Source organism: Vulpes lagopus, chromosome 1 (assembly GCF_018345385.1).
Source record: "Vulpes lagopus strain Blue_001 chromosome 1, ASM1834538v1, whole genome shotgun sequence".
NCBI classification, from domain to species: Eukaryota; Metazoa; Chordata; class Mammalia; order Carnivora; family Canidae; genus Vulpes; species Vulpes lagopus.
The window spans coordinates 97,554,204-98,707,636 of NC_054824.1; the positions used below are offsets into that span (position 1 = coordinate 97,554,204).

At 38.0% G+C, this 1,153,433-nt stretch overlaps 9 protein-coding genes, 2 long non-coding RNA genes, 2 other non-coding genes and 2 pseudogenes across 31 annotated transcripts; 6 read left to right on the top strand and 9 right to left on the bottom strand.

Annotated features, from left to right (window-relative positions):
• Positions 1–4,637: 4,637 nt before the first annotated feature.
• Positions 4,638–4,742, top strand: LOC121475090. Its single transcript, XR_005983619.1, has one exon. It is a non-coding gene; the product is annotated as a U6 spliceosomal RNA (small nuclear RNA).
• A 726-nt stretch (positions 4,743–5,468) lies between these two features.
• Positions 5,469–46,778, bottom strand: LNP1 (leukemia NUP98 fusion partner 1). 5 transcript variants are annotated; one of them, XM_041750442.1, is made up of 4 exons: positions 46,507–46,778; positions 23,045–23,242; positions 10,386–10,616; positions 5,469–5,922 (listed from the first exon to the last, which is right to left on the bottom strand). In XM_041750442.1, the coding sequence occupies exons 2-4, from the start codon at positions 23,207–23,209 to the stop codon at positions 5,773–5,775; spliced, it is 546 nt and encodes a 181-aa protein (XP_041606376.1). In that variant the 5' UTR covers positions 23,210–23,242; positions 46,507–46,778; the 3' UTR covers positions 5,469–5,772. The 5 variants fall into 5 exon arrangements, 4 of the variants coding, with proteins under 4 accessions (XP_041606376.1, XP_041606368.1, XP_041606350.1 ...); XM_041750434.1 differs by having other exon boundaries at positions 46,303–46,778; XM_041750416.1 differs by lacking the exon at positions 46,507–46,778 and adding an exon at positions 27,977–28,160.
• Positions 15,104–16,998, bottom strand: LOC121488143 (annotated as a pseudogene).
• On the top strand, positions 17,167–37,797 carry LOC121488150. Its single transcript, XR_005986989.1, has 3 exons — positions 17,167–17,257; positions 33,498–33,760; positions 36,429–37,797. It is a non-coding gene; the product is annotated as an uncharacterized LOC121488150 (long non-coding RNA).
• Positions 46,779–47,090: 312 nt separating the features above from the next.
• On the top strand, positions 47,091–79,896 carry TOMM70 (translocase of outer mitochondrial membrane 70). 3 transcript variants are annotated; one of them, XM_041750392.1, is made up of 12 exons: positions 47,091–47,555; positions 58,521–58,694; positions 60,917–61,043; positions 62,617–62,726; positions 65,670–65,818; positions 69,443–69,650; positions 72,274–72,408; positions 73,409–73,516; positions 74,345–74,461; positions 76,227–76,324; positions 77,071–77,193; positions 79,455–79,896. In XM_041750392.1, exons 1-12 carry the CDS (start codon positions 47,229–47,231, stop codon positions 79,606–79,608), a joined length of 1,830 nt encoding a protein of 609 aa, XP_041606326.1. In that variant the 5' UTR covers positions 47,091–47,228; the 3' UTR covers positions 79,609–79,896. The 3 variants fall into 3 exon arrangements, with proteins under 3 accessions (XP_041606326.1, XP_041606341.1, XP_041606334.1); XM_041750407.1 differs by having other exon boundaries at positions 47,091–47,294; XM_041750400.1 differs by lacking the exon at positions 47,091–47,555 and adding an exon at positions 47,737–47,956.
• A 17,066-nt stretch (positions 79,897–96,962) lies between these two features.
• Positions 96,963–113,503, bottom strand: NIT2 (nitrilase family member 2). Of its 2 annotated transcripts, none has more exons than XM_041746472.1 (10): positions 113,349–113,503; positions 111,647–111,765; positions 110,351–110,471; positions 109,124–109,212; positions 104,815–104,908; positions 104,234–104,308; positions 102,745–102,823; positions 101,247–101,345; positions 98,948–99,003; positions 96,963–98,608 (listed from the first exon to the last, which is right to left on the bottom strand). In XM_041746472.1, exons 1-10 carry the CDS (start codon positions 113,374–113,376, stop codon positions 98,517–98,519), a joined length of 852 nt encoding a protein of 283 aa, XP_041602406.1. In that variant the 5' UTR covers positions 113,377–113,503; the 3' UTR covers positions 96,963–98,516. The 2 variants fall into 2 exon arrangements, with proteins under 2 accessions (XP_041602406.1, XP_041602398.1); XM_041746464.1 differs by lacking the exons at positions 111,647–111,765; positions 113,349–113,503 and adding exons at positions 110,701–110,787; positions 110,915–111,610.
• Positions 113,504–118,011: 4,508 nt separating this feature from the next.
• On the bottom strand, positions 118,012–175,134 carry TBC1D23 (TBC1 domain family member 23). 3 transcript variants are annotated; one of them, XM_041746434.1, is made up of 19 exons: positions 174,957–175,133; positions 154,360–154,471; positions 153,139–153,244; positions 151,742–151,946; positions 148,100–148,223; positions 145,002–145,126; positions 144,864–144,910; positions 143,963–144,066; positions 142,571–142,693; positions 140,939–141,031; positions 138,342–138,512; positions 136,085–136,127; positions 134,017–134,123; positions 129,985–130,124; positions 128,489–128,533; positions 125,507–125,595; positions 123,285–123,420; positions 120,495–120,689; positions 118,012–119,685 (listed from the first exon to the last, which is right to left on the bottom strand). In XM_041746434.1, the coding sequence occupies exons 1-19, from the start codon at positions 175,007–175,009 to the stop codon at positions 119,604–119,606; spliced, it is 2,100 nt and encodes a 699-aa protein (XP_041602368.1). In that variant the 5' UTR covers positions 175,010–175,133; the 3' UTR covers positions 118,012–119,603. The 3 variants fall into 3 exon arrangements, with proteins under 3 accessions (XP_041602368.1, XP_041602378.1, XP_041602385.1); XM_041746444.1 differs by lacking the exon at positions 128,489–128,533 and having other exon boundaries at positions 174,957–175,134; XM_041746451.1 differs by lacking the exon at positions 174,957–175,133 and having other exon boundaries at positions 151,742–151,941.
• Positions 175,135–180,810: 5,676 nt separating this feature from the next.
• Positions 180,811–237,257, bottom strand: LOC121473310 (cell cycle control protein 50C-like). Of its 3 annotated transcripts, XM_041725497.1 has the most exons (11): positions 235,854–237,257; positions 231,017–231,127; positions 223,660–223,761; positions 222,563–222,650; positions 222,027–222,167; positions 217,080–217,289; positions 211,947–214,199; positions 206,808–206,985; positions 192,457–192,580; positions 189,296–189,446; positions 180,811–181,383 (listed from the first exon to the last, which is right to left on the bottom strand). In XM_041725497.1, exons 1-7 carry the CDS (start codon positions 236,082–236,084, stop codon positions 214,009–214,011), a joined length of 1,074 nt encoding a protein of 357 aa, XP_041581431.1. In that variant the 5' UTR covers positions 236,085–237,257; the 3' UTR covers positions 180,811–181,383; positions 189,296–189,446; positions 192,457–192,580; positions 206,808–206,985; positions 211,947–214,008. The 3 variants fall into 3 exon arrangements, with proteins under 3 accessions (XP_041581431.1, XP_041581438.1, XP_041581446.1); XM_041725504.1 differs by lacking the exon at positions 206,808–206,985; XM_041725512.1 differs by lacking the exon at positions 189,296–189,446.
• Positions 237,258–239,293: 2,036 nt separating this feature from the next.
• CMSS1 (cms1 ribosomal small subunit homolog) lies at positions 239,294–610,074 on the bottom strand. 4 transcript variants are annotated; one of them, XM_041759780.1, is made up of 10 exons: positions 609,876–610,074; positions 272,229–272,314; positions 259,460–259,531; positions 257,553–257,682; positions 251,023–251,082; positions 249,795–249,897; positions 246,856–246,916; positions 246,296–246,383; positions 240,987–241,075; positions 239,294–239,600 (listed from the first exon to the last, which is right to left on the bottom strand). In XM_041759780.1, exons 1-10 carry the CDS (start codon positions 609,937–609,939, stop codon positions 239,517–239,519), a joined length of 837 nt encoding a protein of 278 aa, XP_041615714.1. In that variant the 5' UTR covers positions 609,940–610,074; the 3' UTR covers positions 239,294–239,516. The 4 variants fall into 4 exon arrangements, with proteins under 4 accessions (XP_041615714.1, XP_041615708.1, XP_041615723.1 ...); XM_041759774.1 differs by having other exon boundaries at positions 272,229–272,317; XM_041759789.1 differs by lacking the exon at positions 609,876–610,074 and adding an exon at positions 312,153–312,242 and having other exon boundaries at positions 272,229–272,317.
• FILIP1L (filamin A interacting protein 1 like) lies at positions 312,459–603,343 on the top strand. 4 transcript variants are annotated; one of them, XM_041759725.1, is made up of 6 exons: positions 312,459–312,577; positions 493,791–494,043; positions 494,765–494,938; positions 500,395–500,573; positions 578,863–581,638; positions 599,005–600,564. In XM_041759725.1, exons 2-6 carry the CDS (start codon positions 493,801–493,803, stop codon positions 599,194–599,196), a joined length of 3,564 nt encoding a protein of 1,187 aa, XP_041615659.1. In that variant the 5' UTR covers positions 312,459–312,577; positions 493,791–493,800; the 3' UTR covers positions 599,197–600,564. The 4 variants fall into 4 exon arrangements, with proteins under 4 accessions (XP_041615659.1, XP_041615668.1, XP_041615677.1 ...); XM_041759734.1 differs by lacking the exon at positions 599,005–600,564 and adding an exon at positions 589,552–596,315; XM_041759743.1 differs by lacking the exons at positions 312,459–312,577; positions 493,791–494,043 and adding an exon at positions 494,083–494,098 and having other exon boundaries at positions 599,005–603,343.
• Positions 610,075–625,193: 15,119 nt separating the features above from the next.
• On the bottom strand, positions 625,194–767,633 carry COL8A1 (collagen type VIII alpha 1 chain). 2 transcript variants are annotated; one of them, XM_041769850.1, is made up of 5 exons: positions 767,539–767,615; positions 678,685–678,795; positions 660,489–660,561; positions 633,897–634,227; positions 625,194–629,849 (listed from the first exon to the last, which is right to left on the bottom strand). In XM_041769850.1, exons 4-5 carry the CDS (start codon positions 634,222–634,224, stop codon positions 627,943–627,945), a joined length of 2,235 nt encoding a protein of 744 aa, XP_041625784.1. In that variant the 5' UTR covers positions 634,225–634,227; positions 660,489–660,561; positions 678,685–678,795; positions 767,539–767,615; the 3' UTR covers positions 625,194–627,942. The 2 variants fall into 2 exon arrangements, with proteins under 2 accessions (XP_041625784.1, XP_041625775.1); XM_041769841.1 differs by lacking the exon at positions 660,489–660,561 and having other exon boundaries at positions 767,539–767,633.
• LOC121499326 lies at positions 661,987–673,714 on the top strand. Its single transcript, XR_005990095.1, has 4 exons — positions 661,987–662,053; positions 672,060–672,192; positions 672,589–672,671; positions 673,599–673,714. It is a non-coding gene; the product is annotated as an uncharacterized LOC121499326 (long non-coding RNA).
• Positions 767,634–809,456: 41,823 nt separating the features above from the next.
• Positions 809,457–809,729, bottom strand: LOC121485773 (annotated as a pseudogene).
• A 111,050-nt stretch (positions 809,730–920,779) lies between these two features.
• On the bottom strand, positions 920,780–923,239 carry LOC121496757 (sorbitol dehydrogenase-like). Its single transcript, XM_041765386.1, is given in 2 exon segments — positions 920,780–923,067; positions 923,070–923,239. Coding segments are annotated over 2 exon segments (1,068 nt in total). The 5' UTR covers positions 923,143–923,239; the 3' UTR covers positions 920,780–922,072.
• A 55,824-nt stretch (positions 923,240–979,063) lies between these two features.
• Positions 979,064–979,193, top strand: LOC121475305. Its single transcript, XR_005983715.1, has one exon. It is a non-coding gene; the product is annotated as a small nucleolar RNA SNORA20 (small nucleolar RNA).
• Positions 979,194–1,153,433: the final 174,240 nt, after the last annotated feature.

Below are 1,153,433 nucleotides of genomic sequence, written 5' to 3' on the forward strand. Positions count from 1 at the left end.
AGCATTCACAGGATAAGGATCCATCACCAAAGACCAACCAGGAGTGATCATGGCACCAGGAAACCCAAAAGGATATAGGTCACAAGAACCAAAGCAAAAGCTTCAAAAGGGACAGAGTGGACAGCAGTGTCAGATGCCGCCAGAAAGTAAGGAAGGGAGGGAGGGCTATTTTCACAGAATTTGGCACTAAGGAGATCGTGGGTGACTTTCATGAAAACATTTCCTATAGCAGGTGGACTGCCTCTATCTATCCTATGCTACAGACTGAAAATTGCCACAGACTAAACACTAAGAAGGAAATGTAGATAAATCCAAGTTTTCTATGAAAGAGAAGGTAGTTACCAGCTAAAATGGTAACTATGGGATATCAAGGATGATACCTATTGGTATATCATGAGAGAAGATTGAAGGATCTCAAGCATGTTTAAAAGCTGTAGGAAAGGAATCATTAAAATTATGCACTAGACCTACTGATTGGAAAGGATGTTAATGTTTGATTGTTAACTGAAATGACCTCATTTCTGAAAAAAGTTTTTTTTATGTGTGTGTGTGTGTGTGTGTGTGTGTATATGTATATGTATATATATAATACTCTGGATGGACAAACACCAAAGTATTAACCAAGTATATCCCTGAGTAGGTAGATTAAAAGGTTTTAATTTCTACTATTTTCCTTTATCTGTATTTTTATTCTAGGAAGTGTCATTTTATGATATTAGCAAAAAGCAATCAGCTGACAACTTCCCTTTCAGAGTGCCCCCTCCTCCACATGCTATGATCCTGATAGTATGTTGAAAATAGACTTCCTTCCAGTTTGAGGAAATATATTACAAAATTCCTAACCATGATTTTTACAAGTATTACTATTCTTGAGTCTAGGGAGGGGAACCTGTGTCAGCCAGCCAGCCGCTCCATCCAGGGGTCTCCTTTTCCCATGGATGGGCCACCTCTCCCCAGACTTTTCTATATTCTATCAGCAGACCATCCCCAAATCTGAAACTTCATTGACAAGACTGAAAAATATATGAAGGAAGGGTAGGGAAACAACTATTTTCTTCACAACTACAGCAGAATACAGATCTTGATGTCAGGTCAGGCCCTATTCTCCCCCTCAGTGATGACAAATAACAGTCAAACAGCACCAGGTAATGGCTGAACAATCATCTTTTACATGTGTGAAAAAGCATCATACTGCATTAAAAACCTACATGAAGGTGCCAATCCAAAATGGATGGAGGTACAAGTTGCATTAAATTTGAAAATTTTCACTCAACATCACTCACGATCAGAGAAATGCCGTCAAAGCCACAATAAAAGTGGTCCACTTTCTTAGACCATAAAAAAATAAATTCAAAATAGATGAAAGACCTAAATGTGAGACAAAAATCCATCAAAATCCTGGAGGAGAACACAGGCAGCAACTTCTTTGCCTCAGCCATAGCAACTTCTTGCTAGACACATCTCTGGAGGCAAGGGAAACAAGAGCAAAACTGAACTATTGGGACTTCATCAAGATAAAATCTTCTGTACGGAGAAGGAAGCACTCAGCAAAACTAAAAGGCAACCTTCAGAATGGAGAAGATATTTGCAAATGACTTATCCAATAAAGGATTAGTATCCAAAATCTATAAGGAACTTATCAAACTCAACACCCAAAAAACTAATCCAGTTAAGAAATGGGCAGAAGACACGAATAGACATTTCTCCTAAGAAGACATCCAGAGGGCCAACAGACGCATGAAAAGATGCTCAACATCACTCATCATTAGGGAAAGACTAATCAAAACTACAATGAGATATCACCTCACACCTGTCAGAATGGCTAAAATTAACAAGACAGGAAACAACGGGTATTTGCAAGGATGCAGAGAAAAGAGAGCCCTCTCATACTGTTAGTGGGAATGCAAACTGTGGTATCCACTCTGAAAAAGAGGACAGGGATTCCTCATAAAGTTAAAAATAGAACTACCCTATGACCCAGCAATTGCTATAAATACTAGATATTTACCCAAAGGATACAAAAGCACTGATTTGAGGGACACATGCACCCTGATGTTTACAGCAGCATTATCAATAATAGCTAAATTATGGGAAGAACCCAAATATCCATCGACTGATGAATAGATACAGAACATGTGGCATATATATAAAGGAATATTATTCAACCATCAAAAAATGAAATCTTGTCATTTGCAATAACAGAGATGGAGCCAGAGTGTATTATGCTGAGTGAAATAAGTCAAAGACAAATATCATATGCTTTCACTCACGTGTGGAATTTAAGAAATGAAACAAAATACGGGGGATAAAAAAAAGGAGAAAGGCAAATCATAAAACAGATTCTTAACTGTAGAGAACAAACTGGGGGTTGCTGGATGGGAGGTGGGCAGGGCTGTGGGTTAAATGGGTGATAGGTATTAATGAGGGCATATGTTGTGATGAGCACTGGGTGCTGTATATAAGTGATGAATCACTAAATTCTACTCTAGCTAATATTATACCATACGTTAATTGGAACTTAAATTAAAACTTGAAATAAAAGGGGGCCTGGGTGGCTAAGTAGTTGAGCATCTGCCTTGGGCTCAGGGTGTGATCCCGGGGTCCTGGGATGGAGTCTTGAATCAGGCTCCCTGCCTGCTTCTCCCTCTGCCTATTTCTCTGCCTCTCTCTGTGTGTCTCTCATAAATAAATAAATTAATTAATAAATAAATAAACAAACAAACAAATAAATAAATAAATAAAATCTTTAAAAAATAAATAAAAACTTGAACTAAAAAATAAAACCACAATGAGATGTTTCCTCATACCTGTCAGAATGGCTAATATCAAAAACACAAAAAACAAGCATTGGCAAGGATGTGGAGGAAAAAGGACCCCTCATGCACTGTTGGTGGGAATGCAAACTCGTGCAGCTACTGTGGAAAACAGTATGAATGTTCCTCAAAAAATTAAAAATAGAAAAAAAAATAAAAATAGAACTACCATATGCTCCAGTAATTGCACTACTGGGTTTTTACAAAAGAATATGAAAAGGCTAATTCAAAACCCCTATGTTTATTGCAGCATTACTTACAATAGCCAAAGTGTGGAAACAGCCCAAGTGTCCATTGATAGATGAATGGATACTTATTCAGCCGCAAAAAAATGAAATCTTGCCATTTGCAACAATATGAATGGACCTTGAGGGCCTTATGCTAAATGAATAATAGGTGAGACAGAGAAAAACAAATACCATATGATTTTACTTACATGTAAAAACAAACAAATGAGCAAATAAAACAAAACTCCTAGATACAGGGAACTGACTGGTTGTTGCCTGAGAGGAGCGGGGGCTAAAGGAGTGAGTGGAATGGGTGAAGGACATTAAGAGGTACAAACTCCCAGTTATAAAATAGTCATAGGGATGTAATGTACAGCATGATGACTACAGTCAATAATATTGTGTTTCATATTTGAAAGTTGCTAAGAGAGTAGATCTTAAAAGCTCTCATCATACCTGACTGTGAGGAAAACTTTCTCAAACATACTAATTTTGCCTCAAGTAATTTCAAAAAGGGATCCATACTGGGGTGCCTGAGTGGCTCAGTCAGTCAAGTATCCAACTCTTGATCTCAACTCAGGTCTTGATCTCAGGGTAGTAAGTTCAAGCCCCACGTTGGGCTCTATGCTGGCCGTAGAGCCTACTTGGGAGGAAAAAAGGATCCATATTAAGAAAAGAGGAGTTGTGATCCCTGGGTGGCGCAGCGGTTTGGCGCCTGCTTTTGGCCCAGGGCGCAATCCTGGAGACCCGGGGTCGAGTCCCACATCGGGCTCCCGGTGCATGGAGCCTGCTTCTCCCTCTGCCTGTGTCTCTGCCACTCTCTCTCTCTCTCTCTCTCTCTCTCTCTCTGTGTATAACTATCGTAGATAAATAAAAATTTTTAAAAAAAGAGAGGACTTGTATGAATTGTAAAAGTAATTAAGATATGCCATGCCGGGATCCCTGGGTGGCGCAGCGGTTTGGCGCCTGCCTTTGGCCCAGGGCGCGATCCTGGAGACCCGGGATCGAATCCCACATCGGGCTCCCGGTGCATGGAGCCTGCTTCTCCCTCTGCCTGTGTCTCTGCCTCTCTCTCTATCTCTCTGTGACTATCACAAATAAATAAAAAAAAAATTAAAAAAAAAAAAAAAAGATATGCCATGCTTCTGAGCATTCCTGAGGAGTAGAAGAGGAACTGAGGATTGGTGGTAATGGTTCCATGGGCGCATATGTATGTCCAAACTCATCAAATTGTGTACATTAAATTTGTGCAGTTTTAGGATATCAATGATACCATAATAAAACTGGGAGTTTTTTAAGGGGAAAAAAAATTTCTCATCATAAGAAAAAGATTTTATGACTATGTGTCGTGATGGATGTTAATGAGACTTTGGTGATCGTTTCACAAAGTATACAAAAATCAAATCATTATGTTGTACACCTGAAACTAATATAATGTTAAATGTCAATTATACTTCAGTATAAAAATAGGATAAATAGGGAAAGTTATAGTATCTTTTCTTCTAGGGAAGAAAAATAGTGATAGCACATGGCCTCAATGTGTTACTTAACCCAATTACAGTAACCATTTCACAAAGCATACATATGTCAAATCATCATGTTTGTACAACTTAAAACATATCAGTTTATTTGTCAATTATAGAGATGAGCATGGCCCCTGTGCAAGGATGACACACAAATTCATGAAGCATTCTCTATATTTTAAATAAGTCGTGGGATATAAGGTAAGCATGGTGACTATAATTAGTAACAATCTATTGTATGCTTGCAGGTTGCTAAGATAGTAAATCTTAAATGTTTGTATTACGAGAAAAAAATTGTGTAACTGTGTGCATTCGTGGATGTTAACCAGACGTATTGTGGTGATAATTTCACCACATATTAAAAATATCAAATTATTATGCTGTACACCTGAAGCTAATATAATGTTCTATGTCAGTTATGTCTCAATATAAAACAAAATAAATAAATAAGAATATGGTCTCATAAAGTTAAAGCCCAGAGCATAAAGCTGACCTCAGAAAATCAGTCTCCACCCGTGTAATCAAAATCATAAGCTGCTCCCAGCTCCTGATTTTCTCGCTCACATCCACTCATTCCATGCACATCACACACACGCACCAAGTCAGGAGCCAGTGCTAAAAGGAAATGGAGGTCCTGCCTCAGGTTAGGAACATGAGCCAGAATAAACTGGGCTCTGGCCCTAACTCTTGACACCTCACTGATGGGCTCCTGGACGTGTCTAAATTCCCATTTCCTCAACTAGCAAGGGGAAGGAATAGGTCCCACTTCAGAGTAGGGAGGATTCTTTTAGGTAAGGCATTAAAGAACTCAGCATAGTGCTTGGCATGCTAATTATCAGGTCTCATTAAATGATGGCGTTAGACATACTTACATAATTACATCTGATAAAGAAGTAAACTTAGAGTGACACCAATGACTTTTATTTTAAATTATTTGCAAGGTTAATGTGGAAGAAGAGTTACTGAAGATGGGTGGGTGGTTCTTTCAATATCTTTCTTTACATTTTTAAGAATCACTTATTCTGTTAAAATACCTTTTCTTCTCCTTATTCCCATAAAAAGACAACACAGCAGATCACACTCCCAACCCCCCACCCAGTGGTCACTCAGCATCTGAGGACACTCGTTCATAGCTACCACCCCCTGGCCTGGTGTTCTGGAACCCAAAAAACACAGTAGAATCTGTAGAAATGATGTGGAAACAAAATATTATTTGGACTCTTTTTCAAACAAGGGGGGCATGCATGCTTCTCCGTGTTCTTCCTTCCTAGAGCTGTTTTTTTCCTCTACTTTCTTTTGAGATCTTATCTCCATCCTCAGGCATTCCCTTTCATTTCTCTCCCTTCTGCTCTCCGGTCCCTGAAAGACAAAGGTTAGAAAAGGGTAGAAATGTGCCAACAACTGACGTGCCACATTTATCCTATCAGAAATGAAAAAAATCCCTGGTCACTTAGTAGACTTCCACATCGTAGTTTCTCATAATAAATTAGCAGAAGGCCTAGGGTGTTGCTAAAAGTTTTAATTATAAATAAAAGGGATGGGGGTGTCAGCAACAGTCTATAGGGGAAACTCCACCCATACACAACTCTGACATATAGAGGGATGTGATTTCACAGTGTGATATGATTAATAGTGTCTCGCTGCTTTCTGAAAAGGAATATGGCAAGTGAATCATACTTGGAATGATTCTAACCCCCCCAGTGTCTACTCCTTTAAATTACATTAACAGTAGAGTTTGCACTAAGTTTTAATGTGAGGACTATGTGAAGAATGAAGTGTTGAGGAATGACATCCAACCACATTCCTCAGCTGGTACAGCACAAACTAAAGAAACTCTACTTCTTCGATATTTCACCTCGGTGGACACTGACAGACCATCAGTAAGCCTAAGAGGAGATAAGAACATCACAGATAGTGATTAGTGCACTGATAATGAGCAAACAGGGTGAGGTGATAGGGATGTATGGTGGGAACGGGGAAGCCTTCTTTAGTTTCCATGGTCAAGAGTGTCTCTCAAAGGAATTACCAACCAAAGAATGGCATTGATAAATGTGTAAGTAGGCACCTACTTACACTCCTATAACAAATAACACCATCACTCTCCCCCTCCTCTATTGGAACTGGAAACGCTGGGCAATGCCTGAGTGTCTATCAAGTGAACATAACACTGTGATGAGTGGCAGTGAGATGAGCAAGATCACGACTCAACCCTGCAGGCCAAGTTACGAGGGTGTCTGTTTACTACGGTGGTGTCAGCTACTCCTCAGTGCTAAATTTTTTTATACCTAAATGGCTTCATTTCTATCTATAGGGGTCCAGTGGCCAGAGTCACAAAGCAAAACAAATTATGATGCTGAGATGAAAGTTAAGAGAAACTTAAAGATTGTGCTCATTCTGTAAATGTGTTTCCAGATTATTTTCATTAGACCTAGCAGTTGTATTAGATCCAGCAGTCTGATCAAAGTTCATATGTAGCAGGCATGAATATCTCTAATGCTTATAAGAATGGTATAAAAAAGAGAAAAAATAGTGATGATACTTCTCAAAACAAAGCAATGGCTTTTCCCTTATTGAGAATAAAGACTATTTGAAAAATGATTGTAAATAGTGAACTGAATTTTTTTTATCTCATTATTTAGAAACAAAATGTAGGGGCATCTGGGTGGCTTAGTGGTTGAGCATCTGCCTTTGGCTGGGGTCGTGATCCTGGAGTCCTGGGATCAAGTCCCATATCGGGCTCCCCATGGGGATCCTGCTTGTCCCTCTGCCTATGTCTCTGCATCTCTCTGTGTCTCTCATGAATAAATAAAATCTTCAAAAAAAAAAAGAAAAGAAAAGAAAAGAAAAGAAAAGAAAAGAAAAGAAAGAAAACATAAAAATTCTCAAAATAAGACAATTGAGGTTTTCAATACTAAAATGAAAGAATTTAATGTTGTTGGTCATGATCAGACCACAAAATTAGCTTCTGGATCCTTTTGATGCTAAAGGATATGAAATTTTAATCTACATATTACTTAACATTTGGTCCCCAACCAAAATATAAATCAGTTTTAGATTTGCTGATAAAAATATACTTTTCAGTGTAGTTAGCTTTAGAAAACTATGTCAGTCTCTAAGTAAGAACAAGTTTTAAAGTGTATGTAATGTTCTAAATTTTTAATTTTATATTAGGATAAGCTTTATAAAAAGCTCTTTAAAATTGATATAAAATAAAATATTTAATAAAATTATTTATCCTATATGTTTATATATGTAATAAGAAAAAAATTAATGATTTTATAAATTCCTAGCAGGTTTCTAGCTACTATATGTAACTGTAAAAAGAATTCTTGAGTCAAAAAATTGAAAATGCTATCTTGATTGCCTCGGCACTCAAAAGGAAGAGCTTGAGAAAGGAAATATTAGGGTAGCCCAGGTGGCTCAGTGGTTTAGTGCCGCCTTCAGCCCAGGGTCTGATCCTGGAGATCTGGGATTGAGTCCCACCCCTGCATGGAGCCTGCTACTCCCTCTGCTTGTGTCTCTGCCTCTCTCTCTCTCTGTCTCTCATGAATAAATAAATGAAATCTTTAAAAAAAAAAAAAGAAAGGAAATATTAGCAAACATATTTGATATTTTAGGGATGAGGTGGTGAGTATCTCTTTAAATAAGAGAATTGATTTCATGTTTACACACTGTTAGGGCTTACAATATTAGCAAATGGCATCATATAAGCTATTCCATAAGATGTTATGTGAAATTTTTTCTGAGAACCTCAGAAAAAGAACAGTTCAGATTAAATTTTTTTCAAAATACATTTATTCCATAACTTGCTCCAGAAAAAACTTAAGGCAGCTATGTCTCCCAAATTAATATAATTAATGACTTGAGCATGTAATTTTAAAACAAGAATTCTTGCACTCCTGCTATATTCCTGCTGAAAGTTCATAATCTAAATCTAGTCATGAGGAAATACCAGATAAACCCAAGCTAGGCATCATTCTAAAAGATAACTGGCCTGTATTCTTCAGAGGTCAGTATCATGAAGACATGGAAAGACTGAGGAACTGTTTACAGAATAAATATCAATTAGAGGGGTGTGAAAAAGAGCTGCATTACATAATCTGAAAGTTCACTATAGAGAATATTATTGGAACAACTGGCAAAATATGAATGAGGTCAATACTTAGTTATAAAAGTATTGCATTGGTGTTAATTTCCTGAGTTTAATTACTATACCATGTTTCTGTAACAGAATGTTTTCCTGCCCTTGTCTCGGGGCTTGGAAGGGGAGAAAGGATATAAGTAAATATACCATATTAACTTGGAGGAAATCTAAATGAAGAGTGTATTTTTTATACTATTCTCGCTACCATTCTAAGTCTGAAACCATATTTTTTTTTAATTTTTATTTATTTATGATAGTCACACAGAGAGAGAGAGAGAGAGGCAGAGACACAGGCAGAGGGAGAAGCAGGTTCCATGCACCGGGAGCCCGACGTGGGATTCGATCCCGGGTCTCCAGGATCGCGCCCTGGGCCAAAGGCAGGCGCTAAACCGCGGCGCCACCCAGGGTTCCCTGAAACCATATTTTTTTAAGATGTCATTTATTTATTCATGAGAGACACAGAGAGAGAGGCAGAGACAGAGGCAGAGGGAGAAGCAGGCTCTCTGTGGGAAGCCTGATGTGGAACTCGATCCCAGGACATGGATCACACCCTAAGCCAAAGGCAGAGGTCAACTGCTGAGCCTCCCAGGCATCCCCTGAAACCATACTTTTAAAAAAACAATATAAGGAAAAAGATAAAACAGTAACTTTTAATAAGATTTAGAAATGATAAGTGACAGCTGCTTTCTATTCTTCCTTCTTTATTCCTCTACTGAAGGGGAATCATACGCAGAGTCACTCTCTGATAAAAGTGACGTGCCACCTATGAGGCAAAGATGCATGGTGACAGTCCCAACAGCAGTCACTGCTAAGCAGAAAGCGTTGTGTTCAGATGTGCAATGAGGCAGGAAGCAGCCACATGTCCTCCTCTGTACATTCACAGAGCACAGCTCAAGAATCAGGTGGCAATACACCTGGTCAGTTATTGTTCTGCCCACTACATGGCAGAGCCACATTATTATTCCTGTTTTGCAAAATAGAACAAAAAAACAAAAACCCAGAACAAAGAAGTTATTTTGTTCAAGGCCACTCAGTGAACATGTTGCAGAGTTGAAAACTATCCCCCAATTAATCTGTCTCTAGTTTATTACTTTATGTATTGAGTTTGGCATTATCAGTGGAGTTTCTATTCTTCCCCCGTTCCATGCCTGTCCTCTCCTTTGCTCTCCTTTGTGCTTTACTTAGACTCCCACAGGCCATTCTAAATGCCTGGACAGCTCCTACTCCTCTATACTTACTAGACAGTTGGATAATTCCTTTTGCATGTTTTTTAGAAGTACAAGGGAACATGCTACCATCATACACTATTTGCTGCTGCATTAAATGCGAAAGGATAGGAACAGTTGGGTAGTTTTCCCCCTTCTTCAAATAGTGAAAGAAAAACAAGTCACAATTATTTCTAATTGTCTCAAAAAAAAAAAAAAAACACAGAGGACTTCGGTAACAAAAATATCCTACCTCTGGCCCTCCAGGAATTCTTCCTACACCAGGGGTTTCCAATAAAAATAATTTAAAAATGTATACACACCTGGGCTATCTAAAACTGTCATTTGTCAAAGACCTTATCACTAAGCTGTAAATGAAGAAGTTAGATTTGTTCTCCTCAAAGCTGGGGAGGAAGAATCCATTGGGTTTCCCTTTTTAAAGTGGTTAAATATTCAACAATTCTGTTACATACCAAAGACGCAGAGCGTTTGGTTCTAAAGCACAATTGCTGCTCAAAAGACTCTGGAAATGCTTGAATTTTGGAATGGGATCTTCTTTTTGATTCCAGCGGCTCGTTGCGTGACTCATCTGCTGAGAATTTTCTGTAATCTGGGATGTGGGAATGGCATTGAAATCCCTGGCCCTCATGAGAATGCCTTCTGGGATGGCTGTTAGATGATGGGATTCTGGGAAACACAGGAAACTGGGAATATAAAATTTAAAAATTTTTGCAATATAAAGAGACTGCACAGGGACTGAATATACATACATTACCAACTAAACAATCTCATGTTGAACTGAAATCTTACCTTTTTGATCAATAGGACCTTCCTCTACAATGAAATAGAGCCAATTACTTAAAACATTAAGTAGAACATCCCAAGACTAGCTTGGTTCATCCTCTACCATTAGGATAGAATAATGAAGCATTCCACGCCTTAAATTGATATGTAAAAATAAATTCCAAGATTATATTTAAAAAAAAAAACTTTAATGAAGCCATAAGTGTTTAAGAAATAATGCAAAGGTGGATATTTATGTGATTCCTATATGAAGAAAGAATTTCTAAGCAAAAGAGCAATGGGAAAAAGTCATAAGGAAAAAAATTAATTTACGTAAAAATAAAGCTAACGTGCATCACAAACCATATAAACAAAATTAATGGTAAGCTGAAAAACTTTAAAAATATTTGCTACACATTATTAATGCTTACTAGATGTCCTGAAAATAAATAAGTATATGTCACACACCTACTGGCAAATGCCGAGGTCATATAATACAATAACAGCAATGTTAAGATCACAATTGGAAAATAATCAAAGGAGGGACAGCTCAGAGAAACCAGTCTTGAAAGAAACATTCTCTTAATTCTTCTCACTTCCCAACCCACTCCAATTTAGCTTTTGCTCCCAAGATCGATTTTGGTCAGAATATTGAACTCAGTGTTGCCGAATTCTGTGCACTTTTGGCCTTTAATTATTCTGGAGCATTCAGTGCAGGAGCCCATGTGGCCCCCCTGGAAACAATCTTCCCTTGCCATCTACCACTGCAGCCTCAAGGGCCATCTTCCTGCCACTGTGTTTTAGACATTTTTGCTCACTTCTCCCTCCTTCTAGCTGCTCATATCTACTGGACTTCCTCCAAGTTCTAAACCACTCTTCCTTCCCTTCCTTTCCTTGCTCACATTACACTATCTCCCAAAGTATCTCATCCTCAGGCTTCAATTTCTAGCTCTAATCTGATTTCCTACTTTATATTGTTAGCCTAGACATCGCCTCTGAGTTTCTGCCCCTTGAGTTCTCTCTTCATAGTATCCCTCGTAGAGATTACATAAAAATAAAATCTTAATTAAAAAAAATATATGATGAATAAATATATAATGAATGAAAGAAAACGAAATACTAATGGGTAAAAATTCTTTATGCTTATTAGCAGTCAAAAACTATGGAAAATGAAATAATATGGGGATCCCAGGTGGCTCAGCGGTTTGGCAACTGCCTTCGACCCAGGGCGTGATCCTGGAGTCCTGGGATCGAGTCCCACGTCGGGCTCCCTGCATGGAGCCTGCTTCTCCTCCTGGCTGTGTCTCTGCCTCTCTCTGTGTGTGTCTCTCATGAATAAATAAATAAAATTATTTGAAAAAAGAAAATGAAATAATATACAATTTTTGCCTTTCAGGTAAAAAAAAAAAATGTTACTTAATGGTACCAACACTGGCAAAAGTGCAAGGAGATAAGCACAGTCTTTCTTGCTGGTAGGACTTCAAATATGTACATCCTTCCTAGAGAATTGTTGGTAATATGTGTCAGAAGGCTTAAAATATTCCCCTCCTTGGATCCATCCATTGTATGTTGTTTTTTGCTGAATTATGTCCTCCTGCCCCAAATTCATAGGTTGAAGCCTTATGTGAGTACATCAGAAGATGACTATATTTGGAGTCAGGGCCTCTAAAGATTAAGTTAAAATTAGACCATTATAGTGGGTCCTACTCCAGTCTGACTTGTGCCCTTATAAGAAAAGGAAATTTGGATACATAAAGAGATGCCAGGGATATGCCCCCACAGAGGACATACCATGTGAGGACACAGCAAGAAGGTAGCTATCTGTAAGCCAAGGAGAGAGGCCTTGGAAGAAATCAAGCCTGTTGACACCTTTATCTCAGACTTTTAACTTCCAGAACTGTGAGAAAATAAATTTCTGCTGTTTATGTCATCAATTCTGTAGTATTTTGTTATGATAGCCCCAGAAAACTAATACATATGTATTGAAACTTTCTCTCAATCATCAAAAATATGCTTAAAGATTTGTAAAGCTACTAAAAAACATGAGGTAAATTTGTATATATTATTCCATTTATTATAGGTAAGACATGGTACTTTGTGCTTTGGATAAATTGGAGCGCCCAAAAAGCACAGTGTACCCCTCTTGGAGATTATGTTGGGAGATGAACATTAAACAAATAAGGCATATGCCTACAACCTTGGCCAAATGCTATAAAGGAAAAAAAATTCAAGGTGCATAAAGAGGATATAACAAGGTAAAATTATGTATGTTCAGATGAGTGTTGGAGTGGCTAGGGGGATCAGGGGAGGATTGTGAAGGTGTGATGATTAAGATACAATCTGAAGGGTGAGAGGGGTTAATTAGGGAACAGGGAACACTCTTCTGCCTCAGGATGAGCCCCATATGTTCAGAGGCCCTGCCACAGAAGAGCTTGCTGATGTGGAAGGAAAAGAAGCCCATTGAGTGTGAACATCTGGGAGGAGGGGGGGGATGAGAGGGCTTGAAGTAGGGTGATCTCATAAGGTGGGCAACCTTAAAACATACCCAAATGTTTTGAAAGGTTTTCTTTGAGCTGTGGGATTTTTTTGTTTTGTTTTGTTTTTTATCCAAGTTTTCTGCAATGATGGTGTATTATATTATCAGGGGAAAAAAATGGTACTTTAAAAAAAATTGAGACTTAGACACAGAAGGACAAATACTGAATGACTGCACTTATGTGAGTTAGCTATAATAGTCAAACCCGTAGAAGTAAGAAATAGAATGGTGGTTGCCAGGGCCTGAGAGAAGGGGGAAATGGGAAGTGGCTAATCCATGGGTTTAAAACTCCAGTTATGCAAGATGAGGGAGTTCTAGGGATCTACTCTACAGCACTACACTTGTAGTTTACTGGATTGCACACTTAAAAATCTGTCCAGAGGGTAGATCTCATGTTAAGTGTTCTTACCACAATAAAATTTTAAACATAAAATTTAAAAATTTAAGGTTGGGAATGGAAATGAGAATATTTGTACAAAATGTTCTCTTCCATTGAGAGGCCTAAAAAGAATAGCAAGAGTTTTTATCACAATATAAATACAGTGTATACTTAGTGATCTATCAGATATGTCTTTCAGTCGGTTGGTTGTGGCGTGTGACTTTGTGGGGAACAGCCTTAAGAGAGCTCTCTGATTACAGGGAAGAAGCTCCCACTTTTAATTGCGTTTACTTACCACGCAAGCTCTACTTTTGGAACTTTATATCCCCTTCCAATGTAATTTTCCTGGCAAAGACAGGAAATAGTACCCTACATGGCTTTTTTTTTTTTTTTTTTTACCAAGTATGCACTTGTCACCCCACAGCCCCTGGCCTTATAGCTCTCTCTCCCACACTGTGAGGCAGGCTCTGGCCTGTGGAACTGGATCCCTTCACTCTGAGCTCACCAGCTGGGGTCCCAGACAACAAAGCACCAAAGACAAAGTGTGCAGCAGGCACTGCCTTCAGAGCAGTGACTACCCAGTTCCCTGACGTGCATCACAGAAGAGTGTGCCCAGCACCAAAGCTGTTTCCACTGTGACCAAAGTAAACAATTCCTGTTGGAAGAAAAAACCCTGTGCACTCTGTGACCCAAGGCATAGGTTCTCATTTAAGAAAAAATTAGTGGGCCGCCTAGCTGGCTCAGTAGTGGAGCGTGTGACTCTTGGATCTCAGGGTTGTGAGGCCGAGCCCCACGTTGGATGCAGACCACTTAAAAACAAAATCTTTTAAAAAACATTTTTTAAAAATATTTTATTTATTTATTCATGAGAGACACAGAGAGAGAGAATGGCAGAGACACAGGCAGAGAGAGAAGCAGACTCCATACAGGGAGCCCCACGTGGGACTCGATCCCGGGTCTCCAGGATCAGGCCCTGGGCTAAAGGTGGCACTAAACCGCTGAGCCACCCAAGCTGCCCCCAAAAAACATTTTTTTAGTATTTCCCCCTGAAGGGCTTAACTACTTGATACTCTTTATCCTGGCTTTAACTGCAATTACTCTTCAACTGTACCCATCCTGCCCTCTGTGTCAATGCAAGCACCTGAGCCCCCCATTAACAGCAAGATGAGAAACAGGGAGAAAGTTCCAGGTATAATAAGGCCACGTTGAGTCATAGTGTACTAGGCTCTCTGGGGACCACGTCTTTGATCTCTAACCTCAGAACAAATCCTGGAAGGGATTCTCCCCCTTTTACAGATGAAGAAAATGAATCTTTTTTTTTTTTTATTTATTTATGATAGTCACAGAGAGAGAGAGAGAGGCAGAGACACAGGCGGAGGAAGAAGCAGGCTCCATGCACCGGGAGCCTGATGTGGGATTCGATCCCGGGTCTCCAGGATCGTGCCCTGGGCCAAAGGCAGGCGCCAAACCGCTGCGCCACCCAGGGATCCCTCTTTTTTTTTTTTTTTTTAAAGTAGACTTTAATAAGTAAAAAGTACAACCTTCTCCCAGCAAGACTCCTCACCGAGTTCTCAGGGAGCCGCTGAGGTGCCCCAGAACTCTCCATGCTTCCTGGGACCTGCGTTCTGTTCCCTCAAGAACAAAAAAGTCACCTTTTCTCAGTAAGGCTTTAATTTTTCCTCCCGACGGGGCACAGTGCCAGAGCTGGCATCCACTACTCCAAAACCACTTCCACTTTTCTTCTTCTTCTTCTTTCTTCTTTCTTCCTTCTCCTTCTTCTTCTTCCTGGCGCTGTCACTGTCCCCGTCTGCGGGCTCACTCACACTCTCCACAGCAGCTTTGGCCTTCTTCTTCTTCTTCTCCAGCAGCTGCGAGGACATCTCATCACTCTCACGTCTGGCTTCCACTTCGGGGCTTTCACCACTTTGGCCGCCACTTTGGGGGATTTTACCACCTCGTGACTTCCTGTGGGGCTATTCCTGCCTTGGCTACCGCCTCTTTCCTTGCAGAGTCGCTGTAGTCCACATACTCCTGCATCCAGGTGGCAGGTGTGCTACCTGTGGGCTTACCGTGCTTATCCAGAAGGCCCTGCTTGATCATCAGCCTCTTCTGACTTGCCTTTGGACCTAAACCCCACTTTCGAGGATACGTGGCTCTCTCCATGATTACCCTCTTGATCTTGGCTAGGATACCATGGTCACAGGTAGATATCACTGCTGTGGTCATTAATGCAATGGCCATGCAGACTGCTTCCCCTTTGGTGGTGATGACGAGGATCTCCTCGTTGACCTCGATGCCATCCTCATATCGGAGAACGCCAGGGAGCATGATCTTTGCCCCATAGCAGACTGCATTCTCTGCACTGTCTTTCATAACCAGCCTTTTATGAGAAGTCAACAGCTTTTCCAAAGGATAAACAACTCGCCAGCAGGTAACTCTCATCCTTGCGGCTGCCATACAGCCACTGGGCATCAAGCACGTCATGCATTGTCACCATGTGGTCCTTTTCACTCATGACTCCAGAATGAACCCTCCGAAGTTCTTGCATCTGACCGCCAACTCCCAGTAACAAACCAACGTGCACACACAGCGTCCGAATATAGGTACCGGCCTCACAACTCACCCAAAAGATTCCTAATCTTCTATCAGGATCATACTCGATCATCTTGCTCTCATATACGGTCCGCACTCGGAGTTGCCTCTTTACTGCAGCAATGAGTGGGGGTCGCTGGAATGAGGCACCTGTCAGAGTTTCTAGGGCCCTCGAAAGTTGGGTCCCCCCTTCAATAGCATTGTGTAGCCGGACAATGCCCACGTACTCTTTGCCTGCACTCTTGAGGCTTCACCAAGCGGTGGCTCGTTCTATGCACACGAGTCAAGAGCCGGCCACCGTGGGATCCAGCGTGCCACCGTGCCCCGTCTTCTCCGCCCCAAGTGTTCGTCGGACCCAGGCTACCACCTCATGGGAAGAGGGGTTGGAGGGCTTGTCAAGATTAATGAAGCCTGTCCTGATGTGGTCCCCAATCTCCCCCTTCAGAGGATTCGAACCACAAGGAAGGGCTGTAGAGTGCGTGCTCCTTACATTGAGCTTTTCAAAATTCTTGAGCAACAGGGGCCACTGAGGTGTGTCCAACTGAGCCGCCTTGGATTCGGGTTCGATAAGAAATTCTTCAGCATGTTGTATCTCTGCTACATCTTCTTTTTTTTTTTTTTTAATAAATTGATTTTTTATTGGTGTTCAATCTACCAACATACGGAATAACACCCAGTGCTCATCCCGTCAGGTGTCCCCCTTAGTGCCCGTCACGCATTCATCTTCTCCTGGGAAGACTTTCCGCTTTTTCTGCTTAGGTTTCCTCGGCAAAATTAATACTTCGGCGGCCGCCATGTTGCCCCGCACAGCGCGCGAGCCACGGGCGCCGCCACCGAGGGGGCGCACCGCCTCCCGGCGCCGTCGGGCCGCGTCGCTAGAACCCGCCCACCCGGGCGACGCCCCGTGCGTCCTGCCTGCTGCGCGGCGGCCCGGGGGGCGTGGCCGGGCCCGGGGGGCGGGGCCGGGCTCGGGGGGCGGGGCCCGAGGCGCGCGCCGGCCGCCTGCGGAGCTTCACAGGCTGCTGCCGCTCTGAGGAAGATGAACCTCAGGTCAGGTAAGTGACTTGCCTAGGACGTGGGTGACAAGTGGCTTACCTCCAGGGGTAAAGCCGCATGCCTCAAGGTGGCATCTGTTTTTTGAATTAATAAGCCTACACTTTTCTCGTCAAAGGCAACAATGACTTCATCCTATTTCTAGGTGAGATTGCCTATACACGTGACTGTTGACGATGTACCACTTATAACAGAATTCTGTTACCAAATTAATAATGATTTGTAGGTCTTTAGGAATTAACGGAGAGGAATTTTACGATGCTATCGTAAGAGCCAAGAGGGTTGTAAATTCACCAACTAGCTACCTACGGAAGCAGCGTCGGAGGGAAAGAAGGATTCCAGTGGTCAACCGTAAAACGGTAGCTCTTTTATAAATAACAAAAGTAATCCCACTGAACGTCCTTTAGGTAAGCTCAAGGATGTTTTAAACTATTCAGTAAAATAGTATTTTTTAACTGGAGAAGTAAATAGACCCTGCTCTGTCAGACTCCGTAAATCAATGGGAAACTGTCATCAAGACCCCACCATTGGGGAATCCCCGGGGGGCTCAGCCGTTTGGCGCCGCCTTCGGCCCAGGGCCTGACCCCGGGGTCCCCAGATGGAGTCCCGGGTTGGGCTCCTTATGGGGAGCCTGCTTCTCCCTCTGCCTGTGTCTCTGCCTCTCTCTCTCTCTTTCTCTCTCTCTGTGTCTCTCATGAATAAATAAATGGAATCTTTAAAAAGAGAGAAAGAAAGAAAAACACCCTACCATAAGCCATAAACAGAGGTGAGTGGTAGGAAGAACTCCTTGGAGCTTATGGCACCCGCCTCAGACACTTGGAATCTTCTACTAGGGAACAACTCAAGGACTTGTCTTGCTCATCCAGAAACTGAAGTAACCAAACTAAGTGCATCTAAACCACATGCCACTGAGGTAATCCCAAATGACATCGAATTCAGTCTCGCACAGTATTTTCCCTAGTCCTCTACCGTGCAGTGATCCTCAGCTTTGGTATTGACACATCTTAGCTCAAGCTGCCAGAACAAAACACCACAGGCTGGCTGGTTTAACCAACAGAAATTCACCTCTCACAGTTGTGGAGGCTGGGAAGTCCGAGATTAAGGAGCTGGAGATTTCTCCCCAGTGAGAGGCTTCCTGCTGACTTGCAGACGGCCACCTTCTCTCTGTGTGCTTGCATGGCCTTTCCTCCGTGCATGCAGGTGAAGAAAGGGAGCAAGCTCTCTGGGTGTCTGTTCTTATCAGGGTACTAATTGTATCTGATAGGGCCTTACCTCATCTACATCTGATTACCTCCCAAAGGCATCATCTCCAAATACCATCACTTTGGGGGTTAAGGCTTCAGCATACGAATCTGGTGGGAGCGGGGGAGACATTCAGTCCATAACAACATAGGCCATATGCCAAACGTGAATATAAGATGACCTGTCTTCTCACGGTGATATTCAATGAGAAAGAGAAACATTAAAGACAAAGAGGGAAAGGCAAAACGAAAGTAATTAACTGAAGCATTATCTGGAAAGAAATTCCCAAGTTTCAACACTTCCAACGCTTAATAATAAGAAGCATAGATGCTTATTAGGTACCAGGCAACGTCCCAATTACATTAGATAAATTACTCACTGAATCTTCACTCCACCCTTCTGAGGGTTTTGTTCTTCTTTAGCAATACAAAAGATAAATATTTTTTCAGAACAAAACTTTTTAACAATCAATTTTACATTCTAAGCCGCAAGGAAATAGCAAAACATAAAGCAAAGGAAAAACAAAGACTAAAAAGAAAAGCAGTGTACTGTCTCTTCTACTTAACTTGGTAACACTCATTGACCCAAAGCCCTCTTGCTTGACCTATTTCGCAAGCACAAGTTTAGAGTTAACAGCTTACTTCTGATTCCAGGTTAAAATCACCTTTCTCCTGCGAGTCAGGGAATTGTAGATGAGCTCCAGTTAGAGGATTCTCTGGGGTTTCTAACTATTGAGGCTAAGGTGCAAATGTAAACCTCTGGTAGGTCTCCTTATTCAGGAGCACCCCCATTTCTAAGTGGTGGCAATGAACGATGAAGGGTAAGCCCCCAAAAGACTTGGCACTTTAATCCAGATATGACACCTCAGGGAGCAATGAGTGCATCCTCATTGGCACTTTTAGTGCCAATCCCCTTCTGAGATATCCAGTATTAGTGCCAATCCCCTTCTGAGGTATCCACTATTAGTGTCAATCCCCTTTACATATGGGGAATCTGAGGCAGAGAGAGGTAAGTAACTCAGTTATGCTGCTGGGGGTAGGCCCCGGAAAGCCACCTCTGGAGCCCTCCCTTCACCCTTCCTAGCCACTCTACTTGGCTGCCTTCCCAGCAACTCCTCCACATCTAGAAGACAGAAAACAAATCCGTAAAACATTATGCTACAAGTGCTTCCACAGAGTTGTCCCTGTTGCCTGAAACTATCACTAGTTTTCTATTGGAGATGAAGGCATTGTCCCCTATTGAAATGAAATGTACATTTAACCCGAAAAAAAACAAGAAATCACTGTTACTCATGGAACTTTAGGGTATCCCCTCACTTCAGGTTCCTAAGAAATCCTCCAACGGGGTCATGTCCCGCCCTATCCATGTCATGAGCAGCTGCAGGAGAACCACTCCTGTGGTGAGATGAGAGTGTGTGGCCATACTCAGGTCAATCAGGGATAAGAATAAAAATTAAAATATCTTCTACTGCTTTAAGTTAAGAACATGAAGAGAGAATATAAAAAATGGTTAAAGGTGATTATTTAAAAAAAAGAAAAAAGAAAAAAATCCCACAGACAGGGAGAGGCTCATATTATATCCCCTCAAATGATACCATGTAGGCAAGCACACCCTTGCCTACCTTGGAACACAGAGGAAGCCCTGGGAAAGCCTACCTGGAGTTAGCAAAGCCCTAGGCCAGGAGACTCAGTTCCTCCTTGAAGAGTCCTTTCATTTAGCATAATCCTCCCTTCTACTCGGACCACCAATGTTAAGAGAACCATGGTAAGCTGAAGAAGATGACTAGAAAGCTGGATAGGCTAAAGTATTAAAAATCCACTTTCAGGGATCCCTGGGTGGTGCAGCGGTTCAGCGCCTGCCTTTGGCCCAGGGCGCGATCCTGGAGACCCGGGATCGAATCCCACGTCGGGCTCCCGGTGCATGGAGCCTGCTTCTCCCTCTGCCTGTGTCTCTGCCTCTCTCTCTCTCTCTCTGTGACTATCATAAATAAAAAATAAAAAAATTTTTAAAAAATCCACTTTCAATGAGCAGAATAAATAAGGAATACGAAACCGTTTTACCTCAAGTTTGTATTAATGTGATGCTGGAGGTAGAAGGCACATTAGTTCTTCACAGACAGACTTCATATTACTTCACTTTTTTCCACCAAGAATATCAGGACAGTAAAGTTAGATTTTTAAAATTTACTTTAAATCAGTGATCACAGATTATTATACTGAGTTTTATCAAAAGGTAGTATTCTCTGAGCAGGACCAAGCCTTGTTCCTTATGCCAAATCTGTATTTTCTGCTAAACTAACTGGAAGTTCCACAAACACTGAGATCCAGTACATCTTCTGGTACCCTCTAAGCCTCTAGTGCCTTGCATAAGTAATGCCAGGAACCTCAATAAACAGGTTCAATGAATCAAGGCTCTGCCTCTATGGTTCTGCAGGAATCATGACCTGAAAGCCACTTTAGAAACCACATTCAAATGGGAAAGGAGGGAAAAACTCTTCTCTTCCTATGCCATGTAATATGGATGGATATAGGTTATCAATAGGTTGTGGGAGGGAAGAGCCTCAGATGGGAGTAGTGGGAAGAGAAGGAAAGAGAAAAGGCTAAGAGCAAGCTTTTCTTTTTAAGTTAGTCATTGAGCTCAAAGCAAAACACACATAAAAAATGAAAACCTAATTGTTCTCTTCTCTCTGAAATAAGAAAAATCTGAGCACGTTTTAGGGTTAGAAAAGTTAAGTGTCCAACTTCATACTCTTGTCATAAATATATGGCATTCTGTGACTGGAGATAGAGATTCAGACTCCTGACTATTTCCCAGGACCCTGCCCATACCGCCCTGGGTCCCCTGCTCTGTGTTCTGCACTGGTGCTCTCTCTACTCTCTTCGGTCGGGGGGTCATTTTTATTCCATGCTTTGTCTCCTTAAATAAACATACTTTCTGCATGTTAGTCTGATCATGGTGGAATTCATTGTTGACTTAGGGAATCTAGCTGAACATTCAGGCAAATGTTTGACTCTAGTATGAGCAGGAAGAGATATGTGGGCACAGTTTGGAAATGCCATACACAACACAACTAACTATTGCTAGTCCCAATAGTTTAATTCAAACAACCCTGCAACCTAAAAGCAGATTCTCTAAAAAGGGTGGATTATCTCAGTTTTAAAAGTCTAATAGATGCTAAAATTTATTCAACAAACCTATATTTTATAAGTCATGTTCCTTCCTTTGTTTTCATTTCAACAGTTCTAAAGGGCTGTTGAGATAAAGAGCAAATCACATTTTTTTCTCTTTGTTTCTCCCTGGTCCTCTCTATCTGGAAACTGGAAACTAATTGTACTTCTGGTTCACACACTGTGAATGCCTCACTTGAAGTGGAATATAAGAGATTAAAATGAGAGTGCAATAAACGGGTGTTCACTTACAACAGAATCATGGACGGTTAGAGCTAGAAGAGTTCCCAGAGGTCATCCAGTCCAGCCTCTCTTCTTTTTTACAAAAGGAACCTGGAGCTCAAAGAGCTGTTGACACTTGCCCTTTGTCTCTGGGTACGCATTTGGTAAGAAATCTATTTTCAAATATTTGTGTCTTAAAGAGATCTCATCCCTCAAGTTGGCTCATCACTTGGGAATAAGAGCCATCGCCATACCCACCATAATATCACTCACAGGCATTATGCATCTGGGAACTCTGAGGCTATAACTGAAATAAAAAACAGTGTCTCAACACTTATTTGGTTCCGGGGTTGACAAAAGCAGAAGGTTGGGGATGTATTCTCTATGGCTAGAATCCTAAGTGACTTGTGGAAAAGAAAAGCTGTATTATTGCTGTGTAACTGAAGCAGAGGACACATGTCTCTGCTGTGGAGTCTTCTAGTGGCACAGTTGAGCAGAGAACCACTGCCTGCACCTGCGGCTGAGTCCTCACCTGGTCAAGCCCACCCACTCCACTATCAGGAGCTTCCCCCTGCTTGCATCTTGCTCCCTAGACACTGTATGCTCTGCCTCCCTACGGAAAAGTAGTGCTGAGGGCTGAAAAATTTTGGTTCCATCACCCCTCAGAAAACCAAAGGGGAACCAGAAGAAAAAGTTTATCAAATTTATCAAAGGTAGTGATTTATTATGTGGACTCCCCAACTCTTTAGAGGTCTCAAATCAGGACGCTATGTTCAGTATTTCAAAAACACTACTGGAAATCACACATTGATCCATACCTGATGCTACACAGACTATCACATCAAGTTTCTTTCCTTTGGCTTGAATCATACTAACCCTCAGAACGATTGTCTCAGGTTTCTCAGGAGCACTGAATAGTAGTTAAAGGTATGTTAGGCTACTAAAAATGAAGAAATCTTTATCTAATAAATGAAAATCAGGTCCCCAGGAGGGCAAGATAAAATAACAAAAGGTATTTTTTGGTGGGTGTAAAAAGGTTTAGAAGAACTGATTTTTAACCAAAGAAGATGTATAAACCAAAGGCCTCTTCAAAAGTTATCAACTAGAAATCCCCCTCCCCTAGTCCAGCTCTCCCCTGGTTCTCTGACCATAACTCACTGGGCAGGGCAGGGAGGTTTTCCTGTAACTGGCATCTTGTGATCCACGACGGCCCCGGAGTCCTCGCTCATTCTCTTCCATCCAGCTGTGACCCCAGAAGCTGCTCATCCATTTCGCAAAAGACACATCATCATCATCATCATCATCATCATCTTTGTGCTCCATGTGTAGGTGATTCAAAATATCGAAGGCCTGTCCCTAAATTCGACAGACAGAAATATTATCCAACAGGGCTGACTTGATGAAACCCAGGATCTCCCCCAAAAGACAAAATGAAACTGGTATTTTCAAATGCTCTCCGATAATGGGATTCTTAAGGGAGAAAGATTTACTAAACAACCACTTCACCATCAGGCAGCCTCGGGGAATGTCTATTTATAAATTGTACAGCCCACATTCCCTCCCCTCCCCCTGTCTTTTTAAATTGAGGCTTTTTAATCCTTCCATCGCTGGGGCTTGTGCCTCCACGCCTAAGGGTGGGAAGCACAGTCCACTGGCTGGTTTTCCCTGTGCTGCGCTGCCAGTGGCATGTGATGGCATCTCCAGCTGTCAATGATGATGGAGCATGACCCTTATTATATGCCTGTCAGCTTCCAGCTAGCTCTGAAATGGGGCCACTTACAAGGGACAGACTGACTACAGCTGGCAAGATGGCCAGCTATTGGCATGTTATAGCTAATGTAGATATGCTCCTAATTAATAAAATTGATATTGAAACAAAAATTCAGCTCCTGGGTTCAAGGGAACAGTTTTTTTAATTGATGTATTATTTATATCTGTATAAATAGTACAGGTATGTGCATAATGTACAAACCTTAAATGTATAGTTTGATGAATTTCTACGTACACATACCCATAGATAACCACTACCATGCAGGTGGAGACATACAACATTTTTAGGACCCCAGCTGACTCCCCTTTTCCTTCTTCATCCTCCTTCCAAAAGGTAATGACTTCTGACCGCTGTCACTGTAGATTAATTTTGCCTGTTTTTGAACTTTCTTTCAGTGGAATTATACAGAATGTATTATTTTGTGTCATTCAACATTAGACTGGTGAGATTTATCCATACTTTTGCGCTATCAGTAGTTCATGCTTTATAGTACTACACTGTACGAATATCCCACATTTTAAAAAATTCAGTCTATGATGATCATTTGGGGCCATCACCTGGGCTGTTTCCAGTTGGGGCCATTATAAATAAAGCTTCTACGAATATTATAGTCCTTGTTTTTTAGTGGGCATTTTTTTTTTTAGATAACAGGACTAATTTATTAAGCCCCTACTTTGTGCCAGCTACAAAGTCAAATATTTTACATATGCTATTTTCATTATGACAACACTGTGACTGGGAGATTTGCATCACATTTTATAGATAAGGACACTGAAATTGAAATAGATCATCACTCGCCCCAGGTGAAATTACTACTAAGCAGCACAGCCAAGTCTGAAGCAAGGAGTAGAAAAATGAAGTCTGGACTCTTAACAACATTGCACCAGTATTCCAAGAGACCTTTGATAAAGCTTGCATTTTTAGACAGGCATTCCTGACCACTTTCCATGAAAACTCTTCCTTGAGCTGCAAAAAAGACGGGCTTAATAATTGTGACCAGTGTCCCCAGAGCATAGTACCACAATTTATAAGTTACTAAGGGAAAGTAACCAAAACATAGAATAGCTTGTAACGTTTTTTTTTTTTTAATTTTTATTTATTTATGATAGTCACACAGAGAGAGAGAGAGAGAGAGAGAGGCAGAGATACAGGCAGAGGGAGAAGCAGGCTCCATGCACCGGGAGCCCGAGGTGGGATTCAATCCCGGGTCTCCAGGATCGCGCCCTGGGCCAAAGGCAGGCGCCAAACCGCTGCGCCACCCAGGGATCCCGCAACGTTTTTATTTCTTGTTTTAGTGAGAGATGCGGGCTTGTTACTTTATAACATTTTTATTACAGAGTGCAGAAAGCCTGCTTCTCAATGACCCAGATGAGAAAGAAAAAGCTATAACTACATGCCACCACTCTTGATTGTTTCTGTTATTAAAGAAAGAAATAAGGTGACTTCCCTTGGGAAGGAAGGACCAGGTATGTCCACAAAACTTAACAATAGATAAACTTTTTTTTTCTATTTCTTGTTAGACAGAAATGGCTTTTCTTCCAATTTCAGAAACAAAAATAAGTAAATCTATGATCAGGGATAGAAAAACCCGAGCAGGTCATACCTGTTATGTCATTGCATAAAGGTACTTTGAAGAAAAAAAATATGATTTTATTTTATTTTTTAAAGAATTGATTTTTTAAAGATTTTATTTACTTATTCATAGAGACACAGAGAGAGAGGCAGAGACACAGGCAGAGGGAGAAGCAGGCTCCCTGTGGGGACCCGGATGTGGGACTCCATCCCTGGACCCTGGGATCATGCCCTGAGCCTACAGCATATGCTCAACCACTGAACCACCCAGGTGTCCCACGATTTTTTTTTAAAAACTTCTTTGAATGACGTCTATCTCTTGGAGTTCTAAACTCTTCTTTTAAGGCCTTATAGACAGAAGCAATTTAAATATTGGAAAATGTGCATGTATAAATTTGGAGATTTATTATGAGGAATTGGCTCATGTAATTAGAGACTAGTAAACTTCACAATCTGCCATCTGTAAACTAGAGACCCAGAAGAGACCCAGTGGTGTAATTCAGTCCAACACTAAAGACCTAATAACCAGGAGAGCCAACAGTGTAGATCCCAGTCCAAGGGCAGAAGAAGATGAGATAAGATATCCCAGTTTATGTAGTGAGGCAGGAAAAAAAGAGCTAATTCCTCCTTCTGTCTTTTGTTCTATTCAGACCCCCAACTGATCAGATGAGGCCCACCACAGGGAGAGGACAATCTACTTTATCCAGTCTATCATTTCAAATGTTAGTTTCATCTAGAAGCACCCTCCCAGACACAACCAGAAGTACTGTTTAATCTGGGCACTCCATAAAATTAACCATCACAGGCCTAATCCCATTCATGAGGGTTCCACCCTCTCCTCTATTTACCTCCCCAAATCCCTATCTCCAAACCATCACACTGGGGATTAGGCTCCAACATATGAATTTCGTAGAATCACAACATTTAGCCCATATCACAGTGCCCACATAAATAGCACCCAGTAAAAAATGGGGGGAACTAAGTCTCTCATGAGCATGTAAATGACATTTCACAAGTGTTGCCAAAACTCATTACTGGAGGAATTAAGCACATCCCTTGAGACTTTGATGGGGGGAAAAAACAAAAACAAACAACAACAACAAAAATCCTTTTGGAAGCTTGTGCCTGGCTTTCTTCAGACTTCACCCAATACGCCTTTCCCCTTTTTGGATTTTGTTCTGCATCCTTTCGGTGTAGTAAATCCTACCCATAAGTATAATTATATGCTGTGGATTCTTCTAGTAAATCCTTAACCGGGGGTGATGGTGTCAGAAGTGGGATTTATTAAAAACAACCCTGACTCATTGAAATATATCTATTTGGGGAAAGGAAATATGAAGAGGATACAATTATGAACTTTCAGTTCCCAATAGCTACCTAGTCATCTGTGGTATGAAACAGCAGCTGAGATGTCTGTTCTGGAAGGTGAAGGTTACCTATGGAATTTTAAAATGATATATCCAGCGCCAGGAGACTTGGATCCATTGGCTGCTTTTGGCCATGGCAGCTAAGGTGAAAGAATTAAAAAGTACAGCCTGGGTGATGTGTTTGTCAAATGCATCCAAAAAGAACATTTTGGGTGAGGCAAAATGTCGTATTTTGAATTGCTCACTCCTCCAAGTGGGAAGAAACAAGACTAAGTCAGTTCCAAGGCTGGCACAAACTTTAAACAAATCAGAAAAAAAAAGAAGAGGGTAAAATAACACTCTACCCACTGGTACAGCAGCCTGTTGCATTACAGCTGGGATCTCTAAGTAGTTGTAATGTTAATCCTGAAAGTGTTGAATTTATTGCTAAGGTTTGAGTAAACTTGCAAAAAAAAAAAAAGTGAAAGCGAGAGAGTTTCTAAAATAGATTGTTATTTTGTAGTTAGTGGTTCTGGGTATATGATTTTTTCAATGATGTAAAATATTATCGGCTTGTAATTTCATAAATGTTAGAGGGATTATTCTAATCTGGAAAAGCTGACCAATAAAAGGTGTTGGTAGAACAGGACTTCTTGCTTGGATGGATTATAACTTAAAATCTTTGAACATCTGAGTATTGAAATTCTCATAATTGATTATTTTTGCTATGAGAAAAGGCAGACAAAATAAAAGGAGAAAGAATCTTCACAGGAAAATACACTTTTTGAGGTTTCAAAAGCAGTTCTTAGTTTGATAATAAGTTCCTGTAAAATAAGATGTCTGACTCTTAGAGGCTGATGATTTTCTAGCCCAATTGTGCATATTTTTGAGTAGGTCAATTTGGACTCTGAGATTGACAAGATATAGAGGAATTAGAAGGACTTGGAACTCCACTATCTGACCCTGTAGTCTCTCATCTTTGCTGCTGGGGATAGGCATGAAGGAGGGCACGTGATGTCATAAGCATTGGGTTTTATATCCAACACCTCTTGAATTCTACCTCTGAAACTAGTAATACACTATATGTTAATTAATTGAACTTTAAATAAAATTTTCAAAAAAAAAAAAAAAAGAAAAGAAAAGGATGGGGGTAATGTAAACACATTCTGAAAACTTCTGAAAATTCAAGGTTTTGTCCTAACTAGTTCCTGAACATGCTGTGTCATTCTGGTTAAGTTGTATTAATGTTGTATTAATGTTTTTCTATGTAAATTCTTCTGTCCCTCTGTTAGGAATTCATTAAATCATCACCTATTAAGTGGAGCACAGACTGTCAGATGGTGAACTGTGACTTAATGACAGACCACAAGAGGAATTAAAATAGAGAAGTTTATTACTTACTAGTCCTGGAAGAAGTACCTGGCACACCTTGACAGGCCACATGAGGAGGTCAAGGCAGAGTGCAGGCAGAGAGAGAGAGAGGCAGACACTAGGGCACGTCTTTATTAGAGTCTGTAGGTGGAGTGCTTTGAGTTTCCTAGGGCTAAGGTTAGATTGGTCAATTGAAACCAAGAGGGCACTGTTTGATAAATCACACTGGAGTCTTATCTAGGGCGACACATGGTGAGAAGGCAGCGGGGGCAGGGGAAAGGAAGTGATAGCTGAAACTTACATGTGCTTGCGACTCTGTGGACTGCTATCTAGGGCATGTGCTTAGATGAGGGGACTAGTGCCAGTTAAGGTCACTGATGGCCAAAAAAAAATGATGTCAAGGCAGCAATATCATGGAGTAACTTAGCTAAATTTTCAATGACCTCTTTGCACCCAACCCTTTTTGATAGAAGAGGAGAATAAAAAATGAGTAAAAATATAAAGTAATGATTATTAAATGAGACACACTGGTTTTGTAGTAACATGGGAAAAAAACAAAAACCCAGCACCTGGGAAATGCAGGAAAGGAAGGCATTAATGACCTCTGTTTCTCGTAACTGCTCTGTTTTTCGGAACTGCTCCTGAATGCCAGTATTGCCTTCTCAGGATGCTGTGAAGTCTTGAATTCAAACCAACCACTGAACCTATCGTCACACCTGGCAGCGCTGACTGTGAGACAGCAATGGTGGGCCTAGCTCCTATGTTCCCATGAAAAGCACCTGTAGATGTTGTCCACACTCATGTGGCAAATGAACTGAGGTCAAAGACAAGCAAAATTGCCAAAACTACCTTCTGGAAACCCTTCTAAAACTAAGGACTCAACTGCATTGTTTGGACTGGGCAGAGAACCCCAAGGAAGCCACACTGGGGGCCCTATTAACCTCTAATGCCTAACTAATGTTTGTCTTCATCAGATGGCCTATCAGTTGCAAACTTTTTGTTTCCAAGGGTACTCTCTGGGACTGATTATACTTCTTGCATGTGTTCGTTGACTTTCATGGATTGCCTCAGTCCTGAAAAGCATGCAGGTCAGCTTCAACTTACTAGTCAGAGTTGTACGGTGCTTGAATTAATGATTCAAGCCAGGTAAAAAGGCTAATGCAAAAAAAAATTTTAGAGGAGAAAGCCACCTGGCTCTCTAATATTGACCTTTCTTGGGATCCCTGGGTGGTGCAGCGGTTTGGCGCCTGCCTTTGGCCCAGGGCGCGATCCTGGAGACCCGGGATCGAATCCCACGTCGGGCTCCCGGTGCATGCAGCCTGCTCCTCCCTCTGCCTGTGTCTCCGCCTCTCTCTCTCTCTCTCTCTCTCTCTCTCTCTCTGTATGACTATCATAAATAAAAATAAAAAAAAATAATAATAATAATTTAAAAATAATAATAATAATATTGACCTTTCTTGTTAATAGGATTTGTTTTAATTGGCTAAATCCAGGACCCTGGAGAGCACACAGAGTCAGTACTGCAAGATGCTTTCATCCTGCCACATTGGGTTCTACTCATAATAATTTTGCTCTAAAAAAGCCTTGGCCAAATGGACTGGACTTTGTAGAAAAGAGTTAACATAGTAGCCTGAGACTACATATCCTTAGAAAAGCCTTCTTGCTTGACCCTTGGCTGGCATCTGGGAACTTGGCTGGTAAACAGTTTTACAATAATATAAAACTTACCCTAACTGACAAGTGGCCTAAACTGCTTATACAACCAATGGTTTATATGGAACAACTGCTTTTTTTTTCTGGAAGTCTGGAATTTTTTTGCATGGGTTAGGCAGGGTGTGCCCACATGACTGGCATTCAATAAAAACCCTGGGTCCTGAGTTCCCAGTGAGTTTCCCTGGTAAACAACACATCTCAACACGGGAAGAATTAAACGTTCTATGTGACTCCACTGGGAAAGGGCTCGTGGAAGCTTGAGGCAGGTTTTGCTTTGCTGATTTTTCTTTGTGTCCTTTCCCTGTAATAGATCTTACTGCGGGTATAACTACATGCTGAGCCCTGTGGGTCCTGTGAGTCATGGAACCTAGGGCTGGTCTTTGGGACCCCCGATACAGGAAGAAAAGGGAACTCTAGATATTTGGCCAAAAATTCTCCCAAAGCAACAAGAGATGAAGTTACCCCCCAAAAGAAAATGAATTTGGTCTACTGATAGTAAATCAATCCACCTCATTTTTCTCCTAGGTAAGCCCATTTCCTTACATGTATGAGAAAGAAGGCTCCCTGCTTTGCCTGGACTAGGGCTCTCATAGCAAACATGGAGCAGCAAGGCAGCAGCAGGAGTTGTCAGGTCTCAGCAGCCAAAGAAGCACTGCTCTTCCAGCTTGTCTCAGGAGCCCTCGCTTAAGAGGAGGTCATGCCCCATCCTGGGAGCCTGGCCACCAGCTTTTCCTGGCAGATGCTTGGACACTTGCCCTGAGGAGAGGCTGCCAGGGGTGTGGGACCAAAGGGAGTTGCCCTTTTGAACCTGCTCAGTGCTCTGCTTTGCCAAGTCCATGGTGTGTACTCAAATGTGTCAAGTGGCTGAGACAACTGTAGTTTCTAGAGAGCTTGAATGTGTACCTCCTTACCATGCTCAGTGTGAAAGGAATTATCTTCTCTTAGAGGGTATGAAGCCTGTGGTGTGCGTGTTCTCATAAAGCATTCAGACATCACGGGTGCCCAGGTAATCAGTGAAAATAACCCTTGGGCTGTGTACAAATGAAGTGGCCTTTTCAATGCCCTCTTTCACATTTGCTGCTTCAGGAGACTGTGATCATGAAAAAAAAAAAAAAGATTTTCTCTTTATTTCATTCTCTCTTTCATTTTTTTAAATCTCCTATTTATTTTGATGCATTTCTTTTACTTAGTTCATTCTCCATAGCTCCTATTGTTATAGTAATTTATTTTCTCAGTTCATTTTTTTTTCTTGCCAGTTAAAGGGCAGAATTATTCCCCTCATTACTTTTTAGCTTGCCTGAGCCACTCTCATTCCATATGTACAGGGGCACCTGGGTGGCTCAGTGGTTGAGCGTCTACCTTTGGCTCAGTGTCCTGGGATCAAGTCCCCGCATCAGGCTCCCAGTAGGGAGCCTACTGTTCCCCCCTGCCTATGTCTCTGCCTCTCTGTGTCTCTCATGAATAAATAAAATCTTAAAAAAAGAAGAAGAAGAAGAAATGCTACATACAAAAGAACTAAGCTGCTACTTTTCATATATTTGTATGTAGTCAAAATATATCCATGATCTCTACACAGGTTTCACTTGCCAGAAAGCAGTGCTTGAATACTTGAAACTGAGTGCTGTTACATTTAATGTCCTGATTGTCAGAATGTTCTTTTATAGGTAACATGTTAAAATACAGTCATCCATTTCCATGATTGTTATCAAATTACACTGTGAAGTTTGCTATCCTGTTGCTTGGTGTTTGACCAAGCATCCAAAAGTATGTATTACTTGGGGGTACGTCATCATCCTTTATTATTCTAAAAAGCTACGCAGCTTATGTTATGAAAACTATTTTTTAAATATACTATAGTTGATGTATAAAATATCTGACAGGGGAAAAGGTGTGCATTCAGAGGTATGCCTACAAGAATATTGGTTATATAAATATCTAGTTACTTTGGCAGTAAGCATCATCAAGCTCTGCAGGATTTGGGCTAATGGGAGGCTTCATAATAGTCAAAGTTTTTAGATGTTGGAATAGGCTTTAAGAAGACAATATATCATCTCTTCCACAAGAGATCTTGACACATAGTATTGATTCTCATCTGCCAGAGATGGAATCTGTACAGCTTTGCCTTCAGTAGTGTTATTAACTGTATGGCCTCTCAAGGTCTTTTTGATCCCTGGGCAGCTATTATTCTAAAACACACTATTTGTTAAATTAACCGCTCTGTAAAAAAAACTTTACCGGTTTAGCTCATACTTTAGAAAAGGCTTCCTCCCAGTTATTAACTATAATTTCACAGATTCTAAGGGTAATGTCTCAGCACTCTTTTTTTAGTCTGAGTCTATAAGCCTCAGAAGTGCCCTAGAAAAGAATTGAGGGAATTAAAGAATCCTGTGAGTCTCACTTCTAAAGGGGAAAAATTTTGCAAGGTACAATAACAGAGTGGATCATCAAACATTTGAAGGAAACTGTGACAAAATACTTGTGACATTCAAAAAAAGAAATTGGAAAGATTAAAGTTTAAGTCCACAAACAATGGGTAGGAGTGCCTGGGTGGCTTCGTCAGTTGAATGTCAGACTTGATTTTGGCTCGGGTCATGAGCCACCCCCTCCAACAAGTCCCCGGCCGAGGACCAGCTCTGTGCTTGAGATTCTTTCTCTCCTTCTCCCTCTGTCCTTCTCCTCCTGCTCTCCCCATTTAAATAAACAAATAAATCTTAAAAAAAAAATAAACAATGGGTCATCTTCAGACTCTTATAAATAAAAACTTTAACTCCAAAACAATCTTTTCTGAGGATCAAATGCCATATACCCTTAGTATGAATATGGTCTTTCTAGAAAGAAATATAGCAAGATGTATTAAGATTTGTTTTAAATATTCACGTTTTTTGACTCAGAAATCAGAGGTATATGCAGAGAATATTTGTTCATCATAACATTATTTAAAATAGCAGAAATGTGGAGCACCTGGATGGCTCAGTCTGTTAGGTATCCCATTCTTGATTTTGGCTCAGGTCGTGAAATCGAGGTCATGGAATTGAGCCCCTTTCAGGCTGTGTGCTCAGCATGGAGTCTGGAGTCTGCTCGCCCCTCTTCATCCCCCTCTGCCCTTCCGCCCACATACACACACACTCTCTCCCTCTCTCTCTCAAATAAATAAGTAAAATCTTTTTTAAAAACAGCAGAAATGTGGAAACATCTTAAAAGCACAATTGGAGACCATGCTAATAAATTATGACATATTCATACAATAGAATTCTATGCAATCATTAAAAATCAAGGGATTAAATGATAAAGAAACTTCTTGATGGGGCCACGGTGCCCCCAATGTTTGGTCAAACATTATTCTGAATGTTTCTGTGAGGGTGTTTTTGTATGAGATTTACATTTTTTAAAGTATAAATTGTTATTCATTGCAAATAAAATTAAACTTTTTAAAAAATTTGAGTGTAGTTGACATACAATGAATGGTACATTAGCTTCAGGTGTACAACATAGTGATTCACCATCTCTATATGTTATGCTATGCTCCCCACAAGTGTAGCTACCATCTGCCACCATACAATGCTATTATAATATCATTGACTATATTCCCTATGCTGTGCCTTTTATTCCCATAACTTGTTCATTCTAGAATGAGGAGGTTGTATCTCCCACTCCTCTTCAGCAATTTTTGCCTAGTTTTGGCAACCATCAGTTTGGTCTCTTTTTATAGGTCTGATTCTGCTTTTTTGTTTGTTTATTCATTTGTTTTATTTTGTAGATTACACATGTAAGTGAAATCATGTGTTATTTGTCTTTTTCAGTCCGACTTATTTCACTTACTTCGCATTATACCCTCTAGGTCCATCCCTGTTGTCCCAAATGGCAAGATCTCTCGATGAGATTTATATTTCAATTGGTGGATTTTGAGCAAAGCAGATTGCCCTCCATCATATGGGTGGGCCTCATTTAATCAAATAACCTGAATGGAAAATAAGATTGACCTACTTCAAGCAAAAGGGAATTCTAACAGCCTTTGGAGTTCAATTGCAATACTGCTTCCCCTGGGTCTCCAGCCTGCTGACCCACCCTGCAGATTTTGGATTTGCCAGGCTCCATAATCATGTGAGTCAATTCCTTCAAATAAATCTCCCTCTCTCTTTCTACATAGCGCGTGCACACACACGCACATACACACACCCTATTGGTTTTGTTTCTCCGGAGAACAGTAATATACCGTTTATTAGTATGATCCCAATATCAACTGTGAAAAGATTTATTTTAAAATGACTCTTGCATGTCATACTTAATGGTAAAAGGCTGAAAGCTTTCCCCCTGAGATCAGGAAAAGGGCAAGAATGCCTATTCTCATCATTTTGATTCAACATAGTGCTAGAAGTTCTAGCCAGTGCAATAAGGGAAGAAAATGGGAAGGGGGTGAGGGAAGGCATACAGATTTTAAAGAAAGAAATATAATTGTCTCTATTTGCAGATAATGACTATCTTTATATAAAACCCAAGGGATTTACAAAAATGCTCCTAGAACCTATAAGTGATTTTCAGCAATGTCCCAAGATACTGGCTCAATACAAAGAAAAATTAATTGCATTTCTATATATGCAATATATACTATATATACTAAAAATGAACATATGGAAATCAAAAATAAAATTACAATACCATTTATAATTGCCCCAGAGAAAATGAAATACTTAGATACAAATCTAACAAAATATGTACAGAATCTGTATGCTGAAAATGACAAAAAGCTGATGAAAGGAATCAAAGAAGTCTAAAGAAATGGCAACCCTTATCCATGGATTAGAAGACTCCATAGAGTAAAGATGTCAGTTCTCCCCATACTGACTTCTAGGTTTAATGCAAATTCTTATCCAGGTGTTTATAGACATAGAAAGGCTTATTCTAAAATTTATATAGGGCAGCCCTGGTGGCGCAGCGGTTTAGCGGCGCCTGCAGCCTGGGGTGTGATCCTGGGATCGAGTCCCACATCGGGCTTCCTGCATGGAGCCTGCTTCTCCCTCCACCTGTGTCTCTTGCTCTCTCTGAATGAATGAATGAATAAATAAAATCTTTAAAAATAAATAAATAAATAAATAAATAAATAAAATTTATATAAATTCATAGAACACGAAATAGTTAAAAACAATTCTGAAACTGAGATGTAAAGTGGAGAATCATGATATACAATGTTATGGTTTACTGTATAGCTACAATAATAGAGACAGTGTGGCATTGATAGAAATACATATAGACCAATGGAACAGAACAGAGACTCTAGTAATAGATATAGATATTTAAACTAAATTTTGAAAAATTACAAAAACAAGTCAGTGGAGTAAGGAAAAACCTATTCAACAAATGGTGCTGGAACAACTGAACATTCACAGTTTAAAAATTGAATAAAAAAAAAAAATTGAATCCTCTGGCAGCCATCCAGCAGTGTATATGTGCTTGTATTCATCCTGTTATTTAAAAAAAAAAGCAAAAAATGAAAATGAATCTTGACCTATATCTCATACCTTACACAAAAATTAACTCACAATGGATCACAGACTTAAATATAAATTGTGAAGCTACAAAACTTTTAGAGAAAAAAATGGATAAAATGTTTGAGATCAAGAACTAGGCAAAGAGCAGTGCCTGGCTGGTTCAGTTCGTGAAGACTGTGACTCTTGATCTCAGGATTGTGGGTTTAAGCCTCACACTGGGTGCAGAGGTTACTTAAAAATAAAATCTTAAAAAATAAAAAAAGAACAAGGCAAAGAGTTCTTAGATTTGACACTAGATGTATAATTCATAAAAGCTGATTAACTAGATCTCATCATATTAAGATCTTTTACTCTGCAAATGGCTCTGTTAAGAAAATGAAAAGAGAAGCTAAAGATTGGGAGAAAATACTTACATTTGCAAATGTAGCCAACACGGACTAGTATCTGGAATATATAATAGCTTTCAAAATTTGACATTAAAAGGACAGTTTAATTAGGAAATGAACAAAAGACATTAAAGACATTTCATTGAAAAAGATATATAGATAGAAAATAAGCACATAGAAAGGTATCGACATCATTATCCTTCAGGTCAATGAAAATTAAAACCAAAATCAGATATCACTATAAACACCAGAATAGTGTCAACACCAAATGCTGGAGCAGAAGCAGAGAAGTTAAATCATTCTTATGGTACTGATGGGACTTAAAAATCGTACAGTCACTTTGGAAAATAGTGTTCTGGTTTATTTTTAAACTAAAAATGCAACTACTATATCCAGTAATTGTACTCTTACCGTAGAGAAATTAAAACCTATGTTTATGGGAATACCTGCACATGAACATACAGATTTGATATATACAACAATTTAGATTGTCCTTAGGAGAATTATGCTGAGTGAAAAAGTTCAGTCTCAAAAGAATACATACTATATAGTTTTATTTATACAGCACCCATGAAATAATAGTCAGATAGATGAAGAACAGTTTAGTGATTGCCAAGGATTAAGGATTGGGAGCAGGGGTTTTTGACTATATAAGTTTAGCATGAGGGAGTTTTGTGATGAAACACTTCTGTATTTTGATTGTAGTGGTAGTTACATGAAACGTGTTAAAACTGCACAGAACTGTAACATACACATACATAACATAAATGACATATATAACATACATGTATGTAATATACATAACCTACACATGAATGCATGTATAGCTGGTGAAATCTGAGTAAATTTTGTGGATTGTATCAATGTCAATTTCCTGGTTTTGATACTGTCTTACAGTTATACAAGTTGTCAATATTGGAAGAAGTGGTGTGAAGGATACATGGGGCCTCCATGTGCATTTATTTGCAACTTCCTATGAAACTACAATTATTTCATAATAAGGGTATAAAGAAAAATGACTAATACCAAGAAAAAGAAACTTCTCTAAATGGGTAGATATAAGATCAAAAGGCTATTAAGCTAGAGGTATTCTGGGAAGATAATAATGAAGACAGCCTAAGTTTTCAACCTCTCTGAAGCCCCACATAAAAACCAATAGAGCAACTGTAGAGCAAAATATCCGTGGACAACTCTATAGCAAATATTGGGGACAAGATGTACTCCACTTCCAAGGAGACAGCGTGGGTTCAAACCACCAGCAGCTAAGACCTGGGATAGTTGTCCTGCAGGAGGGAAAAGAAGCAAACAACAAGGCATCTGCCAGACCTGAGAACAGAAGAAACACAAAACAGCCAATGGTTTGGAAAACACAAGGGACCAATTTGAGAAGTGTTAATCTTTTATCCAGCAACATTGCTAAACTATTTGTTCTAGTAGATTATACTTTTTTAAGTCTTCTGTGGAGACAACCATATTGTCTATAAATAATGAAAAGTTACTTCTTTCTTTCCAATCTCCTTTTATTTCCTTTTATGTCTTATTATTTTGGCTAACATTTTCAGTACTACGTAATGGTACTTGGAATCCCCAACTGGTTCTTGACTTCAAAGAGAAAAGCACTAACATTTCACTATTAGGTATGATCATTTATTTAGATTTCCAGATGATATTTATCAGGGTTCTATAATAAAAATGTTTTTCTAACTGTGTTGCAGGCAAACATGGCGAGATAGTAACTGGTTAAATCTTAGTAGAAGATGGTGGTAGATTTAAAGGAATTGGAACTCTTTTTCTATTTCTCCTATTGGGAGTCTGAATTACCTCCCTGTGAATCTGTGCTGACTTTAGTAATGTCCCTGGTCCACACAGAACGATGTTTTAGAAAATTATGCAGCTTCTGCCTAGGGCTCTTGGGACATTTTCTCTAGGAACCCTTAGCTGCCACATGAATCTGACTGCCCTGATTGCCATGCTGGAAAGGCCACAAGAAGGTGTTCCCCCTGTATGGTCTCAAATAAGTCCAGTCTTCAAGCCATTTGTACCAAGGTGTGAGACACTGAGTGAAGCTGTCTTGAACCCTCCAGACAGTCCATCTGCCAGAAGAATAAACTGTTGACACCAACGAAGAGTCAATCAGGCCTCGTCCAAATTCCTGAGCAATAAAACTTTAAGATGTAATAAAATACATCTTAAATAAAACACAAAGTTGCTTTAAGCCACTGCCACTTGGGATGGTTGTTAAGCAGCAATAAATAACTAGAACCTAGGCACAGAAAACCTTTTTTATGGTTTTACATTTTTTTCATAATATAAAAAAATTATGTCTTCTCTTCATTATTGGATTGAGGCTAGTGTTCACTGGTTTGGAAAAACAACAAAAGGTAAAGATAGGGATGTTTGGCCTGGAGGACTGCAGGTTCAGTGCTAGATCAATGCTAAGAACAAGGCGGCATAACCAAAGCTACTAGTCTAATAGGAATAAATTAGACAATGGTACCCTTTATTGATGGAGACTCCACTGCAAGCCCATTGCTTAGTGATGGACCAGTACCTTTATGCAGTTCAGAAAAAGGAGCACCTTTCTTCAGGTAGACACAGCCTGATACCACACTGTGAGGAACAAAGTGTAGGCCAGACCTCAGCCCCGACTTGCTCCAGCATCCTCGGGCAGGGCACAATTCACGTGACCTATATGTACTATCCTTTCAAGTAGAAGCAAGGCAACATCTCTACATTTGCAAATGACACAAATTGTTGTGGGTGGTGATGAACTAAGTTGATGAGGATTGATGAGATGGATCTTACAAATCTGTGAGTGGGCAGAAAGGTGGCAAATGAGTGCATAAAATATACGTAATCTCGATCAGTCACTGCTAAAGAGGGAACAAGGTTACTGCAGATTGTTCCCCGAAGAAAAAGGCAGAGGCTTCTTCTGACAGCAAAAAGAACAGCCTCTTGATTGAATCATAAAGTGACATTCTCCCTGAGAAACAAAGAGGTACCACCCACTCAACTGATGCTATGATGGAAGTTGAATAAGGCAGAAACCATCAGGGGAAAAGTTAACACCTTGAGAGCTCAGAAGAAGCATAAACTTCTATATATCATAAGTGGAGTATGAAGGATAAATCAATCAGATCCCAATGAAAGTAGCTGCAATGGTATAGGTGGTAACTGCCTCCAGCATGCTTGGGACTGGAAACCAGTAGACGGGATGATGGTGGTAATGGAAGAACACAGCAGACTATTACTGGTGATGGCAGCAGTGGCAGCAATTGAGTTGGTTTCTTAGCTGATACCAGTGGTTGGACAGCAATGGTGGCATCAGATCATTAATGTTGGCAACAGTAATGGAAATGAAGTAGCGGTCAGAGAATTGTTCAACAGACACTTTATCAACTCTTTATTCAGTACTGACCACATTTCAGGTATTATGTTGCACGGATAAACGGATAAATAAGTTAAAAAACAATTATTGTGTGCCCAGCCATGTGATAGATGTGGGAGCACAAAGACAACTAGAACATTATTCTTACTCCTCGAGGACTTGGAACTGAGTATGGGTGGCACAATAGAACAAATAATTATGGCAATGTGGGAGCGGTGAGGAAAAGATTTATACTGTTGTATAGGTCCATTGCAGAAAGAAAAAGCATAGTCCTTTGCTCTGACATATAGCATGACAGGAGACACTCTGTTGGGCACTGTATAAGATAAAAAGATAAATATCAGACATAGCTTCTGCTTTGCGATGCTTATAGACTAATAGATGAGGTAGGACAAGTATAATCCTATAAAACAAGGTAAAAAGGGCTATGTTTTAAAAAGTTCCAGGAAAGTATTTTAGGAGTTTAAAAGAAGGCTCATGATATAGTTGACAATATTGTTTTAAGTAAATGAAAACTCTACCTATTTCATTCTAAATGTCATCTTTTCCTTCTTTGATACCCTTCAATATATTTACTTAAACGAGTATCTATTGAATGCTTATTGTATGCTTTGGACTGAATGTTTGTGTCTACACACACACACACACACACACACACACACACCAAATTCTTAGGTTGAATTCCTAACTTCTAATGTGATGATGTTTGGAGATGGAGACTTTGGGAGGTAATTAGGGTTAAGTGAGGTCATGAGGGCGGGGCTCTGATCCCATGAGATTAGTGCCTTTAGAAGAAGAGGCACTCAAGAGCTGGCATGCATGAGCTCTCTCTCTAAAGAGCTAACCGAGAGAGAGAGAGAGAGAGAGAGAGAGAGAGAGAGAGAGAGAGAGAGACATCCCATGAGGACGGAAGGAGAAGGCAGCCATCTACAAGCCAAGAATAGAGCTCTCACTAGAAACCACCCTGACCAGACCTTGATCTTGGACTTCCCAGTTTCCAGAATTGTGAGACATAAATTTCCATTGCTCAAGTCACCCAGTCTATGCTGTTTGGTTATAATAGCCCTAGGAAGCTAATACAGATTTTGGTACAGTGAATGAGGTCTCAGTCTCCCAAGATTCATGTCCTCAAATGCAAAACACGTTCATTTCATCCCAACTACCCCCTAAAGTCTTAACTCATTCTAGCATCTACTCTAAAATCTAAGATTCGAAGTCTTACTTCAATATCATTGAAATCAAGTACAGGTGAGACTTAAGAGATGATTTATCCTGAGGCAAGATTCCTGTCCAGCTGTGAACCTGTGAAATGTTATTTGCTTCTAAAACACAATGATGTGGGACCCCTAGGTGGCTCAGCGGTTCAGTACCTGCCTTTGGCCCAGGGCATGATCCTGGAGTTCCAGGATTGAGTTCTGCATCAGGCTCCTGACATGGAGCCTGCTTCTTCCTCTGTCTGTGTTTCTGCCTCTCTCTCTATGTCTATATTTATCACGAATAAATATATAAATAAATCTTTAAAAAAAATAAAAATAAAACACAATGATGTGACAGACATATTACAGACATTTCCATTCCAAAAAGGAAAAATATGAAAGAAGGGGTAAGGGGTCCCAAACAAGATTCAAAATTTAGTATGCAAATCCCACCAGACCTGAAGGCTCAGGAATAATCCTCTTTGTTCCTATACTCTGCCCTCCAGGCCCAACAGGGTGGCAGTGTCACCTCAGTAGGGAAGGGAAGCAGCCCTGTCCATGAGTTCTCTACATGTGTAACCCTGCCCCTGAGGCACTCGGTAGGGCTATCCTGGTGGGGCCACCCTTGATAGAGGAAAAACCAGTCTTGCCCCCCCCCACCTCTGAGTCTGTGGTGGGAATGGCCCTTTCTGATTTCTGAACAACTTTTGTGTCATTTTTCCCTTTTGAAAGATAAAGCCTTCTTATAGCAGTATAGGTCTATGGTCCCACATGGCCCCATGCCATAATATCCCCAAAGTCCAATAGCTTTCCTTTATTCTGCCCTTCTTCTTTTTTCTTTTTTGGTCCTCTTTAGTTCCAGCTGGCAGTTTCTTCTGGTATCATCCTATCTCTCTGGCCTCTGCTGAGATGGCTGATGAAGCCCATCAAGATCTATCAAATAGCCATTCAGTCACGCCATTAATTTCTCTTAAGAATAAGTTTTCTCATTCTTTGCACTATGGATAAGCTAAGAATTTTCCAATCTGCAAGTTTTAATTCCTTTTTACTTAACAGTTCCTTCTTCAATTGATCTGTTTCCTCTTCCATTTTACTATAAGCAATAGGGTGAACCTAAACCCCACCTTCAATACTTTGCTTAGAAATCTCTTCTACTAAAAAAAAAAGAAAAGAAAAGAAAGAAATCTCTTCTACTAAATATCCAATTTCATCACTCATAAGTTCTTTCTTTTACAAGACACAAGGACACAATTCAGCCAAGTTCTTTGGCACTTTATAAGAAAAATCACTTTCCTCCAGTTTCTAATAGCCTGTTCCTCATTTCCTCTGAGACCTCACTAAAATAGCCTTTAACATCCATATTTTTACCAACATTCTGTTCGTAATTATGTATTTGTGGAAGAAAATGGAAACTTCATCTCCATCTCTTATTTTTTCTTTCTGAGCCCTCAACAGAATTGTGTTTATGTTCTATGTCTACCAACAGTTGTTTCACAGAAATCTCAGCTTTTTCTAGCACATAAAACTCTTTCAGCCTATACCCATCACAACTCCAAAGCCACTTCCACATTTTTAGGCATTTCTTATAGCAGCACTCCACTCGTGGTACCCAAATCTGTATTACTTAGCATGCCCCAGAAACTATTGGAACCGTGAGTTCTGACTAGAACCAGAAACTAGGATATACATATTTATAAGATTTACTATAAGGAATGAACTCATCCAATTAGTCCACGCTGAGAAGTCCCAAGATCTGCAGCTGAGAGAGACTCAAGAGAGATGATGGTACAAATTCTAGTCTGAAAGCTGGCAAGCTCAAGAACCAAGAGCCAGTGCTTCAATTACAAAGGCAAGAAAAAAAATCAACGTCCCAGCTCAAGGTTGTCAAGCAGTGGAACCTCCCCCTTACTGAGGGAAAGTCAGCCTTTTTATTCTTTTTAAGCCTTCAATTGATTAGGGCCACTCACATTAGGAAGAGCAATCTGCTTTACTCAGTCTATTGTTTCAGATGTTAATCTCATCCAAAAACAGCCTCACAGACACACCCAGAATAACTTGTGACCAAATATCTGGGCACCTCATTGCTGAGTCAACACATAAAATTAAACCATTACACTGACTATCTTCGGGGCTCTGGAGTACAGGACAAACAAAGTTCCTGTCTTCATAGAGTTTATGTACTGTGACAGGTCACATAAATCATTTTGAACACTGTTAAGAACTATGAATGTGGACCAAGGAAATAGAAGTAGTGTTTGGGAGGAGGTGGAGATGGACAGACATTTAACCTCACAGGAAGTAGAGAAGGTCTAAAAGTTTTTGAGCTCAAGAATGAAATTGGGAGTTGTACTTTGGAAAGAGTAATCTATTATCTAAGTGCAGAGTGACACATAGAAGAGAGGTACTAGAAGCTAGGAATCTAATACAGCATTCAGAAAAAATAAAGAAATAGAGAAAAGAGGAAAAAGGGAAGCAACAACTATTTATTCAGCATCTGTTATGTGTCAGACATACTTTTAAGTGTTCTCATGTATTTGAATGGGGGATGGCAGGGGACATGAAAAGGAAGAAAAATATTTATAAGATATTACAAAAGAATCAAATAGACTTCACAGCAGATTTTGTGTTTACATATGTATATGTTGGTACATTCGCTTGTGCTCAGTTAGTAGGGTTGGAAAAGAGGAAGAACCAAAAAGTCTAGGCTTTCAAATTGGGTAACCAGTAAGGTCACCGAGGTATTGTGGCGGGGGGGGGGGGGGGGGGGGGAGGATTTTACAAAGGGAAAGAGGAGGGAAGATGATGAGTTATATTTTTTTCAAATGAGGCATCCAGGCAAAGATGCTAAGGAAATTACAGGGCTAGAGGTAAAGGGCTAAGTCGTACCAGGAGATATTCAGATATTGATGATCTTTGGAGAAATGGTACCTGAAGCAATGAGATATACTTTGGTTACTAATTAATGGAGAGATTGCAGACAAAGAAGAGGACAAATTCTTATGGATTCCTATACTTAGGAAGATCTGGAGCTGTGCTGTCCAAAGTGGTAACCATAGTCACAGGAAGCTATCTAAATTGATTTAAATGAAAACAAAAAGTTTAGTCACACTAGCTATATTCTCCAAGTGCTCCTTAGCCACAGGTTGCTATTGGATATCAATAGATACCAATCACATTGGATGTCACAGATATATAAAACACTTCTAACATCACAGAAAGTTCTTTCTTAAAAAAGATTTTATTTACTTATTCATGAGAGACACAGAGAGTCAGAGAGGCAGAGACAAGGCAGAGGGAGAAGAAGGATCCCTGAGGGGATCCTCATGTGGGACTCAATCCCAGGACCCCATGATCACGACCTGAGCCAAAGGCAGATGCTCAACTGCTGAGCCACCGAGGTGTCCCCACAGAAGGTTCTGTTGGACAGCATTTATCTAGAAATTGGTCAGAGATTAGAAAAATCAGGAGAATTTAGTCCCCTGAAAGCCGGGGAAAACAATGTTTCAAGAAGGGAATGACCAATGTCATCAAATGTTTCAGTAAAAGCATATGCAGGCCAAAACCAAACAATGAATTAAGTGACCTTTAAAGTAGTTTCAGACTAGTAATACAGTTAGAAAGCAAATTACAGGGATCCCTGGGTGGCGCAGCGGTTTGGCGCCTGCCTTTGGCCCAGGGCGCGATCCTGGAGACCCGGGATCGGATCCCACGTCGGGCTCCCGGTGCATGGAGCCTGCTTCTCCCTCTGCCTGTGTCTCTGCCTCTCTCTCTCTGTGACTATCACAAATAAATAAAAATTTAAAAAAAATTTTTTTAAAAAAAGAAAGCAAATTACAATAGATTTTAGATGAAATAGATGATAAATAAGCAGAGATAATAGGCTTAAACAATTCTTTCCAGTAATTTTTCAGTGAAGTAAAACAGAATGGAAATCTAAGGAAAAGTTGAAAGAGAATCCAACTGTGAATGTGTGGGCTTAATGTAAGTATGTCTGTGGACTCACTGTAAGGCTTGAACACCAATCAAGCAGCTATCTCCCAACTCCACCAATAAGGAAGTCTTTCATGTAGCAATGACAATTGAGGGGATAGAATCATATGATTTTTTTAAATTCTTTTTTTAAATTTTTTTTTTTTTTTATTTATGATAGCCACACACAGAGAAAGAGAGAGGCAGAGACATAGGCAGAGGGAGAAGCAGGCTCCATGCACCGGGAGCCCGACGTGGGACTCGATCCCGGGTCCCCAGGATAGCGCCCTGGGCCAAAGGCAGGCGCTAAACCGCTGCACCACCCAGGGATCCCAGAATCATATGATTTTAAAGCTAAGAGGAGACTTAGGAATCATCGAATCCACTGGTCACATTGGTGCCCACAGTCACACACACAGCTCATTTATTAAAATCTAGAATAAGAATTCAGGTCTCTTGCATTCCAGTCCATTAGATGTTCAACCTCATTTCAACTGACTCTCAAGATAGATCAGAGAAGAGGTGAAGAAATCTTCTATTGAATTCCATTAATCTAGCAAGAAAAAGAAAATGTCTACGTTAACATATACATAACTTCAATTTTTTAGAGACAATTTTATTTCTCTCCTTTAAAATGTAGATGAACAGAAAACTAAGCAGTGAATGTTTGCTATTTTGTAACGAACAATATACTAAAAAGAAATTAAATATTATCTAATCATATCTCTCATGTATAGGTGTGAGAGGTGTGTTTTCACTATTTGACAGGTCAGAAACGTATGCATCAGGTCAGTAAATCATTGAACTAATGACATTCTTACTCAATTCTATACTATAATCAATTAGGAAATGATGGAGAAAATGGGAGAAAAGAGATGAGGAGACTAGGGAATGAAAATGATATGTTAAATCACAAAAGTAACAAGAACAAATTGATTTACTGATGCCGATCTTAAAAATAAAACCAACAAGGGGTGCCTGGGTGGCTCAGTCCATGAAGCATCTGCCTTTGGCTCAGGTCATGATCTCTCCATCTGAGGTCAAGTCCCCACATCAGGCTCCCTGCTCAGAGGGGCGTCTGCTTCTTTTTCTCCCTCTACTGCTCCCCCACCTCATGCTCTCTCTGATAAATACAATCTTTAAAAAAAAAAAAAACCAACAAAAGCAGCCCTTTAGATAAATATTAATTAAAGTGTTTCAAGAAACTCTAACATTGATCACCTTTTGAGAGGGGAACTGGGTGGCTAGGGGCAGGATGACTTCTCACAGTAAACTCTTTGCAACTCTTTGCAACCATAACAATGTTACATATTCTGATAACAGTAACAAAAAATAAATAAAACTTCAAACGACTGAGTTCCTACCAACAGTAACTACCAGCATTCTACATTCCCCTGAGGCTACAGAAGAAATGGAAATATCAGCGAAGAAAAACCCTAACTCTATTCTGAAATGTCAAGGGAGAATTATATTAAGAGACAGAAGATTTTCCTTTGGGGGCTGGGAATCAGGAAGGAAGAATAGATGATTGCCTGCAACAATCACTGTTTGATCAACTCCATTCTGTTGTTATTATTTTTAGCTCATCTTTATAGTGTGTTGCTGAGGAACTCTATTATCTGGAAGCAATTTTCTAATAGCAGCCTACATGAGGCAGAAGAGCAATGGTCCTAAAACCTTCAAATTAGGCCATTCTAATTTAATCCGTCTATTTTGGTGCCACTTAATATATTATCTTTCAATCTTTATGCAGCTCTATTGTGAGGTTGAAAATCCTGTTATGCCCCAAAAGCAAAATGATCCTTTGTAAAATGTTAATATAAGGGGCTGCAGACCAGTACGCTTGAAATGGGGAGCCACAGCTGCGGATTCATTCTCTACTAATACTTTTCTTATTGACAATACTATGAATTCCGAACAATCCCTTGCAAGGTAAATTCTTGTATTTTAAGATGTCTGGTGCAGGGGATGGGGAAAGGATTGCACAAAGCTATTCGAGATATGGAAGCTAGGAACTGAAATTTCGGTTTAGGGGTGAGGCAAGGCGGCTGAGACAGCGCAAAACTCGCAAAGCAGGGGGCGGATCGAGCACCGCGGGGGCGCGGGAGCTCCAGAGACCGCGACGTGGGCTGAGACGGCAGGAGAAATCCAGCACCGGGCCCAAATTCGTGTAAGAAGGCTGCAGGCACGTAGGCACTCCGGGTCTCCGCATTCCTACCCGCTCCGTTCAAGAACTTCATTAGCAGCACGCAGACGTCATCGCTTTCGTAACCGGTGCAGACGACGAACCGCAGGGACTCCGCTCAGGCCGTTTCGGCGGAACAATCTGGATCTGCCCGATGGCACCCAGTCTGATTTCCGCTACCTGCTGTTGCCCCCCCCCCACCCCGCCCCCACATATCGAATTCCTCCAAACTGAAACCTGGACACGGCAGAGAGAAGGGAGTCAGGCTGTCTCTGGCTTTGGTTCTTCCCTCACACACCTCCAGCCGTCCTTCCACCCCGCAGGCTGCCCCGGTTTGCAGACGGACGACCAAACTGGTCTAAGAAGCGCCTACGTGGCGGTAACGGGAAAACCAAGCCCAAATTCCACCAATAAACGGGGCGGCTCGGGCTACGCCCCGCCCACTGCTCCTGCCAGCCAATAGCATCCGGAGCTCCTCCGCCTCTCCCGCCCATTCCCGGGGCGGCCGCAGCGCCCCCCGCGCTCGCCTGCGCAGGGTACGCGCCCCTCCTCCGCTCCCCGAGATAAGAAGGCCGCTGAGGGCGGAGGGAGTGACACCGCTACCACGGGAGGTCCGAGACCCCAGGAGCGACTGTCCCGCACAGCACCGGAGCGAAGTACAGAGGGCCGCTCTCGACGCCCCGGGCTCGCCCCGTCCCCTGACCCGGAAGTAATCCCCCTCCTCCCCACCCCCGCCCCTCCCCGCCCACAGTTGAAAAGGGAGGAAAAGGACGGCCGGGTCTGGCCCGGCATGCCCTGGGCTTCCGGTGACCTCTGGCCCTTTTCTGTCGTCCGCTCCCGCTGCCTGGCGTGCTCGCTCGCTCGCTGCCTGCCTTCCCCCCTCCGGTCCTCCTTCGCACGCTGCCTGGTGGCCGAGGCGCCCGCGAACCGCGGGGAGGCGGTGGCGGAGGACACCCGTCATGGCCGCCTCTAAGCCTGTGGAGGCGGCGGTGGTCGCCGCGGCTGCGCCCAGCTCCGGGAGCGCGGTGGGTGGCGGCGGCGCGACCGCGGGCGCGGGTGCTGGGGGCCTGCCGCGATGGCAGCTGGCGCTGGCGGTCGGGGCGCCCCTGCTGCTGGGCGCAGGTGCCATGTACCTGTGGAGCCGGCAGAGGCGGCGGCGGGAGGCCGGGGGCCGCGGCGACGCCGGCGGCTTGAAGCGCAACAGCGAACGGAAGACCCCGGAGGGCAGGGCCAGCCCGGCCCCGGGCAGCGGACATCCCGAGGGCCCCGGCGCTCACCTGGAAATGGTGAGCGGCAGCCGCGGGCTTCGGCGGGGGACCTCGGCGGGCGACCTCGGCGGGCGCGGGTGTCCCTGCGGGCCCGCGGGCGGGGGGCTTCCCGTGCGACGCAGCCGCCTGGCCGCGCGGGGGCTCGGGGAGCCCGAGGGCGGGAGGTGGCGGCCGCCTTGGGCACGTGCGGGGAGATACTTGGTGTTTTGTTTGTTTTTTTTTCTCAGTGACACAGCATTTATCTCTGGCGTTTGGGGTACGGGGGACATTTGCACATGCGAAGGTTTTGTTTAACTAGTGAGTCAGGAGCCAAGTTGTGGTTGATCAGGACTTGCCGTGCTGATTTCCAAGGCCTGGAGCCTAACCTTTTAAGGAGCAGCCACCCCCGCTTACCTGAAGTCTCTCGGGGTAGGGGACAGGTAAATACAGTGACTGTTGGTCTGCGGACTGAAGCGGTTCGGTGTTGAGGAGCATTCGCTTTTTTTTTTTTTTTTTTTAATCTGCGGGAGTGAATTCTCGAACTCTTGGGGTAGAAGTATGAATTCTTTTTTTTTTTTTTTTTTATTTAACCTGAGAATTTATGTGCTCAAGCCTGACACGCGTGATAAGGATTCTTTGATCTTAGGCCAAGCCCCAAGAGTGTCTGGGGAACCGCTTTGTACGGGTTTGTGGAACCGACTGTGAAACCCTTTTGGTATCTGACAGCCGCGGGGGCTCGGCCTGGCTGCGTCCGACGACCCCGGGGCGGGGTGCGGTGCAGGGTCCTATCTGCCTCTCGGATTGTACGGCGCTGGTTTACAGTAAATCAGAGCTCAGAGAAACCTTTGGCCAGATAACTCCCAGTCCTATACCTTTGCAAGTCATTTCCACGTTGTATCCTTCAGGTCAAAGACGTGATTTTACTGAGTAGTCAGATTAGCTTTAAAGGAAGTTTTGACGCAGAAGTGAATCGCCGTACTGTGACGGCCGCTGTATGTCCGGCGTTATGCCAGGCTAGGAGAGAGCCGGGTAGAGCTTGTAAGGGGAGGGCAAAACATTGTGTCCCGTCCCCCCCCCCCCCCCCCCCACTTTTTGAGTGTAGAACAGACGCAGTGTGGTGTGCTGGAAGAGCCCAGGGACTGAGCACCAGGAGGCGGGCGCTTTGTGGGGGCTCTCCTGCCTAGTTACCTTGGGAAAGTCATTTTGTCTCTCTGGTCTTGGGGTCATCCCCATGCTCTAAGAGCTTTACAGTAATTTAGGTCTTTTATGTGTTTTCCAGCCTTTGAATTTGGTGTTTCTGAATGATGCTAATGAGAGTGGTAAACGGGGATTCTTTGAATTCTCCCTTTTGTCATTTTCCTATGTCCGAAATTCTGTGGTGATTTCCTATTTCATCGATTACTTTAATTTTAATCCCAGGAGAATAGTCAATGAATGAGAAATCTCTGAAAGCCTTTAGTTCTATAATCACTAAAAATAAAAAGAATTTTTATATATGAAACTGACTTTTGTTTTCCTGCAGTTTCAGATACTACCCCGTCTCACCCATTTGGTATTTGAATTGAGTATATCATTGGTATAGAATTTAGCAAACTGTCTTTCAGATTTTAGATTTTTCTTAAATCCCATTTTTAGTTTTTCAGCATTGCCTGGGTCAAAAGTGATATAATTTTTAAATTTAGGGGTGTTTTGTATTATCAGAACAATTTTAAGTTGTTGCTGTTAAAAATTAGATTTTAAAATTGACTTGTGTAACTTGAACTGCTTTAAAATGACTTATTATTTTTGGCCCAAAATAAAACTGCGCAAAAACTTACACATAGGGTTGTTCACCTTAAGGAATTTGTGAGCTTATATTCTTGCTTCAGTAAAGCAACAGTAAGAGTGTCTGCCATTGCTCTCAAGAAATTTATGTTTTAACTGATGGTCAGTAAATACTGAAAGACTATTTTTTGTCTTCTTTATAGTCTGGTCCTTAAAGTTATCATTAGATACACCATCCCATGTACCATCTGTATATAACTGATCACCAGTTATAATTTATTATCTGAGGTTGGAGAAATTGCTTTATACTTGAATAGCACCTTTCAATTGGCAACCTTAGTAATAAGGAAATCGTTTGTTTCAACTGATGGAAAAACTAGCAGAACCCTGATGCCCTAGCTGTTCTTTGTCCACCTGAGCAATAGCTGTAATTTTTAAGGGATGAAGGAATGGACAAACATTGTTCAGGGTTCAGTGAGTAAAATTCAGTGGTTTTTGTCTCTTGGCCTACATTTGCCTCATATAAAATGAACCAATAAAATTATCTGGCTTGAGATTTTCGTGTGCAATGTAGACTGTATCCAATTATCTTTTTTTCTGGAATAAACACTGGAAAGCAAAAGCAGAAATTCATATTTCTGTTTAATTAACGGGGAAGGCATCTGATTGCAGTTGATAGCATCTGAGATTGAGGTACTTAAGTATTAAATCATGTTCCATTTTGAGCCTTTGAAAAACCCACAATGATGTGCCGTTTTGTTTCAGTAATTAAAAAAAAAAAAAAAGCTTGAAGAATTACAGATTTCCAAAGTTGGAAAGATTCTTTTTTTTTTTTTTTTTTTTTGGAAAGATTCTTTTAAGATCATTTTATCCATAGGGGTTCTCGGCCTCTGGGCCTGAGTTATCATCACAAGGGACCGCCTCACCCACATATACACCAAGTAATGGTATTCTGGCCACAGGGGTTGAGGTCTTAGGCATTTCTTTTTTCAAACTAGGGATTTTTTGAAACGTGCATTTATTTAAAACTTCATTGACTGTATAATAGCTTTTTATCCTGTTGTTTTTTTAATCTGATGATAAAAAATAGTTATTCTGGTATTCAGAATGTTACACAGGAATCATCCCATATGAAATGGTTAGGAATCACTAATCCAAGCACCCTAGAATGGGAAGGGAGAGATGTACCTAAACATTTTAATTAGGGGTAACCTGCTGTTTTCAGTCAGCTTTGAAATGAAGTAATTCTCTCCTCAAATGAGTTTCTAGTCATTTTTTAAAAATCAAGGTCACCAGTGACATTCCTATGTAACTAAATCTAATGAACACCTTTCAGTCTTTATCTCATTTCATCCCTGGAAATACTTCACATGGTCTTCTCTTAATTTCGTAACTTTTCCTGTGGCTTCTGATTACTGTATTCTGATTTTCTCTGCTTTTTAAGAATTTCTTGATCCCGCCTTTGCTGGTTGTTCAGTCTCCTTTCCAAGCTCTTTTCTCTGCCTCTCCCTTTTGGTGATCTTCATGGTTCTGTCGTAAGCATTCTTTCCTTTCATACCTTCATTGGATGTTTGCTTGCTCTACGGGAGCTTTATTTATCTCCTATACTGATAGCTCCCTAATTTCTTATCTGTAGCCTCAACCTCTTAAGAGGTGCACATTTAAGGGGAATTTTCACTTCATTACTTCACAGATATATCACATCTGGGCTCCTGTTTCCCCCCGCCCCGCCCCTGACAATAGCCCTATCAGTGTGCCTCATCTAACTAGTTTCCCAAACCAGAGACTTGGATATCATTTTTTCTGCTCCTTGCATGTTTCCACATCCAGTTCAGAAAACATCCAGAAAATTCTTAGGTCTCACTACTACCTTCCACTGTCATTATTTCTCAACTAAATAACTGCTCTTCTCATTGTCTTCCTCTTATCTATTTTGTCACTACCAGAATAAATCCTGACTACCCCATGCTTAAAATCATTAAGTGGTGCTCTGTTTGCTGCCCACAGGATAAAGTTCAAACTCATGGTCATTTAAGACCCTCCATGATCTTGATACTGCTTACCTCTTCAACTTTATTTCTTGACATTTTTGCATGTTTTTTGCCTTTGGATATTTTGTGAACACTGTCCAATACTTCTGCCTTCTCATTCAAATCACATGTAGGTCATGTAACCTTTTCTGGAACTCTTTACATGGGCATATCACTATGTGATTACATGAACTCTGAACTTTTCCCTTTCATAGCACTTACCACATGGTTCTCCCACCTTGGGGTATTTTCCTGACTGTCCTTTGTCAGTCATTTTGGTTCCAGAGCAATTCCTATAAGTACCTTTTTGGTTTTTTTTTTTTTTTTTAACTTTGTATTCCACTAAATTTACTGGTACTTTAATGTGTTGCTTTGGTCTTAAAATGTTACTTGTTTTCCAGAGTAGATATGCCTCTGCAAAAGGTGTGGGGCAGATTCCTAGGTTTTGCTTCTTGCTTGACAAGTTCTAGCACAGTGTGCACACTTTTCTCATTGTTTCCTTTTACATTTATTACTTGAGTTATTTGTTTTTAATTCTTATGTCTTACCCAAGTTGTTCTGGATGTGTGTGTGTATGTATATATGCAGTTGTTACTTTGGGTCTAATAATTTTCTGGTTATAACATAATTTATTAATCACCTAATGTATATTTTCCTGATGTGATTTGGAGTTTCAGTTTTTTAAATTAGTGGTAATTCTTTAGGGGAATTACCAGTCTACTTGTTTGTTTCTTGCACTGCCCCTAGTATTCCTTCAGGATAAAGACTATCCTGTTGGTTGTTGTATGGTGGAGTTATATCAAATGTAACTAAAATGAATTCAGTTATAATTGCTTGGCATAAAGAAAGAAAAAGATTTAATTGTGCTGACAAGTCTCTTTGTCTTTTCATATAAAGACCTTTTGCCCTAGAATCAATAGTGAGCAAGATATGATATCTTAATCTGTTCTCTTTTAGTTCCAGAATGTGAATGTGGGTGTGATTCTAATGATATTCTTTATAAAACATGGATGATACTCCAAGCAGTACAGAAGTAAAGTTTAGGCAACCTGGAGTCAGATTGCTTGAATTTGAATCCTGCCTTAGGCAGATTAGTCTCTCTGGCCTTCAGTTGCTTTATGTGTAAAATGAGGATAGTAATAGCATCTACCACCTCTCCAGTGGGAGACTCTGTTAAAAATTCTTCAAAAGTAATTTTGACAGTTGATTTTTTTGCTTAATGCATTAACTTCAAGATTTGCTATAAGATTTGGTGTCAAATATTTGTTGAATTCATTTTTTAAAAGATTTTTATTTATTTATTCATGAGACACACACACACACACACACACACACACACACACACACAGAGGGAGACAGGCAGAGAGAGAAGCAGGCTCTTCACAGGGAGTCCTATGTGGGATTCCATCCCAGATTCTGGGATCACGCCCTGCGCTGAAGCAGATGCTCAACCGCTGAGCCATCCAGGTGTCCCTGTTGAATTCATTTAGCAGAACCACATTAAGACATGGAGTTGACTCTACTAGACAGTTATTCTGAAGGGATGAAACTAAGTGCAGATGGGGGAAAAAGACTAAGTTTTCTAGTATGCCATTTTAAATCATGCTTTATGTGACCTAGGCAGATGTAAGTATCTTTTTCATAATTCATCTGTATTCTGACTGGTACTCAGTTTGAATTTATGCCCATGTATGGAAATTGAGTATGTGTCTGAAGTAGAGTAACAGAATTTTGCAGTCTTGTATGTAGGTAATGGTAGTGGGAAATTATTGGAGGGTTTTGAGCAGGGAATGACATGATACAATTTACTTTTTAAAAAGAATTTTCAAAGCGATTAGAAAATTTGTTGTAAGAAATGCAGAGATGCATTTTCACAGGTTTTTATTGTAAACTATTATGGAATGTTCAGAACCTGAAAAGACTACCCAAACCCAAAATCAAAAGTGATTTCCAGTAAGATAAATGGCTTTATAGACTTTTAAGTCTCCTGGTAGCTTTTAGATATGCAAATAGACCGTATGAAAGATACAGCATTTTGAGATGTTCCCATTATGTTTTAGACCTGTATGTCATCATTTTTCATTTATAAAATATGCTTTCAAAATTGTCTTTTGGACCTGCTTTCTAACTTCAATTTTAATTCTGAAAGTTATTATAACTTGAGAATGTAGACTGGTGGTGAGTGACTGAAAAGTAGTACAAAGGATTCCTATAGGATGGAATTAAAATCCCTCATAAAGAATTGTTAGTCATGTGTTTTCTAATATAAGCTTTGTGTCCAGTGCATATACTTTAATTTCTTCCTGGTTTTGACCTCAAAGCTTATGAAAATGGGATCTAGTTCCTGACACAAGAGAAGGCTAGGCTTGTGTTAACCAGCTTTTTGTCCTTAATTTCATCAGTGGGACAAAATAATTAGTTTTTCTGTACTATGCCTGTTATAATGCTGTTATTTCTCTGCATTTTTATTAATGAAGAGAAATAGTTGGACAGAAAGTATTGGGGCAGGCATTGAGTTTAGGGTGATAGGGATGTTAACCAAAATCGTGCTCCCTGAAAATGTAGCTAAGTTGCTTTCTGGAGTGGCAGTGGAGGAGCAGTGGAGGAAAATCTGCAGCTTGGTGGTTTGCCTATTGTAATATGATCCTTTTCCACAGAGTGTCATTCAGACCTGTGTGGCTTGTTTGTTTGTTTTTGCAATAAGGCAATTAAGCAGATTCTGATTTTGGCCTTAGGAGTTAAAGGACATTTTTTTTTTTTTTAAGATTTTACTTTTAAGTAATCCCTACACCCAGGTTGGGGCCCAAACTCACAACCCTGAGATCAAGAGGCACATGCTCTAATGATTGAGCCAGCCAGAAATTAATTTAATTAAAAAGTAAAGAATGTTTAATAATTTTAAAAGGAGGTATTGTAAAACTTTACTAAGTGGAAGAAAATAGCTAATTAAAAGGTTCACTTGATTGGTTTTAAGTTGATATAGACTTTGCTGAATTAAAGTAGGAAGTGTCTATCCTAAGTAGAAGAAGGAAGCCTTGTGTACTTATTTCTCTGTTCTTTTAACTTGTCAGGCCTTGCTATGACTGCTTTCTCTAGTATTCTATCTGGTATTAGCCTTAAACTTCTAGTAAACAGGAAAGAGTTGACTGCCTATTTCTGTTAATGAAATAAGGTCATTACTCGTCCAGAAAATGTCTTTTATGTAATCTGCAAATCTTTATTAAAAATACTAAGTAAATCTTCAGTAGGTTTGTAACCAAATGGACTTCTCACATGCTTTTAATTTTATTATTTTCTACATAAAGTCCTTAGTGTTTAAGGATGTGTATTAGCAATGTTCTAAATGACTTAGAAACATTGTAAACTTTTTGCCAGAAATTGGAAGAATGTTTTTCTTGGTGTTTAATGTCAAAAGTAACTGAGTTTCATTATTTTGAAGTTTTATTAGGCACATAAAGATTTGTGATTATGATGTGTTCTTGGCATACTGTGCTTTTTATCAATAAAACCGGTCTTCTGTGTTCTATCTGAGGCTTTTTAATGGTTATTTATCTGATACTGCCTTCTTTTTCGTAGTATTTGTCTTCTGTAACTTTTTTTACTTTTTTTTTTTTTTTTTTTTTACCTATCACTTTGTTTTAGGTCACTCCTACTAGGCAGCATAGTTTTTTAATATGGAGATTTAACCTTTTCACATTTATTGTTGTTATTAATAAGCTTAAGGTTCCTGCTATATGTAAACTGCTTTTTTGTTTCTTTATCCTCCCCTTTCTACTTGTTATTTATTGTATTGATCATTTGCTCCACTTTGGAGTTTATTTTTGTGGTAAGAGAGTTGCACCACCTCTATTTCTGTTCTTGTGTTCAACCTTAAAAGCTAGTTTGGCTAGGTATAAGATTCTAAGCTCAAGATAATCTATCTTCAGAACTTTAAAGTTATTACTTCACTGTGTTTTAGTGCCTCATGTTGGTGACATTCTAAGACCAGTTTGGTTCTTCTTCCTTTGTGGATAGTCTGTTTTTTTCTACCTAAAAACTTTCAGGATTTTTGTTGGGAGATTTAACTGTGATGTATCTGAAAATGTGTCATTTTAGCTCCAGGAATTTTCCTAGTAGTTCCTTAAACATACCTTTCTGTGCCTTTCTTTCTAAACTTCAAATAGATGTTGGAACATCTGGATTTATAGTCCATGTCATTTAATTTTTCCTGCAAACTTTTCACCTCTCTAGCCTCTGTTTTCACTGCAGTCTGGCAGATTTCCTTGACTCCACCTTCTACTTGTTAATTTGCTCTTCAGTTATGCCCATTCTAACATGCAGTCCTAGGCTATCTACTGAGTTGACTGTAATAATCCCTTTTAATTTTCAAGATGTCTAATTGGTGCTCTGTTAAAACAAACTCTTTCTTTCTTTCTTTCTTTCTTTCTTTCTTTCTTTCTTTCTTTCTTTTCCTTCGTTTTTAAGAGGGAGAAAGAGGGGTGGGAAGGGGAAGAGGGAGATGGAGAAAGAGAATCTTAGGCACACTACATACCCAACACAACACGGGGCTCAATCTCACTAACCTGAGATCATGACCTGAGCCAGAATCAGGAGTCAGATACTCCAGTCTGACTTTTGCTTCTCTTGGTGGAGTGGGCGGACTCTTGAGGTTGCTTCAAATGCAGTTTTCCAGCAATCATCTTGATAGTTGCCCTCCTATAGTCTACAGCCATGTAAGAGATTCCTGGTTTCTATTGCAGATGTTTTGTGCTAAGGATTTTCACTGTCAAAAGTTTTGGAAAGATGACTAAGGCTTTTGACAAATGAAAGATTTTATATTCATCTTTTATTTGTGGTTTCTTGGTTCTTTTCATCTTCCTACATGCTAGTTTTAAAATATGTTCCTTATTGATACTAGCTGGCTTAAACTGGCTGTTTAATATTCTGAACAGAGGTGGTGCCTGGCTGGCTCATTGAGTAGAGCATGCCCATACTCTTGATATCCAGGGTTGGGAGTTCAAGCTCCATGTTGGGTGTGGAGCCTACTTTAAAAAAATGTTATTAATATATCTGAACTTACATGAATGGGGTTTTCAACAAGTCTTTTTGCACACTATACTTTTAAAAAATAACTATATTTGTACTAAGATGGGGGGGGGGATGCCTGGGTGGCTCAGCAGTTGAGCATCTGCCTTCGGCTCAGAGCGTGATCCCAGGATCTGGGATCGAGTCCCACATCAGGCTCCCTACATGGAGCCTGCTTCTCCCTCTGACTGTGTCTGCCTCAGAGTCTCTCTCTCTCTTTGTCTCTCATGAGTAAATAAAATCTTAAAAATAAAATAAAATGAGAGGGGGGGCAGCAAAGAAAAATGAAGCAAGAATAAGGGAAAAAAGAGCAGATGCAAAAAAAGGGTTGCTATTTCATTTTCTGTTTCTGAGTGAGATGTCCTGGTCCCTAAGCCACTTGGCTTTCACAGTTCCTAGAAGTTATTTGTAAGGGCAGCTGCTTCTGCTTTGCTGGTGCTTACCTATTGAAGATGCATATATTCTTTCATAATCACATATTTGTTAAAGTTGAATGATGCTGGGACACCTGGGTAGCTCAGTGGTTGAGTGTTTGCCTTTGGCTCAGGGCATGATTCCGGGTCCGGGGATCAAGTCTTGCATTGGGCTTCCTGTGGGGAACCTGCTTCTCCTTCTGCCTATGTCTTTGCCTCTCTGTGTGTGTGTGTGTCTCATGAATAAATAAATAAATAAATCTTTAAAAAAAAATGTTGGATGATGCTGACAAACACAGTTTTGAGTTAAGACATGCCACAAAGCTCCTAGACTTAGTAGCTAGATCCTGAATAACTGGAATCGTCTCCAGAATGCTTCCCAAATGTTGACTGAAGTACTCATAGCTGTCCTTAGTAGGTGGTAACTACCAACTCTTCCATATTGTACACATGAAGTATGTAAGTTGAGTCCCCCAGGAAGGTTCTTAAAAAAAAAAAAAAGATTATATTTATTCATGAGAGAGAGGCAGAGACCCAGACAAGGAAGAAGAAGCAGGCTCCATGCAGGGAGCCTGACATGGGACTCGATTCTGGGTCTCCGGGATCACGCCCTGAGCCAAAGATAGATGTTCAACTGATGAGCCACCCAGGCATCCCTAGGAAGATTCTGAAACGAAGATAGGAGTAAAAAAATTTACTGATGAACAAACAACAGATTTGGGATAACAATTATAGTGAAGATGGCAAAGTGTTTCTAGTATCTATTCTAGACTGTTGACAGCCTAACAAAAATAGTAACACATATGAATAAATGGTTTTCAGAATAAGAAAACCACATGGTTAGTAAACATGAGATTTTCAGATTTATTAATAATGAGGAAAATGCAAATTAATACTGGAATATTACTTTCTGTCACGGTTTTTCAATGAACTAGACTATTGACATTTTGGATCTGATAATTCTTTGTGTTGATGAACTGTCCTGTGCATTGCAGAATGTTGAGCTGCATCCCTGGTGTCTATTCATTAGGTAACAACAGCAGCTACTCACCCCTACCTCCTGCGGTTGTGACAATCAGAAATGTTTCCAGACATTGTTAAATGTGTCCTATCCAGAGATCACCTGATTGAGAACCCATTAGACTGGCAAAAATTAGCTGTCACGACTCTTGCTGGCAGGAATGGCAGCAAAGTGGATCTTTAAATTGAAAGTACTGTAGCAGTTTTTTTTTTTTAATTAAAAATACATAAATCTTATGGAATTTAAGGAAAAAACCAAAACATATGGGAAGGGGGGAAAGAAGAAAAGAGAAGGAAACAAGCCGTAGAGACTCTTAACAATGGAGAAAAAACACGGTTGATAGAGGGACGTGGGTGGAGGGTGACAGGCTAGATGGGTGATGGATATTAAGGAGGGCACTTGTGAGGAGCGCTGGGTGTTGTATGTAAGTGGGGAATTACTCAATTCTCCAAAAACCAATTGCTCTGTATGTTAACTAACCAAAATTTAAATAAAATAAAAACTTGTATTAAGAAAAAAAGATACATAAACCTTTGGCTAAGCAGTCCTACTACTGAGACTTTATCCCATGAAGTATGTATATGAAGCAGCTTACACTGTAAACAGCCATACTTACTTCCTCCCCATTTTTCTCCTGTCAGCTTATCACTGTTTAATCACTGATCTGAATCTATTCTTGAGTATTGGTAATTGTTATTTCCTCTCATTTTAGAACTCTCTTGATAGAGCCCAAGCAGCCAAGAACAAAGGCAACAAATATTTTAAAGCAGGAAAATATGAACAAGCTATTCAGTGCTATACTGAGGCGATCAGTTTGTGCCCTATAGAGAAGAACGCTGACCTTTCCACATTTTATCAAAACAGAGCTGCTGCCTTTGAACAGTTGGTATGTATCTTAGGTGTTTTCTTTTTGTTTTATTTGCATAATGTTTCAGTTAATACCACTCAAATCTAATAAATTGAGTTATTTTGATATTATAGGCTTTTTGTTTTCATATCCTTTAATTATATAACATTTTTAAGAACAGAGCTTAGTTTTGCTGGATACAAATATAACCCAAAGTTATATTTACAGATTTTGTAAAATTAGAATAGGAAGCGACAGTTTCTGGTGACCCATCCTTTTCAACAGTTTGAGTCAATTTTTTCAACTTTTTGTCTCCATATATGTTAATAGTAGCATATGTGGGAGAGGAAAGACCAAACTTATTACATATGTTGTTTGTAACATATTCTTTCAGTTGCCACTACAACTTGTGTAGTTTTTCTTAGCACGTTTGTTTCATTCTTTCTGAAATGCTATATGTAGAGGTGTTGTATGGTTGTATACTGAAGAACATCTTCCTATTGATGAACATTTGGATTGTTTCCTAGTTTACCTATTGCATTCAGTGTTTGAGTAAATATTTTCGTAAGTATTTTTTTTGCATACTTTTGGGAGGATAAAATTCTAGAAATGGAATATAGAGAGACAGCATCAATACCTACTCCCATCAATATTATATGAACATGCTTGTTTTCCATCATTCTCCCGGACTATATTACGTCTTAATAATACTTGCCATTCTGGTGGGAGAAAAATACTGTCATTGTTTTAATTTACACTTTTTGAGATGTTGCTAAAGTTGACCATCCTTTTCTGTGGTTATTGGGCAGTTGTTTTCCACACTTAACTTGTTCAACCAAATTTTATGGACTGTCTCCTATACGGAAGGTTACTGTGGTAGGAGCTGGGTTTATAAAAGCAAACAGTTATGCATAGAGCTCAAGGAGAGCCAAACAGCGAACTACTCAATGACATTTTCATAAATGCTTTAAAGAATTAACCTGATGTGTAATATAGGAATGACTGGAGATGGGGTAGATGCATAAAACTGTGGAGAAGATAGTGTTACAAATAGAAGAAACCATATGTGTAATTGCTCTGAGACAGGAAAGAGTTTGGTGTTATTAAAGAATTATAAAGGATCCTGGAATAAAGAGATTCAACTGGAGAGGTAGCAGAGGGCAGATGAGACAAAACCTTGCAAAGTTAAGAGGTTTGGATTTAATTCTGAGTGTAATAGGAAATATTTAAGGGTTTTAAGTAGGGCAGGAACATCCTCTAAAATTGCTTTCAGGTTCTATCAAGAATATAGAGTGGAGGCAAGAGTGGAGACAGGGAGACCAAATAAGAATGATGTTGTAGTAGCCTAGGTGAAACATGAAAGTTGAGACCAATAACTTGCTGTTGTATTGGATGTGAAAGGTAAAGAAAAGCAGGAATGTTAGTACAGTGGAGAAGGAGTGAGACAGCTAAGTAGAAGTTGAATTAAGAAATGTCTCTATTTTAGAAGAGTGGTTTGGGCTAAAGAGACATATTTAGGAGTCCTCTAATTTTAGATTTTATATAATGGCAAGACAATAGATATAATTGCCTAGGGAGAGAAGAAATGAGGCCTTGAGAGTTCCACTTGCAGAACTCAGGTAGAAGGGAAGAATTTAGCAAAGAAAATTGGGAAAGGAGCATATTGAGGTAGGCACAAATCAAGTAGAGTGGCTATTCTTTGAAGGTTTGGCAATAGAGAGGAGCTGAGAAATGGGGTAGTAGCTGCAGGGAATTATGGAATCAAAGGAGGATTTTTAAAAGATGGAAAATTCTAGAGCGAGTGTTTTTATGCTCATGGGAATGCTTCTTCAGTAGAGATGTAGATTGATGCAGAGGAGAAATAGCTAAACAGTGACGTCCTTGAAGTGGGGACACTATGGATCCAGATCACAAGTGGTGGAGGGGTAGCCTTTGATGAAGAGAGGCACTTCCTTAATTCTGACAGCAGGGAAGGAGATGACATAAGCACAGAGATGCAGGTAGGTTTATAGATTTGGTGGTAGAAAGATGGCCTAAGTAGGTCTTTGGCCTGTTTTTGAAAATCAGGTTGCTTTTCTTTATTACAGGTATTTATATGAGCTGTTATAACATATTGTGGATATTAAGTCTCTTTATGTATTGGGAATATTTCTGTGTGTTGTGGAACCCTTTAATACTCAGCCTGTTAAGTTCCCAAAACTGATTTCTCTTGAACGGTGCTTCCTTTAGTGTGACTTTTTTTTTAATACTTTTAATTACAGCAAAAATGGAAAGAGGTGGCACAAGATTGTACAAAGGCTGTTGAACTTAATCCCAAATATGTGAAAGCTCTCTTTAGACGTGCAAAAGCCCACGAGAAGCTAGACAATAAGAAGGAATGTTTAGAAGGTGAGGGTATTTTTGTGTTTACATAATGAAAATTACTAAAGGCTTTGTAGTCATTGGTAAATTTATATGAAACTCTGCTCGTGAGTAGAGAAATCACTTGTATTTAAAGGTTAGATTCTTCCCCAACTGAGAATTTGTTTTCTAGTTTAAATTGAGATTGCCTGATACTTGAGTATTATTCCTTCTCAATTATGGAATTAAATTAGTACTAAGATTTGAAGTTTACATAGTATACATTTTTAACTTGGCAATTAATGAGCCTCAGTGTAATTCCGTGATTAAGAAATCAGAAAATAGGTGTTAGCAAGTGATAGCTAAAATTCTGTATATTTTTAGTGATTATCCTATATAACTATAAAACAGTTTTGAGATGAATCATTAAAGGAAATATGATTTTATACCTGATTGGAAATTATGCAGTCAGTACAAAGCATCATGTCAATTTTTCATTCTCAGTAAATACTATAAATATTATTCTGTGGCCTCTAATTGGCCATATTTGCTTCCAAAACTTCAGTTAGAATATTGGCCATTGGCTTTTAAAGTACATTTTTGTAGGTGATACGGAGCTAAACCAAAGTGTAATTCCTACAGGCTAAATCTGCTTTAAAAGCATCAATAATCAGATTTTGCCATAATTAATTTTTAAAATAACATTATTTAAAAGGAAAAAGCCATTTTATTTTTAAAAGTCTGGATTACCAAGTGAGGGTGATTTAGAGAACATTTTAGAAAAATTTGAGTTTTTTGTGGTGTCGTGTGCCTTGGTGGTGGGTGGAAGGATGGTTGCTTTGTAAAAGAGAATTCTGACTTTTGAGCCAACGTTGAAGTTACTAACAGTTACCAATTAGTAGAAAGGAGGTTAAGTGAATCTTAGGAGGAATGGGATGGGGAAAAAGACATTGACATTGGCATTACCAGGTTCGGGGGAACATCCAGCAGACGGACTTGTTTGGAGGAGCAAGGATTTAGAATTTTGAGCAACTGAATTCAGAAAGTGGGAACAGCCAGTGTTTGAGTACTCTGAAAGGTTGAGAGTTTAGGGAACCACTGACCTTTTAAATTTGAAACCAATTTATCTTGAGCTGTGGCATAACCAGATGAAAATGGTATTTTTGCAGCAGATTTAATTGAGAGCTCTGTGGCCAGATGGCTTTGGACACAAGGAATAACTCTGAGGCCTATAAAAAGAATCAGACATGAGAGAGCCACATTTCATTGATTTGGCCTTTAGGTACTGGCCAGAAGAGAATCTTCCTGGATTCCTTGTTTATTTACTATGTAGAATGTGAGAGTGGTGAGAAACATCACAAACCATGCAGTATAGTCCCTTGGATTTCACAGGTGAGGAAAGAGAATAACCAAAGAAATGGAATGAATTCCTGAGCTTTGAATTTGATTATAGAGCTTATAAAACTAAGGTGTTGAACAGATTCAGTTTATTGGAAATGAAATTGATAGCTACATCAGGCTGTCAATTTGGTTTGGCTTTCTATGGTAACATTGTGCCCATTTGATGCTGCTGATCGTCTTTGTGATAATGTTATACTTTTATCTTTTCCATCATTTCTAGATGTCACTGCTGTGTGTATACTAGAAGGATTCCAAAATCAACAAAGCATGCTGTTAGCTGATAAAGTTCTTAAACTTCTTGGAAAAGAGAAAGCCAAAGAAAAATACAAGGTAAATCTGAGTTGATCAATAGAGGGACTATACATTACTAAGGGTCATTTTTAATTTACACTGCTTAAACTTGGATGTGATAGTAATGGTAACAACTGAAATTAGATCTGGATTATATTCCTTTTCCTGTGATCTTGGGCTTGTGTGTCTTATCTTTTCAAAATAAGAATGTAGACTATCTCCAATATGGTATCTGGAGAATACTGAAAGAATTCATCTACATTAGGGGTCACCAAACAAGGCCTATGGCCACATCCATCCAGTCTGCCACCTGTTTGTATAAATAATGTTTTATTGGAACACAGCACTGAGATACTGTTTTTGGCTGCTTTTAAGCTAAGACAGCAGAGTGGAGTGGTTGTGACGACTGTAGGGCCTGCAAAGCCTAAAATACTTATTACTGGTCTTTTACTGGAAAAGTTTGCCAACTCTTGTCTATATCATTAAAGTTTTTAAAGCAATATTATATAAAATGACACTGGTTTTATGCAGTCTATAACAGATGACTTAATTCAAGAACCATTCATTAAATAAAACTCCATGGTGAGGATTTTAGAAGGGTAGATAGATATGGCCTTTGTCCTTACAGAATTAACAATTTAGTGAGAAATCCTTAATCAGTGTAAAAGGCATAATAGGGTGAAGTGTTATGGAAGGATAGAAGTAGAGTGTCATGGGAGTACCACACAGACTAAATATCACTGGAGATCTTCTGCTAAACTTCAGTAATATTGAGGCAATTGTTCCTTTTTTCTTTAAGAATAACTTTTCTCTTAAATTGATTTTAATAAGCTGACGTGTTTTTACTTTTGCCCTCCTGAATATTCACTGAGTTAAACAGTGAATATTTCTTCTCTGCAGGACTTTAATGTGCTAGGATATATTGTGAATCTCCACCAAGAGGAATATAGCTGTAGTTGTTCTCATGTCTTTAAACTCTGGAACCCTTTTCCCTTGAGCATTTCCTAGAACTGGGGATCCTTAAAACACTGTAAATAACACGTAATAGTCTCACAACCTTGAGAGAGCCTAGTTTCCTTGTGTATATTTATATAATGTTATTGTTGACTGATTATATTGGCTGGACTTAAGGTAAGAAAATAAAAGATAACCCACATTTACATAGTTTCCAAATCAGTTTCCATTTACACATATATATATTTTTAAGTTATTTAAGTAATCTCTACACTCATCATAGGGCTCAAACTCACAATCCCAACATCACTCTCCCAACTGTGCCCCCCTACTTACATTTTTTAATCTGTTTGTATGCCACCTTTATGGCACAAAATCTCAAGATACTTTTCACGTTATTGTTTTTATTTTTACAACAACCCTGTAAGATAAATAAGGCAGGTATTGTTATTACCATTTCAGAGATGAGAAAACTGACAATGATGTGTACAAGGTCACATGGCTAATAAGTGGCAGAGCTAGAATTTGTATCTTGTTCCTTTGATACTTAAGTCCATTACGTATATTGTTTTCATTTTAAATTTGTAATTCTGTATAGAAGGTAGAGGTGCCTTTTCCAAACTGAAATAGTAAGCTAAAAGACATTAATGATTTACTCAGCCTTCAGTAACTGCTATTTAAAGTGGCAAATTATTACCACTGTATATTCCTATGCAGAGTCTTTAGTGAAATACTGAAGTTAAGCATACTTTTCACTTGAAGTGACCATTTGATTTAAACTATTAATTTATATAATCCTAGATTAAAACATTTAATCTCTTCCACAAAAATACAGGTTTTCCCTTAGATTTCCTGTTTTTATTCTTTCCCAATCTCATTTATCCTAGATTAGGTCATTTACTTACAAAGCCAAATTCCTTTTTTTTTCCCTCCTTCAAGTACAAAGGCATTAAATCTACCAAAATAACAGAAATGGTATTTGTTATGCATACAGTTTAAAATACCATAATTCAATTTAAAATCTTTGTGTTGAATTTTTAAGATAAAGGATCCAGATTATATGATAAGAGCCTTAAAGCTATGTTATTCCCTCTACCCTTTTTAAAACTGTATCCTAATCAGACTAAAAGGAGAAATAAAATACTTCTATAACAATGAATCAGGTTGCCATGCCAAAAAGTAGTAATTTAAACGAGAAGTGTGATTTCACTCGGACTTTCAATGGCGTTTACTGTAATGGAGATCTTCACATGAAACCCCGTGGTAAGTAGACTTAACATTACAGCACCTGCGTAAGATGTGGTCTTGAGTGGTTAATTAAGACACTGATCTTCTAGGACAGAGACCAGAGGGAGAGCATTTTTATTTTTTTATTACATTTTTATTTTTAAGATTTGGTTTTTAAGCAATCTCTGTACCCACTGTGGGACTCGAACTTATAACTCTAGGACTAAGAGTTGCATGCTGTACTGACTGAGTCAACCAGGTGTGCTAGAAGGAGATAATTTTTAAATAACTCAGCAATGATTTGCCTCCTGTGTTCCACATTTCACCTTTAGCTTTTCGTGAGTAGTGCTAGGTTTGATTTTAATATCTTTGGATAGAATTATCATTTAATTTTTACTTACTTATCTGAGAGAGACCACACATATCTGTTTGTCAGGGGAGGGGCACAGAGGGAGAAGGAGATATCTTAAGCAGACTCCATCCATGCTCAGCCCCAACTCAGGGCTCTGTCTCATGACCTTGAGATCATGACCTAGGCTGAAATCAAGAGTCAGACATCTAGCTGACTGCACCATCCAAGAGCCCTAGGGAGGTGTCATTTAAAACCTGCTTTGAACAGCTGGGATGGGTAGCTTTACTATTTCACTGTCTCTTGTCTTGGTTTGGAGCCTAATATTCTTCAGTTATTTGAGAATGAGATTCCAATTTTTACAGCAGTCATCCTCAGTGTTGTACAAATGTACCCACTTCTTTGGTCAGTGTTTTCTCATTTGGACATATTTAAACATGATTAAATTTCAGAATCGTGAACCTCTGATGCCATCTCCACAGTTTATCAAATCTTACTTCAGTTCTTTCACGGATGATATAATTTCTCAGCCCATGCTTAAAGGAGAGAAGTCTGATGAAGATAAAGACAAAGAAGGAGAGGCTTCAGAAGTTAAAGAAAAGTAAGTATATCAAGCATAGTATCTACATAGTTCTACACGATATTCTCAAGAGGATTCCCACTGAGTCAAGTGGTTGACTTTATTGGAATAGGGGCACTAACTTGAAAATCATCATGTAGCTCAACAGCCAGATGTTTTAGTGCAGGGAGGTTTATAAACTGTGAGGAGCATAGGAGTACCCTGAAGAGTGATGTTCTTCAAAGTTTTTGTTTTCTGCTTGCCTAGCCATTCTTTGGGCTTCTTGTGTTTGCTTTTATAAAAAATTGAAACCAGAGTACAAGATGCTATGTTAACAACTGGAGATCAAGTGATGTGATGTAGTATATAAGTCATCTAGTCTCCTTATCCATTTATATTTATCAATATTGTGTTTTGCTGTAAAGGCTAGCTATTCTAAAGAGAAGGTACAATATTATTTAGCAACATGACATTTTTAATGAGTTCTGAAAAAAATAGAATATTGTTTCTGTAGCAAAGCATCTATAGCATATTGGAAAGTTTGAAGAAACATTGCTTTTGATCTGTATCTCCTAATTTTTCATCTGTTGTTGGCCACCATTCAAGGGAAGATACTATGCATAATTTTACTGAGATACTCAAATTTTAGTTAGTTGATACAAAGTCTTTTCAGAAAATTGTAGTTGAGAAGTAAATGTTTAAGACAATGCCAATAATTTCCCCTTTGGGTTAAGGATAGTCCTTGCTAGAAAAACTACAATGAAGTTAAAGTGCAGGGAGTATTAGAATGTAATTATAGGATAAATAAAGAGAGTTTATACGATTTTGACTAATATTGCTTAAGTTACTTGCCAATTTTCTCTACTCAGGATATATAACAAATGAAATGAGAAAGTGTACTTGAACTTATGGAGCCTTATATTTGTAAGACCCCTTTGAGGTCAGCTAGTATTAATTTCCTTTTCAGGTCAAAAAAAAAATTCCTCTACAAGCATTCTCAATAAAAGTTACCATCTTAGATGATGTGATACTTTATGTGGAAACCCAATAGATTAGAACTCCAAAATTCCTAGAACTCATACAGGAATTTAGCAACATGGCAGCATATAAAAATTGATGCACAACAATCAGTTGCATTTCAGTACACTAACAATGAGACAGAAGAAAGAGGAATTAAGGAGTCAATCCATTTAAAATTGCACCAAAAACTGTAAGACACCTAGGAATAAACCTACCCAAAGAGGTAAAGGATCTGTATTCTTAAAAACTATAGAATACTTAGGAAAGAAATTGAGGAAGACACAAAGAAATGGAAAAACATTCCATGCTCATGGATTGGAAGAATAAATATCGTTATAATGTCTGTGCTACCCAGAGCAATCTACAAATTCAGTGCAATCCCTATTAAAATACCATTGACATTTTCACAGACCTGGAACAAATATTCCTAAAATCTGTATGGAACTGGAGAAGACCTTAAATAGCCAGAGGAATGTTGAAAAAGATGCTGGTGGCCTCACAATGCCTAACTTCAAGGCAAGTTAGAAAGCGGTAATCATTAAGATGGTATGGTACTGGCACAAAAACAAACAAATAGGTCAGTGGAACAGAATAGAGAACCCAGAAATGGACCCTCAACTCTATGGTCAACTAATCTTGACAGAAAAGGAAAGAATATCCAATGGAAAAAGGTCTCTTCAAATAATGGTGCTGGGAAATGGACAGCCACTTGTAGAAGAATGAAACTGGGCCATTTTCTTACACTGTACACAAAGATAAATTCAGAATGGTTGAAAGACCTAAATGTGAGACAAATCCATCAAAATCCTAGAAGAGAACACAGGCAGCAACCTCGTCAACCTCAGCCATAGCAACTTCTTGCTAGAAACATCTCTAAATGCAAGGGAAACAAAAGCAATAATGAACTATTGGGACTTCATCAAGATAAAAAGCTTCTGCACAGCAAAGGAAACAGTCAGCAAAACTAAAAGGTAACCTACAGAATGGGAGAAGATCCTTGCCTTTTATATCAGATAAAGGGCTAGTATCCAAGATCTGTAAAGAAGTTATCAAACTCAACACCCAAAAAACAAATAGTACAAAACAAGAAATGGGCAGAAGACATGAACAGACACTTCTTCAAAGAAGACATACACATGGCCAACAGATACGTGAAAAAATGCCCGACATCACTTGGCATCAGGGAAGTACAAATCAAAATCACAATGAGATACCATCTCACATCAGTCAGAATGTCTAAAATTAACAAGACAGGAAACAACAGATGTTGGCAAGGATGCAGAGAAAAGGGAACCCTTTTACACTGTTGGTGGGAATGCAGGCTGGTGCAGCCACTCTGGAAAACAGTATGGAAAACAGCTCTAAAAATAGAGCTACCCTATGACCCAGCAATTGCACTAGTAGGTATTTACGCTAAAGATAGAAATGTAGTGATCTGAAGGGGCACCTGCACCCCAGTGTTCATAGCAGCAGTGTCCACAATAGCCAAACTGTGGAAAGAGCTGAACTATCCATCAAGATAGACACACACACACACACACACACACACACACACACAATGGAATATTAGCCATGAGAAAGGATGAATACTTACTATTTGCATCAATGTGGATGGAACTAGGGGGTATTATGCTGGGTGAAATAGGTCCATCAGAAAGACAATTATCGTATGGTTTCACTCATACGTGGAATATAGGAAACTGCACAGAGGATCATAGGGGAAGAGGAAAACTGAATGGATAGTCATTGGAGAGGCAGAAAAACCATGAGAGACTCAACTGTAGGAAACAAACAGGGTTGCTAGAGGGGGGGGTGGGTGGGGAGCCAGGGTAATTGGGTGATGGGCATTAAGGAGGGCACAGGATGTGATGAGCACTGAGTGTTACACACCACTGAACAATTACTGAACACTACATCTGAGACTAATGGTGTATTATATATCGAATATAAATTTTAAAAAAATGATGTTGCAGTCACTGTATTTTAAAACACAGGAAAGGGTGTGTGTTTTTTAAATGTCCTACTTTTAATAGAAGAATCTTCCTTTAAATTTGCTTCTTTGAGATTTCCACCTATTCTTTCTAGGTCTTTTTAGGTGAAACAACACAACTTCTGGATGACAGCCCTTGAAATAATTTTCTGCCTCCGGTCTGCTCCTATATAGTGCATTTTCGACAACATAGAGTGTTCTCTACCAAGCACAGATTGGGTCATGTCTCTTCCCTTGGCTTTTGTGACCTAAACTTCTATCTCTTATTTCTTCATTCTATTAGTCATAAAGTAACTGTTGAGTGACATCAGTGTGCCACACGTATGAAGGTGAATAAGACCGATTCTTGTCTGCAGATCAATCAGTCATTAGTTCATCTTTTAATATATATAAACGTCAAAGCCTGGGCAGTAACCCTAGGTTTCTATTGTTGACTCTGCTGTTACCTTTTTTAAACTTTCCAAGACATGGAGAAAAATTCCAGTGCACATCAGAAATCCTACTGTTCTCCCTCTCTGCACTGCCTCATTCCAGCCCTACACTGGGATGTTAAGGGGAAGTGGCCAGTTGCTGAACTGTAGCATACTGAACATGGCAAGTTTCAGTATTTGATCCTTTCTTAGTAAATAATTTCCTATGTTCACTTTTATTTTCAGTTCTGGATATTTAAGGGCCAAACAGTATATGGAAGAAGAAAACTATGATAAAATAATAAGTGAATGCTCAAAAGAGATAGATGCTCAAGGCAAATACATGGCAGAAGCATTATTACTACGAGCCACCTTCTACCTGCTTATTGGCAATGCCAATGCGGCCAAACCAGATTTAGATAAAGTCATCAGTTTGAAAGAAGCTAATGTGAAGGTACATTTAAAAATGTGTGTTAAAAATGTGAAAAAAAATAATTTAAAAATGGGGCTTTTACAGGTTTTGCTGAATTTTTCACATTTCAGCCATTTTCCAAAAGTCTGTTTTTATTTTGGAAGTAACTACATGTGATGATGATTTGGTATAGTGAAAGTGAAACATAAATATCAGTGATATTTATCTTTAGCAAGGAAAGGAGTTTTTTTTTCTTTTTTCTATGGCATCTGGTAACTTCAGCTTCCTTTTATAGCCATTGCCTACTGTACTAGACTGTAGGGGTAAGGGTGATATAGCAATGCTATAGGTAGTACTGTAAATAACATGCAGTAGGAAGTACAAGATTATAAAATGCATTTAATAAAATAAATATATTAATCTGAAAAATTTTGTTACATGAATTTAAAAACGTTCTAAAAATATATAGAGATATACTGAAATATACTGAAAGTTTTTACAGTAGTGTTGAAACGGCTTTTTATATTCCAGGTGTTCTCATGTGTGCATAATTATTCTCATAATTAAGATTTAGGGAGATCTGTGGAATTATATGAGTTTTCTAACAAGACAGAGCTTAGCTACCAATTAAAACTAAATTCCTTACTAGTTTGTTAACACCTCTGTAGTGTTTCCTCACTGAGTAAGTGAATTCTGACTTTTTTAAAGTCCAAATGAATCATTCATGTATGTTATGGAATATAAAAGTTGTTTTCAGGACCTAAGATTTTGTTAACACACTATCTTCTTGTAAACAAAAGGAGTTACAACTAATTACTTGTTAAAAGTTCCTTTCAAAAATGAGATTTTCAAATTGAAGATAACTTTAGTAATAGGATCTTCAGGGCAGCCCAGGTGGCTCAGCGGTTTAGCGCCACCTTCAGCCCAGGGCGTGATCCTGGAGACCCGGGATCCAGTCCCATGTCAGGCTCCCTGCATGGAGCCTGCTTCTCCCTCTGTCTGTGTCTCTGCCTCTCGCTCTCTCTTGTGTCTCATGAATAAATAAAATCTTAAAAAAAAAAAAAAGGATCTTTAGTTTTAATTCCTACTGATTACAAATATGTTCTGTTTTATAATTGTGAGGGCATTCTTGTTTCATTAAAAGAAAATTTACATGTACTTTTGCATCAAAAAGGTTTTTTGGAGAAGAAACCTATTTCTTGCTTTCATGACCCTGACTTTTTGTTTTTAATGGCAAGTAGTAATGATGACTATCCTATGCTCTGTACAAAAAATTAACTCAAAATGGATGAGAGACCTAAATCTAAGAGTTCAGACTATAAACTCGTGGAAGGAAAGATACGAGGAAATCTTCCTTACCTTGGATTAGACAGAGATTCCTTAGATATGGCAACAATAGAATAATCAAAACTAAAAATGTTTGTAATTAAAAGGACACCATCAAAAAAGAGAAAACACTCCCCAGAATGGGAGAAAATGTTCACGAATTATATATTTGATAAGCTGCTTATATCCGAAATATATAAAGAACTCAGTAATAGAACCCAAATTAAAAATAGGTGAAAGACTGAATAGCCTCTCTCCAAAGAATATATATAAATGACCAATAAGAACATGAAAAGATGTTCAGCATCAGTAGTCATATGGAAATGAAAACCAAAATCACAATGAGGTATCACTTTATACCCACCAAGATGGCTATAATCATAAAGATGGACAGTTAAAAGTATTGGTGAGAATATGGAGAAATTGGAGCTGTCACATATTGCTGGTAGAAATGTAAAATGGTAAAGTCTCTTTAGAAATTAATTTGGGAGTTCTTCAAAAAGTTAAATATATTGAGTTACCCATATAACCCAGCAGTTCCGCTCTAAAGTATATACCCATACTCTAAAATGTATATATATATATATATGTGTGTGTATATATCAACACAAAAACTTAATACGAGTATTCGTAATAGCTTAAAATGGGAGCAACTCAAATGTTTATCAACTGGTGAACAGCTAAGTTATGGTATATCTGTACAATGAAATATTATTCAGGGCAGCCCTGGTGGCGCAGCGGTTTAGTGCTGCTTGCACCCCGGGGTGTGATCCTAGGGACCCTGGATCGAGTCCCATGTCAGGCTCCCTGCATGGAGCCTGCTTCTCCCTCTGCCTGTGCCTCTGCCCCCCTCTCTTTCTCTGTGTCTCTAGGAATAAATAAATAAAATCTTTTAAAGAAAAAGAAATATTATTCAGCCATAGAAAAGAATGAAATATTGGCACATGCTATAACATAGATGAACCTTATGTTAAATGAAGGAAGCACACAAAAAGGCCATACATATAATGTATACATATAATATGTAATTCCATTTATATGAAATGTTCAGATCATATAAATCCGTAGAAATAAAAAGTAGGTTGATAGTTTCCAGGGGCTGGGGATTAGGGAGGAAATGGGGAATGACTGCTAATGTGTATGAGGTTTCTTTTGGGGGTGATGGAAATGTTTGGAATTAGTGGTGATGGTTGCACAGCTCTGTGAATATATTAAAAATGACTGACTTACAAACTTCTAAAGGATGAGCCGTTGGTGTGTGAATCAGACTTCATTAAGCTGTTATTTTTAAAAACTGTATTATGGTAATGATGAACCTTTTCTCATTTTGGTTATGTAGCTTCGAGCAAATGCTCTAATCAAAAGAGGCAGCATGTACATGCAACAGCAGCAGCCTTTGCTGTCTACTCAGGATTTTAACATGGCTGCTGACATTGATCCTCAGAATGCAGATGTTTATCACCACCGAGGACAGGTAAAGTTTATTTTCTTATCAGGAGTTCTGACCTTTGGAATTTGATACCATTTTTGAGAATGTGGTCAGAAGTTTCCTTGTATCACTTCTGATAGCTGTGAATAAAATATCACAGTATTTTAGAGTTTGGGTTGGCATTTATTTAGTCCCATCTTAAATATTTGTTCTTTGAATTTTGATATTTATTAAAAAAGAGAGGAGGCTACAAATGTTGGCCTGCCAGTTCAAGTTTGTTTCTCAGGTGTTTCTGGCTTCTAGGTTTTCAATGACATTGAAACATAGATTCAACATTTTGAGTTAATGCTAGAATCAACAGGATGATTTCTGTGGGCTTCTTGCTATAAGGAAATTTTGTCCTAGACTATCCAAATAGTACCCCCCCATCGCTTCTGAATGGAGTTTTATAATATGCATATTTGTTTTTTAGTAAAAATATGTAGTGTCAATAACCATTCCCTGCTTCTGCCTCATCTGGGGAGCACATGGCTTTATAATCTGTTCAACATGGATGGCTTCTTGGAATGCACTGGCTATCCATGTAACAGAAAAGCTGAAGTTCTTTATGATGGAAGAGATTTTACCTAATATTTCTGTCTGAAGGCTGTTATGAAGTGTTGAGATAACCTCTTAAAATTCTTGACATTTTGATCCTTAAGATTACATTTGAAAGGTAATTACTGATATCTGATCTGCTTTGAAATTTTAAAGCACAGAGATGTTCAGGTTTCTAGGAAAACAGGTTTCTTGCATAAGAGTGCAATATAAAGACTGCAATATAAAAATGGTGGGTTTCTAATGGTACTTTTGAAAAAACTGGGTGATAGTTTTTAGAATCATTCTTTAAATGACAGGATTCTCTAGTTCAGTGTTTATAGAAGGTAAGTCTATATTGAATAACTATTACATGCATAGCATTATGCTAAACTGTGATAGGAGCCACTGTGTACTTAACTGGTGCACCTGTTATTTTTAATTATGTGTATCTGTGATTTTTCTTTAGCTGAAAATATTACTCGATCAAGTTGAAGAAGCAGTGGCAGATTTTGATGAATGTATTAGATTAAGACCTGAGTCCGCTCTGGCACAAGCTCAGAAATGTTTTGCATTGGTAGGTTCTCCTTTGTGTTTTCCTAAACATTTTTATTTCCCATTGTTACCAAAAATAAGTATCTCATTGGCTACAAAACCATCATCTCTTTTCCCTCCAAAGGATAACTATAAGAGAAAAACGTGTAAGTTGAGGGAACTAGAAGTGTATTCGCTAAATGAGGTATTATTCCTGTACTCCTCTGGATGTTTTGAGTTCATCTTGATAGGTGTTTGTCCCTGATTTCCTGCTCCTCTAAACAGTACTGTTCTCCTTTTCTGTCATAAACTAGCACAAAAAACAAAAGCATTTTGAGGAAATAATTTTTTAATCATACTGCATAACTGGTCTCTTATGAATATTCAGAAACACAAAGCTAAAATCAGGTAAAACAAGTCCATTTCTAGTGAAATGCAGTACTTCCAGTTAACCCTATAGCCTGAATCCTAAAAGATTTAAAGAAATTGGTCACAAGCATATTTATATTATGGATGGAAAATGTTATTAGATGAAGCTTTATAGCACCTTTAGTAAAGTGATAATAAATTATATCAGATTTAAAACTCCCCCATTTATATGCAAAGTTAACTTCTTACAAGTTAGTATGCCTTCTAGATTATTGAACATCTTGAAATTGTATAATGGCAATGAAATCATAGTTGTAGATAGCCCATGGATCCCTGCTCCGGAGATACTTCCTTGGAACACTTTTAGATGCAGCAAATTAGATTAGCAAATCACCTGCTTTTTCTGGAAACATTTATGTGATTTTGTGTGACTTTCATAACATGTTAAATTCCATGAGTTTGAATTCTTGATTTGACACACCTGTTTTGATTTTTAAAACAGTATCGCCAGGCATATACTGGAAACAACTCTTCACAAATCCAAGCAGCTATGAAAGGTTTTGAAGAGGTCATAAAGAAATTTCCAAGGTGTGCTGAAGGCTATGCACTATATGCTCAGGTAAATGTGATTTTTCATAGTTTCAGTTGGTGGTCTTTTTATTTTTTTAATTTATCTTTTAAAGGTGGGGGCGGACCAGAGGGAAAAGGGGAGAGAGAATCTTAAGCAGGCTCCATAACCAGTGGAGCCCACTGCAGGGCTTGATCTCACAAACCGAGATCATGACTAGAGCCAAAGTCAAGAGTCAGACGTTCAGCTGACTGGTCCACTCAGACACTCCTTAAAGATTTCTATTTTAAGCAATCTCTATGCCTAACATAGGGCTCGAACTCACAACCCCAAAATCAAGAGTTGCATGCTCCACTGACGCATCCAGCCAGCCAGCTCCCCCAGTTTCCAGTCCTTTTAAAGACCTCCCTTTGCCTCTTCCCCATGCTCATGCTTTCTCTCAAAAATAAAATCTTAAAAAAAAAAAAAAAAGTCCTAATATCACTGCATTGGTAAGAACTGAGATCTTAGGGTATGAGGTATAACCCAGAAATTCTTTAAATTAAGTTTGAAATGATCTTTGATCTTACCTCTTTGTTTTTAGAATTTCTAGATAGGATGGTAATAAAAAAAAAATGAAACACTAGTTGCTGGCTATATGTTATTAAATGTGAAAGCATGTAAGATATAAAATCTTATAGACTATAGAAATTAAAATAGGACAAACACATTAGAACTATGGCATTTTTATTGAATAAGTACGCTGGGGTTTGTGCCTTATGTTTGATTAGAAACAAACCAGAAAGTGACAGCACCATTCTCATCACTGAAATGAAATTCAGAAGGGTTTTTGGGCAGAGATTTCTGCAAGCAGCTAAGAGTAAAGGCCATTGCATAGCTTTTAAAGAAACGAATACTAGGGACTTTGTCTTGAGCACTTTTCTAATTGCATTTCTCCGTGTCACAATGCTGCCTTCAGAATAACACTAACTTTACTAGTCTAAAATTTCTATCCTTTGGCCCTTCTTTTAATTTTTACTTCAGGAGGGATGCCTGGGTAGCTCAGTGGCTGAGCGTCTGTCTTTGGCTCAGGGCATGATCTTGGGGTCCTGGGATCCACTCCCACATCAGCTCCCCGCAGGGAGCCTGCTTCTCCCTCTGCCTCTGTCTCTGCCTCTCTCTGTGTCTCTCATAAATAAATAAAATTTTAAAAAAGAAGTAACTTCATGAAATGTTACTTTATACACACAAAAATTAGATATAGTGTAACTTTTTTACTCTCTCAAGCTTGAGTTTAGATAGATGCTAGCCAAGTCTCAGTGTGAACTGGTATCCGTACAACAAAGCCTTCCATTTCTGCCATGGGATTTGCCCCAAAATAGTTGACTGTAGCTGCTTTTTATCAACATTCTAAGGAAGGACTCTGATTTAACGCTTAACTGAATATTTTCTTCCAAATGAGTGTTCTTTTTATTTTTATTTTTTTTATTTATTTATTTTTTTGAGTGTTCTTTTTAAAGTAAGTCCCTTATGGTAAGTTATGAATAAATGACAAGTGACATGAGTATACTTGTGAGAATCTGATATTAGAACTGGCACCAGGAATGGGGCTTTCTTTAGTCTACACTGTACCAGATCATTGGCTATTGTATGTAACCACTCGGCAAAAAGATAGAACAGTTAAGATTTCATATTTACAACAGTGCTTTATAAAAAAAATAAGTTGTAACATTTAACTTGGTAATGAATGGATAAGTAAATTTTAATTAGTGAACAATATACTTTTAATTGCTTAGGTTGACAGTTACCTTAATATAACAAGTATCTCTTCACGTAGGCATTAACAGATCAACAACAGTTTGGTAAAGCTGATGATATGTATGATAAATGTATTGATTTGGAACCAGATAATGCCACAACATATGTTCATAAAGGGTATGTATATTTATGGTTCTCTTTGTTTCTGTAAGAAACTATTTCTTCCATGTAATAGGATGGATTTCTTCTGGTCATTAAGAAAGGAAGTAGAGGGGACTGATAGTATCAGTGAGTTAACTGACAAATTTCTTAATGCTGTAGATGCTTCATTATTAATTTTTAGAAATTTTATGTTTCATTCTTATACAGCAATTGGTAAATGTACTTTTTTAACCTTAAAGATTTCAGTTCTGAACATCCTGTCAGATGTTCTCTGTATCAAAATAAATTTTTCCAGTTCTTATGTGAATTTGAATTACATTTTTAAAAAGCTTTATACAGGGCAGCCTGGGTGGCTCAGCGGTTTAGTGCTGCTGCCTTCAACCCAGGGCCTTGATCCTGGAGACCCGGGACCGAGTCCCACATCGGGCTCCCTGCATGGAGCCTGCTTCTCCCTCTGCCTGTGTCTCTGCCTCTATCTCTTCTCTGTGTGTCTCTCATGAATAAATAAATAAAATCTTTAAAAAAAAAAAAAAAAGCTTTATACAAAGTAAAAAAATACACCTTTTCAAGGTAAGTTAGTAATAAAGTCTACACCTTTGGACACTTTTTTCATAATAATGTTGAAGGAAAAAATGCTGATTATATGCTATTTTAGATTGTTTTTCCTTGTAAATTCATTGAGGGCAGAAATGGAGTCATGTACTTAGATTCCTGTTGAGACTATACCACTGTCACATCTGACTGCCTTGTTGCATTTGCAGTTTACTTCAGCTTCAGTGGAAGCAAGATCTGGATAGAGGTTTGGAGCTCATCAGCAAGGCTATTGAAATTGACAATAAATGTGATTTTGCATATGAAACCATGGGAACTATTGAAGTGCAAAGGTAACCTCTATAGTCTGTTCTTAAGAAATTTAAGGCAGCTCCATAGATAGTTATCTTCTCATTATAGATAGGTTGTTGTCAGTATCCATTAAATTCTTAATATGTCATACCTTTTGAAGGAAGCTTCCCTCAAAAACTATACAACTTTGATTTGCTTTATTTCATTTATTCACTTTAGAAGTCATACTTACAAAAGTTAAAAGTTGTTTAAGTATATGCAATAGAAAAGAAAATTTGATATTTCTCTAATATTTACTCTTTTCATCTATATTATTTCTATTGGAGGAAAACACCCACAGTGTGCTTAGGCAGTGCAGTGCAGCATAAGAATTCTTGCCAGAATACAGGAAGATCCAGATCCTGCTACAAATAAGCAACCAGCCAAGTAACTGGACACGTGGAAACATCATCCCTCAATTTTCTGAGCCCAAAACTCAGAAAACCCCTGAGTTTTCTTAAAAATCAAGGAGTTAGATAAGATTTTTTGCAACTCTTACTGCTCATAACTTGTTTTGTGAAAAATATTTATCCAGAGTTGCATCTGGGAGCCACCATTAACAGGTGACAGCTGTTTATGCCATAGAATTTAGTAGTATGCTGTCTTAGTGGTATTGGCACAGACCTGAGCCTAGTACTGAACTTCGGGTGTTTTTCCAAGTTTTATTTCAAAAGCTCTTTAGTCCTGTCCTTATAAAGGTAGGGATTATATGATCTTAACCAGAGAGTGTAGAAACTGATACGCAAAGTGGTTAACAAGGTTACACAGTGATCTAGTAGTAGAAATAGTATATTAGTCCCATTTCACTGATGCCAAAGTAACTGATTCCTAACAAGATCAGTTGGGATTGTCTTAGCTCGGGTCATTCAACCCCTCCTGAGTCCTCTCTCTGGTCCACAGTGGGTGGAATATATATATAGGCTGGTTACATTTGTGACAATACATGTAAACATTTATTTGCCAGTTTGTTAAAGTGAATATTCATACAATAGGATAGGATGGGATACTGATTCTTAATCTTTTTTTGAAGAAAGCTGTAAAGTTAATCATAGTCCCTGGGTTAAGAGCCCTTGATTTATGCATTTTGATGGGTTTTCTTGCTGTATTAATTATACTTTAAGAAATCCAAACTAAATCCTGCCTTATAAACAAATGTAAATGAATCAATGAAATTGGTCTTTATCCTACAGTTGAGAAAATCTACTATCTACCTAATAACCGAACATGAACTCTTAAAAATAGTTATTTTTTTTTTTAAAAAAATGTCTGTCCTATAGCCATATATTGTGGGTAGGAGGTTAAGTGCAGTCACCCCAGAGGTCTGCTATTCTTAAGAGTTTAACTGCATATATGGTAGGGACTTTACAAATACTTACTGTAAGAGTACAAGCATGTATGCATCAACCCATGGCTGGGTAATTTAAGACAACTTTAAACAGCTCTTGGTTCTTGGTAAGTATGTAAAGCCTTAACCACATCTAGACTGTAAGAGGTCAAGTAAGGCATACTTTTTTGACCAAGTATATTCATCCATTTACTCAAGAAACAGAAACTAATTACCTGGCATTATTCTAGATTCTGGAAATTGAGAAGTGTCCAGTTAAGGATGTAGTAAGACTATGGTAGAAACAAATATATATTCATCCAATTTGCAGAGAATGATAGTATATCTGTGGGAACACTGGGGATGGAAGGAGAAAATATTTTTGATAAGGCTGTTGTATTTGAACTGGGCCTTAGAACAGTGAAGGTTTGATTAGAGTCAGGCAGAGATGCCATAAATAATCTGAGCATTATGTGTAGGTAGGAGAGCCAGGGGACTCGGGGGAACCTGCGTAAGCAGGGTGGAGGTGCAGGGGGGTAGGGTAGGGGATAAGAAGGTGAGTTCACAAAGATGTGAAGGTAAAGCCCTTGAATACCTTTAGTGTTCTCTGAGGTATGTCCCTGCTTTCTAGAGGAGCCTTATGATGTCGTATAGAAATACACAGAACTTAGGAAGCAGACAGGATTATAATTTTATAGGTCATTTACTTTCTCTAGCCTCACTGTTCTTATCTGTAAACCAAGAGTGTAAAAGGTATAATGTAAGCACATAGTATTTAATAGTAGCTAACATTCAGTGAGTGCTTTCTATGTGCTAGGCACTATTTAGTTTCTTACAAAGAAGCATTTTATTAGAGTAATTAAAACTGGGTGGTCAGAAACTTCACTGTATTCTGTGAAATGCTTGTCGGATGTGAAACATTTAAAATTGTTCTTTTAGAGGAAATATGGAGAAAGCCATTGACATGTTCAACAAAGCTATTAACCTGGCCAAATCGGAAATGGAGATGGCGCATCTATACTCACTCTGCGATGCTGCCCATGCGCAGACAGAAGTTGCAAAGAAATATGGATTAAAGCCACCAACGTTATAAAATAGGGAGAAAGAAGAATGACCCTCTTTTTAGAAGTTTACTCCCTTTTCAACTGAACCCTAAAGACACTGTCATGAACTGTGTTGAATGGTGGAACTTAGTGTTTCTGTTGTGCTGTTGTCATTCGTTACATGTTTCATGTTTAGGTGTTGTGGGAGTGGCTGTTGAAGGAAGTTTGCAGTGTTGCAGCTTTTATTCCCTGTGCAACAAAAGCTTAGAACCTGTTAAGGGATAATAAAGTTGCAGAGTACAGATAATTGGCCATGCAAATAAAAACTTTGATTTGTTGATTTGGCTTTTTTTTTGGCGGGGGGGAGGGAGTTGGGGGGTGTGTTACATTCTGGATGATTTTATGGGTGTGTGTGGGTGTGCGTGTAATATATGAGTATTTTACAGCATGTTGGCGTTTAAATTAACATAGTAAGTGCTGTAAAACAGGTTTCTTTTAGATTCAATTAATCCCTTTTAGTTTTTTTTTTAGAAAACAAAACGTACGTGGGGATTTTGTTTTGAAGGCAGCAAAACAGACCCTGTAAACCACTGTCAGCATGCCTGCAGAAGGTTAGATTCAGTGGAACTTAAGCCTTTTGGCCCCGTTCAACTCCAATGGATAATGTATGTTGTTCTTAAAAGTCCACCGCAGCTGGCTTTCATACAGTAAATCACACAGAAGCAAAATACTCTGGTGTATATGCTGGAAGACTGAAAATTAATGGGAGAGCAAACCAGGCAAGAGGTAAGATGAAATAAAATGGGTTTATAATTGCCTGTGGCTATTTTCTATATTAGGTACACTATTAAAATAGTGTATTTTTGAAAGAAAATTCAGGCTGTTTGTATGTATAAAGATGAAGTGTGATGTGTGGCAGTGTTAACTTAGCTTAAAATTTGTGGTGAAGAAAATGTGATTAAAGGTTCCAAAAGGACAGAACTCTTGGAGCCAGAAGCATAGTATTTCCTGAGATAATAAGTTTAGTGCTTTAACTATGGCTACGTGTGCTTAAAGAATATTAAACCAGTATTTTCAAAGGTGCTGAAGAAATGTGGAAATGCTTTTTAGTTTTGAGCTAACCTTGGTCTCGAGAGCCTGACTGCCCATTTCTAGGTCTTAGGAATATTGACAGATTTTTATCTTTACCTTTTTTACTTAGAAATCACTTTGGGTTTTGTTTTTCCAATTGTCACTTTTATAGATCATCCTTTTGTTTATATGCGGGATTTTTCTGGTGGGAGAAAGGTTGTGTTCTCAAGGCTGTCTCGGAGATATTTGGGGTTGGGAGAGGTTTATTTAAGTCTGAGTATAGTAAAAGAGCAAGCCTTCAGTTACATTTCAGGAAATGAAATCTAATTAGAGTTTATACATTTTTTTGGTAGTAAAGGAGCACTGTGCCCCTCCAAGAGGGTGCTGTATACTTGTGAAGTCAAAAAGGTTTTGTCTACAAATACTATCTTTTTAGAAACTGAGAAATGACCCCTTCCAAAGTCAGAGTTTGGAAAATACTGAGGAGGCTTTTAGTGGGAACAGTTTAACATAATTTAAGATGGCTTGGATAATGGAGGAACTCTGCATTTTAATTTTTAAATTATGTACCAACTATCATAACCCCTGAATACAGAAATGTTCTACATCTCTGAATAACCTCTGACTTGAAGTTTTTATTTGCATGGCTGTATTTACATTAACACTGGTATTTTCTTCTGTTCTCCCTTCCTACCCTTTGGGGTTGGGTAGAAAAACACACGAAGGAAAACTGAAGCATGTGCCATTCAATACTATCATTCCAAATCCTCATGGACTATTGCTTGTTCTGAAAAACATTTGAAACTGCACTGAAAGCTGCATCTGTCTGTATCTTTTTTTTTTTGTAAATGACCTCACATGTAAATTCACCAAATAAATATTAAATTCAAGCTTTTCTATCTGTTCTTTAAACAAAAGATAGGTAGTTTATGTTTTTACTCAATACTATGATAAATGAATAATTCTCTTGTGGGCTCAAACTATTTTCATGTTTTCAAGTTAGTATATGCAGCAAAATTAAGTTTTTAGTCTGAATGATGAACCACGTTTCCTAAGAATATTTTTCCTTCGTGGTAAAACAAAGCTCTAAGAAGAGCTAGCAGAGCCAGCTCTCTTTATTCCTGCTTATACGTGCCTTGCCCGTGCTTGCACAGCAGCCTAGAAGTTTGCCAACCAGGCCTGCGCCTTGTGACTAACGTGATCTTCAAACTGGTTTCACCGAGTTTTGATCAGTTTGCAGCCACTTTGTAGTCTTTCAGAAAGGATGCCTATCTATCCTTTATTAATTGCGATACATAGGGAATACATCCCAAACAATAAGCTTTGGTTTTAAAATAATTCAGATTGAATTTCCAGAGGCCTGAAAATTCTAATTCTAGATTAAACCATTCTGGCAGATCTCAGCTGTCATATTAAGGCTCTTTACAAATAGGAGGACCATAGAGTGGTTAAACTTTTGAGTATAAAAGTAATAATTAAGACTGTCCTGGGTACACTGGGTTCTTTGCTATATTTATAAGGAAATAACATGGGGGGGAGTAAGAATTCTAACCTCAGTCCTCTGTAAACTGATTTGTAAATAAAGTGATAGAATTTTAACATCAAAAAATAAATAAATAAATAAATAAAAATAAAAATAAAAAAAAAAAAGAATTTTAACATCTATCACAGTGTGTTAAGGCTCGATCTATTTTCAAGCCTTAACACACTGTGATAGAATAATGTCCCCCGAAAGATACCCACACCTTGATTGCTGGAACCTGTGAATGTTAATTGATGGGAAAAATGAACTTTGCCAATGGGATTCAAATAATGATCTTGACATGGGAAGATTATGCTGGATTATCTCAGTGAGCCCCAAAGGTAATTCCAAGTGTGCCTGTAAGAGAGAAACCACAGAAAAAGAGAAGAGAATGTGATCAGAGGGAGAGACTGGAGAGAATGGCCTCGAGCCGAGGAACACTGGCAGCCACAAAAACTGAAAAAGCAATAGTTTTTGCTTAGAGCCCAGTCTGGCCCTGCCAACAGGGATTTCAGTCCAGTGAAACTGATTTTGGACTTCTGGTCTCCAGTACTCGAAGACTAAGAGATTGTTGTTTTAAGTCCCTTAGCATTGTGGCAGTATACAGGAGTGCTAGGAAACTGACGCACACTCCTTTGGCTGTTGAGTGTAAGCTGACTTACAGTTTGAAGGAATCCTGAGTATCTCCAAGTACAGCACATCTTCACATACTCTTAAATTCTGGCTAAAGGTGGTTTAGGCGATGAATGTACACTTAGGCCACAGTGTTGAGGTTTAATCAAGAACTGGGGCATTTGTGAGGTAAACTACATGTGATCATGGACCAAAGGCTGTGCTATTCAGGTAGGAGGCAAAAGTTGACACACCAATCTCTCTGAGGAAAATAGATGCAAAATTCCTCAATAAAATATTAACACACCAAATCATTTAATGCATTAAATCATCCCAATCAAGTAGGATTTACTCCATGGAGGTAAGTAAGGGTGGTTCAAAATTTACAAATCAGTGTACTATACCCTATTAATAACAATAGAATCATCTCCATAGATGAAGAAGCAGCATATGACAAGGTACAATATCCACTCATGACAAACTCAACAAAGTAGGCTTACCAGAAGCATAACATAGGAGCTATTTATGAAAAAACCTACAGCTAACCTACTCAGTGGTAAAGAACTCAGCTTTTCCTCTAAGACCAAAAACAAAACAAGGATAATCACTCAACACTTCTGAGTGTCCGGCACAGTCCTGGAACCCTAAGCACAACAATCCGACAAGGGAAAGAACAAAAGACCTCAAATTGGAAAGAAGTAAAACTTCATTTTTTGTGGATGGCACGATACTATATATAGAAGTATTGTATACCCTAAAGACTCCATAAAAAAACTATCAGAACTGATAAATTCAATAAAATTGGATACAAAATCAACATACAGAAATGGTGCATTTCCATACACTAATAAGTAGCAGAAAGAAATTAAAATCTCATTTATGATTACATCAAAAGAATAAAATAGCTAGCTAGGATTTAGGATTAACCTTAACCGAGGAGGTAAAAGACATACTCTGAAAACTATAAAACAGATTAATTCCATGCCTATGGAATGGAAGAACCAATCCTGTTAAAATGTATATACTACCCAGGGCAATTTCCAGATTAAATGTAATGCCTATCAAAATACAACATTTTGGGCAGCCCGGGTGGCTCAGCGGTTTAGCGCCACCTTCAGCCCAGGGCCTGATCCTGGAGTCCTGGGATCGAGTCCCACATCCGGCTCCCTGCATGGAGCCTACTTCTCCCTCTGCTTGTGTCTCGGCCTCTCTCTCCCTCTCTCTCTCTCTCTCCTCTCATGAATGAGTAAATAAAATCTTAAAAAAAATTTTTTTTGGATGTTTTTTAACTAAGCCACCTGGATGGCTTAGTTAAGCTGTCTGCCTTCAGTTCGGGTCATGATCCTGGAGGGCCTGGGATCAAGCCCCACATCAGGCTCTGCTCCACAGGGAGCCTGCTTCTCTTTCTCCCCCTGCTATTCCCCTCCTTGGGGTCTTTCTCTCAAATAAAATCTTAAAAAATACTGCACAGGTGTAGCAGTTAAAACAGGATGGTATTGGCACAAAGAGTCCCAAAGATCAGTAGAACAAAACAGAAAACCCAGAAATAAATCCATGCTTACATGGCCAATCTACAATGAAGGAGGCAAGAACACACACCAGGGAAAAGAGTCTGAATAAATGGTGTTGAGGAAACTGAACAGCTATATGCAAAAGATGAAACTGCACCACTATCTTATACCATACACAAAAAGAAACTCAAAATGGATTAAAGATAAAACCTGAAACCATAAAAATTCACAGAGGAAAATAGGCAGTAATTTCTTGGACATCAGCTAGTTACATCTTTCTAGATCTGTCTCCTCAAAGGAAACAAAAGCAAAATTAAACTATTGGGAGGGACTACATCAAAATAAAAAGCTTTTGCACAGCAAAGGAATCCATCCACAAAAAGGCAACCCACTAAATGGGAGGAGAAATTCACAACTGATATATCCAATAAAGGGCCAATGTCCCAAATATAGACTTCTACAACTCAATCCCCCCAAAACAAATAATCCACTTAAAAATGGGCAAAGGACCTGAATAGACATTTTTCCAAAGATGACACAGATGGCCAACAGACATGGAAAGATGCTCAACATCACTAATCATCAATGAAATGGAAATCAAAGCCACAATGAGTCATCACCTGTCAGAATGGCTAAAATAAAAAAGACAAAAGTGTTGCCATTACCAGATTACCACATGATCCAGTAGTTCCTACTACTGGGTATTTACTAAAGAATATGAAAACACTAATTTGAAAAGATATGCACCTCTGTGCTTATTGCAGCATTATTTACCAAATTATAGAAGCAGCCTAAGTGTTCACTGATGAATGAATGAAGAAAACATGCATACATACAGTGGAATATTGCTCAACTGTAAAAAATGAAAGCATTGCCATTTGCAACATGGATGGATCTGAGGGGTATGTATGATGGTAACTGAAATAAGTTAGAAAAAGACAAATACCATATAATTGCACTTGTGGGATTTAAGAAACAACAAAGAAAAAAGAGACAAACCAAAAAGCAGACTTGTAACTATAGAGAAATAGTTACCAGAGGGAAAGTGGGAGTGGGAGCTGGGGAGGGAGATGGGTGAAATAGGTGAAGGGGATTAAGAATAAACTTACCAAGGTGAGCACTGAGTAATGTATAGAATTGTTGAGTCATTATATTTTACACCTGAAAGAAACACTGTATGTTAACTATATTGGAATTTTAAAAAAAAGATGTGATATTTATGTGTGTATATAAGTAATTCCACACAATGGAATATTAATCATAAAAAAAATGAAATTGAGGCACCTGAGTGGCTCCATTGGTTAAGCATCTGCCTTTGGCTCAGGTCATGATCTCACAGTCCTGGGATCGAGCTCTGCATTGGGCTCTCTGCTACTTGAGGAGCCTGCTTCTCCCTCTCCCCCTGCTTGTACTTGTGCTCTGTGTGCCAAGTAAATAAATCTTAAAAACAAAAATAATGAAATCTTGCTATTTGCAACAATATGGATAGACCTAGAAGATACAATGCTAAGTAAAATCAGAAATACAAATAGCATATGATTTCTCATATGTGGAATTTAAGGAACAAAAATAAGAGATGAAAAAACAAATTCTTAGAACTCATGATTTCCAGAGGAGAGCTGGGTGTTGGGATGAGTGAAATAAGGATACACTTAGCTCAAAAAGAACAAATGTCTAGAATTGCTGAATCACTAATATTGCACGAGTGAAACACTATGTTTGTAAAGAAAAGTTGGGATGCTTCTGCCACTACATAAAAGAAACATCAAAATAAAGACACTTTCCAAATATTTTTAGGCAATATGAAAATAACTACAGTCTGGTTTATTTTAAGGGGACAGTGCACAAATTCTGTTAGGGGTTGAAAGCTCGTATTCTTAGGCTATTCTAGATGGTCTTCATAACAGAGGTTTATTCAACATCCTGCTGAACACTGGGACAGAAGTGGCTGTGCTGCCTGGCCCCAACCAAAGAAGGGGAGGGAGTGAAAGGTGGGAAAGGTTAAAAGACCAATACATGACTGTTGCCTTTCAGAGCTCAGACAGCTTAATTTCTCCAGTAATTTTGTTGGAACTGCAAGAAAACAGGACTTTGTGCAAGCTTTGCCTAAGAAGCCATGGGAGGGCTCTACAGAGAAGGCTCCAGAGCAATTGTAGAACAAGAAGACCAAGACTAAAACTGACTCCTGGGAATTAATTTGGAGGATGTAAAGTTTAAAGGGAACCAGATAAAGCAGGTAAGATTCTTTGCAGAGATAGCCCATCATCTAAATTATCAGTGAACTGCTATATTAAACAACTTTTATTTCAGTGTCTGCTTTATGTTAAGAACTGTGAAGGATCTAAGATTTTACCATTTTGGCAAACTATAGTCTCATGACAGTGCCTGGGTGGCTCAATTGGTTAAGTATCTGCCTTTGGCTCAGGTCATGATCCTGGGGTTCTGAGATCCAGCCCCGTGTCAGGCTCCCTGCCAAGCAGAGAGCCTGCTTTTCCCTCTCCCCCTTCTCCCCACCCCCACACTTGTGCACATACACTCTGTCTCATAAGTAAATAAAAAAATTTTAATAAAAATAAATACTGTAATAAGAGATAAAGACGACCAGTACATAATGATAAAGGGATCAATCCAACAAGAGGACATAACAATTGTAAATATGTATGCACCCAACTCGAGCATCTAAAGCAGATATTAAAAGATATAAAGGAAGAAAATGATAGTAATATTGTAACAGTAGGGGACTTTAACACCCTCCTTGCATCAGTGGATAGATCATCCAGGCAGAAAATGAATAAGGAAACCATGTCTTTCAGTGACACATTAAACCAGATGGACTTAACAGATACACCTAGAACATCTCTTCCAAAACCAGAACACACATTCTTTTCAAGTGCACAAGGAACATTCTCCTGGACAAATCATTCATTTTAGGCCACAAATCTCAATAAATTTAAGAAGGCATATCATACATCATTTCCAACCACAACAGTATAAAACCAGAAAACAGTCATAAGAAAAAAACTGAAAAAAAATGCAAACATGGAACCTAAACAGCATGCTACTAAACAGCCAACGGGTTACAAAGAAAAAGGAAATCAAAAAGCTACATACAGGGATCCCTGGGTGGCGCAGTGGTTTAGCGCCTGCCTTTGGCCCAGGGCGCGATCCTGGAGACCCGGGATTGAATCCCACATCGGGCTCCCAGTGCATGGAGCCTGCTTCTCCCTCTGCCTATGTCTCTGCCTCTGTGTGTGTGTGTGTGACTATCATAAATAAATAAAAATTTTTTAAAAATTAAAAAAAAAAAGCTACATACAGGGGAACCAGGGTAGCTCAGTGGTAGAGTGTCTGCCTTTGCCTCAGATTGATCCTGGAGTCCTGGGATCAAGTCTTGCATCAGGCTCCCCAAAGGGAACTGGTTTCTCTCTCTGCCTATGTCTATGCCTCCGTGTTTCTCAGGAATAAATAAACTTTTTTTCTTTAAAAAAAAAACAAAACTACACAAATGAAAATAGAACATACAGTAATCCAAAATCTTTAGGATTAAGCAAAAGCAGTTCTAAGGAAATTTATAGCAATACAGGCCTACCACAAATAAAAATCACAAATTAACAATCTAAACTTACACCTAAAAGAACTAGAAAAAGAAGAAAAATCAAATCCCAAGTTTGGCACAAGGAAGGAAATAATACAGATCAGAACAGAAATAAATGAAATAGAGACTGGGAAAAAAAGAAAGGAAAAAAAGCAAACAAGATCGATGAGGGCCCCCTGAGTGGCTTAGTGGTTGAGCATCTGCCTTTGGCTCAGGGTGTGGTCCTGCAGTCCCGGGATCCAGTCCCATGTCGGGCTCCCTGCAGGGAGCCTGCTTCTCCCTCTGCCTCTGCCTCTGCCTCTGTCTCTGTCTCTGCCTCTCTCTCTCATGAATAAATAAAATTGAAAAAAAAAAATCCATGAAACCAAGTTATTTCTTCAAAAAAATAAAACTGATAAACCTCCAGCCAGACTCAAAGAGAAAAGACATAAATAAAATCAAAATGAATGAAAGAGAAGTAACAGTCAACACCACAATACAAAAGGATTACAATGCTACAAAATATATACCAGCAAATTGGACAACCTAGAAAAAAATGGATAAACTCCTAGAAACCTATATTCTTCAAAAACTGAATCAGAAAGAAACAAAATCTGAATAGACCAATTACTAGTAACAAAACTGGATTGGTAATCAAACTCCTAAAAAAGTCGAGGAGCAGATGGATTCATAGGTAAGTTCTACCACACATTTAAAGGAGAGGTAATACCTATTCTCTCAAACTATTCCAAAAAACAGAAGAGGAAGGAGAGCTTTCAAACATTCTACAAGGCCAGCACTGCCTTGGTAACAAAACTAGACAAAGACACTACTAAGAAACAAAACTACAGGCCCGTATCTCTGATGAACACAAATGCAAAAATTCTCAACAAAATATTAGCAAACTGTATTCAACAATACATTAAAAAGGATCATTCACTGCGATCAAGTGGGATTTATACCAGGGATGCAAAGATGATTCCCTATTTGAAAAAAATCAACATGATACACCACATGAACAAATAGGATAAAAATCATATGATCATCTCAGATGCAGAAAAAGCATTTGATAAAATTAAACACCCATTCATGATACAAATTCTCAGCAAAGTGGATTTTCAAGGAACATATATCAACATAATAAAGGCCATATTTGATGATGGTTGCGGGGGGGGGGGGACTCATAGCTGACATCTTATTCAATGGTGAAAAACTGGGAGCTTTTCCTCTAAGATCAGGAACAAGATAAAGATACCCAATAGTCTTGCTGCTTTTATTCAGCATAGTATTGGAAGTCCCAGCCACAGCAATCAGACAAGAAAAAGGAATAAAAGACATCCAAATTGATAAGGAAGAAGTTAAAATGTTTGCAGATAACATACTATGCACTGGAGACTCTAAAGACTCCACCAAAAAAACCCACAAACTATTAGAAATAACGAATACGAAATTAACACATAAATCACTTTCACTTCTATACACTAATAATCAAATAGCAGAAAGAGAAATTATGAAAACAATACCATTTACAGTTGCATCAAAAAGAATACCCAGGAATAAATTTAACCAAGGAGGTGAAGGAGTGTGTACTCTGAAAACTATAAAAAAAAAAAAAAAAAAAAAAAAAAAAAACCATTGGTGAAAGAAACTGAAAATGACACAAATGCAAAGACATTCCATGCTCATGACTGGAAGAACCAGGGCAATCCACAGATTCAGTGAAATCTATTAAAATACCAACAGCATTTTTCACAGAACTAGAATAATATAAAATTTGTAAGGAACCAGAAAAGACCTTGAATAGCCAAAGCAACTTTGAAAAAGAACAAAGCTGGAGATAATCACAATCCCAGATCTCAAGATACATTACAAAGCTGGTCAATTAATATGGTCAATTAATCTATGACAAAGGAAACAAGAACATTCAATGGGGAAAAAGTCTCTTGAATAAATAAATGGTGCTGGGAAAACTGGACCACTTTTTTACACCATACACAAAAATAAAACTCAAAATGGATTAAAGACCTAAATGTCCTAGAAGAAAATATCAGGAGTAATTTCTCTGACAGCAGCCATAGCAACATTTTTCTAGATCTCTCTCTTCAGTCAAAGGAAACAAAAGCAAAATTAAACTACTAGAACTACATCAAAATAAAAAGCTTTTACGGGCAGCCCTATTGGCTTAGCAGTTTAGCCCTGCCTTCGGCCCAGGGCGTGATCCTGGAGACCCGGGATTGAGTCCCATGTTGGGCTCCCTGCATGGAGCCTGCTTCTCCCCCTGCCTGTGTCTGTGCCAACCCCCCCAATAACTGAATTAAAAGAAATCTTAAAAAAAAAAAAAAAAAAAAAGCTTTTGCACAGTGAAGGATACTACCAACAAGACAAAAAGGCAACTGAATGGGAGAAGATATTCACAAATGATCTATCTGATAATGAGTTAATGTCCAAAATTTACAAAGAATTTATACAACTCAGCCACATAAAAATAACCCAATTAAAAAATGGGTAAAGGGCCTTAAGAGGCCCTTTTCCAAAGACAAACAGATGTCTAATAGACACATGAACATGCTCAACATCACTAATTATTAGGATTAATGCAAGCCAAAACCAAAAATGAGATATTTTATACCTGTCAGATTTGTAGAATCAAAAAGAAATAAGTGTTGGTGAGGACGTGGAGAAAAAGAGGCCCTTGTGTGCTGATGGGAATGCAAATTAGTGTAGCCACTGAAAAATGGTATGGCGTTTCCTCAAAATTAAAAATAGCCCTCATAATCCAGTAATTCCACTATTGGGTATTTACCCCTCCCCCCACCAAAAAAACATGAAAACACTAATTCTAAGTTATATGCTCTATTTTTTTTTAAGATTTTATTTATTCATGAGAGACACAGAGATAGAGAGGCAGAGACACAGGCAGAGGGAGAAGCAGGCTCCTGGCGATGAGCCGGATGAGGGACCCGACCCCGGCACCCCCAGATGACGACCTGAGCCAAAGGCAGATGCTCAACCACGGAGCCACGCAGGTGCCCGGTACCTCTGTGTTTACTGCAGCATTTACAATAAACAAAATAAAGGAAGCAATTCAAGTGTCCGTCCACAGAGGGATGGATAAAGATGTGATCTATATACACAATGGTATCAGCCATAAAACAGATGAAAGCTTGCCCACTGGGACAACATGGATGGACCCAGAGGGTATCATGCTAAATAAGAGAAAGGAGAAGACCATATGATTTTACTTGTATTTTGAACCCAAAAAGCAAAACAATGAATAAACAAAGAAAAAGAGACCCACAGAACAAACTGATGGTTGTGGCGGTGCAGGGGAGCAAAATGGGTGCAAGAGGAGACAGAGACTTCCACTTATGGAATGAGTGAGTCAGGAGGATGAAAGGTAGAGTGTGGGGAGTCCAGTCCTTGTTATTACATCAGCATTGTATGGTGGCAGATGGCAGTACACGCGTGGTGAGACAGCAGGACGTATGCTGTACACCTGGACTGATGTAATATTGTGATGGACTAATAATAAAAAGCAAGGTAGTGAAAAAATAGTAGTTTTTTACAGGATGGTATGGTTTCAAGGGAGAAACTCTGAGAATGAATCTACAGACACAAGAGTAATAACACTTGAGCACCAAGGAACACATTTGTAGGGTTTCAAATATTTCAGGAAGAGCTAGGAATCACAACATTTAGAATATTACAGCTTGCCCACCATGCTCTGTTCTTCCAGATTCTTGTTCACTTGGTGAATTATGAACCAGCTATGAAGTAATTACTGAATAAGAAGTAATGTCCTTGCATGTTTGAGTTTTGGTTATTTGATGGTAGATCTGGAGTTTAATTTGGGTTTTTTTTTTTTGTTGTTGTTGTTGTTGTTAAATAATCTATAACCCCAAGGTGGGGCTTGAACTCCCAATTCTAAGATCAAGAGTCACACATTTCACGGACTGAGCCAGCCAGGGACCCCTGGACCTTAACTTTTTAATTTTTGATTTTAACAAGACCACTTTATCCTGAAGTGCATTCTCTCTTCCAATAACTAGCTTTTACTTTTTCTTTAATCTTTGCTCAAGAATAGAACTGAATGAAGATAATAATTTAACAAGAAAGATGTGACTGCAACACAAAGGTGGTTGGTTGTAAGGCATAAAGGAGAAAAGCCCATATGAAAGCTGCTGCACTGGCAAAGTGTGGCCACTGCAGACGTCACAGAACACACAGCTTTTCCCTTGCCATCCGTCCCCTGGCTTCATCAGACCCACTCACCACCAAAACACACCCCACAGTCTTAGGAGGGAGCATAAAAGACTTAAAACTACTACAAGTGGAGAACATTGATCTTGAAAACTATTGTCTAAACCCTTTTCTACTTAGTAGACTTTGCACAGACCTAACTTGGTGGCAGCAAGAAGCCCTTCCCTAAACATCCACTTGAAGTCACAATCCAATAGTCTGTTTAAACCCTGTAATGGGGATCCCTGGGTGGCGCAGTGGTTTGGCGCTTGCCTTTGGCCCAGGGCGCGATCCTGGAGACCCGGGATCGAATCCCACATCAGGCTCCCGGTGCATGGAGCCTGCTTCTCCCTCTGCCTATGTCTCTGCCTCTCTCTCTCTTTCTCTCTGTGTGACTATCATAAATAAATAAAAATTTAAAAAAAAAAAAAAAGGCTTGCTTTCACAGGCAACCTTTACCGGCAATATAAAAAAAAAAAAAAAAAACAAACCCTGTAATGTCAGTAATTTACTCATTTGCAACCAATGCAAAACCCATTATCTGTTAGCTCTCAACCTTATAGGCGAGGCCAATATTGAGTGGCACTTTCGTAACTACTTGCATATCCTGACTTATTTCAACAAAAGACATCGGGACTCTAAGGGAGTCATGTAAATTAGTTAAATGTGCTGCCTTAGTTGAGCTGCAGGAGAAGGATTGCAACATGTATTATGCAAAAAAGTATCTTTGCTCAACAGAAAGTGAGGGATTACAGGGGAATGACCTTTGACCAAAACATTTTCATGGCCTTGAACAGCAGTGTTCTGTTGCAAGCGGACCAAATCCAAGGTTGGCTGTGATCGGTATCACTTTCTTTTTTTTTTTTTTTTTTTAAATTTTATTTATTTATGATAGTCACACACACAGAGAGAAGGAGAGAGAGAGGCAGAGACACAGGCAGAGGGAGAAGCAGGCTCCATGCACCAGGAGCCTGACGTGGGATTCGATCCCGGGTCTCCAGGATTGCGCCCTGGGCCAAAGGCAGGCGCCAAACCGCTGCGCCACTCAGGGATCCCCGGTATCACTTTCTTAACAGGGGGCATGTTACCACACATTGTAGAATGAAATGTTACCTGCTAATGGAGAAGCCTCCTTCATTCATTCATTTCCACATTCTAATGTACCAGAAGGCAGGATCGCCCAAATACAACACCGAAAGGACAAGATGACACGCATTTAATGAAATACCAAACAAGTTCTAGCATCCATGTGCTTTATCTGTTATAGGAATGCTACATAAAGGTAAAGTGTCTTTCCTTCCATAGCATCCTCGAGATAGCTAGGATGGCTTGTCCACTAGTTTTCAGACTATTGAGCTCTTCTCTGAAGGAAATACCACAAGGTGTTCTCTGGGGACTAAGAGGGAATCCAAGGCAGAGGGCTCCTAGGCTTGCCACACACACATCAGGCAGATCATTCTCACAGATACTGGGTTTACTGCAAGATTCTCTAACCAAAATCAGTTTCACGCTAAAATTATGAAGTTTTAAATAGTTGTCTGTGGGCCTATTAGGATACAGAGCAATCCTCAAAATGCAGTCCATGGTTACCTGAAAGTTCTGACATCCTTTAAAAGATCTGTGAGTTTTAAAACACTAAGAAGTTATTTCGGAACTTCTAGTTGTAGCCAAGATGGAGTTATGAGGATCAGACTTACCCTCCCATCTGAAATAACTTAAAAAAGGACCACATATGAGACAGTATTTTTCAGACATCAGGCCTCAGGATAGTGATCCAAGAGAAGGTAAGGGAAAGAGGTGAACCGTCTAATTGCTCGAACTTGAATTTCCAGTTTGCAGCACAGGGAATGGGACCACAGCTGGAGGTTAAGCCCCCCGAGGAAGGAGGTGAAGCTGGAAGCTGCGAAAAGCCAAGACAGTAAGACTTCACGGGGCAGAGGGATCAGAGGAGAGAGTAGCACAGACAGGAAGGAAGCTCAAGAGATCTGCAGAGCACATCTTTAGCCGAGTACTGATCACGCAGATATGAGGAAACTGCCTGGGTGCAGGCACTTGACAGTGACAAAGCAAAGAGAGCCACTGATATAATAAAGAAAAAATACACCAAAAACACAGAAAATAGCCAAAAGGAAATACACAGGGGAAAAAAAAAAAAAAAAAACCAGGGGCGGGGGTGGGGGGGTGGGGGGGGAGGGACGAAGACAATAGTATCATTGCAATTCAATTTCAAGCAGCCTGATGTGTATGATTAGGGAAAGGTTCATAACACTAAGAAATCATAGCTGGTGATGTTCTAAAAATGATAAAAATTATAAAACCAAGGATGCACAAATCACAAAACTCCGAAGCACAAGAAACATGAAAAAAAAAAACTGCACAAAAGCTTAATATCATAATCAAATTCTATAAATTTAATCAAGAGAAAAATCTTAAAGGCACATAAAGGAAAAAAAGACATTATAGAGGACAAAGGATAATAATAATGTACTTTGCCTCTAGAATGCAAGCCGGAAGACAGTACAGCAGCATACTTAAAACATTCAAAGGAAAGAAACAAGGTGAATTCTATAATCAGTAAGAATATATTTTTAAAAATGAAAGCAAAATACTTTTCAGACATATAAAAGCTGAGAAAATACATCACCAGCAGACCTACACTACCTAAACGTTAAAGGAAGTGCTTCAAGTAGACAAAGATCTACTCTAATGAAGAGTATCAGAAATGGTAAATATGTTGGCAAACAAAAGATGTTTACTTGCCTTTTTTTTTTTACTTGCTTTTTAAGTATCTTTAAGAGATTATTGGGGGGACGCCTGGGTGGCTCAGCGGTTGAGTGACTGCCTTTGGCTCAGGGCATAATGGGGCTCCTTGCAAGAAGCCTGCTTCTCCCTCTGCCACTGTGTCTCTGCCTCTCTCTGTGTGTCTTTCATGAATAAATAAAATCTTAAAAAAAAACACTGAGTGTTTAAAACAAAAATAGCAATGTATTGTGGGGTTCACACATATGCTGAAGTACAATCTAGGACAACACAAACAAAAGGGTAAAATCAAGTATACTACTTAAAATTCTTACATGTCAAGTGGCACAATACTTGCAGGTTGACTGTGATATTAAAAATATATACTAAAATCCATAAAAGGGGTGCCTGGGTGGCCCAGCAGGTGAGTGTCTGCCTTCAGCTCAGGGCGTGACCCCGGGGTCTTGGAATCAAGTCCCGCATCGGGCTCCCCGCAGGGAGCCTGCTTCTCCCTCTGCCTTCGTCTCGGTCTTTGTCTCTCATGAATAAAATCTTTAAAAAAAAAGATATAGGGGATCCCTGGGTGGCGCAGCGGTTTGGCGCCTGCCTTTGGCCCAGGGCGCGATCCTGGAGACCCGGGATCGAATCCCACATCAGGCTCCTGGTGCATGGAGCCTGCTTCTCCCTCCGCCTGTGTCTCTGCCTCTCTCTCTCTCTGTGACTATCATAAATAAATAAAAAAAATTTAAAAAAAATAAAAATAAAAAAAAATAAAAAAAAAAGATATATACACAGCAGATTCATTTTTCATAAAGATATCAAGGCAATTCGATGGGAATAAGGTAATCTTTTCAACAAATGGTGCTCGAACAACTAGATAACCATAGGCAAAAGGGGGAAAAAAAGGAAAGAAAGAAAAAGAGAATCTTGACTTTTTTTTTTTTTTTAAGATTTGAGAGAGAGAGCACAGCAGGAGGGGCAGAGGGAGAGAGAGAATCTCAAGCTGACTCCATTCTAAGTGCAGAGCCTGACATGGGACTCGATCCCAAGAACCTGAGATCATGACCTGAGCTGAACCCAAGGGTTGGACACTCAACCAACTGCACCACTGAGGCACCCCGAAAAGCATCCTCTTACCTCACACCACATATAAAAAATTGACCATGTAAGAGCGCAAACTATAAAACTTCCAAAAGAAAACAGGATAAAGTTAGCGACATTGGGTTTGGCAATTTCTTCAATATAACATAAAAAAGGGCAAACTTTTTTATTTTTATTTTTATTTATTTATGATAGTCACACAGAGAGAGAGGGAGAGAGGCAGAGACACAGGCGGAGGGAGAAGCAGGCTCCATGCACCGGGAGCCCGACGTGGGATTCGATCCCGGGTCTCCAGGATCGCGCCCTGGGCCAAAGGCAGGCGCCAAACCGCTGCGCCACCCAGGAATCCCCAAAAAGGGCAAACTTTAAAAGAAGAAAGGAGGGATCCCTGGGTGGCGCAGCGGTTTGGCGCCCGCCTTTGGCCCAGGGCGCGATCCTGGAGACCCGGGATCGAATCCCACATCAGGCTCCCAGTGCATGGAGCCTGCTTCTCCCTCCGCCTGTGTCTCTGCCTCTCTCTCTCTCTCTGTATGACTATCATAAATAAATAAATAAAAATAAAAAAAAAATGATTAAAAAAAATAATAATAAAAAAAAATAAAAGAAGAAAGGATTTTTATCTAGAATATAAAAAGAACTCTTACTAATCAATACGAGGATAAATAATCCAATAAAAATATGGGGAAAACATATGAATAGACATATAGTCAAAAAGGATGCACAGACAGCAAAGCACATGAAAAGATGCTCAGCGTTATTAGTCATTAGGGAAATACAAAATTTAAAAAAGAAAAAAAGGAAAGCCACAATGAAATAACACTATACACACAATAAAATGGGCCAATTTAAAGGGTCATCAAACCAAGTGAGTATTGGTGAGGATGTGGAGCAACTGGGACACCAGGAGACTGACGTGACGGTAAGGAAGTAAAATGGCAGTCACTTTGGAAACCAGTTTGGTAGTGATGTACACAGAGGACCCCGCCGTTCCACTCCCAGATTTTTACTCAAGAAAAATGAACAACTTGCACAAAATGTTTTTAACAGCTTTATTTCTAATAGCCAAAAACTGAAATCTCAAATGTTTATTTAAATTATGGTATATCCGCTTAGTGGGCTACCATTTAGCAATTAACAAAGAAATCAGTGATACACGCAGGGATGAGTCTCCAAATAATTACGATGAGTGAAAGAAGACAAAAAGTATTCACGTGGTAGGATTCCACTTTTAGGTAATTACAGAAAATTCAAACTAACCTACAGTGACAAAGCTGATCAGTGATGGCCTGGGGCTGAGAAGAGTACAGAGGGATTCTAGAGAGCACCGGAAAGCTGGGGGGCGGGCCGAGAGGAGGGCTGCTCGCCATCCTGACTAGAGCGCTTCAGGGCTGTACACATCGGTCAGATTTCACCAAACTGGACACTTAATTTTCAAACGTCGTTCACCTTTTCACTCCTGTACTCCTCCAAGTGTACGATGCTGATTCCCAAAGGTTAAATGACACACGATGGTGTCACGGCTCATACAGCTAATAGAGTGTGTGCTCACGCATTCTTCTAAGATTTTATCTTCCCAGTCAGGTGACTACGGATGTAAACAGCGGTGCGCCAGAGCAGGACCGCACCAGCTCACAAGTGCCAACGGTGCTTTTATTCCCAACTCTGGTTAGACGTGTTCTACTGAGAGTTTGCACCTCGGCCACGGTGAAAGTATTTACGCCACGGAAACTGGCAAATGCTACCCAAATCAGGGCTTCCTTTGGGACGGCTGGTGGGTAAACGTTTACCAGCCCAACGTACATAAAAACGAGGTTCACTGGAATTCTTTGATTTTTAATTCTGCAAAAGGATTCTGAAAACAATTAGCCTAAAAACTTGCCTTTATCAAGCTAGAAAGTCTTGCCAGGGAGAAAAGCAAAAAGAAGAAGATTTTCAGACACTCATCCCATCAAGAAAACCTTTTGCAGAGAACCATCTTTAGTTGCCTTGACCAAATGACACTGGACAGTCCCCCACGGGACTCACTGTTGACACAGCCTCTCACTACGACCTGGAGGGTCTGGGCGTGATTCTGCATCCGAGGAGCCCCCTGGCTGCCAGGAGGACTCGGGCTGCCATCTCCTCTAGCAAACACCAAGGGTCCATCGCCTTGCTTCCCGTATCTGCTCACAGACTAAAAATGTAATCCTGCTCAAAAAAGAGGAGCACCAGACCAAGTTTCTACATGATAGACTCCAACTCCAGCCAAGAGAGAAGAGGTGTGTGACACAAGCTGTATTTGTACCAGGCGAATCACCTGGACACCAAGGCCTGATACTTCTACCAACTACTGGGAGGCAACTTAGCATGGGAGGTAGCCCCTCTTCCTTCTGCTCTCAATGCCAGCCTGAGTCCTTTTTAACTGTGTAATATGGTGTGAAAAATACACGTGCTGATGCTCCATCATCTCATTAGAGAATTCTCAGGTAGGGAAAAATGCTGAAATTTAAATTAAAAAAAAAAAAAGATCTCTTTAATTAATTCAGCAGGGAGATGATCACATTGCAGAAACAGATCATCCTATTTCATGACATGTTAGGAAAATAAACCTCAGGGCTTTTTCGCCTCCACTGCATAGAGGTCTGATCGCTTCTGGCTAAAAATGGGGATTTGCTGGCGTATTTCAGCCAACTTCTTCAGGTCTGTGAAAACAGGAAAGTGTACCATTAATAAGATGTAACTCCTCACTACCCAATGAGAATTTCCTCCCCAAATAGCATAAAAACCACCAGAATCTCAGCAATAGTAACCTCAGGCTTGTCCAGGGGCACAGGTGGCCTGGCACCGCCCCAGGAGTCATTCAAACGAAACCCAGAAAACTCACGCTGAGTGCCAGCCCCCGGGGTTTGGCCAGAGACCCAAAGATAAATGAGAAGGTGGCACAAGGGCGCCCCTCCAGGTGACAGCAGCTTCACAGCTACTCAATCGCCTCAGACCGGCGGGGACACCGGGGACCTGAGCTGTGCCATGGCGAATCTTACCTATGTCTGAATACACGACTGTCTCCTCGGCGCCAGCTTTGGCAACAACCTCCCCCCTGCAAGAGATTCGGGAGGGTGTGACATGAGTGGGCTGCCAGCCTCGGGGGTGTCAAGATCCCTGGTCTCTCCCACCTCGCAGGCCACAGGGGAAGGATCGGGAGCTGAAGATAAGGGGGGCGCACAGGTTCCTGCTCTACCGTTTAGGGAGCTGTGTGGCCGTGTGGCAAGCCAGCTGCCACCTCCATTCCCTACCTACGAGGTAGAAATGAGAGCTGTGAGACTCAGAGGATTGCGGAGTAAGCTTTGTAAACTGCCAACTGCTGGGAGACGGCAGTTATTCCGCGATTATAAGCCTCCAGGAACAGAGCTGCCGAGCCTCCTAGAACCAAGGGGAGCTCCGTCCCGTCCCTTCGTGAGTGCGTCAGGAGGACCGATTCAGGAGGGTCCGGGCCTCCAGGCCTCAAGGCTGAGGCCGGTGCTGCCGGGACTGCCTGCCTCGTCCTGTGCTGCCTGGGGATCTAGGCTATTGGCTTTCTGTTTTTGCAGGAAAGAAGTGGTGGAAACCACACCCCAACGGAGAGGAACCCCACACGTAGCAATAGCAACACTCCCTCCTGAGTCTGCAGAAAGGCTGACCTGGAAACCTTCCGGTTCCAAGTCTCTTGGCCCGAAGCAGAACTTCCAAGACAGCCTAGCAAAACGAAATTCCCCCAAAGCACAAAATAAATAAACTGACCTAACAAACGGTCTGACGTAGTAACTGGTTCTGCCTCCCGGGCGGCCACAGACAAGTCTCTGGCACAAATGACCTACAGACATGATCATTAACACCATTTAACCGAGTTCTTTTTTATTCTTTTCTAGTTCTTCCCCATTTGCCCTGAAATGAAAGCTCTCTGGGTTAACCCCAGGACCCGTCCTAATGTTGATATAAGGCAGAGGCCTCCAAATCCCAAAGACAGAATACTGAAAAGGAAGAAATAAAGATAGATCTCGAACAACTACCTCGTGCCGGAAGCAGCTGGCCTGAGGAGTAACAAGCTGCCAGTGCCTCCCAAACCCTCATGTGCAGGAGGCTCCCTGGCCATCCCTTCTCAGGCCGTCCCCTATCACACACTTTAATCTTTGGGTCCTATAAAATCACATGAGAGAGAACTTCAGGGACCCCACAGTGAAACATAACCCTTCTCAGCCTCATTACTGGTGTATTTACCTTCAAACTACAGCAATACACACCAGTGTGCTGGTGAGTGTATAATCACACAAACGCGTGAGAAGCAGTATGGAATAAATCCAAGTCCTGAAGTCAAAAGTCCAGAATCTAAACACCAGTCTTAGCTGCTCTGTCCCATGAACTTCAATGCTACCATCTAGAAACTGAGCTTAATACAGGAAAAGTCTCTAGGAGGTCACCCGGAGAGCATGGGTGTGAAAGTGCCATGAAAACTGCACAAACACAGACCATGAGCTACCACAGTAACAAGTGACTGGCCATGTGGCTGGGCACACACTATTTTTTTTTTTTTTTTAGTAACGTAGCGTGTTTTGTTTTACAATGAAGATTTCAAAAAACAAACAAACCACCAGAAGCAAAGTTAAAAGAGAACCTGGGGAAAATATTTACATTTCATATTATGAACAAAGGAATTGTCCCCAAACATAAAGATTACCTTCTACAAACTGCTAAAAATACCAACAACCCAGTAAGAAAATGAAGGCACAGTTCCCATCACAGGAAATACATCTAGGCCTTCAAAACCCAAAAGCAGTTTGGTCTTGCTCCTACAAAGATAAAGGAAGAGTACTTAGCGTCCCTTGGCTTCACTAGCACAATGCTCTTCCGTCTGGCAGAGGACAAGCCCATTTCCCTTAAATGAACTCACCCTCCTCCACCCTCTATTCAGTATTAGGGAGCAAAATCCTCACCCGGTAACTAATTCCTGCTCTAGGGCCAGCCACAGAGCCTCAGTTTTAACTAAAAGCCAAGGGTCTGGGAGCCCTTTGAACTGAAATCGCCCAACCATCCCTGCTGCCTGGTCTCCCCCACGTGACCCAAGTCCAACGGACCACAGAAGGCGCTCAGAAACTTGGACGAGGGCTGGGGCCAAAGGCTCAATCGGCACAGCAGGACCTTCTTTCTCACATGGCTTTCAAGCGGAAGCATCTCTCACTGACAAGGTAAAGACGTGGAAGGCACTGGGGGGGCGGGGCAGGGCTGGGCGAGAATCAGAAAACCCACCCTCCCAAGTGCAATCTCTCTCAAGCTCCCACGCAGCCTGTCCCCGCGTGGCCAACTCACCAAGGACTCACAACAGTGCTGTGTCCCCAGGCAACGTAGGAGGCCTGCTCATCCCGGGCAGGAGATGCTGTGGCCACATACAGCTGGTTATCAACAGCCCTGTTGTCAACGACAAAAGAGAGGCCATTCATACGTTATAGACTGGCGGCATTTTTCTATCCCAAATGTACAGATTCTTCTTTTAAAAACTGGGACGGGACAGGCCGGCTGAGATGTGGAAGAAAACAGCAAAGCCATGAAACCTTCTCTTCAAAAAGTATCTTAGTGCATAAACCACTTATCAAATGGAGGTGATTTTGCCCCCTGGGGACATCTGCCAATGTCCGAAGACATGGACTTTGACTCTCTGCCACTCGTGATAGGGGGCTGCTATTGGCATCTAGCAGGTGGAGGCCAAGGATGCTGCAAAACATCCTACAATGTACAGGACAGTCCCCACAATAAAGAATGATCTAGTCCAAAGTGTCAATACCACCACAGTTGAGACCCTGGCCTGAGCCAACCTTGCTGACCCTGCCAGCAAGTCAAGGTGGCCAGAGAGAACGGACTAGCCTTGGTGGGGCCATAAGCCTGGCAGGGCTACCTGGAACTTCCCCACAGGGGCCCAAGTCCCATTATCCCAAATGAGGTAAGAATTCAGGTGGCAGCCTGGGTACATCAACTACCTCACCTGGGAGCTCTCCAGGCTTGCTCCAAGCCACCCAAGCTTGGAGAAAGCAAGCTCCCTTGCTTTCTACAAGACCGCGTTAATGAACATGCACGGTACCGGATGCCCATCCCCATCCTCTACCCAGCACCAGCCAAACACCTCTGCTTCCTCCCCCAGTAAGAATCACCATCATTTTCAGAGGTGAGAAAAGTGGCTACATCGGGGTAGAGAAGGACAGGGTTGATGGAAGGAGCAAAAGGGAGAATTCTAGAGATCTGTTCCATGTTGACCTGGGTCACAGGTGAACACACATGTAAAACTTCACTGACCTACAGACTTAAAGTTGGTTACTTTTAAGTGATTATACCTCAATTAACAGAATTGTAAGGAAGGAAGCTAACATTTCTGACCAATATTCCATGGTTTTCAGCATACTTTACACAGACACACACAGTCACGCTCCTTCTCCCTTCAGGTTACATCCCCCTCTGGTTTCTGCCCTTCAGCACTCACCCTCCACCTTAGGGGAGGCAGGAAACAGCTACTCGGACATGCCAAAGACACTGTGCAATGCCTCAGGTTTACAGATTAGAAAAACAAGAGCCTCTAACAAGTGTCTTGTTAGAGCATTCCAGGGCTTGCAGAATGGGGTAAAGGATGGGGTGCGATAAGCGCCCCCATCTGAACGGCATCTGGTGATTCATCTTTTCCAATTGCATCTGGATGTCAAGACATGCTGAGTCAGGGGCAGCATTCTGCGTCAGGACAGTTGGGAATTCCACCGGACTGGAAATCTTTGCCCAGAACAACACAAAGACACTGGCAGGTATGCCCAAGATGCTTTCTTACCGGCCTCGTTGAAGCAGCTCCCAGTGGGCGGGTCCGGTGGTCATGTTAAAAGCTCCAGGATACACCAACAGCTGGCAGCCTTGGGAGAGAAAGGCCGGAGAGTGGGTGCAGGTTAACAACCCACACCACGCTAGCTCCCCATCTTGATCCTCACCCTGTGGGGACCAAACTCAACCTTCCCAAGCATAAAGAGGGCAGCCAAGCCGGACACTGTCAGGAGTATTCCGTCACGGCTCTGAACTCCTTTAGAGACACACACATGCTATACACAGACACACAAAAATAGTGGTAACGATGATCAAAACCACAGTATGTGACTTCACTTAAAAAAAAAAAAACATTCAAATTTCTCTCAGCACCACATTTTGTAATGCTTTTCAAATGAACTGAGGTTCAGAGTAGGTGCCCTAAAGCTTACTGGGAGAACTTGACAGATCTGCCACCCCGGAGCCACGCACACCTTTCCTGCTGAGCAGGCAGTCCAATGTTTGCACCCACCCCCTTTGCCAAGTGAAAGTCAGGGCCGGGTCAGAGCAGCCTGGACAGTCTGGCAGGGATGCTCACATTTGTGGGGCACCATACGAGGAACTACGTTCTCCTGCCCTAATTTCCACAACAGGCCTATGAGAAAACGGAGATCCACACTGCTCCAAAGATTAAATAATTCAAAGTATCACGTCTATTAACAGGGAGAGTAGAAACCAGAACTCAGATCTTCCGACATGGCTCAGTGTTCTTGCAGGACAACAGGACACTCCTCTGGGCCAAAATGTCACAGACTGCCGTTGTACTGTAGTCAACATCTAGGACTACTGGGTGTACCTCCATGACAGACACGGCAGACCACATCCTTACTTCCAGGGGGCTCCATGTGACTCTTTCCAAACATAGCACAAGAGAAGCTCAAAGAGTGGAGATTTCAGAACGTGCCTCCTGCCTTAGCTGCATGGCGTGTTGAACCACAACCTCTGAAAAACCATATTGTCCATGTGCAGCCAGAGTCTGAGCAACCAGATGGGAATGGAGAGATGAAGACCTCCTCTCCAAGGGTATTATGCTGAGTGAAATACGTCAATCGGAGAAGGACAAACATTATATGGTCTCATTTTGGGGGGGAATATAAATAATAGTGAAAGGGAATAAAGGGAAAAGGAGGAAAAATAAGTGGAAAATATCAGAATGGGAGACAGAACATGGAAGACTCCTAACTCTGGGAAACGAACTAGGGGTGGTGGAAGGGGAGGAGGGCGGGGGGTGGGGGTGACTGGGTGACGGGCACTGAGGGGGGCACTTGATGAGATGAGCACTGGGTGTTATTCTGTATGTTGGCAAATTGAACACCAATAAAAAATAAATTTATTATTAAAAAAAAAAAAGAAGACCTCCTCTCCAGTTTTTCTAAGGGCTCCGTTTACCCACAAAGACCAAGCCAGAACCAAATCTCGAAGCACCCACACCACACATCACACAGCTGCGGTGCTGGCCTCACCTCTCTGCGCGTAGATTTGCGCGAGCTCTGCAAAGCGCATGTCGTAGCAGATGCCGAGGCCCACCCTGCAGTAAGCTGTTTTTCAAACAGAAAAATGCACAAATGAAATGTTAACCTCTTGCAATATGGTGTGGCAGTAAAGCCTCCACCTAAGATCACAAAACTGATGGCAAGACATTCACACAAGGCCACGGATGGAGGAAAGGTATACGTTTATTCCTATTGGACTCTAGCTCATAAAGACACCATTTATCTCAGATTGGAAATGAGAAATTCATTCTACTTGAATGTGTCTCTTTGTGGGAGGTGTTCAATCACTGCCGAAGAGGTAAACTCTGGAAGCGATCATGCTACTAGCAGGCGGCGACCAAACAGTAGAGCAAAATCATGTCAGACCCTCAGCTCTTCATTCATCCAGCCCTTTCTAGACCTCTGACCATTCTCTGCCCTTCCTACTTGCGGCCTTGCAGTCAGGGTACGTAAGGAAGCTGGGGAAGGGACATAAGAGGGGAAAAAAAAAGAGGGAATACCTGATCTTCTTCTACTGATACTACTAAAATGTGGACGTGTCTGGTACTTACGAGTATCAAAGGTGGAGAAACTATCACCAGGAGTCAGTGTTTTAGATTCATGAAATGTAATTTTCCCAGGAATGTCAATGTCAAACAGATGGAGCTGCAGCACAAGTAATGAATTTGGTTACTTCCACTCCAGCAGGGCTCATGGCAATAGTAACACACCTCTCTCCGTGGGCAGCAACAGGGACGCTCGCGATCAACTATGCAGACAGCAACCCCACCTGTCCACAGCCCACCCCACAAGCTGACATCCCATCAAAATGAGTTCTATTATACAAAATGGGAAAATGGGGGATCCCTGGGTGGCGCAGCGGTTTGGCGCCTGCCTTTGGCCCAGGGCGCGATCCTGGAGACCCGGGATCGAATCCCACATCAGGCTCCCGGTGCATGGAGCCTGCTTCTCCCTCTGCCTGTGTCTCTGCCTCTCTCTCTTTCTCTCTGTATGACTATCATAAATAAAATAAAAAAAATAAATAAAACAAAACAAAAAAAAAATGGGAAAATGGTGCTGTAGGGCTTATGACACTTCTTTCCTAGGTGGGGTGTAACTGATGTCTAGGTTTCTTTTGGGAAGCAATTAACATGTTACTCTTTTACTCATTATAAATGCTAAATATTCCTCAGCCATCAGAAAGGACAAACACCCACCATTTGCTTCGATGTGGATGGAACTGGAGGGTATGATAATGAGTGAAGTAAGTCAATCGGAGAAGGACAAACATTATACAGTTTCATTCACGTGGGGAATATAAGAAATACTGAAAGGGATCATAGGAGAAAGGAGGGAAAATGAGTAGGAAAAATTAGAGAGGGTGACAGACCATGAGAGAATCCTAACTGTGGGAAACACACAAGGGGTAGTGGAAGGGGAGGTGGGCAGGGGGATGGGGTGACTGGGTGATGGGCACTGAGGGGGGCACCTGACAGAATGAGCACTGGATGTCATGCTGTATGTTGGCAAATTGAACTTCAATAAAAAAATATACATATTAAAAAATAATAAAGGCATTAGAACATAAAAAAATGCTAAATGAAGTCTTCACAGAATCATAAACTGAAACATTGGCAGGAGATACAGAAAGTGGGTAAGCAATTAAAAATAGGTAAAATTTTCCAAACTAAATGCAGCAATATATAAGAGTAACATCACTTCAAAATTGGATTTATTTAAGGAAAGCCAATGTTTAACATTAGGAAACCAACCAATGTAATTTACCGCATTCACAAAATAAAGGAGAAAAGTCATATAATCAACCTAAGAGGTGAATACGCATTTGGTAAATCTCTACATCCATTCTTTTTTTTATTATTTTTTTATTTATTCATAGAGACAGAGAGAGAGGCAGAGGCAGAGGGAGAAGCAGGCTCCATGCAGGAAGCTCGACGTGGGACTGGATCCCGGGTCCCCAGGATCATGCCCTGGACCGAAGGCGGCGCTAAACCGTTGAGCCACGCGGGCTGCCCTCTACAGCCATTCTTAATTTAAAAACAAAAGAAAAAAACTCTTCTGGTAAGGGAACTCCCTTAATCTGACAGAGTATGTGGGGGTGCGAGGGAGGAAGGAACATCATATTTGATGGTGAAATATTAAACCTTTTCATTCTGAGATCAAGAACCAACAAGGACACCGGATACACCTTTGAGTTGGAAGCAAGGTCCCAGTTGTTGCTAGGAGTGATGGTGAAAATACCTATTATCATGTTGGCCCAAAGAACCAGAGGACAGAGTTTCACAGCAGCTGGAAATTGAAAGAGAAATCCTGAAAAGAAGAAGTCCAATGAGAAAAGCCCTAAATTCTGCATATAAAAATCTATCCAAATCTCTGGCTAAGTAGTGAATTAAAGATGATAGGCCTGACTCCAAGCAGCCCAGCTAAAGCCAAACAACTTTAGATAGAACAGAGCAGCTGAAGCTGCTGCCCACCTCACAAAGGAAAGAGTATGGTGTTTGAGTACAACCAAGCAACTACTCACTAAAAAAAAATACAAAATTTTTCAGAGTAATAGAAGCTAGAATCTCAACATATAATCCAATATGCGATCCAAAATTACTACACAAAGAAACAAGAAAATGTTACCCAACTTTAAACAAAAGACAATCAAGGAAGCAAGACTCAGATATGATCATTACAAAAAAGTAGCTATTGAAACTAAGCTCAAAGGTATAAAGAAAAAATATGCTTTTAATGATGGGCATATAGGAAATGCCAGTAGAAAAATAAAAGTTTATCTGAAATTTTAAAAGATTTCACTGGATTGGCATACAGAAGACTGGGGCTTACAGAAAAACGATTCTGTGAATTTGAAAATGGATCAATGGAAAGTGTCCACACTGAACAAGAGAAAGAAAAAAGGGAAAAACAAAACAAACCTGAGTCTTGGGGACCTGGGCTGGTGGAACGGTATAAAAATTGAAGTCCAATAAGACAATGGAACAGAAAAATATTTATCAAGACAATGCCCCCAATATAATGAAAGAGTTAAATTTACAGATTAAAAAAAGCACAAAGCAGGACAAATATAAAGAAAATCGTATCTAGACAGGTGCAGAGTCAAAACAGTGAGAACTATAAAGATTATGAAAAAATATTTGTAGAAAAAAACATGAATTACATACAGGATTTCAATACAAATCACTTCTTACCAGAAAATTTTTTTTAAAAGGCTAGAAACTGAGAAACATGGCTCAAATTGCTAGGAAACAAAAGAAAACTATCAACCCAGAATTCTATTCCACCAAAATTATCTTTCAAGAATGAAGACAAAATATATATTCATAAATGAAAACTAAGAGAATTCCTATCTAGCACATCATCACTACAGAAATTCTAAAGAAGATCTTTCTGTCTGAAGGCAAATATACCAGGGAGAACTATGCTCCTTAGAAAGAAAAATACCAAAAAAGTAAACACCGATAAACAAAATATTTTTATCTTAATTTCTTTAAAATGCATAGGATCACTCAAAAATTTAGTGTTTTGTGGGGGATTAATAATATATTAGATGCAACATGTAAGACAACAATAACAGAGAAAATAAGGTGGGGAAGGAAAGGGTCCTATTCAACTGTGAAGTTCTTAAATTTCATATGAAGAAGTATAACATTAATTCTAAGCAGACTGTGAAAACATAGGGTGCATGTTGTAATCCCTGGGCAACAACTTAAAAAAAAGCAAAGAGGTATAACTAAAAGCCAACATAAATTAAAATGAATTCTAAAAAATACATTTAATACTAAGCCAAGAGAATGCAGGAAAGCGGAACAAAGGAAAAAAAAAAAACAGTAAAATGTCTAAGGCCTAAATCTAACCATATCAATAATTACGTTAAATATAAGTGGAGTGCACACACCAGCTAGAAGGCCGAGATTATCAGAATGAAGACAACTGTAAGAGCCAACTGCAGGCTGCCTACAGGAGAATCATTTTATTTTTTAAAGATGTATGTATGTATGTATGTATGTATGTATGTATTTATGATAGGCAGAGAGAGAGAAAGAGAGAGAGAGAGAGAGAGAGGGGCAGAGACACAGGAGGAGGGAGAAGCAGGCTCCATGCCGGAGCCCGACGCGGGCTCAATCCTGGGACTCCAAGATCGCGCCCTGGGCCAAAGGCAGGCGCTAAACCGCTGAGCCACCCAGGGATCTCCCAGGAGAATCATTTTAAATACAAAGGCACATGTTGAAAATAAGAATTAGAAGATGATGTATTTTACAACACTATGTATAAGAAGCCTGGAGTGACCATAGCAGAGATAATATAAACTTTAAGACAAAGAATATTATGAGAAAAAAAATGGATTTCATAATGCTACAAGGATCAATTTACCAGAAATATTTAACAATCCTCAATGTGTCTGCATTTACTATAGCTAGATTTCCACTCTCCTCAATGTGATCTCTATATTCAATGCAATTCTAACCAAAATTTTTATAGATTTTCTCCTTGCTGAAACTGATAGGCGAAGTTAAAACAAATTTTTTTAAGATTTTTTATTTATTTATTCATGAGAGACAGAGAGAGAGGCAGAGACCCAGGCAGAGGGAGAGCAGGCTCCATGCAGGGAGCCCGACCGTGGGACTCCATCCCGGACCCCAGGATCACGCCCTGAGCCGAAGGCAGACGCTCAACCACTGAGTCACCCAGGTGTCCCTAAGTCTAAAATTTATATCAAAATGTCAACACCCAAGACTGGACAAGTTGACGATAGCAATTAGTCTAATGCCCCATGTGTGTACAATATTATGAGAAGAACTAGGGAACTTTATGGCAAATTTTCAAGAAGTAATGAGATGTGCCACATTCTCTGCTTACCTTTCTGTACTTTACCAGTAAAGTTCCATCAGGCCCAAACACGGCACAAGTGTTATATAATTTCCCAGCATCCTCTTCAGGAATGGAACCTTTCATTGAGAGAACCACACAGGCAAAGAAAATATTCTGAATAAAGCATTCTTGTATATCACTGGACAAACACTTGATAAAGGGTCACCTGGGTCCAACACCAAAGTATACTAACTTCGAAGGGTTAATTATGGGTTGTTGGGTTTTTTTTATCTCGAGTAAGATCTTTCAGAGATAAACTCCAGAGTACAGATAAAACATAAGTCAGATACCAAAGAGAGGTTTCAAAAATAACCAAACTGTTTCTGGATTCTACTTTGATCTTGGGCTACGGTTAATCTTTAACACCAACAGGGAGGATTCACTGTGGCTCAGCTTAAATTCACCAGGTCCTGCGACAGAACTGTACCCAAAAAGTCCTCAAGGTGGAAATGTTAAGCTGGTCCTGCCATCACTGAATGTAGTTCCTGCATTTCTCTTTTTTTGCTTTGTCTTTTCTTCACCTCGTTCATTTCTAATTCTTAATATCACAGAGAATAGTCTTGCTATATTTATTAAACAGTTTTACTGTACTTTTGATTTAAGCAAAGAGAACATTTTAAAATGTATTTCAAAACATTTATAGAGCTACTTGATGTATGTAACCTCTTTGTGAAAAAAAAATTTCTTAACGTTGTATTAATAATGAAGACACTCCAATACAGTTTTTCTTTCCACATTTCCACCTGCCCGTGTATTCCCATTGCTTCTCCTGGGAAAATCGTTACCACTTTGGTGTGTCCTTATACGCTATTTACTATGTGCTACATTACACAAAAAATGTGCTACATTACTCACAAAAAAAAAATACCCGCAAAAATACACAACCTTCATTTGTGTGAGGGACTTATCTGAATGGGAGTACTTGTTCATGTCATATTGAACTCGCTTCTTCCATGTAACAGTGTGTCATAAACATTTTTCCACGTTACATAAAATCCACCTCATTTTTTTTAAGATTATTTATTTATTTGAGAGCACAGTGAGGGAGAGGGAGAAGCAACACCCCGCTGAGCAGAGGGCCCAATGTGGGTTCGATCCCAGGACCCCGAGTTCATAACCTCAGCCAAAGGAGCCCGGAGGCATCCCCACCTCATTCTTTTCAATGCCTAATTTACAGGGTTTGCAGGCCATTGTACCTTGAGGGTAGGAAGTTACCTCCAATGAGATACACGCTGCATTCCTTGGCTACCTCAGAAAGCTTCTGTGTGGATTCACCAGGAATTTTCTCAGCATATTCAGGAAAATATTTTGTGCCGTATGGAGAGTTAAAGCATTCCTAGGATAATGTTGGCAGAGAAAAAGGGGAAAAAAGAAACACGGAAATATCCAACCCGTTTTAAAGTTCTGCTTTAAGGAGGCACAGCGGCCTTCCCGAGCTCCGCTCTCCAAGGGGTTAACTGGGCCTGAAGCCAGCACCCCGGCGGCTCAGGGTGCTCGGGTGCTGGCGGGTCTACCTGGCCACCCGCCCCTTCCTGGGGGTCAGCAGGAGAACCTCGGTTCCCCACCTCGGCTCGCAGGCCCCGCCACAACTCGGCTTGATCACAGGGCTTTGGGTGTGAGAATGAAGCCACAGTGCAAAACTGTGTCAGCAACTGTGGAAGCAACAAGGCCTGTGTGTGGAAAACACAGAAGCTTCGAAAGCCAGAGGTTTCCCCGTGTGTAATTCGCTGTTTCCGAGCTCCCTCCCAGCTCCCTCGCTCTGATCCTGCGGGGCCCCACCTCCCCCAGAATACGTGCGTCCCCCACGGCTCCCACAGCAGCCTCTGACTCTGCTTCATTCATTTGCGGTCGGAGCGTGTGCAGCGGCGGCTGCGCCGGGACGGCGGCCCAGACAGGAGACAGGGCACCCGCAGGCCCAAGGCCTTTCACGCCGGCCCAGCAGGCGCAATCCAGGGGAGACCGGGCAGCAGGTGCAGGTGAGCCCACACCCGTGGCCGGAAGGCGGGCGGCTTCCCGGGAAGACCCTGCGCTGGCCCAGGTGCCTCCCCCTGGCCGCGCAGGTGACCCCGACCGCCTGGGGCCTAAAACACAAGGTGGCTCTGAAAATTCTCGTCCACCTCAGCAGGCCTTGGGGAGGGCGGCCCCGCCCGAAGGGGAGAGGCGGCCGGACGGTGTCTGCAGGTGGGCTCCCTGGGACCCTGCACCTGCCGACGCCAAGGCTGAAGCCACGGCCCGGAGCCAGCAGGCGCCCAGCGGCTCAGGCACTTGGGCCCGCAGGCTTCCTCCCAATGTTGGAGGCCTAGGGACAGTCCCGGCCGGGTCCTGCAAAGGCCTCGTGACGCCGGGCAAGGAGGTGAGGGTCCAAGGCACGGGCTCTCTTCCTCGGAGGAGTGTCCCCCCACAGCATCCTGAACACGGCCGATGACCCTCAGGGCGTCCTACCACCAAGGCCACCTTCCGCGGACGGGATGGCGACGGGATGACCCGCGCGGCCGCCGCCTCCACACTCACCGGCAGGGAAACTACTCTGGCTCCTTGTCTCGCCGCCTCCCGGACGAGGCCACAAGCGCGAGCGAGGTTTTCCGATTTGATGGAAGAAACCTGGAGCTGGATGAGGGCCAGGCGGAAAGCTGCGGGCGAACAGAGACCCGGGTGACCGGGGCCCGGCCGCCGAATCCGGGGTCCGCGCGGGCCTCGGGGGGCCTCCAGCACCGGGGCGCGGCGGGGGGCGGGGGCGGGGGCGGGGGCGGGGCGCTAACCAGCACCAGGTGTGAGTGCTGCGGGGGCCGGGACCCCCCTCCCCGCCTCCGCGGAGGGCGCAGGGCCAGCCTCTCCCGCAGCTCTAAGGACAAGCCGGAGTTTGAACATGAGATTAGCACTTACTGTTTGCTCCTGGGCTCAAGCTCCGATTCTGAATGGGACTCGGTGTGCTGCCCGGCTGCTGGGGGCCCCGGGGGGGGGGGGGGGGAGCCACGGCCTGCACCTGTGCGGGGTCACCGGCAGGGCCCCGGGGTGGGGGGGGCAGCCACGGCCTGCCCTGTGCGGGGTCACCGGCAGGGCCCGGGGGGGGGGGAGCCACGGCCTGCACCTGTGCGGGGTCACCGGCAGGGCCCGGGGGGGGGGGAGGGAGCCACGGCCTGCACCTGTGCGGGGTCACCGGCAGGGCCCCGGGGTGGGGGGGGCAGCCACGGCCTGCCCTGTGCGGGGTCACCGGCAGGGCCCGGGGTGGGGGGGCAGCCACGGCCTGCACCTGTGCGGGGTCACCGGCAGGGCCCGGGGGGGGGGAGGGAGCCACGGCCTGCACCTGTGCGGGGTCACACTCAGGGCCCCTAAGCCCCCGGGAGGTTTTGCTCTCACCCCACGAATAGTCCTGCGCCCCAAAGAGCACGGCAGTAAGTAGCAAAAAGAAAACAAAACAAACCACCCCGAGAGGCTGGCAGAGGCTGGGGAAGGAAGGGCGCGCAGCGACCCTCCCGCCGCCTGTGCGAGGGCTTCGCCAGCCCGCGCCCCCGCCCGTCGGCAGCCAGGGCCGTCGGGGGCTCTTTCGGGCCCACCGCCTCTAGGCCCATTTTACAGGTCGGGAAACTGAGGCTCCGAGGGAGTCAATGACCTGCTGACATGGGCTGGGCAAGCCCCTGATGCCCCAGGTCTCCAGACTAGGCGTCCGGGGCCTCCCGTGGAAGAACCTGGCAAAGGCCTGGGGACGAGCAGAGCTCGCACGTGCCCCGGGGCCGGTCCAGGAGCGGGACGGGGAGCGACGCGAAACCGAACCTCAGAGCTCAACGGCCAGATGCAGGGCGGGCGGTCCCGGTTTTTTGCTCAGAAGAGCGAGCTCTCCCCTGGGCGTGAGGGGTGCGACCCGGGCAAGGGCCGGTCCCTGGCCGCACGGCCCAAACCCAGGAACACAAACGCTCCACTCGCCGAGACGGGGTTCGAGCCGCAAATGCCGGGGGCCGATGCCTTTGCAAAACCCAAGCTCAAAAATCAACCTGAGGTGAAGCGCGCGACGGCGACCGCCCCGCCCCGCCCCGCACGGGCGCGCTTTCTAACGCGGAGCCCGGAGCCTCCGGGACGCTCGGGGCCGCCCCCCGGCGAGGAGCTTCCTGCAGCCCGGCGCCCGAGAGGCCGCAGCGGACGGGGGGCCCGGGAAGGCCCGCGGCACGGCGGGGACACGCGGCGGAGGCGAGGGCTGGGCCGGGGCCGCGCTACTCACTGGCCATCGCTCTCCCGCGGAGCAGCATGCGCGGCGCGGCCCGGCCCGGCGCAGACCCACCGACCGACGCGGCGCACGGCGGGGCGGGGCCGCGCGCAGGAGGGGGCGGGGCCGCACATCCGCGCACGCCGCGCCCCGGCCGCTGGCCCCGACCCATTGATCCCGCCCCGACCCGCTGGCCCCGCCCACCGACCCCGACGGCCCTGGCCCCGCCCATCCCCGCCCCGCCCACCGACCCCACTGCCCCTGGCCCCGCCCCGGCCCGCTGGTCCCGCCCACCCCACTGGCCCCGCCCCGCCCCACTGGCCCCGCCCACCCCACTGCCCCTGGCCCCGCCCGCCCGTGGAGCGCGGCCTGCGCGGGGACCGGCCTGCGGGCGGGGGCTCGGGCTCCGTGCGCGCAGGGCTGCGCCGCGGCCCCGCTCCCGAGGGTGAGGGTTAGGGGCTCCGGCCGCGGCGTCACGCGGAGGGGAAGGCGGGCACTTCATGCTCTTGTGCTCTTAACGGAAATACGCTAATACTGTTAGGACTTTTGCATTTACGTTCATTAGGGTGTCTTTTTGGTTTTTTTAAAGATAGATTTTATTTGAGAGCGAGCGCGTGGGACCAGGTGGAGGGGCGGGCAGGGGCAGGAGAAGCCGGCTCCCCCTGAGCAGGATTCCAGGCCCTGAGATCCTGACCTGAGCCAGAGGCAGAGGCTTAACGGATCGAGCCACCCAGGCGCCCAGTATTGCTTTTGGATTTTTGTGTTTCGTGTATTTGTGCCTTTTTGTCAGGTTTGGGGATCAAAAATCATAAAACGAATAAAAGCTTGCTATCCTTTTTTCTTTCTTGCCATTTTTTTTTTTAACGCTCTGGAATAGTTTATCAAAGTGGATCTAGTTTTTAAAAGGATACTCTAAAGACATTTTTGGAATAATTAAAGACATTTAAGTATGAACCAGATATTTGATGCTTTAATGAATTTGTGATTATGCCAATGTCTTTACTCTGAGAAGAAGCATGCTGAAGCATTTAGGGGTGAAGTCAGAATGTCTGGCTTAAAAATGTAGATTAAAGGAAAATATGTGAATATAGAGCAAATGTGGCAAATTTATTATGTCTAAGAGAATATATAGCTATTCATAGTACTGTTTTAATACTTTATTTTTATGTTTTAATACTTTATAAAAGTTTTAAACTCTAAAGCTTCAAATGATAAAATTTTCATAATAAAAAGCTGGGGGGAAATACCTAGCAATTATGGGTTTTTTTGAAGGTTTAGCAGACTAGCTGGACCTGGCTTTGTAGCAGGAAGATACTAACCTTTTAATTTCTGCTCTGCTTATTAGCTTATTGAGTCTTGAGTCAATATTGGCCACTTACAATCTGCAAAGTCACCCATTTCCTTTAGATTTGCAAGGTCACTGGCACGAAGTTGTATCTGACAGGGGTACCAAACATCGCTGGACCTGCTAGTAGAACACCCTGGGGGAGCTGCCCAGTAGCAGTGGGTCATAAGCCTCCAACTCATATGTCAGGCTGGAGGCTGAGTCATCAGCAATTTAAACTAAGACACAGCTCTGAGCATGGAGGACAACTTGCGAGGGGACCGTGAAAGGCCCAGCATTAGAAGGGCCTGGGAAACCAGGGAGCGAGCCACCCGAGGGGTGGGAGAACCAGGAGTGACAAACAAGGCCAGGAGTCTGTGGGCGCTGCGCTCCCCACATCATGTGCAGGGAAGGTAGTGCCTCGGCTTTTAGAGAAGGAACAGTAAGAAATATGAAAACTGGTTTTGCGCTTTCCTTTAGAACTTTCTGGGCATAATGGAAAAGCTAGTCGCTGGGTTCCAGTTCTGGCTCCACCACCGATGCCATCAATGCGAAAGCAAATCACTTCCTTCTCAGGACCTTCCATAACCTGTAGCACAAAAAGAACTCAGAGGTGGAGACAGGCTGGAGGACTCCCTGGCCGTCCTCCCTGTCGCCCCACTCTCCACCCTAGAACCGCAGCAGCTGCGCCTCGGGTTCCTGCATTCCCTTTCCCCCCGACCCTCGGAAAGGAATGAGACTACAACCACCACACTACATGGACCCCCGAAGCCCGGGGCAAAGCCCGGTGCCCGAGTGACCTCCCCTAGGCTGGGGACTGGTCAGGTTCTAGTTTTATTTGAGGTACTTTGCCAGCAACTCCGGTGGGTAAGTCATCCCTATTTCCGTGTCTAGACATCAGTTCAAATTCAACCAGCCGGGGATCCCGGCTGGCTCGGCAGTTTGGCGCCTGCCTTCGGCCCAGGGTGTGATCCTGGAGTCCCGGGATCGAGTCCCACGTCGGGCTCCCTGCATGGAGCCTGCTTCTCCCTCTGCCTGTGTCTCTGCCTCCCTCTCTCTCTCTCATGAATAAACAAAAAATTTAAAAAAAATTCAACCAGCCAAAATTAACTTTATCACCCCTGAAGGAGCTTCTCCCTCCCAACTTTTGTTCTTCCATACAGGCACCACCATTTGTGCTGTTTCCCAGTTCTCCTGGTTCCCCACACCCTCCCCTCAAAAACCGAATCACTTCTGTATTTTTCAAGTGTTTTATCCTGCACCTCTGGTAAGGACAAGGCCCTTCTGACTCTTCTAAAGAGCCCCCCTTGGTTGCTGCCTCCTTTTCTATCCCTGTGACCACCATTCACGGCTAGACCTTCCTCACTTGAGGAACAAGCAGCAGCTGAGGGCAACTGCTTCAGGCAACCTAACTGGTCTCTTTTCCCTAAGCATCTTATCCTCCACTCAATCTTCATAGTACTAGGGAAGTTTGGGGGCGGGGGGGAACAGAAGTTCAATTTTGGGGGTGAGATACACAAATGAGTAACAGGTGTCAGAGATGGAGGGCTGAAAATCAGAACTGGAATCATCTCCACCATAATAAGAGCACGAATTCTAAGAGCAGACGAGATCTGAGGAGCATGTACGATACTACAAAAAAGTAAAACATCATACTCAGGAATTATACTGGGTTTAGAGCTTTGCACAAATGTCCATCAAGTGATGAAGGGATAGGGGCTCCTAGGAAGCTCAGTCGGTTAAGCAGCTGCCTTCAGCTCAGGTCATGATCCCTGGGTCCTGGGATGGAGCCTCGAGCCTCGTGTCAGGCTCTCTGCCCATTGGGGAGTCAGCTTCTCCCTCTCCTGTCCCTCCCTCCACCACTTGTGCTCACACTCTTTCAAATAAATAAAATCTTAAAAAAAAAAGGGGGAATGGATGAATTTAATATATCCATTCAGTGGCATATTCTACAGCCATAAAGAATGCAGTTCTGATACATGCTACAACACGGACGAAGCTTGAAAATATTATGCTAAGTCAAAGAAGCTAGACAATTTATTGTAGGATTCCCTTTATCATGAAATGTCCAGAATAGGCAAATCCATAGAGACAGAAAAGGAAATTAGTTGCTGCCAAGGGCTAGAGAAAGGGAAAAGGAGAGTTACTGCTAATGGGTATGGAGTTTTTTTAATTTGAGAGAGAGAGAGAGAATGTATGAAAGAGGACAAGAGAGGAGGACGGGGGGCAGGGGCAGAGGGAGAGGGAGCAGCAGAATCCCTCCCTGACCCCAACAAGAAGGGAGCCAACTCAGGCTCCATCATCCCAGGACCCTGGGATCATGACCTGAGCCAAAGGCAGACACCTGCTTAACTCACTGAGCCACCCTGGCACCCTGGGTATGGGTCTTTCTTGAGCAATGAAATATTCTGAAATTAAATACCAGTGATGGTTGCGCAAGTCTGTGAATATACTAAAAACCACTTGGTCGACCTTCCAAAAGGTGTGGATTATATTTCAATAAATTTTTTAATTCAAAATGTTAAGAGTAAAGTTGAAACATCAGTTTCATCACACATTCAACCTATGGAGTTGGGTTTTCCTTAAGACAAACTGTGAACTTTAAATAGACCCACCAATCTCTGGCTGGTTAGTGTAGTATGTTACAGTACCATGCTAAATAGTTAAGATCCTGTGTGAAACACACTGGCAGCAAAAATGGCTGAGTACGTATCAGTACAAATTTATCGTCCCTGCCAGAAAACGTGTTTCATCAGTGGTTGGCAATTAGCACCAAGTCTATGTAAGAGAATTGATTTTATACCTTAATAAGCAATAATTAATTCTCAGGGAGTAGGGAGGGAAGATACCTTCATTTTTCACTCAATTTCTTTCAGCCTTCATTTTCTAATCTTGGGAATACAGAAAATAGTAACAATCTCATAATGTTGCAAACTCTGCAATCCTTGAGCATAGGTAAGAGGCAGATATCCCACAGTGAATTCTAGTTCTGTTCTCTGTGGGCCAGTTAAGGAAGGATGAGCTACATAAGTGCCTAATACAATCAATAACATGTATTTTTGTTTAATATTTGTAACTAGTAACTGTGGTGTTAAGATGAGGATACTAAAGTACAGGGAAGTAGGTCAAGGTATGAATTTACTGCACCTGGATTTAACGTCATTAGTTTTAAACTAGCTCTTTTCTCCTCCCCATATAGATGAGCAGAAATAGGAATCCAATACTTTCAATCCTAAAAACTGAACATTAAATTCCACTGGAAAGATAGCCGTCCATTTTCTAACTTTGTGTTTTCTGCAGAGATTTACAAACGGGAGGAGGGGAGAAAGAACGAGAGCGTCATTAAGAACAAAGTTCTGAGCAAATTGTACTGGTTTATTTACAATTGTAATTTATAAACAGTAACACAAACATCTTTACATTAATATTATGAAAAAAGTCCCATGGCTGAAATGGGCAAAAAATGGGAGACTTCAGGGCATTTCTAAAGGGGGAGCCAAAGAATGGGAAAAAAAGGAAAATGCAATACAACCGTTGTGGGTAGAATTATAAATATCAAGTACTGCACTAGGTGCAATTTCATGCAAATGTCTTCAACCACTCAAGTAAACTTTTTATTTAGGTATTAGAATAAAATATCTTGAACTATGTTGCCTGTTATTCACTTGATTTCCATTAAGTAAATTAAAATACCTGGCTATAAATAGGGTACATCTAAATATTTCTATCAACCCCTTAGAGATAATCCATTACATTTTAGGACATGGCAGATTGTGAGGATTTGCTACTTCCCCAAAAGATTTTATAAGGAGTCATTCCATAGCCCCAAGCATGTTCCCGGATTTCTCTCACCAAATGTGTCTAATATAGACCTTAATAAATTAAATGGAGAAAGCTGCAAAATAAGGCAGATCACTTTTTAGTTTTGTCATGTTAAAAATAGTTTCAAACCACTGGAACTTTAGAGTAGACAAAAAAACCAAAGAAGAGAAAGAAATTTCAGAAACAGATGATAAAACAACTGTACTTTATACAGCTCTCTTATTATTTGGCTTTTATTTAAGTGGATATTAGTGTGGTCACAGACCATAATCTCAGTAAGGATAAATCAATGTGTATACAACACCAGTTCTGAAATATCCTAAATCAAATATTCCACTTATAATAAAGACCAATGACATTTTTACAGATATAATTCTGTCCCCAAAATGCTTATTTTAATCTTAATGTGCCTACCTACCTATTACGCTTTTAATTGCTCCTTAGAAACCATTAGGATGAAGTTTAGTATGTGAAGCATCCAGTCTTCAAATCATTAGCTAATGGTGCATAAAAAAAAAAAAAAAAAAAGATTTAGAAACTGATGCTTCAACATTTCACTAGCTGGACATGTGTATTTCTGAATTGGCTGGAATCATCATCTACTTTCTTAAAAAGATTTCACATTTTTAAGAACAGAAACAAACTCTTAATCTATGTAATACTTTGAGTTTCTGATACTGCTCAGTGGATAAAACTAAATGTAGCAATTAAAGGGGTCTCTTCAACTAATTCTATCTCTAATTTTCAGTGAAGACATTGCAAGTATATATGTGTATGGGTGTTTTTAAATCTGAAAGTGATACATATTTCCTTTTAAAACACAGCTCTTCAAAACAGAACTGCATTCTGCACCCTTAGTTCATAAGGGCATAGGGTCATTTACTTCAAAGTCATCTAATAACTGACCTTTATAAATCATTTTACAAAACCGAAAATGCAAAAGAAAATTTAAGAAAAATTTTAACTGTCCAGAAATTGATTATAATAATTTACACATTTTTAGACCTGCAATTCAAGCACCCCCATGAGCAAATGAAAGGTCTTCAGATAGTATTCAATCAGGAAAATATGTCCATGTTTCTTCTCTTGGTTGCCTTAATTTCTTTTGAAATAATTCTTTTATATTAACTTTCCAAAGCATCCAAAACTTTCATGATCTGTTGTTTTATGGCTTTGGTAGCATCTCCTGCATTTGGAATCAAATACCTGGGGGGGTGGGGGAGGTATATAGATACATATTAATATAAATTGCTTTCAAAAAATAAAAAATAAACTAAAAAAATAATACAAATTGCTTTCACTTCAGGATTCCGTTTAGATGTCACTTCCAATGGGCTGCTTCTCCTAACCTACAAAGCCAGCAGACACATCCTCATATTGACTCCCCATAACTTATTTTGAAAGAAAATCTAAATATAAAAGCAAGGTGGTTTTTCTTCCAGATGGAATGAATCACAGATCAGGAGTCAGGAGGACCCTATTTGATCCTATCACAAGCTAGGTGTGAAGATCTGGAAGTCATTCAACTCCTCTGGGCTTTACATTTTTATAGACTATAAAGATGGTTTAATTTTGAGATCAATGTGGTCGCATGGTCCTTGGTGCCAGTCCATGAACTGTTTGTCACTGGTCCACAATAAGATGAGGAGGAGCTTGTACCAGATCATAAGTTAAATATACCACTTAGCACACTGCTTAATTCACACTTTTCCAAAGCAAGAATTTTTTTGATGAATGACTTATATTCTAAGACAAACTCTTATTTGATTGCAAACCAGCATTTAGTGCAGCAATGGTACAGATTACTTAAGGACCCTTCTGTCCAAAAGCTTATGAAATTAGTTATGGCACTCACTGGAACCATGTGCTAATCAACCACATATGACTAAGGATATAGAAGAAAAAGATCAGCAAAGAATGCTAACAAAAGTGGCTGACACATCCTATTCCACCATATATTCCTAGTGATGAATTAATTCAATAATTCAGATAATATCATCCTAAGAAAATCTTACCTTTCGATTGCCAAGATTTCTATTCCTGAAGCGTTGCTGTTTCCATACTTGAAGGTAATTAGCTCAGGATGTTTTTTTTTAGATGTAATTTTAACTACAGAATTTAGTGCTTGTCGAGACTGTATATAAGCCAATCCTTTCCGTGAAAGAATCTCCCTTAAACAGTACATGTGTGTTGCAGTAACCAACAGATGACTTGAGAGGGAAAAAAAGGAAAAAAACATTAAAAAAACAAAGAATTTTAAAGAAATGCCGTGCAAAACAGCATTTACTTCAACAATAAAAAATATTCAACTCCAGATAAAATTACCTACTTTTGAATTAAAGAATACAAAGGATCACACCTAAAAACAAAAAAGCTACCCAGTAGTAGTTTTTAATTTCCCTTTAGTTGTATGCAAAATTAACATTTTATTAACAGAAAATGCTGTAACTGTTTAAGAGCAAATTTAATATTTTATATAATAAAAAGTACAATACAATTAGAAATCATTAACATAATATTTTTAGAAACTATTCTATCTGGTATATGGAATATAGTACTTTTCAAACTTTTGCAGTTATTGTCTATATTCATAAACTATTTTCATTCTCATTATACCAGTGTATACTTTTTTTTAAAAAAGATTTTATTTATTTATTCATGAGAGACACACAGAGAGAGAGGCAGAGACACAGGCAGAGGGAGAAGCAGGCTCCACGCAGGGAGCCTGAGTGGGACTCGATCCTGGGTCTCCAGGATCACACCCTGGGCTGCAGGCGGCGCTAAACCGCTGCGTCACTGGGGCTGCCCCACAGTGTATACTTTACACTGAAGACCACTTAGCAATAGTTGGGCTGCTGCCTCACATATTTTATAATATTCTGTAACTGGACCTTGATCGTAGAATGGACAAAGAATTATTAACACACCCCCTTCCTTGTGTCTCAGCTCACTCAAAACAGTGATATACTATACACTTTTATGTAATTCAATAAAACTAATACCAGACAAGTCCAGAATGCAGGACATTCTGCAGATTAAACGGCCTAGCCTTGGAGGATTCATTCACCATGTAGAAAAAGGGGAGGAGGAGGTGGTAAGGGCAGTAGTACTCTTGTATACAGGGGTAAGACTAAAGAGATTAACAGGCAAATGCAATGTGTGAACCATGACCAAATCCTGAATCACGAAATAAAAAACAGAGACTATAAAAGATATTTTGGGGCACTCTGAAAAATATGAGTGTGAACTGTATGTTAAATGATGTTCAATTTATGGTTTTTAAAGAGTGATAATGCTGAAGTTGTGTAAGAGAATGCTCTGTTCTTGGGTGATTTATGCTGAAGGATTTAGAGATAAAGTGTCCGTCATATCTGTAAGATTCCCTAAATGGCTTAACAAAAGAGAATTGTATATGTATATGTATCTATATATAGATACATAACTGGATGGATGGAGCAGTGCAAAAAGAAATTAAAATCTGGTGAACCTGAAAGAGGCTTATAAAGATGTCCAACAGGGATCCCTGGGTGGTGCAACGGTTTGGCGCCTGCCTTTGGCCCAGGGCATGATCCCGGAGACCCGGGATCGAATCCCACTTAGGGCTCCCGGTGCATGGAGCCTGCTTCTCCCTCTGCCTGTGTCTCTGTCTCTGTCTCTGTCTCTCTCTCTATCATAAATAAATAAAAATTAAAAAAAAAAAAAGATGTCCAACAACGTCCACAATAGCCAAACTGTGGAAGGAGCCTCGGTGTCCATCGAAAGATGAATGGATAAAGAAGATGTGGTTTATGTATACAATGGAATATTCCTCAGCCATTAGAAGCGACAAATACCCACCACTTGCTTCAACGTGGATGGACCTGGAGGGTATTATGCTGAGTGAAGTAAGTCAGTCGGAGAAGGACAAACATTGTATGTTCTCATTCATTTGGGGAATATAAATAATAGTGAAAGGGAATATAAGGGAAGGGAGAAGAAATGTGTGGGAAATATCAGAAAGGGAGACAGAACATAGAGACTCCTAACTCTGGGAAACGAACTAGGGGTGGTGGAAGGGGAGGAGGGTGGGGGGTGGGGGTGAATGGGTGACGGGCACTGAGGGGGGCACTTGAGGGGATGAGCACTGGGTGTTATTCTGTATGTTGGCAAATTGAACACCAATAAAAAATAAATTTATTATAAAAAAAAAAAAGATGTCCAATGTCTTGTTTCTTCAACACTTGGTTAAATTTTTCAAGATAAAAAATTACATAAGAAATATTTTTAAAAATCAAGACATATAGGGTAGCCTGGGTGGCTCAGCTGATTAAGCATCTGCTTTCAGCTCAGGTCATGATCCCAGGGTCCTGGGATTGAGCCCAAATTGGGACCCTGCTCAGTGGGGAGCATGCTTTACCTTCTCCCTCTGTCTCTGCCCCTGCTTGTGCTCTCTCTCTCTAGCTCTCAAATAAATAAAACCTTAAAATAAATAAAAATCAAGACCGAATACAAGCTGACAAAGCAAAATTATATCTTATTGTAGTGAATAAAGAAAATTTCTTCTGCAGTTCAGTTTTTATTAACTTCCCTTTATTTAATTTTACTTCTGAAGAAGGCATTTTATTTTATTTTAGGATTTTATTATGTATTTATTCATGAGAGACCCAGAGAGAGGCAGAGGCAGAGGCAGAGGGAAAAGCAGGCTCCTCACAGGGAGCCCGATGCGGGACTTGATCCCAGAACCCTGGGATCACACCCTGACCGAAGGCAGACACTGAACCATTGAGCCACCCAGGCGTCCCTGAAGAAGGCATTTTAAAAAGTACCTAGGAAACATGTGTCCACTTTCTTTAACTTCTTTACAAGGAAAATGATGCTTGACATCTGGCTTGTTTATCCAAGTCTGGATGTTTACAACCTCTTTTCTGTCATCATCGGACATTGAAGAGCTGTCAATTTCATCTATGAAGAAGTATTAAAAGTGGGAATTACCAACTTTAAAAATGAGACATTTTTTAACAGCTTGAAAATTTTTTTTCAATATTTTAATCATATGGTTTGAAAAACAAAACACTTCTAATCCTGTTGCTATATTTCCTTATGCCACTGGCATAATACAGAATTATTATTATGAAACATTAGACTACATGGTAAGAAAATCAGGTGAAAATACTGAAAATACACTTTTAACTACACTTCAATAAAAAATAATGTAAATAAATTTTTAAAAGACTGAGGAATTTCAACACTTTTGTTTTATGTAACATGATTCTATGTCTAGACTATAGAGCGATGGTTGAACTGTCCAATAATAAACACCTTGAGGACAAAGATGGCAGGGTTCTTGTCTTGCTGGATTTTGATTTTAAGAAAAAAACAAAAAAATCTGTCCTGGGATAAATAAGTAAAATTATCTTTAGTGTTTTGGTTTTTTTTTCGAGTGAACTAACTCTAAGACATTCTAATTTTTTCTAATTTAAGTAAGGGGAATTACAGTTCTTAGGGTTAATAATTACACATTATTTTTAAGAAATACTTCAAAATATAGAGAGACATAATTTTAAAAAATTAAACCTCACATAGCTATACTTTCAGCTTAAATAAAAAGTGAAACTCTTGTGTATCTCTCCCCAATCACATTCTCCTTCCTTGTCCACTAAGACAGTGACTGACTGTTATCAGTTCCACCCTTTAATCATACATGAATATGATTCATGATATGAATCATATTCATACAGTAGTGTTTTTTTGCATTATAAGTAACATTTATATAAACAGTAGGCCATTCAATTGTATTCGTCCACACTGCTCCTTCACTCTCAACATTGTAAAATTTATCCATGTTGATACACGCAGCTCTAGTTTTCTCATTTTCATTACTGTGCAATTTTCCATAATATAAATACATGTGTAAATATATGACACATTGGAAAATATACCATAATTTTTTCATCCGTATGCCTCTCAGAGGAATGAAAACAGTTGAAATGAAAACTGTTATTGAAAGAAGTTGAAATACTCAGGAAGAGCTAGAGACTGATAACAGGAAGGTAGCACAAAGTGAGTGAGGAAAGGACAAAAAGAAACAATTAGAAATAGCATACAGAAAATCTCATTTACCTAGATTTAAGATTTGGGAAGGTGATTTTGTAATATTTGTTAAAATGTCAAAAGTAGTTCCCTATAATCTAACAATCTTATTGCTAAGAAAATACCCTCTGTACACTTAACAAAAGTTCATATAGACAAATGTATAAAAATATCTACTGTCATTTGAAACAACAACAACAACAAAAAACTGGAAAACTACCGGTATGAATTGTGAGAAGACTGATTACATAAACAGAGAATAAAGGTGGAATATGGGCTGAGATGGAAAAAATGCAACATATATTACTAAATAGAAAAAGCAAGGTGAAATTTGGTCGGTTTTTTCCTTCTTATTTTGTACATTTATTTTTCCTAACCCAATACACACACTAATATTAATTATAATTACTAAGCCAAGGTAATCTTGGCATCAGGAACTAAAATAATAAATTATTTTAAAATTATTTTTAAAACTAAAGACCACCACGGAGAACAACAAATTTCCCTAGCACAATATCCCCATCTTGTGGCCCTTTAGGATATTGCCTCCAAAAAGGCTCTAGATGTCTCAACTTTGGAATGCCCTGAACTTTATTTAGCACCACAAATCTCAATCTCCTAGGTGGGTGGATCAAGGGGATTTAAATAAAATCCTACGGACTTAAATATTATTTCAACACTCATAATTCCCAAGTCATCACCAGTTTACTAGATCTCTCTTTGGCTAAAGACTCCTATAATCAACTGCCTACTCAGCATTTCTCCTTGAATTCTAATAGGCCTAACTTAAGATGTCTAAAACCAAACTCTTAGTAGAAAAACCACAGACTCTCCAAAATACAGGATCTCACTGTGTCTTTTTTTTTTTTTCTTTTAAAGCCGTTGTCTGGCTAGTCTCAGAATGCTCTCTCCAAGGACTCCCATGGAAAGCATCTGCAGGTAAGTGTTATTACTACACCTGTGTCGTATTCTTCTTCATCCCCAATGCTGAAAACAGGCTTTACACCACGGTAAGGCTTGCCCACTCTGTCACTGCTGCTCACATGCCTATATTCAAAGAATTTCAGAGGGAGAAATCATCCGTAAGAAGTTACCAAAGATTTTCACCAAGTATCATGTGAATATTTAAATAAAATGTACACATGCTTTGTCCCTAGCTCCCATATACCACCCAGGTTTAGAATGGTTATGTTAGGGAAACTGTAACAAGATATGGAAATTATGTTAGCAAAAGTGGCATTATGGGGATCCCTGGGTGGCGCAGCGCTTTGGAGCCTGCCTTTGGCCCAGGGTGCGATCCTGGAGATCCGGGATCGAATCCCACGTCGGGCTCCCGGTGCATGGAGCCTGCTTCTCCCTCTGCCTATGTCTCTGCCTCTCTCTCTCTGTGTGTGTGTGACTATCATAAATAAATAAAAATTAAAAAAAAAAGTGGCATTATGTCTTGATAGGCTGAATGCTTTCAATCTATAAAATTTTTTTAAAAAATTTAATATTTATATTAAAACAGGTGCTTAGATCTGCACAGCCTTAAGGAAGTCATTTAACCTCTCCATCAAGATTATCTACAATGATGAAAAACTGGCTTTTTGGGGGTCATGTATCAAGAGATAGTTCCATGTCTTTACTTAATCTTAGAATTCAATTTTTCCAGAATAGAGATCAAGCCTGTATTTTAAATAAGTTCTTAATATCTCAATAAAAATCTTATCATAACCCAATTTTGTTGAAATAGACTTAAATCTTTACACCTCCCAAAACAACATTTCTCAACAGAAAACTCACAAGAAAAATCAACTGAGAGCTAAGTGGATAACACTCTTTGGAATTATAAATTAAACACAGTATATAGCTTAAGTTAAAACATATTTAATATAAAATTATCCAGTAAATTATCAAACTATGCTTATTAGAGAAAATGAAGTAATTCAAACACTGAAACTCAGATTGAGCTTTCTTATAAAAGGCAAAGATAATAGAGCTTTGTCTAAAAATACTTTAGTGTCATCTAGATTATAAAATTGCATAAGATTGATATTGGTTCTCTCCTGACATTTAAGTATAATTAAATGGACTTAACACAGAAACAAAGATGTTCAGTAAATGCCTGAACCAGAATGCAAGTATAAATAAAGCAAAAATTTTCAAAAACAGGGGCTGGTGGTACCTGGCTGGCTCAGTTGGTAGAGCATGTGACTGGATCTCAGGGTTGTGAGGTTAAGCCCTATATTTGGCTTAAGCCCTATGTGAGTTTAAGCCCTAGTGATCAATCCATTCATTATTGATCTAGATTTATAACGCAGTACAGTTTTTATAAACAAGATTTCTAAAGAGTACTGAAATAGTTTTTAAAAGACTGGCTAAAAATTAATAAAATTCAATGGCTTGACTCTTTGTAAAAAGCAGTGTACCATATATTTTTTTTTTACCTGAAGTAATAACAGTAAATACTTTTTTAGCTGAAGTAGTTAACAGAAACATCTATAACATAGTTTGACCAGGTTTTAATTTATTTACTATGCTCAGAAAGCCGATTCTTTTGAACTTTTCACTAAATTCTATTTTTGAAATAGATATATTTGCCTGTAGACCAGAGAATATAATTTAAATTTTTAAAAACTTAAGAATTTGGGAGAAAACTTGGGAGTTAAAATTAGACTAATTCAACAGTTCTATAACAAGAGAAAGTAGAAAGAGGATTCACAAATAGATTATAATTTTAAAAGAAATAATTGCCTTTAAAATAATCTCCAATAAATTATAATAGAAGCTCTGTAATTGGCATTGTGCAGGAATAGTCACAGTAAATAAAAATTCTTACCAGTAAGTTAAGAGTAAACTACTGCCTTTAAAAATGCTACTTTTAAGTAACTGAAAATATTGACCAAAAAAAAAAAAAAAGGCCAACTCCATTATTTCAAAGCTTAACTTGTATTTAAAATGCAACTAAAGGGGCACATGAGTGGCTCCGTCAGTTGGATGGCGGATTCTTGATTTCCATTCAGGACGTGGTCTCAGGGTCCTGGGATAGAGCCCTGGGTCAGGCTCTGCACTCACTGAGAAGTCTGCCTGAAGATTCTCTTTCTCCCTCTCCCTTTTCCTCCCACTTGCACACTCTCTCCAAAATAAATAAATCAATCTTAAAATAAAACTAGAATTTATTTTAAAATGTCCATAGATATTGTTGTAACTGATATAAAGCCATACAAAAGTATCAAGTTAGTAAAGTTCTTCTGTGCATCCTAATCAAAGATCCAGTAGATTTTTAAACTTTAGACTTACAGAATCTAATGACAAGTACCTCATCTTATTGGGGCAGAGAAGAGATGGATTATACATTAACATGTCTACAATGACCTAATTTCTGTGATAGAAAACCAAAGAACTGTGGTTCTCTGGGACTGATTTATATGTTTGTTCACCAACCTAAATACATACACCTAATTAAGAAAAAAATTTTTTTAAAGATTATAAAGTGACATAACATACTTGAATTAACAATTTTGAACTATGACCTATGCCTTATCTCAGGTGCTCTGATATTCTCTATTGTTAGGGCAGAAGATAGAAGCAAATGATCTCCAAAGCTACCACCCTGCCAACTCTGAGACTGAGTATTTTCTTTGTTTCAAACACCTTTCTCTCTTTCAGAATAAAAACTTCAGGTTTTATGAAGTTCTTGAATTTGAATATACTTGATTTTCATCTGAGGAAGGGGAGATATAAAGAAGCATGCAAGGAAAAAAAATTAAAATGATCAAGCAAAAAACAAATGCAGCTCAATCAATATCACACACTCTTAAAAAGCAGAATAAGAGAAGTTTAGCATTTGAAACAGCTGGATGAAATTTTAGCCAAGACACTGTGAGGCTTATAGACAGCATGAGGCATGCTAAAAGGAGAGGATGGTCCCAGAAAGCTGCTCTACTCATTGGCTTACCGCTCTGTACATGCTCTGTCTGGCCAAGGGAGATTGAAAGACATTCTATAGCAAATTGAGGCAGAGGACAGAACAAAATGATTATTAAAAACACAGTAGCCTTAAAACAAAAATACAGTATGATCACTTTTTCTAACCCTGAGTGTACATTATAAAGAAAATGTTTTGATCATCCCAAGTACAAAGAAAAATGAAAACCTAGTTTCAACAGATTTTTTAAAGACAAGTCTTTTCAAGTCACAGTTATCACTAGTTCATTTCAAAATGAAATATTAAATGTTCATGCCACAAAATACAATAGTATTCTAGTGCAGAATGCATTAACTTAAAAGTAAAAAAGTTACAGGTTTTTGAGAACAGACATAATTTTAATGAGCAAAAAAAGTCTCTTGGGTGTGGTAAAACACTTTAATACTATTAGTTATCAGTTAACCATTTTAGATGGGCATAATTTTTTTGTGATTCTGAAAATAACCTATTCTCTTCTTTGCTATTTACTAAACAAGGGAAAAAATACATTCTTGTATGCATGTGTGCTACAATTAAAAAGTGATAAATAATAAATTCCTGATATTCAATTCTTAAGGTCAAATTTAAAAAGTTTAAATAACTTTCCTAGCATATTGCAAGGAAGACATGAAAGTGAAGTGAAAATAATATAGTGCACTTTAAAATCAGGCTTGCTTAGCAACAAATTCTGTGTTGGAATTATTAGGATAGTTTTGAAGTGCAGGAACAAGAAAGATCAACTATACTATGTGGAGGAAAAAACATTATGGACACTAAAGTTCCAGTAAGAAACATTAACAGACATTCACAAACTTTATCATTTGTTAGCTATGTCCTTCATTTGCAATTCATGGGAAAACAGGGGTCATTTATATTCTGTGTACACAATTCTATGAAGATCTAAACTCTTAAACTTAAGAAAATGGGTTTCTGGGGTGGCTGATGGGCTCAGTGGGTGGAGCATCCAATTCTTGATCTTGGGGTTGTTGAGTGTGAGCCCTGTTTTGGGTATAGAGATTACAGAAAAAAATAAATTCATTTAAAAAAAAGAAAGAAAATGGGTTTTTGCCTTATTTAGCATGAACGAATTTTCAAGGTTATAAATTCCTACAGAAGAGAAGGAGGTTCTTGCTTTGAGATTACTGCATTTAGTAAATGGTTTCATCCATTTGACATGTGGGAAACAGTCACCGTGTGAAGTGTAATACATATAATGGCATCTTAATATTTTTTTAATGAACAGCATAAAGGGGCAGTATTACTATCTGAGTTTTATTCTGAGCAGCAGGAGAAGAGAGAAATATTTACAGTCAAATTTTTATGGCAATAAAGGACATCTCTGCAATTATAATGAATACTGAAATTATCTAATTAAAAATGTACTTTATGATTCTTCTAGAATACATTCAATTCAACTAGTTAGCATTTACTATAAGACATTTTTTTTTAGTTACCCATCATAAACTCATACCATATAAGCAACTCACCGGTCCACAGGAGTTGATGTATTCTCAATAAAACTGATAACTTTTTCCCTGACATTAACGGATTTCGTCTTCAAAGCAACAGTCATTTTATTTACTAGCGATTTCATTCCTCTATCATTTGAGCCATTAGAAGATTCACCCTGAAAAAAAAAAAAAAAGAACTTACGGATGAACTAACTGCTCTCCTAATGATTAACAGAGACACTACTCCTAAAGGTTATCTAGATGTTACTGAATTGTGTCCATATGTTAAAGTTCAATCTCCTAGGAACGAAACAGAAAATGAGTATGCAGAGATAGGGCCTATAAAAAGTAAATAAGGTTAAATGAGGTCATACAGGTAAGCCTTCATCCAATATGACTGGTGTCCTTTTAGGAAGAGGGAGAGACATCAGGGATGCACATACTTAGGAAAAAGGCCATATGTGTCCAGACAGACAAGAAGTCAGTCATCTCTAAAGCCAAAGAGAGACCCGAGGAGAGATCAAACTTGCCAACCCTTTGATCCCAGACCTGCAGCCTCCAGAACTATAAGAAATAAACTTCAGTTGTTTAAGCCAACTACTTGGTTGTCTTTTGTTACAGTCACCCTAACAAAATATACTAGGTAGAATCATTTGAGATGGGAATTAGAATTGAAAAATGAGGATATATGTTGCACATATAAATATGGAGTCTGAAACTACCTTCCTTATTCAATAAGAAATAAAGTTATTGACCTTAACTTGAATTATTCCCTAAAAACAAGCAAAAGTATAATCAGATTATCATTCATGTAGCTAAATTTTTAAACATTTTATTCCTTGTAAATTTTTAAATATTTTCATGTAGGACTTTACTTTTTTAAGAAAAATTAACTTTATGTACCTAATGTAATAGGTATAAAATTCTTTTTTCTTAAGATTTTATTTATTTATTTGAGAGAGAGAGAGAGCACTGAGCAGGGAGCCTGATGCAAGTCAGAGCTCCATCCCAGGACCCTGGGATCATAACCTGAGCCAACAGCAGACACTTAACTGACTGAGCCACCCAGGCGCCCTGTGAGTAAAATTCTTAAACTATTTCATGGAATTGGGGACACCTGGGTGGCTCAGTGGTCGAGCGTCTGCCTTTGGCTTAAGGTGTGATCCCGGAGTCCCGGGATCGAGTCCCACATCAGGCTCCCTGCAGAGAGACTGCTTCTCCCTCTGCCCGTGTCTCTGCCTCTCTGTGTCTCTCATGAATAAATAAAATCTTAAAAAAAAAAAAAAAAAAAAAAAAAACTATTTCATGGAATTTTACTCCATATTCCCTGACGGGCAAGGTGGCAAGACGTGTCAGAAGTTTAAAAGTGTGGGATCCCTGGGTGGCTCAGCGGTTGAGGGCCTGCCTTTGGCCCAGGGTGTGATTCTGGAGCCCCAGGATTGAGTCCCACATCAGGCTCCCTGCATGGAGCCTGCTTCTCCCTCTGCTTGTGTCTCTGCCTCTCTCTGTCTCTCATGAATAAATAAATAAAATCTTTTAAAAAAAAAAAGTGTAACTATCTTTTACCCATTAATTCCTCTTCAGAACTTAGGAGAAGGAAATAATTAGAAAGAATCCTAAATCCTTAGGATTTAGATACTATTAGATGGAAAATTACACAAATTTTAAAAAAATGCTTTTAAATAAGCATTTTACATACAGCATATACACACACACACACACACACACACATACACACACATATATACAGCTATAGATAGCATTTTATATATAGTATAACATAAGATTCTGGTGGTGAGGTGCCTGGGTGGCTCAGTCAGTTATGCATCGGACTCTTGCTTTCAGCTCAGGTCATGATCTCAGGGTGTGGGATTGAGCCCCATGTCCAGCTCTGAGCTGCGTGTGGAGCCTGCTTGAGATTCTCTCTCACCTTCTCCCTCTGTCCCTCCCCTATCCCTCTCTCAAATATATATATACATATATATATTTGAAGGAAATATCTCAAAATATGAAAATATGAATAGCAGTTATTGTCCTTTATACTTTTCACACGTATATTGCTAAAATGAACATGTATCATTTTTATTTTTAAGAGAAATTAGTCATTAAATAACACAAAAACTGTATTTCTCTTTCTGTATCCAAATTTGAAAACAAATTAAATTGACTATGGAAATTAAATTCCACACTTAATAATGGAATTATTTTTAATATAATAAAAATTATACTTTTTAATATAATATATAACACATCTTTAAAACAGTTTATTTAAAGGCCTCAGGGCAGCCCCGGTGGCTCAGCGGTTTGGTGCCGCCTTCGGCCCAGGGCCTGATCCTGGAGACCTTGGATCGAGTCCCACATCGGGCTCCCTGCATGGAGCCTGCTTCTCCCTCTGCCTGTCTCTGCCTCTCTCTCTCTCTCTGTCTGTCATGAATAAATAAAATCTTTAAAAATAAATAAAGGCCTCAGTTATTATTTTTCAAATCTGAAGACAGGAACTTGAACAGAATTACAATCCAACACTGTGGGTGGCAATATTAATAAGAATTTTTTTAGGGGGCCCGGGTGGCTCAGTCAGTTAAATGTTTGCCTTTAGTTAAGGTTGTGATCTCGGGGTCCTGGGATGCAGCCTTATACTGGGCTCCCTGCTCAGCAGGGAGTCTGCTTTTCTCTCTTCCTCTGCCCCTCCTCCCACTCTGTGTGCTTGCTCACTCTCTCTCTCAAAAAAATACATAAAATCTTAAAAAAAAAAAAGGGGGGTTTTAAAGGCCAATCTGATGATAATGCAAAATTCTAAGAATTCTGCTATGTAATCTTTTGAACTTATTCTACTTCTATAACAAAGTAATTATGGCATATGTAAACATATTACTACAAAAATTAATTATAGTGGTGTTCATAACACAAAAAACTAAAAGCAGTGTAAATATTCAATAGGGGACTAACTGAATAAATTATAATATATACATCCATACAGTGGAATATTATGTAGTTATTTAAAATAAAAACAGCAAACAATTAAATAAATGGTGATCTCACATGAAGAGCTCTTAGATACCTAGAGGATTAAGTTGAAAATAAATTTGAGAGGTTTATCTGCTGGTAATTTAACAACAATATGATTTAACTTATGTGGCTGAAGGTAAATAGTAATCATCCAGTGAGTTATAATTTCATGATAACTGCTATTAAATATGTGACACATACAACACTATACGTACACTTGTACATTTGATCCTCACATCATCATGAAGAAAGTTCTGTTATCATTTCAATTGCACAGAGGGAGAAACCAGAGCTGGAAAGATCTTGCTGTAGATCATGAAGAAAGTAAGTTGTAGAGACAAAACCTGAACATCAAGTTAAGTCAGACTAGTATCCTTCTATTTCGACGTGGACCATTATTTCTTATGAAAATGATTTAATGACATCAATTAACATAAAATATTTTTGAAAGAGAACAAAAGACTTACTGCCCAAATATTTCCAAAGAAGCACAGAAAAGTGACAAGTAAATATACCCACTATAGCAAAATCTTGTAGAAACCTACATCTCTATAACTAAAAATAAAATATAATGGGACTGGCAATCAGTTTCTGTCTTCTACTGCCTAGCCCATTTGCAAATATGGATGGGCTGAAGTTGTAATCCTGTCAATTTGTGGTGGGGAGGGGTATAGACATGGTCTGCAGGACCTGCGGCCATCAGCTTCAGCATTCTTTTGGCTCACAATAATTGGGAGACTCCTAGAACCAGATCACTTGGGAGTCCCAGCTAATCACAGGACTCAGTATTATCTCCACTGGTATTTAAGCTGAGCAGACAACTGTCACTAGATGATACAAATTGCAGCTGGACAGAATTCAGCAGGTGGATCTCCAGAACTCCTGGCTAGTTTAGATGTGCAGGCCTCTTCCATCATTACATTAACTTTGAAATAATAGGACTCCTCACTATGTGTGTTTGAAATATTTTGACTCCGTTTCTGTTATGGTGAGGGTTCAACTGTTAGTCACCTTTCTGGGCATTTATTCAAATCTGGTGACATATTCTACACATATACTTACATCGACAGAATTGATACTGCTCCTTGAGCCCGAGGTACTAGCAATCCAATGGCCATATCCATTTTCTGGTCCATCCACATTAATGTCTGCCAGGTGCTGCTGCAGTGCTTAAGATAAACAAGAAGAAAAAAAACCTGGCTCACATATCAACCCTCTTTTGGAAAGATTTGCTACCAGAGAATGTAAAAATCATGTCACAGCTGAATCAAAGAGGTTGCAAAGACATAATTACTGGTTGGTTTTTTTTTTTTTTCTGTACTTCTATAAAGGAATGAAGGACTCCAAGCTACAAAAAGCCTTCCTCTTTTTCTTCTAAAGTCCTATGTACAAATACAATTTTTCATAATTGACCTTAAGGCTGACAAGAACTATACAAAGGCCTGATGTTTTCCTCTCTGGAAGGGAATCTTTTAAGTATTAAGAGATAATGTCAGCAACATTTTTATGGATTAAAGGAAAGGATTTAAAGAAAACCTATGGTGGCTTTTGTTTTACCATAAAGAGACATCTAATTAAAGAAGGCATTAACTGATATGGTAAGAGAGGTTATTCTTGAAAAAGAAGTAATTCATAATTTAAAAAAAGCTTCTAAAACCTACACTACACTATAAAAACCTCTTTTCAGAGGCTTTTGATAATAAGCTTAATAACCAAGTTTTGTATCATGCTGTCAAAATTCCTAATAAATCACACGGAGGCTAAGGCCAATACTTGCTTAACACCACTTATTAAAATAACTCCCTTTGGGGGTACCTGGGTGGCTCAATGGTTGAGTGTCTGTCTTTGGTCCAGGTCATGATCCCAGAATCCTGGGATCGGGTACTGCATCAGACTCCTTGCAGGGAGCCTGCTTCTCCCTCTGCCTATGTCTCTGCCTCCCTGTGTCTCTCATGAATAAATAAATAAAATATTAAAATAAATAAGTAAATAAATAACCCCTTTTGTAAATCACTGTGGGTATGAGCCCCAAAGGTTTTAGTTAGGTCACAATATGCAGGAATCATAGTCCTTGCTAATATCAACAAAGATCAAACGGAAATAGATCCCAATCTGTCAAAAATTCTTTTTTTTTTTTTAATTCTAAGTTATAACACAAGATTATCTTAAGTCAGAACTTAATCCTTATGAGACTCTCATGATTCAAACTCATGATTCTACTACTCAACAAATATTAATTTGATTTTAATATTAAAGGCTCTTTATTTCCTAATTGAAATATATTTGATCTATAGCACTGTATAAATTTAAGGTATTTAATTTATACATTATTAAATGTATGATTTATATATTGTAATATGATTTCCATTTCGGCAATAGTTAGCATCTCTATCGCATCATAGAATTACTGTTTCTTTTTAATGCTGGGAATAATTAAGATTTAATCTCTGCAAGTTTGATTATTATAATACAATATTATTGTCTATGTTCACTATACTTACAGTGATCCAGAGCTTATTTATCTACTAATCACAAGTTTGTACTCTTAAATAACATCATTTATTTTAAAAAGGCTCTTTTTAATCTTTTTACCCTGACCTAATCCTTCATAAATTCTCAAATATTTGCCTGCAGCAATTTTGTCAATTACTTTACTACCCTGGATTACCAGATATTCGTCTGAAGATTTGAAAACATCAGCTTATTTGTTTTATTCCAGTCTATTCCATATTTTTAGCTAATACTTCCAAGTAGCTTAAAAATAAAATATAACAAAAAAGTAAAAAGTATATGTATTCCTCCTACCCTTGTTTTCCAGTCCTATCTATTCCATGTTCTCCATAAAGACAAGTCACGTAGACAGTTTTTTGTGCATCTTTACAAAAATTTTTTACAAATACGAGCTCATTAACCTATCTATTGAAATAATCTTCCATTAAATATCTGCTCATTTCACATGTCTATTATGTTTGTCTGTAATCTCTATGTCCTGCGGCCTTGCCCTTTCTGAAAATACAGAATGACTGAAGAGAGTTTATTCATTAACTGATCTGGTCACTCTAAGTCAGATCTGGTAATACAAATTCCTCTGAAAAGTGGAGGGAAAGTAATTAATAAATTAAAACCTTACCCATAAATCCTCCACTGGCAATGCTCACATATTCTTTGTTTTTCTGTAGCAAAAAAACAGAATTTAAATTATTCCAAAATGTAATTTAATTAAAACCTCTCATAGTTCTATAAACTGACAAATCTAATATAAAGTTATACATTGACAAATGTAATACAAAGTTATACATTAGATTTCTAGACCTTTTCTTTTCTTTGACATTTTGGAAGGTGACAAAAAGATATACATTCATTTACCCTGTATATTGTATGGTCTGGTGTTTGGGTGGAATGAAGGGGACAACTTCATAGCTACTAACAAGACTATGATTTTATTTGTATTATAGTTCCAAAATGAAATAAAGAGTCAAACCAAAGCCAATTAAATTATATTTTGGATATAATTAGAGTGGTTTTTAAGTTTTCAAAATATGTTGTATCTCTCATAAAAAAGAAATATAAAAACAAATATTAGAGCTAATTATAATAAGAAATAGCAGAATGTTACCATTTTACAAACTACTCTAAAAACTAATGGATCTAATAAACAATGACAAAGAAAAAATGAGACATAAAGGAAGAGAAATATCTGGGCAGTATGTACCTTCTGATGAAAGCTCACACCACCCAGGACTTCCTGGCCCCACCAAGTCTCTAGATAAAATTACCAACTTAGAGGAAATACCAGGGACAGAAGCCGAAAAACACAATCATGTGAATGCAATCAGCAAAATCTATAATGTGGGAAACTCTCTATAGGACAAAGTACCAGTTTTCCAACAGATATATGCAAGTAAAAAAATTAGGAAAGGGAACCTATAAATTAAAAATAAACTTAAAAGATGTCAACCAAAACATCTTGTTTTGGATCCTGGGAAAATCAGGGAAACCTAAACAACATATTTTTTTTAATAATAAAGTATAATAATAATAATGTGGTTATATCTTTCTAAGGAGTTTTAGGGTTCAGTTCTACCTATTTTTGAATGTTTGAAATTTCCTATGATAAAAATTGGGGAAAAAATTTCTAAAACCACATTAAGAACTTGAGTTATAAAAAGAAGTTCACAGTATTTCAAATTCTTGCCATGTGACAGGACTTACAATATATAGTTTGTACCAGAGCATTTTTTAAATAGGCCAATTAAATCTGTAAGTAAAATGAATCTGAGTCACTATTTTTGTTTTTGTGTAAAATTCTAAAATCTCTCCTTTAATAAAATATAAAATTATCTTATGACCCTCTCACCCCAAATGCCTTGTTCATTCTCTATAATTTTATCTTTCAAGGAGTCTTTCCTTTAGACTTATTTTCTCAAACCAGATTCCCAATAAAATACAACATGAACAGAAAAGGATCCAAATTGAGTGGCTAGTACAATAAATACCATGCCTGTGGTCTTTTCAATTCTATAGTTTAGGGTCATATAAAATGAAGGCTTTAATGTATTAACTATCATAAAATATCTAATAAACAACTAATTTTATAAAGAAAAGAGCCATCACCAAGTGAAGCTTTATAGAGCAGATAGAGAACAGGTTGTATAAAATCACTAACACAAATTAGCTGTGCTGAAGACAACATTCAAACACAGAAAGATGGCTAAGTGTAATGAAAAATATACATGTATATTTATTCTATTTCAAAGTAAAGATATTAAAATGAATTATGTAGTTACTGTAAAAAGTACTAGGGAGTGAACTGACATAAAGAGCAACACAACAGAATAATCCAGAAATAGATCCTGAAACACTGAGGAATTCAGTGTATTAAAAAGATGGTATTTCAAATTGATAGCACAACTGGTTACCTATCTCAGAAAAAGATGTTTTTGATTCCTATATTACACAAAAATAAATTCCAGATGGTTCAAGACCTAAACATAAAAAATAAATCACATAAGCATGTAAGAAAAATCTCAAGAAGTCCTTTCTTGGCAAGACACAAAATCTATAGGCTGTGAGGAGAAACTACATATAAATTTTACAACATAGGCAACAGTGGAAAATTACCTATAGGAACTTCTTAAAGGTGACAGCACCAACTGAGCAAAACTGAAATAATGTGGGGCACCTGGGTGGCTCAGCTGGTTAAGTATCTGCCTTTGGCTCAAGTCATGATCCCAGGGGTCCTGGGATCAAGCTCCGTGTGGAGCTCCCTGCTCAGTGGGGAGCCTGCTTCTCTCTCTCCCTCTGCCACTCCCCCTGCTTGTGCTCTCTTTCTGTTGAATAAATTAAAAACAAAGCAAAACAAAAACTGAAATAATTTGTCAGCATACCTGTAAAAAGTGTGCCAGGACCATGTTCATGTACATGTCTTCTTCTTCTCTACCGCTGCCCATAAAACATAGGTGCTCCCCACCAGCAATGGAGCCGGACTCGATGGACTGCTTCTGTGCTTCCAGCAAAGATTTTACTGACTGTGCAAACTCAGATGGATTCTGGAGCATCTAGATAATTTTTTAAAAACTAAAAATGTAGCATAACGGTATGACACATACATTTCCAAATTTGAAATATTCTTACAGGGGGAAAAAAAGACAGTATTTAAATAGCTACCATAAAAACAAAGGAATAAAGCCTCCTATAAACAAAATTGCTGGGATCAGAGAAAAGAAATGTATATAAATGTACCTATAATACATTAAAACAAAAGTTGAAAATTCAAAGATTAAATATGCAAAGAAAATGTTCTAAGAAAAAAATGTGTTTTTTAAATAAGCTATAATGTCATTAGGTATCATGAAAAGTTTTCACACTGAGAGGAAGGGTCCATAACTAAAAACAATACATTAAAACAAGATCTATTTTTTAGTTTCCACTTCTTTGGTATTTCTTAGAGGACAGAAATAGGAGAAGCCATTTTTATCAGCACTACTCTAGGTACTAGAGATAAATGGATGAAAAAAGTTAATATTTTCCCCTCAAGGAAACAGATATGCTAATAACCACAAAAATATGTTAAAACTGTTATAACAGGGCTACATAAAAAGCACAATGAAGGGACGCCTGGGTGGCTCAGCGGTTGAGCGTCTGCCTTTGGCTCAGGGCATGATCCCACCGTCCTGGGATCGAGTCCCACATCAGGCTCCCTGCATGGAGCCTGCTTCTCCCTCTGCCTCTGTCTCCACCTCTCTCTCTCTGTGTATCTCTCATGAATAAATAAATAAAATCTTAAAAAAAAAAGAGAGAAAATCCAACAGAAAAATGGACAAACCAAAGAAAAGCAATCTGTAAAATAAGAACAATATACTTAGAAAAAGATGTTCAACATCACTAGTAATTAACCACTGTTTTTCATCCATTATTCTTATAACATAAAAATAACTGGTAATGTTCTATAACGCAGTGGTATGAAACAGTCTCATTTACAGATGTAAAGTGTAAGCTGGTTCAGTCTCTTTAAAGGATGATAAGGCATTTCTAATGTTTTATATACTCACACTCCTCAAATCAACAGCTTTGCTTTTAGAAGCCTATTTTGCAGAAATACTTGCACAAGTTCATAAAACGTGTACAAGCATATAACTGCAGTATTGCTTATTATAAGAAAACTGAAAATGACCCAAATGTACATCAACTGGGCAATAAATTATGGTATATCTTTACCACAGATCACTATATAGTCATTAAAAAGAATGTACTTAGGGTAACTGGTTGGCTCAAAGCATGCAACTATTGATGGTGGGGCATGAGTCTGAGGCCCATAGAGCTTGCTTGCTTACATACATACATACATACATACATACATACATACATAAAATGTGGGGATATTAAAAAAAAAAAAAAAAAGAACATACTTAAATGGAAAGATCCCTAAGAAACAGTTTGGTGAAAAAGCAAGTGAACTGCTGAGTGAAAAATCAAGTGAAAAAAAAGTGAACAAGAACGATATAAATACACAGTAAAAGATCTGGAAGATTAAACAAGGTGGTAATAGTTAACTCTGGAGATATCCTTTTGAGTTTTTGAAGAAAAAAATCAAATATTTGTGAATCACTTGAGCAAACTTTTAAATAAGCATAAAAGAAGGACTATCTAAACACTCCTAGGCAAATCCAAGAGAAAGGCTTGGAGTTCACTTTCAGGATACAAACAAACTTGAACTCCTTTCTTACTTAAAGCCCCCCAAATTGTCTGAGTGGTTCTACTTCTGTTTTTCATAAGTTTCCTCTCAATACCACCTAAACCCCTCACTGTCACGTTTTCAGGCTTCAATGTCACCTTTTTCAGATGAGATGGCAAGAAGGGCAAACTACATAGTCAGCAAAAAGAGTTACTCCTCTGTCTTCCCCATCCCTGAGGCTCTTATAACCCAGAATAGTTTAAATGATGTCTATCTCACTCTGAGTATTTCTGATAAAATTTAATTACTTACTCATCTACTCTTTTAATTAAAGTGACCCTTAGCAATTTTAACAAACGAGCACCGATATGCCAGATACCACCCTTATTAAATACTGAATTATATGCATAAGTACTCATGATGGAAAAAAGGCTTGTAGTAAAAAGTTTTAGAATTATCCAAACTATAGTAAGAGCTTATATTTATAGAGTACTTACTAGATGCAAGGCACTATGCTAAGTGCTACATCAGATAACTCACAGTAAGAAGTTTAGAATTTACTGACATAACAATGGTAGGCAATAGTAAGCCATAGTTAACTGTTTGCATCTATCTTGTATCCTATCAGAAGAAAGTTCTGGTGAAAAGGAAATCTGAAAACAATATTTTCGTTATATAAGCAGAGACTCCTTCCTTAAGCAGAAAGAAAATGTCCCCAATCTGGAACATATATATTTATTTATGAAATAAAGGAAAAAAACCTATTTATTCTCTTACTTTATAAAAATTTTAACTAGCATTTATACTAACCAGATCTGAATCTAAGTGGAAAGCAGTTGATAAATGCCCAGCATTATACTGCTCTGCAGGACGGCAATCCACCACAAAGAACCGGACTCCTTCCTAAGAGGAAAACAACATTTGACATACTGGAATTTGCCATGAGGGTCACATTTCACACAATACAATATCAAATTCAGGCAAAGGAGAGGAAATAGATTTATTAAAAAACGGATCTCACAGAATTAGGAGGACCCAATTAGAAGCAATGCAAGAAATATCCTCAAGATCTTACATAACTATGCTCATTTTCAACAGTTAAAACACTTTATATATACTGTTCTTGACTAGAAAGTCTTTAAATGTGTAGCAGAGGAATGTCAGTTTGAGCTATAAAACTATATTGGAATTTAAATTTTTAATGTATATCATGTTAAATATATACTTAAAAACTACATAGTTATAAACATAGATCTAGGCACAATTACCATTTCTGCATATTAGTCCAAAAGTTGCCAGCAATTTCGATTCCTTAAGAACTAAACATCTTTTGGGGATGAGAGGAGGTTCTGCAATGCCAGTTTGAACCGAAGAAATTCACATGAAGATATTTAAAATGGATTACTGGTTTTCATTTATTTTTTAATACTAGTTCTAATAAGAGGCACCTAGGTGGCCCAGTCAGTTAAGCATCTGCCTTGGGCTCTGGTCATGGTCTCAGGGTCCTAGGATCAGGACCCTGCTCAGCAGGGAGTCTGCTTCTGTCCCTCCCCTACTTGTGCTCCCTCTTTCTCTCTCTCTCAAATCTTTAAAACACACACACACACACACACACACAATTAAGTTCTATTAAGAAAAAATATGTGAAATGTTTGTTTTAAAAGAATCTATTATGAAATGCCTGTCTTTCTATGCCCATTCTTTTTCCCTTCATCTTGGAAATACACCCCACCTTCCAGATACACATACCCATGGTTAACTGTTGCACTACTAGTAATAAAGAACATATACTGAAAAAACTGGCTCATTAGATTTTTATGCAGGAGATGCAGGAGACAGCACAGCATATCCTCAATTCTCCTCTGTTATATGCTCTATGGCACTAGATCATGTAATTCAATTAGCTGTATAATTACTGTTAAATGCTAAATCCATCTTTTTAAGTACTTTATACAACCTCAATTGCTTTGTTAAAATAGGAAAAAAGATTTGGCAATTTACAAAAATAGATGTCAAGCATAATTAATTATTGACAAGTAAAATAACACACAAGCTGGTCATTTTTAAATGAGCATGTGGGCAGATTAAACACATTAACCATTCAAAAACAGCAAAACAGCTACATTTTATAGTAAATTAACTTTGTGGGAATCAACAAAGGGAGGAAATGTTGGTTCCTTGCATTTAAAAGGAACATTCTTGGGATCCCTGGGTGGCGCAGCGGTTTGGCGCCTGCCTTTGGCCCAGGGCGCGATCCTGGAGACCCGGGATCGAATCCCACGTCGGGCTCCCGGTGCATGGAGCCTGCTTCTCCCTCTGCCTGTGTCTCTGCCTCTCTCTCTATCTCTCTGTGACTATCATAAATAAATAATAAAAAAAAAAAATAAAAAAAAAAAATAAAAGGAACATTCTTCTGACAAACTGTGGGTTTTCTTTACTTACCCCTTGAAGCTGATTTGCTTGAAGGATCTCTGACACCGAGATAGCCAGACAGAGAGCCTGACTCAGGTCAGCATCGTCATCCTTAATTCCCAACAAAGTACTACCAAATAGATGGTGATTATCCTGTTTAAAAAGAAATTTTTAAAACATTATAAACAAAATTAATCTTTCTTCCGAAGAACATTCTTGATAAACCATGATGAAACATAAAATAATTTTATAACACTGAGTCATGTGATTTTTAAAACTGAATATTATATCATCTCGAATCTTATAGGCCGAAGGCTAAAAAAAGGCTGTATACCAAGTCCGTCCCTGTCAGTACACACAAAATAAAAGACTTTAAAAAGATAAAACATTCTACACAGCTGTTTTTCTATATCACCTGGAGTGAAATATTAAAATTTAAAAATGTTATGACTTTTCATATTTTAACCTAACAAAAACAAAATAAGGCAAAAATTACATAATACACTGATCCACAGCTTGATTTAATTAGCAAGTGGTAGTGCAGATTATTTACTATGTCTGAAGAATAAAAGGTGTTCCTCTTAAAAGACTGAAAAGAAAAGGGTAAGACTTCTTTTTCACTGAGCATCCTAAACCACTATCCTATCATCTGACTTGTTTGATACTGTTAGGAACTGAGGTGGTCTACATAAGGCAATTATTAAAATAGCTGAAATTAGTCCCTAAAAATGAATTTCTTTTTTAATTAATTAGTTTCAGGGGAAATGCTTTTGTCTGCCTTCTGAAACATATTACACCGAACATAATTTAACCTTATCATGTTTCAGTGACATGACCACCAATTAGCAATCATTATTACAGAATGCCTAAAAATAAATAAAGCTAATAAATTCTATGCCTCCTCCACTATTAGCTTTTGATTCTTGGAGTTTTACTTTCTAGGAGCTCATACCACTCCTGTTTTTGATCTGGTGTCCTTTCACTGGAAAGCACTTAAGAAAGGTTCTAAGTCTCTATGCAGCTAAGGGACCCTTTTTGTTCATGAGACAGCTTTATATCATTAAAATTGTACAAAGCTGAACTCCAGATAAAGGAGGCATAATTACACATTCTCCATTAGATTTCTGAAATTTTTAAAGTCTAGAAAGCACTAACTTAAGAAGTACTTCAAACTTCTCATGATCAGAAATAACTAATCATCACAGGTGAGGTGAAATAGTTCCTAGCATATTTGTATACTATCTTTTTTAATTTGTTTCTCTACTAGGGAGAGTATTTACAGTGAAAAATCCCCCAAATTGCAACACATAACAAGAAAGGAAAGAGTGACAACCTAGAGTATTTTAACTGAAATGGACACAACATAAATAAAACAGTGTACAAAATGTGAAATACTGAAGCTGGTAATTTCTTGTCTTCTACCTTCCTAAAAGAAGCTGGTGTTTTACTGCAATAATACTGAGCCAGAGAGAAAAGGTCTTCTATATCTTCTAGATTCAAACTGGATGGAGTATTTTCCAAGAACTCTGAAAAAGGATTATAGATAGGAGAACGTTTAAAAAATTGTGATGAATACAATCATGAAAATTATTTGCATATCAAAGCTAGAATATCTTCAAACGTAATAAAAACTACATAGATGGAATCTCAACAGCAATGCCTATAAAACTGCCTGAGAAGAAGTGGAGTTCCCCCAAAGGAGCTGAAACTGTTAATGTAATTCTGCAGTTAGTGAAAAAAAGTTCTGGCAATCAAATCAAATTCATTAGCTTTGATGGCAGTACTATGATTTAACAAACACGCTAAGTGCCAGGGCCCCTAGAAATAAGAAATGACTAAGAAATAGTTTCTGACCTAAGGAACTCTGTCTTGTGTGAGAAATGTAAAAATAAATCATTATATGTAGCGAGATAAACACTATAATACAGTACAAAGTGGCAGGCACTATAGAGATTAATCTGTGTGGGTGCTAGAATGGGGAGAACCAAAAGAACCAAACTACCACAATGGAAATAACTATGAAATCTGAGTACTGAAGGGTAAATTAAGGAAGAAGGAAGGGAAGACGGGAGAGAGAGTGGAGGCCATTTGATATGAAGAAACAAACCAGAATAATATATGAAAAAGAACTGAAACAGTGAAAAAATATGGATGAAATGAATGAAGATGGCAAAATTGAAGGAAATAGTCCTTAAAGTTTGCACCTGCAGAGTGTGCACAGGTTGAATGAAACCTCAGAGTTCTGTAGACTAATCTCTTAAATTTATAGATGAAGAACCTAAATTTCAGTGACCTGAAGTATTTCCTCTACAGTGATACTTACGGATAACTTCTTCTTTGCTGTCAGACTCCTGTGCTAAAATAAATTCTCTGTACAAGAGACACAAATGAATTTGAGTTAAATATTAACAGAGTACCCTGAGAATAGAAAGGAGAAAAATCTAAGCAACTTGATACTTACTTTGCATTAACAAGGATTATTAACATTAAGAAATAAATAAAAAATGGATCTGCTTGTTGTAGATATCCATCCCATATTGCCTGAGTGACTTCAATGGAACAGTAACATGCAAAAAGGCTTCCAAGCTGTAATTAGGAAATGAAATGAGACATAAACCACTGGAAATGACCTGTTCTTTTAAAAGTATGAAAGCATATGTGTAAGTAACATTATATCACATTATCTGCACCTGATGCTTAATGTGTAGCTTAATTTTGCTGTATGTAATGCAAAGGCCTAATATGTGAATTCAAGCCACAATGAAGCCACTTACTTACTTACTTACTTACTTACTGGCTGTGTGACACACGGCACGTTACTTAACCTCTAAAGCTTCCATTTCTACATCTTAAAAAAAAGGAATACTGCTATTCTTCTTCTACCATTGTTGTGAAGAGAGAGAGAGAAATATCTAAAGTAACCAGCACATATCTGCCATAGCATAAACTAGCATAACTACTACTATCAGGGTAACTAGCACAATTATTATGGTCCTTACTCAAACATAGTAATCTAAGAACACAGAGAAAAGTTTTAATGACAATATAATGGTGAACTGCTGCCAAAGCTTACTTGTCCATCATTTGAAACAAATGAAATAACATTTATATCCCTCAGTATGTTTCAGCTCTATGGTTTTCCACTTCAAATGAGAGTTAAGTTTCTCTAGAGCCTGTGTTTCAAATTGCATAAATTCAGTGATATTTTTAAAGTATTCAATTTTTATCAGACACAGAAACAATTCCACCTAGAGGTTTAAATTTACATTTTTAATGGCTAATGGGAACATATGCATTAGTGCATATTTCAGTAATAAAGGGTCACATATTCTTATTAACTATCACTTATTTTAAATATCCTCACAACAGGCCTTCAAAGTTGACATTTTTCTCTCCCGTTTTTGGGGTGAGGAAATAGACTAGCATTAAATAACTTACCCACACTCACAGAGCTGGTGAGTGGTGGTGTTTGCACTAGAAAAACGACCTGATATCCCACAGCTAGCTGCCATTACACTTAACCACAGAGCTTTTAAAGAATATGGTGCTACTAATTTTTTTGTTGTTGTTTTAAAAATTACCATTACAAGTAAGACCACTATTACAATAGCCAAAGATGTAATAAAAACAAAATCACAATATATTGTCATCATTAAATTCACTTGGCAAACTATAGCTATCATTGCATTGCTCACAGTTATAGGTCCTCAAAGGTTTGGGAATTAGTTTTAACTGTTGTACCTCATGATTTAAAAACAAACAAACAAACAAAAAAAAAAACAACTCCATTCCATAGACATGATACTAGTAGCAAGAACAAACTATTTGGGACACTGAAGACAGATCAGTTGTTTTAAAATCTACGACCAGCACTGAGGACTGATTCAGAGACCTGGCAACAGAAATGGCATTTCTGAGGCATGTGACAGGAGAGACCTCTATTAAGATATCAAGATGCTTACAAGAAATAGTTTTTTTTTTTTTTTTTTTTTTTTACTTCGACACAAATAAGTACATTGAATGGCAACATATGTATCTCAGAGAAAACATAATTCTACAGTAGGGGCTCCTGGGTGGCTCAGTTAGTTAAGTGTCCGACTCTTCATTTGGGCTCAGGTCACGACCTCAGCATTGAGACTGCACCCCACGTCAGGTTCCACACAGGGCAGGGGGTCTGCTTAAGATTCTCTCTCTCCCTGTCCCTCTCTGCCCCTCCCTGCCTCTGCTCGTGCATATGTGCACATTCACTCTTTAAAAAAAAAAAAAAGATAAGCTTAACTTTACAGGTATTTTATTATTTTAACTCAAAGCAACAAGACTGTGGCTGAGAACTAAACTGCTGTTGCAGTTTGAGATAATATGCCAGAGTTGAAACCAGTTAGAATTCTCTAAGTACCATTTCTTGATTATTTATTCATCCCTTCACCCTCTAAGATAGGTATTATTATTATTCCCATTTTACAGATAAAGAAATTGAGGTTCAGGGGCTGTTTTAAATCACACGGTTATGTGGCACAAAGGAATCCTTTCTGAAGAAAAATTAGGTTAAGACATGATCAAGGAATATGTTTAATTTCTGAACATTCTTCTAGCACCTAATCACTGTTTTAGAAAAATCTTAAAAAAAAAAACAAAAACAAAAACCATCTTAAAAGTTACCTAGAAGAGCAGTTCTCAAAGTGTATTCCAAGGAGCTCTAGAAGTACATAGTATCATCACAGATTGAATAAAAAACAGATGTGAGAATCTACCTATCTGTGATGAAGCCAAATACTAAGATTCACAAAAATATAAAACAATGCCATTACTCTAATTTTCTTTTGAAAAATAGTTATTTTGCATTAGAAAAATAGGCTATTTATGTTAACATGTAATGGATTTATTACTTCTAAATGAATATTTTATTTTATTTTTTTTTTTTCTAAATGAATATTTTAAATTTCTTAGTTTTATTTTCTAACCAACATAATCCATATAAAGTATGGATCCTCAACAAATATTGAATATAAGAGGTCTGACACCAAAAGGTCTGAGAACCACAGACCTAGAATAATAAAACTTCCCACTGAAAATATAAATGTAGAATACAGCTGAGATGTACTTTATATTCCTTTATACTGATCATTTGACAATCTTTAAGACATTTTCCTCATGATTAGATATCAATTCTCATACACACCATCAATACTAAATCACACAAAGTTTTAAAGTGAACTGATACATCTCATATTTACATATATTACATGCATATATTTTGCACATACTGCATTCATATACCTCATGTATATTACACATATACAATATATATATAACATATATATATGTAATATATGTAAAACAACAAAAGGCTAAACTTCACTTTAAATAATCTGAACATAATCAAGAGCTAAAAAAACAATTTTTGAAGTGCCAAAAATTTTACTCCTTTGGTTTAAATATTAATGGTCTGTAATTTAGTATTTTTCTTTTTTCTTACTTGGGGGTAAAAAAAAAAAACCCCTAACTATAGTTTTATAGAAAGCTATTTTTCATTAAGTGTTCCTACTTTCACTTTATTACCCAGTTGAGTGCATAGGAGTCTGGAGTAATTTTCTTTGTATCAAGAAAAGAACACAGCTCAGGCTCATGGTATTGGATGAGTAATCGGAAAAGATGAAATGGTCTTCCCTTCAGAGAACAATCCCTAAAAGACAAGAGAAGCAAGGTTTTTGCATTAATGGGTCAGAAATGGTCATATTAGTAACCAGTCCTCCTGCAACACCCACCCCACCTCCTCTCCCCACCCCCAAAACACCTGAACACCACAGCATTTATAATAAGCCTATCTGACAGAACCAGGCTCAGAACACCTAACAACCTGACTTGACAGAAAGTTTGCAGCAACAGCAGGTCTACACCAACTCTAGGGAGATTCTCTCTAGGTAAACTCAGGGAGCACTCAAACAAAAGCACTGCAGGGACCACTGCAAACAGCAGGATCATTTAGGTTATTCTGATAACTTTTGGATCCCAAAAGGATTATCTAGAGAGTTCTAAAGAAGTCAAGTCCTCTTCTTCCCTACATAAGAGAAAACTCCTAGAAAGGCTTCAGGTTAGCTCCACAGTTAATATACTCAAGTAGGGATGTACCTTAACCCAGGTAAAAGTGTAAAATGGCCACAGATGAATAAAATACTGGGCCAGAACCTTAGAAGCTGTTGAAGTAGCCTGGGTACTACTGCTCAGAATAAATCCCAAGGGGCACAAAACACTTTATCAAGCAACATACCACTACTTTCCTTCTTCCTTTGTGTCTAATGAATCAATAAAAAATGTAAACAGCTCAAAGAACAGACCATCTCAATAAAAGTCAGTATTTGTTGAGAAAATATCATGTGCTGGACACTGTATCAGGCACTTTACAAAAGTTATCAAATTTTATCTTTACAAGCAACCCTATGAAATAATTACTATTTTTTCCTCATTTTACAGTAGAGAAAACAGAGGCTTAGTTGTAGACAGGTAGTTCACCCAAGGTCACAGAGCTAAGAAGTCAGCTAAGACCTCTACACAGAAACTGTATTAAACTGTCATGCCATATTACTCTTCTCTATATATAATTCAGTATTGCAACAAGTGGTATTTTGGTATTGGTACAGTCTCTAAAAAACAAGTTGTAAAGAAACTGAAATAAAAGGCTTCATGTGAAAAAACTAATGAATGTCTCAGTTTTAACATAGAAGCACTGATAAAGAATGTCATCAAATGCTGGGATCCCTGGGTGGCTCAGCAGTTCAGTGCCTGCCTTCAGCCCAGGGTGTGATCCTGGAGTCCCAGGATCGAGTCCGTAGGGCTCCCTGCATGGAGCCTGCTTCTCCCTCTGCCTGTGTCTCTGCCCCTCTGTCTGTCTCTCTCTATGTGTCTCTCTCATGGATAAATAAAATCTTAAAAAAAAAAAAAAAAAAAGAATGTCATCAAATGCTATTTAAGTGGGAATACTGAAAAGTCATTTCTATATAACCAAGATCTGAGATCAATGCCAGGATTGAATATGAACCTGTAGCTTATTTGGATAATGTAGATGACAGGGAAGTTTTGTAGAGAAAGCCCTAGGTTGTTAATTCAGATGCCCAGAGACAGAAACTGGATTCATATTGGCAAGATTACCTCCTCCTTTGTCTGAATACTCTCCCCATTCTATAAACGCAAGGCAACTGACTGCTAAGGCAAAACACAGAAGCAGACAGTAATGTAGGGACATAAAAATGTAGCAACAATCGCCTACTTTGTATCCCTAGCAGGACATCTCAGGGAGTCAGCCACTACAACATCATCTATTCATTTAACAGCTGTGTACTATTGCTGCAGCACTGTGCTCGAGAGGATTCTACCCAAGTTATATTGAATCTGTAATAAGAAAATATATTACAATAGAGTTCTTCTGGCAGCATTTTGTGGGGCTGTGTTCTATCCAAGGGCATTAACACTGACCACTGCTGGAGTGCTGTGTGACAGGTGGAACTCACAAAGAGTAACTAGAGGAACCTAACAAGAGAGTATATTACACAGCTCAGTGTAAATCCTCCCTCTGCACCACTGCTAACAACCACCACCAGTATCTTCTAGAGGAAAAGCTGGAACATCATCTTCCTTGCTATCACTAGCTCTGTTATGCTAAGTTGTGGTAAAATATAAGCAGTTGAAAAAAAAAAATATAAGCAGTTGAAAGATGTATTTGAATTCCAGTCTCAAATATAAATTCCATGATCATAGTAGCCCTGTCTCCTGGTATCTCTGGGTCTGTTTTACTTACATGAAGCACTATGGCTTCAAGGTAGCACAGAGGCTCTCTACCCTGCTATACGTTAGGACAGATGCGTATTTTAAAAGTTCTTTTCCTAAACAGACAGACATTTCCCAAAAGAAGATATACAAACAGCCAATAAGCAAGCGTATGAAAGATGCTAAACATCATTGATTGTCAGAGAAATGCAAAACAAAACGATAAAGAGATACCAAATACTCATTAGTATAGCTACAATAATTTTTTCTTAAGTGCTGACAGGGATGTGGAAAAACTGGGATCTTCATTCACTACTGGTGGGAATGTAAAGTGATACAGTTGTGGAAAAGGCTGGCAATTCCTCAAACAGTTAAACATACAGTCACCGTATAATTCAGCAATTCCATAACTCAGTACATACCCAAGAGAAATGAAATATATGTCCACACGAAAACTTATACACAAATGTTCACAGCAGCATTATTCATAAGAGTCAAAAAGTGAATATAATCCAAATGTCCAATCAGCTATTGAATAAGTAAATAAAATGTGCTCATGGAGCCTGCTCAAGATTCTCTCTCTCCAGGGCAGCCCCAGTGGCTCAGCAGTTTGGTGCTGCCTTCAGCACAGGACGTGATCCTGGGGACCAGGGATCATGTCCCACATTGGGCTCCCTGCATGGGGCCTGCTCCCTCTGCCTGTGTCTCTGCCTCTCTCTCTGTGTGTGCCTCTCATGAATAAATAAATTTAAAAAATCTTTAAAAAAAAAAAAAAAAAAGATTTTCTCTCTCCCTCTCCCTCTCTCATTCCCCCACCCCGAAAAAAAATTCCTAGCATTCTGTATTTCATCTTCCCAATACTCAGCATACTTCTAATTATTTGTTCAGTGCTTGCATATCTAGGTTTACATTCCAAGCTATAATGCCAGCACCTCACTTAAGGCAGCACTCCAAAAGTTTTACTTTCCATGTAGGCACTTAATGTTTTTATTATTTTATAAGGAAAGAAATTAAAATAGGGATACCAAAAAATTAGCATAAACTCTATAAGCATAAATTCTTTTTTTTAAATTTTATTTATTTATGATAGTCACAGAGAGAGAGAGAGAGAGAGAGAGAGAGAGAGAGAGAGAGAGGCAGAGACATAGGCAGAGGGAGAAGCAGGCTCCATGCACCAGGAGCCCGATGTGGGATTCGATCCCGGGTCTCCAGGATCGCGCCCTAGGCCAAAGGCAGGGGCCAAACCGCTGCGCCACCCAGGGATCCCTATAAGCATAAATTCTTAACTGAAGAATCCTTTTAAAAAAAGATTTATATAAAAAAAGACTTATAACCACAAAAATAAAGTCAAATAACCATTACGACTCAAACAACCCTAAAAATTATTTGAACTTCTTACTTTACCACCAAAGTAAATCTAAAAACTAAATTGTATTTTACCTGGGAATGTACTTATTCATGATAGCATAAAAGCAGTTGTACAAATCGCTGCGTGGAAGGTGAAGATGCACCAATGGCTTCAGTAGATGTATCCAGCTAAGGGATGTGCTGTATTTAATATTACGTGATTTACAGTAAAAGGTAATTACAGATTCAATATCCGAAAGTAATTCTGTTGCCTTCTCTTCTGGCACTGAAAGCTGTTCTAGAAAAGAAGTGTCAAAATTAAGTTACCAAGGGCCCATTAGTGATGCCATTAATGCATATAACACTTATTTACAAACATACACACTATCTTAGTGTATTTGGAGCATGACAAGGGCAAAATAAAACTATATGAAAGCACATGTTTCATTATACTTATTCAGTATTTACTAGATATTCAGTATTTACTAACTCAACTTAATAATACTTGACTTATATATATATTAAACATTAGAACTTCCGATAATCTAAAGTGGATAGGTAGGAAAGATAGGCTTAATCCATATTCCTGGAAAATAAAAAGGTGTTTTCTAAACAGCAGGTTATCGTCTACCCCATGATAGGTAGCTGCCTCTATGTCTTTGTCAGGGAAGGGAATTCATTCTCTACGACCAAATTCCCTTTCCTTTGCACACACCACCAATAATGTTTCTTTTATGGTTAGCAGAGAAAAGCCTATCTAATCAAAACCTAACTAAAATGTGATAAAAAGAGAAACAGAAAGATACTAAGACTACAGATGAATTTAAAAATATAAACTATTCATTTAATCTTGAAAAAGACCTTGTGGAGTGACTGGAAATTTTTCACCCATGACTTATAAAAGTTATTTTTGGGGGGCAGCCTGTGTGGCTCAGTGGTTTAGCACCGCCTTCGGCCCAGGGCGTGATCCTGGGGACCCAGGAATCCAGTCCCGTGTCAGGCTCCCTCCATGGAGCCTGCTTCTCCCTCTGTCTGTGTCTCTGCCTCTCTCTCTCTCTCTGTGTCTCTCACGAATAAATAAAATCTTTTTTAAAAATAAATATTTTTTTTAAAAGTTATTTTTTTAATAGCAGATCATTACCTATGATGAACAGACTTTTAGAACACAGAGCCCTTTAATGTGCAGACTATATCCAATGATACAAATCTTTAGACACAAAAAACAATTTTAAAACTGCAACAAGACTGTACAGGTAGCTGAAGAACTGAACACACAGTTTAAAAAAAACTATAAATTGTACTCTCTTTCTTAAAAATACTAGACATCACTTCATAAGAATTTCAAAAAGAGAAGTTCTAAAACTATGTACTAGCCCTTCACAAACTCAACATATCCCAAATTACAACAAAATGATTCTAATAGATTAACTCTTCTACCTCAAAATATTATTTTCAAAATTTTCACTGTTGGAAACAATTATTAAACTTACCAATAAACTCAAGACAATCTTTGTGAATGGCATTCTGTTCTGGCAAGTCTAAAATACCATCCCATGATGCCAAACTATCACCTTTTCCTGCAACATTTAGAGCAATCTGGAAGAAAGATAAAAGCAACTAGCTTCAAATTTCATTTCTCATTCTTGAAAAATATGCTGTAATAGTGGAAAGTCCTGAATTTAGAAATAATAATGCATACTTCTAAGATTACAAAATAATGTATTTACACTCCACCAAATGCTGATCCCTTAAGTCATATTGCAACAAACACAATTATTTTATATCTTCCCATATTAAATTTTATTACTTCATGTCAATCAAATGAATAGCATATATAAATTTATTTGAAGCAAATATCGTCAATGCTAGAGACTGAATGTTTGTGTGCCCACACAAAATTTATATGTTGAAACCTAATCCCCAATACAATGTTATCTAGAGGTGAGGCCTTTGGGGGGTGATTAGGTCATGAGGGTAGAGCCCTCATAATGGAGTTAGTGTCCTTATAAAAGAGAGATGGGTCATGGGGGTTCATTACACAGGTCTCTACTTCTGTATGTGTTTTAAATTTCTATAATAAAACATTCAGAATTCTACATACATAGTTATTATTCCATTTCTGTTACATATATATGTGTGTGTGCAGAGAAGAAAAATATAAAAAGATATATGCCAAGACATAATTATTTATAGGTGATAGACAGCCAATGATTTTTATCTTTTCCTATGCTTATATGTTTTAACAAAGGTGAGTTTTTATAATCATAACAAAATCTTAGTTTAAAATTTAAAAAAATGATAATACACATGCACTGGAGAACAGCCAAAGAGGAAAATAAACAAAGTAAAATGTCGTATAATTCCAATGCCAGAGACCTATGTGCCCTCCCCATCCTGTCTTTTAACATAGCTGAGGTAATTCCAGCTACAATTATAAATCCTATTTTACTCACTGTTTGCATTTTCCCATTTCATTACACAATCTTCATAGACATCATTTCTAATAACTACAAACAAAAAACACTGCCTTTCAAATTCTAAATTATTAAATAACCAAACATGACAGAAACATACATTTCAATAAGTTGCTCTGTTCGATAAATTCTCTAGACACAGCATGCTCATAAGTTTTCTGCAATGTAAACAACCGAACATAAAAATTCTCAAATGTTCTTCTTAAGTGATTACAGTTTGTTTTAGTTTCCAGTTACCTTCCAAACTTTGGCTCTCAGATCAGCAGGTAGTGGTCTCCCCTGAATTATATTTCTCAAAGTTTCAAGATCACAACCTCCTGCTTCCAGAGCTTCTTCAAGATCTTTTTCCCTAAAAAACAAGTCCTTAATAGATCAATGTTACTTATTTTTTTCCCATGTAAGATTCATATATAAGTATGGCTTACTAAAGTCTGTATCTATGAAAAGAAGCTTCCTTGAAAGGGAATCTCACATTTCACGCAACTTACTCTTATTTTGCATTTAGTTCTAATAAGCTTGGTTATGTTTTCTAAGATTAAAGAAATTTAAAAAGAGAAGACAGTGTAAGCAAGCTGACAGCACTGAAAAGCCACGGTAATAGTGCGACTCATGGTAATAGTAATGACTAACACTTTATATAGCACTATCTTTGTGCCAGACACTATTCCAAACACTGTGCCTGTGTTTTTTAAATTCTAACAACTCTATATGAAGTAACCACAATCATCACTGGCCCCAGTTTACATATGCAACGGTTGAAGCAAAGAGGAGTTAGTTATACAGCTTATGATCACTTATCAAGAAAGTACTAAAGCCAAGATTTAAATTTTAACAGTCGGGTTCCAAAATTTGTGTTTCTAGTATTATGCTAAATATTCGCAAGGAGGAGAAATGATAAAATGTAACCAAGAATTCAAAGCACTGCAATATAGGAATACTTAGTATGTAACTTTATACAGAAATCATACCTAGAGCAGTACCTGGCTTACAGTGTCCAAGTAATGTTAGAAGAACAAAAACACTCTAAAGGCATCACTGTATTACATATTTAAGCAAAGCAATACATCATCATCAAGTAAATCATCAAGCAGTTATGTACAGCCTACTATGTTTAAAGAGAGAATGAAACATGAAAACAAATTGTTTGTACATGGCTAAAAAGAATACATTTAAAAAGAAACTTTCACAAATGTTATGAATTTTTAGTCATGAAATAACAACCTAAAATAACTAATTCCTCAAAATTCTCAAAAGCTGAAATTTCATTATTTATAATTTTAATATACAATACACAAGAAATCTTTACAATAAAAATTCGTAACTCAGCCAATTTCTAAAATTCTTTGAAGCAGCCTGAAAGGCAGAGTCTCCCACTACAATCAGGAAATCAAGACTCTGTCACATTTTTGTCTGTGTAGGTAGTTTTGAGAAAAAGTTTACTCCCATCCCACATTCTCTCAATAAAACTATGTACATCTTCCCTATCGATAGGATTCCAAAAATATTAGTTTAAATGTACAGTGTTGCCCTCTTAAGAGAAAGGAATTAAATGAAAATGTAAATACTTGGGATCATATTCAACACAAATGCAGTGATCAAATTTGAGAGATTTCTTAACAAAGCTACTAAAAATTCATAAGAATAAGAAAATAACTAGTAACCATACAAGAAACATTTTGTTCTATTGCTATATGGTCACCACCGTGTCGGAGGAGAAAGTGAGGGAAAGAGCTTTCAAGTCTACTAATGGTTCAGGCCTACAGCTGGTAAAGATGGGGTTGATCTATTATATTCTGGCCAAAGCATACAAGACAGCCTGTCAGAATTTGAAAGATTGTAACCATGAAACAAAGAAAATGGCATGTGACCTTTGATGAGTAAACACCATATTTTTCATGATCAAATAGATAAATGAAATGAAAACACCACTGTACAAGATGGAATTCTTCTACCATAGAAACGAAGAGCTTTTCCATTTCTTGGTTCCTTTTTGAAGTAATTCTGCCCAAAAATCCTTTACTATCCAGACAACAAAGTCAGTATTTTGGGGCAAAACGCCTGACCCTCAACATACTTTTCAAATCATCATAATGTACGCGCACATCTCTGTTGATACAGCTGCAATGGGTCCTTTGCTGCCCCCAGGGAACCTCAGATATGGTCTCTGCAATAGAATCTTGAACAAGAAACCAGAAAATGCCCCAACTTAAGCAGTAAAAGGAATTTCTCACTAAGAGTAACATTATCTTCTGAACAAGGTATTCAAAAGTTCAGTTATCAGACTTTCAATATTACAAATGTACTTGTAAAAGTAGAAAAAGAGTTGAAAATAGTGAAATTAAAAAATTTATTTAAGGATCAAGTTCTTATCAAGAGATAGGAACTCTATGGCACTTAGCTCTGAAACAGACTGTTCCTTCCCCTAAACCAAGTTTCCTTCTACTTTTGAATAAGCAATACCTAACATTCAAAACAAGACGCATGTCTTGTGGAATATCATTGGGTGGGTTATGGATTTTTAAATCTTCTTTGAATATGGACGCTTCTTACTGACCTCACAGTCTAAAGGTTGGTAGAAATGTACTGCATACGCAGGCGGGTCTTAAAATAGAAAAATACAGGCCTTGTCGATTTATCCCAGTTAGTCCAAAAAACAATTGTCTACTTTGCTCAGAAGGCTCATGGCAAAGCAAATTCAAAGCAAATAACAGAAATGCACCTTTTCCTGGTTCTATGAACCGAAACCTTATTTGTTAGTATAATGTTATATGTTACTGTTGATGATGTATCAATGACATATTTTCAAAACCTAAATAGAACACAATAGAATATTTATTCCCTCACCTGATGTTTTGTGGCAAAATCACCTAATCTGAGCATTGTAACCCAAGTGGTTTTAAAACTATAGCAAGGCAAACAATGTGACTGCATTCATATGAAGTTAGTTTAATGTTTAAGCTAACAACTGAGGAAGATTTTTCCTCTTCAACCAAATGGTAACTTCTAGCACATGGAAACATTTGCACAATGAAAGTTAAAAGGGGAAGAGGGGGGACTTGAATTTCTCAAGCACTACAAATTATAGATTTCTAAATGCTTCTAGGAACAATAAATTCAATTTGAAATTCTGTACATAATTATTTTCTGAATTAGCCATACAATGAATATGTCTGAAATTATAATTTTTAAAAGCAACTAAATTACATGTGTTGTATTCCTAAAAGTTAAAGCCATAGAAAATCTGCTGGGGGGGGGGTGGATACTGTATATTGCTTTTCTTATTTTAAGATTTCATTTACTTATTTGAGAGAGACAGACAGCACAAGCAGGAGGAGGGACAGTAGGAAAGGGAGAGGGACAAGCCAACCCTCCACTGAGCGAGGAGCCCAATACGGGGCTTGATCCAGGGACCTGAGATCATGGCCTGAGCCATGAGCATAAGTCAGATGCTTAACCAAATAAGACACCCAGGCACCCCTACACTTTCTTCTACATTGTTTTTCCTCAACCATGTTCTAGAAACTTTTCCTTATAATTTCAAAAATTGATGAATTTTAATTGTACATATTCCAAACAGGAGGTGAAAGCAAGGCTTAGTTCACCTCTTAATTTTTTTATACATATCTTTTTGCAATTAAACTCCATATCCATTATTAGTCATTTTCCACCCCTTCCCACTCTGCTCCCAGCCTCTGGCAACCATTTACTTTCTGTTTCTACACATTTACCTATTCCAGACATTTATTTTTTAAAGTTTATTCATTTTTAAGTAATCTCTATACCCAACACAGGGGTTCAAACTCCAAACTCATGACCTCAAGATCAAGGGTTGCATCCTCCCCCAATTGAACCAGCCAGTGCCCCAATTCTGGACATTTTATATATGAAATCTTATTTATATGGTCTTTGTGCATGAGTATAATGTTTTCAAAGTCTATGTTGTAGCATGTATCAGTACGTGTTATTGACAAGTAATATTCTACTGCATATATATATATACACACTACATTATATATATATACATACTATATTATATATATATATATATATATATTTTTTTTTTTAGAGAGAAAGAACACTCACGAGTGTAAGCACATGCATGGAGGGAGGAGACAGGGAGGAGAGAGAATTTCAAACAGGCTCCATGCCCAGCATGGCGCCTGACCCTGGGGCTCGATCTCAGGACCCTGAGATCATAACCCTGAGCCAAAATCAAGAGTTGGTCCCTTTACCAACTGAGCTACGCAGGCACCCCTATAATATGTTTTATTTATCCACTCACCAGTTAATGGACATTACAGTTGTTTTAACTTTTGACTCTATATGATGGTCTCTTAATTTTAAACATAAAAATCAATAGTTCAACTGGTTAAGTGTATGATGCATACATATTATTTATTAACTACTTATTCTTCTTAAGAAGGCCTGAAAGAATTTAAAAATCAAGTCTATCAAAACCAGACCTATTGGGATGGCTATTATCAAAAAATAACTAAATAAATAAAAATTTAAAAAGTGTTGGCAAGGGATCCCTGGGTGGCGCAGCGGTTTGGCGCCTGCCTTTGGCCCAGGGCGCGATCCTGGAGACCCGAGATCGAATCCCACGTCGGGCTCCCGGTGCATGGAGCCTGCTTCTCCCTCTGCCTATGTCTCTGCCTCTCTCTCTCTCTCTATCTCTGTGACTATCATAAATAAATTAATTAATTAAAAAAAAAAAAAAGTGTTGGCAAGAATATGGAGAAACTACCAAAAAAAGTGTTGGTGAGAATGTAAAATGGTGTAGCCACTATGGAAAACAGTATGGCTATTCTTCAAAAAATTAAAATATAGAACTATCATGATTCAGCAATTCCACTTCTGATTATATACCCAAAAGAAAACTTGAACACTGAATAGATATTCGTACACCTATGTTCATAACAGCATTATTCACAGTAGCCGAGGGTGGAATAAACCCAAATACCCTTCAGCAGATAAATGGATAAATGAAATGGGGTATATTCATACAAAATGTAATATTATTCAACCTTAGGAAAGAAACTGACACATCTACAACATGAATGGATCTTGAGGATATTATGCTCAGTGAAATAAGCCAGTCACAAAAAGGCAAATACTGTACAACTGTACAATAGTCAAATTCACAGAGACAGAAAGAAAACAGAAGTTGCTAGGGACCGGAAGTAGGTCAGGGGTATGTCAGCATCCATTAGAACAAAAACCAAAATTGTGAAAGGTGGCTACTACAGAGAAGCGAGATGGGATGGACATTTACTTTGCACATAGCATCAGTCAGTAAAGCTAAAGTGTATCTTATATTTATATGTACTACTTGAATAATTTAATATTAACAGACTCCTTTTTAACATACCCTTTCAGTCAGCAGGAATTGAGAATAAAATGACTCAGCTAAAAGCATGTTCAAAGTAGTACCTACAAAAACTACAATGTAGCAGTTTTAAAATGAGGAACTGATTTAAATCAGTGGATGAAATACTAGGCAACAATTTAAAATGCTGAAAAACAATGACATGAAAATGTTCATCATATGAATGACATGTAGTAAGTCTTTTAAAAAGGGAAGCTTTAAAACTAACATACAGCATGTATGTGTTAGAGAAATAGTACACTATCCCCACTCCCTATCCACTCTTTCCCACACATACACTGGGAAGCTATTAAAAAATGTTTATTTCAAGTAGAGTGCTTAATATAATTAATTTTAATATAATTAATATAATCATAAGAAAATTAACGTGTCCTTTTTTTGAGGGGGGTATTATTATAGTCTAAAATGAACAAATATTTGCAAGAAACAAGAATGATAATAATTCTCACCTCAAACATATATGTCTTTGCTTAAAGTATTAGTAAGTAGCTACTACTTAAGAAACCATACTTCACATAATCAGTAAGAAGAAAACAATGTGGCATTTGTGCCACTTTATTTCATTTTAGTTCTCCCCTCCTGAATACTGAAAGAGTAAAGATAAACAAGTCAACTCATACTGACAACAAACTTCCTTCTTTTTTAAAGGTTTACATAATCTAATAAACTTGGAAGGAAGTTAAAAGATAGAAAACCTTTGGTTCTATTTATGAGCATGGAAGAAAATTAACTTTCTGCTCCTGTGGATGGAGTTAAAAGTAGAGAGTAGAAGGGTGGCATAAACCTGTTAGAAGAGCTTTCATGTGGTTTCACTTCTTGTCCTCTGTCTTAATTCCATGGCCTAAGACCTTAAGCACATTCTTAACACCCTAAATATCACTCCTTTGTGCTCTGGTCACACTTGGAAAGCTACAGATTCTCAGCATTGGGTTGGTTAATCTAACCAATTTTGGATTCTTTTGTTCCTACACTCCGCTCAATAAAGACTTCATGGGAAAATAAATTAAGACAACTTTATGATGCTATCATAAATTCACCATCTTCTCTACCATCAATGCTGGCTGAAAATTTCCTATTCACTTTCTTCAGGATCCCTACAGAGCCACTTTACCTCAAGTGACTTGAAAGAAAAAATATAGGCCAGCAGACTTCTCTCTTCCCTTTGATCTCAACCCCTCTCCAAAAACAAACATAAGCAATTTACCATCAGCTTTAGACATCATTTCTGTCTTCCCTCTATGCACAGACGTCTACGTATCCTGTCTCTAGTCTAACACTTGTAACGTCACCTGGGGCTTCTCTCTAACCCTGAACTCCTTTGAAGCCATGTGCCACCAATTATCCCCCTCTCCTATCTTCCACTTTCTTTTTCCAATATGCTCAATATCGTCATTAGAAACAACATCTGCACTACTACAAAAGCTCCTCCAAACTTTCCTTTCCATCTAGGTATCAAGCTCTTGATTGTTCCTTTCACAGCAAAGCTTTCTGAAAGAATTCTCAACAATGTATGTCATTATTTCTCCTTCATCTTCCCCTCAATTCCTCCTCCTGTACTCTCCATTATTTCTCCTCCCTTTCACTTCCACCACTCCACAGGGACCACCCTCCCTATGCCCCCCTCTTTCTGCCTAATATCCAAATCTTTGCCTTAATTTAATCTTTCCAAGGCATCTGATAACTCTTCTTTCTCCAAAAAAGATACACAAATGACCAATAAGCACATGAAAAGACAATCGACATCATTAGCCATTAGGGAAATTCAAATCAAAAGCACAATAAGATGCCATTTCACATTCACAAGGATGGCTAATATCAAAAAGACACACTACTTTTCACATCCATTAGGATGGCTAGTATCAAAAAAAGGACAAAGATGTGGAGAAATTACAATCCTTATGCACTGCTGGTGAGAAGGTAAAATGGTATAGCCACTGTGGAAAGGTCTGGTAGTTATTTAAAAAGTTCAGAGAATTATCATGTAATCTAGCAATCCCACTTCTGGGTATATACCCAAAGGAACTAAAAACATGGACTCAAACAGTTATTTGTACATCCATATCCATAGCAGCATTATTCACAATAGCCAAAAATTGGAAACTGCCCAAACATGCATCAATGGATGGGTAAACAAAACGTGGTGTGTGTGTGTGTGTGTGTGTGTGTGTGTGAGTGTGAGTGTATAATGAAATATTACTCAGCCTTAAAAAGGACATTCTGACATATGGTACAACATGGATGAACTCTGAAGACAAATGCTAAGTGAAATAAGCCAGTCACAAAAAAGTAAAGACTGTATGATTATACTTATATTAGGTACCTAAAATAGTCAAATTCATAGAGATAGAAAATAAAAGTTACTGGGGCTAGAGAGAAGAGAGGTGAATGGGAAGTTATTGTTTATTACGTATAAAGCTTCTGTTTGGGATGATGGAAAATTCTGGAAATGAATAATGGTGAGTGATGGTTATACATAACTGTGAATGTACTCAATGTCACTGAATTGTGCATGTTAAAATGGTAAAATTTAATGTTATATAAATTCTACCTCATAAAAAAGACAAAAAACTTGTATGTTAGTGCTTATGATGGTATTATTTATAATAGCCAAAAGGTAGAAGGAATCTAAATGTCCATCCACTAATGAATGAATGAAATGTAGTATGTACATACAGTGGAATATTACTCAGCAATAAAAAGGAATGAAGTACTGATATAAATAACACGTTGATAAACCTGAAAACATTATGGTAAGTGAAAGAAACCACACGAAGGCCACATTTTGTATGATTCCATTCACAAGAAATGTCCAAAGTAGGCAAATGTAGAGAGACAGAAAGTACATCAGTGGTCGTCAGGGGTCTGGATGACAAGGAATGAGAGTGACTGCTACTGGGTAGGGGGTTTCTTTGAGGGGTAATGAAAATAGTCTAAACTTACATCTTAAAAAAAATAAAATAAACTTACATCTTGGTGATAACTGCCTGACGCTTAAATATACTAAAACCACTGAACTGTATGTATACTTCAAATGGGTAAATTTTATGGTACCTAAGTTAAATGTCAATAAAAATATTACAAAAGAAGTAACTGCATCAGAAAAAGTTTAGAGATGCTTTAATTTAAGGCTTTCAAATGAAGCTACTGTATCAAACCCTCATTTACCATTTCAAGGAAGGAGTATGTCACTATGAAGGGATTGAGCCACACCTTGGGTTAAGGGGTAAGAGCTTGCCTTGACTCTTTAATTCCTCAAGTTGATAGCAGTACATGTTAACTACCATTGTGGGAAAGGAACAAACTCCTCAACAGCTGACATAGCTCAATAGCAAGGCCACCAAGGAATTGAGGATATTAAGGCTTAGAGGCAACATATTATAGAGAAAGTAATATAAAATTTAAAATCAGAAAATGTGATACCAGATTCTATACACTTAATAGCTGTGTGACCTAGAATACAAACTTACTCTTCATCTATAAAATGGGGATAGTACCAGGTACCAATGAATTTAAAGTATTGGGAAGTATTTATACAGCATACGGATTCTGTTCTACCAGTTTCCCTTCCATTCCTCTTTCCATTCCAACTTAATGCCTACAGCTTGCCTGAATCTGTCCTTTTCAACTTTCTCTTTCTGGATAGTCTCCATAGGCACTGAAGCCTTCACCATTTTCCAAAGGAAAAGAGTCGGACAGTAAGCTGTTCACATTAACCATTTACGGGTACATGTGACACCAACAAATGAGACAATAATAAAATGTAGAAAAAGCTAAACTTTGAGGACAAAAGAAAACATAAATGTAGGAACACTAAGTCACATTTCATTTAGTTAAGAATAAATATTTAAAGACAAAACTAACACTCAATAAATGGTTTTTAAAAAGCAGAAAGCATTGGGCGCCTGGGCAGCTCCGCGGTTGAGTGTCTGCCTTCAGCTCAGGGCATGATCCCAGGGTCCCAGGATCGAATCCCACATCAGGCTCCTTGCGTGGAGTCTGCTTCTGCCTCTGCCTATGCGTCTCATGAATGAAAAAAAATCTTAAAAAAAAAAAGAAAGCATTTATACAAAATAATGAAACAGCCCTAGAATGATGCAATTAGTAATCATTCCCAGCAAATTAGATGGTCTGTATGATTTCTCATAGTCTATTCAACTTCAGAATAAAACAATGCCACTTGAGCATAGTGAGAGAAATTTCTAAAACACTTTGGATAGGATGTTCTCTGAAATAGAAAAAAAATTAATTCACAAAGCCTCTCAGTCTATCAAGTAAACCAAATCAACTTCACCAGTTTTCCAAATTCTTAAAATCTAGTCCTTTTCTATAATTACCCAAAACCCCCCCAAAAACCCCACATGGGACCTAGAATATATGTTAATCACTTAAACTGCGAAGAGTACGGATACCAGGATCCCTGGGTGGATCAGCAGTTTAGCGTCTGCCTTTGGCCCAGGGCGTGGTCCTGGAGTCCCAGGATGGAGTCCCACATCAGGCTCCCTGCATGGAGCCTGCATCTGCCTCTGCCTGTGTCTCTGCTTCTCTTTCTCTGTACCTCCTATGAATAAATAAAATCTTTTAAAAAAAAAAAAAAGTACAGATACCAACCAATTACCAATTCTTTTCCCAATTTTTAAAAAAATTAATTTTGAGCCTTAAAGTGGTCAGGGTCTAAGACATATATTATTGTTTGATAAAAACAAAAATTTTAAAGCTAAGTTTAAAATTTTATTTCCACTACTAAGGAAAAATAAAAGTCCAAAGTCTGCTATGTAAACATCTTAAACATGGTATTTCTCTAGGATACTACTCAAACTCCTGAATCAGCTAGCAGTATTAAACAGAGCCAAGAGATAAAATGGATTCAGAACTTCTAGCATTCAAAAATATAAAGACCAATATAACAAATATAAAGAATAGCCTGGGATCATTATTCTTTCCTCAAATATTTCCACATATACTTATTCACAAGTCTTATACATGACCTACTCCCTTTCAAAGTCATCTCTCTCCTTCTTTTTACAGTTTACCTCCCTGAAAACAGTAGTCACCACTCATCTCTACTTACTCTCTCCTCATCCACTCAAACTCTCCATCTTTCTACTAAAACTGCCCAAAAAGTCATTAATCATCTATCTTTAGTCCTTGTTCTCTTTACCTACTCTGCAAAGTTAGATTCTCTCCTTAAAACACTCTCCTTAAGTTTCCATAACTTTCCTATACCTCTCTCTAATATTTACTCTGAATTTTCCTTCCCTGCCAAAAAAGTACTTTAAAAAAAAATTCATGAGAGACACAAGGAGAGGCAGAAACATAGAGGGAGAAGCAGGCTCCCTCTGGGGAGCCTGATATGGGACTCAATCTCAGGACCCTGGGATCAGGACCTGAGCCAAAGGCAGACACTCAACCACTGAGCTACCCAGGTGCCCCCAAAAGTAGTCTTTTATTTAAACCTTCAATAAATATATATTGAGCATCACTACCTGCTAGCCACCGTGTGAGGTACCAAAGATCTAGCAGTGAACAAAAAGTCGTGCTCTCATGTAGCCTATATTCTAGCTGGTAATTCCAAAGTTTACCTCAAGTCCTAATATCTGAAACCCACTCAAAAAAGGTGGGAGGAGGTCCCTTTCATGTGTATATAATCTGTTTAAATTTGCCTGGAATGTACATCACTATGAGCACAAATTAAACCATGACAGGCCAGTTTGACTATATATAGATAAATATAAATATAAATATAAACATATATATAACATATTACATCCAGGTACAAGCCTCTGATCAATTATTTAAAACTCAAAAATGACCAGCTAACTAGTTGTAAGTACCAGCAGATTGTGTAACAGTGTCAAGTTGCACACGTTAAAATTGTGGTTTCAAGACTTACTTTGTGCCACCTTATTTCTGGTTATTTCTTAACACCCAGGTCATGAGAACATCAGCAACAAAAGCTTTGTCTGAATTTATTTTGCTACTATTGTTAACAAACTGGTTATAAATTACTACCACACCAATACTCGTTTATTAGTTCCTGAATATTTTGTGTAATATTTGGTAGAAATGAAAATCACACAACTTTGTTACACATTCACTCCTGAAATAGATACGGAATAAGTTCATGACCATAATACGTACTGTGTAACTTATTTTTATTTATTTATATATATTTTTAGGTAAACTCTATATGGGATTTGAATTCACAACCCTGAGATTAAGAGTCCCATGTGCTACTGACTGAGCCAGCCAGGCACCCATGTGTAACTTATTTTTAAATACCAATCTCAAACCATCAAAACTTTTTTTATAAAAAAGGTTGTTTTGTTTTTGAGAGAGAATGCGTGTGCATGTTGGTGAGCAGGGTGGCATGGGGGGTTGGGGGGCAGAGGGAAAGGGAGAGAGAGAATCTCAAGCAGGCTCATGCCCAGTGTGGAGCCTAACATGGGGCTCTATCTCACAACTCTGAGATCATGACCTGAGCCAAAATCAAGAGTCTGATGCTTAACTGAGTGAGCCACCCACGTCCCCCCAAACCAGCAAAACTTTCTAACAACAAACAGTATGAGACATATTAAAAAATGACCATGATACCTTACTGTCCATGAAAGCACAATCTGGTAATGGCAAAATTTTCAAGTTATCTGGATTTCTGTCACACTTATTACAGCATTTTAACAAGTTGTATATTTCAATGCCAAGAGAAAAAAAATCCCATTCACCAGCTTTAAAAAAAAAAAAAAAATTAGTGAAACTCTGTATCAGGATCAGATCCACAAAAGTAGCTTTGGGAGATTCCCTTACCAAATAATACAATCCTCTCCAGAATTTATGCTTAAGCAGGACCTTGCGCCAAGGAAAGGTGTAAATCTAGTCATCCTGTGCTTAACAAGCCTAACTGTATGTACAGTGCTATAGAGTAGTATTTCAGCACTGTACAAAAGGCAAAGGAGACAGAGATCGTAGAACACTGATCTGTAAGCTACTAATATTAAGTCACTACAAATGAAACAGTGCTTTGAATCTTTAGACTTGAAAAAAAATCTTTAGACTTGGGACGCCTCGGTGGCTCAGCGGTTAAGCGTCTGCCTTCAGCTCAGGGCATGAACCAGGAGTCTCAGGATGGAGTCCCACGTCGGGCTCCCTGGATGGAGCCTGCTTCTCCTCTGCCTGTGTCTCTGCCTCTCTCTGTGTGCGTCTTTCATGAATAAATAAATAAAATCTTTTAAAAAAAACTTCAGACTTATTTTTTTATAAGAAGAAGAAATACTTTTGTTGTTTTTTAATTTATTTTTTATTGGTGTTCAATTTGCCAACATATAGAATAACACCCAGTGCTCATCCCATCAAGTGCCCCCCTCAGTGCCCGTTCAAACTTATTTTTGATCCATAATCCACATAGATCAAACTATACCGATAGTACTAATGAAGTGTGCTCCTTAAAAAATAAAAAAAAAGCAGCTTCTCATAACTTTACTCTATGTGTAATGTTGCAATGCAACTGCCGTAAGATTTTCCTTGCACAATGGAAGAATATCTTCTCTACGAAAAAAAGGAAGCTGACTTTAGACAGTGCTCCAAATCCTTTCCTCTTTCACACTTCCTCAAAATAAAAAGTCTCTAACATACTCTTCTTTTCTCTACATATGAGGTGACTTTCCAGCACTTTTTTTTAAAAGATCTACTTATTTATTTTTGAGAGAGAAAGAGAGCATATTCACAGGATATACAAGCAGGAGAAGGGGCAGAGGGAGGGGGAAACAGACTGCCCACTGAGTGCAGAGCCCGATAGATGTGGGGCTCCATGTCAGAAACCTGAGATCATGACCTGAGATGAAATCCAGAGCCAGGCACTCAACTGACTGACCCACCGAGGCACCCCAACTTTCCAGCACTTTCAATGCACAAACAAATGCAACAGGTTCCCCACCCCTCGGCCTCACCAAAGCAGGTTATTAACAAAACATGTATGTCCTTTGCCCAAGAGAAAGAATGGGATGAAAACAACACAAGTCAATATAAAACAGCACTTACTTGTTTCTATCACAAGTTTCTAATTTATCCAAAATGCAATAAGGAAAGAAATGCTACCAACATTCCTTTCCTTGAAACCATCATTTTAGAAAATAAAGGAACATTACTACAAATGAGGTGGCAACAATGCAAGTCTTTCCAAGGATACTTTACCAATGGAGATTGGTTTGGCAAAGAAATACATGATAGATTTTTTACAAAATTGCATTCCAATCATCAATGAGAATTTATTTGATTAAAGAGAATATCACTTATTTTCATGTCAGTGGTTAAATCTAAATAGAATCTACAAAATAAAACTCAAGAATTGCCAGTATTTAATTACTCAGCTATATGAGATAAATACATTCTTCTATGGGTCACTTTTATACTTCAAAACAAAGGCTAGAAACTTCTGAAAGGGGAAAGAAACCACAAGAGAGTTACATTAAAACCAGGTTTCTTGGGACATCTGGATGGCTCAGTTGGCTGAACATCTATCTGCCTTCAGCTAGGCTCTGATCCCAGGGTCCTGGAATGGAACCCTGTGTCAGGCTTCCTACTCAGTGGAGAAGGTCATCTGCTTCTCCCTCGCCCTCTGCTCCTACTCCCCCTTGTGTTCTCTCTCTCAAAAATAAATAAAATCTTTTTAAAAAGCAACAACAAAAAGCCAAGTTTCTTGTTTCTCCAATATCCCTGAATAAAAACAACAGAAAAATTACTGAGCTGATAGTTACTAAATTGTATAGTTACTTATATTTTCTAATTAAATATCACTACTATGTTCTAACAGACTGTAAATAATTCTATTTATATATGATATAGGTACATGAAATATAATTAATTATTAATATACTTAACCGAATTATACAAATACATTTAAATATAAACATGTAAGTACATATTATCTAAATGTGATATATAAGCATATTATTTCAAGATCAAAAAACTTATTTTTGGCAAGGATATAAGATTACATTATGAAAACTAAAGATATATAAAGCTATAGTATATAATGCTCTGTATCACATCTCACCATATCGACCACGAATTGTACCTTCTTGTATATATAAGACAATGTGGTACACAGTTTATGCACATCCTTACAGCTTTAGAGGTGCCGCAGATAACAAATGCGTATGTTTAACAATGCACATCTTAGAAAATTGTGTCTCTCAAAACACAAAATTGAGTATAGGACTAGTATATTTTAATTAAAAAAAAATTAAGTAGGCTCCACACCAGCGTGGAGCCCAACAACAGGGCTTGAACTCACAACCTTGAGATCAAAACCTGAGCTGATATCAAGAGTTGGATGCTTAACCAACTGAGCTATCCAGGTGCCTCAGGACTAGCATATTTTTAAATGGGCTCTCTCTAGGTGTCTGTTATATACGTGAAGTACACAGTATATATGCAATCAACTTTAGAAAGAACATAGAGCTTAAAGAGATATAAATTTAAGTCCCAGATTTTCCGCTAACTAGATTTGTGGTCTGACCATCCTAAGCCTGTCTTCTCATCTCTAACAAGAAAACTACAATAATTCGTAACTTCCCCTTCTCATAGAATTGTTGTAAGCACCAAATGAGATAGTATATATAAGCATACATAGGAGATAAAACCCTATGCAAACATATAATATTTTCTTATAGCTTGCTAAAATTATTAAATATCACCACGGCAACTAGTTTTATGTAACTGCCTTAAAGCAAGAAAAGCACATATTACAGCATTCCCACCCAACTATGAAATGCTATGTCAGCTTTAAGATAAGAAAAAACTCCTTTAACCCTCAAGAAAAAGAAAGGAAACTTGAAACAAAATATTTAATGATTTTATTACTGACCATTTTCTCAGCTCAGATCAAAGGTCAAAGGTTAGACCCTTAAAAACAAATACACATGAAATTTCAGGAATTAGGGTTTTTTGTTGTTAAATTGGCTCTTAACTTACTGTTCTTGTATTTTAACAAGAGACAATTTGTTCTTGTACTAACATAAGGAACTGATTTTCCATTTATAATTCTCAATATCTAAATAAATCATTTCAAGTACTGTCCCCTTTCAAGCTAAATAATCCTATGCCACTCTGATAAAGTGTCTAATTTCTAAAACACCAGTATGTCGGTATCTTCAGAAGATATCGTCACCTATCATCCCTAGGGCTAAAAGGGTGAAAAAATGGAAGTGCCCAAGCAAGTAAGAACAATGCAACTTCTGGTTTTTAATCGGTCTCAAATTTTTTCTTAAACACCGTACTGCAGCTTGAATATAACCAGTAGTTAGTTAAGGTCTGCTGAATGCTTTGCTAAACTCTGTTTTGCTTTTTGATACATGAGGGGAGCCACTGTTTTTAGTTTATACCAAGCAGAATCCACATTTTAGCATAAGCAGCAGCAATTATTTGCCAAGCATAGTTTATCAATTCTGTTCAGAGGACACCCAGTTGTAAGTTGGCTGTGTATTGGAGCACACTTAACAATGATGCTCCAGAGTTACCTGACTTGCCTCTAAGATAGGGAATGCACCTGTACTCTCTATAGTAAGCACAAATAAATGAAAATAAATTAATTATATACATTTTTGGGGCATGCAAAAGCCAATTACTTACATTCACAGGAGCAAAATCCTAGAAGTGAGTTATTATTTAGGAATTACCTTTAAAAACCGTAAAATGTGAATTATAGGAAAAACATTCATGTAAATCACATAAACAAAATAAGTCTTAATTTCTAATCGTTGTCTGCATTCTACCTACAGTTTACAAAATCAAACAGGTGTCACTTAAAAAAACCCCAATTCAAGACAGTAAGGTTTATTTTCTCTTCATTTTCTGTAAGGTAATATCTAGTCTGCCCAGAACCACAAGTTGTCAATATTCCTCTTAAACGAGTTCCATTCTCTTTCATATCAAATATATTTCTTTATTGAATATATCATGTCTGGAATTGCAATCATCCACTCCTTAAATACCTTCTCATATTTCAATGCTTATGAAATGGGAAGCACGGAGAACACTATTTACAAAGTGCACAGAACTTTCAAAAAGACCCTTTTATTCCCAAAACAATTCTATTCACATTTCAGATGAACAATAAAAGTTTCTTTATAAAATGCTTTTATAATTTTAAGAAAAGTTTACCAATAATTTAAGAAGACTTTAGCAATAAAACCATGACTTTAAAGTGAATATTGTAAAAAAATTTTAAACTAAACAGAATACCAACAGTTGTTGCAAAACTAATATCTATATAAAAACATTTTTTAAATCATGGCTTTAGATTTTTAGGCATTATGTCAGGAAGAAAGCCTCAGAAAATGAGAAACTCTGGTTCAAATTTAAGGCTAACTGCTTCAAAACTGAGAAGACGAATTATCAAACTTTGAACTGTAAAAATTTAACATCTTTGATTTTTACAAACCCGCAGTTTGTTTAAATTTAAATAATTTCAAACTTGCTGGCACCTGGCTGGCTCAGTCAGTAGAGTATGAGACTCTTGAGTTTGGGGTCATGAGCTCAAGACTCACATTGGGCACAGGGGTTTACTTAACAGAAAAAAAAATGTTTAATAATAATTTCAAACTTGCTATAAACATTTTTAAAGAATTTCTCCACACCCTCTGAAGTTTCAGAAAGTTAGAGAGCCGAGTATTTTCTGTTATCCTTGGTTTTCCATAAAAAAGTGAGCATTTTACAACCAATTACATGGTTCACAAAAAGAATGGAGTTAGAAAATATATATGAAATGACAGCTTGGTATGCTATTACACATGATTTTACAAAAGTCATTCAGTCAATAAACATTCACTGAGCCACCTGCTATAAGCCACTGCCCTTGAGAAGTCCACTATGTACACAACGATGATAAATCATGCAATCAGATAAATTGCAATATAATGCATTGGGTGAGAAAACATAACAGATAATATATAGAGATAAATTCCTCCAGCCAACTCATTTTGAGACATACATCATCTAGAAACTTGCTAAAGAGTATAGTCCAGGAACCAGCAAAATAGCCATCACCTAGAAGCTAGTCAGTCAGAAATACAGAATCTCAGGTCCCAAGCAAATCTACTGAATCTGCATTTTAACAAGATCCCCAGGTAATCCTAATGCACATTTAAATTTTGAGAAGCACTGGCCTAGAACATAACCGAAAATAGGTAAGTGTCATCTTATAATTTTTTTTAAATTTTATTTATTTATGATAGTCACACAGAGAGAGAGAGAGGGAGAGAGAGAGGGGCAGAGACACAGGCAGAGGGAGAAGCAGGCTCCATGCACCAGGAGCCCGACGTGGGATTCGATCCCCGGGTCTCCAGGATCGCGCCCTGGGCCAAAGGCAGGTGCCAAACCGCTGCGCCACCCAGGGATCCCTCATCTTATACTTTTAAAAATCTTTGGAACCCATACTGAGCCTTTTTACAAATATATACTTAATTTTAACATAGCTACCTAGTTTCACAGATTAAGAACTGGGAAATACCACTAACAACAAAGAGAGAAAACAGAAAAAAAAAAAAAAACTAACAGAAAGCAATCTCAAAAAGAGATGGTTATACAGGGCCATTTAACATAGCAACAATCTTCCCTTTTTGCCTAGACAGGTCACTGTATTACAGAAGTATAATAGTAACTGATCTTCTTAAATGTGCCTACTCTAACTAGACCACAAATTCCTTGAGGACAGGGACCTAGTTTTATTCTTACACACTTATATCTACAAACTGAATGACCCTAAGTCACTGAGGTAAGTTCAGGTTAGGCAAAGAGATATATAACACATTTCAGAAAAATTTCCATCTGACAAAGGTACAATAAAAACATGAAGTGGGATGCCTGGGTAGCTCAGCAGTAAGTATCCAACTCGTGGTTTCTGCTCAGATCATGATCTCAGGGTCATAAGACAGAGCACCGCGTGGAGCCTAAAGATTCTCTCTCTCTCTCTCTCTGCCCCTCCGCCCCCACCTCCCCACCACACATGCTCTCTTTCTCTCTCAAGAACAAACCCTCCCCCTTCCATAACAACCTCTTCACCAGTCTAAGAACAGAGGCTTTACCAAATCTATGGCTCCAAATCCAAATGTCTTCTCTGACTGTATTCAAACTCGCACCTAGGGTACACCCGAGTGGAGTACGCAGAGAAAAAGATTACATACATGGGAATGGAAGCAGAGCAGAAACCACAGAACCCCTCCGGGTTCCTCCATTCATAAAAATAAAAACGACAAAAATTGAAAGCTACAAAAAAGATGCAACAACTGTAGAAGAGAACACATGCTACTTTTAACAACTATTAATTCCATGTTCTTTGCCTGTGAATCACTGGTATTCACAATCCTCCTAAGAGCTTCTCAAAGATACTTTACTCTAGAAACATTTCTCCTCATGGCCTCCAATAAGCTGATCAGAGTCAGTTTATGATACAATTCACCCTTCCAAGACAGCACATTTATGAAGTTCTAGTCATTACTCCCCAAACAATCATTAGTTTTCTTGCCTGTGTCCATGCTCCAGCTATTACTCCATTCAGAGCCCTTTCCCATCAGTTAATGCACTATCCAGTATGTTAGCCACCAGCCGTGTGTGGCTACTTAACATTTGACATGTGGCTAGATCCAGTTGAGATGTAAGGTAAAGGTAAAATGAAATATATGTTGAATTTTGAAGTGTTACAAAAAGAGATGTAAAATTGTCTAATTGGTTTCTTTTAACAATATGCTGAAATAATATTTTGGGTATAAATAAAATAATTTCAACTGGTTTTGTTTTGTTTTTAATTTTTATTTATTTATGATAGTCACAGAGAGATAGAGAGAGAGGCAGAGACACAGGCAGAGGGAGAAGCAGGCTCCATGCACCGGGAGCCCGACGTGGGATTCGATCCCGCTGCGCCACCCAGGGATCCCTTGTTTTGATTTTTAATGTGGCTACTAGAAAATGTCAAATTACAGGGGCACCTGACTGGCTCAGTCAACCGAACATGTAACTTTTGATCTCAGGGCTTTGAGTTCAAGTCCAGGTTGGGTGTAGAGATTACTTAAATTTTTTTTTACATCTTTTTTTTCTAAAAAGGAAATTTTTAAATTACATGTGTGGCTCACATTACGCTTCCACTGTACAGCACTAGTCTAAATCCTGTGGACTCTTCAAGGCCTAATTCAAACATCTTTGCTTCCTTGACGCTTTCTCCAATAACTGCAAGTGGAAGTGGCTTCTGTCCCCCCTGAAACCCCATAGCGCTTACACTCACATTCCCAAAGAGCTGGATCAATTTAACTTGCTACTGAGTGTAACTGTCACAGCTCCAATATAAGCAAATTGAGAAAAGAAACTACATCCAGGTCACCGGTGCGTCTTCCTGCTGAATCTTGGAGTGCACATGCACGCACCTAGGCGGTACTGGATGTCCGCGGATTCGGGGCTGGGTTTCTCAGTTACTATCTTATCTGAACCTTTCGATGATCCCATTTCTTTCTCAAGGATTAAAGTCCACGTCTAAAATGTCCCGTATGATTCTCAGGCCAACAGCTTATTACACGAGCTGTATACATGTCATAGGATGAAAAAGCAAATCTGAAACTAACTAACACATATAGTCAATGTACTTCAATATAAAAATTCAAAAAGCCTCTAGAGGCTCTATCTTTTTTTTATGATACTGTCCCTAAAAACGTCTTGTAAAGATCAACTATCTCAAAAGTAGGAAGGAGCCTTTCCCGAAGACTAGCGACACTGGATAAAGCCCACCAAACATGACGGGAGGGGCCCCCGGTTGCCCCGAGGCGGCGGGGTAGGCGCAAAGGCTGGGCAGCGGCGAGCGCGGCTCCCGCAAGCCCCCGGGGCCGCACAGGTCGGGCTCTGGGGAAAGCGGCAGGAAGAAAAACGACTTGTGAGGCCCGAATCGTCGAACCGTTGAAACGCAAAACAAATAAAAACTAGAATAAGAACTATCTCAAGTCCGTGGGCAGGATCTTCCCCGGCGCGTCGCTCCCCCGCAGGCAAGGGTCGCGGGGTCACGCCGAGGGCCGGGTCCTCAGATGCGATCCCCGCGCCTGGGACGTGCGTCCCCGAAACTTCCCCCCGAACCAACCTACTGGAACTCCCGGGACCACGGGTCTCGGCTGAGCCCTGCCCTGAAGCCAGCCTCTCCAGCGCGTCCGGGACCCCGGGACCCTCACGGGAGCCCCGCGGTGAGGCCCAGGCGCTGGGCGACCCGCTCTCCCGCGGAGGCCCGCCGCAGCCCGTACGGCGGCCCGCACCGGCCGAGAGGGCCCGGCCCGCAGAGGGGGCGGGGCAGGCCAGTGGACGCGGCCCAGGGCGGGTCCCCGCGCTCCACGCCGGCGCCCGCCGGTGCCTGCGGGGCCGGCGGGAGCGGGGGAAGGAAGAACCGAGGGGCAGCCGGAGTCAGCCCCGGGCTTTCACTCACCAGCCCTCACCGCTCGACGTTGGCCGGGGCTGGACCTCTTCTCCTTCCGCCATTGCTGTTGACGTCCACGTCACTTTGCCGAAAAGTGGACCCGGCGCCGGGACCGACTCCTGAGACTCAATGTCGTAAAAGATCCTCGGAAGTCTGGGAACGAGCTTCGGGAGAGGAAAGGAGAAAGGGAGGAGGCGGCAAGGGACGGGCGGAACGCAACGTCACGACGTCCCCACGGCGAAAGGCGGCGGGGCGGGGAGCGGGGGAGGAGACCTGGTCCGAGCCGCTGCCCCGTCAAAGACTACGAGTCCCAGGATGCCCCGGGGAGCCGGGCGGAAGGAGGGCGTGGGAGTGGGCGGGGCTCGGCGGGGAGTGGGCGGGGCCCGGCGGGGGAGCGCCACCCGGCCCGGCCGCGGCGGGCGTCGCGTCTTCGCGTCCTTGCGGCTTGTCCGCCGCCTTAGGCGTCCTACTAAGCAAGACCGGAATTGGGAGCCGCAGCTCGTGGAGGGCGGGGCGGGGGAGCGTCGCGGGGTAGCCGCACCGCAGCCCTTTCCCGATGTGACCGCGGGGTCCCGGGAGAGTTGGAAGCGAGGGAAGGTTTGCGCGGCGCGGTCCACGGAGCACCAGGCGGGCCGCATGCTTTCGGCCTCAAAACTTGAAAGCTGGGATCCCTGGGTGGCTCAGCGGTTTAGCGCCTGCCTTTGGCCCAGGGCATGATCCTGGAGTCCCCGGATCGAGTCCCGCATCGGGCTCCCTGCATGGAGCCTGCTTCTCCCTCTGCCTGTGTCTCTGCCTCTCTCTCTCTCATGAATAAGTAAATAAAATCTTTAAAAAAAAAAAAAACTTGAAAGCTGTTGGGGAAAAAGCGCTAAAAATAAAGGAAACGGGCTCTAGGCTCCCGCCTTTATATATAGCTTCCGCATAACCCGGGAGGGCTTCTCGTTAGGTTTCTAGAGCTCCCGCGGTCGCAGACAGCTGCCGCTCCGCTTCCTCCCACCGCCGTCCTCGCCGTCCGTCCGTCCGTCCGTCCGTCCGCGCAGCCGTGCCTGCAGCTCCAGGCTCCGTCCGCGCGCCCAGCGCCGTCGAGGCCCCGGCTCTCGGCTCCGTGACTGGCCCCGGGGACGCCAGCTCCGGGGGCTGCGTCGGGGGAAGTGCCCGTGCCCGTGCCGGTGCCTGTGCCTGCCCTGGAAGCCTCCCCCGCCCCCCCCCCCCAAGTGCAGGTGCCTGAGACGCGTGGCTGCGTCCCCCGAACGGGACGTTAAATGCAAACAACATTGCAGAGGGTCGGAGAAGGCGCGGCGTTCGGAAGGCGCAGCACGATATACTGTAAGGGCAGATGCAGGTGTGCTTTCAGACATGAAAGGGAAAAAAATAAAGATGAAGGGGAAGGACGGGAGAACTGGGATGAACGGCAGTTCTCACGCAGCCACACGGTAGAACGAGAGCTTATTCAAAAACGACGGACACCCAGGGCCCCCCGGCCCCGCCCACTTCCCCTTCCACCACCCCTGGGCGACCCGCACTGAGGGGGCACTTGGGATGAGCACTGGCCTTAGGTTGTATGCTGGCAAGTCGAACTCCAATAAAAAAAAAAAAAAAACCTTAAAAAACAAAGACGACTGACCGCGGGGGAAAGAGCCGAGCTCCATTCCAACCGGTGCAGAGGTGCTTAGATGGGGAGGGGGAGACTGGGGCTCAGTAGAACTGTTTTCTTTTATTTATTATTTATGATAGTCACACAGAGAGAGAGAGAGGCAGAGACACAGGCAGAGGGAGAAGCAGGCTCCATGCACCGGGAGCCCGACGTGGGATTCGATCCCGGGTCTCCAGGATCGCGCCCTGGGCCAAAGGCAGGCGCCAAACCGCTGCGCTGGGGCTCAGTAGAGCAGAGAAGTGACCAGTCACGGAGGCTCGGCCAGCCGGCTGCGATGAGGCAGCTGCACCTGCTCGCTGGCAAGCTGTGGGGTCAGAGCCTGTCCTCCCCCAGAGCGGGGGGCGGCCCTGTCCTTCCTGATTACATTTCAAAGGGATGATTCTCAGGTCCCGGAGAAGGACACTCTGGGCTGTGAGAGGAACATACTCCCAGCGGTCAGCCCTTTCTAACAGATGCCCAAGAAAGGGAAGCCAGGAGCCTGGGGTCAGGATTGGCTGCAACAAAGAGGAAATTCCCCCTGGCGCTTGAACTCTCAATCGGGCGTCTTAGTGGGGGGCTGCATCTCCACGGGGGCTAGAGCCCTCCTGGGGACGTGCTCTTAGGTTGCTAGAAACCGTGCGAGAGTTTGGTCACATGTCTTCGTGCAGAGGTTTGCATGAGTCGTTATCCGCGGAAAGTCCTGCAGCTCTCAGAATTACATTTAGGGAAGGAGAAGGAATGGTTTCAATTATATTTTTAATATTTTGTGTTGTGCCCAAGACTGCGAAAACGAGAAAACCACCAAGGAGCCGACACGGATGCAAGTACATGAGGGTTTATTAACAAGCTGGAGCTTGGGTCCGAGTATACCCCCACGGGGCGGGCGGGCGGGGGGGGGACTTGAACCCGGAGGAGGGGTACAGCTGGGTGTTTATGGGCTGGTCTAGGGGTAAGGTGGGGTTTTTCTAGGGTGGGGGTGTGAGAATCTCCAGTAAAGAGGTCCCACGAGCTCTTGCTTCCGTATTCCGATAAGGGCTGCTTTGTGGTTTTCTCTGTGGCCGGGCGGGGTAAGGCAGACTGGGTACCTGGTGACAGTGGCCTGGTGACAGTGGCCGGAGATGGCAGCCCAAGCTCCAATGGCTGGACTTGTGCCGATGTTAAACTTGAATGGCCCTAATTTTCTCGGCCTCCACATTTTGTTTCTTAAGAGCTGGGAAGTGTAGTACAGTAGGTGTTCCATATTCTTTTAGAGTCTTTGGTATACAGATTTTTTTCCCCATGATTTTAAAACTATTTGACTAAAATAAGCAGAAACCATAGTCCAGCCATTTCATTAGCAACCAAAACCATGTTTAGGCGGATGATGCAGAGCCGCATGTTATTATACCCACTTCCAAGCCCAGGACCTTACCAGGATGTTCAGTCCTTCTGTGGGGAAAATTTCTTTTAACATGGAGATGAGGGTTTTGGTGACAACCATCAAAAAAGAGTAAAAGGCATGACTCTAGGTCAATTTACCATCCTAATTTCAAGACCTCCACTGCATCACTTCAATTGCTGGTGGGTTTTCAGAAGCTTTTCTAAAATGGTTTTAAACACTATTATTATATTGAGGTGCCTCAGTGACTCAGTTGGTTAAGTGTCTGCCTTTGGCACAGACACTGATGCCAGGGTCCTGGGATGGAGGCCCCAGGCCAGGGTCCCTGCTCAGTAGGGAGCCTGCTTTTCCCTCTTCCTCTGCCACTCCCCCTGCTTGTGTGCTCTGTCAAATAAGTAAGTAAAATATTTTTTAAATGTTTCAACTTATTAAAAAAATTCTATCAGTTATTTGACAAGCAATTGTTCACTCGCTGAGGTGTTTGCAATCCTCGGGGCTCATGGGTGGCTCAGTGAGTCAAGTGTCTGCCTTTGCCTCAGGTCATGATCCCAGAATCCTGGGTTTGAGCCCCACATTGGGCTCCCTGCTCAGCAGGAAATCTCCCTCTCCCTCTGCCACTCCCCCTTGTGCTCTCGCTCTGTGTCTCTGTCAAATAAATAAAATCTCATTTAAAAAAGGTGTTTCTAGAAGATCCCTGGGTGGCTCAGCTGTTTAGTGCCTGCCTTTGGCCTGGGGCGCGATCCTGGAGTCCTGGCATCTAGTCCCACGTCGGGTTCCCAGCAGGGAGCCTGCTTCTCCCTCCTCCTGTGTCTCTGCCTCTCTCTCTCTCTCTCTCTCTCTCTCATAAATAAATAAATAAATAAATAAATAAATAAATACATACATACATACATCTTTTACAAAAAAGGTGTTTCTAATCCTCAAGTATAATTCATGTTTAGCATAACTAGTGATTGCTTTACACTCTGTGTGGTAAAAATATTATTTCATGAAAAACATGTCACTTGACATTTCAAGCATTCTTCTCCTTATAGAAGTAAAGTCAAAGCTTCTGACTACCCCTCTTTTTACCAAGGCCAGAGCTTCATGAGCATTCAGCCTGTGCAACAGCTCAAGACCCATGCTTAGAAGGGCCTGTACTCGGTGTAGGGCTCTGCTATTGCCATCTTGAAATTCCTAATGATTTTGGAACAGGAGGTCTTTTCTTTTCCTTTTGTACAGGCCCTCCCCCCGCCGCCAAATTACATAGCCAGTCCTGGATAGGGTCAATACAGTATTAATACACACTTGACATTATTTAATGATAATATTTTCTGGAGTTAGATCATTTGTCCTTTACTCACCCACCTGTTCTGTGTTCTGCTGAGTTCACTCTGAGTTCATGACATTCACCAAGATGACATCCTTTTTTCCTCCAATGGTAATTCTAGGAATCTAGTTAGGTGAAGTCCTTGAAACTTTGGTTCCTCTTTCTTGAACAGGTTCTACTTGTTTACTTTCCATGGTGTTTGGTGTTTGCTCATGTTTGGCTTGTTAACATCGAAGCTGCAGTTACCACAGACCTCAGTGGTAGGGAGTCCTCTGCCAAGAAGCCTCTGCTCCTCGTTCTCTTGCTCTGGCTCGGGGTCATCCACACTTTCCCCTCACCTTGCCTCATTTTCTGGCAGGATAAACACCACACTGGGTTGTTTGACTCCAAGCTTGGAGTTTGACTCCAAGCTGCTCCCCCTTGCTAATGAGTGTGTTTGTCATCATAAGCTTTTCTTCTTGCTCTGAATCTGGTTTGTCCACATTTCCCCCAATACACCTCACTTACTGAGATGACAAGGACCACACTAGGACCACAGAACATTTTCTAGATGGCTGCAAATTTTTATGGGTGTAACTTCTGAGTGTTTTGTGCTTTAAAAAAAACTCACTGTCCTGCCATTTACCTCAATTGTTATGTGCTTTAAAAAATAACTACAAGTTATTTATAAAAAAATAAATACAAGTCCCAACTACATGACACTACAAGTAGAATTTGTTAAATTTTGGTAGTGGCTCTCTGATTTAAAAAAAAAAAGCCCTTTTCAAGAGATAGAGATGATTTTTATTATGAAATCATCTGTCTATATTTTCTTACATTCCTCCTTCCTTCTAATTTTAAGAATATTTCATCCATAAACGAGGGAATCTTTCTGCTCTTGTGTTTCTCTATATCCCTCTGGACCAAAGGGAGTTGGAATCCCCTTGTTTATAACCCAGTGCTGTGCTAAGGTGCTGCTGATGGTGGTGACCGTCTGGGACTGTGCACAGTGCAGCCATTCCAAGATGCGTGTCTAAAAAAGGCACGCCCAGTCATCCACATAGGATATGTTACCTGCCTGCATTTGTGCAGATAATTGTATTCCCACACCCAGATAGGAAGGTGTAGAATTATGCTGTATTATCCTTGGACAAAATCAAGTTGCAATTTTTCTAAAGGGAAAATTTAGGTCTCTCTTTTAAAAAAAAAGATTTTGTTTATTTATTCATGAGAGACACAGAGAAAGAGGCAGAGACACGGGTAGAGGGAGAAGCAAGCTCCCCGCAGGGAGCCCGATGTGGGACTTGATCCCAGGACCCCAGGATCACGCCCTGAGCCAAAGGCAGGCATTCAACCACTGAGCCACCCAGGTGTCCCAAATGAGAAAATTTAGGTCTCTTGGTTTTAAATGAAACTTTTATAAAAAATAAAAATATTTTCCATCTATTATTTGCTGTTCTATGCCATATAATTATATAATTTATATTTTATTATGTGTACTTAATTCATATTTTGACACATAGTTTATTCTCAATAAATATTTGTTAAATGAACTAAGGGAGGGGGGTTGAAGTATTTTTGAATGAAGCCATTCACCTAGACCGCTGGTTGGGACTGAGGCAGGTAGGGATTGTGAATTCGTCCGTGTGGCCAATTGTTATGTTAGTTTGTAGAGTTTATTTCAGTTTTCATTATAATATTATTACAGCATTTCTTTTTACAAGAGAGAAATGATGATAGCCTTTGTTCTTTTATTCATATTTGAGCAATCTCTTCTTGATTTTCATGTATTCCTAGGTGAAGGTGAAGACCTAATAAATTGTATTAATCTATTGCCACATTAAAAATTACCCCAAAACTCAGTGTCCTAAAATACTGATTATCTCACAATATTTGTGTGTCAGGAATTTAGGAGCAGGTGAGTGGATGTTCTGAGTCAGGGTCTCTTGAGGTTAGTCAAGATGTTGGCCAGGTTTGCAGTTACGTAGTCATCTGAAGGCTTCATGGGGGCTGGAGGATCTGCTTCCATGGTGGCTCACTCACATGACTGACAAGTTGGTGTTGGCTCAGGGTCCTCTCCAAATAAGTCTTTCCCTGGGCTACTTGAATGTTCTCTTCACATGGAGTCTGCCTTCCCCTAGAGTGAGAGGTTAAGACAGACCAAGATTGAAGTCACAATATTTTTTTGACCTAGCCTCAAAAGTTACACACCCATCATTTCTGCAATATCCTATTGGTTACACAAGTCGGCTCTGTTCAACATGGGAGGGAACTACAAAAACAGCTTGAACACTCAAAGGCAAAAAATCACTGAGAGCCCTCTTAGAACCTGTCACTTGAGGTAACATGAAATCAGATGCATCATCATTGTCCAGCCACCTTGCCCCTGAGATCCCTGCCCAGAGCATCTCAGCTCTGCTTGAGCTACTTTTCCCCTGAACTTGTGAAGGACTCTTAACAGGCCCCCTCATGCAGGCACTGAGTGATACAGACCGTGTACTCTCACTCTGACAATGATAACCACTTTTGAGTTCTTTTGTAGCCTCCATTACACCAAATGTAGGGCTGGAAGTATAGATGGAATCCAGGAGTTCTTGTTGAATATTAAAATATTGATTTCTGTTTCAAAATACTGATTTTTGAGTTTCAGAATTCTAAACTTTCCCAGGAATTTTTCTTTTTCTCCTACAAGGGCAGATGTCTTCATAATTATCAAAATTACTTCAGTTATTTGTGACTTTAAAATCCCATTAGGATCTGCATTCCAAGATTCTTTAAACTACTGAAGCCCAACATTTAATTTAATGATAAATAAAACCAAGTCAATTCCCATTTACAAATGACAAATCAACGGTTGGCAACAATTTCAACATCTGCTTTTAATTCACTTAAAAGCGTTAAGCAAACAGTGATTAAAAAGAAAAACCTAGAAACTATAGTATTTCTCCATTATTCTTCTAGTAGTTGTCCTTACTAACCAAAGCTGACTTTTAGTAAGTTATGTAGATGGACCCGAAATAAACATTTTGATGGAGATTGACCCATTCCTGGGTCTGGGATGGTTATGTTTTAATGTGGGAGCCTTTCCTCATTCCAAATTTGTTCTCAAATATTCCAGACAAATGACTCTTGTTAGGGTTGAGTCACTGCTTGTTGGAAATAGGGATAGTAAACAATATATTAGCTGGAACTAGCCTAAATTTTAAAAACTTACTGCTTTTTGTGAGTTCACACGCACAACCTATAAACAGTATTCTTAGACAATGGCTGTGCTATTCTTTATGTGTGATCTGTCTCCAGTCACCTCATGCTCTTATACTCACCCTTTGTTTTAGGTATATGTCTTGCCAAATAAAATAATGAGCAAGGAACCATCTAAGGTTACTAAATTTAGTTACATGATATATACTCTTTTAACAATATCTATAAAAAATACAGATATGTTATATTTTCTATTGAATATGTTATTTCCAGGCTGGTTTCTCTAGTACCCACACTTTAAGTTGTACATTTTATCACTGTCATTTCCACATGCTAAATCCACTTAAGAAGAATACAAAGTTAAATAAAAAAGAATTCTTAGGATATAATGAATATGAAAATGGCCACAGATACAAAAGCATTTTTAAAAATTTAGATTAAAAAATTTCTTCCCTATAATTTTTCTCATACTTTTATTCTGGACAATATCAACTATATCTCTGTTGTTAATTTCAACCTATAACCTGATAACTCCTATATTTGTATCTTAGCTTTAGCCTTTCTTTTGTACTTTCCATCTGTAAATCCAGCCATCTAACTAGGAGCTTACACAGGATGACCCACAAACTCAACATTTCTAAAACCAACTCATCACGTCTATCTGCTTCCCAATCCTTACCATTTCTGCAGAGGTGAATGGTTTTATCATATTTCCAGCCCTCTAAGCCAAAAAACTTGGGAACTATTCTATCTTCTTTCCTTCTTCCTTTCCATAGGTCATCAGGGTCTATTGATTTTTTTTTTCTTCCCTAAACATAGTTCAGGTCGGGTCCTCCTTCTTCTTCACCCCCACAGATTTTCTCTTGCTTTTGTTCCTTGTTATGTTTTACATGAAGGGATCCTTAATTAGTTTCTACCTTCTCCCACTCTTCCCCAAGTAGTCACAGCCTCTACACCAGGAGTTCAAACTGGCAGCACTCAGACTGGATTTACTTAACAGTCTGTTAAGTAATTTTTATTTTGTTGTTATTTTTAATTTAAAAAAAACATTTTATTTTTAAGTAATCTCCACACCCAATGTGGGGCTCAACTAAAAACCCTGAGACCAAGGATCACATGCTTTACCAACTGAGCCAGCCAGGTGCCCCTCTTGTTATTTTTAAGTACTTGAATATGGTTTTTTTTTTTTTTTTTAAGATTTTATTTATTTTTTTTGAGAGAGAGGGAGAAAGAGAGAGATGGTGAGAGAGAGAGCAAGAGACACAGGAGGGAGGAACAGGCTCCCCACTGAGCAGGGAGCCCACCCTGGGACTCTGGGATCATGAGTCAGCTGAAGGCCGACCTTAACCAACTGAGCCACCCAGGGACCCCCACTTGAATGAATGTCTTTATATATATTTAAGTTCCCCCACGACTCCCCTATCACTTTAGACTATACCCCGATTTACACATTTATTAATTGCTCGGTCCTCACAGGTGTTTGAATTTGTGCCTCTTGCTGCATATTTTCTGAAATGGGAATCTACACAAATCCTTTCGTTGCTCATTATCCTCCATAAAGAATGTTCAAATCCTTATCAATGATACAATCCTCTCATGATCACAAGTAATTTCCTTTCTGCACTTATAACATATACATCAGTCACTTTATAAGGCCTCAGATATATCCTGCTGCTCCGTGACTTTATGATTTTGTTAACTGCTTATTTTCTCTTGTTACATTTTACGAACTTCTCTCAACTGGTTATGCCTAGGCTTAACCCTTGAGCAACATTTTCTCTGTAACCCTTTCTCTCAAGCAGAATTATTCATTTCTGCCTTTTGTTACCATTTCCCCTTAAATGCAACTCAAGCACTGCATTTATCACACTTTAATTATGTGTTTATATATTTGTTTTCTCCAATAGTGATGAGATCCTTGAGAACAGTTTAATATGTTTATATTTCCAGAGCCTGTATAATATTGGATACCTACCTATGATTTGGTGTATGAGTAAACAAATGAATGGAGAGTATATATACATATAACATTATTACTGCAAACACTTAAAGAGAATTTACTATGTGTGAAGTATTGTTTTAAACACTTCCATTAATTCATTTAATCCTCCCCATGAATTAGCAATGAATGAATATGACATCTTAGTTTAAGTTAAATAGGCAAGTGATTTTTTTCTATCTTCATGATTTAAGAAGCACTTGAAAGGTAGGAATAATTATTATTTGTAATAAATGAGAAAATAAGTTAATGAAGATACACAAAATATGAAGAAGAAGGAAGACATTACTCCAGGGTCCTTATTATATATCACAATTAGGTGTGATTGTTCAGTTGGATATTTCTGCTTCAGCTTAATGAAATTCTTCCAGAGTGAGGCAAATTCTTATGCCATCATTTTTAGCCTGAAGCAAAGAATTTCTTCCTCCCATAAAAATATTATTTTAAAAATTATTGACTTGTGCAAAGTATTTTATGATAATTTGTCAGCAGAAACAAAGCTTATGCTCCTACATAAGGATAATGCTTAAATTTTGCCTAGTCATAGTCTACAGTGTCCAATGAGGCTCTACATAATCTGCAACCCTAACATTCCCTTTATCTGGAAAGCTCTTTCCCCAGATATTTTTGGTTCTCCTGGCTAAACAGTGTTCAGGTAGGCCAAGATATGGGAAACAAAACGGGGAGGGAGTGACCTGATCTAATGCAGGAAAGCACCAGGCATGTTAGTGGTTGGAAGAGCAAGCCAGTGATGGTACAGACAGCTCAGCCAGGATTTAGTAAGGAATGGAGAGCCACTGAAAATTTTCAAATAGGAGAGAACCTCAGAGAGGACTCTGAGAAGAAAGCTGCACAAGATGCATGTTGTCATGAGTTCCAGTTGGATTGAAGGTGGAAAAGATTGAAGACAGGTCAGGCCAGAGGCAGTAACACCCTAAATGGGGATATTAGCCACAGAGCTGGAATAAAAGTGATACAAGTGAGAAAGACTGTGGGAAGAAAAAGATTATGAAAGACAAGAGAAGGAGGGGGAATGGTCCAGATGATGGTCACAGCAGAAACAGAACACTCAGATGAGGATCTGTTTGAGAGAGAGGTTAGATGGAAATGGGGTACATTAATTAGGCAGTTGTAAATAAGGCCATGGCCCAGAAAGTTGGATTGAGTTGAGTAAAATTCTGATTTTTGTTTTTTCTGTAGATGAGAAGTAGCAAATGAGGAGATGGAAAATGGCAACGGGCACTCTTGTGCCACTATGAGAGGTGAATTGGTGCAATGTTTTTGGATGGGAATTTGGAAATGTTCATCATCCAAAATATGCATATCCTCTGAATCATTCTCCTTGGAATTTATCTTATAGAGATATTTGTACCATTGAACAAGAGTACATAAAAGGATGCTCACTGATGTATTGTTTGGCTTGTAATGGCAAAAAATTGGAGTCAACCTAATTATCTATCATTGAATGTGCATCTGTTTGATGAAATAACAGGTCACTACTAAAATAGAATAAGGTAAAGCTATGTATACTGATAGGGAAAGACGTCTGTCATAAAAACAAATTGTAGGATGTGCCAACTAGATGTGAGAAATCCTTTTACAATGCAGTATATATATCAAATTATCACCACGTATACTTTAAATAACTTACAAATCTTATTTGTGAATTATACCTCAATAAAGCTGAAAAACATTCAATAAAAAATAAAACTCTTAAACATTTCCTCCCAACCACTTACCATATTCCATTGATGTATGTTCTAGTTCTACAGAGCTTTAAAAAGCTAGGTTAAATAGCAAGTCACTTCTACTCCCTAGGAATTGTGTTAAACATTTCATTCATTTACCTTTAATTAAAACAAAAGAATTCGGGGCGGGTATTTGGGTATGTCTGGTATTTCTTTCACTTTTTCCAAAAAAATGGAGATACCCATTTGGATGTGCACATGGAAAAGTCTAAATGAATATGAAGAATATTATTAACCATGTTAGTTTTTGATGGGTAGGACTCAAGAGAACTTTCACTCTATACATCTATGAATTGTTAGAATTTTTTCCACTGAGCATGTATTACCTTTAATAAGAATAAAAGTTTGGAGTTTTAGAAAAACCACTTACAGATATTTTTTTTAGGAAGTCAGCAGTTCTTAAGGAGGATCAGTCACTGATACTAAAGCTGAGATCATAAAAGTCAATCAAAGCAGGGGTGCCTGGGGCATACAGTGGGCTAAGAGTCTGACTCTTGGTTTCAGCTCAGGTAGTGATCTCAGGGTCATGATATCAAACCCACATTGGGCTCTAGTCAGCTGGAGTCTGCTTGGGTTTCTCTCTCCCTTCCCCTCCATCCCTCCCCACGTCACTCTTGCTCTCTTTCTCTCCCTCAAATAAATAAATCTTGAAAAAATAAAGTAGATCAAAGCAAGCAGGAAAACATATGAGGGACCTAATGCATGAGAGAACGTGGTACATGGTATATAGGTGTCTGAGAACGAATGGAAAAGGCCCTGCCCGGTTTGGCATCTCCTGAACATTCTAGTCCCCTCTCATACCACATTCCCCTCTGCCTCCCACTAGCTTCCCCACTGTTCTTTTAATAAGCCTTCAACACATGGCCTTTGCTCATGCTTTCTCTGGAAAGATCCCCTCACTGTTGCACACACACAGACCTGAAAACAGACACATCCTACTTTTATTTTGCATCTCAGTTCAAACGTCACTGCTCGGGGAAGTACTAGAGCAGTGTTTTGGAATATGGCAGGCCCCTTTATTCTATGTGTCTTTAGATACACTAGATGTGATCCGAATGGGAGAATTAAGAAATTAAATATGAGACAAGGGAAGGAAAGCAGAGGATGAGGTTATATTTTGGTAATACTCATGTTTCAAAACATTTCTTCCTGCTATATATTGTCTTGTCTACCAGCTTCTCCTACTTTTAAGTTTGCTGTGGTTCTTCACAGATGTTGCCTATGCATGGAGGTAAGAGAAATGAAATGAGTAGACTGTGAACTCCTTCAGTATTATAATTACCATTTCCTTTGAACAAGTTCCTTTCTGCCATCATTCACTGAGCCTTTAGAGTCTACCCAGTTCTGTTTGAGACCCTGGGTGGAATGAGCTTATTTGGCTTCCATCTTTCCTCCCTGTAGCTCTTCTGTTCTCTAATTCAGTGCAAGCTCAGCCCATCACTGTGATTTTCAACCTCCTGAACATTGGAATAACCTGGATGGCTTAACAAACCCACACACAACAACGTGGGAACTTCACCCCCAGGAATCCTGGCTCTGCTGGTCTAGGGTCATACCCAAGCACAGTAGTACCCTAAAAGTTTCTTGGGTGATGATGATGTGCAGGCAGCACTAAGAGCCAACTGGCCTAGGGATGCCCGGGTGGCTCAGCGGTTTAGTGCCTCCCTTCGGCCCAGGGCGTGATCCTGGAGACCCGGGATCGAGTTCCATGTTGGGCTCCTTGCATGGAGCTTGCTTCTCCTTCCTCCTGTGTCTCTGCCTCTCTGTGTCTCTCATGAATAAATAAATAAAATCTTAAAAAAAAACCAACAACAACCACTGGCTTGAAAGATCTCTACTTGGAGAACTGGAAAGCGCTTGACTTCTGGAAATCAAAGCCTGAATGGTTCCGATGGCACTGGTCTCTCAGATGGTGTCAGACCTGCTTCTGAGAGGTTTGATTTGACAAGCTAGAGGCTGAAGGCAGAAAGCCCAAAAGGTGATAGTGGAGACATCTTCCCTGAATTAAGGCTGATGACTTTAGACCAGAGCACTTGCTTGTAGGAAATAATTTGATAACTTGTACAGCTGGATTAAAGTCAGTTGGTCATGGAGGGGAGGAGCGGATTTAATGCCCATGGAGACCTTTGCTCTCTGTCATTCCTGTCTCAAGACGTTAAGAACGAGGAAATGTTGGGATGCCTGGGTGGCTCAGCGGTCGGGTGTCTGCCTTCGGCTCAGGGCATGAACCTAGTCTGGGGATGGGGTCCCGCATCAGGCTTCCTGCGAGGAGCCTGCTTCTCCCTCTACGTCTCTGCTTCTCTCTGTGTGTATGTTATGAATAAATAAATAAATAAAATATTAAACAAACAAAAGAACATGGAAATGTTACTTTAAGAGTTCAATGCAGGGGCACCTGAGGCCCTGGAACATTATGCTTTATTCTTTGGCACAGTTCAGCGACCAGGACTCCTGACTCCCAAACTCCGGAGGTTACTACCAGTTGAAACTGTAAAGCAGGCCAACCAACTGCCAGGCCTGGCTGGGCCACTCATCAGGTAGATGCGGCCTGCTTAACTCACCTGCGTGCTCAGGGCTTTGGTTTCTGTTGATCAGGTGAACTGAAGGTCTAAGAGGCCTAGCTAAGCCCCTTTCAGCTTTAAAGTGACACTAGGTGGCACTCATGTAACTTCAATGGGGAGCAGTTGGTGCAAGTTGGCTGCCAGGCTCGGGTCCCTTACAGAGGCCTAGGGACGTGCTAGGTTTGACTTGGTAAATGATGCAGTTTTAGGAAAATTGTATCGGCCTCCTTTTATCGAGAAGAGCTTTTGAGTCTGTGGATGCCTGTTGTATTTTACTAGCTGCTTTCACTGGTTCTGTACTCCTGACTTCATAGTCCTTTTCTTATCGTCTCAAATTTTAAAATGTCATAGAGAAAACTGTATCTATGGCTTAGTGATATTTGTAACACTGTCCAGACACACACGCTTGTGTGACATAAAAACGAGTGTATCACCTTAGCAAGTACTATGTTCTCCCGGACACGTGCTGCTGCACAAGTAACTCTGAAGAGAGAGATCCTCTGTCCCCACGCTGAAACTCCGAGCAAATGGGATTCTTACCTGCGATGAGCCACCCTGGACAGGGTCACGGAGACATTATTCTTGTTCAAAACCCCCACAGCTGATTTGTCCTGGTGTTTCCAGGAGGTTTATTCCAGTCCAGGTCCATCTCAAGAATCCAGTCTGGCTCAACTTGGATTCAGAACTTGACCTAAAAGGTGGGGGGATGGGGGTTGGGAGCCTCCATGATCAGAACATTATCTAAAAGGTGATACTTTCAAAGGTCATCCAAGTCACCTTTCAGATGGTTTCCCTCAAGCTAGGACCACAATGGAAGTATCCAAGGATTTAGCAAAAAGATAAAAATAAACATGGAGGAACTGAGTTTGGGGTCTAACTCTGTATGATCTGAAATTTAAGAAGTTACATATTGTTAATTCATTTGGGAATAAGAGGGAGATTTCAGTGACTTTGTCACCTCTCAATAGAAGGGACCATGGAATTGCCTGAACTTTCTATGTTGAAGTATGGTCACAACTTCCAGGGTGTCATGTGGTGTTAAGGTTAGGGTTAGGGGATGAATGTGCCCATGTGTACACACTGGTAGAAGAAGAAAAGGTCTAAAGCCAAAATACAGCAGTGGCATTAGGGGTGACCTTTATTGTCATCTGTATAACTTTTCTATATTTCTCAATTTCATTTTAATGATCATGAATCTGTTTTGTGTATTATTATTTAAAAATTTAAAAGAAAGAAGAAAAAAGTAGATGATCAGATTTCAACAAAGGCACAGTTATTTGTTACTGTTTAACAAATTACTTTGCTTACGGTAAAATAGCTACTGTGATTTCTAAAGGGTCTTGTACTACTTGCTTTAGAAATGGAAATTACTGGACTCTGGTCTGATCACTGATGGCAAAGGAATACCTGAAAGACTCTTAATAGGTCTTCATAAATATACGCAAAAGGAACCCTTAAAATGAGAGCAGGATAGAAATAATTTTTTTTATGATTTATAATTCTTCTCTAACCAAATTGTACTACTATAATTATGGAATTGATTTTCTCTACAATGATGTTTTACATTTCAACCTCATGCTAATTCCACAAAGTCTGGCAGATAATCAGTTGTGGCTTCCTTTAGCATTTTTTATGATCACTCCTTATTCTTAATATCTTCAAGGTAAAGAGCACCGGGCTTGGAAAAGATTTGGAGGAAATTTTGGCACAACTTTGGCACACCCTAGCAGTGTAAACACAGTCAGGTTATTTAAGTGTTCCAGGTTTCAGTTTTTCCATTTGTATGTAAAGCGGAGCATGGGTGCTCTTACTACCTCCAATCACCTCAGTTATTTATAAGGATAAAATAAGAATATACGCAACAAGACTTAAAAATGTATATGTGGGTTCTTTTCGGTAAACAGATGGTAAGATGGAGTTAGGAGCACAAAAGATTCTCTTGGGGGAGTAACACTTGTAAAAGAAAAAAAGAGTAAGCAGGATTGCACAGGTCTGACTGCAGGGCTTCCTCTGCTAGCCCAACAGGGAGCCGCACAGCAATGGTGGTCAGTTCAAGGAGCGCATGTTGGATGGGAATGGCTAGTTCTTTGCTCCACTGCCTTGCTCAGTCGTTGTCTGGGGCCACCCAATGACGAGTGTGAACTCAGCTCCAGCGCAGAGCAGATCTTGAAGGAGCTAACAGCTGTGGGCTGTCAGCTAACCACACTTCTTGAAGCTCAGTTCCAAGTCCTTTCTTGGAAAGGACTTCATATCCTATGTCTGCCACGACAGGCCCCTAAGATAACCTTACCTGGCACCACGACTTGAGACAGCTAACAGGTCAGACCTTGAGTTATGAATTCCCTTTCTCTGACCACAAACCTCCGTCCTTTGATACCATCCACTCTCTCTGAGCACTGAACATGCTCCTCCTACCCTCCATTATCCCTGTTGTCGATCCATTCCTGTTTTGACAGTTGCCTCTTTCTGATTTCTCTTGCCTCTGTAGCAAAATTCATCAGCTTGGACTCAAGATCCTCTCTCTCTCTCTCTTTTTTTAAAGATTTTATTTATTCATGAGAGACAGAGAGAGGCAGAGACACAGGCAGAGGGAGAAGCAGGCTCCATGCAGGGAGCCTGATGTGGTACTCAATCCTGGGATTCCAGGATCATGCCCTGAGCCAAAGGCACATGCTCAACCGCTGAGCCACCCAGGTGTCTCCTCTTGCTCCTCCTGATCTCCTCACCGACGCTCATGTTTGTCAGACTGATTGCTAATTTTGAGTCACCTCATGGTCTGCTTTCCTCCAAAACTTGAGTGATAAGTCTTATTGGAGAAATGCATGGAAATCTACTGAATGGTAAACTACACTTCTGTGACAGCCAATTTAATCACGGCACTTACTGAAGCAATACTTTTATCCAATTCTTATTGTCTCTCTTTGGACTTATGTAGCTAGTAGGAGATAATTGACATTTATCCAATACTTCCCTGTGCCAGAGACATCTATGTGTTTGAAACACTGACGTCCACTCTTCTCCCTCCAAGTTTTATATGGCTGGTTGATACTACCCTGACTCTTGTTCAGTACCCACAACAGTGCCATAAACTTATTAAATGAAGGAAAACTAAATTTGTTATATGCCTATTGCATGCAATGGCCAGTATCAAATATTTTACGTATGTCATCTCATTTAATCCTCACAGGATTTCCGTCTTGTTTTAATAGTCTTGTTTCATATATTAATTTGTTGCCTGTCTCTTGTCACTAAATATAAGTCCTTAAGGGCAAATATCATGTCTGATTAATTTCTGTAACTTTGTAGTTCCACTTCCCAAGCAATGCCTGAAACATTATCATGCTCGATGTAAGTTAGATAAGGGCTGAGGTAAGTGACAGAGCCAACAAAGGAAAGGTCAATGTCAAGGTTCAAACCTGAATCTGTTCAACTCTAAGCCTGTGGCTTAACACTTTGTGGCTCTGTCTGTATTAAGTGTTGTCAAATGCCCAAGGCCTCACAACAATTTTCAGAACAAAATTTGAATTAGAAGAAAATGATCCTCTACACCATACTTCAATCAAAACCATGAACAGTAATTATAGTTGTCACTTGCTTTATTTACTTCTAAAGAATGTACCTAATATTGTAGGAAGAATAATTGGCTAGTTCATAAATTTTCTGTTTCCTCTTCAAACATCTGCTTATAATTGTCTTCTTACCTTATCTGAGGTCATCTGTGGTTCAATAGATGGTACTGTGTTTGGGCATCATTTGGGTGTCAGTTGAATTCCATGAGCCTTCTGTTTCTTACCACAAGAAAGATATTAGCCAAATTTGCATATGCTAAAAGTGGATTCAAAATTATAAAGCATGAGTTAAACAAATGACATTTAGCAGAAAATAATTAAGGTCTTTAGTTAATCTTCCTTTTTGCTAGAATTTGGCTTTCAGTCAACCAATACCATTTCACAGTAGCTTACACTATGTGGCAAGCCCCAGAAAGAAGTTTCTGGACAGCTTCTAGTTCCCAATGGTAAGCAAATCTTTAAACTGCATGTTGAAATTGAACAATAGAGTTGAGATTTGAGATTTCCATTCCCACAACTAGTTGTAATGGAACCAAACAACTCTGAATGAGTTTTAGAGATTAATAAGACCTTCATTCATAAGGCATTTTATGAACCTTTCAGTATAAATGCCAACTATTTTTAAATCTTGTGATTCCATAATGAAAATCATTTCCTAAACAATTTGGGCAGCTCTATAATAATTCTAATGGTTCCCTCTCCAAGTGCCTTTCAAAAATAGCGATAACATGTCTTTTAGAAATAGATAGATAAGTATTAACCAAATAAAAGCATATATTGAAAGTTTCTGCTAGAACAATGAAACCAAAATAATCTGTAAAATGAGGGTGTTGAGCTAAATGATCTCTAAGGCTGCTTTCAGCCATAGGGGGGCAAAAAACCTATGGCTTTAACTCTGAAAAAGCTTAGCTGAAACCCTAATACAATTCACATATCTTGTTTTTCACGCTTTCCATGATAAATTCTTGCTCATTAATGTAACTCATATCTGGAAGGAAGTTAGCAACCTATGTGAATTCATCCACTTGTTTTAATAACATTTCATTTACATGTTTAATAAAATGGTCATAGTGTAACAAAAACTTCTGGTTAAAGGAAGAGGCATTTTTAGAAATGTGTTTTCCTTATGTTTTTTTTTTTCCCCCAAAAGTGGTGACAGAATTTCAAGACCCAGTCTTATATTCCCCAGTTAGGTTATGCTGTATTTATATGAAAAAAGCGCTTCTATTGCAGCACCTCTCCCAATCATAATAATATCTTACATTCATATCATGTTTTACAGTTAAACAAACTTATTTTTTCAGTTTTTAAATTTCCTATCACATTCACCTCATTGCCTCCTCAAAACCTTCTCATCACTCTTTGAGCACCTCCTCTCCTGGCCCCTCATCCTCCATCTTTGATCACCTCAGTGGCCCTGAGGAGAGAGTTTGGCAGATATTCTCATTCAGAGATGAGCAAAACAAAACTCAGGGAAATGAGGTTATCAGCTGGTGGCTAATGATGCCCCAGATGACAATTTATATTATGTCTGTAACGTTAATTTGAATAAGGTTTTTGAATGAAAAGGAATCATTTTGGAAACTGAAAATGGATATGCAGCCCCACCCATAGCTAGACAAGTACTGGTTGAACTAATAAACGAACTTTAAATTTTTAATAGCACCTCATATTTTAGAAGCTATTTCTTTGTACAATTATTTTGCAAAACACTAAGGCAACCTATAGCAAGAACCATAGCAAGGTCTTTGGATACGCTCTGATCCAGGAATTGCTCTTCAAATAATCTTTCATACAGAAAAAAAATCCTATGGAAGTAACATTCTCGAAGATGTTCTCCAGGTTATCAACCCCAACCAAAAGACTGAAACCACCTTAAAGCCCAGGATTTAGTATCTGTGAAAGGTATTATTTATGGCTGCCCAGCAGGTTTCTTCTCTAATCACCCCCTTTATCCTTCCTAAACATAATGGTAGGCACATGACCCAAGGCAACCAATCAGACTACTCATCTCCACAGTCCACATTGATTGGTTTAGATGAGCCAGTAAAAGTCCTTTCCTATGTCTTTTTCTTAGGTCACCTCTTGCCTCTATGGTGAGGGACTGGACATGTAAAAACCCTAGCATTTCAGCCACACAGAGAAAGCCCAGTTAAGATCAACTAAGGCCAATACACAAGCAGAGGCAAGAGGTGAAGAGAGACAGAGCTGGCACATTCCTGAAAACATTGAGCTCTGGCTCTAGTCACACCTAACGCCTCTTCCACCTGTGCAAATTCCAGTTACTCAAGCCATTAAGTCTCTATTTTTTAAAGCTAGTTTAAATTGGGTTTCTGATATAATTAAAAGCCCTGATTACTACATGCACAGAAAGGAATGCTATGTAGCTTTAAAATAGCAATTATGAGGGTGCCTGGATGGCTCAGTCAGTTAGGCATCCGACTCTGGATTTCAGCTCAGGTCATGATCTCAGGGTTGTTAGATTGAGCTCCTGTAGGGCTTCACACTGGACTGGATGTGGAGCCTGTTTGAGATGGTCTCTCCCTCTCCCTCTCCCTTTCTCCACCTCTAAAAAATAAAAAAAATTGGGATCTCTGGGTGGCGCAGCAGTTTGGCGCCTGCCTTTGGCCCAGGGCACGATCCTGGAGACCCAGGATCGAGTCCCACGTTGGGCTCCCGGTGCATGGAGCCTGCTTCTCCCTCTGCCTGTGTCTCTGCCTCTCTCTCTGTGTGTGTGACTATCATAAATAAATAAAAATTTTTAAAAAATGTTAAAAAATAAAAAAAATAGCAATTATGAAGAAACATGGGAAATGTTTATAGCAAAATGTTAAGTGGTAGCAACAAAAGACAAAATAGTAAGCGTGTGTGTAGAAGTATACAAGGAAAAAAGTGTATGTGTTTATAGTGCTTACTCCTGAGTGGGAGTGGAGAGGTACACTTCTCCTTTTCCTTTATATACTTCTATTACTTGAAAATATTTCAGAGACCATGTATAATATTGGTATTATTATTTAAAAAGAAATGTTACCCCCAAAATACATACTTTAGGATTATCATAATATAATACAATACACTTAGTCACCTGGAAGAGAATATTAAAATAATTATTGTGCTAAAAGTTGTGATTTTAGTAGTTTAAAATTTTTCAAAAACATCTTGAGATGATAATAATTATTTATTGGCTTTTCAGCAAGAAAAAAGGGATTTTATTTATTATCAATTAATTAATTTGTACTCTTTTTTAAAATTTTCATTCCAGTTGTTAACGTGTGGTGATATATTTATCCTATTTATTTATTTATTTATTTTAATTTAAATTCAAATTCAATTAGCCAACATATAGTAAATCATTAGTTTCAGATGTAGAGTTCAGTGATTCATCAGTTGCATATAATACCTAGTGCTCATCACATCATGCGTCCTCCTTAACGCCCATCACCCAGTTACCCCATTCTCCCCCTCCCTCCAGCACCCCTCAGTTTGTTTCCTATAGTTCAGAATCTCTCATGGTTTGTCTCCCATTGATTTCTACCCAGTGTTCCTCTCTTCCCCTATGATCCTCTGTGCTGTTTCCTATGTTCCACATGAGTGAAACTGTATGACAATTGTCTTTCCCTGACTGACTTATTTCACTCGGCATAATACCCTCCAGTTCCATCCACATTGATAGAAATATAATAGTATTCCATTATACACACAGACACACACACACACACCACATCTTTTTTATCCATTCCTCTCTGGATGGACATCTGGGCTCCTTCCTCAGTTTGGCTCTTGTGGATATTGTTGCTATAAACATTGGGGTGCAGGTGCCCCTTCAGATAACTACCTTTGTATCTTTAAGGTAAATACCTGGTAGTGCATTCGCAGGATCCTAGGGTAGCTCTATTTCTAACCTCTTGAGAAACCTCCATATTGTTCTCCAGAGTGGCTGCACCAGCCTTTATTCCCACCCACAGTGTAAGACAGTTCCCCTTTCTCTACAACCTTGCCAACATTTGTTGTTTTCTGTTTTAATTTTAGCCATTCTGACTGGTATTAGGTGGTGGTACCTCACTGTGGTTTTGATTTGTATTTCCCTGGTGATGAGTGACGTGGAGCATTCTTTCATGTGTTTGTTGGCCATGTGTTTGTCTTCTTCGGAGAAGTGTCTGTTCGTGTCTTCTGCCCGTTTCTTATTTTGGACTATTTGCTTTTTGGGTGTTGAGTTGGATAAGTTCTTTATAGATCTTGGATCCTAGCCTTCTATCTGATACATCATTTGCAAATATATTCTCCCATCCTTAGGTTGCCTTTTAGTTCTATTTACTGTTTCCTTTGCTGTGCAGAAGCTTTTTATCTTGATGAAGTCCCAATCACTCATTTTTGCTTTTGTTTCCATTGCATTTGGAAACGTTTCTAGCAAGAAGTTGCTGCAGCTGAGGTTGAAGAGGTTGGTAATTGTGTTCTCCTCTACGACTTTGATGGGTTCCTGTCTCACAGTTAGGTCTTTCATTCATTTAGAGTATTGTTGCATATGGTGAGAAAATGGTCCAGTTTCACTCTTCTACACGTGGCTGTCCAATTTTCCCAACATCATTTGTTGAAGAGACTGTCCTTTTTCCATTGGATATTCTTTCCTGCTTTGTTGAAGATTAGTTGACCATAGAGTTGAGGGAAGAACAAAATGCATAAACATTGTCATAGCTTTAAAAATTAAAACAAAGGGTAAAAGTAACCTCATTTATTGGGAGTTTGTTTATAAATTTTAATTCCATTGTCAAGTTAATATTTTACTTTAACTCTACATTGCTTATAAGGTCATTCAGCGCTAGATTCTTGGCTTTCCTGACCATTTCCTTACCATTCTTTTTCCTAACTCCTTTTAATGATTGTGTGATCATAAAATTCATTCAAGTTGATTTATATCAGGACTAGTTGTGGAGGAAATCATTTCTTTTGTTTCGTATTAGTATCAGTTCTGGTGGTTAATTCTGTAGAAGATATTTCAGCTCTCTTCTAGTCAGATTTGCTCACCTGGAAGATGAGAAATTTAGGTATACAATTTTGTACATAAAATACAGATTTCAGGGTATCCCTGGGTGGCTCAGTGGTTTGGCGCCTGCCTTTGGCCCAGGGTGCGATCCTGGAGTCCCGGGATGAGTCCTGCGTCGGGCTCCCTGCATGGAGCCTGCTTCTCCCTCTGCCTGTGTCTCTGCCTCTCTCTCTCTCTCTCTCTCTCTCTCTCTCTGTCTATCATGAATAAATAAATAAAATCTTTAAAAAAAAATACGGATTTCACCCAAAGATGTGACTGGTTATTTGGTTTGGTTTATTTAATTTTGTTTAGGATAAAAATTTATCAGTGAATAATTTTAAATGGTCATCTCTTTTGGTAAATTTAGAGTACTAAATCTCTACATATTCTACTAAGAGAAGTGATATATACCTATATTCCATTCTTTCTACCTACATATTGGGGTGTATGAGATGTTGGTATAATTGGTACAAAGAGGGGGGAAAAAGGCACAATGAACACAAGGCACAACATTTCTTTACCTTCAGTACAATAAAGCACTGTTTTAGCTCTGGTCAACAAAATGAAAAGTAACGTAAGTACTTTGAAAATGTCATTTATTTTCTCTTTACTTCATTTTTTTTTCATTTATAGAGACATGATAATAGCTTCATTGACAATTTCCTAGGATTAGGATATCAATTGAGATTAAAAACAAAATCTTATTGGAGTATACCATAGAGAAAAGTGCACACAGAAGGAGTATACAGCTTGATGAATCTTGACAAACTGAACACACTCATGTAGTAAACATACAAGGGAAGATGCAGATGTCCCTGTGCCTTAGAAACATCCTTCATACTCCAAGTCTCTGTTCCTCTGCCACAAGAGCATTTGCTATCCTGACCTCTAACACTACAGATTTTGCCTGTGCTTGAACTTCACGTAAAAGGACTCATACACTGTGTATTCTTTTATGCCTGACCTGTTTCACTCAACAGTATATTAATGAGATTCATCCACATTGTGTGCAGTTCTTTTTCCTTGTTGTCTGGTATGCAGTTTTATGAAAATACTGCAATTTATTTCTACATTTTCCATTGATGGACATTTGGGTAGTTTTCACTTTGGTTTACGACTTGGAAAACAAACATACTCATTTTTGTTGTGTATACCCAGAATTGGGATTGCTTTGTCAAAGCTTATATGTGTGCTTGGTTTTTGTGGATAAGCCAAGAAATTATACAAAAATACAAGTAATTTATGAGACATCTGGTTGCTACACGTTTTAAGGTGACTCAAGGTAACACCACGAATGTTACTTTATTATTCACAGCTTCTTGTTAGACTGTTACAGCTCTCTGGAGTGGCCTTAATTAAGCTTTGCCTTTGTTGCGCCAAATAAACGTAAGCTCGGTAACTAAACTGAATTAAACTTTCCTGATTTTACATGATTGTTTCTCAGAAATGCTAACTATACCCCTTAATTCGACCGACAACAGACTAATTTCGCCCAATTTGGAAAGCTTGGAGAAGCTAAGCTTTATACCACAGGCCAGGAAAATTTAGCATAGAGCAAATATTTGAAATGCAAATCTAATTTCCCATGCAAAGTCAGTAACTCAAACACTAAGTACAGAATTCATCTAATTTCCCTTATGTCCACTATCTGACTTCTCCACTTCTCTACATCTAATTTTGTGGGCTATTTTGAGTAGTTCCACTACAGGTTTTGTTGTTGTTATTTTGTTTTGTGGTTTTGTTTTTGTGAGAATAAGAGAATAGAGGAGAGGAAGGAAAAAGCCTAATCTCAGCAATAGCCGTGGTATTAGCAGAGGAAGCACAACTGTGGGTGTATGAGGTTTTGCTCTGTTACCTCACTGATATCACCCCATTTCCAGTTAAGTATTTATAAAGCACCTCTGTGTGCCTGACACTGAGAAGCCAGAGGTAAATAAGAGCCCTTAAAAAGTTCACAGCCTAGCGAAGGAGACAGGTACACATCTGGCTATGAGCCCTAAAATAGCACTAATGAAGTGGATGTAAACATAAAAGGACCCTACTTTGTTACACAAGTAGATGGAAGTCAAATGAACAAGATAGTTTATTCTCCCTCCTGCTGCACTTTCGTTTACATTGTTAACTCCGTCTTAGGTTACAATTATAGTAATTTATTCAAGTGGAAAGTAAATCACAATCTGGCAAATACAGTTGACCCTTGAACAATAACATGGGTTTAACTACAGACATCCACCTATGATGCAGATTATTTCACAGTATGGTGCTCTGAATGTGGTTTCTCTTCCTTTTTTTTTTTCTTAGTATTTTCTTTTTCTCTAGCTTACTTCACTGAAAGAATTCAGTATATAATACCTATACAAAATGTGTTAATCAACTATTTTATTGGTAAGGCTTTAAAAAATATTTTATTTATTTATTCATGAGAGACACAGAGACAGGCAGAGACATAGGCAGAGAGAGAAGCAGGTTCCTCATGGGGAGCCCGATGAGGGACTGAATCCCGGGACCCTGGGATCACAACCTGAGCTGAAGGCAGATGCTCAACCAGAGCCTTCAACCAGGTGCCCCTATTGGTAAGGCTTTTAAAGAACAGTAGGGTATTAGTAATTAAGTTTTGAGGTTGTTGAAAGTTATTCACAGGTTTTTGACTGTGTGGGGTGAGAGAATGTTGTCACTCATAACCTCCACATTGTTCCAGGGTCAAATATATATGAATGTAACATCTGTGATGGAAAGTGGTTGTCTTTCTTTTTCGTGTTTATATGCCTAGAGTTTTGTTTTGGTTTAGGGTTTTTTGGGGGGCAAGTTATCCCTGGAAATCACTTGACTCAAAGCTCATGAGCTGACTTCCACTGAGTCATTTCTAATTGATGCAGGTTGAGAAGCTCCTTCAAACTTCAAACTTCATCAGCCTCACTTTGTGTCCATTCCACTCTTTCCATCTCCAGACACCCTATACATAGGCTTGTTACATATATTTGATAAGAATTTAGTGGACATTTTCTCTTTATTATTCCATATGTGCAAAAATAAAAGAGTACTGACAATTAAACAATTAGGAGATTGGTACAGTGTACCAAACCTTAAAGTGCATAGGTACCCTAGAATATTAAAAATGCATATTCCCAAATCTGACTCCAAGAGACTTTGATTCAATAGTCTGGGCCAGGCCACAGGAATCCGCATTTAGCCTTTTGATGCTGATGGAGATGGCTCTTGGGTCTTATTTTGAGAAACTTCACTTTGGTTCCCATTTAAAAATGATGCAAATGTTCTCCATGATGGAGAGGATGCACATCTGTCTGGCCCCTGTCTTCATAGCAGATAGCTATTGCTACCCCTTTCATCAGCAGCTTGCTCTATCTTTTTTGATAGACTTTGCTTTTTAGAGAAATTTAGATTTACACAAAAATTAAGGAGAAAGTACAGAAAGTTCCTGTAGGCCTCCTAAAAATCCCCTGTGCTCTATCAATTCCACCTTCCCTTTCTCAAACCCTTGACAACCATTGACTTTTTTTTTTTCTGTCAGCATTTGCTGTTGGATTTTAGTGAAGAGGTATGCGGTGGCATCTCATCATTGTTTTAATTTGCAATTCCCTAATGACATATTGATTTTGAGCATCCTCTCTTAAGCTTACTTGCCATCTGTATGTGTAATTGCTAATATCATCTACTCCCAGTCTGTTTAAATATCTCCATTGGGCTGATGTCTCTTAATTCTTTCCAATCCCAGGTTGCTGTTGGCTTCAGGCGGGTCCCAGTAGACACCCTGTTCCTTACATCCTCTTTATTCCTATACTTCATTAGAACTGAGGGCCCTGGATTTTTCAAACAATATACCAGTACCTCTAGAGGCTTTGACTTGGGCTGCTGACAAAGAAATCTTTATTAAACCCTTGAAAATGATATTATTCAAGAGACACACAAGGGAAGTAAGTGATGAGAAGAGGAGGTACTATTATGAAAGTGGCCCCAGGACATTAGGTTTATCACAAAATCCTTTCCATGAGTCAGTTCATCTTTTCCATTTTAGTTTCAGGAAGGATATTTGACCCCATGGAATTAGGAGTCCTTTCCTACTTTTGCCAAACTGCTAAAGCCAATGAATATTCAAGTGAAACCGTATCCAAATTTGGGGCTCTGCTGACCACAGAGGACCTTCTGCCTGAGTTATTGCTCCTGAAGCTTTCACACAGCTGTCTCTAGAGAGCACAGAATGGAGGCCAAGTTTCTTGGATGAGCTGCAGTCAGTTTTCCAAGGATGTGGTTGATTCCAGAAAATGCACAGCTAATTTATAAGAGGTAGGAAGACGGCAACTGCCTTGAGAATAACATATTGGGGATTCTGGAGGTCAAGAATTGATCTCAGCCCATATGGGAAACTTTCACTAGTATGAACTGAAGAAGCTTGCATGAATCTATAGGCCATCGTAAAACCTCTGACAATGCTAGTTTATGTTTTATGTTTTAGAATGAGGTCAAAGATGAAAATCTTAAAATACAGACTTTGTCTCTGCATTGGCTGGGAGACTGATGGTATCTGAGCTGTCTGGAAGGAGGTTGGGGAGTCGGAAACTCCTTTCTTCATGTTGGTGCTAGTCCTGATCCTTGGATTTAACTATTGTTTTCATTTTAACAGAGTCCATTATGTCTCTATATTTTAATCCTATAGGAGAATTTTTCCACAGTCTTTGAGTCTCTAGGAGCCAATAAATCACATTAAAAGAGGCCCAGAATATCTGTCTTCTTTCTTTGTGTCCTCGGCAAGATCATGCATTGTCTCATAGGATTGGTATTTGACAGATACTATTTTGGGTCTTCCGATGATTCCTTCAGTCTTTTTTGAGAACCAGAGCTCAAAAAAATCTGTGCAACTGGAAATCACTACCAGTCCCCTGAATCCTGCAGTCCTAGTTTCAAAGAGGTCAGTGTCTTCTTCAGGGCCATGTGGAGGCTCCAGTGTATTCCTAGGAGAATGCATTCCTTGTATTAAGAAGTTATCTACAGAGCATCTTAGAGTTCTATTTGGTGATGTAGTGACATAAGATGTCTGTGGCTGAAGAACTTTGTAAGTGGTTAAATAATGGAACTGTTTCAGTGAACCCAGTAAACCCTAGTTAATAAAATTCCCAATTGATGTGGAGACTATTCATTTCCAATGAAACTAGCAAGACAGGAATCTCACTCAGCAAGCATGCTGTCCTAACTTGTTGGAAGATACTGCAGCTGAGGGCTACAGCCATCATCACTCCATCTTTTTTTTTTTTTTGATATTTGTCTTGTTCAAATGCTTAGCACAACATGTAAAAGCCACTCAAAAAGGGTTTTCAGGATCTGTCATTCTAAATTCCAAGCATGGCACACTGACCCTGAGATTTTTTTTTTTTTTGGTTGTGGTGGCAAAATACACATAAAATTTACCTTTTTAACCATTTTTAACTTTACAGTTCAGTGCCATTAAGTATATTCATATTGTTGTGCAACCATCTCCACCATCCATCTCTAGAATTTCCTCCCTCCCCCTAGCCCTGGCTACCATTCTACTTTCTATCTCTATGAGTTTGATGACTCTAAGTATCTCATATAAGTGGAATCATACAATATTTGTCCTTTTGTGACTGGCTTATTTGATGCAGCATAATGTCTTGTAGGTTTATCCATATCATAGCATGAGTTAGAATTACATTGCTTGTAAGGCTATTATAATGTATATAATTATGTACTATCATGTATTATGATAGTATGTATTATTGCTGGATCATATTGTAATTCTACTTCTATTTTCTCGAAAAATCACCATACAATTTTCCACAGCAGCTGTACTATTCTACATTTTCACCAGCAATGACTTCCACTTTTTTTCACATCCTTCCCAAGACTTATTTTATTTTTGTTTCCTTTTGGATAGTAGCCATCCTAATGGTATGAAATGATCTCTCACTGTGGTTTTGATTTGAATTTGCCTAATGACTAGATATGGGGCATCTTTTCCTTGTGCTTAGTGGTCATTTGTTTATCTTCTTTAGAGATGTCTATTTTAGTCCTTTGTCCATTTTAAGTTGGATTTTTTATTGTTGAGTCATGGTTTTTAAAAATATATCCTGGATATTGATCCCTCATCAGATATATAACCAGATATATAACTTGTGAATATTTTCTCCCATTCTGAAGGTTACCTTTTCAATCTGTTGATAGTCTTTTTATGCAAAAATTTTTTAATTTTGATAAAAGCCCAATTTATCAATTTTTTTCTTGCCTTTGCTTTTGGTGTATATCCAAGAAATCATTGTCAAGTCCAATGTCATGAAGTTTTTCTCTGATGTTTTCTTCTAAGGGTTTTATGGTTTAGCTCAAACATCTAGGTCTTTGATCCATTTTTTATATAATTTTTGTATGTGGTGAAAGGTAAATGTCCAAATTTATTTTTTTGCATCTGGAGATCTATTTTTTCTAACATCATTAGTTGAAAAGACTGTCCTTTCCCCCATTGGTCTTGCCACCCTAACTGAAAATCATTTGACCATAGAGAGGGTCCCAGCTTATGACTTTTCAATTTTAAAATGGTGTGAGCGCATTTAGTAGAACTCATACTTTGAATTTTGATCTTTTTTCCAGGCTAGCAATATGCTGGGTGGTATTGTCATGATGCTGGGCAGTGGCAATGAGCCAGAGCTCCCACTCAGCCACATGATTGCAAGGTTAAACAACTGATACTCTTGTAAACTATTCTGTGCCAATGCAACCATTGCTTTTTCACTTTCAGTATAGTATTCAATAAATTAGATAATAATATATTCAACACTTTATTATGAAATAGCCTTTGTGTTAGATGATTTTGCTCAACTGAAAGCCAACGTAAGTGTTCCGAGCATGTTTAAGGTAGCTTGGGCTAGCCTGTGATATTTGATGGGTTTAGGGGTATTAAATACGTTTTTGATTTGTGGTATTTTCAACTTATGATGGGTTTATCTGGATATAATCCCATCAAAAGTTGAGGAAGATCTGTTATGTGAGGGCTTATTTCTGGGTTCTCTATTCTATTCTATTTTATTGGTCTATATTGTCTGTTTTTAAGACTGTATCATGCTGTATTGATTGCCATAGCATCATAGTAGGTTTTGAAATCAGCAATGTGAGACCTCCAACTTTGTTCTTTTTCAAGATTGTTTTAACTATTTGGGGTCCCTTGATATTCCATATTAATTTTAGGGTGATGTTCTATTCCTGCAAAAAAATGTTGAGATTTTTATAGGAATTGCATTAAATCTGTAGACAATTTTGGATAATATTGACATCTTATAAATATTAAGCCTTCTAATGAACATGGGATGTCTTGCCATTTACTGATGACATTAATTTCTTTCAGCAACATTTTGTAGTTTTTCAGTGTATAAGTCTTCCACCTTTTTGGTTAAGTTTATTCCCAAGTATTTTATTCTTTTTGATACTATTGTGAATTGAATTTTCTTAATCTCCTTTTGAATTGTTTATAGATTGTATAGAAACACTACTGAGGCACGTGGGTGGCCCAACTGGTTAAGCGTCCAACTCTTGGTTTCAGCTCAGGTTGTGATCTCAGGATCCTGAGATCAAGCCCTGCATCTGACTCTGAGCTCAGTGCAGCTTCTTGAGACTCTCTCTCCCTTTCCCTCTGCCCCTCCCCTGCTCAGATAAACAAATCTTAAAAAAAAAAACAAAACAAACAAACAAAAAAAAACCACACAACTGATTTGTGTGTGTTGACTTTGAATCTTGCGTGTGTTGATATTTTTAGGATTTCCTACATAAAAGATCTTGTCAGTTATGAACAGAGATAATCTTATTTCTTCCTTTCCAATTTGTGTGCCATTTCTTTCTTTCTTTTTCTTGCCTAATTGTTCTGGCTAGAACTTCTGGTACTGTGTTGAACAGAAGTGGTGAATTTCATAGTGGACATCCTTAACTTGTCCCTGATCTTAGAAGAAAGGTTTCATTTTTTTTTTTTCACCATTGAGTATAATGTTAGCTGCAGGTTTTTTATATATGGCTTTTGTTATGTTGAGGTAATTTCTATCTATTCCTGGCTTGTGGAGTGTTTTATTATGAAAGATGTTGAATATTGTCAAATGCTTTTTATGCATCAGTTGAGATTTTTGTAACCAGGGAAATGGTTCTGAGTCTCAGCCCAAAAGATAGTGGGAGAGTTCTCAGCAATTAACAAATCGGTTTTGTTTCATAGGATGTTCTCTTTTATACTTCTTAGGAAAGCCAACCACTATTTTTAGTTGCATCAACCAGAGGTAGATATTCTCCTTCCTTCACCTGGTTATTGTTTTCTTATGCCCAGCAATGGCTAACTATGGCATCCTCTCTTTCTTGCTAACAACTAGAAGAAAAAGCAAATCAATTTAGGCTTATCAATAATTGGCTAGAAATCATTTTTATGGGATAAATTTAATTTTTAAGTGATCATACAGTAAAACTGACTTTTTCAGTAGTGTATAGTTCTATGAATAAACACATGTACAGACTGATATGACTACCACCATGACCAGGATACAGAAGAGTTCCATTGTCTCTTGCATTCTATCCCTTTATCGTCACACCCTCCCTCTATCTTGAATTCCTGGCAACCACTAATCTTTTTTTTTTTTTTTAAGATTTTATTTATTTATTCATGAGAGACACAGAGGGAGAGAGGCAGAGACACAGGCAGAGGGAGAAGCCGGCTCCACGCAAAGAGCCCGATGTGGGACTCGATCCCTGGACCCCAGGATCACGCCCTGAGCCAAAGGCAGGCGCTCAACTGCTGAGCCACCCAGGCATCCCGGCAACCACTAATATTCACCATTACTATAATTTGGTCCTTTTGAGAATGTCATACAGTAGCATGTTATATCTGTGAGTAGAAGTTAAGTGTGACTGACAATTTTGCTAGCCATCGTTTGAACAGAATTATCTTAAATCATGATGAGCCTGGTGTCATCATCATGGTAGTAGACAATTATCATAAATTCAGGATGTTGTGTCATCCTCAGAGCATCAGTCTCTAGAGTTCTATCAGTCTGATGGGAAGAATGTTAGACAAATTTTAAGAGTAATAGTTGAGGACTGGGACCGATCTTTTAGCAATTGGGTCACAAGAGATTATAGGAAGCCAGGTTACCATCTGTGGTACGTGGTCATTTTATGGACTACTACGTATTATCATCCACATATGTGAAGGACAGTGAGCAGAAAATGCATTAAGCTGAAAACTGCAGGACTGTATAAGAAATGATTTTGAACAAATCATAAAACAGTTATGTTTTGCTTCTGCTGTGATGGCCAACAAATTAATTTTTAGTCTTTTAGATGAAACAAATCTAGTAGAATAAAATTGAAATAGTCTTATTTTATCAATTAGGATGGTTTTGGCTGAAAGTAACAGAATACCCAGCTAAAAGTGGCTGAAATAATAAGGGGGGGGAGGTTTTCTTACCTCACATAAAAAAGTTATCTAGAGGTGAGTGGTTCCAGGTCACTGAATCAGTGGTCTCAACAATGTCACGAAGACTCCAGTTCTTTCCATCTTTCATTCTACTGTTCTCAGTATGAAACTTTTGGCCCTCAAGAGTTGTTTCTTCTTGATTTCAAGATGTCCTCATGTCCCCGTACAACTGTATTCATGAGTAGGGAGAAGGTAAGGTGACAAATCTCTTTCATGTCTGCTTCTTTGTTTTGGAGGAAAAATCTTTTCCCAAATCCCCCCAACAGCTTTCTCTTAAGTTGTATAGGCAGAACTGGGTCCCTTGGCTATTCCTACCTGAAGGCAAAATACATATCTAGCGTTTTGGTATTTATCATGTGGAGTGGGCTTTGACAGGAGGAAGAAAGGCAAGGGAAATACCTTCTGGTAGGTCTGCTTCATCCCACTGTCGTGAACATGGGTAAGGCACATCTGCCTGGACTGCACAAAAAAGGGCTCCATCCTTATTTGTTTTTTCCCTTCCTCCCCCTTCACTTTCCTGCTTGAAAAGGTGGAAATCCAGAAACTTTGCTCACCTTTCCTAAACAAAGGCATTGCTTGTTTCTTTCATCCCAGCCTTTTTGGAGTTCTGCAGTTCCAGTTTCTGCAAGCTCTTTGGAATCTCCCTGACCTCTCGGGAAAGTTTCTGACCTCAGACTGAGGAATACATTTTTATGGGCAGTCCATGAGTGTTGATTATAAAAAAGAAACTGAGATGTCAACTGTATTTCAATTAAAAAAATAAACTGAGAAATCTTTGTAGAAAAATAAAGAAAAACACAACAGAATATAAGTTATTTCTACAATGTTAGTCTGCACTAAAAATCAACCGTTTCAGTGGAGTGAAGCCCTTTGAATAAAAAAAGGAGCAAAAGGCACCCCTGTGCCTATCTGTTCTGAATGCTGGCTCTGTGAGCACCATAAGCTGTTTCTTGCCATCAGAGCAATGACTTCAATTTTTCCATTCCAACTGTGGTGAAAAGGAATAAGAAAACTGTATCCTGCCTCTGGAAGCAGGATACAGGCTCCACACTAATCAAAAAAGGAAGATTCATTATAAAACAATATTTTAATATCCAGGTTCTGAGTCATTTCATGGCCTGCCACAGGATTAGAATGGGGATATTGTACAAGCCCGACCCTTTGGAGGAAAGCTTTTTCCTAAATGAGTTCCTCTTGCTGCTCTCTGATTCACAAATCCCAATCTCACAATTTCACCTCCTTCTCTTTTAATCATATTACCAGATAGCTATTTTTTAAAAAAGATTTTATTTATTCACGAGACAGAGAGGGAAAGAGAGAGAGAGAGGCAGAGACACAGGCAGAGGGAGAAACAGGCTCCATGCAGGGAGCCCGACGTGGGACTCGATCCCCGTTCCCCAGGATCACGCCCTGGACTGAAGGCGGCGCTAAACCATTGAGCCACCCTGGCTGCCCACCAGATAGCTATTTTAAGGGACATGGTGGGGGCTGCAGATAAAACAGGGGCCAGGGCTCATCTGAAAATGCATGAACTGAGAAGTGCCAATGAAATATTGGCACTGAAAACAGGCAAAAGGAGAGTAAAGTTTTCAGAAACCTGGTTAGTAGCAATAAAGACTTAAAAGGGCTGTGCTCTACTTGCCAAACCAAGGTTAATTTAGCAATGGACTTGTGAACCAGTCCTGATGAGAGGCACTCTGAACTGAGCCCCTGAGTGACTTCCCCGGGTCTAAGAAGGGAGAATGGGCTTCCCTGTGTGGCAAAGCCAGGTGAAATCTGCTCCACGGTGCTATCATCCATGAACATTCATAGACAAAAAATGTTGACAGCCACAGACCATGCTGCTATGGGATTCTGTTGGATACACTGCAAAGGAAAACCACCAGCAGCTGTCTGAAGCTGGGTTTCTTTTATTAACATTTGGTTAATAGAACCTTTGCCGTGAAACAAACCAGATGAAAACCCAGCCTTCATTAGGAAGGCTTGAGTGCAGGCTGCGACAGATTATGTTGTTGTGACCAAGTCAGGAGGTTTTTATCAACTTGCACACTGTTCTGTGCCCAGCATGGACTTAGATGCTTTGGGATCATAGACGGGGAATTGGAAGCTGGGTACTGCCTTGTGGGAGCAGGATCGCTTTGCCTTCAGGGAGGTGTGTGTGTGGGGTACAGAATGACATTCAGGAAACTGGAAGAAACCTTTGCGAGTGTAGGATTCATGCTCAATTGTGTGGGACAAATATGAGCAGGTTCAAAAGGATAAAAGAATCCATGTCAGATGAGTCCCTTGAGAGCAAGAGCCCCAACTGGCTCATTTTAGTATCTTTAGCGTGTGAATTTGTCACACAAGGTAGGTGTTTAATTGGTAAATTTCAAATAAAGTTCAACTCTATACTCTTATTTGCCCATAATTTCAGTCCTACCCAATTTTATACCCGTCTCTTCCTACACACTTAGAATATATGCCTAAATAAAAGCACTTCAAAACCCCATTAAATGTTCCAAGTTGTCACACTCTCACATACACACTGTCACAAGCTCTCATTCTCACTTTTATTCTTTTCTCTTTTGATCTTGTGCTCACTTTTTCTCACTCCAGAAGTGTTTCCAGGAGTTGGAGAGAGAGTAGAGTAGCACCTAGTTTTTCTAAGCCTTCACCTTCACCTAGCAGTTCACAAAAGCACAAGGGATAAAGAATAAGAAAACTAAAGGAAGAAGATGATGAGGGGGGAGAGAAGAGAAAGGAGAGAAAGAAAACCGGAAAAATCAAGTGATGTGAGTAGGGAGTTAATTGTAAATGATGATACTTTTACCCTAACAAGGAGAAGGAGGATGGCTCCCAGACTCTATAGCAGGGCGAGTGTCTTGCAGAGACTAACTGCTTTGGCTTGCTGACTTGTGGAGAAGCAGAAAAAAGGAAGTCCACTCATATCTCCGTTCTGTCAAAAATTCCAGGGATTCATATTTCTTGAATAGTTTCCCATAAACTTAGGTTGTGAATAGGTCTTCGGGGGTCTTTTCCATTGAGACAATTCTTGTACAAAATGAAATGGGGAGTACTCTTTTGGGAAAAGTCTTGATTACATAGTGAATGCAGATGCCTTCTGTGGTAGTTAATTTTACGTGTCAAGTTGATTGGGGCACGGTGCCCAGATATTTGGTCAAGCATTATTCTGGATGTTTCCAAAAGGGTGTTTTTGGATGAGACTTAACATTTAAATTGGAGACAAAGGAGGCAGGAATATATGATGAAAACAGAATCTCTTCAATAAATAGTGCTGGGAAAATGAACAACTACATGCAAAGGAATGAAACTGGACCACTTTCTAACACCATATATATACATGCAGACACATACACATGCAACTTAAAATGGATTAAAGACCTAAATGTGATACCTGAAACCATAAAACACCTAGAAGAGAGTACAGGCAGTAATTTCTTTGACACTGGCAGTAGTGACATTTTTCTAGATATGATTTCTAAAAAGCAAAAATAAACTATTGGGACTATATAAAAATAAAAATCTTTTGGGGCACCTGTGTGGCTCAGGGGTTGAGCATCTGCCTTTGGCTCAGGTCATGATCCTGAGGTCCTTGGATCAAGTCCCACATCAGGGTCCCCACAGGGAGCCTGCTTCTCCCTCTGCCTGTGTCTCCGCCCGTCTCTCTGTGCCTCTCATGAATAAATAAATAAAATCTCTAAAAACAAACAACAACAAAAAACAAAATAAAAAACCTTTGCACAGCAAAGGAAACCATCAACAAGACAAAAAGGAAACTGTCAACAAGACAAACAAGGCAACCTATTGAATGGGAGAAGAGATTTGCAAATGATATATCCTCAAAGGAGTTAATATTAAAAACACATAAAGAACCTACACGACTCAATACCACAAAACAATCACAGTAAAAAATGGGCTGCAAATAACATATCAGATAAAGGGTTAGTATCCAAACAATAGGTGTTGGCGAGGCTGTGGAGAAAGGGGAGCCCTCCTACACTGTTGGTGGAAATGAAGGCTGATGCAGCTACTCTGGAGAACAGTATGGAGGTTCCTCAAAAAGCTAAAAATAGAGCTACACTATGATCCAGCAGTTGCATTACTAGGTATTTACCCAAGGCTACAAAAGTACCCATTTGAAGGGGCGTGTGCACCTCAATGTCTATAGCAGCATTATTTACAATAGCCAAATTATGGAAAGAGCCCAAATGTCCATCAACTGATGAATGGATAAAGAAGATGTCATGTATAAACACACACACACCAGAATATTACTCAGCCATCAAAAAGAATGAAATCTTGCCATTTGTGGTATGTGGACTATTACTCAGCCATAAAAAAAAGAATGAGATCGTTCCATTTGCAACAATATAGATGGACCTTGAGGGTATTACGTGAAGTGAAATAAGTCAGACTGAGAAAGATAAATACCATATGATTTCACTCATATGTGGAATCTAAAAAACACAAAACAGCGAACAAACAAAGAGCAGAATCAGACCTATGAATACAGAGAACAAACTGATGGTTGCCAGGGGAAGAGTGGTGGGTGGGTAGGCAAGATGTACGCAGGGGAGTGGGAGTCACAGGCTTCCAGTTGTGGACTGATTAAGTCACAGAAATAAAAGGCACAGCCTAGGGAACAGAGTCAATGACACAGTGCTATTGGTGCTATGACGGATGGTAGCTTCCCTTGTGAGCACTGCATAACCCATAACCTATGCTGTTGAGTCACCATGTTGTACACCTGAACCTGATATAAGTAACACTGTGTCAACTATACTGAAATAAAAATTTTAAATGATACTAATAGACAGTAAAATTTAAATAGAACACATTTAATACTTTTTGTTTATTTTTAATATATTCATCTATTTGGTTTAATATAAAACAATATTTTACCCCCAAGTTTTTTTTAGAAGATTTTTTATTTTTCAGTAATCTGTACACCCAACATGGGGCTTCAGCTTGGAACCCCACGATCCACTCACCAAGCCAGCCAGGCGCACCCCTCCACCTCAAAATTTAGTTTTAAAAAATTGATAGACTGAGTAAAGCAGACTGCCTTTTATAATGTGAGTGGTTGCATCCAATCACTTAAAAGCCTGAAGAGAAAAAAAGGCTGACCTCTCTTGAGCCAAAAGGCATTCTCCTGGACACAGACTTCAGGATTCATCTGCAACACCCACTCTTCCTGGTTCCTCCAGTGGGCCATCTTTTGGCTTGAACTACAACTCCTTCGTGAACCTCCAGCCTGTTCAGCCTCCTGCATCAGATTTTGCACTTGCCAAGGGTGTGTGTGCACACATACACACTGTTTTTCTGGAGAACTGTGACAAATACAGCATTCTATATGCTGACAAACAAAACTGAGACACGGCAAAGGTGTTCATACCTTTTTCCAATCAGCACCATAACCGAGAAGGTACTAGAAGGTGAGATCTGAGGTCAACGGTCTGGTGTAGGTGTGAGCTGTGTTCTTTCTTTGCCCTCTGCTTGGATAGTTCACCTAACTTGAGAACAATTGCCCAGGAGACAAGAACAGTGCCAACCCCTAGTATATTAATTTTCTATGACCACTGTAGCAAATTACCACACACTCAGTGCTTAAAACCACATAAATTTATTCTCTTAGAGTTCTGAGGGTCAGAAGTCTCAAATCAAGATGGCAGCAAGACTTCTGGGGAGGATGTTTCTTGCTTTTTTTCAGCTTCTGGAGGCTGCTTACATTCTGTGTGTCACAGTGCCTTTCTTGCATCACTCCAATCTCTTGCCTTCATTGCCACATTCCTGCTACTCTCCTGATTTCCTGCTTCTCTTATAAGGACTCCCACAATTACATTGAGCCCACCCAGGTCATCCAGGATGCCATCCCCACACAATACCCTTAATTTAATCTCACCTGCAAAGGCTCTTTTGACATCTAAGGTAACATTTACTGGTTCTGGGATTGGGCCATTGGTACCTTTGGGGTGGGAGGTAGTAAGGCCTTATTTGGCTTACCACACCTGGATACCAGAAGTCACAGGTTACAGATGGAAGGTGAGATAGGGGAGGGATTCTTATATTTCAGAGTTGGAACTTGAAATTTTGTCTTTTTGGGAAAATACTAAACTATTTGGTGAATGCAGGAAGTTGCAACAAAGAAATGCTTTCTTGGCTGCTAAAGATACAAATATGTATCGGTACTGTATTTTTCTTTAACAATAAAAATTCTTCTAGGGAATTTTTCACGGAGTAAAGCTTCCTCCATCTTAAAAAAGAAATATAAACATGCTTTTTAAAGTAAAGCATTCAGATCTGTGCACACAAATCTGTGGGGACTCTTCCCCTGGCAGCTTTACCAAGTACTTTGTTCAGTCTCCTTTATAGGGATTCAAACATTTTAAGATGAACCCTGAGAAGCTCCCTCAACACACAGAATTTAAGTATCATAAATACATCATTTGCATTCTAGAATATGTCATCCCAAGTTTGAGAATTGTTTTGTGCCCTTAAATGCTGAATACAACTTTTGAGAGAAGCAGTAACTGTTTCAGGGCTTCCCTCTTGGTTATATGAATAACTTCAGGGAGCTCTCTGGCCTTTCTTTTTGGTATATTGTTGTATTGTGGGTGCTCTGGGCACTCCACGATCTTTGCTTGGTATATTCTTAGCAGAGAAAACTTAGTTTTGAGTCCACAGAAAGGAGAGAACATTGAATAAATCAGTTTACAAAAATCATCCTGATTGCTCAATTCGATGCTCAACAATTGTTAGAAAGTATGTAATTTGGAGGTGATGAAGACTCATGGTCCGAGGTTAAGAGGATTCACCTAATCCCAGGGACCCCACCTTACTTTTGTCTAATGATGGTACTGTCTCCTAGGCATTCACCTACCATTAGGCACAAGGGCTTCAAATAAATACCAGAGACTTGGTTCAGAATTCAAGGATGATTTATCTTCCCCATTCCAAGGACATTTTACTATACATGACTATGCCTTCTCCTTCTCCCCTTTTTCCCTTTCTCCCTCCTCAACTCTGAATTTCTCATTGTTTATTTATCTGGGATTGTACTTTGTCAGTCAATCCAGTTCCCCTTGATAAAATATCCTTATCATTTTGAGCCTTGTCAGAAATCTTTGACTCTCTTAGTTACTTCATTGTCAATTTCTGTGTTTTCTGCTTTTCTTCTTAAAACTTGACTTTAGTCCTGGATGAAGAGCATTTTCTTTTTTTTCAGCATCAGGTGAATGGCCATCATGGAAAAGGAGGCCAACCATGTTACTGCTCCTGTCACTGTGTAGGCAAGACCTAAAAAAAGGCTGCTGCCTCCGCTCCATGTCAAGGTGGAAAGAACAACTGATTTTTCTCCTTTGAACCTGGTTACCGGAAAATCTAAGATGAGAAGACCTGTTAAGGATCTATTTCAACACTTCTCAGCTCTACCATTGTACATCCTAAATATATTAGACTGAACCATATAAAATCATTGTGTTTGTAGGTAAAAAAAAAAATTGAATGTTCAACTTCATATTGTCTAGTCTTTACCAAGTAGTATGATGTATCTTGCTTGAATGAAATTAAGTAAAAATGAGCCTTTCCTCTATATAGTTGTAATCTATAAAAGAGATTCTGACGCAAATATATCAGACTGACTTACAGAGAACTAAAAACTGGACAAATATATTTAATTTCCTTTGGCAGACCCAAGGAAATTAAGAGAATACAGATGTGCTTTACAGCAAACCTAAATTTTTGTTTACCAATCAGGAGATCTAGGGCAGGCTAATGTCCCTCATAGACTAAGGTTTGCATTTCTACCATAGAGAAACTTCTTCAAGTCTAGTGAAGAGAAGAAAAATAACAAGATCAATGGCAAAACATTTTTTGGTGGGAAAGCTAAAGGTGGTGCATTCATTTGGGTTTTGAAAAGGCAAACATCCCTCACTGCTGGAGAGAGTATGTTTGAAGTGGGTTTGCTATCGTTAGCATTTTAATGATGTCATTTTGATTATGCATGTGGCCTGAGTTTTTTAAACATCTGGTGCTTTTGTAAACCAAACTAATAAACAAATAAAGACTTCTCGTAGCAACGGCACAGGACAGCAGCATTTCCCAGCAAAGCTCTTAAAAGGCCTCAAATCACTTGGCAACATGCGATTTAAAGGCACAAGGAAACTTCTTAGGAAATAAGTTCTCTCTCTTTTTTTTTCCATCAAAATTCCTCACTGTCACCAGGTCCTTGGGTGCTTGACCCACCTGCCTGTTCTCTCTTCCCTCATTTCCATTAAGAAGGCCTTTTGCTCATACACAGAACATCTTTTTCCCTTTAGCAGCGGTGGGTGTTTGCTGCAGCTCAGATTTAGTTTTTCTCCTTGCACAGCAGTCAGGCCAGGAGGCAAGCTGGGTATCACTGCTACCAGGGCTCAGTTCGGGAAGTGCAAGCATAGGACTGAAGCTCAGGATCTAGCTTCTGCCTGGAAGGTTTAGACTTGACAGTCATCAGCCGTAAAATATGACTGTGAATGAAGTCACCCAAGGAGAGCCTGTCTCCAGAGGAGAAACAGAATGTCTCCTTTGTTTGGAACATGGCCTCCCTGAAAGTCTCCCTCAACTCAAAACTTCCTGTCATGCATTGTGAGCAGTATATGATAGGTTTTTTTCTTGTTTTATGATTGCAACTATAACTGCTTTACTGATAAGGGAATCATGGACAAAGTTGGGATTGGAAGGTCTAATTTGGGAGACCACTGTCAAGCAACTTTTAATCACAAATTTTTGAGGGGCTTGCTGAAATCCTATTAAAAAGGTAATATTCTATGGTTTACTCTTTGATCTGTATGTATAATGCTGCATAAGAGAAACCAGTTTGTTGTTTTTGTTTTCATTTCTCCCTAAATTTCATTTTCAGTTCATTTTCATTTCTCCCTAAATGTGCTTAGGGAACTGAAGGCAGTTTCATTTCTCCCTAACTTTCACTTAAGGAGAAATCAAAATGAACGAACTGAAGACAAACTGTACTCCTGATCATGAACAAAAAGGAGACAACAGCAGAAGCAGAAATGGTGTCACATCAGTGGGGACATCTCTGACTGAGGAATGTTCCCCTTCCATCAGAATCGAGATGTCTACACTCTAGGATAGAAAAGAAAAGATGGAGCAGAGAACCGGAGCACATGCAGTCACTGAGTTATTCCAAATCATTTCTCATTCAAGCTCCCTGAGAGGTAAAGAAACTAAGGAGGTAGATAGTTTTGTGTTAAGATCCTCTGGCCTGCTGGAGGTCCCATGAACCCAGTAGTCCCAGTCAGTAGCCCTGAGACGCTACAGGAAGTGCTGATGCCTAATTGGGCTTATGCCTCAAAGTTATGTACAAGCCCTGGAAGTGTCTGCCTCAGGGAGAATTAGGATGACACTTTTAAATAAAGTCTGACAATGACAGTTAGTATAAATTGTGTGTAAATATATGATTTTTTAAGGACAGTATTTGGTGTCATTTTGAAGTTAAGTCTTTTTAAGTCAAGAGTTACATTTGTATTTTTGAATTAAGTGAAAAAATTCAGAATCTCACAAGAAAGCATGTGTCTCTTAACTTGGACTTTAGGTCCATAACCAAGGCACCGACTCCTACTAGCTAGCTCTGTATTAGAGGGAGGAAAGAACACAGTGTCTTCGGAAAGAGCTTCTCGCATGCCTCACGTGGGTTGGATGAACTGCACCTGGATCTTGAGTCCAGGGCTCCTTCGGTCTATACTTTCATTTAGAATAAAAGGTTCTACAGTGTCTTTCAGTTTTCATTATATTTAGCACATATTCTAAATTTACTACTTATCAAGTTATTCTCTCTTATTTCCATGGTCCTCCACCTCATCCCATCCTACAGAGCAGTCTTCTCTTCTCTGTTACAGATCTCTAGGCCCACTGGTATTTAATCTTTTTTTTGGGGAAAAAAATAGTCCTTCCTTATTTATCCACCCTACTTACCTGATACTGCAATTAACTGTTATTTCTAAAAAAAAAAAAAAAAAAAAAGTACGCAGTTGATTATATAAAGTTGAGACAAACAGCTCTATGGTGACAAGTGACAATATTATCTATAAGAGAATTATATATTTCTTCTGTACATACACACACACACACACACACACACACACATACACACACAGACCAGATTGTAGACTAGAAAAGTACAAAACGAAATAATTCAATAACAAATACCCAGACGGACACTGATTTTCCTTCATCCTCAGGAAGAAGAGTGGTATAAAAGGATACTATAGGTAATGTTGAAACTATAGTTACCAGCAGGCAAGCCTTCAATAAAGTACTGTATTCGATTGAGTCGACGGTACAGTTTTTTGAAAGTGGGAAAGGCGGCTGTCCGCATCCACACAATGAAGTCCTCATTGAGGAAGCCATTGTTTCCTGGATCCTCTTCATCTAGTTCATAGACAGGCTTAGACCAGTATGGGGGTTTTGTGGTCCCTGTGGGAAGAAAATCATTGACATGGTTGAAATTTCTACACCCTTCAGTTTTCCTTAGAATAGAGAGAATGAAATAACTTGGCATTTTTTGAGGAAAGAGAAATAAAAATGAAGACTTTAAAAAACTGTGTGTAAGCTACCTACAAATGCAACCATTAAAAATAATGGATTATAAAAACTCTCAGGAAATGTGGGGGAAATAATGATGATTTGTCATAGAATTAAAAAAGAAGAGAATATCAAATTACATGTATATTATGGGTCCAACTATATTAAATGCATGTAAAGCACTGAAAAAGTAGAGCAAAATGATAATAGTGGTTGTATTCAGGGATAGCATCATAGAGACTGTATTTTCTTTAGCTTTACTAGTAATTTAAAGACAGGAAATTAAAACAAGATATGATCATTCCATCTAAAATTTGGGTAAGAGGTAAAGAAAAAAGTGACAATTAATGACGCAGTGGAAATAGGAACTCCTGTACACAGCAAATAGATGTGTGGATCAATAATACCCCTGGCAATCTAGGAACATGCATCAAAAGCTTTAATATATTTCGCATATATTTTGGCCTGGAAATTCTACTTCTAGAAATGTATTCTAAGGAAATATTCATGTATGTGCATGAAGATTGTGTCAAATAGATACTCTTTTCAGCAATGTGCCTAAGAGCTCGAAGTTGGAAGTAAGGAAGAGCAACTGGTAAATGGGAGGAGGCAGAGAGCAAAGGTGTAAACCTGTTCTAAAGCCAGAAGGCCTAGGAGGTTTGGGTATTGAAGGAATGCTAGAAGCACAGGGTGCAGGGCCAGGGCCAGGGCCAGGAAATGGGTCTGTTGAGAGTTTACTTTCATTCTCACACTTCCCACTTTAGCATGATGGGCTTGTCTGTCTCTCCTACTCTGCAGCAGACTCTTCAGTTTCGTGTCTTCCTAATTTCTTTTCCGCTGGCATTTAGTCTAGTGCCTGGCACATAGCAGGCTTTCAATAAATGCTTGCTAAAGGAATGAGTGATTCTAATTAAAGCTGACAGAAGTTGATAATAAAAACCATACTGAATTTTAAAGAACTAGTCAATAAGAGAAAATAGTTTAGTGAGCTTTTTAGTTCTAGACAATTGGTTCTAGTATTTGTAGAATCCAAAATGCAAAGGAGAAAACCACCCTTTCTCAATTCGATTGACTGAACTATTTTCTTTTAAAATAAATCCAGTCTTGTTTTCTAAGCATGGGCTCTGGTACTTGTAAAAGCAAGTGCTAAGTTTGGTTGGATTAATCTGTTAAAGTATGTTTATACACTTAAATTTCCTCTGGAAAAATCCTTCGCTGAAGAAACTTCCTCTGCAAATATTGGGAACTTACCTATTTTAGCCCTTCCCAAAACTTTAATCACTGTTGGTAGAAGAATTTTGATAAAAATTGAAATTGCCTTTGGTACCTCCACTGTGGACCTCACCCTCTCTCTATTTTAGCCAGAGCTCATGTCCCAAGACAACATGTCCTATAGGACATTGACAGTCTAATCACCTAGGGAGCTTGTAAAAAATGGAAGTTTAAGCATGCCTTTCCTACCAAACCTGAACCTGCTTCATCCCATGTCCAGAGAATATGAAAACTGTGGTGTTAAGAGGCACCAACTTTTTTCATTTTCCAAATTAGGTCACTTGTATTTATCCATTCATTCAACAATAAGCATTTCTTGATTGCTCACTATGTATCAAGCACCAGGGATATGAAACTTCCTAATTTCCTCAAGGAATTCACAGACTGAAGTGGGGATGACAAGTATTCAAATAGATAATACATAATGTGGTAACTCTTCAGAAAAGGTAATAACAAAGTGTAGCAGGAGATGACAGAAAGGACCCTTTGCCTAGTAGGCCAGAGGTTATGTGGCAAGACGAAACAATAGAATGTTGCCAAGTTCCTTTCAAAAACTAGGAATTCAATCACAGGTACAGTGACCCTATATGCCAGTTTGTCTAAGTAGGCCCGGCTTATGTCTGTTGTCTGTTATCCCATCTGACTTAGCATTTATTCCAAACAAATAATGTACATATAATTTCATCCTTTCACCTTTCAGCCATGGTCTTAGCTAGTAGCATGTAAAATACCTATGTGCAGTGAATGGAGTGCTTGCTCTAACATGTGATTAATGTAAGATAACCACGGATCCTTTCAATCAAAACATAACATACTCCTGTGACCCCTACCAGCTGTTTGACCACTCCAGCCAGTTAGGTCACAGCCTGTCTTGGCCTGTGAGATGCATGACACTGCCAGCCTACATATTAGTGGGATCAGTGGAAAACGCGGGAAATTATAGGTTATGTTATACATACATGACATAGCGTAGGAAATAGATGTGAATGGTCTTGCTGAGAGTAGGTTTGAACTCTGTTGCAACTGTGGTTTTATAATTTATTATACGGTACAAATATATAACTATTTTATTGTTTGGTATCAGCTTTTATTAGCTAGTAAGTCCTTTTAGCTATAAAAAGCTGAAAAATGGAACATGTATATTTAATGTAAAGTTAAGAACAGTTTTTTGAGAAAGTTGATGAATATTTCACTTGCAGTGTTGGTTGACATTTATCACACAAGGGAAACATTGTGATATCAATGACCAAGTGAAAATTAAAAGACATAAATCTGCTGAAGAACAATAGAATGTACTTCAGAAGTTTGTGGCTATTTTTTAAAGAGTATATCCAAAGACAATGCTTTGCCTCAGGTAGCTATAGAAGGTCCACTTATATGTCATTATGTGAGCATGACTTTTCATCTAGGTCAAGTGAGCTTCCTTCTAGTTTTACTTCTTTATTAGATTTTTTTTTTGTAATCAAAGAAAACCTTTAACGTGTTACCTCCATTAGTACAAAAAGAACTGTGTGTACAGTTAAATGAGGCCAGTTTTACATCAGTGTCTTCAAATGCTTCAAAACAGAAAATCAGTTAAATTAATTATAATAATGGTTTGATTTTTTTGGTTTGATTTTTCATAGAATCAAAGCAAAGCTTTTTGATATTCAATCTTGAAAGATAAAGCCTCTAACAGTATAATAAATATTACTATAAGTTCAGTTTAAAAATTCAAAAATCAAGTGTAGATTTTTGGTTTTGTAGTGATAACATAAATACAAATTTGGTGGAGCACAACATCAGAATCAAGATAATGTTCTTAATAAATTGAGAAATTTACAGATCAATGTACTTAAACTTGGTTGTGGTACATACATAATTTATATCTAAACAAGCTACCATAATTTACTGATTAAAAGAGCTATAGTTGCACAAACTTAAATATTTTTGTATATTCACAGAGAAACTGAACTGTAAAATTTTTATAATAATATGGATGGAAAATAAAATAAATTCTTTAGGATGGTAGTATATGTGGTTTATCTTTGCTATGTATCATCAATTAGAATTTTAGAAAGGTTTGAGCCTTTGAAGAACTATTTTGTATATCAAATGATGTATCCTACAATCATCCCAAACTTTTTTGGTAAATGAGCTCTCTAACTTTTGGTTGAATTTTATTCAAAATAGCTTACAAATTTTAAACAGTGTTCAAAGTATGGAATGCCAAAAAAACTTTAGCTTTTGATTTAGTGATTTGTAATTACTGAAAGCCAGTCTTGCAAACAAGAAGATATTAAAATTTACCCCATGAAAACAAGGGAATAATTGAACATACTATATAATTAGAGTTCAAAATGTGGACAAATTTAATTTTTAAAATTTACAACTGTACTTTAGAATATTTCAATTTCAGTGAAAACTCTTTTGATGGAGCTCCTATTTTTAACTGGATAAAATTTTTTCTGTACCAAAATTAAATGATCTCAAGTTTTAAGATTTTGTAGCATCTAAATTTAGGAATACACTTAGAAGAATCAGAGATTGAAAAAAATGTAAAGTAAAACAACAGTGCCTATGAAAATATTTACTATTGAAATACTAGCATATTTAATACAAAAAAATTGAAAATGTAAAAGAGAAGAACGAATTAAAGGTGCCAACAGTGTCAATTTGATTAACCACAAAGTTCAGCTTCAAAAACGACTGCAGATAATTTTGTGAAAAATCAAAAATAATATTTTAATAAAACATTTTTAAAAATAATAAAATAACATATCATTAGAAAAATACAGAGGCATGAAGACAGATATGGCCAAGAAACTGATTAAAATATGTGACTATCTATCCAGAATAATTATTCTGCTTATCTTTTAATGTTTAAATAATAAAGTAGGTTTTTTTTTAGTTGGCTTAATATACACGGTTATGTAATTTTAATTTTTGAAAGAGTCGCATTTTAGAATAGTTTGTAATGGAATTATTTTACAGGTCCACCAATATGGTAATGCCAATTTATTGATCAATAAATACAAATTTCAAATAAATACATAACTTTCGTTATTCTAGTGCTCCCATTCACTCTCAAAAGTGTACCGGTTTGGACAATAAATTACATAGTCACCCTAATTATAGATGAAGCAACAAGTTTCTTAAAACACTTCCTTTTTCCTGAGGTAAACTGAAAGGAACCAGAGCACCAATCATTTTATGTTTCTGAAGGATACGTGATGGAGGAGTCCACAGGTAGGGAAAGTCAGAGCAAAAACGGAGGTCAGCATGAAAGTAAAGAAGGAGGTATCATAAACATTTCCTCACACATAAAAAATTAAACTATAAAGAGAGAAGAATATTTAATTAATATATGGGTCTTACCTGCAAATGCACTAGAAAGATTAATGGAACTTGGATTCTGAAACTTGACATACTTATCTGTCCACCAGGTAATTTTACTTCTTAGCATTGGGACTTCGATGGGTATAGATGAATTAAGGTTGTATGAAAGAATAATAGTATCTGCAAGGAAATTAAAAATTGTGCTGAGATGCAAGCAAGCATTTTTGCCCACTTCAAAGTACAAAACCAGACACAGATGAAAAACAGGGTTTTAGCAGACTCTCAATATGCCTACATGCAATAGATGTTGGAATTCCAAGACTAGTCTTTTTCTTGCCAAGGCCCCAATTATTGGAAAATACTCTCAAGCTCCATTTAGCTCATGTTCCATAACTACCTCAAATCTCTGGTAAGGGAGAGCTTATTTGCAAATGAAATACCATAAGTCAGTGGATAATGTATACAAAAAAATTTTTTTTTGAATTACTACTCAGTTGCAGAGGTAGTTTTCTGGACATTTAGGTTATTACATGCTTATGAAAAGTCACACCATGGAGACAGGAAAAGTCACCTACCATTGAATATGCTGTTGGCAATAGCACCACAAGGAGCTATGGGGGTCCCATCATGGGAGTTGCTAAATGGAGCACAGTTTCCAACATCCTGGATGTAAGATGATACAGTAAAAAAGAAATGCTGTGGTAAACTCTCTTAGAATGTTAAAAGTGAGAACACTGGCAATGTAAATCAACCCACACTAATTTATTGATGCATAACAAGATTACGGACTGCTACCTGCTTTTCCCAGACTTCTGGTTCACTTATACTAGGAAATTTTTGTGTTTTGGAAATTGTGCGCGTGTGTGTATGTGTGTGTGTGTGTGTGTGTGTGTGTGTACTCCCCCCCCCCCCCCCATTAACAACACATAACAGACCAAATATGCAGGAAGGAACTTACTTTGTGGGCTCTGCCAAATATCACACTAAGCATACGCTGGAATACATTTTTAAATCTTTTTTAATTGAAGTGTAATTCATATTCTGAAAACTATACAAATGGTGGTGAGTTTATATACTTGATGACTTATCACAGGAAATCCATCCATCTAACTACCAGGATATATTTTTAAAAGAGTAGTTGCTAAACAATCATTTGATTATCACTTTTATCCAATAATCTCAATATAGAAAAGGTTTCCTTCTAGCTTTTTTTTTGCTAGCATGCTGAGTGTTATTTATTAAGAATCAAATTTTATTATCATAGGAGTGAAAGCGTATTTAATGAAACCAAAGGCTTTTAATCGATCAAGTAGGGCTCAATTTCTTTAAACTTGGCTGGAGCGAAGGCCTCAATTATAGGAAGGATAATGGTAGCTATACCGGGAACTGGACTGAGACCAAACGCTCAAGGTTACTATTAAAATGATGCATGAAAGGATAACCATTTAATTGGACAAGATTCACATCCTGTTCTGAAGAGGGAAACCACTCCTCTCAATAGCAGATATACTGAATACCCAGTCCCTTCAATTTATTCAAGAATGAAATGAGCATTCCTTTCTTATAAAACTTAAGGTTTTTAGTTCATTTTCCCATACCCTCTTTTTAGACTTAAAGATCCACCTGTTTTTTTTTTTTTAAGAGTATTATACGAAATTAAATAAAGCCTTACCTTTAAGTCTGTACCCAGCAGTTGGCTATTACTTCTGGATAGAATATATTGATAGAGATTCTGATAGAAACCATACAATTTGTAGTACATATAAACATTACCCTGTAAAAGAGAAAAGCAAGAATAAGGAGTAAGAAGAATTAACTGGAATATTAACAAACATGGACAGAATTTTTAAAAAGATTTTATTTATTTACTCATGACAGAGAGAGAGAGAGAGAGAGAGAGAGAAGCAGGCCCCATGCGGGGAGCCTGACGTGGGACTCGATGCCGGGTCTCCAGAATCACACCCTGGGCTGAAAGCGGTGCTAAACCGCTGAGCCACCGAGGCTGCCCTGTACAGAATTTTTACAGTAAAAAGCACCACAGAAAAAACTGATGGGAACTGTAAATTTCTTTATATCAAGCAGAAATCCAAGAAATTATTTTTAAAAATTAGTACTGGAATATCCTCACCTACAAAGAATTATTAAAATCACCAAATAACTTTTCAATGTTTTTTGTAAGGGCTACGGCGCTCCTGCCATGAAAAAAAATTTAAAACCAGGTTTTTCATTCTCAATATATAAAACTGATGTTAGAAATAGTATTATTTCCTAGCAATACCAGAAACAGTGCTTTGCCTAGGGCTTGTGGTAGGCATCAAAGTCATGATTTCAAACCAAATCCTTGAACACACTTGAAGTTGGAGCCACTGAGCATATTTGGGTGCATGTGAAAGGCATGAGATTAGCTCCCTGTGGTCTGGCTCCAGGGTTTTTTGTCTTTTTCATCCCTAGGATCCAGCATAGTATCTGGCACACTGCACTTGCTCAAGAAATGGTGAACCATTTGTTATGGATCAAAAAGAGGGAATAGAATAGTTCACGGATCTGAAAGAAAAGTGACTTTCACCTTAGCAAATAAGAAGCCTTGTTGCCATGAGAGATGGTCTTTTTCATGTGTGGTACCCTCTGAAGCTGTGTAATCATAGGCTACCATCACGTTTACCTTCATGGTGACGTACCAACATTCTCTAGGCAGATTTGACACAGATTTTACTAACAGCACATATGATGCAAATGGAAATGCTCAATATGGCTGTTTATAATTAATATACTATCTCCAAAATGATGGAAGGTCGGCATCCAAAAATATGAAGGCCTTTATTAAGTGCTCCCCATATGTTAGGTGCCATATTCAGTGCTAGGAATACAAATGTATTCCTTTACAATCTCCTGAGTCAATCGATTTTCTTATACTATGAAAACAGGACACCTTGGAAAGTCTTATCTAGTTTTACCCCAAGGACATGTAAGAGGATGGGTATGGAAAATGTGAGCTGGTACTCAGCGTAAGCTAGAAATAAAGGTCATGGTAAGTGTGGCCATCTACAGAAAACAGCAAAGGCCAAAGAACTTAGTCACCTGTAAGAGGAGAGTGTGTGGGACATGAGAGGGAGGGATGTTGGGTCATGACAAGGAGACAGGTTACAACATCATAAACAGGAGAGCATGGGTGTGAAGACAAACCAGCCAGGCATAGCTGGAATGACTGATGACATGTCCTCATCCAATGAGGGAACCTCCACTGTTGACACATAACTAGAGAAAATATGAAACCCACAGAGTGGAATTCACCATACATTTTCTTGGAAACTAAAAAGAGAATTTTACTTACCCAAAGTGATACAGTCACATAAATGACAAAATAAACAGGCAGAGAACACTCACCACACTAGGGACAGAAGTGTTTTAATAACTTTTTTTTCAGTGATTCCTTTGTCCAAGATTTAGCTTAACAAGGCCTCCCAGATCATCATCTTTTTTATTGGTCCTAGGGGCACAAGGCATTTTATGGCGTTTCTTCTCTTTAAATTCAGTGGCAGTCTGTGCAAGATTCCTAGTTTAAGGCAGTCTTGCATGAATTCATTCTCTAGCATGTGTAATGTGTGCTAACTGGTGAACCGAAGGCTCTGTGGTTGAACTAACTAGTTTGGTTGAATTTTTATGAGAAAGTCTGCCTGAAAGGAATGGTTAGCAGCTGGTAACATTTATTTGACTTAAAGGTTTCAAAGCACATAGACAGATGGAAACTGAACCCCTTTAAGATTTTATCTTCTGGACTTTTTCTTCAAAAATTTAAGTACTCTGAGCCTCCAAGAAATAATTGACTCTGCTGCACTTTGATTTTAGACTTTTGATTTCCATAACTGTGAGAGAATAGTTTTCTATTAAGCGTCCCCCCACTTCTGGCCAGAATTAAACAACACTAACTTTTTTTTCAATTGAAGTATAATTGATACACAATGGTACATTAGCTTCAGGTGTCCAAGGCAGTGATTTCACAAAGTCTATATATTATGCTGTGCTTCTCACAAGTGTAGCTGCCATCTGTCACCATACAACGCCATTGACTATATTCCCTATGATGTACCTTTCATCCTCATGGCTTATTCATTACATAACTGGAAGCCTGTATCTCTTCCCACTCTCCTTCACCTATTCTGGCCATGTCCCCACTCTCTCCCCTCTGGCCACCACCAGCTTGTTCTCTGTGTTTATGAGTCTGTTCCTGATTTTTAAGCAATACTAAGTTTTACTTTTGGGGAGCAGCACAGTGAGTTGCGGAAGACAGAAAAGGGCATACCTGTGGAGAACTGGAGTTCTGACCTCTAAGAACACACATATAGAACTTTCCTCATTGACTTTATGTAGCTATCCCTTATAATCCAAGAACAACTCAGTAATTTCCTTATAGTTTATGTATCTGACTTGCTCACGTAATTGTTTAGCACTAGCCATAATCAATATGGATGTATTCAGAATATTGTTAATGCCAACACCCTTTCATTTGGATCAACAGAGAAGTAAGAAAGGGTCACATAAAATCAAAGCTTCCTAGAACATAAAGCCATACAACTTAGCATTTTATCTTTCCTCCATTTATTTAATCTTTCAACAAATATTTTCTGAGAATCTACCACATAAATATACTATGTTATACACTGTGGAGAAGGGAAGATTCCTATTTTCTTTTTATTATTATTATTATTATTATTATTATTATTATTTATTATTATTTATTCATGAGAGACACAGAGAGAGAGACAGAGACACAGGCGAGGGAGAAGCAGGCTCCCTGCAGGGAGCCCGATATGGGACTCGATCCCAGGACTCCAGGATCATGCCCTGGGCTGAAGGCAGGTGCCAAACTGCTGAGCCACCCAGGGATCCCCCAAGATTCATATTTTCATTCAGCAAACCTACAGTGTGCCAGGCATGATTATTGGTGCTTGGGATACAACACAGAGCTGGACAATAAGCAATACATAACATATCAATAAAGCCTACACTGACTCTGGGATCAATCATAACAAGTTAACAAGGATCAGGGGCATCACAAGAGTGGGGTAAGTAGACAGGCTGCAGTATGCAACAGGACGTCCAGGGTAGGCCTTATTGAGGTGAGGGTTGAACCAACACCTGAAGTAGGGCAGTTAGCCAAGTGACTATCAGGTACAGGGGGCCAGCAAGAGAATGCCTCACTTGTTTAGTGAGTGGGGAGTCCAGCGTGGTGGGTGTGCGGCTAGGGGAAGAGAATGAAGGGATTAGGTCAAAGAGGAAATAAGAAGCCCAATCATGTAAAGCCTTGTAGAGCCTTAGGCTTTTTCACTGAGTGGAAAGGGGAGCCATGACAGGGATTATTTTTTTAAGTTTATTTATTTAGTTTTGAGTATCTCTATACCCAACATGGGATTCAAACTCATGACCCTGAGATCAAGAGTTGCATGCTCTCCCAATTGAGCCAGCCAGTGCACTCAATGTGGGGATTTCTGAGTAAAGGAATAACATATGACTTAGGCTTTAAAAAGCTTACTCTGGGGGCACGTAGGTGGCACAGTCAGTTGAACAGCTGATTCTCGGTTTTTGGCTCAGGTTCTGATCTCAGGGTCATGAGATTGAGCCCTGTGTTGGGCTCTGTGCTCAGCACAGAGTTGATTGAGACTCCTTCTCCCTCTGCCCCTCCCTTCTCAAATAAATCTTAAAAAAAACCCCACAAACCTCACTCTGGCTGCTATGTTGAGACATGAATATAAGCAGGGAGACCTGTTAGGAGGCTATTTCAGAAATCTAAGTGAGACGTGAATATAGCACAGAGCTGGGTGGTAGCAGAAATGGGAGAAGTGGACAGACACTGGATATGTTTTGAAGGTGGACGCAACAGGATGGATTGGATGTGAGGGAATAAAAGGGGTTAGAAATGACTCCTAGGTTTTTGACCTGAGCACCAGAAGGATGGAGTTGTTTTCAACTGAGATTGAGAAGTCTTTGGATGGATTAGTTTTTTTTTTTTGTTGTTTGGGGGAGGGCAGTGCAGTGGATAAGCGGAGAAGTGGAAACTAGAAATTCAGTTTTGGAGATGCTGCACCTCAGATATTTATTAGACACCCACATAGGAAGGCAGCTGGAAATACAAGTGTGGATTTGGAAGAGACATTTGGGCTAGAGATATAAAATGGTGTTGGTAATAGAGGTAGATGACATTTCCAAAAAAGTGAATGCAGTTAGAGAGGAGGAGACTAGAGTGCTGCCCATCTCAACATAAGGAGTTTGGGGAAAACAGGAAGAACAGCCAAAGGAACTGAGGAATGGCAACCAGGGGGCTAGGAGGAAAACCTAGTGTAGTATCTTGAAAGCCAAGAGAAGAAAGTGTTCAAGGATGAGGGAATGGTCACCTATGTCCAATGAGTGACAAGGCACTAAGGACTGACTGCTGAATTTATCGACATGGAAGTCTTGGGCTTCCTTGCAATTTCACTGAGTGGGAATCTTTCTGATTGGAGTGGGTTTAAGAGAGAATGAGAAAGGAGGACTTAGAAGTAGCCAAGATAGACAACTCTCTTGAGTTTTCCTGCTAATGGGAGGTAAGAAATGGGCAAATAGCTAGCAGGGAGATGGGGAGACTAGAAGGCCGGTTTGCTTGTTTGAAGATAAGGGAAATTGTCCGTATGCTGGGAAAGATTGAGTAGAAAGAAAAACTAATGATATTGGAGAGGACAGAACTCCTGAGTTAAGTCTTGCCTTATAAAGGCAAGAAAAGATGGCATCTATGTACCAGTGGGGATAAGCCTTCAGATAGGAGCAGGGACAGTTTACTTATGGTTAAGGAGGGGGTGGTGTTGAGCATGTAGTGCAGATACTTGGGAGAAGGTAGTTGTGTAACATGCCAAGCATGGTTCCGTGCTCCAGGAGGTTCCTATAAGTAGAGGAAATGAGTCCACAGGATTTTAGGACAGAAGTGATTATAGTAAGGTAATCAGAAGAATGGAAACAGTGCTCCCAGGATACCAATGTGGACAAACCGTTGCTGAGACAAAATAAGGAGGCGCAAGGAATGCTGAGGGATGTTAGGGGTTTAAAACAAGTAGCAGTGAGTGGGGAGACTTCCAGAAACATAGAGAGTTGTATTGTGGGAAAGCAAGTTGGTCAGTTGGCAGGAGTCCAAGGTCTCCTTCTTCCTCCATCTTTTTATGAAAAGGTAGCTGGGCCTCAGGTGGTTAAAGAGTAATCCGAGAGTGCTCTTTTGGGGGCAGGGAGGGTGGTGAATTTATTTTGCAAATAACGGCTGGTTTAAAGTAGGGGAAGCCAAAGGCTAGGAGTGCAGTTAGGTAGCTCTGATACTGGACCAGGAGGCCTGAATTGAGGCAGTGCCAAAAAAAAAAAAAAAAAAAAAAAAAAAGAAGAAGAAGAAGAAGAAGAAGGGGACAGGAGACACCTGGGTGGCTCAGTGGTTGAGTGTCTGCCTTTGACTCAGGTTGTGATCCTAGGGTCCTGGGACTGAGTTCCACATTGGGCTCCCCGAGGAGCCTACCTCTCCCTCTGCCTATGTCTCTGCCTCTCTCTCTATCATGAATAAATAAATAAAATCTTTAAAAAATGAAGGGGACAGGGTGGTTGGAGAGATGGATTGAAATACAGTGTCTACATATGAGAGGCTTAGATGAAAAAGGAATAGGCAGGGTAAAGTCAAAGAGGAAAGTCTGGAGTCTTGGTGAAGGGCTCTTTACCAGAAAGGGCAGTGAGGAGGGTTTTCCAGAAGATGATGATGAGTCTGGTTTGGGAGCAGCTGAGTTTGAGGGCCTCGAACTGGGAGATTCCAGGGGGAAGCTCAAGAGGAGGCCTGCCGATGATGCTTAGATTCATCCCATGCAGAGTCATCTACGATGGGAAGGGAGGGGGACCAACCAGGTCAGGGAGGAGGATACTGCAGGGGGAGAGGTGTGGAGTCCAGAAGACAGCTCAGGATCTTTGAGGAGTCGAAGGGAATACAGTTTTTTATTTATTTGATTAAGTCTTGACTACCAGGTAAGACTGTGGAGGCCCTGAAAAGATGCCTCTGAGGTCTCCTAGTACAGTGACGGTAATTGAGGGATGACCCCAGCTGTCATGCTCTGAAATCATCCTGTGTTTGCACCAAGGCCATGCTGCCCCTGGATGTTTCCAATGGCCAAGCACAGCAGGGATACTGAGGCAGGCTCCTTCAGGGACTCTCTGTTCTTTGCTGCAATTTTCTGAAGAATGCACTGCAGCCTAAGACCCTTCTTCCTAACTTCCTCCCTTCCTTCTCCCCTTCCCTTTTCTTCACAGGGGTGAGGGCTGTGTTGTAGTCTGACAGCTCTCCCAGCCTCCTCTGGCTCTCTTTCCATTTTCCCTCACAGGAAGTTCCCCCAATAAATCTCTTGCACGTCTAATCTTGTCTTGGCATCTGCTTCTCAGAGGACCTGGACTAACACGAGACTTTAATCAGCCCAAGAGCAGGGACTTCTTTTAATATTTCTTTGGCATTTCTCACAGTGCCTGACAGCCAGGCCAAGAGTTGCCTTAGGGATTAGGCAATTGCAAACACAGAGTGACTTGGGGGATAGAGGTGGGAGGGGAGGATGGGGGGACCTAAGGAGAGTCCCAGCAGGTGTGTGACCCCCGACACTAACTTTGTCCAAGTCACTTAACCTCTCAGCCCATTAATTTTCTCACTATAAAATGAGTGGTTAGATTCAATGATCTCTATGGTCTCCTCTGCTACTGACATTTGGAATAAAACCTGTCTGATTGATATTAAGAATTATGTTACAAAGCTCAGTAGGTAGAGAGTCTGGAAACTTAGAAACAAAGAAGAATAACATTCCAAAGGAAAAAAGTAGGGGGAGAGTCGTGCATGAACCCAACACTTTGTAAGGTCCCTCACCAGTATTCTGCTTTATTTTTTGTATTTTCAGTTCTGGAAAGCACTTGGTGGAAATCATGAACTTACTGCCAAGTATGAAATAGGAGTAGATCAGTGTACAGCTAACGGAAGGCTCTTGAATTTCACTTACCTTCATTGTCTCTGAAAGGTAAAAGGGGATAGAGCAGGTGCATTCTTTGTCAAAATTAGTGGCATCTTCTCGGAGTTCTGCACAATTTGCACAGATTTTTGTGTATTTGACCTATTAGGCAGGGAAAAGAACAATGACTAATTAAAAATTACATGAGTACACATTTTATTTTTTTATTTTTATTTTTTTATGAGTACACATTTTAAAAATCAAGCCCTGAGTCCATCTAAGTCTTCAAGCTCTCTGTGTCAAGGGCATGAACTCTTGGACATGACTGAAGGATAGCACACTGCTGGGGACAAAGTGTTTCTGCAGATGCTTGGGAGGAATGGGCCTTTTTACAGTCTCTCATTTTGGGACCTGGCAGTATTTTGCCACTGACCTGGAATTCAGTGTTTCTATTGTATGTTTATGTAACCTGTTGTGATGTAGGCTTATGTCTAGATCATAAAGAGGTGTCATTAGGAAAGTATTAGTCAGTGACTCATGAGAACTGGGCCTACAGCCTGAAGCTAATCAGCTTTATGATGAAGTCACTTCAGTTTTTCCATTCTATTGTATGGAAAGTATTTATACTAATCAATGTTTCTACATGACATCTAGAGGAAGTTACTAAAAAGGACCAAACATAAAGAAGTACTTCCAAAATGTAGGGCTATTGATACTTGTGGAATAATTCGGATTTTAAAATGTTACCACATTCTGCTTTTTCAAAGTTAAATTCTGTACAAATTGGTATAGTGGACTCTTTACAAAAGGGTGGTGTGTTTCAAATGAGCAAATCCTATGAGCTCTGGCTAAGAGCCTCAGCTGTGTAAAGATACAGCTGGAAGAAGCTTAACGAAGGAAGGCTCACAGAGAGACCACAGAGGCTGTGCATTTCCCTTCTGCTCTTCCTTCACTGTGTTGAAGAATAATTAGATGATGGGAATGGGGAAGAGTGAGAAAGCAAGGGAGTGTCCTTTTCCTTGGTAAACTGCCAACAGGATTTAGGATTCTTTGGGAGGGAAGACTAACAAGAAAGACAGGATTTTTTAAATCCTTGCAAACCACTGGGAGTTTTGAAGCCAAATAAGCAGTGTTAGTACTAAATTAAAGATTAGCCAAAAAGTCTACTCAATTGTACTGAGATGCTTATATTTCCTTAAATAATTCTTTATTGTATGTATGTATGTATGTATGTATGAAGTCATTCTTTAAATACACAGCAAGGCTTGAAATGTTAATTTAGACAAGACTGATGCCCTTTCTATCTGTGAAACTGGATTCTAATTTTTAAAGAGCTTTAAAGAACAGGGCTGTATCATCACTGACAGCACACTGAACTGTAACTGAGGAACAGGTTTGGGTACAGCCAGTCTATGACCCTATGTTAAATACTTAACCTCCAGACCTCACATTTTGTTCATCAGCAATTAATTCATCTTTGAGCTTGTTGTAGTACCATTCATTGTATCCCATGGATTCCTGTTGGGGTTCTCTTAATGCATAATTAGAAAAAAATGTGTTTCATGGTCAAATGCTTTCTAGCTCTAAAAAGTTTATGGGGTCGCCAAACTACAGAAGCAGCCCAGGTGTCCACAGACTGATGAATGGATAAAGAAGAGGCGATACATATATATACAAATAAATACAATGGAATGTTACTCAGTCATCAAAAAGAATGAAATCTTGCCACTTACAATAACATGGATGGAACTAGAGCATATTTTTGTAAGATTTTATTTATGTTTGTTTATTTTGAGTGTGAGTGGGAGGAGGGGCAAAGGAGGAGGGGGAGAGGATCTCAAGCAGATGCCACTGAGCTTGGAGCCTGACTCAGGACTCGATCTCACGACCCTGAGATTATGACCTGAGCCGAAATTAAGAGACGCTTAACTGACTGAGCCATTCAGGTGCCCCTGAAGCTAGAGGGTATTATGCTAAGTGAACTAAGTCAGTCAGAGAAAGACAAATACCATACATATGATTTCACTCATAATGGAATTTAAGAAAGAAAACAAATGTGCCAGGACGCCTGAGTGGCTCAGTGGTGGAGTGTCTGCCTTCAGTTCAGGGTATGATCCCAGGGTCCTGGGATGGAGCCCTGCATCAGGGTCCCCGCAGGGAGCCTCTGCCTATGTCTCTGCCTCTCTCTCTCTGTCTCTCATGAATAAATAAAATCTTAAAAAAAAAAAGAGAACAAGTGTGCAAAGTAAAAAAGAGAGAGAGAGAGAGAGAGAGAGAGAGAGAGAAACAAAGACACAGACTCTTAACTATAGAGAACAAACTAGTGGTTACCAGAGGGAAGGAAAGTAGGGGGATGGGTAAAATAGGTGATTGAAGAGTACATTTACCATGATGGAAAAAATAATAATAAAACAAATTTTTACAAGGAAAACACATCTCTGATCTACTGTCTCAGGTGGCCTTGTAAACCTATAGTTCTAAAATGACAGCAAAGATCACAGTCTGCTTGCTCCTCATAGAATTTTGGAGAAGTGGGAATGATCATTCTTGTTCCAAGTGAACTGGAAAAAGGTCACTTCCTTGTTGTGGCCCAGGGCTAAGTGAGAAGAGGAAAGCCACTCAGAACTCTTTTACTAGGTCTGTGCTTGATCACACTGGCCTGGTAGGCACTTCATCTTATCAACTAATATAATGAAAAAAGTCCACGTGCAAAAGAGAATCTCACTATTATAGTGGTTTCTGAGTTTCCTGTATGAAAGCAAAATGTTAGGAATAGTCCTGTCTGAAATGACCAGAAAAAATAGTCTATTGGAAAAATCTCCTTAACATGATAAAAATCATTCTGTTCAAAGTTGTTTGTAGACTGGCCTTAGTGGACCATGGAGTAAGATTCCCTTCACAAGCATGAGGTAACATTATTTGGCAATGGCTGCCATCTTAATGGAGGCTGCACTTTACAGTGGGTGAGGTGATAACCAGAAGGAAAGAGGCAAGGAGGACATGGAAAGGGGGGAAAGAAACCAGAAAGAAAGGGGTTGGTGAAGAAGAGAATAGAAAAGTAAATAGGATGAACTGCTTGTAGAAATGAGTACCAAACTCATAAGCCACTTAATTTTGCTAATGCTCTTCAAAAGGCAAGTTTAATTTTCTCTTGCCATTTTGCATTTGCCACTTGGTGGGGCCTGGTGGTTTACATCTCACACTGGAGGACTCAAAAGGACTTAGGGGCATTTAATTTCCGGAGATAAACTGCTGGGAGTTGGGAGCAGAAAGTATAAAATGGAAAGCCATTTGAGTAGTGTTGTTTGGTAAGAGGAGTGAGACCTGAAATGGTGTTTTCCTCTTTATTTTATTTTATTTTATTTTATTTTATTTTATTTTATTTTATTTTATTTACGTATTTTAAAAAATATTTTATTTATTTATTCATGAGAGACACAGAGAGAGAGGCAGAGACATAGGCAGAGGGAGAAGCAGGCTCCCTGTAGGGAGACTGATGTGGGACTCAATCCCAGGACTCTGGGGTCATGACCTGAGCCAAAGGCAGATGCTCAACCACTGAGCCACCCAAGTGTCCCTGTGTTTTCCTCTTTAAAGTCCTCACTATTTGCCCTAACCCATTCTTTCAATAAGTTTGTGCCTATTATGTAAAGGGCAATGTGCAAGGAAGGGTTGTGGATGTGGTGAACAAGGCAACCATGGCCAAGCTCTGTTTGTACCACACTCTACACCTCACCTATCATTAGGTCATTGAGGGCAGGACTCAACTTTTACTTACCTTATTCATTTGCAAGCCCAAAACAACTCTTAGCACTTTCAGACACTCATGGATGTTAAGTCAGTGTTGACAGACTTGGCCTTCATAACTTTGCTGCTAACCATGTCAGGAGAGGGAATAGATCAGCTCTCTGTGGCTGCCTTCAGAGTGGAGGTCATAGTTTGGGATGCCCCGTAATCAGCTCAGAGCTGATCTGAATTAAACATCTGCTTAATTTCTTAGACCGGATGCGGGCAAGGCTGATCTAATCTTAGGCCCAACTATTATGTCCTCTCTCCAGACCAGCTTCTTGGATTCTCATCCTCTAACAGCTTGTTGATCAAACTGTCAAAGTCTTATAATGGAGGGAGGGTATGCCCTTAAGCTTCAGCTCTTCTCAGTCTTGAGGAGATTTTAGTTAATTTTGCTATGTATCCTTAAGAGGCCAGAAAGATTCTAGTTCTTGCCTTTCCTAGATTGAAGTAATAATCTCAGAGGGAGTTCATTTGCAAAGAGAAAAACACAATGCTTGAAAGTGAGACAAACTGAAGACCTCTATCTTGGTCTCTTCACTTTTTTTTATCAATATGATTCACAGGCATCTGGCAGTCATTTGACCCTGCCTCTCCTCCTGCCTCTATCAATCCTTGGTCAGTACCGTCAGCTTAAAAAGCTTCTGACTTTGCCAGGCTCCTGTAAATGAACAGCTAGGCGGACCAGTGTGAGAGTGATTGTCCTCAAGAGGGAGTCAGGATGAACAAAGCCAACATACACAGAGGCTGCCACCATCTGCACTGGCTAACTGAGAAAACGGATGTTCCTGTCTCATGTACTGCGGGGCTGTGTTCTCTAACTAATCACTCATTTATAGCCCCAAAGCTGAAAAGTCTTAGAACCTGCACTAAAGGGGATCCCTGGGTGGCTCAACGGTTGAGTGTCTGATCCTGGCATGATCGGCCAAGGGCATGATCCCGGGGTCCTGGGATCAAATCCCGCATCGGGCTCCCTGCGTGGAGTCTGCTTCTCCCTCTGCCTGTGTCTCTGCCTCTCTCTCTCTCTCTCATGAATAAATAAAATCTTAAAAAAAAAAAAAAAAAAGAACCTGCACTAACAATGTAAGATGAGACAAACCTCTATCTCCTTGATACTCTTTGCAGACAGAATGAGGATGATGCCCATCCCGAGGCAGAAGGCTCCCGCGGCGAAGAAGCCAGAGAGGACTCCGGTGGCTGAGAGCTGGAGCCGGTAGGCGGGCAACTGCTGCTGCTTCAGGGCAGTGTTGTCTGGCAATCTGGACTGGTAGTCCTCAGATATCCTCTTCATTTTGGTCCTGCAGGTGACTGAGATATACTCTTCAGACATTTAAAACATTATTATGGGGAATCCCTGGGTGGCTGGATGGTTGAGCATCTGCCTTCAGCTCAGGGCGTGATCCTGGGGTCCTGGGATCGAGTCCCATGTCAGGCTCCCTGAATGGAGCCTGCTTCTCCCTCTGCCTGTGTCTCTGCCTCTCTCTCTCTCTTATGAATAAATAAAATCTTTTTAAAAAAATAAAACATTATTATTTGTAGTAATACTGCATCACAGTAATGCTAGACTATGAATTATAGGAACTTTCCTTTGTAGTTGTAGAATTTCTGCTTCCCAGAAATTATTCCTTAACTAAACCTGATATTCAGCAGGAACACAGCTCTCTTCAATCAGTCATTGGTATATTTTACTTGAGGCTCAAAAAATGTGCGCCAAATGCTATGCCTAGGAGGAACAGGCCCCGGCAGGGTCTGCAGAGACCAACATCTGGTGACATTGGGAAGCAGTTGTAACAGGCTATTTCTGGGATGTGGTGACTAATTCAAGGCAAGCCCTTCCTGAAAGGGGGAAAAAGGATTTATCTTTGAGAGCTTGCCTAAAGCCTTGGAGATTAATACAAAAAATAAAAGTTAGGGCTATTTTTTTTCCAAATATGGCTTCTTTTAACATAAATATAAACTAAGTTGGAGAAATGTTCTCAGATTACAGCTAACTTTGCTACCTGTGATAATGAGGAAGAAGGAAGCAAACAGGGTTTGTAGAGCACAGATGTCTAATATTAGCAGCTGCCAATTTTTTCATCCATAAGAAACACTCCAGTAGAAAATACACATTAAAAACATCTCCTCCAAACTTTTTCCAAGCATATGTTTTGGAGTAGCTCAAATGAGGCAAGAAAAAGGAAGAGGAAGTTAGATAATTGGTTAAATGTTCAATATTACAATATGGTTTTATTGGTTTGATTTGGGGTTTTTACTCATTTATCAGAAATCCCCTAACCTTTCATTAGACTGCTAATAATTAATTCCTTTCCTTTAAAGTGTATTTAAGATATAGAATCAGGTTTTTTTTAAAAAACGGCAAGTTTCTAATCCCCCTTTTTTCATTAACATTAGGCAGAGAAGCCATGTTGGACTATTTTTATTTTTATCTTACTTCATTTTCTTAAGAGATGGGGCAGAAGGAGAGGGAGAGAGAGAATCTTAAGCAGACTCCACATCCAGTGTGGAGCCTGATGTGGGGATTGATCTCCTAACTCTGAGACCATGACCTGGGCCAAAATCAAGAGTCAGATGCTTAACTGACTGAGCTACCCAGGCACCTCTGGATTATTTTTATATTAAAGAAGGCAAATGACTTTGGCAGGTGTACCTAGTTTAAAAGAACACAAAATAAATGCAAATACTTAGATTAGGTGGTATTCAATTCAGAGCAAAGCTTCCCACTTGCAAAATTGTGAAAAGCAAGTATCAGGGGGGAAATTTTCAACATATCACTTGAATCTAGCTTGGAGATGGTGACAAGTATGGCTGCTGGTATCAGCTTTGTATGAGAAGATGGCAGCAAACATTTCTAATTCACATCTACTATTTGTTTTACTAAAGAAACACAAGAACTTGGATTTAAAAGGCAGCAACAGTCCACAAATTAGATTATATGTGCACAGTTGGCCTACAAAATAATCAGGTATGTTTGCCATCTGGGTGCTTGGTCCAACCTTGGGTGGGATTATACTACATAGATAACACCTAGCCAAGGGCCATTATAGTAACAAATCTGTGAGAACAGAATTTCTTAGGTTTTTTTTATAAAACAACAAAACAAACTAACCAAAATCTTAGAGTAGAAGGAACTTTCATTTAGTATATTAGGGTTCTCCAGAGAAATAAAATTAATTGGAGGTATGTAAAGATATTTTTTAGAAGGAATTGGCTCACATGGTTATGGAGAAGGCTGGCAAGTCCAAAATCTGTACAGCTGATGTCTCAGTTTGAGCCTAAGGCCAAAAGGTGCTGTAAAATCAGGAAGAGTTGAGGTCCCAGTTTGAAGGCTTTCAGACAGGGAAGAGCCAATGTTTCAGTTGGAATCAGAATTCCCTCTTATGGGGGTGGGGGAGGCGGTTTATGGCGGGTGTGTAGGGGGTGGGCAGTGTCAACCTTTTGTTCTATTTAGGCTTTCAACTGACAGGATGAGCCCCAACCACATTAGGGAGGCAATCTGCTTTATCAAGTGCACCCATTTAAATGCTAATCTCATCCAAAAATACCCTCACAGAAACACTCTGGATAGTATCTGCTCAACTATCTGGACAACCTCTGGCCCAGTCAAGTTGAAACATAAAATTAACCATCACAGGTAGTAGGTGAACACATTTCTGGGGCAACATTCTTGAGATATAATAGATCACATTTTATAGGTACTTCTATATTTACGTATTTCTCTTCTAATTAAACCTACTTCAAGCATACAAATATACTTCATATACTCTGCTTTTCAAGTTTCTAAAACTGGATTTCCTTAACCTCAGTACTACTGATTAATATTTTGGGCCAGATACTTCTTTATTGTGGGGTTGTTCTGTAGGATTGTAGGACGTTGAGCAGTATCCTTGGCTAGAGGGTACTTACTACCTACTAAATAAATGCCGGTCATAACTCCCCACTAGATGTTAGTAGTATCCTCTCAGTTATGACAACCAAACATGTCTCTGGACATAGCAAATGGCTCCCAAGGGCCAAATTTGCCCCTAGTTGAAGATCCACAATTCTAGATATGGATATGACAATTTGTTAGCAGCTGTTATATTGTGATAATATTGGAAATTTTAGAGAGTGATTTTTTAAAATCCTTGCTTTCATTTCTCTCTAATGCTGTGTAGATAGCTTCCCAAGGGATTACCAGATATTTTCTGTAAATCTGAGATTATTATAAGATAAAAAGGTAAAAAATAATTAAGATAGTTGTAGTTATGTTGTTGTCTTTCATGCATTTGTAAAGTGTTACATATATTTGCAACTGCTTCTATCACCACTGCCACCCTTTGCACTGGGACCAGGCTTTAGTTTAGAAAACTGTTCCATGAGCACCATCACACAGATGCCTCAACAATCCTAAGAGGTACCATTCTCATTTTGCAGCTGATGAAACCGAGGCTCAGAGAGGGAAGTGGCTTGGCTAAGGTTGCCCAGCTGCTCCTTCCTTCTGCATGGTAACATTAGAGGCCAGCTGCTGAAGGAAAAACTCAGTCTGCTCAACAAAAATCATATACAGGCTGGTGATACTTTATTATACAGAGAAGTTGGCGAAGGACAGCTTTATTTTTGTCAAAGAATCTCCACCAAAAATTTCTAGTGATTCATTTGGTGATGCAGTTAACATAATAAAACAATAGCTGATATTTACTGAGTCCTTGCAATATTCCAGAGCTATTAAGTGAGATGAAAATCCCAGCATAAAAGCTGAAATTTTCATTATAACCCAGACTTAGAAAAGGCCCAGCTTCAAAGATTCTGATTTGCACAGACTGAGGACTCCCATTTCCAGAAGTTCAAAAACCTCCTTTCTTATCTAAATGAGAGAAAAGGAAAAAAAAAAAAAAGTTAGGATCAAGCAAAGATGGTCTTGGTGAATAAATTCAGCCATCTGGACTTCCTGGTAATTGTGTAGCTGTCATGGCCAGAATCAAGGAGGGCAAAAATCCTAAACTACATTTTATGCAGAATTAAAGTATTTACTTAAGTAAAGGAAGAGGTACTAAATAAAACATCAGTTTCATTAGAGGGCCCTCTTGTAACCATTCAAAATAAAATCTCATGAAAGAAATCTTATACAAAGGGGTTTCAAAATACCCAAAGTATGGCTAGATTGCACATATATTTCAATATAGGATAGCTGATAATGATGACATCAACATAATACAAATAACTATGGATGACAAAGTTTCTTTTGACACAATTTCTCATTATTATTATAATTAGAAAACTTAGATTACTCAGATTTCACATTACAATTGAAATAATCAACTATGGCCTTATGTGCTAACATCGAATTTGTTAAACTAGTTTTAAAAAATCAGTTCAGGGCTCAGGGTGTGTGTGTGTGTGTGTGTGTGTGTGTGTGTCTGAAAAAACTGTCTTTTAACTTGTACTGATCAATCATAATCAGGTTGGTCATTCTGGGGATATAGTTTTATATGGTAAATTAATTTACTCAGCATGTTTGGAGGATTAATTCCAAATCTCTCTGATAGTTACTGCCATGGTTAATTGGTGATTGGCAGCCATTTTTATTATTGCACAAACCCTCTTCTCCCCAACAGATACTTCTAAACAGCAGGCTAGAATGAAAAATTAGCCCCATGATACATAGTAGGTGGCAAATACATTTTTCACATTTTAATGACAGTGGATTACTTTCATAAGTATACAATAAGCTAATGCTGTGGCCACAAAGGCATTCAATCAGTTTTAATCCACTGAGACATCAAAATAATTTCCCACCCCCCAAAAAACAAAATAGCCCTCTATCTTAAGTGAGTTTTGGGTGAGGGAGATGTGGGCCATGAGGCAAGTTTATGCCCCTGCTTCTTCATGCATTTATAAGAATGAAAGACAAAGATGGCTATGTCTCTAAAGCAAGGCACAAAAAATGGGCAAGTCCTCCAGGTCTTCCTGTTTCTCAAAGGTACAGCATAGATGTGGCCCCCAGTGGGGTGGAGGCCATTGGTCATTTAAAGAAGAAACAAAGCTGATTCCTATAAAACACATGGAAAGGATACAGTGAGGTCTAAGGGAGTGAGATGGACTCTATAATTGTAGTTACTTCAGAGTTAAAAGCTAGAAATCATTTCAATGGCCAGAATGTGTTGGCTCCTCATGTCAATGACTTTATTACTGTGTTTGAACTCAAGTTCAAGTTGAAGAAAAAAAGATTAAAGGCAATTGTACACAGTACCTCGGGAATGTCCATCATCCTCCTCAACTTCTGATCTCTCCAGTTCCAGTCAAAAACCAGGAACTTTAAGGGGTTCAAATTAAGGCCACCTAAAAGAAACACAGAGAGTTGTTACAGCAAAGACCTCATGACAGAAGTTTATTCAAATTAATTTTTAGTCTCCTCGTTGCTTTTTGCCTCATTTGCTGTCCTCTCCCCCAGCAACTAATCTCTACACACTGAATGCAGCCAACGCTTTCCTGATGGAAAACAAATGCAGCACCCTGAGATTGCTTTCCTTATAATCTTATCACTGATTCTGAGGGAAGCAGAGAAGCTGCTAAGTTTGTCAATTGCTCAAGTGCTGGCAAAGAATCAATCCCAAGTCTCCATCTCCTGAAGCCTGGGAGGGTGAAGTGCAGTTTGGGTAGTGGGCCTTCAGAGGAGCTGAGTCCAGTGTAATGTGAATGATTATGAGGAGGTGAATGGACAGAGGATGAGGCTGGGGCTCAGTGGTTAATTTTAGACAGAAAAGGAAGTAAATATGAATAACTTTTATTCAAAGTCTGTTATTTGAGAAGGCTAGTAAACCACTTAAGGACTCCATTTCTACTATCTTCTTATCTACCTAGAGATGGTTATGGAATGTGGCCCTGGAGGGGACCTCAGGGATTGTCTGTTCCTCAGAGGTCTCAGAGTTGGGTTAGTTTTTCCCACTCCCCATGTTCTTCTTATTGCCCCAATCTGTTTCCTGTTACATGTGGAAACATAACCAAAGCCTTTCTTGATTCTGCAGCACTTCCCCTCAACTTCTCTCCGTGATTATTTCAGTATTTCCCCTTCTGCCTAAGAGACTTTTCCTTTTTCTTCCTCTTCTTCTTTAAAGATTTTATTTATTTGACAGAGAGAGCGAGAGCGAGAGCGCACAAGCAGGGGAGCAGCAGAGGAAGAGGAAGAATAGGCTCCCCACTGAGCATAGAGACCAACATGGGGCTTGATCCCAGGACCCCGAGATGACCTCAGCTGAAGGCAGTTGCTTAACTGACTGAGCCACGCAGGCGCCCCTCATTCTTTTTATAATTATAATGCCTCTTATTTATTTAAATATTTTATTTATTTATTTGAGAGAGAGAGAGAGAGAGAACGCTTGCCCAAGCGCCCAGCTGGGGGGAAGGGCAGAGGCAGACAGAAGCTCAAGCAGCCTCTGTGCTGAGCATGCCTTGACACAGGGCTTGATCTGTGACCCTGAGATTAAGACCTGAGCCTAAATCAAGAGTTGGAAGCTTAACCAACTGAGCCACCTAGGTGCCCCCGTAATACCTCTTATTTAAAATTCTTTCTGCGAAATTAAAAACGATAAATTGAGAAGGACAGTGGGTTGGTAGTTTTCCCTTAAAAATAATTTACTGTTAATGGGAGAGCAAAATGGTACAACCTATCATGAAGTTACTTGATCATTATCTAATAGGAGCTTTAAAATGCTTGTTATTTGGTAAAATAATTTTCTTTCCATGACATAGCCCAATAAATACATTAGAAACTTAAATATAGTTAATGGGGTGCCAGACTGGCTCAGTCAGAAAGTATATGACTCTTAATCTTGGGGTTGTAAGTTCAAGACCCACATTAGGTGTAGAGAGGACTTAAAAACAAAATCTTAAAAAAGAAAGAGAGAAACTTATAGTTACTTGCAAAGATGATCATTGCAGTATTATTTATATTAGCAAAAAATTAGAAATAATCCAGTTATCCTACCATAATTGAATTGCTAAAAAAACAATATAACTTGGGATAAATATCCAAAATATATAAAGAACTTCTGCAAATCAGTAGCAAAAAACACAAATCTGAATTAAAAGTCAGAGGAAATGAATAGATATCTTTCCAATGAAGATATTCAAATAGCCAACAAGTACATGAAAAGGTGCTCAGCATCACTGATTATCAGCGAAGAGCAATTTTAAACCACAATGAAATATTACCTCACACCTGTTAGGATGGTTATTGCCAGAAAAACCCACAAGAAATAATAAGTGTTGGAGAGGATATGAAGAAAAGTGACCTGTTGTGTACTGTTGGTAAGAATGTAAATTGGTGCAGCTGCTATGGAAAGTAGTAGGGAGGAAATTGATAACAGAACTACCGTATGATCTAGCAATTCCACTTCTGGGTATATACTCAAAGGAAACAAACTCACTAGCTCAAAAAGATATCTGCATCCCTGTGTTACTGCAGCATTATTTATAATAGCCAAGACACAGAAACAACCCGCAGGATCCATCAACAAATGAATGAAGAAAATGTCACACACACACACACACACACACACACACACACACACACAGAGAAATACTATTCAGCCATATAAAGGAAGGAAATCCCGTCATTTGTGAAAATAGGGATGAATCCTGGGAACATTACACTAAGTGAAATAAGTCCGACAGAGAAGGACAAATACTGTATCATCTCACTTATATGTGGTATCTAAGAAACCTAACTTATAGATACAGAGAACACATTGGTGGTTGTCAATGGTGGGGTTGTGGGGGAAAATGGGCGAAAGTGTTCAAAAGGTAAAAACTTCCATTTGTAAGGTAAATAAGTTCTGGGGATGTAATGTACACCACAGTGACTACAGTTAAGACTGTATTGTGCATTTGAAATGTAGTAAGAGAGGAGATCTTAAGAGTTCTCATCATAAGAAAAAAATTTATAACTATTCAAGGTGACTGATGTTAACTAAACTTATTGTGGTAATCATTTCACTATATATGTATAAAGTCATATTGTACACACTGGACTAATACAATGTTATATGTCAATTATGTCTCAATAAAACTGTAAAAAACAAGTAGAATATTATGTAGAATATTACATAGCCATTAAAAATGAAAAATTAAAATTTTCATGACAACGAAAATCTTCCTAAGATATGTTAGGTAGAAAACACAAGTTAAAAAATTATGATATACAGTTTGATCTTCACTTATAAAACTAAATATATAAATGCGTAGAAAAAAGACTAAAGGAAATATATTCAATATTAACTAACAAGTGATTATCTCTAAAGTGATTTATTTTCTTTTCTATACCTTTTTGCATTGTTAAAAAGCTCTGATTGTTAGAAAATCTCCATTATTAAATCTCTCCACTGAGACCTCACAACTCTATGAAAATCAAATTTCAACAATCTATACAGCTTTGTTCCCTCTCTCTCCCTTTCTCTTTTTTAATATGGAGAAGAGTGACCTTATTCATGGGTGGCCTAGAGACACACAAAGAACCACCTGGATTCTAGGCAGGGATGAGGTGAATCTTTAGCTAAGAGCTGTGGGAGAGGCAAGGTCCACCTGCTACCCAGCCAATCTCTTCCAACTCTGTGTCTCGCAGATTTGCTATGAGCACATCTCATCTGTCCCTTCACTTCAATGCCCTCTCATGTCCCTAAGGCAAAAACCCCAACTCTTCAGCTTAGTGTTCAAGGTCCTCCCTTCACACTCTGACTTTCTTTCCAATTGAACCACTGGCTACTAAAGCCCATGAAGTTTTCAAACAAGAAAGTTGGTCTCTTTCATAAACAATAAAAATTAGCATTGGATTTTTTTAAAAGATTTTGTTTATTTATTCATGAGACATACACAGAGAGAGGCATAGACACAGGCAGAGTGAGAAGCAGGCTCCATGCAGGGAGCCCTACGCGGGACTCAATCCCAGGACTCCAGGATCATTCTGTGCTGAAGGGAGGCAGGTGCTCAACCGCTGAGCCACTCAGGCATCCGTAGCACTGGATTTCTTAGGGTGTAAAACTTATTGCGGCAAACTTTTTATTGGCATTTTATTATTATACCAATCCTTTGAGGAAGATACTACCACTATCCCTGTCATTTGACTGCAGAAACAGATTTGGAAAGGTTAAGTAACTGGCCAGTTGCTGGATCTGGGATTTGACTCTGAAGGTCTGAATCCATAAGAGGGGCTTTAACCTCAACGCTGTAACTCAATTATATGTATCTGCGTGCTCTTCTGATTCAGCAGTTTCACCATTCTTGATTGCTTTTCTCATATCTCCATACTTCAAAGATCCTATTTCAATCCTCATACTTCTGAGATCAGTTAAAGACCGTTATGCTCTGCAAAGCCTTCCATACAGATTCAACCTCCATAAATTTCAACCCCTATAGGACTTGGAAATGCTCATTTGGCCCTTGGCATATACTGCCTCATGCTGTAAATCTCCTTCCATGTATATTTATTTCTTCAAGGATCAGGAGCTCCTTGAGAGGGAAAAGCTGTGGAACTAGGAAGGCCTAGACTGAGAGACTATGGGAGAGCCACTTAACCCTTCAGAGCATCAGAGTTTTATTCAGAAATAAAAATGCTAGACTGCAAGGGTGCCATGAATATTTAATGAGATACCTAGGAGTGTTTAGCGTAGCACCAGTGCAAGTACGAACTCAAAAAATATTTCCTTTCCTTGTCTGGGGCTGCCAAGTTTGTTACTTCTTTGTAATTGCAGACTTTTGTATATAGTGGGTTCATTTAACCCTGGATGATTTTCATCTGGAAGGAAACATTAGTATTTTAAGCTTTTGTTTGCTTCTTGGCAAATGACCAATTCTATACTGAGCTATTACATTGATGAACACATTTCTTTTAGATATATAAAAAAATCTAGGAAAAGCTCCAGTTACAAAACAAAGTTCTATTAGTGTATTAAATAAGTAATTTGGAAATGATAATTGAAAAGAAATCTTTAATGGTCTGGCAGGTAAAATAGGTAATAAGATCATCAGCAGATTAACAGGTTTTAGGCTACTGACTTTGAGAGAGCCAAGAAATTATAAAAACCCGCTGGTGGATGCTGTCTGGAATACTTTTTGGGTAAAGTACTAAAAGAGAAATGCATCTGGGAGAAATATTCTAGGATACCTATATTTCATCCATAGAAACTGCATTTTTGTTTCAACATGTTTTATACAAAAGCCTTCAACTGAAATAGGAGTCTTGGGAAACTAAGATTCAATTAATTAAGAGGGAAATACTCAACTCATCCAGCTCTACAAATTCTAGAGGTTGTAAATTGGTGGAATGAATTGTGGATCCACTAACTTGCTTAAAAAGCAACTGGAACTGCAGTTTGCCACAATCCTTACTATTCCCTACTGCATTATACTTATGCTGGCCAGCTTTACTGACAAAAGACTATTTCCAACTCCCAAATTAACACAGAAGTCTGGTTTCACTACATTACAAATGCAGTTTCTTAAATTCACATGGGGTTAAGGGAAACTCCCAGTTCTGAGTAGGCATATCAATGCCTCTCTTCATACCTTGTTTAATGAGTTCTTTAATCCTCCCTGGTGTTCCGACACCCAGGTGTACAACACGCTTCTCCAGCAGCTTTACCTGCTCCTGGACCTATTTTTCCAAGATGGAAGAGTTGAAAGAAAAGAAGAGTCATTAGAAAGTGATCATAGGCGCTTTATTTAAAAGTTAAGGAAGTAAAAAAAAAAAAATAAAAAAAAAAATAAAAGTTAAGGAAGTAAAAAAGTAAATGGGGCTACCTTTGTTTAGGCCCAACTTCCAGTGCAAAGAAGGTTAATTAACATCAGACAGAAAAGCATCGCTCTGTAAAATTGGTACATCTTCAAAGAACCCAGGGGTCAAACCTCAGCTCCTAGGCAGGAGTTGTGGAGCACAGAGGAGAAGCAACTATTGTTGGGGCAGGTGGGCATGCAGAGGCAGGGAATGTAAAGAACACCAGAACAGCTGTTAAATATGTTATATAAGGAGGCATCAAAGAAAACACCTGCTAAGGAGATAAGAAAAACCAAGGAGTGGCCCTTAGATAACTTACATTCCCCATCAGGACCCACAGGGCCTTGCTTACCTTTATGTGTTTTGCAAATAATTTCATAACTTTGCTGTCTCCTCTGAATGCTGTCATCGACCTAAGGAAAAAAAAAAGATCAATGCCTAAGAAAACTTACTCATTGAGGGCCACTTTGACTACTTAAGTTTTATGTCTTGCTTTAAAGAGAGTATGTGTATTTATGTGTATAACTGAGAGCATGTGCATGTTTATATATACACAGACGCAAAAACTTCTGAGATTTTCAGGTCAGCCCATCTCTGGAAGGAAAGTGAGAAAGCCTTTAATTCAGGCACGTATCTGGGTTGGCTTTGACTTTTCATACACAAGGTTAACTCTACTCAAGTTTCCTTGATAACTGAAACATATGTATCTGCCCTTCATCTGTAATATAGGATTTCTGATTTCAGATCCCTGGCAGGGAATTTATTTTTAAACTCTGAGAGAAGAAGAAAGCCTTATGTATTTCAATCAGAGCAATCTCCTACTTTTATCTAAGTAGGATGACATTTTAGGGGACATATTTAACATTAATTCATGGTCCTCAAAAGAAAAGATACTCTTACAAAAGTTAGAATTATTTACCATTAGTATTTATGAATAGGGGTTGTTGTGCTAGCTCAGAAATCCCTTTTTGCAAATCACCTAACCTTGAAGTGGATCATAATATTACCAAAGACACAGAAGAACACAGAATTGGTAAATGAAGTGTGACAACATAGTGCTTTTATGCCCTTTGGAAAGGTATTTATGTATAGTGAAAGCTCAAATCAATGTGACAGCTTGTTTTTAAGAGGCCATCCCCAGGCCAACCTCTTTGCCATTAATATTTGAACTGAAATGAGTTCTGTGGTGGTAGTTTTTAAAACACTGAAAAGTCAATGTGAACTACTATGATTTCAGAACCAGCAAGTACAGCTACCCAAAAACAGTTGGAGTCTTGAAGATCAATTGTGTTTAGAGAGGAAATAGTTGCATGGAACACTTTTGTTTTTATTCTGTGTGATACAATTTAATGTGTGTGCCTCATGGGGAAAGGAGATTTTGAAGAATTTAAAAACTACTTTTCTAAATTTGTAATCAGATTAGTTTGTTTAGAAAAATAGATGCTAAATAACTACTGAGAGTCTACATTTGAACCTTAATTTATTTTCTCCAGGACTTGGATTTTCCTTTGTTTTGTCTCCTGTCAAAGCCTGGTGCAGAGCCTGGCTCTTGAAGAGGGCTAGTTCCATTAGTAAATTCCATTTTATTCTGATGTCTCTTCTCTGAAAGCTCAATGTTACCACTGGTCCAGTGGAAGCATTTTCTTTTTTCCTACAAAAACTAAACTAAATGAAAGGGTATGTGAAAGCACTTAGTAAAGCACTGACAAATTATCTTTAAAACATAATTTTTATATTAAAAATTTCAGTCTATTTGAATTTACCTTGGTATAAGAAGTGAGATAGGGATCCAACTTTACTTTTCCAGATGGCTACCCAGTTTTTCCAACACCATTTATTAAATAATCCATCTTTCCCTACTGATTTGTCACCTTTGCCATATGTTAGGTTTTCATAGGCATATGGGCCTACTTCTGGACTTCCAATTCTGTTCCCCTGGTGTGATCTGGCATGCATATGCCAGTTCCATACCGTTTTAGTAAGTGAGACTTGGTAATATATATCTATTGGTAATCTGATAATATTACAGGCATAGTATCCTCTAATACTCTTTATCAGAGTTTCTCCAGCCACTTTTCTTCTGGATTTTCTCTTATGAGCTTAGCTTCTTTTAAGAATTTGAACTTTAGCTTATCTGGCTAGAAAACCAAATTCTATTGGGGTTATATTGGGAATCTGTGAAATTTATAGATTATTCTAGATAAAACAGACATCTTTACAATATTGACTCTTCCCTCCCCACCTTTTTAAAGAGAGAGAGCACAAACAAGTACAAGCAGGGGCAGTGGCGGAGGGAGAGAGAGGAACGCACTCTCCACTGAGCAGGAAGCCTAACGAGGGGCTTGATCCTAGCACCTTGGGACCATGACCTGAGCTGAAGACAGAGAGTTAACCAACTGAGCCACCCAGGTGCCTCTATATCGACCCTTCCTATTCAACAACATGGTATGCCCTTTTGTTCAAGATCTTCTGAGTCACAGAGCACTTATGTGGCTCACTGGGTTAAGCATTCAGCTCCTGATTTCAGCTCGGGTTGAGATCTCAGGGTTGTGAGATTGAGGCCCCACATCAGGCTCTGTGCTGGGCATGGAACCTGCTTAAGATTCTCTCTCTTTTTCTCCCTCTGCCCTCACTCCCTCTTAAAAAAAAATCTGAGTTACTTATGTAATTCTTTATATAGATTTTGGTAAGTTTATTACTTGTTCTATTTTTTTTTTTTGTTATCCTTTTAAATTAGATCTTTTCTTCCATTATTTTTTCCAATCAGTTATATTATTTCATTGCTTTTACTCTTGCCCTCTACAACGTGTGTTCTCCACACAGCAGAGAAAAGTGATCCTTTTGAATGATTATTCAGATCATAGGACTCCTCGGCTCAAAATCTTCCAAAAGCATCACATCTCAGGGCCTTTTTGTGCTTACTGTCCAGTCTATCTGGAATGCTTTTCTTCTAGATATCTGCTTGGCATTCTCCTTCACTTTGTTCATGTCTCTGCTCAATGTCAATCTCCTTAGAGAAGCTTACTGTGACAACTCTTTTAAAAGTAACCCCTCAACCCCCTCTATCCCTTTGCCATACTTTATTTTTTCTTATATAACTCAACATTATCTGACATTGTAATGTATATTTACTTGTTCGTTGCCTACCTCCCTCACTAGAAAGTAAGTTCCATGACAGAAGGGATTCTGTCTGTTTTATTCATTGTTGCATCTCTAGCATAGAACACATCAGCTTGACACATATCAGTTACTCAGAAAATGCTTACTAAACAAATAGATGAAGTGTCTAACCTAATGAGCTCCAAGGCCCGGACAGCAGAGCTGCAGATGATCAGCATCAGAACCGATTTCTTCTCATTATGGTTTTTCCGAAGTTTTACCCACTTAGGGCAGACTGAAAAAAGACCATAAGAAAAGTTTTACTCTAAATATAGGAAAATAGGGCCCCTAAAATTGAGTATTCTTCAATTATTCTTTGTTAGTGTTTAATTAAAGTAAAATATAATAAGTACTGTCCAGATTCTATTCTCTGGCTATTCTAGATATTAGATTAAAATGAAATATCATTAACTTATAACATAAAACACATAATATGCCAAGTAGCTAAATGTGACTAGTTTTAGGACCAAGTAAAAAAAAAGGCTGGAATAATACATTTTTGATAATTTATGTTTGATGCTTGAAGGCAAAGACTAGGAAAAGAACTCTGATTCAATAATGTTAAAATTTTAAAGAAACACTCAAAATAAAAATGGAAACGACATTAAAAAATAGCAAGCATTTATTAAACATGAACACTGTTCTCACAATTCAGTGAGGTTGATTCTACTATTACCTATATTTATACTTGCTGAATTTGAGGCGGAGAAGGGTTTATGAACTCAAGTTGAGTGTCATCAGAGCTGATTTGAGTTTGAAAAAAGAATGTTAAATCTCTATATCTAAATTATTTCGTTGTCAACCACAAATAGGTGACTACCTAATATGAATAATCTTTAGCTTATTCCTGGCTACACACAATATATATTGAAAAGATGAAATCAGATTGTGCAGTAAATATCCATGGTCTGAGTTCTGAGCATGTGAACAGAATTTCAGAATTTTACAGCTAGAATAGAGACCACATGTCCAACTTCCTTATCTTTCAGATAACAAAATCAAGTCCCAGAAGAGTACTCAGAGATCTGTCCCAGATCAAACAGCAAATTAGTGCGGGTCTTGGAACTAGAACACTTAATTATTCTCTGGATTCCTATATCAATACTTCTAATGTATTATAAACCAAAAATGAGACTAAAACCTAAATAATCAAAGCCAGAGCAAAACAAGAATAAGCTTAAATAAACAGAAATTAATATCAAGATGGACCTTAAGAAAAACCTCTATTTCAAATCCATTTGAGGTGGATAGTTCTGCTTTTAAATGTAGTTTTAAAAGTTTTTAAAGAGATGGATCTTATGTTTTAATGGAGTAATAACAAGTTGGTGAAGAATTTAAAAGAAAATTAGAGTTTACTTACTTTCTCTTAGGTATGATGAAAGACTATGAGTCAAATCATTGGCCTTGAGGAAACAGGAGTCTAGAACACAACAAACATGTTTTGTAGAGGATTTTGCAAAAACACACATGATCAAAATAGGTTCACTGTGAATTGTGCCTTCTTGAATAATATTGTAAAACATTAGTGAATGAGGGCTCATTATATATTTGAAAGTGTTGTTCAGTATTTAAAGCAACAGCAGCAATAAGAACAAGTAAACTTTTAACTGTCCATAATTTCTTAGAGTAATGAAATAGAAGCTTGTTCTATCATTCAATGACTAATGAAGCATGTTTATTTTTCAAATCCATAGAACAGGCAATATACAAAGATAAAGGGGGAACAGCTAACAAATCTACGTAGAGATGCTCAAACTCACTAGTCATCCTAGAAGGGCATATTACAATGATGGGATAATACTTTACACACACATTAGAATGGAAGTTATTAGAAAGATGTATAATACTAAGTATTGTGAAGAATGTAGGGTAATAAGTCTCTTGTAAAATGTAGGTGAGGTGTAAACTGGTAATAGCTATTCTAGAAAGTGGTAAAATTAAGTTGTGTATACCCTATGACCCCATGATTACATTCCTGAGTAAAGAATGGAAAGACAGTCTTACGTGGTCTGTAAGAGACATATACAAGTATATTCATCCTAGCATTATTTGTGATAGCAGGGGGCAGGAAGCAACCTCAGTGTCTGTATCTGAGAAAAATCGATGACCATATGTGCTACATAGCATTTAGAAGCAGTGAACTCCATATGCACAAGGCCATACAGGCATATCTCAAAAAAAAGTGCTCAGTGCGAAAAGAAACAGAATGAGAAGTTCAGCACATCATTTAGATAAATTGTAAAATGTACACCCATACAACAATATGACATTTTACCATCAAATATACATATTTAAAAGCATGTATTAACACATTAGAGTGAATGCTACGGAAAAGTAAAGAGGAGTGTAGATTGAGGAAGAGTGGGAATAAGCCAATAGGATCCAACAATACATTAAGAAGATTATTCACCATGACCAAGTGGGATTTATCCCCGGGATGCAAGGCTGGTTCCACACTCGTAAAGCAATCAATGTGATTGATCATATCAGCAAGAGAAAAAACAAGAACCATGTGATCCTCTCAATAAATGCAGAGAAAGCATTGGACAAAATACAGCATCTATTCCTGATCAAAACTCTTCAGAGTGTAGGGATAGAGGGAACATTCCTCAGCATCTTAAAAGCCATCTAGGAGGGATCCCCGGGTGGCGCAGTGGTTTGGCGCCTGCCTTTGGCCCAGGGCATGATCCTGGAGACCTGGGATCGAATCCCACGTCGGGCTCCCGGTGCATGGAGCCTGCTTTTCCCTCTGCCTGTGTCTCTGCCTCTCTCTCTCTCTCTCTCTCTGTTTGACTATCATATATTTAAAAAAAAAGCCATCTACGAAAAGTCCACAGCAAATATCATTCTCAATGGGGAAACACTGGAGGCCTTTCCCCTAAGATCAGGAACAAGACAGGGATGTCCACTCTCACCACTGCTATTCAACATAGCACTAGAAGACCTAGCCTCAGCAATCAGGCAACAAAAAAGAAATAAAAGGTATTCAAATTGGCAAAGAAGAAGTCAAACTCTCCCTCTTCGCCGATGACATGATACTGTACATAGAAAACCCAAAAGCCTCCACCCCAAGATTGCTAGAACTCATACAGCAACTCGGCAGTGTGGCAGGATACAAAATCAATGCCCAGAAATCAGTGGCATTTCTATACACTAACAATGAGACTGAAGAAAGAGAAATTAAGGAGTCAATCCCATTTACAATTGCACCCAAAAGCCTAAGATACCTAGGAATAAACCTAACCAAAGAGGTAAAGGATCTATACCCTAAAAACTACAGAACACTTCTGGAAGAAATTGAGAAGACACAAAGAGATGGAAAAATATTCCGTGCTCATGGATTGGAAGAATTAATATTGTGAAAATGTCTATGCTACCCAGGGCCATTTACATTTTAATGCAATCCCTATCAAAATACCATGGACTTTCTTCAGAGAGTTGGAACAAATCATCTTAAGATTTGTGTGGAATCAGAAAAGACCCCAAATAGCCAGGGGAATATTAAAAAAGAAAACCAGAGCTGGGGGCATCACAATGCCAGATTTCAGGTTGTACTACAAAGCTGTGGTCATCAAGACAGTGTGGTACTGGCACAAAAACAGACACATAGATCAATGGAACAGAACAGAGAATCCAGAAGTGGACCCTCAACTTTATGGTCAACTAATATTCTACAAAGCAGGAGAGACTATCCACTGGAAAAAAGACAGTCTCTTCAATAAATGGTGCTGGGAAAATTGGACAGCCACGTGCAGAGTAATGAAACTAGACCATTCTCTGACACCATACACAAAGATAAACTAAAAATGGATGAAAGATCTAAATGTGAGACAAGATTCCATCAAAATCCTAGAAGAGAACACAGGCAACACACTTTTTGAACTTGTCCACAGCAACTTCTTGCAAGATACATTCGTGAAGGCAAGAGAAACAAAAGCAAAAATGAATTATTGGGATTTCATCAAGACAAAAAGCTTCTGCAAAGCAAAAGAAACAGTCAACAAAACTAAAAGACAACAGAATGGGAGAAGGTATTTGCAAATGACATATCAGATAAAGGGCTAGTTTCCAAGATCTATAAAGAACTTCTTAAACTCAACACCAAAAAAACAAACAATCCAATCATGAAATGGGCAAAAGACATGAAGAGAAATCTCACAGAGGAAGACGTAGACATGGCCAATAAGCATATGAGAAAATGCTCCGCATCACTGGCCATCAGGGAAATACAAATCAAAACCACCATGAGATACCACCTCACACCAGTGAGAATGGGGAACATTAACAAGGCAGAAGGGGAACCCTCTTGCACTGTTGGTGGGAATGTGAACTGGTGCAGCCACTCTGGAAAACTGTGTGGAGGTTCCTCAAAGAGTTAAAAGTAGACCTGTCCTACGACCCAGCAATTGCACTGTTGGGGATTTACCCCAAAGATACAGATGCAGTGAAATGCCGTGACACCTGCACCCCGATGTTTCTAGCAGCAATGGCCACAATAGCCCAACTGTGGAAGGAGCCTCGGTGTCCATCGAAAGATGAATGGATAAAGAAGATGTGGTTTATGTATACAATGGAGTATTACTCAGCTATTAGAAACGACAAATACCCATTATTTGCTTCGATGTGGAGGGACCTGGAGGGTATTATGCTGAGTGAAGTAAGTCAATCATTCATTTGGGGAGTATAAAAATTAGTGAAAGGGAATAAAGGGAAAGGAGAGAAAATGAGTGAAAATATCAGAGAGGGTGACAAAACATGAGAGACTCCTAACTCTGGGAAATGAACAAGGGGTAGTGGAAGGGGAGGTGGGCGGGGGGTTGGGGTGACTGGGTGACGGGCACTGAGGGGGGCACTTGGCGGGATGAGCACTGGGTGTTATGCTATATGTTGGCAAACTGAACTCCAATAAAAAAAATAACCCATTGCATGAATAATAAATTGCTGTTTTACAAAGAAGATTAACTCAAAAACTTCACACAGCAGATTTTAGATGTACTTCTATTACGGGTATAAATACTGTAGCATATTATAAACAAATTATTATAGTTTGTTTAAATAAATAGTATTATAAACAAACAAACAGGGGGAATAACGTATCAAAACACAATACAACACCACAGTAAAAGACAATATAACACTGAAATAAAATATAGGGGCCTTGCTCAACCAAGGACTATCACAGTCTAGCAATTATGTAGTATTATTAACTACATCCAAGATGTATAAAAAAGCAAAATCAAGTTTACCACTCTAATTCTTTCTATAAGAAAAAGGTTTTCTATAAATACAGAAGAGTGCTAAGGAGTAAACTATTACTAAATTAAATGACATTTATATTGTGACCCAGCATATACAACTCACATTTTGTCAGTTAACTTCAAAGATGTTGCTTCCTATACAGCTGTAGAGCCTTTGATGGTCTTTAAAACCATAATTTCCCAAGCCTCCATATGATTAGCCTCACCTGGAGAACTTTAGGAAAGATCCAGATTCTTGGGACGGCCTCCTTTTGTTAGTAAGTCAGAATTCCTTTGGGGTGGGCCTGGGAATTTGTTTTTTAAGTTCTTGGGTGATTCAGTTGCTGCTAGCCTACAGGCATTTTAGCCCTGATCTAAACCACACTGCAGCTCTCAGGAGGACAGCTGAGTTAACTCCAAGAAATTCCTGCCTCAAAACTAATTAAGTGCCCATGTGTATGACATTAACAATGTACAGTGAACAATATTAACTGAAAAGACATGTTCTTGCCCTACAGACACAAATAACCTCAAATCAGAACCAAGTTAGACATTCAGCAAACTAATAGGAACAGTACTTCATTATCTGTATTCACCTTATATTTATGCTTCTGCCTCTGCCTGTTCGAAATAATCCAGTGTGTCCGTCCTCTCACCTACTATGGACTTCCTCTCTGTCCTTAGTCTTGTATGTAGCAACTGGGGTCTTTTCTCCCAAACATTCTCAGGATGCATTATTCACTATGTCTCAGAAGGAGACAATAAAACCTGAAAATAAAAACCTTTTCTTTTTGTCTATAAAAGTTTATTTAACATCTTCCTTCCTTCCTAAACCAACCTATGACCATACATTCTTATTTAACTACGTAACTAAACTGTAATAGAGCAATAATATAGTGTAAACTCACTATGGAACTCAAGTGACTTTTAAAGGTTTCTTCTGACCTCTATATCTCTACAATACCAGGAAACTAATATTTATAATGTTCCATAAGTATACAGAGTAGCAGCAGTCTCACGATCTCACAGAAGAGTGCTAAGGAGGTATACTTATCCTTCTGGAGTTGGAGGTATACTCTAACAAAGAACTGGAAGGAAAAAGCAACCACTGAGTCAAATTTGGTTAAACTTTGAACAGAGGCTTTGTTACAACACTTCGGTCCTGAGATAGAGTAGTCAGGACATAGCTCTCCTCAAAGGAACTATGCCTAGAGAGGGGTGGTTTCTAACTTCTGTTGGAGCTGTTGGGCTTTGTGCCTCTAAAGCTCCAGATCTCACTCATGTGGAAATGCACTCCTTAAATTTCCTAAAGGGTATTCCTTTTGGAAAAGAAACAGATGGGCACTCATGTCTCCAAACTCAATGTGCATTTTTTAAAAAAGCACATCACAAAGGGAATTATAAAAATTCAGGGAACAGGATGTTTTCAGCTTCTTAAGCCTCTAGAAGGCATATAGTTGTAATGGAAAAGGAAAATCAAGCTACCCTCGACTTTTTCCAACAGCAATAATTAGATATCCCTTGTTATCTATAAATAGCTCTCCTGGAAGAGTTACCCAAACCTTGTGTGGTTTGATTTTGTAACATCTCTTTTCTTTAATCTCTGCTCTGAAGAGTTAATAGGATGTATCAGTATTTTCAAATTAATTCAGTTGTTTTAAGAATTTTGCAATATCTTTTTAACTTAAGTATAAATACTCTAAGGCAGTAGATCTCAAACAGTAATAGGTTTATTTAAGAGTCTTTTGGGGTGAGGTGTCAGCTTTGCTAAAAGTGCAGAATTTTATTCCTGTCTTTAGATAGTTTGCTTGAAAAAGTCTGGCCTGGGACCCAAAACATTACCACAAAAACCAAACTGTAACTAGAAATCTGTGATAAACACAACAAAACTATGATGCTTATTAACATTAAAGTTGGAGTGCCTGGGTGGCTCAGTCAGTTGAGTGTCCGATTCTTGGTTTCAGCCTCCATCATGATTTCACAGGTCTCACAGGTGGTGAGACTGAGCCTGGCACCGAACAATCCCCCAACCCCCAGTGGAGCCCCTTGCTGGGCTCCCTGCTCAGGTCCCCGCTCAGCATTGGAGTCTGCTGGAGATTCTCTCCCTCAAGAAGAGAGAATCCTCCTGCCACTTGAACGTGTGCACTCTCTTTCTTTCTCAAGTAAATATATCTTTTTTTTTTTTTAAAAAAAGCTGAAGTTCTTGTCTATAAAAGGTGAGTAAATTAATGTTTCATATCTATACTTTTAAATGTATGCTTTATTTTAACTTCTATTCTCAACTAAGGGTCCTTACTCCTTTAAGGATGTTAAAACAAAAAAATGCACTCAGCAATCAGCTTTTTCTTTAAAAAAATGCAATTACAAATCTTTCTTTAGATTGAACAAATACCATGTAGTATCTTAATAAAGAAATCATTCGGAAGTTAAAACTATGAGGTTGAGGAAAGGAGTCTCAGCACAGGGAAAACAGATCGATTCACCAGCTGAGATACCTAGGTGTATCATATACAGTAGAGGAAAGATACACTGCTTTTGCTTTTCCTCATCAGGAAAGCTGACAGCAATAACCGTGAGGCTTGATAAAATGACTAACCCCAGAGTAGAAAGGGGAAAAAAAATAAGGAAAAAAACCAAACAAGTCTGGTTGTACCTGGTAGATTTAGTTCTTCTAATTCAATCACTGAGCGGCTGCTGCTGAAATAGTCCTTCATCAAGTTCTGCAGGTCTTCAGGGGTCCCCGGTTTTGGCTCTGATTTTGCAAGAACATCAGTAATTTTCTTCTAAAACATGAGAAAGGAAGAAAACCTCAGGGAAGATAGATTTTAGAATGACATTAGCTTAGAATACGTTGAATCCTCTGGCACTTAAACAGCACGTAGATTTTGGCAATAGCTGAGTGTGAATGTGAGTCCTAATAAATACACTTGAAAAAACTTAATACTTTTTGGATGTATAGCTCCTGATTTGAAAAATGAATGGGTGATCTAAAAGTCTCCTTGTAACTCTTGGTCTGTGGCTTCCAAGAAAACTGAAATTTCTGTAGGAGTTTCCATAATAGGGCATTATTTTCTGTTAAAAGTCAAGAAATTGTGTTGCTGTGGAAACCTCTCTTTAATCCTTTGATGATTTTTATTCCTGGGAGAGTAGAATTTTGAGAATTTTTTGCCTAACCTGGTTTTTAAGGCACTGAGTCTCAGTTTGGATTTCTGGGATTAAAGTAAAACCCGCAGGAGTAATCTGAGCACTGGAGCCTACTGCAAAAGGGGGACTGTAGACTCTCAATTCTCAAGTCTTGGGAGAGAGTTGTGAGGTGGCCCTGTGGAAAGCAGAACAGGAATGACTTTACAGCATCTATTTTGATTTGAACTCATTTATGTAGCATTTACTGAGTGCCTGCAATGTATTAGGAACACTGTTCAGTTAATTTTCATCATAAACTTCCCTTCTCATTTCCTTCTAATGTTTCATCAAATATCCACAAAAGCCACTACTCACCCCCACCCTCAGCCTTTTCAACTCCTTCCACAATATCCTCATTTCTATACCACTGCCAAGAATGGTCAAAGTTCTGTCAAATGAATTAACTTTTAAAAATATGTCATCAGTAGGCACATTTTAGCATGATCTCAGCCAAGGCTAAAACTATCTAGCTAGAGTTTTGACCTTGAGCCACCAAGAACTTAACACTCCTGAAGGCCATTAGTGTACAAACTATCAAAGAGAAGTTAAAGTCACTTCTTTAAGGACTTGCCAAACCTCAGCCAATTTGGCATCTCCCATCTTTCTATTTGGCCATTTGTGAGCAAAGAAAACATATGCATATATACCCTTAACTTTCTAAAAGCTTGCTGTTAAGTAATTGGTTTGAATCCATCTTCTTTTTTCTAATCCCAATCATATTTCCTCTGCTGAATTCAGCAGTAGACCTTTTTGGCAGGGAGAGAATTACACCACTGTTTTCACAACTGTGGTGGAAGGTCAAAGCTAACCACACTTTCTCTAAGGTTGAGCCATAAGAAAGTCTGTGTAGGAGCAATACAGTCTTCCACGCACTCATAGGCAAGTATTAAAATGCAATGCTTTAAATTATGGTTCCAAATTACAGTGAGAAATACCTTATACTACTGTCATCTGGTTAAATTTTTTTTTTTACTAGTACTCTAAGATATAAGGTTTAAAAAACAGAAATGGATATGAAAAGAAAATCAGTAATTTTTTTTCCTTGGGCAGGACCAGAAAGGCCAGAGGGCAGAACAGCTTTGGGCTTCTTCTAGACTTAGAAATCCCATGTCTATCTTCTAACAACAATGAAAACAAAGGTGGGTAACAATGATGTCTGGTGCTCCACATGAATGAAATAGGAATCAGAAGAATTTATTTTTAGCTTCAACAAAAACACTTAATACTAGTGACCTTAGGAAAGTCACCAAACCTCACTGTATATTATAATCTCTAAAGTGGGAATTACAATAGTTGCCTCTTCAATGTATACTATACAGAAATGTGAGGTAAATCACTGGGGGTTGTAAGAAAATTTTAAGAAAAGTATTAATATACCTTTCTTCTCCTCTTTGTCTTGGTGGCATCTTCTTTTGTTTCCTTTGGTTTTATCAAGAAACATTCTTTAGGCTGTAAAGAGATACAGATGAGGAAATTTTCATCTTAGCATGATAAGGTGTCAACTCATGGCAGGAACCCCAAAGTACCTAGGCCATACACGTATTCTTCATAGTATCTTGGTAATATACAGACAGTGATGTTGGAAGACCCATAGGCTACCAGGCAGGGACTAGGCTGAGGGAATTTGAAAAAATCAGAAAGTGCAGATGATTTGAGACTGGAAAATCTTTGAACTCAGGTCAAAATGTGTGTTTGAAGTGGCGGTGCAGGGTACTAAAGATTGAAGACAGTGGTTAGGTTTGTAAAATACAGGTAGAAATAGATATGATTAAATTAAGCTGTAGTAAGAAAGTTTTTGACTATTGTGACTGGCATTTTCCATGAACTAGCAATGCATGAGCCTGTATTTCCATGTCATTGGTATACTGTTTTGTTATTAACTCCTTTCCTCTTTCAATAAGCATTGAAAAATGGAAGTAGGACCTATTTACTTACACTTTTATAAAACCAGCTACACCAAATGCCTTACTTATCTGTAGTGACTGCAAAATGAATGTTTCTGCTGATGGTCTGACAAAAGTTTCAGCACAATGACATTCTGAGTAATCAATTTTGCCTGTTGCCTTGACCTTCGAATACCCTATCTAGTTTAGTGCTCTTTTTACCCTGATGGCTTTTTTTTCAAATGTAGAAAAACAGGAGATTTGGATTAAGACCTTGATTTATAAAATAGAATGCCTTGGATTCCATATTTATTAATCATAAGCAGGAATATAGAATGTTTCCTGTGCTGGTTCTTTTATGCAACATTTTCAAATAAGTTGCCAAGAAAGATATAAAATATGAGTAAAAACTTATTCTGAGTTTTTCCTGGATTAAGTTTCCATTCCAACTAGAAAGTACTCAGTTTAAGCTGGTAAGCTACTAACTAAAACAATCTTGCCTCTACTGGCTCTGTTTTAAATGAATACAGATGAAGCTTTTTATTAAAGTTTGCAGACAGCCTGCAGATTAAGAATGCCTATGCCTTAAAGTCAGATATATACATATATCTATATAATGTAGATCTCTCTATATATCTACAAATTTCTTCAAGACATGGGGTCAGGACCAGCAGTTTCTAGACTCTGTTTCAGTTAGTAGAAAGGCAGATTCAAAGGTTTAGGTTGAAAGTAACATGTGAATCTTGATATTTTAGCCTCTTCTCAGTTAAAACGAAAACCTGCCAAAAGCAATTGCATCATAGCTAAAAAGAAAGATATTATGACCTCTCTTATTTAGAAAGTTAAGCTGTCTTGTGGATGCAGATACATGCCAATTTGATGCTGGTACATGCCAATTAGAAACTGGGCCAAGGCCACTAATATGTCACAGAAGCTGCCAGATGGTCATAAGAGTCCAATTACAGGCCAGGCTAACATTCAGCTCAGCTCATGCTCTTAAGGCAAAGGCCTGGATATGATTAGCAGATCTCTCAAGGCATACTGTAGTATCTTGTCACCAGTATCAAGCTTTTTGGGAATCAGATGTAGCAACCTGTTCCATTTTGTTATTTAGCAAATGAGGGTGCTCTCTAACAGTATGTTCAATGTGCAGGGTTGTATTTATGTTAGGTTTACAAAGTCAATTAACTCTAACATGACATAAATTAAATCTAGAAATAAGCTTGCTTCTAGGGATATGGACTGTTCAATTCTGGAAGAAAAAATAACATAATTCTAAATCATGCATAGGAAAAAAGAAACATGCTTGGTGAACTGTTTTAGTTAAGACACACTGCATGAGGTTAAATGTTAGGTTCAAATTCTTAGATCATCCTAAAAGAAATACAGTATACTATTTGTTTTCTGGGAGCAGTTACCTTATGTGGTTGAGGTTGGGCACTAGTAAAGAAGGTAAGTTTATGGGGGCAATTTCCATAGAGGGGTGATGGCTTTATGAAGAAGTACAAATCCATTTTGCTAAAAATTCTGAAATTTAGCCAGCTACCTTACAAATACTGATTCTTACCCGAAGAGAAACTAGGTAAAAAGATGCAGAAGACTCAGGCCAGACTAGCTAACCATTTCTGGAAACCAATTTCAACAGTCTGTCTTTGACAGTTGATAAGTAATATTTCTTTACATTAAATCTAGTGATTTTTTAAAGTATAACTTAAATATGTAGTTTAAATATTTAGAAATATATATGAAATAAATTAATCTTTAAGTGAAGAATCTAAGGCATATTCTCAATTCCTTAAAGTGTCAAAAATTATACCCTGAACCATGAAATCAGGATTGAACAATTGTAGTGGAGAGATTTCAACAATATTTTGGAAAATGGAGAATGGTTGAAACTGGATGGAAGTGATTTAGGTAGGTGGAGCTAGCACCTAGGTTTCTGGAGAGGGGGAAGCTAAAAGTAAATGATGTTGATCTATTGGACTCTGAAAGGGTTCAGTAGCTGGTGATACAAGGTACTACATATACAGAAGGGTTTAAAAGAAGGACATTGGTTGAAAGTTTATATTTAGAATGATTAGCCTCCTTCCTACCTCCCACTGGGCTATATATCTCCTGCCCAGGAAGTCAAGCAACTAACTGATTACTGCTTCCTCTCATCTTGCTCTTCCTGGCAGCAGACAGAAGGTTTAGTCTCTGAAGAGAACATGAGGACCAAGGAATCTGGCACAGGGAAGATGGGACAAAGGTTGAGATTCCCTTCCTTTTCCTGTCCCTGTTTCAGAATGTCTTGAGCCAGGCTTATATATTATATGAAGGAGACTACTGAATTTTTTTTCTGGAAAAGTGAATGGACTAAGAAATATCACAAGAGAGTGACATTTGGGGGGCATATTAAATACAGCTTGCTATCCTACTACTCTACTATGAAGTTCACTAATCAACAAGCCTTACAAATACAAAAAAATATTTCATATTTATTTCAGCTTTTTGGTGTCTCTCTTTTTAATATGAATAGACAGCTAAGGTAAGTGTTCAACAGTGAGAGCAAATAAACAACAAAAAGATAAAAGATTCAAAACAATTTTAATTAATATTCTCAGACAGAGAAGGGAAGAATTTCAGTCATGAAACAAAACAACAACAAAAAAGAAAACAAATAAGAAAATTGGAGTAAAACTGTAGGAGGAAAGCTTGAAGATAAAGGAAATTTCCCCAAAAGATGAAAAATGGCAAGAATATTAGATTGAGAATCAGCCTAAGAGATTCAACCTTCCAATTAAAGGTATAACAGAAAAAGAAACCATATAAAGCAGTGGGAAAGGACTGATCAAAGAAATAACACAAGAGAAGCTTCTCAGAACTGAAGGAAACTATCTACAATATGAAACTCTAAATTGAAAACCCATTATGTCTAAAATATAATGAATATGAAAAATATCCAAACTGAAGAGCATCATTGTGAAATTTCAGATCATGGACAAACAAATATGACTAAAAATTTCCAAAAAGAGAAAGAGTAAGTTACAAAATACTAAGAGTCCGGAAAAAGAATTGTGTTGGACCTTGCAACAGCAATAAGGCATGCTAGGACTTAATGGAACAATGCTTCCAAAATTATGAGGAAAATTTATTTGAGAATTAGACTTTTATACCCAGCCAAACTATTGGTCAAGTTAAAAGTTAAATAAAGGTATTTTCAGGTATTTAAGGTCTCAAAAAATTGACTTCCGGGATCCCTGGGTGGCGCAGTGGTTTGGCGCCTGCCTTTGGCCCAGGGCGCGATCCTGGAGACCCGGGATCGAATCCCACGTCAGGCTCCCGGTGCATGGAGCCTGCTTCTCCCTCTGCCTGTATCTCTGCCTCTCTCTCTCTCTCTCTGTGACTATCATAAATAAAAAAAAAAAAAAAAATTGACTTCCTACCCACCGATACTAGAGGCTGTATTCTAGCAAAATAAAGGGCTAAACCAAGAAAGAGTAAGATATGGGATTCAGCAAATAAGGAAACTAATCCAGAAAAGCATTGAAGGGGCAGTAAAGAGAAATCTCAGTTGCTCAAGACACCAAGAGAATAACCAATTCAGAGTGGAATAGGAGCATAGAGGCCTTCAGGAAAACAGTGAATGATCTATTTGAGCATATGGAAAATATTATTCATGGACAAGTGGAAAAGATGTTGGAATATATGGAAACAATTAATAGTAGGAACACAGCAAGCTAGGCAAATGAAGAAATGAGGCAATTATTAATGCCATGAAAACAAAGAGTTGTATAAGAAAGGAGGAATGATTATAGCATTCTCCCCCTTAGCACTGAACAGTAGTTCCGTGGTCATAATTGTGAGATAGTGACAACTGTTTTAACCAAAATGTGATATTCTGTTAGCAGGAGAATTAGCAGTCAGAGGGGGAATATGGGGGAGATGGAGAGCTGTGTCCTCATATGCTGCCTCAGGAAGTTAAGAGATCATGTCAGGAGCTGATAAATAAAAAAACAGCAATATAAACTATATGTTAGCAAATATGAAAAACAGCTAAAAGCTGATGGTGGTTGCCTCTGAAAAAACCCCTAGGATAAGAGTAGGAAAGGTGATGTTATTTTTTTATCAAAAACTTTTAATGGTGTTTTATTATCACTTCGGTAAAAAAAATTAAATTACCATATTACAACAAAAACAAATATGTTCATTGTAAAAAAAATTAGAACTGGCTTTTTAGTTTCTTTTGGGTTTGGTCAAAAGTTATTTAGTATACACCCATCAAAATGTCTAAAATTAAAAGGCTTATAATTTCAAATATTTACAAGGATATAAAACAACCAAAACTCTTATACATGGATGGTGGGAGTACAAAAATGGTACACTGGTTTTGGAAAAAATCTGTCATTTTTTATAAAACTAAATAGGAGTCAACAATCCTACTCCTATGCATTTACTCAAGAGAAATAAAAATATGTGTTCACAAAAAGACTGTATATTAATGTTCAAAGCAGATTTATTAATAATAGGCCCAAACAGTAAGTAGCCCCAGGTATCCATCAATAGAAAAATAGAAAGTGTGGAGTATTCATATAATTGAATATTAAGAAGTGTTATGAACTGAATTGTAACCCTCTCCATCCCATTAATATTTTGAGGCCACAATCTCCAATGTGATTATATTTGGAGATGGGGAATTTAAAGAGGTAATAAACGCTAAAGGAGGTTCTAATGGTGGGGTCCTAACCCAATAGGATGGGTGTTCTTATATGAGAAGGAATAAACACCAAGGAGACACACATAGGGAAAAGACCATGTGAGGATACACTGAGAAAAGTGATCATCTACAAGCCAAGGAGAGGGGCCTCAGGAGAAACCAGACCTGTTGACCCTTTGATCTTGGACTTCCTGGCTCCAGAACTGTGAGAAATAAATTTCTATTGTTTAAGCCTCCCAGTCTGTGGTATTTTGTTATGGCAGCCCTAGCAGACTAATATACTCAGCAATTAAAAAAAATGAACCACTATACATCAGCATGGATGAATCTAAAAAACACTGCACTGAATAAAAGCTTGAACAAAAGAGCATATCCTATATGATTTCATATACATGACATCAGAACAGTGGCAGGCCCTGGGGCATGAAGGTTGGAAAGTGATTCAGAGGTGGCATGAAAGGATTTTGGGGTGATAGTAATGAGGTGATAGTAATGTTTTTTAAACTGTAGGGATTTGTGTTATAAAATTGTATGAATTTGTTAAAACTCTGTGAATGGTACCTGTGACATTTATGCATTTGATTGTATGTTAACTTTATCTCCAAAGGAAAAAAGAAGATCTTTAAATACTGAATTAAAGTTAGTGATTTACATGTGGAAGTGTTTGAGAGGAGTCCACTGACTTTACCAATTACTTTGAAATGTATCAAAAAGTAGGTGATTGATGGATGAATAGCATTTCTGAGCACAATGTTTGTAAAATTTTGTACTTTGAGGTCACTGAGGGTGAGGGCCTGAAGAAAGTGAAGAAAATCTTATAGGAAACTGGAGGAAGAGAATCTTTGTTATGTTGTGGTACAACGTTTAGCAATACTGTTTTCTGCAGTTATGTGGAAAACAGAAATGTGTCTAATGGATCCAGCAAAGGATATCTAATGGATTCAGCAAAGGAGATCCAAATAGTATGTAAGGTTTCACCTAATTTCTTCTGTGGCTCATAGTAAAATGGAAAAGGAAGAAGTTAAATTGAAAGGACTATCAAAGAAGTCAAGGTATATGAGTACAAATCCATTAAGACCTCAGAAAGAACAAAGGTGGTACCTCAGAGTACTATTCAGTCACATAAAAGCTCTTTAAAGAAATTAAAATTGTGTCTCACAGATTCTCTCAAATATGCCTCTAGGAAGCTTCAGTTGTCCCTCAGTTGTCTAAGCAGGGGCCCACAGAAAAGAAAGTTTACTGGAAAAGATTTGTGGTTGTGATTTCTGCTCAATGGAGTAACCATTGAACCATAAGAAGAACCACAAGAAGACCTACAAAATTCTTAAAGGCATTATATATTCAGAAATATATCTCCAGTTTGAGCTGAGAAGGTGAGAGGTGGAATAAAATGAGGCAAGGTCTTTGAACCCTGAGAATTCTACTGTCAAGAAGCAGGCTGAAAGAACTTTTTTATTGCAAATACATGCTACCTTCCATTAAAAAAAAAAAAAAAAGGGACACCTGTGTGGGTCAGCAGTTGGGTGGCTGATTTCAGTTCCGGCTGTGACCCTGGGATTCGGGGTCGAGTCCCGCATCCGGCTCCTGTGAGGGGCCTGCTTCTCTCTCTGCCTGTGTCTCTGCCTCTCTCTCTGTCTCTCATGAATAAAAAAATAAATCTTAAAGACAAAATAAAGGGAAGGAGGACTCAGAGGGCAACACAAGGAACCCCAAAAGTAGAGCTGAGAATCACAGAAGAACCTTAGGAACCTGGGCTTTAAGACTTAATAATGAAACTCCCAACACTTTCAAAAGCTGTGAGACCAGTAACTCCTTGTGCCAAATACTTGAATAGAAATGTCTATGAAGGTTATTCCATGCTTGTATTTCTTTTCTTTTGTTGAGAAGAAATGTACTTAAGGTACTAAACCTGAGGACCCTCAAATGTCCCTGAACCTGATTTACATAATGAAATTCTAGACACTGAGCTTATGCTGTAAAGGGAATGGACTTTTGCTTTCCTTGTGAGGGGTGAACATATGCACAGAGGAGGGATATAAATCACAGTGGCCAGAGGTCAGACCAAGGAAGCCAGAGTCCAAGAGAGCTACCAATCATCTCCAGGTATTCATTCCCACATTTTGAATAACTGACTTAATTCTTTTCTTTTTCTTTCTTTCTGTTTTTTTTTTTTTTTTAAAGATTTATTTATTTGTGAGAGAGAGAAAGAAAGAGACAGAAGGGGCAGAGGGAGAGGCAAAGAGAAACTTAAGCTAATGCTGTGCTGAGCAAGGAACCTGATGTAGGGCCTGATCCCAGACCGGGAGATTAAGATCTGAGATGAAACTGAGAGTTGGATGCTTAACCGACTGTGCCACCCAGGTGCCCCTACTGACTTGATTCTACCAGAGTAATGCAGAAATGATTACATGCCAGCTTGGAGATTATGTTATAAAAAGACTGGTTTCTGTCTTATGTAGCTCTTACTTTCTTCTGCTTGGGTCACTTAGCCTGAGGAAAGCCAGAGGCAAGGTGAAGCAGCCCTGTGGAGAGGCTCACATGGTCAGGAACTGAGGCCTGCCAATAAGGAGGTCAAGTCCTCCAACTCCAGCCCACAGTTTGGCACCTGATAAGAGACATATAGCCAGAGGCACCAAGCTAAGCCATGCCTGTGAGATGAGAGAAAATATGAGATAAATACTTTTTTTGTTTTAAGCTATTAGCATCTGTGTTTGTTATGCAACAGTAGATTAATACAGAGAGGAACAGAATTGAGACAGCAGTATGGAAAGGAAGAAGGTAAATCAGTGAGTGGGTAGGACATAGTCCTTTTTAAAAATGGCATGAATGATCTTGTTTTTAAAAGATTTTATTTATTTTATACAGAAAAAGAGAGCATGAGTGAGCATGAGTAGGGGGAGAATCTTCAGACTCCTCACTGAGTGAGGAGCCCGATGTGGGGGTTCAGTTTCACAACACTAAGCTCATGACCTGAGCTGAAATCAAGAGTCAGATGCTAAATTGACTGGAGCCTGTCCCAAGAACAATCTTGAAGATGAAGAGTGGGAAAGAGATGAAATGATCAATGCTCAAATAAATAAATATTAAGAAAATATAACAGTTGAGAAAGGTGAGTAAAGAAGGAAAGGGATAAGCACTTTTACTAAAGAGTCTTTTATGATCTGAAGAGTTAAGCAAAAGGCTACCTTAAAAAAACAGATGTCCAGTGTGGTCTCTGAGGGAAGAGGATGGGTCATGGAACCACGGCGATTGACATCATGGAGGCATCAATGCAAAGTCACAAAACCCCTCATAAGGAATTATATTCTGGGAACCATAATTACAAAGTCACTAGGGTTGGCTCTGAAGTGACTGGTGTTGAGGAGAGAAGAGGGTGATGCAATCTCTACAAGTAGGGGAATTCATCATTTTTTTGGAAGCAATATCTGGAAAAAAAGAAGCATTGGCAATCTTTATACTTACATTATGAAGGAGGCCAAGGATGATTATTTAGATGTGAAATGGTTGCTACAGATGATGTAGTTGCATGGGTAAAAAAACTTTTATAAAGTTATAAATCTGCTGCTTGAAATACTGGACAGATGGGAGGCATCTCAGTAATAAAATGTGAGACTCAGCTACGGTAAAGGAGGGAATACCATCTAACTCAACACATATTCTTACCTGTTGATATTTAAGCCTAAACATAGATTAAAGGATTAAAGTTGGCAGTTTATTGCCAGGAAATTCCTATACAAGTATAAAAAAAAACCTCTTAAAGAACAGTAAAGCAGGGCACCTGCATGGCTCAGTTGGTTAAGCATCTGCCTTTGACTCAGGTCATGATCTTAGGGTCACGGGATTGAACCCTGCATTGGGCTCCCTGCTCAGTGTGGAGTCTGCTTCTTCCTTTAACCTCTGTACCCCCCACCACTTGTGCATGTGTGCTCTCTCTCTCAAAAAAAAAAAAAAAAAAAAAAAAAAAAAAGAAAGAATAGCAAAGCAACAAAATATTTGAAAAAAATTCAAAACTTAAATATAGCACAAAATACTTTTTAAAAAAGATTTTATTTATTCATGAGAGAGAGAGAGGCAGAGACATAGGCACAAGGAGAAGCAGGCTCCCTGTGGGGAGCCCGATGCGAAACTCGATCCCAGGACCCTAGGATCATGGCCTGAGCTAAAGGCGGATGCTCAACCGCTGTGCCACCCAGGTGCTCTTCTTTTGTTTTGATCCAGAGAAAAAAATTTAATAGTTACTATTAAAAAACAAATACCCTGTTACATCTGTCAAAGGACTCAAGTGCCTAGCATTGTGCTAGGTTCTGTAGTGAACACAAAAGAAACCCTGGCCCCCAAGGCACTTATGAACTAGTTGGAGACTCAAGGTCTATATATGTGAACAACTCTAGAAGGATTCAAGAAAGGTCAGTCTGCCCATAAGGAGGTCAGCCTTGGGGTGGTGAGATGATTTCCAGAGGGAGAGAAGGGTAGCTGTAGAGAGAGAGAGAGGATGGGAGCCCACAGAGCAAGAGCAAGAGGGGCTGTTTGGGCAGTCAGGGGCAGTGGAAGAGAGATCCCTCTCAATCAAGGAGGGGGCTGGAAGAGGGACCCTGAGTCATCAGAGTCTAAGAGACTCCTGTGGGTAGTAGATGGCTTGTAAGTGGAGACACAAAGAACTGAGATGGGAGAAGTGGTGAGAAAACGAGGATCTTGGTATAGTTATCCATTCTTTCATTGCACAAATAATAAGTGCCAATTTGGGGTGAGGGTCTATGCTCGGTGGTGCTGTGGAGATGCACACCAGGAGCTAGATGCAGAGCACTCCTATGAGGCAGTGGCCATAAGATTTCCCTGTGAGTTCCCTGGCCAGAGCAATTAGGACAGACTTGGAGAAAGGGGTCAATGTATTCTGTTTACCTAAGACTTGGATTCTTTAAGATAATTTGGTAGTGAATGAAATTAGAGCAAGAGGAAGGTGGTTAAAACGGGCAGTACAATTTTAAGCTTTCATAATTTTTTTTCTTGGCAGAAAGTAGCAATGGCATGACCAACAAAGCACATGAGGACATGGTGAATTTGATTTTCATAAATTGAAAGAGAAGGGACAGGTGAAAAAGGGACCAGTGAAAAGCATCCTCAGCACCTGGCTCACAGCCAGCCATCCCAGAACCCATCTCTGTGAGCCTCAGGTAATTTGTAAAATGGGGTACTCCCTACCTCACAGTACATAGGGTATCCCCTACTTCATAGGACCATTTGAGTCATGGTGTCTTGCACAGTGCATGTGGTGAGTGCTCAATAAATGGTCTTTATTATTGTTGAAACCTAGGTTGGCAAAAGATAGGTGAATGCTCACAGAAATGGGGAATGTATTTCACTTTCTCCTTTCCCACTTTTCCTATTCTTCCTATGATTCCCTGACATTTATCTAACTTGATGGTTGTGGGAATAGAAGAGCCAAGGAGGGAGCTTAAAAAAGGTGGAAGTTTAGCAATGTATCTAAAAAGGTAATAAGAAGAAGTAAAGGTAGATACTGGGGCAAATTTAGTTTTTCTGTAGTGAGTCTTGAAAAAGATGAGAAACTAGCAAGAAGAAAATTAAGAAAGAAAGTAAAAAGAAAGTCAGTGGGGGTCTAAAGAAAGATATTTGGAAACAAGTTCTGCAGGTGAGTACTACAGAGGCAAAGGTCAAAGAAGGCATGACTATGGTGTGGTCAGCAGGATAAGCTAAGGTAAGATTAAACTCCACCTTGGTGAAATAAATCAAAAGATTAAAGATGTTAACCTGTAATCCTCTGAAGGAATGGTTGAAACTAAAATGGAGGAGGGAGTCTGGGAAGGTGGCAGTAAGAAATCACTTCATCCCATGGATATACCCCCAAATAGCAGCCACATCAGTGCAATGAACACAGAAAATGACCCAAAGAAAGATTAAAATAATATCGTACATCTTTTCTGACTACAATGGTATGAAACCAGAAAACAAACACAAGAAAAAATCTGTCTACCCTTATGTTTACTGCAGCACTATGTATAATAGCCAAGAGTGGAAGCAACTCAAGTGTCCATCCATAGATGAAGGGAAAAAGATGTCATACACACACATACCCTGAAATATTATTCAGCCACAAAAAAAAAAAAAAAAAAGAAATCGTGTCCTTTGTAACAACATGGATGGACCTGGAGGTATAACGCTAAGTGAAACAAGTCAGTCAGAGAAAGAAAAATGCCATATGATTTCACTCATATATAGAATTTAAGAAACAAAACAAAGGAACAAAAGGAAAAGAAAGACACATGACGGCTATATAACATGCTACTAAAAAAAGGATACAAACCAAAAAACAGACTCTCAACTACAGAGAACAAACTGTTGGTTGCCAAAGGCGAGGTGGGTAGGGATGGGTGAAATAGGTAAAGGGGATTAAGAGTACCCTTATGATGGTGAGCAGTAAGTAATCCATAGAATTGTTGAATCACTATATTGTACACAGGAAATTAATATAATCCTGTATGTTAATTATAGTTGGGTAAAAAAAGTAAAATAAAATAATAGCAAAAAGAAAAAACAAAAGCTAAAACTGATATAGGGCCTTGGACAAAAATATTTAATGGCTGGAGAGAAAACGTCAATGATTACATATTAAGTATGTATTGTATATCTTCTGTATTCCCCCATCCCGCTAGAAAAAAAATAACAAAATAAAAAAGATGAAGTGTCATTTACTATAATAATGATCACTTTGGTGCTTACTCTTTGCCAACCTCTGTTTGAAGTGCTTAACAAGTATCAGCTATTTAATCTCTACCAAAACTCTGTGAGGAAAATATACTTACTATCACCATTTTACCAATAGGGGGACTGAGGTACAGAGTTTAGCTTGCTCAAGGTCATACACCTTGTAGGTAAACTGACTCTCACAATTATCCTGGGCCTGGTTACAAACTGGAGAGCATCACCCTCTTGTGGAATGAGTTTAGAGCTACTTAAAATAATGATAAGACCACAAATCATGCTATGAAGTAGATGATAATTTTAGTCTGGCAAGAGATGATCCTTCAAAAAGAAATCACACATGGTTACCAACCAGGTTTGAGGGCCACAAAATGTGAAAAAGCTGCAAATGGATGTGAAGTAAAATATATCAAATGACCACTGTTGGTAATATCAGGGTAGAAATCCCCTGATAAATATTCATGCAGTGGACCATGACGCTAGGTAGACATGAGACCTGGGGAGCCTACTGGCAGCATGGCAGAGAGGTCATCTTACATATTTTTATGCTGTTTGTCTTTTCCCAGGAACTGCACTGAAAAGAGTATACTGGATCCTTGGTAAAAATGTGGTACAAGAATCTAAGATATAATCATTGTAAAATACATTTATGTTGTAAAAAAAAATATTAGGGGGAAAATAGACCTTGCTTGTTTATCATTAACGAAGCACGGTGTTTTCTAAGGCAAAGAAGATAAACATTTTCCTCAAATTTCACCAACAACTGATGTTAAAGAACAGGGCATGTTGTAGAGAGGCAGAAGATGCTGATTCCAGAGTCTAACAGTTGTGACTCCTATAGTACTGTCACCTGTTTGGTTTTCTTTGACTGGGCAGGAACTGGAGCGGTCTCCTGCTGCATCATTTCTGTGTCTCTTCCTCCTTCACCATCTGATGCTTCTAGGAAATATAAAGTTTAAAAATTAGAAAAGCATCTCTCTTTCCTTTTTCCATTGCTAGTGCAATCTTGGTACCACCTTTTTAGAAGGTTCTATCCCTTGACTCAGTAATTCTACTTCTAAGTAGTTGAATTCATGGAAACGATCCAAAATATAAAGATTTAAGCACCAAGATGTCAGTCTTATTCATAAAACTGCAAAACTCAAAATTATCTAGATGTCTAACTTTTGAGAATGTTTAATTATGGTGCACTTACATCGATGTTACTGATACTGAAATTTCTTTTTAGAGGGGTAAAGCAATTTGCCCCAGGTCACACGGCTGGGAACCCAGATCTGTTTTGAGTCCAAAGTCTTCTCCACAAATAATACTGCCTGCCCTGAAAAACTGTAGCTCTTGACACCTGGGTGATAGCCCGAGGGGGAATGTTAAGAGACCGTGGCAAAGAGATTATAAATCATGAAAAATATTTATTTTGAATTTGTAAAATCATTTAACAATGGAAAAAAATATATTCATACTCTTAGAATCAGGAAAAATAAAAGTTTCAACAGTTTTTCTGTTTATAAAGCTCTACTGAAGAAACACAGCATTCATAGTCTCTTACTTCCCATAATGCCATACTGCCTTCTGGATTTTAGTGGTTGTTTTCACTTCCTCTTTTTTAAAGATCTTATTTATTTCTTTATTTGAAAAAGATAAGAGAGGGAGGGAATAAGAGAGGGATAGAGAGAGAGAGAGAAGAGAGGGAGAGTGAGAGACAGAAGCAGACTCCCTGCTGAGGAGGGAGCCCGATGTAGGACTCCATCCCAGGACCCTGGGATCATTGACCTGAGCCCAAGGCAGATGCTTAACCAAGTGAGCCACCAAGGTGCCTCTAGTGGTTGCTCTCTTTATTTATTTTTGCTTTAAATCTCTACTGCGAGGTGTTTTTTTTTTCTTTTAATTTAAATTTTTGTCAGTGAACATACTACGCAATATCAGTTTCTGGAACAGAATTCAATGATTCATCACTTATATACAACACCCAGCACTCATCACAAGTGCCCTCCTTAATACGCATCCCTCATCTAGCCCATCTCTCACTCAATTTGTCCCCATCAACCCTGTTTGTTCTCTATAGTTAAGAATCTCCTATGGTTTATTTCCCTTCCCCCTTTTTTCTTTCCCCCCTTCCTATATGTTTATCTGTTTTTTTTCTTAAATTACATATGTGATTGAGATCATATGGTATTTGTCTTTCTCTGACATTTTGCTTATTAGCATAATACATAGCTCCAGCCATTTTGTTGTAAATGGCAAGATTTCATTTTTTGATGGCTAAGTAGTATTCTAGGGTGTGTGTTATATCACCTCTTCTTTATCCATTCATCAGCTAATGGACACTTAGGCTCTCTCCATAGTTTGGCTATTGTTGATAATCCTGCTATAAACATCGGGATGCATGTACCCCTTGAATCTTTATTTTTGTGTCCTTTGGGTAAATACCTAGTAGTGCAACTGCTGGATCACAGGGTAGCTCTATTTTTAACTTTCTGAGGAAGTTCTCCATACTGTTCTCCAGAGTGGATGCACCAGTTTGCATTCCTACCAGCAGTGTAAGAGGGCTCCCCTTTATCCTCCTCCTCATCAACACCTATTGTTTCATATGTTGTTAATTTTAGCCATTATGATAAGTCTAAGTTGGTATCTCATAGTGGTTTTGATTTGTGTTTCCCCGATGATGAGTGATGTTGAGCATCTTTTCATGTGTCTCTTGGCCATCTGGACGTCTTCTTTGGAAAGGTGTCTATTCATGTCTTCTGCCCATTTCTTAACTGGATTATTTTTCGGGTGTTGGGTTTAATAAATTGTTTATAGATTTTGGATGCAAACCCTTTATGCGATATGTCATTTGCATTTATCTCTCCCATTCTGTAGGCTGCCTTTGCTGTTTCCTTCACTGTGCAGAAGCTGAAGCTTTTTAGCTTGATGAAGTCCCAATAGCTCATTTTTGCTTTTCTTTCTCTTGCCCCCGGCAATGTGTCTAGAAAGAAGCTGCTACTGTCATGGTCAAAGAGGCTTCTGCCTGTGTTCTCCTCTAGAATTTTGATGATTTCCTGTCTCACATTTAGGTCTTTCATCTATTTTGAATTTATTTTTGTGTATGGTGTAAGAAAGAGGTTCAGTTTCATTCTTCTTGTATGTTGCTGTCCAGTTCTCCCAACAAGTCGTTACTCTCTTTAAACACATTTTTGAATCTTTAAAAGGTCTTTACTCGTTCTCTTTGAATTTCTCTCTATATAACAATGTCAGTCCAAAATGTGAATTTGTAAGCAATCTTGGTCAGAATTCATATTTAGGTCCAAATGAACCAATCTGGTAATCCTGTGCTTTTATTTATTTATTATTTTTAAAAATGGTTAAAGATTTTATTTATCTGAGAGAGAGAAAGAGTGCACATGTGCAGAGAGGAGGGGCAGAGGGAGAGGGAGAGGCAGACCTCTACTGAGCAGAGAGCCCGAAGTGGGGCTTCATCCCAGGACCCTGGAATCAAGATCTGAGCTGAAGGCAGAGGCTTAACCAACTGAGCCACCCAGGCACCCCACTGTGGTTTTAAATGTTTGCATACTGTGGTATTTAATTTTATGTGTCATCTTGGTTGGGTCACAGGGTACCCAGATATTTGGTGAAACATTATTCTGGGTGTTTTTGGATGAGATTAACATTTGTTTTGTTTTGTTTTGTTTGTTTGATTTACTTACTTATTTTATTTTGGTATTTTTTTTTTTTATTGGAGTTCAATTTGCCAAAATATAGTATAACACCCAGTGCTTATCCCGTCAAATGCCCAACCTCAGATTAACATTTGAATGGTAGACTGAATAAAGCAGATTGCCTTCCCTCATGTGGGTGGGCCTCATTAGATGATGACCTGAATAGAACAAAAAAGCAAAAAGGCTGACCCTCTGCTGAGTAAGAGAATTTTTTCTGCCTTGGACTTGAACTGCAACATCAGCTCTTCCTGCATTGACAGCCTGCCAGCCTTCAGACTAGAACTACACCATCAGCTGTCCTGGTTCTCAGGCCTTGTGATTAGGATTGAGGAACCTGGGTCCCAGTTTGCCAATTCACACTGCAGATGCTGGGACTTGCCAGCTTCAAAGAATGCATAGGCCAATTCCTTATTTTATATATGGACAGATACAGATATATAGATATAAATATGTATCTCCTATTAGTTCTGTTTATCTAGAGAACCCTGATTAAGACATGTACTTTTATCTGTATAGCATAAAAAAAAAAAAAAAGATTCTTCCTATGGAGTAATAGCAGGTAGATTAACAGGTAGATTAACATAATAATTTTAAATGATTATATTGGCATTAAAAGTATTTATGGAACGTCTGCTTTGTTTTTTTTTTTGGAACGTCTGCTTTTGGAAAGATACTACTAGTAGTACTAGTAATAGTTGCAGTATTTTTCCCTATTCCTCATGCTGTGTACAGCTAAAAATCCTGGACCTTATAAATAAAACAAACATAGGCAGTCTCTGAAAGATAGAGAGAAGTAGGCACTTTGGGACTTTGAGGTATAAGGGACAACATATCAGTTAGCTCCATGGGTTTTCTTTTTGCTTTATTATCTCAGGCTTGGGGTTAAAGAAGTCAGTAACTTGGAAATGCCAATGGGGGCAGACCAAAAAAGCCCCAATGAACGGCTGTTCTATTTAACAAAATGACCAGGGAAGAGGCAACCTAGCAAGACTAAAAATGTTTAGATAATAACTATTTGGGGACACCTGGGTAGCCCAGTGTTTGAGTGTCTGCCTTTGGCTCAGGGCATGATCCTGGATTTCCGGGATCTAGTCCCGCATCAGGCTCCTTGCATGGAGCCTGCTTCTCCTCGCTCTGCCTATGTCTCTGCCTCTCTCTCTTTCTCTCCGTGTGTCTCTCATGAATAAATAAATAAAATCTTAAAAAAAAAGATAATAACTATTTGACTCCAAGCACTAAAAAACTGGCCCTGCCCCAGTAGCAGAGGCTGAGTGGGGAGCCCAGACTTCCACCCTTGTCAGGCTGTGATGAGGCACCTCAACTCTTCTTCCACCTCCCACCAGAGTGGTATCAGAGATGATCAAGCAGGGATTTAACTCCCAAAGGGAATTTCATCCCTTAAAGGTAATAACAAATCTCTATTCTCCCCCTCCCATCATTACCACTACCATTGCAGTATCAATAGAGACCACATGGTAAGCCTTGAATTCCATCTCCTCTGGGCAATAATGAAGTGTACTGCTCTCTCCCCGCTAAGATAGTGTTACAGGAGGGCTAGTAGAGAGTCATCACTTTCCATTTTGCCCAGTGGTAAAAAGGCTGCACTTACCCTAGTGTTTTTTTTTTTAAGGTTTTATTTATTTATTCATGAGAGACACAGACAGAGATGCAGAGACATAGGCAGAGGGAAAAGCAGGCTCCCTATGGGGAGCCCAATGTGGGACTCCATCCCAGGACCCCAGGATCAGGACCTGAACCAAAGGCTCAGTTCAACCACTGAGCCACTCTGGTGACCCTACCCTAGTGGTTTTAGAAATCACTTAAGATGCCATACAACGGGATACAATAAAAAACACTGAGATAAATCAAAATAGAATTCTAAAAATGTTCAAGTAATCCACAGGAAGGTAGGAAAGAGAAAATAGAAACAACACACAGAAAAAAAAAAAAAGAATAAAATGGTAGATTTAAACCCTTACATATTAATAATTACATTAAATGTAAATGGCCTAAAATGCAAATTTAAAGTAAAGATTGACAGAGATTAGAAAACATGACCTAACTATATGCTATTTACAAGAAACTTGCCTCAAGTATAATAGCATACTAAGTTGAACACAAAATGATGGAAAAAGTATAACATATAAATATTTTTAAAAAGATTTTATTTATTTGAGAGGGAGAGAGAGAGCGAGGGTGAGAAAGAGAGAGAGAGAGAGAGAGAGAGAGCACAAGCAGGGGAGAGGAGCTGAAGGAGAGGGAGAAGCAGGCTCCCCACTGAGCAGGGAGCCCCAAGTGGGGCTCCATCCCAGGACTCTGGAATCATGACCTGAGCTGAAAGCAGACACTTAACTGACTGAGCTCCCAGGCACCCCAACATACAAATATTGATCAAAAGAAAGCAGAGTAGCTATATTAATATCAGAGGAGTTCAGAGTCAAGAAAATTACCAGAGAAAGAGAAGGACATTATATAATGATAAAAGGTTGGATCTGCCAAGAAGACATAGCAATCCTTAATGTGTATGCAACAAACAACAGAGCTGCAAAATATAGGAAGCAAAAACTGATAGAAATGAAAGAAGAAACAGACAAAAGTACTGTTTAGTTCAAACTTCAACCGTCCTCTCTCAAGAACTGAGAATGAGTAGCCAGAAAATCAGCAAACATATAGAAGACCTAAGTGATAACCATTAACCAATAGGATCTGATCAACATTTGCACTCAATATTCCATTCAATAGAATATTCATTCTAAATGTTATGGAACATATCCTAAGATAGTCATATTCTAAGACGTAAAATAACAACAAATTTAAGAGAAACTGATAAACACTATGTATAAAAAAACTTACAGCAAATATTATACTTAATATAAATGAAAGACTGAATGCTTTCTCTCTGATAGGGAACAAAGCATGGATGTCTGCTCTGACCAGAATTATTCAATATAGTGCTAGAACTTTTAATCAGTGTAATAAGGCAAGAAAGGAAATGGAAGGCATGTACATCAGAATGGAAGACATTAAACTGCTCCCATCTGCAGATGACATGATTTTTTACATTGAAAATCCCAAGGAATCTAAAAAACTTTCTCCGAAACCCCCAAACCCTGCTAGAACTGAGTTTAGCAAAGTTACAGAATAGAAGATAAATATTATCTTTACTGATATTTTATTAAATATTTTATTTCTATATGCTAGCAATGAACATATGAACCCCCAAAATAAAAATACAATACCATTTACAATTGCTTAAAAAACCTATAATACTTCAGTGTAAATTTAAGAAAACATGCATAGGACTTGCATGCTGAAGACTATAAAACACTGATGCAAGAAGTCAAAGAAGAACTAAATAAAGAAGGAGACATATCATGTTCATAGACTGGAAGACTAACCATGGTAAAGATGCCAGTTTTCCCCAAACTGACATACAAGTTTAACATAATTTCTGTCAAAATCCCAGCAAGATTCTTCTGTAGGTATATACAGATTATTCTAAAATTTATGTACAATGGGAAAGGTACTAGAATAGTTAAAATGATTTCAAGACATAGTATATAGCTACAATAATCAAGACTGTGTGGTATTGGTATAGGAATAGACACACAGATGAATGGAATAGAATACAGACCCAGAAAAAGACCAAATACATTCAATTGATTTTTAACAAAGGCACCTTTTCAATAAATAGGGAAAAAAATCCATAGGCAAAAGAATTAACCCTTACCTAGGTTTCACACTTTATACATAACTTATGTCAAAAATGGATCACACACTCAAATGTAAAACCTAAAACTTTTAGAAAAAAAACGAAAATATTTAGGCTCTTTAGTTAAGCAACTAAAGTTCTTACTTTTGCGGGCAGCCCGGGTGGCTCAGTGGTTTAGCACCACCTTCAGCCCAGGGTGTGATCCTGGAGACCTGGGATCAAGTCCCATGTCAGGCTCCCTGCATGGAGCCTGCTTCTCCCTCTGCCTGGGTCTCTGCCTCTCTCTCTGTGTCTCTCATGAATAAATAAATAAAATCTTAAAAAAAAATAAAGTTCTTACTTTTGCAACTAAAAGTATAATCAATAAAAATAATTATTGATAAGTTAGACTTTATCAAAATTGAAAACTTCTGCTTTGCAAAGACCCTGTTAATGGGATGAAAAAACAAGCTACAGAGTGGGAGAAATATTTGCAACCACATATCTAATAAAGGATAGACCAGTATCTAGACAATATAAAGAATTCTCAAAACTGAAAATAAAAACTAGACAATTAATTAGGAAATGGCAAAAGACATGAACATGCATTCATTGAAAAGTAAATAAGTACCTGAAAATATGTTCTGTATCATTAACCACTAGCAAAATGGTAATTAAAGCTACAAGATATGAGTACAAATCTATCAATGGCTAACATTAAAAATAGTGCCAACACCAAATGCTGGTGAGGATTTTCATTCCTAGAGAAACTGGATTTTCATTCACTGCAACTGGGAACAGAAGATATATTCCACAAATGGAAATAAGCTTGGCAGTTCCTTAAAACATTAAACATGCGACTTCTATACGACACAGCAACTGCACTCCTGGGCATTTATCCCAGGGAAACAAATACTTAAGTTTATACAACAAACTGTCCAGAAATGTTTACAAGCAGCTTTATTATTTATAATAGCCAAAAGCTAGAGAAAACCCAGATGTCATTTGATAGGTGAATGGTTAGACAAACTGTGATATATCCATACTATAGAATACTAATCAGCAGTAAAAAGGTTGGGGGAGCCTGGATGGCTCACTTGGTTAAGTCCTTTGGCTCAGGTCATGATCTTAAGAGTCCTGGGATCGAGCCCTGCATCAGGGGAGTCTGCTTCTCCCTCTGCCCCTCCCGCTGCTCATGATTTTTCTCTCTCTCAAATAAATAAAATCTTCAAAAAAAAGGAATAAACTATTAATACACACAGCAACCTTGATAAATTCCAGAGAATTATGCTTACTGAAAAAAAGCCAATCCCAAAAGGTTACATACTGTGTGATTCTATCTATACATCATTCTTGAAATGACAAAATGAGAGAAATGGAGAACAGCACAGTGGCCTCAAGGAAAGGGTTAGGTTCAGGAGTGGGTGTGGCTACAAAAGAGCAACAAGCAGGATTCTTATGAGGATGGAAATATTCCGTATCTTAACTGTATCAATCACAACATCCTTGTGTTACCATTTACATATACATATAGTTTTGCAAGTTGTGACCACTGGGGAAATCTGGGTAAAGGATATATGTGATTTCACTGTATACTGTTTCCTACAATTGCATGTGAATCTAAAATGATTTCACAATGAAAAAGTTAAAAGTAATACTTAAAGGAAATCCATCCTTTTCTTCAGGAAGCCCAAAATTATTATGCTGGAAAAGCCAACAGGCATGTGGTTGGCTGTGGACCAGACCAGAGTACCATCTTGCTGCTGGGGTACCCCCCTTTCATTGGTGTCTTGACTAGAAGAGCCAGGAAGACAAATGGGTTCAGAGAAATGCAGAATTTAGAAATTCAACCCAGGCCATGACGGAGTCTTCAAAAATAAAAGCTCTCTGGATAAGGTTGCCAGATTAAATACAAAAATACAAAAATTACCAAATAATTTTTCAGTCTAAGTGTGACCTATATGTTGCATGAGAGATATCTAAATAGTATTATAATTATTCATTGTTTATCTGAAATTTGAATTTAATGAGGTGGCATGTATTTTTATTTGCTAATAAATCTGGCAACCCCACCTGAGCAATTTCTTTCTCCATTAAAGTCACCTTTAGTTCTATGACATTTCTTATAGTTGTTTCTATCCATGGAGTCTCCTTTCTCTTAACATCCTCCAACTCATCTTCATCTGGGATCTTGGCTGACTACATAGCCCTTCTCCTTCTTGTTGTCACAGCATTTCTATACTTACCTTGTAAATCAGCATATAATTTTATTCTTCCATATAGTGTGTGCAGGTATTGCATAAATGTTAGGCTTTCTCTCTGGGGAACAATAACACTGTGGGGGTACTCAAGAGTGTCCCAAGTACTTAGCCCAGTGTTGATTAAAGTAAAAAGTACTTCCCCATACCTACTGTTTCATTTACATTTTCATTATAAATGTAATATTATTTCTATGTGTAAAATATTAAACCACTTATACAAATCTTCTTTTATTAACTTTAAAAGTCACTTTAAGATAAAATGGGCAAAATACAAATAAATAAATGTTGAGCTCAAATCCTGAAATATTTGAAACTCCAATAATGCCTTAAAAGAAAATTCTGAACTCTTTATTCCTCCATTGCCCAGACTCTGATAACTGAAGAGCACAGTCTGTATTTAAGCAATCTAGCTGAAAATAACACATTTTTAAAGGTATGTGACTCTTATGCAACAAAACCCATCAGAAATATTTAAAATACCTTGTTAACAAAATGCTCCAAATCTGAGTTACTTTCTGAGCCAAAAATTATTTCATCTGAAACCTTTTAACGTATAAAATGAGATCATCTCATATCACTGTAGGCTGAATAAATTAGTTGTTTCTTTTGCCTGTTATGTTTTTTGGTTCCAAAAGAGAAAAACTGCTTTTCTGGAAAAAAAAAAAAAAAAAAAAAGGATGCTAGTTCTGTGATTTCCATTAAGAGAGTATTAAAAGAGAAGTATAAGGCCCAACCTACCCAGCCTGGCTCCAGCTCCCAGGTTCCTCTAGAACTGCTGGCATTTGAGGAGGTTAAGCCAGGCCTACACTAATTAGTCCCAGTGGCTGACAGGGCCTGTGAAGTGGAGACAACAAGACGGGGTAGCCTCATCTCCTACTCCCTGAGAGTATTCATTAAAAAAAAAAAAAAGATACCACCAGATGGAACTGGTTGAATTCTTCCAATAAAGGGGTCAAGTATATTGTCCCTTTTCAACTCAAAGCAAAAAGAGCAAGCAAAATTAAAAAGCTGCACATATTTTCCTCTTTGCTTCAATCCCTGCCTTCATCTTCTTTATGAGAAGTATTGGAAGTCCAATTTCCCAGCAATTTCCTTAAGCTTCAAAGCACTTGTTTGCATGAACCCCTTCTAGGCCCTGGGAAGGCCCCTGGCAATGGATCATGTGATTATTTTTTTCTTAGAAAATTTGCAAAAGAAAGATATATTGTGGTTAAAATAAATAGACCACTGTCTATTTCTACTCAGAATTCACCTCTTTCACATACTCTGTAGTGAATGGTGTTGAAGTGGAAGTGAACGTTTTGGGAATCCAGTTACAGGAAGTTGATTAAACATACATTTAATTTTGAGTCTAATGGAGTGGTTCATAATCATGCAGTCTACAGTTAAATTACTGCTAGCTGTCCTAGTGTAGGACTGCTACCAGGAATACTCTCCTCCCACCCTGTGCCAACTCACCAGACATTCTGACCAACTGTGAAGGGCCAGAGGTTGTAGATCATGGCACAAATGTATGTGTAGTACCCTTCCCTAGAACTATATGGGCACTGGAGGAGAAACCAGGTTTGGGATGCATGAAACCAGTGGAAAATCCTTCCAATTATCAAAAATATAAAACTATAAGCAGAGAATTAGCTTCCCATTTTTCCTGTAGGAACACAGTTGATGGTGCATTTTATATAGTTTTCAAGGAACCATATATATGTTTTTCTTATTGGATGGGGATAAGTAAAATAAAAACTTTTAGAATTCCTGTGTTTGCATCAGTACTGCTGTGATTTCTTATTTAAAACAACTACTTTCATACCTAATTTTATATCAGTAATTTTGTATTCTTTTCCTAAGAGAGGGCCCCTTAAATTGTATAAGCTCAGGCCTCATAAAAACCTTGATCTGCACTGGCTAGTAACCTGATGAACTCTATTTGTTCTCACAGTTTCTCAACAAAACCAATTACAAAAACAAAAACAAAAACAAACACACCAAAAAACCAAAAAAAAAAAAAAAAAAAAAAAAAAAAAAAAACCCCAAAAAACAAAAAAAAAATCAACTATACACAACAGCAATGGATAAGTTTCAAAGGTATGATGATTCTAAGTAAAGGACACGCCAGATTAAAGAAACTACATTATATGATTCCATTTATTTAACATTCTGGAAAGGGCAAAATTATAGGGACAAACAGATGAATAATTACTTGGGATGAAAGATGGGAGACTTCTCAGGAGTGATGGAAATGTTCTGTTACCTTAACTGTTATGGTGGTTATACAACCATATTTATCAGTCAAAATTCACAGAACTGTACACAAAAAGGGTTAATTCTGGCTGAATGTAAATTAATCCTCAATCAACCTGACTTTTAAAAAATGACAGAAGCTAATTTTCATTACACAATTTGCAACACTTATGCAATGTCACACAACTAATAACTGGCAGACCTGAAATTTAAATCCCAGATTCCACAATTTTAACACCCACACTAGTTTGCACGAAAAGATGTTTATAGTTTAATAATGTTTCCTTTTTTTTTTTTAAGATTTATTTATTTATTTGAGAAAGAGAATGAGCATGAGCCGGGCAGAGGAAGAAAGAGAGAGAGACTCTCAAGCTTAGGGTAGCACCAGAGGCTGGGCTCCATCTCAGGACCCTGAGACCCATGGTCTCAGGACCATGACCTGAGCTGAAATCAAGAGTTGCATGCTTAACTGCCTGAGCCACCCAGGTGCTCCAACGATGTTTCCTTTCATTACTGGATTGCTAAGAGCTTGTTTGAAGTAATGAATAGGTGTTGAAATTAATGCAATGCTTTTTGTTTTTGCATTTATTGAGAAGATCATATGGGATTTCTTCTATAATCTGATAATGTGGTGAACTGTAAAAATATGCTAATGTTAAACTCTTCTTATTATTAGGATAAATCCCAGTTGGTCATGATTTATTTCTTTTTTAATAAGTGTTTTTTTGGGGGGGATTTAAAATTTTATGTAGATTTTAAAAATCAAATACCTTATTATTTATGCAGACATTTAAAATCAAATACCTTGATATTAGGTAAATGTGTCAATAAAACAAGCAGAATATAGTATTCTTTCTGTGGGTATATTTTAACAAATGCTCCAGTTTCTAATGGTCATATGATTATCCATGTTTTTCTATTTATTTTTAATTCAGTTTTGTTAAGTGATATTTTCCCAGGTAACTGGCGATTTTGTCTATTTCAAATTTATTGGAATTGGTCATTGTATGCAGCTATTCCCACTTTTCTTATCTCCTATTTTTTTACTTGCACCTTATTTTTTCTTGTTCAACCAGAGAGGTCTTAAAAAAATGACCAAGTTCCGTACTTATAGATATTTCCTACTGCATCTTTGATTTTTACTGCACTAAGTTTTTTACTTTCTTTGGGTTTAGTCTACTGATTTTTCTCACTTTTGTAGTTGGATATTTAGCCCACTAAGTTTTCTTTTTTCTGATATAAGCATTAAGGCTAAACATTTTCTCTAAATCTAACTTTAAGTTGAATACCGTATGTTTTAAAGTTATAGCATTTTCATAATCATTTAATTCTAAGTATTTCTAATGTTTCCATAATGATTTTTCTTTGACTAATGAGTTATTTGGAAGTGTATTTTTATATTTCTAAACAGTTTTTTTTTGTTATTATTCTTTGGTTTTGTGGTTAGAAAAATGGCTTGCATACCAATTCTCTGATATTTGTTAAGACTTGCTTTATTTTTAGCACAGCGAACTTTTTAGGTAAAGGGACATATAGTAAATAGGTATAGAGTTTGAAGAGCAATAAGGTCTCTGTCAGTAAGTACTCAAACTCCGCTGTTGTATAAAAGCAGCCTTAGACAATATATAAATGAATACGCATGGCTGGGTTCTGATAAACTATTTACAGAAACACATTCTGGCTGAATTTGGTCCATAGACCACAGTTTGCCAGGCCCTGACCTGGTACATAAACAATTAAAAAATGTTTCAAAGCATTTCTGAATCGAATATATAGTTTCTAATTATTAGGTGCAGAATTCTACATAGGATCATGGATAAACTCGTTAATTATGTTTTTCAAATGTTACATGTATATACATTTTTGTTTTGCCAATTATTGACATGTGCATTAACATGTCCCACTCTTATTCTGAATTAGTCCATGTTTTCTAGCAATTCTACCAATTTTTATTTGCACATCTCATAGGTATGTTAGGGGTATGCAAATTTAGAATCATTACAACTTCCTGTTGGTTGAATTATTCCTTTTATCATTATGTTGTGACTCAGTTTTTAAAAATCCATCCTGTTTAATTTAGTTTAATCTCACTTATTTGAGGGGGGTGTTCTGTATTTCTAGAGGGGTCAGCTGTTCTCTGGGAAATCTAACTATACATGCTGAAAAATAATACTGGAGAAACAGCTGTACTTCAACAGTCTAAAGTATTTTGCTAAAATTACTCATCCCTAAGAGCCAGAATGTTTTATTTGGCCAAGAGAAGCAGGACTGGGAACTATTCTTCAAGAAACCTTGTTCCCAGCTCATTAAGGGACTCCCACCAGCATCACTGAGAAAGAATACAATTCCCACATCCAAAGAACGTGACCCTGTGAAAAGTGAACTCAGTGAAGCCCTAAAGGCCACAGTGGCAAAACAGAAGACAGGGAAGGTGAGAGGAGAGGAAGGCAAGGACACACAGCGAAAGCACATCCATTGAAAGAAGGCACTCTCAAGTGTGACTCCACTTATATTAACACTGATCATGTTCCATCCTTGATTGCTTTGTATACTTTTCAGAATCATTACTATAGCTATCCCATGACTAAAACATAAGGACTTGTAATCAAGCAGGTTGTGCCAAAAAGGAATTATACCATCTGTAAATATATCTCTCATTTATTATAACTGTTCAGAATGCTAGAAGCTCTTGCATTATCCTTGTCATCTCTGCTTTTCTATTAAAACTTTACTCCCATCCTCCAAAATTCAACTCCATTCATCCCCCAAAAGTAGAAACAAGACTATTTTAGGGCTATAATGTAGCAAGTAGTTGCAACTTTAACTGAGAAAGGAAAATGTGGAGAAATGAAAAAGGGGAGAAAAGGAGAACGGGATCCAGCATGCAAACGAAGAATTCAGTGATGGGTGGCAGGAGCAACAGCAAACCCAAGACCAAGTTTGCTGTGCACAATTCAGGGCACCTGATTGCTGTGGGAGCGGCTGCTGAGAGAAGCTTGGGCATGCTCGACCTTCAGTCTCCTGGCCTTTTCTGGCCACATGGTCCCAGGTCCAGCTGCAGGGACACTGGCCCATGCAAAGTCTTCCACAGGCTTGTGGTGGTTCATCAGGCTCCTTGTTTAACCTGGCACATATCTCTCCAGTTTTGTTTTGTTCTGTTTTTCCTAGCTACCATCTTTTCCTTTTTTGGCTTCTCACTCTCATATACTGCAAGAAACTGGGCATGATCTTTCTTTTCCTTCTTCAGGCTCTTTTCCTTCTCTCCAAAAGATCTGACAAAACAAATGCTTCTAAGTGTAAGTCCCTGTAAATCTAAATTTGGAATAGACTCTTGTTGCTTCTATCAGAAGTTTTCTTGTCATTCTGAACTAGAATGGGAAGTGTGCGAGGGAGAATCCTCTGCCCTTTAATTTTGCCATGTCTAGTGGCAAATGCTACAGCCTATTCTATATTCCAATAATGCCCTTATTTTCATAGCTGAAGATGTCCCTAGCAACGGATCAAAACTTTGCTTACAAAATACGGTGCCAATTCCCACAAAACCCTTTAAAGTTAGAAAATTTGGAATGAAGATGCTTGCAAAACTCTGAACTGGAGTAGGTTGATGGGTCCTGAAACTCTGGGAGAAAAAGTAAAGAAAAAGTACTTTACTTGGAAAGCAAAGTATTGAGACCATTAAGATCATCTCAAAAATGCATAACTGAAGAAAACATGTTTCACTTTCTTTTTTGCGGAGAGCTTAAATGCTACAAAATTTCTGGTGTCAGTTCCATGTCAGCAAAATTAAATCTTCAAGGTTATTTTTCAAATTTTTTAGTGGTCCAGATTAATAATACTTTTCTCTTTTTTCCTTCCCTCTTTCCCTCCCTTTTCTCTTCCCCTACCCCTACTCCCTTCCCTTCCTTTCCTTTACTTCCCTCCCTCCCTCCCTTCCTTCCTTCTAAAAAATGCACACAGGGTTCCAATAACCACCAGCCCACATCAGGGGCAAAGCACTCTGAGCCATAGGAACTTGACCTTGTGTGTGAACTCTCACACTTAAGCCTGAGCCATACAGAGAAAGGACCTTAAAGGTAAAAAATCATGGTGCCACAGGACCTGTTCTATCTTTAAGTTACAAAAACACAGTAAAGGTCATGCAGATATCAAAGGACAACTTTGTAGGCGGAACCAATACCTGGCTGTTGTCTGTCCAATAAGCATTTTTAAAAATCTTATTTTCTTTTTAGATTAAAAAAAAATATATATATATATAAGTCAGGTTGGGCAAGATGACCTCAACTTCAGTCTTGAATGTTAGAGTTACACCTTTCTTCCTTTCAAATTTAAATATTGGTACATTTACATATTTGGGGGGCAATTTTCAAACTATGAGTAATTTCAATTTAATCTTTTCTGGTTAGTTTCTGCAGTCAGAGTTAGGTAAGTAGAGCCAAGGGTGCTGGCAGCGGCATTTTGGGTCTTAATAGAATTATTATGTTTATTGGATGAGCATACTTTATACATTTAGAAGCACTGCTTTATAATTTCTCTGTTCCTGGAATAGAAGCTAATAATAATGGTAAAAACGCTTACATAGTCCTTATTTTGTGCAGGACACTATTATAAATGCTCTACCTACTTTAACTCATTTAATTTGCATATCAACCTTGGGAAATGGGCATTATTACCACCTCTCTCTAACAGAGGTGGAAACTGAGGCACTTGCCCAAGGTTAATGAGAGAGCTAGGATTTGGATCTACCTACGCAGTGCTAATTCAGAGTCCCTTAACCCCTATGCAATACTGCTCCTCTAACTTGGAAAGCAAACTTTATGGCTCTCTGGTGGTAGTGGTCTCTAAGCAGGATATTGAAATCCATGGGGCTTTGTGGATAGAGCCCAGTTTAACATAATAATGTGTTTTAAAATTTGACCACACTCATCTAATTGGAGCCAGAGCTGATGCATGTGGTGAGCAGCTCCCCTTCTCCAAAATACAATCCAACACCAAAAATACCCACTTAGTCCAGATTATCTAACTCTTCCTCACTATCCCTGCTTCTATCCTACATAGCTGGGCAGAGAATATATCTGGTTTGCTAGACTACTTCTGGTTTATGCTTTTCATTCCCACACCCCGTCTAGTTCAGTATCTGTCTTATTGCAGGGATTCTTCAATGTATTAGTATGCATTACTATTCTCCAAGTGTGGGAATGGAAATGAAGTCATCCTTAGGCTTATTTCACCTCTGAACTCTGCTCTTTGCAGCACAACTGTTAACAGCTCCCAGAACGGTGCTCTGTGTACACATTTTGGGAAGTGCCAGTGGGGAGGAGTGATGAAAGAGGTCCTAGAAGGCTTACATTCTAGTTCCAACTTTTGTGATCTTGGGAAAATCACTTACTCTATGCCAGTTTTCTCATTTGTGGACTTATGAAGTCATACTGCTGTGATTTATGATTCTCTTCTGGTTCAGGCCAATTTCTATTAAGAATGCTATATATACCCTGGACATGTCAAAATTTCCAGAGTGAGGTAGAATGTTAAAGTATAGAGGGATTGGGTAACATTAAAAAAAATATAGGTGAACATGGCCTATTATATGGGTATGCAAGTTACATCACGTCCCCTGAACAGACATTTCATAAGGAAAAAGCCTATGAGGCTGCAGCTAGACTTGTTACCCACTCACCCTTGTTATAGAGTGTGATCCCAAGGAAGAGAAATGTTACAATGTAAAAGCACATTGTTTCTATTAAGACTGCCTTATAGCCTTCAGAGGCTTTACTACCTATTAGATTACTTAATGTATACCCTTAATGTGAAGCTTGTGAATCATTAAAAGTGGATGTAATGTTCACATGCCGTGAGTCAGAATGCTTAATAACTTTCTTACCTAGCTTTTCAGTGGAAAAAGCCAGAAATTACCTGCCTTTTTGTGTAGTTTAGAACAAGGTACTTTATTTGCATCATCCTTATAGTTTCCTACTGGAAACTGGGCTTTAGGATATTAACCTATCAACTAATTACCAACTGCATGGGAAATATATAGAAGGATTCTTTAAGAATCATAACTCTGATGTTTTACATGACAGTCTGGGATAAAACTAAGATGTAAAACAGTCTAATGGGGTGAATAAATAAAAGAGGCTAAAGAGTTTTGTCAATTCTATACTAACAATTTGGTGAGGTCATCATTAAAATTTTTTTAAACTTTTCCCCCTGATATAAAACTAATACAGACTAATTGTGGAGATTTAAGAAAAATTTGGTACCACTATAAAAAGATGGCCCTGCTAGAACAAGAGAACCACTATTATAATTTTGAAACGTTCACTTCCACTTTTCGTTCTGTCTCTGTATATGTATGTAGGTGTACACTTATGTACACATCTTTACATATCTGAAATTATATATCTTACATAAGTATCTTTTCATATATCATGAGTACTTTCTCACAGCAGTCTTGAAGGACATTTTTGTTGCCTTTGTTTGCAATATTCTATTTGTTATTCTATCATTACTTACATTATTTCCAATATTTTGCCTTTGTAATTTATTTTTAGATTTTACGTATTTCAGATTAGATTCTATGCATTTCTAATTAGAGTAGATTTCTCAGAGGAAGTTGCATTGTAATGAGGTATGTATGTTTTTTAAGGGTCTTAACTGTTTTCCAGAAAGTTTTAGGTCTATTTTTAAGTCATCAACATATATTTTAAAAAAAAACTTGTTTCATCACACTTTAGTAAGTGCTGAATTTTTAAATACTGCCAATAGGTAAAAACGACTACATTTTAATTTGCATTCATTTGGTTATGACTGAGGGAATATTTTACTTCTTATAAACCATGTAATGGGGCAGCCCTGGTGGCCCGGCGGTTTGGCGCCGCCTTCAGTCCAGGGCGTGATCCTGGGGAACCGGGATCGAGTCCCACATCAGGCTCCCTGCATGGAGCCTGCTTCTCCCTCTGCCTGTCTCTCTGACTCTCTCTCTCTCTCTCTCTCTGTGTCTGTCATGAATAAATAAATAAAATCTTAAAAAAACATGTAATGTTTCTTATATGAATAAATATTCTTAATATTCATTCATCAAGAAGAGTTTTGATGTTTTCCTTATTAATTTGTATGAGTTTTTTTAATGTTGAGATTAATTTGTAAAGTTGCTAAATCTTCTTTTATTACTGAAGCATAGCTGACACACAATATACTTAGGTATATGCCTTAGGTGTGCAGCATAGTGATTTGACATATATATATACATTATGAAATGATCACCATAATTAGTCACCATCTGTGCCATACAAAGTTATTATATTATTGTCTATATTCCCCGTGCTGTACTTTACATCTCTTTGTCTTACTTATGCTATAATTGGAAATTTATACCTCTTAATCCCTTTCACCTATTTCATCCATTCCCCACCCTTTCCCTTCTGGCAACCACCATTTCTTTATGAGTCTATGCATCTGTGAGTCTGTTTTGTTCGTTTTGTTTTTTAGATTCCACATACAAGTTTTGTTTTTCTAGTTCCTCTAGGTATAAGGTTAGATTGATCTTAGATTTTTGTTTCTTGAAATAAGTCTGTATTGCTATAAACTTCTGTCCTGGAACTGCTTTTGCTGTGTCCCGTAGATTTTTGAATATTGTGTGTCCATTTTCATTTGTCTCAAGTTATTTTTTAATTTCCTCTGATTTTTTTTTTTTTTATTGACCCACTGGTTGCTTAGTAGAATGTTGTGTTTTATACAGGTTTTTTTCCTTATAACTGATTTTTAGTTTCATACTATTGTGGTTGGAAAAGATGTTTGATATGATTTCAATCTTCTCAATTTATTAAGACTTGTTTTGTGACCTAATCTGTGATCTTTCCTGGAGAATGTTCCATGTGTTTTTGAAAAAAAAATGCACCCATTTTTTCTGCTATTCTTGGATGAAATGATTTCTATGTCTATTCAGTACATCTGATCTGATATGTTATTTAAAGCCCCTATTTCCTTATTAAGTTTCTATCTAAATGATCCATTGATATATGTGGAGTGTTAAAGTCCTCTATTACTATAGTACTGTCAATTTCCTTTTTCATGTATTTTAATATTTACTCTATATATTTATGTGTTCCTATGTTGGGGGCATAGATATTTACAATTGTTATATCCTCTTGTTGGATTGATCCTGTTATCATTATGTAATGCCTTTTGTCTCTTGTTACCATCTTCGTATTAAAGTCCATTTTGTACAATATAAGTATTGCTACCTCAGCTTTTCATTCCCATTTGCATGGAATATATTTTGCTCTCCTTTCACTTTCATTCTGTGTATCTTTAGGTCTGAAGGGAGTCCCTTATAGGCAGCGCATAGATGGTTTTTAAAAAGCAATTCAGTCACCTTCTGTCTTTTAATTGGGGCATGTAGTTCATTTATGCTTCAAGTAATTATTGATAAGTATGTATCTTCTGCCATTTTGTTAATTGTTTCCTGGTTGTTTTTACAGTTCTTCTGTTCCTTTCTTCTTCCCTTGTGATTTGATGACTCTCTTTGGAATTCTGTTTGGATTCCTTTCCCTTTATTTTTTGTGTATCTATTAAAGATTTTGGTTTGTGGTCACCATTAAGATACATATATAACACTGTATATATATAGCAGTCTATTTTAGCTTTTTTAAGTTGACACTTAAGTTAGAACACTTTTTTAAAGCACTACATTTTTGGGATGTCTGGGTGGCTCAGTAGTTGAGTGTCTGCCTTCAGCTTAGGGCATAATCCTGGGGTCCTGGGATCGAGTACTGCATTGGGCTCCTTTCTGGGAGCCTGCTTCTACCTCTGCCTATGTCCCTGCCACTCTCTCTGTGTCTCTCCTGAATAAATGAGTAAAATCTCAAAAAGAAAATAAAGCACTACATTTTTATTTCAAAGATTTTATTTATTTATTCATGAGAGAGAAAGAGAGAGAGAGAGAGAGAGAGAGAGAGAGAGAGGTAGAGACACAGGCAGAAGGAGAAGCAGGCTCTATGCAGGGAGCCTGACATGGGACTCGATCCTGGATCTCCAGGATCACGTCCTGGGCTGAAGGTGGTGCTAAACTGCTGAGCCACCAGGGCTGACCCTACATTTTTGTTTTTGATGTCATATTTTATATATTTTTAAAGGATTCTGTGTATCCCTTAATTACTGTAGAGATAGTGGATTTTATGATTTTTGTCTTTTATTCTTTATACTAGCTTTATAATTGCTTCATCCACTACCTTTACTACACGTTTGCTTTTACCAGCAAGATTTTTTCCTTTCATAATTTTTCTATTTCTAGTTATGGCCTTCTTTTCCACTTAAAGAAGTTCCTTTAACATTTCTTATAAAGCCAGTTTAGTGCTGATGAACTCCTTTAACTTTTATTTGATGGGAAACGTTATCTCTCCTTCAATTCTGAATGATAACCTTACCAGGTACAGTATTCTTGGCTCTAGGTTTTTCCCTTTCAGCACTTTGAGAAAGTCATGCCACCCCTTTCTGTCCTGCAAAGTTTCTGCTGAAAAATTAGCTGATAGCCTTATGAGTATTCCCTTGTATGTAACTAGTTGCTTTCCTATTATTTTTAAGATTCTCTTCCTACCTTTAATTTTTGGCATTTTAATATTTGCCTTAGCATGAACCTCTTTCAGTTCATCTTATTTGAGGCTCTGTAATTCTTGGACCTGGGTGTCTGCTTCCTTCCCCAGGTTAGGGAATTTTTCATTTGTTTTCTTCAAATATGTTTTCTTCCCCTTTCTCTCTTCTCTTTCGAGGACTCCTATCATGTGAATGTTAGTATGTTTGATGTTGTCTCAAAGGTCTCTTAAAATATCCTCAGTTAAAAAATTCTTTTTCTTTTTGATGTTCAGCTTGGACAATTTCCACTACCCTCTTCCAGATCAGTGATCCATTCTTCTGCATTCTTTAATCTGCTATTGTTTCCCTCTGATGTATTTTCAGTTCAGTTATTGTAGTTTTCAGCTCTTATTTCTTTTTTATATTTTCTATCTCTTTGTTGAAGTTCTCACCATGCCCATCAATTCTTTTCCTGAGTTCACTGAGAATGTTTATGACCATTACTTTGAACTCTTTATCATGTAGATTGCTTATCTCTGTTTCATTTAGTTTTTTTTTTTTTTCCTGAGGTTTTATCTTGTTCTTTTGTTTGGAACATATTCCTTTGTTTCCTCATTTTGCCTGTTTGTTTCTATGTATTAGGTTGATCAGCTACACCTCTTGGTCTTGAAAGAGTGGCCTTATGCAGAGAGTGTCCTGTGGGGCCTAGAAGCACGATCCATTCCCCATCACCCTGGTCACCAAAACCAAGCACTCTAGGGGTTTCTCATGTGTGCTGTGTGTGCCCTCTTATTGTGTCTAGGCCACAACTGCTGTGGGCACACCGGTGGCTGGGACTGGCCCTCCTGGGCACAAGCCACTTTGTGGGGATGCCAGTCTTTGCTGAGGGCGCCCAGAGGCTTGGTGGGTGGTGTTGGAACTTCTTTGGCAGGGTGCCAGTCCTGGCCAATTCCACTGCTGAGTGTGGTGGGGCAAGAGCTGCTTTGGAGGGGCACCTGCTAGAGTAGGTGGGTTGAATGGGGCAGTCTGCAGGGGAATGTCAGGACAAGGCAAGTAGTGCTAGCAAGGTAAATGGAGGGTGTCAGAATGAGTGTCTGACAGTGTCAGGCTGTCTAGGCAGAAAAAGGGCAAGAAAAATGGTGCCTGCCAGGATTTTTGTTCCCAGAGATAAGTTCCTACCAATCCTTGCTCCTCTGACACACTCTAGTATTAGCCAACAAAACTCCTTCCTTTATGTCCCAGGCACCTATCAAATTGCTGCCTCTGTGCTGGGTCTTGGATTGAGTGCATTTGTGCACAGACCCTTCCTATAGACTTCCAGTTCTGCCAGAGTTAAGACCCATTTATTTTCAAAACCAGATATTATGGGGGCTCCTCTTTTCAGTTCAAGTCCTCAGGGAGGCAGGGTACCCCATGTAGGGGGCTTGAACCCTTTGCTCCTCAGGGAGAACCTCCATCATTCCTATGATACACCTCCAGCTTTTGACTCACCATGTCAGAGGTGTGGGTCCTGACCAGACTGTCACTGCCACTCCTATCCTTCTCAGTGTGATTTTTTCTTTATATTTTTAGCTGTGGAAGAGCTATTCTACTTGTTTTCAGGTTGTTCTCAGAGGGTGACTCTATATATAGTTGGAACCTTGGTGTGTACATGGAAGGAAGTGAGGTCAGGATCCTCCTACTCTACCATCTTAATCAAGATTCCAGATCCATCTTATCTTTTAATTTTTAAAATTATTTTTGATCTACAGAGGTCTTAAATTATAAGGAGATCAAATATATATTTTTCAAAGCAATTATGCTTTGAAAAGTTCTCCCCACGCAAAGTAGATATTTTCATCTAATCTTTTTTTTTTACAGCTTAATCTTTTTTTTTAAACATTTAACTTTAATCCTATGAAGTAGATTTTTGTTGTATGATATAAAATGAAGCTCTAACTTAGTACCTTTTCAAATATTTGATCAATTGTCTTAACATCTTCCTGAATGATTCTTCCTTTCCTCACTGTATTGTTATAGTACTTTCATTTAATCATAACACAAATCATACACATGCTAGACTCTACCATCTATTGCATCAATCCATCCATTGATCTGCCTGTGAGTCTTCTATAGGCTATCTTCCACCTACATCATGGCACTGAAATTATTCTTGCTACGGACACCAATGATTTCCTAATTGTCAAATTGGATATGGCAGAGGGATTAAATTACAGTCCCTGGACTGGAACCCCACTTCTTCTATTTAAAGTTGTGTGGCCTTGGAAAAGTTACTTCTCATTCTATGCCTAAATTTCCTCATCTATAAAATGGGGATAGTATAGGGTTACCTTACAGGGTTGTTACATGGAATCCTGACATAATGAATGTAAACTGCTTAGCACACAGTCTGGCACACAAATAAACTCTCAGGAAATGGTCATAATAATCATCATTTTACTTGATTGTGCTGGGGCATTTGACACTGATGTCAACCCTCAACTTTCCAACACTCTTCCATTGTTTTCTGGTATGATATGGTTTGGTTCTCAACCATCACTTCATGGACTCTTTTCTTGTACCTAACCCCTAAAATGCTGGCATCCTCCAAGGTGTTCTCCATTACCCTATTCTTTGCTGACATATACTTCTTAATGTTCCTTCTTCTAAGCCAGGAATTGGCAATTTTTTTTTTTATTAGAGAACAAGGTAGTTAATACTTTAGGCTTGTGGGCCATATGATCTCTGTCAGAATTACAACTCGAATGAAAGTATCCCTTGAAAATACGTAAATGAATAGGCATGGTTATGTTACAAAAAAACTTTATATATAGGGGTGTCTGGATAGCTCAGTTGGTTAAGCATCTGCCTTCAGCTCAAGTCATCATCTCAGGGTTCTGGAATTGAGCCCCACATCGGGCTCCCTGTTCAGTAGGGAGTCTGCATCTCCCTCTTCCTTTCTTCTTTCCCCCTACTTGTGCTCTCTCTCTCTCTCATTCTCTGTCTCTCAAATAAATAAATAAAATCTTTTAAAAAAAGTTTAATATAAAAACAGGCAGCCATCTCAGGCCATAGTTTGCTAACTCTTCATTTAGGGAAGAGGTTAGATATCCCTTGATTAGAACAATCATTATGTTGCATCCGTTGTCTCTACTGGACTGTGGGCTACCTGAGAGCAAGGTGTCCTTTCATCCTTATTTGCTCTGCATGTAGCACACAATCTGCAAATATATTTAATCTATAGCTGCTGAAACACTGAATGAGATGACTTCACAATATCAATCTTAAGAGTTCAAAATTTTGTTGTGCTATAAGGAAGAAGGCATTTCTTCCACGTGAGACTTTAGTAGCTACCAAAATAAATGACATTGAAGACCCCATGCCTGTATAACATAACGGAACAACTAGTAGAATCAATCTCTCTTTCCCAAATGTGAGAGGGAAAATTCAGGTCCAGGAAATTCACAATTTCAAGGACCAAGTAATATTGCAGACATCAAAACAGAGCTGCTCAGCATGATCTATAAAACAGGACATACTTTATAGGAATTGAGAAACAGCTGTTTCCCCATTTCTGTTTTAAAAGGGGTAATAGGCTACAGGACTCAGGAGTATATGCTAAGCATATGGAGAACATTTATTTGCTCAAAGAAATGTGACATGAAACTGGCAAAGGGCTCAATTTGTAAGAGATAATGTCCTGGTGGGTGAAATTAAGAGGATAAAAAGGATATGTAGAGAGCCATTTCAGTATTATGATTAATGAAAAAGGAAACACCAATAAACACTGAAGGGAAAAAAAAGAAAAAGTTGAAGCTGAAAAGAACTAAATATACTCTAGGGAAGGCACTAGCTACAAGAACCAAGTATCACTTGCAATATTAATGGCTTTAGTAAAACAAATTTTAGATAAAGATGACACTGGTTTAGGGAAAAACATGGCAACTGAAACCTCAGTCAAAAGTAACAGTGTGAATATTGAATTTCTCTAAATATAGTGTAGAGGATCCTTATAAAGTTAAGAATACCTGGAAAATATATTAGAGACTCTGGGGGAGAGTTTTAGACTTCTGGAATATAGAAATAGGTAATAGACAAAGAAGCATGCTTTACTTTTCCCTTTTTAATTTCCATGTTCAAACTTACCAGCAGTAATATTTTTAGTATAATTAAACATTTGCTGAATTCCTTTTATGGGAGCTTACTTAATTTGTGTGACTCAAAGTATTCTCTCAAGTGGCAATCACCAGACAGCACTCTTTAGAATTTCTTGCAATCATAAAAATCACTATTTCTCTGGAAAAAAAAAAGGCCTAAGATTTCTTAGAACAAAGTTAACGTTGGCTTCCTTCAGCTTTCTGTTTCTCTTTCCCTCCTAAGAATTATGAAAGGATTCATTATGTGGTTATATGGACATTAAATCATTCATCCTTCAAGTATTTAATAAGCATCTGGTATGCACCAGGTACTGTGCTAAGCCTCGAGGAGACAAGATGAATAAGAGATGGTCTTTACTCTAATGAGCTGACCATACAGTGAGAACAACAGATATATATATAAACAAGTAAAATGCAATGTGATGCTCTAGTGATGGAGAACAAGTATAGAGTCATGAGGGACTTGGGGTTTGGGGGAAGTGGGACTATAAAGAAATAGCAGTAGGGAGTTTTCTACGGTGATGGAACTGTCTGCTTACTGATTTTGGTGGTGGTCACAGAAGTCTGTGTGTGTGTTAAAATTCATAGACTTGCATGCCAAAAGAAAAAAAAAGGCTAATTTTACTGTCTAATTTAAAAATTAAAATAAAAAGTCCACAATGTGATAGATGCCATCAGTAGAAAACAGTTAAATAAGTTTTGGTGTATTTGTATGATGAAATACTACTAAACAATTAAAGATGGGCTACTGATACATGCCAACAATGTTGATGAGTCCCAAAAGCATTACTGAATGAAAGAAGCAGGATATGACAAAGTACATCCTGTATGATTCCATTTCTATGAGCTTCTAGAGTAGGCAACAGTAGCACAGAACGAGAGAAATCCTATCAGTGTGCTACTGTGCGGCAGGATGGGGTGGGAGGGGCTGACTGGAAAGGGCCCTTGGGGAATTTTCAGATGTGACTGAAATGTGCTAGGTCTTGGTCAAAACTGATTGAATAGTACGTTTAAGATCTGAGTACTTCAGTAAGTGTAAATTATACCTCAATAAAAAATATACATTTAGCTATCTTGGCTTGTCTTTCACAACATACAATTTCTAATGGTGTTTAAAATTATAAAAAAATGTTAACAGCTTCTCTACCATATGCTATCATTTTATTTTTAAGATAAATTGGAATTTCTTTGTCTTTTTTAAATGAAATAAACATAATACCCAATAATAAATCTTATATAAACAATGAAAATGCAACACAGAGTATGCAGCAGTAGGGGGACAAAGAGGACAGAACCCTACATCCTGTTAGTGCAAGGATCTGTTGGTGTCTATCAGGAAAGGCATTCAGAAGTGAATCTCATCTGAATGCTGAAGAAAGAGTAGGAGTTCAATGCACAAACCAGGAAAGAAAGAGTGTTCTAGAATAGCATGTCCAAGTCACAGACATGAGAGGGCCGGGGGAAGTCCTTGTGGGTGCACATAGGTATGCTGGGGGAAATGAAGCTTGAAAGGAGGGCTGGGCCCAGGTTGTAAAGATCATTCCTTCCCTCTCCTACCTCCCAGGGCCCAGTGCTCTGCACTTTATGTGTACAGTGTAACGTAAACCTCATAATCTCCATTTTTCAGAGCCAAAATTTGGCAAGGTGCAGGGTCTGGCCCAGGACCTTCCGCCACTATGCAGGGGAGCAAGCATTTCCACACAGATAGCTCGGGCTCTCTCTCACACTCAAGACTGCACTGCCTGGTCTATGGCCTTGATCATGATGCTGGTGGAATCTATGGGAAGCTTTGCCTGACCAGAAACCACTTTAAAAATCTACTTTATCTCTGATAAGAATGGATCATTTGGGCTGTGGTTCTCAGTCTTTCTTTCCTGCCTCAATTTGCTTGAGAGCAGAACTATTTCTAATAAGCTCGTTAATAAGAATGGCTAGGCAGTGATCACCAAGGGCTGTCCACATGCCCTCCATTCCATAAATCTCCCCCTGCCTAGAGGTTCTAATTTTGGGATTAGGTCAACAATTAGATGATGATTCTATACATTTCCAAGCGGGAGATGGGGTGCTCTTGGGGTCCCCAAATCTAAAAGGGAACACTTATGCAGTGAAGGGACCTGCACTGTGGAATTTTCTGTAGATGCTCACATCAACCATCTCAAAGGATGCTGAAACATTAAGGTAAATAGGATTTGCTGACCAGATATTTTCCAGGTCTTGATCAAGGTTTCCTGGTCCCTGGAATGGCCCAGGAACAGAACCCTGTCAGGCTCATCATTGAAGAGAGGCTATTGCTTCTGTGTTGCTCTGAGGATTATGGTCCTTTATTGGAGGAGACCCCCGAGAACACTCTCTGAAGCACCTGGGCTCTGCTCTCAGAAAGACACTTCCTGGGGAAGGTCCTTTTACTGGATGGAAATGAAGATTGGGTCGAGAGCTTGGTACTACATAATCTCCTTAATAATGGCTTTAAAATAATCACAACAAAGCTGCACAGAGCTCTGCAATCTATAAAGTATGTTCACATTTGATAATTTTGAGCCCCTCAAAAATGCTGGAGGTCTGTATTTTACAGATGAAGAAGCTGAGGTTTAAGCTGCTGACATTTGTATAGTTTGCCTGCTGCTTTTTTTTTACCTTGGTTAACCTCTCTCTTGCTCTGCTCAACGTCTTTCAGTTTTAAAATATAACTAGTCCACTGTGGGCCACTTTATTCTAGAAAAGGTTTAAGGCAGCTTACAAGGTTACAGAAAAATAAGGCACTATAAATTAGAAGTGGGAGCAAATACGAGAAAAATATAATCTAAGTTACAATAAAGATGTCATAATGACCTATATATTTGCTATGGACTGGGCACAAATATGATTCTAAGTTTCTATGAGCCAATGAGAAAAAGGAAACCTTGTCACATATTCAGAATAGCCATGGGCTAAAACAGTAACAACAGAACAATCAATTACTCAGGAGAAGTACAACCATTTTTGGCTCTTAATAATATCAATGAAGTCATAACGCGCAGCAATTTTCTTTGATAATCTGCCAGCTTTGAACGAGGCCTTAAAAGGCGATTTTGGTTTTCATGCTGTTTTTGTGGTATACAAGAGAACCTACCATGTCATGTTTTAAAGAACATGAAAAGTACGTCATTTCTCTGAACTTTTTTTACAGAAATCAAAGCAGGAGACCTCAGTGAAGAACTTATTTGCTGTTGAAACAGTTTCAGGACCCATGGAGGCGAGCATGGTGACTTTTTCCACAATGTTCCAGGGGAAGAGACAAAACCTCACCTACTATGATACGGAAAGACACGTCTTCATAGAGATGTTTTGCCTTACTTTATAAATTGGTTCAACTTCATGATAAGGACTTGGTGGCAAATATTAGCATGATCTTTTATATCTTACATTCCTTATAATGACTTTTAATACAGAAAAGCATTATTTCTGAATGTCATTTTCTGTGCTGTACATCTTGTTGCATGCAGGCCCAGGGCCAGGGTTTATTTATATTGGCTATTTTATACTTTCCTTACTCAACCCTCCAGGTTCCCTTACTTTTATGCCAGAGTTTTTCCTTTTTTATAATTTATATACTCAGAAAATACAGCCAAGTCAGGAGTACCCCTTTCATCCACAGGAAGAGTCTGGGGCCACCTGACTCATCGACACAACAAGCCCAGAAATAGAAAAAGTGATCTGGCTGAAAGGGAGAGAAGAGTGGAAACTCCTAAGCTAGCATACAGCTAAGGTGCTATGTCATGTGAAATTAATTCTCTGAGGTCAGCAATTAGAGTCAGGTTACAGCCCAAACATAATCCTGCCTGCTAATTACTGGACCCATTATAATATTTATTTCATTGACAGAGATGCCTAGCCATGACTTTCAAGGGTGGGCTTGGGGGCAGAAGGAAGGAAGCCAACTGCCAGAGAAATAGCAATTCCTTTTGCAAAGAGATGCGTTTCCCAGGCCCCTAATTGAAATGGTTATTTCCTGCCTAAGTGAGGGATCAGATGTGCCATGTCCCTCCCTTTCCAGCAAAATGAGGCACCTGAGATCACAGAGCTCTTTAGCAAAGTGCAAAAGATGATTGAAGAAATTAACTGAGTTATGTTCTGAGAAGCCCTTAGGTGAGATGGTTAACAAAATTACCCTTTGTATGAGGAAGAGGAAGAAGCCAGGGCATGAACTATGTGGCTAGAGTGACACACAGAGGTAGGTGCCTTTGGACTTCTGAAGATTTATCTCCTCCCAGATAAAGGCATTCACAGTGGCTATAAGAAGGAACACCAATTACCAGATGGGAGATGTTGGAATAACAGTACCATGAACAGGGATGACTAAAATACAGGAGCAAATTAAGACAACAGCTCTTACTTAAAGGGATTGTCAAGCAGTGCCTGAAGGGCTGGGAAGGGTGAGGAACAGAGTGGAAAGAGGTGAGGCTGAAAGCTGGTATCTGACAGTCTAAGACTCATACACATCTAATCAATTTATAAATCACCGCCATCAAGAACAGAAGTAACAGTGGCAGCAGCTGCCATCACCATACATTGGGTGACTCCGCTCTGTGCCAGGCACTGTACCGAGAGAGTTATATCCATGACATCACTAAGACTATTGTCCCTTCCCTTCTCACCTGGCTCCCAGGTGGCCCTTTGCTATTTGGGGATGTTTTTCCCCTTCTGGGATGTCCCTGATGGTCAAGTAAGCAAATGGCACCCGAATAACACGACTGGGTGCTGAGGACTGTGAGGACAGGGAGAGAAACACCCTATGACTAGTTTGCTGCAAGCCTTTGATTACAAGGGGCTGCTGAGCAGGTCAGGGTCAACAGCACCAGTTGTGACCTGCGGGTCATTGGGAAGGCCCGAGCTCCCCAACCTCTTTCCCCGTCATTCTTATTTCTTCCTCCAGATTGATACATGGTTGAAAGAAAAGAAGGGAAAGACTGGTGCCTGTAGCTGAAGTGTGCAGTTTAATGGCCAGAAACCAGACTTGTCACATGTAATCAAATCATCATAGTGTTGGTGACAGAGTTAAGACAGTTGAAAAAACAGTTACTATTCCAACCTCCAATTTTCAAGTTATTGTTGGGGCTGGAATTTCTCTCACCTCAAGAGTTTTTATTTTGGAAAATCTCCAAAGCACATTTTTAGTCATATTTGAGTAACTGAAACATTAAAGAAATAGTGATTTTTTTCAGCCACATTAAACTCTAACCAGATGCACTTAAAAAAAACTTTTTTGCATATACACAGCACCTTTTATTTTAGCAGAGAATAACTGTAGTCATCCCTGACCTATATCTACCATAAACTGAAAATACTGTTTAAGAGCCATCGTAGCCCACTGATACATATCATTTTCAGGGAGGAAGTAGAGGATCCTTTTGGCCTTTCTAATTCTCCCTCTCTATTCACTCCACTGGGAATCTAAGTCAAGTCAATTTAGCAAACATTTACTGAATCCTTTCTGTGCACCAGGAACACAGCTCAAGAACAGTGGTCAAATGGCATAAGTTTCACAAACTTGCAAAGTGAAAATGACATGTAGGATTCCAACAAAAAAGTGTTAGGAGCAGGGCATTCCTACCGGAATGGCTCACGTGACTGTTTGCTTCTGAGGAAAGGCAGTGCTTCTGGTATCTTTTCCTCTACTAGCCACCAGGCAAAGAAATGATTCGGGCATGTAGGGGGAAAGCACTGAAGAAAAAGTAATGACAAGTTGTCTAGAGTCCATGAATTCCTGGTCATCACCCAGGGATGACCTTGCCCCTGGTAACCACTCTGACTCCCTCCACTTGCCACATGAGAGCCAGAAAGATCTTTTAAAGATGTAAATAGGATTATGTAATCCTCCATCTTAGAAATCCACAGCAGTTTGCATTAATACTAACACCTATACTCCCTACCACAAGTACCCCCCCCACCCCAGGTCCTGCACTTACCCCTACAGTCTCCCACAATTCCCAAGCCACAGTTGACATCCCGTGGTTCCTAGAACATACTAATTCCTTTCTTCCCTCAGAGCCTTTACACTTACTGTTCTCATACCTAGACTACTACTTCTGGTCTAACTCCTTTCCATTACTTAGGTCTCAGCTTAAATATCAACTTGTCAGAGGTCTCCTCTCACATATAAAGTAGGCCCTCCCTTTCCTCTTCATTCTTTGTCCTGATTTTCTCTTACGTCCTACCATAGCACTAGCTCAAGTTGTAACTATCTGGTTTATTAACTTCTCTTTATTTGATAAATAGACTTAAATAAATTTAGTATTTGATTAAAAAATTTAAAATAAATAAATAAAAATAACAACTTATTTTTATTTTATGAATAGATCCAGATACTTTAAATTCCGAGATGGCAGGAGCCAATAACATCTGCTTTTAAAATATCATATTCCAAGAAAAAAAAAAAAAAAATCATATTCCTAGCACTCAGGATAGTGGTTGGACATAGCAGACACACAAGAAATAATTGTTGAGTAAATGAATGATTACAATCGCAAATCGTAAATTAAAAAAAAAAAAAACAACGTAAGAGGAACATCTTTTTATTTTGTGATTTTACTATCATAAATACTATTATTGTAAATCTTGGATTTCTGCTAGAGGTTTTTCATGTATTCATTTTAACCAGGACCACCCTGACTGAACTTGAGAGGCTGAGAGAACGGAGAACTAACTTATGGCTACAATTAGAAAGCTTCACAATGACTGTTTTAAAACACACGGTTTGGCACACAATGCATTTTAAATGGGGGGGGGGGGAGGTTAGCCCTTTCTCTCTCTCTCTCTCTCTTTTTTTTTTAGCCCTTTCTCATTTAAAGATATTTGTGGTTGAAAGCAGAGTTGCTATTATATATGTAGTATGGTGCTTTTTAAGCAAAATTACAAAAGAACCTTAACATCAAGCCCCCAAGACGGAGAATGAATACTACAACGTATTCCTGGGAAGCTATTGTGAAGCCGGCCCCAGCAGGACACCCTTGTCTCCCTGCCATTTGGCTCTGGCCTGGGATGCCAAACCATGGCATTGCCTGGAAACTTGGGTGCTAGGCCCTGCTTTCCCAACCCTGCCCAGGGGCTAAAAGGGAAGATCTCAAGTCTTTAGACTGTGTCCTGCCTGGTTCTTTGAGAACCAAGTCTGATGAGCTACCAGGAGCCTGGCCACACCAGAAAAAGATGCCTAGAAATGTTTTCCTGCCTAGAGATGCTCTCTGGAGGGCTCTCTGGGTACTTGCCTGCTGGATGAACAGCAGCCTTTCTCCAATCACCTCCTGATCTGCTCAACTCTTAGGATCAACTTTTCCCCCTGGTTTCCTCAGTGTATTAGACTTCTCTGCTAGGACTGTACCTCTGTTCAGCACCTAGTTTATTTGGGGTTCAGATTCCTTAGCAAAATTCTCATCTTTCCATGTCTTCTGCTCCTCATTCCATAATTGCTGCGTGGGACCCGACCTCAACCCAGGCAGCTCACTTGGAATCGTGTTGCAGCTACCTGCCCAGATTCTCTCTGCCATGTAGAAATACCCCATTGCCATGTATGCCACTGGTCCCCAGGCTACAGCAGCCTCCCCTATCTCTCATTCCCTCCTCTAGGCTGGCTCTGAGGTCCTAGCACCCTTATCAGTAAAAGTGCACAGAGGTGACACTCACGGTCCCCTCAGGGCACAGGGGGAATAACCTTGCTTAAACCCAGGGAGGAACATCTTTTGGGATGACTTTAGGGAAGCTGTTGGCACAGAGGCTTCTCTAAGGCTTTCTGTCAAGTAGAGGGCACCAAGTGGTGTGAAATTTAAAGCTGAGTCACACAATTTTCATGAGTAGAACAAGCGGCTAAAATTAGATGAGCTCTGAGTTCCTTTTCAGGTGAAACATTCCAGGGTCCCAGAAAAAGGCCTCTGGTTCCAAATCCTGTGGATTTCCTACTATACCTTCCTGTCTACAATTTTTCTGCTAAAATGTCATGGGTGGCTCCTCACTGTCCACAGGGTAGTTATAATATCTAGCATCGAAGAATCCGAGGCCCTTAACATTTTGGCTCAAATACATATTCTACTTTCCACAGTATAGAACTGGACACCATACCCCTGTGCTCCAGGCATGGGAGCCACTTGCCATTGCTGAACCCATCATGTGCTTTCCTGTCAGCATGCTTGTGCTCACATCATGTCCCCTCCCCGGGATGCCTGCGCTCTTACCCTTCCCCTGGCAGAAACCAACTACTCCTCCCCCAAGGTTCCAGTCCAAATAGCCCCACCTCCCCCCTTCACCCTGTGTACCTCCTTGACCTCCAGCTTAGGAAGACTCAGCATTATGTTAAGCCCCCCGTTATACTGCTCAGCCCATTAAAATTAGAACTTTGAGGGGCTCCTGGGTGGCTCAGCCTTTTGGGTGTCTGCCTTCGGCTTGCGTCTCAGGGTCTTGGAATTGAGCTCTGCATGGAGCTCCCAGCTCAGCAGGGGAGCCTGCTTCTCCTTCTCTTTCTGCCCCTCCCCCTATTTGTGCTCTTTCACTCTCTCTCTCAAATAAATAATTTTAAAAAAATTGGAATTTTGACATGTGCCTCTCCTATTAGACTGTGAGTATTTGAAGGACAGAAACAGAGCAGCATTTTGTTTCATCTTTATAGTACCAAGACCTAGCATCATGCACAGTGTATTATGGGCACTCAGGAAATATCTCTTGTAATGAACTGAAAATTGTGCTTATGGGTGTATACAGCTGCCCTTTAGCTATCAGACACAACAGTTACGAAAGCAAAATTTGAGCTGAAAAACAAGTTCTAGGGGTGCCTGGGTGGTTCAGTCTGTTAAGTGTCTGACTTTGGCTCAAGTCCTGGGATGGAGCCCCACATCAGGCTCCCTGCTTAGTGGGAAGCCATGCCCCTCCTCCCCCTGTTCATGCTCTTTCTCTCTCTCAAATAAAAAAAAAAAATCTTAAAAAAAATGAAACAAGTTCTCTGCTGATACAACATATCTATAAGATGTGCAGTCAGTAAGGAAAAGGAGACTAGGATGAAATAACATTTTTAAAGAAAAGAAGGGTTGAGAAGAGAGAAAAGCTTCAACTCATATATTTTCCTGTTCACAAAGGAACTTTCTAACCAAGGAGAAAACGTTGGTCCAATTTGAGATGTTGTCAGAATTATTTCTTCTCTTCTTTTCCTCTAGTTTTCAGAGAACCAGTGCCCATTTGGAAAATGAATATAGATGCAAAAGTGAAGAGAGCTATGCAGTGATATACCTCGACAAGGCCACTGAGTGATGACAGCCATGCGAAGAGAAAAGCATTACATAATGACACGAAAACAGGACACTTGAGGAATGCCTTAGAGCTAAAACAGCTGCCACCTGGTATTTGGCATTTGTAAAGTATATGAAGAAATAGCCCCTGGAAACCGAAGAGTACAAATTATTTGCAACAACAAGATTCAGAACTCAAGAACATGTTTTCCTCATCTTTCTTTTTTTAAAGTTAACTTATTAATATGAATTTCACTTTAGAAAAATGTGAAACCCTAAAATATGTGTAATTCCAAAATATTGTCCTCAAGTGGATTTCAAAGGAAGTGGAGGGAACCCTTCATTATACCAGGTTTCCCTAATTAGACTTGTTTACTTGAAAATATTTTTCTATTGTTCAATTATCCAGACCTTTCATTTTTACATGTAAATAATTAATTCCAGCCTTAGGGGACATAAAGGAAAGGATAATATGTTGAAATTTAAATTCACCAATTTTACTGATGGTAAAATGTTTGTTAGGAAAAAAATTTAAAGTCCTGGAATTTAAAAATGTTTTAATATGTGTGCTTTTCTTATTTCTTTACTATTCAGCTTACTAAGATGCTGTCCTAATGCTGCTTTATTCTCAAGCTGCTTCTTCCCTTCATCCACTTGGTCAAGGTGTTTGGTGATGTTTCCTCCATCCAATATATGCTTATTGTGCACTGACTGTATATGAGGGGTGGGGGCTACTATGCTGAAAGGTGCAAGCTGCACTCTAGGAATACCTAGTCTAGCAAGGGGGAGACAAATATGTTGGCAATTATAATAATGTGGACTGAGGGTAAGGTGCCTTTAAGCCCTGGGAGCACCATGGAAGGACAAAATCTACTGGGACGGGGAGAGGACAGTGAAGAAGATGGGCCCTGGATTCTGAGTGAAGAAAAAGTGAGGTATCCCCAGGGAATATTGTCCTTTGATCCAGCTCTGCTAAGGAGAACCCCACATTTCTTTTCACAATTCATAGAAACAAACAGAAAAAAATGAATAAGCAAATCAGTTTAAACCTCACCATATTTTTGAGAACGAGTACTTTATATCTCTCTCAAGACCTTGAAGATATCAATAGTAATAATTGCTAAGAAGACTCCAGAAAACTATAGGGTTAGGGCTCCTTAATCACTTGCAAGTGTCAGTTAAAAGACTCACAGAATGTTAGTACTAAAATAGCATGAAGATATCATCTTTTTCAGTGCAACACCTTCACAGAGAAGGAAACTGAAGGTCAGAGTTAATGAGGAAGTGACCATTAAGAGATTAGGAATATTTTTTTTCTTGATATTTTCCTTCTATACTTAGTTCCTACGTCACCCATGAATAGGTGGGAATATGACATCTTTAGAGAGCTTGTTCTGCTTATGTATAGATCTACTCACAGCTTCTTTAGTTCTCTGTTTGGATAGAGCGCCCAGAACACTCTTCTATTTCTTCCCTATGCAGATACCCATTTTCGGTAAACACTGTGACAGGAGAGCTACAGGAAGGGGATAGGGTGTCTGACTTGGGGGCTCAATTTTTGAAATTTAATTGACAAACTAATAATACAAATTTCATGGACCCAAGGAGACTTTAATAGAGATGGAATTTACAATAATTATATTTTAGCATACACACAGGCAGAGACAATTGTGTTAGTGTGGGAATAGATGCTCAGTGGATACTGTGCAAATAGAATATTAAGAATTATTAAAACAACAAATGGCTACTATTTCATAAAGTTACTTATTTTCAAAGGTCTATGCTGCCAATATAAATTTTAAGTGAAAAGCATCCTTCTTTAACTCTTTTAAAACTGAGAGAACAGAAGGTAAAGTCTAATTTAGGCCCATTATGGTGTGTTAGAATCTTAAGTATGGATGTGAAAAGGGAAAGTTTGATAAATACTGTACATTTATGTATTCATAAATGATACTATAGTAATGATGTCTAACAGTGGTATAATACAAACCATATATGCACTGTTACATTTTCTAGTAGCTGCATTTAAAAAGTAAAAAGAAATGATAAAAATAATTTTTAAAAAATTTGTGGTAAAATACATATAACATAAAATTTGCCATCTTAACCATTTTTTTTTAAATTGAGAAATTTAAACCATCTTAACCATTTTTGAGTATACAGTTCAGTGGCATTAAGTACATTCACAATGGTGTGCAACAATCAGCACTGCTCATCTACAGAATTTTTCTATCACACCAAATAGAAACTCTGCACCCATGATACAAATAACTCCCTTTTCTCCCCTTCTCTGGCCTTTTTAAACTCTATTCTATGTTCAGTCTCTATGAATTTCACTATTCTAGGTACCTCATCTAAGTGAAATCATATAGTACTTGTACTTTTGTGACTGGCTTATTTCACTTCACATGTCTTCAAGGTTCATCCATGTGTCAGGCTTCTATTCCTTTTTAGGGCTGAATAATATTCTAGTATATATATATACATATATATATATATATATTACATTTTACTCATCTATTCATCTCTTGATGAATATTTGAGTTGTTTTTACCTTTTGGTTATTGTGAAATAAAATAAAAATAATTTTAATGTATCCTCTTTTTTTTTAATAGCCAGTATTGACATTTCAACATGTAATCAACATAAAAATAATTGAGATATTTTATATTATTTTTTATAAGTCTTTGAAATTATGTATATCACAATCCCAGTATATCTATATTCACATTAGCCACATGTCTTGTACTTAATAGCCACATGTGGCTTGTGGCTAAAGTATTGGACAACATAGCTCTATGGGAGGGTTTGCATTCAAGATCTGGTAAATCATAATTCCTTCCGGATGTATAATTCCTATCATGATGGATAATTCTACCTTACTGGTTTGGTTTTCAAGTGTCTAGAGCTGGGGCTCTGGAGTCAGACCAATCTAAATTCAAATTCCAAATCTCCCACTAAATAGCTTATGGGTCTTAGAAAGTTTACTAAATCTTTCAAAACCTCAGTTCCTTCATATGTAAGGTGAGGAAAAAATCCATTATTCTTCCCATAGGAATGCCATATGAATTAAAATTAAGTAACATAAATAAAGTGCTTAACACAGCATTGCCACAAAATGTTACTAATAAATAACTATGATGAAAATAATCCACTAGAATTATACATTCAGAAAGGCAAGGACCATATCCATCTTTAACAATGTGCCTGACACATAGTAGGCACAAAAATAACTAAGTGAATAAATAATTGAACTCTTCCCTCAGCAGGTATAAACTTTACTTGTTTCTGTGACATCTTCACACAGATAGCATGATGATCATGAAAATACAGATGCTTCAAGGTACAGAAAGAGCATGGGATTCTTACCTTCCTCCTTTCCTTTTATTTAAAAAAAAAATCCTTTTTCTCCCATTTCCTTGAGAGATTAGGGTTGATGGGGCTAAAAAGACTGGAAGGTCTGAGGAAGCAGGCAGCAGGGTTGGAAGACTGGTTACACACAGCGGCAATGAACAAGTAAGTAAATGGTTTAGGACAATAGAAGCCAGGCTATCCCTGGTTGTAAATGTGGAAAGTTATAAACATGAGAAGAATAAAAGATAGAATACCCCTGCGTCAGACCGGAGCTGAGGCTATCAATGTGATCTCCTAGTATTTAATATAGAAAGGGGGGGACAGACAGGGGGAAGGAGTACACAATAGATATGGTGATAGGTGTATGCGTGCATGTCTATTTCCTACCTCTATTGGCTGAGAGGGCCTAGAAACAATGGGCACTTCTAGTCCAATGGGCACATCCAATGCCCAGAGCTCGGTTTCTATATACTGTTTTCCATAATGGACCCAGATTTCCTTAAAGATAAGGCTAATTCTGGGACTGGGTAGAGAAAGTACAAGATGCATATGGTGCATTTTCTTGTGCCAGAAAGTAAGAAAGCACTTGGAAAATAACGAGGACTTGTCAAAAGAACACAAGAGCCAGCTTGAAGGATCTCCCACTGACCAAATCTGAGATCATTTTGTTATCAAAAAAGTGATATTAATGGATTATAACTCATTGAATAAAACAGAAATCTGTAAGTGCACACTGATATAAATGAATACAAAAATAGGTGGGGAAGGGAAAGTTCTTCCTTATAACAGAAAGTTTAGTTAGGAGCAATATATTTACATATTCTCAAAGTATCTTCCTGAAAAATATTTATTACAAACAGAAAATGTATAATTTATAGTAAAGATATCTGGCAGACACCACCTTAACCAAATGGTATGGACATGGTGTGTCTATTTATGTGTCTTGTGATATGCTTATAAGAAAATAGCATTGCTTCTGTGGTATACCTGCCAAAAAATGCATAAACTCAAGTCTTATAATGAGAAAACATCACACACACCTAAACTGAGGAACATTTTTCAAAACATACTCTTCAAATTGTCAAAAGACAAAAACACAAGGAAAGACCAAAGAACTGTTTGAGATTGAAGCAGAATCATGACAACTAAATGCAACAGATAACCCTGCCCAAAAGAAAAAATAAATTTTTTTCCCTATGAAGGATATTAATGAGACATTTAGTGAAGAGCTGAACGGAAACTATGGGTTAGAAGGTAATATTATAACAGTGTTAGTTTACTGAATTTGACTGTTACACTGTGGCTATTATGTGTGAACTCAAATCATTATGCTCTATACCTGAAACTAATATATGTCAATATATGTCAATTGTTATATGTAAATTACATGTCAATAAAAGAAAAAAAGAAGACTGTACTTGCCTTTTAGAATAATCACACTAAAGTATATGAATTGATTTGGAAAAACTATATACACACATATAAACACATGGAAGGGAGAGGCAGAGGGAGAGGGCAAAGGAAGGAGGAGAGGAAGAAAGCAAATGTGGTAAAATGTTAAGAACTGGAAAACGTGGGTGAAAGTATATGTGAATTATTTATTCTATTATCTTTTCTGTTAAGTTTGAAATGATTTCAATGTTAAAGTTAAAAATAAAGAGTATGGGTTATGGAGTAACTCAAATCTAATTCTCAATTTCCAATCTGATATTACCATCCATGAGATTCTGGGGGAAGTTACTTAAATATTTTCAGCTTTGGTCTTTTCATTTGATCAACAATATAGGACTTACTTAGAGAGATGCTGTGAAGATTAATAATGTGCAGATTCAATGCCTGGATGGTGGTGGGCTTATCAGGTAGAGGACCTGATACCTAATTGGTGATACAACACATACTTATGAACAAATGAATAAGCTCCTTCTTCCTGCCCCCATCCTTCCAATAGGAACAAGTAATACTATTTAGAGAAAATTGGATTCTTCAAGTTTTAGCAATGTAAGGTATGAGATTTCTCTGAACATGTGAATAATGTAAAACTTGATTAATAATAATAATAGTAATAAATAATATCCTACATTTGGATGTTGCTCTAGAGCTTCCTCAGCACTTTGTACTCACATCTCAAATGACACTGAATGGAACAGGCAGGCATTCAAGTTAAAGTTCAACATGGCGTTAATAATAGAAAATCTCTACAGTGCCTTGGGTTACAACTGTCAAGAAGAGGTCATGCCCTTATTACTTAAATCTCAAACAAGGTTTGCATCAGTTCATGGTTGCAGGGTACAAAATGAGGTACAATTTAATGTCCATATGGGCACTTATTTCTAAGATGCTGGCACTGCTGATTACGGTTCACAGTATATTCGGGGCAGTGACAAGGCAAAGAAAGGGACCCAGGTTGTCCTTCCTGGGAGGTTTCTTCTCTCAGACAAGATGTGCAATATGAACTTGAAATTACCCAAGAGGGTGTTTCAGAGCTGCCTGCCAATGGGTGGTGTCTTCTAATCTCAAGAGCAGCTGCTGGGCACAGGCATGCAAACACATACACACATACACACAGACACACTCACAGAGCCTATACCTGCCTCTACTTGTCTGTTCTGGGCAGATGGCTCTCGGTTTTTGGGTCGCCTCATCCTGCAGCCCACTTCAGTTAGACCCTTTCTTCTGTGGAGACTGGCAAGCAGTAGGGTGAAGGATTCGGCAAGGTTGCCTGTCTTCAGAGTATGAAGGACACTGCCCGGCGAGGGAAGAGGGTTATATTTAGTGTTTGGGCCCAGTCAGTATTGGGCTCCCCACTGCCTCTCCTTTGCAGAACTGTCAGTGGCCTCTGGTTGCAAACTCTCCGTGGCTTTGAAGCCCACAAAACAAAAACTGAAAGAGTGTCAAAAAAGAAAAGAAGAAAACACTGTTGTTGGTTTCTGGATTCCACTATTGGATTTTGGTGGGGATGAGAAGAGAGAGCTACTGGGCGTAATCAAGCAAAGGTGCCTCCTGCACAGTACGGTAAGTGTCCCTATTACTGCTCAGAAGAGACTTTAGGGGGATGTTTCTATATTTTCCAACATGCGGGAGCAGGATCTTCTGGGTATCATACACGGGAATGTAGTAAATCTCAGGTACGATTAAGAGCTTACGACAGATGATTGACTTTCAGGCTAATTTGAATAACAGACATTTGCAAAATAGAGGAAGTGTCTTGACAGGTGAGTTTTACTAAAATGGTAGGCATGAGAAAAAAATCAACATGAAATTTGAAATTGTTATCCTCTAACAATAAGACAAATGGTCAAAAGTTAAAAAAATAGGTTTAGGCAAATGACTTTCCTTTTACAGCTTTTTCCTTTTCCTGTGACAGCTTGCTTTTGTAAGCTGCTGTGAATGATCAATACACAATTTTGAACTCATATTAAAATGTGAGGAAAATGGAGAAGTATACTGGATTGAAGAGGGGGAATTCTCTTTTCATGGAAAGATAGAAGAAACCAGCATCTTCACATGGCAACTGGATTTTTTTTTTCCCTTTACTTTTGTTCACATTTTTTTTTTTTTTTTTTGGATGATGGGGGCCAGAGAACAGAAGGATATTTTTGAGGTAGGGATTATAGAGGATCTTGGGAAATATCTATCAATCCAAAGACTGGATTATCTCTGGGCGCTTCTCACTGTCAATGGGAAATGATGCCAGACTGTTGCCAAATGATCCCCGAGAAAGTTCTGCTCACTGTACTTGTTCTATGGGAATTTAGGGTGTGAGTATAATTTTGGATATAGGATCCCCATTCAGCACTGACACATGTTCAGCTAAAATGCTTGTAACATAGTCAAGTATTCCTTTTCTCTTAATGGCAAATGATGATCACATGTATTTCGAGTATCTGCACAAATCTCGGGAAGATTGCAAGAAGTGCAATACAAATATTGCTTGATAACACTTAACCATATTCCATCTGTGTATTAGGTTTGTATAAAGTAGGACATAGGGTAGTGCGTTACTGGAGAGAATTCTTTCAATTTATGACAATGTTCCTCTAGCTATTAAAAATGCTTTTTCTATGATGGCATTTACCAAATACCAATCTTCTATCCCTTGACAACAAATATTCCAAGTAAATATATCTCCACTGTTATCAGTTAACATTATCATGAAACTCCAATTATGCTTAATTAAAAATCAGCATAAACACTTTAAGAGCTGCTTGCTATTGAATATTTCTAAGGGCAGCAATCATTTTCATGGGCTATTTCCACTTCTTTAAAAACAAAGATGTTGGACCATTAAGACCCATTACTCTGATCAGAATTTTCCAAATAATTTCTCAAAAGAATATAGGGTTTGGGTTCTTAAAATAACCAATGCAAAATTGTGCTATAAAAATTCTGGGGCAAAGAAAGTACTCTTACTAGCAAAGGTAGTGCAATTTTTCAAAGTCTAGCTTCTGTCCATGTGTAATGATCTTTTTTGCTTAAACTGCTATTGAATCAAATAATTTGTTAGCCAAGAACTGGTCTTAGGTGACACTGTCACTGGAGATGGAAACATTTTATTGTTTTCAAACTGATGCTGTATTTGATAGAGTAGTATTGCAGGGGACTGATATTGCAACTTGCCAAGAACTGGGCAGGTTTAAGGATGGGAAAAAACAAAAGTAAAAGGCCTATAGTTCCTTCTTCAGAACAGAGTCCATATTATTGTCTTATCATAAAGCAAAATTTTCATTATCACTGAAATATATGCCTCACCTCTGCAGTATGTTGTATTAAAAAAAAAAACTTTAAAGAAAAAAAATGTTAGTTCCTTTTATTCTCCTTAGAACTAGTGGCCATCAGCATTAAATGACCATTCATGCTGAGCACAGAATATTGTTTCATTACAATTAGGGGAAATATTTTCATAGTAAAGGGTTTAATTTGTTTGCTCGTTTGTTCAGTTATTCACCAAATGTTTTAGAGTGTCGACTATGTGCCAGGTCTTACTGCGTGCCTACTATGTGCCGGGGTTACTGGGGATACAGCAGTGAATAAGGCAAACCTGTTTTTTTTTTAAGATTTTATTTATTTATTTATTTATTTATTTATTTATTTATTTATTTGAGAGAGAGAGAAAGAGAGAGAGAGAGAGAGAGAGAGGCAGAGAGGCAGAGACACAGGCAGAGGGAGAAGCAGGCTCCATGCGGGGAGTCGGACGTGGGACTCGATCCCGGGACTCCAGGATCAGGCCGTGGGCTGAAGGCGGCACTAAACCGCTGAGCCACCTGGGCTGCCCCAAAACATGGTTTTTACATTCCCTGAGTGCTGGGATCTTCACAGAGGGGTTGGTGACTAGTGATCTGAACCTGTATATTATGCATTCCTTTTACCATAGTAAGTATTTTGATCCTCATTTCTTATTAAAAGTTAAGGACCAGAGGGGCACCTGGGAAGCTCTGTTGGTTAAGCATCTGCCTTCAGCTCAGGTCATGATCCCAGAGTCCTGGGATAGAGCTTTGCATCCGGCTCCTTGCTCAGTGGGGAGCCTGCTTCTCTCTCTCCCTCTGCCTGCTGCTCCTCTTGCTTGTGTTTTTTTTTTCCTCTCTCTCTCTCAATCTCTCTCTTTGTCAAATGAATAAATAAAATCTTAAGAAAAGTTAAGGACCAGAGAACTTTCCTCTCTACTTTGAAAAAGGGTTTTTTAGTGTCTGCAAGGAATGGAGACAATTCCAGAGACCAATTTGGCATCAAATAAGGTTGATATATACATTTTAGTAGATATATACATTTTAGTAGAAATACCTGAGACTTTTTTGAAGGATGCTGACATTTCTATTCCAAACTACAGATGTTAAGCAAAAAAGGTTCACATAACTGATACTCTTTGGTTCTTCAGAATTGGGTCAGACAGGAAGTCTCTAAGGAAGACATCAGAACAAAATCTGCTTTATAGCCTCAGAGCTATCTGGGGCTCAAATCTGACAGAAGTTCAAGGTATTTCTGTCTAATCTGTTTGACAGAGACAGTACGTCATTGGAGGCTACACACGAAAGAACAGCAGGACCGTGCTTCTCACCCTGAGGAGTCTTTTTATGATGGCAGTAATCATAACAATAATGTCATTTTAGCCCACGAGGTGTTTTACATGGTTAAATAATTTAATTATCAGCCACTCACTTGATCCTATAGTGGCCCTGTGTGATAGAAAAGGCAGGTATTATCCCCTGTTCAGCAGATGAAAATCAGGTTTTAGACACTAAGGGATTAACACAGCTAATTTTGTCTCTAATGCACAGTCTCATAAGTAATTTCTCTAATGAAAGAACAGAAAAACTCAGTTTTCAACATGTGTATTCACAACTCCAAACTCTACTGTTTGAAGGTGATAGCAGCCAATTGGAAAGTATACTGACAGAGGGGAGCTTCAGGCCTTCCTCCAACCCTATTCTTGCCTCCATTTCCCTTCTAGGTATTCACCCCACAGATATATATATATATATATATATATATATAATCTCCCAGGAAAAAAATTCTGTGGAGAAAAAAAAAACTGTAAACATGGTTAACTGAGAACTATAGCAAGGTAAGTGGAGCTGAGTAGAACAGTCTTAAGTGAATGAAGAAGGTCTTTCCAGTGAATTTTGAGAGAGCACACCGGTCTGCTGATAACGAAGTTACTGCAGGCAGCAGCATGTAAGATTCTGCACATAATTGCTACTGTTTCTTAACAGCTATGGCTGATCAAATACACAAGATTTCATTTCTTTCTTACATTTTTCCTGGAATTTACTATATACCTATTTAAGTTTGTTTTGGACACTTAGCTACCTTTCTCTCATATGTTAGTGGCTTGGAACAAATGTCACAGGTCTTCATGATGGATCTAGGGACAATCCCCTTGACCAGGAAAGCAGAATTTAGAGGATGATAGCAATGGAGACACAGCAGAGGCTGATTCTGTGCTTCTCCTTAGAGCGGATGCTCGTGGCCCTGAAACAGAAAGAGACAGGGGCAGCTGCCTCTGAGCCATGGTATTAAGCTGCCAGGTTGTAAGTAGGGAACACCAACATCTTGGTTTTCAGCTGCTCTGAACATCTTCACATGAAGCTATTTTAAGAACTTTTTGCATTTGATCAGGGAGCATGTGGGGTTAAGCCTTGTGTTTTCCATTTCAGTTTTAGATCCTAGGCAGGTGCAGTTTATAGTTCAGAATTTAAAATCTTATTATTGTATTTCCCCCCAACTAACTAAAAAATAACTTTACGTTAGTGGAGAAAAGCCTGTGATTGAGTGGAAACTTGTTTCTTAAATAAGTTAAACGTGTATAGTATATGAATTTAAAAAAATCGCTGACATTTTTCATCATAATTCTTGTTTGGCAAATTTTGGTTAAAATATGAAAGAATAAATAAAGTTCATTTGGATACACTTAGGAAAATATAAATCTATTTGTGCCAAGGCCCATTAATATAACTCTATATTACAAGTATACTATTGTGCATTAGGGACATTTAGGATTTGTCAGACATTAGGATTGTCTGACAATATCAAACTGTGACTTACCACTTGAACTTTGACAATTAGAGAAAGGTATCCGCTAAGACTTATTTCATTTACTGAAGTTTCACAGCATTAAAAACAACACAAACAAAAATCCTTTCTTTTATCAATGTTTTAATCTAAGTATCTGCAAAATTTTCTAAAATTTATATAGCTCTTCCCTGGTTTGTTGAAACTTTGTCTCTAAAAGTCTGTCATATATTCATGTATCAGAACCAGAACTACCCATTCTTAGTTTAAAAAATGTATTTGTATGGTGTAGAAGATTCAACAAGCAGAGGGGTTGGAATCTGCTGCTCAGATCCAACTCTGGGAACATAAAAGAAGTAGGATAACCAATTTCCCAGGTGCATGTGGGACTGGAGGCAGGGTGAGTAACTCTAAATGGAGGATGGAAATGACTAAACTTTGCAGATGTTTACTGCTGTAGAGGATTGAGGTATAAGAAACTAAGTGCCCTAATCCTCAGCCTGGCATACTGTACACACAGCAGACTTCCTGTTTAGGGAGCCAGTGGGACAGCAAGATAGGGGTGTGGTCACAGGAATCATCTATTTACAAACTTTCACCCTTCCCAACACAAGAGAATCTTTGAAAGCATGATAACAAAGCACCATCTTGAAGCTCAGGGAGTTCATTTCCCAGTGGATTTTCCCAGCTTCCCACTGAAAACAATCAAAACCAAGATTCCAAGATTATAGAGATATTCCATTGTATGGGAGTGTGTGGCATGAGATGTTTTAGCTACAGTCTTCAGGTTCCCAAAACTCCCAGCGGTCTACTTGTGACTTTATTTATCTTGGCATTAGCTCTACTTCAGATGACATGTCCTCATGTTTCCTCTCCAAACAAGAAGAGTAAAATGGCTACTTCTGTGGTCTGAATGTGCCCCCACGAAATCCATATGTTGAAATCTTAACCCCCAAATGTGGTTGGGATTAGAAAGTAAAAACTTTGGGAGATATTTAAGTCATGAGCCCTAATGAATGCCCTTATAAAAGAGGTCCTAGAGAACATCCTAGCCCCTTCCACCTTGTGAGAAGATGAGAAGTCTGTGACCTGGAAGAGGGCCCTCACCTGACCACTCTGATCTCATTCTTCTAATCCTCAGGACTTTGAGCAATAAATTTCTACTATTTATAAGCTCAATCTGTGGTTTAGCTATAGCTAAGCCAGTTACCAACATTCTGAAGGGTGGGTATGGGTAAAGAAGTTACTAAGGACTCTTGGATGGTGGGGGGGGGGGGCAGGGGGCGAGGTCATAATGAAACATATTTGCAGATGCAGACTACACTATTTCTTCCCTTGATGATTCTTGAATGATGTTTTCTAATATAATTTAACAACTGCCACATTGCTAACCTTAAAATGTTAAGCAACAATATTAATAGTGGTTTTGTTTCCAATTGCCAAAAACTGGGAACAGTCCAAATATTCTTCATCTAGTGAATGAATACATTATCCATTATATAGTACATTCATACAATGAATTACTACTCAGCTACATTAATAATACATACAACAATATGGATGATTGTGCTACGTAGAAGATGCATTATGCTACATAAGAGAACTCAGACCCAAAAAGGTAAATATTGAATAAATGCATTTAGATGGTATTGTGGAAAAGGAAAAACTAAAGAGATATAAAACAGATTAGCGGTTGCCAGCAGCTGGGCCTTAGGGGAGGGGCTGACTCAGAAAGGGGTGAGAGAAAACGTTTTGGGGTGATATAACTGCTCACTGTTTTGACTATAAGAGTGGTTACATGATTGTATGAGTTGTCAAAATTTGCAGAATTGTACAGTATAAAGGGTGAATTGTACTGCATGTAAATCATACCTTAATAAAATAAATGCAAGAAAGATGTTAGGGATCACCATCTGTGTGGCTCTATATTAAAGCGTTCTACTCTAAACTTCAACCAGCATACTCTTCTTTGATGTTGACATACTGGAGTTCTTGTAGGTTCTCAGTGGGGGGAAAAAAAAGAAAGAAATTACATGGTACTAAAATAAAGGAAAAGGAATCCCTCTAAAATAACTGATACAGTCCACCCTCCTTGTTTTATAGATGAAAAAGGGAGGCTTGAGAAAGTTTTCCCAATTACTCAGAACTAATCAGAGGTAGAGACATATGCTTGTTTTCAACAGATGGTAAACAATGATCAACCTACAGAAATTCAACCAACTACTCTTGCGTAACACAGACTGCTAAAATTGTATTGTCTAATGAAAAAAGCCATGGAACAAAAAAACAATGTAAAATTTTTCAAGTAGCTGACTTCCAAATGCTGTGTTGAGAAACTGGCCAAAGACTACTGGCTTCTGACAAATATGCAATTACAAGGGAAGCTGATTTTAGTAGTCAGTAGACATTATTGCATGTCTTATATCTGCCAATACTGACAATAACCACTACTGCCACCACTACCACTACCACTACCACTACCACTATTCAGTATGAAGGGGAATCACAAAAACAAAAGAAGATGACCCAGGCCACACTTGGTAAGGACCTATATGTATTCATTTGTTTACTTATTTATGTAACAAACAAATGCCAAGCACTTCCCTGGGTCCTACAATCTAACGGTGATCTTGGAATGATAGCAGCATCTAGGTAAGAAGCAATGCCAAACCACAAGAACAGCCTAAGGGCTGTCTGAATGGAATACATCATTACCAAATAAAACATCATTTACAACTAAACTTATAAATAGATGTGTTCATTATCATAATACATAATGCCTAAGAGTGATCTTCCCAGATGGCATCATGGGTCTTAATTCCAGTTCTGTGTGATCTTCAACAAATTACTTAACTTCTCAAGGCCTTAAGTTTCCTTAACCATACTAACTATTCTTGCCTTGTTGGGTGCCCTAAATGAGGAATCTAAAGTGTTAAGTATAGTGGCACATAATTAAGTGTTCATAATTAGGAACTATTATCAACATAGAAAACTCACACCATAGTGTGGTTACAGATTAGTTCTAATAAAATTCAGTCTTGAAAATGTGGTATGCCATGTCCTTCTGAGAAACTGATAAATGCTAAAAGGCTCCAGAAAACACAGAGACATTAAACTTCGGATCCCCTGAACCAAATTAACAAGGCTTCTAGACCAAATCTAGAAACCCAGGGAATTACCATTTAAATAATGTGTTTTCTTCAGGACCCTAAGAATCACTACTCTAGACCCTAAGAATCACATGCACAGATAGGTATGAATTTAAAATACCAAATTTTGTGCTTTTGGCATTTAAAAAATAAACCCAGAAAGCCGATTATTAAAGACAAACCATAAGTTTCCTTAATCTATGTTAAAGAAGTAGAAATATCCTTTCCTTTCTCTGAGATTCCCTAGCCATTAGCAAGTAACTTTTTTTTTTCAGTTCTCTTGCTCTTTTCTCCCATAAAATTTATTTATTTATTTTTTCTCCCATAAAATTTAAAACATGGATGGAAGTTTCATACTCAAAATGTGATAATTTATAGGCCTATAGCCCAGAAGATTCTGAGGAGACAATGAAATTCCTAAATGTGTAAAAATTATTCCAGAATGGGAAATGACTCTTCCTGTGTAGCAGTAATTATTTATGTAACACTACCTTGGGAGGATGTTAACAGTAGAGTATTAAATTACTCCTTTTAAAATGAGGCACTTCTAAAGAGTTTTACTTGTTTTTTTTCCCCTAATTTGGAAAGACAGCATTTGTACACACAAAACAACAGGTTTTACTATCCTATTGTTAAATGGTTAGGTCAAGTTTCAGAAAGACTGTACTGGTGCATTAAATACCTGCCAAATGGAAGTGGAAGGAAGGCTCCAGTTCAAACCATTACACAGCTGTGGATCCATCACCCTTAAAGTAAGCAAAGTGACTAGGAAATTCCACTACCAACAAAGTGCCAAGAGGCAATAATGCCTACTGAAGGGAGAAAAACTTTAGTTTACCTCAAATTCACATGCACTTAGTAATGTTCCCAGATGGTATTATAAAACTGCAATCATGACCTAAATAATCTAGTTATTTTGGCACATAATTTTATTATTATGTTCCCTTCCACATCTGGATAGTTCATTTGTACAAGGAAGGCAATTTCAGTTGAAAAGAGAACTCAAAAGGTCCAGCTAGGTCTAGTGGAACTAATCTGTATATAAACAAGGATTTTTTTTAAACAGTATGGAAGAACATAAAGAACACAAAGATTTTCACCTGTACTTCAAGCACTAAAACAGTAGTTCATTTTGAAATGGTAGCTACAAATTTACATCTCTTGGCTCTGTCACGAAATTGACAAGACTTTAGGGTTAGATCAGATACACATTAGTGGCAAAATGCCAGTCGCCATTTTAATGGGGCTTCGGCATTTCTACCCTTTGTTCCAGTGACCATAAAATATTATTCTTAGAGTTTTCTTTAGCAAATTTCTGCTATCTTATTAATTATTAATTTTCAGTTGTTTTTATTCTTTTTAAGCAGCAAAATAATCTCCAGTATTTAAACTTTTCCAAATGTGTGAAAACTACAGGAATCAGAATATTGGCTGGAATTAGTGGAACAACCAGTCAGACACCATTTGAATGAATTAGATGGGGTTTAACTCGTCTGAAGGATTCCAAAAGAAGCTTTCAGGAAGGAAGATGAGGAAGGTGAGCGACATACCCTAGCACAGGCAAGGACGCAAGCTTCTGGATCCTAAAACTCTCACCAGGGAAACACTATTACAGAAGATGATGCTCAGGCATGAAGGCAGATCGCCTTTCTCAACTAAGAATTGTTCTCCAGCTCTCAACAATTCTTTGGGTAAAGAACCAGAGTGGGGTGACACTAGATCCTCTGCCAACATTTTGCTATATTTTCACCAGAGTCCTTTTGCTTTAGAGAGCATATGCTATCTTGCATAATCCTGAGATTAATAAATCCAGCCAGATGGGAAGGTTGTTGGAACAGATGCAGATTAGCCAACATGCAGCATGGTGCAGGCTAGGCTGGCCTGGGGAGGACTGGACTTCCAGAAAGTCTGACATCATCATCTGCTAGTGCACATCCCTAGGGGTGTTCCGGAGTCTGGAAGCTTGGACTTCTGACTAGTATGGTATCCTGATTGTATCAACTTATTTCTGTGTTGTTCAGGTGTGTCTCCCTCTTCTGCTTTGCTGAAGTGGTATCTAGGTCTGACTGTTCCATCAATTCCAGCCTTCCCCGACAGTAATTTCGTATGTTCTGCATATCAAATGTAAAGCACACATAGATATTTATCAAATCAAAATCCATATGAGGTATATTCTGATTGCCTGGGTTTTTTATATCCTTGACTCCCAAGCACAACTCTATCTAAACCAATAAAATGCATTTGATGGCAAGAAGCTATGTAAAATGAATGACTTCCAAGATGGTTTTAAGAAAGAGTGAGAAGCAGGTTATTGATAAAAAGGGTTTTTGTTTGGTGGAAGTAGATTACAAGGCATTTTCATAAACTTAATTGCATCCCAGGAGGTTGAAAGCCTGAGCTGACGTATGCCACATGAAGGGAGAGTGACAACAGTAGTGAGTATGAGCTTACTGAAAAGGCAACTAATCTTCTGAAACATCTCCTGGGACTGCATCACCTTGACCTAGCAGTTGTTTTTCATTTCTGCTTTCCAAATTACCTTTGTGTAACGATTAACGACCTTCCCTCAGCCCATTAACTCAGACTGTCATTAATCTCCAGGAAATACTTGTCAGTACTGCTTAAAGGGTACATGAGAAATGCAGTGTTTTAGCTTAAAAATGGTTAATCTTACAGCCCTTTAACTGTCCTTTTCAATGATTAGAGTCTTCCTGGAATTCTCTTCATCCCAGAATTAGTTAACATTTTAATCACAGTATTATATGTAAGCTATGAAATTGTTCGATTGCAACTGTAATTGATCCAGAAGAAATGCCTTCCTAGAGAGTGGGTAAACTGAGTTTTAAAAAGCAAGTGTCAAAAAAATAAAAATAAAAAGCATGTGTCAAAAGGATCTTACTAGCCTAAATTCCTATAATAGGTATTTGTTTCGTGTACTTGGAAACTGAGTGTTGCTTTTCCCAAATTAGTATTATTGGTTAGCTTCAATTATAGTCTATTTCAGTTTTGATCTTTGGTAGGCAAAAACATTATCTACTAACTTAGCTTTGTAAAAAGGCTAGAAAAACTGATACATTATCATAAAAGCATAAATATCAAAAGCATAAATACTTGTATGCTTTTAGAGGAGTGTTTATGAGACTTCATAACTTTATGTGAACACTGGTGAGACAAAGCTAAAAGAACAATAGGGCCAAATATAGTAGAAGAAATAACTCTTAAGTGAAGTTTTTTAAATGTATAAATTGTATCATGAGATGACAGGAAAGGCAGGTATTTTAATAGAGAAATTAGAATGAAAGCACAGGTAGGGATGCCTGGGTAGCTCAATGGATTAAGTTTCCAACTCTTGATTTTGGCTCAGGTCATGATCTCAGGGTCATGAGATCAAGCCCCACACTGGCCCCGTGCTCAGCAGAGTCTGCATGAGTTTCTCTCATCCTCCCTCTGCTCTACTCGTGTTCTTGTTCTCTCTCCCTATCAAATAAATAAATAAATCTTTAGAGGAAAAAAAAGAATGAAAGCACAGGTAAGGTTTTGCCTGTTCTAGAGAGAAGTGACTATAAAGGTATAAAATATGGAAGGGAAGAAACAAGGATGGCAACACCTGGGTAATGAAGAAGCTATGCTAAAAATGGTGGTACTTGGCTGGCCAGTCTCTGGAGTAAAGGAAAGTAACAGAGGGGACTGTTTTCATCTCCACTTTTCCTGAATTTCTCTTCTCATTGAAGAGAGATAAGCTGAGGGCATTGGTGCAAACCACCAAATCAACAGGGCCAAATTCACTGCTATTGCTGCAAAATGGTAAGAGAATCTCAAACCTAATCTTTGGATTCCTGGCCTTTGCAAAAGCAAGCCTTAGCTCTCCACTGGATTCTTCTCTGCCTTGGTCACTGTCCTCTGGGTCTTACTAAGACAGGCCTGTGCTCCAAACCATTGTTCTTTAAACAAAGTTGTAAACTGCTAACAGTTTTGTTTAATAGTTTGTAAAATGGTAACCACATTGCTACATCTCTCTGGAGTATCTCAAACAAATGTGGTTCAAATTTCTTCTTTCAAAAAAAAAAAAAGAAGAAGCTAAAAGATCTTTAATAAACAAAGACAACTAATGTAGTTAATAGGCTTTGTGTGACTATAGCTATGTCATCTTGGTCTTCTATTTTTTGTTTGGGCAGAGGTTCAGAGTGAGCCATTGAGGGAAGGGGCATCCAACCAGTCCACATGGATGCTCTGCCTGAATAAATTTCTGTGTAATGCAACTTGGCAATACTGGTGGTGGAGGCTAGGTGGAGAGGGCTGCCTTCACTGCAGGCTGCTCTCTCCAACCCAAACATACATAGACAGTACTTATCTTCATTTCAGGGAATGACTAGGAGCCCAAATTTGGTGACCTGATCTCTGGATCTACAAGCAAATAAGAGGTGAAAATGGACAATTCTACTAACTGAAAACCTCTGCATTAATGCAGCTGATTAAACAAGCAACCGGGAATCTTGGCAGGGCTGTCCATGCTCCATAGGGGTTGATCTTTATAAAAAGATAAACTCTTCTACTGATAATATCTCCAACACTGGGTACAAAGACTCTTTTCTTTAAAGTACAAGAAACAGATTCATATTAATGCAATAATTTATTTGAACAAACATGCTTATTGTAAATTCAGTTAAGCCAAACCCAAATGTTTTCTTGTTTATATTTCCCAGGAGGCAGTCTACTATAACCCCTGGAAGTGACCATTCTAGGGCTTCTAACACATCTATGCCAGCAGTCAACATGTACCTCCCTATCCTTCACTGTCCAAGCCTCCTTTTTGCTCCACACTCACAATGATTGTGGTTACCTTCCCAATAAGTGCTTCCAATTTTTCAAGGAAAACCAGACTCAAGATTTGAGTAAAAAACCCCTAAGGACTCACAGAGGGGGACTCAGGCTTACATAGATTTTGCAAAAATTAAAATGGCTATCATGTCAACTGGTTTTGTTCCATGCTAATACCTGTGTTAGCAGCCCCCAAAGGAACAACAGCAGCCTTCAGAATGGAGTTCCGCTCAGGACTGAGGGTACCATGTGTCTTCCTGGACAGCTCTTACCATTCCCACTGCTCTTGCTGCCATTCTGAGCTATTGTCTTCTTCACCATCTGAAAAGGCCACTCTTAAGGGGCCACTCACTCTGCTTACGTCATGAGTCATGAGACTTCTCATCACGTTTCCTTTTATAGGCTCCAGCCTGGGCGCCTGGGTGGCTCAGTTAGTTAAGCATCTAACTCTTGATTTCAGCTCAGGTCATGATCTTAGGGTCATGAGATTGAGCCTTGCATAGGGCTCTGTGCTCAATGCAGAGTTTGCTTGGGATTCTTTCTCTCTCCCTCTCCTTTTGGCTCTCCCCTGCTCTCTCTCTCTAAATAAATAAAACCTTAAAAAAAAAAAAAAAAGACCCTGGCCTAGGATCACAGAGTACACAGGAAAATACACAAGCTGGGGAAGGTATTTCACAAAGTCTGAATCTAAGCACCCCTGTTCAGTTGGTTGGCTCCATTTTTATAGCACGGAGCATCCCATATTAACGGCTATACATTTTCCTCTTCCACTGGAACCAGCGCAGCCATGAGCAGAAGGCATTACAATGTTTTTTCCTCTGAACTACCTTTGCCAGTCTATTCTACTCTGGCAGAAATGGGAGGTAGGATGGAAAGGCAATTTTTGATGAGAGGGCTTAGCAACATTTCCCAAACAGAAAGTACGTCTCCTACACTCAGCATTATAAAACACTTTTTAAGAAGATTTTCAAAATTTATTTGAGAGAGAGTATGAACAGCGTGGGTGGGGGGCCGACAGAAGGGGCAGAGGGATAAGCAGACTTCCTTTTGAGCATGGAGCCTGAGGCGGGGGCAATGCCAGGACCCTGAGATCATGACTTGAGTCAAAGTCAGACACTTAACTGAACCACTCAGGAGCCTCTAAAACACTTTTAAAATATTTTAGTTCTTGATACCAGAAAAAGGAGACAGCTGGCTTTGCAAAGTGATGTTTTTCGTAGCCAAGTAAGAAGATAACAAATTGAGAGGACTCATAGTATCCCTTGGATTCCCCAGAACACTGAGGAGCTCCTGAAGGCACAGCATTGTGGGGGATTTAGAATGGAATTGGCATTAGCCTTGCCCTTGAGGAATTATCAGTTTAGAAGTAGGAAAAACACAAAAACTGTTAAACAGTGTAGAATATGAAATGTGTCATAAAAGAGGTATAGGTAAAATGCTCACATGGTTCAAAGGTAAAATATAATTCCCACCTGCAGGGTTGCAGAAATCATTTATAGTAAAGATCCAATTTCTACAAGTATCCTACACAAACTGAAGACTTTTTTTTTTTTTTTTTAATTTTTATTTATTTATGATAGGAACACAGTGAGAGAGAGAGGCAGAGACACAGGCAGAGGGAGAAGCAGGCTCCATGCACCGGGAGCCTGACGTGGGATTCGATCCCGGATCTCCAGGATCGCGCCCTGGGCCAAAGGCAGGCGCCAAACCGCTGCGCCACCCAGGGATCCCCAAACTGAAGACTTTTAAGGCTACTTCCCCTTCTTTTTTCTTTATTATCCCCCTTTCCAAGGACATTTATTTATTCTCTCACTGCCCCAATACTCCTGTGATGGACTGGATCAGTAACATGTGTTATTTTGAAGGTTATATTTATTTTTATGGCACTCAAGAATTCCAATGGAAGCACTTTAGTGAAAGCAAGGTTGTGAGAGTCATAGCTTTTCTTCAGTTGCAAACCCTCTGCCTTTTCTTTGCTTCTCCTAACCTGATCCCTCTTGAGGCGACTCTTACCAGCTGCAGAGCTAGACTACTTCTCTCCCCAAGGATCAAAGCTTGCTTCCAGAAGTCTCTAGTTCTGGCCTGTGCCCATAGTCAATGTGCTACCTCTCTGCATGGGCTATGGGGAGTTGCTGTTTCATCTGTAGCAGTAAGTGTCCCTTAGTAAAGGAGAGTGGGACATTAGCTGTGCCTGAATGGTAAAAATATTTCCTTTCCTAGTCTCTGTTATAAAGCTGTCTTGGACAGTAACTGGTAAATCGCCATTTGGAAGAGGCTGATATATGTATTTTTTTCACCATAGTCTAATGAAAATTCCAATTTGTACCACACAGCTCCAGATGTCCCCAAGTAAAAAGTGGCCAAGGTTCCCCCAAATTTGATTGGTCCCCACCATGCAAGCAAGTGAGAGCCAGTGTCAGCCCACATTCCCTTCTCTATTCTCCATTACCTGTCCTAAAAGACTGATTACTGACACCTCAGGAGGCTAAGCCTCTTCAGAACAAATCCCCCCAACCCCAAACCTACTCTTTCACTAACTGCCTGAGAGAATTCTCTTCAAAAGACAAAGTACACCTTCACAGCAGTGCTCCACCTAAACTTGCAGCAAGAAAACTGCTAAGCTCATCAGGTCTAAGACTCCACTAGAGGTCTAAGCCACTCCAGTTCTCAGAGCCCTGGCATTCTCATACACCAGTCAAAACACAACTATCTCTGGTTAATAGTGTTCTCTTCTATTGTATTTTCATTCCCATTTAGTTCTGCTTCCTTCTTTGGGTTCTTGCCATCCTCTCTGACTTCTCTCCAAATCCTTCCCATGGTGCTCTCTCCAAAGGCACGTGGAATAGTGCAAAAGCACAGCTTTACACTCAGGTAGATCTGGGTGCAGTGATCCTAAAGTAGGTATGTTGTGTGACCCTAACTGATGTATATGGCCTTTCTTATGCCTTTCGCCCCCATCTATAAAATCCAGATGATAATAATTTGTAGTGTCCTGTGGGAATTAAATGCATAAAACATTCAAGTACAGTACCTGACACATCGTAGGTACTCAATAAAGGACATATATTGCTGTTGTTGGAACCCCTACATCCTTGTCCTTCTCACAGCTCCTTCTCCTTTTTTAAAAAAAAAAGATTTTATTTATTTATTCATAGAGATGCAGAGAGAGAGACAGAAGCAGGCTCCATGCAGAGAGCCTGATGCGGGACTCGATCCAGGGTCTCCAGGATCATGTCCTGGGCTGCAGGTGGCGCTAAACCACTGCGCCACCGGGGCTGCCCCTCCTCCTTTCTGTTCCACCTTTCTCTAGGACATACAACCCTTCTTCACGGATATTTAACCTCTCAGCCTCCTTTTTTTTTTTTTTTTTTAAGATTTTATTTATCCATTCATGAGAGACTTAGAGAGGCAGAGACATAGGCAGAGGGAGAAGCAGGCTCTCTGTGGGGAGACCTATGTGGGACTCGATCCCAGGACCCCGGGATCATGACCTGAGCCAAAGGCAGATAGATGCTTAACCACTGAGCAACCCAGGCATCCCTAACCTCTCAGCCTCTTCAGAAAAGACTGTTCATGCTTTCACAGCCCAAGCACCAAGCCTGGGGTGGTACCATTCTCCAGCCCCCACAATGCTACTTCTAGGCCATTCCTTTCATACTAAAACCCTTCCTCCCTAGAGGCTCATGTTATTATTGGTCCATGCCACATCTGTCCAGTTCCTACTTCTGCCACTTTCTGACCATTCCCCAACATCCATCTTTTTAATAAGGACTTTGGCAATTAGGTCAAACTTTTTGGACTCAAGTTTCCCTCCTGATGTTCCTTCACCTTGAACATGGATGGTCTTTACAACAATGTGACTATAAAGTTTCTCGATTCCAAAACCCCGTGCACAGTCCTCAGCAATCCAATTCCACAGCTACACCTGGAATATTCTCATTCTGCACACCTATGATATTTCACCATATTTAAGTGTCCATGAGTCTGTCTTTCTTTGGTGAGCTATTCGTTCCTTGCTGCTACAGACCTATCTTGTTTGACTTTTTATCTGTATCCTTAGGATAGACTCTGGTATACAGTGAGTGTTTAATAAATATTTATGGAATAGTTAGCATGGTACATTTGTATAGGTTTTTTGAGCTTACAATATGCTTCTCTATTATTTTATTCAGTGATCACTTTAGGAAGGTAGAAACAATTACTGCAATCAACATCACGTGGTTAGACCACAACAAACACCTGCAAGTCACATCATCTACAGGCCAGCTAACAGCCAGTAACAGCTCTCTTCTTCCCCTACCTCCCTTGCCTTTGTATACCTGTTTTCTGTGAAAACTGAAAAGAAAATTTGGAAAGATGATAGCTTATTTATCTTATGCACATACGAGTAGTTCTGAGAGGATTATGCATCTCTGTGCCCCAAAGGGTCTTCTGTCATTAGACTATCCATTAAACTCTCAGGATCATCTTAAAAGAATTATGTCAAGTTATAGTTCATTGCCCCCAGTGTGAACACTTACATGATAAATGTTGGGTCTATTAGCCACATTAAGTAGATTTCAAAACTAAAAAATGCAGAAACTCAATCTTGTGTTGTCTGATTAATTAAATCCTGGATTTAAGCTTCCTGATAAAACCCACGAAATGACAATTCAAAACTCTCTGGGTTACCAATGAAAAATGACCATTGGCAGAAACTTGAAAACTTTCTTTTAATATATAAAGAAGACTTCTGCAATTGGCAACACTTCCTGAACCATTCCATGACACACCCTATACAGGGCTAAATCCAGTAAGTTCTTACCTGGAATCTGATTCACAGTCCCAAACTGTGAAGTGTCTAGTTTCAGGGAGTGAATAAAAAATCTCTCTTATCTGGGTCATTTGTGATCTTTAAAAATGCATTCCTAGTTTAGGAAGACATTTTTAAAAAGGGATTATAGTTAATGGTTTCTTTTCATGGTTAAGTTTCCACCTTTGTATATGGCAATGATTTTTGTGAAACTCACCTTTCTTTAGGAAAGTACTGGTGTGCTAGATGCCAAGGGATACAAGATTTTCAGAATGATAGACATTTATACTCTAGTAACGAAGAAAGATACACACAAAAATATCCATAGTACAGGAAAGCATCCTTGCCATGTATTGACTGTTATGGGCAGCAAGAGCTAAAGTTCAATCATTATTAATAAAAATAAATGATAATGATAGCTAACATTTACTATGTGCTTGCTACATATCAGGTATTATGCTGAATATTTTCAAGCAGTAACTTATTTAATTCTAAGAATGTTGTAAAGTAGGTACTATCATTACCTTACAGATATCTATTACAGATGAGGACTCTTTCTTAGTCTGAGAGATTCAATAACTTGCCTAATGTCAAAGAGCTGGTAATGATAGAACTGGCATTCAAATACAGCATTTTTTTTGGCCCTAAAACAAAGTGATTGTTTCATTTCATTATGTTCTTCTCCTGAGATATCTCATCATCAAAATACAAATCACTCTATTTTCTTACCTATGGTCAGAGTGAATCTACTACCTGCTGAGGGATGCACAGGTAGCCTTTCAGTGGGCTGTGCTGTTGATAGCACAGAAAACACCAATGGCTTGGCAATAATAAAATACAGCATAGCGAAGAGTCAGAGTAGTCACTGACCTATCATCTTGTTGATAATTTGATTTTGCTAGATTTTTCCAATAGCAATGTAGTAAATATCATTATGTCTAGCTAAACATTATTATCTGACCAGATATGCCATTTTGGATAAAACTTTAAGAATAAATGAATTAACTTATAAAGCTTTCTACTGAGTAAAAATATTACACAAAGCTATACAGAAAAAAAAAATGCAATAAAGCCACTGTAAGAGGTGCCTGGGTGGCTCAGTGGTTGAGCATATCCCTGGGCTGAGGGTGTGATCTCGGGTTCCTGCGATAGAATCCTGCATCGGGTTCCCTGAGGGGACCCTGCTTCTCCCTCTGCCTATGTCTTTGTCTCTCTCTCTGTGTCTCTCATGAACAAATAAATAAAAGTCTTAAAAAAAATGAAGCCATTATAACTTAGAAGGTAGCAAGTATAAGAGCTGAATATTTTGTTGAAATGGCAACTGCAATCATGGGGTGGGGAAAATTGAAAAACCAAGTAGTAAGCCCTTTGACATAAGCTGAATAACCAAGAATATTAAAATCCAGAACTAATTATATGAGTCAATTCAAAATTACATTGAAAAACTTAATAATTTGGAAAATATTTATAATATACATCTTATGAAAAAAGTTGGTTTGAAACCAACTTTTAGATCCCACTTTTAGATGTAAATCTACAAAAACATGTACAGTACTTATATGCTGATAACTAAAATGCTGATGCTTTCATAAAAAAAAGATCTACATCAAAGATCTAGATAAATGGAGACACACTATGTTCATGGACTGAAATATTTAACATAGGAAATATGTTGATTTGCCCCTAATTAATACATTGGCCTAATGCATTCCAACCAAAATTCCAGCAATATTTTCTTGTAGATATAGATAGGATAATTCTAAAATGTATATGGGAAGGCAAAGGAGCTAGAACAGCTAAAACAATGTTGAAAAAGAAGAAAAAAGTACTTGGAATCAGTGTGCCTTATTTCAAGATTTAGATAGGCATAGTAATCAGGACCATGTCTATTGGTGGAGGGACAGATACACAGATCAATGGAACAGAACATGGAACCCAGATTTAGACTTGTGCAAATATGCCTGACTGGTTTTTGACAAAGGCTCAAAATCAAGTAAAAAAAAAAAAAAAAAAAAATAAGTCTTTTCAACAAATGGTGTTGGAGCACCTGGGACATCCAGAGGACCAAACAAACAAACACCTCAAAACACAAAACCTCAGCTTAAGTCTACCACTTCAGGCAAAAACAAACAAACAAACAAACACCCCTAAATGTCTGTGGACTTCAATGTAAAATATAAAACTATAAAGCTCTTAGAAAATAAAGAAAGAAAATCTTTGGAATCTTGGTTTAGGTAGAGTTCATATATTTGACATCAAAAACAAAATCTATAAAAATCAAAATGGATAAACTAGATTTAATTAAAATAAAACACTTTAGCTCTGTGAAGGACTCCTTGAAGAGGATGAAAAGACAATCTTGAGATTGGGAAAAAAATATTTGTAAATCACATCTGACAAAGGACAACTACCTAGAATATATGAAGAACTCTCAAAATTTAACAGTAAAAAGAAAAAAAAAGGGAGCAGTCCAATTAGAAAATGGGCAAAAGGTATGAACAGACATTTCACTAGTAGATATGCCGATGGCAAATGGGCACATGAAAAAATATTCCATACCATTAATAATTAGGAAAATACAAATTAAAACCAAACTGAGACATTACTAAATGCCTATCGGAATAGTTAAAATTAAAAAATTGTGACTACATCAAATGCTGGTGAGGATTCAGTGAACCTAGATCACTCATACATTGCTAATAGGAATGTAAATTGATACCATAACTCTGGAAAAGTTTGGCAGTTTCTAAAAAGGAAAATATGATGAAGTAATTGTACTTCTGGGCATTTATACTAGAGAAATGAAAACTTTCTTCAGATAGCAGTCTGTGCACAAATGTTTATGGAAACTTTATTTGTAATAGACTCAAACTGGAAACAGCTCAGATGCTACTTAATGGTGAGTGGCATGGTTATATCCATATGTAGAATATTATTCAGCAAATAAAAGGAGCAGACTATTAATACAGACAACAACCTAGATGGATTTCCAGAGAATTATCCTGAGTGGAAAAAGCCAATCCCTAAAAACCATATACTATATGACTCCATTCCTAAAACATTTGAAATGATAAAATAGAAATGGAGAACAGAATAGTGTTTGCTAGGGTTTAAGGAGGTGACAGAGGTGGGAAGGAAATGATTGTAGCTATAAAAAAATCACCATCCTTGTGGTGATGGAAATGTTCTGTATCTTGATTGCATCAAAGGTAGTATCAGTGGTTGTAACACTGAATTTATAGTTTTGCAAGATAATGCCATTGGAGGAAGCTGGGCAAAGGGTACATGGGATCTCTTCATATTATTTCTTACACTTTCATGTGAATCTATAACTATCTCAGAGTGAAAAGTTAAAAAAAATCTAAAGTATAAATTCTTTTTTTTTTTTTTTACCTAAGAAAAAGTGAGAAAACATGTATCAGAATCTTTACTTATAGGTAGTAGTGAATCAGTGACTTCTATTTTCTTCTTTTGGATTATCTGACTTTTTCTACAATGAAGATATATTGTTTTGGTAATTAAAAAGTTAAGGAAGACATCAGCTATAAGCATAGAACTTATGTCTAATGACATAGACCGTCTATCTCAGCATATTTGGTGACATGTTAGCTCAGGGGTCTCTGTCTTGATTTTTCTATTTAAAAGGGTCCAGTGGCTAGTCCATAAAGTGTTTAAAATGAGCTATCCCTACTTTTTAAAACTTCACATTTTAATTCTTTCCATTCTGTATTCCATTTCTTCAGTTATCCAGTAACTTCTAATCTCTCAAAGTACTTATAAAATCACACAGATTCCCAAAATATGGGACAGTCAGCATAAGGCTGGATCCATAAATGAAGTTATGTGTATCCAAGAGAATAACATATTTATAGACAGTCAAACTAAATGGAATTTGATTAGAAAGTTCCAGCAGTTATACTTGGAGTGAGTTTGTCTCATGAGAAGAATAGAATAATGATTTTAATGCTAATGTAACAATTTTTTTTCTGATACTTAGTCACTTAATCCTAAAGAATGCTGAATGCAGGCAAATAAGTTCTAACAACAAGGTAGGAGCTCAAAGTAGGTCTGCATAATTCTTTGTGAAAGGTGGCGTAAAAAGAATGACCATAATAAATAAATTACTTTTGCTCAATACTTATTAGATCCCAAGAATTGTTCTAAGAGTTTAACATGTATTGACTCATCTAATTATCATAACTAAATCCTCTTCAAATGGTTATGTCTACTGAATCTGCGAATATTTTGCAAGATATGCACATGCAATGGTATTTTAAGGAAATTTGTCTCCAGACCTTAGCTTTCATTTGTGCTTTATTTTTTAACTGCTCGAAAAACCCACTTGTATTCACATCCGCTGTTTCACTTTACTAAAAGGCAAGCTCTTCATCTAAGAGAAAACTTACTATAAAATTCATTGTCTTGTACCCTGTTGTCTTTGTGGTATACAATCTTCCTGGAATTCAAAACATATTATGATTAGAAAAACTGCTGGTTTCATAGTCAGTGTTGAGATGTTCTGAATTCTTTTTTTTTTTTAAGTTTATTTATTTAAGCAATTTCTACACCCATTGTGGGACTTGAACTCATGACCCCAAGATCAAGAGTCACAAGTTCCTTGACTGAGCCAGCCAGGCACCCCAAGATGTTCTGAATTTTTAACAAAAGTCAAAATAGTACAGGTTAAGGATGCTCTTTCACATCTTATGTGTATGTGTTCTGGGAATGTTAATGTACTCAAAATACACGCCTAAAACATAAACCTTTTCCCATCGTTCTTTTCCAATTCTCTTTGAGTTATTCAACAAGATAGGTAAAAGTAATTTTTTCAAATCATGTCAACTCTGTCAGCCACACCAATTCTCACCTTATTTCACATTATACAGTATTTATTCCTTTCTGTCCTTTACCAAAATAAACTTTGAAACCAATGATGGAAAGTTTTAGATTTCAAGTTAAAAATGTGTGAGGAAGTATGTAGGTTTTTTCTAATTATTTTGGGAGTACATTTTTGAAGACCACTGCTCATAATAACCCTATGGGGTAGATAGTAATAGCTTATCCCCATTTTACGCATGTGGCACAAATGAGGCCCAGAGAGGTTAAGCAACTTGCCCTAAAATACACAGCTATTAAAGGTCAGAGTTAAGATTCTACTGAGAATTCTGGCCCCAGAACCGGAGCTGTTAACTACCACACTATATTGCCTTCAGAATTTCAATTAGTATTTACTTAGGCCTGCCATGGAATCAGAACAATGTATCTTTTTTTTCTTTTTTTAAAGATTTACTTATTTATTCATTCATGATAGAGAGAGAGAGAGAGGGAGAGAGAGAGAGAAAGAGAGGCAGAGACACAGGCAGAGGGAGAAGCAGGCTCCATGCAGGGAGCCCGACGCGGGACTCGATCCCAGGACTCCAGGATCGCGCCCTGGGCCAAAAGCAGGCGCTAAACCGCTGAGCCACCCAGGGATCCCCAGAACAATGGATCTCTTATTCATGAAAAGAGATACCAAACAAAGTCTTTTAAGGAAATGTTGGAAAATGTCTACAAAAACTTTAGCTTGTGTCTAATGATACTGGTAGATAATTGTCAGGTTTCCAGTATTATTTTTATTTTCTTCCAGAGATGGCAGAAACAAGAATTTGGGATGTTCACGTGGATTCAAATACAAGGATCATCTGGAAAAATGAGGAGCCAGTATGTTTTCTTAAACAGAAGTCAGGCTCTTAAAAGTCAGAACATGTTTATACTTCTAGTGACAGAATAACTTATGATGCTTACTATTTAGGAATATGGTAGACACTGCAAAGTATCTTTAAAACTGGATGCTTTGCCCTTGTTACATAATTTCCCACACTGTGCTTTTTCCCTTATAAAATATTAGCTCTTTCTAATTAAGTTGTTCATTTATTTAAGTTCATTTATTAAAGCACTTTGTTTTGGGGAAGAAGACACTCACATACGTGCATAAGCCCCTTATCCCCCCTTAAAGATAGGGTTCCAAGAATGACATTTTCCACAAGACCTTGGGTTAAAAGTATTTGTAAGCCCAGGTTGCCTTTCAAAGGTTTCTTAAAATATGCTTTAGGTTAAAAGGGAAGGAATGAGACAGGCCAACTCTGGGGAAGGTTGGAGATACCATATTTTGGGGGTGAGCCTGGCCTGGCACACTGGCACACCTACACCTGGAGACTGGTGGGGAGACAAACTATAATTCTTTTGGATAAGTTCTCCTCAGCATGAGTGGCTCAGTTATGTAGCTCTCGTTCTTCCCTTTGACAAAACTCATATTGAGAGTGAGGCAGGGCAGAGGAGGCAACAGGAAATGCTAGAGAGAACATGACTGCAACGCCAGGAAAGTCTACTTGGCTTTGGAAAGACTGAGGGTGGTCATGTGAGGAAAGAACCCAGGTAGAGAATCCTGGGACAGTTTCACAATTTACCAGCCTGGAAGTCCTGGGCAAGTCACACGTCTCTATGGTCTGTCTTGCTCTGAAAAGTCTACGACTCAGCAAATCTGAGTTTGAAACTACTTTCTTAAAATTTATCAGAAAACGTTATAAAGTAGAATAACCTCTTCCCTGAAAAACCGCGATGAGCATAAGGGAATCTCTTGCTTGCATTCCCAGCTGTACTTTTCCAAATGGTGTTTTCAATTATTTTCAGTGAGCTAATGTTCCCTTGACTATCTTAAAGACTTAAAGAGAAGGACTATTAAACTTGAATCCTGAAGAAAACAATAGAAACAGCTGCACAACGGACCCAAGCTGACAAAGATGCCTGGGGCTCTACTTAGAAGTGGCTCTCACAGAGCACTTCACCGTCCAGGGACAACTGCCTTGGAGCAAGTCCTCTATCAAAGGAGCTCTACTGAAGCAACCACAGAGAAGGAACAGTGGAGCAAAGAGCTTTGAGAAAATCGGTATAAGGTTTTCAGTGGCTACAAATCCACTTCTATACGAGAAAAGCTTTGGAGTGGGGTGGAGAAGATTCTACCCTCCTTGAATTTTGTTCAGAACTATGAGACTTTTTATAGATCATCTAACTCAATCCCTACATTTTGCAGTTGAAGAAATGTAAAATAAATAACTAGCTGACTTGCTCTATTTAGCTGGCCAGCTAGTTAGTAGATGGCCAACATGGAAACTAGAACTCAGTTGTTTCTACTATGCATGCTATTTAAAAAGCCCGTCCACATCTTCCTCAGTTACACACTGGGTGTCTTCTCTTCCAGATTACTAAGGAACAATGAATTCTTACTTTATATAAATGCCTAATGAAATTGATATTTATATGATAATTCTTCTGTAGCAAGGTATTTTTTTCCTCTCAAAGTTAAGATATCAAAAAAATGATTTGGTCATTGAATACCATATAAAGAACCATAATCATGAAAGCTTAATTCCACTCTGTTAAATCTAAAGCATGATTATCTTAGAAATGTTTCCTGCTTTTGGGTTGCCTAGGTGGCTTAGTTGGTTGATCTTCCAACTCTTGGTTTCAGCTCTGGTCATGACCTCACAGTCCTGGGATCCAGCTACTCAGCATGGAGTCTGCTTTGGATTGTCTCCCTCTCCCTTTGCCTCGGTCTCCGCTTATGCACATTTTCTTTATCTCTTAAAAAAAAAAAAAAGACATCTTAAAAGACAGAGAGAAATGTTTCTTGCTTCATATGCTTTTTGCTTGACATAAGACTTCTACCTATGGGTGAATGCAGAAAAATCTTCACAGCTACATCCCCCTATCTTCTTTAAGGCCTGTAATTAAGTAAATCCAGTATTTATGTAAAGTTAGCAAAACTAAAAAGGAAATTTAATTTTCAAGAAATTAGCCATTATTATTATAAATAGGAAAGAATTACAAAGCCATGTAAATTTCTTGGATAGTTTAGCTTGTAGATATGCATGTAGTAGTATTAGGAAAATTCAACTGAAGCCTAATAAATAAAATAATTTCTGTATGGCAAATATAACCAAAAAATTGGAAAGCAAATAAATAAATTACTAAATCTCTTTAAGCGACTGAGAACAAGGACTAGATACTGAAAGCATTAAAAAAGTGGCCATGTTTAGACACCTAATTTTAACCATATCAGGTAAATTTTTAATCTGGGATCCTTTGCTAGCAGGAAATGGATAAAATGGTCCTTGATGATGCTTTGTAATACTGAAGCTTTATGAAGCAGAGGTGGGAAACCTCCTTATTTCATTAACCTCCTTATTTCATTACTTCCTCTCAGGAGAGTGTCAACCATAACTGCTTCACACACATGTGAACTGTGACTTAACTGGTGTTTTTAAAAAACTGAGTTACAGGACAAAAAGATTCTTTCAAATATTTTTTAAAGTTTAAATGACAGGGATCCCTGGGTGGCGCAGCGGTTTGGCGCCTGCCTTTGGCCCAGGGCGCGATCCTGGAGACCCAGGATCGAATCCCACATCAGGCTCCCGGTGCATGGAGCCTGCTTCCCCCTCTGCCTATGTCTCTGCCTCTCTCTCTCTGTGACTATCATAAATAAATAAAAAATTTAAAAAAAAAAATAAAGTTTAAATGACAAAAGGGAAGAAAAGACCTCATTTAATAACTATTACCTAGAGGAAAGAAACAGGCTCCACACTGTAATGAATTAAGGGGGTTAAAAGATGGAGAAAGAAAAATAGGAAGAAAAAGAAATTTCAGGGCAAAGAGGACAAGAAGATAGGTCAGAATTAGAAAGAGGACTAGTGGAAGCAATGAAGAGAGAAAAAAGTCTATAGAGGAGAGAAAGGGGAAGAACAAGAACCTGGTGCTCATTTAAGACTTTGGTAAACTGCTATGTCCCAACAATTTTGAAAATGCAACCATTTTCTCAGCATTTTATTATGAACTATCAGAGTATAAAATATATAAAAATTTATTTTCCACAAACGTTAATATTTTGATATGTGAAAAAGAATGACTTAGGTTTTAGAAATTTATCTTGAAACCAGAAAGGTATCTGCCCATGTATCAGTTATGCCTTGATATATTCCCTTTGATAATTAAGAACTTACTTCATTGCATTATATTAAAGTTTGCGGGTTCTCATTCCATAATCAGATGTTTTCATTCCATAATGCCTGAAGGCTAGAGTGGAATCTTATATTAATTTCAGATATGAACTATTTTTTCCCTAACAAATCAAGCTTTTGATTTAGTTAGGACATGTTCAGGGAATACACATAATGGGGGCTTATCTTCTTTATTGTTTCCTCTATCCCAACAAGCTCTCAAATTTAATTGTAAAAACCTAGAGGAATAATTCTTTAAAATTTTCAGTTGAAAAGAGGAGAAAATCTTTGTGACCTTGGTTCAGTAAACTTTTTTTAGGTTTGTCCTATCCCCAGCTCCTGCTCTCTCTCTCTCTCTCAAATAAATAAAAATCTTGAAACAAACAAAAAAACAAACAAAAAACCTGTCCATAAACATTTATGCTGATTTTACTCATAATTCCTCCAAACAGAAGAGAACCCAAATGTCCTTCATCTGGTGAATAGATTAGCAAACTGTAATACATCTATATGATAGGACTCTTACACAGCAGCAAAAAGGAACAAACTATTGGTACATGCAACAATTTAAACAAATCTCAAATATGTTGTGTCAAGGGAAAAAAACAGATTAAAAGTGCTATGATCTTATTGATATCACATTCAGGAAAAGGTGAAATTAGAGAAGGAGAAAATAAAGTGATTGCCAGGGGCTGAGAGCTGGAAGAAGGGTTAATTTAAAAAGCCAGCAAGAGGGAACTTTTTTGGGTTAAAGTATTCTCTATTTTGATTGTGATGATGGTTATATCACTGTATATGACAGAACTCTACACAAAAAAGTTAATTTTACTGTATGTAAATTTTTAAAAAGTGAAAAAAATGGGAGAGTTGCTCCCAACTTTCCTGGGATTTTTATCAAAAATTCAAAGAGGTTTTACCCAAAATGATCCGTAGGTTATAATGGTTATAATGATCCGTTGGAATAGACACCATATTTTGGACTTTAGCCTGGTGAATGATTTTTAAATATTTAAGAATTATTTAAATTTTAAACAAGTATTGAGCATTCCCTGGGGCCAGGTACCTGGGTAATGGTAACAATACAGACGTGAGTAGAGCTTGTTTTGGTCCCTATACAATGTTAGAACTAAAAGGACTTGTGCCAACAGGGAAGCTGAATCTTTCTTTCTTGGTAGCAGCACTTGAAATGATATAATCAATGATGTTGATGTACAAAAAAGCACAATTTTATGACTTTTCTGTCCCTTTATCGGTGGTGCTGATTGTTCTGCTTAATCAGCTAAAAAGGTTAACTACTTCAGATTGCATAAAATGAAACCACTATGGCAGATCAAAGCTTTCCTACACTGCCAGTAAGGAAATGCAACTATGCTTTGTGCTTTATTCAGGTTTGCTGCTGAAAGGTACATGTTTATTTCATTAAAAGTTATTTTATTACCTGGGAGAAACCAAATGTCAAGTTTAGCTCTCTAACACAAATCATATTTTATCCAAATGCAGATGTACTTTTGAACTACGGCAGCTATTTGATTAACTTGTCCAGTGACTAAACTCATGATCCTCTATATTAAACGTAGTGACCTTTATGCCAAAGAATCTAACCTGGAGCTAAGTATTCCATTAAAATCCAACCTGGGAGTATGTTACCCTTTATGAAAAAATAACCACCTCCGTTCCTGCTAGTGGAGGTCTGCAGAGAAATACTGAATGAATAAAAAACGTATGTAATTTATTTGGCCACTTAGGAAGGAGCGCATCAACATGCATAGCTTTGACTCTCAGATGACAGACAAAAATGACAGAACACTCAGGTGGCTGAAGAATATTTCAGAAACATTTCAGTTGGAGGGAAGGTACTTAGTTCCCTCATGAGAGATGGAATGCCTATGTTTGAGGACGTTACTGCCCACATCTTAGGGCTGTGCTGACTCGTAGCATGGAAGAGGACCATAGGTGGGTCTTGGTGATAAGAGGGAGGAATGAGGACATTTTTTCTTCAGAGACAAAGGGAAATAGAAGATTTTTGATTGATGTGCAGTTTTGAGAAATCCCAAGTACTTAGAAAAAGCATAGCGACAAATGGGCAACATATGTATAAAAAAGACTCTGCTATACAGTAGAAATCAGTCATTTTTTTTCCTAAATTAGGAACCTAGTGAGAAATGAATTCTTAAAGGAGGAGGAAAGACATAGAATACTAGCCGCTTTGGTGTGAAATACTCTTACTAATTTAGAGTCACTCTGTGTACTATAATAAGCTGCAGAGGTATTAATGTTCTTTTCAGGCACATGATTACGGACTGCCTGCACAATACAATCACCTTAAGCACATTTAAAGCAGTCCCATCCCCTCTGGTTCTAATTCTATTGAGCATGGTTGTGTCCAGTGATCAACAGCCTTTTCCCCAGCCCCCAGGTAGGCTCCATACCCAGCATGGGGCTTGAACTCAAGAGTTTAAGATCCAGAATCCCATGCTCTACCTACTAGTAAGCCAGCCAGTTGCTCCCGGGCAACAGCAGTTTTCAAAGCTCCTCTCCTGGTTCCCTTGATTAGCCAGGGCTGTGAAGCACTATTTTAGGCGATAGGATCCAGTTGGAAGGATCAGCTGAGACCTTCAACCATGCATACATATTTAAAAATGTGCCACAATTCAACAAACTTGACAGAAAAATCTGAAGCTAAAGAGAAAGGGAATGAATTACTACACTGTAAAATAATTCCTAGATTCATTCTTTAAAAGTAGTTCTTTAAATACTGGCTGCTTTATAATTCATTAACTTGATGCTAAGCTGACGTTAAATGGGAATAGGTATTTTAGCAGCCATATTTCACCTAGATTAATAAAAGGGAAGATCCAGGACCTCTGAGATGGTAATATGAGCCAACTAACAACTATGATTTGGTTTATAAATATTGTTTTCATCTGATGTTTCAGAAACACATCTAAGAGGAAAAAGTGAGGTCCACCTGTATATCCATATGCTTCTACTTATATACCTAAGTGATCTCTCTAGTTTATGATTTTAAATTCCTTGTATGAAAAAAAAAAATAAATTCCTTGTAATATATATATATATATATATATATATATATATATATAATAAAAACCAAAGCAGTTCCTTAGACAGGGCCATCATAAGATTCTTTCTTTTCATGATACTATATTGTTTTCCAGTTTTTAGTGGATACTCCCTTTAAAGAAATATTTGAATCTTTTTAAGACATTACTAATTCTCTTTGAGTTTTTCAATGTATCTCAAAGTGCACCCAAAATGTAAATCTGCAAGCAGCCTTGATCAGAATTCCTAATTAGTATTAAATTAACCAGTTAGGTTGACCCAAGCTTATTAAATATTTAAGTGTGTAACATACTTTTAAACATACTTTTAAGTGTGTAACATCAAAAAAATTTCTCCCCAACAGGGTAGCGAAAAATAACAGGTGGGAGTCCAGGAGGGCCTTTTTAAACAAGCCATTCAAAAGGTTGGCATTAAACCTATTTATAATGTGCATTAAATAACAATATGAAGCTTTTGGTTAACTGAGGTAACACATGAGGAATCTAGAAGCTCAGATATGTAGTAAATGAAGGGTGGGGGTGATGTCTCACAGTCTAAGGTTTTCCTTTAAAAACAGAGTACCCTTCTGTTGGCATAAAAGTAGCGGGGTAATTAGAGTCTTAATGCAGGCACTGTATTATTATATTCTCAGTTTTTATTTAAATTCTAGTTACCTAACATACAGCATAATATCAGTTTCAGGTATACAATTTAGTGATTCAATACTTATATACAACACCAGGTGCTCATCACAACAAGTGCCCTCCTTAGTCCTCATCACCTATTTCACCCATCTCCCACTCCCCTCCACTCTGGTAACCATGAGTTTGTTTGCTATTATTATTTTATGAAAGGAAGAAATAATGCTAATTATCTATGACTTGGTGAAATGTTCTCTGTAAATCAACTGAAGAATACATAATTTTTATTTTGATAATTATGCTCATAATCTTAATACTTTTGATGTACTATAGATCATCTATGGCAAGAATCAAAGAAATGGTGATGTTAAAAATATTTTTATCAAGTTAAAAACAGAGCTCAGAAATAAGTTAATACTAGTGCTTTTTTTCCAATGTGACAGTAAATGTACACCTCATATTTCAAGGGAGATTAAAAAAAAAAGTATGGTTCTAAGCAAATAGTATTTTCTTCTTAGCAAAAATCATCTGCCTTTTATGCCATCAGAGATAACCATCAAATCAGGCAGGAATAAAAGTCACAATGATTATGATAGTCTAAAACAATGGTTTTGAAATTTTGGTGTGCATCAGAAGTACCTGGAGAGCTTGTTAAAATATAGGTTTATGGGCCTCACTCCTAGAGTTTCTGGGGCTAGGCCCCCAATTTTTCATTTCTTTTTTTAAAATTTTTTTTTAAATTTTTTAATTTTTATTTATTTATGATAGTCACACACACACACACACACACACACACACAGAGAGAGAGAGAGAGAGAGAGAGAGAGAGAGGCAGAGACATGGAGGGAAAAGCAGGCTCCATGCACCGGGAGCCCGACGTGGGATTCGATCCCGGGTCTCCAGGATCGCGCCCCGGGCCAAAGGCAGGCGCTAAACCGCTGCGCCACCCAGGGATCCCCAATTTTTCATTTCTAACAAGTTGCCAGATGATGCTAATTCGCTGTTCCAGGCAACACACTTTGAAAAAACAAATTCTGAGAACTGCCTATGCAAAATAATCCTTTGGCAATTAACTAGTTGGTGAAGGCTTAGAAAAAAAAAAAAAAGCAGCTACAGGTTCTACTCCTTTAAAAACATATTTCATTTATTTATTTTAGAGAGAGAGAAAGAGCACAAGTGGGGAGAGGGACAGAGGGAGAGAGGCAGGGAAAGGGAGAGAATTCCAAGGAGACTCCATGCTGAGCGTTAAAGCCCAATGCGGTGCTTGATCCCCTGGATCCTGAGATCATGACCTGAGCCACAACCAAGAGTCCAATACTCAACCGACTGAGCCACTCACGTGCCCGAAGCACTCTAGAGATTCTGTAAAAATTCTTTCTTTGAATCATTTTCTAGACAACTTTGACCCTCTCAGGTACTGACTGCCAACATGCCTGATCCTGAACAATAAAACCCACACATAACTTCTTAGAGTTTTAAATTGCTACTAAAGAATTGTAATTTCATAAATATAGCTAGTCAAACATATACATTCTAAATTACTAGATTGAACTTGAACTTTCCTAAACATTAAAACCACAAGGACAAGACTCCTCCATTTATTCCTATTTCAAAACCACACGCAAGCTAATTCTATAGAATTTGGAATGTACAATAGGTTATTCTCACAAAATAAACCACAAGGGGTGAATTATATCTCTTCAAACTACATGGTGTCTTAAGTCAACAAGGTTAAGTCTTTGACTATCATGCTGACAAGCAGATTTTGTGACATTTATGGACCTCACAGAAACAGAAACATGTAACAATAAATTTAAGCAAGAGTATAAAAAAATGGGTATGTTTGTGTGGTGTCTCTAAAGCCTCTCTAAAAAAATTTTGTTGGAGCTTCACTATGTAGCTACAAAGCAGTTATCCTGGGGGACTCTTTCCCAGAACTGCATTCTTCTGACCAGAAATATGGATACCATGCTTCTGTTAAAAGCTTTTATAGCTGGCTCCTGCCTCACCCAGATATTATGGGCCATGTTCTCCAAGACATTTCTGGAAATGAATAATATCCTACTGATAGAAGAGAATAAAAACCATTAACTAATTGGCAGCTTTAAGCTCTAAGTTTAGTGAATGAGTTTTCTTATTGTAATGATAAAAAAACATTGTCTCTAACAGCATAGAGGAGCTCCTTTTAATTTTTGTTCTACTGTATTTGCAAATTCTTGCCTATGAACTCATATAAGTAGTATTTTTTACATGTGCAGTTTCAGAACATTAAACAACATAGATTCCATTCCATGAATTCTACACAGTACATTTTATTCTATATAATTTTAGTTGAACAATAACATTCTTTTTTTAAAGATTATTTATTTATGAGAGACACACAGAGAGAGGCAGAGACATAGGCAGAGGGAGAAGCAGGCTTCATGCAGGGAGCCTGATGTGGGGCTCGATCTCAGGACCCCAGGATCACGACCTGAGCTGAAGGTAGATGCTCAACCACTGAGCCAGAGGTGTCCCTAACAGAAATTCTTGGCTTGTTACAAACAATATAATGAAGAATCAAGAGGCTCTTGTATTTTGCAACTTCATTCTAAAGATTCAGTATAACTAAAAATGTATATCTAGAAGCCTGCCAGTCCTGTGTAATTACACTTCCAGAATGTTATGTAGTACTTTTTCAAAGATGGAGAAGGAATATCGTAAGATATTGGGACAGTTCTTTTAAAAATAGTCTTAAGTCTAAATATGACATGCCTCAAACTCTAAAATGGTTCCCAATCAGAGGTATTTTGTCTCTGAGGGGCATTAGGCAACGTGTAGAGACATTTTTAATTGTCACAGTGGGAGTACATTACTGCCATTTAGTGGGTAGAGACCAGAGATGATGCTAAACGTACTACATTGTACAGGAACAACTCACCCTAAGATTTATCCAGCACAAGTCATTAGTGCTGTTGCTGCAAAATCTTCCTCTAAAACAACAAAGAAAATATTAATAACAAAAATAATGAGATGATATAACATAGTAACCTAGTATTAACTATTTTGGTAAACATTCTATGATTTTCTTGTGTTAATGTATAAAACTAAAAATTCACCTTCTAGAGAACTTTCTGTGATGGTCAGTCACATTGGTAAAATCAAATTACACTGGCATGTGGGCTTCAAGGAGGCAATAATTGGGGTGCAGAAGCAAAGATAGAAGAAGATCTCAGCCCCAATCAGGATCTTCATGAGCTGTTAATCCCTCAATTACCTATAGAGGATCTTTCTACACAAATATGGATGGAAGATATACGGTGCCAAGTACAATCAGACTCTTTTAAGTGGCTGGCACTGGGAGATAAGATAAAGTCTATCCAAGAGCATGACATTGGTTTTCAATGATACTGTTAGGTTTCCAAGGACATAAATTAACCATCAGTATATTGGTTGGTTAATAATAAACAGTGGTATACAACCTGTTTTATATGAAAGGTGATCCACTGTTTTCATCTTTACTGCTACTTCAATTGCTTCTTGTCAATGAGGGAATAGGACAAGGTATTTAGCTTTCAAACTTTACCAGTTTTAGCCATTCTAGGCTTGGTAGAAGGAAATACAAGTTGGATTTTTCAAAATGTGGTCTACAGATTACCAGTCTCTGTATCATTCATGGCATTAAATTCAGATTTCTGAGCTCTACCTCTCACTATAGAATTGGAATTGTCCAGGGGTACTTCGAGGAATCTGCATTTTAACATGGGTGACTTTTGATAAAACTCTCTGTGTAGGAATAGTCTGCTCAGGGAGAGTTAGAACTCTAAAGTTATTTAAAAAATATGGGTTCTTGTTGTTGTTATTTTTTATTTTTTCTTCTCAGCTAGCTTATGAGCACTTAAGAATAGTGGATAGTTTATTTCAGCAGAATGGAGCAAAAGTTAAAAGATGCTGTAAGACCAAAGTTGAGACTGTGTTAATTTTTTGATGGGTTTAATTTCTCACACAGTACATTCTGAGTTGCATGACCCATCTCCTTCATTTTCTACTATTTTTCAATATGTCAAAGCAATCTTTGATAGAGATTACATTATTCTATGTGAATTCATTATACTTTAATAAAACAAAAAGAAAATGAAAAAAGCCCCCTATATCCATGTCTAATTTATTTTGTGTGCATTCTTTTTTTTTTTTAAATTTATTTATTTATTTATGATAGTTACACACAGAGAGAGAGAGAGAGAGACAGAGACCCAAGCAGGCTCCAATGCACCGGGAGCCCGACGTGGGATTCAATCCCGGGTCTCCAGGATCGTGCCCTGGGCCAAAGGCAAGTGTCAAACCGCTGTGCCACCCAGGGATTCCCATTCTTTTTTAAATAAGGGAGATAGCAAACCTTGATTTTTTTTCCTTAGGTTATCATAAGAATAATAAGCCATAGAATTCGTAAAATGATAGTAACCCCTCTGATCTGTGCTTTATTATGGAGTTAATTTATATTCTGAAATGTGAATAAAGGTAATTAATGTTTTGGGAATTCACATAGTATCATATAAAGTAATAGAATCTCACAATGAACAGAGAATCAGAAGGATTTAGAAACTATTCTCATTCCACATTCTTAAAAGAGTTCTAGTAATCACAAATGATATGGGCTGTATCTTTTCAAAAATTAAAAAATCTACTTTTTTTGATGATATGATAAAGTATTTCTTTTGATTTTTCATGAACTACAAAATAAATTCTACAAAGTGACAACATAAACATCACTTCAACTACAAACAAAGGCATAAAATACTTCAAATGCAATATTTATATAATCAGTCAACAAATATTTACTAAGCAACTATATAGTGAATTAAAGATGGTGACAAATTCATTGTCATTCATTCTGTCAAGAGGTGTTGGTTATTTCCTCTCCCCTTGGATCTATGGGGGCCTTGTAACTGCTTTGACCAGCAGAAAGTGTCAAAAATGACCCTCTGTCACTTCTAGGTGTAAGTTAGCCTCAAAAATGGACTGTCAGCTTTTACTTTGGTATTGCTGAAAGCAGTTACCATGCTGTAGAGAAGTCTGCTATAGACTACTGGATGCTGGGAAGACCATGGAGAGAGGCCTTAGAAGATGAGGGGCCATATTTCATATTTCAGCCTCAGCAGAACTCTCAGATGAACCTTGATGCATGAGACTGGGTATACCATGTTGTGGAGAAGAGCCACCTAAGTACACCCAGTCATGAAACAATAAATTTCTATTGTTTTAAACCACTGTGTTTTAGAGTGGTTTGTTAAGCAGCAATAAAGAACTGAAACAACTATTATGTACTTTATTAGATGCTGTTCTAATTCTTAGAACTAAAACAGAAAAATGTAAACAAAATTTCTGTATTTGCTCTGTATTAATCAACTGTTGGCTAAAATACAAAGTTATATTTAGGTTGATATCTTTAGGTTGATATTAAAGGTTGTATTTCTAGTGGACATTTCATTTCAATAAAAACTATTATTTTCTTTCCAACATGCATTGGACATTGAAACTTCATTTATGTTCTTTCTTTGGTTGTTCCAACTGAGTAGTAGGACCAAATACATAACTACTAGTATGATATCTGTATCCTAAAATGCTAAGATGAAATCGTTATCAAACCAGTGTGTATTGTTATCTTTTAAAAAGCCCAATTCTAAATTCTAAATAGAATAGCTTAACACTATTAGAATAATTAACAATCTTTTAGCTGGCCATTATAGTATTGACATTCTATTTTAGAGTCTGAATAAATGAAACTGGTTTTCCCCAAACTCTATTTTAACAACTGCTTTATGTTTCTTTTACAAAAACTTCTCAATATTCACAAATCAATCCACATGATAGAGCACATTAACAAAAGAAACGATAAAAATCATATGATCATCTCAATAGATGCAGAAAGAGCATTTGATGAAGTACAATATCCATTTGTGATAAAAACTCTCAACAAAGTAGACTTATTATTCTTAATGAACTTATTTTGTTCTGTATTATCTACATTCCAAGTTAAGTCTTAGTGATGAAGGTCATTTAAAAAAAATTTTTTTTAAAAGATTTATTCATTTTAGAGAGAGAGACCTAGAGTGAGGGGGAGGTGGGGCAGAAGGAGAGAATCTTCAAGTACCCCCACCACCACCCAAGCATGGAGTCCAATGCAGGCCTTGACCCCACGACCCTGAGCTGAAGCCCTGAGATCACTACCTGAGCTGAAACCGGGAGGTGGATGGTTAAGTAACCAAGCCACTCAGGTGCCCTGAAGGTTATTTAATATATAATTCTTTTACCTGGAATGTTATTCTTCTCCCCTCACCATTTACCTAAATCCTCTTTATCTTGAATACACACTGCTTTGCATTAACTTTTTATTCTATAAACTCCTTGAAGGTTTAATTCAACCTACTTATTGTTTAACTGCTTTTAGTTTTTTGAATCTGGTTGCTATCTCAAAACACTCCCAAGAGAGGTGCAAACATTTCCGCTTCTTTGATTGTAAGAGAGAAATTTTTAGTCCTCTCCTCAGGGCCTACTTAAAAATATCATGCATCACTGGGCACTCACAAGGATAATGGCAGAGTCTCTGCATAATGGTGTGTTACCATTTGCTCAAAACCAGGAACAATGTGTGAAAGTCTGTTTTTCCCAAGATCTTTGCATGTCAAGTAAGAAGTATTCTAGCATCCACTCTTCTTTCAAAGGATGCAAATTTCAAAACACAGCTGTCTGTGACCTTGGGAGACCTAACCAGAATTTGCAAACATGCTTATGTAAGCGTCCCCTGGCCAGCCTTGTAAAGGCCTCTCTAAGTAAATGAGGGTTCTTCTACTTTTTTTTTTTGGAAATGAGAGTTTTGATTTCTACATGTAATAGCAAGGGGTCTTCTGGGGAGAGGCCTCTCCTGCCTGAACTGTAATTTGAAAAGTATCCTTTGTCTGTATTGTATCCTTGATTATAGAAGATGCAATGCTATGAAAGAAGCCATAGCACAGCTGTAAAACAATGCTTGAAATAATGCCTAGTGAGAAAAAGTTCAGAAACCTGAGTAGACATTACATTAATAAGTTCCTCAAATGGCACTTTATAAATGTGGAGATGGGAGGAGACACAGAAGTGGAGCCAAACAATATTAATAGATCTGTGGAGATTAGAAATATGGATAGTAAGAGTACACACTGAGTTCAGTCTGGCAAAATACAATGACGTCCAAGCATCCAGGAAAAACATTACTCAGAAGATTGACATTTACTGGATGGAACCTCAAAAGCACATCAAAAACAACTGGATAGATATTGTAATCCATAGAATAGATAGATTTTGCAATGCAACAGAAAAGCAAAAAATAAAAGTCTATGTCAAACTGCCTGTCAGAGGGCTTCAGCCAAGGTTGACAGTCGTTAAAAAAAAAAGGTGGATAAAAACAACTCAGTTCTTGGGTCCAAGAGTGTGAGCACTTGGACTTCTGCTTTGGATTTCAATAGTCTTTCAGAAAGACTGAAAAGCACTTAAGAGGCCTTTAGAAGGGAAATGAAAAACTAATGGAAATAGGCATATGATGAGATTCAAGGAATGAAATAGAATAAACTCTGCTGGGCAGTGATAAAAAGAGATATTTAACTCTGATCAAAATTATTGTTGGGGCACCTGCCTGGCTCGGCTGGAAGAGCTCTTGCTTTTGGGGTTGTGAGTCTGAGCCCCATGTTGGGTGTAGAGATTACTAAAACTATATATAATTAAAAAATTATTGTGTGCATTTGTTTTGTTTTCAAGTTTATTTACTTTTTTTGGTAATTTATACACCCAGGATGGAGCTTGAACTCATGATCCTACCCTGAGGTCAAGAGTCACATGCTCTTCCAACTGAGCTAGCTAGAGGCCCCTGTTTACATTTTAAGGGTGTTCCAGGAAAGATTATTAACAAATATATTTTAGTTATACATATGGCAGATGAAAAAGTGAATTTACCAGAAGCACCAGCTTTTCACAAAGCCATGTAGTTGAGAAAGGATTTACAATCACAGAATTTTAAGGGAGTGATCTTTGAGATGACCTAGCTGGTATTCAAAGTGAGGTGTGAGGGCCAGCTGATTCAGAACTACCTGGAGAGCTTGTTACAAAAGACTGCTGAGCTCCTATTAGTACAGCGCTCCTGAATCCTAATACCTAAGGGCTACTGGCCTGAGAAGTTGTCTAAGTTTAATGACCTCTGTCTATAGATAAGGAAACAGGCCCAGAGAGATAGGATGCGGAAGGTCAGGTACTGAGAGTCCCAGTTCCTGGTCCAAGGCTGTTTTTGCTAGTCTGGAATGAAACTCTTCCTAAATCTTCCCAAATTGCCTTTATATTGCATGTTTTTGTCTGAGAATTTAATCCATAATCTAATCACAGCTTCATTTAATTCTTGGGGAATAAGAAATGGAAGACAGAAGAAAAGAGAGAACAAAGATTAGGCAGGAAGTAGAAAGGAAAAACTCGGGCAGGAGCAGTAGTCAGAAATGATTAGCATCTGATTAAGATGACATAGTATTTATATGTGTGAAGTTAAATCATAGTCTGAACAGAAAGGCACTCAGTCCATTGCACTGTCTCCCCCATGCCCTCCCAAAAAACACCCAGACACTTAGAAGGAAAAATAAGTAAACTGGCCCTAACAGGAACCTGAGGCTAGTAAGTGGGCTTGCCTTAATCCCATTTGCCTTGTCCAAGTTCATCTAAAAAGAGTGGCCAGGTGATTTAAGGAATAACTGTGCCTCTTTTGGGACTACTTCTGAATCTGCCATCTTAGAAGAGCTGGACTTGAGATGGGTAAATGGAAATGTTCTCTCTGTGCTACCAGAGTGATGGCACCATGAAGATCCACTTTCCAAATCCTAAATTATTTCTAAATATAAGTGCCATGTAAAGCAGAGAAAGAGAGAACCACAGGAATGTTCTGTATTCAAAGGTTTTTCTTATAGTTTTTCAACTCTCACAGACTTACTGCTTCAACAACTCAAGAACTGCTACTTAGGGTTTTAAATAAATTAAACTGAACCCCTAATTTTCCTATCCCCATCATCATGTGTCAGTTTTAGAATTCTACCACTTTTTAGATTCTCTGATATATAATGGACATAACTTCTGTCTTCTTTTACTTTGACTATCAGGAAAATAAATGATTTTAAAAAGTATAATAAAGTTTCCAGGGCAGCCCCGGTGGCACAGCGGTTTAGTGCTGCCTGCAGCCCGGGGCGTGATCCTGGAGACCCAGGATCGAGTCCCATGTCGGGCTCCCTGCATGGAGCCTGCTTCTCTCTCTGCCTGGGTCTCTGCCTCTCTCTGTCTCTCTCTGTGTTGCACATGGATAAATAAATAAACCTTAAAAAAAAAAAAGTTTCCATGGAAAGAGAATTTAGAAAAGGAAGAGAGAGTCAAAGAATAAATTTTGGTCCTTCCTAATATTTAAGCTTCCTTAAAAATGTGAAATCTGTCTCATTATCATAAATCTTTTATTCCTAGGGGGTGAAAGACAGGGATGAGAACCAGAGTATAGGTAGTCTCAGGAACTATTTCTGTGACAGTGATTGGCATGTTCCAGGTAGTTCTCTCATCTCATTAGGAGTTTATTATTTGAAAAGCAATCATGTTGCATTGATATGGCCTCTTTTAGAAAGAGTTGGCCAGAGTATGTTTCAGGTTGGTCATTTCTGGTTTGACAGTTTCTAATCCTATAATGGAAATATGGATTTGCCCTCAAGGGAAACCAAAATAAAACAGGACTAACATGGACCAGTAAAATAATTCATGAAAAAATATAACAAGTTAAAATATCCTTATAAATACAGTTTTATTTAAAAAAAAACCCATTATTATAAAAAAGAATCTATGTCTGACATGCAGAGAAAATGAGATTAAAAAAATTGGGAATTAACTTCAAAAGAAAGATGTATTCCCAAAGCACAATTTTTACTAGTTTTCAGAAAAAAGAAAGCTAATTTCACTACAATTTGCTAAATTGTAGTAAAAAATGAAACTTAGTCGCCATAGAATGGACTTCAAAAGGATTTCTGGACCATGATAAAAGATCCATAAAAGAAAAAAAAAGAAAGAAGGATGGAAGGACGATTATGCATTCAAGTTACATTTTGGAGTGCAAAAGGTCTCTGGAAAACATTTCCAAGAACAAGTTAACACAAAGAAAGAACGTCCCTGATTTCTTACAAAGTCACAACATGGACATTGTGTCTGTTCCTAGAGTGCAGGGAGAAGATTCAGTAGCAGAAATTTTTGCCTTACATTTTGGAGCAGCTTTGGGGGAGCAGCAAAGAGCTCCCCACAGTCTGCCTGGAGGGCTCAGAGAGGGGCTTTCTGATTTAGGAGCTTTGGTACTCCTCTGCAGGATAAACAGCTCTGGATTCTTCTTTAATGACAACAGCATATCAGCTCCTTTTGAGGTTACAGCATACATAAACAGGATCTGCCTCATATTTTCCAGTTGTGGAGGAGGGAAGGCAAAAATAAAAGAAAGAGCCCCCACAAATCTTTTCCTGCAGTTAACTGTGAAGACAACGTGCTTTACCCACATGCAAGACTGAAAAAAGGAAAGGAGAACCACAGTACTCAAAATGCCCCCAGAAAGAAAACAGGAAAACCACTACTTCCTGTGTGTGTGTGAGAACATCAGTGGGCAATCAGAGGGAAGAAAGGGAATGCTGAACTCTAGGACTTTAAAAGAAAAAGGATGCAAGATTAAGAAGAGTAAGTGAGGAAAGGGTTCTTAATAAAGTCTTCCTGGTGTCAAAACCCACAGATACTAAAAGTGAGATCTTGCACTCTGCTCTCTGCTTTAAATGTTAAAATGGACACTGGCTGTCAAGTTACTAGGGAGACCAGTAGGTTATTTCCCAGGATGCCTTGAGGTCAGTGCTTGCCACTGAAAATTTCCCTGCCTTCGCACTGCCCTAACAAAATGCACCAAATGAAGATACTGACCCACAGAATCCACATTCTTGTACCCTTGGCCCAATATGGACTAAAGGTCTAAAGGAAAACCTCAAGATTCCTGTTTTTTTCACCCTAGGTCTACAACCCCTTCCCCCAATGGCCTCATTTCCCTCCCACCAAGTTTCCAGGAATCTGCAAATAAAAATTACCTCACTTGTATTTAAATGTGCACATTAGTGATTCAAAATCTTGCTTCAGTTTGCTCGGTAGGAGTCTGCAAACTTTTTCTCTGCATTGCTCAAAACATGGAGTTGACAGAATTGGAGTCACAGAAGAAAATCAGAAACCAGGACCACAGGTAGAGGAGAAGCCTAGAAGCCAGTCAGAGGAAACTCCGTTATTTGAGTTCCAACCCTGAGTCTAGGGGAGCTCTCAGGGCCATGCTCCAGTTATCCTGGGTTTGGAAATGCAGGGAATCAACTGGGGCAGGTGGCCACAAAGAAAATTGTCTTCATCAGTTCTAGGCACATTCCATTTCTGGCTGAATAATTCATGGGTTAGAGATATAAGAGCTGAAGGATCTTGGTACCTCAGGTTTGAAGTGAAGATCAGTGGATCTTCAATTCAGAGCTTAAGGCCCAGTGCTCAGTTCTAAAATATGGTCCATGCAATCAATACTCAAGAGAGTGGTAAATCCAACTTGTTCATCTGGAAGAATGACAGTCCTTAAGGCCATTAAAGGTGAGCTTTATCCTGACATGTGCTAATTAGCTTACCATAGGCAAAAATAGTCTTATGAACCTCTGCAGCTAAGAGTTCTCTGTATTTCAGTTTCAGTCTGTGGATCAAGACATCAAATTATAAAAATGCAATTAATTAGCTGATATGGTAAAGCCCCCTTGAAGACACCTGATTGACAGGTCATTGGTTCACACCTAAGAAATAATGTAGTTGGGTACCCACTGAGTGTGAACCTAGAGAATTTTAGTTACCTCTCCAGGTTGAAAGTTGTCAGAGCAACTCTCTTCAGGAGGAAACCAAAAGCCAGGGGCAGCTAATAGGTTAAGACACCAGGGTAGGAAAAAGAGGATGATAAGAGCTGAAGTCAGAAGGGAAAGCTAGACACAGACCATTTGGGAAGGAACAGTCTTGGCCAGGAGAGGGCAACTTTGAAGGAGGTGATAAAAATGCCTACAGGAAAATCTGTCTAGGTAGGGTTTGCCTCCAACTCAAGTCCTAAGACATCAAAGATGGAATATAAATAATAGTGAAAGGGAATATAAGGGAAGGGAGAAGAAATATGTGGGAAATATCAGAAAGGGAGACAGAACATAAAGACTCCTAACTCTGGGAAATGAACTAGGGGTGGTGGAAGGGGAGGAGGGAGGGGGGTGGGGGTGAATGGGTGATGGGCATTGAGGGGGGCACTTGATGGGATGAGCACTGGGTGTTATTCTGTATGTTGGTAAATTGAACACCAATAAAAAATAAATTTATCATAAAACAAAAACAAAACAAAAAAACAAAACAAAAAAAACAAAGATGGAACTTGGCTGTGACTGGAATCAGGAATAAGGAAGATTCAAACCCTTGGGCTTTTCTAAACTTCCTCCATTCTTTCTTCCAAATAAGTTTTAGTGGATGCTTTGAAACAAGGTGGGCTTAGGAAGAGGACAATATCTACTTACACTGCATTTTTCAGGTTGGGGCCAAGTACAGCAAGATGCGAGAGGCTGACAGTCTTCACAGGGACTTGACATGAACTGAGTGTCCCCTCCAGGAAACCGGAGATGGTGATCCCTGTTCTGACTTTCTTTTTGACCTACAAGTTTCTCCATCATATCCAAATAGCTGTGTGGCCAATGCAAGCTTTTAATTAAAAGATGGAGTGGGTGAGACAAAATCGTTTTCTTTTCCCACTTCCTCAACATAAGTCAATAGCGATATATCTGGGGGACAATTACAAAGACTTGACATAAAAAGGAAATTTGGAAGTGCCAGTCCAACCAATAAAAAGAGTAGCTTCTCTTTAAAGACAAATGGAAGCTTTTTTTTTTTTTGATAAAATTTAAAAAATGGCACTGCACAGTAGAGTTTAATAAAAATAATCAGAGAGAGAGGAAACCACAATATTGCTGATATGTAATCTTTACTCACAGATAACTTTTGATAGGTTTGGGGCAGTACCCTACTATAAGGTGCTTACACCTTACTACTTTAGATTCTCCTAAATTGGCACAAGGTTAATCTATAAATTATGTACCTTGCAATGCACTTAGGTTGAAGCTTAAACCAATTAGGAAAGTAAATAAATATTATTTAAAACTCTAAGCCTAAGAAAAAAATGAAGTACTCAAAATCAGCACTAGTGTGAAACAATATTTTTAATTCACTGGTTAGAAAAGAGCAATCAGGGGCGCCTGGGTGGCTCAGTTGGTTAAGCATCTGCCTTTGGCTGAGGTCATGACCCCAGGTTCCTAGGATCCAGGCCCTCATGGGGCTCCCTGCTCAGCGGGGAGTCTGCTTCTCTCTCTCCTCTGCCCCTCCCCTCTGCTTGTGCCTGCTCTCTCTTAAATAAATAAATAAATAAATAAATAAATAAAATCTTAAAAAAAGAAAAGGAAGAGAGCAGTCATTTCTGAATCATCTTGTCAGTTTTACTTTTATTACATTCTTTTAGTATTATGGTGACTAACTTCTCTCAAAAACTTGCAAGACAGAAACAGCTGACATCTCCCCCTCCCCCCAGAACTAATTCCAATTAATGTACTAGAGCAATGTTCAATTTTCCCACATTAATGGGATGCATGCAGGTCTGTGCTCTGGCCATATCAGGGATAAGCAAAGAGCATCAAATGTTAGCCACTTGGTAATAATTTATTCAAACCCATGGCCTCTTGGAGTGCCTGGCTGGCTCAGTCAGTGGAGCGTGTGACTATTGATCTCAGGGTTAGAGCCCCACATTGGGTGTAGAGATTAAAAAAATAAAATCTTAAAAAAAAAAAAGAAAACACCAAAAACTCAGAGCCATGGCCTCTTTCCTGCATACATTGTGGCAATGCTATGTGTACATCCATAGTCAAATGTTAATTTTTAATGCATGAGTTTTCTACTTGAGAGTCAAAAGCACTAAGAACTATGTTTGAAATGAGAAGGAAAAAAAAAGAAAAATTTCCCAATGAATTTCCCACTTGCATTGCTCTATCAAACCTTTTTTTTTTTTTTTAAGCTTGCCTAACTGAGCTGGAATTCCTTTATAGCTTCAGAGCCCTGTATATCTCACATCCAGGGAAGGTATCATCTCCCTCTCTTACAACAAATCCATGATTTTTCCTTACACCTTCACAAATGGACTGGTTCGTCACCCACCCTCCACTCCAATTCAGAAAATTCTGGCAGAAAAGAGATCTGTCAAAACAGGTTACTTGTATTTTTATTGGTTCCTCCAGACCATGACGACATTTCCTGAAAGGCAGTGCCAGGAAACTATTAATGTCTGTGAAAAAGAAGTGAAAGTTCTTATGCGCATAAACTGTCTGATGCCCCAAGAGACTGCAGCCTGAAGGAATCACTAGTTTTTAGCCTATAACATTGGTTGATTTGCCTGCTGTGTCAGAACTCTGAAACATTGCTATCAGAGGAGACGAGGAAACGGTCTTTCCAAAAAGAAAGGTCTGGAGACACAACTGGCTATTTATTCCCTTTCTCTTAATCTTTTGCTCACCCAGAGTTAGAGTAGCTGCACAGGCAGCAAACAGCTGGCTCAAGTAAGGCTGTCCCTCAAACTGGTTAATTCATTCAAGTAGTTAATGGATTCTTTCCCAAGTAGAAGGGGTAATAAGGCCAACACCTGGAAAACGAGAGTGTAACCTCCCCACAAATGGGAAAAAATAGTCCATTCTCACGTCCAGGTGCAGAAAAAGAACTTCACTTTTCTAAAGGACCACAGTGATTTTGCTAATGCTAGAGTGTGTGAGCACTTGATGCTCCTGATCGCAAAGGAAGCTGGAGCTTTGCAGGAGACTGGAAACGAAAGAAAATTTGTTTGAGGCACTGGACCTTTAGGAGACTTTCAAATATTTCAACTGATATATATATTAAGTGCCAAAATCATGTGGGTACTTGGTAAGGTTATAACCGGGTTTGTGGAGCAGAAAGGCAGCTCACTGCACCGTTGTATCCCTCTATTTCACAGCGCCACCTGCTGGGTGAGGATGGAGAGAGCTGAACTTTATTTCTTGGACTGATAATCTACGAATTCACAGAAAGGAGAAATGTCTTCACTCTTTCCAGTACACAGAACAGTGAAAAATAGTGCACTCTGTGCTGGCAAGTTCACAAAGAAAGGGACAACTCTGCCCATCTCTGGTGCTATCCTAGCCATCCATAGTCAGTCATAAATGTTTCTTTTGAAATGTTTAAATGGGAAATAAAAGCATTAAAATAAAGAACATAAAATATGTCCCTTGCATATGGACTACATGTCCATTTTAGTAGCCAGGTCATCTGAATCATGACTTCTAAAAGCTGGGTGGTTTTTTCCATTATCTTTAAGAGAATACTGTAAGTGGTCCTTCTAGATGAAGTTCAATCTATTCTCATAATTAACCTTCTTCAAGGAGAACATTTACTATCTGGCCCCAACATAGAAAACACCTAACCTAGGAGCAGATAAGAAACAAGTGTGGCTAAAGAAACATTCACTGCCACATAAAACACTAGGTTCTATCCCTGACATGTGAAAAAGAAACTAATCTATATCCCAAGAGCTGTTCATTTCACACTGAACAGATATGTTGATTTCTCCTCGCTTGGAGAGAAACTATAGGCCCCAAAATATCTCATCAGAAAATCCTGAGCCAGAGTTGTTTGAGAAGTTTTCAGATTTTAGAAAGGTGAAATGGTACAAACATTATTCATTATATAACACTTCCAGCAAGTTCTTGGGCAGCACTCACTAATCAAACATTAATATTCTTGCAATAAGATTTATGCATTTTCATACTAAATGGTTAGACTTTAAATGAACTTGTGTCAGATCAAGTTTTGTTGTCAAATGAATTTGAATAGAACTACTTCACAAACTTGTGCTTTTTGGATTTCAGTGCTGAAGATAAGGGATTATGAATCTGCACAAGTCATTCTTGATTTTAATAAAATAGACCAATAAAATAGCTGGCAAAGAATTCTCTAAAAGGCTGAAATACTGGTGTTCATCTTGGTTGGTTGGAGAAGTTTTGGAGAAGTTACTTAACCTTTTTAGCCATGGTTTGCTTACTGGTCGCATTGGGGTGGGGGTGGGGGTAGGAGTGGCAGTGGATGGGGGTTCCAGGTTAGGAGGAAGGGAATATGTGGTATTGATCCAATGCATACAGAGTTCCAGCCCTATGCTAACTGCTTCTAGCTTTTTAGTATTAATAAACAATAGTGTGATAAATAGCAGTAGCTAAATCTTTATACATGCCCCTTATGACTTATTTGGAATTTTAAAATGTAACACTGGGTCAAAGATATTCTATCTCTAACTCTGTTTTTCCATCCACCCATCCATCCATTTTAGCTTTATGATAACGTTGTTAAATTGTTCTTAAGGACATTTGCACTCCCAACAGCAGTGTGCAAAGCACCTATTTCCCTGTACCTTTGTCAACATCAGGTAGGATCATTAACAAAATTTGCCAATTTGATATATAAAAAATGGCATTTCTTGGACTACATGTGCATTTCTCTAGTTGTCTTGTATTTTTATATCAGCTCCATTTAATTGTCCACAATTAAATTAAATTTAGCAGTTATTCCAAAATTCCCATCACTAGTTGTAGAGCCATGTCTGTTTGGCTATAGAGTTTATCTTTCTTCTAGGTCACCTTGTGAGTTTTGAATTGTGTTGAGGAGGCCTTGAAGGATCCTTGGTGAGGTCTCTGGGTCATTGGTCTAGAGTGACATTAGAGTACAAATGAGTTGTAGGATGTAGGCAGAACTTTGGTTTTGTTTACTATATTGTGCTTTTATATAGTGCTTCTCTATTGTACTGAACTTAGAAGCTTCCTGGATGGCCAATGAAGCCTCTTTGAAATAGCAGCTCATATGGTTTAAAAGCTTGGGCAGAGGCCACATGGATTGTACTTTAAATTACTATGCATCTCCTACTCAGCGCATAATACTCAGCTTTTAAACTAGTTAATCATTGATCAGTTTATTATACAAACTGCTATACCACTAACTTGGATGGCCTAGACAACCTTGTGAATTCTAGGAGCTCTTCCTTCACCATAGGGCTTGTATTAGCATTGAAAAAACATGTATTTGAATAACATATCTGCAAAATCCAGATGATCTCACAGCATTTTCAATGAAGTGACTTTAGGTCAGATTTCAGCTGCAAATCACTATTCTCAGTTACATATACCAATGGAGCAATGGGGTGAATCAAATTCCAGGATTCAACAGATAGTACAAAAGCCTTGGCCTTTCTTACACATTAAAACCTACACCAGGGTGCTTAGTTACAAGCTTTCCAAGGTATAAGCATCACATTCTCCCTATACTCTTACCTGGCCCACAGGAAAGGCCCAAATACCTTGAAATGTGACAATGCCGAGAAAGGGCAAGAAGTGAAAGGGTTAGTATAATTCACTCTGAATAGGGATCCCCTAATTTAGGTCAACCATGAACACTGGAAATTTCTGTTTCACAAATGAGATTTGAAAATGTAGGCAGGGCTACCAATGGGCAAAACTCCTGTATTCTATGTGACTGGTGCTTCCGGAATGTGTTTTAGCGATCCTGTAACTGATAACCCAATCACGCTCTACATCTGCTCTTCTGTATACAGAGCACACTTGAGCAGGCAATCTATGTGGAATACACATTTTCAGTCATCTCTCTGAAGAAGACAGACTTCTCCTGAAACAGAATATCCTGAGAGAAAATAAGAAATAACTAGCTATAAATATAGTCACACAAAAATCTTTAAACTGACTCAGAATTTCAGGCATTGGTCTGGGCCCAGGCTGTTTAAGAAGTACAGCTTTCTGCATTACCCTTGCTTTAATCACCACTATCCATGACATCACTATCCAAACCATCTATTTAGTCTGTTTTCAAGCTCCCCACATGGCAAATGACTGCCTACATAAACAAAACAATTCTGTTCTATAAGAATTCTTTGCAACTGAGACCCCTGGAGAGAGAAAAAAATGTAATTGCCATCTGAAACATACTGACATTTCTGTAAGTGGTTTTATAAATGAATGATTGACTTTCATTAAAAGAGGAAGCCAAAAACCCCACAAAGAGCTGGAAGAGGCATTTCTGAATCTTGCAGACATAGTAAAGCAAAAATCATGACAATCCCAATCAGCTCTTAACTATTAGAAATCCTAGTCTGAATTTAGCCTCTGACAAGTGGGCAAGATACAACTAACTGATTATAATCTCTTTATGTGTAAAGATCATGTCTCTATAATTTCTTATATCCCTTACAGAAGTGGTTCTCAAACTTTAGTATGCATTAGAATCATCTGGATGACTTAAAAAAAATAGACTACTAGGCCCTATCCTCAGAATTTCTGATTCAGAAGGTCCAGGGTGGGGCCTGATGATAGGCACATCCTGCTGGTCCAGGAAACACATTCTGAGCATCATGGCTTTATAGTGGAGGGCATTTATATGGAGTATTAGGAAAATAGTTGGACAATAAATAGTTACTGGTTAAATTTAATTCAACTCCAAAAATGATGTTTTTTTTTTTTTTTTTCTCCCACCCCGAATCTGAATACATACTGACATGCTGGTGGATTGGAGTAAGAATAAGAGCATGCTCATTGGTGGTATCAACTGACCATATCATGATGACACAGCAAGGAAAACAAACCAAAAGTGTCATTTGCACCTCAGCATCACAATGATGACAGTTATGGGCACTATTAGCAGTGGTAAAATTATTAAAGTGAGTACCTTTTTAGTTAGGGAGAAAGAGAAACATGAAAAGTTGAAAACCAAGACGGAAAGCTTTAGAAAAATGGCTTTCATGGTTGACAATAATTTCTAGGATGAGACAGCATCAGTAGAAGAAAGAATATATATTTATGAAATTGTACAACAGAACTCGGGTTGAATCTAGACTGCTATAATCTCAGCAGTATGATCTGTAGCAAGGTTACATAATCTCTCTGACTTTCCACTACCTCACTTGTCACTTAGATAATGTCCACCATGAGGACTGGAGTGGTTTGGGAACTGTGGTTTAGAACAATGGTTCTCAAACTTGAATGGCATAAGAATTAGTTGGGAGACTCTTAAAACGTAAAAGCCTCTTGAAATACTGATTGCTGGGTCACACTCCTTTGGAGATTTGAATTCAGTATTTGGGTGTGGGGGCTGAGAATCCTCGTATCGGACACTGATACTAGTTCTCTAGTAGCCGTGGGCTAGTAATCCACATTTACTTGCTATTAACACATCATCTCAAGTAGATTCCTCAATGTATAGATCAATTATATCAATATCAATATTTTCTATTTCATATCATTTGAGTTTATGGTTCTTAGTCCTTTCAGACTTACTAAAAACAAGAACTGTGTCTTGTTTCTCCTTATATCACACATAATGCCTACCATAGCATTCTGCTATGCATGTTTGTAGATTGATATTCCATGTATATAAGAGCAGCAATAGGAATACAGGTTTATTTAATTTTTTTGTTGTTCAAATTTGTCCTCTACCAACCTATTTAATGTGTGAAAATCTAACTGCTGAATTTCTTTAACAAAACTGCTGTTTGGTAAAATAAATCTTATATAGATGGCAACATGGAACTTTTAAAAGTTATGTATGAGTACGATTTCCCAACATGCCCTCAATGAATATGAGGCTAAAGAAAATCAGCAAGTGGAAATCACAAGTTTCTTTAAGACTGTAAATATTTTCCAAGCTCCCTGCTAGTCTCCCTTCCTCCACTTCAGGGACTTCTATCCTTTAGAGAGCCAAGGGGTTTTTAGGTTCTCCATATTTAATACTGGGCTGCATTTGTTACAACATATAAAAAGAAAAATGGTTTATACCATAAATTAAGCCAATAAATTACAGCATACTTAATCTAGCATGGTGCTTGCAAACACACACACCAGCGCCACATTTGATGAGTGGCTTTAATGTAAAAAAACAAAAATAAAAACCAAAAAAGACAAAAAAAACTCCACAAAAGTATGTGTGTGTATGTGTGTGTGTGTGTGGGGGGGGGTGGGTAGTTGGAAAAAGAGGGGCAGTGGGATTGGAGAACTGGTGACAAATCTGTCTTTTAAGATATACAGGAAATAGAGGTTTTGTCTACTTTGTAAATTAAACTGCAAAGCAGAAGCTCATAAAATATTTACTTTGCTACATTCTCTGTCTTTCCAATCCACACTATTCCAATAACATTCTCAGAAGAAATTCAGTAGCTCTAGAAAGAAAGAGGGCTATTTAAGTTTTATAGCAGACTCAAATTCACTTCCGAAATGACCATTCCTCTAAGATTTCTGAAATCAGAAGCAACAAAACAAAATAAAACAACGGCTCTTCTACCTGCTTCAAGAAGGTTCAGAAAGCTGAGTTTCGAAAGGAGGATTTGAAGCACATTTTACAATCGCAAGGCGTAAGCATTCAGTATGGGCTGTGGTTATTGTTAACATTATTTATGTGATAGTCTAGGGAAATAAGCGGAGAGATTTTAACATTTGATTAGGTTTCTTATTCATACTTCAAATAGCAGAGAAAAGTCAGTTTATCACTTTAACTGGAGCCCTCTTTACAGAGAGAAGAGATGCTTTTAAAAATTAGTTTTCATCTATGCCCTGAAGTCCAGAGTTCTAATGAGATTTTATGTAGGTTGACTTCTTTTCTTGGGACTTATAAATTGCAAAAAACCCTAAAACACTAACAAAACCCCCCCAAACAAAATCAAAACCAAAAAACCAGTGAGTCAACTTTTTTTTTTTTTTAACAGAAGCAGGGCAGGTGGGCAGAGAGAGAGAGAGAGAGAGAGAGAGAGAGAGAGAATCCCAAGTAGGCTCCACGCTCAGTGAGGAGTCTGACTCAGGTTCAGTTTCAAACCCTGAGATCATGACCTGAGCCAAAATCAAGAGTCAGACACTTACCTGACTGAGCCATGCAGGCATCCTCAACTTTTTTAAAAAATTGAAATGTCAAGCCCCCAAATTAAAATAATCCTTAAAGTAACTTCTAAAAGACTGTCAGATTCCGAATAAAGTATTCATCTCTGTACCTTAGGTGCTAATTGTTCAGGGTAGGATATAAATTCAGAAGTCTTTAAATTTGGTTTACAAACTTCCTTTCAGCATATATATGGTAATTAAGATAAAATTAAGGCCACCATTCTTTGAATCAAGTAATAAGTATTCAGATAATATCTAATAATTATACTTACCATAATAATATAGCTATTCAGATATAAAGTAATAAGCCATTCACATATTCAAGGCTTTGGTGAAATCATTATTATTGTTTATTATTTAAAAGTTTTCTGTTATATTTTTTTAAAACTGGGAAGACAGGGAAATAGGAGATGAAATACTGGGAGTTACCTGGGAACAAGTAGAACAGAGGTGGAGTCTTGGGGTAAAAAGGTTTTAGATAGCCACGGAGTAGCAGGTAAGGTACCTCAGCAGTAAAGAAAACAAGATGACCAGTGGCAAAATAATGACAAGGAAACATTTAATCTAGCTTAAGTTCTTTTGATTTTGCAACAATGACCTCCAAATTCCATCTTGATCTTGAAGATGTCTGAGAACTCCTAGAATCTTAGTCTCAAATCAAAGGAAACTTATCTATTCTATGCTCCTCTCCTATTGAGCAAAAGGTCTACTGGCTCAGAGAGACTAGACAAGCTGCTCAAGATTACACGTTTCATGATGTGCAGTTTGTCCAAGAAATTCAGAACTGGGAGACCAGAGATGAGAGTAATCTTGGCTGTTAGGGTGGTAGGCTGAATGTTGAGGAACCAGGACAAAGCTACTTCACAGTGACATGTCAGCCTGGAAGACTAGATTTCCTTATGCCTAAATAAGATACATGGCTATTAAACTTTTAAGTTTTTGATATTAGGATGCATCTTATTTATTTCTTTAAGATTTATTCATTTATTTGAGAGAGAGAGAGAGGAGAAGGAAAGAACCTCAAGTGGACTCCCTGCTGACCCCGGAGCCTGACATAGGGCTTGATCCTATGACCCTGAAATCATGACCTGAATCAAAACCAAGAGTTGGATGCTCAACTGACTGAGCCCCTGATATGAGGCTGCATCTTAGAATCGATGTCAAAGAGAGCCAGAAGAGGTGATATAGTTGTTATTGCCCAAGCGGGTGCCATCACACAAATATCTGGGAAGAGATAGTAGCAGTTTGAAGCTTGGACTGGTGCAACTGACTGTGTGTGTCAGGGCCAGGCTGTGTAATACATGCAGTGGCACACAGGCCAAGTGGAGAGTAATGGATACTAAGACTGAAAAAGTATTAAATCTTCTGTGTTAAAAGAAGACAGAACCACCACAAACAGTAAACATTTCTAGATCTTCAAGTATTGTTGAGGAGGCAATATAGAGTGTTGTTTAAAAGTGAATGCTCTCAATTTGGGGAGATGCAAAAGTTCTGGAGATGGGATAGTGCTGTTGGTTGTACAACAACACAAATGGACTTAACGCCACTGAATTGTGTAGTTAAAAACGGTTAAAATGATAATTTCATGTTTTCTATATATCCCCCCCCCCCCAAAAAAAAAAAAAAAAGTGAAGGCTCCAGAGTCAGTCTTCTTGAGTTCAAATACTGCTTCTGGTCCTTCTGAGACATTAGATAAATGTAATAATCTCTCTGTGGTTTAGTTTTTACACCTCAAAATTGGGAGGATAATGGCACATACCTTATACAGTTGGTGAGGATTAAATGTATTAATACGTGTAAAGCATTTAGGCAGTGCCTGGAATGTAATAAGTGTTTAAGCAGTGCCAGCAGTTGTTACTGGTATTATTATTATTATTATTATTATTATTATTATTGCTCTTATCATAAGATAAAATGACTCTTTAAGAAACAGTTCTGGGTTGCCTGGATGGCTCAGTCTGTTGAGTCCAACCCTTGGTTTCAGATCAGGTCATGATCTCCTGGTCTTGAGATTGTGAGCCCTGCTGTGTCAGGCTCCCTGCTCAGGAGGGAGTCTGCTTCTCTCCCTCTCTTCTCCCTCTTCCCCTGCTCATGCTCTTTCTCTCAAATAAATAAATAACTCTTAAAAAATAAATAAAATAAAATAAAAAAATAACTCTTTTAAAAAAAAGCTCTGGCTTTTTTTCTCTTTCTCTTCTCATTCTCTAATAGAGTACTTATAAGAAATAAAATTACTAAAATGTAATTAGAAAGAGGAAGAGTAAGGAAAACAATGGCCCTAGAAAATTAACACCCTGCACAATCAGGTCTGGAATAACTAAGAATTACCTACATTGGCCAAACATTAAATTCTAGTCTCTAAGGAAAATCATGTAGGGTCTTGATCCACCTGTGAGGATTTTCAAAAGTCCACATGTTTGGCCCCACCTTTGACTAACCAACTCCCACTGTCCAGAGGTGGGGCCCATCATCTCACAAAGGCAGTCGATTAGTACTTAGGGATGACTCATTTTTGGTATTTTAGGTACATATGGAGGATTACTATATATTCTAATACCTAAAATTTTGTGCCCTTTCTTCTTTTTTTTTTTTTTTTCTAATAGTGCTTTTCTGCTTTGATTGAAAAGAAAGGCCATTTTATTTATGCACATCTATTGGCTCCTTAAGAAAATTTTGCTAATAAATGTTATGGCAAAGTGTGTATGTGGTTTCTGACTGTGGCTACTGCTGAGCTATTCCTAAGTAACTCATATTCCTAATGAGAATGTAGTTCTGCACCTTCCCATCCCTGTTTTAGAGCCATACAGATATGTGGCTTATATTAGGTAGAGTTTGGTATTAGATAGATCTGGACGTCTCAGAAGCTTTATTTCTTTTTGAAACAGTGGTTTTCCTCAATGAGAGGTGGCAGCTAGGGTTTTTTCCTGCCCTCTCCCCCTTGCTACTCTAATCTGGGCTGATTTTGTTATATTGTTCTGGTTTAGGGCACTGGCATACTTCAAAGCTACCCTGCCAGAGGTAGGCTTCCTTTTTAGAAGTGTATCACATGGAAAGTTGTGGGTTTTAGGATGTGCTGTAGGGGGGTGTAGGAGGAAGAGGAGTGGAAAGTGGGAGAAACACTGTAGCAAGAGTCTCCTGATGGTTTCTACTTGCATGCTACTTTGCCTCTTTACCCACCAAGAGATTTTATTTTCTTAAAATTGTAGATCAGCAAATCCTCAGTGGGTCCCCATGACATAGAAGGTAAAGCCCAACCTCTCCAGTCTGGCATTGGAGGCTGTCTACCACCAGACCTCAGTGGGTCAACCACATATCTTCCAGTTTCCTCAAGCCCCTCAACATGGCCAGCCCAGCTGGGGCCACAGCACCTGGAGCCCATCATCATCCCATCTCCTCAGTTCTCCTTCTCCTTTCTCTGAACTCTAGCAGGAACAGTCTGTGTCACTCATTATGATTCTTAGTCATATGGGCTGCATTTTAAATTAATGATTTCATACATGTGTGATTTGCCTCACTAACCAGACCAGAACTCCCTAAATTAGAGGACCATGGGTTGAATTCAGCCCACGTACATGTTTTGTTTGGCCTACACAATATTTTTGAAGAATGTGAATTAGTTGCCAGCATTAAAAAAAAAAAAAATTGGAGATGGCACATAATAAAAATCTGCATTTCTGACTTCTCTTGACAAACTGGAAGTTCTGACATTGCTGGGCCAGCATTCCAGGCTGGTTCCAATAAGCTGGCACTGCATAATGATTGATCCCTTCAGAAGTGCTGTGTCCTTTCCACTTTGGCATAGTCCCAATCACTCCTCTGTCCTATACCTGGCCTCTCTCTACTCCCTTGTATACCCCTCTGTCTGTCTCAGCCATTTAAACATGCAACTTCTGAACTATACCTTAAGTCCTTGGAGGACATGGCCTTTGTCTTTATCTTCATGCCTCACCTCCTCGGTGTTTAGCACACTGCTATTTACATAACAGGTGCTGACAAACTACTTCCTCAATGGAAAGAAGAAAGGCCACAAGTGAAGAAACAGATGATAGTGATGGATCAGGGAGATGAGGATAAAAGGAGGCCAGGATAAGGACACATGAATGAAGGGTTTGTCAGTATCTCAAGAAGAATGTGAAATGGAAGACGCTGTTCTTTATTAGCATCAAATGACAGGGATTTATAAAGCTCTTTCAGAAAATTTTAAGTATTTTGTTTTTAAAATGATGGCTTCCCAGAAGGTGGAATGGAAACAACTTTTAGATTATCTAGAGGCTCTTCAATTCTGAGTATACTTTACTGTGTCAATAGTGAATTGAGTCAGTATGACCTTTTAAAAAGGAAAACCACGAACTTTTGAGTCTTTACTTTGTACTGCTGACTAGGGAAAAGAGAAATTACACTAAAGGCAGCCTTCGTTTCATGTCCATTTACAAAGTCTCAAAAGAAATACACCATAAGAACTGCATATTAGCAAGGACCTTTCTCTGAACTTGCACCAAATGCCTTCTGCATGCATCCAAGCTGCCCCCTTCCCTTCGAGTGTGAGTGAAATTCAGAAGGTCAGGAAGAACAGAGTTCCAGAATACTAAACACATTGCTCAATGATGAAATTTTAAGTTAAACTTCACAGATGGAAACTGTGGCTCCAGGGGACAAATCAGGGCTTAACTCAATGTTCTAATAGGGGAGGTTTTATAGCTTCCGCCTCCTACTGAAAAGCCTCTGCAGTTCTACTGCTGACCATATCACAAAAAATGTATCTGACTGCTCTGTTGATGCCTCTGGGTTTGAGGGTATAGAGTGAACTGAGTTGATGGTGTAATGCTGGAGGATTCAGAGAAAAAAAAGTAGAGAGATTTTCAACTTGTCCACTACGGGAGTTTGTGTTTGAACTGGAAGTCTGAGGAACTAAAGCTGAACAAAGCTTTATATTGGGATCTGAGTATCTCAAGCTGCGGGTGCAGAGAGGTCACTAATGGGAAACTTAGAGAAGCATCCAAGAACAGACATCTGCCTTACTTGACTGTTTGTCAGGTTTTCTCTGTCTGAGAAAAGAGGTGACCTCATTTTTTATTTCAAGAAATTACAACTTAAAACCCATACCCACTTATAAGCATCTGATTGTGGAAAGTTTTATGCCATAGTTAAGGAGTTTATCACAGTTTCTCAAATCACAAACTGCAGTATCGTGAGAGAGGCAGTAGAGTGGGTCAGAGCACGGACTCTGGGGTCAGACACACTTAGATTAGAGTCTTGGCTTTGTCAGTCAGTGGATTTGGGACAGATAATTTCTTTCAGCCATAGTCTTCTCAACTGCAAAAGAATAAAAATAGTACATGTTGCATGGGATTACTTTGAGGTGTGAGTGAGAGACAGCATGTAGAATACTTAGCACAGCTCCTCTCAGAGAGCCTCCAATAACAAGCTATTTTCACCAGCCTCTCAAAATGTAGAAAGATTCATATGATCATTAGGGTGGAAAGTCATCAGGATCTTTAAGGAAAACACAAATTGGCATAGCATTGTGCTCACAGTTGGTAATTCTAAACAAGGTTGAGGTCAATGGCTCTGTCAGAAGAACATGGGCTCGGAGTGATTTTCCAGTAGGAGGAATAGGTTATGCTGAGCCAGTCAGACTCACACTTCTGCCCTCTGTGATCAAATGCATGCGTTTCTGAACCAGCTGGGCAAGCTGGGACTGTTCTGCATGAAGCCAACTGTCCCATATGGAGCCTGATCCCACAGCCTTGGATTTTAACCAGCTGAGCTAACTGGTAACAGATAACCAAAGGCATATTCCCTGCTTGCAGGAGGCCAGCAGACTTTCACAGGGACACATCACGAAAACTTTAACAAGATGCAGCACATAAAATGCATTTTAGTAATACCCAAGAACATGAGTTTGGAAAAACCGCAGCTACTCTGTCCATTCCAATTTATACGCAGATCCTACAGCCTGAGAGGTCTAGGCTTTTATTGGCCTTTTTCCCTGATGATGTAATGAGTATCTGAAACTGACATGCCTGAGGCTGGACAAGAAGTTCAGTGCTAGAGATCACGTCATCTTTCCTTAAAGTAATATCTCACTGCATTCTTGGTTTCCTGTAGAATCATCAGACACATGTGGAGAATGCAAAGTTGTAGAATATTAGAAAGAGTTTATCTAGTTCAATGGAGAGGTAAAGAAAGCATACGATATGTAAAGATTATAACAGCTCGATGTTGGCTCTGCCAGCACCAATCTTCCTGACTCCAGGTCCAGAGCTTTCCATTACAGTCTGCTGCTCTGAGAAAGCCAATCATCACTTCCTCTTATAGAGCTACTCTAAAGTTGTGGACAAACCACTTGTTCATTTTTTTTTTTTTTTTTTTTTAGTGGTCTAGAACAGTCACCTGATTGTGTGGATGTCCAAAGCAATGAGACATTTGTTTATAGCTGCCTATATACTCAACATTAGTTGTGTTGATTATATTATGACACCCTTGTTAATCACTAGCACATAAGACAGCAAGTACTAGAAACACTTTTCACCTAGATGGTATTTACCTCAACTAGAATATGTTATGAACTTTCCTTATCTTTGTATCACCAGCTAGTAAGCATTCAGTAACTGCAATTAATTTTAATATTGAATTACATTTGTTTAAAATAGATATTTCTAGGTTATTAAATCAAGGTTCTAAAAAGCTTCTCATATTTTTTATTTTTAAAATTTAAATTCAATTAATTAACATATAATATATTATTAGTTTCAGAGGTAGAGGTCAGTGATTCATTAGTCTATTATAGTTCCCAGTGCTCATTACATCACGTGCCCTCCTTAAAGTCCCTCAACCAGTTACCCCATCTCCTGACCCTCTCCCCTCCAGCAATTCTCAGTTTGTTTCCTATAAGTAAGAGTCTCTTATAGTTGGTCTCCCTCTGTGATTTCATCTTGTTTTATTTTTTCCTCTCTTCCCCTATGATCCTCTGTTTAGTTTCTTATATTCCACAGATGAGTGAGATCATAAGATTGTCTTTCTCTGATTGACATTTCCCTTAGCATAATACCCTCTAGTTCTTCTCTAGTTCCATCCTCTCATAAAAATTTAAAAGGTGAATGTGAGGTCTAGAATATTTAACAATACTTATGAAATGATGTACTAGAGATTCATCCATTAGTTCATCAGCTGAAAATGTTGTGAGGAAATCTCAGAGGGGAGAGTCAGACTTGGTTTCCAACTAGGGGCTTGCTACACTGTCACCCAGTAATAATTCTTGGTACCCTAACACTTTTCTACTATAAAATATATCTAAATAGTTTTCTTTTCTACTGCCTACCTTTTCCCTCTTTCAATTGAAGCCCTAGCTTAAGATCTTGGTCCATCATAGTTGGCATTCATGACTTTGAGTAAGTATGAACTTTATCAGTGTCTTCACAGTCAGCTCTGTCAAGATCTTCCTTGAATGTTGTCTTAGTTTGGGCGGCTATAACAGAATACCACAGACTGTGTGGCTTACTAAGAACAGAAATTTGTCACAGTTCTGGAGGCTGGTCAAGTTCTGGTGAGGGCCCTCTTTCACTTCAGACTGCTGATTTCTCTATCCTCACATGGTGGAGAGCCAAGAGAGGAAGCAATCTGTCTCAATGATTTTTATAAGGACTACCCATATGACCTCAGCCAATCTTAATTACCTCCTAAAGGTTCCACCTCCTAATACCATCACACTGGGGGGAGAGAGAGTGTTTCAACTACATGAATTTGGGGTGGCAAGGTACACAATTCAATCCATGACACATGCCTAAGACTAAGCCAGGGCTCTGTACACATGGGTTGCCCATGATACAATTCATCCTATCAGAAAAATGAGAGGACTGTAGAGACCATCTTTGCACTCTTTGGGGATTGTGATAAGAAACCCAATATTAATCATATTGTAGAAGGAGAAATAATTTAACATAAAACAAGTAGGAATGTGTACAATATTGAGAACATTATGAAATACTAAGGCTAGAATTTTCTTGGGTTATATAACTCTTTTCTCTAAATTTTTGGGATATTCACAAAGATTACCCTTCTCTCAAGAGTGTTTGAGAACTAAAGAACTAGGACAGGAAGAGATTAAAATGTAAATGTGAAAATAAACATATCAAGATGTTAACAGTGGTTCTCTCTATGTGGTATGGTTATGGGTAATTTATATTTTTATATTTTTGTGTATTTTCTACATTCTCTATAATGAACATGTTATTTTTATAATCAGAAATTCCAAGAAGCTTTAAAATAAAGGTGAAGACAGGGGTTTTAGGATTGACTAATATGAGGAAACACAAATTAGGATTTTCTTACCATCAGGTGGTGATTGTCATAATATGATCATATGTTCTGTAAATTCTAGAGAGAATCATGTAGCCATATGAGTCATCTAGTGAATATAATATTCCATGGGCTGAATGAATCGAGTATGCCAATGAGTGTGCCATCATTGGGGATAATGAAAAACTAAGAAGGTGTTTTAGTGAAATTGATGATTCCAAGAAAGCTAGAAAGGTACTGTTCAGGATCCTTAGGTCAGTGGTTGAGGTGACAGCCCTCTACAGAAACATTATGATACTAGAAGAAATTGATGTGATGAGACTAGGACAGGGAGAACTGAGATATCTTAAACCCCTGATATGGGTTGCTCCAGAGATGTTCTATAGTGCAAGACCAGTGATTATAGGGAAGATACTGGTAAGAGTCTAGATAGGAAACTTCCAGAAAGACAATTCTAATCTGAATTCAGAATAACGTGGACCAAGGGGTAAAAGGTAGAACATAGAAGCAGAAAGGATAAGAACATAGTAAGCAGAAAGGGCCATAAGAGGATTCATAGGCTAGGAAAGCACATTTAAAAGTTTCAGGAAGGACTTGTGCTATGATTAATGAAATCCAACCTCAACAGAATAACATGAGATTGAGTTTGAAATTACATTCCACTTTTGAAATTTTCAATTCTTATATTTGAATTTAACTGTAATACCTGAGACAGTGAGAAAAAAGTGGGGGAAGACTATGGAATCCTGACACATTGTGACTGAAGGTGTGCATCTTACCATTGAACTTGGGGGTACTGGTGGAAATCTGCCAAAAGACAGTATAAACCAGAAGGAAGGAAAGCCAATGATCTGCTCTCCTTTGCTCCAGTGTGTTCAATACAGTTATTTGAACCACATTAGAAAGAAAATTAAAGTTGAATTCCTAAGTCTTGACCCATCAGGGGTGGATAGCTCAAATGCTAACAACAGCCAGATTGGTAACAAAAATGAATGAAATCATTTAGTTCAAACTGGTCCACCATGCAGGTGAGAGCCCATATTCTGTCTGAAGGGACAGCTGCAGAAATGTGAATCCAAAATTGATCTTCTGAGTTTTCAAGGAAAGTGAGATACCTGGACTTCTTTGTGATATCTACTCCTGTTAGCAACTAATTCAACTTCTTTAAAAAAACCATCAGGGCAAAGAACATATCTGGGAAGGAATGTGGTTGGTGTCCGGGCTAGTCTGTGACCTTTTGCTCTGGGCCCCCTCTTCAGTAGAACTGCATCTTGGGGTAAGAAGGGGGTTTAAACACTATATACTATCTTGAAAGCATGCAAATATTTGACCTTTGGCCAGCCTTTAGAATACTAGGGAAACTCAAGTGGTAAAAGAATCTGGGATACTGTAGCTCTTCACAGCCAATGCCTTGGGGAGAATATTACACAAGTTTAAGTAAGCTTAATGTCCAGATGTACAGAGAACAAAGTACAGAATCTGGGAAGAAGTTAAGTGTGGCCCAGAGTCCATGCTTGAAAACACTTGCATGCAATTTACTTTGATTTTAGTAGGAAGTTGCATATGAATACTAGAGAACAAAACTGGGCCCTGAGGGGCAATTTTAAAAAATGATACAGATTCAGTATATGCTATGGCAGTGACCAAAGAATTGATTAGTTAGGGTTTCTGTGGTTTTGGGTAGATTTTCAGGTAAGAGACAATGTAGTGAAAATAAATATCTACACCCCAAGTGGAAGGAAAGCTCATGGATGCTTTGTTTAAGACTAGATAAGTAAAAATATATGTTCAAGTGCAGACCCCTAAATGCTCAAGGAGGTGAGAAAATTTAACAAAATTCTTACTACCTTTATCAGGTCTGCGTCTTCTCACCTCCCTCCATTAATGTTTACTGGGAACCTGTGAATGTGACTTTATTTGGAAATATCGTCTTTGTAGATGTAAACAAGTTAAGATGAAGTCATAGTGGATAAGGGTGGGCCCTATTCCAATGATTTGTATCCTTATAAGAGAGGGAATTTGGACACAGACTACACACTAAAGGGAGACAATCATGTGAAGACAGAGGCAGATTTTTGGAGTTGCTACCACCACCACTACCACTCAAGGACTGTTGACAGCTACCAGATACTATAAGAGGCAAGGAAGCATTCTTCCAGAGTCTTTGGAGAAAGCAAAGCCCTGCTGGTACCTTGATTTTAGCTTTCTAGCTTCCAGAACTGTGAGAGAATAAACTTCTCTTGTTATAAGCCATGCGACTTGTGGTAATTTGTTATGGCAGCCCTAGGAAACTATGTCTTTTCAAGTCACTTCTGGGATGGAAGTCTTGCTATGGTGAATTATACAATGACTTACAATTATGGCCTAAATTGGAGCAATATGTAGGGTATAAGAGATAAAGGCACAGGAAGCCTACAGTCAACAGAGCATGAAAATCCTAGTTTCTGGAGAGAATAGAAATGAGGAATAATGACTGGTAACCAAATGGAGAGCAGGAGAACTCCAGCTCCAGTGGTGTTATACATAGTCATTTATCTCAGAGTTGAACTAAATTTAATTTCACTTAGGGGAAATTACACATTGCAGATTTAAAGAAATTCCAGTCATCTTATCCTTGCCTAACCTAGTTTCCTTTCTGTGAAAAAACCAAGCCACAGAAAATACCTACAGGCATTTTAGATTTTTATACATGTAAAGAACAAGATTAAATATTTATTTATTTATAGCTTTGCCTCATTCCAAATACAGAAAGTCTTCCTTATACAAAATGAACTCAAACAACAAATTTATATGATTATTGCTGGGGAGTGCCTTCATTTTTGCTTTTGTAAAATTTTTAAGTATAACTCTTTTTGAATTTGGTTATAGGAAGAAACATAGTATTAATTTATCCATGGGTCCTCAGTGTAAATACTTTCTCTTTCATTTTGAATCTTCATATCTGAGACCCTCTTTTTCCATATTAGCCTGGAATTTCTAATTGAAGCCCACAGAAAGGGAAGAGAGGCTTCATTAGTCTCACTTAGAGGTTCAGTTAACAAAGCGACAATAACACAAAAGATGCCATCAGGCCCATCTTCCAACTGGATGCACTGAGTTTTAGTAGGATACATATATACATTCACATGTCGTTCCTAATAACCATTACCACAGCCACTATCCGCCACTTACCTAGACCTTGCACCAAAAGCTCCTCCTGCAATTTTGGGGTATGTAAACGAATCTCTTTTAAATGTGCTGTTCATTAGGAAAGGTATTGCTCTGTATCCATCTTTGGTTGATTTCTGGAATGTGGGTGTCTGCTCAGGTAAAACTGCAATGAAGTATAGCACATTTGTGCCATGGTCAATTACATGTCAAGAAAAGATAAGAAAAAAAATGGGATACCTGAGTGGCTCAGTTGGTTTAATAGCCAACTCTTGATTTCAGCTCAAGTCATGTTCTCAGGGTCCTGGGTATGAGCTGAATCAGGCTCTGTGCTCAGCAGGGAGTCTGCTTCAGGATTGTCTCTCCTTCTGCCCTCCCCCAACTTGTGTTTTCTCTCTCTCTCAAATAAATAACTAAATCTTAAAAAAAAAAAAAGATTCAACATTTTCTCATTACAAGTATATCATTGCATCCTGATCAGTTCCGTACGAGCTGGATTCTCAGACAATATGTTCTGGTCATTGGTAGCCTAATAGATAACACATATGTCATGATAATATTATAGATAACTTAAAGGTGTATTGGTAAGTTGTGTGTATCTCCTGTGTGATATTTTGTATTTATTTCATTTTCATAATATATATTTATGTATAAATATGTAAAATATTTCATGTTATGAATGATTAACATAAATATATTTATAAATATATAACATAGGAAATAAATTATACATTTGTAATAGATAAAAATATCATAAAATATATTTATAAATATATAACATAGGAAATAAATTATACATTTGTAATAGATAAAACATATCATAAAATATATGTTTTTAGGAATGTGAGCAGTTAGTTTTTATTAATTATTCAACTTTGAGGGTAGCCTGGGTGGCTCAGCGGTTTAGTGCCACCTTTAGCCCATGGCCTGATCCTGGAGACCCGGGATCGAGTCCTGCATTGGGCTCCCTGTGTGGAGCCTACTTCTCTCTCTGCCTGTGTCTCTGCCTCTCTCTCTCTCTCTCTGTGTCTCTCATGAATAAATAAATAAAATCTAAAAAAAAAAAAAAAGGAAAGCAAGTTTTCTTAAAAAAATTATTCAACTTTGAAATAAAATTCTTTGTGACTTTTTAAAAAGGATTTTGGGTTAGTCTAATTGCATAGCATATACTGAAGTATCAAAATGAATTTTAAAAAACTGCAACAAAACAGAATGTGGTAAAAAAAAAGTAAGATGCTGGGGTCAACAGAAAACAATTATCAACCATTCAAATTTATGATTTATGGAAAGGGTTTCATTGCTCTCATCAACTGTCTTGATAATAAGTAGATATGTGACAATTTAAAAATGAATTTACACTTAAGAAAATATCACTTACATGTGTTTTCAATATTGAGGTTGGGCATAAGATAATTTGCAAGAAGGGATCTTGCTGCCTAAGATATTCGAAAACAATGAGTTTCATAAAAGGCATTCCACAACTGCCTCTGGACCAAATTCTGATTCTGAAAACTTTCATTCACAAGTACTTTTGTGCTTTAGGAAGCACATGCTCAGAGGTTCATGTTCCAAGGTCACAGTGAAAATTAATGAGACCTGGGAGAAGTTTACAAAGACTTCTTTAAAAAAAGAAATTCATGAAAATGTGTCTGACATAATTTGGATATGTTCACAAATAGATATATATTTCATTTTACCATTAAAACATGGTTAAAATCAATTCTAAGAGATTCTACATTTTCATACAGAGCATTTCACACAAATCTAATAAAAACACCTTTCTCTGATACTGCCCAAGTTCTCTGCCAATATAAGCTCCCAGATATATTAGAAGATGGTCATGAAATGTTGGTAAATGGATGAACAAATAAAAATGATTTGCTCCTGCACACTATCCTATGATGCCACACGATAAGTTTGGGTGATTATAATAGCAAGTTCCTTTTAATTTATGGTACTAGAAAGCTTACAGCTAAATTTGTGATTTACTTCTACAATCATTAAGAATTGGGTAGTATATATTCTGTTTTCCATTCTTATCTCTGGCTTTATATTCCAATTACCCCAATTTCCTCAATTAATTACTTTATTCTTCTGTATTGCATGTTCTTTGGAAGTTAGGTATATATAGATTAGTAAAAAGAAGAAACTTCCCTAAAAACCCTCTAGGACCTTAATTAATCTCCTTTACTACACTGAGTGATTTTTTTTTAAAAAGCTCTCCCCAAACTGACTCTTCCTTCTTTGGAAAGTTCTGGAAAACCTTAAGGTTTCATGGGAAAGTTAGAAAAGCAATGGCCTAATCTCCGATCTTCATTGGTTCTACTTGTCCCTTAAAAGAGATGACAGTCCTCTGAAGTAATACTAAATGCAACAAGAGATTGGTCTGTTTGCTGCCACGGCTTATACTTGCTACTTTTCTATAATGTAGAGAAGCCACATGTTCCCAAAGGCTTAACTTCAAATACTAGGGTGAGAAGGTAAAACAATTAAAAGAGGAAAAAGAAAACTGTCTGTCAGTGTCAGGCAAATTTCTACACTTTTTTCCAGTTGAATTTAGACATCAACTCTGTTTGGGCCTAAAAATTTATGCCTGATTTTTTTTCTATGCTCTTTTTATTCCTTGTAAGACATAATTAATTCATTTAAGTTTGAAAATAGACTATTGTGTATGTGGTAACTTTCATTCCATGGCACAAACAAAAGTGCTTTTCAACAATCGTCCAAGTCCATATTTAAGCAATTAGTTTGGACCATCATGTCAAGCCTTATACAATTCTGTACAACAGATTTTTTTTAAAAAGTAAAATACAATTTAAGAAGCTGAAAATAAATTTAGCTAGGAGAAAACCCTGGGGCTAGACAGGAACGCTGGAATCCCAGTCTTTGTCCATATACAGGAGCTAAGTAACATAAAACCCACCTGGACCTGACTGTTTTCTTTAGTGGAGGCGTCAAAAGAGTAGAAAAGATTCCTGAATTGGGTTTTGTTTTCCCTCTTTAAATGGCAGTCCATTAAAAAAAGTAGTGTAAGAATCATCTGGTATCTCTATTGCCGTGAGCAGTTTCTCCCTGCACACTCCACGGTGGGATGTGTCATAACTACTTTGCACCCACAGATATGGCTTCAGGGTGGCCCCTGAAACGGAGTGAGCTGTCTGTGTAGGCAGCTTGCTTTGGTTAGCTACAGCTGCAAGAAAGAGCTGGCTTTACTCTCCCTTCCTCCTATCCCCCCACCATCCCAGACAAATGCTTCAGGCAGCTGCTACACTTGAGTGGTGGTAGTGACCAAGGCTCTGAGTGTGAGGGAAGGGGAGAAATAAGGTAGACTCTGTAACTAAACTTTGTATCCCCAAATTCAGGGATGAATAAGTGAGCTAACTTTAACTCTGCTGCTAGTTTTCCTGGTAAAATAGAGACCATGGAAGGTATGTGGTCCAGACTTGTCCGTCTTCTTCCATAGGGGCTGTTCAGCAAAGCCTGGGATCTTGTCATTTGACAGAGGACAGACAAGAATGTGGAAAGACAATGTAAGCTAAAATTGACATGGACTGCAGTTAGATGGACCATATATATCTCAGCTCGCCTGAAACAGTCCTATATTAACTATGTCTCCTTTTATTCTCAAAAGCTCTGGTCCAGTGTTTCTTAGGAGGGCATATTTACAATGTAGGGGAACAATTCTTCCTTTCATGAGTCTGCTTTGCACACTGTAGAAAATTTAGCAGACCCACCTCTGTCCACTAAATGCCAGCAGTATACCTCCGCCCTATCATTTTTTTTGCCCACCCTGTCATTTTGACAACCAAGAATGCCTTCCCTCTTTTCAAATGCCTTCTAGGGACAGCAGTAAAACCCTGATGGAGAGCTGCAGAATGCTCTTTCAGTTAAGAAATGAGGAAGCTAAAGAGGCTAAGGGAGGTGAAATGGTTTGATTAAGGCCATAGAAAGGCTGAGGCATTGTTTCTTGACTTCATATGCAGTGCTCTTTCAAGGACAATTCTATTGTCCCATGACAGACAACTGTAGTTGAATCACTGTAGAGGCACCAACTTCAGGGAAAGAATTTACATGTGGTAAGAGCAGTTTTATTTGTGACCACTTAATCATCTGCAGTCAGTAACTTCATAACCCTTACTGTTTTTAGAGGCTACTAATAATAATGGCTTTTTTCAAGGAAGACCTCATACTTTAGATTTTTAAACATATAAAATTTGAAGTCTCTTCAGAAAGTCATTATTTTTTGAATAAATGTACCTTAAAAAGGGGTTAATAACAATAAACACAATAGCACTAATAAATATGCTTTTGAAAGACCTTTTCTTCAAGGAATTAAACATCTTTTCTTTCTCCTAGTAACGTTTAAGAAGAGGCACCTGAGTGCCTCAGTTGGTTAAATGGTTAAGTCCCTGCCTTTAACTCCAGTCATGGTCTAGGGGTCTTATATGCTCAGTGGGGGGTCTGCTTCTCTCTCTCCCTCTCTCTCTTCCTCTTTCCCTGCTTGTGCTAAGAAATAAAAAAAATCTTAAAAAAAAATTAGGGATCTAGTATTCTCAAAAGAAGCCAATAACAACACCTTACCTCTATCGTTCTTACTAGTTTCTCTTGGATGATAGGATTTAGTCCTAAAAATAGCCCTAGGAGGTGGGGCAGAGAAAGTGTTATTATCCATTTTAATGATGAGGAAATTGAGGTTAAGAAATTTTAGTGGTCTATCAATGGGTCAGGTTTTCAGATCTTTCGTCCAGTCCTCTTTACATTATATCTTGAAAACTCAGGTCAGGAACACTGTTAAGAGTCAGCTAATAAATTTATTAGATTTCAGTCTCTTTCTCCAGCATTTAGGAGAAAATATTTTTTCCTCCACATAATTACTCATGGTCATTTGTATGTGCTAACAGCAGAAGTCCTCAACTATGGGTAATGGGCACCATGGTTCACTCACATACTCACCACTCGCTGAGCACTTTGTGTTAAGCCTGGGTGAGGGAAGCACTGGGGATGCAATGGCTAATCAGACCTGGCCTTCCCTCTGAAGGGTTCAAAACCATCTTGAGAGTGTCTTAGTATTTCTTCAATTTGACCAGAGTGACTCACTTCTATTACCTTGTGCAGATATGGCCAAATGGTTAATTATGATTGGCTGGTTGTGCCTAAGCCAGGATCTTACCCTGGGATGCCAAAGTGACTTCTTTTTCACTAAGTAATCCCCTCAAAAAAAAAAAAAAAAAAAAAAAAAGGAAGACCCCCCCCCCCACCCCAGCAACAACCAACTATAAAAACTCCAAATCTTGAGGACATATTAGTCTTTATGTATACAAGTTCTAGAAATAAATGTATGGTGCACCAGTTGAACTAATACTGGTAAATTAAATAAAGGCTGTTTATTTGTTCTCCGCGACAACATTGAGAATTAGATGAAGAATGATCTGATGCTTTTAGTTACATTGCCAAAGGAACAATAATTCTGAATTATTCTGAATTTCTTTTTTTAAGACACAATTGTGGCAGAAAGAGGAGTGGATTGTCTAGAATTGGGCTTTTATACAACTCTAAAGTAGCTACCGGTATCTAAATTGCTGGAATATCCTGCACTGAGCAGTTTCCAAATATTCTAGAGATTGGATTCATAGGGTTATCAGTGCCTTGGAAATTTGATTAGCTGGTTACTGTGAATGCAGATAACTGTGCAGCTTTGGGGGAAAATCAAGCTGTCACCAAGTTATAGTTCCTCACCATCCTTTGCCTCTCCATTCCCTCTTCTTAAAAAATAAGTAAACTAAGCAAGCATGTGGCAAATATGTTTCTATTTTTCCAACAAGAATGCAGACATGACAGTTTCTTCCCTTCTCTTCTCTCATCTCAGCTCCATTTCCCCCCTCTTCTCCAAATGACCTCATCCCGGCGCAGAAAGGACACCAGCTGCAGGGAGGGTCTGCCTCTACCAAGCGGGATTATTATCATCATTAGTAATGCCAAGAAGCCCAGACAGCCTTGTGGACATGTGCAATGTGTTACAGTTCTGTGGTCTCCCCACATTCACAATGAAGCGGCTGTCTGGAAATGTAAAGGCTGCGCCTTCCTAAAAATAATGCTACCAAAAGAACATTTAGATATTTCTTAACAAATCCATCAGTGACTATAGCAACGATGACGAAAACCTGCCAAGATGATGAACCTGGTGGTAGCTTCACAAGTCGTTCAGGCATAAAAGTCTCATGCAAGAAAAACCAAGTCCCCTGATTTTTCATGGGGAGAATTATAGGCGCTTGTTTGCAAGAGGAGGTTGCTAAGAAAATAAAAATTAGAAAAAAAAATCTAAAATGCTGGCACAACAAAAGCTAATGTTTTGATATAAGGCATATCCCTATAGATTCATGTTCAATTTCTTCCTGCATTCATTTACTCTTCTCCACTCTCCTGTTAGAGATTTCACCACAGAAGTAATAGCAATGACCATATACTGAGTGCTGACTGTGAGCTAGACACAGAGCTAGTATGCCTGTGTCTCAATCCCTTGAACAGACAAATCATTACTTCCATGTTTTAGGTGAGACAACTGAGGATCAGAGAGGAATCCTGTGGCCTCCTCTGAAAACATGCTCTCTTCCTAGGTGATCTTATCCATACTCATGGCTTCAGATATCATCTAGAAAGTGTTACCCAATTTGTATCTTCAGCCTAGATCTCTCTTCTAAGCTCCAAATCTGTTTCTACAATTACATATAACCTCAGAGTCTATTCCTGCCCCCACCCCACCCTACCCCTAAGTGAGGTAGGCGCTCCTCCAAAAATCAGGAAAGAGTGCCTCATGTTAGAAAACTAGGAGTCATCAGTGACACTCTTCTCTTCTATAATGCTATCAATCCAAGCACCCACCAAGGCTTGTACATGCTACCTTTCAAATCTGTCTTGAAACCACCCATTTCTCTATTGATTGCTACCATTATTTCTCACTTAGAAAATGGCATTAGTCTCACTGGTTTTCTACTTGCACTCCTCTAATAGATTCTGTGATGAGATACAACAGTGATTCAAATGGGAATATCATGTTTGAATTATGTCCCCTCACCCTGACACACAAACAAAAAACAAAAAAACATTTCAGTGTCTACTCATTGCTCTTAGAAAGGCCAAAATTCTTGTCAGGGCCAACAAGGCCCTACTTAATCTTGGCTCCTCTACTTCTGTGTATTTCCACTTTCCTCTCCATCACTGGGCTCCAGTCTAGCTCAGTTGTCCTCATTCCCCCTTTGCATCAAGTTCCTTTCCGACTTTGGGTCTTAAAACAGTCTGCCCTTCACCCTGTGATGCTCTTACATTCCTCCTTTTTTCGCTTCTTCTTTGAGCCTTAAATATTATTTCACAAAATAGTCTTCCCTTCCATTGACTTAGTTAGAGTCCCCCGTGTTTCTTTCCTCTTATGTTTACTGTGAGGGAAATATTTATTTAAATGTTGCTTTTCTTTGACTTCCCTAACCAGGGTATAAAGTTGATGCAGTGAAAGACCTTGTCTGTCTTATAAACAAGAATACTCATTCTCTTTTAAAATTTTGCAAAGCAGAAGAGTCCTTTATAAATTCAATATACCATAATCAGTTTCAGGGATGTAAATTTCCCAAATCTCAAAGCCCTTAGTGATCAAATAGCTTGATGAATGAACAGATGGTAGAAAGGAATGGGGTTTGGGAGTATGGTGGGATTGGGAGGAACCTGTCTCCCGCAGCATATGTGACATAAGAAACATCTACTGGCTTGCATGAGTAGTCACAATAAAGAACTGATGTGGCTGAGCGAAAGAAGACTTTAGGCACTGTGGAGCTGCTATAAGTCTGAATGAAATGAGATTTAAAAACCAAGGAAACAAATATTTAATATAGCTGTAAAGAACAGAGAGATTTTTGAAAAGACAAAATATAACCATCTAAGGAGATCTAAGAAAACTTACTGGATGTGGCTTTCTGTATATATCTTCTCTCTTCTCCTAAGTGTGTCTATTGTGTGTGTGTTGAGGTTGTAGTGCAGATAACGCAGAATGGGGTAAAGAATGTACTACTAGAAATGCTTGAAAAAAAGGTTTTCTGAGGTTTGAGGACTGGGGGTTGTTTTCTATCTGACACCTCAGAAAGAAAAAGGATGGAGGATGTTTGCCTCCATCAGTAGTACTCTAAAACATTCCCTGCTGGGCATTCTGTCGCTGATATGAGGAGATGAGTACAGAAGGTTCGGACTATAAACTCTGAAGCACAAACTACATTAGATCCTCATCTCCGTGGTTCTGTTCATACAGTCAAGTTTTCTTCTGAAAAAGTGCAGAACTTCCCATTTTTTTCACAATGAATGTGGACCCGTTACATTTGCCCTAGCTGTCAAGGTCTGGAAACTTTGGCTTTGTTCCTCTTAAGTTTCCTTCAATCCATTTCTTTTCCTGAAATGTCCCAGCTTCTCACAAGAAACACTCAAGTATTGGAACTTTAAAAAGTTTATTTCCCATGTTACTGTTCCTTTGTGTGGATGAAATGGTAATCACAACTGGGCTATCAGCTTTTTGGCAAAAGAAAAAACAACCAGCTCTCCATTTTCCCTTCATATTTTCCATAAAAGGCAACAAAAATCTTTAGTAAATTAAGTACCATCCAACATAGTTGGAGTTGCTCTGATTAATTACATGCCCTGATTAATAGTGTCTGAACCACACAAGGAGTACTATCTTTCAAAGAACTAAAATAAAATACACGTAATAGCAAAATGATACAGGACCATAACATCACCACCTTTCTTTGATTAGCCAGAAGAAGCGCACAGGAGTTGGCTAATAAAACATTAGGTAACAGAGTTTGTAGTATCTATTATTGGCTGGTCCCAGAAGCCACTGTATTTGTTACTGATGTCTCATATGAAAACACGAAGCTTCAGTTTGAGTTTGACATTTATGGTACAAAGTTCTGTGATTAGATAATTCTCTTTCTATAGGAGTTTGGGAGCTCTTTTTAATTTCAGTGGCTAATTTTTTCCTCCAGGGTTGTAATTTTTGCCCTTTTCATTTCCTTCAATATTTAATAATAACTTTAAAGACAAAAGTCTGCATTTTTATTGATCTGACAATGTTTTCGGGGGGGACCAAGATCCTGAATTTATGGCAAAAGAAAGACAAAGGGACGCCGAAGGACCTCTATTAAAGGAAGAGGAGGTGACAAAGACTGTGTGACAGAAAAGGATGGGTAATGGCTAAGATATTTCATGAGCTGTAGGCTATATCTTTCTATTGTTATCCTTCTGTTGCCATTATTATTTAAGTCAAATTGTAGCTGGAGTTAGCATATGATATACTTTCATCCTGAAAGAAGAAAAAGTTGAGAGAAATCAAGGCATAAAGTGAATTATTCTTACAGTTTTAAAGATCCCTAGTAGATCTAAAATCATGCCACGTAGGCATAAAACACCCCATTTCACCCCATAACTGGGCTGTCTGCACTCAGTCCCTGCTCCCAAAACAAAATACATACAACTAACTCTATTTTCTTGGTAGGTCAATTGTTGATTAATGAATCATCTTTCCTGTAATTTTTATTTTTTGTAGACTTAGTTTGGCTAGGTTCCTGGCATTCCTGGTGAGGTATGTAATGGAAAATTTGACCTCACACTCTTTGCTTTTTTGTAACATCACAAAACACTGATAAAACAGGGCTACAAAAAGTAGCTTGGAGATGAAGGGATGCACAGAAAGAAAAAGCTCAGTGTGGAAAGGAACAAAGATACAGTAAATCATCTGGAAAGTAAATATTTAGCCTCATAGACATGAAGTTGCATTTATCTTCAAGAACAGCTCATTTGTTACAGCTTAGGATGTCACAGGGTTTCCGTCATAATCCTGCTTTTCTAAAGAGACTGTAAACCAGACATGAAAGCCATTTTCAAAATTAACTTGGAACATGGGCAGACCATTTTGTAGATCCTATAACTTTTCCCCAAAACAGTGATTTAGGGTGGGGCAGGTAGGATAAAGGTGTCAGTAAATGATTTCTTGTATTTAGTTATATCTGAGTTGAAATAAACCACTGGCAATCATCCTTCTGTGATCACATCCAATTGTCTATGGAAAATGTAATAGCTCACACAGAGTCAACTTTGGTAACTGTGAAACTTGGGATTTGGCAGCAAAATTCATAGTAGAATGAATGAATGACATGGTTCTTAAAACTGTCTTCTGACTTTTGATAATGAGACTTTACTTTTTAAGATAATGATACTACACTCTTTTCTCCAAGGCAAATCAATTACTTCTTTAAAGGCATAATCCAGCCTTGAGGGGACACTTACCCAGCCACTGACTATGTGGCCTGAGAAAATATCAACTTGACTAGGCGGGGACAAGGGACTCATACAATTGCCTGCACCAGTCTCTCAAAATGCCACAGCCCACTGGTAGAGGGCATACAACGTGTTTCATGATAACACAGGGTGATGCCATATATGGCCAACCGTTATAGTCCCTATGGCTGTCAGAATGCATATAAAAAATGTTAACTTTATTAATCATCTAGATGCACTTGAAGAAGGAAGCGGGGAAGGAGCAAATGTGTAGAAAGTAGTACAAATCACTAGTAACTCAGGCTTCTGGAAAATGTACAGCTGTTTCCTGATGCTACATAAGTCCTTTCTAAAACCACCACGGTCACATCTATGTACTCTTCCCTATAAAAATGCAGTTATTAACTGGAACTATACAAATAATTCTCAGTGGAGAGAGCTTTAATATATTCCCTATGGCTGGATGAGTAGTCTTTATTTGAATAATAATGATTTTCTTCTTTTGTAAAGAAGGAGTTAAACAGGAGAACCACAAAATATGCAAATAAGCCACAAGAGAAGAATTTCTCTTTGTTGAATTTTATGTTGTAAGTGGTAACAGATGGTTACCTGTTCCAGAGACTGTCTTAGGTTCCTACTTCAGCCTATGGCTGATGCAGGAGGGAAAAGGAGCATTCAAACAGCCTGGAATGATTCTTTTTACCCACTTATAAAATGCAGGTGGATGGAGAAAGAAAGCCTTAACTACAAAGAGAACCATTAGGGGAAAAATTACTATGTGCCATTTAATATCCTGTTTAAGGGAAGTAAAAGATCTTGGTGCTATATTAAAATAACAATCCCAGGGAGGATGGTCTTTTAGATTCTATTGGGTTTCTAAAAATTTCCTAGGTCTTATTTGGTTTTTGACTTTCCTGAGATACTCCTAGTATTCTGCATATTAGAGGAATGTTAAATCTTACACTATCTAATTTGAAGTAAGTTTTATCCCTCTACTTCCCATAGGGTATTAAATGAAATTGGTATTTGATAAAGCTCCACTGAAATCAGCTTTTTATTTTTCCACTCTTTAATATTCCTGTAAGTGAGTCTTCTTTTCATTTTCATGAGATATACTCCTGTGATCAAGAACACTTGAGAGGGGATCCCTGGGTGGCGCAGCGGTTTGGCGCCTGCCTTTGGCCCAGGGCGCAATCCTGGAAACCCGGGATCGAATCCCACATCGGGCTCCCAGCGCATGGAGCCTGCTTCTCCCTCTGCCTGTATCTCTGCCTCTCTCTCTCTCTGTGTGACTATCATAAATAAATAAAAATTAAAAAAAAAAGAACACTTGAGAAAAAAATGTTGATAATGTTTTTTGAGATCAAGTTAATAAGTGAACCAGACTAACTTAATCATATGAAATGCATCATAGTTTTCATCATTATGGTGAAACATCTGGGAGGATCTTTGTGTGTGATGAAGTATCATTATAGTACAGTATACAGTAATTTCTATAGCAATAAAATAGAAGTGAAAGGTATACATTTCTACTTTCTTCTATATGGATTAAATTTAGAAGTTTTTCAACTCCATTAATGCTGAAAATAATGAACATGTTTCCCCGATGCCAAATTATCATCTCTTTAGCCAAACAATCTTGTGTGCAAACATATCTTTTCAGAGACATTTTATACATATGCAGACAAATATGTGTATATTATTTATTTCTTTTAGTATATGCAAATGGTAGCATTCAATATAGACTGTTTTGTACATGCTTTTTGGATTTAACAATATACTTTTGGGATCTTTCCATATCAATACATTAAGACCATTCAGTTTGTTTTTGAAAGCATTGTATTTCCTTAATATTAACCAGTCCTGTGGAAGTACATTTAGGTTATTTCCAATCTTTTGCCATTACAGATAAAATCTGTTCACTTTAAAATTAAACCAAACTGTTATTAAGAAACTGGATTTGGGGGATCCCTGGGTGGCTCAGCGGTTTAGCGTCTGTCTTTGGCCCAGGGCGCGATCCTGGAGTCCCGGGATCGATTCCCACGTCAGGCTCCCGGTATGGGCCTGCTTTTCCCTCCTCCTGTGTCTCTGCCTCTCTCTCTCTCTCTCTCTCTGTGTCTATCATAAATAAATAAATATTTAAAAAAAGAAACTAGATTTGACTGGTTTTACTTATTTCTACTTTCTACTCCAATTCTCTGTGAGTAGCAAAATGGTAGAAAAAAAGAAGAAAAAGGAAAGATGGGGTCTTAGCTAATCAGTTTTTGGAAAACCTAACATCTTACTCATTTTTTTGTGTGTGTGGGTAGTAAAGTAATATTTTCTAGATAGGCTCAAGATAAATGATTCATTACTTCATCACCATTCTTACGATTTCTATAAATGTTATATTTAATAAGAGGAAAAAGGAAAAACTCAAGAGGTTCAGAGCTAGTTTGTCAAAGAAGCAGATCTTAAATCTGGTTTTATGTGGCCTGAAAAGCTACTCAGATAATTAGAAGAGAGAAATCTGAAGTAGAGCCCCAGATCTGCACAGGCCTTATCCGTATTTTGGGGGCAGGTTATTACCATTATCATTTTCTTAAAAAACATTTAAATATAAACTCATACACAGCTCTATGTGAGAAGCCTTCCAAAGCAAGCCAGATGGACATGGCAACTCTTAACCAGGATTGTGGTAAACCAAATGCAGGTGTACCTCGATTTGCAGATGGGGGCTTGGTAAATTGTGTTTCAATGTTTATTAAATTTTTATACATTTTATAATTTTGTTTTTCTTTTTTTCTTTTTTCTTTTTTTAAGAGAGAAAGTGAGTGCAAGTGGGGTGGGGGAGAGGCAGAGAGAATCTTAAGCAGGTTTCATGCTCAGCACAGAGCCTGAGATGGGGCTCAATTTCAGGCTGACATCATGACCTGAGCCAAAATCAAAAGTTGGATGCCTAACCGACTGATCCACCAGGTGTCCCAAATTTTATAATTTTAGCATGAAGATGGCCATTAAAAAAAAATTCTATAGCAAATTTGTTGGGAGAAAACAATTTTATATTCCTTGGTTTACTTTTGGGTATGACTTTCAGATTTCTATATTTTGAGTTGGCTTTATTTAAAATGAAGATAACTGTGTGAGTGCACATGTATATATTTGCTTTGTTTTAGAATTTTAAATTTAATTTCAAAATAACTTCAAACTTGAGAAAAGTTGCAAGAACAGCACAAAAACTTTTTAAACACCAGGGATTTACCAATTGTTAAAATTTGCTACTTTTGTATTTTCTCTCCATCTATATCTATATCTATATCTATAGATATATATCACATGTTTTTTTAAACTATCTCATTAAGCTGTAGACATCATATCCTTTTGTTCCTAAGTGTATAGTTCCTAAGAATAAAAATAATCACTTACCCTTATGGCAGTGTAATAATCAAAATAAGGAAACTTACACAGTAACAATATTAATATTTAATCTAGAGCTTAATTCAAATATTTCCAATTGTCCCAATAATGTTCTTTATGCATTTTTCCCCCTAGTTCAGGATTCAATCCAGGATCATACATACATTCAGTTTTCACATATCTTTGGTTTTCTTTACTCTGAAATAGCTCCTCAGTTATTCTTTATGTTTTGGGACACTGTCAATTTTTAAGAGTATCTTTTAGTTTGGGTTTGTCTGATATTTCCTTAATATTTAATTAATTATGCATTTTGAGGGGCAAGAATATCACAGATGTTTTTTATCTAATACATAACATTCAGAGGCACATGCTGTCAGTTTGATTACTGGTGATGGTAATTTTGATCACTTGTTAATGTGTTACTACCCCTCTAAGGCTACTATTTCCCATGGCCATTAATGAGTAATTTGTGGAGAGATTCTCTGAGATATATAAATGTCCTGTTCCTTGTTAACTTTCACTTTCTAGTTTTAGCAATCATTGATACTTCTAGCTTGAATCAATGTAACCACGATGGTTCCAAAATGATGATTTTCTAATCTATCATTCATTCCACATTTATTAATTGCCATTCTACTGCAAAAAGAGCTTTTCCGGGATGCTTGGGTGGCTCAGAGGTTAAGCGTCTGCCTTTGGCTCAGGGCATGATCCTGGAGTTCCAGGATCGAGTCCCACATTGGGCTCCCTGTATGGAGCCTGCTTCTCCCTCTGTCTGTGTCTCTGCCTCTCTCTCTCTCTCTGTGTGTCTCTCATGAATAAATAAAATCTTTAAAAAAATGAGCTTTTCCTTTTTATTCATGGAATATCTATTTGTTTATTCTATGAACTCACAGATTCTTATTTTATATAATGAGTTGTATTTCATTATAATTATTAGTTTGTTGCTCAATTTGTCCCAGATTTGTGGGAGTCCTTTAAGTGGGTTCCTGTGTCCTTTTATTTTTTTTAAAAATATTTTATTTACTTATTCATGACAGAGAGAGAGAGAGGCAGAGACACAGGCAGAGGGAGAAGCAGGCTCCATGCAGGGAGCCCCATGTGGGACTTGATCCTGGGACTCCAGGATCGCGCCCTGGGCCAAAGGGAGGCACTCAACCGCTGAGCCACCCAGGTGTCCTGTGTTCCTGGGTCCCTTTTAACATTTTTTGAGCACTTCCTAATTTGCTGGCATGAAAAGATGTTTCATGGCTCATCTTGGTTTTCCTCCCCCAGCTCTGGAGTCAGCCATTCCTCGAAGGAGCACGATTTCCTTGTAGTGGGAAAGAGACTTAGAAGCCAAAATTTTAGTGCCATGTGTGCTCATTGCTACTGGGTATCATTGCTTCGAGGCCCTTTTAGTGAATGGAATTAGAAAATTTTTCATACTTTAAAGAGGTCTTCACAAAAATGGTCCCAGGGATGCATATCATAAAGTTATTCCCTTTACATTAGGTTTTGCTATGTTGAGAACTGGTTCAGGTGTTTTAGTGTTTGGGTCTATGTTACAATTGACTTATAATTATATTGACTACTAAACATTATCACCCCAGAAAGATCTGATGATATCTCTGAGAACAAGGACAATGTCTTATTTATTCATTTTATCCTCAAAGCCTAACAAAGCTCAAATCACATAATAGACAATCCATGGAAATTATATGATGTCTAGGATTTGCTTCCTAAGAATCCAATGTGAGGGAAAGGAATATAGATGTAATAAAGATGGCCATGAGTTGATGACCCCTGCAGTTGTCATGGGGTTTCTTTTTCCTCCTATATTTAAAGTTCTGCATATTAATGAGATAATTTAAATGGCTATCAGGACAACATGGATGGATCTTTAGGGCCTTATTCTAAGTGAAATAAGTCAGACAGAGAAAGGCAAATACCATATAGTCTCTCATATGTAGAATCCTAAACAAAACAAAACAAGCTCATATATACAGAGAATAGAGTGGTGATTGCCAGACTTTGGGGGGGGGGGGGGGAGAAATGAGAGAAGGAGGCATAAAGGTACATACACACATAAATGTATAAACTTCAAATCTGTTACTCGAACATACTAAGCATGTAGAAATTTTAGCCAATGTTATATCTTAATTTATTCTCACATATAAGTGGCTTGAGAAAATTGATCTAGTTCTGTGTCAGATTTTCCTAGATACCCTTGACTTCAAAGAGAATGGAAAATTAATGGACATAATTCTATGCTGTTCTAAAATCCCTGTTTATAGAAACTCAAAATCTTCCAGTTATTTTTCTGGAATCTCAACAGATGATCCCAAGTATAATTTGAAATTCCAATCTCTGGTTAGATTGTTCTAAGTACATGTGATAAGCATAGGGAAGGTTGTCATTCTCAGAAATACATAAATAATTCCTTTCCATTCTGTATTAACTAATGGAGTGGGGAAAATGTCCAACCAATTCACATTTATTCAAGATGATCCTTTGATTAAGAGATTAATAGATGTTCAGCTCCTCAGTAAAAAAGATCCATGCTTTTTGTAGGAAAGTCTCAATATATCCTTAGAATATGCGGGCAGTGACTAAAAATTATTTTGAAGAATATGATCATGATCTTCCCTTGGCATCTTATTTATTTTTAGTTACCCCAAATTTAAGAAATTCACTTCAATCCCATAAACCTAATTGAGGCTTTTACATATGTTGCAATAGTATCAAAATACTCTTAGATTTATCTTCTGATTTTATGGGTGTCAGAACAAATAGTTTTCCAGTCTATTTAAATCTCTCTAGCTTTATAACATGTTTTCCTGAAGGAAATTAGAACACTGAAGGTCCATGATCCTGCCATATTGCTTAAAATATCATGGTCTAGAGCTGCACCATCCAAGTGGATAGCCATTGGTCCCACGCGGTACTGAGCATTTGAAGTAGCACTTGCTAGTTCACATTAATATACTCTCCAAGTATAAAATACGCAGCAGCTTTCCAAGAACAGAAAAAGAATGAAATATGTCATTAATAGTTGTCTTGAACTGATTACATGTTGAAATTATAATATTTTGATATAATGGATTAAGTAAATATAATATTAAAATGGATAAAAAAGAGATGATAAAAAAGTTTTCTTGGAAAGCTATTACATGACAGTGATATGAAAACATATGAAACAATTTAAAGGCATTAAAGAACTATTCCCTTAATGAAATGAGACAAGTTTCTGCTTCCCCTATGGCAAATTTTCTTTATTAGTTTGGTGGGGTGAAAAAAAGTCAAGGCACCTGGATTACCAGGAACCAGAGGGCAGTATAAGGTTCATGTGAATGCCTCTTCATTTAAAATTTAAGAAAAAAAATGCTTTTAGAATGCTCATTTATTTATGAATCTAATTTTTTAATGGATTTGGTCTACGGGACTTGAAAATGTCCCACTGTTTTTATGGCAAAACCACCAATCTAATCAGACACAAAAATTTGGATAGTCATTTTATAAAAGTCATTTATAACCTTTATGATATTAGAATAATCCCTAAAAAATAAGGTAAATAGGCCTTAGAGCTACTTAGAGAGAGACAAAACCCAGTATTTTGCTTCAGAAATACATGAAGATGGCTTTTCTTGACAGCTCAAGTTCTTTTCTTATCTCTTTTGAAAAGATTTATTTATGAGAAAGAGAGAGAGAAAGAGAGAGAGAGAAAAAAAATGAGAAAATGGGGGTAGCGGCAGAGGGAGAAAAACTCAAGCAGACTCTCCATCGTTTGTGGATCCCAGGACCTTGAGATCACGACCTTAGCTGAAACCAAGAGTTGGATGCTTAACCAACTGCACCACTCAGGCACCTCAACCCAAGTTATTTTCTGATACTTAAATAACTGATAGTCAAAATATTAAAACAAAAAGTAAAAAAAAAAAAATTGCAGTCGTTGAGATATCCTACTCTGGGGGGGAAAACCTCAACTCAAACAGATATATTTATTTTTTATTTATTTATTTATTTATTTAATTTTTATTTATTTATGATAGTCACAGAGAGAGAGAGGCAGAGACACAGGCAGAGGGAGAAGCAGGCTCCATGCACCGGAAGCCCGACATGGGATTCGATCCCGGATCTCCAGGATCGCGCCCTGGGCCAAAGGCAGGCGCCAAACCGCTGCGCCACCCAGGGATCCCCAAACAGATATATTTACATGCATACACTGTTCACAGATGAGAGTGGACATTCTCTTGAGGCTGTTTATTTAACAGAAAGTCTTGGCTTATAAAACCATGCCTTTCCTTCCCATTAGCAAAACTGACACTGATATTCTTTATCAACAATATTTCAAGAAAGTCTCTTTTGACTTATGAATGTTTCCCTTTCCCCACAACAGATCTGAATTCACTATCTTACCCAAATAGTAGATATTTTGTCATATTAAAGAAATATATGTCTGCTCAGTTTTACTGATAATGAAATAAGCTAAAGTGACCCAGAGCAGTCAATTCAGGTGGGATTTAAGACCCCAAATAATTCTCTCCATAATTTAGGCAACAGAAAGAACCCTTGGGGTTACTAGAACTAAAATGACAACCTTTTAACCAATGTTGATTCAAAAAGTACATTCCTTACTAAAGCTAGTATGAAATTGCTAGTGAATTCTTTTCTATTATGTCTGGGCACAATCAGAATGCTAACAGTCTGCTGCCTGTATATTATAAATAAATATAAACCAAATAACTTCTTACTGCTGCCATGAACATACATTTCCTCCAGACAATAAGTGGTGCATTAGCATGTATTTGTCTCCTGGCTGCAGCTCTTTTTCCTCCCAGAGTTCCTGGACATACTCATGGGACAGTCTAGAAAAATCAATCATCATTGATCATTGTGATCATTAAAAAATTATCTTTTGATAGTCTTGTGTCTATAATCACCAGCATCCAGTCCTGTCAATTTCAATGGATGATGATGCAAATTTACTTTTTTTTCTTAAGGGTATTAATGGGTCATTAATGTAAGCAAACTAAAGCATGGCAGGGTGAATAATAGCAACCATATTCCTTCAATCAAACATCCATACTGTGTCTGCTTGTGGTTTCAAAGATCTGGATTAAATAACATTATTCATATCTGAAAAGGCTGCTAAAAACTGGACTTCAGTATCACTCGGTCATACACAAAATAGCCACCTTTATACTACATTTCTACATTTAGAAAAAAATAAAATTGTTTCCTCAGAGACAGGTTTACTGCATACTTGATCTCTGAATCCAAAAAGCAATTCATGGAAAGAATAAAATTTTGATGGATAAGAACAGGGCTAAGTCACTTCATATACTCAATATACCAGGAATTTTCGTTCAATTCTGATCTGGAAAGAGGCACTTTCTGAAATTCATTAAGCTTTCCAGTTTTCTTACTGACTATTTAGAATGCTCCTATACTAATATTTGCTTTCAAGGTTATGAGGTAAGAATTTAGGGTAGGGCAGTTGATTGGCAGTAAATATTTTGTGTACATAACTTAACGAAGAGCTCAAGTTAAGGAATTCGGGTCTTGTAGACAGTGTTTGCTATGGAAGTTTTATAAGCATTAGTCATGACCTTCAAGAAGATAACAGCAAGCTCTGTGATTTTCAAAGGGGATGTGGGAATGAGGGTTTTGATGGAAGCTTTCCAGAGCTGCAGCTGCTGAGCTTGTGGGTTTTTCATTGGTTGCCACTTTATAGAGGTAGGGCAGGAAGAAGAATTCTTTGAGGGCAAGTTCAGACAGTGAATAGTTCAAGGTTGCAGCCTGCCTACAAACTGCAAGCAACTAACGGACACACAAACCACAAATCTTAGAAGACACAACTGGTGTGATTTTTCAAGGTTTTAAAGTGCTGAAATTATTCTGTTCCTGTACAACAACCACACAGAATAAAATTAACATAAACTGACTAAGGATAGTCAGCAATATAGTTGATGATTTTTCGAATTCTGGAGTTTTTTTGTTTTTCTCTTTTGGTCAACATTTCTTATCATGGCAATGGTACAACAGAAATAGCATAAACTTTCAGGTCAGAGAGACATAGATTTGGCACTGCTACCTTGCGTGTATATGACGGCCTCAATTTCATCTTCAAAGGGAGAATAATAGATACATTGCAGGACTGTTGAGGGAATAAATGAGATAATGTTTTTTTTTTTAAATGAGATAATGTATGTTAGATGGCAGCACACAGTAGCTGCTCAAAAAGTGTTAATTATATCACTATCACAGTAATGAATACTCCCTTTTTATAAAGAACCGCACCATCACTTATGCAATTGTTATAGGTGAGCTGGCCTACAGAACAACAAAAGCTGTATTCAACTGCATGTAAATCATTCATATTGTTTTAATAAATAAACGGTCCCTCATGGTTTTGAGTTTACGGGATTTTTTTTAATTTAAAGTTTACCAGTATAGATTTTATATCATAAAAGCAGAGATTTTTATGGGTCTTTCAGCTTAGCAAAAGACATATTCTCTGAGAGCTTTACAATGACATGAAGTAGTTTGTGCTAAGGAGGAATATGGCTAACTGCCTACTCCCTGCCTCAGACAAGCTTCCTAGGATTCACTGATAACGAAAACCACCAGCTGACATTCCTAATAAAAAGTCCTATTGGCTCTGCATACCATATGGTAAACTCTAGGTCACATGTCCTTTTCTTATTTCTGCTTTTCTTCTCTAAGGACAGCTAAAACCTGCCTTTCATAAATTTTAAGACAGTAAGTCAAAATAAAGAATGTGGAATTTGACCTAGTACCAATCCAGATTACCTAAAATAGAATCAATCTCCTTTCCCTGCATAGGCATACCAATCAGTCATGTCCTCTACCACACTGAAATCATCTGTCCTTCAGGTATCATATTCTCTCTCTCCATGTTTTAACACCTATGGTCTTCTCATATTTATTCCCCTAGGACAGGGGTTAGTGAACGATGGCTAGTGGGTCAAAATCTGGTCCATAGTCTATTTTTGTATAGCCTACAAGAATGATTTTTAAAGCACTGGAAGAAAATCAAAATTAGAGTAATTTTTCATGACAAATGAGAAATACGTAAAATTTAAATTTCATTGCCCATAAATAGTTTTATGGAACACAGCCCTGCTCATTTGTTCTTGTATTGTCTGTGGCTGCTTTTCTGTTACAATGATAGAGTTGAGTAGTTGCTATAGAGACCAGAGGTATGAAAAAGCCTAAAATATTTACCATCTGATCTTTTATACGAAAAGTTTATCAACACTGCCCTCAAGGTCTTTCTTTTGGGATAAAATAAGGCAAATTCATATAAGTTACAATGCCTAATCTCCTTGTCCAGTTAGCCTTGGAAAGGAAATAGAGCCTACCTTGAGTTTTCAGTAGGGGTGGAATGACACAATGAAAAACAAACAAAAAAAACCTCACGCAGGATACAGGAGATGTGAGTCTCAGGTTTTGTTTTTATGTTGGTTCTAGACAATTATGTTATTATATAACGTCTCTAGTCCTATAACGTGGCTTCTTCCTTGTTGGGCTCTCAGTTTCCTTCATGTTCAAAAAAAAAAAAAAGTCCTTCACTGCCTTAGCATATCACTATTATAGTACATGAAACCCTATCACTATCTCCTCCCTCATTCCACCTCCCAAATCCATCCAGGGTCAGTGAAAATGGAGGGAATGAGGATATTGGACACTTTCCCATAGGACTTCAGGATGGAAGTGTAGAACCAAGTTTTAACCCTATAGAGATGGGCCCCTGATGTGACCACATGTCTACTACAATAAATAATTCATCCTGGTCTCCAGTGGAGAAAGGGGTTACCTTAAGGCATATAAGACTGAATCACTTATTTTCTGGAAGTTCCCTATTATAAATATGACTGTTAAGCACATAGTTTAAAAATGTTTATGTCTGGGAGATTATAGCAGAAAGAATAGACTTTAAGGCTGGATAAAGGGATGGAGATGGCATAGGCAGAGATACCTTTATGTTCAAAATACAAGGAAAAATACAGTAGTATGCAGAGATTTTCTATTCACACAGATATTATCAGTTGGCAATACATTTATTTTTTTAAAGATTTTATTTTTATTTATTTATTTTTGTATATTTTTTTATTGGAGTTTCATTTGCCAACATATAGTGTAACACCCAGTGCTCATCCCATCAAGTGCCCCCCTCAGTGCTCATCACCCAGTTACCCCATCCCCTCACCCACCAAGTGCTTTTACCATTCCAAGTCCTTGATGTACAACAGGCAAGCTGTTTGATTTCAATGCCATGGACCTCCCTTTAACTAACTATGTTTATATTTGCATGACAGAGGAAGATCAGTTATTGGATTTCTGTCTAATGCAGAAGATTGAATTAGTTACGGGTACAATGATTACCCATCATTTCAAGTGGTAAGCAGAGCTTGGAGTCTTGGCGTGCTTTCTGATCACAATGTATTACTGAACAACTTTGGAACAGGTGCTGTTAAAGGGAAGATAGGTTCTGAGAAAACACTAGAGTGGATAACACTTGCATGCATGAGGGTGAACAATAATTTTTATAAGTGGAGAGGACAAACAATTACCTATTACAAATGTGATGAGAAGTATCTAAACTCTATTAAAATTAGAGTCGGAAAAGCTCAGAGAGCTCTGAGTATAAGTTCCCTTCATGAACAATGAGAATGCATGTCAGGTAGCCACTGCACAGCCTTTGCCTCATCACTCACTTCTGGTGGCAGTGTTCCCTACTTCACCCAGGTCAGCTAATCCTATTGTGTGTGGTACAACTCCAATGACTATGCAGTCAGAAAATGTCCAAGAAAGTACAGAAAATAATACTGAGCTAGAAAATAAGAGTTCCAAATTCCTACATTAACTCTAGTTGTGTGACATTGAGCAAATCCTTGGTACCCTCTGAGCCTTGGTTTCCTCATCTGTAAAATTGGGTCTCTGTGATCCTTTCCAGTTCTGAATTTTTCTGCCACTATAATTTCCATTTAATGCTACTGAAAATCAGGTGTGAGAAAGCTACAAAGAGCTGTGAAGTTTTTCTTCTTACAGTTCTCACTTATGTCACAGTGGGCTGCCTTTGAATGTTCCAAGACTTTCTAAACTTAGTCCTAACACTTGGTCTTTACCTCAGCTTTCTAGATTACCTATAGCTTGATTCTGCTTGGACTGTTCATATCTCAAATGTTATCATGTCCCAGAATCTGTCTTTTTACTCACCAGATGGCCAAGGCCAAGCTACAAAATCCCTCTAAGTGGTTCAGTTTGGCTTGCACAATTCTGAAGTTAAAAAACAACAACACAAAACTTCAGGAATGTTTTACTGTTCTCATTTACTGAACTAAAAGAGTCTTGTTCTATTTTCTATGGAATGTTAGTAAACTGCTCAACATTTGATTCCTTTTTATGATTAAAATACATAGGCCAGAATAAACCATGAGCTCAGGGACAAGTTACACCTTTTATAAAAACTGCAATTAATGTACATTTGGTATAGTTAAGTATATATGATTATTTTTTTAGAAGCAAAGTGCTACACATTTTAACATGATAGTAACTTGGCAAAGTTGCAAATGCAATGGTAAAATGAATGGCCATTTAGCATTTAATATATATAACTAAAGTGGATATCATTGAAAAGACTGTGCCTGGAGAACATTACCTTATTGAACAATCATAACCAAAATCTATAGTCTTGTGTAACTAAAAACTTAGTTTCTATACAAATAAGTACATTTAGTTATTTTAGTAAGATATTTTATTTTTCTTTCTTTTTAAAAAGATTTTATTTATTTGAGAGAGCGAGGGGCAGTGGGAGAGGGACAAGCAGACTCCCTGTTGAGTATGGAACCTGATGAAGGGCTTGAACCCAGGACCCTGAGATCATGACATGAGTTGAAGTCAGATGTTTAACTGACTAATCCACATAGGCACCCCTTTAGTAAGATATTTTAAAATAAACTTTCACATTTTTGTTATAAATGTGAAAATAAACTAGTTTTTCAGCCATTTAAGTCCAAGAAAAAAAATTTTTTTAAACAAAAGGAAGGCAGTCTAGGTACTGAAATAACAGTGCTAATAATTGGCTGACTTGCTTGAAAACATCCCGAGGATGTATATGTGTCATATATATATTACTTTTTATATATTTTTATTTATATATTTTTAAATATATTTTATATATAAGTATATTTTATATTTATATATGTAAAATAGGCTCTAGGTATATTATATATATAAATTCATATATATTATATATAATACTTTAATATAACTTTTAGCAAAAAGTTATATTAAAAAATACCACTATAAATAGTTCATAATAATAATTTCTGAGTCTTCCACTGGACTTTAACAACACCCAAACTCCTTACCTTGGCCTGCCTTCCTCTCTAATGTCTTCTCCTACCACTTTCCCCCATTTCTCCCAGTCTAGTTTCACTTGTTCTCTACCAAATCACAGAAGTTTTTTCCACTTGAGTGTCTTTACATATTTTTTTCCCTCTGTTTGTAGTGTTCTTCCTCCTATTCATTGTTTGTCTAACTCTAAACTCTGTGTTGTGGAGAAAGTCATATTGTTCAAATGTTTCCTACCTTTAGAGGTTTGGAAATTCACTCGGGAGGCTGAACTAATTCAAATAACATTTTCCATATTCTAAACATCAATATATTGGGAAAAACTGTTACGGCAAAGAACGATAAGCATGCATTAAAGTTCAGCAGAGTGGAAGTAGGAGGACTCAATGTGTAGAGATGACTGGAAGAGCTCTTCTGTGGTTTCGTGAGCCTGAAAGCCATATGATGTAGTCATATGCTTGTTCTCAAGCTCCTAGGTGTAGCTAGGGAAGTGCTTACTCTTTGTTTTGACCCTAGGTCAAAGAGGGTATAGGATGGATATGGCACACTAAAGAGTTTTGTTTGGCTCAAAGTTGAAGAAATTGGTTTTTTAGATTCATTTATTCATCAAGCATTTACTGAGCACCTACTATGTATGAGGCACATTTCTAGATACTAAGTATACAGCAATGGACAAATAGACAAAAATAGATAAAGTCTTTACTCTTTTGGAACCTATATTCTAATGTGGAAAACAGATAACAAACAAGAAAAATATGTAGTATATGGGATCATGATATGTACTAACAAGAAAACAAAGTTGAGAAGAAGAGAGGAAGGAGGTGTATGTGTGTAGCTACAAGTTTAGATAGTGTGGCCAAGGAAGGTCTATGGTGATGATATTTGAGCAAGGGATTGGAGGAGGTGACTGAGCCATGGAGATACCTGGGGAAACATTCCTGGCAAGGGAAGAGCAAAGGCAAAGGTCATGATGAAGAAATGAGCAGGTTTATCTGAGGAATAGACAGGAGGCCACTCTGTTACTACAGAGGTGATGTCAGAAAGCCTCATGGAGCATTGGGAGAATTTTGGATTTTGCTAAGTGAGATGGGAAGCCCTTGGATGGTTGTGAAAGGAGGAGCGACATGATCTGACTTATGCTTCAATAATATCCCTCTGACTGCAGGAAGGAGAGTATGGAAGGGAGACCAACTGGGAGGCTACTGCAGTAATCCCACAAAGAGATAATGGTGGTTTGGGCTATAACAGTGCAAGAGACATCTATAAGAAATGATCAGATTCTGAAGATATATTGCAGGCAGACCCAAGAGGATTTCCAGATAGATTAATGTAGGTTTTGAAAGGAAGAGAGGAGTCACGGACATCTCCAAGGTTTCTGGCTTGCGCATGTCTAAGAAGGAAGTTGCCCACATTTAAAAATCACAAGACTTAATAATTCAGACTTTCAACTTCTCTCAAAACACTATATGATATGCACAAATGTATAACCTGTATTTTTCACATGACAAAAATCAGCTGGCGCTGGTAAGCAGCGGCCGCCTTTGGAGAACTCTCCCTGTTGTCTTAAACCAGGCCTTCTGGGTAATAAACAGCTGGCTTGTAGCTGCCTGATTGCTGTAGGCAGCTTGAGTTTGAGATCCCTGCCCAAAATTCTCTCATAAATTCACTGTCCTACAATACAACATAACTTCCCAGAAATTCTGATGAAAGAAAGTGTTGACAAAGTATTTATTTTAAAATGGGTATAAATAGAGTACCCATCATTATAGTTTTGTCCTCCATAATGATTTGACAACAACCTGTGACAGAGGTCCGTCCACCCTCTGTCTTCCTTCTCAGTGAAAAGAGAAGCCCCTGAAGAAAAAACCTTCTTCTGCACATTCTGACTTCATCAAGTCTAAATCTCACTCACTTGACATTCCATGTCCCTATTGCCCAATAGTGAGGAATGGTACTGGACTATATCAGGACTGGATCTGATCTCTCTATACCCATGATTTCTAAGCAACAGTGCTCTGAGACCCCAGTCAATATGAAGGGACATTAGTTCCAGGCTGGTGCTATCACTAATAAGCCTACTGACTGGCAAATTACTTACCTTCTCTGGGTTTCTGTTCCCTATCAACAAAGAATGTAGTTGGACTACAATATGGTTTCTCCAAGATCTAATGTGTGGACAAATACCCTGCTCTAGATAATTATTAAGCTTCATTTACATAAGGGTCATTGGAAGACTCGGTATCTTTCCCTTTAGCAAATAAAAATAAAGTACATTCAAATGTCTTGTTTTGTTTTATTTATGAGGAAGCTCAGTTGAATGCAATGTTCAACAGTAACAAAACCACTTAACTTCAGGGATTTGAGTACAGCACTTCTCTCTTTTCTTCATATTCATCTTATGGTTTTTATTTTATTTTAACTGCCCAGTTCCAAGTACATTTTGACTCTAGGGAATATCAAATCTTTTCTGAAAGGGGATGGGGTAAGCACTGGTAGAAAGGAACAGGAAAAAGAAAAGTGATAGAAAAAAGTCTTTCTAATTTGATATTAGGGAAGTCAGCACTTATCGTTTGTGAAAGAGATCATATAAATATAAACTGTACAATGCTGCTTGCAAGCAGCTTTGTCTGAGGCCTGCACCCTTTAAAATTTGTGTTTTTAGATGAACAAAAGCAGCTATGAACAGTATAGAGCTACAGACTCGTAAGGAGGACAAGCCCCACTGAAAAATTCTTCCATGTAGCCTCTCTCTCATATTAATTATGGTCATTTAAAGAAAAAAGTGATAAATTTCCTGATCTGGATTAGCTCCCTGTAATAAAGGATCAGTTTTGATATTAAGAAAAATTTAAAGAAAAGTACTTTTAAACTGGCAACATAAAAACTGTGGGTAAAGTAAGCATTAAGACAGATACTTTGGCCAAACTGTGGAAGGAGCCTCGGTGTCCATCGAAAGATGAATGGATAACGAAGATGTGGTCTATGTATACAATGGAATATTACTCAGCCATTAGAAACGACAAATACCCACCATTTGCTTCAATGTGGATGGAACTGGAGGGTATTATGCTGAGTGAAATAAGTCAATCGGAGAAGGACGTTGTATGGTCTCATTCATTTGGGGAATATAAAGGATAGTGAAAGGGAATAAAGGGGAAAGGAGAAAAGATGAGTGAGAAATATCAGAAAGGGAGACAGAACATGAGACTCCTAACTCTGGGAAACAAACTAGGGGTGGTGGAAGGGGAGGTGGGCGGGGGGTGGGAGTGACTAGGTGATGGGGACTGAGGGGGGCACTTGATGGGATGAGCACTGGGTGTTATTCTATATGTTGGCAGATTGAACACCAATAAAAAATAAATTTATAAAAAAATTAAATAAAAAAGACAGATACTTTGTGGTACACTCTATAAACCTGCATTCATAAAGGATCAGAGTCAAGGTCAGTTCTCCCCTCGTACCCGGGGAAAACTCTGGCTTGAGAGTCAGGACACCTAGTTTGGCTACCAACGAGTTCGACAACCTTGGGCAACTCATGTAACTACCTTGGGTCTCACCTGTAAAATGAAGAAAATGTGGAGAGTACAGATTCAGAAGTTCTCATAACTGAGCTCCACTTACTCAATTCTATCCCTTTGTTCAGCTCAGGACTGAGCCCACACATAATGAATCCTGGAGGCCAGAAGGCTGTTCTCTAGTATGCTCCATGCATTTCTCTCAATTGTTTGAACAATTATGTTTGTTCCCAAACCTGCTTATGCCTGTTGGACTTGTTATCATAATTATAATTTAATCAAATATTATGTAAAGTAATGAAATATGACAGTGAAGGCAGGAGTTGTTCTTATGAAGAAACACTGAACACTTTGAGAAGACCTGTTAAGGGTAAATCACTTAAAATAGCTATTAACAGATATGGGTTAAACAAGTTTAAAAGAATAAAAAATAAATTGTTAAAATCTAGAAGGATTCCTTCTTAAGTCCTATTCTACTTTAACAAAATTGAAGTGGAGAACCATAGAAAATGCAATCATTAAGGTATAATTAATGCAAGAAAAATGTTAGGAAATTATAATCAGCAGACCTATAATCAAAGAAAAGGCCTTGGCCCTACATCAAGGCTTCTTATTGCAAGGGGAGGGAAGTAACAGCCACAGTGAAATGCTGTAGAAGCCCCCTGTTCTTATTTAAAACCAGATGAAACAGGCATTGATGACACTAAAAGAACTTCCCAGGAAAAGGCTAGTAGTGAAGGAAAAGTATAGTAGAGGATGGGGTTAGGTTTGTGGAAGGACAGGCACACACACACACACTGTCTGGTATGTCCCTGCCAGTCTGCCAGCTGAAGGGAGAATGAATGCATTTCTGTGGAGGACCACAGGTTGGTTGGTCTCTGAGCTCTCAAGAAGTAAACACTTCTTTACCTACTAGAGTTAGTAGGCAAATTCTGCACCTGCCCCCTCAGTTTTTTCATGCATGTATTTGATAAATTACTTAATGAGTAGTAGTATATGTTGAATTTACCTGGGCAAAGGGCATTGAGAATGAGAACACAGGATGCTCTGGTTTCGTGAGAGTAAGACATGCAAAGCGTGAGTAGTCCTAGGTAGAAATAATAGTTTTCAATGGCAAGACCAGGCCTGTAATTTTCTGCAGCACACCATGACATCATGGTTTATATGAGGCCAACTCCATAAATCAAGCTTTACCTAATTAAAGATTCTTCTGCAGATCTACATTATTAGAGCAAATAATTAAAACTGCCTAGGCAATAATAATACAAGCCAGATCTGTTTACAAAAATGTTCTTTTTTTCCCCCAAACTTTTTTAGTCTCACTACCACTTACAGATCTTTCACATTTAGTAAATTATAGACTTAGAGCATTTCTTTTAGTCTGACTTCACTTTCAAGGAATTCTTCAATTAACTTTACGTTGCTTTAAGCTGTTCATCCAACGAGAAAACAATCTGTGGTTTCTGACTCCTTCGCGTGCCAATGGCTGCCATCCATGTTTGACTTTCAGACACACTGTCTCTTGAGAGCCAGGCTCTGTTTTCATAAAATGAGCCAGTTGTCATAGCATTTTGACAAGCACTATAGAAAAACAAGGAACAATACTCGGTGGTGGCTAAGCTGAGAGAATTACCACTGCAAGGGTGACTGCACTGGGACATACATGACAATCCACACCCAACCACCTGGTCTGAGCCAGAAGGTAACACATATTCCACTTTCATCTGTGACCTTTCCATTTTCAGGCACCATCTCTTTACCACCAATTCCTTTCTTTCCCCATTCTCTTTTTCACAAATAGCTAAAACACCAAAACTCGTGGAAAGATGTGGCTACTTTAACAACAGGCAAAAATACCAGTGAAAATCTAGGAAGCAAGAGATTATCCTGTTTTTGCAATAGTTACAGTGCATCTAGTATCAGATTTTCAGCCAAATGCAGTGTAATGAAAAAGCATGAGCTCAGAGGTGGGACCTCAGTCTAAAACTATGAATTTTCTCAAACTCTGGTGTAGCAACCTCAATTCTCTGCCTCTTCGGGCTCACACATTAATATTTCTGAAGAAGTGCAAATAATGACTGGGCAGTGGAAAATAACAATAGGAACAAATGATGTAAATAAATGATGAACACTGAAGAAATACATCTTTAGGTTTTCTACCTATCATCCCTGAGTCAGAATGGAATTTCTTTCACTCTCCTTTCACCTTTGCTTAGTTAGCCTGTTCCTAGGTGTCCTTCATCTGAGTCTATCCTATGGAAGCACCTGTGACTTCAACAGAATAATAAACTGATAATGATATTTTGAAGGCCTCTTGAATACTCAAGCCCCAATATAAAATGCATATGTGGGTTTTAAAAAATCATGCTCAATGCTATTCCTCTTGGGACGTGCAACTGTTGAATATACAGGCCTTTCCAAAGCAGTGAAATGAATACCGGCAGAGCCGGTAACAATGCAGGCAAAGCCAGGGGAACCAGGATGAATGCACAGGCCATGTGAAGCCCAAGGGCTGACGGTAGACTTGCACCGACCGGTTCAATACGGGCTAGCAACAGATGGGATGACCAAAGAAGTTCTCTGCTCGTATAACAGAACTGTGCTTTGACTCCCTTAATGCTACTGCCACTTTACTTGAATCAAAAGATCTGTAGGATTCCTGAGAGATCCAAACTTATTCTAATGCCGTTCTTTTCCCCTGGTCTTCCTATTTTTATTTAAGATCCCTATGTGGATTTTATTGATGTTTTATTTCCAAGCTATTGCAAGTTCTTTGCAGAAAGATTAGTGTAACCATGTTTGTCTTCTGTCTCCTCCCTCCTTCCCTCTCACTCTCTTCCATCCTCCCTCTGGGAAAGACAGACAGAAACACACACTCACACACACACGGATCCAGCAACCAAGCTATTTTTCCTTCTCCATTAAAAAGATCAGAGTTTCATAAAGTATCATTCTTTCTTTAAACTGCAAATCATTGTTTCTATTGAATTATCTCTATGTCTATTCTGCAATTTAAAAAATACCAGCAACCAACATACTTGGTATAAAATTTACTAATTTATTCAAAGCACTGCTTTATGGAAGTCCAGTACTTTTCTAAAATGGGGTCATAATGCAGATGTTGCTTCAGACTCAAGAGCTCAAGATAGCTCCTCCTCTCCTGCTTCTTGGTTCTGACACTTAAATTCTCTCCAAGGAGGCAATTTTGAAATTTTGGGAAGAGTTCCTTCTCTCATGAAGCTTTTTGCATAATCCTGTGTACCATTAGCTTATTTCATGGAGTAAAGGTGGTAAAGACGACTAAGTTGGAAGGAAAAAATGGACCATGAAGAACATAGTTGAGGACACAAAAACTCAAGTCTCACTTCTTAGCAGCTCCAAAGAATGAGCTTATTATGTATAATGCGAGTTCTGGAGTGTGTCACCAGAAACTCAAGTGCTTTTAACATTTCATGCCTAGAACAGCAGTGACACTGCAATGACTATGTTCTCCAATTTTCTAGGTGAGAAGAGTAAACTGGGGAAATCTGCTTTGGGATTCAAGGTCTACGCAATGAAGAAAGATCAAAATTATTCATAATTTTCTAATAAAATAGCTCTTTTGTTTTTTAAAAAAGATTTTCTTTTCTTTTAAGCAAACTCTACACCCAAGGTGGAGCTTGAACTCATGACTTTGAGATCAAGTGTTGCATGTGCCACCAACAGAGTCAGCCAGGCTCCCCTAACACTTAGTAATAAGTAAATAGTAATATGTTTACTGGCTTGGTAAAATTTAAATTAAATCATTAAAAATGATTAAAAATTTTTAAGACTTTGTCATTATTAATTTTTAAAAAAAAATTTATTCATTCATGAGAGACACAGAGAGGCAGAGATACAGGCAGAGGGAGAAGCAGGGCCCACGCAGGGAGCCCAGTGTGGGACTTGATCCTGGGACTCCAGGATCACGCCCTGAACCAAAGGCAGGTGCTAAACCTCTGAGCCACCCAGGTGTTCCTGTTATTATTAATTTTTAACCTGCTGTTCCTTCTGGTGAGAGTAGGATCAGAAAGGCTACCTTCCTGGGGTGTCTGGGTGGGTCAGCTGGTTGAACAGATGACTTTTGGTTTTAGCTCAGGTTATGATCTCAGGATCCTGGGATCTAACCCCACCTCAGGCTTTGTGTTCAGCCAGGAGTCTTGTGGATTCTCTCTCCCTCTCCCCTCCCACCCACCTCTCTCTTGCTCCCTCTCCCCCTCCCCCAGCTCACTCTCTTTTCTTCTCTAAAATAAATAAATAAATAAATAAGTAAGTAAGTAAGTAAATCTGAAAGAAAGGAAGGAAGGAAGGAAGGAAGGAAGGAAGGAAGGAAGGAAGGAAGGAAGGAAGGAAGGAAGGAAGAAAGGCAGGCTACTTTCCCTGTCAGTTTATATTTTTATGTATTTTAGGCCTTGGCAAAAGATACCATCCTATCTGTAGCCCTCAAATAAGAATGGTCAAAGTAATGCTGGGTCTCATATGATCTATTTCAGACCTTTAAAATAACCAGAGCCTAATGAATTGATTCTGTTTTTATGCTGGTGACATCTACCTTCTTTTGGAAGTTCAGTGATTACAGAGGGAATGTTTTGGCTTTCTAGTGTAAACTTGTACAAATTTTGAACATGGGGAACTTACAGCTTTCAGCTGTAAACTTGTCTTCTACTAAGAAACCACAGCAATAGACCATAAGTGAGAGAATCCAGCTTTTAGGAAATCTGCAAATGATTTATTTGCAGAATAGCAAAGTGAATTGCAAAGAATGATATGAAATAAAAAGAGGGTGTGGGGGTAATAAAATAAATGAAGATACAGGGTTTAAAAGGATGCAGGGAAATGAAGACATTAAATGCTACATAATTTTAGAAAATAAAATTACAAGGCATATGATATGCTAGCAAAATTCTTGATTATAGTAAGGCTTTCCAGGGAATAAGAAAACTTGCATGCCTAATACCCTGGGTGATTACTGAATCAGAGTTATTACTCAGAAAATAAAATTGCATATAATATATAGAGGTTTCAAGCCAGTTTCCTTATGTCACACTCCTCCTGTCCTCAATCTCATGCTAGCCACTTCCTCTAAAAGACAAAGAACCACTACAACTTTCCAGGATTCTCTTCCATAAATTACAAGTGAATAAAAAAAAAAAAATCAAATGAAAGTAAGGCATGAAATTAAATGACAATATAAGGAAAATTCTTACTCCTTAATGTTGCCCTTAACAGCTTGAAAGAAAGATTATAGGGTGAGTCACACTCTTATGAAAACATGTACCAGCTTACATTTATATATAGTTTTAAAATAGAAGACTTTTAAATAGCAAAGGAAAGATAGTCAATAGCTATATCCAAGAATTCTAGAAATAGTTTTATTTTTTAAAATTTATTTTTTATTGGTGTTCAATTTGCCAACATACAGAATAACACCCAGTGCTCATCCCCTCAAGTGCTCTCCTCAGTGCCTGTTACCCAGTCACCCCCACCCCCCTCCCACCTTCCTTTCTACCACCCCTAGTTCATTTCCCAGAGTTAGGAGTCTCTCATGTTCTGTCTCCCTTTCTGATATTTCCCACTTATTTTTTTTTCCTTTCCCCTTTATTCCCTTTCACTATTTTTTATATTTCCCAAATGAATGAGACCATATAATGTTTGTCCTTTTCCGATTGACTTACTTCACTCAGCATAATACCCTCCAGTTCCATCCACATCAAAGCAAATGGTGGGTATTTGTCATTTCTAATGGTAGAAATAGTTTTAGAGAAAAAAAGATCTGCTATTGTCTTTAAGGAGACCAAAATGCCACAGTTTAACTTCAAATGGCAGGTAATCCAAGGATTCTCGAGTTTCCTCATTAATTGACACTTCAAAAAAAGATGGCAATATGCATGTTGCTGGTAATACAAAGTGCATATAAAAGAATTTCATTCTTTGGTTACTAAGGTGCTTCCTTTTGCTCTTAATTGGTAAGGTAGGTGTCAGGTAGATCTAAGCACATAAATAGGACACAGAGTTGAAGAGGAAAAGAAAGTGTTGACAGGATGTGATGAGCTAACTAACAGTTACTAGTAATCGGAGAGGTAATTGTAGCACAGGTATGGTTAACATGGTCATTAGGAGGTGCTAAAAACCTCATCTAGCTTTACTGTTCTAATCTGTATCACAGCCTTAGAAATCTTTGCTGATCTAACACATTAATTCTTGTAGATCTGTATAATGTACACAGTGGATCACACTGTGTGTGACTTCTCTCCAGCACTCAATTTATTTTTGGCTAAACTGAAAATTAGATAAAGCCCTATAATTTAACAAATGTTTTATAAATACTGATTTTTAATGATAGATATTTCTAGGACACATCATTTTGACAAAGGAGAATATAAAAATGAGGTCTTTATTAAGACTATAACCTATAGAAGTCTTTATTAAGAATTCTATGGTATGAAACCAATTTTACCATATATGTTAACTAGAATTTAAATGAAAATTTGAAAAAAAAAAAAAAAAAAAAAGAACCTAATGGTGTGTGTGTGTGTGTGTGTGTGTGTGTGTGTGTATTCACAAACTGTGAATCTGAAAAACTAAAAAACTAATAAAATCCATGATAGGTCAAAATTAAACCAAGTCTCAGGCAAATATAAAATGGTTCATAAAAAAGCTGTGGACTAAATTAGAGGAGAATTTTCTGACTAATATTTTAGACACAACTAATTCTCACTTGGTCAGTGGATAACATAGACTGTGGTGTTATAAAATCTATATCTGCTTCTTGAAGAACTACTAAGAAAAGAGATAAAGGAAATTTCTGCTTCCTAAGTTTATAGCAAAATTTCACATGTCTAAAGTATTAGAACAATTCAAGAGGTTTCAGAAACAAGCCAAAGGATAAAAAGCACTCTTGGCCAGCCAAAACCTACAAATTTCATGTACTTCACATATTAAAGAGCTTTCTAGTGTGCTCTTATTTGAATGTGTATCCACAGGGCTGGTTATTTTAGCTTCCTGCTCACAGAAGATAAGAAGCATCATATTTGGGAGGGAGGTTCAGCGGGGCACCCTCACAGGAAAAAGACTGCCAGTCTTCACAGCTAGGAAATCAGAACTAGAAAAAGTTGACCTAAAAGCCCCAAAACAGTATTTGGCAGCTACTTAGTACAGTGGTAGACAGACTGAAGTACCCAAAAGGGCCTGGGAAGATTATCATATACAGGAGATGCTAAATATTCACTGAAATGAAGTGAACTGAACGATAACCTTGGACCATTGAAAAAAGTTTAGATTATGGTCAACATATGTCCTTTTAAAGAAAAGAAATGGAAATATTTTAGAAAAATTTTCACCTATAATAATACATATTTTTAAAGTTTTGGAGCTTATGATGGTATTGGGGGAATAGCCTCTAAGTGTTGGGAAAATTTTATTATCTAAAATCACCATTCAAAGATTCTAAAGAGTGGAGGTTCTCCTATAGTACAAATATTTTCATAACCTTTTTTTCTGAGTGTAATCTTTAAACTTTTAAACAATAACTAATGTGGAAATATCATTGATTACTTGAGAAGCTCAAGTAATCACTTTCTCCTATTATAGACTCAAAATAAAAATATTGTGTATTTAATTACATAATATAACATAATTTAATAAACTTGCTATAAATATTAACACATGTTATCATACTGTTTTAAAGTACATAAGGACTACATAATAGTTCTGTATAGACAAATTACCAGGACAGATAATAACACACACACACACACACACACACACACACACTCTTACACACACACCTTTCTTTCTTTCCTATTTTCCCTTCTTTCTTCCATACATATTTCTTATCAGTAGTTGGATATAGAACAGAGTAAGAGCAGAAAATGAATGATTAAGAATTCTTAATTTCATAGTTTAGGAAGATAAATGGAAATATAATTTAAAATAATAAAATGAGTGAATTATAACCTTCTAAAGATGTTATTATTGTTCTTAGTTTTCTCAAAAGTGTATTCTGAATTAAGTTAGTTCAGCAAAGCTACACTTGTTTCTTTCTGTAGGACATTTTAGAGTTTTTACCAGATTAACCTTATTTGCACTGTAGTTCTTCAAGAATATTGATTGCTACTAGGACACCTGGCGGTTAAGTGATAGTCCTTGATTTTGGCTCAGGTCATGATCTCAGGGTTCTAAGAGTGAGCCCTGTGTGGCACTGTGTGCTCAGTGTGGAGTATGCTTGAGATTCTCTTTCCCTCTCCTTCTGTTCCTCCTGCACATGCCCTCTCTCTTCAAAATAAATAAAAGAGAATATTTTTATTTTTCTTAAATTTATTTGACTTTTGATAGTACATCCTTCAGAATTGGGTGTTCCACAGAATACACATCAGGAAACACTGATGGGCACTGTAGCAGATTTTTCAAAGGTTATGATTCTCACTCTCATTCTTTTAGTTCTGAAGACTGAATTCTAGAACACATGGAGAACCTCTGATTTTGATTTTACAACTCACAAATGGTTATGATTCATGTTGTCTGTTGTTGAATCATAACCCAGGATGCCCCCACACTAGGCATTTAATATATATTTTTGGAAATGGACAGTATTAAATAAGTATCACATTAGCCCTCATATTAGTGATTCTTGATCACCAGTGGTACTGTTTTCCTCAAAACAAGACACATTGGTAAAAAGTGCAAAGTAAACTTCAAGATCAAAACAGGAAAACAAAGGACACCTCGGTGGCTCAGTGGTTGAATGTCTGCCTTGGGCTCAGGGTATGATCCCAGGTTCGAGTCCTGCATCAGGTTCCCTGAGAGAGCCTGCTTCTCCCTCTGCCTGTGTCTCTGCCTCTCTCTCTGTGTCTCTCATGAATAAATAAAATCTTAAAAAAAACAAAATAGGAAACAAGACAAGAAAACAAATTGGGAGACAGTCAATGTATTAAAAAGACGAGTATATTGGGGCACCTCGGTGGTGCAGTTTTTTGGATATCTGACTCTTGGTTTCCACTTGTGGTCTCCGAGTCATGGGATCAAGCCCTGTGTCCAGCTCCACAATCAGTGAGGAGTCTGCTTGAGACTCTCTGCCCCTCCCCACAGCTCTATGTCTTTCAGATAAATAAATAAATCTTAAAAAAAAAGATGAGTATAGGTGGCACTTTTTAAAAAAGATTTTATTTATTTATTTTTATTTATTATTTTTTAAAGATTTTATTTATTAATTTATTTGAGAGAGAGCGTATGGCTGTTGAGGTTGGGTGGAGGGAGAGGGAGAATCTCAAGCAGACTCCCTGCTGAGTGCTGAGCCTGACTTGGGGGCAAAGGAACACTGCTGCTCCATCTCATGACCTGAGCTGAAATCAAGAGTTGGATGCACCCCTAGGTGGCACTTCCTAATCAAAGTGATCGGTGTGATATATTTGGAATAAATTAACTATGTTCAAAAAAAATCAGAAGACTGATTAGAGAAAGCAAACTGGGCTATAAACCTTGTTAATATATCTGGAAATATTAAAGGGAGGTATGATTTGAAAGAAATCTTAGAATGAAGAAAAGGAAGTATCAGCCTGTTTTAACTTATTCCCTTTATTTTTATGTCATGTTCAAACAATTTTTGAGTTGTAATTAGTTGCCTTACATACAACTGATCAATAACAGGGAGGGACTAAAGGCTATAAACAACTTTATCTCTCAAATCAGGTATAAGATGTCATCTACTGCAAATTAACAGGGGTATCCTGGTTTGAAAGGTAGTTTTTTTTGGTAAATTTAGTTAGTATGGATTAGATTAAAAAAACAACTATTTTTGAGCACCTGTGTTTGGGATATATATTTGCATCTATATTTACATACACACACATTCACATGTCATCTCATTATTCCTTACAGCTCTCATATGTGGTTAAGATTTTACATTTGATGGCACTTCCCCTAATTAATCAGATATTAAGTGAGTACCTATTATGAACCAGGCATTATGGCAACAGTGACAGGTATAAAAATGAGCAAAAGCAGTCAGTCTCCAAATTCATGGGACTCTCAGTCCAGTGGAGGCAAATAGGACACTGAAGCACAGAGAATTTAAGAGCCAGTTTCTTTTCTATAATGTCAGTCATAGCTATAGCAACTTCTACCTCAATAATCATAGCATTCATCTCAAGGACCATGAGAATTCTTCAAACAATGAACCTGAGTTTGAGAATATTTTAAAAATATGATTCAACTGCTTAGAAGGAACTTATTTTAGAAAAGAAACAAAAAAAAAGGTCATTCCATTTTCTATTAAATTTAATTTCAAATAGTCTCTGCATACTTTATCTAATACAACTTATTGGCCTTGAAATGAAACTGCTGTTATAATATGCTTAGTGACTCCAGAAATCAATCCATCACTGGTGTCTTAGTTTTGACAGCAACTCATTTTATAATTGAGGAAAACACATGGGTCTGCCTTTTCTGATGACAGTTTAGCTGAGCTGAAACTAAATTGAGTGTATGAAATACTTAATTTGGCATGGGGTGGGGGAGTCTAAATTCTTCCATAAGCATCAGAACTTCTCCCAGTCTTTATAATTCTAGGGAGGATCTTATTTCCAGATGCTCCTACTCTTTACTAAGGCATATGTATTTTTCAAAAAGTTTCTTGATTTTTGGGGTGCCTGGGTGGTGCAGTCAGTTAAGCATCTGACTGTTGGCTTTGCCTCAGGTCATGAGATTGAGCCCAACATTGCGTTCTATGGAGTCTGCTGAAGACTCTCTCTCCCCCCTGCCCCTCCCTAACCCCCAGTTTGAACTCTCTAAAATCAATCAATCAATCAATCAATCAATCAATCTTTTTTTAAAGAAAAGCTCTTGATTTTCTCCAAAGTTATAAAATACTAGAGTGCTGGACTTTTCTTTGGATAACTGATTTTTTTCGGAAATACAAAAAATATTTTGTTTGGTTTTGGACTTTTAATGACATTAATGAGAAAACCAGAGAGTCTCAGGAAAGAAAAAGAGAAAAAAAATCATTGAAATTATTTTATTTTTATTTAATTCATATATAGCTGACCTTATGAATGGTTGGCAACATATTAAGTCTACCAATTTCCTTCCTAGTGTAAAGATATAAAAGAGACAGAATTTTTAGATACTCTATCCTTTTGGAATATAAAAGACAGATGAAAGTGTTAGAAATCTTAACATCTTTATTCATTTATTATTTTTTGGAATACTTTGAGTTAAAGGATACTAGTTATCCCTTGCTTCTCATCTAACATTCCCTTCACAAAGGCTTTTATAAGAAATCAAATTTAGTTACATGATTATTAATATGGGAATTATCAGAATCTCAGTATAAGAAAGCATCCTTAAAATACCGTATGTTGCCAAACACAAGATAATTGTTACTAAAATTCTTCACTTAAATTATCTCTAAATATTAAAATATTAAAACTTTCATTTAAAAAGTCACTCATACATTCATTCACTCAACCAGAAGCAGAATGCTTTGCAGAATAGAAATTGTCTCCATTCTATATGCTCTTGGATCTGTGAGGTCGTATCTCCGGGTAGAGACGGGGATAGCCTTTTGATCTAGAAGGAACTTTGCTTTAGCCACTAAACTTTTTGAACAGAATGCCAATGTCATCCTATCACTATTTCAACCAATATCCAAGGATTGCCAGGCCTCTCAATCAGCAGTCATAAACGCCAGTGTTCCACAGTCCTAAGAGGATTTGCAACTATAAATATCAGGTATTTAGTTTAAAAATTTAAAACTGTGGAGAGGGAAGAGATAACACTGTAGCAGAATCAAAGGAATATGGGATCTAACTGGTTCTCTGTTAATTTTAAGCTATATCTTTTTATCAGTTAATCTCTAGAAGAAAACAAGATTTCTAGTCAAGAAACACTGGGAAAGAGTTCTTAGGCTCTGCTCAATAGATCTATCAATAGATCAATATGTACCTGGTTCTGTGGAAAGAGAAACATTCCCCCAAAGGAAAACAAATTGCTAGGATTCATAATTCACCTACCTTTGCAGAAAATGTACCAAATATAGATATCCTTCTTATTAGTGAAGAGATCCAGAACACCAGGGAAAAGCCATTTGATGTTATGATGTGTCCTTTTATCCTTCTCATTATAATCACTCTTGGAAGCTTCAATCTTCTATTATTATTATGGACTACAAGCCCTGGTACCATGTCCATGCCACAGAATCCTGGTTTTGTACTTCTAAAATTGTATCTTTTGTTTCTATTTATTAACTCTGTTTTAAAATGAACAAAGACCTGGGGACTTCAAACAATGATTCAAAAGAAAAGCTCTCTCTGATGATCGACAGATCCACAGAATGATTCTCCCAAGATGTAAAGCAACCTTTTGAGGGATGTCAGGTTTTCACCAAATACAACTGGAAGACCACTACCCCTAAACTTGGTTGGATTCTCTGAAGTAAGCCCAATCCTTTCTAAACACAACTAACTATACTGTAGAACCTATACATACTTTTTCCCCCTTATACATACATACCTATGATAAAAGTTTAATTTATAAATTAGGCACAGTAAGACATCAATAACAATAATAATAAGAGAATAATTATAATAATATACTGTAATTAAAGTTACATGATGTCTCTCTCTCACAAAATATCTTATTGCACTATACTCATCCTTCTTCTTGTGATGATGTGAGATGATAAAATGCCTACATGATGAGATGAAGTGAGGTGGATGATGTAGGCATTGTGATGTAGTATTAGGCTACTCTTGACTTTCTGATAATACGTCAGAAGGAAGATCATCTGCTTCTGGACTTGTGGCTGACCATAGGTAACTGAAACCACAGAAAGTGAAACTGCAGATAAGGGGGTGGGGAACTAGTGTAACAAGTCTTCTACTTCCCGAAATTCTAAAAGGCAAAATACATGGAAATAGCTATGAAAAGGTAGGTTTCTTTCAATAGTGTTTTCTTGACATATAAATATATTTAGTTGTATGTCCTTTCCCTTGTTTCCCAGCCCTTCTTTCTCTCTCTCTCTCTCTCTCTCTCTCTCTCCCTCATTCGCTCACTCTTGTTTCCTGCCTTCCAGACAGAGTATACTATGGAAGTCAGTGTTGTGGGAAAATACAAACTGAGAAATCATAAAAGTGAAAGTTTACATCATTTGATCAAAAAGTAATACTTTACCAAAGGGAAAATTCCATCAAATGAAATGACACTCCAATCAGATGACTTACCTAAAAACAAGAGAGGGAGAAGAAAGTGAAAACCTGGTATCATACTCAATTCTTGATATACTAGATTCCATAAAGACATGGCAACTATCTTAACAATGGATGGACTGTCCAAAACAAACAGAAACTATACCAGGGCAGGAAATACCAATTCCTTCAGAAATGGTAATTAATGTTAGAAAGGAAATGGTAAATAGGGAGCAAAAGCAATGGTGAAAGGAAGTGGTATTTGCTTTCAATTCTCACATATATTTTTAAGAGGCCAGTTTTGAAAATGTGGACACATATGTGTATAAAGGCAGTAGCTAACCTGTGGCAGTGTAGGCATACCACTTTCTCTCACAAGAGAGAGACTGGCTACTGTCTTAAAGAGACTGTCAAAGCTGCAAACTCTCAAATATTTTCACCTCATATGACTGAAGAAAAAGGTACCACTGTATCAAGTGCTACTGTAATTTCCTCTGTTGATTTTCTTTCCCTCTTAACACTTACATACTTTGACTGTTTGCTTTTTTATTTTCTAAAGTGAACACTGATATTCATGAAAGGTGCCAGATTAACAACCAGGGGAAATTAAGAGCTTGCTCTATCAAGCGAAATGGCTCAGTGTAGTAGAGGTGACGAAAGTTTCTCCTACACTGTGCTTGCCTATATTCCTTAGCTCTGACCCACAGTCACCTCAGCTCTCCAGTCTTCATGGTCCATTAATGCCTTTGACTGTTCAGGTTGCTAATGTGGGCAAGAGACTTGTTCTTGCTTTTAATGCTATCAATATTATTACTAGTACTGTGAACACCAACTTCCTCACAGAAATTATTTGGAAATTTATATTAGCTGTTAGTTTAACAGGAGAATAAGCTGCACTGAAGAGGAATCTTATATTCTGAAGTAATATTGCAGGTTTCATTAATTTTTTTAAACACAAGGCAAAGTCTTGAGTGGTCAAGTTGAAGCAAGCCTTGCTTACTACAATCCCTGCACTCAAATCTGAATTAACATTCAGGGACATTCAATATTTAATGGTCATAGATCTTTTATTTTTTTCCTTTTGAGTCTTCCATAAGCCAGTCAATTTTATTATTCATTAGCAACTATGGTAGAAGTCTGGTGGATGCTGAAGCTAAAACCTTCATAAATGAGATCTGAAAATCATTGTCAGTCAAATAGAGAAAAATATATTTTTCCTGTATTTATAGGTAGGCATTCCAGGTTTCTGAAAGGTCTGGGTACTCTGTAATTCTTAATCATTAATTAATCTCTCCTATGCTCAGGGATATCAGTTGAAGACGTTTTGGTTCAACTCTGCAGATATCCAACAATTTTTTAGTATTGGTACTTTCTTTCTGTGCCCAAGCGAAACAATAATCCTTTTCTTATCTAGAATTTTTAACAATAAGGGAAGCAAATCAAGCAAACACATTAAATATTAATGGAAAAATGAAGTAAGACACCGAATTTTGCTAACTAATAATTACTCAGTAATTATTTGGAAAGATCATAATATCAGTCTCACAATTGTTCCTTGTCTTTGGTATTATACTTCCTTTTGACAAAGACTAAAGTCTCTGCAGCTAGAGTAAATTTCCATCTTGAAATGGCTAGCACTTCCTGTAATTTCTAATCTCTAGAAGTGCTGGAGAATGAGAATTGCAGGGTACCAATGACTGTAGCAACACATGGTAACAATTAGATGAAGGGTGCCCCGGCTGCATCTCACATGGAAATCTTGGAAAATTTTAGTTTGGGAACTTTGGCTGTTTTTTTCTTTGCCATGCACAACCTTTATCAAGTGAGTCCTTATGGTATTAAAACATTTGGCACTGGTTCAAGTCTATGCTATTGCTGGCAGGGGATCTAATTGGGAAGCAGGGGTGGAGTAGTTAACCTTTATCAGGAAAGACCTTAACTTTATGGAAAGGCTCTTTCCTCCCCACTGCTTAAGCAGCTTTACCGAAAAACTTAAACCCAGATGTGAGAACAGAGATTATCTTCAAGAGCAGCAGCTATGTATTGTAATTATGTTAGTACAAAGATCGAGAAGGTGGAAAATATTATGCTAACTTAGTAGATGAGAAGGGCAACACCCTTTATATAGGTCCCATGGCCAGGTTGTGCTGGGGAAACGAACTCCAACCCTTAATCACCAGGGAAGCCTTAGCTTCCCAAATTGCAAGAAAAATAGACCCTCACTACCTAGAAAACTAATAATCCCATGCTATGCAATAACCAGTGAGTGACAGGCCATGAGAATCTGCTCACCAACAGACACAAACAGACTTTTGCCTCTACTCCTTCAGTAGCCAGCTCTTGCCAATTCCTTGTTATCACCAGATAATACATCTATCTTTTAACGATAAAATCTTTTCCAATGATTCCTGTCAGTCCTATATTATAACTCATAACAGTGACTGTCAAAGCAACAAGACCTATTTTGCCTATATAACACTCTAGCCTCCATCAGTGATGTACTTGTCTGATTTAAAGCACTTTGAAAGTTGGCATTGAATTGCAAATATAGCAATACCTGTATATATTCTGGGCCAATTCTAGGTTTCTCTGTGCCTTAGCTACCCAACTGAAAGAATATTTTGTCATTAATTCTCTTCTTCATTGCATTATGGACTTCTTATAACTGGACTATTACATCCTTTGTCATCTAATTACTCTCACTGTACTACTTTTTGTGGTGGGAGATGTAATCAGCATGGATCTCCAGAATTTGATATTTCATTACAAAATGGATCAGTGAACACGGTAAAAATCATTTTCATGGATGCGCCACTAAAGCTCTGTTCTACATGGCTTTCTAGTCAAATAAAAATTTAAGCAATAAGATATTTTGATCTCAGTAAATGAAACATAAAAAGGCTAAATCTGAGAGACTCAAATCATTGACTCAAATGGTCATGAAGGGAAAATAGGAAAAGTAATAAAGTCTTTTAGAGGAGAAAATGACAGGTGATTTTTCTCCTTTTCTTCCTGTTTCAAACATCTGACAAAAGGCTAATGAATACCAAGGACACAAGAAACACTGCAAGTAAGGGAAAATTAGAGGCCACAAGATGGTGTAAATCTCATAAAAAACATCAGGGGCAGCTCGGGTGGCTCAGCGGTTTAGCGCCGCCTTCAGCCCAGGGCGTGATCCTGGAGACCCGGGATCAAGATCCACGTCAAGCTCCCTGCATAGAGCCTGCTTCTCCTCTGCCTGTGTCTCTACCTCTCTCTCTGTATGTGTGTCTCTATGAATAAAGAAATAAAATCTTAAAAAAAGAAATCAGCTAAGGCACTAAGAAAGCCAGTAAATAAACACTGAAAGAATTGTGGAGATGGGGGCAGCCAGGGTGGCTCAGCGATTTAGTGCCGCCTTCAGCTCAGGGCATGATCCTGGAGACCCAGGATTGAGTCCCACGTCAGGATCCCTACATGGAGCCTGCTTTTCCCTCTTCCTGTGTCTCTACCTCTCTCTCTCTGTATGTCTCTCATGAATCTTAAACAAAATCTTAAAAAGAATTGTGGAGATGAATATGCCCAGATTTTGGATAAAGAGTACACAAAACAAGACCAAACAAAAAGAGTTTTAAAAAAATCTGACTTTTTTTTTTTTTTTTTTTTTGGCAGGGGGCGAGGGAGAGAGAGAGAGAGAGAATCTTAAGCAGTCTCCACACCCAGTACAGAACCCTATGTGGGGCTTGATCTTACATGATCTCACCCTGAGATTGCCCTGAGATCATGACGTGAGCTGAGATCAAGAGTCAGATGCTTAACTGAATGAGCCATCCAGGAATCCCCAAAAAATGATTTTTAAAAAACTCCTCATAATACATATTAGAGATAGCTCAATTTTAAGAGCTTGCAGGGGTTTAGTAATCCAATAATTCAAGATGATGCATCACAGTCTACCTATCAAGAATGCTTGCTTACTTTGGATGACATGCTACAATTATTAATTTGGTTATCTGATTGAATACAGAGTCAGGAACATTTGCTCTTAGCTTTAATTTCTTAACTGAAGCAGCAAATTCTAAGAGTCACTGCTGAGGGCTGAGTGCATCCCAAGTTGGAATTTTCTTACGGGAAGAGAAGATATAAGATAAACAAGCTGGATTCTCATCATTCCAAAGCCGAGTTTTAATCATATAAAAAGGGTAAAACTAAAACGTCTGGGATTTGAATGATGGATTCCATGACTATGTAGAGAAAATATTTTTTTAAAGGAGCCTTTAGGGCACAAAATTACAGATGATCACCTCATGGAAAAGGGTGAAAGGTGGGACTAAAGTTTATTCCTCTGTGGATAGTAGTGATGATTACGGGGAAGGAGGAAAGCAGTATGTTGGTGAAGTACATAACAGTATCAATCACAAAGGAATTTAGGGGTTATTTAAGAAATGACTTATACACAGAAACAATTCAAAGACAACAAAAACAAAATTTAAATAAGAACCGAAGAAAAAATGGGGGTTGGGGGGAGATTAGTTTGGGTTCATTTCTGAAGTTACTTCAACAGGGGCAGTGGAATTGGAGACAGTCTCTCTTATCGCCCTTACCCTTCAATTTCCCAAATACACCTACATTCCACACAGTTGATAACTACAACAAATGATTTTACCCAAAGAGCTATGGCTAAGGGCTTTCTGATTCTAAGGTGTTAGGTCTGTTTAGAACCCAGTAACCTTACCTCTTCCTTTTTCTGTAAAGCTTCAACTCTATTTCATATCAATTTACTTTTCTCTTTTCTACTATTCTTCATTCTAGTTCTGGTATATACAGGTTGAAAAAGCAGTAGTAGAGGTGGCAATGAATGAGACACAGCTGTCCTGTAGCAAAGGGACTGTCAGTACCAAGCAGCTGTATTTTGAAGGCAAGTAGAACAAAGGATTAGGATCTTCAAAGCCAAGGAAAGCTTCTTTCTATGTTTTCCCTTCCTTTTTCCTCTTTCCTTTCTTGGGAAATGAGAGAAATTTCACAAAACATACAGCCTTTCTCGAATTCTTAACAGTCTCCTTTTTCTCACATCCAAGAGTTACTACTGCTAACATTTTATATGTACCTTGTTTTTATTTTTTCTCCTAAGGGCTCTGAAGAGGTTTATAAATTTTCATCAAACCAAATATGCCTAGCCATATTTTTGTTAATAAAATTTAACTTTAGAATGATGAGAATTTGATTTATTAAATGGTTACTTTGCTAGGATTTGGTTTATTATACCATACACACATTTCCTAATCCAATGACTCTTAGGCTTCATAAAACTCCTCAGGGTTGCTTATTAATATGCATATTATTTAGCCACATTGGATCATGGATTTATATTCATTTGGTCTAAGGTATGGCCTTCGAACCTACATTTTTAATAAGTACCCAAGGGAATTCTTATACAGTGGGATAGAGAGGCTGCACTGTGAGACTCTGTCCCAACCTGAGCACCTTAGTCTCCCAGATTCAACTTCTTCAAGGCAGCCTATTTCTTAGTGACAGTAGTCAAGCAGTCTCCTGTAGTTCACCCTGAATAGTAAGTCAAAAATACAAAGTGAGCAATCTGAGAGAAAGAAAATTATCACCAACAGGATTTCACTTCTAACAATGCAAGGTGCTATTAGCTACACAAATACAGGAAAGAAAGGGAGGTGCCTTGGTTTTAACTCCATTTCCTTGAATATGATGAGGCTTTTGTATTATGAATGAGTTGGTTTTTCTATTCATGAGAGTTGAACTTTTACTGGCTCTCCATTTACAAATGCTGACTTCTGGTATTCTCTTCTGCAATCCAATGATAGCCTTGCAGAACCAGTCTTGATTTTCCAGACTGCAGGAAGATTAGAACCTAACTACTGAGAAAAGTAACAACTGCATTAAATCCAATATGGTGGGAGGATATGAGAAGCTGTTTGCCACAAGACATCAATAATTCTCCTTGCTTCTATTCCCTCAGAGGCTAGATCTTCTCCACCAGCACCAGTGGGGGAAATCTCAGATAAGCTCAGAATTCTTCTTGATGACAACATGTGCCTCTGCTTTTAATCTCCTTATAAATAAATAACCTTATTTTTTATGTACTATTGTCACCAACCCCTTGTCCTCAGATCTCAATTCCCAGGCCTCTCTTTCTGCTGCCCCTTTCTTGGATATCCTGCTGACTCCTCTGATCCAATATTAGATGATGTTTAACTTTTAACTCCTTGTGTCTTGCTTCTGACTTTATGATTGATCACAAGTATTGTCTCGAGAATTACCTGTGACTAAATTCAATGAAAATTCCTTAATCCTCTAGCTCTCCCTACTACTTTGTTGGGTGATCTCATCACAATTTTCCTCTTGTTAATTTTCCTCCCTTTTCAGTAATAACACAGTTCTCTTATGGGCATAGTGAGTATTTGATATGCTTGGTATTAGTCCTTCCAACCTGGCACAACAAACAGAAAATGGAAGATATGTTTAGTCCCCAATATATACAATATACACAGTTCAGTTCAACGTAACAAAATTTCCCTGGCTAATTTATGCAAGCCAATGTTAACCTATAGGAGCTGCATTTTACTTGGGGTTTAAGCTTTTCAATGACTATGTAAGGAAAAAAAATCAAGTTGTGTCAAAATTACCTTGAAAATCCCCTAGGAGGAAAAAAAAAATAAAAAAGAAAAGAAAAAAGAAAATCCCGTCGGAAGGTCCCATGCTAGAAGCCAACATACTATCTCTTAAGTAGGTATAACCCAGGTGGGCTGTTCCTCTGGCACAGGTACAGATTACTGTGTCTTTGGTTGAATACAAGAAGGAATAGCTGGCTTGTGTCTAGGATACATTTTGTAAAAAACAGTACATTGAGCAAAGCAAGACGCTTACTCAGAGAACATGGAACAGACAAAGGCTGAGAAAAAAATCAATACACATTCCCTAACTCAAATTCACTCCTAGGTATGGATTCATTGAATATAACCAGAATAGACTTGTCTGTACAATGTAAATTATTATTCCTTTTGTTTTAATATTCATTTTCTAGGCCAGTGTAAATGAATTCATGCAAATTTAGTGTTTATATGATGCAACTCTACCATAGAATTTGCGTGGTTGTTTTTCAATAAATATGCATATACTTAAACTCTTGACTTCTAGTGCCCCAAGGATAAACAAAGGACTGAGACAGATATGATACCAAGTATTAAGATTAACCTGAGAGAAATGAACATTTTTCTTGCAGAAATTCCTTGAGTACATAAATCAAAGACACATGTGTTGTAGTGGAAAAAGTACTATATTTGGTGTCAAGAGACCCAGATTCCACTCCCATTTCTGACACGTATTACCTAAGTGAACTGGGCCAGTGTCGTCATCTCTCAAATGGGTACAAGTAGTAACTGCTTTGAAGTTTACAAGAGAAAGTCATGTGAAAGCATGTGCCATAGTCACTGATGCAGGTAGGCACTTGTATAGGTTTGTTTGCTGTCAGCTGTTAAACTGAAGTTGAGAGACAAATTAGCCATATAAGGAAGAAAACTATCAGCACTGATAGTAGAGGGCACATAATAGGTTCTATGTATTTACTAACGTCAGTTAAAGGAGATATCAAGTTGATTTGATCAAACCAGTATGTAATTTTCTTGTTCTAATATTCTTTTATTTTCTCCACATGGCCATTGGTACAAAGTCCACTTATGGGGCTTCATAAACATTGGCTTAAAACAAAAGTGCTTCTAATCAGATTTGGCAAGAAAAGGAGAGAAACATAGGGTGAGGTAAGTGTGAGGCTACAGCGCTGAATAACAGGGATGGCAGTGCCTCAGTACATGAGTCACACAGACACCGAGCAGTACACAGCTAGAGATAATTTGCAGGTAAATTCTGCACTAGCCATTACGTCATCTCTCCTCTGCCCTTTCTTCATCAATCATGTCGCCTGGAATCTGATGCAACCCAGCAAGAATGTCTGATTTACAGACAGCAGAGAGAGCCTCAGAACACACACATACTCATCAGAGAAAGCAGTATGAACCCAAACTGAAGTTTCTGGAATTTCCCTTTGTTTAAGTTGCCCTTTAGAGGGGAGGTCTTATGGTTGGAATGTGTAACTATAGATTAAGCCATCTATCTAAAGGTCTAAAGGACTAGGCTCTATCATTTTGGACAAGTCACTCCAGCTCTATAGGCCCCTTCTATATCTATACAATTAGATGATCTTCAAGGTCCCTCTCAGTTCTGCAATTTTATCATTAAAAATTCAGGCTAATCACACAGATACAATGAGCAGATAAACATTTAGTTGTACAAATCAGAAACAAAATCTTATTTATTCTAAGTTATATAGATCATTCAAATTTTCGGTTACCTCCTTCCTCACCCTGAATGTCTAGGAGGGTGTGTAGCTGTGTACGAATCTTATGAAAGCAAGGAAAAAGTGGCAGGTAGCAACTGGTGGTTCTAGAAAACCTGAATGTTCATACCTGAGATTATAGGGATATTCTAAGTTATACAAGCTGAAAAGCAAATGCTCATCGGGATATAATATATTAATACTTATTTTCAGTAAGGGCAATGGTTTAAACAAGGCGTTACGAGGGATGCAAAATGTAACACCAGTTCCACAGGAAGGAGGGACTCATTAGAGACCAGCTCAGAGCAAAGAGGAGGTGGTCGGCCCCCAGCAAGTCTGACCTATTATAATGCTTTCCACCTGTTATGGCAACAACACCTTTCCAAAGCTGACTAATGCAAACGCTCAGAGACCTAGCACTGGAAGATTTGCGATGCAGTCTACAGAGAGGCATGTTTCCAGCATAATTTGGGATTGGGGGAGACTAGCTAAACTCGGTAGAGATGAAAACCAGATGCCTTGTGGTCCTTCTCTCACAACCATGAGGTACCCAACCTTGCACGCTGAGTGGCACTGGTGGTGGGGTTCACCCCACAGCACCTGGAGCAGCATTCACCAAGGTGCCCAGCCCTTAATTGTTCAGCCAAATGATTTATAAAGCTTGGCAGCAAAGACAGGGCAGACTGGTTTAAATTCAAAGGATCCAACCTGCAAGTATTCTGAAACTCTTGGCCACATCTTTAATGAGCACTGTTCTCCTTGGGAGGGGAGAGAATAGATAGGGAGAAGATGTGACCTGCCTGACAAGAAAACGGGACCCGGCTAGATGGAACATGCTTCCCATCTCCTTCCCCGACTATCACTTACCAAGGCTTTGGCCGACCTCCTTCCTATTAAAAGCAATCAGACAAGTTACTTTCCACTCTTTCTTTACTAATGTTAAATTCCTGAACCATCAACATATTCTCATACACTGGGCTCAGTTGGTTTGTTCTGATTGCTTACTGATGGTTTATTGCCTTTGATCAACTAGGGTAGGAATCAGCCAACTTTTTTCGCAGAGAATAAGATAGTAGATATTTAGATTTTGTAGACTATGCGGTTTCTTTTTGTTTGTTTGTTTTAGATATTTTACTTTTTTTTTTTTAGATTTTACTTATTTATTTGACAGAGAGAGAAAAAGAGAAAAAGGGTGCGTGTGCACAAGCAGGGGGAGCGGGAGAGGGAGAAAGCAGGCTCTACCTGTTCCCAAGACCCTGAGATCATGACCTGAGCCAAAGACAGAGGCTTAACTGACTGAGCCACCCAGGCACCTCGACTGTATGGTTTCTATTGCAAATACTCAACTCTACCACTACAGCACAAAAGTAGCTATAGATTTTATGCAAACAAATAAGCCTTTGTTATGTAAACAAATAAGCTGTGTTGCAATAAAACTTTATTTATAAAAATAGGTGAAGGGTTGGATTTGGCCCGCATAATTTGCTGGCTGTTGAACTAGTCCATTTCCAAACTAGTCCATTTCCAGGTGAAACATGATAGAGTAAGAAGGTACTACGAAATCTATCAGCACTTAAAACAATTTAAATCTAAGCCACAATTTTGGGAGAACTAACTTCTGAAACAACTAATCTTCATTAATAGGCACAATAAGAATCAATTTTTGTAATGTGTATGTGAGTATGTATGTAAGGGTAAAATACAGGGTGATTCAAAAGAAGTGGAACACCTTAAAAAAAATCTCTCAGTAACTACATTATCTTATGAAAGTATAGTTTGCACTAAATCATTAAGTTACCCTCACAGGTGTCTTGCCATAGGGCAACTCCAGGCTTTGACTACATGTTTATATACAACCTAGTTACTGTGAAATACACGTTTGAAAGTGCTCAATTCTGTTTTAACCAGCCTGTAGATTATTTGTGTGCACATTATAAAATACTTCAAATGATAAACACGAAATAACCAATGGTTATTCCTGGAGTATGGGGGGGGCTAGAAGTTTCACTTTCAGCAGTCTTATTTGAATTTTTTACTAGCATCTATTACTTTGTGAATAAAGAGGTTTTTGTTTTTCTGTTATAAAGAAGTGTTAAGGGTAGGCAATCTGTGGTGCTACAATTTAGAACTATGTCTTGTCTTGAATCATCTACTGAGGCTTTCTGTAATTCTCTTCTAAACACAGCATTCCTTGCTTTCAAACTTTCACCTGCTTTTACTCCTCCCAACTACCTCCTCACCTCTGTTGATTCAGGCTAGCGGCAGTCACCCATATCCTTAGATTTACACTTCACATTCACTCAACAGGGGATGCCAATAAGTATCTTATGAAGTTCCTAACCTAGAAGGAGGGACAGATAATAAACTAGAAAAACATAAATACACAAGTTATCTTCAGAATGTGGTAAATTCTCTAAGTGGCAGGGTAATGGGTCTAAAGCCCTACTGAGAAAGTTACATTTAGGTACAGATCTTGAGAATAAGAAGGAAGCAGTCTTGTGAATTAAATTCCAGGCTAAGTGTAAAGTTGTCTGGTCTTGACTCTTAGTGTTTTTAATTCCTGGCTACACGTTAAAATCAACTGGGGCACTTTCAAAAAGTATTAATGCCTAGGAGCTGCTAGGAGCCAGTAATTCTCTGAAGGTAGAGTCTGGTATTGATTGCTTTTCTTTTCTTTCCTTTTCCCTTTCCTTTCCTGTCCTGTTCTGTCCTTACCTTTCTTCTTTCCCTTTCCTTCTATTTTTTTCTTTTTCTTTCTTTCTTTCTTTCTTCTTTCTTTTTTCTTTCTCTTTTCTTTTCTCTTTTCTTTTCTTTTCTTTTCTCTTCTATTCTTTTCTTTTCTTTTTTTTCTTTTCTTTTCTTTTCTTTCTTTTCTTTTTTTTAGCCAGGACTGAGGATCTCTGTTCTAGTCTAGACACTTTTATATCAGCATAAACAGTCCTTCGGAGATTAGGGGGATGCATCTGTGGGTGAAACTGAACTGTAAAGTTTTAGAATGTGTGGGGCTTTTTTGTTTTAATCTAGTAGGATTAACTGAATGCATTGTTTGGTGAAGTGATGAAGCCCTGGGGATTCTCTCTTTACCGCTGAGCAAGAGACCATTGAAACACAGAGATCTTTTAATTGAGACTTTTTGCCTGAGCCTCTGGCAAGCTGTAAAGCAAATGAACCATCAAGTGACAGACTTCTCTGATGTATTTAGGAAAGGGCTGACTGAAAAGGCCAGGCCCTGAGCTCCTCCCTGACGGCTAACAGATTGAAAATTGGCTGAACCACAAACAGAAGTTCCCATAGCAGATTTACCCTACATAGTGTTGTGAGGGTACACATGTTCTTATATTTATATACCTCCATCCACCCAATTCTAAATAAAGTTGGTAATAGATGATAGGGAAATTAAGGGTCACTGGAATTGCTGATAATCTAAATAATTTTAGGCAGTTGTTGAAATTTATTTTTATTTATCCCTCTATCCATCCACCCATGATTCCAACATACATATACCATTGCACTCTACTTCCTGTTGTGATACAATGGATAAATATGCCTCCCATTCCAGTGGGAGAGAAATATAAGTAATAATCACATTAAAATGTGATATGTGCTATGAGACAGTGTTCCTCTACTTCCTCCTTATTATCTGTGTACCTTGCACTCTCTTCTACTGTGTAGCACTTATTTCACTTTCTATTGTTTGCTTAAATATTTTTTTTTTAACTAGAGGTCCTTAAAACACAAGGACTATCTAATTCTGTATCTTCAATACCAAATACAATGAATGGCATAAAGTAAGCATTCCACAACTGTAAATTGACTCAAATAATAGATATATAGGAGGAGCATAGATATATAGTGGAAGAAGGCCTATAGGAGTGCCAGGGAAGGCTAGCTCATCTGTGATGAACCAAAGGATGACCCAAAAATTTGGTGGAGGTTTCCTCTAGGTGTGTAATTTAGACTTCGTCCCAAGGCAGTGGAGAACTACTCCTAAGTTTCTAAGCTGAAGGGAAAGGAAAGATGGTGTGATAGAATCAGATTTGGGTTTAAGAATCATCTCTCTGGAAGCATTATGGGAAGTGAAAGGGAGGGTGGGAGAGCAGTGAACCTGGGGGCGAGGAAGGTGGATAGGGAGGTTGTGATACAGCACTGCTGGCAAAGGTGGATCCAGAGCAATTCAGGATGTTGAGTTAAGTGACAGGATGTAGCTGGCTGGACTTCATGGCATGTGTTTTGTACACTCATTTCAATTCTGAGCTCACCTATTTTTCTTGTGCTTATTTCTCTTTTGCTCAGATCTTCTCCTTTATCATCACTATAAGAGAAATTGTTCTGTCTGGTCCTATCATATATATTGTTGAGAAAACTTAAATCTTCTGTGAACCAACGGGGAGATATATGCATACCAATCAGTTAAATACAGCGGTCCAGAGAGAGAGAGAGAAGTTTGGGCTTCCGACAAAGATGACAGGAGAATGGTGGGATCATTAGCAAACACATGGACTAGTACAGAAAAGGGCTGGTTTGGGAGAAGAAAATGAGTTTCATTTGGGCATTCAAGAGGAACTGGGCAGGAAATCAGTTGGAAATATTGGCTGGGGCTCAGAAAGTGTGAGACACGGTTTTGAGAACTGGCAGCATTTATATCATTACTAAAGCCAGTAGTGTGCTATTAAGCTAGTGCTTAGAAAAAACAAACAAAAAACAAAAACCCAAAACTTCCCTGATTTACAGAATTTGCTGGTTTCTGTGGCATAAATGCTCCCACCGTGGCTAATTTCAAGCTACCAACATGACAGTCAATGAACAAAGAATTGAGAAGAGAAGTGCTTAACTGGTCCTTATGAGCTGACTCCAACACACCACTGGCTGAAGCCAAGAGTGAACAAAATTAAGCGTGGACAAAATGAAGAGCAAAAGAGCTGGGAATAAAACTCTAGGAAGTATGGATATTTAAGAGGTGGAGAGAAGATGAGCCAGGGAAGGAGTTTGAGAAAAAACAGTCCTAGAAGTAGAGAGTAAAAGTGGTCCCAAAGGCAAGGAAAGAAATAATAAAAAACGGATAGAGTGATCCATAGTGTTAAATGTTGTTGAAAGGTGAAGATAAATGAAGGGAGAAAGTGTACACTGAGTGTAACCATGAGGATGTTGGTGGTGACCTCTATGGTGGGAGCCCAAGTGCCGGCTGAAGAATAAATGAGATGTGGACAGGGAGGAAATCCTACTGGAGGAAGTGTAGAACAGATATAGGGAAGGGGCTAAAGACAAACTGGGTGTGAAGAGGTGAAGAAAGGTTCTCCTCACCCCTACTCTTGTTAAGGGAAGAATAGACGTGTTTTTACATGAGTGGAAGGAGATGGTGGAGAGAAAAGAGGAGGTTGAAGACACACAGAAAAGAAGGTCGATCTGAAGGTGTTTGTCCTAGAGTAAATCAGCAATCACAGAATTAAGAATATAGATTACAGATAAAGTGGACTGACTTTGGGTAGAAGAGGGAACACTTCTTTCTCTGGAAATGGGATACTAAGTGATTATCAGGCAGATTACTAGGTTTGAGCTTCATCTCTCCTTTATTAGCCCAAAGAAATCCCAGGAAGTTATTTTTTTTTAATTTTTATTTATTTATGATAGTCACACACACACACACACACACACACACAGAGAGAGAGAGAGAGAGGCAGAGACACAGGCAGAGGGAGAAGCAGGCTCCATGCACCGGGAGCCCGACGTGGGATTCGATCCCGGGTCTCCAGGATCACGCCCTGGGCCAAAGGCAGGAGCCAAACCGCTGCGCCACCCAGGGATTCCTCCCAGGAAGTTATGTGATCAAAAGGTATCTAGGAGATAAGAGGAATATGAGGATGACCAAAGGTCAATAGGAGCTATAAAAGATCAAAGCTCTACAGAGATGTGAAAAGGCTGCATTTTTCTCTTAGAAAAGTGGTATCACCCACAAATCCTACTTCCTATGGTAACTGACCATGCTTCGTAAATGTCTAATTCCAAAAATTCACATTCATTCATAAAATGTTGGTATACATGCATTTAAACACATGCAAAATGAATTAAAACTTATCCAGTTTAAAGATGTTTTCAGTAAGCAGCCCTGTAATTAGAAAAAGTCACAAGAAAATACTTTCAGATCCTAAATCTAGGAAAGATTTATCCTTGACAAATATGTATTATTTTATGGGACTAAGTAATTTTTTAGCTGGTAACAGATCCTGCTTATACTAAATACTTTTGGATGGGTGCAAAATGTTATCCTCATATATTAAAAGACCGCACACACTTCTGCAAGACAGATGTGAAAAAATACTCTTCGAGTAATGCAGTATGATTTGGACTTTTTATAACTAACTGATTTCAATCTACAATCTAGCAAGAGCTTTGAATAACTCTTCTGAAAAATTTTATTCAACTTGATCTTGATGAGGAAAGCCAGAGCCCACTTTTTCAAAGTAATTTTCTTCAGAATACATTATGTTTAATTTACATTTTGATAAGCTTGTAATAAGGGAGTGGCTTATGAGTTAGGTTTCCAGATAATGGCATTTATGGGTTTTCAAAACTCTGTTACTTCACAGTATTCTTATTTTACCTTTTCATAAATATTCTCTAGTTTCATAGCTGTGTAGAAAGTTTTAAACTACTAATAAATCTATACTTCACTTCAGAAGAGGTAACAGTAAGGATTACTGAAATATTTTTCTTTTGGGGAAGCACCTGCATTATTTTCTTGCTGCCTACACCCCCTTCCCTCACCTTTCTTTCCCCTTTTCCTCCACCTATCGTAGGAACTACAATTCTGGGGGTTCTGGGGAGCTGGGCCCTGGCAATTTTGAAAAAGTTCCCTAGGTATTCTGATGTGTAGCTAAGTCTGAGAAACATTCTTGTATGAAAAAGAACAATGGACTTGGAAGACTTAAAACTTGCATTTGTCACTTCAAAGTGATGTGTGATTCATGTTCTCAATATACTTGTGAGGATTAAATAAGATAACATGTAAAATCACTTCACATATTTTTAATAATGGGAGTATTTCTTGGAATAATTATTATATTCCTAAATTTATTTCTAAAAAAATCTCCCTGGGGACTTCTCTAAGCCTTTGGAGAGGTATATGCCTCTGCAAGTAGGTATTGCAATTCACAAATGGGTGGATCAGCCATTTGAAACGATCATACTTGTTTCTAATAAGAATATCCTCTCCTTAAATAAGAAATGGTCTGCTTATTTGTAAAAGAATGAGAATTTTCTGCTGCAAAACTAGCGAGTATATTAACTGCTTTACGAGTGTTAACATGCGGTGAATGATTTTCTTTGTTTTGCATCAGAAAAGCTCCTGACTTCTAAGTGTCCTTTGCCCTATGGGAACTCGTAGACCAAATTATGTGGGTCTCTTACTATTTGGAGGTATTTCCTGAGCACACTTTTATTTTCAATACTCTAGTCTTTCTGCCTTTTATTTCTGACCATGGTTTAAGCTCCTGGAGGGAAGGGGCATGCTTTATACTTTTTTCAATTCCCCTCTGCTCGTAGAAGGAGTCAACCGATACCTACTTACTTGTTGAATAAAAATATGAAGGTACTAGTGTTTGCTTATCCACCCCTTCTTTATAGAATTCCAGAAAGATAGTATCTTTTACAAATATGGATGCATGCTCGCATTTTTTTTCTTACTTTTTTGTTTTTTTCTCCCTTTGGGCATCTGATGGGGAATGAGTTTTCAACTCTGGCTGTATATCATAATTACACCAGAAAGCTCTGTAAAAATACTTATACCAGGATATCACTCCCTAAATTATGATTTAATTGGTTTTAAGGGGAATATAAGCAACTGTATTTTTAAGAGCCTCATAAGTAATTCTAATTGTAGCCAGGACTAAGAATCTGTTGGAGCACCTAATAGGTTTTCAATAAATATTTGTTGATTGGAATCTGAGAGGAAGTATATATAATTGGGATTAGGGAATTGAATACTCCTTGTTCACTTAATTTTTTTTTTTTTACTTGAGTATGGCTGAGATACAATGTTATATCAGTTTCAGGTATATGATACAGTGATTCAACTTTTCTGTATTATGCTATGCTTACCACAAGTGTAGCTATCTGTAAACATATGACACCAATGCCTAACTTTTAATATTAATATATCGACAATATACTACAATATTTAAACATGCTTATCTTACTCTTTGTACCTTAAATATTTTCTCCAGTAAAAGAAGAGATTAAATTGATGAGTATTTCTTAAAAACTTTGAGGATAACACTTGTACCATATAAAAATGTTTCTTTATGAAGACAGAGCAGCTTGTAGGAGCAAGGAAATGCAGGAACAGGAGGATTAAGAGAACAGGGTCACAGCTTGGACCAAGGAATGGAGTCAAGAGCTGGAGTCCATTGGAGAACCTGGCCAAAACACATGTTGTGGTATTGGACTCCAGAAAAATGGGGGAGGGGCCACAGTAAATGGGTTACTAGACAGGAAGAGATTGTCTTTCTATCTGGGAGATTTTCCTGTTTCCTTATTCGAGTCCCCCTCCTCTCCTGTTTGTTGCTCAGAATCCTAGTCATGTGGCCTGGAGTTCCTGAGAACACAGAGCAGAACTAAGAAATGGAATATATAAAGCAGGAATAAGAACACCTGGCTGTTAATTTCCAGGGCCTCATTTTGGACTTTGTGAGCTTTGGAGTCATAAACCTCACTTAAATTTATAGTTCATTTATCTCTAAGATAATAATACTCCCTTCATACATTTATTATGAGATCCAAACAAGATAATGTATATGAAAGTGTTCTACGAGGTGAGAATCACTAGCTAAACATTAAGCTAGTTTACTCTGATTTTAGACTGAAGAGTTTGTTGAGAAAAAACAACAACTAATTTTTCCTTTGTCATCCATGAGAGAATGTACCTGCTCTAAAGGGTAGATACCTTTAGTTATACCACACTTCTGACAATTCCATATAGATATTTGGAAACACAGAGAGTTCCCAATTACTTGGTACTCGGAAACAAGTTTTAATAGACATATCAAGATAGAAGCCAGGGGAATGAAGGCACTGGTCAGTTTTAGGACCAAGGCAGAAATCACAAAATGGAAGAACTGGTCTCAAGAACAACTGGCCAATGGTGGGAATTAATGTGTTATTATAACAGGTATTTCTGTAAAAACTATAAAGGCAGTCCAGACAATTACAGTTTTCCATATTTAGAGGAAGTAAATAGAATTATTTTTTTGTTTGTATCACATAGTTGCCAGTCAGAATTGTATTAAAAATGTGCAATATGACTTTAGAAATTGCTTTTATTTTAATTTACTTAAAGATAGGTTTATTTATTTATTTATTTATTTATTTATTTATTTAATTTCAAGAAAGAGAGAGAAAGCACAAGCTGAAGGAGGAGCAGAGGGAGAGGGACAAGGAGACTCCACCCTGAGCAAGGAGCTGGTTGTGGGGCTTGATCCGATAACCCTGAGATCATGACCTGAGCAGAAACCAAGAGTCAGACACTTAACCGACTGAGCTACCCAGGTGCCCCTAGAAATGTCTTTTAAAAGAAAGCTTTCCTTATAAGAATAATTCAGAAGACTGAAATTTCAGACTTCCAAAAGAAAGTATGGTTTGGATTAAAATCAAAGATCTCACAATAATTCTTTTAGTTTTTATTCATTTATTATAGAATAAAAAAGTTGTTGAAAGAGAACAAGTAAAAACAAGATTATTATGAAGCATGTATTGACCAACAATGAGATTACAGCTTATCTTTGCATTCTAGTGTACTAGCTAGCTCTCTTTTTATTTTGATTTAATTAGCAAAAGATAGCTATTTCTCAGAAACAGAATAATGGCCTGGAAGAACACCAGCCTCAAAATCTTTCAAGACTCCAACAGGATGTGAGATTGGCAGCTCTGTTTTAAAATTATGTGCATTATTGTTTGCCAGATCAAGTTAATGAAATGTTTACTGCTAGAGTGCTATTTTTAAGTTGACAAAAGCATTTTTACTGACTTGCTCATTGGACATATGCATGCAATTTAAAATGGAATTTCAAGATACTTTTATTACATGCACCCATGAAGAAAATAACTGAGGTCTTAAGATGGTATTAAACTAATTCTGAATTTTTTTTTTTTAAGATTTTATTTTTACGTAATCTCTACACCCAACGTGGGGCTTGAACTTACAACTCTGAGATCAGGGGTTCCATGCTCTGCGAAATGAGCCTGCCAGGGACCCCAATTCTAACTTCTGATTCATTTTAATAATACAACTGTTGGAATTGTCAGACACGTGGCTTTCTACTTTAATAAAATTAATGCCATAGGGTTCACGCTACTTTAGTTAAAATCTCTTGTATTTGGAAGCCTGGGTGGCTCAGTGGTTGAGCATCTGCCTTAGGCTCAGGGTGTGATTCCAGAGTTCCAGGATCCCCATGGGGAGACTCAATTTATCTTCCTCTGCCTGTGTCACTGCCTCTCTCTGTGTGTCTCTCATGAATAAATAAAATCTTAAAAAAAATAAATTTCTTGTATCTACATATTTCTTTATCCCCAATACATTCTTATTCTCTCAACTAGATCAAGATTTCTCAATCATGGCAATATACACATTTTGGATTGAATAATCCTTTGTTGTGGCGGCTGTCCTGTGGATTGTAGGATGTTTAGCAGCATCCTTGGCCTCTCTACTCACCAGATGCCACAGCAACAACCAACCCTGCCATGATAACCAAAACTGTCACCAGAGTTGCCAAATGTACTTTGGAGGGCAAAGATTTCCCCTCTGCCCCCCAACGCTGACAACCATTTAACTAGAGGAAGAACCATTCTCTTCCTCGTTATTAGAGTTCTTGGGGGCCCATATTCATCACCACTTCATTTTATCTCAATCAATTTCTTTCCCTCTCCATCTGCTACCTGTGATTACTCTGTTAGACAAACTAACATCTCAATTCTTCCCATTAGGAAAATGTACACATACTAATCAAACTCAAGTAAGTTCTGAAACTTATGTAGTTACTATCCTCTGTTTTCCCTCACTAGGAACTTTTAGAAAAGACTAACCTTCATGAACACTTCTCAAATTGTGTTAAAAATATTCAGTGATAGTGATAGACTTTTTTCTTTTTAAATGTACAAAAGACACCAAGGACATATATCATTATTTTCTTTACTTAACTATGGCATATCTTAAAGGTCATGAAATGGAGGACTATATATTTAACTTGGTAAGCTTCATGAGAAACTATTGGATAAAGATATATTACAACCAATTTACATACTGATGCAACCATCTGGTTGATATAAGTTACCTTTACATCTTATAATTTCAATACATTTGGGATATTTGATTCTATTAAAATAAAAATGATTTAAATTTTCTACCCTGTAGACTTATAAAACTTAAAAACACATACGAAAGAAATTCTAATGTCTCATAGCAATCAATTCATCTGTGAATATACAGCTTGCTATTGACTGTGGCCCATGTGTAAATTGTATCTTATGAGGTCAAATGAGAATTAAAGCATTGTGATACAAATGAGCTCTGTGGTCACAATGGCTTTAGCCTTCAATGTGCTTCATGGATATATGCAATAGGACTTTAGAAATGGCCTTTGAAACAAAGCTCTTATGATTACTCTTACTCCCTGTGAGAAGCCTGATGCAGGACTTGATCCCAGGAGTCTAGGATCATGATCTGAACCAAACGCAGATGATCAACCACTGAGCCACCCGCGTGCCCCTGAATTTGCTATTTTTAACTACATTTGTATTGCATCTCCTTCTCCTATACCTTCCTCATGGTAAACCCTTTAAATATTTTTATTTAACAAGATTTACCTTGTTCCCACTAAATCTTTTCTTCCAAGAGCAATATCCTCAATTTATTTAACTCTGGAATCCCATTTGTCCAAATTCCTTATCACTGTGGTCATCTGTTTCTTAAATATCCCTTTTAAAATATGATGCCCAGATCTAAATGTATTATGTCATAAATGCATAGAATTATGATTCTATTATGCATAGAATTATTTTAATTTTTATTCTGCACACAGTGCTTTAGACTGGTGTTTGACAACATAGAACATCCTCAATAAATACTAGCTAGCTATATATACGATTTTTGATTTTGTCATATACTTAGGTTCTCAATCAGGCAGGATTCTAAGTAAAAAAGTAAGAAAAAAAAAAGCAGGTTTTTCTATTCTTACCACACAACTTTTTCCTTTCTACATGAAGGGATCCCTCCCCCATTGTGGTTTAAGTGGTTGGCCTGACAGGGGGCTTAGTTTATTTGGCAAAGGTGCTCATTCCTTCTAAAAAACACCCTAAGGAGGAAATTCTTGGCGAAGATCCTCTGAGAATAGAAGGCCCTTGGCAGTGTGCAGAATGATTTGCAGTGACCAGGGATAGAGGACAACTGACCACATCAGAAATTTATCAGAAAGTTAATGCAAGTGATAGAATTTCACAAATCTTTAGAGTTCACAAAAAAGTTATCCGGGGCTCATGAGCTAATGCAGACTAACTGGTGCCTTCTGTTTCTGCTCTGCCATTATCTATCAGTAATAAATGGTTTAATCCTAAAAATATATTATGTGGTTTTCATTCTTGGCTCTAGATTGCTTGTGGAGAAGATAAAATATAACCTTTAATTTGGTTTGACAAGACATCCTACATAATAAATAAATGAATTGCTACTAGTAAAATTGTACTCAAAGAATGCATTTTTGGCTCCCAAACAATCACATTCCAATTTCACTTTAAAAAAATCTGCTTAAGGGGTGCCTGGGTGGCTCAGTCAGCTTAGCACTGGACTCTTGGTTTCCACTCAGGTCATGATCTCAGGGTCCTGAGATGGCCCCTGCACTCCATGCTCAGCGAAGGAGTCTGCTTGTCCCTCTCCCTTCTCCTTGGCCCCTTCCTGATCTCCCCCCATCTCTCAAATAAATAAATAAATAAATAAAATAAATAAATAAATAAAATCTTTTTAAAAATCTGCTTAAGCCAATTTGTGATGTACTTCCAGAAATAAAGTTCAATTATTTCATACCTGAATATACAACTTAGTTTTATTTTAGTATGTGCTTTGTGCTGAACACACACACATATGCAGATGCACACATCCCTTTTTCATGCTGATTAACATGTCACAGATATCAAGAGATTAACCAACAATAAGCGAAAACCTATTAGGTAACTGATTTATATCATGGAGTACAGGCGTTTTTTGGTTTTTGTTTTTTTCCTCTTTTAGCCTTCCTCCAGCCTGTTTTCAGACCAAATCCATGTTCTCATTTCTTTTGAAATGAGAGTGAATGAGAATGAGAATGAAGTTATTCTACATTCTAAAATCATTCTATCAGATGGTCTATTCTCCTTTGTTTTCACACTCTGATTTCAATTTTTCTCAGGGACTACTGTAGAATCACATGGAGGAATACCGGTTTGTAACAGTTGGGAATGCAGATTCTAGGTAAAGAATGTGATGCTTCAATTTCTCTATATCAATGCTAGAGACTTTCTTGGCTACTCCAATAACTCAAAGAAGTTAGAAAACAATGTCCATGAGAAATTCCTTTCAAAGGGCATTAAAGGCAAGTGACACAATGGCTGTACAAAAGCCCTGAATCCTCTGAAAGACATTCTTGATATGTTCATTTTTGCGTTTATCATTCCCGAGGGACATAGAATAGTATCTTCCCTCGTATCATAGAGTGGGTACAAAAGCACAGCTAATGTCGGGATACTACAAAAAAGTCTGTATTACACAGTCTCATACAGCACTGAATATACTATTCTGATATAAAAAAATGCTTAACACAGATGCCTGCAGCTATAAGCCCATAATACATGGATTTATTTATTTTTTATTGCTGTATAAATTACCATTTCGTAGGGTTGGGCTGTTCAATTGTCATCATGAATTTTATAAGTACATTTTTGAAAAATGAGGAAGGATCATTCTATGAAATACTACATATGGCATTAACAAGAGTTATGCAAATGAACAGTGCTCTGTTAATTCCATGATTAAACACTTCAATGATTCAAAAATAGTTTTAAAAATTATCTAAATGAAATTTTGCACTCACTGATAAATACACAGCTTCAGATTAAAGTGGTGGGTACAAAATATCTAATAGGCATGACTGGCATGAGAAAAGACATCATAGTACAGCAAAGAAATGGAAAAATGTGCACTTGCATATAATATTATTAAGGAGCATATATTAAAATACCTGTATCAAAATACTTCTATGAAGTTCTACCCCAAATTTCTACATGTCTTCATAGGAATAGAATCTTTTCAACTATACAAGTATTACCAAGTAGTACTAGAATAAAACACGGAGAATTATTTGCTCTGAATTTGATAAAGTATGAAGCATCCTACATTCTAGAATGAATAAAATGTCCATAGAACAAGAGGTCTTTTTTTTTTTTAAGATTTTAATTATTTATTCATGAGAGACACACAGAGGGAGGCAGAGACATGGCAGAGGGAGAAGCAGGCTCCCTGCGGGGAGCCCCATGTGGGACTCGATCCCAGGACCCCAGGATGACGACCTGAGCCAAAGGCAGGTGTCACTGAACCACTGAGGTGCCTCAGAACAAGAGGTCTTAATTAACTATGATGCCCTTTAGTGCAGGATACCATATGTTCAGATGTGACATATATTTCATATATTCTCAGCCAAACTCTTTTGTTTCTATGTACTAATTTCCTAGTAGTAGCAGGTTCAGAAACATACAGGAATAGTCAGGGCCAATGAGTTGTCTTTTTGGTGAAAATTGAAGATATTTGCAGCTCTAAATAATTGCCGAGCTCACTAAACAATAAAAATTTATTAGCTCATATAAATTTAGTAAATAAGGGGATGACAAAGTCTCAACTAACTAGCCAGAAAATTGTATTCAGAACTCTTCTGTAACAGTTTCATTCACTTGACAAATTTCTATCGAATGTGTACATGCTGGGCACTGCCCTAGGTACTTCATATACATCTTCAAGTACATGATGAAAAACATGTACAAGAAACAAAAAGGATATATCAATGGACAAAAAAGATAAAAATCCCCACCTCTATGAAGTTGCTATTCTAGTGGGAGAAAAAGACAATAAATCATATAACAAGCAATTAAATTATGTTACAGATTAGAAGGTAGTAAGTGTTGTAGGCAAAAAGGAAGAGCAGTCTGAGAGAGGACTGGAAGTGTGGGGGTAGGGTGGTCAGGTGAACGTCACTGAAACTATCAGCCCTGAGTGAGGCTAGAAGGAGTCTAAATATTAGCTGAGTGGCTCCGGGGAGAGAACTCTAGGCAGAGTGTGAGCAATTGGTCCAGAGGCCTGAAAATGGAATATACCTGGCATGTCTGAGGGTTTTTTATTTATTTATATATTTTTAAGATTTTATTTATTTATTCATGAGTGACACAGAGAGAGAGAGAGGCAGAGACACAGGCAGAGGGAGAAGCAGACTCCATGCAGGAAGCCTGATGTGGGACTTGATCCCGGGACTCCAGGATCACGCCCTGGGCGGATGGCAGGCGCTAAACTGCTGAGCCATCCAGGGATCCCCTGTCTGAGTTTTTTTTAAAGAGGATTATACTAAAATATAAATGTAAAAATATCCTATTTTATTTCATCATATTCCACTTAATGTAAATTGAAAACATAGGTCTAGAATGCATGAGAAATACCTAGAATGAAGCTCATTAACATCTTATTGGAAGTTATTTCTGTGTAGTGGATCTTGGGTCATTTTACTAACTTTATTCCATCTCATCTTATTGTTTTAGTGTTTTAAGCTAATGATCATTATTAGGTTTACAGAAACAATAAGACTATTTAACGACCATAAAAAATGTCATCTTTATACATATTTATAAATGACTGAAAGAGCACATTATATTTGTCAGAAAAATACAATACAAAAAATCATTATGCTTGGACCTTCACTAATATTTATTCCCTGTGTAAATAAACACCAATACACATTTTTCTTCCTTTTGGAGGAAGATAAAAAAATAACATGGACTTTGGAATTGGGTAGACCTGGTTTAACTCCCAATTCCAATTAAACTGCACAGTGTTCAACTGCTATTGAAACATTTCGAATTTTCCACTTGTAAAATGGGGATTTGTATATTCATTAAATCCGTATTAAATGCCAATTATGTATCATTGTGGGTGCTGAGAATACTAATGAGAATGAGGGGGAAGACAGCATATACAGATGAGCTAGAGCAACCTGCTAATGCTCTTCCAGTGCCACAGAAGCTCGAAGGAAGGAGGGTTTGACTCTTCTAATTAATTTAAGAAAGGCTTAACTGGAAAGGTAAAATTCAACTTGGTCCTGAGGACTGGAGTTGGAGTTTGCCAGGAGGCTAGGGTTGGGACAGTGGAGGCAGCATGCTTAAATGTAAGGAAGTGTGAAAGAACCAGGGTCAGGTGTCAAACGGCTACAAGCACACACCTCAGCACACAGTCCTTGTGAGGCTCACCAATACAGTGCGTGACACCACATTTTGACAGTGTGGGGTGTATATACCCACACAAATGGAAGAGGTCACTTGCTCTTGAATTCTTGGAATCATCTCTACAGCCCCAATATCTTATTAACAAGGCCAATATCTTTTTCTTCTCACTGTTGTACCAGAGTTCATTATTCCTCATCTGGCTAGAAGGATATAAACATAGTACTTAGCCAGTATTGAATGCTTTCTGCTAACTGACTGTAGTGTAGTATGGCATAAGAAAGAAGCATTGGCCTGGGCAGTTCCTATCCTGGTCTACTACTGAATTGCTAGAGACACTGGACATGTCACTTACTGTCTCATGTCACTTGTCCCCAAATGCAAAAAGAGTAACAATGAATACTTACTATGTACCAACCATAGTACAAGTCCTGCACATACACTATCACATTTGTTTCTCGTAACAAAGGTATTACTTATAAGAATGGTACTACTGGGATCCCTGGGTGGCGCAGCGGTTTGGCGCCTGCCTTTGGCCCAGGGCCCGATCCTGGAGACCCGGGATCGAATCCCATGTCGGGCTCCCGGTGCATGGTGCCTGCTTCTCCCTCTGCCTGTGTCTCTGCCTCTCTCTCTCTCTCTCTCTCTCTGTGTGTGTGACTATCATAAATAAAAACTTAAAAAAAAAAAAAAAGAAACACGGTGGAGAATGCCTTATTAAAAAAAAAAAAAAAGAATGGTACTACTATAGGCCCCCAATCTCTTATGTACAATTCCAAAATCTACTGAAAAAGTACTGGAAGTCGGTAGTTTTAAAAATAAATTTGTAAAAAATTCATTTAGATAAAACTTGAACTGAATGCATATAAGAATATGTGCCATTTTATTGCACTTTTAAATTTTCTTATCACCTGCTGTGGAAATCTAAATGTGTTGTTTATGAGGCACTGCCTCAAACCTTGTTGGGTAGGTTATCTAATACATCTAATGACTATACAACATAATCTTTCTAAAAGCTGAAAAATTCTGAATTTCAGAATACCTGTTATAAGAGTTTCAGATATCATGGATGAGCAAGCTGAGATAGAGGTTAAATAAATAATTGTTCAAAGGCACACAGCTACAATTTAGTAGCCCCAGGTCTCAAACCCAGGCAATCTGGCTCTAGCTTCTAGACTCAACCATTTGGCTAAATTTGCTCTGAGTGTCCAATAAATGCCAAAGGCCTCCAAAGCTCTAGGGTACTGTAAACCTCACTTAATTACTCTTATTTCTTCAGCTGAAGTAGGCTTCTCATTATTTCTAAGACATATCTTCTGCTTTCCAACTTTTTTTTTTTTTTAATTTTTTTTTTAATTTATTTATGATAGTCACAGAGAGAGAGAGAGAGGCAGAGACACAGGCGGAGGAAGAAGCAGGCTCCATGCACCGGGAGCCCGATGTGGGATTCGATCCCGGGTCTCCAGGATCGCGCCCTGGGCCAAAGGCAGGCGCCTAACCGCTGCGCCACCCAGGGATCCCTGCTTTCCAACTTCTAAGTAATCTTTGCTCAGAACTCCTTATCCTCCAATGCTGTTTTAAGAATTCCTAACCATCTTTTCAGTCTCAACTTAAAAGTCATTATCTTCAAGATAATGTTCCAAATTTTCTTAATCACAAATGAATTTTCTACCTCAGTCTTTATAGTACTTTATATCTCTTTTTTGAGGGGGGAAGGGGGACACTAGACAAATTCAATCTCTTATTATAGTTATTTGTGAACCTGTCTTGTCTCTCAGCGCATCCATGCCCTCTTTCAGGGCTGGGAAAGACCCCATCCTATTCATCTTTATATCCCTACAGCACTAGACTAGTTCTATGAATATTGTCATTGTTCCGTAAATGTTGGTTGCAAGAATAAAAAGCTAACAGTATTTGAATTCTTTTTAGTGATATGTATAGGTGATATTTAACTCCCCAAAAATGACAGGTTTATTCTTTCCCTTTTTAAAGCACTACCATTTTCAGGGGAATTTTTATAAAGAAAGGACTTTTCTCTCATTTCTCATGAGATTGAGCTTAAAAAAAAAAAAGGTGGGGGGGGGGAACAAACCATTTCTATTTATGAACGACTACACTCTAATGCTGGCTCATCACCTTGAACTTTAGTTCCCACACACAAATTATCTTTTTAGAAGGTGAACAGGATATAGTATCTCTAGGATCTTTCCGCTCTGATAAAATTTGATTAGCATCTTTTAACTTTGAGCCATATATCAAAAGCCTTTTTAGTGTTGCCTCAAAAGATGACCATAAAGAGAGAACACGGTGGAATTCTGGGTCATTCTTTTTTTTTTTTTTTTTTTTTTCATCTTAAATACTTTCTAGGAAATGATTTGAGACTTTTTGTTTCCAGGTGGGAATTATTGAATATGACATTTTTATATTGATATACTATTCTGAGTATACAAATTCTAAATGTTTTACTATTAAAAATTTATTTGTAATATTTTCCAGAGGTAGGTTTAAAAAATGTGTTTTCTTTTTAAATGTCCATTTTTTATTTTATGTAATGAATGACTTTAGGTGGAATTATGAGGGCCTTCAAAATATTAATCTTAAAAGAGGACCAGCTGACATAATAATTTGCACATGGAAAGTTTGGCCTCTATTTTTCTTGCAGTTTTTTTTTTCAAGTAATGATGTATATATGCATATTATGTTCTTTGAACTGGCTTTCTAGTAATGGTTTCCTTATTAGTCCACCCACATTTGTAAATGATTGGCTAGAATTAGGCCATCAAACAAAATATGTTAACTGGTCCATAAAGAAGCGCACCTTACAGTCCTGATCTCAGCAGTGTCATGGTCCATTCAAGAGTTTCCACTCTATTATTTTTTCTGATAAAATGTGGAAGTTAAATAGCTTGGTTAACATATTTTATTATTTTTGCTATACATTTTAGGGTCTCTATGGTAAAACCAACTATTTGTTGTGCTGTTGAAATGTATTCCATGGGGATACCAACAAATTGTACTCCTTTCAAAGGCCCATGAAAACAAATCATGTAGGCATATTTACTATCTTCACTTCTTATATTCAATCCATCCAACATCTTTCTGACTCCACTTGCATGGCCTATAGGCCTCCTCATCTCATACTGAACCACTGCAACATACCCTTTAATTTGTTTCCTCTGCCTCAGATCTCTCTAATTTACCCTCCATTCAGCTGCTGGAAGGACCTTTCAAAGATATAAAGCCAATTAATGTTATGCTATTTTCTGATTCAAATCTCTTTTCTGGTTTCCTATTGTCTCTGGGATAATCAGTGGCATTGTGTGACAGACTTTCTTTCCATGCTATGCTGCCGCCTGCTCCTCTAGCCCTATGGTCCTTACAACAGAACAAACGGGGAACAGCTCATGCCAGGTTGCTTCATCTCTCCATGCCAGTGGCCACGATGTTCTATCAAGAAGACAAGAAATAGCAGAAAATCTCAACATTTCACTATCTCTCTTGCCATTTGTTGGTTGGAGTAAAAGGTGTGGAGCCTTTGGTAAACAATCTCAACTCAGGAGATCCAGGCTTTGGCTTTCCTGGACTCAGGTCATCATGGCAACTGATACTGGTCTACATTTCATCTGCAAACTTATCAGGATCACTTTCATTAGTGCTCTCAAACCAGACACTTATTTAGAAAATGACTTTTGGAGAAGTTCACCAGAAATAACAGATCCTATGTATACTGTTCTCATCTCAAAGTGACACAGGTTTTAGCACCTAGCGGTAGTAATTCTGAAATGCTCTATAGTAACAAATCACACTATCATGAAAATGGTCACATTTTTCATTCATTTAACAAGGTTGCACAATGTGGTTAGGTTTCTCTATCATTACTTGGAGAAAAAAATTTCAGCAAAATTTTCCTATGGAAAATCATAGTCAACAAAAAAGGCAAAAAATTGTCAAATTATGAATAAAGGAAAATTTCTTAAATACGTGTACAGAATGTCTTCAACTTATGCCGTTTATACCAAATAATGAGGGCCAGTCTTTGAAAGAAATATGATTTTTCTAAGTACATGTTTACGTTTAATATTACCATTTGGGGGACACCTGGCTGGCTCAGTCAGTGGAGCATGGGATTCTTGATCTCAGGGTTACAGGTTCGAGTCCCACACTCAGTGCAGAGATTACTTAAAAATAAAATCTTAAAAAAAATATTACCATCTAATCCTTGAGAACTGCAAGCTCATAGTTCGCGAATCTAGTCTCCTAAGATGGGAAAATTTCAAATGTGTGTGTGTGTGTGTGTGTTTAAAGACTTTATTTATTTATTTATTTATTTATTTATTTATTTATTTAGAGTGTGAGCGTGGGGAGGGACAGAGATAGAAAGAGAGATAATACTAAACAGACTCCCCACGGAGCATGGAGCCCAATACAGGGCTCAATTTCACCACCCTGAGATCATGAGGGAATGGTGAGCCGAAATCAGGAGTCAGACGCTTAACTGAATGAACCACCAGGAGACCCTTCAAATCTATTTCCTGCAAAATATGGCTTTCTAGGAAAGTGTTCATTTTTGACTACTTTGCAATGTTTTATATCTAGGTAGACCACAGGTGACTTTCAGAATGATACCTGGAACTACAGAAAGAATACATGACAGCATTAGATGCAATGTGGCTTTCTCTTCTTTTCATTCTTCCATGTTTAGCAAAAATTAAAGCAATAGGCACACCTCAAAAGTGAATAATTTTAAAGGCCTTTCAAGTTCCAGTTACCGAGGGTTTCACTTAATATGAATCTCAATGACTTGACTTTTCCTAAAATGCAACTTCAAAGAAATAAAAGTCACTTGGCTTAATTTCTTCTTCATAGAAATATTAATTTTTCATTTAAAAAAGGATAAGCCCCAAACAATAACCATTAAAATTAAATACTATTGTTTAGGGACTTTTCTTCCAAAGCAAAGATTTTGACTGTCACTTAAGCACACACAACACCTCAGCTGTGAGCATCAAGACCTGTGACCTGGGCAGAGAATGCCTACAAGTAGGGGGTCATGTTTTAAACTACTTAATTGTTCAGTCCTTGATGTCCAGTGCCTCTAGCACCTAGAGTATGTTCAGTGAGAATTTGTTCAATGAAGAAAGAATGAAAATGTCCACAGTAGCAAGTGGAAGCAATAGAATAGAATTAGACTGTTGATATATAGAATATCTTAAATTCACTCAGAAAAGATAATAGAAACAGACCAAAACCCTGTTTTCAACAATTATGCTTAGTAGTTTGGCCTTTACTTTCTGACCCTTAAAGTACTTTTAAAAGTAGTTAACTTATTAAGTATCATTGTACCCTGAGGGGTAAACGGACACATTTATCACTTAATCTACAAGCGGAGAAATGGAAGTATAGCTAGAGAAAAGGAGAGAGACTCAGAGACAGAGACAGGGGGGCAAGGAGAAAGAGGAAGAAAAAGACATATATTGTATAGGAAGAAGAAAGAAAATTTCAAAATGAAATCAGACTTCCTCTTTAACATTTTACCAGCACAGTTCATGGTTCATGGTGAGAAATCCACACTCTGGAACCAGACTGCGAACCAGACTGCCTAGGTCTGACTCCTGAGTGTGTTGTTTACTAACTGTGTGATCTCACATATACCATGTGCTTGGTTCCCTTATCTGATTAATGGGGATGATAATAGTACCTACTTCATAGGGCTGATATAAGGATTAAATTAAACAACATAGATGTAAAATTCTTAGAGAAGTATGTCAATTGTAAGTTCTGTTTAACTATTGGTCATTATTATTATTATTCCTTCTACCAAGCCAGTGAAAATTAATTTTTTTGGGCTAGGGTGAGGGCACGTATATTTTGGCAATAGAATTCTTTCTTGAAAACCAAACATTACACAGAATCTGTTTATTTAAAACAGATAAAGGTAATTTTCACTTCTAAAAATATTAAAGCTTTTTAAAAAGCCAGTCTAATTAATTGAAAGGCTTGAAACAGATATGGCAAGACTTTTTTTTGCCTCAAAGTATAATTATTATAAATATGTAAAAACTGTTTAAATTTACCTAAGTATAAATCAAGAAAAGAACAATATGTGCTCATACTTTAATGTCATGGTACAGCATACTAGCTATTCACTTGTTACTGTATAAGTAACTGGTGTGCTGTGAAGGTAGGTGTTATTGACATTGCCTGACATTTAATTGACTCCTGTGTGCTTGCCAACAGTGGCCTCTGCTTTTGCAATTCTACATGTGTGGATACACATGGGGTTGCATTTGGGGATGTAGAGCCACACCCTTCCTATTCAAGTTCAAGTTTATACTGATATTCCAGTCTACAGATAATGTGAAGTGGTGGCAGACTTCATGAGGTTTAAAACAAAACAAAACAAAACAAATTAACAAAACAACATTTTTAAGTTGGTAGCTCTCCAATGTGATGACTTAGTATATAAGACATTTTAGTGACTTATTAAAATTTCTAGACAGGTAAAATATTTGTAAAATAACATTTGAACCACATGTTTGTAGAACTCCTGAAGCACATCAATAGAATAGTTTAATCAATTAATTTAAAAGACTTATTTATTTATTTGAGAGAGAATGTGAGTGGGAAGAGAGGTAAAGGGAGAGAGAGAATTTTAAGCAGACTCCATGCTGATCACTGAGCCTGATGTGGGGCTCAATCTCATGATCCTCAGAGCCAAAATCAAGAGTCAGATACTCAACCAGCTGAGCCACCTGCACCCCTCAATATAACTGTTTAAAAACCAAAGGACTAGAAATCTGATTTCATCTGGCATATAGAAAGCTGGAAAGAATGTCATATCCTAAAAAAGAAGAAATAGCTGAATAAAATATAAAATGTAACATTCCTTGAGCCCAGAGAGCTGAGTTCAGAGGGTCAACACCTGAAGTCTAAGGATCTTCCAAAGAAGTCTGGAACCTGTGGACTGGTTCACCTATGGCAGAACACAGAGCAAGAGACATCAGCCACTATAAGCAGCTAAGAATTCTGCTAAATATTTAAGATATTGCTAAAGGACACTTATAGGTTAGACTGAGAATACAGGACTCTTGAGACCTGCAGTCACAAGGGTGTTCAAATCCACTTTCCAGACTCTTCTCCACTTACACCAGGTTCTCATGAAAAAGTTGGGGGCAGGGAGGGAAACCAAAGAAAACCTCTTACCAGAAGAGAACAAGACAGAAGAAATGTTTGAAGGGACAATGGTCAAATTTTTTCCAAAAAACAATTAAAGACATTAGCCACAAGTCCAAGAAACCCAGAGTAGGATAAACAACAACAAAATCATATATCCAAACTACTGAAAACTAAAAATAAAGAGGAAATCTGAAGGTAGCCAGAAAAAGAAAGAAAAAAAGAGGAATAAAGATAAGAATTGTAGCAAACTTTCTGCCACAAACTTTGCAAGCCAGAAGACAATGAAGTGACATCTTTAAGCTGCTAAAAGAAAACCACTGGGCTGAGACTGTTAGTTTTTGGAGTAAAGCCTAGACCTAGCAATCTAGTAATCTCGCTGCAGTTCCCTTGTGGAGTTTCTGTTCCCAAGTTCATGGTGTCAACATATTTGTTTTGGACATGGGTTAATAATTTACCCAAATCATCCAATGGCATCATATTATCATCCACTTCTATCTTTATGTATGCTTTCTACACATCCACTGTTTAGTTATAGGCAGGAATGTGTAGTATATGTCGGTCACAGTATCTTTTTACTCGCTTCAAATAAACCAATAGTAGCACATATTTATTATATAGCCTTACTACTATGTTCTACTTTCTAAGAGCTTTATTACTATTAAGACACTGTATTACTGTTTGCTTGCTAGCCCAAAGAAAACATGCAATAATATATGCTATTGATTTTTAAAATTTTTTTTTCTAAAATTCACTGCATATTTGACTTCCATATCCGAGTAAGAATGTTACTTTTGGTATGACGCGACACAAATACACTCAGGATTGCTGAAATGTCTCTTAGCCTAGACTATTCTATTTAAAATAGAACTCTCTCTTTCTCTCTGTCTCCTGGTACTGGGGTCACCTTCTATCTGCTTACTCTAGTTTATTTTTCTTTTTTTATAGTACTCATTACTGCATGAAATATTATATTTATTCGCCTGTCCATTATCAGTCTCCTGAACTAGAATGTACAACAGAAGGGACTTTGTCTCTCTTGGTCACTAACTGCTGTACTTCCAACACTTAGGACAGTTTCTTTTTTTTTTTCTTCTTAGGACAGTTTCTTGAACTAGAATGAATTCATTATGCATTTGTTGAAGAGATGCACAAATGAATGGGTGAAGTAATACCTGAACGAATAAGAGAAATCCCTCTTATTTGCACCTGGCAAACTTGGGATGGGAAGGGTAGCAGCAGGTGGAAGTTGAAAGCCTGTTAAGTAAGAAGTGTTTCAGTGACTTAACTGAGATCATCTAAGATGTCCTGCACAGTCCCTGGAACATTGGCAGGCATTCATTATTATTGATTGTAACTACTGACTGTTGTTCTTATCTCATGAGCCTGTCTTAACAAATCTGTGAGGATGCTACTATTTTCTGGTGTTGCACATTCAAAGAGGTTAAGGAACGCAGTCATGTTTACAGAGTTAGGAAGTGGTGGAGCTGAATCCACACAGGTGTGCCAGACACCTGAGCCCATGCCCAGAGGTGGGAAAGAGAACACTGAGATGTTCATTGTCTATCTCCTTCAAGCTTGCTTCATGCACTCATTATTAGTTTATCCTGCCTCCTGAGGGCTAAATTATGATCTTCAGTTGAATATAATTGAATGAGTTTTAATTATATGTCCTAAAATGATAGGCTCTTTCCTCCTAATTCAGTTTGTTCTTGTTTTCTAACTTGTTTCACCTGACAATGTTAGCCTTAAAGTTGACACACACACGCATGCGCGCGCTTTACTAAAGTTTCAAAGAAATATCCAGCTTTACAAAGCTGCAGGTCCACACCATAATAAATCAACCTGTGGATGAAAGTACAAACTGTATATATTGGCACCCAATTCGGCCAAGATAAAAATGACAAGTCTTTCAATGATAAATTGTCCTCTCCATATCATCCAATGGAAATATTCATATTGTCCAATACCTACAAGCAATTAGGAGGATTGAGTTTAACTTTTCAAATTAAAAGACCGTTAAAATAGAGCACAGTTCCCCAATCTGTTTCTGAAAAATATTCAGAGAACCTTCTTGGTCTTAAGCTTAGAAGGAATATGGTACTTAGTTTCAGATTTCCTTTTATCACAGAACAATTGAGCCAGCTCATTTGGAACTGTAGACTGCAGGAAACTGGGATAAAGTACAATTGTAAACTCTGTAGGATCTTTTAAAAGTTATTTATCCATTATGCATTATTAATCAAGGACAGCTAAACTTTAGAGCAAATCTGTGCCTCTCCCCACCCCAGACCCCAAACACCAAGCCTAGGAAAAGAGATATTAAACATCTGACATCTGACAGGATGCCTGAATCCAAAACTTCTGTCTTCCTCCCTGCTACCCAAACTGGGGAAGGATGTGCACATAAACAGGATGAGTTTAAGTGCAAATGTATTTCTCTCTTATTAAGTGTGTTGTAGTGTGACCATTATCCTCCTAAGCATAATGGGAGGGAGGTGGTTTGATTTCAGTCTATTATTTACCTATAGGATGTGAGTATGGATTCTGTAAGACTGGAGGCAGAGATGTTGGTAAGTTACAAATAATTACACATTAAATGTCTGTCAATAAATTCTGGCAATACAATTTAAAATGTTAAAATAACACCTGAAACTAATGTAACATTGTGAGTCAACTATGGTAAAAAAAAAAACAAAACACTTAAAATGAGGGTGCCTAGGTGGCTAGCCGGTTAAGCATCCCACTCTTGATTTTGGCTCAGATCATGATATCAGGGTGGTGAGATCTAGCCCTGCCTCAGGCTCTGTGCTCAATGTGGAGTCAGCTTGTTCCTTTCCCTCTGCTTCTCCCCCCACTCACATTCTTGCTTGCTCTCTCTCTCGCAAATAAACAAGCAAATAAATAAAATCTTAAAAAATAAAATGTCAAAATAAGCAAAAAATTTGCATATGTATTTATACCTGCATATTTTAGATTTCTGTTTTATATGAATGTATAGTTCAATATTTGGAAAGACTCAATTAACATTCATATTGAGATGTGATTTACAGAACTGAGGTATTAAACCACTTTTTGAAATGTTTCTTTGCATATACAAAAAAAATCATTGTTTACCTACTGATCTCTTATTAAAAATGAATTCTCAAGCCAGTATTTAGAAGTTAACAGATCCACTAAATCCTTATAAAGATCACAGGAAGAGAGAGAGAGAAATATTTTTGTTCATTTCCTTTATGCTGTATGGTACATCATGTCCCGAATTTCTCACAAAATTCACTGAGTTCTAAACAGATCCTGAAATCTGAACTTCAGCTTTTTTTTTTTTTAATAGATAGCCTCATTTTGCCCTTCATCTTTTTAAAAAATTGTCATTCTATCCATTACTCTTATAGGTCTGCACCTAATTTTGTGACTAGATAAAAGGAAGCATTTAGTGGTTTCTGCTCCAAATTCTCTGGCTTGTTTCTGCCTCTTGGCTTTTATTGCCATAGGCGTGAAGATCAAAAGATGCTCTTTGCTGAAGTGTTTACTGCCTGTAACATACCCTCACAACAAAGGAGTTCATTATTTATATCTAACATGAAAGAAAAAGTTCTAAAGTAAAAGGCCTGCGTCGACAGATGCAAGTGATAGAATTTTCTTGCCCCACACTCATGGAAATTCACATCATTAACACCCAGTCAATCTAAATGTCTTCAAGAGCAAAAAAACATATCTTAGGGAGGGGGTACAACTCTGGCTTTCTTAGGCAGTTCCCTGGCTTCACTGGTACCTTCAATCTTCTCCAAAAGGGTGGTGACATGGGCTTATTTCACAAGCATAGAAAGATCTCGCGACAGCCTGTGGAAACATGAACCATTATTTACACTGGAAAGAATGACTGGGAGCAGCTGTGCCCAGCAGTAGACAGCACTAGAGGCAGAAAATGGGACTGTGTCGCCAATCTGTTATTATTGTAATAACTAATGGAAAGGAATAAAATGGATTACTAGTGCTAAATCAAATTGGGAGGTTTCCGATGCTGCTGCAGGATACTGGCTTCTCACGGTTTATGATATCATCAGACTTCTTGATGAATTTACAGTCTGGTAATCCTGCCATGGCATTAGTTTTCCACAAGCAAATCCCTGGCATCTAAGTAAGTTCAGCAAATGAAGAGGACTAGGAGACTCCATTGGGTCAAGTTTATTTCCACCTAAGGCAAAGAAAAGACTGAATTTCTTCCTATTTCTTATCAAATTAATAAATCCATGAAAATGTTTGAATGACACCTTTCCCCATATTTTCCATATTTGTCTATACTGTTTTGTCTCTGCAATATTATTATGCTTTTCCTGTCAGAACCAGGTCGCTCTCATTAATAATATTTGTACTGATTCACTTACTGTTTAGCCAGATTATATATTATTGATATTTAACCACTTTACCCATTTGTTGAATATACTCCCTGTCAGTGTGCTATTATATGCCTAACCCACATTTCCCATTTAGGCTACATATTCTTAGGCCAGGAACTAGGTCTATATGATTCTACTTGTACAACACCCACCAGGAGATTGTACAAGTGGCTTTTTAGGATGACCTAAAACCAGAGGGCCCGAAGTAACTGATCATTCATTCATTCATTTATGCTAAGAAGCTACTCTGCTTCCTTTTATGGGAATGATACTGCAGGGAGAGGGCTGTTCTCAGCAGCTGGAGAATCACTGAGTACCTGAGACCCTACCCTAGACCTTCCCACAACTCCGCAGTAAGGCCCTGATGAAGAACCTGGCTCAAAACTATAGCCCATCTAGATCACAGTTCCCCACACTCTCATAGTCACTTAGATTAGGAGTGGCTACAGGACAGATATTGACGGGGGAGGTAGCAATTTTAGAAGTGAGGTTCAGATAGATCAAGCAACGTCAATATATTTTCATCTGTATCTCCTATGAGACCTGGTTCTTGAATCCAAGATCTATATTTTTACCTAGATTGTATAGACATCTCATATTCAATATATAGGAAAGAGGACTCCTCATATCTCCTTTCAAATCAACTTTCTTTTGTAGTGTGGTGATCTCAGTTACTGGCTCCAATAACCCACACTCTCTTAGACACCAAACCTTACCCATTCTTGCTGTTAAATATCTTATGAAAACACCCCGCACCCCCCCCTCCCCGCCTTCAGTCACATGGCTGGGACCACTGCTAAGCATATATTCCTTCACATGGATGACTGCAACAGCTTCTTAACTCAATTCTCTGCCTCTATTTTTTTCCCCCTTTAATGTATCCTCGCTGATATTTATCTATAACTTGTTCATGGTCTTCTGCTGCTTAAAATCTTTCAGGTGGCTGGCTATAGCATAGAGGATAATGTTTAAGTTCTTTAAAGCTGTAAAAAGTCCTTCAAGACTCACCCCAGCTTCTGACTTTACTTCTATCACTCTCTTACAAACTCTACTTCTTTTACCATTCTGATCCATATCCCACATACAGAATGTCTTATCATTTTCTGAATGAACTGTGTTCCTTGCTCTTTTCCAAAATCTTGTAACCCTGTACGTGCAATGTCTCGAATTCCCTTCCTTGCTTGTCTATTAGTAAACTCCTACAAGGAAACCACAAACATACTAGATTTCAGTTAGGCCCCAATCTTCTTTCGTCTCTCCTGGGACCTTGTGGTGTCAATTATCCTCTTTATTTCCTAAATCTTCATTCTCTGTTTGCTCTTTTCCCTAAGCCCAGAAGCCTATTTAAATCTTTTGTCATATTATTATTATTATTATTATTATTATTATTTTTGCTTCTTGAACCTGGGTTGCCCCTTAGTGACCACCCCCTTCCTTCTCTTCTAAGCCAAGTGACTTGAAAGAGAGATCTGTGGTCACTCTCTATAAACTTTTTCACCCTTACCATTTACCCTACAACAAGACACAATCTGGCTTCTGCCTTGACCACTGCACTGAAACCTCTCATTAGACCACCGATAAACCTGAAATGCCTTACCTGATGAACATGTTTCAAATCTCTCTTCTACTTTCCTTATTTTTCTGACTCTTCCTTTCCAGACTCCCTCATGGGTTTCTCTTCTTTTGTTTGTCCCTTGGATGTTTGTATTCCTCAAGGTTTCACCCTTGGTACCTTGCTCTGCTCATTCTATATACTCTACTTATACAGTCTCATTTGCTCTTGATTTTATTTTTTATTTTATTCCATTTTTTTAAAAAAAATGACTTATTTATTTATTCGAGAGACAGAGTAAGTGAAAGAGAGAGTACAAGAGCAGGGGCTGAGGGAGAGGGAGAGGGAGAGAGAGAGGGAGAAGCAGGCTCCCCTGCTGAGCAGGGAGCCTGATGCAGGGCTCAAGCCCAAGACCCTGGGATCATGATCTGAGTCTAAGGCAGATGCTTAACCGAATGAGTCACCCAGGCATCCCAGTTCTTGATTTTAAATACCATTGATACCATTTCCTAATCTGTATTCCTGGCCTAGATTCTCACCTAATGCCTGCCATATTTATTTACTTCAATGGCTCACTGGAACTTAAACCCAACATATCATCCATTACTTTTTTTTAATTTTAATTTTTTTTACCAAGTAGTATTTATTAATGACATATACTTCATACTAGTATTCAGCAATAAATAAGGCAGCAGGACAAGTCCTTATCTCACAACTTATTTCTCGCTACTACCCCCAATTAAACTTTAGGCTATAATAACACCAAACTTACTTTTGCTGTTGTTAAGCATCTTATTTATTTATTCATTAGAGACAAGAGAGAGAAAGAGAGAGGCAGAGATCCAGACAGAGGGAGAAGCAGCAGGATCCATGCAGGGAGCCCAACACGGGACTCGATCCCGGGACTCCAGGATCATGCCCTGGGCCAAAGGCAGGCGCTCAACCGTTGAGCCACCCAGGCCTCCCATTATATCAAACTTTCTATAGTTTGCCATTTTCTGTTGAAAGAGGACTAAACACTGAAGGCCTCTGGATGTGCTAATTGTCCAGCCTGCAATTACCTTCCCATGTTGATTTCAAGTTTCAAGACTTTAGAAGTCTTGCCTTTCAAGAAGCCTTTCTAAATTCCCATCCAGAGCTAAGTATCTGTGATTACAGCATTGACTAGGATGTGCTAAAACCACCTATTTGTACATGTCTTCACCACCAGCTCTCCAGAACAGAGATTAGGGTCTTTCCAATGAACAGCAGACTGCTTGGTACACCGGTAATAAATGTTTGTGATTACCCAGCTAGATATAATCTTTTCCCTCTTTAAACACCTAAAATACTGTGATACTTTTCTAACTCTCCCTAGAAATACTGCATATACCTATTTGTAAATCTCATTACCCTTGCTTCGCTATTGCCAGTTTAAATTTCTGCACATGCTATATGCCTCTTCCATCACCTTTCCCCAAAGTCATGTATATAATAGGCAATCAAGAAATACTGGTTGAATTGAGCTGAAATTAACAGAGAAAACATTCCCATATTTATATTTTTCTATCTCTGGAATCCTTTATTGGGGTTCTGTAGTTCACAGCTAAAATCCCCCAGGTGTCTTTATGCTACAACTGAAGTCCAAAAGAATGTTATCAAAGATGTTCTCACTGTTCTTCAAGCTCTGGATATATCATGAGAGACCACTCTAATCACTCTAATCACATATGTAGCATCTCCCATCCATGTATATGGACTCACTGTATTTCCTCAATTCATAAAACAAGGAGGAAAGTTGGAGTTGTTAATAGAATTAAAAATTCACTTGACCCAGCGATGGCTATATACCACATGCCCTCCTGCAATGTGTTAAATCCAGGCTCTTATGACCTAAATTTATTTCCAAAATAATAAATGCTTATATTCATTTCTCATAAGAAGCTTCAATCTCAATGTGTATAAAATGTTTTGAGCTCTCTGTGAAAGGAATGATGTAAACACAAGACATTATTACTAACATTATCCTCTAGATAACCTCATGTGGTAAGCATTCATGTCATAGGGAATATTATTTTACAATCAGAGAAGTCAGCTGATTTGCTCAAAGTCAGAGGTAATGGTAAAAACCAAGAATATACTTTTAAGAGTCCTGTGCTTGTATTCATCACCAGATCTAAGCAGAACTTTTCAGTGTCTTTCTGAGGGTATGAAGAGAGTCTAAGAACTTTATCCTTTTTTATTTTTTTTGGTCTGTTCTTGCCCCAACATTCTTTCCATCAATTTTTCCTTCTTAAAAGGGAACCAAAAGAGAATGCAATGGTCACCTAGCAGCCATCTAATCCCCCACTTGTGCAGCATCTGGGGTAGCACCGAAGTTCAGTCAGGAATATTCCGTGTAACTTCTACTCAGGGGTCTCAATCACGGTAGCCCAGAACTCTGCCAGCTTACGTTAATTCAGTTTGAGGAAACTACTGTATTGTCCAAGTACAGCATGCTCTTCTTTCTCTTCAGTTACATCTAGTACGAGTGATCCATACAACTTAACAGAGATCTCACTTTCCAAATAGTTGTTCAAATATAACACACTACATTTATTAGGACAAATCTTCTTTTTAAAAGATTTTATTTATTTATTTGACAGAGAGAGCATGTGACAGTGAGCAGAAAGCCTGACGTGGAGCTCAGTCCCAGGACCCCTGAATCACGACCTGAGCTGAAGGCAGATGCTTAACTGACTGAGCCATCCAGGTGCTCCATTATTAGGACAATTCTAAGTCTCCAAATTATTTTGATGGGCCTTGCACAACAGCAATAATTTACAAAGAAACAGAAATCTGCTAGACTGAATTATATCTAGTTTCGTGCCCTAAAGCCTTATAAGAACAGCAGCAAAATCAGTTATCTGGAAATACTCAAGGTCTTCTGTTAAGAATAAGTGGAAGGGAAAAAAGAGTAAGAAAGTGAAGAAGATAAGGAAAAGAAAGAAGGAGAAGGAGGGAAGCAAAACTTTTCTTTGTAAAAAAAAAACCAGTAACTTGTTTCCTGTATTTAAGGAGAGGTGTAGAAGTTTGCTACAGCTGATCTCTGATATGTTTAGACTCTATGGAAGGGTATACCACATCTTTTATTAATAACTGATAAAAGATTGATCATATAATATAAACTGGGGATTCAAGGATGGATAGAGAGGTAAACTATCACAATTTGCTGAGATACTAGCTTTAATTACTAATAGCCATACATTCAGTGGAAACAGAGGGAAGGGAACCTGAAAATTCTTTAGGTCTTTGTTTTATCTTGACCTCAGTTCAAGTAAGCAGCAAAGAGTAGGATGAAGATTTATAACCTAGAGACGACAGACTGAATTTTACTAAGTCTGGTTGGCATATAATCATAACTTCCAGTGGTGTGCTGGTAAATGGTTAACAACTGGCTCTCTGGAAAAAAATTCCTGACTAGTATCTGATTTTCATGGTGCAAATATTCCCATGATGACTAGTTTTAAACTACCCAAATGACATCACTGAACATGGAGCTGGGAAGAGAAGAGACATAAATAACCTCATTGTTCAAGAGAACAATGTAGTAAAATAATTAGGGAGTGACGAGTTTTGAGCACTTATTATCTTTGTTTTTAAGAACTTGTTTATTTAATTGCAATTATAATAATTTAATTTTTAATAAGGACTGCTTTAAAAACATTTCATAAAGTTCTTGAAAATTTACCCGTCATGAGCCAGTAAGGCCCAGCTCAAATAAACCACTGGACCCATATCCTAGTTGTGGAAGGGAAGCGGGTAGTAATCCATGTCTATGTTTATTTAAAAAACTGTATCCATTTTATTCCCTGTTGTCCTCTTCCTGTTCTGTCCTAGACTTAAGATCAAAACAACCATTCCAGATTCATTGTGCCCCTCTCTGCCTTTTTCTCTGCCTCCAATGATCCCCAGTAACTGATCCATCCGCTACCAGGAAGAGTGACCATGCACCCTAGTGCTGAAGTCTGACAGACTGGGCTTACTGATCACTATTAACTTTATAAACCTTTGATAAACGACACTACTATTGTTAGTGTTACTCAGTGCCCTTGTCCTCCATATTTACGGTTTGATTCAAGATGTCATCACATTCAGGGCAGCCCTGGTGGCACAGAGATTTAGCGCCACCTGCAACCCAGGGCGTGATCCTGGAGACCCAGGATTGAGTCCCGCGTCGGGCTCCCTGCATGGAGCCTGCTTCTCCCTCTGCCTGTGTCTCTGCCTCTCTCTGTCTCTCATGAATAAATAAATAAAATCTTTAAAAAAAAAAGATGTCATCACATTCAAATGGCATTTTGAAGCTTCAAAGTAGTATATATATCAGCAGATTTTTCAGGCTAGGTGGGATGGGAGGTGCAGAAAGGAAGGGCTAGTTGGGGAGGAGCCTACTTTACCTGGGAGATCTGCCCAGTTCTTCCTTTCAAGCTCCCAAACCCAGCCTATGCACCTGCTTAGGTGTCTTCCCAATCTAGTCCTGAGTGATGAAACAATTTCTCTAAGGACTTATTTACCTGTAAATTGTGATTTTTTAAAAAAATTATCCGTTTTAAGAGATATTGTGAGAGATATCTCTGTAAATACCAATTTCTCTCTTAAAATACAAACAAATCCAAACAAGTATCTGGGAGAAATTCAGAGCTACAACTTTAGTTTTTACCTCAACTCTAAAGGTCTGAAATATTATTCACAACTTAGAGAGAACGTGATGCTATTTCCACAGAAAACACAATGATGGAAGAAGCACATGCCACAGCACCTGAGTGAGCAATACAGATAAGTGCAACAGCCTGTACTGATAAAAACTTATTCCAACCTTTCATTACTGATAAAAATTATAAAACTCCCAAATATATGAAGAACACAAGAAAGAAGGTCACAAACCACTCAGCCTTAGAAGAGAAATATCTGACTAATTTAATAAGTTCATATCCTTCATCTCACAGTGGGGACTAATTTGACATATTTGATTAGTAGGATTTAAATTTCCTCAGAAAACATATTCTCCTGGACCAGAGTAATCTTTCAAGGTAATTACTAGAAAATACATTCATTTACAAATTTATTTTATAAATTTATAATTTATCATAATTTATTTATAGATACAGATTTTTGTACACATATTAGGTATGCCAATAAATACAATAAAGAGGGTCATGCTTCCATTTTATTTGAAGAACACTGCTCATATGCGAAGTCCTATGCCAGAGAAATTTTTATATCTGTGAACTATGGAACCTGTATCCGAGTGATGTAATGTTAACTTAGGGAAGCGATTTCCAGTTGCTGCTGGAAATGCAGTGGATGAGTGGTGTATGAAGATATGATCCCCCTGGGCAGCCTGGTAGCACTAGGGACTCTGCTTCAGTTGCTCTCTAAAAATGTCCTCCGTTTACCCCAATGTCCCAAACAAATTATCAACATTTTCTCTGTGAGTCATATTAGGAAACCTGGGTTGGGGAGCACTAGCTTAGAGCGCACTTCCTTTTGGTGCCTGACACACCACACAGAAGATCACCCTAAGTAAGCACCGGATTCAGTGAGCTGCACTGACCAGATATGGCAGAGGGCAGATATGGTAAAGAGCAGAGGCGGGAACTTGGGTGGGTTCAGGTCTCCTCACTAAACTAGCCTAGAATCTTCAGCAGATCATTTTGCCAGTCAGGCGTTCAACTGCTTCACCAGTAACAGAAGTGGATTGACCTTGATCTTCTTAAAGTGCTGATCCAACTAGAGACCCCCACGTCTGCGAGCACCGTATGCTTTATACCGGGCTGGGTAAGGAAAGGGAAACTTGGAGACAGACGCAGACGCTGTCCCTATTCTCAAGGAACTTGTAGTCCAGCTAGAGATAGGATTATTAATGAAGATAAACAGTAATGAGTAAATATAAAATCTAACTGTATTGTAATGAATTAGAGGACTGAGAATTATCATTGTGTAACTCCTCAGTGGCTTCTCCCACTCGGCATGTGAATCCGTAGGGTAAATTTGCATCACAGAACTAGCCTATGATCTCTGCTTTTATTTAATCATGGAACAGAATGAGCACCATGTTCAAATATTCAAACATGGGTTCGAAGATTATAAAATCATGTGTAATGAAGAGATGAGCTTCAACCTTGGTTTTACTTAGTAGCTCTCCCCTGGCCTATTTAACATTTTCATTATGACACATTTTAATTAAGTCCTTACCACACTGATGCATATTCAGAGAACTCTGACTGAGGAAAGGAGGACTGCTAAGTGTATTCTCTGAAAAAAAAAAAAAATTCAAATATTCTACTCACTCGACATTCTTTGCTAGCTTTCCAATGCTTTCTTACCGTTGCTCCCACCTCACTTCTTTCTGGATCCACAGAGACCATAAACTCTTTTTTCCTCTGCTAGATCCTTATGCACCAACCCACTCCGACTTTGACTTCTTTTCCCATCTGGCAGCATACGGTCATCACTCCATGGACCATTATTTCAATTTCTCTTAGTTATCTTTATCCCTCTGTCCCCAGGAAGCACTTGCCGGCACACACTTAAAATAGAATCAATCAACCTTAGAGAAAAATCACACATGCTTGAAAGATGGGGCAACTGTACATTCACAGTTGCCAGTATTAACTGGCCTGGGCTGGCAACACTGCTAGACAATTCTGTTTCCCTAGAAGTAAGGGTGTGTCAAGCCTTGCCTGATTCACTGTCACCCTGATTTTTCTATCCTCTTTAGGCAGCCTAAGCTCTCTTTGACAGTGGCAGAAGGCAGGGAGATCAACTGAAGCTGCAAGCAGCCACCACTGCTAGTAAAACTCAGGCTAACTCCTGAAAGCCATCAGGAGTGTGGTCTCTAAATAGCAATGCCTTTGGGTAGGGCATGAAATGTGGACTGGTGAATATTTGCTTTTACACTGATCATGCCCACACCGGTGAGTATGTGGTTGTGACCATCAACACCAGGCTGGAGCCATTTCTAAAGACATCTTTAATTTTGCAGGCTCAGTAAATGTCCTTTTATCCAAAACCTAAGTCTTTCCCCACATGTTCTTAGGGTTTAAATCAAACACCAGCTCTGCCACTTAGCTTTCTAACTTATGGCAAGTTATTTAAACTCTCTGTATCTGGGGACAATATTTATCTCATGTGGGTATTAAATTTGTTAGTATAATGGGGTCAGGTCCATTGTGCTATTTACCATTACTATTACTGCTGTTGTTCTATGTTTGGAAGTCACCCAAATATTCTAACAGTCATAAAAATGTTAAAACTGTATTATCTCTTTCTTCTTATTATCTCTCCAGATATATTGTTGGGGAGATGGTCTTGCTACTGAATAAGCCACGTTTGTCTAACCCTAATTAAGGATTGGATACTTTCTTTCTCTCACAACAAAACATAATATGCAAAATATTTTCAAACCTATATGACCTCATGCAGAACCTGCTATGTTTCCCATAGTTACGGTGTAACCAAGAGAACCATAAATACCCTTCCTAATCAGCACTATCATTCTCTGCTTTCTTGTAATGTCTGACCTCATCTTCCACCCCACCACCTGTCAGTCCTGCTTTCTGCTCTACACTCCTGCATCTTTATCCTCACTCACCACCTCCCCATACAGTATCTCACCCAGACTGAACCATTCCCATTTCTCTGAACTCCCCACACCCACTCTCTCATCTTCAGCCTTTCCAAAAGCATGTTCCTCCACCTAGAATACCCTCCTTTTCTCATTTATCCTGCTTCCTTGGCGACTCAAAGTACTCTTCTGGACTTTGACTATATGTGTATTCTCCAGGAAACTTCCCTTGACATCCTCAATCCCCAATAACCAAGGCTGATTTGGGGCCCCTTTATAGCCCTTATCATTCTGTTGTTAATTACACCAGAAGTTCCCTAAATTCAGGAATAACAGTCTTCTTTGTCCTTAGTGCTTCCCTTGTTTCTAGCTGCGTCTAACATAACCAAAGTTCGTACTCTACAAATAGAGAAATGAATTAGAGCATAAGATAGTTTGACAGATCCAGACGTTTGACACCTAAATAGGGGACAAGACAAGATTGCTGTCACTGTTTTCAAACATCTTCAAATATCATGAAAGGTGAAGAATATATATTCTACATAGCTTTAAAAAGAGGCACCAGGACCAACAGTGTAGGCTCTGGGGAACAGCATTTCAAAACAGTGTGATGAAGAACTTTCTAAAATGTAAAGCATGAGATACACTGGTCAGTATTCAGCTGCATATAAGTGGAGGGGTTTACACAAGACCTCACAAAAATGAATTGGGTGATGCCCAGTCTCCTTGCAAAGGTGATTCTGTGACTAATAAAATTCTAATTCTGAGCACCTGGGTATGCGTGTGTAGGGTAAGAGTGGTCTCAGATATAAAAAGAGAAGATCAAAGGTCATATATTAATACTACCACAGCTGACCACACCATGCAGTATTGTGGCAAAAGAATAGTCAGAGGTTTTAAATAAAACAAAGTAATCCAACCCCAAGCCCAGCATTCCAACACAGGGGACAAGACTAGTTAAGAGGCAAATCCAGGTCCCCTGGGGCATTCTCCACACTACCTCCTTCATCCTGAAGGAGGCAATTTAACTTTACAACTTTCAAGCAACTTCCCATTAAAGTGGTTTCAACTTTAGATTTATTGCATTTTCCAAGGTTACCTCATTCGGGCTATGCATAATCCAGAGGGACTCAAAGGGCCACACTGTAAACTGTTACAATAAATATTAACGAATATCGTGCCTGATAAAACCTGCAATCTGCACACAGGCACACATGCACCCACACAAAAAGGGACTTTTCACCTTATATGGTTACTTGAAAAAACTGACTCTTTTTACATTCCACTTTGTTGGTCTGCCAAACACGCAGAGTACATCTACTTTAAAAACACCAATTAAAAATATTAACAACATAAAAATACATAAACGGTGGTTCAGAGCCAAGGGCACATAAATTGACATGGATTCAGACAGTAAACAAACATAAAAGGAGAAACAGAAACTACTACATCATCCAAAAGGAAGCATGAACAATAGCCCGAAATGTGAAAGCAATCCTTCCCTCCCCCATCCCAGTTTCCTAACTCCTCCACCCTGGAGGGCAAGCTAATGATTAGGAAGCAGGTACAACCACTGAAAGAGAGAGGAATAGAGGAAGGGGCCCAAGAATAATTTGGGCAAGACCTGCAGGAGTCAGGGAGGAGTGGGAGGCAATCTCATTTCACACTGTAACTTGGGACAGCCACAGGGCTTTTACACCAGAACTGCTGCATCTACAAATGTCCAAATATTTCAAATACCTGGGCTGCATAACTGAGGAGCAGCTGTGGAAAGAGGGCTGGGCTGGGAGTTACAGTCTTTGGATTGACAGTAATTTTATTGTCCAGGTCCTGCCACTTAACTTTTCTGAGCCTTTGTTTCCTCGTCGGTAAAATGGATCCTAAAACCTATCTCACAGCATTAATGAGAGGAATAACAAAAACCAGGTGTGGAAAGGCTACTAACCTAGCTAGAAAAACACATGGAAAATCTCAATGATTTTGTTTGGAGAGAAAAGGACTGCTTGCCTCTGATACCCAGCAGGTTGAGTTACCACTATTTTTCTGATGTTGAATTTAATCCAGGTCATGGTGGAGCCCCTCAGTGTAATAATGAGAGAGGCATGACACTGTGCACACTGTAGACAATTTTTTTAAAGATTTTATTTACTTATTCATGAGAGATACACAGAGAGAGGCAGAGACATAGGCAGAGGGAGAACCAGGCTCCATGCAGGGAGCCGGATGTGGAACTCAATCCTGTGACTCCAGGATCACGCCCTGAGCCAAAGGCAGACACTCTACCACTGAGCCACCCAAGCGTCCCACATGTAGACAATTAATGTATAAAGGAGGGAGGGAGGCAGAAAAAAATGAAAGAACTAGGTAGGCATAATCCCAACATTCTTTCTGTAAGAGGCACAGACACGCATGCCCAATGTCATCCCTCTGCACCTCCTAAGCATGGTTTGAATCTTATTACTACCACAGTAAATGAGCTTGGGGTCTCAGCCAGGGAACCATGCTCATAATCTTATAGTTGGGTAATTCTAAAAAAATTTTTATTAGTAGAATCCTTTCCTTTAATTGTTCTCCACACAATTATCCCATACCTTCTGGAAGCTGATTTGATAATTCACTGGAGACTCACTATTGTGCTATCTTTGAAGTCTATTAAAAATAAAGTGTCTGGGATCCCTGGGTGGCGCAGCGGTTTGGCGCCTGCCTTTGGCCCAGGGCGCGATCCTGGAGACCCGGGATCGAATCCCACATCAGGCTCCCGGTGCATGGAGCCTGCTTCTCCCTCTGCTTGTGTCTCTGCCTCTCTCTCTCTTTCTCTCTGTATGACTATCATAAAAAAAAAAAAAAAAAAAAATTTATATAAAAAAAAAATAAAGTGTCTAAAAAAAAAATAAAGTGTCTTTTATTGCAACTAATTTTGTTTCTAACTTCTCTAAACCCTCTTTACGGGCTGTAGCCTTTTGGTCTGTGGATTACCAAATCAACTTGTCAGTCTGCAAAAGAAAATTTACACCTGGAAAACCAAGATTCAGTAAGTTCAGAAAATTGATGCAACCCATAGAATGAATTAGAACCAGACAAAAGTTAAGGAAACTAATTCTTCTTGGTTTTATACACACACACACACACACACACACACACACACACAGAACCTAGAATATTTGAAGTTTGGGGAAACTGTAAACTGCTGGAATATTTATACAATAATATATATATTTTTAATTATGATTCCTCATAAAAGTTTAGTAATCCAAGCTCATTATCTCTGTCTTCCAGATTAAAAAAGAAAAAAGATTTGTTTGGAAACATCTAACAGCTTCCCAATACCTTAAGCATAAAGTAGAAACTCTTTACGATGCTAGATGAGTCCCAGTATGGCCCTCTCTCCAGCTCACTGTGATCTTCCCTGTCCCTCCTCAGCCTCCTTAATTGCATGGCAGGCCTCACCACAACCTCAGGCTCTAGTCCTAGAGTCCGCCTGCAGGTCCCCACACCAGCCTTGCTGCTTCATGCCTCTATTCCTCACCATACCCACTCTGCCCCCAGTTCTCCTCTTTCCCTGCAGGAATAATGAGACACAAATTAAACTTCAAATATTTTCTGAAATGCTATCTAAATCTACTAACTGTAGGCCACTTATCCTCTGGGGACCTCTCCTACTCTCCTGTAGTACATACAGCATGGCACAATTATTCTAGGTTCAGAAACATCTCCTTTCTCTTTAAGTTCTATGAAAGGTAGGATTAAGTCCTATCTATGTAAGCACTTTTCCTGCTGGGCCTCAGTAACACTACTTCTTCATGGTCAGTGTAACAAGCCCTAGTTCTTATCTTCATGGCTTTGCCCAAGTGACAAGTAAACAAACCACAGGGCAATGTAGCAAGCTCTATATAAGAGGTCTGTATAGGACACATAGGAGAAGAAAAAAGAGTAATTTTGCACAGGAGGGGGTGCAGTTTCCTCCTGAGCGAATTGCTTAAGGTGTTAACAGTCCTATTTGTAAACTGAGAATGGAGAACAGGCCGTTGGAACTGCATGTCATTACCATCCAGGACACACTAATGAGGAAGGTGTATAACCATGTCCCAGATGAAATCAAATGATTCCACATATCAGCACTGAGAGATCTTCACTAGTGATGCTTTATGATCACCAGTGAGTTAGGCAGGCAAAATTAACAGAGCTCTAGAGGAATATGACAGAAACAAAAACTTTCATGAGCAATACATCTTCTGACTGGCTGTATATCTAGTATCCTCAAGCATTTCCGGGAACTATTCTGGCAAACTGGTTTCTTGACTCAAATTGGGCCACTAAATTCCGGATTTATAATTACTTATATTCTATTATTCCCTTGCACCATGCACGAAACAAATATTTTCTTAAATGCCTTTGCTAAAAAAATCAATTATCTGGCCTTTTTTTTCCATTTAAAAATGCTGTGGGTATCTTATCTTTCCGTGAGGAACAAATACTCCAAAGGCCTCACTGTTTATACTCGTCATTTACAACTCTGAAATCAAAGTCTGCACTCAGCTTTGCTAATGGGCCCTGTTCTGTCCTCTGTGTGAGCTTACCACTTCATTACTGTAGAGAGTATCTGAGTTCTGACTTAAGATTTCTTAATAGAAAAAACAGCTCTTCATCACTAGAATGGTACAGTAACAGAATTGGAAGGGACCTTGAAACTACTTGTGTAATAGCTTAGGTGATGAAGGACAAATTACCCAGCACTTGATCTGACTTTTTGTTTTAAGTGAGAGAAGACATCCTTTCATTTACTATTAATATAACAGAACCTTTGTAAGACTCAAATAAAATAGAGGAATGGCAGGATTTTTCTATTCAAAGTGATTTTGCTTTTGCTGTGCTTTTATAACTAGGGCTAACATTTACTGAGGGCACTGTGCTAAGCACTTTATAAGGATAATTTCATTTTGTCATTATTTCATTTCTTTACAATAATCCTAATACATTGGTGCCATTCTTCTTCTTTTACAATGAGGAAATTGAGGCTTAGTAGAGCCAAGTAGAGTGTGAATTCCTGTGCTGATTTTGCCATTAACTGATGTGTCAGTATCATCAGTAGATTATTTAATCTCACATGTCTGTGTGTAAACTGGGAATCATTACAATACCTACCTAACCAGGTAGATGGGAGAATTACATGAGATACTCACTCAAAGCACATCTTCCATGAAATATGTTTTTCCTTCTTAGGGGTACTGTAAGGTACTAGTAGGAACCTGGGCTGTGGAATCTGATGATGTGGGCAAAAGGCCCAGCTCTGCTACTTGTTAGTTATGTGACTTTGGGCATGTATGTCACCTCTCAATTTCTTCCCCTATAAAATATGAAGAAAAAAGGTATCTGTATCTCCTAGAGTTTCTGAAGGAATAAGTGAGATGATTCTTCATAAGGAGCTTACTTAGCCTAAGGCTGCTACAAACCAAGATGCCATCTCCTATTCCTCTTTGAGGGCCACATGATAATTTTCTTAAGAGTACAACAAAAGTATGGAATGTGACTTCTAGGAAGACTGCAGGAGAGGTTTAAGAGACCTCCTATGTGGGAAAGGAGGCACTGGTTAACCAGAGAACAGGTCAGTGTGGGACGTGTGCCTTGTTGCCTTCTGATTCTAATATGGGCAGATTATTTTGGTATCAAGGAGAAGACAAGTCCCCATAAAAGGGTATAATTGAATAACTGATTGCTCATGTGGATACTTGAGGCAGTTCTCAATCAATATAAACTGAATTCCTAGGAATGCTACCATTGTAGTTTCATACCTATGAAAAGTGCTTTTCTATAGAAATGGTGATTAAGAAGTGTTTCAAAGATATTTATTTATAGCATCTTCTTATGAGCAGGACAATTGGGGGAGGACCCTCACAAAGATACTAATCAAGTCCTCTTAGAGAGAGGTTGGATTTATTCTTTTGAATGTAGAGATTTAGAATCCCACTCAAAAGTAAAATGGTCTATCATGAAATAGAGACAGATCAATTGCTACCTTTCTGGGACGCAATTTTTATACACCTTCAATATAGACAAAAAGAGGTAAAAGCATCTATATCTCAAATGGCTCTTTCAAAACCTCCCACCAACAACACTACTTCACATCCTAGAACCTCACTGATAATCTGATTTTTCAGTGCATGATAGATCTAGAAGCAAAAACCAGAAATAGGGTAGGAGGTAGAAGCAGGTAAGAGAGAAGCAAATAAACGTTTGGTTATAATTTGACATAGAGGAGGTAGAAAAGAAAATACAAAAAGATACTATTTAATACCTCAAATGAGTTTGTATATATAATACTGATCTTTAAGCAGGAAGTATGGATTGATTTTAAAAATATCCATCAAAGTATTACAAAAAAAATAGTTCTGACACAGGAAAAAACGTAGTTGTTGGAAAATTTACCATCATACACCAACCAGTTCAATTACAAAAACTAAATCAGTAAAATGTTATTCTGTAGTCTTTCCAAAACTATGTACAAGTCTATTGCCCATTTTGGGGATATACTTTTATAGTGTTTTCTTTGTCACTATGCAGCAGAAAAACAATTCAAAATGTAAAAATTAACATTCTCAACCACCTCAACTTCTTCAAATTAAATACATGAGAAAGTTTCTTATGTTTCCTCTTAGGAAATAGAAAGAAACCTAGTAAGCATAGACATTATAAGGAAATTTGGGGTGGGAGAGGAAATTTGTACTTCCTCTATAGCTCTGTGTGTGTGTATGTGTTTAAAAGATGTATATCTATTTCTATAAAAACTATATTACAGTATTTTCTAACACTAGAAGTTTGATAAACAGAATATAAATGATCCATTCCAAGTGGCTTCTGTTCCTGAATGACTAAACCAACCAGGATTCACACAGATCCTGAATTCCACCCCCCTTTTTTCCCCCCTCCAGATCCTGAATTCTTTAAATAGGTTCTAAGAGTTGGAAATTTCTGGGTATGGAGGTAACATCAGCCAGAAAATTCTTTTGGTTCCTGGACTGAACAAAATGAAGGCTGAAGAACAGTTGAGGAAAATATTCAAATTCCTCAGTGTAATACCATAATTTGCTCATTATAAAAATAATTTAGACATCTAGCTAAAGCTAAAAATAATTCCACTTAAATTGTCCTAGTTTAATTTAGGACACAAATTTTGTAATCAGAGACATCAGATCTCAAATAGGAATTGCTCCTTATTCCCCTTATTAAATCAATGAGGAAATCACACCTATAGGAGACTAGTCTGTGTAACACTGCAGCTCTCACAAGCCCCTGGTGGTATCTGTGCCAGATCTATCTCTTCTATTTAATTTTTATGTAACAGCTTCAGAGTTGACCCTAGGTCTTATGCACAATTCTACATATCCCTCTGGAATAAATAAGGACTTTGTAAACAAATTTCATACAGAGGAGTGGGGAATTACTCTTTCTGATCAACTTGTTCATAGGATCCCTCATAAATGCTTCCTAACAACATCCAAGGCAGGGGTCAGCAATATATATATATATATAATTTTTTAAAAACCAATCCCATTTCCTTGAGGTCAACACTATCTATCTGTTCAGTCCCACCGTTAATGGCCTTGGCAGCCTGTGGCAAAGGAGTTTTGCTTTTTTTTTTTTTAAGATTTTATTTATTTATTCATGAGAGACAGAGAGAGATGCAGAGACACAGGCAGAGGAAGAAGCAGGCTCCATGCAGGGAGCCTGATGTGGGACTCGATCCCAGGTCTCCAGGATCGCGCCCTGGGCTGAAGGCAGGTGCCAAACCGCTGAGCCACCCAGGGATCCCCCTCCCCCTTTTTAAGTATGACAGATGTTTATTTCTCTCACAGTAACAGTTCAAAGGTGAGTGAGTGACCTGTGGTCGGTGAGCGCTCTGCTCCGAGGAACCTAGAGCAGCTAGTCTATTTTGGTAGGCTAAGCTACCAAAAAAAGCTAGGCTATTTTGGTAAATAAAGTTTTATTAGAACACAGTCATGTTCACTCATTTGTGCATTGTTCTATGGCTATTTTCTGGCAAGACAGATTAAGTAGTTGTGACAGAAACTGAACAGTCCACAAAGCCTAAAAATGTACTGTCTGGCCCTTTCCAGAAAAAGTTTGCTGGTTTCTGACTTAAGGGCATCTGTTGGACCAATTAGTCACTGAATGTCATTATATCTAATATCACAACCATTGAATGTCTAATATCCAAGAGCTTTGTAAATATATGAACTCTGCTAGGTTAAGTCCATGTGAATTTTGCTAAGCTAAAAACAAAATCTGGCCATACTGATCTCATACATACTGATGAGACAAATTCAATGACTGACTGATTAATTCGTTGTTCAAAAGATTAATTATGCATTATGTGCAAAGTACCAGGAATATAACAGTAAGCAGAGGAGGTACTGCACTCATGCAATTAACAGTCCATGGAGGAGGCTAAAATTCTTTATATAGTACAGATGTATGTAAAATCGCTGTTCTAGTGGTGCAAGAAAGAAGTCATGGTACCACTAGAGTGTATAATGGGGTTATGGCTTAGTCAAAAAGGTCAGGGAATACTTCTCAAGGAAGTGTCTCTAGAGCTGAGTGGGAGAAGTTAGCTAAATAAAGGTATAAGCAAAGAGCACAACATGGGCAAAGGTCCAAGGAATGGGAGGTACAATGGCAGGTATAAGCTACTAAAAGCAGGCCAGCACATTTAGAGCAGAAAGAGCGAAGAAGGGAGGGATAGGTGAAACTGTGAGCCAGACAAGCAGGGCCTTGAAAGTCCTATTAACAAGTTTTTAGTTATTCTATGGGCAAAGATAAACCTAGTAATCCCTGGGTGACAGTCTTTCCTTCTTGGGTCACTATTATCTTCATGATTAATTTGATCTTTCTTTCCTTTTAAAATCCTGAGCCAAAACATGGCTTTATTCTGAATATTCACCTGTCTTCATCATTCTATTCGATGAGAAGAAAAGAAAGGAAAAACATTATAATAAAGAATTTACTTGTACATCTTAAACTAATAAGTCAATTATATCTAAAAAAACATCCTGGGAAAAATAATAAAATAAATTTAAAAAAAACCAAAAAGAATGTATACTTAAGTAGCTTTTTGTGAATGTATTAAACATGTATAAAGAGAATTATGTGGGAGGCTTCCATCCTTCTTTGTCTGGAGAGGTGGGTCTCAGGAATTCTGTTGGATAGGGATATTCGCACAGCCGTGGGCTGTTTCCTGTTGGGAACAGTACATTTTTAAGCTTTAATGATACTATTTGATGAATAGCATTTTGTAGCTGAAAGACAAGGGAAGGCACCAGGGGAGACTAGTGAAAACAGGAGGTAATAAAGAGAAGTGAAAAAGTTCCAAGAGCAGGACATGTAAACCATAGCTCAGCCACTTAACTGTGTGACCTTCAGCAAGTTATTTAACTGAGTTCTAGTTTTCCCATTTGTAAAAATGAGAATAATCAGATGTTTAACAAAGAGTTGTCATGAGAATTCAGTAAGATGATGTTCAAGCTCCTAAAATCTAGCAGAAACTCTGATACTGTTTTCTTCCTCTCCAATAATATAGTTTATTTCTGATGTATATTATGAAACAGGGAAACCAGGGTAATCAGTAATAGAAGATACAGATAAGGAAGTAAAGGTAGAAAAAGTCATGTCTGCAATTATATAGATGACTCCCTGTTGGTTGACAGTGCTCTATAAACTTCACTGACTTTTGTTCTCTAACCTAATGCCTCTAACCATATGACCTTAACCCCAATCTTCCTAAGCAGATAACAAAAATACTTAAGTCAAAGGTAGAGACATACCTGTGATTATGGAATAAAAAGTTATCCTGGATAATATTTAATGACATATTCAAGAGCATTTATCAATTGAAAAAACAACAACAGAAGTCAGCCTGATACCTCCCTCTTTTCCCAACATGTGGGTGTATGGTGCACACCCAGCTGCTAAGTATGTCATTGGTAATCAATGCGATTGGTTTGGAGGGTGAGATTAGCAATACCAAAGGAAGTAATTATTTCTACAGATGAAACCAGTTTCACTCTGATTCTCAGAACTCAGAAGAATTAAAAAGTAAAAATTATACTTTAGCTATCAAAAGGCTTAAAAAAGAACCACTAAAAATGTAATCTGTAACTCTAATCAACTTTTACGTGTGCTATTATGCCCTTTTGGTTAGGAAATACTAACTTAAGCACCATGTACCCCTTTGTACCTTGTAGTAAAACATATAGTTATGTCAGTGCTCCCAGAAGGAGCCTAAGGTTGCTATTGTTTATTTTCCCTTCTTTCACCTGATAAAAGGCACTGAAAGTGAAGTGGCCTATTTAAAGTAGTATTATAGGTAAAAATATAGACAGTCATGGATTTCTGGCTTCCCCAAATAAGGAAGCAAGCCATGCTATTCAACTAAACATTTAGAAAAACACTGAAGGGTAAAAATCTAAAGGATATTTAGATAATTAAGCAAGAAGGCAATTATGGAAGGTCTTAAGTTATCTTATTAAAAACAAACGAAATAGTATCAATACATCAAAACAGAGTTTGGGGGAAAAGACTAAGGTTTCTTTGTAGGCCTAGCCTCAGCAGTTATAGACCCAAGAACTTACAATAAGAAAATTTTGTTTAGTTGTACCCTTAATGTTAAATCATTCTGGTCATTTCCTTAGTTTGGTGAGGGGGACTTTTCCTTGTTTCACATTTAGGAAATATTCCTCCCAAGTCTTTGAAATTTACTCACCATAATTTACATTATCAGATGGCATTCAACTAACAACAGCATAGTGGGAAATAAAATGGCAAAAGAATTTGGGACACATCTTGAAAGAATTGGCTGAGTTAAGATCATATAGTTATGAAAAATGAGCACTCATAGAGCAGATGTGTGCTTGTCAGAGAGGTTGTGCAGAGAGGGTGCCTCTCCCCAGTGCCTGCTGGGAAGAGCCAGGCAAACACATCTCCATGTTCTTCTAACTCTGAAGATGTTGTATGATTCTGAGACAGTCTTCCAGGCCAGTTTGGTCCTTCTTTGCACATCCTAAGCCATGTAACAATTTAACTTCTGGTACATTGTTTGGTAACCATGTTTCACACACAAAGTACTATCTTTTGATAACAAAGGAATATTAAAATGATAACAGAGTCACTCTAGAGATTGGAAACAGAATGCTGTTGCCCTAAAAGGAAAAATATATTTATCATACTACCACCAACGTCTATACAGCTTTGCTTTTACTTTTGTCTGAAATATACTCCCCAAGTCTGATTCTCATCTTTTGAATTAAAGTTTACACAATGAACTAATCTGTGAATGTAATGGCAGTCTCTTCCATGAAGAGAAAAGTATTCGTGAATATAAATGTCCTTCCACTGTTAAAGATGAATTACTTGGATATGTATTCCAATTTCAATTTCACTTACCAATTCTCAACCGTTGAAGGCTTGAAGAGATGATACAGTGGTCTATTCTAGTCTTTTATGATTTCTTTCTTTTGCATTTTAAAAGATTTATTTCTTTTAGAGAGAGGTAGGGGAGGAGCAGAGGGAACAGGGAGAGAAAGAATCCTGAGCAGACTCCCAGCTGAACATGGAACCCAATGTGGGGCTTGATCTCATGATCCTGAGAGATCATGACCTGAGCCAGAAATCAAGAGTTAGAAGCTTAACTGACTGGGCCAGCCAGCCCTCTTATGATTTCTATATTTATATTTTTTACTTTCTTTTTTCTCCAGTGTTACTGAGAAATAATTGACATACATGACTTATAATTTTAACGCATAAGGCAAGATAGCTTGATTTACATATATTGTGAAAATTTTTACCTTTTAAAAAGTGTTCAAAACAATTTAATATTTTTAGTTTGGTAAAAGGGAAAGATTTCAGAGATAGATAGCAATTATGAGCTGTGATTAAATCCCACAGAGGCCAAAATCATGACTTTAAAACAACAAACATATTTTTCTGAGCTAAGGACAGTTCTCATTGATTCTGGCTAGTTACAGTCAAGGTAAGTGGTCAAGGTTTCTTGTTACTCTGGATCCCTTCTAGATCCATAGGGAACAGGCCTCTAAAGTGCAAGTAGGGAGAGAAGGGAAGGAAGGACCTAGAAGATGGTGATTAAACATTCAGTAATAGGAGACTGGTTACATGAATAATATAGTACCTTCATACAATTGAAGTACTCTGCAGCTATTAGAAATTGGGACATGGAAGAAAAATGACAATGGATAATGTTCCCAAAACAACGTGCATATTATAAAAGACACAGAAAAGAAGCCTACAGGAAACTACAGAAAAAGGTGAAAAGTAGAAATCTCAGCATGGCTGGATTAAGGATACATTTTTTTATTCTTGATACTTGTTTCCCCACTTGCAGTGCTTCACACATATTACATATTAAGCAATTTTTTTATTTAAAAAAGGGAAACGTTGATAGAAGAGAAGCAAACAATAATAAAGCACTCATAGCAGAAGCAGGCAAGTGGGGATCCCTGGGTGGCGCAGCGGTTTGGCGCCTGCCTTTGGCCCAGGGCGCGATCCTGGAGACCCGGGATCGAATCCCACATCAGGCTCCCGGTGCATGGAGCCTGCTTCTCCCTCCACCTGTGTCTCTGCCTCTCTCTCTCTCTCTGTGACTATCATAAAAAATTAAAAAAAAAAAAAAAAAAGAAGCAGGCAAGTGTTAGCACCTGTGCAATGAATGCGCTGTACTCCTCTAATGGAGAAAGTGCCTGCACTTGGCAATTCGGTGCTTTATATTATAGAGCCAGCAAACTTCTATTTAGAAACTATAGCCAATGTGCTGGAAGCAGCAGTCTCTATTGAAGGTTAAAAAAGAATGCTCTGGATGCAGGCCTCAGCATGTAGCCACCACTAAGGCAAACTGTAATTGTTTCTCACCTGAAAGTAATTATGGTATGTACTGTAACTTGTACCAAAGAGAGGAGAGTAGATACGTGAAGTCTCTTATGACACTAATAAAAAAAAATGCATCCTTTAATTTATAAGATCAACCGTCTATAAAGCCAAATGCCTTCATCCCACTCCTCAGCTGCAACTGCAATAATGGAGTTCTGACCCAGATATGAAACCATGTGGATCAGGGAAATCATAGCACTTAAAGGTTCAATAACAAAAAAAACAGGAGCCTCACATTTAGCTGCTATAACAAAGACCTTTGAACATTGTTTATCCATCCTTTCCAAGATGAGAATTCCTTTTCCATAACAAAGTTTCCTAGTTCCCATTCGCAATACTTGTAGCTTTTCCTACTGACAGATTGAAAAAAGATATAACCAAGAAAGCCTACAACAAATTCCGAAAATATTTAAATGACTTGTATGCCATCAACCACAATAGTATCCATAGCTATTCTGGGAACACAATATGAATGCTTTTAGAATACAGATTGGAAGGACCTTTGACAACTTTGAAAGCTCCCAGGGGTCCCAGGTTCACACTGAGAACCATTACTGCAAAGCATATAATATATTATGAACCAAGGCTACAATCTCAAGAACTTTATCTTTCGAAAGGTTATCATTTGAAATACTATACTATCAACCTTCTGCATGCACATGCTTAGAAAAGTAATACACAACTTCATGGTGAGGTGCTAAGCAGAAGAAATGAAAACAGCTATGAATGAGTCCCCTGCTGTGGGCACCAAAGTGTGTGTGGCACTTTGAAGCCTAGGGGTTTCTTCTGTTGGCTCTGTGATAGAGGTTTAGTATAGAAGGTAGGGACACAAGAATCCTGATATGGAAGGGTGGGGGTCCTTTTCTAAAAAGTATGGGATAAAGTTGCCTTCTCTTTCCTTATAAAGCTTTCCTGTGTCAACAGGCTGCCTACCCCCAACCCCAAAGAAAACAGGGGTGGCCCCTAAATGCCAAAAGAATAATTGTCTGGGCTTTGCATGCTGAAATTGACTTGGCAAGTTCTCCACCTTGCAGAGAACACAAAGAGCTTAGTTTAGTCTGTGTGTAAATGCTTCACAATCATTACTAAAACATCCAAAGCAACATACTCAAGGGAGGGTAATGAAGCTTTGTTTCTCCCCCTCAGTTGTAAGCTTCTGTCATCCATTTATTTACTTATAGCTCCTAGCAGTGCCAACTCCTTGGTCAACATGCACTCTTGGCTGCCTTGGGCACTTTCTAACAAAGGGCTATATGGAACCACACATGGTGGGTAAAATCCCCAAACTCAATCTATCCTGATCCCACAGACTCTGGAGCATCTGAAGTCCAGATCTACTCAACAGAGCTGGAAAGGGGACTCTATACTAAATAAAGTGCATCAAAAAGCACTTCATACAGATGAATGGGCCTAGGGGCTTCAGAGAGGGTTTGGTTGATCCTTAGAGCAGAGGACATAAGGAGAGCCCTGATGTCAGTTTGAAGAATCCTAAAAGCAATTTACCCCAAACTTACACGGTTTAGCCAAAGCCACACTACCCAGGGCAAATTTGGCTGCATGTGCTTTCTTAATGCTTTCTGATGCTTTTTGATCCTTTTCAACTTAAGCAGCCCTCCAGCCTGATAACTTCTTTCCTACCACCTAGAGTAAGTTGAGTTATGGAGAGCATCAAACGAGCATGACCTTAATTCACACGGGGCCCTCATCTCAGACCAAGCCCAGACATATTTTCTTTCTCCCTGGTGTTATGTTCTCCTCTCCTATCACCATGTCATGATGCAGGTCTGTGGTGAAAGAGCACTGGCCTTTTCAATTTTGTTGACATAGTCAAAACTGTACTATGAATGCTGAGGAGATATGTCTCCCATCTTTAAACAGATCATTATTCAAATGAGAAAGAATTCAGGCAATAGAATGTAGGCTTTGCAAAGATTGAATGGGCTCTGAAGCCAATTGGAATTCCTGCTGTGTCACTTACCAGTTCTGTGCTCCAAAGTGATGGACTTAACCTCTTATAACTCTGGTTTTCCCATAAAGCACGGATTAACAGTATCTGCCTGATAGTGCATGCAAAAACGGGAATAATGAGTATAAAGTATCGTAGCACAGTACCTGGCCAGCAAGATAGTAAGTTTTTTGGTGCTGCTGTGTTATGCTGTTTTAAAAACGATTTTAAAAGTCATGGTTGGAGAAGAGGCATGCCAGTGAGAACATGGGTAAGCATACCTTTTTGAATCAGTGCTCTTCATCATCTTGTGTGGAATAGTTATGGCCAGTTAGGACCAAGGAGCCAGTCACTTTCTGTTAAGTCCCTCCAAACTGCTAGGATTGTAATTCCCTATTGCCTCTCTGCTAAATAACAGATACCAGTTCCTGGCCAAATCCAATTTCTTCACTTGCCACTCTCCATCTTGACAAGGCACAAAATTACTCACTCTCTGAAAATACCAGCTTAGCACTGACTAAAAGAATTATCCCTGTTCAGCAAGGTAAGGCTGAGTGATATAGTTATTTTTTATCTCATCACAAGAGGGAAAGCATGTCTGATGATCCAAGAGATAAAATTGTATCATTATATCTCCACCAGGATGAGTTATACATTCCTATCATATGCCAGGCACTGGGCATAGTGCTTCACATACAGGATCTCGAATCTTCCGAAAAAGACTGCAAGACAGAGTCCTAAAGAAACGGACAGCATATAGTGATGGAGGCAGTGTTGTAACTCAAACACTGTGCTCCTGCCATACACCACGCTGTTTCCTACTTCTTTGCTTATATTAGGATTCTAAAAAACAGCTAGAAGCTCTAGGAAACCAAAGATTTGATATGTAACTAAAATAGATGGAATACTAAAAACAGAATAAAAGCCCTAAGTTACAAATTCAAACATGTCATTTTGTCAAAGGTTTTCCTTTACAGAGCTTATTCTGAAAGAGTGTCATGGCTGACATACCCTGGAAATGTTGTCAAAACCCCTTCAAAGGTCACATACAAAAGCTAACTCCATTATTTTAAGGTCACAATTGGTTCTTTGACCAAAAACAGTATTAGATGACCCAAACTCTAACTTGATTCACTAGATTTGGTTTCAAAAACTTTCCCCCATTGTCAGAAGTCAAATCCACTTTCAAAGAACCAGAATTTGCTATGGCTGATATTCCAAAATAAAAAACTACAGAAGTGAGGTTGTTCCAAAACTGTTCTGACTAGGATGAATGCTGTTAAAATGAGGTCATAGCAACTTTCTCCTTTTTGAAATGATTTTCAGTCTTGACTCCTGGGATATAGCTCACTTTTCGGCTTCTCTGTCACTGCCTGACACACAGACCTTGATGCCTTCTTGTTTTCTTTCTCCATCTTGCACTTTTTTTTATTTTGTTTTTTCTTTTTCTTTCTAAAAAGAACCATTTCTTCAAATGTTTATATATCCAACACTATTTGTCCCTGGTGCTGTCTTTTTAAATCTTTTATTATGAACATTTCCAAATATACCAAAAAAGAAGAATATAATAAAAATAAAGCCCATGTACCCAGCCCCCATCTTCAACAATCCTCAATACTTTGTCATATTTACTTCATTTTACCCTCTGCTTTTATTTTTTCTGGAGTATTTATTTATTTATTTAAAGATTTTATTTATTTATTCATGAGAGACACAGCAAGAGAGAGAGAGGCAGAGACACAGGCAGAGGAAGAAGCAGGCTCCATGCAGGGAGCCCCACTAGGGACTCGATCACGGGTCTCCAGGATCACGCCCCGGGCTGAAGGCAGGCACTAAACTGCTGAGCCATCCAGGGATCTGGATTTCTGGAGTATTTAAAAGTTAAAGGACATCATGTCATTTCACACTTAATATTTAAGTGAAATTCATTATGTATTTGGAAAAATAAAAAATATATATTCTCATATAAACACAATGCCTCAGCACATGTAATAAAATTAACAATAACCTCTAACATCATCTCTTAACATCATCTAATACATAGTCTACATTCAAATTTCCTTGGTCTTCTTCTTTCATACCCCAAGGACAATCACATCAGCTACTACTAAGGGAATCTTCTATTGCTTTGTTAATGATTTTTCAAGGCTTCGTCTCATTCATCCTTGTCTCTCTTCTGAAAAAAAGGTCCCCAAATGTGAAAGCAGTATGATTGAAAAAATTAGTGTCTTCTTCCAAAAAAATTTTTTTAACTTATATGTTGAAAATATTCTCCCATATTATTAAATATTCTTTGAAAACTTGACTCTTGCTGGCAGCCTAAATGGCCAGTACTGTATAGTCTAAGGATTTAATCATCCTCTATTATTTGTTGGACATTTGGTTGTTTCACCTTCATTATGATAAACAGCCCTGTGATGAACAGCCTTACACATGCCCATGGTTCACCTTTCTATCCTCACCTTTCACCAATGAATATCTCCTTGGCTTTAGCCATGAGGATGATTTGATATTCACCACATGCTTTGTTTTTCATCTATCTTCAATCTATACATATGACTTCAACATTATTATCCTCTAAGGCCTAACTTTTCTCTGAGGTGTTTTCACTGAGTCCCTTTGGCAGAGTAAGTCATTTCCTCTCAAATATTCCCCAAACCCTTTGTACCCTGGACATGATTTATAGTATTTATTGATAGTTTGTATTTAATCTTGAACCTATATTTTTATCACACTAAGTTGTGAGCTTCTCAATGATGCAGTTTTTTTCATCTGTAAAACAAGGGGAATAATACTAAGCCCATGTGTTTGAATTTTGAAAAAGAGATAAAGAATAGAAGTATGAATCATATCATTTGGCAGAAAACTGGAGTTTTATAAAAGTCAGTTTTCTTCTTTTCCTCTAATAAGAGAAATTGTAAATGTGTCAGACTACATTTATATGCCTGGAAGGCAAGGAGTTAAAATTTCCCCCAGTTACAGAAAGATAAACTGAGCACAGGGACATGCTGGGAAAGGGGAAGTAAAATCTCTGCAAGGTTGAGTACAGCCCAGGGACTTTACCAGTTGCAACATTTTCTCCATAACAATCTCTCTATTCTAGTCACAGGTCCTTAGATAAAAGAGTAGAAAGGAGTCATGTTAAAATCTGTAGATGTGAACTCTTGCTCTCTGAACCTCTTGTTCACCTCTGAGCTCTTTATTATGCTGGGTTGGTCTAGCAAGAGAAGGTCTAAAGGCATTCTCAGGCCTATAGTCTGCAAGTGGGTAAGGATGAAGCTGAGAAAAATAATGTGTGGGAGACTTTAGACTCTCAAAGATGCATTTGTATCTTTTAGGATTCATATCTTTCTAGAGTTGGAAGAAATAGTTAGTTTCCAAAAATGCACTGTTGCTGCGGAAACATCAACAGAGCTGTAGGCAAGACCTGGATTCTGGGGCTGGCTCTAGGCATGACCATGGGCACATCAGTTAACCTTCCTGGGCCTCAGTTGCAGAATACAGGGATCTGACAAAACTGATTCCAAGAGCCAAAGGAAGAAAAATTCAAAGAGAACAGAAAGGTTAAATGACTGGCTCAGTATCATTGTACTTCTAAGAAAAACCAGAGAGCAGAGTTGGAAAAAATATGAAAACTGATGTAGTTTAAAAACTGTTAAACGAATCATATGATTTTCAAGAGCTCTGACCTAGTGCTGTGAGTGTGCCATTTAGAAATGTATTTAAAGCTAATTTGGATTATATGAAAATAATTTTCTTTTTCTGTTCTATTCTACAAAGATCTGGAAAACATTCTCAGCACTGTGTCAACCTTAAATGAGAAAAGAATCTTTAAAGAGCCACTGATTTGTAATGGAAAATTTGGATAAATCAACTATTTATACTCTGAGATTTTTATATTTCTTTTTGTCCTCTCTTCAGAACACACAGCTAAGAAAAGCCATGATGTAAGTCTGCTCTATTAGACCTCATTGGCAGGCTGTTTATTCTGTATCTACAGTGTAGCAGCTTCTCTGACTACAGCACTTAGTGGACAAGCAACCAAAGAACACATACAAGCTTACAGAAAAAAAAAAAAAAGTGTGAGCTTTGATTAATCTAGCATGAGCTTGGAAAGAAAGAAGTTTCAGAACACCTAAGTTTTCATCATCTTTGGTCCAAGGTTTATTAGCCAAAGTTATTTAAACTTGCTGAATCTCACATTCCTTATACAATGCAAAATAGGACAATTATCTATCTACTGATATATCAAGTGATGTACACATGAAAGCATTATTAGAAGCACTCACCTGATAAGCTAAGTTGGAATAAGTCTTCATTAAATGTCTATCATATTTCTGAATCTACATTTAAAATTCCAACTGAAATCCAACATCAGAAGAACTACTGGGATCTTCCCTAAATATATACTCTCACCAATTACTGCTTTAGTTGTGTTTTAATATCTGGGAAATTATGCCCAACTCCATGCATTCCTTTAAGAAACAACCTATCTGGGCAGCCCAGGTGGCTCAGAGGTTTAGCGCCGCCTTTGGCCCAGGGCGTGATCCTGGATACCCAGATCGAGTCCCGCATCGGGATCCCTGTGTGGAGCCTGCTTCTCTCTCTGCCTATGTCTCTGCGCAACAACCACCCCCACCCCCCGCATCTCTCATGAATAAATAAAATCTTAAAAAAAAAAAAAAAAGAAACAACCTGGCCTAACACAGAGGAGGTAGACCTAACAGGGTATAATCAAAATGTGTGTGTGAGATTGTGTATTGGGTGATGGAGACTAGACAACTTGTTATGAGAAGTCATTGAAGAAGCTGAGAATGTTTCATTTGGAAAAAAGAATAGAGCACTTCCCACTGAAGGACTAATGGTGTGGCACAAGTAGTAGGCTTGGTTGATTTTGCTCTGGAGGCAGAGGCAGGATAAATGCAAGAAGGTCCTGGAGGTTGGATTTCAGCTCATAAGGAAGTACTTTCTGACACTTAGAGCTGCATAACAACTAAGCAGGTGATAACAGAAAACACAGATTGCTGGGTATTGTGGGGGATGGATGAGATCACTACTACACTGCCTTCTAAACCTTATATTTGATTCTTCTCTTTCTGTAATTTTGACTTTCTAGGAGGACAGATTTGTCCTCCGCCCCCCCCCCCCCTTCCATTCCCCTCTCTGAAGCCTTCTCCATGCTCTCCCTACAAGGAAAAATACCATTACGGGAATGTTTCAATGATTTTTACTGAAAGTAGAAGAAAAAAAATAAAGAGGCCAATGCTAAATTAGGTTATCTGGTTTTCAATGTGTCTTTTTTTAGCCATCAGATAGCTTTACTGCAGTTGGCTGAATATTTAGTGTCTTCAAATGTGGGTGGCTAGGGCAATAAAAGGAAAGAAACTTTTTATTTTTTATTTTAAGAGAAACCAAATAAAATACTCAACAGGATTTTTTTCCCTAATGTGGCCATGCTAGCATAACCTGGCTGTTTTGCAACTGGGCACTATTAACATCTATTTATAGCCAGTATTTTCATAGATGAATCACATTTACCATGAGACAGTTAATATTAAGGCTCAACCAGCTCTGCTGAGAACCCCATAATCTTACTAACCTCTCTTTCCATTCCCCTTTGAGGGAACTAAGTTATAGCTGAATAGTTCCATGCAGAAAGATGGGGAACTCCAAGTGGAAATGTAAAGCTAGTAGACAGCATGTTCCCTAAATTCAGCAAAGTATGGGATGTTAAACACATTCCAATATCAGGCCCTGCATCCCTGCCAGCTCTGTCCCTTGGAGATGAGCATCCTACAGTTAGCAGACTCACTCTGCATTATGTAGCCATCTTGCCATCAGAATAATTCACCCTTCAAACTTCCATCCAAATGGAGTTTAAATGACACTACTTTATATAAAATGCCACACACATATAATGATTGTTAAACGTGCTGTCAAATAAAAAGGAGGTATATAGTGGGTGTTCAGTTCATTGTATGTGTGTATGTGGGGAAGTGGTGGTAAGGGAGGCCAAAGGTCAAGGTATATACGATCAAACATTTTCAAAATTCAGTGACATTAACTGGAGGTTTCTGGTAAATCTTGGGGATCTAGTCACTTTTCCACCCAGTGTGTGCACATACACTTTGAACTTTGTATAGACACCAGCACTACACTGATGCTGATAGTCATTTGTCTCTGATATCTTCTATGAGAGTCTCCACCCTTAATTTACCTTTACCAAGCTTTTTCTTAACAACATCTACTTCAAGCTAAAACTCTGTTAGATTAAATAAAACAATACAAAGCACTTAAAACAGAACTTGGCCTGTGGTAAGAGGTCTATACATATCGGCTACTTCTTATTAGTTTCTCAGTACAGGCACACCTCAGAGATACTGCACATTCAATGCCAGACCATCCCAATAAAGTGAATATTGTAATAAAGTGAGTCAAATATATTTTTTGGCTTCCCAGTATATATAAAAATAGGTTTATATTAAACTGTAGTATATTAAGTATACAGTAGCATTATATCTTTAAAAAACAATGTATATATCTTAATTTAAAAAATGCTTTATTTATTGCTAAGAAAGGCTATCATCTGAGCTTTCAGCGAGTTGTAATCTTTTTGTTGGTGGAAGGTCTCGCCTCAGCGTTGATGCCAACTGACCAGAATGGTGGTTTCTGAAGGCTGGGATTGCTATTGCAATTTCTTAAAACAAGACAAAATGAGGTTTGCCGTATCAATGGACTCTTCCTTTTATGAAGGATTTCTCTCTAGCAAGTGATGTTGTTTGACAGCATTTTACTGACAGTAGAATTTCTTTCAAAATTGGAGTCAATCCTCTCAAGCCCTGTCATTGCTTTATCAACTAAATTTATGAAATATTCTAAATCCTTGGGTGTCATTTCAACAATCTTCATAGCATCTTCACCAGGAGTAGATTCCACCTCCAGAAACCATTTTCTTTGCTCATCCATAAGAAGCAACTCGTCAACAGTTAAAAGTTTTTTTTTTTTTTAAGATTTTATTTATTTATTCATCAGACACACACACACACACACACAGAGAGAGAGAGAGAGAGAGAGAGAGAGAGAGAGGCAGAGGCACAGGCAGAGGGAGAAGCAGGCTCCATGCAGGGAGCCTGAGGTGGGACTCGATCCCAGGACTCCAGGATCACACCCTGGGCTGAAGGCAGGCACTAAACCGCTGAGCCACCCAGGGATCCCCAGCAGTTAAAAGTTCTATCATGACCTTGCAGCAATTCATTCACATCTTTAGGCTCCACTTAGAATTCTAGTCCTCTTGCTATTTCCACCACATCTACTGTTACTTCCCCTACTAAAGTCTGAACTTCTCAGAATCTTCCACTAGGGTTGTAATCAACTTCTTCCACACTCCTGTTAATGTTGATGACCAATTCTCATCAATCACAAATGCTCTTGGTGGTGTCTAAAATGGTGAATCCTTTCCAGAAGAGTTTAAGATCTATTTATTTACTCATTCATTCATGAGAGACGCAGAGAGAGAGAGGCAGAGACATAGGCAGAGACATAGGCAGACAGAAAAGCAGGCTCCATGCAGAGAGCCTGATGCGGGACTCAGTCCCAGGACCCCAGGACCACGCCCTGAGCCAAAGTAGATGCTTAACTGCTGAGCCACCCAGGCATTCTCCCAGGAAGTTTTCAATATACTTTGCCCATATTCATCAGTGGAATCATAATATGGCAACTATAGCCTTATAAAGTTTATTTCTTAAATAGTAAGACTTGAAGGTCAAAATTACTCCTTGATCAGGGGCACCCAGGTGGCTCAGTCAGTTAAGTGTCTGACTCTTGATTTTGGCTCAGGCTATGATCTCAGGGTCCTGGTATTGAGCCCTACATTGAGCTCCCCACTCAGCAGGGAGTCTGCTTCTCTCCCTCTCCTTCTGCTCCTCCCCTTGCTCACACTTTCTCTAAAATAAATAAATCCTTTAAAAAAGATTATTCCTTGATCCATGGGCTGCAGAATGGATGCTGTGTTAACAGGCATGAAAACAACATTCATCTCATTGCACATTTCCATCAGAGCTCTTTGGATGACCAGGTGCAGTGTCAATGAATGGTCCTATTTTGAAAGGAATCTCTATTTATAAGCAGTAGGTCTCAATAGTGGGCTTAAAATATTCAGTAAACCATGTTGTCAACAGATGTGCTATCATCCATGCTTTCTTATTCCATTTATAGCGTAATTCTTAAAGGCCCTAGGAATTTTTGGAATGATACTTAAGAATTGGTTTCAACTTAAAGTCACCAGCTGCAGCAGCCCTGAACAAAAGAGTTGGCCTGTCGTTTGAAGCTTTGAAGCCAGGCATTGATTTCTTCTCCCTGGCTACGAAGGTCCTAGATAGCATCTTCTTCCAATAGAAGGCTGTTTCATCTCCACTGGAAATCTGTTTAGTGTAGCCACCTTCATCAGTAATCTTAGGTAGACCTTCCAGACAACTTACTTCTTCACCTGGCATTTTTATATTATGGAGATGGCTTCTTTCCTTAAACCTTATGAACCAACATCTGCTAGCTTCCAGCTTTTCTTGTGCAGCTTCCTCACCTCTCTCACTCAGTCTTGACAGAATTAAAGCAAGTTAGGGCCTTGTTCTGGATTAGATTTTGACTCATGGGAAGGTTGTGGCTGGCATGACCTTGTATCTAGACCACTAAAACTTTCTCCGTATCAGCAAAACAGCTGTTTTGTTTTCTTATCAATGTATGTATTCATTAGAGTGGCACTTTAAATTCCCTTCACTAACTTTTCTTTTGGATTCACAACTTGGTTAACTGTTCAGCACATAGGTGTAGCTTTCAGCTTTTCAGCTTGCAACATGCCTTCTTCATCTGCACTAAGCTTAATCATTCTATTGAGATATGTACAACTCTTCCTTTCACTTGAACACTTAGAGGCTATTATAGAGTTACTAATTGGGTTGATTTCAGTATTGTGCCTCAGGGAATAGGGAGCCCTGAGGACAGGGAGACAGAGATGGCTGGTTGGTGAGCAGTCAGGGCACATACAACATATAATGATTGAGTCCATCATATTAAATGGGCATGGTTAGTGCTGCCCCAAAATAATTATAATACTAACATCAAAGATCACTGACCACCGATCATCATAATAATATAATAGTTAATGAAAAAGCCTGAAACATTGCAAGAATTACCAAAATGTGACCATGAGACATAAAGAGAGTAAATGCTGTTGGAAAAATGGTGCCAACAGACTTTCTTGACTGAAGTGCCATAAAACTTCAATTTGTAAAAAGTGCAGTACCTGTAAAGCACAGTAAGTGAAGTGCAATAAAACTAGGTACACCTGATACTGTTTTTCTAAATTTCTAGCCAGAGGAATCATCTTTACAATGAAGCAGTTCCTACTTCGAGCCAACCAGTTCTGCTGAGGATTGCATGATTTAATCATTCAGTGAATCCCTGCCGATGTCCAAATCTGTTGGGCACTAGGGATACAGACATAAACAGGGGGCCTATGCTCATAAGGCATGAACAAAAAATCTGTTATACCAGGTACCATTACTTCTATTTTATATCTGAAGGCTCAAGAAGGTTTAATAATTATATGTGGCCCAAGGCCATAGAGATAACATTTTGGAGCTGTGATTTAAGCCCAGATCTATGTAATTCTCCAATCTCATATTCTTTCTATTATGCTATGCCTATGGGACACCCAGGTATAAAAATAAGCTACAACAAATTACTTAGCACAATACCTGTATAGTAGCTATTTCATAGATGCTTGTGAATAACTTAATGTTGAACTAGGATTTTTCCTTTACTATGCATGTCTTCTTAGAAGAGCCAAAGTAGACAGAGCATAATAATTTGCTGGACACTTTGGATCCAGGCTGCCTAAGTTAGGGTGTGCTACTTTTTAGCAGTATGACCTTCAGTAAATTACTTAAAAGCTACCTCAATCTTCTCTTCTGCAAAATGGGGATGGACAAAGTTTTGTGAAGACTAAATGAATTAATCAAAGGAAAGCATTTAGAATAGGCCTATATTTATTAAGTATTGAATAAATGTAAGCTATCATCATTACTGTTATTTTCTAACCTAAATTGGAGTTTTGATCAGCTAATTCAGTATCATATATCTAGTAAGTGATCAAGATGAGAACCCTTTTACTGAAGTTGTTTTCCAGGTTCCTTTATACAAGTAAAATATCCTCTATTCCAATATTCAAACAGGAAAATAAACAGGTACATGAAGACTAAACAGGAAAATAAACAGGTACATGAAGACTAAATTATGTCTAAATAGCACCCGATTATGTATAATAAGGAATTTTTGATATTTAAAATTAGTAAAGAATGATTAAGAAAGTTTAACTTTTATAATAAGGAGTTGGCTAGAAGTTTGTGTATGTTGGAGGGAGGTGTTAGGTTGAATAGCCACTATTTACATTTGGCCATTTCCTTAAGTAATTTAAGTAAATAGCTGGATATTCTTTACTTGTCCTTCTCCTGCATGGACACATCCTTACCAAAGATCCGCCATGATTTCAACCAGCTTAAACCCAAGAAAAACTGACCGAGGTCACCGCATAGGAAAACAAAACAGAATCTGCTTCTCCGGGCCAAATGAACTGTATTTGTATCCATAGATACAAGACAACAGAGAATCACAGAATTCTACAGTGGGAAGCCCTAGGACTTCAGAGATCATGTAGTCTCAGGCTCAAATCCTGCTGTCAGGGGACCTGTTAGGGGGTTAAGAACAGGACAGAAGTCAAGAGAAAGAACCCCTGGTCCTCGTTCCATCCTGAATGACCTCTTGGGGCCAACCTAGCCCAATATCCTCATTTTATAAGTAACAACCCAGAGCCTGGCTAATTAAAAGCAGAGCTGGGATCAGAAGTCAGGCTTCCTGAATTCCGGTCTACCACTCTCTTACACTCCTGAGGGCTGCCATTCTATGGCTATGACAGTCACAGATAATGCATTGGGCTGTGTTAAACTAACAACAAAGCAGGATTTCTCCTTGCAAAACCATCAGGTGTTATGTCACTGCTAGAACTTTATGAAAATAATAAGGCATCATTATTTGGTATAAACAAAAGCAACTTTCCATTCCTTTTTTCTTTTTTTCAGGGTAACCTGAAAATCCCAAACCACTGTTGCTATTACAAAATTTTTCTTTTCCTCAGTTCACACCCCTGGGCCAAGCACAGATGCATTAAAAATTTGCCAAGAGAAACAATGAAGTCACTGATAATACAAAGCATGAAGTATCATGAAATTCATGTCTTTGTTTTCTTCCTCTCGATACTTAATTACTTCTCATTACTGATCATTTTGTGGTTTTTGGCACAGAGGCAAGGAAACTCCACCACTGTAAACATGTGGAGACATATAACACTCAGTAGACCAGAAGTCTGCACACGATGGGTCTGTCCACAAATCCAATGTGCATGTTATCAAGAATGCTGATGCCACCAATCCCAGCCCCCAAAGAGTATCAGCAGTCTTCGAAAAACCCTAACTACTTTAAAAAATAATAAAGTATTAAAATATTTCAGGTCATTCCTTTTTTATCACTTATAAATATCATCATGGTCGAAACACTTGTGGTTTCCTGGCAGATTTCACCTAACCTTAAAAGTGAGGCAAGGGACGCTGGGAAGCATACAGAATTTCATTCAAGTTTTCTGCAACAGCTCAGTTTGCCTTTAACTCAAAGGGTACTTATGAGACATGCTTAGCAAACTACTCTGCTAAATAGAAGCTTACATTATCTTGGAATTCTGGAAGGTAGATCTTGGAAAAAATTAATCCACAGGAATCCTTATCGATTAGCAGTAGAATGTAAGTTGATTCTTATTAGTAGACTATTGTTGGGGCACCTGGGAGGCTCAATAGGTTAAGTGTGTGACTTTGGCTCAGGTCATAATCTCAGGATCCTGGGATTGAGCCCTGGGCTCCCTGCTCAGTGGGGAGTCTGCTTGTCACTCTCCCTCTGCCCCTCCTCCTGCTCATGCTCTCTCTCTCTCTCTCTCTCTCTCTCTCTCAAATAAATAAAATGAAATAAAAGGGCTACTGTTCCAGATAGGAATTTGTGGGTAAGAGAAAGCACAGGAATGCATTATAGAAATCATTAAAAAAACAAAAACAAAACCCACAATACCTTAGGCTTCCAAGAAACTAAAAGAACCAAATATATTTTACCCCTTTTAAACTAGACATTTAGGGGAGCTTCAGTGGTTCAGTTGATTAAGCATCTGACTCTTGTTCTCAGCTCAGGTCTTGATTTCAGAGTCATGAGTTCAAGCTCTGCTCATACTCAGGGTGGAGCCTACTTAAAAATAACAAAAATAACAACAAAAACCTAGACATTTATTCAATTTTCACAAAATCTGAATAAATGTGTTGTAGACCTACAGTGTTTTAAAAAATGGCTGTAGTTAACTGTTCCCAACTCTTCCCATTCCTCTGTAATGTGACCTTGCAGCTTCAATTATCAAGAGGTAAAATCTATGACTCCACTTCATGAATTGGAGTTAGCCACGTGATGTTCTCTCACCAATAAAAATGAGGCCTTAAAATTTCAACTCTCGTACTCTTGGAATGTTGCCCTGAGACTAGCCTACCAGAGGTTGAGAACTCATGTGGAGCAGAGATAAGATGATCAGTTGAGGTCTACTAGCCCAACTAGCTGACAGAACTGTGAATTAGCCTATCTTAGACCATCCAGGTACATTTGGGCTGCAAGGTGACATAAGGGGCAGAATGAACCATAGAATTTTGAACTACTGTTGTTTAGCCACTACCTAAGTTTTGGGATAGGTCACAAAGTAGAAGGAGAAATCAGGCACCTTGTGAAATACCCAGTATGTATGAATATCTGCATCAGGCCAGATATGCCAAGGAGACTGAAGTGGAGATAAATAATATTGGACAGAAGATATCAGTGGTCCTATCCTTCATGTGCAAATATATCTGTAAATAAAGTGGCACTTAATATTTATCTGTTTTATCAATTTTTCAGTATATGTGCTGTTGAAGCTAGCACAATATTTATGTTTTAAATATATCTAGTCTATGCTAAGAACCTGCCATTATTCCTACAGGCCAGAACAAGGGTTTTGCTGGATTGTTTAAGACAATACAATAGGGTAGGAAAAAAATTAGATATATTATTTTTTAATTAATATTTTTATTTTTGAATGTTTTCATATGGTACATTATATACATGTTTTCATATGGTACACATGCTAGTATATAAACATTACTTATATATAAATGAATATACATATAATGGGGTTTTCCACAGTCATATCTTCCACAGATCCTTGACCTTCCATCCCTACATATACTTCTCTATGCTTTGCTTTTCTTAGGTAAATCAATTCTTCAATAAATACCTTCAAGTGCTGCTTTTAAAGCTTGATTGTTATGGTGAGGCTAAAAAAAAAAAATTCTCAGCTGAAAATTATTACTGGGATTATTTCTTTAAGACCTTTTACCTATAATCTCTTTCTTGGTTTATTGTACAAGGAAATCATCAGACCAGGTTTATTGTACATCCACATGTAACATTTAGATTTCTGTGGATTTCTATAAGATGAAGATCCACAAATCCACCTCTTCTAAATATTCTATTGATAGCCTATGCTAGAAGAAAGGCACACTGGCAAGAATTATTATATGTCATAGAGGGAAGGGTCACAAAGGTCACCTCCCCATCTTCCTCACTTCGCAAATAGGCATGCTGGGCTCATAGAGGGTCGATGTCTTAACTAAGCCCCACAGTTGATTTGTGACTGAATTCTTTTCGTCTGACTTCTGTCTAGTGCAGAGCACTTCTCATAACCCCAGTTTTAGGAACTATTTCTATAAACCTTTCAAGTAAAAGTGTATCATTTGTATTAAGGGGAATAAGGAAGCCACACCATAAATAAAGCAACTTTGTGCATGACACACAGTGGGCTTTCAGTTAATGCTTGTTGAAGGATGGGTGGAGAGATGAACAAAGGCTTAGCTGGCTGGCTCTGAAATCCTGAAGAAACAAACTATTCTTACGCTATTCTAAAGGACTCTGAAGTCCTTTAGAAACAAACTATTCTTATACTCAGGTCTCCTAAGTGGTGCCAGCAATTTGGGCAATTTGGGACTAGTGAGAATCACTTTCTCTCTCTCTCTCTCTCTCTCTCTCTCTCTCTCTTCTCTCTCTCTTTTTAAGATCTATCTATTTATCTGAGAGAGAGAGAGAGAGAGAAAGAGCTTGTGATTGTGAGCACCCTGGAGTTGAGGGAGGGGCAGCAGGAGAGGAAGATAGAGGATCCCCAAGCACACTCCCCACTAAGCTTGGAGCCCGACATGGAGCTCAATCCCACAACCTTGGGATCATGACCTGAACCAAAATCAGGAGTTGATGCGTGACTCACTGAGCCACCCAGGTGCCCCTGGTGAGAATCACTTCTTAGAGTACCCAGCAAAGACGCAAAGCTATTCTTTCAATCTTTTTTTTCTTTCTCTATTGATACCTTACATCTCATTAGATGAAAGAGATAATCCAATATACTTACTTTTCTTCTTGAATTTTTTAAGGTAATACAGATTCACTGTCCAATTTTTGGGAATAAAAATAAAGTTAATATCAATTATAAAACATAATGTTTACTTAGGGTGCTAACTTTATACTAGCCATGTTGCAAACATTGACATGTGTTGACATGTAATCCTCATAGCAACTTTAAGTTACAAACATTCTACTACTATCATCCCCATCTTACAGATGAGAAAAGTGAAGCACAGGGGTATTAAGTAACTTGCCCAAAGTTTTATAGCCAATAAATAATGGAGTAGGGATTTGAACTTAGGCAGTATGGTCTTAGGGTCTGTGGTCTTCACACTCTTTTATATTGCCATTGATCAAGTTTTGGTTTCTAATGCAAATTATAAGAAAAAAAACTAATTTAAAAATTGATAAATCTGATAAATCTATGTATTAAAATATAAAATTTCTAGACCATAAAATACAATAAAGTAAAAATGCAAGCTATAGACCAGAAAGATAATAACAAAACAAAAAAAAATCAACAAAATGGTAATTGTATATAATATGTAATGAATTTTTACAATCTGTGAGAGATAACCAATACAAAAGAAAAATGAGCAAAGATCATGAGTAAACAATTTATGAAGAAACACAAGTGGCCTTTTGACAAAAAAAAAAGTAATAGTGAGATCATCTCACTAAAAATTATAGGATGAGGGCAGCTCCGGTGGCTCAGTGGTTTAGCGCCGCCTTCAGCCCAGGGTGTGATCCTGGAGACTCGGGAACGAGTCCCACATCAGGCTCCCTGCATGGAGCCTGCTTCTACCTCTGCCTGTGTCTCTCCCTCTCTCTCTCTGCATCTCTCATGAATAAATAAATAAAATCTTAAAAAAAATTATAGGATGAAAATTAAAAAGTCAGATATCATTTCACTTAACAAAATGGGAAAAACTATATTAATTAATAGGAAGTGATGATAAAAATATGGAGCAAAGAGAATTCTAATACTCTGCTGTCAATTGGTATTCCACTTAGAGGAGCAATAATCCCTAGTAATGCTGAGGAACACATACTCTGCAGCCCCCAAATCCCACTCCTATGTCCTAAAGAATATTCCCGGAGAAATTCATGTACACAGGAAAAAAATGTGATGCTCATTGCAGCATTTTTACTAGTAGTGAAAAAAAAAGTAAACTGATTTATATATTAAAATGTATATATTTGTAATGTAAATCATTTAATGTAAATCTTAAAATGTATAAGTAAAATGTATAAGATTTTAAATATCCACTGACAGCAAAATGTATAAGTAAATGGTGGATTAATTATATAACGAAAAACTGTAAGTAATTGAAATGTATAAAGTAAAATGGAACAAGGAAGAATCTCAAAAATACAGAATAAAAAAGCACGCTTTAGTAATATACATTCAATAAATATACATTCAATATGCTATTTACATTAAGGTTTCAAAATATGCAAAGCAATTCTATATAGTGCTCAGCTATATATATATATACACACACACACACACATACACACACACACATACATATACATGTTCAAAAAAGTGTAAAAACATGTATGGGCACATACACATCAAATTCAAGATGGTTACTTTTGTTGGGGTGGGAAACGTAAAGAATACGTTAAAAAACTGTTTTCTAATGTATATAGTAAATTAAGATTTTATGAATTTGTGTGGTAGCATGTAGTGGTTCATGTAGTCCCGATGTGGGTCTTGATCCCAGGTCTCCAGGATCATGCCCCGGACCAAAGGCAGTGCTAAACTGCTAAGCCTCCCAGGCTGCTCTAGTTCTACAGATCTTTAAAAGAAATACTGTTTTTTAAAAATATATATATATTTTTATTTTTAAGTAATCTCTACCCCCAATGTGGGGCTTGAATTTACAACCCCAAGATCAAGAGTCATATGTTCCACTGACTGAGCTAGCCAGGTACCCCAGAAATATTATTTTTTTAAAGAAATATTGTTATATAATGTGTGGGGGAAAAAGATATATTATTATAACTTAAAAGCAAGGCACTAATATGATAAAAGTTTCAAGATTTTAGGGGTAAAGTTAATCTGTACATCATTGAAGTAGACTATAAGCTCAATTGATATTTGTCTTTACATTAAAAATCTCAAAGGTGTAATAATTCTTCTTGCTATTATAACTTAATTTGGATAATTATATAATCAGATGTGAGTTAATGTGTCCCTCAAATATGAATTTATTTTAAATTGTTTCTATAATGGCCAACTATTATAGGCAGGATTGTCCCTATTTGGAGATGAGTGTCCTAACTATACATCCTTGACATACCTAAGGATAGATCTGGAATTTTAGCAGAATGTTAGGGATACAGCTAGCCAAGGACCAAGCCTTCATTCTTTTAATATTAGACCTTGTTGTCAAAACAAAGTAAGCCAAAGTATTTTTTAGCAGTAATTCTGATGCTTCTTTTTTTTTTTTTTTTAATTCTGATGCTTCTATTTTAAAATACCAAAGACTAAGAAATTTCAAAAAATTGTTTAAGCCTCCAAAGGAAATACTATAATGGGAATCTGCAGAAAGTTAGAACAATAAGCAAATTTATCATTTTACAACTATGTTAAGTAAATCTTAAGTAAACACTTAGGCTGTGGTCAGAGGTATGACCTGGATCCCTGACATAAAATACTGGGTGGATGAAGTTCAAATATAGTCTGTTTACCCATGGACATAAGTGGCTTTAATAAAAGCAGAACACCTTTTTTAAAATGTTGATTTTAAAAACAGAAGTGTAAATAAAACTGTGATTTATGAATCTGCTAATACTGTTTTCTGCTGTAGACTTCAGAAAGATCGAGTCTTGGCTGCGGCAAATACACCAAGAGTGCAGACCTGTTAAAGTAGTAATAGGTGCCCTTATTAAAACTCCACTTCCATTAAGAGGTACAAATTGTTTTCCTTCTTTCCAGGCTTTAAAGAATGCGTTCCAGAAGCAGTGACACAGAGGGCTCAGCCCAAAAGCAATTTCCAAGACACAGTAAAGGCCATGGGTTCCAAGGGCCTGAGGACATGAAGCAGAGACAGCAAGACAAAGACCCCACCAGTGAGTCAGATGCCATTCTTCCCTGTCCTAAGTCACAGAGTGGTATCAGTCACCACGGAGAAGACCTCTCAAGAGATGACCTATTATTTCTTCTGAGCATTCTGGAAGGAGAACTGCAGGTCAGCTGGGTTAGAATTATCCCCACGTTCAAAGAGAAGGCTCCTTGTGAATTTGGTGTGTATGCTGCCATGGAAATAGATTATCTATGGTTCATACCTGTATGTACATGAAAAAAAAGTACACAGAGACGGAATTCTCTTCTGCTAACTGAAAGGGCAATTAATCATATCTGAAAGGGCTGTCATTATGACATACAAATGGCATGCATCATGAGAAAGATCATATCCTCTGCCCATGCTGCTCTTGAGCTTCAGTGCACAGGCATGTATGAGTAACAGTGACTTCTAGATTGGCTTAAATAACAACAGGCACTTTTATATACCATGTAAATTGGCTCCTAGAATTGCCCTACCATTATTAACCTACATAAAAAACTAAAACCGGCTCCTACACATATAGGAGAATCTTATTTCCTTCTCCCCAAAATGCAAATGTCAGTGCACTGAAGGGTAACATATTATCTACCTGTCAAACAAGAAAAAAATGTTGGGTCCCCCCAATGTTGTATAGTAATTATGTTTAAAACATTATTAATGTGTGATTAGATTAAAAAAAGGATGAAGGGACATAATTTTATTGCCTTTTGTAAAAGGTGCTATAAATAACTGATTTGTTTATATGTGAAATAGAAGAAAAAAGCACTCAACTCTCAGAAGAGATCACTTTCTGAAACCGTGGGTAGATAAAGCAAGCTTTCTGAAATGGCTTTTGTTCCTACAGGCTCGAGATGAAGTCATAGGCATTTTAAAGGCTGAAAAAATGGACTTGGCTTTGCTGGAAGCTCAGTATGGGTTTGTCACTCCAAAAAAGGTGTTAGAGGCTCTCCAGCGAGATGCTTTTCAAGCAAAATCTGCCCCTTGGCAGGAAGACATCTATGAAAAACCAATGAATGAGGTATGTATCACATCAGGGGTGTGCACCAGGAAGGTGGAAAAGTTCACTAGGCAGCCAAGCACTAGGCCTAGAAGGTGAGCATGACATATAATTCTTTTTTGATTACTTACAGTTTTATGTTCTCACAATCTAAAATCTACCCAAGGTAGATAAATATTACATGTTCTACAGGAAAGAAAAGTAGAACAAATCATAGATAGGATGTTTCTGCTAGGTCTGTTTCATGACATCAGACTAAAAGCTGACAAATACAAGAGATTTTTCTCTCTCACACATACACAGAGACAGAGACACCCCCCCCCCCCCGCCCGCCGCCAAAACACAAGGGATGGCACATGTGGGGACTCGAAAGCTATACACACTATAATAAAAACCAGATAAAGCTCAAGCATAGAGGTTAATTTCTTTAAAAACACGGAGGTATTATGTCATAGAAATTTTGAGCATGAATGGAAATGATCTGAAGAACTGTCCAAGGAATGGAGTTTCAGAAAGCATATATTTTAGAAGAGTGCTATCCTCTTTTTCCTTCCAAAGTTTAATGACAGCAAAGATCCTTCCCTCATCAATGACAAGAGCAAAGATGAAAAGTCTCAACACGGCCACCGCCACGCAAGGATGAGGTACTGCTCTTTTACTTGCTGACATTTCTAAAACTTTCTGGCATCCTTATTTTATTCTTCTATTTTCCTCTGAGACATCAATGGAAAATTTCATAATTTTTCATTTTTATAAAAAGGAAACAACTAGGAGCATGAGTTAAGGCTAGGGAGACTAAAAGCAACTTTTAGACGAATTTCCTCCACATAAGTTCTTGCAACTTACCTCAGGACTGACCTCTAATGTCCTTGCTATTCTTGTCTTGGGTGTCTCATGAGAGAAGACTACTGTCCTGCCAAATTGTGAAGGAGTTTGGTCATATGGATCTGCTTCTCTGAGGGGTTAAGGAGGAGACCACCCAAAGTCTGTTGACTTGCACTTTAATCCAAATTTTAGATAGAGGAGCTGAAGCTGCATTCAAGTTAATAGTGTTAAAAAACTGTATCCTGGCTCCCAACATAGTGACTGTGAAACAGCATTAGGCACAAATTCCCCAACTCACATAAATGCAAATGCAAATTGATGATCACTGAATCAATACTCCACAAATGGCACAACGCCTCAATACCTCAGTGTGAAATGAACAGAATGATTCCAAACTTGTTTAAAATCACTAGGAAAAGTTTTAGTTTCAAAATAATTCTATTGCACACATGCAAAACTGGAAATACCCTCTCTACAAATGCTTGTCCCTGAAAGTTACCTATAATTTAGTCCTTTGCAAATCCAGTCCTATTTGATTACTCTAACACACACATCCATACTCCTTTACACACACACGTCTCACATTCCCACTTCTATGATGTGTCCATTTTTCTTCTCTTACCTTTTACTTCTGCCTTATAGATTTTTCTCTCCTTAGCTATCAGTCTATCCATTCCTTGAAGCCCACATAACTCAACGTATCCAAGAATCCAGTTGTCTAACCTCTTCTTCTATCTAGGAAGTAATGGGGGGAAAGGAAAGTGCCCAAGGGATAAACAGTGAGAGTTTTATATAGGATTCCCCAGACAGCTTTCCCACTGAGACCATCCACGGCTGTATCCAAGTACAGGATAAGGATCTGCATGCTAAATAGTTAGTCTTCTTTTGCTTTCTCCCACCCTGGGGTGTTAATATCCCCTGAACTTTTATTTTCTTCACAATATTATTTTTTGAAAAATATAAAAATTTCAACCATTTCTATGGTAAACTAAAGGGAACTTATCTATTCTTAGGGCAAAATAGCATAGAAGACCTAATTGTTCTCAGTTACATCATATGGTAGGAACACTGACTTAAGATGAAAGACTGATAGAGGCCTGTGAGCTAGAACAGAGAATAGGAATGGGGTGAGGGGGTAGCTGGGTTGTCAAGAGAAAGGAAAAGATGTAAGAACTCAGCGACTACAACAGTTTTAACCTCCTATTCCTTTCAAACCTAGGGTTCTATATTAGAGGTTACCTTAAGATAAGATTCTAAGTTAATTGCCTAACATATTCTTAGTCTTCCAAAAAAGTAGCAAGGAAAATACAACATTTTGGATTTCTCAAGATACCACAATAAAAGAATCTGCATACCTTTTTAGCATCACCTAAGGGCAATTCTTAGAGTACTTATTTTAAGCAACTGTATAATTTAGCTTTTAAATTTCATTTTATTCTTTTATTTAATGTTTACTGAAGAGATGATGAATAAAAATGTTGTGCTTCCTGTCTTTGGTGTGTTTACGGTCCAAGAGAGTGACAGACAACAAATGATCATACAAACAAGTATACAATTACACAGAATATTGATTTCTATGGTGAAAACCACAAAGCACTATCTCTCTTAGAGTACTAACTTTAAGCAACTGTATAATTTAGTTTTTATACATAAAAGCATAATGGAAGATCAAATTTAGATGAATCAGAAAACCCCAAATCCAGAGGATGAATATGGATTAGTCAGGTAGACCATAAAGGAGTTCCATTTAAGTAACATTGTGGGCTACAAATCCAATGAAATTACATCACTAAAAAGTACATAAAAATGTTAAACTACCTAACCTACTTTTTAATACATGGATGAGCTTAGATGAAAGTAATGAGCTTACATAGAACTAGAAATTCTGAAACCAGGAACTTAAAGGGAAATTTTCATCGACTAGCTTCTGGCTCCATATATCTTGAACCTTTCTTCTGTCAATCCACAAACTTCCAGTACTGGGAACCAAAGGACATATTCATTTTGGGATATAATCTCTGGTCTTTCACCTTTATTTGACAATAGCTGGGTAAACTGGCATTTCCTACACCAAGATGGCTAGCAATAGCTGGCCTACACATAAAAGTGTGAAGCCAAATGAATTTCTTGTTATCAACACCCCCAAAATATCCATAGCCACTCCAAAATTTCCTGATATGAAAGAAATCATGATGGACGGTAAATAAACATGGAAAAAAGACAAGGTCTTTAAAACATTTTTTTTTCAATTTGAGTATAGTTGACATGCAATGTTATATTATTTTCAGGTGTATGACAGAGTGCATCAACATCTCCATATGTTATACTACGCTCACCACAAGTGTACCTATCGTCTGTCACCATACACACTTTCAAAATATTATTGACTATATTCCCTATGCTGTAGCTTTTATCCTATGACTTATTTATTACATATCTCCCATTCCTCCTCACCCATTTTTGCCCTACCCCCCACCATCCTTCCCTCTGGCCACCATCAGTGTATTCTCTGTATTTATAAGTTTGGTTCTGCTTATTGTTTGTTTACTCATTTGCTTTGTATTTTAGATTTCATATATGAGTGAAATCTTACGGTATTTGTCTTTCTCAGTCTGACTTACTTCCTTTAGCATAATACCCTCTAGGTCCACCCATGTTGTTGCAAATGACCAAAAGACAAACAAACAAAACAAAACACACGCGCGCACACACACACACACACACACACTACATACACCACGTTTTCCTTATCCATTCATCTATCAATGGACACTTAGGCTGCTTTCGTATCTTGGCTAAAAATAATAGTAAATAATGCTGCAATAAATATAGGAGTGCATATATCCTTTTGAACTAGTGTTTTTGTTTTCCCAGTAGTGGAATTATTGGATCATATGGTATTTCTATTTATAATTTCTTGAGCAATCTCCATGCTGTTTTCCACAGTGTCTGTACCAATTTACATTTCCACCAGCAGAGCATGAGGGTTCCTTTCTCTCTACACCCTCGTCAACACTTATTCTTGTCTTTTTTTATTTTAGCCATTTTAACAGGTATAAGGTGATAACTTATTGTGGTTTTGGTTTTTATTTCCCTGTCAATTAAAGATTTTGAGCACCTTTTCATGTGTCTGTTGGGCATCTTAATGGCTTTTTGGGAAAAATTTCTATTCAGGCCCTCTGCACATTTTCCAATGTGATTGCCCCCTACCTTTTTTTTGTGTGTATGTTGAATTGTATAAGTTCTTTATATATTTTGAATATTAACCCCTTATCAAATATATCATTTGTAAATATCTTCTCCCATTCAGAAGGTTGCCTTTTTGTTTTGTTGATGGTTTCCTTCACTGTGCAAAAGTTTTTTATTTTGATGTAGTCCCAAGTTTATTTTTGCTTTTGTTTCTCTTGCCATAAACCACATATCTAGAAAAATATTGCTATAGCTGGTATCAAAGAAATTATTGCCTGTGTTCTCTTCTAGGAGTTTTATGGTTTCAGGTCTTACTATTAGGTCTTCAACCCATTTTGAGGTTTTCCTCATGTGTGTGTGTGTGTGTGTGTGCATGTGTATGGTATTAGAAAGTGGTCTAGTTTTGTTCTTCTACATATAGCTCTCCAGTTTTCTCAGCACCATTTGTTGAAGATACTATCTTTTCCCCATTGTCTATTCTTGCCTCCTTTGTTATAGATTGACTCTATAAGCATGGATTTATTTCTGTGCTCAACAAGACAAATGCACATGTAATCCCCTTCACCTATTTCACCCATCCCTACCCCCTCAACTTCCCCTCTGGTAATCCTTTGTTTGTTCTCTATAGTTAAGAGTCTGTTTTTTGGTTTATTCCTTTTTTCTCCTTTTTGTTTTGTTTATTAAATCCCATGTATAAGTGAAATCATGTGGTATTTGTCTTTCTCTGACTGGCTTATATCACTTAACATTATCTCTCTACATCCATCTATGTTGTTGCAAATGGCAAGATTTCACTGTTTTTTTTTTTTTATGTAGATACTAACAAGTTTTAAAAAAAACAAATATAGGCCCTGTTTTCAGGGAGTTCATACTCTAGTAGGGAAGACAAACACATAAGTCAGGCACAGGGTGATCATTTTATAATATAGATATAAAAAGGCCACAGAAACCAGAAAGGATTTGGTATTGACATTTGTTCACATTAATACTACATAACCAACACAGAATTAATAATAAGAATTTTTAAAATATGCACACACCTTGATGAAAAACAGACCACGGGATTCAACAGGTCTACTTTAGGAAAGGGTTGGGGCAGGAGAGCAGTTAGGCTGCCTCAGAATCAAACATTATGCAAAGATTTTTTGTCATTCCTCTGACAAGGTTTATCTGGAGAGAGGGGGAAGTGTCAGAAAAGGGATATGGGGAAATTATTCTGATATCTCCATAGGCATCAATTATTCTCTCTGGGGGAAAAAAATGACAATAAAAAGATTACATTTGCATTGAAATGCACCAAAAAGTGTCACTTGGAAAGAGTAATGATAAAAAACAAAAAAGATTAGAAACTCACTGCCAAATTATTTAGTCAAAACTTAGACATTTCTAAAACAGTGAATGAAAGATGGCAGTATTATGAAAGGTTTGCAGTTAACACACTATAAATGTATTTTATTTTGCAGTTGGACAAAGTAATGGAAAAACATAAAGAATCTCATAGACGAATCCTGGAACAGCTTTTAATGGCAGAAAAATCCCATAGGCAAACTATCCTGGAATTGGAGGAAGAAAAGAGAAAACATAAAGAATACATGGAGAAGAGTGATGAATTCATAAGCTTACTAGAACAGGAATGTGAAAGGTAAGGCTACTTTGGACAAGACAATGATTCATTCTGCAAACTCTTAGTAACCTTTCATTATGGGTTCAACATTGTACTAGGGATACAGGGAGACAAGGATGAATATGACACAGCTTCTGCTCTTAAAGATCTCATGGTCCAGGGTGAGGAAAAGACATGTTTAAAGATAATTTCAAGATAATGCAAGAATAACCAGGTATGATAAAAACTATGGAAACATAAATGTTGGGCACCTAATTCTCCAAGGGAGTGCCCTGTGAAAGCCACACAGAGGAGAGATTTCAGGGATCTAGTCCCTATGCAAACAAGAATGGAAACTATATACAAGGCAGGGACAGAAATAAATGTCATAGCATGGAGGTAAGAAAATAGTACGGGTAGCGAGGAACTACACATTATTACAGTATAGACTGTAATTGCAGGATAAGAAAAGGAAAGGCTAGCTACAAGTAGCTGGATTTTATACTGTGGGCAAGAAGGGGCAAATGACAAGTTGTGAGAAGAGGAACAAGTTGATCAGTATGCTTTCTTGAAGAACCATTAAGGCAACCTGGAGTAAAGATAGGAGGTTTAGATTTGGGGAGGGTATATATTCCAATGGATATTGGGGTTAGAAGAGGGTATGAACAAGAGATATTTATGATGTACAGTAAATACTAATGAGTTACTAATGAGACTGGAGAGCAGAGGAAGCAACACAAGAAGTTTTGAGAAGCACTCCTGGCTATTCACCAAGATACAAAATATAGGAATGGTGTACAGGTTTTTGTGGTGAAGAAGATGGTTAAAAAGTAGGGGCATGTCCTGTTTTAGACATGTTGAGTATGAGATACCTGGTATATTCCAGTGTCCAGTGAGGGGAATGATATATCTAAACAGACAACATACAGTTGGAAGTATAGGTCTGGAAATGTTAGGGTGGTGTGGATCTGCTGGTGACAGCTAAAGCTATGAGTGTTGGTGTGGTGAGGAGAGAGAATTCTGAGAAGAGAATTCTAGAAAAATCAATGGCTGGCTGTTTCCTGGAGGAAAAGGGATCAAGAAAAGAAGATGAGAAAGAATGGTAGAGGGTTAGAAGAACCAGAAGAAAAAGAAAGCAAAGAAACCAAACAAGGAATTTTCAGAAAGAGTGAGTAGTCAAATACCACCAAATAATACAGAAGCGGAGAAGAAAATGTCCCAGGAATTAGCAACAAGGAAGATACTGGGAAACTTAATGAGCTCTTTCAATAAAATAGTGAGGGCAGTAGCCAAATCACAAGGCTTTGAAAAATAAATAAGAAATGAGAATGTAGAAGCTTAAAATGTGAACTATTATTTTGAGAAGCTTGGCTGCAAAAAAGGAGATTGGGTGGTAAACATTTTATAACCATATGAAGGGCAGATTATTTTGCTCCCTTTTGCCCCTCTTCTGAATCACCTTAGAAGGTATGAACTTCCACTTGAAATACAAGGACAATTAAGGCTCTATATTGATAATATAAAGACAGGACATAACCAATCTTTGCAATGTCGAATTATACTGAACTGTCATTTCACTTGTGAAATATATACTTCTTTTATGAGTTACAGAGCTAATGGTGCTGCATTCTAACAATCACAGAAAAATGCAGGAAAAAATAATTACTGATCTCTGTTTTCTAAAATATTAGTAGTCTTAGCTGCTTTTTCTATCTACTTGTAATTCATATTTTAGCCAGGTAACTGGAGTTACACGATAGCTAGGTTAATGGCAAACTATCATCTCTTTTCAATGCACTTTATAGTAGACACTTGGTCAGATTCCCAGAGAATCCATGGCCCTTACATCCAGTTACTTTTTTCCACATTCACCAGGAAGTTTGTTTTCTACTCAGTACATTGGGGGTGGGTGGGGGAGGGCCTTGTTACCTTGAGCCTCATGAACTTGAAATATCTTGAGGAGAAGATTAAAGGAGTATGAGAAGTCTGGCACCAAGGGAAGATTTGACTCAGACATTATAATGTAAGATTTGTTATTCAATGAGACAATGTTATATTAAATATTATTTCGAACCCCTGTGGTTTGGCACCATGGCCTCATTTGGCCTCCACACTTATTTGGCACTAACTTGCTGAACACAGACACTTCCTTTCATCTTTCATTATTATGAACATTTACTGACCATGGTTAGAGTGCTGCCTGCCATAGAACAAAGAGGTACTGGTTGTCCCTGCCCAGGGGGCTTACCACATTAACAAAGAAGGCAAGATGATATGGATTTAGGGTAGGTATGTGGAGGGCTGTCTGAGGTACAGTTTTAATATGCATTGTTGTATCTCAACTATCTTCTGGTGGAAGGCTTAGGAAGACTATCCAATAGTAATACTATAATGCTGGGAGGCAGATGATGAAGATTATTTAAACCAAAGGAGAGCAAAGAGAATGACACTGAGAAATGGGAACAGAAATTCAGTGGGAATAAAGGCCGTGGGCTAGAGGAAAAGGAAAACAGTGAGATAAATGTAAATTGTACCCTATGGAATCAATAAATTAAGAACAGCATGTCTACAGTATCGAAGGGGTTTACGGGGAAGAATTTAAAAGATCATGATTTTTAGCCTTTGAACACAAAGTTTCTTTGTCTTAAAGAAAAATGAAAAAAAAAAAAAAAGAAAAAGAAAAATGAAAGTGAACATACCATTACCAAAAATAGGAAAAAGTGACCGGAGGTGATTCTCATTCCCTGTGCAGCAGCCATTCCAGAAGATATGAGAATATTCACCTATTTCTGTTTGCCAAGGAACAGCTTCCAGATGGAACTCTTTGGATATGAGAATGTTAAGTGTATTCTCAATTCACATGATACACAGACAATTCTTCACCTACAACATCACAACTCCCATATCTTGGCTCTCTTGTCGTACTGGTCCTTCCTGCTCCCCTGCCTTCAACAGGGAGACTCTGGGCCTCAGGATTTCCATCTGCTTTTGGGCCATTTGCATCAAAATATTACATGAAACCCACCTAACAAAACAAAGTGGGGAAAACTAATAATTCCAGATAAATATACACAGAGGAGGTGCTTACATAAGAGTGAAATACCACTCATTTGTTTTATTCTCTGACAAGTGACAAAACATGTGCACCATCAGTGAGTCCTTCTAACTTTAATGAGAGTACTTCCTCTTGAGCACACAGCCACTCTTCACAAAAGCAAGATGAACTTGTCTTAAGGGGTCAGAGAATAATGTTTACTTCCTTCCCCAAACAAAGTGATGTAAGCCACTCCCAAATCAGTGACCCTCAGTTCAGAGAAACAAAGAAAGATATCATAACCCCCATAAAAAGGGAGTTGGGTACGGATAACTATAAAGGACTATCTGATTGAAACTGAAAAAACACTGTGAATGTTTCACACTTGTTATGTGTTGGATAATATCTACTTAGAAATAAAATAAAAATTATGAAATACATGATTGAGATAAATTAAAGAGACCTTAGAGGGTGAAATAATGGATTTCAAATTTAGGCTCAATTTCTGTATTTTCTTTGGAGAATTTGTTAAATGTGGAAAACCCTAAAGGAGACTGATGTCACAGGTTGAGTGGAGGCCAAAATGTTTGCCAAGTGATGTCGTTGTCGTAATCAGTAAACAATTGGTTTTCCCACTGAGGGAGGATGGGGGCAGGGATCAACTCAGGAAACCATTCCCAAGCATGTTAATGCAAAGTTTCCTTTGCTGTAATCTGTGCAGTTTGGTCTACCTGTAAGGTAATATTATCCACATTTCATGACTACTTTCTGTTCACTGACCAGCTTCAATGTGTGGATATGTGTGTCACTGATGACCTGAATTATGTACTTGGCTGAATTACAAGTGGAGTCTATGTGAAATGTTTTATACAAAAGCAATGCCAGTAATTTTTGACCTTTCTGGATGGCTTCACAGGAAAGCCAAAACAAAAATCACTTTTAGTCAGTACAATTTTGCAAAATTTTCCCATAAGTGAAATGCCAAATTTGTACTTTCAAAAAAGCTTGCATAATTTTTTTCCTTTTTCAGTTTCAGTGGGGGAAAAGGCTGTAAAGAAAGAAAAAGTTTCCTTTTTTTGAAACCATGCCTTTTTTATTTTATTTTTAAAATGTTATTTATTTATTCATGAGAGACACAGAGAGAGGCAGTGACATAGGCAGAGGGGAAGCAGGCTCCCTGTGGGGAGCCCTAAACAGGACTCATCTCAGGAGCCAGGGATCACGACCTGAGCAAAGGCTCAACCACTGAGCCACCCAGGTGCCCCGCATTCTTTTTCAGAATACAAAAACAAATCATGTATATTAAACATACATGTTATTGCATTTCAGGCCTTGAAGTAACCACTAAAGTGGGAAACAAATACTGTTATGGCAACTCTGTATAAAAATGTGGCTTCACCCATGGATTATTTTTTTAAACCTTAAATTACTTTTCATAAATAACTTGGCTAAATAGGTTAGCATTTATATTCTAACTTTATAAAGCAGGAGTTCAAATGCTGGGCTTCTCAAAAGCCACATAGTGAGGAAGAAGTCACAGGTAGAATTAATTTCTTGTTCCTCTCCTGCCCAAGTGTTTATAGATAGAACAGTGGCTCAGAGGAAGAAGGGTCTTTGGAGGAAAGTCACCAGGGACCCAGCTTCAAGCAAGGGTTGCTGCCTTGACCACACCTTGGGCCAAGCCTTTTGCTGTTCAGGTTTTAATAAAGAACAGAGAACTTCTACCTCTCCTTTGACTGAGGAAACTTTATAATTATAGAAAGATTTCCATCATTAACCCTTCTCTATTATGACAGGCCTATTTTGCAGATTGGCATCAGAGAAGGTGACTGAAAAACTGAGCCATATTGACCTTCCTGTTAACTGAGGGTATTTGAGGACTTTTTTTTAAAGGTTTATTTATGTAAGTAATTTCTACACTCAGCGTGGGGCTGGAAGGCAGGACCCCAAGATCAAGAGTCACATGCTTCTCCAACTGAACCTGGCATCCCTATATTTGAGTACTTTTATAGGCTTTTGTCAAAAGCATCGAATCTTCTTTTTAGAAGCCTTGGATACTTCCCTCAAATATATGTAAATGAATGAGTGTATTAATTTATCTCATTTTTTAGTTAGTTTAATGAGTTAGTTAGCTAATGTGTGTTGCATGTCATTCATTCATTTAATCAGTAAACAAAACAAAACAAAACAAAACAAAACAACAATTAATCAACTGCCTGCTACATGCCAGGTCTTGTGGAAGATAATTAGGTGAAGGAGGTAGATGTGGTTTCCACCTATATAAAACCCTGACTAATTTGTGCATTTGTAAAGCAGAGACAGGGATGCAGACTTTAAGACTTGATACAGATGCTTCTAAGGTACTATGCAATCATGATGGATAGGAAAAAAAAGGCACCATTACAGTAAAATGACATAAAAACATGAAATGTTCAAGAAAACAGAACATTCAGGAGAAATCAACAAACACATTAAGCTAGAGTACTCTACTGGAGAATTCAATATTTTGCAACTATTGCCATTAGAATTTTTAGTTTCTTTGGTCTTAAATCTCAGCTTTTAAGACTATCCCATAAAGTATGACACAACGGGTATAATGTTTAAAAAATAAATAAACTAAGCCTACTTTTAAAAAATCATATTTAGAAAGCCAGCAGTTTTAAATTTCATGCACACTAAACTATTGTTGTAGAATACATTGTACTCAAATGCAATCATTTCCTTTCAGTTTTCTGGCAAGCATTTATATGTGTTACATATTCTCCAGACTATGTCTTGCAAGTAGTGAAATAGATGCCAGATCTCCATTTGACCTTTATAATGGGTATCCAGTTCTTTGTACGAACAAAATGGAGACCAACCACAAACATTCACTTTGGTATTATAATTCTACAGAGTATTACAATGTGATCAGCCTAGTATTCATACATCCCAGACCTAACATAGGATCTGGGCAGGGATGCAAAGAGATTAATTACCTCGTAAAGGTACTGACATAATTTAGGACTGTACATGATAACTTAGCTTTCAACAGATGTCACAAAATTCAGTGCTTTTCATATAACACCATTTAATTATAGAGGTCAAAATTCAGATACAGTAATGACACTGTGTTTTGATTGCTTTTCTCTCCTAGAAAGCTGAACCAAATTTTATAATTTTAGGCATGTATTTGGATGTACAATGATTAGTAAATTTACTGTATTTTGCTACAAAGCAAAAAGGAAACCTAATAAACACAGCAAGGGATGAAGCAGGAACTTAGACATAGGGGATTCTGGTCTACAAATTAGATCTGTAGCTAGTGTGTAATTTGGGGCAAATTCAATTTCTCCAATCTCATGTATAAAACAAACGGGACAGACCATATGATGTGTGTTTCTCTTTTAGATCTAAATACTTGTGGTTTTATGATTGCTCTATTAAATAAGTACCTTTTACTTTAAGCCTATCATTCTGACTCATACTTTCAAAAGAGGTCAGTGAGAATGACAGTACCTCTACCAACTTCAAATCTCAGTCTGCATTTCCATTCTTAAAGGATGGCTAGACTTAGGTACATCCTACTACTTCTCCAGTGTCATATTCAAAACTGAACTTAGTATCATCTTTGCAAATCCAGGTCAATTTACGACCTTTCTATTCCTGTTAATGCTACTACAAAGAATTGATCAATCAAGTAACTAGAAAAAAAATTACAGAAGTCTCTGAATCTTGAATTTAAAGTAGAAAAGACCTAACAATCCAGACCAACTTTCAGATTTTTGAATTAAGAAAAGTGAGGCCCATCAGGTCCTAGATAAGAAATCACAACATCTTGCTGCTAAATAGTAGTAGAGCCAGACCAGAAGCTAGCTCTCCTGATAATATATTTGGTGCTATTCTCCCTAACTTCTGTTACTCTATGCTCAAGTTTTGTGCTTGGTGTTGTGGAGGGTCCAGAAGAATTTTAAGACATAATAATAATACAGTTGAAAAGAGAAGACACTCACAAATAGTATGTAGATGATTCAAAGAAGATTCAAGTGTTCAGTCTGTGGTACTGACACCACTGTTGCAATATTATCAAAGGTCAGACAAAAAAGATATTAAGGACTGTAATTATTCAACAGCTAGCTTAACCCTAGGAAAATGGAAGACATACAGTAAGCACTGGATAAACACATCCAACCGGCTCACAGCTACTAGTTTAACAGCCCTACAGAACAGGAAGCCAAAGACTGATTGTGGAAAGACAACCTCAAACTTCTGTTCCACCGGACTATAAAATACAAAGAAAAAGAAGAGTCATTACACCAGGTCAAAATGGAAATTTCTGTCTCGTAAATGGAAATTAAGGTGAAACATGAGAATGAACCTGTATCCTGCATTTATAACTTGCAGGTAAATTTTCCTGGCAAGTGTATTATTCCCTCTTGAGAAGGTAAAGCCAAACAGCTTTGGCCAGCTATGACAATAGAGATGCCTGGTATAAATGATGAGTAAATGAGGAGTAAACTTTACTGCACAAAAAACCCTTTTCTTGGAAGGGTGTAAGGCTATTGGAGTTAAGAAGTATAAACTCTGGAGTTAGAATAACAAAAGTCTAAGCCATGGTCCCATCCTCTCAGTAGCTATTTGACCTTGAACAAAGTACTTAACCTACTTAATCTCAGTTTCTACTCATTATTTATAACTAAATGGTATGGATCTGATAGGTTCTTGGAATTACTAAATTATAAAATGCTTAGAAAGTGCTAAGTATGGTGTCTAATATGGAGGAAGTACTCAATAATAAGCATTAGAATCTTTCTTCAAATCAGCCTTTCTTTAAAGTAGTTTATTTACATACTCAGTGCCACTATGGGCATTTTTTTTTTTTTTTATTTTCAGGAAGGCGTTTAATTAGACCAATACTGACTGAGTGGTAAGGACATGATGATGAACCAGAGCTTTCAAGGGGGCATACCCTTCAGTATTGGAGAGACAGACATAAAAACAGGGCAATGTTGTGTTACAGGTGTGATGACAACAGAGAACACAGAGGCTGCACAAAAGAGGGATCATTCTCTAGGGCTGCTTATATCTTCTTTCCTTTAGAGTAGGGTAAATGCCCTAATGATCTAAAACCATAACACTGAGCTGAGTAATACAGTGCTCAAAGAAATTTTTTTTTCTTTTAACCTATCAAGAACTATTTTCCCCTTTTGGAAATCATTTTGCTTAGAAAAAAACAGAAATGTTAATGCAATGATATTATGAAGAGCACAGGCTAGCACATATGCATAATTAACTCATGTAGTATCGCAGTTTTTAAGTGTACCAGAAGATTCCAATGCTCCTCTGGCCTGCCAATGTTTAAGATCCCCACACAATCACATTTTCTGGCCTAAAATGATTGTGAAAAATCAAACATTCCCACAATCAGGTAAGGGGGGGGAGGGTCTACATTTGATTTGTTTTGTTCACAATTTCCCCTGCAGGGTCCACAGTATTAAGAAGTACAATAAATATGTGTTGAATAAGTGACTGAGATGAAAGACAAGTTGTTATAATTTCATCTATTATTTTACATCAATATCTTATTATAAATTAGCTTCTGGATTAATTCCCTTCACTTAGTCCAGCTTTGAAGATTAGTATATATTTAAAAAAATGTCAGTTTTTATAGGTAAAGCAGAAAAAGCTTGAGAGCTTTGGGATTGTCTCAGAGAGAGCAAATTTGTATAAAAGAAGGCAAATCTTTTATCAAGGCACTGGAGGAAAAAAGGATCTTAAAAGGGATTTTCAAAGTTGTTGATTTTCAACTGTTAAGTTGAAAAACAGGAGAAACATTAACTACAACAAAAGCTAAAAATAACTCAATTCATACTTTTCACAGTTTTTGTATTCTATATTCACTAATAAAAACATCATGAATGTTCTCCTAAATCACCAACTGTACACCATAATTTTTAAGAGTATGACTTTTGCTATATCATACAGACTTAATTTATTTAACAAATTCCCTCTTGTGGGCATTTAGATACTTTCCACTCTTTCACTTTTATACGGAACACTATGACTAATAGCCTCATACTTCAATTAATTTTTACACCTTCTTAATTGTTCCTTAGAATAATAAATCCTTAGATGTGGGTCAAAAGTTATGAACCTTTTAAGGATTCTGAAAACTGTAGCTAATTTGTCCTCTATAAATAGATTATTTATATTATTACTAGCAATGAAGGAGTGTACCCATTTCTTAAGACTGTTTCTGTTTGCTTTTTCTCTGAAAGGTCTGAACCCTCCTTTCTCTAATACAATCAATCCCATGCCAAGCTTGAGAGTTCAAATCCAGGATCCTTGCTCGCCTTTCCCATGACATGATAGATTCAACAATAGTTTATAACACCTAAAGTACTGGCCTTCCATGGTCCTGACAAGTTTGATTTGTTTAATGGTGTGGAATCCAAAATTTACTTTGTCAAGTTCTGCTTCTAAAAATTCAGTTGATTTGAAGTGTGTGACAATTTCATATCAATTTCTTCTGTTTAACTCCATTTCTACTTGCAAATTCTCACTTCCTCACATTTCCTATTTATTATGCTGATTCATTTATGTCCACAGCCATTTCCCCATTTATTTTAATGAATTTCCCAGTAATAGCTTGAAATATTTGAAATGCCTGAACAACACATAACTTATATTTCTTCAGAAGATGTTTCAGAAGCAGTGCCTGCATGGCTTGGTCAGTTAAGCATCAGACTCTTGATTTTGGCTCAGGTCATGATCTCAGGGTTGTGGGATACAGCCCTTATTGAGCTCCATGTTGGGCTCCATGCAGAATCTGCTTGGGATTCTCTCTCCTCTCCCTTTCCCTCTGCCCCTCCTCCACTTGTCCAACCCTCTCTCTCTCAATATATGAAATATTTTTTTTTTTAAAGGGAGAAAACCTGAGCTGAAATCAAAAGTCGGATGCTTAACCAACTGAGTCACCTAGGTGCCCTGTTTTTTTGTTGTTGTTGTTGTTGAGTAAATATGACATTCAAGCCATGTCATGCCATAACAGACACTGGAATATATATAGCAAGGGAACAACACAGAAAAAAGAGAATCACATGTGTTGTTCTACAGTCATACTTTCAAACATGATAGTTTAAGCTGTTAGGACAGCATTTAGATTAAATGAATGGTCTTTTACACATTTATCTATGGAGACACAGATGGAGAACTCCTGTGGCTTCTTCATGCAGAAGAATTCAGTGGCTTATTCTCACCATTCTTTTGAGGGCTAAGATTTTTATCAATAAACAAAGTGAGAGGCACAGAATAACAAAAACGTTGGAAAGAAAAAAAATCACTCCTTAATTTTCATCTGTGTTGAATTCTGAGTGAGTCATGCCTCAATAATAACAAAGCAGAGCAAATCAGATAAAACTTCATCACAAAAAACCTCTGGATGGCAGGAACTGAATTTTAAACTGGAAGAGTTTAATCTTGAAACATGCTTCCCTGACTCCTTGAAATAGGCCAGCATTTTTTTCAGACTTATTTTGTTTGTTAGGGAAAAGTGTGGGGCAGTCACTTAATTCCCACTTTCAGTTCCAGAAAGAAATCTCAGGAATCCAAGGAGATTTGTGGTTTCAGCACGAACTTTTCTTGCACCATGGCTGAGATGAGCCCTTATAACCCAGCAAACTGTGCAAAGGACCCCAAAAAACTTGGTCAGTTTCTTTGTACTTTGAGATATATATAGATATAGATATAGATAGATATAGATATAGATCTATCTCAAAGATGGGGATGTGGAAAGACTCTAAATGTACAAATAGATAATCCAGATGAATCTATATTCTAAAATGTTTCAGAAACAATGCTCAAATTCTGCTTTTATTAAACTGATGATATTCATTACTAATTATTTTCATTTAAAAATATCTGAAACTAAAAGGGTAAAGGGTAAAGGAAAGGGACGCAGTCCTCAATCTCAAATGCCTTCTGGGGCCAGCAGGGTAAGGCAAATGAGAGGAATAGGCTGGATATACACAATAAGGGAATGGTGGAGACCTTCAGAACCTGCAAAGCTCCATCTAGTCAGCTTTCTGAAAAAAAAAAATCACTTCAATATCACCAATAAATAAGAAACAGATCCTATAACACAGTTGATCCAGAAATGGAGAAAATGGAGAAGCCAGTTTTGAGAAGTCCAGCTTTGGAGAATAGGATATAATATATATATTATATAAATATATATATAAAATATATAAAATATATTATAAAATATATATATTATAAATATAATATATATTATATTATATAATAATATATATCTATATATAAAAAATATATACATATATAAAATTTTATATATATATATATATATATATATAAAATGAGAAAAGAGGACAAATGTTCTTTGGATACTCTAACAGAAGATATACACTGAATCAGAAGGATAAGCACTGGACACTATACAGATGATACAAACAAGCCTGTTTATCATGGCTTCTTGTCTGTCTTCTTCCCACTTACACACTGGTGTGTAAGCTCCATGAGAGCAGAGACATCTTGTTTTGTTTATCTCTGTAGCCTTAGCCCCTCATAGTGAGTGCCCAATTAGTATCTACAGAATAAATAAACGTATTACTCTCTCCAAATACAGTTACTAAAGTGTATACTGTAATTGGTAGCAGCAGCTATAGGGACTTCAAAGGAGCTGCTGGTTTTAGTGGAGACTTCTCCCAAAGATGCTTGGCTCTGTGGTGGCAAGAATAGAAATGAGTTATTCTTTGTGCTTCTAAGTGTTTTTATATTGACCCATAGATAGGAACTTCCTCCTACCTTTTCTACACTGATAAGTGAATACAGAAACATTAAATTTCTTCAAAAATCAAATATATGTATGTAAATATATTTTAAAAAAAAGCTAAAAATAAAATGATAACAGGGGTACAACCAGCAAAACCAATATTGTGAGAAGTCTGTGTAACAAACAATCTGGTTCCACTAACAAATAATGTACATAATGTGCAAAGGGAAAATACCAAGGGGAATTTATAAGTTAAAAGAAATTTAGACATTTCCATCAAGTATAATGGAAGATCTTATTTGAATCTTAATTTGAAGACACTATAGAAGGCGAAAATCTGTATCCTGGAATATTTCAGAATATGAAAGAATTATTTCTAAAGTTAGGTGTGTTAATGGTATTGTATATTTAAAAAAATCCTTATGTTTCAGTCTGAAAATATTTTAGAATGATAGAATGTTTGGGACTTGCTTCAAAATAATTTAGAGTGGGAGCATAGTGTGGGGGAGGAAAAATAATTTTCCCTCTATCTTTCTGAGTTCTTGGATGAGCACTTCTGTAATAAAAGACAGGTTAACAAGAGAAAAACTAAACTGAAGTTTATTAACATGAATGCCTCAAGTATATACATGGGAAATAACCAGGGAAAATGAGTAACTCTACAAGATAACTTGAGCTGGAACTTTAAATACCATCTTCAGCTAAAAGCAAAAGACAGGTGGGAGGAGGACAACTCATTAATAACAGTTATCAGAAAAAGCAAAAGGAAAGGTCTGTTATGCAGAATTAAGTTAGTGCCTTCTCCACTGATAAAGACTGTCTTTTGATTTAATCATCCTTCTCTTTGTGGCACTGAGGGGAAGATACTCTTACAAATAGAGAATTCCTCCGTAAGTATAAATTTCTCTTACAAAAGGTTAACTTTACTCTTGTTTTCAGAACCTCTGCATCTGCTGTTTCTCAAAATAATCAATTCAAAATAATCCTTATGCCAAAGAGGCATATTTTGGAATGGCATATTCTGCTAACCTTCAGCAGGGTGGTACAGAAGAAACAAGACTGGTCAGGAGTTGATAATTATTGAAGCTGCATGAGGAACACATGATGGTTAATCATGCTATTATCTCTAATTTTATATGTGTTTGAAATAACTAAAAAGTAAGTGAACAAATAATACATGAAAATAGAAAATTCAAAATGAACAGAAAAGTATAAAATGAAAATTAAAACCTTCCTTCCATTTCACTTCCTACTCCCCAGAAGTAATCCATAGTTAACAGTTTCCTGTTCATTTTTCTAAAAAATTATTGTAAGCCTGTATCAGTAATTCATGAAGGAGATCATACTATATATTTCCTATCTTTTTTTAAGTGGCTGCATATTATTTCATTTTATAGATGCAGTTCATTTAGCCAGGCCCTAGATATGGGCTTTAGATTATATTCCCTTTTTGGGAGGCTATTAAACATTGTTCAGTGAATTGACTCTCAATGACTTCAGATGCCTCTTAATTCCAATTTTCTTTCAGAAATAAGTCAGTCATTGATAACTTTGTGTTTTTGCTTTTTGAATAATAAGAAACTAAAACCCACAAGAAAAGACGCCTTTATGCAGGACCCTGCAGACATCACAGAAGATTGTAGTGGTGATGGGAGGAGGCGGGGCAGCACTGACACTTGTAGAGTCAGGTTTACAGATCCTACCCAAGTACTTGTTAGCACCTTCCCCAGAGGCCTTCGGCTCTCCTAGCAGAACAAGGCTGTAAAAGCAAAAGAAGCAGGGATTTGATCCAAGAGCACCAGTTCCTGTAGTTCAAATGAAAATTATACATATCTGCAGCATTGCCTGATGAAGTGAACAAAATGACCACTAATGAATCAATGCAGCAAAAGATGACATACACTTTCTTTATGTTTCCCTAAATACAAGGGATGATGCTTATTTGGATGGAGTACTGCCACTGAGGTGAAGGACATGATCTATGAATTCCAAATTGTCCCTAAATATTTTCTGGAGAATCAGAAATCAACCAAAATAAAAGGTAAAACTATTACGAACATGTCAGTCATTGTCCATCTATGGCCACTTTCTTCTTTCAGAGAAAATTATATAGATAACTTGTTTCTTTTCTAAGCTACTCTAAATTTTACAATAAGACTATAGATCTTAACAGATAAGTTTTAATATACTAATACATACAGTTGACAGATGAAATAAATTTTGTCTTCAAAATATCAAATTAAGATAGAAGATATAAAACACATAACGTAGCATATAAAATCATCATAAAAGGGCTGACTGGCTAGCTTGGTCCATACAGTGTGTGGCTCTTGATCTCAGGGTTGTAAATTCAAATCCCATGTTGGGTGTAGAGATTACTTAAAAATCAAATCTTTTAAAAAAAGTCACAATAAAAACTTGGATCTAGGCATAGATCAAATACAATACTACAAAATAAAACTAGTGCTTTGCCTTTTAAGAAAGATGAACAATCTCTGAACATCTTTTGCTTTGGCAATTAAACTAATACAATGATAATATTAATGGTAATAAGATCTTATGAAATCCACTAAAAAATCTACTAGAACTAATAAATGAGCTCAGCAAAGTTGCAGTATTCAAGATTGATATACAAAAACCATTTGTATTTCTGTACAGTAGCAACAAGCAAACTGAAAATTCAAGTAAGAAAACAATTCCATTTATAATAGCAGCAAAAAGAAAAATAAACATTTGGGAATAAATTAAACAAAAGAAGACTTGCACTCTTAAACTACAAAACAGTGTCAACAGAAATTTAAGAAGACCTAATAAATGGCAAGACATCACATACTTATGGATCAAAACACTTCATATTGTAAAGATGGTAATACCTCCCAGACTGATCTAGAGATTCGGTGCAATCCCTGTCAGTCAAGTTATATCCTTTCAGTTTTGTTTAGCCATAAAAAAGATAAAACTATAAATGATAATGGATATTTCTCATAAGATATAGGTTAGCTGTTTTCCTAAAATTTATATAGGAAGGTGCTGTAATGCCAAATCATACTCAGGAACCAAGGGATAGAGACCTGGAAATAGGCTATTGGGGATATCCCAAAGGGAAATGATGAAAGGCAAATGACCATTTTGGAGGGAAGAAAAGGAGAAAGAGCATTTTTGTTCTATATAAGAAAAAGGGGTACCTGCCATCCATTTGCTCACTCATTGACATTCATTTAACTTAACACTGTGCATGAAACTAAGAACTGGGAAAAAAATAAAGAGTAGGATACAGATTCTGTCTCTGAGGCCCCCGTAGAAAGCATAAGTAGTGTGAAGGTAGGTAAAAGTGAACTGCAATTGAAGAGCACACAGAGTACTCAGGGATCCTATCTGAGACATGGATTAATTAGTACTTCATGGAAGGAATGGGAAGGCACCGCATCAGAGAGCAATTAGCTTGATGTCTGAGTAGACTCATCAGGCAGAGAAGAAGGGAAAGGATATTTCAGGCAGAAAATTGCACTCAAAAGTACAAAGGAGTGAAAAAGACAAGTCTGTGGAATTCTCTGTCGAAGATGAGTAGGTGAGGGCTAGACCATGTGCCATTACCCCAAGTTTCCTCTTTATCCTGAGACCAAGATGTTATGTTATGCAGAAAAGTTTCAACCCACCATTGGAAATTTGTCAGAGCACCCACAGCACACACAAAGCATTATGTTAGGTGTGTCCAGAGTCAATTTGGAAAAAGCATAACAACAATAATAATATTAACCACAAATAACCAGAAAACTTCAACTATAGGCAAAATACCAAGGAGGACAAGGCCTTCGGAAATTGATTCCATGTTCTCTATCACGGTACCACTTCCTGATAAAGACTTACTTCACAGCAAAATGGGACTGGAGAAGTATGTGTTCATTTGGCTAAAGTAAATGGAAAAACTCATTCCATCCTAAGTCCCAGAAAAAGAGGTGTGAGTGTGCACTATGCTACCCAATGTCTTTGGCCTGGCCTAAAATTGGTTAATTACAGTAACATGCGAACAAATGGCAATGCGATAGAACTAACCAGAAAAGAGAAAGGAACAGGGGCGTCTATTTATTTTGACGGTACCCTGAACTCTGCCAAGAAGACATTCCAATCTCCATCCCTTCATCCTTGAAAAGAGCTACTCAGCAAACCTTATCACCTTCTTAGAGATCCCTGGTGGCTCAGCGGGTGAGCGGCTGCCTTTGGCTCAGGGCGTGATCCTAGAGTCCCAGGATCCAGTCCTGCATCGAGGTCCCTGCAGTGAGCCTGCTGCTCCCTCTGCCTGTGTTTCTGTCTCTCATGAATAAATAAATACAATCTATTTTTTTTTAAAAAGAGAATATCATCATCTTAGAGAATATCACTATCTTTGGCCATTTTTGGAGTTACCCCCAAATATGTTGAGCAAACTGGATTTAAAAAAATAACTTGAGTTCCGAACATCTGATGTTTTAATCTTCAAAATGGACAGAAATATTCTTGCTATCTCCTTGCACAAGGGCTCACTAAAAAAAATGTGAATTAACTATTTGGGCAAGAATTTGTGATCTAATGATCAAAAGTGAAATACAAGCCCAGTAAAATGTTTATTTAAACATGGGGATAATATCTAAAATTACAGAGCACTGCTTTTATCAACTGAAGGGCACAGACTAATAATATTTCCCAGATTACCTTTAAAAATTATTTCCTTTAAGAATGGGAAAGGGTACTATTTGTGACACCATGGATGGACCTTGAGGATGCTAAGTGAAATACGCCAGACAGAAAAAGACAAATACCACAAGAGTTCACTTACATGTGCAATCTAAAATACTAAACAAAACAAAACCCAGAGTCATAGATACAGAGAATAAATTGCTGGTTGGGGGTTGGGTGACAAAATGGGTAAGGGGATCAAGAAGTATAAACTTCCAGTTATAAAGTAAGTCATGGAGATGTAATACACAGCAATGAAGGAATATAGTCAATAATATTGTATTAACTTTGTATAGTGATAGGTGGTAACAAAACTTCTTAACATTATTTTGCAATGTATACAAAAGGTAAATCACCATATTGTACACCTGAAATATAACACTGTATGTTAATGATACCACAAATTTAAAAAAAGTAAATAGACAAATTAGGGAAGAAGACCAAAGTTCAAAGTAAAATAACTGTTAGTAGCACAGGGTATTGGGTACAGTAGATCGCCTATGCCATTTCACCCAGCACCTAACAACTGTGAAGACACGTTTGTTTATTTTGAAAGCTCTTAGTGATAGGAAGATTTATTAGAGAAATGAAACACTTCACCCCTAAAAGCTCACTGAACTCTGTTTTTGTTGCATTAGTCTCGCCAGGAGAATTCTGAATGTGTTTGCATTCTATCAGTTGGCAGTGTGAGTCAGCCTGTCCCAAACCGGTTTTCTAACCAGAAAACTGAGAAGTTTGATGACACATTTAGGTAAACATGCTCACTGGATGAAGTTATTTAAAATTTTATAGCTTTTAAACCCTCTCTAAGCCTCTGAAATCCATACAGGTTTTTAGAGAAGATTTAAGTTCATATGAGTCAAAGAGTAGAAATTATATGTAAACCAACTCTATTAAGAATTCCATGAGTTCTGAACAACTAAGAATATCTAATATTTGAAAGAGCTATGAGGGTAATCTGACCCCAAAATGAAGCCTTTAACTGTTAACTAATCAACCTTATTTCTAATTGAAATTTCAGCTCAAAATATTCTTCTTACCCCAAGAACTGAAATTTCTCATCCATTCCGGTCAGATGACGACAGCTCTTCGTTGACAATGATAAATGAACTCTGACTGCAAATGGTTCACTAAAGTGTAAGACTTGTAGACCACGACTCTCATCACCTACTCTCCAGGCAGTCTGAGAATTCAATCGACAGTGGAATGCAAACATAATCAAAATGTGGCAAAATATAAGTCAAAGTTACTTAAATTAACTAGAACTGATAGCAGCTCTCAGGGTTAACAAAAATTTGCAGAATTATGGACTTTTTAATCCATATAGATGAAAAGCATACAACACATGGACCCAAAGATTATTTATTCCTTTTTGACACCCTACTCTTAGCAACAATATTATTTCTTTATGAAAAAGAAGGCTCTTCAGGTGAACCCATCCATTCTTTTGCCCAGGTGAGTTTCTGCTTTACTTAAAAGAAATCTTGCCTCTGCCATGAAAGAGTATGTCTGCTCCAAAGTTTAACTCCTCATTATTTACTGTTATCTTTGGGAGCAAATAATTAAGGTACAAGGGCATGGCTCTAAAACCTTTGGATACTATAACTTCCCCCATTCCCAGTTCTTCCCTCCTGCCCTGAGGATTCCTCATCACTCTTCCTTGAATATATGAAACACAACACACATCAAAACTCAGTTTATTTTGTAGGTAACACCACCAAACCCTAGCTCAAATTACCTCTCTTCCATTCTCTGATGTTGAAGCAGATAGAGAATTTTATAAAGAGACACCAGAACTTAAAAAGTGACTCTCTGTATTTACTTTATCCACAGTCTCAATTCCAGCCCCTAAATTATGACATGTTAACTATCTAATTGTTTGAGAATTGCTGAAATAGAACATTCAGTTCTTAAATTTTCTGGGTAAGCATCTTTTGGTAATACACCACACACACACACACACACACATGTGCATGCATGTGTACAGACACAGAGTAACAGTCCCTCAATAACTAAAAAAAAAAAAAAAAAAAAAAAAAGCACAGAATGGCTATTTGGTGTATTATTAAGGAAAAGGAACTGGGGTCAGAGTAAGCCCACATAGAACTTTAAATACCTAAAACTGAGAACTCATTAAGAGAAAGACCACACACCCACACACACAAATCCTTTCTTCGCAGAGACAGTAGGTTCTATTATGCATGTTCTATATAAAAACAATAAAAAGAAAGATCCCTTATTTTTTTTAAAGATTTTATTTATTTATTCATGAGAGATACAGAGAGAGACAGAGACATAGGCAGAGGGAGAAGCAGGCTCCCTGTGGGGAGCATGATATGGGACTCGATCCCAGGACCCTGGGATCAAAACCTGAGCCAAAGGCAGATGCTCAACTACTGAGCCACCCAGTTGTCCTTTTTATTTTTTTAAAAAGATTTATTTATTTATTTGAGAGGGTGGGGGAGGAGCTGAGGGAGAAGGAGAGAATCTCAAGCCGACTCCTAACTGAGCATTGAGCCAGACACAGGGCTCCATCTGTGACTCATGCAATCATGACCTCAGCCGAAACCAAGAGTCGGATGCCCAACCAACTGAGCCACCCGGGTGCCCCATGAAAGTTCCCCTATTAAGAAGTTGATCATTTGTTATAATAATATTAGTAATGGCAGTTAAATTTACTGAATGTTTTCTGTCAAACACTGTACTAAGCATATGAAATGAATTATCTCATTTAATCCTCATAACATCTTTTGAAAGTAGGTACTATTATTGTCCCACAGAATATTCAGATAATCAAACTGAACCTTGAAGACACTATGTCACTTTCCCAAAGTTACACTGCTAGGAAGCATAGGGAAGAATTAGGGTTCAGGTCTCTTTGACTCTCCAATCTGAGCTCTTAACTCTTCTCCTCCAATGGTTCAGAAAATTGAGTAAGTTATCATTAGAGTTGCCAGGGAACTATATAAAAGTGCAGATTTCTGGGCCCAACCTCAAACATACTGAATCACAATCTCCAACTGTTGTATTTGAAGGTAGGAACACAATGGTATCTCAAATATGGTTCAAATGTTCTTTTAAGATGCCAAGAGAATCTGAGTGAAGCCAGTTGTCACATAGTTGTCTAAGTCAAATCATTTGCTTCAAATAGAAAATAGCATCTCTTTTTCCATGTGAGCCTCTTCTCATTGTATAGCAGTCAGAAGGGGTGTGCTAAAAGGTCAAATGAGGTCATGGTCACACTATGTCAGTAATTAGTACCAAGATACCCAGGTGTATGAGCAGTGTTACAGAAGATAAAAGTGATACAACACAGCCAATCTGCTGAGTCAGAACTGCTGAGTCAGAACCTCACTGAAGAGAAGGCACAGAACCAATGTGGAGAGAGAACGTCTCAGGCTGCACTCATTGCATGACCAGATCAGCATTTCTTAATATTAAATGTATAGTTTTAGCTTCTGAAAAGTTTACTTGTCATTGGGTTTATTTATTCATTTATTTCAAAATGCTTACCAAGTGCCTACCACGTGCAAAGCAGTGGACCAAAAAATGTTCCTTGTCCTCAGGAGCAGAAAAACATTCAGACAGTAGGAAATAAAAAAGGTGAATACTAATTAGGGGATGAGGAATGGCTTGAAGGAAAACAGTAGTATCTGAATTCCTTTATTATTTAAATAATTTAAAAAATATTTTATTTATTTATTTCAGAGACAGTGAATGGGGAGGAGAATCAGAGGGAAAGAGTGAGAGAAGCAGACTCTCAACGGGGAGCCCGATGTGGGGCTCCACCCAGGACCCTGAGATCATGCATGACCTGAGCTAAAGCCAGATGCTTAACCAACTGAGCCACTCAGGAGCCCCTATTTAAATAATTTTAAATATTACTTTTATAAACTTAAATAAGAGCTCTGTTCCATGGGATCATTCTGAGTACTGTCTTCACCAACATGATCAGATCTGAAATTCTATTATGTCTATGTTACAGTACATAGAGGGTGGAGGGAGGGTAAAATACATGAAAGATCTCTTGTTTTCAAGTTGGAGATGACCATCTCTTCTATTTATATTTTATTGATCCAATCCAAACATCCAATTGATGTTTTAAAGACAACTAACAGCCTGCCACAATCAGAAAAAACCACTTAACCTCTCTGAGCCTCAGTTTATCTTCACAATCTTTTTTTTTTTTTTAAGATTTTATTTATTCATGAGAGAGAGAGAGAGAGAGGGAGAGAGAGGTAGAGACACAGTCAGAGGGAGAAGCAGGATCCATGCAGGGAGCCCGAGGTGGGACTTGATCTTAGGTCCCCAGGATCATGCCCTGGGCTGAAGGCGGCGCTAAACTGCTGAGCCACCCAGGCTGCCCTTATCTTCACAATCTTGAAGAAGGTAAAGATTTCTAGAAAAGGATAGAAAAAGTGACAATCATAAAAGATTAATAAACTATACCTTATTTAAAAATTTTTAAAAGATTTTATTTATTTATTCATGATAGACATAGAAAGAGAGAGAGGGGGGCAGAGACACAGGTGGAAGGAGAAGCAGGCTCCATGCCGGGAGCCTGACGTGGGACTCGATCCCGGATCTCCAGGATCACGCCCTGGGCCAAAGGCAGGCACTAAACCGCTGAGCCACCCAGGGATCCCCTTACTAAAATTAATAACTTGGGCAGCCCCGGTGGCTCAGTGCTTTGGCGCTGCCTTCAGGCCAGGGCATGATCCTGGAGTCCCGGAATCGAGTCCCACGTCGGGCTCCCGGCATGGAGCCTGCTTCTCCCTCTGCCTGTCTCTCTGCCTCTCTCATGAATAAATAAATAAAATCTTTAAAAAAATTAATAACTTCTGTTATTCAAAATGCAACAATAATCAGGATGAAAGGCAAGCCACAGATTGGAGGAAAATTTGTGTATTTGTATAACCAACAAAGATCAACATTCAGAATATATAAAGAACTCTGAATCAATTAAAAAAAAAAAACACTGATAACACAATATAAAAAAAAAGACTTAAGAGACATTTCATGAAAGAGGATATCCAAATAAGCACCTGAAAAGTTCAATGTTATTAATCATCAGACAAATGCAAATTAAAACTATAATGAGATACCACTATATAGCCCTACCACAAAGGCTAAAACTAAAAGGACAAAATCAAGTGTTGGGATCCCTGGGTGGCGCAGTGGTTTGGCGCCTGCCTTTGGCCCAGGGCGCGATCCTGGAGATCCGGAATCGAATCCCACGTCGGGCTTCCAGTGCATGGAGCCTGCTCCTCCCTCTGCCTGTGTCTCTGCCTCTCTCTCTCTCTCTGTGTGACTATCATAAATTAAAAAAAAAAAAAAAATCAAGTGTTGATGAGGAAATGAAGCAAGTGGAATATGCATGTATTTCTGGTGGCAATATAAAATTCCATTTATATGAAGTTTAATTTCCATTAATATAATAATCTATTTACATGAAGTTCAAAATAGACAAAATCTATTTTATTTATGGTAATAGAGGTCAAAATGATGGTTGCCTCCTAGGAAGAAAGTGGATATCAATAGGAAGGTGGCACAAAGGAGGTCTGCTAGGAAGTTGGACATATTCTATATTTTGGTCTGGATAGAGTTTACACAGGTATATACATATGTAAAAACTCATCAATCTGTGGACTTAATATTTGTGTACATTACTAAATATAAATTACACCTGAATGAAAGAGAAAAATGGAAAAATAATGCTTATAAATTGTAAAATGAAGTATGTTACACAATCTGAAGATGCAAGAGGTAGAAATGATTGGACTCAGTAACTTTTACAAACCTTAGTGACAAGAAGATCGCTCTTAATAACAGCAACTGAAAGGCTGGGAGAGGGGACTTTGGAATGGTATAATTGAGAAACTGGTGAGACATCTAGGAGTAACAGTAAGATGGAGGTAGACAGAAGTCACACAAGCAGTGGCTAATGATAAAGATGTGGGAGTTTTAGTGTAAAGGGGAAAGTTGAAATAGTAGGCATAGATTAGAGTCCTAAGGAGGAAACTGTATAGAAAGCAAAGGGTTGGATTGTCCCAGCAAATGCCTACATTTAGAGAATAAGGAGGATAAGCTATCAAGGAAGTTAGAAAAGAAGATATAGAAAAATAATTTGGGAGAGCCCAGTGTCTTAGAAGCCAAAGGAAAAATTTCAGGGAGTGGGTAAGCAGTTAACTGTGTTAACTGGCATAGGAAAGTAGGAGAGAATGAAGTAGCAGAGGATACAACCTGTTAGATCTGATGAAGTAGTCACCAATGACCTCTGAGAGAACAATTCCATCAGAATGGCAGGTGCTGAAACCAAATTTCAAGGATCCAAAGAGGGTGGTGAGCACTGAGCGTAGTTAATATTTTTTCAAGAAGCCTGTCAGGGACTGGAAGGGAAGAGGGAGGCGGGTCACTTGTAGAAACAATGACATTGAGGGAAAAGAGCCAAATGAGACTCAGGATGCTGGAGTAACAGAGGACAAGTACTGCCAAATTCCAAAGAAGAAAGTGGGCATGGGAGGCAAGGAAGAGGTAGTCACTACAGTGATGGGAGTTAAAATAAGCCTGAATTTCAGGTTGACTGAGAAGCAATGAGCAGCCATTATAAAGGGGGAGGAGAAATGGGAATGCAAAAGAAAAGTAAGGAAAACTTTTAGGCTTCTAAAGTTTGGAATAGAAAGATGTCAAACTAACAAAAATTAATGTTCGGAAGGCTCTTTGACTTCATTTTAACGGAAAATCCTAGTTTAAAGGAGCACATTAAACATATTTTTCAAAGACCCTACTTTAATTTGGTTTCTGAAAAAAAGTGCCAAAAAACCTGCCTTGATAGAAACTGAATAAATTTTTTACCAGGCAGGCTCTCCTACTTAAAGTACAGTACAAATACTTGATTGGAAAGCAGTTTTTCTCTCTACTGAAAGATCCACTCCAAGATTAGGAACAAAATACTAACAAATGATGGAAATAACAAAATAAGCACATTGTAATGGTGAAACAATCTGGTCTATGGTCCTTACAGACCTTTGTTTATATTGAGAATAAAAACCACACATTAAGAGTAACAATAACAAAAACATTCATCACACTCACTGCTGCCAGAAATGTAGAGTAGTTGTCTGAAAACTGGGCAACTTAAACCAGGTAAATGAATTAAGGCCCACTCACAGATTCTGAAGTAGGAGCATTTATTTGGAAAAACAAGATGCATATCTCAATAGTTACTTTTCCCCGCCAAAGATCTTGCTTAACTCAATTAGCTTGGGCTTGTTTCTATTTCTTGAAGCCATACTTTTCTATTACTAAATGAAGAGTTTTTCATTTAGGACAAATTAGCACAAGTAAATGAAGCAGCAGGGGACTATAGTTTTATCCTTATTTCATTATTTCAGCCTGGGAAATAAGAAAGAAGCATTGCATAGTTTTCTGTGTGAAGCATCTTAGTAAAAAGAGAAACAAATACTTTTTTGAGTCAGGTCACTGAAGCAACCAAACCAGGGTCTCTGTCTCTGAGGGTGGCAGCCAAGAAGGCCATGTAGGGGCCTGTGAAGATACAACCGTAAAAGATAAATTTCATTTAATAGTCAATTTTGGATTTCTTCCATAAGTCTATCAAATTCTCTAAGCCTGTTTCTTTTATAGCCTACCCAAACAAAATGGCAAATGCTTTAAAACAATCACATGTGTACACACACACACACACACACACACACACACACACATTGAGTTTGTTATATGCCAGCCACTGTTTTAAGTGTTTTTCACATAATCCTTAATTCTCATAACACTCCTATAAAATAGGTACTATTCTTAGCAGCATTTAACAGATGAATGAACTGAAGCTGGGGAAGATAAATAAGGTACTTAAGGACACATGGCTAGAAACGGGCAGAGGGGTGAACAGAACATAGCAGTTTGACCACTTGTCTATATGTACTCTTAACTCTAAAGTGATACAGCCTCTAGTGTATTGCTCATCGAGAACAGGCACTTCCTTCAAGGCTCTGATTCTAACAATTCTAAGTTTAGATGAACATGAATGTGTTTGCCCTGCCACACTACTTATGATTTTAATATATCCTTCCTTCCACTTTAATGGTTACAATTAATTTTTTATTGTCTTCCAATGGAAGTCATCTCATTATCATTTTATTTGCACTATGTGAAAACTTCAACTTTGGTAATAACCTTTAGTTATTATCTTTTTCAAGACAGGTAACTAACCATTTGCTTCAACGTGGATGGAACTGGAGGGTATTATGCTGAGTGAAATAAGTCAATCAGAGAAGGACAAACATTATATGGTCTCATTCATTTGGGGAATATAAAGGATAGTGAAAGGGAATAAAGGGGAAAGGAGAAAAAATGAGTGGGAAATATCAGAAAGGGAGACAGAACATGAGAGACTCCTAACTCTGGGAAACGAACTAGGGGTGGTGGAAGGGGAGGTGGGCGGGGGGTGGGGGTGACTGGGTGACGGGCACTAAGGGGGGCACTTGACGGGATGAGCACTGGGTGTTATTCTATATGTTGGCAAATTGAACACCAATAAAAAATAAATTTATGACAAAAAAAGACATTAAAAAGTGACGGTCATTCAGAAAGAAAAAAAAAGACAGGTAACTAGACTGGCAGAAAACATAAAATGTGGATATACTACATTTTTAATAAAAAATAACATCATACTACTAACTTAGCTTATTTTCATTACCTTTCCATGTCCTTTCATGGAACTGCACCTGGAGAAATTGATTCCTTTTTTTCTTTTTTGGGGATGAGGAGAGAGAGAGTGCCAATAAGTTGGGGGGCAGTGAGGTGCAGAGGAAGAGGGAGAGAGAGCATCTTCAGCAGGCTTCATTCATGCCCCGCAAAGAGCTCAATGTGGGGCTCGACTCACAACCCTGATCACAACCTGAGCAGAAATCAAGAGTCAACACTTAATGAACTGAGTCACCCAAATACCCCATGAAGAAATTGATTCTTGAAGAATTTCTTCATAGCATAAGCAATGAGTAGAACATCTGTTCAATTCAACAAATATCTATTGAGTACCTACTCTTTCCTAGGTGTGCTGTATGTGATATAGTCATGAGTGGCCCCATACTTTTGGTTGTCAGGAGACCATGTACCCAACTGTCTACTAAAAAAGTGCCACATGATACTATGAATATTTGGTTACTAATATTAAGAGTTAATTATACTGATGAAAGTTTTATTTTTAAAGTAGACTCCATGCCTAGTGTCAAGCCCAATGTAGGACTTGAACTCATGAACTTGAGATTGACACCTGAGCTGCAATCAAGAGTTGGGACACTTAATTGGAGGAGCCACCCAGGTGTCCCAATAAAAGTGTTTCTTAAAAACATCAAAGCCAAAAAAAAAAAAAATACCTAACCTAACATTGTAAATCTCATTACTCAGGAGGTCAGTGAAAGTAAGCCAGTCATTTAAATATTTTGCTCCTGAAAAATAAAATGTAGTTAGCCTAACACTAATTTTTAAAAGGCCTAATATATACCAGCAGCCAGACCATAGGTAATTAAAAGCTACTGTTTTTATTATTGGTAACATGATCATCAATAACACATATATTTTGTGTATCTGTTATATGTAAAACACTATGCTGAGCTCTACTTGGGACAAGATATATGGCACTACTTACAAAGAAACAAATATATAAATCTTAATATATATATATATATATATATATATATATATAATAACTATTCTTTAGTTTGTTGGAATCTGTGCTATTTGTCAACAATATAACACAGACAAAAATATCTTATCCATTAGGCATATTCCATCCAAAGTTTAACAAAGAAAAAAATCACTTGGCGGAGAGTAGAGTTAACATAAATTGTTTATCAAAAAGACTAAGCTTTGTTTGACTATTTAACTTTAGAATATACACCACTGGTACTGAAGCAGCATAAACTATGTAGTACCACTGTCAGCATAAATCACAGCTCTTGATGTGCAGTGAGTTTTCCCAAAGAACTCTGGCTAATAGCCAAGCAAAAGTACATAATTTAAAACACTCAATCAGTTTCATTCTGAGGCATTTTGTTTAGTGTTTAATAGCTTCCCCAGAGACAGGCAAATTACAAAAGCGCATTGTTTTGACATGAGCTAAAATGAGTCATCGTTCGTCACTACATTTTTGAGGATTTGGCATTAATCTTCTGAGACGATAAACCATAAACATTTGAAATAAATATCAATTTTCCTAAACAGATTAGTAAAGTCAGGCTACGCTTCTCACTGGAGCAATGAGCTCGTAACCCTAAAGGAAAGCACTATCCTAGTCCCACTTGTAGCCATTTTCTTTTTCCAGATAGATTTCCTTAGAATTTTCAATGGCCATTTAAGGCCCCAAGACTAAAGCAATGTCAAAATTTACTTGATTTTTTTTTTAAACAAATTAAAAGGATAGTCTACACAACTTAAACCCTCAGTAAATTCTGAATCCCCTGTCCCCTGGTATTTTCAACCATTTCCAACCGGTATTCTTTGCATGCAAAGGAAGCAATTTTCAACAAGAAACAATGCAAACTGGCTTGAGTTTCAGATCCTAGATACTCAAGGATCCAGATTCTACTACCTTCATGCCCTGACCCCTCAAGTGTGTACTAGGGCCCACACCAATTTTCCTTTAGACCAGTGGACTAAAACTGTGCTAAATATTAGAATCACCAGGAGTACTTTTAAAATTCTGATACTCAGTGTGCATCAATTAAGTGCATCTCTAAGACTCAAAAGTACTGAAAGCCCCCAGGTAGTTCTTCTAATCTGCAGCCCAGTTAAGAGTATCAATGAACTGAGTCACCCAACTTTGAATTATGTTGGACTATAGAATTAAAATTAAAATTAAAATAATTAGAAGTTATTGTATATAAAGGTTTTAGGTGTTTGTGAAATCTCTGTGGTAGCCATTATGATTTACTGCTGTTGCTTTTTTTCTAGCAGTTCACTCAACTTTCAGGGACTTTCCTGAGAGAGCAGAAAGAGGAAGGACTAGGCAACTGACTAGCACTTTTGGTACTGTATGGTTATTCTGATGAGCATTAAGTGGGGAAAAAACGATTGGACTAAATACCTATTATGAAATTATAACTTGTTTATAACAAAGACTTAAAAGCATAGATTCTGGAGCCAAAGTTCCTGGATTTGAATCCTGGTTATTTATAATCTCAGACTCAGTTTCTTCATCTATTCAATGAGGATAATAGTAGTATCTACCTTATAGATTGCTCTAAAGATTAAATGAATTAATCTATGTACATATAAAGTGTTTAGAATAGTATTTTACTCACAGTAAGTGCCAGGTATAATATGAATGGTTATTAATATCCTCATTATCAATACCTTTGTTATTCACACCTCACTAACAAAGAGTTAAATTATCTCTCTTAAATCTAACAACTGAATGGCTTTGATTCCAGAATTTAGTCATGAATTTTAAGAATGACATCACCATTATATGTGTATATTTTCATCCATTAATTCTCTAAATATTTACTGAGTATCTACTGTATGCCAATGCTGTTCTAGATGGGTATTACATTCTAAATTTTCAAAAAGCTTTCAGGCACATTTACATTTATTTCATCCTAAAATACTGCTGATTTGGTTCTGACTATAGAATTAGAGTCTTTCTTTCTTTCTTTCTTTCTTTCTTTCTTTCTTTCTTTCTTTCTCTCTCTCTCTCTCTCTCTCTCTCTCTCTCTCTCTCTCTTTTTCTTTCTTTCTTTCTGCTGATTTGGATGCCTTTTCTTTCTGTTCTTTTTTCTTTTTTAATTTTTATTTAGGGATGCCTGGGTAGCTCAGCAGTTGAGCTTCTCCCTTCAGCTCAGAGTGTGGTCCCAGGGTCTGGGGATGGAGTCCCACATTGGGTTCCCCACAGGGAGCCTCCTTTTCCCTCTACCTATGTCTCTGCCTCTCTCTCTGTGTCTCTCATGAATAAATAAAATCTTTAAAAATTTTTATTTAAGTTCAATTTGCCAACATATAGAACACCCAGGAATTAGAGGATTTCAAAGATCTAATACAACTAGGACACCATAGATGGTATCTTAGAAATGCATAATGAGAGCTAAGTAGTTGAATCCTTTGTGTAGGTGCTTCTTTAAGTACTTAATGGCCATAACTCTAATACAACTGAATGAGGAGGTACTCCCATTTAATTCCGTTTTATAGATGAGGAAACAGAGGCACAAAGAGGTTACATAACTGGTAAATGGAGAAATAAAGACCAAATGCGGGGAGTCTGACTCCACAACCTTGCTTATCATTCCTGGGATGTTAATGTGCATTAGTCAAAGATGTCCTGAAGGTGGACATAGTGGAGTCACATTCAAGACAGAGGTGGGCGTCCAAAATGTCCATTTTAACAATTTCAGAAACAATTTCAGGAATTTCAGGTGCAGGAGCAGTGTACCTTTAGTATTATTCCTCACACTTTATCTTCAGAAATATTTTGTTGAGGAATGCAACAGGGGCTAGGAAACTGCTAGAAAAAAAGCAACAGCAGTAAATCATAATGGCTACCACACAGATTTCACAAACACCTAAAACCTTTATATACAATAACTTCTAATTATTTTAATTTTAATTCTATAGTCAACATAATTCATGGACAACTTCTTTTTATAAAGAATTAGGTAGAATATTTTCAATATGATCTCAAAATATATGATTTCCATTTTTTATCTAGTGCAATAGTAATTCTCATTAAAGCTAAAAGCATGTATCATGGCAAAAATGTCCAAAACACCTGCAACGTAAAATAAATTTGCCAGCAGTCTGCTTTTGAAAACTATAATCAAATGTTATGTTCAAAATAAAATTGAACAGGGGCACTTGCGTAGCTCAGATGGTTAAGTGTCCAACCTTTGGTTTTGGTTCAGGTCATGATCTCAGGGTCCTGGGATTGAGCCCAGCATTGAATTCTGTGCTCAGTGGGGAATCTTCTTAAGATTTTCTCTCTCCCTCCCTCTCTCTCCCTCTGGCCCTTCCTCCACTTGCATGCTCTCTTTCTCTAAAGTAAATAAATAAATCTTTAAAGCAAAATAAAATAAAATTGAACAGACTTTTTATATGCTCAAAATAAAGATCAACAAATACCAGAAACTACTTTCTCTTAACATACTATTTTAAGATGGGAAAAAAATTAAATTCCTCTAAATTAAATGCACACATAAAATCTCCATCTAACAGAATCAAAACACATCTATTGTAGCTGTCTCTTAGGCTTTAAATAAAAGGTGTAATTACATTTTTTCTCTTTGTGTGTTCAGCCCTTCTCAGGTGATCTGAAATTCCAACAGAAATCAGATTCATTTTAATATTAATACTCATAATAGAGTAGCTTGAAATATACCTAAACTTCAATGAGAGTTTCAGACTCCAAGATTCAGACTCAGTGTTTGTGGGATATTTCTCACTGAGTTTCACCTTCTGATATTCTTGTGTATAGACCAAGACACATTAAAGTAAACAAAAAACTACTAGGATGATGCGAAAAAGGTACACACATTTTTTTTTTAAGATTTTATTTATTTATTCATGAGAGAGAGAGAGGGAGCGAGAGGCAGAGACACAGGTAGAGGGAGAAGCAGGCTCCATGCAGGGAGCCTGATGGGGGACTTGATTCCGAGTCCCCAGGATCACGCCCTGGGCTGTAGGCGGTGCTAAACTGCTGAGCCACCGGGGCTGCTGGTACACACATTTTTATGTGTAAGTGTATGAATGTCAAAAATTCATCTATTAGGGGGCAGCCCGGGTGGCTCAGTGGTTTAGTGCTGCCTTCGGCACAGGGCATGATCCTGAAGACCCAGGATTGAGTCCCATGTCAGGCTCCCTGCTTGGAGCCTGCTTCTCTCTCTCTCTCTCTCATGAATAAATAAATAACACCTTAAAAAACATTCATCTGTTAGAAATTTATCACTACAAAAGAAAAATTTTGTTAGTTGACCTTTCTAGGTTTCTATTTTTAAAAGAAAAGATTTTGGAAAAGATGAGATTAGACATAAAGAATCAGAGCAAACATAACCCCTGGGCATTGTGTAATTCCATGTGGAACAATTTATTTGAAATATTTTTCATTCCATATACCCACAACACACCTCTAAAAATAAATGTTATCGATAATATAGAAATACAGCTACTTTTTTTTTTTTAAGATTTTATTTATTTATTCATGAGAGACACAAAGAGAGAGATGCAGAGACACAGGCAGAGGGAGAAACAAGCTCCATGCAGGGAGCCCCATGTGGGACTTGATCCCGGGTCAGGGGGATCCTGATCCTGATCCTAGGATCAGGCCCTGGACTGAAGGTGGCGCTAAACCTCTGAGCCACCCGGGCTGCCCCAAAATACAGCTACTTTTTAACAATCTTTTTAAACCCTCAAAATATGCAACAGAAATAATGTATCACATCTAAACTCTCAAATAAGCAATATTTAAGCCAAGACTTCTTTTTTGAGAGTCTGATAAACTAGACGAAGTCTATTTAAAATACATTTTGAGGGGATCCCTGGGTGTCTCAGTGGTTTAGCGCCTGCCTTCGGCCCAGGGCATGATCCTGGAGACCCAGGATTGAGTCCCACGTCGGGCTCCCTGCATGGAGTCTGTTTCTCCCTCTGCCTGTGTCTCTGCCTCTCTCTCTCTCTCTCTCTCTCTCTCTTTGTGTCTTTCATGAATAAATAAATTTAGAAAAAACACATTTTGATGGCTAATTCAAGAAATTAAAAAAAAACCCATCCCCGAATATTGAATCTAAGATTAGTATGAGGAACCCATATAGGAGGTAGGATATGTTTTCTTAATACAGTCAGCTCTCAATTATTCAAGGTGGTTAGAGACAAGGAAAACTTCATTTAGTCATGAACACTGTATATTTATATGGCAATGTTTTGCCACATGCACTTAAGCAGAATGCTTTGACATGCTATGGTGGTGGTGGGGGGAGTGCTCTCTTACAGAATTCTCCTATAATCCTCACCACTCACTCCTGATATCCTCTTTCTGGGCAAGTTAGAATAAGAGAAAGTGATATGCCAGGTAAAAAGAAAACTAAATATAATCAGTTTAGAACCTCACTGCTTCCGATTAGTCTCAGAAACTAAACTTTGTTTTTCTATTTTCACTATTCTAAATTTCCCCTCAAATAGAGCATGTTACTTCAGTACTCCACCAAAAGGCATCCATCCATTGTCTTGGCAATAATATAAATCAGATAACACAAATTATTCAAGATCTGAAAACACAAACAAACAATCAAAAAAAAAAAAAACAAGTACAGAAAATTCAAAATTTGGTTTAGGCAAATTAACACAAATTAGTTGAGATATATAAAAATTGTGGCAACTTGTGGTTGCCTTTTGTCTGCTTTGTTCTGAACTCTATCTATTACCAAAGGTATAGAACAGTGGTCAGCAGGGGATCCCTGAGTGGCTCAGCGGTTTAGGGCCTGCCATTGCCTTGGGGAGTAGTCCTCAGTCCTGGGATTGAGTCCCACATCAGGCTCCCTGCAGGGAGCCTGCTTCTTCCTCTTCTGCCTGTGTCTCTGCCTCCCCCCCCCCCCCCCCCCCCCCCCCCCCCCCCCCGTGTCATGAATAAATAAATAGAATCTTAAAAAAAAAAAAAAAAAGAACAGTGGTCAGCAAATTTTTTTCAATAAAGTACCAGGTGGTAAATATTTTAGGCTTTGCATGCCAGATGGTCTTGTTGCAACTACTCAATTCTGGTGTTGGAACAGGAAAGCAGCCAGGTAATAAGTAAACAAATAGATATCACTTGTCCCAATAAAATCTTATGGACACTTAAAATTTAAGTTTTATGTAATTTTCACATATCATGGAATATTATTATTTTGACATTTTCAACTTTTTAAAATTGTAAAAACCATTCTTAGCTTGAGAATGTTGCAAAAATTGGTAGTGGGCAGGCTGTAAAACTTAGTCATGCCTTTTCCCTGCCACGCCCTGCTTTATTTTACATGTAAATATACAGTTGATCCTTGAACAACTTGTGTTTAAACTGTGCAAGTCCACTTATAATGTAGAACTTTTCCCCCAATAAATACAGTATGCTACTACAAAATATATTTTCTCTTCCTTATGATTTTAATACTTTTTTCTAGCTTACTTTATTGTAAGAATACAGTATATAATACATATAACATAAAAAAGTGTTAATCACTGTTTATGTTATCAGTAGGGTTTCCTGTCAACAACAGACTGTTAGCAATTAAATTTTGGGGAAGTCACAGTTATGTGTGGATTTCTGATTGTGTAGGGGATGAGTGCCCCTAGCCCTTGCCTTGTTCAAGGGTCAACTGTATGCAGAAATTTCTAACTACAAATAAAATACTGTGTTTAGATTACCTTCTTAGATACCCATTTTTAAAGCATGAGACCAGATGTAAAAAATCATACCAATTACACCAGTCATAGTAAAGCTGGATATTGTAAGAGAAGATAAAGTACAGTCAGGTTTGGTAGAATTGACACATTTAAATAATTTTTATAGATATATACATATTAACGTCCTTTGTTCATGCTAACATTATTCACTGTCCAGTCCCAAATCAATAATAACACCAATTGATTTTTCTCAAAAATCAGAACAAAAGTCTTATTAAGCAGTTAACGGAATCTTAGAAACAAAGGCTGATGATATTGTTATAATCATTTCTGAGCAAATAAAACAAAATTTGTTCTAAGAAACAAATTATGCTAACACTTTTCTGTGATATAACAATAGGCCATAATTAAATTTTAAACACTGCAAACACATTTCCTAACTAATAGCCTTAACTAATAGCCTTGTATGACATACAACTGGAAACAGGCTTCCGTGCATTAGTATACATTAATATTTTTCTTTTAAGAAAATTATTTTTCTGAAGTAAATCATTGTGCTGGGGCACCTGGGTGGCTCAGTCAGTTATGCATCTGACATGGCTGAGGTCATGATCTCAGGGTCCTAGGACTGTGCCCCACCTCAGGCTCCCCACTCAGTGGGGGGTCTGCTTCTCCCTTTCCCCCTGCCCCCTCCCTGCTTGTGCTCATGCGCTCTCTCTCTCTCTCTCAAATAAATAAATTCTCAAAAAAAAAAAAAAAAAAGTAAATCATTGTGCTTTCACATCATGTAACAAAACAAACATGTGCCCTTTAAGGTGACTTTTGGAATCTCAACCCATTGAGCAAAGATTTAGTTACTATCACAACTAAATGAATCATAAACATTGTCACTGTAGAATTATTTAAAAGAAGAGCATGCTTGAAAACAGTATTTGGGACCCATTCCTCTGTTCTTAGCCCTTCAGCGTGATTGTTCTTAAGTGTTTCCTCCCTTTTTTGTTTTTACTATTTTAATAAAGGGTCCCATTTCCTGACTAGGTTCTGTCTTTCCCCTTTGAGAACCCTTCTCTCAAGACTTCTGTATCGAGCTTTAATAGCTTAATGTGACAGCCATTCATGAAAAAGCAAAACAAAACAAATCTAGAAAATATATACATTCCACACGCAGAAATGCTGTACTAATGGGGCATGCAGACTTTTTAAAGTAAAACAGCCCTTCTATGGAAGACCATATCAATTATGTGGCTAACATTAGGGCAACAAATTTTCCCTTGCCTTCCTATTGCCATATGCCTGTCATTTTCTCCCTATAGTTTCCATTCACTGTTTCAAACATATGTTGCCACTTATTTGCCAGGAAAGAATCTCTGAACTACCCTTTATGTATGATGAAATGGCAGACGGAATGGAGCCAGAGAGAGCACCATTAGCAGTTATTCACACTTCTGTTTTCTCTTAACTTCCTTTACTCTAAAGTGTATTTCTCATATGCTGGGAGGGATGTGTAATCATAAAGACATCTGTGACTCACGCTTTAGAATACAGAACCACAACAATTACCTACAGAAGCAAATGGTTCTCTCTTCCACTGAGCCGCATATCTCCTCTCCAAAAAGCGTATCTTCACAGCTTAAAGTTTGGTCAAACATAGGTGAGGGGCTTTGTCAAACCCTCGGCAAATATCAACATTCTTTACTTTTCTAACAATCACTGCTAGAGTTTACCCAACATTTAACCACAGTCTTTTAACAAGGCACCTGTTCCATGGGCTCAGGTTGCTTGGGGATAGATTGCCCTGTGTCAAGAGAAGAAAACACCATGGAGATTAGTTCAGAGGAAGGGGTTTTCCACCCAAGATGAAGGAGATTTATGGTGATAAAATGTGGAAGTCTTGTGTTATATGTACACTAACAAGAAACGAATGCTGATTTCAGTGTGCACTGATTATCCTCTTTTGACCTACTAAAACCTATCTATACGTCAGAAATATAGACCAGGATATTTGCTTCTGTGGAAAAGGAGATAGGCCAAAAAATAAGCTCTTATCCAGGAACAGAAAGGAAAAGAGTACTTTGAAGAACCCACAAATATTACCAATCATGTTATAGGATACATTTAAAAAAACAAAACAAAAACAGTCCTGCTGAGCAACAGCTCACTAAATCCATGAAGCCAACTGCAAAGCTAGTTGAATTATGATTCATCCTTTATTTAAAGGGGGATGTTTTCAGCTTTACCAGTCGTGAACATGGGTAACTGCAAGTTGCCCAAAAGAACATGCTGTCATGCTTGAAACTGGGAGGGTTAAGAATAAAATATATTAAGTTTAATCATTCTGGCTACATAAAATATATATAGGCATTCTCTTGGTTATGAACACCTGACTTGCGAATGTTCCCTCTTTATAAAAAGCCAGCCCACATTCCCCTCAAAAGGATGACACCTGGAGGGCAAGAGTATTTCCAGAGCTACTTAATTTTCTTCAGGCTGGAGAGCCAAGGGCTGCCATGGATATGGCAGGGAGGTATTCCCATGGAATCCACAGTGGGAACCTGGAACACATTTGCTAATAAATATCATGTTTTATGTAAAATGTAGGCTCCCAGCTAGTCCACAAAAAGTTAGCTGACCCAAAATACAGTTTAAACTCTACACATTTGCATGAATATTGTTCTCCACTACATGCTGTAATAATCACACTATGGATAAATCTTGTGAGCTATGATATTATTGTACTACAAAATCACCACACCATTGCAGCCCTAAATACAGGTTTTTGGCTTTATTATGGGTTTAGTAAACCTCCTTGTGCTGGTCTAGGAATCAGCTCTACTTAGTATAACATTGTTTCTTTGAGGAAGTATCTTACAAATGAAACTTTGAAAGTCTCTTTTTTTTTTTTTTTTTTTACAAAATGGACAAACTTCCTACATTTTGAAGATTAAAGTATTCCCTTTTTGCTAGAAGATTGCAAATTGCCCTAAGACTTATATAAATTCAGCATTATCACATGTTTCTTCCACGAGCAAAAGAAACCATAAGCAACACAGACTTTCAAAACATAAAAAACAATTAACAGGAAAGAGTTATTCATGTAATGATGAGAACAGCACACCAGCACACAAGAGTAATGTAGCCAGTGAAATCTGCCCTATCCTATTGCCCCCACTTCGCTCCCCTGCTTGGACTTGACACAGGACCAGTTTCTCCTCAGAGATGTACATCTTCGGCATCCAAAACAGAGGAGCAAATAGAGTGGAACTTTACCTGAACTCCTAAGTGGCACCTTCTCTCACATCTTTCCAGATGTAGAATATCTTCTGTGTGAGAAGGGCACTTAATTTCTTTATGCACCTTGTGTAATTCACTTAGTTTTTAACCAGTCTATCTCCTCTTCCATATTAACACCTTTCCAATCAACCCTCAGCTATAAATTCCTGGAAGCAGGTGATTTATTTCCCACCATATGGCATAAAACTTTGGATATAATAGCAGAGAGGAAAGGAATTAAGTTTACTGAAGACTATTATATGCTGGTTCTATGTTAAATGGCTTTCTTCCCATCATATATATCTCATTTAATGCAGTAGGTATTTAATAAATGAATGCTGAATGTATAGGCACCCAGCTTCAACAAAAAGAGAGCTGTAAAGAAGTTAATAGAAACATCTGTGGATTCAGCAGCAGAAGTCAGGTTTTTTTTTTACCTTCAAAATGCCTTTGGGGTTGGTGGCAAAATCCAATTTTATTTTAAAATATCTATGTATTCTATGAAGGGATGCTGGTCAACAGAAATCATTTTCAATTAGCACAGAGTTATGATCTAGTCTTTGGAGGGAAGACGTGAAATTCTAAAATTGTAACATTTTTAGAATCTAGGTATTTTTTTAATGGTAAGCTCAAAAATATTGTTGTCTACAGAATTTCATGACTGTCTAAGATATGAGGTTTTATGGATTTTTTTCTAGAATCATAGTTAAGAATTTAAGAATTATGTAGTTTGCTCAGTCGGTTGAGTGTCCAACTCTTGGTTTTGCTCAGGTCATGGTCTCAGGATCCTGGGATGGAGCCCTGGCAGATTCCCAGCTCAGTGGGAAGTCTGCCTGCCTCCTTCTCTCTCTACCCCTCTCCCCGCTAGCTCTCTCTCTCTCAAATAAATAAATCTTTAAAAAATTAAAAATGTTGTTAAAAGAGATGGACATAACTGAAAGCAAGAGGATGTGGCTTGTTAGACTCCAGATTTGCTCATAGGAACACCTTGAGAAAACAGATAACACAGAGCATCCTGCATTCATCTAAGTAAAACATCACCAGTCCTAGGCCATAGTCACCAGTGTAGCCCTCTACCTCTTCTTTGAGAACAGCTTGTAGGTTTTACTGTATGAAAGCTAACTAAGATCACAAAACATCAAGCTTTGACTTGGGATGATGGCTGCAGACTTAATTATCCAATTGTTAAAAACTTCCAAGCCATTCTCTCCTGAAAACCATCTTCAGGATCTCATTCCTTCAACTCCTAGCTCAGGATAAAGCAATTGCAATACAGTAATTAGGCAAACATACACACATGTAATGTAACAAACACTTGTATACACATGCATGTATTCACATTTATTTAATTACTGAACAAAGGTAAATAAAAATATGTGAACAGAAATAATGGTTTCTGTGATATTTATAACAAATTTAGTCACCAAATCATATCAAAAAGGCAATGATCTGACAATACAATATGGTAACATCCCAATAAATAGCCTTAGGCAGGTGACGTTTTTCTTCTAACTAGAAAGTTTAGGCTTTAGCAAAATTAGAAAACAGCGCCAGTAGGACCCTTAATAACAATTCTATCCATTGAAGCTTTTTGACTTTTTTTTACTACTATTTGTTTCCATTCTAAAACTAATTTCTATTTTTTAAGGCTAAAAGAGGGATAGTGAATTAAGAGCAGGGAACAATCTGGGGAGAAAGCAAATAAGTAGGTTTACTACATGAACTCCTAAATCAGAGCTATATGCACATATAGAAACATGAGCTAGTAGGTCAGCCATAATGATAAATTTCATTATTACTTATAGCTGAGTTTCTTAAGAAGCACAAACACCATATCCTCAAAGTTCACGAAACATTACATTGACCCTAAAATTATAGATATAACATTCTTCACATGAGCTAAATAATTTTCTACATTCAGTATTTATGGAGTCAGGGGAGTTAAAGAGGCCTAAATTCACTTTGTCAAACAGATTTAATATTCTATGAGAACAGAATATAAATTTGCCCACAGAAAAATGCTATATTATGTCTAAAGAAAAAGATCAACACGTGACACAATATTAATACTCACTTTCCACATGAAACAATAAATTTCTGACTTTTACCAATAAAGCACTGTATCTTATGGTTCTATTCCATAGCTACTATGGGCTAAGGATAGTCTATAAAATAATGGCAAGGATTAGAAACCAGTGGGGATTTTTCCTCTCTAAAACTATAGTCATGTTTTAGTTTTGAAGACTGATAGGTTTTAATGCTGTAAAGCTTTAATCCTGATCACCCTTAATTTTTTTGGCCAGGAAAAAAAAAAAAAAAGAAATCATATGTCATCAGGATGTAAAAGAATTTCAAATATGAGAGTTTCCTAACTTTTTATTTTGGCCTTAAAGTTCACTTTAATAGAATAATGGGTCACTCACTCACTCAGAACTATGTACGGTACAGGTCACTGATCAATTTAAAGAGAGCAATATGAAAGTGTAGACCTGCTGAATGAATTTGTTCGTGCAATTCACTCAGTCTGTGAGCATTGCTGGAAAGTGCTAAGCACAGCATCTCTGCAGTTCTTTCTAGGGTTAGCATCAATGAGGGTATCCATACTCTTTACAGAGATAATTACAGGCCAGCAGCATACTTAGAATTTATACAAAAGAGAACTTATACTAATAATCCCTTGAGCCCACATGATTTACATGAGAGTGACACTATGTCCAGATTAGGGAAAAAATCTAATTGGTCTATAATGTTATTCTCCTTTTTTTTGACAGTTCTAGATAATACGATAAAAGGACAAGACTTTAGAGATGGGACTGGGGACAATCATAGGAAGGTCGCTAGGCTCCTTAGGAGAACCCAGAAGAGATGGTCCCTATTCTACTTCTGGGTGATGTGTGGATCTACCTCTGGATGTCATGTCTGGAAATGCTGAGGCCATTTGCTACCAAGGGTGAGGATGAAACCATCTAGGAGAAAAGGCCAGAGCCACAGAAACCAGAGAAGCAGAGACAACATGTCATGTATAAATAAAGCCTACCCCAAGTTTAGATCTTTTGTTGTAAGATGATATATTTTACCATTGTTTGAGGCAAAAGGAGTCCAGGTTTTCTGTTGACTTCGGCTGGAAGCATCCTGGCTAACGTATCACTTCCTTTTGGTTATTCACATCCTAGACTACTTGGAGGATCTGGGGCACTATTTTCAGGAAAGTTCTCAATGAAGGCAAATAAATTAAAGTCACCATATCTTGGGAGTTCTCCCAAGATATAAAGTCATCTTACATTACATGTTATTCTATACAAAATTAGAGACTTGCCTAGTGCTCTGTGCAAAGCTCCTGAGTGTAAGATGGGGCTACCTTCCTGAGAGCGGCATCATTCCTCTAAGAATAATTTCCCTTTGAAGCACCTGGAGGTGCTTTGATAATATCTAATTTCTCATAGTGGTTCAGTAAAAGTATAGAGGAAGCTTCCTTTTCTTTTTTTTTTAAGATTTTATTTATTTATTTATTCATGAGAGAGAGAGAGAGAGCGAGAGAGAGAGAGAGAGGGAGAGGCAGAGACACAGGCAGAGGGAGAAGCAGGCTCCATGCACCGGGAGCCCGATGTGGGATTCGATCCCGGGTCTCCAGGATCGCGCCCTGGGCCAAAGGCAGGCGCCAAACTGCTGCGCCACCCAGGGATCCCTGTAAGACCCATTTATAGTCTGGCTCCATCTTATGTGATCACCCTCTCCTCTGGGGCTGCAATATCTACTACTTGCACAACTGCCCTTAGACGGTCAGCCCTGCTCTACAAAAGCCATTCAGTGACATCATTCAGTGACTTCCTTTGCTCTGCCATTCTCTTTCCTGGAATTCTTTAATTACTCTTCAAGGTCTAGATGAACTTTAACCTCTGTTATGAAGACCCCCCAGATATTTCTAGGCTTAACTAATACTTAAACAAAAATTCTTCCTTCACCAAATTCAGCATCCTAACTTGATGTTAGGATGTTAATTGGTTTTTGGCTTTTGTTCATTTGTTTATGTACCCATCAAAATCTGGGTAGGGTTATGCTTTATACTCTCTGCCTCCCTTGCCATGAATTCAGGATAGTGATAAATAGACACAGAACATGTTCAAGAAATAGTCATTGAGTGCCTCTTGAAAGAACATAGTAGATGCAGCCTAGGCCTAACTCTTGTATAACTATAAATCACCACACACACACACACACACAATATTCCCTTTGAATAGTCCACCTCTTTCAATTAAGAAGGGAAAAATTTTTTTTTCTACCTATTTAATTACATTATAATAAACAAATATTATGAACAAAGGTGCTTTTTTCCCTCCAGGAATTTTAATATTATTTTTTCATTGGCACTACCTAATTGGAGAATACAAGCTTCTTTATCTTCTCAAGAGTATAAAAATTTTTAAATGTTGTACCTGTGGAAGCCATGCATCAATGCCAATCATCCTCCTACCCATCCTACTACTAATATATTGGCATAAATGACTGATGATAATTCTCATGCACAAAAAGTACTATTAGTTATTGAAGGTCACCATGACTAGATGAGAAGATATTCCACTTAGCCTTTGGGAAAGAGATTCCCATTCCTGATCTAAACAGTTGAGTTCCACTGTTTTTCATTTCCTCTTGTAATTGTTGGCAAGTGTACATGAAAGCCTACATGTGTACATGTGTAATGCATGTGTGTGCATTGAGCAAGGAGGAGGGAAAAAAGAAAAAGAGAGTCAGACATCTGTTCCATAGGTTTTTAGTAAATGATAGCCATAAAGGACAAATGGATGGATGGATAGATGGATGCATACTTGCATGCATGGATGGAGACTGATTTTAATCAAAAGTCAGCACCTCTGAGGTGAAGTGAGACCTAAGCCACTTCCTATTTTGAGTCTATTACATATTTTTTTTTTTTCAAAGATAGAGGCATGGCTGAGTTTGTTTGTTTGTTTGTTTGTTTTTTTAATTTTTATTTATTTATGATAGTCACAGAGAGAGAGAGAGAGAGGCAGAGACACAGGCGGAGGGAGAAGCAGGCTCCATGCACCGGGAGCCCGACGTGGGATTCGATCCCGGGTCCCCAGGATCGCGCCCTGGGCCAAAGGCAGGCGCCAAACCACTGCGCCACCCAGGGATCCCCTCTATTACATATTTTATTTTATTTTATTTTATTATTATTTTTTTTATTATTACATATTTTAAAAAAGAAATGCCAAATGTAAGTCTATCAATCCCTGCTAAATTTTAAACCCTTGTATTTAACAAAGAATTCTGAATTTCTGCAAAAAAGTAAGATGATGAAATGTCATTGGGTTATTTATAAGATAATTATAAAATTTACTGAAAAACTAATTTATAGCACACTCTAAATGGCACAGTACAGTAATGGCACAAATTAACAATCAACCATATGATAAGCCTGTAATTCTGTCTATCTTATCAGAGTACATCAGCACTTGAAAACAAATCTCAGGTAAATTTGAGGTCACTGAGAATCAATATAAGTTTCCCAGTGCTAATAAGTGGGTTGGGACATAGACATTCTGGCATCACTAGGGCAGTAGCCACCTGGAGTAATTGAAAGTTGGTTCTGTGTGTTTTAAAATTCAACTGGAGAAGTATTCATTAGAATTGATTATGTTTAAAAAGCAATCAGCACTATTTTAAGTTATGATTTACCAAGAAGTCACTGGTAGGCCAGAGTTGATTGCTTGAGAAGGGACTCTGCTCTTAAAAGTTTTTATTCAAGTCCTTGGGCTGTCAGAGTAGTATCATGACAAAGTTTTTCCCATTTGCATGGTTAAATATACCCCCAAGGGGAAATTTCCTTAGTAAATAACATTTATAGTCAAGGGAATTAAAGAAACTTGATTAAATTAAAGAACGAACAGTTTTTAGGTCAAGACTTAATATTCACTTGATTTAAAAGTACAAGGACAATATTTATCACTGTAAATAGCATCCCATAGCATCCTGCACATGTATTTCTCTCAATGGAGCTGTGAAGTAAGTGGCTTATAAAAATGAATGAAAAGCTAACAGTCAATGACAGTCAGTGAATGGAAGTAGTCAGGCAATGATCATTACCTCTTTTCTCCTGCTGAATCCCAAACACTCTCTTCTATTCATTCTCATTCATCAGATTTATGGAATGTCTGCTCAGAGCAAGGTATTGTGCTAGCCTTCATACAAAATCTCAAAAAGCAAGAAAGATGTTTGAGATATCAAGACAGAGGGCAAGGTAGAGTGACTGGCACATAGTGGTCTCTCAATAAATGGCAGCAATTCTTTTCCTTTCCTTTCTCATTCCCTGGATCTTCTTTATATAAGTGGCATACTTGAGGTGTGAAACTTAAGTCAGAGGATTGAGAATATATTTGATAAAAGACTTACATTTATGTCAATATAAAAAGATAAAGAACTTACAGGTTCAAAAGTTGGCAATAAATGAAAAAAGTTTAAAACATGGTATGACAGGATTTTAAGTGATCCTTTCAATGTGGTTTCTATTAATGTTATTGTTGCTTTAATGTTTATAGTGCCATAAATAATTAGAGAGGAATACAAGAAGGAAGGAAGGAAGGAAGGAAGGAAGAAGGAAGCAAAAAGGAGGAAAGGAGAGAGAAAAATTGTACAAAGCAAAAATACTTGAGAGTTCTGTAATAGAAAAGACACCATATTCTGGCCTGAGCTCTGCCCTACCTGGGTATCCCTGAACAGAATATTACACAATGTGGCTTTCATTTATATAAACTATAAGATTAGGGAAGCTAACCAGATTTTGCCCCCATCATCCCATAGTACAAGCCCAATGAACTAGGTGGCAGATAAGAGAGATAAAAAGTTCTATGCTGCTGTGTGATAGTGTTTATCCCCTAAGTTCAAATCCTACTACAAGACACTGAATATGATTTCTACCAGAGTGTGCTAAAGTCAGTCTACAATTCAAACCCTGGTGCCACTATTTATTAGCTCTGTGATATTAGACAGGTTACTTAATCTCTCTGTTCCTCAGTTACCTATCCTACAAGGTCATTATGTGGATCAACTCTGATCCACATAATAAATGTAAAGCATATATTGCATGGCACTCATTAAACATTAAATATGTCATCTATTGTTGTTATTATTATAACAAAGAGTAATACAAACAAAACCAGCAGAGGATAGAAGGGATTAACTTGTATTATAGAAGCAGTACATGATGAAAATACTTAGGTATGTAGTTGGTCATTAGAAGGCTTATGATCAGTAAGCTCAATGACACAGCAGTCTGATGCGGTTACCTAAAAATTTTAAGAAAATGCAAAAGACTTTACATAAAGTCTCTAAAGGGAAAGATAATCCTGATATACTGAAGTAATTTGTTCATTCCGAGCACCAAACTTGTAGAAACAGAGTATGAAAAGACTAAATGATAAAAATAGGAACAGTTTAAGATTCAGGACAAATGCTGTCCTTTAAAAAGCTGTCATGCCAAAGCAATGCATTTATTCAATATGACTCCCTGGAAAGACCAGGAGTAGTCACTAGAAGTTAGAGGAAGGCAGTTTTCAGTTTGGAATGGAATGGACTTGTTGGAAAAGTAAAAAATCCCTGAAACTATTTAGTCTGACTAATGACAACTGGATGTGCAAGCACTAACTCCTAGAAAGAAAGCTGAGGTTCTCACTCAAGAGAGAATTCAGTTTAAGGGTGAACACAAGGCTTCTGACATCCCTTCCATGATGTAAATGCCTAATGACATAAGTTGTAATAGCATTTCTCATGTACAGAATGACCATCTGGCAAGCAAGACAATGGTGTTAAATGATAGCACAGAATTAATATTAAAAGTTTAGATCTTTCCATTACATTTTTGGCTGGAGTTGTCAACCCATGGCCAATCTTAGTGGCTTAAGTTGATTACCAGCCATATACAGGTCTTCAATTTAAAAGAAATACAACAAAAATATTGCATTTTTTCACCCATAAAATAGAAAACTAGCTCATTAATGCTCCAAATTATTTCTGTACTTAGGATAAACCTAAGTAAATTATTCTATTCTAATACTAATTGTAATTTCAGACATGTTCTAACAGTTCTAATGATACTGTTTGTTTAAACTATTTTTTATTTTTCACATTTCCCAAAAGAGATATGCAGACCTGTAAAACATAGTTGGCTGGGTCACCAATTATTTTTGACCTCAGGACAAGTCCTTTAACCTCTCTGAGCTCCAATTATGTCATCTACTTAAAAAGGAGGAACAAGGGATAGCATTGAGTAGGCCTTTTACACTCTAAAATCTGCTTTTATGAAAAAATTATCCTTCAAAATAAAACTCAAAGCACATTTCTTATTTCTTAATTTGTTCATCATTTTTCCCAGTGAAGATGTCTTTAGCCATAATACTGGGAATTGAAGCATTATTCTATAACACTACCAGTAACTGCTCTATGGCACAGTTTTATTCTGTCCTTTTGGGGTTTGGAAGAAGTTACTTGACTGAAGGAGGGGATTTTACAGTTAGTAGCCATCTTCATATTAAGCAATAATTAACTGTAAATAATGGACAAAGCAGCACTGGGGACAGGGAGATTATAAAATGTCTCTTATAAATATCTTAGAATGAACCATTTTCTCTAACTTTACTTCCTAAATGCTTTATTTCTTCAGATCTTCTAGACCCATTTCAATAAGTTTATTTGATTAAAAGTTTATACTCATGGGTTGCTATATTTACAGTGATAAAAGAAAACGCATAGAATCAACCTACCCATCTGTTTTTCACCCTTAGCCAACTATTACAATGACATCCTGAACTATACCAATGATTTCCAACTAATAAAAACTGTTCAATTGTACTTTGAATCCACAGGTCTTTCTCTATAAATATTTAGCCTGAAATCAAGCTCCACAATTATATTCTGTTGAACTACTTTCTTTAAAAATGCACTACTTAAGAAAAAAACATGTGGTACAAACTATTTGACAAGGTCCCTTTAAAGAGAAACTGGACAAAGCACTAAGAACAATCTGTACTGGCAAGGGACAAAAAAGATGACCTAATAGGTCTTTTCTGTCTCTAATTTCTATGATTCGAGGATTTTTTTACTCCTGCAGTAATACTTGTGAGTTTAACAGTTTCTCAAAACTATTATTAGTTACCAAGGAAACGCAAAATGTTTGCAGAAATAAATAAGCAAATGGACTGGACCTAAATAGCAGGGTTTTCCAGCTTCCCATTTAATAATCTTATGGTGGCGTCATATTATCAATTCTTCAGTCTCTCCAAGTCATTCTGCTCACCTACTGGCATGCTCACTGGAGTCCCATAGCCAACTCATAGCATCCCACGTAAACCAAGAACAAGAGGTTCCTGGATCAACAGAAGTGTCTCTATTAAACGTAGACTTTGATGCTTCACTTGTTGGGGAACAAAAACTATAGCATGGTCAGTGGGACAGCAGGCAGTGGGTTGGCTTTGTGACCACCATTTCTAGGGACAATATGCTAATATATGCTTTTAAATGACCCACTGTCTACAGAAAAGCATTGAACGTGATTAAAATATATAAAGAAAAAAGTAAGACAGTACATACTTGGCCCATAGTATGTACTAGGAAAACATAGGGAAAACAAAGTGTTTTATAAATGTTTATGAAAAGATTAAAAGGGAACATAATATGGTTTGGCCCTTGAACAGTATAGGGATTAGGGGCACCATATCCTGTGCAGTCAAAAACCTGCATATAAATTTGCCTCCCCAAAACTTAACTACTAATAACCTACCATTGAGCAGAAGCCTTACTAATAACATTAATAATTAACATATTTTGTATATGCATTACATATGTATTATATTCTGATAAAGTATGCTAAAGAAAAACATTAATTGGGCAGCCCGGGTCGCTCAGCAGTTTAGCACCTGCCATCGGTCCAGGGCATGATCCTGGAGACCTGGGATCAAGTCCCACATCGGGCTCCCTGCATGGAGCCTGCTTCTCCCTCTGCCTGTGTCTCTACCTCTCTTTCTTTCTCTCTCTCTCTCAATCTGTATGTGTGTGTGTGTGTGTGTGTGTCTCAGGAGTAAATAAATAAAATCTTTTAAAAAAGAAAAAAATTAATAAAATAAGGAAAATGCATTTACAGTACTGCACTGTAAAAGGTCTGCATAAAAGTGGACCCATGTAGTCCCAACCCTTTTAAGGGTCAACTGTATATTGAATTAATAGTTGGCAGTATTCATGTGGTAGGACTAGATGTAAAATGTCTTTTCTACTTTTCCACATTTTCCAAATGATCATGTGCACCGAACTATTCTAAAATTGATTTTTAAAGCCACAAAAAGTCGTGTTAATAACAGGCTTCCTTTCTCTAGTGTTACGGCTGTATTACCACTGACACAGTTGCTGTAAACAGCCTGAGTTTGCTGTCAAGGGTATTCGCCCCTTTTCTAAAATCTAAGTCAGCTTAGGTATGTGTAGGAATAGTTGAAGGGCTTCTGGAAACTTCAAGGACTACAGAGGACAGGAGATTTGGGTTGCAGGTAAGAGCAAGAGGGTCTCTGTGCAAATCTGTGTTACTCTAAGCCCATTAACTGTTGGTGAAAGGCTCTGGGTGCACAATGCATGTGCTATGCTGCCCGGAGACGTGGCAGATTTTGGGCGGGCACTTACACACATGCAGACTAGGAAGAAGACACGTGGGCAACAGAAAGAAGAGTGAAAGGAACAGGTTACAAAACTGATTGTTCAGGGTGCCTGGCTAGCTCAGTGGGTAGAATGTGGGCCTCTTGATCTCAGGGTTGTGATTTCAAGCCCCGTGTCGGGCATGGAGCCTACTTAAAAAATAAAATAAAATGCTATTAAAAAAAAAAAAAGAAAAAAAAGGAAACTGTTCTTGGCCTGGAGAGAAGGTACTTTTGCCCTCAGACTTCCCTTTTGGCTCCACATTCTCCAGCTGCCCACCTGTGATGCTCAGTCCCTTCCTCTTCAGCTGTGCAGCAGCAGATGAGAGATGAGCCCTGGACACAGGGCAGGCTAGCGCAAGGCTCACAAAGTTGCTTTGCAAGGAACCTGCCAGTGAGATATTAGTGTTAAAGTGTTCCCTGAGGTGGAATACTTTAATGCCAAAGACTCACACCCTGGCCAATCCAACAGCAGCCTGATGTAGTGCAAGACTGCCGAACTGCCTTTCCCCGTGCCATCCTGGATTTGTCTCCACTATGCTCAGCTTCTCGAATAGGACTATGCCTGTGATAAGAATTGTTTTCCTTTGCGTGTTATACTGTTTTCTCATACACTATTTTATAGAGGCAAAGGAGCAAACATATCACATTCAAAGTTAGTGTTACTATCCCATAAATTCCAGGAGAGCTTGCAGGGAGCAGTGCACATCACCCTGATGAAAAGAAGCAGTAGTGAAAACTGTGCGCAACTATAAGAAAGGTGCAGTTAATTATGAATACTGCTTTTCTTGTACTTATTTGGACGACTAAAGACTTTGCCAGTCACAAGAAGAAACAAAGGCAGGGAGACAGGACATGAAAGAAATAGCCACTTCACAAAGAGAAACCAGCTGTGACATGCTTAGTAACATGTTAATGGTATTTTTAAACAGTTATATAACAACATTGTGTACATTGCTAATAACGTCGGTTACTGTGGTCACTGCATCGAATTCCCAGAATTAGCTTGAGCCATAGGAAATCGCTGATATTCAACTGTTTTTGACTATTAAAAGTAATTCGTATAATGGAATTAAATTGATATGTCCTAGTTTCTACCCTTGTTGTCTATAAACCCTTCTTCCTCATTAGAAAGCAACTGGATTGGAAGATAAATTTCTTTGTACCATTTCCAAATAACAAAGCTACTACTGATTTAGATCATAAATTTAAATTACTTATTATAGAAAGGTTTTAAATTTGTAGTTATACTTATTTGTAGGAAATTTTGGATTATTAAATGAGAAGGGACACATTGCAGTTGGACAATAAAATTTTCAGTAAAAAAGGAAGTAAAATTTTCTCAGCCAAGACTGAAGCACAGCAGTCATAACTCTATTCTTTTAATAAATATATGTCAGAAGCCAAGAAAACAAAAATTACATCTCAAAGAGAATGTTCATAGGAAGGGGGAAGGATATAAAAGTCTACTTGTTGACTCATGTGGCCAGTAGAACTTAATACCAATGGCTGGTTGGAGTTTCCAATACAAGATGCAGAGTGTTCTTGAGTCAGATAAAGATTCCCCTGGCTCAAGAACCTTGACTTTCATCGGTCAGAAAATTGTCATAATATCTAATTTTATTAGATCAAAACATGTTGCCAATATCCTCAAAAAAGTTGTCTTGGTCAATATACAAATCCATGATGTCTCCAATGTAAATGATTTCCCTATGGTCATTTATTTAGTGCATAATTCAGGTGGCTCTGGCGGGGGGTCAGCAAAGGTCAGTCTTGATTTTCCTGCTTTAACATTCAGTCTGGAAAATAAAGATAGAAACTTCTCAACTAAATCCAAGCACTTCTTTACTAACACTTCTGAGAGATTCTGAGAAAATCATTAAGAGAAGACTAAGGCTGTATATACACACTAGGTCAAATCACTATATTTGTTACTTTATTAGCAGTATGACCTTGGTGAAGCCCTTCCAAATGAGTTTCTTCATCTGAAAATTGTGACTAATACCACCTTACAATGGTATTAGTCAATGATGGAGTACTTGTAGAACATTAAGCACAGTGACTAGCATGAACTAAAAGCTCAACAAATGTTATTATTGGTTTCTGAAGAATGGTATATACCATGATCTCAGTCTGAATGCTGAGTCATAGCTGGGTTGGAGATCACTGCTTCAGGGATTAACACAGCACCAGGCAAGGCACACAAGGAGGAGGAGTCGTAATTCTCTTTTCTCTTGCTTCATAACCCTAGACAAGTGTTGTATCCACTTAACTTTTCTGTTCTTCAGCTACTGCTGCTAAAGAAAAGGAGGAAATAATGCTGACATATTTAACAGTGGAAGTGAGAAGTCAAAAATACAAAAGTAAATGCAAAGCATAAGTACAAAAATGTGGGAAAGAAATAAAAGCTAATGTCCAATGTTAGGAAACCTCTGTACCAGTTACAAAGAAGGCAAAACCAGTTACAAAAATGATGGCTTTGGGTAAAGATACTTTGTTACCAGTTTGAAATTGAGATACAGGTATTTCTGCAACTTTTACAACAATCATTTTATTTCATTTGTAAGGAATCAATGCAACTTTCACAACAATCATTTTATTTCATTTGTAATGAATCAAATATAGCATAAAAGTCTCAAAGACATGTTTAATAAGTACAGGGCAAAGCACAGAAGACTAAAAAGATTCAAATATACTCACAGCTACAAGGCAAAATAACAAAACTAACAAACCAGTATCTAAAATGTTAATATGAAAGTGCAAATTAAATATTAAATTTTAAGCTCAGTTGAAGGGTATGGGCATTAACTTCTCAAAACACTATATATAAAAAGCACAAGTTTAGCAGCCTTCTCAGTAGAGGATGATCTGGAAGGACTGTCAAAGTGAGCCTACAGTTTAGCAAAGAGGATAACACGTTTGTGTGCCCCGTATCCTTTTTTCACCATTTTCACTAACTATATATTCTCTGCCACCAGCCTTTCTTTACTCCACACTAAGGAAAAGAAACAAACTATTTTCATTATTCTTGTTTGACAAAGCATATGAAAACAATAATTCTATAAACATATAGATATATCATAATTGGAAGCAATCCTATTTTAATGTTTATTTAAAAAGAGTTAAATAGACCAAAGTCATTAGAACCACTCAATTCATTTGAAAGCTTGCAAATAAGGCAGCCACGTCTCTAATTAACTTAGCAGATTCATCTAGTTGGCTAGGACTTCAGAGATTACTTCTCTCATTGATGTGCAAAATAATTAGATGGCTAATTTTTACTTCCCAGTAAAAGAATTTATGAAAGTAAATCTGCTCCATACTAGATGGTAACAGGCTTAATTCAGTCATATTTGATCAGTTTCTTTTTTCTTCTCATGTCTTTGCTGGTAGAAGAGAACACGTGGATTAAAACTGGTCCTGAAGTTCTATTTTTATACTGTGTCTTGAAAGTACAGCAAAATACATTTTTTTAAATAAATACTTCCTTTGCCAAATAAACATTAATTTGAACTACTTTTGTTAAAACACAGACATGCAGAAATGAGGATCTAGGAGGTTCTTTCAAGAAAAACACTGAAAAACATAAGATTTCATCTGGCCTTCCCATCATCACTTTTAGAATTGTTTGGTAGTTACATCATCAGGAAATAAAATACTATCCTCTGAGGACCCCTACTCCTTACAAAAAGGAAAGAGAAGTTTTGAAGTCTAAATCACTCCCGGGATGTCTACAAAGGGGGAAAAAAAAAAAAAAGCAAAAAACAAAACAAAACAAAAAACCCCACCAAACAAACAAACAAACAAACAAACAAAAAGGCTTCTAGCTCCCTCTCCCGCCTCCACCCTGCAACCAAAAAAAAAAAAAAAAACCACCCTCCAAATGTAACAGAAATGTATTTACAGAAGTTTAGTGAAGAATAACAGGATGTGCACTTAGGAATCTGGAGCGATCACAGGAGCTTAAAGCCCCGGAGGGAGGAGCGCTGCGAAGGGGTCGAGGCCGCCGGGCACGGACCGGGTCAGGCGGGGGGTGGGGGGGGGCGGGGGTAGGGGGGCGCCGGGCCCGACGGCCGGTGCACGCGGGCGCCGCTGCCGCCGCCGCCGCTCCTGCCGCCGCCGCTCCTGCCGCCGCCGCTCCCGCCGCCGCGCCCGCTGTCACCGCGCCCCCGCCGCCGCGCCGCACACGCGGAGCGCCTTATAAGGCAGCGCGTGACGTAACGCCCTTAGGCCGGGCGCGCTCGGCGCCCCGCTCGCATTGTTCGGGCGACTCCCGGAGCGCGCGCAGCCCTCTCGCGGCGCCGCCAGACGCGGCCCCCGCCCGCCCGGCCCCCGCCCCGGCCCCGGCCCCGGCCCCGGCGCAGGCAGCTCAGGTAAGCGCGGGCGACCGCCGCTCCCCGGCCAGGCGGCCCTCGTGGCTCTGGCGGGAGCAGCATCCCGAGCCGCACGCAGGTCTCGGCAGGCGGTCCAGTGCACGCTCGCTCCAAGTCCCTTCTCGACTCACACAGCTCTTAGGAAGTTTACTCGCACGGAGAAGCAGATGCGGGATCGGACGGTTACGCGATCAGTGCCGGGGACACTCGGACCCGCCCCCGGGCGAGCCACCCGCGGGGCTCTGCGGGCGTCGAGGACCCGGGGGGGGGGGGGAACCGCCGCGGCCGCCCCACGCCCTCGGGCGCACGGGGAGCGGAGCGCCGAACCCTGCCGCGCACCTGGCAGGGGTGTCCCGGGTCTGCACCCCCGCCCCTTGGTGAATCTTCATATAAAAGACTAGAAAAATCCCCGTGAGAAATACATCTTGTAAGCAGGATGACTCTAACTTAAACAGTTAAACACTTTGTAAGCTTCCAAAAAAAAAAAAAAAAAATCTTACAGACTCTGATCTGTCTTAAAAGCATTTGTCAATTTGTAAATGGAGGGAACTCTCATAATTTTGAGTTCCAGCTTCTTCAAATCTAGTCAATGCATAAATGACAAACTGCGCTGAAAATTAAAGATAACGCTAGTTTCTCTAGAGTAATATTTTGGAAATAGTTTGTTACGTAGAAATACTAATTTAAAAAAGTAAAGTCTGTAGAAGAATTTTACTAATCGATGACATGTTGAACTTTAAGTTACATCTAAACCCTGAACAGGCTATTGCTATAAATGAACCCTTACCATATGATAATGGAACACCTGAATGAAAATCTGCGCATTTTACTTTACTCTTCAGAATAAAAACTAGAAGAGTTAAGAAAATATGCTACGTCTCATTTAAAACATTGATATAGGAGATGAAAAAAATCATTTATCATTCAAACTTTATTTGGTCTGAACATACACTGTAAAATAAAACTTAAGAAATGTATGACTGAATTATTTCCCTTTTTAAATATCCTCTGTATTTTATGTATCATTTGAAACGGCATTTTTATATGCCTCAAACTCAAGATTTATTTGTGTTTCAAGTAATTCCTGTGGTTGAGTATTTTAAAGCATATAATATTGGTGCCTACTACTTTTGCTTCACAGTTTTGTTTTGTTTGCTAATTTTGTTTGGACCAATGCAAGATTTTGGTTTTAGTATTTTAAAAGAAAAATTATATGTTATTTGGTCTGAAGATAGGCTATATAAACTGCAGGTTAGTATAGAAAAGTAGGATTTCCCCAAAACTATTATTTCAAATCTAGGGAAGCCTACCATAATGAGAAGAAAGAGGGGCCAACACCCAGGTCACTGTGAAGTACGAAATATGCAATAGAAAAGTTGTTTATTTGATACAGTCTGTAATTGGAAACCGAAAAATTCTCACTTTGGTAAAAAGGTATTCCACTCTTTTGGATCTGATAGAGGAGGAGGGACACAGAAACCATCAATTATTGTTTCAGCTATACCCAGAGTGCCATCTGTACCATAAACTATAGCTCAACTGTTGAAAATCATAACCTTTATTAAATCTCTAACAGCTGTGTTTCCCAGGGTCTGCATTTTATTTTTTTATAGGCAAGCATCATTTTTTAAAAATCTTTATATGACACATTTCAATATTCCACACTTTTTCCCATTTATTAACTATAAACCATGGTTCAAATAACAAATCACCCATTAAGACCCTTTTAAAACTGAAAGTTGAATAAGATTTATTGTGGATACATTATCACACAGTGGGTTCTCTGAGCATTTCTTAGTCCTTGGGACAATCTATATGATGGAAAAAATGTTTTAGATAGAGTGAATGTAAGTTTTTACACTTCCAAATAAAGCACACATTAATTTTACCTTAATAAATTCATTTGTCCTTTTATGGCAATTAAATGTGAAACACTGATATTTTTGTGATATTTTCCTAATGCTGTGATGGAGTCTGCAGAAAGAGCCAATATGAAAACACAGATCAAGCTTTGACTTTTTAAATTTTCAAGTCTAGTTGCAATTCCCATAAATTTGCCTTCTCAAAAGGCTCTGAATTTTGTTTTAAGGTTCTTTGCTGCCTCTTCCCCCCCCCAAGAAATGACTTTGGTAATAAATGGATTTTAAAGTAAAAAAGTAAAAATGGAGGACCAAGAATAAAATTTCATTTTCTTCTTAGGTCACGTTCTGTCTATATCTAATGTTTCAGAGCAAAGTGAATGCTTTTACGAGGTGAACAGAGGAAAAAAAAATACAGCCTCCTCTTTAAGGGGAAAAGGAAGGGGGGCAGGAAGAGAACTATTTATAAAAGACTGGATATTGTGGCATAATAACCAAAAAATGTAAAGCAATATTGGTCTCAGCCTGCTTCACATACTGAAATCATATCATTAATTTTCAATCATTTTTAAAGTTTATCTAATTTGTCTTTGACTATGAATGTAGCTTCACTGTAATCTGATTGGTTAGTCTGTAAATTATGTTTTCAATGAGGATTTAAAGATGAAGAGACATTGCATAAGCAGCCGGCATCACACATTTTAAAAGAAACATTTCTCTGGCTGCTTCTGCCATCACTATGGTATTTGTGGGCCCACCAATTCAATCACTTATGTTTAATATGTGCTGGTCAGTTTCTACTTTGAATGTTAGGAGCACTAAATCCTAGCGGATCATCCCAACACTGTTGTAAGCCCTCCTACATCCTTCTTCTTCTTAAAAAGGAGAGTTGCAATGATCTCTCCCCTGCCTTTCTTCTGTACTAACATTACCTGTAATTAGGAAAGCTGGGCAAAACAAAAGTAGAGAGGCTCTCCAAGGAAAGTCCCTTGGTTCTTTTTCAGATATAGGAAAAGCATTCCCTTTTCATGCTTGTTCTCTCAGATGCTTTAGCAGACTAAGATAGGACAGGGGCAGTTTTAATTCTGAGCTCCAAAACAGTTAGCATTAGCAGTGTTCTTTTTCCAGCCTGACCATCCTCACATTCTTATTCCTTATTGGTTCCAAAATCAGATTAACTCTTAAAGATACAAGTACTATTTTTAAATGACAAACTTGAGGAATGGTGTGTGTGTGGGGAGGGGGTGGAGTTGGTGGGTGGTTGGGGATAGAAAGTATGTAAAGAAGTGTGTATGTAAGTGTACCATTAGGGCAGGTAAATGTAGCCAAACCTACACCCAACTTCTTGTTTTTGTTTATAACATCTGATTTTAGCCTAACGGACAGTTTTATCAGTAAAAGAACATAAACACTCAACTCCACAAATGTAAGTTTGAGAAGAAACTTGCTAAGTTTTTCTATATGGACAATGAAATGCCCTAGGCCCCAGAGAGTGTACACAGACTCTGTCTCTGTCTCTCCTCTCTCTCTCTCTGGCAAGGAATGTCCATAGAGCTTTATAGCTAGAAGAAGCTGTTTGGCCATCTGATCCAAATGCCTCACCTTACAGAAGAAACTGATGTTCACAGTGTGACTTGGCTCAGGGACAGAGTTACTCAGAGGCAGAGCCAGGGCCGCCTGCATTCTTGGGCTATAGCCTTTGCTTTCTCCTTAAATTAGTGCTAGGAAGAGATGAGGGCACAATCCCCAGAAGAAGCCTTGGCACTAAAGGTGTTAATTTGGATATAAAACCCATTATAAAAAGAAAGAGGAAAGGTTCAAAGTTCTTGTTAATAAGCATAAGCAGTAAGAAGGCCAGTGGAATGGAGGGAGGTGAAAGCCAGTAGAATCCAACCAGGCTATTACAATGGAAGGGGTGATAAAAGGAAGACAAAGAAAACAAATAAAAACTACTTAAAGGTCCTCGGGTGGCAAAGCTCATTCTGCTTGGAAGCTAAGTGGTTCCCCAGGAAGAATATATGCTCTATGTCAAAGACATTAACTTGATAACTGACCTCTTCTCAGCATCTTCCAACTAAGCATTCTGCACTCTCCAGCCTTCCCCAGCTAGCAGGTTCCCTTTCAAAACTCAGTTACTCAATGCCTTTAAAACAACCTCCTCAAAAACTGCAAAGGAAATAATGAAGGCTATAAGCTCCTGGTGATACTTAAATCCTGCTTTACTTTCCTTTACACAATGCATTGCTACATGACATTAAATTAAACTGCTTCTTTGTTTATCGTCTGTCTCTAGGACTATAAACTCCTTGAGGGTCAATTTTGCAAGCAACTTCATTCCTAACACCTGGCAAAGTACCTTATTATAGTTAGTAGGTGTGTCACTGGGACAAGTAGGGTGTTGGATAAATGCACAAACAAATAAATTACAACCTCGAAGCTCCTTATTTGCTAAGGAAAGTGGGCTAGGAAGGGCCTCTTTGTCAAGATTCTGTTCAGTAGCCCAAAACATATCTCTGCCACTGTCTGAAGTAACCACACAGAACTGACTACAAACACAAAAATCAGGAAACTCAGGCTCAAATGAAGTCAACGTAGCAAAATCTACTCTGTACTGTATACTGTAATGTGTTGTATAGGTAGGCTAAGTCAGATGCTTCTCTGCTCTCTGCCTACCTCCGCCTGCCTCACTTTAACTTCCTCCCCCAAATAATGAGAATAAAGGTGGTGAAAGAGTACCATGTGAATGGCTGTGGGGCATGGAGTGGATAGGAAGCAAGATATGGATGAGCAGATTGTAGTGGTTTTTGTCTCTAAGGAAGGGTAGGTTTGTTCCTCTGTCTTCCCTAATCTCTCTGCCTCAGTGGAAAGCCTAGAAGATGCAGTCATTGGCCCAAAAAGCTTGTCCTTGCCATAACTAAAAATCAGGAAATTACCTCTTCCTAAGCATACACTTTGATTCTGAAGTTTCTGTGGGTAGTTCAGTGCATCTGCCAGGTTTTACAGAAAAGGAGTAACTTTTCTATAGTTTCAGTTAGGTAATTTCCATGTCAACCTTTGAAGCCAGCCTAGGGCTTGTAACTCTTCCTCAGCAGCAAACGTTTACTGAGTATCTTTCAGGTATTGTGCTAATAAGCACAGGGTAGGACAACAGGCCCAGCAACTAAGTTCTCCACACACCATACCATGTCACTAACCCAGGTATACCTACTAACACTGATGGGCCCCATGTTTGTGACAATGACTAAGATCACCAGCAGCTCTTGCACAATGGTCCTGTCCCTGCTTTTTTTTTTTTTTTTTTTTTTAATGGACTGATAAAAGCAACATAGGTAAGACAGGTCAGCTGTACGTAAAAATTAAGTTAAGGTAAATAATGTAGGATTGTTAAAGAAAAACCAAACCCAACCAGAATAGAGTCAATCCTCAAGCTTACTGGTGTACTTACTAATGATACTAAATTGGCATGGACAAATAGTGTTATCTCAGTGGTAAGACTAAAGACTAGGAATAATGGTTCATAAATCCAAGTTCCACTCTTCTTGTCTCTACCATCTATTCCCTGGGTAAGCTTCCTGTAGCCTTGGCTTCCACAAACCTAAAAAAAAAGAGACACTGTCATCCACCATAAGCATCTCTAAATACTGGGGAAGGATAGAATAATGAGCAGTAACAACTAAGGGTACTCTGATTAAACAGAACCAAAGACCATATAAAAATATAATACTGATATCATTACAGAAAAATTAGCTAAAGAAATTGGGAGGAATGTGTGGAGAAAAGTCCACTTGTAAGCACAGAGAAAAGATGAACAGAACGGTAGTATTTGAGCCTGTGAGAGCTCCACATCATTGTACCAAGGATGGCCTCAAAAATGAGGTCAGCCCTTCAGATGGGCAGCTGAGACAGAAGCAAATCTGCCAGATTCACTGTATCTCATGGCCCACCAGTCTTGGAACAAAAGTTTAAAGGTGAACTAAGTTTTTCTCCCTCTTTTTAAAATTCTTTTTTAAGTGAACCAAAACAAAAAACAAATCTCTGACCAGAAATCATAAAAGGAATGTAAAACATTCATCACATTTGGGCTGACAAGACTTAAGTGACTGCTGCTGCATGTGAAGAAAAGGAAGTGGCTGCTTGCCCTAGGAGTTTGAGAAGAGCCGGAGAAAGTTCCTTCTTGCTAAAGACAAAGCAAGAAGTGAGATGCTATGCAAGTCTCTTAGCCTTAGTTTGTTAGTCTGTTAACTGGATATGGCAGAGGATGTAAATCACTCTGTGGAGTTCTGTGAGAAGTAATCCTTTGCTGCTAAAGGGAAGATCATCTGTTCTTTAAAAATAATACTGATTCATTTATTATCAAGATAAACATTCATATTATTAAAAGAAATACATTATGTTTGAAGTTGTATATTACCCTTCAGGCTTTCACGCAACTAGATAAATGCGGCTGACAGATCTTTCAGATAAAGGTGAGAACAATTCTGTCAAGTGATTTGGGTTCCACTCAATTCCCCCAAAATTATGCCTCACAAGATTCTTCTTACAATCCTATAAAATTCATTGGGCTGGATAAAGATGCAAAGAATCACAGTCGAAGTTCAGATTCTCTGGCTGGACTTCCCCCCCATCTGGACTTTATTTAAATTTGTCTTCAAGAGAATTGCTCATTTCACTAAAGGACTGTCCCTCCTCAGAAGTGACAGGAACAAGAGGAACAAAACTTTATTTCTTTTTCTGCTCTAATAATAATAAACAAATTCTGAGAACTTTAGGTATTATTCAGCCCAAGAGAGAGTTATGCTCCCCTTAAGAAATGGTTCTTCTCACCTCTCAATCATTTGGTTATCAAGGACATACTGAACTCAAACCAATATGGGGGTTACAGGGGTATGAAATCCTTCACAGAGCTTAGCGTTCAAGCACAAAACTAATATACCAAAACAAATTAGAAAGTGGAATAAAAGAATATAAAGCATTTGTGTTACAAAACTGTAAGGGCTTTGGGGAGAAAGGAGGAATCAGCCAGACAAGTTAAGGAACAACATTCAAAGGAAAGATGGGAACTGAAATGGAAATGGAAGCTACTGAATGGAACATTCCAAAAAGATGGCACATTTATTCCTTGGAAATCTACTATGGAAAGGGAATCTGAGGTAAAAAGAGAAGGGTTGAACCAGGATTCGAACACCCAAACTATAATTTTTAAATCCATTATTTGGCTTTCAGAACAACCTGGACTTATGTAGAAAGGAAGTAATCTTAAATGATTTCAATCCTTAAAATAAATATTAAATATGGCAGTAAGGCAGTTGGCATAGTGCAGGACCCAGAGCAGATACTCAGTAAATGGTACCTATTATTTGTCTAGTTATGCTACAAAGATGGTGCTCCATCATCACCTGGGCTATAAATAGGGTTCCACCAGGTTTAGGCAGAAGGGGTTGCCTCAGCACCAAAGAGGAGGTGCTCTGTAGGATGCAGTCTGGAAGAGCTCATGTTCTTTTATACCCAGCCATAATGTGAAGTAAAGGATCAAGCCTTTTGGAGAGAATCCATGTGTCTAGTACCTAACCTCAGCTACTCTGAAAAGTGAGGGTATCTTTTATTCTGATTTCCCTGCTAGAAGGGAATCCCTCTTATGAGAAACCCACATGAGCTTTCCAAAGGGTGTTTAGTCACCTGAAATAAGAAGCAAGTTGCTGAGTAGTTAAAGGACCAAAGAGCAAAAGGATTAAAAGCTAGCCTGGAATCTCCCTGTTTTACTTTGAAAGCCCTATCATGCCTGGGAGGCACAAATATAAAACAAATGGGTAAGACCAATCTTACAACATGGGCTAAAGAGCTTATATCACATCCTAGCCATGATCAAAAAAGAATCCCTGTCAGAAACTAGTAGTCTAAGTACTTCTTCCTAGGTGTTGATTTTTTAGTTTCAATGTACTTTCAAACTTAGCATAACATTTTAAGTGTCAGACGCTGAAAATATTTATTTCTTTACTTTTACAACATAGTTATAACCTTGATCAACAATATTTGGCATAACAACCAAAAATAAATCTGAATTCCATGTAATTCCAATTAAGGTTCCATGTATTTACGAACTGTGGGGTCCTCGATAAGTCACAAAATAATGATAAAACAAAATATACATTTTTAACATATGAATTTGTATACAATGCTATACAAAAAAGAAGGGAGGAAAGGAGTTGAAAGGTTGGTGGGGTTTTTATTCTGTGGAACTGAGATTTGAGCGTCATCAAAGGCTTTGTGAACCTTTGAGATCAAATTGTACATTGCAGCTGAGGTGATAGGCAGATGAGGCAAAGTCCTAGAGATAAGTCAGTAGCACATTTTGGTCCAGCATTCCCTGTCCATTAGATACACAGCTCTTTTGAAAGTGGCTTTTCTGTTGTTTGAAAATTGGGGTCTTCTTTGTTCTTGGCTATGAATGAGTGAACTTTAAAAGTGAAGAATAGTGAAATCAGTATTTTTAAAAACACTCTTTTCAACTACTGCAAATCTGAAATAGTTTGACCTTTCTTAAAATACAAATCACACAATGGAATATTACTCAGCCATTAGAAACGACAAATACCCACCATTTGCTTCAACGTAGATGGAACTGGAGGGTATTATGCTGAGTGAAGTCAATCGGAGAAGGACAAACATTGTATGTTCTCATTCATTTGGGGAATATAAATAATAGTGAAAGGGAATAGAAGGGAAGGGAGAAGAAATGTGTGGGAAATATCAGAAAGGGAGACAGAACATAAAGACTCCTAACTCTGGGAAACGAACTAGGGGTGGTGGAAGGGGAGGAGGGCGGGGGGTGGGGGTGAATGGGTGAGGGGCACTGAGGGGGGCACTTGACGGGATGAGCACTGGGAGTTATTCTGTATGTTGGTAAATTGAACACCAATAAAAAATAAATTTATTATAAAAAAAATAAAATACAAATCACAAGGTAAGATATGGTCAGGACAGAAATGGATGGATATTCATATAGCACATACACAAGGTATATGAGGTATATGACAGCTTTTTTTTTTTTTAATTCTGCCACAAACAGATTTCCCCCAGGGATAAACATAAGTAAATGAATGAAACTTGCTCAGGAACAAAACAAAACAAAACAAAACAAAAAAAAAGCAGCAGACCCAAAGCAAAGGGAAGCTGAGTATAAAGTCACTGCTTGCACCCCCAGCACGTCCGTTGCTAATCGCTGTAACATCTTGATTGCGTTGCTCCTCACTACATAAAGTTAATATTCTCTAGAACACATTAATCTGAAAAGAACCCAACTAACTTAGAGAAGAGAAAATAGGATCAAACTCTGTGTTCATGCATCTGTCTTCTCAATACTCAGGATGGCAGAAAAGGAAAATGTAACCCAAATGCTCGGAATTGTCAGTCAGGGAAAATTAAACAAGGCTTAGATGACCAAAATAATTTTAATTTCTACAATGCACACAAGGGGACACAAAACACAGACCACAAGAAAAATGGTCATTTACATTCTAAGGGATTCTAGATTAAAATGCTCCCACCTGTCTATAATTAAACTTTACATGGTGCATACTCAAGCTCTCTAAAACATCATGGAGAAGACAGAAACCAGCCATCCTCTGGAACTAGGAAAAGCGGTTAAGGAGAGATGGAGGATGTTCACTGTGGTTCACAATCTGATTGTTTGCTTAGCAGAAAGCCAAGCCAAGCATCAGCCTTTATCCTCCCATTGCCCTGACCTGTGACCACTATTCAGTGCTATTAATGTTCCGAGCTCCTCTGCACCTTATCTGTTGATTTACTACAGCTAAAATAGAAGGGGTAGGGGTGGAATTCTCTAAGGATCAAATGTTTCACATTTTACACTCTTGTGGCTCCTGTTTAGCCTGTTTCTCATGCAAATTGTGTGACTTCAGGAGTCACAATAAAATATAAGTCTCTGTTGTTGTGGTTTCTAAATTTCTGAAGTTTTAATTTCCCACTAACAAGTTAGGAAATGTTTGGTTTCCCAAGCATACCACGTTAGCCACTGCCTCTGTAAAGGCAGCCAGACTACAAGGAGGTGAAAACCAGTGAACTCATCCACTCTGGCACATGACTGCTCTCTGTTTTGGCCTTTTATGTTACATCTGACAAAATGAACACCAGTGAATTAATGTATGAAAGCCAAATGAAAGAGGAAAGCCTTTTTCTTTTTCTTTCTTTTTTTTTCTTAAAGACTTACAGGAACTAGGGACTTAAAAACTTTTTTTCTTTTTTTTTTTTTTTTTTTGGCTCAGAATAAGATTTGGGAAAGGGTATACTTTATAGCTTTTTAAAGGAGAGAAAATACAAGAAAGAAAAGTAACCTACCAATGAATAAGTGTTAAGAGAAAGGAATTATACTAATCCTCCAAAATACCTATTTGCAATATCCAAGTGAAAATAACCTGTGATCCTGGAAGAGAAAAAAAGGGACTAATGGAGATTAAAAACAGAGAAATTTCTGCAGCTACATCAGAATGCTCTTCTAAAGAATCCATGTCTGTTTACCTCAATCCACTAGACATAAACATCCAAATATAAATGAATTTGAGCAAAAAGAAATACATATATTCTTAAATAAGATAAAGCACATGCACCCACACTTTTAAGGTTATATAGTATTATGCCCTTGTAGTCTGCCTGAGAAAAGGCTGCCTGTTAAAAATATTTTCCGAGAACTTTAAGTTCCTTGAAATGTTCAACGGAAATGGTATTTATGACAAACCCACCTCCTCTGGGGAACATAAGATGTTTTTACTGGCAAAGTCACAATTTTTAAACCATCTAAAAATATTTATGAATTTATGCCAAATGACTAAACTTGCTTTATTATTACAGTGATTAAGAGAATATTTGTTAATCTCATCATCAAGGCTCAAAGTAATCATGAACCTACAGAAAATACTGTAACAAAACAGATCGTAAGTGGCAGTGATTTTCTGTGCCTTTGACATGCATAATATTACAACACTTATTCACTGGAGAGGCTGGTACATGAGATATAGGAGATAGGAACTGTATGTATGTAGATGTATGTCATGGTGGTGAGAAACAAGGTTTGAAATAACTGTATTGGCATTCTGGTTCTGCCAATTAACCAGTGGAACCTTTGGCAAATTATCTAACCTCTGAGCCTCAGTTGCCTTTTTTGTGTGAAATGAGGACAGTAATACTTGTTTTCTATGACTGTTTCCAAGACTAGCATGGTACATGGCATATAATAATTGCTCAATAAATGGTAACTTAGACTGTAGAGGAAAGAAACTACTTATCATGTATCTATTGCTTACATTGACACCCTTAATCCTTAACATAGTACTTAGTTCAAAAGTAGAATAGGTATTTGTTTAAATATTTACTGAATACCAATTAAGTACCCAAGTACTGTTCCTGAACTAAAAATATAGCATTGAATAAAACTGACGATTAACTGACCAGTTATTGAATAAAACACACACACACACCCCTACCCACTGGCATTAAGTTTATATTGTGGTAGGAGAGAGCCAATGATCAAATAAGAAAAATATAGTATACCAGATGGTACTAGATAAGGGAGATGAGGGGCTCCTAGTGAGGTATCTAGTACAAAATATACAGGCCCTGTTGTGTTCAGGGAACAAGGAAGGTGGTGTGCCAGGAGCAGAGTGAACAAAGACAGGAGGACTCAAGGAGCCAAAGGGGGTAGGGGTGGAGAGTACAGGAATGAATAAATGAACATGAAAAACATGAGATGGGAAAAAGAGGAAACTCTTTGAAGGTTAGTACTCTTGGCTCTTCTAGCATGTAGTCTGCTTTTAAGGGGAAAGAACACATGCTTTGCGGTCAGTGAATTTTTATTCTGATTTGGTTATTGTGCTCTTTGGTAACTATTTAACCTGTCTACATTCTAGTATTTTGGTTTGTTACCCTTATCTATAAAATGGACATAATACTTAATAAAGTTGTTATAAGGATTAAGATCAAGTGGCACAGAATAGACCTTCAGTATGCTTGTCTGTTTCTAGAAGCTAAATCCTGCACTGGATAGTAGCTGGGAATTGGGGTTTTCCAGTTTCAGGGTTCCCATAACAATGGCCTTTCATCTTATTCAATCTGCCTAGGCCTCAGTTTCTCAATTAAGAAGATACAGATGCTACACACAGGCATTTTAGAGACAGATATACTATAATCAAGGTGCTGTTATAAAACTGATAATCAAATAATATTACTATTACAATTTATCTTAAAATGATCTTTTATGTGAAATTTATCTTTTATTTAAAACTTTTAAAACAGCAAAAGTATATGACTCCCTCTATATTATTTGATTTTTAAAAAGCCTACACATTTTAATTTCTTTTGCATGAAGTTATAAAGATTTGACTTAGCAGTCATGCTGATTTTTATTCCTTTTTCCTACCCCTGCTTAAGAATCCTGATGTAATGGAAAGATCTCCAAGAAAATGTTTAAGTGCAAAAATCAAGGTGACAGATGAATAGTTACAGTATGCTATTTCTTACATAAAGAAGAATAAGAATCTTTTTTTTTTTTAAGATTTTATTTATTTATTCATAGAGACACAGAGAATGAGAGGCAGAGACACAGGCAGAAGGAGAAGCAGGCTCCATGCAGAGCGCCTGACGTGGGACTCGATCCAGGGTCTCCAGGATCACTCCCTGGGCTGCAGGGGGCGCTAAACCGCTGCGCCACCGGGGCTGCCCAAGAATCTTTATTTATATTTGTTTACTCATATAAAGACACACTAGAAGTACGTATAAAAGAAAATATGTACAATGGTTATAGGTTGGGAAAGGGGAATGGGTAGATGAATACTGAGGTGGGAGAAAGAAACACAATTTACCTTTTAATATACATATTTTGAAAAATGTATCACATATTTAAGAATGCTAATCTACAGTCCAAAACTAAAGTTTAAACTTGGGATCCCTGGGTGGCTCAGCGGTTTAGTGCCTGCCTTCGGCCCAGGGCGTGATCCTGGAGTCCTGGGATCGAGTCCCACATCAGTCTCCCTGCCATAAAGCCTGCTTCTCCCTCTGCCTGTGTCTCTGCCTCTTTCTCTCTGTGTCTCATAAATAAATAAAATCTTTTTAAAAAAATAAAAAAATTTCAGACTTGCTTGAGTTAAAATTGAGCAAAATAATTACAAAGTTAATTATACAATAATATGAAAAACCCAAACGACTTGTTTCTCAATCTGGGTGTTCTTCAACCTGTCACTTTATATTTTTATCTGAACTGTTCAACAACAACAAAAAAAACATTATAAAACATCCTCAGTAGTCTTCTCCATATTTTTCACTAGGGAAACCATACCTGGCAGTAAGCAGCATATACAGAAAAAGACAGTTCCCTCCAGGTCTGTACCAAATCACTCAGCCCATACTGTCTCTGAGTATCCAAGCAAACAAGCAAAGAAAAGTGTATGTTCACTCTCAAGAAATGAAAAACAGGTGTAAGATGAGCAAAACAGTAGAGGGGCTTTGGGAAGGTCAGCTACTTGCATCCATTGTGACATGCTGGCATTTCACTGAATAATGCACATTTACAACATTATTCTTTTCCAGGAAAGGGAGAAGAGCAGTGGTACATATCTGTAAACCAAAGAGAAATGGAAAATACTGGCTAATCCCAAATACATTTGAGCAGCAGATGATGAAATTAGAGACATGAGGATTAGTATGAGGATTAGAGATAAACAACAAAGAGATCTAATAGAAGTTTCCCCCAAAATTACCTATGCCCTAAAAGAGTGGTTCCCCACTAAAGATGATTTTTGTCCCCAAATTTTTTGCAATGTTGGGAGATATCTTTTGGTTGTGACAACTATTCTGAATTGGGGTTTGGTTACTGGGTGACTTCCAGCATTCAGTAGGTAGAGGCCAGGGATGTTGCTAAACATCATACAATGCATAGGACAGCCCCCATAACAAAGAATTATTCAGCCCAAAATGTCAGTGGTGTCAAGGCTGAGAAACCCTGCCCTAAAATGACATTCGGTATGGCTAACCATGTGCATGACTGAAAAGATCCATTAATGGCCTGAAAGTAGATCATGGTAAACAGATTACGTATCATAGCTTTCATTACTCTCTCTCTCCTAGGTAACTCCTAAAAGATACTCCTACTTTAGGCCAGTCCTCTGTGGCTGAGGTGCTCTTCTACTTTGCTTCACCATCAGTTTCCTACTTCTAATAGTCATTAATATGTATTCTGACAGATAGTATGCTAGGAGATTTTATATGGATTGTTTTACTTAATCCTCAGAACAACACTATTATGAGGAAGTCACCATATTATCCCCATTCTACAGATGAAGAAAGTGAGACTCCTAGAAATTAAGTTGCATGTTCAGTCATACTAGGCAGGAACAGGAAAGCCAAGATGCAACTCTGAAAATTGAACCCCAGGATCTGAATTTCTCCCCCAGAACTACCCTACCTCCCATAGTATTCTATTGCCTCTTTTCCATTGGTGCTTGCACTGCTGGCAAGAATACTTGCTCCCTGTCAGTTGTCCTGCCTACCCCTTGCCACTCAGCTTCCTGCAGGGTATAGTGCCATCTACTGCGGGGGCAGTAGGAAGAACATCAGCCCTGTCCTAAACAAGGTTACCTTGAGGCAAAAGGGTAAGATACAGAAGAACACAAATCAGAAAGAGGACAAAATCAACCACAGAAAGAGGGAGGAAGGAATGGAAAGAATGATAAAGTGTTAGGAACCTGGGGACAGGCCCAATATTACCACCACCATAACTCACTTAAACTTAAGAGCAGCTCGGTATGCTGTGTCCCAGGCAAGGCACTCTCAGGAATACAAGAGCACACACATCTGTGACAACCCAAGGCATCACATGCCTGGATAGCTTTTTGAATGCTTTTCCATGGAGAGAGTCAAGGCAGCAAGGGGAAGGCATCATGGCTGTGGTTAGTTCAGATCAGGGAGATGTCCACCTAAAATTCTGTCAGCCAAGGATCCGATGTCTCGATCTGATGAAAGATAGGCTAGGTTTTGTGTGTGTATATGTGTGTTTTGTTTCTGGCATAGCAGAAATCAAAATAAAAAGTCTGAAAAAGAGAAAATGTTAAAATGTTTATCTGAGGGATCTTTTTCAAATAATTAAGAATCTCATGCACAGTATGTGAGGGGTAAGAACACAAAAAGAAGAGTAGGCTCTTTAGTGTAGCAGTGTATTCACAGTAATTGGTTTTTTTAAAAAGCCCCTTCTTTATAGCTATAATATATTCAAAGCAAGGCAGAAAAATCCATCTGGGTAAATGGCAAAAGGAAAAATCCATTTGAATAGATTTTTTAAAAATGTAAATAATTAAAATGGGGTATGGGGAGGCATAAGCTTAATGTATTAAATGAACATCCATCATCCAATGGCTCTTTCTAGAAAGCTTTAAATGACAACATAGCACTTAAGAGACAGCACATAATTCAGGCTCTAAGTAATTATCTTTGTACGGATTTACATGTGCTGTCCTTATTGTCACTTCCATGTTAGTTCCTTCTCCTAGGCTTAAACTAAAGTACCTTTTCAAGTCTCCACCTGGCCCTTTGATTGGGTGTGGAATCTTTTCTAGCCCAGATTCTATGGTCTCAAAATGAAAATATTCTCCTTGTAGCCTTATTCCCCAAGCTCTGTGCCTGTGAGCTCTCAGAGTGGCCTTTCTCTGGTTCTAAAACCACAGGTTTCAGCAGTTTTTCTTTCTAGGAGATCCTTGGTCTCAGTCAGTTTCGTTGTTTTTTTTTTTTTTTTTCCTGTTTTTAAGAAAGAGTGAGATTTGCCCCAACCCCTGTCCCTCTGTCCAATCTGAGGGTTTCACAGGATCCTGTTTTTCTTCTAAAAGCTCCCAAGCTCCTTATTAATAGGTCATTTGACTATTTGCATCTTATTACTTCACTTCCCCTAATCCATAGGGATCCAAACAAAATTGTTCAATAATGAAAAGTCCTGACTCACAGTGCCCCATTTTTACAATATATTCCTTTGACACCAGCTAAAACCTCCTCTGTCACTTCATGCCCCAATTCTTGTTTCACAATGAAGGAAAGTAGTAACTCGGCTTGCTGGATCTGGACCCATTTATGGTGTCTCTAAATGATCTCAATGATGATGACAGGATCTTCAATAACAAGGACATAAAGCAGACACAGATGTACACTCATACTCAGCTAGCAGATGCCAAAAAAAAGTGTTACTGTTCTTCTAGATCTTGCTGACCAAGTCAAATGAATTGAGCATTACATTATGACTATGGTATGCTGTAGCTGTAATTTTTAAAAAACCTTTGACTTGTGAGAGAAATAAAAGGAAGCAGCACACATTGAATAAAAAAGACTGGTCATAGCTATTTTTATGAGTGCTCCTAAAAATCAGACTAAACAGTGAAAAGTCCCATTTAAAAAGGGAGTAGAGCAAAGAAACATAAATTATAGGCCTGATTATCATGAACCTATCTCAACCTAAGGAAGCTTTCCAAAGAACTGCATATAATTACTCTGCAAACTGCTTAGAGCTCTATGGTTATGAATGTAGCTGCTATCTGTGCAATGCAACAATTAAAATTCTATATTGGATAAGAATTGCTAAGAGATATGGTGGGATATAATCATAACCACACTATCAAAGTATAGCCATGAAAGCAGATATGAAAATGAATAAACAGTGTGATGCATATAGTTTCTGCTTTAGTAATTAACCGGCTAAATCAGGAAGAGAATATAATGTATTAAACTAGTTCTGGAAGAATAAAAGCAAATATAGAAATTAAGGCCTGTCAAAGTGAAGTTATACACACTTAGAACTAGAATGAGAGATACAGTATTTCATATATCTTAAGAAAAGACCGAACAGAATTTGGTATCATCACACTGTGTTTGTTGATAGAAAACTATTGTATGTTATGACCAGAGATATACAAGTATACAGGCAGGTTTTGACAGAAAAAGGTAAACTGACAAATAACAAGCACAGTATCTTACATATGGTAGGTGATCACTGTAACTGCTTCATAAAGATCTGAAATGAATTAAATGTTGGGGTGGGATGTGACGTCCTGTCCCCTCCCAGGACTCTGTCTAATCACAGCACTGTGGATGGATGCATTTAAAAAAGCAGGCAATTCAGTGGTTTCCATGGCCTTATTTCAAATTATGGTTTCAAACAAAACAGTGTCTTATGGAGACTGTTTTGTCATTTAAGATGTTTCTAGAATGGAGAGAGAAGTATTGAAGGCAGAGGATCTTCCACCTACGTAATATCTAAGGTAGGAAACAAACAACTAGTTTTATTAATGATGGAAACACTTGGAGCAGTGACTAGGTCAGTGAATCTGGATGAAGCATAGGGTTCACTCAATGCAGAAGGTGACAGCCCAAACTAGAGGCTTTTCCAGGAAAAAGACCTATTTGTCATTTATGCTACAACTCTCTATCCTTGAGAGCAATGGTCCCCAGAGTGTGGTGGTCCCTTTCAAGAGCTCTACAAGTTCAAAGTTATTTTTATAATAACACTCTCTTTTCCACTCTCATTTCCTTACAAGTGTACAAGGAGTTTTCTAGAGGCTACATGATGTGTTGTGACATCACTATTCTGACAGCTTACAGAATGTGTGAAAAAGAATTGAGACCAGCTGTCCTCAGTTAAGCCAGACATTGGAATTTGCAGAAACAGGAAACAATGCAACTCTTCCCACTTAGTTTTTTGGTTGTAAAGTTATTTTTCACAAAACATGTTTATATACAATGGCTTATTATTTTTAGTGTATAAATACACAAACATTAAAAAAATCTTAGTCTGGGTTTCTAATAGTTAATATTGATAAATGTAAATCATATAATCAAAGGCTCTTTAGAGTCATCAATAATTTTTAAAAGTATAAATGAGTCATGAGACCAAAAAGTTTCAGAACTACTGCTCTGCAATCTTTAATGAATTGCCCTGGAAACGATCTGCTCATTCTTTCCCAACAGTGTACAAATGCTTTGAGAACAGGAGCCCTCCTCTGTTCATCTCAGTAGAGCCCCAGTACTAAATTTAGTCCTTTGTTGTTTGCAAATCAAAGGAACAAATCTTGCCATATTCATAACATCAAAAACTTAAATTCAAGATCCATATAATACGTGGGGTACGTGTCTTCTAAAAGTGACAGATGAGAAGTTAAGCTGACTCTGAAGCTGCCCTCTACTTACAGATTGATTTCTACAGCTAACAGAAACAACACAATACCACTAATGGCTTGTGGAATTGGTTTTACTGCTTGATAATCACCCTACATTTATTTATATGGGCCAGGTGTCAGAAAAACTGGAAAAGAACCTGGAAAAGTAGAAACATAATTGATGTATTAGGGTAGTCAGAGTATAGATGAATATTTCCTTTCCAATTTCATTTGCTGGTTGCTGGTTAATGTTGCTTGTACAATAAATCTGTTTGTCTGGTTGAGTTCTGGACTGTAAGGAAAAAAAAAATAAAAGAACTGCTCCTTTATTTGCAGAGATGAAATAACCAAAGTAAAGTGAGGGGCTCTTTCTTCTCAAACAAGCACATATAGTTCTAATGCAGGAATCTGAAGGTGGAAGAACAGATGTTGCAACAGTCTCAGTTTTTTCTGAAGTCCAATAAGGTACTTGGAAAACACCACTGGGAAAAACCATTTACACCTCATTTTCTTAAATACTTAAAACCATGCACATAGTAAACACTAGAGCATCTTCTTTTTAAAAAGTGAATAAAACTATTCAGGACAATGATATAGTATTTTCCATGTTTGTTCATTCCTTCCTTCATTCAAAAAACACTCAGTTTGGTAAACAAAACAAATATTTGATACCCTACATATGTAAGGGGCTTTGTGGTACCATATTTGTAGAAGAAACAAATGAATCAGACATATGCCCAGTTCTTAAGAAGCTTGTATTTTAGGAGGGTTGACTGTAATGGACATAAATGGGACAAAATCAAAGGTGGTGAAAATTATAAACTATTATGGGTATGACTGGCATTAGAACATTTAGACAAACCATCTGTTTCATATGTGTTATATGATGAGTATTACACTCAGTGTCTTACATAGAGGAGATAAAATATAGTCACACATGTGTGCTGACATATGTATATGTAAACAAAAACTAAAAGACCCTCTGAATGTATAATTTGTCATAAAGAACCAGCCTTATGGTTAGTACCAAAGAACATTCAAGATGACAGATGTGATATTTTTGAAAAAACAAGGCACTGGTATTGTACATAATAATAGTGATAAACCACAGTAAGTTATAACAGTTCTAAGCCATAATAGAAACTCTAAAGAAAAATTGTAATAAGACACTACTTTAAGCCAGTTTGGGCTTAACTACCTCAATTTGTATCCATGAAACCAGCTTCCACAACCTGTTTTTAGGACAGGATTCAGCGAATATTCCTATAATCTTGTACTATCAGTACTTGAACATGAATGTAAGTACTCCAAAACGATAGTCTTGAGAGTGGGGTGCACCTACCCTGAGGATACACAAAGACTTCCAGAGCTGTAAGCATGGAAAACTTTAAAGGAATCAATGTCTACATCCACAATTCACACACATATACTTTCCAAAACTGATTTACCAGAAAAATTGTTTGTGTTGTGAGTTCTGCAACAATCCTTTCAAAACAGTCTTCTAACATAAACTTTTACCAAATGCATCTTTCTGGGCTGGAAACTTCTCTGGGGCACAGTACAGACAAAGGAACAATGATAGAAAGACTTATTCCTGAGTGAGTTCCATAAAAGCATAGCAGCAGCAACAGCTTCAGAACCACAGGAGGAATCAAGCGCTTCTTTCTTCATCTGAGAACAGCTCTGGGCAAGCTGCTATGCTTCATCTCTTTTAGAAATGAAATGGTTGCCAAAGAGATGTGTATTTACATATTTACTGAGGTTGAGAAATGAAGTCAGACTATTCTTGAATGTCTGATTTGGGTGACTGGTTTGCCAATGGTGACTTTGAGAGGATATGGCAAATGTTAATATATATCTCTTTTGCAGTTATTTAAACTTTGAGTAAGAATTTGAAGATAGCAGCTTTAAAATGTGTTAAGAGGTACATCGTTTTTAAAAATCCTTTTAGAACAAACTATCAGAAAGATGAATTAAGAAAAACGGTCCCATTTACAATAGCAACAGAATGAATAAAATATTTAAGAGATAAATTTAACCAAGGAGGTAAAAGATCTGCACAGTGAAAACTGTGAAATGCTGATTAAATAAACTGGAGAAGACATGACAATAATGGAAATAGTCCATGTTCACAGATAGGAAGAATATTGCTTTCCAAAGCAATCTATAGATTCAGTATAATCTCTATCAAAATTCCTATGGCATCTTTCACAGAAATACAAAAACAATCCTAAAGTATATGTAAACACAAAAGACCCTGAATAGCCAAAGCAATCTTGAAAACGAAGAACAAAGTTCAGGACATCATGATCCCTAATTTCAAACTATATCACAAAGCTACAGCAAAAACAAAACAAAACAAAAACAAACAAACAAAAAACTATGGTATTTGCATAAAAAGCAGACACACAGATCAATGAATGGAACAGAAAACAGGGACGCCTGGGTGGCTCAGCGGTTGAGCGTCTGCCTTGGGCTCAGGATGTGATCCTGGAGACCATGGATCGAGTCCCACATCAGGCTCCCTGCATGCCTCTTCTTCCTCTGCCTATGTCTCTGCCTCTCTCTGTGTGTTTCTCATGAATAAATAAATAAAGTCTTAGAAAAAAAGAAAAAAGAAAACAGAAGCCAGGAAAAAAAAAATCCTAATATGGCCAATTAATTTTCAACAGAAGAGCCAAGAATATTCAATAGAGAAAGGATCTCTTCAATAAATGGTTTTGAAAAAACTGGATATTCACATATAAAAGAATAAATTGGGCTACTATCTTATATACAGATCAACTGGAAATGGATTAAATATTTGGATATAAGACTTGAAAATATAAAACTTCTAGAAGAAAACATAGGGGGTAAGCTCCTCGATAGTGGTCTTAGCAATATTTTTTGGATTTTATGCCCAAAGCAAAGGAGATGAAAGACCTGTACTCCAAAACTATATAAGTTTGATGAAAGAAACAGAAGATGGTACAAAAAACTGAAAAAGATATTCCATGCTTATGGATTGGAAGAACTAGTATTGTTAAAATGTCCATATTACTCAAAGCAATCCCTATCAAAATACCAACATTTGTCACAGAACATTTTTCACAGTTCTTCAAGGAATCTTTTTAAAAACTACTGTATGATCTAGTGATCCCACTTCTGAATATATATCCAAGGGTAGTGAAATCACCATCTTTGAAGAGATACCTGAACTTTCATATTCACTGCAGATTTATTGACAATAGCCAAGGTATGGAAACAACTGAAGTGTCTGACAACAGATAAATAGATAAAGTAAATGTGATGTGAAAGATATATATGATGGAATATTATTCATCCGTAAAAAAAGAAGGAAATCCTGCTATTTGCAACAACAAAGAGAATCTAGAGGGCATTATGCTAAGTGAAATAAGCCAGACAGAGAAAGACAAATAATGCATGGTATCACTTATATATGGAATCTTAAAAAGAAAAGTTGATCTTTATAAAAGCAGGAAGTTGAGAGGTGGTGCGGAGGGGCGGGGGGTAGGACACAGGAAGAGGGTGGTAAAGGGTACACACTTTTAGTTATAGAGATAAATAAGGTCTATGGATATAATGTATAACATGGTGACTACAGTTGATAATTCTGTATTGTATGAGTGAAATTCACTAAGAGAGTAGAACTTCAGCTTTTTCTCACACACAAAAGCTGAGTATGTGAGGTGATAGGTATGTTAACATGGTGGGAATATATATCAAATCATCATGTTGTATGATACATCTATCTTACAATTTGTCTGTTATACCTCAAGAGAAGCTGAGAAAAGGTAGATAATATTTGCTAAAAGAAATGCTATGACTATATGAACAAACTTGTTGTACATAATAAAACTATTTTAGGAGATAAAAAAGAAAATATTTAGAAACTCCTGCTATGAGATATGAACTAAAAAGAAAGCAAGCACAATGATAAAGAGATTTTTATTTAGGTTGATAGTTTCTCCAATGCAGAGAAATTGGAGAAAAAATGGAAGAAAACCATTTTTGAGAACAACACTGTTCTTGAGAACAACACTGTGTCTGGACCAGGTTGGGGTAATAGTTTATGTTCTTTGCTGGAAAGGCAGTGTGATATTGGACTTTGTACCTTTCTGACCTTTCTGAACTTCAGTTTTCATGGCTGTAAAAGAGAGATTATAATCCCCAAACCAAAAGTTTACCATGAGGATTAGAACCAATAGTAAGTAAGATGACTTACTTCAGTGCTTGGTGGTACCTCATTGGCACTAAATAAAGAATGGTGGCTATTATGCAGTCTCCTGTATTTTAAATCTTTGGGCTGGGTGAGGAAAATCACAAATTGGAACTCAAATTATTTACTACCCCTTTTAGGTGAAAATTTAGCTACTGATCCACCACCTGTGATATGTATTTTGAGTCACTTTTTTCTATCAGTGTGGACAAATTTTAGCTAATTTAGTAATGGTCACCTACCTGATGTTCTCTGTGAAAAAAATGGATGGCCCTGTAGGTCAGGAGTATAAGCTATGTCCACAGATTGGGATATAATCAATAATGAACAACTGGCTGAGTTAATATTCAGTCATAGTACCATTTTTGCAAAACATTTAACATGTAAATAGTAAAGCCTTGCTATGCATAGTCCTGGCATTACCTGGAAGGTTCACATAATGCAAAATTTGAGGCCCTTCCCCATCTACTGAAATGGAAGCTGGAATTTAAACAAGATTTCTAGGTGATTCATGTGTACCTTAAACTGTGAGAAGCACTTGTAAAGAACAGGACATTTGCAGGGAAGATATAATCACCAGGGGTATATGTAACTCAGGTGGGAACTTTCTGATGTACTCAATTAAAGCTGAGTAAGGCAAAATGATGGAGAGTCTAGACTGACATATATAAATGTCCGTAAGCACACACACTGATCAGTGGTTCTCAATTGGGGGTGATTTCACACCCAGAAGACACTGGGCAATGAATATTTAGAGACATTTTTTGATTGTCACAAGTGTGGAGAGGAGGCAGCTACTGGCATCTAGTGGGTCGACACCAAAGATACTGCTAAACATTTTACAATGCACAGCCCCCACAACAAAGAATCAGTTGGCTCAAAATGCTAATAGTGCTGAGGTCAGAGAAATCCTAGCATAGATTATACAAACATCCCAGCATAAATAGGTGTTTAATTGGAACTATTCATGAAAAGAGGAGCAGTAATTTGACTATACAGTTCCAAGGGGATGAATTTTTTTATCTGAACATTCTGCATCTCAAGATCTATGAAGCTTTCTTTCTTTTATTTTTTTCTTTTTTAAGATTTATTCACTTGAGAGGATGGGCAAAAGAGAGAGAGAGAGCACAAGCAGGGTGAGGGGCAGAGAGAGAACCCGATTCCCCGCTGAGCTGGGGACCTGACTCAGGACTCCAAGATCCTGACCTGAGCCAAAGGCAGCTGCTTAACCAACTGAGCCTCCCAGATGCCCCTCTATGCAGCTTTCAAGATTACGTGTACTCCAGTTAAATGCTCAAAATCATTTATCTGCTTTCGCTAGCAAACCCAGAATCAATGACAATCTGTATTAGCATATAAAATCAGTCAGCATCACTGCCTAAAACCTTCTTAAGCAAAGAAAAGTAATGGAGACAGAAAATTAAGGTACTATTTTCATTTAAAACCCAATCCAACTAAAGAAGAAAGCAAGCTTAGGACCCTTAATTCCATATCCTCCTTACCCAAAAGACAACAATAGTCTATACCTTCATTTTCCATATCCACAATCCCTTGTCTGCAATTTCAAAAATCTAAGAACTATGCAATTTTATTTTCTAAACTGTGGCCAAACTTCTTATCTGAATTCATCATCTGGCAGCAAAGTCTGAATAGATGTGAGGCTATTTATTATCTTAATTATCCCACTTCAGTGTAACTATTCATATGGTTCACTGCAGAAGTATTCAGAGGTATGCTTAGGAGGTGGTGCCACAGGCCTTGCTGGAGCTGTTATATATGATAGATGCTCCTTACTGCCTTTCTAAAATTTGAAAAACTACAATTTAAAAAACATTTGGCATTCAAAAGTTTTGGATACGTGCTTGTGGACCTCGAATGTCTAAAATAGTCAATAGCAAATATTTGCTAAAACCATTCATATACATTTGAAAGAAGAAAAGACATATATGCACACACATACATGTACAAATCCCTACATCAGTAATTAGCAGTGTGACAATTAGTTTCTTTAGGGCACTGTGTACAAGCCAGGCTTGCAGCTTCAAATCCTGTAAGGACCTGCTAATTTGCATAGAAATGCCTTTTTTAAGTCCATAAAGGAACCTCAAATTCAACCTTCAAATGCTTCGGGATATAAGGCAAGAAATAGTGAATGATTTACGGTAAGCCCTTTGACTCTACCAGAAATGCTAATTCCAACTCAGTAGAATAATCAGCCTGCCCCCTCTCTCTGATTCTTTCTCTCTCTCTCTCTCTCTCTCTCTCACACACACACACAGAGTGTAATAGCATTATAGGCACCAAACTGGCTCTGATAAGGTTCTCTCAGGGCCTCTCTCTATCCTCAGTTCTCACTGGTTGTGGGTTCTAAACTCCTGAGCTGATGGCTGGGAGTATAACTCTTTCTGCATATAAACTCTGATTTCCCTCCCTGACAGGCCTTACCTGACTAGCCTGTTGACTGTCTTATGGTATGCTCGCTCATGGGACTGTCCAGGGAAATAGCAGGTTGTTAGGAAACTAGTAGTACATTGCTGAGAGCAAATGTACTCAAATTGTCAGTTTTATGTGCCTACCCTGTAGAATGGGGCTTGGAAACAGAGGAGATGCCAGCTGATTTCCAGAAACCATCAAAAAGATACATGACCTTGCAACCATGATGAAAAAGATGCATCATGCTTGCTGCCAAAAACAATGAACAAAGTGGAAACAATTTAAACTTTTTCAAAATCTTTTTTTGCTAGTTATAGCTCTGCCAAGATTCACTAATCACCAGTTTTAATGCTTTTCTCATTACATTGCAAAACAATCTTCCTTCTTTTATATCCTAAGAAAATACATGTCCTTCTCCTGAAAATGAAATAGCACATGGTATTATTTAATAGGTTGAAAAAAAATCCTGAAAAGTTTTTGTGAAACAGTTCTCTAGTTAAAGTCTAAGAACTGTAATGTAAAGAGGGGAAACTATTTCACTGCAGTTATGCTCAGCAAATTGTTAAATAAGATTCTAATGCTAAGGTGGGTCGAAGAAGTACTTTGCCAAAGTTTCTGTAACTATTTCACCACCAAAGCAGTTTGCCTGTGGACATATCTACCAGTGGGTTGTGAAGTCTCATGACCATTCAAGGAAAGAGATGCCATCTTTCTCTTGTCAGGTGTCTCAAATAGGGAGTTGGAAAGAGCCAGAAGCCATGGGCAAGCCTCTTGCCAAGACTGTGGATGAGATCATCATCAACCCCACCCCAGCATCCAGTTCAGCTTCTTTAGAATTTTACAGGCTGCAGCCCTTGGGCCAGCCTCCTGTCAGGTTCTTAAAACAGGAAAAAATAAAAGTGGATCCTCCCCACAAAAATATTTGGGAATTCTTACATTATACAATTATTTTAAACATGTTCCTCTGATGTGGTGTAATTAAAGAAAAGAGATTAGGATTTCAAGAAAGACTTTTCCAAGAAGACTCTTCCAAATTAGTTTCCTTTTAAAATGTCCTTACAAATCCTTAAACAACTTTCAAAAACAAAGTTTTACGGCAAGGATTAAAGACATGTATTGGATAATTAACTCATTCCTAATAGAAAAGATATATTATTATCAACTCTTTATGCTTGATCAGAAAACAAATATAACTTTTCAACCATGACAAGTCCTTTAGTTCAATTCTTAGGGATTCCATTCTATTTTAGCTTCTGTATAACAATACTGCAAAGCTGTAATTACATCCTCTATAATCAGCCCATTCCCAATGTTATTAAGAGTGCCACAAATTTAAAGCTATGACCTCATTGCTGAGAAGAAACGTGTGTGGAAAAGATAATTTATACGGAATGTAAAATGACATCCCTTATGCCAACAAATTTAAAACGCAAAAGAAAAAAGTAACATTATAATAGAATCATCATTTACAAGGGAACTATTATGTTCCTGATAGTAGAGTTTTTCTTCCTCATTTCTAGCATCTGACTCTAATCAATAAACTCCTTTTCCTTTTTCAAACTCTGTGCTCTTCCAGTATGTTGTGAAAACTCTAAACCCCTTCAGATATCTCTCAATTCATCGCATTCAACTGCTAGTCACTATGGGGATATGTTTATGTGTTTATGTGAAGTGATGGAGTCCTGGCACAATGTTATGCTAGTGTAAACCAGATTTTAATTGGCAGAAAGGTCCATCAGTGAAGTGTATAACTTCTAAGCAGCAATGCGAATAAAATTTTAACTTAATTGAGAATCAATAAATTGAGCACCAAACTTAATGTGTCACATATTATAATGGTATAAGCAAAACATTTTATAAATGTAACTATAACCACATTAATAAGAAAAGACAACAGCAATAACTCTTATCAAATGCTTACTATATGCCAGCATTAAGAGAATCTCAGATGAATTATCTCATTTAATTTTCAGAAATGGCCAAAGATAAGATAATTATTGCCTCCATTTTTCATTATTGGGAAACTGAAGCTCAAGGATGCTAAAACTGTCCAGGTTAATCAGCTGGTAGAGTAAGGCCAGTATTGAAGCCAGGTCACCTTGAAACTCTGTTTTTACAGCTTTCATTCAGGGTAGACTGTCTACTGGTTCTGTTACACAAGCAATTTAAACCAATTATTTTTGTCTTTATTCTTCCACTAAGGGATGGGAGAGAGGGAGTAGTGAGTGCAAAAAAAGCAAGATAACTGTTTATCAAGATTTTCCTTTCCAATCAAATTCAGGAATTCCTTTCCATATTCTGTATAGCTGATAAATATTTTTAAATTACACAAATATTTAATCACAGCTGATAAGTTGCTAAAGCACCAATCACAAAATAGAATGCATTATTGTATTTTTCAGATTAAAAAGGCTGATTGACCAAGAAACCAAGTCCCAGGAGAAGAAAGAACAAGAAAAGGAAAAGAGGGTCACCGCCCTGAAAGAGGAGCTGACCAAACTAAAGTCTTTTGCTTTGATGGTGGTGGATGAACAACAAAGGCTGACAGCACAGCTTGCCCTTCAAAGACAGAAAATCCAAGACCTAACCACAAGTGCGAAGGAAACACATGCTAAACTAGCCCTTGCTGAAACCAGAGTTCAGGAAGAAGAGCAGAAGGCAACCAGACTAGAGAAAGAACTGCAAACACAAACCACAAAGTTTCACCAGAACCAAGAAACAATTATGGCAAAGCTCACCAATGAGGACAGCCAAAATCGCCAGCTTCGACAAAAGCTGGCAGCACTCAGCCGGCAAATTGATGAGTTAGAAGAGACAAACAGGTCTTTACGAAAAGCAGAAGAGGAGCTGCAAGATATAAAAGAAAAAATCAACAAGGGAGACTATGGAAACTGTGGAATCATGGCTGAGGTGGAGGAGCTCAGGAAACGGGTACTAGAAATGGAAGGGAAGGATGAAGAACTCATAAAAATGGAGGAACAGTGCAGAGATCTCAATAAGAGACTCGAAAAGGAAACATCACAGAGTAAAGACTTCAAACTCGAGGTTGAAAAACTCAATAAAAGGATTATGGCTCTGGACAAATTAGAAGATGCCTTCAACAAGAGCAAACAAGAATGTTACTCTCTGAAATGCAATTTAGAAAAAGAAAGGATGACCACAAAGCAGTTGTCTCAAGAACTGGAAAGTTTAAAAGTCAGGATCAAAGAGCTAGAAGCCATTGAAAGTCGGCTGGAAAAGACAGAATTCACCCTAAAAGAGGACTTAACTAAACTGAAAACATTAACTGTGATGCTGGTAGATGAAAGGAAAACAATGAGTGAAAAATTAAAGCAAACTGAAGATAAGTTACAAGCTGCTTCTTCTCAGCTTCAAATGGAGCAAAATAAAGTGACAACAGTTACAGAGAAGTTAATTGAAGAAACAAAAAGGGCACTGAAGTCCAAGACTGATGTGGAAGAAAAAATGTACAGTGTCACCAAGGAGAGAGATGATCTAAAGAACAAACTGAAAGCAGAAGAAGAGAAAGGAAATGATCTCTTGTCCAAAGTTAATATGTTGAAAAACAGGCTTCAATCATTGGAAGCAATTGAGAAAGATTTCCTAAAAAACAAATTAAATCAAGATTCTAGTAAGTCCACAACAGCATTACACCATGAAAACAATAAGATTAAAGAGCTCTCCCAAGAAGTGGAAAGACTGAGACTGAAGTTAAAGGATATGAAAGCCATTGAGGATGACCTTATGAAAACAGAAGATGAGTATGAGACTCTAGAACGAAGGTATGCTAATGAGCGAGATAAAGCTCAATTTTTATCTGAAGAGCTGGAACATGTTAAAATGGAACTTGATAAGTACAAGTTAGCAGAAAAGACAGAGTCCAGCCATGAACAATGGCTTTTCAAAAGGCTTCAAGAAGAAGAAGCTAAATCAGGGCACCTCTCAAGAGAAGTGGACGCACTGAAAGAGAAAATTCATGAATACATGGCAACTGAGGACCTGATATGTCATCTCCAGGGAGATCATTCAGTTCTGCAAAAGAAACTCAATCAACAAGAAAACAGGAACAGAGATTTAGGAAGAGAGATTGAAAACCTCACTAAAGAGTTAGAGAGGTACCGGCATTTTAGTAAGAGCCTCCGGCCTAGTCTCAATGGAAGAATCATCTCTGACCCTCAAGTATTTTCTAAAGAAGTTCAGACAGAAGTAGTAGACAATGAGCCACCCGATTACAAGAGTCTCATTCCTCTGGAACGAGCAGTCATCAATGGTCAGTTGTATGAGGAGACTGAGGACCAGGATGAAGACCCTAATGACGAGGAATCGGTGCTGTCCTTCAAATGCAATTCATCTACTCCCTGTCCTGTTAACAGGAAACTATGGATTCCTTGGATGAAATCTAAGGAGAGCCATCCTCAGAATGGAAAAATACAAACTAAGCCCAATGGAAACTTCATGCAGCCTGGAGATCTAGTTCTAAGCCACACACCTGGGCAGCCACTTCATATAAAAGTTACTCCAGACCATGTCCAAAACACAGCAACTCTTGAAATCACAAGTCCGACCACAGAGAGTCCTCACTCTTACACAAGTACTGCAGTGATACCAAACTGTGGTACCCCAAAGCAAAGGATAACCATCCTCCAAAATGCTTCCATAACACCGGTGAAATCCAAAACCTCTGCTGAAGGCCTCATGAATTTAGAGCAAAGCATGTCCCCAATCACCATGGCAACCTTTGCCAGAGCACAGACCCCAGAGTCTTGTGGTTCTATAACTCCAGAAAGGACAATGTCACCTATTCAGGTTTTGGCTATGACTGGTTCAGCAGGCTCTCCTGAGCAGGGACGTTCCCCAGAGCCGATAGAAATCAGTGCCAAGCATGCGATTTTCAGAGTCTCCCCTGACCGACAGTCATCATGGCAGTTTCAACGTTCAAACAGCAATAGTTCAAGTGTGATAACTACTGAGGATAATAAAATCCACATTCACTTAGGAAGTCCTTACATGCAAGCTGTAGCCAGCCCCGTGAGACCTGCCAGCCCTTCAGCACCACCACAGGATAACCGAACTCAAGGCTTAACTAATGGGGCACTAAACAAAACCACCAATAAAGTCACCAGCAGTATTACTATCACACCAACAGCCACACCTCTTCCTCGACAATCACAAATTACAGTAAGTAATATATATAACTGACGACTCTCACCCTCATCCAGTCTATTGTGATATTATTGCAAGGAACTCAATCCTTTTTAATTATCCCTCCACATCCCCCAAAAGACTGACTGAACTTGTACTTTGGGAAGGTTTGTGCATGAACTATCCAAGAGTATCTGAAACTAACTAAGTGTTGCCTGCAACAGTCATATCAAGTGTGCACTTACTGTATATCTTTTCATTTACATACCTGTATGGAAAATATTTAGTCTGCACTTGTATAAATACATCTTTATGTATTTCATTTTCCATAACTCACATTAATTTCACTGCAACTTGTCTTGATGAAATACTTTAACATTTTAAGCAGTAAATAATTTGTTATTTTTATCATTGCTTGCTGAATTTTTTTTTTTTTTTTGGTCATTCTGTGTTACATTTTTGCATGTATAATAGAATTTTATTTCCTGTTCAGAAGGTCTATTAATTCTTCCTTGAAAGCAAGGAGGACCTACATCCCACTTCCCATTTACAGTCAACTTCTGATCACATGTTATTAGAGGAAGAGGAAGTGGTTCAAATAAAATTTATGTCTCTTTGATTTTAAAGTGAACTATAAGATCTCTCAGGAGCAAAGTTAACTTCCTGCTTGAGATGTATCTCAGTATCCCTGGTGCCCAGCAAAGTGCTTAGCACATGTTGAAAACTTAATAAATGTTTACTGACACCAAGTGAATAAAAAAATATTAAATAATTTGCTCTTATAAGCACATACAAGCTGATGGTGAAAGTAAAAAGCTTTGAAATGTGATAGTAAGCAAGAAAAAGCGTATTTGAAAACACAAGTTACCCTGACAATCAAGAGTTGACTGTATTTCTACTGTAGTGAAAACCCCTATAGAACAAATATATTTGCATCCAAACCTGAAATCAGCCACTATGATATATGCTCTTGAATACTGCTTCAAAGCAAAAAAATGTCATTCTTGTTTTTCTTTCTTATCTGAATCCCAAAACAGTTTGAATTATTTAAGGTAGGTGTTTCCTACCTTGCTTGTAAATTGGCTATATTCAGAAGCTTGCAAGGTAATTGCATTTTTTCTCCAACCTCTAAACAAGCAAATAAAAGCCAAAAATAGTTACAAACACAAGTTACAGAAAAGGCATATTTTAAAAAAAATCATACATTATCTTGGTTGAGGAAAGTTTCTTCTGTGATTATTGTTATGCCATTTACAAGGTAAGTGAGAAAAACTTAACCAAAGCATCCTAAGAATTCTGATACCTACCTTATTAGGACTCTTTGAGAATGATCTATATTTCCACAGCAGAGAACAACACTTTTCAGAGAAATATATTTTAAATACTCTGGTCCCCAAGTCACATTAAAAAGAAAAATTCAGACAAAGTAGCTCATTACTAGTTTCCCTTTTCCAACCTCATAACTGTTAATTTAGTTTGGTCAGTTTTCCTGCCAATTACTGATTTTAAACACAATTCATTTAGACACCCAGGCAAACTGAAGATCTTTTTAGAAGTAAAAGAAATCTTCCACGATTATCCTCCTTTTCCCTGAAAATCAATTTCATGATAGCAAAGCGAGGATTTGTTGACAGAAACACTTCCATGGTGATGAACTACAACACCAATGCAATGGGCTTGCATCATCATTAAATAAATTGGGATGAAAGCTGAGGCTGGTGATGAATGAGAAAGCTTCTGTTTAAACACATTTATCTTGGGAATTGGCAGTGACCCAACTGTATTACAAAATACATGATGGTCTAAATGTTTTTCAAAACTATTTTTTAAATTTTATTTATTTGAGAGAAAGAGTATGAGCAAGGTGGAGCAGGGGCTGGTAAGCAGCAGGGGGGGAGGGAGAAGCATACTGCCCCCTGGGCAGGGACCCTGACACAGGGCTTGATCCCAGGACCCTGAGATCAGGACCTGAGCTGAAGGCAGATGCTTCACCAGCTGAGCCACCCAGGCACCCCAACACTATTTTTAAGTCGCCTTGGGCTAGAACTTTAGAAGAAACTATATAATTTAACATATTTTAAAGTAGACATTGATAATGCTGCTGCTTAAGATGCTTTTCTAAATAATAATCAAGAGAGGGTACACAGGGATCCCTGGGTGGCGCAGCGGTTTGGCGCCTGCCTTTGGCCCAGGGCGCGATCCTGGAGACCCGGGATCGAATCCCACATCGGGCTCCCGGTGCATGGAGCCTGCTTCTCCCTCCGCCTGTGTCTCTGCCTCTCTCTCTCTCTCTGTGACTATCATAAATAAATAAAAAAATTAAAAAAAAAATTTAAAAAAAAAAAAAAGAGAGTGTACACATAACGTTTTAGAGTGTGACAGAAACTAGAAAGAATCAAAGAACAAAGTCTCGGCAGTGCTTCCCAACCTTTGTCACACAATAGCACAAAGAGAAAATATTCCGCCCCAGCTGCTGAGGAGATATCTATTCCTGGCACATCTGTAAACTAAGAGTTTGAAAAACTCTGGGCTCAATAGCTCACCTATTTAGTAAGGATTCAATTTCTCACGTGAGCCAGAACAATTCTCTACAATAAAGTTAACACCACAGGACCTGTGCTCCATGATTATAATGCACAAAATCTCATTTCATCATCTGCTCTAGATAATAGCTATAAATAGGCATCCCAAGTGATTAACATTACTAGAAGTTTACTGGACTTTCAAGGAACTAAACCTTTTTTAGAGGTTCCTCTACTGGGAAGGTTACTTCAGTATGGTAATTCATATCAGCATCAGAATTTAGGAACACTGTCATATTAATAACATATATAGATTATTAAAAGTGTTACTAATTAAAATTTATGGTTGAGATGCCTGGGTGGCTCAGCGGTTGAGCGTCTGTCTTCGGCTCAGGGTGTGATCCCAGGGTCCGGGATCGAGTCCCATATTGGGCTCCCTGCGAGGAGCCCGTTTCTCCTTCGGCCTGTGTCTCTGCCTCTCTCTCTCTGAATAAATAAAATCCTTAAGAAAAATAAAATAAAATTTATGGTAAAGACAGCATCAATTCTGAAAAAAAGCATCTTCCCATTCACAAATTCTATATTTTTGGTCCTTAGTTTCAAAATTAAATTTTTACATTCATGTGTGTGTTTGAAAGTTTACAGAACCTTCTTTTTCATTTGTATATAATCACAGAAGAACCCTGAAAGCTAGGAAAGAGGAAGTAACACTGGAAAATCTTCGTATGAGATACATGAGGGTGGAGGTTTGTATTTTTGGAAGAGGGAAGCCCATTAGAGACTCACAGAAGATAGGAAGATAGTTTTTATACACATCTGATAAAATATCTTCCTTTCATTTCATCTGAAGTGCCAGCTTCAGAAACAATTTTCATTTTACTCAGTTCCCCTATCTCTTTAATTTTTTAAACTGCAGCATCCTATCATAGATTTAAATGATTTTCCATATTCTTTTAAGAACAGTGGCAAAACTTTCCCGGAGCATGCCTCTGTTCCTTGGGAGCAAAAATTAAATCATCACCCTTACTAGGAGATTGTACATTACTATAGCTGGGGTTTTACATATAAAGGAAGGTCTCTCTCTCTATATATATATTTTTTCTATCTATATATTCAAGATGATGACAGGATTACATAAATCTACTCAGAAGGTCTCCACAACTACACTGCACAATGCCAAGACATTAGGTTTGGGGTCTTCATGACACTCAAAGGATAAAATTAGGTAGCACTATAAGATGGTCATAAAAGGGATATTTAATTTAAAAATTCTTAGACTTGAAGCCTAAGCATTTGATGATCATTACTGACTGAAGCAGAACTCCAGACAAAAACATGTTTTCGGTGGCTTCTTTGATTCTGAATCTTTACAGAGTGAGTCTTCTTTGAAACTTAGTAGACAAAGGCAGGGAAAGATCTTTAACAGCATTCCAATTTCTCTATACCTTGGTTTCTGTTATTGTTTTTGCTTTGCAATCCTAAGAGAATACACAATCAGGCAAAAATTCATCCCCAAAACATTAAGATCTGTGTTTCTCAAAGTAAAATCCAACATACGTGTATGTTGGATACATGTATGTATCCTAGAAAAATCATCTAATTTTTGTGAAATAAAGAGAACTAGACTTGATGATCTCTGAGGGTAGGGCCCAGGAAGCTGCGCATTCAACAAATTCCTCTGCTGATTAGCAGGCACCCTAAAGTAGGAATTCCACTGTTTTAGAAATTCCTATATTGATAAACAATAGCAAGTGTGTTCGGACGGGAGTCCTGCTCTATCAGAATTACACCTGTCCAAGGAAGTGTGACTATTCTGCCCTCTGGTGGCTGGCATGACAAATAGAAAGCTCATTCCTCAGGTTTTTTTTATTCAGAAGAAATACTTAAAACTACCACTTTATAAGGTGGGAAGGTTCCTAGTTTTACAACTGCAGCAAAGCATGTGTGCCTGAATCTTTAGCTGAGCAGTAGCAGGCTGTCTGACACCTACAAGCTGTTTCTCCCTCAGATCCCAGGCCCTCAATAACCCTACAGCATTTCTTGGGAATGGTCCAGAACACACATTAAAGAGAGCAGTTTGGATGAACCAAAACAAAGGACTCCATTCACCTTAGGCCACAATGAAGCAAATGCCAAGAAAGAGCAAGGAAGATAAGTGGTTCAACAAAGTCCCCAACCTTAAACCCCTTTAAATTCATTTTCATTTAAACTCCAAATGCTTTCCTTTCCAAATGATGGACCTTCCACTGTGCAGTGAAATATATCAGAACGGGCATCCCCGAAAGCAACACTGCAGGGTAAGGAATCTCTAGGGGAGCCCAGCCAATTAACTGGCCAACACTTCTAAGTACTTTATCACTCGATAGTGAATTTTAACACTGTTCATATAGGAGCACATATAAATCTGTCAACATTCCTTCAGGACACCAGTTTTTACACTTAAAATGGTGACATAAAAATGTACCCTGGGCTACAGTCAGCTATCCTAGGGATAATCTTTACTTGTGGCTTCATTTTAAAATTTTACTTGTTTTTTGAAAATAAAATTACTGATCAAGAGAAATAAAATTTGTCCAATTAATTAAGGCAGGCTTTTTTAGTTTTCTTATTTTAGTAAGTTCCTTTTCCCCCATAGCCAAATGGTCCTGTATGATATTTCTGTAACATTACCTAGGATTTTTTTTTTCCCTTGAGTTCTGTTTTGCTTTTGAAAGCCTAGTCATCTTTGCATAAGTAGGGATGTATACAAGTCCTACAGACCTACAAAGGCCATCTCACTCTGCATTCCTTAGGCCTCTGTAAAGGTGGAATGGGTTCACTAACATGCCACTCATATTTCTCAAGGACATACATGGTATCTTCTCTTCAAAGCACCACATGGACACAACTGGTTAATCCACCGATCATGACATACTGAACTGCCTACCTTCTATCCAACACTGGGGCAGGTATGGAGACAAAAGATTCACTGTCCTTAAAGAGTTTATTATTTTGAGGAAGGAAAGGAGGCAAGAAACAGAAGAGTATTAGACAACAAACAAGTAGCAAACTAAATCCATATATTAAACTAGAGATTAAGCAAGACTACAGTAGATTAACAAGGCTTCACAGAGCAATTGAAATTTGAAATTGACCAATGAAAGATTTAGGTAAGTGGAGTAATGGGGTGGAAGGGAACACATGAGGCCAGGAAACAGAAGATCAGGTTTCAGTTCATGCGTTTCCTAGTCAGCTATGTATCCTAGAAAAGTCATCCAATTTTTGTGAAATAAATAGAACTGGACTTGGTGATCTCTAAGATCATATCTAGTTCTAACTTCCAGTGATTTCTGAATTCTCTCCAAGTCTTAACACCCCTTTTTTTAAAGATTTTTTAAAAAATTTATTTATGAGACAAACAGGGAGAGAGAGAGAGAGAGAGAGAGAGAAAGAGAGAGAGAGGGAGAAGAAGGCTCCATGCAGGGAGCCCGATGTGGGAATTAATCCCAGGTCTCCAGGATCATACCCCAGGCTGAAGGTGACACTAAACTGCTGAGCTACCCATGCTGCCCTTAACACCCTTCTTGAATTGCTTAAAATTCCTTTGGGAAATAATGTTGGGCGTAAATAAACAAACTGATTATCTGCATCAGTTTCCTTTCAGAAATTAAATTTATTCTTCTTCATTTTCCCACTTGTAGGTGTCCTAACCACTAGATGGTCTCCAAAGATGTGTTTTTCTCTTTAAGATTCTATGAATTAGCCTTTTAATCCTCAATATAACAGCTCTCTTCTTATGAAAGCAAAGTTTCTCAACCCCAGGACTATTCACAGCTTGGATCGATGATTCCTTGTTATGGAAGGCTGTCCTATGCACTCTAGAATGTCTAAGAGCATTCTTGGCTTCTACCCATTAGATGCCAAGTAGCATCCCCCAACTGTGACAAACAAAAATGGCTCCTGGCACAGCCAAATGTTCTCTGGGGGGTAAAATCAGCTCCATTTAAGAACCACTGCATTAGAGAGATGGACTAACTATAAGCCAGTTCCTCTTTTACATTACTTGTTGTGGGAAAAATTTGACAGCTCATTTGAAAAGTCTTATGTCTGGTTTTTAGAGATGAAAATCTTGAATCTGACTAAACATAAGCCTCAAAGCAACTTAAAAAAAAAATCTGCACTGAAGACTTCAGTTACATAAGGATAGTTTCCAATAACTTGACATATTGGATCAAAGCACGTGTGTATTTGAACATTTATGTTTGTGTTAATACCCTGTACTTTTGTTTCTTTCAATACAGTATTATAGAGTTTTCAGATGAGCTTTCCATTTCTCACATGTTTTCAGGAGAAGTAAAGAAGTCTAGAAAACCAACCACATTTGCCTTAGTGGGTGAAAAATGGGTTTCAGGGAGATTCCTAAGGACTTAAGAGATAACCCTTTACTGTGTAGCTTTCCAAAGAGTCTTCTCTGAGAAGTTTTAATTCCCTCTGTAGTAGCTTATAACCTACCAGAGGCACAAATATCTTCTATTAGAATACAAGCTTTCTTCATTCTTCAACAAATCACCTACAAGAATGAACTAAAAAAAATTTTTTTAAAGATTTTATTTATTCATGAGTGACAGAGAGAGAGAGAGAGGCAGAGACCTAGGCACAGGGAGAAGCAGGGTCCACGCAGGGAGGCGACGTGGGACTCCAGGATCATGCCCTGGGCCGAAGGCAAGGTGCTCAACTGCTGAACCACCCAGGTGTCCCTGAACAAAAAAATATTTATGAAGCACCTAATATTACTCATTGCTGTGCAAGGCAGTTATGCAAGTAAGATTTAGAATCTAGGGCAGGAGTTGAGGGCAACCTTAGAAGGTAGTTAAGAGCACATCACAGAGAAAGAATTCTGTAGATAGTAAGTACTATAGGAATTTAGAGGAGGAGGTTTCCCTGGGGGCGAGTTTTGGGGGTTAGGTTTCAGAAATAAATTAGATTTGAGCAGGAGCTTGGAGATGAAGAAGACTAGGATAAAGAGAGGACAAAAGGTGTTCCAGGGAGGTGCCCACAAAAGCAGAGGTATGAGGGCAGGCGGGAGAGGAAGAAAGCAATGTTCAAGAAACAATGAGCAGCGCAGTGTGTCTGTAGCTGACATGATTGGGGCAGGAGTGAGGCTTGAAGGACCCTGTCCTATTAGACTGTGAAGGGCCTTGAGTACAATGCTAGGGAGCATTCCGTGTCCTCAGAAAAGGCTTCTGGGTAGTGAGATAATGGAAACAATGCTTTCTACACTGTTATTTCACAATAATACTATAAAGTGGATATTATCACAATTTTAGAAGGAAAAAAAATTTTAATTCGGAGATGTCAGGAAAATTGCTTCAGGTTGTCCTATTAGTATGTGACAAGAATGAGACATTATAACACAAATCTAATTCTACTGTCCCATTCTCTTTCCAGAGCAACACACTGAGAGGCTACTGCAGTACAAACGGGAAGCACAGTAAAATGCATTTGATCCTCTCCATTACTTAAGGGCACAGACAGGTTGCTTAACATTACATTCCTGCACTCTGTCCAGTATGTCTGCCACTTTAGCCAGAACACTTGGAATGCCCCTAACTATACACAGGATTTTCCCCCACCTCCTCCCCACTGTTCTATATGGATAATTTCCTCTTCTCTTATCAAATGACCCACACTGAAAAGTCTGGCTCAAGCCCTACCTTTTTTGAAACCTTCCGTTATCACCATAGTCCAGCGGGATCTGGCTCTCCTCCCATCTCCCTGAGGTTATGGTTAGGGAAAGAACAAAGAATGAATGTGAGTGGCCATGCCTCACATAAATGGGCAGGCTTGGGGAAGATGGATGTGGGGATGGTGCTGTGGATAGGACATGGGAGAAAGCAAGACCAAAGAGAAGCACAATTCCTCTTCCTCAGGAAAATGCCAAGCATGCTCAATGGGCTTGGACTATGATGTACCTGATTGGCTCAGAGGTGGCTAGAGAGAAAAGCATCAGAAGTAAGTAAAAATGCTCCACAGAAGGAGCATCACAACCATGCACATCAAAGCTTATAAGTAGGTAGCTGTACTGACCTGACACCTCCAGAAAAAGCAATCAAAGGATCAAGCCACCATGAAGACAAGCACCACCAACTTAGCCCAGACATAGTGGGACTTCTGCCTTTGCAGAAGACTAGAAAATCTTCCTGGATGGTCTACCCTAATTTAGTGTTTCCATTTCTCAAGCAACACCATAACTTAAAAGGAAAGAATGATGGTCCTAAAATCACCTTAAAGAAAAAAGAAAAAAAGGTAGCTCTGTTTATCTCCTCAGCTCAGGGGGAAAAGTGTTAGAGCTCAACCTTGTCAGTCTCTAAATTCTGGATTAAATAACTGTAAACCAAGGAAGCATCACAAATAAAATTGACGTTTTAGAGAAAGTCTTCAAATTGGTCTTCAAAGCATCTCTCATAAACAATTAAGTGCATAAAAAACTTGATTCAGGGGATCCCTGGGTAGCGCAGCGGTTCGGCGCCTGCCTTTGGCCCAGGGCACGATCCTGGAGACCTGGGATCGAATCCCACATCGGGCTCCCAGCGCATGGAGCCTGCTTCTCCCTCTGCCTATGTCTCTGCCTCTCTCTCTCTCTCTCTGTGACTATCATAAATAAATAATAAGAAAAAAAATTAAAAAAAAAAACTTGATTCAATGCAGCCACTCTTCAAACTACTCACAATTCCTCAAGAACAAATTACTGTCCATTATTAGTGAGTTGGCTGCTTTTCTCTCCTTCTCTTAAAAAAAAAAAAAAAAAACCTATTTTTTTCTGTTCTTGCCTGAATTCATTAATAAAAGTCAGTATTGAGGCTTTAGAAAATTAGAGTTGTATAGACAGGGGAGTTATCTAAAAATTGTGACAGATCCCCTAAAGGCCCATTACATAAGAAACATTTAAACACCTAACAATCCCTTCAGGGTAACAAGGAGGAGGTCAATGGGAAAGGATCTCAGTGAAGAAGGATGACATCTGTCATAGTGACAGAGATAAGCAACACAGTTCTTTTTATATACATCATTTTTCTGATTATAATAATAATACATATTTATTTCAAAAATTTTGGAAAATATAAATGCCAGGGCTACTGATTTTAGCTTCTAAGAAGGGTAATGAGAGGTCTAGGGGAAAACAATGGACAATTAATACTATTTTTTTAAGCCAACCCATCAACCATGGCCCCACTCCTGGTTTTCTCCGGCTGCCAGTGAGGAAGGAAATGTGCTCTGGGGGGGACATCCTGTAATTACTGAGTGCCCCTGCGCCAAGGATGGCGGATTCCCCCTCAGAATACAAGTTCACGTAATCTGTCTGCTCAGCTCCGACATCGGCGGAGGGCCAGCCTGGTCACTGGAGGACAGGAGCAGGATTTCCTTCCCCCTGCTAGCCAATCAGTGCCTGGATAACAACTCAATCATTGTGCATTGTGCAAGTACAGGGAAGAAATGCCTCCACAGGGGGCTGCTCTCAGAACTAGTTCCACTCTTATCAGTATGACTGGTGGCCTTGTGGCAGGGCAGGGAGGGTGTTGGCACAGGATGGGGCCCAACGAAACTCACCTCTCAGGCCCTGGAAAAGGAATGTAAAGGTATCTATTGTAGAAGAGATTGGCAGGTGAAGAGGAATTAAAATTTCCCCTTGGGTTCTCAGCCACTTGACTGGTGTCAACAGTTTTTCTCATGATGATTCTCAAGGCAAGATCTCCAATTTTCAGTGCCCACCAAACAGTTCTACATGGGAGGTCCAGCTACACATCAAACTTGGCACGTGCCCACACCCCACTGCACTGCTGCTTTTGGGTTGTTCTTTGTCTCACTTCTGATCATGGTCCACTACCTTCCTTGTTACCAAAGTTCAACATCTGGGAGACATTCTTGACTTTTCTGCTTACAGCCCTGATCTAGTCAGCCATTTTGCCCTGGTATTTTTCTCTGCTCTCCCCCTTTTACTTGTGTTACTTCCCCCTAAACAGATGGTAGTGTAAAGTAGTTAATCTATTGCATTTACTCCTCACATCTCTAATCCAATCTTCACTCACATTGCTAGTGATCTACCTACAATATCTTCCCAATCATGGCAATTCTCCAGTCCTCTCCACCCCACCCCACCCCCACCACCAAAAACAGAACTTACTTTACACTTATATTACTGAGTATCCAAAGTCCAAACCTTCTATCAGGTCTCCATCTCTTACCTCATCTCCCTTTGAAACTGGACAACCTCTATATCCTCACCAGAACACGGTACTGGCCATCCTCCTACATTCCAATGAGCTTTCTTGCCTTGTATCTTGATCATACTGTTCCTAGGGCTAGAATACTCTTCTTTGTTTCTCCTATTGAAATCTTACTCCTATCTCAAGTGCCAATTCCTCTGGAAAACCTTCCTTATTTTTCACAATCTTCCTGTGAGTTCCCAAAATACTTCTGTACCTCTACTATAGCACTTTATTTTGCCTCTTTTTATAATTATTTGTTATCCCTCCTATACTATAATCTCTTGAGAGCAATAATCCATTATTAGATGTTTTTTATAGTCTTTTATCAATGTTTCTCAAATGTAATCACTGATTACCTTTATAAAAATCACTCAGGACTCTACAGATTTCCACATGCGTAGACCTATGGAAACCAGTGCAAGAAATCTGCATTTAAACAATCTGCCTGGTCCATTCTTGGGCTTATAAAGTTTAAAAACCACTGTACTACCTTACCCAGGACTTAAATACTGCTGGTAGTAGGTGTTCAACAAAGGCTTACATGACTAACAATATACCTGTTGGTGACAGTCTGCTCCCATATGTTCTTTTCACAATTCAAAAATGTCACAGGCAAAGGATTTCATTTCATTCTTCAATAAAAAAATAGGAAAAGAGGAAAAAGTAGAAAATAGTATGTTTTCAGGTAAACTCTAAAAAAGAAAGATGATGACCAGACCAAGTAGGATAAAGGAGGAAAAGGTCGTGTGAAGGGATCCTTTTCTGGGTCAGAATTGGTTAGACACATGGCCGAGTAAGCACAGTACTGCTTGGTCAGCTGCTTCAACCCCTATGCTTGCTAACATGTCTCCAATAATTAATTGGAGAGGGGAGAACAAGGGTAAGGCAGAAAAACAAGAAAGATAAAATAACCAAAAAAACTATGATTATGATCAAGAAACAGGCATCTTAAGAAAAGATATAAGGAAAAAGGCAAAGTTCGTTAACATTAACACAAGTAACAACAAACACTTATACCATGCAAGTAGGTACTCTAATCCGCAGATAAGGATTACAGCTGAGGAAACTGAAGTCTGAACAGGTAAATGGCTTGCCTGAGGACACACAACTAGCTGGTGTCACATCAGAATGCAGACCCAAGTCTGATGATCTGATGATCTGGCATCACAGCCTCTGCTCTAGCTGCTAACCCAAGCCTGGTGTAAAATGTAAGCCTGTAAACGACTGAAAAAATTTAAATGGGTGCAAATAATGAAAAATGAAAAAGGGGGAAAAAGAAAAACCAACAATCCTGAGGTAAAAAATCTGACAGATGAATAAAAAGAAAGGAGGACGGCGCCCGGCTGGCTCAGTCAGTAGAGAATGCGACTCTTGATCTTGGGGTTGTAAGTTTGAACCCCACACTGGACACAGAAATAACTTAAAAATAAAATCTTAAAAAAAAAGAGGACAAACAAGGAAGACAACAGTTCGAGGTTAGTTGACTTTACTTTTAGCATATCATTTCTATATATGATGCTACGTGTCTGGGATCGAGTCCCACATCGGGCTCCCTGCATGGAGCCTGCTTCTCTCTCTGCCTGTGTCTCTGCCTCTCTCTCTCTCTGTGTCTCTCATGAAATAAATAAATAAAATCTTTTTTTCTTTTTTAAAAAGGGCAGCAACTGAGTTAGGAGGATTTTTGAAAACTGTATTTCTATGTTTATTATTGGACTGTCCTCACTGCCCCTGGTGTAATTACCACAGAGAGATTGGGATGTAACTAGGTACAACCACAAATCATATTACATTATAAAATAAAAGCATCAATTTCCTCTAACCTCCTCAGAAACTAGACAACTTTTTAATAGAAATCATAGCATTGTAACTCTATTTAAAACCAAATGTTTCAAAAACAAAAAAACAAACAAACAAAAAAAACCAAATGTTTTCTCACAGGTTAATAGAAATAAGCAAATCCAACTATTAAGTTTCCTTTTGAAAGATCTCTTACCATATAAAACTGTAAAATCTATAATGGTAAAGTTTCATTGTATGGAGGCGGTTCTGAGAAAATCAAGAGAAAAAGCCAAAGCAGTATATGAAACTCTAGGCTATGTGCCAGATTCATTATCTGTTATTTCCATATTTTTCTTTATACAAATTAGTAGTGATTTCCCAAACAATACAAAGACAAAAGAAATGAAGGCAAAAATATTTCAAAGATTTTTTTTCCAGTTTATCATTTCCTCTTTCTCATTACCACATCTATCATAATTACTTATGCACTTTCCCATTAAAAAGAGATAAAAACAAAAATACAAAATATTGTTATTCTGATAACACAGCTGGGTCCCTGAGGGAGTTAGGCAGCCTTGAATCTGCCCCCTCCCTGCATCACCCCAATAACCACAAATTGAAATGAAAGGAGGTCTTTGGGAACCTTGAGCCTTTCAACCTCTAGAGCTAAAGTGTACTGAGGGGCTGTGCAGGCCTTGGAGTCAAGAACACTCCTGAGGGAACACTGTTTTCTTAGACAATATGTTCCCAATACATTTCCAAAAAGTTCAAAGCACTTACAAAATTAATTTCATTTAGAGAAAAGGGAACATCCTGATTCCAGCTGTCTAACTAGGATCTAATAGCTTCCCCATAGATGCTGATTTTGTTCTGGTATGCTTTCAGATGTTTGTCCTCCATGATAATATGAAAGAGCACAAGCATCAAGTAAAAACTGGGCTACATAATTAAGACTTCAAATAAAACTGAAAACATTTTCACCTTTCTGTACTTCTTTTGGTCACAAAGGCTCAATGCCATTTAATGACTTGCTGTAACCAAGGAGTCTTATAGATTGCTTGGTTTAAGAAACTATAGATAAGCCAACATTTTATGAATTTAGTGAATACATTCCACACATATACTCCTGTTCTTTCTACTGCTCCCTAGATAAAACCAATGCGTCTGCCTCACTGAATTTGGCATCCTTCAGGCCTATAATCCATTCCAAATCCCAATCTCCATGCTGAATTGAGTTAAACATTTAAAAAAATTTTTTTTCTTCTATGAATGAGCTTTCCAACTTGCTTAATCTCCTCCAAGACATCTGCTTTCTGATGAAACCCAGGAGCCTCCGACTCTAAGAAGAGCATTCACTGTGTGGTCTTAAAACAGACCTATGCAGAGATTCCTCTTGAAATATGCACTCCAAATTTGGATAAAACTTTCTTGGAGCTATTTGACATAATGGTCTGTAAAAAATGATCCAAGAGATGACACATCTTAAAGCTCCATACCTCATTTACTTAAATATGTCCAAGTATAAAATTCATACAGGAAAAAATTAAAAACCCACAGCATCATTTTTAAAAGATTTTGCGAAAGACATTTAGGACTGTTCTAATAAAATGACTGGCCTTTGCTGCCACCTAGAGGTAAGAACTATGTAGTGAAATGAGAGTTATCAACACAACACAAAATTAGCTTGCACCATCAATGATCTAGAAACAATGGAAGTCCAGAAACTTTTCGGTGACTGACCCCTACCAATGACCATCATCCTCACCAAAGCATAACAATATAGCTTAAAACAAACAAGCCTCACCAATATTCTGTTCCATACCAATTGGTTTATCACAGGGATTTCAGTTCTGAATAACCTGTGGTGCTCATTAAAGACTCATGCCCATACCCGACACTCTTAGACAATCAGATTCAGTAGGTTCTAAGATGGGATGGGGTGTGGGCATCTGCTGTCTTTTAAAAGCCCTACAGGTAGTTTTGATGTAAACCTTGGAGTCATGAAGCCCTGGACTTTAGTATTAAACCTCTCATACCCAGGCAAGGCCAGAGTTCCAGATGAAAGAAAACTTAAAGCTTATTTCTTCTTCCCTTTTTTTTTAAGGTCTTAAAAAAAAAAAAAGATTTATTTATTTATTTTAGAGAGAAGGAGAGAAAGTATGTGAGTGCAGAGAGGGGGTTAGAAGGGGCAGAGGGAGAGAAAAACCCAAACAGACTGTGTTGAGCCCAGAGTCTGACATGGCACACTGGATCTCACAACCCTGAGATCATGACCTGAGCAGAAACCAAGAGTCAGATACTTAATCAACCGTGCCACGCAGAGGCCCCTTTAAGATTTTATTTTTAAGTAATTTTTAAGTAAACCCAATGCAGGACTCAAACTTACAACCCTGAGATCAAGAATCTGACCCACCACCAACTATGTCAGCCAGGCATCCCAAAACTTAAAGCTTACTTCTAAAGGAATTTCAACTATAGTAGTATTTCTCAAAGTATGGCAGGCTGACCACCTGCATCAGATGAATCACCCTGAGAGTTTATTAAAAATGAGGATGTCTGGGCACATCCATAGACAAGTGAATTATAATTTCTAGGGGGAAGGCCCAGGAATCTACAATTTAAATAGGATTCCAACAGATTTTTGTACAATGGAACCAATCTGTATCTTGACAAAGTTAAAGGACATCGCAGAAACCTATCTTGGAAAGGCTATTATTAATGCTGTGGTGGCAAGATCAGTCAACTTGAATTAGTCCATCACTGATTTCAGCTGCAGCCACTACTGCTCATGGTTTGGGAAATATGGTTGATGTTCACATAAATGTTCTGCTGTCTTAACTGTTTCCTTCTTCTTTTATCTCTTAATATAACTCAGTGTTACTTTTTCTAATTGTATACTTAATTGTAGAAAATTAAGGAAATAGAAGAAAAAAAATACGTATAATTTCACTAACCAGTTAGCCACTGACATCACTGGTATATTTTCTCCTAGTATTTTCTCTTCAAACATACATAGTTAAAGCATGTATATAGTTTTTAATCCTGCTTTTAACATTTCTGAATAAGCATTTTTCCTATATTTTCAAAACCATCATTTCAAGACAGTATAATACTTCCATGTGATTACAGTACAATACATAGTATAAACCTTTGTTATAAATAATGCAAAAACGAATGGCCTTGCCTACATCTGATTATTTCTTAGAAAAGATTCCTAGCAATAAAATGAATGAGTCATGGGCTGTGAGTTTTAGGTATCTTGAAGCACTCTACCAAACTACTATCTTAGTCATCACTGAGGTTGAGCCATCTCACTAAACCCTTACTAGGCACTGAGTTTTATTATTAAAAATCAAACAAACAAACAAACAAAGGTTCTGCTTATTTGAGAGGTAAAAATGTTGAGTGAACATTTTAGCACTGATGGTGAGACCATGAGGAATACCACTTAGATAAGGAGGAGACTGATATCAGAGTATCAACATCTCACTTGCTATGTTTAGGATTATTTTTTAAAAAATGACAATATATGAAAGTCTAAAAACTCTTCTAGCATCTAGGCATACAGAAGACTGACTAAATGTGCCAAAAGAAAGTATATTCCCCATATAGTTTATCCCTAATTGAAGGGTTCATATTTTCAGCTAAGTCTATGTACTATTTATTTAAAAATCTAAATATGGTTGCTATAAAAGCTAGGGGGCATTTTAAGTAACGAAATATTTACATAAAGAGACTTAACTGCACTTTATCAGTACAATAAAAACATGGAGACAAATTTCTGTAGAATGAAAAACAATGTAAGAAGGGTTCCCACAAAAACAGTATTAGTAACTATGATGAAAACTGCAATGCATTTTTAAAAGATTTATACTTTTTCAACTCATAGAAAAGAAAGGATGATACAACCAAAAAGGGGGAAAGTAATCATCACCACCAGCTGTGGATTATAAGGGGAGAACTACAGTTAGCTGATAACTTTTCCCCATCTCTTTACCAACAAGTAAATACTCATTTCCAAGAGTATTTTTCCTTAATAAATGAAAATAAGAGTGTATTTCTAAGTGAATGTGAACTCAATCAAGCTTTCACTTTTTCACACTCCACAACCCACTCTCCAAGTTCAGATCATTCAACCTATCTGTAACTCCTCTCTCTTCATATTTATTACCAGAGAACAAATATTAACACAATTCTACCTCCACAATGTATCTTCCTTCAGCTTTTGTCCTTCCTATCTCCCCTTTCCCACACAGTCTATAGAATCAGGCACAATTTTTCCTATCTAAGCCCAGTATACAGTCCCATTTCGTCTCTCAAATACAACCTAATCTGAAGTCCCTTCATTTCTCAACTGTGTCCAATTTCCTACCTAAGGGACATTGCCAAAAATATTACCTCACCTTGCTGCCAAAAGTATTCCTTTACACCAGAATGCCCTCCCATTCCTGCTACTAAAAATCCTAAAAGTCTTTAGAGGCCCAAGTCAAATACTACTTTCTTCATGAAGCTCTCTTAGACCCCACGGTTGAAATTAACCTTTCCTTGACAATCTCATGACTCTTTGAGATTAATTTGGGACACTACTCTTGCTTATCTCCCACTATACCATGATTGCCAAGAAGCAATACTGTATTTAGTATTATCAACTGTTGAGAGTCTTGCACACAGTACACACTCAACATATATTGGGAGAATTACTTTACTAAATGTTTTTCTTCAACTTGACAGTCTTTAACTGATGTATCCCCAGAGCCTAGTGCTTTCAAAGAAGCTGAATTCTCAAAGCTGAACAATATCTGCTTCTCCACAAACTGTGCCATTAACTACCTTTTGTTCTTCTGTTTAATTCAAGATCAAGGAGGTATGCAAGCAGAGAATACCAACACGGATCCCTAAACCAAAATCTACAGGCAACACTAAGCTTTCCCCTAAAGCTCCCCTGGGGCCTATGGATAAATCCAGTCACTACACTGGGTGTGGGAAGCTACACATCATAAGGACTGTCACCTCTAACACTTTTGTCCACATGGGAGGGAAAAGGTAAGTCATGCCAACGCACTACGCACTGTCTGGACACATTCACCTACAGAAGTATCTGGAAAGCTAAAATTACCACTATGAAGGCCAAAGAGGAAAGGTCATCTCTCTCCAAGAAATGGTAAAGCAGCAAAATGACAAGTAATTAATTCACAGGTTGCTGGACCTGGGGAATAGTATCCTGAAAGACCGGCACACCTACAATTGTTACTTATATGGGTGTATGTGCATATACACACAAACAAGCCCAAATCCTTCTAATTCCTCATTGTACTTAAAGGCCAGCCCAAAGTTGGACCATCTATCATTGGCATGGGATAGGACTGAATTCATGAGAACAACTCAAAAGTTTTCTGGTGAACTCAGAAGTAACTTTCATTTCACAGAACTTTACTGAATCATAATTTGCTAAGAAGATATGCTACCAAGAATTCCTAATCTGCTTCAAGAAAATCAGATTATTTCCATCAAAATGACAGGACAATTGAAATTTTACTTTAAGGTCTAAAACTATGATTTCTTTACAACCAAAAGAAGGAAAAAAAGGGGTAAGGAACAACAAAGAACAAAGAAAGGAACAACAAAAATGAGTAAAAGGTGAACACATTCTTTGTGTGAAGGACTTGATAATCACTCGTGTAATATGCACACTTAAGTGCTGGCAATTAGTCCTCTGTCTCACTTCTAGTAAGTTGCCCTTCCTATATATGCCAGGCCATGGAATCACATTGGTAGGCTTACTAGGAAAACCATTTTAGATTTGTGCTTTCTAAAGCAATCAGGACACTTAAGAGTCAAAGGTCACTAATACTGAGATCTTTTTGGGAGATGAGAATCACTGTCCTAGGTGTTAAAAAAAAAAAAAGTCAACTTATCATTTCATCAGACATTCTTTAATCACATCACTTCTTTGAATCAGTGCTATAGAAAAACATAGTTGATTCAGCAAAAGACTCAAATTCCAATCCTAGCTTTTTACTCATTTGACAATAAGTTTGGCATTCATCAGTCTGGGCCTTCAGTCTCTTACATGTAAAACAGGAGAACTGAATAATTCTTCAGGTTCTGATAACCCATGAATGAATCCAACGAGTCATCTATTAGGCGGACTCAATCCTCTAGCAGTAGTAAGCTCAAGTAATTCTTTTCATCACACTTAAAACTCTCTCACTGAATAAAGAGAAAGGTACATCTAATCCAGTGTGGATAGAGCAACACAATAATGTTATATGACAGGCATTTTTGACAGTTATGTTGTACAAAGTTTCAGTCAGAAAAAAAAAATCTATGAAGAGCATGATTCAAGGTTCTCTATGATCCTGCATTAAGAACTGGAGACTGGATCCTGGGAGAAATTCCAAAAGGACATTGCTTTAAAGCCAGTGATCCTGGGATGGAGCCAGCAGAGTAGGAGCAAAGGAACTGCCATCCTTTGCTCATCCAACCAAGCCTGCTTCAGTGTGCTTGTCATTGTACAAATGCCTCTGGATCAACTCCAAGGAGGAAGAGAAGGAGATGGAAGTCTGGGTAGCATTAAGCTATGCAAGCCAAAGAGAGGGATGATGTGTAGCAGTCCCAACAGGCAAGTGGCAGAGGAAGAAGCTGGGGGAGGTCAGGTGAATTAAAAGCCTGAAATGGAAAAGTCTAAGTTAAAAAGCAGTAAGAGAATAGTGGCAGGAAGTGAACTACAAAAGAAGGTGACAAAGCTCGGATACAAACATTACAAGAGAAACAGTTCAGAAGGAAATGCAGGGTAGTAATAGGTGGACAGTGGACAGTGTGGTGGGAAAATGTGCAGGGTGCTTAGTGTTGGGCCTGCAATATGCAGGTAATATTAAAGGAACAGAGGATGAAAGAATGATGGAGAGAAGGGCCATTCAATCAAGACATAAGTGAGAAAATGTACTGAGAGATGGCAGTGGTATATGACAGGCTGAGGAAAAGCAGTTGTCAGGTGATTGACATTTAAGACTGATAATTATGCTAATGGAAAGAAAAAAACATTGGACCTCCTATAGAGGAAACCAAACAGACTGAAAATGGGAAAAACAAGCATAAAATACTCCCAGAAAAAACCAAAACACTGGGAACATTTTTACCTTAAAGAAGAGCACAAAATATGATGTATGTTGGATATTTTTAAATTGTTTTCTCCTAAGTTAGGAGACTCCTTAAAGGACATTTTCATGCCAAGCTGGCATAAGCTCAAGAGAAGCAAGAAAAGAGGGACAAGATATTGTACAAAGTACTAAAAAAGAGTCGACAAATAGTGACACTTTTTTTAAAAAAGATTTTATTTATTTATTCATGAGAGACTCACAGAGAAAGGCAGAGATGTAGGCAGAGGGAGAAGCAGGCTCCATGTAGGGAGCCTGATGTGGGACTCCATCCCGGGGCTCCGGGATCATGCCCTGGGCCAAAGGCAGACGCTCAACTACTGAGCCACCCAGGCGTCCCAAATAGTGACATTTCTATGGCAAGCAGCAAAAACCCATATTTAAATGGTAACAGTTCTAATCCCAGTAAGACAAAAGTCTTTGAAATAACAAAGTCTATTTTAACAAGAGGATTACCAACCAAAACCCATGCTTATTTTAAAGCAATATGTAACACAATAAAAACGCATAAATAGCTTACAACTGGGAATACTATTTGGAGTTCAACAAAATGGTATTTGATCTATAACACAACTGAAATACAAAGAATCCTGTCTCCTGAGCATAATCTATTTTTGCAGAAATGTGGCCCCTCTGAAAAACAGTATAAATAAAATAAGTTATCCTAATTCTAGACTTAACTTTATTAAGTTTTTAGAAGAAAGCAGATAAATATCCAAGTGAATAAAAACAAATCCAAGTTGTAACAAGAATTTTAATAACCTGATACTTTTATGCTGGAGGTTTTCCTCAGCCCTTCATTTATTTAGCTTCAGTGATTTCTGAACTAATCTCCTTTTAACTATTTGGAATAAGCTATCTGATTTTTAACAGGAATGTGATGATCCAACATATGACTGATAGTGATGGACTAAGTAATGGAGTATTTGATGTAAAATGCAATTCCCTCTGGGATATGTTTCAAATTCCTGTTCTAGAGGACATGTGACATACAACTCAGGTTCTGACACTGAATCTGGGACAGGGGTATGCAAACTGCAGCCTGCAGGTCAAATCAGCTCACTGTTTTTGTATGTCCTATGTTAAGAACAATTATTTACATTTTTAAATAGCAGGAAAAAAGTCAATGAATATTTTACAAAATGTGAAAGAAAATTACATGAAATTCAATTTTCATTGTCCACAGTTTAATTGGAACATGGCCACACTTATTTGTTCACATAGAATTGTTACACATGATTGCTTTTATGCTACAATGTCAGAATTGACTAGTTGTGACAGTGACTGGACAGCAAAGCCTAAAATATTTACTATCTGGCTTTTTACAAAGAAAGTTTCTGATCTCTGGTCTAGTGTGAATTACACTAGCAAGGAATTCAGAAACAAGAGCTTAAGAGTTTAATCAACTAACTAAAAAAAATACTAGTAATTTAAGAACTAAGAATTCTTTGAAAGCTGATGAAAACAGGGAAACTATATTTCAAATTGTTTGTTTTAATGTAGGAAAGGGTTCAACTAAAGAACATCAGGTAAGAACAGGTCAAAGGACTTGTACCACAAAATACTGTAATGTGTTGTTGCTGAATCTGAGAGGAGAAATGGAAGTATTTCTAGGTCTTCCAAATTCCTGGTATTTTTCAAGAGATTCATAGACATTTAACAAAATCATAGCAGAACTACTATGCACCTAGTTGGAGAAAGATGTACAAATTTGTACCTTGAAATGCTTACAATTGTTGTCAAGAACCACTTGTTAAATCACTTGTAAGAACCATGGAAATTGCATACAATAAAGTAAAAGTAGCCCATGAAGGTCTCTGTGGATCCATTTGTTACACAGTCTTCAAGTACAGAACACAGACTTCTGATGTAGCATGCCCTCTTTCTTCTTTCCTTCCTCTCACCTTTTAAAATTTATCCTGTCCCTGCTTTTTGCCCTTGAACATCTGTCTTAAAATATTACTTGCATTTCAGTTGAACCACACTGATGTATAAATTCCACAATGTAAGCATATGTAAACATCCTTTAATTCCACCACAGTGTCTAAAATAGGGCCAAGCAGGAGAATTCAATAAATGATTTCAAAGTTCATTCTCTGTTGTGTGTTATCAAAATAGCCCAAGTCTGAATTCTATACGTAGCAGCAAAGTTTTACAACATCTACTACACATGGCTGCTTATAGGTAAAATTAATACTATAAAGGCCTAACTCTGGTGTGAAAAGAGGGAATAAACCAAACACTTGAAGTATTCAAGCTTAAAAGATCCAAGGTGTTCCCCTGTTTCATAATTTCAAGGAGCAGTAAGCATAGATAAAGCAATGTGATTTGAAGGAGATGCTATACAATGATAATATAACAACAACAAAATTTAAATGCTCATTTCAACAATCTCAAACAAAATGAATAATCACATTGAGTTTAGGTAACAAAAGCTGTCACCGCTAGGAATTATCAGCTCATTATAAAGCAATAGTCTGTTTTTCCCTTTCAAAACAAAATTTATAAAACTAAATTCAAATACACTTAGAATAAAAGATTAGTAGACACAGTTACACAAGGATTTTCAACGTTATTTTCAGAAAGAGAGAAGCAGCACCTGTTAAATCTTTCAAGAGCCTGAGCTAGATTTTGACAATTCTTCCAATAAACTCAATTTCTTTAGATATGAAACTCTTATGCTGAGATCTTCAAGATGTGGCTATGAAACATTAATGATCAATTACTTAATGAACAAATTCCTAATGAGTGCCTGCTAAGGACCCAGGTACTACTCTAGGCACTGAGAATACAGCAAAGAAAAACAAACAAATCCCTGCTCACAGGAGCTTACATTCTAATGTAGGGGATCATACCAGAATGTGATAATTTAACAAAGAAACGTAATCTATTAGAAAATGTAATCATTTAACAGTAACAGTTGGTGACAGTGCTCTGCTGAGAATTACCATAATGTGAGAATGTAACAGAGCAGCTAGACAGCTACTCTGGACTGGCTGACCAGGAAATGCTTCTCTTTTGGTGATGTCTGAACTGAGGTCTTAACTGAGGTCTTCATGTTCTTTTTTTTTTTTTTTTTTTTTAAAGATCTTATTTATTTATTCATGAGAGACAGAGAGACAGAGAAAAGAGAGAGGCAGAGACACAGGCAGAGGGAGAAGCAGGCTCCCTGCACAGGATGCAGGAACTCAATCCCTGGACTCCATGATCAGGCCCCAGGCTGAAGGCGGAGCTAAACCACTGAGATACCCAATGGATCCCTAGGTCTTAAAGTTCTTAAGGGAAGGCTAGCCATTTGAAATACAGGAGAGCCCAGAAAGACAAAGGAACAGCTATTGCAAAGGGCTAAGACAGAATGAACTTGGCCTGTTGAGGCACAAAATAAAGGCCAGTGTGGGTGAAAGAACATAAGCTAGAGGGGAGTAAGTAGGAGAAGAGGTGGCAGATATTAATTATGATAGGTACCCCGGGTTGTATTATGTGTGTCAGACGGAAGCCACTGGAGGGCTTAGGCAGGAATGAGATCTGATCACTCTGGCTGCTAATTGCAGAACAGTCTCAAGAGGGACAAGACAGAAACTGGGAGCCCTATTAGGAGTTCACTGCAGTCAGTAGTTAAGGCAAATGAGGATGATAACATGCACTTTGATGGAGTTAACAGAGGAAAGAGATGGGAAAAAAACCATTCAGGATGTCTTAGAGCTAAAGACAAGACTTGATAGATCTGATAGGAGGGGTGAAAGAAAAAAATAAATGAATAAAACAGGATATTCCTAGGCCTTTATTTGTGAAATTGGGTAGGTGGTAATTTAATTTACTGAGATAGAAGTCTAAAGAAAAAGCAACTAATTCAGTAGTTGGCTTTCATTTGCATTTGACATTCCTAGTAAATACAAGACTTCAAGAAGACAGCCAGGTGTTGAGAGTCCTGGCTGATACCTGACAGTTCAGACATGTGGATAGCTCTACTATCCAAGCCCAATGATACAACCTGCTTATTTGATATCTGAGTAATTAATGTTCTTTAGAAGAATAAACTTTAGGAGAGTTAAGAGTTAACAGACACACTTTGATAACAATGATGTGTTAAACAAAAGAGTTTATAAACTATCAGCCTCTTTTAATTAAGAAAGGATTGTTATTTTAGAGATAGGATTTTTACCACTGATAATCAGAATAATTATCTCTGAGAAATTTAAGTGTACAGACTGGTTTCAGATTGCCTATGAACCATAGCCTCCCCAATTGCCAACTAGATAACATCAGGCAAATCACACACTTAGTGCCTCAATTTCCTCACCTGTAAAATGGGGATAATAGTAATTACGCTATGGTGTACTTGTGAAGATTAATTGAGTTAGTACACATAAAGCAATCGAAATAGTATCTGGCACATAGCAACCACTCAACAAATGCAAGTTAGTATTATTATCTACACTCTCCCTGTACTGTACATAGAAGTGTGTTCACACTTCAGTTTTCTAGTTAGATGCTTGCTAAGAGACGGAATCAAAGATTCAGAACGAGTTAGGGAAGCACATGAAAAATCTTCTCAAAAAAATAGGGGTTGAGAATTTGACAGATTGCTAAAACATCCTCTTTAAAAGTAAGCTATGGGGGTGCCTGGATAGCTCAGTTGCTTGAGAGTCCAACTCTTCATTTCAGATCAGGTCATGATCTGAGGGTCATGAGATCAAGCCTCACCAGCATCTGTGATCAGTGGGGACTCCGCCTGAGATTCTCTCCCTCTGCACACCCCCCCCCCAATAAATAAATAAATAAATAAATAAATAAATAAATAAATAAATAAAATCTCTAAAAAAATAATATAAGTAAGCTATATATATATGCCAGTCATTCCTAAATCTCTTATCTGTAGCCTTGACCCAACCCTGGAGCTTCAGATTCATATATCTCACTACTTACTGGACACCTGACTTGTAACTTAATAGGCATATTATTGGAATAAAAAGGGAGGACAATCAATATGCCCTTCAGTAAGTGAATGATCAAGTGACCAACTCCAACTGCAGATTTTAGCTTCACACTGAGAAAGTGCCCAGTTTGGCCAACTACATGAAACCCCATGCATTGTAATCTGTTCACTTTAGCATTAATGTTTTCCAATTATGATTCTAATGAATATCTTGTTTACTATTAGTCACTTCAAATAATTTCTTAAGGTAGGCAGGGAATAAGGAAATAAGTAAAATGACCCCTAGGCTCTGTTGCCTGAGCACACTAGCTGCACACTCTTCAGCAGAGACAACTCTCAGTTGGGCCATGACTCCAATCACTAACAATTATGTCAATAGGGTGACATCCCAGGTAGACTAGGACAGTCCCAGCAAAATTCTAACAGCATGGCCTTTCAATCTTAAAAGTATTTAATTGGGTGAGAAATTATATGTCTAACTATATACATGATCATCAAGAACTCTGTAGCACTGGCACATGAGCATGTATTTATTCAGCTAATATCTTCCAAACATCAGGTGCCAAGTCCCATGCTGGGCTCCAGTAAAATGCAGGATTCTAGCACAAGAGTGTAAGTCCTGAATAGCCATAAGATGTATGCAAAAAAGAGTCATATGTAGATCTGGAGTTTTAATAAGAGTCTCTGAGTTACTTACCACATCTAAGACATGAGACCAGCAGAAATGGTACATTTCCTTAGACAATAAGTAGATAACTGGATATGTTAGACAGATGTTATACATAGTGTGTGCCGGTGTTTGGGAATCTATATAATTTGTATACTTTACTCTTAGAAAACAAGCATAAGAATTCATGACCATGAATGTTAAGCCTTTGTTGTAGATTGTTGAATAAATGACTAAATACTTCTTGCTACCAGAAGTGTGAGTGGAAAACAGATAGTAAGGAAAGATGTTTATTTTTATGATCAAGTAGGATAGCACACAACAGAAAAAAAGGCATCATTAGAACTATCTTTCCTTTCTCTGATTTAAAGCACTATTTCTCCCTTGACCTTCAAAATAAAATATAGTTCACACATTTTAGGCTACTATTTCCCCCATTAACATAGGTAGAATCAGGAAATCTCAACTGGTTCAGTTGTGATTTCTTCTGAATTAGAAATACTATACAGATTATTTAGACACATCACCAACAAATAAGCATATCTCAGGAAACATAGGCTCACTATACTTAAAAGCAGTTAGCAAAGCAAATGCCCCTGATACATTCAAAGTCAGCAATTTTCAAATGTTACTCTTAGAGCTAGAAGGAATCTAAGAAGTAAGGAGACTTTAACATACCACCTTGATGGGAATCCTGGTAGCTTACATCATGGAGGCTGTAGATCCAATGTTTAGAATTTAGAACTGTTGGTTGGTTTAAACCCTTAAAAAAAATTATCTCTAAGGACCCTTCATTTTATGCTGAGGCCCAGCAAAGCCACATTGTAATAGTGGATACGATGTGACTTTGAAACTCAGGCACACCTGTGTAACACCTCTTCCTAGATCTCTTCCTTATTGTGTTACTTTTCTTTCTTTTCTCTTTTCTTCTCTTCTTTCTTCTTTTCTTTCTTTCTTTCTTTCTTTCTTTCTTTCTTTCTTTCTTTCTTTCTTTCTTTCTTTCTTTCTTTCAGATTTTATTTATTAATTTATTTGACAGAGAGAGAGAGAGAGAGAGAGAGCGCGCACGCGCGCGCGAGCATGGCCGTGGCAGGGCGCAAGCCAGGGGAGCGGCAGGCAGAAGGAGAGGGAGAAGCAGGGTCAGCGCTGGGCATAGGGCCTGAAGGGGGGCTTGATCCCTGGGCCTTGGGATCAATCCTAGGACGCTGGGATCATGACTTGAGCTGAAGGCAGATGCTTAAGGGGCTGAGCCACCCAGGTGTGTCCCCTTGCTGTGTGTTTTTGAGAACTTTACTGAACTTTTCTATTTCTTATCTATAAAAATGAAAGTAATACTTATCTTTTAAACATATTATTTAAATTAAGTGAATTTGTATTTATGAAACTATCTGCCACATAATAGACAATACATAATAATTTCTTTCCTTCTAAAGGGTGACTAAATTGAGAGACATACGGCTGGTAGGGGGAAAGGGCCAGGGCTAGATCCAAGAAATAAGATCCCCTTCACCACTTAAAAATAATTCAATTGTTTCTAAAATGACTTCTATATTTAAACACACCAGAAAATATTGCTTTAAATACCTGAGTTGGGGGGGGGAGGGTTATTAAAGTAAACTTGGAACACTATAGACTGCAAAGAAAAACATTTGTGCCTTTAAGCACAGAAAGATATTTCCTAAAAACAAAATAGCAAAAGAGTCAGGAAGGCTAAGGGAGGAAGTATTACACTGGCTACCTTTTAAAAAATGACATCTGCTCAGTTTGTACCTGAAGGCTACCCTTCCAGAAACAATACTGTAGAATTCTGCAGCTTATTGGATACTTCACAACACTTATTTCAAAATTAATGTTTGCAGCAAGTATGTATCAAGTGTCAGTCACATGCAGTGCCCAGTGGACTATATGACATGGGTCAGACTTTGGTTTTATCCTAAAAAAATCTTAGAATCTGGTATAGAAGAGGAGTAGACTTTGAAGAACTAAAGAACATAACCGTATATTAAGCCTCATGGAACTTGAAAGGTTCAAAGCCAGCCTGTGCTGAGGAGTTAACACTTAATACCACCTACTTGGAATGAAATACCCATTGCGCTGGCAGTGAGGTGTTTCAGTTGTGTTAACTAACTAAATTCTAGTCTTGTTTCTGACACCCACTAGCCACGTGAACTTGTCAAGTTACCGGATATATTTAGGTCTCATGTTTCTCGTTTATAAAATGGTTGAGTTCAAAAAGATGATCTCTCTCCAAACGTCCGTTACGGGCAGCCCGGGTGGCCCAGCGGTTTGGTGCCTGCCCTCAGCCCAGGGCCTGATCCTGGAGACCTGGGATCGATTCCCACGTCAGGCTCCCGGCACGGAGCCTGCTTCTCCCTCTGCCTGTGTCTCTGCCTCTCTCTCTCTCTGTGTCTCTCATGAATAAATAAATAAAAGCTTAAAAAAAAAAACTTAAAAAAAAACCGTCCTTTAGGCTTTTTATAGTCCACATAACACGAGAGGATGATAGCAAGAAAAACCGCACATATTATGTACCAAGCACTGTGCCAAAGAGCATCATTTATATCTTAAGAAATTGGCATTATCCTTAATTGACCGATGAGGATAAGGAGCCGAAGCAGTATCAGAGGGCCAGGGTCCCGATCTGAACAGGAGCAGACTGCACCTGATCCAGGAGTCACCCTCAAGCACTACGCCCAAACTCTCTGCATTCACGAAAAAAATCTCTTATCTATCAAGAAACACGTAAAAAGGAGAAGCTTAGGAAAGAGTCCTTCCTGACAGGCAGGCAGATCCGAGGTAATGTCACGGCGTTTCACGCAGCAGCGAGGCTCTGGCGCCGCCTGCTCCGCGCCGCTGCCGTCCCAGTCCACTGGGCACAGCCCGCGGGGACACACGCCGCGACGGCCCGAGGCGGCGGGGGGGGGGGGGGGTCGGGGGCGCCCGCGGCCGCGGGGGCACAGGGGTACCTGGGCTGCTGGCTGCTCCCGCAGGCTGCTTCTCCCACCACTCGTCTCCAAGAGCGTCTGCCATCTCCGGGAGGGGCCAGATGGGAACGGACCACCACGGGAAAGCGGCCGGTGTGGCAGGTCCTCCCGCTGCCTCCAAGCCGGGAGGCCGGAGCTGGCCGCCAGCACGCGGAGCCGCCACTCGGGCTCCGTCGCCTCCGCCCCGCGGCGATGACGTCACGTCTGCGCCCCGCCTCCTCAGCCACGGAGCCCCGTCTCGTCGCAGTTTCCACACAAACGCTGACGAGCCCGCTAGGTCTGGTAACTCCAAATAAATCCTCACAAAAGCATAAAGACGAGAAAATGCAGAACCCCCAAAGAGGGTCTTTTAAAACGTTTTGTATAGTTTTATTTTCTTTCCTTTTTTTTTTTTTTTTTGGCGAAAATCTATTGACGAAAGTGTGAAACACGATGCTCAGATGATTTTTCTCTGCTGGGTTTGAAAGGACCGGAGCGGCGGGAGCGGCCCGGAGCACGTGGGTGTGTTGTCGTCGGCGTGTCCGCGTCGCGGCGCGGGCGGGAGTGCAGCGTGAGTGTGCCCCGGAGAGACGCGCGCGGGAGTGGATGCCCGTGAATGTTGGGCTTTCGCCGCACAGTTGTGTGCTGCTGTGTGCACGGTGTGGGTCCAGAGGGTGTTGACTGGTTCGGAAGGGCTCGACCCGAGAACACTAGCGGGCCCGAGCGTTGCGAGGCGTGGGCCCTTCCCAGCCTCCTCCGCTGCGAGTCCGCCGCGCCTTGTGGAGCCGGAGAAGCGAGTCCGTCCTGCTTATCTGCAGGTAAGGGACCCACGGGACCCCCTGTCTCAGCTCCAGCGTGAAGTGGCAGAGATGGGAGCGACAGGCCATCGAGAAGGAGACTTAGAGAAGGGAGACGATGACCGGTGAGCAGGTGAAATGATGTTCTGTCCCCTACGAACCTGGGTATAAAACAGAGACCGCGACGAGGTACGGTCTTGCCTGCCAGAGATGGACGAAATCGCGGGAGTCCGACCTCACCAAGTTCCAGCGAGGAGTTCTCTCACCCTCAACTGGTGCGAGTGTAAATTGGTGACAACCACTTGGAAAAGCGGTTTGACACCTTGTAGAAGTAAACCTGCGCGCCTTACGAGCCAGCGAGTTCCACGTCTAAATATCCACACTTGGGAAACTCGTGAATACTCTACAATATTCACAGCTGCACTGCTGGTCGTAGCACAGAAGTGGAAACAACGGAAATGTGTTCCTGTAAGAAGATGGGCAGCTACATTATGGTATATAGCCATAAAATTGAGCGTAGGAAATGAATCAACGCACGTAATGACGTGGATATGTTTTGGAAACGTAATGCTGACTTTTAAAATGCCGAGTTTTAGTTGCCGTTTTATAAAGTTCAGATACAGGGAAAACCACATTTGTTTAGCCCCCAAAATACATAAGTGATTTTAAGGAAAGAGAGTGGTAAACACAAAGTTTAGGGTATGGAGTAACCAGCAGATGGGATTAAGAGGAACAAAGGTAAATGTAAATTATTGGCAAATGTCCTATTGGTAGAGTGGAGAGTTCATAGATGTGCATTAAATTATTATGCTTTGTAATTTATAGGCATGTTACATATATTTTTAATGTATCTAACAATATTTATTTCCATGATTTAAAAGATAAGGGGAAAATCCACTTATACAGAAAAGTCATTTTCAGTAGAGTTAAATTAGGTGCTATTTAAAAACTCACTAAGAATTCCAATTAATGACTGAATAACTTAAATGACACTCAAGTTTCCAGACAGTTCTGCTGCCTTTCCCATGTGAGTTCAATTTCCCACTGACCCTGGTCTTATCCCAGGATAAGTCTTCCTCTTGTGCGTTGGATCCCAACCCCTTTTGTCTTCTAGCCTCTTCTACTTGAGTTAAGTGGCAGCACTGTCCTCCCGATTGCATTGTCATCTGATTCATAAGTTTGGAGGCATCAATCTCCAGAATATATCCCAAATGTAACCATTTAACCAGCCTTCCCATCACTTCCACCACCACAACCTTGGTCTGGGGTAGTCATCTCTCCTCTGAGCCACTGTAATAGGCTTCTCACCTGCTTTTCTCTTGCATTTTCTCCTGTCCCCCCCCCCTCAGTCTTGCTTCCACACAGCAAGTAGTCAGAATCATTATGTCACTCCTCTTAAATTCTTTAGTCCTTTCTTATCACGCACCCACTTCCCAGTCACCTCCTTGGGGATTAGAATTGTGTCTCTCCTATTCACCGCCATGGCCCTAGGACCACAAACAGTACCTAGTACATGTAGACACTGAAAATATATAGACTGCCTGACTGAATTTGAACTTCCTTTACTCTGATTGCTTTATTTACTAAACAACTTGTTAAGTTTGTTTCCCAAATCAGCTTTCTTTTTGGAGACAGAAAAAGTCAGCAAACTAAGGCCCCCCAGCCAAATGCAGCCTATGACCTATTTTGTTCCAGTGAGCGAGGATAGTTTTTACATTTTCAATGCATTGCTTAAAGAATGACAAGATTAAATACATCAATGACCAGAAAGGGAGGAAGAAAAAAAGAAAAGAAAAACGCAACAGAGCCAGTGTCCCTAATGTATTTATGACACTCAAAAATCCTTTACAGAAGGTCCTTTACAGAAAAAAGCTTATTGACCCCAGATTATTTTGACTAGCCAACCTAAGTTGTACATCTAAGTGTTCTGTTGATCAGTGAATTGGCATCTTAATTTATAAACTAGTCGTAAAATTTCATACCCCAGTATTTGATCATGTCATCTACCATGGAGAAGCTTGGGTGAACACAGATCTTTGTCTGTTTCCTCTTTGTGTTTGATATCTAAATGAATATTATGAGAGGTTAGAAGAGGAAGCATTCAGTTCCCGGTGGGGTGCACGGAGAAGCCTTTATAAAGGAGGTGGTACTTGAACTTGACCTCAGCAATGTATATTGATTGGCGTGTTTGGACAAGTCATTTAACCTTACTGGGCTTCACTTTGCTCAGAAAGGGAATAAACTAGATGATTCTTGCGTTCTCTTCCAACTCCAGCAAGAAGACGACTCCCTCTAAATCAGAAAGAGGGCCCTCTCCAAAAACCTGACCATGCCGGCACCATGAATTTTGACTTCCAGCCGCCTGAACTGTGAAAAATAAGCTTCTTTGTTGTTGAAGCTGTCTAGTCTATGGTAATGTGTGTGGCAGCCTGAAATGACTAAGACACTGCACCTCCACTGTTCAGACATCAGGTGGAGGAGAAGAGACCAAAGAGCCCGGGGGAGAATGGCTAGAGAAGGAAGAGCAGAGCCAGGCAGCTGTGATGTCATGGACTCAAGGAAGAAGAATGGTCCCCAAACGAGGGTGTACTGCTCAGAGTGAAGGAAGAGAGAGGATAATTATACGGGTCAGGTTCTCACAGGGAGGAACCGTTGGAGATCCAGAGCCAACGGGGAGATACAATCTGATGGGAGCAGGACTGCTTCATTACAATGAGATTTGATGGCATTCCTGTCTTGTAGCTTCTATTTTCTCAATGAATTCTGAGACCTAATATTATCTAGGATAGTAGTTCCCAATTCTGACTGTGGTAGAATTTCCTGCAAAGATTTATTAAAAATGCAAACTCCTGGGTACTAACCTCCCAGAGGTTCTGATTGACTAAATCTGAGAAGGGACTTGAGAAATCAATTCAAGAATGCTCTGGAGATCCAGTGCACTGCCAGTTAGGGGATCTTTGACATTAAATGACATTTTAGTGTCAAAAATGACAGAGGAGAAATGAATCTGGTAGATTGCCATGATATCTTTCTGCTAGTGTTTTTTTTATTTATCTAGTGAACCTTTGTAGTGATTTTGTCCACAGTAAATAACCACTGAAACACCCTCTCTCCCTTCCCCACGCCACCATCTTTCACATCTATGTGAAACCAAGGGTTCCCTTGGAATTTATTTTATAACATGAGTTCATCTAGAGGATCCCTGGGTGGCTCAGTAGTTTAGTGCCTGCCTTCGGCCCAGGGTGTGAGCCTGGAGTCCTGGGATCAAGTCCCACATTGGGCTTCCTGCATGGAGCCTGCTTCTCTCTCTCTGCCTGTGTCTCTGCTTCTCTCTCTTTCTGTGTCTAATGAATGAAGAAATAAAATCTTAAAAAAAAAAAAAAAAGAAACAACCATGAGTTCATCTAGATTTGATTTATGTATGTGGTGTTAGGGTTGAATCCAGTTTAACTTTTTCTGTTGGATAAGCAGTAGTCCTAACACCATTCGTTTAAACAGTCTTTCCTTTCTGCAGTAATAGCTCTATCATACACCCAAGTGATCATGTGTTTATGGAGCAGTTTTAGGACCTCATGCTCTGCTCCACTGCTCAGTGTCTTCATTAGCCTTTTCATTATTTTCTATGCCTTTATCTCTTTGTGTTTACATTCAAGATGAACTTCCAGTTCACTGTCTCTTCATTTATAACAATGTGCAATGCTAAACCCATTAGATTTAGAATAAATTGTATATATTCTGAGGAAAACACTCCTGTATTTCTCCTTTCCTCTCACACTAATACCACACTCACCGTGCTTCTGACACTAATGTGTGGGTTTTTCACACATCAAGCTATTCTCTCTAATACCTGTGCTTGTCACCTGTGCTTCTGACCTACTGGTTATAATCAGAGGTTTCCATGACCCCCTTGTTGGATTTGGTCATTTGCTAGAACTGAATACTTATGTTATCAGTTTATTATGTAATGCATACAGATGAACAGAAAGATGAAGATATGTATGAGGTCCAGAATGGTCCCAAGCATAGGAGCTTGGATCTCCATGGAGTTGGGTGTGCCATCCTCCAGACACGTATATGTGTTCACCAACCTGGGAGCTCTCTGAACACCATACTTATGGGATATTTATGGAGGCTTCATCATGTTGGCATGACTCATCATTACCTTAGTTTCCAGCTCCTTTCTCCTTCCTGGAAGATGGGGAGTGAGGCTGAAGGTTCTAGGCTTTGAATTATGATTTGGTCTTTCTGGTGACCAGCTGCCACCAGGAGCCCACCAAGTGACACTTTATTAGGAAAAGAAAAAAAAAAAAAAAGACTCTCCTATCATGAAAGAAATTCTAAGGAATTTAGGAGTTCTGTGTCAGGAACCAGAGTCAAAAACCAAATATTAGAACAAAAGATGCTTCTTTTGCCCTTATCACTTAGGAAATTTCTCTGGTTTTAGGAGCTCAGTGCCAGGAACTGGGGACAGAGACATAGTCCTTTTTTTCAAACTGCCGTCTTTCATTATGACTTTGAAGCAGTACTGTGAATGCTCTGCTCCATTTTCCCTTGGTCCATGTCTAAGCTTCCTTGCCGCTGTGGTAGACCATTTTCATCATGCTGACCGCTTCCATCCCTAAATATCCCTGCTATCTGCTTCTCTGACACCATGGGAGCTTGCTGAGCCCAAGATTTAAAGAAGTTAATGCTCCCGAAGGCAACTCGCAACAAAAGGGGAATGGGCATTAGTAGATAACTGCTCTAGGTTCTCTATCCTTTGATGGGACACTTCTGAGATACACTTTACACAGCTTCTTAAAGTGTTCCAAGATGGAGACTTTATGGCCTTCTCTGTATTTCCCAACTCTTTTCTCCACTCTTACTTGTGCTTCCTGAGATCACTTCCCAAATAATCTACCTGCACCCAACTCTGCCTTAGGGTCTGCTTTGGAAACAATCTAAGGTAAGATAGTTGGAATTTGAAATACCCTAGAAAGCAGACCCTCAAGACAAAGTTTTGGAATCTGTTTACTCATTGATCAGATGGCAACAAAAGTGATTGGTAGTGGTAAAAAAAAAAAAATAAATAACACCCTCTGGTGTACTGTAGCATCTCAATGACTAAGACATAGTCACTTTACCTGTGGTAGATTAGGATGAAGTACAGGTTGAACAGGAAACTTGTGTGCGGTAGCTTCAGCACTTAAAAGATATAGGGCCATTGTAATTACAAAGATTGTGGAGTTGGGTGGTTGTTGACTGTTATAAAAGCTTTTGGGAAACAGAATGATAGGTTCTTATCAATCTGAACATGCTGAGAAAGCCAGAAATTCTCCATGACAGTGTACAAAAAGTTCTTTGTCTTCTGAAACCAGAGATTATACTGTACTTTAAATTCAGCCCAGAATTTGATTCAAGGGTGTTAGAGTTATAAAGAGATTGAATGCACAGACCGACATGTTTCCTGGCTAATGTCAAGTCCTAAAGGGGAAGGAGAGAGACTCTGAGACTGAGATAGGACATTTGGGCACATGTGCTTGAGGTCTCTAAACCTCTGGGTTCCTGAGCCTTCTGGGAATACAGAGAAGGATCTTTGCCCCTTTTCTAGAGGAAAATGGCCTCCCTGGACTCCATTCAAGGCTTTATCTTAGTTGCCTGACAAGATGATATTGAGCCCTTAACCTTCTCTCATTGGTTCTTCACCAATAACCAGGGTTAGACCTCAGCACAGTGGTGGAAAATAGAATCTCTAGTACATAAGGAAACTGTTCACAAGAAAAGTCACAGATTAGTATATCAACAGAAACCAAGAATTTCATAAGGTAATAGATCTTGAGAGTCTTGGACCAGCAGTGTGTAAAGCTGAGTAAGAGAGAGGTTATTGATAGGAAGGTACTCTCCAGTGGCTGATTATTTAACTTCTCAGTAAGTCCTAACACCCTGTAAGAATGTCCACGTGAAGCTTGAACACACTGGTAATCTATAGTAAAGGAGACTTCAGAGCTGCCTGGGCAGATTATTAAGGAAAAGGTCAGGAGATCTCAGAGTAGTGGGCTTCTTAGAATGGGTTTATTTTGTGTGACCTACCAGCTGACTGTTCCCTGGGAAAGCCTAGGAAACATCCTTTTACTAAAGGAGTAAGATTGAGTAGTTGAGTAGGAATTAATGTAGTTATGGGCTCAATGGTAAATGGTGAATGCAGGCCAGAGATGACAGTACGAGATGCCCTAGTGTCAGTCAGTGAACGATAGAATTTCAGAATAGCAAAGGTAGTTGGCAGCACGTGCTTTCTCTCTCTAATATAAATAAAGAAATAGATCTTTTAAAAAAAAATGCTTTTAAAAGGGCATTTATCTGGGCAGCCCCAGTGGCTCAGCGGTTTAGCGCCACCTGCAGCCCGGGGTGTGATCCTGGAGACCCGGGATTGAGTCCCACGTCAGGCTCCCTGCATGGAGCCTGCTTCTCCCTCTGTCTGTCTCCCCCGCCCCTGAATAAATAAAATCTTAAAATAAAAATAAAAAGGGCATTTATCAAATGCCAGTTGAGTCCAGTGACTCAAGAGGCTACCGGTTTTGAGAAAAGAGGGCCCAGCAGTTGTAGGCTATGATACAAGCTTCTTTTCCACTCACTTCATAATGATGTAGCAAATCTCAAGGTGCCAGGGGCCAGGTGATGCTGTGGGGAATCTGACTGGACCTAACGGGGAATCACAGCACAAACTCTGAGGGTCTAGAGTAAGGCCATGCCTTCTACAGCTCAACCATTAAAAAAGCAATTACTAGCATGATACTGAGCTCTAGTAGAAACTGAGCATTTGACAATGGAATGTCAAATGATTATATGAACTGCCCTTCAGGATCTGGGTTTGGTAAGGTTGGGTGCACACATCAACAGTTACTGAACACTAGAAATGGTTTTACATGAGATCACATCTAAGCAGGCCCAGAAGTTATAAGGAAAGTTGACCCAGGTCTCTGTTGTATTCCTCACCTCACACCTGTGGCCTCATGGGGTGTCCCTGTGACCAGCTGATGATAAAGAAAAATACTAAAGACTGGTTCAAGCTTGGTATATTGATAGAACTGAAAATGGACTGCTACTGTTCTACCACAGTGGCAAGGACAGTGGCAGAGCTTCGAGGTATATATTTAACCATCTCCTTTGTATGGAAAGAGAAGGTGTCTGAGATAAGGATAGTGGGTCAAGGCCTGTAAGATGTGGTATTTGAAGTTCAATAGCAAAGATACATGGGAAGAGGCATGAGGAGGGACCCAAGGGAGTGGGCAAAAGTCTGTAGATTTTTGTGTTTCATGTCTAGGTCTACCAGAGAGTATCTACCACAGACAAGACACTAAGCAACCAGGTGGATATATGGCACATTGTATTAACCAGAGATAGCCATCACTATTTCCCATCTGGCATACTTTCCTTGCAGTGAGACCTTGACATTCCTACCTTGGGATGTTCATGTGGAACCCAGATGTCATGCTATAAGAAAGCCCAAAGGAGGCTGCACAGAGAAACAACATAGAAATAACATATATAGGTATTCCTGCCTATAGCTCAGCTGAGGTCTCTGCCAACAACCGGCATCAACAACCAGACCTGTAAATGAAGATACCTCCTAGTGACCCTAGGCCCCAGTTGTTGATTTGCCTTCAGTTGTAGTCCTAGTCCTGTGATGTCCTAGACATCACAGAGCAGAGAGAAAGCATCCCCACTATGTCCTCTACAAAATTCCTGACCCACTGGATTCATAGTAGGAAAAACCTGCTAGTGGAGCTGCTGTTTCTCCTTTGCCTGTGAGGAGAGATCTTGTTCCTTGGGGAGCTGTAAGTTACTACAACTATTCTCTCTTCCCTTCCAACCCAGGTTAGGTATCTGCCTTGAGTGGCAGCAAATTGACTCTTCTCATAGGCTGGGTGAGGTCCAGTGACTGAAGTAAAACTTAATTTTGTTTCATATCTTGGGTATGTATGAATTCTATAAAGATTCCCTCATTTATAGGAAGAAAAACCATATCTATACCTTTGGAACCATAAAATTGTCATGCATGCTTATCTTGAAGAAGAAAGGAAACCTAATTCTAGTTTGCACTTTGGGACCAGTGGATGAAGGTGGACTGTCTAGAAGCTAGGTCTTAATTCCCTAGAAGGTAGTATTCACTGAAGTGGAGAAGGTGCAGTTAAGTGGCAGTCTCCATAGCAGTCTGCAGAGCTTTCTTGGCAGTGGCTGGAACTTGCAGTTTCTGGACTAATATGCTTAGACTCCTCACCCACTTGGTGAGCACTATGGTAAACTTGGGAGGTAAGGGAGGCTGCTGGAGATCATTTCCAATTCTCTTCTGTATCATGAGCTATTCCTGTTAATGGGTGGTTTTCCTTCTAGCTTTTTTTTCTTTAATTACTTTTAGAAATTGTGGTAAAATGCACTTAACATGATCTTTTACTATCTTCGCAGTTTTTAAAGTATACCATTTAGTGGCATTAAATGCATTCACATTTTTATGCAGCTATCACCACCACTGAGGACCAGAACTCTTTTTATCTTGCAAAATTGAATCTCTGTCCATTAAGCAGTAACTTCACTCTACCACCTTCTTCCAGCTCCTGGCAACCAACCTTCTATTTTCTGGCTATAACTATGATAGGCACCTTATATAAGTGAATTATACAATATTTGTCCTTTTGTACTTGGCTTATTTCTCTTAATATGCCCTCTGCCCTCTAGGTTAATTCATCTTGCAGTATGTGTCACAATTCCTTTTTTTCTTTAAGACTGAATAAGAGTAATTTTTTTTTAAGATTTTATTATTTATTTGAGAGACAGCACACAAGCAGGGAGACGGAGAGGAAGAAGCAGACTAGGGATTAGGGAGTCCATTGTGGGGCTCATCCCAGGACCCAGAGATCATGACCTGAGCTGAGCCAACTGAGCCACCCTGGTGCCCCTGAATAACAGTCAACTGCATGGATATGCCACATTTTGTATATTCATTCATCCATCGGTGGACGTTTGGGTTGCTTCTACTTTTTAGATATTGAGAATAATGTTGGTTTGAACATGGATGGACAAACGTTTGTTTGAATTGTTTCTAGTTCTTTTGAGTGTATGCCCAGAATGGAAATGCAAGATCATATGGTGATTTTGGTTTTTATTTTTTGAGGAACCACCATACTGTTTTCCATAGTGGTTGCCCAATTTTACATTCTCACCAGCAGTGCAGAGGGATTCCAATTTTTTCACATCCTCACTAACATTTTTTGTCTGCTTTTTAAATTTTTCAATAGTAGCTATCCTAATGGGTGTAAGATGGTCCCTTTCGGGTTTTGTTTGTTTGTTTGTTTTGTTTTGTTTAGATTTATTTATTTATGTGAGAGAGAGAGAGAGAGAGAGAGAGAGAGAGAGAGGCAGAGATACAGGCAGAGGGAGAAGCCGGCTCCATGCAGGGAGCCCAATGTGGGACTCTACCCCTGGTCTCCAGGACCAGGCCCTGGGCTGAAGGGGGCGCTAAACCACTGAGCCACCTGGGCTGCCCGTCCCTTTAGGGTTGTTTTTTTTTTTTTTTTTTTTTTTAATATTTATTTATTTATTTATGATAGAGAGGCAGAGACACAGGAGGAGGGAGAAGCAGGCTCCATGCCGGGAGCCCGGAACTCCAGGATTGCACCCTGGGTCAAAGGCAGGCGCTAAACCGCTGAGCCACCCAGGGATCCCCTCATCCCTTTAGTTTTTAAAGACACATGTATCTGCTCTCATCTCCTGAGGGATACATCTACCAGAATCTGTCACTATAGCCTTCTGGTAGCTGGCTGTTTCTCTTGTCTCTGGTAATGACAATAACTAAGAAATAACTGATAACTTGCTTCTCTTTCTCTTTGTCTTTTGAGGCAAGCTATGATCCTGAGCCCTCAGTGGTAGTTGCTTAGACAGCTGAGAACTTTTATCTTCTGCCTTGAGTCAATATGGTTTAATAGGGGGATCCCTGGGTGGCACAGCGGTTTGGCGCCTGCCTTTGGCCCAGGGCGTGATCCTGGAGACCCGGGATCGAATCCCACGTAGGGCTCCCCGTGCATGGAGCCTGCTTCTCCCTCTGCCTATGTCTCTGCCTCTCTCTCTCTCTCTCTCTGTGACTATCATAAAAAAATTAAAAAAAAATATGGTTTAATAGCTCAGATTGTGGACTATGAAGCCAGATGCTTGGGTTATAATCTTGGCATTATCGTTTATTAGATCTGGGACAAGTTAGTATGGCACAGTTTCTTTAGCTATAAAATGAAGCTAATAATAGAGTTACTACAAGGAGTAAGTAAATTAATACATAAAAATACTTAAAGTGGTTTCTGGTACATGATTGGCACTCCGTCAATAGTAGCAATTGTTACCCCTCTGTTGCACACCCTACTACTACATCCACTCTTCCAACTACTGTAGAAGATAGTTACTATTATTACTTACTATTTTATAGGCACAAAAGCTGAAATTTAGAGAGGTTAAATAATTTATTTAAGGTGACCAGCTGTTAAATAGAAGAGTTGAGATTTGTTCTGAGTCAGACCCCAGAGCCCTTTCCTAACATGTTCTATATTGATGACTCCAGTTTGGGAGAGCGAAAGACATGGACAGCTTCACTTTTGATGGGTGAAGGGCAACTATTATTACTAGTAGACCATTGGAGACTAAAGTAAACATACCATCAGCTTTCCCCCCATTGTGTCTCTCATCCCATGAATAAAGAGCAGATGTGAACGTTGCTGCCAGCCAGTCACTTGTTAGATGAAAAGTGACTTGGCCATGATCATCACAAAATTAACTTTTAGGTCTTGGTGATTTTAACAGGGCATGTGAAATGTAAGTCTCCACAGGGTTCATAAACTTTAATTTAGAAGTGCTTTTGATTCTAATAAAAATCTATTTTTACTTACAGTAAGATAGTAAAGAAAAAAAATATCTGGAAGGGTTCTGGATGCCTTAAAGGAAAGTTTGATTAGATGGTCTTGTGTTTCACTAACACAGATGAGAAACTTCTGAATACACTGGTAAAATGGAATGATGTGCACCACTTTTTATTTAAATTCCATTACACTTATCTCCAGGAATTAGCAAAAAAAAATTTTTTCTGCTAATAAAAATAATTAAGAGTTATTTGATATCATAAAAAATAACTTACTTGAAGATAAAATTTATCCTGATATAAATACTGGTTTTGAAAATGAAAGAAAGCATCAAATATTCTATGTAACTCTCTGCTAAAAGAAAAATAACCTTAAGTCTTACTCCATAGATATTTTTGTTCTTCATAATAGGGAATAACATGAACATTTGTATTTTTAGAGTTACAAAGACCATTAAGGAGAAAGCTTTTCTGAAATAGAGTAAAACATGATTGATTTGCATTCTTTGTTGGCCCTGTATACTTAGTATTCATTGTATTCCATATGGATTAGGATATCTGGGGATCCCTGGGTGGCGCAGCGGTTTGGCGCCTGCCTTTGGCCCAGGGCGCGATCCTGGAGACCCGGGATCGAATCCCACGTCGGGCTCCCGGTGCATGGAGCCTGCTTCTCCCTCCGCCTGTATCTCTGCCTCTCTCTCTCTCTGTGACTATCATAAATAAATAAAAAATTAAAAAAAAAATTAAAAAAAAAAAAGGATATCTGTCTTTGCTATATTTATTATGGAGGATTTGTTAAATTCTTGCAGTACATAAAGGAGGATATTTTAAAACAATTTATTGATTTTTTTGTCTGCAAATGGTGCTACTAATTTCAGGTTGGCCTTTTTCTCCCTTATGTTAGACACCGTGTCTCTTCCCAAGATCCACCTTTCATCTCCCTGCCAAATGCACTTCTGGAGCACAGGCATCTTCCTCCCACTATCAAGTTAGTCTCGTAAGTCTGTAAATAAACGGAGTGTCTTCTCATTTCCTTGCCTGCTAGTGGATCACCAGTTTTTGGCCGGGGGCGTCATCCTGGTCTTCTGGGTGTATCAATGAGAAGAAACCACCTTTGGGCCAAGCTTCCTTCTCCCTCATAAGACTATCTTGAGATTGGCCCTCAGGTCAGTTCAGTCTTTCAACCATCTCCTTAGTTTTCCATTCTTCTTTATTCCATTTCTTTGCCCCTGAAATAGCTACATTGTTTTGCAGTCCTTAAACCCTGACGACCTTTACTCATGAGACTTTTTAGGACTGTTTGCCATCAACCCATCATCCCATTTCTGGGTTAAAGCTATTCTGATTTCCTCATTGGTTTTACTACTTGTAATTCACCTTCTTCATAGAATCGTCAAAGTAACTTTTCTAAAATGCTTACTTTCATACCACTTTCTCACTGAAGGACCGATAAAGTCTCCTTATTGTATATTAGATAAAATATAAATACCTCTTCCCTATATGTAAAACCCTATGTCATTTGACTCTTCAGTTATTACCTTAGTTTCCTTTACTAGTCCTTGAGTAGATTCTCTGATCTAGTCATGCCATTTCCATTATCCCAGCTGGTCTTGTCCGCCACGTGTCCCAGAAAACACACACACACACACACACACACACACACACACACACTCTCTCTCTCTCTCTCTCTCTCAAAATACCAGTTTTCTCTCTACATCTGACACTAATGGTGTACTATATGTTGGCTAATTGAATTTAAATTTTTTTAAAAATACCAATTTCCTTCTGTCTATTCGAGGAGGAGAGCCCATTCCTCTTGGGATGTCCTTTGCTATTCAGATTCCATTCCATTAAAGTTGATTTCTTTAAAAATCATCTCCAAAAAGCTGTCTGTTGCTCGGTTTCATCCCAATGGAACTTCTCAATAATCTTGGAGTATATAATCTTCTATGGAATCTTGGAATCCCAGGGCTGGATTCAGTTGTAGCTCATATCGGCTTTAAGCATTGCCTCCCACAGCAGCTTTAAGAGATTCATCTTTCATTCTTCCTTCCAACTTGTTACTGGACTAGCACTCTGATGGGCTGTGAATGAAAGATGAAAGAAAGTGCCTGCTCTTAAGAACCTTACGCTTTTTCAGATATGGGAGACAGAAACAGGTCAGTTACAAGGCCTTCTGTACAAGGCAGGGTGATCACACGGGAGAAGGTGACTGACACCGAGCAGTAGGGAAGAGGAGGTGATGCTTGAGCTGTGTTTTGAGGGGTGAGGAGGAACTATGCAGGAGACATGTCAGAGCATTCCCAGCAAAGGAGCAGCATGGAATGGTCTTTCACTTTCTGAATCTAGCGTGCATCCAGTCTAGTGTGCATCCAGTCAGCACTACACTACCTCACAATGACCTGGAAATTAACTTCTTGCAAACAGACGATTTATTTTTAAGAGGAGAAGGGTCCTATTTTCTGTAGCTTTTGTATCCTTCACATTATCTAGTAGTATTGAGTACAAAGTAGGTGCTATTTTGTGTTTTGTTTTAACGTAAAGGAATGCCTCAGACTCATTGTGATGATGGATTTACCCTGCTTGTCTAGCACTCTGAATTCCAACAATTTATTCTTGCTGCCTGTGTCTCCTGTATCCATTCTTCTGTTTTCTTTTGTGACCAACACTGTGTGCATACAAGATGATTGGTCCATATTATGGAAGTCTTTAGCTGTGGAATGAAAAAGAACTAACTGGTCTAAATGGGAGTGGAAGCTGTGGTCTTGAGCTTCCAGATTGATGGTTTAAGCAAGGGAGTAAATCAGCCACAGGCTGGTGACACTTACTTATGGAATGGTTCGAATAATTCTTTTGTAATATCCTAGACATAAGTTATGATTGTTTTAAGCTTGATGAGTCATCCCATTGGGATTCTTTCCTTGTCAGTGATGCTTTTTAAGACCTTTAGGTTCTTGAAGCAAGTCTGCCTCTGCTCTATAGCTTAATTCACCACTATCTCCCCTCAGGGAATTTGGCACTAGCGTGGCAAACTAAATAGTATAGAGTATTTGAAGATTGGTTTTTGATGGAGGAAGAGAGGTTTGTTTTTCTTTTATGATTGATGTGATAGTGTGATAGATGAAGCAGCTGTTTGTCCCCTAGTATCTCCCTTCTTCCATGTCAAGAGAATCCTTATTTTCAGCCGGGCATGTTGTTACCCTGAATAAATATTCAATTTCCCTCACTCTCCTGGTAGCTTTGGGCAGTGTGACTAAATTCAGAGCAATACGATGTGGGAGGATGTAATGTAAGCAACTACTGGCTTGAATTCTTTAATTAGGGAGCTTGCCCTCCCCTTCCTGATTTTTTTTCACCTTCCCACTGTGGAATGTAGCTGTGATGGTTAGCTGTCCTGGACTTTGGGGATGAGGGCAACACCTTTGGGATGGAAAAGCAGCAAGATAGAAGGAACCTGGGGCTCTCACTAGAACTACCACATGAGCCCTGGACTGCTGATGCTTGGAACTATTATGTCAAAGAGAAATAATTGTCCTGTTTAAGCTGTGATTATTGTCGGTCTCTGTTTCAGAGCTCATTAGTATTCCAGGGGATAGAAAAAGTATGAGGTTCGGTGTCAGTTGAGTGATATGAATAAGATGAGAAACATACTTTTAAAGATATTTAATAGGTCTTTTTTTCAAATCAGTACAAAAATTTAAATACAAAAATGATTTGCTATTGACAAGTCTCAAATCTATCATGGAAACTCAAAAAAAAAAAAGTCACCAGTTTTTTATAGAGCACCTTTCATGGTTTTCTATAAAATATTTGAGAACAGTCACCCACTATAGACATTCTTTTCCTCTGTGGGATGTCATGCTGCATTAAAACTCTGTGTTTAAATAACATAATGCCAGTTTGGTCCATTTCACATGGAAAAGTTCTAGTTGATTTTGAATTAAATAGGGATTATAACACTATCCCTAGACTTTTGAGCATGTGGTTGTTTCATCTGTTTTTACACTAATGTGTTAACATGATGTGCAACACTTAAAAGGGAAACAGACAAATAGATAATTATTTAAAACTCTTTTTTTTAAATTATATGGAGTAATTCATTTAGCTCTGAGATTAGCACCATTGTAGAATACACAGTATCTGGCATAGATTTTGCTCCTTCCCTATCTAAAAGTTAGAAGCATATGCCTGATAATATACACACGCACATTATATATATATATGTATATATTTAGGCAATTGAGTAACAACCAATAAATAAGTTGGAAGGTATTTTTAAAAGTGAAATTTGGTCTTAACTAAAGAGGTACTGTCTTTCATACCTGGTGGAAATAAAAAGCCCATACATGTACAGATAAATACGGATTTATGGATCAGCTGATCTGACTTGCTTCCAAGCCATTTCAATGCAGCTATTCAGCAGAAGGAGCCTAATGGATCCCTGTTGCCTCCATAGTCATCAGTCCAAAACCAGCATCCTCAAGACCAACCTGAAGGATGTTTGACCATATAGATGCTGTCTGCTTTGAAAATGAAGTTTGGGTCGGAAAATGAAGTTTGGGTCAGAAATCTTTTGATGGGAAAAGTTTGTCGTAGAATTAGCAGTGCCCTGGTAATGAATTCATTTCTCTTAAGAAATTGAGAAGAAAAGGTGCTCGTATACCATATAGGGGAAAGACACCTATTAGGCCGAGGAGAATTTTCTTGATGGTTAAAATGATTCAGATTTGACATAGACACATTTCCATGTGTGTTTATACCGTATTTATTTGTGTATTTTTCCACCTGTACCTTTCCCCTCACTTTCTTACTCTTAATTTTGAGGAACAGAACATTCTACTACCATAGCCCCACATTATTTCCCACAGTGGCTTTATAGTATCAGCAGCAGACTCATAGCTGACTGAAATATTTTGCCCATGTTTTGAGACCAGATTTGAATGCCCGCAGCAGTTAGTGTGTACCTAAGTGAAAACCTGGAAGGATACTTATTTTTCTCTTTAAACCTATATTGACTCTTGCCTTGCACTGAGTATGAGGTGCCTGAAGTACGAGCTCTTACTGCCCTCTGACATTTCAGATAGCTCTTCCACAGGTTGCTTCTAAAGAAAGAGTTCTTTTCCTACAGTTTTAGTACTTACACTAGGAAGTAGTATATCCCATTTCTAAATTTAAAACTTCAGAAATCGTTTTTTCTTTTTTCTTTTTTTTTTTTCCAAAAAATCTACTTTCCTATAGAATTCTGAAACTCTGAAACTTTTTTTCTTCTCAAATAAAAGATGGTTTGGATTTTGAAAATTGGCTTTGGAACCTCAGACGATATGCCAACTTGCATATATCCTGTACCAGGAAATTTCTTCAAAATTCAGTAGCTACTGAAAAATACTGATCACCCCTTCAAGAGCGAAACAGCATTGTAGTCATTTGTATGGTAGGCAAAGGAGGCGAATTTTTATATGCATGTAAACGCAATTAAAAATTGCTGTTGGTAATGAACATTCCACAATACTGGAAAGTTATTTTTTCCTTGTGACTTCTACATGTTTTATATTAATTGGGTCATAGTGGAAGTTACATAGTGGGAAGAAAAAAAAATACAGAAAATGAAACAAAAAGGATCCTCAAGAAATAAGTGAATTAATTCCTGCTCCTGTCTCCCACCTGGTTTTTTAGCTCCTGTCTTATATCCCCCAAATGGCTCATCCAGTGCGAAGCTCACAGGGTTTGCTGAGTAAATAACACAGCAGGCAATTGGCTCATTTGTTCTTTTAGAGACACGAGATAACACAATTCTGAGTAGGACTCATGTTGATAAAAGACCTGGTCTCTGACAGGCAGGAAATAGCCCTTGGACTAACACCCTACTGCTCCCCCTGACTCCTTCCCACCAGGACTATAACACAGCAGAACTGCTTCCCCACCTTCCCTGACAAAACACCCTCCCATATACAGAGGAAATTATGCAAGTAAATACGGTATATATACTTGTTATCATTAACATTTCTTTAAGCCATATTTATAAATCTTTAAACAATGTGAGCAAGTGACTTTTTAATAGCTATGATCTTTCTACTGAAATATTTTGACTGATCTGAATAAGCAGGTTATCATGGAAGCATATAACAATACAACAGCTAATATGATTCCAGTGGGTACAACACAAGTGTCAGTACTTGATACATAAATCTATCCCATAATTTTTAATTACAGGCTGCTATGCAGAGCATTTAACATGCATCTTAGTTTTTATTTGTACATGATGGTTCAGATTTTCACTTAAATATGACTTTCCAACTATATAAATGTTTTGAAGCAATTATGTTTTTCATTTGGATCTTTTCGGTGCATCATTTTCTTTTCTTCTATTAAATCTCTCTTTCTTTTCTTTTTTTTTTTTTTACATGGGATATAATAAATATCCTGAAAAGGAGGAATGGACGTACTGCCCCGCATAGAGTCCTGCAGCCTGTTCTGAGGGCAGTTGGAGGAACACTCGGTCTCCGGGCCTGAGCAGCAGCACCGCACTCCCAGATGCCTGGTCCAGAAAGCCCTTTTTGTACTCATCGTACGTGTACATCATGGGCTCGTTGTTCTTGAACAGAGCAACCCACACATTGCCCCCCTTGCAGTGAACGTGGTATGCAAAGTAGTAGACCCCAGGGACCTCGCAGGTGAAGATGCCCGTCTGTGGGTTGTAGTTCTGTCTGCCGTTATAGAGCAGTTTGTCAAACTTCACTGGGGCCCCCACAGGTGGGAAAGGCGCAGTCAGCTCAGCTGTGAAGGCAGGCATCTCGTAGGCTGGCCCTCCGTTCTTGCCTTTCTTAGCCCCATAGGCATGGGGGGGTTTCACTCCATCGATTCCCAGCCCCATATCTGGCAGATACTCTCCATGGGGTGGTGGTGTCGGGGGCATTACAGCTGGAGGCCCTGGGGGCCCTGGAGGGCCTGGGGGTCCTGGAAGGCCCGGCTGGCCTTGAGGACCAAGGGCACCAGGCTTCCCTGGGGGCCCATGAAGTCCTGCTACTCCAGGCTTCCCTACTCCAGGGAACCCAGGGGGCCCTGGGATGCCTGGTTCCCCTTTTGGGCCTGGCATTCCAGGTGGTCCAATGGGCCCACTGGGGCCTGCGATCCCTGGGATGCCTGGAGGGCCCTGTAGACCCTGATCCCCTGGGATTCCTGGTTCTCCCTTTGGTCCAAGCAGCCCTGGAGCCCCAGGGAGCCCTGGTAACCCTTTGTGCCCAGCTTCCCCCTTGGGCCCTATGGGACCTGGCAAGCCCCTCATGCCAGGGGGCCCTACTTCACCAAGGAAACCTGGCTTTCCTGGGAAGCCTTGAAGCCCTGGCTCACCCTTGGGACCTGGTGGCCCCTGTGGCCCTACAATGCCACCTTCTCCCTTGGGTCCGGGAAAACCAATAGCACCTGGAGGACCCATAGGACCTGGGATTCCAGGCAGGCCTGGCTCTCCTGGGGGGCCCCCCATTCCAGGGGCACCGACTGGTCCTTTCTCCCCTCTTGGTCCTAGAGCCCCAGGAAGACCCCCTATGCCCTTGTCACCCTTGGGTCCTGGGAAGCCCGGTTTCCCAATCCCTGGAAGGCCTGGGGGTCCTGGCAGCCCTGGCAGTCCTTGCTCCCCTTTGCCACCTGGAAATCCTGGCTGGCCAGGGATCCCATCCTGGCCTGGCTTTCCAACTCCAGGTATCCCAGGAGGCCCTTGAACTCCTGGGACCCCAATAGGGCCTTGGGGCCCAGGTTCCCCTGGAGGACCTGGCTTTCCCAGGGGGCCTTGGGGCCCAGGGAAGCCTGTCACTCCTGGTTTGCCCACCCCGGGAAGTCCAACAGGGCCAGGGGGGCCATGCATCCCTGGAGGACCCTTTAGGCCTGGCAGACCTGGCATCCCAAAGCCCTTCTCTCCTTTCGGACCCTGAAGGCCTGGAGGTCCCGGGGGACCTTTGGGTCCTCGCTCTCCCTTTGCACCTGGCTGCCCCGGTAGCCCTGGCCCACCTGGTTTTCCAATGCCAGGAAGTCCGTGAGGCCCTGGAGGTCCTTGCGGCCCTGGGATCCCCATAGGCCCGATCTCCCCTTTGGGTCCAATGTCACCTTTTGCCCCTGGCATTCCCATGGCTCCTGGCTTTCCTGGCATCCCAGGCATACCTGGTTTTCCAATTCCTGGGTATCCCTGTGGCCCTGGTTTTCCTTTGGTTCCAGGTATCCCATGACCTGGTAAGCCGGGGGGCCCCGGGGGTCCTCTTGGGCCGGGCTCTCCACGGGGGCCTTGCTCCCCTCGTAAACTGGCTAATGGTATTTCTAGTGAGAGAGAGAGGGGACAGAGAGAGTGGGGGGGGGGAGAGAAATTAGTATTTATTATTCCTTATTGAAGAAGTCATGATGATCACTACTTAGTTCTGACACCTCAGCCCATCAGTGACTGAGAGGAGAGACCAGGAACCATGTGTTCGTCTTCCAGGACTCTGATATCAGGACTTACACAGCAGTTAAGCTAATAATTGCTTTGTTCTGTTTGAAATACTGTTTAGAGAATGGGTATCTGTAGCTGCTCTTGTCAGCACTGGTTCAAGTTAAATAAAGCTAAAAAGTAATGAAGAAACATGTTTCCAAGTACAAAACTCCCAAGTTTCCTTATGGTTGTGTTCATTATGAAGATTTTGGAAAATTCAAAAGAAGGGTAAAGAAAAATCAAAGTTGCCTATAATCACCTGACATTTGTATGTATTTCCATGCCATGTGTTCTAGGTGTGTGTATGTATGTATGTGCATACACGTGCATGTGTGTGTATTTTAAACAATGGAGTCATTCTCCATTTTTACTACTTTTTTTTTACTTAATGCTATATTTTTCCAGATCTTTGATTTTTTTATGTAATAATTTATGGCTAAATAATATTTCCTCTTGTGTTAAAATACAGTCTAATGAATTTAGTGAAAAAAATGTAGATTCAGGGAAGAATAGAAGCATTTTATCTTGTAGGTGGTTTAATAACATCTTCTACATGGCACATCTGGGTGGCTCAGTCAGTTGAGTGGCTGACTCTTAATTTTAGCTCGGGTAATAATGTCAGGGTCATGGGATCAAGCCCCACCTAGGGCTCCATGCATAGCAGGGAGTCTGCTTGAGATTCTCTCCCTCTATTCCTCCCCTGCGTGCATGTGCACACACGTACAATCTCTTTCTCTCTCAAATAAATAAATCTTAAAAAAAAAAAAATAGGGATGCCTGGTGGCTCAAGCAGTTGAGCACCTGCCTTCTGCCCAGGGCATGATCCTGGAGTCCCGGGATCAAGTCCTACATCGGGTTCCCTGCAGGGAGCCTGCTTCTCCCTCTGCCTATGTCTCTGCCTCCCTCTGTGTGTCTCTTATGAATAGGTAAATAAAATCTTTAAAAAATAAAATAAAAACAAATAAATAAAGAACATCTTTCCCATCTGTCCTCTAGACCAAATATGTATGCTTAGTATCTTTAATGTGCTATAGGATTCCAGAGTCTTGTGGGAATTCAAATTTTTAATAAATTATTTCTCATTTGCAAATTAGGTTTATTTTATTTTATTTTATTTTTTTAAATATTTTTTTTCTTTATTTATTTGATAGTCACACAGAGAGAGAGAGAGGCAGAGACACAGGCAGAGACACAGGCAGAGGGAGAAGCAGGCTCCATGCACCGGGACCCCAATGTGGGATTTGATCCCGGGTCTCCAGGATGGCGCCCTGGGCCAAAGGCAGGCGCCAAACCGCTGCGCCACCCAGGGATCCCCTGCAAATTAGGTTTAAAACAAGAGAAGTGAATAAGATACTTTAAGTTGACAAGCAGTGTGGAGAAGGAATTGAGCTGGAAAGAACAGAAAGTTCTTTTTGGCCTTGAAATGAGGTCTGGACTGGGCCACTTCAGTGTCTCTGCTTGCCTCTCTGTGCAGTAAGGCTAATACGACCATACTACATGATTAGATGATAGATGTGAGAGACATTAGGCTTTCACAAATGATCAAAATACAAAGCACATTTTTCTCACTATGATTATGCTCTGTCTTTCAGAGCAAAACAATTCTATATAGTAGTAGTATCTTGTATACTACTGAAATGAAATGAAATGAATAATAGTTTTATTTTAACCAACAGTCATATCTTAATCTTGACCATTATATTTTTCACTGAGCTACTCTCAGGGAACAAATGAACCATAGAACTCCTATTCTTAGCAAATGCTCCCAATGCAGTCTGGTTCCCATCAGAATGAGTTCAGGAAATGCCAAAAGCCAGGCAGGCCAATTAAGAAAGGAAGGAAAACAAATAGCTGAGATAATCTCCTAAGTGGACGATCAGCTCCTAAAAAGAAGAAGATTGGGGATACCTCATTTATGCTAGGTTGATATTCTAATACTATTAGGGTATGTTCTTTCTAAGCAGTGAATTATGCAGCTACTATATCAAGAGCGTCTGGAGCAAGGTCATATCTTCTCATCAGGAGTCCTTGGTGTCGGGATCCCTGGGTGGCGCAGCGGTTTGGCGCCTGCCTTTGGCCCAGGGCGCGATCCTGGAGACCCGGGATCGAATCCCACATCAGGCTCCCAGTGCATGGAGCCTGCTTCTCCCTCTGCCTGTGTCTCTGCCTCTCTCTCTCTCTCTCTGTGACTATCATAAATAAATAAAAATTAAAAAAATAAATAAAAAAAAAAAAAAAAAAAAGGAGTCCTTGGTGTCCAGCACGGTGCCTGGAACATACCCTGCTCCTAGCTAAGGTTTCTTGAATGACCAGTTATAGCAACTCAAAAGTTTGTTACTTACCTATGCCTTTGATTTTCTCAACAAATCTTAACAGATGAAGAAAAAGTAGTTTCAGAGAGGTTTGTTTTTTGTTTTGGGTTTTTGTTTTTGTTTTTTTTAGTTGAAATATAGTTGACATACAATATTATATTATTTTCAAGTCTTTCATTTCTGGCCTCTAGGCTTCTTAGCACCAAATCCACTAGTACCCCAGAAGTAGAGCTTCTTGCTTTTTCAGGGACCAGTGGGAATGACCTCTGTTTCCTCAAGGGGAATTCTGTGCTGATGCAGTTCCTTTCCTACAAATACTAGGTTTCCAAGGAATCCAGATATACCTCATGAAGTTTAAAAAGGTGTCTCTCACAGTGATAAGCATTTTGTAGGTGTTGAATAATGAATATGGCAGGAAAGCCATGGGAAAAATTTTCATCTCTACCTGCAGTCCTTACCCTTCATAGTCTCCTATCAGTTTATTGACTAACAGTTGTAATAGCTTAATTAAAGTGCTCTTAAAAACACTGGCATTTGTCTAGCACCTTGTTCACAAAGTGCTTTCAAATACATATATATGTATATATATATATTTTTAACACAGTAGTTCCTTACAACATTGTTCTTCTACCTCAGAAGACTGACTAGTCACCTTTTTAAATTTTGAGTTATCCAGAGATTTACTGAAACAGAAACAAGTTGGCCAGATACTCGCTTGGAAAAAAGCAGTTTTAATGGTATTCAAAAATATATTTTAAAAGGTATTCTAGCACAAGTTTTCTTTGTACACTAGATATGCTGTAAACTTTTTTGTAAATATTTTAAGGGTGTCGGTTCTTAAGAACTAAAAGTTATTCCAAATCTATCTTGTGCTCCTGAAAAACTACAGAAAAGCACTTGAAAGCTGTTTCTTTAAGATATGGATTTCTTTTTTTATTCTTGCTGGTAATACATTGCTGCACCGAATTATGTGCGATTTTTCACTCAGGATCATCATGATGCTGCGAAATTTCATTGATAACCTATCCATCTCTAGTTTCAACCATCTTAATCAGAAGTGTCCTTTTTGAGTGAGTGTCAATCAGAGGGAGTGAATCCAGATTGGTTTTCTTCAGGTTCAGGGAAGAAAAGTTTGGGAGAACAGAGCAATCGTGCTCTCTGTGCCTTCCAGCAGCTTCCTGTAAGATTGTCACCTTTTCCCCGCACTGCTTTAATCCCCCAGCATCTGGCCCAGCTTCTGACACAAAAATAGATGCTCATTAAATAGTTGCCAAACTACTGGATAGATAGTTTGGTGGAATAGATAATGAATAAGGGAATAGATAATGAATAAGGGAATAAATATAGATTTGTGCCATATAATGCTATTAAAATAATAAAGCACAACGTAAAACAGTAATTTTGTTTGTATTTTTAGGTCTTGAACTTTCCAAGGATAGAGTTAAGAACACAGTAAACAATGAATGTCAGTAACACATTCTAAAATAAAAATTTCTAAAATTTAGCTTCTCCCCCTGATCTTACAGTTTCAGATTTTGGAAAGCTGCTGTTTTGTAACAGCATAGGAATATGATATGATGTTACCTTTGCCTTTCTTAGGTGCCGCTTCCTTGCCCATTCTTGGTACCGGCTGAATTTCCTTCATGTATTGGGGCAGATGTGGATATTCTTTGCCATACTGCACGTGGGGCAGCTCCTTGCCCATGCTAAGGCCATCTTTGCCCAAAGGCATGTGAGGTACTTGCTGGCCCAGAGGCTGGTATTGTGGAATTTGCGGTGGGATCTGAGGAGGAATTTGTGGTGGCAGTGGCTTGATCCCATAGTAAGCACCAGCCTGAATGAGCCTGACGGAGCCCAGGGAAATGGTAAGCAGCACTCCCAGCAGCTGCAGAGGGCCAGGCGGCGCAGCCATCACCTGTGGGAGGAATGAATGCACCGACATGGTGAGAGCTAGCAGGCCACATGACAGGTTTGGTTAGATAAAAGAAACAGTCTTTATCATCAGAACGTCACCCATGGAAGACAAATGAAAAGGAGGAAGACCGTTACCTCTCAGTAGGAAACAAGCAAAAAACAGAAAGGAGAAGGAACTGTCAACTGAAGGCAGTGGGTGGGATCATAAACCATGGGAAATACTGCTGTATTGTATCCCTAAATATCAATCCTGCCTTCTTCCATAGTGTTGGAACTCTTGATTTTTAGCTGGAACAGAGCAGCCCAGGATAAAGATATTTCAGCCAGGTGTGGCGATGTGACAAAGTTCTCTCCAATTAGATGTAGTTGTAATGGGTACAACTTCTGAGAAGAATCTTGAGAGTGGCCCTGTTTTTCCTCTTCCTGCTGGCTGAAATGTGGAAATGTTGCCTGGAAACAGACCAGATGCCTTGGACCAGCAAGTGACCTCTGTGTACTGAGCATGGTGGAGCCAACAAGGTAGAAGAAACCTCAGCCTTGGTTGAATACTAAGGCCCCTAGTAATCCTTACATTTGAAATTTGTTTATATAAGAGCTAGTTTTATCATCTCCTTTAATCACTTATTTTGAATGTCACACATTTGCACTAAATTGAATCCTAATAGATAAAGAGTACATTGTTCCAAAGGAGGCAAACTTGGTGGCCAGCCAGGCTTTTGTTAGTATGTGCCAAAATTCTAAGTGGAGATAGCAATTGATAGGTTTTATGCAGGGGTTGAGACTTTGCATCTGCCCTTTGGGTACTTTGGTATGGTCTCAGATAAACGTAAGAGTTAAAGAATGAGCAAACAAAACTGCAGAAGCCTTCTGAATTGGGAAGGAGGTACTTCATGTGACAGCCCCCAAATATTTTAAAACTCAGTATCATAATTATGTACATACAGGAATTACATTTCGTTCTTCTACTTGAATACTCTAGAGTCATTGATTTAGAATTTGCCTAATTGGACCTGGAGTCCACTGAAGTTGGTCTTTATACTGTTAGAAAAGAAAGGAGTTTACAAGGCAAACTAGTATAAATAACATAACGATGTTTAACTACTCACTAGAATAATTTGTACAAGCCCTTTAATAGCATCCTTTGCAGTTTAACAGTTATTAAGAGATATATTAATGGGGCTTATTTATTTGTAGAAAAACAACCTGGATCAGACCTCTGGAAATGCCCAGGGCTGAAAACCTGAAAGCCCAGGGAGCTGCAGTGCTCACAAAGGCCCACTAGAGGGTGAGTGTGGTACACATTGAAATCTCCCTGGTACTGTCTCTACCTAACAAGGGGCTTCCCACAACCTCCTTAAAGGTCTTGATGAAAATCTGAATCCTCAGTGAAGGGTCATCATCATTCTGGAGAAAGAAGTGGCAAGGTTCTCGCAATTTTTAAGGTAAGGATATTCTGGGGAACTTTGAATAAGCTATCTCTAAATAATTTTAATTTCCATTCTGTGAGTTTGTTTTCTTTGCTTCTGCCTTACTTGATTCTGGATCATAGTTTTCCACCTCTTAGAAAATATGTGTTGACTTTGCGACATCCTATTCAAGAGTAATGCCAAGAGTGTGAACAGGCTAAGGAGAACTGGTTAATAAAAAGCACCTAAGAAAATATTTAATGGAGTCTCTACCAAAAAATCCACTGCTTTACAATTTTTCTAAATATACTAACTAGTCATTTTCCCCAAAAAACATCTGTCAGCAAAACGATTTATAAAGCTTTCTCCATTTCATAAATCAGAACAGTCTCAAGAACTGGTTGATTCAGTTGTGCTCTAAGTAATACATGTGCTGGTAATTGGGGGGAGGTAGAGGCAGTTATTTTCTGTCTTTCTAAGAATGATTAATTATCATAAACCTTTTGGAAAGAGCCCCCAAATTAGTAATGACTTGTACTCAGTAATAGTTTTATTTTAGATGGGGACAAAAAAAATTTGCTGTAAGTACTCAGTGATAAATTTATTGACCACTTACCAAACATAATGCTAGACCCATCCAGGGATTACAAAGATAAATATAATTTGGTCAATGGGCCCTGCACCCACAGGGCTTATACTTTTTTAGTAGGTGTGACAGATGTGTAAACTATTAATGAGTAGCACGGGATATCCAGAAAAAAGTAAATTTCCTACCCTCTTCTGTCCAGTAACTTAAGTCCCTTCCCTTTGAAGCAACAATTTTCCCCATTTTCCTCATGTTTCTGGAGGTGTTCTAGGAATATGTACACACACTACACACACCTTTAAAGCACAAATCACAGTATACTATACACCCCACTGTTCCTTACTTTGTTCATGCAGAAGACTAGAACTTGAGACATTATTTCTCAGTTTTGTACATCTGAACAGATCCTTTAACTTCTTCATTTGTGTTAATAAGACACATTGTTCTTTAAAGTCCTTACCATTCAATGTCTAAGGCAGTCACTAGAGAGCTAAAAATGTTAATTCATACCAGAAACATACGGTAATACCCGGTAATGTATAAGCTGGGACTTAATTCCATCTTTGGGAGTGACTGAATTTATTTACTAAACCCTAAGCTTGTGGTGATGTCTTTAAGAATAAGCTAGGATGCTTGGCCCTTCACCCTTCCATCAATTCAGCGATTGTGTTGGATTATACTTAATAATCTTTAAACCAGGACAATCTAATGAAACATTGGAAAACTGGAAGAAAGAGAAATGCCTGGAAGAAGACCAGTTGAATACCAAAGGCCCAGTGGGATCCTACTTTACTACAATTATTTCCTCTTGTAGGCTTGGCCTTTCTCTCCTGAAAACCACCTCCTTAGGTCTGCCATCTGCCATTTCTCTGGCTCTTTATTTAAATAAACTTTGTTCAGTTTTAACTTGAATATTTATGTAGGGGCCCCGATTAGAATTTACCGCTTGACTTACCCTTACTAATTTCCCTCTTGTCCCTGAGGATATTTTTGGTGGTCAAAGTGGTGTGGTGGTTCTCCCCAAATCACTCAAAAGAACATCAGATTTGTGTAATGCTGTACAAACACCTGGCAGGAGGAAGGAGCCTTGGAATTTCAGCTGGGAAAAATGGTAATCATGGGTTTTCTTGCCCCTTTTTCTGAGGATGCAGGACACAAAATGTGAGTTCTAGTCGATGTTTTCTTAGATTTCTATTTGATAATGTGTGTATGCACGCTTGATTATACACGAACATAAACATGTATAATGTGTGTGGACAGTGGATCTTTGCCAGTCAGGCCAACTTAGTGATGGGTCTCATGTCATTATGGGAGAAGCCTTTAGAAGAAGCCAAAGACCTGGATTTCGGTTGTACCTCTGCCATTCATCATGTGGCTTTGGGCAAGTCCCTTATCTTCACTAAGCCTCAGTTTCCTTCCCTATAAAACAGCAACTATAAAAAAGAAAGTTACAATCCTGGCCTCTCCCACAGAGCTGTTCAAGGACACAAATGATAATATGAATTATTTTTTGTAAGCTGAAAAGCACCGTTCAAATTTAAGTTATTATTAATGGAGTGTGACCAAAAAGACAAATCAAAACCAACTGAAATGTCAAAGACTTTCAAAGAAGGATACTAGCCAAAATAAATGTGAGGTTAACTGCAGTAATGATAAACCTAACATGAATAAAATAATAATGACCATTAAAATGTACTTGTTAAAAATGGCAAAAAAGAACAGCTGAACTAGGGCAGTTACTCATTCTGGTGTCAGAATTGCCAATGCTAATCATTCTGAACAGCCCTAAATGGTTCCCTATATTTGGGAAGGGCTGCAGTAAGTTTCAGTTTCCTCATGTGACCCGTAATGTATATAGCAGAATAATATGATATATATTATTTTAGACGCTCCTCAGCATTTTATTTGCACATTTATCCCCATGAGATATTGGCTTGTTGTGCAAAAGAATGTTTAAGTATTTAAACCTTCAGTTCTTGCCCTAAATCCAACTTTCCCTTTCACATGGTGCTAACACAGTGCGCATGTCTGCCTGCTACCGAGTGTGTGTGTGTGTGTGTGTGTGTGTGTGTGTGTGTGTGTGGTGTAGACAAGCCTCTCTCATCTGCTGCTTGACAGTCCCTCACACAGGATTTGTAGTTTCTCAAGGCCTCAGATTTTTTTTTTAAGATTTTATTTGTTTATTCACAAGAGATACAGAGAGGCAAAGACATAGGCAGAGGGAGAAGCAGACTCCATGCAGGGAGCCTGATGCAGGACTTGATCCCAGAACCCTGGGGTTACAACCTGAGCCAAAGGCAGATGCTTAACCACTGAGCCACCCAGATGCTCCATCAAGCCCTCAGATTTATCATCTTTGAAGCAAGGGGAAGTTAGAATCCTACTCCTGCAGTATTCACCAGAATTGTCTTCTTGGCTTTCCTATCCATGCCTCTCAAAGAGTGTTCTCTACTGTTTGCATTTCTCAGAGCAATTCATTCCTTAGCTATAGATATGTGAGGAGTGCCTACTAATTGTTACAAACTGTTATGGGTACTGGAGAGAGGAGTGAATTAGAGAGATGAGGTCCATGATCTTATTGAACTCACATTCCAGTGTGGGGAGATGGGCAATAATAAACAAGTTAAAGATAAATTTTATAGTTTTAGATTTGAGTGCTGTGAAAAAAAAAAAAAACGAGTGAAGGGCTAGAGAATGACTTGAAGTAAAGACACTATTTTGGAAAGGGTGATGGCAGGAGATATCCCTGAGGAAGCAAATTTTGGATAGAGATATGAAAGTTGAAAGCCTTGTTTGTCTCTCATGATACAATACTAAAACAAACAAACAAACAAAAAATCCAGAAAGTCCGATATATCACAATGATAGGTGACTTTCCCTAATGTAAACCATTGTTTCAAAGCTTTATGCTTCATGTATGTCTGTCCTCATTTTGACCTCTTTATTATATCCTTTTTTTTCCCCTGGAGTTTTCTTTTTTTCTTTTAAATCTTTCTCTAGATTTCAACCCTACTATGTAAGTTTGCTAGGTCTACCATGACCAAGTATCTTAGACTGGATGGTTTAAACAATGGAAGTTTAGTTTCCCCCCAACTGTGGAGACTAGAAGTCAGAAGTCAAGATATTGGCATAGTGGGTTTCTTCTGAGATCCATCTCCTTGGCTTGTAGATGGCCATCTTCTTCCTATGTCTTCACATGATCTTTCCTCTGTGTATTTGTGTCCTTTATTAGGACACTAGTCATGTTAGATTAGAGCCTACCCTACTGAACTCATTTTGACTTAATTTCCTCTTTAAAAAACCCCTCTTTAAATACAGTCACATTTCAAAGGGTTAGGATTTCAAAATATGAATTTGGGTGGAAACACAACTCAGCCAATACCTACCGTTCCTGTAGACCAGGCCAATTCCTGCCTCTTCTGCAAAGTCTTCCCTACCTTTTAAACCATTATTATCTTCCTTGTCCTATTGAAATTTAACACAAAGTTAAATGCAGCTCATCAACCTTATGTTTTTTCCTTTCCTTTCCTTTTCTTTTCTTTTCTTTTCTTTTCTTTTCTTTTCTTTTCTTTTCTTTTCTTTTTTCTTTCTTTCTTTTTTTTTTCGGTTCATTAAACCTCAATATGATTGTTAAGTTTCCTGAGAACAAGGAAAATATGTGATATTAGTTTGATTTTCTCAGCGTCTATTGAAAGAGCTTTATAGTCAAAACTCTTAAGGTTGGTAGGGGCTTTAGAAAATATCTACTTTAGCCTCATTCTGCATTTAGAATCCTGTCTACAAGAGTTGCTAACAGAAAGCCTTCATCTTTCCTACTTAGATATAATGATAGAAACATTCATAAAGCAACCTATTACCATGTCATACAACTTTCTTTAAGATTTATGTATTTTAGAGAGAGAAAGAGCACAAGCCGGGGAGGAGCAGAGAGAAAGAATCTGAAGTAGATTCCCTGCTGAGCACGGAACCCGACCTGGGGCTCCATCTCACGACCCTGAGATCATGACCTGAGCCAAAGCCAAGAGTTGGTCACTTAGTTGACTGAGCCATCAGGTACCCTATGTCGTACAACTTTTGTTATTATTTTTACCTAAGCAGCTGGTAGGGAAGACCCACTTTTTTTGATTCATACATGGCAGTGCCCATATAGCTTGCTTTTAATGGGAAGTGAGAAGGGGAAATTAAGAATATATCCCAAAATTGGCTAAGGCAAAAGATGAATGGTTACATGACCTGTTACTTTTATGCCAATAAGCCTACCTTAGGATCATTTAAGGATATATAACTTATTGCATAATTGATTAGCATTCAAGATATTAACAACTCTGTTGATCAGGATATGGTTTTATTGCCCTTTACTATATTAACTAGTTTTGTATCTGACATAGTGTTATCTCAGCATTCTTTTTTATCAGCTCATTATGATAAAAATGAACCCAAGTTCATAATATTTTATTTCACACCAACTTTGTCATCATGTTAAATAAAACTTTGACATGTTCACTTGTGAATGAGAATTGTGTTAACATTTTGAAAGTTACTCTTTGATAGGGCATAAAAAAATAACCAAAAACCTAAATATAGGCAGTGTTGGATAATATGGAGAAAAAGCAGGAGAGGGTAGCTAAGGAGGCAGATGGGTATCATTTGTGCAGATGATATTCTTTGAAACCCATTTTACTATAGAAATGGAGTCTTCTGTGCGTGGATGAGCTGGCACCTGCATTTTAAAGGAAGGTAGAAGCAACTTTAAATAATAGAGGGTAGAGAAATTCTGAGGGATTTTGGAGGAGATTAAATGTGAGCAGAGTTGATTGCTGCATGGAAGAGAGTCCCAGAAAAGGAGATCTCCAGTGAAGGAACAGTCAAGAAAAGAAAAACTCATTTCAGAAAGGCTTTTTATATTTATTATAGGATATGTATTGTAAATCCCCTCCTTCATGTCCTCAGAGATGAAGAAACTCTAATCCTGCTGAAGAAAACCTAATTCTTTGGTGGGAATTGATTTGGGGGTTAGGTGGAAGAATGGTTCAATGCTGCTCCAGGGTGACAAGGGGCCAAACCAGTGACTGAATATGAGAAAACCAGAAAACCAGAAAACCAGAACCAGAGCAGAGGATGGCTAGGGGAGGTGGGCCAAAGAACATAAAAGTTATAATAATATTAGATACATTTTTGAGAACTTACTTTATGCGAGCACCATGAACATACTTCAAATATATTAATAATCTTGTATCCACTTACTAAGTTTTTTAAAATGTTAAACTCAAATGATATCTCCCCATCCTGTATTTATAAAGTTGAGTATTTTACTGAAATTCAAGACTGTTCGATTCTGAGTTAAAGCTTTTAAATTCTTATTTGATTACTTTTAGGAGCCATCATCTAATACATTATCTAACAAATCTTTCTACTTTGTTTTACAAGTATAGATCTAATTATACTGTCACTTTTCTCCATCTTGTCCTCCAAATACTAAGGCTGCCTTTTTAATTGAAAGAGTTTCTCTGTTATATAGGATGTGATCCTGGACTGGTTCCCTTCCTTTTTGCTTCTTGGACTAGGGACACAAGCTTGAAGGCATTCATGAAGCCAGAAAGCCACTAGCAACATGAAGATGCTAAGATGAAGCCTAAAGAAATATGTTGAAATATTAGATGTTGGTCAGTCACTCCAATGAAGGCATTGGACAAGATCATCCCATAAGCACTCATTAGTTTTAATCAATCTGCCCACTTACATCTATCAGGACTGATGTAAATATAAGGTGGCTTAATTTACAGGCTTCACTGATGAATCCTCTATAACCAAGAGCAGCAAACAATCTCACCTACGAGCTATGGGTAGAGCATGATGTCACAGGGCCTACAGAAATTTGAGATGTAAATCAGGTTATATCCCCAGCTCTAGAAATGGGCCACCCACATAAACCTTCCAAAATAATCCCCACATTCCACAAATTCTCCAGAAGAGGAGATTTCACAACATTCCCCAGTAACCAACTGCAGGATTTCATAGACCTACATTTCTTAATATCTAATCTGGATCTTGCTGAACTTTAAACTCATTTCCTCTTTTCCATTCTCAAAGGAGGTGGGAAACATCTGGAGAATATTTTCCTTAAAATAATAGTCCACATACTCGAAGTCTGCAATTAACTCCTTTTGTCTCTCTAAATGGAATCATGTCAGCTGCCAAATAGTTTATAAAATACTTGAGAGGACTCCTAAAAGAGAAAGTTCTAAAGTGGAATCCTTTTTTTGCTTGGTTCTGCTAGTCTCCCTATAACATGAACATATCATTGTTCTCAGAGCATAGAGCACCTAAATTCTAGTTCTGACCTAAAAAAGTTACCTATCCTGCCAAGGCATTGGTTTCCTCATTTGCAAAATGAGAACATTGGCTACATGACTTCAAGGTCCCCTCTAGTTCTAAAATTCTGTGGTAGCTGTGAACATGAATAACATATCCACACTTCATAGATAAATGATTTCATGAAAGTACATGCTCAAGCCTTTTGGATATCATAAAGTTAATTAATCTCACACTTCCAGTTATTTTTCAATATTTATCTCTCCCTTCTTACAGTTGGAGATGGAACAGGAAGATTTGAATGGTGCCCCCTCCCTGTAAGTATTCTCTGATGAAATGAGCTGCACCTGTCCAGAAACAAAAAGAAGGACCTTTTTAATAAAAAACAAAGTTTGTGAATCAAAATCTGATTTATAATTTTCCTACCATATTTAAAGACTGAATGAAAATTAAAAATTGCTTAGAGAAAATCTTCTAAAAGTAGCTACAAATGATTTAAAACAACAACAACAACTTCTTCCAAAGTGTAAGCTTAAAAATTCCCTCGAGTCACTTAGCAAACATTGATGTATTTCACAACATTCCCCAGTAACCAACTGCAGGATTTCATAGACCTACATTTCTTAATATCTAATCTGGATCTTGCTGAACTTTAAACTCATTTCCTCTTTTTTTTTTTTTTTTAAATCCCCCGAGCTCCAACAGACAAGTCACCAGACTGTGATGTAAAAGCCATCAATAGCTCAGATTAATCCAGTGGTCCTCAAAGTGTGGCCCCAGTGAGCAACATCAGCAATACTTGGGAACTTACCAGAAATGCAAATTCTCAAGCCCCACATCAGATCAACTGAATCAGAAACCGTGGCGGGGGGAGGGGGGATGTTAAGGCTTAACAATATGTTTTAATACGTGCCCTTCAGGTTTTTCTGACATGTGCTAAAAAGTCAGAGAAATGGCAAATGAATACAGAGCTCGCATCTTGGGAAGGAGAGGAAGGTAATGAATAGTATGACATTCATTTTGCAAGAAAAATCGAAGATCTGAAACTTAAGGACAGTTCTATAACAAAGTAGCCTGTGATGAGAGCATCCCAAAAATAAGGTTCTCCCCATTCTGTGGGCCTGGGGATATGCAGCAAGGTCAGTTCCTTCCTGGTGATCCTGAGAAGAACTGGAGAGCACTCTGTAGAGCATCATTCTTCATTCTCTGTACCACTACAGTTTGTGTAAATTATACAATGTGAACTGAAGCTGTTCTTAAGCTGTTGCAAGGGAGAATGGGGAAGGTTCCTCTAATGTAATCCATCGAGCAGGACATTGTAAAATTGCTTATTTAGAGCAAACAGTTATAATCTATTATGTAAAATATAAATTTCATGGAACGTTTGTTCACTGGAACACACTTTTTTTTTCCTGCTGCAAACATTTTGATCTCAGCCTGAACTCTTGTCCAGGCCAGTGGCATTATGGGTGAATTTCAACCAACAGAACTCAGCAATATCCTGTCACGTGGATAGTTACAACTTAGCAGTTGTGTGTGTGTTTTAAAAATTTTATTTGTTTGAGAGACAGAGTGTGAGAGCATGAAAGAGAGTGAGAGCATGAGCAGGGAGGATGGGTAGAGAGAGAAGCAGACTCCCCACTGAGCAGGGAGCCCTGATACAGCTCAATTCCAGGATCTTGGGATCATGACCTGAGCCCAAAGCATATGCTTAATGGATTAAGCCACCCAGGTGTCCAAGTTGTGTTTGAAGTACTCCTTTGTAAGTAACACATGAATTGAATAAAATAAAGTGATAAAATTATACTCATTCCCAAAATATCTGAGGTCACAGAGAATAGAAAGTCTAAACCAAGTTAGGCAAAAAGACAAGAGCATATAACATGTTCCCTGAATGGCCTTCATCTAGGTGCTAAAGTTTAAGAAGCTGGAGTTCCAGGGCAACTCCAGATATGGGAGGGAGGGACAGAGAGGAGTAGATGGCTTGCTTATGGATTCCAATTTTCTGAGGAAGGCTGTCATATTAGAAACTCTTGCCTTTTCTCCTTTTCTATAATTCTGTATGCCTTCTAGATACTTCATTATTGCTCAGCATCTTAAGAAACATTAGAAATTAGGTGAAATTCCAATGAGTTAGTGGTTGTTATTATAATTAAAAGTCCTGATGTAAATCTTGAAAACTGAGAAAGTTGAAATATAAAAAACATTGTGCTCAGTTCCCAGCCAGCATGGGCACTTCCTGGAAGCAAGAGAGAGAGAGCCCTAGATGTTTCTGCCAATACTTTCCTAGGATGGTTGCAAGGAAGGATTGAAAAGTATGGGAAGATCTTTTTTTTTTTTTTTCTGTCCCATTGTTATTGGCACTTAGTACTCTCTATCAGTATATCCAGAAGATTAAGTTAGCAAGCCAACTTTCTGTGTTAGCATTTTCTTTTTATTAGCAGGCTATTGTGTAGTAGATTATTCATTTTGGTATTTTTATAGGAAACTGTGAAACAAATAAAATTCCTTTAACCAAGGAACGAATCCTAAAGCCTGTATTCTCATCTGCCATAATACTAAAATATTTATTAATTAAGTTACTATGTGGTGAGTATGTGTCTTTAGGGGTTTAAAGGCAAGAGGTACGGGGCATGAGGCAGCCAATTGTTGGCCTTTCTTTTTCATTTTTGAGTTGATTATTTTTTGGGTTCAAGTGTTGAAGTTTTATTTAGCTGTAATTGCTCTGAGCCACATAACCTTGAATGACTTAATATTAAAAGTCAAACCCTAGAATTTCTCTCTCACATGGGCAAAACATTAAACCAATTCAACAGCACTTGGAAATAAAAATAATTAATCAATTTCTTCCAAAATTGCCCCCTAACCACCCCCCCACCCCGCCCCCAGAGCTAATCTCTAGTCAAAACAGTAACTCTACTAGAGTTGTGATCTTTAGCCCTGGAAATTTCCAAATTTTAAAAGAACTAAAAAAAAAAAAAAAAATCGCAATTTCTTGGTCAGTAAAAATGTGAATTTGTTCTTTCTCTGTTACACCATTCAAAAGTAGCAGAAATCATTCCACAAGACTGTTCTCAAAAGTAAATTTAAATTAAAAAATGTTTAGTTCTCAAGCTGGGGCTAAGCCTAAAACACCAAGTTGTGATAAATTGTCAGCCACAGAGAGGACCGCCTCTGAAATCCACCACTTTTCCACCACAGCTCCATTTAGGTAATTAGCCCATGTGGTAATATCTTGCCCTTTGAACACAGGCAGAGCACTGAAAGCAACCAAACCACAGCTATCCTGGTAGTGAAAGTTCCATTTTTCTAAGGGTGGAATTTATTTTGAAAGAGAGAGAGATGGATGTGCTGTCTGGGAGGAAAAATCATAAGGTTTTCACAGTTAATTCACTAAACATTTTTCAGAGCAAATGGCAGTGGAGGGAGGAAAGGACAAAGAATTATGTAATCAATGCCTTTTCTTGGGGATACATCTGTTCAGAGGCTGGGAGTGAGCAAGAGACTTTTCTTTTTATGACCAAAATTCGCTACAAGGCACAAGAATTCACAGAAACATGGAATGTCACTGATAAACATGCTTTACCAATGTTGTTTCTTAAGGCCTACAGGGTGAAAAGGAAACTGAATTGGAGATGAGAGATGGGGTATAGTCATTTCTCAGATATGACACCCTTGTGAGCTTTTCAGGGCCTCCTTTTCCTGACCTATTAAATGAGGAAAATGAATCAGAAGGAGATGGAAACCCAGGTACCTGGAGAAGCAAGGATAGGGGAGTGAAGGAGTTGACTGGCCAGAGTGTGTGATGAACTAAGGAGTCCTGCTGCATCCAGCTTCGAACCACTCACTCATACATCTAGTTTGGGCAGGTCTTCTCATTTTTCAAGAGAAACCACAAATCAGGAAACTTCTTTGTTAAAAAATTTTGGCTCAGTTCTTTTTTTTTCTTAAACACTAACTGGCAGAAAAAAAAAATTACTCCGGTCAGAATCCAGCCTTTAGGCTGCTGGGTACACTTTATACCAGGTGGTCTCTAACATCTCTCTAGTTCTAAAAGGCTATATGGGGGTCTCCCATGCTTTTATTTGCTTCAGTTTCTAAGTCCTGACATTGTTTCTCTACTCAACATTGGTTGTTTAATTTAATTACTAAATTCAACAATCTTATATTGAAATTGTAGATGCTACCACAGTAGTGGCTAGAAATATATAAAATAAGTGCAGGTAAAACAAGGGCCTACTCTCAAGAAGTTTCCAGTCAACTGTTGAAAGTTAGATCTTGATCTACTATGAGTGTCTCACTAAAGACAAAACAGACCTTAGCCCAGATGGGATGGATGGATGGGTAGTGTTTTTTCAGACACAGGATCCTTGAGGGACACTGTTTAGACCTAAAGGTTGAAGAATAAATAGAAATTGTCCAGTAGAAGAAGGAGAGCAATGAGTGAAGGGCTTTTTGTGTCCTTCCTCAAAATTATCTAAAAGCAGACATTGGCAATTAAAACAGTAAGAGCTCAGTTGTCTGCAGTGGGTAGGGGGGTAATGCTTAATAGTAGCAACTGTGAGCTAACTGCCTGAATTAAATCCTGATTCTATCACCTACAAGCTTTGTTATCTTAGGCAAGTTACTCGACCTCTCTGTGCTTCCATTTCCTCACAATAAATTGGGAGTGTTGATAACATTACCCATTGCCTGAGACTGAGGAGGAGATGAAGGGAATTGCATGTAAAATGCTTAGAGCAGTGCCTAGATATATAAGCACTTTATGTGTGTTAGCTGTTACTTGAAGGAGACAAGCAGGAGTAGAAGTAGTAGTAGCAGAGGGGATCACGAGCACATATTCCGCAATACTTTGCTTTACTGCTGTCCTGTTTTTGAAGAATTTGAGGGTGATGATTTTTGTCCTCACTCTGCTCCAGGACTATTATGAAAATTCGTTGAGAGTCTGAAGACATTTAGGTAAAAAGAGTTCCTCATAAGTGGATAACATGTACTGTGTCTGTGTCTCCAACTCTCAGTGCAGCCTACACCCTACCCTCTCATCTCATGTGAGCCCTAGTTCAAATGCTGGATGTCTTCCCGCTGCCCTTCCCTCCGTGAACTCACCACTGGGCAGCCTGTTTCTGTACTGACTGCAAAGGGCTTGGCTTTATTTTATTTTTTTTTTTTTTTAGGGCTTGGCTTTAAAATTCAGAGAGCCTAAGACAGTTTTTGCAGGTGATAGATAGCAGTAGGTTGACCTTGTGGGAGTAGCTGCAGAGCTAAGCTACCTTTTATTGCTGAAGGAAGAAAAATTTGCAAGTGTAATGGTTATAGACCTTTAGGTCAGAAAAATAATCAGCCTATAATCATTTTCTTCGAAGATTTTCCATGTTCTTTTTGGAGACTCAAATAATAACAATATTGCTATAGTAAACACTCACTTAGTGTTTACCATGTTCTAGGACTTGTGTCTGAAAGATTCATGTACCCCACCCCTCACCCTAGACCCAGTAAGCCACAGACTCTAGCTTAATTCAAAACTATATTGAATTTTGTATCCAAAAAAACACAGATTCAGTTTAACAACACACACTGCTTTTGTAGTTAGTGCAAAGGTAACCTCAACCCAAAATACCACATAAATCCCAAACCGTGTTTAGCCATAGCACTTAAATTAAATAGAAGACATTAATTTCCAAAATAAAGAAGCAAACCCATAATGTATTTTATTATGATAAATTTTGGTCATAAGTTCTGGGTTATGAGGAGGGAAGCTCCATATGAGAGCTCTCTCAAGGGTCTGGAGGACTCCAATCAGACTTTTATCTGGGAATTCTTTCTGCACACAGTTCATAACTGTTTACAAAGTAGGCTTTATAAATGCTTGTTGCATGAATATATGAATGGTAGCATATTTCTATCCTGTCCCCTCCCATCTTTTTAAAAGATTTATTTATTTATTTGAGAAAGAGAAAGAAGAGGAGAGCATACGCAGAAATCGGTGGGGGGGGGGCAAAGGGAGAGGGAGAGAGACAATCTCAAGCAGACTGATGGTTGAGCATGAAGCCTGAGGCATGGCTTGATCTTACAACCTTAAGATCATGACCTGAGCTGAAACCAAGAGCCAGATGCTCAACTGACTGAGCCACTCAGGTGCCCCTGCCCACCCCTCTTTTCTACTAAAGTAAGATCTTGGGTAGTGAGAAGACTGAGCAAAGAACCTCACAATCTGCAGACATGGGATCAACGTTTCGCTTCTCTCTGCCTACTATTTTCATTCATATTCTCCTGATTTGGTCCTGGCATCCACTGCCCCTCACAAGAATGGAATATCCTACTTAATAGCCATTCTTCCTTAGAAATTAATGAAGAATACTCTTTTTGATTTAAAAAAAAAACTTGTAAAGAACAAGGAAGGGTTGGTTGAAGGTAAAATAACCTTGAGATGGGTGATCAGTTTCACTCATTGCAGGATGTCAGTCTCTCTGTGGCTACTCTGTAGGTCTTAGATTTGGCTTGAGCTGAATGACTGCATGGTGGAAGTATTTTTCTGAGTCTCCGGTCTTAACATCATTTAGGACTTTAGGATTTAGACTGGAAGTGTAAATCTCTGAAGTGAATCTCTGAGAACCCATTTCCTTGTCTGTAAAACTGAGTGTTGGACTAAATGACCACTGGTATTACTATTCAGTCTAAAGACTCACTTTCCTGGGCCCTATCCAATCTAGTCCTTTCTCACTCTTCAAATCCTACTGGAGACTGGAAAAGAGGCAGACAATAAATAGGTTGTGAAGTCAAGTATGACATGAAACTGGGTGGGTGGTGATAGGAGGAGGAGAGATGGGCATTTTACCATTTCATGTTCATGTGAACCCTTCAGCACTTTACGAAGTTCGATGGTTCTTTCCCTGGTGACTGCCTGTTTTGTGGGCCACATCTTTGCCATGAATTTCTGTCTCCTTGCTGTGGAAGCCAGCCAAGGACACATTATTGACCACCTGCTCACTTTCTTACACAAGACGACTCCCCAGACTTATTTTCTTTGCTTTCTCCTCCTGCTGGTTTATGGCTTTCCCTTATGTAGCAATAAAACTCTTGGAGAGTCCTCTTAGGGATGAATTAATGCCACTTAAGTATATTTCCGTTAGCTGCCCTTTGATGGTTCTGTTTAAAAATAAAGGGGGAATTGGGGCAGCTTGGTTCTTATTGAAATTTTCCTTCCCTTTGCTTTAAAGTTACCATTCCTCAGAAACTCTTAGTTACACTCCAAGAGAACTTTGCTAACAATAAAAAAATGTCTGGGAAATATTATCAGAAGAAAAACTTACCATCTTTCAGTATTTTTTTTATCCCATTGGAAAGGTATTTACATTATAAAGAGCCCAGCCCAACACAGCCCATGTGAGCTTTCTTAATATTCTTTTAAATCTTTAAATTTATAAATAATAAATAGAAAATGTGTCTGAATTCCAGAAGAGCAGAACATGATCTTGTTCTCCACCCTAATAGCAAACAGATTAAGGATCGGGTGTCATGATCCCATTTCAACTTTGTGTAGTCTGCAATTTATTTTTAATTTCCCCACATTTTATATTTTATTAATTCATCTGAATCTTATATTTAATCTGTGTCTGCTCTGAGCAGAACATCCTATGAGGTTCAGTTTCCTCTTCTCACAGTCCTAGCCCCGAGAGTTGGAAAAGACGAGTATCTGTCCTGAGCTTGACACTTGCCTTTATGTGGCCTTGGATCAGCCACTCAGCTTGTCTGGGTTTCAGGCTTCTCAGTTCTAAGTGTAATAGAATCTGGACACTGAGGGGAAAAAAAAGTAATCCCAAGAGAGAGGGGTTTCAGCTACTGTCATTGAAATTACTACTAGAATAAGCTATTTTCATTTACCGTCTCTTTGGTTTGCTTAAAAAGTGAATCTACCCCAATAACATGCAATGAGGATTGGGGTAGTGTCACCATGACCCATTCCACTGATTCCACCAAGCTCATTACCACACACCACTTCAGTTTTCTTGTTCAACCCGTTCACAAACGTTTTTTGAACCCCCATGCTAGCAACTATGGAGGATTCAAGCATGACTAAGATGTCACTTTTGCCTCCATGGCAATCCAAGGCAAAGACAAATGTGTACAAAAGTGACAAACTGGTCCTGCTTCCTTTATCTGGCATTGTTTCCCTCTTTTGTCTCCTATCTATTCCCTTTTCCTGTCCTTTCCCAACTCTACCCATAGTTCCTTTGCTCTTTTCCAGGTTTTTGAGTCTCACCTGAAGTTTATAACCTCTTCAGCCTATTTTGAACCTGAACCCAAATAAAAACTAATGTCTTCAACGGCCACAGTGGGGTACATGGATCATCATCTTCCTTCCTCCCTGGGTTCAAGGGCAGATTTCTTATAAGCAAAGAAGAAATGCCAATGTGGTATCATTAGGTTCATGTTAAAAAGCACCCATCCTTATCTAGAACCAAAAATACCTCTTCCATAGTTCTGCTAAGTGCTTGAAATTTCTGTTAAAGTTTCAGAATCTGGGAAATTTAATACATTCCGAAGATTTTTTTTTAAACAAATGACTGATTGATAAAGGGGAACAGGGCCCAAGGATTTAGGACTCAGGAAATTTAGGAGGATGGAGCCTGGGGTGGTCTAGGGGGTCTGTGTGGGTTGACCTGGTGGGGAAAGAGTAGAGAGTAACATAGAGGAGCAAAGTGACAGATAGGAAAGTCAGAGGCATGAGATGGAGACAGGAAGCCTCGCCTTGTCATAAATCTAGCAGCTCCTGGAGAGAATGGCTGGTCATGAGGGCATGATTAATTTGTGTCTACCACATTACTGCAGGGAGGCAAGAGTTTATGCATTCAAGAGGGATCCCCTGCAGGGTGGACTCTTAGAAAAGGAGTTGACCTCCAGAAAAGCTCTTAGAAACTGGCTACAGCCTAGCTCTAAATTCCTGCTTAAGATGACAATCCTAATCATTTGCACCTTCCAGATATAGAAGGGCTGGCACTCTCTTTAGCCATGACTGATGAGAGACCTGGAGAGGGCTGGAGCCAAAGTTTTGCCACACGATAGTGGTATTTTATTGTAGCCTCTGATCATGCCAGGGGAAGGGCTGGTGCTTCCCTAATCATACAGTTTAAATGCCTGAGGGCCAAAGGGCAAATTCCTTCTCCTAGAGTCTGACTTCCAGACCTGTAGGATATTTGTGCATGATGCTAGTCTGGAATGTGCTAAGGGCAACAGGGAACCCTCATACCTGCTACCGCTTCTCTCTCTGTAAACTTTCCCTGATAAATACTGCTTGGCTATTTGCCTTTGTTTGCACAACTGCCTCCAGGTCTGACCTCAGTGCTCTACTTGGTGATTGGAGTTCTCAGATATAAAGAGTGCACAGAAATGCTCTCCCCACAAATTGATCAATTCATTGATCCATTCATTCAACATTGTTTAGCACTTAGCAATGTGCCAGGTGCTGTAGACACAACAGCAAGTGGAGAATGAAGTCCCTGTCTGGACTGACTCCCAGTCTAGAGGGGTTGACTAGCTGAGGAATTGACTACTCAGACTCCTTTCCTGCATCAGTTTCCATCTCTGTGAAATTAGTCACAGGGAAACATTCAACTCCTGTTCATGTGCGTTGGGCTGACCGACTTACTTGTATCATAATTGCCAGCATTTTTACAATCTCAGCCTGGCTTCCCTCCATCTTCCAGCATGTGATTAGGCTTTTTCTGAGCTCTAGTCCTTGATGTGTATCCAGAAAAAACAAACTTATTTTAATATCAGTCTCAACAAGACTTGCAAAGAATGCAAATGGAAGACATTGGATAGCAAACATAAATAACTTGAATTATCTCTACAAGCATGTGGTCTTATACAGAAGCACATTTAAAAAACGAGTTATCCATAAGAAGCCTGAGGCAAGCAAAGCACTAAACCTATATGTTATTTAGCATATAATGATATTCTGGATTTTTTAGAGGAATCATACTAGATTCCTACTGCTAAACTCTTACTTCCACTATGCAAATCAAATGGTAACAGAATTTGTGAAGAAAAGTCCTCTTTAGATATGTCTACCATCTCCCATCACTTATTTATCTTTCGGGTTATCATTTCCTTCTCCATCTACCTGTGAGATGCAAAGGTTGACTGTTTGCTTGGTTCTGAGCTGCTACTGCATATGGAAGTGGGTATTTCCAGCATCTGTTAAAGGATCTTTTGGATTAAACACATCAAATATAGTTATGTGTAACAATTTATGTGAGGCTTTTCCTTCAAAGAGCTCAAGTTTCTACAAAGTAACTTTTAAAGAAAAGATCCTCAAGGAAAGATCCTTTGTGAATAGTAATTATAATAGCCTGGATTTTCATTTATTTTGTGTCCTGTCAGATTCATGAAATATGTACGTGTAGAGAACAATGAGAGCAGAAGCATCATGTAAAGTGCAGCCTGAATCTTATTATAGGAGGGTTTGACTCACTCTTGGCCACCACTGCCCTCAACATCTGGGGTAGCTTGCTCACTGAGACATGGAAACCAGGTATTATCCTTTGCCTCTAACACTGGCACTATCAGAAGTTAATTGAATTCTTATTAGTAATTCATTGAACACATATTCCATGAGGGCTTTCAATGTCTTAAGTACTGTTTGGCCCTATTAACAATATCAAGAGTAACGAACTTTGAATAAGTGTATACAAGTACCGGACACTGTGAGGTGCTTTACATAGATGATGTTATTTAATACAACCGGGACAACTCTGGGAGGCAAATGCTATTATATTCATTTTATAGACAGGAAAATGAGGACCCAAAGAGTTTAAATAACTTGCTTAAGGCCATTACACAGCTAGTAGGTAGCATAGCAAGATTCAAATCTGATGGCCTGTCTCCAGTGGCTTTATTCTTTTGGACTACTCTGGATTAAAGCCACTAGAAGAATCTGCGCCATCAATGCCTAAGGAAGGCCGTCCAACTAAGTTAGAAAGTATTCTAAGATCACTGTTATGTTTGGGTTGTTTGTTTCCATCACTACAAACACTGCCAGGAAGGCTGGAAACACTGCTCTCCACAAAGAGAAAATGCGTAGGAGACATTTATTCACTGTCTAGCTCCCTTGCTACGACTGCAGACTCTGTCAGAAGAGGGACCTGGCCTATCTTGTCCACTGTGGTGTCTCCACAGGTGCTGACACAATTTTTAATGCTGACTAAAAATTTGGAGAATGAATGATTGAGTAGCTGACACAACGGACAGTAATCCATGTTCTCTGAGTACAGTGCTGTCTTGTGAGTGTGTGTGTGTCCATGTGCTCACCTCTAGAGGGAAGCCCTTCTTTTCCATTCTCTTTTTTGTTGTCACCTCAGCTATCAGGTAGCACATGGTGGTTCATTGACCACTTTTATTTCTGCAGTCCTGAGAGCTTAGTACAACATCTGGCACATAGTCAATGTGCATACATGTTGTTGAGTGAGTGGGGAAGTCTGTAGGCATGCTGATGAATCTCTTTAAAGAAAGAGGTTATGAAAAAAAAAAAGAGAAACAGGTTATGCCCTGTTGGCATATAATCCAACACAATGCCAGCATCACGAACACTGGTCTCTAGCAAAGCTGTAGTTTCACCAGCCTTCCAAAGTCTCTGCTGACTCATTTTCCTTTTCCAGCAAGTGCCTGAATGGAAGGCAGGCTGCCAACAAGGCGGAGAACAGAATGTGTGCCCATACCGACAACAAGAAGCTTTGTCAGTCTGGTTTCTCCTGTAAAATGATGGTAATCTATGGGAAGGGTTAGCCTCATAGTTCTAGTGCTCCAGAAAGTGCTGGGAGGATAGCATAAGGACTGACATTGATCAAATGCCTGCAATGTACTAGATAGTATGTTAGGTGCTAGATGTACAGCCTCTTATTTGTTATCATACTACTGTAGAAAGTTATTGCCTTTTCTTAAGTGGATAAGAAACCAAAGACTCAGAAGATTGATTTGCTTGCCTAAGTTTATATAGTTGATTTTGGCCCAACTAGGATTTCAACTTCCAACTCCAAATGCTGTGCTCCTTATGCCATAAACACCATTAAAAAAACTAATGGAAGTCATGATCCCATGAGAAGTTATGGGTAGGAATGTAGGGCTGGAAAGATGGGAAATTTCTGAAGATGCGATCCCTCAAGGGTAAGACCTGGATGGAGGATGAGGCTTAGGGCAATGAGAAAAGTAAGAGCCGTGGTCTGGGGACTGCACCAAGCTGGGTCTATAGTACCATTTTTATCAGGTATTCAGAAGGTGGTTTACTGAGAAGCCTGATGGGTAGGCTGACTGGCTGATGGTGTGGAGCACAGCCTAGCAGGGAAGTTACTATATGGAATCTAAACACTGCCTCTGCCACTCACAGTCTGTGTGACCTTGTGCAAGTTATTTATCTCTCTGCATATCATACCTGGCTATATATTGAAAAATCTCAGCTAGTGATCCATAAAGGTCAGCCCCTGGTGAGCAACACGCATTCCACCTGAAGGTCTCCCTCTGCCACCAGTAAATTATAAGTAGTGAGTCTTATGTGGTCATTTAGAAACTGGTAGAATCAGACCAAGTGTTTTGGTGCTTGATTGTAAGGACAAATACACACATTAAAAAAAAGAGAGAGAAGAGGAGTCTCTTTTGGAGCTTAGCATTTCTAGAGTTTGGGTTTGTGGGGTCCCCATATCCAGGACTGTAAATCTTTTCAGCTAAAAGGAATTTCCAGTATGCTCTTACAACTCAACTAATTTATCATAATGTCACCAATAACTTTTATAGTTTGAAAAAACTAAACTTTTCAACTATTTGTAATAGTGTATCTCATTTGAATGAGATTCATTATGTGCCAGTCTCAACCAAATTTTAGTTATGTGCTGATGGGTTTCACTGCATTTTACAGTTTGTGACAATCTCCTTACATCACATTCAAAAGGAGAATGTGACAATAATCTTTTCACAGGTCCCAGAATTTAAATCATTCTTGTAGTGTTGGTTTCTCATGCTCACTAATTCTTATGATTATCACCAGTTTTCTTTACTTCTCATTATCTTTACTTTTACTTATCTTTATCTTTACTTTTCATTCCTTTATTTTGGGACATTTTTGTGTTTTAAAAGCTCATGCACATCCATACTGTACATTAGTATTTAGAGGCCCAGTGGCAGAATGTGTTATGTGTCAATCTGCTTTTTGATAATCCACTGAAATGGTGATGATGGGTTGCTACATAGCTGGGTTGGAACAAAACGTTCATCCTAATGAAATGTGACTTTGTGAAAGGAACGTTCCTAATTCTCTCCAGGACTAAGCCAGGTCATCACGGGTAAATGGGAGGTATTTGAGCTTGCTTGCTCACTTGCTTGCTTCCTTGTTTCCTTGCTTGCTTCCTTGCTTCCTTGCTTGCTTCCTTCCTTCCTGTCTTTTCAAAAAAAAAAAAAAAAAAACATATTGGGTCTACCAGCTGTTTACCAAGAGAATTGTTAAAAATCTTGTCAGCTCAGAGTTATTGCTGTTCCTGAAGAAAAGATAAATGTATGTATTTTTAAATCTGGACATATGAAGGTTTAAAAAATATTGTTGTAGAGTTCTCCTGGCTACTTTTCCTTAGCTCTTTTCCAAGTTTTGGGATGGAGAAACTTGAATATGTCTCTGTGCCAAAGCTAAATATTAAATGAAAACCTTGTGTCTGAGCAACTCCAGTATTAATAAACTGTGGTAAAATAGGTAAGATCTCAAATCATCAGAGAAAAACATCTCTAAGGGAAATGGGGTCATATCATACAGAGTGTCACATTCTGAGCTATGGGATAAAATCTACAGGAAAAGATGGATCATGGATTGTTTTAGGCTTGGAGGACACACCATCTCTTTAAGGGCTTCGTGGTACTACGCTTACTGTTAAGCTAGTGCACACACACAAATATTTGGAAGAGCCAAAGCAGTTAACGCTTTGCACAAATGTGCAATGCAGTGCTGTAAGGATTTTTTTTTCTCCCCTACAGGACATCATCTCTAACCATCGGTAGCACTGGCTTCCAAAAGTCCAATCCAATTATTATGGGATTAATATTAATAGCACCACATTTTCCCTTGAGATTTATTATCTTTCTCAAGAAAAACACTAGAGGAGATGAAATATTGTTGAAGAATTACACAATGAACCAGGAATATATAAAGTTCAGTTCTCATTTCTAGGTAAATTTTTGTGATCCTTTGCTTAGCCAGGCTTAAATGCACACATGGATTGAGCTCTTTGAGTTTCAGTTCTTCCTTCCCAAGTGTGTTGCAGTGATTGGGGAAAAGATGCTAACAAGTAGCCTGCAAAGTAGAGACAACCTGTGGGTTGTGAGGTCAGGGTCCCCTGGATTTGGATCCTGGCTCTGCCATTTATCAGGTGTGTAACATTTGGAACCTCCATCTCCTAACCTAGAAAATGGGAGTGATCATTTTTATTGTGATTTGTGATTGTTGTTGTGACTTATATGTCTGATAGCTACCTGGAAACTAGCAGAAACTCAATAAAGGGTGGCTACTGTAATAAACATTTTGTAGCTCTACATTCTTGCTATTACTGTAGTTCCAGGAACCAGTAAGACATTAATGTATCTTTTACCAACCAGTTCTGGTACCTTAGGCTAATCCATAAACAAAACCATCTTTAAAACAAATAATTTTATCTGGGTTTGCTGAACTAGCATCTGATATATAAATGCTTGCTTTGAATGATGTTTAGAATACTCTGCTGAAAGAAAAATTTAACCTTCATGCTTTTGAGTAGGCATCAAAAGGGAAATCTGTTGTGTTGGAGAAGAGAAGGATATTTAGGATCCAAGTAGAAATAAAATGAAATGTTAATAACTTAGGAAAAACTATAATAGATCAATGAGAGTATATGGAGAAATATACAAAAGAAATAGGAGGAAGCTATGAAATGTTAACATTCTTAGACTGGAATCCAAGCACATAGACATGACCAAAGGATATAAAGGACCAGCTGAACATTACTGTGGTTGCCTTGCCAGCAAGAACCCCCTGACTTACTAATGATATTATAATGAGAAAAACCACATGCCAGTGAAGTAAACAATAACTAGGTATATAGTACAATAAGTGCTCCAAGCTTCACCTTAATGAATGGCCTTGGAAGGAGTTTGGGAAAGGTTTGTATAGCAGATGTTAAGGTCATAAGGAAAGGAATTTGGGTTCAAAAAAGGATTTAAAGTGGTGTGTATGCTTTGGAACATCTTGGATATTGCTGTTCTACTGGAATTCCATCTGGCTTCACTGTGGAGAATGTAAACAAAAAATTACATGCTTGTGGATTCCCATTGTATTACCTGTCCCCCTAGATACCCCTTGCTGAATGGATGGTATGTTGGTCTGGTAATGGTGGAGTTTATCCCTTTGGTGTTTATTGATGTGAGTTGGAGCAATTGTAGCTGACTGCAGCTAAGATTGACATCACTGCTCCTTTAAAAAAAAAAAAGATTTTATTTATTTGAAGAGAGAGTGGGAGTGGGAGTGGGAGGAGGGGTAATGGGAGAGAGAGAAGCAGACTCCCTGCTCAGACTCCCATGCAGGGCTTCATTCCAGGACCCTGAGATCATGACCTGAACCAAAAGCAGATGTTTAATCCACTGAGACACCCAGGTGCCCCGGTCCCTGCTTTTTATAATCTCGGAAAGGTGAAGACTGTGGAGAGTAGAGAGGATAGGGAATCAGCTGATTCTGTGATAGCCAAGACCAGGTCTCTGTGAGCCATATTTTTATGACATAACTTATTATAATGCCTACATTTGGTGGCTAATGCAGCAGGTATTATGTTCTGTTATTTCTGGTTGTATCCTGTTAACTATTGTTAATAGTAACTGTTCTCTAATAACCATAAAGAGAAAATATACTTAACTACTTTATTAACCCCTTAAAGTATAACCTTTTTTTTTTTTTTACTAAAGGATGCCATTTTTGTGTTTAAATTATGGGATGGCTTGGTATGACAGCTAGCATTCATAGGTCTTCCTGTTTGCCAGGCAGTACTGAAAGCACATTAGATTGATTAATTCATTTAATCACCTTGTGTTGATTAGCTTATTTAATCTCCAGAAAAATCTCCCTGAAATGGAGGCTGTTATCATAGTCATTCCTATTTATCTATGAAGAAACTGAGACATAGTGGGGTTTAAATAATGTATCACCAGTCCCAGAGCCCGTAAGTAGCAAGATTGGAATTTGAACTCAGGGAGGTGGCCTCCAGAGTCTAGGCACTTAACTACTATATCACATCACCTCTTTGTGTAGGAATTTCAAATATAGAATAGATCCTGGCATATATGTACATTTTCCATTTCTGTGCCCAACTGCAATGATTGAATTTGGATTTTTTTTTTTTTGGAAGTGGAGGAAGGGGAGAGGGAGAGAGAGAATCTTAAGCATGGAGCCCGATACAGGGTTCTAAGCCCTATGACCTAAGCCAAAATCATCCTCAGGTTCAACCTGAGATCATGACCTAAGCCAAAATCAAAAGTCAGTTGTTTAACCAATTGAGCCAACTGGGCATCCTGAATTTAGAATTTTTATACATCCTGAATTTGGAATTTTTCTGCTCTTTATATTCATTGACTTGACAGATTAAAATTCAGGGTTATTAAGAATACACCAAGTCTCATTTATGTAAGCCTTTCTGAACACCTCTTGTATATAGAAAGCTCTAATAAGAACAGGATTAATAAAGAAAAATAAGACACAACCCCTAATCTTTTGGGGACCTTAAAGACAAGAGAATAAGTAACTTCTCACATACAGAGTTCCTCTTTAAAAGTCCAGTTAGGGGCCACCTGGGTGCAGTCAGTTAAGCATCTGACTCTTGGTTTCTGCTCAGAATGTGATCTCAGGGTTGTGAGATTGAGCCCCCTGACAGGCTGTGTGCTCAGCATGGAGTTTGCTTGAGTTTCTCTCTCCCTCTCTCTCTGCTCCTTCCTCTTCCTATTCTGATAAAAAATAATAATATCTTTAAAAAAAATCCAGTTAGATGCTGAGAGAATTTGGGGGCTGTTACGGTTTCTGTGGCCTCTGGGGGGTGATGGCCATTGGGCCTTAGAAGAGGGAAGCTGTCCTTATCCCACAGGAAATGGAAAGTTTCAAGTCAGCCAATGAGATAAGTGATCATCCAGGTCAAACCTCTAGCTACTAGGGGCAAATGCACATTTATTGGAGAAACAGGGCAGAGTGGAGGGTGACTAGTGGCTGAGCTGGCCAGCCCCTGGGTGGTAGACCAACTCAAGAAGTAGTAGAACATGTTGCTAAGTGCACAGACTCTAGGGGTTCTCTTGTGTTCAAATCTCAGCTCTGAACCACCTATAGGACCTTAGGTAAGGTTTGTTTGTTTGTTTTTTAAATCTTCTTATGCCTCAATTTCCTCTTCTATAAAGTGAGAATAGTAATAGAAATACCCATCTCATAGGGCTTTCTTGCAGGTTAAATAAGTAAAACAGGTAAGGTGCTTAGAATGATGTCTGACACAGAGTAAGTGGGATGTATTAGCTGTTAGTATTGTTGCTATCACCACTGATAGAGGTAGGAGCCAGTCCAGGGAATCAGACATACAGGGAGAACCAGAGCTTACCTCACTTGGAAGAAATATAAACCCAAGGAACCCATCCCTCCCTCCCTCCCATCTCCCAGAGTACATTTCTCTGATTCCCACCTGTTTCATCTTCTAAAGAAATGTGTGACAATGAAATATGTACATGTACTCTCTCCTCTTAATTAAAGTTATTTGCATGTTAGATAATAATTCATTGTTAATGTGTCGGCTTTCAAATATTTAACAGATTCTGTTTCTTTGTTGGCCTTGAACCATGGAAACTGGAGCAGGAAGTCAGATGACTGCACTTGTAATTTAAAGAGAAAATTGCATAATCCTCAGTGGTACTGGGGTAGAAATGCCTTACCTTATGTGAAAGTATGGATCTTGTGCCTCTGGTTCTAAGTCTTCTGAGAGGCCTTTTCACTCTTATGTGGAAGCTATGGATGAAAAGTGCCCAGTAAATAAGGTTAATTCTCACTGAGCCATTACAACAGTAGGCATGAACTCCAAATACCACTCAGCTAGGGCCAGCAGGAACCTCTGCCCTGACCTTGCTGAAACTGTGCCTACTCCAACTGTCATGGGGTGAGGAGCCAAGGGGTTGTGCTGTCCAGAGCCTACACTGTTCTAGACCCTGCTCTGAATATGCAAGACCTTATTAGCACTCTCTACCCAAATGATCCTGAGCTCTTACCAGTATCTCAGGGTTTGCCTTCCTGAGATGAACTGTCCTCTTAGGGTGTGCAACCTCCTGGTCCAGCACGATGCTGGGGAGTAGCTGTTTGTTAGGGATTATGGATGGAGTTGGCTGTATCGATAGGTTGTTCACATGCATGGTTGTGAAACTTGCATGGTCTATGGTTCATAGCCCAGGACCAAGCTGGAGTTGGGAACAAATGAACCAGGGATAGGCTGATCTCTTTGAGCCCCTGTATACTGGTGTTGCACTTCAAAGAGTCCAAGAATTCTAAATTTAAACATGGCCTTCCAGGTCGTTATGAATGTATTATTTACCAAGGTGGAGGGATAGACTATTTAACAGTTGGCTTGATTCATAACTTTTAAGATTTCTCTTTTTTTTTAAGATTTTATTTATTTATTGACGAGATATACAGAGAGAGAGCCAGAGACACAGAGAGAGAACTAGGCTTTCTGAAGGGAGCCTGATGTGGGACTCGATCCTAGGACCCCAGGATCATGACCTGAGCCAAAGGCAGATACTTTACCACTGAGCCACCCAGGCGTCTCAACTTTTAGATTTCAGTGTATAGTATGTGGGCTTCCATTTGTACTCTTGTGCAAAACATCACAAATATTAGGGGTGGATCTGATTAATGTAGATACATATAAAAAAATCCCGCAACCATGATTGTCTTTACCCACACAGACGTGGCCAAGAAACAGCAGATAATTCAAAAGCAAGAGCTGAGAACTAACAAAATACCACGGATGACTATCCATTACTATTTTTATTCTTCCTTTGCCTTGCAAATAAGATTTATGGGGGGAAAAGTATGATTATAATTAATAAATCAAAGCCAATAATGGGACAGTTTCATTGGAAGAAAAAGTAGAAGAAAGAGGAGGGAAAATCCCCAGACATTGGTTGTATCTGTTCTCTGTCAGCCAAACCTTGGTGTCTGAAAATTATTGCTGGAATAGCTGGAATTCTTAACAAAAGTTCCAGGAAACCTGGGGGCTTCTGGACAGCATATGTGAGGTTCAGAGGAAAGGAATATTTCATCTTCTGTGAAAGTCACAAGTACGAAGAACAAGGTGTTAACAAGGTAGCAGGTAGGTGTGTCAGGGTGAGCCTGTTTCTTCTTTTCATGTTTCTTTTATTTTCTCTAGGTGCCTGAAGCCAAGCTTATTGCAGAGAGGAGAGTACCCCTTCCTTCTCCCCTCAGAGTTCCTGGGGGAAAGTTCCAGGTGCGTACTTGGCATGGTGGCATTCCTGGCAGGCACACAACTGCCAACTATTCCTGACCCGGTAGTTTCAACTTCAGCCCAGGGGCCAATTTATTCCTCTAGCACGCACCAGGCGGTGGACACTAGCAATTGCTAGTGTAGAAGAAACTTAGTCTCAAAAATCAGATTCTTTCCATGTAGATTTCAGTCCTGAGGATCAATTGGGGACTCCTTTGGTAAGTCCATCTCAGCCTCCCTGTTGATAATCATTGTGGCCTCTGGCAAATCACTGAATCTCAGTGAGCCTCAGTTTCTTTGTGGGTACCATGACATTAACAAGCACCTCAGGGGGTTATTGTGAGATTGCCAGCACGGTGCCTGCTTCACCACAGATGTTTCTTGAAATGTTTCAGATCCTCTTCCAAATAACATGGTATTTTAAAATTTGGTATGCATTTCTATCAAATGCATATTGTTTCTTTTTTAATTTAGTAAAATTAATATGCAAATAAATTTAAAACTAAATTATTTTAAATAAATTTAAATGATTTCAAAAACAAGTGTCTTGTACCCCTCCCCAAGTTTATTCATTCATTGTCTCTACCTCATGTAGGATGTATAGTGTGGAGAGTAAGTCTAGGAGGAGGGCCAAAATGAAACTAGAGGATGTTGTTTGATTATTTTCTGCCTGTCTTCCAAGGATCTCCTGAGTTAAAAATGCATCTGGCTTCCATTTCCTGCAGAATTTTGCTTATTTGAAATGTTCAAGAAATCAATTGATCCGACTTCAAACAGACTAGGTTTTGTTGGTTGTGTAAAAACCCACACCTCCACTTGTGTCACTCCCAAGTCTGGACTTCACAAACATCCAGTTCCTTTCGTACCTTAGTAAAGGACTTCTTTTTGGCTGCTTACCCTTTGTGCTGAGAGCCAAGTGTCAGGCTGGGAATTGAGGCAATAAATCTCTGTGATTCCTCATATTTGGAATTTCTCCTGTTGCTTCTGATAAGGAAATGACAGAGTCTCTCAGCTATATGCATGAACCTCAGAGAAATTTGTAATCCAAATCATGTTTTGCTCACAAAATGGAAAGCAAAATGTGCTAACCCTGGCTTTGAGTTAACCCAGATGGTTTTGAGAGCTTGGGTAGTGAGCATAGAAATCATCTTTGCTTTTGACTGGATTGCACTTGGAAATTTTTAAAATGAAAATAAATTCCTCTTTATCTTTTAAAATATTTTGATTAAATCTTTCTCAATTATGAGGGAAGAGGGTAGTTGCAACAAAATTTGTCCTAGGTGAAGTCTTTGTAAAGGATCTTCACCTTTCTGTAGTAAGAATAGACTTCACTGTTGGTCCCATTGCTTCCTCCACCCCCTGCCCATATCTAAGTACTTCTAAGTTTCATACTAAGCCTCAATGACTGGTGGAAATGAATGTGATTTGGGATCAGCAATTCTTCAAAAATGGAAAGTTTTTCCCAAGACCTATCCACATTCTCTGAGATGACTACTGGAGCCAGCCCAGGTCTGGCTAACTCCCGGCATGATCATAGCAAAAAGATATTCCCAAAATTTAAAAAAAGAAAAACTATTTTTTTTAAGTTTCTAGTTGCTTTTGAGTATGTTCTATCCAACAACTTCACCGACAACATTCACTCTCTGGCATTTTAGTAGAAGTGGTAAAAATTTTACTTGGAACAAAAAGCTTCATTCAGCAGCAATCCCTCAGCTCTAGCTCTTCTTTGCCGGAGACCCACACCATACTCAAAGAGGAGATTGTTTTGGTCATCTGCGGTCAGAACCCTGCACAGGCTTGGCTAGCATTGATATGAGGTCAACTAGCAAGTGACTCCTTTCAAAGAACTATGGTTTTGAGCCATACTGTATGAGGAACTCATTGAAAATGAGTTTCTTCCTCTCTACTTAGTCTACAGTCAGTTCCTAATTTGGATTTTGTTGGCACAGGGTAAAATCAATGATTCTGACACATTTGCCATTTGGAATGAATTGGTATATCCATTGTTTTTACCATCGAGGTGATTGGCTTGAGTTTCACTGATTTAACTAACTCTTTTAGTGTCAGGCAGATAAAGGTTTCTGAACTAGTAAAGCCAAGTCATTGTGTGGCTAATAAAAACAGGTTAATCTAAAAAATACCATGTACAATTCATTTTGGAATGTATTTTCTACTTAAGTTTGAACATGAGGGGGTCTAATGTCCTAAGAGTTCATTCAACAAAATATTTGAAGCCATAGAGTGAGAAATCTATCCAAACTTTCCATTTTCACACTTACTTAGTTTTTACTTTTCCTCATGTCCATGCTATGACTTGGGACAGGAGAGATTAGGGAATTATTTTGCAGACATTTTGGGGTTAGAATTCTTTCTTTTGCTTTTTGCACTTATTATGATAAAATTTGGAAGCTCTGAGAGAACTAAGGAGCTATATAGCAAGCACAATTCCTTTATTTTGGATTTATTATATTATTTCTTTGGTGTCTACTGTATATTAGGCATTAGAGATGCAGTGACAAAGAATTGCCTGTAAGATTCTTGTTTTCATGGTGCTTGTATTTCAGTGGAGGCAGCCAGATAATAAGCCAAACCAGATCATTTTAGATAGAGGCAAGGACTAGAGAGAAAAGGAACAAGATCTTGTGATTGGATGGGAATGGGATTGATGCAACTTTAAATAGGCCGTCGAGGGAGGGGGGTCTTCTGAGAAGGTGGAAGCTGAATATAATGAAGGATCCAGCCATGTGACCCTGGACAGTGGCAGGAAGAATGCCTAGCAAGTGTCAAAGCTAATTGTAGTCTCTATTTGTGAGAGTGAAATGAGTTAATATGTGTAGAATGCTAAGAACAGTGCCTGGCATCCATAAATGCTGACTGCTTTTCATTTATTAAACAATTCATTGAATACCTACCAGGTACCAGTGTCAGTGCTAGGTGCAAGGAATTAAGAGTTGCATGGAGACAGTTGCAACTCCAAGGCCTTCACTTCAGACTGGTGCAGTGATTCTCAAACAATATGGTTTACAGACCATCCACATCTTACTCACTGGCATTCTCTTTTTCCAGTCCTCTCCCCAACAGACTCTAACTAGATAGGCTTGGGGACTGAACCAGAAATCCACATTTTCTACAAGCTTGCTCCAGTTGATTCTTAGGCCCATTAAAAGTAGAGAACCATGTCCTAACGGATGGACTGTGACCAACTCGAGGTTCCCTTTAATACAGCATGTGTTATAGCATCAAGTATAATCAATTGTCCCATTTCAAGGAGTAACTCTTAATATGCAAGAGTAGCTTTGCCCAGTTTATGGAGCCATAAATACCATGGAATTATATTTCACAATTAACATTCTGTCATGGTTAGGACTAACTTCTTTGTTGATCTTGAGCTGGCTGAGGATGTTGTGTGTTTTGGATAAATCTGCTTTTTGGCGATGGCTTGGAAAGTTTGCCTGACACTCTTAAGTGTCATTTAAAACCTGCCAAAAAAAATGGCTTTTACCTTTTAGGAAGAATGTGCCAGCCAATGTTTGCCAAAGGCTCTTGTATCCTGGAAGAAATTCTACTTGTAAGTAAGTTTGCCTAACTGAAATTCCTCCTGTGGGCTCCTCCTTGTACCTATTTTTAAAGTGTAATGTCATGAAAAAGGGAGATGGGAAAGTTTTATTTTATCATCTCTCCTTGGTTTTCTACTAGAATGTATCCTATTCATTTTCTCACTTTATAATGACTTCTATACATTTCTAAAAGGTCTCAGATAGAAGGATCTCAAAGAATATTTGATATAAGGACAGATTCATGCTCATCTACTTGAGACTGAGTGCTAACAGTCTCTTACACCTGTACTGGACCCCAGGCCAGTTTAGCTGTGTAGGTGAGGCTTCCAGTATTTTCCTAAAGAAGCCTTGGTCTGGGAATGGATGTATCCCATTTAGCTCCATTTTAAGTTCTTATTTTCCCCCCTTTACTCATTTCCATCCATAGCTATTCAACTGCTATGGCCAGATAGAATGATGACAATGGAAAAAAAGCTGCCCCTGAGGATGAGGTCAAAAGTGGTAGGGGTGAATGAACTGATGTAAGCTTAAGGAAAATTTGAATCTCAGACATGGATCTGAGAATCTTAGAATTGAGAGGGTGATAGAAAAACAAACAAACAAGCAAGCAAACAAACAGGTTTTAGGGCCGCATTCAGTTATTCAGATTTTTTATTTAACTCTTCAGGTTGGTATGGTAATCCTCCTCACCAAGAGTATGGAGAATGGGTAGAAAATGTAGATAATAATAATAATAATAATAATAATAATTAATAAATAAATAAAAAAGAAAATGTAGACCACATAAAAATCAGTGAAAGATCAAGATCAAGATCCACTAATACCCAGTCAATGTCTGTGAATGATATCAATATGTAGGGCAGTGACAGCTCAACTATGACACCAGAGAAAGAGGATATTTATTAGACAAGTCCTGTTCCTTCAGAGAGAAACTTTTCTTGTTATTTTGATTAGGTTTCACCCTAATAATATGGCTTTTTTTTTTACACAAATAGAAAAGATTCCTTTCCTTTCTTAGATTTAATCATTTATTCAGGCTTTTATGTATTTATACATGCAGTGAAGATTTACTCGGTCGGTGCTCAGTGTGTGCCAAGTACAGTTCTAATTGCTGGGGATGCAATAATAAAGAAGACAGAAGGGCCCCTGTCCTTACAGTTTATACACCATTAAATTTCATTTATTTTTCTTCTACAAAAATGATCATAGCTAGTTACTATCCATCAGACAAGTGAAAATGTTGAAAGGAGCTGTTCTCTGTGTAAATGGAGACCTGACAAAATGACTATAGTTCTAATTTCCTTGGAATTTGGTGTCCTTTTAGTGTTCTCTGAATATGAATCAAATAATTTCTGTGTCCATTTAAAAACTCCTGTTTACTCAGATTTGGCTCCATCCCAGACTTACTGGTGATTTTGGCTAAGTCTTTGAACTCCAAAAGTGTTTTCTTGCTCTTATCAATCATGCATGGGTGATGTGATGGCACTGTCCCCAAACTCTGAGGCCAATCACAGTACAACATAGCTGCCTGACCCAGTTCAAGACTGTGGTTCCCACAAAGGGGCCACTGGCTCACAAACCCAGCACATTTCTTCCCTGATTCCACTGTAACATTTCTTTCTCAAGAGTATAAACCTCAGGCCGATATTTAACATTCCTTTGAACTGAACCGTAGATTTGTACCTTGTACTTCTTGAGAGCCTGGAGAGCTATGCTTCCATTATTCATATTTATAAACATGTCGTAAACAGAAGGCATGGTTTTGTAATTCTCTAGTTCACGGGTCTTTGAAACTATTTGACAAAAGAACATTTAGAAACATCACACCAGCTGAGGCTGATCATCTGGCTCAGAATTCTGTGGGTGGGATTCCACATGATAGCAGAGTATCCTCGTTGGTATACATGGCTCATTCTTTAAAAAGTGGAAATGTAGCTTAAAGATTCTTGAATTTAAAAATTCTGAAATTAGACTAATTAATACAATGAGAGGGCGAGAGGGTTACAAGTTTTGGAAAATGGTGCTACTACTTATCCAGTTGCTCAGGCTCAAAGTTTCAGAGACATTCTTTTTTTTTTTTTTTTTTCCGCATCAAACATTGAGAGGTTATGCAGCCCTTTTTCAGATTTATATTTATTTTGATAAGTGAATAATAACATTCCAGATTTAAATTTTGAGGTAAGCTATGATTACATGACATTGCATGACTCGCAAAAGATAACGTTGAAAAACTAATTTATTTCTCTAAAAAATAGTTTCTCAGAGTTATTGCAGTTTTTAAGGTCTGATATTATTTGGATAGCAACAATGCTTTTTCCCCCCTTCCTTTGCTCTCTTTTCCGGTTTTTTTTTTTTTTTTTTTTTTTTGTAGTAAGAACAGGTAACATGGGAACTACCTTCTTAATCAGTTTTTAAGTGTATGGTACAGTATTAGCAATAAGTACAATGTCAAATGGCAGATCTTGGGAACTTAGTCATCTTGTACAACTGACACTTTATATGCACCTAATAGCAACTCTCCATTCCCCCTCACCCCCACCGTCCCTGGCAACAACCATTCTATTTCTGCTTCTATGAACTGGACTATTTTAGATAACTAGGAAATGTTCTTGATATGTCCTTTTCTCACACAGCCAATGCATCAGCAAGTTTCAGGACCTTTCCAAAGACATGCATCCTGAGCCACTATTCCTAAGGCACCATCATGTTTTTCCTGGATCATTGTTTTAGTCCGTTACTGGGACTGGGAGGAGGAGGCCCTACCTCCACTCTCACCCCCGTCTGGTCTGATCTGCCTGGAGAAACCAGACCGATGATTTAAAGACATAGACGGGGCCCTATCAAAACCATCTCATGTCACCCTACTGAAAATCCTAGGAACTCTGAGTTGCCTCATAGCCTGTAAGGCATGCATACTATGGTACTGGCCTCTTCACAGACACCATCTTGTTAGTCATCATGCTCCAGCCAGTGGTCTCCTTGCTATTCTGGAACAGGCTTGGCTGGCTCCCAACCCTAGGACTTTCCGCTTGCTTCTCTCTCTGCCTGAACTCCCTCCCACATATCTGCACAAACTCACCTTATTTGGACCTCTGATCAGATGTCATCTCCTCAGAGAGGTCTGCCTGGATCTTCTGATTCAAAGCAATGCTTGCAACTCCCCTGGTAATGGTCTTCCTTCATTACCAGACACAGTATTACATATTTATTTGTTTTCTTGTTTATTGTTTTCTCTTCAACTAGATAGAGTGTAAGCTCTGAACTTGGAATGTCATTTCTGATGCCATTCATTGCTAAATCCCCTAAACTTAGAACGGTGCCAGATACATAGTAGATTCTCAACAAACATGTGTTTGTAATACTTTTTACTATGCTTAAGGTCTAATTAATCTTTTACCTCTAATCATATTTGTACAAGGGACTTATTTTTAATTCAGAGTATCAGAGGGTAGTCACTTTGTGTCAAGATTTTATTGTTGAAAGAAACTATAATTGTGGGGCAAGCATAGATCTAATAATTGGGATATGGGTCTTCAACTATTCACTTATTTCTTTGAAGTTGATTTAAAAAATCTGTGCTTCAATTTCCCTTATTTCTCAAATAAGTTTGTGATAATAAAATTTATCTAACTTGATTTTGAGTTTGCTGTGATGATTAAATATATGTAAGTAGTTGGAATGACATAAAAATTTACTAAAGTGAGATAGTGATATTTTATTCTACTCTATTTTAATTATTATCCTTTATTTCTATAGCTCTGTCCACATGTTTATTTTCCTTCTTTATAGAGAATATTTATATCAGCAGATCTTAGCATATTATAAATACACAATACAAAGAAACCACTAGTACTTTATTTTGGTAACCATTCTGTAGTGTTTGGTTTATTGAGGTAAGAAATAGTTTAGTAACAGAAGTCTTAGATAAGAAGCCAAAAGAATTAGCAAGGACCGGGCTTTTAAATCCAAGCAAATCTCTGATAAAAGTATGAAGTGAAGGAGGTTGAAATTCAATTCCACCAGCAAAGATGTGAATTTTCTGCAGAAGCCCTTTGGTGAGGACTCCTGGGAGTCTGGAAGAGGCAGGAGTGCACAGTTCAGGTGCACAGGCCAAGTCCAGCATCCAGGAAGACAAGGGAAATGTAAATCTCCCTGAGTGAGCTCTTCACTCCACTGCAAATGCCATGAGTGTTATTTACTGTGCTTCTGGACAATAGACCAGAAAAACAAATCCTCTGTCCTGGCTCTTCTCCCACATGTAGGACCATTTAAGACAAACCAATATGAATACTGCCCATCATCTCTGCATTTGCTCTTGGGATCACATACACTGGATAACTCTAAATTTCAATCTGATTGTAAAGAATTCTCAATGTAAATTACATTCTAATTTTATTTCTACTGTATGAAAGTGGAGCCCAGAAACGTTAAGCAAGTTGTCCAAAGTTGCAGAACAAGTTGGAAGTTGATTTCAAGTTGTTGCTCTTTTTGTTGCATTACAGTGACTTTGTGTAGATAGAAGCATGTCTTTATGTACACGTATTGATTTCATTTGGAAGAATCAGAAAAAACTCATTGCTTCAGTATGTATTTTATGAGATTTTTTTTCAGATACTGACCTGGGACCTGATAATTATTTATAGGTAATAATTGTTTTGGTGACTATTTTAAATTGTCAATATGAAAGAGGCTGGCTAGACTAATCCCTTTCCAGGAGCTGTCTAGGTTCAATTCCAGCTGTATCACTTTACTGGTTGCACAACCTCAGTCAAGTTTCTTAAATCTTTTTTTTGTACATTGCAGTTATATTCCCTTTCTGGTAAAATGGGGATAATAATTGTATCTATCTCATTGGGTTGCTGTGTATAACTGAACATATAAAAAGTATTAGCTCTGTGCCTCGTGCATAGTGCTTTATATATATTTATTTTTAGAGCACCTAGATACAAATGAAGACAACCAGAGCACGTTAGAGTTTATTCTTAGGGTTCTCATCTTGAACATAATTTTGTAAAAAAAAAAAAAAAAGAAAGAAAGAAAGAAAAGGAAAAACAAAAGAAAGAAAGAAGGAGCGAACAGTGTCCAAAAGAAAGCACTTCATTGTAGTCTCTAGATGCAGTAATTCAAAACCATCACTAGATGGCAATTGTAATCCATTGTTACTTCAGCGGCAGTGGGTTTTAGTGGATGGGTCAAACCCTGGAATCTATTTTCTGTGCTCAGGCTGCCTCTTCCCCATGAGGTGGGCCTTTAACAGGACCGTTTGCCTTCTGCGGCCACTCTTAGGACCTACCCACAGGCTCCCAGTCCTGTGGCAACCTCACAGAAGCCTGGGTTTATCTGCCTCCATCCTTTTGTGAATTTGCATATCAGAAGTGCTCTTGGCCAGGGGACTACAGGACAGTGTCACAATCTTGTGTTAAGATTAATCAATGAATCTCAAAATGTGATCCTTCCACTGGTAGCTTCAGCATCACCTGGGAGCTTGTTAACATGCAAATAACTTGGTTCCCCTCTCAGACCTGCTGCCCAGAAATAAGTGTTTTAACAAGGCCTCCTGAGGATTCTGAGGTCTGCTAAAGTTTGAGAACCACTGAGAGGAACCAATGTTTAGCATCATATAAATGTTGGCAGTGGCAGATCCTCAGAGAATATTTTGCACAACCCGCTCATCTTGCTGAGAAGGAAACTGAGCCCAGGGAAGTTAAATGACTCACTAAAGACCACAGGGTAGGCTTGTGGCAGAGTCAGGTCACAGGGACTGCCAAGTTGCATCCCCCAGCTTTTCCCACCCTCATCCAATTTCCCCTTCAAAACTAAGACTACCAAGTACACATTCTAGCCTGATTCCTACTCATGAAGAGGAAAAAAAAAACCCTTATCTTTTGTACAGGAGTTGGTTCATTCATTTCAATTGACCTTTCTGCAGGGATAAAAAATGGAGTGTGATGCATTTTCAGTCCTAGGTGTGTGTGTATGTGTGCATGTGTGTCAGAAGTGAGGAGGATCAAGTAAAAAAAGAGTCACATCTTCAATTGCTAGGAAAGGCATATATGCAGGGCACCCTGGGAAACAGGTGAGCACAGTTAAGACAGGCAAAGGGATTAGGGAAGCTGTAAGAGGAGGAAGCTTCAGAGCTGAACTTTGGGGGTTGGTATGGAGGAGTTCATCAGGAGAAGCAGGGAAAGGATATTCAAAAAGAAAGATCGGCATGTGTCAGGGCATGGGGCCATGAACCAGTGTGGGGAACCACAAGAGTTTGGTCTGATGGAGGGGAAGGGTGCATGTGGAGGAATTACCACGTTATAAATAATAATGATATCACTATGACTACTAATAGCTGACACTTATTGAATATTATGCACCAAGTATTGCACTAAACATTTTATATCTACTGTTAATTTAATCCTTAAACAACTTTGTGAGAGTCTACTCTTATTCCTATTTTACAGGTGACAATTTTCATAGATGACAACAGAAATAATTTTCCTTAAAATCAAGTGTTACTATTTCTTAGATAGACATTGAACTGGGAAAAAGAGCCTTAAATACTTACTTGTCCCACAATGATCTCCATAATGCATAGTAAGTATATATTTTTGAAGTAAGAGGAATGTGTGTTCAATAAATATAATTTTATTGTAAGCATATTTTTCATAAATGCATAAAATCAGGAGGATTTCGACAGCCTTTCTTTTTTAATTCATGGAATGAATGTCCCATTATTCTTTGGTCTATCAGAAACTGGAAGTAGCCAGTTTCTCATCATAATAGATGATTTGTGTCTGAAAAACGGCAAAGAAAGCTCATTCAATTATTTGACTCACTGAAGAAAGGAAGCTAAGTAATGAATGAGTGATCTGGTCTGAAATCATTGGCTTTGTTATATTTTTGGTTTTTACTGTATAAGCATTCACTGTGAATGTGCTTTTTACGTATTATATGGATATTAGTCAATATAGCATCTCTTCTTCCTTGCAGAGCAACCTTCCTTACCCACAACCAAACTAAAAACTCAAGTTACAAAGTTCTTGGTAGGATTTGGAATACCTAGCTCTTTCTAGGTAAGCTTCCAGAACTTCCTGGATTCTTTGGGATATTTTTCAGTATTTTCACTTTTTACCTTAGAAATTAATTTTTCTGCTTCTTAGTTTTCTCATCTGCAAAATATTGGTATTTGATGAGATAATCTAGAAGGCTCCTTTCTATGGATTTATGACTTAATGATTAAATGGCCCAAAGAACTCATTTCTGAGTTTTTTTGGTAGTAAAATTTTAGTGTTATTTCCATAAAGGAGTTATCAAACCAAATATTCGTTCATGAATTTTTAATTGGGATGCCTAAAATACTCTATACTTCACTTTTTAGGATCACTTAGACCTTATCCAGTTCAAAGATGTGATTATATGATATAGTCCCACAAGACATTTTGTACATCTCCAGGGCTAAGAGCTAGGGCCAGTTTTAAGGAGACACCATTGAAAATGATGGATGGCCAATTTATTTCAAGGTGGAAGGGTTGCACTTTACATGATGATGTTCTTTTCTGATGGCTGCAATAACCATTTAGACCTCAGGGCCCATATTATAACCTTGATCTTTCCACTTGTGTTCACAGCTGAGGACTTTCTCAAGAAAATCCAGAAAACCTAACCCTGTTTACCTTTCTTGTCTAGAGAATTTGAATAGTCCACAGGGTGCTTTATCTTGAACCAAAGGAAGGGCAATAATGCCCGAAAGGAGAACCTATAAAATGTATTCTTATTTCTAAATTTTGTGATTGAGAAGAAAATTTGCATTTTACTCCTCTCAGACAGTTTTTGCCTTTCTCATTTATAGGTAGTTTTGGAGTCGATTACAAAAGTTTTTCTATTTACTTATTATAAAAGCAGTGCATGAAACTATTACAGAAAAGTGTAATAACACAGAGATGTCTAAGATTCTGCTACCCACAGTTGGCTATTTTCCTTTTCCTTTTTCTTTATTCTAGGTGATCAAGGACATTAAGGAACTGGCAACAAGTTCTACATTATATTTTGAAACCTGCTTTTAAAAATTAATATATAATTATCTAATTTACACAATTTTTAATATCTACCTTCAAAGGTAACATACGATTATTATTGTATTAAAAATTATAAAACTCTTCAATTTTCACTGTTTTGTGATTTTCAGTGCCATTCTGATTTAAGTCCCTTTCTGTTTGTTTTCATTCTCCTTTTTCCAGAAAATATTTAAGATTATTTCAGCCCACTTTCCTCCAAGTGGGTATATATAATATGTACAGGAAAATGCACCTCTGAAATTCATACCACACTGTTTTTGGGTTTCTGTTTTTTTGTTTTGTTTTGTTTTGCCTTTTTAACATGAGACTTTTGCTTTACAAACAACAGGCACATGTCGACACACTGGGAGAAGCATCATAAAGATTTCTGTCATAACATAAAGAAAAATATTGTACATAAAGAAAATAACAAAAAATTTTGTTGAAATCTTTAGAAAGTGAAGAGTAACTCCTCCTTCATATAGTCTTCTTTATAAGTATGTATTTTTCAAAAACATGTTCATAAGCCTACCAGCTTTGAGGGCAGAGCTCTGGTCTTATTACCCAATATTCCTTCAGTGTCTAGAAGCTTCCTGATCCATTGTATTTGCTGGATAAACCCTTGTGGAGTTGAAATGAATAGAAATAGAATAAATTCCAAATGTTTTAGTATTTTGTGATAGGTTGCATTGTGATTTCTAATAGCATTGCAGTAAGAGGCAGCAGTGGTGAAGAGCTTAGCTTCTGTTCCCTGCTGCTAATTTTCAAATCCCCAAATGAAATAATCTTGATCTAACTCTCAGCATAGCGCTGAGTCCACATGATGCCAAGTAGATATTAGCTTTAAATTATTTGAACTATTTTTTTGCTATATATATATTTTTCTCCTAAGTGAAAACCCATTTTTTCCTGAGAACTTTCAGTTAGATTTTTCAAAACAGGAATAAGCTCCTTCTTTAGAGGTTATACATAAAATGTCTTAAAGAGTTGGTAGGGGGAATAAAATAGGCCATATTTTATAATAAATTTATATATAATTACTATTTTACATTGCCTGTATCACCTAATACTCTAATGTTTCATTCACTCATAATATTTAATGGGAATGTATTTTAAAATAAAGTGTGCTACAGAGTCATAAATATAATTTATAGTTCTTTCCATGGTACTTTTAGTCTAAGCCTTTCAAGCATTCAGCAAGTATAACATGACTGCTTTTAATGAGTGAACAATTTGAGGCATCAGCTAATGGAATCTGACATTTCCCCTGCATGCAGAAGGTGTTTAAGAAGGACCAAACTGCAACTATGAATCTGCATTGCTCTATGTTTAACAGAATCTTTGGAAATTTGTCTCAGCCACATCAAGACAGGTGCATACAGTTTTCCCAGTGTGAAACAAACAATGTAAACAATGGAATCCCCTAGTCCTCTCTGCCCAAAACAAACAATATGAACCATTCAGACAATAGAAACAAAGAGAAATATAGATGACTTCACATTTTCTAGTAGCCACATTAAAAAAGTTAAAAGAAACAGGTGAGATTAATTTTAATATTTTATTTAACTCAAGATATCCAGAACACTATCATCTTAATGTGCAATCAGTATAAGAGGTATTGAGATATTTTAACATTCTTCTTTGTTTTCATTCAAAGTCTTAGAAATCCCACATGTATCTTACATTCACAATACATCTCAACTGGGACTAGCCACATTTCAAGAGCTCAGTACCCCCTGTGGCTCATGGCTACCTTATTGGGCAGTGTTGCTCGGTTTCAGCTCTGGAGGCACCAGAGGGTGGCGGTGTATAGAGGTGAGAAGACAAAGACCAGCTTGGAGTCATGTGTGCCTGTTCCTGGCTCTGACATCTGATATAGAAATGGCTGTGAACAAGTGATTTAGTGTCTCTGGGTCTCAAATTTCTACTGTCTATAATGGTGGTTGTTAGTAACTGCCATACTCCTCCTCTTAGGAGGCTGGGCGGGGTGGGAGGGCAGGGGGCATGGGGAAAAAAGATTAAATAAGATATTGTATGTGTAAGTGCTCTACTAGATCTTAAAGCACCATACATATGTAAGGCATTATTGCCCTTGTTATTGTAGATTTACTCTCAAGACTTGCCCAAGGCCACATTCCCAGTTGGTAGGAGAATCAAAGATAGAATCTGAGGCTTCTAACTTCCAGCCATCTGCTTCAACTAAAGGCTGTTCGTACCAAGCTAGCTTTAAAACAAAACAAAACAACAAAACAAAACAAAAAAACCCTCCAAACCTTTCAATTAAAAAAATAAATAAGGAAGAGGGTGTCAGTAACAACCATATTAAATAGTTAGGGTCTCCTTGACCCTATGACAGTTCATATGTTCTGAAGTTAAAATTATACATATAAGATATTTATATACTTATATATCCAAATTACAACCATCAAGGATTGGACTTTATTGCTGTCATATAACATAAAACCCCACGTTCTTCAGTGTTTCAAACAACTTCTAAATTGAACTGTGGTTTCCCTTCTATTTACCTCCAAATTATAGTACATGAAAGACCTTCTGCAGTGGGATTGATTAATAAAACAGACATGGATCAATTCAGCAGGTTTTCCATGACTATTTTCGGTTACAGATGTACCTCCTTATTTCCCATGTGTGAGACACCTCTCTAGTGTGAATCTAAGAGACACACTAATCTCTGAACCGAAAGTTGGAATAATTCAATTCAATCCATACTATTTAAGTGCTCACTGTGTATAAGGCACATTAGGCATTTTAATGAGCGAAAGGAGTTTATTTCCATGATAACTGTCACTTCTAGATGTATGTTATTTAACTGGAAAAAAATATGGAATCTGTCTACCAAAATGGCTATGACATATGACTCAGCCATCTATAATTCAGAAACTAAGAAAGATGACTAGAAGGGTAATTCAAGATTACTCAAAAATAATTTTAAAAGTTACATTCTTTACTTTTGAAGGGCACACGGAGGATTAGTTACCATGACCTATTTCCATTTTCCTAACTGTAAGTCTATCATGGTTTTCATATTTACATTTTTATTTTCTACATTCATTTCAAATGAATTTCTTCATAGAACTTTAAAGCCACACAAAATATCTAGAGCTTTATACTGTGTGAAATTAGGCACAAACCAAGTTCGTTTTCACTAGAAGAAACCCATTCAAAAAGTTCTTTATTCTTTCTTCTGTCAAAATTCCTTCATAAAAATGACTTTCGGCTGGTTATTTTTATTAGAAAACTATCATATACAAGCTTTGGGCCTGCCTGAGTTGATGACCGTGTTGAATTAATGTAATTTTTATTTTCATTTGCTGAATCATTGCTGTTGACTATTGAATGAAATCTTTTTTTTGAGTAACCTTCACGTTTTATTGCTTTTGCACCCTAGTTTAAAAACAAAGCTTAATTTTTTAAAAGTCCAATAAAATGTATTTTTGATATTTCCACCATAACTTTACAAGTAGTTCCTCTACCCTATAATACCACCTCCTGCATTTTTATGATTTAGTTTAACATTATTATTGCAATTTTTTACTGGGTGAGCCCATCAATGTCCTTGGCAGCAAGATTTTGTTACAAGAAATCCAGAAGCTAAGCCTGTAGTTGATTGCGACAATTATAAAATTTCTCTGGATTGAGTTCAGAGCCTTATCCTGACATTATGAATGTGACAGAGTCATACCTCCTTCATCAGCTTTTCCAAAATACACGGTTGGTTTGAGTCCTATAAGCTGTTGCTGAAAAGGACATCTATTTTTTATTCAATGGTTTTGCATTATAAATATTTCATTTGATTAACATCTGGCTTTGATGGAATCCAGCCAAAACAATTAGAGGTACCTGTAGTAAAAATGTGATACTTCAGGAAAATTACTAATGTATTTGCATTTGCATTCAAAAACTCTGAATGAATTCATTTAAGACAGGATGTGGTCATGTGGCATTAGCTGTAGGGCCCAATGCTACACTTTTCTTTTTGTTCAAGTGCACCTTGAGTGAGAATGTAAAAATCTGAGGAATCTTAACTATTCATTCTTCAAATTACTAAATAAAATGAAATTGACTATGAAAAGCCATTGTACTATCCATATTAGGAAATATGGAGTTGGGTGTCCAAAAGTCACACTTAAGACCAGGCAGTGGTAATAAGCAGAGGATGGCTGCAAATACTATGAGATAATGTCTACTCGTCAGAAATAATGGTGAGGATTTTTTTTTCCAATCAAAGTTCAAAAATTAATGATGTACTTTATATTTTAATTGCTTCAACTAAGAGATCAGTTAAAGAATTATTGGCATACTGTTGTTTTTTAATTGTGGATATATTCAATATTGCACATGTATAGAACTGTATTTGTTATATTCTCTGTTTCAAACATCCTAGACTGCCATTAGGAAAATTCAGTACATGTCACCAGTCATCTGAAAGGAATCATTTCTTCATTACAGCTCATAACTTAAAACTATAAAGTATCAACCAGAAAAAATAAAAAGACACAAAACGTTGGTCCAATTAAGAGAAACTTGATAATGGCATAAAAGCACATAGAGACATGACTGGGAGATGATAAGATTATTTCAATTTTCCCATTTGCACTGGAATTATTTATTTTACAAATCTCCAGATCTTTTATTACTTAAAACCCTCTGCTGAATCATGAAAAGAAGCTTAAGTTAGCAATTTTCCTCTGCAAAATCTAGCTGCTAGCATCTGGTGAACACTTGGATACCTAGTCAGGTCCTATGGAAATAATTATTTTAAGACTATTCAACATGCCTGGGCTTAAAAATCAGCTAGAATCACACTCTGCACATGTATTGTACCCTGGGGGATTTTAAAACCTGGCATTAGCCATGGTCTCAAGGCTTTTGCAGCAGTGAAGATGGGGATGGGACACAGGACCTGCAGGCAAGCCGGATACCTCTGTGTCTGCCAACCGTCCCCCGTGCTCTGGGACCGACCACCCAGGGCTGGCCCGCTACACCACCTTCCATTGTTTCTCACACTTACATTTAGACTTGGCTGGCCAAGAACTGGTGTCCTTGCTTATGCCTTCCTGGGGCACACCTGGAGCTGGTTTCTGTCTCTGCACCAGATGCTGTTACACTTCCAGAACAGCTTCTGAGGTAGAAAAAAGAGGATACTTTGACTCAATTGGAAGACAAGTAAGCTGAATTATCATCAAAGTATATTATTTTGGGATCAAAGGAGAAATCATATAATAGAAATGCATAAATACATACTTCAATTAAAAAAATGCTATTATTGACCAAAACGTAAGTGCACATTTAGGAGATATTAGAGATCCTTGTATACTGTTTAGGAGAGAATAATCTTTTTGTGTTTCTACATATACAAATATGCACTTATTTGTTTTAACACACATGCTATAGAGAGTTTTTGTCTAGATAATCTATTGTACATCTTTATTCCTTTTCATGGATATTATTATGTGTTGTCATTAAATTATTTCTCATTAACACAGATTTGAGCTAATTTAGAAAGGATTTGGCATTAGCTACAGAGGAAGCAAATTTTTGAAGAAATAATGCCTAGGGGAGAAAAGTTAGATTTATTTAAGAAGAGTAAACTTTCCCAGCAACATATTTCCATCTAATTTGCATACATCAGAATTTGAGTTAGAAATTATTCCTTGTTATTTATCAAGTCAGATCTGATAGAACTTTAATTTGGCAACACTTTTAGGTTTTCATTTGAGCTTTGGATATAATTTAATTAAATGTATTTTATAAATCATCTGTAATTTGGACTTTTTACAAATTATATGGGATTTCTCTCCACTTCAATTTTCAGAAATGTAACTGTGCTTTGGATAATAGAGACTCTCTAAGTTATTTTGGTATATTTCATAGACATTTGTTTAGGAAATATTCTCTACATTTGTTGCTCAAAAAATATTTAAATAGGAACAACTTCAGACATTCAAATAAATAAAAAGATTTAAAATCCATGATTGGTTGATTAAGAAGTAGGTGTAGAATCAGGTATCCAATTTAGATTTTCTGCAATGCGATATAAGTGATATATTCTAGAGCAGTAATATTCAGTAAAACTTTCTGTGAAAATGGAAATGTTACATATCTCACTATTCAATATGTTAGCCACTGGCCACATAAGATTATTGAATTCTTGAAAGGTGGCTAGTATGAATGAGGAACTGAGGTTTTAGTTTTATTTCATTTTAATAAATTTAAATCTAAATATCTACTTGTGGCTAGTGAAGAGTAGAGATCTAGAGTTTTTCTGTATTCTGCATTTAACATGAAACGAAGAAGTACTTGAATGTCTTCTAGTTGCTTAAATGTCTGGGGATCCCTGGGTGGCGCAGCGGTTTGGCGCCTGCCTTTGACTCAGGGTGCGATCCTGGAGACCCGGGATCGAATCCCACATCAGGCTCCCGGTGCATGGAGCCTGCTTCTTCCTCCGCCTGTGTCTCTGCCTCTCTCTCTCTGTGACTATCATTTAAAAAAAAAAAAAAATTTAGTTGCTTAAATGTCTGTAAAACACAAGTGTCCCTGAAACACAAGGCCCGAGCTTGAATATGTGTGCACAGGCCTGATGGCTGGATACACCAATGCTCTGAACTTTGGCTTAACTTGTGAATTCTCAGGCATAAATATAGTTTGAGATCACCATAGGTGATTTGAGAATCTTTTGTCTCTAGAAAGCCATGGGATCTCAAATGATCTCTAATAATTAAGTTCAATGATGGTAAATGGACTCAGGGGTTTGACTCTTCCAGTTCTTCCTCGTATGGTGTGACTGGCATTTAGTAAAGACAAATATGAAGGAGATACTGCACAAACAGCTGCCTCCATGAAAAAAGAACCTCTTCAGATTCAGACTGGACAGGAGAAATAGGCTGATAAATACTGCTGGGCTTATGCCCAAATTTTTCTTCAACAAATATTCACTGAGCACTGCTATGTGCGAGGCACAATTTATAAATGTTGGGGGAAAAAGTACAGACCCCTGCCCTCATGGTGGTTAACAATACAATTTTTCCAATGTCTTCTTCCAAAATTCATTCTTTCCAGCATGTGGTGAAAATAAAATAGAAGAAAGATACACAGGATAGCTAGAAATGCTGAGGATTGCTATCATGTGTGTGTCATACATCTTACTCATTTTACGACTCTCTGCATAGCTTTCACGGTTCCGCACCCAGATAGATGACAAAACCAGTTTTTGAAATGCAACACTGGAAGCAGAGAAAATAACTGAAAAGACCCCAATGACATTTTTAAAACAGGAGGTGAGTATCATCATTTAGTATTTATTGAGTGTTTATAACATGTTTTAAATGAGTTCTTTCCTATTAGCCAGAAGAATGTCCTTTAAAATAACTGCTACTTTTTTTTGTTGCTGTTATGGGATGATGCTTTTTTTTTCTTTGCCAATTAAGACACTGTAAGAGAGAGTGCTACAATCACCACTTAAAATATAAATCAATTATTCAATATTCAAATATAATTGCAAGACCTGAAAAGAATAACTAGCTATATAGGCCAAAAGTAGCTCATTGTATTTTAGTTCATTTTGGAAGAGTGAGCCAAAAACGTGGCAAAATACTAAGCAAGAACTATTTAGTTAGACTTCTTCTTCTTCTTTTTTTTTTTTTGCCTCCACACAGCAACCTGCATAATTAAAAGTATGGTTCGACCTGCATATTTATATGCATTTTCAAATGTGTTGTTCATGGCAATTTAAGGATGAAAAGGATGAAAAGGGTTAAGAATTAAATTAAATGAATTCAACTACAATACATAATACTTAAAGTATCTAAAGACCTGAAAGTCATCTCTCCAAATATATTTTTTTAAACTTTTTTATTGGTGTTCAATTTGCCAACATATAGCATAACACCCAGTGCTCATCCCATCAAGTGCCCCCCTCAGTGCCCGTCACCCAGTCACCCCAGCCCCCTGCCCACCTCCCTTTCCACTACCCCTTGTTTGTTTCCCAGTTAGGTGTCTCTCATGTTTTGTCACCCTCACTTGTATTTTCACTCATTTTCTCTCCTTTCCCTTTATTCCCTTTCACTTGATAATGTCCTTGATTTTATAGACAGACACTTTGAAAGTAATTTAGACAATAAATCACAAAGTAATGGAAAACATCACAAAGAAAAAGCGATGAAGTTATATAAATACTTAAAAACCAGTTGCAAATAAACACATTATGAACAAAATTAATAGTAAAGGGGAGTTTTCTTTATTCTTTAAACAATTTTATACCCTACCTAGAGTTTGAAAACATCGCCACAAATTCTTTGACCCTCCTCTGTGTTCCCTCCCATCAAATCTGGGAGGACTTGTGACTGCTTTACCCAATAGTGCACAGTGGAGATGTCACCATGTAACTCGAGAACTTGGCTCATACAAGGCCACAAAGTTGTTGCCTTATTTCAAAAATACTGTCTTTTGGAGTCCTGGGCCTTCAAGTAAGAAGTATGACCCCCCCCTCCGAGACCATGGTGTAGGAGCAGCCACATGTTGGTGCTCCAGTTGGCAATGTGGGCAGAACTTGGTCTTTCTTCTATCCTTACCAGGTCACTAAACATGCGAGTAAAGCCATTTGAGGGCTCTTTAGTGCAGCCAACCTGTCAGGTAAGTAAAGCCATAAGAGCAAAAAAGTAACTAGTCAAGACCCATGCAATTATGAGATAAGATAAAATGTTTGTTGTTTGAAGCCACTACATTTTGATGTGGCTTGTTATACAGCAATAGATAAGTGGAGCATACATACCCTCTTCTATGTATAATATTTTTATAATGAAAAATTGAAAATTAAGTGTGAAATACACTCTGGGAAGTTATTTGCAAAAATTCATAAAGACTATTTTGCTGATTTGCTGTTACAAATCATCAATAAAAAAATAGCAACACCATGTAGGAAAACAGACAATTAAGTGGACATAAAATTCACAGAAGAAAAATGAAAAGGCTAAGAAATGTATAAAAATGTTCAATCTCATTAGTAAGTAAAGGAATTAAACAATAGAATTAAAAGCTTGTTTATCAAATTGGCAAAGATAAAAAATTATATTTAATGCTGGTTTGGGTTAAGTGGCAGTTTAAATGACACAAGTTTTCTGGAAAATAAATTGATATTACATGAATAGAGCTTAAAAAATATCCTATTCTTTGATACCACTAGGATTCTAGGAATTCAAGTGAGAAAGTAACAGAAATCAGGTAAAATAATATATAAAATGTTTATCACAGTTTATTTATAGGAGCAAAAATATAGAAACAAGTTAAATGTCAATCAGTACCATTAAATAAACTATGTATTTTATATTACAGAATATTATTTTATTATTTAGAATGAAATCTCAGAGATATTTTGTTAATTCCGATCTAGAGACATCATATTAGAGTAGAAAAATACCAGAGCTTTAAGTCACATAGACCAAGCTTTGAATCCTGGATTTCCCACTTGCTTTTGCTGGATATTTGGAAATTTGATTTATCTCTCTCTGAGGTTCAGTTTTCATATAAGAAAAATGGGGCTAAGTAACTATAACATTGATGGTAGTGATAATTAAAAGAGATTACGTATGTAAAAATAAGCATAATTGTTTCTCAATAAGTGTTGTTTCTTTTCTTACAACCCAAGGACACCATTTGAGCTTCATATCCTAATTCACATCACTTTCCAAATTCACTAAAATTTCTTCCACTCTGACTCTCTCTATTTATCCCTTTCCACAATAGTCTAGTCCTTACACCTTGGAGAGATCTCAAAAACAAAAGCAAACACAAACAATTTTCTTACCAATTTTCAATGGTTCCAATTGCATTAAAAATGTACCTATTCTTGCCCCACTCTCCACACAGCAGATGGGGTGAACTTTGAGAAAGTCAGTCAGATCATGCTATTCTCTTGCTTACTGCCCCACCCCCCTTGCACCTGATAGCTCCTCATAGCCCCTTGAACAGACTTAAACTTCTCTGGCTTGCGTGTGCCATAGGATTCCAACTTTGCCTACCCCCCGATGTTAACCTTCTCCCCCTTGCCTTTTACTCTCCAGCCACACTGACCTCCTTATGGAAAACATTATGCTGGGACCCAACTTCAGGCCTTTGCTGTCCCTCTGTCTAAAATGCTCTTCCCCCAGAATCATGCATGGCTGGGTCTTCCGCCACTTAAATCTCAATGTAGATCTCGTTTCCTTAGGGAGGGTTCTCTTCACCATTCAATCTAAAGTCAATGGCTCATCTTCAATTGTCTCTAATCTAATCCTCTTTAATTGCACAGTAGCAGTTATATCTTCCTTACTTAATTATACATTTTACTAATTTATAATCTGCCTCAACACCAATGTTTCCTCACTTCCCATCCCTCCTTGACAGCAGGGAACTTGTTTGTTTTGTTTATTGTAACATTCCTTGCTATGAGAACTAGGCCTGGCACATGGTAGGTGTTCCATAAATATTTGCTGGATGCATTAGAAATATATCTTATACTTCTGAAACATATCTTAGCAGTGCAAAAGAAACAGCATTTGACATCCTTTTTTTAAAAAAACAACAACAACAACAACAACCACCCAGGGATCCCTGGATGGCTCAGGGGTTGAGCATCTGCCTTTAGCCCAGGGTGTGATCCTGGAGACCCAGGATTGAATCCCACTTTGGGCTCCCTGCATGGAGCCTGCTTCTCCCTCTGCCTGTGTCTCTGCCTCTCTCTCTCTCTCTCTCTCTCTGGGTCTCTCATAAATAAATAAATAAAATTTTTAAAAAACCCAGAAATTTAACATTATATGGGCATTTTTTAAAAAAGCTTTGATGGTTCTGATTAAAGTTAAGTACATCGCTTCAATTTTGAAAAAGGAAAAAAACCACAAACAAAATCATAACAGCATAAAATTATTTCAGGAGTGTGATGAGAGCTCCCCTGTCAAATCAGATACTTTTAAAACCATACCACCACTCAACAGGCTCCTTGCTTTGAAATGAAGAATATGCATCTCCCACCCATATTTTTACTGCTGTAGACCATGTGATTTGTTTACTGAATAATGAACAAGTCTTAGTAAAAAAAGATCCCCTTTCAGCACTGCAAGTGTCGAAAACAGGGTTTCTGTTTTGAGGCTGGTTTAAACCCCTAGAATGCGGAGATGTCATAATTACCCCATTGCGTGGATGGGAATTTAAGCTGTTCCTCTTGTCACTTATGCTAGGGATTGCAGACCTTTACTGGTTGGGCCTCAATGTCCAGGGATGATCACAAGATTCTATAGTAATGAGATCCATTTCTATAAAATCCATGAGAAAAGTATGAATTGCTATTTATAGATATGCCATACTATTTCAGAAATTATGTAACATTCAGACACTCAGGCTCAAGTTTGAGTAAGTATTTCAACATAGTCTGTCCTCACCAGTTTTGAATTTCCTCCACAAAGCAGGCTGGCCACATTCTTATGATTCTTGAAGAGAAAGGAAATACATGTTTATTAAACATGTCCTCTGGACCAGTCTTGCTAATTGTGTTATCTGTACAGTTTCATTTAATCCTCATAACTGTGCAACAAATGAGTAAAGGCAATGAGAAGACAGGTTCTATTCTTTCACACAATGTGGAAGAAGGTCGGTGAATAAGGAATCAACAAGATGAAGGAACATCCTATTCTTATCCCACTGACATTATCCCAGAGTTTTTCCACACTGTATTTTACTTTACTGATTCAGGCAGTTGTCTGGAGCATGGTAACTGTTCATTGGTTAATAATGCTATTAAATTAGGCATCTGGGTTGCTTAAAACTGTGCATCTGAATTATTTTAAAATGCTAAGATTTAGAAGAACATAAGTGGGCAAGGCATTTGAGGTTGCTGGAAGCTATTTTTTTCATTTTCTCTTTCCTTTTTTTTTAATTAAAATAAATTAATTAACATAGAGTATATTATTAGTTTCAGTAGTAGAGTTTAGTGATTCATCAGGTGCATATAACACCTCTCATCTTGTCAAGTGCCCTCCTTAGTGCCCATCATCCAGTTACCCCATTTCCCTATCTACGTCTCCTCCAGAAACCCTCAGTTTGTTCTCTATATTTAAGAGTTTCTCATAGTTTGTCTCCCTCTCTGATTTCATCTGGGAGCTATTTTTATCTTCTCATAGATAGTGTGTCTGATTTGGCTTCATAAATAATTTGGAGAACTGGAGGGAGGGACGTAAGGCCTCATTTCCCTTTTTTCCCGTCCTAAAGAATGACTTCATCCTTCATCTGAATTTTACAAAAATGTAAGGTTGTACTGCCTAAGATAAAACTAGGGTTGAGAATTCTATTTCTTTTTTTTAAATTTTTTTTAAAGATTTTATTTATTTATTCATGAGAGACAGAGAGAGAGAGAAGCAGGGACACAGGCAGGAGGAGAAGCAGGCTCCATGCAGGGAGCCCGATGTGGGACTCGATCCCAGGTTTCCAGGATCACACCCTGGGCTGCAGGCGGCGCCAAACTGCTGTGCCACAGGGGCTGCCCGAGAATTCTATTTCTATGAAAACAGGATCAATTCTAAACTATGAACAAAGTCCTGATAAATTGGAAGAGAAAGAGAGAGAAAAAAAAAATAAATCTCTTGAGGTTGTCATAAGCGATTACTGAAAGTCTGGATTGCTGGATCACTGGCCTTCTTTTAAGTACATTATGGTTAGAGAGACATTAATTTTCCTTTATTTTTAAGATTCACATTATGATCACACAGTTCGAAGAAGCCTGATCTAAATGATCTGGTAGACGAAAGGACGGGAAAGATCTACATAGCTAAAGTATATCTGAAATCTTTGGGGTCTATTAGTTTGGAATCAGAAAAGTGGAAGTGAGAAATTAATGAACATTTCAATATGTGAATGAATTTGAGAAACAGTGACTTTAGTTCAGAGAACCAGGGAGTCGCAGCTTCACGGGTTGAAATCTAAAATTAGGCCCACGTTTTACAATTTAAGAGGTGATATTTGACAGAAAATAGTCTATGATATTTTCATTCCAGATGCATTTTTCTCACACTTTTGAAACAGATAGAAATACATGAAATGTTTCCCAGAAGTTCCTCATCTTGCCGACAGATTAAAACCCTTTTCAAATGAAACCACTGATGAATCTTCAGGCAGGATAAAATACTGGTACTATGATGGTGATTCAAGGTGTGGTGATGTATGAAGTACATGTATGAGCTCTCCTAGCCTGAAGTCTTCAAATATCCAGATATTTGGCACTCTAGGGTATGGCTTAAACTGAACCAAAAAATACAAAGCAAGTGGATTCCTTTGGGCTAATCCTGTTATGCCATCCTTGGATTCAATCATCTTGTCATTTGCATTATGATCCATTCATATATTTATCTATACAATTAATTGAGTAATTGATAAATTAAACATTATACTTCATCAAGATGACCTGTGAAACAATTTGTTTTGGGCAAGTTTAAAAAAAATGTCTTGGGTAAATAAAATTTGACTTAGTTTTACCTCTAGTTACAAGTTGATTTATTGTTTTCCTTCTTTTAAAAAAAGGATTTTATTTATTCATTTGAGAGAGAGAGAGCACAAGCAGGGGAGGGGCAGAGTGAGGGGGTAAGTAGACTCCCTCCCAAGCAGGGAGCCCAACACAGGGCTCGATCCCAGGACCCTGAGATCAGGAGCTGAGCCAAAAGCAGACGCTTAAGGGACTGAGCCACTCAGGTGCCCCAAAAGTTTATTTATTCTTATCTAAGACTAATTGATACTAATTCAGTAACAGCCAACTAATTAAAGTGATGCTCTAAAATAATCGTATTATGTACTTTGAAGTAAATGTAAATAATTCAAGTGTATTTTTCTGGTCATTTGTCTTATGGAATAACTATGATCCAAACCATGGTAGGAGGAAGAGGAAGGAAACATATATGCTGTGTGCATTTGGGATATGATTATGGTACTGAAAAACTTCAGAACCTTCTTGGGAAAAACAGGATGAGAACCAGACTCTCTCTGGACATCAGAACATGGCTGAGCTCCATTTTTGGTGAAGACACATTTATTTCCATGTTCTGGATGATGGGTTATTTTTGCACTTGAATGTGATGGCTCCCCTAATCCTATAATAATCAAACTATATTGCTCATAATCCAAGGTTGAATTCAGTTTCCAAAGGAGATGTCTTTAAAAAAATTGCTCTAAAAGAAGCCATAACTCAGTAAAAATAGTAATAGCTATTACTTGTTGAGCATGTCTTTTGTGGCAAGCTCTGTGCTAAGTACATTTTACATATATATTCATACATATTACATCATTTAATTCTCACCAAGATCCTAAAATAAAGCAATTCTTATATTTAAGATTGTTTAAACCTCAAATTAACTCCCTTCTCCCTCCCTAGCCCACAGCAAGTGTGCCTAAAAATAATTGGTGCCTAGAAAATATTTGTTGAATTAAACAAAATGTCATTTCCTGTGGTTCCCCTGAGGGAAGGGTTTTCATCAATCATTTTGTCCTTTGATGTAACTTTGAGACTCTCAGGAATGAATAGGCACTGGAAAATTTTTAACCCAACTAAGAATCACGGATCGACTCATCTCTGTCCTCTTAGGTCAGTGAGGAAGACTATGTAAAGGAAGATCGGAGGGGGGTTGTGCAGGGATTGATAGGAAGGAAGAATTATTAATTATGGTGAAAATGATTTTATTCTTTTGGGCTGTAAACAAAGAAATAAGAAGGCCAAGTTACTGTGAACTGGGTAGTCTTCTGTGACATGTCAAATACAACCATCTCCTATGGCAGTGGGCACTGGTGCGTGATGCTCTGAGCTGAGAACTCCAGCAAGACTGGGCTTATACACCAAGAGAAAGGAGGGCTATAGTGGAGGACAGGCTCTCAAATAAATGTAGTCTTGCTTTTTGTGCATTTCAGACCCCGACTTAATAGATTGTTCAGGTGTTGATTGGACCTTTGTCCACACTGTTCAGTGTCTGATGGTCCCTGATGCCCATTAAGACTTTAGTGTACTGCATATGGCAGGACCAAGGAATGACACAGACTCTCTGAATTGAGTCCTCTCTCTCCAACTTCGATTAATCCACGGTATTTTAAATTTTATCATTATTTTTTTTTTGCAGCATCTAGCTCTGCCAGGAACTATCACTGTCAAGCACAGTCACATGGTGTCCACCTGTGTGCGCATGCGTAGCATTGTGCAAAGCAAATTAAACAGATCTCATTCCTTGCCTCCAGGAGCTCACAATAAAAAACAGACAATAGATGTGGTTAACACAATGGGGCAAAGAGATGCACAGCTGTATAAACAGAGAACTACAACAAATGAGAGAATTTTGGTATGAACCGCGAGGGCAAGTGCTATTTGTGTGCTGGAAATAAGGGGAAATTCTGTAAGCTGCAGAGAATTGGCTGGAGTCTGGGTGAGAGTGAAGAAGGTGAGGGTGATAGCAGTAGTGGAATCATCTGTTCATCTGTTTCTTTCAATTAGGAAGGAAAGATGATTTCTTCTAGAGTGCGGGGAGAGGTCTTCTCCTTTGGAGATGTTTACTCCCAGGGCACTTACATTGCTACGTAGGCTAGTTTCTTCTAAGAGATTTGATTGTAACTAGTCTAAAGAAAAAAAATAAAAATGTATTAAGCAGGGCATAGACTGCCAGAGAGGTTTCATGAGGCTTCTTTCCACTGGAAACCAGATTAAAAACAAAATAAAAGCCAGAATGTATTATAATTGTACATTCCACTTTTAACCAACTAGCACACGCCAATTGATTTTCCAAAGAAATGATTACTTTGGATGAATTTTTTTTTTTTTTTAAGGGACAACATTTCTTGCTATTGCATCTACTGTCTCTGACATCTTAAATGCTGTCAGGAGTTAATCTGGATTTACAGAATTCAGCTAAAAGCGAATTCCAGGCAGGTTTCTACCTCAACCACCCTGGGCTGATAGGTATCTCTTTTCTCTTAAATACATCCAGATAGGGAATTTGAAAACCTCCCCAGGAATCTTTTCCAGGGTTCATAAAACCTTAACTGCCAATAAGACCTTTCCCTCTAACTTAAATTCCTTTGGTTGTAATTTAAATTCATTTCCTCTTCTTTCCTTGTTGGAGAAGAGAGTACCACCCCCAATAGCCATTCCTCTAAACACAGCTGTCGCATACCCACCTCAGGCTTCCTTCCTGGGCAGAAAGGAGTTTGGTTTCAGATGCCCTCTATTTATAATGCCTTTTTTGTGCTGCTTCTTTTTTCTCAAGGTAAGATAAGCTGCTATGATCCCCTAACGTTGTGAATTTCCATAGCTGATTTCGTGAGGTTCATCCTGCAAATATTGACATGTTAAGATGTCCCATTTCTATAATTCCAATCAGATCTTGTGAATCAGGTCATGAAAATCTAAAAGACCACTGAAATTTATATTGTATGCTTTCTTAGAATGGGTGAGATGATAGTCTAGATTGACTCATTAGTCAATCGGCTAGGATTGACTTCCTAGCCCTTAGCACCCAGGCAAGCAATTTACCTCTAGATATCACAATGCGGGGAATGCCTTGCTTTTCACAACTATAAAATAAGATGGACAAAATAATTTTAAAGTCTTTTTTTTTATAATTTTAAAGTCTTAATCACCTTTGATGTTCAAAAATTCTATGATTATGTCCTAAGCAGTTACTTGGCCAAAAAAGGACAGCTATTTCCCTTTAACTACCATCCAATGTGCATCATCTTATTACTGATTTCTCAGGCAAGAACCTCTAATTTCTATTAAAATCTTTTTTATTAAGGTCTTACTTACATATCTTAATACAAGTCCTCTTGGGTACCTACTCCTTGCTTATATGATATGCTAATGTCAAAGGGTACAAGTGTTTGGCTGTGAAAAATCATTTTTTCAGCTTATTATCACCTTTCGCAAGGCCACTGTTAAATATGAATGTTTTTATTAAATAGCTTTCAGTCCACTGGAAAGGAGTCTGTAATTCTCCATCTTTATCCACATGGATATATTCCCTAACTTTTATGCCCTCGGATCTTTTAAAGCACATCCAACAAAATGAGCATTTTGAGAATGTGATGACACATCGAGTTCCCTTTAAAAGATAATTCCTTTATTTCAAACACTTAAGTGGTATGAAATTCTTTAAAAAATTATATTGTTGAAAGAATTCTTGAAAGTAGGACATTGAAAAAAAATTCCATGTCAGAAATATTTTTGGGGCGGATCTCTTTCTCCAGTGATTATATACCGAGTGATCAATTTTCACTTCATTTCCTTTTAAACTTTTGCTGAACTTTGAATTAAGCATCAGAAGGCACATGAGAGTTAGCCGTATCAACTCCTTTCGTTAAATAACCCACTGTCTGCTGAAATGTTCTCAGAGGTTTTATACTAAAGGTGGATATTTTCTTTTGCTCTTTTGCCTTTTCATGCCTGGCCTTCCCTTGCCCTTTCTCTGGCAGACACACCTTACTTTTTTGTCATTTCCTATGTGACTTGAAAAATGTCCTTCATCAGACCTGGTGGCTAATTAAACAGGAAAAGTCTGAATTTTATCATATTCCACATACCAAAATAGGATAAATGAAATTGTACAAGTCTGAGCCACTCTTTCTATTATAAGACGGCCAGCAATTTATTGCCCGCCTCAAACAACACATCTACTTGGGTTTTGTGCCACTGCCTTCCCCCCACACTGACATCACACTGCTCCTCTCCTCAGGCCTCTTGTGACCCCGTCCACTCAGGTGGTGGCTTTTGTAGCAAAGGAACACAGAGCGAATGCTCTGGACTCACCGGCTGGCTGACTGGTCTGCTCAGCAATCAGCTGACATTTCTACTGGTTCTTTTCATGTTTTGTCCAGTCTTGCACCACATAGCTGATGCTACTTGTCCCTGAGTGACATTTGTACTTTCCACCAGTAGGCGTGCCTCCTGGCTTGGTGTTGGTGTTGGTGGTGAGCAAGGGGAATGGCATGCTTGCGTTTCCCTAGTTGCATCTCAACTCCCTAAATTCTGAGGGTTTAGAGAATGCTCTCCACCACTCCTTTCATCTTGTCATCACTTTCTTTACCTCCAGCTCCCTACCCTTGCCCCCTGTTTCCTGTGTTTCCCTCCCCTCATTCCTCTCACTGCACTGAAATCAAAGCAACATAGTGAGGGGAAGTGGGGCTCAGAGCATCATCAAGAGGATCTTTCTCCTTATCTTTCTCCTTACAACAAATTTCTCTGTAAGTACTATTATAATTCCTACTTGATGGGTGAGGAAAGGAAAACAGAAATGTTAAGTAACTTGCCCATGCAGTTACCAAGTTACAGACTCAGAATTCAAATTGAGGCTATTTAACTCTTGCACTTTGGCTCTTAATTTTTAAATTATACTTATTTAATACTTAATATTCTATGATTATTATCATAAGGCAATCAATAAATACATACAAAATAAAAAGAAGCTGGATTAAGAAACCTTTTCCTGAGGTGTGCCTGATACTACTTCATGCTTTATATAATAAAGCTGTGGCATTCTGGTATGAATAAGTACACTCTGTTTGTTTGTTTTTACTAATTTTGATCCATAGAGCTCCATGTTATTCATTTTCTATCACATGAATTCGTAAAGTTTTTCTTACCCCAGAATTCATAAGTTTTTCTTACCCCTACATTTCTAAGGGCAAGACTTTTTGCCAGAAATTGATGATGCAGAAGTAGACACCTCATTTAGAAACAACTATCAAAATCTTGGGCAGTCTCAAGTGGATTTTCTCTGCATTTCAAAGAAAAGATTGTAGGATGGGATTATAAGTAGCCTTCTGCTGTCCTTTCCCATTGGTTGTAATTACTTCGAAACCTCAACCAAACTTAGCCGTTTTAAGCTTATCAAGAATGGTTACAGAAGCAAGAAAATGTCTGTTCTACTCTTTTCCCCCTTCTCCAATCAACTGAATATTAATTGAGTACCTACTGTGAGCAATAGTCCTAGTGTCCTGCTCCACTGCAATTAGGTAAGCCTAAACCATGGTACTTGTCTTCAAAGGGCTGCCAGTCTAATTGGGAAGGTAAGAGGTACACAAGAAACAATGGAGGAGAATGTCTACACAATAGATAATTGTGTTGTCAGTTATATGGACTCACCTTGGAGACTGTAGGAGTTCAGGAGAGGATTATTCATGGAAGCCAGAGAAATGAGGAAAGATATTGGGGAGGAGGTGGGAATCTGGGTCTTGCAGAATGAATAAGAATTGTATAAACAGAGAACAAAGGGGAAGCCATTATGCATATGGGGAAGGATTTGGTGATGGAATAAAGTATTTGTTGGATCATAAAGACAATGGTCTGGCTAGAAGAGAAAAATATTTTGGAGGTTGATGAACAGCATGTGTCCATGTTGTGAAGGGTATCCTTGAATAACAAGCAGATGAATAATAAAATATTTAGAGCTGGATGAGCCCTTGGAGAGTATCTGCATTGGGCAATTCAACTGATAACAAATGATCTAGCCCCAAATTTATCATTGATTTGTAATAACTGGGCAAATCAAGCTCTCTGAAAGATTATCATTAGGCTAAAAGAGTAGGAGAGGTTTCAAGTTATAAACCTAACTGGGACTTGGTCTTCTTCTCCTATTAGCTCACCACTAAGTTGCATGATCTTGTGAAAGTTGCTTATCTTAGTGGGTTCTCAGTTTCTACATCGTAGATAGAAGGTGTTGAACCATTTGATTTCCAATGACATTTTGAACTCTAAGATTCATGACTTCATGATTCTTTTTGCATTTTTGCATTCATATGGTCTTTTATGATGGATGAACCAGGATAGATCTTCATACTACACTCAATCATTTGAATTTCTCTTAAGCCCATTGTTCTATGTAGCATATTGGATGTGTTATGACTTTGTGTGGCCATGAAAAGTAAAATCATAATGTCAAAAATTTTAAGGCTAAAATAAACCTTGCCAGGCTGAAATGGAAAATCATGTTCAGTCGGCTCCTACCTTTACTAAATGGAGTGATGTAGTGATAATCAATAATATATGTTATTTACTGAATGCTTATTTTGTGCCAGGAATTTTACATCTACTATATATCACTTATATAATAACCCTTATGTAAATATTATCTTGTATTTATTACACAAAACAGAGGTTTGTTACTTTCACAAAGTAACTTAACTCATTGGTAGCAATGCTGAGATTTGTTTCCTGGGATGTCCACACACAAACCTCTGCATTTTTCTCTTTGTTCAGTGAAAGATTAAGGGGCATACATTGCTAAAAGCTATGTTCCCAGTTCCATATGGAGCTGGGATAATTTGAAGTATATAGAAAAGATGAAAGAATTAGTCCCCTTAGAAATAATTAGGAGTTTCAATTCCCTTTATTTTTAGGTCAGAGAGTCAAATACCATGGCTGGAATTTAAGTTACTGAACAATCTTATGACTAATAATAGCATTTGTAGTCACGAGGATTGAGACAAAAAAGGAGCAAACAGTAAGCCGTTAGGTCAAACATTCAGCACCAAGGGGTTAGCAAAATACTCTTTTTCCTAAGTTCAGATGTCATGCAAAGCAATGCTGAGGACTGACTGCAACTGTGGTTTGTGTCTTTAAGAGGTGTTCTGAGGAGGGGGGTCATGAGTCATCTGATATGACAGAAAGGCTACCTATTAAATTTTTTTTCTTTTTTTTTTAAGATTTTATTTATTTATTCATAAGAGACACAGAAAGAAAGAGAGAGAGAGAGAGAGGCAGAGACACAGGCAGAGGGAGAAGTAGGCTCCAAGCAGGGAGCCCAACGTGGGATTCGATCCTGGGACTCCAGGGTCATGCCCTGGGCTGAAGGCAGACACTAAACTGTTGAGCTACCCAGGCATCCCCTGTTAAATTTTCTCTCTGGGTTTCTGTTTTTTACAAAATTGTTGACAAGGTATGTAGATTGAAGTTTATTTAATAAGGTTTCTTTTTTGTGGCACATTTTAGAGAGTGCATATAAAAATTCCATGTCAGTATTATTAGATGGATCTAGGTATTATCTTCATGGAGTCAATGATTTTACATTTTGGTTCTAATCATTCTGATGGAATGTTTGCCTTAGAAGTAATTTTTTCCAGTGCAACTCCCTGGGTGCTTATTCAAGATGCTGGTTTGATGGATGAACTTTTGCTGGCTAAAGGAATTCAGATAAACAGGGTGCTCCCAACCAACAAGAGAATTTAGAATGCTCCCAGAGAAGTCTTTTGAACATACTCATGCACCAATCGGTTGCAGTTAATAAGTCTACTAGAGAACTGTTACCAGATTCTGTACCAGGTTACTTCTGGCCTAGAGATACCAATGTATATATGCCAGAGTATGGTAAAGTGAGATATGGCACATCAGGGTTTAATTTAGATTCAAATGGGTATCACATAGTAAGGAGTTGTCTGACTACAAATTCTTCCACCTTTAGAAGAAAGGGGTTTTACTAGTATAAAGGATAATTATTTTAATAAAGGCAATTTGAGAAGTGCCCCCAGAGTGAATGCATAAGACCTTCTATATTCTCTCTTAGACTACATGAAATATGGAAATCTAATACTGTTCAGAGAAGTAATCTCTGGGAGTCTCTTAGGCTTTGCGGATTTCTCCAGAGGAAAAAAGAAATTCAGGTCCTTATCCAAAGCCACTTTTAGCATTTCCACTTACTAATGACTCAGTCAAATTGTTTTTCTCAAGGAGCAAAGGAGGACTGCAAAATCAGAATACCACCCTTTGTTTATTCTCTGATTTTCTCAGATCCCAAGAAAAAAATATTTTCTCTTTGCTGACAGTATATGTTGCTCTGGTCCCGACAAGTTTTTGCTTGGTCTGAGATACACGCAGCAAAGTGTTGCTTTAGAAGGCTTTCATTACGGATACTAACTGCTGGAAGCATAAATAGCCTTTTGCATCTCAAGAAAACATGGAATAAAGGGGAGAAAAGTTAACAGGACTCATTCTACCTACTCAGCTACTCAGGATTTTTGAGGGGGAGCTACAAAATGGCATCACCATCTACCCAACAGCATAAGCCCAGTACTTCAGAGTCATTCTTGATTCTCTTCTTTCCTCATCTCCCATATCTAAACCATGGTAAGACCTATCAGCTCTATCTTTAAATATATCATTAATATATTAATCTCTTATTCATCTACTACTACAAGCTGCTATCATTTCTCACTTGTTTCCTCTAATAGTCTCTTAGATGTTCTTCCTACAACCACTCTTGTATTCCCATTCCACCTGACAGCTCCATACTCCACCTACCAGTCATATGGATTCATTAAAATTATAAATTAGATCATATCATTCCTCTACCCCCAAACCTTCTAATAGCTTTTTGATGCACTTAGAATAAAATACAAACTCCCCTTAGCCTAAAAACCCTATAAGAATCTCTAGCTCCACTTTATACCTGACTCAACTGTGTTAATTTTCCTATAACCATGATGACCTTCTTGCTGTTCCTATAACTCACCAAGCTTATTGCTGTCCCCAAGAACTTTGCATTTATAATTCCTTTGGCCTGTAATATTCTTCTTTCAAAATTTTAAATGATTCAAGTCTGAACCCAAATCTCATTTCCTTAAAGGGACATTCCCTATGTAAAGAGGTTCTTTCTCCCCCCACATCATTCTCTATAGCATTTCCTTACTTATTCTTTATGGCACATGTTGTCATCTGAAAATATTTTGCTTATTTGTTTTCTTGTTTATTGTCTCTCTACTAGACTGTGAACTACTTTAGAGAACAAATTTTGACTGTCCTATTCTTTATTGTACTCCCAGAACCTAAAATCATGCCTTAAATATTTGTTGAAAAAATGAATGGATGGATGGAGGGAGAGATGAATGACAGACAGATGGATGGAAATAGATCCCTGGGACTATGGCCAACAAACATAAAGGGAGCTACTCACAGGTGGCCAGGAGGACACAGGAGTGTATTTAGGTTGTAATCGCCCCAGAACAAAGGTCAATTCCTCAGATTCCATTTCATCATTACGCCTGTGGAAATTTTGGGAAGCACTAGATACCTACACCAAGAGCTCCATGAGTCATTTGTTTCCTTGAGAATCTGGAAACTTTATGACATTGGCTTTAGAAAGTGTTTCTTTCTAGCCAGCTGGTCCTAATGTGTATGCTTTACTTTCATAGTGGAGGGTGCCCTTGGGGGAAATAGAATGTCATGACTTTGAGGTGGGTCAAGTTTTAGGAAGTCAAGTAGAGCACTAAGTCAAAAACAGATGGTCTGGATACAGGAAAGAATAGAGCTACTTGCATTACAGTCACAATTGTGTGGTGGTGGTCTCTGGCCCACAAGTCATAAATACATGTGTTTTTAGACACGTTGAAAGAGAGAGAGAGATGTCAAGGGCTCTCATTTGAAATGTGAAAGTCTGAAATTTGTCATTCAAACGTATCTATGGTTAGACAGCAGTTGGATGGGTTTTCCATTTGCCTGATTTTAAGTGTTAACCTGGAGAAACGTCCAGACTGCCTTTTCTCCACCTCTCCCATCAGAGCCACAAGCTCCTGGCATTCTGTTTTTATATAGGAAACCAGATTAAGTAAAACAGCTTCTCTCCATAAGATAAATCCTCTGGTGGCCAGTCTGGAGCAAGCCGTCTCCTCCTGTGGAACTACAACACTCTGTATTTGAATAGAACACTGTTAACATTTCTTTTAATTGTATTTTCTTCACAAATCTATTTCAAGAGCCTGTAATACTCTTAAACAGTAAGCCAAGGGATTATGGTGGCAACTTTATTCAAACAATACCACTGCTCCTTGAGAGAGGGATTAAGCAGGGCTCCCAGGCAGCCGTCTGGCAGGGTACTTAGCTCTCAAGAGGTTGCCCAGTGCCCAGGATCAACAACTGAAAGAATGCTTTAGAGAGAAGGTACTGGAAGGTCTTAACTGATGCAGGACTCAAGTAACCTTGCTGTAAGCGTTTACAACTTTCTTCCATAGAAACTTGTGGATTCTGTTCTTTAGGGAGCATCTGGCATTTAGTAAGTTCCTCGGATAGCCAAAAAAACAGAAGAAATATGTCTGCTCTAATTCCATCTTAATGCTTAAACAGACTGCACATGGGATGTGAGGAGACTTCAGGTTTTGGAAGGTGGGAGGGGTGACTTCTGGTGAAGTTCAGTGTACTTCCTGATATTCATTCTGGCTCTATCCTTACTGTTTGTGTGAACATGGGCAAGTTCATCGAATTTTTCTGTTCCTCAGTTTCCTTATCTGTAACATGGGGACAATAATAAGTAACTCTCAACGATGTAATCAGAACTACCTGAAATAATATTTACAAAACACACAGCAGAAACCTGGCACAAAACAACATTCATTGTCTCTATGAATGGCAATTGCTATTATCAGAGTTTTTATTTCTATTTTCTCCTTTGCTTGGGTTGGACAAATTGTTCTCAGTACTGCTAGGACTCTTCTTTCTCAAGCAAGAGATACAAAGGCATCCAGAGGCTCCTATTGGGGCTACTGACTGTCCCAGTTTGCCTGGGACTGAGGAGTTCTCAGGGACACTAGACCTCCGGTGCCAAAACCAGGGGACCCAGGGCAAACTGGGCTAGGCAGTCTCTCTACCTTTGGAAAAGTCCCATGCCAGATTCCCAGTTCTGTGAGGTCTTCCTTAGGCTAGGCAATGTTTCAAAAAACAGTCACTTCTGATGCTCTTTGAAATTCACCTTGTTTCTGGAAAATCTTTAGATCTTTTCCCTTACATCATCCCTGCAGACATGGGGTAAAAGGCAGTGCTGTGTTTCACAGGCCAAGGGAAAAGCGGGGTTCTCTAGGCATCTTCAGTGGCTTGTTTTTCAATTCAGGTCTTATAAATCAAGGGCCCGGATGTCCGGCAGGCTGGGAGGTGGACCGTGGAAAAGGATCAGGGTAAACTGAAATGACTTTTGCCATTGGCTTGGCCAGTATACTTTGCCAAAAGGTTTTTCCCTCAATTTTAAACAGATCAGTGTTATAAGGGGAAATGTACTCCATATGTTGCTCATGCCTTTTCCCTCAATTCACAAAAATGCCATCTTCTTAGAGAGGTAGAGTTTCCAGGAATTGTTTGGAATCTTTTTCTTCAAAGAAAGTACCACTCCAATAGTCGCAAATAACTTCAGTTTTTCTTCACGGTTGTAGATGGGGAGACTAAAACCTGATTTTGGTTTCTCCTCTAATGGTCCTAAGAGCATTCTCTCCTAACCTTTTAAAACCTCTTGTTCCAAAGTATAATTTGTCCCTTTTCAAAGAGTATTTTCTGTTTTGTTCACTTCCAAATTTACCTGAATTTAATAGAGGTCAACAAAAACCTGAAAGGCTTAAAGATTTTTATTAGTGGAAAGAGAAATCACAAACCAAGAACATTACTTCTATTTATTGATAGCATCAAATGCTGTTTTTTTTTTTTTTTACCAGTCTTAATTTGAAGACATAAATCATCATTAAGTAGATAGGTAGGAAATATTACTCCTAGTTTGCTTATTTTTTTTTCGTTAAAAAAAGATTCTATTAAAAAAGAACCATTCTCTCAAAGCAGATGAACATGGTGGTGGTGGGGTGGGGAGGGTAGGCACACCAGAAAACAGATTCTTTTTTTTTTTTCCTCAGAAAACAGATTCTTAACTACAGAGAACAAACTGATGGTTACCAGAGGGGAAGTGAGTGGGGAGATGGGGGGAAAAGGTGATGGGTGGGGATCCCTGGGTGGCTCAGCGGTTTAGCATCTGCCTTCGACCCAGGGCATGATCCTGGAATCCTGGGATCGAGTCCCACATCAGGCTCCCTGCATGGAGCCTGCTTCTCCTCCTGCTTGTGTCTCTGCCTCTGTGTGTGTGTGTCTCTCATGAATAAATAAATAAAATTATTAAAAAAAAGAAGGAAAAGGTGATGGGAATTAAGGAGGGCATTTGTGATGAGCCCCAGTGTTGTATGAAAGTGTCGAATCACTATATGTTACACATGAAACTAACATTACACTGTATGTTAACTAATCAGAATTTAAACGAAAACTTGAAAGAAAAAAAAAAGAACCATTCTCCTTAGCTTAATCTTATAATTTTCTTTAGCCCATATTCTCTCCTACTTTGAAAGTAAAATTCACCTGGTTTTCCATGACCCTGTCAAATTGCCTCTGAGCTCCGATGTGGTTCAGTTTGTCAGTGGTCTGTGGACCAGACAGTCCTGAAATCCTTTGGGGTTTATCAGTAAGGGGCCCCACCCCTACCTCCCCCAGGTATTAGGTCACCTCCATTTGTTTGTCTGGCAAGAACTGGCTTTCTTTTCTGTGACTGGAAGCCAGATTGGTTCATCACCAGAATAGGAACCTGGAACTGACATTGGTTTTGCAGATGTGCAAAAAATTCCCAGGAGTTTTGAAAAAAATAAAGAAAGGGGAAAGGATTTTGAGAAGACAAGACAAAGGGTTTTTAGAGGGCTGAAAACAAAACAATTAATCATATGGTGACTGTTACACTTGTTTCTGTTGAGGTGACTCACTTTCTCTGCATTTTTAGACTAAAATTCAATTCCATTTTTATGTAACGACTGAATGCCTATCACAAGTTTTTTTTCTGTGTTTCTCTTTTTTATTATTGTTGTTTCTCAAAATCAAAAAAGATTTTTGAATTAGCTTCTTAATCCTGAAACAGAAAAGGAAGTGATTTCATGTGTGAGATAATGAAGTGAAAAGACAGTGCTCAATCAGTTCCCAATCAACTGCAAAGATTTGCAAGTGGGGAAAAAAAAGTCTAGAAAAGAGTCTTAGAATTTTCACAATAAATTGCCTGGACAATCAGAGTTTCTCAGGACCCTTCACCATTTCTAACGAGGACAGGTTTGCCTTTTACCAGAAAGAATTCCAAAATGATGAATTTCATCTCCCATAGGTGAGATCCCAGAGTGGGGCCAGAAATCATGTAAGAAAATATTGTATTTTCTTTTCTATCTCACATTTCCCCAGTTCACCAAGAAATTATGACTTAACCTCAGAAGTTTCCCAAGTCTTGAACAGTTCTGGCAGCATGGGCCCTGGATTCATATAGCCAGGATGCCAGTGTTACCACTTTCCGTGTGTGTGACTATGGCTTAGTTACTTAGAGTCTCTAATTCTATTCTTTCACCTATAAAATGAGAATAATTGCAATAGTAGTAGTAATCATGATAATAATCCCTGTCCCTAGCATAAACATTATTATTAAAAGTCAGCAGTCTGATCGTTCCTCCTGACAATAGCTACCAAGTCGATTAAACTCTTGGAAGGTCAGTGAAAAACTCTTCCTCTATGCTTGCATTTTTTCAACTTTGGTTCATTCAGTGTTTTTTGGAATTTTGTTTATGGGGCACTGGAAACTTAGCTTAGTTTAACAATGTCCCATTTATTTGGACATAACTGGCATTTGAAAAAATAGTTATAATTTTATTATCTTTCTGTATTAAATCCTGTTATTGGTACTTGGAGACTACATGGAAGTAACAAGTCTGGTTTATTTTATATGTACTGTGGCTTTCCAACTGTCACCATCTGCTCCTCCCCCATGGGTGCCACTTTCCTTTTGGGTGGGGTAAGAAGAGAGAATATTTGGGGAGTAGCCCGGTCAAGGTCTGGGAATTATTCCAGATTCATAGATGACAGGGCTTTGCTCCAGGATTCCTTGGTCATCTCTCTGCAGTTTAACATATAACCTGGAATTTTGTTTCTGGGCTATGACATTTTTAGTGAGTTAAATGGCTATTTAAATGGCTTCTCCTCATTCAAGGTATTTGGGTGTGTGATTAAAAGGAATTTCTTCATGTATCATTGTCATTCTTTGACTGTATTTTGCTTTAAAAAATGCTTTAAGCTTTGTTCTTAAAAATATTTCAAAATGCGTTACAACAAAAGCCTTATCTTCTGGGCAAAAGTTACTTTCTAATTGCCAGATAATGCCTCTGTTGCCATTCAGAACATTGGTGGTGATCACACAGACCAAACAGAATGGATATGATGTCAGATTCAATATAGAAAGACACATGATCACCCTATGGGTTGTTGTGTCTGACTAAATTACTCATATCAAATTGTTTTATTTGCTTTATCATTTTTTGTTAAAAATGGAAGTAGATCAATTCCTAAAATTGACAATTACTTAAAAAAACAGTTCTAAGACATTGATTTGTGTCAATTCAGCTCAACAAATATTTATTAAGAGTCTACTATAAGCTAGAAAGTGTCAAAGTCTTAAAATTCAGTGATGTCTCTTGTTCTGATGGAACTTAGAGTCTGATGTAGAATATAGATGTTAAACAAGTCAGTTACAAGTATGATGGGGGAGGAGATAGGGACTATGGGAGAGTAGAACATGGGATTTAATTTGTATAAAGCAGAGATTCTTAAGCTTTCACGTGCATATAAATCTCCTAGGAATTTGTTAAAATTTGGTTTTCTGGGCCTTGATCCTTCTTTTTTTTTTTTTAAGATTTTATTTATTTATTCATGAGAAACACAGAGAGGGGAGAAAGAGAGGCAGAGACACAGGCAGAGGGAGAAGCAGGGAGCCCGACGTGGGACTCGATCCCAGGTCTCCAGGATCATGCCCTGAGCTGAAGGTGGCACTAAACCGCTGAGCCACCCGGGCTGCCCAGCCTTGATCCTTCTAATGTAGTGGTACATGGGCCATACTCTGGGAGTACTGGTAGAGTGGCTCTGGAAAGGCTGCCTTGAGAATTGAAGCTCATCCAAGGTTTAAAGGATGAGAAGGAGTTGCCTTTCTAACTGGTGGTTGGAGATGAGCTGTCCAGTCAGACAAGGGCAGAAAGAACTGTGTCAGAGATGGAGCAAGAGGGATACTGAATGATGGACTTCCTTCCCAGGGGGCCCTGAACCCAGTGTGTCCAGAGAAAGACTTCTAGTTCCATTGTTTCCAAGTATTGGTCTGAGGAAAGTAACAGTTTTGTAGGGTTTCCTTCTCAGGTGAACACTTAGAAAGCAAAGCCTAGTTTTTCAGGCAAAACTTCCTAACACCAAAATGGAAAACACACACACACACACACACACACACACACACACACACCAAAAACTGACAGGGAGAAAGGAAAGGAAAGTATGCACCCTGGGTCTAATTTCACCCTCAGACATTCCCACCACTGGAAATGAAGTGGTTGGAAACTGCCTTCAGAAGAAAAATTTGGTGGTGTAATTAGAAAATTATCTCTTCCTAGAACATTTTGTGAAATTCTGCCGTGAGGTGTCAACAGGTCTTTGCGGGGCTCTCTCCAGCAGAGATCGACTGACATGTAAAATCCAGTGGGGTTCCAAAAAAGCCACTGTAAAATCTCAAATATGTGGAAGGAGCTTAGTGTGTTTGCCAGTATGGGTTTTCCAAAAAAGAAAAATTCTGCAGAGATCAAAGAAGGGTGGAGGAAGTGGGCTCTCGCCTCAGGAGGAAGGTTTTATCATCAGAATAATTCAGGCTGGTGAGTTTCTGGTGAGACAGGTCATTGGGCCAAGAGAGAGAAGTGAATATCCGAGTTTCTGATGCAAGGATAAGAGGAATGGAGACCCACTGATGAAGGAGAAATGAGGAATTAGGATAGCCACTCTCATCTGAGTTACGTCCCTGACCACAGACTGTCTCGAGGTCTCTGGCATCTTTTTCAGTTTCTAGTTCTAGAATAGAACTTGCTCAGTGCTTCCTCAGATGCCTGCTTACCACATATCACCAGCAGCCATATCTTTGAGGAGAATATCGGAGAAAATGTATGCGCAGCATGAATAATTCTTCAAGGTTTTCTTGTAACAATTTTTTCCTTTTTTAAAAAATTAAATTAAAAAATATTTTTTAGGAGGAGAGAGAGCATACATGGGTGGGGAGGACCAGAGGGCGAGAATCTCAAGCAGACTCCTCACTGTGATGTGGGGCTCCATCTTATACCCTGAGATCATGACTTGAGCTAAAATCCAGAGTAGCAGGCTTACCTCCTGAGCCACCCAGGTGCCCTTCTTTTTTTTCATGTTGGGGAAGTCAGGCTAACCCAATGAGAAAAGAAGTCCGAAATGGTAGTCCTGGGAATGTGTATTAAAGGGTGAAGGATGAGGAGACATGGATGTTGGAGTTCACAGATGGAGAGCAGCTCCAGAGTAAGACCATGGGTTTAACTCTGACTGCACTTCTTACTAGCTATGTGATTTATGGAAAAAGCCTAACTTCTCTGTGCCTCAGTTTTAGATCTGCAAAACATGCAATAGTATCCACCTCACAGTGTTGTTGGGAGGATTGAATGAACATAAAGCTCTTAGAGCAGTATGTGCATAGGGTAAGTGCTTAATTGACACTAACTATAATTTTTTAAAACATATATACATTGATGTAGACTAGCAGGTATTTAATTTAATTATTTGTTTTTATTTTATATTTTTCTTACTTGGTGGCACTTTCTCCAAATATCTCTCTCGGAATAACGCCCCAGGTTAATCAGGGCCTGGGCCCCCTCGTGTGGATCAGAGTCTGACTTTCCTACATCCCTGTTTAATGCATCAGGACCAAAATAACATGGAAGCAGAAGACAGCACAGGGACCTCTTTCTGAACATGCTCACAAGGCTTGTCGAGGAGGTAGCTGTGCACTTGCCTTCCCTAAGAAGTGGTGGGTTGTTACACGGTAAAGAAGGAGGATAAGATTTTGAAAAATTTTGGTTTCACCAGTAACGTGAAGAGGAAGGTGCTCTTCCATTGGATGTGAAACTGAACTGGCATTTGATGTCATCTTAGGGCTTGAGGGCCTGCTTATTCTGCCCAGATTGGTGCACCATAATCCTACTCCTCAGAATAGCACAGCTCTACCTCCTGGTGTCAGCAGTGGTGTAAGGAGAAGGTTAATTTCATGTGTGTGTGTGCATGTGTGCACATGTGTCCATTTTTATAATTGATCATGTTTCCCTTTGTGCTTGACCTGCTAGGAAGATCCAGGCCCGAGGTATGACCTGCCCCTCACAGCTGTACAGCTTGTCATGATGTGTGTTTGGTAGATTTTCTTTCTCCACACTCCATTTTACTTTTCTACCTCTAGTTCCTCTCTGACTCCTCTTCTTCAAGTCTCTAACCTGTTTGATCTTACTGCATTGTCTGCATCATTTTAAGATGACCTAAGGAACAGGGAAAGTTAAACATTTTAAAAACACGTATTATGTAAATCAGTCCAAGGCATTGGTCATTCAACGAGATTGGTGCAGATCCTGGCAACTACATAAATTTAGCTGTTTTCTTTGGCATTTTAGAAGAGAATGTCCTGTTTGCAGTGATTCCAAGAAAACTCAGATATTACTAATGGACAGCCAAGTTTATATACCTTCCTTAAGTAGTTATTTAATCTACCAGTGCAGAGGTGTAAAGGTCAGGTCTGACTTAATTATTTAGAAGTAACATGAAAATATGCACATTTAGGTGACTGAATTGATGTAACTTGTGTTCTACAAAGAAGGCAGCTGACAAACTCCAAACTTAACTGTCTTAATCAGCCAAGAAGTCAGAACTGTTCATCATGATCAAACAGAAAGGTCATCTTGTAGGAACACAAGGCCATCAGTCTGAAAATATGTTTAGAGTTTTGGAATTCTAACTCTGGAATTCTGTGAGGAGTTCAGCAATTTTTCTCCATTTTTCCTTGGGAGAATGACCATATCAAGTATGGTTAAGCACACTGTGTTTTAAAAAAAGAACTCTGAACTTCCAATTCTTCTAACTGGGTTTTAACTAAGGAGGAAAAAAAAAATAGAACAAGAGAAGAAAACCACTCTGGAAACAAAGCTAGTTTTCATTGAGAAAAATTTCCTTGCTCTTTCAAATAAGATTATGTTAGAAAAACAGAAGACCTGAGCTGGAGGTTAACATCTTTTCTAATGTTTTTCTCAGGAGTTCACACTCTCACTGTTTTTCTAGTACTAAGGAGGGCAACTGCAAACACAAATGTGTGTGGGGTTTTGGGGGGTTGTAGAGAGAACAAGCCTAGGTTGCCCTTTGCTCTTCCGAAGTATGTACACAGCCTACATATTTTTCCTGATCTAACAGTAATTTACTCACCTGTCACTTAGTTCACTGTAGTTATGATTAAGAACCATACAATTCTAACTTTTTCCTAAAGTGCCTAACATGTTTATAAAAACAGAGATACAAAAATACAATGTATGTTGTGAAAAAATACACTGACATTTTAAAACAGGTGTTATTATTTATCATAATGTTTGTTCCATGCTGGAAGGATGCTAAAAATGGGGTGAACTGAATAAACAAAAAATTATTCATCTTTTACTTTGTTCATTATGGGCTCAAAGAGATTATACCTGGGGGCAGGAGTTTTTGACCCATAAATCATAATGAAGTCCCCCTACTTCTTAAGAAAAAATGAACTTTTAATTCTTCCAGTTTTAAAAACAAAAACCATGTTCTTTATGTGCAGACTATGGTAAATCAAATGATCTCCCTTGTATTATAGTTTTCACAACCCCTGCTATAATAGATCTCTCTCGGGACCTTTAAAAAAATGCTGTCACATGAGCTTTTCCCAGTGTGCAAACAATTCAAAAACAAAGGGAGAGAAATAAATAAAATCAAATGATGTGTACCCTTCTTCTGGATGTTCATGCTATCCTTAAATTAAGGAGAAGGCAGTATGTGAACTCTAATGGAGAAATCTATAAGGAAACCCTCTAATTACTACTGAGAAGAGCTCCCAATGGTGTAAATCAGTGGTCAGGTGCTCAGAACATAGATTGCCTCTAGAAATGCTAGAGGTTGAGTTCCAATCTCGTTCTCAGAGGCACACTTAATTCATGATAGAGGCTCTGTAAATTTGTTAAATGAATAAACTTTCACAGTGAGTCAGTACATTAGAACTACCTGAGGATTAAAATGGGAAACCAGGTTTGAGAATCAAAGAACTCTACTATTTGCTTGTTTCGTGGGGGCCAGGAACAGAATAACATATAAAGTCATCATCTGTTTCTTAGGTATTAGGCCCTGCCTGTCAAATCTGAAAGAACATCCACCTATATGGTGGGCAACTCATCTTTTAATATCTTCTTTCCCAAACTCCCAACATCTAGTACTGACCTTCTTGCTATCATAAGCCGCCTCCTGGGTACCTTGCCTCAGACTATCATGCATACCTATTCATGGTCTCCATGTTCAAAATTTCCTGGCTTAGTCTTTCTACTCTCAAATCAACCCAAACTCCTGCTCTATCAGTGGAGGTGTCCTCTGAAGGTGAGAGGAGGAGAGCCCCTTCACACTCCTAGAGGTGTATGTATTGTAATTTTCGGGATTCAGATGGGTAGTACAGAAGTATAATAATAAAATGTAAAATGACCCAGGTTCATAATCTGGAGGGCTCAGAGAGAAAATGGAAGTTGTCTGCCTGGCAGGAGTGAGTGAATGCTGAGGCAGGGCAGAGCTGCCTGGAAGCTGAGTCCAGGACTGCTCTGAGGAACAGGGGCAGCTGCTGCGCTACATCTTCAGGACTGTTATTAACTACTATCTTTGGAATTTTTTTCCTCCTTTTTTTCTTTTGTTAGAGAGAGAGAGAGAGAGAGAGCAGGAGTGCAAGTGGGGGGAGGGGCAGAGGAGGAGGAAGAGAGTCTTAAGCAGATACCCTGCTGAGTGCAGAGCCCCATGGGGGGATCAATCTCACAACATATTGATCATAACCTGAGCCAAAACCGAGAGTTGGATGGTTAACCAACGGAGCCACCCAGGCGCCCCTCCTCATTTTTTATATAATATGTATATGCCTGGTCCTATGACCAGATTGTAAATTCCTTGAGTGTAGGAGAACCCATGTGTAGTACTTCCTTAGCTTTCAAAGCTTTAAGGAGCTCAGTAGATTCTCTTTGAGCTGAATTGGGTTTTGGTTATCTAGAAGGATTTATTTAATTGGCTTGGCAATCTCTAAAAAATCAATGAGAAGAAAATGCCATGCTTGAAGTACAATCTTTATTACATAATTATTTATGTATATGTCACCACATTTTAATCTAATGATTTAGATAAATATCTTACATAATTATTTATGTTAAAAGATGGCTTTTTACTAATATAGTGCATTCTAATTTTGAGAGATCTGAAACTCTGGCACATCACAGAAGGAGCTAATGTTTCCTTGTGTTAAAAGGTGGTGGTGAAAAGATTTAATGATAACTTTCTCTTCAAACTTTTGACAGGTGTCTAACCTTTAAAGGAATTGTAGAGGAGATTTGACAGGATTATATTACAAATTTTGAGAAGAATTTCTTTACAAGTTTTAAATAATTGGAGACATCTGAGTTATTTGGGAAAGAGTGCTGAGAATCCCTCATGAGTAATATCGACCAGAGTGATCATTGAAAAGGAATCTCGGTTCTTTCTGTGTTTCCCTTAACTTTGGATTGTGCAGGCAAGGGAATGGACATGACCCTCTTCCACTCTTGTCACTGACAGGTCAGGTACATGCTAAAAAGTTATTATTACATTCTGCCAACAACTCCTATATTCCTGATTTGTAATAGTCTTAAAAAAAAAATTTGACCCAAGCATGTATTTCCAACTCACTGTCTACACAGTGCAATACAATCCATGAGATAATGGAAGTGGAATGAGGCAAAATGATGCTTTTCTCCTCAATTAGGACTACCCCTAGTGGTCTCCATCCAATGACAGCATAAATTTTCCTTGCCTCAGCCTTTGACATCTTTCTTAAGAAGCGGTAGAGTGTGGAGATGAAACACATGACCTTTGGAGCCAGGTTGCCCGGGCTGTTATCCTGGTTCTGCTATTAACAGCCTGCGTGTCTTTTCTGTTTCATCATGTGCAAAATGGGAAATAGCATAAATCTCATAACTCATGATATTTAGTGAGTTAATACAAGCATCTGTCGTTGGATCTTTAAAGTCTAAACTAAAAGAGTGGCCAAAGTGATTCTTTTTAAAACATGAGTCAGATCCAATCACTCTTCTACTCAACACTCCCACAGAATCCCCATCTCTGTTAGTGTAAAAGCCAAAGTCCTGATGATGGTTTATAAGGATCTGCTTGGACCTCTCTGGCTTTAGCTTCTAACATTTTCCCTTTGCTTTCTAAACTCTGGTTTCTTTGAGTTTCTTGCAGTTCTTCAAACACACCTCCTGTTCGGGGCATTTGTCCTTCCTATTCCCTCTGTTTGAAACTCTCTTCCCTGGAAATATTCATAGCTTCCTCCTTTGTTTCCTTTAGATCTTTGCTCAAATGTGACCTTACACTGGGCCTTCCATGACTATGTCTATTAAAAAACAACTTCAGGTTCTGGTTTCTGAGCTTATCTCCTCCAGACACACTGAGTCTACAGCTACAGATGGGACAATTTTCTCTTAAAAAACCTCAAGCAGACTGAGTGATAACTATCCCTTGGGCTAATGAGAAGAAAAGCACATCAAAGAAGGTCAAAGAGGTTGAGACACAATCTTGCCATAAACCCCATCCCAACTACAGTCACCTACAACCAGGAGGGAACCCAAAACCTGGAGCTTCTCCCTGCAGAGGAAAGCATTTAAACCTTACAGTTGGCACCTCAACTTTTAAGACATGTATTTGAGAAATGAGGCCCCAAAACATCTAATTTTATTTATTTTATTTTAATTTATTTTGTACTATGTTTAATTCCAGTATAATTAACACATAGTGTTATATTAGTTTCAGGTGTATACTCTGGTGATTCAACAATTCTTTACATTACTCAGTCCTCATCACAATAAGTGTACTCTTAATCCTCTTCACCTATTTTACCCCAAAACATCTAATTTTGAAAACGAATGGGGCAGATGTGCCAAGATCCACAGGATGATGGCAATCTGGAAGACAGATCTTAAAGGGCCCTGTGCTCTCAGACTCACCCACTCCAGGGCCTTGTTCAAAGATAGCAAATCCCACCCAGAGCTAAAGCGAAGGAGGTTCACCTGCTTATATTAAAACCTGTCAGGCAGCCATCTAATTTGACACAGATGTCTAGGAGCCTGCTGGAGTATCCTCCAAGATAGAGCCTGAAAGAGCCTGGTTGGTGGGCATCAGTTTTTCATTGCCCCTTTGCCACACTCTGCCAGTATCTCCTAGGAGAGAGCCTTGCATGTGTGTGGTATACTGAGTTTTGCAGTTGCTGCTCAGAGGATGCCTCTTGATTGCCTAGCTCTGGAGGCCAGGGGAGCTTGTGTTCCTGGTCACATGGGATTGTAATAATTGGTGTCATACCCCTGTCTAGTATACTGAGTTTTATGACTGTTGCCTTTATATCACTTCCCTCTTGCGTCACTTCCCTCTTGTGGCCTGTGGGGCTTATGCTCCTGGGTCCCATAGGACCATAACCAATGGAGAGAGAGTTCTTTTTTTTTTTTAATGATGTATTTATTTATTTATTCATGATAGAGAGAGGCAGAGACACAGGCAGAGGGAGAAGCAGGCTCCGTGCCGGGAGCCCGACAGGGGACTCGATCCCGGGACTCCAGGATCGTGCCCTGGGCCAAAGGCAGGCGCTAAACCGCTGAGCCACCCAGGGATCCCCAGAGAGAGAGAGTTCTTAAATAGCTAGCACCCTTCCAGGACACAGCAATATTTCTGATGAAAGTCACAAAAATCCTCAGCAAAATATTAGCAACCCAAATTCACCAATATATTAAAAGGATCATATACCATGATCAAGTGAAATTTATTCCATTAAAAAATTGTTAAAATAAATGAATTTGATAAAATTGCAAAAAACAAAATCAACAAACAAAAATTTGTTGTGTTTTTTTACATTAATAAACTATCAGAGGAAGAATTTGAGAAAGTATTCAATGAATGAATGGATAAATTGTTATGTGTGTGTATATTTATCAGTCATATATACATTTGTACAAATGTATGTACATATATACAAATGTATTTGTGTATGTGTATATGTATTTGTGTGTGTATATATATATATATATATATATATATATATATATATATATATTTCAGTCATAAAGAAGATTGAAATCCTGCCATTTGCAACAACACAATTGGACTTTGAGGGCATTATACTAAGTGAAATAAAGTAGATGAAATTTTTTTTAGTTTAAATACATTGAATAAAATTTTTTTTGAGTAATAAAGCCAAAAAAAGCACCCAACCAAATTTAGGAGTTGCCTATTGTCTCTTCCTTTCCCATAGCTATCCAACAAATCAGTTAATTAAAAACAAAGATTAAAGCAATTCCATCTCACAACACTTGTTCCCTTTCTTTTCGCCATAGCACTTTAGACCATCTGACATGGTATATTATGCATCTTGTTTGCTTATTATTGGACTCCCCATTGAAATGCAAGCTTCATTAAGGTGAGAACTTTCTTTTTCTTTTGCCACTGAATCCCCAGCATCTCTAACAATGCCTCTCAGGTATATGCTGTACCCTAGAGACACTGAAACACTCTCCTCCTAGAGGACATGCTTCTCTTTTCTGATTAGGGAAAAGTCTTACCCATGAAGTCTAAGGAGATTCCTAATATTTCTAAGGGAGGGTTCGACTGTGCCTACCCATATCATATTATATTTGGCTTTGGTCAGCATCCTATTTCTATGCCTTTATGTTTTTTTTTTTTCTGCCTTTATGTTTTAAATGGGATGAAATTTGCAAGCTAAAAGGAAAATGGAAGCACAAGATCTTTCACTATATAAGTATTTTGTGAAATGAAAATTGAACCCAAATGAATTCAAGGCTGATATTTTGCTGTCTAGACTAACTAAAAATGAGTGCTCTGTTTCCCAGATCCCATACTCAGGTTCTTGCTTGCTGTGGTTTTAGATGCTCTCCATTGAGCTTGTCCCCTGGTCCTTACCCGAGGAAATGAAACGTATAGTATTGTCTGTATATTCCTCTTATTTTACCTTTCTTTATGTAATAATGTTCTTTTTGAACTTAGAAACCTGATGCAAAGTCATGACTCTATGGTGAGAAGGGTAGGAAGGCTTGTGCAAAGAAAACTATTAGAACTTTCTAAGTGTAAGACAATCTGCATGCGTGCAAACATGGAACCTCCACCAAGTACACACAAAATGTGGTTCAGCACATACACTGCCAGGGGTAGGTCTGTGTGCGTGTGTGTGGATTCAAGACCGTGTACACAGGACACAGCTTAAAGCATGCCTCAGCAACATGGCTTGGTAGTGACAGTGTACCTAATTCTGGGCCTCTCAGATTTCATGATCTGTTGACTTAAAATTTAAAAAGTCATATTTTCTCTCAGGGTTTTGGCAAAGCTGTGGTGACGTTAGAGAAAAGGCATCCCAGCTAATCTGGCAAAGTTAAGAATATTCCTTCTTTGGAATGGGTTGGAGGTTAATGCTAGTAGGTGAAAAAGTTGAGATCTGAGGATGTATCTCCTCTCACAGTCACAGGTGGTAAGTAACACGCTGCTGCTCTTGCAAAAGTGTGACCTCTCATGCCATGTGGGTCAGATGGGACAAGGGTGCATGGCTGCACTCTACAGTGGCAGCATGGCATTGGGGAGCCTGCCACCCCGAGTAGGAGGTCATGTGCCTGTGCTCGGCCCACTGCTGTAGGTACTGGGCACCCTGTTTCACCAATCTAGGTCTCAACTTCCTTGTGGAAAGGAGAAAGTTTAACATGAAAATCTCGAAGGTTCCCCTTGTTCTCACACCTTGTCGCCAGCACCTTGGTTCTTGGAGCTGCAGCATCGACATCACTTGGGGACTCATTAAAAGCACCATCTGCGGCCACAGCCCAGACTAAGCACACCTGAATCTATCTTTTCATGACACCTCTAGGTGATTCATGTTCACATTAATGTTTAAAACGCATCACTCTGATGTTCTTTTTTATTCATCTAATTATTTAATCAACAATCATTAGTTTCACCACAGTATAAGCATGACTATATTGATCATTACTGGATTGTTTACGCTTAAAAGGAGTAAGAAATAATGCGTGTGTGTGTAACAGAAAAATGGGGGAGAGATTTTTGTGTAGAATGGAGAAGTAGCCAGGTTATTCAAAATTAGATTTTAAAGTTTTTTAACTTGATTTTTTTGCGTAGAATGAAAAGTTGACTATGTTTTTAATTTAGAATGGAGATAGCCCTGTGCTTAGAGTGAGAATATATTTGAGAAAGTAAAATAAAGCCTAGGAAAGAAATGTTTAAAGGGTCTAAGATAATTTTTCAGCAGTATCTGAAAAATACTACACAATTATATGAAATTAAATAAGCTTCGTGCATTCCTTCTGTCCAAAGCATGGTGCTAGGTCTGCAGAGGACAGATATCCAAGGATTCTAAGATTCTAAGGTGTGAGAATAGGAAGGGATAATGGAGATGTTCTAGTCTATTCCAGGTCCTCTCTGTACAGATGAAAAGGCTAAAGTTTAGATTGTTGGTCTCTATCCAGTGTCACACAGTTAGAGGCCAGAACTGGGATATATATATATATCAGGTCTTGGGAAGTCGATTGGAGGTTTTGAAGACGAGCTCAAATAAATGCTAATGAGAGCTTGATCAAGATGTTGGCAGTGTGAGTGGAAGAGGGCATAGAGAAGAATGAGAAATAGCTGGAGTAGTCTCCTTAGAACTTGGACAGCCCTTGACTGTAGGGCAGTAGTGAAGGGTGGACAGGAGTTGTAGGTGGCCACACAGTTGTGAGTATGTGATGTAAAGAATGCCGTATTTAAAAAGCAGATGGATACTGCGGGGGTGTGGGGGTTAATACTGAACACTTATCACATGGAGAAATTCAGGAGCTTACCTTTATCCTACCAGTAATACTTGTTTTTGTTTCTAACTTCCTATCTCACTTTGACAATGGTTCTTCTCTACTTCTTCAAATCTGATTCATCTTAAATGGCTTTCTTTTCCTCTGTGGAGTCTTCCTTGACAACAAAATCTCATTCGACTCTTAAGTCATAGGCTTGAAGCTCTTATTGCCCTTATCACTCATTAAGTACTTAATGATGTACAGCTGCAGGTGATCTGTTTTATTCATTATTGGTACACTCATTCAACTAATGTTCTGTTCCCAGGGCCTGGGAGCACAGACCATGTCCCTCTCCATATGAAGTTTACATTCTGGTGGGAGGGACACATCATAAACAAATAAAAACACAATAAATAAATATACAAAGCAACTTCAGATAACAACAATAAAACAGTGGTGTGACAGAGACTGGGGGGTACAACTGAATTTTTTTAATGGAGTGCTTTAGCTTGTAGCTGTTTTCTCTCCCCAACTAGATTGTAAGTTCCTCAAGGGTAGGCCAGTTTTTTGTTGTTGTTTTGCTTTTTTTTTTTTTTTTTTTTTTTAGATTCACTTATTTATTTGAGAGAGAGAGAGAGAGAGAGAGAGAGAGAGAGGTGAGGAGGGGTTGAGGGAGAAGGAAAGAGAATCTTAAGCAGACTCTCCATTGAGTGTGGATCCTGATGGGGCTCACTCTCAAAACCCTGAGATCAAGGCCCTGAGATCATGATGAGCAGAAACCAAGAGTCAGATGCTCAACCACCTGAGCCACCCAGTTGCCTCTAGGGGTAGGCCAGATTTGTGTTACTTTGGCATCCTTCATAACACAGTGTAGCCTACTAATGAGAGTAAGACTTATCAAATTTCTTTTTTGAGTAAATGCTGAATGCTTTACTCTAGATCCTTTTCTATCACTAACTCTGGTATTTCCTTTTTACTAATATTTGCATTTTTTGCTGGCCAGGTAGGAGTAGTGCTATCAGTATGGAGGAAAAATACAGTTTGGTATGAAGAGGATTGTATGTTAGGAAGTGAAGAAGAAATGCACATATGTGTATTCACAAATCTTCCCAAAGAAATTGGCCTTCCAGATGTAAGCAGTGCATGATTCTTGAGTATCTCAAGGCTCCTTTGTCTGTTGTCAGTGAGAATTTATAACCCTTATTGTTAGAATTGTATATTTTTCAAGCTAGAGTCACTCCTAGGTGGTGAAAGATTCTCAAACCACTTCTCTTGTGCCAAAGTATTTTTAGTTAACTCCCTAAAACATGCTTTTATCTCAGCTTCCCTGATCTTTTTAGGTAATGCCAGCGTTTTAAACAATTTGGTTGTTTTCCTTTTAACTTTCTAATCTGACTAATTTAATTCTGAGTCATAAACCTAAAAAGTTTATTAACAGATCTAATCATCCCAAAAATTTGTTTAGAGCAACTACTCCTTTTATTTCTCATGGAGTTGACAGGAAATATTTCAAACCTCAAATAGGCCTGCAAATTTTTGCATGTGATTTTACATTTTTGTATATTTCGGGTAGGGATTGTAACAAACTGATTAAATTACTACATAGGGAATTTTTGAAATGAAAAATCTCAAGAAAAAAGTGGGTTAGAGAAGAAGATGGTGAAAGTATGAGAAAATAGATCTGAATCAGTTATGCCAAAATCTGTCACAGGAATTCCAAAATAAATAGCCCTGTCTCTACCTTGGTTACCACCTTAAGGTCTGGTAGTCATAATCTGGTATGAGTACGGCTGGTGTTAGTTTCTGGTATCATGGTACACTAATCAGGTCAACCTGGGCCCGAGGACAGACTTCTGGGTGTCTATGCTGAGGGGCCTGGCAGGTCTAGTCTCTGGTGAGCCGCTTGCCACATGCAAACAGGACCCTAACCATTCCAGACCTTGTGCCCTCTGCCTATCTTCTCAGATGGATTTTTGGATGTTCACTCAGCCCTGCTTTGGTTCCCCCTTTGACCTTGTTTCAAGGTTTCTCCCTGACTGAGCTGCCACTGGCTGCTCTGGGTGAAAGTATCCCAACTCTCAGAACTTTACTCCTCAGTCCAGGCTTCTCATGTAGGTGTCCCAAGCAGATCCTTCCTAACTTGGAGGTGGGACCCAGATAAGCTTTAAATCTTGTTAAGTTTGACTTTTGGGGGAAGAAGTTATCTTAAAATAACCAGGAATGTGCTCTAGTAGTTGAAATTTGTGATACATTGACTCTGATTGTTTTTTTTCCCATCCAGATACTAGGATAAGTAATAAAATTCTAGGCATGTTATCAATAAAACACGATTTTTGCCTTTGTACTGACCTCCTAGCTGATGTTCCTAATTTTTTAAAAAATTCTTTTAACAAATACTGAGTGATTCTCATGTGCAGGCAGGAGGGCAGATACCTGTGGTTCCTGCTCTAATGAGTTTATATTCTATTGGACACACATGGAAAAGGAAACCAAAGAATAAATGAAATCTTTAATAACTGTCATCTTGCTATGATGGGAACAAATACAAGAATGAGAGAGTGGAGGAGGGAGGAAGAGAGAGAGCATACAACTGGTCTTAATGAGTGCAAATTATTTTTATTTTTAATTTTTTTAATGCAGAATTTGACCACTGGCTGCAAATCGCACTCCTAGAATAAGTAATTAGTGAGGAGAAAAACCTTCAGTTTTCTTTATTGATACAAACAGAAACAAAACAAAAGCCTCAAACAAGAAGCCATTACAACTCAATTATCTTAGGGCTTATGTTGGTTTGTTATTGAGAATGGTTTTTTTTAATTGCTTAAAAATCATTTATGCTTTTTTTCTAAATTATAATTGTTTTCTCCCCCAATCTTGTAAGATTAACATGCTATGTTGAGACTACCATGACTAATGTGGAATATCTCATTAGTAATTTTTAGTTCTGATTACATGTTGAAATGATAATATCTTATACATATTAGGTTAAATAAAATATATTAATAAAACTAATTTTACCTTTTTCACTTTTCAAATGTGACTGTGAGAAAACTTTTAATTACCTACATGACTCATATTTATATTGAGTTGACTACTATAGAATCTTGGTATGAACGTTTATTATTTGGATGGATTCTGGTTTAAGATGTACACTCTTAATAATTGCTACTAAAAAAAAGGGAAAAATATATAATCTGGTTGGAGAGGAGGTTAATTATATTCCCTAATATCTTTTATAAAAATCCACAGCCATTTTTACTTCTGCCAGTAGTCAAAAATTTTTCAAAAAGAGGGAATATGCATTTTGATCTAGTCTTTGCTTCCTATCCATATTCTAGACATGTGTTTATTTGGCTACACTTTGTTAGTGACCTAATATTGTCACACTCAATGCTGCCAGTCTATCAAAAAGCCTCATGATTCTGTATAAGAAAATGAGATTAAGAACCAAAATCCTCTGCATTTACAAAGATTCATAGACAGTAAAGAATTGAAGAGTGAGAAAGATATTTTAAATTTATCAAGCATGAAAGAAATACTGAAATTAACTTTTGGTTCGACACTTTTGGCTTGGCATTTCTCAGATGATATAATGGTATGAGGGAGAAGGAAATCAAAAGACCATTTTCAAAGGGTAAACATGGCACCACGCAATTATTTTTCCCCTTTGTTTTAAATATAATTTCTGGGACTTGTATTTCAAGCAAAACCCAGAATAGTCTGGAGGCGAATTAAAGAAAGTATCTGACAGTATTACTAAGGCCAAATACAGTATGCTCAATTGTTCATTCAAATGGTTTTGTTATTCTTCCTGGCTTTGGTAGCACTAAAAAATCCTTTGTGTCTAGGTCACCACTCAATGAGAATAGTGAAAAGAGGAGTGGGAACAAAACAGAAAAGAAAAGATGGCCCCAAAGGTGAAGAGAAACATTAGTCCTAGGAGCACACCCAAATGCCCATTAAGTAATCCAGCCTTCTCCAGAGTTTCTCTTCCTGCACTTTTAGTTATCCACCATCCAGAAGCAGATGGTTCTCCTTCTGACATATCATCAGAAGTCAAGAGTAAGGCCACATCACAATGCCTATGTCATTCACCTCTCTTGGTCTCACCACATCGGCATTATCATGTCATGTCTTCACAAGAAGGGTGATCCAGTACAATAAGATCTTTTGAGAAAGAGACCATGTTCACATAACTTTTATTATAGTATATTATAATTGATATATTTTATTACTAGTCATTGTTGTTAATCTCTTACTGTGCCCAATTTATGAATTAAACCTTATCATAGGTGTGTACGTATAGGAAGAAACATAGTATATACATATGTAGGATTTGGTCCTATCTCTGGAATCTTGGATAAGGGGGGACTACAGTATACTTAGTGCTGAATTAGTGAAATTTGTTTAAGCATAACCATAATATCCTCTTAACCTACATATCCATCCATTCCGTTGTGGTTATTTGAGATCCATTTGGTTTTCAAGCCACAGAAGGTTTCAGTTGCTTCAGACAAGGCTGCTGGTTGCTAAGAGTCATTGACTAAAACTGGATTTGTGTGCATTCTGGATCGTGGACTCATGTGGTTTCTGCAGTTATTCATAATTGAATTATACGTCGTCATTGTGAGGTCTGTATGTGTGTGTGCGCGCACACGGGAGGGGTGAGCGGGTGTTGAGAGAAGGAGGAAAGGGAAAAGTAAGTGTCTGGCCTGAGTATAGAGACCTTCCTACTGCCTGGAAGAGGAATGAGACACCCTGTAACTTGATTCTTCTGTAAGTACCTCCAGGAAAAACATAATTTCATTAAAAAGCAGTCATTTTCAACTTGAAAAAAGTTTTGTTTTGTTTTGTTTTTTTCTTCCAAGAGAAGAAAAGCATTCCTGTTCATTTGTTGTAACATTAACACTTGGCAATTTAATCCCACCATTTTGGTAGCATTTTTGTGAAGCAGTACAATCAACTATGCTGGAAAAGCTAATAAGGAAATCTGCATTCTTCCCCTAATTGGCTGTGTGGTTTCAGGAAATCTGCTTTACCCCTCTGGGCCTCAGTTTCCTTATCTGTCAAAGGAGAGGGTGTGGAGCTTTTTAAAAAATTAATCCTTACAGCTAATTCTTCCCTTTGGCTCCCTGTCCATGAGGGTAGTTGGGTGGCAGAGAGTGTTTGTAGAGAGGAGTGGTTTGAGGTGCTAGGAACAGAGTTTGAGGTGTATTAGTTCATCTGGAGATCTTGTCAAAATGCAGATTCTGACTCGGTATATCTAAGGTGACGCCTGAGTTTCTACATTTCTAACAAGATCCCAGGTAACGCCGATGCTGCTGGACCACGCATCACACTTTGAGGAACAAGGTGCTAGAGAATTCTCCGCCACCTACTTCTCATTCAACAGGTGAAAGTGGGTCCTATGCAGGCAGAGCAATTTTCCCAAACTCATAATTAAGTGGTGCCACTAGCATCACTAGCAGTTTGATGACGATATCATTTTCTCCATCTCTGATATCCTTCCCAGTACTAACACTCTGGGTGATAGTAATTTGTGGCTTCTATATTTCTTGGGAGCCACTCTGGGCTCATTGTTTTGGCCACACTATCTCATTCAGTTTCAGTTTCATGTCAAACCGTATGTAGTAGTGGCTAGAAAAATTAAATTTGACAAATTAACTAATTTCCAATTCATGGCCTTAATCTCTATTCAGAATGACCCTTGCGTGTTTACATACTGTACATGGAGAGAATGTAAGAGCCTGCTAAGGAAAGTTCTGTGTGCCGATGCCATGAATTTTAACAGCTGTCCATTAATGCTCTTCAGGTGTAATCAGCTCCAGCAAATGTTTGTTTTGTTTTGTTTTAGATTTATTTATTTATTTGAGACAGAGAGAGGGAAGAGGAGAGAAAACCCCAAGCCAACTCCAGGGTGAGTGGGGAGCCCAGATTGGGGCTTGATTCCAGCACCCAGAGATCATGACTAGAACTCAAACCAAGAGTCAGACACTCAACCAATTGTGCCATCCAAGTCCAGCAAAGGTTTTCAGATGATCAGGGCCCATATTTTATGGAGATTTATGAGTTAAGATAAAAAGAAGTTAATTACTTCTCAAAGCAAAGAAGTAGCCAACATAAACCATACTAGAAGCAGCAAAAGAATTTCCATGTTGTCCTTTATGTTCATTTATCATTCATATCCAGTAATGGTTTTTTGAGTCCTTGAGGGTGCAAGGCTGTGATTAACAAAATTAACCCAGGAAAGACAGTCTGTGCTTCTATGTGCTTTAGAAAAATAAGATAGCATGCATTTTAAAATATCCATTACCCTAAAGTTTGTTCTCCTTCATCTCTGGAAAATAAAATTTTCTCTAATCTGGATAGATCAGCATTTCACAAAATACATTCCTTAGAACACTAGCCCCAAGCAATACTAACTCCTAGAAAAAAGAAGGGATTTTGTCACTAAGTAAATTTAGGACTGTCTGTTTAATACATGCTTCTCTTAAGTTTCACAAAGCACATTAGAATATGAAAATGTCTAAGAAGACTTACAATAAAAAATTTTTCATTCTAGTAGAATTTCCCCAAATTATTTTACTTTAGATCTTCTCCAAACTCCCCCCCCCCTTTTAATGCAATACCTATTAAGATTTTGTAGAACTAATGTTTTATGGATTGCACTTAGGAAAACACTGGTCTGGTTTATCTTTCCCAATTTTTTACTTTGCTTTGTCTGCAGTTAGCTGGCTAATATCTTACATTAAATATATCAGTAGAAACTACTTGGTGCTACTGTTTTCTCAGCTCACATATTTTAACTATTATATATTTTTTAAAAAATTAAAAGGAAGATTTTTAGGAAACTGTATAAATAGTAGCCTGAGGTTTTCTCTCTGGTTGTGAGAACTTGCAGCATCTCTGTGAGTAGTTTGGTTTGTTGTACTTTGATGGTCCCTCATTTGTGAGGAACTTGAACAGATGGGAAAATATCTTTAGAATTAGAAATAAATGTTAGCTTTTGCTGTGGTTGGTTGTCTCCAGGGCAATGTTTTGATTTTTTTTCTAACTGAAGAATAACTGACATATGACATCGTATTAGTTTCAGGGATACAGCATAGTGATTTGATATTTCTATATACACATTATGAAATGATTATCATAGTCTGGTTACCATCCATTCACCATACAAAATGTTACAACCTTACTGACTATATTCCCTATGCTGTTCAATATATCCCATGTCTTATTTATTTTATAACTGGAAGATTATACCTCTTAATCCTCTTCCCCTACTGGATTGCTCATTAGGGCAATAGGTCTTGAAGTGTCATAGGAGTGCTAAACAGTGAGATTCTTTTAAATGGTGCATGGGCAAATATGAAATATTTTAGAGTTATGGACTTAATCCATTTTAAAAAGATTATAATAGCATTCTGAAACATGATTTCATGTATAAAATTGCTGAATTTGTGTTTATGTTTGAGAAACATGCATAGATTTGAAGACAAATACCAAGTAAATAATGGCAAAAAGAAATTGTGAAAGGGGTGTACAAATGGTTAAAGCTTGGGAATCAATGCCTGGGGGATCAGCCAAGAAGCAAATTCTGAGGCCTGGCCTGTATCCTTCTAGAAAAACCAGCACCTCTGTTTGAGAAGCACTATAGTATAATGAAAAAGTTGCTGGATGTAGGTTGAGGAGATTATGGTTCATGGAAAGAAGCGTAATAAGACACGGTTCCTGCCACTGATAGGCTCACAGCTTTTCTAAGACAGGGTATACTAAACGCCACTCGCAGCAGGATAGCCAAAGAATCAAAAGCCTCATATATAACCCACACTGAACATGTTACAGAGATGAGTTAGTGCCAATGAATAAGAATTAACTCTGAAGTTTTTGTCTTTCAGACATATAAAGTAAGTGGTGAATATAGTCTACCATGCCGAGATAAATAACCCATATTTGGCCCCTTAAGAGTAGCCATCAATTAATACCACCAGATCCTTTGGGGCGCCTGGGTGGCTCAGTCAGTTAAGTGTAGGACTCTTGATTTTGGCCCACGTCCTGATCTCAGGGTCCCGAGATTGAGCCTGCATCAGGCCCCCCACTCAGCAGAGAGTGTGCTTCTTTCCCCTCCTTCTTCCTCTCCTTCCTTCTACCTCCTGCTCATGCTCTCTCTCTCTCTAAAATGAATGAATAAACCTAAAAAATATATACCACCAAATCTTCTGCATTCTGTGACTTGCTGTCTTTAAAGAGGCCATTACAATAATTTGCTGCTTTCTGTTAGATGAATACTTATCTACTGAGGGTGATTTTTTCCCACCCAGGGTACAGTTGGTGATATATGGACACATTTTTAGTTGTCACAACCACAAGGGGCAGTGCTACTGGCATCTAGTGGGTAAATGCCATGAGCGTTTCTAAAATTCCCAGAATGTACAGGACAGCTCCCTACAACAAAGAAATAGCTGGCCCTAAACGTCAGTAGTGCTAGGGGTGAGAAAACTTAATGCTAGACTGAGACGGCAGGAGGAATTGGACATAATGATTGCAGAGCTCACTCACAGGCTCATTGGACATATTTGACCACGTTTTTAATGCTCCCAATGCATTATTTTCCTTCAGGGAAAAAGTAATGATAACACAATAAACTATCTATGGTATGCTGGATACTGGATCCTCAAAATGTCCAAGACTTAATCCCTGGGGCCTATGAATATATTATTTCACATAGCAAAAAAGGATTCTGCAGATGTGATTAAGTTAAATATCTTGTGATGGGAAGATTATCTTGGATTGTCTGGATGGGCCCAGTCTAATTATAAGGCTCCTTAGAAACGGGAAGCAGGAAGATCAGATTTCAGATTTTTTAGTGTATTAGAACACAAAATGCAGTTAAACCTATAGTTATTTGGACACTTTTTTCTCTGATGGTATGGGTGGCAGTTTGGGATTTTGCATAAACATTGATGATCATACTGATGAAGATGTGCTGGCGAGTGTAACGCCTAGTTGATAGACTCAAGCTACTTCAAGCTTTCCTTCATAGGCAGTTTATGGGTAACAGAATTCATCAGGTGTTCTGGAAAATGCAGAACACAAGAACTATTGTGGCGTTGGCTGTGCAATTATTCATGAAATCTCAAAAATTACAAATATTTGTTCTGCTCTCACTTAAATGATTTCATTAGTTTTTACAATAACCATATTAAGTTACTTGTTAAAACTATTATGTCTCTTACCGAAACCTCGCTGCAGTACTGCTTTTCAATTTGAATCCCGAATAAAGATGGTATCAGGTTTTTTTCTGGTTCATATCAAGTATGTTTGTAAACAATTAGATGGCATCCAGAGTGCAGAGTGGAGTCTCATAACTCTGACACACAGTATATGTACTCAGTGGTGTGCCTGCACGCACAGCTGCAGCCTCCTGCCCAGGCACAGAGCCCCACACCCGGCCTCGGCACACGGAGTGCAATTCCCTCATCTTCCCCCTCCATTTGTGAAATCTAAGAGTTTTAGAATCATCTAGTCTACAATACACACAAACGAATAAGCGTAACTAACATTTGCATAGTGTTTAGTAGACCACAAAGTGCTTTTCACATCCATTGTTTTACAATCCTTAGTGTACATTGTTATTATCAATATTTTACAGATTAGGAATTGGTAATTTCAGTGAATTGTCTAATGTCAAAAAGGCGATGGAGACAGGCAGGCCTTCACTTGGCAATCAATGATCCGCCTGCTGCTCGGTGCCTCCATTGCATTTGGACTTTCTGAAAGGAAAGACTTTCTATAGCTCAGCCAAAGTCATCGTGGTGGTCACACTGAGCACTTCTAGCAAGAGAGCCCCACTATGTGGCCCAGACAGCTGGCCTCTAATGTTCTCCTGCCTTTAGACTTTTGGAGATCTCCTCTTGAACCTTCTTTGTTCTTATCTTGTGGACCCTTTAATGGACTTACATCTCTGAAACTGATTACATAAGCCAACATGAAGTGAAATAAATGATCAGCACTTAATTGTTCTCTTTCTTCATTTTCATATACTGTAAAAAGGTTTATACTAAATACTAAAGATATAGCACTAGTATTTTATGGTATTATGGTAATTCTATTAAATCTCAGTGCAGGTCTTTGGTAAAAAATGCAACCCTTCATTCTACTATCGTTGTAAAGATGCAACATGTTCTTTAAATTTACTTTGTCCTTTCTGGGAAATTGTAGGATCAATTTAGGGCTACAAGTTTAGTTCTAATGAAGTGAGATTGTGAAAATTTTAAAAGTAGCTACCTTTGGGGGATTTCTGCTCCAGCATTTGATGAAGAAGAAGGATATTAAGATTTATGAGAGGCAAAACTGTTTTATGTAATATTGAAAACAAAAAAGACAAAAACAAAAACACTCGTATTATTCAAAAGGTTGCCAAGTCCCCCAGCTGAGTACCTTACAATGTGTAAGGTAGACTCTTACAGCCATATTTTTTTAATCACAGAAAACTGCCATGATAGATGAACTAGCACTCTTACTAAGAACCTATTCAGTTTATTACCATATTACAGACTTAAGCAAAATCAACATGATTTGGCCGTCGGCTTTTAGTAACCAGAGGTAAATTCTGCATGTTTAGAATTGAAAGCAAAATCTTTTATTCTCAGCAGAAGGTCATCAGAAGAATTATAAATGGAAAACAGAGACAAGAGAATTTTTAAGAAGACTCTAAAGTTCTACAGCATAGAGAAAAGGAGAGAAAAAATGCATATTGGGCATAAGGTATGGCATAGACTGTGTAGGGAAATGTTAGTCTTATTTCTTTTCTTCACATTGACATTTTTATTTGGCAAATTTTTAAGTTCATTAGGAAACTAAGAAAGAAAGATTAGTGATGATGGAAATAATAATATACTAATATTATTTCAAGGCTATGTCTATAAAATAAAAGGCTGAAATGTGTGGCATTTGGAAGATATTCATACTTTGGGCACAGCAGGGATATGCAAATTCTTATTCTTTCCTCTCAGCACTTTTGATAATAGCAAGACAGTGTGAAACAGTATCCCTGCCCAACAGCGTTGATGCCATACTTTGCATTATTTGCATTTGTCTTCTTACTGCCTGAGCTTTCACTTTAGTTGATTGACACTTTTTTCTCACAGTCTTTATTACATTAAGAATAAATCTATTTTTTCCTCAGAGTGAGGCATCAAATTAGTACATTAACATTTTTTAGAAGATGGTAAAGTTTGCAAATACCCGGAAATATTTTCTTTATGAATAGCATAATTCAGCTGGAGGTGTCAGTGGAGAAAGTGGAGAGAAAAGTATTGCGTTTTCTTCTCCCCTTCCAGTTGTAGTTATACCAACAAATAGGATGACTATCTAGTCCAAAAATATTTCCATTTCTTTTAAGAGGGAGACCTTGAGGTCACTTGAATTCTTGTATTGCCTCCCCTTCCCACAGCCTTTTAAAATTTTGGCAACTTTTTGCAATTAGGTAATGGAAGCACAATTCCCGTTCAGAAAATTATTCTGCAAGGTGCCAAACTCAGACATTATAAAGCAAACACACAACTCTACCATAAGAAATGATTCTATCATAAAATAATACTGACAACTTGCAAAAGGCGTGGGAACCGAGTTATTGAGGCTTGACAATTCTCCATTTCAGTAGGAAAAAGATGTACAACTGGTTTGAACCAAATGACAAACTTATTAAAGAATAGTGACGACTCATAAAATAAGATTTTGTGTCCAGTGGTCTGTCTGCTCACAGCATTTAGGCTCAAATGCTTGTAAATAATCCAACAATCCGCCAAGCCTCCTAATTTAGGAAGGGAAGCAGAGAGATACATTAGATCTGAATCCTGAATCCAACTTTGTAGCTAGATGGCATGGGGTAGTTTACATAACCTCTCTGAAGGTCCATTTCTCCAGATACAATGGGAATAATTACCTTGCCTTCTAGGATTGTTTTTAGGACTCTAGAGAGTATATGTAAAATGTCTAGTACAGTGCCAGGTACCCCAAAAGCACTCGATACCCAGTGGTTGAACTTGAAAAAAGAGTCCTTCTTCTATGTTCATACTCTGAGTGTGATCCCTATTGACATGGCTGGCTTGCATCATCTGCTGCTGAATGGCCTCTGTGAATGCAGGATGACTAGAGGATTTCAGATCTGATGTCACTGATGACACCCTCCTGGGTGCCTGGCATTGTACTAGACATTTTACATATACTCTCTAGAATCCTAAAAACAATCCTAGAAGGCAGGACTCCAAACTGTTTGACTGTTCTGAAGAGTTTACTTCATCAATCCAGTTAAAAAAAAAAAATTAGTTCATTTCAGATCTTGGCTCCCAAATCTGGTTTCAAGTTTGATTTTGCAGCCTGTTTTGATCTCCTAGAGACAAAGTCACAGTCTCTCCTAGCCCACATTCATAGCACTTACACTTGGCTGAGAGATTTCACTGATGTAAAAACAATCTTTGTGACACGACAATATTGGGTTAAGTATTTGGGTTCTTTCAATGTGAGCTTGTTTAAGGCCCAGTCTGAGTAACTGGAAAGAATCATTTGATTGGAAGGATTCCTGAAGGTTCATTTGGAATTACTGAGTCACTGAAGCTCAGGCTGGAAGAAATCATGTGGTCCTATCACCTGCTTCCCGGCAGGACCACCCACTCCTTTCACAAACTTGAATTTATCCTGTTCCCCCAAACACCGCTGAGAAGGGAGTTCTGGAGGTTTCAAACACTCATGAAAGACACTTTTTGCTTAGTTACAGCTCTTCCTACATCAAAATAAAGCAAAACCTCCGAATGGCCTACTAGTTTTACTACGTGAAGTAAGTTTCGGTTTATATTTTCTCTCCTGTGATTTTATTCTCAGTTTTTCCAACCAGGAACCTTTATCTGCCATCCATCCATCCATCTATGTATCTATCCATACACCTCCCAACTACCTACCTACCTGTTCATTCAATCAATAAATATTGTATGAGTGTCATGTCCAGGGCTTTGTATGACTTTTGGTAAATACAGAAAGGAGCAAAGGATAGACTTTGTCTTTTAGAATCTAGAGTCTCATGGAGGAATAGATATGTAAGAATAATTTAAATATGATAAGCACTGTAATAGAGGTATGAAAACACTGCAATACAGAGGAGAAAAGAAATAATGTTGCTGGTGATTTTTTGCTCTGGGCTTTTTTCTGGAAAAACGCACCTTTCGCTCAGAAGATAACAATTCTCTACTCCCTTATTCTGTATTTAGAAGCATATTTCCCAACACTTAGTGTCAGGAAGTTCTTCCTTCTGTGACATAAATCCCTGGGACAGGAGAGAAAGTGGCAAGGGAATTCACATCACAGATGGAATGGGAAACACAGCAATGTTTTGGGGGTAATTATTATTTTTCCCCTTTTCTAGATTTTATTCACCACTGAATTTCTGTAAGTAGGTACTCAATGAATAGCATTGAATAGATGAAAGAGAAAACCAAAGGTTTTCTCATCAGAGAGGTTAAGTGACATGCCTGAGGTCATAGAGCTGGTAAATTCTCAGGTTCTGTGGTCTTTACACAACTTCAAGTAGCTCAAGCCTTTCCCAGTGATTTCAGAATTGGTGGAGATGGAGAACATCAGGTTCTATTTCTTTGTATAAGAGGTGTTCCTACATTTGGTCAGAACCAGTAGCTTCCTTTTGTCATTCCCAATCAAGCTGCAGCTGACTAGATGAGAGATGATCCATCGCAGAGGCAGTAGAGCCTAATTCTGAACAGAGCTGGCTCTGGGTTCAAAATCCCAGTGCCTCTGCTAGCTAGCTACCAAAAACACTAATTTTCTTATCAAAAAAATGAGAATACTGGTAACACTTCTCTCCTGGACTGTCGTGCTGATAAAAGTAGATAGCAAATGCAGTGTGCTTAGTGCAGAAGCTGAATGTAGAAGCCCCTGAGCACATAGGGACTAATACTCAGTTATGGGTGTCCCGAGTCTCATGGCATCCTTGAGGGTAGTGAAAGATCTCCCTTAGTGACTTGTTTCAGAGACCTAACCAGGAAATTCTTTGGGTCTAACTCGAAGCGCCGCCTTCTGCTATAATTGAAAGCAGTTTCCTCGGGTTCTAATCTCTGAGGAAATATAGAGCAGCTGGTCCTCCATATTCTTGATGACTTTTACTAAGCCAGCCACACTTCAGAGTTTTTGTTTCTGGACTAAATACACTCCCAAGTCAGAAACTCTTGCTACATAAACCTTTCCCCCGCCTCCCTCTAATCTTTCAGTCTCCATCGGACCCTTAAGGAAAAGGCCATTGGTGTGAAAATTTTGCAGATGGAAAATACAGAGATTTTTCTTAGAAAATAGAGTCTACAATTGCTGACCTAGTGCTAGTGGAAAATCTCAGCCAGGGATAGGTGAAGTAACAGTTGCTAATGAAGTAATTCAGGGATGGAAATTTCTCTGGATATTAAAAATACAGCCAATCCATATTTATGTATCTTTTGGCCACAGTAATTCATCTTGTAAATGTGTTGGACTATTTTTCTCACTATCCCGAATAGAGATTCTGACTTGGTCATTACTGTGCCAGAAACAGATTGAACCTTTTCTGCAAATAGAAACTGATTTGGAAAATGGACAAAACAATCCTAGAAAGACCTATGGAGATAATCTATCTCATCTTTTTCATTTGACAGTCAAGCAAAACTTAGAGAGGTTAATTGACTTACTCAAGGTCACACACCAAGTTAGTGAGACTAAAGTATTCTCACTCCCATTAAAGGCTCTTTATTTAATAGCAAGAAGTGTCATTTATGTTGCTGATTTGAATAAGCTAATAAGCTACTATTGAGGGATCCCTGGGTGGCGCAGCGGTTTGGCGCCTGCCTTTGGCCCAGGGTGCGATCCTGGAGACCTGGGATCGAATCCCACGTCGGGCTCCCGGTGCATGGAGCCTGCTTCTCCCTCTGCCTGTGTCTCTGCCTCTCTCTCTCTCTCTGTATGACTATCAAAAAAAAAATAATTAAAAAAAAAAGCTACTATTGATATGTGAAATGAAATTGCCTAAGAATAAAATGAAACTACGTTATAAAAAGACATAGGGAGACTTTCCATAACATATTGAACGGATAAAATATTCCCACTTTCTGGGCAATAGAAAGAGCAGATAGTAATAAAATCTTACAAAGAGAACATAGGTAGGAAGGTAGCTCCTTCCTTCTCCTTTTCTTTGCTATCCTACAAATGTCACTTCCCCCGTGTCCAGCTTCCATCTGGATTGAACATGGAAAAGGGCAGTCAGTAGTAATATTATTTCATATTCTTAAGCTGATTTCCCTTGGCTTTTACAATTACCTAATGACTGTTTTCAAGCACGTCTTGGACTTAGAAGATTGCAACCTTGGCTCGGAAAGGAGCAGTCTTATTCCTCAGGCTATTTTCTTAAGCTCTGCAAGCTTTAGTGAAATAATGCATTATTATGTCACATATGGTGCTCGTCTCAGAACCACATAGTCTGCTGAGTTCTATATCTGTAAGACATATCCATATGTTAGTAGAGTGAGTATGTGTGTTAACATTTATATGGATAATGATCTTCTGTATTTTTCATCCCTCAATATTTGGGGCATTTTCATTTGTAGTGGGAAAAAAAAAAACCAAACATATCTTTAAGTATAGGAGATCAAACATGAATTCTAGGGAGTTGGTTTTTGGATAAATTATTTTGTATTTCCTAATGTGAAAAGTACTTTCCAATAAATTTTTGTTGGCATACTCTTCTCTTTCCCAACGACCTTTCATCAACATTACAATTACTAGTAGCTGTTTTGATGGAGAATTTGAACAATTCTGCACAGATTTTTTTTTAATCACACATAAAGGAGGAGTGAAGTTTCGAATGGTGATATAGTTACAGAAAGAAACCTCAATAACAACAGAAAAATGAAGATCTAGGCTACTATTTGGGAGAACTTCTGTATGCCCAATTATTTACTTTCCCAGGGTCAGTCTTATCTTCTAGAAGAGCATAGTGCTAGCAACATGGCCTCTAGTGCAAAGGTGTAAAGTGCTTCACCTTCCATTTCACTATTGTCTTCCCTTTCCATGGAATGAATAAGTCCTGGGAATAAAAGGCGTAGCACAAGGAATATAGTCAATGATAGTGTAATAGCATTGCATGGTGATAGGTGGTAGCTACACTTGTGGTGAGTACAGCATAACACATGGAGAGGTTGAACCACCATGTTGTACATCTAACACTAATGCATTATTGTGTGTCAACTATACTCAAATAACAACCATAACAATAATGACAACTGCAGCAGCAGCAGCAGCAAGGAGCTACTTTTCAGAAAATAAATAAATAAATAAAAGCCTCCTTTAGGCCAACGAGGAAAATTTCATCCCAGTCACTTACATTACATGGTGTATTGAATCCAAGTCAGCAAGGCCAAACAATGATTGAGAAACAAACCAGCAGTTGTTTGAGAATTATCACTGGCCAGTGACTCAGTCCCCAACCTTTCAGACAAGTTGTTTTGGGAATTGTGTGGCCTCAAGCAGTGGAAGGCAGACTTGTTCACCCACATGTTAAGGGGCCAGAAAGCAAAGAAGATGGTAATTTGTTCCTCTGTATAAATGTGTTCCACCCACTCTTAGCCACAAGTGGGAGTGAAGGATGGGACTTCTGGCCTAAAGGGTGGAGTCACACTTGTCCCCCTCATTTCCTTTTAGGGATGTTGGGGAGACCAGTGAGATCATGTCTATGAAGTGGATTGACTGGAATGTGCTCCTGTGGTCCAATGTAAATTATGCCAGCAAGAGTTGGGTTTTTTCGTTTTTTCGTTTTTTTTTTTTTTTTAATTTCGTTTTTCTCTTTTCACAACGCACAAACCATTGGCAACCTGTACAGATTGTCCTACGTCCTTAAGTTCAAATCTATCTGCCAACACACTCTGGGTAATTAATTTATGCTCTGTGTGTCAATAGCCAAATCCTAGATCTTTTGTCTTTCAGGGCCTTCCCATAGACCGTTGGAGCTGTTCTGAGTGCGGATCTGTATGGAAAAGTACAGAAGGCCCCAGTGTCCAGTGTATTCATCAGAAAGTCATGTACTATTTGAATACTCTAGAACTTGCTCGAGATGGTATTCAGAAGTTCTCTATTAGTTCAGAATTGCTTCTTTAGACACCTTGTATATTTTCATGAGACATACTATAAGATGTTCTGTATGAAGAAGCTATCTGATTAAATGGAAAATTATACTTCTAAGAGAGCCAGAGTGACCTGTGCCTGTCATGGATTAAGTCAGTCTCTTTTGGGACTCTCCCTGTAAGACATGAAGCCAGCTTAAAACCAGTGGCTTCCATGAAAAGTTTCCTGAAGTCTATTTCTATTTTCTGCAATCATTAGAGAGTCACTGGTGAATTTTCAAATAATCATGATACCTTGCTTTTAAGAAACATAGCAGATAACAAAAGAGAGGAGGAGGAGAAAATATTTGGGCATTGGTTTTAGAAAATAATTATTAAAAATTAGTTATGTTTACAAGAATTTTGGATCTGTTTTGAGGCACTGGTCCCATCATTTCTCGATGCTTATTCTTTAAATTCCTTTGCACGTACCTGCTAAATTGATGTTTTCAATGCTATTGTGAACGGCATCTTTTAGAAAGTTTCATTTTTTATTTGTTTAATGTTTGTATATAGAAGCTAATCACTTTTTGAATATTGGACCCTTGCACCCAATTAGCTTGATAAATGCACTTCTTCATTGTAATAATGAATAATGAAAATTTTTTACTTTTCAATTATTTATCGAAAAGTATTTATTTATTTATTATTTATTATTTATTATTTATTATTTATTATTTATTTATTTATTTTTTACTTTTCAATGATTGTACCTTTTATTCCTGTTCCTTGTCTTGTGTACTGACTAGGACCTCCAGTGTAATTTAAACAAAAATAGTGATAATGGACATTATTGTTTTGTCCCCAAAGTCATAAATATGGATATTTGCTATAGAACTTTTGCTAAGTATGCTATCTGATTAAGAAAATGGGTGTTGAATTTTATCAAATGCTTTTTCTGAATTTGTTGAGTTTATTATGTAATTTTCTTCTTTTTAATGTTAATGTCGTAAATCACATTGATTGGTTTTTGAATCATAAACCACCTGTTATTCCTGGAACAGAGGCCACAAGGTCAAGCTAATATTGCTTATGATTTTTGCATCTATGTGTCTGCTATTTTTCTTTCTCATAACAACCTTGTCAGGTTTTGGCATCAAGATTATGCTGGGCTCATAAATAACACAGATGGGTCTCTTATCCTTTTTTTCTATCCCTGGAAGTGTCTGTGTTAGATTGGAGTTATTTATCTTTAAGTTCTGTGATAATTTACAGGTGAACTATCTTGATGTGGAACTTTTTTTGTGGAAAGGTTTATAAAAATAAGTTTGATTTCCTCCTTAATGATATTAAACCATTCAGATTTCCTATTTTTAATTTGTCAGTTTGGCAATACCTTCATTGATATACGTTGTCATATTTACTGGCACAAAGTATTTTATAATATCTTCTAATGATCTTTTTAATGTCAGCTGATAGTTTATAATGCTATTATTCTTACAACCAGTAATAATGCCAAAAATGATTCTTTATTCTTTGAAGCTTGCCAAGCTGTTTCATATTGATTATCACATTTATTTTTGTTGTTAGATGATATAAATAATACTGATGTGAATCACACATTCTTTTTATCTCTGTGATTTCAAATATTTCCATTAATGGAAGTATTTCTTTAGCCACAGGGGGAGTTAAACTACTAGTTATGTTTGTGTTTGGAGGCTGTGGCTTGGGTGAACGGATTACACCTCCAATATCTCATTAATGCTTAAGATATTACCTTTTCAGCTGCCTTTTGTTTCTGAGATGATTTAAGGATGGGTTGGTGAATGTATGAACTCCTTGAGTGAATAATGTGACACTCAGTGGGGACAACAGGGGAAGTTATCAACTAAAATACCTCTGATGTCAGACACTTCAACATCAAACAGGATAACTTAGTAACTCTGTCATAAAATTCAGCATCTTTAGCTTCATTAGTAACCAGCTGGATGGCTTGGGAAAGTAACCTAACCACCTTATGGTGCTTTCTCCCCAGTGTCTGAAGAAGAGTTAATACAACTTTCCCTTTGTGCATCTCTGGTGCTCATGGCAAATAATGAAATATCATATGTAGTATATTATGTTACTGGGATCAGCCAGAAAGAAGGTCCCAACCTATGAAATTGTTAAAGGCACTCCTGATCTTTACAGTTTTGTTTCGTTTTTTTCCCCCTCTGGGCCAAAAATAAAGCAGGAAAGATAGCCATGGAAGGAGATTTTGGAAGGGAGCTTTAGGATGTCAGTTTATCATAGTTCTAACTCTCTCTGTCATGTCCTCAAGGCATTTAGGTCAGTGAAGTATCAGGTGGAGCAGTCTGACTAACTGATAGAGGAAAGCACAAACTCCCCCAGACTACAGAGCAAGTGATAAATCAGAAAGAATAACCAAATTAAAGGACATTCCTCTAACTAGGCTGCCTTAGGAAGACTGCATTTTGAGCCTGAAGGGACTTGCAGAGGCTGCTGAATCTTGTACCTGAATATTTCCCCAAAGAAAACTGAGCACCCAAAGATTATGTGATACCTACAGGGGAGAAACTAATGTCATTGTCACATCATGCTTTAAAGGAAAATCAGATTACAAAACTCTAGGCATGAAAACAGATAAACTAGGGTACGAGTACTTTACAAGGGAATTTTATTATTCAGTAAATAGTCTTCTGCAGTATTCATTAAGCAGAAAATTCTTAATGCATTTAAGAAGTGCTTTAACTTACATTTTATTTTCAGGCAGTTGTAGCAAGACATTTGTTGAAGAAAGCAAGGTGTGCTGATATTCTTTCAGTGATTGGCTATTGGGAGCCCAGTGATACCCCTGGGTGTTTGCCAGGGCACACATGACTGGGACAATTTATGGCATTTTCCCAGGTGGCGAGGTATGTGAATGTTGTTGAACAAAATGTGGAGCCTGAGCTGTACAGCCAAGTAGAGAGGGTGGGCCATGAGCTGGTGCTAGAGTGCCTTTCATGTCTGAGGCAGTGGCAGGATATTGGTTTCCTTTTGGTCAGCCACACCTTCAAGACTTTTTTTTTAAATGGATACAATACATTTTATCACAAAGGTATATTAAAAATGGAACATAAGTTGGGTGGAGTAGCAATACCACAGTCCAAAACCTTCACCTCGGAGTTGACAGGGTGGAGTGAGCAAGGCACTCCTTGCCAAGCATGTTTATCTTGGCCCACAGGACCAGCAGGGGTGGGGGTGAGGGCCCTCTCTGGCTATAAAGCTGAAGGGTTCTTCTGTTGCCTCAGCTCCCTCCATTCCCGAGAGATTTCCTGTAAACAGGCTCAACAAAGGGTTTTGATGGAAAAAAAGGCAGGTTTATTTGGATTCATTACCTTTAAGGAATCCATTCATGAAAAAAGCAAGAGATCATGAAAAGTGATAGCATAGGATTGTTTCTATAAGTCTCAAGATACGGTGCCTTGAGATTTTCCCATTAAACCATGAAATCATTAGGCTAGGTATGGCTACGAACATCTTAGAGATGCTTTGTGCAAAAAGCTTCATGGAAATTTGAAATATAATAATAACAATAACATAAACTAAGGGTTCTTCTAAGTGCTTTATGTGTACTGATTCATTTAGTCCTTATAAAACAACCCTATGTGGTGGGCACTATTATCATCAGCAGCATAATCCCTACTGTTCAGATGTAGAATCTGAGGTACATAGAGATTAAAAACCTTGCCTATGGTAACACAATTCATAGTAAGTGGTGGAGGCTGATTTGAAACATAGGCAATCTGACTCCAGAAGTGGGAAATTTATTTATTTATTTATTTATTTATTTATTTATTTATTTATATTTTATTTTATTTTTTCAGAAGTGGAAATCTTATTTATTTATTTGTTTGTTTGTTTGTTTGTTTTTTCAGAAGGGAATCTTAACATATATGCTCTGCTACTTCTTTAAAAGTGGCACATGAAATGAGATTTTTAAGAGAAATACATCCAAATCAATAATTGCCTCAAAACCAGAGTGAGATGAGGGCAAGAAAATAAAATAATAATAAAAACAAGAAAATATATTTTCTCTCAAACTAATGTTCTTCAAAATTTACTTTTACATATTTTTGTTAAGGACTAATAATAAGGAAGTTGATTAATATGGTGATAAATACACGTTAGTCACACCTAAGGCAAAAATTATTTTGATATATAAAGATATTTAGAATGACTTAGACAGTTTCATGGGTGGTAGTTTCATATGGCTTTTGAAAGGAAGAAGGATGTGCCTAATATCTGAGTCTGAAAATTCACTCAGATCCCTTTTTAGTAGAAGATTTAAAGATTTTAACTTTTAAGAAGAGTAAGCAAGCCCTTCTCCCTCATATTTTGTCTGCCAGAATAAGTGATATTAAACTATGTGTTGCCCATCTACTAATCACATGTAGTAAGTTAAATAGACTTATGATCTTGTATCATTTTTCACAACAAAGTATTTCTTAAATGTTAAAAAAATGTTTATGAAAAACAGAAGAGTCAACAGAAACGAGAGTTTGATATTTCAAAGAAGTGAATCTACTTCTCATTCACAAAGCATGACTTCAATAAAGTATTGAGCAAAATCCTACAAAAATCCCCGAATTTACTTTTTCACCTATAATATTGATTTCTGGAAATGTTGGTTGTCTAAGCAGATGTAAGAGAGGTATCTTCTAACTAGAAATACATAATAATGCCAACCACAAAATAAATTTAAAAATATTAGCTATAAAAAAAAAATAAAAAAAAGAAAAAAAAAAAAGAAAAAAAAATAAAAATAAAAATATTAGCTATAAAGCTGAGTTCAAATGCCAGAACTGAGTATCTCTAAGGAGCAGGAAATGGAGAGAACTTAAGTCATTGTGATGAGTGGTGGTTGATGCCAGACAGGTTAAAGGCACTTGCATGGATACAGACAGCTAATGTCTAAAGCTCTTTGTACAATGGGGAAATATATCTGGAAATAGTTTGTTCACTTCATGAAGGGAGATAGGACACTCTGGTCCAGAGACAGGCCTGGTAGGTAGCATGATGATGTAGCGTGGAAACAGATCATCTACTCTGAGCCATGAGTGGAAGGAACTTTGGAAATTGGAAGTCCAGTCTAGGCTGCATGTGGGCCCTGAATTTGAATGATCCAAGTAGTGCAGAAACACACGTTTAGTGTCTAAGGTAAAGCTGGGGTAGAACTGGTGAAACTTGTAGAGCTCCAGCAGAGGAAATGCAAAGCTATTCTCCAAAAGGAATCTCCACACTTCAGGCTATAATTGGCATGGACTTGAGAGGCAGCTTTCTCTGAGGTTCAGTTCACAGATGGAAATTACAAGTCACAGGCAGGAACTCACTACTTAAGAGTTAGTTGATGCAACTAATGGAAGAATTCTATTAGAATAAACTATTGATAGTATAATTATCTAAAAGAGGCTTAAAATGAGTATAGTAGGAAGGATAAAATCATAAATAAAAATAAATGATAAGCATAGAATTTGCTACCTTTGGGAAGAAGAGAGAGAAGAGACCAGAGAGGCACACAGATTGAATTTGGCTCCAAAGCTTTGCATTGGTAACAGTCCATGTTAAAACTAGATATTGAATATATGGGTGTTCATGGTATTATTATTCTTTAAGCATTCTTACACATATGTTATAGTTATTTTTATGTTATTAAAATAAGAGCTCAAGAGATGGGTTAAACAAAGCACTAGGTAAACCAAAGGCATGAAGAAAGCACCCAAAATGGAATCTGAAGACAGATTGAAGAGATGGAAAATAGGAGTTAAGAAAACATGGAAATCAGGGATGAGCAGTTTTAATACACATTTAATGGAAGTACCAAAATCTTCCCTATGAATCGAAGTAATATTTTTTCCATAAAAGAAGTGATGTTGTCTAGGAAATTTAGACAGTGAAATAGTGAATAGTTTTTCAGTAATTTTTTTGAAAATGCAGGAGTTATTAAGTAAATTTCCTGCTCTGAGCTACGAAGACTCCCTATGGATTAGTTCGTTTCATATTTGCTTCTCCAGAGCCTTCTAGGTTTTACCATTTCTAGATTACTTACTTGTGTCTTTTCTCTATTAAAAGCTCTCAGACTCTAAAGTGGATAACTCCATATATTTAGTTCACATTAATTCATTCACACTAATTAGTTCACACTAAGTAGTTAATATAATTCACACTAATTCAATTAATGTGTTCTATAGAAAATCAACTGAGTAACTAAGGTTCCCCAAATCCTGCTTTTTTCATTTGTAGCAAGTTTAGGAGAGATAATCTAGATGATAGAATGCATAGTTCTTTCAAAATATGGCAGACATAATCAAAATGTCAGTTTGCTACCTTCGAACATCCTCTCATTGAAAAAAATTTAAAAATGTTTCTGAACCTTAAAGCATCTGAAGATTTTGTCTTTTCTATAATACTCTCAAAGAATATTTTGATATCACGTCTTAATTATTACCTTTATTTTTTCATATTTTAAAAATAATGTTATTCATATTCCTTTGACATTATCTTCCTTCTCACTGGTCCATGCTCCATATTCTTGAAAAAATTTTTGTCTTCAAGGATTTTGGTTCTGTTGCACATGTGTAGAGAATTGGCAGAAAGGAATTATACTTTTTAAACTTCTCTCTACACCCATTTACACAGTATTTCTCTCTCTCTCTCTCTCTCTCTCTCTCTCTCTCTCTCTCTCACGGACATACACATACACACACACCAGAAAAGATTGCATGTGCCACAAAGGATGAAGGAAAGAAGGCAAACAATCCAGCATCCGAAGAGGCAGTAAAAAGAGAGTGTCTTCACCAATGGACTCTTCGAGCCCTCTGCTTTCTCCTGAAAGCTGGCACCAAGTGTGATTTTCTATCACCACTGGACAACAGGATGACCAACTTTGACTGTTAGGTCTGACTTTATATGAATGGAAGGGTCATAAATGTGTAGTCCCACTCAATATATTGAATGTAATCATACTTGACATGCAAAGAGATATGGTCATTATCATTCAATTTTTGGTTCAAAAAACTTTCTATAATCGCTATGACTTAAAAATATTTGTCTTTTAGGTAATTACTGCTAATGTAAGTGCTGATATTTTTTAAACCTCATTTGAAAAATGTGCTCTTCAACTGAAATACAATCTGTCTACCTCTCTATCATCTATAGCATATCAAGGCAAAAACGCTATGTCTGACATAAACATGTGAACTATAACGATCTCTTGTCTTGGGTTCTAGAAATGATGTATTATGTTTTTGAGTCAGAAACTGTACAGGATTTTGGTGAGCTTGAAAATGGTCTGGAAACTTTTTTTTTCCTCCTGGAATGGAGTGACAGAACTATTTATAAAAGTTTCATTATCACCTTATGTTCCTGTAAAGCATTCCACCCCTCCCCCCTCACTGCCCCCAAAGAGCTAATATGACATCACAGCAATTTCCTTATTTATTTTTATTTCTTTACGTAGATACTCGAGACCAGAGAGGCTCTGGTCTTAAAATTGAAATCTAAGCTTTCTGTTTCTTTTCCATTTGTTTCTGGCTTTCTCTAGAATTCTTCATACTATAAAGCATATCTTCCTTCTATCTCCTAACACTTGTCATTTTCTCTTTCCTATCTTTCTTAAAGAGATGGAAATTGACTTATACGGTTATCATGTGGCATATTAGAGTGGAATCTCATTTCTAGTGCTACAGAGGCATTTTATTCATTCATTCAATGTTTATTGAATATTTACCATGTGCTTAATGTCTCTGAGCCTTACTTTCTCCATCAGGAGTCTATGCTATGCATTTATAGAGCCCACTCCTGTACAGAATCACTTTCATTCCTTCTTCATTGATCTGATAACTCCTAATCCTTTAAATCCAACTCAAATGAAGCTCAGCCTCCTTAGTCTGGTTCAGAGCCTAGTCCCCCTGGTCCCACTGCTCCTGTGCCTTTCTCTTTCACAGCATGTATCATGTTTCACTGTAGAATTATGTGGCAGATAAACTCTAGGATAGCCACCCAATTATCTGTCAATCCATCTTGTTAGCAGACTTTCTCTGTTACCTTTTTGACTTGCATTCTTTGACAAAAGAAGCAGGCTTGTTGGGAAGATATTTAAGGTAGCCTTTGGATAATAGTCAACAAGAAACTGAGGACCTCAATCCAACAGCCCACAGGAACTGAATCCTGTCAACAACCCCATGACCTTGACAACCTAAAAACTTTAGGTAACAATCTTAAAACTTACTTATCATCAATTTATTGATTTACTCTCTCATTAGATTATAAGCTTCTTCAGACTGGACGCCCTGTGTTGTTTACTTTTGTACCATCAGAACCTAAACACAGTATCTAGCACATAGTAGCTGCTTAATAAATATTTTTTAAAGAGTGTAGTTGTGAAGCAAATCCACTGGCTTTGCAGAAACTCGGCTCCCTGCCACCAACCTTATAACTTCATTTCATTCAAGTTCTGAGCTTTTTTTTTTTTTTTTTATGTGAAGAATTAGAGGGTTAGACTTAATGTAGCTCAACTCAGCTCAAGCAGTCTCCATATATTTTTTTTTAATTAAGTACTAATGAGATGTGTGAAGCTGTGTTATATTTTAGTAGATGACTTAGTCCTCAATGTATTTCTCTATTAGGGTATTTTTAAAACTCTGATGTGTAAAAAGTAATTATGGCAAGACTAGTGTATCTTTGACTTTTAAAAATGGTGACTTTACTTAAAAAAAAACCCTAAAGGATTAAATAGTGAAAACACAAAACTGGAATGTACTCATGAAAAATTGAAATCAGTTTTAAAAAGGGCATTTGATGACATGAAGCATGACATTTAACAGCTTTCTTAATTAAGTGGACTAAAAGCCAGATAACACGATAACACAATTTTAGACAGGAATTTCTTTTTCCATACTGACAGGAAACATTTGTTTTGCTTTAGCCAGACGGTTTTAAAAAATGCTATTTATAATAGCTTTGCCAAAGTTAAAAAAGAGGTCTACAAATTCTCATTCATTTCTAATTTTTTAAAAAATTACTGTACTATCTTTACAAATGTTTCTTCCCTTTCACTGAGTGTTTAGCTGATAGGAAAATCATGATGGACAAGACATGTTTCATTTTCTGGGGCAGCACATATGGAAAAGATAATTCTTATTAATAAGCACATTAGATAATTTGCGATTAAATCAGTTAATTATCAGTTGGAGCTACCTTTCCTTCCTCTCCACCCTCTTCCTTAAGTGTTATTTCTCCAAGGGCAAAAAAGCAGGCACAGATTATATTGAATTTTTGTTATTTAAAAGAAGAGAAGAAGGCATAGCCAACAGAGCACAGATTGGTGGTTGCCAGTGATAGGGGGTAGAGGGTGTGCTAAATGGGTCAAAACGTACAAACTTCAAGTTATAAAATAAATAAGTCATGAGATGTAACGTACATGGGATGTAGTTACTAATACCATACTGCATATTTGAAAGTTGTTAAAAGAGAAGATCTTACAAGTTCTCATCACATGAAAAAATTTTCAAAAAAACAAGAAGAATAGATAATGAAGAACACTTTTATGTAAGACTTGGGCTCCTCATTTGTCCCTCTATGGACATTTCATTCCTTCTAATTTTAATCTGTACAGACAACCCCTGAAACAGTGATTGAAAGAAGGAATTAACATTCCTTGTGTTGTCTCAATACAATATTTTTGTAATTCCCCCTAAGTGCATCCTGTTCTACTATTTCCCATCATGAGAGAATAGGAAACAATGATCAAATTCACTCTAAAGTACTGACAATAAATCAAAATAGAAGGGAGCCACAGATGGATAAAAACTTTCTTCCAAGAGTAAGGATGGTCTTCTGAGGGAGGCTGTACACTCTCTACTTGGAGGGATCTTCAAAATAAGAAGAAACCTTTCTTTTAGGTAGAAAAATCTTTGGAAGAAAAAGTCAAAGAAGATGAAGCTTCTTGATATATTTTTCTCCACCATTCACAGCATAACAATTGCTACAAAATATTAAGAAATACTATTTTTATTATGCATAAAGCCAGCAATAACTATTTACCAATGATGTTCTTGCAATGAAATGAAATAGTTTCATGGCTCAGAACTAGAACCTGAAGGAATAGTAGTTTAGGGAGCACAGAGCTCAAGTAGGTGATAACATCATGGCACATAGAACGAAGGCTTTAGAACTAAATGAATGAGGGTTTGAATTCAGGTTCTATCATTGACTAGCTACACCACGTGCTGGGCAAGTTACTTCCTGTATCTGCTTCTTCATCTATAAAATAGAATTCCTTTCATACAGCGTTATCGTGAATACAAGGTAAAATAATAACATATGATAAATGCTCTCCATGGAACCTGGTACAAAATAAGCAATCAATGGACAATCAGTTAGCCTGGACTTACACTGACAGATGAGGAAAATGAAGACTGGAAATGAAGACCTGCTAAAGATGTCAATTGCAAAATTAATTGCAATTTTAATTAATTGTAAATTTTTTTATGTTAACTGCAAAATTTTTGATGGAACCCAGAGGATTTCTTCCATATACTCAAAGTTTTGTTTGAAAACTAGTTTTCTCTCTTTTTTGAAAAAAGATTTATTTATTTACTTATTTATCTATTTATTTGAGAGAGAGTGAGAGAGAGAACACAGAGAGGGAGAAGCAGGCTCCTGCTGAGCAGAGCATTCCATGCCGGGCTCCATCCCAGGAACCTGAGATCATGACCTGAGCCGGAGGCAGATGCTTAACCTAATTGAGCCACCCAGGTGCCCCAAAACTATTTTTCTCTCTAGTTGCTATGGCACTTGTTTGAGAAAAGAAGATGTGATCCTTATTACTGGGAGAGTGAGAGAAGTACAGAGAGGAAATTTGGTTTATACAAGGATGTGAAACAAGTTTTGATGGAAAGCTGAAATTAGATAAATTAGATAAATTTACCAAAATTAGATAAATCCACCCCTCCACCAAACCTTCCACGCTAATCTGAGTTTTTGTTCTCTGAATGGATATATTACAGAAGGATGTATCTAATGTGTTCAGTGAGGATCCAAAAAAGTTTGTTGAAACCATGAATGTGAAACTAAAACCACATGGACCTCCATACTTTATCTGAGTTGAGAAAGGGAGACGACCCAGTGAGAAGGCCCACAATATGAAACAAATTCCAAGGAGGAGGATTCTTACTTGTGAATTGTGAATTGTGGCAAAATGTTTCCCATCTGGGACTCTGGTGACATTAGATTCCAGGAGCTAAGGAAACATTTTGAAGCTTAAGGAGCTTGCTCAAACAGAGATAAAAGTTGGTCTCATCAAATACTTCTGGTTTTAATTTCTCACTGAGCATGCATTTCATTTTTAAAGCACAGCCCCTGTTTTTTCTCCATATGGGAGATTTTCTGATGATTAGAGCATTGCGACAACCCTGTGAAGAGTTTAGGGTTTAGGAATTCCCTCCCAGGTGTGAGGTCTCTGTGACTGCATCAGGATTCGTGACATGATACCTACAATCGTATTTCAGCAGGTTTCAGGTTGAAGTCTAGAATTTCTGGTCACTGTCTCAAGTACCTAATTCCATAGTAAGAATACATATTTGTTGAGCGTTTCCATCATTGCTTACAGAACAAGGCACTATGCAAGGCTCTGAGTGATGGGAATAAGAGACAGACAATCTTTTCTATAGCACAAACAACAAGATGTTGATGGGACTTGTCTGTTGCATGAAACTGATGTGTAGGATCCCAGTTGAAAATAGAGAAGTGGTAAATCTAAAAAGATTCACCAATTGCTCCTCACACCCCAGTGTGGCCTTATTAAGGTGGCCCCCGGAGTATCAGCTGTGGAGTAACCAAACTTTCATTTCTTCTCCTTCTTGTCAGCCCTCATCCCAATCCTACTCTGAGAAAGTGCGAGAAGTCGGGAACTGAGAACATCAGCCCATGGGGGAGTCAGTGTTCATGGTGATAAGCTTTTCCTGCATGAGAGAAGAAGATGGTGGATGCTTTCCACTCCCCAAAGGTCAGTGAGCAGGGGCCAGAGAGTGAGGGGCTCCAAGAACCTCATGGGAAACTTGAGAATGTTTGCAAGAAGGGAAACCTGGAATTTTCAAATCAATGAATTTGATGCAATTTGCACTGTTTATAAAAAACTGTGGTAGATGAATTTACAGAATGGAAGCAATATTTGGAAAAAAACTTAAGCTAATTATTTTTTTAAAATGTGAGAGGGGAAAATTTTAAAAATATTGTAAATTTTTAGAAGTTCCAAAGAAACCTGGCTTCTGTAAGGGAGCCAAGTGTATCCCTTTCTGTGGGGGCAAAAAAAAAAAAAAATCTTAAACATCTTTATCCCTTTCTCACCAAGCTTGTTTCCTCTAGTATAAGTTTTTCATGTTTTAAAAAATCAATTATGGAAAAAATGACAATGGTCATTGCTGGAAAATAAGAATTAAAGGTCAAAGACTCAGACATCCACTTAATTGGGATTTGGTAAGTTTATAAAGCATATTGCAGTGAAAAGACAAAATAAAACATGGTCACCACCACTTTGATCAACAGTGGGGCCCCTACTGGCTCAGTTGGTTGGGTGGCCAACTCTGAATTTCAGCTCAGGTCATGATCCCAGGGTCCTGGGATTGAGGCCTGCAAGTCAGGCTCCCCACTTAGTGGGAAGTCTGCTTGAGGATTCTTTCTTTCCCTCTCTCTCTGCCCTTTTCCCCGATCCAGTGTGCTCTCTCTCTAAAAATAAATAAATCTAAAAAAACATCAACAACAACTGTATTTACTTGAGCTCTGTGACTCAGTGTTAGAAAAACATTATGAAGACAGGAAACAAGAATTCTGAGGGGACTTCGAGAAAACAGAGAAGGGATGTGAGCCCTATCACCTTGGTATGTGCTATGCCTGGAGAAATGGATAAACATGTGGTCTGAAGACTTTCAAATGGATGCTTTGTGTTTAATGGAATGGTGAGTAAAAATGAGGCATAGTTTACAGTAGATATTAACTTTGATGAGGAAAGAATCGGTATTTCTCATTATTCTCAGGTCTTATGGTCAAATACCTGAAGCCCTTTGTACCTGGATTCAGCAGAGAAGAGTCTCTTTCCTAGAGTGAAAATCAGCTAGAACACATTGGTCACAGATGCCATTGTTTCTCTTTGAGCAGCTGAACCACAGTGGCTTGGTTACTCCCTGCTTGAGCCATGCCTTTTTCCAGCAGCCACAGAGACAACTGGAAGGCAGACTTGTTGGAAAGCCAGTGAGTAATAGGTAAACTTACCCCATGATTTCAAAGGTGAGTTGATGCTATTCTATGAAGAGAAGCCTTTGAAAAATATTTTAAGTCTTCGTTAGAAGCCCCTTACACAGAAAGCAGACAGCTCTCCCACTCCAGTACACTGTATAATTCCTTTACCAAAAACACATTTCACATTGTTTTCTTGACCTTAATGGAACTGAATAAGGGCATTATTTGTTATTCTGATCATTAAGTCTGAGGGCCTGGTATAGTCCTGGTTTATTATAGTGAGTACTTAATAATTATTTCCCGATTGAATGGAGGAATGAAGAGAAGCTCTAGAAGAGTGACACAGGTTTGAAGAGTTCAGCTCTGTTTGTCATATGGGTCTGTGGTGGAACTTGCCCTTCCCTTAGCAATAGTGGAAGTGGCAAAGCCTCTTTGCAGAGGCAGAATGGAAGAGTAAGTCTGCCATCAATCAGGCTGATGATTGGATAACATCTAAACGCTGTCCTTCAAGCACACAGATCAGATCAATGACCTCCTACGTCCAGATCATTGTCTAGAAGAAGTGATGGTTGGCTACTTTTAGGCTCAGTCAAATGCACAACATACCTGTTTCAGTCAGATCCGCATAAATGTAGGACAGGTAGTGCAGGTCTGAAATTTACATACACATTTAAAGATAAAAATCCAAATGTCAGTGTAGTTAAGAACATAAGGTCACATGGCCAGCTAGTGCCAGAAATGGAACTCCATCTGGCTCTCTGGACCCCTAGTGCAATGCTATTTCCACTCTGCCACTAACTCACAGCCTTTTTTAGGTGAACATTACTGCTTTGTACACTGATATGCCAGAAGTATTCTAAGAATTTTGGATCACCCAATTGTTGCTGTTCCCACTTATCTCCAAGGCAGCCTGATATATACCTTGATGGACATCTGTAAGGTGTCTTAAAAGCTTTTAAGTTGCTTTCTTGAATTTGCAATAGTTATACATGCTTGTTGAACACTTTTCAAGCCATTCAAAGTGTGGAGATAAGAGGGTAAGTACTGCTCACCCACTCTCCTCACTCCCCATTTCCCAGGGGGCAAGTCAAATTAGCGGTTTGATGTGTACCATCCAGTCCTGCATATATTCATATACAATGACATCATTGTTATGGGTTGACTCGTGTCTTCCCCAAATTCATGTGTTGAGCTTCTAACTCCCAACACCTTGGAATGTGACCTTATTTGGAAATAAGTTTGCTGCAGATAATTAGTTAAAATGAGGTCATATTGGAGTAGGGTGAGCCCCTAATCCAACACAACTGGTGTCCTTATTTATACAAAGGGGAAATTTGGACACAGAGTTCAACATGGACACAAGGAGGATACCATGTGAAGATAAAGGGAGAAACTGGGATGATGCATCATCTACAAGCAAAGGAATGCTAAAAAATTGCCAGAAAACCATTAGAAGCTAGTACAGAGGCATGGAACGTGTCCTTCCTCACAGCCTTCCAAAAGAGCTAACTTTTTGGACATCTTGGTCTTGGCCTTCTGGCCTCTAGAACTGTGAGACAATACATTTCTATTGTTCTGAGTCACTCAGTTTGTGGTACTTTGTTATGGCAGCCCTAGCAAACTAATACAGTCATTATAATCATGTCCTAAAAATTGCTTTTTGATTCAAAACATAGATCCTGTACGTTCTTCTACGTTAATACATGTATTATCACAACCTCTTCTCAATGGTTTCTATTACTATAATCAACACTTTTTTTTTAAATTGTGGTAAAATAAAACATAAAATTTACCACTTTAACCATTTTTAACTGTTTAGTTCAGTAGTATTAAGTACATTCATATTGGTATGCAATCACCAGAACTCTTTTCATCTTACAAAACTGTTGTTTTATACCCATTAAACAATAACTCTCCATTCCCCATCTTCTGCAGTCCCTGGCAACCACCATTCTTTATGTCCCTATGAATTTGACTATTTTAGGTACCTCATATAAGTGGAATCATACAACATTTGTCATTTTGTGGCTGGCTTATTTCACTTAGCATAACGTCTTCCAGTTTCATCCATGTTATAGCATGTGTGAGAATTTTTTTCCTTTTTAAGGATGAATAATATTCCATCGTGTGTATGTACCACCTTTTGCTTATCCTTTTATCCCTCCATCAATAACTGAGGTTACTTCCATCTTTTGTCTATTGTGAATGAATAGTGCTGCTATGTAACATCGGTGTAAAATGTATCTTTGAGACCATGACTTTAATTATTTTGGGTATTTACTCAGAGGTGGAGTTTCTGAGTACTACAGCAATTCTAGTTTTAATTTCTTGAGGAACTGCTATACAGTTTTCCACAGGGGCTGTGCCATATTACATGCCACCAAAAGTACATAGGTTCTGATTTCTCCACATCCTCACCAATATTTGTTATTTTCTGTTTTATTTTTTTGAAAATACTAGATATGCTAATGAGTATGAGGTGGTACATCACTGTGGTTTTGATTTGCAGTCTCTTAATGATTAGTAATGTTGACCATCTTGTCATGCACGTACTTGTTGGCTATTTGTGTCTTCTTTAGAGAAATAACTATTCACGTCTTTTGCTCATTAAAAATTTTATTGTTTCTGTGGTTGTTCAGTTGTAGCAGTTCTCTGGCCAATAGCCCCTTATCAAATATATGATTTAGAAATGTTTTCTCCCAATCTATAGGTTGCCTTTCACTCTATTGATTCTGTCTTTTGATGAACATCATTATTCTTATGTCCTAAAGCAAACACATGAGTATTTTCTGTAGGATAGATTCTTGGGTGGAATTATCATTTCAACTTCTGGAAATTGTACTGAATTAGGCTCTTTCCAATGTATGACTGTTCCCTCATCTCCATTCCCTTGTCAGCACTGCCTAAGAGATTTTAAAAATTGACAGGGACAGTGAAAAGGATATTTTTATACATAGCCACTGTGTTCTTCAAACAGTAAGGGCCTGTTACATCATGGTTAGTGATTCAACAAATTTGGGTCAAATCATGTCCCTTAGAACTTTAACACATACATATTTTAAAAAACTATAACTCAGACATTGGGTTATGCCCCCAGGCCTAGAGTTAAAAGCTTTTACTTTACTTTGACTAAAAGCTCTATAATCAGTTATTTTACCTCAAGTGATTTTAATGAATGGTGCCATTTTATAAATTGAGTAAATAAATCCACTCCAATTCATAGCTAGAGAAATTATAGAAGCTAGTATGCCAGATGATTCAGTGTATTCCAAGGATTCAATCTCTTAGCCCAGAATCCTTTCTCATTGCCAGCCCCACTGTAGCACTATAGACTTCTAGTTTCAGGGAACAGAAAGGCCAAGCTAACTGAAATATCTGATATGGGATGAAGGGCAAGAGTGTCCCACAGATTTGGTGGGACTTGTGTCACTGCAACTGAGGAAGGGATCTGGTCCAGGAGGCTATTTCCTTTGTAGTTATATTTTTAAAAATACTAATAATAGGAAAACAATCAGGGTTTTACATCTGGGGACCAGAGAGGGACAAAGGCAGTGAGGTTCTCCCCGCTTCACTCATACTACCTGCATGACATTAGGAAAGTTAGAGAAAGTCATGGTGCCCTTAGGTGTTTCCTCTTCTTTCCCTGCTAAGCTTTGCACAGAGCACTTATGACAGATGAACCATGTTTGTGGAGGAGCACTTCCCCCTGTGTGATTCTGTGCTGGAACACAAGTGTCTCACAGTTCCTAAGGATCTCTACTGCACTTTATTAAAGAGCAGAGAAGTGGGGCCTGGTGCTTCCATATAACTTTTCTAGTTTATTGGCTCTATTTGCTTGTAAAAATATGTTCTCAATTATACCTAAAAAATTTGATTCAAACGACTTTGGGAAAGTCAAGATGTAGTTTCTTTTCTGCCCACATCACATACATTTTGGTTTATCAAAGACTTAAGGTGCAGTGTACTAACATCAAATGGCCAGAACAGAGTCTTGGGAGAAAGGTGAAGAGTAATCTTAAGCTATAAATAATAGAACAGTAACAAAAATCAGTGCTTATTCTGGACTCGTGAGCATGACAGATTACAAGCATGCCCATAAATGACAAAACTGTATGTAAAACCTAAAGGAAAAAATGAAACTGCTTGGAACATAAGATCAAAACAGGAAATGTTGGTTTGAGGTGAGCCTCTTTTCCTCAGATAGAACTTTCTAGATGTTTTTTCTCAGTCAGCCATATCTAGTTATTTTTCTTTGACAATAATGCATAATTGGAAAGGGCTTTAAAACCACAGGCTCAATGGGGATAAAAGGGACATTTTTGTTTTTCTCAGGAGTAATAGCTTACAATGAATTTTTCATAATTATTTATTATTAGTGCTTTGTCCAGGTCATGGATGAGGAAATACTGTTTTATTGAATGTTGCTTAAATATTCATTAGTCCAGACAGAATGCATAGATGGATTCTACTGGGCTATGCCTCAAATAGGAGAAGGGAGGTCACAGAGAAAAATTAAGTGGGAAAATAATGAGTAAAGTGCCATGAAAACAGCCCTCTCCCCATACATATGATTCTTACTGGAACTTCTAAGGGCCAACAATGAGACAGCTATGCATTAGCTCATTGTGGATGAGCCAGGTCAAAGGTGTCCTTCTACATGATTCATATACCACACAGAGAGCAACTGGGGGCTCACAGTACTGAGTTAGCCACCACTGGGGGAGGATTTTGTTTCTTATTCTTGTTTTCCCTATTTGACTAGCTATTGTAATTGTCCCGACTTCGAGCCTAGAACGTTAAGGTGCCTAAGTATCCCCTGGGATGCTGGTTAGAAATGTACATTTTTGGCACCCCGTGAGATCCAGAGTCAGTAGGACTGGTTGAGGGGTGTGGAATCATGATGCAGGTAGTCCTTGGACCATGCATGACGAGCTCTGGGAAACTTTGCCCAAGATGAGGATGAGAGAGACTGGCCAGGGATTGTGACTATCAGTTTTTGTTTACGGTATATTATTGCTAAGGGCCTGTCTTAGACCTTTTATTCCTACCTTGCAATGCTGGTTGCTAAAGACTTTTTGATTTCTGACTTCTTTGGCCAGACTTTTGACCACTCTCCTTTTCTAGAACTCTGGTTGATACTTGGATCTGCTGCCTTGCCCCTTATCTGTGCTTCTCTATCATTTATGTGTCCTTCATTCATTCTTCCATTCAACAACTATTGAATATCTGTACTCAAGTTTCAGACTTCTGTGCTGAGGACACACTGGTTAGAAGACAGATAGGCTCAGGCCATAACAGCCTTTACAGACCAGTCGAAGAGACAAACAGTTAATGAAACAGTTGCAGTGAGAGTGTTAGGTGCCATAGAGAGGTGTTGGGACAATGTAAGAGTGTATATCCAGGTCAACTAATCCAATTCGGGGGTCGAGGAAGTCTTCTGGAAACAATCAGGTTTGGGAGGTGATGAGAAGGCAGGAAGAACGGTGTGGACGAAAGCCCTAAAATAGAAGAGCTATGGCACTTTAGGAGAAATCTGACTGTAGAGTGGGGTTGGTGACAGCAGGAGGCAAGACAAGGAATGGATCTGGAAAGATGGGCAGGCCTAGACCACAAGAGACATTGTAAATCCTGTGATAGAGTTTGGGCTCTAATTTGAGGGCCATGAAATACCTCTGAAAGATTTTAAGCAGAGGTGAGTCACAATCTGGGCTGTGTTGAAAAAGAGCACTGCAGCTGCACTAGGCAGATGGTGCAAATGATTCAGAGTGAAGTCCCCAGAAGGCAGGAGGGGTGGATGAGAAGCACCCAGGGAAGATGTGAGAAATATCTCTTCCACTGTAGCAGGAGGGAAGGAGCAAAGCACAGGATGGTCTGCAGGTGAGATGTGTAGTGGGTTTTTATGGAAATTTCCTCCCAGGGAGAAAAGAGTGAAGACACCCGATATGTCCTTCAAGCGCTTTAGGTGGTAAGATTTTAGTACTGAGATAAATTCTTCAACTGGATGATATGTAGGATAAGCCAGCTGCTCAATCTTAGGAGCCAAAGAATGGCGCTAGCCACTTAGAAATGTACCAAGACTTACGTACCTACGTATTTCAGATCGTGAATGTACTTTCGTAGACTATGGAGTTACATGACTCTATTAGATGGTGACAGACTTTAAGAGAGCAACATCCAAAGAAAACAGAAAGCATGACAATGATGGAATGTAATAACCAACTAGGGTATCAGAAATCCCCACGGAGACTCTCAGGGCACCTTTAGCTTTCCGAACCATGTAGAAGTTTTCCTCCCCAAGAAGGATGGAGCCAGCTTTTCCAGGCACCAAATTACACCATTCTCCCCTTTGTCCTAAAGGCAAGTACGAACTGAGAAACCATCTTAAGGCTCGAATGAGTAGCATCTGATGGGACAAAAAATACCCGACTCACCATTTCATCAAAAGGCAAAGTTCAGCCCCTTCTTCTGTCAGAAAGTTTGATAGCAGCAAAGGCTTCGATGGGAACTGCAAGGCCAACGGACTTTCCTAACACTGGACGGATTTGGACAGATTTGGAATGTGCTGTTCTTGCTGTTAAAGACGTTTTTCCACTCTTGGCCTTCCAAAACCCAGAGTTCAAAGCTGCACTACTAGTTTTTTATGCGGGAGCAAATTGACCACAACACTATTAGAAAAAGACGTGAGTCAGTGTGTTTGGCTCTTTGTTTCTTTGTGGTGATCTTTGGAAAGGAAGGCTTGTAAGGAAAGAAAAGCAAGGAAAGACCAGTTTGCATCTTTTCCTTGAGGGGTGTTTGCTTAAAAAATAACAACCCCAAACCAGGCTATTATTGGGATTTATATTAAGCATTTCCAAGCTTTGAAACGGGAACAAAGTCCACCAGACCCTTGTGAGGTAAGCTTTTGTTTTTCTCATTATACAAATAGATAAATTGAGTCACTAAGCAGTGAGGTAATTTCCCTGGTCTCGGCTGCAGTAGATGAAAAGAAAGCATGCACTCAAGGTTTTGGATTCCAGGTAACCACTTTGATCATGCTTTTATTGGAAGCTGACAACCAAAAAGTTAATAATCCGTTATACTGCATGTTAGGGACATGAGGTTTTCTAGCTTAACATGAATTTCTACTTCATATAATTATATGCATTAGTGTGTGTGTATGTGCTTACACACTCAGGTCTATGAGAATAACCTCAACTTTCCCAAAACTGGAGAATGAGAGAGTTTGGATAATTAAATGTTTCCAAAAGTTGATATTTTTACATCTCTGAGGAGCCAAATATGTTTTAATATGATCTATTTAAAAATACGAAATTTCCTTAATTCGTAAAAGACACTACTAAATATGTCAATAATTATATTCAGCCTTGATTCAGAGATTCCCTCAGAAACTTCCTAAGGCTATATGGCTACTTGGCTCCTCAGTGAATGCCATCATGCTTTAAAAACATTTCTGTCTTTATCGTTTCTCCTGCTCTCCCTTTATTGCTAGGCTCCATACTTCTATGGATGTGCATTTACTTGTTGCAGTCCCTCTCCCTATTCTACTTAGATACCTCATGTCAGCTCTCTTCTCAGTACTCGGAGAACCAAATTCATTAGAATGATTTGTAAAGTGGAAACAAAGAGTTTTGAAGTGAGGAGTTCATGTGATGGATTATGAGTATGAACCTTCATGACCACTCTCTTTTTAACCACTATGTTTGACTTACTTTTTGTCTTTTGTGGTGTTCTGTAGGCTGAAGTTTTCAGAAATCAGAATTCTAGGTTATGGAAATGTACATTAAATATATTTCAATTCTAAAACTCAGCTCAGGATAATTTGTTTTTTCTCAGTGATTCAGAGTCTACTCATCCAACAAGCATTTGTTGGAAATAAAGTACCTGACTCTATTCCAGGACCTCAGGATCTCTCAGTGTCATTTCTAGGACCATCAGTATCAATTGCATCTCTCTGGCAACAAAGTTAAAATTTCACAATAATTTTAGTTGAAAGAATACCAGTTAAAAGAGAGCTTACTGTTTTTTTACATTTATATATATGTGTTGAATGTCTGAAATATGTCTATTAACGTGCTGACTTATCACTTTTTTTGGCACCTAATGAGTGGGATGGGTTCGAATTTATTATCCTTGTGTGAGAACCTTTGCTGAATGGAGATGGGCATATTGTAAGAGGACACTGGCCCTCAAGGAGACTTGGAACACCTTGACCGGCATGAGAAATGCACAAAAGTGGCTTCCCTTTTGAAGCTAAAGAAGAAAGGGGGTTCTTAACATTGTCCATACATTTATACTCCAAGTGGCTTTTCATTGGTTTCTATGCCTTTCAGCTGCAGGTCATGAATGCAGTAGTGTCAAGCGCAGGACTTGGCACATGATAGAGCCCCAATATCTACATGCTGAAGGAATGAACAAGTGAGGCTGAGATTGGTGTCCTAAACAAAGAAAACTAGGCTAATTGAAGTGGAGGGACAAAGTCTTTTAAAATTCTTGTGGTTCTTCCTCTGTTGTCTTTATGAACTAAAATGCCTTCTGCTATAACGTGCAATTTTCCTTATTCTAACTTTGGGCTTCTTAGAGCCTTCTTTTTTTTTTTTCTTTTTCTGAAAGAGTGAGGATTGAAAGATTTCTTGATAATTAAGACATAGGAATAAAAATACATTTTTGTCAGGAAAATAAAGTTCATGTAAGGAAAGATTTTGATGTACTGGCATTGAGCGTTATAGGCAGCATGCATTTATTTGCCTAAGAAGGCATACTACTGCATCAAAATGCAGGGGCCAAGATGCATTTGAGACACTGGCAGCCTCGGTGGCAGGACTGAAGTCTGTAGCAGCATGCAACCCCAGAAGCCCGTAGGGTGAGTTAAGACCTTAGGTGAGACACCCAGGACAGCCATCTTTCTCCTGACGAGGAGCTCTCCACAGCTGTCTACACATTATGTGCTTTGCCATGAGAGGGCGATGGCCTTGAACTAGGAAAGTACTGTGCTATCATGGACTTTCCTCCTTTGGGGAATGCGGAAGACTGATACAGTGCCATTTAATGGAAGGAAGCAAACAAACAGCAATAGCAAAACAGAAACCGACCCCTCTGCCCTCCTCAAACCAAAAACCCCAGAGACCAGAAATGTAAATCAGCCCAGAAATGTAAATAGCCCACATTGCCACCATTACACGCTCTCAGCATCATCCTGGAGGAGTCCAGAGTTCATCAGATGAACTACAAGGCAAAAAGATCCTTTATGCCCTTATTTGCTATCTGTGGAAAGCAATGCTCGAAGCTTCTACTCACCGAAGTGGCTATTACTGGTACTTAAGTAAGCACTCAATAATTGGCAATGATTATTATCAAATGACCTTTACTGAGCACCTTCTAAGCACCAGATGTTTTCTCATGTATTATCTCATTTAACATTCATTACAATCATGAGAAGCAGACATATTTTAGAGGAAAGAGAGCCTCAGTGAGACTCACTGTCTTGCCCAGGATGGCTGCATGGTTAGGTGGCAAAAGTGCAATTTGATCCCATGACTTTCTATGTCAAATGCAGTACTTTTATTCATGACACTACAATGGCTTGTCATAGATGATTTAAGATATTTATTTTCTTCCCCCATAAATGACATACTTTTTGGTGTTAATCAAAAAACAGCTTTAGAAATATCCTTCAAAAATTACAGACAAATTTAAAATGGATGGTGTGTTGGGGGCGCCTGGGTGGCTCAGTCAGTTGAGCAACAGACTCTTGATTTTGGCTCAGGTCATGACCTCAGGGTCCTGGGACTGAACTCTGCTGTTGGGGCTCCACGCTCAGCGGGGAGTCGGCTGGAGGATTTAATCTGTTTCTCTCTGCCCCTCCCCCTGTTTGCACTTGTGCACTCTCTCTGTAAAATAAATCAATAAATATTTTTTTTAGAAAATGGATCGTACATCCTTTAAAATCATAAACTGTGTAGAAGACAACCTACAAAACTATTCCTGCTGATCATCAGTGGCATTTTTTTTGTCACTGGTCCTTCCACCACTGAAAATCTGTGTGCTATAGATCAGTAATAGGATATTGTGAATGATTCTTTGGGGATAAAATGTCAATGATGTAGCAGTTGAAGAAGAAAGCTCAGGAATTTGATCCACTGGTTTTACGTTATGAGTCCGTTACTCATACCTACATGACTTTGAGGGAGTTCTTTAACTCTCTCACATAGTTTCCTGTCTTTAAAGAAAGTGATCAGGATAAAATGCAAAAAAAAAAAAGAAAAAAAATCTTCAGCATTCTGTTTGGCACAGAGTAAATCTTCAATAAACATTAATTGCTTTAATTGTTGAATAATATCTTATTTGCATTTTATCTTCTTGAAAAGCACATTCTTATTCATCGAATTCTGTTTACTAAGTCTCAGATCATTCTGCTTTCCTTTGCTATAGCTTCTGATTTATGCTGCCACAATGCTCTGGAAGTGATACAGTTAAAGTTCAGCCTGAATTAGTAGAAAGAAGAAGGCTTCAGGAGGAGAACGATCTAGGTTCATAGTGTAGCTACAACATTCACTATTAAATGAGATTTGCTTACTCTTTCTAAGCTTCCACTACCTTAGGTGTAAAATGTAGATAAAATCTTCCTCTATCTAATTCAAATGAAGGAATGAATATACAACACATTATAAATATATAAAGTCTATAAACAGTAAATTTTTCTACAAAGTTTATTATTGTCAGTATCATTCTCTTAATTTTTAAAAGTTCCCAAATTAAGATACTTACTAATGCTTTTGCTGATGTGGTGATAATGAATTCTATTTTATAAAAACAAGGTACTAAGCCTCTCCAGTGTTCTTGCTCTGTTGAAAAGGAGCCATGGATTCTTTCTTTAGTCACTGGCTCACGTCTGCAGATGAGAATTTTATTTATATGTATTCAAATGTGATTTAAACACATGGTGATTCTTTTATGGCTAAATATAAAAAATTTACAAGTTAAATGTTATTACTATCTTTACCATTTACTTTAGAGCTTGCTCATGCTATAATTTGTAAATACTTTACAAGGCAGGGGAAAATACACACCCATAATTATTTCTCGATGTTGTCTGGCTCATGATAGCTGGGTAAATTCTTTTATTTTATTATTTTAAAAAGAGTTTTCATTGAAAGTTTTTCCAGTCACTCCAAATAAACTTAGCTGTAAATGGAAAAGATACAGCTGATTGCTCTGGCTTCTTGAGCGTGTCTTCTGCCCCTGTCCTGCTCTTCACTGAGTCAGAAGGAAAGCATGTGGTGTGGCCGACTTCTGAAATCATTAAATATCTCCTGTAAACTGTTGCTGTTAAAGACTCAATCTGGTTTATTTTCTGAAGGCTTATTAATAAGTTAGAATCTAATCTGCAACCAGACTGTTTGATCACTTTGCTCTTGGCTTTGCCAGGCCCAGGATTTTATTGCATGGTTGGCCTGTTGGCATGATGATTCCTGAAGGGCTGTTGGTCAGCCAGCAAGTGCCAGGGGTGCATCACTGTTAAATTCCAAAGACATGTGACCTCCCATGACTTCTGGTAGAAGTTTTACCCTTCTTCAAAGAGCCTCAGGTTGTTCACTAGAAATAGAGACAAAAATGCTCTGGGAAAATCTATGATACAGAACTACCTTCCTTCAGAGAGTCATGGGGTTTCAAGGAGACAAAAAAGCAAAAATCTCTTACTGAACTTGTTTCAGATTCCCCAGGACAGTCTTTTCTCTGTAGAAACAGTCATATTGAAAATTGAAGCAATTCTATGACCAGGTATTTAAAACATGTTTTTCCCACAAAAGGGAAAAGAAAAGAGATGGCAATGAATAATGGAACTTGCTCTTTGAAAGACTCAATTCAAATCATTCTTTATCTCATTTTGTTTATATAGTGATAAAGGATCCAGATAGCAATACAGTGCCACTCTGTGTGAGTTAAAACCAGCAAAAACAAACAAACAAACAAAAAAGAAATACCATCTATAGTATTTTATTAAAATTAAATATGTAGGGAAGAAGATTTCTTTAAGATAATATAGAATTAGAGGCAGGTAGTGAAGCAATGCAATATTTAAAGGACACTACTGTGGTCATGGCATTCACTTGGGATACATAAATGCATCTTTTTCAATTTTTTTCCGAGGTTTATATGCTCATCAAGGGATACAAGACATGGCACATGGAAACTTAAATATTTTGTGTTGTTCAATACACAAAATACTCCAATACTCCAAATACACAAAATACTCCAATACAGTAGGCACTATCCACGTGTGGCTATTTGATTTTAAATTTAAGGAGATTATAATAAAATAGAATTAAAAAATTCAGTGTCTTAATTGCATTAGCCACACTTCAAAGGCTCAGTTGCCGCTATGTGATTGGTGGCTATCACACCAGCGAGCTCAGATAGAGCACATTTTATCACTACGGAAAATCCTAGCAGACAGCTCCGATTTCTTCAACATGATAGTGTACAGGCAACATGTAAGTGACATTTATAGCAACTGCTTGTCAGTTGAGAATAGAGAGAAGGATCAATGAAGGCTACAATATTTGGGAAGACTTTAATAAGACCTTGAATTTATGGTTATTTTGACCAGTATAAAGAACAATGGGGGGACATTCAGTAGAGAAAAGGAGAGAGGATGTTTCGGGGAATAATGACTCCTGTGGCTCAGGTCAGATTCCTGCTATAGACTGGAGAGGGATGAAGCTGGAAAGATGGATTGGGCTGAGAGAGATTGAGGTGCTTGACTGGCAAGCTAAGGTGTCTGTGCCATGTTTCATAATGTCACGAATATTTCAGAGCAGAGTACTGACAGTCCTGGGACAGTGGCACCACCCAACAAATAATTTTTCCTCATGTGATTTAGTAGAGAGAAGGCCAGTATTTAATATTAGCATACCAATGGGAGTTCATCTTGTGCACCAGGGTTCTAACACTGTACAGAAAAGTGTAACCCTCGTAACACTATATGTATGGGCACAAGTGTAAATGGACTTGGTAAAATTGTGTTTTCTTGGAACAATCTATGGGGACAGAGAAAAGTATATGTAGAGACTTCTCATTTACTGATCACTGTTTTCTATTCCCTGGTCCCTTTTTTTCCTTTCTTCCCTTTCACTTTTATTAGGTTCCTCTTATGTGTTAAGTACTGAGGATGCAGAGATCAACGAGGCCGGAATCCTTCTACAAGGAGCTCACAGTCTTGCACGTAGAACATGTCCACTTCTACAGCATGGCCATGGCCATGCCGGGGCTGTGCCCGGAGAAGGAGGGAGTGCAGTGGAGGGACACAGTGCCACCTGGGGCAAGTGGGTTGGAGACATGCCTTCTCAAAGCTGAAGATACCTGATCTGAATCTTGGAGGAGGAGTACAAATTAATTCAGTAGATTAAGTAGGGAATACCATAGGTAGAGAGGAGAGATCAAGTACAAAAGCAAAAAAAAAAAAAAAAAAAAGGATGCAGAATATGACCATATGAAAAGAACTAGCCCTTGTTTCTTCCTTTGTCTTTGGCATGACACGAAGGAAAGGCTCGAGGTATACTTATTTTCATATAGACCCTCACTGCCGGTTAAGCAGCAGGTGTAGACAATATAGACATTTTTCTAGGTGACTCACACGGCCTGAGGGAATCGCTGAGGTTGTCTTGCCTCTCATCATCTGGCTATGGATGATAATAAAAGTAACGCCAAAGAGAAAGATCTGACAAGCCAGCTTCAAGTTCGTTTAATGTGCTGTAATGCCTTTGTTCCGTCTGTTCCTCATATCATCATGGGAATTTCTACTGCCTCAGGAATGACATGCTAGGTTGTCACTCTGTCTCCTAAACTGATGCCAAGCAACTTGGGATCACTTTGGGAGAATTTATGGAGAAACCTTAGCCCTTACAAATTACTCGAGGGAGAAATGATAGCCTTTTTTTTTTTCTTTTTTGGTTTTGGTTTTTCTAGTTACAGAGCCCTTACTTTTTTGGCTCCAAAATGACAGCATGCTTTTAGGAAAAAATACAGAAAAGAAAAAGAAATTAAAATCACAGTATTAAACAAGAAACAGAGCCAGTCGGCAGTGTCTAGGAACAGAGCCACTGGAATTCTCTCACTTTCTTTATGAGTCAGAGGCATTGTCACAGGGAATTGATGTTTTTTTCTCTCTTTTATGACACTAGAAGACACCACAAAGGCAGTGTGAGGAGCAGGAAGGGTATAAAGTTTGCGGTGTGACTTCAATGGGAACGCTGGCTCTGCCACTTGCTAGCTGTGTGACCCTGGGCAGGTTGCCTGACCGAGTAGAGGCTCCATTTCTCTCATCTTCATATTGAGAATGATACTACTACTCTTGTAGGGTTGATTTAAAGAATAGAGATAACGACATAATGTCTCATCCTGTTAGACACTTAATCAATCATATCTATTATTATAACTACTAATGATGAGTTTAAGTTGCTCCTTTGGATGACTGTGAGAAGAGGATGCTCCATTCTGACACTTTTAGGCATTACCCCTGTGAAAGGAAAAGAGAGTTCCCAGAGTATGGCCCTAAAAGAAATAGGGAATTTCACAGGAGTTGGAGGTCTGAGTGTCATCAAAAAAACAAATAATCCCTTATATAAGCAAGATAGACTAGAATACCAGTAAGTGTGATCCTATTATAGGAATGAGCTCCCTGTTTATGATGAGAAAGTAAATGCTCAAGGAAGAAGTCTGGCTAATGACCTTAGTCATTAATAGTGGTTAAGGTGAAGCAGAATTATCAGATCAGAGATTGTTGAGCTGATTTGTGAAGTTATGTAGGCCCCTTGTTTACTGAATTTATTGCTTATTATGGTCATTTCTCTATACATACTCTCTAGACAATGGGAAAGACGAAGGAAGAGATCATTTCATATCTGTCCAATCTTCCTTCCTTCCTTCCCTCCTTCCTTCCTATCATCTACTTATCTTTTTAGATTTTTAAAACACTTAAATTATTCTGGTATTTCTGCTATTTTGTTATGAAGAACTGAGTCATTGAACATGTTCATGATGAACATGTTCATCTTCTTTTGTTCCTCTTTTATGTGGGTTTGGAAATTACACTGAAATTGTTTCTCACTTTATGGTTTGACATAGTACATAACCTACACTGACACCCAATGTGTTTTACATAATAACTAGCAATACTGAAATTACCATGTTCTGGTAGATCTTAAAATAATGAAGGAGGACAGTGATTTCTAAACTGTTCCCAAGTTGTTCCATAGAATACCAGTCCCAAAAGATGCTCTCAGGTTGGAAAGTTTGTCAGCAAATAAGTTTAGGGCACACATTTTTGAAAAATGAAAATATTAGCATATTAAGGTCTTTGTGACACTTGCAGTGAATTAAACTGATCGTATTGTTTCAATGAGTATTTCTAAAATTATTTGACCATAGAAGATTTTTCTGTATAAACACATATTAATATCTCAGGTACTACTGTTTTTGAAACACAACTTGGGAAAATTCTGAAGGAGCAACATTTCAGGTTTTACATAATACAACATCATTATTAAAAATATCATCTTTCTTTAGTTAAAATATAATTTTATTTATTTATTTTTAAAGATTTTATTTATTTATTCATGAGAGACACGGAGAGAGAGGCAGAGGAGAGAGAGAGAGAGAGAGAGAGAGACACGGAGAGACACAGGCAGAGGGAGAAGCAGGCTTCCTGCGGGGAGCCCGATGCAGGACTCGATCCCAGGACCTGGGAATCACGACCTGAGCCAAATGCAGATGTTCAACCACTAAGCCACCCAGGCATCCCTAAAATAGAATTTTAAAGACACAAAACCTTTCTTGTGTGTGGGGAATTATCTTTAATGTCAAACGATGGACAAGTGAACACAGAGGCCCTTTGAGACTCTTAAACCATAATTTAATAGTTTCTTTTCCTTTTCTACTTACCCTTGACCTTGTCTGGCTCTGTGAGACATGAGGAATTGTCTTTAGTTTTTTTAAGGAACAAAAATGCTCTTGCTACATCTTGAAAGGTTATGTGCCTATTTGGAATTTTATTCCATTTTGACTTGATTCTGCAAAAATACCCTGAGCCATTACCAGGTGTTTTGAGCATAATCCATTCACTGTGTAAGTATCAGTAACAATGCATGCTTAAGTAGCATCAGTCTGCAAAATAATTGGCAAGACCTCAAGAGTCTCTAAATGATAAAGAGAGTGGCTATTTGAGAATTGTTCTTCTATTTAAGATAAATAAATTAAGGCACAGAGATGACTTTAATGACTTTCCCAAGACCCCAAAAAGAGTCAAGGTATTTTTGAGATTAAAACACAAGATTTTCTCGAATGGGGGCTTCTTAGGCTACATGCATACCAACTTCATAGTTTCATCTGTATTGACATCAGAAATAGAAAGAGGATTGCTCTGTATTCCTGTGAATGTCATAAGTTGTACAAAGCAAGCAGCCCTTCTCTGGTGTGCCAGGGATTTTTCTTTTATGGTCCTAATTGATCTCTATCCCCCAAAGGGTTCTGAATTATGCAAGTGTCTCAAGTCTTAACAAGCCATCCCCAACACAGCTGTGCAATGGAAACGTTCAATGGAAAGGTATTCACTTCAGTCTAGGCAAGGCCCTGGCTGCTCCCTGGAGAGACTCAGATCCAGGAGTGCAAGTTCTGGGCCATCTCGGAGAATCCTGCTTGGCCCATTTCTACCTCCTTCTTTTCCCCAGCTCCCTTCCTGCTCCTGTTAACAGGGGGGTCTAGTCATGGCAGGGCACCAGGACTTCCTTTTAAGCTCATAAAATCTCAGGGTTTGAGCTTCCCTGTACTTCTCTCACTGACCCCCAGCTGCCACGGTTTGTTTTTTACTGAGTTGAGCGTTTAGTCTTGAGCATTTAGTCTTGGCTGGTGGTGGCCTTGGAAAGAACATTTTCTAAGATTGCTTTGGTTTTCTTTCAAATAAACCTCTATAAGCCTGGACGTTTCTGGCATTGCTGAAATGCAGGTGATTTATTCCTAGAGGCTTAAATTGGTATTCTTTTTTCTTTTTAAAGAAAACCAACAATGTGATACACTCCTATAGTATATTTTAGCCACTGGTTACAAAGGACACCTGGCTCTGCCTTGTATCAGAAAAATTCCAATCTAAAGGCCCTCTCTGGGAAGGTCAGTTTGTTCAATTTTGAGACACTCAGCCCCGTGGCTCCCTCTACTGGTCAATGACTCTGTCCCCACTCATTTGAACAGAATAAACCAGAAGCTAGAGGGGGAACTAGACATTGTTAAATTAGGAGTTATGGATCCAATAGCAAATTTTTGCTGCAGATTTCTTTTTATCTCTTATTCTTCCAACCTCGATTTTGGCCACCTAAGCCACAGGTTCTTAGCTCTACCTTCATGTAGGTCTTCACTTCATCTTGTGTCTGCCTTTTAACAAGAGGCCACTTGTTTGGATGTATAGCACTGATGAACACCATGACCTCTGGACTTTAAGACTAGATTATTGCTAACTAAAGATCTTTAAAGAAATCTAATGATGTACAGGCATCACTTTGAATTTATGAACCGAGTTTAGGTTTATCTTTTGAGTGCATATGGCATGATGGTTGGAGGAACATACCAAGCACAATAATAGCTGCCAAGATGTCTCCCCACTGCCCCGGGACAATGCTCTTCCAACAGTTCTTAAGATTCACTGTCCTCCTGTTGTGACTTACCCATTCTGCTCCTGGGTAGCATAATTTCTGCACAAGCCAGCCAAAGTTGCCCTGGTACATGAAGTCTGAATTATGGAGGTCATTGGCACAGACATTCAGAAAAACAGCTGTTTTATCTAGCTAACAGAGAGGACTGGAGAAGCGCCCCAACAGGCTGGACATATTTTATTTCCTGGAGAAGCCAACAGCTGACACCCACACCCAGGCCTATTCAGCTAGAGTTGGAAAAGTAGCACATGAAGTGATTGTCTTTAATCTCAGCACATCAAATGATGCCAATGCCTAAATATCCTATGATGTAAACACATCAATAGAGAGCTTAAGAGAAGGAGTCTTCAAGAGACTTACTTAAAAGAATGTTTTCACGATGATGCTTAGTCAAAGACTATGTATATTTTAACATACAATAAATCAATTTCAGAAACACAAGTACTATTTCAAAGATATGCAAACAATTGTCAGGCTTTAGAGGAAAGTGAAGAAGCATCTGGGGTAACATCTGTCCACTTATTCAGGGTAAATTATTTCCAGAAATGATATAAGAATATTCTTTTCTACCTTCATCATTTTCTATATTGGAATAACTTTATGTATTACCAAAAACTGTATCATTACCTTAGCAGGGAACATTTTGATGACTTGACATTCATGGAGTTAGTATGCCAGGTCAGTCAAGTCAGAGGTCAAATGAGGCTCTCTTCCTAGTGGACGTGCAATCAAGGGTTAAGAAGAATTTTAATAAGATGTCATGCTTGCTTTTTTTTTTTTTTTAAAGATTTTATTTATTCATGAGAGACGCACAGAAACATAGGCAGAGGGAGAATAATGGGAGCCGGATGCGGGACTCGTTCCCAGGACCCCGAGATCAGAACCTGAGCCAAAGGCAGATGCTCAAGTACTGAGCCACCCAGGTGCCTCAATAGTAATACCTGTAAGACTTTTTACCCATGTGAGTCGGTCCCCAAATGGCATTGTACTGAAAGGAGTCTGACCCAAATAGGATTTTATCTCCCAAACATTTGAGATCAGACATATTAAAAATCTTTTTATCTCTTATTCTTCCAACCTCTATTTTGGCCACGTAAGCTACAAGTTCTTAGCTCTACCTTCCTGTAGGTCTTCACTTTATCTTGTGTCTGCCTTTTAACAAGAGGCCACTTGGATCAGACATATTAAAAATCTCTTCTCCAGCACCTCAAAACTATGGTGTTTCTCTCTTTTCTAAGATGGAATGAGCCCTCTTAGGTGCACTACCTTGTCTCTATACTCGGGCCCTTGACCCCTCTCCTCTGACACGACACATTTCATGCTTACATCCCTCAATCCGTTTGTGTCTCAAAGTTTCCTCTGGTTGTTCTTTATGCATATTTTGCCTTTTTTCTCATTAAAGACCTGGAAAGGAGTAAGGTCATATTACCAACACATTGTCTATTGCTGGGGAGAAGAAGGTTATGCTATAAACCATCACAAGATAATACATTTATTTTGTCACATAAATATGGGAATCAGATTTTAAGACATCTTTGATACATACTGTATGGGGAAAACACAATTTTAGTTATCTTAGTGATCCAAGATAGAGCGCTGTTCAGAGTTTGGCTACCTAAACTAAAGCCCTAGTTCTGCTATAGACGTCTGGCTGACCTTGGGTAGGACATCAATTCTCTGACCTTTTCTCATCTATAAAATTAACTTTAGTTAAAATTAGCTCCAAAGATCCTTCCAGCATTTATATTCTGTGATTCTCTAAGTGTAATACTCAAGAAATTAGAATAGGGACTAGATAAAACATTTAGAAACGTCATCTCAGAGGGGCCTGCTGGAGTCGATAGCAATTTTAAATTACCTTTCTTCGAGATAGATGAATTAAGGTTTACAAAAATGTACAGCGTTTTCATTTGTTGGAGTGAAAATTTACATCCCGTTTAAGAGAAGGAGGACACTTTTGGTAATGAGAAAATCCACAAGTATGAGTGGTACTCTGGAAACTTGATCTGTAATAACTAAAAAGAGATTTCTCCTACTGAAAGAAATAAGAGGGTACCAGAGGAGGGCGAGGGATGCATCTGCAAATCTTGTGCTGAGGGAGAGAAGGGAGGTTTTTATTTCCTAGGAAGAACCATGGCAGTGAACCCAGAATTACTAGAGGAGGTTGAAGGTGAGCCACCAGGTGTGTTGCAGTATTGTATCATCAGCTATAGGTGCTGTTAGGCTACATGGAAGTTAGAGTTCAGTAGTATTTTAGCTGATTACTCTCTATAATCAGTTTTCAGGAACATTTTTGTTTCAATCACTTCAGTTTGATTCCATGCAATTTCAGTGGCTTTGAGGATTTGTGTGCATAGGGCCCCCAGATTATACACATTCCGACCCTGTGTGACTCCCTCTAACCCCCTTCCTGCAAATCTATTTGCTTGAGGACAGACTATTCCTTCCTCAAACAGCAAACACAGTTACCAAAGCGATAGTGGAATGTCTGATTAGTGGCTTCTCTGCTGGTGCTGAAATGTGCTTAATTTTCATTCCCACTCTTCACTCCTTGCCTTTCTGGAAAGGGCAAATTTAGCAGAGCTCTCATTCAGTACGGTGGGGTGTAAACTGCTGTTCATGACCACCACACCATTGGAAGATCTTTTTCATTATAACCTCAGCATTTTGTAACAACTAGTGAGCTGGTCTTTCTTAAAATTTGGAAATTTTTTTTTAAGTTGTAGATGCTTCAGGTAGTAAGAAGCGCATTTCACAAAATGCTAAAGTAAAACATTCTCTAAATTCCAAAGAGCATTCATTCTCCCCTTAACTTCCTCCTCCCCTCTCCTTTAATTTTTCCTTTCACTGAATAATTAGAAACGGTGCGTCTCTCAGAAGCCTGGATTCTAGTCTCAAGATCTGTACCTTCTTTAAATTATGCATATATTTGTTTATGAAGACTTGGTGGAAGAAAAGGAAGCCAATGCATGAAGAAAGACCTGGTTTTCAGAGGATTAACTGGCAGGACCAGACGTTGGGAAATACGCCCGCATCTCAATGGGTCTGCAAGTTACCATACCAAAATGGGGGACCATAGGTAAGGAGTAAACTGTTGCTGTTAACTTCTCACTTGCAAATAATTACACAACACTGGGTCCTTTGGGAAAGTTAGGGGTGGGTTTGTTAATGTGAACCACTCATTAATGTCCTGATGGTTTTTATACCCATAATATAGGTTTTAAAATTGTTACCTGGCAAAGTCCTATGGATTTTAATGGGAGGCAGACTTGAAATCGTTTTGGTCTTTAGAACTGGTCTACACTCTGTTAAAGAAGGGCACAACAGATGAATCATAACGTATTAGTGGAAATACTCGTACTGATTTAAGACAAAAGCCAAGATCGCATATGAATATTTGCCCCTCTCATCTCTTCATGGCTCACATCGATAAAGGCAAAAAGAATCCGCATTTACAACAGAGATTCTGCTCTTTCTCTTCTCCTAGGGGACTTCCTAGGAGATATTCCTCCTGGCTTCATTATCAGTTCTCATCCCCATTCTCTTCTCTTGGATTTTTGTAGTACAAATGGCACAAAACAGTGGGATGCACTTTCTGGTCATAGAAAGAACAGTGTTTTAGAATTGTGAGAATTGTAGAAAATTTCAACTGTGTGTTTCCCCAGATGTAGCAGGCCCTCGACGTGGCCAGAAGTGTCTCTGGTGAAACAGGCAGTGCTCCTTCGGACTTTATGACAAACACTTAAATGAGTCAGGCAAGCTTGCTAGGACGGTGTCACTTTGATATGGCCACGAAGCCAATCCAGGAGCAGCTATATAATGGCATAAAGAGAAGACTCCTGTGGGGTCTCCGCACCTGGTACAAAAGGGATATGTTGGGGTAACCACATAAAACCCCAACACTGATTTTTTTTAAAAAACTTGAGAAGAGTCATCGTGGCTGATGTGTATGCGACAGGGGAGAGAATCACTTTAAGAGCCCAGTAAAGGGCCTGGGAAAGTTAGATCATGAGGGATCTCCATGATCTCACCCGGTTATTTAGGGTGTTGAACTTGATGGCACAGGGGGAAGTGGTTCATAGCTGGTAGAGTGGATCAGCTGCCAGGAAAAGCAGAAGCAAATTCTGGGAGAACACTTTTCATCCCCAAATTTAGGAATAACAGGAGTTCTTTTATGTTGGGAGCACTTTCTCTCTCTCTCTCTCTCTCTCAGAAAAGATAACTTCCCTCAAGGGAAATCTGGTGAATGAAGTAGTGTATTTTCACCCTTGAGACGATGGCATGAGTCAGGCACCACCTAAAGAGGAATTAGTGTGGACACGCCACACACTCGGCTTGGCCCTCCCCATACCTGTGCTCTTGTCCTGGTCCCCTACCCACTCCCATCAGCTATGAAGCAAGCAGTCTGCACTGTGGCTCGAGATGAAAGGTATTTTAATACGCTCAGGTCGCACACTATTGGCCAATAGTAATTTTATATCATTTTCTTTAAGGAAACCACACTCCCTGCAATAATTTTTTCCAATGAAGCAAAATTTTGTAGGACAGAAAGCTTTCCGGGTAAGTCTTTCATTTGAATAATAGCATTGAATTCCCTCCACGCCAACGGAATTTTAATATATCTTGATTATCTCTTTTTTTTTTTTTTTTTTTTTTTGCGATGTAAACGATACGGAGAAAAGCTTTCAGAGACCCTCAGTTAAACTTCTGATAATTTCGCTTTGTTTGATAGCGAAGAATTATTTACAGTTTTGGTGAGTTTTCCCTTTGGAAGTGAACAGAGATAAACAAACCAAAAAAAAAAAAAAAAAGGTGAAACTTTTCCTCTTTTCCTTTAAGAACTTTAAGGGCTGAAATAGTGGTTTGGTTTCCTGCCTGCCAGCTTTGGTTTGCTGTCTCTAAGCCGTCTTGTGCAATTAAATCCCCAGAGGAAATATCTGAAGAGCGTTTTTCTCCCACATGAGAGAGTTGCATCCCACACAACCCACAGATTTTGACAGCAAACGTCGTGGACCGAGTGTCTGGGGTTACAGAAGTAGCTGGGAGTCTGTTTTTTCCTGTCACAGGTGCACTGTCCTCTTTCCCCGACTTGAGAACGAGGAAGAGAGAGTGGTCTCTACGCGTGATGGTAGCTTGACCACCCGCTAGCTCTGAGAATCGGGTGCCGAGTGGGTGGATTCTAATTCACTAGACAGGGGGAAAGAAGGTGGCAAGCAGGGTTCAAACTTGCAAAGCCTTTGAGCTGATCTCTCTTTAGGACCGTCTGGGGTACACAGAAGAATTGTATAATCTGGCCTGTGTTTTCCTCTTGCTGTGAAACATATTGAAACGCTTTATGTTTAGGTGTATGTATAGAAATTCATGAAGTTCTTTTATGCACTTTCTTGGTTCCAACAGAATTCTCATTTCAGAAAGTCTTGAAAAGATAGCTCTGTGAGAACACATTTTGCCCCAGCTTGTAAATTTGGATTTGTTCTTTCCTATCTACCAGCCACCTGATTACCGTCCCTGTGCAAAGGGCACCCGTTCACATCATTTTTTCCAAGCACTTAAACCTGGAAAGATACTTTTTAAAGGACTCACAGAAGCCGTCTTAGGGGGTTTGGAAAACATCGCAAAATTGTTAGCAGACCTTTTGACTGTGCTATTTTTAGGAAACTAATTGTGTTCTTTTCAAGTATATTTTTGACAATGGGACAACGTCTTCCTTGCCCTCACTGATATATGAAGTATTACAATGAAAAACGTCAGTAAAACACCCCGAACGGATACATTTTGACTTCAGCAAGGCAGCAAAGGGGGGAAAGTGATTTTCAAAAGAGAGAAGGTTTTTGCAGTATTTATGCCGCTGTTTCTGCCCAAAATGAACTTTTATTTTACCGTTCAAACAGAAGTTTGTTTTCGAACCAGTTGCTAGCTCAGGGAGCCGCTGGTCTGGCGCCCGTAGGAAGCCGCTCAGGCTCAGGGCGGCCTGTCTCCCACCCGCCGCCGCACCCCGGACGTCGGCCGCCGGCAGAAGCGGGCGCTTACCTTGAGCTCGGAAGATCCCGGCGAGGCTCGGGCTCCACGGGCAGGACCGGGAAGGCGCTCTGCCCCGCGCCCGCTGACATGAACTTGGCTTTTATGGGCAGGTGGGCGGGGCGGCCCGCACGGTCGGTGCGCAGGAGCCGCGCGGCGGGGCAGCGCGCAGGGGCGGAGGGGCCGAGCGGCGGCGGGAGGGGGCAGAGCGAGGGAAGAGGCACGGGGGGGGGGGGGGGATGCGGACCGCAGGGGGAGGCACAGCGAGGGAAGAGGGACAGAGGGGGGGGGATGCGGACCGCAGGGGGAGGCAGAGCGAGGGAAGAGGCACGGGGGGGGGGATGCGGACCGCAGGGGGAGGCAGAGCGAGGGAAGAGGGACAGAGGGGGGGGGGTGCGGACCGCAGGGGGAGGCACAGCGAGGGAAGAGGCACGGGGGGGGGGGGGATGCGGACCGCAGGGGGAGGCACAGCGAGGGAAGAGGCACGGGGGGGGGATGCGGACCGCAGGGGGAGGCACAGGGAGGGAAGAGGGACAGAGGGGGGGGGTGCGGACCGCAGGGGGAGGCACAGGGAGGGAAGAGGGACAGAGGGGGGGGTGCGGACCGCAGGGGGAGGCACAGCGAGGGAAGAGGCACGGGGGGGGGGATGCGGACCTCAGGGGGAGGCACAGCGAGGGAAGAGGCACGGGGAGGGGAGGATGCGGACCGCAGGGGGAGGCACAGCGAGGGAAGAGGGACGGGGGGGGGGGTGCGGACCGCAGGGGGAGGCAGAGCGAGGGAAGAGGGACAGAGGGAGGGGGGGATGCGGACCGCAGGGGGAGGCAGAACGAGGGAAGAGGGACAGAGGGAGGGGGGGATGCGGACCGCAGGGGGAGGCAGACCGAGGGAAGAGGGACAGAGGGAGGGGGGATGCGGACCGCAGGGGGAGGCAGACCGAGGGAAGAGGGACAGAGGGAGGGGGGATGCGGACCGCAGGGGGAGGCACAGCGAGGGAAGAGGCACGGGGGGGGGGGATGCGGACCGCAGGGGGAAAGGCTGGGGGAGGAGGTGCGTGGGGACCGAGAGTCACAAACACGCAGGATCTGGAAGGAAAGGGGCATTGGATTATTTTCTGGTTTTGTAGGACTCTTTTTTTTTTTTTTCTTTTGAGGACGGGAGTAGGGGGTGACTCTTAGGGCTAAAGGTGTTTACTGTGAATTTGAAAACCCAAATAACGGTTCCTAAGCGAGGCCCCAGAGGGGCGGTGGGCGTCCGAGGAGCACGGCCCAGGTGCTGGCGGAGCCGGGGGCGCGGGGTCCGGGGGCCCTGGGGGCGCGGGGCTCTGGGTGCTGCGAGGGTCCGGGGGGTCGCGGGGTCCGGGTCCGGGGTCCGGGGGTCCGGGGCCGCGGGAAGGCGCGGGAGTCCGGGTCATGAGAGGGCGCGGGGCCCGGGGATCCAGGGGACGCGGGGGAGGGGGCGCGGGAGGGCGCGGGGGTCCGGGGGCGCGGGGCTCCAGGGGGCGCGAGGGTCAAGGGAGGGCACGGGGGTCCGGGGGCGCGGGGGTCCGAGGGGCGCGGGGGTCCGAGATTCCGGGTCCAGGGGGCGCGGGGTCCGGGAGCGCGGGGTGCGGGGTCCGGGGGTCGCGAGGTCCCTGGGGCGCGGGGGGTCGCGGGGTCCGGGGGCGCGGGGGGTCGCGGGGTCTGGGGTCCGGGGTCCGGGGGTCGCGGGGTGCGGGGTCCGGGGGTCCGGGGTCCGGGGCGAGCTGGTGCCGCCCGCCCCGGGGAGCCCGCCCGCGCCCCGCGCTGGTGGCGGGAAGGGTGTCCCTGCGCTGCGGGTGGCGCCGCCCCCGAGGCCCCTCCGGAGACCCGCGCGGCCCGAGGGGGATCCGGGGAGCCTTGGGGGGGGATCGGCGGAGACCGGCCGGTGCGGAAGGGAGCTCCGAAGCAGCCTGGGTCCTCAACATCTGCTTATGTAACCGGACTCAGGGCTCCGGCCTTGGCTATTTTCGGTACTTAGGAGACCCTGATTCCTGACCGGGGGAGCCCGGCTCGCGGCCGCGCCCCCTCCCCGCGGGGCCTGAGCCCGCAGCCCAGGGGGCGGCGGAGATTCCCGGGGAGCACATTCAGAGGAAGAAAAACAAGCTCCTTCAGCTGCTGAGTGGTGACTCACCTCCCAGCCGAGCTTGAGTTGTGCCACCAAAGGGATGAAAACACTTTAAAAAGAAAGAACCTGAGCCTTAAGGATGGGGGGGGGGGGGGTGAGGGGAGAAAGGAGGGGGGGCAGTGGGGTGAGTGGCCTGGGAAGAATGAGAGGACTTTTCTGACTAGGTCTTTACATAAATATATCTATATGGAGGTGGATAGAAAACTTGATTCAGTGTTTACACAAACAACCTTATGAGGTAAGTATTGTGTAGATTTTTTCTTTTAAAGAAGGGGCTCTTAAGGGGGTGAAGCAACAGCTCAACCCCCAAGATGGGGAGTGACAGCTACTGAGCTGTCAAAGCTTGGGCACTCTGTGCACCAGGCTGTCCTAGGAAACACCTAACCTGGCCTCAGGGTGGATCCTGAGGTTGCCAGGCTCCAAGAGAAGGAAAAATGACTGTCAAGAGCAGGGTTTCTCAAACTGGGAACTGTGATATCTTGGGCTGGATAATTCTTTGTTGTGGGGACTTCTTCTGTGCACTGCAAGATGTTGAGCAACCTCTCTGGTCTCTATGCACCCCATGCCAGTACCATCCTTCTTCCTAAGTGATGAAACTCAAAATGTCCCTACACTTAGCCAAATGTCCCTGGAGTGGAGGGGCAAAATTCTCTTCTGTCTGTAAAAACCATTGGTCTGGAGAAGGTCACAACTATAGAAAAGGATTCAAAGAAATTCATTAGGAAGAATCCCAAGAGTGGCATTTGGGTAACAATAATACTAGTTGCCACCTGTGCTAAGTTTACACTGGACTTGATTTTTTACACACCCATATTCCCACCTGTCTGCCCCTGGAGCCCAAAGCTTCCATTGTAAGTAAGCTTGTGCTCAATTGGATACATGTGGAGATCAATAAAGTAGAACCCCATGTGCCTGGGGTGTGGACGGAGATTAGTGATATATCAGATGAAAAAATTTAAATTTATCATCAACAAATTTGACATTGGAACAATTAGTCCAGATGGTATGACTTTTTTTGGGGGGGATTTGCTTCTTTGCTTTAATGTTTATAGTTTTTCATACCTCCTCCCATTTACTTTTTGTTCAGTAACTTTTAGGCTGCAAAGAAGCATCTAGTGGTTAACTAGCTAGTAGAAAATAAGTACTCAATGGATATGTATAATATAATTGAATAAATGACACTATGGACCACTGACACATAGAAAATGGCCACTATTTTTTAGTTTAATGAATGAAAAAAAGAATTAATGCTTAGGAAGCTAGAATTTTTACATTAATTTTTCCTATTTGCTACTTGGTTCTACTCTTTTCTCATCCTCCATAACTTGGTTATCCTCTTTCCAGGATGATTGCCTATAAGGATGCAGCCAAACCCATTAAATTAAGTCTTTGAAATGAATAACCCTTGTTACTAGACCTAGAAATAGGACTGCATTGGCTATTCTAAAGCTGACCCCTGAAATCACATGTCATTTTAGAGGCGGGGTACCACTTCTGGCACTTTCTTTAGCAAAGAAATATATTCTGGACAAACCAAACAGGACCCAGTTAGAGGAGCATCTGGCTGGTAAACATGTTAGTAAATATCCTCATTATATTATAGCAAATTGTCTTTTCAATCTTAATCTTATACCTTCCAAATATTCCAGTTCCATCACATATTTGTGAAAAAAATAGAAAGAGAAAAGGCAGGAAAAGTACGTTTGAAGTGAAGGCAATTGATGGCTGTATTTTTCTTCTCCCCTTTCTTCCTTCACTCCCTCCTTTCAAACCTGACTATCCCGCCAACCTAACAAAAGAGCTCCTTTCATTTTGTTTGGATGGTGCTAATGATTAGTTCATTTCTCCAGTTCACACTTGCCCGAATCTGATTCAGTAGCAGATCTGGACAACAAGCAAGGAATCCAGGAATGTGATTCCTTTGCTGGTTCTTTCTGTGCCCTTCTAGAATCTCTCTGAAGGTGACTGAGGTTTGAAATGACCTAGTTTGGGCTTCTGTGGAAAGAAAGGAATCCAATGACAACATCCTAGACTCTCTGAAGTTTCCATTGTGTGGATAATATAATAACAGAGTGTTACCTTATTTTAAAGAGCTTTAAATATAGACCCCCCCACCCTTTTTGTTTTGTTTTGTTTTGTTTTGTTTGCTTATTTGGAATTAATCAATTAACACATATTTATTAAGAATGGATACCAGACAGTGTGGGGTATTCAAAGCAGAGGATAACAAGAATGTAGATCTGTTCTCATGGAGAGAGAGAGAGAGAAAAAAAAAAGCATGAAATCATGTTAGCTGGGTAGCAAAGAGGAGAAGGTGACAGTGAGTTGAGCCATGGAAAGTAGCTTTTGGATACATGGGTGATGAACAGTAGGGCAAGGAAGGGAATGTGTTCAACTGAGGGAGGCCCAGGAGTATTTGGGGGATAGTGAATTGGCCCCATGATTGAAGGGGAAGGGTCTGTGTAGCAGAATAAGGAGGCTAAGACACAGGAAAAGAGAGGTGGGACCAGCCTTCAGGAGGCCTGAGATGTCAGCTCGGTAGTCTGAACTGTGTTCTGTAGCCGATGAGAAGTCATTGAACACTTTTGAGAAGCAGAATGGCATACTACCGAGATTTTACTTTTCTTTGAATAGTGTCTTCACTATTTGCCAATAAATGTGTGTGGGGTGTCTAGGGCCATTAATGTACATAGCAATAGAGGAAAGGGCAGGTCTCTGTCCTGTGGCCTTGGAGGCCTGGTGAGGTGGCAGAGGAGTGACTGTTTTTATCAGTGCTCTGCGTGGTTGTTAGGACAGAGAAAGGCAGGGCTCTCCATGACAGATGCGATTAATGTGAAGGTGTCTGCTCTGTGGGTCATTTACTGACAAACTTTTGGAATATAGGTGAGGTCCGGAGCCAACAACCGAGAAGGAATTCCTGAAAGGTCTTTGGTGCAAAATGGTAGTTTTATTAAGGCCTGGGCACAGGACCCGGGGGCAGGAAGAGCTGCTGCCCCGGGCCTTGAGGGGTGGCTGATTCTACACTTTGGAGTTGGGAGGGGTCTGGGGATAGCCTCCTCTCTAAGGAATTTTGGAGGCCAGGTTCCCAGGACCTCGAGGGGGTTAGATATTGTTGGGAAAAGTCACTTATTACCATCCAATAAGACCTGAGTCATGGGACCCTTCAGATGGATATCTGTGGGCCATGTGCTTGGGGGACGATCCCCAACATCTATCTTGGGGATTTAGAGATAAAGGGAATTTCTAAAGGAATTTTTATATGTTAAAGTAGACTTACAGGGTCCTGGGAGTTGGGCTCACAGGGTCCTGGGAGTCGGGCTAAGATTGCCTTTCACCCTCAGCAAAGTATGAACATTGAGGCAGTTGGGCCTGTAGAGGAGTGTCCCTCTGCCTGTTTCAGGGACTTGTCAATGCACTGCCCCGGGCTTGTGCTTTGTCCTCAGCTAGCCCTCTGTCCCCCCATCACTTACCTGTGGTAGATTTAAGGTTCTCAAAAAGTATCCGCTCCCAGGTAGTAGTGGGTCTGATGAATGAGATCATGGAGTTACCAAGGGTTCCTGGGTGAGAGAACAATGGATCCTGGCACCGACAGCTATACCTTCACAGGCTCACTTTTAAACAGCTAACTTGGGGATCCCTGGGTGGCGCAGCGGTTTGGCGCCTGCCTTTGGCCCAGGGCGCGATCCTGGAGACCCGGGATCGAATCCCACGTCAGGCTCCCGGTGCATGGAGCCTGCTTCTCCCTCTGCCTGTGTCTCTGCCTCTCTCTATCTCTCTGTGACTATCATAAATAAATAAAAATTAAAAAAAAAATTAAACAGCTAACTTGCAATGACTCTACGTGTGTTACCCTCTGCAAATTTCAGCCTCTCATTCTTCCTGCCATTCCTGAGGGCTTCAGAATGCAACTGAACATGGCTTTCAGTCTCAGCAAAACTCGTTGACAATTTGAAGTTTTATGTACAGACATTTGCTCTCCATCTATCAAATGATCCATCGGTTAGTTGGCCTAAGCCTGTTCTAAGTATCACCAAATATGATCTTGGCCCGCAAGGCACTCAAAATTGCCAGCTCTCCCAGGGCATTTAAAATAGGGTTTTATTTACAGAAATTGAAAAGGCTCAGAGCATAGAAGAAAGGCACACCTCTCCTGCATTCCAAAGGAACGCTGGATTCTGTGAGTCACTGTTTTCCTGTTGGCCCAGATGGTAGAGAGCTGACTCGGGTGATCCTACAGACAACTGCCTCACAGCTCCTTCTGGCTTTGTAAAGAGCACTGGACAGGGAGTCAGGAAATTTGGGGTTTAGTCCCAGCTAGGCCACTAACTACCCGTGAAAACTTGGGGCCGATGTTTTATCCTTTTTGGATTTAGTGTCCATATGCAAAATAAGAAAGCATAACCAGACGTTCTCTAGACCTTTTGCCGCCCTTCAGATGCCTACTCTGTGCCAGTCAGATAAATGATCCTCTTACTGGTCTCCATGATATCAACCCAACGTTCAATCATTATGTGGGAGTAAGAGCTCATAATATATTGATCCAGTTTTGGCTACAGGGCATTACAAAATCAAACCTTGGCTGTACTCTAGGTACAGAATCCCAAAGTGGGGTGTACCCTTATCACTTAGCTCGCCCTTGACTGTGAGCGCTGCTGCCCTAAGCCGTAGGGCCTGGTGGAAGTCACCTGCATTAGCTGCCTGCCTCTAAACCTGGGAGCCTTTTAATTCTGTTTCTCTGAATCAAGTAGCAATTCTCATTTTGCCTGATGGAAATGGGACCACACCATACCTATCCCTGGTTTCTGAAAACTCTCTCCATTGTGTCAGATTTCCTTGATGTCCAAATTAATTGATTGGATTTCCTAAGAAGCGCTCTACTGGACTCCTACTGGAAATTCCTCCCTCTCTCCAGGGCCTCACCTCTTGATTTCCTTAATGGGAAAAAGTGTGGTTGCCCCTTTCCAATTAGTCTGAATTGTTATGGTTCCTTTAGTTTCCCAAATGATTGGACTTTTACTAGGGTCTCCGAGCCTTTTTCTGGCTCTCACTTTCCCCATAACCAGTGACAACTAGAGTCACTCCATTCTTTTTTTATATCTCAAGGAACTTCCTTGTAGGAATTCATTCATGGGGCCAGGGCAATGCAGAGGGGGAAATATAGTCCAGGGATTATTTCTTAACTCGGGAGTGGAAAAGTATAGGCCTTCCGGGGTGCTAATAAAATATACTTCACCTTTACTCTATAGCACCGTAGACCCTTTCTACTGTCTGGGAACTGTCTTGATCCTAGGATTCCCTTGCTAAATAATTCTTAACTCTGCTTTATCTTCTATCCTCCATTCTTCCTGATTGTGGTTTACTCTCTTAGCTTCTTGTTAATGTTTACCTCATGTTCAGTTGTAGTAAATCCTCTCTTTACTGTTCACAGTTACATCCTACACAACTTCAGATTTTCCTGAAGAACTCCAGTTTGACAGGGAAAAATGTTTATCTGAGATGAGAGATCTAACAAGTGCCCTGGCCTTAGACTGCCATGTCCTATCCCTAAGTCACCTTGCATGTTGCCTCGAGGACACTCACCCTAAACCCAGCAATGATCGTGTCATGCCTTCGTTCAGACACCTTTAATGGCAGCAAATTATTTGATTTGTAAGAAAATCTGAATTTGTATTCTGGCATTCAAGGCCCCCCTCCATGATTCAAGCCTAGTCTTCATTTTCAACCCCGCTCACATACCCTATGCTTCTGTCAGGGGGGACGATTTGTTTCTCACAATGTCTATGCCCTTGACTCTTCATCTTCTATGTGATGGTGGATGAAGCTCCTGTCGCCAGAGCCACCTATGGACACATGCTCCCATCCTTTATTCCTTCAATACTACCTTCTTCAGGAAATGTTTTCTGATCTTTTTCTGAAGTTCCCTGGAAAGTTGGTACTTCTTTTGAGACATTTGTCACTATCTTATAGTGTTTTATACATATGGTCGCCTCTTTTCTGCTTAATTTCACTGCTTTCTCCTGGAAGGTTTATCCCTTTCCCTGACACTAGGCCTAGCACAGAATGGGTAGTCAATATATGTTTGTGGATTGTGGAACTTAAAAAAAATAAATGGTCAAATCGTTTCCTACCTTTCTCTACTCTTAGCCCCTTACACCCCATTTAGCATAACAAAACAAAACAGAAAAAAAACTAAACAACAACAACAACAAAAACCCATTTAGAATGGCTAGTATGTTTCTGGCAGCATTGTAGAAGCTGAAGTCCCAAAGACCAAAGTGGCTCGGTTCCAATTTTTGAGGAATTTAAACAGTCTTGTCGGGAAGGCAAAGATAAAAAGATAATTTTTATCCAAGTGGCAAATTCTATGGGCAAAATAGGTACTGGGAGGAGGTACTGACAGGAGCTCAGAGGAGATCTTTACTCATTAGGGGGAGCTTGAGATGGTAACTCAGAATGCAAAGTGTAAGTCAGAAGACGGAATCAAGAAACAGAAAAGAAAAGCTTGGTCCTTACTTGTTAGGGTGAAAATACAATGATATGCTTTATGTTTTTTGGCTAGGGATCAAGAGGCAAACTGAGTTTTTCTGCCTGGTAAGCAAGTAGAAGTACACGGGCTGTTTGAGCAGATGTGTGAAATAAAAAGGGCCCAAATGCACTCCATCACACTCTAAGACTTTTGACTGAGTGAATGAACGAACAATAGGCTGCAGTTAATACTGAATGCACTTGAGAACTGTGGCCACTTATTTTTGGACTCTCTGTGAGGGCTGGATATCACCTCATCGTATCTCGTTCTCATCTATTTCCTTTTAAGGGCAGCTTTTTACAAGATGTACTTATGGAGCCTCCATGACAACAAGGGGGACAATTTAGAGTCCTACATACCTTGGCTTCTCCGTTAGTCATGAATTTATTTCTTAAATGTGGACATATTGGTTAGCCCTTGTCACGTCTGCTTAGAGCCACTGTATGGTTTGGTGAGTACATTCAGTATGCCAATACCAGATCTCTTCATCTCTGGCAGCTCACTTGTTTTCCTAGAAGGAAAGTCACAATCTTGGCGTTTCACTCGATGCATAAGGAAATAGTTAGGTCTATTTGCAAGAAATCTTAAAAGCATCACAGCTATTGACACGTGGTTAAACGGGCTTTAGATTAGTATGTAAGGGAGGAGGAAGAGAAATGACCTGTTAATAAGTGAGACTTGAATTTCTGTGCAAAACGTGGCTAGATCCCTTGAAACTCTTGTAAATTGTTACTTACAACTTTGTTTCCATTGGACTTTAGAGAAGCAGTGATGGCCACTCCATTTTGGCCTCATCTTATTTTTCCTGTCTTCATCTCCTCCGTGTTGTAATTCTTCATTCTCTTAGTTTTCAATTCAGTTTTATCTTGTTGTGTATATTTTATATCCTTCCTGGGAGTTTCAATTTTTTTAATATATTTTTTTAAAGATTTTATTTATTTATTCATGAAAGACACAGAAAGAGAGGCAGAGATACAGGCAGAGGGAGAAGCAGGCTCCATGCAGGGAGCCCGACGTGGGACTCGATCCCGGGTCTCCAGGATCATGCCCTGGGCTGAAGGCAGGCGCCAAACCTCTGAGCCACCCGGACTGCCCCTGGGAGTTTCATTTTTATTAGACTTCTTGTGCTAGACTTATTATCAGAGAGTTTCAGATGGCTACTGGGATCACACCTAGCCATGTGGCACAGAAAGAGCATTGTTCAGGACCAGATGGGCTTCCCCGTTCTCCACATGTAATGATTAGACCCAGAAAGTTTCTTATTGGACATTCTGAAGATAATGCATATTTATATCAACACATGAATATTATTTGCATTTTAATTTGTGTTATCTCGTGCTAAAATCTACCTCCTAGATTATAAATGCCTTAGATTGAGAAGTAAAAAAGACTCTGATTCCTTGAAAGCAGGAAACTGTCACTCAAAAACTAGCATAGGGCTAACTGCACTGGTAAATTTTTGTTGTTTTATTTCCATTTTTTTTTTTGTTTTTTTTTTGTTTTTTGTTTTTGTTTTATTTCCATTTTTGAGACTATGAAGACTACTGTCTTTAAAATCATGAATATATTTTCATCTGAATATTCCTTGTATGACAAAAGTATACTTTTCAAAGTATATATAGGCCTATGCATAAAAAAGATGATAAATTGTGGACATTTGGGACAACGGTTTTAGGTCCCAATCTGGGTCTTAATTTTTGAAGAGGATGTCTGTATCGCTTGTTTCACTCATAAATTAAGAATTCCACCTATCGTGTTGTTAGCATAGGCAAGAATTTGGGGTTTCATGAGGGGAAGAAGTTGGCCTATTGAGTGAAGTGAAAATCTAATTCTCTGTTCCTTCTAAATAATAATAATAATAGTAATGATAATAATAATAGTAACACTGTGGGAATCTAGTGCCTAGGAATATTTTTTAAAAGGTTTATTTATTTTAGAGAGAGAGAGCAGGCAAGAGAGCGAGCACAAGCAGCAGGAGGGGCAGAGGGAGAGGAAGAGAATCCTCAAACGGACTCCCCTCTGAGAATGGAACCCAACATGGGGTTGGATCCCAGGACTCAGATCTCTACTGAGCTGAAACCAAGAGTCAGACACTTAACTGACTGAGCAACCCAGGCACCCCTAGTGCCTAGGAATATTAATAGATGTTATGTAGAAAACAATATGTCCAAAGCATTTATGTCTCAGAAATTTTGTATTATTAAAATCAGATAGACTTCTTCATTGCAGGGCTATTCCAAGCCTTCAATGGCTAATGTGCTTTTTCAAATCTGGAAAGGTAGACATATTATGCACAGTGTTTTCTATGATTATTTGGTTACAGAACCAACCCCACACTGAGCTGCCTCTCCCAGGGACTTTTCACAGAACTAGTTATCTATATGCCCAAAATTGAAAAACCCTGTCAAAGAGATTGCTACTTTTCCATCTCTGGACCACCACTATCACCACTCCCTATTAAGTATGGGTAGCGTTTGAGGCTTTTCAAAGCATTTCTACATGTATTATGTCATTTCATTTTCATTTGCTGTGACTAATGTAGGGCAGCCCAGTAGATGAGAAAAGAGATACATTATTCCCAGTAGTTGCTGCCTTAGTGTGTCAGAAAGTTATTGGGTGGGGTAAAGAGAACACAGGTCTAGAGAATCCTTGGAACTGGAAAGGGTAGAGTTCTTCTCTATTTTCATTTTTCAAACATTTTGTTCCCTTTAAGCATTCTGCCCAGAGAAAGCTTTTTTTACTGTGTGCGGTGATATCCACATAATTTCAGATACTGTCCCATGTGGAGGGAGATAGACTTCAGATAGTTTGACTCCATGTCAATGCACCAAATCTATTTGCCTGTGTAAAACAGACTGACTCAATATTAGACCGTCATATAATTGGAAGAAAATTAGAGAAAAAGTTTCAAATATGACCAAAGCGTTTTATTTATAGCAGAGGATTTTGCAGATTTGTTAGAAATTCTAAACACAGACAACTCATTGGATGGTTTAGAAACTTCACTCTGACTCCAATTTGTATTTGGAAATTCCTATATTTTGAATGTGTGTAGTTTGTACTAAATTTCCATTACTGTTTATGATTTTTTTTCACTTGATACTAATGTAGGCTGCTTTCTTGGGATGGATGTAAACGTGTTGTGGGTAACCAAAAGTTAAACAGCAATTATCGGAGTCTGTAGACTTAGTTTAGTAACCAGAGTTTTTGGAGTTCTTCAACATAGTTTAGGCATTGACTTTTGAGAAGTTGCAGGGTGAGTGGCTACAAGTGCTTTGCAGCCATCTGCCTTGACATCAAAAAGAGACAGGACGGTGTGGGCTGCTGAAGTGCCAATCTAGGGCAGAGGCCCTGACATTACGCAGATCTCCTCTATGCCATCCCTGTTGGAGGGTCAGGGGCAGCTTGGTTCAGATGATTGCTTAATGATCAATGCGAAGATAGTGGGGTCCTCATGGGGCATTGAACTATTCAGTATATGGAGGGACCATAGGTGGAGGAATCAGGTTAAGACTTGATCTGTTAGGGAAAGCTGACAGTCAAACATCTGTGTCTTGTTCTTCACTACATTTCCAGTGCCTGCCATGGTGCCTGTACAAAGTCTTTTTCAATAGATATTTGTGGAAAATTGTGGATCGGCGAATAAAAATAGCACAGGCACCATCCATGCAAGAAACAAGACAGAAATCAAGGTGTTGTTCTATCAGTCTTGAGAAGGCATCAAAGATGAAAAGATGAAACCACACTGTATCGTTTTGCTTGGATTAAAAGTGACATAGTGTTGGAAACAGAAACAGAAGAAAACCAAGGGTATGTTTAGAGTATGACGTGAGCTGCCCTTATCAAAGGCTTGATGGATTGCTGGTAAACTCCACGTAAATACTCATGTTTGTATGTTGTATGTACGCATACTTGCATGTGCTCGGTAACCCTCCCACAGTAGGGGGTCAGTTCTCCTCGACTAATCTTTACAAAATCCTCAGTTAGGCAAATTCCATTAGATACTGATAATGTAGGAAAAAGACCCCATTGGGAAATCCAAATCTTTTTATCACCTACGTAGATAGTGCTCCTAGGTAAGCAGCAGTGTTAAACACAGATGCCCAGTAAACAAGCGCGTATTGAGGGGTAAGAAAAACCAGCATAAGGTTAAAGTTTAACCAGAAACAATTTACGTTAGTAGGATAACGAATGTCGATGTCTGGAAGAACTCATAATTGAAGCGACAGGCCAAATTGATTCTTTCTGGTTCTTGTTTTATCAGTGTTTGTCAGTTCTCTAGACTGTTTTGGGAAACAGGTTTAAGACTGTGTCATTCTCATCAACTCATATTACGTTAGCAATGGCTATAGCTCTGGTTTCTATTTCTACCATGGGACTGTTTTTAGCAAATCTGCCTTGTGGCAGTTTGCCCATTATTTACATGTTGCTTTAAAGCACATTGGTAATAGAGAACGAATGGCTTGCTTTCCCTGAGATGAGAATAGAAATGTCTGGGTTATCATGGGACTGACCGTACACGCACTTCACTTGTCACCATCTTATTAAGTCAATTTCCCAAAAGGAACTGCCAGACTTCTTGGCGTGCACATCTATCATCCATACATGGGAATCATTAGACCATGTACATGCTGCCTTTTTGGAGTCCTCTGTGCTTTATGTTCACTGGGTGGAGTTACTCAGTAATATAAATAAACCACAGACAAAGTCTTAGACAAAAAGTTCTTTGGACTGGGGAATAATATAATTTCAAAAAAATGTGTTTGTTGCTTCCATGTGAGTTTTTGTTTATGTTTTGGGTTACAGCCATTGCCACCATTGTGCAAACGCCAGAAAGAAATTTAATCCGGTGTTGCCCACAGGGGTTGTGATTTATTATAGTTTTCAGTTTTCACTACATGTTACTGAGTCGATAGACCCAGACGCCGAATACCTTCACTGGGGAGATCTAAGGCACATGCATTCGGATACATTGTTTTATAATTAAAACATGGTCCTTTCTCTTTCCATCTGTTTAATGATAAAATCTCTTTTAAAAATGATCCCGCTCTTCTAATCAGAAGTTTCCCTAATTCTTTCTCATAGATATTATGTCCAGTTTTGCTTTCCTGGGAAACATGTGCCCAATAATCCTTTTCTAAACATATAATTAATATGATTTCTTTTATTTCTCTAGCTTACATCTATTTGCCAGCATATTTGCTCCTTCAGCTATGTAAAAGCTGAAAATTAAACTAAATCCTGAAAAACAATAAAATTTTCAGAGCACAGCTGGGAAGAAATTCCGTGTAATTCTCTCCAATGTTTTCTTTAAAGTCTAGCCTTGTACCTCTCCTAGTTGCTTCAATGACCGTCAAATATTTTTTGTTCTTCTCTTTCTTGTGCCTTCTGTATCCAGATTATTGTCAAGTCCTGTTTATTTGGTCGGCATTTCCTTCACACATCCTTTCATTTAGCCTATATTCGTTGAGCCTATGTGTTGTGCAGGCCGAGGCTTAACCTCAGGGCATCATGGGCACTGCTGTCTACACTACACATTCCTTATCACTAACAAAGTATAGGACTAATCACTTCTCATTCCAACCATTGAACTTGCTGTGTTGGGACCTCAGAACAAGAGCCACTGTGCACAGTGGGCTGGCCTACTGTCATGGAGCCATTGTCCTGTCTAGTACCACACTCTTGTTTCTGGACTCTTCCTCACTCTTAAGAATTGGTTCCTAGAGTGGTAGAATAATGGCTTCCCAAGGATGGCCAGGTCCTAATCCCCAGATCTGTAAATAAATTGTCTTGTGTGGCATAAGAGACTCTATATGCTCATTTAGGACGTTGAGGTGGGATTACCTTGGATTATCCCAGTGGGCCCAGTCTAATCACAGGTCCTTAAAAACAGAGAACCTTTTCTAGTTGTGTTAAGAGAAAAAGATGTAAACAAGAGAAGGAAGGTCAGAGAGATGCTACCTTGATGACTTTGAAGACAGTGCCAAGCAATGCAAGTGGTGGCTAGAAGCTAAGAGGGGTAAGGAAAGGGATTATCCCCTACAGCCTCTGGAAAGGAATGAAGACCTGCAGATACCTGATTTTAGACTGTGAGATCCAGGTCAGACTTCCAATTTACAGATCTGTAAGGTCATAAATTGGTGTGGTCCTAAGATTCTAAATTTGTGGTAACTTGACACAGCAGGAATAGACAATTAACGCACCTCCATTTCCAGCCATGGGCTGTTGTACTTCTCAGATCAACTTTTAGCTTCTCCTGCTTAGTGGCCACCTTCTCTCCCCCGCTATCTCCCTTCAGCCCTCCTTGGCTCTCAAAGCGAAGGCATCATCCATGTCTTGATGTCTGCTACTGACTGTGTACTCCTCTGCTTTTAGTTTTTTTTTTTTTTTCCTGTCAATATTTCTCTGGGCTTAATGTGATTATTTCTCTTGTAGTACTTTCCTCCTTCAAAATACCTTCTACCTTAGTCTGAGTTTCAAGGCTTTGTATTATCTGATCCCAAACTGCCTTTCTGATCCTATCTATCTTCTCTAGTTCTTCTTGGTCAAGGATGTTCTAGTTAAACTCACTGTTCACTCTTCTCATACATAATCTTGACTTCAGAAACTTGAAGCAGTCAGGATGGGCTAGGTCATGCTGTAGAAGCAAAAACAACCTCAAAATTTTGGTGACTAATGAAATCTGCACATGGGTCAGTTGGAGGCTCTGTTCTATAATTCCTTCTGTGCCTGATGGAGCAGCTACTATCTCAGCAGTTGCTGAGAGGTGTGTATGAGATCAGGAGTTATGTTCAATCCACAAGTAACGTCTGTTCCTTTGACTTGCAACCTGTTCTCCACAATTGGATACATGGTCCCACCAAAGAGGACTAAAAGATATAACCTTATCATTTATGTGGAGATTACTTCCAGTGTTAAGATTTTATTGTTCTCAGCAGAATTTTGGATGAATTTTATACCTCCTCTTTCCTACTGAACATCCTTGATGGAGGTGCTAACAAGCAATGAAATGTCCCCAAATGCCAGTAGCAGAAGGGCACAACTAACATTGTTTATTACATTTATTCAATATTTTGACATCAAGGAAACGTGAGGAGCATTAACTACCTTCTTTGGAACAAATATCTTTCTTACATGGTAGGTTACTATTGTTTCAGAAATCTGTGAAGTCCTTAGGAAAGGGTATCCTATTCTGAGATGTTTCTGCTCCCAACATCTAGCAATATGCCTCACACAAAGAAGCCATATGGTCACCGTTGAATGAGTTAATTAATGACACAGATGTCATTAATACTATGGGTTTAAAATTATTTTAAATTCCTGTATTTATTTAAACATTTGTTCCTGTATTTATTTAAAAATTATTCCTTTTTTGGATGTATTTTTGAGAGGTCTATTGAGTTCTAACTGACTACAGTCACCTGTACATATATAGAGTGTACAATTTGATAAGTTTAGACATCTACCCTCATGAAATTATCATCACAATCAAGATGGTAAATATATATGTTGCCCCTTAAAATTTCCTCTTGCTCCATGTAATCACTTTCTCCTGCTCCTGTCCATATAACTTCTCCCGAGGCAACCCCTAATATTTCTGTTATCAACTAGATTTCATTTTATAGAGCTTCATATAAGAGGAATCATACAATTTCTACTGTTTATTTTTTATATGTCTTTTTTATAGGGCTTCTTTTACTTGGCATAATTATGTTGAGAATCAGCCATGTTGTTGTGTTGTTGCATCTATCAATAGCAGAGGAAGATGTATGTCAGTTATGATTTTGGGAACAGCTTCAGCAGGGAGACGGTAGCTCATCCCCCCTTCTCCTATTAGATGTACTGGAAATTGTAGCCAACTAGAATCCTGGAAAAGAAGGGACCAGATGGAGTACATTTAATGTGAGAAGCAAGTGGACTGAGCTGGGCAAGGGGAGTACCATTGAAGATGCTAGTGGTACCCTGCTCAGATCCTTGTACTAGGAGTGTACACCAGTTTCCTGCTGCTGCAGATACTGACTGCTAATGGCTTACACCTGCACATGGCTCCTTGCACAATGGTCCTGAACTGAGGGAGATGGCACTTTTATTTCTCTGCCTGGGACAGCCCATGGCCATGCAGTAACTATGCGGGGGTGTCTTTCTTTCTGAAAGCCCAGTGCCTTTCTTTCTGGATTGGGATGGCCTTTTAATACACTCTATCCTCCAGAGCTCTCTGTGGGATCAGACTGAGGCTAGACTTTCTCTAAAATCACATGGTTGACTCGCCTTTTCTTCTGCTTTAGCTTGATTCCCTCATTGCCCTTACAAGTTTCGCTTGTGAGTACCACATTAGTAAATTGTTTATGCAGGAATTCCTATTTCAGATTCTGCTTCTAAGGAACCTGACTTCTGGCCTTCCTTTGTAAGCACTTCAGATTGTAGCTAATTTAGTTACTACTCCTTCATCAGTTATTAATTACCATTGCTCCATCAGTGTTCCAATAAGTTGTTGAACTCTCTCATGCTCCATTGTTTTTCCCATTATTTTTGTTCTTCTAATATGCACATTTTAAAATTTCATTACTGACATTTTTATCACATTTTTGGATACAGGAGTTATATGCATAGGGCCAGTCTTATAAGGAAGCTTAAATGTTACAGATATTCAGGTTCATTCTGCATTTTCTACTAAATGTGACATTTCCACTAGGTATTAAAGATTACATTGAAAACTATTTGCATGAAAAGACAATAAAAATTAGAAATTGTAATGCTTTAATTTTTAAACAAGAGTGTCAGGAATTCCAAGGAATAGTGTCTTGGGTGGGGAGTCATCCATTTTTCTTTTAGTTTAGTGTTTCCAAGAAATATTTCACTTAATACAGGGACACATATGAAATGTCTGTCTACCCTGGACAGGTTTATTGATCTCTGCTAGAACAACAAACGCCAACACTTCCATTAATGAAGTAAAATGGGTCATTAGGGTTATAATTACATGTCCCACTGAATTTTCCCCAAGTTTATTAAGCTCAATATTGTTGTTTTAAAAATATTTAATTATAATGGTCATATTTCTTGACTTGCAAAAACTATGTGTGTGTATAAATATCATTTATGTGTATGTGATATATGTCAAAGTGACTTGATGATGAATAGCCAAAAACCTATTTCGAGTTCTTGGAGAATTTGTATCAGTTATTTGTGGGTAAATCCCTACTACATTGTGCTGTATCTATTTGTGTTTGTCTTAGCTCTCTATAGAGTTGAAGGCAAGAGCTGTTCCTTATTTATCCTTCTATTCATATGGAATCTGGTATATAGTAGATATTCAACTGGATATTAGTTTGAAACAAAATAAGACAAAACAGAAAAACCTAGCAGATGTCTCTGTTTGAGAAACTTCATAATCACCAGTGACTTGCAAGTTAGTTGTGCTATCGCTCAATCTCTAATCTGCTACACGTAAATAATCTCTCTTGCCTCTCCTAACACTTTCTTGTCCCAAATAAAATTGGATGAGAGATTGTGGCACAGCTGGTTTGAGTGCAAGGCACCAAAGCACAGCTCAAGTGAAGTCACTCTTGGTGCAGCTGGCTGGTTCACAGTCATTCAGTTTCACTTCACAGAGGCACAGTATTTATGTTCTTCCTTCCACATCTGCAGAACTCCTTTCAGAGTCGATGAGAATCACAGGCTTTTAGCACATTGAGACATCGTATGAGACTTTATTTTGTGCTTTTTTTAAAAAAAAATTATTTTTGCCAAAGGACAGGACTAATATTTGGGTGATACACAAGTAGTGTTATAATATCTACATAATCAAATAACTTCACAATTGGAAGGGACTTTAAATTTCATTCACTTGAGCACCTTCCACCCTGTTTCACACATGAGAGAACTGAGGCTTAAAGACTCTAAATTATTTGATATATATAATATAATTACTGGTAGAAGAGGAATTAGTGATGTCATCTCAGTGCCAGCATATTTTAGGAAACTGACACTCAGTTCTCAGATATACAAGTCCTTTAGCAAAGCAGGTTGTAATAGATTTCCATTGTATTCGATATTTAAAAATCTCAGCTGGAATATTAGAAGTTGATGTTGTCTATTTAATTGATTTTTTTCTGAAAAATTAAGGGATCAAACTTTTGGTATTAAATTATTTCAACACACATCAATGTCTGCTACTATTTTATATCTGCATGAGGCCATAGGCCCATTTTAATCCTAAATCAATGAAGAGAAGACTGTCGTTGCTCTAGGATAATTGGTGTGAGATTCTGAAATTGACTATATAAAATGCAATAGATCATTCTGAATATATGCTGACCTTAGACATACATCTAGGAGGAAATTTTTAGACCAAATTCCATGTGTGAGTTTGTTTTGATGCCTTTTAATTTTTCTGATAAATTGTTGAAAATATTCGGATTGTTTGAAAGTCAGAGTTATGTTGGTTCTGCTAATTTATGGGCAGTTCTAAATGTCGGTGAGTGACTTTTGATCATGCTGGTGTCCCAAGGGTTTTCATCTACACCTTGATATTTTTTAAGACCTCATTTACATGTCTTATTTGTCAACAATAATTTAGTTCTAAAATGTCAGGAATAGAAGATACTGGAAAGTCAGAAGAGTCTAACAATGACATTATCAAGGTCACCATTGGTGAAGTCCAGAGATAGCAAGTAAGTATCTTGAGCTAAAGTCAGTAAGAAGTGGGAGCTGCAGAGACAGTGAACCCAGGCCAGGAGATAGAGAGACCCTTAAGGACTCAAGGTCCAGGTAATATCAGAACATGCAGCATTAGTAATGCCCGCCAAGAGTCTGTACAAGAGGTTGAGGATTTGACTCAAAAGAACTGAAAAATTAGGACCATACACATCAGAAACAAGAATGAACTTCAGCGTAGATTAAGCATTTGGAGGAAAAATTTGAAGTAAAGACTGCTCTTTATATGTTTCCTTCCCAACACCTGGGGTATATGTAGTCCATTCAAAAGATGAGACACTTGTTTGAAGGCAGGTGCATTGAGGGCTGAGTAAAACGACTTCTTCTAATACAGAGACTATGCTACCTTGTTTCTTCTCTAAGTCCCTCTATTGTGCACATTGTAGTTATTCCACGAATTCTCACTAAGTGAACATTGTGTGTGTGCATGTGCATGTATACATGCATGCTTCCTTCAAAGGAACTCTGTTTTTTCAACGTTCCTCTGGCAATGCCTGACTATGTTACAATGCTGTGATCATCAAGACAGCATGGTACTGGCACAGAAACAGACACGTAGATGAATGAAACAGAATAGAGAACCTAGAAATAGATCCTCAACTCTATGGCCAACTAATCTTTGACAAAGCAGGAACGAATATCCAAAGGAAAAAAGTATCTTCAATAAATGGTGTTGGGAAAATTGGACAGCTATGTGCAGAAGAATGAAACTAAACCATTCTCTTACACCATACACAAAGATAAACTCAAAATGCATGAAAGCCTAAATGTAAGGCAGGAATCCATCAAAATCCTGGAGGAAATCACAGGCAGCAACTTTTTGACCTTGGCGGCAGCAATTCCTTGCAAGATATCTCTAAAGGCAAGAGAAACAAAAGCAAAAAATGAACTATTGGGACTTCATCAAGATAAAAAGCTTCTGCACAGCAAAGGAAACAGTCAACAAAACTAAAAGGCAACTTATGGAATGAGAGAAGATGTTTGCAAATACATATCAGATAAAAGGCTAGTATCCAACATCTATAAAGAACTTATCAAACTCAATGTCCCAAAAATAAATAATCCCGTCAAGAAATGGGCAGAAGGCATAAACAGACATTTCTCCAAAGAAGACATATAAATGGCCATCAGACACATGAAAAAAATGCTCAACATCACTTGGCATCAGGGAAATACAAATCAAAACCACAATGAGATATACCACTTTACACCAGTCAGAATGGCTAAAATTAATAAGACAGGAAACAATAAATATTGGCGAGCATGTGGAGAAAGGGGAGAATGGGGAACCCTCTTACACTGTTGGTGGGAATGCAAGCTGATACAGCCACTCTGGAAAACAATATGAAAGGAACTCTGGACCAGACTTGAGACACGTGTGTCTATTAGTGACTGGATTAGTTGGATTAAAAATTTGGACACAACTGCATGTTTTACTAAGTCTAATTTACCATAATTTTTACTGGTTAGAGTAAGAGTTACCATCTTTCAATTATTACATGTAGTTCTGAGGTTTCCCACTCAGACTTTCTGTCTAAGCAGCTCTGTATTCACTGAGGTCACTATTGACTTGTATGTCCTTTTACGACTCTTTTAGGACTGTTAATAGAAAAAATTTCCTAGGATTTTTAAGGTCAGTGAGAATTTGAACAATGAAAAGAATAAAATAATGCATTGGCTCTTTAGAGTTGCTTTTGTAGAGAATATTAGGAAGATGAGCCATCAATAAACATTTTCAAACAGCATAGATTTTTTTTTTTAGCTAGAGGGAACCATGTAAGTTTATATGGAAACATTTCTGGGTTATAATGTCACAGAATTTAAGTTGTCATTGCGACTAAATTGGAAGCCCCATGAGCACTTGAGAGCCCAGCAGTTGTGATAAGAACTGTTTTCTTGTTTGGTCCCACCACGGCATTGTAAAATGATTTGAAAAAATTGCTTCTCTGGATACCATTTTTTTTCTTTTTTTTAATAATAAATTTATTTTTTATTGGTGTTCAATTTGCCAACATACAGAATAACACCCAGTGCTCATCCCGTCAAGTGCCCCCCTTAGTGCCCGGATCCCATTTTTTTTTTTTTCCGTCTGAGACATAACACTTTCAGACTGAAGCTGGTCCTTTTCAGCTCTGTCCACAATGTACATCTTGTTTTTCTCACAAAGATTTGGCAAATAGTGGATGCTCATTCAATTAATACTGTCTTACTGATGTTGGCCCTTCCAAAGCCATGTGCTTCTAAGAGAGAGTTGTGCCATGGGCTGGGTAACCAAGAGGAAGAAGATACAAATTGAGTGTCTAATGAATCTACAAATTGAGTGTCTCACTGAAGTTTATCATAAGGATAATCCCCTGGGCTCTGGACATATGACAGCGTGCACAACTTCTCTTGACAAGTAGAATTGCTGGTGACAAAAATGTCAACCTTGGAGTGAGGCGTAGATTAGCAGCACCTGACTTCTTGGGGAGGGCTGATAAGTGAGACACAAAGAAAGTAAGATCAACAGGAAAGGCATCCAAGTAAATTGGAATGAAGTCCAAACTACAGAATGTTCCAGCAGAGGTATAAGACTTTCAATTGTAATTGGCAGGGACAGTATTTGCTCTCTACATGAGAAGAACCAGCGAGAACAATGGAAGGTGTCTGACAATAGAAATGAGACATTCCAAAAAAGATGGAAAGACTGATGCTCTCATGCAGCACAAACAGACTTCCTCCTCTTATGCTTTATAGCATCTCACCTCTTTTCTCGAAAACAGTTCCTTTCTTTTCCTTATTCCTTTTGTCTTTCTATCACCTGTTGCAAGACTTGTGACTGAAATTATAGCCTCTGTATACTGATGAAAATTTGTACTTGAATCATTAAGTTGAAAGATGCTTATTCAGAAAGCTCTGAGAGATTCTCACAACAGAACTGCTTCTGGGGACTTGGGAAATGACCAGTCTCTTTGATTTCCTGGGGAAAGCCACCACAACAAAGTCCTCAAGGTCAAAGCTCCACTTTACACTGAACAAGAAATTGCAAATTTTGACTTTTTGGTGGGTTCACAGAGAGGTCACCAGGACTAGCTCCTACACACATTGCCAGTAACAACAGACTTGTCCACAATGAAAAACAAAAAAACAAAAAAACAAAACAAAAAACTCTGGGATATTTTTACAAAATCTCTGTGGATGAATTTACAAAGTTGATGAAATGATTGATCAAGTGGCTATAAAATTTGATTAAATGGCTTGGCGTATAACAGCAAACATAAACTTAGGTGCAGTAAGACAAGATTTCTCATTTCTATGGCTTTTGCAATATTAAATTCTTAGTCTCATTGTTTTTCTAGGAGAGGCACAGTGATCTCAGGCCACTCCCTGTGTCCTCTTTGCCCTCAAATGTAGTCTGATGTCCTTCGACTCTCTTGAATCTCTTTTTCACTCTTCCCTGCTATTTCAAGCAGTAGTCTCAATGAACCTTGGAAACCATGTCTAAGCCTGCGTAGACAGACTGTCTGCAAAGCTCATAACTGCTGCAAGTCCAGGTCATCACTGTTAAACTTGGGGCTCTCTCTTAGTCTGGCAAAGCATCACAGCTATCTCTGGAGAAGCCAGGTTGTCTGAAAGGAAGCATTGTTCATTTACAGCACTGGGTTCAAAGCATCCTGCTTGGAAAGGTTGTACCAGGGGTCACTAGACCCTTTCTAACTACAACTCTTGGGCAGGAGGCTAGAAGTTTCATAGGTAAGGACGTTTACATTTCACCCGAGAAGAAATTCTTTATCTTCTAAAAATAGAGGGGCACATCTGAAACAAAAAAGACTTTTAATTCAAATGTAGTTGGCAAATCTAGTTTTATAGCAGTGAGGAGAACTTACCAAAAGAAAACCCAAGCCCTCTTGGGTTGGAAAGCAAACTACCTATGAAAAGAGCTTGTGCTCTTTCAAAGGGCCTGATCCCCATTGGCTAAAACGCCCTCCATACCTCTCAGTCACTTTTATGTAAGTTATGAGGAGAAAAAAATCTTTGCTTTTGATCTTAGCTTTTAGGCTCAGTGTTTTAATACGTCACTGTTTTTAATGCAAACATTTTTAAAAATGTTTAAGCCATGTCTGAATCCCTGGAGCTGTAAACTCATTTTGTATCGATTAGGGGCTGAAGTCTGTGAGTCCTTGGTTATATTTTTCCTTTTGGTGGGGCTGTAATAAACTGTTCTTCACACTTTAGACTTTGGGAGTTGTTCCACAGAGCTCCACAGCCTGAGCCCCTTGCTTCCCCAGGAAGTGGGGCAGATAGCACGGCTGTGGAATGCACAGGACTGCTGAGAGCCCCAGAACAGCCTGCTGAGAAAGCCCTTCTGAGGGTCAGTTTGGAAGGGGCCACAAGAAAAAAGGGTGAGGGTTAATGACTCCCTTTGTGAGGCTTCCTGGCACTGGTACTTCACCTCAAATGGAAATTTCAGAAGTTTCTGTACCGTTCATAAGAGCATTCCTGGAGTTGAGTAGCAGAAAGTTAGGCCAAGCATAATGTAGTGACTCTGCCGAACACAGCCCTGTCTCCAGGAACTCATCATCATCATCAAATAGCATTTATTAAAAGCCCACACGCATATGGTGCAGAACAAACCACATTAAACAAGCACAGTTGGGTTGCTGGTCCTCTGGAGGGCCACAATTTTAAACACTAAAAAACCAACTCTTGCTTCTGTTATGCTGTGTTCTGATAAGCCAAGAACACAGGTAAAGGAGATTTCTTTTACAGTGACTAGTATTAAGTAATAATATATAATTTAATAATAATAATAGTAAATTAGCATAGATATCATTAATTAAAGACTTTCTAAGTGCTAAGTCCGGTGCTATTTGCATATATGCTTTTGCAAAATGATCTTTATTGCACTCAGTGAAGTTGGTATCATTAATGTATCTATTTTATGGAAGAGGCAGCTAAAGCTTAGTCAAGTTAAATAATTTGCCCATCAAAACAAAGCTACAAGGAAGCAGCATCAGGACTCGAACTCAGATTTATTTAAATCCGAGGATCATATTGGTCCATATTGCCAGTTCTCAGAGTTTAAAGTTGGCCTTGGATGGGTTAGTAGAATATTTATATATAAATATAAATATACATAAAATATAATAACTGCTATACTTTATGTAGCATGGTAATTTATCCACGTCTTTAATAAAGTTCAGAAGCCACCTCATTCAGCTCTCTTTATTTAAAATTGTCCTGTTTCTACCATTAATGGGGCTAAGAAATTTCTTTGGCATGGCAAACAGAAGTGGGGTTGGTGGATCTCAAGAGTCTCCGATTAGAGTAGCTGACACACCAAACTGAATGAAGAAGATTTGAAATGCATGCCTCCTATAATAACCTATGCTGATTAATAACCATCAGATTGGAGGGAGCGATTGGATGGACTCAAGTAATTTCAATATCTTTTTGGGGGTATTTATCTTCCTTGGTGTTCTCTGAGCTTACTGGATCTGATGGTTTGGTATCTGACATTAATTCAGGGAAACTCTCAGTCATTGTTTCCAGCATTTCTTCTGTTCCTTTCTCTCTTCTTGGTATTCCCATTACACAAAAGCTGCGCCTTTCATAATTTTGAAAAATTATTAAAATAGTGCAAAATTAATTTTGAAAAGCTGCACTTTTCGTAATTTCACAATAATTTCATAATTGTCACACAGTCCTTGGATATATTTTTTAAAGATTTTATTTATTTATTCATGAGAGACAGAGAGAAAGAGGAGGGCAGAGACACAGGCAGAGGGAGAAGCAGGCTCCATGCAGGGAGCCCGACGTGGGACTCGATCCCAGGACTCCAGGATCACATGCTAGGGCAAAGGCAGGCGCTAAACCCCTGAGCCACCCAGGGATCCCTGGATATTGTTTTTTTAAGTCTTCTCTTTGTTTTTCAGTTTTGAAGATTTCTTTTCTTTTAAAGATTTTATTTATTTATTCATGAGAGACACACAGAGAGAGGCAGAGACACAGGCAGAGGGATAAGCAGGCTCCCCAAGGTGGGAGCCCGATGGGGGATTTGATCCCAGGACCCTAGGATCACAATCTGAGCCAAAGGCAGATGCTCAACTGCTGAGCCACCCAGGTGCCCCAGCTTTGAAGATTTCTATTGATATCCTCAAGCTCAGAGAATCTTTCCTCAGCTGTGTCGAGTCTACTAATAAACAATCAAAGGCATTCTTTTTTTTTTTTTTTTTTTTTTTAAGATTTGTATTTATTTGAGAGAGAGCACGTGTGCACCCCAGTGAAGGGAGGGACAGAAGGAGAGCCGGGAAGAAAATCCAAAGCAGGCTCCCTGCTAAGCATAGAGCCCAATGGAGAGGCTCACTCTCACGTCCCTGAGATCATGACCTGAGCTGAAATCAAGAGTCGGACACTTAACTGACTGAGCCACCCAGGTACCCCAAAGGGATTCTTTATTTCTGTTACAGTGTTTTTGCTATAGGAGTATATATATATATATATATATATATATATATATATATATATTTTTTTTTTTTTTTTTGGTTCATAGGACTTCCATCTCTCTGTTTACATTGCTTGTAGGTTGTCTACGCATTAGAATTCTTAGCACATTAATAGTAGTTTTCAATTCCTGGCCTGATAATTCTAATACCTCTGCCATGTCTGGTTCAGATGCTTGCTCTGCTTCTTTAAATTGTGTTTTTTTGCTGTTGGTTTGCATTATAATTTTTTCTCTGTAGTTGGACATGATGTACCAGGTAAAAGGAACTGCTGTAAAATGAGTGTTCAGTAATGTGACGATGAGGTGTGGTGGTGGGGGTGGGGGAAGTATTCCACAATCCTATGATTAAGTCTCAGTGTTTTAGTGAGCCTGTGCCTCTGGACTTTGAACTTCACAAGAGTTTTACACGTCTTTTTTTTTTTTTTTTTAATCCCTCCATAGGTGGTACAGGATGGCTAGAGTGGGTTGGAGTTGAATATTTCTGCTCCCCCATGTCCGAGAAGAACAGAGCGCTCTGGGATATCTCAAAATGGTTCCTTTCTTTCTCCTTTGGCTGGAAGCAGATGGGGATTTTTCTCTTGATGTTTTCTGAGGGAATCTGATTGGTGCTCATGGAGGTGAATCTCACAATATTGTGGGGTCTCCCTATGACTGGGCCCCTGTGGAGTTTTTAACTCAGACATGTTTGTGTGGAGCCTCCAACAATTCATCCATTACAGTTCCCTGTGTCCTGTGCTGCCTTCCTAAGGTAAGTCTCTGTTCCAGGAAGCCGTGACTGCCTCAATTTGCCTCTCTAATCTTGGAGGGCTGTGTTTTGCCCTGTGTCCTCTCCTATTACAGATACAAGATGAGTTGTTGAGTTTTAAGTATGTTCAGCTTTTTGCTTGCTGTTGGGACAGAGTGGTGGCTTCTGAGCTATTTGCATGAGGAACCAGCAACTACATCTAGTTGATGCCCCTCTCCCATCTCTTTGCTAGTTTTTCCCAGTTAAAGTAGAGAGCTGACTGAATAGTATTAGTTGATGTAATTGCACAGAACAATATCTGTTTTGGAATCAGACCTCCCACCATTACTGCCCTGCCTTTGAGGCAGAACACAGTGAGTGGTAGCAGGGAACATAGGCAGAGATTATTGGTTTAGATCCAGTGCACCAACTGAAAGGTGGAGATGGTGTTGGGGCTGGGGAGGCTGTGTGACCAACACCGCATCTTGTGCCATAAGAGCTCATCTCAGCCTGAGTTTGTTTGGTCGCTTCCTATTTTTATATACTAATGACTATATGATATTAATTTTTCCATTTATAACAGTTGTTCCCATACCTGTTCATCATGTGGACTTTTATGAACGTTTTTCCGATAATTGTAATATTCAAACTCCACTTTTGCTTGAGCATGTTGAATTCCCCACTTACAACATCATTTGTTTCTCCTACCTGACATTACATTGACTATTATAAATATCTTATCCAACTACAGTTTTGTTGTTGTTATGGAAGTATGTAATGAGTACTGTAATGTATCATCCAGCTTTGTCCTGTAGGTCTGTGGCACCCATTCCCACACCTATGGGGGGTAGTGGCTGTGGACAGCTTATAACTGAGTATCTCTGGAAATTGCTCTAGAACAAAGGGAGCTGCCTTGTTCAAGGGTACCTCTCTCCCAGAGATGGGTCACATTAAATAATTGATGTAGGGGGTGCAAAGACCCTGCCTCCTTGGCTCAATTCTAGATAACTCTGAGTAGCTATTCTAGCTCCAAGGCCTCTTGCAAGATTGGCTGAGGCCCCGGTTACAACTGTATTGCAGCTCAACTTGTTTAGGGGTATTGTTCAGCCTGTGAATCTGTTTTCTGAGAGACCCAGCTTAAATATTAGTTGGTCAGTAGTGGTCTGAGACTCTATAATGAATTTTGAAGCTAGATCAGAAACTGCCTGGAGGGCAATGACAACCCCATCCCTGATGGTGGGTTGGACACCAAGGGTCCAACATGCTGCAGCTGTGCAGTTAGAATAATTCTCAAGTGGTGAATTGAGATGGAATACAGTGGAAAGGAATGTTCTGGTAGGATCAATATCAGGAATTTGAGAAGTTCCAGTAAATTAGTGATTATTAGGCCAGTAGAATCAGTTGGCTTTTGCTTTATGCAAGCAATGCATGAAAAAAAGACAATTAGAGGTTAAGGATGGCTAATTACAATTTTAAGGTAAAGTGTGCAAACCAGAGGGCTGCCTTGGTAGCATACAAAGAAAATTTTATCTCTTCTAACCAGGGGAAGAAAAATGTGAGGATCAAACTCAGAGCTTGTGAGCATTTTCAACCCCAGCAAGTCTACTTTAACAGGATTAGGGCCCTGGTTAGAGAGCAGTAGGACCTCAAGCTTTGAAATGGAGACATCTGGGTTTATGTCTTTAGAAACCTAAAATCTTCAGATCTTCTTAAATTCTGGACCCACAGAAGTGGCCCACTCCACACTGTTAAATGCTTGTCCTCCTTGCTTCTTGAAGATGACATACAGGATTTCAGAGACAACACATACTCCCTTCAGAAACTATCCTTACCTACAGTCCTGGATGCCAGATCAAGTACTAGGGTTAATTCACAACATAACCCATACAGCTCTGGGCCTGCTAAGGGATAATATATACCCAAGGAACTATAGGGCCAGGCAAATATGTACTGGTAGGAGGGTTTGTATAATGTATTTATATCCCAAGGATCCTGGATCAAGGAATGGAGTTAGAACATCAAATTAGAGAAGGGGGAATTTATCTACATTAGAGCACTCTTCCAGGTTATAGGATTTAACATCCTATAAAGAACCCAGGAGATGGAGCTAATATGCTACTCAGATAGCTCTTGGAATCTTGGGAGAAATGAGAGCCCACGTCAAGTGAAGTAGAAATGTCCAGATCCTTGTAGCAAACAGTAGAGGAAAGGATCAAGGCTAAGAGACCAGGGGCTGCTTGAGTAGATATCTAAATAAGTTGAACACCCACCAGCTGACTACACTCCACAGGAAGGCCGGATAGGGATGTTATTTACTGAAGTGGTGAGGAATTTGGAAGACCTGCACCTGTATGACTGAGAGGCTGATTGATCATTGTCCTGTTTAAGTTCAGGCTGGTGAAAAGACCATGTGGTAACACTTAACTCTAAATAAGGTACATGCAGTTATCATAATAAATAACATGGTCAGCTTGGAAGCCAGGGTATACCTGACCTGTATAGAGCTCTGGCAGTGGTTTAAAAAAGTCAGTGTTCCTAGGGAGAGGATAGATGGGAAGAATATTACTTATAAGACTATTCCTTAATTCGTGCTAATAAAAGAAATCAAGAATAAATGATCAGGATGTGAAAGCAGATGCCTGAAGGAAAGCTGTGCCTTCTGGATCCACTGACACAGGGAGAATCCTGATCCCCACGAGGAAGGAGCCTATAGCACGATGGCAATTATATACAGCGGTAATTCCCTCAATCTTGTCCCAAAGGTACTTAGAATATTTGTCCAGGTAACTGTCCACTGGGAAATGGGTAATACCTAGACATTTTGAGGACTAGTGGACGCAGTGTCCAGGCTGATGTTGATACCTACATACCTGGAACCTCACCATAGTACCCTTGTCAGAGTGAGGACATGTGCGGGCAGGTAAGAGGAGTCCTGGCCCAAGACTAGATCACATGGATTTACTGGAGCTGCAGACTTACCCTATTGTTATTTCCCCAGTCCCTGAATTTTTAATCGGAAAAGATATGCCTGGTAGTTGGCCACATTTACATACTGGGTTCTAAGCCTGTGGGGGTAATTATTATTACAGTTTTCACTGAGAAGATTTAGTGGGAGCATCTAAAACTGGGATCCACTCCACTGTCAAAATAGTGAATTAAAAACAATGTATATCTCAAATACAAGGGTGGTGACAGGTATTAATGTCACCTTTGAAGATTTGAAGGATCCAGACAAATAGTTCCTTGTCACATCTTCATTTAATTCACTTGTCTGGCCCCTACAAAAGCCAGATTGGATCTTAGAGGATAGTAAATTCAACCAAAGGGTAGTTCCAATGATAGCTTCTGTATTTTTGCTAGAACAGAACCTCAGGTACAAAGCTGATCTGAAAAATGCATTATTTTCCATACCTAATAGGAGGACTGAAGCAGGTCTCATCCACATGAGAGAAACAACAGTATCCATCTAAAGTCTTACCCCAAGGCCCTGTTAACTTTACCACCTTCTGTCATAATGTGGTCCAACAGGACCTGGACCCCTGGAGGTCCCATAAAATATCACGTTGATTAATTGATGATATGATGTTATTTCGACCAGACAAACAAGTATGTTGGAGGTCTTGGTAAGATACATGATAGGAAATAAACCCTTCAGATTCATTTTCCCAGCACATTAGTGAGGTAACCAGGATACCTCCACAGTGTGAACGAAACACCTACCATTAAGAATGAAGCACGGTGCTTTGATGGCCTCTGTGGTTCAGAGGCAGCATATTTCACACTTGGATATACTACTCTGATAACATTTCCCAGCTCAGCCAACAGAAGATGTTGGCTTTGAGTGAGGCCCAGAGGAGGAAAGGCTTTAGTGGCAATTCAGGCTATTATATAAGCCCTGCCGGTTGGGCTGCAGTTCAGCAGAGTATCTGGGGTGGGAAAAGATGTCCTGTGGAGATGACAGAAAGCTCCAGTAGGGGAATCACAATGTAGACCTCTATGGTTTTGAAATAGTGGCATACCATCTGCAATTATTGTAATGTAGTAGACATTGTAATGCATTTTCAGTAGAGAGCTATAACCGAGTTGGAAATAGCTCTTGGTTTGCTGCTGGGAATGAGTGGAGGTGGAGTGTCTTGCCTTGAGACACAGTGATCTTGCAGGTAGGACTGCTCGTCATTAGCAGAATATTGTCAGGCTCATGAAGCTTTAAGGTCGGACAGCAAACAGTAATCCATTTGAAGAAAGGAGTGGCAGGATCCCCTGTATCGCTCAGCGGTTTAGTGCCTGCCTTCAGGGTGTGATCCTGGAGTCCCGGGATCGAGTCCCACATCCGGCTCCCGGCATGGAGCCTGCTTCTCTCTCTGCCTGTGTCTCTGCCTCTCTCTTTCTGTGTCTCTCATGAATAAATAAATAAAATCTCTTTAAAAAAAAAAAGGAGTGGCATACCTAGGATGAGGCATGAGCTGGTGGTCCATAGACAAATGCCATCTAAAACTGTATACCAGAGCCTCTCATTCGCTTTACAATCACGGGGTGTTCCTTAAGATCAGCCAATGGAGGAGAATGAGAGCAGAGCTTGTTTCACGTATATGTAGGCTTGATACATAGGGGCAAGCTATAAAAGGATTCCTGCTATCCCACTTGGGATAACTCTGAGAGTAGCTAGGGAAAATTCTCCCAATAAGCAGAGTTTTGGCCATTCACTTTGTATAGAAAGAAAAGCAGCCAGAGATAAGAATGTACATGTACTTCTGAGTTGTAGCTAATGGTCTGGTGGTTGGACCAGGGTCAGGGTGGATATGGTGAAAGAAGAGATTGGAATACTGGAGAAAAGGCACTCTGGAAAAGAGGAATATGTGGGGGGAAAAAAGTTTGGAAGTCTCTTTATGAAATGTTAACTCTTATCAGAGGGCATCGCCCAGGGAATAAGTACTAAATACCAGTGGACACAATGTCTTGGCCAGTTGTCAGCTAGCCTTTGCCATTGGTCTTCCAAGTGCTGGCACGATGAAATATGGTGGCAGGGATGGAGGTTTTACATAAGCCCAATAGTATAGGGTCTCCCTTACCAAGGCTATTGTCACTGCAGGATGTCTAACACCCTGGCAGGACACTTCTTTCCTACATCCTCTATGAAGCAAAAGCCCTCATTTGTGTGTAGGGAAGGGTAATGGTAAAAAGCCTTTGCATCCATGACAAGTGAATAGAAAAAAATCCTCTATCTCTGAGGGAAGCATAGGTATATATTTGTCCCAGGTCTAGAACTACAAGGAGGGGTGGCAACACTGCAGATAACATACTCCAGACCCAGTGGCACAATAAATGTCTAACACTGAGTGTTCATCAGAGTACAGGCTTCCATCCCACCTCTCTTTCCCAAACAGGGCAATTGCCAAGTAACAAATCCCAGTTGAAAACTCTTGGGGGAGTAGCAACAGTGTGGAGCCACACCTTCTCTGAGGTAAATCCAGAGGGTAAGTCTAAGACTGAGGGATGATGAAATGTTGAGAAAACCCCTCGAGGAAATAGGTCTCTGCCCTAAACACAAGATATTGCTAGAGTATTTGGATAATCAGGTGTAATGAGGGTAACCATAGCAACAACAAACCTCTGAACACACCCTTCTCCAGACAAGATATACAGATGGTGAATAAGCACATGAAAATATGCTCAACTTCATTAGTCATTAGGGAGATGCAAATTAAAACCACTTGGTATTTATTGGAATGCCTTAAAAAAGTAACTGACAATACCAAGTGCTGGCCAGGATTGGAGCAACTGAAATTGCCAGGCCCTGTTAGTAGATATGCAAAACTCTATAGTCACTGGAAAAAAGTTTTGCAGTTTCTTACAAAGTTAAACATGAACTTACCATATGATCTAGAAATCCAAGAGAAATGAAAACCTGCATTCACACAAAATATGTATGGAAATATATAGTACCTTCATATTTGCCTCAAACTGGAAACGACTAATATGTCCTTCAAGTGGTTAGTGGATAGACAAGCTGTGGTGCCTTTGTACCATGAACTACTACTGAGCAATGAAAAAGAATGAACTATGATTAACACAACAAAGATGAATCTCAAATTTGCCTTTGCTAAATGAAGGCAGCTAGACCCCAAAGGTTTCATGTTGTGATTCTATCATATGACATCCTAGGAAGATTGTATGAATGGAAAACAGACGAATGATGGCCAGGAATTAGGGCTCAGGAGTGGAGGGGGCACATGAGGGAACTATTGCTGTGATGAAATTGTTTTCTGTCTCAACTGTGATGGTATTAAAAGGGCTCCATTTATTTTTCAATACCCCTAGAATTGTACATCACCAAGAGTGAATTTTATAGAATGTAAATTGAAAAAAAAAAAAAGAAAATTTCAAATTGCAAATAAGTTGAGGTGACCAAAGTGAAGCTTTGATAAGTTTAATGAGACAAAAATTTAAAACTGTAATAAAACATCTTTAATATGAAAAAAACCCTCAAAAACAAACTGTTAAAAATATTTGCAGTACATACAATAGACAAAGGATTAATATAATTACTATGTCAAGGGTGAGTATGTCTCAAATTAAGAGGCACAAAGTAGAACCTGAAAATTTTCAGGAAAGGAAAGACAGTGGCTGTTAAAAATAATAAATCCTTTTGTTTTACAAGTAATAGAAATGCAAGTTAAAAGGAAATGTAATATTTCAAACATCAAATTTGGATAGGCTTACAAAAAGTATTAAAATCTAGTTAAGGCTGGACTTGTAGAATTGTGAATGATGTACCTTTTTAGAAGCGGAATTTTGCAAAGTATGTTAGTAGTCTTAAGCATATTTTTATGTTGATCCAGAAATTCTCCTTATAAAGCATTCTAAAGAAATATATGTATATGTGTAGGCTACATGTATACATACAAATATTTATATAAGAAATTCTATTTATATACACACAAAAATGCCAATGGAGGATATATTTATAATAGAATACATTTGAAAAAAATCTAATTTTTAACAGAAAAATGTCTAAGTTTAAGATATATTGTAAAAAGGGGTATTATGCAAATACATAATGTTCATTATAAAGCACCTTAATAATTATAAAAATAAAATAGAATTAAATATCATATATCATCTTATGATAGACTTCACCAATGTATTAAAATTTGTTATCTCCATCTGGTAGAGTCATAAGTAAATATTATTTTCCCTTTCTTTTTAAAATATGCTTCAGCCCTGCCCCAAAGAAAAAATTTTAATTTTTATAATCTGAAAAAAAAATTATTTTAAAAAGTACCTTGGGGTCTGAAGAATCTTCCAAGCATCTTCTTTCCGGTCCTAAGCTACATTGATGGAGGTGAAAGGCAGTTTAAGTAGTAGTAGCTCTTTTCCCTAGATGTCCTAGGAAAAGCCTGGTTCTTTAAGTTAACCATTTAGCTGCTTTGACTAGTACAAGCAGGATCTAGGATCCCTACTTGGAAATCTCACTCAGTCTCACAGTTGTTATCTCAAACCAGGAAAAACATGAGATTATGGTGTAGGACTGAATTGTTTACTCTAAGGATGTGAAAATAGAAAATATCTTGTTAAAACCATTTGGGGTGAGGTCTGGCAATATCTAACAAAATAAAACAAACAAAAAAAAGCACAGACACAAATCTGTCAACCCGTCAATCTCTATCCTGGAAATCTAATCCATAGGAATGAAAATGCTGGCATCTAAAGATACATATGCAGTCACTTCTGCTATAACGCTTTACTTTAAAAATGTGAATTTGTTCCAATGCAATTGATATATTAGGGAACACTTTGAGCATAACATGAATTTTGCTTTGGCTTATGCACAATTTCCTTTGCTAAGAAATACTAAGGGATGGCAGGAAACTGCACCCAGCTGAACCAAGCTGCCTGGGAAAACACAAAACACAGACACCTCATGCTTCTCCAGCTATCTCAGTCCTGTGTGTGTTAGGAGCCACACCCATCCACATCTTTTCATCCAATTCTAGAGAACCCTCCTTCTACGTCCGTACCATAACTCTCAAACTACAGTGCTTCTGATGCCCATTTCCTCAAGCAAATTTTAGGTCTTTTTTCAAAATTGAATGTCTATTGTATTTATATATTTAAGTGCTTATGTATACAATTGTCCCACTATTGCTTTTTAGGTTCCTATCTTTTTTATTGTTGCCATTTTTTTTTTTTTGGTATGTTGTGCCCCTAACCCCATACCATGAAAAGCCTGTAATTTTTATTGCACAATTTTGCATAGCTAGGTGATTTTTAGGGTAAAAGGACATTTAATTAATTAATTAAAAAGATTGCAGTGGGAGCTTTTAAAAACAAACATAATCCTAGATAATGAGGGTTTCTCATTTGTTTCAGGATCCAGATTCATAAATAATTCACTATAATACAAATCAGATGATGACTTCACAAGGGCTGATGGGCTTCCCTATGGCACACCCAAATGGTGTGCTTTAGGGGCATAACTGAGGGAAAAATACTGGACTGACTTAACCTCTAAGTGTTTTAGATATGGTGTGGCAGATGAAGTGCACATAGGAACAAAATAAAACAAAAAAGCACAGACACAAATCTGAAACATCACTACAGAGAAGCATGTGACAAATGCTAAATAAGAGGGGTGACTGGGATATCCTAGGGCTTAGAAGTTTCATTTTCTGGTTGAAGCCTGTAGGAAATTGTCATGGAGGAGATGGATATAGGAGATCTTGAAATTATAGGTGGGACTTTTATGTGAAAGTTTTAAGAGCAAAATTTCAGAGTTTGTTTTAAATAGTAATATCCTAGAGGAGTTGAGTTTAGGTTTATTTTATAAACATATGAATATCAACTCAATGTGGTAGTTGAATACCAACCGGAAACCACAGATGAAAAGATGTGAGTATACATGGAGGTCACCTTCTGATTTCAGGAGGAACCACAATAGCCATTTCACTCCTATTCTCTCGTTGCACTTATTATTCAGAAGAACTACAAGGGTAGACTGGCCTTCAGAGTTCTAGTTATTAACTGTATTTTATTGTTTGGGGCATTGAGCCTGGCACCTCTCCTCTCTAGCTGGAGGTTTCTCATCTTTGAAATAAGGATGTGGAACAAGATGGTCTCAAGTTTAGAATCCTGCAGTTCTTTGACAAATAAGTTTCCATGGTTTTGCAGGAATCATGCTGTTTTGTATCTGCCCTTTAACTTCACTGAAATAAGGGTTCTTAAGATCTGGATTTATTTGGCATAACAGAATAATTATCAAATGGAGTCTCTTATTTGGGTGAAAGGACATCCATGAACTGGCACATTCTAATATGTTGGCTGACACCCACCAATTCAGTTCATTCTCTTTGCAGCAGCAAGAAAGTATAACCAGTTGGTGTAATATCGTAAGTTACACATTCACTATAACTATTCAGAAATTGTGGAACTTTTTCCCCTTGAAATGTCACAATGATTTTGATAGTGAGAATTCATACATGCAACCATGAATATTAATTCTTGCTCTCTTCCAGAGGCCACAGAGAGGTACCTACTCAAGTTTCCTCTGTGCCCATGATATTTCTTAAAGTCCTACACACATATCCTGCTCACAGTTTTGAGAAGAATATCTTAAGGGATAAGAAAATACAAATAATATATGAAAATCAGAATTATAAACAGTTTGCTGTGTATACATGGCTTCTTGTATTTAGGAAGCAAATCACAAAATATAAAATCTGACTTCTTTTTTGGAGTTAGTGAGAAAGGATTGGAACCAGCCTTTAATGGACGAGTAATAGCATGCAATTTGTTTTAAAAAGTCATTAGCAATGTTTTAAGAGATTTATTTTCTATTTGAAACTGTCATGTTGAAGGTTAGGGTTTGGCCCATTAACCCAGTCTCCTTTCCTGTTGAAGAGATTGTAGTAGGTGGTCTCCAAAGCCTTTTAGCTTACAAGCTTATGATTCTATGCCCGTTATAAACCGTTTCCTTTCAAAAAGTTATGAATTTGTAACAGATGGAATATACATGAACACATAATTTCTTTGAGTGGCTCCCGGTTTAGAAATAGGTCTAGGAGATGTATGAAATTTGGTTTTGCATAGTTCAATTTGCTCTGAATTCTTGAATGATTCAAAACATACTTGGCCACTCAAAACATTTCCAAAATGACTCCTAAACCGAGGAAGAACTTGTCATTAATAATTACAAAGTAAACATAAAATTATACCTATGCTGTAACAAACATTATTGAAGGGCAGGAGTGGTATCTTTCCACTAGCAAGTGAGGATTTTTGTTTCCATTGCTCTTAGTTTTGCTGACTTGACGACTGATTCTCCCTTTATATTTTTGAGACCGAAGTAGTCTATCAACTTTGGATTTAAAAAAGAAGGCTAAATTCCTAAGTGCACATTGCTACCAGTGCTGCTGTAAGAATTAATAACTTTTGAATCAAAGTCTAAGGGTACTTAGCAGTAGCCACAAACCAAAGAATCCTCAAAATTGAATCTTTTCTTGTCCTTGTTCCAAGTTCTCATTCTAGAGTTAGGAGAATGCCGGCTTAGCCTGCTTTCTGCTTATGATTTCTGTGTTCCTTTTTGATTTTCTTGTGCTTTCCCTCATTCTTATTTAAATGCAGGTTAGGGGTTGACTGCCACTTCCCTTTGGAGCCAGTACACCCCAGTTCACACTGATCCGGTTAGAGAAGAGGAAAGGAAAGGTTACCCTGGGGTTTGCTGCCCGATTCAGAGAAGAGATCTGGTCTACAATTATTTTACACTGGAGCTTAGTGGTTTGTTTTGTCCAGACTGGATTGGAAGCCTCTCATGACCATTGTTGTTTGTTTTGATTTATGTTGGATTGAGAGAAATGTTGAAGCTTTTATTTTATTTTATTTTTCTGAACGGTTGCATGTTTGCGTTTCAGAGTTTTACTGTTGGAATTATCCTGCAGCCTGAGCCAAGGTTATTTGGTCCTATTGGCTTTTGATTTCACGTATGCCATTTCGAGGGAGTTCCAGCAGACAATTTGTTGTTTTTCAAAGCAGTTAGTTGTTTGTCAGAGTTCTGATCATGCTTGGAGGAAGATCTTCTAAGGCAACTTGAGAAAACTATTATAATAAAAGGAATTTGGAAACATGAGCTCTGTTGTTGGACTCAATCCCTGAATATTTTTAATTAAAGTCTCCCCTTTCTGCCTCAGTTTCTCCATCTGGAGCATGGGAATGTGATACAGTATAGGCTGGTGTTGTGATAAGCTATATGTTTGATTTATAAGGTCTTGGCAAAAGGTCCCTTTTAAAAGATGCATATTTGAAGCTACACTTAGGTAAGCAAAAATGATTTAAGAAGTTCACTCTGAGAAAGCACCGTAGGAATATATAAACCAATAACCATGCCTGAAATGTTATTCTAGAAAGCCAGCTGCAAACTGTATAGAAAACATAGTCAAGAATGATGCACATGGAGAATTCTCATCAGACAATTGAATTAAATGGCAGATGGACATGTAAAATCTTGGGATGTGGGGAGATTTCAAATGTAGGTGTTCACATTTATTCTAAGGAATAATTCTGGCTAAATTTTCCATTGATTGGGATTAGCGCAAAAACACAATAGCTACATTTCTCTGCTTTTTGCAGAGTTTCTCGTAAAGACGTTTTCTCTGATATGAACAGAAGTAAATTAAGTTTGGGGCTAGAAATGTGGGCCTCGTGTTATATGGAATTCTTTACAGGAGTCATGATACTCGTTTGGCTCTTTCTTTTGCATGTGCTTTGGTTTCATGAGCCTTCCTGCTTCTTGATCTGACCTTTTCAGTACCACATTAAACTGTCAGTTTCTAGTGCTTATTTGGAACATTTTCAGAGTGAGCATATGGATTTTATAGTAAGTCTTTATAACACCATTTTGACTCTTTGGTAACTTTTTCTCATCATGATATTATTTGCATTATATTGAATCATGTATATTTTTCTGGGCCAGCATGAGATTAGGATGTAATATAGAGAACGTGTTTTAAAACCATTTATGTAAAAATGAGAAGCTGGATGAATGCCATTGCAGTCTGCCATTGACTGGCAGGATGTATAATGCACACTATGGGCACGGAACATAATTTGAAGTGATTTAGTAGGAAGAATAAAACATCTTTACTGAAATCCAAGGGGCAAAGACATACTTTTCACTACAGCTTTTTAGAAGTTGAGCAAAGAACATGAATATTTATGTACATTCTTACGGAATACATAAACTGATATCATTTAGTTTCGGATGCTACAAAAATAATTTAATGGAATACATGAGACAGACAATTCCCTATCGCCCAGGGACCTAAAACCATGTGATTTTTATTTCTATTGTAATTCTCATCTTTGAAAACAATTCTGGAATGCTAATTACCAGGAGGTCTGTCAGGAACAAGCAGAACACAGATTTGATTTGGTTTCAATTCATTCATGCTCCACCCAGTACTGGATTCAGACAATGAAAGGTCTGCCTGAGGACTGTACAGTGGCCAGGTCAGGACCACCCAAATATTAGATGGTTAGTGGAACTCAAGCAAAGATCAGCAAAGGACCCCCACTAACAGCTAATTCATTTAACCTAGTGATTTAGAATTTGTAAAATGCTTTCACATCCATTTCCCCTTTTGAAAGCCTTACAAGATAAAAAATAATAAACAGATAAAAAATAAATCCAGCTTCGTAGGTGGGGAAATTCAGGTTTGAAGAGACTAAGCAATTTGCCCAAGTTACAAGATCATAAATGGCAGCAGGGCTCATTTGCAGTTCCTGGGACTCTGAGTCCAGTGCTCAGCCTGCAGAAGACACAAATAAGGCAGGGAATATGTCTGTGAGTTATGGAAGTAACTTATTTTTTTTTGGTCTGTGCTTATTAATAGACTGAAGCACTCTGGGCCATCTTAATTACTTAAGTATCCAGATGTTCCGAATTCTCTTTAGTGCTGCCTAACTGATGTGGCCATTTCTGTTTTTTGTCTGAGGGATTGGAAAAAGTCTTCCAGTATTCCGGGTCATTAGGAACACCACATGTGCTCGCAGGAGCACATGATAGCTTCCTGTTCCAGAGTGCAATTCTGGGCAGGTGAAAATGGCCCCTACTGTATTTGTGTGCAACAAGGATTATGGTTTGTTGCTGCATTAAGGAGACATAAAAGGAAGAGAAAAGCCACTGGCGTGACAAGCACCTTCTCTCTTCCTGCACTGCTTCTCCTCTTATCAACTCACCTCCAAAAATTCTGGGCACGAAACAAAAGGGGGTAGACTGGCCCCTGCTGCTTGTGGAATCAGAATTGCTTCCTACATGGCTCCGTCAACTTTGATCAGTGCTGCTTCAGCTTTTAAATGCTTAACCCTTGTTTCTAAAGTCTTGACTCCTTCCAACCATCACAGATAGGACTTAACCACCTTGAAATGCCGTGCCCTATAACCCTGGGAATCGCCTCCTAAAGCTCAGCTATTCCTCTTGGGATTCTTATCTTTGCCCATCCTGGCCACTAAGTGTTTCCCTGCAGGGGGCCGTCTCCCAGAAGGTAGGAAGTCCACAGCCTTTGGATCCAATCTGAAAGGGAAATTTCCCGGAAAGACTTTAAGGAAAGAAAATAAGCCAAGAAAGAGAGAAAAAAATGACTCTAAGTGACAAAAGTAACCAGTTAACAATTCTGTGGTCACATAGATAGTTTTGGTCATAGACATTTAAAGAGAAATAGTCTTCAGTTTACAAATGTCTGTGTGGGTATGTATACACAGACGCGTACACACTTATATATATATATAATTTTTTTTTTTACAGGAAAGATCTTTGTGAATTTTTGAAATATTTCTCTTTTTAATTATTTGGTCATCAATCATTAATCCAGAAAGTTAAAATACACATGAAGGCAAAAGTAATTGATTTATTTTTCCTAGGACATCCAATTTTCATTTCCTATTTATTGGTTTATGTGCAAATGACTTTGCTGGGTACTCTGCTGGGTGGGCTGGATAATGGGGAGGGGCCAGGATACTGCTGATTCCTACCCTAAGGAGCTACATTAAAGGAAGAGAAGAATAGCTCACTTACCTCTCAGTTACCTGCACTCCGCTTCTGTCTGGAAGAGGTGATCCTTCCACTGACTTATTTTTAGGTCATTAGTAGCATAATGCTACATCACAATGCCTGGGTCGCTCACCTTGCTTCATCTCCTGTAGGCATCTTCTCATCTCACGTCCTCACAGGAAGGGTGAGTGAATACAATACAATAAGATATTTTGAGAAAAAGAGACATGCTCACCTAACTATTGTTTTTTTCAAACTATATCCATCTTTATTAAAGATACTTTTCATAAACAATCATGGTATTTCAGGCAGGACACAGGCAGACAACTAGTGAAGGTTTAATAACAAAATTCACTCCTCTGTGGAACTTAAAAAACACAACAGATGAACATAGGGAAAGGGAAGGAAAAATAACATAAGGTGAAAATTGGGAGGCAAGCAAACCATAAGAGATGCTGAACTCTATGAAACAAATGGAGGATTGTGGAAGGGAGGTGGAGGGGGAAGGGGTAACTGGGTGATGGGCATTAAGGAGGGTGCTTGATGTTATGAGCACGGGGTGCTACTTCTGAAACTAATAAAAAGAGTATAGAACAACCTTCAAACTCCCTTCTTCAGTGGACTGTCCAAATCAGAAAGACACTATAAAACCCAGTGATGTCTCCATGTGATGCTCTGAACAGGGAACGTTTAGAGTGAGGGTCGACAGTCCACATTTGGCGGGTCATCCAACATTTCGCAAGCCAACTCTGACTTCCAGGAAATGAAGTGGAAATGGCAGAGTTATCAGTCAGAAGGCCCCCTAAGCTAAGAAAAGAACCCTTTTGAGGGGTGACATCTCCATGTTGACATTGTGAAGTCCAGATTGCCTGGCACACTGGGAACCTTCTTTGGGGTCGGGCTCCCACAGGTCTCTGGGTGTAAAGGAGTCTAATCTACGCTGAAGGCAGAGAGGGAGAAGAGGACATACAACATGAATTTTCGTTTTCCACACCACAGGCGTTTGTGCCGAGGTGGTGAATGTGAATTGACATCCCTCCTCTGGGAACCAAGAGGAAATTTCTCAAGACCAGAAAGGAAAGGTGTTCCCCATGCCCTGGATCAAATCAATCTAGGTTCAGAGATATTCTGTTAGCGACATATGCCCTTCCCCCCAAACAATAATGAAGTGTTCTGGTGCTAACTAATACAGCCTCATTTTGTTTTAAAAAAAACTACATTTTTATAAAACTTGATAAAAAATAGAATTTCAAACTATAATCATTGGAAGTACACAGTTATCCAGATTGCACATGCTTCACTTGGCATCTCCAGCACCATCAGCCTTCTGCGCATGAGCTGTTTTGGCATCTCTGTTTTGCAGGGTTATTCCCATCCTTGCCAGCATCAACTTTCCCCCTTTTCCCTTTGGGTCCCTTCTCTCCCTGCTTTGAAGAGGCCATTTTAGGCTTGGGCTCTGGCTTTGGAGGAGCAGGTTTAGGAGACAACCTTGCAGATCTTGTCTGTGGCTCATCTCCCACCTTGGCTTTGCCTCCTCTAGCATCCCCTTTTCAGCCTTTCTCTTGGGCATCGTGGTGACAGTGGTGGATGTTGGCATTTGGACAGGGCATGTGGGCTTTGGTTAGTCTGGGGGTCATTCTCGCCTCTTCTTTACACTGCTCCACATCCATTTTATTATGGTATACTATAGTCATCCTTTTATCATTATTGTTATTAATCTTCTCCTAATTTATAAATTAAACTTTATCATAAGTATGTATAGGAAAAATCATAGTATATGTGGAGTCTGATACTATTTGAGGTTTCAGACCCTCCCAACTGGGGGTCTTGGGGATTAACCCCCACAGATATGGAGGAACTACTGTATGTGCTAAGACCGTGAAAGTTCACAGACCACAGAGGAGGGAGAGAAGGTTCTGTTAAAGACATCGGCTTTTCTTGAGACCTAATAAAGTTCATGAAATTTCATTCATTTCATTGAGTTTTCAACACTCTCTCATTTTTTTCTTACACTTCGGTCAAGAATGATTTTCAAATAAGGGTAATTGTGAAACATAAGATAGAACAATTTTGCTCCTTCAGCTGAATAGTGTCCTGAATGCCAGGCAATTGACAGAGACCTCTGATTGGTCAGGCTGGTGAGCTATCACTTGTGATCCTAGTTGAAGGGAAAAGAGGTTAGGACCCATGTTTCATTGAAGACCCGTCAGGACTCAAGCCAGGATTCTCAGAATCCACAGGATACCACGAGTATGATAGCTAAAGACCCCTGGCCAGATAATTTAGAGACCTCTAGAAAAGCAGAGACTTTCTCCATTAGCCTCTTACATTTGGTGGGCTGTTTTTGGTATAAACAGAGGTATCCCAACAGTTGAGAAGACTTTAAAATTTGGCTTCCTCTCCCTTCAGTAGTTTGACTAAATTTTTGTGTTTGTGTTTTAAATAACATATCAAAGGTGAGAAATCACTTGAACCACTAAACTAGAATTCAGCATAACTAGAGCTTACTGAAGTGATCCATATCATCCTTCATCCTGCCTCCAGAATGATTCCTCAGTTATTATAGATTCCATGCCTGTTAAAAAGGTGCTTGTTAGTTTTTAGGACTTCATGGCTATTTTTTTTAAAGAGAAGTCCATGACTTCCCTTCAGCAAGAAAATGATAGAAAATTGGAATTGCCTTTCATTTCTTAATTCTCAGACTCAATAAGAGAGGCAACTAGAATTGTCTTTCTCTTTTTCTATGTGCTTCTGGTGTGTGTGTGTGTGTGTGTGTGTGTGTGTGTGTGTGTATGTACATATATACACCCCCAATTTTTTTTTTATGAGTAAAGGAAAGAATACCGGTCAAATATCGACATAAGAATATTTCAGGGAAAGATTTTTCTTTTTTTCTTTGGGTGGGGGAATGCACATAAGGAGTCTTTTCTATAAATAAAAAGAATGCTTTAGGTCAATGACTTTGCTTCTACCTTCGTCTACCTCAGAGGAGAGGAGGACCTCCTGAGTACAAACATATTTTGTGGGGTCTTTGTTGAGGAAAAAAAAAAACAGTGGAAAGAATGGATACTTGGAAAATACATATTTCAAACAGTTGGACAGGGACAGCTGGTTCATTTTTTTTCTTCCTGCCAAGCCATTTCCACTTACAATTCAAAAAACCACAGTTTGATATTGGATTTAGAACCAAGTTTTAAAAAAAAAAAAACACATTGCCAGGGAACATGCATGGAATTCCCACTGATAATAGCATAAAACACAAAAGGATGGAGTCTGACCGCCCACGATGGTCTCTCCTTCTGGCATATCAGGCAACCCGCTAACAGCATTTCTTTGGACATACCAAACATATCCCTCGATTGTAAGCTACTTGTGGATAGGCACTGGCTTGATTTATCTTTTACACAGCTCTGTAAATAACAGATACTCAATAATTATCTGTAAAACAGTGTATTTAAGACTACAATTTCAGTGAGACTCCTGTGTTAGCAGGGTCTGCTAAGAAGCAGATCTGCTTTAAAAAAAATACCAAGACAGAATTTAACTTGCAAGAAAAATTTCAAGGAAATGTCTGTGAGGGAAAAAAAAAAGGGGGGGGGAGGAAGCTGGGAAAGCCTGGGAGAGACTTCAGACTATAATGTAGGTATGACCCTAAATAAGGGAAGGAAGGAAGGAAGTTTGGGCAAAAATATCTTAGACTGAGGTGCAATTCTAAGAAGAGTTTAGTGAGGCCGCTGAGGAATCTTCAAGTCTAAGTTGTTTACCAGAGCAATCTCCCACCTTCCAGGAAAGGGCCTGACTTTAGTGTCCCTGTTGCACTCACTCATTGATTGGGAGTAGCTGGTGGAAATTGTAACCTCAGAGCAAAGACAATAATGAGATTTCAGAATGCAGCCCTGGGACTCTTAGTCAATTCTGATCTCTGAAGGAGATCCGAGAGGCATATTTTTATGACCAATATAGGCCTTGGTAAAAATCTGTGCATCTATCCACTGATAAGTGAAATTTTTCTTCTTGGACAAGATCCATTGATGGTTGTAAAGATTAACTGAGATAATAGATATATAAAGGGTTTAGCACAGCACATAGCGATTGCATGATAAGAGGCAGTTCTTTTCTTATCATTAATGGTCTTACCTGTCAAGTTACCATGTACTGAATCGTGTTATATACGAGACACAATAATGGGTACTTAACACGCAATAAAACATACCAGAGAGAGTACCTGTTTTGGTGATAGGATGAATTTCAAAACCAGAATGGGGCAGTTACCAGTTGTGTGACCACATTGGGCAAGTCATTGAAAGTCTCTGAGCCTCAGTTTCCACATCTCTAAGACAGATATAAGATGCCCATAACACGGGATCCCTGGGTGGCGCAGCGGTTTGGCGCCTGCCTTTGGCCCGGGGCGCGATCCTGGAGACTCGGGATCGAATCCCACGTCGGGCTCCCGGTGCATGGAGCCTGCTTCTCCCTCTGCCTATGTCTCTGCTTCTCTCTCTCTCACTGTGTGCCTATCATAAAATAAATAAAATTTAAAAAAAAAAAAAATTTAAAAAAAAAAAAAAAAAAGATGCCCATAACAGAAGATGGTGGATGGGTTAAAATAAAGCAGGAGTACCTGGTATGTGTGAGGAATGCCATGCGCTGTTGTTATTATCATTTCCAAGCATCACAGAACCCTGCAAAATTATCAGCCCCGGGAGGCTGAGCTGTATGGATTGTACATCATGAGGGTTCTCCAGGCTTGCTTTCAGGTTTGGCCAAAGGGAAGCCCTTGTAGGAAGCTGTGGGTGGGTGGGGGGGATGACAGCTCAGGGATATACTTCCTTGTCCCCTCCCCTGTGAGGCCTGGCTACGTCCCTCTACCAAAACTCACAATTCTTCACAAGATAGTGGGCTTCACCCAACTCTCTCTCCTGCTGAATTCTAATAACTGCTTCCTCTCCTTTCTCGCAGGTCCACTGGCGGTGAGACCTCAGCTGTCACTGTCTCCAGGTTATTGCACTCACCTTTGTAGCTCTCCTAAATCCACACGTTATTGAATAATCTTGCTGAAATACTTGCCTCTGAGTTATTCCACTTTGCATACGTCTTCACTTTCTTGCTAGGACCCCCAATGGACTTTAGTTCTTTTTCTTCAACCTTACATCCTCTCTCCATGAAATATGTAAGCATCCTTTTAGTTAAAAATAATAATCTCTTAAATAAGGAAGAGAAAGATGAAAAGAGTGGTGAAGGGGTCCCGTGTTTGGAATCTGGCTCCAAGATAACTGGTCTGACTTATGAAAAAACGTACAAGCTCTTTCAAAGAAAATAGTCTTTGTAAACAACCATGCTAAGACTCAGGGAGAGTAGCGTAGACAGGAAACTACCCTTGACTGCTGGACCCGTGAATGACTTAGGGTGCATTCGTTAAATTCTCTGACCCTTAAATCAGAATGTAGGTAAGTGTGTGGCTGAGCCCATGTTGGCTGTGACAATACTGGCCCACAAAATGCTATCTATCTATGGAGGGAGATTCAATTTTTGGGCTCTTGGAAAGGTGCTTTAAAATTCTTGGTCGAAGGACAAATGTATCAAGGCTGATGGTTGTATCTTCTGTGTGTGCTTGGGATACACTTGGAAGGGTCTGCTGGCTGACATTGAGGACACTGCCAGACAAGATCAGAGTGATTCCTGGTGAGTCCTTTGGTGGATTTTGGGCTTGCAGAGGAAATGTTGTGCCCAGGAAAGGTTTGCCTATTTTTCTAGCTGGAAGGACGCCTAGCAGCCTTAGAATAAAATAGAAATCAGTGGTCCTAGGTAGGAAAACGTTATTAAAGACAAGAGTGGAAAATCAGACACCATCAGCATGAATGTGAAAGCTCCAGCCAGCAGACAGTTTCAGACAGATTTCCAGAAAATTTTTCAAGAACTTCTCAGATGGATTCTGTGTCTTCTCGGACCTCAAGGACCAGACAAGGGGTCCATATGGTACCTATGGACTTGAAACAAATGACCTGTTCTCACTCTCTACTTTTTTGGCATCGAGAACAAGCAAGGAGAGCTCTCTCCCTGGGTGGGAGATGTTTTCTTAATGGTTAAAGGGAAAGTTTTGGCTCCTGATTTGGAAGCGGCCACACACCACCCTCATTAATTATGTTTTAAAGGATGTGAGTGAAACCTTATAATTGAAGAGAAATTAGATTGGCTTTCTTTTTGCTGGGGGAAAGAAACTCAGAGTGCTCAGCAGCTGAAACAATAGACGCCAGGAATTAGAGGAGAGCAACAATAAAATCTGACTGAGCTGTGAATGGGACAAAGTTTTCCTTGCTCCTTCATATACCCCTGGTTGCTTCATCCCCTGCTGTCTTCCACACATCATTTAGGCATCCTCTGTGGCTTGACTTTATGCTGCTATTAATCTCCTTTTTGAAAGAAGTCTCAGACTACAGAGCTCCACACACTTTGTCATCATCACCGTCTAGTCACTCTCTTTCATCTTAGGTGCCAAGAACACCAAGTATAAGGTCCTTTCTGGAAAAATACAAGACCATGTAGGTATGTGTGGGTAACCCCCTTTGCCATGGAAGTTGTACTCAGAAATATAGGATTTGGAGCAGATGTTCTTGTTAAATGTTTACTAGCTTTGCTGTTTGGGCAAGTCTCTGCCTTTCTGAGGGTATTGTTAAAACTTCACAATAGTGGGGCTATTGTTAAAACTCAACCTTGAATTATTGTTGAAATGAGTAAATGAAACGATGTACATAGATATACTCTGTGAACTGTAATTTGTTAGGCAAATGTTAGTTGTAATTAATATGATCAATGAGAAAAATACTTTCATTCCAATTGGTCTGTTTCCACATTGCCTTTTGATACAGTAATCACTTTGGGGAATTGGCCTTTGTGAAATTGGTCTGCTCCTATTAATTAAGTATCTGTCTTGTTCAAGGCCTTGTGCTACATGCTCTGGCAGATAAAAAGGTGACTAGCACATGGTTCTTGCTCTCTTGGATCATACAAACTAGTCAGAGATTTAAGACACTCAAAAGTAGTTTTCTCACCACAACTTGTTTTTTCACTTTATGTGGCCCTCATGGTGGTGCGATCCTGAAGAACTCTTTCCCCCCTTTCCCCTATTCTTAGAGTAGTAGTTGGAGGAATTCTGTGCTTTTAGGCAATAGAAATGAACTCTGGCTGAGGTGAGCAAAAATGAGAATTTGGGTGGGACATTAAGACAATTGGAGTCAGGAGGTGTCTTGGTAGGTTCCCTAAGAGCACAGCCTGATGCTGGAATTGAGGTGCCCGTGGTTTATTGAGAGGTTGCTTTTCAGGAAAACTTGTAGAAACTGAGGGAAATGGTATAGGTAAGAACAAAGATCTATGCAAGGATATGGTCTTAGGTAAAGTCTAGCTAGGAGGTGTATATTTTAGGCAAGGAGGCTGAACTTTCATACCTCCCTATCAGTCCGTCATTGGCTGCTTTGGAGTAGGGGATATTGAAACCTCACAGGCATTTCCAAATGAGATATTCCAGTCGGGCAAGGGCAATGTTCTGGAGAAAGTTGCAGGTACAAACTGTTAGATGCAGCACACACCGAGGCTGGGTAGTAGAAACACTAGCTGTTAAAGGGGACGTACGTGGGGTACTACTGCGTCTACCATAGGTGGGCAAGAAGGTAAGAAAAAGTCATGACCCAGAGTGCTCCTAGGGATATAGTGGGATTCAGTATCAAAATGAGTTATCATGGTATTAGAATGAATGAGCACCAACAACTTTCCCATTACTGGAATACTCTCCTTAAATTCAAAGTCCAAAATGTGGGGCTCTTACCGGATATTAGAATAGAGAAGTTCCCTTTTTTCTGTGGGTCACTAATCTGGGAACGTGCAAAATAGGAATTGAAGTAAATCTATCTATAGTAGGAAAAAATGAGACCACTCTCCCCAGACCTGCCAGGGGACCAAGCTGGGAGATGGAGTCTGAGATCTAAATCTTCAGGCATGGCTTCACCCAAGATGAAGGCAGCATTATTCCTTAATTTCCCAGTTCACCAAAAAGCTCCCTTTTGGCTTAAACTACCATTTATATCACTTGGAATCAAATGATTTGTGGAACACAGAACATCTTGGCCCTCTGAAGTTACTCCTGTGAATGTTATGTTGCATAGCAAAAGGGACTTTACAAATATAATTAAGGTTGCTAATCCAGCTAGATATACAATAAGGAGATTAGGCCTGCCCCCAGATAATTCAGGATAATCTAACCACATAAACCCTAAAAAGCAAAGATCTTTCTCTGCCTGCTAGCAGAAGAGTAAGTCAGAGATCTCAGGTGCTGTTGTTGGATTGAAGATGAAATGGCCACATGTCAAGGAAATGAGAATCCTAGTCCTACGTCAGCGGGGAAATGAATTCTACATCAAAGTGGAATCTTCCCCCAGAACTTCTAGATTAAATCCTAGCCCAGCTAACACCTTGATTTCTGCTTTATGATTCCTGAGTAGAGATGCCTTGGGAGACATTATGCTTGGACTTCTGACGTATGGAACTGCAAGATAGCAAGTATTGTGTTAAGCCACGGAATTTGTGGTTATTTGTTACAGCAGCAATAGAAAGCTAATACATGGGCCAAATGAGTGATACTTTTTCATTCAGTAACATTCATGGTGCCCCTGCCTTGAGAGTAAATGTCTAGAGCCACATGGACCAAACACTAAATATGAAAGATAAGAAATCATGCAAGACTCTTTTGGAGGCTTTTTGGCCTATTGATAAAGAACGTTTGCTCCAATGGCAAGGACCACGTCTTATTTGTGTGTCTTGGGAAAACTTCTGGCACACAGTAGATAGCAACTACTATTCTATTAAACTCAATGATTTTACAATACTGTTGGCTCAACAGTACACAGTACAAGGGAGTAAAAAACTAAGGACTTTATTGTGTATTGGAAATCATGCTTTAAAGAATATTTTATGGTTCCTGGTTTGACTTTCAATTTATATTATAGGTGAAGATGAAAAAAATCTATTGAATGTGTAAATTTTTTCCCCTCCTTTAAAATATAGAATTTCTATTTTGGTTCTGGAACTAAGATTAACTGTGAGTCTTTATGGCTCCTGATTCAAATGCCCCAATTATCAGCGCATGATTCTGGTGTAAGGCTGGGAACAAATTTAGATATCAGCAAACTCAGCTTCTCAAAAATCGAATATAATTATACGTAACTAGTACTTTTACCTTAGTGTGACTCATAGTGGTGTCTAATCTGGTTACCAATATTTGTCCTCCTGTAATTGTTCCAGATTGTGTAGGGTGTCCTGGTCCTGCCTATGCATTTTGATGTTCTAGAATACAGTTCACACTCATCCTGGGCAGGTGTCTGAAGCCTGCCTCCTCATTCTTTTGATCTCTACTAGTTCCAGTTATCAGTTCCTCTCCTAGGGCTGGTTTTGGGAACTTGAAAACAACTGGTCCTGTACACTTCACACTATCTCCAAACTCTCCTAACTGGCTTACTTCTCCTCCTTTTACTGCCTATCTCTCATTTGAGAATGGAGATGCACCTTACATGACCCCAAGCTCTCTTTCCTTATGGTTCCTGTACTTGTGAGGAAATATCCAAGTGTTCATAAATTTTTGTATCCTTCCATAGGCTAGCTAATGACAATTTCATAATTAAGAGCTGTCAGAGTTTAGGATTTCAATAACTTTGGTCCATATAAAATACCTGGGCAAACCAAACAAATAAGACAATTATTTTATCATGATTGATTCTGTTTTTATAGATGAGCCATTCTTGAAGTACTGCTGTCCTTGGAATCGTAGCTTTGCATCTGAAAAGGGGCAATAGTATTAAGTAACAGTTTGGGTCTCTCTTTGACATATTCCCTTGAGAAGTGTTAAATTTTGCCATTATCTTGACAGTTCAAAAACTAGTCCTATGGTTGATATTTTACCAAAGAGATAAATGTAGAAGAATGTCACTTTTCTTTTAATTAGTTCTGTCAGTAGAAACTTGGCAAGAGATCATAGTAAGGAGATAATGGCCTTTAGGCATGTTCATATTTGCTTCTGTGATTTAGGATTATGATGACTTTCATGTATCCGTACAGTGACCCTGTCTGGTTTAGAGGTTCTGAAACTATGGTATCAAGCCTCTTTCCTATTGCTCCAGACAGAGACAGTAACATTCACCAAACACTGGATTTTTTTTTTAAAGATTTCATTTATTCATTCATGAGAGACAGAGTGGGGAGAGAATGGGGTGGGGGCAGAGACACAGGCAGAGGGAGAAGCAGGCTCTCCATGCAGGGAGCCCGACATGGGACTCAATCCCAGGACTCCAGGATCACACCCCAGGCTGAACAGAGATCCCAAAGCACTGAGCCACCCAGGGATCCCCAATGCTGGAGTTTTGATCAGGTACAGTCACATAGCCATAAAACACATTTAATTTTATATTAACCAGCTAATATTTATGACTTGAAAAATTAATTTTTTTCATTTTCATTTTCTGAAAATGCACAATTTGATGTGTTTTGTTTTTTTTTTACCCTTCGCTATGTTTTACATGATCAAAGGTATTGTTTTCAAACCTAAAATAAAGGGAGCTGGTTCTTTTTTCCTGTCTTATCAGAAAGCCTTTGAACACTATGGTTTTTTTACTCTTCTGGTTCAAATTACTAGAATTCAGAAATTAACCTTGGTATTCTATTACTAGAAAAACCAATGAAGAATTAGTTTCTTACTGATTTAAAAACATCTAATTTAGGGGATCCCTGGGTGGCACAGCGGTTTGGCGCCTGCCTTTGGCCCAGGGCGCGATCCTGGAGACCCGGGATCGAATCCCATGTCAGGCTCCCGGTGCATGGAGCCTGCTTCTCCCTCTGCCTGTGTCTCTGCCTCTCTCTCTCTCTCTCTCTTTGACTATCATAAATAAAAAAATTAAAAAAAATTAAAAAAAAATAAAAACATCTAATTTAAAAAAACTGCATGATGATTCCATGGAGGAAAGAAGGTAACAGACACGCTAGTTCGGCTAGGAGAATCAAGCTTAACAGTAATAACAGCTACTTTTTTAATTGAATTCCTTGTCTGCATCCAAAAATTTACGTGGATAATTTTACCTTTTGTTTCTGTTAATATGGTGGGCCAGGTCCTCAGGCAAACCCTCCACTGAAAACCACTAAAAAATCTCTGTAATGGTGCTTAAAAGCAACAATGAGCAGGTGATAAAGTCAGGAATTATCAGGCTAAAATCAAGGCAGGTGAAGATAGAAATCCAGAGAGCTAAGTGACCTCTGAATTTTAGTTTTGTCTTGATGATATTTACTGAACCTAGTAACCTTCAGCTCAGCTTCCTCATAGAGTTACGAGACAGGAAACAAAACTCAGGTGTGAAGTCTGGTAAAGGAGTTTCAGAAAGCTGGGACAGGAGCACTTTGCCCCCTGTATAAAGGTGAGCTGGAAAAATGCTACCCCCCCTCCCACTTAGAGACAAAGCATGGAGCATATGAAAAAGATTAAGAGGCACAAAAGAGACAGTGAGATATCTGCTACAAGATTAATTTGAGTTTCATAAAGAGATAATAAATAGAACGGGGAAAATTATCCAGAATTGAAAGATGCATAAAAGCCAATGAATCCAAAGCAGATATTAAAGAAGAAACATGCACGGAAACACATTAGCTTGAAACCAGAGAACACGAAAGACAAAATCAGAAGGAACAAATGGATCACTAACAAGGGATGGTTGACAGCTGATTTCTAATAGCAATAATGAAAGCCAGAAGCCAGTAAAATGGTATTTTTAGTTTGCCAAGAAGAAATAATTGCCAATGAGGAGTTATGTTTTTAGTGTGCAGATATTTAATTTTCTATAAATGGAAGCATATGTAATGCCTTTTAAAGTCATTTTTTAAATTAAACTTTAATTTTCATGTGATTATAGATTAACATGCAGTTGTAAGAAATACTAGAGAGATCCCATATATATTTTTACTTTGTTTATCCCAATGGTAACATGTTATAAATCTGTACAACCATGTACAATTGCAATAACCATGATGTTGACTTTGAAGTCAAGGTAGAGAACATTTCCATCTCTGCATGGGCACCTCATGTTGCCCTTTTATAGTTACACCCACTTCCTCCCACCCTCCACTTCCTACTTAACCCCTAGCAATCACTAATATGCTTTTCATTCTATAATTTTGTCATTTTAAGAATGTCATATAAATGGAATAATGCAATATTTAATCTTTTGAGTTTGGCTTTTTCACTAAAAGTAATTCTCTAGATTTACCTATGTTCTTGCATGTATCAATACTTCATTCCTTTTTATTGCTCAGTAGTATTTTGCCATATGGATGTAATACCAATTAGAAATTCTCAACTGAGTAAAATTATCATATAAAAACAAAGGCAAAATAACATTTGCAGGCAAACTTGTATCAAGATTACTTCCAAAAGATTATCACTAATTTCTAAAGGATATATTTCAGGAATGAAGAAACTGATTCTAGATCGAAAATAAGATTCAATAAGAAAAAGGAAAGACAATGGTAAACTTAAAGATGGGAATGAGAAGTAGGTTAAAACTAAAATACTGAAATAGCAAAACTATTGGAAAACAATAGAACTTAAGTTGGAAAGGAAGTGACTGAAGTTAAAATTGTATGAGGAGATAAAGACTGTGATTTTGATGGCATATGTGCTATAATTTCTGAGAAGACCACTAAAAGAATAGAAACAGTACACAAACTACTAAAGGAAAGTAAATGTGAAAAAAAAAATCAATTTAAGAAATGAGAGTGAAAAGAATATGAAAAACAGAATACATAGAAAAAAACTATTAAAATAGATATAAGTAAAAATGTCAATTATAGGAAATATATATGAAATTATTTAAAATATGAAGATTGTTATTAGACTGGATGATAAAAGGAAGATGGAAAAATGTATCAGGCGAAGTCTAGCCAAAAGGAAGATACTATACTTATTTTTAATATCACACAAAATATGCTTTAAAGCATAAAACATAATCTCTTCCCCTAGTAATAGAACATTTAATCTACTGGGAAAATACAATAATTTAAAATTTGTGTGTACCTAATGACATAGCTCAAAAGAAATAAAACAAAAATTGACTTAGCTAATAAATAAATTCACAGAAGGTTTTAATATACCTGTCAGATGATACAGATAGAACATCAGTAAGAAAAATGAACATTTAAACAATATTATTTAAAATCATGTCCAAATGGGCATATATAAATCATGCCCATGCAATGCATAATGATTTCTGTATAAGTACCCAAAGGACATTTGCATAAATTGACCATATAGCAAGTCTAAATAATTTTCAGAGTTCTGTATTGTTCTTTGAACACAGTACAGTTAAGCTAGAAATCAATAACCAAAAGATAACCAGTGAGACTCCATATATAGAGAAATTAAGAAATACATTTACATGGGGCACCTGGCTGGCTCAGTCAATTAAGCATCTGACTCTTGATTTTGGCTCAGGTCATGTTCTCAGGGTTGTGGGACTGAGGCCTGCCTGGGGCTCTGAGCTGAATATGGAGACTGCTTACGAATCTCTCCCTCTCCCTCTGTTGCTCACTCTGCCACCTCCTACCCTCTCCTTTTCTGAAAAATAAAATAAGAGGAAAGCTATTGCTGCAGAGCTACTCCCTCTATTAAAAATATATATTTAAGGGGATCCCTGGGTGGCGCAGCGGTTTGGCGCCTGCCTTTGGCCCAGGGCGCGATCCTGGAGACCCGGGATCGAATCCCACATCCGGCTCCTGGTGCATGGAGCCTGCTTCTCCCTCTGCCTGTGTCTCTGCCTCTCATTCTCTCTCTGTGACTATCATAAATAAATAAAAATTAAAAAATATATATATATATTTAAGTAAATCACAAGTCAAAGAAAATACAATGAAGCTAGAAAGCATTTAGGATGGAGTAATAATGAAAGTACTGCTATAAAAACTTATGCCGACAAAGCAGCAGTTAGAAGAAATTTTAGCTCTTGATGGTTATATCAAAACAAAAACACAGATTGAAAACCCAATAAATGGTATATTCAGAGGATAGGAAAAGAAGAGCAGAATATATGCAAAGAATCTGCAAGAAAGGAAATAACAAAGATCTGGGCCAAAATTAATGTAATGGAAAAGAAGCATTTAATAAAAAGAATGAACAAAAAATTTAGTTGTTTGGAAAGTCTAATAAAATTGACAAAATTTTGTCAAGATTAATCAAGAAAAAAAGAACTGTTGCAACTGAATGATGTGAAGAAGGTAATTGTAATTGCCAGCAGTAGGAGATAATAAAAGGATAGTATGAAAACTTCATGCCAGTTAACTTGAAAATTTATACGAAATAAAAAAAAAAAAAAAATTTATACGAAATGGATAAATTCCTAGAAAAATGTAACAACGAAACTGAGTCAAGAAGAAATAGAACACATGAAAAGTCATCTAACCACTAATGAAATTGACTCCAGGCCTTAGATGGTTTGACCATGGAGCCTAACCAAACATTCACAGAAAATATACTTCCAATTTTACAGGAACTATTCCAAAATAGAGTAAAAGAGGGAGCATTTTCCAATTCATTTTATGCTGCTCATGTAACCTTGACACCCAAACCCTGATGTGAACAATGGAAGAAGGAAAAATTGTCAGTGAATCTCATTCAGGAGCATAGATACAATAATTAGCAAAGCTAATTCAGCTATGTCTAAAAAAAAATAATACATCATAGATGTTTAGTTCTGTTTGTCCTAGAAGTACAAGCTTTTTTAAATATAGAAAAATCAGTGTTCTTCTCCACATTAACAATTCAACAAAAAAAATAATGTTGCTGTATTAATACATATTGAAGAATATTTGGATAGAACTCAACATCCATTCATTAAAAAATCTCTCAGTACACTAGAAATAAAAAAGGAATTTGTCATCCTTTAATTAAATTGAATTTTTAAAAAGTCTGCAGCACAAAATGAACTTTAAATAAAACACTGAAAATTTTCCCTTCAATATTAGGAATAAGACAAGTGTACCTATTTTTATAATTCTATTCAATGTTGTACTGAAGGCTCTTTCTAGCACAGAAAGTAAAATTGATAAAAGGGCATTGGGATAGCAAAGTACTAAGTGAAAGTCATTAACAGTTAATGATAATTTGCATAGAGGATAAAAACTATAGATAAAATATTAAAATGAATAAACCCTAGCAAGTTTGCTGTATATAAGTTTAACTGCATTAACAAAAGAGAAAGATTCCACTTATAGTAGCATAAAAATATAACCTATTTAAGAAGAATAAAATATCTAAAAGGGCTTTTTTTTTGGAGTAAGTTATACATGTTCTCTAATTTTTATAGCAGCTCAGCAAGGGTACTAATATCATCCATCAAAGAGGTAAAGCATCTTACACGGATGCCACATATGTGGGAAGTGGAAGTGGAGGGGGAGGGATATGAACCTAGGCTTTCGGACTCTAAGATCTGTGTCCCCCCCGCCCCCCCATATAGTAGCTCCTGATTTGGGGCCTTCCCAGATGTGCTCAGCTCTACATGACTGCTAGGCCTTGGCTGCCCAACCCATTTCCTGGCTACAGAACAGTGACGACTTGTGTCATCTCCGGGTTCTTAAACACCGGCTCCCATAATCATCCCTTCATCTCAGGTTATTTCAGGCTCCCTTGGGGATAAGATTGGGTGTCAGCATCTCTTCCATGAGCAGGTGCCTCAGCAGCCTCAGCATGAGGTCTGACCTTACTGGAATAGATTATGCCCTGGAAGAACTGGATAACATAACCCAGAAATGTGGGGGGCATTGAAATGGGGCAAATTTTAACCAACAGGAGAATACACTTGGAAAGGAGCTAGCCGCTAATAGTTTGCCTTCCTCCTTCACCCTCCACAGACAGCTCCATGCAGACATCCTGGAGATGTCCGTCCTTTGGGACCGGGCAGCCAGCTGTGATCTCCTATGAACCTGTGGCCAGCTTAGGAATGCACCATTTTATATGTGTTCTCCCTTTTTCCCTGACTTACTTCCTTTTCCTCTCCACTCTTGCCTTACCAAGATAAAATTTCCAAAGCCCTAAAGATTTGCCTTGGGGTCTGACTTCCAGGGAACCTGGACTTTGATATTTATGAAGGTGCAACTTCTCCAAAACTCTAATAGGTGTCCCAGTCTATTAGTGGGCTATGAAATCTTTTTCAGTACCTTGCTATCAGCATTTGAGAACATAAGAAATAGAAGAGAAGCAAAATATCAGAGTACATCATATAGTGAGGTCAAGTACCATTTCCTAAAACTGTTATTCCAGTTGTGTGTATACGGTTGAGGGTGTGAGTATGTATGTATTGAGTTGTGGTGTTAAATGTATGTTTTGCAGTGTGTCATAGTCAAGAAAGCGTGAAAGCCACTGGTCTAGGCTAATGGGTACATAGGGTGGTAAGTTTACGTTATAAACATGACTTCTGGTTGCACTGTCACACATGTCCTGAGGAATTTTTTGGTGGCCTACACCTTACTTTAACAAATGTTAAGATCTCAAAATAGGCTTCATATTAATTTAGCTGTATAGGGTCAGCTTATGTTTGTAAACTGCCATGTTAGAGGAAATATTTTGAAATATTTCTTTAAAGCTAGGTGGGATTCTGTGTTAAGAAAAATAAAGGAGATTATCTATGGAATGAAATTCAATGATGTCTAGATGTGTTTATGGTTACATAGGCAGATCCATTTTTCTAGTAATTGATATTCTGGGCAACCAGCACAATGTGCATCATATTTTTCCTTGATAATGATTATGTCTTTGAAATATATGCCTACTGTCAGTGTAATGACCTAATTGATCTCCTTGGAACATCCTGATTTGGAGAATGCTGGGGGTGGGGGGCAGTGGGAATACAAGTCTCAAAGCCATGCATGCACTTGCTGACTTTAAAAACAAATACCCCAAGCAGGTTTTATTTTGCAGTATGTGTACTGATTTAACATGAAGATGTTAACTGAGAACAGCTGCTGAGTTGCACTTGGTTAAATATTCTGAGATAAAATATTCTGGCAAGACACATAAAAGAGAAAAACAAGTAAGAAAGTTTGTGAAGACACAGAACAATATTTAAGGTATGATCCAAAAATCAAAGTAATGGCAAGTGTTGTCCTAATTCCTCTATGACTCTACAAAATATTACTAGAGGAAGCCAATTTGAGTGGATTCACACACTGTTCAAAATTCAAGGACATGATATTAAGTTGCCAAGATCCTATTGAATTACATTTAATTTTATAATAATTTCTATGTAGCCAAAGGATAGACCTAGCTTTCTCACTTGGTAGTCATAACACAGTAATTTCTACAATTACTGCCAAGCCTACTGAGAATTTAATGCATTTGGAAGTCCCTGAGGAGAAATTTCAAAGTTCATTCTATCCACACCCAGATGGTTGGATTGTTAAAGCCTGGCAAACACAGAGGGGTTGTTCATTTTCCATGTAATTATTGGACAATAGTGAGTACCACTCTGTGTCTAGATAATAAGGGATTTATAAGGCATTTGGCATATTTTTACTTATTCACATAAATTAGTGGTATGCTAAGTGAATTTAAAGAATGATGTTTAAGGGGAAGGATGAACACCATTTCACTCTTGGAGAGCTATTTTGGAAGCTACGCCTTGACCAGAGGAAATTTAATTTCATATTCATTCTTCTTGCTCTGAAGTCAATAGTAACAAAGGTCAGGTATCATAGGAAGGGAGTACATTTTGCAGAAGCAGCCCTGACCTAGGACAGCAGGTCTGCTAGTAATCTTCACCTCTGTGCAGAAGTCCCTTTGTGGTCAGCTTATCTTTTGGTGTGCTTGTTGATCACCTTTGCGGCAGATCACCTTCATCTTTGTGATGTAGTGGTTCAGTTTCTCCTGTTAAAGGTCTACAATTTATCTTTCTGCCCCCCGACTTTGGGATTGGTCATGAGACTTATTTTGGCCAATAGGATCAGGAGCCAAAGCCAGTATGCCAGGTGCAGGCTTGGGCCTTAAGAAGATTTATCCACTTGCTTTCCTGTGCTTCCGCTATATTCATGAGAAGAACATTCCCAGACTACTGCCAGTCCCAGAAGTGTGTTGAGAGACATGTGGAACAGAACTGTCCAGCCAAGTCCAACCTGAATTTGCTAACCTCCCATCAACTTGCATTGCATGAGCTAAATCAGTGCTTATTGTTGTATGTCCATGATGTTTTGTGAGTTGGTTATGTAGCATTATTGTAGTATCAGTTGACCCTCCAAATCCACTTAGGATTTTCAAGAAATTTCTTAGCCCTGGTCAGATTTTGGAAACTTATGTTTTGTGGATGAAATGAGAGATTAAATTAGAGCTCTGGTTTGGGTCTTGAGCTCTAAATCCCTGTGTCTCCTCTTTCTGAGGTTCATAGGAACTTCAAACAATGGTTAAGTCTGGCAGAGTATCAGTTGACATCTAGACACTTATAATTCTAAAATAAATGTGTTCAGCTGCTCTGGCCAAGACTTTGTCTATAGTCAGTTTCCATTGGGTGTACCTTGACTCGTTCCTGCCCTCCCTATGTCTGAACTTACAGATGAGCTCATGTGGGAACCCAAATGAGTTGTAAGAACATTCAAAGACATCATTTCCTCAAGGAATTTTGACATATGCAGAAGTTATCATTGGGTTCTGGAAAATATTGGCACAATTAGCATAATCCCTATAGGAGAAACTTTTTCCCCTAGGTAGTGTTTCTGGAATTGTCTAGGAGCAGGGCCTAAAAATCTAGGATCACAATCACTATGCTTTACAGTCCCGACTTCATAATAAGTTCATGATATCTCACAGAAGAAACTCACATGTGAATGTGCCATATCTTGTCCGACCACAGATATGCTGCTTCAGTAAAAGTACATGGAAAGGGAGACCCTTCTCCATCTCTTGAATCCTCTATAGCTGACAGCCTGCCGACCTTTTCTATGACACTGTTTACCTCAACTTTCCCATTAAGCAGAAGTTGGGTGAGTTTAGTGGTGGGACTGAATATGTCCTGGAGTCACAAAGGTACCTCTTGAATACCTGCAGAACATTCACATCTCTGTTAATTTGATTTGACACATTGGAGCATAAAATAAGCTCTCATCAGCACAAAAATGTATAGATATTAAACTAGAGTAATTTCATTGTTACAGATCTCTGCAAATTCCAGACTCAGGATGGAAAAACACTATCACATTCATCATCCAGTTGACTGTCTTGAGACTGATATGCTCATAAAAATTCATGTTCCTTGCCAGTACTTAAAGTACTCTCTTGAACACAGGTTCTCTAAGGGTAAGATACTGGATGTCCTCAGGGGAAGAGGTTTTTCCAGTGATGACCCAAAGACAGCTAAGCCAGTGCCCTGTACACTTTACCACTGTGGACTAATTCAGTCAGGCCCTAGTCTGAGGATGAGAGATCAGCCCAGTTCTACCCCTCGAAGTTGAATCCAGTAGTTTTCAAATTACAGACTACTTCAGATTCACCTCATAGGATATTTGATAAAAAATAATTCTAGTGCCCCACTCTAGGAGGTGTATTGAATCAGTATCTTTGGATAGAGGATCTAGAATATGCTTTAAAATTTATTTATTTTTCAAAATTTTACTTAGAGATGGGAATGCCAGAGACCATCTAAAATATCCCCCAAAACATGGGATATGTCCTGATACATGCTCAAATAACTCTAGAAATGCCAGTTTAAGCTTCTAAGGTTTGCCCTAACAGTACTGGAGCTGGATATACAGTCCTCTTGGAAGTTTATAGAAGCATCAGCAGAACTTGAGGCCCTAGAAGAAGTGAGGTAGGTATTCCAGGAGGTCAGCCCAGCGGTTTTAACTCAGACGGAGATGAACTCTGAAACACTGATGCAGACATTATTATTTTCCCACCCCTTCCATAATTGTAAGTGTACCCAAGCAACCATCTGAGATTTATTAGATTAACAAACAGCAGTGGAGAGTCGTTGATTTGCATATGCCAGTTGAAGCCTGGATCACTCATTTCCTGTTTCTACTGACTCTGTTTATCTACCATTAGACCTTGAGAACGCTGAAAATATTATAGCAGATAAACTTAACAGTTCAACCAGACTCTGATATTAAGTCACAGTAAGGATGGGAGATTGGAGAACCTCCCAGCTTCGGACTATCGCCTTGCAGTAAAACCACAAGTGGGAAACGGGCTGGGAGGCCCCAGGGAAAGGAGCTGTCCCGAGTTTTGGTGCTGACTGCCCACAGCATGTTTGCCCTACAGGGAACAGGCGGAAGTGTGTTAATAAGCTGGTAGTCTTGGTGAGTCCTGTCTAGAGACCTCTTGAGGACAAAAGAGGAGAGGAGAAGAAAGGAATGGAGAGGAACAGCCTAGATCTACATCCGAACTCGGTAAAGATGTTCAGTTTGGCGGGTGTGTTTCTAGCCCCTTTGCCTCTAATCAAGGGAAAATTCCAATACCTGCTTGACTATGTGAGGGAGACCAGATATAACCTGATCCTAGAATTTTTTTTTTTTTGCCCTATATCCAACAACCATTGAAAGAAAAAACTTTTTGAGAGGTCAGAACCATAATCAAAGGAAGTTTAGTTACAACTTTACAGTTTCAAGCTACTGTCCAATTTAAGAAGAGAAGGTGGAGGTTGTGCAAAAGGTTATAGGCACTGAGAGGTTTACAAAAAAGAAGGCCATGCCAGCATAATCTTTTGTGTCTCATCTGGAGCCACTAGTCATGTTGCTGCTAAGTAAACTCAGCCAAGCATATCCAGACTCATATCCTACATCGGTAGCCATCAAGTGCTAATCAGTGGAAAGAAAGTAAAAAACCTGCTGCTTATGGGGAAGGTCTCAATAAATCTTGCCATCTTATGGATGGTGCCCTGGAATAGATAGTGCCAGTCCTTTTTTGATTCTTTTTTTTTTTTGAGGTCTGTCACTGTCTGATGTGTACCAAATCATTTTCTCCACCAGTTAGACTTAAGATTCAGGGCATTAAAGGGAAGATCTCTTCTCTCATATCCTATAGTTGAAGCATTGCCTGCATGTCTATACACTGCTTTGAAGTTTTATAATAGAGCTGGACACTGGATTGCATTTGTTTCCCCTAAAGATTCTTTCAGTCTTTCCTGGCTCTTGGCCTATTGTCTGATGTCCATTTATGTATGAATATTTCATGCATAATAGCACATACTGCGTATACTGGGTGGTAAAGTTGACTTCTGCCTGTTATTATTGCTATTGCTATATCCTCCTCTTCTAGCAACTGACTGATTCTCATCACAGTTTTAATTCCAATTTCTACAGACCTTTCAGAACCAAGAACTATGAGAAACAGGTTAATATAATGGTTAGGACAGACTCCAGAGCCACACTGTGCCTGGGTTTAGATTTTGTCTCTGACTCTGACTAGCTCTGTGTCCTTGAGTAATTTACCCACACTCTCTGTGCTTCCATTTATTTGTCTATAAGACAGAGATGGTAATAATACATCGAACGTTGTAGGACTGTTTTGAGTATTAACTGAGATCCATTCTATGCAAACAAGCATAACACATGCCTTGTATACTAGTTACCTTACATGAAACATCTTTTTTTTTTTTTTGATCCTCATAAGTATTTGAAGTGAGGCCATTATCCTCACTTGATAGTTAATGCCAGAAAAAATTAATACATTTGAAAGAAGAAACATCCACCAAATTGATGGCCTGATGTCAAACACTAACCTTTTAACATTGTATGACCTTGGATTATAAGCCAATTATCCCAATCCAGGCCTGTTTCTGCAACTCAGTTGGATTTGTAAACTTTTATCTCACCTAGCCCTGGTCCTCTCAGATCCCTGGTCAGCCCTGAGACTGTGCAATTTACTTGATTACAGCAGCATAGATAGAGGTCAGTGATCGCAGCAGGAGTGAACACTGTAGAGCAATAATCCTTTTGTCTTTTTTGTCCAGCTCATTCAAAAAAGTAGTCACCTAGCCATGGTCTTGATTGTGTGGGACAAGTGGACTTCTACTTCACCCAATGTAATCCAGATGGATATATGAAGGCGCCGTTTTGCGTGTATAGTGATGTTCTACTAGAAACGCAATGTGAGTGTGGATCAGCAAAATGGGTAAAAGAAATTTAATAGTGGAAGTTAAGGAGACCTTCCCTTTTGAAAGGGAAAAAAAATTCAACTTAGAATATACTGAGCCACTTTGAAAATATTCTATAAAGACCTATGTTAAGGCACAATGCAAGATGCTTCAAATAGGAATCTCATTTTTAATTCAGAATAAAAATGAAAATAAATTATGAGAACATTTTCTTGCAATGAAATTTAAAGAACAGGGAGTGACATTTGAGTTTGGAAAAAAAGCTGTAATGGGTGTGTGTGAGTGTGTGTGTGTGTGTGTGTGTGTGTGTGTTACGGACTGAATATTTGTCTCCCCCCAAATTCTTATATTGAAATCCTACCTTCTAATGTGATGATACTAGCAGATGTGAATTTTGTCAAGTAACCAGGATTAGTGATTATATCATGAAGATGGAGCCATCATGATTCATACCTTTATAAAAGAGACCCCCAGAGAGCTCCCTCACACCTTCCACCATGTGGAACAACCATATGAGAGGACCCAGCAAGAAGTCAGCAGCCTGGACCAGACACCCAACCACACTGGCACTCTGCCCTGACACTTCCTGGCTTCCAGAGCTGTGAGAGAGAAATGGTTGTTGTTTAAGCTACCCAGTTTGTGGTATTTTTGTTATAGCAGCTTGAAAGAACTAAGACAGTATAGGTGTATGTTTGGGTGTGGTTTGTTTTTTAACAACAAAGTGTGGTGAGAAGCCAATTTGAAAAAGGCAATGTTATGGTTCCTTTATCCCAAAGAAGGTCCAAAATTGCTAAGCTATTTATAGTGCTTTTTTTGGATCTCTCACAGTGGAACTTATGTGTTTTAAGTGTTGAAGGAAAAAGGAAACCTTCAGACTACTCAAAGATTTGAATTGCAGTGTTATCTAAAACTGTACTTGAGAGAAAGATTTATAAAACAGTAAAAGGAATTAATTAAAACCTTCCATGAAAAAGCAGGCAGCTAAAATTAAAAACTACCATAGAGAATAAACAATAGAACTCTTTAAGATTAAATGAGTGTTTCCAGTTCCTACACTCTCAAGCACTCTGCACATATAATTTCATCACTATTGCTATTATTATTGTTAGATAATTGCTTCAGTTTAACAAGTGATTAATCTTCTGGTCCTGTACAGGATGTATTACTGCATAATTAAATATCCTAATACGTACCAATGGTTGTTGGTTCAAAGTGCAGGTCTGTGTTATTTCATTATAAGTTCATGAATGGAAGAACTAATGCTTTTAGGTAACAAATGTTTTCCTTTTGAATTTGGAAAAAAATAATTTATTACTTTTTATATTTGCATCTCCGTGAAAAGCAACATTGATCTATTCCATCTTGATGTTCTCTTTGAAGTTTATAGGGCCGCTATAATATTGTTTAAAACACCTCGTGCGGCCTCTTTCCGCATGTCTTTTTTGCTTGGAGCCACTCCTTCCCCCCTAACTGCGCACGCCTGGTTCTGCCAATGTTACTATATATAGTATATATATATATATACACACACACATATACATATGTATATATGTTATATATGTGTGTATGTGTATATATGTGTGTGTATATATGTGTGTGTGTGTGTGTGTGTGTGTATATATATATATATATATATATATATATATATATGGTTTTTTTTTTTTGCAACTGGATGACTGTTAATATTCTCTGATGTTATTCTCTTCTGTGCTGGTACCACACAGAGTATCTTGCTGGGAATCAGTCTCCTACAGATGATACTTCATCTCTTTACATTTCAGACACCTCTTTCTTCCCCCATGTTCTCAGTGGATGACCTTGTTATTTCACTGGGGGGGGGGGGAAACCAATCAGAATAGGACTTGCTGTCTTTGGTGCCACCAAATCACATCTTCACCAGCACCCTGCCTTTCCTCCCTTCCAGATTAACTACATTTGCTCTGTTCCAAAGCTAAGATCTCCGCTTGTGTAGTGGATCCCATCTTCTTTTGTCTAACCCGGACTTTTCTCTTGTAGGTATTACTGTTTCTGTCCATCAATTCCTCCCTTTCTAATGGATCTCCCTACCAGCGTACAGGCTTGCTGTAATGACTCTCACCTAAAAAATAGCCCCAGACCTTCCTTTTATTCCCTCCTCTCCAAATCATTCCTCATTTCTTCACACCTTTTATGGCAAATCACCTAGAAAGATAATCTATTCTTGTACCCTCCACTTCCTTTTCTCACCTCTCCTCTTGGACTCCTTCCAGTGAGGGGCATGTCTCTATCATGCCACTGACATTTGTTAAGTGTCACCAATGATCTGTGTGGACAAATACCATGATTAATTATCAGACCTCACCCTGATGTTTCAGGGACAACCGAAACAGTTTATTACTCCTTCCTTTTGAAACACAAAATCCTTCCCTTGCTTGGCTTCTAGGACACCTCAGTTTCTGGTTTTCCTTATTGTTAGGCTTTTTTTTTTTTTAATGTACTACTTCAGCTTAGTCCAGAGTCCTTTGTTGGTTCTTTTCCCACTACCCACCCAGAAACACTGGAATGTCCCAGACTCCTTGGACCCTATTAGTTCCCCATCAAGATTTATTCTTTGGAGGACATTGTAGTTTTCAGTGGTTTTCAATAGTATCTACTTATATCTACAACCTTCATATCTTCCCCAAGCTCCACACACTTCAACTGCTTGCCCAACACAGTATTTCCATTTGAAAGGCTAATATGTAGTTCAAATGTAACATGATCAAGACCAAATTCTCATTTTTCCCCACTGAATCTGTTTTTCCCTGGCAATTCACCACTACTCACCTGGAGGGCCTAAGACAAAAAACCTAGGAGCCTTTTTTGAGTTTTTTTTCTAAGTAATACCTATCCAACCTTGAAACTTTTTGTTACTTATGTTCTCAAAACATCACCTCATTCTACCCATTTCTCACTGTCTCTACTTCTGTTATCCCAGTCCAAGCCACTGTCCGTTTCCCCCTCTATCTCACTGCTCAGGCTCCATTCATTTAGCAAACCCCTCTAGGACCTCGATAATATTTCCAGGCACTATTCTTGGTGCTGATGTTGCAGCAATGAACAAGCTACATAAAAATCCCTGCTCTCAAAGAACATAAATTCTGCCGTGGGGAAGTGCCTTCTTCTCTAACTCCTTGGTCTCTTTCTCTCTCCCCTCTTCAGTCTGTTCACATAAAAGAATAACCTGTTGAAAAAAATCTAAGATCAAGTTGTTCCCCTGCTGAAAGCCCTCTAGTGGCCTCTCTGACTTCACCCCTATGGTTCCCTTTCACTTAGTCCAGGCGTACACTCCTTCCCTGCCCTACCCCCAAGCACACTAAGCTCATTCCAGCTTTCTGGACTTTGTACACGCTGTTCTCTTCGCCTGGTAAGTTCTTCCCTCAGCTGTTTGTGTGGCTGATACCCTAACTCCATTCAGACTTTGCTCAAATAGCACCGCTGAGGGTTTCCCCAGTCACCCTCTCTTAGATAGCTGCCCCCTCTCTATCCCTTGACCTTTGTTTATTTTCTCTGAAGCATTTGCCACTATCTGACATGATATTATATGTTTATTTGCTTATCTGAATTTTGTTATCTCTCCTGCTAGAATGTAAGCTAATGGAGGTAAAAGATTTACTCTCTGTTGTTCCTTGTTCTTTTTCCAGCACTCAAGACATGGATTGTCATATTTTGGGCATTGAAAAAATAGTTGATGTGTAAATGAATTAAGGAGTGCAAAAATTTCTATGTCGCAATGGGAGAAAAACCCACTAAATTTGGTGTCAAGAGACCTGGGTTATAATCCTGATTCTGTCATTGAGTAGCTATGAGACATTTGGCAAGTCATTTTGATCTCCTTGGGTCTTAGTCACTGTTCAAGGAGAAGTTTGGACCGTGAGCCTTAAGATCCCATTTCTAACATTCTCAAATTCTGTGTGCATGGTATCTTCACATGAGGGAACAACTCCTGTGCTTCAGGACTGATGGCATTTTTTTCTAGAGCTCCTGGGAAGTAGACACTGGGATTTTTCTTTTCTCTGTATCCTGTCAGGGTTGAAATTCCTGCCAGGAGGGAAGTCACAGCATTTGCATCTGCATAAACATTTCAGTCAAGAACCTCCCACAAGTTGCCTACTGAAGGGAAGGAGCCAGAGTGGGGAATATCACAAGGGAAGAGAGTCAATGGTGCTTTGATCAGAAAGTTCATTACATTTGCTTTCGATCACAATGCATACTCACTTAGGTCTGTAATCACTTACTCTGTTAGGCAAAAAATCCTAGTCGGGGAAAAAAATAACATGTGTGCACAACTCCATCTGTGTGAGACCCTGCCAGAAACATTTATGAATCACTCGTCTCCTGATAGACAACTTGCTTTCCTAGTTTGCAATCATATTTCCCACAGATGTTGCCTTTGAATTAGCCATTGTCTCATTTGGTTTTTGAATGCTTTCTCCTATTTGCGATGTAATATGGGCAAATCCTATCTACTATCAAAGTTGGCAGTCCCTGTTCAACATTAAAGGGAGGAGACATTTGGGGCAAGCCAGGGAGCTGGAATCCTGGATCAGGGATAGAGGCTTCTCCACAAGTTTAGAGTTTGGTATTTCTCAAGTCCTGGCGTCAGGGATGTTTACTCTCAGGTTATGCAAAGTTCCAGCTTGGGTTCTGGAAAAAATGAGCTGACAACATTGTCTGAAAGAAGTTTCTTGTTAATTCCTGGGGACATCTTGCTCTCATTAGACCATAGCTATTGTCATATGTCTATACTGAGCAATGAAGATGTCATGTCACTCATTGTATAGAACTCATACCTGTTGTGGCCTCTATTGTCTGGCAATTTACATTTTGTTATATATCAGATCTGCTTATGGTTATACCGTCTGGATCTCAGATATTGCTGAGAAATTTTGGAAGGTAAATCGATTTTCTTTGGGGCATATTTAGAAGTTAGCACATTATATTTACAGAAATATATCATCTTCACTCCTGAGTCACCCTGTCATTTAACCTCTGTTGATTCTTCATTAATTTAAGTTAGATTTTCCTCTTCTTTTCCTTTAAGAAAAATCCTATATACCAAGTGTTATTCCTTTATAAATACCGTGTCTGAATGTGCTAATGGTGTGCCCAGCTTCAGACACATGAGCTTGAGGTTAAATGCAAATTTTAATTTCCTTTATAAAGGAGCTGATGAAAATCCATTGTGAAAAGGTTATGAGAACAAGCTTATCTTATAATTGCAGCCAAGATTCAAGCCATTATTTAAGACGTGAAGCATTTGGCAACAAAAAGATTGTTGTCATTAAAAAGGAAGCCCAACACATTACTCTTGGGCTGAGAAAAAATAATTTAGCTGTCATTGTTACTTAAGAAACGACACAGGAAGATGGCAGAAATTAAAATGAGCAGCTTTACCTCAACTAGTGAAATATATATATTTTTTCATTTGAGAAGCAGAGATAGTTAACAAACATTTGGTGATTGGTTTAAGCCCATTAGAGAGGAATTCACTTATTGGCTCATACTTGACATTGAGCTAAATTTGTATTCTTTAATGCATGTAACTGGAAGGAAGCCAGTAGAACTTTACCATAGTTGTAGTAAAGAGATAAGAATTTCTTCTTTTCTCACTATACTATTAGCAGCCTAATGTCTGTAACTTAACAAAATTGCTGCCAAATTGATAAGTATTCTTATAAAATCTTCATTTTTAAAAAGAAAAGAAGGGTTAGAGTGAGGCAACTGAGGTCATCCTGGACAGGTTTACCTTAGCCTGAATGAAGAGGGAAACGAGGCCTGGAGATGTGCATAGGTGAATACTTAGAAGGTTTTATTATTTTAGGGGGCTGCAGAAAAATCATCCTTATCAATTCCTCCCAAATTGTTCCTCCAGGTGTCCCATCCTTTGGTGGTTATCCTAAATGACTGTCTAAAAACAGTTCTGGCTGCCTCGTTTCTCATCTCCTCCTCGTGTGCTTTCTCTCTCTCCTTGCTATGAGGTGGGGGGGGGGGGGATTTGATGGATATACTCCAAAGACATTTTCTTTTTTTTTTTTTTTTTTTTCCAAAGACATTTTCAAAAAGGTTTCTTGCTATAATGTACTATTCTCATAAATACACCTTTTTCTTGTTGATCATGCTTTCTCTAAGCTTGAATTGTACTTCTGTGTGACTATACTCTCTTTTTCCAATTTGGGGGTGGGTGGGGGGGAGAGATGGCACATTCAACTTAAGCCAGTAAGGAACGATTAATGAAGACGCTATTGTCAAGGTGTGAGCAAGGTTAATAGAAACCAAAGAGTGGTGTCAAAGCACCTCAAACTCACTGGTCCCTATTCTATGATCTCCTACTAGTGCCTCCCATTGATCACACCTGACTGAAAACTGAAGGGAACTCTTTTGATGCAGGTCAACCTCTGAAGCACAGAGCAGGGTGGAAAAGATCGATGTCTGTATCTAGATGGACAGATAGAGAATATTTAGCACGTGAATTACTCCTGGAAAACTATCATTTTCCTTTTCTCCTAGCACTCTTTGGGCTTCCTTCTTAACCTGTCACTTGGTGTCCTTAGCAATTCAGAACTAGTGCTTAAGTTCTAAGATATGAAAAAATAAAACAAAGCAAACCACTAATTCCTGTGTGAGTGTTAAAATGAATTAATGAACTGATGTACCTAGTAAAGGAATGAAATAGGGCTTCTAGTGTATTGCTTCTCACCCACAGAGCTTAACAAACCTAAGCAGACAGTAGGAAAGTAACTCTACACTGTATTTATTGTCTTCTCTTGCGGTCCCAAGTACAGTATAAAAGAATAGAGAATAATGTATTTTAAATTCTTTAAGCTAGCAGTAGGTAAGTGAGAGCTTATCATATTAAATTTTTAAACTTTTCATTACTGTGGTCTATTTCATGTAGGGTATACCTTCCTTTTTCACATCCCTAGCTCAATCATTTTTCTTTTTCTAACTCCATTTTATCTTCTTACATATATATATATATATATATATATATATATATATATATATGTATTTTTTGAGAGGGAGAGAGAGAGCATGCACATGCATGGTGGTGGTGGTGGGGGGGGTTGCAGAAGGAGAGAAAGAATCTTCAGCAGACCCCATGCCCAGTGTGGAGCCTGACATGGGGCTTGATCTCACCACCCTGAGATTATGAACTGAGCCCACATCAGGAGTCAATCGCTTAACCAACTGAGCCATGTCCTCTCATGTCTTTTGAGACATGAGCAACTTCCTCTCATGTCCTTTGAAATGATTACCTCCCCCCCCCCAACACACACACCTTTTCTGACATTAATGAAATTGCTGTTGTAATTAGCTAAGAAACTATCAGCGTGTTTCCTTCACTGTCCTTTCAGAGTAAGAGAGGCATATGCTAGTTCCTTAAGAGTGTGGGAATTCTTGGCTAAGAGAAATATTTTAAGGATGGATTCCCTATATAACCTGTTCTCCTCTGAACTTCCCTGGACCCTGGAGTAGATTATGGAAACCTCCTCCACCTCCTGGAAGTTGTAGATACTCACTCAGGTTTGTGAATGACCCCATTTCTGCTCCTCAACTTCTCTCTCCGCTGAGTCCTCATGCCACCTTTTCATCAGATTAACTTCTGGCATTCCTTCAGGTTTCATCTAAAGGCCACTTTTCTCAGGGAGGCTTCCTCTAATTCCCAATACTGGGATAAATCCTTTGTTGTGGAACCTACTGAACTTTAATTAATCTCCTATCTGTCTTTAGGTCATAATAGTCTCCAGAAAGGCAGGAACAAGAAGTGTCCTATTCATCTCTATATCCCCCAACACCAAACGTGGAGTAAGTGCTCATTAAATTCTTCTGAGTAGAAATTGAATCTGGTAGAGCCAAAGACCAACCAGGCTGCAACTAGGGTGGTTTGAAAACCCAAGAGCTTTATCAGTCATGGTAGGCCACCCCACACCGTCAGGCTTCTTAACAAAGTCCTCTTTATTTTCTATTTTAATAGCTTTTTGTTTATTTGTTTGGTATTTTGGTCGGCAGAAGAATTTTAAGTAGAATTTTGCATTTAGCTGCTAGTATAGTGGAATTGCAACATTACTGCAATTTACAAAAGCTCCAGAAGATTTGGCAAATATTTTTGCCTGCTGCATTTTTCTAAGTATTTATTTTGGGAAGAGGCTGCAAATTTAACTTTCTTTTCATGGTCCCTTTCTTGCTTTATTTCTGTCTAAAGGGAACTGATATGAAATGAACTGGAAACTTTAGCATTCTCTTTGTTCTTTTTTAACTCTATTATTAAAACAATGTGGAAACAACACTGGACTTGGACTTCTAAACCTCAGATTCCAGGCCCCAATCAACCATGTTGTTGTTTCTTTTTTTTTTTCATCTTTAAAATGGAGATAATAGCAGCAGTTGCTTAGGGTGGTCGTGAGGATTAAATGAGATAATCGACATAAACCATTGAGTGTACAACTTGGCACACACATGGTAAGTGCTCACTAGATGATGGTGGCGATGGGAATGGTGACAGACATAAGTTACTAAGACTAAGTTACTTGACATAACTTGACATAACTAATTGACATGACAGGATTGGGAGGGTCATGCAGAAAGGGAAAAATATGTGAGAGCACTTAGTTAAACTATTTAATGTATGACGTTAATAATAGAAACAATGGTAGTAGGAAATAATAGTAAAAATAAACGTATGTGTTTAACCCCTATTCCAAGTAGCACTCAGTTCTGTTCTGAACACGACACTTTCTTTTTTCTTTTCCTTTTTTTTTTTTTTTTCTGTTTCCTTGCCTGGGGAATCAATAGTTATATTGGGAATGGAGTTTAAATGAGCCGGCAAAACAGTCATCAAATGATTTATTTTTCTAAAATTGATGAATCAGTTTCAGAACCTGAAAAGTTAATTCCACATTTCACAGGCTCTTTTACCTACAGTGTCATGATTGCCAAGAAAGTTGTTGATTTAACTTTATATTTGTGAAAAGTAACACTTAGTTGGCAAACAAATCGTCCTGAACTGAAGGAGATAAGCTTGCTGTAAACTTGCAAGTCATTGCTTCTGGTTTTGTTTTGCTCTTTAGAGGAAAGACCATTGGTTGCTTTCATTCTTATCACAAACAGCACGGATTTCCCGATTGCCAGCTATGGTAGGGTCTCTTGCAGACGTTGATTGCATTCTCTACCAGATTTTTCCTTCAGAGATACTTTTGCAACAAATCTGTAGGCATGCTAGAGTTCTAACCCCAGCTAATTCTTTCTGCTGGATGCCACGGGAGAAAGAGATTCCGAGAATTTAAGTATGTAGAGAACTCTGTGGGTAATTTCAGAACTTCAACTTTCTATTCCTTTAGATTTGACTTATCAGGACTCTTTCTTTCCTCTTTTATTAGCCATATCAGGGAGAAATAAGTGCATGATAAAAGGCAGGAAGAAAAAGAGATAAAACAAGAATATGGAGTACTAAGAATTGATAATCAGCCTTTGAAGGAGTTTGAACCTTCTGTTAGTAGTAGATGCCTTCTGAAAAGTTGCCTGCTAATCAAAGTCATAAAATGTTAGTCCTAGAAAATGCCGTGAAGTCCATGAGTTAACCTCCTTCCTTTGCCAAGGAGGAGTCAGTTCAGTTGCTGATGGGTGCCCCTTACATGTGAGTGTTCTGCTCATTGTCCTTCTCTGCATCTTTCTTGTCAGGTCTTGGTTATCACATAGACACTTGCCAGCAATCAGTATAATCATTGTTGGCAAAATATAAATGTTAATGCCTTCTAATCAGCGTGGCTTTTCAAAAACTTGGGCTGAAAGCCTGGAATAATCCTACTTAGCTGTAGAGATGAATGGTGTAGCAAGTTTTAAGAATTTTTATTCTAATTAATGATGGTGATAGAAATGGCATTTGTGTTCACAGTGATAGAGGAAAGTGCAAAGTCATGTGTTGTGTGGGCATGTGGGACTATGTGTCCTGACCTCACCACATGTTTTACATTCTCACTCTATTGGTGCATTTCCTTCTAGCTTCTGTATTATTTAGCAATAAGCCTGGGTGGAAGGCAATGCCTCTGCTACTAGACGTTATTGGGGCAAATAAACCATACCACTGAAAAAACTGACCATTAATATTTCCTTGCCACCTGAGGAAGTGGGGCATCCATGCAACCTGTCCTTTCTGGATGCCCTTGTGTACACCGAAATTGACCAATTCTGTCTCATAACTAAAACTTCTTTTTGGCTCTGGGCCTACCCACATTCCCTCTCACAGATTCCTGATAAAAAGTATGGGATTTGGTTCCCTGAGGCCTGAGAGGGTTAGGATATTTCTACTGCTGACAATCTAGGTCAAAGTAGTTGGAAGCTTGGCTTTTAGAGGGGAAAAAGCCATTTGGCCACTTAGCCTTTGATTTTATACCGAATGTGTGATGAGTCATCAAGGTGAATATTAAAATGGATTTTATTAAATGTAAAAGAACTGCATTTCAAGAACTATGTTAACCTAAAAAAAAAACATCCACAGTAGGTACATTTTGGATTTTAGTCTCTCACAATGGGGCATGTATTGGTGATTGCCCTAAAAACTTTTCCACGGGCAGAAACATGCCCATGATAAGCATGAGCACTGCAGGGGTGCCACTGTCTAGTTTCAGCCAGGCACTACCCTGGGGCTTTTCCTCCATACCTCTACAGCCTCTATGCAGTACAAGAACTGTAAAAGACTCTCTTCAAGGGGAGCTTAGTTTCCCAGGCTATAGAATACAAAGAAATATCTGTGAGCTGCCTTTGAATTGGGGAAAGGGACAGCAAACTCTGGGCATAATTGAGCTTTACTTTGCTGGACATTTGCAGTGTGGCCTGCAGGCAGCTGATGATGGATGGAGTTTTCTGAGAGAGAAGAGCAGCTGGTGTGACTCCTTGGCTTAGCACGGGGAACTCACATCTCAGGGTCGCATGAGTGAGTTCCCCACGGCTTTACTCTAAGTTCCTAGAGGCTTCCTTGCACTAGACAAAAAGGCTGGGCTGTTTTTCAGTATGCGAGCTTCTACTTGTTGTGTGTCCCTTCCCTACTTCATGTTCATATCTCCCCAAGGTCGCCCAATTGCTGTTCTTTTTTTTTTTTTTTGGCCCAATTGCTGTGCTTTAAGATTTTTATTTTATTGAGACTACGACCTTTTCCCATTTTTAGTATTAAAATAATGGTGATGATCGATGGTATTGTTTTGATCTTCCACTTGGCAAAATTGGTACTTGGGCAGCCTTCTGACATTTCTCCACGTTATTTTTGTATTTAATTTACAGGTTCTTAAGGTTCCAAAGTCTGGAATACCAGGATGTGCAGGCCCTCATGGGCAGTGATGGCCAGGAAAATTTGTGTGAGAAGGAGGGTCTTGCAGGCACTGTAGGTAAGGTAGATGGGGATACTGAGTGCCAAAGGGGAGGAAAGAACAAACAGATACTTGACAGAAAGGAAGTTAGAGGAAATGTGATAAGGAAGGAAGGGACCATGTAAAACCCAGAGCATTGCAGGTGGGAAAGAAGCGACCTTTAGGGGTGGGTGATGGGCATTGCAGAGGGCAAGTGATGTGATGGGCGCTGGGTGTTATACTCAGCTGATGAATTATTGAACTCTACATCTGAAGCTAATGATGTACTATATGTTTGCTAATTGAATTTAAATTAAAACCTGTGGAGATGTTTGAGAAAAAGAAAAAGAAGCAATGCTAGAATCACAGCATAAGTGTTTGCTGATAGGGGTATAGGGCCCTTTCCCTGAGTATGTTGGTCACCCTGGGCCTTGAACAGATACCATGTAGACACAAAGCCTGAAATCCCACCCTGCCTTGCAACGATGATGGAGAAGTAGGCCCTTCTAGGGGCTCCTGCTGTCAATCTGTGTTTCAGTATAAAATCAACTCAGGATCAATTCCAGTATCTTCTTTCAAATTAGAACGCAGATAGAGGAGCTAGCTACAGGAATCTGTGTATTAGCAGGGTGAGGGAGCTGTTGTAACTGCACTTCTGATTGGCAGGACAAGGGGAAGCTGGCATCTCTCCAGATACAACAGGAAACAGAGTTTAAGGAATATGGTAAATGAGAAGTAAGTACAATTTAGCTGATGGGAGCCTCATGATCCACTCTTTAGTCTAAATGTCTTAAATTACATGAGGATAATATGACTATATTCTTATTGTAAAAGATTAAGATAACCAGAAATACAGAGAGTAAAAATGTAAAAGAACACATAGGGAAAATAGATAAACATTAAAAAAAATTATCCTTTATAACCATTTCAATTTTTTCTTTCCATCCAAAATTTCAAATGTCTTTCTAAACAGTAAGCATTGAACTTCCTCTAAAAAAAAAAAAAAAAAAAAAAAAAGTCTTACTCAGTGTCAGTCTTAATAGGCATAGGAGAAAAGCCCATTTACCAGCATCTTCACCTAAACCAGATATTAATGTTTTTAACTCTTTCTTTCAAAGTAATGAATGAAAAGACAGATAATACATTGCTGTTTCAGTTTGCATTTTTCCTGATTAGTAGAGATTCAACATCTTTTCTCGTGTCCAGTGTCCTTTGACCAGCTTTTGAACTTACCTATTTGAAACTGACCATTTAAGTTTTCAGTCTTACATAGAAGTCAGTTCCTGGCAATTAAGTTTTATCAAAATATAGAATGGGCCTTCTTTTTTTTGACTTACCTACTCTGAGAAGATAAAATCTTGACTTGGATTCACAGAGCTTGGGTTCAATTCTTGGCTTTGTTGCTTAGTGGGTGATTTGATTTACCTCTTAGATCTTTAATCACACAATCAAAAATGGGATCCTATTCCATAGAGTTTATTGTGAAAATGGAGTGATGAAATTCCATGTGAAGGACTTAATACAGAATTTGTTGGTACATGATATAAATGATAGGCTTAGTAGTTAATAAGAGGAATTCCAGATAGTTAATTATAAAGGCCAACTGCACTCCTCCACCGCAATCAGCATGATTCTTCTTTTTCAATCTCAAACCTACGTCAGGTTTAGATACTTTGGGGATTCTATTTTGATTTGGCCAAGTTAGTTAGGTCGTAAGTGTTTCCTTTGCACCTGCAGATTACCGCTTGTAAACAGTTTAAAAATTTGAAATTTACTATCAAGCTAAAAGGTTTGGAGATTGCTTCTGTGTGGACCTTGATTAAAGCAAAGCACAGAATTAAATGAATCAATAATTATTCTGGGTTGTATATAGTAAAAGCAAAACTAAAGTGAATGAAGATCAGAATATATGAGAAACAGAATGAAGTTCCACAGTTTTCTGCTAAGATATTCTGGAGAATTATTTTCATTATTGTCAATAATTATAATAATCTGGGTATGATGTATAATTAAATATAATTAAATACTACCTTTACAGAATGGGTCATGGCTAAGGTTATTGATAATTTCTCGTGGGAACTTTGTTAAGGAAATATGCTATTCTGAATAGTCATGGGAAAAATATACAGTATTTCTTCTTTCTTATTACTGAATTATAATGTGCAAAACTATAAAGTGTTATGTAAAGGACTTGGAAATGTCATTCTAGGCTCTTAACTATAACATATGGCCATGAGCATGCCTACTATCTGGCCATCACTGAGGAACACCAGGTATCTGTAGGCTAGACGGACAGGAACACGAGTGGAGATAAAGCTTATCTTAGTGGCCTGATACCATGACTGTCAATCTGCCTGACTTGGGGATTGATGATTCGATTTAGATCATGTGATGAGGAGCACCATGGAAATCAACTGCAGCCTTTACAGCTCCCTTGTTACACTAGGGTTTTGTCTTTCTGACTCTGATATGTGCTGCTGTATCATAGATTTGGTGAGATCCATAAGTAGATGAGATATTAAAAAGGAAAAAAAAGATGTGAAAGAACTAGCCAGAGGGGAGTTTAAGAGGTTTCCTTTCAGACAATGGGCAAATATAGTAAATTTGACTATCCAGGAAAAAACACATGCAAAAAAAGCTGAAATTATTTTAATTTAATTTTAATTAAAAGTTGAAATTTATTTTAGGTCAGTATTTTAAAGAACTCTTTCTATTATATAATAGCACAAATTGAACATGGTCATGTTGCGGATCTGACCCAGGGTGTCACAGTGAATGATAACTATAAGGAAACTATAAAGAAATCAAACTTCTACATATTGATCAATGTCCAGGTGATGGTGCTGGTGACAACTATAAAGAGACCCCAGGATACTTGGTGCCAGGTTTCTGGGGCACTGCCTTCTATCTTTTTTTTTTTTAAGGTTTTATTTATTCATGAGAGACACAGAGGCAGAGGCACAGACTCCCTTCTATCTTGAAGTAAAAAGCAGTCCTAGGACTCTGACTGGCGGCTGGGTATAACAAGCCATTTAGCAATATCTTGTGAGGCTGGGACAGTGTAGCACTGCAGCTAGACAGCCTAGGACAATAGAAAATATCTGGACTATACACAGAAGACCTGGGTTTTAGTCTCAGCTTTGTCCAGTAGGTCTGAGATTAGGGATAAATCATTACACTCTTTATACTCTAGTTTCTTTGCCTGTGAAAACAGGAGATGGTACTAGGCTATTTCCAAGGTCTCCATTTAGCTCTAAAAATGTTAATGGTTTTCTAGTTTTGACAGGCAATAATTACTCTTTCTTTTTTTTTTTTTTTTTCAGGAAAGATATCTATGTTAAAGTGAAGAGATTAGATGTATAATGTTTTCTGTTGGTTTTATGTACTTTTATTTCACAAATGAAGAAATACATTTGGCCTTTAAGCATCACTGCAGATATAGTGTCCATCTTTCTTCAGGCTATAGTTCTGTAGGAATAAAGAATATCCTTTGATATCTGGAATATGACCAAAATTACACAGAAGTGGGACAAAACAGTGCTTAGCCTAGTTGCCAGAAGATTGGCTTTCATTAAATACATAATATTTTTGGTGTTTTTGATCTCAAACTCCACTCTGCTGCAAAAATGGAATTGGGGCCAAGTACCACATCCAGGGATGAGGTAAATTTAATCTCTTTTTTTGTTCTGGATGACATACAACTGATATATTTTTTACTATTTTGGTGAAGTCTTCAATGGGGATCATTATCCTCTCTAATTGACTATATTTTACAAAATTGTATTGGCAGTAAAGATGGTATCATAAAAGTGATATCTGCCAAGTTAAATCTTTCTAATAAACAGTTGGCAGATACGAATTATAATGAGAGATGAGATTCTAATTTATTTTGGGTCCCTAATTTATTAAAAGTGATTTAAGGAGATATCATCTATATTTTAAACCATTTTCCATCAATCTATGTTAGGCTCATTTCAGTTAGATTTAAAGCAGACATTCTTTCTCCTTTAAAAATATTATGTTCAAAGTCTTGTCTGCTCCTACTTGGGCATCTCACCAAGTATAATGTTCATGTTTTCTGAGAACTCACAATCATCTAAAACTCTCTCCATAATGAAATAAAGATAGAAGTACATGATATAGTCACAGAGGTAATCACATGTGGCATCCGTGTGATTTATATACACGTATGACTAAATTTACTCAACAAACAGTGACTGAATGGCTGCTGTATGTCAAGAACTGTACTGGACACTGGAGATACAGCAGTTGTGATGATTAATTTTACATGTCACTTGGACTGTGCCATGGGGTGCATAGACTAAACATTTTTTTTGGTGTGTCTGTGAGAATGTTTCTCGATGAGCTTAGCATTTGAACTGTTGGATTCAGTAAGCAGCTTGTCCTCCCTAGTGTGGCTGGGCAGTGTCCAATCTGTTGAGGACCTGAACAGAACAAAAAAAATGGGGCAAGGAGAAATTTACCCCTTTTGCGTCTTGTCTGTGTGGGCTGGGATATCCATCTCATGCCCTTGCACTGGGATTTGCACCACCAGCTCCCCTGGTCCTTGGGCCTTTAGACTTAGATTGGAATTATACCACTGATTTTCCTAGATCTCCAGCATGAAGAAGGTAGACCGTGGGGCTGAACAGCCCCAACAATTCCATGAGCCAATTCCTCATAATCTATCCATATTTTACTAGGAGATATATAGATATATATGTATATCACATATATAATGAATAACAAGAATTTAAAACAGTTGATTCTCTGTATTTTTTAAATTCTTTTATGTTCTGCCTTTATTCTCCTTTCCTTTGATAAATTCTCAAGGTGGAGACCTATCATGGATATATGTCTTATTGGTTCTCTGGAGAACCCTGACATACAAAGAATGAACCAAAGAGACATAATTCCTAACTTACATAGCTTCTTATCAACAGGAGAATGATTGCTCCAGCTGTATGTTAACCCCTTCCTTCTCAATCTTGCACAAGCTTAGAAAGCACAGTGAGAATTGCTGTGGCCCAACAGCACTGAGTCTATAAAAGAGAAGGAAACTGAGGATGCCTTCACTGTTTAGTTGGCTTGTGTACCTATCTATGGAGTCCTGGATATTCACAGATTCCTGGGGAGTAATTACCAGTATATAAAAATTAGGAGGCTTTTAAACCTCTGAACTTGATTTTTATTTCTTTGACTTCCTGTGCTTTTGTAAGTATGAAAGGCGGTATGATCAAATAATTAGGCATCTGGATGCTGGAACCAGCCTACATGGATTCAAGTCATAGCTCTGCTACTTTTAGTTCTGGAACCTTAGACATGAGACATCTCTCAGTTCTCTCACCAGTAAAAACAGAGAAGATACTGATATCTACCCAACTAATTTACTGTGGCTTATTGTGGGAATAACACTGTTCAGCCTCATAAAATACTTACAATAGTGCTTGGCATATAGCAGGCACTAACAATAAATGTTAGATGTTATACATAATGCAACTCACCCTTCCACACACAAGAGATATATACGTTTAGGAATTATTTTTATTTATATTTCTGTTGTAAATTATTCTGGAGTTTCTTTTTTTCCTTTTGGTGTTTAGAAGAACTTGAGTCAATTATAAAAACTGTGACGTAATTTTGGTAAGTGGTAAGATGGAGGCTCTATTTTGGGTGCTTCTCTCCCTAAGACTCTCCATGGCTTAGTTCCTGGCCTGTCACTTTCATTCTGAAGGCTTCTGGTTCCCTGTGCAACAAAAACACAGAGCAGATGTTAGGAGGCTGAGCTAATGGTGGCCCATAACACCAAGTTGGGTTCAAAAGCTTTCTTCTAGCAATTCGAGAGTGCCAGGAATGAGTGAGCCAAGAAGGAGAGTTATGGCTCTTTGCAAACCCATAAGGAGTAGTTCTCAGTCTGCACTTGACAAGTCTGAGGGTTTAGAAGACCATTTTGTGGTACAGCTGAATCTCCAGTGTGCTGTGTTCCCAGGGAAGAAAACCAATAACAACAGATCCCACAAATCATACCATTTGCTAAATGGGCTTCCTCGCAAGTGGGGCTCTGAGAGGAATCTCACAATTTCCTGCCGCTTTGTCTCTGAAGGGTAAGCAAGGAGAATTGTTCTCATTTCAACTGCTTTCATTTCTTGAGTCTGTGGAGAGTGTGGAAATGACTTTACTTTTCATTTTTGCTTCTGTTCTATGCATGCTTTTATCAGCTTTTGTGTTGCCCAACAACTCTCAAACTTGAGATAAAATTCAAGTCAAACTTCTATAGTTCCCCGATTTGGGGTTTGCGCATGGAAAAATTCTCACTTATCTTTTAGTCTCTAAGAATACAGAAAAATGGAGGGGGCATGGTGACAATGACCAAAATAAGGCGAGATTTCTCAACCAGCTGACGTGCTGCAGAAGTACTACAGACTCACATGATTCACACCCAAGTCTCCAAAGAACCATTTGTTACCGGATTTTACTAATTTTTCCCCCCGCTGCAAAATGCTTTCATGTGAATAAAAGCATTTTTATTCTCTAGAATAAACAGAATTTAATATTTCTTTAGAGACCAGATTCTGATTTCTGGCAAGATTTTCTAATCAAGTCCTTAAAACAAATTTTGTCTGACAAATACTAGTGTTCTAAAGACCTCACTTGTGAGATTTTTGAAGTTCAAAATGGCCCAGTTTCATCAAGATGCAGAAGTTCATACTCAATAAGCCCTTGACCCTAACCATCTGATCTTTGATGTCAGTTTTAATATTTTTGGGTTCCCTTCATCATTTGAATGAATCCCTGTGGCTTGCTGACTTTCCCAGCAGGGAAAATACTTGGAGTCTGAAACACTTGAACTAATGATTATCTTGGCCTTGGGAGTATAGTATCATGATTTGAGTGTTCTCATCCTTTAGATACTCAGTGTTCTCTTCCACTGATGACTGAGTAACATCATTCTTAATAAATCAGGACCATAATGTATTGATGACACTGAACTTTAGGGGAACTCTTTTAATTTTTTTAATTGAAATATACTTGAAATATAACATGCAAATTTAAGGTATATGTTAATATGATACCTTTGTATATATTAATAAGATTGCCATTGTAGTGATAATTAGCACCTCTATCATGTTACATAATTAACCTTTCTTTTTAGTGTTTGGAATGACTAGGTTTAGTCTCTTAGCAAGTTGGATAATTATAATACTGTTGCCTATATTCACCACACTGTGCATTAGATCTCTAGGGCTTATGTACTACACCCTGCAAGTTTGTACCTTGAACAACATTTTTGCTATCTCCTGGTAACTACCATTTTACTCTATGCTTTTACAAGTTGTTTTTTTTCCTTTTTTTGTAGATTCCACATATAAGTGATATCATGCAATGTTTGTCTTCCTCCATCTGCTATCTCATGCAACATAATGTGCTCTAGGTCTATTCATGTTGCCACACATGGCAAAATGTCTTCCTTTCTCTTGGCTGAATAATATTCCATCATATAGAGTTATACTAAATCTTCTTTTTCTATTCATCCATTGGTGAGCACTTAGGTTATTTCTATATCTTGACTACTGTGAAAATTTCAATAGACACAGGAGTGCATATCTCTCTTCAATATCCTGCTTTATCTCTTTTGGGTATGTGCCCAGGAGTAGAATTGTTGGATCATATGGTAGATCTATTTTTAATTCTTTGGAGGAATCTCTGTGTTGTTTACCATAGTGCTTGAGCCATTTTACCTCCTTTGTTTTTTAAGATTTTATTTATTTATTCATGAGAGACACATAGAGAGAGGCAGAGACATAGGCAGAAGGAGAAGCAGGCTCCATGCAGGGAGCCCCATGTGAAATTTGATCCCAGGACTCCAGGATCACGCCCTGAGCTCAAGGCAGGTGCTTTAACCACAAAGCCCAGGTGTCCCAACTAATTTACCTTCTTACCAATAGTGTGCAAGGGTTCCCTTTTTTACCCATCCTCACCAGCACTTGGAATATATTGTCTTTTTGAAGGTAAACATTCTAACAGGTGTGAAGTGATGCCTCATTGTGGTTTTGATTGGCATTTCACTCATGATTAATGATATTGAGTATCTTCTCATATACCTATTGGCCATTTAAATATCTTTTCATGTACTTCTTGGCTATTTGTGTATCTCCCTTCAAACAATGTCTATTAGTCCCTCTGCGTATTTTTTAATCAGATTTGTTTTTTTGTTACTGGGCTGAATGAACTCTATATATTTTGGATTTTAACTCCTTATCTAGTCTATGGTTTGTAAAATTTTTCTTCCATTTTGTAGGTTGCCTTTCATTTTATTGTTTCTTGTGCTGTGCAGAAACTAAAGTTTGATGTAGTTCCATTTCTTGATTTTTGCTTTTGTATTTTTGTTCTAAATTTAAATTTAGATTTAAATTTTTGTTGTTTTAAATTTTTGTTGTTTGTGTTTTTGATGTCATATTCAAAATATCATTGCCAAGGCCAAAATTAAGGAGTTTCTTCCCTGAATTTTCTTCTAGGAGTGTTATAGTATGAGGTTTTATGTTTAAGTTTCTAATCCATTTCAAGTTAATTTTTATGAGAGGCATGAGATAGAGATCCAGTTTTATTGCTATACATGTCTTTCTCCAGTTTTTCCACCACTATTTATGAGATGATCCTTTTCCCATTGGGTATTCTTGGCTCTTTTGTCAGATAATAGTTGATCATATGTGCTGGGATTTAATTCTGGGCTTTCTAAACTGTTCCATTGTTCTGTGCCTATTTTTATGCCAATCCCATACTGTTTTTATTTCTATAGCTTTGTAGCATAGTTTGAAATCTGGAACTGGGATACTTGCAGCTTTGTTCTTTATCCTCAGGATTGCTTTGACTATTTGGGTTTTTTTGTGTTTCCATAAAAATTTTAGAAAAGTTTATTTCTATTTCTGTGAAGAATGTCATTAGTATTTTGATGGGATTACATTTAATCTATAGATAGCTTTGAGTAGTTTGGACATTTTAACCATATTCAGATTCATGAATATGAGATGTTTTTCCATTTGCTTGTATCTTTGATTTCTTTCAGCAAAGTATCATAGCTTTCATTGTACAGATTTTTCACTTGATTAAATTTATTCTTTGGTCCTTGGTCCTCTATTATTTTTGGTGCTATTGTGAATGGGCTAGTTTTATTTCTTTTTCAGAAGTTTAATTTTTAGTGTAGATATGCAGCTGATTTCTATATGTTGATTTTGTATCCTACAACTATACTGAAACTGTTGATATGTTCCAACTGATTTTGGTTGAGTCTTTAGGATTTTCTATGTACAAAATCATATAATCTGCAAATAGTGACAATAGTGACAACTTTTTTTTTTTTCTGATTTGGATGCCTTTTATTTCTTTGTCTTGCCAAAAAATTCTTATTTATTGCCAAATATCTGAAAAAAAAATAGTGAAATGACTGTGAAAACTTCTTCGTAGGTGAGAAAAATGAATCATAGGAGGCTTTTATAATGGTAGAAATAATGCTTTTTCAAAAAAGTCTTAATTTTAGATATATATTTTTAGGACTTTGAGATTACCAGGGAAATGTTTGAGTTCACTGAAGGATAAGAAGTGTTTGAAGAAAAAATTGCTATCAAGGAAATAAGGAAACATAAAGATATTAATAAATCCAGTGAAAGCATAATAGAAAGGATAGGGGAGGAAGAGGATAAGGCTGCATAAGAGTGAAATCAGTGAAGAGGAAAGTAGTAGGCATTTGCTCTAAACTCTAGAGCACTGATAGCTCTTAGCACAGAATTACATAAGATTAATTATCTGAAGCTCTTGCCAGTGATTGGTTATCTTCTCAGTGTTCAGTATAGATTTGCTCCATCCTCTTGTTTTACCATTACCACATACCATCAAACACATTTCTTGCTTCTTATACATGCTCAGTAATGCTCAGGTTAAAGGGAGAGGAATAGAATTTAAACATACCATTACCACATACCATCAAACACATTTCTTGCTTCTTATACATGCTCAGTAATGCTCAGGTTAAAGGGAGAGGAATAGAATTTAAACAGAAAGGGTAAAGAAAATACTGAGAATGGTATGAGCACAGAATTTGGCAAAACCCAGGATATGTATGGGTAAGAGTAAATACACCAATAGGTTAGGGAAAGGGGGAAATATAACTGGAGAAAATACAGAGTCTTAAAAAAAAAAAAAAGTCTAAGCTACTTTTTTTTTTTTTTTTAGAAGCTCAGAAGCCCTGAAACATTGAGAGTTCTGGGGTTCTTTAGTACTGTTACCTACATGGATGTAGTTCCATTAGCCATTGTAAAGATGTAGAAATCTACAGGATATGGATTTAACAACTTTTATCCCACTTGTTTTCATACAAAATTTAGTGTTTTTTAAATGTTAGAATAGCTGTGTTTTTGCTTATATGATGTAAAGAAAGTATGCTCCCAGAAAATATTTGCAAATGACATATCTGATAAAGGTTAGTATCCAGATACTATGAAGAACTTATCAAACTCAATGCCCCAAACCCAAATAATTCAGTTAAGAAATGGGCAGAATATATGAATAGACACTTTTCCAAAGAAGACATCCAAATAGCTAAGAGACACGTGAAAATGCTCACCATCACCCCTCATCAGGGAAAATACAAATCAAAACTATGACAAGATACTACCTCATACCAGTAAGAATGGCTAAAATCGACAACACAGGAAACAATAGATGTTGGCCAGGATGTGGACAAAGGGGAACCCTCTTGCATTGTTGGTGGAAATGCAAACTGGTGCAGCCACTCTGCGTAACAGTTTGGAGGTGCCTCAAAAAGTTAAAAATAGAGCTACCTTAGGATCCAGCAATTGCACTACTGGGTATTTACCCAAAGGATACAAAAATACAGACTTGAAGCGATACATGCATCCCAATGTTTATAGCAGTATTATCAACAGAGAGTCCAAGTGTCCATCAACTGATGAATGGATAGAGATATGTGTGTGTATAGCATACACACACACACACACACACACACACACACACAGGAATATTACTCATCCATCAAAAAGAATAAAATCTTGCCATTTGCAATGACGTGGATGGATCTAGAGTGTATTAATAATGGTAAGTGACATAAGTCAGAGAAAAGCAAGTACAGTATGATCTCACTTGTGTGTGGAATTTAAGTAAGAAAACAGATGAACATATGGGAAGGGGGAAAGGTAAAAAAGGAGAGAGAGAAACAAGCCATAAGGGACTTTTTAAATAAGATTTTATTTATTCATGATAGAGAGAGAGAGAGGCAGAGACACAGGCAGAGGGAGAAGCAGGCTCCATGCCAGGAGCCCGACGTGGGACTCCATCCCGCCCTGGGCCAAAGGCAGACGTTGAACCACTGAGCCACCCAGGGATCCCCACCATAAGGGACTTTTAGTGATAGAGAACAAACTAAGAGTTGATGGAGGGAGGTAGGGGATGAGCCAGATGGTGATGGGTATTAAGGAGGACATTTGTTGTGATGAGCCCTAGATGTTGTAGGTAAGTAATGAATCACTGAATTCTATTCCAGAAACCAATATTACACTGTGTGTTAACTAAAACTTAGATGAAAAAAAAAAAGTGAGAGAGTGTACTCCCAAGAGTCATCTTGCATGCTGGTGCTCTGAAGACTGAAATAGAGAATGTTTGAGTCATTGCCACAGCTGATGGTTTTTTTCCAGTTTCCTTTCTAACATGTGGCCATTAATGTGCTATTATAAAACATATGGATCTATAGTTTAGCATGGTTGCTTGTTATTAACGAAGTCAGGGTGTCTGTGCATACCTCAAACTCCACCATGCGTTATGGTCCCACCATCCATTCCTGCATTGTCTCTTCCTGCTATACACATACTCTATGTTCTAGAAATTATACTAAACTTTTCCCCTTTTCTCCAAACATTTCTCAATGCCTTTGTACTTACCATTTTCTCTTCCTGAAATGTCCTTCTCCTCCTCTATGATTGGGAAACTACATATCATCCTTCAAAATATATTTAAAATTTGGCATATTATGTAGAAACTTTGTTTTGTTGACTCTCCCGGGCTAAATTAATGAATCACTCCTTTGGGATTGCCAACTCTATGTCCTTAACGTATTTCTCTAGGTTTTCTAGCTCAGTAATATGCCACTGGAACATATCTTAGCTAATTGTCATATCTTCTCAACATAAATGTTTATTTAATCTTTCTAGGGAAAACACTATAGTTAATGTACGCACAATTTCTAAACCAAGAATATTTTACTGTTAAAAGTCAATCTACAAACCACTTTTTTAACATCCTAGTTTATTCTGTGCATTTCTCATATTCCTAAAGATTCTATAGGATTGCTTTTGGCAGTGGTGCTTAAAGTCATGATGACATTGTTTTTCATAACCCATGCTGGTAATTTAGACATTTATACTTTTAGAATTGATTGAATGATTTTAAAATATGTTGAAGGCTACCAGAATTGGATCTTAATTTCCTATTTGAAACTCAAATTTTTTTATTTTTTAATTCAATTGTACATCACTGGAAATTAAACAACTTCCTGAAAGCTTTAAATATCCAATTGTGGGATCCCTGGGTGGCGCAGTGGTTTGGCGCCTGCCTTTGGCCCAGGGCGCGATCCTGGAGACCCGGGATCGAATCCCACATTGGGCTCCCGGTGCGTGGAGCCTGCTTCTCCCTCTGCCTGTTCTCTGCCTCTCAATCTCTCTCTCTCTGTATGACTATCATAAATAAATTAAAAAAAATTATAAATAAATAAATAAATAAATAAATATCCAATTGTTTGAAATTTCCTGATAATATGTTGGGATCTATATATTCTCTTAAACTCTTAGCTTTGAAACTTCTATGATGTTTTCTGAAATTTGGCGATTCCTACTGCCTTAAATTCTGTACAGCCTGCGTGTGACAGCAGTTGACTACATATAGAACTTTTATTTAAGGCCGCATTATACTTTATTCTTTTGAAGGCCATAAAAGCAATAGCAATCAAAAATTATGGTAATGTTCAAGTTTTACCCTCATGCTCTCTCTCCAACATTTTATTCTTTTAATTTCCTTCCTGGGAGGAGATTTAAAGAACCTCTAATGCTTCACAAGGATCAAGGGGAGAATACGGGGATTACAGATAGAGGCCAGTGTAAAAGTCCTAAAATATTAGGGAATCAGTTCCCAAGATTTCTTCTCCTTAACTCTAAAACTTACTTCCTCAAGAAAAAAAAAAAAGGTAGAAGAAAGAAGAAGGCATTTCATTTCTTCTTTACTCTTTAAAGTCTTAACAGTGGGAATCAAAAACCTAAAAGTTTTCAGAGGCAAGTGCATTGGCCTGGCCAAAACAGACGAGATCAGATTTTATTTAGTTTTGGGAGCATAGAGCATTGGTATGTGTAATTGCCCTGGGGATAAAGATGTACATATTGGTTACATCTGCATGTCCTTCTAAATACTCCCATACATATGGGTATGAATCATAAGTACCACTGATTGTGAGATATATATGAAATGAGCTCCATGTTCCAGTGACTTGATTTTAAGTCTCATATTCCACTTAAGTTCTACTTTTAACTATATTGCCTCTGGCCCAACATATGCTAACTGAATTGGTTCAGGTACCAAACATGTAAAGACAAAAGCTAAGCAGTTTTATCAGCATTCTCTCACTCTTATATTGTTCATGACAATAAAAACCTAGAAACAGCCTATTTATTCATGAAATGGAGACTTTGAAAAGTGAATTATGACAAGGTTTCTGATGTATATTGTTAAGTGAAAAAAAAATCAGGGGAAAAATATATATTGTGCTTGAGGACATTTAAAATATTCTTATAGATGTATGGAAATTTTCCACAAGTGTGCACGAAGTAATTAATGGTGGCCACCTGTGTGGAGAGATACTGCAGATATGGAACTTCCTCTTTGAATGGAGCCATCCCTTTAGTGCTATTTGCTGAATAGCAGTTTGAGAAAGAGCTGGGGGACTAAGCTGAGCAGAAGATAGCTTTATTATGCTTATGCTGTCTCAGTTCTCTTTCTAAAATTCTATCCATTGGAAGAAAGACAGTCTCTTCAATAAATGGTGCTGGGAAAATTGGACATCCACATGCAGAAGAATGAAACTGGACCACTCTCTTTCACCATACACAAAGATAAACTCAAAATGGATGAGAGATCTAAATGTGAGACAAGATTCCATCAAAATCCTAGAGGAGAACACAGGCAACACCCTTTTTGAACTTGGCCACAGTAACTTCTTGCAAGATACATCCACAAAGGCAAAAGAAACAAAAGCAAAAATGAACTATTGGGACTTCATCAAGATAAGAAGCTTTTGCACAGCAAAGGATACAGTCAACAAAACTAAAAGACAACCTACAGAATGGGAGAAGAGATTTGCAAATGACATATCAGATAAAGGGCTAGTTTCCAAAAATCTATAAAGAACTTATTAAACTCAACACCAAAGAAACAAACAATCCAATCATGAAATGGGCAAAAGACATGAAGAGAAATCTCACAGAGGAAGACATGGACATGGCCAACAAGCACATGAGAAAATGCTCTGCATCACTTGCCATCAGGGAAATACAAATCAAAACCACAATGAGATCCCACCTCACACCAGTGAGAATGGGGAAAATTAACAAGGCAGGAAACAACAAATGTTGGAGAGGATGCGGAGAAAAGGGAACCCTCTTACACTGTGGTGGGAATGTGAACTGGTGCAGCCACTCTGGAAAACTGTGTGGAGGTTCCTCAAAGAGTTAAAAATAGACCTGCCCTACGACCCAGCAATTGCACTGTTGGGGATTTACCCCAAAGATTCAGATGCAATGAAACGTCGGGACACCTGCACCCCGATGTTTCTATCAGCAATGGCCACAATAGCCAAACTGTGGAAGGAGCCTCGGTGTCCATCGAAAGATGAATGGATAAAGAAGATGTGGTCTATGTATACAATGGAATATTACTCAGCAATTAGAAACGACAAATACCCACCATTTGCTTCAACGTGGATGGAACTGGAGGGTATTATGCTGAGTGAAATAAGTCAATCGGAGAAGGACAAACAGTGTATGTTCTCATTCATTTGGGGAATATGAATAATAGTGAAAGGGAATATAAAGGAAGGGAAAAGAAATGTTGGGAAATATCAGGAAGGGAGACAGAACATAAAGACTCCTAACTCGGGGAAACAAACTAGGGGTGGTGGAAGGGGAGGAGGGCGGGGGTTGGAGGGGAATGGGTGACGGGCACTGAGGTGGACACTTGATGGGATGAGCACTGGGTGTTTTTCTGTATGTTGGTAAATTGAACACCAATAAAAATTAATTAAAAAAAATAAAATTCTTCTAGAGGAGAGAGTTTTGTGTGCTTCTGTCAGGGATGTGCCTGTTCAGTTTGTTTATCTTGCCCTGAAGCAATGTCTTGGGATTTGGTGTAAATTTTATGTGATTTACCTTGAATTGATGTAAAATATATTGATTTTACTTTGCCAGTTTTCAGTAGCAACCATAAAACAGCGACTGATTGTCAATGTCTCTGCTATTTGGCCAGTCTACTCGTTGCAAAAATGGAGTGGACCTCATTTTCATTTGGTCCCACGTTGCCTGTTACTCTCCGCCACTTGCTATTTCAAATAAGAAATCACTAGTCAGGTGCCTCAGGGCTGTGTCTCCTTCCTTTGTAGAATTCCATGTCCTGCCTGAGGTCTGTTAAGGTATGCATCTATTACGCTCAATTGAATTCAAATCTTACTGTATTCCTCATAGTTTTTGGTTTGGTATTATAGGAGCTATTATCATTTAAGATGGAATTTCCTTCTTTTTGTTCCTTTTTGTTCTTTTCGGCTGGTTCCAGAGAAGAGAATAGAGGTAGAAGCACTCTTACTTTGCAACCTTAACTGTATGTCTGCAAACCAGTGGTTGGTAAACTTCTTGTATCACAGTTGAGCTCACCCCCAGAGCTTCTGATTCAGTGAGTCCAATGTGGGGGCCCTAGAGTTTGTTATTTCTAACTAGTTCCCAGGTAATGCTGAAGCTGCAAGACCATGGATCACACTTCTAGAACTACGGGTCTAAGCTACTCATTTAATAGTAGAGTCCTCTCTGGGCTTACCTAATAGGAGACAGATTTGAGTCCCAAGTCATGAATGTCATGTCAGTTGGAATTTTGCTAAATTCTTTATGTAAAAATGGAAATAGGTGATACTGCTGTGTAAAGACTTCTGAATATTCAGTGAAAATGTTTGCCTAATAATTTTACAGTTATTCAGTGAGGACAGTTTTGTTCATTTTTTTTCCCCCTAAAATATCCATTCAGTTTTACTCAGGATTAAGCTAGCTCATTTTCCAGTTGGCCTCAAGTTTTCTGAGTGTAATTAAGATACGGTCTGATGTGCTCACTTTATACATCAACAGATACTTCTTGGCCCTGGACTCCTATCCATAGTTTTTAACCTTGAACTACTCAGTAGATATCTGAGATACTGAACTGATCTTCACCAGGTAGCTAAAAATATCCTACCTGAAAGCTTTTCACTCTGGCTAATATATTTTCAGTTTGACATTTTGATGGCTTTTTCATCTGTATTTCAAGTCCTCTCTCCCTTCCCGGGTATAAGACAGACATCGGCCCAGTAAATGCGATATAGTTCATTTGGCAAAAAGCCCAAACACATTTGAACCTCTGTGATTTAGGGTCATCTGGAGGAAACTACAGGTTTGATAGAGATAATAACTTTTTGATTACATATTAATCATGAAACCTCTGCAGTTGTAACAAACCTTACAACCTTGGGTGAATGACTCATTTAAAACCCTAAAACTCAAGAAGGAGCATCTGGGGAAATAATTTCCAGTTTTATTTGTGGTCTACGGTCACCTTTCTCAATAGTGTCATTTCTGCTGCCTACAAGTTATAAGCTGCTATCCATATAATGTTCAAATGTGAACCTGTACTGGGATCTGAAGGATCATTCTAGCACTTGTTAGTCTATACCAGAAATGCTGGTTTGTCATAATGGGAAGCTTTAATGACTGGAAAGTAACATAATCCTCTTTCTAAAAAATTGTAATACTGTCTGTTAGAAAAGGGCAGAGCGGGTCCTTTATTTCAGCAGAGGTTTCAGAAGCTTTTATTGAGTTTAAATTGAGTTCAGGCCATGTGCCTGGGAAAGCTATTTGAAGATAAGCACACTTGTCAGAAGAGCCAAAGGAGCAAGGATGTCCTAGCACTTTCCCACTTGTTTCCTTTACTTACAGTCCTTGTCTAATACACACAGCCCATGACTATGCACATAAGTGTTAAGTTATTTATAGGAATACTCATTAAAATCAGTAAGAAAAAGAATTACAAGTAGGAGGGTTGCTTTAAAAATCAGCCAAAGCAAAAAAACAAAATAGTGGTTAAATAACGGGATGATAACTGTTCTCTCAAAATATTGTTCTTGTGAGACCCAACTTGTGCTTCTTGATGTAGTCTGGAGTGTGAATGCTGCTGTGTGTTTCCTGCCAGGGACCTTATCCAACCCTGATCAGTCATTACACTCTCCATCACTAAAATGGGAAAGACCCTTTTCTCTCTTATTCAGTGAAAAGCTGCTGTTGCACCCAGTCAAATCGGAGGCTAAAGGTGTCCCATAGCATGATATTCACACCATCTTCAACAGCGGATCATTTTTAAGGTATCATTTCAACAGCGTGTTCTTTGCATTTCCAGGGAAGGCTGTATAGACTTTCCAAAACATGGGCACAGAGTTTCTGCTGGTACCTGGGTGAAGCCTGGGCTTTGAGATCTATCTGCTATGTGTTCCCACCTACATATTTTGTTTACTCGGTCATGCCATTATTTGATAGAAATCTGTTTTTTTTTTTTCCATTCAAAATGCAATACTGCTACTACTAATAATAGCAACCGTTTTACTTCGTTTTTACCTTAACTTTCCTAACAATTTTAGTAGTACAGGTCTTAATATGAAAAAATGGACTTACTCAGAGTTCCAGAGAAGGCCCTGGTATGATTTTTCAAACACCCCAATCCCAGTTTATGTGATGGAGAATTGAGCTCACATAAACCCACCAGATAGAAAGCTGTCCACCGTTTAAGTGGCCAATTTTGTACAAGGGACCTGACTCAGAGCTTGGAATAAGAACATCTGACTCCATAAAGGGGCTGACCAGTTGAAAAAAATCTACTGTCTTTACAAATCTCAGAGATTTGACCAGGGAAGTAGAAAGCGGATTTAGCTTGGCATGTGAAGCTGCCGATTGAAAACATTTCAAGTATGCAACCTAGACTTGTTTTTCTCCCCCCCAAAAAGGACTAATATGGAAATCTAGGCTCATAGAGACCCCTCCGGAAGTTCCTCACATTACTATGAGTATCATTCTTTTTCATAAGCTAAATGTTCATGCAGCTAAGGAATAAAGCATTCTAGCTATGTGTTTGTTAAAGATTATGCCTTCATTGGAATTTTACAGCATCAGTGGGAACAATAATAACAAGAAAGAATTCATTGGATCAGAACAGGTAGGAGTTTGTGAGTGCTAAATCTTGTAATTAACTGGCTAGTTGAAAACGAGGACCAACTGGATACGAAAGACCTGGATGTCTGTGCTATGTATTTAATTAACACACCAGGGGTTAGTTATAAATATTGATGCCTTTATTTAAAAAAATAGTGGAAAAATCCACCGGAAGAAAGGAAATCAGAGCATTTCATTAAAGCCTTTCAAAAATATAAATATATATAATTAGGCCCATGAACCCACAATTAGTTTCTCTTTTACCAGATCATTTGACTTTGTAGTACTTCTCACAACAAGAAATATTGGCAATAAGGGTATCCGTGCACAGTAAATATACTTCAAATTTTTCCATAGAGCTCAAGTTTTATGAAAAATAAGCACAAATAATGACAATAAAAACCCAACAGAGAACTGAGAAACATAGACGAGTAATTGGATTCTTTAAAACCTTATGTAAATGAGATTATTAAGTAAACATCAGGCATGCTCTTTTTTTTTTTTTAATAGCTAAAACATCTTTTATTGAATTGGAATACAATATTATGTTTCAGGTATACGACATACTGATTCAATATCATTATGTTATGAAATGATTACTTCAAATGGTCTAGTTACTATTTGTCACCATACAAAGTGATTACAATATTATTAGTTATCTTCTGTGTACTGTACAGTACGTCCCCAGTTCTTACTTATTCTCTAACTGGAAGTTTGTACCTCTTAGTCCCCTTACCTATTTTGCCCACCCCCCAACTCCCCTCTGTCAGCCACCAGTTTGTTTTCTGTATCTATGAGTATGTTTTTGGTTTTTAGATTCCAGGTACAAGCACAATAATAAAGTGTTTGTGGTTCTTTGTTTGGCTTATTTCACTTAAGATAATATACTGTGTGTTTGTCCATGTTGTCACAAATAGCAAGATTTTATTTTTATGGCTGAGTAATATTCCTGTGTGTGTGAGAGAGACATCTTCATCCATCCATCTTTCAATAGACACTGAGATTGTTCATATCTTGGCTATTATAAATAATATTGCAGTGAACTCTTAAGCAACCAATAGATATGGGGTACATATATCTTCTTTTTTTTTTTAAATTTTTTTTATTTATTTATGATAGTCACACACAGAGAGAGAGAGAGGCAGAGATACAGGCAGAGGGAGAAGCAGGCTCCATGCACTGGGAGCCTGACGTGGGATTCGATCCCGGGTCTCCAGGATCGCACCCTGGGCCAAAGGCAGGCGCCAAACCGCTGCGCCACCCAGGGATCCCCATATATCTTCTTTTGAATTGGTGTTTTTATTTTCTTCAGATACATACCCAGAAGTAAAATTGCTTAATTGTATGGTAGTTTTCTTTTAATTTTTTGAGGAAACTCCATACTGTTCCATGGTGGCTATACCAGTACATTACCATCACTGGTGTATGAGAGCTATCTTTTCTCCACATCCTTGCTGATACTTGTTATTTCTTTTTGAAAGTAACCATTCTGATAAGTGTGAAGTCATATCTCATTGTGGTTTTGATTTTCCTTTCCCTGATGATGTTGAATATCTTTTCATGTGCCATCAGCCATCTGTATGTTATTTTTGAAAGACTGTCTATTCAGGTCCTTCACATATTTTTTATTGGGTTGTTTTTTTCTGTTATTAAGTTGTATGAGTTCTTTGTATTTTTGGATGTTAACCCCTTATCAAATATATTGTTGGCAAGTATCTTCTGTTGGTAGGTTGTCTTTCCAACTTTGTTCTTTCTCAAGATTGTTTTGGCCATTCAGGGTCTTGTGTGATTCCATGCAAATTTTAGAATTCTTTGCTCTAGTTCTGTGAAAAAAGCCTTTAGTATTTGGATAGGAATTGCATTGACTCTCTACACTGCTTTGGGTAGTATGGACATTTTAATAGCATTAGTTCTTCCAATCTATGAGCACGGTATGTCTTTCATTTATTAGTATTGTCTTCAGTTTCTTTCATCAAAATAATAGAGTTTTCAATATACAGGTTTTTCACCTTGCTTAAATTGATTCCTAGATATTTTATCCCTTTTGATGCAATTGTAAATAGTGTTGTTTAATTTCTCTTTCTAGTAGTTTGTTGGGATCCCTGGGTGGCGCAGCAGTTTAGCACTTGCCTTTGGCCCTGGGCGCGATCCTGGAGACCTGGGATCGAATCCCACATGGGGCTCCCGGTGCATGGAGCCTGCTTCTCCCTCTGCCTCTCTCTCTCTCTCTCTCTCTCTCTCTCTCTGTGACTATCATAAATAAAAAAAAAAAATCTAGTAGTTTGTTATTAGTGTATAGAAATGCAACTGATGTGTATATAAATTTGTATCCTGTAATGTTACTAAATTTATGTATTAGTTCTAATAGTTTTTTGGTGTGAATCTTGAGGATTTTCTCCACATAGCATCATGTCATCTACAAATAGTGTCAGTTGTACTTCTTTTCTAATTAATGCTTTTTATTTGTTTTTCTTGCATAATTTCTCTGGCTGGGATTTTAAATACTCTGTTGAGTAAAAAAGATAAAAGTGGGCACGTTGGACTTGTTCCTGATCTTAGAAGAAAAGCTTTCATCTTTTCACTAACAAATATAATGTTAGCTGTTGACTCTTCATATATGGCCTCTGTTATGTTTAGGTACCTTTCATCTATATCTACTTTATTGAGATTTTTAAAATCATAAATGAATATTGAATTTTGTCAAATGCTGGTTCATCTATTGAGATGATTGTAAGATTTTTATCCTTCATTTTGTTAATGTGATCCATCATGTTAATAGATTTGTAAGTGTTAAACTATCCTTTATCCTTGCATTCCCAAAATGAAAACCAGTTGGCCAAGTTATATGATCCTTTTAATGTAATGTTGAATTTGGTTTGCTAATCTTTTGTTGAAGATTTTTGCATTATGCTCATCAAGGATATTGACCTTTAATTTTCCTTTTATTTATTTATTTGTTTGGTTTTAGCATTTTTGTCTGATTTTGGTATCGGCATAATACTGGCCTCAGAAAATGAGTTTGAAAGTATTCCTTACTCTAGGGTTTTGGGGGAAGAGTTTGAGGAGAATAGTCATTAACTCTTCTTTAAATGCTTACTGAATTCACCTGTGAAAGCATCTGAACTTGGACTTTTGTTTGTTGGCAGTTTGTTGTTTATTTTTTAAAGATTTATTTGAGAGAGAGAGAGGGAGAGAGAGAGAATAGGAGCAGGAGGGGCAGAGGAAGAGGGAGAAAGAATCCCAAACAGACTCCCAAGCAGAATCTCATGCTTAGTATGGAGCTGGATGTGAGGCTCAGTCCCATGCTCTGAGATCACTGACCTGAGCTGAAACCAAGACTTGAATGCTTAACCAACTATGCCACCCACAGGACCCTTGTTGGTAGTTTTTTTTTTTTTTTTTTTTTTTTTTTTTTTATTTTTTTTGGTAGTTTTTTGATTACTGATTATTTCATGAATAGTAATTGGTCTATTCAGATTTCTATTTCTTCATTATTCAGTCTGGAAGAGTGTATGTTTTTCAGAATTTATTCATTTCTTTTAGGTTGTCTTAATTTGTTGGCATAATAATTGTTTATAGTACTTTTGATTTTTGGGGGGGATGTCAATGGTAATTTTTCCTCTTTCTGATTTTATTTATTTGGGTTTTCTTTTTCTTGATGAATCTGGATAAGGGTTTGTCAATGTTGTTTATTTTTCAAAGAATCCACTCATAGTTTTGATGATCGTTTCTACTGTCTTTTTAGATTCTATTTATTTCTGCTCTGATCTTTATTATTTCCTTCCTTTTACTAACATTAGGCTTTGTTTTTGTATATCCTTTAAAAATAAGGTTAAATTGCTTATTTTATATTTTTGTTTCTTAAGGTTGGCCTGTGTTGCTATGAATTTTCCTCTTGGAACTGCTTTTACTGCATCTCAAAGATTTTTGGAACTTTGTGTTTCTATTTTCATTTTTCTCATGTATTTTTAAATTTTCTCTTTGACGCCCTCATTGGTTAATTGGTTCATTAATAGCATGCTTTTTAGGTTCTTGGTGATTTTTTTCCCATTTCGCATTGTGTCAGTCTCAAGATTAAAAAAGATGCTTGATATGATTTCAGTCTTTGTGAACTTATTGAGATTTGTTTTGTGGCATAACATGTGATCTATGCTGGAGAATGTCTAATGTGCATGGGAAAAAGAATGTCTATTCTGTTTTTGGAATGAATGTTTTGTATGTATCTATTAAGTCAATGTGATCTAATGTGTCATTTAGGACTGATGCTTCCTTATTGATTTTCTGTCTGAATGATCTATCCATTGATGTAAGTGGGGTATTAAAGTACTCTCCTATATTGTATTACTATTTTTTTATTTCTCTCTCTCTTTTTAAAGATTTTATTTATTCATGAGAGACACAGATAGAGAGAGGCAGAGACATGGGCAGAGGGAGAAGCAGGCTCCCTGTGGGGAGCCTGATGTGGGACTTGATCCCAGGACCCCAGGATCATGACCTGAGCAGAGATAGATGTTCAACCACTGAGTCACCAGGCACCCCTATTTCTGCTTTTATTTCCTTTAATATTTGCTTAATATATATGGGTGTCCCTCCCTATCCTAGGTGTATAAATGTTTACAAACATTATATCCTCTTGTTGGATTGAACTTTTTATCATTATATAAGCCCCCCCCCCCTTTTTTTTTTGTTAGTCTAATCTAAAGTCGATTTTGCATGGTATGATCATTGCTATCCTAGCTTTCTTTTAATTTCCATTTGTATGGGATATCTTTTTTTAATCTTTTCACTTTCAGTTTGTGACTGTGACAGGTTTGAAGTGAGTTTCTTGTAGGCAGCATAGAGGAGGATCTTGGTTTTACTTTAATTTTTAAATTTTTTTTTTAACCAGCCACCCTATGTATTTTGATTGGAGAATTTAGTAGTTGTTTAAAGTACTTATTGATAGGTAAGTATTTATTGCCATTTTATTAATTGTTTTCTGACTATTCTGTAGTTTTTCTTTATTATTTTTTTCTTATGCTCGCTTTGGCAGCACATATACTAAAAAAATTTTTTCTTTTTCTCTTCCCTTGTGGTTTGGTTGTTGTATTTAGTGCTATGTTTAGATTATTTTCTCTTTATCTTCCATGTATTTACTATAAGTTTTTAGGAAGTTAATTTTGAACACATGCCAAAGCTTTTAGTTTTACTTCCCTCGCCCCCAGCCATGTTTTATATTTTGGATGAAAATTTTTTCATCTTTTTATTTTAAAAATGTCTTAACTAATGATTGTATTTTTAATTAATTTTACTATTTTTGTCCTTTACTCTTCATACTTCCTTATAAGCGACTGATCTCACTACCTTTATTATTATTCATTTGCCTTTCCTGGTGAGATTTTTATTTTCATACATTTCTTATTATTAGTATCCACTCATTTTAGCGTAAAGAAATCTCCTTAACATTTCTTGTATGGGTGATTTAGTGGTATGGAACTCCTGTAGCTTTTGCTTCTCCGGAAAATTCTTAATCTCTGTCAATTTTGAATAATAGCCTTGCTGGGTAGAGAATTCCTGGTTGGAAGTTTTTTCCTTTCAGACTTTGAATAGGTCATGCCACTCCCTTCTGTCCTGCAAAGTTCCTGCTGACAAATGTGGTAGCCTTATGGGATTTCTCATACAGAATAATTTGCTTTTCTCTTGTGACTTTTAAGATTCATTCTATCCTTGACTTTTGCTATTTTAATTATAATGTATCTCAGTGTGTTTGTCTTTGGGTTCACCTTATTGGAACTCTCTGGGCTTCCTGGTCCTGGATATCTGTTTCCATTCCCAGATTTGGAAAGTCGTCAGCCATTATTCATGTAATTTTTCTCACCCTTTAGCTCTCTTTTCTCTTTCTGGGACCCCTATAATGCAAATGTTATTTTGCTTAATGTTGTCCCAGAGGTCCCTTAAGATATTCTCACTCTTTGATTCTTTGTTTAATTTTGCTGCTCTGTCTGGATGTTTCCTATTGCCTTATCTTCCAGCTCACAGATTCTATTTAATCCATTCTGCCATTGAACCCCTTTTAGTTTACTTTTCAGTTTTGTTATAACTTCTATTTGGTATTTTCTTATATTTTCTCTCTTTATTGAAGTTCTTACTGTATTCGCACATTCTTCTCCCAAGATTTGTGAGCTTCTTTATGACCATTACTTTGAAGTCTTTATCCAGTAGGTTGCTTATCTCTATTTCTTTGGTGGGGATTTGCCTTGTTCTTTGGTTTTGAACATATTCCTGTTTCTTCATTTTGCTTGTCTTTATGTGTTTATCTATGTTTATTAAATTAAATGGCCATCTTTCTCTCTTGAAGCAGTAGTCTTGTGTAGGAGTTGTAGCCTGAGGCCCAGAAGTGCAATTTCCCTTGGCCATCACTCTATGTTCACCCTTTATGTGACTGCATATGCCTGCCAGATATGATAGGGCCATGTCTTCTGTGTGGGGAAATTTGGGCAAAGCACTCACCAGGCCTGGTTATGGTTTGGCCATTGTGGGGAGAACAGGGTTCAAGCTACTTTCCCATCCTGGTTGCAGCTCAGTGTCTGTGCAGGTTGGGTGGGGCTCATTTTCTGTAGAGGTTGGGTGGTGATCAGGGTGTGGACCTAGTCTGGTTGGGGGTTTACTGCTGTGTGGGGAGGGCAAGGCTGGGGGTGCTCAGTTGTCCTGATTATAGGCTACTCACCCAGTTTTGGCTTTGCTGCTGCCTGGGGTGGTTGGGGCTCAGAATGCTTGCCTATCCCAGTTGCTGTTTAGTCTCTGTGTGGGCTGGGTGGGGCTCTGAGCTTACCTGGACCTATTGTGGGATGAGTGGGGTATATAAGCCTTGAGGCACTTGCCCACCCTGGTTATGGTTTGGGGTCGGGAGAACATACCTTCTGGTTCTAGCAGGCTAGAGAGAGAGGACACCAAACCTAGTGCCCATGGGCTTGGTCACCAGCAAATTAGGATGAGATTGTAAAAATGGACTCTGATATTGCTTTGTCACTGGATAAAGTCCCTGTAGGTCCTTAGCTCTCCAGCAGTTGATATAAAAATAGTAAGTGGGTCTTCCTTGCTTATGGTCTAGATGCTTTTCAATCTTGCTTTTCCCCTTGATCTCAGGGTGCATGGATTTTCTCTCAAGCCCTTTGAGAGTAGAAATGTTTGTTCCCTATGGTTCTATGATTCTCCTGGTCTTAATCCCTATTGATTTGCAAAAACAAACATTTAGGGAGGGGCGATTCTCTTTCCAATGCTGGATCCCAGGGTTGGAGCATCTGATGTGGGGCATAATCCCTTCACTTTTCAAGGAACGGTTCCATATTTGGGGGATCATTTCTGATTGTGGGGTCATCACATATGGAGTGGGGGCCTGGGAAGGGTGTTTCTTGCATCTTTTTTGTTATGTAGGTGCTGCTTATCTAGTTCTCAGGTCCTTTTAAGAGGAAAATTATTCTGTATTTAGCTATACATTTATTTTGTCTTTCTACCCCTCTGTCTTGAACCCCTGCCTCCAGACGTTCTGATATTCTCTGATTCCCCAGTGTTTACTACAAGTTAGCTGAGGCAGGGGCAAGAACAGAGGCCCACCCTCCCTGCCCCCACAACAGACCTGGCTGCTTCTTCCACGTCGGCCCAAGACATTCTGTACATAGAGCTCTGTCGGCATTTACTACTCATATTTATATGTTCCTCTCTCTCAATATGCAGCAATATATGGAGGTCAGAGACTGGCCCTTAAATAACCTCAGTTGCTTATTGCTACTAAGGAACTCTTACATCTCTTGATATCTCCTGTCATTTTAATTTTAGGGAGAGCATGGTGGGGAGCAAGAATTGGTAGGCCCATGAATGGGAAGTGGGGGAGCAGAGGAGATGAAGATCATCTGCTTCATTTTGGTTTAGGGAACTGTTTGCAATCCCTATAAGAGGAGTACTGAAGAATTGGCTGCTCAAAAGTGTTTTTGAAGATCCTGGCTGGCAGAAATTCCTTGGAGCCCAGGTAGAAAGTGAGATGCAGAGTTAGGGCAAGAGAAGTCTACAAGAAAGCAGGAGGGAGCTCCCTTAGCAGGCATATTGGAGTTCTTAGAGTTGGCAGTGCCAGAAGTGGGGGATTACCTCCCAGGATATCATGCAGTAGCTTTTTTTTTTTTAAGATTTTATTTATTTATTAATTCATTCATCCATGAAAGACAGAGAGAGAGAGAGAGAGAGAGAGAGGCAGGAAGAGACACAGACAGAGGGAGAAGCAGGCTCCATGCCGGGATCCTGATGTGGGACTCGATCCTGGGTCTCCAGGATGATGCCCTGGGCCGAAGGCAGGCGCTAAACCACTGAGCCACCCCGGGATCCCCTCATGCAGTAACTTTATGCGATGGAACTTTCCCTTGAAATTCCTGAAAAATTTTTGGCCACTTCAGGTTCTTCTTCACAAGAAGAGGCAAAGCAGGGCTGGCTTCCCACAAAGAACTTCAGGTGGACCAGCCAGCCCTGTCCCTGTCTTTGCTGTGAGAAGTGAAATTTTGTGGGTACTTTGTTGGGAGCTGGATTGTTCTGATTATAAGAAGAACAAGGAAAATCTGTAGTGGAGGTGGAGGATGTTATGGCCAGTATCAGCCAGACTTGTTTCCATTTTGGAGTAAGTGATAAAGAAATAAAAGGCCCAGATAGTAATCTCTCCAGAGAACAACACTGAACTCCATGGAGGCACATGGGAAGAGAGTTCTCTCCTTTTATTCCCTTCCCTCTTCTCTGTTCTCCTCCTTAGTTTTCCCTTCTTTTCTCCTCTTTCCTTTTTCTCTCCTCCCCTTTCCTGTCCTTCTCTTCTTCATCTCTGGGTCTTGATTTCTATGAAGCCTATGTGGCTTCAAAAACAGTGGATTATAGAGAGCAGTGGTTTATAATCCCTGTCACCTTTAATCTAGAGTGTTGCCATCCATCACTATTCAGCCAGAAAAATACAAGCCACTACAAGAGAGACAAAGGGAGAGTTTTTTAAAATTGAGGTATAACTGACATAAAACATTGTGTAAGTGCAAGGTATACAGAGATTGATTTGATACATTTGTGTATTGCAGTATGATTTTTGTTGGATCCTAGGGGTTGGGGTCATGCAGTGGAATTTAAAACTACAACTGAACTTTTCTTGTCATACAGCCGTGTGGGAGATGCAGCCTGAGGCAGAAAGAGGTAGAAACCCCCAGGCTTTTTCCTTTTCTCCTGCTCTCCAATCTTCCCCCAGGTTGCCTCTCCTTAGCTAAAGCCAGAGTCTGCTGAGAGCTCAGGGAATGCAACCTGCAGGGGGCAGCACCTCCTTGTTACAGAGCTGAGTAGAGGAAAGGAGAGGAATAGATGTGAGACAAATAGACCAAGGCTTAGCATACTCTTGTTAGAGTCGTAGCCTTGTGGGTGATATGAGGAGGGAAGGGGTATGCGTGTGTGCGTGTGTGTTATAGGGTAGAGATGGGGGGCGGTGATAGTCTGAAATTGAGAGAAATTCTTAACTTTCCTGCCAGAAGAGTTGGAGTTTATGCTGGCTTGATACTCAGTTTTCAGACCAAAGGATCATATTCAACATGAATTCATTTCACAGACTTTAATAAAACATTAGATTTTGCCACCAGTTCAAATAAGCTAATCTAAGACTGTATTCCAAATGAATTGTAACAGATAAAATTTTGTTCTAATACATACAAATAACCAAACAATTAGGTACTGTTCAGCTTTACACTGAAATATTACTATTCATTTCTTATTATAGTTATGGAACAGTTAGACTTAGAGGAGGCATATATGTTTATTTTCATTTATTCATGATGTTGTCATCACAAATGGGCAAACTTATTTATATAAAATACAAATTGACCTCAAGGCTTAAAAAATCAGCTATTTAAGGGCTGAAATTTTTTAATTAACCTTTTTTCCCTTTTTCATTTTTATGTGTCTCTTGCTTTTTCTGTTTTCAGCCAAGAGAGACAGTACTGAAATGTCATTAAAAAAATGTCGATTTTGCAATATTTCTCTGCCCTTGGGAACAGGAAATACCTAGAATTCTGTTAGTAAGATGGTTCTTATGAAATTTCTCTTGTAATTTTTATAATGAAGGGGATTAAATATGTTTGGATGAGTATCCAACATTGGGAACTTTTGTCACTCTGATGCTCCAGATCCATTGACATTTTCCCAAAATTTTCCCTCTTCCATATGTTAGGGAATTACATTTAAGATCAAGTAATGAGTGTAATTGAGTCTGTGCTGGTTTTGGATTACTTATGCCTTATGAATGTGAAATAGATTAAACAGGGGACACTTGAGAAGTAATGAATTCCAACAATAATATCAGCTAGTATAACAAAGAAGCTGAGCAAGTGACTTTTGACAGCATTAAAGTGATATTGGCATTTTCTTCTCTCTAGAGGAGAGAAGTTGGGGCTAGGTAGTAAATGACAGCTTTCTTAAGGCCTCCCAGGCTACCTAGACAGCTGCTTGGGTTGCATGGTGAACTCCTAGTTACCTGAGCTACGGAACTGATTTAGCAATAAGTTAATAAAAGATGTCACTAAAGGCCAAAATTAAAAAAAAAAAATTATACTGTTCTCCTATCTTCCTTGAATCATGAGAAAAAATTACCTCGTTTTTTGGTTACTCTACCTCTATGTCCATAGCTATAGATAATTTGATTGGCTTAGCCAACATTAGAGAAGAAAGCAGACTATTTGTCACTGAGCGCCCACCATGTTCCAATGGCTGTGTGAGTTGCTTGGCAGAGCTTAGGAGGAGAAACAGGCTTAATCAATTGACAAATGGATGATTTTCATAGCCTCCGGCTGCACAGTTATCAGTATTGGATGCAAATGATAGAGGCAGCAGTTGTGTCTTAGTGAAGTTAGTATGGACTTGGGAATTGGTTGTCTGTTTATTCTCAAATCCATTTCCTGTCCTTCCTCTGCTCCCCTCTCTGTATTGCAGAGAAACTATCCTTGTTATATCCAAAACTTTGCCATTGAGCCCCTCCCTAGGAGTGGCACTGGGAGACACTAGCAAGAAATAGGAGGGCTAGAGCAAGTGATAATCCAAGGTACTTACCTCCACCTCTCTTTACTGAGATCTCTTTAAAGAGATCTCTCAGGGGGATCCCTGGGTGGCCCGGCGGTTTGGCGCCTGCCAATATATATATATATATATATATATCTCAGCAATCTCTTTAGTAGTGACTCTGTCCTGAAGCTCCAGCCTCTGCCAGACAGCTTGTTCTTCCATGGTTCTAATTCCCATTGTCTGAGCCTGCTGGGGTCCAGCTTCTGCATGTCTTCAGCTCCTGAGTTCTGGCAACATCACTTCCTCCTCCCTTTGCCCACCCGACTCTGGGGATAATTGCAGTCTCTTGTAATCCCGTCCAGTGTTTTCTCTTTGGGCTCTTCTAATGACTTTGTGGCAAATATCCCTTAGAAAACTCCTTCTATTAAATTATCAGGTACAGGAATTGGTCCTCTGCACCATGAATGATGCTGAATCTGAGACATGTAGGTTAAAGTTTACTTTTGACCCACCATGAGCAATCTTCTTGGGCAAGTCATTTAACTCTCCGAAAATGTTTTCTTATTCATACTGTAGGGTTAATATGGACTTCCAAAATGAGATTTCTGTCATGGCACCTAACACAATGTAAGTATCCAATAATCTTAGCCCTTAAGTCTATGATTTAAAAACCAGGGCACTGCTCTCTCAACTAATATAGAAAATCCTACGGAAACAAAAGCATCATGATTGTATGAGTAAAACATTCATTTAAGAGGGTGTGTGGGTTGTTGGAAAGGTCGCAGAATACAAATTGGAGTTGTTTGGACATACTGTCTATGGAGAAGAACAGATTATCTGGGAGCAAAAGATGAGACTAGGGTGTATTCCAGGGAAGGGGTCAACTGGGAGACGAAAGTTGGCTAAAAGACCTTAAGGCGTGACTGGAACAAGAACAATGGGCAGCAAGTAGTTACAAAAGCTGAGGGCACATGAGGATAGCTTCCGGCTCTGAGAACCATCCAGAGATCCATGCAAACCCAAAGTATTAAAGGAGAATACTCCCTTGTGTGACAGACGGCAGTGTTGTTTATGTCCTGTTGCTATACAGTTTTTGCTAATCTACATTGAATGTGACATCAGAGCTCTCCTGTGACATATTTGGTGATTGGCAATGGGCAGCTGCTTCAAGCAGAAAAAGCTCGTAAGCTTACTCCGTTTATAGAACCATATAAAAAAATCTTAGTCATCCAAAGCATAATTGATCTAGGTATGTTCTTAACCTCCTTTCTTTTCCTGGAAATATCATATAAGGAAGTATAGTTTATTAATGTGGTAGACATGAGATTTATGATATAATGGATCCGCTTGTGTAAGGTTGTAATGGAAAAACATTTTGGTTAATTTTAGTAAATGTCTTTAGAGTGTGACATGGGCTTGGAAGATAGTAGGTGCTCAATTAGTGCTTGTTGAATTAAATGTGTATTAAATAAAAACATTGGCAGCATGAAATGACACATTTTCCAAAAATTTAACAAGGCAATCACAAAGGAACAACACATTGCATTTTGAAATAATGTGAAACTATAAAATGTGATACAAAAGTAAGATGTTGTTATTCTAAAAGAATCCTGTGTAACATAAGCAAGAGTTGTTGGTGTTAAATCATGAATCATATTTTTAGTCTTGTAAAGTAGGGAGTGTCAGGTATTTGTATCTCTGATTTATATCTCAGTAAATCATGGTAGGATGTAGTGGGCCTGGAAAAGAAATCTAGAACAGACTTGAGTCTGCTTTTGATGGTACTACACTTGAGTGAAGTGCAAATAACCTAGTTTAAAGGTATCGTGACAGACTTTATTATCTACACAATAAGATGTGTAGGTTGAGTCCTGCTCTTTAGAGGGCTCGTCCATTTCCTGGTTACTGAGAGCAAGAGAATCACCCTGGCTCTGCCCCAAGCTGGCTCACAGTATCTTCTGGCTAAATTTATTCTCAGGCTAAATCTGGTACCAAGGAGACTGCACATGTAGTTGCATTCTGTCCAGTGTTTGACGAGAGAAACAGTTCTTTGTGTACAGAGACAGACAGTGTTTCTCTCAGCTATCATGGGAGACACTTGTTCTCTTTGCTATTGGGGGATACTGGAGGAAACTTCTTTCCATATAGTAATCACCATGAGGATATACTCTCACACTCTTCAAAAACATTAGAAATATGTAGAAATACAGATTTGGGGATGAGGACTTGGAAACTTGAAGTCAGAAAAAAAAATTGCAGAGATTCAGTCTTTCTTACACTGCGGTTGAAGTTCATAGCATTTTGTTAACCATTACTTGACATAGTCTTCCTTTAAATGAACTTCAAGGGGACCCTTTGTTGGGGTCCCTTTTTCTTTTTCATGGGACCCCTTTGCTAATTCTCCTTACCAATATTCTCCTTTTCAATATCTCATATTAACTTCCCTTTAAAATAGAGATTAAGACGCTGCCAAGATACAGCTGTTATTTTATGTTAGGGAAAACAACAACACAGCCCTAAATAAAAACAGAATGGCATTCCTTTCAAATACATCAATATGCTGGGATTTTTACTTTCAATAAGACTGCCCTAAAAAATAAATACAGTTTCAAATAGCTACTCTAAATATCCTAAAATGCTCTAAGACATTTTGGCACCATTGATAGAAAATTAATTTGTGGTTTATTCAAATCACTCTGCATGAGGAGAAAATAGCTCCATAAATGAATGGAAACCAATTTCTTAACATTTCTCATTTGCCTAATTGCTTTCCCAAGGAATAAACAATCAAATAAAAAGTTCATGAAAGGTACAGGATATGCTTATGGTGGCCACAGGGTTTCCTTCCATGCTTTCATAGTTTTTACAGGTTCTTTTTTTTTTAACCAGTCACCTATACTATCACCTCCATCATTATCAACATTCCAAAAACACAAGAATCAACCATTTCCAACTGTTTTTGTTTCTCCCCTTTATTCTTTTGTCTTTCTCCTTCTTCTTTTCTTCCTCCTTCCTCAAATCTCCTTCTCTGCCTTCTCTTTTTCAACAAGAGTCTTTATTCAGCATTTTCTGGGCATACGGTACTTTGGATTTAAAGGTAGGCTATAAACTGTGCATTGAAAGAATGAAGTGAGGTTTAGAAATTTAGAGTTCACTGAAGAGTCTTTGGGGAAGAGGGGTTGTGGAGGAATGTTCAAGAAACAATCCATCAGTCCAGCCAGAGGAAAAAGAAATAGTGCAAATAATGTGGGAAGGGTAGGTGGGGGCCAAATTGTGAAAGCCCTTGAATGGCAGGTTCCAATTTCATTCTGTAAGCAAAGGAGAACTCTTAATGGTTAAATACAAATATATGTTAAGAAGTGATTTTGGAAAATTATCGTATTAGTGAAGGTACGTGTTTAGCTGGTCAAAGAAAACCAACAACTAAAATGGCTTAAAGAAGATTAAAATTTATTTCTTAGTCTATTAATATTCTAGGCTTGACGTGATCCAGACTAGTAGGTTGGTTGCACAGAGTGAGAGCTCCAGGACCCTTGTATCCTGTTACTTCACCATCCCTAAGACTTGTCCTAGGGACAGTCCACGTGGTCCATGACAGCTTTTTTCCACTTCCTCATGTCTGCTGCAGAAAATGGGAGTGGGCAGGGTGGGTAAAATACAGAGATTCTATTGGTGTAAAAAAAACAATACTGGAGAAGTATCCAACCTAGCAGGCAGCACTATGCAGAATGTACTAGAATAAGGTATCTACCTTTGTCTCTGTAAATTCCCTAACTATCCGAGCACGAGCTTACATATCTGGAGTTCTGAACTGCATGTATCCTGGCCCCTTAGGATAATATAAGACTGTTCCTTGGAGAGATTCTTACACCAAGGAGATGCAAAATGATGCCTGGAAGAAATAGTAAACTAAGTGTGAAGGGAGTTGCGTTTAAGTCTCAACTTATTATTTGTAAGTCAGATAACTTTAGATAGATTTCCTAAACTTATTGGATCCCAATTTTGTTGTCTACATATGAGGTTATTAAATGCTACCTTTTCTTGTGATGATGTTTGTCATAAGAATTAAACAGCAAGGTACTGAGGTGGGCACTTGACGGGATGAGCACTGGGTGTTATTCTGCATGTTGGCAAATTGAACACCAATAAAAAATAAATTTATTATTAAAAAAAAAACAGCAAGGAACTGTTATTGCCTGACAGTAAGTGTCAGATATAGGTATATCTGCGTGTGTGTGTATGAGATAATTAGATGGATAGTTGAAAAAGGATAAGAGAATAACATCAGAGAAAAAGCATGAAAATGACCATGATTATGACTATGATCTTTATTCATTTCTTTATCTCCAGTGCCTGCCATATGGCAGGCCCTACACATGTTAGTTGGCTTACTTTCTTAAATTTTGCAAGTTTACTTCAGAACATCACATCCAAATGCTTTTAGGGAAATTGTTTATATTTATTTGGAGTTTGTCAAACCTTTCTTTGTCTCATTTTTATCCACTTTTTAGAGTAGACCACATAGTAGAGAATGAAGGTGTGGTTTAACATAAAACTTGTGTTATTTCTTATTTTATCAGGAAGAGATCTAAAAGCATGTCAATATTTTGAAAAGATGTAACAGTTGTATTTTATCATTCCTTTTATTTTTTTTCATCATGATAAGTGTGCTCTTTAATCCCTACCCCCCCCTCACCTCCCCTCTACTAATCATCAGTTTGTTCTCTATCCTTGAGTCTGTTTCTTGGTTTGTCTCCCTCTCTCTCCTTTTGCTTTTGCTTGTTTATTTTGTTTCTTAAATTTCACATATGAGTGATATCATTTGGTACTTATCTTTCTCTGATTTATTTCACTTAGCATTATAATCTCTAGCTCTATACATGTTGTTGCAAATGTCAAGATTTCATTCTTTATGTTCTGAATAATATTTCTGTGTATATGTGTGCACCATATCTTCTTTATCCATTCATCTATTGATGGACATTTGGGCTGCTCCCATAATTTGGCTTTCACAAATAATGCTGCAATGAATAAAGGGGTACATGTATCACCTTGAACTAGTGTTTTGGGGCTTGGGGGGGAGGTAAATACCCAGTAGTGCAATTACTGGGTTATAGTGTGGTTCTATTTTTAATTTTTTGAGGAAACTCCATACTGCTTTCCACAGTGGCTGTGCCGGTAAGCATACCCAATAACAGGGCAGGAGGATTCCTTTTTTTCCACATTCTCATCAACACTCATTTCTTGTTTTAATTTAGCCATTGTGACAGGTGTGAGGTAAAATATCATTGTTTTGACTTGTATCTCCCTGGTGATGAGTGATGTTGAACATCTTTCTATGTGTCTGTTGGCCATCTGGATGTCTTCTTTGGAGAAATGTCTATTCATGTCTTCTGCCCATTTTTAATTGGATTATTTGTTTTTTGGGTATTCGGTTGTATCCGTTCTTTATATATTTTGGATACTAACCTCTTATCAGTCTGTCATTTACAAATATCTTCTCCCATTAGTGGGTTGATTGCTTTTAGTTTTGTTGATTATTTCCTTTGCTGTAGAGAAAACTTTATTTGGTTGTGGTACCAATAGTTTTTGCTTTTATTTCCCTTGCCTCAAAAGACATATTAGAAAAATGTTGCTATAGCCAAAGTCACAAATATTATTGCCTGTGTTCTCTTCAAGGATTTTTATGGTTTCACATTTAGGTCTTTAATCCATTTTGATTTTTTTCCATTCTTTTTTAAACCATCTTTACTTGAAGCCCTCCTATAAGATTAAACCATAAGGATTTTTGCTTTGGGAATGAGTCTTTAAGATGACTTTTGAGGCCATTGTAATAGACTGGTTTTGAAATCTTTTTTTTTTCAAAAAAATAAAAGAATTTATTAAATTTCCAGTTCTCCCTCATGATAAATATCCAAACCAAGCCTGGCATACTTGCTTCATAGAGGTGGTGTTGTTGGTGGTGTTTGTGTGTGTGTGTGTGTGTGTGTGTGTGTGTGTGTTTTACAGAAAGAGCTCATATGAGTAGGAGAGCCAGGGGCAGAGGGGTGTGGTAGTAGGAGAGGGGTAGAGGAAGATGGAGAGAGAGAATCTTAAGCAGGCTCCATGCCCAGCTTGGAGCCAATGCTGGGCTTAATCTCACAACCCTAAGATCATGACCTGAGCCAAAGCAAGAGTTGAACACTTAACCAGATGAGCCATCCAGGTGCCCCTATAGAATTTTATTATAAGTCATTGTATAGAAATGTTAATCTACTGTAAGGATGTTTCCCATTGGGGTACTTAGATTTTGTTTTTGGCTTTTTTTTTTTAAATTTTGTTTTCTTTCCCTGTGGTGTCTGGAAAGCAGGAGGAAGAGAGAAAAAGAGTAAGAGGTTATTGCCCCAGTTTAATTCTCTTGGAGAAAACCCCAAAAACTGGAAGTGAGAAGCGGAAATTCATAGAGAATTTTGGGAAACTCCCGTGAAGGGGGCTTGCTCCTTCTCCGACAATTTTAGAGCCAGTCCCTTTTTGAGAATTTCTTCATATGCTGAAGCATTATGGTGCCAACCAGGTAAGCATTTTGAAATGGTTCTATGTCAAGGCAGGTAGGCTAGACCCAACGTGCTGGTAACCTGTAGGTTAGGTGTGGCCTTTAGGGGATCTAAATACTTCTGTATACTTTGGGTAGGAGACATCTAAGCACTGAATCAGGACAAAAAAATCACCAGAAGTTGCTAAACTGATGCCATGCCAGGGATCAATTTAATCTCAGGAGATATCAAGGAAGCATTCCTAGTGGTCTTGCCAACCACTATGTACTAGGGAGAGAAGAAAGCAGCAATGAAGGGTATGGAAGCCTCTCCTATACTCAGATGCCATCTTTGGAAGGTAGATCTGGGGCAAGGAAACCCCCAATGAAGTAAGAAATTTAAAGTTAACCCAAGGAAATAATTTTAATTTGGAAGAGAAGGGATTTTTCCTCCTGCCTTAATGGAGTTCTATAGAAAGATGAGATAAGTTATAGATAATGACAAAAGGTGTGGGATATATCTGAGTTGTTGCATACACATTTCAGCCCTACTATAAGGATTTAAAACATCCAGTACTATCCCAAAGTAAACATTGACATTCACTGGTGCTTAAAGTATATGCTATTTTGGTCAGCAGTTGCATGGTAAGATATTCTTTTATAAAAAAAGAAAGCCATTGATTCCAGAATTTTCATAACTTCTAAATTTCTTCATGACTAGGTGGTAGGGTGGAGAAATTTAAACCCTTCAAGAGAAATCCAACTGGCCTCCATGAGCACTTGTCAAAGAACTTGGAACTTCCAGGGGTGATCATTGAGCATCCTGTGAAAGGCATAAGAAGGAGGGAGAAACGCCTATTGCCAATCAAAGGTAGGAGACTGAGCCAGGGAACCCGCTCCATTTGCTTTTGTGCCTGCTGTTTGGCTTGGCAAAGGCAGGCTCCATTGCAGGAGGGAAATGGTTTCTACATTGGTCTGCAGACTAAGAAGATGTGGAGTTAGTTGTTCAGATTTTAAAAGTTTGATTAATTTCCCTGGGACCTCCCCAAACACACTGACATTTTTACAAGAATGAAATGAAGGCAGTGATGACAAAGAAGACATTATAACTGCTGCCTAAATTGCCAGTTAGTATAATATTGATTTGTTAATGCTTCTGAAATGGTTTGTGAAGAAGGAAAACTCTAAATAAGTTATCTTATCTGTCTTTCTGGTGGTGTAAGAGTACCACCTACTATTTATTAAGGGTTAGGTAACAGATTTAAAAATTTTTAAGTTATGAGGGAAAATAATTTCATATATTCTAAAGGAGATACATTGAAGAAAATGTCACTGCTGGGCAGCCTTGTCTTATAATTGAATGTATTTTCCAAGGAGCTCACAGTCTAAGGAGATAGTCAAGGAACATGCACTTATAACGTAATAAGTTTTTTGGTATTTGGTCATTCATATATCAGAGTGTTATCAAATGCCATCATTGTGCCAAGTATTGGGCTCGATGTTGAGAATGTAAAAGTTTGCTATTTAACTGGGGTGATGAGTCTGAATGATTCATTAGAGTAAAGGAAGTACTAAGAGAGAGGCTTACAGAGCCATAAAGGAACATGAACAGTGATGACTGGGGAGCAGATTTGGGGAATTAAAGAAGGCTTCATGAAGGAGGTGTTATTTGTGAGAATCTTTTATACTAAGCTGTATGAAATCACTTCTATAACATAGCAGGTACTTTGATGAATAAGCAATTTGGGGGGTTTTCTTAAAAACAAAAGGATTAATCAACAGGAGGGAGTTTCTTTTGTATGTGCCTTAAGACAACCTGAAATGAGGAACTCAAGCCATTGTTTAATCTTTTTAAAAAAATTTATTTTGATCACTGTTAAAGTAAAATCACCTCTACCATGTTGCATTGTGCTAGATGATTTGGGAATGGTCATTATGAAAGCCAGCATCTGTGAAAGCAAAAGTGAGAAGAAAAGTAGTTTGTCAAAGGCATCTTCTAACAACTTCACCTTATGCCCTTCCTTTCTTGGCCCCTCCCCTCTTTCCTTTGACCGTTGTGATGGGTATTTGGGGTTATCCCATTCTTCTTTGTTCCATTGCTGGTTAGGAAACCATTGTCATTGTTAGCCTGTATGGCTACAAAATCCTAGTCATGGAAAACTGATAAGTGAATCCTATTACTTGAAATGTACATATATATGTGCAAGTTCTCCATTTTTATTCCCAGTGTAGATTTGAGTGATGAGAGTAAAGGAAAAGGGAATGATAGGAAAAAGAGTTTATATGTATACACATTTATAATATAGACATATGTATATGGATATGTGTGTTATATCACGCAACATGTTATTGTGGTAAATGATGTTGATTGTGTTGCCAAGAATCATAAAGTCTGGAAAATCTTAATTCAACTTTTGATCTTCTCCTTGTACCTGGCACTGTCATATTCTACCCCCAGAGCATGTGAACTTTTCAGCTTCTGAACTGATTGTTTTTAGCCATTTAACTGATTAAACTCTATGATCCCAGAGTAAACTGATTCTGGGATGATTTCTTGATTGATAGTACTTAGTGCTGATTGTCTTTTAGAGAAGGCATGTGATTGTTATTGGTGAGATTTTGATGGTTTTAGTTTCTCCATCAGGCAGTTTTGTGTGTTTCTGTTGCTTAGTTATAACCTCATAAATTTTCCTTTGTTATTTAAGCTTATTATTTTGTATTGTATGCAGCCTATTACATAATTAAAGATGATTCTTATTCACCTTAATTCCCCACTGATTATTCTGGAAATTATTACTATATTTGTCAATACTGAGCCCACTATAGAGTATACTCATTTTTTCCCCTTCTAAATGTTAATTCATTTTCTCTTTAATTTCACCAAAACTCTAAAAGTCTCCCACTACATCTAATTAAAAAATTCTTCCTTACTTAACATTGTATTTGTTTATTACTTTCATTTTAGTTGCTTATGATTTCTTATAAATGTCAAGTGTAAGAAATAAAAAATTTAATATGTCTGCAACTCATAAAATCTTAAAATCTAATTTTAAGTTTGACACAAAATTCAAAAACAACTCAAACTGTTCAAATGCAACTTCTTGGAAACGTTTCCAAATTGATTCCAAATATTCTTTTGTAGTTATGGGTCTTTTTTCCTTCTGCATATTTGTTAATTTTCCTTGTTTTGTTTTTAAGAATTTAAAAAAAAATGAAAGTTCAAACAACTACCACATGATCACTGAAATATATACTCATTAGATTCAGTAAGATCTTCACAGTTATTTTATACACAAACTCATTGCATTTTAAAATCTTTACATACATTCTCTCCAAGAGATAATCTGGCTTATTCTTGAATGCTTTCTTTTTAAAAAAGGAAATCACTAACTTTAAAAGCAATATATTCCTTTCATGTTTAAGCAACCGTGTCAGAAATTTTCTCCTGCCAGGACTTTTGTTCCCTTGTTCTTCATTCTGGAGTTTTCTTGAAGTTATAACCCTTTTGGAATTATCTTGAGTAAGTATGGTTCTTCAATCATTGTAAACCTTTTGCTATTTTATATCAACAACTATAGGGTCTCAAAGCATTTTTTTCCTTCCCTCACAAATTCATCCTGTCCCATTTTCTTGTGATTGCTTACATTATATGTTTGGCTATTGCTCTCAGATCTTGCTCCAGTTTGTAGCCTTCCTGGAGAGTGTGCCCCAAATTTGGACACAAAGTCCAGATATGCCCAAATAGAACCATCATCCTTCCTCATTGTTGAAATGATTAACTCTGATAAATACATCCTAAGATTGCATATTAGGATTTTTGAACATTATATTTTATTTTTGATTCAGATCAGGCTTACTCTTAATTTAACATGCTTTCACCTCTATGATGAGTTCCATAGCCCTTACTACCCAGAACTCAGTCTGCATTTTGGGCTTTACAGTAGGTCTTAAAACTAATCTCCTTTAAAACTCATCTTGGTTCTGGTTCAAGATGGTAATATACAAAGAGCCCAAACTCACCTCCTCCCACAGACACACTGAATCTATAGCTATGCATAGAAAATATATATATAAGTATGTATAAGAGCAATTTCCTCTGTAAAAAAAAAGTAAAAACTGGCAGAGTGGCCTCTTTACATTAGATAAATAAGAGGGAAACCACATCAAAGTGGGTAAGGAAAGCTGAGCCACATACTTGCCATAAACTCCACCCTCAGCATGGTGACCCACAATGAGGGGGGAAATCTCGAAACATATCTGAACTTCTCATGAGAAGCAAAGGGGTCCTACCCCACATGTGCACCCCAACTTTTAAGACCAACACCTGAGAGATAAGCACCCAAAACATCTGTCTTGGAACACCAATGGGGCTCATGCTCAACAGACCCATGGGGCTATGGCAAACCAAGAACATCTCCTAAAGGGCCAACATATAGTCCTACTCATCCGAGGGCCCAGTCCAGAAGCAGCCCTTTGAAAAGTGCCCAGATTTTATGAGAGACTCATTTTCTAATTTTGAAGCTTTGGTCTAAGGGGTAGGGATAATGCTAGGATACTTTCCAGGGATGGAGACTGGTGAATGGAATCTTCCCCCTGGCCTCCTGTTTTGCTAACGCTGGTAAATGCTATATTTCTTATTTCTTTTTTTCTTTAAATTTTTTTCCTTCTTTTCCTCCCCCCCCCCCTTTTTTGTGTAAGTACCATCTCTGCATTACCCCTCTGCCTTGTTCCAACCAGTGGATGCCTTCTTTACGTTCTCTCTCTGCTATGCTCCAAAATATAAATATCTCCCAGAGGGGAGCTTTTACATATGTCTAGTATTCCAGGTTTATGGGTGATTTTTGTGGTCATCACCCAGGAGATATTCCTTGATTGCTTGGCTCTGGAAAACAAGGGGGCTTATGTTGTTAGGTTCCATAAGATTCTAACAATCAGACAGACAGTTCTTGGCAGAGTACTACCCCCAGGGCACTGCAGCAGACTAAAACGCATCTCAAGCTGTTCCATGAAAGAAGCCTACTTGCTAGTCCTAGAGCTTCAGTTTTAGGGACAGGCTTCAGGTGTGGCATACATCTAGATGCTGTTGGGATGCTGTCAGGGAACATGGGCTCATGAACATAATCTTTACATTGTCCTTCTGCCTTACTATGACTCACTGGTATCTCCCAATGATTGCTACCCAGGAGACATCTCTAGATTGCTTATTCTGGGAGCCAGTAGGACTAATGCTTGTAATCCTAAAGGATTAGAGATATTTACATTCTTGAAAAGCTGTTGCTTAAGGGCCTGGCTTCCAATCAGCCTGAATCCAAATGCTGACTGATCCTCTCCTTTGGGACACTGATTGGTCTTGGCACACCCTCGACTGTTGGGAGCTATTAAAAATTAAATAGGCTTCTGGGACAATCACAAAGACTTGAGAGATAGCCAAGAGGTAGAGCAAGGTTGAACATTAAGTTTCATATCCTATACAACCCTTCAAGAGTGGAAGAGATGGCTGTTCCATGTGATGTATAGAAACAAACACAGGCAAAAGGAAAAGGAAGAAACCTAGGAATATATTCCAAATGCAAGAACAAGATAAAAACCTTTGGTGGGGGAGTGGAGAACCTTAATAAAATGGAGAAAAGTAATGTGCCTGGTTCAAGGAGTTGAAAGTAATGGTCATAAAGATGCTCACCAAAGTCAGAAGAATGGATGAATATGGAAAGAATTTCAATAAAGAGAAAAAATAAGAAAATGCCAACAGAAGTTACAGAGCTGAAGAATGCAGTAATTGAACTGAATATACCCAAGAGGTTCAACAGCAGTCTAGATGGAAACAAAGGAATCAGTGAACTTGAAAACAGAGCAAACTCATCTAATTTGAGCAGCTAAAAGAAAAAAAGGGGAAAAGTGAAGGTAGCTTAAGAGATTTAGGGACAACATCAGGCATACTAATATTCACATTATAGGGGCTCCAGAAGAAGAAAAGAGAGAGAAAGGGCCAGAAATATTATTTTAAGAAATAATGGCTGAAAACTTCCCTCATTACCAGGCACCTATCTTTTTATGTCTTTAGCGCTTAACTCATTATTTTTACAATTTTTGTCTTTTAAGCTTCATACTAGCTCTATAGGTAATTAATCTACTACTTTTACTATATATTTACTTTTTCCAGGAGATTTATACTTTTATGTTTTCTTGTTACTAATTAGTGCCCTCTCTTTTCAGCTTAATGAAATCTCCTTAACATTTCTGATAAGGGGAGTTTAGTGGTGATGAACTCCTTTTGCTTTTGCTTGTCTGGAAAATTCTTTATGTCTCAATTCTGAGTAATTTTGTTGGATAGGGTATTCATTTTTCTATCTAATTTAGGTAAGAAAGAGACATCTGGATCCAAGAAGCCTGGATGGTTCCAATTAAGGTGAATCCAAAGACAACCACAAGACACATTATAATCAAAATGTCAAAAGTTAAAGCCAAGGAGAGACTCATAAAAGCAGCTAGAAAAAAAAAAAATCTTATTACGTATAAAGGAATCACTATAGGACTATGAGCAGATTTTTCAGCAGAAACTTTGCAGTCTAGAAGAGAGTGACATTCTTTCAAAATGCTGAGAGAAAAATGAATACTTTGAATATCCAACAAAATTACTCAGAATTGAAAGAGACATAAAGGATTTTCCAGACAAGCAAAAGGAGTTCATCACCACTAAACTCCCCTTATCAGAAATGTTAAAGGGATTTCATTAAGCTGAAAAGAGAGGGCACTAGTTAGTAACAAGAAAATATATAAAAGTATAAATCTTGCTGGAAAAAGTAAATATATAGTAAAAGTAGTAGCCTAATTACCTATAGAGTTAGTATGAAGCTTAAAAGACAAAAATTGTAAAAATAATGAGTTAAGAGCTAAAGACATAAAAAGATAGGTGCCCGGCTGGTTCAGTCAGTACAGAATGCAGCTTTTAATCTCAAGGTTGTAAGTTTGAGCCCCATGTTGGGTGTAGAGATTGCTTAAAAATAAAATCTTATAAAAAAAAGATAAAAATGTGACATCAAAAACATAAATGTAGGGGGGATAAAAGTATAGATCTTTAGAATTTAAATTCAAATTTAAGTTCAAATTTAAGTTATCAACTTAAAATGTAACGCTATAAATATAAGCTGTTACATGTAACCCATATAGTAACCAATAAACAAGGATCTGTAGTAGATAGACAAAAGATAATGAAAAAAAAAAAGATAATGAAAAAGCATATCATGAAAGGAAGTCACCAAGCCACAAAGGAAAGGGGCAAGAGATGAAGAAAGGAACAAAGGAACTACAAAATAGCCAAAAAAAAAAAAAAAAATTTAACAAAATGGAAATAAATATATACCTAGCAATAATTAGTTTAAATGTCAATGTACTAAATTCCACAGTCAAAAGACATAGAGTGCTTGAGTGGATCAAAACAAAACAAAACAAAACCCAAATAGGAACCCTCTATATGCTGCCTACAAGAGACTTCAGAGGATACACTGAGTGAAAGTGAAGACATGTAAAAACATATCCCATGTAAATGGAAACAAAAAGAAAAGCTGAGATAATTATATCAGGCAAATTAGCTTCAAACCAAAGATTGTAATATGAAACAAAGAAGGGCATTACGTAGTGAAGATAGAACATTTATATATATTTACGCACCCAATGTAGGAGCATCTAAAAATATAGTGCAAATAAGAACAGACCTAACAGGAGAAATTAACAGTAATAAAATAATGAGGCATTTTAACACCCCACTTACATCAAGAGGACTCATCAGGCAGAAAAAGGCTTCAAAGTCAGAAATAAGACAGTAGACATACTGATAATGCAGAAACACAAAAGTATTTATTTGTATTTTATGAATGTTATGAACAATTATATGACAACAGATTGGGCAACCTAGAAAAAAATGGACAAATTCCTAGAAACATATAACCTTCCAAGACTGAAACATAAAGAAATAGAAAATCTGAATACATTACTTACTAGTAAGAAGATTGAATCAAATTTAATTAAAAAAAACTTCTACAAATGAAAGTCTAGGATCAGATAGCTTCACTGGTGAGTTCTACCAAACTTTCTAAGGAGAATTAATACCAATCCTTCTCCAACTCTTCCAAAAAATAGAAGAGGAGGGGACACTTCCAAAGCCATTTCATGATGCCAACACCATCCAAGGATACCACAAGAAAATAAAATTAGAGGCCAGTCTCCCTGATGAACATAGATGTAAACATTGTCAACAAAAGATTAGCAAAACCAATTCAATATATTAAAAGGATCATGTACCACGACCAAGTGGTATTTATTCTAGGGATGTAAGAATGATTGAACATCTGCAAATCAGTCAATATGATATATCACATGAACAAAAAATCATATCTCAATAGATGCAGAAAAAGCATTTCACAAAATTCAACATTGATTTATGATGAAAACTCTCGACAAAGTGGGTATAGAGGGAATATACCTCAATATAATAAAGGCCATATATGGCAAATCAACAACTAATGTATTCATTGGTGAAAAGATAAAAGGTTTTTCTCTGATGTCAGGACAAAGACCAGGATGCCCACTTCTACCAACATAGTATTGGAAGTCCTAGCCAGAACAATTAGGCAAGATAAAGAAATAAAAGGCATTCAAATTGGAAAGGAAGAAGCAAAACTGATTCTATGTACAGACAACATGATGTTATATAGAGAAAATCCTAACAACTCTATCAAAAAACTATTGGAAATAATAAAAGAATTCAATGAGTTTTCTGGATATGAAATCAATTTACATAAATCTATTATTTCTATACAATAATGATAAACTATTAGGGAAAATAAGAAAGCAATTATGCTTACAATTGCATCAAAAATAAGAAAATACCTAAGAATAAATCCAACCAAGGAAGTAAAGGACCTGTAAACTAAAAACTGTTTAAGACATTGATGAAAGATAACGAAGATACGTATCTATTAGATAGTCAATGTTTATGGATTGGAAGAATTAATAGTGTCAAAATGTCCTCCCAAAGAAATGTTTGGATTCAGTACAATTAATTTTAATGGTATTTTTCTTTTTCTTTTTTTTTTTTTTTATGATAGGCACACAGTGAGAGAGAGAGGCAGAGACACAGGCAGAGGGAGAAGCAGGCTCCATGCACCGGGAGCCCGACGTGGGATTCGATCCCGGGTCTCCAGGATCGCGCCCTGGGCCAAAGGCAGGCGCCAAACCGCTGCGCCACCCAGGGATCCCCTAATGGTATTTTTCATAGAAGTAAACCAAATAACTCCAAAATTTGTATGGAACCACAACAGACTCTGAATAGCCAAAGCAATTTTCAGAAAGAAGAACAAAGCTGGAGGCATCATGCTTCCTAATTACAAACTCTATTACAAAGCTACAGCAATCGGGATCCCTGGGTGGCTCAGCAGTTTAGCGCCTGCCTCTGGCCCAGGGCAGGATCCTGGAGTCCCGGGATCGAGTCCCACGTTGGGCTCCCTGTGAGGAGCCTGCTTCTCCCTCCTCCTGGGTCTCTGCCTCTCTCTCTATCATGAATAAATTTTTTAAAAAATCTGAAATCTACAGCAATAAAAAAGTATGGTATTGCCATATAAACAGACATGTAAGTCAATGAAAGAACAGAAAGCCTAGAAATAAACCCATTCATAAATATCAATTATTTATAATAAAGCCAAGAATATGGATTGGAGCGGGGAGGGAAGACAATACCTTCAGTAAATAGTGTTGACAAAGGAGGGCAGTTGCAAAAGAATGAAACTGGACAACTGTCTTCTACTATATATACAACTCAACTCAAATGGATTAAAGACCTGAATGTAAGACCTGAAAACATAAAACTTCTAGAAGAAAATGTAGGTTGTAAGCTCTTTGACATCCATTTTGGTGATGATTTTTTTGATTGACACCAAAAACAAAGGTAAAAGAACCAAAGATAAACAAGTGGGACAACATTAAATTTAAAGGCTTCTTTATAGCAAAGGAAACCATCAACAAAATGAAAAGACAATCTACTGAATGGGAGAAAATATTTGCAAATTATATATCTGATATGTAGTTAATATTCAAAATATATAAAGAATTCATACAAATCAATAGCAAAATAAACAAAAAACCAAAACATATTAAAACAAATGAACACAAGTTCTGAATAAACATTTTTCTCAAAAATATGTCAGTAGCCGGGACGCCTGGGTGGCTCAGTGGTTGAGCATCTGCCTTCAGCTCAGAGCGTGATCCCGGGATCGAGTCCAACATCGGGCTCCCTGTGAGGAGCCTGCTTCTCCCTCTGCCTGTGTCTCTGCCTCTCTCTGTCTCTCATGAATAAATAAATAAAATCTTAAGAAAAAAAAAAAAACATGGCAGTAGCAATAGGAATGTTAAAAGATGCTTGACATCAGTGATCATGAGGGAAATGCAAATCAAAACTACAACGAAGTATTACCTCCTTCCTGTCAGAATGGCTAAAATAAAAAAGACAAGAAATAAAAAGTGGTCTGAAGATGTGGAGAAAAACTCACATGCAGTTGATGGGATTGTGAATTGTTGTAGCCAGTATGGAATACAGTATGGAGGTTCCTCAGAATTTGAAAATACAACTACCATATGTCCCAGGCTTTCGGGTACTAGGTGTTTATCTAAAGGAAATGGAAACAATAACTTGAAAAGTTATATATGCTCCTGTGTTCATTGCAGATTTATAATAGCTAAGATATGGAAACAATGACTATGCGCCCAACAACAAATGAATGGATAAAGAAGATGTAGTATGTACACACAGTGAAATATTAGCCATGAAATGAAATCTTTCATTTGCAACAACATACATGGACCTTGAGGGCATTCTGTTAAGTGAAATAAGTCAGAGAAGACAAATACCATATGATTACACTTATATGTAGATTCTTAAAAAAATAGAAAGTAGTCAAAAGATACAAGTTTCTAGTTATGAGATAAGTCATTGGTATGTAATGCACAGTGTGGTGACTATATTAATGATACTGTATTCCATATTTGAAAGTTGCTAAGAGAGTAAGTCTTAAAATTTCTCCCCTTCTCCCCACCATATTCTGTAACTATGGTGATGGACTAGGTAGGTTAACTAGATCTCCGACTATGTAGGTTAACTAGATCTCCGGCGATCATTTCATAATATATACAAATATCAAATTAAAAAGTCATCTTATTGTATTTATCCTGACTTGGAGAGATGCTTTTAGCTTTTATTATGTCCTAAATCATTCATTGTCATTTATAAATTTATAATCCTTTTCAGATTTATACAAATTTAGCATTCTTACCCCCTTTATTTTTATATAAGTCATGGATAAAAGTATTTAGTATGAGGGAATCAAGGTAACTTCTGTCTATGTTGCCACTGACCCGCTGGTAAATACCCATTGTATGTATTCCTTTAAAAATTACAGATGCAACAATCTGATCATTTCACTCATATTTTTTCATATTATCTTGTAAATGACTCTTTGTAAAGTGCAGAAATTATATGTTTTGTATATACTACATTTTCTTTGCCTGCCAGAGCAGGAAAGGTAAGTTAATCTCTTTGACCTATTAATGAAGCCATGCTAACTCCTAATAGAAAATATTAGCTATCCATGACCTCACAATATTCCCTTTTCTGGAGTCTGCTGGCACTGACCTGCATTTCCCTCTCCTTTGGCATGTGCTATATCCATCTCCTCTGTTTTGAATCTAAGGCATTTGGTGGGTCTGCAGTTCTCCAGCTCCACTACTAGTCTTACGGTTTCCTTACTGGCTCACCTCACATTTGCATTTCTCTTAGCCACAGAAGAGGAGATTCTTCTAAAAGAATTATATGTTCTTGTTTTGAGAACAAGATATTCTATAAAAATTTATTCAAATATACAGAGGTTTCAATCCCCTCCTGCTGGTGTTGATAGCACACTTTCATTTTGGGGAACATTCACAAAAGAGACAAGGGAGATCAAATAAGAAATGTGGGCTTTTTCTGTCTCTTCACTACCTCTTATCCCTAAATTGGGGGCTTCCCAAGTAGGCCTGTCCCCCTTCAAAATTCACTGTCAGGAAAATGAAAAGACAACCTGGGGGAATGTGTTTTCAAATCACATATCTGACAATGAACCTTTATCCAGAATATGAAAGAACACTTCAAAGGCGGTGATAATACAAATGAGCAAAAGATCTGAAAAGACAGCTCACCAAAGAAATGCATGAATGACAAATAAGCATGATGATCAACATTATTCATCAGGGAAAAACATATTATTTTTTTTAAAAATGTTCTTTTTTTTATTATTTTTTATTTATGATAGTCACACACACAGAGAGAGAGAGAGAGAGAGAGAGGGGCAGAGACACAGGCAGAGGGAGAAGCAGGCTCCATGCACCGGGAGCCTGATGTGGGATTCGATCCCGGGTCTCCAGGATCACGCCCTGGGCCAAAGGCAGGCGCCAAACCGCTGCGCCACCCAGGGATCCCCGGAAAAACATATTAAAAGCATGTGTAATATCACTGCACATTTATTAGAGATGCTTAAAGAAAATACCGGGGGTACCAGGTATGAGAAGGATGTAGAGAAACTTGAACTCTAGTACTGTAACTGGTGGGAAGACCAAGTGGTTCAGCCGGTTTGGAAAGCAGTATGGTAGTTTCTGATAAAGCTAAACATGCACTTCAAACACGAACCTGGCAATCTTACTCCTAAGTCCTCAACAGACATGGAAATTCACATCCATACAAAAATCTCTATGGGGATGTTTATAGGGGCTTTATTTGTGATTGCCAACCACTGAACAATGACTCTCCACTATGGGGTAACCAGACACTGGAATTCTACATAGCAGTAAAGAAGGACAAACTGTTGAAATGTGCAACAACATGGATCAATCTCAGATGTACCCGCGTTAGTGAAAGAAACCAGGGTAACAAGGCCAACTAATTTCATTCTTTCAAACACAAATCTGCAAAGACAGAGAACAGAGAGTTGCCGGTGGTTGGGCAAGGAGGGAGGGATTGACTACAAAGAGGCGTGGGCGAGGACTTTTGCATAGTAGAACTCTTCTCTAATAGGATTGCTGTCTTCTGTAGGACCATCTATCAGTCAACTCACAGAGCTGTACACGAAAAAGACTGATGAGATTTTCCTGTAAGTGAATGAAAGCTTAATTTTAAAAAATGTGTGTGTAACTTATTATGCAAGTACATTTTAATTTTTAAAAGATTGTATTTAGTTATTTGAGAGACCACATGCACGAACAGAGGGAGGGGCAAAGGGAGAGGGAGAAGCAGACTCCTTGCTGGGCAAGGAACCCAATGCCTGGGCTCCATCCCAGGCCCCTGAGATCATGACCTGAGCTGAAGGCAGACACTTAACTGACTGAGCGACTCATGGACCCCTAAGTACATTTTATTTTTAATAAACAAAGCCATTTTATTTTTTCTACCCTATGGTGAGTCTCAACCAGAAATATCACTAATAATAGCTGGCCGAAACTTGCAAACTCACCATCTGAGCTCTCTTTCCAGCCTTTTCCCTCAAAAACTTTCCTCTCCTCATAGAGTCCTCCAGTAGAGAGCTGATATAGCCCTTAGGATTGTAGCCCTGTTATAAGAATGTCTCAGAAACTGCACTGTTTTTTTTTTTTTTGTCCATATGTTAATATAACACAAACCCAGTAGCCAGAACCCTACTGTGACTTTTTTTTCAAATGCCCTTGAGCCCTAGCCCCAATTTAATATTTGGGGAGGGCTCAGTGATGATGAAATACATACAAATTAAGTATGTCTGGTATGATCACATTTTCCTGGTGCTTCATAGAATTGTGAGGTTTCAAAACCCACCAGACCAGATCAGATTTTCCTTGTTTGTTGATGAATATGGAATGCGGGGTGGAATCATAGAATCACAGAATGTTCGAGCTGGAAGATTCCTAGAGTTGAGCAAGTCCAATTCTTTATTTTACCGAATCAAAAGTTTCATTGCCTGTTGGCCATTCTCTGGTAACTTCAGGCATTCTCTGATCTTACATTCCTTGGGTTCCATCCAGACCCAGGTCTGAGATACACTGTGCTCCTCGAGAAATGCATTCCACTTGGATAAAGCAAAACAAAAGCCCAGCCACCTATTTTACTAGCAGACAGGAGAATAAATATGTAGTTCTGAGGGTGCATCAGCAATCAGCTATGCTGTGGTTCTCTAAAATAAAGTTTATTTAAGTAGCCTTGGGTTTTTGCCTAAGGTTACACATTTGGGTTCCTTTAAGATTTCTGTCAATGCAGTAGTAAAGACTCTTGATTTATTTCATGTATGTATGTATGTGTGTATTGAAATTTAACTGAAGTTCAAGCTGAACACCCTAGATGTGGGGAAGTCTAATTTTTTTAAACACCCATTTTTAAGCTTGCCTTACCTTGTTTATCCTTAGAAAATTTCCATGAAGGGAAATCCAAGGGTCTCTCAGAAAAAAAAAAAAAAAAGAAGGAAAGAAAGAAAGAGAGAGAGAGAAAAAAGGAAAACGTGCAGTTAGATTTTCTGCTGCTCTTGGCTTCTCAAGAATAAAGTTTTGTGGCAAAACTACAGAACCGCCAAGGTTTGGCGTTCTCACCACGGAAGAGGAGTGGGTGATATTTGAGAAGGTAGTCTCAGTAGGAGGAAATCAAGGCCACTCAGCTCACTTATTTATTTCCCTTCCTCTCAACCCATTTACTAGAAGTTTCTGGGTCCTCAGCGTATTTGCCCTCTTGATTAATTTCTTACTATGACTTCTCTTAAACTTGAATCTTCGCTTTTGATTTTCAACTTTTAGCCACATGCAGGAGGGTAGTCCCATTTAGAATGCCCTTCCTTTCTCTTTTAGGGCCCAACTAAGTCATTATCCCTGGTGAATGAATTTCTTCTTAAATTGACTGGCTGAAGTCCTGGTGTATAGGACCTCTAGTTGCTAAGAAAACAACACAAACAAACAAAAAGAAACAATGCATGGTTTGTCTGCCTCTTTAAAAATCTCATCAATTCTTACTCCAGAGTAAGTGGAAGAGCTAAATTGTTAAAGTGATATAGATTTGTTTCCTTTTAGTGTTTCCTTGTTTTGCTTCTTATTTTGAGAGTGAGGATAACTTCTTGTTTGAATAGAAAAATTCTCAGAACGTGTTGGGGGCCTGGGCCAGGCCTGCCAGAGAGCATACTGGGGTGCTCTAATTAGCAGGTAGTGAAGGCAGCTTGCCACATTTCTCTCCTGAGCTCCCTTTAGGGATTCTTCCTTGATGAACTTCTCCAATTCCTCCCCTCCAGCTCTGGTTGGTCAGCGCCCCCCCCCCCCCCCTGCATGTCCTGAGGGTAGCCCTTGAGGGTCCAGATTCTGGGAGCCTCTGTCACCTACATCCTGTCAAGGTCCCATCTGACTCTCTGCAATCCTATTCCTTAGACATGGTCTCATTTCCTCTATTCTTTCAAGGGTTGTGTCCCCATCTGATAAGTAAATGTGAGGTAGGAAACACTGGTAGATTTTAGCAGTAGCCATGTAGGTAGCGTAGAGCTGCTCTTGCTCTCTGACCTCAAGGGGAGTCACAGTGCAAAACAGGGAAAGCTGAGGAGGGCATCCTACGTGGTGGGCGGCTCCCTTGCCCAGCTTAGCCCTATGCCTGTGATGCTTTGGTCCAGAGCAGTAAAACTTAGACCATGCTCTTGGGCTGCATGTGGCTTTGTGTGTTCATCCGGGACTCTCCTGTCTGCATGGACATCCCATTATCCTGGGGCCCACGGGGCAAGAGCAGTTTTGAGGCATTTCTGGTTAATGTTGCTTATGAACAATCTTCTCAAATCACACACCAGAACAAACTCTCTTTCAGGGAACAAGCTTTTGTCGTACTGATTTAATTCCCAAAGCCACTTGGATTATGTGTAGGCTTGGCCTTAGGAAATTGAAGTAGAACAAGAAGTTGTTTTTTAAACATTAAAATGAAGAAGTTAAAGTGGTGGTTTATTAGCATGTTCATCTCCCTTTCTACCTTTCCACAAAGAGAGGAAGCATTTATCCTACAGCGGTGCTTGCTTGAATGCAAGAACTCCATCTAATGGAAATCCCATGCTTTAGGCTGAGCTGGAGGGAGCATCTCCAGTGGCTCAGACCCAGACCTTCGAGGCAAGGGACGGACACTGTGGTACTTGGTTTGTGGTGGAATATCTGGAAAAAGCATTGGTTACATATTTGTTACCCTTGGCTAATGAGTCCCAGTCGGTGGAAGCTAAGCTGAACACCACACAGGCAGCAGACCATCAGCTTGCTTCTCGTGAATGCAAAGATGTCAGTGGAATCAAGCCTTGTCTTTTCATGTAACCTGGCAGCTGACTTCCCCCTTAATTAGTTACAACACCATTAACACAAAACAAAGGATTTTGTTGTTTTTTTTAAACAAAATGGTGCCAGACATCTAGAATTTATTTTCTAAGTGTGTCATTAAGCATATTTTTTCTTAAAAAATAGGCTTGAAGGTCAAAAACAGAGATTTTTTTTTTCTAGTGGAGATTGTTTGCTGCCCATGCTCTTAAGGATTTCTTAAGAGGAAAACATGATGACGGAAGAATGTGTTCCATCTCCCCTAGGTCTTGCCCTTATATGTAATAACTAATAATTAATTTGGTATTTTGAAGTTTACAAAGGATTTGGATATGTAGACCCTTAAGGGGAGGTCCTCACGAGGATTAGAGGAGAGAAAAAGAGACTCACAGGGTAAAATTTCAGAATATTACTACTTGAAAGGCTCTGGGAGTCTTAGTATAACAGTTCTAAATTGTGCGTAGTAGAATACTGGTTCTGAGAAAGGATATTTCAGAGTCGGTTTCCAAGGTTATATGTTTGGGAAACATGAAACTTTTTTTCTTATTCTGGAGATTCACAATGCATGTTAACATAGTCCCTGAGGAGTCCTAAAATGGAAGAAAACAATTAACTTTGCTTTAATGTAGAATTTCCCACTTGTATTTGGTTATATAATATCTCAATATCCCTTGCCTCCTTTTTTTCCCCCCTTAAAACACTTACAGAAACCAAAGTTACTAAGGTAAATGATGGCAAACCTTGATCTCAAGATTGTCAGGCTCCAGATCATTACATATCTTGCTAAGATCTGTGACTTACTCTCTCTCTGACTCACAACTGAGGCCTTGTGGAGTTATGATTGGTTCAGGCATCTGTGGGCTAAGATTTTGATTTGCCAAGTCTTTCTTTGCCTTTTGCCCTCAAGGTGATTTACCTTCAAAAGGGGACATTAATATGTTCATGTAAACAAATAATAATAGTGTGGTGATCTTTTTTCTAATTTTCAAAATTTAAATGCAATTAGCCAACATATAGTTTCAGATTAGAGTTCAATAATTCATCAGTTGTGTGTAATACCCAGTGCTCATCCCATCACCTTGCCCTCCTTAATGCCCATCACTTGCTTACCCCATCTCCCCTCCACCTCCCCTCCAGCAAGCCTCAGTTTGTTTCCTTTTTTTAAATTTTTGTGTATTTTAATCTTTTTTTAATAATAAATTTATTTTTTATTGGTGTTCAATTTGCCAACATATAGAACAACACCCAGTGCTCATCCCGTCAGGTGCCCCCCTCAGTGCTCATCACCCCCAACCCCCGCCCTCCTCCCCTTCCTCCACCCCTAGTTTGTTTCCCAGAGTTAGGAGTCTTTATGTTCTGTCTCCCTTTCTGATATTTCCCACACATTTCTTCTACCTCCCCTTATATTCCCTTTCACTATTATTTATATTCTCCAAATGAATGAGAACATATAATGTTTGTCCTTCTCCGACTGACTTACTTCACTCAGCATAATACCCTCCAGTTCCATCCACGTTGAAGCAAATGGTGGGTATTTGTCATTTCTAATGGCTGAGGAATATCCCATTGTATACATAGACCACATCTTCTTTATCCATTCATCTTTCGATGGACACCGAGGCTCCTTCCACAGTTTGGCTATTGTGGACATTGCTGCTACAAACATTGGGGTGCAGGTGTCCCGGCGTTTCATTGCATCTGTATCTTTGGGGTAAATCCCCAACAGTGCAATTGCTGGGTCGTAGGGCAGGTCTATTTTTAACTCTTTGAGGAACCTCCACACAGTTTTCCAGAGTGGCTGTACCAGGTCACATTCCCACCAACAGTGTAAGAGGGTTCCCTTTTCTCCACATCCTCTCCAACATTTGTGGTTTCCTGCCTTGTTAATTTTCCCCATTCTCACTGGTGTGAGGTGGGATCTCATTGTGGTTTTGATTTGTATTTCCCTGATGGCAAGTGATGCAGAGCATTTTCTCATGTGCATGTTGGCCATGTCCATGTCTTCCTCTGTGAGATTTCTCTTCATGTCTCTTGCCCATTTCATGATTGGATTGTTTGTTTCTTTGGTGTTGAGTTTAATAAGTTCTTTATAGATCTTGGAAACTAGCCCTTTATCTGATAGGTCATTTGCAAATATCTTCTCCCATTCTGTAGGTTGTCTTTTAGTTTTGTTGACTGTATCCTTTGCTGTGCAAAAGCTTCTTATCTTGATGAAGTCCCAATAGTTCATTTTTGCTTTTGTTTCTTTTGCCTTCGTGGATGTATCTTGCAAGAAGTTACTGTGGCCAAGTTCAAAAAGGGTGTTGCCTGTGTTCTCCTCTAGGATTTTGATGGAATCTTGTCTCACATTTAGATCTTTCATCCATTTTGAGTTTATCTTTGTGTATGGTGCAAGAGAGTGGTCCAGTTTCATTCTTCTGCATGTGGATGTCCAATTTTCCCAGCACCATTTATTGAAGAGACTGTCTTTCTTCCAGTGGATAGTCTTTCCTCCTTTATCGAATATTAGTTGACCATAAAGTTCAGGGTCCACTTCTGGGTTCTCTATTCTGTTCCATTGATCTATGTGTCTGTTTTTGTTCTTCGCATTCTGGTCTATGGTCCTCTGCACTGTTTCTTACTTCCCTCATATGAGTGAAACAGTATGATAATTGTCTTTTTTTCTCTGTTTTTAAAAAATTTTATTTATTTATTCATGAGAGATACAGAGTGGCAGAGACATAAGCAGAGGGAGAAGAAGGCTCCCTCCGGGGATCCTGATGTGAGGCTCAATCCCAGGATCATGACCTGAGCCAAAGGCAGACACTCAACTACCGAACCACCCAGGTGCCCCGATAATTCTTTCTTTGATTGACTTATTTTGCTCTGCATAATACCCTCCAGTTCCATTTACATCAATGTAGATGGTAAATATCTGTCCTTTCTGATGGCTGAGTAAGATTTCGTTGTATATGTATATTTATAACATTTTCTTTATCCAGTCATCTGTCAATGGACATTTCAGCTCTTTCCATAGTTTGGCTATTGTGGACATTGCTGCTATAAACATTGGGGTGCAGGTGCTGTGGACATTGCTGCTATAAACATTGGGGTGCAGGTGCTCCTTTGGATCATTACATTTGTATCTTTGGGGTAAATACCTAATAGAATTGATGGGTCGTAGGGTAGCTCTATTTTTAACTTCTTGAGGAACTTCCATAAGTTCTTGAGGAACTTCCAGAGTCACTGCACCAGCCTGCATTCCCCCTAACAGCATAAAAGGGCTCCCCTTTCTCTGCATTTTCACCAACATTTGTTGTTTCTTGACTTGTTAATTTTAGCCTTTCTGACTGGTGTGAGGTGGTATCTCATTGCGGTTTTGATTTGTATTTTCCTAATGCCAAATGATGTTGGGCACTTTTTTATGTGTCTGTTGGCCATGTGTATGTCTTCTTTGTCATCTTTATAATGAGATCAGTACCATCCCTAGTGAGAGTGGATCTTCATGTCAAGGTGTTTTTAGTTCTTCTGATAATGTAAATTCCATCTAATAAGAACTTCTATAGAACAGTTTTGCACTATTCTTCAGGCCCTTAATCTAAGTCAAAGTCATAGGTGGTACTTAAAACAGATCAGTTGCCTACATGATGTGGTGTATGAGGTAAAAGGACCTCTCCTATATCATAAATGGCACAGTTTTAAGGTGATGTGTATATAGGTTAGTCTTAAGTTGTTTTTTTTTTTTAACAGAGGTCATACATCAATTTAGGGGAAATGATGGATTTGAAAGATAGTAAGAATTACTTAGCCAGCCAGCAATTTCTAAGTAACATGAAAGAAAGGCTTTTAAATTAAAAAAATTCTTTTAAGCAAAAGGACAGTTCTTACTGCAATCATTAGGCCCTGACATCTCAGTTATCTTCTTACCTTGCTAATCCCTGCAACTAAGGTACTAACATTAGTTGCAATTAAACATATTAATCAAGTACATCATAAAGAATTGATACAAGAGGATTCATCTTAATTGTTTTGATCGAGGCTGTATGGAGTATATCAGTTATGCAAAACTCTGGATGGGTTATGCAGGCAGTGCCTTTAGGAGTTGTGCAGTGTGAGAATATTACCTAGTCCATGAGAGTCTTGGTTTACTCTGTGTCCTTCTTTCCATTCATTTGCCATACATCTGCTTATACGTTGTGAACTCATAGACCATGAGGTTAAAGAGGAGAATTCTCAAGATATAAATGTCATTGACTCCCTCTGAGGAGCCATACTGGGGACAGCTTTGAAGCAGACATTTTTGGTGTTGAACCATTGCTCAAACACTAGCTATGTGATCTATGAAATGGGAAAAACAGCATTCGAAACACAGGGAGATCATGCAAGTGAATCCCTTAGCACCTACCACAGTATAAATGTACAAATAAAAGTAAATTATTATTGTAACCTTCTCTCTTATCCCTCCATTAAATAAAATAGTTTGTGCGTCAGCAATGTAAAATGACTTGTCCAAAGCCCCAGAGTCTCATGGCTAGTCAGTCAGTAATAGAATTAATTTATGGCTGACATTACCAGAGCCCTGGGATTTTAATATTCTGTTTTTCAAAGTCTGTTGTCCATAGAGTTAAACCCACAGTTGATTGCATAGTGATTCAGCACAGATCCTTTGAAATCCCTTTTACTGTTTATGTCTATGAGCTTCCCTCTTCTGTGTGTTGGGTTTTCTTCTAACATTCCTCACTTGAAACTCTCTTCTGGAGTCCCATATATGCAGCCAGCCAGCAGTACCTTGGTTTACGTTCCCTGTCCCCTCCATTCCCTTGAACCCTTGGCCATGATGAGTGAATTCTAAGGTAAGTACTTCTTTAATCAGATGGTTCACTTCAGGATTTACATCTGGTTTAAAGTTGATTGAGAGAGATTTGCAGATCACAGCAAAGCTGAGGAACTGAAGACAAGATGCTATTACCCCGGAGGTCCCAGGCACAGCCCCAGGAGTGCCTGGCCACATGGACTTTGGCAGAGGGCCCTGGGACTACAAGTGACACTTAGCACATAAGAGACTTCTAGCCCAGTGAAATAGGATTTTCTTTGATTCTTTCCCAGTGTTTATCCAATTGTAAACTCTGTACTCTTATTTGAACAATTGTTATACTTATTCTCAGCAAACCAAAATGAAAAGTTCCTGAGTAATCCATTTAGTACAAAAAAAAAATCACTGTTGGAATGTATAATTGTTATTTTGGTGAAAATAAGTATAAAACAATTCTATTTCTGACAGCAACCGTAGTTCATCTTTTCTCGCATTTTGAGCTTATAATTCTGGCTTTAAATCCCAGATCAGTGTTCCTTGCCAAAATGTACAGTGTCTGTGACTGAATTGGTCATAATAGTGTTTTCAGCATGAAGGAGAAGTCCCCTGTTCCATAAGGGATTATAGGACCTCAATGTGTATCTCGCTGATGAGCTTGAGCACCTTAAAAGCCAGTTTGGGTTTGCTGTGACTTACCTGAGGTTTCTCACAGCATCCAACTCTACCCTTACTTGGTACATATTCTCAAAAGTGAGTGTTTTAGGAGAGTGCACATGCCATGAACACTATTTGGTAAAAAGAAAAAGATTTAGATCATACAAAGAGAAACCAGAGTATCATGAACACTATTTGGATGGGATTGTCTTGTAGCCCCTAGGCATCCTGAAATCCTCAGAGAAGACTGTTTTTGAATTGCATGGGTAGATTTTATTGAATTTGGTTCTGATTTCTTGATGAAGAACCTCATCTGTATTGTATTTGCCATAAGCAATGCAACTGATACCCTTTGGACACATCTAGACTGTAGTGTATGTGATACTGGCTTTTAGGTAAGTCAGAATTAAAATATCACATTTCTCCACTGAGGCATATCTGGCTCCAAGCTCTTGGCACAGAGCTTGATTAATCAATTAGAGAGAGAGGTGATGGTCAGAGGACTGCAGTCACTTGTGGACCATTGTGGGCAACCTGAAGCCATAAGCCAAATGCAGCCATTACATATTTGTAATTGCCATCTGAATTTATAGAAATTCATAACATGGTTCATCTAGTAGCCCAAAGCCACACATGCATGCCTCAGCTATTCTGTTAAATCTAATATCATCAGAATACTCAAGAAAGAAGAGTCAATAGAGAAAGTTTCTATTCTTACATGGGGTGGGCTTCAGAGGGACATGCCCTCTTCTGGCTTCCTCTCCTTCTCTATAGGTTTATCATGGATACTAGAAAGAAACCCAGCTGTCATGAAACCTTTCCTCATCCTCAGCAACACCACTGGATCTTCAATAATACAGCCTGCTGCTGTCTCTGCTTAGTCAAATATTGAGGGAGGCAGAGAGTAAAGAGGGAAGGAGGCTGTCTGCAGAGACAGAGAGCCCAATATCAGGTTGGAGTACTTATGTCATCTTCTGGCACTGGAGTTTCCCTTGAGTGAAATGAGGGCACTGAACACATTCATGCAGGAGGCAGGATAGACAGGGGAGAAAGATAGATCCCCTTGGGTTCATACTTTTGTTCCACCATTTGCTGTTCTTTGACCTTGTGCCACTTTCCCAGAATCTCTGAAATGAGCAAGGAACATTTACCTTGTAAAGCTAATAGGATTAAAGATAGCATACATAGAGCATCAAATTTTTCATAGTGGTGGCTAGTATTTTTACTTACCTACTGTATTTGTGCTACAAACTGTGCATCCTACGTGACATCACATTCTCATTCCTTTGAGTGCCTATCTTTTGAATTACTGGTGTTTCCCTTACATTAGTATCTCCTGTTATCTTTAGAGAGAAGAGCGTAGGAAAAATGGGTCTGATTGTTTTTTGTTTTTTGGGTTTTTTTTTTGCCTCTCTATTTGGAGTTTGGTTCGGCCAATATTTTTTTTAGCTTGAGTTATGTTTATTAAGTCTATTTTGTGCCAGGCAGTGTGCCATGTGCTGGGAATACAAGGATGACTGGGTGCCTCTGTCTGCCAAGTGTCATTAATTCTGGTGGGAGGGGAGACAGAGACCGAAAGAGAACATTTCAATGCAATTTAATCAGTGCTATGTACAGGGTGTGGCACACGCTGTTAGCTGCCTCCCCAGTAACTATTCCCTCTTCATAGTTGACAGAACTCTGATTTTGTTCAAACCGACAGGGTATCCAGCTAAATTCCAGGTCCCTAGGGTCCTTTTATGCTAGGTGTGGCTGTGTGATGGAGATCTGATGAGGGAGACACACACACAGAGGTTTAATGGGGATTTTGATGGAGTTGCTGTCCTGCTAAATGGGGATCATCACCGGGGGCACTGCCCTTCTCCATTTTTCCTTTGAACATGAACATAATGCCCAAAGATTCAGCAGCCATATTTAAAAAAAATAAATTTGTATACATTTAAGTTCTACAGCATGATATTTTGATAAACATATATGCATAGTGATTACTACAGTCAAGCTAATTAACATATTTATCTTCTCACAGTTACCATAGCTTTTGGATGTTAGAGCACCTGAAATGTACTGTTGTAGCAAATTTCTAGTATACAATGCAGCATTAGTAACTGTAGTCATCGTGTTAGCTATTTGATCTGTAGACTTGTTCATCCTACAAAACTTTGTCCCTCTGATCAACATCTTTCCATTCTGCATCCTTTCTCCAAAGCCCCTAGTAACCACCATTCTACTCTCTGCTTCTCTGTGGATTCTACATCTAGTGTTCTTTCTGTGTCTGGCTTACTTCACTTAATATAATGTCCCATCTATATTGTTGCAAAGAAGAGGATTTTCTTCCTTGTTAAGGCTGAATAATATTCTAGTGTGTGTGTGTGTGTGTGTGTGTGTGTATATCACAATTTTTAAAAAATCTATTCACTCATTCATCAGCGACTATTTTGTGACCATGAAAGAAACCAGCATGAGGGAAAAGGAAAGATAATTCCAGGATTACCAGTCCTGATGTCATTGAGCTCCTGAACCAATTGTAACTATCCTCTAGATCCAAATTTTTGTTATATGAGGAAAGTACATCTGTGTTTGTTTGAGCTGCTATAAGGCAGGTTTTCTGCTACTTGCAACCAAAGACATTCCTAAATAAAACAGCTCCTATTAATGTGAAGAAAGGAGATTATATTTCTTGAGGAATACTACATAGCTAAGAGGAAGCACTGTGGTTCCAGACAGAAAATAGGCTCTGTATTGCATGGGATGAGTGCTTGAAAGAATGCCTCTTTGTCAGTGAGGACATTCTCATCTATCACAGACACGTCAGAACACCACTCAGGCTACAATCAAGAAAGATAAAAGACTTGGATGGACCTGCCTCCTGGGAGATTCCAGTCCAATCTGAGATATGTTCCCCTAGAGTCTTCCATGAACCAAAGGCAGCCTGTAAGTAAGGGCCAAACTAGTCATGATATCATGTGATTGACCCCATTTTCTCAGGGACCTAGGTTGGGAACTCACAGTTCCCTCTGACTTAGATTTATCAGAGCCATCCACAGTCCACATTTCAGGTTAAACCCTTGCCACGTTTTCCAGAAGCAGGGCCTTAGAAACCCTGACCGTGGCCAGAATTATAGACCTGCGTCTGCCAAGACTAACAGACTGGTAGACAGTCTTTTTTTCTGCCCTTGCAACTCCCAAAGAGATACCTACTTTTTCCAGTAATTCACTTTTCTGTTTCGCCCTTTTCTTTCTCAGGCACAAGTTGAAAGTCTCACAGATGGCTCTGGGGAAAATAATTGCTTGTTCTCAAACAAGCTGATGGAGATGCATTCCTGCTCCTTCTCTTCCTCTTGCATAGTTCTAAGCCTGCCTTGGCCCTATCTCTAGCAGATAGCAATGCTACTGCCTTAGTCTATAAGTCCCCATACCTCCCATCAGTTCTGCTGGCACCCTGGGCTGCTGCTTTTACATTCTTCTTCTAAGTAGTTTGGCAAAGAGGATACTGCCTCTCTATCTGAAAGTCTGGCTTTTAATTTCTGGGCTACAGGTTGCATTCAGCGCTGTGCCTAGAAATTCACAGACCTCAGAGAACATTTCCACCCCTTTTTCTTATGCCTACCTACAATCTCTAAGGTGTGGCTCATGGTGCAAAGCAAGCCACTGAAGTGAGCTGGTTTGAACTGGAACCCCATTTGTGGGGAGGTGAGGCAGCACAAGTTGGGCACCCATATGGCATGAATTGGCATTGCAGGCTGGAGGAGAACTCTTCAAAAAGCTGTGTCTACGATCCAAATTAAGGACAAGCACACTTTGAGTTCCCAGGTTTAGTTTTGATAAATTGGAGGCAGGTGAAAAGATTAGGGACTTTAAAGCAATTGCTCAGGTAAAGCTAATACAGATGTCAAAACTGAAAATAACCATAAGACAAAAAAGCAAGCAATATCTGACATTTAAAAGAGACTAGGCATGGGTTAAAACATGGTCTTGTCTTTTGGTTTCTGAAGGTCTCATCTTTGGGTTTCTGTTTCCACTGAATCAGTGGAAATCACCCCTGAGTAAGAGTTACTTCTGCTTTCTGCCCTAAATTTGTTTTATGTATCTTTCTGAGTTTTAGTCTCTTCACTGCTAATATAAGGTTGGAGATATAATATATATAGTGCTGATTCGGGATCATTGGCTGGAGTGATGGGAGACAATTGAGACACACTCCCCCAAATATACTCACGTGTGTGTGTGTGTGTGTGTGTGTGTGTGTGTGTGTGAGAGAGAGAGAGAGAGAGAGAGAGAGAGAGGTGTTGATTCTTCTAAGGGTTTTTTTTTTTTTTTTGAAGCTCATATGAATTGATGTCTTTGGAAAAAACTTTTTAATTTCACAAGTTATTTTTAAGTTATCTTCTCCTTCCTTCCCTCCTCCCTCTTTCCTTTCACCCACCTCCCTCCCTCCCTCCCCCCCTTCCTTCCTTCCTTCCTTCCTTCCTTCCTTCCTTCCTTCCTTCCTTCCTTCTTCCATCTCTACTCAGAAACCAATTGAGAAAAGTCATGATAGGGCAGGGTGGGGGGAGTGTGTGTCCAATTTGGTGACATGGGAAGATCATAAACTTACCTCCTACCATAGACACATCAAATCTACAGCTGCATATGGATCATTTTTTTTTTAATGTGAAAACTAGAGGAATTACTCTTTACAACAAAGGACAAAGGTATACATTGAGATGGGTATGAGAAGCAGACACATGTTCTCATACCACCATTCCCTTCCCCAACATGACAACACACAATAGGGAGGAATCTCACCAGGTATTTCTCCTAGAGGAGTGAGGGTTGGTGCCTCTGGTACCTCAGATCTGCACTGGAAAGATGAACTCCAGAATATCTGGCTCAGAAAGCCAATGGGGAGGGCTGATGTCTGAGGGGCCCAAAGTACTATAGGAAACTAAGATTCTCCTTTTAGAGGGCTTGCATATGGTCTTGCTCATCCCAAACTCAGTGGGAGAAAAAAAGTTTGAAAAGCACCTAGAATATATATAAGGGGGAATCTTTTGCTGATTTGGGAGTTTCGGCCTGGGTGATGGGAGACATTTGAGATACTCCCTCAAAATAGAAGTGCTGGCAGACATCACTGTTGCAGTCTCCACATATTCTATTAGCACAAGTAGGTGACTTTAGATTTGGCAGTCTCTCACTGCTTTGCTAAACAGGGCAGGGATAAGGAGCATGCCACTTGCTGAGACCAGAAGGCATGGGCAATTGCATAGTCCCTGTTCCCTAGCTGCAGTGGGTGAGTGTGAATGGTCACAGGGTTCTCCTGTTCCCTGGCTAAAGTCTATGAACATAGGTGGTTGTGACACTTACCTGCCCTGTGGCTGGGGGCCAGCCAGCATGAGTAGTCAAAGCATTCTCTCATTCCCAGTCTACAGCCAGCATGTGCAAATAGTACAGTCTCTTGCTGCATTGGTAAAGCCCACAGAAACACATAGTTAAAACTTTTGCCTGCTTTTCTGAAGCTGGAGAGCATGTCTCACCCACTATACTCTCTAGTTGCATAAAGCCAGCAGTTGGGGAAAATCTACACAGGGGACACCCCTTGATGGCCTGGCCCCAGTGGCCAAGAAAGCCAGTGTTCCAGAGCTGCGCAGGAATGTAACAACTGGAAAGATAGCTCTTGGCAGGCTACCTCCTCTAGGGCTCTGCACAGACAGCAGACTGAAACCCAACCCCAGGCTTCCTGTGGAAAAGACCTATTTACTTAGCCTGGAGCTTCTGTCTGAGGGACAGGCTTCAGATTTCCCACCCATCTGGAGTCTAAGGAGGCACTCTCAGGGAGTGTAAGCAGGGAGACCCCATCCATGTTCACTCCCTTGGCCTCACCTCAGCTTGACAAGAATTCCCAGGAAAGAACTTATACACTCATCTGGGGCCCTGATTTCTGTAACTATTACCCAGGGGACACCTCCAGATACCCTGGTATGGAAGCCAACAGGGATTACAATTGTGACCCCATGAAAATGTATATATTTCCATTCTAAAAGCTGCTACCTGACAATCTAGTTTCCATAGCCTGAAACTAAGTACTGAGATTTATCCTTTTGGATTACTGACAGGTCTTGACGCACCCTCAAAGACACGTGGGTATCTACAATAAATTAGGTTTAGACAATCACAAAAGTCTGAGTTAGGGCAAGGTTAAATTAGGAGGATCAATACCTACACAAGGCCACTGCTTGAAGACTGAGAGTAGTAGTAGTTTCACCTAATAGATAGAAATAAACCCAGAGATTTCAGCAAAATAAGGAAATGATATGTTCCAGACAAGAGAACAAGACAAAACCTCAGGAAAACACCTTAATGACATGGAAATAACTAACCTACCTGATTTAAAAAAAATCAAAATAACATTTCTACAGATTCTCACTGAACTAGGGACAAATGGATGAACACAGAACAATAGTCACAGAACTGAAGAATAAAAAAACAACTAAAACTACATGAAAACATTCAGCAGGGTAGATGAAGCTGAATTATGGATCACTAAACTGAGAAAGCAATGGAACTCACCCAGACAGGGAAAAAACAAAAAAAAAAAGAAATATTTAAGGAATGTCTCGGACAACATCAAACAGACTGTACCATTCATATTTTAGGGGTCCCAGAAAGAGAAATTGAGAGATAAAGGGAAGAAAACTTATTTGAAGAAATAATGGCTGAAAACCACCTAAAGGTAGAGAAGGAAACAGAAATCTGGCCTAGGAAGCCCAGAGAGTTATTTTATTTTACAAATAAAATAAACACAAACAGAAACATACCAAGACACAGACATTAAAATATCAAAAGTAATAGAGTCATAAAAGCACCAAGAAAAAAATTGTTACATAGAAGGGAAACCCCAAAAAGCCATCAGCAGATTTCTCAGTAGAAACTTTGCAAGCCAAAAGGGAGTGAGATGACCTATTCAAAGTGCTGAAGGTGGGTGGGGGCGGGGGTGGGGAAACTCCTAACCAAGAATAATCTACCCTGTAACTTTATCGTTCATATTTGAAAGAGAGCTAAAGAATTTTCCAGACAAGCACAAGTTAAAGGAGCTCATCACTACTAAACAGGTCTTATGAGAAATATTATAGGGACTTATTTAAGCTGAAAAGAAATGGTATTAATAACAGGAAAACACATGACACTAAAAATCTCACAGGAAAAGGAAAAGGCAAATGTACATAAAGGTAGTGTATTAATCTCTTAAAATGCTAAGAAAGCTAAAAGGCAAAAGTAGTAAAATTAAAACTACAATAATTAAGAGAGAAAATATGTAAAAAAGTGACATGTAAACATGGTAGGGTGGAATATACATGTAGAGTTTTGGGAAATATTCAAATTTAAGTTGCTATCAACTTAGTTATACATAGGATGATATATGGTACCTCACAGTAACCAGAAAGCAAAAACTTATAGTAAATACACAAAATAAAAAGATAAAGGAATCTAAACATAATACTAAAGAAAGTCACCAAAACACAAGGTAAAATAAGAAGACAAAAAGATAGAGGAAACTGCCTATGGCTCTGCCTCTCTCTGTCTCTCATGAATAAATAAAATCTTTAAAAAAAAAAGAAGAGGAACTACAAAAACAGAAAACAAAGTAGCAATAAATACATACCTATCAATAATTATTTTAGGTATAAATGAACTAGATTTTCCAATAAAAAGACACAGAGTGAATGGATAAAAAATAAAAATAAGACACATCTGTATACTGCCTTCCAAAAGTGTTACTTCAGGAGTAAGGACACAACAAGACTGAAATGTAAAGACAGACACAAAGTAAATCTAAAGATAGCTGGTGTAGTGATACTCAGACTTTAAGACAAAAGCTATAATAAAAGACAAGGGGGGCATTACATAATGATAAAGAGATCAATACAGAAAGAAGATATAACCTTTACAAATATATATGCACCCAACATAGTACCAAAATATATAAAGCAAATATCAACAAGTTGAAAATGAGAAATTGACAGCAGTACAATAATAGTAGAGCATTTTAACATTCCACTTACATCAATGCATGTATCAGACTGAAAATCAATAACATTAACCTCAGGTGACACATAAGACCAGATGGATTTAATAGATATATACAGAACATTCCTTTCGAAAGCAACTGGATATATATTCATCTCAAGTGCATGTGAAACATTCTCTTGGATAGGTCACATGCTAGTGATCTAACAAGTCTCAATAAATTCAGGTAGATAAAAATATCAAACATCTTTTCCACCCACAATGGTATGAAACTAGAAATCAGTTACAAGAAGAAGTTTAAAACCTGCAAATACATAGAGATTAAACATATTGCTGAACAAACTACCAGATCATAGAAGAAATCAAAGGAAAAAAAAAGATACCGAGGAAAAAATGAAAACAGAAATACAAGACACCAAAATCTAGGGGATGCAGCAAAAGTGATTCTAAGAGGAAAGTTCATAGCAATACAGGCCTACCTCAAAAAAAAAAAAAAAAAAAAAAAAAAAAGAAAGAAAGAAAAAGAAAAAAAAGAAATTTTAAATAATATTATACCTAGGGAAACTAGGGAAAGAACAAATGAAGCCCAAAGTTGGTAGAAGAAATAATAAAGATTGGAGTAGAAATAAAATAGAGATTAAAGAGACAATAGAAAAGAAACCACTGAGGGGATGCCTGGGTGACTCAGCAATTGAGCATCTGCCTTTGGCTCAGGGCATGATCCTGGAGTCCTAGGATCGAGTCCCACGTCAGGCTCCCTGCATGGAGCCTGCTTCTCCCTCTGCCTGTGTCTCTGCCTCTCTGTGTGTCTCTCATGAATAAATAAATCTTTTTTTTTTTTTTTAAAGAAAAGTAACCACAAAAGAAGGCTCAAATAGAATCAGAAGTGAAAAAGATGTTACAACTGATACAACAGAATTATGAAAAATATAAAATAAATAAATATAAGACTACTATGAATATGCTAACAAATTGAACAATGTTGAAGAAATGGATAAATTCATAGAAATTTACGGTCTTTCAAGAATGAATTATGAAGAAATAGAAAATTGAAATAGAACTATCACTAGTGAGGGGTTGAATCAATAAACAAATACTTCCAACAAACAAAAGTCCAGGACCAGCTGGCTTCACTGGTGAATTCTATCAAACATTCAAAGAAGATTTAATAGTTCTCTTTCTCAAACTCTTTCAAAAAATTGAAAAGGAAGGAAAGTTTCCAAACCTATTTTAGAGGGCTAGCATTACCCTGATATCAAAACCACACAAACATACCACACACACACACACACACACACACAGAGAGAAAATTATAGGCCAATGTCTTATATGAACATAGACACAAAAATTCTGAACAAAATGTTAGCAAACCAAATTAATACATTTTAAAAATCATACACCATTATCAAGTGGGATTTATTCCAGGGATGCAGGGGATGGTTCAACATCCACATATCCATCAACATGATATACCACATTAACAAAATGAAAAATTAAAATCCTATCAACAGATGTAGAAAAAGAATTTCACAGTTTATAATAAAAAAATCTCAACGAAGTTGGTTATCAAGGAAACATGCCTCAACATAATAGAATCTATATATGACAAGTCACAGCAAATATTATACTCACTGGTGAAAAGCTCAAAGCTTTTCTGGTAAGATCAGGAATAAGACAAGGATTTCCACTATCCCAGCTTTTATTCAACATAGTATTGGAAGTCCTTGCCAGTCCAATTAGGCAAGAAAAAGAAACAGAAGTCATCCAAATTGGAATGGAAGCAGGGAAACTGTCACTATTTGCAGATGACTTGGATGCTATATATAGAAAACCCTAAAGCTTCCCCCAAAAGACTGTTAGAACTAATAAGTGAATTCATTAAAGTTGCAGGATACAAACAATGTACAAAAGTCTGTTGCATTTCTATACACTAATAACAAACCATCAGAAAAAGAAATTAAGAAAATCATTCCATTTACCAAAAAGAAGTAAAATACTCAGAGATAAATTTAACCAAGCAGTTGAAAGACCTACACTTTGAACACTATAAGATACTGATGAAAGAAGTTGAAGATGACACAGATAAATGGAAAGATATTCTGTGCTAATGAATCACATTAATATTGTTAAGATGTTCATATTACTGAAGTAATCTATAGATTCAGTGCAATGCCTATCAAAATTCTGACATTCTTTACAGAACTAGAACAGATAATTCTAAAATTTGTATGGAACTAAACAAGAACTTGAATAGTCAAACAATCTTGAGAAGGAACAAAGCTGGAGGTGTCACACTACCAGATTTCAAACTATACGACAAAGATATAGTAACCAAAATATATGGTTTTGACATAAAAACAGACATATAAATTAATGGAATAGTATAGTGAGCCCAGAAATATACCCACACTTATATGGTCCTTTAATTTTTGACAAAGGAAACTTGAGTGTATAAATAATGAGGAAAGGACAGTCTCTTCAATAAATGGTGTTGGGACACTGAAGAGCAACATGTGAAAGATGGAAACTGGACCACTTTCTTATACCATATACAAAAATAAACCCAAAATGGGTAAAGACTTGAATGTAAGACCTGAGACCACAGAACTCCTAGAAGAAAACATAAGCAATAAGCTTCTTTGCATCAATCTTAGAGATATTTTTTTGGATCTGACTCTAAAGGCAAGGAAACAAAAGCAAAGATAAGCAGCTAGGACCACATCAAACTAGAAAAGTTCTGCACGGTGAATGAAGCCATCAACAAAACAAAAAGACAACCTACTGAGTGGGAGAAGATATTTGCGAATCATGTATTTGATGAGAGATTAATATCTAAGATATATAATGAACTTGCACAATTCGAAATCAGAACAAAAACTCATCGGATTAAAATATGGGCATTGGATCCAAATAGACAGGTTTCCGAGAAGACATACAGATGGCCAGCAGACATATGAAGAGATGCTGAACACCATTAGTCACCAGGGAAATGTAAATCAAAACTACAATGAGATATCACCTCATACCTGTCAGAATGGCTAATATCAGAAAGATAAGAAATAAAGTGTTGGGAAGAATGTGGAGAAAAGGGAACATTTAATGCACTGTTGGTGGGAATGTAAATTGGTACAGCTGCTGTGGAAAAGATTCCTCAAAAAATTACAGATAGAACTGGGCAGCCCAGGGGGCCCAGCGGTTTAGTGCTGCCTTCGGCCCAGGGTCTGATCCTGGAGTCCTGCAATCGAGTCCCACATCGGGCTCCCTGCATGGAGCCTGCTTCTCCCTCTGCCTGTGTCTCTGCCTTTCTCTCTCTCTCTGTGTCTCTCATGAATAAATAGATAAAATCCTTAAAAAAATTTACAGATAGAACTGTATGATCCAACAATTCTACTACTATCTGTCTGAAGAAATGAGGACACTGAACAGATACATTGACTCTTATGATCATTATGGCATTATTTACAACAGCTCAGATATAGAAACAGCATAAACAGCATCAGTAGATGAATGGGATAAAGAAGATGTGTGTGTACACACACACACACACACACACACAATGGAAACTACTCAGCCATAAAAATGAAATCTCGCCATTTCTGGCATTAATGGACGGAACTGGAGGATATTACCCTAAGTGAAAGAGTCAGACAAATACCATGTGACTTCAGTTACATGTGGAATGTAAAAACAAAACTTGGACTCATAGATGCAGAGAGCAGACGGTGGTTGCCAGAAATAAGGGGGTCAGGTGTAGCAAAATGGGTGAAGAGGATTAAGAAGTATAAGCTTCCTGTTATAAATGAGTCATGGAGCTATAATGTACAGTGTGGGGAATATAGTTGTTAAGATATTAATTTTGTATATTGACTAATGGTAACTAGACTTGCTGTGGTGACCATTTCAAAATGTACACACTACACACAATCTATCAAAATGTCAGATCACTATGTTGTATACCTGCAGCTAATAAATACTATATGTCAGCTATACCTCAACAGGTTAAAACATTTTTAAAATAAATCCTAAAACAAGAGGCAGAAGGGCAAACCCCAGTGAGACATAAGTCACTATCTCCTTCCAAGCATTACAAGCTCTCAGTGTGGAGAAGGGGGCAGAGCTACTCGAAACTGTTAGACTGTGATGCAGTTTTGGTTACCTTTGCCTTTACAGACCTTTAGGGAGGTAGTTATCTGCTTTCCAAACTCACAGGATAGATTATGGATTTCCCTCCTCTGTCTTTCCTTTGGAATGGAGACTGGAACCCAGAGTCCAGAACCAAGACAGCTCGGCCTCTCAGACTGGCAGGTACACCCTCTGGGAAGTTGAGGCAACGTATAACTAGAACTTGCTTTTAAAGTTTCAGAAGATAAGGGCGTATGGTCATCAGCATCTACTTCCAGATACACAGAGACACAGGCAATCCCATGTTCTCTGAAGCTGGACATTGCCTAAAAGTGACTAGAGGTGACCAAGGAAGTGTGAGCAGACGTGGCATGTACCCCTTGTAGTCTCAGGGACCGGTGGGGGGACTCCTGCTCTCCATCTCACTGCTGACCAGGGGGCCACATGTCTGAGATCGTGCAGCCAGAGAGCAGAGACCCTGAGCCTGGATTGCAGGAGGGACGCTGCCCTGCAGAGTGGCCTGGATTGCAGGTGATTTTTGTGTGAGTGGGAACCAACCTTCGTGGTGTTGGGTGGGTGCACAGCAGCCTACAGCCCATGCTGAACAGTACAGCGCATGTGGAAGGAAGCCTTCTGCTCCTCTTGGTGGCTTCCTTCTACTCTGCCCACTTCTAAGCAGCCAAACCACTGCCGAACGTCCCACTTCTCTCCTGTTTTTCCTCTCTCCCAAACCCAGAGTAGCAGCTGTGTGGCGGGTTGCAGCTGTTGGAATTGAAGGAAGGAAATGGTCGCTCCTCTTCCCTTTGGAATTAGTTTTGTCACATAAGTGGTTTGCACACTGGTGGTCTCCACAGATGCCAGGCATGTGTTCTCAGGTGCTTCCCCTATTTCACATGCACCCCACCCTACCCCCATCCCAAGGCATGGGCAGGAGCCACGGACCCCCCACAGAGCCAGGAGGCACTGTAGCACTTCAGGAGGCCCAGGTTCCTCTTTGGAAACTAGCAGACCTGATGTGCGCCACCCACACACCCAGCTGTTGCACAACTGATGTAGCCACAAGCAAAGAGAATCTGCAGAGCTATTTCCTGGCAGGGATGATGAATGTGGTTTGGTCTTTTTTTTCCCTCTCCTGGAGTATGAAAATCATATATCTCAAGTGACTTAGAAAGGGATAATATGCCTGAAAGATTGTTTAAGTTATTCCTATGGGTTTGCTTACCATTGTTTCTTTATTCTGTGTTTTCCTCACATATGCTCTATTCCTGAGGCTTCTAGCATTTGTATCACAGTCTTTATAGGGACATCATTTTGGTTTTCTTTAGTTGGATATAATCATAGTTTAATGTGATTTTTCATGACATTTATTTAAAAACCTTTTAAAAAATATGTAAAATATAACGATTAAAATTTGTAGGCTGGTTTAAAAGATAACATTTTTAAAAAGTCCAAATCTAAAAGTGGAGCTTTTAAAATATATTACTAAAACACACCTTCTCAGAAGTTGTGATCTAGCTTGCTTGCTTGCTTGTGTTTACTATACAAGAGGTCTATGTATAGGGGAAGTGTACTGTAGTATGCTAACATATCTAAGCCATTGCCTGTTTAGAAATATTGGTCTTCATTCAATTAATTAAAAATATAGACAGATCCTACTGAAATCATCTTCAGTTTTACATTCACTTTAATCCAAAAGAAGGGAAAATTTTGTCACATTTATTTTATTTGAGTTTACTCCTATAATAATATATAAAGATTTTTGTTCCCTCCTACTAACTAAATTGCCTTTTTAAAAATAGTACAGAATTCTAGCTTCACGTTTCTGACCTGGGGGGGAAGAATCTAACTGGAAATCAGAGGACAGGGACCATTCTGAATAATTAATTACATTTTCTATTATCTGTGATAACCCAATATTAATTGTGGTGATTAGCACAATCACTGTGGTAGGGTTTGGATGAGTTATCATTTATGTTGAACTTAGAGATGTAAATATACATCTCTGTGTCCAGTCCTTGTTTATTCAAAATTTTGTCTTTGGAAAATCAGTTCTTACTCTATAAGGGTAAATTCCAGATGAAAATTATAATACAAGTATTAAGTTAAAACACAGATTTTGGCCAAATCTACTCTTAGCTCTGCTCAAACAGCCTTTGTGGCTTTGATAGGAAACCTGGCCAGCACATGTGTGGACAAGATTTGGCCCGGCCCGAGGTGGCTAGATCTGAGTGGTTTGTCATGTAGAGATGCAAATTGCTTAGTCCATTAATGAATTCTCAGATCATTCACTACAGGGATTTTTTGCCTGGGACTGACAATTGAGATGAAGAAAGCCCAAAGGGACTCTGAAATCTGTGAAATGAAGCACCCAACCCCTAAAGCTGGATGAGAATCAAGGTGCAATAATAGAGTACGTCCTAACCTCTATTTATTCTTAGAGAGTTTGCCAGCGATTAATACTTCTCTGAAGTCTCTAAAGGAAGGATTGTCTAGCTGTCTCAACAGGAAGAATTAGTCTTAAAACTGTGACCTTTAGAGGCATTTGAGACTGAGGGAGGAGAGGAAAATGAGAAGGTTCTCATAACTGCAGCCATTCATATCCCTTCTCTTAGATCTCCTTACACAGATGACTATCCATGAAATTGTTTCTTCCACTGGTTTATTTTTTTGTGTCATAGACTGAAATATTTGTTGAAAAGCTTATTAGCAATAAGCTGCCAATGAGCCTTTGAATGTTTAAATAGTGGTCTTGAGTAAAATTCTTAATTAAGAGCAGCCTGTACTAAAATTTCATAGATTCAAAAAGACTCTGTTGACCTATTCCATTGAGTATTAGTACTGGGTTGTAATACTAAGCCTACTAGTTAAGGTAGTCTGAGTTATGCTTTGTAACAACAAACTATAAAAGTTTAGAAGTTTAAAACATTTGCTCACAATACATGTCTACTATAGTTTGGTTTCGGGGTGATGGTGGTGGGAAATCTGTTCATTGTCTTCCGTCAGGAAACAGGATAGCGGAGATGACATGCTCACACTGCCAGATTGTCAAATTAAAAAGAAAAATGGTGGGAGAAGGAAGCAAAAAAGAATAGAGCAGAACATGCACTGATTCTTAATGCTTTTTAGTACCAACACACAACACTTCTGCTCACATTCCATTGGCCATAGATATTTAATGGCCACCCCTAACTAAGAGCAGGAGTATAGCCCTATGAAATTCCCAGAAGAAGAACTAAAAATATTTGGTAGACAACATAAATGTCAACCACACTGAACTTTTATCCATGCTGATCCAGCTAAACCCAGTAAATGATGAAGCATGTTTTAATTAGGAACATATCCATCAGGTACTTGGGTCTCATAGATCTATCTAGACTTCAACCTGTACTTCTGGAAAGTTGGTCCTTCATAGGCATGAAAAGGACCTGAGGTTAGTAGTGGAGTTTAAAGGAGCATATGATTAGCCAGCACTAGAGGTGGGGGTTTGTGGGGGCATGCTGAAAAGGGGCCAGGGAATAAGTATGTACAAGAAAATAATTCTAGTTTAGTAAAAAAGGAGACAGTATTTGAAGTCAGAAGACCAGTTTTAAGCTCTAACTTTGGAATGTACTGGCTAAGTAATGTGTCCATTGTTTACCCTTTAGAAGCCTTAGTTTCTCCGCCTGAAAGATAAATAACCAAATAGATTTTACATGTTAAGTACTTTGTGACTCATAAGCACTTTGTAACTATCATAGAAAGGAAGAATACTGTTATTCTGAGCCCTGGGCATGTCTGAGCTGAGTCCAGACTTTAATGAGTCCCCAATTTTGTCTCAAACTAGAATTGGTATTTGGCATGGCACTGACTGATGCCATTTTTATATGTCAGCAACTCCAGTTTTAAATCTATAAAATGTAATAAAGATACTGCTTTACAGAATTATTTCACACCACAACACTCAAAGTTCTTATCAGTTGCCATCACAGAACAGAGAAAAAGACTAAGAAACCAGGTGAGTAACAGACCAGAAAACAAAACCTGAACAGGAAATTAACATAAAATGAACTTCACTGGAGGAAGGCAAAGTAAAAAATAGACCAAAATGTGAGTTGCTATATCTTTGCATCAGATATTATAATATTATAAGCATACACATTATGTGTAAAGTCCTTTCCTTATTTTATTGCTACATTTTGAATGCGTAGAGGGTCTTTGCTCTTTCAAAATAGTATTATGGGATGACTAATTGCAAATTTAGGTTCTGGAAACTTTTTTGGGGGTTATATTTAAAGTCTTCCTTTCCTTTTTTCCCCTTTTGCTCTCCTCTTTTTTCCTTCTACATTTATTAACTATAGCTTATATAGTTTCATATAAAGTCCTGGCTGGAAATGTCATTGTGGTTATAATATTTTCCCTACCTTAGAAGGATGCAAAAGCTAGAGAGGGTAATGAGGTGGCGGCTGTAATACGTGCATGAAGAGTATGCTACAAGAGCAAGGAAAAGAAAGTGTCTCACTTTAAGGAGATCAGGAAAGGATTCATATAGAAGGTGACATTTGAAGTGGGTTCACCATGTAAGAAAGTAAGGTGGGGACAGAACTGGTAGGTAGAAGAAACAGCTTGTGCTAAAGCACAGTGATGAGAATTAGCATTATGCATCTTAGAAATCAAGTGACTTAAAGTTCTTGAGAATCAGGATGTTTGTGGAGAGGTAAAGATTATAAAGGTAGGCAGGAGACTGACCGTGGTGGACTTTGTAGGCCATGGCCAAGGAGTTTGTGGTGTATCCTAGGTGGACTTTAAATAAGCTGATTTAAAAAAGGCTAACATTTTTATTTATGGGACCTCAATATCACCCACAAATAGAGGAAAAATAACATTTACTCTCAAGTTTATGAATTTGTGAATTACTATATTATTCTATGTATTGGTATCTAAAATTAACTCACCACTTTGGTTCATTTCTGTGATCAGGATGACCTTCGTAGAGTAACAAATCCCCTGTTCTGATCTTCAAGTCATTTCATAAAACGACTGGTCCCTGTGAAGGAACCTAGTCCACATAGTCGGTATTCTAACTGTAAAGCATTTGAGCACAATTCATTTCTTGAGTTGTGTTTGACTTTCATGTAATTGTCACAAACACACAGGCGTAGGGAATGTCCTTGATGTTTTTCCATTGTGTGACCCAGTGCTGAAAGCTTTCAAAATGAATGGCGCTGGCATGCAGTTTCTTTTCCTTTTTAAATGTCATCTCAGTATTGCCAACAACCCTAAGTGCTGAGCGAGCTAATTTTTGATATCAAAAACCAAAGGTACTATTGTCTTTTAACTTTTCAGAGTAAGTTCAATTTGTCACATGTTATGATAATAAATACCTTTGGGAAAAAGCAAGCATAAACTAATGAACAGGATCCAGAATCCATTAGCAAGCTGGAAACATTTTGTTCATCGTAGCTGGATGCTTTAAAAGAGAATTTAGAAATACATGCTCTCTTTTCTGTAACTGTAACACTAGGCAGGCTTTTTATAGGCGAGAATATGCTTATGGTGTATTTAAATTTATTATAAGTTATAAAAGGATATTTTTGAGAGTATGCAATTTTGATTATATGACTATATATAATTCATATTCTCTTTTCATTAAGAATGGGTAAGACTATTAAGATAGGTAGTGTCTTCTAAGTAAAATAATCTGACTGTTCTTGTATTCTGATGTCTCTGGGGCATTATATTAGATTCTGTAGGAGGGTAAATAAAAAAGCAAAACTTGAAAAATGGTTGCTAGATTTAGTGAGTAGAGAGGGAATCCTTAAGACTGGAGTTTTAGTTGAATATAGGCAGGAGCCAGGTAATGCTGTAGAGTGATGAGGAAAAGATCAATCTAATTTCTTCTTATCTCTGTAAACTCTTTGTTTACTTCCCTCTTACCCTATTTTTGTTAAACTTGAGTTTCTACTGGCCATAGCTTATGTAGAAAATGACTAATTCTCAGCATGTGAAATTGTAAGGGCTTGGATTCTGGTTTGCATAATAGATTTGAAGAAATACTTGGCTAGTCAGTTCACTCACTCCCAACTCATCTCCTCTTACCTAGGCATAGGGAGAGAAGATAAAAAACGCTAAAATGATGAGAGTATTTCTGAGGTGAGCTAAATTTATTTCTCCTATGAACATTTGCTGGGTCCTGGGAATTTTTCCCTTTGTGGGGATTTAACTGACTCAAGGAATGACCTGCAGATGGACTTGATTTAGGCATTAAGACATTTATAGGGAAGAAGAAAAGCCATCAAAGTGTTGTTGTGTGTTAGCAGTGTCAGAAGGATGGAGAGACAAATTAGAAACTTTAGGGGCTTGTCAAATGTGTGGCTAGTTCACTCTATGTGACATTGCTCAATCTGAGATCTGTAGCAGCCCTGCCTGGAGATGAGAAAGAAAGTCCAAAAGCCTCAAAAAGACAGAGTGACATCTAATGGGGAAGGAGTCTACCATATGTACTCCATTAGTCTTTCAATCAAGATGTTTACTGGATGATCAGGGTGCCCAGGGCGGGGAACTGAAGATCTGGTCTAGAAACATATAAATGAGCTGAAGCCCTACAGTATTTTAGGATTGGGGAGAAAGAGACCAATTTGTTTCTCTCTCAGTAAGCTTGAGATGGTCATTCCTGAGGCCATCAGTGCACATGTACACTGAGACTTTGAAATCCAGCTTTGACCTAGGTCAGTGTCTTATTAGATAGGATTATTAGTCTCTTACCTTAGCTGCGTAACAGAGAAAAAAATGTGTGCATAGGGGAAACTTTCTGGTGAAATACAGAGTCATAGAGACCCTCTTCATTTCTTTTATACTCAATGTCTGACACATAATAAAAAATTACTTTACATACAAAAATACATGAAAATACAATTGATGATCAAGAGGAAAAAGATGGAAACTAGTAGCAGACCAATAGATGATTCAGATATCAGAGTTATCAGTGTATTCTTTGAAATAACTATGATTAATATATTAAATATATTAGAGAAGTTGAAAAAATAGATAAAAGTATGGAGAATGTGTTCAGGGAACCATACTCTGTTAAAAAATGGACAATCTAGAACAGAAAAAATACAATATCTTTTTTTAAAGATTTATTTATTTATCTGAGAGAGAGAGAGAAAGAGACAACACAAAAAGAGAGATAGGAAGAAGCAGACCCCCTGCTGAGCAGAGAGCCTGATGCAGGGCATGATCCCAGGACCCTGAGATCATGATCTGAGCCAAAGGCAGACACTCAACCAACTGAGCCACCCAGGTGTCCTGAAAAATAAAATATCTTGAAGAACTCAATGAGTGGATTTAAGAGTAGATTGGAGATAGAAGTATATAGGAAAAGTGAAATGAAAGACAAGTCAATAAAAATATATAATATAAAGCATATAGAAAAAATTAGAAAAAGTGAAGGGAGATGTGTAGGATCATTCAAAGGTCTAACATATATATAATAAGAGTCACAGAAGGAAAATGAGAGAAAATGGGGGGAAATCATTATTTAAATTTTCCAAAGCTGTTGAAAGATATCAACTAAAAGATTCAGGAAAATCTGGGAATCCCAGTTGAAGATAAAGGAAAGCATGCCCAAGTATATCATAAAGTCTTCTGAAAAATAAATACAAAGAAAAAAAAAACTTAAAATCAGTTACCTTTAAAAACAATTCACCAAGACTTAAGTCTAAGTTCTCATCAGAAATGATGAAAGCTAGAAGACAATGAAATAACGTCTTTAAAATGTTGTTCTCAATGGAACATAAAAATACAAGAGGAAATCGTGAACTCCAGAGGATTAAATATGTGGACCAAAAAAAGAGAGGGGCTACTGACTATATATATATAAAAAAATTAGTTGTAATGTTTTATACACACACACACATATGTACATACACACATATGTATGTGTATACATATATATATCAAATGAGTTATAATGTAAGTACATGTCAAAAGTTATATTGCTGCAGTTAATATAGTGCTTAAAAAGAGTTGTAGCAAATAATTTTTGAGATCTTTCCATCATAATTCAGTTCAAAATGATCCCTAATTTCTATTTTAATTCCACTATGGTCAGAGACTATTTCTGTATATTGGAAAAGAAGACTGAAAATCACTTTACTTACAACTTAAGAGCAAATCAGAAGTAAAGAATATATAAGGAAAGAAGCCATAAAGAGCAGAAATAAAAAATAAGAATATAAAAGAAAAATCAACAAGTTAAGTTTTGGTGCTTTGATAAAATTTATAAAATTAATAAACTTCCCGCAAGAATGATCAAGAAAAAATTTCACAAATTTTCAAAAATGAAAATGTACAGATAATAATACATCAAATTAGATATGAAGAGTTTCTCAATAAATTCAATGATTTGGATGAGATGGATTAATAACTCAAAAACCTAACAACTTAATAAATTTTCCATAAGAAAAGGGGGAGCCTGGCTGGCTCAGTTGGTGGAGCATGTGACTCTTGATCTCAGGGTTGTGGGTTCAAGCTCCAGATTGGGTGTGGAGATTACTTTTAAAAAAGTCTTAAAGAGTTACACACACACACAAACAAAGTTTCACAAATCTTTGGGGGTACCTGGTTACCTCATTTAAGCATATGACTTGAGTTCTGCTCAGGTCATGATCTCAGCATCATGAGATGCTCTGTGCTGGGGGTGGAGCCTACTTAAGATTCTCTCTCTCTCTCTGCTCTGTCCCTCTCACTCATGCTCTATTTCTCTGTCTAAAACAACAACAACAACAACAACAACAACAGACAAACAAAAACAGGGGAACCTGGGTGGCTCAGTCAGTTGAGTATCTGCCTTCTGCTGGGGTCATGATCCCAGAGTCCTGGGATCAAGCCACGTGTCAGGCTCCCTGCTCAGTGGAGAGCCTGCTTCTCCTTCTCCCTCTATTATTCCTCCTGCTTTTGTTCTCTCTCTCTCTCTCTGTCAAATAAACAAATAAATAACCTTTAAAAAATAAATAAAATTTACCTTTAAATTTGACATGAGAAGAAGCAGAAAATGTAAGTAATCAGATATATATTTTAAAAAATTGATTTTTTTTTTTTTCAGGCAGCACCACAAGGACAATTTATTACCCAAAGCAGTTTGAGGAATTCCAAGCATTGGTCACAGCTCTCCCCAGTCACAAGAAAGCCAGAGCCTCTTCAAACTCACCCTCCACTCCCAGCTGAAGGCAAGGATTAAAAGGCTGCAACCCAAGTTATGTCACAGCTGCAATATCCTCATTCTTGACTAATAATCTCAGTCACAAATGGGCATAAAGTGATTTGGACCCAAATCGTGTTTACAGAGGAAAGCTCCATGATTAAAATACAATTGGAGAGATCATTCCAAGAGAAAAGATAACAAGAGTGTTAACAGGTTAGGAGGAGGGATTTCTGTTTATAATGATCAGAAATAAATGGAATTGCCTATCATCACCGTCGGGGAGGGTGAAGGGAATGCTAAGCCTGGGGCTGGAGGGGGAGGACAGGTACACTGGCCAAACCCTCCTGGGCAGGTCTCCCAGGAGGACTCCCCTTGACTGCTGCCCTGAGGAAGGAGCCTCCTGGTTGCCTAGCAACAAAGGAACCCCCCCCCCTCCCCCGCCCAGGTGACTGCCTCTGAATCTGCAGAAGGGTTGGTGGGGGGAGGGGGGTGTTGGGAAGGCAGTTTAGGTTACACACAGTTCTCAGGAGTTGAAGAAGAGGCAATCTTCAAGCTGTACTGAGAACTTCCCTATTTCTACCTTTGGAGAATGCGCAAGCTGGTTGGCCCTCATGTGGGATTTCAGTTCATGGGTTTTTTTAAATTGACTTAAAACTTATCCTAGACCCAAGAAGGTCAGTCCCTTAAAGTCTCCTTTTATCATCAAACTAAACAGCACTTATATCTAGAAACACTGTGCTCTAAAAATGGCTGACAACCCTTCATGTCACAAGCTGAGGTTTTCGTGAAAATCAATTTCTGTGCCAGTCAAGTCTGGATAAAGTTATCTCTTCATAATTTAGCTCCCACCCGCCACCTGGCCAGTCACAGTGGAACCAGGAACCCAAGGGGGCAGATTTCTTTCCTGATTTAGGCACTCCAGGAAGAAGGGGAGTTCCCAGCACCTGCCTAACCTGGCTCCATTTGCTGAACTTTGCTCTGGATGAGTAAGTAGGTCACTCTGGCTGCAAATTCCCCCAAACTCTCCCTACTTGTGTTTTTAAGGCACACCAGTTCCTCTGTGTAAGGCTCTCTGCTTATAATGAATTATTTTAATTATTTCTGCTACTCAAAAGAAACTTCTGCATCAAAGCCTACCTGCCCTGAGATACTGGCTGGGTGTGGGGGTGGGAGGATGAGGGCAGAGCCCAATTAATATTAGGGATTCTGGTCGTTGGGGTCGCACTTGAGCATGACTTTCAACCCCGTTCCCTTTCTGGCTGTTTCAAAGGCCTCCAGAGCTTTCTCCAGAGGAAACCTATGAGTAACTAAGGGCTTTACATTCACAGCCTTGGACGCAAGCATTGAAATTGCCATCGGCCACGTGTTGCAATATCGAAACACGCCCTTGATATCCACCTCCCGGGTGCTTGCGTGTGTTAGGGGCACCGTGGTCATCTCGGAGCCCAGCCCTACGAGCACCAGGGTCCCCCCAGCACGAGTAGCATAGATGCCTGACTGGATGGCGGACTCCACCCCTGTGCACTCGATGGTCGCCTCTGGCTTGCACCCCAGCATATCTTCCACTTTACTGGCTATTTCCTTAGGGCTCTCCTTGGAGATCTGGAGGACGATATCAGCCCCAACTTCTTTGGCTTTAGACAACAGAGAGGCGGACAGATGAGTCACCAGCACTTGACCTGCACGCATTGCCTTGGCCACAATCAGAGTGACCAGTCCAATCGGCCCAGCTCCACACACTAAGACCTTGTTCCCCAGGGTGATTCCAGCTCGCCGACAGGCATGGATCCCCACAGACAGTGGCTCAATCAGGGCCCCTTCTTCATAGGTGACATTGTCAGGAAGCTTGTAGCAGAAGTCAGCGTTGTGCTTATAAAACTGGCAGAGGTTCCCATCATCAGGGGGTGTGGCACAGAAGAAGATAGATGGTGACAGATTGTGCCGGCCAATCTTGCAGAATTCATCCATTTCTCGCAGAGCACCAGGCTCGATGGCAACACGATCCCCTGATTTTAGGTGTTTTACCAGTGATCCCACTTTTACGACTGTTCCTGAAGCTTCATGCCCCAGCACCATTGGCTTTTTCACAATAAAATCCCCAGTTCGACCACGCTGCCAGTAGTGGACATCTGAGCCACAGGTCCCGACGGAATGCATCTTCAGCAGTACTCCATTTGGGCCTGGTTCTGGGTAGGATAGTTCTCCAGGCGCAGGTCTCCGGGTCCGTGCACCACCAGAGTGAGGTTCTCGGCCTTGGCCGCCGCCATGTCCTGCTCTCCCTCCTGGGTCGAGGCTGCAGTCCGCGGGACGTGCGGTGGCTCGAGTGACAGCCCCGCGAGGGTACAGGGTTAGAGCTGGGAGGCCCCGGGTCGGCCGGGGGCGGGGCCTCCGCGTCCTGACAACCGGGGCGGGGCTAGCGTGGGGGCGGGGCCTCCCTGCGGCGCCCGGGCGTTTGCCCGAGAGCTGGGAGGGCCTGGGGAGGAGGCTGGGGAGGAGGCTGGGAGGGGAGGGCGGCGCTGGGGAGGGGGCTGGGAGGTGGGAAGGAGGCTGGGAGGGGGTGGGTAGGAGGCTGGGAGGTGGGAAGGAGGCTGGGAGGGGGTGGGGAGGAGGCTGGGAGGTGAGGGGGGCGCTGGGGAGGGGGCTGGGAGGTGGGAAGGAGGCTGGGAGGGGGCTGCCGAGGGGGCTGGGAGGGGAGGGCGGCGCTGGGGAGGGGGCTGGGAGGTGGAAAAAATTGATTCTTTTTTTTTTTTTTTTTTAATTTTTATTTATTTATGATAGTCACAGAGAGAGAGAGAGAGGCAGAGACACAGGCAGAGGGAGAAGCAGGCTCCATGCACCGGGAGCCCGACGTGGGATTCGATCCCGGGTCTCCAGGATCGCGCCCTGGGCCAAAGGCAGGCGCCAAACTGCTGCGCCACCCAGGGATCCCGAAAAAATTGATTCTTAATTAAGATGTTCTCATAATCAAATTCTTAGGCCAAGATAGTTTGGTGAATTCTTCCAAACATTAAAAAAGACATAACAGCAATATTCCAGGGAACAGAAAAAAGGAGAATAAATTCTAACTCTTTTTAAGAGGCTATAACATGGATTATAAAATTATGAAAGATATAATAAAGGAAAAGTCTAAACCAAGTAGTTTCCATTAACATTTATGCAAAAGAAATGTGCATAAAGTCAGCCTAGGAATACATAAGAGAAATGCTATATCATAGCCAGGAAGAGTTTATTTTAGATATGCATGGATAGTTTAAAATTAGAAAATTACTCAAAGTAATTCATCACATCAACAAACGTTTTCTAAAATTTTGTTCATTTATTTGAGAGAGTGCCAGAGAGTCAGAGCCTGAGCAGGGGGGAGGGGCAGAGAGAAAGGGAGGGGAGCAAGCCGACTCCCCACTGAATGGGGAGCCCAACGTGGGGCTTGATCCCAGGACCCTGAGATCATGACCTGAGCCAAAGTCAAATGCTTAGCCAACTGAGCCACCCAGGCGCCCCATTTTCTTTGATTAAATACCCAGAGTAGAATTACTGGATCATTTAATAATGATCCAGAAATAATGATATTTCTATTTTTAATTTTTTGAAGAACCTCCATATTGTATTTGACCACACCATTTACATTCTCACCAACAGGGCATGAGGGTTCCCTTATCTCCACATCCTTGCTGACACCTGTCATTTCTTGTCTTTTTGATACTAATCATTCTGACTGATGTGAGATGACTCTGGATGGTGGTTTTGGTTTGCATTTCCCTGATGATAAGTGATGTTGAGCATCTATCCTTGTTTTTGTTGGCCATCTGTATATCCTCTTTGGAAAAATGCCTATTTAGGTCTTCTGCCAATTTTAATAAGATTAAGTTGCATAAGTTGTATGAGTTGTTATATATTTTGGATAGTCTTTGTCATATGTATCACTTGCAAATATCTTCCCCCATTCAGTAGGTTGCCTTTTTGTTTTGTTGATTATTTCTTTTGTTGTGCAAAAGATTTTATTTTGATGTAGTCCCAATTGTTTATTTTGCTTTTGTTTTGCTTGCAAAAACAAAAACTTTTAAAACAAAAATGATCATTCAGTTCACATCCAAATCAAGAGCCTCTGTAAGAACCTCAGAATATTTGTGTCAAGAACATAAAAAGAACTCTTAGAAATCAATAAGAAAAAGGCAAATAGACCAATAGAAAAATGAACAATAGAAAAATGAACAAGGCTTGACCAGACCAGACCATTTACAATAGAAGATACTCAAATAGCCAATAACCATATAAAATCTATCAACCTTATTTGTTGTCAGGGAAGTACAAACTAGAAACCACCATATGACAATGCTGTGCATCTACTAGAATGGCTAAAACAGAGGGATGGAGAATACGGAGTGCTAGTGAGGATTTGAAGCAGCAGAAATTGTTTGCTGTGAGACACTGGTGGTGGGAGTACACATTTACAGAAGCACATTGGAAAACAGCTTGTGATCTATTCTAGGTCATATCATGTCTCTCTCTCTCTCTCTCTCTCTCATATATATATATATATACACATATATATATATGTATATCCTAGCCCCGTTCTGTGGGGCACTGGCTGATTTCAGTTCCTTGTAACCCGGCTGTTGAGAGGGGCTACTGTGGAGGCTGATCCCCAGATGGGCTCCTAGGGGAGGGAGCTGGAAGGAAGATGAGGCCCAAGGCTACCTGTGGTCCTTGGGCACCAGCCCCAGCCCAGACAACCAGGTTTTGTTTTGCGCTCTCCTGTCAAAAATGCTGCACTATTCGTTCTGAATTTTTTATCTCCAGATTCTAATTTATGCCTATGCAAAAAATAAATAAATAAATTATGCCCAGGAAAAAAAAAAATGTATATATATATACATATATATATATTTAACCAACTGAAATATACACAAAGCTTTATCAAAAGCTATGAACCAGGTAATTTTAGTAACACTACTCGTAATAGTAAAACATGGAAAACTCAAGAGCCTGCTGAGAGTAGAATGGATCAATGAATTGTAATAGCATCACAGAACAAAATGCTGTTAAGCACCCTAATGCTGATAAGTATTCACCTCAGGACTTCAGGAATGTGTAGTTGCTTTTAGAGTGTGTCCGATACAGTTGAAACACATGTTTCAGAAAGAAATAAGAGGCCCAGTCTGGGTAACTCCAGGGAGGACACTGTTCACCTCTCTGGTGAGGTGTTTGGCCTATGTGAGATCCCAGTAAATTGCCAATTTTGCCTTTATTATTCACATGTGTCTCACCAGTGTTTGGGTAGAGTTTGGCCTCATGTCAACTGAGACTTGGGTAATATGTCCCTTTAGTCACAGAGGGACCAAAAGTGATCAATCTCTCCAACCACTTCAGTGATGTTTACCCAATGGGTTTATTCAGTAGGATCGAATTATTTTTAATTTGAAACTTTTTTTTTTTTGGATGGAGTGATAGGGCTGGAAAACATACCCTCAGATGTTTGAAGAAAGCAATCTAGTGTGAGGAGTCTTACATTAAAAATCTGTCCCTGAGGCTGAAATTGCTATTCTGATATGCTTTAATGTGGCATCTAACAGGCAGCAAGAAAAAAAATAAAGGAGGATTGGTTTCCTTCTGTGACAATGATTTAGACACAAAACCTTGATCATTACTTTAGTCTGCAATCATACCAAGTTTCGAAGTGCCTTTTTAAGGGTCAGGAAATTGTACCACCAAATAAAATATTTTTCTCTTATCCACGTTACCATACTACTGACAAGTCTTCACTTCAGAACTCATCTTTCAGAAACGTGTAGTTGTTCCAGAGTGTGTCCAATACTGCTAGAACATACATTTCAGAAAGAAATGGGAGGCCCAGTCTGGGTAACTCGGTGGAAGGGGCCGCATACCTCTCTAGTGAGGGTTTGACCTGTGAGAGGTGATGATGTTTCTGTCATTTGCCAATTCAGCCTTTGTTATTCCCACATGGCTCACTGGGATCTGAGCAAAGTCTGGCTTTGTGTTAGCTGCAGACTTGGGTGGTGTGTCCCTTTAGTCACTGAGTGACCAGAGTGATCAGTCTCTCCAGCCACTTTAATGTTGTTTTGATACTTAAAAAAAAAAAGTTTTTAAGGACATTAATCATATTGACTCATTTTCTTAAGCATATTTTTTCACAGTCCCTGGCCTAGAATGGCTGTGTCACTACTGGGCATCAACAATCACAGACTTGGCTATTTTAGCAAAGTTGGGAGAAAGTAGCGCTGGTGGCCAAATGAGTTGCCCGAGTTATTAAGAGTTGGAGTGAGTCCTGTTATAGTCGGGGTTACGTTCCTTTTACTTACCACTGTTCCTGGCAGCGCCACTCATTGTGGCTGCGAGCCTCTCTAGGACTCAGGAATCTGAAACTGTAAGGGGAGAGGGGAGGTCCAGGTCCTCGCAGAGAGGAGATGTCTCAGAGTAACCTCATGTGGCCTACATGTGCCTGGCCCCTGTGCCAGTCTGCTCTCAGCTAAAGTACTGCTTAATCCTTCCCACGTCTGCGTGGAGTTGCTTGCCCTCCAACAGGGAAGGTGCACTCAGGACACTGCAGCTATTTATCATGGTTTCAGAGGAGGTTCAGCTGTCTTCACTTCCCACGTATTATGTAACTCCCACAGAACACGCAGATAGTCTCTCCAAATAGAGTAAGAAGACAATGGAGGAGAAACAGAATTTTCCCCAGGTAGGCTGCTGTTGGCTGGGAATTAATCACAGGAGGTCAAAATAGTTTAGAGATGGAAAGATCTTACATATAAAATCCTCTCAATCTTTTAGTCTGTATGTATAAAAGCAAAGGCCCAAATAATTGAAGTGACTTATCCAAGGTCAAATAGATAGCATTGTCAAGAGTAAGATTTTTTTTTTTTCCCTGAAGCTTAAGATTTCACTCTTTCTCTTACTCTTACCTGTCTGTATGTACGATACACACCTACCTGTAGGTTTCCATTAAGGAAATGATATTATTCTTAAAATCCCCTTTATTTGCTCATGGTACTGAGATTATGTAATATTGAGTACACTTCTTCCCCCCATGCTTATTTGTTAGGTCCACGGATTGTTTCCTCTTGGCTAACAGCAAATCCATCATTCTTGAGTTTCTCCACCTTAAAAATTAAGGATTTTTTTTCTTCCCTGTCTTTGCTGGCAGAGTCCTCAATCGAAAACAAACAAGCTGTTAATCGGTGAAAAAAAGGAGAGAGAAAAATCTTCAGAAATTATGTTTAGCCCCATCTGGCCTTAGAAAAACATGGGACTTGGTGATCAAGTACATTCGGCAGGATGGCTGCCTTTCAAGGGAAACAATATCTGGATATTTCTATGTCTAGACCACAGAGGAAAAATGCTTCCTTGGTAATTAACCCATTGAAAGCAGAAGAGGCCCACGTGGCTCTGGGAAACACAGGGATGCGTTCACTGAAAATTCAGCCCACAGATGTGAAAGTCTGCTCCCTAGTCCTTATTTCAGCATTTCAGTTTCAGAGTTTATATAAAGAGTGAATAGGGAGGGCAGCCCGGGTGGCTCAGCGGTTTAGCACTGCCTTTAGCCCAGGGCGTGATCCTGGAGACCCGGGATCGAGTCCTGCGTGGGGCTCCCTTCATGGAGCCTGCTTCTCCCTCTGCCTGTGTCTCTGCCTCTCTCTCTCTGTCTCTCATGAGTAAATACATAAAATCTTAAAAAAAAAAAAATGAATAGGGAAAGGTAAGAAGTTTTTTTTGTTTGGTTTGGTTTGGTTTTTTCTTCTTCTTAAGCAGCCAGGGGTCCTTTTCACTTTACTGTTCCCATTTCTCTCTGTATTTGCATACCACTGCTAAGGATCTTGTGACAAACCTCCACTTTCCTGGAACATAGAGTAGGGACCCTACAGCCAAGGCCTTAAGGACATTTCATTAAGAATGAAAAGATAAGAAGGTTACTTAGAGAAGTGGTTTCTCCAGGTCCTGGAAGGGAAATTTATGTGAATCCTGGTGGGATTCTAAATCTTGATTGGATGTAATAATATCAGCCTTTGAGTTCCGTTTTATCATTTGCAACAGCTGGATATGAATCGATGTGCATCATTTTACTCAACTGTATGATTTATTTTTTTAAGAATACTTTGCAGGCATAGGCCACAGAATAACCCAGATTACAATGAGATATTTTGAACTTCTTGTGTGCATATTACACATTACCAATCATAGAAAGTGAAGGAGTTCCTTTCACATTCAATTTCCTCAGTATAATCTTGCGTATTCTTTCCATAAGCATTTACTAAATGCTGCTGCTTACTTTAAAGGTGTTTAAAATCAAAACAATCTGAAGAGAAACACACAGTGTCTACTTTTAAAGTGTGGTCTGTACAGAGAAACAAATTAAATACAACAAACATGTACACTTTATAATTAATATCATATAAATGATATAGCAATGTTAAAAAATATACAACAGAAGCATTGGTCAGTGTGGGTTGAAGATGGTTGAAAAAGGGTTTTTTACAAACTTCAGTTAACTAATGAAATAATGATATATGGAATGTTCCAATACCTACAGAAGTATTAAAAAATGAAATAAAATCATTCAAACTAATTTCCTAGTACACTTTTTTTTATAATCTCTTCCAAGCTCTTTCCATATTCAGTCATAATTTTAGGAATCTCCAATGGAACATGAGTTCATTCATGATGTAATCTCTGCCTTTCCAGCCTCTTCCCCACCTTGTGTTTTTTCTCCTGCCTACCTTCTATGAAAGGCACCCCCCTCTCTACCAGGTAGCTCTTCACTCTGTGTTCTTTCACCCTTACCTGGAGTCTTCTTTTTCTACACCATCATCCCATCTTTCTCCTTTCACCTGTCAAACTCCCGCTCACACTTGCAAGCTTTGGCATTGCATCTTTCAAGAGTTCTTCCTGAAACTTCCATGACTCCTTCCTTTTCCTGTTTCTCTTTTTCTTAGTCTCCCTTCCTGTCTTCTCCCACAGATTATATTAGATACTCTTCCTTGGTAAATTTATGAGAACCGGGCAGCCCGGGTGGCTCAGAGGTTTAGCGCTGCCTTCAGCCCAGGGTGTGATCCTGGAGTGTCGGGATCAAGTCCCATGTCGGGCTCCCTGCATGGAGCCTGCTTCTCCCTCTGCCTGTGTTTCTGCCTCTCTCGGTATCTCTCACGAATAAATAAATAAAATCTTTTTAAAAATAAATTTATGAGAACCTTTGACAATTTTTATCCGTGTACTGACTATATTGGTTTTTAATGACCCATTTCTATGTCTTTCTCTCTGAATCAGATGTAAGCACTTTGAGAAGAGGAAGCATCTTATTGATTTTTATATTCTTTAGTGCCTGTATCAGTGTCTGTCAAATAGAAAGCGTTCCATAAACTTTGTTGAATGAATCAACAATGAGACTATATATATTGCTGAATGAAAAATACAGACTCTGCCCCCAAGGAGTCTATCATCCAGCAGAGAAATAGACGATACACACACAATTAGAAATTGTGCTAATGCAACGATGGAAACAAAAAGTTTTAAGAGAATAGAGCAGATGTGCCCCAGATAGAAGATTATAAATGTTAGGCTTTAGTTACAAACAGTGGAATACATTGTGGATGGTTCTAGTAGAAAAGGAATTTATCAACATCTGAAAGATAGCTCACAGAGTCTTTGGGAAAGTTAGGGAGCCATGAACAATATCCAACCACACTGCAGGAGGCTACTACTCTAGCAAAAGAAGCTGAGCCAACATCACTTAGCCCCCAACTACAGTTTTAACAAACCTCACCCCCACAATGATGCTCAAGGTGGGCTGTCAGAATTTCACAATTGCTGCCTTGCAGAGCTTGTCACCTCTGTCACCTGCTTTCTGATAAGTGAGTTGTAGTGACACACTACTGTTTTTTTTTTCTTCTTTTTTCCCCAGTGGAAGACTAACTCTGTATAAGTGACTAGCAGGTTTTAGATCACAGACCTGCATTCCACCTGCCATAACTGCTGGGAAGTTGAGTTCTGAAATCTGCCTTGGAGGGGCAGGATTGATAATGTGGGAATGACTTTCATTATGAGAATTTCTATTGATACAAAAGAATGTGAAAGAGATGTTAAATAGCCACAAATATATAGTCACTTCCTATCAAGGAAGAGCTCTATGAGAAGGGAACATTAAAATTGATGACCTGAAGTAGGACAAAAACTTGTCAGGCAAAAACACAGAGATTTGAAGACAATGGAGAATGTTTTATTTATAGCAGGGAACTCCCCAGCAGTAGCCGAAAACTGAAGGAATTCCATTTAGGCAAAGGTGGTGCCTAGTGGAGAGAGGGAGTCATGATGAGATTGGAGAAAGTACCACTCACTCAAATCCTGGTGGAAGATGTGAAGGAGTTTGTATTCAATTCTAAATTCAGTAGGAAGCCTTTAAAGGTTTGAGGGGTTGAGATGATCCAAGTTATACTTTACAAATTTATCCTGACTTTTATGTGGAGAATAGATTGAAAAAGGCAAGAGAGGGAACTGGAAGACTAGAAAGGAGGTTATAGGAATTGTCTAGGTGAGAGATGACTATGGCTTAGACTGGGGAGGTGGCAGTGGCTCTAGAGACAATATACCAGGGGGAATTCAACATATAATTTGGAAATAAAAATGTACTTAATGCTAATATATATTATGAGTGGCTAGTGGTAAAGAAGATATTAGGAACGACTCCTAGATTTCTAATTTTGGAACTGTTGGATAACTTCCTAAAATGGGGAAGACTGGAGTGGGATTACATTTGGGAGAGAAGGATGTTGGTTGAATTTCAAGAACGTGGTTTGGAACATTGTAGTGGACACGGTGATTAACTACCCAGCTCCCCCTCAATGAAGAACTTGTTGCCCTCCTTGTGAGAGCACTCTTAGAGACAGTTTTTAGCTGTCAGCCCATTTAGGGATTGTTTCAGAAAGTCTCCTCATACAATGCCCTGCTGCTTCTGGGGATGTGAAGGTGTGCATATCCAATGACTGACAACAGTCTAGCCATCTTGCTCCAATGGTGGACAACCTTCCACAACTCTTCATGGGCTTGGCCAATGCTGTAGCTAGTCACTTCCATTTTTCATACTTGCTTTCTACAATTACTGATTCCAAGGGGCACTATGGTACATGCCCTGTATGCCAAACACTGCCTTGTAATCCACTTCCCAGAAAATAACCACCTGTAAAGTTGGCACCAAAAGTGGTTAAAGATTGAGTGATCCCTCCACTGGCTGAAGGTAGAGCAGAGAGAGTCCCGATACAACCATCTAGTTGTTGAAAGCATACTGGTGGTGCACTGGGGTCATGTAGCTGTGTAAGGGCATCTGTTGGTCTCATATATTAGGCATTTGAGAAACATGTAGGAAATGAAATTTAAAAAACATGAATTGAGTGGCTTATTTCTGAGTTCAACTGATGCTCTGAATACAGACAACAAATAACTTAGAGCATTTCAGTGGGCTTCCTTGGAGATATACAAGTATACAAGTTAGAGGTTTCTAACTCTTATGGGGAGAGGGTGGAGAAACCAGAACCTAGCTGAGGGCTTAATTGGCTGACCCCAAAGAAGAGACTATTAAACCCCCAGTCAAGATGAATCTGCTCTGCCAGTTAGTGCACTGGTGAGGAAAGAATAAGACCTCAATTCCTCGAATGGGGACATCCAGATTGATAAGATGAATGAAGATAAAAATGTATGGCTTGTTAATATACAGGTAACACTGGAAATCATAAGAAAGATCATTGCCACCCTAGTAAGTGAGCATAGATCTAGAACTGATGGGATGTCTAGGGCTCAGGACTGATGTCTAGAGAAAGTCAAACTATAAAGTTTGATTAGAGAAAGAGGGTCTCGCAAAGGACACTGAAAAGTACCAAAGAGCTAAATGGAAAAATGGGGATGTGTATCATGGAAACGGACACAACAGTGTTTCACAAAAATATGAAAAGTGAGGAAGTGTATGTAATGCTGCTGAAAGGTGGATGGATCTCAAATACGCTTGGCTAAGTGAAATAAATTATGCTTAAAATGCTCTATGCTGCTCGATTCCGTTACATGGCATCCTTGCCGAGGTGAAGCTACAGGGACAGAGAACAGATAAATAAATGATTGCCCGGGTTGAGCATGAGGGAACTTACTCTTACTGCAAAACAGAGAAGGGATTGGGAGGATGACAGGATTATTCTATATCTTTTTTTAAATTTTTTTATTTTTTGGATTATTCTATATCTTAACAGGGTTGGTGTATGTGTTTCTCAGGACTTGGAGAACTCTACTACAATCATACCTGTTGTGTTAGTAGTTTGATCGTTTTGGGTACTCTGTTGTATTCCACCGTAGGGCTAGATCACAGTTGGTTTGTCCATTCCCCAGTTGAGGGGTTTGTTGGTGGTTATCGTGAATAAAATGATTTGTGTGTGGGGTTTGGGGTACACACCATGTTACTGGGTCATGTGATAATTGTACATTTAACTTTATAATAAACTCCCAAACTATTTTTCATTCTGAACTATTTTGCATTTCTACCAACAAAGTGTGAGATTCCCAGGTGCCTTAAATCGCTGTCAGTACCTAACATGGTCAGATTTTTTGAAAATTAGCCATTATAAGAAAAATGTATGTTGGCATCTCATTGGGGTTTGAAGTACTCATATGACTATGAACATTGTTTCATGTACTTATTTGCCATAAATTTATCTTTCCTGGTTGTATCTATTTTGCCCATTTGTATTGGATTATGTTCTTAATATTTCATTTTGAGAGGGTTTTTTTGTAATTTAGATCTAAAACCTTTATTTGATATGTGATTTACAAATATTTTGTCCCAAATCTATAAATAGCTGTTTCATTCTCTTATCTGGTCTTTTAAGGAGAAGTTTATGATTTTGATGATGCTTACTCTGCATATAAAATTCCGTGTAGACAGTTTTTCTCTTTTGCATTTTAAAAATGTCACTCAATTGTTTCTGGCTTTCCTAGTTTTTAAGTGAGAAGTCTGCTGTAATTTTGTTGCAATTCCATATGTAATGTGTCTTCCCTGACTCCCTCCAGGATTTCTTGCCAATACGATGCCATGTCACTTCTTTTAAAAAATCATCTGTGGTGTTTTTAAACTTCTTTAATATGTAGTTTGGTGGTTGTCAGCAATTTTGGGAAAATTTCAGCAAAATCTCTTAAAGTATTTAGCTTTCTTTTCTGTCTTCTCTTTCTGACATTTCAGTTACATTTATTCAGACCTTTTGGTTTGTATCACAGGTCTGGGATGGTCTGTCCTTCTTTCTTTTTAAATTCCCTCTTTATAGTCTTTGTGCTTGAGTTTAGATAATTTTTTTAAAAGATCTTATTTAATCATTTGACAGAGAAAGAGCACAAGCAGGGGGATGGGCAGGCAGTGGGAGAGGGAGAAGCACATTCCCCACTGAGCAGGGAGCCGGGTGGAGGGCTCAGCCCCAGGATCCTGGGACCATAACCTGAGCCAAAGGCAAACGCTCAACCAATTGAGCCACCCAGGTGCTCCATAGATAATTTTTTATTGATTTATCTCCATGATCATTGATTCTTTTTTTTCTGAAATATAAATAAATTTTATTTCAAACCTTTGTGTAGGCGAAGCCTAACATCCTCTTTGCACCTCATGGTCTCTAGAGAACCCTTTTTGCCAAATTCCACCCAATATGTGACATAGGAAACACCCAAGAGTGTACCTAATTCCTGCCACCCTGATCCTCAAGGAAATTTTAGAGCAGATGATCATTGATTCTTTACTGAGTTGTGTCAGTTTGACTGATGAGTCTTTTGAAGGCGTTTTTTGTAGTCATGATTTAGATTTTTCATTAGCTGGTATATTGAATGTAATAATGTTCTCTCTATTACTATTTACAAAAAATGAGATTGTTCTAATACTTTCTTTGCTTGTGCTGTCCTGTCTGAGGTTTGTTATTTAGCTTTTCCCAGCCTCACAAAATAAAATGGCAATTTTCTTTCATTCAGAGAGCCAGTGTGTATATGTATAGGCTTTACTTGCTCCATCGAATTTTCCTAAATCTTTCTTGTAAGTTTATCTTGTCCTGGTGTTACTTTGGGGAAGACTTTTTTTGAGATGAAATTCATGTAATATAAATTAAGCATTTTAAAGTAGTATTCAGTGGTATTTAGGGCACAAGTCGGTAGTGTTTAGTATTCACAAATTTATACAACTACTAGCTCTTTTTAGTTTCAAAACTTTTTCATCACCTCATAACAACATCTCATGTTCATTAAGTAATCACTCTCTGTTACTCTCTCCCCACATCCCCTGATAAGCTCTTTAGTGTACCTTCTTTCTTGATTAATTTGCCTCTTCTGGATATGTCATCTAAAGGGAATTATGTAATGTGTGATCTTTGTTTTTTTTTTAATAATAAATTTATTTTTTATTGGTGTTCAATTTACCAACATACAGAATAACACCCAGTGCTCATCCCGTCAAGTGCCCCCCTCAGTGCCCGCCACCCAGTCACCCCCACCGCCCCCCTCCTCCCCTTCCACCACCCCTAGTTCGTTTCCCAGAGTTAGGAGTCTTCCATGTTCTGTCTCTCTTTCTGATATTTCCTACCCATTTCTTCTCCCTTCCCCTCTATTCCCTTTCACTATTATTTATATTCCCCAAATGAATGAGACCATATAATGTTTGTCTTTCTCCAATTGACTTATTTCTCTCAGCATAATACCCTCCAGGTCCATCCACGTCGAAGCAAATGGTGGGTATTTGTCATTTCTAATGGCTGAGGAATATTCCATTGTATAATATGTAATCTTTGTGTCTGACTTCTTCCACTTAGCATAGTATTTTTGAGGTTGATCCAACTTGTAGCATGTACTTCTTCCCTTTTTATGGCTGAATAATATTCCATCATTTGTATATACCACATCTTTTTAGCCATTTATCTATTGATAGCCATTTGGGTTATTTCTTCCTTTTGACGCTTATGAAAATGCCACTATAAAATTTTGTGTACAAGTTTCTGTGTAGACATATTTCTATTTCTCTTGAAATGAAGTATACCCAGAAGGGGAATTATCGGATCATGTGGTAATTGTATATTTAAATTTTTGAGGAACAACCAAACTGTTTTCCACAGCATTTGCACCATTACACATTCCCACCAGCAATCTGTGAGGGTTCAGTTTCTCCATGTCCTTGCCAATATTTGTTATTTTCCATTTTCTTGATTAAAGCCATCCTACTGGGTGTGAAGTGATATCTCGTTGTGGATTTGATTTGCATTTCCTTAATGCCAGATGATGCTGCACACCTTTTTATGTGCTTTCTGGCCATTTATAGATCTTTTGAGAAATATCTATTCAAGTCCTTTGTTCATTTAAAGTTGTTTAGCTTGTCTTTTTGCTGAGTTGTAAGATGTCTTTATAGAATATGGATATTAAACTATTATCAGATATATGATTTATAATTTTTCTCTCATTCTGTAAGTTATAGGAAATATTTTTGATTAATGATTAATAGCTAAATTTCTTTAGTCGTAGAAGTATTTTCAATTGTATGTTCTTGGGATAGCTTTATTTTTTCTTCAAGAATAAACTTATCAATCATTAAATTTTAAAAATATAGTTCTATAAAGTTTATATTATTCTCTGGCAATAGTATTAATGTCTTCTCTGTTTCAGTGACCCCTTACTGTTGTTAATAATTTTTGTTTCTATATCTTTTTGAATGACACATTCTTGTTTTTATAAATTTTCTCTCTGTGTCTTTGTTTTCCACTTCATTATTCTCTATTTTTATGTTATTTCTTTCTTTATACTTTAAGTACTCCTTTTTTCTTCTGAATTCTTAATTTGATTAATTAAATCATTATTTTCAAACACTCTTGTTTTATAATAGATATATTTCAAGCCTTGAGGTTTGTATGTACTGCTTCAGCAACATCCTGAAATTTTATATGAGGTGCTTTTATTGTCCCAGTCATAATAGTTTGTCACTTCCAATGTGATTTCCCTTTGAGCCAATAAATTTCTTGGGACTGCAGTTCTTAGGACACAAACACAAAGGTTTTTTTTTTTTAATTTTTTAAAATTTATTTATGATAGTCATAGAGAGAGAGAGAGAGGCAGAGACACAGGCAGAGGGAGAAGCAGGCTCCATGCACCGGGAGCCCGACGTGGGATTCGATCTCGGGTCTCCAGGATCGCTCCCTGGGCCAAAGGCAGGCGCCAAACCACTGCGCCACCCAGGGATCCCAAACACAAAGGTTTAAAAACTATTGTTTTGTTCTAGTTTGTCTGTTTCATTGTTAATTACTAATTTCTTTTAATTGGGTTTAGAGAATGTAGTCTCTCCACAAGACTCAGTTTTGACAAGCCTGGCTGCCAGCAAAGCTGAGGAAACTGCTCAAAGAACTCATGCCAGTGGAACTTACAGCTTCCTTGATCGGACTCAGCATTCAGAGATCAAAACAGACTGCAATACCTGTGTGGAAATAGAGGACAGAAAGGTTTCAAGACAACAGATGAATTGTGAAAGAGAGCAGCTAAGGGCTTCCAACAAAAAACCACCTATCCCCATCCCAAATGAGATGACTTCTAAAGTATGGATAGCTGACACAGGGCTTGAAACATAAAGTAAAAGTAGGCTTATTTTTTATGTGCCAACCCTCATGGCTCAGAATCCGCTCAGCCTAGAATGGAAGAATAAATGTATCCTTTTTCTCAGGAAAAATAAATTTATCCTTTTTCTACCCCCCAAAAATAAAATAATTGATAATTGTTAAAGCATCTTTTGTTACTTAGTGTATTGATTTACTCGGTTTGGGAAAATAATATTGAAAAGACTACATACATATTCTCTATTGATTGGATGCAGAATTTTTAGGTGATCAGTTAGATCAAATATATTTTGTCACTCAAAAATTCTATAACTTGGGACATCTGGGTGGTTTAGTGGTTGAGCGTCTGCCTTTGGCTCAAATGGTGATCTTGGAGACCTGGAATCAAGTCCCACATTGGGCTCCCTGCAGGGAGCCTGCTTCTCCCTCTGCCAGTGTCTCTGCCTCTCTCTTTCTGTATCTCTCATGGATAAATAAATAAAATTTTAAAAAAATTCTATAACTTTACTACTTTTGTATGTGCTTAATATATCAATTTTTGACAAAGTTGTTTAAAAATAACTCATGATATGGGCAGCCCGGGTGGCCCAGCAGTTTAGCCCTGCATTCAGCCTAGAGTGTGATCCTAGAGACCTGGGATTGAGTCTTACATCGGGCTCTCTGCATGGAGCCTGTTTCTCCCTCTGCCTGTGTCTGTGCCTCTCTCTCTGTGTGTCTTTCATAAATAAATAAAATCTAAAAAAAAAAAAACTCATGATTTTAGATTTGCAAAATTCACCTTTAATTTTGACACTGCTTAATGAAATTTTAAGCTATATGTTTAGGTTAATATTTATGATTATTATATCTTCTTGTTAGATTGATTTTTTTTTTAGTTATATAGTATTTTCCTTACTTTTCAGTAATGTTTGTGCCTTTAATTTTATTTTATTTAACATTAAGTTATTATACCAGCTTTATCTTGGTCAGTAAATAACTGGAATGACTTTTTTTCCTATGTGTATTTTCTGTGTGACTTTACTCACTTTTAGTAGCATATAGGTATATACATATATATGCATATGTATATGTGTGGTCATCTCTGTGTTTTCTGAGATGAAATTATTCCATTTACATTTATTATTACTGATATTTTGGACTAATTTCTTCCATCTTTTGTTTTCAATTATGTTTAAGGCTTATTACTTTTGTTTCTCTCTTTACCCTTTTTTCTTCTTTGTGAAGTCTTTTTGTCACATATAATGGATTGATAACATTTAAGAAAGTTTTTCCTTATCCTGCTCTTTTTATTTTCAAGTAATATATTTTTAATATTTAATGGATATAGCCTTACATTTTAAACTTTCATATATATCAGGCTCCCCACAGGTAGCCTGCTTATCCTTCTGCCTGTGTCTCTGCCTTTCTCTCTATGTCTCTCAGGAATAAACAATAAAATCTTAAAAAAGAAATACACTTTCATATGTAGCTAGAAAGTTTTCTAATAAATCTATAGTTAGCATTTATATCTTCTTCCTTAATATGATAAGATCTATTTGTCTTTTAGCCATCTACTATACCCTGACCCCTCCAGATCTATTTTTCTCCATGGTGTTTTCACTTATTTAACCAAAAATGCATTACTTTATAGTTATTAGTTTATTAAATATATCAATATATTTTATTATTAACTTTTGCTTTCCTTATGTGTTTACTTTTCTTAATGCTTATTTTTTTCTTATTGCTTAATCATATCCTAATGTGATATCCAAATTCAGTAATGATTAGAAGAGGGGTAGGAATAAAGACTTTTAATTTTTGTATCTCTGAAGTTGTCTTTATTTTGCCTTCACAATTAAAGGTACAACTGAAACCTGTTTTCAATCTACATGTGTTCAAGCATCTAAAATTATTCTTCATATATTTTAGCAACTTTAAAATTTTTTTAAGTATGGAGCCCATGACAGAGCCTGAACTCATAACCCTGAGCTCAAGACCTGAGATGAAATCAAAGTTGGATGCTTAACCAACTGAGTCATGGAGGCACCTCACAATTTTTAATATTTTTAAAGTCTCCTTATCTTTCTGTTGTGAATTCTGGATAAATTCTTCAATACAATCTACAATTTTACTAATTCTCTCTTTGATTGTGTTCCATATAAAATTCACCCCATTTATTGAGATTAAAAGATTTTTTTTTCATTTTTAAAAAAGTATCTGATTCATCCTTTTCCAAAGTCATGCACTGTTTGTAATATTGTTTTATCCAGAATGAATACATATTGATTTTTTTTGCTTATCTTTCTTTTTCACTAATAAGCTTCAGATGTTTTGCAATTTTGTTTTATAGGCCCTTTTTATTTTTTTTATTTTTATTTTTTTATAGGCCCTTTTTAAATAAGAGTATTTTATTTTCTAATAATCTGCAATTTTTTCTACCTGTCTTTCTGAACCCTCTTTCAGAACTAGGTCTTATAGAGGCATTTTGGTATTAATTTTTGGTGGTTAAGATTGCAATATAATTTGCAGTTTTGTTGTTGTGTCTGACTACAGCAATCCTTAGATTCAATTCTATTTAAGATATAGCCTTAGGCTGCTATTGAACAACATTGTTTTCAGCCTGTTCTTACAAACAGTGCAGCCCCTCCTTAGTCCTTGGCATTAAGTAGTAAACCTGACTCAGGTCCCCTATAATTTTGTGTGGAACATATTTTATTCCTGTTTCCTACAGGGCCAAATACCTCATTCTGAATGCCTGCTTCCAATTATATTGTATTCAATAGGCCTTTGGCTCAAACTCTTCCCAGTGCTTTGCAGATAGGTAAGTTCTGTTTTTGATCAGGAAGGATGTTTGTTTTTATTTTGTGTGTATGTATACATATACATACATAATTTTTAAAATATACATACATATAGCATGTGTATGCACATGTATGTATATAAACATATACATGTGAATATGTATTTTTCAAGTATATAATTTAAATACATTTTGGAAATCTCTTATTAATTAATACATTATCAATAATTGGGTTAAAGTTTAAGCATACAGAAAAAGTAAAAAAATAATTTATAACTTGACTCCTCTATGTTGTATTTCTCTTCCAATTTCTCAAAGTAGGTATTATAGATAAAGCTAGTGTTTGCTTAAAATATGACCCTGGGTTGATTTCTCTTCCCCAATTCTAACAGCAGCCACTATCATAGATTTGGTGTATGCCCATCCAGTTCATATATATATATATATTCCTAATAAAATATGATTTTTTTGTTTTTAAGTGTATACCCTAATAACTTGCTTCTTGCCTTTTCACACTTAATTTTATGTTTCTGATAATCATGCTTACTGATAGCTACTTTTAGGTTTATTATTCTATTCCAAGATATTAATACAATTTTTCTCTTTAACTTACACTGTTTTCTTTTTATTACAGCACGCTACAATTAATAGTCTTGCACTTGTTTCCTTATGACAATGTTTTTAGCTTCTCCAGAGAATATACCAGAATATATCTAGATTGTAGAGTACATATCCTTATAATTTTATGAAGAGCTGTCCTCTCCAAAATGATAGTAAAAATTTACTGTCAGTAGTGATATATGAATAAGTTATATACCCAATATTTTCCCCAAAACAGTATTGTCAGACTTAAATGTTGCTAATGCTATTGTGAAAAAACTTTTGGTTTTGTTTGCATTTCTTTGATTATACCTGAAGTTAACATTTTTTCCAAATATTCATTTGAATTCCCTGTTTTATGAATTTCCCATTGATATTTTACCAATTTCTGTTGGGTTATTTGCTTCACCTTATTCATGTGTGTGTGTGTGTGTGTGTGTGTGTGTGTGTATAATATAGTGCAGGACTATCTATAATAGCCAAATTATGGAAAGACCCCAAATGTCCATTGACTTTTGAACAGATAAGGAGAATTGGTATATACACAATGGAATATTACTCAGCCTTAAAGAAGAATGACATCTTACCATTTGGAATGATGTGGATGGAGCTAGAGAGTATTATGTTAATTGAAATAAATCAGAGAAAGACAAATACTATATAGGATTTCATCCATATATGGAATTTAAGGGAGAAAACATGATTATAGGGGGAAGAGAGGCAAATCAAGAAATAGATTCTTAACTATAGAGAACAAACTGATGGTTAATAGCGGGGAGGTGGATGGGGGCATGGGTTAAATAGGTGTTAGGTATTAAAGAATGTACTTGTGATGAGCACCAGGTATTGTATGTAAGTGTTGATGACTAAATTGTACATCTGAAACTAATCTTACACTGTATGTTAACTGGAATTTAAATAAAAGCTAAATAAAAAGAAAATAAATACAAAATAAGTACATTTTAAAATTTAAAAAGTAAAATACTTGAATAAATTTAACAGAAGTGAAATATCTGTGGAATAAAAAAAATAGGACTTTACTGAAAAAAATTTAAAAGACACACAAAAAAATGGAAAGGCATTCATGATCATGGAAGAATTAATATGTTAAAGTGTCTATACTACCCAAAGTCATCCAAAAACTCAACCCACGTCCAGCAAAATCCCAAAGGCATCTTGGCAGAAGTAGAAAATACAATATTAAAATTTGTGTACAATCACAAAAGACACTGAAGAGTCAAAGCAATCCTGAGAAAAAAAGAACAAAACTGGAGGTATTATATTTCCTGATTTTAAACTATACTACAAAACCATAATAATAAAAAGAAATGATATTGGCACAAAAATAGATGCATAGACCAATGAAACTGGAATAGAGAACCCAGCATTAAATTTCAGCATAAATAGTCTTCTAATATTTGACAAGAGAGCCAAGAATATCCAATGAGGAAATGATAGTCTCTCCAACAAATGGTGCTGAGAAAACTGAAGGAAACACAGGCAGAACAATGAAATTAGACCTCTATCTCATACCATTCATAAAAATTAACTTGAAATGGATCAGAAACTTAAACATGAAGCTTGATACCATAAAATTCTTAGAATTAGCTCCTCAACAATGGACTTGGCAATGATTTTGTTTTTGGACATGGCACCAAAAGCACAAACAAAAGCAAAAATTAACATGTAAGATTACATCAAACTCAAATGCTTCTGCACAGGAAAATAAACAAAATGAAAAGACAGCCTAAATAATGGGAAAATTTTTGTAAGCCATATATTAGCTAAGAGGTTAATATTCAAAATATATAAAGAACTCACAAAATTAAAAACAACAATAAACAACTCCCAATCTGACTAAAAACCAGGCAGAAAAACCAAGTAGGCATTTTTTCCAAGAAGGATATCAAAACATCCCATTAAAAGATGCTCCACATCACTAATCATCAGGGAATTGCAAATCAAAATAGAAATGAGATTTTACCTCACATTCAATAGACTGGCTGTTTTTAAGGAGACAAAACAACAGGGGTTGGCAAAGATAGTGACAAGAGAGCCGTAAATGTTATTGTTTGTTCAACCACTGTCTAGGACAATATGGAGATTTCCTCAAAAAATTAAAAATAGGCCTACTATACAATCTAGCAATTCTGCTCTTGGGTATGTACCCAAAGGAAAGGAAAACAATATTTTGAAGAGATATCCGTATTCCCATGTTTGTTGCAGCATTATTCGCAATAGTCAAAATATGGAAACAGCTTTAATGTCCATCAATGGATGAGTGGATAAAAAAGATGTGGTGTTTATACACAGTGGAATATTATTCAGCCATGACAGAAGAGGATATCCTGCTGTTTGCAACCTTGAGCACATTATGCAAAGTGAGATAAGTCAGAGAAAGAAAAGTACTGTATGATATCAGTTGTATGTGGAATCTAAAAAAGCCAAACTCATAGTAAAATGGTATTTACCATCAGATGAGGGGTAGGGAGATAAAATCATGGTATTTAAAGATATTTGAATGAGTAGTCAATAAGCCATAGAGAATTAATGCACATGTAGTGAATATAGGCAGTATTGTACTATAATATTGTAATGAGATAAATATTGCTACTTTGGCAATCATATTACAATATATAAACATGTCAAAGTAACATACTATGCACCTTAAATTTACTTAATGGTATGCCAAATATATTCATTAAAAATTATTTAATTTTAATTTGAATACAACAATGCCACCATGAAGAGTAAATACTATATTACATGCCAAATGTTTAAATTTTCTTTTTTAAGTTTGTCATCAACTCCACTCTGGAACAAGTGATTTTGCCCTTTTGGTGTTATATTTCCCCATTTATAAACTAATGAGTGCTGAATACAGATTTTTGAAAATTTCTTCTTACTACAAAATTGTATGGCTCTCAATGCATGTAGGGGTAATTTAGAGCTACATCAAAATGCATGATCTTTGAATTTTTTTTAGTAATATATATAAATAACAAAATCAGTGTAATCCAGTAGCAAGGACCTTTCCATCTTTTGGGGGGAGGACACCTGATGAAGTGCTCCTTATTTGCTAAGTTGCTTTCCTCTGTGCCCCTCCCTAGGTCCTTCATGAAATGTTCCTTCATTTTTAGTATCTCCAACTCTTCACCTCTAATTCTCTCTTAAACTCATTCCTGTCAAGCTATCACTGTCCCCAATGGTCTGAAATTGCTCTTACCAATGTCACCAATAATCTCCACACTGCTGAAAGTCTAATCAATTTGCATTTCTTATTTTATGGGACCTATCCTAGGGATCATTCTATTTTTCTTAATACATTTATTTCACTAGATTTTTATTTCCCAGAATATTTTTTTTTAATCTTATTGGTTTTACTTTCTTAGATCCCCTCACCAGCCCCTCGTTATCTTCCAGTTTCTTAATGCTGGAGTATTGCATGTCTGTCATTGGTCCTATTTTCTTCTTCATGTTTGTTGACTTCCAATGCAGTCTCATCCAATCCTGTGTCTTTAAATATCACCTCAGGCTGAAGACTTCAAATTTATATCTCTAAACCAAACTTCACTCTAGAATCCCATACTCATATATACAACTACGTACCTGCCGTCTCTACTTGGATGGCTAGTGGACATCTCATATTCAACATGTCTGAAACCAAACTCTTGGTTTTTCACCTCCTATCTCATCTATTTGCAGCCTTCCCCATTTTGGTTGATAGCTACCTTCAAGTTACTTAGACTAGAATTTATGAGCTTTTGACCCCCTCTTCTTATACTCAGTAGATATCAGGAAATACCTGTTGGAATAAGCCTCAACATGCATGTAACATAACTACTTCTTACCACTTCCTTTTCTATTGCAAATGTCTGAACTATTATCACCTCTCACCTGAATGGTTACAGTGGCTTCCAAACTATTTTCCTACTTCTGTCTTTGTCCCTCTGCAATTCATTACCAATACTGACTTCAAGAATATCCTTTGAAAGCATAAGTCAGGTCAATGGCACTTTTTGCTCAAAATGTAATCATGTATCCCTGCTTCCCTTAGATAAAGCCAAAGTCTTTAAAATTCCTACAAAGTATCTACTTGACCTGACCCTCCTTTCCCATTACTTCTCTGACCTCATCTTCTATAATCTTTGCCCCTGCAAAGATAGCAAAAATCATTTTGCTCTAACCATACTGACTCTCTTGACTTCCTTCCAAGGTACCATTATGCTCCTTATAAGGCCTTAACTATTTCTACTGCAAGGATACATTTTCACTAATATTCACCTCTTTTACTTTACTTATTTATTTTTAATATTTATTTATTTATTTATTTAAGAGAGAGTGCAAAAAATGCACATGAGAGGGAGGAGTAGAGGGAGAGGGAGAACCTCAAGCAGACTCCACACTGAGCATGGGGACAAGGCAGAGCTCCCTCTCAGGACCCTGAGATCATGACCTGAGCTGGAACGAAGAGTTGGATGTTTAACTGACTGCACCACCCAAGGGCCCCAGTATTCACCTTTTTAATGTCCCTATCATGATGTTTAAAATGTATGTTATAACATCTAATGTCTAAACTAAAGTTTTAAGAGAAAAGATGGACATTTCATAAAGAAATTTAGATATGAGCATTTCTCATCAAATATTATTTGAAATGTATTAGTTATAGGGCCACACATCTTTTTATTTTTAACAATAATTTGTCATAAAATATAGTATATACTCTAATCTTCCAGTATCTGAATTGTCCATAATATTATTGAATTGGTGTTAATGTTATTTAGGAGATTGCTTTTTATTAATCCTTTTTTTTCCCTTCTGACTCATTGACCCATAGAAAGCAGTATCCTGCTGAAATGCATTTGTTTCCTTTTTACACTTTTGAGTAAAAGTAATCAATGCAGTGTTCACTCAGGTTTCATTTCCAACATCCCTCAAAAATGTCTACATATTCCCTTTCCTCAGCTTACAACTCCTAAGAAAAGCCTCTCTGGGGAAGGAATGGGGAATTTGCTGTGTTATTTATTTGTATTCTATTGCAGTGTCCTTTCTTAAGGGACCTGACTTCTTTGTGGTTTGTTTTTGCTTTTTTTTTCTTTTTAAACAAATTAGCATGCATCTTCCCTAGTCCAATACTGTTAGATTCAGCCTTATTCATTCTCCTTCAATGCTATATAGTGCTTATCTCAATGTTGGAGTGTTTTATTCATCTTTAGGATTGAAAAAGTGAAAAAATTAACATTTAAAACTTGCCTTAAGGACCTTGCCTATAAGAAATGTTACTCTTTTAAAGAGAAGTTAATGCATAATACAAATGACAAAATTTTCACTTTATGATGTTGAATTTTATGAGTTGTTAAATTACATTAAGTTTTAAGTCTTTCTAATGACAGTCAAGAAAATGTAATTTGCATTTGCTGTTCTTTCTGTGATCCCATTCATATTCTTCCTTTCTTCCTCATTTTTTATTTTATAAATATATGAACACCAAATATGCACTGACTATAGGCAAGGTCCTGGAATGTTGATACACATCTAGACAAAAACATTCCTTTCCATAAATTCAACAGGTTGGCAATAAATTTCTGCAGCAGACACTTGTGCAAACAGAATCCCTGAAAGGAATGAGACCACATGTCTGGGAAACTAATGATGCTTTAGACAAGATACATAAGGTTTAGCTTTTAATATTACTGCCTAATGCATGGTTATTTAACAACCAGCCAACAAAGAGAAATATACACACTAAACTGTGAAAGAATATTTTATAAACAACCGTCATGCCTCTGTATATATGCTTGAGTGTAGGCAAACACACCCAGAGGAGAATTCCATAATTACCAATGCACTATGTTCAAATATGGATCCAGGAATGAACCAATTAGAATTGCAGAAAAAAAATCAAAGAGAATATAAATACAGGAAATATTTTGCCTAAATTTTCTCCTCTGTTTCAGCCAGATGAACAAATTAATAAATCCAACATGTATACTTATTAATATAAAATTAGGTTTTTGCCTTGTAAACAAATATTTTAAAACTATAGTTTTGAACTGGCACTGTGATAGGCAGAATGGTGGTCCTCAGAAATGCCTGTGCTCTAATTCCAAGTATGTTTAAATATGTTATATTACATGGCAAATGAGACCTTGTAGACATGATGAAGATTATAGACCATTAAGTAAGGAGATTATTCTGGATTATCCAGCTAGCCTTGATTTAACCAGAGCAGTTCTTAAAACCCAGCTTTCTCTGATTGGAAGCAGAAGAGATATGCAGCACAAGAAACACTACGGGGAGGTGATAGGAGAAGGAATCAGAAGAGAATTAAGTGTGAGAATTCAGCATGCTTTTTCTGCTTTTAAAAATGGGTAACATGCAAGATCTACAGAGAAGCTTCTCAAAACTGAGGGCAGCCCTTGTCTGACATTCAGCAAAGAAGCAAGGACCTTAATCCTAATTTGCAAGAAATTGAATTCTGCCCACAACCTAAATGAGCTTGGAAGGAGATTATTCCCAGGGTCTTCTGCTAACAGCCCTGCTGGCCAACACCTTGATTTTGACCTTCTGAAACATGAAGCAGAGTAACTAGTGTGATAATAGATTTGTGTTTTTCAGTGTATGTTCTCATTCATTTGGGGAATATGAATAATAGTGAAAGGGAATATAAAGGAAGGGAAAAGAAATGTTGGGAAATATCAGGAAGGGAGACAGAACACAAAGACTCCTAACTCGGGGAAACGAACTAGGGGTGGTGGAAGGGGAGGAGGGCGGGTGTTGGAGGGGAATGGGTGACGGGCACTGAGGTGGACACTTGACGGGATGAGCACTGGGTGTTTTTCTGTATGTTGGTAAATTAAACACCAATAAAAGTTAATTTAAAAAAAAAAAAAAAAAAAAGAGTTGTGTTTTTCTAGCTGCTACTATAGACAACAATTCTTTAGTATTTCCAAGGCACCTAGCTTGGTAGAGTTCCAAATATTCAAATTTATGTCAATTTTTGTTGGTCTTATAGTCTATCAGAGAGAAAAAAAAAGGCTTACTGAACATCTATGTCCCTAGACAAGCTCATAAAGTCTTGATTTAACCTATATCATGCCTTACGTGTAGCACTTGTATTTTAATCATGTCTATCCATTCTGTATGCCATTATTTCTATCAATGCCAAGTCTCAATATATCTTTTTCTCTTAAGGGCAACACTTTTGGCGTTAGCATGATTTGTGTTAGGAATCTGCTGGGGTCTGCATTGAACAATAAAGGGGATAATTACTTCTGCATGAGAAATTTATTCCCTTGATAGTTTTTAATTAGGTATTTATTAACCATCTATTGCATGCTAGGAATTATCTTAAGGATTGAGGAAACAGAGATGTATTAAAGATCATGTTCATGGTCTTTACCTTCACAGAAGTCACAGTCTGGATGAGAGAGATATAGAAAGAATAAAAGCTTAGGAGGAGTTGAGACTCTTGGAATTGCTCATGGAAGGCTTCTCAGAAGAGATGGCTATTGAACTCATTGAGACTCATAGAGGCTCTAGAGAAATGACTTATGGATAAGGAGGATTTGGATTTGTTCTATTTAAGGCGTACATCATGTTCAAAGATATCCAGAGGAGAGGTACCAGAAGCAGTTCAATGTTTCTGGAGTGTAAGGAGAGGAAGTGGATGAGTTAAGAATGAATTAGTAGGAAGATACCAGATCATGAAGAGTTTTATGTGTTATGCAAAAGGCTTGGTAGGAGTTTGGAAGTGTAGACGCTAAGTTCTTGTAAGTTTCTTTATATCTTTGTAAGTCTTTATATCCTCAGGTATGCATATGTACACCTGTGTATATAATTGTATGCTTGTGCTAGTGTGCAGAGTAGATGCTTTACACCATTTTTTAAAAATGAATGATTGGGAACAAAAATAAAACAAAGCCAGAAAGCAGGGAAAAGGAAGAGAAAAAAGTTAAAAACTGGAACCTGCTTTTGAAAAGAAGATGTATTTCCTGAATCAGAGAAACAATTCAGGGAGAAATGGGATCAGAAGCAGATTTTGATTAGGTGGTCTCAATGTCAAAGAGAAAAGATCCAAAATAAGTCATGAGAACTGGCTTTAAGTTTATCATTTCCTGACATTGGGTACAACAATGTATGCATTATTTATGTAATCTTAGAAAATGAAAATTACTTGTTACCATACTCAGTAAATTTATAAAGTGTTTGTATTAGACTCATTTAATTTTTTTTTGGAATTTGTCATTAATAAAAATACTGTTCATAGGAAATAATAGACAATGAAGTAAATAATCATTCTTTTCAAGCTGGTAGGCAATCACCTCATTTTCAAATATGGTAGAGTTTTATGATTTTGCCTGAATGTAAATCTTGGATCCAATTTATTTTAACACTTAAGGTAGATTTAGTATGCCAGAAATCAAACTATTGCTGAACAAAGTTAAACTGCCTGAATATGATGATTTATCTCATCTGACCTAAAAGAGCAAACTAAAAACAAAAATTATAGCCAGTCAGGACAGACATGCTTATGTAAGAGTAACTTCCCTTCTTATCATTCCAAAAGCAATTATTTCTTAGTGGAAAACCTGTCATTTTACCCCTTGGGGAGGGTTCTATAAATGTGGTGTATTACCTCAGCCTAACATTCCAGGAAAACAAAGGAGCATTTTATTCTCTGAACCCAAATCTGACTACCTCCTTTTTGAATCGAGCTCAATTCCAAAACAGCTGGAATTGAGACAATGGACAGAGTAGACAAAAAATGATCTTGCTTCAGTGACTTGAATATTTAGCTTTGAAAGAGAGTCTACACAAAGGCTTTTTGGTGTTAAAAATATAATGATTTTCACTTGAACTGTTTCCATAATTTGGCTATTGTAAATAATGCATAAACATTGAGGTGCATGTGTCCCTTTGAATTAGTATTTTTTGTATTCTTTGGGTAAATACTTAGTAGAGCAATTGCTGGATTATAGAGTATTCTATTTTTAAGTTTTTAAAGAAACTCCATACTATTTTCCAGTGTGGCTCACCAGTTTGCATTCCCACCAGCAGTGTAAGAGGATTTATCTTTTTCCTTATCTTTGCCAACACCTGTTGTTTCTTGTGTTGATTTGAGCTGTTCTGACAGGTGTGAGGTGATATCTCATTGTAACTTGGATTTGTATTTCCCTTATGATTGTGATGCTGAGCATCTTTTCAAGAGTCTTTTGGCAATCTGCATGTCTTCTTTAGAAAAATATCTATTTGTGTCTTCTGTCCATTTTTTTACTCATCAAATGATATGTGGTTCATATATGCAATGGCTTATTACTCAGCCATAAAAAATAATGAAATCTTGTCATTTGCAATGACATGGATGGAGCTATAGAGTATTAATGCTAAGTGAAATGACAGAGAAAGACAACTACCATATGATTTTACTCATATGTGGAATTTAAGAAATAAAATCAATGAACAAAGGGGGGGGGAGAGGCAAATAAAAAAACTAGTCATTCATATGACTTTCCCTCCCAATATGTTCCTCTATAAGAGGAGGAGAATCTTCACTTACTTTTGCTTTAGCATTTCCTAAAGACAGCCCCTGCCAGGTCACCATCTTAGTGTGAACTCTGACATTAAGGATGGGTACAAATCAAAGTGGGTAACTTAGGTTGCGACAGGTTCAGCAACTCAGTTATCCCATGTTAGTGTTCTCTTTTCAGAAATATATCATTCATAAAAATGTATCTCTTTTTATGTTTGGAATGAAGAAAAAGTCAATAGAGAGAGGAACTAATAGGAAGAAGCGTTAGAGAGATTTGGTTGGCAAAATTGTAGTGTTCAAATAAAGAGGGCTACTCTCTGTTAGGCTATTCTGCTATGAGGACAACATGTTTGGGGTGTTCCACCTTCCTAATTGCCATACTCCTGGCACTTCCCTCTGAGTTTTTTAACTATGCTCCATTCCCAAAATTGGGTGCAGCCTCCTTTAACTGAACTTGGAGCTTCACCTCTCTGAGCCTCCATTACCTTAACTGAAAAAAAAAAAAAAAGTCTTATGTCTTCTAACTCTATGAGTTTTTGTTTACTTATAATCTTTAAAACTGAGATCTTTGGGTACTGAAGCAAATTCATAAGAAATGAATCAAACTTTTACTTTCCTCCCTTCCTTAAATCTTTTTTTTTGTTTTTTAATTTTTATTTATTTATGATAGTCACAGAGAGAGAGAGAGAGAGAGGCAGAGACACAGGCAGAGGGAGAAGCAGGCTCCACGCGCCAGGAGCCCGACGTGGGATTCGATCCCGGGTCTCCAGGATCGCGCCCTGGGCCAAAGGCAGGCGCCAAACCGCTGCGCCACCCAGGGATCCCCCTCCCTTCCTAATAACATATATCTATCTACCAGGTATCAGGCATTGTATCATCTTATTTTTTCTGCTGTTTTAAATTTTATGCCACATATATTAGATTGCTAGGGATACCATAACAAAGAACTACAGATTGGGTGGCTTAAACATTGGAAATTACTGTTATGGAGGCTAAAAGTTGGAGATCAAGGTATTAGCAGAGTTGGTTTCTTTTGAAGCCTCCCTCCTTGGCTTGTAGATGGGGATTTTCTACCAATGTCTTTTGTACATATCTGTGTCTTAATTTCCTCTGCTTATAAATACACCAGTCATATTGGAATAGAGCCTGTTCTGATGGCCTAATTTAACTTAATTACCTCTTAATGATCTATTTCCCAGTACAGTCACATTCTGAGGTACTAAGGGTTAGAATTTCAACATATAAATTTTGGAAGGACTCAATCAGCCCATAATACCACATATAGATTCTATACACCTTGTCCTCTTTTTGTATATCTCAAAGTCTCTTAGCTAGATCCATACTGAATACTGTTTGTAGAAACATTCGGTCTGTCAATTCCTAACATAATTTGCGTGAATATGATATACATAGGGACCTTTGTAGATTTTGCTGACATAGAATTCGTGTGTGTATATATTGGAATGCCTAAAAAGGAAAATGTGGATATAGAAAGGGATACAAGAGAGAAAGATACATTTTATTCCTACCCTATCCTCAGCCCTGATCAAGTGTTCTTGATCCCATAAAAGTTTCAGGTAAAAATTGTTGTAAGGCCCAGATAACTTCATCTTCTTTGGAAGTTATGAAGACAAAAAATGCAACATTTTTCTTGAAGAAATAGTGTTTTTTCTTTACGGCTTCCCTTACACGTATCCTGACTGCTCTGTCACAGATCACAGGACAACTTTGATATGCTTGGGACTTATATAGCCCCAACAGCAGATTGCTATGAATCACTGATGGAGAGAGGGAACAAAAAGAAGACTCAGTTTTGAGGCTGCTGGATGAGGAGACCACAGTAGAAGAAAATGGAAACCAAATGAAATCTCAGGCAGCCTATAAGGGGATGAAGTTGAAGTCATTCTTGCAAACTTTGGGATCTACTAAGAAACATGTAGTGCTTGGTATTTATGTAAAAGATACATAATTTACACCCACAACTGGTGAAGCTGTGGCTATTTGGGTCACATTTATTAATAATTGCTTATTTCAACCATTTTTGCTTCCTCTTTTTTCCACATTGAATATTTGGTGAAAGATCTATCACCTCCAAATTCTGTGGAGCTGCCAGAAAATAAACTATGCCTTTCAATAACTTACCTACTCATTCAATGTTTTCTTTAAGTCATTCCTTACACAAGAATAAATTGAAATCTTAGTACAGGGTAGATCTGTTTCCTTATTTTCAAATCTTATAGTTTTAATTTTAATAGATTCCTTTAGAAGGGGGACAGATATTTAGGTATTTGCAATGTTCTAGAAACTGTTCTCAAATTAATTAGTATCAAAGAAAAAGTCTAAGTTATTTCATTATTAGTCACTGAGAATCAGGAGGCAATATGTATAACCATGATTTCATGGTAGGCAATCACCTTATGATGTTAACAGATGCATTTTTAGCCTAGACACACACAGGTGTTAAAACTCAGAGACAATTCTAAGAAGGAAATATCGGAGGGAAGAAATTTTACTAAATCTCTATGTTAGGGATGCCTGGTTGGCTCAGTGGTTGAGCGTCTGCCTTTGGCTCTGGTCGTGATCCTCGGGTCCTGGGATCGAGTCCCACATAGGGCTCCCCGCGGGGAGCCTGCTTCTCCCCCTGCCTATGTCCCTGCCTCTCTCGTGTCTCTCATGAATAAATAAATAAAATCTTTTAAAAAATCTCTATGGGGATCCCTGGGTGGCGCAGCAGTTTGGCGCCTGCCTTTGGCCCAGGGCGCGATCCTGGAGACCTGGGATCGATTCCCCTGTCGGGCTCCCGGTGCATGGAGCCTGCTTCTCCCTCTGCCTGTGTCTCTGCCTCTCTCTCTCTCTCTGTGTGTGACTATCATAAATAAATAAAAATTAAAAAAATAAGTAAATCTTTAAAAAAAAATAAAAAATAAAAAATAAAAAAAACAAAAAATCTCTATGTTAAATATCCTAGAAGGCCCTCAAATGAATATCAGATGAAGAATATCTTTTCTCCTACTTTCTTTGGTGAGTAGGGTTTTCGTGTTCACCTGACACCAATAGAAAGCAAATGAAAATAGCTAAATTTAAGATAGACAAAGCTTGACGTAAAGTTTTGTATATTACAAATGCACTACTGAGTAGTATAATTTTAGAAACATGACGAAGGAAGATATTTTCAATAAGTGATAGTGGGTCTCTGTTATTGAAGATTTTAATGAAAATCCCATTTTTCTAAATAAGAAAAAATGGAGAGCTAGTTCTTTTTGCATGTTATTCAAAAGAAAATGTAAGAGGAATTGACCAAATGTACATAATCTGAATATACCATCCATCTGATTGGAGAAATGATTCGGATATTCCCAAGAAATGAGTTTTTAAAAAGTAAGTCACATCAGAAGTCAAAATACAAGCTTAGGAGTCGTAAGAACTTTCCAAACTGCGTATGTGACCATGGGATTAGGATGTTTTCAAATTTGACAACTAATTTGTGCTAAAGTGGGTTATGGATGCCAGACCCAAATAAGTAGAATAGTTTTTAATGTTTGTTTTGAGTGAGATTCAGCACTTTGGACAGGGAGACCAGTATTGTCTGGAAGGTTTTATGTAATCAACTCCTTATAATGGAATAAGAACTAGAGATTTTGAACCATTAGTATAGATTAAGGAATCAGTAAAGAAAATTATCTCAGTTTAAAAAGGTTTTATTGGGAACAATAGAATTTCTATTAGTATATACTCAACTAACACTTTCTAAACTAGACCTTAATGGTGTACTACGCACACTGGAATTTTCCACTTTTTTTAGTTTTTATTTCTTTAAGTATGGTTGTTTCCACATGCATTGGTCTGAGCATACTCAAATTATTTATCTGTACTTTTATGTCTTTCAGTTGTATTTGATAATTTATTCATTATTTTCTCTTTAATTACTATTAGATGCTGACCCTGTAATTTTTATACCATTTTTACTCTAATATTCCTCCTCTTTGCATTTTAATCCTACTTTCTGGATAATCCTCTTGCCTTATTTTGCTACATATTTTACCTTTTTTTCCCCTTTAAGTTTCAGCTATTTGATTTTTTTTTTCAGCTATTTGATTTTAATTTGAGAGTTCTTGTTTTCCTTTTTCTCTTTTTGTAACATATGTTTTTATTTCATGATTACAACAGCATCTTAACTATCTGAAGCTATTAAATATTAATTTATTTAAATATCTCTCTGCATTATCTCTGTTTTCTGTTTCTTTTATTAGATTTGCTTGGTTTGCTTTGGTCTCTCTTTTCCATATTGGAGGCTTTGAATATGTGTTGATCTTTGCTCTCTACAAGACTGTGAAACTCAGCGCTGACTAGAGTTCTGTGTGCCATGGGTGTGGCATGCCAAGTAGTGAGCTTCCTTTAATAACTGGATGAACAATTGATATTCCCATCTCAGATGCAACAGATGTCAGTGTGTGTATATCAGTTTTCTTTTTTTTTTTTAATGTTTTATTTATTTATGATAGTCTCAGAGAGAGAGAGGCAGAGACACAGGCAGAGGGAGAAGCAGGCTCCATGCACCGGGAGCCCCACGTGGGACTCAATCCCAGGTCTCCAGGATTGCGCCCTGGGTCAAAGGCAGGCGCCAAACTGCTGCGCCACCCAGGGATCCCTGTATATCAGTTTTCTAGCTCCTCTAACCTTATGCCTGGGGATTGTTAGCCTCGCTGCTAAGGATCAGGAGGCAGGTTTGACAAAGAGGCTGGGATCTAACTACTTAAAATTCAGACTTACACTTAATGTCTTCATCTTCAGTCTGGAATCTCATGCTTGCCCTCCTCTGTGCTTGGTGTTTCAGTCTCGAGTCCCGCTAACTCAGTTTCTCTGAAACAAATTCCTTCAGGCTCCTGGAATTGAAGAAGGGAGGCAGTCATCTGATGCTACAGGGTAGAGTAGACACCTAGGGCCTAACAACTCTGTATACAGGCTTTCAGATTCCTGTTTTCTGCCTCCTACCTAATCTCCACTTGCTCTTTCCTATGCTCCTAATTGTTGAGCCTTCCTGAAATCCTCAGAGGTGCTTTGGTTCACTTTTTATCAGTTAAATCTACTTCCTCCACTATACCAGGTACTTGATTTGGCCTTTCCTCTCTCTGCTAAGATTTTCATAGTTCCTCTCTTTTCTTTCTTTAAATATCATAATTTAGGATTGTAGATATATTTGAGTTTGGTTAAACAAGAAGCTTCTATTTCTTTAACTTTCGTTTTCTTATTACTTTCAGCGAAAGAGAATGGAATGGTTTCTATACCTTGAAACTGGAAATCTAATGTAATACCTTATAACTCTGATGATAAAATAATAGAAATATTTGGGGAAAAAATGTATAAATTTAAGACTAGGCTATTTTAATGTAGCCAGCTCATTTTAATATGTTCACATTGTCCTGAATATCCAGACATGAGTCTTGATTTTGACCTGAGCATCATATTCTTGTCTTTGTTCTTTGATTTTTTTAATTGAAAAATGGTTTCATGCTCAGTCCTAATAATAGAATTTCCGTATTTCACTGGTCCAATCACTAATGTGTCCTTTTCTCCTCAAACTTGTAGACTTGCCATCTCCTCATTTAATTACTTTAGTTTTTAAAAAGATTTTATTTATTTATTTAGAGAGAGGGCACAGGTTGCGGGATGGGGTTTGGGGGAGATAGAGGATCTCCAGCAGACTTTGCACTATACACAGAGCCTGATGTGGGGATCTCACAACTCTAAGATCATGACCTGAGCCAAAGCCAAGAGTTGGTCACTTAACCAACTGAGCCATTCAGGTGCCCCTGCCATCTCCTCATTTATGCTTAGTAGATAGCATCACTTTGGACTCTTGAGCCATCAAGTTTCTACTTCTTCCACTTTCCTCACACCAAACTTTTGCCTCCTTTCTTACTATGGTGAAAAAGTAAAAAAATAATGCCTCTGCCTAAGTCCTGGATTTCATCTTTTACTACTTTCTCAGGGCCCTGCTCTTTTTATTATTTCTTCTTTCTCCTTTTACTTTCCATTGTCCTATCTTGTCAACATTTTAACATGAGTTAAACCTCTGTCTTGAAGAAAAACCACCTTTCTAAATTTCACATTTCTCTCTAATTTCGAACTTACTTTACTCCTTACCTTCACAAAAAAACCTTTTTGAGTTTTCTGCAATGGCTCTGTCCACTTCCTCACCTTTCACTTACACCTAAACCTATTGCAGTATGGCCTCGTATGTATCACTCTATAGACACTATTCTCATTGAAATGAAAAACAAGTTTAAACATGGCTTTCCTGTAGCCTAATACAGTGGACATTAGCTCTTACAGTGGTTAACTATGGTCCAATATTTAGCACTATTGATCAATCCTATATTCTAGGAACACATTTTGTTTCATTTTCATGATAACCCAGTATCAGTCAGGATGAGTTAGCTTTTGCTACAGAATAAGACATCTTTTATATTTGAGGCAGATTGAGTTGGGCTCTGATCTGCCTTGTCTTTAGTCTTAGACACAAGCTGATGGAGCAGACATTATCTGGAACATGGTCAATTATTAAAGAAAATGGAAAAAGAGAGCATGATAAATCAGATGCTAGTCCTTTTAGCCTCAATAGAATTAATATATTCCACTTCTGTTCACATTCCATTGGCCAAATGGGTTTTGTGACCCCACCTATCTCTAAAGGAGCAGAGAAGTGCAAGCTTACTAAATGCTTCCTGGAAGTAATTTGGGAAAAGCACTGTAAAAGACCATTACCACCTTTTGCCATAAAACTGCCTAAAATATTCATATGAAGGCAAGCAATATAAACCAAAATATACATTCTTTGAAGTGTCATTTCAGCCATATTATCAACTGAATGAATCAATCATGATTAATAATAGCCACATATATTAGGAATAAATATATTTAAAATAACTACCTAAATTGTACTGAAATAAAATACATACCTCCCTTTCTTCTATTTCCACTAAGTATCTACTATATATTTGGCACAGTGATAAATGATGAAGATTAAACAAAATATGACAAATATGGGGAAATACTGTATAAATCTTATAATTCTTGGTTTTGCTCCTTATTCATCAATGAATTCATTTCACTTATAAAAAGCGAACCTGAAAATATAGTTATTGTTGCCTACAAGATAGAAATTTGAATAGTGACTGGAAATGTGAAACTTTAGACATCAAGAACAGAGAGCATTCCAATTGTAAAAATTCTTCACAGTTCCTGTTTAAAAAAAATCATACTTTTTTTTTTTCAAATGCTTCTTGAAAACATGCTGAGATGGAAAGAAAGTTAGATGAGAGATAGTACTGGGAGTAGACAGCAAATCAGAAGTCTAGTTATAAATTACTTTTTAGGTGGAAAAACCATGCTAGCACTTCCCAAATCAGGCCAAATTCATTTTAGCTTATGCAGTTGTTTCCTACTGAGTCAGTGCACTATAGAAGGCAAAGACATCCAACACTTCTGTAATAGGTCAAAGAAAAGAATGTGTAACTGGAAGAAAGAGTGTGAGGCTCACTAGAAGCAGGTCAGTGCTGCTCCAAGATCACTGCACGGAGACCTTAAAGGGTGACTGATTTTTATATAGAGTGTAGGAAAAATGTGTATGACTCTATTTACATGGATAGGCATTCATTTAAATAGGTTTGTGTTTGGTTACTTTTTGGAGGTTCATGATTATTTTAGTTGGATCCTTAGGAATACGGGTGCCCTTCAAAAGGAGGACATTTGAAAAAGTGAAATATTGACATTTATTAAATAAAAAGTGTAAGTTGAGTTGGAGGATGCATATACATAATGGAGAAATGCAACTGTTATCAAGATGTTTTGTGGTTGTGGTGTTAAACATTCAGCCAGTCCACCAGCAAGCTCTCCAGTCTGCTTTATCTAAGATTCCCTTGAAGGCTCACATCGGCATTCTATCTAAAAACAGCTAGTTGGCTGGGTAGCATAAAGAGAGCTCTGGCGGATTTCCTTTACCAAAGCAAGTCCCTGATCTCACATCTGTCCTTTATTCTGGAATATCCTTGGCTGTTTTTATGTAGCTCTCCAGTAGACCATCAGAGTTGGCTCAAGGGAACCAGAGGAAAGTGGCAAGTGTCCCACCTAGACCTACTTCTTTGGTTATTCAGTTGTTGGGGAAAGTGCAAAGGCATGATCTCCTGTGGAGACTTGGCTCATGATAAGTAGAAGAAAATATCCATATTAGGAGAGTTGTTGCAAAGTCCAAGTTAAATATGACACCCTTCTTCCCCTTGGGTTCCCATATGTGGATATGCATGCTTGACAGAAGGATTAAAACATTTCTGGTTTCATCTGGCTTAATTTGGCACATGTCAACACCATTTCTCTTCTTAGAGTGGTTGCTTCTCTTTGGCCAGGTTCCAATGATCTCACAGCGGAAATTTTCAACGTTAAACTTTATGTGCGTGAAATATTTTAGAGATTTAAAATTTTTTGTTTATTTTAAGGAGAAAATGTCAACATGAAATAAAGTACTAGGAATTCTATTAGCAAATTGAACTGAATCATACATGTAGTAGAGATGATATCAAATTTGAGCAAACATAGCCCCTTAGCTACTTACTACTAGTTTTACCACCTTAGACAAGTTATTTCACTATATATGCTTCATTCTCCTCTTCTATAAATGAGGATAATGTAACTGCCCAGAGTTACTGTGAGAATTAAATGAGTTAGCATATGTAAAAAGTGCTTACAGCAATGCCTGGCACATAGTTAAGGCTCCATAAATTTTGGTTATTGCTGCTGGTGGCCTATTGCAAACATTGCTCCAGGTACTGTAGGACAAGCAGTGGTAAACGAATGATGGTCTTTACCTTCAAGATGTGGAAACCTAAGAGGTACACATGAATTATAATTCAACTCAGGCTTCTATAAGAGCTATAACAGAGACACAAATGCAGCTGGCAGTACACAGGAAGGGGGCAGGCTAATGATGAGGGCTGCATTTGATTTGAGTCTTGATTTGTGTCAGATTCTGACAGGTAGAAGGAGAAAAAGAGGTAATCACCAAACATTCTAGTCAGAGGATACAAATAAGGATAAACTTATAAAGATAGGAGATAGACTACAGCATATAGTATCCATGTTACTGACATTTTTTTTTCCTGTGCCTAGTGGCAGCCATGGCTACTCTATTTCAAAATTTCCTGCTGAGCCTGCTTTGCGTGAATCCTTCTTAACATAGGGCTCAAGAGAAGTTCCTGGGTGGTTCAGTTGGTGAAGTATCTGCCTTTGGCTCCAATCATGATCTCAAGGTCCTGGGATCAAGCCCTGCATCAGGCTCTCTGCTCAGTGCGGAGTCTGCTTTTCCCTCTCCCTCTGTGCTCAATTGCTCTCTCAGATAAATAAATATAATCTTTAAAAAAATCCCCTAACATCTTAAAACAACAACAAAACCCAAAGGGTTCAAGGAACAACAACTTCTTGACCTATTTGGTTTGGGTAATGAAATCTGTTTGCCACCTCAGGTATATGATAGCTTTGTGGTAAGGATGAATATAGTAATAGATAAATTTGAAAAAGAAAACCAATAATGATTACCATATATTGAGTATTCATTATGTATGTTCACATGTGCCTATTTAATTCTTACAAATATATAAGATATGTATTCTTCTTTCCATTTTATATGTAAAGACATGTGCCATATATGTATGATCACATGTGCCTATTTAATTCTTACAAATATATAAGATATGTATTCTTCTTTCCATTTTATATGTAAAGACAAAAAGGTTAAAACTATTTCCAAGGTCATTTAGCTAGAAAATGTTGGAATTTAAAACCAGAGCTTTTAAAACTTAAAAGCTGTATTCTTAATCACATTATAATATTGGATCTCTTAAAATAAGAAGGAGTCAAGCTGAAGTTAATCATAAGCCAGCCTTTAATTTCATGTTAAAATTTAAAAAAAAAATCTATTTTGCATATAGAGGGAAACTATTGAATGCTTTTGTGCTCTAGGAACAAAACTCCCCTGGCAGCATGAAAAATATTGGAAATAAGGATATTGGAAATGGGATGACCAGTTTATTGGGAGAAAAATGGGGCTATGCATGGAAATGAGATAATAGAATCAAAGTATAGCTTCCAAGTGAAAGTCATAGGATTTGGCTGTATGGAAAGAGGGACATTTCTGAAAGTTTACATGTGGCAAATTGACAATTGATATGGGCAGGAAGATAGTAAATTAAATTTGAGATATTGGTGGAATATACAGATGGGGATTTTCTATCAGACTGATTCTTTCTTTCTTTCTTTCTTTCTTTCTTTCTTTCTTTCTTTCTTTCTTTTTCTTTCTTTCTTTCTTTCTTTCTTTCTTTCTTTCTTTCTCTTGTATAAATAAGGTTTAAGATGTTAGGTTTTGTTCTCATCAAAAAATAGTGGACACTGTGCTAATGAAACTAAATATTTTTAATCTATATCAAGAATGTGTACATCCTTCAGTAATATTAAAGAATGTGTGTGTGAGAGAGAGAGACAGAGAATAGAGTTGTAGGATTTAATTTAAAATAATTGTTTGATATTATCAGAGAAATTCTCTAAATTTCTCATTAAATCACTTCTTTATAAGCAACAAGGTAGATTTATTACGTCGTTGTCATTCTTCCATGGCAGAGAGTCCTTGCCCAGTCAGAAATAAAGTCAGTGCCAGGGCTCTCGGCAGTCTGACCTACTTAGCTAGGATTTTTATTGGGTTTGTAGCTGAATTCTACTGAGAAGGTGTCAGAATGGTAGCTCCTGATGCTGACAGGCAGTACAATACCAGTGTTGTTGGAAAGCATGCACATGGAAGCTCAGCTCCTCCCTTTCTTTAGCCATATTGGAATCCCTTGAATTCAATAGAGCATGGCACACTGTAAAGGATGTTTATGTTTTTCTGTCATCATTAAACATCAATTAGAGTTTATATTAGAGTGATGCCCAGGAACTTTACCATTCTACATAGTATTTCCATGTAGCTGATAGACAATATGTGGATCATGTTGTAGAAATTTATGTTAATAGTCAACACAGATGAGGAAGCATTAAGGTGAGAGCAATCATATGCTAAAACCAAAAGCAGCATATAGATATAAAAATATCAGATGGTAGGAAAACAACCCCGACTAATTCTTATACTAAAATCAAGATGTGGTCATTAATAAATTTTTATATTACAAATGCTAAAATTCCTAATAACTAAAGATAACATTTTTTATTAGAATAATTAAAGTCTTTTATAATTCGGTGAGAAAAAAAAGCAGTTTGTCTTTCTCACAGATAACTGTTAAACAGCCAATGGACCTTAGTGTAAACTTACTTACAAAAAGTTTGATGTGTTCATGGAGACTTAGGGCCCATACATGCTCACTATTCTTAAGGAATTTAGAAAGTAAAAAAAGTCATTGGAGATAGATATATAATAACCATGTTATACATTTTTGTAGAACAATAATTAAAGGGATTTGGAGACACAGAAGGCAAATTTTTTATTTAGAAGTAATGCAAGTATTCGTTAGAAAGGAAAATCTCCCCTGAAAACAGCAGGTCCTCATCTTCAAGCTGAAAGGATTAAAGAAAGGGGTTAGTCATTCACATCCTAAAGGACCAAGGTTTCAGAATTGATTAGTGTTCTTAGTGCTATTGAATTTCTATGTGATGTCAGCATAACTTTAACTGAAATATCATTAGTTTAGGAAATTTAAGCAAATTAATGACTAGAGATTGAGTAAAATATGATTGGCAATAATTTTTTGAAGATCTCTCTTCAGAGGAATATGGTTACTGAATCAAAATTGCAGGGAAAAAGTGACAAATAATCAGGGTCTTTACTGTAATTTTCATATTTGGGTTGGGAGCCAGCTTCCTCAGAAATCAGCTTGATAGTTCCCTCTCCTTCCATGTCCTTGGCACACAGAGCAGCTGCTTGTCTCTGGAGTCCAGCTGTGAAGAATTTAAGGGAGCCCTCTCCAGGAGTGCCAGCCCCAGGAATGTTCTCCATGCAGATTTCTCCCAGAATCTCAATATGGCAAAGCTCACCATGGGACCATCTTTTTAGTTAGACTTGCCAACAAATGTAAAAATATTTGGCATGCTCTTTCCACCTTTGCTACTATTAATTTAGTCTTTGCCTCTGAAAAGTATTGCCAAGAGGAAAGTTTCCTGTGTTTATTTTATTTCTAGCATGACATCTTGCTTTGAAAACTTTGAGTATGTGTACAGGCTGGGAAAGAAAAAAATAGGTTCCACTTTTTCCCTCTTTGCATTAATACACAGTCTAAAGAGGAAATTCAGGATAAATGATGAAAGTCATGGGCTTATAAGATCTGTGGAGAGAGTTTATATGCTGGCCTGATGATAGACATTTCATTGTACTTTCAAAGGCACCTCGATGGCAAATAACCTTTGAGGGAACCTTAGTAAATCATTAAAAAGCAAAACGGACAAAGAAAAACCTAAAACTGAAGTATGAGTTCTTTATTCGGAAATTGGAAAGTTGTATGTGCATTTTTCATTGTTGTTGGAGGATATGGGGGGTAATAAGTATTAGAACCTTTTTTGTTTGTTTTAACTTTGGTGCCCAGAAGATTATAGTCCATTATAGATAACAAGAGAAAGCAATAGGTTCTAAGGTTGAATAATCTTATGGAGATGAAGGACTTGGATATCTTGATGTGGAGTGAAGGGAGGATATTATCATGAAACTGATCAGAAAAAGGTGGTAGATAGAAATATAAATTGGTGAAGAAAAGGCATAGCAAGGCTTTCAGATACCACTTAGTTTGCCTCATGGTGACCAGGGAGCTCTACATAAGAGAAATGCTGTCATCTCGCTAATTGTAAAACCTACAGTTTTAGAAAACTAATGGATTTTAGTGGAGAAATTCATACCTTTAGAAAGTGACAACCATGATAAAAAAAAAAAAATCAGTTTTCCTAAGGCAGTTAGCATGGACTCTGTAATGAACTAAAAAATGGGAAATTTAATTTGAATTTTCCAAACTGTGTGCCCAGACATGTAGGACTGAAACACATTTTCAGAAAGCTATAAAGCAACCATATTTCTTGACAAGGACTGATAATCTGCTTACACAAAGAACTTTTTTTTTTGATCAGAGGGCTTCAAAGAATAAATATAAAATTAACTATCATATTATCATTTACAACTAGAGAAAATGAATGGGTGGTAGGGAAGTGATTAATATAAAAGTTCCACGAGTCAATGTTCATATTTTCTATTTTTAATCTAGAGTTACTGTATTCTCTTTGTTATTTTAAAGTTAAAAGAATTTTATTATATTTTTCCAAAGATATACCATATTTAAGAGCGTTCGATATTGTATTTCAAATAATGAAAATTTTATCAAATTGTTTTTATTTTGAAAATACTTGGAACAATAAAATTTCAAGACACCAAAATGATTCCTCTCACTTTCTGGATATCAAGTCTGTGATCCTTTGTCACTCAAAGATTTTGTCAATGCAACAGGGAAAGAGAACAGAACATAGCCTCAGAGCACTGATTAATTTATAGGAGTAGTGGCTGGTATTATCACAGAGAACCTAAGGAAAGTAAAAGACACATTTGCCAAAAGAGTGAAGGCCCAGAGAGGATTGTAGGACATGCCACATGAAACCCCAATATCAAAAAGAAAATGTGGAGAAAGGAATCCTGGATATAAAAGCTATTTTTGGAAGGCACAGGACAAGAACATTAAAGACAAATATTGTCTACTTTGGAATCCTGTCTAGTGCATGGCGTGCCTAGGTTAACAATATAGGAGCCAGAATAGACTGGATGTCACAGCTTTCATATTCCACATCATCGCTCTGAGGAGATTCGAAAGAATGACACTAATCCCTGATCTTTGGCTGCTGAAGGGCATGGGCAGCCGTCATCCCCTGAGCCCTTACAATTGTCAGAAGTAGCGCTGAACCCTTAATTCTCCATCTCATTTGATTCTCATACCAGCCTAATTATCGTGAATAATATCCCCCACCCTGGTTTTGTTGGTTTTGTTTTTGTTGTTGTTTTTAGCAGAAGATCCCGAAACTCTTCACTAAATGACTCTAAGTTCAAACAAAAAATAGCAGTACAACCAGGGTTTAAACCTGAAGCCATCTGACTCCAAGGCTCTTGCTATATATCTGGGTGTCTTGAGACAAAGGAACTCCTCTCAGAGAAATGTCTGGGTAACTTGATGCTGTTTGGTCTCCGGGCTCTGAGCTCAGCCCAGAGCAGCAGACCTCTCTAGCTGGGGCAGGAATTGAAGGAAAATTCCTGGGACTTTAGCACTTCCTCTAGCTAGTCTCAGGCTCTCCCTTCTGTTCTCCCCCAACAGATTCTAAGATGCAAATATCCTACCTCTGCTCCAAAAAGAGAAAATGGAAGTTGGAAGGAGAATGCGAGTCTTAGAGAGGCAAGGGACTGAATGCCTGTCCAAGTTTCTCCATTTCCTGGCCTCTCAGTCACCACCTAATTCCCAGCATCAAAGAGGATGTAAGGAAAAGCAGGCTTTGGAAGGACAGGGGCTCTTCACCCTCTGCTATTTTTCCCTCTGTGTCCCTAATTCCCCTTGAAATCCATTGTCCCTTTCTCTAGCTGTGACATAGTCCTTTAAAAACAGACCACTTGTTCTTGGAATTTGGCAGGGAAGAGGGCAAGACTTCATCATCGGGTGAGTTAATTGTTATATCCTGTAAGGATGTCTACATGGCAGTCCTAATTGTGCCTTTCGCTGCATATAAAGTAAGGTGGGTTTTTTTTCTTTAATTTTTAATCAAGCCCCTGAAAATCCTCGGGGCAAAGAGAGTTTATAAACTGCACTAATTGGAATGGAGCTATTTCTGAAACATGCCTTAACACAGAAGGGTTTTTCTTTTTCTAGAGCATCCAGTGCTTTACCCCAGATAGATAAGATAGTTAATCCTCCTTCACTTATTACTCTTCTGTCCTGTGTCTGAACACACTGACTAACCTTTCCCTGCGGCCTTGGCATGCACCACAAGTACAGGCGGTGATGTGGAAGGATAAAAACATTACTCAGACACTTTACGAAAGTTTCTAGCACTTGGCAATACTCAGTCTGACCTTTACGTTGGATTTTGCCATCATTTTAATCACTTTACCATCACTTGCAGGAGAGAATGTGTCTTTAAAAGTGCCCTATTTAGGGAAGGCGTCAGAGCCAAGACTAAGTGTACATTCTCATTATTTCACATGTTGTCAAAGTAACCAGCACAGTGCAATGACAGCATTTGAAGAAAATAGGTTTGTGAAAGCTCTTTGTTCAGGTAGGAGGGCATTCTATTGCAATTATTTATATTTGGATATAATCTTTTTATTGATATTTTATGCATATTCAATAATGCAAGAATCGTTGTGAGGTTATTGCATCCAAAATTTTACTTTTAATTTTCTGGGACTATTGGCAAAACCCTTATAAATTTCTATGTCTTTTATAAGAGGCTTCAAGAGTTTTTGGGCTGTCTGCTGTATTCTTTGTTTCTGTGTATTTGGCTGATTACTATTTTACTGTAACTGTATATTTGGCCGATTATTTTACTCTATTTCACTTGCAAACAATTAATTCACACATAGCATGTTGAAAGAATTTCCAGTGTGATGTCTAACACCCCCAAAGATAAAGCATTTGATTTTAAACTGATTATTACTACTGTCAATTCATCTTATTTACTTTTTCATTTTTCTATTTTCAAAAATATCCAGCCTACAGAAAAGTTTCAAAGAGGACTCTGGGAGTTTAATTGTAGACATCATGACACTTAGTCCAGTACTTCAGCATTTCTCTCCTAAAATTTGGGACTTTCTCCCATAAACTGCAATACAATCACCATAAGAAAATTTAACATTGAGATGAAACTTTTATCATATAAACACTGTTCATATTCAAATTTCCAAAGTTACTCCAATGAAATTCTTTATAATTACTCATATACCTCCTTCCAGGATCCAATGAAGAAGAATCATGCATTGCATTTAGTTATCAAGTGTCTTTATCCTCCTTTAATCTAAAACAATCCCCAGTTATTTTATTCTTATGACATTAACGTTTTTTAAAGAGACCAGATCATTGTTTTGCACAATATCCTTAAAAATGACTATTTTCTCCTAAGTAGATTCAGGTAGAGTATTTTGGGCAGGACTACAACAGTTGTGATGTGTCCTTCACAGAGCATCATATAAGGAAGTACATGATATCAGTGTATCCAGGTTTGGAAATTAAGTTTATTTGGCAAAGTAGTGTCTGTTGTATTTCTTCATTGTACAGATACACTTTTGTGATTAATGAGTACTCTGCAAGGTGATATTTGAGGCTGTATGAATATTGAATAATTTTTTTCTCCAGCAATCCTTCCCTCACTGGTTTTGGTATCCATTAATGCATATTGCTTGGATTAGTCATTACTCTGGTGCCAGAAAAATGGTGATTTTCCAATTTTATAATTTCCTCTTCATTTGTTCCTTGTCATTTTTTGTAAAGAAGAACTTTGCATTCTCTACCTCCCCAACACCTGAAATAATTATTTTTGGGTATAATTATGAACGGATGGACTCCTTTTTTCCCCAATGTATTATAATTTATTCCACTCATTATTTGTTATACTGCTCTAGTTATTCCAAATTAGGCCCGTGGAAACCCTGCTAGGCTCTGTTAACCATCTCAGTTGTCCTATTCCCTTAACTTGCTTATTATAAATAAACTTTGAAGATAATTAAAAATAATTTTTAGCCCAGTTATTTGTAGCAGTATATCAACTCCCTTATCACATTTATTTTCACCTGTGAAAAATTGTGTAATGGCTCATCTTCAATAATATATGAAGAGCTTAGAAGTTGTCACTCCTCTTTTCATAAGAAAAAAACTGAACATACTGAAAACCAGTGATCTTCCTTGAACATAGCAACAAACTAAGATCTCAGGTCAAGCTCTACCTCAAAACCATGCAAATTCAGAGTTACAAAAATGGTCTGCCCACGTGGAGCAGAAGTAATGGGAGCCATAAACTTATAGCAAGAGTTAAATGGTAATTTTAATAATGATTTTTCAGATGCTGAGTGTGGACTCAGATGAGAATGAGAAACTCCTGGGGCATCCATTCTGAGGGGGAACCCTGCACTTTAATGGCATTTGCCTCCAGAACCCCACCATCTTCCTGGTGAAGAGCCAGGAAAGATCTCCTGTACCTCTGGCAGGGGGAGGGGAAAAGTAAAATTTAAAAACTTACTGAGATCATCCACCATAACAAAGTCCCATCCATTCTTCAGGGTTCAAGGCTTTACCAGAGCCTTATTCCACCTAGGAGAAGGCCATACATAAAACTCTGGTGCCATCTCGGTTCACGAAAGATGGGGAGTAAAGCTAAGAAATTTTGGTGAAAATTACAGTCCGGTGACACAGGCCCCCTAAAACACTGAGATCTCCCCTGACACACACACATACCACTAAGGCTCCAGTGTAATAGTGAGTTAAAGCAGAAGAGGCTGCAAGACAGACTGTCATTGAGGAGTTCTTAGGGAAGTTGAAAGTGATAGCAAAGACAAAAACAAAGGCAATAAAGGTATTTGAATCCTCTAGTATGTACAACTATATAAAATGTTGAACACTGCCCAACTTCTAGGTAGAATAACATGAAACTTCTGTGAAGTTTCTAAAGACTGATTTACTTAAGTTCCTAGTACCTAATTCCTTTGTTATGTTTGTGTTGTAACATTCCATATGTAATATGTGATTTCTGCCTATAAAAAATCAATATGGTAGCACATATAACATGAAGGAAAACTTAATTTTTGATTTAGTATTAGACCAAATTATATGTATAATTAATGAAGTACAATTACAAAGTAATATTAAATCAATTGACACCCCCAAAAAAGGCAGACTATTTTCCTTAGGCTCAGAGAAACTAAAGTGAAATATTTGCATTGTAGGGACCTGCTGGTTTTATGGTCACATCTGCTAACCAGTCTGTTGTATCCTTGGCTCACAGAGATCCCCATGACTGCTGAAAAAAGTGATTCTTTCTGAAACATTTCCCCTTCATGTACCCTAGCATATTTCAGCAGTTTGCATTCCCAAAACTCGTGGTTGAAAAACACTCAGCCTCATGCCTACATTTCCTGAAAAGAAGATCAGTCCAGAGGTGATTCAGTAACACATGAAGCTTGCTCTCCAGACATAAATATGAAATACAAATCAGAACACTGGCATAAAAATGACAGAAACCTCATCATATTGAGTTGGGAAGTCAACCTTATTATTAGTTAACAGGGATTGAGTGTTCTTTGGCAGTTGGTGGTGCCAACAAAGGGCTAGGTGCTGTAGAGAACACAGAATTAGACAAAGTTCTTGCCCAGGGGGCTCGTAATCAGATTAGACAAACCAGACACTCACACAGTCCAGCAGTCTGGAGTGGAGAAAGTTGGGTTTATATGGGGAACCTAAGGTCACTCTGTCCATAAGCTTACTGTTTGCCTCCAACAAGCTTGTTCTCTTGTGTTTCTTCAAACACAAAAGAAAACCTTAACATTCTTCCTCATGATTTTTATTTCAACACCACCCAGGAAGTCTGTTTTGCAAGTACTGTTGGGTTTTCATTGTCATACGACAGGATTTAGGATAAATTCTATAAGCACATGGTCTGGTTTACTGGAGAAGGAAGGGCAAAAATCACAAGGCCAGAGTCACTAAAAGAGAAGCAAAATGATGTAGGAGAACATTTTTTATGGAGACCATCAGAGCCAGTTTTATACTGAGCCTGCAATACACAAATTTAGAAGTTCAAATTTTTTAGATTCCACATGTAAGTGAAATCATGCAGTATTTGTGTATCTGGTTTATTTCATTTAATCCATTTATCCATTGACAAACACTTTAGGTTGTTTTTGTATCTTGGCTATTGTGACTAGTGCTGCAATAAACATGGGTATCTCCTTGAGATACCAGTTTTGTTTCTTTTGGATACATACCCAGCATGGGATTATTGAATGATAAGGTAGTTCCATTTTTAATTTTTTGAAGAAACTCTATACTGTTTTCTATAATAACTGTACCAATTTTGACCTCTACCATCACTGTACCAGATTGTTGAAGATCAGTTGATCACATATATATGGATCTATTTCCAGATTATTTATTCCGTTCCATTGGTCAGTGTGTCTGTTTTTATATCAGCACCATACTGTTTTGATTACTATAGCTTTGTAACATGTTTTATAATCAGAAAGTATGATGCTTCAGCATTGTTTTTTTTTTTTTTTTTTTTTTTTTGCTTAAGATTGCTTAGGCTATTTGGGGTCATTTATAGTTATATATGAATTTTAGGATTCTTTTTCTATTGTGAAAAATGCTGTTGGAATTTTGATAGATATCTGTACATTACTTTGCATAGTATGCATACTTTAATAATATTAATTCTTTCAACTCATGAACAAAGGCTATTTTCCCATTTCTTTGCATTTTCTTCAATTTCTTTCATCAATATTTTATAGCTTTTAGTGTAGAGATCTTTTACCTCCTTGGTTACATTTATTCCTAAGTATGTTATTCTTTTGTAGTACCAAAATTGTAAATGTTATTGTTTTCTTAACTTGTTTTTTGGATAATGTAATGTTTTTTGGATAATGTGCAATGGCTAATGTATGCACATGCAATTGATTTTGTATGTTGATTTTATATCTTGCAACTTTACTGACTTTATTAGTTCTAAGAGCTTTGTGGCTGACTCTAAGGTTTTCATATATAAGGTCATGTTGTCTGCAAATAGATGCACTTTTACTTTCTTCTTTCTAATTTGGATACTTTTTAATTCATTTTTTCTTGTCTAATTTCTCAGGCTAGGCCTTCTAGTACTATGTTGAAAAGAGGTGATGAGAGTGAGCACCATTGTCTTGTTCTGATCTCAGAGGAAGAGGAAAATCTTTCAACTTTTCATCATTAAGTCAATGTTAGCTGTAGGATTGTCATATATGGCCTTTATTATGTTGAGGTGTATTCTTTCTATACCTAATTTTTTGAAAGTTTTTACCATAAAGGGATTTAAAATTTCATCAAATTATTTTCTGCATTTATTGAGATGATAATTATCCTTTATTCTATTAATGTAGTATAATGCATTCCAGAGATAAATCCCATTAGAAAATGGCATATGATTCTTTCAATATGTTGTTGAATTTGTTTTGCTAGTCTTTTGAGATTTTTACATTTATGTTCAACAAGGACATTAGCCTGTGGTTTTCATTTGTTGTAGTGTCCTTTTCTGGCTTTGGTATCAGGGTAATACTAGCCTCATGAAATGAGTTTGGAAGTATTCCTTCCTCTTCAATTTTTTTGGAAGGGTTTGAAATGAATTGGCATTAATTCTTCCTTAAATGTTTGGTAAAATTCACCAGTGAAACCATCTGGTTCTGGGCTTTTTAATGGGAGATTTTTGTGTTATTGATTCAATATTCAGTATTCTTTTCAGATATTCTATTTGTTTGCAATTCAATCCTGGTAGGTTGTGTATTCTTAGGAATTTATCCACTTCTTCTAGGTTACCCTCTTTTGATTCTTTTTATTTCTGTGTATTAGTATTCTTTTTATTTCTGTGTATTAGTATTTCTGTGTATTAGTAATGTCTTCTCTTTCATTTACAATTCTATTTACTTGAGTCATCTCTTATTTTCTGGTTCTTTCTAGCTAAAGTTTTGCAAATTTTATTTATATTTTCAAGAGCCCTCTTTCATCTTTTCTATCATCTTTCTAGTCTCTATTTCATTATTTTCAGCTCTAATATTTATGATTTCATTCCTTCTGCTAATGGTAATGAGTTATTCCTTTCTGAGTTCCTTAAAGTGGAAAGTTGGGTGTTTTATTTAAGATTTCTTTTTCTTAAAGTAGACATTTGTCAATATAAACTGCCCTCTTAGAATTGCTTTTGCTGCCTCCCATAAGTTTTGGCATGTTGTGTCTCCACATTCATTTGTCTCAGGTAGTTTTTTATTTCCTTTTTTTTTTTTTTTTAGATTTTATTTATTTATTCATGAGAGACACACACAGAGGGAGAGCGGAACAGACATAGGCAGAGGGAGAAGCAGGCTCCATGCAGGGAGCCTGACCTGGGACTCGATTCTGGGTCTCCAGGATCACACCCTGGGCTGAAGGTGGCGCTAAACCACTGAGCCACCTGGGCTGCCCTGTTATTTCCTTTTTGATTTTCTTTTTGACCTATTGATTGTTCAGGAGTATGTTAATTTCCACGCATTTGTGAACTTTTCAATTTTCTCCTATTTTTGATTTCTAGTTCCTGCATTGTGTCCAGAAAAGTTACTTGATATGATTTTAATCTTCTTCAATTTGTTAAGACTTCTATTTTTGGCCTAATATATGGTCTATCCTAGAGAATGTTCCAAGTGTGCTTGAGAAGAATGTGTTTCCTGCTGCTGTTGAATGAAATGTTCTGTACCTGTCTGTTAGGTTAATTTGGTCTATAATTTTATTCAAGTTCTTTGTTTCTTTATTGATTTTCTATCTGAATATTCTATCCATTTTTATTTTTTTTTCTATCCATTTTTAAAAGTGATGTATTAAAGCCCCCTATTTTATTTATCACTATTTCTCCGTTTAGTTCTGTTGATATTTGCTTTATAAATGTAGGTGTTCCAATGTTTTGTACATATGTATTTATAATCATTTATATCCTCTTGATGAAATTGATCCCTTTGTTATTATATAATGACCTCTTTGTCTCTTATAACAAGTTTTGACTTAAAATATATTTTGCCTGATATAAGTATAGCTACTCCCATTCTCTTTTAATGACAATTTCCATGTAATATCTTTTCCACCCCATTATTCTCAGTTTATGCATGTCCTTATAGTTAAAGTAAGTTTCTTACAGGTGGTGTATAGAAAGGTCTTTAAAAAAAAAAATCCATTCAGCCACTCCATATCATTTGATTGGAGATTTTAATCCATTTACATTTAAATTAATTATTGATAGGTAAAGCTTACGGTTGCCATTTTGTTAATTATTTCCTAACTATTTTTTAGTTCCTGTTTTCCTGCACCCTCTCTTGCATTCTATGTGATTATGATTTTTTACATGAAATTCTATCCTCCTCATTTTTTGTGTATCTACTAATTTTTCTTTGTTCTTCTCATGAGGCTTATAAAATCATAGTCATAACAGTCTATTTTAAGCTGATAACTTCATTCACATATGAAAACTCCATACTTTTACCCTCCCACATTTCATGTTATTCATGTCATAATTTATATCTTTTTGTATCTGTTATAAATACTATAGATATAGTTATTTTTAATACATTTGTCATTTAAGCTTTATACTAGAGTTAAAATTATTTATGCACTACCATTACAACTTAAGAATATTCTGAATTTATATACTTACCTTTACAGTGAGAGATATATTTTTATATTGCTAAGTAGCAACCTTTAATTTCACTTTAAAGAACTACTCTTCGAATTTCTTATAAGGCAAGTATAGTGGTGATGAGCTCCCTCAGGAAGCAGACCCTTTGTTGAGTTCCATACCCTGGTTGCTATAAGCCCCTGTCCCTTTTTCCTTAGCTGCCCCTAGATTTTTCACCTATGCTGAGCCAATCCCTTCAATGATCAGAGGAGGGTGAGAAATAAGTGGATCTCTTAGGTAGCATCCTGCATGGCTGGGAAATCTAGGTGTCCACTGTGTCCTCATTTTCCCCTGTGGAAGTGATTGCAACCAAGATCTCTCATGGCATTGAGCTTCGCCACCTTAGTGGAAGGGCTACATGGGTAAAGTAAAACTAATCTTACCTTCTTCAATGCATCTTGGACTTTCTGATCCAGTAGAATGCTGGGACTTCTCCACTGGACTCCCAGGGTTCCACAAAGGTATTTTCATCTGTGGTTAGTTATAAAAAACAATGATTTTCTATGTAGTAGGGCTGGAAAGATCTCTTCTGCCATCCTGTGATATCAATCTCCAAATTTGGAAAATTTTCACAATTATTTTTTCAGTACTTATTCAGTCTTGCTCTCTTTTTCCTCTCTCTTGAGTATCTTGATGATACAACTGTTACATCCTTTGTTATTATCCCACAGGTTTAGGAGGGTATGCACATTTTCTTCTCAGTTTACATTTCTTGTGTTGTCCAGAATAGGTGAATTCTATTGATGAGTCCTGAAGTTACCTAATTTTATCCTCTGTACATTTTCATATTAGGTTTTGAGATTCTGGACCTTATTCTATTTTCTGTTTTGGCTAGCTTTTTGGACACCACTTTGGTAGAGGAGAGGAGGACTGCACTTCCTTATTATTGCCAAATAGAGGTCAAAGTACACGTTCCCTACTTGGTTTCTATTGGCACTTGAGAGAACAGGTACTGCTTATTTGAGTTGTGTCAAGTGAGAGTTCTGGCTCTCCATATGGTCTCCTCTGACACAGGTGAGGTAGACTTACCAGTGGGTGATGGCAAAAGTCCCGATTCTTTACTAGGCCTTATCTGATACTGCCCTAACAGAGAAAGGGAAAGGACTTCATTACTGTTAAGGGTGGAAGTCTAGGCTCCCCACTCAGCCTTTGATGTCATAGCTGTGGGTAAAGCCATAGTTTTTCTGTGTTGTTTGTCTATAATAAAATGGCTATTATCTAAAAGCTTTCTGTCTTGCCACTTTGCCCTTTCCCTAGTCCTTTGGCCTGACAGAAATTTTATCAGAACATTTTACTTTTTGTTTAATTTAATGTAATTCAATTTTATCTTGTTTTATTTTAGATTTGTGTTCATCAAGATTTCTAGGTTTTTGGCTTCTTCAACTCCAAGTCTAGGATATATGTGATGAAAAGAAACCCCAGGTAATTCACTTCTGTGTTGTTCCTTCTGTCTTGAAGTCCTATATCATCTTTTTCTTCCCTCCACCCTTCAGAGTCATCTTATGTTGTTCTTCCTATGGTGTCCACAAATTTTAGTTTTACTTAGTGAGAAGAATAGGAAAAAATATACCTACTGCATTTTGCTAGAATTGGAAGTTCTGCTCTTTCAAGTCAAAATGAGGCATGAAGTAGCAGTCAGTGGGAGTTGTTGCTTAAAACAGTAATAAGCCTGTGACACAAATTGTCACAGAAATATTGTTAGCAAATTGACCTTAGAAATATAAAAAATTTGGGTCTCTTCAAAGTGGACCAATCTTCTTCTCAATCTGTTCTTTCTAGGAAGTTGCTTTATTACAAAAAACAAATTCCATGGTGAGGATTGAGGTAGGCGGGTGGGTGGGGTGGGGAGGAAATATGGCTTTTGCCTCTTTCTGGTTTATTCAATGCCTACTACTGCTATAGGTAGGATAGTGTAATGGTTAAAACCAAGGCTCTGAAGTCAGACTGCATGGATTCAAAGTCTGGTTTAATCATGTGCTAGATTATATGAACTTGGGTAAGTCTCCTAACTTCTCTAAGTTTTCTCAACTATAAATGGAGATAATAACATTATTTCTCTCACCAGATTATATATATGGGGTCAAATGAGATTTTAAAAAGCACTTAGCAGAAAGCCAGACATGCCATAAGTGTGCAGCAAATGATAGCTTGTTGTTAATATATGAATATGCTATTTATATGTAATATAGAAACATTAATAAACACCTGTTGAATAGATCTTGTCTCTTTTCCATTATGCCTTAGTTTTAAGCATTGCCTTATAATGTATTTAAGCCTTATTTGGTATTTCTTCTAACAGAGAACTCACATAATCTTGGGTGTTGAAGACTTGCACTGTGTCACCATATTCTAACGTGTTATTTTGGACAACCTAGTCCAGCTGGATGGTGGATAGGGAAAACAAATCCAGTTGGTTTCCTAAAATACAAAGACTTTGTCAGAGAGGAAACTATTTTTATGTACAAATGAACAATTTCTGATAATTCAGGTAATTCCAGACAGACAAGGCAAGTTTTTATGCTTAGGATTTTCCAGAGGAGCTGTTTGTATTAACTCGGATTTATCCAACTTTCTCTCTCACTTTGGCAGTATAGACCTGATTCTAAACATACCATGCAATAAGCTGTACATTTGGCTGAAAGTTTATTCTGTTTGGTCCAAATGGCATCAAAATCATTAACTAAATACACAGTGACTTGGAAGGAAGAAGAAAAAGAACTCAAATGAAAAATTATTTTTATTGCCAAAAGCTGAGTTCTCAGGCTGCTACAACCTGACTAACACCCAAGACAGGCAAGAGGCAGTCATCTTTTATGTTCTAGGTGTTAGTGATGACATGAATTATAGTGGGAAAAAAATACAGTACTTTTTAAGGTTCTGGCTGGTTTGAAAAATTAATGAATTTTCAATATTGATTTTAAAAAATATTCATTTGCAAGTCTTTCTATTTTTTCTTCTTTGGTTTTGAATTAAATCTTTTTTGTTGAAATGACAGATTCTCAGAATACTCTCACTACCATTATGCTTTCTACTTACATGCTTCCAATACATTGGTGTCATATTTTATCCTTTATAAGTTTCCAGAACACTAGGTGACTTTTCTTGACAAACACATTGAAAATAGGCAAGACGACTCCCAGTCAGTGCTGCACCACTGTATTCTCTACCTTGCTATTTGGTCAAACCAATATTTTGGTCAAGTAAAAAGAGACAAGAAAAAAATTAATAACATACTATAAATTGTCCTGATAAGGCAAAGCAAAAAGTGACTGTGGACTAGGTTCAGCAAACACATGCTGATAATACTCTAAATATATAACCAAAAATCATTGATGTTTTTTAGAACATTAATTTGTAATGTTTTCTTTTTATTCCTTTTAAAAATTATTTGATCTATCTATCTATATCTCAAATATCTAATATCATGTTCATAAGCACAGGAAAATATTAACTGATACTTTGTATTATTCCTGCCTAAGGACCTCAATATAATTTGAAGGGCCTTTGTGTTATAAATATTAAGGTCTAGGTACTACTTCTTTATAGAATAGTTTTTGATCTATTAAATAAAAAGAGAAAGCAGACAATAAGGAATGTAGAACCAATAATTACATGTAGCCCGTATTAATATATATAAAAATGAAATTGGATATTATAAAAATGTTTTAAAAATACAAATGTATGAATAAAGTTAAACTATAATCCTGTCACCAAATGATAGCCAAAGATAGTGTTTTGTAGTATACTCTTCCAAGCATTTTTCTGGTCATATATATAAAAATATTTTTTTAAGGGGAAAGGGGTAGAGGGAGAGAGAGAGAGAGAGAAAATCTGAAGCAGGCTCCACGCCCAGCAATGAGCCCAATGTGGGGCTTCCCTTCCTCTATTTCATCCATTCCCCCATCCACCTCCCCTCTGGTAACCATTTGTTTTCTATAATTTAGAGTGGGTTTCTTTGTTTTTTGTTTTTTCTCTCTTTTTTCCTTTCCTTCTTTATTTTATCTCTTAAATTCTACATATAAGGGGAATCATATGGTATTTGTCTTTCTCTGACTGATTTCACTTAGCATTATATTCTCTAGATCTATCCATATTGTTACAAATGGCAAGATTTCTTTCTTTTTATGGCTGGATAATATTCCATTGTATATATACCACATTTTTATCCATTCATCTATGGATGGATGGACACGGGCTTCTTCCATAGTTGGCTATTATAAATAATGCTGCAATATACAAAGGATTGCATGTATTCCTCTTAATTAGTGTTTTTGGATTTTTCACCCAATAGTGTGATTCCTGGATCATAGGGTAGTTCTATTTTTAACTTTTTTTTTATTTTTTTTTTTTTTTTTTAGGTAGGCTCCACATTCAGCATGGAGCCCAATACAGGGCTTGAACTCACAACCCTGAGATCAAGACCTGAGCTGAGATCAGGAATTGGATTTAACCAATTAAGCCACTCAGGTGCCCCCTATTTTTAACTTTTTGAGAAACCTCTGTACTGTTTTCCACAGTGGCTATAGCTGTTTGCATTCCTACCAACAATGCAAGAGGGTTCCTTTTTCTCCACATCTTTACCAACATCTATTGCTTCTTTTTTTATTATTTAAATTCAACTAGCTAACATATAGTACATCATTAGTTTCAGATGTATTGTTCAGTGGTTTGTCAGTTGTGTATAACACCCAGTGCTCATCACATCATGTGCCCTCCTTAATGCCCATCACCTAATTACCTCATCACTCCACCCACCTCCTCTACAGAAACCCTCAGTTTTTTTCCTATAGTTAAGAGCCTCTCATGATTTTTCTCCTTCAGTTCAGCCTCTCATGATTTTCCGTTCAGTTTTCCCTCCCTTCCCCTATGATTCTCTGCTCTGTTTCTTATATTCCACATATAAGTGGAAGGACACCTTGACTCTTTCCACATTTTTACTATTGTGGACATTGCTCCTATGAACACTAGGGTGCAAGTGCCCCTTCATTTCACTACATCTGTATCTTTGGGGCGAACACTCAGTAGTGCAATTGCTGTGTTGTAGGGTAGCTCTATTTTTGACTTCTTGAGGAACTTCCATACTGTTTTCCAGAGTCGCTCTACCAACTTGTACTCCCACCAACAGTGTAAGAGAACACTGGCAGAAACCTCTTTGACTTTGGTCACAGCAACTTCTTACCAGACACATCTCCAAAAGCAAGTGAAACAAAAGCAAAAATGGACTATTGGGACTTCATCAGGATAAAATAGCTTCTGCACAGCAAAGGAAACAGTCAACAAAACTAAAAGACAACCTACAGAATGATAGAAGGTATTTGCAAATTATCTTATCACCTAAAGGGCTAGAATCCAAGATCTATAAAGAACTTATCAAACTCAACACTCAAGAAACAAATAATCCAGTCAAGAAATGGGCAGAAGACATGAGCAGACACTTCTCCAAAGAAGAGTTACACATGACCAACAGATACATGAAAAAATGCTCAACATCACTTGGCATCAGGGAAATACAAATCAAAAGCACAATGAGATACCACTTTATACCAGTCAGGATGACTAAAATTAATAAGATAGGAAACAACAAATATTGGCAAGGATGCAAGGAAAGGCCAACCAACATCTGCTGTTTTTCTCCATGTACTTTTTGATTTCTTTTTTAATTTCTTTGTTGTTCCATTCCTTATTTACAAACATATGTAACCTTACTGTATTTATGCTATTTTTCAGACTTTTCTTGTGGTTTATTTCTAGTTTCTAGTTGCATAAAGTTGTAGTCAGAAAAGATGCATGATTTAACTTCCATATATTTTAATTTGTTGAAATTTATTTCATTGTCTAATATGTGATCTATTATGGAGAATGTCCCATCCACACTTGAAAAGAATGTATTCTGCTATTTTAGGGTGGAATTTTCTGACTATATTTGCTGGATCCATCTAATCCAGTGTGTCATTCAAAGCTACTGTTTCCTTGTTGATTTTTGGTTTGGATGATCTGTCCATTGATGTGAGTTGTTAGAGTCCTCTACTATTATTATTGTTTTATTATCAATTAGTTCCTTTGTGTTAGCCATTAACTGTTTTATGTATTTGGGTGCTCACATGTTGAGTGCATATATATTTACAATTGTTATATCTTACCAGATTGTCCCCTTATTATTATATAGTGTCCTTTTTTGTCTCTTGTGAGAGTCTATATTGTCCCTTCCCATTGATTGGTGCTCTAGTCTTTTAGTGATATAAGCAGTTATATACATGAGAGAGAACAGTATTAGGGTGTTGCAAAGGGAGATGGGAGTAACCATTTCATCTCTTCTGTGAAGTCCAGACATTGCTTTAATGTCTGAATCTTGCAAACAGGATTCAACCAAGGTGCTTATGGTGAATATAGACTTACTTTATAAAAACATTGATTTAAGAATTTCACTTTACTTTTTTAAATAGCACTAAATCTCATACATCTGCATCAGTTATCTTATGTGAGGCAAATGATTTCATGTGTCATAAGATGGAGTGCTCTTTACATGATGCTCTTTGTGTTTTGAAGAGAGTTTTGGGGTCAAAATCCATGGTTCCAGGTGGGATACTATAGAAGCAGCCCCTTCCGTATACCTTGAGAACTACAAAACCAGATGAGGCCTCAGAAACAGCTTGCTATATCAGAGTTTGCAGGATCTCTTCTTATTTTTTTCTAACACACTGGCAGTTAATGCTGCCCAAAACTCCACAGACCTAGTTGCAAAGTTAAGAGCTTTCCATAATGAGGGGCAAGGTAACCCAGAACACAAAAATCGTAAATGAATCAGTCTTGATTTCATCAATGGTAAACCTCAACACAACAAACAAGCAGGGGTATTTGAACCAACCACGGTGAAAGTTAAGAGTTTAAAGTTTGTGACAGAAGCTTCAATTTCTATTCTTCAAATTGACGATCTTATCAAATTACACCCAGAAAGCAAAGATGATAAGCATGGAGGTTATGAAAATGCTGTTCACTCAGGAGTCCTTGGTGACTGATCTGATTTCTCTTTTATTTGTAATAGTATTTAGATGCAATTATCTTGTACCTTGAGTATCAGTCCGTTATTAGTATTGGTACCCCAGCTTTCTTTTGACATACATCTGCATGATAAATGTAAATCTCCATTCCTTTACTTTCAATCTACATGTGTCTTGAGGTCTAAAATGAGTCTCTTGTAGGCAGCCTATAGATGGGTCTTGTTTTTCTGTCCATTCCATCACCCATGTCATTTGATTGGTGAGGTTAGTCCATTAACATTGGAAGTAATTATTAATATGTATTGCCGTTTTGTTTCTTGTTTTGTGATTAATAGTTTTTCTCTGATCCTTTCTTCTCTTGCTCTCTTTCATGATTTGCTGGTTTTCTTTGCTGATATGGATTCCTTTATCTTCTTTGCATATCCTTTACTGGTTTGTGATTTATGGTTGCCACTAGATTGTATATAACATCTTCATATAAAGTCTATATTAAGTTGATGGCTGCCTAAATTTGAACCCATTCTTTACTCCTCTTCCCCCATGTTTTAGGTATATGATGACATACTTTACATCCTTTTATTTTGTGAATCCTTTGACTGATTTTTATGGAGATATATTTTATTAAAATATATGTATGTATATATACACATATATTTTTATGACTTTGTGTTTTCTGCTTCTTATAATCTTTCCTTTCTAGTACTCTTTAAATTTTTTATAGGGCTGGTTTAGTGGTCATGAATTCCTTTAGCTTTTGTTTGTATGAAAAACTCCTTATCTCTCCTATTTTGAATGATACCTTTGCTGGGTAGAGTATTCTTGGCTGCGGATTTTTTCCTTTCAGCACTTTGAGTATATCATGCCACTCTCTGGCTTGCAAAGTTTCTGCTGAAAAATATGCTGATAGCTTTATGGGGTTTCTCTTAAATGTAACTGTCTTTTCTCTTGCTGCTTTTAAAATTTTCTCTTTATCATTACTTTTTACCATTTTAATTACTATGCATCTTGATTAGACCTTTTCAGATTGATTTTGTTGGGAGATCTCTGTATTTCCTGAATCTGGATATCTGTTTCCTTCCCCAGATTAGGGAAGTTTTCAGATCTTATTTCTCCAAATAAATTCTCTGCTTCCTCTTCTCCCTCTTCTCCTTCTGGGATTCCTATAATCTTGATGGAGTTGCTGAGTTCCCTAAGTCTATTATCATTTTACATATTTTTTCCTCTTATCTATTCAGCTTGATTACTTTCCATTATTCTTACTTCCAGGTCACTAATTTGTTCCTCTGTTTCCTCTAGCCTTCTGTTTATTCTATCTAGTGTATTTTTAATTTCATTTATTGTGTTAATCTCTTATTGGTTCTTTAAACTTTTTGTTAACAGTCTCACTGATACCCTCCACTCTTTTTTTTTTTTTTTTTTTTTTTTAATTTTTTATTTATTTATGATAGTCACAGAGAGAGAGAGAGAGGCAGAGACACAGGCGGAGGGAGAAGCAGGCTCCATGCACCAGGAGCCTGATGTGGGATTCGATCCCGGGTCTCCAGGATCACGCCCTGGGCCAAAGGCAGGCGCCAAACCTCTGCGCCACCCAGGGATCCCGATACCCTCCACTCTTTTCTCAAGTCTAGTGAGTATCTCTATGATTATTACTTTAAATTCTTTACCAGCATGTTATTTATATGCATTTCATTTTGGTTTCTTGCTGAGGTTTTGTCCTTTTCTTTCATTTGGGACATATCCCTCTCTCTCTCCTCATTTTTTCTCAGCCTCTTTTCTATAGTCTAATTTTAAATGAATACCATATGCCTATTTTAATACCAATGTATATTTACATTGTAATTCTTAGTGACTACAAAATATTTATCATAATTTAGCAAATCTCAAATAAATGGACTATCATGTTTTTGGGGGTGGGGGGGGGCAAGGACTTTTAGAAAAATTCCCAAAATGAAATACTCTTGTATATACTTTTATGTAATTCTTCTACTATTTTCTTAGGATAAGCTATTGGGAATGAGATGGCTGGATGAAAGAGGAATCATTTTTTAAAAGATTTTATTTATTCATGAGAGACACAGAGAGTAAAGAGAGAGAGACAGAGACACAGGCAGAGGGAGAAGCAGGCTCCATGCAGGGAGTCCGTCGTGGGACTCGATCCCGGGTCTCCAAGATCGCGCCCTGCGCTGAAGGTGGCACTAAACCGCTGAGCCACCTGGGCTGCCCAGAGGAACCATTTTCAAAGTGATTGGCATATATTAAGAAATTGTTCCCAAGGAAGTTTGCATTTACTTATGCTTCCAGCAACAGTGTACCTGTTTCTTTACACACTATTATTATTTACACACTATTCTTTACACACTATTATTCTTTACACACTATTATTATTAAAAGTCATCATTCAACTTTTTATTCCTTGCTAAATTGGTGAGTGGAAAATAATAGTACATTGAATTAAAATAAGCAATTAGAAACGACAAATACCCACCATTTGCTTCAACGTGGATGGAACTGGAGGGTATTATGCTGAGTGAAATAAGTCAATCGGAGAAGGACAAACAGTGTATGTTCTCATTCATTTGGGGAATATGAATAATAGTGAAAGGGAATATAAAGGAAGGGAAAAGAAATGTTGGGAAATATCAGGAAGGGAGACAGAACATAAAGACTCCTAACTCGGGGAAACGAACTAGGGGTGGTAGAAGGGGAGGAGGGCGGGTGTTGGAGGGGAATGGGTGACGGGCACTGAGGTGGACACTTGATGGGATGAGCACTGGGTGTTGTTCTGTATGCTGGTAAATTGAACACCAATAAAAATTAATTAAAAAAAAATAAGGTTTCTACTTTAATTCTAAAATTATATTTATAAAAAAATAATAAAAAAATAAAAAAAAATAAAAATAAATAAAAATAAAAATAAAAAAATAAAATTATATTTATACATTCACTGATTATTGCTTTTAATTAAATTCTGCAGTTCATGCTTGACTTAGAGGGCATATCTAGACATACACATATTTTAGATAGAGAAAAGTTATTTTTTCTAGCCTCTCAATTTCTTTCAAATTCAAGACATCCAATAGACTCTTTGTGGGGAAAATTTACATTTGTTTAGGACATCTTCTTTATCCATTGGAAGAAAAAAAATTAGATTGGATTGTATGGTTGTAGTAATAGTAATTTTATTTCTTGTTTATATTTTATTATTTATTGAAAATTATGTGTTCCATGTGCTGAATTAAACTTTTTACATGAATAGTCTATGTTTTCCTTACCCATTTTTGTACTAGTAATAAAGTATCCCCATTGGAAAAGGTGTCATGGCTCCAAATGATAAAACCATAATTTGAGTCCAGATTTGTGTGGGACTAGAGTTTGAACTACTAATAACTGCAATATACTACTTTTTCTAAAGTAATCTTATGCTAATGATAATATGAATCAATTCTGTCCTGATGATGGAAAAATAAGATAATTAATGTCATCACATGCTACATCTGGTAGCAATGTTTTATTCCTGCATCAGAAACTTAAAGAATAAGAGGGGAGGGGATTGTCTTCTATTTTTTGCTTTCTTCAGTTCCCTTTCTTGCTGCCAGATTTCTTTTTAAGCCAGCCATCCGGGGCACAGTGGTTTGTGTGAGAGCTAATACTCTTCTTTTCCCATGGGCATTTGTCCATCCCTGTTCTGTTTCTCTTCATCTCTTCTTGGGGCAACATGTAATCTGCCAGGCCTCACTCATTATTCACCGTCAGGCCTGTATATTGCCAGAAGTCAGAACACTGGCCTGTGTGGTTATGTGGTCCTTGGTCTCTGCCCTCTGGCAAACTAGGGCAAGACATCTTGTCACATTGGAAAGCATTAATCTGCTATATCTCAAGCCACCAGTTCTGTTCCATTGGACCACAAACCGAGTTTTCTCCCCATTCTATAGAAAGCAGTAGCATACCAGCCAAGATGTGGCTTGGGCTTATGTTGTCTATAGACTTGCATAGCACATGGAATGGGGGCACAACTCTCCACAAGTATCTCCAAACATTTCTTACAATTCAACCTTTGTTTTCTTTTATGGAAATAAATTTTCCACTGTGCAGATCTGGATCTGTAGCAACCCTCCACAGAAGTATGGTTTTTACCTTCATATTTTCCCATCTCTGAGAGTAGTAGAATGAGAATTCTATGTTGCCAGAATTATATTGATTTACACAAGAGAGACATTGTTCATTTGCTCCTTTCACAAATATTCAGTGGGTACTGAATGTATGACAGACATGAGAAATAGAGGGATGAACCAGACAGAGTAGATGCTCCCTTCATGAGATAGCACTGGGGAAGGAAGCAGCAACAAGCAAATAACCAAATAAATGAGATTTTTGATACATGCTATGAAGTAAATAAAAGTAAGATGTTGTAATAGAAGGTAATGGTTTAGGGGGTGGGAAAGGCTACTTACAATTGAATGTCAGTGAGGAGGTGACATTTGAGCTGAGACTGAGTGACTAGAAGGCACCAGGTATGCAAAGATCTAGAAACAAACAACTCTAGCATGAGGGAACAGGGGCAGAGGCTCCAGGGAGGGAAAGATTTTGGCCTATTCTAGGAAGGCAATGTGACAAGACCATAGGGAGTGAAGAATAAAGGTGGGAGACATCACAGACAAGGGCGAGTCAGATTGTGTGGGACCTAATGGGCCATGGGATTTAGACTTCATTCTAAATGCAATAGAAGACTACTGAAGAGTTTGATGTGGGAGTTTGAAAAAAATCTGTTTCATATTTTTAAAGCATTATTCTGGTTTTTAAGTGGACTGTAAAGGAACATTGGTAGAAGGGAAAGAACCAGCTGAGAGACTTTTGCAGGAATTAAAGCTGGGGATAATAGTGACCAGGACGAAAATAGTGAAAATAAAGAGAAGTAAGCAGATGTGGAATATATTTTTTTTGGTGGAATGTGTTTATTGATGGATTGTATGGTAGTAGTAATTGTGTTGAGGTGAAGGACAAAGAAGAATCAAAGGTAACTCTAGATTTTTCACCTGAGCAATTGGCTAGACATTTACTGAGACAAGGAAGATTTGGGAAAGAACAATTGTCAAGGAGTGGAAGTGAAGACCTCTATTAGGCAGAATTATAATTGATATGCCTTTTAGATATCCAAGTGAGAATGTTTATCATGTAGTTGGATTATGTGGGATTTAGTTAAGATTAAAGAATCATCTCTTATTTAATTGCATCTGAAATTAAGAGAGCCTCAAACGAAAATATGTGGTTTTGAATGAGAAAGAAAATCCTTCAGTCCAGCATCTCTATTTCTGTCAGTGATACCATTTTTTTCTCACTATGCAATGCCTTAGTCTATTTGGGCTGCTATAAAAAAATGCTGTAGACTAGGTAGCTTATAAACAATAGAAATGTATTTCTCATAGTTCTGGAGGCTGGAAAGTCCAAGACCAAGGAGATTATATACTAAAATACTTCATTAGAGCTTAAAGCAAAACAAATGAAACCTAGGTGGGGATTGAATGAAAGAAAGAGCATGGACTATGGAGACAGTTTTTGGGGGCTTTGTAATATTTCACTAAGAGAATATGTATAAAAATTCCTTATACCCTATAAAGTACCACCTGAAATCATTCTTAGCATCAGAAATTTATAAAATGAAGCACTATTAAAATGAAACACGGTATTGCAAATTTTCATGGCTTGGCTATTACTATATTTTTGTCTCTGGCTTCACAGACTTTTTCTGCTATTCTGAAATTCTTTCATTTCTAACCAGAATGTTTAGAATTAAAGAGCTGAAGTTTGTCACTACTGAACTAAAGTTTTATATTAGCCCTTTGGGTTTTTTAAAAGATCTAATTATTTTGTTCACCCTTTCTGAATTGGAAAAAAAGGACATACAAATGTGAATTTATGGTGAGCACATTTAGACTCCTCTGAAGTATGCATCCTTAGACTTTTTTTCTGAATCAATCTACCAAATACTTTCAACCAGCGTTTGAAGAAGCCTGATTGAAAACACTGACAGTCTGTACCCTTAGAATCATGACAATTCACATGTCTTCTCAGCCTCTTTGAAGTTTTCAGCAGAAGCCAGAGAAAGAAAAAAAATCATGTTTCATACTTTGTTGTTTATCAACAAGAAATAAAACATTTAAGAATTTAGATAACATACACGCATGCTGCCTTGAATTTATGCTGACAATTTATGCACAGTGAAAGTAAAATATATAGCATCTGTGTGAAGAATGTACACCAGTACTTAGACAATGGGCAGCCAGACAGAACTTGACAATGTGGGCCAGATGAGCCAGTGTCCTGCAGGAGGCCCTAACAACATCTACGGCTCCAAGCGCATTTCACTTTCAATCTGCTGCTGTTGGACTAAACAATCTCGTAAAAGTTAATGGCCCTTTTCAGGGCTGGCAGTGAAATTGCTGGTACTGTGGAAGGTAATTTTTTAAAAGTCATTATAGCACACACCAGTAGAGTCTATTTCAGGTTTTAGCCCTGTTCCTAAGGGACAAAGGTAGCTTTCAACAAAATGAAATCACAAGTGGGAATACACCCTGATTTTCAGCTTATAGATTTTCTGAGAATGTGTTAAGTAAAACACTTCACATATTTTTTGGTGAAAAGATATTTCTTTCTATAGTCTCCTGCCTGCCCTACCTACCAACCTAGAGGCAGGAGTCAACTTTGCTATCATCAGACCGAAGATTATCTTCTGATTATTATCACAAATGTTCTGTTTTAGCTATGGTGAGGAAAGGGCCTACAAATAGACCAAATAGATTTGGCAAGTTTCCTGCAGCTATTCTGAATTGCAGAAGAAAATAGTCCCAAATTGATGAAACAGTTAAAGGCAAAAAATTTATTTTTATGGAAAAATAATGTTTGTTTAAGGAATAACAGACTTATTATTAATATCATTTTATAACCTCAAGCAAATAAACAGTTCTAGGTAATGATCCACAATGACTAGTAACTAGTAACTTCATAAAAAGAGAAAAAAAAACCCTTACATTATAATACCTATGAGATGTTTTGCCAAGAATATTAAGTTTGAATCTGTTCATGCCTCTACATGTAAATAATATTATATGGCAAATATATAGAGCAGAAGAACATGTTAATAACAGCATGGGGATGTGATTAGCAAAAACAAAACTGTAAAAACTATATAGAAAAACAACCTACTCTCTTCAACAAATAAATTGGAAAAAAACCACAACCACCACAAAAAACAACCAGTGAGGAATTTATAGATTTAAAGAGGCTTATATTGTGACATATAGACTTTATTTACATTCTGATTTCAACAAACAATTTTAAGAGATGATTACAAATGGAGGAAATTTGAAATCTGACTGGATGATTGTATGACCCTGTGGGACTATTACTAGTTTTTACCTAAGAGTGGTATTGTACCTGAGAGTACTTGCTCTCAAACTTTAGGGTCTTAGGATCTCTTGCATTTTAAAGAATCATTGAGGACTCTAAAGTTATTTCATTTAAGTTGTTTGTATCTACTGATATGCATATATTGTAAATTAAAACACAAAAATATTTATTAACCCATTTAAAATAAGTTACATATTAACATATTTTCATAAAAATAACTGTTTTTCAAGACAAGAAAAATAGAAATATGGCATTATTTTACATTTCACAAATATTTAAAATAACTTTCTTTATAGAAAACAGATGAATTCTAATATCTGCTTTTGCAGTCATTCCTTTCTGATATCACATGTCAGATAACCTCTGGAAAACCTCACTGTCCACTCATAAGGATGAGAAAGAAAAAGTCAACCAACATCTTAAAATTATTTTGAAAATAAATTCCTTGAAAGGTGGTGGGGACCACCAGGGCTCAACCAGACCATACTGTTAGAACTACTGTGTTAGAGGTACCTTCTGATGTATTCAAAAATGAAAAATAAATTATTATTAACTTCATCATCTAGGGATGGAAAGTAGCAAGTGACTGTATATTTGATACATTATTTTCTGTAATTTGATAGTTATTCAAAGTGGATGAGAAATACATCAGATACATGCAGATAAGCCTTTTCTGATGTTTACCATAATGCAAAGTAAAAAAAAAAATTAAAAAGTCAAGTAAACAACAGTACAAGTGTTTTGTAAGTGGGGCAATTATTTGACTATAATACAATTATAATTAAAATATTGAAAATTTTGGAAAAGTGAAGTAGTAAACAAAAAGAGAAATAATAATGTTGGTCTGCTAACATTGTCCTTAGAAAAATATGAATGAAAATACTGTGGATGAGATAATATTTTAACATTAAATTTTTTTGGAAAGATACATAGTTTTCATCCTTTAATTGACATTGTTTGATATTTGTCATCAGAGTGTCAAGGTACAAAGTTAATCTAAGTTTTTAAAGTCAGATAAAATAAAGTTAAGAAATTGTAGGTGTTAATTTTCTAAGTTAGTTTCTTGTACTAGAAATAAAAAGTTAACTATTGGTGACAAAGTTTCCCCACAGAGAAAACATCAATTCTAAATAATTTTGTAGGGATGCCTGGGTAGCTCAGTTGATTAAGTGTCAGCCTTAGGCTCAAGTCATGATCCCAGAGTCCTGGGATTGAGCTTCATGTCTGGCTCCCGGCTCAGTGAGAGTCCTTTTCTCCCTCTACAATCAGTCAAGGGCAGAAGAAATGAGAGGTATTGATTGGCCTGGGAGATAGGTGCAAAAATTCTAAACAGAAAATTAGCAAACTAAATATATAATAGTATGCACAAAATATATATGATGAAGTTTAAGTTTACCTATGAAACGCAAGGAAGATTTAATATCACAAAAATCTTTAAACATCATTCATCATATCAATAGATTAAAAGAGAGAGCCTATAAGACTACTTTAAAGATGTAGAAAACAAATCATGATAAAATCCTTAGTAAACTAAGACTGGGAAGGATGTCAGCAAGACAGAAGAATAGGATGTCTCAGAACTCATACCTACCATAGAAACATTGATTTTTAACAACTAGTCGGAGATGAGAATACCTTTATAGGAGGCCAGGAATACATCTAATAACTTCTATCTACTTTTATGGACCAAAAATCTGAGACTAGATGCATTGAAGAAAGAAAGAGAAGTTTCACCTCACCCATATCACCCCTCCCCCAAGGAAGCACAACTCAGGGGGAAAAAAAAACCTTCAGTTCTTGATATTACCCAAGGGCAAAGTGAGAGTAAAGTGTGCCCCCACTTTTCCCAATCATTTAGGGAGTTGTCCAAGAGGTCGATTTCTATTTTGCCCCACCCAGAACACTGAAGGGATTGACAGAGCTGAGAAATTTCAGAACCACTAGAAGCAGAGAGAAATGTGGGACTCAGAGCATCCAGAGGATCTTAACAGCAGGCTGCAGATTCTATAAACATGCTCAAGGTCTCCACCAAGGGCTCCACCCTCACCTCTGCAGGACCTTCATCTAAGGATACCACAGTAAGTAGATGCACACTTCCGGTGTGTGTGCTCCTGTTGACTGGCAACCTGCACTCCCTTGTCAACTGAGCACAAAAGAGCCTCCCTGGCTGGCACATGGAAGCCTTCACAAACCTTCCAGAAGCTCCCACATGCAACACACAAACATCAGCAACTGGCTCAACTCTGTTGCATTGGGATATGGCACACAATCTTGGCACTTCAGGGGACTTCCTTGGAGAAAATAAACAAAGACTCTCAGTACCCAGCCTGGCTTTGCAGAATTAAAGGGAAGCACCAATTCTAATCTTCCATCCAAAGAAAGAATAAGAGTTGTGGAGTAGATGCATCATTAGAAAAGTTCTGATAGACTACCAGAATCTCTAGGCTGACTAGTTATGGTCTTCCTTGAAGCCTGTCAGTAAGCTTAGAGAAGGTAACTCCTTCAAATGTGAAGACAATGATACAAGGCTTTAAGGATATGAAAAAGTAATGAAAACTATCAAGATTGAATCATCTAATAAATAGAGAAATTGAACAGACCATTAGTTAAGAACATTGGGTCAGTAATCAAAAACCTTACAACAAAGAAAAGCCCAGGATCAGATGGCTTCATATGTAATTCTGCAAGAACTTAAAGAAAAATTAATACCAATCCTTTTCAAAGAGGTAGGAACATTTCCAAACTCATTTCAAAATTAATACCTATCCTTTTCAAAGAGGTAGGAACATTTCCAAACTCATTATATGAGGCTAGTATTCTCTGATATCAAAGTTCAAATATTAAACTACAAGAAATGAAAACTACAGGTCATTGTGCCTGATGAATATTGATACAAAAATCCTCAATGAAATACTAGCAAACCAAATTCAGCAGCACATTAAAAAGATCATACACTATGATCAAACAGGATTTATCCTTGGATTCAAGGTCTGTTCAACATAACGCAAACCAATCACTGTGATGTGCTATGTTAAAATGGAAGATAAAAATCATATAAATATCTCAGTAGATATAGAAGAAGCATTTTACAAAGTTCAACATCTTTTCATGATAACTCAATAGGTTAGGTACAAAATAACTATATTTCAACTTAACAAAAGACATATATAAGTCTACAGCATATTATACACAACAGTGAAAAGCTGAATGCTTTTCTTCTAAGATCAGGAATGAAACAAAGATGCTCACTTTCACCACTTCTCTTCCAGTATTGTACTGGAAGTCCTAGCCAGAAAAATTAGACAAGAAAAAGAAATAAATGGCATCCACATTGGAAAGAAAGAAATGAAATTGTCTCTATTTACAGATGACATGATCCTATGTATAGAAGACACTAAAGACTACATCAAATCTCTCTTAGAATTAATAAATAAATTCAAGAAATTTGCAGGATACAAAAATCAGCATACAAAAATCATTTGCATGTTTATACGTATACAATTAACTATCTGAAAAAAACTTAACAAAAAGTAATTCCATTTACAACTGCATACTATGGGATAAAATACTTAGGAATAAATTAAACCAAGGAGATGAAAGATTTGTACACTGAAAATTAAAACATTGGTGAAAGAAGTTGAAGACAATGCAACTCCAAAGATATCTCATTTTATAGATTAGAAGAAATAATATTGAAATGTCCATAGCACTCAAAGAGATCTATGGATTCAATGCAATCTCTCTCAAATTCCAATAACATTATATACACACACCAAAAAAACGTAAAATTCATATGGAACCATTAAAGACTCCAGATAACCAAAGCAATCTTGAGCAAGAAAAAAGCTGAAAGCATCATATTTTCTGATTTCAAAATATTACAGAGCTATAAAATATTACAGAGCTATGGTACTGGCATAAAAGCAGACATATAGACCAATGAAACAGAATGGAGAATCCTGAAATAAACCCACTATAATCATCTAATCTTCAATAGGGGCACCATTTCTACAAAATGAAGAAAAGACAGTCTCTTCACTAAATGATTTTGGGAAAAAGGAATATCCACATGTAAAAGAATGAAATTGGATCCATAGCTCACACCATATATAAAAATAAACTCAAAATGGATAAAAGACTTTAATGTAAGACCTAAAACCATAAAATTCCTAAAAACAAAACAGAGAAAAAGCTCACTTAAATTGGTCTTAGCAATTTTTTTTCATATATAACCCTAAAAACATAGGCAAGAAAAGCAAAAGTAGACAAGTGAAATTGCATCTAACAAAAACTTCTGGACAGCAAAGGAAACATTTAACAGAGTGAAAAGGCAACCTATAGAATGGGAGAAATATTTGCAAACCATATGTCTATGAGAAATTAATATCCAAAATATGTAAGCAACTCCTATAACTCAATAGCAAAAGAAAGAAATATCACCATCAAAATTATTCATCTATTCCATATAAGTGTTCAAAATATTTATGGACCATTGAGAGTCATGATTCTTGTGAAGATTTGCAAACAAATGCAAATGCTTGGCAGGGTGAAAGACCATGATCAAATGATATAATCAACTTAATTTGCATAATTCATTTTTTTAAAAATATTTCTGAGTCATCTTCTCAAATACTCCTGACTCTATTAATATTATTAATAAATAATATAGGCAGAAGTCAGAATTACCAAGTCATTAAAGCCACAAGTTTTCCAAGGAAACTACCCAGAATTGAATGATGTCTCTATTATTACAAAATGTGTGACTTGGGACAAGACATTTAACATCTCTGTGTTTCAGAATCTTCATCTCTGAAATGAGAATAATAGTATCATCCTCACAGAATTTTAATAAGTTGTACTATGGTTTGCATATTGATGAGTAATATGGTTCTAGAGCCCGAAAAATTTTCAGTGCTTCTTCTGTATAGAAAGATGCCAAGCACTTCTATCCTTGGGATGTGTCCAAAAAAGTTTAAAGCTTCTACATAGTCTCAAGTGATTTCTTGAATATGAGATCCAGAAGAAAAGTGTTAAGCATTGGCAAAAAGCAGTTCAATGGCTTTCCAACTGTAATACATTTTCATTTTCCTAAATGTATGGCAAGCACCAAGGGAAGAATGTACTGTATATAAAACCAATTTCCCTGAGCTGTTCATTATTTATAAACAATTTAACATGAATTCACATGCTGATACTTATTTCCTTATGTATGTTTTATATTAATTGGTTTTCTTAAATTGTATTTGGATTAAGTCTTCATATTTTAGCATTCTGAAAAGTATTTAAATATTGCTGACAGCTAAAAAGTTCAGTGCTCTGTTCAAATCCTTTGACAAGTTCTTATGATTTACTGACTAACAGCAATGCATGATTGATTTCTTCTTCCACCACAGGCAAAGTGTCGTGTAAGTATCATCAGAAATATGGTACTTCTAGATATTGGGGGCTAACTATTCACTTTGAAGACTGCATGAAGACTGCAGGGATTTGGAGCTAAGTTAAACTGAAGTCAGATGTTGAAGTTAGACCAAGGAATTTACTTCTGAACCTTATTAATTATCTAGTTTTAGGAAGTTGATATGTCAATGATTACTATAAGACTTCTTATTGACTATAAAAAATGCATAATGAAAAATCAGAAAAGTCACATTTAACACATTAAATGCTGATGAAAGAAATTGCATATTTTACTTTTGAGAGTCACCAATATTGCAATAGCTCAGTATCTTATAGTTCTTGTCAAGGGCACAAAAGAATTTAACAAGCATTTTGACTGAGTGGATGATGATGATGATTTGTATGTAGGATATTTTTTGGTAAAGCACTCTTGGAAACAACACCTACTAATGAAGGAAAAGCAATATTATGTTAATACAGTGGATTATAAAGGCTTAACACAAATTCTTATCCTGAAAAGTTATATTGTACAGGCTCATAGATCAAACTCAGAAGATGGTGAGAGGGCTTTGGCTCTGCTGGCCATTTATGCACAGAAGGATCACTTTAATAAGTTTAGTTGTAGGGTTGGCTTTACTAGAAGCATACCAACTCTTTCTATTATTCTAAATATTATGACATTCCTTCCTCACTCATAACATTGGAAGAGATTTTCTTGGGAAGAAATAAGTAATTGTCTTGGATCTTTAGAAACAATTGTGGATTATACTGAAGGCAGCTGCAGTAATGTCAAACTCTTGGACACTTGAGATGAGCTATTTTTTTTTGTCAGATTCCATTTTCTTGAAGTGTCTGCTTAATCATAAATCCAGGAACTCTCTTGGCTCTTTGTTTCTTTGCCACCAGAGTGATTCTGAAAGGTGTACAGAGGTCTAGGCTAACCCAAAAATAGATTCAGTAGTGGTGGGTATAAGTGAATGCTTTGGTATGCAATCCAGATACTATCATTCTAGAACCACAGCACTCATTACCCCAGGTGACAGAAGTGCTGGCTACTAATAGCTCTTAGCTAAGTCTTTCTCTGGAAATTGCCCTTACCTAGAGGAAGCTACCTCATCCAAGTTTGTTCCCTTCCCTGGAGCAGCCTGGCATCGAAATACTAGTCATTGAAGAAGATACAAAGGTCCAACTTCATTGCCTCCATTCGAAACTACTTTAAAGGGCCATTCCCAGTTCCAGAACTTCCCAGAGGATGGCTGAGGCTTCTTCTGGAGGAATTTCAACTTGTCTATCTGTCCTACTACTTTTTTCCCTTCCTCAATGGGTGTTGTTCCCAAGAGCACTTTGCTAAAATATATCCTGTGTACAAATCTTCATTTAAGAATTTCACAGAAAATGTATCCTTTGATGGTTGATTATATCAGGAGTGGTTCCAGGAAGTAGACTGTAAAGTGAATTGGATCTCCCTCTGGCCAGTTGGTAATGACTCCATTATTGTTGGCAAGTAGAGTACTCATAGACCTCAACATGTTGTAGTGGTATATTGTTAAAACATTCACCAATAGTAAACTGAAATGGGATGCTAGTGAAAGGAAATGCCCCATTAGGAGAATATCTTAGTCATTTGAAAGGTTCTGGGGATCGTAATTATAAATACTATGGAATCAGACAGCCTTTGCTCAGTCTATTGGTACATTTAAGAAAGACATCAAAATGCTGAGAGTCGTAAATAATTAGTTAAATGTGAGCTCTGAAAGCCAAAGGGCCTTCTTAGTAACACACACACACACACACACACACACACACACACACACAAAGACTTTCAATTCCTGCAGCTGGAAGAAAAGAAAAGAACTTTATAAGAGTGATAGAGCTCCAAAGAAAGTTGACTTTTTAACTGCAGCAAATCTGATATGCCGTGATCAGGAGCCTATTGAAAACACATGGAATCTTGGGTCTAGGGATGTGGCCATCTGGGTCAATTTATTAAAGAATCTTGAATTTCTAGATCCTCTAGATCTCTCTGAGCCCACAGAAGTGGTCCAAACATCCCTACTAAAGGCTATGGTTTCTCCCTTCTGCTTTGTAAGACAATATACATTCCTTTCAGGATCTATCTCCACCTCTTCTCCTGACCATCAGATCAATATCTAGGGTCAATTTACAGTATAACTCAGCCAGGGAAAGGCTAAGTTTGCTGAAGAAGAAGAAAAAAATATTTACCAAAGACTCAGTAAGACCCAGTTAATATATAGTATTCCTGAGGTGCTGGATCAGGAGTATAAAACACAAAGTTGAATAAATAAGAGTTTATTTGCCACTCTTCCAGAATACAGGATTTAAATCTTTGACAAGACTTTAGGAAAATGTGGTGACATACTGCTAGGATGATCCATGGTAGCTTAGGAAAAAAAGTGCCTTTTCTAAATGAAGTGGAAATTCTTGACCTACTGTGACTTACAGTTGAGATAGTGATCAATAGGCAGAGAGAAGTGAAAAGGGAGGGGATGCACTATTTATACCTAGAAAACCTACCAGCTGACAGTGGGAGATTTGTAAGAGAGCCATGGAGACATACTGTTTACCAAAGCAACAAGGATTGCATTGGTGAGAGAAATATCCATGTCATTGAGAAGCTCAATGATGTCTTTCCCTGCACCAAGGAATGATAGGAAATATGGTATTGCTGAACTGGAAAAGGGAAAAATGGAAGCTGGGTACTTAATCATCAGAAACAAGCTGTGCATAGTTATTGTAGTGAGACTGGAGTGGCACCCCAGGGTCTGGCCTTCAGAGCTACAAAATGATGAACAAGGCATAATATTACTAGGGGAAAGATAAATGAGCAACCAACAATGGTATGGCTTAATTTATGCAACCAAAAGAAATGCAAAATCTATGATTAGGAGGCTAATGGCACCAATGCTATATGAACAGTATGGCAATCCCTTGCCCAGTTTCCAGACCTGAGCCAAGTCTCAGGCCCTTAACCTACTGACTAAAGGAGATGCTTAGTCCACAGAAGGATGGACTCTATGACTCCATGATGAATGGGATGGTAATAATTCCCTCAATTCTTCCCTCAAAAGAATATATCATCATTTACTCAGCTAACCATACACTGAGGAAAAAAGAATATCCAGACGTTTCAAGGACTCTTGAATATAGGGTCTGAATTGACATTGACACCCAGAAATCTGAAGCATCACCATGGACACCCTTTATTATAATGGGGATTATAAGATAATAAATGAAGCAACAGCCTAGGGGTGGCTCACATGGGTTGCCCTATCTCCAAACATATAATTGGCAAATGGTACAACTCCTACATTGGTTCCTTGGCCTCGGGAAATAAATGCTATAGTAAGGAAGGTTAGGTGGAAGTCATTGAACCTAGTCAAGATTGTAAATAAAAACAATACTGCATTCCAGAAGGAATGGCAGAGATTAAGACCTAACAGAGGCATAGATGGTTGTCCCTATTATTTAATTTCCCAGTTTTGCCTTCATGAAAATTTTAGATAGTTCATGTTGAGTTTGCACTACTGCAAACTTAATCATGCGGTAGTGCAAACTCAACAGAATTGCAGCCACAATTGCAACTACTATGCAGGTGTGCTAGAGAGCACATTAACATAGACTCAGATATAAGGTTTGTAGCCATTGGTATAACAAATGTGTTGTTTTCCACCATTGTCCAAAAATGGTATTAAAAGCAGTTTGCATTCACATGAAATAGAAAATATGAAATATGTTTGGTCTTGATTGAAGCTATGTCAACTTTCCAACTCTCTCTTAAAATGTAATTCCAAGAGACCTCAAACATTTGGATGCTCTGCAGTGTATCACATTAGTCTCCTATATTGATGACTCATGTTAATTGGAACAAATAATTAAAAAGTGGTGAATATGTTAGAGGCTTTGATAAGATGTGTATGTATGTGCTCCTTGATAAGATATGAGTTATTTAAAAAAACAACTTTTACTAAGGAGCTTGGGTGGGTCAGTTGGTTGAGCCTCTGACTCTTGATTTTGGCTTAGGTCATGATATCAGGGTTGTAGGAACAAGCCCTGCACTGGGCTCCACACTGAGCAGGGAGCCTGCTTAAGATTCTCTCCCTCTCTCTTTATTTGCCCCTTCACCCCTACTCACTGAAAAAATAAAATATAAATATAAATAACTTTTACTTATTTCTTATATTTTGATGAAAATAATAATTATAATTTTATTGACTTGCCTGTCACATGTCAGTTCTGTGCTTATCACTATATGTGTATTACCACATTCAATCTTACAACAACCTACTATTATTGTCATTTTACCAATGATGAAGCTGAAGCTCAAAGTAGTTACATACTTGGTCAAGTTTATGCATTGGTAAGAAGATTCAGAACCAGAGTTCAGGTCTGTTTGACATTAGAACTCATGTTAACTTCTCTGTTGCTGCACTACTATGCAAATGGTTCCCCAAACCTGTTGTTCAGAGTTGATTCAATAATACTCTTTTCTGGTCTTTTTCACTTCTTTTTCTTTTTGGCTTGTCAATAAACAGGAAATAACTCATTATTTTAGCCAGATGGCATCCAAATCATACCTCTTTGAGAAAACAAAACACAAAACAAAACTGCCTTTACTTTAAATGACATATAAATCATAATGTTTAAATCACCCTTTCAACATAGTGCCAGGAAAAAATACAGGGGAAATGGTTACTTTTTTCAGAAATAGTCATAAATCCCTTAGTATGGACAGAATTGAAGCTTTCAAAAATGGAAAGGATGTATCAGGCTGTTAGATGTCTTGCTTCAGACTGCTGGTTGAAAGGGGACACCTCAAGACAGGTGCACTTGAGGAGTCTTAGAGATATTTCAAAAAGTCATAACACCAAATTGAATTGGGAACCTGGCCAAAGAAGTATTTCCCCTGGGCATTAACTTTTATTCTCCTATTTGTCATCATGAATATATATTTGTTCCATAAATGCATGTATAATGGATGCTTTCTAATAATGATGATTATCTACACCCAAATAACATTCTACTTTCTTAGAGCTATTTCCTCTGTATCTTTTGGACTCCTCTGTAGTCTGAACTACTATCCTCTTGGAGAACATAGAGTATATCTTTATAGCCTGGATTTTTATCAAAGAAGTCAATCAAAATAGTTATAGAATTACTAATTCAATTTAAGACTCAAACACAAGACAATATCCTTTGTTGGCTGTTATCACTGTTGTGGTGACAGAAACCAGAAAAGGAGAGATGAGAATTGATGGTTAACTCTGCTTCTTAGAAATAAAAGTACAGGCAATATGCCAAAGAGGCTTCTATTTATCCTCTAAGAAGTAAATGGAAAACTCTAAACGAAATAACTTTTGTTATTTGAGTTTTATAAAGGTTAGGCACTTAAATCTCACTTAAAGTGAATTTGCTTCTATGGGGACCAGAAGTTCACATTTCGCAATGAACAAAAGGTTTGCTGGATTTTATATTGAAAACTAGAACTAAAAATTATAAAAATATATTTATTAAACCTAGTACTATAATTAAGTTATTATATCAAACATCAACTCTGTTCTAAAATTAGGAAGAAATAAAGTATAAATCAAATTCTCTTTATTTGCGGGGAAATAAAAGACAAAATAATTTGTTATAATTTTATAACATCCTTCATTTTACATTTGACATTTTGTAGAACATAAAAGGTCATTTTTACAAAGAAATATGGAAACTTTATCAATTTTTCCCAATTATCTTTTACAATTTGTTATTCAAAACTATTCTCTTTTAAACTGTTTATTGTGACATCATCTTTGCCATTGTTTCCTTCTTCTAGCTCATTATTTTTCAATAGCTTTGCCTGTGATTCTCCAGCATCTTTGTAAAATATTTATAAAATTGGATAATCATCCATAAACTGATAGAGTTTCATAGAAAGGGAAAAGGATTATTGATGCAATTGCTAAACAGAGTTTTGAGGGGAAACTAATATTCAAATTAATATTTTTGTACTTGGACTTTTGCTTTCCTAAACAATAACATGTCTGCAGAGACTTAGTGAATGAGAATTCACAGAATAGAAGAGAGGTTTAAAGAAAAGGCTGTGGAATGAGATAATATATGTATCATTCTGTTTAGGTTGCCATAACAAAATACCACAGGCTGGGTAGCTTATATACAGAAATCTACTTTCTTATGGCCCTATAAGCTGCAAATCCAAGATCAAGATGCTCTCAGGATTGGTTTCTGGTGAGACCTCTCTTCTTGGCTTGTAGATCAACCTTTCTCATTGTTTCCTCACATGGCATTTCCTCTCTGTAATGAGAGAAAGAGAGATCTAGTGTCTCTCCCTTAAGGATGCAAATTCTAACAGATTTGGACCTTCCATTATGATCTTATTGAAACTTAATTATATCTATAATGCCCTCCCTCTCTCTAAATACAATCACATTAGGAATTAGTGCCTCAGTATATGGATTTTAAAAGACGAAATTCATCCCCTAGCAGCACGTGCTTAATTATAGCTCCATTGCTTTCTTCCTGTCTAACCTTGAATAGATTATAAGCACTACTTAGCCTTAATATGCTAATCTATATAATGTGGAAAATGACTCAATTCATAGGATTTTGACATGGATCAAAGAAAAAGTGCATTTTAAGGACTCGGCATAGTACCTGGCATAGAATAAGTGCATGATAAATATTGGATGTTATTTTGGGTTCTTACTGATATTCCGTACTGATTTAATTTGAAAAATGAAAAGGGATTGTCTTCCTTCCTTCATGACACTAAGAAATGGTGAACCTGAAAGAGATCAGGGAAGATGGTGGAGAAGGAGGATCCTGAGATAGTTTTCTCTCACAGATGTACTGAAGCTACAACTATGCAACAAACTCTGAAAATGAGCTGGATATTGACAGAACACATCTTCCACTGCCAGTCCTAGAGAAAAGGCCACACAAAAAGGGTATATAGGTGGAAATGAGGTCAGAAACCCAACCTCTGGTGCAACTAACCACAGGTGGGAGGGACATCACAAGCATAAAGGAACAAGGGGAAGAGATTCCACATCATGCACTCATGGCCTTGGAACCTACATGGGAATACACATTCCTATAACATCTGGCTATGAAAATCAGTGGGGCTTAATTCCAGAGAAGCCAGAGTGCTTTTAAAAAACCAAGTCTTTGCCCTTAAAGGGCCAGTACACTAAATGACTCAACCTGACACACAGCACAGAAGCAGTAGTTGAAAAACTCCTGGGATATATGTGAAGAAAATTTCTTGACTATAATTTTAGAATGTTTGCCAGAAAGGCAGGGACCTGCAGGAAATTTCTCCAGGAATAAAAGTGCTAGTGGTGCCATTTTTCTTGCTTTCCCTGGGTAGCCAGAGGCTTGCAGGAGTCAAGTGTAACACTCCATCTACCTTGCTCACACTATGTGCCTTGCCCCAGTGTTTCCTTGCAGATCCACCCCATACAATCTCCCTATCTCTGCAGGCATCCCTCCAAAGCAGCTCCTGCCTCTCCATAAACCCTGCACTTTGGTGCCCCAATAGCTGTCACAGCAGCTAATTGCAGACAGCCAGACTGAGGGCCAGTTATTCCTGCTATTGAGCCCTCAAAAGCTTCAACTGGGTCTCTCCAGAGTATGGGATCAAACCCTGCCATTGAACCCACAATAAGTGAAGTGGGTCATTGCAGCCACCTGGGTTGAGGTCCAGCCCCTCCTCCCCCAGCATGTTTACAGCAATTGCAACTCAGCCACAACAAGAGGGTACACGTAGTTCACATGAGGGAAACCTCTGGAGTACCTGGTTCTGATGACTGAGTATATATGGAGGACTTTTCTATACAAGGCCACTACTATCATGACCAGAAGATGTAACTTACCTACCTAAAACATAGAAATAAATACAGAGGATTAAATAAAATGAGGAGACAGAGGACTATGTCTCAAATGAAAAAATAAGATAAAAACATAGAAAAAATAACTAAACAAAATAGAGATAAGCAATATGTCTGATAAAGAGTTCAAAGTAATGGTCATAAAGATACTCACCCGACTTGAGAGAAGAGCAGATCAACTCGGAATTCAACAAAGAGATAGACAACAAAAAATAATCAGAGCTGAAGAATACAATAACTGAAGACAAAAATACAATAGAGGGAATCAACAGAAGATTAGAAGTGGCAGAAGAATGGATGAGTGATCTGGAAGCCTGGATAATGAGAAGCAACCATTCTGAACAGCAAAAAGAAAAAGAATAATAATAAATAAGAATAAATTCGGGAACCTCTGTGACACCATCAAGGATAACACATTATCCCAGAAGAAGAAAGAGAAAAGAAGCAGAAAGCTCATTTGAAGAAATAATAATAGCTTCAAACTTCCCTAATTTGAGGAATAAAACAGACACTCAGGTCCAGAATCAAAGAGAGCCCCAAACAAAATGAACACAAGTAGGTCCACACCAAGACACATAATTAAAATAGCAAAAAACAAAGATAAAGTGAGAATCTTAAAAAGCAACACTAGAAATGAAAACGGTTACATACAAGGGGAAACCCCAGAAGGTAATCAGCTGGTTTTTCAGCATAAACTTTGTAGGCCAGTAGAAAGTGACATGATACATTCAGTGTTAAAAGGAAAAGCCCTACAACCAAAAATACTCTATCTGACAAGATTATCATTCAAAATTGAAGGAGAGATAGAATATTCCAAACAAATCACCACTTAAACAGCCTTACAGAAAATGTTAAAGAACGTTCTTGAATGGAAAAAAAAAGATTATAACTAGAAGTAAAATTATGAAAGGAAAAAAATTCACCGGTAAAGCAAATATATAATAAAGGTAGTAGATTAATCACTTATAAAACCAGTGTGGAGGTTAAAAAACAGAAAAGTAGTAAAATCAATTATGTTTACAAAAGTTAGTCAAGAGATACACAAAAATGAAAAGGTGTAATATATGACATCATATACATAAAACATGTACTTTTAAAGTGTTTACAGATTTAAGTGACCATCAATTTTATATAAAATGACATATACATAAGATGTTATATGTAATCCCCATGGTAACTGCAAATCAAAAACCAATAATAGTTACATAAAAAAGAAAGAGAAAGGAATCAAAGCACAAAACAAAACAAGCTGTCAAACTATAAGGGAAGAGAATAAGAGACAAAGAAAGGAATATAGAACTACAAAAGAAGTAAAATGAAGACAAGTAGAAGAAGAAGAAGTAAAAGAAGAAGTAGAAGAAGAAGAAGAAGTAAAATGAAGAAGTAAAATGTAAAACAACCAGAAAACAACCCATCTATATGCTGTCTATAAAACAAGCTTCAGACTGAAGGACACATACAGACTGAATGTGAGAAGATGGAAAGATATTACATGCAAATGGAAGAAAAAAAACCTGGGATAACAATACTTATATCAGACAAAATAGGCATTAAAACAAAGTCTATAGAAATAGGGAAGATCACTATCTAATAATCAAGGGATCAGTCTAACAAGAAGATATAACAATTACAAATAACTATGTAACCCAAATAGGAGCACCTAAATACATAAAAGAAGTATTAACAGGGAAAAATTGACAGTCATTCCACAATAGTAGATTTTGCCACCCTACTTACATGAATAGATATATCATCGAGACAGAAAATAGGAAAGTTAGATTTAAATAAAAAAAGAAAATAAGAAAACAGTGGCTTTGAACAACTTATTAGTTCAGATGAACTTAACAATTATATACAGAGCTTTCCATCCAAAACTAGCAGAATACATATTCTTTTCAAGTGCATATGGAACATTCTCCAGGATTGAGACAAGTTAGGCCACAAAATAAATCTCAATAAATTGCAGGAAACTGAAATCATTATAAGGCATTTTCCCCCAATAAAAACAGTATAAAATTAGAAATCAAGTATAAGAAAAAACTGGAAAAATACAAACACTTGGAGCCCAAAGAGTATTACTACATAACCAATGGATCAACAAAGAAGTCAAAAATAAAATACATGGAGACAAATGAAAATGAAAACATAATAGTCCAAAATCTTCCAGATGCAGGCAAAGAAGTTCAAAGAGTAAAGTGTATAGCAATACAGACCTATATCAAGAAATAAGAAAAAGCTCAAAACCATCTAATACCTAAAGGAACTAGAAAAAAAAAAACAAAATGCAATATTAGTAGAAGAAAGAAAATAATAAAGACCACAGTGGAAATAAATGAAAGAGAGAGAGAAAGAGAGAGAGAGAGAGAGAGAGGGAGGGAGAGATGAATAAAACCAGGAGTTGGTTCTTTGAAAAGATAAATAAAATTGATAAACCATTAGCCAGACTGATAAAGAAAAAAGAAAGAAACCCAAAGAAATCAGAAATGAAAGAGAAGGAACAACTGATACCACAGAAATAAAAAGGAGTATATGAGAATAATTTGAAAAATTACATGCCAACAAATTGAACAACCTAGAAGAAATGGGTAAATTCCTAGAAACACACAATCTTCCAAAACCAAATTAGGAGGAAATAGAAAATTTGAACAGACCTATTACTAGTAACAAAATTGAATCACTAATCAAAAAGCTCCCAACAAACAAAAGTTAGTACCCGATGGCATCACAGGTGAGTTCTACTAAACATTTAAAGAAGAGTTAATACCTAGTCTTCTCAACCTATTCCAAAACATAAAAGAGGAAAAAACTCTATCAAGTTTATTCTATAAGGGCAGCATTACCCTGGTACTAAACAGACTAAAACAAAAACAAACAAACAAAACAAAAACAAACAAAACAAAACAAAACAAAAAAACCAAACCCCCCAAACAAACAAAAAACCCCAAACTATAGGCCAATATTCTAAGGAATAGATGCAAAAGTCCTCAACAAAATATTAGCAAACTAAATTCAACAATACATTAAAAGGATCATTCACCATAATCAAGTGGTATTTAATCCAGGGATGCAAGAATTGTTGAATATTTGCAAATCAACCAATGTGATAAATCACTTTAACAAGAGGAAGAATAAAAACCACATGATCATCTCAAAAGATGCAGAAAAGGCATTTGCCAATATTCAGCATCCATTCAACAAAGTGGGTTTAGAGGGGAACATCCCTCAAGATAGTAATAGCCATATATAAAAACCCCACAACTAACATAATCCTGGTGAAAAATTGAAGACTTTTCTCTAAGATAAGGAACAAGACAAGGTTGTTCACTCTCACCACTTTTATAACAACATAGTACTGGAAACCCTAGCTGTAGCAATCAAATGAGAAAAAGAAATAAAAGGCATCTAAATTTGTGAGAAAGAAGTAAAATGGTCCCAATTTGCAGATGACATGATGCCAATTATAGAAAACCCTAAACACTCTAACCAAAAATCTTTTAGAATAAATGAATTCAGTAAAGTTGCAGGATATGAAATTAATATACAGAAATCTGTTGCATTTCTATGCACTAATAACAAAGAAGCAGAGAGAGAAATTAGAACACAATCACCTTTATAATTACATCAAACAATGAAATACCTAGGAGTAAATGTAACCACGGAGGTAAAAGATCTATACTCTGAAAAATATAGGGCATAGATGAAGTAGACTGAACATGATACAGACAAATAGATATGCCATGCTCATCAACTGGAAGAATTAAAGTTATTAAAAGGTCCACAGTACCCAAAGCAATCTATAGGTTTAATATAATCATCAAAATACTAATAGTGTCTTTCACACACCTAGAACAAATAATCCTAAAATTTGTATGGAACCAAAAAGACCCCCCAATAGCCAAAGCAATGAAGAAAGAACAAATTTGGAGGTATCACAATCCCAGATTTCGAGATATACTACAGAGATGTAGTAATGAAAACAGAGTGGTACTGACACAAAAACAAACATAAAATCAATGGAACAGAGAGCCCAGAAATAAGCCCAAGTATATATGGTCAATTTATTTACAACAAAGGGGGTACACTGAAGAAAAGATGTTCTCCTCAATAAATAGTATTGGGAAAACTGAACAGCTACATACAAAAGGATGAAACTGGACCGCTCTCCTACACAGTGCACATTTTAATCCTCAAAATGGATTAAAGACATAAATATGAGACTTGAAATCATAAAATACCTAAAAGAAAGCATGGGTAGTAATCTCTTGGACATTGGCCTTAGCAACAAATTTTTGGAGACAAATTTTTGTCCTAAGACAAGGGGAACAAAATAAAAAATAGACTATCAGGACTACACCAAGATAGAAGTCTTCTACACAGCAAAGGGAACCATCAGCAAAACAAAGGCAACCCATTACTGAATGGGAGAAGATATTTACAAATTATAAAAGTGATAAAGGGTTAATATCCAAAATATATAAAGAATTTATACAACTTAACACCGAAAAAATAAATAATTGAGTTAAAGAATGGACAGAAGACACAAATATACATTTTTCCAGAGAAGACACACAAATTGCCAACAGATACATGAAAAAATGGTCAATATCACTAATCATTAGGGAAATGAAGATCAAAATTACAATGAAATATCATCTCACAGTAATCAGATTGGCTGGAATCCAAAAGATAAGAAATAACAAGTGTTGGTGAGGATGTGGAGAAAAGGGAATCCGCATGCACTGTTGATAGGAATGTAAGTTGATACAACCACTGTGGAGAACATTATGGAAATTCCTCAAAAAATCAAAAATAAAAATAACACATGATCCAGTAATTCCACTACTAAGTCTTTTACCCAAATAAAATAAAAACATAACTCTGAAAAGATATAAGCACCCCTATGTTTTTTAGAAGGACTGTTTATAATAGCCAAGGTATAGAGGCAACCCAAGTGTCCATCCATAGATGGCTTTAGATAGATGTCTTTATTTACTAAAGATGTGATGTGATGTATGTGTGTGTGTGTGTGTGTGTGTGTGTGTGTGTGTATACACACAATGGAATATTACCACAGCCAGAAAGAAAGAATGAGATCTTGCCACTTAAACATTGATGGACCTAGAGGGTATTGTGCTAAGCAAAATAAGTCAGACAGAAAGACAAATACCATATGATTTCACTTATGTGTGGAATATAAACAACAACAACAACAACAACAACAAACCTAAATGCAGAGAACAATACAAGGTACTTGCCAGAGGGGAAGAGGAGTGGGGTACAGATGAAATAGGAGCAGGAAATTAAGAGGTACAAACTTCCAGTTATAAAATAACTCATGGAGATGAAAAATACAGCACGGAGAATACAGTGACTAATATTGTGATGACAGTGTGGTGACCGATGGCAACTGTGCTTATCACAGTGAGCGCTGAGTAATGTGTATAATGCTTGAGTCCCTGTGTTGTACACCTGAAACTAATATAACATTGTATGTCTACTACACTTCAATTAAAAAAAATAGAAGAAATGGAAAAGGTAGGGTTCGTAGAGAGTGGATAGAGTGGGAAGAGAAGAGAAAAGCAGGCTGAGTCCCTGAGATTTTCAACAGTAGTACAAAAAACATCTTTGTCCAACAGGGAGCCTTGATGCTTCGTTACCCAAAGATCTATAAAGTTTCCCCATCTGTCTGTCCCAACAGACTCAAAACTCAAGGAGAAAAATGACCAAGTTTTATGCACTTATGGATTCCTGACACTATTTGATGTGGATTATGTTTTACCTGTAGTCAATGGTCAATATGTGTTTATAGAATTTATATGATACGTAATTATTTCACTATACTTATTTATGATGACTGTAGCTCTTTGCCTAACCTGTCTTGTAAGGGTCTAGCCACCTTAGATGATTGATTGGATCATCCGTATCATTCTGAGATATCCCAATTTCCTGGGGTCCCAGAGGAAAACAACTGTGTTAATCTAACTCAGAGATGATCATGATGATCCTTAAATTACTTAAGAGGAATGTCGAGATAAGTTTGATATTTTATTATGGCTAGAAAACAAAAGTCACTAAATAAATACCCAACTTCTCTTTGAAGTAATTTCCTCTTTAGCCTAAAGCTTTAAATTTTTCATAATTATTGAAATTGCTGTGTTTTTATTTTTTTTAAAGATTTTATTTATTTATTCATGAGAGACACAGAGAGAGAGGCAGAAGCAGAGAGAGAAGCAGGCTCCATGCAGGGAGCCCAATGCGGGACTTGATCCTGGGTCTCCAGGACTGGGCTGAAGGCAGGCGCTTAACTGCTGAGCCACCCGGGCTGCCCACTGTGCTTTTTAAAATATTTTATTTATCTATTTATTTGAGAAAGAGAGGGAGTGAGCATGAGTGAATGAAGGGGTAGAGGAAGAGAGAAAGGCAGACTCCAGACCGAGCAGGGAGCCTGACCTAAGCCTTTCTCTGTCCCAGGACCCTGAGATCATGACCTGAGCCGAAGGCAGACGCTTAACTGACTGAGCCATCTAGGTGCCCTGAAATTGGTGTGTCTTAGTGGGATTTCTCTCTCATTTGTTCATTTTGCTCATCGCTGCTATTCTGTGGTTTCTAGATCCAAAAAAAAAAAAAAAAATTGTTTCAAGTTATTCCACCAGGTTGCTCTCTTAGTTTTCCTCTTCTTTTTTTCTCTTCCAAAACTATAGAAACTAAAGATGAAAGAGACAGATTGCTCACCAAGTCCCTCTTCTTCCAGGGTTGAATAGTCCTCTTTAATAGAGCAATTTTTCCACTTAGCCAAAAACGATTCAAGTGGTGGGGTTTCCACCACGTCCTGTGAATGACTATTCCACAGACTGACGGATCCCATTACGTGGTCATTTTCCTGCTCATGCTTTGCCTACATTTTTCTTTGCTCAATTTAATCCTGTTTCTGTTAGTTATACCCCTTTGGAGAACTTAAAGAAATTCCTCTCCCCTTCTTGGTCCATAGTTCCCTCAAATATTTGCAGATGGTTATTATTTCTCCTTAGTCATTATTTGGCCCAACCATTTGAATTAGGTCTTTCATCTTTTCCTGTTATCCAGTGCCTCTGGCTATTTCAATTCAAGTTTGTGTTCAAAACTTGTCATTTAAAAAATGTTCTAAATCTTTGGGGATGGGAAGGTCCAAATCTCCACATGAGACTTTTCTCTCAGAAACCTCAAGGTGATATACACACACCATCCAGGACACAGATAATTCAGGACCTCTTATACCTGTAGCTTAAGTTGTAACATTCAGCAATGTTGCTTCTTCTTGGTTCAAACGCTCCTAGTCCAAGTCCCATTTCTTTCAGGAAACCTCATTCATGGCACTTGGCACCATTAGAAAGAGGACGAACCCTGCACTGTCTGAGGGAAATGGATTCTTCTGTCTCAGAATATTTAGAAACATCCTCAAAGAGGCACCAGTCTCCTAAAAGAGTGTTCCAATTTTTCAAAACATAAAATTTTAATTAAAAAAAATTTTTCCCTCTAAAATTCTTTGCAAGACTAACTTATTCCCCAATAGACCTGCAGATCTCCAGGTTCATTTGTGGCAGGGGTCCTTCCTAGCTAGTGCTAGAAATACCATTTTGAACATGATGTTTTAAGAAATTGATTATTTCTTTAGAACTGACATAGAGCTGTTACATTATTAAATAAAGGCGGTGTAAAATGTAAATATTTTCAAGCCAACTGTTGTATATATGCATATATGTTTTTTTAAGCTGGATGGTGTATGTATTTATATGTACATAAATCAAGCTGACTCTTGATTTCGGCTCAGGTCATGATCTCAGGGTCATAAGATTGAGCCCTGAATCAGGCTCTGCACTGGGTGTGGAGCCTGCCTCAGCTTCTCCCTCTCCCTCTCTTCTCCCCCTCTACCTCCTCTCTCTCCCTTTCTCATATCCAATGCATTTTTCCTTTGGTCAATGACTACTGCCATGAAATGTAATTTCTGTTTCTTTTTCGTTTATTTTTGTTGCTATTCCTTATATTTTACAGTGCCAATTGAAGCTATGAGGGTGAGTTGTTAACAGCATTTGCTTTGTTCTCTAACCTTAGGAATGATGAAAACATAAGGTAGATTCATTAACTTGAAATATCTTCAGTATAGACCTGTTAGGACCATAGATGAAAGCCAAATAATAGTGTAGAAATACACGGATTTTGGAGCCAGATGGCCATTTATCTCTGCCTCGCTATAAAATCTAAACCAGGTAATTTCTCGTGGTTTTTTTCTCAAATATTTTTTTCTCCCTCTGACTTGAAAAATATGACTAGTGATTTGATAGTGACTGCTTTCTTATTTTCAATAACTTATTTGTAATAGTTATTCCTATAGAGTATATCAAAACAATAATGTTATGATCCGCACTCACTGTATTTGTCTGGCTAATCCTGCCCATCATCCTCATAGAAACCGGACCTATAGGATGGTTATATTTCCCAAATAAATCTTAAAAACCTATCTTCCAACTCCTGAGTTTGCTTGACGTTAGTATTTTTTCCTGACAAAATGTCAGTTTTATGGAATAATTCTTGCTTGTTACATATTATAATTTTCAATTAAAACAATTTATTCAGATTTTACTATGATCATTATCATTTATGGCTTGCAATTGTTTTCTATAAACACTTGTTCTATCCAGAGAGTTAGCACATAATTTTCTCGGTTAGAGCGCTTTCTCAGGTAATTGCTACAGTGATTGAATACATGGAGACAAAGAGCATGTAATTTTTGAATCCTTATGAGATAGGAGAATGAGGGATATCTTAGAGAAGGATAAGAATATTTATAATAGTAATTTTCACATTAGTAACCTATGGCTCTCTCTTTTTTTATTTTCCATTGTTGTAGAGGGGAAATGTGATGTGGGATGGGTAGTGTCCCCAAAGTGCATGATCCAGGAGCAAGTAAGGTGGAAGCTTCAATGTCTTTTATGACCTACATGAAGAGTGAATGATGCTGGCTAGCACAGTACTTTACTTTTTTTGTTTAATTGAGAGTTTTCTGAGATAATTATAAATTTAAATTCAATGACTATACAGAAAGATCAGGAGATTTCCTTCCTTCCTCCCTTCCTTCCTTCCTTCCTTCCTTCCTTCTCTCCCATCCTTCCTTCCTTTCCTTTTTTGTTTGAAGAACTTCTTTAGCTAATCTTTAAAAGTAGGTTTTCTAACGAGAAGTTTTTTTTTAATTTTTTTTTCACTTGAGAATGTTTTTATTTCCCTTTAATTCCTGAGCAATAATTTCCACAGATACAGAATTTGCAACTAATGCTTACTTTCTTGTAGCATTTGGAAAATACTGTGTCACATACTAATGGCCTCTGTGATTTTCTAAATTTTTTTTTCAATTTATTCATTTATGATAGTCACAGAGAGAGAGAGAGAGAGAGAGAGAGAGAGAGGCAGAGACACAGGCAGAGGGAGAAGCAGGGTCCATGCACCGGGAGCCCGATGTGGGACTCGATCCCAGGTCTCCAGGATCGCGCCCTGGGCCAAAGGCAGGCGCCAAACCACTCAGCCACCCAGGGATCCCGACCTCTGTGATTTTCAATGAAAAATTCTTTGATTCTTATATAGATATGTGTAGTTTCTGTCTGGTTGCTTGCAAGACATTTTTTTTACCATTAATTTTCAAAAGTTCATGATATGTCTTAGTGTAGGGTTTATATGGTTTTGGAGGTTTCCTCAGCTTGGATCCGTAAGTCTGTCTTCCACCAAATTTGGAAAATTTTCAGACGTTACGTCTTTTTTCTTTTTAAGGATTTATTTATTTATTTGAGGGAGAGAGAGCATGGGGAGAGGGGCAGAGGGAGAGAATCTACAAGCGATTCCCTACTGAGCACAGAGCCTGACACAGGGCTTGATCTCACCACCCCGAGATCATTACCCAAGCTGAAACCAAGAGTCAGACACTCACTCAATTGACTGAACCATCCCAGTGCCCCCCAGACATTATTTATTCAAATACTCTTCCATTCCCACTTTTTTCCTTCTTCTTTTGGAATACCAAATGATATGCATGTTGATTTTTGTTATCTCCCAGATCTCTGAGATTCTGAGATTAAATTTTTTTTGGTCTATTTTCTTTCTGTTGTTTAGTTTAGGTGAACAACCAGCCAACCTGCTATTTTGTCTTCATTCACTGATCCTATCCTCAGTCATCTCCCCTCTACTACTGAACACATTCACTGAGTTTTTATTTCTGTTACTGTATTTTCAGCTTCACAATTTTCACTTGGTTTTTAAAATTATTTCTATTTCTTAGCTAATGTTTGAAACCATTGGTTCATTTGTTTCAAGAGAATTTGTAGTTGATTGCTGGAGCATTTTTATGAAATTTCTTTATAATCTTTGTCAGATAATTCCAATATTGAATTCCTCTTTGTTTTGGTGTCAGTTGATTGTCTTTTTTTCATTCAAGTTGTGGTTTTCTTGACATGGTGAGTGATTTTCTTTTATATTCTTAACATTTTTGTCTGTTGTTAGGGGACACTAGACCTTATTTAAATCTTTTATTTTTCCAAGTAGTACCCTGTTGAGATTTATCACATGAGGTTTGGCCTACTTTGTGGGCTGTGGCTCCAATGGTAGTCTTATTTTTAGAGACTTTGTGGTTTTAGTTTAGTCTACTTGGTTTACCTGGTGATGCTGGGGCACCGGTTGTTCCTACTAGTGTTGCCTAAGGGCAAAGAAGGAGTGTCCTAAGGTGAGCTACTGAACGTTTCTCAGTAAGGAAGGACTGATGCCTCTGGGTTGTCTGATATCTCTGGGCAGGGATAGGAGATTCTCACGTGTCTGGGGCAATGAGTGTTCCAGACTTGGCTGAGTCTCTTTTACCAGTTTCACTTCATATCTTCTGTGGAAGGAGAGACTCAGGCTCTTAAAGAAGAAAGAACACTTCTGGGGGCTACTTATTTTAGGTTGGGTTCCCAGTGCTTACCTAAGGAGTCTGGCCCACTGCTGTTGTCAGGGAGACTTCTGTTCAATCTATGGGAGGGAAGAACCTACCTCAGCTGCCTTCCTTTGCTAGGTTAGGTATCTGGAAATATGGCCTGGGTAATCTTCCTCTCTATGCAAGACTTCCTGGCATTGTGCAGTTCTACCAGTCCTGGACCCCCAAGCTAGCTCATCTTCTTCCTATCTTTTAGAGTTCTCTTTCCTTTGTGCCTTATACCATTTCCAAGCTTTACAGTTGTATTTTCAGGAAGAGGGGAAAATGGCTCTACCTCATTTATATGTGTAACTTTTAAATCCTCACTCTAGGTAAATTTTCTTCTATTCATTTGTCCTTCATTTGTTCATTGAGCACCTACTATGGGTTTAGCACCATTAAAAATACTGGCAATGATAAAGAAGTACAAGATTTCTGCCTGCATTGAGTTATATTCTAATATTTCTATGATTATCACTTTTACCACATCTATTTTTTCTTCTTCATATCTCTGTGTTTTCACAAGAGATTCTCTCATTTCCTTTCTTAGTACTTTGTGATGTGTATTTTAAATTATAAAACCTAATTTTCAGTGGTAGCTCACTTATTTTCAATTTCTCTAATTTTTAAGTTTTTTTGTTCCAAAAACTCTTCACAAGGATGTGCTGTAATTTATATTCTTAATACGATCAAGATTTTGATTACAGTTTTCTTCTGTTTCTGCCATTAGTTATACTTTCACTTTCTTGATGCCATCAGCTTTTCATAAGTGATCAGAGTGCCTTAAATAGCCCCATTACCTGTTTTTATCAACAGATATGAGTAGATAGTGAATGATGCCATAAGGAGTTTTCCTCCAGGTAATTGGTAATGATTAAGTTTGGCAAATTGAAACTTATTTGTTAAGGAATTTCAGAAGAGCCCTTTTTCTATTTAGGTGAAAGTAGGAATGGCTTGCAGTTTCTTTCTGGGGCAGTGATATTGAGGAAATAGCTTGCTTTTCCCAGAGCTGCATGTAGCAAGCCATATTTTCCCCCATACCAACAGATTTATTTTAATGGCTAGCCATAACCTGTGTGATTCCCATCCCACAATACATAGAATTGGTGGGGTTTTTGTTTTTGCTTTAAGTAAGCTTACTGCCCATTGTGGGGCTTGAACTTAACCCTGGGTCAAGAGTCGCATGCTCTACCAAATGAGCCAGCCAGGCACTCCTTGGTGTTTTGTTTTTGCAGAGATCCTCTTTCTAAGACACTGGATTCTCAGTTACACTCCACACATGTACCTCATTCATGAGAATATAAGATCTAAGATATGTCTGCATTCTTCTCAGCCATGGCCGTCTTGGTGGTTATATCTTTCAACAGGGAATTGTCGGGAGAGGTTCCATTTAACTAATTGCCCTACCAGTTGATGGAAAGAGAGAGGAAAGAACTAGAGCATCTGTAGGTGATGGCTGAATTCACATTGGAATGTACAGAGAGTTACCAGCAGGAAAAAATGAATATTATAATAAGCATGAGGAAATGGAGTGTGACTGCTTATACAGACAAGGCTTAGAGCATTTATGTTTAGAATATGTAAGGAAGAGAGACTTGATAAATAACTTACAAGCATGGGGGTTACTGACATCAAAAGAGGCGGGAAAAGATATATAAGGCTTTACCTTGAATTGTGATTAGAAATTCCTCTCACTCTGGAGTTTTCTTGAGAGACAGTAATATGTATTTAATCTTTAAAAAAATCATGTTTAAATGTTGTACTAAAGTTTCTTTGAATATAACATCTAGTCAAGATAAGACCACCTACGTAGATTAGAAAAGAGGCCATAAACAAAAGGGTAAAAATCATAGATTTTGAAGACAGAAAGTACTTGTTTAAAAACCTGGCTTGATCAGTTATTTGCTGGGTAAATAGGATAAATATTTATTCTTTCTAGGCCAGTTTTCTTATCTGTTAAATGAGGATAATACTACTTATATAAGGACAGTATAGGATTTATCTTAAGATAAATTCTGAAGTCTTATTTATACTTTGAAATGATTTTCATATTATGGCCACTGCTTACAACCTCATCTTATTCTCACATATCAAGTCAGGGAAACCAGGACTCATTTTAGTTCCTTAAATATACTACAATCTTTCTTTTGGTTTGTGAGGCTGTTTCCATTACTTACAAATTACTTCTCTGTTTCCATTACTTACAAATTACTTCTCTTGACTCTTATCTCCTGCACAACTCTCTTCATCCTTCAGGTCTCAACTTAAACACAGTTATCTCTATCCTCATGTCCCTTAGCTTAATTCTCTTTCTATTCTCCCAGAGGGCCCTGTTTCTTTATTATAACATTCAAAACATTTTCTTACGATTATATGCTTGCTTTTTGTTTTGGTTCTGTCTTCCTTTACTGGTTAGGAACTAAATCTTGACATTAGAGCTTCAATATTTAGGAAAGTATTCATCACATAGTAAGTATTTCATAAATATTTATTAAATGTATAAATGAATGAGCAATTGAAAAAAAAGTAAGTGTCCAGTGAATAGTATCATTATAGGATATGCTCAACTATATAATTTACATGAGTATATTAGTGTAAAGATGGCCATAAAAAAAAAGAAAATTCTAGAGTTCCTTTAATCTCCATATATCCTTTGTTGCAGACTTCCACAAAGTAAAATAAAAAGCACAGTATTTTTTTCATTTAACACAGATAATAACCCACATATTGTGTAGGAAGTGAGCAGCTCTTTTGCTAAAATTTATTCCATGTGTCATATCAATAGTAAGTCACACATCAATATTTTTTAATAGACTTAAAAGAAAACCTAGCAGTTACTTCTAAACACCATGAAATTGATAATGTGGAGAGAAAAGCACTACTTGTCATACTTGAAATCCCAGGAGTCAATCAGATTTGTTGTTACCATATAATTTTTCCTTCGCAATCCTTCCTGTCTACAGCGCCCACACATATGAAAGAAAATAATTCTCTTTTGTAAGAGTGCACAAAATAACCATAGAAAATTCTGCTGTTTCCCACAAACCAGAACTAAGGTAGCTAAGTCACATTTATCAGACTACTGGGTAAGTTGCCAGGAGTCAAAGTACTTTCCAACTACTTAGCTCAAAGGGCAAGTTCAAGAGCCCACCAGATCCTCTTGAGATGTAGGAAAAATAATAAATGAAGACAATTCCTGTCAAGGTTACTTTTGTTCCAGCTCATCACTCTCACTGCTGAATTAGAAAAGAGATTGAACAGCTCCTTAAAAATCTAGTGTGAAGAACATTATTCCTTCAGGAACATTAATCTTTGAATAATGTTCTGGCCATAAAGATAGATCTGGACATGCCAGAAAAATTAAAATTAAGAGAATATTGCTTAAATAAAAAGAACAAGGGCCTGGATATATTGTGAATTGGAAAGTACCTTATGCAAGCAAGGTACTTAATCTTTCTTGCAGACAGGAGAACTGGAAAAAGCTTCTAAATTGGGTGATAAGAACCCATGAACTACAGATTCCATGTAACCAGGCTCTGACATCCAGATGATTCAAAGGCTCATTTCAGTAAGTCTATTTAAATCTCAGACTCACAAGTATCTTTTGTAATTATTATTTGCTTTCTGTCTTTTCCAATTTCTTGTAAGTTTCTGTGAGGTCGTGGGACTGTCCATTTGCTGCTGTAACCTTGCAGCCTTTTCAGGCCCATGCCTAATGAAACTCTAGTGTCCCCATTTTGTCTTTGGCCAGCCGACCAGAAGTCCAAGGACTAGTGCTCATCTCACTCTCTCATTTAGAAATTATTTTTGCAGTTCACAGTGATTACAGAAGAAAGCCTTAAGTCTCCCCCTTTAAGCCCTGTCTATTCCTCCAAATGGAGGACATGCAATGTCCTTTAGAGGAGACACAAACCACATCTTTGTACTGTTTCCAATCTCTTATAGTGAAGAGATCACAACCAGGCTCTTTTAAAAACTGAATTTGATTTATGAAATCAAAGGATTTCTTTGGATTCCCTCTTTAGATTTTAATGTTAATAGAGATGAATATTACTTTAACATGTTCTTCACACAAGGACTATATGCAATGGAGAAGAAATACTTAAATTATACAGAAAAAAATAAAATAAAATAAATTATACACAAAAATATGAATAGATTTTTAAAATTTATATCAAGTGAAGAATATTGAAAATGTGATATTCAAGATATCGTACATTTGCATGAGCACACACACATACACAGAGTCAGTCTGAATAGCTATTCTAAGAATACAAAAAGGGGTACCTGGGTGGCTCAGTCAGTTAAGCATCTGCCTTGGGCTCAGGTCATGATCCTGAAGTCCCCAGACCAACCCCTGAATGGGACTCCTTGCTCAGTCCTCCCTGCTTGGCGGGAATCTGCTTCTCTGTCGGCCCCTCACCTTGCTTTGCTTATGCTCTCTCACTCTTTCTCTCTCAAATAAATCTTAAAAAAAAAAAAAGAATACAAGTAAACAAGGAATAAACAAACAAAAAAAAAAATGTTAGGATGGGAGCCCATGGAAAAGCAAGAGTAGTAGAAGTGGGAAGTTGTGATAAATGGGAATTTTTAAAAAATAAAGTGAAAATTGAAATGGTTCTTGCTAGAACCAATGGAAATGATATACTATGAAGAAATAGAATGAACTCAACCTGAATTCCTCTCTCCATCTGAACAATGCATGTACACACACACACACACGCCGCACGCACCATTTAATCCATGTGTGCAGGAATTCTGATAATTTCTCAAGACTCATAGCCTCCTAAAGACAAATGTAATAGTTAGAGGCTTTTGTGGAAACCATAGGAATCTAAAGGGAGTGGGTGAAAAAGGTAGCTCAAGAAAAGCTCATAACTAAAAGTTGCTTAAAATCCATTTTCTAAGCTAAACTAACTGGCTTAGTCACTTCCTCTCTCTCTTAAAATCCATAGGTTTTTCTTTTCTCATCTACAAAAATGAGCATATTGATACTTACTGCATGGGTAGGTATTAATGAGATAACATTTATAAAGAGTTTAAATAGGGTTTGGCACATAATGGGTATTTGAATAATATGGATTTTATCTCTTCCTTTTCTTTCCATCCCTCCTTCATCCTTTTTTTCCTTTTTTCTTTTCCTATTTAAAATGAAAAGCTGCCCTATGATTTTTTTTCAAATTGGGATACTAATGACCAACTTTTGAATACTCTCATATTGCCACTGTGCTTCATATAGTGTATTTCATAAATGAGACATAATATCCTGAGAATCCTGCAATTCGATAGTAATATTATCTTTCTCTAGTTGACAATACTGAGGCTCAGAAAGGTTAAGGAACTTAGCCAAGGTTTAAACAGATATTATCTAGAAGAATTCAACAATACTTTCTTATCCTTACAGAGAAGCCAAAGTGTCTGAGCATGTAATTCTTTTGAGTTATAATCCTCAAACTTCAGCTACTCTGTGTGTGACCAAAACAGTGGTATTCGATGAATACAGTGCAACTTTGATTTTTTTTTCCTGTTTTTGAGTGGGCCAAAAGTGGCTACAAGCTGAAAAAGTCATGGAATGAGAGAGAAAGGGAAGAAAGAAACTCATCTTTGTATAATCGTGTAAAATGCAGACTCAATTGTGAGAAATGTATGAGGCAGCTTTGAATATATTTGTACTCCTTTCATAGGTTTAGACTATATAATCCTTAAGAATAATTTATCCTTGGGAGCCATGCTAACATGTCTCAACATCTACTCATTGGCCAATTACAGGAGGGAAAGGATTTGTCTGAAACCCATACTGGTGGACAGATCTCAAAGAAAACTGCTAGAAGGGCCACTGCTCCACCTGAGCTGAGATGCAGGAACTTTTTCAGCAAAATGCTTCTCCTCCATTTCATTTTTTGGAAACCAGAGTATGACAGCCATTACTGCCAGGGGAGCCTCCAGATGATTGCTTTAGAGCTATAGTTCTCAAACCTGGTTACACATTGGAATCACCAGGGCGCCTTAAAAAAAAAATCCTAATGTTTGGTTTCTACCTTATAGAGATTCTGATCCAGTGACCTGAATATCAGAATTTTAGAAGCTCTTTAGATAATTCTAACATACTGCTCATTTGCGGGCCATTGCCTTAGGTCTGCTGTGCCTATACAACCTTGTTTAATAACATTATGGAAAAAGAGAAAGGATAGGACATTCAACTGCATCTTGCTCAACAGGATTTCCTCCAGGTAAGAAGAAGCAATAAATAGCCTTTCAAGTGGAGGGTGCTCAACAGTTCTGGTTAGTGACCTGCATCGGAGAGAGGGACAAGGGTCCTAGATAGGAGGTTAAAGCAATTTAGAGAATCACAGAGACTAAGGAACAATATTCATGTAAAGATAAGTCCAGCGCAACAGTCAAATAAATAAAACTAAGATTTCTACTTTTTCAATACGTATTAGAAGCTGAGGTTATAGTGGCAAAATCAAAAATCGTCTTAGAATCTCAATCTTTTTCCATTACTCTGTCCCAAATCTCAAATGTGTATGTGCCAAGCCCTATTGTCAAGCAGGTATACTCTTTTCCTTGTACTCTCTGAGGTTTTTACTGCCTCTGAGCTCATTTCACACTCTTAATGCCTCCCACCTCCATTCTTCATCAAGGTCTAGATCAAGCCCAATCTCCCTCTGAGGTCTTTCCCCAAAAACCATATTCTACGTAGCTCCCTCTCATTGTAGAAATCATATTATACTTCCAGTTGGCATCACATAAACAATTGTTACCTGATGTCTGCATGTGCATAAATTCTATTTCTATAATTAGTTTTTAAGTTTCCTTTTGTGGTTTTTGTATTCCTTGGCACAGTGCCATGCACATAGTGCATACTCTTGAAATATATGATCAAGTGATGGATTACAAATATTGATAATCCTCAAAGTTTTCTTTTGTTTTCTTCAAAGTTTTCAAGGAAAGAAAATAAAGAGCAAGTAAGACAGATTCCCAGGAGGAAATATGATAAATAATTGTCATGTTAAACTTGATAAATGGGATCTTTTTATGGGAGTGGCATCTTTCCAGTACACCTGTGCTCAAGAAATGTGTAATCAGATTATAAGCACAAGACACCCGCCACCAATTTAGCATTTAGACGCGACATCATTTTTTCCTATGATTCAGTAAGATTATTTGACCATTCAACAATCTAAGACTGTTTATTCCAGAGTTGTTTTTTTTTTCACTTTGTTTAACCATCTCCTTGACCTTCTTATTTAAAATCTGCAGCTTTGATATATTCTCTTCTTTACTGGAAATTCTAACTTTAAATATCCCACTGCAAATCTGGAGTTTGAAAGAGAACTTCTGGGGCATTGAGATAATTTTTCCCTCCTTCCCAAGAGCCAAGTTTCTTCCTCCATATTTTCCCAAATGCCACAGCCAATTATGACCTGAATACCTCAATGAATTCCAAGGAAAAATGCCACTTTGTTTAACTGACCTCATTGTTGGGACTGTCTCGCAAAAAGGCTACTTGAACATTTGTTTTTCTCCTTTTGAGAAAATTCTACCATTAGACCATTTAAAATAATTTATTATTACATCAAATCTTTTTTAGCTGTAATTTCAAAGGAAATTTGTTTTGCTTGGTGTGTGTGTGTGTGTGTGTGTGTGTGTGTGTGTGATACTACCTTCCTACATTTCACTAGTCCCTTTCTTTTATTTAGGTGAACTGAGAAAAGTGGCTTCATTAAACAATGAAAAGTGTTGTGGATTCAAGACTCATACCTATTCTATGAAGGATTCAATGAAATATTGGCCACAGTTCGCCTGTGTGGGGATTTGAGGTTTTGATTACAGAACATTGGTCATCAATTCTGGTGTCCATCCAAATGACCTATGGACCTCTTTCAAAAATCTCTGTCTGGCCCATCCTCCTGAGATGAACTTAAGAAAACTCTGCACACCATCAGGTAAAAATTTTGTCTTTTTCAGAAAACAGATGAGTTCAATAAACTGTGACCATTGTTTTTAACTAACTCAGATCTCTGTACCCCTTTTGCTGAAAATAAACTACATGTTATAAGAGAACATGTAGTTCCATCTCCATTTAGAATTATGAGAGCTCATCATTTTAAGTTTCTATTAGATAATACAAATAAACAAGGCTCTCAGAGTAAAGAATGAGCTAAGAAGATTATGGTATATTATTCTCATAAAACTTCAAATTCTGACTGTACATACAAACATATAGACCTCTCCAACAGAAGAACAATATTTCAATTTCCCATTGTTCTTCCTCTACTAACAGAATTCAATTGTCAGCTCTGAGCAAAACTACTCTGTGCACCCTGTTGTAGGGAAATCATATCTATTTATGGTCCAGAACCATAGTCAAGTCAGGAGGCTGGAAAGTTTTGAGCATCATTTGTTTAATTACTTAATATCTTGTTTAATTGGAAAAAAGGGAGCAAAACCATTTGGCTTCTGTTCTTTGATGTCATGTGTTTCAATGAGATTTAAAAATACATAGTAAAATGTAGTCAAAAGAGGGGATACAACAATGTTTTACAACAGGGGTCTAATTTTTATTCAATACATTATGAAATGGCCACCATAATGAGTCTTGTTACTGTTTGCCACCACAAATACTAATTGTATTATTATTAACTATATTCCCTATGCTGTACATTATATCCTTATATCATATATTTTATAACTGGAAGATTGTACCTCTTGATCACCTTCACCTATTTTGCCCATTCCCCCACCCACTCACCTCTGGCAACCACCACCTTGTTCTCTATGAGTCCATTTCTGTCTTGTTTTGTTTGTTCAATTTTTAAATTTTTTTTAGATTCCACATATAAGTGAAATATACAGGTTTTGTCTTCTTATATAACCTGTTGCACTTAGAATGATATGAAGTTCATCCATGTTGCTGCCCATGACAAGATTCCTTCTTTTTTTATGGCTGAGTAATAGTCCATTGTGTATATATACCATATCCTTATCCATTCCTCTATTTAGGACATTTAGGGTGTTTCTGCATCTTTGCTATTATAAATAATGCTGCATTTGACATAAGAGTACGTGTCTTTTCAAATGAGTGCTTTCATTTTCTTCAGATAAATTCCTAGAAATGGAATTTGTGGATTGGATGGTAGTTCTGCTTTTAATTTTTTGAGGAACCTCTATACTGTTTTCCATAGTGGCTGTACCAGTTTACCAACCATGCATAAGGGTTCCCTTTCTTCCACATTCTCACCAACATTTTTTTTTTTATTGGAGTTCAATTTGCCAACATATAGCATAACACCCAGTGCTCATCCCATCAAGTGCTCCCCTCAGTGCCCGTCACCCAGTCACCCCCGCCCCCGCCCACCTCCCCTTCCACCACCCCTTCTTCCTTTCCCAGAGTTAGGAGTCTCTCATGTTCTGTCTCCCTTTCTGATATTTCCCACTCATTTTTTCTCCCTTACCCTTTATTCCCTTTCACTATTTTTTATATTCCCCAAATGAATGAGACCATATAATGTTTGTCCTTCTCCGATTGATTTATTTCACTCAGCATAATACCCTCCAGTTCCATTCACGTCGAAGCAAATGGTGGGTATTCGTCCTTTCTAATCGCTGAGTAATATTCCATTGTATACATAGACCACATCTTCTTTATCCATTCATCTTTTGATGGACACCGAGGCTCCTTCCACAGTTTGGCTACTGTGGACATTGCTGCTATAAACATCTGGGTGCAGGTGTCCCGGGGTTTCACTGCATCTGTATCTTTGGGATAAATCCCCAGCAGTGCAATTGCTGAGTGGTTCTCACCAACATTTATTATTTCTTGTCTTTTTGATAATTGTCATTCTGATAGGTGTGAAGTGATGCTAGATTGTGGTTTTGATTTGCATTTCCCTGATGATTAGTGATGTTGGGCATCTTTTCATTTATGTGTTGACCATCTACATATCTTCTTTGGAAAAATGTCTATTCAGATTCACTGCCCATTTTTTAAAAAAGATTTTATTTATTTATTTGAGAGAGAGAGAGAAATCCTAAGCAGGGGAGAAAGGCAGAGGGAGAGGGAAAAGACCTGCCCTGAGCAGGGAGCCCGATAGAGGGCTCCATCCCAAGACCCTGAGATCATGACCTGAGCCAAGGACAGATGCTTAACTGACTGAGCCACCTAGGTGTCCCCACTTTCCATTTTTAAATAAGACTATTTTTATACTGAGTTTAATCAGTTCTTCATATATTTTACATGTTAACCCCTTATTGGATATAATGCTTGTGAATATCTTTTCTCATTCAATAGAGCCTGTTTTCATTTTATTGATGGTTTTCTTCACTGCACAAAAACTGTATAGTTCAATGTAGTCCCATTTATTTTTACTTTGGTTGTCCTTGCCTGAGAGACAGATCCAAAAATACCACTAAAACTAATGTCAAAGATCTTACTGTCCATGTTTTCTTCTAAGAATTTCATGGTTTCTAGCAGCAATGGCCACAATAGCCAAACTGTGGAAGGAGCCTCGGTGTCCATCGAAAGATGAATGGATAAAGAAGATGTGGTTTATGTATACAATGGAATATTACTCAGCAATTAGAAACGACAAATACCCACCATTTGCTTCAACATGGATGGAACTGGAGGGTATTATCCTGAGTGAAATAAGTCAATCGGAGAAGGACAAACAGTGTATGTTCTCATTCATTTGGGGAATATGAATAATCGTGAAAGGGAATATAAAGGAAGGGAGAAGAAATGTGTGGGAAATATCAGGAAAGGAGACAGAACATAAAGACTCCTAACTCGGGGAAACGAACTAGGGGTGGTGGAAGGGGGAGGAGGGCGGGTGTTGGAGGGGAATGGGTGACGGGCACTGAGGTGGACACTTGACGGGATGAGCACTGGGTGTTTTTCTGTATGTTGGTAAATTGAACACCAATAAAAATTAATTTAAAAAATAAATAAATAAATAAATAAATAAATAAATAAATAAATAAAATAAATCACATAAGCAAAAAAAAAAAAAAAAAGAATTTCATGGTTTCAGGTCTTATAAGTCTTTAATCCATTTTGAGTTTATTTTTGTATATGATGTAAGAAAGAAATCTAATCTCATTCTTTTGTATGTAGCTGTCCAGTCTCCCAACATCATTTATTAAAGACATCATCTTTTCTCTGTTATATATTCTTGTCTCCTTTGAGGTAGATTAATTGATCATATAAACTTGGACTTATTTCTGAGCTCTCTATTCTGTTCTATTGATCTATGTGTCTGTTTTTGTGCCGGTGCCATATCATTTTTGTTTTTATTTAAATTCAAGTTACTTAACATATAGTGTTATTATTATTTTCAGGATAGAATTCAGTGATTCATAAGTTGCATATAATACCCAGTGCTCATCATATCAAGTGCCCTCCTTAAGGCTCATTAACCAATTACCCTATCTCCCTACCCGCTTCCTTTCCAGCAATCCTGTTTGCTTCGTATAGTTAAGAGTCTCTTATGGATTGCCTCTCTCTGTTTTAATCTTATTTTATTTTTCCTTTCCTTCCTATGTTCTTCTGCTTTGTTTCTTAAATTCCACATATGAATGAAATCGTATGGCATTTGTCTTTCTCTGACTTATTTTGTTTAGCATAATATACTCTAGTTCCAACCATGTTGTTGCAAATGGCAAGATTTCATTTTTTTGATGGCTGAGTAATGTGTATGTACACACATGGATACACACACATGGATTTATGAATGGATAAAGAAATGTGGCATATATATATGTATATATATATATATTCTTTATCCATTCATATATCAGTGGACATCTGGGCTCTTTCCTTATTTTGGCAATTGTGGACATTGCTGCTAAAAACATGGGTGCATGTGCCCCTTAAAATTACTATTTTTGTGTTCTTTGGATAAATACCTAGTAGTACAATTGCTGGGTTGTCAGGTAGTTCTATAATTAACTTTTTGAGGAAACTCCAGACTGTTTTCCAAAGTAGCTGTGCCAATTTGTATTTCCACCAACAGTGTAAAAAATGTAAGACAGAAATCTATCAAAATCCTAGAGGAGAACACAGGCAGCAATGTCTTTGACCTTGGTGACAGCAACTTCTTGCTAGCCAGTACCATATGGTTTTGATTACTATAGTTTTGTAGTATAGTTTGAAACCTGGGGAGATAAAACCTCCAGCTTTGTTCTTTCTCAAGAAGATTGCTTGAGATTGCTCAAGATCGCTTTGGCTATTTAGGGTCTTTTGTGGTTCTATACAAATTTTAGTATTATTTGTTCTTGTTTTGTGAAAAATGTCATTGGTATTTTGATGGTGATTGCATTGAATCTGTAGATTGATTTGGGTAGTATGGACACTTTAACAATATTAGTTCTTCCAATCCATGGGTATATATTTCAGTTTATCTGTGTCATCTTTAATTTCTTTCATCAGTGTTTTATAGTTTTCAGAGTACAGATCTTTCCTCCTTTGTTAAATTTACCCCTAGGTATTTTGTTGCTTTTGATTCAATTATAAATGGGATTGTTTTCATAATTTGTCTTTCTGATAGTTTGCTGTTAGTGTCTACAAATGCAACAGATTTCTGTATATTAATTTTGTATCTGCAACTTTTCTGATTTCACTTATTAGTTTTAATAGTTTTTTGGGGTATAAGCTTTAGGGTTTTCTACATATAGAATCTTGTCTGATACTATCTGTAAATAGTATCAGCTTTACTTCTTCCTTTTCAATTTGGATGCCCTTTATTTCTCCTTCATGCCTAATTGTTCTGATTGTGGCTTCCAATACTATGTTGAATAAACATGACAAGAATGAGCATCCTTGTTTTGTTCATGATTTTAGAGGAAAAGCTTTAAACTTTTCACTTTTGAGTATGAGTTTGGCAAAAGGTTTGTCATATATGGCTTTTATTATGTTGAGGTACTTTCCCTCTTATATCCACTTTGTTGAGAACTTTTATCTTAGATGAGTATTGAGCTTATCAAATGCATTTTCTACATCTATTGAGATGATTACATGATATTTATTCATTTTGTTAATATAGTGTATCTCATTGATTGTTTTGTGGATATTGAACTATTACATTCCTAGAATAAGTCCCATCTGATCAGAGTATATGATTCTTTTAATCCATGTTGCTATTGTATTAGTTTGCTAATATTTTGTTGAGGATTTTTTTATCTATGTTCACCAGGGATATTGGTTTATAATCTTCTTTTTTATAGTATCTTTGTCTGATTTTGATACCCAGGTAATGCTGGCCTTATAGAATGAGGTTGGAAGTATTCCTTCCTCTTCAATTTTTTAAAATAGTTTGAGAAGGCCAGATGTTAACCCTGAATGTTTGGTAGAATTTACCTGTGATGCTGTCTGGTCCTGGACTTGTGTTTTAGGGGAGTTTTTTGCTTACTGATTCAATTTCATTAATAGTAATTGGTCTGTTCATATTTTCCATTTCTTCCTTGTTATGTTCTAATTCTTGGTATGTTGTATGTTCCTAGGAATTTATCCATTTTTTCTATGTTATCCAATTTGTTGGTGTTTAATTGTTAGCAGTAGTCTTCTATGACCCTTTGTATTTCTGTGGCATTTGTTGTAACTTCTTTTCTTTTATTTATTATTTTATTTATTTGAGACCTCTGTCTTTTTTTTCTTGATAAGTCTGGCTAAAGGTTTATAAACTGTGTTTATCTTTTCAAATAACAAGCTCTTAGTTTTATGAATCCTTTTTATGGTCTTTGTAGTAGTCTCTATTTCATTTATTTCCATCTTGATCTTTTTTCCTTCCTTCTACTAACTTTAGGATTTGTTTGTCTTTTTTTTTCTAGTTTCTTTAAGTATAAAGTTAGATTGTTTATTTGAGATTGTTCTTGTTCCTTGAAGTCAGCCTATATTGCTATAAACTTCCCTATTGGAGCTACTTTTACTAGGTCCATGGATTTTAGAGCATTGGATTTTCATTTTCATTTGTCTCTAGGTATTTCTGGGTTTCCTCTTTTTTTTTTATTCACTATTGATAGTTTAGTAGCATGTTTCATGTTCGCATGTTTGTGTTTTTTCCAATTTTCTTCTTGTAAATGATGTCTAGTTTCATAGCATTGTGGTTGGAAAAAATGCTTGATATGATTTCAATCTTTTTAAATTTATTGAGGCTTGTTTTGTGACCTAACGTGTGATCTATTTTGGAGAATGTTCCATATGCACTTGAGAAGAATGTGTATTCTGCTGTTTTGGGATGGAATGTCCTTTATATATCTATTAAGTTCACCTGGTCTAATGTGTCCTTCAAAGTCACTGTTTCCTTATTAATTTTCTGTCTGATGATCTATCCATTAATGTAGGTGGGGTATTAAAGTCCCTACTACTATTTCATTACTGTTATTTTCTCTGTTTGCATCTGTTAATATTTGCTTTATGTATTTAGGTACTCCTCTGTAGGGTGCATGAATATTTGCAAATGTTATGTCTTCTTGTTGAATTGATTCCTTTATCATTATGTAATCCCCCCCTTTTTTTAATCTTGGTATAGACTTTGTTTTAATGTCTATTTTGTCTGATACCAGTATTACCATACCAACTTTCTTTTCATTTCCATGGAATATCTTTTTCTATCCTTTCACTCTCTGTGTGTGTCTTTAGATCTCAAGTGAGTCTCTCTCTCTCTCTAAAAGATTTTATTTATTTATTCATGAGAGACACAGAAAAAGAGGCAAAGACACAGCAGAGGTAGAAGCAGGCTCCTTGTAGGGAGAACTCGATCCTAGGACCCTGGGAACATGCTCTGAGCTGAAAGGAGACACTCAACCACTGAGCCACCCAGACATTCCTCAAGTGAGTCTTTTTTAGGCAGCATAGAGATGGATCCTTTATTTTATCCATCAGGGTGTCTGAGTTTTAAAAGCTCCACAGGGGATGTAGATATATCTGAAAGTTTAAAACCTCTGGCTAGAATGATTTGAGTGTATCAAAATGTATACTGTCTTATGTTCTTGTCAAGAGCTACATGGTGATGGAACATACAGGGAGAATAGCATTCCTTCATTTCACAATTATTTTTGAGTTGCTCTTATTGCAGGCATTGTCTTTAGTGCTGGGTATGTAATAGTGTTACTAGCATTCCCACCCCTTGTCCTCCAGGGACCTACAGTCTAGTATCTTTTTCTTGGATGGTATAGAAAAAAGATGTATAGATTTCTAATTACTCTGATTGAAGTCTGAGCATTGCTGCTTAGTAATAAGCCATTGAAACCATGGGACCTTTGTTTCAAATGATAAGAGCTTTACAGCATTGTAATAAATATTAAGCATGATCCTACATAAATATGCGTGTATATTAGTACAAGGTATTATTTTTATTAAGTCCCACTTGGATTCATTTTTTTCCTTCTTTCATTTTTTTAATCGTTTCCATTTGGTCAGAAACATTTTAGCAATAACAGCTTCATCCTTGACTCACCACGCAGACTACACCAAAGGTGTTAATATTTAGACCCAGTTTCTTCACCTTGCTAAGGACTGCTAAGGACTGCTATACGAATAAATTTTAAAGTGAAAACAAGGTTTTATTTTTTTTAAGATTTTATTTATTTATTCATGAGAGACATACAGAGAGAGGCAGAGACATAAGCAGAGGGACAAGCAGGCTCCATGCAGGGAGCCTGATGTGGGACTTGATCTAGGACCCCTGGGCCAAAGGCAGAAGCTCAACCACTGAGCCACTCAGGCATCCTGAAAACAAGGTTTAAATAGCATGGCATTCGATATCAGTAGGATTCTATCATGAATCTATCATTTTGATCCCAGAAACTTACTTTTGGCTTAGTCAAAGTTTGGAAACTATCTCTGGGCTGTAAACTTTGTTCAGTTCAGGGTTAGCCAGTTTGCCAGCTTCTCATTTTGTACAAGTCATTCACTCCATATGAATGGTCCTCTTAGCTTTTTGCTGCAGAGCTCCCAAGTAGATAAGGAAGACACTATAATGCTATTTGGAGATGGGCATTATTTTTTACAAATCCAAAAGGAATACAAACCTGTAGTTAAGAATGACAAGGGTGGGGATCCCTGGGTGGCGCCGCGGTTTGGCGCCTGCTTTTGGCCCAGGGCGCAATCCTGGAGACCCGGGATTGAATCCCACGTCGGGCTCCCGGTGCATGGAGCCTGCTTCTCCCTCTGCCTGTGTCTCTGCCTCTCTCTCTCTCTCTCTGTGACTATCATAAATAAATAAAAATTTTAAAAAAATTAAAAAAAAAAAGAATGACAAGGGTAAGAGAAAAGATGAAAATAGTCAATTTTGTCATGCTAATCTTCATTTAAGATCTTATTCATTGTATCTCTTCTATAGCAATTGGACTTTCTAAGTTGTATTAAAATTATGCATTATATTAGCTTCCTACTACTACTCTAACAAATTTGCATAAATTAATGACTTAAAACAATATGCATTTTCTAGCTTGTACTTCAGAAGGTCAGAAATCTGGCATGGCTCTCACTCAGCTAAGGTCAAATTGTGGACAGAACTTTCTGGAGGTTCTAAGGGAGAATTCATTTCCTTGCCTCTTCTAGATACTCGAGATCACTCAAATTATTTGGTTTATGGCCCTCTTTACCTTCAAAACCAGCAACATGAATCATTTACATCTCCTTCTGACTATAGATGAAAAAGTTTCTCTGGTTTTAAGGACTCATGTGATTAGTTCAAGCCCATTCAAATAATCCAGGATAATCTCTCTCATGACAAATGCAAAGTCTCTCTTTCCATGTAGGGTAACATATTGACAGGTTCTAGAGATTAAGGAGTGGACATCTTTGGGTGGCTATTAATCTTCCTGCCATGTGTATGTCTGTTTCGTTTCTCCTACTCAATTGTAAGCTTTTGGAATTCAAAATGTGTATCTGATCTATTGTATTCTCTACAGAATCTATCCAAGTATATTACACACAACTAAGTGTTCAACTAGCATTTGTTGAATGATCCCATATAACTCAAAATATTTAAAAGATTTATTGGAGCAAATGGTAAACTTGCAGTGTTTCAAGAATTCCTGTAAGAATATTTATTTAAATATATCTAAAACTACTGGAAAATTCATGAACACTTATATAATTTTGCAAGCATTAGGTTACAAAAATTATTTTTTATTTTCAGTGCTTATACATGACTACAGTATATTATATATTCCAGGAAGCTCTGACTGTGTTAATTTCCAGCTGGATTCCTGTCTGTTAGTAGAGCTTATGCCTGAGTGTTTTGCAGTGATGATAAACACAAGTCAACAATTAGAAATCAGGTGCCTCAGGAAAACTTTATGGAGCTGGCTTGGGTTCTTGCCCTAGACAATTAACTTGCTGATAATTTGCAGTGTTCATCTCTCGTAGACTTGAATGTGAAGTGTTGCTAAACTCCCCAAAGGAGTAGCTTTTAAGAAATGTGTCTTGTATGGTTTGTATCACATAGAGTTCTGCAAGTTGTGCAAAGCAGCCACAGACTCTGGAATCTACAGCTGGCAAGAGAAATAAATATTTCCGTATTGCATTTAGCAATTGCTATATATTAAGGCAATTTTGTTTAAAAATTATTAAGGGCTTTGTAGCACAAAGACCCTGTTAAATTACACAGAAAGGATTAGATTTAGGGGGTGGGGTAGACTGGGGGATATTGGATATGCAAGCACAGATGGTCTTGATTGACTCATGAACATATCAGAGCCAAGTGGGAAATATATGTTTTGTGTGGTTATATATGTTATAAAGAAAATCGCCCCTGGTTCTTTCCTGTAAGAAAGTATGAGAAGGGAAGAGAAGGGGAGAGAATAGGATCATGTGGGGAAAGATGAAGCAGACACAAGACCAGCATATGTAGCAGATGTCTGGCAAAGAGAGGGTGATGAGACAGGGGAGCCAAATTCCTTCCTTGGAATGTGAGTGACTGATGAGGGGAGGGATCTTTGGTGCCAAGGTTCAAGGTCACTGAGTGGGTATCTATTCTATAGATAGTTGCCTTGGAGTCTAGGTGTAGCTCTCCAACCACTCTGGGGTTAGCGTACAAACTGTCTTATGAGGAATGGGTTTGTGCAGAGTTGCTTCTGATCTACCCAATTCCTTCCATTTCCACAAAGACCTCAGACACCTGGGAAGGATGTGGGCAATCTCAGTTATTCTGAAGTCTGTTCCAAGCCCCTTACAGACCTTACCTCATATAATCCTCACAAAAACATGACGTGGTGGTTTTAGAGTGGTGCCCCATTTTACCGATTAGGAAAACCTAAGCGCAAGGAGGTAAATAACTTGCCCAGGGTCATACAACCAGCTGATATTAGTACAGGATTTGTAAGTACACAGTCTGGCTTCAAAGTGCCCAATTTTAACCCTTCACTGCCTTCATCAGCACTATATGGTTTTACCTCTTTAAACTAATGGACCCCTTGAGAAGGTAATTGAAGATTTCACCTTTGTAGTCTTCACAGAACTTGTCAGAACATCAGTCTACAAAATAGGTGCTTCATTTCATAGTAAATGAATTATTTACTTAGGGTTCTTATATTACTTATCAGAAACTGGAAGAAGCCTGATTCTTGTATTCCTGTTAACAGAGATGTGTTGCAAGAAGGAGTAGAACCAGTCTCAGCAACACCAGAGTCAACCTGACAGAGAACTAGAGAACTAATCAGAACACAACAGTATTTTTAGTAATCTGCAGCTCTGGTGATACATGGCAACCCTAATGATGTGTTCATGGTGCAGTTTCCCCTCTGCCCTGTTCTCTACATATTTTTTGCTGCCTTCAGGCTTCCTTCCACCCCTTGATGTGTCTTCTACTTTCTTTCATTTATTTCTCAAATCCTTTTCCACTGCTGACTCTGACTTTGTACATCTCTCAGTAAAATTCTAAGTGAGAGTTTTGATGGGATTAGTCATTCCACCATTTTGCTGAGGAGAGTTCTCCAACTAGACCCCTTCTTGGCCCTTACCTAGTGTATAGATGGCTATCTTTGGGTGAGACACACATTCTTTTGCTGGAGAAACTGCAGTCAGAATTGGGGGAAGGGTGAGGATCACAGGATATAACTATCTATGGATGGAGAACCACTCTGAAGGGAGCCATAGGTTTGGCAGGGACTTCAAGGCTTCTCAGAAGGGTACATTATTTGGCTTTCCTCATAGAGTCCTATTCATGAAAATAGGCAAAAGTATAGCCATGAAAGTTTGAAAATCTAAGAAAATATGGTGTCCCCAGTGTACATAATAAAACAATAAAGTAGATTAGGAACAACTTTGGAAACAGTGCTCTGAGCCCTAGACTTCAAAATTGTGCTAAACATGCTTGGAAGGTGTTGAGATGAAACAGATGATTTAACCTTCAAAACTCATTTGTGGAATCTGTCAATCAAACCTAGAAATGTAGCAAAAGATAAAAACTAAAAGCCAACAACATACCATACATACAGTTATTCCAGTTGCTAAGGGAATATATATTTTTTTAAATCACAATCCTAGTGATAAACATGGTATTCAGTTCTTGGAACAATATAAATCAAACTCATTTAAGAAGTTTAGAAAGTAACGGAAACAGTTACAAAGAGCATTCTTTTTTGTCACAATCCTAAATTTGTAATCCCCTGTTCTCTTTTAGAATGCCATATGGAAAAGAAACAACATTTTAAATGGGTTTCTGAAGAACTGCAGTTGACATGAATACCAAAAAACTTCATAAAACCACTAAATATTTGGCTAGTGTGGAGTCTACTTGAGGTTTTAAAGTCTGAAGACAAATTGTTATGTTAAGAGAAAAAGTCTTCAGACCATGGCTGACCTATCAACTGACCAATAACTTTTCCCACTGAGCATTTAAATCACCCAACCTTCAGAACTACAGACTTCCCTAATTAAGCAGCTTTCCACCCCCCAATGGTTTGGAATGGGTCAGTGTATTGCTTTGGCTTCCTTGGCATGAGCGTGCACAATGTCTGGTCTGGTCAGCCATCCAAACCGCTTTCCCATACATCAAGGATCCAAGATAATTTCACCAGACACTCTAAAGTGCAATTGCAATTTGCCAATTTCCATCTCACGTATCTTCCTAGAAAACAGAGATCTACACACAACCCATGATATTTTTGCACATGGACTGAGATATAGATCTTGGTAGATGTCTCAGAAATCTGAGAATGGATATGCTGCTAGCTATAGTAGTAAATGAAGCATCTTTCATTTTTGGCATTGGGGCACAATTACAAAGTGAATAATAAAGAAAAAAGGGGTTTATATTTGGAATTATGGTTTGAACTGTTTTGAAAGGGCTTCTAAATGTAAGAATATAGTGAATTCAGAGTCAGAGGGCAATATGACCTTAAAGTAATAGGGATGCAATAGACTTTCCTGAAGCCATAAGTCCTTATAGAAGTCTCAGGTAAAACATCTTTACATTCAAATTCCAAGTCAGCAGTTTCAGTAAAATTGTGTGTGTCAAAAGAAAATATATCAACAGTGGGTTCATATTCTGATTTCCTTGGACTTTGCAGTGCTGGAATTCTGCTATTCTCTTTATGCTGGCCAGGGCTGAAAAATACTTGTTATAGAATTTCAGATTGGTAACAAGGCCAGTCTGGTTTATTCATAACAAGTGCTGTGAGAGTTGAAGACAGGCCACTTCAACTGAATAGAGAAAAATGGGGCATCTTTCTGAACATCATTGGAGAAATCTGTAAATACTTAGCTGCTCTTCAAATCTGAGGTCACATGAGTACCTTTGACTTCATTCTACTTGACATGAAAAGAACTGTTTGTCTTTTGAGCATGGAGGGAATAAGCTTCCCCTCAGCTTCTCTCCCTTTCAGAACCAGATCAATATCTTCTGGTCACTTTTATCCTCTAACTTCATGGGGCCTGCTGAGAGTTCACCTTCCCTTATGCTCCCAGGTCCATTGATTAAAGCTCAGGCTCAGCAGTTGGCTAGAGAATGGAAGGGTCAAGGCCAATGTCAGATCCTGCCTGTCTCTAGTATGTTAAGCCCCAGGCTTGTCCCTCATGGATCATTGCCTTCTCAGTCTCTGGGAGTTGTAAGTACCAGGCTTTATTGGCCTGCTATGTATCTGACAGTTCTAGCACTGTCATCTTTTGGAATCTAGCTATATTTCATCTGGCTAAGAATTTCTATGGTATGAGAAGGCTGTCTATATGCTGAAGCTAGTACCTAATAAATTATAGGGCCTCACTAGTGTTTGTGGAGGAATATATGAAGTTTATGTGATAGCTATTACTTTTGTAAGCCTAGAGGGGAATGGAGCTTGTTCCTTGGGGGAGAACATTTCTGTCATTTAAGTCAGTAGCCTTGGATAATCATGTATAGCATAAAGAATACACTAGCGGCAAAATATAGTGAGGAGGACAGCTGGGCTCTGGGGTGGGGATGATTGGAAGGATAGTAATGGATGAAAAGTTTGCAGAAATAATTTTACCCTATCTCATGGCAATTTGTGTTCTCCCAGTCAGTCCCACATCTTGAACTGATAAAAGAGCCCCAGCGTGGAGGGGAGCAATGAGAGGAGATTGGTGAATCCCTCTCCATTCTGCACTCTTCCTGACTTACTGTGTGAACACTGAACACTGGAGATACAAGTACATGTGTATGTGTGTCTCTAATAGCTACCAAGGCAGAAGACCATCATGCATCTTATTCTATATTTCAAAGCTAGATTTCTTGTCAAAACCTCTTTTTAGCTCTATCAACCCATGATTTCATAGTTCTTTGTGCCCCCAGTGCTCCTTTTATTTTGTTCATTTGTATTTCTCATAGCATCCTGGTGATCAGTACTATTATTTCCGTCTGGCAGATGAAAGTTGGGGTTGGGAAAACCATATGACTTGGGCGATTCATCCCAATAAGCAGGGAACAGGACCAGGAAGCAAGCTTAGTTTTAGAACATATCCAATTATATAAACTACTAGGCCCCAGAATAGCCTCCTTTTCCCAGTTCCTATTTTTTTTTTTCATTTGCATTCATTCAAAATCTGTCTATCTGTTGTGTGGGTCCACTGGCCTGTTGTTATTCTGAAATGGGAAGTTTTACCTTGCTGTTCTCTCTGAGCTTAGCAAAGTGTCTCTGGGGAGTATCTTAAGAGAATAAAGTATGCCCTGGCACATACTTGTTCCTGAAGAAGAGACACAGGACTCAGAACCAGAAGTTCCTTGCCATGCATAAGCTTCATGACCTGGATGAAGCCTGTTGGTGTCTAAGCTTCTCCATTCATATTCCCTGCCTGCCCCAACCCCACAGGAATATTACATGACTAAATGAAAGGAAATTATCATGAACTACTTGGATTTGATGAGTTCTACAGTCTCTTCCAGTTCTGAGATTCTGTAGCTCTTTACTGTGGGTAGAGAAGTTGAAAAAAAGAACCATAAGAAATTTTTAGATGACCTATGATTTTGACTTCTACTTATTGACAAGTGAAGACAGTTCTTCAGCTCCTGTCTCATCCTCAACACTAGGATAAATATCTATGGTCTTCTCAGTCCAGGTACCAATGCTGTAGTTTCCATGTATGGTAATGCTTCAGTTGAGAATTTGAAGCAGAATCTTGGGCAATTCCACAGCTTCTTCAGGGAAAATCCTTTTGTTCTGTTTCTTAGTGTTGATTTACCTCTTTCTTTTCTTCTTCTTTTCTTTTCTCTCACCCAGTGAAATTTCCTTGTTCTTTCCTGTGTAAGTAGCTTATTAGAGCTCTTTCCAATTTAGTTCAGCTCACCTGTAAGATCCATTGTCTAAAGATCACTGGCCTTTTAGGCCAAATTCTTCTCAAATGGCATTTGAATAACTTAATTGAGTCTTTGGATACTTCTCTCTCTCTTTTTTTAAAGATTTTATTTATTTATTCATGAGAGACACAGAGAGAGAGAGAGGCAGAGACACAGGCAGAGGGAGAAGCAGGCTCCATGCAGGGAGCCTGATGTGGGACTCGATCCCAGGTCTCTAGGATCACGCCCTGGGCTAAAGGCGGCACTAAGCCACTGAGCCACCCGGGCTGCCCTGGATACTTCTCCCTCTTGGGATATGGGTCCATTCTGGTTGGAATCAGCTATAGGAGAAGGAGGGCCTAGGCAGAAAGGTAAGTGTGGGCTTCCACTCAGGGTCCAATAAAAGACCTCTTCCACCAAGCTCAATACTACTTTTGGTTATAGATGATAAAACTTGTACTTTGAACACATGCTGTTTTTGGAGTCAGGAAGTCTTTGTTCATGATCTTGGCTCTGCCTCTTACAAACTATGTGAATTTCTTATTACTTAACAATTTTACCATCTGTAAAGGGGAGAGAGAGTAATATTAGTATCTTCTATTCAATTCACAGAACTGTGTGAAGAAACTATGTCAAAAATGTTTATAAGTTTGTGAATTTAGACAATGTCATGCATTTTTATGTATTTTTCCAGTTTTATTGAGATATAATTGACATACAATACTCCTTTAGTTTTAAGTGTACAATATGATGATTTGAGATATATATATAATGAAATATATATATTGAGATTATATATATATATATATAATGAAATGATAACCACAGTAAGTTTCATCAACATCCATCACTTCAGTTACAATTTTTCTTCTTGTGATAAGAACTTTTAATGTTTTCTCTCTTAGCAACCTTCCAATACACAATACAGTATTGTAAACTATAATTACCACATTGTACATTACAACCCCAGAACTTATTTATAATTACAAATTTGTATCTTTTGACCTCCTTCACTCATCTATATTTTTTAAGTTTTTGTATTTTTAGAATTTATGTTATTTTCTCTAATAAAATAAAATTATACTATGCTCTTAATCTTTATTTGATTATTTGATTGTAGAAATTATTTCTTCCACACACCCAAGCCAGGGAGACTTTAACAATACAGCTAAAGAGTGCCTACGTTGTAGCTTCTTTTTCTGCTTCAGTACCCACTTCAGCAATTATACTATGTGTCATTCTATCATACAGTTATGTATTTTATTTTCTGTTCCTGTTTTTAGAATTTGAGCTCCCAGAGGGCAGGGGCTTTAGCTATCCCCTTCATTTCTGTATTCTTCACACATAGTAGTACTTTCTCTGGCATATAGCAGATGCTCAGTAAATATTTGTGAGCAAGTATTTATTAATATGAATGAATGTCCAATAAGTAATAATTGTTGACTTTTTACTCTACCTCTGGTTGCCTGTTTTTTGGCTCAAGTGAAGTATTTTTATAGGAATATCAGTATGTACTAAAGCAGCACACCTTTCTACAGTCTAAATACATTTAGAGGAAAAAGGTAACCAAATTTTGTGAAGGTGAAATATAATTTAAAAATCCATTTTGTCTTAGATTTTGAGAACCTGACCCTATAGGTCCTGGTTTTACTACCAGGGTCAAATCCTTTCCATGATAAAACTTCACCTCCATCTCCAAGTTTATAGTTCTTATTCACTCTTCATGTGAGCATGTCAGACTCATGGTCTGGTGGTGAGCAATTGAAATTCATGTTTCACACATGTAGCATGTGATAAGATTTCCTTTTCTATCAAAGTAAATGCCCAGAGGAGAAAAAGCAATTCTTTAGGTTCGGGGCATGAGTAGTTTCTTTTTTTCTGTTTTTGCTATGCATGTTAGAAAAATGTGAAGAAAAATCAAAGCCACATTGTCACATGCAATCTGCTCTAGAAGTGAAGCAAAACAAATACTTGTCCTGCCTTAAGAACTTGCCATATCTGATGTTGGCTTTCTGCCATTTGAGACCAAGTATCTTAGAAGGTAGATGCTATGAAAATCACTTATAAATATAAATGAAACAGAAAAATCTAAACTTCATGAGGTCAGTTTTGTCCGAGGAACATAAGGAATGCCAGACTCATTTATCCATGATAGTTTTTCCTTCTGAATCTGATAGATGTCCAGTGTATTCCATGATGTTCTGTGACAAGTCTCAACACAAGGACAATAATAAAACATGTTAAAAAAAACCTAAATGAGAAAGTTGTTTTCTTGTAAAAGGAAAAGAACAGTAACAACCCTTCACTGAATACAGAAGAGTAGGATTTTTCTATGGCTGTCTTTAACTTTTTTTTTAATTAAGATTTTATTTATTTATTCATGAGAAATGTACAGAAAGAGAGGCAGAGACATAGTCAGAGAGAGAAGCAGACTCTATGCAGAGAGCCCGATGTGGGACTTGATCCTGGGACTCCAGAATCACACCCTCAATCACTGAGCCACCCAGGTATCTCCATCTTTAACTTTCTTCTGCAGTTGCATTTTCTCTGCCTGCTGAGAGCTGGAGGTCATATAGATTTTACAAAGCAGCTCTGTGGACTCATTAGTCTCTGCTCTGAATGGAAAATTTACTCCAGAGCACACCCACCATTCTGAACCCATCCCTGCTACTCAGCCCCCAAGTGTAACAGCTGTCACTTGCATTGTTTAGTACTAAGGTATAGTAAGTATAGGCTACCATGCCTTACACATTACACAACAGGTTATGAAGTTAGAGTGTTCTAGAGTTTGCAGTGCAAGGGGTGGTCAGAGCTGAAAGCTGCACCATTAGCTGAATACTGGGGAGAGCAGAAGAGGATAAAAAGGGTCCAAAAGTACATAGAGATTTCTTGTTACTTGTGTTACAGATCTCTTTGGCATTGTTGATTTGGGGAAGGTCCCAGAAGACGAGGGCTTACCCATATCTTCTCCCCAGGAAGCCTCATGTAAGTGGGTCAGGATAGGTAGATTTCTGAAAGGTCTCTAACCTGCCAGTGAATAATTCTGGTTTCCTCAAGGCCAGTCTCCTTGATAATTATAGGATAATTATAGTATAATATATTGACTTGATTTAGTTACTCATTTTAGTATAACAGTTCCCAGGAGATCCTACTTGCTGATTGATCCTACTACTTTGGGAGACAATATTATAAGAGGAAGATGACTCTATAAAATATTCAGCTGGAAGCAAAAATTACCATTTGACCAGGGCTGTTTTTCTTGTTATTAGGTCACACTTCTGGTATAGAGATGATTCTAAGGAGTTATTCAGAACATTTAACAATCTGAGCGGCTGAAGCACATCAATCAAAGTGGAAGTCTGACTAATCAGAATCAAAAGTTGTTGCCTATAAGAAAAACTCACTGGGTTATACTGGGATAGGAAGATGAACATGTTCATCTCAGCAGCTCAGCTTGTCCTAAGCTTCTAAACCCTATCCTACCATAATTATCATATACTAGAGGCTGCTAATCAATAATTGCAGATATATCGTGTTAAAAATATTTGATTACTTTTATCCTTAAAATTACTCAATGTCAAGAATTCAGCTAACAAAATTCGACTAATGTAGACTTATCTTTCACCTCCAGTTCTTTGTTCCCAACATTCTAATTAAAAATTAACTACTTCTCCAAAAGAAATACCACTTAAACATCTCTCATACTAACTTTCCCTTATAGATATGTAGGTGGGGCCTCAGGCTAGAACATAGCCTCAATTGGATGCCCCTTAGAATTCCCCTCCCCGCTCTGCTGAAACTGGGATATACTTGGAATTTTCCTTTTACACACACTTTAACACAACCAGACTCATTCCTTTATCATTCATTATCCTTCCCCTGTTCAGTTCTGTTAGCTCTCTACTCCAGACCACAGTCCTGTCAGAGTCCTGTTTATAATGCTAAAACTACTAAAGCCATATATTTATTCGTTGCTTTATTTATTGTTATTCATTTATTTACTTATTGTCATTGAACAGACAAGAGATTAAGAGATGTTTATTTGACTTTTTTTTTTTTTCCTGGTATCTCTGTTGAAAGTCCCCTTCTGGGAGGATGTCAGAATGCTTCAAAAATAAAAATGGAAAAGAAGAAAGAAAAAAGCAAAAGAACCAAAGAAAGATAAAATCCTATTAACAGTAAACCAAGTAAATCTTGTTTACCTGTGCCAACTTTTTAAACTCAATTCTTGCTTCCTAAAAGTCTTAAACTCTTAAAAAACAGTGGATGAAAATAACACTTTGAGAGTCTTTCTATTTGTTTCCTGTCTTCCCCTCTGTTGCTCTTGACCAGGGCCTAACCTTTCTTGTACTTGGTATACTTTTTCTTATCACCCAGGTTTACTGATTTCTTCGTAACTTGTCCAATGAATCTGGAAACACGTGTGGGTGTGGTGTGGGGCTGAAGTATTGAAATGGGTGTCCAGGCTTGCCTCGGGCATTCCTTCCCAGAACTCCAAGGTGAAAGTTGAATGGAAGCCCCTTCCTGTCCTACCCATTTATCTTCAGCTTGCCTGTCGTATACCTCTTTTCCTTCAAAGCTATCAATGCTAATTTCTTCTTTTTTAAAAAAAAATTAATTCATTTTTTTAAACATTTTATTTATTTGTTTGAGAGAGAGTGGAGAACACGAGCAGGGGGAGGGGCAGAGAAGAGAAACAGACTCCTGAGTGTGGGGTTTGATCTCAAGACCCTGAATCATGACTTGAAAGAAATCAAGAGTGGGGCGCTTAAGCACCTGAGCCACCCACATGTCCCAGTGCTGATTTCCTCTATATGAAGGCATCACTGGATGGGAGAACAGGAACATCAACGCTTCCTAGCCCTTATTTTCTACCTTTCCTACTCAAATAACTGGCAGTGATTCTGGTGGCATTCAGTGGAAACAGATGTTTCCTCTTTCTGAAATGATCTTTTGTATGTTAATATCACTCCCCAGGAAGCCTTCCTTAGACACCCCAGAGCATTTAACCTATAGCATTGTAGTAAAGCATTGCAATTGGGATCTCCTACTGGACAGAAGCTCTTTCAGCTCTGGTTTTATTTCATTTCACTTTTTAAATTTTATTATTATCTTTTAATCTATTTTCTCAGCACTTATTCCAGAGCTTAGCTCATCATGGATTCTTAGTAAATATTTTGTGGAAATACAAATAAGTTAATTACTCAATAAGAAAGTGGAATATGAACATTTTCTACCAGCTCAGAAAATCTCTTGGGACTTACTCCTCTTGAACCGTGATTAGGAGGATTTTTTTTTTCTTTATCTGGAATATGGGGAGGAGTGGAGGAACTAGACACCACTTGTTATCAGCTACCTGAGACTAAGATCCAAGAAATAATGAAAAGGAAGTTCATGGAGACAGATAATATAATTTGAAGTTGTATGTTCATTAATAGAACCGTGGGACTCTCCTTTATGGGACAGGGTTAAAGGGACTTGGGAGAAAGAACAAATAATTATTTCTCATTCCATTTGGATACAAATACACTTGGGTAAAATATAAATCAGTAAGCCAGACGAAGTCCTTTTGTCTAAGTAATTTAAACTGCTCTTTGCAGTTTTATTGGCATATGTTAAAAGTCAAGTTTTCAGTCATGAGGATTAGAAAGAGAATAGAATTAAGGGTTGGCTAAAAAGGGATCAACGCCATTTTTGGTGTGAAAGGGTGATTGGATCAAGCATTTAAGTCTTTAAGTCTTTAAGTCACAATTTCCTCATCAAAAGTGAGGATAAAGACAATTGCTTTATTGTCTTTTTATTGAGGATAAAGACAATTCTTTCTCTACTTTGTGAAGATACAGGCAAATAATATATGTAAAACTGAAAAAATACTTTTAAAAACATTACAGAAATGTAAAACATGCTATTTTCTGAGACATTGTTATCTTCTATTTCAAGGCTAACTTGGGCACTTTTCTTTCAGCTGCAAATGTAGATGTGAACTTTCTGACTTTTCATTAGTGGTAAAGGGAACACCAGATTTCCCTGTGAAGAAAATGAAACTAATAGCTGAATGACTTGAAGAAACATGGTTATCATGTCTAATTTCCTACTGCTTTCCAGCAGTATGGCACCGATGACAATTATCTCTGAAGAATCTCATGATACTGAACAAATTCATCCTTATGGGAGAAAGAAGCAGTGACACACATAGGCCTCCCTTGGCCAGTGGAGGCTCAGATAGAAAGGGAGCCAGCCATAAAAATAGCACACTGAGACATAGTTGGAATATTTTGATCTAAGTTGTCAGCCTGTGGATGTGAAGTCTTCTTAACTCCCCAAGATAGCTATTTCCTTACTCAAAGAAATGGGAGGATCAGGCCAATTTTGTCACATCATATATTTCTCTGCCTTCTGGGCACACTCAAGCTATCTCTACCGTGCTAACCTTGGATTCTTTCATTCAGCATTTATAAATTTCCAATTGTAAGATACTGTGCTGGTCTATTGTTCCCAAATTATATGTGATGCTTTGAGGAAGGTCAGCCATGTGATGGTAGAAACCAGAAATAATAGCAAATACATAAAGTTCACCATCAGGCACTGTACTAGAAATAAGAGTGAATGCTTATTTGGTGCTTACCCGTGGGCACTGTACTAAAAATGATATGAATTTTTTTAATCCTCACTATAATCCTATGAGAAAAATTCTAGAAATATTTCATTTTATGAATATGGAAATAAAACACAGGGAGGTCAAGTAATTTACTGAAAGCCACATATCTAACAAAATCAAAACATGAGTGCCAAGAGCCCAGCTCCAGACTTTGGTTGATGATTTTAGTTTTAGCTTAATAAGAAAGGTTTAAATCTGGCAGTTTGAATAAGTAAGATGATTTCTTAGTAAAGTGCTTAAGTTTCCAACAAAGATTGAATTTGAATGTCATCCACAGGAAAATCAAAGGTAACTCTATATAATAATATAACACAATCTATCCCTCTTTTTTGAATGTCTGTTACACTTAGTATAAATATCAGTGTTGATTGTACTTTTGCTCTTTCAGGTAGGTAAATTTTGCCTCTCCATTAGATCATAAACAAGTGAAGAAAAATAACTATTTTTAAAATACTTATCTACCTATTATCTACCTATCTATTTAAGTCATCTTTAATTTGTCCATTTATACTTCCTGCACAGTGTAGGACACATAGTGGACACCCGTTAAAAACAGTGATTAGCTCAGCCACATTTTTTTTTCCTTTTCTTTCAATTCACTTACTTTTAATCTTCTTACATTGAGAATTTTGACAGAATGTAAAAGATTTAAAGAATTGTCCTCCCTGCACTCTGTATTCATCCCATGAACAGCATTCTCTTCCAAATAAAGAACACCTTGGCTTCCTTTAGAAACTGTACTACCCAGAAAAGAAAGAACTAAAAGGCAACTTTGGGGTAGTAGTGGAATTAGGGCAGTCTGGACAAGCCACAATGGCATACGTTTCTCACATGTAAGGGATCAAATACAGAAAGATAGATAGCAACCCCCTCCCCACCACAATAGCACTCTGTAAAACTGTTGTCCGTAGTTGTCAGGACAACTATGCCAATTTTTTTTGGGTTTCCTCTTACCTGAATCATTAGTGTAGCCTGGAATGGCTCATGGAAGCCTGACTATTCCAAATGTTAATTCTAAATATGGAAAAGAGTAAAATCATATGGGATCTGGAATGAAAATGACTCCTTAAGCTATAATGTTTTCCCTCCAGGCATACCATGTCTGTGTTCAAATTTATGAGGACTGCAAAGAAAAATACACATAACACAGGCAAGTCTAAAGGTATTCTGTTTAATAAGCTAGGATAAATTCCGTGTGAATTCCTAGATTTTAAATGAAAAAAACAAGAGATTTTTCATGAATGAATTATAAGAGGTTTAAGACTGAAATAGAAAGTATATTATCCCTCTGGGCTTTTCTTTTCCTCATTTGTAAAAAATAAAAAAAGTATTTTGAAATCTTTTGTATTAATAATTCTACTCCTACAGGGGATTTCTTGATCAAAAGGAACAAGCCAGTATGGGAAGTTCAACTTCAATTTTTCAAAATAATCGGATTGTAATAGATAATAAAATAGATTACAATCGAGAGATGGAATTTAAATTCATGTAAACTTTTAATTTGTCATTGTAGGATCACTGATTTGCTTATTAAGCAGACATATAATAAGAATTGTGCTACACGGTGAAAATACAGCAATGAACACTTGTTTTACGCACATACCTCCAAATACCGATTGAATGTTAACCAAAGGAGATTAGGTTGAGGAGCAAAAGCACTAAAAATACAGGTTTCTGCCTGCTTGCCTGTGTTGATGCTTTCTATTCCTTCAAACATCCATTTGTGACAGCGATTTGATTTAGCTGAGGAGATTCTATACTCTGACAATGTTGTATGGAAGGGAGAAATCCCAGGCTGCTTTTGGGAGGCTCACCTATGACCTCAACACAAACATGGTCAAAGAGGATGGTGATAACCCACACTTCATGGAGGCTTTAGTATGGGAAAAGAAAAGTAGGGTTCAATTCTCATGACTTCCAAATAAGCCAAACTGAGCCAAAACTCTCTTAGGCATATCCAACAAATCGTGTGTGAACCAGTGCTCTCCAGCAAGGTAGAGATGTGTGACCTTTATGTGTGCTAAATGTACTTTCTAGGGAACTATAATAATATGGTCACATGTTGATTAGAACGAGATTTATTTCACTGCTGAAGATACACTGGACCTTGATCAAGGGAGCTTGTCAGTGGATTATTAGGGAGATTGGAATGTTGTGGAAGTATTTAGCTAACATTTTAAAACTAACTCTTAATTAAAAGCACTTGTGATGTGCTTTAATAGTGGTATTTGTTCTTGGGCTGATTCTTTATTTCAATTCTAACCAAGTAGCCCAAATAAATGTTGTAAATATACATAAATGTAACAAACATAGGCCCATGCACCAGTGGTATACTAAACTGTATTTATGTATTATTTTTCATTGTGTCCATTCATCCAGTCTTTGAAACCAAAAGAAGAGGATTAACATTGCCTGGGTGTTTATTTTTCCTTTGGCTATGCTACAAAATACCTGATCCTTACAGAAACAGATTAAGCAAAGGTTTAAAGTGTATGCTCTTCTCTTTACTGAGCTTTTTTTTTTTTTTTCATTATAAGCACTAATTGCATATCTCTTAAAAAGTTTACATGTCACATTGATTAGCATGACCATGATTTATTTTTGTTCATCTTTTGTGTGCATAGAAATGGGAACCTGAGGTTCTAGTCCTGAGTAATTTAACTTTAATAGCAGAAAGAAGGCAAATACACAAATAACATTTTGTAGAAGTTCCTCCACCTACTTTTAGTTAAATTTTTCATTTATTCTTCCAGAATGACCACAAATACTAGCGACATTAAACAAGGTGGTTTGGTCTTCCAAGTCCTAACTATAAAAGAGGTTTTGAGCAATCTTTTGAATGAAGGAAAATATATCAAAGAATGAGGTCAGTAAACTGACCACACACCAAATGCAGGTCACTGCTTATTTTTGTAAATAAAGTGTTATTGGAACACAGTCACACATCTATTTGCTTATGTATTAAATATGACTATTTTCTCACTAAAACAGTCGGGTTAAATATTTGAAACAGAGACCCCCTGGCCTACAAAGTCTAAAACATTTCCTATCTCAAAAAAAGTTTGTAAGCTCCTGTATAGAGAAAGAAGGAGAGGGTATTCCAGTCAAGAGCATAACACTGCATGTATCAAACTTGAAAGCAGTCAGGTAATCAAGGAACAATTTGTAAATGACTTTGAGGTTAATTCCTACGACCATTGATTTGAATAATAATTGATATCTGGGACAGAATTCTGAGAAGGGAAATAAAGTCTAAGTGATTCTTGCATTCTGGGTAGAATGGATCAGAGAATCTAGAAGCTAAGAGATAATAAAGAATTTCAGATAGAACTTACTGAACACAAGTTACCATTATAATCTCGTATTTGTTCATTTTTAATTGTCACCTCCTATAGGTAATAGACTGATCTGGAAATTATGTTTTACTTTTGATATTCTGAATTTCAGATATTGGTAGAATTACCAAATTGGGGTGATATCTAGACATGGAAAGTCATTCCATGGATATGGGGAAAACTCTAATCTTGACTCAGCTTATCAATAGTAGAGAAGATATATTTTTCTTTTATGATTCATTTGCTGAACTGTTACCCTGAATGGATATTGAATTTTATCAAATGTTTTTCCTATATCTATTGAAATGATTAATGGTTTTCTTCTTATTCTGTTAATACAATGAGTTATACTGATTAATTTCCAAATATAAAATCAATATTGCTTTCTTGAAATAAGCTCTACTTGATTATGCTATATAATGATTTTATGTATTACTAAATATGGTATCCTTATATGTTAAATGAATTTTTGAATGTAAGAGATATTGTTTTGTTGCTTTCTTTCTATTTTTTTTAAATTGAAGTATAAATGACACACAATGTTACATTAGTTTCAGGTACATGACATAGTGATTCAACAATTCTGTTAAGTTACGCTACCCTCACCACAGATGTAGCTACCATATGTCACCATTTCTGCTTTGTTGGTTTTTTTCATTTATTTTATTTTTCGATTCCACATACAGGTGAAATCATGGGTTTCTCTTTTTCTATCTGCCTCCTTCACTTAGCATAATACCCACTGAATCCATCCATGTTGTTAGAAATAGCAAGGTCTCATTCATTTTTAGGGCTAATATTCCACAGAATATATCTACCTCATCTTCTTTGTTCATCTATCATTGGACACTTAGGTTGCATTCATATGTTGGCTATTAGAAATAATGCCACAATAAATATAGAGGCGCATATATCTTTTGGAATTTGTGTTTTTGTTTTCTTTGGGTCAATACTCAGTAGTAGAATTATTGGATCATATATAGGATTTTTTTTTTAATTCTTTGAAGAGCTTCCATACTATTTTCCATAGTGGCTGTACCAATTTACATTCCCACCAATGATGCACAAGGGTTCCTTTTTGTCTATGTCTTCCTCACACTTGTTATTTCTTCTCTTTTTGATACTAGTCTTCTGACAGGTGTGAGGTAATATCTTGTTGTTTTGATTTACATTATCCTGATAATGATTAGCGATATTGAACATCTTTTCATATGTCTATTGGCCATCTGTATGTATTCTCTGGGAAAATATCTGTTCAGGTCCTCTGCCCATGTTTTAAGTGGATTATTTGGGGTTTTTTTGGTATTGAGCTATATGAGTTCCTTACATATTTTGGATATTAATGCCTTATCAGACATATGATTTGCAAATATCTCCTCCCATTTCGTACGTTGTCTTTTGGGGTTTGTTTGTTTGTTTTGAAGTTTCTTTGCTGTGCAAAAGCTTGTAATTTTGGTGGAGTTCCAATGGTTTATTTTCACTTTTGTTTCCTGCCTGAGGAGACATATCTTGTCTTTGTTTGGATAATGGATTCATAAGCTTTTCTTTCTTCTCTATTTTCTGAAAGAGTATGTGTGATATTGGTTTTATTTCTACCTTAAATAATTGGTAGAATTCACAGTATAACAATCTTTCTTTCAATTTTCTCATGGGAAGATTTTGAATTACAAATACAATTTCTTTTACTTGTGTTTTTTTCTCTTGATTTTGTTAATTTTTATCTATCAGTGGATGTTTTTATTTCACCCAAGTAATTGAATTTTTGGCAGTAATTGTCTGTAATTTTTTTTATTCTAATATCTGTGGTATCTGTAGTGATACCCATTCTTTCTGTCCTAATATTGGTAATATGTATCTTTTCTGTTTTTCTTGAAACTAGAATGTGAATTTTCTTGATTATTTTTTCTCAAAAGCTCAAGTCTTAATTTTATTTTATTTTTTTAATTTCTAATCATTCTTTCACTTTGTCTCTATTATTACTTTGGGTTTACTTTGCACTTAAAAAATAAGTTTTTATAAATTTTTAAAGTTTAATATTGATTATTGATTTTAGACCTTTTATTTTATGTTATAATCACCTAAAGAAACAAATTAGCCTAAAAAAACTAATTGTACTCACTGATTTTGACATATTATGTTTTCATTTTCACTTAGTTCAAAGTATTTTCTAATTTCCTTTGTGATTTCTTCCTTAATATATGTGATATATAGAACTGTGATTTGTAAATTTTTAATTTACAAATATTTGAAGATTTCCCTCTTAGCTTTCTGTTATTATTTCCTAATTCAATTCCATTTTAGACAGAGTATATTATATATTTTCTGATCTTCAATTTATTAATACTTATTTTATGTACTGGGATATAGTTTATCTCAGGGAATCTTTAGTATGAAATTGAAAAGAATGTATATTCTTCAGTTATTGGATGGTAGGTTCTATAAATGTCAGTTTGATCAAGTTATATGATAATGTTGTTCAAGTCAATTAGTATTTTTTGCTGATTTCCATTTACTTCTATCAACTACTGAGAAAAAGATGTTGAAGCCGCCAACTGTAATTAGATTTTGTATACTTTTCCTTTTTTGTTCTTTCAGTTTTTGCTTCATATAATTTGAGACTTTGTTATAATGTGCATACCCTTTTAAGATTTTTTTTTTTGATGGACACCTTTATCATTAGAAAATATACCACTTTATTCCTAGTAATATTCCTTATTCTGAATCTCCTTTGTCTAATATTTATATAGCCACTCCAGGTTTCTTTTGATTGGTACTTTCATGGTGTATTTTTCATCCTTTTACTATTAATCTATATTTTTAATATTTATGTAGATCTTTTTTAAGTTAAACTTTTAATAATCTGTGCCTTTTAGTGTTTAGAGTATTTACATTTTTTAAAGATATTTACTTATTTGTTTATTTATTTATTCATTCAATCATTCATTCATTCTTGAGAGACACAGAGAGGCACAGACATAGGCAGAGAGAGCAGCAGGCTCCACGCAGGGAGCCCAATGTGAACTTGATCCCAGGACCCTGGAATCACACCCTGAGCCAAAGGCAGACACTTAACCAATGATTCACCCAGGGGCCCTAGACTATTTGCATTTAATGGAATTATTGGTACATTTGGGTTTAAATCTACCATGTTGAATTTATTTTCTAATTATTTCATTTGTTTATTTGCATATTTTTCTCTTTTCTTACCTTCTGCAGATTAATTGAATATTTGAAACTGAATATGCCATTTTATTTCCACTGTTGGCTTATTAGCTATACCATTTTGTTCAATATATTATTTTTTTCTTTAAATAGTTAATTATCTTTTAAGGAAATTTAACAATTTGAAAAAAAGTCTCATTCATTTATTTGAAGTTCTATCACTTTGTCAAAATAGTTTATTTTGTTTTTTTTAAGGCATTTAGCATGGTTAGACTCAGACTGCAAATTATGCCTCTAGGATAACTGCTTAACCTTCAGTTTGATTTTTTTTTTTTTTTTTTTTATTCTTAGCTGAGTGACTTAAAGTCGACACCATGCCTTCTTAGCTCATGCGTCACCCAGAGATTTAGGCAGAATGTGTACACAGAAACTGTGGCACTCTCTCTTTAGTGTCTTGTTTTTTTGGATACCCCCTCACTTTCCAGCATTTGTTCTCTGGGTTTTCAGGCCTGATAGACATGGTGTGTTCTACTGAGTTTTAGCCATCTCCATGGTGCCAAGTGTAGTTTGCTCTCAAGCTAAAAGCTGTATAAAATATTTACCTTCTTCTAATTCCAGAATCCACGTGATGTTTTGTGCTATCCAATTCTTTCAGATAATTTCTTTTGAATTTTGTCCAGAGTGTATGATTATTATTTGCAAGAAAGTCCCTCTAATAGAACATGTTGATCTATGCCACAAGGAGACCTACTTCTATGCATAGCAGACCTAGTAGCATGAAGACCTATGGGACCCTTATGGAGACCTTTTTTTATTCATAGCTGTCTCCTTTTAGGAACTTTGTTCCAAAATTTCTAGCTGCCTCAGTTTCCCCAGGTTTGATCCTCATCTCTTCAACTCAGTGTCACCAACTGAACTTTCTCTGCATTTCCTCCGCCCTGTATTTATTTTCATAATTGATCCCAAGCAGAAAGCCAGAATGAATATAAAGCTCAGCTTTCTTTTTTCCATTCTCTTAGGAATCCCAGTCCTGCATTTTCTGTTTTCCCATATCTGAAAGCGGTTGTTTCATATATTTTGCCCATTGTTTACAGCAGGAGATTGTTTAGTTTTTGTTATTTCATTATGGTTGGAAGAAGTTTTGCGGCTTTATTTTTAAAATAGTACTTGCGGGGGATCCCTGGGTGGCGCAGCGGTTTGGCGCCTGCCTTTGGCCCAGGGCGCGATCCTGGAGACCTGGGATCGAGTCCCACGTCAGGCTCCCGGTGCATGGAGCCTGCTTCTCCCTCTGCCTGTGTCTCTGCCTCTCTCTCTCTCTCTCTGTGTGACTATCATAAATAAATAAAAATTAAAAAAAATAAAAATAAAATAGTACTTGCGGAATGTAATAAATAATTATGTCCACTTATATATGTTTTGAAGCATTGTTCCTACTTTTTAAAAGAATACTTAGTGTAGAATATTTGGAAAATACAGGAACAAGAAAATAAAATTATTCTGAAATCTAACCAACAATAGACAATTGCTATAACATATAGATGTATATCCTAGAGTTCTTACAGGTTTTTTTAAAGACTTTTTAACATTATAAATGTGTATGTGTAATGTACATATAAATATGTGTAATTATTCTATATTAAATAACATAAAGTATAATAATTTAACATATGATTTACATAATATATACAAAATTTTAAATAGTTTTTAAAGGATCATTTACAGATCCTAGGTAGAAGATAATAGATCCAGAGTATGATGATAGCTAATATTTATCCTTTAGTGGTTTATTGTTCTATCTTCATTAAGCATTAAGCATATTTAGTATAACTTTGACTATGCAAAATATATTTACTCAAAACACTTAGGTAGATTTTGCTCCTTGTGTCTCTATTTTATGGGGATGGGTGAGGAAAGTTTCTTTTGGCAAAATGTTTTACGCAAACAGGTTAGATACCTTTTGTAACTGCTAAATAGAAAGAACAGAAATATTGTATTTTATTATTAAAAATAACAAGAGATTCCAGCTCAACCCTGAGATTAACTATTTGGTATTAGGCACCATACCTGGACCCGACAAAGTAACAGATTCCAAAGAAAAAGTTAGAAGAAAGTACTGCAAGGGTGAGTTTACCTCCTGGGCTGCAGAGTTTTCTTTAAAGATTTTATTTTTGGGACACCTGGGTCACTCAGTGGTTGAGCATTTGCCTTTGGCTCCAGGATCCAGTCCCGCTTCAGGCTCCCTGCAGGGAGCCTGCTTCTCCCTCTGTCTGTGTCTCTGCCTCTCTCTCTTTGTGTATCTCATGAATAAATAAATAAAATCTCTAAAAAAAAAAAAAAGATTTTATTTTTAAGTGATCTCTACACCCAATGTGGGGCTCAAATTCACAATCCCAAAATCAAGTGTCACATACTCCACCAACTGAGCCAGCCAGGCACCTGAGCTACAGAATTTATCCATCAACACAATGTATTCATCAATGATCCATTAACATCAGCCAACTGGAACTCAAAATATATTATGGGAGACCTTTTTATGTTTTCCTTTCAATTGCTGATTTATCTTCTGCCTTTTTAAATTTATTCCTTAGTACTGTATTTTAATTTTCTTTCTCTCTTCTTTTATTTCCCTTTCCCCTTCTCTTTCTTTTTATCTTTCTCTCATTTAGTCATTTCAGATTTTTCTCTTATGACTTTCTGCATCTGCAGAAAACATGTCGTATATTTTAAAGAGGAGACCAAAAAAATGTTATAACATTTTATTTCCCTTTCAATAGTAGGTTGTTTTCAGAGGTTTAAACGATTAAACGATTCAGAATCGAGAGAAATTTGTCCTTTCCCTTGTATTGTTTTCCCATGAATCCCATGTTGTTATCTTTCTGTTTACTTCTTCTTGGAAAAAGATATCCAGAATAGTATTTGCCAACAGACCAACAGGTAAGTGAATTGCCATTGGCTCTGCGTTTTCTCTACTTAGATATGGGTATCTCTTCTCAGATCTACAGCCAAAGTCAGATAGGTGGTCAGTTTGAATTACAGTCCAATTCCTGTGTTTTTCAAGTTTTGCTGGACTGATTTGGGACTTTTTCAATGTATAATATATGGCTAAATGGATAAAATACGTAAAATAGAAGAAAAAACTGCAGTACCCAGCTTGCATTGTTATAAGGGCTCTTCTCAATGGGGCTTAGACGACAGTGTGGTTTTCAAATTGCAGTCATGAGCTAATCAACATCAGAACACAGAGTTTTGGACCCACTCCCAGACTCCAAGCATCATAGTCTTTAGTATTAGGAGGAGGAAGGCCTGGAAACCTATATTTTGAACAAGTCTCCTAGACAAGTTCTCCTGGCACAAAGCACATCTACCATGATGCTTTACTTGTAGGGATTCCATGACCTGGAATGCAACTCAGCACTGTGTATCTATCTCTACTTCTCACTCATTGTGGCCTCTCCGTAGATGAGATTTACTGACAGTGTAAAGAGAGTCCACCTTATGGTCATCATAAAAAACAGTGTCATAGATAGAGATAGAGGCTGCCAAGCATGCTGTCTGATGAGGTTTTTTGTTCCCTCTCTAGACCAATGACCAGACTACAGGGAGATCTAAAGGGATTATTTAATTACTTTCTGGGGAATAGATTCACTTTGTTTCAGTTCCACTATATAAACAGTCCACAGATTGTTATCTCTTCCTTAATTCCTTTGGTCTGAAAATTAAAGAAATTTCTGCCAGTATTGTCACTGTGTTGCTGGGAGCATTTAGCATTTTAAAACAGAATTCTTGTAAGTACATACAAATTTTTGCAAAAAAAAAAATTTGCTTGTCTTAGAGTACAATTATAACAAAATTATTTATGGTTCTTATAATTTTGTTTATATTTAAATATCTTTTTAAAAATACAGAAAAACAAAAAATAACAGTGTACTCATTAAGACTGACCTTTATTAACATTCTTCCTTATTTAATCAATTTTGTATGAAGTAAATAAAACATTAGAGACAAAGTTGAATTTACTTTTACCTCCCATACCCATTTTCCATTCTCTTCTACTCTCACCATACACAACCAGTGTTAAACTTAGTAAAGATTGTTCAAATTTATATTTAAAATATTTTAGACACCCACATATATACATATGTATGCTAGAACATGCTATTGTTTCGTATGATTTTTATTAGCATATTTATTCCATTTTCTATATTCTGTCAGTTGCATTTTCCTTTCAAATTTGTGGTTTGAGATCTAGCCCTGTTGATATTGAGATGCTTAATTTTTTTACCTGCTTTATAATTTTCACTCTTTTATATATATATCTATCTCATATATATCAAGTCCCTGATTGCTTTCAGCTTTTAAAATATTATAATTTACAATATATTATATTGATAAATGTATCTATAAATTGTATTGATATATTTACATATAAATTATATTGATATATTTATATATAAACTTATATTTATATATATTTATATGTTTATATATATTTATAATATGTAAACATTGTGTTTCCTTGCACACATGTGCAAGAATCTTTCTGGGCTATATATTTGGAAGTGGGGTTTTTTTGGTTAATAGGATATGCACATTTAATACTACAAAATATGATCAAGGATTTTCATCACATTTTTAACTTTTTACAATTATCAGGCATGAAAATTTCTACTCTAAATTTTTGCCAACAGTTGATAGGAGAAAATATCTTTTTGCTAATACAATGAGTACAAAAGAAATGCCTTCTTACAATTATCTTACCTCCACATGCACAAGCCTTTTTATTTAGTACACTCATGTATCCCAAGCACCTAAAACAGTGCCTGGCTCATTTAGAGACTCAAAAAGTTATTTGTTGAATGTTAAATACATTTCCTAGTGATACTGAGTATCTTCCCATGTATATACTTGCCATTCAAATTTCTTTTCTTTTCTTTTTTTTGTATATTGTCTAGCTTATTTCCTTTGACATTTTTCTATTGGGTTGTATGTTTTCTTCTTCTTGATTTTAGGAAGTTCTTCATCTATTCCCCCTACTAATCTGTTGCTCTATATTTTTCAGACATCTTTATACTATTGTCCTCTATATTTATTACTTACTAGATTTTATTTTTAGGACAATTTTAGGTTTATAGAAAAATGAATGGAAAGTACAGAGAGTTTCCATATACCTCCCTCCCCACCCTCACGAACAGTTTACCCCTACCATTAACATCTTGCATTAAAGTAGTACATTTGTTGTGGCTGTTGAACCAGTATAGATATATTATTATTAACTGAAGTCAATAGTTTACATTAGATTCATTTTTTGTGTTATACAATCTATGGGCCTTATAAATGTATGAAGACTGTATCTGCCATTACAATATCATACAGAATAGTTCCACTACCCTAAAAATCACCTGTGCCCCACTGCTTCGTCCCCATTTACCGCCCCTGAATCCCTGGCAAGCACTGATCTTATTATGATCTCCATAGTTTTACTTTCTAGAATGTTGTATAATTGAAATCACACATTTTTTTAGTCTTTTCAGATTGGCTTCTTTCAGTTAGCAATATACATGTAAGTTTTCCCTATGTCTTTTTATGGTTTGATAGCTCATTTCTTTTATTACTGAATTATATTCCATTGTGTAGATGCACTAGTTTGTTTATCATTTATCTATTGAAGGATATCTTGATTACTTTCAAGTTTTGGCAATTATAAATAAGTATATATTTGGCAATTGTGAACAAAACATATATGTGCAGGCTTATGTGTGACCATAGTTTTCAGCTAATTTGGGTAAATACCAAGGAATGATTGCTGGATCATTAAGTGAGAATATGTTTAGTTTTGTAGGAAACTGCAAATGGTCTTTCATAAAGCTGTATCATTCCTTATCTTTTAGTTTTTTATAATATAGAAATTTTACATTTTGCTTTAGTCGAATGTATCACTTTTGTAGTTTGTAACTTTTGCTTCTAAAAATACTATAAAATCATAAAACATTCTGTGAAATCTCTGTGAAAGTTTATTTTCATTTTTACTTTTTAATTTATTTTTGGTTTTTTATTTTTATATTAATTTCTTGAACCTGGCATTTTTGGCCTTCTACATTCTGTTCCAAATCTAATTTTGCCTCTTACCTTCACCATAACTACACTATTCAGGCTAGATCAGTCTGCCTGTTGACTCCAAAATGAGTCATCAGCAGACTTACATCCATGCCTTTGATCATGTTGGTTCCTCTGCCTCAAGATATCATCTCTGTCCTTGTCTTAAGTTTAAGTTCTACTCTTTCTTCAAACTTAAACTAAGTTCAGCTTCCCCAAAGGGCCTTCTCTGACCCTTTTTCACTTATTTTTAAGACCCTTTTCCCATTTTTCATATCCAGGATGTAGTATTAACACTTGGGTCAATAATTTATGGGTATCTTATTAGCAGCCTAAATATAAGAAAGGACTGGTCATGGAAGAAAATATCACATCTTAAGGATTTTTTAAAATGGTATTTCATTTATTTATATATTGTGGGAACTCTTAATTTTTTACACATCTCCTAATTTATTCCTCTGCTGTAAATCATGGGGTGTTCTATTTGTCTTGGAAAAGCAAACTCCGTATTTTATTTCTTATTAAAAAGTTATGCTTGGTTTGGACATTTATAAGATGAAATGATAATGCTTTGTGGTTACAGAATATCTTCCATTTAATATATATCACTACCCAGTGTTCAGTGGATAGTAGATTCAAATATCAATATATATTATTCTTTCCCACATCAGTGGCATTTCACACATGGTGTGAGAATCTGCAGCCCAGATAAGCCACAGTAGGGCAATGGCCAACATTCCTATTCTAGAGAAGCTTGAATTCTTGGCCTGGGTGTGGCTTATGACTTTCAATTTAGATCTGATCTTTTTACATATCCCAACAAATTTCCTAACCAAGTGCCATTAGTCAGACTTTCCCCATCATGATCTCCCTACACCCAGACTTTGCCTTCTACATCCAGTCACTTAAGACATGCAGAGCCATGTTATCCATTAAGTGTTTATCTGGGTGGAGAGAAAGATAATTCACTAATATCAGTATGCTTGATATTTAACTGATTTTCCCAGCTGTGATAGGCTTCTCTGCATGAATGTATCACTGTAGAAGTTTAACAAATATTTATCAAAACCACTCTGTTGTCTTTAAAACAAAAAGGTTGGAGATTCCTCCTTCTACCAGCAGAATGTCATGGTCTGGATAAACTATGAAGTTTAACCTTTAAAGATTGGATACCTTCAGGATGAAAACATAAGATAGGCTACAGTCAGGATGGCATAAGTGATTCCATTCACCAAGGTCAAAGAACTTGAGATATTAAAGAGCAGACTCTACCTCATCCAACTTTTGCTATAATATTTTATTGTTTTCCACTAAAAACTTTCCTTTGGGGATGTCTGGGTGACTCAGTGGCTGAGCATCTGCCTCTGGCTCAGGTCATGATCTCGGAGTCCTGGGATCGAGTCCCACATCAGGCTCCCTGCGAGGAGTCTGCTTCTCCCTCTGCCTATATTTCTGCCCCTTTCCCTATGTCTCTCATGAATAAATCTTTAAAAAAATAATAAATAAATAAAATCTTAAAAAAAACCTTTTCTTTGATGATGAAGCTACTGCTACTGCCTTTTAGACAGGCAACATCTGATTTAATATTCATTAATATTAAATACCAGTTCGTAGAGGTGGAGTTATTGCATCACCAACTCTTTTGTCTTTTTTCTCGAAGTTTTAATTTTGGTTATTAGAATTAGAAAAGACTTATAAACAGAGTACCATGAAGGTACATTTTCTCCCAGATTTAGAATCCAAAGTGGAGGATGCAGAGGATGAAATTTGTATGGAATCAAAATTAATCCTGCATCTCTTAGGAAGGTACACATTAAAGATCAACATAGCATCCCTCAAGTAGTCCAGTGCAGCTCATTTTTTTTTCTTCAGCATTGGAATAGGTCATTTATATTTGGAGCAAGCACCAGGTAAAGCAGTTGACTTATATTTAAGTTGTATAAAAAACTATGTTTTTAAAAGTGTGCATTTTTTACACAATCTAGTTCTAGTAAGGATGTATACTAAATGTATACTAAATGTAAGAATATACATTTTTCCATATTCTTGACCTAGTTAAGAGAGATACCCTGTGAGAGATGCTCTGGAACTGAGATCAACAGAGGAAATAGTATAGTCCAGACTCTCATATCATGCTCAGACTATAACATTATTATTAAGTGGAAGAATGGATGGAATTGAGGAATTTGGATTTGGGTTGCATTTTTTTGTCTCGTTTTGGCTTCTTATAGAGCCTGTATTGCAGTGCTTATATGGTAAATTTGTGTAAGTTAAATACTTAAAAATATAACTTCACCATAAAATTGGTAAAATCGTCACCAATAGTTTAGGAGTATAAAAATGTCTTTGATGCTTAGTATATGCTATTGGTATCCAACAACACTAACAGAATATATGTCTATATGTTAAAAATTGGCTTGAGATACTTACCTATGACCTACTTCTCCAACATATCTTGCCAGGTTCCTCTCATCCTTATGCTCCATATTTGCCAAATGACTTTGTGCAGTTGTCCAAAAGACCATGCTTTTCTGGCCCCAAGTGCCTTTGTATATGCTGTTTCTGCTACTCAGGACTTGGCAATATTCTAATTCTGCTTCATATTCTTAATACCCCAAGCCCACCTGGAGAAATGCTCCTCATCTTTTTAAAACTCAAACAAGCATTGCCTCCTCAGTGAAATTATCCCTGATTCTGTATTATCATTACATGTAATACATGCTTCAATTAGTATATTTTTTGCCACATTTACTTGTATGTTCTGTTTCTTCAATTAGATCATCCATTTAAAAGCAGTGTTTGTTATATATGACTTTGTATCCTCTGCATTAACACGAACTCATGATCCAGTGCATATATGATTATTCAATGAATGAGTAATTCATAGTTATTTATTCTTGTGGTGTTAGGTACAAAAAAGACAGAAGAGGCTGATTCAGTGTGGGTTATTCAAATACCTTTTTTCTCAGTTTCTCAGTTACGTTGTCTCTTGCGTTTCTTTTACACCCCAAATGCAAGACTGGCTATAATACCCATAGGAGCTGATGTCTGTAAAAGAAGAGAAACTACCATATGCTTTCCAAGAACATTCCCTAAAGACGTTTTGGTGTTTCTGCTGCAAATCCTGTATACTTTGGCTACGCCAGTGGCCTCGCATTTATCTTACCTATCAGGTGTAACACATGCTTTAACTCACATTTCAGTGAAAAGCTAATTTCCCACTCAAACTGGGATGTAAGCTTAGTACCAGGAGGGAATCTAGAAGGAGGGAAGAAGTTCTGTTGTCTCCTAAAGTCACAGGAAGGTGAAGCAGACTCCATGAACCTACTAAATTTTAAGGTAGAACATTGTATGATGAGGGAACATGTCCTTCCCTTCCCCACATCTAACCCTACCCTACATCCTCTGATATTTCTCATCAGTTTATGAGCTAGTGATTGTAAAGTTAATATATTAGAGATGGGTTAATTTATTCCTAGGCATTTCTATAAGTCTTTGAAATTGCAGTCGCTGTTTTTATTCACTTGAATTTTTTAAAAAGTAAATGCTGCTAAAATAAGAATGTACATGTAACTAGTATTGAAAGAGCCTACTTTAATTGTAGAATATCCTAGTTGGGAATGGTTTCAGAAATAATATTCTTCAAAAGAATCCTACTCTTTAGAGCCTCTTTTGACATATAAGGAAAAGAGCCAGCCTGAAAAGATGTTATGACTTTCCTCAGGGTCACCTAGCTATCATTTAATTCCTGGACTTCAACCAGCTTTTTGGAGCTTCATATAATGTTCTCTATTTTAAAAGGTGATGAAATTTAGGGTGAGATTGAAGTAAATACCAATAATTTAGTGTAATAGAGGATTATTTAAAATAATTTTGGGCTGCAAATTAGGAAGGATAGACATTCTCTTCAAAGAATATGTGTATAAATAAAGTTGACTAAAGTTAGAAATGATACTGGTGTGTAGCCAAAGGAAAATTACTATCAAATGTACAGTGGTGTAAGTGAAATAAATGAATAGAGTTAAGATGGTTAGGTCTTTAAATGGCAGCGCCAGTTACAATTTTTTATATCCTTTTTATTAACTCATTAATTATTGAATAGTATATAAAGAGAAATGGCCAAGAATAAAAATAGATGAAAGTAATCTTCTCATGAAGATATTAATTTTTCCCAGGAAATAACCATTCTTGCTAACACACAGAAATTCTTTAAATGTGTAAGTCATGTGGAATCTCTCTACCCTAGATCTTAAAATCCTAGACTACATGGATGATTATAATTTAGAGCCATGAGGTTTTATTTCCTTGTCTTTTATAGAATTTTATCCTAAAAGTTGGGATATATCCAACATATCCAACCAAGTCAGATATGTCTTGGTAATTGTATTATAACCAAGGAGAGTACTCTGTTGATTCTGTTCCTAATAGCTTGGCTTACCAAATAAAACCTGACCAAGGGAAATAGTTCATGTCTGAAAAATGTATACAAAAACATTAAATGTATTGATTTCTGGGACGCCTGGGTGGCTCAGTTGCTAAGCGTCTGCTTTTGGCTCAGGGTGTGATCCCAGGTTCCTGGGATGGAGTCCTGCATCAGGCTCCCTGCAGGGGAGGCCCTCCCTCTGCCTGTGTCTCTGCCTCTCTCTGTTGGTCTCTTACAAATATATAAATGAAATCTTAAAAAAAAAAATAAATGTATTGATTTCTTCTAAAAGTATGTGTAAACTGGACATAGGTTAAAATTATCAGTGGATATTTTTTTTAGATGGTCCAGTCTGAGAAAAAAATTGATGACCAGAAGTCATTTGACTGCCTTTTATACCCTTCTCAAACACCTTATGCTGCCCCCAGGATTTCTTGAAGTTTGAATTACAGAACCTTACTGGAGCCTGACTTCCTCCTGCACTAATCCTCTTCAGGCCTTCCACATCCCACATTAAACTCAACTTCCTTGTATCTCATCCACTTAAAGCTCGGATGATAAAATAAAAATTATTCTTGAATTAATGTAATATCTTCTCATGTAATTCTTATGTAAATGTGCACTTAAGCAAAGTTTCGTGGAGGTACAGTTCCAAAGCAGTATAGGCAATGGCACTGATATATGACAAACCAGAGAGGATATGATATATTTGGGATATCAGTTGCTCTTACATTAAACTCCATAGGGAAATCCCTACCTGAAAACTTTTATGTTGTATTAGTTTCTCCAGAGAAACAGAACCAATTGAATATATATTTATAATAACATTTATTATAAGGATTGGTTCATGCAATTATGGAGGCTGGGAAGCCCCAAGATCTGCAGACAGCAAGGTAAAGGCTGAAGACCCAGATACAGTGGTAGATAGTACTGGTCTGGAAGCCAGGAGACTCAAGACCCTAGAAGAACTGAGTTTTGGGTTTGTGTTTAAAAGCAGAAAAAGACCTATGTCCCAGCTCAAGTAGTCAGAAAGGAAGCATACCTTCTTATTCAGCCTTTTTGTACTATTCAGATCTTCAGTTGATCACATTAGGTCTACTCACATTAAGGAGATCAATCTACTCTATCCAGTCTACTGAGTCAAATATTAATCCCTTTTAGAAATAGCTTCACAGAGACACCCAGAATAATGTTTGATCAGGTGTCTGGGCACTTTGTGGCCCAGCCAAGTTGACATATAAAATTAATCACAGGTGGACAAAGAATAGTTTTTATCTGCAAGATTCTAGAGAGCAGACTGAGAAAAATGGACAAAATTCATGGGCTTATTATAGGAAGAAGTTTCTAACAGGTATAATTATGAAAAAGAATGGCTGTTTTGATAGAGAGCTTCCAGATCTTCAGGCTGAAGCTGGTCGGTAATGGATTCATCAGAAGGAGTTCCTGCTTCGAGTGAAGGTTGGACTATACCCCCCTCCCCGCCACCTCCAAGATGTTTCTACTGCAGAGAACTGTAATATGCTCAGTATTTAGGGGCCAGTCTTATTTTCCTATAATGTCAGACAACCCTCTGTTCTCTATATTATAGCCAGAAGGACTTCTTCAAAATACTTATCTGATTCTGTAGTCAATTTGTTAAGGAAGTTCTCCAGAAATGGATAAGGAGGAGTCAATCCTAGTCCCAACCCCAGCCTTTCTCCAGTGTAGAGTAAAATGAAAACTACATCCTAGAGCTGATCCCATAAGCTGTGAAGTGTCCCAACAGCTGATCTCTCCCAGATACTCCCTACTCCCTGCACCTGTGCGCAGAGCAGCTTCAGTCACCCCAAAGCAGACCCCTGAAGCATGGTGTTGGAGTAAGCCATTAGGAGCACAGTACAGAGTAGCTGAGGCATGGACGTACAGAAAGCAACCATAAGAGGGTTCTGAGATGATCTAGGCAGATAACTGACAATGTTCCCATCATGTTTCATTTTGGTTTGTAATGATATGTGACCCCAAATGCCAGTCATGCTAGGGTTAAGAAACCCTGAGGATGACATGAATAACTCAATTAATGAAATGCTCAACCCCTCAAAATCTTGTAACAAAAAAATTCCTATATTTCATTTTATAGGAAAAACATTTTTTCCAACATATCAGGCAGATTCTATGAATAATTCGTTTATTCTTGAAATAAATATAAATTAGGTCCTGCACCATAAGAAACTTCTATGTTGCTAAGTTTTTTGTTTTTTGTTTTCTAACTACCTGACAGTTGAAAAAACTTGGGAGATGGGGGAAATGGGCTTCCACTCAGTTCCACGTTTTTCAGGAACAAAGCAGTGAGAGTGAGATTGACATCTTGCTGACTGTTTAACAGCCAACATTGCCACCTGCTACCTTGAAGCAACAAGCAGTCTGTTGGCACCCTTGTGCTTGATGAGAAAACCAAGGGATGATGAATAGCCAGTCCCCAAAATCAAACAGGGCGTGCAGCAGTAGCTGGCACAAGATGAAGTGCTTGCTAAGGAAATAGAATGGCGAGTTGAAGCTCCCAGACCATTGATCAAACTTGTTTGTAGCCAACAATCAGTGTTTTGCTTTTGGCTGCTAAAATCTCACTACCCTTCCTGGTTCAAAAGGAAGCCAAGGACCCTTCATCTGTTTATACAGACCATGTGTAACTACAAACAGAACTGCACAAAGTTGTTCCTTTGGAGCCCAGGCATCCATGTACTTCCCTTGTATATAAGCCAAAAAATGAATGTGTTCACTGTTTTTTATTGCCCTGTGGGATCTTGCTACAGATTTACTAGTGGTATGACTTAACCTATATTTCCAACCTTCAAATGGAAGAAAGTTTAAAACCAGTAGTTCCTTTTATTGTTCATAGAAACTGGGACTTTCTTTGACCCCATTTATGAATATTGAAAGACCTCTCCATGGACTTCTCCATTTCACTTTATAAACTAAACTAAAATAGTTGATTAACCTATGGAGTAAGTAGCCACACCTAGTAAAGTGCACCTTACTGTTAAACAGCATCCATAGTGTTATATAAAAACAAACTAATATCAGTAAGGAAAAATACATCTCCGTTATAACTCTTTCCATGAAAGTCTCAAGATCAAGGCTGTGGACTCAGAAGAGTTTGAAAACACCCATTAATACATGGAGTTTTGCATCATTTTCACAATGGCATCTGGCCCTTTTCAATGATTGATCTTTCCTGTGATGAATCTTCAGGTTTACATACTTCTTTTATTGCATTATCATACTGTTTTATTATTACTATTATTAATCAAAAGACATTTTCTAGATGTTTAGATCTTGAAGGTGATGCTTTCTGTCTTATTTACTTAGTTTTAGCCTCTAATGCAGTGCACATATAATTAGTGCTCAGTATACATATATTAGATGAGAGAATTAATGAATGGAAAATATAAAGCAAATGATAGGAAGAAATGAATCCTTCAGCTCTTTTATTGCCTGTGGACAGAATTCTGAGATGACCGCCAGTGACTCACTCTTATATAATCTTTTCCTCTTTAGAGTGGATGAATCTATGAAGATGATGAGATATCATTCCTGTGATTATGTTACCTTATATAGCAAAAGGGAGTTCTGAAGATGTAGTTAGGATGATTAAGTTTACACATTTAAATACTGCAGATTTTGCTTTTAGTTACTAAAAATGTTACAGATGTACTTCCAGTTACTGAGCAGCTGACCTGGGATTAACAAAAGCAGAGATGATTTAGATGGGCTGTACTGAATCACATGAGCACTGTAAATTTGAATTTAGAGGTCAGAGATAGATGTCAGAGGCTGAAAGCAGCAGAGATCTGATTTTGCTGACCTTGAATGAGCAACTACCATGTTATAGAGAGAGGGCCATGTGTCAGGGAATGGTAAACATCTACTAATCTTAAAGTTATAAGAAACTGTTTTCTGCATGAGGGTTGGAAATTTGCCTCAAGGCCAAGAATAATGTAGACTTCTCATAAATATTTATTGAATGAATCACAGGTTTTTATTTGGGTGGAATTGCTTGATATATATATACATATGTCTACATATATATTCTGTTGCTATACTATTGCAATTGTGAAGAGTAGGGAAAGTATAAAGTAGGATTGTTTTCCTTGAGGAATTTATATTCTGTTGCTTTTCTTATAAAATAGAGATTAGCACATAGAAAAGGACAAGCTGAACAAACTTTCTTCTTTCCTCTAGTAGACTTTTGAATGCTGTTGAGGGAATACCATAAACATTGGAGTCAGACAAATTTGAGTTTATACTTAGGTACAGTGACTTACTGCTGTCATTCTATTGAAAACCTCCATTCCTCATCTGTTGGCAGGGATTAATAATATTTACCCTGTAGACTTGTTGCAAGAACTAAAGGCAATATAGAAAGCAAGTGGAGGTGTTTAATAAATAGCAACATCAGTTTTGGACTGACTTAATGACTTCTGGTACTTTATTCCTCATTTTTCTTACCCCCTTAACTAAATAAGTCTTTAATGTAGATAGGCATTGATCAATTCCTCTTGGAAATATTTATGTGTATTATTTATGTTTAAAAGATCTATATTTAAAATATATTCTTTATAATAGATACACATAAAAGTTAATTTAGAGTTCAATGTTGAACACAAATCTTAATAAACAATAATAGGTACAGGGTGGAGTAATGGAGGACATATTGGACTAGGGATGTGGAAATATGGATTACACATTCAGCAGCATGACCTTAGGCAAATGATGCTACATCCCTCTGCAGAAGACTTCTATGACTTCCAAAGGCCTTAGAATAAAATCAAAATTCCTACCATAGGTCAAGATGGGCTCCTGCTGTTGGCCCTGAACTCTAGATCTCACTCTGCCCCTAATTTATGCCCTTTCCCAATGGGCAATGTGTTCGTAAGCCTAAATGGATGTGCCCACCTGGAAACCTGTCTACCTTTGAGATCAGATCCAAGATAGCTAGAACCCAGATCTGTCCCTGATTCAAATGGACTTGAGTCCATTTCTGAGGAGTACATTATCTTTTACCTTGGGGTGATCTTATATGAGACCACTACCAACTTCACAGGAGGCAGTTCCCAAACACCTTCCTTTCTCTGAGTTTGCTAATGTTTTCTCAGCTAGAATACCTTCCCAACTTCCACATTTCCTTGATTTGCCAATCAGAATGAATACTTGTTCCTCAACTAAACATATTTTGTGTCTCTGCATTTTATGTTGGCTGTTTGTCAGTCATCTACCCTAAATTATAAGCGGACGGTAAACAAGCCTTTCTTGTTCATGTTGTTCTCTACAGTACATATTTCAGGGCCCTGCACCCAGGAAACATCTTGCAAATTAAAGAATGAACATTTCCTGAGCCTCGGTTTCTCACCTCTAAAAATCAGAGTCCTATAAAGATTATCTCTAAAGTTTGTTCCAGGTCTACTATTTTATAGTGCTTCATATGAAAATCTTATAAGATTTCAGTGACCAGAAAAACAATATTGAAATGCATAATATAATAGAGTCCTAGAAATAATTTAGACCAGGAAAGTAGGAGTCAGTATAGGAATTCTTCTTATGACATCCTGGAAAGATAATTACTCAGCCTACCTTGAAGATCTCCAACAATAAGGAGCTTACCATCTTATAAGTCAGCATTTTACTTCATTTTCCTCGAAATGTGAATGATCAAAGAATGCTTTTCCTTATATGGAACTTAATGCAAATATTCTATCTGAACCAAACATTTTCAGTTTTGTGTTCCTAGTGTGACATGGCATCCAGACACCTTGTCTTTCTTGTGGTCCTACACTGAGCACATTCCAATCTCTAATTCCACCTTCTAAATGAAGACCAGTTAGGAATACCTGTCTAGCTGCTTTTTTCATCTGTGAAAACATCCAAGTGTAACAGTTTTGCTATGTTGTTTTTGTTTGTATGAGTCGCACAATACTGGCTCATACTGAGTTTATAGTCCGGTAAACCCTCTAGGTTTTGTTCATAGAAATTGCTATTATGGCAGGTGTCTCCTATCCTATGAGATAATCTAGGAAACCAATAATATCTTGTTAGGTTCAGCCCAATATTTCCACCTGTCATAATATTTTTAAAACTTGATTCAGACATCCATCATATTAACCATCCTTCCAGCTTTGTGTTGGCTGCAGATGTGATTAAAAAAAAAAAAAGGCTCTCTTGTCTTCATTTAAGTTACTAGTAAAAGTATTGAACACAAGAGACCTAAGTACAAAACTTTGTAGCATGCCATTAGAACACTGTTTTCCAAATTATAACCTTCAAAAATGCTAGTTTTGTGAGATGCTAAATGGAAAAAAAAGGGAAAATTTTCCGTTATCAGATAAGTTTGAGAGACACCAAATACTGTAAGTCCTTCTTGGGAAGTCCCAGTACATGCTGCACATTATAGACTAAGGAATCTTGTAGTAATAATAAGTCTCATTTGCATTCAGTTAACCTAACATTTCCCAAGCTTATTTGTATAAGGAAATCTGGGTAGTAGTTGGTGTTTTAGTTTGTTTTAACATCCTGCCATGTTCCTGGATCATGGAATACACTTTAAGATATACTCTCTTACACTCCCAACACATGCTTTCGAATTTTACCATGAAGGACTCAAATTAATAAGTTTGTAGTTCCAAAGATTCATTTTACTCCTTGTGAGCTTTAAAATGAGGCTCTCCACCCCTTATGGTTCACTGGGATTCCTTAAAGATTGTGTGATTACAAATTGTTTTAATATTCTGGTTTATATTACTCTCCCCATAAATTTATTTGTCTTAATCTATCCTGTGCTTTATTTTCCTTTTCTCCATGTTTCTTCTTTTTTCAGTTCAAAAATAATTTCTCTTGATACGAGAGTTAAAAACAAAACAATAACCAAGAGTTTAGTCTTTTGCTAACGTCACTCTGTCTCACCTAATGGATTTGGCTCTTCGTGTTCTTCTCACTTTGGGTTTTAACATAGATTATATTTTTTGTACTCCACAGTCCATTTTGGACTTTGACTAAGATGGCTTTATGGCACTCTTGTTTTCATTTTGGTTATACACTGTTTATTCTGTCTTTTGTGCATGTCTTTTTAAAATATGATCTCATCCCAGACAGTACCTAAGGCTCTATTTTTTTTTGTTTTAAAAAATATAATCAATGCCTGTATTATCAAAATGCCATTGTTATTCTTCCATTTCTCTGAAGCAATCTTCCCTTTCAGAATCTCTGGCCATGTGGTCATACCTAATTTGTCTTTTACTTTTTGATATGTACTTTCCTGAAGTCCTGGGTAGATGTCTGGCTGTCCCCCAGAAGTCCTTTCCATAGCTTTATTTTTAATTCCAAGAACATTATTCACATTCTCCAAAGTTACTATCACTCCCATTGACTCAATCAAGGTTTTTTTTTGTTTGTTATTATTACAAAGAATTAAATTCAAAGTAGCAGTTCCTTTTGCTTATTTCTGGATGAATTGAGACCTGAAATTATAGACAAAGCAATATTGAGTTAGGTAATACTGATTTCTTTATTGAATATATAGTGGGTGCCTATTATGTGCCAGGCAAAGCTCTTGCTGGAGGAAATAGGGCAGAGAACCAGACAGAGAGGATGCAGGGGTGGCGGGGGGGGGGGGTAGTAAACCAAAAAAAAAAAAAATCAAAATAACCTCAGCTAATAACAAGTAACATAGATAAAGTAAAATACCGTAACACAGTAGGAAGCTATGGATCAGGAGTGCACTAATTTAAGTTAGATGCTGAAGGGCTCAGTAAGGAAGTAGCATTTGAGCTGAGCTCTCTCAAGAGAGAGAGCCTATAAAATATTTCTGGATAGAATGTCCCACACTTAGGAATAGCAAGTACACTCATCCTACAGTGGAGATATTCGTGGCCTATTCTAGAAAAAGGAAAAAGGCAAAGGGGCTGAGCATATGGAATAGGGGCTGGAGTGGTAGGAAACAAGATACAAAAAATCGTCAGGAGATGGAGATGCAAGCACAGGTCAGATGGTGTTCCCTGCTAGACAAACTAAGTCATGTAGGAATGACTCTGTGAGATTTTAGTCAGGGTAGCAACATGATCTGGTTTATATTTAAAACAACAAACAAACAAACCTCTAACTCCAGTGTGAGAAACAAGTGTGAGCATGACTGAACAAGATGGAAGTAGAGAAGGACACCTGGGTGGCTCAGCGGTTGAGCACCTGCCTTCAGCCCAGGGTGTGACCCTGGAGTCCTGGGATTGAGTCCCACAGCAGGCTCCCTGCATGGAGCCTGCATCTCCCTCTCCCTGTGTCTCTGCCTCTGTCTCTGTCTCTCTCTCTCACAAATAAATGAAAAAAATCTTAAAAAAAAAAAAAAAAAGATGGAAGTAGAGACCAACAAGAAAACTATCAGAGCCTTCAAGAATAGGAGGCTCAGGTCCTTATCACTGCCAGAGTTGTCAGTTTTGTGATCTTAGATATGAATATAATTTTGTCTCCCCCGACTGGACAGTATTTAGCATACTTTCCAAACTAAGTAATTATTTCATCTCTCCCTCTCTCTTTTGTCTCATTAACATGCTCTTCTTTCATCTGGGTCAAGGTTTTTCATATAGTCCATGTTCTTGACATATCATATTACCCCATTACCCCCTCTCTCAGAATTAATTTTTCTTTGAACCAGACTAATAGTCTAGATGTTCCATTTGTGTTAAAAAAAAATGTTATAAATGATGCTGCTGGAGTTATTCCATGCAGAGGCCCTGAACATTGGCTAAAATATGTTTAAACCATGAGTCATGTACCATGTTCTATTCATATTTTACACTTTGGAGAGATTTTCTTGAGTTTTTCAAAATTATTAAAATGTTCCCATTTTAATAGTTGTGTTTTGGATATAAGAAAGGAAAGAAACTAACTGTTATTGAAAGAAGTCTGGGGAAGAAATAACGTATCTGGGTTCATTGTTTAAATAAGCTAAGCAGTTTGCTACAGCAAAGTACTTCAAGTGAATCATACAACTTCAATAAAGAAACTGCAGTCGCTAGGCGAAAATACTTGCTTCAGATTAAACACTGCTTTGAACTAACCAAAGCTATTCAGATTTTCTACGGACGCATCAGGACCAGTTAAGGAACAAACATATTTCCAGACTCATGCTCCCATTGCTCCATGTTCCACTATCCATAGGATAACACTAAATTTTAACAAAGATTACAGTTCCTTATGCTTATATATGACTCTAGAGAGCAGCTGAAACACAAGCAGGAGCCGTGTTCATTTGTTTTTCTCTGCTGTGTCTGGCTCCAGGATCACAGTATTAGTGAGTCTTGCCTGCAACCAATTGCTTTAATTTCTCACCAGAGATTATTCCTGCTATTGCTAGATGAAGGCAGTGGTAATTTTCCAAACTGCCTGGGATGGTTTTACTGGATGGAATTTCACAGCTATAATGGGGAAGAGAAGAAAGCATTCTCTGCTATTGCCAATAACATTAAAAAAATAACTTTATGTGTCAATAAAATAAGCAATCCTAAGATGGTCCTCTTAATGCTGTATCTATAAAAGAATTAATAGCACTGTATCACCACTGATATTTTTTTTAATGTGCAAAAGAGGGATTATGAACTCTTCGGATATGGCCCCAAAGTTTTCCATTACTTACATCAATCCAGTAACAGTATAGCTTAAGAAATAAGAATGTTAGTGTACTATTACAGTTTCTTTCTGAGTGTTCTCTGATATTTCCTGACTCATCTACAACACAACAGTAATAGGATTAAGACTTAGGTTCCATTTCAAGTTCCATTACCAAAAAGCTGTGAGAGCTTTGATAGGTCACATTATCTTTTGGGGACTCAGTCTCCTCATTTAGAAGGAAATCTTGCCACTTGTGACAACATGGATGGAACTTGAGGACATTGTGCTAAGTGAAATGTCAGAGAGACAAGTACTATATGATCTCATTTACATGTGATTGCCAGGGGCTAAGTACGAGGGAAACGAGGAGATATGGTCAAAAGATACAGTCTTTCAGCTATAAGATGAAGAAGTTTGGGAGACCTAATGTATAGCAGGGTAACTATAATGAACAATACTGTATTGTATATTTTAAAGTTGCTGAGAGATTAGTTCTTAAGTATTCTTATCACATACACACACAAGAATAACTATGTGAGGTGATGGATGTGTTAGTTAACCTTCTTGTGACAATCATTTCACAATATACATGTACCAAATCGCCATGTTGTATATCTCAAATTTACACAATGTTATTAGTCAACCCTATTTCCAATAAATTAGAAAAAATAAAAATAAATAACATAAAGATGTTGCATTAGAAAATAAGCCCAAATATCCCTTCCATTCTAAAGTTATATTTCCTTTTACCAAGATTTTTTATTAAGACAAAAATATAATAAAAATAAAAACAGTTTGGGGTATTTTTTTCCTTTTTTTTTTTTTTTTCCTAGCACAACAGAGCATGAAATGAAAACCTCAGATTCTACTGAACTCCTTTATTTAAAATTAGAATTTGGTCCCTTGTTCCAGGTTTAGCTCTATTTCCTTATCTGACCAAAGTACTCATTGCTTTCCAGCATTCCAGCATGTCACACATCAAAAGGTTTAGTGGGTGTGTGTGGGGTGGGGGGATTATGAACATCTGGAAGAAGGAGCAAAGGATAGATGATTACTTGTAGTTCATACAGGAAAAGTTAGATTTAGATATTCCTCAGTGCCCAACCCTTCAACTGTCATGAACTAACTCTAAAAGAAATGATGTTGCTTTTGAGTTTAGATTTAGGAAGTGAAGCATAAGTTGACACTTGGGGCAGCAAATTTTCCATTATATAATCATTACATATTCAGAATGAAGTCAGCTTCTGAAAGTGGAGCTATGAAATTTATCAATGAGAAGGAAAGAACAAACAAGTGATAGGCAAAAACTTTGTTAACACCTAAGAGTTTGCTGGATTAGCCAATCTATTTATAATATCCTACTTTAATCAACCACAGTCACCTTTGGCAGGTACTTATATGAATATTTACATTTCAATGTGACAAAGCTTTTGTTAAACTCACATTATATGTAGGAAGTCATGATTTCCCCTCATTTCTTAACTGGAAAACAATACCTTATTCAAAAGGTGAAGTGTAGGGGGAATCCCTGGGTGGCTCAGCGGTTAGGCACCTGCCTTCGGCCGGGGTCGTGATCCTGGAGTCCCGGTATCGAGTCCCACATTGGGCTCCCTAAGTGGAGCCTGCTTCTCCCTCTGCCTGTGTCTCTGCCTCTCTCTCTCTCTCTCTCTCTCTCTCTCTCACTCTGTGTGTGTGTGTGTGTGTGTGTGTGTGTGTGTGTCTCATGAATAAATAAATACAATCTTAAAAAAAGTGAAGTGTAGATAAAATTATTTATGAGTGGTGGGGATGATTGGGAAACAGATTACTTGGATATGGTATTGGTAGGTAAGGTCTATATATGACACTTATAGTCTGTCATATATTTTAATGAATTTTATACTGCAATAGGACAAATAGAAGCAGGACTGATGTTTTAAAGTTTATGTTGGCAATTCACTGTACTCTCATGCTATCTTTTTTTTTTAAGATTTTATTTATTTATTCATAGAGATGCAGAGAGAGAGAGAGAGAGAGAGGCAGAGACACAGGCAGAGGGAGAAGCAGGCTCCATGCAGGGAGCCCGATGTGGGACTCAATCCCAGGTGTCCAGGATCACGCCCTGGGCTGTAGGCGGCGCTAAGCTGCTGTGCCACTGGGGCTACCTTCTCATGCTATCTTTTATATGTGAGTAGATTTGTGTGTGTGTACATATATAGCTGGAGGTTAGGCAGAGTCATTGAGAAATTAGGTTGGGTTGTGTACAGTTGATTCTCATTCTCATTATTCGTCAGAGTTATGTTCTATAAAGTAGCCACAAACCCTGACTTCCTGATTACTGAATCATTGTTCCCAAGGGAAATACAATATGAAGTTCTTGCAATCTTCTGGTTACAATATTTTCATCAACCAATCAATACATAAATTTGTTTATTTTTTTCATAAATTTGTTTAATATGTTTCTGTTTTAAAATATTTATTTATTTATTTATTTATCAAGGATTTTATTTATTTATTCATAAGAGACATAGAGAGGCAGAGACACAGGCAGGGAGAGAAGCAGGCTCCCTATGGGGAGCCCAATGTGGGACTCAATCCCAGGACCCCGGGATTACGACTTGAGCCAAAGGCAGACGCTCAACCACTGAGCCACCCAGGGATCGCAAAAAGATCTTATTTAATATGTATTGTTGTTTCATTAACAATGAATTCAGGCCAATGATATTACCATTTATGCCTGGACAGAGATCACCTGACAATATATTCTCCCTATAAAGCACATCGCAGTCTTCTTATACTTTAGGACACTTCAACCTGATGCTCAGAGGTCATTTTAAACAGCAAATCACCAACAAAAAACACAAAATTATAATAAATGTGACACTGAATAGACCACAAAGAAGGCCCTTGTTTATAGTAAGAGAACTGAAATAAGAAGACAGGGAACTGAAATAAGAAGACACTGTTGCCTTGTTCAGTCTTAGCTGGGAATGTATATCACTAGGCACGTCCTCCAGTGACTGTTGGTATAGGGTTTACAAATAAATATTAGTGAGTACACAGATTTGCAAATGCAGAGTCTGTGAATAATGGAGATTGACTGTACACGCATGCATTTCTATGTAAGTCAATCACTGAGATACTAGGTAAGAATAGCTCAGAGCCTATTTGGGTATAGAGAGCAAAGAGGGCCCAGCCCCACCTTGTGACATTACTTCCTTGATCTTAATCAAGCTAAACTGATGCCCTTTGAATATGTGCTTATTCTGTTATCTTTTGATGCCTAACAAATCACCCAAAACTTAATAGCTCAAATAACATCAATACTTTTTTTGCTCACAAATGTAGATTTTTGCAGGATTTGACAGGAATAACTCATCTTTGGTCCACAAGGCATCTATTGGAACTTGAAAGACCCACTGTGAAGACGACTCATTATGACTGGTAAGTTGGCACTGACTTGCACCTGGAACTTTGTAGAGATATGCGCCAGAGCCCTTGGTTTATCTTCCTGTGGGCTCTTCCATGAGTTGATTGGGCTTCCTCACTGCATGTATACTAAGAGACAGGAAATGGAAGTTACCAATTTTTTTGTGGTCTGGAGCTGGAAAATTGCACACTATGACTACTGACATACTCTATTGCTCAAGTGATCACAGAGCTCTGATTTAAGGGTAATGGACATAAGCCCCTTGAGAAGACAGTGTCAAGAAAATGTTGGGACTTGTTTTAAAACCACCACAATGTCATTGATATTACTATGAAGCCTAAATAACTTGCCATTCTACCCTACTGGCTATGATAATATTAATTCCTTATGACCATTTGAGTATTATCTTTCCCTTAATTATTTTCCTAGATCTGCTTGTTATTATAATTTATATAGCACATACCCAAATATCAAGTTGACTGGATGTAAGCCTTGTAACAAGCCACCCCATCTCTCAAAAGTCATGGTGGATTTGGAAATACCTCCAACTTGGCTAGAGACAGATATTAGACTCTAATTCAATGCAGACAGGCTGCTTTTCTACAGAAATGTTGAAAAGGAAATCACTATGTCCTATCCTCTCTCTCACTACAGGACATATGAATTTAATGAAGGTTGCTGACATGCTCAAGTTCCAGATGAGTTACATAACCACAACCTATCCCCTTTAAAAATTTAGCCTTTGATATAAAGTTCCAGGCTACAGAGTAAGGGGGAAAAATAGGAGGTTGATATGAACTCCAGTGAGAAAAGGCTTTGAGGTTTGAGGGAAATTAACTGAGAATAAGAAGTTCAAGATTGGAGGGTATTAGCGGATGAATAAATTACAGAAGGAAAGAGAATCAGGGAAACAGAGGAAAAGCTGATAAGAACTTAAAATAGAAAAGGGAGATAAGAAGAGAGAGAAACGAACATTGAGAACATTAAAAAAGTTTTAAGAATATTATTCAATTCTTGAAGATAATCTCATTATGCATTATTACAACTTTTCTTATGGATGAGCACACTGAAATAAAGTTAAATAATTTACGGAAGATTATTTAAATTGACAAATGCTAGAATCCCAAGCTTGGTCCATGAAGCTTGGTCTCTTCTTTGGAAAAGAAATCTCTTGTTCAGTTTTATGTAGTAGGGGAATAATATACACAGGTATTGAGTAGCAGAGATCTATTTAGGATTAGTTTAGAGATTTGCCCCTTCACTGTGGTCTTTAACAAGGCATGCTTCTGATCAGGGAAATATTTTGTGGTTTAATTTTATTTAGAAAACGTTAAAATAAAAAAAAAAAACTAGAAAGGGCTCTTAAATGAGCTAATGTATGCACCAGAAATGTGGAAATGAAGGAGTGTTATTTCCTATATTATTTTTTTCAACTCCTCATGTGTTAAACTATTAGTACGCATGATAGATGCTCTCCCAAGGCATTCTGTGACCCACGAGAGGAAACGAGAAAGAGAACTAGATGAAAAATAGAAATTAGTCTTAAGTTACCCTCTAGTTAGACGAACAAGAGGTCCCTACTTTTCTAATGTCCATCATGGTAACTACTGTGAAAGTGTTCGAAGTTGACAGAGGCAGGTTGGTGGTGGAAGCAAAATTTTAGGAAGAGCTCTAGGGATATAATCACTAGCTGAGAATGATTTGAATTTAAAGAAGAGTGAAGGGATCTTGAAAGCAGGTCTAGAAAATAGGAAGACTTTGAAGTTATGCTTGAGTTCAAGTCCGACCCCATGGTTATCTGAGTCTATCTCAGTTGATTACTTGAGTCTCAGTTTTTTCTCCTGTAGATGTTGGCATTTATATATGCCTCACAGGGCTTGAGGGGAAGATTAAGTGACATAATATTTGTAAAGCACCTGGCACCTAAGCCCTGATCAGATTTTGTTTTACTTTAAAAACATATCTAGGATGATTAATGCTGGCTTCTGAGTAACACATTTCCTGTTTCAGAGGCTTCCTCTCTATAGCTGAACTAGTTTCAATAGGAAACATTGATTTTCTTCTCAAATTTACAGCTTCCATGTGTGTTGGTCATTATTAAGTGTGTGTGCATTGGGTATACCATTTATAGTTTTCTCCCTGAGGTTTTCGTTAGGCTAGTTGAAATGCCACAGAATTAAAAAACAGATGTTGTATACTTGAAAAACGTGGCAACATTCTCATTCTTCTCTCATGTTGGACTGTCTTCTCTTTTGTTTACATAAGGAAATGCGTAAGCAAATTATAAAGGGGAATGCTTTGGAATTAGTTTCTGCACAATGGATTCTTTGGGTACATGGACATCTGTGATGTAAAATCTCCTGGCTTTGTTTCAGAGAAAATATTATTGTTTAAAGCCTGTCATTCAGAATGCAATTTAAAAATGTATTTTCAACAGCTATAGAATTATAGGCAGATTCTGAACAGAGAAATATAAAACAGACATGTGATGCTCATCCTTTTCACGCAACTTTAATAATCACTTAATAGATAAGTCTAGAAGTAAAGTGCATGCATCTTCGTTTCATATCTTTTGCTTTTGAACAATTCTTTCTCTGACTCATAGCCTATTTATTATTACTTATTACTCTAAATTTCCTTCTAAAAATCTTTCATTTTTAAATTATGAAAGCAAGTGTCCAGTATTTTCCTTAAAGCAGGAATTGTTACATTTAATCATTTGTTTAGCAAATAATTACCAGAGACCAACTATGTGCTTGGTACTCTGTCAAGTCCAATAAGATTTGATTTACTTATTTGAGAGAGAGAGAGAGAGCACACGCATGTACGTGTGTGTATGTGGGGGGGTGCTGGGTGGGCAAAGGAAAAGGGATAGCAGATTCCCTGCTGAGCAGGGAGCCTGACAAAGTGGGGCTTAATCCCAGATCCCTGGGATCATGACCTGAGCCAAAGGCAGTTGTTTACCTGATTGAGCCACCTAAGTACACCAATTTCTTTGACTATAATGGTGAGCAAAACCAATAAGGTCTCTACCTACGAGGAACTTAAAAATATTGGTAGAAATAGAAATTATTGAAATAATTTCCAGATGTAACTACATCTGTAATGTGATATAAGTAATAATTGCAGACTGTTCTTGAGAGCATAGCAAAGGGAAGTGATCTAGTGACTTGTGAAACAGCTCTAAGTGGAGATGTGAAAGATGAATGCAAGTTAGTTGAGGAGAGGACAGAAGGATAGTCTAGACAGAGGCATTGACATAAAGGTATCACCATTTTCAGGAATAGAATACCTAACATGAAGCTAGAACTGTAGGGCTGTGTTAAGGATTGAATCTTTACCCAGAAAACTAAAAGAAACTTTTGAAGAATTTTAAAAAGGGAATGAAACGAAGAGACTTGGATTTGTTATTTTTATTTTTTTTAAGATTTTTTTAAAAATCTATTTATTCATGAGAGACACAGAGACAGAGGCAGTGGGAGAAGCAGACTTGCTGCGGGGAGCCCAATACAGGACTCAATCCCATCACCCCAGGATCAGGCCCTGAGCCAAAACCACCGAGCCACCCAGGTGTCCCAAGACATGGATTTTTTTTAAGATCAGTGTTTCCAGGGCAGAAAAGTAGAGGAGGAGAGTAAAAGAAAATGGAGGAAAATCAGAATGAAATAAGGAGGGTTTCAGTTAGTGGTGAGGGGGATAAATAGGCAGATCGAAGACCAAGGAGGGAAGACAGTGGTTGTTTTATATATTTTTTCCCTATTGTTTTTCTTAATCCACATAGTCCACTGCCTTTTTCTTTCCTACCAGAAGCAAGCATCCAAATGGTTTAATGTGTGTCTTTTTGCTTCTTTATGGTATTGCAAAATATGAGATATTGCTTTGTAAGTATATATTCCTAATTTATGTAATATTGTATTTTGGATTTTGCTTATTTTGAGATTAAATTCTTTTGCTGCATGTATCTAACCATTATTTTACTTTCTGCCTAGTTCTTAATGGTATACTTCCACTTTCCCACTGAAGGTCATGTAGGTTGCCTTCAGCTTTCTACCACACTCATAAAGTTGCAAAGAATATCCAGGTACACATACACTTGTGGCCTATGTGAGATTCTGGGGAGAGCTTACAAGCCTTCTACTAATAATAAATTGGAGTATTTCTTTATGAGTTGTTAGCCTCTTGTATTTTCTCTTTCAAAAAATTGCCTGTTTGTCTTTTATTCATTTTTCCCTTGGGATTAATGTGTTTTTCTTATTGATTGACTAGTGTTTCCTGTGTTGCCTGGATATCAATCCTCTGTTCTCATTTTTGTTACCTGTCTCTTCACTAAGTCTCATCATTAAACAAATATCTTTTTTGTATGTAATTTATAAATGTTTTAGGGAAGAGTTTTGGGAAATGGCATAGTTAACAATGCCCTGTATTGCCAAGAGATTAAGGAAGGAGGGGGCTCAACTGATCAGATAGGATGAGATATAGTGGTGCAGGCAAAGGTCAGGCAGATTGAATCTCAGCTTTGTATCATGTCAAATATGAATATTAATATCAGTGCTATTTGTATCTATGAGGAACAAAAAATAATTTTGTAAGCTAAAAAGATTTTCATAAACATTTGTAGGTTTTATGATAGTTACTTTAATATATGATCTGGATCTACTAATGGTCTTCAGATGATATAAAGGCTGGGTTAAATTTATTTTATTTTTAAGGCTGGGTTAAATTTAAATGCTACAAAACACAGAGTTTATGTGTGCTTGTGTTTAATATTCAACTCTGCATGAAGTACTACCTCAAAATTAAATTTGAAATATATTCCCAGTAACAGTATTAACTAGATAATTTTGGAAAATATATGTAGTATTAAGTTATAGAATACAGAATCTGGGTTCTTGCTCAGAAATCTGAAATTTACAGAATGACAACAATTTGCAGCACTAGATTTATTTCTGGAAGATATATTTCTGAAAGCAATTGCTTTCATAAATTAATTTTTTAAAAATAAATTGTAACTTGTTAATTTGAAAGAACGAAATTTGAAAATTCTTCTATAACTTGAGTAACCAACAATGTTGTCTACTTAATAAACCCAGACTTTTATAAGTCAAACCCAATACTGCATACATTGTTACTGAAAAAAATTTTTATATTTTTATACTGTAAAACCAGAGTAATATTTTACAAAGTGTATTCTGCAAAATACATTTTCTAAGCTACTTTGATAAGACCTGTACTGCAAATTTTCCATGATCAAACAAGTCTAAAAAACATATATACTTCTGTTGTTGTTTTGCTAAGAACGACATTATTGAGACAAATTATAATTTCTTTTATTATTCAAGTATAATTAACATAGAGTGTTATATTAGTTTTAAGTGTACAATATGATGATTCAATAATTCTCAACATTTCTCAGTGCTCATCAAGATAAGTGTACTCTTAATCCTCTTTACCTATTTTACCTATTGCCCTCACTTACCTCCCCTCCAGTAACCACCAGTTTGTTCTCTGTACCCTCTAGGTTCATCCATGTTGTTGCAAATGGCAAGATCTCATTCTTTTTTATGGCTAAGTTATATTTATATATTATATATATTACAATATATAAATATTACATTTATGTATTATAAAATAAATATATATTTATATATTTTGATTATAATTTACTATTATAAATTATATATTATATTACAATATATAAAATACATTGCCTGTTGTAAATAATGCTGCAATAAGCATAGGGTTGCATATTGTCTTTTTGAATTAGTGTTTCTGTTTTTCTGGGTAAATACCCATTAGTGGAATTACTGGATCATATGGTAATTCTATTTTTAATTTTTTGAGGAACCTCTATACTATTTTCTACAGTGGCTGCCACAGTTTTGCACTCCTACTAACAGTGCACAAGGGTTCCTTTTTCTCCACATCCTCGTCATCACTTATGTCTTGTGTTTTTGTTAATTTCAATCTCTCTGCTGGTATTTTCTACCTCTTTATGCATATTATTCACCTTTTCCACTATATCCTTTAACATATTAAAGAATTATTTTTTCAAGTCCTTATCTGATAGCTCCAGCAGCCAAGCCCTCTTTGTGTTTGATTCTGTTGACCATTTTATTGTTTAAAGAGGAAACCTAATTTCTGTGCTTGTTTATCTCTCAATTTTTAATTGAATGCTGAATGTTGTAAAAATAAAGAGTAGAACCTGAGGTAAGTTATATTTGTGCCAGGAAATAAGAAAGCATCTTCTCTGTCATGCCTTTAGGGTTAGGACTGAATAAATCTAAAAAGTAATTCAGCTGGGCTCGGGTTTTGTTAGTATTACAGCCGCCTTCGGTGCGGTGTAGGCTTCAAGTCCTCTGGCAATGGACCCAGTCTGCCTTGCACTTACTGTGAAACTAGAGTTCTAGAGGATCTTTCTCAGTGTTCCTGCTCCAACAACAGCCTTCAATAAGCTCTGCAGGTCTGTGTGATAGAGGGTCTCTCTTCCTGCTCTTGTTTCTTGTTACTTTGGTGCAAAGTTCATGGCGTGTTTTCTTGATTCTTCTGTTCTAGTGTTAGTCTTAGGCAGGGTCCTAGTGCCTGAGCTCACCTAGGGGTGAGATTTGCCAGGCTCTCTCTCCCTCCCTCCCTCAGTGGCACACAGCCTCTGCTTCTTATTCTTTGTAAGGGAGAGTCTATAGGCAAGATCTTCTTTCCATCCTCCAACTGGCATTCAAACCCTGCCTCTTATGATGAGGGATATTGGGTGCAAGTGAGTTCTTTGCTTCTTCTTGCCTGGCAGCAGACCTGTGCTTTACGTCAGTACAGGATTCTGGGAGGACTGGGTATCCTTCCCTCTATCAAAAGCAGATCTCTTTTGCCTATTATCAGTGAAGGGTGTTAATGGGCACATTTTTGGCCCTTCCCCCAGTATCACCTTTCCTGGCATGAGGTGAATGAGATAGTTTCTTGACCCTTCTCCAGAGGCCAATTAACTTTTCCCTTGTTTTCAAGCAGAATCAAGTTGAAAGTTATGTGGGGGTTTTGCACCTTCCCCTTTTCCAAATAGCTTTTGCTTTCATCAGAGAAGGGTCAAAGATTAGTTTTGTACTTGTCTCCTTGTAGAGGGTAATCAAAACTTTGTACAGCAGGGCTGGAATATGGATGAGCTTCTCCAAGGACTCCCGCTTCACCCTCAGACTTTGGAGGACTGCTTGCACCTCTAAGGGTAGCTCTCTCAAGTCCCTTCCTTGCCTTAGTCTTTATGAGCACCTAGCAGAGACCCCTTTATAAAATTAGCCCTTGTTTGCAGAATCCCCTTGTTTCTAGGATCTCAGAGATTCCCAACTGTCGCATCATCAGCCCACTCATGGCCTTTAAGAATTTGTTAAAATTTTAGTTGTCTATTTTTTACTCCCCTTTATGAGTGTTATTTCTCTTATTTTATCCCAAAAGTGAAACAGTGTCTCCTGTCTCTAGAGACTTTTTATCATTGATAATCCAGTTCTTTGTTGCCTGATGACCGTAGCTCTCTAATGTGCAAAAACAAATTTATGATTTTATAGATCCCTTGCCTATTTCTTCAATTCAGGGGCAAAAAATATCACCTGATATTCTTGCCCAGCTTCCTACACTTTCTAAGCCACAGTGGAACTCCCAATTTGCTTCCATTTTTCAAATATTTCCATTTTCTATGTTTTACATAGAATGTTAATGTAATGTTAATGTTCTATGTTTTACATAGAATGTTTCCATTTCTTCCATTTTCTATGTTTTACATAGAATTTAAGGGTGTGCGTATTTTCCTTAAAAGATATTTAAGTACTTAAAAGACATTAAGTAACTTAAAAAACATTTCACTGTTTTGTGGCTTTTGTTTCTGTCAAGAAGTCTTCTGTTAGTCATATTATTTGCTACTATTCAGATAATGTGCCACTTTATCTGAATGTTTTAGTTTTTTTCATTGAATCATTCAGCAGTTTTATAATAATGCACTTAAATTTGGCTTAATTTGAATTATCTCTCTCTTGAAGTTCACTGAACTTCTGAAATATGTAGAGTGGGGACTAATCACTTTACTTCAACAGGGATCAAATTTGGTGGATTCTAGATACAATTTGGGTAAAACTAAATTTTCCTCTGTTAATTGGGCATAGCCCAATTAAGAATGCCCTGTTAACTGGGCAATGCTTTCCAGTGTTTTCAGCTGAGAGTCTATTCACCTGAGACTCTTCTCACTATATCTCCTCCCACAGTGGGTTCTTAATGCAGATTGTTGTCTCTTTGGACCATCAGTATGCCAAACCTCTGCTCTGCTCTTCACAAGTGTTTTTTGTTTTGGCTCTTTTGCCTCTTTCCCTATGAGGCCTCAGAAATCAGCAAATGTCATGAGGGGGAAACTGAGTGCAAAATATTCTTTAAGTATTTAACGTTGTCACTCTAGTGTGAGCCTATAAAGACTGCAAGTTTCTATTCTCTAACAGTGCCTTTCTGCAGGACAAGGCTCAGATTCTCAATCTCTTGCCCCCATCCAGACTGACATGAAGCCCCATGAGAAAAAGTTGCTAAGGACTGTCAGTTTATCTCTCTATAGTTTAGTCCTTTCTGAAATCTTAGCTACATCTAGCTTCATTGCTTCAGCAGACCTGTTTATGCTTTAAAACAGTTAATTTGGCCAGAACACAGGTGTCGTGAAAACCACCGCTAAACCTAAACCAAAATGGGAAAGGAAAAGACTCACATCAACATCGTCGTCATTGGACACGTAGATTCGGGCAAGTCTACCACTACTGGCCATCTGATCTACAAATGTGGTGGGATCGACAAAAGAACTATCGAAAAATTTGAGAAGGAGGCTGCTGAGATGGGAAAAGGCTCCTTCAAGTATGCCTGGGTCTTGGATAAACTGAAAGCTGAACATGAACGTGGTATCACCACTGATATCTCCCTGTGGAAATTCGAGACCAGCAAGTATTATGTGACCATCATTGATGCCCCAGGACACAGAGACTTTATCAAAAACATGATTACAGGCACATCTCAGGCTGACTGTGCTGTCCTGATGGTTGCTGCTGGTGTTGGTGATTTTGAAGCAGGTATCTCCAAGAATGGGCAGACCCGTGAGCATGCCCTTCTGGCTTACACACTGGGTGTAAAACAACTAATTGTTGGTGTTAACCAAATGGATTCCACTGAACCACCCTACAGCCAGAAGAGATAAGAGGAAATCATTAATGAAGTCAGCACCTACATTAAGAAAATTGGCTACAACCCCGACACAGTAGCATTGCTAACATGCCTTGGTTCAAGGGATGGAAAGTCACCCATAAAGATGGGAATGCCAGCGGAACCACACTGCTTGAAGCCCTGGATTGCATTCTGCCACCAACTCGTCCAACTAATAATCCCTTGCATCTGCCTCTCCAAGACGTCTACAAAATTGGTGGTATTGGTACTGTACCAGTGGGTCGAGTGGAGACTGGTGTTCTTAAGCCTGGTAACTGAAGTAAAGTCTGTTGAAATGCACCATGAAGCTTTGAGTGAGGCTCTTCCTAGGGACAATGTGGGCTTCAATGTCAAGAACGTATCTGTCAAAGATGTTCATCGTGGCAACGTGGCTGGTGACAGCAAAAATGACCCACCAATGGATGCAGCTGGCTTCACAGCTCAGGTGATTATCCTGAACCATCCAGGCCAAATCAGTGCTGGATATGCACCTATGCTGGATTGTCACACAGCTCACATTGCTTGCAAGTTTGCTGAGCTGAAGGAAAAGATAGATCGTCGTTCTGGAAAGAAGCTGGAAGATGGTCCCAAGTTCTTGAAATCTCGGGATGCTGCCATTGTTGATATGGTTCCTGGCAAACCTATGTGTGTTGAGAGCTTCTCTGACTATCCTCCTCTGGGCCGTTTTGCTGTTCGTGACATGAGACAGACGGTTGCTGTGGGTGTCATCAAAGCAGTGGACAAGAAGGCAGCTGGAGCTGGCAAAGTCACTAAGTCTGCCCAGAAAGCTCAGAAGGCTAAATGAATATTATCCCCAATACCTGCCACCCCAGTCTTAATCAGTGGTAGAAGAACGGTGTCAGAACTGTTTGTGTCAATTGGCCATTTAAGTTTAATAGTAAAACTGGTTAATGATAACAATGCATAGTAAAACCTTCAGAAGGAAAGGAGAATGTTTTGTGGACCATTTTTTGTGTGTGTGTGTGTGTGTGTGGCAGTTTTAAGTTATTAGTTTTTAAAATCAGTACTTTTTAATGGAAACAACTTGACCAAAAATCTGTCACAGAATTTTGAGACCCATTAAAACAAAAGTTTAATGAGAAAAAATAAATAAATAAATAAATAAATAAATAAAACAGTTAATTTTTTTCTTTTTTGTTTGTCATTAATGGAAACATTGAAAAATTATAAGCGTGTTCCATTACATGCTACACATTATAATTAAATTGTATGCTAGATTGTGTTTTAAAATTTCTTAAGAGGGATCCCTGGGTGGCGCAGCGGTTTGGCGCCTGCCTTTGGCCCAGGGCGCGATCCTGGAGACCCGGGATCGAATCCCACGTCAGGCTCCCGGTGCATGGAGCCTGCTTCTCTCCCTCTGCCTATGTCTCTGCCTCTCTCTCTCTCTGTGACTATAATAAATAAATAAAAATTAAAAAATAAAAATAAAAATAAAATTTCTTAAGATATTTAAAGTGACATTTAAGAATCCAAATTTGGGTGAAGATTTATCTTTGCAGGATACTACTGCTAATACAAAAGACTCAATCTATGAAGTATTATATTCTACATGTTACTTAATTGACACATCCACAGGTAATGACAGTACATTAAAGTCTACTTTAATGCTAAATGAAGGCAGGCAAATATCTCTTAAAATCTATCATAACAGAAATATGTAATAATTTCTGAAACCAGAAATAATTATTAAAATTATGAAATTTATTTTTCAATTGAGGGAATGGTTTTGTTACAGAATTTTTTTTCCTCCAGTGCCCATGGTTCTTGGTTACACCACTTCAAAGAATGAAGAGGTTGACCACACAGAATGGTGGGCAGCAAAAAAGCAAACAACAACAACAACAACAACAACAACAACAACAACAAAACCTTTATTGAGTGATAGTGAAGCAAAGTTTATTGAATGATAGTACAAAGCTCGCAAAGAGGGCGGGACCAGAGAGGGTTGCCACCAGGGTTTCTAAGTCTAGCAGGTTTTATGAGCTAATTGGTGGCTGTTTTAATCTGATTAACCTTCCATGAGCCTGTCGTCCAATCAGGTTTTTATCATCTATCTACCATGTGGGAACAGGTGGAGGGCTCCTTCTAGAGTGGTGTAAAATCCTCTTAGGGCATGGAAGGTGGGGAGAGGGAGGGGGAGCTGGCATTGTTGGAGCTTGTCCCTGCCTGCCTTCCAAATAACCTTCCACAGCTATACACATACCAAGGCACACCATTTTCCTGTCTTGTTTTAATTTTTTTTTGAGAGACCAGTGAATCACAATGTTCTTAGACTAATGAGATTCTGTACAATTTGTTTCTTGTGGCATTCTTACTGGCCTTGATTTCTTTCCCCTGTACAATGCATCCCTAAACTTTTGATTTTTAGTTTGTAATATCTTTCTATTATCCCAGATAGTTCCTCAAATGTCTTGCGATGAATTAGAATATGTTCCCACATTTATCCAGATCTTACCCATGTTCTTATTTTTGACAACACGATTGCTACATTTCTCTAATCTAAACCAGGGATAACAATGGATTTCATCTTATATGGCAATTCTAATCAAATAGAACTATCTTAAACTGTTCGAAAAGATTCTAAGGGGACATTCAAGCCCAGTTAGAAAATGTAGAAAGATAATTTAATGAGGTCTTTCATGCATTGGAAGGTAGAATAGTAACACGCAATCTTATTAGATCTTGAGTACTTAAAGTTGGACACAAAGTTTAAAATCCACAAAAATTTGTTAATTGACTAATTTCTTTACTGAAAACTCATGAACTAAACTCATGAAAATAACTAAAAAATATTTCTGGTTTTATTAATAGTTATTCTACTTGAAAAAGAATCATCCCATATGAATAGCTTATTAACCTCCTCTTTTGACCTCATGTCTAATTCATATTTATATTCCCCTGTAAAATTTGTCAATGGTAAATTCCCACTAAATATTTTTTAACCAGATGTAATTGATTATATTTTAAAGTATAAATAACCAAAGTATAAACAACCAAAACCTCTGGAAATATTTATTATTAGTCTTTTACAACAACTTTATGTTTGACAAAGAATATAAGACTTAGCTATGGAGAAAACTCTTAGCCCAGGGGAGATGGGTGGAAGGATGAGTTAAATATGTGATGGGAATTAAGAAGGTGGGAATTAAATAGGTGATAGGTGACTTAACTACAGAGAAAACTCTTACTCGGTGGGGAGATGGGTGGGAAGATGAGTTAAATAGGTGATGGGGATCCCATCTGTTTGTTGTCTATAGTTAAGAGTCTGTTTCTTGGTTTGCCTGACTTTTTCCTCTATGATCTTGTTTTGCTTCATAAATTCCATATGAGTGAAATCATATTTCACTGACTTATTTTGCTTAGCATAATACATTCTACTTCAACACACATCATTGCAAATGGCAAGATTTCACTCTTTTTTTATGGCTGAGTAATATTTTATTGTATATGTACCATATCTTCTTTATCCATTCATCAGCTGATGGACATTTGGGCTCTTTCCATGATTTAGCTATTGTTGTTAATGCCTCTATAAACATCGGGGTGTATGTATCCCTTCAAATTAGTGTTTTTGCATTTTTTGGATAAATATCTAGTAGTGCAATTGCTGGGGATCTAAGATAGTTCTATTTTTAATGTTTTGAGGAAACTCCATACTGTTTTCCAGAAGGCAGAACGAGTTTGCATTACCACCAACAGTGGAAAAGGGTTCCCTTTTCTCTGCATCCTCACCAACATCTGATATTTCTGATTGCTAGCAGAATTTCTGATGAGAAGTTCACTGTAATTCTTTTTTTCTTTATTTTCCCTTTATTAGAAAAAGTGTTTTTTGCCTCTAACTTTTTAAAAGATTTTCTCTTTGTCTTTCATTTTTTGCAGCTTGCATATGACGTAATAAATTATAGTTGTTTTATTGTTTGGATTTTTTTTTTTTGTATGCTTTTATTTGGGTGGTTGTTTTTGTTTTGTTTTTAGTATTTTTGCTTGTGTTTTCTGAGCATCTTGGGTCTGTGGTTTAGGGTCTGTATTAATTTTGAAAGGTCTTGACCATTAGTACTTCAAATAATTTTTTTTTGTGTGTCATTCTCTTTCTTCTAGTAATCCACTTATGTATATGTTATACTTTTTGATATGATCCCACAGTTCCTGGATATTCTATTTTGCTTCTGTCATTATCTTTTCTCTTAACATTTCAGTTTAGGAAGTTTCTATTAACCTATATTCAAGTTCACTGATTATTTCCTAGACTGTGTTTAGTCTATTGATAAGCCCAAAGGCATTCTTTACTTCTATTACAGTGTTTTGGATTCTTTCAAGGCTTTCTTAGATTTTCTACTTTTCTGCTTAGTATTGCCCATGTGTTGCTGCCCATCGTTTACTTTTTCCATTAGAGTCCCTAACATATTAATCATAGTTATTTTAAATTTTATGCTGAACAATTTTGACAACTGTGTCATACCTATGTCCAGTTCTGAGGATTGCTTTGTTTCCCGAGACTGTGGTCTTTCTTCCCTTTTAGCATACATTGTAATTTGTTGTGGTGTGGTTGAAATCTCAACATCATGGGAACTTTAATTCTGATTAATTCTGTCTTTCCAATGGGTCTTTGTCCTTCAGGGTGGTGTCTGTGACCTTCACAGGTGTTTCTTAGCTTTCTTCTTTCTTAGGTGAAACAGAAAGGCTAGAAGGAGCTGGAGTGAGAACGGTGCTATTACTTCAGATGTAAAAAACTTCTAGTAAAGCCCTTTTCCTTGAAAAGAGCTTTTTGTTATGGAAAACCTTTGGCACTATTTCATAATGATCACTTTTCCTTGCTTTTGCCAAAGCTATGAGGATATTTTTTTTGATTCTTTATCAAGAGGACCTAATGGGGTTCTCTTTTTTTTAATATTTTTATTTATTTATTCATGAGAGACACTGAGAGACAGAGAGAAAGAGAGAGAGAGAGAGAGAGAGGCAGTCTCCATACAGGGAGCTGTTGTGCCCAAGATTGCGAATCCTAGAAACCACCAAGGAGCCAATACCGATGCAAACACACGAGGGTTTATTTCCAAGCTCCAGCTTGGGTCCAAGTATACCCGACACAGCAGAGCAGGGACTTGGACCCCGAGGTGGGTTTCAGCTTAGTTTTAAGGACTGGTCTAGGGGACCTCCAGAAGGGCTGGAGCAATTCCTCAAATTCTGTTTACTTTTTGATATGGGGCCTTCAAGGGCATTGAGCTCTGTTCTCATTCTAATAGGGGCTTCCTGCCCTTGGCTTGGGCTCTGTTTTTATTCTAATATGGGGCTTTCTAGGACTTTAAACTGTAAGCTGTTTTCTTCCTGTAACTGAAGTAAGGTAAAGTTCAGCTCTTATTCACAGGGGCCTGGGATGGCTGTACTTGTGATAATGCTGAACTTAAAGTGGAATGGCCTTAATTTTCTCGGCCTCCACAGAGCCTGATGTGGGACTCAATCCTAGGACTCCAGGATCACACTCTGCGTCACTAAACCACTGAGCCACCCAAGGATCCCCCCCAGTGGGGTTCTTGAAGGTAAAACCTCCCAAATTTTGCCTCCACCCTCACCCAAAAGTTGGGTTTCTCAGTCTCTTGCTGGTCCACATTCAGTATCTAGCAATTTATAAAAATCACCACCTAAGTGTCCCTACTAGTTTATGGCTGCTGTGGCTTCTCCTCCAGATAAGCAGGTCTTGGCTGTGACTTTCTGTATTCACCTGTCTTTCCAGATTTCAGGGTAGAGGTTTACCCTGTAGCATGGTTCTCTAATGGGTCCAAGAAAAGCCATTGATTTTCTGCTTGTTTATCTTTGTTTCGTTGTGAGAACAGGAGTAACATCTTCCAAGCTTTATTCATGAAGGAGCAAAACCAAAAGTCTTAGAGAGAAAAAAAAAATTAACATAAGTGTTTCTGAAAAAATATGTGAAGATCTTAACCTGGTGAGAATAGGAATGGAAATCAAAATGAATTCTGAATGATTTCTATTCTTTCATTCTATGTGTCTTTGATTGCAATATGCATTATAACTATTAAGATATTAATATATGTCCAATGTATCTCAAGTTGTGAAATGGCTGGTATGAGAAAACTTACCTGACCTTTTTGGCATTATTAGGAGAAGGAAAAAATAAACTAGGGGAAGAAATTGTGTTTTTCATGAACTCAAACTCAGTATAAATTCAAGGTCCCTACCCTTATAAAAACTTAACATACAACACATGATTTTGCTTGAGTTTGTATATATGAAGTGTGGTTTTTCCAACATCAGGGCATCCCAAGTTACGTTGAGATATTTTATGTACAAAGATTTCACCATTTATTTGTAGCCATTTTTCACAAGACCTTTAAAAATGAACACCAAAAAAACCATTCTGTTCTTCTCTTAACAGTTATCTCTGTCTAGATCCTACAGAGTTATATCTGGTATACAATGTATGTCTGATGAGTTGACTATTTTGATCTTATATCCAGATTTCCAATATTAGATTCAATGTTCCTTCTAAAAAATGAAGAATCCAGGTCCCTTTACATATGAAAAATTTGGGAGACTTTGACCTTACTTCAAATTCTCCCCATCACTTAATAACAAGTGTCTTCCTCCTGGCCTCTCCTGAGTATATACCTTCCTCACAGAACAAAAAACTAACTTCAAGTGGAAAGAAAAAAAAAGGATTTGTTTCCTTTATTCTCAATGGCAAGTTGAAAAATTATTCAACAGGGAATTATCTAGTCAGAATTATTAAACTGATCAAATTCATCTTTGGTAGCACTTCATCATTCTTTCTGCACCATTTCCTACTGGCTGCATTTCTTCTTACTAGCACCTCAATACCAAGAACGTTTATTTGATCCAATAACTTAGGTCTGATCTGAAATTATTACTTAGATCTTCTTTTTCTCTCTGACAGAGGTTTTTGGTTTTGTTTTGTTTGTTCATGTAACTCATCTTGATTAGATGTTGGGTAGAAAGAATACAATTTTAATTCATACTGACATATAAAAGACTGATAGCTTTCCAAGGTCTATTTGCCCTAGAGGAGTTGGTAGTTAATGAACCTCTGATTGAGTTTTAGGGACCATTTGTTTAGTGAAAGAGAGATTATTAAAATTTCATTTTAAAGCTGAAACCAGGGCCAGGACAGAGATCAAAACTGGGATTGAAGTCAAGATTAGTCCCAGTTTGGTCTCTGCTTTCCCCTCAGAATGGGATAGCATTGAAGAACAGAGAAAACAGTGTCTATTCTTGGAGGATATGATATCCTTGAATTCAGGGGATGAAGTCACAGGCCAGAAAAGGAGCAGAGAGTGACAATGACTAGAGTACCAGATACTCTACCAGTACCAGGTGCTGAATATAGCAACAGATTATCAGAAGCTCTTGAATAAACAACACTCTTGTAATTGATCTAGATGCCAATCTTTTGTTTTGTCTTCAGATTTGTCAAAAGAAAAAGAAAATCAATACCATCTGAGAATTATCTTGATTTATTAAGATTTGATGAAACTCTACCATCTATATGGATATAAATCTGTTAATAGTTGAAGAATTCTTCATGGCTAAGATAGTTGTGATTTCAAATTTATAGTTCATGACTCTACTGAAATAGCAGGATATGCCTTTAGTAAAACCCACATGACATGTCCTGTTGGATTCAATACAGTAAGAATTCCTGTGTCAAAGCCATGATTATTCAAAAAAAGTTTATACTATGGAAGAAGAGAGGGCAGTGCCTGCATGGTTACCAAAAATGGAATAATCTCATCAGTGAGCAAAGCAAAAATAAGTGCAAATAATCTTGAGATTGTTAAAAACATACTTTTAAGAAAATCCTAAAACTCCTTTGTCCTTCTTTGACTTTGTGACTGATCCACATTTATTTTATGCGCTTTGAAAATGAATGTATTATATTCCTTCATTTTTAGAAGCAGTTCTGCAAGAGCAAGACTTGACCGAAACAACCCATCAATAAAAAGCCTATTAATATTAACCAACAAAATAGGGAAGTTGATCTAAACATCAAAACTAGGAACCAAGAAATGATAGTTTTGAGTTACTGGGATTAGAAGGAAATTGTGAGAATTTTTTAAATTTCAGTGCTTGTGATAACTTCAGATCAGAGTCAACAGAGACTAACTGCTAAAGGAAGGCTAATATGTCTTAAAGAAGCAAAAATATATTGTTTATATTGTATAATAAAAACTTTTCCCCCTAAAAGAAACTGTTTCCTTTATATAATGAGCATTCTGGTAGAAAATGATTTTGTCCTTTTGAATCCTTTTTGAATAAAGGAAATTCTCTGCCATGTTTATTTAGAAACAAAACATTACTCAGAAAAATGAAGCAAACTGATTAAGCTACATAATCATAGTTTTAAAAACCCCTCAGAGAGTTGAGAATAAAAATAAATCAAATGAAGAAACTTATAGCTGTTTTCATCCAGGAAAGACCAGTAAAAAGAGAAGAAATCCATCATAAGAAGATTTCAGGCTATTATCAAATTTCTAATAACCACCTATGGTCTGGAATGATACATTAGAATGTTAGGGACCTCTAGCCACAAAAAGAGCCTGTACCACCCACCAATCCTTTACTTCACCAACTGTACCAAAGACCAGGCAGGAGAACCAGACAACAAAGAAACTAACTTTCTCTCTCTCTTCTTCCCTCCTTCCCCTAGCCACCATTTTTCCTCTTCCCTTTCTCCCTCCTCCTCCTTCTTTCTCTGCACCTACAGCCAATTCAATAGAGCAGGCTTTGAGGGCTTAGACCAGGGACAGGGCAAAGGGTGATTCTTAAGGACAGGGCTGGAGAAGAAAACAACTTAAAGAAGTGGCAGCTGAACTCTATCTCTCATGCTTTGGAAAACTAATGGCCAGACTGACATAAGTATAATGAGATCTTTAGAGTCATCCAGTTTCCAGATTCTAAGCCCTACTGAAGAAAAAGCTTTAATCTCACATTCAAAATATTTAAAGACAAAATTAATTAGCTACCTCTAATGAAAGCTATAATAGAATAAGCTCAAGACACAAGATGCAACAAAATTAAAATGCTAGAAGAAAACAGATTTCTTTGATAGGGTTAGTAGCAGACTGTATAAAGCAGTGGAAGTGACAAGTGAACCTGAAAACAGAAAATTGGAAGTTGTTCAAACCAAAAGACAAAGAGAAAAAAAGATAAAAATAGGAATAGAGCATTTAATATCTGTGGGAATAAAATTCAAGCAGTTTAACATACATGTAAACAGAGTCCCAGGAGGAGGAGAGTAAATAAATGGTAGAGAAGAAATATTTGAAGACACAATGGCTATGATTGTCCAAAGTTGATAAAAGATATTAACCTATATATCTTTGAAGCTCAGAACATTACACAAGATAAATACAAAGTAAACCATACTTAAGGAAGTCATAGTCAAAATGCTGAACACCAAGGATTAACTGAAATTCATAAAAGCTGTTAGAGAAAAACTCTGACAACCCACATACACACAGGGAAACCAGAAAAGTGATGGTTTATTGATGGCAAAACATGTGTACTGAAAGTACTATAGGAAAATAATAACTGTCAAATAAAATTCTATCTTCAATGAATATATGCTTCAAAAATGAAAGCAAGGGACACCTGGGTGGCTCAGTGGTTAAGCATCTGCCTTTGGCTCAGGTTGTAATCCTGGGGTCCTGATATTGAGTCCCACATTGGGCTCCCACAGGGAGCCTGCTTCTCCCTATGTCTATGTCTCTGTCTCTCTCTGTCTCCCATGAGTAAATAAATAATATCTTTTAAAAAATGAAAGCAAGTTCAAGAAATTTTCAGATAGATAAAGGATAAAAGCTGAGAAAATTTTCCCCAGCCAACCTGAATTACAGAATAAGATGGGCTATTCAGCTAAAAAATGTGACACCATTAGGGAGCCCAGACTTGTAAGAGTAAATATAAAAGGATATACACAGTCACACACACACACACATATATATACATGTGTGTATATATAAATCATGTACATAGGTTTTCTATTATTGCCATAACAAATTGCCATGAACTTAATGGGTTAATAAGTGTGTACATTTATTATCTCATGGTTCTTTTGACTCAGTTGGTTTCTCTGCTCTGGGTTTTACAAGGTGTCAGACAACTGGGGTCCCATTGAAAAGTTCTGAGAATAATTCTCAGAATCCAATTCCTTGTGGTTGTATTACTGAGTTCATGTCACCCCACTAGCTGTCAGCCAGGGGCTATCCTTACCTCTTAGAGACTTCTCTAGTCCTTGCATGTGGGCCCCCATCTCAGAACCAGCAACAGTGCATCAAATTCTTTCACACTTGGAATTTCTGACTGCTCTTTCTGTTACCTCTCCCTTTGCCTCTTGTGCTTTATCTCTCTTTTGGTTCTAGTTGAAAAAATTCTCTAATTTTAAGGGCTCATATAATTAGAATTGACCCACATCAATACTTCGGGGTAATGCCTCTATTATCAGGTCCATTTTAATTACATTTACAAAATCCCTTTTGCCATGTAATATATCATATTCACAGATTCTGGGAATAAAGGAGTAGATATTTTTGGGAAACCATTTTATTTATATGTATATATAATATGTTGAAAATCAACAACAATGTATAATCTATTCTGGAGGCATGTGTCTACCTATATCTTTATCTATGTATAAAATTTGTAAGAGAAGCACAAAGGATAGAAGAAGAATAAAATGAAAATATATCATTTGAAAGATTTTTATACTATTTAAATTACTGCTATGATTTGAATGTAAATTTTGGTAAGTTAAAGATGCATATTGTCATCTGTATAGTAGCCTATCCAATAGAACTTTTTACAGTGATGGAAATGTCCTATATCTACACTATCCAATATAGTGTCTCTCACATACAAGTAACAACTGACCATTTGAAATGTTGCTCCTGTGTCTGTATGACTACATTTTAATTCTATTTCATTTTAATATATTTAAATTTAATAGTCATATGTGGATACTATGTTGGATAGTACAGTCTACAGTAACCATTATAAATGGCAAACAAGCAAACAGCTAAAAAACAAACAAACAAACAACCCCACAATTGGGTAGATAAAAAAGAATACAAAAGCATAGTGAATAATACTTCTTCTTTCCAAAAGAATACAGAAAATGAGGCTGGGGAAGAAAAGAGAAAGGAATATTTTTTTTAAAAAAAGGTTTTATTTATTTGAGGGAGAGAGTGAGAGCAAGCATAAGCAGAGAAGGGGAAGGATAGAGGGAAAGGGAGAAGCAGACTCCCCACTGGGCAGGGAGCCTGCTGCAGGCCTCAATCCCAGGACCCAGATATCATGGCCTGAGCCAAAGGCAGATGTTTAACTGACTGAGCCACCTAGGCACCCCAAAGGAATATTTTTTAAATGACAAATCAAGCATATAAAAAACTACATCAAATATTAACTGATAAAACATTCTAATAGAGATTATTAGAATGGACAAAAAAGTAAGAATCAATTATATGCTGTTTATAGGAACACACCTTTCAATATAAAGGTATGGACAAGTGGAAAGTATGAAAGTAAAAAAAGACATTATTCAAAAATACGCATTAAAATAGTAGGCTATATTATGATTAGATAATTTCAAGAAAAGGGTAGAGATAAAAAGGGACATTTTATAATGGTAAAATAGTCATAAAATAGTCATAAAAACCTAATTCTGTATGAACCACAGCTTCCAAATTCATAAAGCAAAATCAACAGAACTAAAGGCAGAAATACATTCTTCTTTCAAGTACATGAAAGAACAAATGACACAAAAATCATTAAAAATATAGGAGATCTGAAAAACACTATCAACCAACTTGACATGATGGACATTTACAAACTCTACATAAAATACCTGTAGAATACACATTCTTTTCAAGTGCATATAAGAAATTCTCCAAAATAGATCATTTACTGGATCATAAAATAAGTTTCAATAGAATATAAGGTTCAGAATCCTATAAGATAGGTTCTGTGACCACAATGGTTTAAAATTAAATATGAATAACAATATCTAGAAAATCTATAACATTTAAATATTAAGCAAGAAATTATAAGTAACCTATGGTTCAAAAAGATATTACAAAGAAAATAAGAAAATGATTTAAACTACTAAAAATATACATCAACAGTTTTGGAAAATAGATAAAGCAGTCCTGAAATGGAGATGTGTGGTTTTAAAGACTTATGTTTTCAAAAAGAAAAAGAAAAAACAAAACCTGAGATTCTCACTTAAGAAACTAGAAAAATAGAAGCCAATTAATTCCTAAGTAGACAGAAGAGAAGAATATTTAAAATGAGACAGTGTCAATAAAATAAAACCCCCAAATAGAAGAAAATAAATGAAAACCGTATTTTTTTAAAGATTTTTTATTTATTTGAGAGAGAGAGAGTGGGGGGGGGGTGGAAGGAGAGGAAGAGAGAAATTCTCAAGCAGACTGTGTGCTGAGTGTGAAGCTTGACACAGGGTTTGATCTCACAAACCCTGAGATCATGACCTCATCTGAAATCAAAAGTTGGATGCTTAATTGACTGAGTCACCCAGGTGCCCCAAAAACCATAATTATTTTTAAGAATATTAATAAAATGTCTAAGTCCCCTAGCTATACCAATCCAAAATAAAAATAAAAACAGAACACAAATCCAACATCAGGACTAAAAGATAGTTTCTTGCTACAGATTTTATAAACACTAAGAAATTAAGAAAGGAATAATAAAGAAAACATATGTCAAGAAACTGGAAACCTGGGTGGCTCAGTGGTTGAGCGTCTGCCCTCAACTCAGGTCATGATCCCAGGGTCCTGGTATCGAGTCCTACATCGGGCTCCCTTCTGGGAGCCTGCTTCTCCCTCTGCCTATGTCTCTGCTTCTCTCTGTGTTTTTGATGAATATGTAAATAAAATCTTAAAAAAAAAAAGAAAAAAGAAACATGACAACTTAGATGAAATTCCTTGAAAATCCCAACTTACAAATTGTTCTTATGCATGTAGACACTGGGAACTCAACAAAATATTAGCAAATTGATATTAGCTAAAATATCATGAACAACTGAGCAGAATAAAAGGGTGATTTAACATAAAAAATCATATTAAGAGTAAAGAAGAAAATCATATGACCATCTAAGTAGATACAGAAAAAGCACTTGACAAAATACAATATTCATTCATGTAGAAATCTGTAACAATTAGGAATAGAATAGAGCTTCTTAGATATAAGTCAGTGATGAAAAAAATTCTACTGCTAACAATATACCTCATGGTAAAATAAGTACTACACTTTCCTCCTGTAATTGTTAATAATGTAAAGAAGTTCATCCTCATCATTTATATTCAGCATTGCACTGGCAATCATAGCTAGTGCAATAAAGTATGAAAAAGGTGGAGGAAAGATTTTATAAATGAAAAAGCTGAAGTAAAATTATTTTTCTTGTAAACAGTATCAGTTTTACATTGAAAATCTCAAAGAGTAGCTCCAAAATTATCAGAATAAGTGGTTTTAGTAAGTTCATAAGTTACTGGTCAATATAAGAAAATCATTTGTATTTTTATATAACTGCAATGAACATTTAGAAATCAAACTTAAATAGCATCCAATACAACATAGAAAAACAAAAATTACTTAGAAAAAAAATAAGAAGAGATGTGAGACTTTTATACTAAAACTACTAAACTTCTCTCTCTGCAGAGAGAAATAAACAGCAACCTAAATAAATTTTAAGACAAACCATGTTCATGGATTAAAATACATACTATTATTAAGATGTTCATTTTCCCAAGATTGAAATATAGATTATGCAATGTTAATCAAAATATTAGGAGTTCCACTTATGCTTAAGATGTAGTAAGCCTCAAGAAAAATTTTTCTCACCTCAACAATGAGAAAAAGCCAATGTACAAAATCACAACTTTAAACTCATTGTAGAGCTGAAATTTCAAAGTAACCATGTGCACCTAATTCTGAATAGTAACAAATTTCTCCCAAAACAGATAGTACACACAAACTACTTCATATTTGGAAGAGGATAGAAGGCTGCCATGAAAGCAGGTAAGAGAAATCAACTCAAATTTTAACAAACTGAATTTAAGTGTGGCCTATTGTGTCCATTTAGAATAACCAGGAATCCAAAACATAAGTTCAGGCAGTTCACATTCACTTATAAGCTTTTGTTTTTGTTTTTGCATTTTAATGAATCTTTATCAGGTCCTTAAAAGAATATTTGGGGGAAAGGGCAAGGATAAAATCTTCCTTTGTGGTGTTGACATGCAGCTGAGAAATGTCTTGGTGACTATCACTAGGAGACAAGCATGAAATGCTATATATGTCTTTGAATTGTTCTTTCATAAGAAACAAAAATCTTAAAATACTCTAGAAGGGGGAAAGAATGTTCTTGTCCATAGGGCCCAGAGAAAGATCATTTCCAGGGGAAAGAAGTAAAAGCAAAACCAGTCTGTCCATGTGCAAAATGCAGAGAACTCTCATTTCTAGGGAAAAAAAAAAAAAATCTATTGCTTCTGGAGTAGTACGTATATCTGACAAAAGACTTACACCGAGAATATATAGAAATGCCTCAAAATCTTCAATAAAAAGATAAATACCATGAAATGGGTAAGAATCTTGAACAGGCATTTCAGAAAGGAAAATATATGAACAGGCAATAATATATGAAAACTGTTCAATATGTTACTAATCAGTGAAATGCTAATTAAAACCACAATAGTCCGGCAGCCCAGGTGGCTTAGTGGTGTAGCGCCTCCTTCAGCCCGGGGCGTGATCCTGAAGACCAGGATTGAGTCCCACATTGGGCTCCCTGCATGGAGACTGCTTCTCCCTCTGCCTGTGTCTGTGCTTCTCTCTCTCTCTCTCTCTCTCTCTCTCTGTGTCTCTCATGAATAAATAAATAAAATCTTTTAAAAATAAATAAATAAAAATAAAACCACAATAGAATAGCATTTTATACCACTATAATGGTTAAATCCAGGAGGATTGATAATTCCAATATTGGCAAGTCTGTGGGGAGACTGGGAGTGTAAAACATGGGAACATAGATTTTTTTAAAATGTCAAATATACAAAACCAAATCCAAACAAGCAATATATTAAATAATTCTAACATGCAGAGTTTATCCCACCAGTTCAGTAATTATTGAACTTCAGAAAAATAATTCTATAATTTACTGCATTACTAAATAAAAGATAAAACCATAATAGCATCTCAGTAGATGCAAAATGAAAGGTTCAATGAAATTCAAAATCAATTTCTAGTGAAAAATTTTAGCAAACTAGGAATAGAAAGAAATTTCCCAAACATGACGTTATTGAAAAAAATCCTAAAACAAATCTTATTAGTTGGAAATAAAGATTCTCTTTATTATTGTCTCTACTTAACATATTTTTGAAATTTGAGTCAAGGCAAGGAAGATAAAAGTGTATATGAACAGAAAAAGAGTAACAAAATTGTCATTGTTCAGAGAGATCTTATCATATATATGAACTAAGGAAATACACAATCAGACTATTAGCACTATTGAGAGAATTTAGGGAGATACATTCCTATTTATGACCCAAAACAATTTAAAGTAAATAAGGATAAAATAAAACATCAAAATTAAAAGGGTATAACAATAAGTTTGGAGATAAAAACATAATGTAGATTGTTGAAATATATAAAAGAAGATTGAAATAAATAAAAACAGTATACCACATTTGTGGCTGGGAGTCAGAAATATTTAAAAAATCATGTCACCAAAAAGTATAAAATTCGTGCAATTCTAGAAAAAACTAATAAAATTTCTTATGACAAGTTGATAACTAAACTTCTAATAAAAGTGCAAATGTTTTGATAAAAAAGATGTGGAGGGGAACTCACCATACCAGATATGAAAATGTATAAAAAAATCTATTTTTATATACATTATATATGTTATATACATTAATATATAATATAATAGTAAAAGCAGTGTGATACTGATACCTGAACGGAAAATCAACCAATGGGACAAAAAACAAAAGGCCAGCTACAAATGAAAAACACTTAGTGCAATATTTAGTTGACAAGGGACTTATATCTGCAATCTATAAATAAATCCTATAAAATAAATAAATAAATAAATAAATAAATAAATAAATCCTATAAATCAATGAAGAGGAGACAATTGCATAGAAAGACAATTGCATAAAACATATAAATACAATCTTCATAGAAAAAGAAACTCAAATAACTAATAAACATAGATATCCAAACTTACTGAAATGAAGACTGGTTAAAATGATTGAAAGACTAGATAATGATGATGAGAAAAATCTGACACCAAGTGGGAGATTGATGATTCAGGGCAAAGCAGAGGAAAGTGAAAAGCTTCAGAGTAAGTAGGTGGATGTGGGAGCCCAGAGCCCAGATGGTTAGAAGAAACACTTTAGGCCAGAGGGTCACCTCCTCCGGTAGCACAGGAAGGAGAAGGTGCATGCAGATTCAGGTAGGTCTGTGGTTTGGATGGTCATGAATTTAGTTGATTCTTTCGGGTTGATTTTTTTTTTTTTTTCTGCGAAGTAAGTGGTAATAGCATCAGCTAAAAATAAATAACTATGGTATTAGATTGAGACAGAAGGTATGGTTTGAGTGTAGAAAACAATTTTGAAATAATCTTTGGAGAAAGTAGGAAGGCAAGTTGACTGAGACAAAGATAAGGTTTGCAATTCCAAATTTATTGTGAGATCTGTGTTGCAGAGCAGATGAGTGAGTTGATAGGGGATTAGAGGTTTTCTGGGGAAAAAAAAGGAAAGAAAATATTCAATGGTCTTATCAGGACAATTACAGAAATTCTGGATCATGAAAGGAGAGAAGAAAGGGTGATAAGAAGATAGAAATAGAAGAGTCAATGAACTGGGGAGCCCAGAAGGATAATGTCCTCATAGAATGAACTAGAAAGATTAGATAATGTGATAGAACTGAAGAACTTCAATCTGTAATTTTTAGGATTGGAGCAATTTGTGTGCTGGCATGTTCTAGGAAGTAATTGATGGGGGGAAAGTTGTCAATTATAGATATATGGGGTTTGGATAACTTGTCCACGTGAACATTTTGGGTTGGAGAAGAAAACCACAAACCTGGGACCAAATTCCCAAAGATTAGGGATAAACAACAGGGAGATAGATAGAATGCAGGGACAAGAGACTGCAGATCATTATACAGTATGTGGAATACTCGCTCCTGAAATAGAGAATCATGGTATATAGATGAAGTCATCACTTCCACAGGTCTTTGGGAATATATACATGATTGCAAACTATATTCTAAAATATCATATGTACAGAAGCAATAAATCCAGCAGCGAATTTAAATTAAAACATAAAAATTCCACATAGAAATGGCTTATGAGAATGTGGCTTCGGCACTACCGAGAAGGAGAACAAGAATCCAATATGTTCTTCTTTTAGTTATTAAAACGACATGACGGGTCCAATATCCGGCTGGAGTCTTCTACTGGCTTGCAGCAAGCAAGAGTTCTGAGCGTTTTTTTGTCCAGAAGAACTTGGCTTGAGATAGTTTTTGGCTGTGCTCAAAGTTGAGAAACTGGGACATGAAAGTAGGGCTGCTCAAAAGAAGGCCAATGAGCCCAGCCTGCTGCCTTAGGCAATGCTGTCCCAGTCAGAGCCCTACTCAAGAATTTATGTCATCAGAAGTAAGTGGTTTGTTCTTATTGAAGAAGACATTGCTTGCAGAGGCACGCCAAGTAGTGTCCAAAGAAATGAATCAAGGTATAAAGTCTGGGCGGTCCTTAGAGTTGATTTTGCACGTAAGACAAAAGAAGCATTTGTGGGGCATCTGTAACAGGAATTATTTTTGCAATCCGAGGGCCATTTTGGCATAGGCGAGGAGATCAGTCAGTAACACTGGGATTTGTATGGCCACGTTTTTTTTTGCCAGGAAATATTTACCCCATGGTCTAACACTGTCTGTTCCTAAATTAGGACTGGCAGTTACCATAATTCTATGGCATTAATAGGTTTGTTTTGGGAAATAAGTGTTGTGGAGATGTACTATAACAGCACACCCCTGAGCATGTTCTCCAAGGAGATAATATAAATGAGCTTCGTTCTGCAATGGCCACAAAGAACAGGATTCAAATTCAAAGTTTTATCCATGTTGGTTTTTTTTTTTTAAAGATCTTTATTTATTTATTCATGAAAGAAACAGAGAGAGAGGCAGAGGCATAGGCAGAGGGAGAAGCAGGCTCTCTGGAGAGCCTGATGCAGGACTCGATCCCAGGACCTGGGATCTTGCCCTGAGCCAAAGGCAGATGCTCAACCACTAAGCCACCCAGTGTCCCCCATGTTGGTTTTAATAGTTGCACACCCCCATCCCAGCTCTGGAGCTATCACTAAAAGCCAAAAACAAACAAACAAACAAACAAAAAAACTGGCTGGAGTGGTTTTAAGCAAAAGTCAGGAATTGTGGAAGGTGTGTGTATATGTACAATTTCCTTGGGCATGATCACTAACTCAAGGCAATGTATTTTGTCAAACAAACCATATTTTAGTGATAAAAAAATCAAACTGTATGTAAAAATCATCAGACAGGCTATCTTATGGTCAAAACAGATCTAAAGAGTTTTGGTTTAATATCCTCACTTTTAAGATGGGGGAACTAAGATCTGATTGTGTTTAGTAACTTTCTCAAAGTCACAGAGCTAGTAAGAGAGCCAGGAATAAAGCCCATCTTTTGCTTTTCAATCTAGAGTTTTTAAATTATATCAACTAATGCAGGCTTAACTCTGTCCTTTCTTCTCAGGCTTTGCTCCCGCTACAGGATGCTTTCACGGAGTTCAGCGTCCTCATCCAAAAGCTTACCAATCTTATTGTAAAACACAACCATTAAAAAGAAAAAAAAAAAAAAGCCTAGAGAGTATTTTAAGGAAAACACGTGTACCTACCCAGCTTTAATGAAGGTAAACATTACGCTTTACTTGTGTGTCTTCCTCTCCCTTGCTTCCCAGAAATAACCATTTTACTAAATCTTCAGTTTATTAGGCCAACTCAAGTAGTTATATTCTGTATGCATCTATACACACACACTCACACATACATAATTCTACATTTTTATTTTGCTCAGTATCATGCTTTTAAGATTTATCTTAACCCAACACAATATTCCATTGTATGGATGAGGCAATAGTATTTATTCATTCTCCAATTGATGAATATGATTTTAAGATTCTTCTGTAATAGACACAATTTTCCAGTAAACATATTTGTGAATCTTTTTTTTTTTTTTTTTTTTTTTTTTTGAGAGAGAGAGAGAGAGAGCATGCTGCGTGCGTGCAGGAGCTGGCTGGAGAGGGAGAAGGAGAGAGAGACTCTTAAGCAGGTTCCACACCCAGCATGCCCTATGCCGGGCTTCATCTCACAACCCCGAGATTATGACCTGAGCCCAAATCAAGAATCAGAGGCACAGCTGACTGAGCCCCCAGGCGGCCCTGTGAGTATCTCTTTGAGCATATTTGCAATAGTTCCTTTAGTCCTCAGAAGTAGAATCGCTCATTCAAGGAGTGCAAGTACATGTGATACGTAGAATCATAGTCCCCACAAAGATGTCCTTGGAAGCTGTGAATAGATCACCTTACATGGCAAAGGGATTTTGAACTGTGATTAAGGTTAAGGATCTTCAGAAGGGGAGAGTATTTCGGACAACGCAGGAGGACCCAATTGAATCACACAAGTCCTTGAAATTGGAGGAGACGGAATAAATACCACCTGAAGGGAATTCAATCACCTGTTGCTGGTTTTGTAGATAGAGGAAGGGGATTGTGAACCAGGAAATAGATGGCTTCTAGAGGGTAGAAAAAGGGAAAATGGATCTGTCCTAGAGCCTCCAGAAAGGAATGCAGCCCTGCAGACAGATGCTTTGATGCTAACCCAGTGAGATCCATGACAGATGTCTGACCTCCAGAACTGTAAGCTAACACATTTTCATTGTTTTAAGTCATGAAGCTTGTGGTTATTTGTTATGACTGCAAAGAACACTAATTTAGCATATTAAATTATTGCTATATTTCCCTCCACAGCAGCTATTCTGTGCTCATTATCGATTTATAATAATTTCTAGATCCCTTCATAAGCCTAGAGGATAGCCAGACTTAAATTTTTGTCTCCTGAGTTTGAAAAGCTACACAGCTCTAATTTGAACAAGGTTTTAACTTTCATTTCCCTAATTACTTGTGGGGTTGAGGATTTTATTCTATTTTATTGGCTATTTGGACGTGTCTTCTCTTGAATATCCTGCTCGTGTATATTGCCCTTTATTCATATCGGGCTGTTATTCTTTCCTATTTCTGATCATGTACACATTCTGAATATAAAAATCTGTATTTGTGACACTCCATGCAAATATAAATTCCCACCTTGCAGCTTCCTTTAACTTTGTGGTATTTTCTTAAATAGAAAGTTGTGATTGTAATATCAATAAATGTAACACAGTTTTTACTTAGGGAGCTTTGCATTTCAGGTCTAATACCTTTTTCCCAACCTCAAGATCATGAACATATCCTCTATTTTCTTTAGAAGTTTTAAGCTTTTGCTTTTCATATTTAAAGCTTTCAAATATTTGAAATTGTTTTTTTATTTGAGTACCCAGTTCTAATACTATTTATGAAAAATCCATTATTTTCTTAGTGATTTATAATGCCACTTCTCTCTCATACTTCAATTTATGTATGAACCAAATTCAGGCTCTCTCTTCTGACCCCTGGTCAATGCTCATTTCAGTTTCTGCTCTACACTTTCACTAGCTTTATTGTTATATATTTACTGGGGTTTTTTTGCCATTGATCTACTCATTGATGATTATTCATATGTAGGGATGCTATTGATTTTATATATTGATCTATCTGGCAAACTTGCTAAATATTCTCTTTTAGTCTCAATCATTTGTCTATAAATTTTCTTGGATTTTATAACTAGTATTTTCTCAATAAAGATAATTTTGCTAGTTTTTGTACTCCTTATATGTCCTAATTTATTTATTGTCTGCTTTGATTTTGCAATGCAATGTTTGTTAGAGGAAGTGATAGAAGACATCCTCATATTGCCTCTCAGTATAATTGGAAATGCTGAAGTTTCACATAAAAGTATGATGTCTACTACAGATAAGTTCAGGGATTCTCCTTGTATTCCTAATTCGCTAAAAATAGTCATAAATGAGTCTTGAACTTTATTGGATTTCTTGGTATCTACAGTATTTTCTTTCACTCTTCATGTTCACTTTGGGTATGAAGATATATATTTGCCTCATAAAAGTAGTTGGGTAGCTTTCTTGCATTTTCTATTTTCTGAAACATTTTCATACAGTTTGAATTATTTTTTTCTAAACGTTTTGGTACTTTTAGGTAAGGTCTGATTGTATAATTTATTAAATTTATTTAATGATTGTTATTTCTTTCAGGCAATTTTGCTAACATATTGTCTAGAAAGTTGTCAATTTCATATAAATCTACCAGTTTATTGCCATAAATTTCTTCATAATATTTTTGACATTAAAAAAAAACTTGTGGAAATACAGTCCTTTCCTCTTTTACAATTTCCATTCTCTTTTTCCATTATTATTTTTGATGCTTTTTCTCTGCTGTTGATCAGGCCAGTCTACTTTCTTTCTTTTGAAGAAATAGTCTTTGTTTTGTTGATTTTTATTTACTATTTTCTGTTATTGTCATTAGTTTTTCTTTGCTCTCCTATTATTTAGCTTATTCTACTTTCCTATCTTTTTTTTTTTTTAATTTTTTTTTAAATTTTTTTATTTACTTATAGTCACAGAGAGAGAGAGAGAGAGGCAGAGACACAGGCAGAGGGAGAAGCAGGCTCCATGCACTGGGAGCCCGATGTGGGACTCGATCCCGGGTCTCCAGGATCGCGCCCTGGGCCAAAGGCAGGCGCCAAACCGCTGCGCCACCCAGGGATCCCCTTTTTTTTTAAATTTTTTTTTAAATTTTTTTATTTACTTATAGTCACAGAGAGAGAGAGAGAGAGGCAGAGACACAGGCAGAGGGAGAAGCAGTCTACTTTCCTATCTTACTGATTTAGTTGTCTTAGTTGTTTTTCAACCACTATTTTTCATAAAGGCATTTATGTGTATAAATTTCCCTCTCACTACTACTGTACTAGCATCTAACAAATTTTGATACATATTTTTATTTTTGTTGAGTTATAAATATTTTCTAATTTCTATTGTGATCTTTTTTCTCATATTTTACTTATGAAAATATAACTTTCTTAAGTAACCATATTTTACTTTTTATGAAATAGTTAATTATTGTGTAAAGAAGACACAATTTGTTTTTGTGATAGAAATTATTTGAAAATAGTCCAGACATCACATGTGACTTAGTATGTGATTAATTTTATAATATTCTAATAACTTGAAAAATACATAGTTTTTATTTTTTGGAGTTAGGGTTCAATATATATTTGTTAGAGGAAATCCTATACATGTTATTATATTTTGCCTGATTATCAATTTTCACATTATTATGGGAAATCAATTCTTATAATTCTCTCAATTGCTAAAAATGAATGCATCTATTTGGGCACTGTTATGTGTTCTATGCATATAAAATTTTATTTTACCCTTACAACTAGATGAGGTGAGTGCATCATTTCCCCAATTTATAGACAAGGACGTTACAAGAAATTAAGAAGTTCACAAAGCTAGTAATTGGTAGAGTCAAGATTTAAGCCCAGTCTGATGGCATTATCCACATGTTTAACTCCATACTACTGCAGCTGCCAGTTTTTGCTTTATGTGTGTATGTATATATATTTCCTTGTCAATACTTGCTATCTCTTGTCTTTTTGATACTAGCCATTCTGACACGTGTAAGGTGATATCTCATTGTCGTTTTGATTTGTATTTCCTTGACTAGTGATGTTGAGCATCTTTTCATGTGTCTGTTGGCATTTTATTCATTTCAAAACTATGCTATTAGAAATATACAAACATATGCATGTTATGATTTGTTACAGAATTATTCCTTCTATTATGCATTAACTCTTCATTTCCATCAATACTTTTTGCCTTTAGTTCTTTCTGAAAAATAATCTATCTTTTCTTCAAGGTCACTTTAAAATTTTCTCTTTATGTGTAGTGCTTAGAAGTTTTATTAAAACATATCTAGGTATGTAATTTTTAAATATCCTGTTTGCTATTCAGATACACTTTGATTTAAAAACTCATGTCTTTCTTCAATTTGAAAATTCTGGAGAAAATGTAATATAATGAAAGAAACCTAAACCAGGCTATGTGATCCTTGGAAGAGCACCTAATCTCCCTGAAGCTAAGGGTTCTCATCTCCATCCCAGGGTTGTAATGATAGTCAAATGAGAAAGTAGGTGACAATAATAAAGGTTAATATTGATCAAGAATTTTCAATATGTCCGGCATCATGGTAATCTATGAATACACACGCATGCTCGTACACATGAGCTTGCTCATGCACACGTTCTTATTTAACTCTCACGGTACTATTTTATTGATGAGAAAACCAAGGTGGAAGAAAATTAAATACATCTCCAAGAAAATGCAAAAGCATAATATAAAGTAGAAAGCTTTGAACAAAGTTATTAATGTATTTTATCTTTCTTACTCCATCCAAAGGTACTTGTGAGCAAAGCTTGTCTTTTATGTAACAGAGACTTATCAAATGTTTGAATGAATGACCTTACGTTTCCAAAAGTGGATGTATAATGCACAGAGAAGTGTAACTTAAAAATTTTATGATTTGTTCACAATAATGAGTATATGTTCTTCATCTGACTGCTGCTCACTCAAGGGAAGTTATCTAATTTATTTTTGTATCCTTAGTTTTGACTGCTCAATATTTATTAAATATTTCAGGTGTGCCAGTGGGAAAGTTTATTAGAGCATGTAAGCTTCATGATGGAAACATTTAACTCTTACTCTAACTCACCCCCACTCACCCCCATCTATATATAGAGTGAGGGAGTAAGAGGGAGCAAGAGGGAGAAGAAAATGAATTTCTTGTAGAAATCTGATACCTAATTCCAGGCTAAGAGAGACCCTTCCCTAGATAACAATTAAAAAATAGTATTTTTTTTTTTTTGAAACATCAGTACCAAAAGTACCATGTGGGAGAATTTCTGTGTTTCCTCTCTGTGCTTTTTTATTATTATTATTATTTCTATTGACAGAAGGTGAAATCAGAAACATTATTGTCGTATTACAATTCTTTCCCCCTTAAGGATTCTTTTAGAAATGTAAGTCTGGAAAAAACTCCAAATGTTCCCTAATAGCTGAGTAAAAGCAAAATTAAATATAAATTAATTAGTTTTATTTTCTTTCCTGATTGCTCCATTTATATTTTTTGAAATCAAAATGACTTTTTAGTTATAAACAGATTCTGTTTGCAACCCACATTTTAAATTTTGAAGTACTCTAAAAGGCCTCTTACTCTGGATTAAGAAAATATCCAAGTGGCTCTGTAGGTCCATAAAAGGATTTAGATTTAGGAATCAAAATATGGGATCCCTGGGTGGCGCAGCGGTTTGGCACCTGCCTTTGGCCCAGGGCGCGATCCTGGAGACCCGGGATCGAATCCCACGTCAGGCTCCCGGTGCATGGAGCCTGCTTCTCCCTCTGCCTGTGTCTCTGCCTCTCTCTCTATCTCTCTGTGACTATCATAAAAAAAAAAAAAAAAAAAAGGAATCAAAATATTATCTTTTGGGAACCCTTATGGCAACTGGGAGGGAAAAAAAGAACCCACTCTTTGGCTCAACCCCTCCAAAGAGTCTTGAACCTTCTAAAAATCCACATATAATACCTTAGAATGCAGCTTCAGGCATGAATGTGAAACAGTAGCTATGAAGTGTCTGTGGGACCTTAGGGCTCTGGATCCATAGTTGAAAATGAACTTCTGCCCTAGTTTTTCTGTATTATTTCTGGCATAAACAGATTTTAAGGGATTTTTTTTCTTATTTGTTTTTCTGGTATATATTTACAGAACACCTACTATAGTCAATACCTCTATTATGACAGGCTCCATGAAGACCTACAACACCCCTGCCTTCATGAGGCTTCAATCAGCTTATTATTTAACCATAATATGATATAGAGACTCAAGAATATTAGGTTGAATGGAATTCCCAGAAGCCACCTAAGCCATTCCCCTACCTTAAAAAAAAAAAAAAAAAAAAAAGACTAATGAACTATTTCCTAACAGATTTGGCTATTTGTCATACCTGAAGATTTCTGGAGAGGTTTCTCCAAACTTTCAGCCAGAGTCAATATTCTTATATGTAATAAAAATACATGTATAGAATCTTATTTACACAAACTAAGGTAAAAGGTGGCCTGTGGTAGTACCATTGCCAGGCAAGATACAAGTTACCCAGTACATTTTGAATTTTAATATAAATATCACCCAGATGTTGCATAACTTAGACTAAATACTTACCTGTTCTTTATCTGAAATTCTAATTTAACTGGGCATCTTTTAATTTTATTTGTTAAATTTGATAACTCTGGGGCACTTGGGTAGCTCAATTGTTTAAGCATCTGACTCTTGGTTTCAGCTTGAGTCATAGTCTCAGGGTTGTGAGATCAAGCACCATGTCAAACTCAGTGCTCAGCACAGAGTCTGCTTGAGATTCACTCTCTCCCTCTCCCTTTGTCCCTGCCCCCACACTCTCTCTCTTTGTCTAAAATAAATAAAATCTCAAAGGATGATCGCTTTAAGAAAAATCTGATAACTATATGGTAAAGAAAGAACGAATGTCAGGCAAAAAATATTTGAGATATTAAATAGTGATATAAGAAATAATTCAGTGGAGGTACCTAAATTCCTCCTCCATTATGGTCTCCAATGCTATTTGAAAGAAATTCTCTTAGGTAGGCTTGCTTGCTCTATTTTGAAATTTTTTACAAATCCTAGATGAAATCAATGAGTGCTGTAGGTAGAACATTTTTTCAGATCATTTATACAACACGGTCACTTTTTTAAATGAAGGAATGCATACCCAGAGAGATTACAGAGCAAGTTCCAGATCACACAGGTGGAATTAAAACTCTAACCTGTTTATCTTCATTTGGAGACCTCTGTTCTTTTCACTACATCTCCAAGTTTTTCTTTGGAATTTAAGATTTTGGGGCCTTAAACATAAAAATATTTAAATATGTTTAGAAATAACAAAGAGTAAAGGTAAAAATTGTAATATTTCCTGGTATTACATTTGCATTTAAACAAGCTGTTTAAGAGTTTGCATTAGTATTTATTTATCCTTTTTAGTAACACACATAATGGACTTTAAGGAAGTATTTACTTTCTTACAACGTGGAAATAATTCCCTATTTCTTCAGATTGGCCTGGACAGCGCCTAAGTGGCGCTGTCCTGAGGCAAGAACAATGCAGGTTCTCAATTTGATGTGCTGGTAAGGTTACCATCTGAGTTTCCTCTGGAAAGTCTGAGAATAAAATGTCTAGGCTGATTTTCAATCCAGAAACTCAAACTTCAAGAAGCTTAGGCGGTCACAGTAGCCTGAGGAGATGGAGTAAACCCAGTTTGGGCATGCATAGTCATGCTGTATCCTTTAGAGTTTACCCCAATTCCAATTTTTCCCTCTCCAGCCAAAATAAGAATCAAGTCATTTTTCCCATGCTACCTTCTCACCAAAATCTTTTTTTTTTTTTTTTTTAGTTTCTTTCTGGTCCTGTCTCGGTTCTCATTTCAACCAAATTTCTTCCCTTTTCATTTCTTGCTGAATTTTTGTTTAGATTTCAGAACATAACCATTCTTTATAACTTCATTTTCTTTTTAACTCTGGGCAAATCAGACTAGATACTTCTCTGGTTATCTCATTTGTACCATGGACATGTACTAAGCACTCATTGCACATAATATACAAAGAGGGAGGTTAAGCTCACTCTCTTATATAACCTGTCAACATCACTCATATAGTGGTCCTGCCAGAAGTTGTAGTAAGAATTGAGCCATCTATTCTGCTGAATTTTGCTTTGATTTTCCTGCTCTCCAACTACTAAATCAGGGAACTTTGCTATTATTAAGCAAAGCCTTATTAGGAAACCTTGGTGGTCAGGTGGCCAAAGTAGGGCCTTTACATTGTATAAGAGCTGCCCTGTCTTGGGGCCAGCCTGGTATGGAAGTAGATACTTCCTCTGGCATTAGAGCTATACTCATCATGCCTTGGGTGGCAGGTTGTGGGCTATGCCTAGAAAGCAGTGGCCCAGGTCAACCTAACAATAAAATACAAAGCCCATACCAGTGACCAAGAAGCACAAACCATAGAGAAACTCAGATACATCTACTAAGAATGGGTCCAGAAATGACAAAGAGCAAAGGTGTAATGGGAAACCAAAGAAAATCTCTTGACCTGGGGGATAGGCAAAGACAAAAACAGGGACATCTGGGGCCACCAGAGAGCTTAAGAGAGATTCCTAAATCTCTTGATTTCATCTACTTTTTTTTTTTTAGCAACTCTGCAAGAGTCCCAGCCACCATGATCTCTGGCCTATGGCAATACTCAAATTGATCTCTCTTCTTCACTTCTAGTCTTACCTCTCTCTCTCTTATAGCCAAAGTGATTTAAAAAAAAAAAAAAAACAGCACACAAATTTGATTGTGTAACATGTACTCCTCATTCTCCTTCAATACCTTCCCATTTTAAGGTAAAGCAAAATTCCTCAGAGTTTTACCTTCATGGTAAAGCTTTTAACACTACATTTTCAGCCTCACTTCTCAATGACTGTCTTGTTCCCTCCTGACTCACCACCAAACTGCCCTCTTATAGGCTCCAGCCTCTTCCTGACACAGAGTATTTACATAAATGATTCCTTTGGCTGGAATACTTCTTTGTCCTATCTTGACTAGTCAACTCTTTCTCAACAACCAGTTTCAGGTCAAGTTTATTTCCCATGGGGAAGCTTTTCACAACTCTGACTAGATCAAATACCCTAGTCAATGTTTTCATGTACCTCTCCTTGATAGCATTTCACCTCTCTTTAATGGAGCATATGATAAATATTTGTCACCTCTACTCCATTGCAACGTCTATGGGGGCAAGAATGATGTCTTGAGAAACCTTTGTGTTCCAACTAGAGTCCCCATCATGGCCACTATATGCAATCAGTGAGTGTGATAAGAAGCGAGGCCTATTTGTAATTGTTTCTTTTAATGGACTTTTGTTGTGCTCTTAATACTTAGTACTCAGGAGCTCTTGGATATCCAGGTTTCTGGGTTAGGGATCAAGCCAAATTAGGTGAGAATTCTGTGAAGTAGAGGGTTGTGCACCCTTTATAACTATGACCCCAAACTGATGACAGAAGTAGTCAACTTTCCCACCACCATAGTTCCCCACATACTTCAAGCTTGAAGTTTGAAAAAATTTCTGTGCATCACCAAGCTCATCATATGTATTGAGTAATAATTATTTGTCTTTGGGGGAAAAAAAAAAGAAAATTAGTAGCCAGCTAGAGCTGTTAGGTAGCATAAGCTTACAGTGTTAGTATACTATGTTGATATTCTTGCAAACCAAAACAATGATGAAGAAATGCCTGTCTCCTGTGAGACTTCAAATTTCATTAGAAATAGCTCTGGGTTCTTATTTTTGTGTTTTATGAACTGATAGAAATCTAGGGCCCTCAGAATGGCAACCATTACACTAAGTACCATAGGAACAGGACAATGAAAACTGGGGTGAGAAGAATTTTCTCTCTGTTCTGCTACTGCTGTGTCCCTTTCACAGGATTGTGACCTGGAGTATTTGGTAATAGATATATTTACTATATTTACTTAGTGTAAAACTTATGGATGTTTTAGGCAGACGCACCCAGCTGAGGACAAAGCAGATGGTGGTCCGTGCCTTTACTAGGAAGGACATTTTTAAAACCTCAGCATGGCTAAGCTTACCCTTTTCTTAGTTGCAAACTGGCATTGCAACCTGAGGGTTACATTTAGTAATAATTCCAGACATACATGGCTGATTTCTTAAAGCCAAATAAGTATTTAGATAATAGAAGGAACAAAAGGTCAGACACAGGCCTGCCAAAGCTTGACGGTGATGCATGTTTTCAGGAAAAGAAACAGTGATTTCCTTTATTCTGCTTTGAGACAATATCTTCGAAGTCTTCACTTACCGTAAAATAATAGCAAATCATCTGTATGAAACACAAGGAAATAATGAAAACCTGACCCTAACTTAAATTATAGCAGTTGGGTGAAGACCAATGAAATCTTATATATACAAGTGCTTTGAGCTCCTAGGAGGAAGGTTTTAATACAAAACCTGAAGAATGCTCACTTTAGGTGTTTCTATGAGTAAAAATTACATATACTTCCTTTTCATGAAATCTGAAGCTAACTCTAGCCATAAATAGAGCAGTTGCAACATGAGCAGGGAAACACTGCTATAGGTATTCTCTAAAACGCTCCTGTGACAGGTAGGCATAAAATTCTGGTGCTGACTCTGTGAAAACTGAGACTGTAGCTAAGAGGTTCATTTAAGGTGAGTCAACAGTAGAATTCCTCTGCTCAGATCCTTTTTGAATTAAGTGAAAAATAGCACTATTATACTTGTCTCCAAAATGACCTCTAATACCATTCTCCTGCACCATTCAAGCCACACCCACCACTAAATTGCTCTTTAAAACCACTAAACGGCAGTCCTGTCTAAAGGTTAGTGATGCAAATGCATAACAAAACATTTATAAACAAATAGTTTTAGAAAGTGAAGAAAAAGTCTTAACCAGCAAGTAGAAATAATATTTACAGTATCACTGTTAAGTGCATGGAGCACAAATAACAAAGGACACCCCTTCATTTTTTTTTTCAGTAAAACCGATCAAGGAAGAGCTGTGTTATGACTCAGAACTGACTTTTCCTTTAATCTGGTATTTAGACCTTGGTGATGGTCTTTTTATGTTGAAATTTGTCTATCTATTGCTTTGGATGGAGTGTCCTAAAATAGCCTTTTCTTACTCTTTGGGAAATGAAATGGAGAGAGTGAAGGAATGAAAAGAAACCCCCTGCACTCAGATCACACCTAACCTGGACTTCAAGTATAGGAGCCAATGGGCAGAACCTACTCTGGCCAATAGATTGATGAGCCAGCAGTGAGATAAACCTAAAAGGAGCTACAGCTTTCAAGGTCTGTGCCGACTGTCTTCAACCACAGGGTTCCCAATGGTTAAGGGGCACCATTGCTCTGTAATGTAAGATGAAGAGTTACCAACCTAGTTGCAGCTCCTGGGAAATATTTCTGGTTGGATTTTCTCAGTTTTGGTGACAAAATAACCAGCCAGGAGGCCCTTATTAAAGCATATGCCACTTCCCAAAGACTGAGGCTTTCATGAACAAAATAAAAGCTATTTTTTTTCTTGGTCCCTACCTGGCAAGAACAAGGGACCACTGAGCTTCATGGGCAAGAGGCTATATGAACCCTTGTTTCTCCTAAGTTATATAGAAGCCCCTTATACTGTAGGAGCGAGGAGAGAAGCGAGCTGAAAATGGAAAGGTCACCTCCTGACGATTTTTCATGGGAAAACAGAATGTATGCTAATGTAAATGACTGGGGAAAGTGGAAAGGAAAAAACCAGGGACTGTGTTTATAATCAGCTAGAGTGTATTTCCCAGGGCTTAACCAGTGGTCCTGCCCACATACAACTGTTTAGGGTGTGTACATAAGCAGGGGTTAGTTTAGGAAGGAAACAGAAGCTTACCTGTTCCCCAGTGATTTACATGAATGAATAACCCAAAACAAACTAGCTATTTAAAAAAATAGCCAAAAGCCACATTCACATTTGTCTGGGAATTCATGTTGGAGAACAGCCTTTTGGAATTGTAACAATGAAATGCTAACATTTTGATCATTTTAATCATCATTCATAAATCTCTAATGGTTTTGCCAAAGTAAATATATTTGCTTCGGGTTAAAATGTACCGATTTTGTACTTTCAAATACTGTTTTCCTTTTTTCAAAAAGCCAGATAATCAACACGCAGGAATTTGAACACAACAAAGTGTACCCTGGGCTTCAGGGCCAAAACTATTTGATACTTAAAATGATGGATTTCATTTTGCCTCCCGTATTTAACAAATGCTAATATACTGCCATATTTGCTTCTTTATTATAAGAAATAAAATGTGTGGCCATCACTGATGGCTCCCTCCACATGTCATTCCTCTCCTTTTCCTAAAGAAAACCATAAAGTCCTGAATGTGAAACACTTCTGAGGGATACCAACCATGTACTGTGGAACTCCACTTGTGCCATGGGACAGCCCAATAACTACCACATAAAGTGTGCACATGTATTTTTGACCACTATTGATGTTTGTGTCTTTATATAGTATTTAGTATGTTTTCAGTGCTTCAAAAATACTTATGAAGACACAAAACTGCATATCCTCTGCCACCTTGCAATATTTTTAATTACAGTAGAGTTAGTGATTGCCTACCCATTAATTTATTTCCTCTCTATTCCTTGATAGTTTCCATTCCTTAGGAAAGGAGAGCCTGAAACAATTGATGCCCCTGCAGCAGTAAATAGGAGCATGTCTTTCTCAGCATTATTGGCCTCTATTAGACTTTTACGTTTTGGTATTTTCATACTTTTAAATGTTGCCTTCATGCTGAAATGATGTCTTCTTACTGCTTTTACTTCCATCTCCACGTTTACAAATGAGGTTGAGACACTTCTATGTATTTGTTAGCCCTTGAAGCTTCCTTTCTTTTTTATTGTTTTTTTAAGTCATTTCTATAATTTTCCATTGGATCGTTTGTGTTTTTTATTGGTTTCTAGAATTTTCTAATAGTCTAGACTTTAACTCTTTATCAGTTATATGCACTATAAATACCTTCTCCCTGTGTATTACTTGTCTTTTATTTATGGTATCTTTTGTGACACACGCATTTATACTTGAGTGCAGTCAGATTCAGCAGTCTTTTCATTTACAACTTGTGATTTTTATGTCTTCCTTAAAAATTCATTCCTGAGGTCATAATAAAATGACCCTAAATTTTCTTGAAAAGTGTAGTTTTGCTTTTCACATTTAGATTTTTAGTATATCTAGTCATCTTTGTTTTGCTTTTTAATAAGGTGAAAATGTCTAAGTTTTCTTGTATAAATAAATATTGTATAAATTATAAATTGCATAAATTTTATAAATTATAAATATATATTAATTATAAAATTAAATATATAAATTATAAATTGTATGAATTATAAATAAATATTGTATAAATATCCCTTGTAGCAGTTAAGGTATAATCAGCAAACAGAAACCATGCTAGGTATCTCAGAAAAGGGAGTTTAATATAGAGAATTAGTTTGTAGGTATTGAAGGAGTAAAAGGACAAAAGAGGCATGCTTTGTTTTAGCCCAAAGAAAACTGAAGAAAAGAGATACCAGCCTTAGGTCTGGGAGAACAGAAGGCAAGAATTGGGATTAACAGATCCTAAAAGCTCAGAGGATGTCCCTGATAATATGTACTTGGACCTTTTGGACCTCTGTCTGGCTCCTGCTGGCATCTCTGATGGCCACGGTGAGGCTGACTCTGGGAAGTGCTGAAAGAAAATAGAAACTGGAGTGAACTAGAGACTGCTGGGCTGACCCTTGCTGCCTGGGTGAATTGCTACAGCTCGGGCAATGCTATTAGGAAAACAGGAAAAAGAGCAACCTTCTCTTCCTGCATTCCAGTCTGCCTCTATTACTTCCACTTGGCAGAACCTAAGGGGAAGCCAGGTAGCAAAGGAATCTGGAAAATGTAGACTGTGTTTTCCCAGTTGCAACTTTACTGAACAGAGTATAGGAGGATGGATTGGATCCAAGAGACAACATCGGAAAAGAAAGAGCTCATTAGTAGTGTCCACAGTGAGCCGTATGTACCCAAAGGGGACATGCAACCTGATTCATGGGAGTGTGAAAAGAAATGCAATTTTGCTTTTATTTAGCAAGACTATTTAGAGTTTTCACACTACACACTACACTGTCGCTCAATCTACATAACCATTGTTAAATTTAAAGATAAGCTAAACACTGTTACCAAAAAACCTGTATTCCAAAGTAGACCTTTGATAAGATAACAAGTTATTGTTGGTAGTATGCTACCTAGCAGACATTTTCTTAAAAACAAACACCATTAATTTTACCCTTCAAGATAACAGTGACATTTTAACAAGCAAGAAACAGCTTTTCCAAAGAAGCCTCATATAAAGAGAATTTGTGGGAGGGTGTTTCTATTATTGTGTTACTTCATTGGCAAAGTTGACACCTATCAAATGTTTTCATTTGCACAAATAATCTCAAAATATGCTAGTCAGAACATTTTCCAAATGAAAAATTCTAGTGTATTTTCAATGTGTTTTGTAAAAATATAAATATATCTTTTCACATTTTTCAGGAACAATGGCATTAGAGAATATGGAACTTTACTAGCTGAATTTTGTCAAAAAACACATGTAATTGATGGATAAAACTAAAAAAATCAACCTCAGGACTTAAATGTAACCCATGGTACACTTATTTCATTTGGACCAATGGATTATTGTTAGTAATTTTTAAAAAATTAAAGCAGCTATTAGCACAAATGAGACATAAGTTGAACCTACAACCCAATTTTTATATCCCTATATATAACCTATTATTTTAAAATAAAGAATATTTGCTTTTAGAAAAAAATCCTTAAGTCAAAGCGAAATACTTTTATATTGTTAGTGAACATATAAAGTATTCATTTCACTTTAGTCTTAGTTTTAATTTCTCTTGTTTATAATTTAAACATTAGTTCAACAATATGTAAATGTAAATTATGAACACAAAAATACTCAAGGAGGTCTGTGTGAGCAAATCTAGTTATTTTAAATCTAATGAGCTATACACTAGGATGTATAACCAAAAGTGTCTGGAGAGAACTGTTAAAAACTAAACAGGCATATTAAAAATGTTGAGTTTATTTGTGTAAAAATTGATTTGATTGGGCAGCATCCAATGTAACAGATAGAAAGGAGCTCCAAGGAGCTCTACAAGACGAAAGGTTTTTATAGGCAGAAAGGAGCAGGAAGAAAGACAATAACTAGGCAAAAACATGGGATGGTTACTGCAAGGTCATTTTCCTTTAGGAGATGGGAGAGGTCTCTCAGCAGATGAACTAACCAGTGCTGGTCAGGCAATTCCTGATTAGCCTGTTTAAGATTTCATTTCTGGAAGAGCTGAACTATAATCCTTAGTTTGGTGACATGGGATTTAGCATAAGCAATTCCATTTAAGGCCTGTTGTCTTGTTTCTAATGCTACTTGTTCATATAGTTGTGATGCTCTACTTGTTTTAACTCCCAAATCAAAATTATGTAAGAACCTAAAATATAGTCAAAAATAAGTAGACTAAGAGTCTATTTCCTAAAAAGTTACAGCATGTAACGTACTTTAAGACTACCTAGGCTGGATATCTTTATGGCATGAAGTGCTTTGATGAACAAGTGACTGACTTCCAGCCATTATTTCATCTTTTTATGAAATCAGTCATAGTCTGATTTTGATTTTCTAAATTTCTCAAATTATATATATATATATATACATATGTTTATAAAATTTAGAAAAATGTAACTTTCTATTAGTCAAACTTTATTAGTAGAATATGTATTCGACTTCATATATTTTCATGTTTCCATTTAACTGGATATTTGCATATTTGTTCTTAAGTAGCTATAAGACCTTAGCAAGTCACTCTACCTATTTGGACTTCATTCTCGTCACTTGTGCAATGAAGAGGTTGGCATAGATATCAAAGGACCCTTACAAACCTCAAATTTTTGCTATTACATAGAAAACTAATCTAGAATGGGACTTTTCAAACTATTTCATTAAATTTCAGAATTCCATTGAGTTGACTTTCAGAGTTTTAGTAGCTGGCAGTGTTCCCAGGGCCTGCAATAGATGCATTAACTTTTCTCCCAGTCAGTTGAAAAGAAACTCTAAAACAAAACTTCACCACTGTTGCGTATTCTCTACAAGCCTGGAGAGGAACTCACAAGACTGGTTTCTAAGTCTTGAGAAACTGTTTTACAGTGCCCTAAGATGCCACATGCCCTGAAATGGCACCATTTCTAAGTCTTGAGAAATTGTTTTACAGTGCCCTAAGATGCCACATGCTCTGAAATGGCACCATTTAGACCTATGTATGGCAATTTGTGCTCGCTTCCACCTACTTCATGTACAGACCATGTCAGCTTGCCTTTTTCCTCCACCATCCTGGGATTGTCTCTGACTTTGATGCTTGTACCCTTGAAGGGTTTAGATCTAGTCTTCCTTCCTGTCTTTCTCCCCACACTAAGAATACCCTTGCGGGTTCCTTGAAAGAGAAATAACATGGCCATTTGGGAGATGTTTGTTTTGTGTCTGCTCCACCAGCAGCTGGCACTGCACCAACCCTGCAATGAGAGTTTGGAGTCTAAGGCATGAAAAACAGCTCATAAGAATTTCAGGGACTCATAAAATTTGTAAACTAATGATCTAGGACTTTCATTTTCTTTGGAAAGGTGGCAACCCAAAGTTGCATGGAGCCAAAAGGAATTTTTAAGACACAAGGAAATGCCTTTATTTAGGCTTTCATTCCTTGAAATGTTAGACAACTTGTCACTCTTCACTTAAAAAAATAAAAAAATAAAAAACCAAAAGACCTCTATGTATGGGATGAAATGGCCTTCAAAGGGGCAAAAATAAGACCATCTGATCTGTGACGGGTAGAATGACATAGCCACAAGACCATGGCAGACAACCGCTGTGAGGAGAGACAGGATTGAATGGGGACAGGACCAGAAAGATAAAAGAGAAACACCCTACTGGGAGTGGTTATAATCCCTTCCCTGTATAATACAATGGGGGGAAAAACAGAAACACCAAGAACTCAGGAGACAGATTTAGATTGAAAATCTATAATAATAAAAGGCCAAGTATATCCAAACTCTGGGTCAGCCTAGGGGATAAACCATGGTCTGCTCCCAAATATCTCACTCCATTGCTCTGGTACTTAAAATGTCTACTCTTAGTCACTCACTGGCATGGTAACATTATCTCAAGAATGCAAATATTATAAATTAATTAAAAGAGATTAGAGGAAGATTTTAACAGAAAAACATGGATTTTTCAAATTATTTGCTATTTTAGAAATCCAAGAATGAAGTCTTAAGAGAATCTAGTACAGGAAGATGTATTTTAATGGAGCCACCTAATCACTTACTAAAATATAATCCTATTTGATTCTCGTAATGTCACTTACCACTTTTCTGTAGTTTCCTTTTTTATTTTTGTCTTCTATTCTTGACTATTCCCATTGATATCCATAAATACAGAATCATGTCTTGCTTACCTCTTTATACCCAGTGCCTGGCACAATGCTGAGCACATGGTAGGCTCTGAAGAAATATTTGTTAAACATCTGATGAGTGAATGAATGAAAAGTTTAAGGAAAGAGTAATATAGGGAAATATTAGATATGTGTGTTTGTGTACGTTTGAAAAAGATATAAGCCTAGTTGCTAGCAACACAAAGGGAAAAGTAAGGAGTTGGACAAATGGCTACCTAAAGTCAGAACAGAGAGAGGGTTACCAAAAGTAAATGTCCCATTTTCCACAATATTGGTCCTGGGAATAAATATACTTACTATGTCCTAATTGGGAACTGTGGGGTATTAGTATATTTCAGAACTATTGAAAAACCCTCAGAATGAGGCACAAGCAGCCCTGCTTTTGTGTTTGGCCTGGGCCTCTACCAAAAATATCCCTTGTGCTTTGCAAGAAATGTTACAGAACTGGGTGCTCTGAAATGCCTGCTTTTAATTTACAGAAATAACAAGCATTTTGCTCAACACCGTGGTGGTCCTTATTAAGCAAGTGTAAGTGTTGGATGCTAGTAAAGCCCTGTCTATGTGTCTTGGTGGTGCTTTTCATGACTGGCTCCAAAGTTCCTGTATAGAAAACGGGCAGAAAGAAACCTGAAAATCTCAATTTTAGTAACAATTTCTTCATTTACTAAAGTATTTCAAATAAAGAGAGGGGAAAAATGCTAGTTTGGGAATACTTTGACTTGCCTATTTTACCTTCAAAGTGCTTGGATCTGATCAAGGGGTACAGATAGTATAAACAGCCCTGAATGTTCTGAATCTTCCAAAGATATAAACTTGTTTGGTTCATTGCTTTATTTTCTTTTTCTTCTACCCTCTACCTTTCTTTGTTGTTGTTGTCCTGGTGGTGTTTTGTTTTGTTTTGTTTTGTATGCCAGAAGGAAGAAATGTAGGCTTACCCAAAAACAAGATGAAGATTTAACACATACACTCATTTTATTTGAAGGGAAATTCTCTTTGTTCCTTTCTATCTATATCACTTTCTTTTCAGAATTAATCTTTGCTATTTATTTCAAAGCTAAACATTTACCATCTACTTTTAAGTTGCATAATTATCCAGGAATACTTCCTAATATTTTTGGAGGAAAAATTTAATAAAGGAGGAAATAGTATTCATGGATTTATGAAGGAGAACTAAAGACAAGAGGGCCTCATTGGACACTGCATTTTCTGCTTTTATCAAAGTTGTCAGGCAACATCTCAAGGCTAGGAACCTACTTAATTAAGGACTAAACTTTCTTTTTTATGTATTGTCATCACATTTCCCAGGGTAACATAAGGGTACTGTAATGACTCCCCTTTAAAAAGGCCCAGGGTCTCCAATTATGTGTATCATACTCTTTGTGAGTTAGATGTTCATTGTTGAGAGATGAGAGAAGTCTGTCTCCTTTGAAGGCTCATGAGAAGTTCCAGTATTTCAAAAGACATTTCAACAGAAAGTCTTAACCAGATTGTCAAGTTCTGGAAAGTACAATAGGAAGATCTAGGTTTCTTTTTGTTCATACTTCAGTATATTTACACACAATTAGAAGGAATATGAGTTTTAGGGCATAACTGTCAAGTGAGTAATTTTCTGGAATGGGTTAATTATTTAAAATAATTCTATTCAAAATGATTTATTTGTTCCATGTCAGTGCCACCAGATACTGTATCAAATAATGTGCCTATGGCTCAATCTAATGAAATCATGCCAGTTCCTACCATACTTTACCTAATTAATAACATCTGTTGACACAGTTTTTTTTTTACTACCTAAGTCTGGACATAGTCTCTTTCCTGAGCTTCAGAAACACCATTCTCTGTTCTTCCTCTTCTCTACTGGCTGCTCCTTTGGTGGAGATTAGTCTCTTTTCCTGGGTCGTCTTCACCTTCTTGGCCGCTAGGTCTTGAATGCCTCAGGGTTCAGTCTTTGAACATTATCTCTTCTTTGTTTCACTGACTCTCTATTTTCGCCTCACTGATCTCCTTTGGTCTTCTAATCATTTGTACCTTTCTGATTCCCTAAGCCCCAGACTCGAATATTCAGCTGATTCTTCAAAAGAGTCCCTTGAATTGCTAATAAAGTCCAAGCTTACCATGTCTAAAATGGGTGTGTAATCTCCCCTAAAACATTTTCCCAGCCCATCCCTTCCACAACTTCCTTATCTCAACAAATACCATTTCATCCTTCTACTTACTAAAGGCAAAACTTTTAGAATCATCGTGGACTCCCCTTTCTCGAATGCCCCACATTGATCCCATCAGCAAGTGCTGCCATTGCCTCCCTTTGATTTCTTCCACCACAGTCCAGCCCTTCATCTTTACTCACTTGTATTTTACCAATAGCATTCAGATGGGTTCCCTTGTCCCCATACTTGTTCCTGTGCTAGTTTTGACATGGTGCCTGAATGATATGTCTTAAAAACGAGGTCAAATCATGTTTTCTTCTGTTGAGATTTCACAAATGACTTCCAATCTCAGCAGGAAATCTGCACTCCTTGTCGTGACTGTGACTGTGGCCATTCATGTGTAACATGATCTGGGTCTCTGCTGCCTCTCTCCAAGCACATCCTCCTCTTGTCTCCTCTCCTACTCAAGATAGACTGGATTTCCTGAAGTTTTGGTGATGGTCCCACAATAAAACCTTTGTACTTGGTGTTCCCTACACTAGAATTAGTTCTTCTACCAGATTTCCACATGGCTCACCTAATCATTTCTTTCAAGCCTCTTTTCAAATGTTATCTTATCAGAAAGTCAGTCCCTTCTACCTTATTCAAAAGTAGTACAAAGCTCCCCTATTACTCTCATTATCTATCCCCCTTAGTTTGCTTCATTTTTTTTCATTGAATTTATCATCACTTGTGCAAAAATTTTTAAAATTTGTTTATTTTGTCTCTTTAAGACAGAGGAGACTATTAATCATGGTTGTGAAGATTATTCATATCCAATAGAAGTTGGTATACAACAGATGGTATTAATGCAGTGATAGAAGTGATAGTTAATAGTTTTTCCCTAACTCAAAGAGTATGCAAGTGCTTCTTTAGAGACTAAGCATTAGAAGAGTTTCAGCAAGACATTTAAATGGGCTTCCCCAAAATCCCAGCCTGGACTAAGACCTAAAATAAACAGAAATGGGGAGGAGAACAGGATAGATGCCAAGACCATTGAGGCCACTACAGTCCTAGAAATCTCTGCAGACATGAGCCTCATTCTGGAATACCCTAGGAGTTTCACTTTAAACCACCCCATTCAAAGAACACTCAGGAGACCAACTCATTCCCACAGCAAGCCAGAAATCTTCTACCAGAGAGAATCCAAATCTCAGGGGAGAACAAGAACTGATGCAGTCCTCCAGTGCCTCTCAAGGGCCTGGATTATATTCAGTGAACATTAACTGACCGATCAAATAAATGGAATATAGTGTCTACACATGTGAAATAGTGTCTTTGATATTCATACTCAGGAAATATTCCTTTCCAATAAACATATTAAAGCAAAAGATGCACGATTCTTCTTAAAGTTAGTGCTTACTCCTTTATTTCATTTGTCATCATTGTTTCCCATCTTGGACCCTCTTTCTCTTCCTTTAAATTCTTATTTCACTAATGAAAAGGAGAAGGCTGCAGTCCAGTACTTGCAAATGCATATACCTTTTAGAATGTGTTTTTTTCCTGTAGGAGAGGTAGTATGTCTTTTAAATGAAGAAAAATCAAGATCCTAGTTGATAGAAAGAAAATGTCCCTCACTTCTCTTGACCTTTTCTTTTCCTGGGAACAAAGTACCAGCCATAGTCAATAAGTGTTGATCTGTGCTAAAGGAAAGGCCAGGGGAGTTCCAAGTAACCTTACAAAACTCCAACTGTTCAGGGAAAGAAAGTAGAGGCATAGGTGTTGTTGGTTTGATTGGATTTTAGATGGGACTTGTGTAGAGGTGGAGAACCAGTCACTAGGCAGAGCTCAAGGAACCATCTCATTGAGTATAAATAACCCTGGCAACGGTCACAAGAACTCCCTGGAAGAGCTCACCATTGCTGCCTGCTACCCCAAAGCCAAATACTTTTTTTTTTTAATTATATATATATATATATATATATATATATATATATATATATATAAAATTGTGATTGTAGAGTGATGATATGTACAGTGAGGCTTCATCCTGTCATTTTACCTTCCTGAGCCAGTCATTGGAAGGCCAAAAAAGTTCCAACTCCAAGGCGATGTGTAATACTGCTTTAGGCTTCACAGGACTGCCCAGGATCACCCTTGTCCATGAGCCAGACCAAACTTTACCTGGCCAAAATCTCACAAGAATTAATGGTTTTTAAGAGAAGGTCACTGGCAGGACCTTAGGAAATAAGATCCTAAGACATGGAACTAATTGTCCAACAGAAGAGATTTCACCTAGGGAAAGAGGTACTTCCTTGTTTGGCTAGTAGGATATGGGGAGGGAACAGAGCCCAGGAATGCTCAAACGTTTCTGAAAGTCCTTTATGTGGTTTGGGTTAGGTGAAAGAGTTTTTTGTCTCTGATCACTTAGGATTAAAAAAATTTCTACATGAATTTTGTTTATGAAATTTCATTCTTTTTTTTCTTTAAAGAGGTTTCATATGTTGACTGAAACTTTGTACCCATGAGAAAATGCACATATGGAAAACTCACTATTTTTTGGTTAAAAGGGAGAGCAGGAACCACTTTTACAACTGGGTAACATAAGTGTTTGTTTACTTGTTCTTACCATATTCTGTTAGGTATATAGGTCACAAATAGCCACCTAGTTTTTCAATTAGGACATCAAAGTTACTAATTAGATCACAAGTTCCTTGAAGGTAGGGCACTCATCTTATGGCTTTCTGTAACTCTTACTTTTCCTATTATGATGTATGAACATGCTAAATACCCAGGATATTTTCGATTAAGTAGATTGGCTAGTAGGTACATTAAACTAATGGATAAAAAATCTAAAATTCTTTTGACATATTGATACATGAAAGAAGAAAAGGTCCTCTATTTTTTTTCAAAAATAGAGGTATCTTTTGTTCAAAAGAGGCATCTAGGCTGCCTACTCTGTCCCAGGCATGGTGGTTAAGCTAGGAGCTAGGATATAAGCAAGGATGACACATTTTCTGCTCTGAACAGTATAGTCTGATGGGGAGCTAGGGTTGAAGTGGAGAAGTAGTATATCATCACTTGAAATGATAACTCAATATAAGAAGGACTAGCTTAGAGATATTAAGAAAATGCTGGGAACTGCAAAAAGCTTTGCCTGAGGGGGAAAAAAGGAAAATCTTCATAAAGAAGTTACCTTAGCTCTTAAAAGACCATTGAAAGTGTGTGCATATTTAGAAAGTGCCCTCTTATTTACTATTTCCTTTTTAACTAATTCCATTCCCTACTTTTTAAGTTAAAATAAAAGGAGAGCAAAGAAAGGCAGCACGTTGCAACACACTTAGGACTTTGTTGTGATCTATAGACTCCCAGACATCAAATAGCCCAGAATACTACATTTTACTGAGACTTCTAATATATTAAAAACTTTAAAACATCAAAACAATGTTCTCAAAATTGTGAAACATTAACAAGTATTTAAGAAACTAATATTTTGGGTAGCCCAGGTGGCTCAGCGGTTTAGTGCTGCCTTCAGCCCAGGGCCTGATCCTGGAGACCCGGGATTGAGTCCCACGTCAGGCTCCCTGCATGGAGCCTGCTTCTCCCTCTCCTTGTATCTCTGCCATGCTCTCTCTCTCTCTCTCTCTCTCTCTCTGTCTCTTGTTAATAAATAAACAAAATTTTTTTAAAAAGAAACTAATATTTTAATACAAATATACTGTGCAATGTAATCACAATACAAAAAGAAAATTTTAAGAGTTATTATAAATATTTTTCCATAGTATACCCTTGAAACCAAGGCCCAATTGAGCACAAGTACAACATTCAATGCTAAGTATGTTTATAACCTCATTTGAAGATTACCTAAGAGCCTAAATTTCAAATGCCTTCATGAATATAAGGCATGGGTCACATGGCCCTTTTGATCCATCATTATTATAATTCCAAAATTCACAGAGGGGACCTAGAGTGCAGTTTGGAGAAAATAACTTTAAGGCAAGGACTCAAGCATAGATATGAGACCAAAAAATTTCCAGTAGAAAATGGAAATTTACAGAGTTTTAGCTATCCAGTGTTACCAACTAATGACTTAGGCCAACATTATGGTATAATATATTATGGCAGAGGAGGCATGCTGAGTAGAACATACCAGATTGTATATAGTACACTAGATTGGTAGTATGACAGCTTCTTAACATTAGCAAGGAGAGTTCAGGTGCACACAAGTAACAGATATAGTATCAACGATCTGAATATGGTGTCCTATTTGTATACTCAGTTGATTAAAACAATGGGAAGGAGTGAAAGAATAAATGACACAATAGGCAGTTTTCCCAATGAGCAAAAGACTTCTAATGATCATATCTCTTCAAGGATCAGAACAGACCTCATCAAATCTAAAATATCTCAAGAAGTAACATCTCCTTTCTAAAGAAAAAGATCCCCATAACTAAACTTAGGTCTCATTTGTTATACTCTTTATGAATCCTTGCCCTTCTGGGGATAAACAATACGGTCTTCCCAAAGCATAATTGACCTAAGAGAAAAAAATATTTCTAACTTCCCGTTGGTCAGTACACCAGTTTTTTGCATTAATAAAATACATGAGTTTTTATTTCTGTATAAAAAAAATTACCCCAAAACTTAGTGATTTTAAAATAATACACTTGCTTTACTGCATTGTAAATCCTGGTGGACCAGGATTCTAGTTATGATTGAATAGGGTGCCTCTGGCTCAATGCCTCTCACAAGGCTAAAATCAAGGGATTAGTAGAGACTGCCATCATTTCAGGGCTACTGGGGGAAAATGCTCTTCCTGTCTCACTCACATCACTGTTGGCAGACATTAGGTCCTCACTGGCATCAAGTTCTCACCACCTAGGCCTCTCCTTTGGACAACTCACAACATGGCAGCTGACATGCTTGAGAGAGGGCTGGAGGGGGTAGATGTGTGCCCAAAACTGAAGCTACAGTCTTGTAACCTAATCTTTTACTTTTGTGGTATTCTATTTATTAGATGTAGTAGCCAGGCTGTACTCGAGAAGAGGGGATTATACAAAGTCATGCTTACCAAGAGATCTGAATCATTGGAGACCACCTTAGAGGCTGCCTATTTACCATAAAGAGGTAGAAGTAAGATACGAATGGTACTGCAACTCATTAGATTACCACAGGAAGAGACCTCGTGAATCTCTCCATCTGGATAGACTATCCTCTCCACTTCCCACCCAGAGTTACATAGTTGTTTGAAATAGAGACTTGTCTTTCCATTATGCCACCTGCAAAAGAATGGAACTTTTCAAATTCAATCCATGTACTAACACCCTGACCCAAAGGCACATGTGTACAAACAAATTATACTTCCAAATGCAAATACAGAAAGTAAAACAGTGCTAGACTTGTATTTCTCGTGTTTTACACCATTTTCTAAGAAGCATGATTTAGACTATTAAGTTAACTGCTGGGGAATGTGCACCATGCTGAAAAAGAAACTTGGTTTTTCACAGTTCTTGGCCTGTCTGTATGTATGTCTGGAACCTAAACGCTGAGCAATTTCAAATTGTTACGTCTTATTTCCTCTTTGATAAAGATCGAAGAGTGAAAATGAAGAATATATTTCCTCAGTTTTATCATGTTTCCCTATTCATGTCTTTGCTATTACTCCTCCCTGTCTGCTGATCCATTCACCTCAGTAAAGTTCAAAGAGATTGAGCTTCTATTGTTCCGTTTAAGGCATTTTTATGAAATGACCTTGCTTTCTGTACAAGGTTGTTTTCAATGGTAACAATGACTTTATTAAGTAATAAATTCCTCATTGATAACTTGACACCTATGAAGTTTCAACTTTTAAACTTTCACTATAAGCAATCTACCAAAAGGAATTTTAGATCCTTTAACAATAGTAAAAGATACTTTTTCACCTGCTTCTAACTCAAACATAGTTTAACACATTTGCATCATTTTTTTCCAAAAGAAATACACTTTTGGATATCACCCAAATGTAAACAATTTCCTGCCAACAGGATAGTTTTCCACAACATTTTGCTAAGTTAAAAAGGGTCTGAATGGTCTTGAGTTCATTTTAAATAATTGACATTCCCATACCTTCTAATTCTGAACTCTTGAGTTTTATTTGTATGTTAGACATCTGATAGATACTCCACAAGTTTCTCAAACTTGAGATACTTCAAAATGAACTCATCCTTCTCCCCCTGTTAAATCAACTCATAGAACTGTATGTGTTAGTAGCAATTATTTAATAATCCCAACTCAGTTTATAGGAGAATTTTAAGGAGACTCAAACAGTTTAGATGACTTGACCAAAGTGTATGAACTTAGAGACCAGCTAGTGTCCCTCCTGGTTCTTCATTCTTTTGATTCCTTTGTTGTTGTTGTTGTTTTTCTCAATAGCACCATTAAAAACTGCTACTCATCTTAAACCATCAGAGCCAAATTGAGCTCCCCCAACTTCCCAAACCCAATCACCTGCCAAGTCTTAGCACCCACACCTTGATGCTTCTTTCATTCCCTCTCTCACCAAACTCATTCACGTCCGTTTATACTCTCCCTCTATGTCTTTGCCTCTCTGTGTGTGTCTCTCATGTATACATAAATAACATCTTAGAACTAGTTTTTTAATAAGTTGCCTTAATTTTAGTCTTCATCCATTCTAGGCTACACCAGGTGACAATTAAACTGATGTTTTCCTTACACTCAGTTTTGGTCATATTATGGAAGGGTGCTAAAGCCTTGAGTGTCTTTCCATTGTCAACTAGATAAAATATTCTCTACATTTTAGCATTCTGGGGTCTGCATAGTCTAATTCCTATAAACATTCTCAACCATATCTCCTATAATTCTGTCTTCTCTGGCTAACCTGATAAACTCTATTTCTAGAAAATACCTCCTATTTCTTCAATTGTGTTTACATCATTTCTTCTGCCTGAAATAACACCTTTTTTCAATGTGGTGAAATCCTGCTAATCTATTCAACTAACATGAGCATTACTTTATCTGAAGCTCCCTTGGAATTGTCTCTGCCTTATTTGTGGCTCTTTTTATATTCTTTCTAGCTTTAGAGGTCTATAACTACTGCTTTAACCTTTCCCACATTGTTTCCTAAGGACAGTGATCGCTTGTTTTCTAGCTGTGTTCTCCCTATGTGTGACTAATGTGGTTCGAATCCCCAACAAGACTCAAGATTTATTGGATTAATAAACTTGACCTATTTATGTAGTGAAATCTAAAGCTTTCAAAATAGATAGCAGTCAACTTTGTTTTCAAGCACCTCCATTATAGATACCTTGAAAATATGACAAATTTAGTTCTAGACCACTGCAATAAAGTGAATACCCCAATAATGCAAGTCAAATGAACATTTTGGTTTCCCAGTGTATATAAAAGTTATGTTTTCACTCTATCATATGCTGTTAAGTTTCTAAAAGCATTATGTCTAAAAAAGGGCATATATCTTAATTTAAAAATATTTCATGGCTAAAAGATGATAACCATCATCTGAGCTTTCAACAAGTCCTAATCTTTTTGCTGATGCCTTGATATTGATGGCTGCTGACTGACCAGGGTGGTAGTTGCTGAAGGCTGGCATTTCTTAAAATAAGACAATTAAATTTGCTTCATCAATTGCCCCTTTCTCCCATGGATGATTTGTCTGTAGCATGTGATGCTTTTGACAGCGTTTTACCTACAGCAGAACTTCTTTCAAAGTTGGAGTCAATCCTCTCAAACCCTGCTGCTGCTTTATCTACTAAGTTTATGGAATATCCTAAATCCTTTGTTGTCATTTCAACAAACTCTATAGCACCTTCACCAGCAGTAGTTTGCATCATGAGAAACTACTTTCTTTGCTCATCTGTAAGAAACAACTCTTCACACATTCAAGTTTTATCATGAGATTACAGCAACTTAGTCACATCTTCAGGCTCTACTTCCAATTCTAGTTCTCTTGCTATTTTCCCCACATCTGTAGCTACTTCCTCCACTGAAATCTTGAACCCCTCTGATTCATCCATGAGGGTAGGAATCAACTTCTTTCAAACTACTTTTCATGTTGATATTTTGATCTCTTTTCATGTATCACAAATGTTCTTAATCTCATCTAAAATGGTGAATCTTGGGGCACCTGGGTAGCTCAGTGGCTGACTCACGGCATGATCCTGGGGTCCTGGGATCAAGTCTCACATCAGGCTCCCCGCAGGGAAGCTGCTTCTCCCTCTTTGTCTTTGCCTTTCTCTCTCTGTGTTTCTCATGTATAAATAAGTAACATCTTAAAAAAATAAAATGGTGAATCTTGACCAGAAGGTTTTCACTTGGCATTGCTTAAATCCCTCAGAGGAAACACTATGTATGGCAGCTATAGTCTTATGAAATGTTTCCTAAAAAGACTTAAAAAACAGTGATAATTCCTTGATCCATGGGCTATGGAACTGGTGTTATGTTAGCAGGCATGAAAACAAGATTAATCTCATGGTACATCTCCATCGGAGGTCATGGGTGACCAGATGCAGTTAATAGTGATATTTTGAAAAGAAGCGTTTTTCCTGAGCAGTAGATCTCAACGGTGGGCTTAAAATATTCAATAAACTGTGATGTAATCAATGGGCTATTACCCAAGCTTTGTTGTTCTATTTAGAGAGGATAGGCAGAGTAGATTTCACATCATTCTTAAGGGTCCTAGAACTTTTAGAATGGTAGATGAGCTTTGGCTTCAACTTAGTCACCAAACTGCATTAGCGCCTAACAGCAGAGTCCATCTGTCCTTTGAAACTTTGACACCAGTCATTGACTTCTCCTCTCTAGCTATGAGAGTCCTTTTTCTGGTAGAAGGCAATTTCATCTACATTGAAAATCTGTTGTTTAGTGTAGCCACCTTCATGAATTACCTTTGTGAAACCAGGATAACTTGCTACACGGTTTCTATATCAGTACTTGCTGCTTCACCCTGTACTTTGATGTTATGGAGACAGCTTCTTTCCTTAAACCCCATGAACCAGCACCAACCTCTGCTAGCTTCCAGCTTTTCATCTGTAGCTTCCTCACCTCTCTCAGACTTCATAGAATTGAAGGGAGTTAGGGTCTTGTTCTGGATTAGGCTTTGGCCTAAGGGAGTTCTGTGGCTGTTTTGATCTTCTCTCCAGACCACTAAAACTTTCTCCATATCTGTGAGAAGGCTGCTTTACTTTCTTATCATTCATGTGTTCACTGGAATAGCACTTTGAATTTTCTTCAAGAACTTTTCCTTTATATTCACAAGTTGGCTGTTTGGCACAGGGGTCTAGCTTTCTGCCTTTCAGCTTTCAACATACCTTCCTCACTAAGCTCAATCATTTCTAGCTTTTGACTTAAAATGAGGGATGTGCAACTCTTCCTTTCACTAAATACTTAGAGGCCATTACAGGATTATGAATTGGCCTAATTTCAATATTGTCATCTCTTATGGAATAGGAGACCCTAGAAGAGGGAGAAAGACAGGGGAACAGCATGTTGGTGGAACAAGCAGGACACACACAACATTTATCAATTAAGTTTGTCTTCTTATATGGGCATGGTTCTTGGCACCACAAAACTGTTATAATAGAAACATCAAACACCACTGATCACAAATCACCATAAAAAATATAATCATAATTTTGAAATACTACAAGAATTACCAAGATGTAGCACAGAAACATGAATTGAGAAAATGCTGTTAGAAAATTGTACCAGTAGATATGTCAGGTGTCGGGTTGCCACAAACCTGCAATTTAAAAAAAAAAAAAGAAAGAAGGAAAAGGTAATATCAGCAAAGCACAATAAAACCAGATACGGCTCATTAGAAACTCCCTTGTAGCTATCTTAAAAGCCTCTTTGGAAGGGAGTCATTCTTTCATTTGCCTCTGTCTTATCCTTGGTTTTACTCAAGGGAAGGTGATGAAGGCCAAGGCTTGCAAACCAGTGAACAAGACTGGTGGTATTACTGTCCTAGCGTACTATATACCTTCCTCTCACTTATTACTGTGATGAAGGTCACATCAAGCACAGCACTGAAGGAAAGGTGTTAAGAAGCTATTTATGTTCTCTACATTTTGGATTTGGTTTTACTACCATCTGGCCAGTATGTTCCTCCTACATTTAACAACCTCTCAGAATTTTTCCAGAGCTGTCAATCACCAGCACAGGGCCCCCTGGGTCTAGACTCAACTGTAACTCTACCATCCCACCCACTGCTCCAAAGGATTAGTTAGTTCTGTTCCATCTAATTGAATTGTCTCTTGCAAGTAGAAAGAGTACTTGATCACTAGGTTTTAAATCTCTGTTTTTCTCCTCAATCCACAAGTAATCGTTTATTATATCATCCTTTTTCATTTCCCAAACCTTTTAGAAACTTCAAAAGGTGAAACAATAGAAATGTCACAGATGAATTTTTAAGATTAAAAAAACATTTTAAACATTCTTATTGGAGGCCAAGAATTATATCTTGTCAATAGCATTTCATGGTTGGGTCATCCAGCCAAGCCACAGGCAAGTCTTCCCTCATAGGTTTCACCCCATTACATTTGGATTTATTCAGAGTAGAATAAATGAGGTTGAACTGTCCAAAATGTTATATGAGCCTAGGAGAAGAAAAAAAAATGCATCTCATATTAGCACAATTACCCAAATTCAAGCATGACCTTTACTTCTATTTTAGTGGTACGTTGTATTGCTAGTCACTCTATAATGCTAAATATATTTCATTTGTCTTAAGCCATGAAGCATTACTGGAGACCATCCCACAATGATTATATGCATTATAAATACATAACTAACTTTAGTTGGGCTTTCAACACTGCTCAACAGCTTTTTTCATTTTTAAATTACCACTGTATTGATTTGCCTACATATAGCAACACTTCCAAATGTTTTACATACTCTCAGAGCCCTTTGTAGCCCTCACTTCCTATACTCAGGTGGTTACTTCACTATTTACTTTGTGCCTCAAGACTACTTAATATACTCTTAACTATAACTTTAATAGGAATCTCCTCAAATTTTCTTTTCACAATTAATGCTGTTCAGAAAGTTTCCTTTCCTTCTGCTTACCCAGTAGGAGTACATTCCCCGCTGCCCCTCTTTGAAGTTAGGTATGACCATGTGAAAAGCTTTGGCCAATGCAATGTAAATGGATCTTTTCCAGATGGAAGTCTTAAGTCCGTGGATGACTTGACACATCCTCCTTCCCTCAGCCAGAGTTCTTGACACAACTCCAGATTCTGACTGTTCTGTTTTGCGGAGTCTTAAAACCGAGGTAGAACAGATCCCTAGTCTATGCACGTGGGCATGAATCATGAGCAAGAAATAAGTCTTTGTGGTTTTGAGCCACTGAAATTTGGGGGTTTTTTTGTATTCCTAACAAAAAAAATCTCAGAATGCTATTGGGGAAAATGGTGGAGCAGGGATCCCCAAACCCTTGTCCTTCTACAAAAGCAGTGCATACACTGGCAAGGGCTGTCAAAATCAACTTTATCAGAACTCTGGCAACTGACCAACAGTTTATAGCAATGAAGTAAATGCTTAACAACAACAACAACAAAATCTGAGTCTCAATAAGGAGCTTTGTAGCATTTTAACTTACCCTTTCCCCATTCTCCACTCCCGGCTCAGCTTGTTGGAGACCAGCCACATTTCTAGTACAGGTTTCTGGTACCAGAGGGAGTAGCACAGAACTCATTCTTAAAGAATAGTGGCTATTCTGACCTGTCTGGTGGTTCCCTGAAGGACCACCTCACAGGGCTTAACTTTAGTTTGCCTAAATTGTAAAAATTCACAGCTGAGGTGACTACTCAGAGGGCATTTGTCAAAGCCTTTTAAAGGCAAATGAATTGGAGCTTGCCACTGAGAGCAAGGAATAACAGGGCAAATAATAAACTGAAAAGCTTGGCAGAAAGGCTGAATAATAAAATGATTAGTAGAAGAAATCCTAAATAAATGGAAAGATATTCTGCATTTATGGAGTACAAGACTTAATATTGTTAAGATGGCAATGCTCTCCAAATTGATCGATAGGTTCCATGCTATCCGCATCAAAATTCCATTCCTTTTTTTTTCTCTTCTGCTGAAAGGGACAAGCTGATTCTAAAATTCATATTTAATTGGAAGGGACCTCAAATAGCCAAAACAGTCTTGAAAAAGAAGTACAAATTTGGAGGACTCACACTTCTTGATTTCAAAACTTGATACAGAACTACAGTAATCAAAATAGTGTGGTATTGGCAATGGTAGATATAGAGACCAATGAAATTGAACTGAGAATCCAGAAACAAACTCCTACATCTATAGTCAATTAATTTTTGATAAGTGTGCCAAGGCCATTCAATGGGGGAAAGAATAATCTTTTGAACATATGGTGTTGGAACAACTGAATAACCACATGCAAAAGAATTATATTGGACCCTTACTTCATACCATATATAAAAATCAACTGAAAATGGATGAAAGCCTTAAATGTAAGAGCTAAAACCATAACACTCTTAGAAGAAAACATTGGTGTAAATCTCAAGTATCATTGATTGGCAATGTATTCTTAGATAGAATGCCAAAAGCACAAATGACAGAAGAAAAAAAAAAAAAGCTGGAATTTGTCAAAATCCAAAGCTTGTGTATCAAAGGACATACCCAATAAAGAGAAAAGACTACCCACAGAATGACTAAAGTATTTGAAAATTTCATATGTGATAAGGGTCTAATATTCATAGATAAAGAATTCTTACAACTCAACAACAAAAGACAAACAATTAAAAATGGGCAAAGGGACTTGCATAGACATTTTCCTAAAGCAGATATATAGATGACCAATCAAGTCATGAAAAGATGTGCAACATCATTAGTCATTGGGGAAACAAAAATCAAAACCACAGTGAAAGACAGCTTCACAGCCACTAGGAAGGTAATAATAATAAAAATAATAAAATGGAAAGAACAAGTGTTAATGAGAATGAAGAGAAACTGGAACCCTCATACATTGCTGGTGGGAATGTAAACTGATCCAGCCACTGTGGAAAACAGTTTGGCAATTCTTTTAAAAGTTTGACATAGAATTACCATATGACCCAGCAATTCCACTTGAGTGGAATTCAAGAGAACTGAAAATAAGAGTTCAAACAGAAACTTGTACATGTTTATAGCATAATTTTCACAATAGCCAAAAATTGGAAACAATCTAAATATTAATCAATTGGCAAATGAGTAAACACAATGTGTTATATCCATACAGTGCAATATTAGCTACAGGAACAAACAAAGTAATGATACAAGATACAAAATGGATGAATCTTGAATATATTAAGCAAAAGAAGCCCAACACAAAAGGCCACTTATTGTGTGATTTCATTTGTATGAAATGCCCAGCATTAATGTCCAACATTAATCTGGATTAATGTTTTCCAGGGGTTGAGAAAAAGGAAGTTTGAGGAAATGACTGCTTAATCAACCTGGAGTTTCTTTTTGGAATAATTAAAATGTTCTGGAATTAGAGAGTTGTGATGCTTTTACAACATTGGGAATGTACTAAGAGCCACTGAATTGTGCCCATAAAAATGGTCGACACAATGGGTTTTACCTCAGTAGGAATAAAAGGTTTTAAAAAAAACTTAGTCTGTCCTTATACTGTGCCTATTTTTATCATCCTCTTGTCTCAGAAAAAAAAATACACGCACACACAATCTTTCTTTGCAGAGCTACTCCCTTTGCCAGCACCTCCGTATCATACCTGTCTAATCTGTCCTCTTGTATAGTCATGCCTCATTTCCAAAATCTTTCTTCAACTACTTCCCCTACACCTATAAACAAGCATACCCAAATCTTCCTTATCTTAAAAATTAGAAAACTAAAACAATCTCTCTAGTATTTTTCTCTCCAGTCATCCTGCCATTTGCATTCCTTCCCTGCCCTACCAAAATATTAAAGGCCAAGTCTGTACTCTCTAATTCACTGCCTTTCTCATTAGTCCTCAAAACTTACCTGGCCTCTGAACTTTTCACTAATCTGATGAAATGTTACTAATATATTGGCAAAGACATCCTTCTTACTTTTTAATCTCTACTGATATAACTGCAGTGTTTGAATCTATATCCCCCTCCTTTCAACTTTCTTTTCTCAGTCCTTATGACCCTGTGCTCGCCTGTTTCTTTCTTGCCTCCCTGAACTATCCTTAGTTTCTTCAGCTGACCTCTCTTTCTCAAACTTCTTTTAGGTTCTGTCCTTACCTAGGTTCTGTCTCTAGCCAGGTGCATGGCCACTAAATGATCTCATTCTTTAAGGACTTAATTAAATTTTACCCTCTCCATGAGGCATTTCCAAACCTCCTAAATTAAATTCTGTACTTCTATCATAATACTTTTAATGGTGTATTGTCTTCTGATAATTGTGTCCTACACCATAGTGTGTGGTTTTAGAGAATAGGATTTTTTTTTATCTCTATATACCAGTTACCACCTAATGTAGTGCCTAGAATGTAAGAGTATTGGATAAATTATATTTTTACTTCCCTCTTCTCCAAGAAGTCGACAACTACAATGTTAAAGTAATAGCAGACATAAGTCAATGAAGTATATTAGGTACGTGTAAAGGTAAACTTAAGGAATCCCTGATCACTCTTCCACAAAGTGCCTCAGTGGATTCCCTGAAAATATAATCCATGTATCTTCATCAGATTTAGTATCTGATCAACTATGGATTCTATCCCAGCAGTGCTCTTTGAAGATCGGACTATCGATATAATGAAACATATCAGAATATATTCACATTCTCTGCATACTTTAAAACCACTAGTAGAAGAGACAAGGAAATATTTCTGAGAAATCTCATTCAGAGATCTAAACTTGCACACTGTGCCAATATTTTAAATAGTCTTCGGAATTATTTATCATCCGTGCCTTCAAGCAATATTACTAAGCACCTACTGAGAGAATAGAAGAAAATAAGTACATGAACAAGATCATTTTGGATATTATTGCTACAAAGAACATAAAGTTGGACAAAAGAATAGAAAAAGATGGAACAGAAGGTGCATTATCTTTTGTGATGAGGAAATTCTGTGGATATAGGATTTAAACTGAGATCTGAAAACCTAGAAAGCAAAGATCTAGCAATTGAGTTGTCTTAGCAGAGGAAGCAACAGCTGTAAAGCTTTAAGGCAGAAAAGCTTGGCTTGGCTTGTGCCAGGCCAGGAGACTAGCTGGAACATGGTGGGGTTGTGGTGTTTGGTGAGGGAGAGCAGCTGGATGGGGACAGGACTGTATTAGGTCCTGTAGGTCACACTGTCATTTTGGGCTTTTATTCTCTAAAGAGGAAGCCATTGGAGGGATTTAAATAGGTGATTTGATCCATCTTTTTAAAATTGAGTTTTGGCTGCTGTATAAAGGTGGAATGAATCGATGTGGGGGAGCAGTTAGAGCACCACGGCAGACCAGGAAAGAGATAACAGTGCATTAGGCAATCATAGATGTAAATGCAAGGATTTGGTTGTGAGAAATCTGCACTTATTTTCTGATTTCCATTTCACCTACTTCCTCCTTCATTTCTTTCTTGTGTTTATCTCACATTAGACAAAGAAAATAGAGGCTTTTGCTCCTAACAAATGTACAGAGAATGCTCCTTTAAACACAAAGACCCAAGAAATTTAAAAACAGAAAGGACATAACAAGGGAACATGCTTATATTAGATTTCCTTTAGATCTGGAGATCTGATTTCTTTAGACAGAGGTCATGTGGACTAGAGCTTATTTTCATGACTGGATTACAGCCTTATAAAACAAAGCACACTGATGTATATAATCACTTTTTCGGCAATTACATCTTGTTTATAGTGTACAATTAAAGGCCGTTCCTTAATTATGTTAACTGGATATTTGTCATTTAGAACAGAAAAATAAAAGCACAAGTAGCATCTAATTCATTTCAACAGCTTTGTTATTTGGCAGATTTCTAAAATCCACATATGCTAATGTTTGTGTTAATTGCCTAATACCAGGATACTTGTCAGAACCAAATACTTTTGTAATTAATTATTTAAAACCCATCTAACACTACACCATGAGTAGAAGAATGAGCGGTTTGCAATTTTTCCTGTGATATTTTCGTTTTCTCTAATCAATGTATTTTAGTAATAATAAATTTGGAGAGAAACTGTTTAATGACACATTTAAATAGACTACCAATGTGTAAAATGATTATTTACTGAGATGAAGATAATTTATCAGATAATTAACAAATATATATTAAGCATTTACCATATTTCAAGACATATGTCCAGAACATTATAACTGGGGAAAGACACCACAAATACACAACATCTTGTTAGCTCTAAAGTACATGACATTTATTTCCAGCAATAATATTTTTTCAGTGCAAATGACAATCCAATGTCCACTTGAAATATATATAAATATATATTTATGTTTTGCCTTAATTATTTTAAAAATACCTACAAACTCTTCTAAGACTTATGAGTACCTCACATCCCAACTCCTCTAATATTTATTTCTTTTCCTATTTGAGAACTTCTTCCAACAAGGTTTTCAATGTAAGTCATTCTGTTGCATATTTTTGAGACATTCTTTGCTAAAATGTGCATTTTAGACATTTACATGTAAATAGCAATTTTTATAAATATAAAACCGTAAGCTGAAAGTCATTTGCCTTTAGTACATTTTAGATATTGTTCCATTGTCTTCCTGTATTAAGTGTTGTACAGACATCTGGCATCAGTCTGATTCTTACTTCTTTATAGGTAATCCACTGGTTCATTCTAGAGGCTTTCAGAATTTTGTTTTATTTATTTTTGGACCTCTTTTTCTCCCTCCCCTTTAATACATTCTTAGATTTTCATCATTATTTGCCTACATGCTAGTTTTTCTTTTGACACCTATGAAATCGTTTGTTTATCCCTCTTTTCTTATTTTAGAAAATATTTATGGTGTTCCATTTTTATTTCTTTCCTTCTGCTCTCCTATTACCTGATGTCAGTACTTCTACTTCTGTCTACCATATCTCTTAACTTTTCTTTTTAATTTACAGTTACTTCATTGTTCCCTGCTTTAATCTCAGAATTTTCCAGGCTGATCTTCCAACTCACTAACATATTATTTAGTCACCTATTATTCCATTGTTTATCTCAATTATTGTGTTCTTATTGATCTATTATATTTTAACACCTAAATTTCCATTTGGTTCTTTTTTATGATTTAAAAAAAATTGTTTGGTATTTTTAATATCTCCCCTTATCTCTTTTAGTAAGGTTACTATTTTTCTCTGCAATTTGTAGACTTTTTGTTCTTGTACTCCTGCTTTTTTCGGTTTATGTTTTCGAGTTTGGCATTTTCCTTTGAAGTAGTTGTCCTCCTTGAATGTCCTGTTATTTTGGCTTATGAGTTTATATTCCCCCTGGGAATATAAATTCCTCTGTTATTCCTGAAAATATCAGACTCTTCTTAAGGTGGAGCATCCCACAAGTCATAACTCATATTTGCTATCATCTCACCAAGTACCTCTTTAGGTTAGGGCTTTATTTTTAAACTTTCAATGATAAATAGCATGGGGAGGAGAAAACGTCATTAGATAATTTATCTGCCTGATGGACTAAAAAGGGGAGAAATGAAGGAGCAAAGGTCAATCAGTACTCACCAGTTTATCCAACCATTCCTCTCATCATGGCTTCTGAGCATCTTTTTGATACTACAACCATCTAGACCATTGACTCAGATTTTTGCAGAAAGGGGGCAAATAATGACTGTCTCAAGTCAACAGAAGGGTAGGAAACAGAGAATGCTGTTAAGCACTTCTCAGTAAGACAGACACACCTAAAACAGCTGCCTTTTACTCTACACTATAGCAATCTGTCATATCATCCAAAATAGCCCTATTTCTCACAAGATTGTCTTACATTTTTAAGCAAATTGAATCCATGTTTTTCTCTCTAGTTTCTTCAGTGTTGATTTGGGAAAAAGTAATTACAAGCCTGTGATAATGACTATATTGACAGAAACAGGAAGTTCCTCCAAATAAAGGTAAAATGAAATACTATAAATATCCATGAATAGGGCAATGGTTAAATTATCATGATATATTTATGTTGTGGAATACTCTTCCTCTGTTAAAAAAAAATCGGGTAGATTTATATGCATTTATAGAAGAAAATGGATCATGATTTGTACTATAAATGGACGAGGAAAATATTTATAATATGCCATTTTAATAAAATCTTTGTGGATGTGTGTACTTATAAGCATAGGAAGAGTCTGAAAGGATATATACTTAATGAAAACTGTCAGAGTGGGGTAAGGGTAAAAAATTCATTTTTTGCTTTACATATATTTCAGTTTGAATGCTTTTAAGTATTTATTATTTATTATATAGCAATTGATGAACTCACAGATGGAAAGAGTATAACTAGACGAGACAGATTTATAGGGTGTTACATTATTCATCCTATGTGTTCTGCATATTGCATATGTCTCCTTTCTGTCTCTTTTCCACAAAAGCAAACCTTTCCCTTGTACTGTATCCTGGAAAATTCTCAAGTTTCTATAATATTTTTGAGTAAATAATATATTAACAAATTATATATCAATAATAGAATGAATGCCTGAGATAAAATTAGGGCTATATTACATAAGAATGTAATTTTCTTCTATGATTGGTTTTTATATAGTGATTCCAAATAGAAGCTCAGTCTCACACAACTTTTACCTCCCCCATAAGGTAGAGACACTGTGCTTATCATATCCATGCACGAATCCCTCTTGATACAACCAGTTTCTTTTCCCTACTCACAACTTCCTTAGGACAAACTTGAAAGTCCAGAAAATTAGGCTGTTGCATTTTATCTCGGTATCTTACTTTTGTAAAAAGTTTAGTTCTCTGAATTCTAGGAGACCTCTGTTCACAGCTACTCATAGAAAAATAATTGCTTGCAGAGATAAAAGCAGAATAATATTTTTTAAAAAAACACATAAGTTTGGACACGTAACAACCAGTTGTCCATGTATCTATTGAAAGGCGGTCTGTTATTTCTCCAGCAGTTTTAATACGGGTGGTAGTATCATTTGAAGTTAATAACAGTGTTGGAATGGGTGCATTTATTATTGGTTGGTGATTTGTTCATGATCATAGACCAGTGATAGCCAAGCAAACTTATAAAATCTGAAAGCTTCTTTATACCAGAATGGTGTTTTTAATGGTCCATAAAAAAATATGCTGCTTGTTTGCCTAAGGAGAATGTTTATTAAAATCCATGACCTATTGAGTTTAGAACACTTGGCAAGATACTATCTTATTGTAGCACCTCAAATAGATATCTTGTCAATATAATCCTCGATACAGTATTATTCAAAGCGCATATGACTGATTATTCTAGCTCATTTACTGACAATTGCCTGTTAAATCCTGCTTATATTCTTAAATATGTGCAATTGACAATGTACTCAAACATGAGGAAGCATAAATGAAAATGTACTGTGTGGAATGACTAAGGCAAAGAGAAGTATGGACTTCAGGCTTGGGTTGAACTGGGTTTATGGTCTAGCTCCACCACTAACTGAAGTAAAATTAACTTCTCTGAGCATCAGCTTCTCATATTTAAACTGGAGATAACAATGCTTACTCCTTGGAGTGGCAAAAGAATAAATGAAATTATGTTTATAAATGCCTGGCATATACTAGGCACTCCAAGCATGGTAGTAATTATTATTCTGTCTCTCGCCAACTTTGCCTTTCTTTATGGCTTGCCAACATGTACAAAGACTTAGCCAGCTTTTCCCATACACCTTCTTCTTTAAACCACCCCTCACTCTGCTAAGAAAGACACAGGATGCAAAATCGGTTGAATCAACAATTTGTTTGACATTTATTGGAACTTGACACCTGCAATTCCTTGTGACAGTCTTGATGTTCTGAGAACGCTGACCACTGGACAAAGAACAGGCCACTTCCGTCCGGCTTAAACTAAAATGGAAGGAAAGTGAGTGTCAGAGGAGAATGTTCTGTTTTTGCAGCTGGCTAGTCACCAGCAATTCTTACCTGTTGTGGTGTTAAGTAAGGGAAAAGGTAAAATCTTTAAGGTCGACAGGGCTCGATTCCAAGGAAAAACAGAAAAGCTAGTTTCTTCTCTTTCTTTCTTTTTCTCGATTCTAGGAGGAAACTTATAAAATAAGGCTTTGTTTCTGCTTCACTGAATGCAGGCTGATGTACTGCCTGGTTCCAGCTCTGTGATGTTGTGTTTTGTTCACAAGAGCCCTGAGAGAAAGCAGAATTCTTGCTTCTCCATGGGTACACCTTCCTACCTAAAGCAAAAACCACTAATAATTGTGAAATATAAAACTGAAAGAGTAATTTAGGAAGGCAGTATGTTTCTGTACTTAAATTCAGTACTCAAACTGCTTGTTTGAATGTGTGCGTGTGTATCTTTGACCACATTGTTTTAAATAAGGTTAAAAAAATGTAATTTTTCCATATTAATTCCTTTTTGGTATTTCCTACAGAAAGACCCAAATAACTGTTTCATTGCATGGGAAGTACTATGGCAGGCTTATTATTAAGAGCTCTTTTGGCCAAAACAATATTTTTACCAAATACGTAGCAGAAAAGATTTAACTCTAGAAAAGAGTGGTTAAGAGACACCAGGGTGGCTCAGTGGTTCAGTGTCTGCCTTCAGTCCCGGCCATGATCCAGGAGTCCCAGGATCGAGTCCCACATCAGGCTCCTTGTATGGAGCCTGCTTCTCCCTCTGCCTATGCCTCTGCCTCTCTCTCTCAATCTGTGTCTCTCATGAACAAATAAAATCTTTAAGAAAAAAAGAGTGGTTAAAATAAAAGCATATCCTAATTTTGAAAAATTCGCCTTCTACAAAGGGATTTGCAAGAGGCAAAGCTGTGAACAATGAATAATCAAAAGTCTATTTGAGAGTTGAATTGGCCCTAAATCCCAGTCTACTTAAGAATCTCCGGATGGGATCCTACTTAACTCTGTCATGATGCAATGAAGAAAAAGAAAAGTGAATATGTACTTCAATACATTATAAGAAAAGAAAATCAGCAGCCTCAGAAAAATAAAACAAAATTCAATATCCATATATGGTTAAAAAAAAAAAAACCTCATAGCAAGCGATGTCCATACACACAGAAATTAACTGACAAAGAGTATACACAAACGGCATCTTACCCACATTATAATTTAACGGTTGAAAGTATGTCCTTGAATATCAGGTACAAACCAAGAATTCCCATTATCACTGCTACTTTTAACATCATACAGAAGATCTGAACCAGCACAGCTAAACTAGAGAAAGAAAATATGTAAGGATTTGAAAGAAATAAAATATTCTTTATTTGTAGATGTTGTGGTCGATTTCAAGGAGAGCCTTGAAGCCTTGAACAGTTTGAAACAAACTGTTCAAATTAATAAGGCTACTATTTTTAAAGATTTTATTTATTTATTCATGAAAGACACACAGAGAGAGAGGCAGAGACACAGGCAGAAGGAGAAGCGGGCTCCGTGCAGGGAGCCTGATCTGGGACTCGATCCCGGGGGTCCAGGATCACCCCTCAGCCTAAACCAGGCACTCAACCGCTGAGCCACCCAGGCATCCCAATAAGACAACTTTTAAAAATGCCAAGTAAAAATAAATGTACAAAGGTCAAACATACTTCTATATACCACAAATAAGCAACTGAACAATATGTCTATAATTTTTATAAAGAAAATAACAATGCCAAATGCTTATGTATTATTTTGTGTCAAGGACTGTTCTATGCACTCTATGTAACAGATTTAAAATATGTATAAATTCGTTGGCACCTCTCCCTTCATACCCCCTTCCCTCAAATACAGCCTGAACAGAGTTCTTCATTCTGTTGAGTAGAATAAGGGATAAGTGAGGTGATGATTCTGAGATTAGGCCGTAACGAGGATAGCGTCTGGCCAGCTCTTTTCTGTCACTGGCCCTGGGGAAAGCCAGCCACAGCTATAACCTCATAAGGATACTTCAGCATCTCTGGGAGAGGCTCCTAGAGAGAGAAACTGAGGTCTCCTGTCAACAGCCAGCACGGACTGTGAGTGATGCAGTATAGCCCCATCATCTTGATTTCCACATCATGATAGATCTTGAGTCAGGTCTCCCCAGCCAAGCCTATGCATCTTCTCGTCCCACAGAAATAATAAAAGATAAAACATGCTTATCATTGTTTTAAGCCACTAAATTTTGTAGTAATTTATAGCAAAGCAATAGATAACAATACACATGGTATGGTCTTCACATGTCCGTAAGATAGATAGTATTCCTCTGGTCAATTTACAGATGAAGCAAGAGGCAGAGAGAGGTTAAGTAGCACGTTTTAGGTCACACGGTGGAGATGCGTAACCGATAGAGGGGACTCAAGCACAACCATTTGGCTCCCAAAGTTTATTCTTATAATGCTAATATTGTACTACATCACATTTTCCCTCTGAGCTCTCAAATATACTTTATATTTCATTTAATCCCTTTTTGCATTAAATACTTCTCTCCTGTAGACTTCCAACCTTCTGCTTCAAGAGGGCTTAGCTGGTACTCCTCTTTTCTCTTGCTTAGATCTACTTTCCTGGGTCCCTATCATCATCTTTTGAGAATAAAATTTCCTCTTTTCCAACATCAAGAAAATATTGATTGTTATTTTACCCCAAATACTGACTTGTTATTCTTGCCCAAAATCCAAACCAGAAATGGGGTACCTCAGAAAAGATTTTAAATGAATCGCTGTCAATCAGTGATAGGGTCATTTATGTACTCAGGCCTCCCATGGTCAGCTAGCTAATCAGTGGATACTTCACTTCAGATGTCTCTGAAGGTCAGCATAACGAACTAACCCAACTCCACATAACTCAGAGCCTACATAAATCCTACTCTTTGTTCAAAGATTGCATATTATACCCACAATTCTTATCTGTCTGGCAAGTAATAAATTTGGTTTATTTGCCTCACGTATTTGTAAAGAGTGGTCTTCTCCTTTGATTCTTTTTTTCCAGCCTCTTGATTTGCTGGAGAAAACCTTGAAATAAGTTAGACTATGTGGGAGATAAACTTTGAGTCATCATATGCCTGAAAATTCCTTCTTCCTGACCAATTTGATTGATTGTTTGCCTGGAAATAGAATTTGAAGTCACGTATCACATTCTTCCTCAAATTTTGAAGGGATTGCATCATTGTCTTCTGACATCCAGAGATTGCTGATGACAACTCTCATGCCAATATGATTCATATTCCTTCAGAAGTGATTTTCTTTTGCTCTCTAAAAAATTTTTAAGACTCTTTTCTCTATTTTGATGTTCTGAAATTTCAGAATTTTTTAGATACCAGTCATCTTTAATTTTTTTAATAACTGTGCTATTTTGTGATCCTTTGCAATCTTAAGACTCACAACCATTTGCTTTCATATATGCCATGCTTTTGCTCTTCTGTTTATATTCTAGTAAATTTCCTAAACTTTATTTTCCAGTCCTTCTGCTGAAATTTTTAATGTTTATAATGATTAATTTTATGTGTCAACTTGGGTAAGCCACAATACCCAGATATTTGGTCAAACCTAGTCTAGATGTTGCTGGGGAAATTACAGTTTTAGGTGAAATTAGCCTTTAAATTAGTAGACTTGAATAAAGAAGATTGCTCATTCAGTCAGTTGAAGGCCTTGAGAGAAAGAAGACTGAGATTCCCCAAGGAAGAGGAAATTCTGTCCCCAGACTTTCTTTGGACTCAAACTGTAACAGCCACTTTCTCCTGAGTCTCTAGGGTGATGGACTTCACAGAAGATTTTGGATTAGCCAGCTCCACAATTGTGTGAGCCATTTCCTTAGAATAAATCTTCCTCTCTTTCTTCGCCCACTCCATATCTCCTCTCTTGGTGTTTTTCTTCTAATATTTCTGTGATACTTAGTTGTCCATTTGTATTTATGAAGAGAAAATGAAATAAACTGATATCTCACTAATTTTGTAGATAAAATACAAAATATGAGTGTATTCCCCAATAGTGCTTAGCTCCAGGGTATAGGCAGTGGCTCCTTCTCAGAGGCAACAGGCATTTTATACTATATTTCCCCTTTATTCCTCCTTTAAAAAAAAAAAAAGATTATTTATTTACTCATGAGAGACAGAGAGAGAGACAGAGAGGCAGAGACACAGGCAGAGGGAGAAGCAGGCTCCATGCAGGGAGCCCGACGTGGGACTCGATCCCGGGTCTCCAGGATCAGGCTCTGGGCTGAAGGCAGTGCTAAACTGCTGAGCCACCCAGGCTGCCCCCCTCCATTCCTCCTTTTCTCCCATGGGGCAGCCCCATATAGTTCTTAAGGTGAGGAAAAAATCAGACCTTCTGACTCATGTTAGTTATATATCCTTGAAGTCTTTTGGCCTCTTTCTCATGGATTTTGGCTTTTTTCAATTAAAAAGCTGAGAACATGAATTTTAAATTATCTGATGTGTTGTGATGTTTCTTTGAGGCAATGAATACCTCATGGCCTGTTTTCTATGAAAGGAGACACAGGGCCATAAATAAAAGTATTACTGGGACCAACAGCAACCAACATGCACTTGGCTATTAAATCAAGACATCAGCCCATCCACAGAATAACACAGACATAGTCCATTCTTCTCTGCTTTACTTTTTTGCCCTCTAGTTTTCCCAATGCTGCTCTTTAAAAAATGCCTATTCCTAAAATTTTCCATTGTAATCTTACTGTTTGTCACTATCTGATCAGACTTATCATGACAGTAAACTATAATCCAAACTGTATATTTTCTTACTGGAAATACAAGAGCATCATCCAGTGGCAGTCTGTAACTGCAAAACTTTCAATTACGTAGACAAAATACTATTTCAACACAGATAAATAAATAAAAATATATATATATATATTCCCCTGTTCTATTTTCTTGATGAGATTTCCAGGCAAAATTGTAGGGCAGTTGGATGGCTGCTTATTTCTCAGCTTCTTTTGACACTTCCAGGCTCAGTGCTTCTCATGTACCTTACACCTGCTTCCTGAAAACTTCTGCTTTGAGGACTTATGAGGAGATAAGAGAGTTGGTGTTTCTTGGTTCTGTTTCTCATAACTAAATTCTGAGAGCCAGGTCTCTAAGGGAACCAGGCCATGAAGACACTAACTTCTCTAAGGAATTATTCTTTCTCTTAAAAATAACTTCTTAGGGGAACCTGGGTGGCTCAGTCGATTAAGTATCTGTCTGCCTTCAGCTCAGGTCATGGTCGCAGGATCCTGGGATGGAGCCCCCCATCAGGCTCCCTGCTTGGTGGGGAGACTACTTCTCCCTCTCCCTCTGCCACTCCCCCTGCTTCTTGTGTGCACTCTCTCTCTCTCTCTCTCTCTCAAATAAAATAAAATTTAAAAAAACCCAAAAACTTCTTAGATATTTATCTCATTTCCCCAGCCATCAGTACACTCAAAGTCAAACGCAAAGCACTTTTTAAACAATATGGTTAGTTTTAAACAAAGTTAGTAGTCACAAGCACTTAGAGTGGTTAAGGATGTCATCCAGTCTATTACAAAGTTTAGAAGGTACATGTGTGTTCACGTGCATATTTTAAAATTCTCTATTGTTGAGATAATTGGTATTTTAAAGATTTATCTTGATATTTTAAACACAATTTTAAGCGAACGCTTATGTTTTTGTAAGTGTTACACAGTCACTTCAGCTGGAAAACTCCACGGAGCCTGGAAGTTATGCTGAAAAATCACCAGACCTCATAAAAATGTGTACTTCCTCCCAAAATGTTCACTAACTTAACCATAGTCTAACAGTAGTTTTACCTAAATTCCCTGACTTAAAAGGAAAAAATATATATGTACCAAACCTTTTGAAACTCCTACAGTTTTCTAAATCTCCTCATCAGATTCCAGTATGCTGGGAATGTTTAAAGTCAGTGTAGACAGAGCCACCACTTTGGTAGAAGCTTAAAAACTGGGAGCAAGATATTCTTGGCAGTCAGTCTGTCTCTCTGAGACTTGTCCTCTGGTTTTCCTTAGTAACATGGGTGTAGCCTGAAAGAAATCTTAGAACTGTTGAGGATGAAGAACACAAATGTTTATCCTAGACAGCTAATTAGCTTAACATTTTTTGAAACAAAAAGTGGGGCACTGTTTGTAATTTCATGTTTTTAAAAGTTAATGCACTCATCCAAAGGATTCTAGAATAATAGATTCTTGAAGAGATTTGGCACTTGATCTCTCAGGATGCTCATCTCTTTTAACTTTCCTCTGATATTTGGTCCGAGAAACAACATGCCCATGTTTCATTGAAAGTTTATTTAAAAATACGCACAAATCCTTTTCTATAGGTGCATGATACTGGGAAAATCCTGGGTAAATAAATTATGAATGACCTAGGAACCCCAACATCTTCATTTATTAGATGACTAGAATGATCTTAAGTCATTCTAATCTTTTCTGGCCTTTTCATTTTCATTCTTTTGAAAAGCCCTTGAGACATTTATCTGCACATACACAAAAATGGTACCTCAGCATTGAAGTTGGTGTTCACAGTCGTGACAGTCGTGATTCCTGTTGCTAATGAAACCCTTATATCTCTTAAAGTTACTGGCCTGTCATTTGTTTTCTGTTGGAGATTCTGAGAGGTTCAGGCCAGAATGATAACAGTGTGTATTGTGGGGAGAGTGATATATTCTCTTCTTGCTAGTTTCCAAGTAAGGAAGAAAACATTAAATACTTCTGACTGTACAAAATCACCTAAAATAGGATAGGAGTAAAATGACCCCCATATTATCCCCTCTGCTACCATTTGGTGCCACACAGGCACATATGCTCAGTGAGGGAAAGAAGTAGAGGGCTCGTGGAATTTCTCATGACTCTGGTCCACGTCAACATGTCCAGCTTCCCCTCCCTCAGACACAGTACTTTCATAGTTAACTTGACTTTGTCCCATTTTCATGGAGTCTCCTGGCTCACTTATTTTGTTACCCGCCCCCCCCGCCCCCCCGCCGTAACAATTAGAACCAAGTGTACACTTGTTGACTACACTGTGAACTTTTCCTCTGTTCTCTTTTCTATAAAATTTTATTCCTTACTTCACAATCAAAAATTCAAGAGACTATTTAGGTGCAGTAAAGAGAAGTTAGCATATTACTGAGACTGGTATAACCCCCTTATGAAGATTCATGGGTGATTTCTTTCACAGGAATAATCATATATGTGGCATTTAATATTTTGATTACTTCACCATCATGTAAGTTATTTTATTAGCATTTTTAAAAATCAAAAACCTAGAGAGATTAGTTTAGTAAATGATGCTCTTTGGAAGAAAGTAATAAAGTATGCTTTAAAATGCCAGTATTAAAAAAAATAATAATGAAAATAAAATAAAATGCCAATATTTGGGCAGCCCGGGTGGCTCGCAGTTTAGCGCCGCCTTCAGCCCAGGGCGTGATCCTGGAGACCTGGGATTGAGTCCCACGTCGGGCTCTCTGTGTGGTGCCTGCTTCTCCCTCTGCCTGTGTCTCTGCCTCTATCTCTCTCTTTGTGTCTCTCGTGAATAAATAAATAAAATCTTTTTAAAATAATAAATAAAATGCCAATATTTCATATTCTTTCATTGTTTCCTCTGGTATTTAAGGAAATAATCCTACTGATCACTTCACTGGTGACTTCTTATTTCTGTTATTTGTCGAGCACCTGTTATGTGCTATGCACTGTCTTAAGTACTATGTAAAACATAAAACAGGTATTTTCCTCTACATCATGAAGTCATTAGCTGAGAAATTGAAAGTTGTAGAATCAATCCTATACAAGATAAGAGGGACACACATAATCAGTCTTGCATGAGACAAAAGAGATACATAAAGAAGTTGTGAATAAAAAAGCTGTATGATGATAAAAAAATAAAAAAAAAACTGAAAAAAAAAGCTGTATGATGAATGCTAAAATAGCCAATGGAGCATACTGAGATAAATTTTTATACTGAGAACATTTTAATAAAGATATTGGTCTAGAAGAAAAAATTTTTTTTCTAAAATTGTTCCAAGTCTGAAATTACTAAGGCCACCAAACAAAAATTAGAATTCTCTGCTGCCTTTTTGGAAATCTGATAAAGTGCAGACTTTGATGAAATATTTTTGGCAGTGACAGTGACATAGGCAGTTATTCAAGTTGAAATGGAGATGAGTCAGATTAAAAATAAATGTAGCATTTATGCCAGGATACCCAGGCCAAACTACCCATTTCCATGTGGGAACAATAGGACAGGCATGGTAGGTTTTCGTTTTTAAATTGTTAGCTGAACTGACATTATAGAAGATCTCACCAGCTATGTTCTTTTAAGAAAAATATATTTGAGGGCACTAAAAATATATGGTAATTGAGCAAGGGGAAAATGCCTAAATAAAGGCCCACATGCTTCTATACACATTCAGATACAGGAATCTGAATATAAATGTTTATGACTGAATGATACCTAATTTTAGTGACTCTTAGGGTACATTTCTGTTTTTGGTGAAATGTGCTGGCCATCTGCAACAGAATTTGTACTGAGAATTATAGCCAAGGAGTGCACACATAATAGCTTCCTAAGTTAGGGATTTTACTGACATTTCTCATTGTGCTCTATACATTCTCTTTCAATTATTTCTCTGGTTATTTACATTAACATCTTTTACACATCTCTCAAATTTACAAGTAAGTAATTTTAAGCCAAAGTAAAATTTAAGCTGAAACCTAAACAATGAGTGAAAATGGAGAAAAGCCAAGCAAAGTAGGAAAGGAGATCTAGACAAAGGAAATGGCATGTACAGAAACCCAGACGAGATTGACCATATTATACCAAGAACCTGAGGTTAGTTCAATCATGCCGGCCCATAGAGTTCAAAAATGTGAAAGAGTGACCCAGGATACAGCTGAGCATAAAGGGCTGTAATGTAGAGAGATTTATAAACCAACTTTTAGAGTTTCGACTTGCTATTATTAAAGTATAGTTGACATACAGTATTACTATCAGTTTCAGGTGTACAGGATAGTGATTTAACAACTTTTAGCTGCCTCTGTCACCAGATGATGCTATCACAATACCACTGATTATATTCCCTATGCTATGCCTTTCATCCCTGTGACTTATCCATTCCATAACTGGAATCCTGTACCTTCCAATCCCCTTTACCCACTTAGCCCATCTCCTCACCCACCTCCCTTATGGTAACCATCAGTTTGTTCTTTGTGTTTATGGATCTGTTTCTGCTTTTTGCTTTTTGTGTGCTTGTTGGTACTTAGATTCCATATATAAGTGAAATTATATTATTTTTGTCTTTCTCTGTTTACTCATTTCAGTTAGCATAATATTCTCTAGGTCTCCATGTTGTCTCAAAGACAAGACCTCATTCTTTTTTATGACTAATATTCCATTGTGTGTGTGTGTGTGTGTGTGTGTGTGTGTTGTTTCCATATCTTGGCTATTGTAAACAATCCTTCCTGAAATAAACATAGGAGTGCATATGTCTTGTTGAATTTGTGTTTAATTTTCCTTGGGTAAATAGTAGTGGAATTACTGGATCATATAATATTTCTATTTTTAACTTTTCTTGAAAAATCTCCGTACTGTCTCCACAGTCGTTGCGCCAGTTTACATTCCCCTCAGCAGTGCATGAGAATTCCTTTTTCTCTATTTCTTGCCAGCACTTGTTATTTCTCATCTTTGTGACTTTAGCCATTTTGACAGGTATGAGATGGTATCTCATTCTGGTTTTAATTTGTATTTCCCTGACGATTAGTGATGTTCAACATCTTTTCATGTGTCTGTTGGCCACCTGTATATCGTGTCTGGAAAGTGTCTGTTGGTGTCTTCTGACCATTTTAATCAGATTATTTGTGTGTGTGTGTGTGTGTGTGTGTGTGTGTTGAGTTGTATAGGTTCTTTCTATATTTTTTATATTAACACCTTATCAGAAATATCATTTGAAAGTATCTCCTCCCATTCAGTAATTGCCTCTTCATTTTATTGGTGGTTTCCTTCAAGTACATAAACTTTTCATTTCAGTGTTGTCTCAATTGTTTATTTTTGCTTTTGTTTCCCTTGCTCAAGAAGACCTATCTAGAAAAATTTTGCTAAGGCTGATGGCAAAGAGATTATTGCCTATGTCTCCTTTTAGGAATTTTATGGTTTCAGGTCTTACATTTAGGTCTTTAATCCATTTTGAATTTATTTTTGCATATGATGTAAGAAAGTAATTCAGCTTCATTCATATATCTGTCCAATTTTTCCAGCAGGATTTATTGAAGAAACTGTTTTTTTCCCATTGTATATTCTCTGCCCCTTTGTCATAGATTGACTATAAATATGGGTTTATTTCTGAGCTCTCTCTGTTTCATTGATCTATGTGTCTGTTTTTATGTCAGTATCATATTGTTTTGATAATTATAGCTTTGCAGTATGTGTTGAGATCCAAGATTATGATACCTCCAGTTTTGTTCTTTCTCAAGAATTTGGGGTCTTTTATGGTTTAGCTATCTGGGGTCTTTTGTGGTTCCATACAAATTTTAAGATTATTTGTTCTAGTTCTGTGAAAAATAGTATTGGTATTTTGATAGGGATTATATTGAATCTGCAGATTGATTTGGGTAGTACGGACATTTTAACATTGTTCTGATCCTTGAGCATGGAATATTTTTCCATTTATTTGTATCATTTTCAGTTTCTTTCATCAGTATTTTATAATTTTCAGAGTACAAGTCCTTCACCTCCTTGGTTAAGTTTATTCCTGGGTATTCTATTCTTTTTTAGTGCAATTGTAAATGAGATTTTTTTCTTAATTTCTCTTTCTGCTACTTCATTATTATTGTATAGAAGTGCAACGGATTTCTGTATATTAATTTTGTGTGGAATTTCTCTTTTTAACCATTGCTTTAAGTGACATGAGCAGATTTGCACTTTTATGTGGAGAAAATGGACCAAAGGTCAAAATGATAGATATGCTAATGATAATTAAGTGAATGGGAATCATAGCTTGGTAAACTGGAATGGAGGCAACTGGACTGTCTTCTCTGTTTTTTCTTCTTTCCTTTGTTTGAATAATTGAAATCTGGAACACCTCAGCTTTGACCATGGAGGCCACTAGCTCTAGAGCCTGAAGTGAAGGCAAGGCAACTCTAGACCTAGACCTTTTTAAAGTCTAGAAAACTTTAAAAATAGGCCTACAAATGGTTCAATTTCAATGAGTAACTGCCTAAAACAAAACTCAACATTATTCAAAGAAGAAAACAAAAATCTAGATACTCAGGCACATGGTATCCATTTGGTTCAACATCCAATAAAAAATTATGAGGTAAGCCAAAAACCAGGCAATTGTGACCCATGTGAGGAACAAAATCTGGAAAAAAAAAAAAAAAAAAAAAAAAGAAGGGTGGAACTTAACTTTTCTTAACCTCTTCTTTTAGTTATTATTAATGTTTAAGTATTAAAATATGAACATAATGAAGGAAAATAGATTTTAGAGAAAAGAACCATGGAACTAGAGATAAAAAATAAAGTATTAGAAATAAGAATTTCATTTCTTCTTTTTAGTGATATAAAAGATCATTACCTTGTAATTTATGTAATCATGTCAATAGTCCTCTTTAATCATGATGACTGTCACAAGTGTTGCCAAGAATGTTTTTGCAATTCTGTTGCATGAGCTCCCCTCATATATATATTATATATAAATATTTACAGTAACCATTTATATTGTCTCTTTTGCTAGCCCTTACTATCTTTATACCAAAGTTGTTAAGTTCTTCATTTGATTTACCCTATATTTCTCTTGTTGCTATTTTAAATAATTTTCTTACAGGACCCCGCTGCAGCTGGAGAACAGCTGGTCAATATCCTCCAAATAATAATGTCGTATTTAAAGACCCATGGTCAGTCATTTTCTAATCATGCTTTCTCCAAACTAAATAATCCTAATTCTTTTATTCTTTAATCATGCATTCAATTGCCTAGGCCTTTTCTTAAGCCCTAACAACTAGATAGGAGATAGTTCCAACTATGTGTTTAGATCACAGGCTTCAATTCCCCCATTAGCTTTGATTAGAAGTTTCTCCAGGGCATACAAATATATTTCTCATGTCTCATGACATAAGATAAATTCTTCTGAAGCATACAGAGGGATGTTCTATCACACACTCAGCTGTTTCTCTTATTACCTAGACTCTAGCCAATTAATGAATTAAATGAAACACTCCCTATTATCTATGGGAACATTCTCTAATGAGAATGGATATAAACCAACTCCAAGCTTTCTCCTGAATAGTATTCCTAATATTAAATTACCAGGAGGAGGAATCACCTTTGAAACATATTGTTAAGGAACGTAATTTCCTTTAAAAATAAAATTTGTCGGGATCCCTGGGTGGCGCAGCGGTTTGGCGCCTGCCTTTGGCCCAGGGCGCGATCCTGGAGACCCGGGATCGAATCCCACGTCAGGCTCCCGGTGCATGGAGACTGCTTCTCCCTCTGCCTGTGTCTCTGCCTCTCTCTCTCTCTCTGTGACTATCATAAATAATAAATTTAAAAAAAAACAAATATTTAAAAATAAAAATAAAAAAATAAAAATAAAATTTGTTAATTTTATCATTCACATGAGCATCTTTTGAGATATACAAGATCTAATCCGTATTAGTGGCTGTTTACCTAAGTGAATCACTACTAAAATGAGATGGTAAATAGTAATTTGCAAAAATGATACTTGTACTATGTAATCTGTGTTCTCCTATAAGAGAATTGTCCAGGTTCTCTTGAATCAAACAGAAATCATACTCTCTCAAGCTTGGACAAATTTAACTGTGAGGCTGGGCAATGGGTTCTTCAGAAATCATTCTTTGTTTATTGAAAGAGATTTTCCTTTATGGAAATCTTTGAGATTTTTGTTTGTTTTTTTACATTCTCAGTACTAAATACATAAGCATTAATTTGAATTAAAAATATATTTTTCTCCCCTCATGAAATGCACTCACTTGTAGATAACTCTGGTTCTAAAAACATTGAGTCGATATTTTGATAACAATTGGAACAAAATGATTCTTAGTAACATAAATATACAGTAAAGTTTTGAAATATAATTAGAACCAGTAATTGCACAACCCATTTTGTCTAGACAATATGATGTTGAATAAGTACAAACAAGTAGATATTGAAACAGCTCTACATCTAGAAAACAGTGTCTAAAAATTTCAGCTGAAGTGATTGCTTAGGATACTTAGTGACTAACATGAGATTAGTAGTTAAGTGAATGCATTATAAGTGGTTTAGACTTGATAATTTTGTCATAATAACTTTAGAACAAAAGCATTGATTTTGTTACATGTTATACGTAGTTCGTAATAACTGAAATCAATCTCTAAACAACTAAGGTATTTTCTAGGATTTAAGACATGCCCTTGGCATAGTGGAGGCAAATTATATACCTGAATAAATGGGAATCCTTTTCCTCTCTTTCAGCAAAAGTCAGTAGTGTTAGTCTTTATAGTAAAAGTATTAATAATCAATTACCATAAGCAAAAGTATTAATCAATTACCATAAGCTTCCATTTTTGGAGGATAATATTTTCCTCTTAGCTTTACAGCAGTATAGAATTTCACCTGTTTGTAACTCAGGTGTGTGGAAGCCTTATGTATTAAAAGTGAAATGAATTAAAATGAAAATTCATCTTGCTATTGTCTACCAATGTTCAGGGAACTTGTAAAATAAAAAGCCAGCATTGTTTCTTTTTTATTTGAAAAGTTTAAACAATAGAGAAAAGTAAAAATATCACTAAAACAAACACAAATCCTTAAGTCAGAATTTTCACAGTGTTCACACTTTGTCCTTCACTTTGTTATTATAAATAAAACTTGACTAATGAGATTTAATTTCCTTTGTTCCCTCTGCCAGCCCCCTTCCCTTTCTCTCTGCTCAGAAACAACGATAGTCATTAATTTCATGACTATTCTTATTTCTGCTTTTATATTTTTGCTACCTTCCATGCCCAGAAATTTTTTTAAAACATTTTATTAGTTCATTGTTGTTGAAATTGTGTTGCAAACTATTTTAATTTATGCATTTGCTTGGATAAAAAATAACATCTTTATTAAATCTTCCAATTTACAAATAATAATTTCCCCTCTGTATTCAAATTTCCTTTTTATGTCTTTTAATAAATAATTTTTCCATAACATTTTATAAATTTTTGTTCTGTTCATAATAGTTTTTAGATTTAGTGGGGTTTTTTTTTTTAGATTTTATGGTTATTAGATTAAGGATTATGTTGTTGATAAATTTTCTAGATATTTTTAAATGAACACGAACCCTATTGTGATATGAGATCACAAAATAAGTAATAAGTCTAATAAATAGATCATTGCAGTAGAACTTGGATCTAAATAGATGGTTGGAAGTATCACTATTAATTTTTGTATGTTTTGTATTTTGTATGTATTATGTATGTATTTGTATGTATAAATTTTGTATGTTGTATGAGCAGTCCTGCAAGTCTTTCCTTAATTTTTAGATTTTTCTGAAATTATCATCTGAAAATGACAATTTTACTTTATTCTTTATAATTCTTAAGATTTTACTTTTTTTTTGCCTTGTTCATTGGTTATATCTAGTACTATGTTGAATCATAGTGAATTTAGTGGGAGTTCAGTGGGAGTTTGAAGGTATTTTTATCAGAA

What these genes read in the sequence shown, in the direction of transcription:
- FILIP1L (XM_041759725.1), top strand. Translation starts at nt 493,801, where the DNA reads ATGCGTTCCAGAAGCAGTGACACAGAGGGCTCAGCCCAAAAGCAATTT. An exon ending in TTCTGGAAGGAGAACTGCAG is followed by an intron (nt 494,044 to 494,764) that starts GTCAGCTGGGTT and finishes TTGTTCCTACAG; the next exon opens with GCTCGAGATGAAGTCATAGG. An exon ending in CTCGACAATCACAAATTACA is followed by an intron (nt 581,639 to 599,004) that starts GTAAGTAATATA and finishes GTTTAATTCAAG; the next exon opens with ATCAAGGAGGTATGCAAGCA.
- LNP1 (XM_041750416.1), bottom strand. Translation starts at nt 28,018, where the DNA reads ATGTGGCCTGTCAAGGTGTGCCAGGTACTTCTTCCAGGACTA. An exon ending in AAACCTCCCTGCCCTGCCCA is followed by an intron (nt 10,617 to 23,044) that starts GTGAGTTATGGT and finishes TTATATTCCCAG; the next exon opens with TTTCCTGTGTTTCCCAGAAT. An exon ending in CCAAACGCTCTGCGTCTTTG is followed by an intron (nt 5,923 to 10,385) that starts GTATGTAACAGA and finishes TTTGTCTTTCAG; the next exon opens with GGACCGGAGAGCAGAAGGGA.
- COL8A1 (XM_041769841.1), bottom strand. Translation starts at nt 634,224, where the DNA reads ATGGCTGCGCCGCCTGGCCCTCTGCAGCTGCTGGGAGTGCTGCTTACC. An exon ending in GGCACCTAAGAAAGGCAAAG is followed by an intron (nt 629,850 to 633,896) that starts GTAACATCATAT and finishes CTCTCTCACTAG; the next exon opens with AAATACCATTAGCCAGTTTA.
- LOC121473310 (XM_041725504.1), bottom strand. Translation starts at nt 236,084, where the DNA reads ATGTCTGAAGAGTATATCTCAGTCACCTGCAGGACCAAAATGAAGAGG. An exon ending in AGAGTATCAAGGAGATAGAG is followed by an intron (nt 231,128 to 235,853) that starts GTTTGTCTCATC and finishes CCTGCCTAATAG; the next exon opens with GTCAAATACACAAAAATCTG. An exon ending in TAGTTTCAACATTACCTATA is followed by an intron (nt 214,200 to 217,079) that starts GTATCCTTTTAT and finishes TTCTCATCTTAG; the next exon opens with ATTTTCCGGTAACCAGGTTC.
- CMSS1 (XM_041759764.1), bottom strand. Translation starts at nt 286,338, where the DNA reads ATGGGCCAGTGTCCCTGCAGCTGGACCTGGGACCATGTGGCCAGAAAA. An exon ending in AGTCAAAGAAAACCAAACAG is followed by an intron (nt 259,532 to 272,228) that starts GTGACAGTACTA and finishes ATCTCTTTACAG; the next exon opens with CCTAAAGAATGTTTCTTGAT. An exon ending in TTCATCATACCTAAGAGAAA is followed by an intron (nt 249,898 to 251,022) that starts GTAAGTAAACTC and finishes GTCTTTTTTCAG; the next exon opens with TCTGCCCTAAGTGGGTAAAA.
- TOMM70 (XM_041750392.1), top strand. Translation starts at nt 47,229, where the DNA reads ATGGCCGCCTCTAAGCCTGTGGAGGCGGCGGTGGTCGCCGCGGCTGCG. An exon ending in GCTTCAGAAGTTAAAGAAAA is followed by an intron (nt 65,819 to 69,442) that starts GTAAGTATATCA and finishes TTTTATTTTCAG; the next exon opens with TTCTGGATATTTAAGGGCCA. An exon ending in ACAACATATGTTCATAAAGG is followed by an intron (nt 76,325 to 77,070) that starts GTATGTATATTT and finishes TTGCATTTGCAG; the next exon opens with TTTACTTCAGCTTCAGTGGA.
- NIT2 (XM_041746464.1), bottom strand. Translation starts at nt 110,977, where the DNA reads ATGAATGAAGCAGAGTCAGAGGCTGCTGTGGGAGCCGTGGGGGACGCA. An exon ending in CAGCGTGTATCTCATTGGAG is followed by an intron (nt 109,213 to 110,350) that starts GTAACTTCCTAC and finishes TCTCAATGAAAG; the next exon opens with GTTCCATTCCTGAAGAGGAT. An exon ending in AGTCGTGTATTCAGACATAG is followed by an intron (nt 98,609 to 98,947) that starts GTAAGATTCGCC and finishes CTGTTTTCACAG; the next exon opens with ACCTGAAGAAGTTGGCTGAA.
- TBC1D23 (XM_041746434.1), bottom strand. Translation starts at nt 175,009, where the DNA reads ATGGCGGAAGGAGAAGAGGTCCAGCCCCGGCCAACGTCGAGCGGTGAG. An exon ending in CAGCAAAGAAGAAGTTATCC is followed by an intron (nt 144,067 to 144,863) that starts GTAAGTATCACT and finishes ATCCTTTTTCAG; the next exon opens with AGTTCTTGGAAAATACTCCA. An exon ending in TCCACTTAGATTCAGATCTG is followed by an intron (nt 138,513 to 140,938) that starts GTTAGTATAAAT and finishes AAAATTATCTAG; the next exon opens with ATGCTCCAGAATCCATCTGA.